Source organism: Somniosus microcephalus, chromosome 18 (genome assembly GCF_052327205.1).
Source record: "Somniosus microcephalus isolate GS21.2 chromosome 18, FLI_Smic_1.0, whole genome shotgun sequence".
Lineage (NCBI taxonomy): Eukaryota > Metazoa > Chordata > Chondrichthyes > Squaliformes > Somniosidae > Somniosus > Somniosus microcephalus.
Genome location: NC_141004.1, coordinates 29,525,408 through 30,678,840, shown reverse-complemented (window position 1 = coordinate 30,678,840; position 1,153,433 = coordinate 29,525,408). Strand labels below are relative to the sequence as shown.

Below are 1,153,433 nucleotides of genomic sequence, written 5' to 3'. Positions count from 1 at the left end.
GGCAGTGATGTGAGAGGGTTCATCGAACGAGAGTTCTACGTCGACGACGCACTGAAGTCATTCCCGACCGAAGCAGAGGCCATCAGTACCCTCGGACGAGCCCAGGAACTACTTGCACTATCCAACCTCAGGCTGCATAAGATAGCCTCTAACAGACCAGCAGTGATGGAGGCATTCCCCCCTGAAGATCGTGCTAAGGACGTCAAGGACCTAGACCTCTTCACTGATGACCTCCCCCTACAGCGTAGCCTAGGGGTGTCATGGAACATAGCAACAGACACGTTCACGTTCCAAGTCCTAGACGCCAAGGAGCCCTTCACACATAGAGGAGTGCTCTCTACAGTCAACAGCCTATACGACCCTCTCGGCTTCTTAGCCCGTCACCATACAAGGCAGGCTGCTCCTCAGGGAACTCTCCACACGCGCTGAAGAGTGAGATTCACCTCTCCGTGAAGAGATGGAAGCAGAGTGGGACAGATGGAGAGGCTCACTCCAAGACTTACAGGAGATCCGAATACCTCGCTGCTATTCGTCTTTCTCTCCCTTAAATGCCCAATTCAAAGAGCTTTGTGTCTTTGCAGATGCATCCGCTAAGGCCATTGCAAGTGTGGCTTATCTGAAGGTCACCACTCAAGAAGGACAAAGCAAAATCAGCTTCGTCTTTGATAGAGGCAAGTTGGTGCCCCAGCCAGACCTCACCATACCCAGGTTGGAACTGTGCGTAGCAGAACGCAACCTACCCCCTCACAGCAGTCTACGGAAGCTGCATCCTATCATCGACACCGACGGACCGTCTCCGAGGTGGTTCTTCTTTTGTCGCCAGAGGACTCCAGTGACAAGTAGAGTTCGGACTATGTGGAGTCGTTAACGACCCCAGACGGGGAGTGTTCTGGAACAATGAACATTTTATGTGTGCAGATAGCACCCTCTGGTGGTGGTTATTGTGTTAACAGTTTGTATGCTGGAAAGGTCATCTGATCTTTCTTCCTGTGTGAGGTCATTTGACCTTTGTTCCTTTCTTCCTGTGAGAGGTCATTTGACCATCCTACCTTTCTTCCTGTTGACCCCAGGAAGCAGTTTTGCCAGGAAGAACCTGACTTGAGTAATGGAGAATCTGCCATGAGAGGTTCCATTCACAATCCAATGTAATCTGATTTCATATGTTAGGCCAAGCGCAATATCTGTGAGTATCTTTGTTCCTTAGCATAATAACAACATTGTCAGAGTAATATTTTGATAATACTATGTTTATAAAAGGTTAATATTTGATAGTTATAGAAGTTAGTCCAAATGTTAGTTAGTTATGCAATTAGTCTATTCTACTGTTGTAACTATGTTTATCTATATATATAAAGCGGCTCTTCTGTCTGTCTGTCCCGGTGTCTGTCTGTCTGTCCGTTCTCTATATGTTTAAAAGGTACAGAGCGTACCGACGCGCGCGTCGCCTCAAAAGAAAGCTTGCGATTCCGGACCGGTCATAGGCGTATTTACGTTTCGGCCAGACAAAAATCCCACCCGCGGTATCCCAAAAACATTCAGCGTTCCGCTCATTAGCATCTCATTAGCGACCGTGTGACGTCGAGGTCGACCAATCGGACGGCGGGTTCCTTCCTACAGTTGAGTGTTGAGTGACTCGACGATTGACCAATCCTACGCTTCGGTGACCTGACCGGTCGACCAATCGGTGCGTGTGTGGGCGGGCCTTATCCTTCTGAACCGAGGTGAGTGGCCGCCATCTTGATTTTTCACAATTTTTTCCCCCACACTTTCTGTGTGTTAGGGAACTAAGGTAAATATTTTAATGATGTGTTAGGGAATTAAATAACAATTTAATAGGGGGGGGGAGAGCCTCGGGAAATCGCGGGGGCGGGGAGAGCCTCGGTAAATCGCGGGGGGGGGGGAGAGCCTCGGGAAATCGCGGGGGGGGAGAGCCTCGGGAAATCGCGGGGGGGAGAGCCTCGGGAAATCGCGGGGGGGCAGAGCCTCAGGAAATCGCGAGGGGGGGGGAGAGCCTCGGGAAATCGCGGGGGGGGGCGAGCCTCGGGAAATCGCGGGGGGCTCGCGCCGCCCGCACTGACCGCGCATGCGCCGCCCGCACTGACCGCGCATGCGCCGCCCGCCCGCCCACAGCGGCCGTCCATCAGCCGCGCGATACGCGGGGGACCTCAGCTCCGGTCCGTCCCGGCCCGGCCGCTATCGCAACGGCACCGGACCTCAGGCGCTAGGCAGGGGGAGGGGCCGGAGAGAGGGACAGAGGGGAGTGGGCGAGGGGAGGGGAGGGTAGGTGTGGGGGTGGGGGAGGGGAGGGAGGGAGACAGGGGAGGGGAGGGAGAAGAGGGGAGGGGAGAGAGGGATAGGACAGGGAGAGGACATGACAGGGAGAGGGGGGACACACAGGGGCAGGGAGACCAAGCGCCCCAAAATTGCCCTCGCAACACGGGGCTCCCCAGCTAGTATCTTATGTAATATTGAATGTATAGTACTCAGTTTATGTACAAAACATACTTTGTCTTTGTTTACAGTTTCACAAATTTGTTCAAGTAAAGCTTCAAAACAGCAACCGCCTTCAGAAGAATTATTTTTGAATAAGTGTTTAACTTGCTGGATAACTAGATAGGAGCACGTCTAGCGCGGCCAGTACAAGGAGGGAAGTGGGATGCAAGAAGGAGGATTAGGTTCGAGGATACCGTCATCTTCAATCATTTCAGCCCCATTGCTGGCCATAGCCTCCACAATGGCCGCTCCAAGATGGTGAGCACCATGTCCTCCATAGGGGTAAGGAGCTGCCTGTCCCCACCGCTTAGCTCCTGCTGCCTCTGGTTATGCACCACCTTGTCCTGCAAGAGAGAAGAAATTGTGTCAGTGAACGTGGTTCAATCTGTTTTGGTGATGTGGCTGCCATGTTGGAATAGCTGTCAGTGTGTGCAAGCTATGAGATGTGGGTGTGATTCTTGCAGCAATACTAAGTGTGTGAGGGTGCGGTGAACCTATGAATGTTAGGTATGAGTTCTGATTGATAGAGATTGTTGGTAAGTGAGCGATGGGGGTGTGGTGCATTTAACAGTTGCTGAGGCTAGTGATGCAGTTGGTGGGATATGACAGTTGAAGATACATTCACTGACCTTGACCACTCGTGTGAGGTCATTGAACTTTTTGTGGCACTGCATCCAGGTCCTCGGGGCTTGACTCCTGGCATTGACCACCATGGCTATCTGGTCCTGCTGCCTTCATGAAGTTTATCTGGAGGGCCTCATGGCACCCTATGGATAGAGGACATCCCTTCTCTTTCACCAAGGTCTCCAGGGCAAGTCATAAAATCTTGGAGCCCGCTCTCTCCGCTGTTGTGCCATAACTATGTCTTCTTCCAGGTCAGAATGTCTTCCACAACAACTCGCAGCACCTGCTCCAGCCACAATGCACCTCCCCTTTTAAGAGGTGCAGGCTGGCTTTAAGTAGTGCAGTGGTGTTAGCCCCTCAGAATTTTGCGCTCCTGCTGAGGCATGCAGCCACTCAACAGTGTGCTTAGCGCTGGCTGCATGCTGCAATCGTGTGAATTAGCCGGCAGCACGAAGTTGGCGTGCTTCCTTCATCCGAAGCAATGGGCGCGGGTTAATCCCGCGTCGCAATCCCCGCACCCATATTCGGGCCCTGTCCAATTTAGCCCCCACTATGTTTAAAATGGTTTGTTCAAGCTGAATAAATTTGGATTCATGTCATCTGGTGATGTTTTTTTAATGGCGATACAGTTGAATAATGAATCCAAAAGCATAAACTGGAACAATTAAGTCACAGTGGAAGTGAACATTGTGTGTGCAGACAGAAACTACACTTGAACAAAAATAAACAGAGAACAATTGATCCCTGGGAGTGACTACAATGCAGTAATCTAAATGATAGGTTAAGATGATGTCATAAACCACAAGAGTGATTTAGAACTATCATCTGGAATCCAAGGTGAGTTTACAACCTTGAAAATACTTCTTGGTATCTTATTATTTACAAGACATACTGTTTCAAGTTTAAGTGGGGATTTTATTCAGCTCTTGGTCACTTTTTATGCCAGCTGCAGCTGTCAGAATGAACAGCAAGAGTCAGTGATCTTTATGTCCTTGATGCATGATGAACACACAAGAGGATTAACTGCGACTTTATCATTGCTGGTTTATGAAGACATAATCTGAAATTGAGTACCAGGAAATGCAATGTGCAATATGTGTTATTTGTATAATATAATAATGTAGGAACGTGGGTTCCTAACTAAAAGATTGAGTTCTACTCAGGCGATCAAACAAAACGAACTTTAATGAAACAAACAGGTTTTAACAAGAAACTGCAGGATAACATCGAATGTAGTTCTGCTCTCTCTGGAGGCTCCACGAGAACTGCCCCTGCAGTCCTGTGGCTGACGTCATGACGTCATCACGTTTTCCCGCCAGTGGGGGATCACGTGATGAACAGCGTGACATCATCACGTTTTAGCCGCGCTGTTAAAGCAACCACACTCTGTACAGTTAAACAGCATAAATAAAGATACAGACTCAGACTGTAGCTAACATGTTGTTAAAGGAATTATGTACAAACGATCTGAGTCCTTTGGTGGCTCCGCCACATGCGCCCCCCCAGAATTGTCTTTAACAGCAAAAGTGAGACGTCAAGGAGGCCTGACAAGTCTGTTCGAGCGACTTCGGTAACCTTGCAGAGGAAGCTGATGGACGGTGGTCGAGCTGGCGGGCGGTTGTGGTTGAGCAGGCGCGGCGAGTGTGGTCGAGTTGGCGGGCGGTTGTGGTTGAGCAGGCGCGGCGAGTGTGGTCGAGTTGGCGGGCGGCTGTGGTTGATCTGGCACAGCGGCTGCGGGCGGTCGGCCACGTTTCGGCGGTTGAGCGATGACGACTGGGCGGTCCAGGTCCAGGTGAGCCGGCTTCAACCGGTCCACCGAAATGTGATCCGGCTTTCCTCCGATGTCGACCGAAAAGGATTTGTCTCCTGATTCGATGACGCGGAAAGGACCAGTGTAAGGGGACTTGAGCGGATCCCGGTTGTTGAGTCTGTGATTTCCCAAATGTAGTTATGCTGAATAACTGGACACAGACAACAGAATACTTAAACAGGTCTTTAGTAATTGAGGGTCAGGGCTCAACTGAAATACAAACTGCTCCACAGAGTTTATATACCGGTGTGGTCACCACCGGTACTACAATATACAGGAGCCATCAGAAAGTAGTTCATCACCTTAAGGTAGTCTCTTAAGGTGGTACAGGTTACATACACTACAATTCCTCCCCTTTTAGCTTAACAGTGTACACCCCAATTTAAACATAACATGGATAACATATATACAATTTTCATACAAAACTGTTCAAAGATTCAGTCTCTGAGGAGGCCTCCTGATCCGGGCCGGATAACGCCTTTCAGGGGTCTCTGGTTCTTGTTGCTGGGGTGACTCATCCATTTGATCTCTTATGGATTGAACATCATCATGTACGTTCGAGTCTGAGGTAGATGCTACAGGCTCAATAATTTCTTCAACTGGTGTCTCTGCCGTAGACATGGGGTCGACCCTTGTTCTCGATTCCACAAGTTGGTCAGCATGACGTCGTATTACGTTCTCACCAACGTCTACCGTGTACATCAAGGGTCCTTGTCGGGCATGAATTGTTCCGGATTGCCATTTATCATTCCTATAGTCCCTGGCCAACACTGGTTGTCCTATTTCGAAACTCCGAGTGCCCTTGTTATTTACGTGCTGGAATTGTTTGTTTTCGACTTCCCTACGCACATTGGGTTTTAACAAATCCAATCGGGGCCGCAACCTCCTGTTATAGAACATTATGGCAGGGCTTTGATTTGTCACTGCATGCGTGGCGTTTCGATATGCCATCAGGAAATTGTCCACCTTGTGTTGTAGTGGAATATGGTCTTCGCTCATGGCCTTTATCACCTTTTTGAACGATTGTACAAATCTCTCGGCCAACCCATTTGTAGCCGGATGATATGGGGCAGATGTATAGTGTTTCACCCCATTCTTCTTCATGAATTTCTGGAATTCTTCTGACACGAACTGTGGTCCGTTGTCTGAACATATTTGTTCCGGCAGCCCATTCCTTGCAAATATGGTTCTTAGAACTGCGATCGTCTTTTCAGAGGTAGTGGTCGACATCTTAATCACTTCTGGCCATTTAGAATGTGCGTCTACCGCTATCAAAAACATGGAATCCATGAATGGACCTGCAAAGTCGATATGCACACGTTGCCATGGGGTTGAAGGCCATTCCCACGGATGCAGCGGTGCAATTGGAGGTGCATTTTGAACTTTTTGGCACCCTGAGCAGCTTTTAGTCAGATCCTCTATTTGTTTGTCGACACCTGGCCACCACACATAAGCCCTAGCAAGGCCTTTCATCTTGACTCCCCCCAGATGACCTTCATGCAGTTCCTTCAGAACTCTCTCCCTTAATTTAGGAGGAATAATCACCCTTGTTCCATACATCAATGTTCCTTGACAGACGGACAGCTGCTCTCGTCTGGCTGAGAATGCCGGTAACAGTGGTTCGCCATGTGTTGGCCATCCCTTCACTGTCAAATCGTAGACCCGAGACAGTGTCGGGTCGTTTCTGGTCTCTCTCTCAATACTCGCATTGGTGACTGGTAAGCATTCGATGATGGTCAAGTGAAATATCTCGACAGGGTCAACTGCCGGTGCCTCTTCCACTGTAGGTAGTGGCAGGCGCAACAGCCCATCAGCATTACCATGTTGCTTTGTACCTTTGAATTCGATATCATATTGATGTGCCCCTAGGAAAAGGGACCATCTCTGAAGTCTCTGCGCCATCATAACCGAAACACCCTTCTTAGGGTTAAAGATGGAAACCAACGGCTGGTGATCTGTCAGCAGCGTAAACCTTTGGCCTTGCAGGTAATGGTTAAATTTCTTCACTCCCCACACAAGGCTGAGAGCCTCCCTATCTATCTGAGCATAGTTGCGCTCAGCGGAGGTCAATGATCTGGATGCGAACGCGACTGGCCTTTCCAAGCCATTTGGCAACTTATGTGAGAGCACTGCCCCGATACCATATGGAGAAGCATCACAAGCTAAACGAATAGGCAGCGTTGGGTTAAAGTGAGCCAACACTTCCTTAGAGGTGATCAGTGCCTTGCTTTTTTGAAAAGCCCGCTTACAGTCCTCGCTCCACTTCCATGGTACTCCCATTTGCAAAAGAGTGTTCAGCGGGTGTAACACCGTGGATAAATTTGGAAGAAACTTGTGGTAATAGTTAATTAACCCAAGGAACGACCTCAACTGGGATACATTTGCCGGAGCGGGAGCTTTCACAACAGCTTCGATCTTGTCAGGTGACTTATGAAGCCCCTCCTGGTCAATGACGTGACCGCAGTACGAGATTCGCTTCTGAAAGAACTCACATTTCTGGCGGTTAACTCTGAGTCCATATTCTTTCAATCTGGTGAGCACCTGCTCCAAATTCACGAGGTGTTCCTTATCATCATCTCCTGTAATCAGAATGTCGTCCAGGTAGCATTGTGTGCCTGGAATTCCCTGTAATACCTGCTCCATGGCCCTTTGCCAAATCGCTGGAGCCGATGCCACTCCAAAAACCAGTCTATTATACCGATATAAGCCCTTATGTGTGTTGATCGTGAGATACTGGCGTGACGCTTCATCAACTTCCATCTGTAAGTACGCCTGCGCCAGGTCTATCTTGGTGAAGTGTTTCCCGCCAGACAGCGAAGCGAAGATATCCTCAATCCGCGGAAGCGGATATTGCACCATGTGAAGAACCGGATTAACAGTGATCTTGAAATCGCCACAGATGCGAACCTTCCCAGGTTCCCCCAGCTTGTTGCTCAACGAATGCTTCATGACGGGAACAATGGGCGTGGCCCATTCGCTCCAGTCCACCTTTGACAGTACTCCTGAACATTCTAGCCCTTCCAGCTCTGCTTCCACCGCAGGTCATATCGCATAAGGTACCGGTCTGGCTTTGAAAAATTTTGGGTTTGCATGTTCTTCAACCTTGATGTTTGCCGTAATTCCTTTCAGTGTTCCCAGTCCCTGTTGGAACACCTCCTTAGCATCGTCCAATATTTTGGACAGTCGTTTAGGTTTGACATCATCCTCTTTACAGGAATCTACAGTTAGTGCTTGTAAGGAATGCCAGTCCATATTTATTCTCCGGATCCATTCCCGTCCCAGTAGTGGTGGACCTCCCTCAGGTAACACATACAAGTCCATTCCCTGACTTTCTTTACCATTGTAAACCACCTTTACCTTTATCTTTCCGATGGGGTATACTCTTTGCCCCGTGTATGTTTCCAATACAATCTCCGTATCCCTCAGGGGAATGTGTGAGAATAACCTTTTGTACTCTTGCTTATTCATGACCGTCAATGCCGATCCAGTGTCCAATTCCATCTTCACTTGGACTCCTGCTATCCGAAGCATGACCCAGATAGTTTGGTGGTCTGCTGTGTTACCCACATTATGTATTTTTAGACAACCCAGTTCCTTACTGCTGGAGTCTGAATCCGTCTTTTGTTCATCCGAACTGTTCTCTGTCACCTTGTGTACTTTCTTGTACTTCTCCTGCGGCGACTTTTTGTTGCTGGTCTTCTTTCCTGACCGGCATACTTTCGTTATGTGACCAAGTCTGCCACATTTCCTGCATTCTTTATCTTTGAACCAGCACTGGTTCTGATCATGCGTTGTCCTTCCGCAACGATAACACTTTACTGCACCCAATGCCATTTCATTGGTGCTGAATTCCGATGGCCTTTGCTGCATTTCCGCAGTGCCTCGTGCTGCTGCCTCGTGCGATGCTGCAATGCTGAAAGCTTTGTCCAGCGTAAGATCCTTTTCCTCTAGCAGTCGCTTCTGGGTTCCTTCCTTTAGTAGCCCACACACGAACTTATCTCTCAGTGCGTCTGCTAGTCCTGTACTGAACTGACAGTACTTTGATAACTTGCGCAGTTCGATTAAGAATTCAGCGTTGCTTTCCTCTTTAAGCTGAATTCTTTTGTAAAATTTAAATCGTTCCGCTATCAGCAGCGGCGTGGGGTTTAAATGCTCTTGCAGGATAGTAACAATCTCAGCGAAACTCTTTCCTACCGGTTTATCTGGTGTTACAAGGTGCCTTAATAACCCGTACGTCTTCGCACCCATCGAGTTTAATATGGTTAGTGCTTTCTTATCCGCCGGTACCTCATTCGCTGTACAGTAAACTTCAACGCGTTCCACATAAGTGGCCCAATCTTCTACATCGCTATCAAAAGCAGTGATGTTACCCGTTTTTGGCATCTTGTTGAGTTTCCTTTATTTTATTTATTTTTCCAAAATGGCGGCTTCCCGCGCTTGGCGGCTTTTCCCGCGCTTATCTTCTTCCCCCGCCGACTAAATTGGCGATTACCGCACTGTTGCCGTTCTCGCCTCCCAGCGGTCCTTATTTCCCCCGACGCTGCTGCTCTTGTTCCCCGCCGCTCCCGCGGCCCTCGTGGACATTAACGCTTTTCTGGCTGCTGCGCGTCTCTGCCCGATTGCAGTCTGGCCCTTTTCACCGGCTGCAGTCGTGTTCTCCACCCTTTTCTTCAGTTTCCCTCCCCTTCTCCCACTGACAACTCGGCCGACTTTCTCTCCGTGTCGCTAGATCTGGATTATCCGCCGCTGTCGTAGAAGGGATGATCACTGCCTGTTGCTGATGGTGGACTTCGTGGCCAGCAAATCCAAACCGGGTTCTCGATGCCTCCCGTGCGATGCGGTGCTCAGCAGGATGATGAGGGCGGATGCCCCTTTTCGACGCCCGTTCTGAGGACGAAGCTTCCTTGGATGCAAAACTGCCGCTAGGTACGATCAGACTCGTCGCCACTGTTGAGTCTGTGATTTCCCAAATGTAGTTATGCTGAATAACTGGACACAGACAACAGAATACTTAAACAGGTCTTTAGTAATTGAGGGTCAGGGCTCAACTGAAATACAAACTGCTCCACAGAGTTTATATACCGCTGTGGTCACCACCGGTACGACAATATACAGGAGCCATCAGAAAGTAGTTCATCACCTTAAGGTAGTCTCTTAAGGTGGTACAGGTTACATACACTACACTGGTGAGCGGCGTGGCGGATAAATACGTACTCGGTATTCTTCAGCTCTGCTGGCACGTGGGAGCTCTGTAAGCCGTGATTTGATGTAGGCACTGGAGCGAAGCATCTGTCACTTCCTGTTGGCTGACAAGTTGCTGGGAGGCGGACCATGGCTCTGTGGGAGAAGGGAGGAAATCCCCTGGTTCTCGGAGGCTGGCCATAAACGAGTTCGGCTGAGGATGATTGCAGGTCTTCTTTGGGCGCCGTACAAAGACCCAAAATGACCCATGGAAGTCTGTCCACCCATCCTGCACCTTGAAGACTGGCCCGAAGGGCGGCTTTAAGCGACCTGTGGAATCGCTCGCAAAGGCCGTTCGCCTGTGGATGATAGGCGGTGGTGCGATGAAGTTTGGTGCCGAGCCCCTGAGCTACAGCGTTCCAGAGCTCCGAGGAAAATTTTGGCCCACGGTCGGAAGAGATGTCCGCCGGTACCCTGAAACGGGCAACCCAACAGGAGATGAAAGCTCTAGCGACGTCTGCCGAAGTGGTGGAAACCAAAGGAATTGCCTCTGGCCACCTAGTGGTGCCGTCCACCATGGTGTGGAGATGTGTATAACCATGAGAAGGCGGAAGTGGCCCCACAAGGTCCACATGCACGTGGTCAAAACGACGCTCCGGAACAGCGAACGTAGCCACTGGAGCTTTAACATGACGCTGGACCTTGGCCTTCTGGCAGACCACGCAGGTGTTGGCCCAGTCACGGACATCGAGATGCAGACCCTTCCAGATGAACTTCGCCGACATTAACCGTTGTGAAGCCTTCATACCAGGGTGCGACAACCCGTGTATGGCATCAAACACCTTCCGGCGCCATGCGACTGGCACGATAGGTCGGGGAATGCCCATGGAGACGTCGCAAAGGAGCGTGGCGCCTACGGCCTGGAAACTGACGTTGGACGCTTGGAAACTAGAGGGGACGGTTCTGTATGATTGGATCTCTGGGTCCGAGGCCTGATCCGCAGCCATGAGGGCGTAGTCAATCCCCAGGTGAACCGCATGGACCGTCGCACGGGAGAGGCAATCCGCCACCAGGTTGTCCTTACCAGACACATGTTGAATGTCCGTGGTAAATTCAGAAATAAACGTCAGGTGACGTTGTTGATGAGCAGACCACGGTTCGGCGGTCTTGGCCATGGCGAACGTTAGAGGCTTGTGGTCGACAAAAGCCGTGAAGGGACGTCCTTCCAATAAGAACCAGAAATGGCAAATGGCTAGGAAAAGGGCCAGTAACTCCCGATCAAAGGTGCTGTATTTTTTTTCATTTTTCCGGAGTTGACGGCTGAAAAACGCCAGCGGTTGCCACGTGCCGTTCACCCACTGCTCCTGCACTGCGCCGATGGCGTAGTCTGACGCGTCTGTGGTAAGGGCGATGGTGGCACCTGGAAGTGGGTGTGCCAGCATGGTTGCGTTGGCCAAAGCGCCCTTGGTGTTGACGAATGCCTGGTCCATCTCGGCCGTCCAGCTGATTGGATCCTTACCAGACTTGCCCTTGAGGGCCCCGTACAAAGGCTGCATTAGCTGAGCCGCCTTAGGGACGAATCGGTGATAGAAGTTGACCATCCCCAGGAACTCTTGCAGGGCCTTGACGGTTGGCGGGCGCGGGAAAGAGGTAACAGCTTCCACCTTCGTCAGTAAGGGGACGGTGCCGTCTGATGTTATGCGGTGTCCCAAGAAATCGATCTACTGCAGGCCGAACTGGCACTTGGGTGGGTTGATGATTAAACCATGCTGGCTGAGGCGTGTAAAGAGGGTACGTAAATGGGAGATGTGCTCTTCCTTGCTAGTGCTGGCGATGAGAATGTCGTCAAGGTAGACGAAGATGAAGTTTTAGGTCTCAGAGCACGGAATCCATTAAGCGCTGGAAAGCCTGTGCCACGTTTTTCAAGCCAAACGGCAGACGTAGGAACTCAAAGAGGCCGAAAGGGGTGATGACTGCAGTTTTCGGGACATCTTGCGGGTGCACGGGAGCCTGGTGATACCCCCGGACGAGGTCGACTTTAGAAAAGATAGAATTTCCTGCCAAATGGGCCAAGAAATCCTGAATATGCGGGATCAGGTACCGATCAGGAGTAGTGGCGTCGGTAGTCGCCGCTGGCCGCCAGCCGCCGCCCGGTTTCAGAACAATGTGGAGAGGCGAAGACCAGGGACTATTCGACCGGCGAATAATCCCAAGCCACTCCATCGTGTCGAACTCCGCTTTCGCAGCCGCGAGCTTGCCGGGTTCGAGCCTTCTAGCCCGTGCATAAACCAGGGAGCCAGAAGTGGTGATATGATGTTCAACACCATGCTTCGTGGCTGAGGAGGAGAAAGTGGGCCTTGTCAGCTCCAGGAACTCTCCGAAGAGCCGAGTGAAGTCATCCGGAGAAGGGAAAGCGCAGGCGATAGAGCGCCACAGTGGTACCGTGGTGGCATGGAATCGAGTGGAAGGTGGCCGCGTTGATCAACCGGCGGTGCCGGACATCGCCGAGGAGGCCGTTGGCACACAAAAAATCTGCCCCTAGGATGGCCTGCGAGACTGTGGCCGTGACGAATTCCCAATGGAAGCGCTGACCGCCGAAACAGACTTGGACCCGCCGCTTTCAGAAAGTTCAAATTGCTGCGCCATTAGCCGCCACGAGGGAAAGACCGTGGTTCCCAGCTTGCATATCGAGATTCGACGCAGGTAGGATGCTACACTGCGACCCGGTGTCACAAAGGAAACGTCGACCCAATAGAGAATCAGTGATGTAAAGAAGTTTCCCCGTAGATCCGATGGCCATTGCAACCGCGGAGCACCCGTTAGACCCGGTCCTCCTTCGCCAGGAACGCTGTGGGAGCTTTGTTTTTTTGGGGGGCAAAAAACTGCAGGGAGAGCGGCAGCATCGTGCTTTCACGCCAAAACGGGCGTGGTAGGAGCACTAGCCCATTGCAGGAGGAGCTGGAGCCGCGTCTGTGGGGGAAGGGCGCCTCGTGGCCGCGCAGCACTGCTGGGTTACTGTGAAAATCTTATCTGCTTCGGCAGCAAGCTCGGCGCAGTCTGTAATCTTGGATCTGGCTAGGGCAGCCTGCACCTGCTCCGGCAGTTGGCAGAGGAATAGCTCCCGGAAGAGGAAGCATTCCGGTTCGGCACCCAAGAGCGTGAGCATTTGGCTCATGAGCTTGGACGGTTTGGAGTCCCCGAGGCCAGGCATCGTGAGGAGCCAGCAAGCGCGTTCTGACTTCGAGAGCCCGAAGACCTGTAGCAACCGCGCCATTAACGTATCATACTTGCTGTCAGTAGGAGGACTACCGAGGAGGCTGATGATCCGCGAGGCAGTTGCGCTATCAAGGGCGGAGACCACGTAGTAATAACGGGTCTGATCCACGACGATGTTCCTGATGGCGAACTGGGCTTCAGCCTGGATAAACCAGGCGTCTGGTTGTTGCTCCCAGAACTGTGGCAGTTTCAGAGTCATGGCGTTCGTGTCCATGCTGAAGGTCTTCCGCGAAAACTGTTCACGAAAGTCGGGGTCACCAATGTAGGAACGTGGGTTGCTAACTAAAAGATTGAGTTCTACTCAGGCGATCAAACAAAACGAACTTTAATGAAACAAACAGGCTTTAACAAGAAACTGCTGGAGGCTCCACGAGGACTGCCCCTGCAGTCCTGTGGCTGACGTCATGACGTCATCACGTTTTCCCACCAGTGGGGGATCATGTGATGAATGGCGTGATGTCATCACGTTTTAGCCGTGCTGTTAAAGCAACCACACTCTGTACAGTTAAACAGCATAAATAAAGATACAGACTCAGACTGTAGCTAACATGTTGTTAAAGGAATTATGTACAAACGATCTGAGTCCTTTGGTGGCTCCGCCACAATAATCTATATTATTTGAGACAGAAACCATCATTTAGGTGAACGGAATTATTTCTGTAATTGGTAGAAACATTTCTGCCAACTCAAATGGGTTCTCTAAATACAGTCAATGTTCGCTCTACTTCTTATTTTAGGTGAGCAGTCCCTTACAGCGGCCGCTCATGCGTGGTATCTGTTCCAGCGTTACAGCTGGTGAGCGGCCTGCGCGGGAACTCCCGATCACTGGGTGGCCGCGCAACTTAGGGGAATGTTGAATATAGTAGGCTTGAAATTTGAAACAAAGCTTAAGGAATTACAGAAATCCAAATAGCGATAGTATCGCCGCCCGCGAAATTCACCTGGTGGTTTGCGGCGGCAGTAACCCCTAGTGCCACGCTCTCCTGTGCCCAGAGATTGTCATGTCAGCCAGCTGCGCAGCACCCCGGTAGCTCCCCGGACCCAAAATTCAGTTCCACCCTCTGCAGCATCACCGGGCAATAACACCGACAGCTGCAGGAGGCATTGTTCAGCAGGCCGGGTGCTTTGGGGGCGTTAATTAAAGGTAAGGCCGCTGGTCTTCAGTAGAAATGTGTTTCCATCCTTTAGGGTGCATTTTGAAAGCTTTTAAATGGCGCGATTGATCAGCCCTGCACTCTGTTAGAATGCTTGGGGCTGATCGTTGAGGATCCTGGCTGCCGTTGGCAACAAGTGAGATCATTCAAATGCAGAGCCTGCGGCGATGGCCCTTCCCTTTAAGGGAGGGAAGGAGCCCTCGGATCCCGGCAGCGCTGCAGTGGTCATTGCGCAGTGCTGCACCTCTACCGCACTCCCTGCTTGGCTTAGCACTCCAGAACGGAAGTGGTAACACTTGATTTAGCGCTCCACTTCCTCCCTGGAGCACTAACACTGAATTTACCGAAAGCTGAGAATGATTAGTGCCTGGTGCTCATTTTCCCAGCTTTCAAAATTTAGCGCCCCGAATGGGGCGATACCGAATTTCTCCCCCTAAGTGGCAATCTGGCGATATTTGTTAAATTAAATTCATCTGGGTTGCATAGTGAGCGGCATGTAAAAAGATTAATATGCTGCACTAGAGTATAGTGACACATGGTATTGCCTCCATGATTTCTCACACATTGGGGGTGATTTTCATTCAGAAGTCGGGAGGAGGCGGGGCTACAACTTTCGGGGTTGTAGTCCCGCCTCCATCGAGATGCAGCCAATCCACGTGATTTTAACTTGATTGACCTTGTTGAGCCCGCCCAGCGGGCTCAGCAGGCCAATTAAGGGCCACCCGGCAACAGGTGATGTCACAGGCTGAAATTTCATCTGTCAAGACGTTTTGACAGATGAAATATCAGCGTTTCACGGCTGTTTGAAGCTGTCAAACACTGACAGTCCTCCTTCTAACCTGAGTCCTTCTACACAGACTCAGTTACAAATCTCACTGGCACAGAAAGCTGCAGGCTGTCACTTTTGACAGATCGCAGCCATTCTGCTTTCTGTGCCGGTTAGATGATGGACTCCCAAAACCTAGAGGAAGGAAGGCTTAAAAGGTAAGTACAGGTAATTTAAACTTCTTTACACACTTTAGACACACCAAACACACTTACCTTTGCACTCATGCACCCATCACTCACCTGAGCACTGACATCTCGACCCCTCCAAGTCCTTCAACCCGACAGCCCAACTCCTCTAACTTGGCGTGGTTTGGAGCCATTGGGAATCCCACAGTTCAAGCTTTAAAATAGGGATTAGGCTAAAAACTGCCTGTTAACTACCTGTTAACAGGCAGTTAATTGGCACCAATCCCTTCCCGCCTCAGGTAGGCGGGTCCCAGTGCAGGGCGGGTACCCGTTTCCTTTGAAACTTACATGGAGGCGGGTTGGGGGCGGGATGGTGTCAGGACCCCTGAATTCGGGACTTTAACCCCCCACACGCCTCCAAACCCGACTACACGGGTCAATGAAAATCGACCCCATTGAGTCCCCAATCTCAGCAGTGTTGTTGTAAGTAAATGCTGTAGCCACAATGCACCTCCCCTTTAAGAGGGGCAGGCCAGGGAGGGAGAATTTTAGCAATCAGTTTCAGAGTGGCAGAAGTGGAGGTCTTAGACCAGATCACTGTGTAGGCTGTAGATCATGGGTGCCATAGAAATACCAAAGAAGTGAAGAAAAACATCTTAATACAAAGAGAACCTAATCCTAAACAAAACTTTATAAAAACCTCAAAAATATATACAGGTTGATTTCATGATCCGGGACATGGACGGACAATTGTGGACTGCATGCCCACAATTTCCTGATGTGTAAGCAGTATGAGTGTCACTCCCCAGTGGAAGTGCTTGATGATTAAATCAGCCCCATAATAAATGATTTGTTAAAGGCAAATCATGTTTGACTAACTTGGTTGAATTCTTTGATGAAGTAATGGTGAGGGTTGATGAGGGCAGTGTGGCTGATGTTGTATATATGGACTTTCAAAAGGTGTTTGGTAAATTACCACATCATAGACTTGTTAGCAAAATTGAAGCCCATGGGATTAAAGGGGCAGTCTCTGCATGGATATGAAACTGGCTAAGGGACAGAAAGCAAAGAGTAGTGGTGTACGGTTGCTTTCCAGAATGGAGGGAAGTATACAGTGGATGTCCCCCATGGGTCGTTATTCGGACCACTGCTCTTTTTGATATATATTAATGACCTGGACTTGGGTATATAGGGCATAATTTCAAAGTTTGCAAATGACACAAAACTCAGAAATGTAGTTAACAGTGAGAAAGATAGTAACAGACTTCAGAAGGACATAGACACACTGGTGAAATGGGCAGACACATGGCAGATGAAATTTAACACTATAACAATGGATACTTTAACAATAAATCCATGAATCAGTGCTCAGTGAGGAGCTTGACTCTAATGACAGCATACTTTCTAGTTCCTAGCATCATCCCATTAGTGAAGAGCCAATCCCGATGCATTTTGGTAGGAAGAGTGAGGAGAGGCAATATGAATTAAATGGTACAATTTTAAAGGGGGTGCAGGAACAGAGAGACCTGGGGGTGTACGTACACAAATCTTTGAAGGTGACAGGACAAGTTGTGAAGGCTGTTAAAAAGACATACACGATCCTTGGCTTAATAAATAGAGGTCATAGAGTACAAAAACAAAGTTATGCTAAATCTTTATAAATCACAGGTTAGGCCCCACCTGGAGTATTGTGGCCAATTCTGGGCACCTTACTTTAGGAAGGGTGTCAAGGCCTTGGAGAGGGTGTCAAGAGATTTACTGGAATGGTACCAGAGATGTGGGATTTAGTTACGTGGAGAGACTGGAGATGCTGGGATTGTTCTCCTTAGAGCAGAGAAGGTTGAGGGGAGATTGGATAGAACTGTTCAAAATCATGAAGGGTTTTGATAGAGTAAATAAGGAGAAATTGTTTCCAGTGACAGAAGGGTCAGTAACCAGAGGTCACAGAATTATGATCATTGGCAAAAGAACAAGAGGCGACATGAGGAAAAAAAAATTATGCAGCGAGTTGTTATGATCTGGAATGCACTGCCTGATAAGACGGTGAAAGCAGATTCAATAGTAACTTTATAAAGGGAATTGGGTAAATACTTGAAGGGGCAAAATTTGCAGGGCTATGGGGAAAGAGCAGGGCAGCGGGACTAATTGGATAGCTCTTTCAAAGAACCAGCACAGGCACGATGGGCTGAATGGCCTCTTTCTGTGCTGTATCATTCTATGATTCTATAGGCTTTATGCATTAAAATTATTTGTTGCTGGTTTAATCAGTGATATTGAACTGCAGAAGCAGCTAGGTTTGCAAAGCCATGCAGCTATCATTAGTAATACACTTGTGAGCCTACAGCTGGATGAAATGAAAACAAAGGCTGAGGTAATATTTTAGCTTCTCTCGTGCCAACAGAGCTCAGTATTCAGTGGTTGCACTGTGTATTGAGATTGAGTGGTTAGGAAAGGGGCAGGTTTGGAGAGGAACAGGTTAATTTTCTTTCCACAGGGCTCAACATTTTTTTACTCAGCAACTGAAAGAATTGCTGTTGGGTGATGGCTTTGCGGAACACCTCCGTTCAGTCCGTAAGCGTGACCCCGAGCTTCCGGTCGCCTGTCGCTTTAATTCTCCACTCCACTCCACTCTGACCTCTCCATCCTCGGTCTCTTACACTGTTCCAACGAAGTTCAACGTAAGCTCGAGGAACAGCACCTCATCTTTCGATTAGGCACTTTACAGCCTTCTGGACTCAACATCAGGTTCAACAATTTCAGACCATAAACTCTGCCCCTATTTTTTCCACATGGCAGCTGTTGATGATTCTGCCATTCCCATTTACACATCTTCTAGACTAATCTTTTATTTCTTTACTTGTTTCATTACCATCCCCTTTCACCTTTGCACTGTGGCGTACTGATCACAGAAAGGACACAATCCGCTTTTCGGTCCGTAGACTATAAATCAGGCGTCATGCCTTTAAGAAGGATCACACCTTTAAGAAACTCGATCTGCAACATAGTTAAGCCCAGAGCGGGGGAGGAGCAGTCGAAGCTGTGGACTGATGAAAGGCAGTCGGACTTGGTGTAGGCTCTGACGCCATTTTGTGTTCAACATGCAGTCTCAACAATTAAACCTTTTCTGTTGAACCTCTCCGAGTTCAGTATTTTTTGCTAGGAGTACGTAGACTCCTACATTGGTGACCCCGACGCTCAGGACGACTCCTAAGCATAACCATGGCTGACACAAACGCAGTTTCTGTGAAGCTGCCGGAGTTCTGGGAGAACCTGGCCACCGCCTGGTTCCTTCAAGCCAAATCGCAATTCCGACTCCGCGGCATCACCGCCGACGCAACAATATATGACTACCTCCTCGCCTCCCTGGGCAGCTCCACAATCACGAAAGTCTGGACAACACTACAAAACCCTTCGGAGGAAGGCAAGTACGCACATCTCAAACCGCGCTCCTTAAAAAATTCACAGCCTCCCAATTTTTGCACAACTGCCACCTCCTCGACCTCCCGGGCCTCGGTGACTCCACGCCGTCAGACTTGCTCTCACACATGCTTGCTCTGACCGACGAGAAACCGCCCGGCTCCCTCTTCCACACGCTCTTTATCCGCCAACTACCTCCCAGCATCCGCCCGGCGATCGTGGCGTCCAGCCTCACGGACCTCGAGGCCCTGGCCGACGAAGCCGATAAGTTCCTGTCCGCCGGCTCCAACCATGCCGTCACCCCCGACCTGGCCTCCGCAGCGTCGGCGCGCGCTCCACCCTCTATCACGCGGCCACACAGCTCGGCCACGAGGCCCCCCAGGCCCCCACGTCCCCCAAGCCCTCCGACCCAGGGCTACTGCTACTTCCATACCCAGTTCGGCGCACGGGCACACCGCTGCAGCCATCCCTGCACGTTTCCAACCGCCCCCACACCGGCCTACACGATGGCCGTGGGGCAAGCAGGCGCGCTGCTGTACGTTACGGACAGCACCTCTGGACGCCGTTTCCTATGCGACACGGGCGCGCAGCGCAGCATCATCCCCGCGTCAGCCCTCGAGATCCAGCGAGGCGGCCGCGGCCCTGCGTTGGCTGCTGCCAACGGCACCGACATCCGGACATACGGCACCCGCACCGTCACCATCGACCTCGCAGGCCACCGCTACCACTGGGAGTTTATCACCGCCAAGGTGCTCTCCCCGCTCCTCGGTGCGGATTTCCTGTGCGCCCACGGCCTGTTGGTCGACATGCCTCGGTGCCGCCTCGTGGACATGAACACCATGTCACCTATCCCAGGCGCCATGGCTCCCCCCCAACCCGCCGAAATGGCGTGGCAGTGCCGCGCCCGCTCAACGGACGACTACTCAGCACTCCTGGCTGAGTTCCCAGCCCTCACCAACCCGGCCTTCTCCGCGAAAGTTGCTAAGCACAGGGTAGAACACTTCATCCCCACCACAGGCCCACCGGTGTATGCCCATGCCCACAGGCTGGACCCGGCCAAGCTGGAGATCGTGCGGGCCGAGTTCGCCACAATGGAACAGCTCGGCATCATCCGCCGCTCCAACAGCCCCTGGGCCTCCCCACTCCACATCGTCACCAAACCCGACGGGGGATGGCGCCCCTGCGGGGACTACCGGCGCCTAAACGATGCCGCCACGCCGGATCGGTACCCCATACCGCACATTCAAGACTTCTCGGCTAGACTGGCCGGCCGCTCAGTCTTCTCCAAAGTCGACCTGGTGCGCGGTTACCATCAGGTGCCAGTCCACCCCACGGACGTTCCCAAGACGGCCATAATCACCCCTTTTGGGCTATTCAAGTTCCTCCGAATGCCCTTCGGCCTCAAAAACGCGGCCCAGGCCTTCCAGCGGCTCATGGACCCAGTCCTCCGGGACCTGAAGTTCCTCTTTGTCTACCTGGATGACATCCTGGTAGCTAGTTCCTCCAAGCAGGAACACATCAAGCACCTCCGCACCCTGTTCCAGCGGCTCAGTGAGCACAGGCTCATCATCAGCCCAGCCAAGTGCCAATTCGGCCTCAGCAGGATCAAATTCCTCAGCCACCACATCACGCAGGACGGAGCCATTCCCCTGCCCGCCAAGGTGCAAGCCGTCCAGCAGTTCCCCCGGCCTACCACCATCAAAGGCCTCCAGGAGTTCTTGGGGATGATCAACTTTTACAACCGCTTCATTCCCGGAGCGGCCTCCCTCATGCGGCCCCTATACGAAGCCCTCCGGGGTAAGAAAGACAGAATGGCGATCGAGTGGTCGGCGGACATATTGACCGCTTTCGACTCGACCAAAAAGGCGCTCGCCGATGCCACCATGCTCGCTCACCCACAGCCCAACGCCAGGGTGGCCCTCACCACGGACGCCTCCGACCACACGGTCGGCGCCGTGTACGAACAGTGGGTCGACGGGGCCTGGCAGCCGCTGGCCTTTTTCAGCCGCCAACTGCGCCCCCCGGAGGCCAAATACAGCGCCTTTGACCGCGAGCTCCTCGCATTGTACCTGGCAGTCCGTCATTTTAGATTTCTGTTGGAGGGCCACCCCTTCACCGCGTTTGTCGACCACAAACCCCTGACATTCGCGATGGCGAAATCTGCGGACCCATGGTCAGCCAGGCAACAACGCCAGCTCGCCGTTGTGTCCGAATTCACCACGGACATCCGGCACGTCTCCGGTCGAGACAACGTGGTGGCCGACTGCCTATCCCGCCCCGCCCTCCACGGCGCCCACCTGGCAGTGGACTATGCTCAACTGGCAGCGGAGCAACGCACCAACCCCGATCTGCTCTGCGCGCCCACAACCCTCCCAGGGCTGCGACTGACCGACGTCGCCTGCGGCCCGTCCGCCGTCACAGTCAAATGCGACACCACCTTGGCGCAACCCCGCCCCGTAGTCCCGGCGTCCTGGCGAAAATGGGTGTTCGACACCGTCCACGGCCTCTCACACCCCGGCACCCGCGCGTCCATTAGACTGGTGGCCAACCGATTTGTCTGGCGCGGCCTGCGCAAAGATGTGCGCATCTGGTCCAGATCCTGCATAGCTTGCCAGTGTGCCAAAATCCAACAGCACGTCAAAGCCCCACTCGAGGAGTTCACCGTGCCAGAAAGAAGGTTTGACCACGTCCACATCGACCTCGTCGGCCCCCTGCCGCCATCACAAGGTCACATGCACCTGCTGACAATCGTGGACCGTACCACCCGCTGGCCCGAGGCCATTCCACTGATGTCCACCACCACCGCCGACATCGCGAGGGCGTTCATCGGTACCTGGGTCGCTCGGTTCGGCGTCCCCTCCGACATGACGTCGGATAGAGGCCCGCAGTTCACCTCTGATCTGTGGGCTGCCACCGCCTGAAACCTTGGGGTGGCCGTTCACCGCACCATGGCTTACCACCCCCAAGCCAACGGACTGTGCGAGCGATTCCACAGGTCCATGAAGGCGTCCCTCCGCGCCAGCCTCGAGGACGAGGCTTGGATCGACCGCCTCCTGTGGGTGCTACTTGGCCTACGCTCTGCGGTCAAGGAAGACCTGCAAGCCTGGGTGGCGGAACTCGTGTACGGCCAGCCGCTGCACACACCCGGAGAGTTCCTGCCCACCGTCACGACCCCCTGGTTGGCTGACCAGCAACGCCGCGCTTTCGCCAACCGAGCACAACAGTTCGCTCCGGTACCCACCGGCTGGCACGGCGAACCAGCAACCCGCGTACCACCTAGCTTGCACATGGCCAAATTTGTTTTCGTGTGCCATGACGCCCACCGAGGACCTCTACGGCCCCCATACGACGGACCCTACAAGGTACTCCAGACGGGGAACAAGTTCTTCCTCCTCGAAGTGGCCGGCAGAACTGACAAGGTGTCGGTCGATCGGCTCAAGCTGGCGCACCTAGAGCCCGACGAACCCGTTCAAGTGGGCCAACCCCCACCGCGGGGCAGACCGCCTGAGAGCCCGACGCGTCCGACCGCCCCGCTCCCGACACCAACCGCCAAGAGCCGTTCTGGCCATGCCATCAAGCCGCCACGCCGGTTTGTACACTCCCTACAAGCGGATTCTGGGGGAGCTGTGTGGCATACCGATCACAGAAAGGACACAATCTGCTTTTCGGTCCGTAGACTATAAATCAGGCGTCATGCGTTTAAGAAGGATCACACCTTTAAGAAACTCGATCTGCAACATAGTTAAGCCCAGAGCGGGGGAGGAGCAGTCGAAGCTGTGGACTGATGAAAGGCAGTCGGACTTGGTGTAGGCTCTGACGCCATTTTGTGTTCAACATGCAGTCTCAACAATTAAGCCTTTTCTGTTGAACCTCTCTGAGTTCAGTATTTTTTGCTAGGAGTACGTAGACTCCTACAGCACCATCATCCCTTTTGTCATTTAATCTCTCCTGCCTTCCATCCTTTCACAGACCTTCCCTTTTGTTCTTTCCTCCCCTCCCCCCTTTCCCTGCCCCTGCACTTGCTTAAAATCTGTTACATCTCCAACTTTTTCTAGTTCTGACGAAGGGTGATTGACCTGAAATGTTAACTCTGTTTCTCTCTCCACAGATGCGGTCTGACCTGTTTAGCATTTCCAGCATTTTCTGTTTTTATGAAAGGATTGCCTGTTGCCAATAGCACCAGCTGAGAGCTTGAATTATTCTATGCAAATAATGACAACTGAAAATTTGTTTACAAATTAATACTTCATAATATTTTAGATAACATATTTGCAGAGATAGCGTATTTAGTCATCAAGTAATTTATCCGTTTAAAGAATACGACCGTAAATGGGACACTTGCAGTTAAAAACAATCCTTAAATAATTAGGCTTTTTAAGTGCAGATTTAGTTAACAATCAGCCGGTAAGGGAGCATCTTGCACTGTGACCATCACACGATCGAATTTGATATTCCTGGAAATTGCGGTCGGAGGCTTGCCGCCCGTGTACGCCTCCAAGCCGAAAGAAAAGTATGAACTTACCTGGTGTCTCCGGAGCTTCGGGCTCTTGCGGTCCTGGGCCTGCAGGCGTAGAGGCCCATGTATCCCAGGGAAGCAGGCGGTTCACAAGCATCCCTGGGATCACGTGGGCAGGCCCAACCAATCAAAAAGGGGGATTGCTATGATGCTTATGGGGGTTCCAGTTACATACAGAATCCCCAAAAGCTTAATAGAAATCACCTAATAAATAAGAATTCACACAATTCACAAGAATTAAATAAAAATAAGTGATCACCTGTTCAAAATTAATGAAAATACCAAGTAATTAAACATTTAAAATAAAAATTTAGGGCTAGAAATTTGGTGCATTTGCGCCTCTCAGTAGCGCCCCCGGTGGGGCAAAGGACTTTTTACCCGGGCTCAGTGCCGCTGATGACTCCTGCTAAATTCAGCAGGAGTTTAGCAGCGGCGGTAACCAGTAGCGCCTGCTCCGCTGCGTAGGCGATGACGATATCATCACCGTGCACAGCGCCCCGTTATCGCCTGCAAAATTGGTCCTCGTCCCCTGAACCTGCGCCGGGCGATGACAGCGACCAATTCAGGAGGGCGGGAACGGAGCAGCAGGAGACTCGCGGGGCACTAATTAAAGGGGAGGTGGGGAAAAAATAATTGGTGACTTACTTGTCGCGGCCTGTTGCCTCTTTGAACATAAGGTCTGTGCCGCGATCTGCAAGCCCGGCACTTCTCTTGTGTGCCGGGCTGCTGGCATGGCACCCTGTTCCCCAGTGGTCGAGGTAGGGCCCCGCAGAGTTGTGGGCTTGAGCCCTCCCCTTTAATGAGGGGAACAGCCCTTCCATGCGGCAGCGCTACGTGGCCCAGTGCGTAACGCTGCAGAATGGACTGCCCCGATATTCGGGGTTAGCACTCTAAGAAGGATGTGGAATGCCTGAATTAGCGCTCCACCTCCCTCTTGGGGCGCTAAAACTGAATTTAGCGATCGCTGCCGCTATTTAGCGCCAGGCAATGTTAACATCCCAAAATGGTCGCTAACTAATTTTTCCCTCTTAATATTTTGAAAAATAAATTTAACAATTTTAAAATGGGACAAAATTTACCTAAACTAATTTTAAATGTAAGTGAATGTTTAAATCATTTTTAAAAATTATTTTAACATTTATTTTAACCCTTACGCTGGTAAAAGAATGTCTTACACCTGCTTTTACCAGGTGTGAGGGTTTTGTTTGTGTTCGCTGGGCAGTAGTTGGAGTGAATTTGTAGCGGATGCGGTGGATCTGTCCAAGCGAGACTTAACAGATTGGAAGTTCCGGGTTTTCACGCATGCACAATGCATGCAGAAACCCAGAACTTGTGGTGCCATTCTGAAGGCTTCCGACTAGTACATAGCCGTAAAAGGACAAAGGATCCATTTGTGCAGTTGAGCAACAAATGAGCTCAGGAACATTATCAAGCAAACAGAAAAAGCTTACACAACTGCAAGCAAAAGTGGAAATCCAACAGACTGGGGAAGTTATAAAAAGAAACAATGGGATGCAAAGAAAGTACAGGTAGACTACCCTTTATCCGGACTTCCGAAAACCGAAACCCTCTAAAAACCGAAGGTTTTTTCGTTCAGCGTAAGTCGTGCGTACGAACGAAAAAACCTTCGGTTTTTAGAGGGTTCCAGTTTTGGAAGTTCGGATAAAGGGTAAGTCGTGCGCACGACCCCCCGCCGACCCCGACAACCGCCGACCCTCCCGCGGACCCCGCCGGCCCCGACAACCGCCGACCCCGCCAGCCCCGACAACCGCCGACCCCCCCGCGGACCCCGCCAGCCCCGACAACCGCCGACCCCCCCGCGGACCCCGCCGGCCCCGACAACCGCCGACCCCCCCGCGGACCCCGCCGGCCCCGACAACCGCCGACCCCCCGTACCCCGCCGGCCCCGACCCCCGCCGACCCCGACTGACTTACGCTGAGCGTCAGCGTAAGTCGTGCGCACGACCCCCCCGCCGACCCCCCCCCCCGCGGACCCCCGCCGACCCACCTTCCGAAATCCGAAATTCTCCTTTATCCGAAACTCGGCTGGTCCCGAGGTTTTCGGATAAAGGATAGTCTACCTGTAGTAAGAGGCGCAAAAGGAGAACATGAGAAAAACTTTCAAGGGATATCAAAGCTACAGTTTTTATAAATGTAGTAAAAGAAAGAGAAGCCCATTAAAGACGGATGCAGGTGAAACTATAATGGCCCAGAAATTCAGGTCGGGGGCTTCCCGCGAGTGTAAGCCCCCGACCTGCACTTACCTTGCGCCGGCAGTTGAGCTCTGGGCTCCCGTGGAATTCCGCTCCGGGGCCTGCTCCAACTCCCGGCATGCTGTGCTTGCGTGTCCCAGGGGCGTAGTTAGTGCGATGCATCCCCTGGGATCACGTGAGCCATGGGCAGCCAATCAGAGGAGGGAAAAGCCCATTCATAAGATTGACAGGAAGACCTGTCTAAACTTATGAATATACGGGCCTCAAAATAACAGTAAATCTTCAAATAATTTTTTTTTTTAAATCACACTTTTTAAATAAACTATAAATTACATTAAATAACTATTTTAAACAATAATTTAAATTTTTGAAAAAAATAATTTTATAAAAAAACGATGCTAAAAATAAACTTACCTTGCTTTAAAGTATTTAAAAATAATAAACCTGTGGAAAAAATGTTTTAATTTTAATTAATTGACCACTTACCTTTTAAAATGCAGGCCTTACGCCTGGTTTTTACATTTCTAAAATTTAAAGACTTACCCTCACGGAAAAATCTGTTTAAAAAAAAAAAAACATAAGTTCAAAGCGCACACGCAGACTCCCGCGCGCACGCGTTCGACCTCTGAACCCTTCGTTCAGAGGAACGGAAGTGCCGGTTTCCCGCGCATGCGCAGTGCATGCAAGAAACCGGCACTTCCATTGGGTCCACGCATGAGTACCCCATGCGTACTCACGCGTTGGGACCCGAATTTCTGGGCCAATAGGTAATAAGAAAATGGTAGACTTGTTAAGTGAGTACATTGTATCTGTTTTCATATTGGAGGAAGGGGACAAAATACAATCGACACAAAGAAGCCTAAAAATACATCAAGGGGAGGAACTTTGTGTATTTAATGTAAGGTGAAAAAAAAGGTAATGGAGAAAATAATTACGATATTGTGGGAGACTACAGTCTCCCACGTAAAGAAATAGGCAACACAGCGAGCTACAAGAAATAGGTCTTTACTCCAACTCTCACAATACAGTACTGAATTCGTAAAGCCCACGAGCCTGTGATGACTCACGGATTGGTCACCTGCTGGAACCTGATTGGTTTTCCTTCTCTCAGCAGCAGGCAAGTCTGAACATGCCTTATTCCTCTCAGCTTGCAACTGTCTTGCGGGGGGAGGGGAATACAGCAGTTAAAAGGGGATTATACAGGTTTATCTACATACACACAGTGTTTCCCCAATGTGGCAACGCCACATACGCCCCCCCAGAATCCTCGTTAACTGTAAAAGTCAGTCTCTGCGGAGGTTTGACCAAACGGCTGTAGCGGCTGTAGTAGCCATCTGGCGTGTGAGGAGGGCTGTCTGGGAGGTCGGCCGGTTGGTTCGTCGGCTGGTCTGCCGGTGGGCTGGCTGGACGGGCTGCCGGCGAAGGTGGGGCGGCGGCCGGGAAGTAAGGTTCTGGCGTGTCTTGGTCCTCTTGTGGGGCCGCCGCCAATGCGGGAGGTCTGCCCCGCTGTGGGGGAAGAGCCGGACGAAACGGGAAGCTGAGGTCCAGGTGCGCCGGTTTGAGGCGGTCTACTGAAATAAGGTCCGGCTTCCCGCTGACGTCGATAAGAAAAGCTTTGTCCCCCGTCTCCAATACTGAGAAGGGGCCGGAGTATGGTGCCTGCAGCGGGCCTCTGTGCGCGTCCTGGCGCACGAAGACGAACTCCGCATGTCGTAGGTCCCGAGGCACGTAGGACGGCTGCGGGCCATGTTGCGAAGTGGGCACTGGACGGAATTGCTGGGCCGCGTCCTGGTGCAGGGAAAGCTGTCTGGCGGCCGACCACGGCTCCGTTGTCAGGGGGAGGAAGTCGCCTGGTACTCTGAGCGGTTGGCCGTGGACCATCTCGGCCGCGGAGGCGCGGAGGTCCTCTTTGGGCGCGGTGCGCAATCCCAGGAGGACCCAGGGTAGTTTGTCGATCCAGCTGGTGTCGGCCAGGCTGGCGCGGAGGGAGGCTTTCAAGTAACGATGAAAGCGCTCGCAGAGCCCGTTGGCCTGCGGGTGCTAGGCTGTTGTCCTGTGCAACTTGGTGCCGAGGCCGGCGGTGATGGCATTCCACAAGTGGGAGGTGAACTGGGGGCCTCTGTCCGAGGATATGTCGGTTGGCACGCCGAACCGGGCCACCCATGTCGAGACGAATGCTCGCGCGACGTCGGTCGTGGTGGTGGAGGCGAGGGGAACTGCCTCGGGCCATCTGGTGGAGCGGTCGACGATCGTGAGCAGGTGTGTGAAACCGTGCGACGGCGGCAAGGGGCCTACCAGATCAACGTGGACGTGGTCGAAACGCCTCTCGGGCACCGGGAAACACTCCAATGGCGCCTTGGTGTGCTGCTGGACCTTAGCGTGCTGACACGCCACGCATGTGTTGGTCCAGTCTCTCTCATCCTTGTGGAGTCCAGGCCAGACGAACTTGGCGGACATGAGTTTCTGAGACGCACGCATCCCTGGATGTGAGAGGCCGTGGATGATGTCGAAAACTCGCTTGCGCCAGGCGGATGGGATGACTGGCCTAGGCGAAGGGACTGAGACGTCGCACAGGAGGGTTGTGCCGGCTGCGTGGAAGTGGATGTCGGCCAGAGTGAGGCTGTTGGTTGACGTCCTGAGGGCCTGGATCTCCGCGTCGGCGGCCTGGTCTCTCGCCATGCTGGCGTAGTCAACGCCCAGGTGCACTGCGTGGAGCGAGGGTCTTGAGAGGCAGTCGGCCACCAAATTGTCCTTGCCGGCGACGTGGCGGATATCCGTGGTGAACTCCGAGATGAAGTTGAGTTGGCGCTGTTGGCGCGCGGACCAGGGTTCGGTTACTTTGGCCATGGCGAAAGTGAGCGGCTTGTGGTCCACGAATGCGGTGAACGGCCGGCCTTCCAGGAGGAAACGGAAGTGCCGGATTGCCAGGAACAGGGCCAGGAGCTCTCTGTCGAACGTGCTGTAGGCCTGCTCGTTCTTGCGCAGCTGTCGGCTGAAAAATGCCAGTGGCTGCCACGCGCCTTCGACCCACTGTTGCTGGACAGCGCCGACGGCGTAATCCAAGGCGTCCGTGGTGAGGGCGGTCTTGGCGCCCGGGATGGGGTGGGCCAGTAGTGTGGCATTGGCCAAGGCGCTTTTGGTCTGGTGGAAGGCTGTCGCCATCTCACTGGACCAGGTGAGTTGCTCTTTGCCCGTTTTGCCCCTGGTGGCTTCGTAGAGGGGGTGCATGAGTGAGGCGGCCTTGGGCACGAAACGGTGATAGAAATTGACCATCCCCAAAAATTCCTGCAGCGCCTTGACCGAGGTGGGCTGGGGAAAGTCCGCCACCGCCTGCACCTTGGAAAGTAGGGGAATGGCTCCCCTTGGCGAGATTCTGTGGCCGAGAAAATCAATTTGGGCTGCTCCGAACTGGCATTTGGCCGGGTTGACGATTAGCCCGTGTTGGCTGAGGCACTGGAAAAGAGAGCGCAAATGCGCGATGTGCTCGGCCTTGCTGGTGCTGGCCATGAGGATATCGTCCAGATAGACGAACAGGAAGCTCAGGTCCCGTAGGACGGAATCCATGAGCCGTTGGAAGGCCTGTGCGGCGTTCTTGAGCCCGAAGGGCATGCGCAGGAACTCGAACAGTCCGAAGGGGGTGATGACCGCCGTCTTCTGGACGTCTGCGTGGTGGACGGGGACCTGATGGTAGCCGCGAATCAGGTCGACCTTGGAAAAGATGGACTTTCCTGCTAGGTGTGCTGAGAAGTCTTGGATGTGCGGAATGGGGTATCTATCGGGCATGGTGGTGTCGTTGAGCCGCCTGTAGTCGCCGCAGGGGCGCCAGCCACCGCCCGGCTTGGGCACAATGTGGAGGGGGGACGACCAGGGGCTGTTCGAGCGGCGGATGATGCCCAGTTTCTCCATTGTGGCGAATTCTTCCTTGGCCACCGCCATCTTGGCTGGGTCCAGGCGTCTGGCTCGGGCGAACACTGGTGGTCCTGTAGTGGCGATGTGGTGCTCGACACCATGCTTGGCTGCCGCGGCTGAGAAGGTCGGTTGTGTGAGCCTCGGGAAATCTGCGAGTAGGCGGGCGTAGTCGTCATCCGCCGGGGCAGAGCAGGACCCGACGAGGGCCGGGCTGTTGCTCTGCTGGCAGGCCAGTGAAGCGAAAGTTGCTGCGTCGATCAGGCGCCTGTCACGGACGTCGACCAGGAGTCCGTGGGCGCAAAGAAAATCGGTGCCCAGCAAGGGATGTGCCACCGAGGCCGTCACGAAATCCCACGTAAATCGCTGGCCGTTGAAACAAACCTCGGCCCGTCGCTTTCCAAAAGTAGCGATGGCTGCGCCATTTGCCGCCACGAGGGGTGGGCCGCTGCAGCCTGCCTGGATGTCGAGCTGGGAGGCAGGAATTATGCTGCATTGGGCTCCGGTGTCGCAAAGGAATCTGCGCCCTGAAAGGGAGTCGGTTATGTACAGCAGTTTACCTGCGGTGCCGATGGCCATCGTGGCGGCGGGGGTGCGGTTGAGCGGGCCTAGACGGCGGCGCGGGGCTGGCGCGTTGGGCCGGGCGGCCATCTTGGTTTGATCGAAAGAGCAGGGTGCGCTGCAGCGTTGGGCCTTGTGGCCGAAACACGCGTGGTAGTAGCATAGTTCTGCGGCCTGGCGTGGCGGTGTGCGCTCGGTGGTGTCGGGGAGCCTCGCGGCTGCACAGCCGAGTTGGGCGACGGCGAAGACTTTGTCCGCGGCGGCTGCCAGTTGTACACAGTCCGTGATCGGGGACCCCGCGAGGGCAGTCTGTACCTGCTGAGGAAGCAGGCTGAGGAAAAGGGCCCGAAACAAGAAGCACTGTGGTTCAGAGCCCAGGAGCGCAAGCATCCGGCTCATCAACTGGGTCGGGGTAGAGTCGCCGAGGCCTGGTAGTGAAAGAAGCCTACGGGCCCTCTCCTCCCCGGACAGGCCGTAAGCCTGCAGCAAGCGGCCCTTAATGGTTGAGTACTTGCCGGTCTGTGGTGGGTTCCCCAGCAGGTCGAGAACTTCGGCGGCGGTGGAGCTTGCTAGTGCTGAGACTACGTGGAGGTACCTTTCTTCATCGTCTTGAACCCTGCGAAGGGTGAATTGGGCCTCCGTGTGCGCGAACCAAGCTGGTGCTTGGTGTTCCCAGAAGGTGGGGAGCTTCAAGGACGCGGCGCCGGCCGACATCGGGCTGCTGCTGGTTGCCGTCGGGTCGTTGCTGGCCTCTGTAGGGCTACGTGAGTCAGGGGCTTCGGCCGCCGACATTCGGGGTCACCAATGTGGGAGACTACAGTCTCCCGCGTAAAGAAATAGGCAACACAGCGAGCTACAAGAAATAGGTCTTTACTCCAACTCTCTCAATACAGTACTGAATTCGTAAAGCCCGCGAGCCTGTGATGACTCACGGATTGGTCACCTGCTGGAACCTGATTGGTTTTCCTTCTCTCAGCAGCAGGCAAGTCTGAACATGCCTTATTCCTCTCAGCTTGCAACTGTCTTGCGGGGGGAGGGGAATACAGCAGTTAAAAGGGGATTATACAGGTTTATCTATATATATATATACACACAGTGTTTCCCCAATGTGGCAATGCCACAATATTCAGGTTTCCAGGGCCTGATGGTTTGTACCCCAGGGTATTAAACGAAATTGGTGAGGAAATTGTAGATGCATTAGTCATAATTTTCAAAGCTCTCTAGATTCAGGAATTGCACCTCTGGGTTGGAAAATTGCAAATATCATTCAACAACAACAACAACAAGTTGTATTTATATAGCGCCTTCAACGTAGTAAAACATCCCAAGGTGCTTCACAGGAATATTATAAGACAACAAATTTGACACCGAGCAACATAAGGAGAAATTAGGGCAGGTGACTAAAAACTTGGTCAAAGAGGTAGGTTTTAAGGAGTGTCTTAAAGGAGGAAAGAGAGGTAGAGAGGTTTAGGCAGGGAATTCCAGAGCTTAGGGCCTAGGCAACAGAAGGCATGGCCATCAATGGCTGAGTGATTATAATCAGGAATGCCCAAGAGGGCAGAATTAGAGGAGCGCAGATATCTCAGGGGTTGTGGGGCTGAAGGAGATTACAGAGATAGGGAGGGGCGAGGCCATGGAGGGATTTGAAAACAAGGATGAGAATTTTGAAATCGAGGCGTTGTTTAACCGGGAGCCAATGTAGGTCAGCGAGCACAGGGGTGATGGGTGAACGGGGCTTGGTGCGAGTTAGGACACGGGCAGCCGAGTTTTGGATAAACTCAAGTTTACTTAAGGTAGAATGTGGGAGGCCAGCCAGGAGTGCGTTGTAATAGTCAAGTCTAGAGGTAACAAAGGCATGGGTGAGGGTTTCAGTAGATGAGCTGAGGCAGAGGCGGACACAGGTGATGTTACAGAGGTGGAAATAGGCAGTCTTAGTTATGCTGCGGATATGTGGTCAGAAGGCCATTTCAAGTTCAAATATGACACGAAGGTTGCGAACAGTGTGGTTCAGCCTCAGACAGATGTTAGGGAGAGGGATGGAGTCAGTGGCTAGGGAACAGAGTTTGTGGCAGGGACTGTAAACAATGGCTTCGGTCTTCCCAATATTTAATTGGAGAAAATATCTGCTCTTCCAGAACTGGATGTCGGACAAGCAGTCTGACAACTTAGAGACCGTGGAGGTGTCGAGAGAAGTGGTAGTAAGGTAGAGCTGGGTGTCGTCAGCGTACATGTATAAACTGATGCTGTATTTTCAGATGATGTCGCCAATGGGCAGCATGTAGTTGAGAAACCCTGGTTCAATAAGGAGTGTAGAAGAGCATGCCAGGAGCAGCACCAGGCGTACCTAAAAATGAGGTGCCAACCTGGGGAAGCTGCAACACAGGACTACATGCATGCTAAAAAGCGGAAGCAGCATGCCATAAACAGGGCTAAGCGATCCCACAATCAATGGATCAGATCAAAGCTCTGCAGTCCTGCCACATCCAATCGTGAATGGTGGTGGACCATTAAACAACTAACGGGAGGAGGAGGCTCCATGAATATCCCCATCCTCAATGATGGTGGAGCCCAGCACGTGAGTGCAAAAGACAAAGCTGAAGCGTTTGCAACCATCTTCAGCCAGAAGTGCCGAGTGGATGATTCATATTGGCTTCCTCCTGCGGTCCCCACCATCACAGAAGCCAGTCTTCAGCCAATTCGATTCACTCCACATGATATCAAGAAATGGCTGAGCGCACTGGATACAGCAAAGGCTATGGGCCCTGACAACACCCCAGCTATCGTGCTGAAGACGTGTACTCCAGAATTAGCCATGCCTCTAGCCAAGCTACAACACTGGTATCTATCCGACAATGTGGAAAACTGCCCAAGTGTGTCCTGTCCACAAAAAGCAGGACATATCCAATCCTGCCAATTACCACCCCATCAGTCTATTCTCAATCATCAGCAAAGGGATGGAAGGTGTTACCTACAGTGCTATCAAGCGGCACTTACTCACCAATAACCTGCTCACTGATGCTCAGTTTGGGTTCCGCCAAGACCACTTGGCTGCCGACCTCATTACAGCTTGGTCCAAACATGGACAAAGGAGCTGAATTCCAGAGGTGAGGTGAGAGTGACTGCCCTCGACATCAAGGCAGCATTTGACCGAGTGTGGCATCAAGGAGCCCTAGTAAAACTGAAGTCAATGGGAATCGGGGACAAAACTCTCCGCTGGCTGGACTCATACCTAGCACAAAGGAAGATGGTTGTGGTAATTGAAGGTCAATCATCACAGCCCCAGGATATCACTGCAGGAGTTCCTCAGGGCAGTGTCCTAGGCCCAACCATCTTCAGCTGCTTCATCAATGACCTTCTCTCCAACATAAGGTCAGAAATGGGGATGTTTGCTGATGACTGCACAGTGTTCAGTGCCATTCACAACTCCTCAGATAATGAAGCAGTCCATGTCCGCATGCAACAAGACCAGGACGACGTTCAGGCTTGGGCTGATAAGTGGCAGGTAACATTTGCGCCACAGAAGTGCCAGGCAATGACGATCTCCAACAAGTGAGAGTCTAAACACCACCCCTTGACATTCAATGGCACTACCATCACCGAATCCCCCACCATCAACATCCTGGGGGGTCACCATTGACCAGAAACTTAACTGGACCAGCCACATAAGTACTGTGGTAACAAGAGCTGGTCAGAGGCTAGGTATTCTGCGGCGAGTGTTTCACCTCCTGACTGCCCAAAGCCTTTCCACCATCTACAAGGCACAAGTAAGGAGAGTGATGGAATACTCTCCACTTGCCTGGATGAGTGCAGCTCCAACAACACTCAAGAAGCTCAACACCATCTAAGACAAAGCAGCTCGCTTGATTGGCACCCCCTCTACCACCTTATACATCGACTCCCTCCACCACCGGCGTACTGTGGCTGCAGTGAGTACCATCTACAAGATGCACTGCAGCAACTCGCCAAGGCTTCTTCGGCCACGACCTCTTTCACCTAGAAGGACAACGGCAGCAGACGCATGGGAACATTACCACCTCCTAGTTCCCCTCCAAGTCACACACCATCCTGACTTAGAAGTATATCACCGATCCTTCATCGCTAGGTCAAAATCCTGGAATTCCCTCCCTAACAGCACTGTGGGAGTACCTTCACCACACAGACTGCAGCAGTTCAAGAAGGCAGCTCACCACCACCTTCTCAAGGGCAATTAGGAATGGGCAATAAATGCTGGCCTTGCCAGCGATGTCCACATCCCATAAAAACGAATTTAAAAAAAAGAAGGGGGCCAAAGATAGATCCTTGGGGGACACCAGAGGTCATGATGCAGGAGTAGGAAGAGAAGCCGTTGCAGGTGATTCCCTGGCTATGATTAGATAGATAAGAATGGAACCAGGCGATTGCAGTCCCACCCAGCTGGATGATAGTGGAGAGGCGTTGGAGAAGGATGGAGTGGTCAACCGTGTCAAAGGCTGCAGACAAGTCAAGAAGGATGAGGAGGGATAGTTTACCTTTGTCACAGTCACAGAGGATGTCATTTGTGACTTTGATGAGAGCCATTTTGATACTGTGGCAGGGGCGGAAACTTGATTGGAGGGATTCAAACATGGAGTTGCGGGAAAGATGGCCACGGATTTGGGAGGTGACAACATGTTCAAGGACTTTGGAGAGGAATGGAAGGTTGGAAATGGGGCGGCAGTTTGCAAGGACAGAGGGGTCAAGGGTTGGTTTTTTGAGGAGAGGGATGATGACGGCAGATTTGAGGGAGAGGGGTACAGTACCTGAGGAGAGAGAACCGTTAACAATGTCAGCTAACATGAGAGCTAGAAAAGGAAGTTGGGCGGTCAGCAGTTTGGTGGGAATAGGGTCGAGGGAGCAGTAAGTGGTTCCCATGGACAAGATGAGCACAGAGAGGTCATGAGGGGAGATCGGAGAGAAACTGGAGAAAGATGTGAGTTCAGGGCTAGGGCAGGGAGGAACCTTAGAGGAAGTTTGGCCCGGTGGGCTAGGGGAAGGAAGGGAGGTGGCAGAGGCAGCTGAACGGATGGTCTCAATCTTAGAGACAAAGAAGTCCATGAGCTCCTCACACTTGTTGTCAGAGGTGAGAGTGGAGGAGACCGGGGAGAGGGGTTTAAGAAGACGGTTAGCAGTGGTGAATAGAAGCTGGGGTTTATCTTTGCATTCCAGAATGATTATGGAATAGTGAGCAATTTTGGCAGACGAGAGCAGGACCTGATAACGCTTTATGTGGTCTAGCCAGATCTGGCGGTGAATGGCTAAACCAGTTGCCTCCATATCCGTTCAAGTCTGCATCCCTTGGACTTAAGGGAGCGAAGATAAGGGCCGTACCAGGGGGAATGGGCAGCGTGAGAGAGAGTAATTGTTTTAATAGGGACTAGGGCATCAAAGATAGTGGTGAGTGATTATTTAAGAAGGGAGGGACAGAGAAACAAGCTAACTACAGACCTGACAGTTTAACATCAATTGTGAGGAAGTGACTCAGATACAGAGCACTTGGACAAGTGTCAGTTGATCAAAAAGAGTCAACACGGATTTGTGAAGTGTAGGTCATGTCTAACTAATCGAGTTGAATTTTTTAAGAGGTCACTATCATAGTGGATAGGGATTGTCTATGGATGTTGTCTATATGGATTTCCAGAAGACATTTAATAAGGTTACGCACAAGAGTTATTAGTAAAAAATTAGAGTGCATGGAATTGGAGGTATCCTAATGACATGAGCCGGTAATTGGTTGGGAGGCAGGAGACAGAGAGTCAGGATCAAGGGTTCATTCTCCAATTGGCAGGATGTGACAAGTGATTTTCCCCAGAGATCTGTACTCGGGCCTCAACCTATCACTATATTTATCAATGACTTAGTTGAAGGAATAGAAAGTCGTATATCCAAGTTTGCTGATGACAGTAAGTAATATAGATGGGAGCAGAAAGTTCCAAAGGGTCATTGATAAATTAAGTGAGTGGGCACAACTGTGGCAGATGGAATTCAACATTGAGAAATAAGAGGTCATCCACTTTGGACCTAAGAAAGAGAAATCGGAATATTTCCTTAATGATGAGAGACTAGGGGGGAAAAATTTGTGCGTGCCAACAGAACTGTCGGTGTCACCAGCAACTCGAGTTAATGGCCGCCAAAATGGCTGCAGCACTACCATTGAAAACTTGGCTCTGGAGGTTGGCCATGCGGAGCGCAACGCTAACTTACCGTACTTGTGGCGTTAATGGAGGACTCTGACCTGAAGTTTACGTCCACAGTCGGCGTTGCTGCTTCTTACAGCCTGTGGGAGCGAGGCTGTGGAGTTCGCAAGGCATTGTGGGCAATTAAATGGGCTATGAATTAAAAGGGCAATGCATTCAAAATTAATAAAAATTAAAATCAAGTGAAAAAATGCATTTTTCAGCCCTTATTGCCTTTCAAAAAAAAACATTAAAAATAATTCTCAAATGGCAGTTTTCAACTCTTAAAGCTGAATTGTTTTCCACACCTAAAAAAATGGTAAAAGTGCTTCAGCGCTAACAGCAAGTGAGAGGAGGGGCACCCAGGGTCTCTCACGCTGCACACCAGCTTTGTGCAGGGGATCAACACTGCAAGAGAGATCCTCTACCCTCAGCGGTCAGGAGGCCCTCCAGAAAGAATGATGTGGGACTGCATCACCGAGTTCATCACTGCCAGCATTGCCGTCCCCACCATCTGGCTCCAGTGCCCAAAGAAGCTTCAAGACCTCAGCCCACTGGCCAAGGTCAGTGAATGCATCTTCAAAAGCCATCTCCTACCAACTGCATCACTGGCCTCACACACTGCTCAATGCACAACTCCCCTCCTCTATCACTCACCTACCAACAATCTGTATCAATCAAAAGTCACACCTCCCATTCCTAGCCTCACCTCACCCCCTTGGAGGAGATAGTGCAGGCCATTCTTGGCAGGAGCATGGCTGAGCCTTTGGCCAGCGGTGGGGCTGAAAGGATACAAGATGCTGGCATCCTCATAGGCCATCCTCCTTCTCGCAAGCACCTCTTGCTTTCCTGCTCTCCTCACCACAACTGCACCCTTGTGCTTTCCTCATTTCACACACCCAAGAAATGCAGCCTGCCCAGCCAGTGGTTGACCAAGAAGAGGAGAGTGAAGAAGGAGAAACACTGTCACTTGATTTCACACTCCAAGCCATCAGTTCAATGTCGACCAGCAAGGCCATTTGCAGTGTTCCCCCACTGAAAGTCAGCAGCCTTCCACCAGCCATGCTGCAGCCACTGGGGTAGCACTGCATGACATCAGTAGCATAGACAAAGGCACACACAAGACAGTCACTAAGAGAATGCATAAGGGTGATGAGTTGATTTCTTGATGTCATATTGGATAGATAGATGTATAAAGTTGGATTGGAAGGTTTGATTTGTGGTGGTTTTTATTTCAACATTGTGGCCAAGAAGGCGCTGTGATGGTCAATAACAGAGGGAAGGTAAGGTGTGGGACAAATGTTTAAAGGGGAATTGGGGTTACGGCCACTGGTACCTCAGGCAGATGATTCCATCCCAGATATCCTGGCTAGAAAGGGGCTGTCTGGGTTGCATCCTTCCTTCTGCTTCCTCCTCTTCTGCTTCTTCCTCTTCTGTGTTTTCCTCTTCCCTCTGCGAGCGAATGCTGTAAATCTGAAATTACAGCATAAAATGCTGTTAATACTCAACTTGTCAGGCAGCATCTCGCCTCGAGATGTGAACTCTGTTTCCCTCTCCACAGATGTTGCCTGACCTGCTGAGCATTTGCAGCATTCTCAGAGGCCTTCCTTTACCACACGAGGCCTTGCAAGCATCCAGCAGCACTCCCTACACACTTAAAAAAAACTTTTAACATCTATTGCAGCAAGCCACTACTTCAATAAAATTTAAAAAAAACAGTCCAAAAGCTTAAATCCAAACTTACCTGAAAGATGTATGATCCTTTAAGACGTGCTGACATTGCCACGTGCTTAGGACCAGCACTGAATTCAGCGAAGTTTGGAGTGGTGGTGTAAAGTCAGCGTTGCACGGCGATTGACGTCACCACGCTGCCATTTTTTTTCCAGGGCGCTGCCAGTTACCAGCAGCACAAAGGGAGGGAGGAAAATGGCGGCGGCCGCAGGACCTGCTACCAGCTGGCAAAAGAGCCACTGCCGCCATTTTTTCGCCATTTTCATGGCATCACAGAGTGGCGGTAAGCAGATTAATTTCTAGCCCTAGGAGACGTGGAACAGCAAAGGGATTTAAGTGTCCATGTACACAAGTCACCAAAAGCTAGTGCACAGGTACAATAAGTAATCAAAAAGGCTAATGCAATGTTGGTCTTTATCTCAAGGGGATTAGGATTCAAAAGTGAGAAAATGATGCTTCAGTTGTGCAGATCCTTGGTTAGACCCCATCTGGATTATTGTGTTCAATTTTGGGCACCGAACCTGAGAAAAGATATATTGGCCTTGGAAGGGGTATAGCACAGATTCACCAGAATGATACCAGGGCTTAAATGGTTAAATTATGAGGACAGGTTGCATAAACTTGGCTTGCATTCCCTTGAGTTTTGAAGACTGAGGGATGATCTAATCAAGGTATTTAAAATAATTAAGTGATTTTGTAAGTTAGATACAGAGAAACTATTTCCTCTGGTGGTGGAATCCAGAACAACAGGGTGTAATAAAATTAGAGCACTTTTTCACAGAGGATAGAGGAAATCTGGAACTTGCTCCACAAAAGACTGTGGATGCTGGGTCAATTAAAATTTTCAAGACTGAGATGGATATATTTCTGTTAGGTAAGGGTATTGAGGAATATGGAGCAAAGGTGTGTAAATGGAGTTGAGGTACAGATCAGCCATGATCTAATTGAATAGCAGAACATTGCTGTTCCTATGTTTCACCATTATCAGTGTTCTCTGGTTCTCCCTTCCTTTACACTCTCCTTCTCTACTTCCTTCTCTGCCTCTTGTAAACCCATCTCTTTGACCAAGCCTACGGTCACCCCCTCAATGGCTTGGGGCAGGATTTTCATTCAGGAGTCGGGTTGGAGGCGGGACTACAACTTTCGGGGTTGTAGTCCCGCCTCCATCGAGATGCGGCCAATCCACATGATTTTAACGTGATTGACCTTGTTGAGCCCGCCCAGCGGGCTCAGCAGGCCAATTAAGGGCCACCCAGCAACAGGTGACATCACAGACTGAAATTTCATCTGTCAAGAGGTTTTGACAGATGAAATATTAGCATTTCACAGCTGTTTGAAGCTGTCAAACACTGACAGTCTTACTTCTAACATGAGACCTTCTCCACAGACTCAGTTAGAAATCTCTCCTGCACAGAAAGCTGCGGGCTGTCACTTTTGACAGTTCGCAGCCATTCTGTTTTCTGTGCTGGTGAGATGAGGGACTCCCGAGACCTAAAGGAAGGAAGGCTGAAAAGGTAAGAAAAGGTATGTAAAACTTATTTAATCACTTTAGACACACCAAACACACTTACCTTTGCACTCGTGCACACATCACTCACCTGAACACCGACATCTCAACCCCTCCAAGACCTTCAACCCGACGGCCAGACTCCTCTAACTTGGCGTGGTTTGGAGCCATCGGGAATTCCACACTTCAATCTTAAAAATAGGGATTAGGCTAAAAACTGCCTGTTAGCTACCTGCTAACAGGTAGCTAATTGGCACTAATCCCTTCCCGCTTCGGGTAGGCGGGTCCCAGTGTGGGGTGGGTACCCGCCTGCTTTGAAACTGACATGGAGGCGGGTTTGGGTGCAGGATGGGGTCGGGACCCCTGATTTCGGGATTTTAACCCCTCCCCCCCACGCCTCCAATCCTGACTCCACGGCCCAATGAAAATCCTGCCCCTGGTGTGCATTCATCCCTTTCTGTGTGAAGTGCTTTGGAACACTTTTTATAGTAAAAGCACTTTTTATATTCACACTGTTGTTTTAGAGTGCCTCCTGATGAGGATCGGAGAGCGGAACACCCATTTCATGGACCTACCTTCTCAAAAACTCACTATTCTTCAACCTAATATTTACACCCTGTCATTATCCACCTTCTCCTTAGACAATCCCTTTATCATATCTATATACTAGCAACACATTTGAAAATGAACATAGCTCATCCCCATGGGGTTTTAGAGTCCCTCTGGTCACTATGTATAGGGACAAAATAAGTGCATTTGTAAAGCGTTTTGCTGGTCTGTATTTCTAGCAGTATTGCTCTTTCAGAACGCATTTACAATTGCCCACATATGGCCAAAGTATCTTATTGCTGCTCAACAGTTCTCCTTCCATATCCAGCTCTTCAATAATAGATCATTTTATTATTAACACAGTCCAAGTTGCTCTTTGTTAGACATTTAATTTTTTGTTTCAAATGCCAAATGTCTGATGATGTCTGACCTATTCAAAGTCCTTCCTTCAGGTCCACATAAACACAAACCAAGCCAATGCCTTCATTAGTCTCAGGAAGTTACTCATATGCTGTTTTTCCCCCCAAATAATTGCTAGACAAGCCATCACACTCCTTTCAATACCAATTTGCTGCTATCTCTGTGCAGCATTCACCATCGTCTATCATCTTCTGCCATGTTTATAGATACATATGTTTGATTCCCCCCCCCCCACTGTAATCTCTGAATATCAGATACTTAAGTACATGCATTTTAAAAATGTCAGTTTCCTTGGTTAATAAGCCAGCCATTTTTCCTCCCTGCTAAGATAGCTAACTGAATTCAGTACTTGTATTAAGAAACTTATATATGCTAATATGACTGTAATGATTGGTAAAACTCACCACATAGTAATGAAAATAAATGTAACATGTTCCTAAATTAATCAAATGTGTTACAAGATAGTTGACAAAACCAGGTGCAGGCCGTATTTCATTAAATTAGAAATCTGTTGCAATTTCTAAGTTAATGAGAACGTTCAAAATCAATGCGAGACATTGGTGTTGCTATTTTTTATGAGCTGCATCAACACCACCACTGTACAACTAATACACATGCACGCACAACCTAGATATATTCCTGCACAGTATCTCCAATTACAGTAAACGTTGGTGGGGATTTGCACAGGAGACTCCTGTGATTAGAAAGCCATGCTCAAGCACACTTTTGTTTTACTTATTTAAAAAAAACTTTGTTCTAGGGGTTTGAATGCAACTCAGTCAGATGGGATGTAGTCTTTCTCTGCTATGACTGTTTACTTATAAAGGTGAATTAATTCAGGCAGTTTCAGTCGAGCCCTTAGTGACAGCATTCAACAGAACAGAATTGCCCTCAAAATAAGCACCTGGCACTGAATCAACAATCTTCTCCAAGAGGCTATAGCCCATATTTTTCAAACAGATATTTGGATAACCTGACTGCACTGCTGCAGTTTACACAGGTCTATGTGTAAAATGTGTGCAATGTTTAAGATTATATTTATTCAATATTTACTGAAATGGAGAAGATTTTATTTAAATTGTGCTTTTTGATTCCTGATTAGTGCTGTCCAGTTTATTCAAATAATAAGGGGGAGAAATTCGGTATCGCCCCATTTGGGGCGCAAACATCGGCCGGGCGCAAAGATTAGCGCCTGGCACTAATTATCGCCTCAGACTGCAAACTTGGCTTTTATCGCCCCTGGAGGTGATTGGAGTGCTAAATCAGGCGCTACACAACTCTCTTAAGGCGCTAAGGCCGAGGAGCGAGGCGCTACCTCAGAGGGCGGGCGCAGCGCAGGTGCTGTCAGTTAGCGATTGAACACAGACACACTGGCGCCGGTCAGTTCTTAAAGCGGTGGGTCGATCTTGCTCTGCAGCCACACCCTGCTCACTGGAGCCTTGAATCACGGCCTGGGCAGACCTGCTGCTAAATCTAGCAGCCAGACACTGTGGAAAGTGTAGTGTATGTGCCTTTAAGGGGAGAACTACTTTGTACAGCTCCTGTATACTGTAGTACCGGCAGTGACCACACCTGTATATAAACCCTGAGTAGGGATCTGTACTGTTAGTTTTAGAGTAACCCTCATCCAGTAAACACCTGTTGATTGTTCCTCTGCAGTCTCTGTCTATTTCTTGAAGGACACCATACATCAAGATTCACGGGTTTAACATTGGCGACGAGTCGATTCGAACCTACCTGCAACTCTGCAGAGGAAGGCCGATTCCAGAGGTACAGGCGTCGACCATCCGGCGGAGACTCCAGCGAGGCAGGCTGGCAACAGGTACGGCGCAGACCCTTCCCGCACAGCGGTGGCTAGAGCCGACCGACGGCACAGGAAAAGGCCGAGCAGCGTCGACGGGAGCAGAGAGAGTGGGTAAAGCGCACAGGGCGCAGCCGGGGTTCAGGACCGAGCGGCGTCAACGAGAGAGGTGCGCAGGAAAACGCGCAGAGCGCGGCCGGTGTACAAGGGCTGAGCAGCGTCCGCGGGGGAAGAAAGGAAAGCGCGGGAGACGCCATTTGAGCCACAGCGGAGAAGAAGGGAGAGCGCGGGAGACGCCATTTTGAGCCACAGCGGAGAAGAAGGGAGCGCACGGGAGACGCCATTTTTAGCCAGTCTAACCACACCCAGGGGTGCCGAAGAGTGGCAGTGTCACAGCGTTCGACAATGAAGTCGAAGATTGGGCAACATATGTAGAATGCATAGAAGTGCACTGCAAGGCGAATGAAGTGCCAGATGCCAGGAAAGCACTGGTATTGTTGAATTCCATGGGTGCAAAAACGTATGGCTTACTGCGAAACCTAGTAACCCCAGAGAAGCCAGTGGAAAAGGATTTTGAAAGCATAGTGGCAATCCTACAGGACCACTTAAACCCCACACCGCTGCTGATAGCAGAAAGATTTAAGTTTCACAAAAGGAACCAGCATAAAGACGAAAGTAATGCTGAGTATTTAATGGAACTGCGCAAGCTATCAAAACACTGCCAGTTTGGAACGGGACTAGCAGATACTTTAAGGGACAAGTTTGTGTGTGGGCTTCAAAGTGAAGGAACCCAGAAATGGCTTCTATCAGAAAAGGATCTTACGCTGGACAAGGCTTTCAGCATGGCGGTATCACACGAAGCAGCCGCACGGGGCGCTGCAGAGATACAACGGAGACCGCAAGAATATGGCACAAATGAAATGTCATATGGAGCAGTGAAGTGTTATCGCTGCGGCAGAACAACACACGACCATAAGGATTGTTGGTTCAACGACCAAGTGTGCAGACAGTGTGGAAAAGTAGGACACATAGCAAGAGTCTGCAGGTCAGGAAAGGAAACCAGCAGCAAGAAATCTCCACAGGAGAAGTACAAGAAGGTACATAAGGTGACGGAGAGTAGTTCAGACGAACAGAAAAGTGATACAGACTCCGGAAGCAAGGAGCTGGGTTGTCTGAAACTACATAATGTAATCAAAATGGAGGATCACCAAACTATCTAGGTCACGCTCAAGATAGACGGAGCCCAAGTGAAAATGGAATTGGACACAGGACCAGCCCTAACCATCATAAACCGAAGGGACTACAAGCGGTTATTCTCACATATACCCTTGAGAGATTCAGAGATTGTCTTGAAGACGTACACGGGGCAAAAAGTCTACCCCAAAGGAAAAATAAGGGTGAACGTTATATATAACGGCAAGGAAACACCAAAAATGGACCTATATGTATTGCCAGATGGAGGACCACCACTACTAGGACGTGAATGGATCCGGAAGATACAGCTAGATTGGCATTCCATACAAGCACTGACTGCAGATGCCAAAAAGGATGACGACGTCACACCTGGACGACTGTCAAAAATGCTAACTGACGCACAAGAAGTGTTCCAGGAGGGACTCGGAACACTAAAAGGCATAACAGCGATGATCAAAATAGAGGAAAATGCAAGCCCAAAGTTTTTTAAGGCCAGACTGGTGCCTTATGCGATCCGCCCAGCCGTCGAAGCAGAGCTGGAAGGTTTGGAACGTTCTGGAGTACTGTCCAAAGTGGGCTGGAGCAAGTGGGCTACACCCATCGTTCCTGTAATGAAGAGGTCGTTGAGTAATACGCCTGGGGAACCAAAGAAGGTTCGCATCTGTGGGGACTTTAAGGTGACAGTGAACCCAGTCCTTCACACGGTACAATATCCGCTTCCGCGGATTGAAGATATTTTCGCCTCGCTATCTGGAGGAAAACGCTTTACTAAGATTGACCTGGCCCAGGTGTACCTGCAAATGGAGGTAGAAGAAGCCTCGAAACAATACCTCACGATTAACACTCATAAAGGTCTCTACCAATACAACCGGCTGGTGTTCAGGGTAGCATCAGCTCCGGCTATTTGGCAAAGGGCAATGGATCAAGTCCTGCAAGGGATTCCGGGGACCCAGTGTTATTTGGATGACATCCTGGTCACGGGCGAAAATGACAGTGATCACCTCGCCAACCTGGAGCAGGTGCTCACTAGATTGAAAGAATATGGGCTCCGAGCTAATCGCCACAAATGCGAGTTTTTCCAGAAGCAGATCTCGTATTGTGGCCACGTTATTGATAAAGAGGGGTTACATAAGTCCCCTGAAAAGATTAAGGGAGTAGTCAAGGCTCCAGCACCGGAAAATGTGTCACAACTGAGGTCGTTCCTCGGGCTGGTGAACTACTAACATAAGTTCTTGCCGAATTTGTCTACAGTACTACACCCACTGAACACCCTACTACAAACGGGGGTACCATGGAAGTGGAATGATGAATGTAAGTGAGCTTTCCAGAAGTGCAAAGAATTGATCACATCAAAAGAGGTGTTGGCTCATTTCAACCCAGCACTACCAATTCGGTTGGCGTGTGATGCATCACCCTATGGTATTGGAGCGGTGCTGTCGCACAAATTCCTGGACGGCTCGGAGAGGCCAGTAGCCTTTGCGTCTCGGTCACTAACCTCAGCCGAGCGTAACTACGCCCAGATTGACAGGGAGGCCCTCAGCCTAGTGTGGGGAGTGAAAAAGTTCAACCACTATCTGCACGGGCAGAAATTCACATTGCTGACTGACCACCAACCACTTGTCTCCATCTTTAATCCAAAGAAGGGCGTTCCGGTGATGACTGCGCAACGGCTACAAAGATGGTCCCTTTTTCTAGGGGTGAACCAATATGAAATAGAGTATAAGGGCACGAAACAGCATGGAAACGCTGATGGGCTATCACGCCTGCCACTGCCTATGGCGGAGGAAGCACCAGCAGTGGACCCTGTCGAAATATTTTATTCGACTATAATTGAACGCTTGCCAGTAACTAACGCGGATATAGAGAAGGAGACCCGAAATGACCCGACACTGTCTCGGGTATATGACTTGACGGTGAAGGGATGGCCAACACATGGCAACTCACTGTTGCCAGCATTCTCATCCAGAAGAGAACAGCTGTCAGTATGCCAGGGGACCTTGATGTGTGGATCCTGAGTGGTAATTCCACCCAAGTTAAGGGAGAGAGTGCTCAATGAGCTTCACGAAGGCCATCTGGGAGGGGTGAAAATGAAAAGCCTTGCTAGGGCTTATGTGTGGTGGCCGGGGATCGATCAGCAAATCGAGGACCTGACCAAGAGCTGCTCAGGATGCCAGAAGGTCCAAAATGCATCACCACATGCCCCTCTACACCCATGGGAGTGGCCCTCCTCTCCATGGCAACGGGTGCATATTGATTTTGCTGGTCCATTCGTGGACTCAATGTTTTTAATAGCCGTGGATGCACACTCGAAATAGCCTGAGGTGATCAAAATGTCCTCCACCACCACGGAGAAAACGATTGCAGTCCTACGGACCATATTTGCCAGGAACGGCTTGCCAGAGCAGATTTGCTCTGATAACGGACCACAGTTTGTGTCCGAAGAGTTTCAGAAATTTATGAAAAGGAATGGGGTAAGGCATTACACATCCGCCCCATATCATCCAGCCACAAATGGATTGGCTGAGAGGTTCGTACAAACCTTTAAAAAGGCAGTAAGGGCCATGTGCGATGACGACATTCCACTGCAGCATAAGGTGGACAATTTCTTGTTAGCCTACATAAATGCGACACATGCAGTCACCAACCAGACCCCGGCCATGATGTTCTTTAACCGAAGGTTGAGATCTCGTCTGGATTTGCTCAGACCAAATGTACGAAGAGATGTTGAGAATAAGCAATTCCAGCACATCAATGAGAAGCCGACAAGGAGCTTCAATGTAGGGCAACCAGTCTTGGCCCGCGACTACCGAACAGAGAAATGGCAACCAGGAACGATATGCACACGGCAGGGGCCACTAATGTACACAGTGGATGTTGGGGAGAACATTGTGAGACGCCATGTCGACCAGATCCTAGAGTCACAGGAACGAGTCAACCCCATGTCTCGCATACCTGGTGATGAACCTGATATACAGGTAGCATCTACCCCAGAAACAGTAGCATCGGAAGCTGATGAACCAACCGACGACAGGGGGCCAGAATCGCCTCCGCACCAAGAGCAAGACACTCAGGAAAGGCACTATCCAGAAAGGATCAGGAAGCCGTCCCAAAGACTGAATTTATAAATGGACTATTTTCAGTTAATGTTGCATGTTAAAAGTGTTAATTGTTAAATGAATGTTATGGTACTGTTAATCTAAAAGGGGAGGAATTGTAGTGTATGTACCTTTAAGGGGAGAACTACTTTTTACAGCTCCTGTACACTGTAGTACCGGCAGTGACCACACCTGTATATAAACCCTGAGTAGGGATCTGTACTGTTAGTTTTAGAGTAACCCTCATCCAGTAAACACCTGTTGATTATTCCTCTGCAGTCTCTGTCTATTTCTTGAAGGACACCATACATCAAGATTCACGGATTTAACAGAAAGGGCCAGGGAGGGAGCATAGCGCTTCTGCGAGCGGGCTTTGGAGGCTCTGGTTCACGGGGTGGAGCGCAGAAGATCCATTCTGTACCCAGAGAGTGGCAGGAGGCCTTTGCCATGCGAGTACAGAAGAGTGTGGAGGGAGGTGGCTCAAAGCGTTTCCTCAAGCAGCACGGTGCCTAGGACCCATGTGCAATGTAGGAAAAAGTTCAACGACCTCACTCGGGTCGTCAGGGTGAGTGCCGCTTTTTTCCAAAACCTCTTCATCCCTCCATCTCAACCTCACTTTATGGCCAGAGGGTCTTGAAAGCCCCAATGCCCAACACTTATCCAACACCTATGGCCCTTTCATCAAACACACACACACATTCCACACTTTGCATACAGTAAGTGCTATTCAACTATGGGAGGCACATCAGGCAAGACCATGGCTGCATACAGTAAGGGCTATTCAACTATGGGAGGCATATCAGGCAAGACTTTGGCTGTACATTTACTCAGACGCTGTCCTTTTTCTTGCAGGCCAAGCTGTCTCATAATAGGAGACAGCAGCAATGGACTGGTGGAGGGCGGCCTCAGCTTCAACCCCTCAGCGATCTTGAGGAACGCGTCCACAGGATTGTGGCAAGCTGGGTGATTGGTGCCGTCGCCACTGGCGACGCTGACCCCGTTCTGGACAGCAATGGTAAGGTCATCACCTTTTTGTCCTCTCTCCTCCCACTTGTTCCTCACAACAGCAGCCTTTGACACTTTCAATCCAACTTACTAAATCGCTGCACTCATGTCTCCCTTACTGCCACCCTGTCCTCATGCTAAATCCACTCTTGTACCTCCCTGCTTTCAGTGAGAGTGAAGCTGAAGGCGAGGAGGAAGAGGAAGCCGGACCATCAGCGCCACCCTCAACCGAGGCAGCCCATGCCCATACTGGGGACACGCCTTCCCTGGAGGGGAGCAGGGGGGAATGGTCTGATGAGGGTGAAGCTCCAGGACCCAGCGGGCTGCAGCAATGCAATGGGGGTAGGGAAGCTCGGGGGTCTTCTCCGCAGAGGGAGAGTATGGCCTCGAGTCCTGCTGCACTGGAGGCAGATGAGGAGCGGGTCCTCACTGAAATGAGCGCCCAGGCGGAGCAAAGGCACACTGAGCTCATGGTTGCAGCGGCAAGGTTGCCCAAATCCATTGAATCACTGGCAAGGAGTGTTGAGCGCTTCGCTGTAGCACAGGCGGCTGCCACGCAAATGCTAAGTGCTGCAATGCAGTCAGTGGTTGGTCTCATGCAGACGCAGATTGAGGCCACGCGAGCACTGACTGCTGCCACCCTCGCTGGATCGGGCACATTTCCCCGGGGCTCTCACCACGCCGCAGCAGGCCAGCAATCTGTGCTCCATCAGATTGCTTCGGATGCTGAAGTGCTGCCCCGTGGGAGTGCCAGTGTGTCGGTCGAGCAGGGAGTTGCTGTCCTCTCTCAAGATGACAGCATTCGTGCTGCCACCACTGGCACTTCTCCACTGCAGTTGCCACCACCTGTAGGACAGACTGCTGCCGCCCATGCAGAGTTGGTGCAGTCAGCAGCTGGGCCCTCCAGGCCCAGAGCTGGTTCAGGCCGTCCCTCAAGGGCATCTGCAGTCTCAGTTTCTGATACTCAGCAGCCTTCCCCCAGCCTTGCTCCAGCCACTATGGTCCCATTACGGAGGAGCTGCAGGGTGGGAAGGGGGCAATTTCGCAAGGGAAGCAGATCACCCTCGAAGGGCAAAAAGTAGGAGGTGTGGCAAAATGTTTTTCATTGTTTTATTGAAGGCCAAGGTTCATGGTAAAATTTTTGTTACTGTTTTGGACATTGTCTCCAGGTTGTGAGAGCCAGTTATGTGAATGACTGCTTTTTTTTGTGCTTCTTTCTATTACTTTGTCATGCGGAAATGAGACACACAGAGTTTGTGAAATAAAGAAGTGTCTGTATTCAAAATGTACATTGTTGCCTTGACCGGCTTTGGGGTTGCGGGATGCTTTCATTCAGGTTGTTTGAATGGCAGAAGCCATTCCCTCAGAGGGGGCCTAGAAGCGACTTGTTATGAGCCTTTGACGGACGGCTCTTCCACTTTGTGCCTCCCTCCCGCCTTGGTGCTGCTGATGATCATCCTCCTCGTCTTCCTCCTCCTCCTCCTCCTCCTCTGGTGGTGGCTGGGTCCTGAGGATTGCCAGGTTATGCAGCATGCAGCACACAACAACGAAGTGAGTGACTCGCTCAGGCGAGCACTGCAGGGCTCCTCCAGAATGGTCCAGACAGCGGAACCGTTGCTTGAGCACGCCGATTGTGTGCTCAACGATGTTCCTGGTAGCTTGATGGCTCTCATTGTATCGCAGCTCAGCAGGGGTGCTGGGCGTACGGAGCGGGGTCATCAGCCAGGTGCACAGAGGATATCCCTTGTCCCCGAGAAGCCAACCTCCTGGGTGATGCGGTGCCTGGAAAAGGTCTGTCACAGAAGTCTGGTGCAGGATGAAGGCATCGTGGCTGCTGCCTGGAAAGTGGGCATTGACAGCGAGTATCAGCTGTCTGTGGTCATTGACCAACTGGACGTTTAAGGAATGGAAGCCCTTTCGGTTGCGGAAATCCTCTGCATTCTCTTGCGGCACCCGCAAAGCCACATGCGTGCAGTCAATAGCGCCCTGCACCACGGGGAAGCCTGCTATCCTAGCAAAGCCCGTTGCGCGTTCTTGCTGCTTGTCCAGAGTCATGGGGAAAGAGATGTACTCTCATCTCTTTTTAAAGAGGGCATTTGTTACCTGACGGATGCAGCAATGCACTGCGAACTGGGAGATATTGGCGATGTCCCCAGTAGCTGATTGAAATGAGCCAGTGGCATAAAAGTTGAGAGCCACTGTTATCTTCACTGCCACTGACAGAGACGTCCTGCTCCTCAGTTGAGGCTGCAGATCTGGCTGAAGCAGGTGGCAGAGCTCAGTGACCACCTCTTTGCTGAATCGCAGCCTTTGCAAACAGTGCTCCTCAGAGCATTGCACTTTCGAATGACGTCAAGATTTGCGTGTGCAGGAGATCTGGCAGTATTGTTTAGCACCGCCGCAAAATGCCCAGTCAATTTCGCGAGAGGCGCAGGTATCGCCGCGCCCGGGCGCTAGTTGGTTTGCGCCCCACTTAGCGCCCTCTTAAGGTGCTAACGGGTGGCGCTACCAACTGAATTTTTCCCCCTAAATGTTTTGAGTTGGGATATGTTAAAATGTGAATTTAAATAAATGTTATAGGTTGTAACGTGAAGCTATCATTCGCATAAACTACAATATGATAGAGCAATAATGGAGCATCATTCTAAAACATGGGCCCAGAAATTCCGTTCGTAGCCCTCCCGTGGGCGGAGGGCTATGATTTGGAAAAATCTCCGCCTGGACCGGAGTGCTCCCGGGAAGTGCAGAGTTCCGTTGCTGGGCCTCTTCAAACTGCCGGTGTGCAGGGCTCATGTATCCCAGGGGCGCAGGCAGCTCGCAGCATCCCTGGGATCACGTGGGCCATGGGGAGCCAATCAGAGCAGGGAATCTCCATTCATAGATTTGACAGGAAGAGCAATCACCCCTAAAACATAGTAAAACTTCAAATACATTTTTTTTTAAATCACATTTTTAAAATGACTATAAATTACATAAATTAACTTTTAAACAAAAATTTAAATTTTTGAAAAAATAATTAAAGTTTTTAACAGGGCTAAAAATAAACTTACCTTTCTTTAAAGTATTTTTAAATGATAAATCAGTGGAAAAATTTTTTTTTTTTACTTTCTTCAACTCTTAGCCTGGTAAAAGCAGGCCTTACTCCTACTTTTACAGGCGCAAGAATTGTAAGTGTTTTCTGCGGGCAGAGGGTCTCCAAAAAACGGAACTCTCCACCTGCAGAGGCCCTGCTCCAGGGTAGGTGGAGGATCTGCCAAGAGCTTTCTTGACAGATCGGAAATGCCGGTTTCCAGCGCATGCGCAGAGCATGCCTGAAACCAGCATTTCCGATGTCCCTACGGGTGAGTACACAGTGCGTACACACCCGTAGGGATCAGAGTTTCTGCCTCATGGTCTACCAGGATGCAGAGGGTGATAAATAAAACTCCACTCGGATTCCCTTTTTAAAATGTACCAATGTTAGTCCAGATTGGTTTGTGTCCAATCCTGCCTACTCTTTAGGGCCAAACACCACAATAAAACAGGACCAGGGCAAACCAGTGAAACAGAAAGACAAGGCAAAGTTGAAGTAGGCAGTGTGTCATGCAGTTTGCAGTTTCCACTGGTCAAGGAATACTTCAGTCAGCTGGCAGTCACACTGATGCAATGATGATAAGCAAAACCGGTATTGAGGTACACTTTCTTGGGCAAAGGGGAGTCCAATTAAAGGCTGGAATTGGGGTGCGTGGTGAAGATTAATAGTGGTATTTACCAGGTTATCCTCATTAAGAAAAATCCATCAATGCTGATTTTAACTTATTGCTTCCTCTTTTTATAAATAAAATATATCCCTTTAACTTCTGTTAATTGGATAATGCAGAAACATTGGTGAGTACAAGTTAATCAATCGGGTGCTAGTAGCTTTGGGCTGTCAGCAGATTAATCAGGATTTTGGGTTTGTGACATGCAATTCAGAGAAAAAGAGCGGCATTTTTATGACAGGTTAAACACAGTCCCAGATCAGCAAGGAAAGTCTGTTTCATAATGATATGAGGAGAGGTTGACAGAGGCGACAAAGGCACTGCATCATTAATCATAAGGTGAGGAAAGATTCTGGGTTGAAGGGTAATGAAAGGCTGGTGTCTGAATAGCAAGGTGTGCAGTTTTAAATGCCAGTGCCTTCAAGGAAAACAAAGGCAATTATTGAGAAATGTCAGGAAATTTGAATCTATGAATGTAATTCCAACAGCTTGAGTTGATAATAAGCATTGTCACCCCTTACAAGTATTATTTTTTTCAAATATCTGTTTATAAGAGCAATTAATCATGGAAAAGACAGCTTCCTTTGAACAGCACTTCACAGAATCTGAATATTTATTATCCAAGGTTCTAAAATATCAAAGGATATTTCTGTCCATTAGAGGACACCATAAGTCTTTGGAAGACAACTGTAGCATTATTCTGGGTAAAGTAAATCTTGTGGTGGGGGTGGGGTTCCTGTAATCAAGCGACGTTTCAATAAGAGCCCTTGCCTTGTACAAGTATTGTTGTTCTTACTAGGTAGATACAGTTATTCTAGTTGTTGGACATCTGATCAAAATATGTTTTTGATACAACTATAAACCTGCTATGTACCAATTTGCTTCCATTATGTATAATTACAAACCCAGGTATAAGTGCAGGAAGTAGTGTGTTGGGTTGGCTTTCAGCCAGTACCTGCATTAGTGATACCGTCACAGCACACGTACAAGTTCTAAACTAATGAGAGGTTCATGACCCTAAACAAAAAAATTCCCAGACTGTCTCTTATTTTTCTTGTATTCTTACTTCTCTGTTCTTAAAGAAAAAAGCCTGCACTGTTACAAGCAGTGGCGGCTGGTGACCTTTTTGACAGGCGAGGCATACGCTATGCATGCCGAACCAAGCCGGCTCGTTACCATGGAAACTGGCCCTTCGCACATTCACCTATATTTTGTGCCACACTCCAGGGCACAAGTCATTGCCTGCCATTTTTGTGTAGTCTTCATGATGAAATGGTAAAACAAAAATTAAACGACGACACCATGAGCTACCTACCATCAAAAGCCAAACGCATCAGCTGCTTTAAGTCCGAGACAGAAGCAGGTCTGTCAGCCACTCCAAAGTCCTTGAATGCATCCTCACCACCAAACTCCATGATAACCTCTCCAGAAATTCCCTTTTGGAGAATTTCCAGTCTGGTTTACAATCTGTACACAGCACTGAGACCATCCCAGCCCTAGTTACCAATAACTTCTGAGGTAGAAACATAGAAGATAGGAGCAGGAGTAGGCCATTCGGCCCCTCGAGCCCGCTCTGCCATTTAATGAGATCATGGCTGATCATCCAAATTCAGTAACTGGAGGTGACTCCAACCATTGTGCATTGTCTATCCTTATCCTTTTCAACCTCTCCAATGCCTTTGATACTGTCCACCATTTTGTTCTTCTCCACCATTTCGTTCCTCTCCAGCATTTCAACTCCTTTTGGCAATTCATAGGCCTGGTTCTGTTTTTATCTGTCCCAAAGTGGCCACTATATCTCCTCAAGCCATCCCCTCCCAAGCCTACATGGTCACTTGCAGTGTCACCCTTGCTCAATCCTTAATCTCTGTTTATTTATCAGTTGTATGCTATCCCTTATTAACAACATCTGTAAGCATGGAGTCAGCTTTCACACATATGCCAATGACAATCAACATGACACCAAGGTTGTTGCCATATTATCTGACTGCATGTCTGGCATTGTTTTGAATGAACTAAAAAAAAATCAGCTTAGTGGGAAGCAAATTCAAACCCCTATTCTTCAGTTCATGCTTTTACTTGTGTGACCCTGGCATCAGCAAAATCAGTCTCCTTGGCTACCTATGCAGCCTGAACTAGATCATTCTACTTGACCCTGAACTGGCCTTTTTATCCTAATCTGGTCAGTTGCCAAGACTGCATTTTTCCATCTCTGGAACAGTATCCATGTATATTCCAACCTCTCTTGCTCCACCACTGAAAATCCGATCCTTGTCTTCATCAGCTCCAAGGTGGATTTCTCAAATGTTGTCCTGATGAGCTTTCCTTCTCTCACCGCTCAGATATTTCAGTTACTCCAGAATTCTGAGACCCAAGTCCTCTCTCGCGCAATGTTAATCATTCTATTTAACCATCACCCCTTCCTTTCCAAGCTCCACTGGCTCTCTATCCCCCAGTGTGTCAAATTCAAGGTCCTCATTTTCAAATCCCTTCATTGTGTTGCTCCATCTTATCTGCAGCTGTATGTCTCAACCTTGTAGGATTCGCAAAATTTCCACATTTCGCCGAAGTTATTAATAAAAGGGACCCTGCATGGACATTTTAAAAAGGGTACCCAAAAGATGGTGTCCGCACCTCGTGGCCAAAAGTCTGCAAGTTTTTAAAGCTTGAACTCTACAGCACAGAACAAGCAGCTTGTGGGGAAATCGAAACCTAAAGTGCAGTTTCTGTGAAAAAGACTTTAGGGGAAAAATTGGATGAGTAGCGCCACCTGTTAGCGCCTAAAGAGGCAGTCAGTGGCTGTAGCGCCACTGGCTGCGCCTCCTGCGATATTCAGCAGGGGCGCTAATGGTGGCGTTAGCCATTTGCACTGCGCTGCCACCGATGACGTCATCGATGTGCGTCGCGCCCCATTTGCGATATTTGGTAGTGAACACCGCAGTTGCGCCGTTCGCTACCCGCGCCCGGTTCACGGGGCCTTGCTGTGCCGGCAGCGGCGCAAGTTAAGGTGGCGGTGCGGGGCGGCCGCCTTTTTCGGCAGCCGCCTGCCAGCACCTCCATCCCCGGCCTCCTGACCCCCCCCCCCCCCGCTGCGGCATTGCCGGCTGTTTCCTGAGAGCCCGGCACTTCTCCTTGGTGCCGGGCTCGTTTGCCGGCACTTGCGAGCGGGGATCGCGCTGTTGCAGGCCCCTCCCCCTTAACAATGGGAGGAAGGCCTGCAGTACCGCAGCGTGCCGTGCTGCAGCGTGTGGCGCTGCGGCACGTTGCGCTGCGATATTCAGTTTCAGCGCCCTAAGAGGGACGCGGAGCGCCTCGAGCCTCGCCCCGCCTCCCTCTAGGGGCAATGAAACTGAATATCTGACGATCGCTAAAGCCTCGAACGCTGCGCTAAATCCTGCGCTCAGGTGACTTTGGCGCCACTTTGGCGCCCCAACCCAATTTTTTAGGCCTTTGTGTTTTGGAAAAGCAGACAGCAAACATTAGAATGTGCATTAAGCCAGATCGTAGACAGATCAGAACCAGTTGGGCCTATACTTACGGCCATCAAGTGGTCTGCATAAATAATCGGAAACAGCTTAAGGAAGCCATCGAGGCCGGTGAGGCCGATTAGGATGCATTAATAACAATACAGCTTGGACATCAGGCCATTAGGTGCGATAAACAGCCATCTAAAAACGGTTAGTTTAGATTGCTGTAATTATTTAAAACAGCCCGCCAAAATTGGAACAATTAACCAACCTGATTTGGCGCGCAGATAAGGAATGGAAACAATGGGTATAACTGCAGGCCCCGGGTAGCAATCTGGGGCTCGCTCTGCTCTCTGCTCTCTGGTGCTGGGCCCTCGTTCTTGGTTCCTGGCTCATCATGCCCTGGCCTCGTGGCGGGTCTCTCCTCGCTCCCCGCGGTGAGATTTCAGCAGCTAAGTACACCATACCAACAGCCGGGGAGGAGAACGAGACCTGAGTCCCCCGTCATCTGGGACGCCCAGGCCGAAAAGGGGGCGAGACGAATTCGAGCGGGTAACAGGTAGACGAGACGAGTAGAGACGAAGAAGATGATAAACTCGATAAACTAAGGACAGAGCGGGGCAGCGGAAAAACGTATCGAATAAAAACCCAAGCGTCGAGTTATAAGCTGGCGCCTGGGAGGACGAGCATCTTGTTGAGCACTGTAACGCAAGTGCCTACGCTATGACGAATAAACTGTCGTTCGATGCGTGGGTAACAAAATCTAAACGACAAAGACTGTTAACTGTCCGATAAATATCACGTTACCGCCGACGACCGCCCGAGGGAGAAGAAGAGGAGTACCCATCGGGACGAGACGACGACGGTACCGGAGGAGAAGAATGTGCGTCGCAGTAGCAGCTCCCGCACCGCGCCCCTGAAGACCATGTGGCGACGGGATACCTAAGAGGACAGAGAACCAAACCTCAAAATGCGCATTTCGTTAACAGTTGGCTTTGCTTTGGATTGGTGAGCATGAATTCTGGCCCCTCATAGCTTAATCTAGTTAGGTGTAGGGGGTAGGATAAGGTTAAGGGGATTGTTAATATAGTTTGTTTTTCCCTCGATGTGCCGTGTGTTCCCCATTCCCTGTATAAGTATAGTTATTTTGTATTTGCCTGTATTTTATGCTAGTAATTTCTCATAAGACTGTGTCATTCTCTGTTTTAATAAAATCTTGGTTTTCTTACATCCAAGCCACCTGTCTACTCGAGTCTTTCTGTATCACCACCTGTACCTAAGTCCGGTGTCTAGAACCCAAGGGGCGTGGGAGCGATTCGAACCGCTCACCAAACAGTCAGGGGCATAACTGACTGGGCGCACGCGCCACACCCGCCACCCCCCTTACAGAAGCACCTCCCCCTCTCCCCCTCCAACTCTGAACTACCACTCATTCCCCCACAAATTTGTTAGCCAATATTCCCCTGTTCTTTAGAACTTTTCAGTGTCTTACTACCACTTCTCATCCAAACACCTGCGAAAATCCAGTTCTTTATTCCTTCCTACCTTCTGTTCAGTATTAACCTTTGCCCCTTGAAAAGCATTGTGATGTACCCTTCTATGTACGGGGCACTTTATATATTTAAGCAGTTGTTTTTTCATATCTCTTTAACAACAATGACTTTCCTTAATATTCATGTATATGTTGTACTGCTAATTTACAATAATATTATTGCTGTGCCTTTTGTGGCCGTTGTCAAGTCTTTCAAATTATTTCTCCAGTCTGATTGTTCAAGTGGTGCACACTAAGTTCGCATGCTCAGTTGCGCATCTCCATTCAGCTTGCAAGTTTACCTCATTGAGGAGGCCCTTTGCCAGCTAACAGTACTTTATATTTCCCCATGACGCAGTCCATTAGAGTTATTGGCGCAGTTACTGAAACAGTACAGACTGCAGTTGGATTCATGGATCTTTTCACTATTAGCAATTAAGTAACTTGCTAACTGCTTGCAAACTGTTAAAGGATCATTATTACAGGTTCAATGTGGTTGGATGATTTTTTTTGTCATCACGCGACACTGTACTGCATGAAATTGCCCATTTAAACATTGCCATTTTATTAATCGCTAATGACTAACTAGAAAACCCTTTCTTCAACAAAGAGGAAACTATTGCCCTATGTGTGCTTTTTGCCCACTCACTGAGACCTTGCAGAGCGCTGGCAATCTCATCATCACTGGATTATGGCAAGCTTTCTGTGTAAGCTACAGCCTCTGGCCAGCTTTTAACAATGTCAAACCTGGGATCTTGGAGGACTTGCGAGTTAATGTGATGTGTTCAGCAACCAGATTCATATCCATTTCAGTGTTAGTTTCAGATGATTTAAAAAAAAAACTGAACGAGATATGTCCTGGGATTTGATAGATGTTTCACCCCAGGTTGCCCCAAGCATGTAAATGACATATTTAATTGTGATTTTCATAGCATTTATGATGTTCGTGTTAGGGTTTGTATGCTCTGAATTGACAACTTATGCAACTAGCACTTTTATTAAATATTTTAGCATACTGCCTGAAGCACATTATGATTCTTCAGCTACAGTTCCGAAGTTGCATTGGGTGGCAAATACTCTGCCTGGATCTAAACCAAAAACCCTCTGTTGTCTAAGTCACCTAACGAACAGTCAGCAATTAACACAACTATAATGGGAAGTATGTTGTGACTTGATAACCTGGGCTCAAGACTGGACATTTTTTTATTAAGGCATCTTCAACAGACAGCAGGAACATAAGAGCAAAGGAACAAGAATATGCCATTCGGCCCATCGAGTCCACGCCACCATTTTGTTAGTCATGGTTAGCTCTTTGAGGGCGAAATTCGCTTCCTTTGCGCCCGTTGTTAGCGTCCCCTGGGAGCGGTAATGGGGCATAAAGGGGTTATCGCCCGGCGCCTCCGGAGAAATTCGGTGGGGCGCTGCTGAGGCACTAGCCGATAGCACCATGCCCCGCCGGTAGCACCCCGGGCCACTGCAACGCCGGCGATGACGTCATCACCGAGCGACGTGACCCCTTAGCACCCCGCCATGGCCCCTTACTGCCCCACAGCAGAAATTCAGCTGCGCCCAGCGAGGCTGCCGCGGGCGATGTCAGCGACAGTCTCGCGGGTCGCGAACCGGGCCCCACACCGCTGGCAGGGCGGTAATGAAAGGGGAGGTCCGGCTGCGCCCCGTGCCGCCATTTTATTCTTTTGGCTGGCCTCCAGGTCGGCCCCTCGTGGCATCCTTGGCTTGGTCCATGGCCGCCATTGCTCAGCCCAGCAAAGTGTCTCAGTGCTGGGCTGCGGCCACGGCATCACGCCGTCCTGGTGGGCTAGTGGAGGCCATCAAAATTGCCTGCACATCTCGCAGCGTCCTTCCCCTTTAGCGCCGGGCGCTAAATGTCAGGCGCTAATTCAGTTACCGCCCCCAAATGGGATGTAACCAAGTTTCGTCCCCTTTATCTTTTTAATTCCACTTTCCACTCTTTCTCTATATCCCTTAATACTCTTACTTTCCAAGTTGTGAATGAGCCTGAATTTCTTGTACCTTAATCTTAGCAAGACTGAAACCATCCTATTTTATGTCCACCAGAATCCTGCTCCTGACATAATCTCATTTCCTAGATGCCTGCTCAAATTCAATCTGATGGCATGCAGCCCTGGTGTACTATTCAACTCGAAGCTAAGCTTCAAACTCTAGATTCAGTCTATCATCAAGACTGCCTACTTCCACCTCAGAAATATCATGTCTTTACCCTTAGCTCAGCCTTGTTGCTGAAACTCTCATCCATGCCTTTGCCAATACTAGACTTGTCTTTTCCAGAACTCTGGCCATTGGCCTCTCTTGCGTAAACTCCAACTCATCCAGAAATTAGCTGCCCACATTCTATTCCAAACGTAAATCTTACTCACCTATCACCATCGAGCCTCCATTGGCTTCCAACCCTCAGTCCATCAATTTCAAAATCCTCATCAAACTGTCCATGGCCTCTCCCCTTCCTACTTTTACAAACTTATCGCGCCCTACATCAATGTTGCATCCTCCATTCTGGACTATTGCACATTCCTCTGTCTTTCTGCTCTACAATCAGTCTTCAGCCACCTTAGCCCACCCTAGGACTCCCTCCAGACACCCCTATATCATGTTACATTGATCCCCACTTCAAAAACCCTCTTCAAACCTACCTCTTTGTGTTTTTCTCCTACATCCCTTAGTCCCTCAACCCGTTCAGGTCTGACGTCCAACTGTGAATCATCTTGGGATGTTTGGCTGTGTTAAAAATGGTATATTAAAAATATTATTGTTGTAAACATCCATCTACATTTTAAACACTTCATTTGATTCTGCACCTATAGCCATCTGGAGCAGTGCATTCCACATTCTCACAACCCTGTATACAAAGACACTTCTCTTAGATTTGCTTTTCAACTGGCTTAGTTCTAATTTTAAGATTATATCACTTTATTCTGGATTTCCTGATTGAATTTCTGGCAAAAACAGTTAATGATGTGTCAATTCATGCATTTACAAAAAAAGTGCATAACTCTGTGGTTAGGAACGGGGATGAGAGGGGCAGGTGTCGGCAGTGACATTTGTACACTTTTCATTATGAAGAATTCCCTGAACTCTTTGCTCTTGGCATTGAAGTTAGGGTTGGAGGAGACAGGAGTAGGGTTTTGAGGAGCCGGTTCTGCATGGAGGAAAGGAACTTTCAATTGTCCTTTCCCTCTACATTGACTCTGGCATAGTAGCAGGATTAGGTTGCTATGAGAGGGAGACGTGCTACTGCGTAATCTGGTCTAGTCAGAATTGACAGGGAATGACCAGACCGGTCGTGTGCTAGGCACGCTCAAATTGGCGCACTCTGACTTAAGGAGAAAAAAGAGAGGGACTATACTGGGACAATCGAAATGGTGGGACATGGGTGATTTGATGAGAATGAGAGCATCAAAGATAGTGCTAAAACGGTGGTCAGAGAATAAAGAGGGAGTTGGGAGTTTGAGAGTAATCTAGTGAGCGGGCTGGGAGTAGAATAAGTATAGGTAAAGTTATAAGAAGTACAGGCATAGATGGTTAAATTATGTGTGAAGCATGATGGATCCTGAGATACCGAGACCATATAACTGACATGCCAAGTAGGCAAGTAGTCAAAGGTGACACTGTAGGATGGAAGGTTTGATGAATATTCTGCTGCTCCACTTAATTTATCTTTGTAGATGTAAACTGACAGGGGGTGTGTGGGCAAGGAAAAAGCAATGTTGTGCAGTATGCAGTCAGGAGTGTGATGGAATACTCTCCACTTGCCTGGATGAGTGCAGCTCCAACAACACTCAAGAAGCTCGACACCATTCAGGATAAAGCAGCCCGCTTGATTGGCACTCCATCCACCACCTTCAACATTCACTCCCTGCACCACCGGCGCACTGTGGCTGCAGTGTGTACCATCTACAAGATGCACTGCAGCAACTCACCAAAGCTCCTTCAACAGCACCTTCCAAACCCGCGACCTCTACCACTTAGAAGGACAAGGGCAGCAGACGCATGGGAGCATCACCACCTACAAGTTCCCCTCCAAGCCACACACCATCCTGACTTGGACCTGTAACGCCGTTCCTTCACTGTCGCTGGGCCAAAATCCTGGAACTCCCTTCCTAACAGCATTGAGGGTGTACCTACACCATATGGACTGCAGCGGTTCAAGAAGGCGGCTCACCACCATCTTCTCAAGGGCAATTAGGGATGGGCACTAAATGCAGGCCTAGCCAGCGACGCCCACATCCCATCAATGAATAAAAATAAATTTTAAAAAACAGTTTGATCCTTTAAACTCTGGCATGACTATACTACAGTTCTCTCTTTAATTGATTGAAACACCTACAGCACACTGTCAAAATGCTTTGTGATTATTATTCTGCTGGCACCATAGATTGCACTGATGCTCTGTTGGTGTCCTAAGCTGATGGCAGCTGTGGCTCAGTGGCAGCTCTCTCCCCTCGGAGTTAGAAAATTGTGGGTTCAAGCCCCACCCTAGAGACTTGTGCACATAATCTAGGCTGATATTTCAGTGTAGTACTGAGGGAGTGCTGCACTGTCGAAGGTGCCGTCTTTCAGGCAGGACATTAAATGTAAACTTGTTCTTTCTTTCATCAGTTGCATAGGCTAGACCTCATCTCCAAGGATCCATCCGAACACTTGTCTTTCTGTAGCAAAGAATGGCAGTACAGTATATAAAATGAATGAATTGTGGCAATTTACAGGAAAGCAAACATTAAGATTGTGGTGTATGTAACCTGTTCCACCTTAAGAGATGTACTACTTTCTCTTGGCTGCTGTATACTGTAATACCGGTGGTGACCACACCGGTATATAAGTGTTGTGTAGGGATTTGCTGGGCAGTTCAGCCCTGACCTCCGAATAGTAAAGACCTGTTAAAAGTTATTCTTGTGGTCTGTGTCCAGTGATTTATAATAAGCATAACTGGGACACACAGACTTAACAGTGGCGACGAGTCCGATCTTACCCTGCGGCAGTTTTACATCCAAGGCAGCTTCGTCCTCAGAACGGGCGTTGAGAAGAGGCATCCGCCCTCATCATCCTGCTGAGCACCATCGCACGGGAGGCATCGAGAACCCGGGTTAAAAAGAAAAATTCTGACCACGAAGCCCTCCATCAGCGACAGGCAGTGATCATCCCTTCTACCACGGTGGTGGGTAAGCCGATCAGCGACACGAGCAGAAAGTCGGCCGCGTTCACTGTGGAGTGGGGGAGGGAAAACGGAGGAAAAAGGGCGGAGAACTCGACCACGGCCGGTGAAAAGGGCCGGGCTGCAATCGAGGCCGAGAGGCGCAGCGACTGGGGCAGCTTAAGGCACGAGAGCCGCGGAGAACTCCAACGCAGCCGGTGTAAAGGACCGGCCTGCGCGGGGGAGTAAAAGCAGCGTCGGGGAATTGAGAACCGCTGGGGAGGCGAGAACGGCAGCAGCACGGCAATCGCCATTGCAGCCAGCGGGGGAAGAAGGCAAACGCGGGAATCCGCCATTGTAGTAGGCGGGGAAGAAGACAAGCGCGGGAAGCCGCCATTTTGAGAAAAAGAAAAATTTAAAAACTTGCAAGGATGCCTAAACATGGGAACATTAATACCTTTGATAGCGATATCGAAGATTGGACCACGTATGTAGAATGCATGGAAGTTTATTGTAAAGCAAATAAGGTACCAGATGATGAGAAAGCACTAACCTTATTAAGCTCAATGGGTGCGAAGACATACGGGCTATTGAAGCACCTTCTATCACCAGATAAACCAGCGGATCAGACTTTCGCGAATATTGTTACTGTCCTGAAAAATCATTTAAACCCCATGCCGCTGATGATAGCAGAATGATTTAAATTTTACAGAAGAACGCAGCTGAAAGACGAAAGCAACGCTGAATTTTTAATTGAACTGCGTAAGCTAGCAAAGTACTGTCAGTTTGGAACAGGACTAGCAGATGCGCTGAGAGATAAATTTGTGTGTGGATTGTTAAAAGAAGGAACACAAAAGCGACTGCTTGAGGAGAATGATCTTACGCTTGATAAAGCTGTCACTATTGCAGCATCGCACGAAGCCGCAGCGAGAGGCACTGCAGAAATGCAGCTACGGTCACCGGAACTCAGCACCAATCAAATGGTCTTGGGTACAGTAAAATGTTATCGTTGTGGAAAGACAACGCACGATCAGAACCAGTGCTGGTTCAAAAATCAGGAATGCAGAAAATGTGGCAGGCTTGGTCACATAGCTAAAGTATGCCGGTCAGGAAAGAAGACCAGCAACAAAAAGTCACCGCAGGAAAAGTACAGAAAGGTACACAAGGTGACAGAGAACAGTTCGAACGAACAGAAGTCAAATTCAGACTCCAGCAGTAATGAACTGGGTAGTCTAAGAGTACACAATGTTGGTAATGAAGCAGACCTCCAAACAATCTGGGTCACACTTCAGATAGCAGGAGTCCAAGTGAAGATGGAATTGGACACTGGATCGGCATTGACGGTCATGAATAAACAAGATTACAAAAGGTTATTCCCACATAGTCCCCTACGGGGTACGGAGGTTGTATTGAAAACATACACGGGGCAAAGAGTATACCCCATCGGAAAGATAGAGGTAAAGGTGGTCCACAAGGGCAAAGAAAGCCGAGGAATGGACTTATATGTGCTACCTGAGGGAGGTCCACCACTACTGGGATGGGAGTGGATTAGGAAAATAAATATGGACTGGCATTCCTTAAAAGCACTAACGGTAGATTCCGGTAAAAAAGATGTCAAACCTAAACGATTGTCCAGAATATTGGACGATGCTAAAGAGGTGTTCCAACAGGGACTGGGACCACTGAGAGGAATTACGGCAAACATCAAGGTTGAAGAACATGCAAACCCGAAATTTTTCAAAGCCAGACCGGTACCTTATGCGATACGACCTGCTGTGGAAGCTGAGCTGGAAGGGCTAGAATGTTCAGGAGTACTGTCTAAGGTAGACTGGAGTGAGTGGGCCACACCCATTGTCCCCGTCATGAAGTGTTCATCGAGCAACAAGCCGGAGGAACCGGGGAAGGTTCGCATCTGTGGAGATTTCAAGATCACTGTTAATCCAGTGCTTCACATGGTGCAGTATCCGCTTCTGCGGATTGAGGATATCTTCGCTTCGTTGTCTGGCGGGAAACACTTCACCAAGATAGACCTGGCGCAGGCGTACTTACAGATGGAAGTTGAGGAAGAGTCACGCCAGTATCTCACGATCAACACGCATAGAGGCTTGTACCGGTATAATAGACTGGTTTTTGGAGTGGCATCAGCTCCAGCAATTTGGCAGAGGGCCATGGAGCAGGTATTACAGGGAATTCCAGGCACACAATGTTACCTGGATGATATTCTGATTACAGGAGATGATGACAAGGAACACCTTGCAAATTTGGAACTGGTGCTCACCAGATTGAAAGAATATGGACTTCGAGTTAATCGCCAGAAATGTGAGTTCTTTCAGAAGTGGATCTCGTACTGTGGTCATGTCATTGACCAGGAGGGGCTTCATAAGTCTCCTGACAAGATCGAAGCTGTTGTGAAGGCTCCCGCTCCGGATAATGTATCCCTGTTGAGGTCATTCCTAGGGTTGATTAACTATTACCATAAGTTTCTGCCAAATTTATCCACGGTGCTGCACCCGCTGAACGCTCTTTTGCAGAAGGGAGTACCATGGAAGTGGAGCGAGGATTGTAAGAGGGCCTTTCGCAAAAGCAAGGCATTGATCACCTCAGAGGAAGTGTTGGCTCACTTCAACCCAACGCTGCCTATTCGTTTGGCTTGTGATGCTTCTCCATATGGTATTGGGGCAGTACTCTCACACAAGTTGCCAAATGGCCTGGAGAGGCCAGTTGCGTTCGCATCCAGATCATTGACCTCCGCTGAGCGCAACTATGCTCAGATAGATAGGGAGGCTCTCAGCCTTGTGTGGGGAGTAAAGAAGTTTAATCATTACCTGCAGGGCCAAAAGTTTACGCTTCTGACAGACCACCAGCCGTTGGTATCCATTTTTAACCCTAAGAAGGGTGTTTCGGTGATGACAGCACAGAGACTCCAGAGATGGTCCCTTTTCCTAGGGGCACATCAATATCAGATAGAATTCAAAGGTACAAAGCAGCATGGTAATGCTGATGGGCTGTCGTGCCTGCCACTACCTACAGAGGAGGAGGCACCGACGGTTGACCCTGTTGAATTATTTCACTCGACCATCATCGAATGTTTACCAGTCACCAATGCAAGTATTGAAAGAGAAACCAGGAACAACTCGACACTGTCCCGGGTCTACGAAGTGACAGTGAAGGGATGGCCAGCACATGGTGATCCACTGTTACCGGCATTCTCAGCAAGACGAGAACAGCTGTCCGTCTGTCAAGGAACATTGATGTATGGAACAAGGGTGATTATTCCTCCTAAGTTAAGAGAGAGAGTTCTAAAGGAACTGCATGAAGGTAATCTGGGGGGAGTCAAGATGAAAAGCCTTGCTAGGGCTTATGTGTGGTGGCCGGGTATCAACCAACAGATAGAGGATCTGACGAAAAGCTGCTCAGGGTGCCAAAAAGTGCAAAATGCACCTCCGATTGCACCGCTGCATCCATGGGAATGGCCTTCAACCCCATGGCAACGGGTACATATTGACTTTGCTGGTCCATTCATGGACTCCATGTTTTTAATTGCGGTGGACGCACATTCTAAATGCCAGAAGTGATTAAGATGACTACCACTACTCGGAAAAGACGATCGCGGTGCTAAGAACGATATTTGCAAGAAATGGATTGCCAGAACAAATATGTTCAGACAACGGACCACAGTTCGTGTCAGAAGAATTCCAGAAATTCATGAAGAAGAATGGGGTGAAGCATTATACCTCTGCCCCATATCATCCAGCTACAAACGGGTTGGCCGAGAGATTTGTACAAACGTTCAAAAAAGCAATAAAGGCCATGAGCGAAGATCAGATTCCACTACAACACAAGGTGGACAAATTCCTACTGGCATATCGAAACGCCACTCATGCAGTGACAAACCAAAGTCCTGCCATGATGTTCTATAACAGGAGGTTGCGGTCCAGGTTGGACTTGTTAAAACCAAATGTGCGGAGGGAAGTTGAAAACAAACAGTTCCAGCATATAAATAACAAGATCACTCGGAGTTTCGAAATAGGACAACCAGTGTTAGCCCGGGACTATAAAAATGAGAAATGGCAATCTGGAACAATTCGGGCCAGACAAGGACCCCTGATGTACACGGTAGATATTGGTGAAAATGTAATACGGCGTCATGCTGACCAACTGGTAGAATCGAGAACAAGGGTCGAACCCATGGTTACGGCAGAGACAACCGTGGAAGAAGTTAGTGAACCTGAAGCATCTACCTCAGAAGTGAATGTACCTGATGATGATGTCCAATCCATAAGAGACCAACTAGATGAGTCACCCCAGCAACGAGAATCAGAGACCACTGAAAGGCGTTATCCAACTCGAATCAGGAGGCCTCCTCAGAGACTGAATCTTTGAACTGTTTTGCATGAAGTTGTGTATATATATATATGTTATTATGTTATGTTAAATGGGGATATAACTGTTAAGCTAAAAAGGGAGGATTGTGGTGTATGTAACCTGTTCCACCTTAAGAGATGTACTACTTTCTCTTGGCTGCTGTATACTGTAATACCGGTGGTGACCACACCGGTATATAAGCGTTGTGTAGGGATTTGCTGGGCAGTTCAGCCCTGACCTCCGAATAGTAAAGACCTGTTAAAAGTTATTCTTGTGGTCTGTGTCCAGTGATTTATAATAAGCATAACTGGGACACACAGACTTAACAAAGATGTATGATTTGATGGTCTGAACCTGGCTGCAGATTCAATAAGTGGAACGCTTTCCTGTTTAAGTGATTGATTACATTGAAAAAAGGGGTCCGTTTGACCACGTGGGTGCTGTAGCAGTCGGCGCAGACTCCATGGATTTTTAGATAATGAACATATACCCTTATTAAAACCTGGACAGGCTGTTTTGGGGGGGGGGGAAGCTGTGGAAAAACACTCAAGCTGAAGGTGGGTGACGTAACCAGGTTGCATTCGTATGGTAACGGACTGTCCTTGGGAACAATGGCCGAAGGCCCACTCCCAAGTCACGAATAACGAGGCTGGTGACTCATTGTTTCTGAAGAAGATGAGCTTGATAAGTTAAATCGGCTGAGAGATCGAAACAAGATCTAAACCATTCAAACATAAGAACATAAGAAATAGGAGCAGGAGTAGGCCAATCGGCCCCTCGAGCCTGCTCCGCCATTCAATAAGATCATGGCTGATCTGATCCTAACCGCCAATCTACTATCACAGAACCATCTCCTGAATCTAACAGAATTAGACACACGAAATAGCAGCAGGATCAGGCTACACGGCCCCTGGGCCCGCTCCGCTACCCACAGAGCCATGACCGATCCGAACCTAGACTCATGTCCAAATTCCTGCCCGCTCCCCGTAACCCTTAATTCCCTTTACTTCTAGGAAACTGTCTATTTCTGTTTTAAATTTATGTAATGATGTAGCTTCTACAGCTTTTTGGGGCAGCATATTCCATGGACCTACCACCCTCTGAGTGAAGTAGTTCCTCCTCATCTCAGTTTTGAAAGAGCAGCCACTTATTCTAAGACTATGCCCCCTAGTTCTAGTTTCACCCATCATCTGGAACATTCTCCCCGCATCCACCCGATCCAACCCCTTCACAATCTTATATGTTTCAATAAGATCGCCTCTCATTCTTCTGAACTCCAATGAGTAGAGTCCCAATCTACTCAACCTCTCCTCATATGTCCATCCCCTCATCCCCGGGATTAACTGAGTGAACCTTCTTTGTACTGACTCGAGAGCAAGTATGTCTTTTCTTAAGTATGGACACCAAAACTGTATGCAGTATTCCAGGTGCGGTCTCACCAATACCTTGTACAACTGAAGCAATACCTCCCTATTTTTATATTCTATCCCCCTAGCAATGAAAGCCAACATTCCATTGGCCTTCTTAATCACTTGCTGCACCTGTATACTAACCTTTTGAGTTTCGTGCACCAGGACCCCCAGATCCCTTTGTACTTCAGTACTTTCCAGTTTCTTGCCATTAAGATAATAACTTGCTCTACGAAACCTGGGAGGAGGCCTGGAAACCATTTCCCTGAGGTCATGGGCTGGATTTTCATTGGGCCATGGAGTCGGGATTGGAGGCGTTTGGGGGTTTTAAATCTCGAAATCGGGGGTCCCGACCCCATCCCGCCCCCAACCCGTCTCCATGCCAGTTTCAAAGGAGGCGGGTACCCACCCCGCACTGGGACCCGCCTCCCCGAGGCGGGAAGGGGATTAGTGCCAGTTAACAGGCAGTTTTTAGCCTAATCCCTATTTTCATTGTAGAAATGTTGGATTCCCGATGCCTCCAAACCACGGCAAGTTAGCGAGGCGGGCCGTCGGGCTGAAGGGCTTGGAGGGGTCGAGATGTCCAATGTTCAGGTGAGTGGTGGGTGCATGAGTGCAGAGGTAAGTATGTTTGGTCTGTGTAAAGTGTTTAAAAAAGTTCTACTAACCTTTACTTACCTTTACAGCCTTCCTTCCTTCAGGTCTCGGGAGTCCCTCATCTCACCGGCACAGAAAGCAGAATGGCCGCCAGCTGTCAAAATCTGCAGCCTCTGCTTTCTGTTCCGAGGAGATCTCTAAATCATCCTGAGAGGAAGGAATTAACCTGGAGTACAGATTGTCAGTGTTTGACAGCTGCAAACACTGATATTTCATCTGTCAAAAGGTCTTGACAGATGAAATTTCAATCTGTGACATCACCTGTTGCTGGGTGGCCCTTAATTGGCCTGCTGGGCCCGCTGGGTGGGCTCAACAAGGTCAATCATGTCTAAATCACGTGGGTTGGCTACAACTTGATGGAGGCGGGACTACAACCCTGAAAGTTGTAGTCCCGCCTCCTACCTGCCTCCTCAATGAAAATCCAGCCCCATGTGTCCATTAAAACCACAGACAGTGGTCTGTGTATTGGGGGGGTATATCAGAGAACCATTTTGGATAGCTCTCTCTCTCTCTCCTGCCATCCCCACAATGGAATGTCAAGAGGAGCTGAGCCTTGCTCTTCCAACCGAGGCAGACTTCGACTCAGACCGGGACTCGTATGCCACAAGGCCGGTACGGAACCAGGTTGTCGAGACATACGGGAGGAAGCTGCAAGCAAGATCAAGGGCAATCTAGGTGAGCACTGCCAAGCCTACACACCCACAAGATCACTTAGCTGTGTGAGGGGGTGCCTGTATGTTCCTGCCAAACCAGAGGGGGTTTAGCGTTGGAAGGGTCCCATGATAGTTTAGTTCACGGGAGGGTGTTTTTAGGCCATGGTAAGTCAGCACGGCAGGGGCTTGTTGGACAAGTCAGAGTTGTACTGTTTTAAACGGTACTGTTGTGTTCACACCGCTCGTACTGTATGCGAGTGGAGTGGTTTTGTCAACCTTAATAAACACTGTACGGGTGAGCCCGAAAACGCTGTCCATGTTCCAATCTGTCCTCAGTAATCCCCATCATCCAGAACTTGTAGTAAGGGGGTTTGCGTGCTCGCTATGAGTGGGGCGAAACCACTTAGAATAATTGGCGATTGCGGCAGGGCCTATAGGAAATTGGCCACCACAAAAAACGGTTACAGAATCATCTAACAGAAATTGTGCTTTTGGGAATCCTGCTATATAGTAAAAATGCAGTGACTTGTCACACTGATAATGTACGTCCATAGGGAAGCACATGTACTAGCTAGCTTTAGCAAACAATGCATCTGTTGCTTGCTTGATGCATCAGTGCGTAGCTGATTAGCTAATGTTGAAATGTCCCCAGAGGCAGCAGACTGAGATGACCTTGTAGCAAATAAATTAGGGTCATTAGTAATTTTTAAAGGGAGCTGGCAGTGCCAGGCCTGTTGTGGAGGTGGGATCTAGGTCCAGAGCCAGCATGCGGCATAACTTATTTATCACTTCATGAACAAAGCATAACCTCAGCAAGGACAGGACCACTTTGGTTTACATATGCGGGTGTGACGGTATCCGTGGCTTAGGGCCAGAAGCTTCCGGGGCTGCCTGATGGGCATGTCTTCCCTGCATTTCTGATCCTCCTCCTCACCTTCCTCCAAGTAACACAAATAATGGGATATTCCTAATGCAAAGAACATTGCTTTCTCTGTGGAATTTGTGTGGGTAAAAAAAAAGAGAGCCCAGAGAACAAAGCTGGAAAATCAATGTAGCTGCAGGCTTCTTGATGAAACACAAAATAGTAATAGAAATGGTGGCTCGACTGCAAGTTACAGCAATTTAAAGTTCCAGTGAAGTATGCCTTCCAGTAAATCAACTCCCACATAAACAACAGCTCCATCGCAGCCACTAAGCAATCTACTTATAACCAGCCTTCTTCGCGATGAGCTGGTCAGAGATGCAAACATCAGGAAATCTGCTGTTTGAGCTCAAGTCAATACTTAAATCTCATTTAAATATGGTTGCCAGTACTTGAATATCGTTGCCATCACTTACAGGCAGAAAATTGCAAATCGCCCTTTTCGGGCAGGGGGTGTGGTGTACATCATCACTGCTGCATTTTCTGATCCCACTCTCCCTGAAATCAGGCATCAGTAAATTAGAAAATCTAGCTCTTTGTGTCATCGATTTGATATTTACTTGTGTTTGCCAACACCATCACGCAGGTCTGTTTCTCAGCTAAAATCAATGCGGCTAAGCATCCGGATGTCATTAACAACAGATCGTCACACATTAGTTGTTACTTGGTGACTGTTTTTCTGAAGCAAAGTTATTTTTACAAGGTAAGCTCAAAGCGGGAATCAAATTGAGTCTATCTCACTTTCCTTCCAGCGGGCTCCATTGCAGGCAGGCGAACCTCCACACCCAATTTGCATCTCTACCATTAGCCCAGGCGAAGACAAAAGTCAACCCCATTTTGATCTGAAATGCATGCAATTAAGGTAGCTTTGTTAAAAGAAATTCCTAAAAATATTAATGTTGGATGTTACCTCATGCTTCATGGTACAAATATAATTTAAATGCAACTTTATCACCGCACTGAGCACTGGGAACATTGTGCTTCTGTGTGTGGACACCTGTTGGCAACAATTGTGGATAAGGTTGCACCTGTTCCAAGCTCAGTATGACTCACACAAGCTTGCAGGTCAAGCAAGAAATAGAAAAGAACAAAGTTAAATAAAGCTTTACATATTGTGTGGAGATCATATGGGTTCCCTGCTCATGTTTTTAATAAATGTCAACACTGAAACGCAACCAAAGTAGAATTTGTTTGACTTATCCTTCCGGGGTTAAGCCATTCTCTGGGATCTAAATCCTATCGTGAAATAGAAACACAAACTTTCAGTAGCAGAGCATACACAAACAAGTACTGTGTACCAGAGTGAGTCAGTGCAATGATTTGAACAAAATCAAAAATACATTTACTTCAGATTTTATTGCTATCCATTTTTATTTCTAAGCAATTTGTGACATTTCTTGTGTGTAGGTGTCGCAGTAAGAAAAATATAGCCAAGACACAAGACATTTCCAACAAAAATGATCAGCATGTTATAATGAGTTTGCCAGCAGCACAGATGATGCCTGTGCCTCCAGGTACCTTTCGCCATTGGCATTCCCAAAGGGAGTCAGAAAATGTCAGTTGTTTCACGTATCAGACAGAAAAATCTGTCCCAGTCTGATGTAATTTTACCACACACAAAATGAGAGTTTGAAGAAACAAAGTTAGCACATGATTTTCCAATATGTGCTCCCTGTGTGAGGCTCCTCGTCGGCAGCACAAAGTCAGAAAATTACCTCTAAGGTATACAATTCTATGAGTGAAGACAGGGAGCATGTAATTATAGCGCTGAATTCTATTTTAATAAATTTATAAAAGTGCGGGGTGGTTTAGTATGCTCGTGTCTTTGGGTCTGATGCTGCATATAGGTTTTTTTTCATCAGTCATTTCAGTGCACATCAATAACATGCACCATTTAATAACGTGAAAAATGCAAGCATAATGAAAGCAAATGATACACAAGTTGGTATAAAGAGACACAGCCAGTTCTGGATAACATACTGTTGTTACTGAAGTTTAGAAAACAGCATTTTTTTTGAGGGAGTGCCAAACTAGCCCCACTCACCAAAATATTGAAAAGTATTGCAGAACCAATTTAATGCCAGCTCACATATAAAGCAGATTGATGGTGACATATGGAAGCAGTAGAATGGCCTAAAGCAGAGATACAAGAATAAATTGGCTTGCATTAAGCATAAATTGGCACAAACTGGAAGAGGCCAGCATTCATCCATCAAACTTCCTGCAAAGGAGAAACTAACAGTCCCTGTGCTTGCTTTAGAGAAAATAGAAATGTTGGTCTGTGTATTCCCTTCAGTCACAGCAGGGCAGCCTTCAACACCACCTAGGACTTCCACAGCTGCTTTCGACAGCATTGCATCGTTCACAGTAATGCCAGGGCTAACAGCACAGCCAAAAGCTAAAGTGAGCAGAAAAAAGGCTGCCATCCAACAACCACACAAGAGGTTTAAGGCAATATGACCATCTAAGATTTCATGCTAAAAGGTACACCGAAACCAATTTGCGATAGTTCAAGTGAGTCCAGTGACAGCTTTTCTCCAGGTGAAAATTAACCATGTACTTTGCACCAAGTTTGAGGACTTGCAAGGTCAGTTTCAAGAGCTAGGAAATAGATAACAGCCTTGCAATTCAATCACGCCTGAAACAGCTGCCGAGCGGGTGGAGAGCGCACTGCACGTGCCTGTTAGTGTGGTCCCAGGCATCATGCAATATTCGTGCTGCCTGCTGATTATTACAACTCAGGCATGCAGTCAGCACTACCAGCATTAATCATTGGTTGCACTCCTGTTTGGTGGGCCAAATATCAGGGGTTTTCTGACGCCACTTAAAGGCAGCCAGCACCTCTTAAAGTGGAGGTGCATTCTGGCTGCAAATAACGCAGAAGCACTTGGAAGAGGTGAAATGGCTGCAGCAAATATTTTCCGATGCTGCCTTGGAAGCCCTGGTGCAGACAGTAGACAGGAGCAGAGACATCATCTTCCTCTCAGGTGGCACAATGCCCTCCAGGCAATCAAGAGGTGAGAGAGGAAGTGAATGCCAGGAGCTTAGCTCCAAGGACATGGCTGCAACGTTAGATAAAGTTCAATGACCTCACCAGAGTGGTCAAGGGAAGAATACTGCTGTCTTACTCTCTGCTTATACCTCCAGCCTCAGTACTCACTATAATGATAATACTTGCCTCACCACTTCTCTTCACCCTCCTACAATTACTTCACCACACTTCACTATGCCGCCACCTCTTCAGACACACTCACCACAATTTCAACCCTCGCGTCTCCACAACTTATACCTGACACTGGATACCAGCTATTCCACCATGACAGGCATATTCTGTACACACCTCTTAAGACTTCCTTCTTTCTCGCAGGAGAAGGTTGCACACAACTCCAGACAGGAAACTGCCACTGTAGGAGGCCGAGCCCGCCTGCACACCCTCTTCCCCTTCAAAGAAAACAAGCTGGATAGCACAGGCAAGGACAGAATCATGGCCGTGGCGACTGGCAACACTGGAAGAGACAGGGCTTCTTCACGCCTTATCCTCTTTTTCATTTATTACTTCTATCACACCCTACACACTCTGAGGTTTTCACCAGCTGCTTCTCTCTCTCTGCTCTCCATTCACATTAAAGCTAACCCTTCTCCTTTTCTTTCATTTCAGGTGCTGAAAATGTGAAGAAAGAGGAAGCCAGCCTTTCTGAAGATGCAGCGACACTCAATCTCAACCGCACAAACACCTGCTCAGATACTGGCACCACAAGTACATTAGATGCTACGCTAGAGGAGGGGCCCTCATGTAGTGAATCACCGTGCACAAGTGTGCAAGAGCTAGAGCAGGAGGATAGGATGCCACTTGTGCCAGTTCACTAGAGGGCGAGCTTAGCTGCTGAGGACTCAAATGCTGATAGGCGTGTACCAGGTAATGCTAGGTGCACTGGGCAACCGGCCAGCAATGTCGCAGAGCATGGAGGAGTCCAACTCTAACTTTTGCCAAGGATTCACGCAGAGTAAGGAGACAACTCTGTCCCACATCGACCAAATGGCCATCGCCATGAACATGACAGTCTCACCCAGTCACTCACACTGCTGCCATGGAAGCCCAGATGGCTATTATGGCTGCCATCTTTGCTCTGGGGGCTAGTGTTGACAGGGATCTCCAAAGCGTCACATCAGTCCTGCACTCTGTTCTTGCGCAGAGCTGTAGGAGTGCTGAGCCGACGTCCTAGGAGAGTGGCCTTGGCTTCATTGGAGGGGACCTTGCTGTCCTCTCAGGATGACAGCATGCCTTCCCCACCATCCACCCACCAGTTCCCTTGTTAATGCCACACAATCAGCTGGCCTAGACTGCTCCGGCCCATGCCGAGGTACTGCAGTCTGCAGCCAGACACTCGAGGCCCACAGCCGCTCGAGGTTGACCACCACGGCCACCTGAAGTGTCCTCAGTGGAAGCTCAGCAGCCTTCCACCTGCCACACTGTAACCACTGTGGAAATAGTTTATGGTAGGACCACGAGGATAGGTAAACGAGCACACAAGACAGGCCCTAAGGGCATGCACAAGGGTGATTCATAATTATTTCTGTTAACTGTTAGATACAGATGGAATGGAGTTGTTTAACGGTGGTAGTGAGGATGGTGGTAGGGATTGCAGGACAGTTGGTGGATTGGGATTGGGAGTGATGGTTTAGTGCCACAAGTTGGTGGGCGACTTCAGCATGTGGCGGGTCAGGCACTGGGGAAAGGGCCCTGCAAGAAACGCAGGATGCTAATTTAAATAACGTATTCATTCTTTTAAATACTTCTGGTGCATGCTCCTGACACCAAAGCAGAAGCCTGATCCAATATAGTGGGCAGTTCACTTCTGACTGGAAATATGGGCGCACTTCCTGCTCGTCGTGTTAGAGGCTTAGGAGGCCGTTTAAGCAGCCAATAAACGGGCACGGCGCAAGTGAATTTCTAGGCCATAAGCACAATACTTCCGGAGTAGTAATCTTAGTGTGTGCAATTCTAAACAAAGGTTTTGAGTGTACCCAGTTTGTGGCCAACACAGATGGAGAGTAACAAAGTCAAGCACATTCATATCCTGATGCTGCTGTGGTAAAAATTGTGAATCTGGGTGCGGCAGTGAGTTTGCATTTGTGGTTCATTGCAAAAAACAGCAAGGAATATATCATCTTGAATCTCAGATCCTTACAAGATTTATTTTTAAGTGATTAGATCATAGGAAGGACAATTAGAGGGGTTTGGATGGAAAGACCCCAGTATTCCTTTCCCCGCCTCCTTGCCCGCGTGCTGGTTCAGGGAGGCCACCCGAAATGCATTCCACCTGTATAAGCCTGAGAGCATTCAAATGTGGTGGGCTGGGGCGTGAGCACGTTGAGTCACAAGCCCATCCCTGGTAGGGTCTTGTGCTGGGAAATAGGAGCTGAAATAAATCTGTCGCTGTGGGTCTGAGATACTTTCAGCTGCAGGTCCAGCCTTCAGCTTCGAGGCCTTCTGGCTTTACTGTTAGAAAACAACAGCCAGAAGAAATCTAGGCCCAAAGACCTGATAAGAGGCTGCAAAAGAAAATGCTGCCACAAAGCTTTGCAGCTTTCCTTGCTGCCTGACCCCCTCACCTTCTTGCTCTGAGGGGATCCCAGGTGCAAGGCCCACCAGCAGCTACTGGAAAGGGGTGCCCTTGAGACAAAATCATTGGATCATGAGACAAAAGTGGCAGGGATATCCTTTCCCACCTCATTACCATCATTTCCTTAACTCTGCGCCTGTTCTAGGCACAGGTCCAGGACAGACCATGTGAGGAAGCCCAGGAAATTCTGGAGCAACATAAAAGGGAAGTGATCCCAAGATAACAGGTCTACTCCCCCTTTTCCACTCCATGGAAATGAGTGATCCCTGACACTAGGGAGAGCAACAACAACAACAACTTGCATTTATATAGCACCTTTAATGTAGGCAAATGTCCCAAGGCACTTCACAGGAGCATTATCAGGCCAAAATTGACACATAAGGAGATATTAGGACAGGTGACCAAACACTTGGTCAAAGAGGTAGGTTTTAAGCAGCCTTAACAGAGGAGAGAGAGATGGAGAGGCGAAGAGGTTTGGGAAGGGTATTCCAGAGCTTTGGGCCTAGACGGCTGTAGGCATGGCCACCTATGGTGGGGTGAAGGGAGTGAGGGATGCACAAGAGGCCAGAACTGGAGGAACGCAGAGTCTTCGGAAAGTTGTAGGGCTGAAGGAGGTTATAGCAATACTGAGGGGCGAGGCGATGGATGGATTTGAACACAAGGTTAATTATAAACTCAAGGCACAGGGATGATGGGTACACAGGGCTTGGTGAGCGTTATGATACGGGCAGCAGAGTATTGGAGGAGCTCAAGTTTATGGAGGCTGGGAGATGGGAGGCCAGCCAAAAGAAGATTAGAATAGTTGAGTCTGGAGTTAACAAAAGCATGGATGAGGGTTGCAGCAGAAGAGGGGCTGAGGCAGGGGTGGAGATGGGCCGTATTACCGAGGTGGAAATAGGCGGTCTTTGTGAGGGAGAGGATAATGAGTCAGAAGCTCAGCTCCAGGTCAAATAGGAGTCAAGGTTGTGAACAGTCTGATCCAGCCGGAGATTGTGGCCACAGAGGAGGATGGAATGATTGGCTAAGGAACGGAGTTTGTGGCAATATCAGGGCTGATGTTTCTTTGATTGAAGTATGGTTAAAAGGAGACATTTTAAGGTCTCCTGTGGGCTAAGGAAGTTTTATTCAGTGAGTAACTGAACCACAAGGACAAAGAAAATCCTTGGTTTGATCTTTGGTCTGGGCTGAGTTATGTGATCTCAGCTGAGGTCATGGTTAGCTTGCTACAATTGACCTCAGTGTGCCTGGGGTACGGAGAAGAAAATTAGTAAGTTTTCCCACCTTTGAACAAATTCCAATAACTCCTGCTGAAAGGGAATGTTGACCAGCCTGTCGACACTCACTGTCGAGGCTCATAAATGAATAATGGCTTGGGCAGGTATTGGAGGCCAAGTGGTCTCTGTGGAATTGTAACTCCTCAATATCTTCAGGAGAGTGAATAAGTTTTTTGTAGAATAAAAATATATATTTTCTCAGGCAGTAATTGATTCTCCGTTTATTTAAAATGGATCATTTTCAGTTCAGCGAACTGTCCCAATTACTGTAATAGGATTCAGTTATACACAGTCAAAATATTGTTTTGCACAGTGCCACCAAATATATTAAAAAAATACTCTAGGACAGTTAATTCCCAGATAATACTTTGTCTATTAAGAGATCAATATAATTTACGCATAACTAGGGCTGAGTTGGACAAGAATGCCTTTTCACATGTTCTAAACCACAGTAATAATCTATTAAGCATGTGGAGGAGTTATTTCCAGTTAGGCTGTAGTTTATTTTCACTAGACCGATGCAATTTAAATTTTGAAAACTGTTTATTTGAAAACTGCTGTTTCCTGAATTTCCTGCCACCATGGCTCAGTGCTCACCACATGTCTTCTTTTCCAATCCTCCAATAAGACATCATTAACAAAAAGAAATGAAAATTATACTTCGTGCACTGAAGTGAGAAACTGTAAAATGCACCAGACTAGCATGTGAGTATATTGATTATAATCTCTTTTTGTTTGGATATGCAGGACTGAATTTTAGCACATGTGGCAATATCAGGGCTGATGTTTCTTTGATTGAAGTATGGTTAAAAGGAGACATTGTAAGGTCTCCTGTGGGCTAAGGAAGTTTTATTCAGTGAGTAACTGAACCAAAAGGACAAAGAAAATCCTTGGTTTGATCTTTGGTCTGGGCTGAGTTATGCGATCTCAGCTGAGGTCATGGTTAGCTTGCTACAATTGACCTCAGTGTGCCTGGGGTACGGAGAAGAAAATTAGTAAGTTTTCCCACCTTTGAACAAATTCCAATAACTCCTGCTGAAAGGGAATGTTGACCAGCCTGTCGACACTCACTGTCGAGGCTCATAAATGAATAATGGCTTGGGCAGGTATTGGAGGCCAAGTGATGCCTGTGGAATTGTAACTCCTCAATATCTTCAGGAGAGTGATTTAAGTTTTTGTAGAATAAAAATATATATTTTCTCAGGCAGTAATTGATTCTCCGTTTATTTAAAATGGATCATCTTCAGTTCAGCGAACTGTCCCAATTAATAGGATTCAGTTATATACAGTCAAAATATTGTTTTGCACAGTGCCACCAAATATATAAAGAAAATACTCTAGGACAGTTAAGTCCCAGATAATACTTTGTGTATTAAGAGATCAATATAATTTGCGCATAACTAGGGCTGAGTTGGACAAGAATGTCTTTTCACATGTTCTAAACCACAGTAATAATCTATTAAGCACGTGGAGGAGTTATTTCCAATTAGGCTGTAGTTTATTTTCACTAGACCGATGCAATTTAAATTTTGAAAACTGTTTTTTTGAAAACTGCTGTTTCCTGAATTTCCTGCCACCATGGCTCAGTGCTCACCACGTCTTCTTTTCCAATCCTCCAATAAGATATTGTTGGATCTGTGGTTCAGTGGATATGCTGTTATTAAATAATCACACGGATGCTGTACATTAACAATAAACAGGTCTTTACTGGAGGAGGGTAGTCTCAAGACTGGGGGTACAGAGGCATGCGCAAAGCTTATATACAGGCGTGGTCACTGCCGGTACTACAGTATACAGGAGCTGTAAAAGTAGTTCTGACTTAAAGGCACATACACTACAATTCCTCCCCATTTAGATTAGTAGTACCCCTAATATTCAAATAACAATTAACATTTCAACATGTACATTAAACAACAAAAGTCCATTTATAGATTCAGTCTTTGGGGCGGCTTCCTGACCCTTTCGGGATAGCGCCTTTCCGGAGGTTCTTGTTCTTGGTGCAGAGGCGATTCTGACCCCTTTTCATTGGGTAGTTCATCGGGTTCCACTGCAACTGGGTCTGAGGTAAATGCTACCGGTATGTCGAGTTCATCCCCAGGTACTCGAGACATGGGGTTGACGCGTTCCTGTGACGCTAAGATCTGATCGACGTGGCGTCTCACAATGTTCTCCCGGACATCCACTGTGTACATTAATGGCCCCTGCCTTGTACATATCGTTCCGGGTTGCCATTTCTCTGTTCGATAGTCACGGGCCAAGACTGGTTGCCCTACATTGAAGCTCCTTGTCGGCTTCTCATTGATGTGCTGGAATTGTTTGTCCTCAACATTTCTTCGCACATTTGGTCTGAGCAAGTCCAGATGAGATCTCAACCTTCGGTTAAAGAACATCATGGCCGGGGTCTGGTTGGTAACTGCATGTGTCGCGTTTCGGTAGGCTAATAAGAAATTTTCCATTTTATGCTGTAGTGGAATTTCCTCGTCACACATGGCCTTTATCGCCTTCTTAAAGGTTTGTACGAACCTCTCAGCCAATCCATTTGTGGCTGGATGATACGGGGCGTATGTGTAATGCCTTACCCCATTCCTTCTCATAAATTTTTGGAACTCGTCGGACACAAACTGTGGTCCATTATCAGAGCAAATCTGCTCTGGCAAACCATTTCTGGCAAGTATGGTCCGTAGGACTGCAATCGTTTTCTCTGTAGTGGTTGAAGACATTTTTATCACCTCAGGCCACTTTGAATGATCATCCACTGCTATTAAGAACATTGAGTCCATGAATGGACCAGCAAAATCAATATGCACCCATTGCCATGGAGAGGAGGGCCACTCCCATGGGTGTAAAGGGGCATGTGGTGGTGCATTTTGGACCTTCTGGCATCCTAAGCAGCTCTTAGTTAGGTCTTCGATTTGTTGATCAATTCCCGGCCACCACACATAAGCCCTAGCAAGGCTTTTCATTTTCACTCCCCCCAGATGACCTTCATGTAGCTCATTGAGCACTCTCTCCCTTAAATTGGGTGGAATCACCACTCTGGATCCACACATCACTGTCCCCTGGCATACTGACAGCTGTTCTCTTCTGGATGAGAATGCTGGCAACAGTGAGTCGTCATGGGTTGGCCATCCCCTCACCGTCAATTCATATACCCGAGACAGCGTCGGATCATTGCGGGTCTCCTTCTCTATATCCACGTTCGTTACTGGCAATCGTTCAATTATTGATGAATAAAATATCTCGATAGGGTCCACTGCTGGTGCTTCCTCCACAGTAGGCAGTGGCAGGCGCGATAGCCCATCAGCGTTACCATGCTGTTTCGTGCCTTGATATTCTATTTCATATTGATTCGCCCCTAGAAACAGGGACCATCTTTGTAACCGCTGTGCAGTCATCACTGGAACGCCCTTCTTAGGGTTAAAGATGGAGACAAGTGGTTGGTGGTCAGTCAGCAAGGTGAACTTCTGCCCATGCAGATAGTGGTTGAATTTTTTTACTCCCCATACTAGGCTGAGGGCCTCCCTGTCAATCTGGGCGTAGTTGCGCTCGGCTGAGGTTAGTGACCGAGACGCAAAGGCTACTGGCCTCTCCAACCCGTCAGGGAATTTGTGCGACAGCACCGCTCCAATACCATAGGGTGATGCATCACATGCCAAACGAATTGGTAGTGCTGGGTTGAAATGGGCCAACACCTCTTTTGATGTGATCAATTCTTTACACTTCTGGAAAGCTTGTCTACGTTCGTCATCCCACTTCCACGGTACCCCTGTTTGCAGTAGGGTGTTCAGTGGGTGTAATACCGTAGACAATTTTGGTAAGAACTTGTGGTAGTAGTTTACCAGCCCGAGGAACGACCTCAGTTGTGACACATTTTCCGGTGCTGGAGCCTTAACTACTGCCTCAATCTTGTTAGGGGACTTATGTAACCCCTCTTCATCGATGACGTGGCCACAATACGAGATCTGTTTCTGGAAAAACTCGCACTTGTGGCGATTAGCTCGTAGCCCATACTCCTTTAATCTGGTGAGCACCTTCTCCAAGTTGGCGAGGTGATCACCGTCATTTTCGCTCGTGACCAAGATGTCGTCCAAATAACACTGGGTCCCTGGAATCCCTTGCAGGACCTGATCCATCGCCCTTTGCCAGATAGCCGGAGCCGAGGCTACTCCAAACACCAGCCGGTTGTATTGATAGAGACCTTTATGAGTGTTGATCGTAAGGTATTGTTTCGAAGCTTCTTCTACCTCCATTTGCAAGTACGCCTGGGCTAGATCAATTTTGGTGAAGCGTTTACCTCCAGATAGCGAGGCGAAAATATCCTCAATTCGTGGAAGCGGATATTGTACCGTGTGAAGGACTGGGTTCACTGTCACCTTAAAATCCCCACAGATGCGGACCTTCTTTGGTTCCCCAGGCGTATTACTCAACGACCTCTTCATTACAGGAATGATGGGTGTAGCCCACTCACTCCAGTCCACTTTGGACAGTACTCCTGAACGTTCCAACCCTTCCAGCTCTGCTTCAACAGCTGGCCTTCAGAAACTTTGGGCTTGCATTTTCCTCTATTTTAATCATTGCTGTTATTCCTTTTAGTGTTCCTAGTCCCTCCTGGAACACTTCTTTTGCATCAGTTAGCATTTTTGACAGTCATCCAGGTGTGACGTCGTCATCCTTTTTGGCCTCAACCTTCAGTGCTTGTATGGAATGCCAATCTAATTGTATCTTCCGGATCCATTCACGTCCTAGCAGTGGTGGTCCTCCATCTGGCAATACATATATATCCATTTTAGGTATTTCCTGGCCTTTATATATCACTTTCACCCTTATTTTTCTTTTGGGGTAGACTTTTTGCCCCGTATACGACTTCAAGACAATCTCTGTAACTTTCAAGGGTATGTGTGAAAATAGCCGCTTGTAGTCTCTTTGATTTATGACTGTTAGCGCTGACCCTGTGTCCAATTCCATTTTCACTTGGACTCCATCTATCTTGAGTGTAACCCAGATAGTCTGGTGATCCTCCATTTCTGTTACCTTATGTAGTTTCAGACAACCCAGCTCCTTGATTCCGGAGTCTGTGTCACTTTTCTGTTCATCTGAACCACTGTCCATCACCTGGTGTACCTTTTTGTACTTCTCCTGTGGAGATTTCTTACTGTTGGTTTTCTTCCCAGACCTGCAGACTCTTGCTATGTGTCCTGCTTTCCCACACTGTCTGCACACTTGGTCCTTGAACCAACAATCTTTCTGGTCATGTGTTGTTCTGCCGCAGCGATAGCACTTCCCTGTTCCATAGGACATTTCATTGGTGCCACATTCTTGTGGTCTCCATTGTATCTCTGCAGCGCCCCTTGCGGCTGCTTCGTGTGATACTGCCATACTGAAAGCTTTGTCCAGCGTAAGGTCCTTTTCTGATAGAAGCCGTTTCTGGGTTCCTTCACTTTGTAGCCCACACACAAACTTGTCCCTTAACGTATCTGCTAGTCCCGCTCCAAACTGGCAGTGTTTCGATAGCTTGTGCAGTTCCGTTAGGTACTCAGCATTGCTTTCGTCTTTGTGTTGGTTCCTTTTATGGAACTTAAATCGTTCTGCTATCAGCAGCGGTGTGGGGTTTAAGTGGTCCTGTAGGATTTCTACTATGCTTTCAAAATTCTTGTTTACCGGCTTCTCTGGGGTTATTAGATTTCGCAGTAACCCATAAGTTTTTGCACCCATGGAATTTAACAGAACCAGTGCTTTATTAGCATCTGGCACTTCATTCGCCCTGCAGTACACCTCAATACGTTCCACATATGTCGCCCAATCTTCGACTTCATTGTCGAACATAGAGATACTGCCACTCTTCGGCATCCTTGGGTGTGAGTTAACTGTCAAAAATGGCGCCTCCGGCGCTTCCCCTTCTTCTCTGCTGGCACAAAATGGCGTCTCCTGCGCTTTCCTTCCTTCCCGCGCTCGCCCTTCTTCTCCGCTGCGGCTTCTAAAAATGGCGTCTCCCGCGCTCTTTCTTCTTCTCCGCGGCTCAATGGCGTCTCCCACACTCCCCTTTCTTCGTCCCGTGGACCCTGTTCAGCCCGTGAGCCCTGGCTGTGCTCTGCGCGTTCTTCTTTTTATATTTTTTGACGCCGCTCAGTCTAGAACCCGGCTGTTTCTCTACCCTCTCTCTCTCCGGTTTGTTTTCTTTTTCTCGACGCCACTCGGTGTTCAACCCCCGGCTGCACCCTGTGCTCTTCACCCTCTGTCTTACCCCGTCGACGCTGCTCGGCTTTCTCTCCGCCGTCGGTCGGCTCCAGCCGCCGCTGCTCGGGAAGGGTCTGCGCTGGACCTGTCGTTGGTCTCTTGCTGCTCGTCGTGGCTAGGGAACCAAGCCCGGCTCTCCACAGCCTCCCCTGCGAAGTTCAATCTCTGCCTGACTGCTTGGCCGTTGCTCATGGTTGATGCCCGTGTTCCTGGCCTCGACTATTTTTTTTTTTTGCAGGTAGATTCGAATCGACACTCGTCGCCACTGTTGGATCCGTGGTTCAGTGGCTATGCTGTTATTAAATAATCACACGGATGCTGTACATTAACAATAAACAGGTCTTTACTGGAGGAGGGTAGTCTCAAGACTGGGGGTACAGAGGCATGCGCAAAGCTTATATACAGGTGTGGTCACTGCCGGCACTACAGTATACAGGAGCTGTAAAAGTAGTTCTGACTTAAAGGCACATACACTACAGATATCATTAACAAAAAGAAATGAAAATTATACTTTGTGCACTGAAGTGAGAAACTGTAAAATGCACCAGGCTAACTTGTGAGTATATTGATTATAACCTCTTTTTGTTTGGATATGCAGGACTGAATTTTAGCCCGTATAATCTTTACCATTTTGTTAAGAGATTCTTCTGTGTAGTTTGTGCCACTTAACAACTCCTGTTCTCTGACAGGAATTCAACAACATCTTCTTTATGATCTGGCAAAGTTGGCTCCCCGGTGCCTCTATGTTTAAATCTGCTGCTTGGTGTGGTATTGAACTGAAGGGCCCCAAACTGCATCACTAGCCTTTGCTGAATTAGACTGAATTGCTGCATCTGATCCAAGCAATTCTGAGAGATGCCATAATAGGTGTCAGTACCCCTGGGGTTGGAATGAGAAAAATCAGCTTCTGTTTGCCACCAATTGACACTGCTGCAAAAATATATGCGAGTGGGCATTGGTGAGGATGGCTTCTGTTGAGCTGTGATGATAAATTTTTCATTAATGCTCAGTGTCCTGGACACACATGAACAACACCATTTGGGTGAGGTATGTAAGGGCTTCTGCTCCATATGAAATTAAACCTCACATTAAGTCGCCATCTTCAGGACAGGAAAGGTGAGGTAAAACAAATTGAGATACAAAACTGACCTGACAAACAAAAAACCTGCAAGATTAAGGGCAGCTTTGTTAAGTCTGTGTGTTCTAGTTGTATTTAAGATTAATTACTGACACAGACTACAAGAATAACATTTCAACAGGTCTTTACTAGTTGGAGGTCAGGGCTATACTAACAGCAATATCACTACACGGTACTTATATACCGGTGGTCACCACCGGTATTACGTATACAGCAGCCAGAGAAAGTAGTACATCTCTTAAGGTGGAACAGGCTTAAGTTCTCTTCAGGTGGAACAGGTTACATACACCACAATCCTCCCTTTTTAGCTTAACAGTCATATCCCCATTTAACATAACATAATAACATATATACATATATAACTTCAGGTATAAACAGTTCAAAGGTTCAGTCTCTCAGGAGGCCTTCTGATTCGGGTTGGATAACGCCTTTCAGTGGTCTCTGATTCTTGTTGCTGAGGTGACTCCTCCAGTTGGTTTCCTATGTATTGGACGTCATCATTAGGTACATTCCCTGCCGAGGTAGATGCTTCAGGTTCATTAACGTCTTCCACAGTTGTCTCTGTCGCAACCATGGGTTCGACCCTTGCTCTCAATTCTACCAGTTGATCCGCATGACGCCTTATCACATTGTTACCAATATCTACTGTGTACATCAGAGGTCCTTGTCTGGCCCGAATTGTTCCGGACTGCCATTTTTCGTTTCCATAGTCCCTTGCCAACACTGGTTGTCCTACGTCGAAACTTCGAGTGGTCTTGTTATTAATATGCCGGAACTGTTTGTTTTCCACTTCCCTCCGCACATTTGGTTTTAACAAGTCCAACCTGGACCGCAACCTCCTGTTATAAAACATCATGGCAGGATTTTGGTTAGTCACTGCATGAGCGGCGTTTCGATATGCCATTAGGAAATTGTCCACCTTGTGTTGTAACGGAATCTGATCATCGTTCATGGCCTTTATTGCCTTTTTGAATGTTTGGACAAATCTCTCGGCCAACCCGTTTGTCGCCGGATGATATGGGGCAGAGGTATAATGTTTCACCCCATTCTTCTTTAAGAATTTTTGGAATTCTTCCGACACGAACTGTGGTCCGTTGTCCGAACATATCTGTTCTGGCAATCCGTTCCTTGCAAATATTGTTCTTAACACCGCAATTGTCTTTTTTGAAGTAGTGGTATTCATCTTGATCACTTCTGGCCATTTGGAATGTGCGTCCACCGCAATTAGGAACATGGAGTCCATGAATGGACCAGCAAAGTCAATATGTACGCGTTGCCATGGGGCTGAAGGCCATTCCCATGGGTGTAGCGGTGCGATCGGAGGTGCATTTTGCACTTTTTGGCACCCAGCGCAGCTTTTCGTCAACTCCTCTATCTGTTGGTCAATACCCGGCCACCATACATAAGCCCTAGCAAGACTTTTCATCTTAACTCCCCCAAGATGACCTTCATGCAGTTCCTTTAGAACTCTTTCCCTTAACTTGGGAGGAATAATCACTCTTGTCCCGTACATCAAAGTACCATGGCAGACGGACAGCTGGTCTCGCCTTGCCGAGAATGTCGGTAACAGAGGATCACCATGTGTTGGCCATCCCTTCACTGTCACCTCGTAGACTCGGGACAGTGTCGGGTCATTCCTGGTTTCTCTTTCAATACTTGCATTGGTGACTGGTAAACACTCGATGAGGGTCGAATGAAATAACTCAACAGGGTCAACTTTCATCGTCTCTTCTTCTTCAGGTAGTGGCAGGCGCGACAGCCCATCAGCATTGCCATGCTGCTTTGTGCCTTTGAATTCTATTTGATATTGATGTGCCCCTAGGTAAAGGGACCATCTCTGGAGTCGCTGTGCTGTCATCACCGAAACACCCTTCTTAGGGTTAAAAATGGATACCAACGGCTGATGGTCTGTCAGAAGTGTGAATTTTTGGCCCTGCAGGTAATGATTAAACTTCTTCACTCCCCATACAAGGCTGAGAGCCTCCCTATCGATCTGCGCATAGTTGCGCTCAGCGGAGGTCAATGATCTGGATGCAAATGCGACTGGCCTTTCCGTGCCATTTGGCAACTTGTGTGAGAGTACTGCCCCAATACCATATGGAGAAGCATCACAAGCCAACCGAATAGGCAGTGTCGGGTTGAAGTGAGCCAACACTTCCTCTGAGGTGATCAATTCTTTGCTTTTGCGAAATGCCTTCTTACAGTTTTCGCTCCATTCCCATGGTACCCCCTTCTGTAAAAGAGCGTTCAGCGGGTGCAGTACCGTGGATAGATTCGGTAGAAACTTATGGTAATAGTTAATCAATCCTAGAAACGACCTCAACTGAGAGACATTATCCGGAGCGGGAGCCTTTACAACTGCCTCTATCTTGTCAGGAGACTTATGAAGCCCCTCCCGGTCAATGACATGACCACAGTACGAGATCCGCTTCTGAAAGAACTCACATTTCTGCCGATTAACTCGAAGTCCATACTCTTTCAGTCTGTTGAGCACCAGTTCCAAGTTTGCGAGGTGTTCTTCATCACCATCTCCTGTAATCAGAATATCGTCCAGGTAACATTGTGTGCCTGGAATTCCCTGTAATACCTGCTCCATGGCCCTCTGCCAAATTGCTGGAGCCGATGCCACTCCAAAAACCAGCCTATTATACCGGTACAAACCTCTATGCGTGTTGATCGTGAGGTACTGGCGTGACTCTTCTTCAACCTCCATCTGCAAGTACGCCTGCGCCAGGTCTATCTTGGTGAAGTGTTTCCCGCCAGACAACGAAGCAAAAATATCCTCAATCCGCGGAAGCGGATACTGCACCGTGTGAAGCACCGGATTAACGGTGATCTTGAAGTCTCCACAGATGCGAACCTTCCCTGGTTCTCCTGGCTTGTTGCTCGAAGGACGTTTCATAACGGGAACAATGGGCGTAGCCCACTCACTCCAATCTACCTTAGACAGTACACCTGAACGTTCTAGCGCTTCCAGTTTCGCTTCTACAGCAGGTCGTATTGCATAGGGTACCGGTCTGGCTTTGAAAAATTTTGGGTGTGCATGTTCATCAATCTTGATGTTTGCCGTAATTCCTCTCAGTGTTCCCAGTCCCTGCTGGAACACCTCTTTAACATCATCCAATATTCTGGACAATTGTTTAGGTTTGACATCTGTTTCCCCGGAATCTACCGTTAGTGCCTTTAAGGAGTGCCAGTCCATATTCATTTTCCTAATCCACTCCTGTCCCAGTAGTGGTGGACCTCCTTCAGGTAGCACATATAAGTCCATTGCTTGGCTTTCTTTGCCCTTGTGGACCACTTTTACCTCTATCTTTCTGATGGGGTACACTCTTTGCCCCGTGTATGTTTTCAATATAATCTCCGTGTCCTGTAGGGGAATATGTTGGAATAACCTTTTGTAATCTTTCTTATTCATGACCGTCAATGCCGATCCAGTGTCCAATTCCATCTTTACTTGGACTCCTGCTATCTGAAGAGTGACCCAAATTGTCTGGAGATCTGCATCCTTACCAACGTTGTGTACTCTTAAGCTACCCAGTTCATTACTGCTGGCGTCTGAATCTGACTTCTGTTCGTTCGAACTGTTCTTTGTCACCTTGTGTACCTTTATGTATTTTCCTTGCGGTGACTTTTTGTTGCTGGTCTTCTTTCCTGACCGGCATACTTTAGCTATGTGGCCAAGCCTGCCACACGTTCTGCATTCTTGGTTTTTAAACCAACACTGGTTCTGATCGTGCGTTGTCTTCCCACAACGATAACATTTTACAGTACTCAAAACCAATTGATTTGTACTGAGTTCCGGTGACTGTAGCTGCATTACTGCCGTGCCTCTCGCTGCGGCTTCGTGTGATGCTGCCATAGTGACCGCTTTCTCAAGCGTCAGCTCATTCTCCTCGAGCAGTCGCTTTTGTGTATCTTCTTTTAATAATCCACACACAAATTTATCTCTTAGCGCATCTGTTAGTCCCGTTCCAAACTGACAGTACTTTGCTAGCTTACGCAATTCCATTAAATATTCAGCATTGCTTTCATCTTTCAGCTGCTTTCTGCTGTAAAATTTAAATCGTTCCGCTAGCATCAGTGGCGTGGGGTTTAGATGATTTCTCAGGACAGTAACAATCTCCTCGAACGTCTTCTCCGCCGGTTCATCTGGTGATAAAAGGTGTTTCAATTGCCCGTATGCCTTCGCACCCATTAAGTTTAATAAAGTTAGTGCTTTCTCATCATCTGGGATTTTATTTGCTTTACAATAATTTTGTATGCGTTCTACATACGTGGCCCAATCTTCGATGTCGCTATCAAAGGTATTAATGTTCCCATGTTTGGGCATCATTGCAATTTTTTTTTTTTTTAGTGATTTCCCTTTTTCCAAGATGGCGGCTTCCCGCTCTTGTCTTCGTCCTCCGCCTACAAAATGGTGGTTTCCCGCGCTTGGCGGTCTTTCCCGCGCTCGCCTTCTTCACCCGTTGGCTGCAATGGCGTTTGGCGTGCCGCTGCTGCTCCCCTTTCCCAGCGGTTAGTAACTCCCCCGACGCTGTCTCCGCTTCACCGCAGCTCCCTCGGGCATTCACGCTTCCCCGATGTCGCGCCTCGCAGCCCTTCTTGCAGCCCAGTTATTAGCACCAGCAGCGTTCGCCTTCACCGCGGCTCTCGCGCCTTCAGTCGCCCCAGACGCTGCGCCTTTTTGGCCCGAATGCGGCCCGGCCCTTATCACCAGCCGCGATCGATGTCCCCGCGCTGCGCCTTTTGGCCCGAATGCGGCCCGGCCGCTGATGGAGGCTTCGAGTTCAGGATATCTTCTGCACTCCGGGTTCTCGATGCCTGCCGCACAACGTGTCTTCCAGCAGGGTGATGAGGGTGGATGCCTCTCTTCGACGCCCGTTCTGTGGACGAAGCCGCCGTGGATATAAACTGCCGCAGGGTAAGAATCGGACTCGTCGCCACTGTTAAGTCTGTGTGTTCTAGTTGTATTTAAGATTAATTACTGACACAGACTACAAGAATAACGTTTCAACAGGTCTTTACTAGTTGGAGGTCAGGGCTATACTAACAGCAATATCACTACACGGTACTTATATACCGGTGGTCACTGTAGTGTATGTAACGTTCCACCTTTAAGAGAACTATTTTAAGGGTTGCACTACTTTATCTTGGCTACTGTATACTGTAATACCGGTGGTGACCACACCGGTATATAAGTGCTGTGTAAGGATTTATTGGGCAGATTCGCCCTGACCTTCGAATAGTAAAGTCCTGTTAAAGTTACTCTTGTAGTCTGTGTATTAATTCACCATATAACCCACAGACTTTACAGTGGCGACGAGTTCGATCTTACCCTGCGGCAGCGATACATCCGAAGCAGTTAACGAGCGTTGAGAGGAGGCACCCGCCCTCGTCATTCTGCTGAGAGAAGACTCGAGTCTGCAGAGCAAGGAAGAAGGAAGAATTCAGACACGAAGCCTTCCATCAGCAACAGGCAGTGATCGTCCCTTCTGCCACGGTGGTGAGTGAGCCGATCAGCCACGAGAAGCAAGTCGGCCACGTTGACTGTGAGTAGGGGGAAAATTAAAAAAAAGAACGGAGGAAGGGCGGTGAACTCGACCACGGTCGGGGGGGAAAGGAGCCGGACAGAAGTCGGGCCCAGAGGCGCTGAGACTGGGGCAGCGTGGGGCACGGAAGCCGCGGTGCAAGCGGGAACGCAGCCGGTGTGAGAGACCGGGCTACCAGCGGGAACGCAGCCGGTGTGAGAGACCGGGCTACAAGCGGGCTGGGAGACGCAACAGCGTCGTGAGACAGCTCGACCGCGACCGGCGAAAGGCCGGGCAGCTACCGAGGCCGCGAGGCGCTGCGACCGGGATCGTAAGGCGCGGGAAGAAATAAAAATAAGAAACCGCGGAGAACTCAGCCGCAGCCGGGGGAGGAAAGGACCGGACTGCGAGAGGGCTGGGAGGCGTGATTGGAAGCCGCTGAGGGAGAGACAGAGCCCGAGCGAGCGGGAGAGACAGAGCCGAGCGAGGGAGACTGAGGAGATTCAGCCAGCGGCTGGAACTGTTCGCCGTCAACGGGTTGTCCCCAGCGCCGGTTGCCCTGCCGAGAAAAGGGAACAAAGAACGCACTGAAGCCGGCGCGCAGGCTGCGAACCCCGAAAGCCAGCGGTCGTCGCCCGAGGGAAAAGCTTACCCCTCCCGTCAGTAGGCGGAGAAGAAGACAGGAGCGGGAAACCGCCATTTTGAAAGTGGGCGGGGAAGAAGACAAGCGCGGGAAACCGCCATTTTTGGAAAAAAAAAGTTAAAGAAAAATTTCGTTGTTGTTTCTCAGGAAGATTGTGAAGATGCCTAAGCGTGGCAACATCAACGAATTCGATTCTGATGTGGAAGATTGGACCACGTATGTAGAACGCATCGAGATATATTGTAAGGTCAATAAGATAGCAAATTATGATAAAGCTCTAACCTTACTAAACTCAATGGGTGCGAAGACATACGGGTTATTGAAGCATCTTCTATCACCAGCTAAACCGGCGGATCAGTCTTTCGCTAATATTGTTGCTGTCCTGAAGGATCATGTGAACCCCACACCGCTGATGTTAGCGGAACGAGCTAAATTTTACGGGAGAACGCAACTAAAGGAGGAAAGCAACGCGGAGTACCTGGTTGAACTGCGTAGGCTAGCAAAATACTGTCAGTTTGGGGTAAATCTGACAGAGGCACTGAGAGACAAGTTCGTGTGCGGGATGTCGAAGGAAGGAACACAAAAGTGACTGCTCGAAGAGAACGATCTTACACTTGATAAGGCTGTCCTTATTGCAGCATCACACGAAGCCGCAGCGAGAGGCACGGCGGAAATGCAGCTGAAGACAGCGGTACTCAGTGTGGATCAAATGACTTCGTGTACAACAAAATGTTACCGTTGTGGGAAGACAACACACGACCAGAACCAATGCTGGTTTAAAAACCAGGAATGTAGAAAATGTGGCAAACTAGGTCACATAGCTAATGTATGCCGGTCAGGAAAGAAGACCAGCAACAATAAGTCACCGCAGAAGAAGTACAGAAAGGTACATAACGTGACTGTGAAGAGTCCAGATGAACTGAATTTGGATTCAGACCCCAACAGCAAGGAACTGGGTAGTCTGAGGATTCACAATGTGAGTAAAGAAGCTGACCGACAAACTATCTGGGTCACACTGCAGATTGCAAAAGTCCAAGTGAAGATGGAAGTGGACACTGGATCGGCGTTGACGGTCATGAATAAACAAGATTACAAAAAGTTATTCAAACATATTCCCCTACGGGATACGGAGATAGTATTGCAGACATACACGGGGCATAAAGTATACCCCATCGGAAAGATAATAGTCAAGGTGAGACACAAGGGCAAAGATCACCAAGGAATGGACTTATATGTACTATCCGAGGGAGGTCCACCACTTCTGGGACGGGAGTGGATCAGGAAAATAAAGATAGACTGGCACTCACTAAACGCAATGACGGTAGATTTCGGAAAGAAAGATGTCAAACCTGAACGGTTGTCCAGAATATTGGACGAGGCTAAAGAGGTATTCCAGCAGGGACTGGGAACACTGAGAGGAATTAAGGCAAAAATCAAGATTGCAGAACATGCAAGCCCAAAATTTTTCAAAGCCAGATCGGTACCTTACGCGATACGACCTGCTGTGGAGGCAGAACTGGAAGAGCTTGAACGTGCAGGGGTACTGTCGAAGGTGGACTGGAGTGAGTGGGCCACGCCCATTGTTCCCGTCATGAAGTCTTCATCAAGTAACAAGCCGGGGGACCGGGGAAGGTCCGCATCTGCGGAGACTTCAAGATCACAGTTAATCCGGTGCTTCACACGGTACAATACCCGCTTCCGCGGATTGAGGATATCTTTGCTTCATTGTCTGGCGGGAAACACTTCACCAAGATAGACCTGGCACAAGCATATTTACAGATGGAGGTCGAGGAAGAGTCACGCCAGTATCTCACAATCAACACGCACAGAGGCTTGTATCGATATAATAGACTGGTTTTTGGAGTAGCTTCGGCTCCAGCAATTTGGCAGAGGGCCATGGAGCAGGTCTTACAGGGTATTCCAAGCACTCAGTGTTACTTGGACGATATCCTGATTACGGGAGAAGACGAGGAGGAACACCTCACAAATTTGAAACTGGTGCTCACCAGGTTGAAGGAATATGGCCTTCGAGTTAATCGCCAGAAATGTGAGTTCTTCCAGAAACGGATCTCGTACTGCGGTCATGTCATTGACCAAGAGGGGCTGCACAAGTCACCTGACAAGATCGAAGCGGTCGTGAAGGCCCCCGCTCCGGAAAATGTATCACAGTTGAGGTCGTTTCTGGGGTTGATTAATTATTACCATAAGTTTCTGCCAAATCTATCCACGGTGCTGCATCCGCTGAATGCTCTGTTGCGGAAAGAAGTACCATGGAAGCGGAGCGAGGACTGTAAGAAGGCCTTTCGCAGAAGCAAGGCGTTGATTACCTCTGAGGAAGTGTTGGCTCACTTCAACCCAACGCTACCTCTTCGTCTAGCTTGTGATGCTTCCCCTTATGGTATTGGAGCTGTACTCTCACACAAGTTACCAAATGGCTCGGAAAGGCCAGTCGCATTTGCGTCCCGATCATTGACCTCCGCTGAGCGAAATTATGCTCAGATAGATAGGGAGGCTCTCAGCCTTGTGTGGGGAGTAAAGAAATTCAATCATTACCTGCAGGGCAAGAAGTTTACATTGCTGACAGACCACCAGCCGTTGGTGTCCATATTCAACCCTAATAAGGCCGTTTCCACTATGACAGCACAAAGGCTACAGAGGTGGTCCATTCTACTAGGGGCACACCAATATGACATCGAATACAAAAGGTCCAAACAGCATGGAAATGCTGATGGGTTATCGCGCCTACCGTTGCCAGTGGAAGAAGAGGCGACTACAGTGGACCCAGTGGAGATGTTCCACTCAACCATAATGGAATGTCTACCAGTAACAAATTCCATGATCGAAAAGGAAACAAGAAATTACCCGACTCTCTCACGAGTCTACGATTTAACGGTGGAGGGATGGCCAGTACATGGCGAACCAATGCTGCCAGCATTTTCGCACAGAAGAGAACAGCTGTCAGTGTGCCGAGGAACCTTGATGTGTGGATCTAGAGTGGTGATTCCACCCAAACTCCAGCAGAAAGTACTAAAGGAGCTTCACGAGGGGCATCTGGGTGGAGTGAAAATGAAGAACCTAGCCAGAGCGTTTGTGTGGTGGCCAGGTATTGATGGAGACATCGAAGAAATAACCAAGAGCTGTCTAGGATGCCAGAAGGTCCAAAACGCGCCACCACAAGCTCCTCTGCATCCATGGGAGTGGCCCTCATCTCCATGGCAAAGGGTACATATCGACTTTGCTGGTCCATTTATGGACTCAATGTTTTTAATCGCGGTGGATGCACACTCCAAGTGGCTGGAGGTAATAAAAATGTCCTCCACCACCACGGAAAAAACCATCACAGTATTAAGGACTATATTTGCCAGGAATGGGCTGCCGGAACAGATCTGTTCTGATAATGGACCGCAATTTGTGTCCGAAGAATTCAGGAAGTTCTTAAAAAGCAATGGGGTCAAGCACTATACGTCCGCCCCATACCATCCCGCCACCAATGGATTAGCTGAAAGGTTTGTCCAGACCTTCAAGAAGGCCATAAAGGCCATGGGTAATGAAGACATAAATCTACAACATAAGGTAGATAACTTCTTGTTGGCGTACAGGAATGCAACACATGCGGTCACAAACCAAACTCCCGCCATGATGTTTTTCAATAGAAGAATAAGATGCCGGCTGGATTTGATTAAGCCAAACGTCAGAAGGGACGTAGAGAACCGGCAATTTCAAGGCATGAATGAAAGGCCAACTAGATCCTTTCAGATAGGTCAACAAGTTTTGGCCCGGGACTACCGTACCGAGTAATGGCAGCCGGGAACTATTGGAAAAAGGCTAGGACCGTTGATGTATACCGTGGACATTGGTGAAAGCATAATAAGGCGCCATGTTGACCAGATCATAGAATCATCCACAAAGGCCCAACCTACTCCACAACTCTATACGTCTAATGTTGAAGCAGAGATACCCAGAGCATCTACCTCCGATCCGGTAATACTGGAATCCGATGAACCTGAAACGGTCCTTCAAGCCGAATCGACCTTGCCAGAAGAACCTACTACACCACCGAAAACGACTACACCACCGAGGCGTTATCCGGACAGAGTCCGGAAGCCTCCAGAGAGACTGAATCTGTGAATTGTTTCACATAAAGTTGTATATATGTTAAGATGTTATATTAATGGGAATATGTATATATTGTTAACCTAAAAAGGGAGGATTGTAGTGTATGTAACGTTCCACCTTTAAGAGAACTATTTTAAGGGTTGCACTACTTTATCTTGGCTACTGTATACTGTAATACCGGTGGTGACCACACCGGTATATAAGTGCTGTGTAAGGATTTATTGGGCAGATTCGCCCTGACCTTCGAATAGTAAAGTCCTGTTAAAGTTACTCTTGTAGTCTGTGTATTAATTCACCATATAACCCACAGACTTTACAGTCACCACCGGTATTACGTATACAGCAGCCAGAGAAAGTAGTACATCTCTTAAGGTGGAACAGGCTTAAGTTCTCTTAAGGTGGAACAGGTTACATACACCACAAGCTTCACATACATCCAAGAAGCTCCAGCTCTCTGATATTGTGACATTTATTCCACTAGCAAAATCTGACCATCAGCTCAGAGATTTTGGATCCTACATTGTCATGTTACACAGCACAATGTGTTCTGTAACCAATGATGCATGCTAGGTATATTATCATATTTGAGTGAGTCAAAGGTCAACAGCTACATTCATTTGTTCACCTTATGTAAGGATGACATTTAAAAAATAAATATATATGCATTTCCCTAGTACTGAAGTACTGGCATTGCCATATTTGTCTCAAAAATATATACAAGTATTGCAAATTATATCTTGTGTAGTAAGTTAATTAGTGTTGGACACTGAACACTAATTAAGAATTTACTTTCTTCACTCTAAGTTCACTATATTTCTCCATTTCATTTCTGCCTAGGTGGGAGGTTAACCAGTCTTTGGTAAATCATGTGAATAGTTCATGGGTGCTTCACTGCATTTGCTTTGGTAACAAATGTTAATTCTCAGTTCTGTGGCCTGTGTTGCTATGGTAACTGAATGATCCAGCATCGTTCTCTTCCGAACTGGACGAAGTACTTAGAATTTTTAGGTTTGAAATGTTGAAGGGATTCATTCAGTGAAAAAGGGCAGTAACTGAGCTGGAAGAAATTCTGTAATACTTTAAAACAGAAAGAATATGTTCTGTCCAGAGGCTATGTAGGCCAAAAGAACAGCAGCATAGGCATAGAAATTCCTCACAATGCCATGAAATTAGATGGTCTTTTGTCTTCCTTGGAGCTACAGAAATTATCCCGAAAGGAACTACTAAGTGTACTGATTGACTGAGCATGGAATTGGATGGACCAGACACGGAAAGAATATGCTTGGATTGCTTTGTGGGAAATCTCCCAAGAAGTAGGCTAGAGAAGATCTATCCCTCTGTGATATATAAGGGATTAGGAGACGGGGAAGTGCACGCCAAAAAATAAATCAGAAGCAACTTGTCTAAACTGAAGAGAAAAAACATGAATCTGGGAGGCTTCCCCCTGGGATTTAATCTATCTTCCTGACATTTTACAATGTACTGGAAATTGGAGAAGGTTTCAGTACTCTCGAGATAACGGCCCGGAATTTGCGGTGGGTAATAACCGCGAACGAACAGCATTCGCTGTTATTACCCCGATGAAATGGACCACAACTTCAGGATTTAGCGCATGCGCATCCTAATGCGGAAATCCTGAGGTTGCAATAAGTCATTCACTGCTCCGACACTGGCTGTGCTGTGGGACACCGCCTCACACCCAAAGCTGGCAATCTGTGTAACCTGTGAAATCAGGGAAACTGACGAAAACCTCAGCGCTTTTGCGGTAATATCGCGGCTAAATACCCCATTAAAAATGAGACCCTTTTGGATTAGGTGTAACTGGGGTTTTAACAGCATATTGACTGCTAAACAAACGTTATGGCCCTGAAAAACTCACTTTAATTTTGTGGAGTGTCAAATTTATCCATTTTAATAAAAATTAAAGGGGGAGAACTTGGGTGGAGCCGCAAACGAGGCGCCAAGCTCGCCTGGGCACCGGATTTAGCGCAGCGTTTGGAGCAGTAGCGACCGCCGGAAATTCAGCTTGAGTGCCCCAAGAGGGACATGGGGCGAGGCTCGAGGCGCTCCGCATCCCTCTTAGGGCGCTGAAACTGAATATCGCAGCGCAACGCACGCGTTGCGGCACGGCGCGCTGCGGTACTGCAGGCCTTCCTCCCATTCTTAAGGGGGAGGGGCCTGCACCAGCACGATCAGAGATCGCGAGTGCCGGCAAAAGAGCCCGGCACCGAGGAGAAGTGCCGGGCTCTCGGAAAACAGCCGGCAATGCCGCGCGGGGCGATCAGGAGGCCGGGGGCAGAGGTGCTGGCAGGCGGCTGCCGGATAAAACGGCCGCCCCGCACCTCCACCTTAATTTGCGCCACTGCCGCAACAGGAAGGCCCCGTGAACCGGGCGCCATTTACGAACGGTGCTACAGAGGCGGTCGCTGCCAAATATCGAGATCGGGGCGGTAGCGGGGCGCTGCGCACACCGATGACGTCATCGGAGATGGCGCAGCGCAACAGGTTAACGCTGCCATTAGCGCCCCAGCTAAATATCGCGGGAGGCGCGGCCAGGGCGCTAAAGCCACTGAGTGCCCTCTTTAGGCGCTAACTGGTGGCGCAGCCCACCGAATTTCTAGGCCAAAATGTTTAAGAAACTTTTTTTTAAAGTTTGTTCATCTTTATTTCAGGTTTACCTTTTCCCCGTGTGAGAGCCCCAATCTTTGCTTCGCTCTCTATAACTTATTTAAAAAGTTAGAATAAAAGGAGCTCACTCACTTCCTGGTTCTCAGTCTGTGAGAATTCTGCATTGTGTGATTGGCTGCTTAGGCAACTTGTTGATGTCACAGCAGCTCGCGTTAGGGATTCCCCGTTAACTTGCGCTGATTTCGACTGCACGTCGGAAAAGCCGAACTTCTCGTCACAGAGATCGCGAGACCTTTGAGGGAAGCTTGCTTCGGGGCCAGCGGCGAATGTCTTTGCTTCACCGCTGACCGCAAATTACGGGCAAATAGCTTTTACACAGAATCTGCTCATTTGAATATTGCCCCTGATGTATGTCTGTGTCACTTGTACTATGGGGGTGATTTTCTCAGCCCCGAGGAGGCGGGTATGGAGGCGGGATTGCCGGGAAAATAGCAGAATTTGGGGGCTGGTGCCCAACCCGCCCCAACCCGCCTCCATGCTATCTTCTCAGGAGGCAGGTAGCCATCCCATGCTGGGTCTCGTCTCCTTGGAGGCGGGAAGGGATTAAAGCCTATTAACTGCCTGTTAACAGGTAGTTAACAGACAGAAAATAGGATTATCCCCTTTTTGCCCTCACAAGTGCGGGCTTTCCAAAGGCTCCAAAACCCGCCAGGGTCACCGAGGTGAGTACTGGGTCTGCGGGGGTCGGGGGGTGTGAAGGTAAGTGATAATAATAATAATAATCATAATAATCAACTTTATTGTCATTGTTAGTGCACAAGTGCAGTACAACGAAATGTAGGCTTGCGGCTCCCGAGAGTGTACATTTTGATTAAGACATTTAACATTCAACATTCATTTGGCTTGTAATACATAAACATTCATTTGGCTTGTAATACATAAAGAGTGTAGAGGTGAGTATCTGAGGTAAGTCCTAAGTGCTTTTAAAAGTGTACTTACCTTTGTTTCTTCCTGCAGACTTCAGCCGCTGTGGAGCTGGAGTCCCTGACATCTTCATTATAGATTTCACAGACTGGCTGCAGCATCCTCCGATGCAACAGTCATCTGATTTCTGCAAAGTTGAAAGGTTTGATGAGTCCTGAACACAAGGGCCTAGAAATTGGGTATAGCCTCGCTTGAGGCGTTAGAACTGGCGGAGCACTAAGTTTATAGCCAGACAAAAGTTATCGCTGCCTGGCGAGATATTGGGTTGCATCGCCCCCAAAGGGGATTGAGGCGTTAATTCAGCCGTTGCACGGTGCTCTTAAGGCGCAAAAGTTCAGGCGCTACTCAATATCGACGCGGACGGGCGCAGCACAGGTGATCTCAATTACGGGAAACCACGAGACCTCCAGGCGCCGGCCGGCTCTTAAAGGGGTGGGTCAGTCAGCCTGAGCTTCAACACCCAACGCCCTGTAGGCCTCAGATTCGGCGCTCGCCCTTCTCTGGCGGTACAAACTTGTTCAGCATGGAGAAGGTTAGACAGAGAGCAGAGCGCTTCAGCACTGAGGCTCTGGACCACTTGGTGGCTGCAGTTGAACGCCGTCGAGAGGTCCTGTATCCGGATAATGGCAAGAGGCCGAATCAGAAGGCTTACCGACGATCTTGGAGGGAGGTTGCTGTGAGAGTCAACTCCAGCAGCATGGCGACCAGGACCCCTGTTCAGTGCAGGAAGAAATTCAACGACCTCACACGGATCGTTAGGGTGAGTGATGGTTTAGCAATCTTCTGATTCCCTCCATCTGCAGCTGACTTCGGGCACCCTGCTGCAATGATGCCCCAATGGCCATCTGTCAGCATGCACCCATGGCCCTTTCTGGGCACACACATGGACAGATGTCTCAAGGCCTCATGTAAGGGCTCTTGCACCATGGGGGCATGCGATGATCTCTCAAGGTATCATGTTACAGAACTTCCCCTTCTTTCCCCTGCAGTCCAAGCTGGTGATGATCCGGAAGGAGCAGCGTCGAACCAGTGGCGGACCTCCACAAGTGGTCACTCTGACGGATCTGGAGGAGAGAGTGCACCAGATACTTGGAGGACGTCTGTCTGGCCCTGTGACCACTGCATCTGCCGACCCCATTACCGACAGTGAGGGTAAGACTCTCACCTTTTTCACCTGTTGCCTTCCACTTGGTCCCCCCGCCAGCATGCATCCTCAGTGTGCAGCCATGTCAGAGCCTTGCCGCAATCTGGCATGCCTTTCAGCAAAGCTGTCCTTTTGCTAAAGCCACTCTTCCACCTCCCACTTTCAGATGAAGCAGCACCAACTCGGGCTCAACGCGCTGAAGCTGCCAGTGCCAGTGCCACCGGAGGCGAGGACCAGGAGGAATCCGGACCAGCCGTTGCAGAATCCGGGGAGCTGACACATCTACAGACTGGGGATAGTAGTCCCCTGGAGGGGAAGGGGGGGGCTCTGAGGATGAACCAGTTGCCGGACCAAGCGGCATGCAGCAACGCACGGGGGATAGGCAAGTTCGGCCACCGTCTCCCCGGAGGGCAAGACAGGTCGTGATGACTGCTGCACAGAGTGCAGATGAGGTGCGTCGCCTGGCTGAGATGAGCAAACAGGCCCGGGTCAGACACACGGAGCTGATGGCTGCAGTCGAGAAGATGCCTGAGTCAATAGATTCATTGGCTAAGAGTATGTTGGACTTCGGGGCAACAATGGAGAGGACTCTCCAGGGCTTTGGGGCAACAATGGACAGGACTCTGCAGGTGTTCGGGGCAACAATGGACAGGTCTATCCAGGGCTTTGGCGCAACAATGGACAGGACTATCCAGGGCTTCGGCCCAACAATGGAGAGGACTGCCCACGGCTTTGAGTCGGCTATGGAAAGGACTGTTCAGGGCTTCGGACAATCCCTGGAAAGGTCTGTGCAGGGCTTGTCCGAGGCAGTGGAGCGGTCGGCAACTGGCTTGTCCGAAGCAATGGGAAGAACTGTCCAGGCCTTCTCCGAAGCACTGGCACCTGCCACACAGGTCCTCACTGTTGCCACGCAGTCACTTGCTGGGCTCCTCCACAGCCAGATTGACGCAACGCGATCTCTTACTGTAGCCACCCTCTCTGCATCAGTTAGGCTCACCCCGGGCCCTTCCAGTCCCATACAAGGCCAGCAATCAGTGGAGCATGTGATTGTGGCGGATGAGCCGAGCCGCTCCCCTCAGATAACCAGTGTGTCGTCCGACCATGGTGCAGGTGTCCTCTCTCGGCAGGAGACCACTGCACATGCCAGCGCTGGGACGCCTGCATTGCAGCTGCCACCACCTGCAGGCCACACTGCTTCCAGCCATGGTCACATCAAGCATCCTGCGTCCGCACCCTCCAAGCCCAGAGGTCGGCCAGGCCGTCCCTCAGGGGCTTCTGCGCTTCCAGACAGTCAGCAGGCGTCCCCCAGCCTTGAGGCCGCCACTGGGGTCCAATTACGTAGGAGCAGCAGGGAGGGAAGGGGCCGGGCGCGAAAGAGAAGTCGTTCTCCCTCAAGGGGCCAGTTGTAGAGGGAGGTGCTGAGACGTTTGTTTGTCCAAATTCAAGGACACCCTCACCTGTTGTTATATTTGCAGAAGGTTTGTTCAGTTTTGCGGCTTTGCCGAACAGTTCACAGTTACTTTGAAAGTTATGGTTTCTGTTGACATTACGTTGTTTAGCTGTAATGAAAGACTTTTGTGCCAATAAACAGAAGTTTCAATGTGGCATGGTGCATGTGACTAGTTTCAGTGATGCTGGCATTCAGAGGCCCTCAAACATCCAAAGTGCGCATGAGTTAAGACTCTCATCATTCCGCCACAGGGGTCTCGACACGAGTCCAGATGAGCCTCTGACGTATGGCCCTTCCACTTTCAGCAGCCCTTCCATCTTCCTCCTCCTCCTCCTCCTCCTCCGCCTGCTCTTCCGCCTCCTCCTCCTCCTCCTCCTCATACTCCTCCTCCTCTGCCTGCTCTGCTGGTCGTTGAGGGACAGCTGGAATTGGCTGGGTGCGTCTAATCGGCAAGTTGTGGAGCATGCAGCAGATGACGACGATGTGTACCTGTTAAGTCTGTGTGTTCCAGTTGTATTAAGATTAATTACTGATACAGACTACAAGAATAAAGTTCAACAGGTCTTTACTAGTTGGAGGTCAGGACTATACTAAATACAATATCACTACACAGTACTTATATACCGGTGGTCACCACCGGTATTACGCATACAGCAGCCAGAGAAAGTAGTACATCTCTTAAGGTGAAACAGGCTTAAGTTCTCTTAAGGTGGAACAGGTTACATACACCACAATCCTCCCTTTTTAGCTTAACAGTCATATCCCCATTTAACATAACATAATAACATATATACATATATATAACTTCAGGTATAAACAGTTCAAAGGTTCAGTCTCTCAGGAGGCCTTCTGATTCGGTTTGGATAACGCCTTTCAGTGGTCTCTGATTCTTGTTGCTGAGGTGACTCTTCTTGTTGGTTTCCTATGTATTGGACGTCATCATCAGGTACAGTCCCTGCCGAGGTAGATGCTTCAGGTTCATTAACGTCTTCCACAGTTGTCTCTGTCGCAACCGTGGGTTCGACCCTTGCTCTTGATTCTACCAGTTGATCTGCATGACGCCTTATCACATTGTTACCAATATCTACTGTGTACATCAGAGATCCTTGTCTGGCCCGAATTGTTCCGGACTGCCATTTTTCGTTTCCATAGCCCCTTGCCAACACCGGTTGTCCTACGTCGAAACTTCGAGTGGACTTGTTATTAATATGCCGGAACTGTTTGTTTTCCACTTCCCTCCGCACATTTGGTTTTAACAAGTCCAACCTGGACCGCAACCTCCTGTTATAAAACATCATGGCAGGACTTTGGTTAGTCACTGCATGAGCGGCGTTTCGATATGCCATTAGGAAATTGTCCACCTTGTGTTGTAACGGAATCTGATCATCGTTCATGGCCTTTATTGCCTTTTTGAATGTTTGGACAAATCTCTTGGCCAACCCGTTTGTCGCCGGATGATATGGGGCAGAGGTATAATGTTTCACCCCATTCTTCTTTAAGAATTTTTGGAATTCTTCTGACACGAACTGTGGTCCGTTGTCCGAACATATCTGTTCTGGCAATCCGTTCCTTGCGAATATTGTTCTTAACACTGCAATTGTCTTTTCTGAAGTAGTGGTATTCATCTTGATCACTTCTGGCCATTTGGAATGTGCGTCCAACGCAATTAGGAACATGGGCCTAGAAATTCGGTTTTGGCGCAGCGAGGGCTTTAGCGCCGGAAGTTAGTGCCGGCGCTAAGTCCCCCTGTGCGCGCCAAAAATTCAGTAGCGCCGCGCCCAAATGGCTGCCGGCGCTACTGAGGGGTCTCAGCGCCTCAAAACTGGCGCCACGCGCCGCATTGCGGCGCTATTCCGGCACTGCGGCGCCTGCTGCGGTGCGGCAGGCTTGGGAAGTGCAGGCCTCCTCCTTCCGTTAAGGAGGAGCTGCCTGCACCCGGCCGCGGCCCGCGATAATCTTTTTAAAAATGAGCCCGGCACCTCGGACAAGTGCCGGGCTTGCTTCTGTTCCGGGGGGGTGGGGGGGAAGTCCGGGGAGGGAGCTGCGGCCAGGCGGCCGGCGGGAAAGCGGCCGGCTGCCGCGGGGCCTTTAATGCGCCGGCGCAAAGTTCTGTAAGGCACCTCTGCCAGAACGTTGCTTGCGGCTGCCACGGGCGAGGCGGCCGCAACTCAATTTCCGAGTTCGGGCGGGTTACCATGGCAACCGGGACGCTGCGCACACCGATGACGTCATCGGTGCCGGCGCAGCGCTACCGGCCTAACGCCGATTTAGGGCCCCTGTCAATTTCTAAACTGGCCATAACTTCGGAGCTAGGCCCTCTAGCGCCTCAAATGCGGCGCTAAGGCCAGTGAATTTCTAGGCCATGGAGTCCATGAATGGACCAGCAAAGTCAATATGTACGCGTTGCCATGGGGCTGAAGGCCATTCCCATGGGTGTAGCGGTGCGATCGGAGGTGCATTTTGCACTTTTTGGCACCCAGCGCAGCTTTTTGTCAATTCCTCTATCTGTTGGTCAATGCCCGGCCACCATACATAAGCCCTAGCAAGACTTTTCATCTTAACTCCCCCCAGATGACCTTCATGCAGTTCCTTTAGAACTCTTTCCCGTAACTTGGGAGGAATAATCACTCTTGTCCTGTACATCAAAGTACCATGGCAGACGGACAGCTGGTCTCGCCTTGCCGAGAATGCCGGTAACAGAGGATCACCATGTGTTGGCCATCCTTTCACTGTCACCTTGTAAACTCGGGACAGTGTCGGGTCGTTCCTGGTTTCTCTTTCAATACTTGCATTGGTGACTGGTAAACACTCGATGATGGTCGAATGAAATAACTCAACAGGGTCAACTTTCGTCGTCTCTTCTGCTTCAGGTAGTGGCAGGCGTGACAGCCCATCAGCATTGCCATGCTGCTTTGTACCTTTGAATTCTATTTGATATTGATGTGCCCCTAGGAAAAGGGACCATCTCTGGAGTCACTGTGCTGTCATCACCGAAACACCCTTCTTAGGGTTAAAAATGGATACCAACGGCTGATGGTCTGTCAGAAGTGTGAATTTTTGGCCCTGCAGGTAATGATTAAACTTCTTCACTCCCCATACAAGGCTGAGAGCCTCCCTATCGATCTGCGCATAGTTGCGCTCAGCCGAGGTCAATGGTCTGGATGCAAACGCGACTGGCCTTTCCGTGCCATTTGGCAACTTGTGTGAGAGTACTGCCCCAATACCATATGGAGAAGCATCACAAGCCAACCGAATAGGCAGTGTCGGGTTGAAGTGAGCCAACACTTCCTCTGAGGTGATCAATTCTTTGGTTTTGCGAAATGCCTTCTTACAGTTTTCGCTCCATTCCCATGGTACCCCCTTCTGTAAAAGAGCGTTCAGCGGGTGCAGTACCGTGGATAGATTCGGTAGAAACTTATGGTAATAGTTAATCAATCCCAGAAACGACCTCAACTGAGAGACATTATCCGGAGCGGGAGCCTTTACAACTGCCTCTATCTTGTCAGGAGACTTATGAAGCCCCTCCCGGTCAATGACATGACCACAGTACGAGATCCGCTTCTGAAAGAACTCACATTTCTGCCAATTAACTCTAAGTCCATACTCTTTCAGTCTGTTGAGCACCAGTTTCAAGTTTGCGAGTTGTTCTTCATCACCATTTCCTGTAATCAGAATATCGTCCAGGTAACATTGTGTGCCTGGAATTCCCTGTAATACCTGCTCCATGGCCCTCTGCCAAATTGCCGGAGCCGATGCCACTCCAAAAACCAGCCTATTATACCGGTACAAACCTCTATGCGTGTTGATCATGAGGTACTGGCGTGACTCTTCTTCAACCTCCATCTGCAAGTACGCCTGCGCCAGGTCTATCTTGGTGAAGTGTTTCCCGCCAGACAACGAAGCAAAAATATCCTCAATCCGTGGAAGCGGATACTGCACCGTGTGAAGCACCGGATTAACGGTGATCTTGAAATCTCCACAGATGCGAACCTTCCCTGGTTCTCCTGGCTTGTTGCTCGAAGGACGTTTCATAACGGGAGCAATGGGCATAGCCCACTCACTCCAATCTACCTTAGACAGTACACCTGAACGTTGTAGCGCTTCCAGTTCCGCTTCTACAGTAGGTCGTATTGCATAGGGTACCGGTCTGGCTTTGAAAAATTTTGGTTGTGCATGTTCATCAATCTTGATGTTTGCCATAATTCCTTTCAGTGTTCCCAGTCCTTGCTGGAACACCTCTTTAGCATCATCCAATATTTTGGACAATCGTTTAGGTTTGACATCTGTTTCCCCGGAATCTACCGTTAGTGCCTTTAAGGAGTGCCAGTCCATATTCATTTTCCTAATCCACTCCTGTCCCAGTAGTGGTGGACCTCCTTCAGGTAGCACATATAAGTCCATTGCTTGGCTTTCTTTGCCCTTGTGGACCACTTTTACCTCTATCTTTCTGATGGGGTACACTCTTTGCCCCGTGTATGTTTTCAATATAATCTCCGTGTCCTGTAGGGGAATATGTTGGAATAACCTTTTGTAATCTTTCTTATTCATGACCGTCAATGCCGATCCAGTGTCCAATTCCATCTTTAATTGGACTCCTGCTATCTGAAGAGTGACCCAAATTGTCTGGAGATCTGCATCCTTACCAACGTTGTGTACTCTTAAGCTACCCAGTTCATTACTGCTAGCGTCTGAATCTGACTTCTGTTCGTTCGAACTGGTCTTTGTCACCTTGTGCACCTTTATGTATTTTCCTTGCGGTGACTTTTTGTTGCTGGTCTTCTTTCCTGACCGGCATACTTTAGCTATGTGGCCAAGCCTGCCACACGTTCTGCATTCTTGGTTTTTAAACCAACATTAGTTCTGATCGTGTGTTGTCTTTCCACAACGATAACATTTTACAGTACTCAAACCCAATTTATTTGTACTGAGTTCCGGTGACCGTAGCTGCATTACTGCCATGCCTCTCGCTGCGGCTTCGTGTGCTGCTGCCATAGTGACCGCTTTCTCAAGCGTCAGCTCATTCTCCTCGAGCAGTCGCTTTTGTGTATCTTCTTTTAATAATCCACACACAAATTTATCTCTTAGCGCTTCTGTCAGTCCCGTTCCAAACTGACAGTACTTTGCTAGCTTACGCAATTCCATTAAATATTCGGCATTGCTTTCATCCTTCAGCTGCCTTCTGCTGTAAAATTTAAATCGTTCCGCTAGCATCAGTGGCGTGGGGTTTAGATGATTTTTCAGGACAGTAACAATCTCCTCGAACGTCTTAGCCGCCGGTTCACCTGGTGATAAAAGGTGTTTCAATTGCCCGTATGTCTTTGCACCCATTAAGTTCAATAAAGTTAGTGCTTTCTCTGCATCTGGGATTTTATTTGCTTTACAATAATTTTGTATGCGTTCTACATACATGGCCCAATCCTCGATGTCGCTATCAAAGGTATCAATGTTCCCATGTTTAGGCATCGTTGCAATTTATTTTATCCCAAGATGGCGGCTTCCCGCTCTTGTCTTCGTCCTCCGCCTACAAAATGGCGGTTTTCCCGTGCTTGGCGGTCTTCACCCACTGGCTGCAATGGCGTTTGGCGTGCTGCTACTGCTCCCCTTTCCCAGCGGTTAGCAACTCCCCCGACGCTGTCTCCGCTTCACCGCAGCTCCCTCGGGCATTCGCGCTTCCCCGATGTCGCGCCTCGCAGCCCTTCTTGCAGCCCGGTTATTAGCACCGGCTGCGTTCGCCTTCACCGCGGCTCTTGCACCTTCAGTCGCCCCAGACGCTACGCCTTTTTGGCCCGAAAGCGGCCCGGCCCTTATCACCAGCCGTGATCGATGTCCCCGCGCTGCGCCTTTCGGCCCGAATGCGGCCCAGCCCTTATCTCCGGTCGCGATCGATCTCACCGCCCTTATTCCTCCGTCTTCCCCCCCCATCTGTACAGCCAACGCGGCCGACTTTATGCTCGCGTCGCTGACCGGCTTACCCGCCACCGAGGTAGAAAGAAGATAGCTGACTGCCGCTGATGGAGGCTTCGAGTTCAGGATGTCTTCTGCACTCCGGGTTCTCGATGCCTGCCGCGCGACGTGTCTTCCAGCAGGGTGATGAGGGTGGATGCCTCTCTTCGACGCCCGTTCTGTGGACGAAGCCGCCGTGGATATAAACTGCCGCAGGGTAAGAATCGGACTCGTCGCCACTGTTAAGTCTGTGTGTTCCAGTTGTATTAAGATTAATTACTGACACAGACTACAAGAATAAAGTTCAACAGGTCTTTACTAGTTGGAGGTCAGGACTATACTAAATACAATATCACTACACAGTACTTATATACCGGTGGTCACCACCGGTATTACGTATACAGCAGCCAGAGAAAGTAGTACATCTCTTAAGGTGGAACAGGCTTAAGTTCTCTTAAGGTGGAACAGGTTACATACACCACAGTACCACTTGCTGCGACGAGTACTGCAGGGATCCCCCCGAATGTTCCAGACATTGGAAAGGCTTTTTGACAACACCAATAGTGTGCTGTTTACTGTGCCTGGTCGCCTGATGGCCGCTGCTGATCAGCTCTTCTGCTGGGGTGTCGGCCACACGGAGTGTTGTCATCAGCCATGGCCAGAGAGGATAGCCCTTGTCCCCAGTAAGCCAGCCTCATCTTTGAGGCAGCCCCTCAAAAAGGTTACAAACTGAGGTCAACCACAGGATAAAGGCATCGTGGCTGCACCCTGGGAAATGCGCGGTGACTGCCATGATGATTTGGCGGTGGTCACAGACCAGCTGCATGTTGAGGGAGTGCAACCCCTTGCGGTTGCGGAAGTCCTAAGGATGATGGCATGGCGCCCTCAAAGCCACGTCTGTGCCGTCACTCGCCCCCTGCACCATGGGGAAGTCCGCAATAGAAGCGACACCCTGCGCGCCCTCCGCCTGCTTGTGCAGGGTCCGAGGGAAGGTCATGATTTGACGCCTTCGCCTATAAAGGGCTTCTGTAACTTGCCGGATGCAACAGTGGACTGCAACCTGAGCGACAGTCGCAATGTCCCCAATGGCTGACTGAAAGGATCCGTTGGCATAATAATGGAGGCCATCAGTCAGTTTAGCCATCACGGACAGAGAGGTTCTGCAGCGTTCACGCGGCTGCAGATCCTGACCAAACAGGTGGCACAGATCAGTAACAATGTCCCTCCAGAATCAGAGCCTTCCCAAACACTGCTCCTCCGACATGTCAAGGCTTGTCACCTGCTGCCTAAAGACCCTTGCAGCTTCCCGTCTGTTTGGCCTACCTCCATTGCCCCTCCTCCTTCTGGCCAATCCCGGCCCTCTCTCCCGCCATCTCTCTGCCCCTTCACAGTGTTGGGCGATGAGGCCGTCGCCCTCCAAACAAACTCTCATTCCGATGCCAGTTGGTCAAAAGGCTTTTAGGTGTAGTGCTGCAAGTGGTTCGGACAGGGTTGAAGGACCCAAGTACTGTAAAGCTAAATTCCCATAACTCCGCTCCACATTAGCTCGCCAACTCTCTCTAGCAACGATCGCAATGAGCAGGCCAAGTGGCAGAAGATTCTGCACTAAAGCTGTCCCCTTTAAATAGCGCCCCCCTACTCCGAGAAGGGCCTGTTAGCCCTCCTTCGAACTGTCACTAATAGCGCTGGGCGCTAAGGCTCCAGGCGCCACCCAATATGCGCTCAGGTGATCCTAGAAGGCGTTGCACACTGAAATGACATCATCAACTGCTTGCGCTCGCGGGCGCGCGCAAACACTTAGCGCAGGCGCTAAATGTATAGTCAATATCTGAGTTGTCGCTATCTTCATAGCGTCCGCCCCAACATAGGGCTTCGCCCCAATTCTAGGTCTCTTTAGGCGCTCAGCGCCGGCGCTACCAACCGAATTTCTAGGCCAAGGACTCATCAAACTACACAGAATGTCTGTGTTTGACAGCTTTACAGAGTTGTCAAATGATGACATTTCTTCTTTCAAAAATTCTTGACAGATGACACGTCATACGTTGACGTGCTCTGCAACCAGCTTCCCCCTAATTGGCCTGCTGGGCCCGCTGGGCGGACTTAACAAGGTCAATCAGGGGAAAATCCCGCTGGTTGGCCAGAAGATGATGGAGGCGGGACTGAAACCCGACAAGTGGGTGTTCCGCCTCCAAAAGCTTCCCATTAAGAAAATCACCCCCTATGTGTCCAAGGGAATAAACTATCGAGGTTGTTGTGGTGTCGATACCTTTCTACCTAGACACAATTTAGGACTCAGAACTCAGAGATTCAAACATGAAGTGCTTTATTGGAAGGAAAGGAAGTTCTGGAAAGTTCTGAACAAAGAGAGCTAAACTTAACAGAGAACACCCAACCATTTATCTCCTGTGACAGCGCCACCACAGGTGGGAGGAGAACACACAATAGAACACACAATACACAACATTTCCTCCCCTCTTAAATGGAAGGTCCACATTATTCCTCAACAGGTAAATTACTTTCAATGCACTCAACAAACCTAGGGTAGAGGTAGACTGCCTCAAACCCTGACTTTACCCTGGGGTTTATTCTGCCCCAGTCTTGTGGGTAAGTCACTAAGCCTACAGCTCCAAGCGTCTTGGAGGCCGCCGCTCTCTGACAGGATACCGGCGGTCATCACTGGCTTCCACAGCAGTAGGCATTGACACAGGCCTGGATGGAGAAGGTGCCTGTGTCAGTCGAAAGTCAGGAGTTTGCACAGGTGGAACAGTCTCTTTGACTTCCTGTGTTGGAGAAGAGCACTGTGGCAAAGGATGCTGGTTTGCGGTATCATCCGGAAACAGTTCAGGCCAACCAGCCATTGGAGCCTCTGTGGCTGTCTCTGCTCCTAGCAACAGTTGATCTGTGTGTCTTCTCCAGACGACGTCCTCAGCAGTCTCAACCATGTAAGACACAGGGCCCGTCTGCGCGATCACCGTAGCAGGAACCCATTTCGGTCCAGTGTTGTAGTTTCGAGCTAGGACGTGCTCTCCAGGGTGAAACCGTCTCTCCTTGGCTCTTTTCTCTCTCTTTTCAACTTGAGCTTGTTGTTGACAATGGACAACCTGTTCTGCCCTTGGAGGTTTGAGTAAGTCAAAACTTGTCCGCAACTGCCTCTTCATCATGAGCGAAGCGGGGGAAGTTTTGGTTGTGGCATGCGGCTCGTTCCTGTAGGACAACAGGAAGCTGTTCAGACGTTGGTGGATTGAGCCCTGACCTTGCGATGCCTTCAAGGCGTGCTTCAAAGTTTGCACAAACCTTTCTGCCTGGCTGTTAGTAGAGGGATGATAGGGCGCAGACCTGATGTGCTGGATACCATTCACATGCAGGAAGGTTGCAAACTCCTGTGATACAAATTGTGGACCGTTGTCACTTACGAGTTGTTCCGGTGAGCCATAACGGCTGAACATCTCACCAAGTTTCTCAATTGTTTTCTCTGCCGTGGTAGACCTCATCACAGCGACCTCCAGCCACTTGCTACGAGCATCCACAACCACCATAAACATCTTCTCTTCGAAAGGACCGGCGAAGTCCACATGTACTCGCTGCCACACTTCTGCAGGCCAATCCCAGGGGTGTAGGGTTGCCAGCTGTGGAACATTCCAGACCCTTTGACATGGGGAACATGTTTTGGCTTTCTCCTCAATATTCCCATCGAGGCCTGGCCACCAGCAGTAGCTTCTTGCCATTTCCTTCATCCGAACCATCCCACTGTGGCCTGTATGAAGTTGTTGCAGTATAGGTTCCCTCAGAGGTGGCGGAATGATGACACGGCGTCCCCAAAGAAGACAACCTGCCTGGACGGAGAGCTCATTTCTTTTTGAAACGTAAGGTTTCAAACTAGGAGAATCTCCTATAGCTCTTCCTCGAATGACATCGTCCATTACCTCAGACAGGACTGGATCGTTGCGGGTGTACCTTCGCACCTGAACTGCAGTGACAGGTGCTCCCTCCACTTGTCTAAAGTAGAAGATGTCTATCTGACGAGGCTCTGGGGGAGTAACAGGCAAGGGTAGATTCGAGAGACCGTCTGCGTTGCCGTGCAAGTCTGATTTGCGATATTTGATGTCGTATGTGTGTCCTGACAACAGTAAAGCCCACCTTTGCATCCTGCTTGCAGCGAGAGACGGAATTCCGGTGTGGGGCCCGAAGATTGAAGTCAATGGACGGTGGTCCGTCAGGAGTGTGAACCTTCTCCCAAACAGGTACTGATGAAATTTTCGAATTCCAAAAACGATTCCCAAAGCCTCGCGCTCGATCTGCACATAGTTACTCTCGGCCTTGTTCAAGGTGCGTGATGCAAAGGTGATAGGTTTCTCTTCACCCGAAGGCATGATGTGGGATATGACTGCTCCCACACCATATGGTGATGCATCTCATGCTAGCTGCATGGGTAGCTTTGGGTTGAAGTGTGTCAGGACCTCCGATTTCAGCAATGCTTTCTTTGCTTGGGCGAAAGCTTCGTTGCACAGTTCAGTCCATTTCCATGTTTTGCCTTGACATAGCAACTGATGTAACGGCTTCAGCAATGTTGCTAAGTCTGGAATAAGCTTCCCATAGTAGTTAAGTGGCCCCAGAAATGAATGTAACTGGCTCACATTCTGGGGTGCTGGGGCCTCCACGATCGCCTTGACCTTTGACGGCGCCTTATGCAGGCCAGTAGCGTCAATCACATGCCCCAGGTACTCAACTGAAGACTGAAAGAATTCACATTTGTCTTTACGAACTCTGAGTCCGTGCTCTTTCAGTTGTTGTAGTGTCGCATCCAAGTTCAGAAGATGATCCTCCTCATTTGTCCCAGTGACAAGGATGTCGTCCAGGTAGCACTGGACTCCTGGCAGTCCACTCAAAATCTGATCCATTGCCCTTTGGAATAGAGCAGGGGCCGACGTAATTCCAAACGGAAGGCGGCAGTACCTGTATAGCCCCTTGTGTGTCACAATTGTCAGCAGCTCCTTTGATTTGTCATCGACATGCATTTGTAGATAAGCCTGGCATAAGTCTATTTTGCTGAACTTTTGCCCTCTGGCCAGGCCCGTAAAAAGATCATCAATGAGGGGAAGAGGGTGCTGCTCCGCAGACAGCACCGGGTTAATAGTCACTTTAAAATCCCCGCAGATTCAAACAGATCGACCCTTTTTCAGGACAGGAACAATGGGTGTGGCCCATTTGCTCACGCTCACAGGCTCCAGGACTTCATTCTCGACTAAGGCCTCCAAGTTAGCCTCAACTTTTGGCCTAATTGCATAGGGTACAGGTCGGGCTTTGTGAAACTTTGGCTTGCTGTCAGGTTTAATGTCCAGTCTCACGCTGATCTTTTTCATGCACCCAAGTTCCCCATTGAAGAGTTCTGCATGTTTGTTTAACACTGCAGTCAGACCTGACTCCCCTTTTGACATCATGCGGACTGCAGGCCAGTCCAGCGTGATTTTCTCTAGCCACGCACGTCCCAGTAGCAATGGGTAATTTCCCTTTACCACATATAGTGGCAGTTTTGCAGTCTGTCCATTCAATTTAACTGTCACCTCAATGACGCCTCTCATGGCCACAGGTTCGCCGGTATACGTCTTTAGCACAATGTTTGTTGGCTGAAGGGTAAGATGCTTTAGCACTTTGTTGTAGACAGCGTCTGAAACAAGGGACACAGCCGTGCCTGTGTCCACCTCCATCCGCACTGATTGTCCCTCCACCAGTGGTGACACCCAGTAGCCACTTAAATCACCTGCAACCGTCAGTATGTGCACCTCTTCCTCCTCAGAGGTGTCACTCCCCTCTGTTTTGCTTGTTCCATCATACTGCACTGAATGAACACTCTTTTTCCTCTTTTGTCCAAATACAGACATTTTGCTTCCATGCTTCCCAGCTCTGTCTGTTCTTTTTTTTACCTCTACAGGCGCGTTCAATGTGACCCTTTTTGCCACAATTTCGGCATTCCAGCTCCGTACACCAGCAGCCATTAGCGTGATGGCCTGTTTTCCCACAACGGTAACATGTGCCGTTCCACGCACCTTTAGGCTCAGACGACACCTTGTGAACTCTCCCTGTTGAACTCAACTGGTGAGCCTCCTTTTCCGTCATCTCCATGGAGACACTAACTTCAATGGCCTTTTCAAGAGTAAGGTTGTCCTTAGTAAGAAGGCGCTTCTGTGTGGCTGCATTTTGCAGACCACACACAAGTCTGTCTCTAATGGTGTCATTCAGCACCTCCTTGAACTGGCAGTGTTCCGACAACCTTTTTAAAGCAGCAATAAACATCGTCACTGATTCCCCCTCCTCTTGATTCCGTTTATGAAATCTAAATCTCTCAGCAATAACCAGAGGTTTTGGTGAAAAATGTGCTCCAAGAATTTCCACTAGTTGCTTATATGTTTTAGTTCCTGGCTTATCTGGTTGCATGAGGCTGCAAAGTAAATTGAATGTCTTCGGCCCGATTACACTCAAAAAGGTAGGCATGACCTTTTCATTTGCCACCGCATTCGCCAATACAAAATAGTCAAAACGTTCTGTATAAGCGCTCCATTGCTCCACATTTTCATCAAAATCACCGATGTTTCCTAATATAGTAGCCATCTCACGTTTCAAATTAAATTTTCTGTTTACTCACTGCACCCGTAACGTACGCAGATTCATCCGCTCCTTGTCGCCACTTGTTGTGGTGTCGGTACCTTTCTACCTAGACACAATTTAGGACTCAGAACTCAGAGATTCAAACATGAAGTGCTTTATTGGAAGGAAAGGAAGTTCTGGAAAGTTCCGAACAAAGAGAGCTAAACTTAACAGAGAACACCCAACCATTTATCTCCTGTGACAGCGCCACCACAGGTGGGAGGAGATCACACAATAGAACACACAATACATAACAGAGGTAAAGGCACTACATTGCCCCATTCACTGTAAAATTAGGAATATTATTTGGTAGCATCAGTGGAGTAGAAATTTGTAGCACCTCTGATTGGGAAGATCACAATATAATCTGTTGGCAAAACTGGAGGAGACGGACCACTTCTACAGTGAAGCACTGGTTCGACAGCTCAGTCACCTTTGATGGCTATATTGATATAAAGTTGCTTTACCTTTCCAATTGCTCATTTTTCTGAAATATAATCATAATATTGAATGATGTTCCAGATTCCTTTTTATAAGTAACATAGAAGTCAGCAAAGAAGACAAAATAGAGAGAGGCCAGTTTCACTCTTCACAATAGCAGATAGACTGCAAGGGCTAAATTGTGGACATTAAGGCTGTGAAATTGGATGATGCATGCCAGTCTGTCAGGCACAAAACAGGCGCCTAAGCATTAAATATGGCAGGCGGGGCACAAGTGTTCATTACGCGCCAGGCCTGCACCGCCTGTCAAATTAGTAAAGGCGGGAAAAGAGGCATCCAGTGCCCCCGCCTGAAACAAGCGTTAGGCCCTTTGCATATGCAAATAAGGGACTTAACAACTGTTTGAGACCTCCTTTGCAAAATTGGACTGCCCTGAACGCAGCTAGCACCAGGCAGCCTGCATTCAGGAACACATGGTCTACCGGCGATATGGCGTCCCAATCTTGAAATTCTCTGTGCCAATGAGGTGTCTGTAGCTCGCCGGTCTCATGTAAATGAGGCTCGAAGCCCAGTATGGGGTGTGCCTCGGGCCTACCCATTTGCCGCAGGGATCGTCCCCTGCGCCCAGTTGTTGCCAGCAGGCCAGCACGAACTTCAGTTAGCATCGTTAACATAGTAAAATGTCCCAAGGCGCTTCAACAAAATTTGACACTGAACCATATAAGGAGATATTAGGACAGGTGACCAAAAGCTTGCTCAAAGAGGTAGGTTTTAAGGAGTTTCTTAAAGGAAAAGAGAGAGGTAGAGAGGCGGAGAGGTTCTGGGACGGAATTCCCGAGCTTAGGCCCTTGGCAGCAGCAGGCACAGCCGTCAATGGTGGAGCAGTGAAAATTGGGGATGTGTAAGAGGCCAGAATGGAGGAGTGCAGAGATTTAGATGGTTCTAGGGCTGAAGGAGTTTGCAGAGATAGGGAGGGGCAAGGCCATGGAGGGATTTGAAAACAAGGATGAGAATTTTAAAATCGAGGCGTTGGTTAACTGGGAGCCAATGTAGGTCAGCGAGCACAGGGGTGATGGGTAAACTGGACTTGGTGTGAGTAAGGACATGTTTAGCTGAGTTTTGGATGAGCTCAAGTTTACGGAGGGTGCAAGGTGGGAGACCGGCCTGGAGAACATTGGAATAGTCGAGTCTGGAGGTAACAAAGGCATGGATGAAGGTTCCAGCAGCAAAGGAGCTGAGGCAGGGGTGGAGATGGGTGATGTTATAGAGCTGGAAGTAGGCAGCCTTGATAATGGAGAGGATATGGGTCGGAAGCCCAGCTCAGGATCAAATAGCACTCCATAGTTTATGTGTTATTTTCTTACAGTTTGGGCTGTTACCGGTATTTAAAAGTATATTTTTAGATGTTCAGGAAGCCTAATGTTACAATATTTTAAATATTGACCATACTCAACACACAGATCCTTCAGAGCCAAAAATGAAGGGGTTAATTGTGGCTGTGCCGATGCATACTTCCATGTCCATCAGAAAATACACCCCAAAGCATGCTTCCCTGATGAGACTTTATTTAAATATATTTCTGTTCCATTGTCATATGACCTAAAGCATATAAGACCTAAAAGTTCATCACTAGTTATAACTTGGTCAGCCCTGCACTATTGTATCTCTGCAGTATTGCGCACTAATAATGAAATGTAGCATGTAAAACAAATCTTCTTCTTTACTATGCAGCACAGTTGGAACAAATTGATTGAAATAATGTCAACACTAAGCAACCTCTGATTTCTATGTGCCCACCCTGCCCGAAGCACCATGTGAAAGATATCAATTTTCTGTCAAGGAAGGAACACTGAAAAAACCTGGGCCACCAAACAGCACCTGTCCTAGAAACAATTTAAAATTTCCTCTACTTCTTTTCCATTTACCCATCCTTTCTATCATTGTAGCTGGATGTGGTGGTTAATGCAGGCTGTACAATTTGTCATTAATAGCACTCTGTTATCCAGTAAGAAGAGGTGTGTTTCTAACAGGACAAGATTGGCAGTTCCAGTTATACTCTGTACCAAAGGACTGTCCACCCAGCCATGTCCTGTATATATAAATTAAACCACACCTGAGGCTGGTAGAGTTGCGTGTCACTGAGCCATCAGATTCAAATCTGTGAAGTCTGGATTATGAACAAAGTCTATGCTACTCTACCATGTAAACAGTTGAGTTATCTGCTCATACGTGTATGTTTTCATTTTGCAACACAGGTTAAATATTTTATGTGTATTTCCTTTCCTGTGTCATTTGAAACTTGTCACAGGGCCTCAATAAAACAAATCCTTAGGTCAGTTCAGGTCATTGTAGAAGATTATTATAAATGATAATAATCTTGTATAACTAGTCTTAAAATAAGGCTTAGCAATTCGATGACATGCACCAGTTTTTTCAAGCACAAACAGGCGCCTAAGCATCCAATATGGATCCAAAACTACAAATGCTACCAGAAACATTGCTGTATTAAGAATTTCCCCCCCCTCCCACAAATCAAATGTATCGGGGGAAGGGTTAAATTTTAAATGAATCAATTCTTTGCCGTCGCTGTTATGTTCAGGGATAAATCCAATTGATAAAATGTTATGATTTTTTTCAGTGAATCATTTCCCTAGAAACCAGGAATTCACTTGCTGAGGCCCAAACAAAAAGAGCTGTAGCCAGAATGCCAGGGGCGAGGATTAGAATGAGGGCAAGCCTCTTCAGACTTCAGTAACCACAAGTAAACAGCCTGCGGCTGACTGGAAAATCATGCAGCACCACTCTGTCCATTTGAAAGCAAACACCAGAATTATCAGCTCAATAAATTTCCAATTAGTTGGTCTTATTCCTACATGGCACATCTAAATAGTGCCATGAAATTAATTTTTAAAAATAAATTATATATTCTGAGTCACAGGCCATCCCGGTTTGGTAGAAATTATTTGTTTGAGAATATTATAGTAACGCAAATGCTTGAAATTAAGCTAGTCCCTTTGAATTGAAGAAAAGGTCATGCATATTCAAATGAGGCAATTTGAATATTCAGAAGCTGACAGTTTGAATGGCTATTCTTGACTAATTGATCTAATCTTCAAAGCTGCATTATTCCTTTTCCAACATTTCCCTTCTGCCAGTCAGTAAATGGGTGACTGGAATTCAATGCAAATACCTTTTACAAGACAAATGATTAAGGTTAAATAATTAGATCAATTCAAAGAGGGTAATGGGCTTGTGTTTTTTTTTAAATGGGGCTTAAAATAAACCCACAAAGTACCCAGGAGAACGCATTACAATTTTTAAAAAATGAAGTTGCCTATTAATTTTACACGAGTCAGTGCCATTTTGTTAGAATGGTTACAAGGATTCTCCCTACCTCTTTATGTCTGCACTTTTCAGCAGCTGGAGTAAGCAAGCAAGCTACGTGCAGGCTGATCCAAAGGCTTCTGGCAAATTCAGGAATCAGTATTAACATCGCCATCAGTACTGATGCTCATTGCAACGGAGTATGCTATTGTGCAAAAATGCTATTCCATTTGGTGGCACCATATAGTTACAGGCATTGCCACTTGCTCATTCAATTTCAAGTTTCCATATACCAGGACACTGACAATAGTCTTATGGTTATTTTAAAGCACTGGGAGGCAATAGAAGGACATAGCTGTAAGAAGTCTGGGTCTTTTCAAATTTGCATAATTTGGTAATTATTTGTACAATTCAAAACATACAAATGCTTTTTTGTACTTCTGTTTGTTCCCCCTCTCTAGAACAATGAGCATACGTATAGAATATATATACAGTAAACTCTTGTTTAAACGGCACTTAATCATCCGGAATTCTTTAATAACCAGCAAAATAGATAACCGGTAATCTTGCCGAATCCATCCAGCACTCGTTTTGCCGAGTCCGAGTCTCCCGCGGTGGCTGAGTTAGTCAGTGGCTTTTATTTTTGTTTGTGCTAAAAATTGCCTACCTCTCTGTTATCCCGAATTTTTCATCAACCGGCACCATCCTGGTTCCATAGGTGCCAGATAAGAAAGAGTTTACTGTATATACATATATAGTAGTGGCGTGCTCTTTCTGTGCCACAACCTCAAAGTTCTGATCAGTACAATTGAGTGGAAGCACTCAATTTGTTTTTTGAATAACCAAAGCTGTATTTACACCTGATTAAAATGCTCCATCCTCTTTATTACAAGCATGTTCATTTCCACAATAGCTGCAGAAAAGCAAGTTGGAGCAGTTTTATCTTTGCAAAGGCTTAAACAAAGTGTCAGGGCTGCACATTGTGGTGCAATTTATCTGTTGCACCATCGCTAAACAAAAATCAAATCACGCCCGGACACCACTCCACAGAATGACTGTTTGGAGTTAAAGCTGATGTCCCAAAACACAGCCCATTTTTCAAATCGGAAGCTCGGTATTATAACCTGGCAGGGGACAGGCAAACCTCGTCACACATGTCAATTTGCGAGACAGAACCACAATCCCAATGGAATCCTTCCCAAATTTGGATCAGCAAATTAATTCAGACTTTGGATTCAGATTCAGGCTAACATGCTGAATAGGATGTTTGAATAGGAAGGAAGAGCATCCAGTGGACTGTCAGGTGTTCTGATGTATACAGACAATAGGCTGCTGAATATTTAGGCCTATAAATCACTGGGAGACCACCACCAGATCATTAGGGAAAATAAGTACAGACTATGGAACCAGCATGAAAAATGGATATAAAGCACTAAACTGTAAATTAGAATAAAAGCTTTAAAAATATATACAGCTATCTTTAAAAAGGTACTCCCAATTCCAGACACTCATTGTGTTGATGAGTATATTTAAGGCAGAGATTGATAGATTTTTGGATGTTAAGGAAATCGAGGGATACGGGAATAATGCAGGAAAGTGGAGTTGAGGTTGAAGATCAGCCATGATCTTATTGAATGACAGAGCGGGCTTGAGGGGCTGAATGGCCTACTCCTGCTCCTATTTCTTATGTTCTTATGAGCAAAAACTTTGGGCTCAAGACAAAGTAATGCCATGCACCTTATAATAAAAAAAACCCCAGATCATCCAAAACGAAGCTACTCAGAATCATTCACTGAAGTCCAAATTGCCACAGCTTGTATCCCTTCAAATTAACACTTTAGATTTGATTCTCATCTCTATTAGCAACCCTTCTCCCCGTGAGATACAGCCGCTTCACAGAAAGCCCCTCAAATAAAGCAGTCTCTCACAGCGAGCTTCCTCGTTTACCACAACCTTCACAGAAAGCTCCATGCAATTTAAAAGCTATGGTGAAGAGTTACCTTTGTGACTGAACCAAACTAGTTAACTGAAACAAAAGACCATTGATACGGGGTGACATATTGACATTTTAGGTACTACCTGCAACGGGAGCTTTTAAGAGGCCACACTGAAGCAAAAATCCCTAATGACACGTGGAGGAAAACTTGATTTTAGCTACTGTGCTGTTGAATTATTTTGCTACGTCAATTTGGATTTCATTCCTGAATCTGTGCTCCTGTCTAATTTTCACCATATTGGCAGATTATTTTTTTTAAACCCATGTGTCAGTATGAATTTGCTATTTGGTAATTTGAAGCACGTGCGAAAGAATAACATTTGCTCGAGCTTCAGGCCAATTTTCGAAAAAAAAATCTGTGCATGACCTTACATATCTTCCATTATTTACAAGCTACTGTTTTCTCCTCAGCTCAGATTCAAATTATTTTAGCCCTGATTGTAACCTGCCCCCTCCCCCCAGCTGTGCCAGACAAGAATAGAGCATGCGAGGATGGGGGGGTGGGGGGGGAGGGGAGGAGGCATCAAAATCCTGGCAACGCGATACTCACCGCTTCTGTGCCGAATTTGCGCCTTTCACCATTTTGGCAGGCGTGTTTGAGGCAGCATGTCAAGCCCTCACCCCAGGCAGACGAGGGCCTAATTGAAATGGCGGGCTCTGATGATGTCATACAGACCCCCGACACCATTTCATCGGTTTTTTCAGCCTAGTGCCAGCCTCGCCAACAACAATGGGCGCCAAGAAGCAGCAGGCCCAGAGAAAAGCTCCAACAGGCGAGCAGGACTGCTCCACCAGGCCCTGCAAGCAAACCTAGGGATTCCCCTGCCCCAGGCTTCCCTTCCCCCTTTCGCCGACAATGCTTGCCCACCACCTTCCCTCCATCACTTACCTGACCTCTGGGGGAGGCCACTTGCCGCGCTAACCCCGGTTTCTGCACCGCTCACTCCCACCAGTCTCCGCGTCATTCCCGGCGCATTCTGGTGAGAATTAGGCCTGAAGTATGTTAATGAGGCCCGGGAGTTAAAATGGCTCATGGCAGGCTTGCCCTGTCGGCCCCACGCTCCCCTCCAGGTTAAAATTGGGACTATATCTCTGAAGCTGTTTGATGCTTGTTTCCTCTCTGTCTGTCTCTTAATCATTTGCAGCATACAGTAGTGTAGTGATTATGTTACTGGACTAGTAATCCAGAGAACGTGAGATCAAATCCCACCGTGGCACTTTGAGAATTTGAATTCCGTTGGAAAAAAAAAATCGGGAAATAAAAAGCAAGCATCAATAAAAGTGACCATGAAGCTCTAAAAACCCAGCTGGTGCACTAATGTCCTTCAGGGAAGGATACCTGCTGCCCTTACCTGGTCTGGCCTACATGTGACTCCAGTCCCACACCACACTCTGAAGTGGCTTAGCAAGTCATCCAGTTGTATCAAGCTGCCCACGGACTGTAGTGGTTCGAGAAGAAGGCCCATCATCATCTTCTCAGAGCAACTAGGGATGGGCAATTAATACCCACATCCCAAGAATGAATTTAGAAAAAAATTACAAATTCTACCTTATCTTGAGTGTTGCTCTTTATACTTAAATTCCAAAATCAGACAAAATTACAACTGACTGTTAATTTGCAACCTTTATGTTACTTTAAACATAGGAAGAAATATCTAATTTCATTACAATATAAATGGAAAGATTAAGAAGCAAATGCTAGAAGTCTGAAACAAACACAGAAAATGTTGGAAACACTCAGTGGGTTGGTCAGCATTGGTGGAGACAACAGATTCAGATTTAACCCTTCGTCACGTTATTCACACCACCTCCATTTCACTCCTGGTATTGAGTGCCTGTGAATATCTGCTGATCCTTTTAACAGATTCAACGGCAGATTAACACACAGGCCTACAGGGCCTGTGTTCACAGGCTCCTGCCGAATATGGAGCCCCCATCAGGGGCTCTGTGCAAATATGGGGCTCCTGGTAAAACTCACAACATTGCCAAAAAACTGCATTTAAACCTCTGGATTGAAGCATTGGCCGGAATTTTCTTTACCTGGGCGGGTCCGGTGCGGGCGGTGTCTGTGGCGGGTCGCTGCCCTGCTGCTGGCTCCATCCCACTGTTGAAAATTAGCTTACCTTAATGGGGCCTATTAAGCCCGCCCCGCGCATTACCCGGCCCAATGAGATGGAGTGGGTCTGGTGACATCATTAATGACGCATTTTCAGCCGGGATCTTTAAAGGGACCATGGCCACATAACATTTGAAGTTTAATCTAACATAGTGCTGACAGTGCACTACAGCATTGAGGTGCTACAAACACTGACAATGACTGCACTGCACCCAGGTTCTCCCATGACTCTCTCCATATGCTTATGGAGGGAGTCACAGCATACAGGGAGGTCCTCTTCCCTTCCAATGGGTAGAAGAGACCTCCTCATGAGAACAAAACAGCCTGGTTACAGATTGCAGAGGAGGTCACAAGCAGGGATGTGGCCAGGAGGACCTGGGTGCAGTGCCGCCAACATTTCAATAATCTCATTAGATCAGGAAACATTAGTACAAAGCCACACTCAACCTCATCCTGCTGTGCCTCACATCACATCCCCATCACTCTGCCTTCCCTTCCCTACTCCTGCACATCCTTACTCACACCAACATACCTTGCACCCATCCCTCTCTCTCTATCTACATTATCACTTCCCCATCTCACTAGTCACCCCTCACACTCACCCTCATCCTAGTGCAATCATACCAACTAACAACACACAAGGGTAGCCACTTGGGTGTTTTATCCAATGTTTATGTAAAGTTTCTGTTAATGTGCTGTCAAGCATAAAAATCTTTATTTTCAATACTTTCCGGTCTTGGACGGATTTGTGTTCACCTTTGGAAGTGGCTTAATGAGTTGCAGTGAATGGTGAGACATAACGGTACTCCCCGCAATGGTGACGAATGTGAAAGTAATGGCTTGGGCATTGTAGGGATGCTTTATGGTGTTGCTGTGGGGTGGTGGCAACCTGGCGCATCATGTGGCAGCCATATGGGTGTACAGCATAAAGTTTACTAAATTTGGCCATGATGAGACCATCCCTGGCCTCCCGGGCAGCAATGTGCTCAGGTGCTGATGCCCTCTGTCCTGTGCAGCATCAGTTGATTGCGTAGAAGGTTGGTGTTGTTGTTGGTGCTGCTGGTGTGCCTGGTGCTGCTGGTGTTGGGGCTCATCATGGTCCGATTCTGCAGACCAAGGTGATACAGTGTAAACGGCACCCATGCTGATGGAATAGATGGCAGGTGAAGTACAGATGACAGAAGCAATCTGTCAATGCTGAGAGAGTTCTTCCAATGAGGTGACACTGGATGGAACACTTTGCTGGAAAGACTTGCAGCCTGCAGAATCTGTGCTGGGAATGGACTGAGCAACAGCTTCTGCCTGAGGAAAGTGATCATCTGTCAGGTGGGAGCTTTTACTGTATATTTGATGAGGTCAAGTAATCAGCTGGAGCAATGGCCACGGAACTCCCGCCTCAAGTTGACAGGCGTGCTTCCCGAGCAGTGTGAATCCCGTGGCCATGCAGGGAAATTTAAAAAGTAAGTGAGAAAAGGCTTTTAAGTGCCTGTAAACTACCTGATAATCATTTCAATTGGGACCCCCGCCGCTGCCAGTCAGGTCGGGTCAGCTCCGCGATGACAGACGTGCCTGGGGGAAAGACGTGTGGGAGCGAGATGACAGCTAGTTCCTGACCCGCTGTCAAAAATAACAACTTTCCCACCCGACCCACCACCGATTGCGCCCGCTACCACCCCGGAAAATTCTGGCCAATCTTTAAAAATACTTGCTTATTATTAATGCAGCGTCTAAACATTCTACGGCCCTATTTCTTCAGGCACTTTACGAAACATTTGTGTTTTAATGGATCGGGGTTGGGGGGTGGGAATTTACAGGCTGTGAAGGGGCCTCAAATTCTCTTGGAGCCCAAGGCCCAAGAATTCTTAATCTAGCTCTGTACAGATTCCATGATTTATTGAAATCAGTTTACATTCAACTGAAGCAAATTGGGCGGACGAATATCCATAATTCCTGGCTCCATTCCTGCTTCGGAAGGTCAGTGAGAAACCACTGCACAAGTCTCCATTTCAAATATTAAAGACCTTAAATATGTGTGCGTTTCTTTTTCAATCTTACTTTTGGGAATTCTGAATGCAGCATGCACAAATCGTACCTCCATGTCGGCAATTAGCGTTTGCCTTTACCCAGCAACCGGTTTTGTAAATATCCACTTGTGTTGACTCTGTTCTATGTATCTAGGTCTGTCAATATCCACAGGTCTAATTCTAATCCAGCTGTTGAGGGTCTGTAAATATCCATAAGTTCGCCCTTCATTATAGCAATCTATATGCTGAAACACAACCAGAGGATATTTACAGAAACCGCTTTCATATTTACTGCAACAATGCAGGAATGGTATTGTAGGCCTTCAAGGGACAATTCCCCAGATACCTAAAAGTGCCAATCCTTTTCCTAATTAACATTTATAAGGGTACTGTTAGACTGAGAGAATGAATTAATATTTTATAAGTGTGTACTAAGCTCCAAGTTCTACACCTTCAGGGAAAACAACTTGCTAAGAACTGAATCGAGTTGAAATGCCGGTCTGATTCTGTTAATAGGGGTGAGTGATACTAAGAGCTTAGGTCATTTGTAGGAGATCCTCTGATAAATGATTTCTCACTTCCTGGCACTTGAGGCTCTCCTTCCATGTTTACTCGAGCCTAAGAGGACTGTAACAACAGGACAGAACTTTTAGTAGCCATGTTTTGTTCTACAGGCAACACGGAATGATTTACCTCCAACAAGAAGTTTTAAAAATCTTCTTGAAAAGCAAAGCGCAGAAGTGCAGTTTTTTTTGACCATTTACTCCCCAAAGCTTCAATTATAAGGTTGAGTTCCATCGTATGTGCTCAGATTCACCAATAACACTTATGAGCTTCATTGGTTGACAGCCTGACTGAAAACCGGGTCTGGCATTGAATACCCAAATTCTAGACTCATGGAGAACAATGGTGACATTAGTGAGTTCAAGTCCTTTGTCTGAATCCATTTTATTCATAAGTTGGATCATTAACGCTGGGGGCGGTGGGCAAAGGTAGCCTCAACTAAGCAGAGGTTGAAAGCATTCTATATTTTCATATCTTGCTTAAGTCAATGGATAGGCATCTAGTGCAATTATAACACCCACAGTCAGGTGAATAAATTATTATAAGTCATACCTTAAAGAAAGACTTGCATTTATATAGCGCCTTTCACGACCACCAGACGTCTCAATGCGCTTTACAGCCAATGAAATACTTTTGAAGTGTAGTCACTGTTGTAATGTGGGAAACACGGCAGTCAATTTACGCACAGCAAGCTCCCACTAATAGCAATGTGATAATGACCAGATAATCTGTTTTTGTTATGTTGATTGAGGGATATATATTGGCCAGGATACCGGAGATAACACCCCTGCTCTTCTTCGAAATAGTGCCATGTGATCTTTTACGTCCACCTGAGAGAGCAGACAAGGCCTCAGTTTAACGTCTCACCTGAAAGACAGCGCCTCCAACAGTGCAGCACTCCCTCAACACTACACTGGAGTGTCAGCCTTCTGACTCAGAGGTGAGTGTGCTACCCACTGAGCCACAGCTGACACATAGTGAAGTTAACTCATCGTACTTTTGAATACCATGACCTCTCAATAGTCTTTTGGAGCTATGAGCCTGCCCTCAGTGTAGAAATAGCCACAACTTGTGAAATTTTGCAGCAGCTGACACTGCTACAGAATTGTGGTTACCTCAGGGAGATTTGCTTTACATTTTTTATTCACTGTGCCAAGTAGCATGTACCCTACCCATGCTCCTTAGAGTGAATATAAACACTCGACTCAGGTATAAGAATTGTAGCAAGCAGCCATCTGGATGTTCACTCTGTGGCTTCAGGACTCGACTAGTAATGAGTAAATGGGAGTTGTGGCTATGACTATGGCTGACAGTAGATAAGAGGAGAAGGCTAAGAGAGTGAGACAGGCAAGAATGGGAGAACTATCTACTATTGTGCGGCTGTCATGGTAAAAGCATTTCAAACAGTACAGATTTTTCAGACGTCAACCATTTAAAACTAGTAGAAGATTGTGATTAAGTGACTGATTTCCCTGTTTTCTGTAATTTGTGTAGTTACCTTTTTGCTAAGAGAACAGTTATAAAGTGAATGCAGAGATCAGCTGTCAAAGCGTTAGAATCGATACCCTGTCAAGAATATTTATCAAGAGCACCAGGCAAATCCTTAACCCTCTCCCCTTAACTCCTTGTCAAGGAACTGTCTGGAGTTTACCACCAAGTCTACACACATCAAACTGCCTTACATCAACCAGTTCAGTTTATACTAGCATTTACACTACAACCTTCCACTTGGATTCACACAAGTTATTGAGTGACTGAGTTAATCCCCTCTTGCTAACTATCAAAAAAGTCAGAAAACAAAGGCCTGTAATTTCCGATCGGAGGCTTCCTGCGTGCGGATGCCTTCTATCGGAAAAAAATCTACACATCCATAGGGGTCGGAAAATACGGGCCAAAGTCGTGATTATTTACCTTAGAATCATAGGGACAGAATTCCCTTGATCCAACTTATGCCAAACTTATGCCAAAATTTATGTCAGTTTCTATGCCAATCTTGTTAACATCAACTTACAATTTCCTGAGTAGCTGATCAGCATACACCCGAATATAAAAAAGCAGCATAAAACAAGCGGAAATCAGCGTAAACAATCGCAGCCCAAGGAAAGCGCGAAACATATGCCATCTATTTTCTTTCAGTCCCTCTTTATCTTATTGATGTTATGAAAATTAAAGTTTGAAGCCATCAGACCATCATACACAGCATGTTTAAGAAAATTCAATTGTGGAAGCTTTTCGCTTTCTAATATAACAGATTCTGATTGAAAAGCATTCAGATCTAAAAAAAACACAGTGCCAGGTATCAGTCACGAGAAATTGGCAAAAATACTGAAAAAAAAATTGCTATCAAACACCAGAAACAGTGACTTTGGATCCGGCCGCACCTAAAACTTTGAGTGTAAAATTAAGCCCGTTTAGAACCAGTGTAAATGCGGAAAACTCGCAGACTCTGGTCTTTTGCATGGGAGAAGAGCTATGTTAATGAGCTGAGGGGATTCAGCGGGCATAACTCAGAAGTTGCATAAGTGATGAAGGAAATTTTCATGGAGTGATGCTTCAGTGTAAAACTGGTAATAACCAGCTACGCAAATATTTCCTCAGATAAAACAGGGCAACTGCGCTCGTATGTCACAGTTACACCAAAACTTTCCAGGAAATTCCGGGCCTATAGTTCGCAGCAATTAAACACCAAGTACTGGATTTTACCAGCCCTGAGGAGGCGGGACTGCTGGCAAAATCAAAAAGAATGGGAGCGGGTCCTGAACCCACTCCCAACCCGCATCCAAACAATCTTCCCGGGAGTCGGATCCCCGATTTGTGCAGGGACTCGACTCCTAGCAGCAGGAAGAGGATTATAGCCACTTAACTGCCTGTTAACAGGTAGTTAACAGGCAGTTAAGAGGCTTTTTCCCATTTTGAGACTTCTGCTGTGGGCTTCCCAATGTCGGGGAACCACGCTAGGGTAAGTGAGGCATGCTGTGGGTAGTTGTAATGTTTGTGCATAGATGACAGCTGCATAGGTGGTGTGAAGGATCCAATGGGACACTGGTGAGTATCAGAGGTAAGGAGATGTTAGAAAAGTAATTTTTAATGCGTTTAGATTTTTCTGTAGGTGACAAGCTTTGAAGTGTTTGTGTGGCCTCACCTCATTGGGAGAAGTGACATCGCTTCTGTAACCGCACCTGCAGCTGCCATCTGTTTTATCCTAAAGAGTCATTGGAGAGCCTTAGTGCAAGGGCTCACCTTTGGACAGTGATTGTCAGTGTTTGACAGCACCCCAATGCTGTCAAACACTGACAAATCATCTGTCAAAAATAAATGGTACATGTCCCTTTAAGAAAACCGTCATCAACTGACGTCATCTGACACCGGCTTTCCCTTAATTGGCCGGCAAGCCCACAGGGCGTGCTTAACAAGGCCAATCAGGGGAAAATAGCATCTGTGCATCAGATGTCGCTGGGGGCAGGACTAGAACCCAGAAAGCAGCAGTCCCGCCCCCAACTCGCCTTGGCAGGTAAAATCCAGCCCCAAGAATGCAAGCAATTAATAGATAGGGTTAACTGATGAAATAAACAACAGAGGTTACAAAGGCAGTTCAGTTGCATCACAGTAATTCAGGATTAACTGCTTGCTGGTTATATACTTACAGTCGAGATCAGTGTCTGAGATTGAAATAAACTGGTGAGGATAATTTAGGATATGACTCCATAGATAGCTGACAAGTTAACAGCATTGGATAGCCAGTCTATTGAACAGAGTAAAGTATGTTTGTAGTTAGCAATGTTTTCAGAACTTACATGACCTTATCCTTTTAAGCTGGCATGGCTGAACTAGTTGCTTTGCCTTCCTCAAGGCTGATGGTGTTAGCCATCTGAGTCATCAGAGTGATTAACCTCCATTGGTAGAGATGCCATCTATCCCTACTGGATCCTCTGCTCCTGGGCAAACTCACCTTCATTGCTAGTACCTGTATTTGGGTCAGACGGCTTAAATCTCACCTCCCTTGATCTCAGGGAAACCTGTATATCTAAGTGACACACATATATCTGCCTGCGTCTGGCAGATATGATTGTACAATCTTAACTTCTGTAACCTTTCTCTCTGTCTGTCAGAGATGCCTTTTCTTTTTGTTGAGCTACAGTTCAGGGATTTCTGTTTATAAATTTCAGGTTAAAAATTTTCACTGGAAGTCAATTGAATTTTATCGTGTACAAATAATTTTATTTTTGAGACAGAGTTCCAAAACTGCCAGAGATGAAGGTGGCAGGACACAAAATTCCAAAAGATTTAGTTTAACTGCAATGGCAGGGGCAGATCTGAAATTAAACACTGATAGGGAAATTTTTTGGGAGGTCAGCGGGGGCGTTTGGTGGTGGGTCGACTGGGAAAATGTTTTTTTTTGACAGCGGGTAGGGAAGCCGCTGTCAACCTGCCTCCACGCTAGCCTCCGAGATGTCGGATCTGTCATCGCTGAATAGACCCGACACCAAGCTGCGGGGGAGGCAATTTACATCATTAGATACATTGTTAAGAGCCAATGAACTAGTATTTTCTGCTTACCTTTAGATTTTTAGAGTTTGCAAATGGCTTCCGCGCTGCCCAGGGATCACGTCAGGTAAGGGGGTTGGGTGTTGTGTCAGCATGGGATGATTTCTAAACTTGACAGCTGCAACTGGTCTGTAAAAGCTTCCATTTCACAGGTCTTCACTTTCTAAGGTTAGAAGCTGTTGCTTACTGCATTTGGAAGACACATTGGCCTAGAAATTGGCCTGAGGCGCCCAAGCGGCGCAAAGTTCGCTTGTGCGCTGGAATTTGCGCCACGATCGCCGCATTAGCGATCGCCGCAAATTCAGTTGAAGTGCCCCTAGAGGGAGGTGCTCCGCGTCCCTCTTAGGGCGCTGAAAGTGAATTTCGCAGTGCTACGTGCCGCAGCGCCACACGCTGTGGCATGGCATGCTGTGGTATTGCAGGCCTTCCTCCCCCTATTAAGGGGGAGGGGCCTGCAACAGCGCGAGCCTCGATCGCGAGTGCCGGCAAAAGAGCCCGGCACCAAGGAGAAGTGCCGGGCTCTCGGGAAACAGCCGGCAATGCCGCGGGGGGGGGGGACCAGGAGGCCGGGGACGGAGGTGCTGGCAGGCGGCCGCCGAAAAAGCGGCCGCCCCGCACCTCCACCTTAACTTGCGCCTCTGCCGGCGCAGCAAGGCCCCGTGAACTGGGCGCGGGTAGCGAACGGCGCTACAGCGCCGTTCGCTACCAAATATCGCGATCGGGGCGCGAATGGGGCGCTGCACACACCGATGACGTCATCGGTGGCGGCGCAGCGCAAAAGGCTAATGCCACCATTAGCGCCCCTGCTGAATATCGCGGGAGGCGCAGCCAGTGGCGCTACAGCCACTGACTGCCTCTTTAGGCGCTAACAGGTGGCGCTACTCACCCAATTTTTTCCCCATTGAACTTTATGCAGCTTGCAAGTGTTGGAGCAAACTCTCCATCCAGTGTCACCTCATTGGAACAACCTCTCTCACCATTGACAGTTCTCTTCTGTCATCTCAACCTCACCTGCATTCTATTCTATCATCATCATTGCCCTTGAAAATATCTCACCTTGGTCCTCAGAATCCCACCACGATCAGCCCCAACACTAGCAGCACCAGGCACACCAGCAGCAGCAACAACAACACCAACCTTTTTCGCAATCAACCGATGCTGCACAGCACACAGGGCATCAGCACCTGACCACATTGCTGCCCGGGACGCTAGGGATGGCCTCACCGTGGCCAGATTTACTTTACTTCATGCTGTACACCCTGGCTGCCACATGATGCGCCAGGTTGGCAACACCCCACACCAACACCATAAAGCATCCCTACAATGCCCAAGCCATTCCTTTTACACTCATGACCATTGCGGGGGTTACCGTTATGTCTCACCATTCACTGCAACTCACTAAGCCACTTCCAAAGGTGCACACAAATCTGTCCAAGGTTGCAAAGTGTTGAAAATAAAGATTTCAATGTTTGACAGCACATTAACAGAAACTTTACATGAACATTGGCTAAAACACTCAAGTGTCTACCCTTGTGTGTTGTAAATTGGTATGATTGGACTAGGGTGAGTGTGAGGGGTAGCTAGTGAGATGGGGATGTGACAATGTAGATAGGGAGGGATGGGTGGAGGTGCAAGATATGTTGGTGTGAGTAATGATGTGCAGTAGTAGGGTAGGGAAGGCAGAGTGATGGGGATGTGATGAGTCGCACAGCAGGATGAGGTTGAGTGTGGCTTTGCAGTAATGTTTCGTGATCTACTGAGATCATTGAAAGGTTTGCACCACTGCAGCCTGGACCTCCTGACCACATCCCTGCTTGTGCCCTCCTGTGCAATGTGCAACCAGGCTGCATTGATCTCCGGGGGTGGTCTCTTCCGCCCATAGGAAGGGAAGAGGACCTTCCTGCGTGCTGTGACTCCCTCCATAAGCATATGGAGGGAGCCATGGGAGAGGTTGGGTGCAGCCATGCACCTCTGTGCAGTGCTTGTCAGTGTTTGCAACACCTCAATGCTGAAGAACACTAACAGCAGAACAGTCAAAAATAATTTGCGTACGGTCCCTTTAAGGAAACCGGCTGATGACGCATCATCAAGTGACGTCATCAGACCCGCTTCCTTCAATTGGCCAGGAAACACGCTGGGTGAGCTTAACCAGCCCAATCATCGTAAAATTATTTTCAGAGAGCGGGATGGAACCAGCAGCGGGGTTGCATCCCACCACCAACCTCAGCCACCCCTGCCCTGCCTCGGAAGGTGGAATCGCAGCCTGAGGAACTGCGAGGGAGAGAAGTGAAAGCTGTGGTCGAGAAAAGAAAAGAGGCTGAGGAAAAGAAGAGAATGGTTTTGGTGACAAAAAATGACATGTTCAGAGGCTCAAAGAAGACAGACAATGGAATGCAGCTCTAGCGCAGCCCTATTTGGGCACCAAGTCAGGCAGGAGTGTTCAACCTGCAACCCGTGGACCACATGCAACCACCAAGCTCTGGCAATCCTGAAGGCTCGATAACCAGAGGGCACAGATTTAAGGACCAGAGGCAACATGAGGACAAACTGTTTTATGCAACGAGTGGTTAGGATTTGGAATGCACTGCCTGATAGGGTGTTGGATACAGATTCAATAGTAGCCTTCAAAAGGGAAGTGGATAAATACTTGAAGGAGAAAATATTGTAGGGATATGGGGAAAGAGCGGGGGAGTGGGACTAACTGATTGCTCTTCAAAAGAGCCGGTGCAGACTCGATAGATCGAATGGCCTTCTTTTGTGCTATACTATTCTATGGGGGAAAAATTCAGTTGTTTGCACCTCCCATTAGCGCCTTAAGAGGGCGCCAATTGGGGTGCAAAACAACTAGAGGCCGGACGCGGCGATGTTTGTGCCGCTTGCGAAATTAACTAGACATTTTGCGGCGACGCTAAACACTTCCGCCACGATCTCCTGCACCAGCAGATTGTGACATCAGTCGAGTGCGCAATGCCACGTTAGCGCCCTGGACCGGATATTGAGTGGCGCCCCCTGCCTTACTGCCTACCACTAGCAACGACAGGTTGAGGGGAGCGTTATGCTGTCAGAAAGGAACTAGGGGAGCGCTATTTAAAGGCGACCGCTTCCTGCCTTTTTTTGTCAGTGACATTTTTGCACCACGCAGCCTGAGAGAGAGAGAGAGAGAGAGACTTCTGGAGAGATTCAACGCTGTGTGAAGGAGTTTTGAGTGCTGAGCAGTACTTTGCAGGTTTATTTTGATTTGCCCTTCCTTGCTTCGCCAGCACTCTGAGGTAGTGTCTCACTCCTCGGCGTTTGCGCCTTAAGACAGGTGGAAAGCACCTGATTTAGCGCTCCAATCACCTTTGGGGGCGATAAAAGCCAAGTTTGCTGTCGGTGGCGATAATTAGCGCCGGGCGCTAAACTTTGCGCACGGTCGATAACGGCGCCCCAAATGGGGCGATACCGAATATTTCCCCCTATGATTCTATAATCCAATCCTTTAACCCCTACCTATTCAGTCCTAATGGACTTATATAAGTTACTCACCGATTTGTCCTGTTGAAATTTTGTGGTCTTGGAGGTTTGGAAAGTGCTGTTTTTAAGTATTGCCTCAATGGTGTGAATGTCCTAAACCAGAACATAGAGATCTGTTAGTATCTGAAACTTGAGATATATGCAAATTAATGGGAACATTACTTTAAATGTTATATATGGGTCTGTGGTTCCATGGTGCACTTCTATACAGCCACAATGACAAAGGCTTGGACACTGCTGCAAGTAAGGAACCACCTCAAGAGTCAGCTGGCATCTATTTACATGGTTTCTGTCAGCAGCCAAGCATCTAATTATACTTTCACATGTTCATGTCTTTGAGTTACAAGAATTAAGCTTATGAATAGGGATCATTAGTATAAATACCCACATGAATACATTAATCATGACTTATCAGATAATCTTTTAATCATGTTTGTAGTCTGAGCACCTTATTTGCATTACAAGTTAGTTATCTATTCCAATATGATTTGAAAAAAGGTCTTTTGTAAGAAAATCCTTCTGCAAACTGCTTCTGATGAGTGGCTGTTATTCACTGTTGTACGCATCCACAGGTGGTGGGAAATGAGTGCAACCCTATGACCTTCCATTCTCACTTTGAGGCGCTCTGCAGATTTTCTCACAGTGGCTTAAACTAATAGGCAGGCAGATAATCAAGAGGTCGTACCACATAAAAGTGACATTGGCCTAGAATTTCCTGAAAACCTGCGCCACAGTAATGGCGCATCTAAAGCTTACGCTATTATTATAGCATAGAAGTTCCAGGAAATGATGGCGTGAGTGATTTATACTAGTTTCTTACACCGTGCCAAAATTTGCAGCACCCTGCTTGAACCATTGCCGAAACCCTAAAGAAATGGATGATTCAAAATAGTAGGAATCGCAAATTTACTGGATTTGCGGCACTTTAATCACTGCTTGCGGGAACGCTTTTGCCAAAAGGCGCTGGCTGTAATGACTGCAAAAGTTAGCTATGGGCACAGGATTTACACATTGGAAGGGTATTGAAAGCAAAATTTGTTTGTGAAATAACCTGGTGTTCATTTTCTGATTATGTAAGAACAACCTATTGTATTATAGACATTGATCCTCATTACAAAGGAATGTGTAAAGATGCCATCCCTACTCGCAGTGAGAAGTGAAATATCAGCAGAAAGGACATTAATAATAGCATATAGGATGGACAGCTGACTTTACTTTTTCTACATTTTACAGGCCAAGATCGAACAATCTCAACACTTAGGGGTCGATTTTATCTCAGGTGCGGGGAATTGGCGGGTTCCCCGAATTTAGTGATTCCCACACGATTCTAAATGGGTCTGTGAGATTGATGCAATTTTAACTCAATTGGCCAATTGATTTCCATGTGGGAAGCCTTGGCAATTGAGTATTTCCAGTCAGAAAGTCGCAGAATGTGACGTCATCATTGCTGCTGCTTTTAAGGTCCACAGCAAGCCTTGCTTCCTCTGCAGACTCCCAAACTTCACCATTAAGATGGCACAAGAGCCTGCAGGAGGGCCAGATCTGCCCCCAAATTTGATGAGGCTTCACTCCAGGCATTACTGGATGGTGCTAGGGCCCACAGGGAGGTCCTGTTCCCTTCTTCAGGGAGGAAGAGGCCTCCCAGTCAGACCAAGGCTGTGTGGCTACAGGTGGCAGGTCAAGTCAACTGCTTGGGGCTCACACGAAGAACATGGTTGCAGTGCAGGAAAAGATTCCATGACCTTCTTCGCACTGGAAAAGTAAGTACTGTATGAAGTTTCCATCACCATCAATCTGATCCCCATTGCCTTTCCTCACCAGCACTCAGCTTCAGCAATCTCTTCCTGCACATCCAACTAGACACTCACTTCCATGCACCCTTACCCATTCCCTCTCTCTCTATGTTCACATTCACTGAACTATTCCACCATGCAGCCCTCACACTCCCTCTCACTCTGATACTTTGAACACAACTGACTGCACACAGGGAGGGCCCGTGGTCTTGCAACCTCACTTCATCTTTGTCTCCTTCTAAGTATCTATGCTATGCAATCTCTGCACCCACTCCTTCATTCTCACTCAACCTCCACTTGTCTCCCTCATTGCAGGAAAAGAGAGCTCACAACAGGAGAGAGCGAGCCAGGACAGGAGGAGGGCCGCCCTCAGTAGCCCAGCTCATCCCCTGAGAGGAAGGCATCCTGGAGATTGCCAGGGCTGACCGAGATGTGGACATTGGGGAAGGACAGACAGGAGCATCCCTGCAAGCTGGTGACAGAATAGTTTTCCATCTCTCTCATTGGTATTGCATGAGTTGCTGATAATGATTCTGAAGCTACATCATATGGACTTATGATCATCTGCAAAATGCAATGTGCATGTAACCTTGGCATCACATCTCTAACTTTTTCCTTGACTCCCCCACAGGACCATCGAGAGCCCCCGTCCCCAGTGTGCAGGAGGAAGAGCCTGAGCAGCCAGACTCCTCAGAGGAATCTGCAACCTCTGAGGGCGCAGCGTCAGCAGAAATAAGCACACCCAGCACCAGCGCAGACACTCACACCTCGGTGGGACCTTCAGGACATAGAGTAGAATTGTCACCTGGTGTATCACAGCTCACAAGTGAGCATCAGCAGATTGTGGAGACAGGGAGAGCAGTGGAGAGTCCTCGTCGGAGGGCGCAAGACTCTGCCAGCTCGGCTCAGCTGCATGTCGACCCTCTGCCTCTGGGTCCATCCGTAAGATCAGAGGTGATGGAACTCCATGCACAGATGTAGGAGTCTCTGGCAGGTTTTGTCTCCAGGGTCGCTGCAAGTGTGGAGCAAATGGAGGAGTCCATAGCGAACATGAGCAGAGCCTTTGTGGAGTCATTGGCGCATGAACGCATCAACATGGAAAGGATGGCTACCTACGTGGAAATGATTGCTGCCTCAGTGGTAAGGCTGGCTACGGTAGAGGAGAGGAGGACTACGGCCATGGAGGAGGTTAGTCGCCAGGGTATGGAAAACATGGTGAGTGTTCAGAATAGAATGACATCTCTTGAGGAGCGATGGGCATCTATTGAACAGAGAAACCAGACCTTCATAGAAGTCCTTCTGAGTAGGACTGCCATTGTAGATACGGGTCCCCATGGCCCCCCTGATGTGCCGCAAGCTGCTCTCAAGCCACTTGCAGGCACTGAGGGGGACCTGACCCATGAGAGGGAGGTTGGTGGCAGACCTCAAGGAAGTGGGGGCTCCTCTCCAACCGCTCACACTTCCATGCCACTGCAGAGCCCTCAGTCAGAGCCCTGCCGGAGTCCACACGCAACGGAGATAGAGGTCTCAACCCCTGCACAGCTGCAGGAACAGAAGACTGCTGGCGAGCCCTCACAGGCTCACCACCCCAGAGGACGCCGGCCAAAGGTGTCGAGACAGGAGCAGCAGGAAAGTGAGCAAGGGGCCTCCACATCTGCTGAAGCCACAGGGGAAGCACTACGTAGGAGTACGCGTAAGAGGAAAATAAAGCACAAATAGTCACAAGGGTAGTCACTTGGGTGAAATGTTGTGTATTTTGTAAAAATGCCATCAGTTGTTTGTTTTTCATAAAAATTCTGATGGCAACTTCTGCAGTTGTGGTGTGTGTCATTTCGCGAATGGGGCTGGAGGTCCTCTAATGCCAAGAGGGAAAGGATAAAAAGGCCTCCTATGCTTCTGGTAGATGCCTCAGTTGAGGAAACGCTGAGTGAGGGTGGTGAGAGGGGTCTCGCAGGAGGTCACACTGGAGAAGTGTGTGAGGCTCCAACCTTCCACAGGTGTGGTTAGGCCTGGTAAAAGGTGCCCCAGACCTGAGACAACAAAGTCCTGCCACCTGCAAATGATGACTGATCAAGTATCCTCTTTAATGCTGGACCTGCAGCTGATAGTCAGCAAGCCAATAGTGTTCACGCCAGGTTTCACAGGCGTGATCCCCACCAGGCGTGTTTTACGTGGGAAAAGGGTTAAACAGGCAAGCGCCTGTTAAAATGGGATTATAAAGGCCAATTAGTGCTGTTTAAGGGCCCTAAAGACCAGTCCCGCCTGTTGAAGGCGGGACTGAATCGGGTCCATCAGACACACCTAGGTTAAAATGGCGTGGAGGTGGGAACCAGGCGGGGGGGGTCCCGGCCCCCAAGTTTTGCAATTTTAACCCCCCACACGCCTAAAAGCCTGCCTGTCGGCTACATTAAAATCGAGCCCTTAATGTTCATTGGTGATTGTTATTTTTGTGTTAGGTTACAGACATAAATCCAAGACATGTTTGATCTGGTATTAAATAGAAGAAATTCTTTACAATGGGAGCTTGCAAAAAACTTCAGGTGCATAAAACTTCGGATTAGGTTTATATTATTAATAAGATGATGACTCCTTAGTGAGTTTAAAAAATGCAAAGAGATATTAATTGAAATGAGTTGTAATTAATTAAGTCTATTCTAACTTGATTGCAATTGATCATTTTTATATTTGGTATATTGTTAAATACATACCATAAAACAAAAAAGTTATTAATTATGTCATTGTAATGAAATCTGTTTGTCTTGGTCCTGTATTCGTTTTGCACTCATGTATATTACCCTCCCCCACTGTGCATAGTTTCACTTCCTCTTTCCCGACTAACCTGGGAGGTTCCAGGTCTTGGCTCTTGGCTCCGCCCCTGACTTCTCTTACATAAAGATCCCAGGATCTGTATGACTCATTCCTGTGAACCAGTCAGCATGTTGAGATGTTAGCTCTGATCTTAGTGATTAAAAGCCAACTTGTTTAAGTCTATAACTTCTAGCTTTGTGGTTATTGAAGGCCCATCAATTTTAATCACTAAAGAATACTAGGATGGATCGACTCCTAAAACCAGGGTGTCTGGACTTGGATCCACATTCTGCTGAAGCATCAAATCAATTTGGACACTGGCTCAAATGCTTCGAACTCTTCGCAGGGGCCTCATCCGCTAGCGAGGTAGATAAACTGAGTCTACTGACTACTCGCGTAAGTCATCGGATTTATTCGTTCATCCGGGACGCCACCTCTTACACGGAGGCCATCACTATCCTGAAGGCCCAATACCAGAGGTCGGTAAACGAAGTGTACGCCAGACATCTGCTGGCTACACGCAGGCAGCGACCTGAGGAATCAATGGACGATTTCTTACAGGGCCTAAAAGACCTGGCCCGGGACTGTAACTGCAAGGCCGTGACGGCCAACACGTACTCTGACGAATTGGTCTGCGATTCCTTCATCACGGGCCTCAAATCGAATTATATCCGGCAGAGACTGCTGGAGAAGGAGGTCCTGGACTTCAAAAAGGCAGTGGCCACTGCGCGATCGCTGGACGTGGCCCAGAAAAACTCTGACTCTTATTCTTCCGGCCATGCGGCCCTCACCGCCTCGTGCGCGCCGAGGGGGCCGCCATCTTGGAATCAGCCATCTTCCCCATCCAGGTCTCAGACCAGCTCTACGCCGCCGGAGTCCCCACACAGAAGTTCACCCAGGAGCCCTACTACAGCGGCAATGTCTTGAGGCCCGAAATGCTACTTCTGCGGCCAGGCCAAGCACCCCAGACAACGATGCCCAGCGAAGGACGCTACATGCTTCAAATGTAAGAAAAAGAGACATTTTAGCAAAGTCTGCAGGGGGAATCCGATTTCCAACTCCGTCACCGCCTCGTGCGGGCCGCCATCTTGGGATCCGCCATCTTTTCCCGACTCAACGGCCGCCCAGGGCCCAACAGTGGCTTCGATCACGGTGGATCAATCCAGGCCACACCCGTTGACAAAATCCATGATGGACATACAGGTAAACGGGAATTTAACGAAATGTTTAATTGACTGTGGGAGTACCGAGAGTTTTATCCACCCTAGCCTGGTACGGCGGCACTCATTAACGGTAACCCCTACACGGAGCAGAATTGCTATGGCTGCTAAGCCCCACACTTCGGACATTTTGGGCTACTGTGTGGTAACACTGACTGTAAAAGGCACGGACTACAAGGATTTTAAACTCCTCATGATGCCAGAACTCTGTGTTAATGTAATCTTGGGCCTGGACTTCCAGTGCCACCACGAAAGTGTCACGCTAGCATATGGCGGGTCCCAGCCGCCACTCACAGTCTGTGGCCTATCAACCTTAAAAATCAGCCCGCCCTCTTTATTCGCTAATCTCGCTCCGAACTGTAGGCCCATAGCGACCAAAAGTAGACGGTACAGTCTGGAAGACAGACACTTTATCAAGGCGGAAGTGGACAGACTCCTGCGGGAAGGCATTATTGAATGCAGTACCAGCCCGTGGCGTGCCCAAGTAGTCATAGTTAAAAATAGCGAAAAGAAACAGATGGTAATTGACTACAGCCAGACTGTTAATATTTATACCCAGCTGGACGCCTACCCTTTACCCCGCATATCAGAAATGGTCAACCAGATTGCGCAATACCGAGTCTTCTCGACTATCGACCTCAAATCCGCGTATCACCAGCTCCCCATTAGAACGGAGGACCACCCATACACCGCCTTCGAGGCGAACGGGCGCCTCTATCATTTTCTCAGAGTGCCCTTCGGGGTAACAAATGGGGTCTCGGTCTTCCAACGTGAGATGGACCGCATGGTTGATGAGAATAAACTACAAGCTACCTACCCCTATCTGGACAATGTCACTATCTGCGGGCACAACCAGCAAGACCACGATCTAAATCTTGCGAGATTTTTAAAAACTGCCCTAAAGCTGAATCTAACCTACAATGAAGACAAATGTGTCTTCAACACAACCCGTCTCTGTATCCTCGGCTGTGTGGTGGAAGATGGGGTAATTGGACCGGACCCTGACCGATTACGCCCCCTAAAGGAACTGCCCCTGCCACACAATCCCAAAGCTTTAAAAAGGTGCCTGGGATTTTTTTCGTATTATGCCCAATGGGTGCCCAATTACTCTGATAAGGCCCGACCCCTCATTAAATCGACGTCCTTCCCACTATCAGCTGAATCTCGGGAGGCTTTCACCAGTATTAAACAGGACATTGAAAGGGCTGCAGTGTGTGCAGTGAACGAATGCATTCCCTTTCAAGTCGAAAGCGATGCGTCAGACTTTGCCTTAGCTGCGACCCTCAATCAGGCTGGGAGACCTGTGGCCTTCTTCTCCCGAACCCTTCAGGGACCTGAAATCAGGCACTCTTCTGTCGAGAAGGAGGCACAGGCTATAGTGGAGGCAGTGCGGCACTGGAGACACTACCTAGCCGGCAAACGTTTCACCCTGCTCACCGACCAGCGGTCGGTGGCTTTCATGTTTAATAACAAACAAAGGGGGAAAATCAAGAATGACAAAATACTCAGGTGGAGGATTGAACTATCCACGTTCGACTATGATATTATGTACAGGCCGGGAGCCCTTAATGAACCCCCAGACGCCCTATCATGGGGAATGTGTGCCAGCATTCATACGGACAAATTACAGGGTCTCCACAACGACCTCTGTCACCCAGGGGTCACCCGACTATACCATTTTATAAAGTCCCGCAATCTGCCCCACTCCATCGAGGAGGTCAGGTCAATGACCAGAGCCTGCCGCATCTGTGCGGAATGCAAGCCTCGTTTCTACAGGCCTGACCGTGCACACCTTATCAAAGCCACACGGCCATTCAAGCGCCTAAGTCTGGACTTCAAGGGACCCCTTCCCTCTGCCGACCGTAACGTATACTTCCTCAATATCATTGATGAATATTCCCGCTTCCCCTTCGCCATTCCCTGCCCAGACATGACCAGTGCCACGGTCATCAAGTGTCTCTGTAATCTATTCTGCATGTTTGGCATGCCGAACTACATACACAGCGATAGGGGGACGTCATTCATGAGTGACGAGCTGCGCCAGTTCTTGCTCTCGAAGGGGATAGCCACTAGCAGAACCACTAGCTACAACCCCCGGGGTAATGGGCAAGTGGAAAGGGAGAATGCTACTGTTTGGAAGGCTGTCACGTTAGCCTTAAAGTCAAAAGGCCTTCCGACCTCCCGCTGGCAGGAAGTCCTCCCAGACGTGCTCCACTCCATAAGGTCTCTGTTATGTACTGCCACTAACGCTACCCCTCATGAAAAGATGTTCGTTTTCCCCCGGAAATCCACCTCGGGCATATCTCTACCCGCGTGGCTGACGTCTCCGGGGACAGTACTATTGCGGAAGCACGTGAGAGGCCATAAAATGGACCCCCTTGTGGAAAAGGTACAGCTCCTCCATGCAAACCCTCAGTACGCCTATATCGAATACTCTGACGGGCGAGAGGACACTGTTTCCATAAAAGACCTCGCTCCCTCGGGGAGCGGAGAGAACGATGGGAGACTACCCGATGAAGACCTACACTACAAAGAGACAGGACGCCCAGAGGTATCAATACCCAACTTTAACCTGGAGGACACTGCAGACAACCTGGAAGACACTGCGGAGGCCCGGACAGCGGAGGAACCAGAATCCACTCCCCTAGAGGCACCCCAACCGGCTTTGCGCCGATCACTGAGAACTGCAAAACCTCCTGACAGACTCACTTATACCAACTTTTAAGAAACATCACCCCGATGGACTAAATCTATAGAAGGGGTGAATGTAATGAAATCTGTTTGTCTTGGTCCTGTATTCGTTTTGCACTCATGTATATTACCCTCCCCCACTGTGTATAGTTTCACTTCCTCTTTCCCGACTAACCTGGGAGGTTCCAGGTCTTAGCTCTTGGCTCCGCCCCTGACTTCTCTTACATAAAGATCCCAGGATCTGTATGACTCATTCCTGTGAACCAGTCGGCGTGTTGAGATGTTAGCTCTGATCTTAGTGATTAAAAGCCAACTTGTTTAAGTCTATAACTTCTAGCTTTGTGGTTATTGAAGGCCCATCAGTTATACACTGTAAATTGCCAGAATATCTGAGGAGGTGATTATTACAAATATATATGGTGATAAACATTGAGTAAAGGATGCTTCTGAGTGACAGTGCTACTTCAGAGTTCCTTGGATGGCCACTACCATCACTGTGGCGTATGATATTGGCCTGGAAATTGCGGTCGGAGGCTCGCCTCCGAACCGCAAGAAAAGAATGTACTTACCTGGTGTCTCCGGAGCTTCGGACTCTTGCGGTTCTGGGCCTCCAGATATACGCCTGCGTAAAGGCCCACGCAGCCCAGGGGCGCAGGCGGTTCACAGGCGTTCCTGAGATCACGTGGGCCGGGCCAACCAATGACAAAGGGGGATTCCTATGATGCTTATGGGGATTCCATTTACGTACAATTCACAAAACTGAAATAAAAATAAATGACCACATGTTCAAAATTAATTAAAATACCATTTAAGTAAACATTTAAAATAAAAATTGTCATTTTTTGAAAAATAAATTCAAACATTCTTAACTGGGTCAAAATTGACCAAAACTAATTTTAAATGTAAGTGAACATTCAAATCATTAAAAAAATTATTTTAACATTTATTTAAACCCTTATGCTGGCAAAATAAGGCCTTACGCTGGCTTTTACCAGGCATAAGGGTTTGGCGGGTATTCACTGGGCAGTAGTTGGGCAAATAGTCCAACCCTGCGCCAGCGAAAGTGAATTTACAGCGGATGCGTATGATCTGTCCAGATCACAAGTTCCGGGTTTTCGTGCATGCGCTGTGTGTAGACCATCAGAAGCCCCGTAAAATCCGGGTCATTGAGTTTCCCAGACAATTTTGGCTTTGGATCGGCGCTGGGGGAACAGGGAGAACAATGATCTGATTTCTGACAATTGTCACCAATAAAACGCCGTCACAGCGAATGCTCGGCCATTGTTTTACTGAGGCAATTCTTCACCGAGCTCACCGATTCTTTAAAGAGGTTGTGGTCTATACATGGCTTTGGAGAAACAGGAGTTGTCACTTTGTGAGTCTTCTTTGGAACGCCAGTACATTCTGTATGAACTCAACATGGAGAATCCCTATGGAGAAGATTTGAACTCTCTCCCCGCCCAGCAGAAACATGCAGGAGCCTCAGGAATCTATGCAAATTGGGGTTCCATGGTGTCTTCTTAGGCAGTCCCTCGGAACCGAGGATGACTTGCTTCCACATTAAAAATGAGTTCTCAGGTGACTGAGGAGTCCAATGCGGGACCTATAGTCGCTGTCACTGTTGGGGTTGTCTATGAGGGTCCTGACGTTCCAGGTCCCAAACTTCATTTTAAAGGGTGGAAGATGCCTGTGCGTGAATTCTTTCAACGTGGGGTAGCCGTTGCACACCAGCTACCTGGGTACATAAGACCCCAATGCCATTTTAACTGCCTACTGAGAGGATCATTCATCAGGCAGTATAGCAGAAAAAAGCTGAAAGGGTAAATGTTGAACTTATTTGTAGGACCAGGAGTGCTCCTCCGGGCTCCACAAGAATAATGTGAAAAGCTGTACTCCATGCTCCTCGCCTTCTGCAATTACAATCCCACTCCCTCCCCCCCCCCCCCACATTTATTTTCTTTCTGGTCAAACCAGCCTCCGAGCCACCTGATATTGTGCCGGCCTGGAGTCAGCGAGCAGTAATGGGGCGCCTGCTTGGCGACCCCAGCTTGCTCGCGACATGGGATTGAGGCCCGCCCTCGACATGGACTCCTACCGCCACTATCGGGAAGCTGGCTAATGCATTCCACCCCGTCGACTGCGCAACATTCAAAGTCTGCCCCTATGAATGCATATCAATAATCTGTTAATGCATTCCGCAGCACGTTTACTTATAAAGTTTCTACAAATCATTACTGTCAACAAGACTTTTTTTTAAGCATGCTCTTATAACAGAACAAATGAATAAGGTTAAAGAAAGACATTTGGACTTTTTAAAACACTCTTACAAATTACATTTTCGTGTATCCGTTCTTTGACTAAATGGGCTTCACTTTCTGTCCAAATTATTTGACTTTTATTTGCATCATCTTAGTTTTTTCTGATCACATTTAAAAAAAACTTGTCTCCATTCAGTAGATCATTTCCCCCTATTTTGTGGGGCTATTTCCCGCTCCAAGGCCTAGAAATTCGTCTAGGGTGAAGGCACAAAATGGGCATTATCGGATCGGCTGCCCATTATATGCAGCGCCTGATATTCAGTATCATTGACGGGCGTACAACGGTTGGCTGATCCGATACCGTCTTTTTTTGAGCCACCGTGCGTTAGTGTATTGGGCCACCCAAGCTCCCCTCACTGTCTTTATCTTTCAAATATTGGAATGTTTCTAACAAAATGTGTATTGCTAGCAGATTACATTGTATTTTCAGCAGTCCTGCTGCTAAGAGAAATAGTAGCAAAATAGCAGTAACAGAATATTTCATCTGTAAAACGATAAGCAGCTCATCTCAACTTGTTACAAACACATTTCCTGTTGGTTGACCACAGAGCTTAAATTGTGGTTTGACTGCCTATTTTTCCTAATTGACAGTAGCTATTTTTGGGCAAACAAAGTAAATTATGTCCCTGCTATAAGTAATGATTAGCATGTGTTATTAGTGAAATCCTTCTATGAATACCATGAGTTAACTTCCTTGATTAAATATATATGTTTTTAATTCTACTATTTGGTTTTGACACTTCCTTTAAAAAATACAGCTTCTGAATAGCTTTGTACATATATGTAAAGAACCCTATTAAATCTCATCAAAGAAATAGCATTTACTTTACGGGTGAAATTGGTGAACTGTGTGGTTCTATATGTGTGGAGGATCAAGCAGACATTGTGCAAAGAGTAACAATGGACGGTGGGAAATGTAGATCCCCTCTCCTTTAAACTTTTCACTGCATTTCAGCAATCAAGAAGTGTACAGGAGAACAGAGCTCCATCCTTTATAATAGGGATCATGATCTAAAGAAACTGGTTGGCTTTGTTGGGACATATGTGGCACATGGGACAGGAAAGAATATTAAGACAGACAGGCCAATAAATACCTGAAGGAAGAGACTAAAATTAAAATGTCATGTTATAGCTCCACAAAAATGAGCAATATTGGCTTAATCTGGAGCAATATTAAAGGGCATGTGGTCATGTTCCCATCTACTGGGTCACTTGTGTTTCCAGCCAGCATGATACAAAGCCCTAAGACAAAAAAAAAGGTTTGTTTTGTACTTTGGCACCATAATATTTCAAGATAGTGTTTAAAAGTATCTACACCAAATGAGGTGAGGAAATGTGTCTATATTTCCACAAGTTAAAAAGCAAACTTTCCTCATGTCTTGTGTTTAGCACACATTGCGTTTGTTATGTCAGACTTCCTGTGACACTTTGGTGTCACATGTGTATATATGCACATCTCTTGCAGCTAATTGGCACAAATTTCATATTCATATTTATCCCTCAATACAGGAAACTTTTTTTTATCCGGCACGGACGGGACCGACATGGTGCCGGTTCATCAAAAATTCCGGATAACCGAACGCTATAGTAAAAGATAGGGAGAGCTGACAGCTCCGTATAAAGCAACAAACCCTGTTACACTGTAGAACAATGGCCTCAAGTTTCAAGCGTCTCTGTAGTTTAGCAACAGCTGCAGCCACACCCTTGCACAGCACAGATGGAAGAAGGCAAAAAAATATGAAGTAAAACCTACTCCTGAATTTTGCCAGTTAACCGAGATTTCCGGTTATTTAGGTGCCGGTAAATCGAAAGTTTCCTGTATCACTAAAAACAGATAATCTGGTAATTTATTGCATTGCTCTTTGTGGGACCTTGCTGTGTGCAAATTGGTTGCATAGTAATATTTACACTTCAAAAGCAACTCATTGAAAGTGAAGCTGTCACCAGTCAAAACGTTATCAAAACCCCCAGGGGTCGGTATAAGGACCATTGCTCTGTTTGATATATATTAATAAACTGGATTTCAGTATAGGGGGCATATTTTCAAAGTTTGCAGGTAACACAAAACTTGGAAAAGTAGTAAATAGTGAAGAGGATAGTAGCAGCCTTCAGGAGGACATAGACAGACTGGTAAAATGGGCAGATACATGGCAGATGAAATTTAATGCAGAGTAGTGTGAAGTGATGCATTATGGAAAGAAAAATGAGGAGAGACAATAAAAACAAAATGGTACAATTTTAAAGGGAGTGCAGGAACAAAGAGACCTGAGGGTTCAAATACACTAATCTTGGAGGTGGCAGGACAAGTTGATAAGGCTGTTAAAAAGCTTGTGGGATCCTTGGCTTTATAAATAGAGGCATAGAGCACAAAAGCAGGATGTTATACTAAACCTTTATAAATCACTGGTTAGGCCTCAGCTGGAATATTGTGTCCAATTCTATGTGGAAACTCTCTTTTAACCGGCACCTAAATAACCAGAAACCTCTGTTAACCGGCAAAATTCAGGAGTATGTTCAGGTAAGTTTTACTTCATATTAGTGGCAGTTCCTGGATCTGTGGCTGTGTAACTGGGGTTTGTGCACTTGTTGCTAAGCAACAGGGACGCTTGGTCTGTGGCCAGAGTTCCTGCACATGTTGCTAAGCAACAGGGAAGCCTGGATTTGTTGCTGTGTATGGCGCTCTCGTACCTTTTAAACTATACCTCTCTGTAATCCGGACTTTTTGATAAACCAGCACCATGCCGGTCCCGTTGGTGCCAGATAATAAAGAGTTTCCTGTATCACTCTTTAGGAAGGATGTCAAAGACTTGGAGAGGGTGCAGAGGAGATTTACCAGAATGGTACCAGCGATGAGGGATTTCAATTATATGGAGATACTAGAGAAGCTGGGATTGTTCTCCTTAAAGCAGAGGAGGTTAAGGGGAGATTTAAAACAGATGTTCAAAATTCTGAGGGTTTTGATAGAGTAGATAGGGAGAAACTGTTTCCACTGGCAGGAGGGTCGGTAACCAAAGGACACAGATTTAAGATAATTGGCAAATAAATCAGAGAGCAGATGAGCAGAATTCTTTTTTCGATGTGAGTTGCCATGATCTGGAATGCACTGCCTGAAAGGGTGGTGGAAGCAGATTCAAAGGTAACTTTCAAAAGGGAATTGGGTATACACTTGAAGGGGAAAAATTTACAAGGCTAGGTGGAGAAAGCAGACGAGTGGAACTAATAGGATTGCTCTTCCAAAGAGATGGCACAGGCATGATGGGCTGAATGGCTTCCTTTTGCGCTATGTAGTTCTATGATTTCTATCTGTCTCTAGTTTGGGTTACCCAGGTAATGGATTAATGGTTTTGTGAATTTACAACCTATTACACCTTTTATTGTTTCAACATCCCTAGCTTTTGCCGTTCTTCAAATAGCTCACCTCGGTAATTTCCGTTACTTCTGAAAATGCTACTTGCCAGAATGATGACATGTTGAGTTTTACTTTCTTTCCTGTTTTATCTTTTTTATGTCTTATTCATAATCCAGTGATTTACAACACATTTTGATATCTCCCTTAAACAATAATCCCTGCCAAAAACTCTTTCAGAATGAATGGTGTTTTAATGTAATTTGTATTAAAATATGATGCCAATTGAAAAATACGCTGGTTCATTCTTGAACATAATTTAGCCCAGAAATTCCTAACATTGCTTCTTTAAGAGAAACTGGTTATGCTGTCTATTGTTACATTTGGTAAATTTAAATGATTAAATCCATTTTACATTCCAACTGCCTCACCATCAAATGTCAGCTGTGACCTTTTCAATTCACCTTTTTAACACTGATCTCCAACCAGTCACTTTCAAGCTCATTAACGTCAGAAATTTGCATTTTTCATTGCATTTATTTCCACCCCCAGGTTAATCGCCGCATATGTTAGTCTGACTAATTAATCATTCTCTCTGAAAAGTGTTGGCATGTCTGTCCTCAACACTGTCCAGTTTCCTGAAGCCAGTATGGCTTTGAGTTATCGACAAGGTATTACCAGGAGCCAAGGTCTGAGCCCTATTCCGTGTCCCTGCATTAATAGTGATGTTGGTCTTCACTTGAGAATCAGACTGGCATCACAGCCACTTGCATCTGGGGATTAGAAGCTGTCTGCACTAAGTCCTGTCTGTCTGAAGAATGCCTTTCAGCTACTTTTACTAAAACATTGTGCTGCAGTTGCTAGAGGTCAAGATTGTTGGATTGCTACCGGACTAGAATTTTTATAAAATTAGCAGTTTACTTCCCAAGAAGTACCATAGAAGGAAAATAGTATCATCAAATATATACCTTGAAACTTTTACGTTCTAATCAGAAGCATTTGTCAGAGCTGCTGCTCAACATTACAGTGACTTGGGTAACAAAACAGCTATTGGGTTGAGACTCTAAATACTGGCTGGAACAAGACACTAACATCTTCCGTAGTTATTTTCAATGAGCCGACAAATGAAAGCAAATGCGGTTAGATAATTCATGAGAAGAACTGAAATATCTCATGATATTTTAGCACTAAATTGATGACAGTGTTGAAAAAATATATATATTTATTATTTTTATTTTTAGCTGATAGAAATTCTGATGTTTAAACTAGATATGTGTTTATTGAGATTTACTTTTTTTTAAAAAGAGGGATGTCACCTTCATGAAAAATGATCATGTAAAACAAACTTTTTTGTTTGGTGAGAGAGAAGAACCAGACAAAGCCTGATATTTTCTTATCATGTGCGATTGATGTGATGATGCGGTTCATTACCGTTCCTGTTGTGTGCTTGCAAACAACAACAAGTCGTATTTGTATAGCATCTTTAACATAGAAAAATGTCCCAAAGCACAGAGTTGTGATCAAAACAATCGGCTCCAGAGTCAGAGAAGGAGCTATTAAGAGGGGTGAACAAAACCCTTGCCTAAAGGGTGGGTTTTAGGGAAGGACTTAAAAGAAGGAGATGGAGGTGGTTTATTAACTGCTTTGTTAACCTGTCCTGCCACCTTCAAAGATTTGTGCACAAACACCCCCAGGTCCCTCTCCTCTTGCGCCCCCTTTAAAATGGTACCATTTAGCTTGTATTGTCTCTCCTCATTTTCCTACCAAAATGCATCACCTCACATTTTTCTGCATTGAATTTCATCTGCCATTTTTACCGACCATTCCACCAGCCTGCCTATGTCCTCTTGAAGTCTATTACTATCTTCCTCACTGTTAACTACGCTTCCAAGTTTCGTGTCATCTGCAAATTTCAAAATTGTGCCCTATACCCCCAAGTCCAAGACATTAATGTATATCAAAAACAGCAGTGGTCCTAGTACTGAACCCTGGGGAACACCACTGTACACATCTCTCCAGTCTGAAAAAGAGCCATTCACCACAACTCTCTGTTTTCTATCCCTTAGCCAATTTTGTATCCGTGCTGCCAATGCCTCTTTTATCCCATGGGCTTCAATTTTGCTAACAAGCCTAACATGTGGTACTTTGTCAATCGATAGATCTTTGAATATTAAGGGAATCAAGGGATATGGGGATAGTGCGGGAAAGTGGAGATGGGGTAGATGATCGGCCATGATCTTATTGGATGGCGGGGCAGGCTCGAAGGGCCGGGTGGCCTACTCCTGCTCCTATTTCTTATGTTCTTATGACAGGCGGATGAGTTTAGGGAAAGTATTCCAGAATGTAGAGCCTAGGTGACAGCAGCCAATGGTGGGGCAAAGGGAGGAAGGATGCACAAGAGGCCAGAGTCAGAGGAATGGAGAGCCAGAGTAGCTCAGCTAATACAGAGGCGGTGAGTGAGTGGGACTTGCTGTGGGATAGGATATGGGCAGCAGAGATTTGGTGACAAAGGTATAGATGAGGGCTTTAGCAGTAGATGTGCTCAGGTAAGAGCAGAGGTGGGCAATGTTATGGAGGTAGAAGTTGGCAGTCTTTGTGATGGTGAGCATATGTGGTCAGCAGCTTAGTTTGAGGTCAATAAGGACACTGAGGTTGCTAACAGTCTGTTTCAGCCTGACACAGTGGCTGGGGAGGGGTTTGTCATTGCCGAGCATACATAGTTTGTGTAGAACCAACAACAAATGGCTTCAGTCTTCCCAATGTTTAGCTGGAGGAAATTATAGCTTATCCAAGCTGTCAGGTAAGAAGATGGATGTCAGATAAGAAGCCTGACAGCACAAAGGCAGTGGAAGAGTCAAGAAAGGTGGTGAAGAGGAAGAGCTGGGTGTCATCAACCTACACATGGAAGCTTATCCCATGACTGCAGATGATACCACAAAGAGCAGCATGTAGATGAGGAACAGGCAGCGGCCAAAGATAAATCCTTGGGGGGCTCCAGAGGTAATGATGTGAGGAAGAGAAGCCATTGCCAAGATGATTTTGCTACAATCAGATAGGGAACAGTGGAATCAAGCAAGGGCAATCCCATTTAGCTGTACAATAGAGGAGAGGCTTTGGAGGAAGATGATATGGTTTACCATGAAAAAGGCCATGACAGGTCAAGGAGAGATAATGCACCAAATGAGATTGTCATTTGTGATTCTGGTTAGGGCTATTTTGGTACCGCGGAAGGGATGGAAACCTGATTGGAGAGATCCAAATAAGGATTTACAAGAGAAATGGGCATGGATTTGGGAAGCAACAACACATTCAAAGACTTTGGAGAAAAGTGTGATTAGAGATAGGGTGGTAGTTTGCAATGACAGAGGGGTTGGTATGGTTTTTGTAGAGGAGGGAGGTGATGATGATGGTTTTGAAAGAGAGGGGGATAGTTCCTGAGGAGAAGGAACCATTTATAATGTGAGCTAGAAAATAAAACAGTATTTGTGAAATATGTTTTCATGAAGAGAGTGCCATTTTAAATGTTGTGATGATGGGCTCTAATCAACTGTTCAACAAAGTAATTATTATGACACTTACAGATGCCTCCATAATAATTGTCATGTTTGATGATCCTGAATTTATCCCATTGATACTAAGATAATAGCATCCTTCAATCTAGACTATTTGACTATTTATTTAAATGCAAATGATCAAGCAACTGACCAGATTGTGTTAAAGTATTAAAATATCTCATTAGGTTTTCTGTCCAGTGGAGTTACTCATATCGATTCAGCTTATTTCAATGGGCCAGGGCTGGAGAGGCATGATTGGTTAAATATTTGTCCTCTAGTGTTCTGTAATAGGTCTTGCATTAACTTTGACAGGTAGCCTATGGAAATGAACCTATGATCTTGTGAGTAGGAAGAAAGCCATACCATTACTAATGACACCAGGCTAATTCAGACAGTGTCATCTTACAAGAAATACTCCTAGTAAGTGAAACTATTTTGATATATTGGTTATGTAGATAGACATTTTATTTTTCCTTTTTTATATATGGAGGAATATAACAGAGCGCAGCAAGGTAGTTGTGACAAGGGTAGATGCCTCACAAAATTGAACCTGGTGATTGCTGAGGGCTGGAGAACATGGGCTGGATTTTGATTGAGGAGGCGTGTAGGAGGCTTAACTACAACTTTCGGGGTTGTAGTCCCGCCTCCATCGAATTGTGGCCAACCCACGCGATTTTCACTTGATTGACCTTGTTGAGCCCGCCCAGCAGGCTCAGCAGGTCAATTAAGGGCCACCCAGCAACAGGTGATGTCACAGATTGACATTTCATCTGTCAAAAGCTTTTGACAGATGAAATGTCAGCGTTTGACAGAACACAGAACACAGAAACCCCACAGTGCAGATAGAGGCCATTTCGGCCCATCGAGCCTGCACCGACACATATCCCACCCGATCCCCGTAACCCCTACACCAACACATATCCCACCCTATCCTGTAGCCCCATGTATTTAATCCCCCTAACACTAAGGGTCAATTTATCATAGCCAATCAACCTAACCTGCACATCTTTGGACTGTGGGAGGAAACCGGAGCAAACCCACACAAACACGGGGAGGATGTGCAAACTCCACACAGACAGTCACCCGAGGCCGGATTCGAACCCGGGTCCCTGACGCTGTGAGGCAACAGTGCTAACCACTATGCCACCGTGCTGCCCACAGCTGTTTGAAGCTGTCAAACAATGACAATCTGTACTCCCAAGTTAATTCCTTCCTCTCAGGATGATTTAGAGATCTCTCCAGAACAGAAAGCTGAATGCTGCAACTTTTGACAGCTCGTGGCCATTCTGCTTTCTGTGCCGATGAGATGAGGGACTCCCGAGACCTGAAGGAAGGAAGGCTGTAAAGGTAAGTAAATGTAAGTAAAACTTCTTTAAACACTTTACACACACCAAAGACACTTACCTCTGAACTCATGCACCCATCACTCACCTGAACACTGGACATCTCGACTCCTCCAAGCCCTTCAGCCCGACGGCCCACCTCGCTAACTTGGCGTGGTTTGGAGCCATCGGGAATCCCACACTTCAGCAATAAAAATAGGGATTAGGCTAAAAACTGCCTGTTAATTACCTGTTAACAGACAGTTAATTGGCACTAATCCCATACCCGCCTTGGGGAGGCGGGTCCCAGCACAGGTCGGGTATCCGCCTCCTTTGAAACTGGCATGGAGGCAGGTTGGGGGCGGGATGGGTTCATGACCCCCGATTTTGAGATTTTAACCCCCCGCATGCCTCCAATCCCACCTCCATGGCCCAATGAAAATCCTGCCCTATGTGTTGAGTTGCCATGGGTAAGTCCAAAGTTTTCCACTTGCCCAATACACCAACAACCCTGGTTCAGGAGATAATGGCTAATTCTGCATATCGAAGAGTTTCAAATAGTGGCACTGTCTTGGGGTATTTTATCCCCTTTGCATCCACCCAGGCTGCATGCCCTGGCCTGTGTTGAGAGGAGCTGATAGCAGATGTACTCACAAAACTGCTCTATGGTCAACCAGCAGGGGTACTGAAGTGCAACCCACAATAGAACTCATGCCAATTCCTACTGGCTTCATGCCTCATCGCCACTGGGTGCTGCACTTGACGACAACCCAGCCAAAACTGACAAGTCACCATCTGGGGTATCCAAGAGTGGTGAACTTTGGTTGCAATTTGAAGCCAAGACTCTGTAGCATTGTTGGGTCCTGATCCTTTGAGTCACACTAGTGTAGTTCTTATTGATTTTGTCAACTATATGTTGCATAGGTCCAAAGCTGTATTCCTTGTATGAAATCTGACTTTATATCAGTTAAAGATTAATGAGAACTTGTTCCATTTTACTGTGCTTGACTGTGTCCCAATGCAGTCCTAGTAAAGCCACTTGTAACTGTTTAAGGGTCAAAGGGATCAGATTTGGGTTCCCAATTTCGTGTAATTTTTAACTGTATTAAATAATAAGCTGATTTACATCAGAAAATAGTGGGTCAGGAAAAATTGAATTTCATCATATAAATCATTCTGAATGCCCAGTCTATATAATTTGTTCTTTTTCCCTGTGGTTACCTATACAGTGAGGTTCTCTTAACACCAGCGAGTGAAAAGTTAAACTTAAGATGGGATTTGCTCTTATAAGATCTTTTCTAGAAATAGGGAAACTGCAGCAGAGCTCATTGCTGCCATCAGTTCACTTAGTCACTGCACCCACTGCTGCCGATAGGCGCTAAAGACACCGGCCTAGAAATTCGGTGGGCTGCGCCACCAGTTAGCGCCTAAAGAGGGCACTCAGTGGCTTTAACGCCACTGGCCACGCCTCCCGCGATATTTAGCTGGGGTGCTAATGGCGGCGTTAGCCTGTTGTGCTGCGCTGCCACTGATGACGTCATCGGTGTGCGCAGCACCCCGCTACCGCCCCGATCGTGATGTTTGGCAGCGACCGCCTCTGTAGCGCCGTTCGCTAATTGCGCCCGGTTCACGGGGCCTACCTGTGGCGGCAGTGGCGCAAATTAAGGTGGAGGTGCGGGGCGGCCGTTTTTTCCGGCGGCCGCCTGCCAGTACCTCCGTCCCCGGCCTCCTGATCGCCCCCGCGGCATTGCCGGCTGTTTTCCGAGAGCCCAGCACTTCTCCTCAGTGCCGGGCTCTTTTGCAGGCACTCGCGATCTCTGATCGCGCTAGTGCAGGCCCCTCCCCCTTAAGAATGGGAGGAAGGCCTGCAGTACCGCAGCGCACCATGCCGCAGCGTGTGGCGCTGCGGCACGTTGCGCTGCGATATTCATTTTCAGCGCCCTAAGAGGGACGCGGAGCGCCGTGAGCCTTGCCCCGTGTCCCTCTTGGGGCGCTCGAGCTGAATTTCTGGCGCTCGCTACTGCTCCGATCGCAGCGCAAAATCCGGCGCCCAGGTGAGCTTGGCGCCCCGTTTGCGGCTCCACCCAATTTCTCCCCCACCGAGTGCTAGTTAGAGGATGTTATTTTAGTGCTTGATCACTGTGTTAATTTGGAGCTTGTTTCATGTTTATGAATAGTGCTAATTAGCAGATGTGTTGAGCAGAAAAGCACCAAAAAAAACACATTTTATGCAGTTGGATTAATTTCTTTTTTTTTACCACCAGCAATAAGGTCAGCGGTCATTTTTTTTTGGCAACTTCAATTGACACAAAGTAGTTTTGTTTACCATGAGCAATTTCCTGAACGAGAGTCAGACTGATTGGATTTCCAGTGCTTCATAAGCATCACCTGTCATCCAACCAATTTAGTGCAGCACAAAATCTGCTCATTTCAATAGATAATTTTGCTCTGCTGATGTTTTGTGCTTTTTTCTAATCAGGCACAATAGGTTAATAAATGCCACTTATGTATTTGGCATAATAACCAGCCAAAGAGCTCAGGGCGAGTATTTGGATCTGTGCAATAATTTGTTGATCAAACAGAAAAATAAACTTGCTAAAGCTGCTGAAGATTATAACTTTTAGGTCCCACATTCCCACCCACCTCAGTCATGGCAGTAAATGTTTTGGCACACCCTGCTGTTCTGAGTTTTCATTTAAATATGTTCATGAGCTGTTTCAGCTTTATTTTTTTCTGTGATCAATTTGAGTTTCGTAAAATTGGAGCCAAATCCTATTGTGATATCAGAAATGCATGTTGTCAAAGTAGGTGACTAATGCAGTCCCAGTTGAGTGTGGGGAAGCATTTAAAATGCATATCTTCCTCTGCACCAACACAATCATGTTCCATTATCAGTTGCTGATGAAAATGAAAGGTTAGCGAGAGCAGCTCCAGACCTGCGATTATCCATTCCCAGGCTACCTTGATGGCAGGTAATGGGGAAAGAGTGGTGTAAGGCAAAAGTAAAGTATAATGGTAATTTTGCACTTAAAAGTAACAGATTGAATTCTGTCCTGGGAGACATAAGCCAGCAGAAGGAAGGCACTCTCACTTGGCTGCTATCTCCGCATCATATACTCCCACTGGTGCTAAATTCAAAACGGATCTCAGCGAAAACTAGATTTCTTGAAGCTACAAGTATGTGATGCTGCTGCTTGGGAGAATGAAATGTTTACCACCCAGCATAAATCCACACCCTTTAAACGGAAGGTTTTGTGATTATTTTGAAGTTATGACAATCCTCTTCACAGGACTGTCTAATATTATTGGAAGAGTACAAGGGTTTGATCATAAATTATATTTGGGAAAAATGTTCTACTTAAAAGACACTTGATCTCATGACCTTAGCTCATGTAATTTACACTGCAGTGAATGGGAACCATTTTGTACATGGGCCATTTTTTGGGTCCAAGTCGAGATTATCAACAATCGAGTGGTGTCATTTTTTTTTTTCAAACTCAGTCTTTCTCAACAATACACTTTGCTTTAAACCATAACTGATTTTCATCCCTATGACCCACACTGGCTTCGCACAGCAGCCTTCTTTCAATAACATGCTATGTCACTGGATGGACAGGAAAAGACCTACTGATTCGTCCAGCCTGTCCCACACAGTTGGTCAATTTGTTGTTTCAGTTAATATTCAGCATCTTCTTTGCACAAAATAACCCAGCTTCTGCTTCTACTTCTGTGCCTTTGTCAGGGCCCAGCCCTCGACATTATGCCGAAGTGTCAACCAGAACCTACCCTTGATTACTGTCCTTTTCGTATTCCACCATGTGCCTCTCCTCCATCAGAGAGGTTTCTGTCATAAACAATTCTGGTTAGGGCAATGTATCTCTTCACCTTGTTCTTTCTTTCCCCTTGATTTGGTAAACAACTTCCCAGGTATACAGATCATCCACCACTTTCAGTTTTTCACTATCATTGTGCTCCACCTTCTGTGCCCTCACTTATTCCACTGGATTTGCCCTCGGTCTTTGAAAATTTGAGGCCCACTTCTTTCCGTCAGTACCCAACTTCTTAGTCACCCCGTTCTGTGTAGCTGTAAAAATATTTCGCATTTTTCACCGCCCTGAATGATGTAAAATAGCTTCTTGATATTGAACAGTTCCATACATTTTCCTCTTGTGTCTGAGTGTACTAGATAGTATAGTCCAAAAAGCTTACCAAAAGCCAAAAAATTAGTCTTTATGTTTATTTATTTTTATCTTCACAAATTTATTTTGCTTCTGATGATTTTAGTAGATTGCCAAATATACTTTACAAATGTGTGAAACAGAATTTGTTAGAAGTGAAATATATTGTGAGCAATGAGTTTACAAACACAAGCAGGGCTGCGAATCGAAGTTGCATTTCATTGGCTCTGCTCATACTTGTTGTATACTTTAATTTTCTCTCATTTATTGAGCTTGTGCGTGATACAGGAATATATTACAAACTCCATAAAGATCAATAGATATATTGGCCTGGATTTTGTGGTAAAAATAACGGTGAGTTTATCAGCGCTCACTGTTATTAAAGTATAAATCGGACAGCAACTTCCGGCGACCACACATCCGCAGTTAAACGCGGAAATCAGGAAATTGCTATCCGAGTTGCCCTGCTCCTCCAGAGGCTCTGTCATACCGATACCTCGCCGAGAGATTCGGCATTCAAATACACGGAACGGCGTGAATTTGCGGTACTTGCGTAATGGATACCCACTAAACACGCCAGAAAAAATTAGAGCTTGCCCTTCCAGTGTAAGTAAATTTTTAACAGCATGGTAAGTCTTAATTACCCCCAAACAACCTCTCTGGCACTGCAAATTAAATTTTACAAATGTGGAGTCTCATTCCTTCAGATTTTAATTATTGTCGTCTTTTTTTTGCCTTTTTTTTCTGTCTCTTTTATCTCTCTATTAATCCCATCTTTCTTTCCCTCTCTTTATTTCGCTTTCTGTACATGATTGAGCATTGAATTACCTATTCTAACTACACTTTCTGGATTAGACTCTGTGGGGGAAAAATTGGGTGGCGCCCATTTTGGGGCACTAATGTCGCTTGGGGCGTGACTACTGAATTTCACAGCTCTACGCGCAGCAGCGCCACGTCATTGCAGGCCTCCTCCTCTGCTTAAAGGGAAGAGGCCTGGCGCTGTGCACACGGGGGCCCTGCTGGACCACCGGGGAGCAGGGTGCTGTGAAAACAGCTCGGCACTCAAGAGGAGTGCTGGGCTGAGCGAGCGCGGCCGGCACCCCGCATAAAAAAGTGAAAGGGGACAGGTGCTGGCAGTCAGCCAAAATAAAAATGGCCGCCCAACACCTGCCCTTTAAGTAGCACCGCCGCTGCTGCAAAAACAACCCCTTGACCCTGTCTGAAATAATGTCCGGCAATAGGTCAGCGGCACAAGTGGGGCGCTGCGCATGGCGATGACATCATCGCTGGTGGCGCAGTGGCGTGGGGCGCTACCGGCTACCACCACCGCTAACCTCCCGCTGAATTTCGCGGGAGGCATTGGCGGCGCTGCGCCCAGGCGTTTGGGGATTTGCGCCCCGTTAGCACCCCCAGGGGCACTAACGAGAGGCACAAACCAACCCAATTTACCCCCCTGTGTGCCCCAGTAAGGATTCTTCAATCTGATTGGTTATGGAGATACATAGTTGCTTTCCCTGTTCGCACTGGTCCCAGATCCCCTGTAGAGGGCGCTGCGCCAAAATGGGCTTCTAATCACAGCAAGTTCCAGTGCAAAAGCCCAGAGAAAGTCTGTGGGCAAGTGTAAGTATAGTGAACGATTCATTTGCCGCTGATCACAAAATCCAGGCCACAATTACAGCCACAAAATACTGCAAGTGTAGTAAATCATTACAAAAAATTATTTTAATATTGCACTGATTTCATGAGCTGTTCTTTTGAACTTTTGTTCTGAACATGGAATATTATTATTCTTCTTTCCTCATGTATTATGAATTGACTATGCTCTGCCTTGAAAAATGTTGCATGTCATAATGAAGATCATTTAAATTTAGTAACTCAATATTATCTGGGATGCTGCCTAAACAGTCTACATTAAATTTTTAAATTGCTTTTTTAATCTTGGAATAACATTTTGCTGTACTAAAATTCTCAGGTACAGCTCAGATGTTTGTGGAGCTTCTAAAAACATTAACCACAGTCTCATTTATTCTCTCATTTTCTTGATGATTCTATGGCGCATTCCATCTACTTGCAGGCGTAGAATTCTTTGAATTTTTACAGCTGCAGCATTCATCACATCTGCCTTACAAATGCAATGCCATTTGTTCACATCGTTCATTATAAATACAAGATAACACTTGCAGACAAAGAGGGCAGTGCACAGATCTGAGAGCAATGGGCAGACCATGGCATAGAGCTTATCCAGCAGCAGATCCAAGGCCATTTCATTGGGTTTTGAGTTTTATGATGAAGATGAGTAGTAGATTTGAATCCCATTCCTACTCTAGAGCCAACGATTACATTTGTGAAAACAAAATACAGGAAACTCTCGTTTAAACAACACCTAAATATCCGGAATTCTCTATTAACCGGCAAAATTCTCACACCGAAAACAACACCTCAATAACCGGCAATGTTGCCGAGTCCGAGTCTCCCGCAGTGGCCGAGTTAGTCAGTGGGGGTAGTTCTCCAAACTGCCACTACTCGGCTTCTTGGCACTGTCGGAAGTAGGAACACCTCAAAACCCCTGTAACAGGAGTCTGACTCTCCCGCGTTGCTGGTAGTCTCCTCTGATCCGCCATTTTACTGGGGTACTATGTGCCTCCCACGCTGCTGGTAGTCATTGCATTGCATTACCCTCAACTGGCAGTACTGTACTTAATCAAGCATCTTCCACCATCCATTTAACACAACATTCTGAAGGTGAGTACCCAATTACTGTATACTGCACATTTCTTGATTTTTTAATTTTTCTTTTTTTAAAATAGCCTCGGTAGATAACCCTCTCCGTCATCCGGAATTTTTAATCAACCGGCAACACGCCGGTCCCGTCGGTGCCGGATACCAAAGAGTTTCCTGCACTGCGAATGCTGAAAATACTCAGCAGGTCAGGCAGCATCTGTGGAGAGAGAAACAGAGCTAACGTTTCAGGTCGATGATGACGGGTCATCGACCTGGCCAATATTTATCCCTCAACCAATATAACAAACACAGATTATCTGGTCATTATCACTTTGCTGTTTGTGGGAGCTTGCTGTGTGCAAATTGCCTGCCGCATTTCCCACATTACAACAGTGACTTCACTTCAAAAGTACTTCATAGGCTGTAAAGTGCTTTGAGACATCCGGTGGTCATGAAAGGCGCTATATAAATGCAAGTTTTTTTTTTGTATTTATATAGCGCTATTAACATAGTAAAACATCCCAAGGTGCTTGACAGGAGTAATATAAGACAAAAGAGAAGTTGACATCGAGCCACATAAGGAGAAATTAGGGCACATGACCAAAAGTTTGGTCAAAGAGGTAGATTTTAAGGAGCATCTTAAAGGAGGAAACAGAGGTAGAGAGACAAAGAGGTATGGGAGGGAATTCCAGAGCTTAGGGCCCAGGCAGCTGAAGTCACGGCCACCAAGGGTTGAACGATTATAATCAGCGATGCTCAGGAGGGCAGAATTAGAGGAGCGCAGATATCTCTGGTGGGGAGGGGGGTGGTGGTTGTGGGGCTGGAGGTCATTACAGAGATAGGGAGGGGCGAGGCGAGGTCATGGAGGGATTTGAAAACAAGGATGAGAATTTTAAAATTGAGATGTTTTGGTGTGTTAACTGGGAGCACAGGGGTGATGGGTGAATGGGACTTGGTGCGAGTTAGGACACAGGCAGCCGAGTTTTGGATCACCTCAAGTTTCTGTAGGGTAGAATGTGGGAGGCCAGCCAGGAGTGTGTTGGAATAGTTAAGTCTAGAGGTAACAAAGGCATGGATGAGGGTTTCAGCAGTGGATGAGCTGAGGCAAGGGCGGAGACGGGCAATGTTACGGAGCTGGAAGTAGGCAGTCTTAGTTATGCTGCGGATATGTGGTCAGAAGGCCATTTCAGGGTCAAATATGACACCAAGGTTGCGAACAGTGTGGTTCAGCCTCAGACAGATGCTAGGGAGAGGGATGGAGTCAGTGGCTAGGGAACGGAGTTTGTGCCATGAACCGAAGACAATAGCTTCAGTTTTCCCAATATTTATTTGGAGAAAGTTTCTGCTCATCTAGTACTGGATGTCAGACAATCAGTCTGACAATTTAGAGACTGTGGAGGGGTCGAGAGAAGTGGTAGTGAGGTAGAGCTGGGTGTCATCAGCGTACATGTGGAAACTGATGCTGTGTTTTCAGATGATGTTGCCAAGGGGCAGCATGTAAATGAGAAATAGGAGGGGGCCAAGGAGAGATCCTTGGGGGACACCAGAGGTAACGATGCAGGAGCAGGAAGAGAAGCTGTTGCAGGTGATTCTCTGGCTATGATTAGATAGATAAGAATGGAACCAGGCGAGTGCAGTCCCACCCAGTTGGATGACGGTGGAGAGGCGTTGGAGGAGGATGGAGTGGTCAACCCTGTCAAAGGCTGCAGACAAGTCAAGAAGGACAAGGAGGGATAGTTTACCTTCTATCACAAAGGATGTCATTTGTGACTTTGATGAGAGCCGTTTCGGTACTGTGGCAAGGGCGGAAACCTGATTGGAAGGATTCAAACATGGAGTTGCGGGAAAGATGGTCATGGATTTGGGAGGCAACAACACGTTCAAGGACTTTGGAGAGGAAAGGGAGGATGCAGGTGGGGTGGTAGTTTGCAAGGATGGAGTGGGGTCAAGAGTTTTTGTTGAGGAGAGGGGTGATGACGGCAGATTTGAAGGAGAGGGGGACAGCACCTGAGGAGAGAAAAACATTAACCATATGAGCTAACATGGGAGCCAGAAAAGCAAGTTGGGTGGTCAGCAGTTTAGTGAAAATAAGGTCGAGGGAGCAGGAAGTGGGTCTCATGGACAAGGTGAGTATGGAGAGGTCATGAGAGGAGATCGGAGAGAAACTGGAGAAAGCTTCAAGTACATGGCTAGGGCAGTAGGAAACTGTTGTGTATGTACCTTTAAGAGAAGAACTGATTCTATACTGCAGTACCGGCAGTGACCACCCCTGTATATAAAGCCATAGCAGACTTCTGTATTTCAGTCTTAAGTTACCCTCTGTTCCTCATTCACAGCATTGCTGGCTGTGCAGCTGCAAGCACAAGCAGAGGGAGCAGCCAGACTTGGAGAGTGGACTAAAGTGGTGGTCCCCTGACCAGGCAGAGGAGGAGAACGCTGGACCACCACCACCACCTCCACCTCCACCATCATCATAGCAACTGAGGTGCCTGGAGGGAGAGGACAGAGGAGGAGAAGGAAAAGGGAGGCCAGCAACAACACCAACCAGGGGAGAGGCCTTTCCCATTACTGCCTCCCCAAATTGGCCTCCACTTCAGGAGAAGGAGAGAGGAGAGAGAAACCACTATCAACCAACACCAACTGTTCAGAAGGAGGGAGGGATATCATCTTCAAAATATCTACAGGTGGGTGTTATTTGGGGCACTCTCCCAAAGACTTTGTATTTTAGGTGGGGGGAGAAAAGAAGGCCGGAACATCAAGGGGTGGCTGTGTGTGTGTGTGGCTCTTGCCAAAACTAGGCCACACGCACCACAAATAAGCATCCCTTCTATTGCCTGACCTGGGCCAGCTGGAGCTGCCTAGGTGAAGTGGTTAATTCCATTAATTACATCATTAAGACCTGGTGCAGGACTGAGCCTGGGCATCTCCAGCTTTCCCAGGTGAAGACATCTTCTCCCCCTGCCAGAAGACCACCACTATCAGAGACTTTAAATTTCCATCAGGAGAGTGCACCCCTGCCAACACCCACCCACCCGCCATCCTGAGTGGCGACCCTGCCTTTGCGGCCTCCCTCCTTCCCACCCCCCCTCTCTCTCTCTCTTTGTCTCTCTCTGCCTCTTTCTCTAAGGCACCTCAATTTACTTTATTAATGAATTGCCTATTGAACAGAGGGGAGAAGGCCCCTCTCCCAATCTCAGTCAATAAGGGGAGAGGTGTGCCTTCATTTTAGACAGCTCCCTCTGCTCAATAGTGGACCAAAAAAATACCTGAGGCCATTTCCATCTTCAGGCCTGTGACTTGGGGTGAGTGTAGCCCTTTATAATACCACCCCAGAATGGCGACTGCATCTTCGCCGGTGACGGGGCCAGCCAAGACGTATGCGGGAGTGGCAGCCACAGCCACAGCTGCTCCCGCTGCTTCTGCTGCCCCGTCACCATTCAGACTGATGACAAAAAAGCTTGGGGTGAAGAGCTACACTCACCCCACTATGACTATTGAGGCCTGCGTTAAAGCCATGGCTGGGGTTGTCGGCCCCTCAGCCATTGTAGCAGCCTCAAAAATGTATGGGAAGACTGTGTTCTTCCTGGGGTCGGAGCGGGCGGTGTCCCTGGCCGTCGCCAAGGGGCTCACCGTGGGCGGGACCTTCCTGCCGGTGGACCACCTCGAGGCCACCGCGCAGAGGGTGGTTATTTCGAACGTCCCGCCCTATGATCCTGGTGAGCTCCTCCTTCCCCATCTACGTCAACTTGGGGAGGTGAGGTCGGGGATCACACCCATCCCGCTCGGCTTCCGGGAGGCCAGCCTTCGCCACGTCTTCTCCTTCCGGCGCCAGCTGTTTATCCAGCTGGCGCGGGAGGAGGACACTGACAGGGCATTCGTCGTCCACCACGAGGGGACCGCCTATCGCGTCTTCTGGACGTCGGACGGTGTGCGGTGCCATGCCTGCAAGGAGGTGGGGCACATCCGGAAAAACTGCCCCGCCTCCAAGGCCGCCGGATCATCTCGTGCGGCCGAGGCTGGCGCCGCCGACGCTCCTCCCCCCGGATCTGCCCGCGCGTCGGGAACGTCTGATGCGCGGTCGACATCGGGGGCCGATGCCACCAAGGCCTCCGGCGGGGGGAAGGGAGCGTGTCCGGCCGGAACGAAGGCGCGGCGAAAAAATAAACACCTTAGGGCGGGTCCCCCCGTGGATGGCCAGCCCTTGCCCCTTGAGCCCGTTACACCCGCGCTCCTCACGGAGTTAATCGGGGCAGACGCGAGCGGGAGGGGCCTCGTGCCCGAGCCTGTGGCCGCAACCGCCGCTGCGGTAACGCCGATACCTGCGGCCGGGCTCGAGCCCGAGGATCCCGACAAACCTGCTCCGCCGGAGGGAGCTGAGGAGGAGGCCTCAGCAGGCACGGAGGTCTCCCTCGCTCCCTCCGTGCTAAAAAGAAGGCGCGACCCCCTGGAAGAGGAGGAGGACCGGGAGGAGGAGGGTCCCTCCGAGCAGGAGGAGTCGTCGCCCGCCCGTCCCCCCCGCTGTCACCATCACCAGCGATCAGCAGGGGTCGCCTGTCCCTCGGGAGGCTGAGGCAGATGTGTCTGTCCAGCACGTGCCTCCCGGGGACGGGGACGAGACCCTGCCCATCGGGGGGGGGGTCGCGGAACAACCCGCGGTGGAAATAGATATTCTATCGGTGCCGTTACCCCTCGCTGGGTCGGGCGACCTGCGGTCTGGGTCGGGCGAGCTCGAGGACAATGAGCTCGCCCAATGCGACCCGGACATCTCCCAGGGGCTGCTCGACCTGGTAAAGGTTTTAACTCAAAACACCCCATCCGCTGGGTTGGAGGTTGGTGGCGGGGAGGAGGATGGCCTCCTGGCTGCGTCTCTGGTGCCGGACGTACTGGAGGAGCTGGGATTTGTTCTCTCCCCAGTTTCTCCGGTCGTTCCGGCGTCTGGGGCAGAGGGGGGCTCTGAACCGCCGCCGTCTTCTGGCCCAGCACCCCTAGAGGAGCCCAGGGAGGAATCCTCTGCCGCCGATCCTGGGGGTGGGATCCGGGCGGAGGCGGGGCTGGCTGGTGCGGCCGAGCCGTTCGCTGCACACTGCGCGGCGGATGGGTCGGCCGCTGGTGACGACCCCCTGGAGGAGGATGGGGACTCGGTGATGGGCACGGAGGACGATTCGGACTCCAGCGCCGACGAGGCGATGGATGACCTCGTGCCCCTTGCCGAGTCTCCCCTCATTCCCGTAAGGGAACTCCGGGATTTTATGGCCACGTGCCAGGGTCGGCGCAATAAGGTCCGGCTGGCCCTCAACAGGTGGTCGGAGCTGGCGCTGCTCATCGTATCCGTCCGCGCCGCCGTTAAGATCATGGGCGCGGATGAGGGTGTGAACCTGCTCGAGCTGCGTCGGCTCAGAACATTTCTCACTGGGCTGCTGAGGAAGTGGCGGCTGATCAGCGGCTGCGCTTCCTCCCCCCGTTAGGTGTAAGTAGAGGTTGCACTATGCTTCTGACATGAAGATAACCATAGCCAGCCTCAACATCAACGGCAGCAGAGAGGTGCGCCGCAGATTCAATAACTTCTCGGTCCTTCGGGACGGGAAGTATGCGGTGTGCTTCCTGCAAGAAACCCACACCGTTCCGGGAGATGAAGCCACGTGGCTCCTGGAGTGGCAAGGAGGGGTCAGCATGAGTCACCTCTCCAACAATTCCAGCGGGGTGGCTATCTTGCTGGCCCTGCATTTTCAGCCGGAGATCTTGGGGGTCAAGGAGCACGTGCCGGGCTGCTTGCTCCAGGTCACTGTTCACCTGGGGGGCGTGCCACTCCATCTAGTGAATGTGTACGCCCCTCAGACCGGTGCGCAGCAAGTGCGCTTCTTCGAAGAAGTGTCCGCTCTTTTGGGCTCCGTTGACGTGGGCGAGTGCGTCATCCTCGGGGGGGATTTTAACTGCACCCTCGAGGCGAGGGACCGTTCGGGTCCCCCGCGAAGCCCGGCGGCGATGGAGAAGTTGAGGGACCTGGTCGAGTCCTTCGACTTGGTGGACGTCTGGCGAAATCTCCACCCCGATTCCAGCGCCTTCACTAGCGTGAGGTCTGGGGGAGGAAGGTCCAGAATCGACCGCCTCTACATTTCCCGGGCATACGTCTCCTGCGTTCCGGTGGCTTCCATGCGGCCGGTGCCGTGCACGGACCACCACATGGTGTGGGCGGAGCTCGCTCCGCTGCGCGCGCTGGGGGGGTCCGCGTACTGGCATTTTAACAACCTGCTGCTGGAGGACGCACGGTTCCGGGATTCGTTTCGTCGATTCTGGGCCGACTGGAGAAGGAGGCGGGGGGGCTTCCCCTCCTTGAGGCTATGGTGGGATGTGGGCAAGGCTCACATCCGTCTCTTCTGTCAGGAGTACGTGAAGGGGTCGACCAAGAGGCGGGAGGCCCGGGTCGGGCGGTTGGAGAAGGAGGTGCTCGACCTGGAGTCGCGTCTCGGTCAGGTCGTTGAGGACCCGGCCCTGCGGAAGGTGTACGAAGAGAAGAAGGGCGCGCTGAAGGACCTGCAGCTTGTCGGGTCCCGAGGCGCGTACATGAGGTCGCGGATCCAGCTCCTGCAGGACCTGGACCACGGCTCCCCCTTCTTCTACTCGCTGGAAAAAAGACGGAGGGTCCGTAAGCAGCTCTTGGGGCTGCTGGCCGACGACGGATCTCTGGTCTCGGATCCGGAGGGAATCAGCGCGGAGACCCGCGCCTACTACAGGGCTCTGTTCTCTCCGGATCCGTCCAGCGAGGATGCGCGCAGATTTTGTGGCAGGACCTGCCGAAGGTCAGCCCGGAGGGCGCCGAAAAATTGGACGCTCCGCTAAGCCTGGCGGAGCTGACCGGCGCCCTCCGCCAGCTCTCTAGGGGAAAGTCCCCGGGGCTGGACGGGCTGACCGTGGAGTTCCACAGGGCATTCTGGGACGTCTTGGGGGGCGACTACGTGTGGGTCCTGGGGGAAAGTTTGGCGACCGGGGAGATGCCCCTCTCTTGGCGCAGGGCGGTCATTGTCCTGCTGCCTAAGAAGGGCGATCTCCGCCTCCTTAAGAACTGGCGCCCGGTCTCCATCCTCAGCACGGATTATAAAATCTTTGCCAGGGCCATGTCTGCTCGCCTTGGCACCGTGCTGGCCCACATGATCCACCCCGACCAGTCCTACACGGTCCCGGGCCGGACCATCCACGATAACATCCATCTGGTCCGGGACCTGGTCCACCACTCCCAGAGGGCTGGTCTGTCAGTCGCCTTCCTTTCCCTGGATCAGGAGAAGGCGTTCGACAGGGTGGATCACGAGTATCTCTTCGGGACTCTGCGCGCATTTGGGTTCGGGATGCATTTCGTCGCCCGGATCCGACTTCTGTACGCCGCCGCGGAGTGTCTGATTAAAGTTAACGGGTCCTTGACGGCGCCCCTTCGCTTCGTGAGGGGGGTGCGTCAGGGATGCCCCATGTCCGGTCAGTTATACGCCGTTTGCGTAGAGCCATTCCTGCGCCTCTTGCGGAAGAGGTTGACAGGACTGGCTCTGCAAGGGCCGGGCGTGGAGGTGGTCCTCTCAGCTTGCGCCGATGACGTGCTCCTCACGGTCACGGATCCCGCTGACTTGCGGAGGATGCGAGAATGCCAGCAGATTTACTCGGACGCATCCTCCGCCAAGATCAACTGGGAGAAATGTTCCGGACTCCTGGTGGGCCAGTGGCGGGTAGACTCCCTGCCGGAGGAGTTCAGGCCTTTCGCCTGGAGCACCACGCACCTCTTCTATTTGGGAGTCTACCTTAGCCCTGCCGAGGACGCCTGGCCAGCGAACTGGCAAGAGCTGGATGCCAAATTCACCGCTCGCCTAGGACGCTGGACAGGACTGCTCCGAGTGTTGTCCTACAGGGGTCAAGCGCTGGTCATAAACCAGCTGGTGGCCGCCATGTTGTGGTACCGGTTGGTCACTTTGATCCCTCCCCCTGCGTTTGTCGCCAAGATGCAGAAGAAACTCATCGACTTCTTCTGGGACAAAAGGAAGCACTGGGTCTCTGCCGCGGCTCTGTGTCTCCCGCTTAGGGAGGGCAGTCAGGCGCTGGTGTGCCTTCGCACCCAGGCTGCGACTTTCCGTCTTCAGACGCTGCAGAGATACCTGTAGGTCGAGAATCCTCTGAGATGGTGTGCGCTGGCGACGTTTTTCTTCCGCCAGCTGCACGGCCTCAATTACGACATGCAGCTCCTGTTTGCGAAAGTGGGCGGCAGGCGTGCCGGCCTGCGGGAGCTGCCTGTCTTCTACCAGGAACTGCTATGGGTTTGGAACTACGCCGCTTCCAGGCGGAGCTCTCCCCCGTCAGGAGCGGTGGCTCTCCTTCGGGAGCTGCTGCTCAGGAATCCGCACCTCCACGAACATGGGCTCGGGCGGCTGGCGGAGGGCAGGGCTGTGCTTGGCAAGGTGACCAGATTCGGGGACCTGCTCGATGGCGGAGGAGCGGGCTGGATGGCGCCGGAGGAGCTGGCGCGGCACCTGTCCTGGGCCAACGTCCGGCTCACGGTCGAAGCCATTGAATCGGTGAAAGCGGCACTGGGCCCCAACTCCACTAGGTGTATCGAGGCGGCACAAGCACATGGGGCGATCCCGTCCGAGCTTACTCCCGTTCGGACGGAATTCCTCATCGGCGCCCAGCCCCGAAACTCCCCTCGGGAACCGGCGCCTCACAACTTGAGCCGTCTCAAGGAAATACCCTCCGTGCCTTTTCATTCCGCACGGAGGGGTTTCCTGTACGGGCTGCGCCTGCACACTCTCCACTTTGCCATCTTCGTCTACCATCTGGACATGCCTTGGCGTGGCGTCTTGTCGACTGGCGGTGGTGAAGGTCCCCAATGGAGGGCTCTCTACGCGGGAGTCCTCCCTTGTTCCATCGGGGACTTGGCCTGGAGGGTGTTGCACGGAGCGGTCCCGTGCAATAAGGTTTTAAGTAGGTTCACGGACTCCCAGGCCGCCTGCATTTTTTGCGGCCTGGAGGAGTCCGTGTTTCACGTTTATATGGAATGTGAGAGGTTGCAGCCCTTCTTTCACTACTTGAAGGGGCTGCTCCTCGATTTTTGGTTGCACTTCAGTCCCACGCTCTTGATCTACGGTCACCCGGTGCGGAGGGGAGCGGACAGGTTGGAGGACCTCCTTGTGGGCCTGCTCCTGGGCCTGGCTAAAAGAGCCATCAATTGGTCCAGGCAGCGGGCAGTCGAGGGGGTCGTCCAGCCGGATTGCCTGCCTCTCTTCTGCGGCCATGTTCGCGCCCGGGTGGCCCTGGAGATGGAGCACGCGGTGTCCGCCGGTGCGCTTGAGTATTTCCGCGACCGGTGGGCGCCACGGGGACTGGAGTGCATTATCAACCCGGAAAACCAAATTTTAATTTGATTTGTTAAGTTTTAGTTGAACTTTTGTTTACAGTCCAATTTGGGGTTTTTTTGGGTACAAACAAAAGAGTTAGCCTCTGTTCAGTACCTCATTCACAGCATTGCTGGCTGTGCAGCTGCAAGCAGAAGGAGAAGGAGCAGCCAGACTAGGAGAGTGGACTAAAGTGGTGGTCCCCTGACCAGGAAGAGGAGGAGAACGCTGGACCACCACCACCACCAACTCCACCATCATCATAACATCAACTGAGGTGCCTGGAGAGAGAGGACAGGGGAGGAGGAGGAGAAAGAAGGCCAGCAACAACACCAACCAGGGGAGAGGCCTTTCACATTACTGCCTCCCCAAATTGGCCTCCATTCCAGGAGAGAGGGGAGAGAAACAACCAACAACCACCAACTGTTTGGAAGGAGGGAAGAACAACATCATCTTTCAGGTGGGTGTTATTTGGTGCACTCTCCCAAAGACTTTGTATTTTAGGTGGGGGGAGAAAAGAAAAAAAAAGGGCTGGATCATCAAGGGGTGTGTGTGTGTGGCTCTTGTAAAACACTAGGCCACACACACCACTAATTAAGCACCCCTTCCTATTGCCTGACCTGGGATAGCTGGGATAGCCTAGGTGAACAGCCCAATTAATACATCGTTAAGACCTGGTGTGGGACTGAGCCTGGGGCATCTCCAGCTTTCCCAGGTGAAGACATCTTCTCCCCCTGCTAGAAGACCACCTTCAAAGACTTTAATTTTTCATCAGAGAGTGCCCCCCTGCCGACACCCACCCACCCACTATCCTGAGTGGTGACCCTGCCTTTGCGGCCTCCCTCCTTCCCGCCCCCCCTCTCTCTCTCTCTTTGTCTTTCTCTGCCTTTCTCTCTGAGGCACCTCATTTCATCTTTATTTATTAATTGCCTATTGAGCAGAGGGGAGAAGGCCCCTCTCCCAATTTCAATCAATAAGGAGGAGAGGTGTGCCTTCAATTTAAACAGCTCCCTCTGCTCAATTGAGGACCAAAAATACCTGAGGCCACAATTAACACCTTCAGGCCTGTGACTTGGGGTGAGTGTAGCCCTTTTTAGAAAACACCCCAGAATGGCGACTGCACCTTCGCCGGTGGCGGGGCCAGCCAGGACTTATGCGGAAGTGGCAGCCACAGCCACAGCTGCTCCCGCTGCTTCTGCTGCCCCGTCACCTTTCAGATTGATAATAAAAAAGCTTGGGGTGAAGAGCTACACTCACCCCACTATGACCATTGAGGCCTGCGTTAAAGCCATGGCTGGGGTTGTCGGCCCCTCAGCCATCGTTGGGGCCTCAAAAATGTATGGGAAGGCTGTGTTCTTCCTGGGGTCGGAGTGGGCGGTGTCCCTGGCCGTCGCCAAGGGGCTCACCGTGGGCGGGACCTTCCTGCCGGTGGATCCTCTCGAGGCCACTGCGCAGAGGATCATCATTTCCAACGTCCCGCCCTATGTTCCTGGTGAGCTCCTCCTTCCCCATTTACGCCAACTTGGGGAGGTGAGGTCGGGGATCACACCCATCCAGCTCGGCTTCCGGCAGGCCAGCCTTCGCCACGTCTTCTCCTTCCGGCGCCAGCTGTTTATCCAGCTGGCGCGGGAGGAGGACACCGACGGGGCGTTCGTCGTCCTCCACGAGGGGACCGCCTATCGCGTCTTCTGGACGTCGGACGGTGTGTGGTGCCACGCCTGCAAGGAGGTGGGGCACATTCGGAAAAACTGCCCTGCCTCCAAGGCCGCCAGATCATCTAGTACGGCCGAGGCTGGCGCCGCCGCCGCTTCTCCCCCCGGATCTGCCCGCGCGTCGGGAACCGCTGATGCGCGGTCGACGTCGGAGGCCGATGCCACCAAGGCCTCCGGTGGGGGGGAGGGATCGCGTCCGGCTGGAAAGAAGGCGCGGAATAAATCTAAACACCTTAGGGCGGGTCCCCCCGTGGATGGCCAGCCCTTGCCCCTTGCGCCCCTTACACCGCGCTCCTCGCGGAGTTAATCGGGGCAGACGCGAGTGGGAGGGGCCTCATGCCCGAGTCTGTGGCCGCAACCGCCGTAGCGGAAACGCCAATACCTGAGGCCGGGCTCGGGCCCGAGGAACCCGACAAACCTGCTCCGCCGGAGGGAGCGGACGAGGAGGCCCCTGCAGATATGGAAGTCTCCCTCACTCCCTCCGCGTTAAAAAGAAGGCGCGACCCCCTGGAAGAGGAGGAGGACCGGGAGGAGGAAGGTCCCTCCGAGCAGGGGGAGTCATCGTCTGCCCCGGGTACTGCGCCCCCCCCCCACTGTCATTACCACCGGCGATCAGCAGGGGTCGCCTGTCCCTCGGGAGGCTGAGGCAGATGGGTCTGACTGGCACGTGCCTCCCAGGGATAGGGACGAGACCCTGCCCGTGGGGGTGGACGCGGGACAACCCGCGGCGGTGATTGACATTTTATCGGTGCCGTTACCCCTCGCCGGGTCGGGCAGCCTGGGGTCTGGGTCGGGCGAGCTCGAGGATAATGAGCTCGCCCAATGCAACCCGGACATCTCCCAGGGGCTGCTCGTCCCAGTGGAGGTTTTAATTGAAAACACCCCATCCGCTGGGTCGGAGGCTGGTGGCGGGGAGGACGATGGCCCCCTGGCTGTGTCTCTGGTGCCGGACGTACTGGAGGAGCTGGGAATTGTTCTGTCCCCGGTTTCTCCGGCCGTTCTGGCGTCTGAGGCGGGGGGGGGGCTCCGAACCGCCACCGTCTTCTGGCCCAGCGCCCCTAGAGGAGCCCAGGGAGGAATCCTCTGCCGCCGATCCTGGGGGTGGGATTCGGGCGGAGGCGGGACCGGCAGGTGCGGCCGAGCCGTTCGCTGCGCACTGCATGACGGAGGGGTCGGCCGCTGGTGACGACCCCCTGGAGGAGGATGGGGACTCGGTGATGGGCACGGAGGACGATTTGAACTCCACCGTCCACGAGGCGCTGGATGACCTCGTGCCTCTCGCCGAGTCTCTCCTCATTCCCGTAAGGGAACTCGAGGACTTTATGGCCACGTGCCAGGGTCGGCAAAATAAGATCCGGCTGGCCCTCGACAGGTGGTCGGAGCTGGCGCTGCTCATTGTGTCCGTCCGCGCCGCCGTTAAAATCACGGGCGCGGACGAGAGCATGAACCCGCTCGAGCTGCGTCGGCTCAGAACGTTTCTCACTGGGCTGCTGAGGAAGTGGCGGCTGACCAGCGGCTGCGCTCCCTCCCCCTGTTAGGTGTAGGTAGAGGTTGAACTATGCTTCTGACATGAAGATAACCACAGCCAGCCTCAACATCAACAGCAGCAGGGAGGCGCGCCGCAGATTCAACAACTTCTCGGTCCTTCGGGATGGGAAGTATGCAGTGTGTTTCCTGCAAGAAACCCACACCGTTCCAGGAGACGAAGCCACATGGCTCCTGGAGTGGCAAGGAGCGGTCAGCATGAGTCACCTCTCCAACAATTCAAGCGGGGTGTCTATCTTGCTGGCCCCGCATTTTCAGTCGGAGATCTTGGGGGTCAAGGAGCACGTGCCGGGCCGCTTGCTCCAGGTCACTGTTCGCCTGGGGGGCGTGCCGCTCCATCTAGTGAACGTGTACGCCCCTCAGACAGCAAGTGCGCTTCTTCGAAGAAGTGTCCGCTCTTTTGGGCTCCGTCGACGCGGGCGAGTGCGTCATCCTCGGGGGGGATTTTAACTGCACCCTCGAGGCGAGGGACCGTTCGGGTCCCCCGCGAAGCCCGGCGGCGATGGAGAAGTTGAGGGACCTGGTCGGGTCCTTCGACTTGGTGGACGCCTGGCGAAACCTCCACCCCGACTCCAGCGCCTTCACTAGCGTGAGGTCTGGGGGAGGAAGGTCCAGAATTGACCGCCTCTACATTTCCCGGGCGTACGTCTCCTGCGTTCCGGCGGCTTCCATGCGGCCGGTGCCGTGCACGGACCACCACATGGTGTGGGCGGAGCTCGCTCCGCTGCGCGCGTGGGGGGGGCCGCGTACTGGCATTTTAACAACCTGCTGCTGGAGGACGCACGGTTCCGGGATTCGTTTCGTCGATTCTGGGCCGACTGGAGAAGGAAGCGGGGGGGCTTCCCCTCCTTGAGGCTATGGTGGGAAGTGGGCAAGGCTCACATCCATCTCTTCTGTCAGGAGTACGCGAAGGGGTCGACCAAGAGGCGGGTGGCCCGGGTCGGGCGGTTGGAGAAGGGGGTGCTCGACCTGGAGTCCCGTCTCGGTCAGGTCGTCGAGGACCCGGCCCTGCGGAAGGTGTACGAAGAGAAGAAGGGCGCGCTGAAGGACCTGCAGCTCGTCGGGTCCCGAGGCGCGTACGTGAGGTCGCGGATCCAGCTCCTGCGGGACCTGGACCGCGGCTCCCCCTTCTTCTACTCGCTGGAAAAAAGACGGGGGGTCCGTAAGCAGCTCTTGGGACTGCTGGCCGACGACAGACCTCTGGTCTCGGATCTGGAGGGAATCAGCGCGGAGACCCGCGCCTACTACGGGGCTCTGTTCTCTCCGGATCCGTCCAGCGAGGATGCGCGCAGGGTTTTGTGGGAGGACCTGCTGAAGGTCAGCCCGGAGGGCGCTGAAAAATTGGACGCTCCGCTAAGCATGGCGGAGCTGACCGGCGCCCTCCGCCAGCTCTCTAGGGGAAAGTCCCCGGGGCTGGACGGGCTGACCGTGGAGTTCCACAGGGCGTTCTGGGACGTCTTGGGGGGCGACTACGCGCGGGTCCTGGGGGAAGGTTGGGCGACCGGGGTGATGCCCCTCTCTTGGCGCAGGGCGGTCATTGTCCTGCTGCCTAAGAAGGGCGATCTGCACTTCCTTAAGAATGGGTGCCCGGTCTCCCTCCTCAGCACGGACTATAGAATCTTTGCCAGGGCCATGTCTGCTCGCCTTGGCACTGTGCTGGCCCACATGATCCACCCCGACCAGTCCTACACGGTCCCGGGCCGGACCATCCACGATAACATCCATCTGGTCCGGGACCTGGTCCACCACTCCCAGAGGGCTGGTCTGTCGGTCGCCTTCCTTTCCCTGGATCAGGAGAAGGCATTCGACAGGGTGGATCACGAGTATCTCTTCGGGACTCCGCGCGCATTCTGGTTCGGGACGCATTTTGTCGCCCGGATCTGACTTCTGTACGCCGCCGCGGAGTGTCTGATTAACGTAAACGGGTCCTTGATGGCACCCCTTCGCTTCAGGTGGGGGGTGCATCAGGGATGCCCCATGTCCGGTCAGTTATATGCCGTTTGCGTGGAGCCATTCCTACGCCTCTTGCGGAAGAGGTTGACGGGACTGGCTCTGCACGGGCCGGGCGTGGAGGTGGTCCTCTCGGCTTACGCCGATGACGTGCTCCTCACGGTCACGGATCCCGCTGACTTGCGGAGGATGCGGGAATGCCAGCAGATTTACTCGGACGCATCCTCCACCAAGGTCAACTGGGAGAAATGTTCCGGACTCCTGGTGGGTCAGTGGCGGGCGGACTCCCTGCCAGAGGAGTTCAGGCCTTTCGCCTGGAGCACCACGCACCTCCTCTATTTGGGAGTCTACCTTAGCCCTGCCGAGGATGCCTGGCCGGCGAACTGGCAAGAGCTGGAGGCCAAAGTCACCGCTCGCCTAGGACGCTGGACAGGACTGCTCCGAGTGTTGTCCTACAGGGGTCGAGCGCTGGTCATAAACCAGCTGGTGGCCGCCATGTTGTGGTACCGGTTGGTCACTTTGATCCCTCCCCCTGCGTTTGTCGCCAAGATGCAGAAGAAGCTCATTGACTTCTTCTGGGACAAAAGGAAGCACTGGGTCTCTGCCGCGGTTCTGTGTCTCCCGCTTAGGGAGGGCGGTCAGGCGCTGGTGTGCCTTCCCACCCAGGCTGCGACTTTCCGTCTTCAGACGCTGCAGAGATACCTGTACGTCGAGAATCCTCCGAGATGGTGTGCGCTGGCGACGTTTTTCTTCCGCCAGCTGCACGGCCTCAATTACGACACGCAGCTCCTGTTTGCGAAAGTGGGCGACAGGCGTGCCGGCCTGCGGGAGCTGCCTGTCTTCTACCAGGAACTACTATGGGTTTGGAACTACGTCGCTTCCAGGCGGAGCTCTCCCCCGTTAGGAGCGGCGGCTCTCCTTCGGGAGCCGCAGCTCAGGAATCCGCACCTCCACGAACGCGGGTTCAGGCGGCTGGCGGAGGGCAGGGCTGTGCCTGGCAAGATGACCAGAGTCGGGGACCTGCTCGATGGCGGAGGAGCGGGCTGGATGGTGCCGGAGGAGCTGGCGCGGCGCCTGTCCTGGACCAACGTCCGGCTCGCGGTCGAAGCCATCGAATCGGTGAAAGCGGCACTGGGCCCCGACTCCACTAGGTGTATCGCGGCGGCTCAAGCACGTGGGGCAATCCCGTCCGAGCTTACCCCCGTTCGGACGGAATTCTTCATCGGCGCCCGGTCCAGAAACTCCCCTCGGGAACCGGCGCCTCACAACTTGAGCTGTCTCGAGGAAATACCCTCCGTGCCTTTTCATTCCGCGCGGAGGGGTTTCCTGTACGGGCTGCGCCTGCACACTCTCCACTTTGCCATCTTCGTCTACCGTCCGGACACGCCTTGGCGTGGCGTCTTGCCGACTGGCGGTGGCGGAGGTCCCCAATGGAGGGCTCTCTACGCGGTAGTCCTCCCTTGTTCCATCGGGGACTTGGCCTGGAGGGTGTTGCATGGAGCGGTCCTGTGCAATAAGGTTTTAAGTAGGTTCACGGACTCCCAGGCCGCCTGCATTTTTTGCGGCCTGGAGGAGTCCGTGTTTCACGTTTATATGGAATGTGAGAGGTTGCAGCCCCTCTTTCACTACTTGAAGGGGCTGCTCCTCGATTTTTGGTTGCACTTCAGTCCCACGCTCTTGATCTACGGTCACCCGGTGCGGAGGGGAGCGGACAGGTTGGAGGACCTCCTTGTGGGCCTGCTCCTGGGCCTGGCTAAAAGAGCCATCAATTGGTCCAGGCAGCGGGCGGTCGAGGGGGTCGTCCAGCCGGATTGCCTGCCTCTCTTCCGCGGCCATGTTCGCGCCCGGGTGGCCTTGGAGTTGGAGCACGCGGTGTTCGCCGGCGCGCTTGAGTATTTCCGCGACCGGTGGGCGCCGTGGGGACTGGAGTGCATTATCAACCCGGAAAACCAAATTTTAATTTGATTTGTTAAGTTTTAGTTGAACTTTTGTTTATTTACAATCCAATTGGGTTTTTTTTTTTGGGTCCAAACAAAAAGAATACCCTCTGTTCAGTAAATACCTGTTATTATTGTTCTCCTGCAGTCCATGTATTATTTATACTCGGACACTACATTGGCGACGAACAGGTTCGAACTCACCTGCAGTACTGCATCACCTCACGGGGATCTTTCCCTGAGAAGAAGCTTTTGGAGGTCGAAGTCAGAACAACAGGCATCGACCGCGGGCAACCGCCCAAGGATCCATCGGAGTTCGGACAGTTGCAGGAGAGGCTGTGGAGAGCTGGGCTTGGCTCCCCAGTCAAGGTGTTCCAGCAAATCGTGCTGGTAGCAGGTAGTGCGCTGACCCTTCCGGACTGCGGCGGGCTCGAGCTCGATCGAGCGGCTCTGCAAAGGGGCCGTGCAGCGTCGTCGGGAGGAAAAGAGAGAGAGAGAGGGTGGAGCGCACAGGGCGCGGTCGGTGCTCAAGAACCGGGCAGCGTAGCGAAAATAAAACAAGGGGAAGGAAAAGTGAGACGCGCCGAAGCCGCGGGTCGCCGCCATTACCCTACAGAACGCTAGGAGCAGCGTGGCAGCAAGGGGAAGAAGGAAAAGCACGTGAGGCGCCATTTTATTCCATTGGGGAAGAAGGAAAAGCACGGGAGGCGCCATTTTAATCCATTGGTGAAGAAGGAAAAGTGCGGGAGGCGCCATTTTAAATCACCCAAGATGCCGAAAAGTGGCAGTATCACTGCTTTCGACAACGAGGTAGAAGACTGGACCACGTATGCGGAAAGAATTGAAGTGTACTGCAAGGCAAATGAGGTGGCCGATGGAAAGAAGGTGTCGCTATTATTAAATTTGATGGGTGCAAGAACGTACGGCCTATTGCAAAATTTAATTACCCCAGCTAAACCAATGGAGAAAAGTTTTGAAGAAATTGTTAATATCTTACAGGAACACCTAAACCCTACACTGCTGCTGATAGCAGAAAGATTCAAGTTCCATAAAAGAAACCAGCACAAAGATGAGAGCAATGCTGACTATCTTACGGAACTACGCAAGTTATCGAAGCACTGCCAGTTCGGAGCAGGACTGGCAGACACCTTGCGGGATAAGTTTGTCTGCGGGCTCCAGAGTGAAGGAACCCAGAAACGACTACTTTCGGAAAAGGACCTGAAGCTAGAACAGGCTTTCAGCGTGGCAGTATCCTATGAAGCAGCAGCACGGGGAGCTGCGGAAATACAACAGAAACCATAGGAATACAGCACTAACAAAATGGCGTATGGAGCAGAAAAGTGCTATCGCTGCGGCAGAACAACCCATGATCAGAAGGACTGCTGGGTTAAGGACAAAGTATGCAGGCAATGTGGGAAAATGGGACACATAGCAAGAGTCTGCAGGTCGGGAAAGAAAACCAACACTACAAGAACTACTAAGGAAAAGTACAAGAAAGTAAAGAAACTGACAGACAGTAGTTCGGAAGATCAGGAGAGTGATAAGGACTTCGGGAGCAGTAGACTAAGTTGTCTAAAGTTACACAACGTGATCGCAAAGGAGGATCACCGAAACATTTGGGTCACCCTCATGATAGCAGGGTCCCCAGTAAAGATGGAATTGGACACAGGATCAGCCCTAACTGTCATGAATCGATGAGACTATGAGCGGCTATTCTCACACATACCCTTGAAGGACACGTCCATTGTATTGAAGACATACACGGGGCAAAAAGTCTACCCCACAGGAAAAATAAGGGTGCCAGTTGAATACAACGGCAAGGAAACACAGAAACTGTATCTATATATACTACCAGATGGAGGACCACCATTATTGGGACGTGAATGGATCCAAAAAATACAATTGGATTGGCATTCCATTCAGGCGCTAACTATGACTGCTAAAAAGGATGATGACGTCACACCTGGACGACTGTCAAAAATTCTAACTGACGCGAAAGAGGTGTTCCAACAAGGACTTGGGACTCTAAAAGGAGTAACGGCAACGATAAAAATCGAAGATAACGCAAACCCAAAATTTTTTAAGGCCAGACCGGTACCTTATGCGATCCGCCCAGCCATCGAAGCAGAGCTGGAGAGTCTGGAGCGTTCGGGTGTGCTGTCCAAGGTGGACTGGAGCGAGTGGGCCACACCCATCGTTCCTGTAATGAAGAAATCATTGAGCAGCACGCCTGGGGAACCGAAGAAGGTTCGCATCTGTGGTGACTTCAAGGTAACTGTGAACCCAGTCCTGCACACAGTACAATATCAACTTCCACGGATAGAAGATATTTTCGCCTCACTATCTGGAGGGAAACGCTTTACAAAGATTGATCTGGCCCAAGCGTATCTACAAATGGAGGTGGAAAAAGCATCTAGGAAATACCTCACGATAAACACTCACAAAGGCCTTTACCAGTACAATCGACTGGTATTCGGGGTAGCATCAGCCCCGGCTATTTGGCAGAGGGCGATGGAACAAGTCCTGCAAGGGATCCCGGGGACCCAGTGTTATTTGGACGACATCCTGGTTACGGGCGAAAATGACAGTGAACACCTTGCCAACCTGGAGCAGGTGCTCACGAGATTACAGGAATACGGGCTACGAGCCAACCGCCCCAAATGCGAGTTCTTCAGGAGACAAATCTCGTATTGTGGCCATATGATTGATGAGGAAGGGTTGCATAAGTCGCCGGACAAGATTGAGGCTGTAGTCAAGGCTCCAGCACCGGAAAATGTGTCGCAACTGAGGTCGTTCCTCGGGTTGGTGAACTACTACTATAAGTTCTTGCCGAATTTATCTACAATTCTGCACCCACTGAACGCCCTACTGCAAACTGGAGTAACATGGAAATGGAGTGATGAGTGTAAGCGTGCCTTTCAGAAATGTAAATGCCTAATCACTTCAAAAGAAGTATTGGCCCACTACAATCCAACACTACCGATTCGGTTAGCATGTGATGCGTCTTCCTACGGCATCGGAGCGGTGCTGTCACACAAATTCCTTGACGGTTCAGAGAGGCCAATAGCCTTTGCGTCGCGCTCGTTAACCTCAGCCGAGCGTAACTACGCCCAGATTGACAGGGAGGCCCTCAGCCTGGTGTGGGGGGTGAAGAAGTTCAATCACTATCTGCACGGGCAGAAATTCACCCTACTGACTGATCATCAGCCCCTGGTCTCCATTTTTAACCCAAAGAAGGGCGTTCCGGTGATGACGGCGCAACGGCTGCAAAGATGGTCACTTTTTCTAGGGGCACATCAGTACGACATAGAGTACAAGGGTAGGAAACAGCATGGAAACGCTGATGGGCTGTTGCACCTACCGTTGCCTATGGTAGAGGAAGCACCTGCAGTGGACCCTGTTGAGATATTCCATGCGACCATAGTCGAATGTCTACCTGTTACAAACTCAAGTATAGAGAAGGAAACCCGAAATGACCCGACACTCTCTCTGGTCTATGATTTGACGGTGAAGGGATGGCCAGCACATGGCGACTCACTGTTGCCAGCATTCTCGCCAAGGAGAGAACAGCTGTCAGTGTGCCGGGGGACCTTGATGTGTGGATCCCGAGTGGTAATTCCACCCAAGTTGAGAGATAGAGTGCTCAATGAGCTTCATGAGGGTCATCTGGGAGGGGTAAAAATGAAGAGCCTAGCCAAGGCGTTTGTGTGGTGGCCGGGAATCGATAAAGAAATCGAGGATACCAAGAGATGCACAGGATGCCAGAAGGTCCAAAACGCTCCACCACAGGCCCCGCTACATCCATGGGAGTGGCCCTCATCTCCATGGCAATGGGTACACATTGATTTTGCTGGTCCATTTATGGACTCAATGTTCCTAATCGCTGTGGACGCCCATTCGAAATGGCCAGAGGTCATCAAAATGTCCTCCACCACCACGGAGAAAACTATTGCAGTCCTACGGACCACCTTCGCCAGGAATGGCTTGCCAGAACAGATTTGCTCCGACAATGGGCCACAGTTTGTGTCCGAGGATTTCCGGAGGTTTCTGAGGAATAATGGGGTGAAATATTACACATCTGCCCCATATCATCCAGCCACAAATGGATTGGCTGAGAGGTTTGTGCAGACCTTTAAAAAGGCCATAAAGGCAATGCATAATGACGACATACCACTACAACACAAGGTGGATAATTTCTTGTTCGCTTACCGGAATGCGACACATGCAGTCACCAACCAAGCTCCAGCCATAATGTTCTTCAACCGAAGGCTAAGATGTCGCCTGGATTTGCTCAAACCAAACATAAGACGAGATGTTGAGGATAAGCAATTCCAGCACATAAATGAGAAGCCAACCAGGAGCTTCAAGATAGGGCAACCAGTCTTGGCCCGCGACTACCGAACAGAAAAATGGCAGCCAGGAACGATATGCACACAGCAGGGACCACTAATGTACACAGTGGACGTTGGAGAGAGCATCGTGAGACGCCATGCTGACCAGATTCTAGAGTCACAGGAACAAGCTGATGCGCCATCAATTACTCAAAAGACTGAGGTTAAGCGAGTAACAACCAGGCTTTTATTAACTAAAGAATGAAGGTCTAGTCTCGAGTGGTCGACCCGTCCAGAATACTAAGGGACTGGGAGGTCGTCACTTATATACCTGGAATAGTGGGAGGAGTCAGCCGAGGCATGTCCAGACCTGTACCTAGTGGAATACACATACACATACAGACAGGTATAACAGTGGTTTACCACATTCACCCCTTGTTTAAAAATGAGTCCGGCGGGGTGAAGTATATTTAAAAGTTCATGTATTGGAGTCTCTCCGGAGGTCTTGTCTGCCGCTGTGATCGACGTGGCGACGGCAGGGGTGGTGGAGCTTCCGGCGTTGCGTCCCGTGTAGGCTGGGGCACTGGAGTGTAGTCCTCGTGGGTGACGGTCCAAGGCGAGCCGGCTGCTGGGGTTGGATATCGGGTCGTGGGGGACGGTGGTAATGGGTAGTGGGTTACAGCGGTCCCCGAGGGTGTCGTGGGGGGGGGTGGTAATGGGTAGTGGGTTACAGCGGTCCCCGAGGGTGCGAGGTCTCGTATGGAGACTGTGTCCTCCCGCCCGTCCGGGTACGCAATGTAAGCGTACTGGGGGTTGGCGTGGAGGAGGTCAACCCTCTCGACCAGGGGGTCCGTTTTATTGGTCCTCACGTGTCTTCTCAGTAGTACCGGCCCTGGGGACATCAGCCATGGCGGTAACGCTGTCCCCGATGTGGACTTCCTTGGGAAGACAAACATTTTCTCGTGAGGGGTGGCATTGGTGGCAGTGCAGAGCAGTGACCGAATCGAGTGGAGCGCATCGGGGAGCACCTCCTGCCAGCGGGAGGTCGGAAGGCCCCTAGCCTTTAAGGCTAGTAGGGCGGCCTTCCAAACTGTTGCATTCTCTCTTTCCACCTGTCCGTTCCCCTGGGGGTTGTAACTGGTGGTCCTGCTTGTGGCTATACCCCTAGCGAGCAGGTACTGGCGGAGTTTGTCGCTCATAAACGATGAGCCCCGGTCGCTATGGATATAGCTGGGGAAACCGAACAGGGTGAAGAGGCTGTTCAGACATTTAATGACCGTGGCACTGGTCATGTCCGGGCAGGGGATAGCGAACGGGAAACGGGAGTACTCGTCAATGATGTTGAGGAAGTACACATTGCGGTCGGAGGAGGGGAGAGGCCCTTTAAAATCGACGCTCAGGCGTTCGAAAGGGCGAGTGGCTTTTATCAGGTGGGCTCTGTCTGGTCTATAAAAGTGCGGTTTGCACTCAGCGCAGACTTGGCAGTTCTTGGTCATGGTCCTGACCTCCTCAATGGAGTAAGGCAAGTTGCGGGCCTTGATGAAGTGGAAGAACCTGGTGACCCCCGGGTGGCAGAGGTCATTGTGGAGGGCCCTCAGCCTATCGATCTGCGAGCTGGCGCAGGTGCCACGCGATAGGGTATCTGGGGGTTCATTGAGCTTCCCAGGCCGGTACAAGATCTCGTAATTGTAGGTGGAAAGTTCGATTCTCCACCTCAAGATCTTGTCATTTTTGATTTTGCCCCTCTGCTTGTTGTTGAACATAAAAGCAACTGAACGCTGGTCAGTGAGCAGGGTAAATCGTTTTCCGGCCAGGCAGTGCCTCCAATGACGCACAGCCTCCACAATAGCCTGGGCCTCCTTCTCGACCGCGGAGTGTCTGGTCTCCGGGCCCTGGAGGGTTCGTGAGAAGAATGCCACAGGTCTCCCCGCCTGATTAAGGGTGGCAGCCAGAGCGAAGTCGGACGCAGCGCTTTCCACCTGGAAAGGGATGGATTCGTCCACTGCGTGCATGGTGGCTTTGGCAATGTCTTCCTTGATACGGTGGAAGGCCAAGCGGGCCTCTGCCATCAGGGGAAAAGAGGTGGATTTGATCAGCGGACGGGCTTTGTCTGCATAGTAGGGGACCCACTGGGCGTAGTAGGAAAAAAAACCTAGGCACCTCTTCAGAGCTTTTAGGCAGTGGGGCAGTGGGAGTTCCATAAGGGGACGCATCCGGTCCGGGTCGGGACCGATGACCCCGTGTTCCACAACACAGCCAAGGATGGCGAGGCGGTCTGTGCGGAATATGCACTTCTCCTTGTTATATGTCAGGTTCAGGAGTTGGGCGGTGCGGAGGAATTTCTCGAGGTTTGCGTCATGGTCCTGCAAGTCATGGCCGCAGATGGTCACATTGTCTAGGTAAGGGAAAGTGGCCTGCAGCGCGTTTTGATCGACCATCTGGTCCATCTCCCTTTGGAAGACGGAGACCCCGTTGGTAACGCCAAAGGGAACCCTAAGGAAGTGATAGAGGCGGCCGTTTGCCTCAAAAGCAGTATACTGGCGGTCTTCGGGGCGGATGGGGAGCTGGTGGTATGCTGATTTCAGGTCAATGGTCGAAAAGACGCGGCACTGCGCGATCTGGTTGACCATGTCAGCTATGCGGGGGAGTGGGTAGGCGTCCAGCAGGGTGTAGCGGTTTATTGTTTGGCTGTAGTCGATGACCAGGCGTTGTTTCTCGCCGGTCTTAACGACCACAACCTGGGCTCGCCAGGGGCTGGAGTTGCCCTCAATAATCCCCTCCTTCAGGAGCCGCTCCACTTCGGTTTTGATGAAAACCCTGTCCCCGGCACTGTATCGCCTGCTCTTTGTGGCGATGGGCTTACAGTCGGGGGTGAGGTTAGCAAACAGTGGGGGGGGTGGGACTCTGAGTGTGGAGAGGTTGCATCTGGTGCATGGCGGGCAATTTGGAGGCTGCTGGCTGCGGACTGTGAGTGGGGGGAGGGGGCCACCGTACGCCATCGTAACGCTTTTGAGGTGGCACTGGAAATCCAACCCCAGTAGAACGGCAGCGCAAAGTTGGGGCAGGACCAGGAGTTTAAAATTATTGAACACAGTCCCGTCTACTACTAGTGTCACCACGCAGTAGCCGCCAATGTCCGCTGACTGGGACTCGGCGGCCATAGAAATCCGCTGGTGCGCAGGCAGGACTGGGAGAGAGCAACGCCGCACCGCGTCGGGGTGAATGAAGCTCTCTGTGCTCCCGGAGTCAAAAAGGCAGTTTATTGCATGGCCGTTTACCTTAACATCCATTTTGGACCGAGCTAGTTGGTGCGGTCTCGTTTGGTCCAGCGTAACAGAGGCCAGCGTAGGGGTCGGTGTGTCGCTGCGGGTATCAGATGGGGGGGGGGGTTGGTGGCCTGCTGCGTCCCGGCTGGTGTCCAAGATGGCGGCGTCCATGATTCCCATGTGGCTGGAGTCGTCCAAGATGGCTGCTGCTGCGGTGGTTCGCACATGGCTGGGGAGGCCCAAGATGGCGGCCCGCACGGCCCACACGCGGCGCTGCTGGCGTTCGGGGTGGCTTTGGCCTTGCAGACGCTAGCGTAGTGTCCCTTTTTCCCGCAGCCCGAGCAGGTCGCATTCTTTGCCGGGCAGCGCGCTCTGGGGTGTTTGGCCTGGCCACAGAAGTAGCATTTCTGGCCTTGGGATACTGCTGTCTGGCTTTGGGACACTGCTGCGGTGGTTGGGCCATTGTTGGGCTGTGGCTGGGGTGGCACGGTGCTATGGGGCTGTCCTACCGTGTCCCAGGTTGTCGTTCCCCGCGGCGTCCACGGTGCAGAGGAGTAGGCATCCATGCCCCGGTAGGCTGCGTCCAGTGTTAGTGCGATTTCGGAGGCTTTGTCGAGGGTGAGGTCACTCTGCTCCAGCAGTCGCTGTCGGGTGTAGTTGGACTTGTGGCCCGCTACGAAGGCATCCCGGATCAGTTCCTCCGTGTACTTAGTGGGCGTTACCGCCTTACACCCACAGGCCCGGCCAAGCATGGACAGTGCTTGGAGGTATTCCTCAGTCGATTCCCCAGGTTGTTGCTTGCGACTCCCCAGGAGGTGCCTGGCGTAAACTTCGTTCACAGGGCGCGTGTACTGGGTCTTGAGGAGCTGGAGGGCGGCTGTGTACGAGGTCGCGTCCCGGATGACTGAGTACACTCGGTGGTTCACCTTGGAGATCAGGACAGACAGTTTGTTCGCATCCGTTACGACCGCAGTGGAGGCAGTCAGGAATGCCTCGAAGCACATGAGCCAGTGAGCAAACTTGGTGGAAGCGTCCGCTTCCCGACTGTCCAGGTCCAGGCATGCTGGTGCGAGGATCTTCTCCATTATAAAAAATTTAGTTAATAAAATTGATGCGCCATCAATTACTCAAAAGACTGAGGTTAAGCGAGTAACAACCAAGCTTTTATTAACTAAAGAATGAAGGTCTAGTCTCGAGTGGTCGACCCGTCCAGAATACTAAGGGACTGGGAGGTAGTCACTTATATACCTGGAATAGTGGGAGGAGTCAGCCGAGGCATGTCCAGACCTGTACCTAGTGGAATACACATACACATACAGACAGGTATAACAGTGGTTTACCACACAAGCCAAACCCATACCACGAGCAGGTGCACCTGGTAATCAACCCGAGGTACAGATAGCGTCTACCTCAGAAGCAGTGGTATTGGAAGCTGACGAACCAACCAATGACAATGAGCCAGAATCGACTCCGCCGCAAGAACAGGATACTCGAGAAAAGCGCTATCCAGTCAGGATCAGGAAGCCTCCTCAAAGACTGAACTTATAAATGATTATTTCAGTTGATGTATATAGTACAGAGAAAATTGTAATTGTAATTAGTTATTATTTAGTTGTTAAATGAATGTTATGTACTGTTTATCTAAAAGGGGAGGAATTGTTGTGTATGTACCTTTAAGAGAGAACTGATTTTATACTGCAGTACCGGCAGTGACCACACCGGAATATAAAGCTATATCAGGCTTCTGTACTTCAGTCTTAAGTTTACCCTCTGTTCAGTAAATACCTGTTATTATTGTTCTCCTGCAGTCCGTGTATTATTGATACTCGGGCACTACAACTATGTTGCTATATTAGAGGAAAATTTTGCTCTATTATATCTGTAGGTTATTGATTTTCAGACTATATTGAAAATTGAACGTCGTATATTTTTTGTGCTCATTAAGCGGGGGTATATCAGTACTGGAGAATGGAACATTTTACCATTTTTGTAGCATTTTTAGCACCCCTATATCAAGCATTTCTGGTCCAAGTTAGACCAAGTTTCCATTTGATACAGAGTAAATCTCCCTCGACTCTGCCCCAACAAAATGGCTCAGTGCTAAACTAAGACGTGTATCCCCGGCTGCATCATTTATACTCGGACACTACAGAAACCTTAGAGGAAGTTTGGCCCAGTTGGCTAGGGGAAGGAAGGGAAGTGGCTGAGGCATCTGATCGGATGGTCTCCATCTTTGTGACAAAGAAGTCCATGAGCTCCTCACTCTTGTTGGAGGTGAGGGTAGTGGAGGCGGGGAGTAGGGTTTAAGAAGATGGTTAGTAGTAGAGAATAGAAGCCAGGGGTTATCTTTGCACTCTAGGATGATCTTGGAATAGTGGACAGTTTTAGCAGATGAGAGCAGGACCCGATAATGCTTTATGTGATCCAGCCAGATCTGACGGTGAATGGCTAAACCAGTTGTCCACCATATCCGTTCAAGACTGCGTCCATTGGACTTAAGGGAGCAAAGATGAGAGCCATACCGGGGGAATGGTCAGGGCAAGAGAGAGTAAGGGCTAGAAATTCAGTAGGCTTTGCGCCCAGTTTTCGCCCAAAGAGGGCTTTTGCGCCACTTGCTGAGCTTTCGCCGATATTCAGCGCTGCGGTAATGGCGGCGTTAGCCAGTAGCGCTGCGCTGCCACCAATGACGTCATCGGTGTGCGCAGTGCCCCGCTACCGCCCCGCTACCGGCCCGACCGCCATATTGAGTTGCCGCCGCCTCTCCCGCAGCGGCCGCAAACAGCGATCAGAAAACGGGGCCGTACTGTAGCGTTACTGGGGCGAGTTAAGGCGGATGTGCGGCCGGCCGCTTTTTCGGCGGCCGCCTGCCCGCACCTCTTTCCCCGGCCTCCTCCACCTCCCCCCCCCCCCGCAGCATTGCCGGCTGTTTTCCGGGAGCCTGACACTTCTCCGTGGTGCCGGGCTCATTTGCCGGCATTAGCGAGCGGCGATCTCGCTGTTGCAGGCACCTCCCCCTTAAGAGAGGGAGGAAGGCCTGCAGTACCGCAGCCTGCCGCTCCGCAGCGGGTGGCGCTGCGGCACCTAGCGCACCGATATTCAGTTTCAGCGCCCCAAGCGGGGGCGCCGAAACCCTTGAATAGCGGCTGGCTTCGACGTGGGGCGCTGAAACTGAATTTCCGGCGGGCGCAAGTGGCTCCGCGCGCAGCGGTAACTTCTGGGCGCAAGCGAGCTGGCGGGCCCAAACTGAATTTCTAGGCCTAATTGTTTTAGTAGGGACTAGGGCATCAAAGATCATGGTGAGGGTAGTGTTGAGCAGATCGGTAGCTGCAGAAATGTTGTGGTGAATGGAGGGCCAAAGACTGGACAGTTGGGATTTTGTAAGTACAGTTGTAAGAGAGTTGGGAGAGAGGTTTTCCAGGGGCGGACACAAAAGGAAGTAGGGATGGGGTCAGGGGGGAAGTAGGGTGTGGGTGGAGAGCGATACGAGGAAGTGGTCAGAGATGGCCTTATCTGCGATTGACACGATGGGAGTAGCGAGGCCACAAGAGATGGCAAGGTTGAGGGGGTGGCGGTGAGTATGGGTTGGGGAGTTTACATGGAGGGAGAGATTAAGGGAGGATAGGCGGCTAGTGAACTCAGAGGAGAGAGAGCATGATGAATTGAGATGGAGGTTGAAATGACCGAGGATGAGAATTCGCTCGGTGCAGCGGCTGAGGGAGGAAAGCATTGAAGATAGCTCGGTGATAAAAAATTTTATGGTACTTGGATGGGCAGTAGAGAATGAGAATTTTAAATGAGAGGTGAGAGGGGTGGAACAAGCTGAGATCCTCAAAGGAGGAAAAAGTGCCGGAGGAGTAGGGGGACAGATCAACGTGTGATTCAGCGATGAGAGCCATACCGCCAGCATGGCGGTCTGGGCGGGGCAAGTTCTATGCAATAAAATTATATCTAGCATAGCATGTGGTGGTTTTGTTCAGGACAATGCCATAGGAATTTGTAAATTATTTCTTTATGAACCTGCAGTAATGGTGTCACAATCATTAGTCCTTCAGAATAAACCTCATTGCTGATTGGTGAGATTGAACATACTGAGTACTTCACTGATGGCCACTGCTGTGAGGATAATGAACCAAAACTCAATTAAACCACCTCATCAAAGTTAGTTGTGGAACTACTAATAGTGTAGGAGTGTCTGTTAAATAAAATAATAAAATAAAAACACGTTTGAATGCTGTTTGATTTCCATTCTGCGCCTGCCATCTTGGAACCGACCCAGCAAAGAAAGCAGTGGCAGTGCATTCATTCTCTCCCGCTGCCTGACACCATATTGCCAGTGATGAATGATGCACCAAACACGGACTCAAAAGGAAACAGCTGTCCTGTACAATGCTCCCCCTAAGGTGCGCAGCCACACAGTAATCTCAAAGGTCCTGCACAGGCTGCTCACATTGTAAATACGACGCACGACAGAAATTTAAAGAGACCGCGCATTAAAAGCAACAGGCGGCGCAGATCAAAGCATATCTTACAGGGAACATTGGTCCTGTGCCTGACAACAACAACTTGTATTTATATAGCGCCTTTAACGTAGTAAAACGTCCCAAGGCACTGCACAGGAGTATTTTAAGACAAAAAATTTGACACCGATCCATATTAGGATAAATTAGGGCAGGTGACCAAAAGCTTGGGCAAAGAGGTAGGTTTGCTTAGGGCCTAGGCAACAGAAGGCACGGCCACCCACCAAAGGTAGAGCGATTATAATCAGGGATGCGCAAGAGGGCAGAATTAGAGGAGCGCAGACATCTCGGGGGGTCGTGGGGCTGAAGGAGATTACAGAGATAGGAAGGGGCGAGGCCATGGAGGGATTTGAAACCAAGGATGAGAATTTTGAAATCAAGGCGCTGATAGAGGATGGCCATTTAAGAACTCATGCAAACATGCGAAAAATGACGAACAGGAAAAGACCTTTGTATATTTATATAGCGCCTTTAACGTAGTAAAACGTCCCAAGGCACTGCACAGGAGTATTTTAAGACAAAAAATTTGACACCGATCCATATTAGGATAAATTAGGGCAGGTGACCAAAAGCTTGGGCAAAGAGGTAGGTTTGCATTGAGTGCTGTTGGAGTTTTGCTAAGTGGGAGAAAAATCATTTAAGTGTATTTTGTGAATTTTAGTGTGTTAAGAAGTCAATTATTTGAAGTAAGTTTAATTTTTAAGGGTTTTTTAAACTCTTGGGCAGTTTAAACAGGAAGTAGAATCCGGGTATAAAAGGGGAGGGGCTAGTGCAGTGCACGGAGTGCTTTGTGCATTGAGTGCTGTTGGAGTTTTGCTAAGTGGGAGAAAAATCATTTAAGTGTATTTTGTGAATTTTAGTGTGTTAAGAAGTCAATTATTTGAAGTAAGTTTAATTTTTAAGGGTTTTTTAAACTCTTGGGCAGTTTAAACAGGAAGTAGAATCCGGGTATAAAAGGGGAGGGGCTAGTGCAGTGCACGGAGTGCTTTGTGCATTGAGTGCTGTTGGAGTTTTGCTAAGTGGGAGAAAAATCATTTAAGTGTATTTTGTGAATTTTAGTGTGTTAAGAAGTCAATTATTTGAAGTAAGTTTAATTTTTAAGGGTTTTTTAAACTCTTGGGCAGTTTAAACAGGAAGTAGAATCCGGGTATAAAAGGGGAGGGGCTAGTGCAGTGCACGGAGTGCTTTGTGCATTGAGTGCTGTTGGAGTTTTGCTAAGTGGGAGAAAAATCATTTAAGTGTATTTTGTGAATTTTAGTGTGTTAAGAAGTCAATTATTTGAAGTAAGTTTAATTTTTAAGGGTTTTTTAAACTCTTGGGCAGTTTAAACAGGAAGTAGAATCCGGGTATAAAAGGGGAGGGGCTAGTGCAGTGCACGGAGTGCTTTGTGCATTGAGTGCTGTTGGAGTTTTGCTAAGTGGGAGAGTTCGGATAAGTGGGAGGCGAGGGTGTGTTTTTTGCTCTGTTTTATTCCCCACTCCCAGGCTTAGACAGCACTGCGGAGGCGGAGCAGCGAGACGAGTCAACCAAACAGGCTCCACAGACAGTATTCAAGGAGGAGGTTGGTGATCAGCTGGTTGGTTGGTTTTCTTCCTTCTCTTCTCTTTCATACCTTTAAGTTGGTAAGTCCTATTGAATAGTGGTGTGATATTATCATATATATCCGGGCAGGGTCTTCATAACTAATAATAAGAAATTAAATTAATTATATAGAATGGAGCAGGTGATGTGTTACTGTTGCGAGATGTGGGAGCCGGTGAACCCCATTGAGGCTAACGGTGATTACATCTGCGACAAGTGTTTGCTGCTAGAGGAACTCAAGTTCCATGTTATGGAGCTTGAGACCGAGCTTCGGACACTGCGACACATCAGGGAGGGGGAGAAGTTCCTGGACTCTATGTTTCAGGAGATGGTCACACCTATGAAGTTAATTACTGCAGATGTAGTCCGTGGTCAGGGACAGGACGGTGTGACTACGAGTGAGGAAGGTACAGGGATCCAGGATGTAGTGTTGAAGGAGACGCAGCCCTTGTTCTTGTCCAGCAGGATCGAGGTTCTTACTCCCTGTGAGGGCGGGAGCGGGGACTGCAGGGAGGATGAGCAACCTGGCCACAGCACCGTGGTACAGGGGGCCATTCAAGTGGAGGGAGTAAAAAGAAATGTTGTAGTGGTAGGGGATAGTATCATTAGGGGGATAGATAGGGTTCTCTGCAGTCAAGAGCAGGAGTCCCGAAGGCTGTGTTGCCTGCCTGGTGCCAGGGTTAAGGACATCTCTTCTGGGCTGGAAAGAAACTTGCAGTGGGAGGGGGAGGATCCAGTTGTCGTGGTCCATGTTGGTACAAACGACGTAGATAGGACAAGGAAGACGGTTCTGTTAAAGGAGTATGAGCAGCTAGGGGTCAAATTAAAAAACAGAACCTCAAGGGTAATAATCTCTGGGTTATTACCTGAGCCACGAGCGAATTTGGCTAGGATAAATAAAATTAAAGAGTTAAATGCGTGGCTCAAAGACTGGTGTGGGAGAAATGGGTTTTGCTTCTTGGGACACTGGCACCAGTACTGGGACAGGAGGGAGCTGTTCTGTTGGGACGGACTCCACTTGGCCAGTGCTGGGACTAGAGTCCTGGCGAATCATATAACTAGGGCTGTAGAGAGGGCTTTAAACTAATTAGTGGGGGGGAGGTTTCTAGAGAGCAAATAATAGAAATGACAACAGAGAAGGTCATAGACTTAGGTAGCAGTGGGGGAATTAAAAAACAGAATGCGTCAGGAAGGGACAGAAGGTATGGAGTAAAAAGTAAAGTACTAAAAAGGGAAAAAACAGGAACTAAGTGTTACAAAACATATTTGAAAGTTCTTTATCTGAATGCACGTAGCATTCGTAACAAAATGAATGAGTTAACGGCACAAATAATGACACATGGGTATGATCTTGTGGCCATTACAGAAACATGGCTGCAGGGTGACCATGACTGGGAATTAAACATACCAGGTTATTTAACAATCAGGAAGGACAGGCAGGAAGGGAGAGGAGGTGGGGTGGCTATGTTAATAAAGGAAGGAATCACTATAATACAGAGAAATGATATTGGGTCAAAGGAGCAGGATAGTGAAACAGTTTGGGTGGAGGTAAGGAATAATAAGGGGAAAAAAACACTAGTGGGTGTAGTCTATAGGCCTCCGAACAGTTGCAACTCTGTTGGACGGAGTATTAATCAGGAAATAGTTGAGGCTTGTAACAAGGGAACAGCTATAATTATGGGGGATTTTAATTATCATATTAACTGGACAAATCAAATTGGGCAGAGCAGCCTTGAGGAAGAGTTCATTGAGTGTATTCGGGATGGGTTTCTTGAGCAGTATGTAACTGAACCGACCAGGGGGCAAGCAACCTTAGATTTGGTCCTGTGTAATGAGACAGGATTAATTAAAAATGTCCTAGTAAAGGATCCCCTTGGAATGAGTGACCATAACATGGTTGAGTTCCATATTCAATTAGAGGGTGAGAAGGTTGGATCTCAAACAAGCGTGCTGAGCTTGAATAAAGGAGACTATGAAGGTATGAGAGCGGAATTAATTAGAGTGGACTGGGAAAATAGATTAAAGGGTAAGACGGTACATGACCAGTGGTGTACATTTAAGGAGTTATTTTACAACTTCCAAAAAATATATATTCCACTGAGGAAAAAAGGGTGTAAAAGAAAAGACAGCCATCCGTGGCTAAGTAAAGTAATTAAGGATAGTATCCGACTAAAAACAAGGGCATATAAGGTAGCCAAATCTAGTGGGAGGATGGAAGATTGGGAAGTCTTTAAAAGGCAGCAAAAAATAACAAAAAGATTGATTAAGAAAGGGAAGATAGATTATGAAAGTAAATTAGCAAAAAATATAAAAACAGACAGTAAAAGTTTCTATAGTTATATAAAAAGAAAAAGGGTGGCTAAAGTAAATGTTGGTCCCTTAGAGGATGAGACCGGGAAATTAATGGTGGGAAACATGGAGATGGCAAAAACACTGAACAATTATTTTGTATCAGTCTTTACAGTAGAGGACACTAAGAATATCCCAACACTGGACAAACAGGGGGCTCTAGGGGGGGAGGAACTAAATACAATTAAAATCACTAAGGAAGTGGTACTTGGTAAAATAATGGGACTCAAGGCGGATAAATCCCCTGGACCTGATGGCTTGCATCCCAGGGTCTTGAGGGAAGTAGCGGTAGGGATTGTGGATGCATTGGTAATAATTTTCCAAAACTCACTGGACTCAGCAAAGGTCCCGGCAGATTGGAAAACTGCTAATGTAACACCCTTATTTAAAAAGGGTAGTAGGCAGAAGGCTGGAAACTATAGACCTGTTAGCCTAACATCTGTGGTTGGTAAAATGTTAGAGTCCATTATTAAGGAGACAGTAACGGGACATTTGGATAAACATAATTTAATAGGGCAAACTCAGCATGGTTTCATGAAGGGGAAGTCATGTTTAACAAATTTGCTTGAGTTTTTTGAGGAAGTAACATACAGGGTGGATAAAGGGGAACCAGTGGACGTAGTGTATTTAGACTTCCAAAAGGCATTTGACAAGGTGCCACACAAAAGATTATTGCTCAAGATAAAAAATCACGGGATTGGGGGTAATATTCTGGCGTGGGTGGAGGATTGGCTCTCTAACAGAAAGCAGAGAGTTGGGATAAATGGTTCATTCTCAGATTGGCAACCAGTAACTAGTGGTGTTCCGCAGGGGTCAGTGCTGGGTCCCCAACTCTTTACAATCTATATTAACGATTTGGAGGAGGGGACCGAGTGTAACATATCAAAGTTTGCAGATGATACAAAGATGGGACGGAAAGTAGTGAGTGAGGAGGACATAAAAAACCTGCAAAGGGACATAGACAGGCTAAGTAAGTGGGCAGAGATTTGGCAGATGGAATACAATACTGGAAAGTGTGAGGTTATGCACTTTGGCAGGAAAAATCATAGAGCAAGTTATTATCTTAATGGCAAGAAACTGGAAAGTACTGTAGTACAAAGGGATCTGGGGGTCCTGGTGCACGAAACTCAAAAAGTTAGTATGCAGGTGCAGCAAGTGATTAAGAAGGCCAATGGAATGTTGGCTTTTATTGCTAGGGGGTTGGAATATAAAAACAGGGAGGTATTGCTGCAGTTGTACAAGGTATTGGTGAGGCCGCACCTGGAATACTGCATACAGTTTTGGTGTCCATACTTAAGAAAAGACATACTTGCTCTCGAGTCAGTACAAAGAAGGTTCACTCGGTTAATCCCGGGGATGAGGGGGTGGTCATATGAGGAGAGGTTGAGTAGATTGGGACTCTACTCATTGGAGTTCAGAAGAATGAGAGGCGATCTTATTGAAACATATAAGATTGTGAAGGGGCTTGATCGGGTGGATGCGGTGAGGATGTTCCCAATGATGGGTGAAACTAGAACTAGGGGGCATAATCTTAAAATAAGGGGCTGCTCATTCAAAACTGAGATGAGGAGAAACTTCTTCACTCAGAGGGTGGTAGGTTTGTGGAATTTGCTGCCCCAGAAAGCTGTGGAAGCTACATCATTAAATAAATTTAAAACAGAAATAGATAGTTTCCTAGAAGTAAAGGGAATTAAGGGTTACGGGGAGCGGGCAGGAAATTGGACATGAGTCTGGGTTCGGAATGGTCATGGCCCTGTGGGTAGTGGAGTGGGCCCAGGGGCCGTGTAGCCTTGTTCTGCTGCTACTGTGTTCTAATTCTGTTAGATTTCAGGAGATGGTTTTATTCCTGTTTCTGGCTGGGGTGGAGATCGCCTTTACAGAAGGTAAGTACTGTAGAAAATATAGGGACAGAGTGATCTCCTGGAAGAATTTCGATCGCCTAGATGGGTCGGAGAGGAATTTCCCAGATTTTTTTCTCCCAAATTGGCCATTGGGTCTTTATCTGGTTTTTCGCCTCTCCCGGGAGATCACATGGGTTCGGGTGGATGCAGAGTGATCGTAGATTTGAGGTTAGGATCAGATCAGCCATGATCTTATTGAATGGTGGAGCAGGCTCGAGGGGCCGATTGGCCTATTCCTGCTCCTATTTCTTATGTTCTTATGTTCTTATGTTCTTACTGGTTCATCCAGCCTGTCCCCCACACAATCGCCATTGCACCTGGGGCCATGTAATCTCCTGGGAGGGGCTAGAGACCCAGGCCAATTAGGATGAAAGAAATCTGGAAAATTCCCCTCCAACCCTCTTAGGTGATCAAAACTAGTCCAGGAGACCATGCTGGCCCTGATTAATGTTATACGGTACCTACTTCTAGTACGAGGTGGTCTCCGCTCATTACTATAAAACTTTTTGTAAGTGTACATTCTTCTTCGGGTACTGGATGTGGTGTATGACTGACCTGCAGGTAAAGATTACCTTTTGATATACCTATCAATTCATCCAATGAAAAGCAGCGAGTTAAGAAAGTAACTATAGGTTTTTATTGGCTAAATAACAGAGCCCACCCTCGTGGGTGATCGGATCCAACAAGGAGGAATACCAGCCAGTCGACCACCTTTATACCTGGGCAAGTAGGCGGAGCTATGGGCGGAGTCAGCAGTGGTCAGCCCAGGTATAACAGCGTGGCAAGAGGCGACCTCGTGTAGTGATACAACAGTGTAAACAGTGATAACCATAGTGTAACGATATAACAGTGATAACCATAGTGTAACGGTAGTGAACGATAAAAGTGGTTTACCACACCTTTCTTAAGTTCACTTTTAAGCAGAGCGTTCAAGCCCTGGATGAAGTACAGAGAAAAGCCTGATCTTCAGTGTCAGAGGATTGTTTTGGTGGAACACTGTAGAAACTGAGGCTGTTTAACCTTTTATAGAGGGGCAGAAGATATTGGCCTGGAATTTCCTCGTAATTTTCAGCACAATGATGGCGTAAGAGCCAATTTGTGTGAGTTTGTGTTTCTCTCTCTCTTTCCCTCCCTCCCCCAGTTTGTGTTTCTCTCCCTCCCCCAGTTTGTGTTTCTCTCCCTCCCTCCCCCAGTTTGTGATTCTCTCCCTCCCTCCCCCAGTGGCTCTCTCAAGATGCACGTTTTCCAGGTGCTTTCCGATGGGCCCGATGCCGTCATCCTCACAAACGGTAAGGAAGCGATGTTTCCTAATAGTGGAGAGGCCAGCAGGGCTCAGACAATGTGATTTGGTTGCAAGCCACGACAGCCTGTGGAGTTCTGCGCAAACTGCGCATACAAAGACCGTTTCTCCCGAGTCAGCAGCGGCAGTGCGCGGTAGACCAATCACTCATTCCGGTAGACTCCCGCCAAAAGCGGGAGAGTTGGGAACCTTAGGGCTGGATTTTGCCAATGGGGAGCTTTTGGAGGCGGGACTCCCACTTATCGGGTTTTCGTCCTGCCTCCATCAACTTGTGGCCAACCCACGCTATTTTCCCTTGATTGACCTTGTTAAGCCCGCCCAGCGGGTTTAGCAGGCCAATTAAGGGAAAGCCGATGACAGAGAACATCAGTGTATGACGTTTCATCTGTCAAAAATTTTTGACAGCTGAATTGTCATTGTTTGACAGCTCTGTGAAGCTGTCAAACACTGACATTCTCTGTTGTTTGATGAGTCCTTGTACTCAAGACTCATCAAGCCTCTTTCTTTAGCAGAAATTAGATTGCTGTTGCATCGGAGAATGCAGCAGTCATCTGTAATCGGTGAGATGCGGGAGTCTCCGGTTCCCCAACTGTTGAAGCCTGCAGGAAGAAACAAAAGTAAGTAAACATTTTCTATCACTTTGCACTCACCTCACATAATTACCTCTCCACACTTGCACCCATCACTTACCTCTACAGTGCACTTTTGGACCCCTCTGACCCCCGCAGACCCACTGCTCGCCTCACTGACCCTAGCGGGGTTTCCTGACGTCGGGAAGCCCGCATTTGCAGGGGTAAAATGGGGATAATCCTCTTAACTGCCTGTTAACCACCTGTTAACAGGCAGTTAAGTGGCTGCAATCCCCTTCCCGCCTCGGGAGGCGGCTCCCAGCGTGGGTCGGGTACCCGCCTACTGGGAAGATGGCACGGAGGCGGGTTGGGGGCAGGATGGGCACCCGCCCCCAGATTCTGCCATTTTCCCAGCAGTCCCACCTCCAAACCTGCCTTCCCAGGGCTGGCAAAATTCCCCCCTTAATAAATGGACGGAAATTAAAACTTAAATCAGATTGAGCAAATTCTGGTTCATTAAGTATAGATAAAGTGTGCCAAGAGCATTATTTCAAGGTAAGCTATAATGGTAGTATAAGGGAACAAAGGTTAAAATGGGTGAAAGGTCAGGGATAATTTGATCTACCTTCTTCTTTTGTATGGTAGTAGCAAAGCAAATCAGATGTCAATATCTAAGTCGGATATCCAGGCCAAAGCTTCCGGTGTGACAGCATGGCTATCTTGTAGGCTGCCTGTGAATTTCCTCTGAGGGCTGCGCTCAATGGTGTGCTCCAGGGTCTGATTAAGAGCTCCACAGTCGCATGATGGAGATGCTTTAATCTTTCATCTATGGAGAAGGTGGCAGCGTCTACCATGGCCGGTTATGAGGTGGTTGATGGTTGTCCACTGTTTGCGAGGAAGGTTTGATCCTTCAGGTTGTACTGTGGGGTCCTCTAAAAGGAATCCATTCTGTATATCGCAGTTCTTCCAAGCATTTCACCATCGGTCGTCAAGGCTGAGGGGAGATCGCTGAAGGGCTTCGACGACAGTCCAAAATGGCCTTCTAGATTTGAGATGGGTTGGTGGTAGGTTGTTCAAGTCGGCCTGGATCAGCATGTCTTTACTGGTGTTGCAGTTTGACCGATGAGGAACCTTTTCATACAAAGAGTGATTAGTATGCAGAATGGTCTTTTGGGTAGGGGCTGGAGGCAAAAAGCTTAAATACATTCATTATCCACACGGATAATGTGATTTAGGAAACCTTTCTTTCCCCCTGGATGGATGAATTAGGAAGGGCAAGACAGCCTGCCTCATCCTGTATTTATCATGTAATCGTTAAATCCAGATTATGGGTTGTTCTTGGTTGGTACCAGAGAAACAGTTATCTTTTTAAATAATGGTGCACAGGTTGTGGTTGCACTGAACTGATCAAATCATTTCCTGAAGAATACATAAGAAAAAATTGAAATAGTCACAGATCACAGATTACACAAGAGGGCATAGCCTCAATCTTAGAGGGAAGATAAAAAGACATTTAGATCTGACTAATTTACACAGAGGGTGGTAAATGTGGAATGGATAGCTGAGGGAAGCAGCCAGGGCTAATTGTCTCAGCAAATTCAAGAGAGACCTGGGTAAGTACCTGGTGAAACATTAGATGAGGTCTGAGCGGTATCTTGGGATGAGATTTCCAAGATACTGGGATTGTCAAGTGGACAATAATTTTTTTTTCTGGTTCGGTGTATTCCGACAACAGTGACAACACTTCAAAAAAAAAGATACAAAATATAAAGAATGGTTATCCCAGAAGGAGCTAGAATTCAAACAGCAGATAGATCAGAAGGAGTTGGAACTCCAAAACAGAGGAACTATCTTTTGTACCTTTACAGCAGTGACTGCACTTCAAAAGTATTTCATTGGTTCTAAAGCACTTTGAGACATCCTGAGGTCGTGAAAGGCACTATATAAATACAAGACTTATTCTTCTACATAATATTTTGTGTGTGTGTGTGTGTGTGTGTGTATCTGCTGTATAATCAATTTAATATATATTCCACAATCCTGATGTGGCTTATGTAAGTGACCACCAAAGTGTGAAGTCTATAATACTGCTGACATTTGTGATTATAAAGCTTTTTTAAACATTACCTGGGAACAGAAAAATAACATTCCCATGTGAATGTGCAGAATGAAACTAGCTGAAACCAAACCAAGCATCAGGTTAAACGATAAAATGTTAATTAAAGCAGAGCAGTCAGTGAGGTAAGTGAAAAGAACACAACGGAAGCTTTCTTGCTTCCTGCAAATATCAAATGGTAACCTACAGTAAAAGAGCAAAAAGTGTACAATACAAAATAGCTTCAAAACACAAATGCAAAGTGTGAACACATTATAAATGCTTTCCCCTGTAATGACTAGGTTACAGGACAGATTTTTAAATTGTGTACTAGCTGATCTGCCATGGCATTGCTCAAGAAGAATCCACCCCTGGAATGTGCATTTTTGATCCTTGCTGTCACCTTAATGCAACAGTCAAAAGCAGTTTGCCCATTATTGTAATACAGCAAATTTACTGAAGCAATACGTAGACTGACTGATTTTTAGTTCAAATACTGCATACCTTACAGATGCTGAGAGATACAAGGCTTCACAGGTATAAAGTTATACTATTTACTGAACATGTTGTTACAATTGCTTAAGATGCACTTGCTTAAGATGCAAGTAACTTTTTTTGATCCCTCCCAAATCATCTTGGAGTAGAAATTCATCTCAGGCAGTGGCCCAAGCCGTGCAGTATTGGATCAGCTGCCCGTTATACGGAGCACCTGATACTTCATTCCACTGATTCCAATGGAACTGAATAGCAGGCGCTGCGAATAACGGGTGGCCATTTTGCACCACTGCCTGAAACAAATTTCATCCCCCTTATTTCCAGCTACAGGAAACTTCACGATATCCGGCACCGATGGGACCGAGCTGCTGCCGATCTATCAAAACTTCCGGATAGACCAGCGCTAATGTTGAAGGATATGGAGGTTTTCATCTCCGTATCTGACAACAAACACTGTTGCTTAGCAACAGCTTGTAAACACTCGGCCCGTACCTTGGAAGCACCTCTGAAGCTGTTGCTAAGCTACAGAGACGCTTTCCAGAGCCTGACTGTTAAAAAAATGCTAGGAGAAGAAAGAAACCTAACCAAAACGGCTGCTGATTTCTGCTGTTAGATCGAGGTTTCCAGACATACAACCTCCGGATAAACCAAAGTTTCCTGTATTTGCATTCTCAAATATTTTATTGTTTTTGCTCCAAGCCCCCGCAGTGGATTAGCAGTATTTTTTTAGTTGCAAGGATTTTGTCGGCTCTACCCTCCTCTTTCCTTAAATCTTTCTTTTTTCTGAGTTTACATAATTTGAACAGATTCTTTTTTCTCGCCCATGATAGATTTGTAGCTTGTGCAGCACTCGCCCCCAAGGGACTTTTTCCCTCTGTCCGTTCTCCAGTGACCAGCACCTTTACAAGTGATCGTAATGAATGCTGTTCATTGGAGAACTGACTGAGGGAAACCTCTCCATATTAGGGCGATTTTGACCCCACTCACTCAGCAGACACCTGGCGGGTGGGCAGTTAAAATCGCCCTGGCTCTTACCTTCTCCGCAAGCCACCATGATCGCAACATCTGCAGTTTTAACATGCTGTCCTGAGCAGGCAGCAAGGACGCACGCCCGGAGCCAACAGGATCCCTCTTTACATGTGCATGTTGCAGCCCGATGACATAATTGAGACCCGACTGTAATTTTCACTCGGGCCTGAGCGGGGAATCCACCTGGAGTTAAAATCAGGGCTATATGTATCCAATGTTAACATCAAACTGCAATATAAACACCTTCCTGACTTTGGCACAAACATCAGCAAATCAAGTGCATCATCTCAAACAACATAAATTAATGCTGCTTTAAAAGCTTTTTTAAAAAAAAAATTCCAACAATTTTGCCCCATAATTAGAAAACTTCCTGCTTGGGCCCAAATACACTAAAATTGTTTTGAGAAGTAACTTTGTGCCAACCACCTTCACCTGTTTATTATTCAACCAAGAAGCAGAAATGTCAAAGGAAACCTTATACATTTAGTGCATATTATTGTTCCCTTCAAAGGCTCATAAAGGAAATAAAAGAATGCTTAACACAGCAGTATTATCCTATGTGGACATAGTGTTGAAATGGTTAATTGTAACGGCACTGTATTCAGGAAAAGAATGAGAAGCGGCTTCCTGAGAAATATGATATTGCTGCGACGCGTGAAGACGATGACAGCCCATCTGTTGTTGCTGAAGTTGCTTTTGAAGACGCAACTGCCAATGTGTCTGCGATATGTCACCTGGCAGCTGACAACCATCGCACCCAGGACAATAAAATTTATCACATTTTAAAATTTCAGACCTGCTAATTAGACGTTTCTAGTGAATTCACAGCTAGACTCTGTTAAACAGATTGGAAGAAATAAAAATTGGTGTAGGCAAATTTATATTGCAGCACAAGCACTCTTTTTTGTTAATGGTGTCTCCTGTCACACACATAAAAATGTCCACTCACTTCTCTTGAACTGTAGTCCAGCATTTAAGTGGATTACGCTCATTTCAATCAATACTAGAGACAACTTATTCTTATTGCAGTTTCTAGTCTTCAAATGTTAGCAAAGGTATCTTTATTGCAGCTGTGAAAGGTAACACAATTATAGAAAGCAATATCGCAATGACTGTGTATAAAGTGAAAGAACAAAGCACTTATTTCCCTTAATTTGGCAGGATATTAAAATCCAAAGTCTTTTCATTAAGGTATGCCTACTGCACAAATTGGGACTGCATGTGAGTTGCATTGTTGAGTGTTTCTAAAACTTAGCAGGAAAGGAAATGGAGAATTAAATATTCCACTGCAAAAATGAGATGCAATTGCAAGGGTGGGGGTCCCGGGACGGCAGCGGCGCACATTGTTTTGTGCCCTGGAGCTTCCGAGGCCCACAAAAATAATTTGACACTTGCCTCGGGGTGGGGATTGGGGGGGGTGGTGGTGGGGGTGGGTGGCGGGGCTAGTGTGTGGTGTGTGCGGGGGGGGGGGGCGACCTCTTCAGTTCCATCTACTGTGCTCCGACCAGTTCCGACCTAAAATGGCTAGCGGGATCCTATTTATGTCATGGGACTCGGATTTCCATATTAAAAGGGGCCTTTCACCTGAAACTGGCGGGTGCTTTGGACACCTGGCAGTAGGCCGCTTTCAAAACGGAACTGGCTGCATCGCCGGTGTTAAAGGGGTGATAAGGCTACCGACCCCATTTTGAGGACGCTAATACCAGGCAAAGGCAGTGAAAATCAACGCACAGTGCATAATTGAAAATCATGCCCAGTTAAAACAAGTAGCAGTAATGGGTTTAAGTGTGGAGCAATGTTCAATCAACTGTTGCTCTCATGTTGAAAAACAAACTCTCCTGATTTAGTAGATGTGCATCATTGGTGGAACTGTCATCTTTGAACATACAAAAAAAAAATCACTGTGAGTTCGTGGTAAAGGTAATGTTAACATAATTAGACTGTGCCAGTTGATCTTGGAAGATTAAAGTGGGACTGGCACATCTAGTGGTGTATCTACATACAGAAGTACAAAGTCCTTCACCAGATGATCCATGCGCTCAGGGCAAATGGAGGATTATAAACTTTTGCCTGGTAAGGGCAATGTTGAAAGTGTGTCAGTGTTTATGTATATTGTTGCTGAAACAAAAGTTGAATTACCACTGATACAGAATTGTCACCATTCAAAGAGAATAGTAGGTTTTTGTGTTGCCTACCACCAACCATCAGCTTACACGTGGAACAATGTTCTGCCATTTGCTTAATCAATAATCAGAAATTGTGTGTTGTTATGTTGAAACTTGTTGAGTTATGCAGAGCTGTAAATATTGGACAATTCGACAATTCCTAGGCATGAGATTGTCAGTGGCAAACATATACCTGAGGCACTGAGTTACATTAAGAATGCAAATGTGGATTAAAAAGGTATGATGCTTTAGTCATGTGATCAACATGGGTGACAAATCGCTTTTAATAACTGGTCAGAGCACAGTAGATGGAACTGAGGAGGTCGCCCCTCCCACACACCACACACCAGCCCCGCCACCTTCTCGGAGAAATTATGGACAAACAAAAAATGTGGCCTTGCCAGCATTGCACACATGCCGAGGACAAAATACAAAAACAAAGTATCGCTGAGGAGCACTTTACACTTTAGTCATCTGGAGCTGAGTGGGAAGAAGTAAGTGGAATTCCCATGGAACCATAACCCTAGCGATATTATTGCATTCAGGAGAGGAGGAGAGATAATTGGGATGGCGGGGACATGACTCTATGTGCAGCAAACCACAGAAACAATTCTGTTGCTGGAATGCTCCATTATTAGTTATGAAATGTATTATCCCCTCCAAGCTCTTCTCATACAGGGGTCTACAAATTGCGTTTGAGTGTGACAGGTGCAAAGAATAATTAATATTTGAGGTTTAATATACAAAAATATAAGTCTTTTTAAAGTGTCTACCACCAAAATAGACCATGGATATGGGTCGAACAGTAATTTCACCTATTAACAGTGTTATTTTTGTAAATGACCGCATTTTGTGGTAAGAATATAATTGCGGCATGCTGTTGAGGACTATATGGTTTAATTGGAAATATGAACATAGGAACAGGAGTAGGCCATTCAACCCCTCAGTAAGATCATGGCCAATCTGTATCTCAATTCCATTTGGCCACCTTTGCTCCATATCCCTTGATACCCTTACCTAACAAAAATCCATCGATCTCGCTCTTCCAAATTTTAATTGACCCAGCATCCACAGAGACAGAGTTCCAGATTTCCACCACTCTTTGTGGAAAAAGTGCTTCCTGATTTCACTCCTAAATGGCATAGCTCGAATTTTAAGATTTTGCCCACCAGAGGAAGTTGTTTCTCTGTAGCTACCGTATCAAAGTCCTTTATCATTTTAAAGACCTTGATTAGATCACTCCTCAATCTTCAAAACCCAAGTTTATGCAACCTGTCCTTATAATTGAACTTTAAGCCTCGGTATCATTCTGGTGAATCTGTGCTGCAGTCCCTCCAAGGCCAATGAATCTCTCCTGAGGTCTAATGTCCAAAACAGAATGCAATATTCCGACTGGGGTCTAACTAAGGCTCTGCACATATGAATTTATAATTTGTATTCCAACCCCCCTTGAGATAAAGACCAACATTGCATTAGCATTTTTTATTTACTTTTTGTACCTGTGCACTAGTTTTTAGTGATTTGTGCACATGGACGCCTAAATCCCTTTGCTCCTCCACAGTCCCAATTTCTTGCCGTTAAGAAAATATTCCGATTTCTCTTCCCAGGATCCAAAGTCAAAATTTGCAGACGACACCAAATTGGCAGGTATAGTTAACACTGAGGAAGAATAGAAACATAGAACATAGAAAAATAGGAGCAGGAGTAGGCCATTCAACATGATCCTCTATCTCAATACCATATTCCCGCTCTCTCCCCATACCCCTTGATGTGACAAAATACAATAAGACATTAATAAACTTGCATAATGGGCGTGTAATTGGCAAATGAATTTCAATATAGATAAGTGGGAGTATTTTGATAGGTAGAATGAGGCCACGTACTGCTTGGATAATAAGAGGCGAAATGGCATAGAGGAACAAAGGGACCTAGCTGTAAAGATACACAAATCACTAAAAGTAGCAACACAGGTTAATAGGGCCATTAAAAAAAGAAGCAAATAAAGCACTGGGGTTCATTTCTGGAGGGATCAAATTGAAAAGCAGAGAAGTTATGTTAAACTCCTATAGAACCTTGGTTAGACCACACTTAGGCCTAGAAATTGGGTTGGGGCGCCAAAGTGGCGCCAAAGTCGCCTGAACGCAGGATTTAGCGCAGCGTTCGAGGCTTTAGCGATCGTCAGATATTCAGTTTCATTGCCCCTAGAGGGAGACGGGGGCGAGGCTTGAGGCGCTCCGCGTCCCTCTTAGGGCGCTGAAACTGAATATCGCAGCACAATGTGCCGCAGCGCCACACGCTGCGGCACGGCACGCTGCGGTACTGCAGGCCATCCTCCCATTGTTAAGGGGGAGGGGCCTGCAACAGCGCGATCCCCGATCGCGAGTGCCGGCAAACGAGCCCGGCATCAAGGAGAAGTGCCGGGCTCTCGGGAAACAGCCAGCAATGCCGCGGGGGCGGGGTCAGGAGGCTGGGGATGGAGGTGCTGGCAGGCGGCCGCCGAAAAAGGTGGCCGCCCCACACCTCCACCTTAACTTGCGCCGCTGCCGGCACAGTAAGGCCCCGTGAACCGGGCGCGGGTAGCGAACGGCGCAACTGCGGCGTTCGCTACCAAATATCGTGAACGCGGCACTGCGCACACCGATGACATCATCGGTGGCGGCGCAACGCAAATGGCTAACGCCACCATTAGCGCCCCTGCTGAATATCGCGGGTGGCGCAGCCAGTGGCGCTACAGCCACTGACTGCCTCTTTAGGCGCTAACAGGTGGCGCTACTCACCCAATTTTTCCCCCTTAGAGTCTTGTGAACAGTTCTGGTCTCCATATTATAAAAAGGATATAGAGGCACTGGAGAAGGTGCAAAAAAGATTCACAAGGATGATACCAGAGCTGAGAGGATATACGTATCAGGAAATGCTGAACAGGCTGGGGCTCTTTTCTCTAGAAAAGAGAGAGGGGTGACCTGATGGAGGTATTTAAGATTATGAAAGGGTTTCAGGGGGTAGAAGTAGAGAAAATGTTTCCACTTGTGGGGAGTCCAAAACTAAAGGTCATAAATATAAGATAGTCATTAATAAATTCAATAGGGAATTCAGCAGAAACCTCTTTACCCAAAGAGTGGTAAGAACATGGAACACGCTACCACATGGAGTAGTTGAGGTGAATAGCATAGATGCATTTAAGGGGAAGCTAGATAAGCACATGAGGGAGAAATGAATAGAAGGATACACTGATAGGGTTAGATGAGGCGGGCTGGGAGGATACTCATGAGGAGCAGAATTGCCAGAATAGTTGGGCCGAATGGCCTGTCTCTGTGCTGTTAACTCTAACCTCACACTTCCCATATTGAGCTCCATCTGTCATAGCTTTGCCCACTCCACTTAATCTGTAGCTGTCCCTTTGTAACTTCGTGCTCCCATCTACACAACTTACTGTGCCTCATCTGCAAACTTGGATATACACTTCTTCATTCCTTCATCCAAGTCTTTAACAAACAGGTTTAGGTGAAGCCCCAATACAGATCCCCAGGGAACATCCTTTACAATAGAATAGTATAATTATTTGAGAAACATTTGGAGGAAGAATGGAATATAAAAGGAAGGAGAATTGCTGCCTCTATTGAGTGAAACAATCTGTGCCTGCAGTCTTGTCATCAGATATGTTACACTTGATAACACTCTGACCCTGTTGAGACTAAGTCCAAGGACTGGTGTTAAGTCCTTCCAACTGTAATTCAATGGGCACATTCTCTTCATTAATCCTATATGCAGTAATTTAGGATATCTTTGTTTGGAACTCATGTTACAAACATCTGACAGATTGGGCAAATTTCAAGTAGTCACGAAGAAACTTAGAATTGCCCGGTTCAGTTCACTGGGGCTTTTCATTGACTTTGACTCATACTCAACTGACCTCTGCCCTGAAAATTTTAGCTCACTTCAGTGGCTTCTTAACTGTTGCCAGATGGCTGCAAAATCTCAAAACCTATATTTCAATCACATTCATCTTCTTGTTTATCATAAACTTTCAGATAGTGGGCAACGTGAAAAAGGATCAGGCAAGAAATCACAACATGGCACATTCTACAGCCACTGTACTGAACACAAACCCTTCAGTTCAATTTTGGGCTAGTGTGATAAATTATATTCAATCCAGGCTCTTAGTACATATGCATATTTAATTTTAACAAAGTGAGTTTTAATTGGCCACCCTGGAAGCTGTGGTACATTACAAGGTCTTTCTCTAGTGATATCTCATAGGTTTCAGTCTGAGTTTAACTGCTCTTTCATCTTTTTCTAGCTCCCTGTGTTCATTATTTATTTATCAGGTGCTAGTTCCTGCAAGAAGCAAATCAGGCTGGACATACAAAGTATATTTGTTAAAAATATTCCATTAGTATCCATTGATATCATTTGCATTTAGAAAATTAAGTTGATTCCATGACACTTTTGCATTTAACTATCATCTGGAGGCCTAATCTGCTATGGGTACTCACTGCAATGACTTCAACATTAGTTTCCCTTGCAAAAGATTTCAGTATAATATTTATTACCCAGCCTTGCAAATCAGATTTGTTTGGAGGCTGTGTAAAACTCACTTGTATCTATTAAATTTTGCTGCTTCTGGCCTACACTTTTTCACTTGACTCACTGTGCAAGGGACGTGATCATTTTACTGTTGCATATCCACAAGACCCACTTGGGTAATCTTCAAATCTCTACACCAATCAGCCTTCAGCAGTGTGAGTAGTAAAGTGATACTTTTTCTGTCAATCTCATGAGGCTGAATGAACAAACTTAGCCATTCTTCCCACTGCTTTATCCTTATTGACTTACTATTTATCAACTACAACTCCTTCCCTCACCTGTTCCCTGTAGTTCTGCCTCAATACCCCAATAATGTTCACCATCTTGATACTATTATCTCGGTCCTATCTATTCCAGTCAGCTTCAGCTTTTTCTAACTTTCCCTCTGGAACACTTTCCATTAGTTTACGCAATCCATTTACCCTGAATGAAATGAATAATGCTTAGGGGAGAAAAAAGTTGGTTACTTTGCGGCCTCCTGGGTGCTAACGGGGCGCGAAGCAACTAGCGCCCGGCGTGGCGCCACTAATGCCGCCGGCAAAATTCAGTGGGAGGTTAGTGGCGGCGGTAGCCGATAGCGCTCCACGGCGCTGCGCCTCTGGTGATGATGTCATTGCCATGCACAGTGCCCCGGCTGCAAATTTGGCTCACGCCCCCTGAACTACCGCCGGACGATATGTCCGACAGGGTCAGGGTGGCGTTTCTGCCACCTGGGTGGCGATAATTAAAGGGCAGGTGCCAGGCGGCCATTTTTTTGGGGCCGCCTGCCAGTACCTGCCCCCTCTGGCCTCCTCCTGCAGGGTGCCGGCCACGATCGTGCAGCCCAGCATGCCTCTTGAGTGCCGGGCTCTTTTACCGGCATCCTGCTCCCCGGTGGTCCAGCAGGTGTGCGCTGTGCTAGGCCCCTCCCCATTAATCAGAGGAGGGAGGCCTGCAGTAGCGTGGCGCTGCTGCACGTAGCACCACGATAGTCAATGGGAGCGCCCCAAGAGGGAGGGGGAGCGCTTCCAGTAACGCCCCGCCTCCTGCTTGGGGCGCTACCATTGAATTTTGGGCACGGGGGTGCTAACTTTTTCGAGGCACTAAAAGTGGTGCCCTGGTGAAGTTATCGCCCCATATGGAGCGCGAGCCAATTTCCCCCCCTTAGTCTTTAGCAGAAAGTAACACTTGTAGGCCATTTCGTACCACTGTGAAGTTGTTTATTTCTTTGTTGTCCTATTATTGATGGTAAGGATATTAATCTGATCTGTTTGTCAATTCTCATCAATGAATTTTCTGCTAATTGGATTGTTTTCCATTGGTGAACTCCAGTTTACCTTTGAATCCATATCCGTCAACTTAGTTGACCCCTGGGAATTCCATAATCAACTAGAAAAATGCCTGATTTTCCATTTTCCCATTAGCAGCTCAACACATCTGAATCGTTATTGTTCATGCCTGTCTGTCTAACATTTTTAGGTGAGGAGGTCATGATTTTATGTTTACCAGGCCTATCTTTTTCACTCTTGCTGAACTCCCAGAATGTCAAATATAAGCTAATTATCTTCCTATTGTATTGGATTCCAGTTCTGGCTTCCCCTTTGATAAGTTGCAATGCATTTTCCCTTTTTACAATCTCTCATTTATAAATACTGTATTTGGTTATTTCTCTGTTTTCATTTAAATGATTAACATTAAAAAGAATCTTTCACATTTTTTTGTTATCTCCATCTTGAAATCCAGGACTATGTGGGGTTCAGTGCTGGAATGACCTCTCCATACAGCATTCTTCTTATCCTTGAGTGCTATTGCATTTTCTTTGCTTTTGGCATTGATCTATATATATCTACATTCGCACCTCAGAAGTGCCAAGCAATGATTATCTCCAACAAGCAAGAGTCTAACCACCACCACTTGACATTCAATGGCATTACCATCACCGAATCCCCCACCATCAACACCCTGGGCATCACCATTGACCAGAAACTTAACTGGACCAACCACATAAATACTGTGGCAAAAAGAGCAGGTCAGAGGCTAGGTATTCTGCGGTGAGTGTCTCACCTCCTGACTCCCCAAAGCCTTTCTACCATCTACAAGGCACAAGTAAGGAGTGTGATGGCATACTCTCCACTTGCCTGGATGAGTGCAGCTCCAACAACACTCAAGAAGCTCGACACCATCCAGGACAAAGCAGTCCGCTTGATTGGCACCCCATCCACCACATTAAACATTCATTCCCTCCACCACCGGTGTACCGTGGCTGCAGTGTTTACCATCTACAAGAAGCACTGCAGCAACTCGCCAAGGCTTCTTCTTAGGCAGCACCTCCCAAACCCACGACCTCTTCCACCTAGAAGGACAAGGGCAGCAGGTGCATGAGAACACCACCGCCTCCAAGTTTCCCTCTAAGTCACACACCATCCTGACTTGGAAAGATATCACCGATCCTTCATCCTCACTGGGTCAAAATCCTGGAAATCCGTCCCTAACAGCACTGTGGGAGTACCTTCACCACACAGACTGCAGCAGTTCAAGAAGGCGATTCACCACCACCTTCTCAAGGGCAATTAGGAATGGCCTTGCCAGCGACGCCCACATCCCATAAACAAATTTTTAAAAAATAACTATGCTTCTGCCCTTTATTTAGTGTAAATTAACAAGGTCTGGTTTCAATATCCTTGACATTCCAATTCCACATTTTTAATACATTTCTGGAACTATATCTTGTCTTCATTGTTGACTATCAAAGGTATTTATTCTACTTAGTCCAAAAAAGTGTTCTTGCTTGAGTATGACTGATAATTTCCTGTTAGATGGAGCACTGCATCCAACAATAAAACCATATTAGATACTTTTTTAAAACCATGGATCCTATGATTTTTAAGTAGAGTTTCTATAGGATTTGGGTAAACGTAGCAAGAAGATAGAGTGAGGAAAACTCGGATAATACAAAGTGTAGATGCTTTTTTATTTTGACAGCATACTTTCTTCATAAGAATGTCCCTAGTGTCCATGTGTCCAACTGCATGCTTTTTGCGCATATAATCTTCCCTTCTGTAGGATTAACTGTGACTGACAACCTTTCCCATACTACACTACACATTCATCTGTTCTGTGACGTGCATGAGCAGCTCAAAGCAACAGGATTAACTAGGGACATGCTCCTGTAACTGACTGTTGCATGCATACATGTGGGGTATGTGGAGTGTATTTGAAAGGCAGTTAAAACTGAAGTATTCATGTTGCTCCAACTAGCACACTATCAGCCATTAACTATCAACAGGAAGTACAAGATCATTCAGAAGTCATTTCCCCTCACATTTTGCATATACTTTTTCTTCACTGTGCAAAATTTTCCATTATGCCAGCAACCTAATTCTGTTTGAAAGAAAACAATGATCTACTCTTGCTTCAAGCTATGACTGTGAGCAAAGCAATTGACCGCAATCTTTCTTTTTTCTGTCGGGTGCTCTCTCTCTCTCTCTCTCTCTCTCTCACAACCTTCATTTTCTTTTTCTAGCTTGCAAATTTAATTCATCTTGTCTCTTTCTTGCTCACACTCTCTCGCTTAATTCTGTGAATGTTTGCCTTCCTGCAGCATTTTCAAATGGCAATAAACAATATTTTAGCATCAACATTTTCTAAAAACAGCCAAAATTTCAATTGTATTCTGCATATACGCTGTTCTCAAGACTACACGAGAGAAAAGAGAGGCATTGTGGCTAATAGGACAAGCTTTTTTTAATCAAGCTTTTCTCACATCTATTCATCAGTGAAACCTGGATCTCATGCAGCCTCTAGTGGTTCACCTGAACATCTATGCCACCAATTGCTTCTCGATCATATAAGGCATCAAAAGCTCCAAAATCATCCCCAAAGAGCAATTCAATCAGCTCATAGTAGAGGGCCATTTCTGAATTAATGCTGTAATGATGGCTCCAATGAATTAGACATGCTGTCTCCAAGGAGAGTCGAGATGTAGTCAGCTTTTCTGTGGTTTATAAGCCAATCTACAGGAAGGATTGCAGACGTTCTTTTGGCATGTTCAGCCCTGTGGTGTGCTTCATAGCCCTGAGTTATCCACTGATGTAATCCAAAACACTGCCCGAGATTAAGTAAATTGAGAACTCATAATTGACTACAGTTCCACAACCAGTCGCTCGATTATTTTTTTAATCTGGCATTGACGTAAAGATTAAGAATAAACTGAAATTACACTATGGGTAATAGCATCCAGACACTTGAACACATTCATCTGAAATTTTAGCAAAGGCATTAACCTGAAAGGCTTTAGCTCATTTACTTTTATTATGTTTTTAAAATTCAGACACATGTGCTAAGCATTTATGTTCTATTATTCCACAGCATAATTCCAAGGCTAAAGAAGAACAGCCATTAAAACATTTTACATTTTAAAACAGAAATGAATAGTGACAAAGTAAACATAAAAGGTTAAGCAGATACCATTTCACTTTTTTGAATGTATTCACCAGGCTCTTCCCCACATTTAAACAAAAAAAAACAAATCGAACTTTATCCCATTCTATAATGCATTGTTGAGCAATAAACATAACTGCAAAACGGCTGGATTTGAGTCAGCTTAATTACAATAGGGAACTCTATCACCATAGAAAATTTTAGAAAAATGCAGCAAAATGGTTGACAAAAGAAGTCCCACACATTGCATGCAGCACAAAATTGAAATGAAGTGGCACCTGCAAATGTGTAATAATGGTTAGCACAGTTGAGGCTGTAAACATTCAATTGCCAATTAAACCAATATGCTAACATCTGAAATATCTATGCCTTGGTACAAAATCCAGTTTCTGATCTGTTCTGTCTTGATTGATCAGCTGGCTTCATTTAGAATGAAAAATTGGGAGTGCTCTAACGAACCTGCATGCATCCAGTAGAATTTTGAGTTTATTTTTCTTCCCTGAGCTGTCAAGCCCAAGTAAATTAGTTTTTTCTCTTTGTCTTCAACACGTGATATCAATACGTCTGCCTTTAATTTCTGCCTAATATACTCATGCTGGCTGTAAATTGTGGAATGGGCTGTATGTGTCATCATTCTCACTTAACTAGACTGCTGGCTCTGAGAGCAGTGCAGAGGTATTTGATGCTGTTTCGAGTACTTTTTTAAATTATATAAATTGCTGAAAAGACTTGCGTCTTCGATGATCTACTGTTTATCCTGCATTTGCAAAACCCTCTGAACATTCAGTTAATAATTTTGTACAGATGATCCAAATCCTGAAGTATTCAGCGCATGTTTGAAACTTTAACTGTGTATGTAAATAATGTTTCCCTGTCATATATTTGGTTTTGACCAGGCAGAAATTTTATCAATTTATTGTCCACCCAGTGTGAAGCTGGACACTTCCCCGCCCCCCACAGTCAGTCACAAAATCAGACAATAATTGGCATGTGTATCCAGTCTATTTTATACACAATTGTTCACGGCAGTTAAAGCATGATTGGAGTTAAAGCTTAAAGTCAATGAAACCCGGTTTAAAGTCAATGAAATCCGATTTAACTGCAGCACCTGAAGTTGTGGAGTTTAAACCCAATGAACATAGTTTAACTGCATCATCTGTAACGGTAAGAAAAATATGTTTTTCTCTTGTCTAATGTTTAGAATACAATACATGTTTTTCCCTTACAAATCCTTAGTAGGGGGAAACATTAACCTGGTATGCATTACAGGGTGCTCCCAGTTTTAGAGCATAAACTGTCTAGTATTGACGTACTTGTGCAATTTTTTTGACAAACATCTAAGTATAATGAGAAACGATTTGCTATGCAAATGAGGCCGGACCCACAGGATATGAGAGGCATGTGTGACAGCTGGTTCTAGAAGTTCTTCAACGCCTCACGGTAGGTTTCACACAAGTGTACTCAGCATGTCAAGTAGGGAGACAACCTGCTGTGACACCTGTGTCCCGCAGTATTGCAAAACATTTTGCAGTATGCTCTGGTCTTATGCATGTGGTTAAATCAATACTTTACAGCTTCCACAAGCCTTTGACATATGGGGCTAATTACTTTCTCTCTCTCCTGCATGCTCGGGGATTAAGGTGGTGATAAAGGGACGGCACCTGTGCACTGTGTTTGAGTCCCTATAACCTGTAATGGCCCGATGAAGAATATTTCTATAAGAGAGATGGCCTCCTGTCACCTGACGATGTGGTCCTGTGTGTTTCTTCTTCTTGACCTTACTTAATGGTTCGCAGTGTGATTGCCTTCACCATCAAATATAACAGCTTGTTCCTGGCGATGCTACTCTTCTTCCTCAATCACATGGCCCCTTATTATCTCCACTCTGCAAGGCCAGGGGGAGGGGGGCTGGGGGAAGAGAATCTAACTGGGAGGGAAAGATTTTTACTCATTTCTACTGGTCACACATGGTGAGGATATCACAATAAGATTATGCACAAATGCTAACATTAAAAATTATTGTATAGAAAATAATTATAACAATTATCTACCATAAAACATATATAGCATAGCATAATATATAAAGAGATCATTTAATGGGACATGATTTTATAAACTAATACACACCAGAATCGCTGAAACCAGGTGAAGTACTTGGTCCCAGTTGTAAAACGTTAAATATTATTGGTATTTTCTTCTCCTTCAGCAAATCAATTCATTAGCAGTACATCCAACTTTACAACAACTTACATTTATATAGCGCCTTTAACGTAGTAAAACGTCCCAAGGTGCTTAACAAGAGCATTACCAATACAACATTTTGAAATGGAGCCACAGAGAAGGAGATATCACAGAGCTTGGTCAAAGAGGTAGATTTTAAGGAGCATTTTAAAGGAGGGGAGAGAGAGGTAGGGAGGCGGAGAGGTTAAAGGAGGGAATTCCAGAGCTTAGGGCCAAGACCGCTGAAGCACAGCCGCCAATGGTGGAGCGATTAAAATCAGGGATGAGCAAGATGCCAGAATCGGAAGAGCGCGGAAATCTAAAAGGCTTGTCGAGCTGGAGGAGGATACAGAGATGAACATTTTAGCTTTAGCAATCATTTATCATCCCACTTAACGGACCTTCACTGTATACCTTCCCATTTTTGTACCTAGAAATGGATGTTCTATCATTTCCTGAATTATTTTACCAAAACTTTTAGTGTAACTGAACTTTGTGATCTCACCTCGTCATTTCCATAGGGTCAAGTGGCTAATTTACATTAGTTGCTCTGGAAAATTTGATGATGGGGTGCTTTTAATATTTTATCAGTGAAACTTCAATATCACTGTGATTCAGCAGCAAATGCTGGGCAAATTTTATTTTGATCAAAAGCATCTAAAACATGGAAATTATGCCTGACACCCAGTAAGTTTCTTCATAAGGTTGTCTTTTTTGGTATAATCGGCATAAAGAAAAGACAATGCAAAATATTGTGGAACACCGCAATTGATCTGAATTGGAGCATGTGCAGTTTTTAAATTATTTTAAAAGTTGGATATCATGAGTGCGCTGTGCTATATTTCACATGTACCGATTTTTTTTTAAACATTGAAATAATTCCAATAATGCTTTGCTAATGCAATATTTAGGGTGATTAATTAAACATTTAATTTTCCTGTGGAAGAGTGATATTGGTGTTTTCCATGTGTGATATTTTGGGATTTATGACTTGCTTCACAGAACAGACTTGGAGGAGGGGAAGTTACATTTAAGGGTTGTGGTTTTAAAGAAAGTGTATTCACACAAGTTTTAAAAAGGCACTGAAATGAAAGGATTTTAAATGCTAATGAGTTAGAATTTGAAGTTGTTTTCCCATCGGCTGAAAACAATAAGTAATACATTAGCCAGTTTGGTATTGGTTGTTTATCAGTTACCAATTGTGTTAGGAGATCTGTGGTTCTGAGCACTCGGCGGGGGTGTCTGGCTTAGACACTCCGCTTAGGTTGTTAATATAGGGAAATAAAAACAGTGATGGACACTCATTGACAGTCAGTTTTCTAAAAAGAAAACTGAAGGGTAGAATTTTGGAGATTATTTTGTTGAAATCAAGCAAGACAACCCACTGATGTGGGGACGCATAGCATGTTAATTTATTTTGTATTATTTCACACAAACTAAGTGAGTCCATTCATAACTTTTGCTCTTTAGGCTCACTTGTTGTGAAATAACACAGCTTACCACTTCCTATCTGGCCTTGCCTTACCAAGTGCTTTTTCAGACCACCATATTGCAGAAGCACACATGGGGACCGGTGCAAACGACATGAATATCCAGCTCAAATCACAAGGGATGCTATTGTTACACCTCCTGGGTTATGCTATAGCATAGTTAGATATTGAGCAGTACAAGCACACCCTAAATGTGAGATGCTTAAACCGCTTACAGGAATGACTAACCATGGTATGTATACCTGAGAGAATATTTAAAGGATGTTCCCAAACTGAATAAGATAAAGTGATGTTCCGATAACTGTAATTTGTCTATTTTATTTTTACAGTGCATGTCTTAGTAATAGTGAGAAGATATTTTCCTACACTTGAATTATTTTTTTTGCTGGTGCCTACAGCAGCCACGGGGAGCTGTGAAAATATTAATGGCCAGGGAATAAATCATTTTGTGGCATCCCTACTCATCATACTGCTAACCACCTGCAACTTATGAAGCTTCATTTCCTAATTTATTTTGATGAGCAATGGAGCAGTCACATTGCAGAGGCAGCAACAGTTAATAGATGAAAACTTTATTGCCACTTTATGTAAAAATATGAAGTTGGAAATTATGTGTGGAAAAATTGTGATGAAGATCAAGGTGCTGGCAACAATGTGGGAGGAATTTTTTTCTGAAATGAAGTGCTTTTGCTTTGTTTTGTTTATACAATAGGTTGTGATCCAAATGAGATTTTCATCAGCATCTGCAAAAAAAAAGCCTACTGCTATGAAATTATCAGTGTGGCATTTTAGAGAAACAAATGGTCAGGTCAAGATTGTGCTGTGAATACCCCTGCCAGCTATTTCAGGCAGTGCTTTTTGTACATCATGGCCTAGAAATTCAGTCTGGACACTTTTGGGGCGCTAAAGTCGGGCGCTCGCTAAAGTTAGCGGCCGCCGGAAAGTGTAGGCCACATCGCCGAAATTCAGTAGAGTTGGCCCTAAGTTTGGCCGAGCGCTGAAACTGGCGTTGAAATGCTGTGTTCCGGCGCTAAGCCGGCGATGCGGCCTAATAACGCCGAAGCCGGGCGCAGCGCAGGTGCGGTCATGTTTTGATTGACAGCAGACACCCTGACGCCGGCCAGCTCTTAAAGGGGGAAGGGTCAACTTTGACTGCTGCCACGCCCTGCATACTGGAGCCCTGCAGCTAGGCCTCAGCACTACTGGTGTGCCAAAATAGCGCCTGGAGCAATGGAGAGGGCCCGTGAGCGAGCGCAGCGCTTCTCAGAGCATGCTCTGAGTGTGCTCATTCATGGTGTGGAGAAGAGAAGAGAGATCCTGTGCCCGGACAGTGGCAGGAAGGCTCCCAGGAGCCAGTACAGGAGAGCCTGGGGCAAAATCGCCCGCAGGGTGTCATCCACCTGTGATGTCCCCACGAGTGCGGACCAATGCCGCAAGAAGTTCAACGACCTCACTCGGATGGTGAAGGTGAGTACCCTTTCCAGTGTCCCCCTCATCCTTGCATGTGCACCTCACATTATGGGCAAAGGGACCTCAAAGGCCTAATGGGCAGCCCTCCTCCCGCAGCAATGGCACTTGCATGTTCATCAATAGCACTTTCTGCACTTAACACACTGGCCAAGCTATTCGACCATGGGAGGCAGTGCACCCAGCAACAGGGCACCACACTGGCCAAGCTATTCCACCATGGGAGGCAGTGCACCCAGCGACAGGGCACCACACTGGCCAAGCTATTCCACCATGGGAGGCAGTGCACACAGCGACAGGGCACCACACTGTACTTAGAGGCCGTCCTTTCTCTTGCAGGCCAAGCTGGCGAGCAATGTAAGGAGCCAGGCTGTCACTGGTGGAGGCCGTCCCGAGTACCAGGCGCTCACTGATCTGGAGGAGAGCGTGGCACGACTCATGCGTGGCCGGGTGACTGGCCCTGTCGCGATCGGCGAGGCGGACCCTGTACTGGTACCCACTGGTAAGGACATGACCGGTTGCACCTCTCTCGTTGCCCTCGCGCTTCAGATCTACATCCTTTCCCACTGACCGACAAATGCGCATAATGCACCACTCAGGCCTCCCTCGCTGATGGCCTGTCCTCACTCTAAAGCTACTCTTGTGCCTTCCTGCTTTCAGCTGGTGAGGAGGAGGTGGTCCCTGAAGCGCAGAGAGCCAGGCCCTTGGAGGAGGAGGACGTCGAGGACCAGGAGGAAGGCGGCACATCGGGGGAACCCTCCTCCGCGCCAGGGGATGGCAATGGAGGGGAGACGTCTGGCCTGCAGGAGAGCCAGGGGGAGGTGTTGGAGGGGAGGGCCGAAGCTGGTCCCAGTAGGGTGGACGCACGCGGGAAGGGTCCGGCAGCACGCCAGCCTTCTCCCCAGAGGGGGGAGGTGTTGGAGGGGAGGGCCGAAGCTGGTCCCAGTAGGGTGGATGCACGCGGGAAGGCTCCGGCAGCACGCCGGCCTTCTGCCCAGAGGGGGGAGGTGTTGGAGGGGAGGGCAGAACCTGGCCCAAGTGGGGTCGACGCACGCGGGAAGGGTCGGCCAGCTCGGCGGCCTTCTCCCCGGAGGGAGAGTCCGCCCTCCAGTCCGGACACAGTCCTCGCCCAGGAGGTGCGCGTCCTCGATGAGATGTCGGCGGCGTCTGAGCGGCGCCACCAAGAGTTCATGGGGGTGGTCGAACAGATGCCTCACGCCATTGAGTCCCTGGCTCAGAGTGTGGTGGCTTTCGGGGAATCACAGGCCAGGGGGTTCGAACAACTCACGGCAGCGCACGACAGGGGTGTCCAGCAACTGGCCGCAGCGCACGACAGGGGTGTGCAGCAACTCGCGGCAGCGCAGGACGCGGGTGTGCAGCAACTGGCGGCAGCGCAGAACGCGACTCGCGAGATGAGTGGTGCCGTTCACACACTGGCAGAGCTGATGCGGGCACATATCAGGGCAGTTCGGGCACTCACTTCTGCCACACTCACTGTGGCACGGAGGCATCGCCATGGCACCCGCCGCCCTGCTGCAGCACAGCGGTCTGGCCTCCCCCAGATTGCTGCGCTTGCTACACTGCCAGCCCGGCCGAGTGCCAGTGTCTCTGGCGAGCAGCGCACACCTGCCATCAGCCAGCTTGCCCCCAATGGTGCTGCCGACACTGCCACTCCCCCAGCCAAGGTGCGACGAGCTGCTGCTAAGACTGATGCTGCCCAGCCACAGCTGCAGCAGTCAGCAGCCGGCCCCTCCCGGGCCAGGCCTCGTCTAGGCCGACCCCCAAGGGCATCTGCCGACACGCTTTGTGGCCCTCATGAGCCTTCCCCCAGCCTCGCCACACCCGCAGGGCCCAGGTTGAGGCGGAGCAGCAGGTCGGCCAGGGGCCGGAGAAGCCTGTCTAAGGACTCGCCCTCTCGGCACACCCATTAGAGTGTGGTGAGAGCGGTTTCTTTTATATTGGGGGGCTTGTGTTGTGGGGGGCATTATTTTGTTAAGGCCGAGGATCAAGGCATTTTTTGTTTTCATGGGGGTGTCTCTGTTGTGGGGGGGGGCTTATTTTTGTAAGGCCGCTGTTGAAGGCCTTTTGGATGGGCAAGTTTTGTTAGTCCTCCCCAGGTTTTGGGAGTGACAGATGTTTTTGACTGTTTTTTGGGGGTCTTGTCTGTTTTTCTGTTTCATGTGGGAAGGGCCCTGAGTTTGTGAAATAAAGCTTTTGATTTATTCAGCATGTCCAGGTGTCATGTTTGAAGTGGTTGTTGCGTTAACCGGCTGAGGGCTTGCGGAGCGGCTGCCTCAGGTGCGTTCATTGCCACAGGCCATTCCCTGACAGGGGGCCTAGAAGTGTCGATCAATAAGCCCCCGGCGGACGGCCCTTGGCCCTTGTCGCTCCCTCCTGGGCTGGTCCTCCTCCTCCTCCTCCTCCTCCTCCTCCTGCTCGTCCTCCTGAGGTGGTGGTGCAATGCCAGGTGGCAGTGCCTGAGTCCTGCGGATAGCCAGGTTGTGCAGCATGCAGCACATGACGACGAACTGGGAGACTCTATCCGGCGAATACTGAAGAGATCCTCCGGAACGATCCAGGCAGCGGAACCGTTGCTTGAGGACGCCTATCGTTTGCTCGATGATGTTCCTTGTGGCTTGATGGCTTTCGTTGTATGCCTCCTCCGCTGGGGTCCTGGGCGCGCGGAGCGGGGTCATGAGCCATGTACACAAAGGGTAGCCCTTGTCCCCGATAAGCCATCCCCTTGGTGGAGACTGTGCCTCGAACATGTCAGCCACAGTAGTCTGGCGCAGGATAAATGCATCGTGGCTGCTTCCTGGGAAGCGGGCATTGACAGCTAGGATGCGCTGCCTGTGGTCACACACCAGCTGTACATTTAGGGAATGGTAGCCCTTCCGGTTGCGGTAATCCTCGGCATTGTGGATAGGTGCCCGCATAGCCACATGCGTGCAGTCAATGGCGCCCTGCACCATGGGGAAGCCCGCGATCCTGCCAAATCCGACTGCACGCTGCTCCTGCCTCTGTCGGGTCATGGGGAAGGAGATGAATTGGTGTCTCCTCGCGTAAAGTGCATCGGTGACCTGCCGGATGCAGCGATGCGCAGCGAACTGGGAGATGTTCGCTATGTCCGCAGCAGCGGCTTGGAAGGAGCCGCTTGCATAAAAGTTCAGAGCCACCGTGACCTTCACTTCCACTGAGAGAGACGTCCTGCACATCAGCTGTGGACGCAGATCTGTGTGAAGCAGCTGGCAGATCTCTGCAACCACCTCCCTTCTGAAGCGCAGCCTCTTCACACAATGCGCCGCAGTCATGGTGAGATAGGACACCTGCTGCCGGTATTGCCTGAGTGGGTAAGGCCTACGTTGCCGACGCCTGATGGCCCCCTGCGTCTAGGCATGGCTGGCCCTCTCTCACAGCGTCTGCGAGCCATTCGCACATAATGCTGCAACTGAGGGTTGGCCCCCCATACAGCCCCCATAATAAAGTTGAGAACAGATAAATCACAATGGCCTAGAAATTCAGTGGGTTGCGCCAGCCGCTAACGCCATAAAAGGGCTATATTTCCGGCGCTAGACACTTAGCGCCTGAACGCAGTCCGATCTGCGCCGACGCCCAAATTCAGTTGACATTTAGCGCCGGCGCAAAGTGTTTGCGCCCGCTCAGGTGCGCGCGCAGCTTATGACGTCATATCGTCGCGCAACGCTGTTTGTGCGCCCCAAACCGGAAATTCAGTGGCGCCCGCCCAATGTGGGCATGGCGCTGCTAAGAACTGTGAGGTGGAACGCAAAAGAGGCCCTGTGGGCCTCGGGGAGCGCAAATTAAAGGGCACTTACACTGACCTATAAAGCCCAGCCATTTTGCTGCAATGACTTTACTGCTTTGGATTTCTGGACAGAGACCAAGGGACAGAGGTTACAGATTTGGGACAACATAGGAGAAGTATTTTTGGCTTCTGGCCAGTGCTTTGACATTTGATTCATTGTGATTTATCTGTTCTCAACTTTATTATGGGGGCTGTATGGGGGGCCAACCCTCAGTTGCAGCATTATGTGCGAAGGGCTCGCAGACGCTGTGAGAGAGGGCCAGCCATGCCTAGACGCAGAGGGGCCATCAGGCGTCGGCAACGTAGGCCTTACCCACTCAGGCAATACCGGCAGCAGGTGTCCTATCTCACCATGACTGCGGCGCATTGTGTGAAGAGGCTGCGCTTCAGAAGGGAGGTGGTTGCAGAGATCTGCCAGCTGCTTCACACAGATCTGCGTCCACAGCTGATGTGCAGGACGTCTCTCTCGGTGGAAGTGAAGGTCACGGTGGCTCTGAACTTTTATGCAAGCGGCTCCTTCCAAGCCGCTGCTGCGGACATAGCGAACATCTCCCAGTTCGCCGCGCATCGCTGCATCCGGCAGGTCACCGATGCACTTTACGCGAGGAGACACCAATTCATCTCCTTCCCCATGACCCGACAGAGGCAGGAGCAGCGTGCAGTCGGATTTGGCAGGATCGCGGGCTTCCCCATGGTGCAGGGCGCCATTGACTGCACGCATGTGGCTATGCGGGCACCTATCCACAATGCCGAGGATTACCGCAACCGGAAGGGCCACCATTCCCTAAATGTACAGCTGGTGTGTGACCACAGGCAGCGCATCCTAGCTGTCAATGCCCGCTTCCCAGGAAGCAGCCACGATGCATTTATCCTGCGCCAGACTACTGTGGCTGACATGGTCGAGGCACAGCCTCCACCAAGGGGATGGCTTATCGGGGACAAGGGCTACCCTTTGTGTACATGGCTCATGACCCCGCTCCGCGCGCCCAGGACCCCAGCGGAGGAGGCATACAACGAAAGCCATCAAGCCACAAGGAACATCATCGAGCAAACGATAGGCGTCCTCAAGCAACGGTTCCGCTGCCTGGATCGTTCCGGAGGATCTCTTCAGTATTCGCCGGATAGAGTCTCCCAGTTCGTCGTCGTGTGCTGCATGCTGCACAACCTGGCTATCCGCAGGACTCAGGCACTGCCACCTGGCATTGCACCACCACCTCAGGAGGACGAGCAGGAGGAGGAGGAGGAGGAGGAGGAGGAGGACCAGCCCAGGAGGGAGCGACAAGGGCCAAGGGCCGTCCGCCGGGGGCTTATTGATCGACACTTCTAGGCCCCCTGTCAGGGAATGGCCTGTGGCAATGAACGCACCTGAGGCAGCCGCTCCGCAAGCCCTCAGCCGGTTAACGCAACAACCACTTCAAACATGACACCTGAACATGCTGAATAAATCAAAAGCTTTATTTCACAAACTCAGGGCCCTTCCCACATGAAACAGAAAAACAGACAAGACCCCCAAAAAACAGTCAAAAACATCTGTCACTCCCAAAACCTGGGGAGGACTAACAAAACTTGTCCATCCAAAAGGCCTTCAACAGCGGCCTTACAAAAATAAGCCCCCCCCCCACAACATAGACACCCCCATGAAAACAAAAAATGCCTTGATCCTCGGCCTTAACAAAATAATGCCCCCCACAACACAAGCCCCCCAATATAAAAGAAACCGCTCTCACCACACTCTAATGGGTGTGCCGAGAGGGCGAGTCCTTAGACAGGCTTCTCCGGCCCCTGGCCGACCTGCTGCTCCGCCTCAACCTGGGCCCTGCGGGTGTGGCGAGGCTGGGGGAAAGCTCATGAGGGCCACAAAGCGTGTCGGCAGATGCCCTTGGGGGTCGGCCTAGACGAGGCCTGGCCCGGGAGGGGCCGGCTGCTGACTGCTGCAGCTGTGGCTGGGCAGCATCAGTCTTAGCAGCAGCTCGTCGCACCTTGGCTAGGGGAGTGGCAGTGTCGGCAGCACCATTGGGGGCAAGTTGGCTGATGGCAGGTGCGCGGTGCTCGCCAGAGACACTGGCACTCGGCCGGGCTGGCAGTGTAGCAAGCGCAGCAACCTGGGGGAGGCCAGACCGCTGTGCTGCAGCAGGGCGGCGGGTGCCATGGCGATGCCTCCGTGCCACAGCGAGTGTGGCAGAAGTGAGTGCCCGAACTGCCCTGGTATGTGCCCGCATCAGCTCTGCCAGTGTGTGGACGGCACCACTCATCCCGCGAGTCGCGTCCTGCGTTGCCGCCAGTTGCTGCACACCCGCGTCCTGCGCTGCCGCGAGTTGCTGCACACCCCTGTCGTGCGCTGCGGCCAGTTGCTGGACACTCCTGTCGTGCACTGCCGTGAGTTGTTCGAACCCCCTGGCCTGTGATTCCCCGAAAGCCACCACACTCTGAGCCAGGGACTCAATGGCGTGAGGCATCTGTTCGACCACCCCCATGAACTCTTGGTGGCGCCGCTCAGACGCCGCCGACATCTCATCGAGGACGCGCACCTCCTGGGCGAGGACTGTGTCCGGACTGGAGGGCGGACTCTCCCTCCGGGGAGAAGGCCGCCGAGCTGGCCGACCCTTCCCGCGTGCGTCGACCCCACTTGGGCCAGGTTCTGCCCTCCCCTCCAACACCTCCCCCCTCTGGGCAGAAGGCCGGCGTGCTGCCGGAGCCTTCCCGCGTGCGTCCACCCTACTGGGACCAGCTTCGGCCCTCCCCTCCAACACCTCCCCCCTCTGGGGAGAAGGCTGGCGTGCTGCCGGACCCTTCCCGCGTGCGTCCACCCTACTGGGACCAGCTTCGGCCCTCCCCTCCAACACCTCCCCCTGGCTCTCCTGCAGGCCAGACGTCTCCCCTCCATTGCCATCCCCTGGCGCGGAGGAGGGTTCCCCCGATGTGCCGCCTTCCTCCTGGTCCTCGACGTCCTCCTCCTCCAAGGGCCTGGCTCTCTGCGCTTCAGGGACCACCTCCTCCTCACCAGCTGAAAGCAGGAAGGCACAAGAGTAGCTTTAGAGTGAGGACAGGCCGTCAGCGAGGGAGGCCTGAGTGGTGCATTATGCGCATTTGTCGGTCAGTGGGAAAGGATGTAGATCTGAAGCGCGAGGGCAACGAGAGAGGTGCAACCGGTCATGTCCTTACCAGTGGGTACCAGTACAGGGTCCGCCTCGCCGATCGCGACAGGGCCAGTCACCCGGCCACGCATGAGTCGTGCCACGCTCTCCTCCAGATCAGTGAGCGCCTGGTACTCGGGACGGCCTCCACCAGTGACAGCCTGGCTCCTTACATTGCTCGCCAGCTTGGCCTGCAAGAGAAAGGACGGCCTCTAAGTACAGTGTGGTGCCCTGTCGCTGTGTGCACTGCCTCCCATGGTGGAATAGCTTGGCCAGTGTGGTGCCCTGTCGCTGGGTGCACTGCCTCCCATGGTGGAATAGCTTGGCCAGTGTGGTGCCCTGTTGCTGGGTGCACTGCCTCCCATGGTCGAATAGCTTGGCCAGTGTGTTAAGTGCAGAAAGTGCTTTTGATGAACATGCAAGTGCCATTGCTGCGGGAGGAGGGCTGCCCATTAGGCCTTTGAGGTCCCTTTGCCCATAATGTGAGGTGCACATGCAAGGATGAGGGGGACACTGGAAAGGGTACTCACCTTCACCATCCGAGTGAGGTCGTTGAACTTCTTGCGGCATTGGTCCGCACTCCTGGGGACATCACAGGTGGATGACACCCTGCGGGCGATTTTGCCCCAGGCTCTCCTGTACTGGCGCCTGGGAGCCTTCCTGCCACTGTCCGGGCACAGGATCTCTCTTCTCTTCTCCACACCATGAATGAGCACACTCAGAGCATGCTCTGAGAAGCGCTGCACTCGCTCACGGGCCCTCTCCATTGCTCCAGGCGCTATTTTGGCACACCAGTAGTGCTGAGGCCTAGCTGCAGGGCTCCAGTATGCAGGGCGTGGCAGCAGTCAAAGTTGACCCTTCCCCCTTTAAGAGCTGGCCGGCGTCAGGGTGTCTGCTGTCAATCAAAACATGACCACACCTGCGCTGCGCCCGGCTTCGGCGTTATTAGGCCGCATCGCCGGCTTAGCGCCGGAACACAGCATTTCAACGCCAGTTTCAGCGCTCGGCCAAACTTAGGGCCAACTCTACTGAATTTCGGCGATGTGGCCTACACTTTCCGGCGGCCGCTAACTTTAGCGAGCGCCCGACTTTAGCGCCCCAAAAGTGTCCAGACTGAATTTCTAGGCCAATGAATCAAATGTCAAAGCACTGGCCAGCAGCCAAAAATACCTCTCCTATGTTGTCCCAAATCTGTAACCTCTGTCCCTTGGTCTCTGTCCAGAAATCCAAAGCAGTAAAGTCATTGCAGCAAAATGGCTGGGCTTTATAGGTCAGTGTAAGTGCCCTTTAATTTGCGCTCCCCGAGGCCCACAGGGCCTCTTTTGCGTTCCACCTCACAGTTCTTAGCAGCGCCACGCCCACATTGGGCGGGCGCCACTGAATTTCCGGTTTGGGGCGCACAAACAGCGTTGTGCGACGATATGACGTCATAAGCTGCGCGCGCACCTGAACGGGCGCAAACATTTTGCGCCGGCGCTAAATTTCAACTGAATTTGGGCATCGGCGCAGATCGGACTGCGTTCAGGCGCTAAGTTTCTAGCGCCGGAAATATAGCCCTTTTATGGCGTTAGCGGCTGGCGCAACCCACTGAATTTCTAGGCCCATGTGTTTTCTTTTAGCGGTGGAGAAGGCACAAGCAACATGTTTTATTAAAGGACCCACGTTCTCTTTGGAATATGTCCCAACTATGCTTTTTTTTAAGACTTTATACTTAGTGCTTTGCAGTGCAGAGGTGGAATGCAGCAGAGAGAAGGAATATGCTTGTCTGCATCTCATTTATTCGTGCTTTAGCATCACTATGTGGAAGCTGGATGATAAATAATCAATTCATATGTGCTGGTAACCTGCTACACTCACGTCCAACTTTAAATTTGCACCAGTGCAGAAAAGTCACTCCTTTTCCCTCCATCCCAACACACCTATGCCCATGGTAAAGAAAAAGGAAATACTTACATTTATATAGCGCCTTTTACAGTCACCGGATGTCCCAAAGCGCTTTACAGCCAATGAAGTACTTTTTGAGGTGTAGTCACTATTGTAATGTAGGAAAGGCAGGTGCCAATTTCTACACAGCAAGCTCCCACAAACAGCAATGTGATAAATGACCAGATAATCTGTTTTTAGTGCTGTTGATTGAGGGATAAATATTGGTCAGGACACCAGTGATAACTCCCCTACTCTTCTTCGAAATATATCCACCTGAGAGCAGACGGGGCTTCGCTTTAACATCTTATCCGAAAGACGGCACCTCTGACAGTGCAGCACTCCCTCAGTACTGCACTGGAGTGTCGGCCTAGATTTTTGTGCTCGAGTCTCTGGAGTGGGACTTGAACCCACAACCTTCTGACTCAGAGGAGAGAGTGTTACCAACTGAGTCTAATTTATGAAAACCTGAAGATCAAAGCATTATAATCTATACCAACATGAAGAGCAACAGATCCCTACCATTGAATACAATGACTATTTTACTTTATTATCTAAAGCTATTGAGATTACTGAGTTGGGGAGTGGGGTAGGTCTGCATTCCTCTGCACAAAAACAAACTCTTCAAAGTATCTAGAAAGCAACTTGCAACAACCTGCACAGTTCGTTTTGGACACAAGTTTCCCACTGAAGTTCATGGAGGAAAAATAGGTTTGAAAGCTACGTTGTACTTGCACCAGTGGTTTGATGAGATCCCCTTGACATGCTGCAGCCATATTTCATGCAGCAATAATTGTCATTCTTGCTGTGTCGGTGACCTTTATTTTATTTTATTTTTTTGCTGGAGCAAGATATTTACCTTTTCCCTTTGAAAGGTTTAAAGGTGGCTCTGTTTTTTAAATGGAGCTAAATCTCTGACCTCCATTGGAAAGTGGCGGTGACAGTGTGGCAAGGAGTTTGTGTTCAGTTGTCAGGTCAGTTTAGTGTTAGAAGATCAGCAAGGTCATAGATGCCAGTTACTGAGAAGCATTCTGGATGAATGCTTTTTTTTTTAACCAATAAAAGCCAACTGCCACATCTGGTACTTTGAAAAGACATCATGTCGGGTTTCGATATGTGTTTCAAAAAAGAAACCGTTATTTCCACTCAAGCAAATAAGTAAGTGAATATTCTTCCAATGCATGAATAGAAATTGAAAATCTAAAATGATTTTCTGTCTGTTCCCATCATATTCATTGCTTTAAAATAAATACTTCTGACTGTAAACCAAATACCTTACTGGCCATGAGCACGTTATACCATGTTGGCTGCCCAAATCACACACAGTAACATTCTACCTCATGTCCTACATTACTTCTGTGGTGTCCATGACTGTGTGTATATTATATATATATAAATAATGTGAGTTTCTCTAACTCACTGCACATTGGTGGTAAATTAATCATAGAGTGTAGCCTTTGTAAGACATTCTTATTTGATCTTGTGAGACCCCTATTTTTTTTTCTGAAATATAAATATATAGTAGAGCTTCTTCCTCCCACGGTACATCACTATTCCACATAGAAACTGCTTTGGACATTTATCCTAGCAGTAGCCAAGAATGTGCACCGACTTTTATTTCAAATGCTGTGCTAATGGCCAACCCATCAATTTGTTTGTTAGCAAAGAAATAGTTAGTTTTGTTTAGTTAAATATGAATTATTCAGAAGGGTTTAAACACTTGGGCCTGGAGTTTATGCTCGATTCCGCTTGGGTTTTTCTCAGCCCAATTCTCCCCCCATACTGGGGTAACCGCCACAAACAATCATGGAATTATAAGTGCAAATTGCGTTCAACGCAAATTGAGTTTCCACGTTCTTTTGGGCCAGTTTTAAAGACATTGGGCAGGATTTTCATTGGGCTGTGGAGGTGGGATTGGAGGCGTGTGGGGGGTTAAAATCTCGAAATCGGGGGGGGGGCACGAACCCATCCCGCCCCCAACCCGCCTCCATGCCAGTTTCAAAGGAGGCGGGTACCCGACCCGCACTTGGCAAATTTGCAAATTTGCGCCGGAATCGACGATTGCGCCCAAAGCGGAAACTTTACCCCTAGGGGTCAAAATCCTCCTTTATTGAAAAATAGGAAACTACCTGTTTTGTTTCATTAACAATTCAATCACAAAAGCGTATCCTCAGAAACGACACAATCAGAAGCCACACATTTCCCACAATTTTGGTTTATTGAGCAAGAAGTCACAGAAATGCAGGCGTTTTTCTGGGGGGTTTTTTTGATTCCACGCCTAGATTTTTTTTTCTAAACGCGACGGCGTGGAAATTCCTCTGTGAGCTATTTTAATTTAACTTTCTTATCTTTAAATGGATTCGCAAAATAGCTATCCAAAGAATTTCACCTGAAACGTTAACCAATTCATTGTTAACACCATTGTGGGAGCAACATCACCACAAGGATTGCAGCTATTCAAGGTCAACCATTTTTTCAGGGCAACTAGAGATGGACAATAAATGTGGCCTTTCCAGCATTGTCCACAAACCTAAAGGCGGGGGGGGGTGCGGAAAGCTGAAATGATATACTCACCAGTTGCAGAAATGTGAATGTTCACCTGTGTCCTATCACTTTGCCATGTAGCACGTTGGAGTTCCACAGCTGTGTCACTGTTGCCCCAGCAGGTTCGTAAATATTTTTATTGCAATAACTAATAAAAGTGTACGGCAAAATTGGATTAAGGATACATATACAGTAAAATGGCTTTCTGCTTGGTGAATATTTATTTTACTAGTAAGTACAGATAGTCTCTTGCTCGAGTTGAGCTGAATTTCAAACTGAAATAAAGTCATATCTATTGCTTTTGGTTATTTGATAGACCAATTGGGTAGGCCTTTTATGTATGAGTTCAATCCAGTGGAATAATGAACTAAAGCCATAAAGTCAGAGAAATCCCTTTATTTGTGTGTGGTGGGGACTGAAGATTTTGCTTCCCTTCCTTGGTTTTCCTGGCCTATGCATCACCTGCTGTTGAAAGGTCTAGTATGTGATCTGCACCTATTTGTCCATCTGAATTGTTTTGAACCGGCCTTGAAGTGTTTAAAAGCAACCTTGCGATGCCTCTCCCTATGGAGGAAGTGCTTTGTCCCAGCTTGGAATATCCTCACAGTGAGTTGGGAACTCAACATTTTGAAGATCACGGGCATGTTCTGCCACTATTTATTCAAGCTCATACCAGGGAAAGACCATTCAGTCCATCAAACCGAGTCCTTCCAAGAAGCATTTATCCCATTGTGGATTCTAATCGATCTATTCAGTCTTCTGAGGGAAGATTTTGCGTGAATCATCTGCTCCCAATAATTATCAGCCAGAATCCTATGACATTTCCATCCTCACTCCTCCAATATTTAATCCTGGCCTGCTGCTCTCCATAGACAACAACCCCAGCAGCCATATGCAGTCTTAACCTCAGTTATAATCTCCGACAGTGATATAAGTGACTCCATCATCACTGAACATCTATTACCTTCCTGAAGTATTAAAATTCTAAGTCAACTTGTTAATTTTTGGATTATAATTACACTAATTAGAAAAAAACATTGAATTCTGTAAGATGAGGCATAAGTGTCATTTAATCATGTAGAAAACAGCTATGTATTTTTATCTCTCCCTTATTTCTTAATTACTTGTGTATAATTATCTTGGTGCTAATTTGCAGTTCCAATAAGGCTACCTTTGCAGTGGGACAATAAGGAAGCTACAATTGCTATTCTCAATGTTTATGGAAAATGGTACATTGCTAGACACCTATCTCTTACTGCAACAGGTGTCCCTTCATGACATTTCAAATAATTGATAAACTCTACTCCAAATGTTGCATGGCCAGAGCAAAGGTCTTTCTAAATCTTGAAGGGGGTTTGGGTACCTATCCTTGTCTAGTGCTCAACACAATAAGGCCGTGGTACCAATAGAGACTATTTCTACTTTAATCTGCTATGCCATGATACAACTATAATACTATTTCCTATTCATGTTGGATATAAATGAAGATCACAACACTGCAAGTGTGGAGGAAGGGAGTAATTTGGACATTATTTGGTATATAAACAAATTTATACAATTCACTGGCCTATTGACCCATGCCTTAAAAAAAATAAGTCAATCTAGAAGAGTAATTTAAGCTATTTGCAGCAAACTGTTGAGCTTGCTAAGTCCATTTGTAAAAGTGCAACACTGGAACTGGAATTTTTTTTTAATTCATTCTTGGGATGTGGGTGTCACTGACATTTATTACCCATCCCTAGTTGCCCTGAGAAGGTCGCCTTCTTGAACTACTATAATCCGTACGGTGAAGGCACTCCCAAAATGCTGTTTGGTAGGGAGGTCCAGGATTTTGACCGAGCGACAATGAAGGAATGGCGATATTTGTCCATGTCAAGATGGTGTGTGACGTGAAGGGTAACTTGGAGGTGATGGTGTTCCATACATCTGCTGCCCTTTTCATTCTAGGTGGTAGAGGTCATGGATTTGGAAGGTACTGCTTAAGGAGCCTTGGTGACTTGCTATTGTGAATTCTGTAGATAATACACACTGCAGGCACAGTATGCCAGTGGTGGAGGGAGTGGATATTTAAGCTAGTGGATAGGTGCTGATCAAGTGGGCTGCTTTGTCTTTAATGGTGTCAAGCTTCATTAGTGGTGTTGCAACTGCATCCATCCAGGCAAGTGGAGAGTATGTCATCACATTTGTGCCTTGTAGGTGGTGGAGAGGCTTTGAGAGTCAGGAGGTGACCCACTTGCTGCAGAACACCTAGCCTCTGACCTGATCTAGCAGCCAAGGCATTTATGTGGCTGTTCCAGTTAAGTTTCTGGTCACAGTGACCCCCAAGATGTTGATGATCGGAGGACTGAGCGATGGTAGTCTGCATACTGTTAACCAATGTGTTAGAATTATCTTCAAAAATGCAGTGAAAATGCTGATTCCTAATACTGCAACTTCCATACCATCTGAATCTATGAAAGGCTTATGTTAAGCTTTAGTCCTAACCTGCCCTTCAATGTGCCTTGTTTATCTTTTTAAGAATTGATTAACTTAACCAGCGCCTTAATTTGTCCGGGTTATGCCACTACTCAGTGTTTTTCATTTTTAATTGTTGTTTAGACATTTTTGCTCCTTATTTATAGGTACTTAATGGGCGGGGATTTTGTGTAGGCGTAGACCGCATCTATGTCATAGGGCACATTTTCCAACGCAAAAAGTGCAAGAAAATGACCACTTAAGTGAATCGCGCCATAATTTACTGGGACTTTTGCCGAAACCCTCGCTCACACTGTGAAAAGGTCAATATCATAGCTCCATTCCCCCATTCAAGACAATGGCTGTCGGATAGTTCCTGTATTTACGCTAGTTTTCTTGCCACAACCACTTAGACTGAAACACGATGGCGCGGGTGGGTCCTTGGTCAACTGGCAGCTTGGGAGAACCATTATTCATAGATATATATTTCAAATACATGGTTAAAAGACTTGCAAGCTGGATAATGCCCAGGTTTCAGAAGTCTTGTCTTGTGGGCATATTGCTCTGTTTATAAAGTCCTTTATCTGCTGGGTTCTATTTAAATCCATGCTGTTATCATCTTTTTGTTTTTCCCTCTCCTTTTAAAGTATTCAGATAGTTATATCAATAATGTCACTCAGCATATTCCAGCAAACCTACAGTTTCATCAGGAGCTGCAAGATCAAACTATTAAGTTTGTACAGTGACATTTATATTTAAAAAGCTGTCAGTTGGCGTAAGTGGGAATTGAATGTCTGGCTTCTTTGTGTCTGAATTCACTTCTTCAGTACAGTGGAAAAACAACAAAGGGTTTTTGTTTTGCAATTCTGTGAAAAGTGCCACAAAAAGGGACAATTTTAACTTAATACATGAATTACTAGTGGATTATAGGTGGAATATTGTTCCTCAGGCTTTTGTCATATATTCTGAAATGACATTCTTTTTTATTATGAAGAATAGTTAAATAGTCTGGTTTCTTTATTCTCTAATTTCACTGTAATTCTGACATATTGAGACCGAGTTGGATTTGAACATGTGGTCACCCATTTTAAAAGCTGTGAACCCTGCTATAGTCTAATGTCAGGTTGCATCTGATTCAAGGAAAGCTGCTTAACCATTCTTGCATAAGGTAACTGAAATGGGCTTGAAGGCTAATGCCTGATGGCTGGAGCACATGCTGAAGGTGTGAAAATAACATCAGTACTTCTGTGTACCTGCTTTAGAACGCAAAGTAACTCCTCTGTCTCACTGTGTCAGCTGTGGCTCAGTGGGTAGCACACTCGCCTCTGAGTCATGAAGGTTGTGGGTTTAAATCCCACTCCAGGGACTTGAGCACATAAATCTAGGCTGACACACCAGTGTTGCACTGTTGGAGGTGCCGCCTTTCAGATGAGACATTAAACCGAGGCCCCTGTCTGCTCTCTCAAGTGGACGTAAAAGATCCTATGGCACTACAGGAAACTTTCGATTAACTGGCCCCTAAATAACCGGAAATGTCGGTTAGCCGGCAAAATTCAGGAGTAGGTTCAAGTAACTTTTATTACTTTTATTAGTCCATTTGTTGCTGTGCAAGCATGTGGCTGCAGCTGTTGCTAAGCTACAGAGACGCTTGCAACTTATGGATGTTGTTCTGAAGCTGTTGCTAAGCAACAGGGTTTGTTGCTTTATACGGAGCTCTGAGCTCCGTATCTTACTATAGCGTTCGGTTATCCGGAATTTTTGATGAACCGGCACCACGTTGGTCCCGTCCGTGCCGGATACCAGAAAGTTTCCTGTATTTGAAGAAGAGGAGGGGAGTTATCCCCGGTGTCCTGGCCAATATTTATCTCTCAATCAACAACACTAAAACAGATTATCTGGTCATTATCGCATTGCTGTTTGTGGAGCTTGCTGTGCACAAATTGGCTGCTGCGTTTCCCACATTACAACAATGACTGCACTCCAAAAGTACTTAATTGGCTGTAAAGCGCTTTGGGATGTCCGGTGATCATGAAAAGCACTATATAAATGCAAGTCTTTCTTTCTTTCTCTGATCCCTGCTACCATTTCTATGGAGCAAACACAAGCTGTCTGGGAGACCACAATTGTGTGCAAACTTCTTCACCAACTTTAATTGGAACATATATGCAAATCCATAATAAAATATTGAAATCCTCAGCAACCACTCTTGTTTAATAACTGGTGGATTAATCTTCAAGAGGTGGGAATGAACTATTATGTTAGACTGGAGGCCTTCAATAAACCATGGGCCTAATTCTAAAATGTTGTTTGTCCCCGACAGCTAGTACTCCCTCTTCCTTAGGTATTTGTATCCCATGTTGAAAAAGCATCAAAGCAATAGTGTGGGTCAGTTCCAACATAGCTTGTCTAATATACTACCTGCAGGGAAGGGAGAGGAAACAATAAGCTAAGTCCTGGTTCTACATTTGTGTTGTACCTTTTTATTGGGGAAAATGAATAAAACAATGGAAATCTAGATGTTTATATTGCAATAAGACTTGTCTTAAGGAGAGGACCTATATTCTAATGCCAATTATTATAGACTGGTTTCATTGCATGGATCATATAGCATAAGAACATAAGAACATAGAAATAGGAGCAGGAATAGGCCACTTGGCCCCTTGAGCCTTCTCTGCCATTCAATAAGATCATGGCTGATCTTGGGCTCAATGCCACTTCCCCGCCTGCTCCCCATAACCCTTCACTCCCTTATCTTGCAAAAATCTGTCTATCGCCAACTTAAATGTATTTAATGACCCAGCCTCCACAGCTCACTGGGGCAGAGAATTCCACAGATTTACGACCCTCTGAGAGAAGAAATTCCTCCTCATCACAATTCTAAAAGGGTGACCCTTTATTCTAAAACTATGCCCCCGAGTTCTAGATTTCCCCACGAGGGGAAACATCCTCTCTGCATCTACCTTGTCAAGACCCCTCAGTATCTTATATGTTTCAATAAGATCACCTCTCATTCTTCTAAATTCCAATGAGTGTAGGCCCAGCCTGCTCAACCTTTCCTCATAAGTCAACCCCCTCATCTCAGGAATTAACCTAGTGAATCATCTCTGAACTGCCTCCAATGCAAGTATATCCTTCCTTAAATAAGGAGACCAAAACTGTATGCAGTACTCAAGGTGTGGTCTCACCAATACCCTGTACAGTTGTAGCAGGACTTCCCTGCTTTTATACTCCAACCCCCTTGAAATAAAGGCCAACATTCCATTTACCTTTTTGATTACTTGCTGTACTTGCATGGTAACTTCTTGTGTTTCATGCACAAGGACCCCCAGGTCCCTCTGAACTGTAGCATTTTGTAATCTCTCGCTATTTAAATAATAATTTGCTTTTTTATTTTTCCTGCCAAAGTCTATAACCTCACACTTTCCCACATAATACTCCATCTACCAAATGTTTGCCCACGCATTTAGCCTGTCTATATCCCTTTGCAGGTTATTTGTGTCCTCTGCACAACTTGCTTTCCCACCCATCTTTGTATCATCTGTAAACTTGGCTACATTACACTCGGACCCTTCATCCAAGTCATTAATGTAGATTGTAAATATTTGAGGCCCCAGCACCGATCCCTGTGGCACCCCACTAGTTACCATTTGCCAACTGGAAAATTACCCATTTAACCCGACTCTCTGCTTTCTGTTAGTTAGCCAATTCTCTATCCATGCTAATATATTACTCCCAATTCCGTGAGCTCTTATCTTATGCAGTAAATTTTTATGTGGCACCTTATTGAATGCCTTCTGGAAATCCAAATCCACCAAATCCACTGGTTCACCTTTGTCCACTCTGCTCATTACCTCCTCAAAGAACTCCAGCAAATTTGTTAAACATGATTTTCTTTTCATAAAACCATGCTGACTCTGCTTGACTGCATTATGCTTTTCCAAATGCCCTGCTACTGCTTCCTTAATGAAGGACTCCAGCATTTTCCCAATGACAGATGTTAGGCTAACTGGTCTATAGTTTCCTGCTTTCTGTTTCCCTCCTTTCTTAAATTAAATGCGACATTTGCGGTTTTCCAATCCGTTGGGACCACTCCAGAGTCCAGGGAATTTTGGTTCATTGCAACCAATGCATCCACTATCTCTGCAGCCACTTCTTTTAAGACCCTGGGATGCAGGCCATCTGGTCCAGGGGACTTGTCATCTTTTAGTCCCATTATTTTACCATCACGGGGGTTAGCCTACAAGCTGGCACATCTGCTGGGGAGCAGCATTCACAGAGTGCGTCTCAGAAAAATTGCAGGCATGCAACTTGGGATTTTCCATCTACTATCGGTGGAAAATCATGGGCTCTGTGCCCACAATTTCCCCAGATGCACTCCCTGCGAGTGTGACTACTCAATAGGAGCATTCGATTGTGGAATATTCCTAATATCTCATCCATTTAAAGTAGTGATGAAGACTCGGACATTATTGAAATTCTCTTTCTTTAAAGATGAGCAACTCACCACCTAAACTGATTCTTTTAAAGAAATCTGTAGTGAAAAAAGGTTGCGTATGTATTAGTAAAAATAATTCCAATATTTCCAAGTAGGACAACTAGCCTACAGTAAAGTAGAATTAGAATAATTTTTACTTTTATAATGCTGAGATTTTGTCCCAGGAAAAAGTTTATTTTTCGGTGCAATTAATCATTTAAAACTTAAATTCATAAATGACAAATTTTGAATGTACAACTCTCCTGAAGATTAAAACTTGGAGCTGTGGAGGAGCAAAGGGACTTCGGTGTCCATGTACACAAATCTCTAAAAGCTAGTGCACAGGTATAAAAATAAATCAAAAGGGCTAATGGAATGCTGGCCTTCATCTCCAGGGGGTTGGAATTCAAAAGTGAGGAAGTGATGCTTCAGTTGTACAGAGCCTTAGTCAGACCCCATCTAGAGTACTGCGTTCAGTTTTAGGCACCAGATCTCAGGAACGATGTATTGGCCTTGGAGGGGATAGAATGCAGATTCACCAGAATCAAACCAGACATTAAAGGGTTAAATTATGAGGCCAGGTTGCATATACTTGGCTTGTATTCCATTGTCTTTAGAAGATTGAGGTGTAAAATTATAAAAGGATTTGATAGAGTCGGTGACGTAAGGAAACTACTAGGCACTTGGTCTAAGCGTTAAACAAAGCTTTAATCTGTGGCGACACGCCACCACTGGACATAATCCGCTCACGGCGGCACGGACAGTCTAAGCAGAAGCCCCCAGCCGGGGGCCCTTTCCTCCAGCAACTTGTTTCCCACAGGGACAGGCTGCCGGGAGCACTTCCTGTCTGGGAAGTATTTAAGTGGATGCGCGGGCTTTTCTAGTTCCTGTTTGCCATGTGGTTAGAATAAAAGCAGTTGTGTTTTCAATAGCTCTGGTCTCGACTCCCACGTTTGCCGCGGTATCTCAACACTGGTGACCCCGACGCTCAGGACGAATCCTAAGCTAGCATGGCGGATACAAACGCAGTCACGGTTAAATTACCAGACTTTTGGGAGAACCTCGCCGAAGCCTGGTTCGTTCAAGCTGAGTCCAGATTCCGGCTGAAAGGCATTACAGTCGACCCAACGAAGTACGACTACCTCGTCGCCTCGCTCACCTACGCTACAGTCCCCAAGGTTTGGGCAGCGCTGCAGGATCCACCAACGGATGGCAAGTACGAACATCTGAAGGCTGCGCTACTTAAAAAATTTCAAACGTCCTCTTACCAGCGCCACTGCCAACTCCTGGACCTCCCCGGCCTTGGTGACGCTTCACCATCAGACCTGCTCTCCCACATGCTGTCCCTCTCAGACGACAAAAATCCCGGCACCCTTTTTCGCACGCTTTTCATTCGGCAGCTCCCCGCCAGCATCCGCCCGCTCATTGTGGAGTCTGGCTCCACGGACCTGAATGATATAGCCGAAAAGGCCGACCGGCTGCTCTCTGCACAGACCGCTTGTGACGTCGCGCCCGACCTCACGGCAACGACCACGCGGTCTTCCCGGCCCGTTAGGCCCGACCGCCCTACCACTCCGGGTCACTGCTACTACCACACCCGTTTTGGCGCTAGGGCTCAACGCTGCACGCCGCCGTGTACCTTCAAAACCCCCCCCGCACCGGCCCCCGCGATGGCCGCGGGGCAGAAGGAGCCCCTACTGTACGTCACTGACGACAGAACCAACCGCCGATTCCTGTGCGACACAGGGGCCCAGCACAGCATCACCCCCGCCTCCGCCCTCGAGATCCAACGCGGCACACGGGGTATCACACTGGCGGCAGCCAATGGCTCTGCCATCCGCACATATGGCACCCGCATGGTCACGCTCGACCTCGCGGGCCACCGCTACCGCTGGGAGTTCCTCACAGCCAAGGTCCTCTGCCCACTCATCGGCGCCGACTTCCTACGCGCCCACGGCCTCCTCATCGACATTCCGAGGCACTGCCTCGTCGACATCAACACTATGGCCCCCATCCCCGGCGCCTTTACCCCGGCCCGTTCGGCCGGCCTGACGACCTACTGCCTCGCCAACGCCACGGACGACTACTCGGCACTCCTAGCTGAGTTTCCCGCCCTCACTAACCCGACCTTTTCGGCCAAAGCCGCAAAGCACGGTGTGGAACACTATATCCCCACCACCGGCCCCCCAGTTTCTGCCCACGCCAGCAGACTCAACCCGGCCAAGCTGGAAATCGCGCGGGCCGAGTTCGCCACCATGGAACAACTCGGCATCATCCGCCGCTCCAGCAGCCCTTGGGCCTCGCCCCTCCACATCGCCCCCAAGCCCGGCGGAGGCTGGCGCCCTTGCGGGGACTACCGCCGCCTCAACGACGCCACCACCCCCGATCGATGCCCGGTGCCACACATCCAGGACTTCTCGGCCCGACTGGCCGGATGAACCGTCTTTTCCAAAGTCGACCTGGTGCGCGGTTACCACCAAGTCCCCGTACACCCCGCGGACATCCCCAAAACGGCCGTCATCACCCCATTCGGCCTGTTCGAGTTCCTGAGGATGCCCTTCGGCCTCAAGAATGCAGCACAGGCTTTCCAGCGCCTTATGGACTCAGTCCTCCGGGACCTGAACTTCCTATTCGTCTATCTAGACGACATTCTCGTGGCCAGCTCCTCCAAACAGGAACACCTCGAATACCTTCGCATCCTGTTCGGGCGCCTAGCCCAACACGGGCTCATCCTCAGCCCGGCGAAGTGCCAATTCGGCCTCACCGAGATCGATTTTCTCGGTCACCACATCACCCCTGCTGGGGCTGTACCCCTGCCCAACAAGGTGCAGGCCGTCCAGCAATTTCCCCACCCCACAACCATCAAGGGCCTCCAAGAGTTCCTCGGGATGGTGAACTTCTACAACAGGTTCATCCCCAGAGCTGCAGCCCTCATGAAGCCCCTATACGACTCCCTCCGAGGAAAATCCGGCAAGATGGACGTAGCCTGGACCACTGACACGGCAGCCGCCTTCGACGCCACCAAAAACGCGCTCGCCGACGCCACTCTGCTCGCGCACCCGAAGGCCGATGCCCGGGTCGCGCTCACCACCGACGCCTCTGACCACGCGGTCGGGGCCGTGTTCGAGCAGTGGGTCAATGGCGCGTGGCAGCCACTTGCCTTCTACAGCCGCCAACTGCGCCCCCCGGAGGTCAAATACTCCATTTTCGACCGCGAGCTTCTCGCGCTCCACCTGTCGGTCCGCCATTTCAGGTTCCTCCTGGAAGGCCGCCACTTCACCGCGTATGTGGACCACAAGCCACTCACGTACGCGATGGCCAAGCACACCGAACCCTGGTCCGCTAGGCAGCAACGCCAGCTCGCGGCCGTGTCCGAGTTTACTACGGATATCCAGCACGTCTCCGGTAGAGACAACGTGGTCGCCAACTGCCTTTCCCGTCCCGCCGTCTGTGCGAATCACCTCGCGGTCGACTACGCACAACTAGCAGCGGCCCAGCTCACAGACCCAGACCTCCTCTCGGCGGCTACCAGCCTGCCAGGGCTACGCCTAGCCAAGGTCGCGCACGGGCCCGAAGCCACGGCAGTCACTTGCGACGCCTCACTCGGCCAACCCAGGCCGGTCGTCCCTGAGACCTGGCGCCGCCGCGTTTTCGACGCGCTCCACGGGCTCTCTCACCCGGGTTCCCGCGCATCCGTCAAACTCCTCTCCAAGCGCTTCGTCTGGCGCGGCCTCAGCAGAGATGTTCGGACTTGGGCCACCTCCTGCCTCGCCTGCCAACGGGCTAAGGTACAGCTGCACACCAAAGCACCCCTGGGAGACTTCGAGGTACCCAGCCGCCGCTTTGACCACGTACACGTCGACATCGTCGGCCCCCTGCCGCCATCGCAAGGCCAAACTTATCTCCTCACGATGGTCGACCGCTACACACGCTGGCCTGAGGCAGTGCCGCTGGCCTCCACCACCACAGCCGACATCGCCAGGGCGTTCGTTAACATCTGGGTTGCGAGGTTCGGCGTACCGGCCGACATAACCTCCGACAGAGGCGCCCAGTTCACCTCCGAACTCTGGACGGCCACAGCACGCAACCTCGGGGTGACGCTCCACCGCACCACAGCGTACCACCCGCAGGCCAACGGGCTTTGTGAACGCTTCCACAGGTCACTCAAGGCCTCACTCCGCGCCGGCCTGCAGGACAGTACCTGGACTGACCGCCTACCATGGGTGCTACTCGGCCTATGCACCGCAGTCAAGGAAGACCTCCAGTCCTCGGCAGCGGAGTTAGTCTACGGACAACCGCTGCGCGTCCCAGGCGAATTCCTCCCGGAGCCTAACAAGCCTTGGTCGGCCGAACAGCAGCGGCTCGACTCTTTCTCTTCCGCTCAGCAGTTCGCCCCACTTCCGGTCAACTGACACGGCGAACTCGCAACTCACGTCCCGCCAAATTTACAGCAGGCGCGCTTCGTCTTCGTGCGACACGACGCGCACCGCGGGCCCCTGCAACCCCCGTACGACGGACCGTACGAGGTACTACAAACCGGGGACAAGGTCTTCAAGCTGCGACTCGGCGACAGGTTCGACACAGTCTCCATCGACCGGCTGAAACCAGCACACACAGAACCAGGGGAACAGGTCCCCGTGGCCCAGCCTCCAACTAGAGGCCGTACCCCCGGCAAGCCAGCACAGCCGGCGGCGAACCGCCCGACCCAACCAACTAGACCGGCGACCACTCAGAGCCGCTGCGGCAGAACCATTAGACCACCGTCACGACTCGTCCACTCCTCCTAAGCGGATTCTGGGGGGTGCTCTGTGGCGACACGCCACCACTGGACATAATCCGCTCACGGCGGCACGGACAGTCTAAGCAGAAGCCCCCAGCCGGGGGCCCTTTCCTCCAGCAACTTGTTTCCCGCAGGGACAGGCTGCCGGGAGCACTTCCTGTCTGGGAAGTATTTAAGTGGATGCGCGGGCTTTTCTAGTTCCTGTTTGCCATGTGGTTAGAATAAAAGCAGTTGTGTTTTCAATAGCTCTGGTCTCGACTCCCACGTTTGCCGCGGTATCTCAACAAATCAACCGTTTTACAACATGGAGGTCTAGTTGTGTCCTTCACCAGTTCCTGTTAAGAATGTCCTGCACAAGCTGGGCCCGTGCCCGAGTATTTATACTCTCCCTGGACAGCGCCACCCGTAGGCTGCTCAGTATTATTTCATAAGTCTTTCTTTCATGAATGACTGATTCATGTCAGTAGGTACAGCGAAACTATATCCACTGGTAGGGGAATCAAGAACAAGGAGACTTAGGGGAAAAATTCGGTTGCTTTGCGCCTCCCATTAAAGGGCGCTAATGGGGCACAAAGCAACTAGCGCCCGGGCGCGACGATATTTGCGCCACTCACAAAATTGACCAGACATTTTGTGGCGGCGCTAAACACTACCGCCACGATCTCCTGCGCCCGCAGATTGTAACGTCAGTCGAGCATGTAATGCCCCGGTAGCACCCTGGACCGGATATTGAGTGGCACCCCCTGCCTTACCGCCTGCCGCTAGCAACAACAGGTTGAGGGGAACGTTTTGCAGTCGGGAAGGGACTGGGGGAATGCTATTTAAAGGCAACCGCTTCTTGCCTTTTGTTGTCTGTGACATTTTTGCACCACGCATTCGGAGAGAGAGAGAGAGAGACTGACTTCTGGAGAGATTCAATGCTGTGTGAAGGAGTTTTGGCTACTGAGCAACACTTCGCAGGTTCATTTTGATTTGACCTTCCTTGCATCGATTTAGAAGAGACTATGGAGGCTGCACTCTGAGCTCTTTCCCTTGGCCTCTCCATTGTTCTTTCCAGCAAATTTGATGTACAGGTCTCTCCAGGCCGAGATTCAAGGCTGCAATGAGCAGGGTGTGGATGGAGAGCAAGATCGACCCTCCCTTTAAGAACTGGCCGGCGCCAGTGTGTCTGTGTTCCATTGCTGACTGACAGCACATGAGCTTCACCAGCGCGCTGAGTTAACACTTTGCTCCTCAGCATTAGCGCTTTAAGAGAGGTGTGTCGTGCCTGATTTAGCGCTCCAATCACCTCCAGGGGCGATAGAAGCCAAGTTTGCAGTTGGAGGCGATAATTAGCACTAGGCGCTAAACTTTGCACCCAGCTGATAATTGCGCCCCAAACGGGGCGATACCGAATTTCTCCCCCATAACCTTATAATTAGAGCTAGGTTATTTAAGTGTGGAATTGGGGAGCATTTTTCCCAAATGAAGGTTTGCAGAAATCTGGAACTCTTTCCCCCAAAAGGCTGCGGGTGCTAGGTCAATTGAAATTTTTAAGACTGAAATTGATAGGATTTTTGTTAATCAAAGGTATTAGGGGATATGGGGCAAAGGCAGGTATATGAATTTAGGTCACAGAGCAACCAGGTTCTCATTGAATGCTGGAACAAGGGGCTAAATGTCCTACTCCTGCTTCTATGCTCCTATGATGTTGTTAGGTTAGGGTATCCAGGATAAGGAGCAGGTGGGTGTAGTGTACGTACCTTTAAGAGGAACTATGTTTTTGAAGCCCCTGTATACTGTAGTACCAGTAGTGACCACTCGGGTATATAAGCCTGTGTAGCGTCTTGTGTAGTTAGTTCACCTCCAGACTTTGTTCAGTAAACACTTGCTAAATCAACTCCTGCATTCCGTGTCTCCATTAACACACAGTGGCGACGAGTTAGAAACGAACTTACCTGCAATTCGGTGGCACCTCAAGGGGATCGATTCCTCAGACGAAGGTCGAAGCCAGAAGCAAGGGAAAAAAAAAAAAACTGTGGTTTCACCAGCTAAACGGGCTGGTGGCAGGTAGTGCACTGATCCTTCCTGGGCTGCAGCGGTGATGTGCCTTCAATAACCACAAAACTAGAAGTTATAAACTTAAACAAGTTGGGTTTTAATCACTAAGATCAGAGCTTACATCTCAACACCGACTGGCTCACAGGAATGAGTCATACAGATCCTGGGATCTTTAAGTAAGAGAAGTCAGGGGCGGAGCCAAGAGCCAAGACCTGGAACCTTCCAGGTTAGTCAGGAAAGAGGAAGTGAAACTATACACCGTGTGGGGGAGGGTAATATACATGAGTGCAAAACGAATACAGGCAAGACAAACAGATTTCATTACAGGTGGGCTAGAGCTCGATCGGGTGGCTCTGCAACGGGGCCAGGCAGCGAGTCGGGAAGCAGAAGTAAAGAAAGAGAGAGGGTGGAGCACTCAGGGCGCGGCCGGTGCTGCAAAGCAGGTCGGCGTTCGGACCGAGCAGAGGGAGGGGGAAGTCCCAGAGGGTCCGCTCCACGATGGGAACGGTTCTCCAAGTAACGGAGAAACTACTGAAGCGATATATATTTTTTTAAATTTAAAAATAGAAATACTGCGAAAAGCTGCAGGTCGCAACGGGAACCGCGGAGAACAGCGTTGGCAGCAGCGGCAGCGGCGGGAAAGCGCAGGAGGCGCCATCTTAACTCGGTGGGGAAGAAAGAAAAGCGCGGGAGGCGCCATTTTGATCCATCGGGGACGGAGGAAAAGCGCGGGAAGCGCCATTGTAGATTTTCAAGGTGCCGAAGACTGGCAATATTACTGCTTTCGATAGTGATATTGAAGATTGGACCACATATGTGGAAAGAGTGGAGGTATATTGCAAGGCGAATTAAGTAGCGGATGATAAAAAGGCATCGGTACTTCTAAATCTGATGGGCGCAAGGACATACGGGCTGTTACGAAACTTGATCACTCCAGCCAAACCGATGGACAAGAATTTTAAGGAGATTGTTGATATCTTACAGGAGCACTTAAACCCAACACCGCTGCTGATAGCGGAACGATTCAAATTCTTCAGGAGGAATCAGCACAAGAATGAAAGTAACGCTGATTACCTCACCGAGGCAGGACTGGCAGATTCTCTACGAGACAAATTCGTCTGCGGTCTCCTAAGCGAAGGAACACAGAAAAGACTACTTTCTGAGAAAGATTTGACACTGGACAAGGCTTTCAGTGTGGCTGTATCATACGAAGCAGCAGCAAGAGGAGCTGCAGAGATACAGCAAAAGCCACAGGACTTCGGCACCCATGAAATGACACGGGGTTTCGAGAGATGTTATCGCTGCGGAAGATCCACCCATGACCAGAAGGACTGCTGGTTCAAGGACAAAGCATGCAGGCAATGCGGAAAGATGGGACACATTGCACATGTATGCAGATCTGGAAAGAAATCCGCTGACAGTAAAAAGGTCAATAAGGAAAAGTACAGAAAGGTACAAATGATGACGGACAGTAGCTCCGAAGACCAGAAGGGCGATAGCGACTCCAAAAACAAGAGACTAAGCTGTCTCAAATTACATAATGTAATTGCCAAAGAAGATTACCAGACCATTTGGGTTACCCTCACAATAGTGGGGCCCCCAGTCAAAATGGAGCTAGATACAGGATCAGCTCTGACCGTCCTGAGTTGACGGGATTACGAGCGGCTATTTCCGCATATACCTTTGAAAGACACATCCATTATCTTGAAGACATATACGGGGCAGAAAGTATACCCCAGAGGGAAAATAAGGGTGCCTGTTGTATACAACGGCAAGGAAATACAGAAGTTGTATTTATACGTTCTGCAAGATGGTGGTCCACCGTTGTTGGGACGTGAATGGATCAGAAAGATACGTTTAGACTGGCACTCCATTCAGGCACTGACGGTAACCAATAAGAAAAAAAACGATGATGACGTCATTCCTGGACGATTGAAAGAAATCTTGGCTAACGCCAAAGAAGTGTTTCAACAGGAACTAGGAACCCTGAAAGGCACCACTGCCTCAATAAAAGTGGAAGATGCGGCAATTCCCAAGCTTTTTAAGGCAAGGCCGGTGCCATACGCAATTCGTCCAGCCGTCGAGGCAGAGCTGGAGAATTTGGAAAAAGCAGGCGTGTTATCCAAGGTAGATTGGAACGAGTGGGCAACACCCATCGTCCCGGTCATGAAGAAAACGTTGAATAATGATAAATTTGAAGAACAGAGAAAAGTTCGCATCTGTGGGGACTTCAAGGTGGCTGGAAACCTGGTTCTTCACACGGTACAGTATCCTCTTCCGAGGATAGAAGATATTTTCGCCTCACTATCCGGAGGGAAACGTTTCACCAAAATTGACTTGGCACAGGCATATCTACAGATGGAGGTTGAGGAGGCCTCTAAAAAGTATCTCACGATAAACACACACAAAGGCCTGTACCAGTACAATCGACTGGTTTTTGGAGTGGCATCAGCTCCGGCTATCTGGCAAAGAGCTATGGAGCAAGTCCTGCAAGGGATTCCGGGGACTCAATGCTACCTAGATGACATCCTTGTAACAGGAGAAAACGACAACGAGCACCTTGCCAACTTGGAGCAGGTGCTCACGAGGCTGAGAGAACGGGGCCTACGAGCAAATCGCCCCAAGAGCGAATTTTTCCAGAAACAAATATCATATTGTGGCCATGTCATTAACAAAGAAGGGTTGCATAAGTCACCTGAAAAAATTGAAGCAGTCGTAAAGGCCCCAGCGCCTGAAAATGTCTCAAAATTAAGGTCGTTCCTGGGATTAGTAAATTACTATCATAAATTTTTGCCAAACTTGTCGACAGTTCTGCACCCGCTTAACGCAGTGCTACAAACAGGAGTAGTTTGGAAATAGAGCGAAGACTGTAAATGTGCCTTCCATAAATGCAAAGGCTTGATCACGTCCAGGGAAGTGTTGGCTCATTACAACCCATCACTGCCAATCAGACTGGCGTGCGATGCATCCCCTTACAGCGTGGGAGTGGTATTATCGCATAGATTCCCTGATGGCTCAGAGCGGCCGACAGCTTTTGCGTCACACTCATTGAACTCAGCTGAGCGTAACTATGCCCAGATCGACAGGGAGGCACTCAGCCTGGTGTGGGGGGTGAAGAAATTCAACCACTACCTACACGGACAAAGATTTACCTTGTTGACTGACCATCAACCCCTCGTCTCCATAGTCAACCCCAGAAAGGGCGCTCCCATTATGACAGCGCAAAGGCTACAGAGGTGGTCCCTTTTCCTAGGGGCACACCAATATGACACAGAATACAAAGGAACAAAACAGCATGGGAATGCTGACGGGTTATCGCGCCTACCGTTGCCAACGGTGGAAGAGGCGCCTACAGTGGACCCAGTGGAGATGTTCCACTCGACCATAGTGGAATGTCTACCAGTGACAAATTCTACCATTGAAAAGGAAACGCGAAATGACCCGACTCTCTCACGAGTCTACGATTTAACGGTGAAGGGATGGCCAGCACATGGCGAACCACTGTTGCCAGCATTCTCGCAAAGAAGAGAACAGCTGTCAGTGTGCCGAGGAACCTTGATGTGTGGCCCAGAGTGGTGATTCCACCCAAACTCAAGGATAGAGTGCTAAAGGAGCTTCACGAGGGGCATCTGGGTGGAGTGAAAATGAAGAACTTAGCCAGAGCGTTTGTGTGGTGGCCAGGTATCGATGGAGACATCGAAGAAATGACCAAGAGCTGTCTAGGATGCCAGAAGGTCCAAAATGCCCCACCACAAGCCCCTCTACATCCATGGGAGTGGCCCTCATCTCCATGGCAAAGGGTACATATCGACTTTGCTGGTCCATTTATGGACTCAATGTTCTTAATCGCGGTGGATGCACACTCCAAGTGGCCGGAGGTAATAAAGATGTCCTCCACCACCACGGAAAAAACCATCACAGTATTAAGGACCATATTCGCCAGGAATGGGCTGCCTGAACAGATCTGTTCTGATAATGGACCGCAATTTGTATCCGAAGAATTCAGGAAGTTCTTAAAAAACAATGGGGTTAAGCACTACACGTCCGCCCCATACCATCCCGCCACCAATGGATTGGCTGAAAGGTTTGTCCAGACCTTCAAGAAGGCCATAAAGGCCATGGGTAATGAAGACATAAATCTACAACATAAGGTAGATAACTTCCTGTTTGCGTACAGGAATGCAACACATGTGGTTACAAACCAAACCTCTGCCATGATGTTTTTCAATAGAAGACTAAGATGCCGGCTGGATTTGGTCAAGCCAAACGTCAGAAGGGACGTAGAGAACCGGCAATTTCAAAGCATGAATGAAAGGCCAACTAGAACCTTCCAGATAGGTCAACCAGTTTTGGCCCGGGACTACCGTACCGAGAAATGGCAGCCTGGAACTATTTGCACACGACTAGGACCGCTGATGTATACCGTGGACATTGGAGAAAGCATAATAAGGCGCCATGCTGACCAGATCATAGAGTCATCCGAAAAAGGACAACCTACACCACAACTCTATACGCCTAGTGATGAAGCAGAGATACCCATAGTATTTACCTCCGATCCGGTGATACTGGAACCAGATGAACCCGACACTGGCATTGAAGCCGAATCGACCTTGCCAAAAGAACCTACTACACCACCGAGGCATTATCCGGACCGAGTCAGGAAGCCTCCAGAGAGACTGAATTGGTAATTGATTAACTTCAGCAAATGTGTATATTATTGTTCTTGTAAAAATGTTATTTAATGATTACTTAAAATGTTATGTACTATTTATCTAAAAGGGGAGGAATTGTAGTGTATGTACCTTTAAGAGGAACTATGTTTTTGAAGCCCCTGTATACTGTAGTACCAGTAGTGACCACTCGGGTATATAAGCCTGTGTAGCGTCTTGTGTAGTTAGTTCACCTCCAGACTTTGTTCAGTAAACACTTGTTAAATCAACTCCTGCATTCCGTGTCTCCATTAACACACAGATCTAACAGTGGGTAAGTGGAGTTGAGGGACAGATCAGCTATAACCCAATTGAAAGGAAAAACAGGCTAGAGGGGCTGAGTGGCCTTTTCCTGTTCCTATTCCTATGATGAATTTTCTATAAAAATTGGAAAAATATTGTATTTTCATTGGTGAACATATATTTTGATGAAAGCCAACACATTCCATGTATTGCTATTAAAAGTTAGTGAAGTGCACAAGCAATTTCCGAGTGTAATTCTACTAAAGCCTGGCTTTCTACATCATACCCCATCATTAATCAATGAGAAGACAAATGGGTTCCATTGATTCTTGCCTTTACAAAATTAACTTTAGCACATACCAACTAAAATTTCTAAATTTGCACTTCCAGATGGTTGGCACCAGGTTTCATCAGGAGATAGTGGATGGGTGACCTAAAGGGCTGAATTTTCTCTGTGGAGGTGGGATGGTGGCGGGATAGTTGGTTGCCGGGTTCTGGTCCCGCTCACGGCTGCAGCCGCTCTGTCAAAGGGTTTTTCCCTTGATTGGCCTTGTTAAGCCCTCCCTGCGGGCTTCCCGGCCAATTAACAGGAAACGGGTCTGATGACGTCATTTGATGACACGTCATCAGCCGGTTTCCTTAAAGGGACCATGGCCACATTGAGTTTGATAGTTGTGCTGTCAGTGTTCTGCAGCATTGAGGTGCTGCAAACACTGACAAGCACTGCACAGAGGTGGACGGTTGCACCCAGGCTCTCTAATGACTCCCTCCTTATGCTTATGGAGGGAGTCACAGCACGCAGGGAGGTTCTCTGCCCTAGGACACCAACGCAGCCTGGTTGCACATTGCACAGGAGGGCAAAAGCAGGGATGTTGTGAAGGGTCCCTGGCTGTCAGCTTATCAGATACAACAGAGCAGACTCAACTCTCACCAGGGTGAGCTGGCGTGTTCCCCAAGTAGCGGGTAACCCATGGGGAAGCACCTAAAATTGGAAGGAAGCCTCAAAATACCATTAAATTGGCTGTTAACAAGCCATTTAATGATCTCAATTGTCTCCCCCGCCGCTTGGTGTCGGGTCAGTTCTCCACTGACAGACCTGACACCTGGGAGACTCGCGTGGAGGCAGGTTGACAGCGGGTTTCCTACCCACTGTCAATCTTTGCTATTTTGACAGCGGACCCACCTCCGAACCTGCTCTCTGAGCGCCGGCAAAATCCAGCCCAATGAGAGGAGAATACCCTTTTAAACAAAAAAATACATTTTAAGTAGAAATCATATTTAATTAAAGTACAGTATTCTCTGCAGTGTTTTATGAACAAAAAATATGCTTGGATATCTTCTATTTGAAAGGAAAATGCATTCATTTTTTATGTACCGACCTCATCTGTCTACTTTCATAAGAGTTCGCTTCTAATTGTGCATTTCTCTGCTGTCACAATGCCATGCTGTGTGGCTCGTTGTCTAACGATGCTTCCTATCTCTTTCTCTGACACTCCCTGCTACTTTCGATCTCTATATTGTTTTGTGATTTACCTCCAGTTCTGATCGCACCCACTGTGTCACCCCTTTGTTCTGGGATTGTTGTTCAATGCTATTCCTTATTTGCTGATGGGCATTGACACCAACTCAGTTGGCAAGGCAGCAGGTGATGCACTGTGGGAAAGAACAATAGCTGCAGGGATGAAACATTTATTTTCAATGTGCAATCTTATTGATCTAGCACCAGTGGTAGGTAATACTTACTTTTCTTGACCTTATTAATGGTCCAGAAACCAATAACCGTGCCATCATCAACACTCTCGTGTAATCATTGTGTCTCATTAAAATATGCTCTGCCGTGCTCTTTCTATTCTGGCTCGAATAATTCCACCTTTTTTCTGTTTTTCTTCTTCTAAGTCTTCACACTCATTGGCCTAGAAATTCAATTGGGCGCGCCAGCCGTTAGCGCCTTAGTAGGAGTAGATCTCGAGCGTTAGGTGCTTAGCGCCCGGGCGCAGCGCGATCTGCACCTCGCCCCAACTTCAGTACACATTTAGCGCCGGCGCAAAGTCTTAGCGTGCGCCCTGCTGCGCGCGCAGATCATGACGTCACTTACTAGTGCAACGCCCTTTGTGCGCCCCGAACCGGAACTTCACTCGCGCCGGGCCATTGTGCGCCGGGCGGCCCTAACGACTGTGAAGTGGAACGGTACACAGCCGAGGCGGGCCGCGGGGAGCGCTAATTAAAGGGCACTTACCCTGCACTATAAAGGCCAGCCATTTTGCAGCATTCACTCTTGTGCAACGGTTTTTTGGAGAGAGACCAAGGAGGAGAGCTTACTGCTTTGGACCAACACTAGGACAGGTATTTTTGGCTCAGGCCAGAGCTTAGCAATTATCTTTGCCTTCATTGAAAGCTCAGTGTTTACCAGCATATAATGGGGGCTGCATTGGGTGCCAACGCTGACTTTCAGCCTTATGCCAGAAGGGCTTACAGACGCCGTGAGAGAATGGCAGCCCTGGCTAGACGCAGAGGGGGCAACAGGCGTCGCCAACTGAGGCCTTACCCACCCAGGGTATACCGCCAGCAGTCCTCCTATCTGACCATGTCTGCCGCGATGTGTGTAAGGAGGCTGCGATTCAGAAGGGAGGTGGTTGCAGACATCTGCCAACTGCTTCACAGAGATCTGCAGCCACAGCTGATGCGCAGGACGTCTCTGTCGGTGGCAGTGAAGGTGACGGTGGCTCTCAACTTCTATGCCACCGGCTCCTTCCAATCCGCTGCTGGGGACATCGCTAACATCTCCCAGTTCGCCGTGCATTGCTGCATCCGCCAGGTGACCGAAGCCCTTTTCACAAGGAGACATCAATTCAACTCCTTCCCCATGACCCTGGACAAGCAGCAGCAGCGTGCAGTGGGATTTGCAAGAATAGCGGGCTTCCCCATGGTGCAGGGCGCCATTGACTGCACGCATGTGGCTTTGCGGGCACCTCTGGAGCATGCCGAGGATTACCGCAACCGGAAGGGCTACCATTCCCTCAACGTACAGCTGGTGTGTGACCACAGGCAGCGCATCCTAGCTGTCAATGCCCGCTTTCCAGGCAGCAGCCACGATGCCTTTATCCTGCGACAGACAACTGTGGCTGACATGTTCCAGGCACAGCCTCACCCAAGAGGATGGCTTATCGGAGACAAAGGCTATCCTTTGTGTACCTGGCTCATGACCCCACTCCACGCGCCCACGACCCCTGCTGAAGAGGCATACAACGAGAGCCATCAAGTGACTAGGAACATCATAGAACAAACAATCGGCGTCCTCAAGCAACGGTTCCGCTGTCTCGATCGCTCCGGGGGAGCCCTCCAGTATTCGCAGGAGCGAGTCTCCCAATTCGTCGTCGTTTGCTGCATGCTGCACAACCTGGCTATCCGCAGGACTCAGGCACTGCCACCTCACGTTGGACCCCCACCTCAGGAGGAGGAGCAGGAGGAGCATGAGGAGGAGGAGGACGAGGAGTACCAGCCCAGGAGGGAGGCAGAAGGTCTAAGGGCCGCCCGTCGGCGGCTTATTGAACGTCACTTCTAGGCCCCCTGTCAGGGAATGGCTTGTGCCAATGAAAGAACATGATTGCAGCCGCTCCGCAAGCCCTCAGCCGGTTAAGGCAACAAACACTTCAAAGATCAAACATGGACAATGTTAATAAATAAAATGCTTTATTGTACAAACTCAGGGCCCTTCCCACATGAAAACCAAAAACAGACGAAACCCCCAAAAAACACTCAAACACATTACTCGCTCCCACAACCTGGAGAGGATTAACAAAACAGTGCAACTAAAATGGCCGTCATCCTCGGCCTTCGTAAAAAACAAACATCACATCCTCGGCCTTCAAAAAACAAACATCCAATTCTCAGCCTCAAAAAACAAACATCCAATTCTCGGCCTCAAAAAACAAACATCCAATTCTCGGCCTCAAAAAACAAACACAACTGGCCACACATTCAACTTTTTGTCCCGCTAGGGCGATGCCTTGGCCATCTTTGTGTGGCCCCTGCCCGCCCTGCTGCTCCTCCTCAAAGTAAGGCCATTGGCTGCTGCAAGGCTGGGGGCAGGCTCCAGAGGGGCACATGTCGTGACGGCAGATGCCCTTGGAGGTCGGCCTAGTCGAGGTCTGGCCGTCGAGCGGGCGGCTGTTGAATGCTGCAGCTGTGGCTGGCCAGCATCAGTCGCTGCAGCAGCTCCTGGCAGCTCCACTGGGGGAGTGGCAGTGGCGGCTGGAGGAATGGGGGCAAGCTGGCGGATGGCAGGCACTCGCTGGTCGCCTGAGATACTGGCACTCGCCCGGGCCAGCACTGCAGCATGCGGAGCAATCTGCCGAGGGACAGACCGCTGTGCTGCTGCAGCGCGCCGGGTGCCCTGACGATGCCTGGCTAACACAGCGAGTGTGGCAGCAGTGAGTGCCCGTGTTGACCTGTTCAGTGACCTCATCAGAGCACCCAGTGACTGCACGGCACCACTGATCAGCTGCCCACTCGCTGCCTGAGCTGCCCCGAATGCCGCCCGACTCGCTGCCTGCTCTGCCCCGAATTCCGCCAAACTGATGGCCTGTGAGGCCCTGACGTCGGTGACACTCCGAGAGAGGGACTCGATGGCCTCAGGCAACCGTGCCACTGCCCCCATGAGCTCCGTGTGCCGGCGCTCCGAGTCCGCGGACAAGTCCTCGAGGCGTTCCATCTCCTCGGCGAAGACCATCTCCGGACTGGAGGCCGGACTCTCCCTCTGGGGAGAAGGCCGCCAAGCTGGCTGACCCTTCCTGCGTTGCTGGACGCCGCTGGGCCCAGCAATTGGACTCCCCTCCGACCCTTCCCCCCTCTGGGGAGAAGGCCGCCGAGCTGGCACCCCCCTCCCACGTTTCTGCAGGCCGCAGGTCCCATGAGCTCCCCTCCCCTCCGACACTTCCGCCACGCTCCCCTCCAGGGAAGACGTGTCCCCTACATTGGCATGGGTTGCCACGGCTGAGGGTTCCCCTGATGGGCTGCCTTCCTCTTGCTCCTCCTCCTCCTCCTCTTCTGAGGGGCTGTCACTGGCAACTTCAGGGACCTCCTCCTCACCATCTGAAAGCAGGAAGGCACAAGAGTAGCTTTAGAGTGAGGAGAGGGCGTCAGCGAGGGATGCATGAGTGGTGGCATTCAGCGCATTGGTCGGACAGTGGCAAAGGATGTAGATCTGATGCGCAAGTGGGATGAGAGAGGTCCAAACGTTGATGTCCTTACCATTGGTGCCCAGAACAGGGTCGGCATCTCCACATGCAACGGGGCCAATCACCCGGCCACCCATGATGCGCTCCACGCGATGTTGCAGCTCGGTGAGCGGCTGGATCTGGGGTCGGCCTCCCCCGGTCACAGTCCGGCTCTTCCTATTATTTGCCAGCTTGGCCTGCAAGAGAAAGGACGGCCTCTAAGTACAGTGTGTAGCCCTGATCTTGTGTGCACTGCCTCCCATGGTGGAATAGCCTGGCCAGTGTGTCGCCCTGATCTTGTGTGCACTGCCTCCCATGGTGGAATAGCCTGGCCAGTGTGTCGCCCTGATCTTGTGTGCACTGCCTCCCATGGTGGAATAGCCTGGCCAGTGTGTCGCCCTGATCTTGTGTGCACTGCCTCCCATGGTGGAATAGCTTGGCCAGTGTGTTAAGTGCAGAATGTGCAATTGATGTTCATGCCTGTCCCATAGCTGCTGGATGAGGGCTGGCCATTAGGGCTTTCAGGTCCCTTTGCCCATAATGTGAGGTGCACATGCAAGGATGAGGAGGACATTGGAAAGGGTACTCACCCTGACAATCCGAGTGAGGTCATTAAACTTTTTGCGGCATTGGACACCGGTCCTGGGGACCTCGCTGTTGGCTGACACCTTGCTGGCGACATGCCTCCAGGCTCTCCGGTAGACGCGGACCGGCGCCTTCCTGCCATTGTCCGGGTACAAAATATGGCGCCTCTTCTCCACACCACCAACCAGCACACTCAGATCATGCTCTGAGAAGCGCTGGGCTCGTTCACGGGCCTTCTGCATGGCTTCAGGCGCTATTTGGGTCCAGCAGCAGTGTTCAGGCCTAGCTGCAGGGCTCCACTATCCAGGGCGTGGCAGCAGACCAAGTCGACCCTTCCCCCTTAAGAGCTGGCCGGCGCCAGGGTGTCTGCTGTCAATTACGAGATGGCCGCACCTGCGCTGCGCCCGGCCTCGGCGCTCTCGCTCAGCACCTCCGGCTTAGTGCCTAAAGAGAGGCGTCCAGCACCAGTTTTAGCGCTCGAGCAAACTCTTAGGGCGAAGCTAATGAATATCGGAGAAGTGGCCTCGATTTGGCGGCGGGCGCAAACTTTAGCGGCCGCCCGACTTTACCGCCCCAAAAGTGGCTACAATGAATTTCTAGGCCATTGGCTTTTAGTCCGCATGGTTCTAGTTCTACAAAGCAAGTACAGATATTCTCTGCTAAGCATACTAAGAACATTTTACTGTGCTCTTGAACGCAAGAAAAGGCATTCATAACTCTTAGCAGTTTTGCATTGATTATAGATGTGGGTGAGAACTACAACTGTTTGGTTTTACATATGACTGGACCACACAATCACTAGCCACAAAATATCAAGGCCTGAAGTTGTTCAGGCCAATTGACTTTTGAACCAGTGCAAAAGATCGCGAAACTCAAGCATAAGTGGTTATGGGCGTAACTCACTTGCGTTTTAAGTTCCCCGATATTTTGCACGATTTCAGAGGATTGTGCTGACATCTGGGCAGAAAACGTGTGGGAACTACAGGCCCCAATATTGTCCAGCTATGATTTTTTTTTGACCCAGCTTGCATCTATATAATTCGTAATATTTTAATTCTGCTTTTCTGTATTAAAACACGTTAAATGTTGGAAGACAAATCTGAAAACAATAGTACCTGCCACTATGGGAGTTTGATTTTTTAGTTAGTCATTGTGAAGCTTTAAAGCTCAATATCATCATGATCGGTTCTCTCTCTGTTTAATGCCAGTGTATTTATGCATGATGCTGTCTTGCTGTGTGACAGGAACAAACTCTGAAGCAAAGATCGATGCTTCAATCACCCCAAATTCCTAACAGCAATTTTTAAAGACATGTCCCTTAATTACACTAATGACAAATTAGTAATCGAAACAACAGCAGCTCACTGCAAGATTAAATCGATGTCAGAGACACTTTGTCAGGGGAAAAAACACCACTGAGTGAAGGTCAGAGTGTTTGACAGCCTCTGAAAATTAAAAAGAACACCATGGTGTCTTCCTGTTAATACAGTCAATTGCTGTTAACGGGAAAACACTTAGTTGTCACCTGGGGAAGGAGATGATGCAGGGTACTGGAATGCTACCATTTTTCCTCAGGAAGCAACAATTAAATCTATCTTGATAGAAGGGATCAAGATCTGCTCCTGAAATTAGGAGTAGCGTGTGAAATAAGCTCTGGCAGTATCAGAAGGTGTGTTGCTTTTGTGCCGTTTAGTACATATGTAGCATAACAATCAAAATGCTGCAAGAAGCATGTTAATGCACTGAATTTAACTTTTGCCCTTTTTAAAGTGATACCCTGTTTAGAGCTTAGAAAAACAGTTGACCTTGGTTCAGATTGCATTTTTTTGTTCTCTGTTTTTCTCCACTCTGTCATTATAGATGAATAGCAGGGTAAAGGCTCAAACAAGCATACGCACAAGTGGACAATGGGATCAATGAGTGACAAATGGAAGAAATGAGGAGCAGATGGACATTTGGAGAATGGGTTGAAGATACCATTGGGCAGCTAATGGAAGAAGAAGCAGGAGACTTCGTGTCCATGGCCATCACCATCATCATCTATGGCAGAGCCTAGTATGTGAGTGCAAGAGGCAAGGCCAAAGTGTTTACAAACTTCTTCAGCCAAAAGTGCCAAGTGGACAATCCCACTTGGTCTTCTCCCGAGATCCCCACCATAATAGATGCCAATGTTAAGCCAATTCGGTTCACATGTCATTTAATAAAGGGCTGAATGCATTGGACACAGCAAGAGCTATGGGTCCTAACAATATCCTGGCTGTAGTGTTGAAGACCTACGCGCCAGAACTAGCCAGCCGCCTGGCCAAGCTGTTGCGTCGATGGCATGTGTCATAACTGTGCTGAAACAATGTGGGAAAATTGCCCAGGTATGTCTTATCCACAAAAATCAGGATGAATCTAGCCACCCTATTGGCCTCCTTCCAATCAACTGCAAAGTGATGGAAGAAGTTATCAATAGTACCATTAAGTGACACCTACTCACCAATACCCTGTTCACTGATGCTCAGTTCAGTTTTCACCACAACTACTCGACTTCAGACCTCACAGACTTGATACAGGCATGGACATGAGCTGAATGAAAGAGGAGATAGCAGAATTTAGCCAAGTTTGGCATCAAGAAGCCTGAGCAAAACTAAGGTCAATGGGGGGTCAATGATAAACCATCCATTGGCTGGAATCATATATGACATACAGGAAGATGATTGTGGTTGTTGGAGGCTAATCATTGCAGCCCAGGACATTACTGCTGGAGTTCCACAGGGTAGTGTCCTTGGGCCAACCATCTTCAGCTGTTTCATCTATATCCTTTCTTCCATCATAAGGCTAGGAGTGGGGCTGTTTGCAGTCTACTCTACAGTGTTTAACTCTGTCCATTCACAACTCCTCTGATAATGCAGCAGCCCATGCCAAACTATAGCAGGCCTTGTATAAATCCAGACTTGGGACCAACATATGGGAGTAATATTGGCTTGCACTTACTAGGCACAAATGCCCATTTCCAATAAGAGCAGGTTCAACCACATCCCTTTGCCTTTCAAGGACACCGCTATCGCTGAATTCCCAACCATTAACATCCTGGGAAATGACCATGTGATGGAATACTCCCCACTAACCTGGGTGGGCATGGCAGAACAACAATCAAGAAGCTTCACACCAGGACAAAGAAGAGTGCTTGATCAATAGCTCCATATCCATTCCCTCCACTTGCAGTATGTGTTGCTATCTCCAGGATGCACTGCATTAACTTGCCAATTTTGCGAACACCTTCCAACCTGCAACCTCTATCAACAAGAAAGAAGAACAGCAATATCATAGGAACACCATTACCTCCAGGTTCCCCTCCAAGACACACACCATCCCGTCTTGGATATGTACTACCATTCATCCAATGTTACTTGGTCAAAATCCTGGAATTCCCTACCAAGTTTCCTCTGGACGGATAGGGTTAAAATCATCCTTTGTGTTTTTTTTCTTTCTATTGTCCACATTTTAACATAATAAATTGAGAAACATAGCCCTCCCCCATTTTTTTTGAAATACTGATTGGCTCTCAAAAGCCTTTCCAATTTATATTTAGTTTTTGGATAATTTACTACGGATAATGAATGGTCCTAAAGGTTTTCTAAAGGGTCTAAAAAGGCAAATGAGAATCTCAAGCATCAACTAGAGGCTCTTTCTCTGGCATTTACAGATCATGTTGTAAAATACGTATTCTAACTGATCTCTGAAGAGGTAATGTCTCAAGCATGTGAGCTAATCAATATCATCAAAGAACTCCAACTTCTTTGGACTAGAATCGCCTATCCTGAGGTTGAGAAATGCTCAGCACTTGCAGGTTGTGCTGTCCATGTTGTTGATGGCATGTGAGTAATAGTTGCATCATTACTAGAGAAAATGTTTCACAGATTTAATTTATGCCCTCGTCCAATTAATCTATTTTATTCACAGCAGTAGAAAAGCCAGCTGCAACTGACTTACAGGGAGGGATCCAAAAAATACCAGCATCATCTTTGTTATGATGGCAACATGCATAAGTAACGTTATGAGAATTCACCGGTACTGTTATGGCCTTGTGACTTTGAAGTCTTAATTATGTAATTTTGCTATATGTTTGTTAACGGAGAGGGGATTTTTTTCCCAAAAACTTTAAAGTGAGGGGGCATAATCCCTTTGATTATATTGCTTCTGTTTCTCTTGATTAAAGTCTTGCTGCATATTGGGTTTTCACCGAATGGGTCTGCAGAACATACGGCTGGTGCTTCTACTATAGCTGCTCCCCTGAATCTCATTCAGCTGAAAGTCATTGCGATAAAATGTATTTCTGTCTGTGTTAGATTATTGATTTGAATTCCTCGTTACTGGTAACTGTACTGACAGGGTTAAATCTGGTTGCTGTGGGTTGCTTTCTGCACGGTGCAGACTGCACACATTCACTCCAGCAGGCAGGGGTCGATTATAATGCATTTGGGCTTTGCTTTCTGTGAAACAAATGGTGGTTTTAATATGCTCGTGTCAATTAAATGCAGATTCTTTGGGTTGTAATCTGTCTTTTGTAGTATCTGTGGCTTTCCAATTATCAAACTGGGGGACAAACATCCTAATGCAATTGATAAAGAATGGCTGACCATCCAGATTAATTATGGAAAATGCAGTTTTTTGTTAATGGGCTTTGTTAGAGTACACCTTCGAAGGTTTTTGAATGATACTTCTGTGGATGAATTTGCCTCAGAAATCAGTCTACACACTTGGTCCAGCAGAGGGTCAATGCTAAGTCAGAGGCTTAATGGTAGCATTTAAGAAGTGAGCATCAGTTTTTAGGAATCTAATTATGTTGAAAGCTTGGGAAGCTTTTATTGTTTTTAATATATGTATCATGAAGGATAGCAAAGTCTGCAAACTCACTGTTTTACACTTAATACTGTTCTATGTTGAAGTAAATTGCTTATTGGTTTATAGTATGAGTCTGTCAGGTCGTGTATCTTCAATCTATCAATGAGGAAAATTGTGGCACCATGTGATGCACTCCAGTATGCCAGCGTACAGTGCCAGGGGTTCTCTGGTTCGACCCTTGGGCCCTGCGATTGTTCACCTCGATATTGGGCAGGTGGTGGCACACGCTGGGCCACAGGGACACGAGGTCTAAGTGATCTCTAACACTAAAAGCCAAATATAATATCGAGTGTGAAACCCAAAGTGTCACCTAGACCAGAAAAACTTCCACTTCTACTGCAGGATTCATCAGCTTCAGGTATTCTGGTCAGGATGTCGGAATCTAAACAAATTAAGCATCGTTAAACAAGTTCAACCAGCGTAAAATAATGGTATTAGTATCAATAGCAATCTACATGTTCTTCTTTCTAAAATTTAAACAAAACACTGCAACTTGAAAAAATATACTTTTATTCCCCTTAAAGCATCCATAATATGATTTTAATATCAAACTGATTTGTTTTGGTCTGGTCCATTCGGATTGCCTACATCCTGGGGAAAAATATATCTAAAACTGCAGATTTGAACCCTGCAGGCACCTATACAACATTCTGTGCCTATTCTGTTTGGATTCAGGTATGCTCATTGTTAACTTTCAATATCATTACCCCGGCCTTTAACCATGCTAGAAATAAGACCAACGATGGCTCGTGTAGTTCAAACTGCCAGCATGGTGCTCTCTGTGAAATATGAGTCCCTTTCCCAATTTCAAGATGTGCTAAAGAAAAACATTTATTGTCTGGAATCATTTCGTCCTTCCAATGATGAAGTGAAGGCGATTTGCTCCTACAGCAAATTATTAGTACAAGCAGACGCCACACTCATTCGGGAAGAAGAACATTCATCCGACGACTGCTGCAATTTCATCCGCAGCATGGTATTGCATCAGAGTTTGAATAACAACATCTGTGTTGCAAATAATTAATCAATTATTGGACCCTTGTATCTGCTAAACTAGAGTGCCATCAAAACTCAAAAGCTATCATTTTCCCACTCAAAATGTGTAATTTTGGTAGCAACGGGCTAGCTGGCAAAGAATCTGGCCTTCCCTCCAGCGGCTTATGAATGGTGACTAAACTGTGCTGCCTTGATCTTTCAACAGAATATTATAGTAGCTGGTTGTCCATTTCTGTCAGCACAAACATTTTTCCATTTTTCAATAGTCTGCAAAATAATGAATTATCACTGAATGAGTAAATCATGAGCACAATATTCCAATACCGATTTAGTGCATTTCTCCCTTTGTTCCAAAAAATAGGTGATAATTTGCCAGACAGCTCGGGCGTGTGCTTACTTTGGGGGGAATTTTAATCCCCAAGGACAGATGGGTTGGGTGAGAGGTACAACCCGGCCACTTTCAGTTTTGACAGAGGTGGGTCAGGGGGTAGGCGGCTGTAAGGGGACAAAAATGACTTCTTAGAATTAAAAGTTAGAAGTAACTATAACTTCTTAGAATTAAAATTAATGGGAAATAAGTTTGTCTCCTATCCTTGTTTAGGAATGTAGAACCCTGATAAGACAGGAACTGTAAAACTAATAAGCTGGTCTTTTATCCTTGCTTAAGATAAGGCAGGACATACAGATGGGGTGAGGTAAGCATTCCTGTCCAGAGCAGGAACAGATAAATTAGCCCGCGAATGCTGTAAAGATGGGTTTCTGTGAACCATTCAGCAACCTCCCGAAGGACACAGCCCTTCGCCTATTCTGTAGACCAATCAATGATCATAGAAGGGGGGTGCACGCCTCAAGTTAGGGTATAATTGCTGTACGTATTTGATGCTCGGTGGAAGAATCCTTTCTCTGGGATGAGACTGAGATTTTCCCCTTGCATATGCATGAATAAAGATCGTGAAACTTATCCAAGGTGTCCGTCTGGGGAATTCGTGGTTGCTATAGGGCAAGTGTCAACCTCTTATCTCAGGGGGTCCACTTGAGAGGAGGGAAGACTTCTCTTTTACCCCAACAGCGACCAATGTGCTCTCAGGAGGTGGGTCGGTCAGTAAAATATTTTAAGGAGGCTGCGTGCCTTCATTTTAACAGGATTTTAATTTTAACACACGGAGGCCGGGCTGGGGTTTCCCATCCGGAAATACTCCCCTGCAGCCACCGCCCCCCCACCACCACCCCACCCCTGCTCTCTTCACGGCACCGAATAAATATTGGGGACTTTGTATCTACAGCAAAAAAACTTACTGGCTGTTAGATCCGTGTATCTTGATGTTGTGTCCTTCAATAATTAGACAAGAGACTGCAGGGAACGATCAACAGGTGTTTACTGAATGAGGATTACTCTAGAACTAACTGTACAGATCACTACTCAGTGTTTATATACAGGTGTGGTCACTGCCGGTACTACAGTATACAGGAGCTGTAAAAAGTAGTTCTCCCCTTAAAGGTACATTATTACAATTCCTCCCCTTTTAGCTTAACAGTACCATAACACTCATTTAACAATTAAATATCAAACTAATTACAATTAACACTTTTAACATGCAACATTAACTGAAAATAGTCTATTTATAAATTCAGTCTTTGGGGAGGCTTCCTGATCCTTTCTGGATAGCGCCTTTCCCGAGTGTCTTGCTCTTGGTGCGGAGGCGATTCTGGCCCCCTGTCGTCGGTTGGTTCATCCGCTTCCGATGCTACTGTTTCTGGGGTAGAGGCTACCTGTACGTCGGGTTCATCACCAGGTACGTATGGGCGAGACATGGGGTTGACTCGTTCCTGTGACTCTAGGATCTGGTCAGCATGGCATCTCACAATGTTCTCCCCAACATCCACTGTGTACATTAGTGGCCCCTGCCGTGTGCATATCATTCCTGGTTGCCATTTCTCTGTTCGGTAGTCGCGGGCCAAGACTGGTTGCCCTACATTGAAGCTCCTTGTCGGCTTCTCATTGATGTGCTGGAATTGCTTATTCTCAACATCTCTTCGTACATTTGGTCTGAGCAAATCCAGACGAGATCTCAACCTTCGGTTAAAGAACATTATGGCCGGGGCCTGGTTGGTGACTGCATGTGTCACATTTCTGCAGGCTAACAGGAAATTGTCCACCTTATGCTGCAGTGGAATGTCGTCATCGCACATGGCCTTTACTGCTTTTTTAAAGGTTTGTACGAACCTCTCAGCCAATCCATTTGTGGCTGGATGATACGGGGCGGATGTGTAATGCCTTACCCCATTCCTTTTCATAAATCTTCGAAACTCTTCGGACACAAACTGTGGTCCGTTATCAGAGCAAATCTGCTCTGGCAAGCCGTTCCTGGCAAAAATGGTCCGTAGGACTGCAATAGTTTTCTCCATGGTGGTGGAGGACATTTTGATCACCTCAGGCCATTTCAAGTGCGCATCCATGGCTATTAAAAATATTGAGTCCATGAATGGACCAGCAAAATCAATATGCACCCGTTGCCATGGAGATGAGGGCCACTCCCATGGGTGTAGAGGGGCAAGTGGTGGTGCATTTTGGACCTTCTGGCATCCTGAGCAGCTCTTTGTCAGGTCCTCGATTTGCTGATCGATCCCCGGCCACCACACATAAGCCCTAGCAAGGCTTTTCATTTTCACCCCTCCCAGATGACCTTTGTGAAGCTCATTGAGCACTCTCTCCCTTAACTTGGGTGGAATTACCACTCGGGATCCACACATCAAGGTTCCCTGGCATACTGACAGCTGTTCTCTTCTGGATGAGAATGCTGGCAACAGTGGGTCTCCATGTGTTGGCCATCCCTTCACCGTCAAATCATATACCCGAGACAGTGTCGGGTCATTTCGGGTCTCCTTCTCTATACCAGCGTTAGTTACTGGCAAGCATTCAATTATAGTCGAATGAAATATTTCGACAGGATCCACTGCTGGTGCTTCCTCCGCAGTAGGCAGTGGCAGGCGTGATAGCCCATCAGCGCTTCCATGCTGTTTCGTGCACTTATACTCGATTTCATATTGGTGCGCCCCTAGAAAAAGGGACCATCTTTGTAGCCGTTGCGCAGTCATCACCGGAACGCCCTTCTTTGGATTAAAGATGGAGACAAGTGGTTGGTGGTCAGTCAGCAAGGTGAACTTCTGCCCGTGCAGATAGTGATTGAACTTTTTCACTCCCCACACTAGGCTGAGGGCCTGCCTGTCAATCTGGGCGTAGTTACGCTCGGCTGAGGTTAGTGACCAAGACGCAAAGGCTACTGGCCTCTCCGAGCCGTCCGGGAATTTGTGCGACAGCACCGCTCCAATGCCATGCATCACACGCCAACCGAATTGGTAGTGCTGGGTTGAAATGAGCCAACACCTCTTTTGATGTGATCAATGCTTTGCTCTTCTGGAAAGCTTGTTTACATTCGTCACTCGACTTCCATGGTACCCCCGTTTGCAGTAGGGTGTTCAGTGGGTGTAGTACGGTAGACAAATTCGGCAAGAACTTATGGTAGTAGTTCACCAGCCCGAGGAACGACCTCAGTTGTGACACATTTTCCGGTGCTGGAGCCTTGACTACTGCCTCAATCTTTTCAGAGGACTTATGTAACCCCTCTTTATCAATAACGTGGCCACAATACGAGATCTGCTTCTGGAAAATCTCGCATTTGTGGCGATTAGCTCGGAGCCCATATTCCTTCAATCTAGTGAGCACCTGCTCCAGGTTGGCGAGGTGATCACTGTCATTTTCGCCCGTGACCAGGATGTCGTCCAAATAACACTGGGTCCCTGGAATCCCTTGCAGGACTTGTTCCATTGCCCTTTGCCAAATAGCCGGAGCTGATGCTACCCCGAACACCAGCCGGTTGTATTGGTAGAGACCTTTATGAGTGTTGATCGTGAGGTACTGTTTCGAGGCTTCTTCTACCTCCATTTGCAGGTATGCCTGGGCCAGATCAATCTTAGTGAAGCATTTCCCTCCCGATAGTGAGGCGAAAATATCTTCAATCCACGTAAGCGGATATTGTACAGTGTGAATGACTGGGTTCACTGTCACCTTAAAGGCCCCACAGATGCGAACCTTCTTTGGTTCCCCAGGCGTATTACTCAACGACCTCTTCATTACAGGAACGATGGGTGTAGCCCACTCGCTCCAGTCCACTTTGGACGGTACTCCTGAACGTTCCAAACCTACCAGCTCTGCTTCGACGGCTGGGCGGATCGCATAAGGTACCGGTCTGGCCTTAAAAAACTTTGGCCTTGCATTTTCCTCTATTTTGATCATCGCTGTTATGCCTTTTAGTGTTCCGAGTCCCTGCTGGAACACTTCTTGTGCGTCAGTTAGCATTTTTGACAGTCGTCCAGGTGTGACGTCGTCATCCTTTTTGGCATCTACAGTCAGTGCTTGTATGGAATGCCAATCTAGCTGTAGCTTCCGGATCCATTCACATCCTAGTAGTGGTGGTCCTCCATCTGGCAATACATATAGGTCCATTTTTGGTGTTTCCTTGCCGTTATATATAACGTTCACCCTTATTTTTCCTTTGGGGTAGACTTTTTGCCCCGTGTACGTCTTCAAGACAATCTTTGTATCTCTCAAGGGTATATGTGAGAATAGCCGCTTGTAGTCCCTTCAGTTTATGACTGTTAGGGCTGATCCTGTGTCCAATTCCATTTTCACTTGGACTCCTGCTATCTTGAGCATGACCCAGATAGTTTGGTGATCCTCTGTTTTGATCACATTATGTAGTTTCAGACAACCCAGCTCCTTGCTTCCGGAGTCTGTATCACTTTTCTGTTCATCTGAACTACTCTCCGTCACCTTATGTACCTTCTTGTACTTCTCCTGTGGAGATTTCTTGCTGCTGGTTTTCTTTCCCGACCTGCAGACTCTTGCTATGTGTCCTACTTTTCCACACTGTCTGCACACTTTGTCCTTGAACCAGCAATCATTATGGTCGTGTGTTGTTCTGCCGCAGCGATAGCACTTCACTGTTCCATATGACATTTCATTTGTGCCATATTCTTGCGGTCTCCGTTGTATCTCTGCCGCGCCCCATGCTGCTGCTTCGTGTGATACTGCAATGCTGAAAGCCTTGTCCAGCGTAAGATCCTTTTCTGATAGAAGCCGTTTCTGGGTTCCTTCACTTTGAAGCCCACACACAAACTTGTCCCTTAAAGTATCTGCTAGTCCCGTTCCAAACTGGCAGTGTTTCGATAGCTTGCGCAGTTCCATTAAATACTCAGCATTACTTTCACCTTTATGCTGGTTCCTTTTGTGAAACTTAAATCTTTCTGCTATCAGCAGTGGTGTGGGGTTTAAGTGGTCCTGTAGGATTGACACTATGTTTTCAAAATCCTTTTCTATTGGCTTCTCTGGGGTTACTAGGTTTCGTAGTAAGCCATACGTTTTTGCACCCATTGAATTCAACAATACCAGCGCTTTCTTGTCATCTGGCACTTCATTCGCCTTGCAGTATACTTCTATGCGTTCGACATATGTCATCCAATCTTCGACTTCATTGTCGAACGCTGTGATACTGCAACTCTTCGGCATTTTTGGGTGTGGTTAGACTGGCTTAAAATGGCGTCTCCCGCGCTTTCCTTTCTTCCCCGCTGCGGCTTAAAATGGCGTCTCCCGCGCTTTCCTTTCTTCCCAACTGACGCTGCTCGGCCCTTGAACACCGGCTGCGCTCTGCGCGTTTTCCTGCGCGCCTCTCTCCCCCATTGACGCTGCTCAGCCCTTGAACACCGGCTGTGCCCTGTGCGCTCTACCCTCTCTCTCTCTCCCGTCGACGCTGCTCGGCCTTTTTCTGTGCCGTCGGTCGGCTCTAGCCGCCGCTGTCCGGGAAGGGTCTGCGCAGTACCTGTTGCCAGCCCATTTCGCTGGACCACCGTGACTGGAAAGCCAAGCCTGGCTCTCGACAGCCTCCCCTGTGATGCTCAAATCTCCGCTGGATGACTGGGGGGTTTCCCGTGGTCGACGCCCGTGCTTCTGGACTCGGCCTTCTTCCACTGTTCTCCAGGAGCGAATCCCTGGGAGGTGATGCAGAGTTGCAGGTAGGTTCGAATCTGCTCGTTGCCAATGTTAGATCCGTGTATCTTGATGTTGTGTCCTTCAATAATTAGACAAGTAACTGCAGGGAACGATCAACAGGTGTTTACTGAATGAGGGTTACTCTAGAACTAACTGTACAAATCACTACTCAGGGTTTATATACAGGTGTGGTCACTGCCGGTACTACAGTATACAGGAGCTGTAAAAAGTAGTTCTCCCCTTAAAGGTACATACATTACACTGGCCTTATTAGAAAGAGAAAAAGATAGCCTTAGCATATCTCTCAAACCTCTCACCGGAACAATTTGCTTTCATATAGTTTCTTTAATGTACAAAATGCCGAACAGTTCATTAGAGATATAAATTGACACCATTTAACAGTGGCTGGCCTGTTTCCCAGGCCTCAGGAGATGTTGGGAAAGGCAAGGTTGAAAAAATGGTTGTTTGAGGAGGTTTGTAAAGGAGGATGAAAGTAGAGAAGCATAGGATTTAGAGAGGCTGTTGCAGTGGGGCCGAGGTGACTGAAATTAATATTGGTTTCTGTTGGCTGTTTCTCCAAGGTACAGGGATGTATGTTTCAGTATGTTAAGTCAAAGCCATTAATATACGTTTCAGGCTTGGTTTCTGTCAAACAACAAGAACTTGCATGTGTATATAGCACCTTTTTTAACATCGAAGGTCCCAAGGTGATTCAGAGGCATAATCAGCAAAATGGACACCGATCCATTCGGAGAGATGACCAAAAGCTTGGTCAAAGAGGTGAGTTTTAACAAGGGTCTTAAAGAAGGAGATGGAGGTGGAGAAAAATAAAAGGGAGTTCAATATGCTAATGTCAACTGAATGAAGTCAATGATTTCAGCCTGTCAAATAGTGACCCCGATCTTGACAGGTGGGCTGGGTAGGCAGGGGGGCGGAGTTTCTGTCGGGAAATCCGGAAGTTCGGAGTTTTGACTCCACAGCGTGCACAATTTTGCTTTGACAGGTTCCCCGTCTGGAAGTCCGCCTAATTGTCCAATCCACGACCCCGGGGCGGATGGGACTGATTGGGGCGGGCGGGGGAGCTCGGGGAGCCAGGTTGAAGCACTTACCTCCTTCCCGAAGCTGTCCTCTCCTCCCTTCAGCTGCTAGTTTTCCCGAGGCCTGGGAAACAGGCCGGCCAGTGTTAAACTTGCAAAGCAGGTTAACTCAGAGGCTGGCAGCCTCATTAAAATATTGAATTGGCCAACTCGCCTCCTGCGAACGGGTTGCCTGCTTTCCCCTTGTCCCGTCTCCATTAAACCCGGACGAGGGCAGGTTGGGGGCAGGTTTGAGATTTTTAAAGTTTTAGCATCTCACCCAACCCCAACCCACCTGTTTTTGGGGGTTAAGATTCAACCCAGTCTCCTTGATAGTTGACTGAAAAAAGTGTTAATTGCCAACAGTTCATGCAAAGTGTATTGGGACAAACATGCTTTGAAATTTACATTCTGGGTGTTTCCCAGGTTTGCTTTGCTTTGGCAACTGTGCCAGCAGCTGGCCAGAGATTCTTTGACATCCCTTTTAACAGATAGTTTTGTGAAGACAGAGCTCCCAATTTCTTAGCTTAGACTTGGCAACGTGAGTTCTTTAAGTCGGTCAGAAGCCAGCAGAGAGACTGGCTATCGCCTAGCATTTAACCCTGAACCAAATGTGCAACTTGCATTCCAAAGGTCAATGCTATGTTGTAAAGAAGCATAGGGGAGGTTTATGTGTGTTGACATGTCAACGAAAATAGTGAAGATTGTAACTATACTGTTTGTACTATTCATTTACCAGTTTAATGTTAAATAAATTCATGTGACATTTTTGGTACTTAAGATCTGCATCGAGCATAATTCGTATGTAGAGTAAATCTCTACTGTGCCTCACCAATCTGGTTTAATTGCAACTTCAGCCCCACTGTACCTGCGGGACATGTTTCCCCCTCGCCCATTTCTATCACAACCACTTCTCTGAGCTTATCAATGTATTGCCAATTTTTGTTTTGGATCTGCATCCACTCGGAACTTGAAGCTGCCCAAGATACTTTAACATGGGATCCTTCCAGCCAGCAGAAAGAGGAGACACTTATCCCCAAAATCTCTGGATTAGATTTGAAGGCAGATCCCAGTGGTATGTTAACTGTGCCATCCAATTCTTCCATTAAAAAAAACAACTTGTTTTTACGTAGAATTTTTAATGTCTAAAAATGTCCAAGGGCTTCACAAATGGAAAAGCAGATTCATTGGCCTGGATTTTGCGGTAGGAATAGCAGTGAGGCTATCAAGCACTCGTCGTTATTAAGGAGTAAATCGGACAGCAACGTCTAGCATCTGCATGTGCGCAGTTAAGCGCGGATATCAGGAAGTTGCTATCTGAGTTGCCCTGCTCCTCCAGAAGCTTGACTATATCTGGCCAAGAGACTCTGCAAGAAAGGGCATGAAGTTTCAGTACTTGCCCACTGAACACACCAGAAAATGTTAGGGCTTGTCCATTCAAGTGTAAGTGACTTTTTAACATTGTGATAAGCCTTAATTACTGCCAATCAACCTCTCTGGCACTGAAAATTTATTTACAGAAGCGTGGAGTCTCATTCCTTCAGATTTGAATTACTGTTGGAGATTGTAAAAAAAAAAATTTTGTTTTTAGTTTTTCTTTGTCTCTTACCTCTCTCTTGTTCCCATCTTTCTCTCCCTCTCTTTATTATGCTTTTTGTATATAATTTGGCATTATAACCAATGTTCAATTACTTTTTTTTGGGTGGGCTGTGCGGCCCATTCAAAATAGTGTGCATGCACGGTTTATCCTATTTAAAAGCCGGTGAGCTGGCTGTGCGGGAGTTGCAGAGCACTGGCAGCCACGCAGCTTAAAGGGAACATTGATTATTACTAGTCTAACTTACACCTCCTGGTTTAGACTCTGCGTGCCTCAGTAAGGATCCTTCAATCTGATTGGTTGGTTAAGGGGATACACCGTTGTTTGTCCCGTTCACACAGGCCCCAGCCCTGTAGAGGGCGCTGCACTGTTTTTTGATTTCTAATAACTGCAAGTTCCACTGCAAAAGCCAACGGAAAGTCGATGGGTCAGTTTAAGTGTTACAAACGCGAGCGCGTTCGTTCGCCGCTGACCGCAAAATCCGGGCCTGTATAACAATGAGAGTTCAACACTCAGGATTCACAGCATTAGCAGGCTTGTTTATTTACTCATTAACATTAAATTCAACGTTTAAGTATTTTGGCAAAGTGCTGTATATTCCTTTATTTTAAAAAAGTTTCATTAACTAAAACGTGAACAACCTGAGATGAAACAAATGACAGTATCTGAGTTTAAGCACTGTATCATGAAGCACTATATCAAAATAATTCCAGTTCTAATTGCCCTTTTCAAATGACCTTTTTTGTTTCCTTGTGATTTATCCTTTTCTTCTCCTCCAAACCACCCCTGCCCCCACCTGACCTGCTCCCAGAATCCCACTGTGCTGCTTATTAGGAAACATTAAATATTATTGACAAAGCCTTTCAATTTCCTTCCCTGACATTTAGCGTCCAAGATAGTCTGATGGAATTAAGAACAGCTACCTCTGCTGAAACATGCCTGTTTGAAACGCTGTGGTACAATACAACGCAGCAGTGCAGCACATCACCTAACTAAAGCTTATACATTGTTCATTTATGGTGAAATCTCTTTTGAGGAGGATGGGAATATTAACGCATGCAGTCGTGTTAATATCTGCTCCGTGTCAAACAGAAAATGGTCATTGTAGCAATAAGGATACCATCTTACTCTCTTTCTTCCAACAGGGGGGTTTGTAACAGTTTATTACTTGTGAACCATAATACGAACTAAGCTAAATTATTTGGATGGATTTCATCTGATTTCACTAAACTGTTGTTTTCACTCGAGGGTTTTGGGTCCTATCTGAAATAAGTTTTAATCTAATATATTTTGTAGATTGGTTTTCTTTTTGACATCTACCAAATACATTGTAAGGTTAAGTACAGGAATGCATTCTGATTACCTGCTAACTTTTAACATGGCTTTAAATAGCTATTTTCAAATGTGGACATATAAATAGTGTGAGAGTCCCACAATTGGATTGAAGATTTTAACTGACACAAGGCAGACCACTTTTTGCATCAATATATTAATGAAATTAGGACCGAGGTGCAAAATGTTCACCACAAAACAATCCAGAAACTGAAAGGGTTTTAACACATGCCAATTCATATTTTGTGTCAGTGTGGGTTTAGTAACAAACTATTGCACCAAGGGGGACACCAAGGGCTGGATTTTGATACTGGAGGCGTGTAGGAGGCGGGACTACAACTTTTGGGGTTGTAGTCCCGCCTCATCGAGTTGTGGCCAACCCACTCGATTTTCAATTGATTGACCTTGTTAAGCCCACCCAGCAGGCTTAGCAGGCCAATTGAGGGCCACCCGGCAACAGATTGACATTTCATCTGTCAAGAGCTTTTGACAGATGAAATATCAGCGTTTGAGAGCTCTTTGAAGCTGTCAAACACTGACAATCAGTACTCCAAGTTAATTCCTTCCTCTCAGGCTGATTTAGAGATCTCTCCAGAACAGAAAGCTGAATGCTGCAACTTTTGACAGCTCGCAGCCATTCTGTTCTCTGTGCCGGTGAGATGAGGGACTCCCGAGACCTGAAGGAAGGAAGGCTGCAAAGGTAAGTAAAGGTAAGTAAAACTTTTTTAAACACTTTACACACACCAAACACACTTACCTCTGCACTCATGCACCCATCACTCACCTGAACACCGGACATCGCGAACCCTCCAAGCCCTTCAGCCCGACAGTCCGCCTCGCTAACTTGGCATGGTTTGGAGCCGTCAGGAATAGAAACATAGAAGATAGGAGCAGGAGTAGGCCATTCAGCCCTTCGAGCCTGCTCCGCCATTCAATGAGATCATGGTTGATCATCCAAATTCAGTACCCTGTCCCTGCCTTCTCCCCATATCCCTTGATCCCTTTAGCCTTAAGAAATATATCCAACTCTTTCTTGAATATATTTAATGAACTGGCCTCCACCGCCCTCTGTGGCAGAGAATTCCATAGGTTCACCACTCTCTGGGTGAAGAAATTCCTCCTCATTTCAGTCCTAAATGGCTTACCCTGCTTCTGGACTCCGCGGCCATCCGAAACATCCTTCCTGCATCTAGTCTGTCCAGACCTGACAGAATTTTATAGGTTTCGATGAGATCCCCTCTCAATCTTCTAAACTCCAGTGAGTATAAGCCCAATCGACACAATCTCTCCTCATACGTCATTCCTGCCATCCCAGGTATCAGCCTGGTGAATCTTCGCTGCACTCCCTCCATGGCAAGAACGTCCTTCCTCAGGTAAGGTGACCAAAACTGCACACAATACTCAAGGTGCGGTCTCACCAAGGCCCTGTACAACTGTAGCAAGACATCCTTGTTCCTGTACTCGAACCCTCTTGCTACGAAGGCCAACATACCATTTGCCTTCTTAACCGCCTGCTGCACCTGCATGCTTACCTTCAGCGACTGGTGCACAAGAACACCCAGGTCTCTTTGCACCTCCCCTTCTCCCAATCTATTGCCATTCAAATAATAATCTGCCTTCCTGTTTTTGCCACCAAAGTGGATAACCTCACATTTATCCACATTATAGTGCATTTGCCATGTTTCTGCCCAATCACCCAACCTGTCCAAATCGTACTGGAGTTTCACGACATCCTCCTCACAGCTTACCCTCCCACCCAGCTTTGTGTCGTCTGCAAATTTGGAGATATTACATCCAATTCCCTCGTCCAGATCATTAATATATATTGTGAACAGCTGGGGTCCTAGGACCAATCCTTGCGGTACCCCACTAGTCACTGCCTGCCACTCGGAAAACGACCCGTTTATTCCATTTCTTTGCTTTCTGTCTGCCAACCAGTTCTCTATCCAAGTCAATACCTTGCCCCCAATCCCATGTGCCTTAATTTTTCACGCTAATCTCTTATGTGGGACCTTATCGAAAGCCTTCTGAAAGTCCAAATACACCACATCCACTGGTTCTCCCTTATCCTCAAAAAATTCCAGTAGATTAGTCAAGCATGATTTACCTTTTGTAAATCCATGTTGACTTTGTCCGATCCTGTCACTGCTTTCCAAGTGCTCTGCTATGACATCTTTTATAATAGACTCTAGCATTTTCCCCACTACCGATGTCAGGCTTACCAGTCTATAATTCCCCGCTTTTTCTCTACCACCTTTTTTGAATAGTGGGGTAACATTAGCTACCCTCCAATCCATGGGTACCGTTCCAGAGTCCATCGAGTTCTGGAAGATGACCAGCAATGCATTTACTATCTCTAGGGCCACTTCCTTAAGTACCCTGGGATGTAGACCATCAGGCCCTGGGGATTTATCGGCCTTCAGTCCCATCAATTTTCCTAACACCATTTCCCTACAAATACTGATTTCTTTCAGTTCCTCCCTTTCATCAGACCCTATGTTCCCCGGCATTTCTGGGAGGTTATTTGTGTCCTCCTTTGTGAAGACAGAACCAAAGTATGTATTTAGTTGGTCGGCCATTTCCTTGTTTCCCATTATAAATTCCCCTGATTCTGACTGTAAGGGACCTATGCTTGACTTCACCAATCTTTTTCTCTTCACATATCTATAAAAGCTTTTACAGTCAGTTTTTATGTTCCCTGCTAGCTTACTCTCATTCTATTTTCCCTTTCTTAATTAATCCCTTTGTCCTCCTTTGTTGACTCCTAAACTGCTCCTAATCCTCAGGATTATTGCTTTTTCCAGCCAATTTATATGTCCTCTCCTTGGATCTTATGCTATCCCTAATTTCCCTTGTTAGCCACGGTTGAGTCACATTTTTTGTTTTATTTTTATTCCAAACTGGGATGAACAAATTCTGTAGCTCATCCTGTAAAGTCTGTGGTTTGTGCAGTTAATTACGACACAGACTTCAGGAGCAACATACAACAGGACTTTACTATTCGAAGGTCAGGGCGAATCTGCCCAATAAGTCATGCCACAGCACTTATATACCGGTGTGGTCACCGTCGGTATTACCGTATACAGAAGCCAAACAAGTAGTGCCACACCTAAAATAGTTCTCTTAAAGGTGAACGGTTACATACATAGGGCTAGATTTTCAGTTGCTTGCGCCAGCAGTTAGCGCCTTAAGAGAAGTGATTTTCGGGCGCTATGCGTGTAGCGCCCGGGCGCAGCGCAGTTTGCGCCCCGCCCCAAATTAAGTTGCCCGTTAGCGCCGGCGCAAAGTTTAGCGGCCGCCCGGATGCGTGCGCAGAAAATGACATCACATCCTCGTGCAACGCCCTTTGGCCGCCCCGAATCCAAACTTCAGTCGGACCGCCCCATTGTGCGGCTGGCATCCAGAGCGTTTGTAAAATGGAATGCAACACACCCTGGGGAGCGCAAATTAAAGGGCACTCCTCCTGCACTATAAACGGCAGTCTGCATGTGTTGTGTGGAAGGCTCCAGTGTGTTGTTGTGAACGGTGTATTTATGTTTCCGGCCACCACCACCACCTCCACCACCTCCACCACCTCCTCCTCCTCCTCTTCCTCTTCCTCTTCCTCTTCCTCTTCCTCCTCCTCCTCTTCCTCCTGTTTCCCCCCCCAGACTCTGCCTTTGACAAAAACACATGCACCCTTCCCCTTTAAGAGCTCACTGGCACCAGAGTGTCTGCCGTGCGCTGCGCCCGAGCTCGGGTGTTGCGCTCTGCACCGCCGGCTTAGCGCCTAAAGATAGTAGTGGAACGCCTCTTTTAGCGCTCCACCAACCTCTTAGGGCAAAGCCACTGAATTTCCGGCAACGGGGCGCTACTTTGGGGCGGGCGCTAACTTCGGGCGGGCGCTAAGGTTAGCGCCCCAAAACTGTCTATACTGAAAATCTAGCCCATAGTCTCTTAAAGGTAGACGGTTACATACACTACAATCCTCCCTTTTTAGCTTACAACATACGTATTTCCCATTAAACATACAGTATAACATATATACAACTTTATGCAAGACAGTTCACAGATTCAGTCTCTCTGGAGGTTTCCGGACTCTGTCCGGATAACGCCTCAGTGGTGTCGTCATTCCTGGCGGGGTAGTAGGTGCTTCTGACAAAGTCGATTCGGCTTGAAAGACAGTGTCAGGTTCCTCTGATTCCAGTATTACCAGATCGGAGGTAGGTATTCTGGGTATCTCGGTTTCAACAGTAACCAGGTAAGGTGGTGAAGTAGGTTGGCCAGTTGTGGCTGACCCTATGATCTGGTCAACATGGCGCCTTATTATACTGTCCCCAAGATCCACCGTATACATCAACGGCCCTAGCCTTTTTCCAATAGTTCCAGGCTGCCATTTCTCGGTACGGTAGTCCCGGGCCAAAACTTGTTGACCTATCTGAAAAGATCTAGTGGCCCTTTCATTCATGCCCTGGAATTGCCGGTTCTCTACGTCCCTTCTGACGTTTGGCTTGAGCAAATCCAGCCGGCATCTTAGTCGTCTATTAAAAAACATCATGGCGGGAGTTTGATTTGTGACCGCATGTGTTGCATTCCTGTACGCCAACAAGAAGCTATCCACCTTATGTTGTAGATTAATGTCTTCATTACCCATGGCCTTGATGGCCTTCTTGAAGGTCTGGACAAATCTTTCAGCCAATCCATTGGAGGCGGGATGGTATGGGGCTGACGTGTAGTGCTTAACCCCATTGCTCTTTAAGAATTTCTTGAATTCTTCGGACACAAATTGCGGTCCATTATCAGAACAGATCTGTTCCGGCAGGCCATTCCTAGCAAACATAGTCCTTAACACTGTGATGTTTTTTTCCGTGGTGGTGGTGGTCATCTTTATTACCTCCGGCCACTTGGAGTGTGCATCCACCGCTATTAGGAACATTGAGTCCATAAATGGACCAGCAAAGTCGATGTGTACCCTTTGCCAAGGAGATGAGGGCCACTCCCATGGATGCAGCGGAGCCTGTGGTGGCGCGTTCTGAACCTTCTGACATCCTTGGCAGTTCTTAGTGATTTCTTCGATGTCTACATCGATGCCTGGCCACCATACAAACGCTCTTGCTAGGTTCTTCATCTTCACTCCACCCAGATGTCCCTCGTGCAGCTCCTTTAACACCTTCTTTTGAAGTTTGGGTGGAATCACCACTCTAGATCCACACATCAGGGTTCCTCTACACACTGACAGCTGTTCTTTCCTCTGTGAAAATGCTTGCAGTGTTGGTTCGCCCTGTGCTGGCCATCCCTCCACCGTTAAATCATAGACTCGTGAAAGAGTCGGGTCATTTCTTGTTTCATTTTCGATCATCGAATTTGTTATTGGTAGACACTCCACTATGGATGAGTGGAACATCTCTACCGGGTCCAATGTAGTCGCTTCTTCTACTATCGGCAATGGCAAGCGCGATAACCCATCAGCATTTCCATGCTGTTTGGACCTTTTGTATTCGATGTCATATTGGTGTGCCCCAAGTAACACGGACCACCTTTGTAACCTTTGTGCTGTCATGGTGGAAACGGCCTTGTTTGGGTTGAATATGGACACCAACGGCTGGTGGTCTGTCAGTAATGTGAACTTCTTACCTTGCAGGTAATGATTGAATTTCTTCACGCCCCACACAAGGCTGAGGGCCTCCCTATCTATTTGAGCATAATTTCGCTCCGCGGAGGTCAATGATCGGGACGCGAATGCCACTGGCCTTTCCGAGCCATTTGGTAACTTGTGTGAAAGTACTGCTCCAATTCCATAAGGGGAAGCGTCACAAGCTAGACGAAGGGGTAACATTGGGTTGAAATGAGCCAACACTTCTTCAGAGGTAATCAACTCCTTGCTTCTGCGAAAAGCCTTTTTACATTCCTCACTCCACTTCCATGGTATTTCTTTCCGCAACAGAGCATTCAGCGGATGCAGCACCGTGGATAGATTTGGCAGAAACTTGTGATAATGATTAATCAACCCCAAGAATGATCTTAACTGTGATACGTTTTCTGGAGCGGGGGCCTTCACGACAGCTTCTATCTTGTCAGGTGACTTGTGCAGCCCCTCTCGGTCAATGACATGACCGCAGTACGAGATCCGTTTTTGGAAAAACTCACACTTCTTGCGATTAACTCGAAGGCCATATTCCTTCAACCTGGTGAGCACCAGTTTCAAATTTGTGAGGTGTTCTTCCTCGTCTTCTCCCGTAATTAGGATATCGTCTAAGTAGCACTGCGTGCTTGGAATTCCTTGTAATACCTGCTCCATGGCCCTCTGCCAAATTGCTGGAGCCGAAGCTACCCCAAAAACCAGTCTATTATAACGATACAATCCTCTGTGTGTGTTGATGGTGAGGTACTGGCGTGACTCTTCCTCGACTTCCATTTGTAAGTATGCCTGAGCCAGGTCTATCTTGGTGAAGTGTTTCCCTCCAGCCAACGAAGCAAAGATATCTTCAATCCGCGGAAGCGGGTATTGTACCGTGTGAAGCACCGGATTCACTGTGATCTTGAAGTCTCCGCAGATGCGGACCTTCCCCGGTCCCCCTGGCTTATTACTTGGTGAAGACTTCATGACGGGAACAATGGGCATGGCCCACTCACTCCAGTCCACTTTTGACAGTACTCCTGATCGTTCAAGTTCTTCCAGTTCCGCCTCCACAGCTGGTCGTATCGCATAAGGTACCGATCTGGCTTTGAAAAATTTTGGGCTTGCATGTTCTGCAATCTTAACCTTTGCTTTAATTCCTAGCAGTGTTCCCAGTCCTTGCTGGAATACCTCTTTAGCTTTGTCCAATATTCTGGACAACCGTTCAGGTTTGACATCTTCCTTTCCGGAATCCACCGTCATGGTGTTTAGTAAATGCCAGTCTATCTTTATTTTCCGGATCCACTCCCGTCCCAGAAGTGGTGGACCTCCCTTGGGCAGCACATACAGGTCCATCCTTTGGTAATCTTTATCCTTGTATCTCACCTTGACTTCTATCTTTCCGATGGGGAATACTTTGTGCCCCGTGTATGTCTGTAGTACTAGTTCCGTATCCCGTAGTGGAATATGCTTGAATAACTTTTTATAGTCATGCTTATTCATGACCGTCAGCGCCGATCCGGTGTCCACTTCCATTTTCACTTGGACTTTTGCAATCTGTAGTGTGATCCAGATAGTTTGTCGGTCAGCTTCATTACTCACATTGTGAATTCTCAAACTATCCAGTCCTTTGCAGTTGGAGTGTGAGTCCGACTTCTGTTCCTCCGGACTCTTCCTAGTCACCTCATGTACCTTTCTGTACCATTTTTGTGGTGACTCATTATTGTTGGTCTTCTTTCCTGACCGGCATACCTTAGCTATGTGACCAAGCTTGCCACATTTCCTACATTCTTGGTTTTTAAACCAGCATTGGTTCTGGTCGTGTGTTGTCTTTCCACAACGATAGCATTTCGTTGTACCCGAAGTAATTTGTTGTACCCTGAGTGCCGCTGCCTTTAGCTGCATTTCCGCAGTTCCTTTCACTGCGGCTTCGCTTGATGCTGCGATAAGGACAGCCTTATCAAGTGGAAGATCGTTCTCTTCAAGCAGTCGTTTTTGTGTTTCTTCCTTCCACATTCCGCACACAAATTTGTCTCTCAGTGCCTCTTCCAGGTTGTCCCTAAACTGACAGTCTTTCGCTAGCCTCCGCAGTTCAACCAAGTATTCCGCGTTGCTTTCGTCTTTCCGTTGCGTTCTCGCATAGAATTTGAATTGTTCAGCCAACATCAATGGTGTAGGGTTCAAGTGGTCCTTCAGGACAGCCACAATATCATCGAAAGTCTGATCCGCCGGTTTAGCTGGTGCTAATAGATGCTTCAAGAGCCCGTATGTCTTTGCGCCCATCGAGTTCAGCAAGGTTATAGCTTTGTCATCTTCTTCTATTTTATTGGCCTCACAATAGATCTCAATGCGTTCCACGTACGTGGCCCAGTCTTCTACCTCGGAATTAAAATCGTTGATGTTACCACGCTTAGGCATCTTCCTCTCTTTGGGAACAACACAAGTATTTCTTTAAATTATTTTTTTTTTTTTTCTAAGATGGCGGTTTTCCCGCGAAAATGGCGGTTTCCCGCTCTTATCTTCTCTCCCCGCCCACTTCAATGGCGGTTTCCCACTTCTGTCTTCTTCCCCGCCTAATGGCGGCTTCCCGCGTTTCTTCCCTGGCGGGAGGGGTACACTTTCCCCACGGGCGACGGCCGCTGGCTTTCAGGTTCACAGCCTGCGCGTCGGCTTCAAGGCTTTCCCTTTTTTTTTTTTATTTTATGGCAGGGCGACCGGCTCTGGGTACCCCGTTGACGGCGAACAGGTTCAGCCGCTGGGCTGGCTCTCGCACAGTTCCCCTTGCTCGGCTCTGTCTCTCTCCCGCTCGCTCGGCTCTACCGGCGCTGGGTACACCCCGTTGACGGAGGACAGTTCAGCCGCTGGACTGGCTCTCGCACAGTTCCCCTTGCTCGGCTCTGCCTCTCTCCCGCTCGCTCGGCTCTACCGGCGCTGGTTACACCCCGTTGACGGAGGACAGTTCAGCCGCTGGACTGGCTCTCGCGCAGTCTCTCTTGGTCGGCTCTGCCTCTCCCGCTCGCTCGGACCCCAATTGCGCTTCCCAGCCCTCTCGCAGTCCGGTGCTTCTCTCCCCGGCTGCGGCTGAGTTTCTCTCTTCCCGCGCCTATGCTCCCGGTCGCAGCGCTTCGTGGCTTCGGTCACCGCCCGGCTTTTCCCGCCGGTCGCGGTCTCTCACGATGCCGTTGGACCCGACTTTTTGTCCGGCTCCTTTTCCCCCTCGACCGTGGTCGAGTGCCCAGCCCTTATCCTCCGGCTATTCTTTTCACTTTCCCTTACTCACAGTCACCGTGGCAGAAGGGACAGTCAGTGCCTGTTGCTGATGGAAGTTTTTGTCGCTAAAGTCTTCCTCCTTTCTATTGCAGCAGCCTTGAGTTTTCTCCCAGCCGAATGACGAGGGCGGTTGCCTCTTTTCGACGCTCTTTCGTTGCTTGAAAATATTGTTGCCGCAGGGTACGATCGGACTCGTCGCCACTGTAAAGTCTGTGGTTTGTGCAGTTAATTACGACACAGACTTCAGGAGTAACATACAACAGGACTTTACTATTCGAAGGTCAGGGCGAATCTGCCCAATAAGTCATGCCACAGCACTTATATACCGGTGTGGTCACCGTCGGTATTACCGTATACAGAAGCCAAACAAGTAGTGCCACACCTAAAATAGTTCTCCTAAAGGTGAACGGTTACATACATAGTCTCTTAAAGGTAGACGGTTACATACACTACACATCCATTCGGTCTTTGAATGTTTGCCATTGCCTATCCACTGTCAACCCTTTGAGTGACATTCCCCAATCAATCCTACCCAACTCGCTCCTCAGACCATCGTAGTTTCCTTTATTTAAATTGAGGACCCTTGTCACTGAGTCAACTACTTCATTCTCCATCTTAATGAAGAATTCGATCATATTATGACCGCTCCGACCCAAGGGGCCTCGTACAACAAGATTGCTAATTAATCCTTTCTCGTTACATAATACCCAGTGTAGTGTATGTACTTTGAAGAAGGAACTATATTCTGCAGCCCCTGTATACTGCAGTACCAGTAGTGGCCACCCCTGTATATAAGCCTGTGTAGTAACTTTGTACAGTAGTTCCAGTTTTGTCTTCACTCAGTAAACACCTGTTATAACCAACTCCTGCAGTCCATGTCTCAATTACACATGGACGTAACACTGGCGACGAACAGATCCAAACTTACCTACAGTTCTGCACCACCTCATGGGGATCCATCCCTGAAGCGAAGTTGTTAGAGGTCGAGGCCAGAAGGAAGAAAAGAAAAAAAACCAAACAAACAAACAGAAGAAACGGGCATCGACCGTGGGCAACCACCTCTGATTCATCGAATTCGAAGATTTGCAGGAGAGGCTGTCGAGAGCGGGGCTTGGTTTTCCTGTCTATGGTGTTCCAGCTAATCGGGCTGGTGGCAGGTAGTACACTGATCCTTCCTGGGCTGCGGCGGGCTAGAGCTCGATCGGGTGGCTTTTCAACGGGGCCGAGCAGCGTTGTCGGGAAGAGGAGAGAGAGAGAGAGGGTGGAGCACACAGGGCGCGGCTGGTGCTACGAAGCTGGGCAGCGTACAGACCCGAGAAGAGGGAGGAAAGTGTCCCGTAGGGTTTGCTCTGACGACGGGAACAGTAATTGAAATAAAAGAAATTAGAAGCGCAGAAAGCCGCGAGGAGCTACAGTTTGCCACGGGGACCGCGGAGAGCGGCGTTAGCAGCAGCGCGGGGGGGAAGTGCGCGAAGACCATAGGGCATCGCCATCAAGGCATAAAAATGCCAGCAACAGCGCTAGCAGCAGCGGAGAAGACAGAAAGCGCGGGAGGCGCCATCTTAATCCAGCGGGGAAGAAGGCAAAGCGCGGGAGGTGCCATTTTGTTCAATCGGGGAAGAAGGCAAAGCACGGGAGGTGCCATCTTAGATCTCCAAGATGCCGAAGACTGGCAATATCACTGCCTTCGATAATGCAATAGAAGACTGGACCACGTATGTGGAAAGAGTCGAAGTATATTGCAAGGCAAATGAAGTAGCCGATGAGAAAAAGGCATCGGTACTACTAAACTTAATGGGCGCAAGAACGTACGGCCTATTGCGGAACCTGATCACTCCAACCAAACCGATGGCGAAGAGTTTTAACGAAATTGTTGATATCCTACAGGAACACCTAAATCCTACACCGCTGCTGATAGCAGAAAGATTTAAATTCCACAAGAGAAATCAGCATAAAGATGAGAGCAATGCTGATTACCTTACTGAACTACGCAAACTATCAAAGCACTGCCAGTTCGGAGCAGGACTGGCAGATACCCTACGGGACAAATTTGTCTGTGGGCTCCTGAGTGAAGGAACCCAGAAGAGGTTACTCTCAGAGAAAGAGCTGTCGCTAGATAAGGCTTTCAGCGTGGCAATATCGTACGAAGCAGCAGCAAGGGGAGCTACGGAAATACAGCAAAAGCCACAGGAATACGGCACCCATGAAATGACACGGGGATTTGAAAAATGTTATCGCTGTGGCAGAACAACCCATGACCAGAAGGACTGCTGGTCCAAGGACAAAATATGCAGGCAATGCGGAAAGATGGGACACATTGCACGAGTTTGCAGGTCAGGGAAGAAGACTAACGACAACAAAAAGGCTACTAAGGAACAGTACAGGAAAGTACAAAAGATGAAGGACAGTAGTTCCGAAGACCAGAAGAGCGATAGGGAATCCGGGAACAAGAGACTAAGCTGTCTCAAACTTCACAACGTAATCGCAAAAGAGGATCACTGAACCATTTGGGTCACCCTCATGATAGCAGGGTCCCAAGTCAAAATGGAATTGGACACAGGATCAGCCCTGACCGTCATGAATCGACGAGACTACGAGCGGCTATTCTCACACATACCCTTGAAAGACACATCCATTGTCTTGAAGACGTATACGGGACAGAAAGTATACCCCAGAGGGAAAATAAGGGTGCCTGTCGAATACAACGGCAAGGATATACAAAAATTGTATCTGTACATACTGCAAGATGGTGGACCACCGTTATTGGGATGTGAATGGATCAGAAAGATAAGTATAGATTGGCACTCCATTCAGGCACTGACGGTGGCTGGTAAAAAGGATGACGATGTCACACCTGGACGATTGTCAAAAATCTTAGCTAACGCTAAAGAGGTATTTCAACAAGAACTGGGAACTCTTAAAGGCGTAACCGCCTCAATAAAAATAGAAGAGAATGCAATTCCCAAGTTTTTCAAAGCAAGACCGGTACCGTATGCAATTCGCCCAGCCGTCGAGGCAGAGCTGGAGAACCTGGAGAATGTAGGCGTGTTATCTAAGGTAGACTGGAGCGAGTGGGCGACACCCATCGTTCCTGTCATGAAGAAAACGTTAAATAAGTCTGAGGAGCCAAGGAAGGTTCGCATCTGTGGGGACTTCAAGGTGACGGTGAACCCAGTCCTTCACACAGTACAGTATCCTCTCCCGAGGATAGAAGATATTTTCGCCTCACTATCTGGAGGGAAGCGTTTTCCAAAAATTGACCTAGCACAAGCATATTTGCAGATGGAGGTTGAAGAATCCTCTAGGAAGTATCTCACGATAAACACTCACAAAGGTCTTTACCAGTATAATCGACTGGTATTCGGAGTAGCATCAGCTCCGGCGATATGGCAAAGAGCGATGGAACAAGTCCTGCAAGGGATTCCGGGGACTCAGTGTTACTTGGACGACATCCTAGTGACAGGTGAAAATGACAGTGAACACCTTGCCAACCTAGAGCAGGTGTTCACTAGACTAAGAGAACATGGGCTACGAGCCAATCGCCCCAATTGCGAGTTTTTTAAGAAACAGATATCGTATTGTGGCCACGTGATTGATGAAGAGGGGTTACATAAGTCCCCTGACAAAATTGAAGCGGTAGTTAAGGCTCCAGTGCCTGAAAATGTGTCGCAACTTAGGTCATTCCTTGGATTGGTGAATTACTACCATAAGTTTTTGCCGAATTTGTCCACAATTCTGCACCCACTGAACGCCCTACTACAAACTGGAGTAGCATGGAAATGGAGCGATGAATGTAAGCGGGCCTTTCAGAAGAGTAAAGACCTAATCACTTCAAGAGAAGTATTGGCTCACTACAACCCATCACTACCGATAAGACTGGCGTGTGATGCGTCTCCCTACGGCATTGGAGCGGTACTGTCTCATAAATTCCTTGATGGTTCAGAGAGGCCGATAGCTTTTGCGTCACGTCCATTAACTTCAGCCGAGCGTAACTACGCCCAGATTGACAGAGAGGCCTTCAGCCTGGTGTGGGGGGTGAAGAAGTTCAATCACTACCTGCACGGTCAGAAATTTACTCTACTAACTGATCATCAACCTCTTGTCTCCATTTTCAACCCTCAGAAGGGCTTCCCGATAATGACAGCACAATGGCTACAGAGGTGGTCCCTTTTCCTAGGGGCACACCAATATGACATCGAGTACAAAGGAACTAAACAGCATGGGAATGCTGATGGATTGTCGCGCCTACCGTTGCCGACGGTGGAAGAAGCACCTGCAGTGGATCCTGTGGAGATATTCCACTCAACCATCGTCGAATGTCTACCTGTGACAAATGCAAACATAGAAAAGGAAACACGAAATGACCCGACACTCTCCAGGGTCTATGATTTAACGGTGAAGGGATGGCCAGCACATGGCGAACCACTGTTGCCAGCATTCTCGCCGAGAAGAGAACAGCTGTCAGTGTGCCGAGGAACCTTGATGTGTGGATCCAGAGTAGTAATTCCACCCAAATATAAGGATAGAGTGCTCAATGAGCTTCATGAGGGTCATCTGGGTGGGGTAAAAATGAAGAACTTAGCCAGAGCATTTGTGTGGTGGCCGGGAATCGATAGAGAAATCGAAGAGATGACCAAGAGCTGTACAGGATGCCAGAAGGTCCAAAATGCCCCACCACAAGCCCCTCTACATCCATGGGAGTGACCCTCATCTCCATGGCAAAGGGTACACATTGATTTTGCTGGTCCATTTATGGACTCGATGTTTTTAATTGCGGTGGATGCACATTCAAAGTGGCCAGAGGTAATAAAAGTGTCCTCAACCACCACAGAAAAAACTATCACAGTCTTACAAACCATATTCGCCAGAAATGGGCTGCCTGAACAGATTTGCTCCGACAATGGACCACAGTTTGTGTCTGAAGAGTTCCGGAGATTCTTAAAGAACAATGGTGTTAAGCATTACACAGCCGCCCCATATCATCCAGCCACCAATGGATTGGCTGAGAGGTTCGTTCAAACATTCAAGAAGGCTATCAAGGCAATGTGTAATGAAGACATACCCCTACAACACAAGGTGGATAACTTCTTGTTTGCCTACCGGAATGCGACACATGTGGTTACCAACCAAACTCCAGCCATGATGTTCTTCAATCGAAGACTACGATGCCGCTTGGATTTGGTTAAGCCAAACATCAGAAGAGATGTGGAGAACAGGCAGTTTCAGAATATGAATGAAAGGCCGACCAGGAGTTTTAAGATAGGTCAACCAATTTTGGCCCGGGACTACCGCACTGAGAAATGGCAACCAGGAACGATCTGCACACGGCAAGGACCTCTAATGTATACCGTGGACGTTGGAGAGAGCATTGTAAGACGCCATGCTGACCAGATTCTAGAGTCACTGGAAAACGTCAAATCCACACCATGATCCGATACACCTGGTGATGAAACCGAAGTACCAATTGCATCTACCTCAGAATCGGTGATATTGGAAGCAGACGAACCAAACAACGACGTTGATCCCGAATCAACTTTGCCAGAAGAACCTGATACCCCAAAGAGGCGTTATCCAGACAGAATCAGGAAGCCTCCTCAAAGACTGAATTTATAATTGCTTAACTTCAGCTAATGTGTATAGCAACTGTAATTGTAAATATGTTATTTAATTATTAATCGAATGTCATGTACTGTTTAGCTAAAAGGGGAGGAATTGTAGTGTATGTACTTTGAAGAAGGAACTATATTCTGCAGCCCCTGTATACTGGAGTACCAGTAGTGACCACCCCTGTATATAAGCCTGTGTAGTAACTTTGTATAGTAGTTCCAGTTTTGTCTCCACTCAGTAAACACCTGTTATAACCAACTCCTGCAGTCCGTGTCTCAATTACACACGGACGTGACACCCAGTCTAAGATGGCCTGATCTCTGGTTGGTTCCTCGACATATTGGTCCAGGAAAGCATCCTGTAAACACTCCAGGAATTCCTCCTCCACAGTATTGTTACTAATTTGGTTGGCCCAATCTATATGTAGATTAAAGTCACCCATGATGACTACTGTGCCCTTATTGCATGCTTCTTTAATTTCCCTTTTAATGCCATCCCCAACCTCCGCCTTACTGTTTGGAGGTCTATATGCCACTCCCACTAATGTTTTTTTCCCCTTAGTATTTCTCAATTCTACCCATACAGATTCCACATCATCAGAGCTAATATCCTTCATTACAATTGTATTAATCCCTTCTTTAACCAGTCATGCTACCCCACCTCCCTTTCCTTTTTGCCTATCTTTCCTGAATATCGAATACCCCTGGATGTTGAGTTCCCAGTCTTGGCCATCCTTGAGCCACGTTTCCGTAATCCCAACCAAATCATATTCGTTTACCTCTATTTGCGCAGCCAATTCACCCACCTTATTACAAATGCTCCTCGCATTAAGACACAAAGCCTTCAGGCTTGTTTTTTTAACGCTCTTAGACCTATTAGAATTATTATTTACTGTGGCCACGTTTGATTTAAACCGTTGATTTCTCTGACTGCCACTTTTGTTTTTCTCCTTCCTATCTTATGCTTTTATCCCTGTTTTCCTTTCTTCACTTCAGGAATAAAAATAGGGATTAGGTTAAAAACTGCCTGTTAACTACCTGTTAACAGGCAGTTAATTGGCACTAATCCCCTTCCCATCTCGGGGAGACGGGTCCCAGTGCAGGGTGGGTACCTGCCTCCTTTGAAACTGGCATGGAGGCAGGTTGGGGGCGGGATGGGTTCGTGCCCCCCCGATTTTGAGATTTTAACCCCCCACATGCCTCCAATTCCGCCGCCATGGCCCAATGAAAATCCTGCCCCAAGTATTCAGGGATTTTGCTGCCGACAATCTCCACACTATGTTTGCAAAATTCAAGGTTGAACTCTTTATTTCAAATCCTTTAACAAAATTTTGTAGTTCATATTCACAAATCTGTTTTTCTTATGTTAATTAGAGCCACTTATTTCTAAACATTCCCTACTGGAATGCTATTAGCCAGGTTCATTTGCAAAGGTCAAGTGGCTAATTTCTTGTTATTAAGGTTGGTAAATTTGAATAATTTTTGCTAATTTATCACCATGATTAACATCCAGCTAGTCCAAAAATAAGATTTATTTTTAGCTAAATGCGCAGGGTTTACTACTCAATTTAACCAAAAATGTTTTCAAACGGCCATTAAGCTGAAAACAAGCCATTGTTTATCATAACGGCCTTTCACTGATGGCTCCAAAGTATGTTAATGATTCAGACTTGAATCTGAATGAAGAGAGCATGGGGTAGATTTTGCCGAACCTGTCGGGAAGAAGGCGGGACTTCCCCTTTCGGGTTTTTGACCTGCCTACTTCGACATCCGGCCAATCCGCGCGATTTTCCCTTGATTGACCTTGTTGAGCCCGGCAAGCGGGCTCAGCAGGCCAATTAAGGGCCACCCGGCAACAGGTGATGTCACAGACTGAAATTTCATCTGTCAAGAGTCCTTGACAGGTGAAATATCAGCGTTTGACAGCTGTTTGAAGCTGTGAAACACTGACAGTCTGAGTTCTGACATGAGTCATTCTGCACAGACTCAGTTAGAACTCACACCGGCACTCAAAGCTGAAGGCTGTCACTTTTTGACAGATTGCAACTGTTCAGCTTTAAGTTCCGGCTGAGTGATGCGCTCCCGACGGCTACAGGAAGAAAGGCTGTTCAGGTAAGTAAAAGTTCTTTACACACTTTAGACACACCAAACACAGTTACCTTTACACTCACCTGAGCGCCGACATCGTGACCCCTCCTACTCCTTCAACCCGACGGCCCGCCTGCTCTACCTGGCGTGGTTTGGAGCCGTCGGGAAACCCACACGAAACCCCTCAAAATAGGGATTAGGCTAAAAACTGCCTGTTAACAGGCAGTTAATTGGCACTAATCCCTTCCCGCCTGGTTTCGGCGGGTCCCAGTGCGGGGCGGGTACCCGCCGCCCCTGAAACTTACGTGGGGCGGGGTTTTGGGCGGGATGGTGTCGGGACCCCCAAATTCAGGATTTCCCCCCCCCCCCAACACGCCTGAAACCCCACTTGACGGCTCCCTGAAAATCTAGCCCCATCTGTCTCTAAAAAAACCACATGAAGTCTATACCGAAGGCAATCACTGCAGATGGAGTTCACTGTCTTAATTTGAATAGATACTACAGTTCTGAAAATGTATTCAGTACAGTCTTAATTGGTCAGATATGTACAACCTGAATATTGAAATAATAAATGCAGTCACCATTCAAACCCACATGACTGTAACACAGCTACATCTGTTTCCAGAACAAGGGAAGCCACTTAAACCAGGTCTCAAAATAAGCTGTCAGGTCCTGGTAGTTGACATCAGAAATTTTTAAAGCAACTCTTTTGGGCAAATGCTCTAATTGTGAATATCAACACCACCATAAAAATGGTGCTTTGAATCCATACCAAGGCCGCGAATTTGCGACACTCAGAGGGCAGGTTTAGAGGCGGGTCTGCTGTCAAAATAGCAACGTTTGACAGCGGGTAGGAAATCCACTGTTAACCCACCTCCACATGAGTCTCCTGGGTGTCGGGCCTGTCAGTGGAGAACTGACCCGACACCAAGCGGCGGGGGAGACAATTGAGCTCATTAAATGGCTTGTTAAGAAGCAATTTAATACTATTTTGAGGCTACCTTCCTATTTTACGTTCTCCCCCATGGGTTACCCACTGCCCAGGGAACATGCCAGTTCACCTTGGCGTGAGTTGAGTCTGCTCTGATATTTCTGATAAGCTGACAGCTGCAGAAGTGGTGTAAAGGATGTCCAGTGTCACCACATTTGAACAACCTTTCTCACATTGACAGATTGCTTCTGTCATCTCACCTGCAGCTGACATCTATTGTAGCTACATCAGTGCCCTTGAAAAAATCAGACCTTGGTCCTCTGAATCCTTCCACGATCAGCCCCACCAACAACATCACCAACCTTCTCCGCCATCACCTGATGCTGCACAGGACACAGGGCAACAGCCTGTGACAACGTTGCTGCCCGAGAGGCCAGCGATGGCATCACCATGGCCAGATTTACTTTACTTGACGCTGTTAACCCTGACTGCCACATGATGCGCCAGGTTGACACCATCCCACACCAGCACCGTGAAGCATCCCTTTAATGTCCAAGCCATTCCGTGCACACTCATCACCATAGCGGGGTGGGGTGGGGGGGCGGGGGAGTTATGTCTCAACATTCACTGGAACTCAGTAAGACACTTCTCAAGGTGCGCTCAGATCTGTCCAATAAGGGGCAGTGTTGGAAAAATAGATTTTACTGTATGACAACACATTAACAGAAACTTCACATGGACATTGGCTAAACCTCTCAAGTGCCTACCCTTGTGTGTTGTTAGTTGGTATGCTTGCAGTAGGATGAGGGTGAGTGTGAGAGCTGGCTAGTGAGATGCGGAAGTGATAAAATAGATAAGAGAGGGTTGGACGGAGGTGCAAGGTAAGTTGGTGTGAGTAAGGATGTGCAGGAGAAGGGTAGGGAAGGCAGAGTGATGGGGATGTGTTCAGTGGCACAGCAGGGTGAGTTTGAGTGTGGCTTTGCAGTAACATTTCGTGATCCACTGAGATCATTGAAAGGTTGGTGCCACTGCAGCCAGGGACCCCTGATGACATCTCTGCTTTTGCCCTCCTGTACAATGTGCAACTAGGCTGCGATGGTGTCCTGGTGAGGTGTCTTTCACCCATTGGAAGGGAAGAGAACCTCCCTGCGTGCTGTGACTCCCTCCATAAGCATATGGAGGGAGTCATTTGAGAGCCTGGGTGCAAATGACGTCATCAGACTCGCTTCCTGTTAATTGGCCGGGAAGCCCGCAGGGCGGGGCTTAACAATGCCAATAAAGGGAAAATCCCTTTGACAGAGCGACTGCAGCCAGGATCGTGACTGGAACACAGCAACCAGCTCTCCCGCCACCATTCCGACATCGATGATAAAATCACGGCCCAAGTCTTTTGAAGAATCTGGAACCAACTCCAGGCATAATTCCTGTGATGTTTTTCGTTCTCTAGTGGATCCCCCATGGCATGCTCACAGTGAGTCAGGGGCTTTACCCCTACGTTGCTGAAGGGATGTTGGGATGCACATAACCACTAAAAGTATTTGGGAAGAAGTTTGAGAGTTGGGCTCAGAGACTGGTTCCTGGAAGATAACTAAGTAGCGGTGATAATTTTCCCTTTTAGGTGCAGACTATGAGTTTTTTAATGAACTCGGGATAGCTGCGTGTTCTGAGAAGCAAATGTTAGACAAGACCAAGATCAAGAAATAAAAGAAAGGGCTGTTTGAAATACAGGAACTGCTTGAGACGTAAAAAGAAGAAAATAAAGCAAAGTTGACAAGAATCAAATAGACATAGAGATATGTTCAAGGAGTAAATATTTCTTCCGTCATTTAAAACAGCGATGTCTCTGTACATGAAATAGAAGTTGTTGTAGAATGGGACTTGCTACCTTAGTATTACTCCGAGATGCACTAATAGTCTTGTGCATTTAGCATGTGAAGTCATCATCTTTCTGCTGACTGGTCTTGCTGAGTAGATTAAGGAGTACTAACCTAAGACAATAGCTTGACCTCTGAACCTTACATTGGAATGGTCGAACTTTGTAATGCCCTTTTACTTTTATTTCATGAAGAACTTCGTGCCGTGTCCCCTTTTGTGTTTATAAGTTTCTTTTTGTTCATTTTTTTAATGAATTTTAATTGATTGTTGGAAATTAACCTCTGTCCACCTGTTTGTGATGTTTTTCTTACCCACTGCATGTGAACAAATTTGTTGCACTTGCATACCACAGTTACATAAATAAATTGGTGCAGAAGCAGGTGGATTAGGTGTGAAGCATGGATCAGAACCATGTCTAATCCTTATGTCAAGGTGAATAGTGTAGCAGATGAGGGCAAAGCGGCAATGTGCTTAATTGCTGACCAAATTTAAAGAGAATGGGAGTGGTGCAAGGGCCCAAGTCTCCAGAAGCTGGGCCTGCACACTGGGAGGATTACCAAAGCAGGTTGTCCCAAAATGCTTCAAATCCAATTCATTACTTTTGAAATGTTGGTCGACCCTTCTGAAATTATACACATCAGAGAAGCAGGAGATGGCTGCAGAAACTCACACATATGGCCCAGGGCATATGGGGGGATAAAAACCCAATTTTTTGCCCACCAACAAAAGGGTACGAAATACCGCCAACACACACTGGATATTGAAATGGATTGGATTGAATAGTTTTAAGCGATCAAGGGCGATGACTGACCAGGAATTTCCTGGCATAACTACAGTGGAAGAGCGGATTTGCACTGCTTCCGAGCTACATTAGCTGAAACCACACTCAGCTCATTCACATTGCTCCGCCCCATTAAAAAGACCAGAGAATGCAAGTTCCTACATTTATGCCAGTTCTGAACATGTGTAAATTTGCACCCACAATTTTCGTTTCAGCAGGACCCAAAGTCAATATTTTTGTTGTTTTATAACTAATTTGTTTTTATTATGTTTCCTTACTGAGATCTGCATTGTATTCTCTATATTTTTTATGCGATCAGAATATGTTGCTTTAAAAAGAGAGCAGCTTCCGCAGTTGCATTTTCTTAAACGTGCTGTGCGAAATGTGCAAAACGTATGTTATGAAAATTAAAGATTGAAGGCATCAAACCAATAAAACGAGGGAGATGGTGTATGTTCTGTGCTTTCCTCGGGCCTGATTGTTTATGGTGATTTCTACTTTTACGTGGATTTTTACATTGAGACGTACGCTGATGAGAGTCTCAGGAAATTCTGGCATAAGTTACAATCGACAAGATCGGTGTAGAATCCATCGTAAATTTCAACATAACCTGGATCAAGCAGATTCCGACCCAATGTGTCCTGCAAAGATTTCCAAGGAAAGACTTGCATTTAATTAGCATCTTATTTGAAACATCTGAATGCTTTCTACAAATTAGTTTTTGAAGTAATGTACTTTTAAAGTAGATACCCAAATGCAGCAGTTAATACACAGCAAGATCCACAAACAGCAGTCAAATGGATGCCCAGAGAGTCTATTTTTGGTGGTTCTGGTTGAAGGACAAAAGGTGGCCAGGACACCTTTTTTTTAGAGTGTCCTGGGATCTTTTTAGTGTCCATCTGAACAGGCAGCTGAGGGTTCAGTTTAGCATCCCATCTGAAGGATAGTACATCTAGCCAAGCAGCACTGAAGTGTCATCCTAGATTATGAGCTCAAGTCTTGGAGTTGAGCTTAAACCCACAACCCTCTGACTCCAAGGCAGCAATGCTACCAACTGATAGAGGTTTAATGATGTGAAAAGAATACATGATGACCAATTCACTGAAGTCGAGGGGTTCTGTGGGCAGGACAGGTGAGAATTCTAGGAATGTTTCACCAACGAGAGTAACTTATGTGATGGTAGCATCAAAGTAGAGAGTTAAACATAGCTTCAACAAAAATTGAATAACAATCACGAGCACCAAAAACAAGTGGATAAAGAGAAAAATGTACACCTATTTTCACAGAAATAATCCATAGAGGTAACATAGACTAAAGATGCTTGGATTCAATTGTGCCCCTCTTCCATAGCCAACAATGAAATACATAGTGACGTGCTGTGGTTCCCAACAGACTACCATCTGTTGAAGTATTGTTGGATGAACTCCCTACATATATTTCTGGCTCCCACAGACACAGCCTCCACAAGAGCAGGGATAGGCAATGCCACCACATGCTGTTTGAAAGCCACCTTTTTCTCCTCAGGAAGGTCGACCAGACATCCTCTGTGCATGCCAATATTGTGATTGCCAAGAAAAGTTGGCAGATCCTATGAGCAATGTATTGCAAAAAGCCTCTGGCCCAGACATCCGAACTGCATTTTTAGCAGTACAAATATCCATTTAGCGACACTATATGGACCAGAGTATCTGATCCTTGATAGGATTTCTGAGATTTAGCAGAGGGTCATCACCAATTTAAAAGGCTATAACCATCGACAGCCACCAACTGGATATTCAGAGTTCTCCTTTGAATAAAGATGTAATCAGGCTGAGTGATGCATAGTCCTAGCATGATCCTATATAATCACCACAATTAATATTGCTAGCCTCACAACCTATCCATTCCACAATTAAAACCTTGTTCAATAGTTATGGCAGCGGGTAGTTTCATAAGTGTACCCTCTTCAGAAGTTGGAACAACTGGATGACCTATAAAGTCCTCATTTTATTCTTGTTGCTCAGGTATCCTATATATATACACAGATACAGCAATCTACTGCTCTGGTGACTGTGATTTGAAATTGTTGAAAATGTTATGCCGGTGGTCACCTGCTGAAACGTGGAAAGGCGCAGTAGCGTAGAGTGATGACTGAATTGTTCTCTTTAACAACTGACCGACCATTAAACAATCATCCCCCACCACCCCACCCACCCCCTGCCCCAAAATGAAATCTGGTAATGCCTGACAAAGGTCGACAAGAGCGGCTGCTTGCTCACAGGCCGAGAATATTACAACATTGCCAAGCCAGATGAAGATTAAGATCACAGAAATTTACAGCACAGAAGGAGGCCATTTGGCCCATCATGTCTGTGCCGGCCAATAAAGAGCTGTCCAGCCTAATCCCACTTTCCCGCTCTTGGTCTGTAGCCTTGTAGGTTGTAGCAATTCAAGTGCATATCCAAGTACTTTTTAAATGTGATGAGCATTTCTTTGTCTACAACCCTTTCAGGCAGTGAGTTCCAGACCCCCACCACCCTCTGGATGAAAAATTTCTCATCAACTCCCCTCTAATCCTTCTACCAATTACTTTAAATCTATACCCCCTGCTAAGGGAAATAGGCCCTTCCTAGCCATTCTATCTAGGCCCCTCATAATTTTATACACCTCAGTCAAGTCTCCCCTCAGCCTCCTCTGTCCAAAGAAAACAACCCTAGCCTATCCAATCTTTTCTCATAGCTAAAATTCTCCAGTCCTGGCAACATCCTCGTAAATCTCCTCTGTACCCTCTCTAATGCGGTCACATCCTTCCTGTAATGTGGTGACCAGAACTGTATGCAGTACTCTAGCTGTGGCCTAACTAGTGTTTTGTACACTTCAACCATAACCTCCCTGCTCTTATATTCTATGCCTTGGCTAATAAAGGAAAGTATCCCATCTGTCTTCTTAACCACCTTACCTACCTGTCCTGCTATCTTCAGGGATCTGTGGACATGCACTCCAAGGTCCCTCTGTTTCTCTACACTTCTCAGTATCCTACCATTTATTGTGGATTCCCTTGCCTTATTAGCTCTCCCCAAATGCATTACCTCACACTTTTTCCCTTCATGACAGTAAATATGTGGAATATTTTTCCATCAAAATCATCTTGATTCAACATTTAAAAAAATGATAACAATTTAATTAAGAATGGGTATGCAGTTTGATATGATATTTTTATTTGTTCCTGAGATATGGGCGTAGCTGGCAAGGCCAGCATTTATTGCCCATCCCTATTTGCCCTTGAGAAGGTGGTGAGCTGCCTTCTTAAGCTGCTACAGTCCGTGTGCTGGAGGTACTCCCACAGTGCTGAGTTCCAGGACTCTGACCCAGCAACAATGAAGGATCGGCGATATATTTCCAAGTCAGGATGGTGTATGACTTGGAGGGGAACTTGCAGGTGGTGGTGTTCCCATGCACCTGCTGCCCTTGTCCTTCTAGGTGGTACAGGTCATGGGTTTTGGAGCTACTGCTGAAGAAGCCTTGGCGAGTTGCTGCAGTGCATCTTGTAGATGGTACACACTGTAGCCACAGTGCGCCAGTGTGGAGGGAGTGATTGTTTAAGGTAATGGATAGGGTGCCAATCAAGCGGGCTGCTTTGTCCTGGATGGTGTCAAGCTTCTTCAGTGTTGTTGGAGCTGCACTCATCCAGGCAAGTGGAGAGTATTCCATCATACTCATGACTTGTGCCTTGTAGATGGTGGAAAGGATTTGGGGAGTCGGGAGGTGATACACTCACTGCAGAATACCCAGCTTCTGACCTGCTTTTGTAGCCACTGTATTTATGTGGTTGGTCCAGTTAAGTTTCTGGTCAATGGTGATCCCCAGGATGTTGATGTTGGAGATTCAGTGATGGTAATGCCATTGAATGTCAAGGGATGGTGGTTAGACACTCTCTTGTTGGAGATAGTCATTCCCTGGCACTTGTGTGGCGCCAATGATACTGGCCACTCATCAGCCCAAGCCTGAATGTTGCCCAGGTCTTGCTACATGCAGGCATGGACTGCTTCATTATCTGAGGAGATGCGAGTAGAACTGAACATTGTGCAATCATCAGTGAACATCCGCACTTCGGACCTTATGATGAAGGGAAGGTCATTGATTAAGCAGCTGAAGATGGTTGGGCCTAGGACACTACCCCAAGGAACTCCTGCAGTGATGTCCTAGGGCTGAGGTGATTGACCACCAACAACCACAATCATCTTCCTTTGTGCTAGGTATGACTCCAGCAGAGGAGAGTTCTGCCCTGATTCCCATTGACTTCAATTTTACTAGGGCTCCTAGATGCCACACATGGCCCGATGCTGCCTTGATGTCAAGGGCAGTCACTCTCACCTCACCTCTGGAATTCAGCTCTTTTGTCCATGTTTGGACCAAGGCTCTAATGAGACCTGGAGCCGAGTGGTCTTGGTGGAACCCAAACTGGGCATCGGTGAATAGGTTATTGGTGAGTAAGTGCCGCTTGATAGCACTGTCAACGATACCTTCCATCACTTTGCTGATGATTGAGAGTAGACTGATGGGGTAGTAATTGGCTGGATTGGATTTGTCCTTTTTGTGGACAGGACATACCTGGGCAGTTTTCCACATTGTCGGGTAGATGCCAGTGTTGTAGTTGTATTGGAACAGCTTGGCTAGAGGCGCGGTGAGTTCTGGAGCACAAGTCTTCAGCACGATAGGCGGGATGCTGTCGGAGCCCACAGTCTTTGCTGTATCCAGTGCGCTCAGCCATTTCATGGTATCACGCGGAGTGCATCAAATTGGCTGAAGACTGATTTCTGTGATGGTGGGGACCGCAGGAGGAGGCCAATATGGATCACCCACTCAGCACTTCTGGCTGAAGATGGTTGCAAATGCTTCAGCTTTGTCTTTTGCACTCACGTGCTGGGCTCCACCATCATTGAGGATGGGGATATTCATGGAGCCTCCTCCTCCCGTTAGTTGTTTAATGGTCCACCACCGTTCACGACTGGATGTGGCAGGACTGCAGAGCTTTGATCTGATCCATTGGTTGTGGGATCGCGTAGCTCTGTCTATAGCATGCTGCTTCTGCTGTTTAGCATGCATGTAGTCCTGTGTTGCAGCTTCTCCAGGTTGGCACTGCATTTTTAGGTACGCCTGGTGCTGCTCCTGGCATGCTCTTCTACACTCGTTATTGAGCCAGGGTTGGTCCCCTGGCTTGTGGTAATGGTAGAGTGAGTGATATGCTGGGCCATGAGTTTACAGACTGTGGTGAAATACAATTCTGCTGCTGCTGGTGGCCCACAGCGCCTCATGGATGCCCAGTTTTGTGCTGCTAGATCTGTTCTGAATCTATCCCATTTAGCATGATGGTAGTGCCACACAACACGATGGAGGGTGTCCTCAATGTGAAGACAGGACTTCGTCTCCACAAGGACTGTGCGGTGGTTACTGCTACCAATACTTTCAAGGACAGAGGCACCTGCAACAGGTAGATTGGTAAGGATGAGGTCAAGTAGTTCTTTCCCTCCTATTAGTTCTCTCACCACCTGCCACAAGCCCAGTCTGGCAGCTATATCCCTCAGGACTTGTTCAGCTCGGTCAATAGTAGTGCTACCGAGCCACTCTTGATGGACATCGAAGCCCCCCATCCAGAGTATATTCTGTGCCCTTGCTCCCCTCAGTGTTTCTTCCAAGTGGTGTTCAACATGTAGGTGGTAATCAGCATAGATAAATAATTGTATGTATGAATGTATACATAAATGGTTAATCTATGGAAGGCTATTGCTCCAGTGCTATTGCTACCAAGGGAATGCCACATGTGGAATGCAATTGGTTGGTATTCTATAATATGTAATGTAGTGTTTGATTGGTATCCTGGAGTTCTTGCTTCACTAAATTTGTGATCATGGAAAAGTTCCTGTTTTATTGTCTTGGAAGTTTTAATCTTCGGTTATGAGTCTACCTCAGAAATGTTTTTAAATGGTGAGGAAAGTCAATTATGGTGCAAACTATACAAGCTATTTTCAATGATTTTTTAAAAAATTGTAATTGTTTACAGTGGTGCTTTAAGTTTGGTAATCTGTGAATGCCAGGAGTTGAAACAGGATCTGTCTATTCTATGCAGTGAATGAGGTATCTCCTTCTGTCCTCTTGCTTCCTTCAAGTTCAGTCCATTCTGTACTTTACTATCCTTGCTTACGTGTATGCTTGTGCTGCTAGTACTTCACCAAACCTTAAACACAGGATTGAGCAGATTTGAATTACCCACAGAAATGCCTTCACTCCATACCAAAATTGCTAAAGCTCTTTTTCTTTGATGCTCCACCTTTTTAATGAGATTCTGGACACAACCGTGGAACGTAAGAATGTGCTTTACATGTGGACAAGCCCCAGTCAAGGAAAATGTGTACATCGGATCCACTCCATGGGGGCAACTTACTCAGTGTGCTGGGTGTAAACAAATCTTAAATGCTTTTATAAAGACGGTTTTGCTATACCTCGCGCAAAGGGAAACCCTTCCCAATAAAAGTTCATTTGCACAGTGTATTTTTAAAAAGTTGTGTGGTGGAAAAAAAATTGACCTGTCACTCTGCTGACTGTATTCTTCTGAGTTGAATTTTAAGAGTTGAATTTTAAGAAACATCTGTGGTCCCAACTTTGAGATTTATGCTGAGAGATACCAGGAACAGAAAGAGAAAATTAAATTCCAGAATTTAATGAATAAAAGCAACGGACCCCTGTCCCCAGAGGCTGGGAATCTGGTTGGCTTTTTGCTTAGTTTTTGAATTCTTTCTGGCAGTCAAATATTCTAGTGTCATGGTCGCTTTAATGCTGATCTCTGTATGCGTCTGTCCTCCCAGGCAACTGAGAAGAAAGCCACGGCATTGTAGAAGCATTCCAAATTCAAATGAAAATGTTAATAATTAGTTTATACCACTCAGATCTACTTCACACTATTAAATAAAATGGTCTTTAGTAGCGCGATGCTTAGAATTGCTCTTCCCACCAGACTTCGTGCCAGCAACTATAGGGAGAATTAAATCTTAAATTATTAGGGTCATGTTATCACCATTCGAGTAAAAAATCAACTATGTTTCAAGGTTCATTAAAGATTTATATTGTTTTTAACTACTTTTGCTAACATGCTCGTGTAAATCTGATTAGAAACTATTCTCTGGTGGATTTTTTTTTGTTGCACTCATCAAGGTAAGGAATATCCATGTTGGAAAATGGAGCAGGACTTTGAGCACCCAGCGTCAGCACCAAACATTCTCCCGTCAAGTGTGGATTAGATGCAGGCTGCTGTCCTTTATGATGCGCCAAAATGCACTTTAACTCCAACACCAAGAGGAACCCTACACCGTCATTGTGCATTTTCTTTTCACTTCCCATATCAGTCATCGTTGTGACCTCTCCTGAGTGAGCTTCCTAATTTGTATTTAAATGTGGTTAGTCTTATGCTGTGCCTATGAGGAACCGGGTTGGAACTGCCCAAATTCATCTCTTGTTAGGACACAGCCAGCAGAGAAAAGAGACAGTCATCCAACAGTCTGGATTGGGTTCAAGCCCCGGGCCTGGATGTGATGGGCCATCTGCTCCCTCACTGCATGTTGCACTGCTCCACCTTCCCCTTTTCATGAAGGCAAGATGTTTATTTTTCTGAGTTATAGGGAAATTCTTTTTCAGAATAACCTATTTCCTAAATGCAGAGTAGGTTTAAGTTGAGTGCAATTGATAAATATATCCCTTTGTGTATAACCAAATAGTCTCCCAGCTTTGTGTGTGTTTAGAGTTAGTCGGGAAAGGTTCATGATGCCTATGCTATATACAAACAAAAGAATGTGGTATCATTGGAAATTGTTCTCAATTATCGCGATATATAAAGGCATGTTTCATTTTTCTTAATTTTATGATGTGGGTACATTTTTCCAAGATCTAGGCAAACTATCAAAACATTAAATTGGCAAACATTTGGACCAGATAAGGGCACAGGAAAACATTCATCAGTGGCTGACTGTACATGCCTGTACCTATTAGTTATATTACTAGAACTGAGAAGCTGCTTTGGCTGCCTGCAGCCAGTCACGTTTGTGTAGAGAGGCAGAAACAGCAGGCTTCATTTGTAACCTATGGGGAAGAGCTATTGATAATCTGGGCTGACTCATTACTCTGTTCAGAAAACCTGGATTTTGCACATGGGACTAATAAAATAATTCATGCACTGATGTTTAAGAATGTTAGCATAATGTCATTTAAAACCATTTAAATAGCTTGTACTGGCAGCTCAATATCTTAAAGCATTTTGTTTAATGAAAGAAGTGTGCAACACGAGCAATGGAAAGTTTGCAACTTCTCGTGTCTTTCACACTTGCACTTCCATATCCATAGTGCTTAAGCTTGAACCTAAATGTTTCTAATGTCACACTGAACTGTAGCATGTTTTACCACAGTACCAAGTTAAAATGAAGGGACATATTAATGTATTGACAGTGGGTTCCTAGGCATGTGTTGGTTAGGGTGAGCACGCGGACGGTTTAATGTGATAATGACCTACATAGTTCACGCAAGAACATATTTAACGAGATAACAAAAAATTCCTGTCTTTCTCGCTGCATGTCACCATTTATCTTCCCCCCCCCACCCCACCCCTTCTAGCAACACTGCTAGCCTGTCCCTATTGATCCTCTGCATGGTTTCCCCTCTTTTTATGCTGAAAAAGGCAAAATACATCAGACACAGATAATTTTGGACAGCTTGTCAGAGCTATAGACTAGTACCTCCCCCCTAATATGCCCAAAACATCGGAATATCTGAGTATACCAACTGTATGTGCCAGGAGTAATCGGCCTAATTGTATCTCTGGTTTGCCTCTGTTCAGAGGTTTCTCAATGGCTCCTTTAGCTAGCGCTGCAGTGAGTATCCTTATCCCCTAGGAGTGAGTGGCGCAGTCTGTCTTGCTTCTTCAAATAATGATGGGGCAGTGGATTGCCACAAAATGAAAGCACAATGTCTGTTGCCAGGATATCGAGCATTACCTGCATTAATCTGTTCCTGTGGTCTGACACCATCTTTACATTAATGGAATGAAAGCTTTTTGCCATTAATATGTGCCATTGTGTTGTTTACAAGGGAACTGAGAGTCATGTGCATACCACATTTGAAAAGCCTGCTTCCTGGTAAAGGTGCTGTGCTCCCTCGAGCTGAGGCTTCTTTTCCACGGAGAAAGTGCTGGTGTTTCCCCTGGAAAACAAGGTCTCCGCAAACTGATAATTGTGACAAATGTCTTGGAAGGATCCTTCCATAAAATGTTAATGTTGTGTTCGCCAACATAGCCATGAATAGGACTGTCTCTGTGGTAGGTTTTATCAGGAAGTGACGCTCGAGAAGATGGCGTAAGTCTGTAACTGTCTTTCTCACAAAGTGAAGACCGAGAAAGTGGAGACTCTGACGTTCCCACGTAGGTGTGCCTCAGTCTGAAGACTAGTCTCCAGGGATGAGGCCAGAAGGGATCCAGGTGCCTGAGGTGCAATTGCATCTGCCATTATTCGCTCTGCCTGAACTCCTCTTCCTCTCCCAAATCCATCACTGCCATTGGAATTCCTAATAGAATTCCTAGGTTGTATATGATGGTTTGTGCTAATGAAGCAGCTGTTGTCGTCAACAATGCTGTGGGAAAGATGTGTGTAAAAGGATTGTTGCAATGCAAGAATGCAGCAGCAAACCTGGTACACCAAAGTTGTACTTGTACTTCCTGCAATTTACTATACTGTATTCACTGCTCACGATGTGGTCTCCACTACATTGGGGTGACCAAACGCAGATTGGGTGACCGCTTTGCGGAACACCTCCGTTCAGTCCGTAAGGGGGACCTCGAGCTCCTGGTTGTAGTGTCCGAGGATCAATAATACTCAGACTGCAGGAGAACAATTAAACAGGTATTACTTGAACAGAGGGTACTCTTTTATTTGGACCCAAAAAAAAACCAATTCGACTGTAAATAAACAAAAGTTCAACTAAAGCTTAACAAATCAAATTAAAATTTGGTTTTCCGTGTTGATGATGCACTCCAGTCCCCGCGGCGCCCACCGGTCGCGAAAATACTCAAGCGCACCGGCGGACACCGCGTGCTCCATCTCCAGGGCCACCCGGGCGCGAACATGGCCGCGGAAGAGATGCAGGCAATCCGGCTGGACGACCCCCTCGACCGCCCGCTGCCTGGACCAATTGATGGCTCTTTTAGCCAGGCCCAGGAGCAGGCCCACAAGGAGGTCCCCCAACCTGTCCGCTCCCCTCCGCACCGGGTGACCGTAGATCAAGAGCGTGGGACTGAAGTGCAACCAAAAATCGAGGAGCAGCCCCTTCAAGTAGTGAAAGAGGGGCTGCAACCTCTCACAATCCATATAAACGTGAAACACGGACTCCTCCAGGCCGCAAAAAATGCAGGCGGCCTGGGAGTCCGTGAACCTACTTAAAACCTTATTGCACGGGACCGCTCCGTGCAACACCCTCCAGGCCAAGTCCCCGATGGAACAAGGGAGGACTCCCGCATAGAGAGCCCTCCATTGGGGACCTCCGCTACCGCCGGTCGGCAAAACGCCACGCCAAGGCGTGTCCGGACGGTAGACGAAGATGGCAAAGTGGAGAGTGTGCAGGAGCAGCCCGTACAGGAAACCCCTCCGCGCGGAATGAAAAGGCACGGAGGGTATTTCCTCGAGACGGCTCAAGTTGTGAGGCGCCGGTTCCCGAGGGGAGTTTCGGGGCCGGGCGCCGATGAGGAATTCCGTCCGAACGGGGGTAAGCTCGGACGGGATCGCCCCACGTGCTTGAGCCGCCTCGATACACCTAGTGGAGTCGGGGCCCAGTGCCGCTTTTACCGATTCGATGGTTTCGACCGCGAGCTGGACGTTGGCCCAGGACAGGCGCCGCGCCAGCTCCTCCGGCGCCATCCAGCCCGCTCCTCCGCCATCGAGCAGGTCCCCGACTCTGGTCACCTTGCCAGCCACAGCCCTACCCTCCACCAGCCGCCCGAACCCGTGTTCGTGGAGGTGCGGATTCCTGAGCAGCGGCTCCCGAAGGAGAGCCGCCGCTCCTGACGGGGGAGAGCTCCGCCTGGAAGCGACGTAGTTCCAAACCCATAGTAGTTCCTGGTAGAAGACAGGCAGCTCCCGCAGGCCGGCACGCCTGCTGCCCACTTTCACAAACAGGAGCTGCGTGTCGTAATTGAGGCCATGCAGCTGGCGGAAGAAAAACGTCGCCAGCGCACACCATCTCGGAGGATTCTCGACGTACAGGTATCTCTGCAGCGTCTGAAGACGGAAAGTCGCAGCCTGGGTGCGAAGGCACACCAGCGCCTGACCGCCCTCCCTAAGCGGGAGACACAGAACCGCGGCAGAGACCCAGTGCTTCCTTTTGTCCCAGAAGAAGTCGATGAGCTTCTTCTGAATCTTGGCGACAAACGCAGGGGGAGGGATCAAAGTGACCAACCGGTACCACAACATGGCAGCCACCAGCTGGTTTATGACCAGCGCTCGACCCCTGTAGGACAACACTCGGAGCAGTCCTGTCCAGCGTCCTAGGCGAGCGGTGACTTTGGCCTCCAGCTCTTGCCAGTTCGCCGGCCAAGCGTCCTCGGCAGGGCTAAGGTAGACTCCCAAATAGAGGAGGTGCGTGGTGCTCCAGGCGAAAGGCCTGAACTCCTCCGGCAGGGAGTCCACCCGCCACTGACCCACCAGGAGTCCGGAACATTTCTCCCAGTTGATCTTGGCGGAGGATGCGTCCGAGTAAATCTGCTGGCATTCCCGCATCCTCCGCAAGTCAGCGGGATCCGTGACCGTGAGGAGCACGTCATCGGCGTAAGCCGAGAGGACCACCTCCACGCCCGGCCCTTGCAGAGCCAGTCCCGTCAACCTCTTCCGCAAGAGGCGCAGGAAAGGCTCCACGCAAATGGCATATAACTGACCGGACATGGGGCATCCCTGACGCACCCCCCTCCCGAAGCGAAGGGGCGCCGTCAAGGACCCGTTAACTTTAATCAGACACTCCGCGGCGGCGTACAGAAGTCGGATCCGGGCGACGAAATGCGTCCCGAACCCGAATGCGCGCAGAGTCCCGAAGAGATACTCGTGATCCACCCTGTCGAACGCCTTCTCCTGATCCAGGGAAAGGAAGGCGACCGACAGACCAGCCCTCTGGGAGTGGTGGACCAGGTCCCGGACCAGATGGATGTTATCGTGGATGGTCCGGCCCGGGACCGTGTAGGACTGGTCGGGGTGGATCATGCGGGCCAGCACGGTGCCAAGGCGAGCAGACATGGCCCTGGCAAAGATTTTATAGTCCGTGCTGAGGAGGGAGACCGGGCGCCAGTTCTTAAGGAGGTGGAGATTGCCCTTCTTAGGCAGCAGGACAATGACCGCCCTGCGCCAAGAGAGGGGCATCTCCCCGGTCGCCAAACTTTCCCCCAGGACCCGCGCGTAGTCGCCCCCCAAGACGTCCCAGAACGCCCTGTGGAACTCCACGGTCAGCCCGTCCAGCCCCGGGGACTTTCCCCTAGAGAGCTGGCGGAGGGCGCCGGTCAGCTCCGCCAGACTTAGCGGAGCGTCCAATTTTTCGGCGCCCTCCGGGCCAACCTTCGTCAGGTCCTCCCACAAAACTCTGCGCGCATCCTCGCTGGACGGATCCGGAGAGAACAGAGCCCCGTAATAGGCGCGGGTCTCCGCGCTGATTCCCTCCGGATCCGAGACCAGAGATCCGTCGTCGGCCAGCAGCCCCAAGAGCTGCTTACGGACCCCCCGTCTTTTTTCCAGCGAGTAGAAGAAGGGGGAGCCGCGGTCCAGGTCCCGCAGGAGCTGGATCCGCGACCTCACGTACGCGCCTCGGGACCCGACGAGCTGCAGGTCCTTCAGCGCGCCCTTCTTCTCTTCGTACACCTTCCGCAGGGCCGGGTCCTCGACGACCTGACTGAGACGGGACTCCAGGTCGAGCACCTCCTTCTCCAACCGCCCGACCCGGGCCTCCCGCCTCTTGGTCGACCCCTTCGCGTACTCCTGACAGAAGAGACGGATGTGAGCCTTGCCCACATCCCACCATAGCCTCAAGGAGGGGAAGACCCCTGCTTCCTTCTCCAGTCGGCCCAGAATCGATGAAATGAATCCCGGAACCGTGCGTCCTCCAGCAGCAGGTTGTTAAAATGCCAGTACACGGACCCCCCCCGCACGCACAGCGGAGCGAGCTCCGCCCACACCAGGTGGTGGTCCGTGCACGGCACCGGCCGCATGGAAGCTGCCAGAACGCAGGAGACGTACGCCCGGGAAATGTAGAGGCGGTCGATTCTGGACCTTCCTCCCCCAGACCTCACGCTAGTGAAGGCGCTGGAGTCGGGGTGGAGATTTCGCCAGACGTCCACCAAGTCGAAGGACCCAACCAGGTCCCTCAACTTCTCCATCGCCGCCGGGCTTCGCGGGGGACCCGAACGGTCCCTCGCCTCGAGGGTGCAGTTAAAATCCCCCCCCGAGGATGACGCACTCGCCCACGTCGATGGAGCCCAAGAGAGCGGACACTTCTTCGAAGAAGCGCACTTGCTGCGCACTGGTCTGAGGGGCGTACACGTTCACTAGATGGAGCGGCACGCCCCCCAGGCGAACAGTGACCTGGAGCAAGCGGCCCGGCACGTGCTCCTTGACCCCCAAGATCTCCGGCTGAAAATGCGGGGCCAGCAAGATAGCCACCCTGCTGGAATTGTTGGAGAGGTGACTCATGCGGACCCCTCCTTGCCAATCCAGGAGCCACGTGGCTTCGTCTCCCGGAACGGTGTGGGTTTCTTGCAGGAAGCACACCGCATACTTCCCGTCCCGAAGGACCGAGAAGTTATTGAATCTGCGGCGCGCCTCCCTGCTGCCGTTGATGTTGAGGCTGGCTATGGTTATCTTCATGTCAGAAGCATAGTGCAACCTCTACCTACACCTAACGGGGCGAGGAAGCGCAGCCGCTGGTCCGCCGCCACTTCCTCAGCAGCCCAGTGAGAAACGTTGTGAGCCGACGCAGCTCGAGCGGGTTCACACCCTCGTCCGCGCCCAAGATCTTAACGGCGGCGCGGACGGAATCGATGAGCAGCGCCAGCTCCGACCACCTGTCGAGGGCCAGCCGGACCTTATTGCGCTGACCCAGGCACGTGGCCATAAAATCCCGGAGTTCCCTTACGGAAATGAGGGGAGACTCAGCAAGGGGCACGAGGTCATCCATCGCCACGTCGGCGCTGGAGTCCGAATCGTCCTCCGTGCCCATCACCGAGTCCCCATCCTCCTCCAGGGGGTCGTCACCAGCGGCCGACCCGTCCGCCGCGCAGTGCGAAGCGAACGACTCGGCCGCGCCAGCCAGCCCCGCCTCCGCCCGGATCCCACCCCCAGGATCGGCGGCAGAGGATTTCTCCCTGGGCTCCTCTAGGGGTGCCGGGCCAGAAGACGGCGGCGGTTCAGAGCTCCCCTCCGCCTCAGACGCCGGAACGACCGGAGAAACCGGGGAGAGAACAATTTCCAGCTCCTCCAGTACGTCCGGCACCAGAGACGCAGCCAGGGGGCCATCCTCCTCCCCGCCACCAACCTCCGACCCAGCGGACGGGGGGTTTTGAATTAAAAGCTCTACCAGGACGAGCATCCCCTGGGAGACGTCTGGGTCGCATTGGGCGAGCTCATTATCCTCGAGCTCGCCCGACCCAGCCCCCAGGCTGCCCGACCCGGCGAGGGGTAACGACACCGATAAAAGGTCAACTTCAATTACTGCCGCGGGTTGTTCCGCAACCCCCCCCACGGGCAGGGTCTCATCCCCATCCCCGGGAGGCACGTGCTGGACAGACACATCTGCCTCAGCCTCCCGAGGGACAGGCGACCCCTGCCGATCGCTGGTGATGACGACAGCGCTGGGGGGGCGGGGGGGCGCAGTACCCGCGGCGGGCGACGACTCCCCCTGCTCGGAGGGACCTTCCTCCTCCCGGTCCTCCTCCTCATCCAGGGGGTCGCGCCTTCTTTTTAGCACGGAGGGAGCGAGGGAGACCTCCATGTCTGCAAAGGCCTCCTCCTCGACTCCCTCCGGCGGAGCAGGTTGGTCGGGTTCCTCGGGCCCGAGCCCGGCCGCAGATATTGGCATTACCGCTGCGGCGGTTGCGGCCACAGGCTCGGGCACGGGGCCCCTCCCGCTCACATCTGCCCTGATCAACTCCGCGAGGAGCGCGGGTGTAAGGGGCTCAAGGGGCAAGGGCTCACCATCCACGGGGGGACCTGCCCTAAGGTGCTTCTTTTTTCCCCGCGCCTTCTTTCCGGCCGGACACGCTCCCTCCCCCCCGCCGGAGGCCTTGGTGGCATCGGCCCCCGACGTCAACCGCGCATCAGACGTACTTGACGCGCGGGCAGATCCGGGGGGAAGGGCGGCGGCGGCGGCGCCAGCCTCGGCCGCACGAGATGATCCGGCGGCCTTGGAGGCAGGGCAGTTCCTCCTGATGTGTCCCACCTCCCTGCAGGCATGGCACCTCACACCGTCCGACGTCCAAAAGGCGTGGTAGGCGGTCCCCTCGTGGAGGACGACGAACGCCCCTTCAGTGTCCTCCTCCCGCGCCAGCTGGATAAACAGCTGGCGCCGGAAGGAGAAGACGTGGCGAAGGCTGGCCTCCCGGAAGCCGAGCGGGATGGGCGTGATCCCCGACCTCACCTCCCCAAGTTGTCGCAAATGGGGAAGGAGGAGCTCACCAGGAACATAGGGCGGGACGTTGGAAATAATGATCCTCTGCGCGGTGGCCTCGAGGGGATCCACCGGCAGGAAGGTCCCGCCCACGGTGAGCCCCTTGGCGACAGCCAGGGACACCGCCCGCTCCGACCCCAGGAAGAACACAGCCTTCCCATACATTTTCAAGGCCGCGACGATGGCTGAGGGGCCGACAACCCCAGCCATGGCCTTGACGCAGGCCTCGATGGTCATAGTGGGGTGAGTGTAGCTCTTCACCCCAAGCTTTTTTGTTATTAATCGAAAAGGTGACGGGGCAGCAGGAACAGCGGGAGCAGCTATGGCTGTGGCTACCACTCTCGCATAGGTCCCGGCTGGCCCCGCCACCGGCGAAGATGCAGTCGCCATTCTGGGGTGCTTTTTTTAAGGGCTACACTCACCCCAAGTCACAGGCCTGAAGGTGTTAATGGCCTCGGTGTATATATATATTTTTTTGTCCTCTATTGAGCAGAGGGAGCGGATTAAAATGAGGACACACCTCTCTCCTTATTGATTTAAATTGGGAGAGGAGCCCTCGCCCCTCTGCTCAATTGGCAATTAATAAAATAGATGAAACTAAGGTGCCTTAGAAAGACAGGCAGAGAGAGACAAAGAGAGAGAGAGAGGTGGGGGGGTGGGAAGGAGGGAGGCCGCAAAGGGCAGTGTTGCCACTCAGGATGGTGGGTGGGTGTAGGCAGGGTTGCACTCTCCGATGGAAAAAGTCTTTGGTGATGGTGGTCTTCTGGCAGGGGGAGAAGACGTCTTCACCTGGAAAAGCTGGAGAAGCCCAGGCTTAGTCCTGCAACAGGTCTTAACGATGTAATTAAATTAAATTAAGGACTTCACCTTGGGCAGCTCCAAGCTCTCCCAGGGCAGGCAATAGAAGGGATGCTAATTAGTGGTGTGTGTGGCCTAGCTTTTAACAAGAGCACACACACACACACACACTACTACCCCTTGATGATCCGGCCTTGCTTCTTCTTTTCTCCCCCCACCTAAAATACAAAGTCTTGGGAGAGTGCCCCAAATAACACCCACCTGTAGATGTTCCGGATGAAGTTTTCTTCCCTCCTTTCAAGCAGTTGGTTTCTCTCCCCTCTCTCCCTCTCCTGAAGTGGAGGCCAAATTGGGGAGGCAGTGATAGAAAGGCCTCTCCCCTGGTTGATGTTGATGTAGGCCTCCTTTCTCCTTCTCCTCCTCTGTCCTCTCTCTCCAGGCACCTCAGTTGATGTAATGATGGTGGAGTTGGTGGTGGTGGTCCAACGTTCTCCTCCTCTTCCTGGTCAGGGGACCACCACTTTAATCCACTCTCCAAAGTCTGGCTGCTCCCTCTGCTCGTGCTTGCAGCTGAACAGAGGGTAACTTAAGACTGAAATACAGAAGGCTGCTATGGCTTTATATACAGGGGTGGTCACTGCCGGTACTGCAGTATAGAATCAGTTCTTCTCTTAAAGGCGCATACACAACAATTCCTCCCCTTTTAGATAAACAGTACATAACATTCATTTAACAACTAAATAATAACTAATTACAATTACAATTTTCTCTGTACTATATACATCAACTGAAATAATCATTTATAAGTTCAGTCTTTGAGGAGGCTTCCTGATCCTGACTGGATACGAGTATCCTGTTCTTGCGGCGGAGTTGATTCTGGCTCATTGTCATTGGTTGGTTCGTCAGCTTCCAATACCACTGCTTCTGAGGTAGACGCAATCTGTACTTCGGGTTGATTACCAGGTGCACCTGCTCGTGGTATGGGTTTGGCTTGTTCCTGTGACTCTAGAATCTGGTCAGCATGGCATCTCACGATGCTCTCTCCAACGTCCACTGTGTACATTAGTGGTCCCTGCTGTGTGCATATCGTTCCTGGCTGACAATTTTCTGTTCGGTAGTCGCGGGCCAAGACTGGTTGCCCTATCTTGAAGCTCCTGGTTGGCTTCTCATTTATGTGCTGGAATTGCTTATCCTCAACATCTCGTCTTATGTTTGGTTTGAGCAAATCCAGGCGACATCTTAGCCTTCGGTTGAAGAACATTATGGCTGGAGCTTGGTTGGTGACTGCATGTGTTGCATTCCGGTAAGCAAACAAGAAATTATCCACCTTGTGTTGTAGTGGTATGTCATCATTATGCATTGCCTTTATGGCCTTTTTAAAGGTCTGAACAAACCTCTCAGCCAATCCATTTGTGGCTGGATGATATGGGGCAGATGTGTAATGCTTCACCCCATTATTCCTCAGAAACCTCCGGAAATCCTCTGACACAAACTGTGGCCCATTGTCGGAGCAAATCTGTTCTGGCAAGCCATTCCTGGCGAAGATGGTCCGTAGGACTGCAATAGTTTTCTCCGTGGTGATGGAGGACATTTTGATGACGTCTGGCCATTTCGAATGGGCGTCCACAGCGATTAGGAACATTGGCCTAGAAATTCAGTAAGGCGCTGCAAGCTTTGCGCCCAGTTGCCGCCTAAAGAGGGCTTCTGCGCCAGTATAGGAGGTTGCGCTGATATTGAGATCGGTGGCGGTAGCCGGTAGCGCTGCGCCGGCACCGATGACGTCATCGGTGTGCGCAGTGCCCCGTTTCCACCCCGATGCCGGCCCGACACCCATATTCAGTTGCCGCCGCCTCCTCCGTGGCGGCCGCTACTAACATCCGGAGACCAGGGCCTTACTGCAGCCTTACTGGGGCGCATAAAGGTGGAGGTGCGGCCGGCCGCTTTTTCGGCGGCCGCCTGCCCGCACCTCCTTCCCCGGCCTCCTCCACCCCCCCCCCCCGCGGCATTGCCGGCTGCTTTCCGCGAGCCCGGCACTTCTCCGTGGTGCCGGGCTCATTTGCCGGCACAATCCAGCGGTGATCTCCCCGTTGCAGGCATCTCCACCTTAAGAGAAGGAGGAGGCCTGCAGTACCGCAGCCTGCCGCACCGCATCGGGTGGCGCAGCGGCACTTAGAGCGCTGATATTCAGTTTCAGCGCCCCAAGCGGGGGCGGGCACACCCTGGAATGGCGCCCGGTTCCGACTTGGGGCGCGAAAAGTGAATATTTGACGGTCGCACATGGCTCCGCGCCCAGCGCTAACTTTTGGCCGTTAGCCAGCTGGCGGGGCCATAGTGAATTTCTAGGCCATTGAGTCCATAAATGGACCAGCAAAATCAATGTGTACCCGTTGCCATGGAGATGTGGGCCACTCCCATGGATGTAGCGTTGCCTATGGTGGAGCGTTTTGGACCTTCTGGCATCCTGTGCGTCTCTTGGTCATATCCTTGATTTCTTTATCGATTCCCGGCCACCACACAAATGCCCTGGCTAGGCTCTTCATTTTTACCCCTCCCAGATGACCCTCATGAAGCTCATTGAGCACTCTATCTCTCAACTTGGGTGGAATTACCACTTGGGATCCACACACCAAGGTCCCCCGGCACACTGACAGTGAGGAACAAAAAACAAAGGGCCAAACTAATTCATAAAAAATGTGAGCATAAAAAAAGCCTGAGGGTTTTATACCTTAATGCGAGAAGCATCAGGAACAAGGTAGATGAATTAGCTGTGGAAATAGAGGTTAATAATTATGATCTAATTGGGATTACGGAAACATGGTTGCAGGGTGAGCAGGGCTGGGAGCTTAACATACAGGGGTATTCAGTATTTAGGAAGGATCGACAAAAAAGAAAGGGAGGAGGGGTAGCATTGCTAGTAAAAGAGGGGATAAATGCAATTGAAAAGAAGGATATTAACTCAGTTAATACAGAATCTATATGGGTGGAGCTAAGAAATAGCGAGGGGCGAAAAACATTAATAGGAGTGGTATATAGGCCTCCAAATAGTAAAATAGAGGTTAGGGAGGGCATCACGAGGGAAATTAGAGAAGCGTGCAATAAGAGCACAGCTGTCATCATAGGTGACTTTAACTTACATATAGATTGGACTAGCCTAATCAGTAAAAATAATGAGGAGGAGGAATTCCTTGAGTGTTTAAGGGATGGTTATCTGGATCAATATGTCGAGGAACCAACTCGGGAACAGGCTATATTGGACTGGGTACTGTGCAATGAGAAGGGACTAATCAGTAATCTTGTTGTACGGGGACCCTTGGGTCAGAGCGATCATAACATGATCGATTTCTCACTCGAAATGGAGAGCGAAGAAATTGACTCAGAGACTAAGGTCCTGAATTTAAACAAGGGGAATTATGATGCCATGAGACGGGAACTGAGTAGGTCTGATTGGACAACGTTCCTGGGAGGACTGGAGGTAGATAAACAATGGCAAACATTTAAAGATAGAATGACAAAATTGCAAAAATTGTTTATACCAATCTGGCATAAAAGGAAATCTAAAAAGGTGACTCAACCGTGGATAACAGGGGAAATTAGAGACAGCATAAAATCCAAAGATAGGGCGTATAAAATAGCCAAAAAAAGCGCCAGAGCGGAAGATTGGGAACAGTTTAAGATAGAGCAAAGGAGGGCAAAGGGCATGATCAAGAGGGGCAAAATAGCTTACGAAAACAAGCTGGCGGAAAATATAAAAACTAACTCCAAAAGCTTTTATAAATATATCAAAAGGAAAAGACTGGTGAAAACCAAAGTTGGTCCATTGCAGTCAGATACGGGGGAATATATAATGGGAAATAAGGAAATGGCAGATCAACTAAATGCATACTTTGGGTCAGTCTTTACGAAGGAAGACACAAAAAACCTCCCTGGGATATCGGGAAAAATAGGGACATTGGCAAAGGAGGAACTGACGCAAATCAATATCTCTAAGGATATGGTGTTAAGGAAGCTAAAGGGATTGAAGGTGGACAAATCCCCAGGGCCTGATAACATGCATCCTAGGGTACTGAAGGAGGTGGCCCTAGAGATAGCGGATGCACTAAGGATGATTTTTCAGAATTCATTAGACTCGGGAACAGTGCCGATGGATTGGAGGGTAGCTAACGTTACCCCACTATTCAAAAAGGGGGGTAGGGAAAAAGCAGGTAATTACAGACCTGTAAGCCTTACATCAGTTGTGGGCAAAATGCTGGAGTCCATCATTAAGGATGAAATAGCGGAGCACTTAGCAAATGGGGACAGGATAGGACAGAGTCAACATGGATTTACAAAGGGTAAATCGTGCTTGACTAATCTATTGGAATTTTTTGAGGGAGTAACTGGTAGAATAGATGGGGGAGAGCCAGTAGATGTGGTGTACCTGGACTTCCAAAAGGCCTTCGATAAGGTCCCACATAAAAGATTAGCATGGAAAATTGAGGCTCATGGGATAAAGGGGAAAGTTTTGGCGTGGATAGGGAACTGGCTGTCAGATAGAAAACAGAGAGTTGGAATAAACGGCTCATTTTCTGAATGGCAGGCAGTAACAAGTGGGGTACCACAGGGATCTGTCCTGGGCCCCCAGCTGTTCACAATTTACATTAATGACCTGGATCAGGGAGTCGGATGCAGCATTTCCAAATTTGCAGACGACACTAAACTAGGAGGGGGGGTGGGCTCAGAGGAAGAGACCAGGAAGCTCCAGAGCGATTTGGACAGACTGGGCGATTGGGCGGATAAATGGCAGATGCACTATAATGTGGACAAGTGCGAAGTTATCCACCTTGGGTGCAGGAACGGGAGGGCAAATTATTATTTAAATGGCAATAGATTGGGAGAGGGGGAAGTACAGAGAGACCTGGGTGTTCTTGTACACCAGTCACTGAAGGCGAGCATGCAGGTGCAACAGGCGGTCAAGAAGGCAAACGGTATGCTGGCCTTCATAGCAAAAGGGTTAGAATACAGGAACAGGGATACCTTGCTGCAGCTGTACAGGGCACTGGTGAGACCACACCTCGAGTACTGTGTACAGTTTTGGTCGCCTCATCTGAGGAAGGATGTTCTTGCCATGGAGGGGGTGCAGCGGCGATTCACCAGGCTGATACCAGGAATGGCGGGAATGACCTATGAGGAGAGACTATGTAGTTTAGGGATGTACACACTGGAGTTTAGAAGATTGAGAGGGGACCTCATAGAAGTGTATAAAATTCTGACAGGTCTAGACAGACTGGATGCAGAAGGAATGTTTCCCTTGGCGGGTGAGAACAGAACTAGAGGACATAATTTAAGGATAAGGGCTAAACCATTTAGGACAGAGATGAGGGGGAATTTCTTCACTCAGAGAGTGGTGAACCTGTGGAACTCATTGCCACAGAGGGCAGTGTACGCCAGCTCATTAAATATATTTAAGAGGGAATTAGATATATTTCTACGGGCAAAAGGGGTTAAGGGTTACGGAGAGAAGGCGGGGACGGGATACTGAATTAAAGGATCAGCCATGATCTCATCGAATGGCGGAGCAGGCACGAAGGGCCGAATGGCCTACTCCTGCTCCTATCTTCTATGTATCTATGTATCTATGTTCTCTCCTTGGCGAGAATACTGGCAACAGTGAGTCGCCATGTGCTGGCCATCTCTTCACCGTCAAATCATAGACCCGAGAGAGTGTCGGGTCATTTCGGGTTCCTTCTCTATACTTGAGTTTGTAACAAGTAGACATTCGACTATGGTCACATGGAATATCTCAACAGGGTCCACTGCAGGTGCTTCCACTACCGTAGGCAACGGTAGGCGCGACAGCCCATCAGCGTTTCCATGCTGTTTCATACCCTTGTACTCTATGTCGTACTGATGTGCCCCTAGAAAAAGTGACCATCTTTGCAGCCGTTGCGCCGTCCCAAGTCCTTGTTGGAACAAATCTTTCGCGTCAGTTAGAATTTTTGACAGTCGTCCAGTTGTGACGTCATCATCCGTTTTATCAGTCACAGTTAGCTCCTGAATGGAATGCCAATCCAATTGTATTTTTCAGATCCATTCACGTCCCAATAATGGTGGTCCTCCATCTGATAGTATATATATAGATACAGTTTCTGTGTTTCCTTGCCGTTGTATTCAACTGGCACCCTTATTTTTCCTCTGGGGTAGACTTTTTGCCCCGTGTACGTCTTCAATACAATGGACGTGTCCTTCAAGGGTATGTGTGAGAATAGCCGCTCATAGTCTTGTCGATTCATGACAGTTAGGGCTGATCCTGTGTCCAATTCCATCTTTACTGGGGACCCTGCTATCTTGAGGGTGACCCAAATGGTTCGGTGATCCTCCTTTGCGATCAGATTGTGCAACTTTAGACAACTTAGTCTCCTGCTCCCGGAGTCCTTATCACTCTCCTGATCTTCCGAACTACTGTCTGTCAATTTCTTTACTTTCTTGTACTTTTCCTTAGTAGTTCTTGTAGTGTTGGTTTTCTTTCCCGACCTGCAGACTCTTGCTATGTGTCCCATTTTCCCACATTGCCTGCATACTTTGTCCTTAACCCAGCAGTCCTTCTGATCATGGGTTGTTCTGCCGCAGCAAAAGCACTTTTCTGCTCCATACGCCATTTCGTTAGCGCTGTATTCCTGTGGTTTCTGTTGTATTTCCGCAGCTCCCCGTGCTGCTGCTTCGTAGGATACTGCCACGCTGAAAGCCTGTTCTAGCGTCAGGTCCTTTTCCGAAAGTAGTCGTTTCTGGGTTCCTTCACTCTGGAGCCCGCAGACAAACTTATCCCGCAAGGTGTCTGCCAGTCCTGCTCCGAACTGGCAGTGCTTCGATAACTTGCGTAGTTCCGTAAGATAGTCAGCATTGCTCTCATCTTTGTGCTGGTTTCTTTTATGGAACTTGAATCTTTCTGCTATCAGCAGCAGTGCAGGGTTAAGGTGTTCCTGTAAGATATTAACAATCTCTTCAAAACTTTTCTCCATTGGTTTAGCTGGGGTAATTAAATTCCGCAATAGGCCGTACATTCTCGCGCCCATCAAATTTAATAATACCGACGCCTTCTTTCCATCGGCCACCTCATTTGCCTTGCAGTACACTTCAATTCTTTCCACATACGTGGTCCAGTCTTCTACCTCGTTGTCGAAAGCAGTGATACTGCCACTCTTCGGCATCTTGAGTGATTTAAAATGGCGCCTCCCGCGCTTTTTCTTCTTCCCCAATGGAATAAAATGGCGCCTCCCGCGCTTTTCCTTCTTCCCCAATGTAATAAAATGGTGCCTCCCGCGCTTTTCTTTCTTCCCCTTGCTGCCACGCTGCTCCTAGCATTCTACAGGGTAATGGCGGCGACCCGCCACTTCGGCGCGTATCACTTTTCCTTCCCCGCGTTCTATCCTATCCACGCTGCCCTGTTCTTGAGCACCGACCGTGCCCTGTGCGCTCCACCCTCTCTCTCTCTCTTCCTCCCGACAACGCTGCACGGCCCCTTTGCAGAGCCGCTCGATCGAGCCCGAGCCCGCCGCAGTCCGGAAGGGTCAGCGCACTACCTGCTACCAGCACAACTTGCTGGAACACCTCGACTGGAGAGCCAGGCCCAGCTCTCCACAGCCTCCCCTGCAACTCTCCGATGGATCCCTGGGCGGTTGCCCGCGGTCGACGCCCGCCGTTCTGACTTCGACCTCCAAGAAGCTTCTCTTCAGGGAAAAGATCCCCGTGAGGTGATGCAGTACTGCAGGTGATTTCAAACCTGCCCGTCGCCAGTGTAGTGTCCGAGGATCAATAATACTCAGACTGCAGGAGAACAATAAAGCAGGTATTTACTTGAACAGAGAGTAACTTAAGACTGAAATACAGAAGCCTGCTATGGCTTTATATACAGGGGTGGTCACTGCCGGTACTGCAGTATAGAATCAGTTCTTCTCTTAAAGGCACATACACAACACTGGTGGCCTGTCACTTTAAATGACTGCCCCATTCCCACTCAGACCTCACCGTCCTAGGCTTCTTGCATTGTTCCATGAAAGCTCAGCGTAAGTTCAAGGAACAGCACCTCATCTTTTGATTAGGCACTCTACAACCCTCTGGACTCAACATGGAGTTCAACAATTTCAGATCATAACTTCAGCCCCTATCATATATATATATATATATTCTCTTTTTTTTTTAATCCACACTTTCGCCTGGGCTTTTTTCTTCCCTCCCACGTGGCAGCTGTCCTTCATTCTGCCAGGGCCATTCACACTTCATCTAGAGCCATCCTTTGTTCCTTGAATATCTCTTAATGTCTCTTAATCTCTCCTGCTTTCTATCCTATCACTGACCTTCCCTTTTGTTCTTTCATCCCCTCCCCCTTTTCCCAGCCCCGACTTGTTTTAAAATCTATCCCTGTAACATTTGCCTATTGAATTATCATTGGCCCGCAGGCATCTGTAAGGAATACCTATTATATTCACATGTGATCACATGCTGAGTTGCCATTGGCCTGCAGGCATCTGTAAGGACTACTATTGTTTTGAAGGCCCAGGCTAGGGGTCCTAATGCCAGGCTTTTCCCCACTGTGCTGCTTTGAGTAAGATCAGACCTAATGCTTAATAAAAGAGTTAGGCCTAGAAATTCACTTTGGGCCCGCCAGCAGGCGTGCGCCCAAAAGTTAGCGCTGAGCGCGGAGCCAGTTGCGCCCGTCAGATATTCAGTTTTTGCGCCCCAGGTCGGAACCGGGCGCTATTCCAGGGTGTGCCCGCCCCCGCTTGGGGCGCTGAAACTGAATTTCAGCGCTCTAGGCGCCGCTGCGCCACCCGCTGCGGAGCGGCAGGCTGCGGTACTGCAGGCCTCCTCCTTCTCTTAAGGGGGAGGTGCCTGCAACGGGGAGATCGCCGCTGGATAGTGCCGGCAAATGAGCCCGGCACCACGGAGAAGTGCCGGGTTCGCGGAAAGCAGCCGGCAATGCCGCGGGGGGGGGGGGGGGAGGAGGCCGGGGAAGGAGGTGCGGGCAGGCGGCCGCCGAAAAAGCGGCCAGCCACACCTCCACCTTAAAGCGCCCCACTAAGGCTACAGGACGGCCCCGTTTTCTGATCGCTGTTTGCGGCCGCTGCGGAAGAGGCGGCCGCAACTAAATATGGCAGTCGGGCCGGTAGCGGGGCGGTAGCGGGGCACTGCACACACCGATGACGTCATCGGTGGCAACGCAGCACTACTGGCTAACGCTGCCATTACCGCAGCGCTGAATATCGGCGAAAGCTCAGCAAGTGGCGCAAAAGCCCTCTTTGGGCGAAAACTGGGCGCTAAGCCTACTGAATTTCTAGGCCTTAAACTGTAATACTCCATTGTCCTGCAAGTTATTATTTTTGTACAAAGTGTGCAAAACAAGACAATCCCTTTTCCTGCTTTTTTTCCAGTTCTGACAAAGGGTCTTCGACCTGAAACGTTAACTCTGTTTCTCTCTCTACGGATGCTGCCCTGGCCTGCTGCGTTTTTCCAGCGTTTTCTGTTGTTACACCAAAGTTAATGTGGATAGGGCAGAGCAGAAAACAAAATGGAGTTTTAAAAGTTATAGTAAACTGTAAATCACACCTTTTTAAGGAACAAAATCCCAGAGCAGGAAGTCCCAGCAGTGCTCCATTTAAATGGGCAAGCAGTGCTGGAAGAGTGACCAGGTGTAAAAGATCGTCACTTTTTGTGTGGGACCAATTTGCAGATTACTTTGTGTAATGGAGGCTCATGTATGCTCTGAAGGCCTTTAAGATTTTTAAACTGTGGAATTCAGTGCCTTGAATCAGGTGTTCATGCCCACTAAACCCATTCAGTGAGGTGCGCTCCCAGAAGGCACTGACACTGGGCCTATAATATATCTTTTTTAAATGTTTCTAACATGCCCACAAGAGGTTTTCAGTTTTGCACAACCTGGATTGACTGACAGAGGGGTGAGGAATGTACTTCTCTCATACCTGAATGTCGCTGTAGCTTGTGGGGTGAGGTGGCTTGCGCCAGCACTCCTCACCCTGAGGGGAAACACCGAGCTACTGTGAGATATCACACCCAGCAAAACCAACACAAGCATCACAATTAATCTTAGCTGTGGTTGGAGAAGTGAAATATTTTATAACAAAGTTCATAAAAGCCCTGGGGTCTAATTGATTAGTTCTGCATTCTACACAGATTAAAAAGGTAAAATAGATCCTGCAGGCATCCTCCACCTATATGAAGAGGTGACTTTACATAAGCTATTTATTTTGAACTATGTTTTAGCCATCAGCCTTATAAAGTAGCTGACTATATATAGAACAAGAAAGGAACAGCTGATCCTAAACAAAACAAACTTCTATGTTTCTATACAGTTTCTTAACTTGGTTTTCACCCCCTCCACTCTTTTACCCTCCCCTCATTTTCTCTGCCTTGTTTTCTTTTTCCATCGACTTTTGGCACAGTAAGGCACAAATACTCATGGGTGAACAAATGGCGGAATTAACAAGTAGGCCGAGAGAGAAGCGGGTGGTTGGGAAATGGCGCAGGGTAACCGGGTCATGGGTAGTGCAGCACTGCAAGAGGTGTGGACACTTGGAACAGGATTCAGGTTGGTGTGACCACGGTAGGGCCACTTGTGTGAAGCATGGAACTACCAGTAAACAGGCAAATGAATTGGTGTAATTTCGGGCAAATAAAAATGATATACTTACACTATGGGAGTGAAATTGGTTCTCGGGCGGTAGCACAAAATGGGTGATAGCCTATCGGCAGCCTGTTTTACACCCTGCATGATTTTCCAATGGAGAAGATAATCAGGAGAGGTGTAAAATGGAATCCCAAATTACTATAGCCAAATTTGCGCTCCCGCACAAGAACCAATTTCACCCCTGATAACCGTGAACATATGCTGTGCACTATTAGTATGCAAACCTTTAAAGAATTTGCACAAACCCTCTTGTTGACTAAAGTAACTGATGCAATAACCTGCAAAATAAACCTCTGCTTGAAATAATGGATAAAGGAATTTCATGCAATCACATTAAACATTTGCACAGAACCCTCTGAAAACATAAATCATTCAAAATACATGTTCAAATGCACAATAGAGCCAAGAGAAAATAATTAGATGCCAGGCATCCCCATTTTTGGAGATCAGTTAAACAAAATGGTTGATGACTCATCTGATCACAACTTATCCAATTAATTTTTCAGGTTTCACATTTGGTATTCCCAACAAAATTAATTTGCTAGACACAAAATTAGTCAGTGACACATATTAATTAAAGTATTTTTTTTACACTTTGACACTTAACACTTTAAACTTTAATTCCCCAAGTTTGTTCAGATGACTATTTATATAGTTGCAAATCAGTAACACAAGTCAAGTATTAGTAGAGAGCAAATTTAATCAGGTTTATAAAACACAAGTTCCCATCACTTTACTTCCTACTCCTCATCCTAAGAATATAAGAAATAGGAGCAGCAATAGGCCACTTGGCCCCTCAAGCCTGCTCCGCCATTCAATAAGATCATGGCTGATCTTGGGCTCAAAGCCACTTCCCAGCCCACTCCCCATAACCCTTCACTCCCTTATCTTGCAAAAAGTTTGTCTATCTCCACTTTAAACGTATTTAATGACCCGGCCTCCACAGCTCTCTGGGGCAGAGAATTCCACAAATTTACGACCCTCTGAGAGAAGAAGTTCCTCCTCATCTCAGTTCTAAAAGGGTGACCCTTTATACTGAGACTGTGCCCCCGAGTTCTAGATTTCCCCATGAGGGGAAACATCCTCTCTGCATCTACCCTGTCGAGCCCCCTCAGTATCTTATGGCCTCGATTTTAATTGACCCGTGGAGTTGGGATTGGAGGCATGCCCCGAATTCGGGGGTCCCGACACCATCCCGCCCAAAAGCCGCCTCCATGTAAGTTTCAAAGGAGGCGGGTACCCGCCCCGCACTGGGACCCGCCTACCCGAGGCGGGAAGGGATTAGTGACAATTAACTGCTTGTTAACAGGTAGTTAACAGGCAGTTTTTACCCTAATCCCTATTTTAAAGCTTGAAGTGTGGGATTCCCGATGGCTCCAAACCATGCCAGGTTAGAGGAGTCGGGCCGTTGGGTTGAAAGACTTGGAGGGGTCGAGATGGCGGTGTTAAGGTGAGTGATGGGTGCATGAATGCAAAGGTAAGTGTGTTTGGTGTGCCTTCCTTCCTCTAGGTTTTGGGAGTCCATCATCTAACCGGCACAGAAAGCAGAACGGCTGCGAACTGTCAAAAGTGACAGCCTGCAGCTTTCTGTGCCGGAGAGATTTCTAACTGAGTCTGTGTAGAAGGACTCAGGTTAGAAGTAAGACTGTCAGTGTTTGACAGCTTCAAACAGCTGTGAAACACTGATATTTCATCTGTCAAAGCTGTATTGATTTCTTTGTGTGTTCAATGACGAGACATTTATGAAAGAGAATGCCTTTTAATCTAAAGTTTGTTCAACTCTGGTTAACAGCCTTACAGGAGACACCATGCTAGAAATCCATCTAAAACGAAAGTAAAACTGGACTGCTTGTCTCTGTCACAAGCCCTCTGCTGGTCAGGCACAAGTAATCAATCAGGCAACTATGCTGGTAAGGCATCATAATCAAACAGGCAAATACCATCACTATTTGCTGATATCATTACAAAAGCGTCTTGACAGATGAAATTTCAGTCTGTGATGTCACCTGTTGCCGGGTGGCCCTTAATTGGCCTGCTGAGCCCGCTGGGCGGGCTCAACAAGGTCAATCAAGTTAAAATCGCATGGATTGGCCGCATCTCGATGGAGGCAGGACTACAACCCCGAAAGTTACAGTCCCGCCTCCTTCCCGACTTCTGAGTGAAAATCACCCCCTATATGTTTCAATAAGATCACCTCTCATTCTTTTAAATTCCAATGAGTATAGGCCCAGCCTGCTCAACCTTTCCTCATAAGTCAAACCCCTCATCTCTGGAATTAACCTAGTGAATCATCTCTGAACTGCCTCCAATGCAAGTATATCCTTCCTTAAATAAGGAGACCAAAACTGTACACAGTACTCAAGGTGTGGTCTCACTAATACCTTGTACAGTTGTAGCAGGACTTCCCTGTTTTTATACTCCAACCCCCTTGAAATAAAGGCAAACATTCAATTTGCCTTTTGATTACTTGCTGTAGCTGCATGCTAACTTTTTGTGTTTCATGCACAAGGACCCCCAGGTCCCTCTGAACTGTAGCATTTTGTACTCGCTCTCCATTTAAATAATAGTTTGCTTTTTTATTTTTCCTGCCAAAGTGGATAACCTCGCACTTTCCCACATTATACTCCATCTGCCAAATGTTTGCCCACTCACCTAGCCTCTCTATATCCCTTTGCAGATTCTTTGAGTCCTCTGCACAACTTGCTTTCCCACCCATCTTTTTATCACCCGCAAACTTGGCTACATTACACTCGATCCTTTCATCCAAGTCATTAATGTAGATTGTAAATAGTTGAGGTCCCAGCACCGATCCTTGTGGCACCCCACTAGTTACCATTTGCCAACCAGAAAATGACCCATTTATCCCGACTCTCTGCTTTCTGTTAGTTAGCCAATTCTCTATCCATGCTAATATATTACCCCCAACTCCGTGAGCTCTTATCTTATGCAGTAACCTTTTATGTGGCACCTTATGGAATGCCTTCTGGAAATCTAAATACACCACATCCACTGGCTCACCCTTGTCCACCCTGCTTGTTACATCCTCAAAGAACTCCAGCAAATTTGTTAAACATGATTTCCCTTTCCTAAAACCATGCTGAGTCTGTTTGACTGCAGTATGTTTTTCTAAATGCCCTGCTACTGCTTCCTTAATGAAGGGCTCCAGCACTTTCCCAATGACAGATGTTAGGCTAACTGGTCTATAGTTTCCTGCTTTCTGTCTCCCTCCTTTCTTAAAAAGGGGTGTTACATTAGCGGTTTTCCAATCTGCTGGGACCTCTCCAGAGTCCAGGGAATTTTGGTATATTGCAACCAATGCATCCACTATCTCTGCAGCCACTTCTTTTAAGACCCTGGGATGCAGGCCATCTGGTCCAGGAGACTTGTCGTCTTTTAGTCCCATTATTTTACCGAGTACTATTTCCTTAGTGATAGTGATTGTCTTTAGTTCCCCACTCCCTGTGGCCCCTTGATTATCCATTATTGGGATGTTGTTAGTGTCTTCTATAGTGAAGACAGATGCAAAATATTTGTTCAGAGTCTCTGCCATTTCCCCGTTCCCCATTATTAATTCCCCAATCTCATCCTCTAAGGGACCAGCATTTACTTTAGCTACCCTCTTCCTTTTTATATACCTGTAGAAGCTCTTACTATCTGTTTTAATGTTTCTTGCCAGCTTGCTCTCATAATTCATCTTCTCTCTCTTTATTATTTTTTTAGTCATCCTTTGCTGGTTTTTAAAAATGTCCCAATCCTCTGGTCTCCCACCAATCTTGACAACATTGTATGCCTTCATTTTCCATTTGATACCATCCTTTACTTCCTTAGTTAGCCACAGATGGTGCTCCCTTCTCTTAAAATCTTTCTTTCTCACTGGAATATATTTTTGTTGAGAGTTATGAAATATCTCCTTAAATGTCCGCCACTGCATTTCAACTTTCTTACCCTTTAATTTGTTTTTCCAGTCCACTTTAGCCAGTTCTGCCCTCATGCCATTATAATTGCCTTTGTTTAAGATCAGGACACTGGTTTGCGATACAACTTTCACACCCTCCAACTGAATTTGAAATTCAACCATGCTATGATCACTCTTTCCTAGAGGATCCTTTACTATGAGATCATTTATTAATTCTGTCTCATTACATAGTACCAGATCCAAGATAGCCTGCTCCCTGGTTGGTTCCATTACATACTGTTCTAGGAAAACATCCCGGATACACTTTATGAACTCTTCCTCCAGGCTACCATGGCCAATTTGATTTGTCCAATCAATATGGAGATTAAAATCACCCATGATTATTACCGTACCTTTTTTACAGGCCTCCATTATTTGTTGATTTATACTCTGTCCAACAGCATTGCTACTGTTCGGGGGCCTGTAGACTACGCCCACCAGAGACTTTTTCCCCTAATTATTTTTTATCTCCACCCAAACCGATTCTACATCTTGATCTTCTGAGCCAATATCACTTCTCACCGCTGTACTGATCCCATCTTTTACCAACAAAGCCACCCCACCTCCCTTTCCTTCCTTTCTATCCTTCCGAATTATCATATACCCTGGAATATTCAGATCCCAGCCCTGGTCGCCTTGCAACCACATCTCTGTAATGGCGATCAGATCATACCCATTTGTATCTGTTTGTGCCGTCAACTCATTTATCTTGTTACGAATGCTGCGTGCATTCAGATATAGAGTTTTTAACTTTGTCTTTTTACTATTTTTCCTTGTTTTGGCCTTTTTTTCTGTTACATTCTTATTTTTAAACATTCTGTCCCTTCCTGTCACACTCTGGTTATTATTTCCCCCATCTCTAGCCTGCTCTATTGCTTTCTCATTTCTCATTTACATTTTATTTTCCCGCTCACCTGGACCCTCCCCCCCACTATTTAGTTTAAAGCCCTCTCTACAGCCCTAGCTATTTGATTTGCCAGGACTCTAGCCCCAGCATGGTTCAAGTGAAGCCCGTCCAAACGGAACAGCTCCCTCTTATCCCAGTACTGGTGCCAGTACCCCACAAATCGAAACCCATTTCTCCCACACCAGTCTTTGAGCCACTTGTTCATTTCTCTGATCTTATTTACCCTATGCAAATTTGCTCGTGGCTCAGGTAATAATCCAGAGATTATTACCTTTGTGGCTCTGCTTTTAAATTTAGCCTCTAGCTGCTCATACTCTCTCAGCAGAACCTCTTTCTTTGTCCTACCTATGTCATTGGTACCTACGTGGACCATGACAACTGGATCTTCCCCCTCCTACTCCAAGTTTCTCTCCAGCCCAGAGGAGATGTCCTTAACCCTAGGCAGGCAACACAGCCTTCGGGACTCACGTTCTCGGCTGCAGAGAACAGTATCTATCCCTCTCACTATACTGTCCCCAAACACTACAACATTTCTTTTTGCTCCCCCCACTTGAATGGCTCCCTGTACCACGGTGCTGTGGTCAGTTTGCTCATCCTCCCTGCAGTCCCTGGCCTCATCCACACAGGGAGCAAGAATCTCGTACCTGTTAGACAAGGCCAAGGGCTGAGGCTCCTCCACCACTACCTTCTGGATCCCAATACCTGCCTCGCTTGTAGTCACACCCTCCTGTCCCTGACCATGGGCCAAATTGGAAGTAATTATTCTAGTTGGTGTGACTGCCTCTTGGAACATAGGCCTAGAAATTCAGTTGCGTGCGCCAGCCGTTAGCGCCTTAGGAGGAGTAGATCTCGAGCGCTAGGCACTTAGCGGCCGGGCGCAGGGCAATCTGCGCCTACGCCCAACTTCAGTAGACATTTAGCGCCGGCGCAAAGTGTTTGCGCGCACTCAGCTGCGCGCGCAGATTATGACGTCATTTCCTCGTGCAACGCCCTTTGTGCGCCCCAACAGGCGTCGGCAACGTAGGCCTTACCCACTCAGGGAATACCGCCAGCAGGTGTCCTATCTCACCATGACTGCCGCGCAGTGTGTTAGGAGGCTGCGCTTCAGAAGGGAGGTGGTTGCAGAGATCTGCCAGCTGCTTCACAGAGATCTGCGTCCACAGCTAAGGTGCAGGACGTCTCTGTCGGTGGAAGTGAAGGTCACGGTGGCTCTGAACTTCTATGCAAGCGGCTGCTTCCAAGCCGCTGCTGGGGACATTGCTAACATATCCCAGTTCGCCGTGCATTGCTGCATCCGCCAGGTGACCAATGCCCTTTTCAGAAGGAGACACCAATTCATCTCCTTCCCCATGACCCTGGACAGGCAGCAGCAGCGTGCAGTCGGATTTGCAAGGATCGCGGACTTCCCCATGGTGCAGGGCGCCATTGACTGCACGCATGTGGCTTTGCGGGCACCTATCGACAATGCCAAGGATTACCGCAACCGGAAGGGCTACCATTCCCTCAATGTACAGCTGGTGTGTGACCACAGGCAGCGCATCCTAGCTGTCAATGCCCGCTTTCCAGGCAGCAGCCACGATGCATTTATCCTGCGACAGACTACTGTGGCTGACATGTTCCAGGCACAGCCTCCCCCAAGAGGATGGCTTATCGGGGACAAAGGCTATCCTTTGTGTACCTGGCTCATGACCCCGCTCCGCGCGGCCAGGACCCCTGCTGAGGAGGCATACAACGAAAGCCATCAAGCCACTAGGAACATCATAGAACAAACGATTGGCGTCCTCAAGCAACGGTTCCGCTGCCTGGATCGTTCCGGCGGATCTCTGCAGTATTCGCCGGAGAGAGTCTCCTAGGTCGTGGTCGTTTGCTGCATGCTGCACAACCTGGCTATCCGCAGGACTCAGGCACTGCCACCTCACGCTGGAGCACCACCTCAGGAGGAGGAGCATGAGGAGGAGGAGGAGGAGGAGGAGGAGGAGGAGTACCAGCCCAGGAGGGAGGCACAAGGTCCAAGGGCCGCCCGTCGGCGGCTTATTGAACGTCACTTCTAGGCCCCCTGTCAGGGAATGGCTTGTGGCAATGAAGGGACCTGAATGCAGCCGCTCCGCAAGCCCTCAGCCGGTTAAGGCAACAACCACTTCAAACATCAAACATGGACAAGCTGAATAAATAAAATGCTTTATTGAACAAACTCAGGGCCCTTCCCACATGAAACCCAAAAACAGACAACACCCCCAAAAAACAGTCACACACGACTCACTCCCACAACCTGGGGAGGAATAACAAAACATTTCCACAAAAATGGCCTTCATCCTCGGCCTTACAAAAACAACCATCCCCATAAACAAAACAACCATCCCCATATAAAAACAACCATCCCCAAATAAAAACACATTTGCCCACACCCTCTACTTTGTGGCCGGCGAGGGCGATTCCTTGTCCAGCCTTTTGCGGCCCCTGGCCGCCCTGCTGCTCCTCCTCAAAGTGTGCCCAGTGGCTGCTGCAAGGCTGGGGGAAGGCTCCTGAGGGGCACATGGCGTGACGGCAGATGCCCTTGGGGGTCGGCCTAGACGAGCTCTGGCCCTCGAGGGGCCGGCTGGTGACTGCTGCAGCTGTGGCTGGGCAGCAGCAGTCTCTCCAGCAGCTCGTTGCAGCTCCACTGGGGGAGTGGCAGTGGCGGCTGCAGGAATGGGGGCAAGCTGGCTGATGGCAGGCGCTCGCTGCTCGCCTGAGACACTGGCACTCGCCCGGGCCAGCACTGCAGCATGCGCAGCAATCTGCTGAAGGACAGACCGCTGTGCTGCTGCAGCGCGGCGGGTGCCCTGGCGATGCCTGGCTGACACAGCAAGTGTGGCAGCAGTGAGTGCCCGTACTGCCCTGGTCTGTGCCCGCATCAGACCAGCCAGTGACTGCATGGCACCACTGATCACCTGGCCACTCGCTGCGTGAGCTGCCCCGAATTCCGCCCAACTCGCTGCCTGTGCTGCCCTGAATTCAGCCCGACTCGCGGCCTGTGCTGCCCCGAATTCGGCCCGACTCACGGCATGTGCTGCTTCGAATTGCTCGAAACTCCTGGCCTGTGAGGCACTGAAATCGGCCACACTATGAGCCAGGGACTCGATGGCCTCAGGCAACCGTGCCACAACCCCCATGAACTCGGCGTGCTGGCGATCCGAGTCCACGGACATTTGATCGAGGAGACGCACCTCCTTGGCGAGGACCGTCTCCGGACTGGAGGCCGGACTCTCCCTCTGGGGAGAAGGCCGCCGAGCTGCCCGACCCTTCCCGCGTTGCTGGATGCCACTGGGCCCAGCAACTACACTCCCCTGCGGCCCTTCCCCCCTCTGGGAAGAAGGCCGCCGAGCTGCCCGACCCTTCCCGCGTTGCTGCACACCACTGGGCACAGGAGCTACACTCCCCTCCGACACTTCCCCCTGGCTCTCCTCCAGGGAAGACGTGTCCCCTCCATTGGCATCCCCTGGCGCGGCTGAGGGTTCCCCTGATGGGCCGCCTTCCTCTTCCTCTTCCTCCTCCTCCTCCTCCTCTTCCGAGGGGCTGTCACTGGCAGCTTCAGGGACCTCCTCCTCACCATCTGAAAGCAGGAAGGCACAAGAGTAGCTTTAGAGTGAGGAGAGGGAGTCAGCGAGGGAGGCATGAGTGGTGGCATTCAGCGCATTGGTCGGACAGTGGCAAAGGATGTTGATCTGAAGCGCAAGTGGGACGAGAGAGGTCCAAAAGGTGATGTCCTTACCATTGGTGCCCAGAACAGGGTCGGCATCTCCAGATGCAACGGGGCCAATCACCCGGGCACCCATGAGGCTACCCACGTGCTCTTCCAGGTCAGTGAGCTGCTGGATCTGGGGACGGCCTCCCCCGGTCACAGTCCGGCTCTTCTGATTGTGTGCCAGCTTGGCCTGCAAGAGAAAGGACGGCCTCTAAGTACAGTGTGGTGCCCTGATCTTGTGTGCACTGCCTCCCATGGTCGAATAGCTTGGCCAGTGTGGTGCCCTGATCTTGTGTGCACTGCCTCCCATGGTCGAATAGCTTGGCCAGCGTGGTGCCCTGATCTTGTGTGCACTGCCTCCCATGGTCGAATAGCTTGGCCAGTGTGGTGCCCTGATCTTGTGTGCACTGCCTCCCATGGTCGAATAGCTTGGCCAGTGTGTAAAGTGCAGAATGTGCAATTGATGTTCATGCCAGTCCCATAGCTGCTGGATGAGGGCTGGCCATTAGGGCTTTTAGGTCCCTTTGCCCATAATGTGAGGTGCACATGCAAGGATGAGGAGGACACTGGAAAGGGGACTCACCCTGACAATCCTTGTGAGGTCATTGAACTTTTTCCGGCATTGGACAGCGTTCCTGGGGACCTCGCTGTTGGATGTGACCCTGTGGGCGACCTCCCTCCAGGCTTTCCTGTAGACGCTGGTGGCAGGCTTCTTGCCACTGTCCGGGAACAAGAGTTTGCGTCTCCTCTCCAAAGCCCTAACCAGCACCCTCAAATCATGGCCAGTGAAGCGCTGCGCTCGTTCACGGGCCTTCTGCATCTTTCCCAGCGCTATTTCGGTTCAGCAGCAGTGTTTAGGCCTAGCTGGAGGGCTGCAGTGTCCAGGGCGTGGCAGCAGACGAACTCGACCCTTCCCCCTTTAAGAGCTGGCCGGCGCCAGGGTGTCTGCTGTCAATCAAGAAATGACCGCACCTGCGCTGCGCCCGGCCTCGGCGGTTTAGCTCAGCACCGCCGGCTTTGCGCCTAAAGATAGTTGTGTAACGCCAGTTTTAGCGCTCGAGCAAACTCTTAGGGCAAAGCTACTGAATATCGGCGAAGTGGCCTCGACTTTGCGCCGGGCGCAAACTTTAGCGGCCGCCCGACTTCTCCACCCCAAAAGTGGCTATACTGAATTTCTAGGCCATAGTGTCCAGGTAACGCTCCCCCTCCCGAATGTGTTGCAGTGTCTGAAGCTTGGACTCCAGCTCATCAACTCTGAGTCGAAGTTCCTCGAGCAGCCAACATTTGCTGCAGATGTGGTCGCCGTGGACCTCAATGGTGTCCACCAGCTCCCACATGCAACAACAACAACACATTGCCTGGTCTCCCATCTCAATTAATTGATTCGTTTTAAAATTTGGAACACATATCTTTTAATCTACACCAAGGCACTTAAATTTAGATGCTAAAGTTTGGGAAAAAAGTGTGAAATAGAGAAATACTCACCAACCAATCACTTACCTGCTTTCTGGTGACGTCACACTTCAATTACTTTTGACTTCTTTACACTCCCCGGTTCTTTGTATCTCGCTCTGCTCCCGCTGCTATTGAACTCTCCCGGGTTTTGGCGCTCTCGCTCTTCTCCCGCTGCTTTTGAACTCTCCTGGGTTTTGGTACTCTCACTCTGCTCCCGCTGCTTTTGAACTCTCTCGGGTTTTGGTACTCTCACTCTGCTCCCGCTGCTTTTGAACTCTCTCGGGTTTTGGCGCTCTCGCTCTGCTCCCGCTGCTTTTGAACTCTCCCGGGTTTTGGCGCTCTCGCTCTGCTCCCGCTGCTTTTGAACTCTCTCGGGTTTTGGCGCTCTCGCTCTGCTCCCGCTGCTTTTGAACTCTCCCGGGTTTTGGCGCTCTCGCTCTGCTCCCGCTGCTTTTGAACTCTCCCGGGTTTTATCCTGAAGGCATTGAACCAGATCAGGCCTCTGCTACATCATTCTAGTGGCTGTTACTCATGTTGGTGTTAGCAGGGTATTCAACCATGGGGTGAGATCGCTTACCATCACCTAACACCACGTGTTCTCACCCAATGTCCCTGCATGCACACTTCAGCAGAGGTTACTATTTCTTTCTCTTCAGTAAAACCGGCGTTATGCTCAATTGTAACACATCTATCACTCGTTCGGCTAAAACAGCTAACTCAGCACAGTTTGAGGATAGTACCTACAATCTTCCTGATCTCTGGTTCAGGTACTCACTGGATAAACTTGCTGAGCCCCCAGGAGAGAGAGAGAGAGAGCTCCTAAGATTTGTACACAATGGCCCGGAATTTGCGGTCAGTGGCGAAGCAAAGGCCCCGATCTCGCGATCTCTGTATCGAAGTTTGGGTTTTCCGACGCGTAATTTAAATCAACGGAAGTTAATGGGGATTCCCAGCGAAGAGCTGCTAAGTAGCCAATCAAAACGCAGAATTCTCACAGACAGTGAACCAGGAAGCAGTTAAGCTCCTAAAATTCTAAGGGGGGAAAATTCGGTTGCTTTGCGCCTCTCGTTAATGGATCGCAAAGCAACTAGCGCCTGGGCACGGCGATGTTTGCACCACTCGCAAAATTGCCCAAACATTTTGCGGCGGCGCTAAACACTACCACCACGATCTCCTACGCCCGCAGATCGTGACGTCAGTCGAGCGTGCAACGCCCCGGTAGCGCCCCGGGCTGGATATTGAGTGGCGCTCCCTGCCTTTCCGCCTGCTGCTAGCAACGACAGGTTGAGGGGAGCGTTTTATAGTCGGGAAGGGACTGGGGGAGCACTATTTAAAGGCAACCGCTTCCTACCTTTTTTTGTCGGCGACATTTTTGCACCACGCATTCTGAGAGAGCGAGAGAGACTTCTGGAGAGATTCAATGCTGTGTGCAGTTTTGGGTACTGAGCAGCACTTTGCAGGTTCATTTTGATTTGACCTTCCTTGCATCGATTTAGAAGAGACTATGGGGGCTGCACTCTGAGCTCTTTCCCTGGGCCTCTTCATTGTTCTTTCCAGCAGAATTGATGTACAGGTCTCTCCAGGCCGAGATTCAAGGCTGCAATGAGCAGGGTGTGGATGGAGCGCAAGATCGACCGTCCCCTTTAAGAACTGGCCGGCGCCAGTCTGTCTGTGTTCCATTGCTGACTGACATCACATGAGCTTTGCCAGCGCTCCGAGGTAGCACCTTAAGACAGGTGTGAAGCGCCTGATTTAGTGCTCCAATCACCTCCAGGGGCGATAGAAGCCAAGTTTGCAGTCGGAGGCGATAATTAGCACCAGGCGCTAAACTTTGCGCCCGGACGATAATTGCGCCCCAAACGGGGCAATACCGAATTTCTCCCCCTAACTTTTTAAAATGTTAGAGAGAGCAAAACAAAGGTTGGGGCTCTCACATGGGTGCAAGGCAAACCTGAATAAAGATGAACAAAGTTTTTTTTAAATTTAATTTTCTTTTGAAGTTTCTTAAAGATTTTAGTTTTTATTAAAACAGATAACTGCACAAAATTAAAATGAGTTTTTCAGGGCCATAACCTTTGTTTAGCAGTCAATACGCTGTTAAAACTCCAGTTACACCTCAGCCCTTTGGGTCTAACTTTTAATGGGGTATTTAACAGCGTAATTACCGCAGAAGAGCTGAAGTTTCTGTCAGTTTCCCTGATTTGACAGATTACACAGATTCTGCAAATTCCGGGCCATTATTTGAACTTTGAAATTGCCCACCACCTTTAACTCTCCTACATTTAATTTTCAAATGTATAGTTTTATATTTTTATTTTGGTTTTGTAAATTCTTGATGACTTACCTGCATTCAGACTTGCTTTACATGATCAAGCAGTTACATCAGAATGTGTACGTCACAAGCCTTAGTGATATGAGCAATTGCAGAATTATACATGAGGTACCCCCTCTACTAGAAGGCCATTTTCCACTGAAGATATATTTTAAACCCTTTTTATAGTACTATTTTAATACTAGTGGTTTCCTTGCCAAAATAACTTTTGTCCTGTTTTTGTTTGAAAAAAATCCAAATGTAATGTGTAGGATTGCAATGGGTTTTGGAACTGGTCCCAATCAGTCAGCTACAAGATTGCGTTCTGCATCTTATCTAATACTTTCAACATCCGAAAGGAGGTACAAGTTCACATTTACATTGACTGAGTAAGTCGACAGGTGACATTTTTTGAAGAAATATCACTGAGTGCAGAAATATACTCGAGTTATTAATATTAAAGTGACTGCAGGGCGTAAGGGTCATCATGTGAATGCACCAGGTATAGCCTAACCACACGGGCCTGTCATTATTTCTATAGTCCTGACAGACTAATAGCTACTTCTGGCAGAAAATCTATACCATATTTACAGTCTGTACACTGGCTATAGTAGTGCAGTGAAGCGTCAGTATCAGCAGTAGATGCTAACCTGCAGTAGAGAAAATTTGATTTCCTAAAGTATGCGACAGTCATACAATGGAGTCAGCATATTGTGATACCACTTTGTGTCAAACTGCACAACTTATATACCATTCTTGACATTTCTGCCTCGTACAGTAGCATAGTGGTTATGTTACTGGACTAGTAATCCAGAGGCCTGGACTAATGACCCAGAGGCATCAGTTCAACACCCCACCACGGCAGCTGGGGAATTTAAATTCAGTTAATAAATAAATCTGGAATTTAAAAAAGCTAATAATGGTGACCATGAAACTAGCGGATTGTTGTAAAAACCCATTTGGTTCACTAATGTCCTTTAGGGAAGGAAATCTGTCGTCCTTACCTGGTCTGGCCTATATGTCACTCCAGACCCATAGCGATGTGGTTGACTCTTAACTGCCCTCTGAAATGGCCTAGCAAGTTGTATAAGGTGGCTCACCACTTCCTTCTCTGGGGCAATTAGGAATGGGCAATAAATGCCGGTGACGCCCACATCCCGTGGATGAATACATTTTTAAAAAAATGTAATTTAGTTGTCCTAATCCATAAATGTTATGCACCTTTTTTATCAGAGAGCAACCACTTAAGAAGGAGAATTGAAAGCAAAGCACTAGGGAGAAGATATTCTTCCACAAAAGGTGAATATTGAATCTCAGCCCATTTTACACACTGCCCGATTTGTTTTCCATTGACCTCAAAGCCCGCATTGAGCTACTGCCCAAGGCCAATTTCACTGCTAGCACTAGGGCAAAAATTCATTATGGCCCTTTTTTAAGTGCATGACTGCCGCCTGAACCGGGAGGTCCAAGGCTCGACAGAAGTTGGGCTCAGACTACATTGTAATAACCAGGGTAAAGCTGTCCGCATTTATCGGGCGGCAAGATCAAACATGGGCCGCTTGCCTCACTGGCAGCAGCCCTCAGTTAAGTCCTGGAAGGCAGGGGTGGAGAACAGGAGGGGGTGCGATCGCGGGCCAGCAGCGACCCACAGTAGTGATGTGGAGCTGGGAGGAGCACTCCTAACCCCCTCCCTGGCTCCACATAAAGGTAAGTGTCATGAATCGCAACTTCTACAAGAAGTAACTCAGGAAGTACTACTGGATGGCCAGCTGAGGGCGCCATCTGAGGAGTATAAATACTCGGGCGTGGGCCCAACTTGGCCAGAGACAATCTGGAAACAGGAAGCTAGTGGCTACTAACTAGACCTCAATGTTTTGTTGCAAGTCGATTAAGGCCTTGTTTTATGTTCAACCAAGTGCGTAGTGAGTCTTTATTACATCAGTAAGTTTATTTTAAAAGAACACTTTTTTTTCCCCGCCGCCTCCTGTGGTCCCTTTTAAGGTCACTGGTTAAGCTGCTGCGCGACTGTAATGCTGCTCAGCGCATGCGCCGACAAATCATAACGAATTTCACAAACGGGTTTTGAAACGAGTGTAGGACCTTCGTTACAATATAGAAATGAGGCCTGTGTGTGTTTCAGGCAGTTGCAAGGGCCGCCTAAAGAAAGGCCCTGACTAATTTAGCAGTGGCCCGAACGCACGCGCAGATCTGGCGCGGCCATATCGCTGCTAAATTCATCATCATTGCACCCGTTTTACGAACCGGGAGCCTTCATGTTGAATTTCTTCCCCCCCCATCGATAAGAAAGTTGCTAGATTCTGGGGGTGAAATCGGTCTTCAGCAGTAATGCAAAATGGGTGAAAGTGAATCGGCAGCCCGATTGACTTCAATGGAAAAGAAAACCGGGCATGGTGTAAAATTGGTGGCCGATTCGCCATTGCCCGTTTTGCGCTACTGTCGAAGACCAAGTCATCCTTGACATTCCTCAAAAGCCATGTCCCATGGAAAAGATAATGCAGGAGGAGCTAAAGCCAAACCACAAGTCGATAGACATGGCTTCCAAGGATGCAGCAAAGTGTTTAAACTACTGAAACTTATCCAAGTCCAAAAACAAAATAAAAGCTCAATGTTGGCGAAACCAGTTAAAATTGATCCTGTCGAATCTTCGCCTGCGACGACACAATTGGTCACAAAGGGCAGTAAAACATAAACATCTTCAGTCATTTAAACCCTGCAAAACTACATAAGGAAAACAACCTTTCATTATCAATAGACATTTTGGTTAGCAACAGTGTTCAGAAATGCAATCGAGTAAATGGAGTCAGTGGTGATCGAGGAAAGTGGAAACAGATATAATGGTAATGTAATTCAGTGACACTAGTGAGACAATGATCGCACAAAGCTTAAACTGTAGTACTGCAATAGAAGAGTGCTTCAGTGGTAGAGATAATCAAGTGTCTTGGAAATGAAAGGTACCATCTCAACGGACCGTCAATGAAATGTACAATACAGTGCATAATATTACAATAGAAATCTTTCCACTACTCCATATGTTGGTATCTCCTTGGCAACATATTACTTATGTATATGAGTATAACATAAGGTTCAAAACTATAAACTTCCCTCGAGCACAATGGCAGCCCACAAAGTACAACCTTTGGTAACAGCTCTTTTCCAACCGAGTGGACAACTCCAGACAAAAAGCCATAAATCGTGCAGCAGTTCATTTCCCCACCATGTGTGTTGGGAACAAATTTGCTGCACTGATAAAATACAAATTGCACTCTATTGAGACTTGCGAGCAGTTTATTGTTCCCAATGCAATAAAGACTAGTGAGGTGGCACCTGCAAGATTCGATTTTCTGTGAGAAAACAAACGGTTTAATTTTGTAACGTTAACCCTCCAAGGACACTATTTCTCTTACCATTTCATAAACCAGAACTTGATTAGAATGTTTTACTCTTTCCAGAGAACCCGATTAAAGCAACAGAATCGTTTGCAGTAGAGTCACTTGTCAATACTCCTTTACATATGTGCTGCAAAAATATTAAATTCTGAAATATTTTCAGACAAGTTAAATTATAGATATCTTTTGCTAGAAAGAAAATAGCTGCACCATAATGTTGCAGCAATGATTGGCAAGACAAATCCAGGAAAAATAATTTATATGAAGATATTTAACCAAGGAAATCTATCGGGATGCCACATCTCATTTATGTTCATGTTCGAGGAGAGTTTCTCAGGGGAACGGTGGCAGAGGTGTTTTACAATAAGTGATGCAGAATCTTCCAGCAGAAGACTAGCGATTATTTTCATTTGCCTTAGAATACACACAAGATACTGAATTATTCAGTATAAATCCCTAAAATAAAATTTCTAAATGCCTCCAGTATGAGCCAGGTGACCTTGTGTCACTTCAGTTTGGATGTCAATTTACAGTTAGAGCCAACTCGATCAGATACTATGGGCTCGATTTTAATGGAGGAGGCGGGATGGAGTCGAGTTGCCTGGTGGGCGGGTTTCGGACCTGCTACCAGTTTCAGCCGCTCCCGTTGTCCCATTTTGACTTAATTGGACCAGTTAGTCCCGTCGTGCGCGCTGCCTCCTGCAATGAGTTTGAAAGGATTTGCAAATTTCATGTCTCCCCCGAAGATTTACTTTTGGTTTATTAAAGAAACCCTGGTTGGACTGAGTTTAAAATCCAGGGCTCAACAAGATGGCTGCAGTCAGCCTCATGGCAAAAGCCTGTAAGTTTCAGTTTGGACTGACAGCTTGTATTCTGATGACTGTGAGAAGGAACTTTCCAGAACTCGAATGCAGACAGACCTTCTGCATTTATGCATTAGAAGCAAACCCAGTTGCATTCGGGCCTCTGATTAAAAACCATCAAGGTTGTTTGCACAAACAATCAACAGCAGTCAGGGCCTATTGAATATGTAGTGGGACAAGCTCAGCAGCATTCAGGCCTTCATTTAGAGAACATCAACACTGTTTACAAACGATCAACGGGGCATTCAGACTGGAATGGCCCCATCACGAAACCAGTTGGACAAAGGGGAACACTGATGAGATCAGTAAAACCGATTACCGGCCATCCAGGTCGATGGGCCCAGATCGGTACCTTTTGTATAAGTTTCAATACTTCCAGATTAGACAAAAGAAATGAGCTGATCTGGCGGGAGATGAGGGCTACTGGGAAGGGTATAACTAGTCCCTCGGAAAGCCGATTCTCCCTCTCTCTCTCTCCTGCCTCGCCTCCGGTGCCCTGCCTTACCATCAACCCAGCAAAAAGGACCGTCGATGAAGAGCCCGTCCAGGGAAGTAGAATACCCGCAGTTATGTTTAAATTACTGGGGTATCTCTGCTTTGGGGCGGTGAAAACCTAAGACATCGGCAGGCAACAGGGCACGGAGCAAGCGTTTCAACATCCTAGACTGGTGAGCATCAATTTTCTGGCCCATCACAAGATAACCTAGATAGGTGTAAAGGGTGGGAGTTAAGGGGAATTGCTAAAGTGTCATTTTAGTCATTTTCCCTCGATGTGTCCGTTTCTCCTCCCCCATTAAATGTAATTGTGCTGCATCCATAGTGATTTTCTCTGTATAGTGATTGTTCTCTATTTTAATAAACATTGGTTTTCTTTGCACCGAACCACTGGTCTCACAGATCACAGATAGATCACAGATACCCCACAGTGCAGATAGAGGCCATTTCGGCCCATCGAGCCTGCACCGACACATATCCCACCCGATCCCCGTAACCCCTACACCAACACATATCCCACCCTATCTCCGTAACCCCATGTATTTAGTCCCCCTAACACTAAGGGTCAATTTATCATAGCCAATCAACCTAACCCGCACATTTTTGGACTGTGGGAGGAAACCGGAGCACCCGGAGAAAACCCACGCAAACACAGGGAGAATGTGCAAACTCCACACAGACAGTCACCCGAGGCCGGATTCGAACCCGGGTCCCTGGCGCTGTGAGGCAACAGTGCTAACCACTATGCCACTCGTTTGTCTATATCGCTACTTGTAAATAAGTCTGGTGCTCAGAACCAAAAAGGGGAAGCGATTCAAACTGCACGGGGCTGGAGCAGCTCAGACACACGACTGACTGACCAGACACAAACCCCAAACCAAAAATCCCCTACAAGTTGCAGCGGGTCTGTGGGTCTGCACTGATGAGGTCTCTGCTGCACTTGTTTTTAAGGGCTCCATGGAGCCTCAGTCTCTTATTTCTCATTGCTGCTGCTGCTGGAAAGGGCCAGGATCACCATGAGTACTGCCACAGGCAAGAAGGCTGCTCCTAGATTCAATGACGACTCCCTGCAAGCTCTTGTGGAGGGAGGAAGAGGGCGCAGCGACATTCTGTTCCCTGCCGATAGCCACAGGAAGTCTCCTCAACAGACGAAGGCAGCCTGGCTGGAGATTGCTGCGGAGGTCAGTGCAAGATCGCAGCGTGGACGCACCTGGCTCCAGTGCCGCAAACGCTTCAATGATCTTGTCTGAACATCAAAAGTGAGTATCACATCACACTGACCTTCACTCTGCTTCCCTTCTCTTCTCATCACCAGCACTCTGTTTTGTCAGCCTGCTCCTCCACATCCCACCTTACCCTTATTTCCCTTGCACCCTTACCTATCCATCGCTCTCTCTGTACTGAATCACTTCACCATCTGCTATGCAGCCCTCACACGCGCTCTCACTGTTATGCAATGACAACAACTAACAACGCACAGGGAGGCTCCTTCCTCTTGCCACCTCACTCCATCCTGGCCTCCCTCTAAGATTCTACCTTATGGATTCTTCACAGTCACTCTATCACTCTCGCTGAAACTCCACTTGTGTCCCTCCTTGCAGGAAAAGATAGCCCACAATAAGAGGGAGCGAGCCAAGACAGGAGGAGGCACACCATCACTCGCCACGTTAACTCATGCTGAGGAGGCTGCTTGCGACATCATGGGAGGTGGCGAGGAGTTGGAAGTGGGGGACGGAGAGACGGGCGCACTAGAGGAAGCTGGTGACAGAATGCATTTTCATCCCTCGCTTTTACAATTCCTGATTGATTGCAATGGCATATGTTGCTCATAGAGATTGACTTCTGATCATCTGCACAATAGGATGTGTCTGCTACCTCCAAATCTGATGTCTAATGCATGCCTTTACTCTCCCACAGGACCATCGAGAGCCCCCCTCCCCAGTGTCCAGGAGGAAGAGCCAGACGAATCTTCAGAGGAACCTGGAGCCTCTGAGGGAGCAGCGCCACCAGGACTCAGCGCACCCAGCACCAGCGCAGCAACGCACACCACGGCGGGTCCTTCATGACATAGAGTAGTGTTGTCACCTGGTGTATCACAGCTCACAAGTGAGCATCAGCAGATGCTGGAGACAGCGACAGCAGTGGAGAGTCCTCGTCGGATGTCGCAAGACTCTCCTAGCTCTGCTCAGCTGCATGTAGACACTGTGCCTCTGGGGCCATCCAGAAAGAGAGTGGTGCTGGAACTCCAGGAACAAGTGCAGGAGTCTCTGACAGGGTTTGCATCCATGGTAACTGCGAGTATGCAGGGAATGGAGGAGTCCATCTCTAACATGAACATGCCTTTGTGGAGGCAATAGCGCATGAACGTGCTGCCATGGAGAGGGTGGCAACCTCCTTGGAAGACATAAGTCACCACACTCAACGGAGCATGGTGACTCTTCTAAATAGATGTTCCGCTATGGAGGATAGATGGGCATCCATTGAGGAGAGACACCAGAGGTACATGGACGTCCCTGTTATGAGGACTGTCAGTACTGAGACGGGTCCTCATGGCCCCACTGATGTGCAGCAGGTTGTTCTCCAGCCACTTGCTAGCAGTGAAGTGCGGGTGACCCATGAGAGGGATGTTGGTGGCAGACAACAAGCAAGTGTGGGCTCCTCTCCAAGCGCTCACACGACCATGCCACTGCAGAGCCCTCGGTCAGAGCCCCAGGTTCCTCACCCAACTGAGATGGCCGTCTCAGCCCCTGCACAGTCGCAGGAAGAGCAGACTGTGGAGGAGGCCTCACAGGCTCCCAAACCCAGAGGATGCCAGCCAAAGGCATCTAAGCAGGTGCAGCACTAAAGCAAGCAAGGTGCCTCTACATCTGCTGAAGCCGCAGGGGAAGCACCACATAGGAGCACATGTAAGAAGAAGTTAAAGCACAAATAGTCTCAAGGGTAGTCATTTGGGTCTTTTATAGTGTTCTAAAATATCGAGCGTCATCCTTTTGTGATGGCAAAGAGTTGAGGTTCTGGCCTATGTGTTCTGGGAAATGGAAGTTCAAGAGTGAGGGCTCAGGGCTAATTCCATTTATAATGATGCTGGTGAGAGTGAGTGGAAATCACCGTTTATTGGACAGGTGATTTTGAGAATGTCAGCCTTATATTAATTTCCATCTGCCAGTCACCTGTGTTTAAAGCATAAGTTTACGCAAATCTGGCATGGATGAGTGCTTCCCTTGCCAGACAGCCAGCAATGTGGTCACATGCAGCTGCATTGGCCACATCCGGCCCCACAATGCATGGCTCCTCGTCCTCCTCCTCAATCTCCTCCTCATCCTCCTCCTTGTCCTCTTCCTTGTCCTCTTCCTCTTCTTCCGAGGAGTGTGTGTACTGAGCCACTTGTTTGTCCGGCAGCACTAAGCCGTGCTGCAGTGCGATGTTGTGCAGGGCACAGCAGACCACGATGATTCTGGACACCCTGGCTGGTGCATACTACAGGGCTCCACCAGATCTGTCCAGGCATCGGAAGTGCATTTTGAGCAAGCCGATGGTTTGCTCGATGATGCTTCTGGTGGATAAGCGACTCAGATTGTAGCGCTCCTCAGCCTCATTTGTTGGCCTCCTCATCGGTGTCATAAGTCACTTTTTCAGGTTTAGCCCTTGTTGCCAAGTAGCCATCCGGAAAGTTAGGTTGGCGGGTGGAAGAGCTGAGGCACAGTAGACTGGCGCAGGATGAAGGAATCATGGCAACTGCCAAAGTACTTAGCGCAAACATGCATGATGATCTTCTTGTGGTTACACACCAGCTGGACGTTCAGGGAGTGGAATCCCTTGTGATTGACAAATACAGCTGGGATGGGATAGGGGGCCCTAATGGCTACATGTGTGCAGTCTATGATGCTCTGCACCATTGGCAAGCCTGCAATGTTGGCAAAACCAACCACACGCGCGGTCACACTTGGGCCATCCGTGGAGAATTTGATGTAATTGTGGGCCTTTGCAAAGAGGGCATCGGTGACCTGTGTGATGCAGGTGTGTGCGGCCGAGTGGGAGATACCGGTGATGTCTGCAGCTGATCCCTGGAAGGAACCCGAAGCAAAGAAGTTGAGTGCGGTGGTGACTTTGACAGCCACTGGTAAGGAGTGTCCACCCGCTCCTCTGGGCTCCAGGTGTTGGTGCAGCATTGCGCAGATGTCAGCGGCTACGTCTCTCGAAAGTCTCAGCCTCCTTTGGCACTGCTGCTCAGTCATGCTGAGGAAGCTGATCCTCTGCCTGTAAACCCTGTGTTGGGGGTATCTCCTGCGGCAAGGCACAGCCCTGCGCTGAGGCCCTCTGCCCTGTGCATCATCCGGTGGGTGAGGAGGAGGATGGCGCTCCTGGTGCTGGCGCTGTTGTTGTGGCTGGTCGTGGTGCTGCCATGGCTGCTCGTCCTCCGAATCTGATGACCAGGATGAGAGGATATAAATGGCTCCCATACCGTTGCTATAGATTTCAGTTGAGACAAGAAGCTTGCAAGCGCACAGTCAAAGTGGCCTGAGATTATTCCAATCAGGTCACACTGCAGATGGCTGTCTGCTTGAACAGTCACAAGGTCAGTAGAGTTGCAAAATCTTATCCCAAGCCTCCAACAACAAAGTTGTGGCATTTGAATGTCAGCCATGTTGCAGGAGTGCTTTTAAGCAGCTGCAGCAACTGACAACAAATCATGTCCTCAAGAAACCCGACTCATTGACACTGGTGTGTTTCTCGGAAGACAGGAAACAGGAGCCAAACGCACCAAAATCGGAAGCGCAGATTAAAATAGGATTAGCAAGGCACCTAACAGGCTGTTAACTGCCTGACCTGCCGTTTGGCGTCGGATCAGTTTGGGAGCGGCTGACCCGACACTTACAAAATTAGCGCGGGGGCAGGTTGGAGGCGGGTTCACAGCCAACCGGCATTTAGATTTTCGCTGCCAACCCGCCTCCAAACCCGCCCTCTGAGGTCCATTAAAATCGAGCCCTATGAATCCTATCGGCTCTCTCTTGGCCTCTCCATTAGATTCTTGTTTACTCCTCAGCTACATTCCCTGCATTACAATTCCAACAAAATAATAAAACCTACCCCAATAAATCTTGAGATAGAAGTACAGTGTAGGTGTGTGCATGTGTGCGTATGTATGTTATATACATTTTCTGTGTGTGCATGGGGGAAAAGTTTGGTTGCTTTGCGCCTCCCATTAGCACCCTAAGAGGGCGCTAATGGGGCGAAAAGCAGCTAACGCCCGGGCACGGCATTGTTTGCGACATTTTGCGGCGGCGCTAAACACTACTGCCACAATCTCCTGCGCCCGCACATTGTGACGTCAGTCGAGTGTGCAACGCCCCGGTAGCGCCCCGGACCAGATATTGAGTGGCGCCCCCTGCCTTACCGCCTGCCGCTAGCAACGACAGGTTGAGGGGAGCATTTTGCAGTCGGAAAGGGACTGGGGGAACGCTATTTAAAGGCAACCGCTTCCTGCCTTTTTTTGTCGGCGACATTTTTGCACCACGCACTCTGACAGAAAGAGAGCGAGACTTCTGGAGAGATTCAACGCTGTGTGGAGAAGTTTTGGGTACTGAGCAACGCTTTGCAGGTTCATTTTGATTTGACCTTCCTTGCATCGATTTAGAAGAGACTGGGGGCTGCACCCTGAGTTCTTTCCCTGGGCCTCTCCATTGTTCTTTGCAGCAGATTTGATGTACAGGTCTCTCCAGGCTGAGATTCAAGGCTGCAATGAGCAGGGTGTGGATGGAGAGCAAGATCGACCCTCCCTTTAAAAACTGGCTGGTGCCAGTGTGTCTGTTCCATTGCTGATTGACATCACATGAGCTTTCCCAGCGCTCTGAGGTAGCGCCTCGCTCCTCAGCATTAGCGCCTTAAGAGAGGCGTGTAGCGCCTGATTTAGTGCTCCAATCACCTCCAGAGGTGATAGAAGTCAAGTTTGCAGTTGGAGGCGATAATTAGCGACAGGCACTAAACTTTGCGCCCAGCCAATAATTGCGCCCCAAACTGAGCAATACAGAATTTCTCCCCCTTTGTGTTTCAAAGCAGTAATTAATCTTTGGCGTATAGTTGATGGGGCTGATTTTGGAAATGGGTCGGTAAGAGACCAAAATTAACGTGACACTATTCCCATCGCCATCAAGCCTGTCATGCTCTTGGAGCGATCTGGGAGATTTCTTCATTGTCACATTTTCGTCGTCGCTGGGTCAAAATCCTGTAACTCCCTACCTAACAGCTCTGCAGGAGTACCATCACCACATGGACATCAGTGGTTCAAGAAGGCAGCTCGTCACTACCTTCTCAAGGTCAACTAGGTATGGACAATAAATACCAGCCTTCTTGAGGCCCATAGCCCAAGAATTTATTTTTTAAAATGGACATCCAGGGCTCTGGTGGGAAGAGGTGGGAGCCTGTAGACAAATCGGGATCCTAGATGTACGTAGGACCCTGATGCAATATTGAACTGTGAACATGCGGCGCTCACATTGTGCAAACCCCACTTACTGCAACTGCACATAAAGGAACCGCTGAAGGCTGCTCCCTAACTAAGGGTAAATGACTGTTTTGCGGCCCCAGGCAGAGCATGAACCTTCTCACCTGTTGCCAGACCTTCTGCATTCCCCCACAATCGCCTGGACCTCCCTCTTTAATTGCAGTTGCCAGCTCAGCTTTGCAAAGGAGCCACCAGATTTACCCCCCTCCTCCGTCCCCCACCCCCCACATTATCAAGCTCGATACCATCCAGGACAAAGCAGCCCGCTTGATTGGCCCCCCCATCTACCACCTTAAACATTCACTCCCTCCACCACTGGCGTACTGTGGCTGCAGTGTGTACCAGCTACAAGATGCATTGCAGCAACTCACCAAGGCTTCTTCAGCAGCACCTCCCAAACCCGCTGTTGCATCTGTACCTTTATACCCAGACACAATTAGTGCTCAGAACCCAGAGATTCAAACATGAGGCTTCTTTATTCAAAAGGAAGGTTCTGGAGAGTACAGAACAAAGAGAACAAAAACCCAACCAAGAGAGCAAACCCAACCATTTATCTGCTGTGACAGCGCCACCGCAGGTGGGAGGTGAACACATAATACATAACATATTCCTCCTCTCTTAAATGAAATGTCCACACCACATTATTCCTCAACAGGTAAGTTACTTTCAATGCACTCAACTAACCAAGGGTAGAGGTAGACTGCCTCAAACCCTGACTTTACCCTGGGGTTTATTCTGCCCCAGTCTTGTGGGTAAGTCACTAAAACTACAGATCCAAGCGTCTTGGAGGCCGCCGCTCTCTGACAGGATACCGGCGGTCATCGCTGGCTTCCACAGCAGTAGGCATTGACACAGGCGTAGATAGAGAAGGTGCCTGTGTCAGTCGAAAGTCAGGAGTTTGCACAGGTGGAACACTCTCTTTGACTTCCTGTGTTGGAGAAGAGCACTGTGGCAAAGAATGCTGGTTTGCGGTATCATCCGGAAACAGTTCAGGCCAACCAGCCATTGGAGCCTCTGTGGCTGTCTCTGCTCCTAGCAACAGTTGATCAGTGTGTCTTCTCCAGACGACGTCCTCAGCAGTCTCAACCGTGTAAGACACAGGGCCCGTCTGCATGATCACCGTAGCAGGAACCCATTTCAGTCCAGTGCTGTAGTTTCGAGCTAGGACGTGCTCTCCAGGATGAAACCGTCTCTTCTTGGCTCTTTTCTCTCTCCTTTCAACTTGAGCTTGTTGTTGACATTGGACAACCTGCTCTGCCCTTGGAGGTTTGAGTAAGTCAAAACTTGTCCGCAACTGCCTCTTCATCGTGAGCGAAGCGGGGGAAGTTTTGGTTGTGGCATGCGGCTCGTTCCTGTAGGACAACAGGAAGCTGTTCAGACATTGGTGGATTGTGCCCTGACCTTGTGATGCCTTCAAGGCGTGCTTCAAAGTTTGCACGAACCTTTCTGCCAGGCCATTAGTAGAGGGATGATAGGGCACAGACCTGATGTGTTGGACACCATTCACTTGCAGGAAGGTTGCAAACTCCTGTGATACAAATTGTGGACCGTTGTCACTTATGAGTTGTTCCGGTGAGCCATAATGGCTGAACACCTCAGCAAGTTTCTCAATTGTCTTCTTTGCCGTGGTAGACCTCATCACAGCGACCTCCGGCCACTTGCTACGAGCGTCCACAGCCACCATAAACATCTTCTCTTCGAAAGGACCGGCGAAGTCCACATGTACTCGCTGCCACACTTCTTCAGGCCAATCCCAGGGGTGTAGGGTTGCCAGCTGTGGAACATTCCAGACCCTTTGACACAGGGAACATGTTTTGGCTTTCTCCTCAATATTTCCATCAAGACCTGGCCACCAGAAGTAGCTTCTTGCCATTTCCTTTATCCGAACCATCCCACTGTGGCCTGTATGAAGTTGTTGCAGTACAGGTTCCCTCAGAGGTGGCGGAATGATGACACGGCATCCCCAGAGAAGACAACCTGCCTGGACAGAGAGCTCATTTCTTTTTGAAACGTAAGGTTTCAAACTAGGAGAATCTCCTATAGCTCTCCCTCGAATGACATCGTCCATTACCTCAGACAGGACTGGATCGTTGCGGGTGTACCTTCGCACCTGAACTGCAGTGACAGGTGCTCCCTCCACTTGTCTAAAGTAGAAAATGTCTATCTGACGAGGCTCTGGGGGAGTAACAGGCAAGGGCAGCCTCGAGAGACCGTCTGCATTGCCGTGCAAGTCTGATTTGCGATATTTGATGTCGTATGTGTGTCCTGACAACAGTAAAGCCCACCTTTGCATCCTGCTTGCAGCAAGAGACGGAATTCTGGTGTGGGGCCCGAAGATTGAAGTTAATGGACGGTGGTCCGTCAGGAGTGTGAACCTTCTCCCAAACAGGTACTGATGAAATTTTCGAATTCCAAAAACGATTCCCAAGGCCTCGTGCTCAATCTGTGCATAGTTACTCTCAGCCTTGTTCAAGGTGCGTGATGCGAAGGCGATAGGTTTCTCTTCACCAGAAGGCATGATGTGGGATATGACTGCTCCCACACCATATGGTGATGCATCGCATGCTAGCTGCACGGGTAGCTTTGGGTCGAAGTGTGCCAGGACCTCCGACTTCAGCAATGCTTTCTTTGCTTGGGCGAAAGCTTTGTTGCACAGTTCAGTCTATTTCCATGTTTAGCCTTGACATAGCAACTGATGTAGCGGCTTCAGCAATGTTGCTAAGTCTGGAATAAACTTTCCATAGTAGTTAAGTAGCCCCAGGAATGAATGTAACTGGCTCACATTCTGGGGTGCTGGGGCCTCCACGATTGCCTTGACCTTTGACGGTGCCTTATGCAGGCCAGTAGCGTCAATCACATGCCCCAGGTACTCAACTGAAGACTGAAAGAATTCACATTTGTCCTTACGAACTCTGAGTCCGTACTCTTTCAGTCACTGTAGTGTCGCATCCAAGTTCAGAAGATGATCCTCCTCATTTGTCCCAGTGACAAGGATGTCATCCAGGTAGCACTGGACTCCTGGCAGTCCACTCAAAATCTGATCCATTGCCCTTTGAAATAGAGCAGGGGCCGACGTAATTCCAAACAGAAGGTGGCAGTACCTGTATAGCCCCTTGTGTGTCACAATTGTCAGCAACTCCTTTGATTTGTCATCGACATGAATTTGTAGATAAGCCTGGCATAAGTCTATTTTGCTGAACTTTTGCCCTCCGGCCAGGCCCGTAAAAAGATCACCAATGAGGGGAAGAGGGTACTGTTCCGCAGACAGCACTGGGTTAATAGTCACTTTAAAATCCTCGCAGATTCGAATAGATCCATCCTTTTTCAGGACAGGAACAATGGGTGTGGCCCATTTGCTCACGCTCACAGGCTCCAGGACTCCATTCTCGACTAAGGCCTCCAAGTTAGCCTCAACTTTTGGCCTAATTGCATAGGGTACAGGTCGGGCTTTGTGAAACTTCGGCTTGCTGTCAGGTTTAATGTCCAGTCTCACACTGATCTTTTTCATGCTCCCAAGTTCACCATTGAAGAGTTCTGCATGTTTGTTTAAAACTGCAGTCAGACCTGACTCCCCTTTTGACATCATGCAGACTACAGGCCAGTCCAGCCGATTTTCTGTAGCCACGCACGTCCCAGTAGAGATGGGTAATTTCCCTTTACCACATATAGTGGCAAATTTGCAGTCTGTCTGTTCAATTTAACTGTCGCCTCAATGGCGCCTCTCATGGCCACAGGTTCGCCGGTATACGTCTTTAGCACAATGTTTGTTGGCTGAAGGGTAAGATGCTTTAGCATTTTGTTGTAGACAGTGTCAGAAACAAGGGACACAGCCGCGCCTGTGTCCACCTCCATCCGCACTGATTGTCCCTCCACCAGTGGTGACACCCAGTAGCCATTTGGACCACCTGCAACCGTCAGTATGTGCACCTCTTCCTCCTCAGAGATGTCACTCCCCTCTGTTTTGCTTGTTCCATCATACTGCACTGAATGAACACTCTTTTTCTTCTCTTGTCCAAATACAATCATTTTGTTTTCATGCTTCCCAGCTCTGTCTGTTCTTTTTTTTACCTCTACAGGCACGTTCAATGTGACCCTTTTTGCCACAATTTCGGCATTCCAGCTCCATACACCAGCAGCCATTAGCGTGATGGCCCGTTTTCCCACGACGGTAACATGTGCCATTCCGCGCACCTTTAGGCTCAGACGACACCTTGTGAACTCTCCCTGTTGAACTAAACTGGTGAGCTTCCTTTTCCGCCATCTCCATGGAGACACTAACTTCAATGGCCTTTTCAAGAGTAAGGTTGTCCTCAGTAAGAAGGCGCTTCTGTGTGGCTGCACTTTGCAGACCACACACAAGTCTGTCTCTAATGGTGTCATTTAGCATCTCCTTGAACTCGCAGTGTTCTGACAACCTTTTTAAAGCAGCAACAAACATAGTCACTGTTTCCCCCTCCTCTTGATTCCGTTTGTGAAATCTAAGTCTCTCAGCAATAACCAGAGGTTTCGGTGAAAAATGTGCTCCAAGAATTTCCACTAGTTGTTTATATGTTTTAGTTCCTGGCTTAACTGGCTGTACAAGGCTGTGCAGTAAATTGAATGTCTTTGCTCCCAGTATACTCAAAAAGGTAGGCATGACCTTATCGTTTGCCACCGCATTCGCCAAAACAAAATAGTCAAAATGTTCCGTATAAGCGCTCCATTGCTCCACATTTTCATCAAAATCATCGATGTTTCCGAATATAGTAGCCATCTCACGTTTCAAATTTTAATTTTTGTTTACTCACTGCACCCGTCTCTGTTCCGAGTGTTTTGTAGTTGAAAACAAGAAAGTTCCCACAACGCAGATTCATCCGATCCTCGTCGCCACTTTGTTGTGTCTGTACCTTTATACCTAGACACAATTAATGCTCAGAACCCAGAGATTCAAACATGAGGCTTCTTTATTCAAAAGGAAGGTTCTGGAGAGTACAGAACAAAGAGAACAAAAACCCAACCAAGAGAACAAACCCAACCATTTATCTGCTGTGACAGCGCCACCACAGGTGGGAGGAGAACACATAATACATAACACCCGCGACCTCTTCCACATAGCAGGACAAGGGCAGCAGACGCTTGGGAACGCCACCACCTCCAAGTTCCCCTCCAAGTCACACACCATCCTGACTTAGAAGCATATTGCCGTTCCTTCATCATCGCTGGGTCAAAATCCTGGAACTCCCTTCCTAACAGCGCTGTGGGAGTACCTTCACCAGATGGACTGCAGCGGTTCAAGAAGGCAGCTCACCACCACCAAGGGCAACTAGGGATGGGCAATAAATGCTTGCCTTTCCAGCGACGCCCATAATCCCATTAAAAAAAGCCTCTTATCAGCGCTTGTTTCACGCTGGCAGCTCACCGTTTTTTATTTTAATAAACTGAAAATGGCTCAGACCATCAGTCTGTGGAACTTCACTGGGTGGACACTAGGCTTGCTCTGCCCATCACAATTGAAAGGGGTGACATGAGATTCAGCCCCCAAAAAAACCTCAATCTCACTAGCTTTACTAAGTTTCACTCCTAAGTATGCGTCACGTTACGTTTATCAGTGGCAGTGCCGCAAATAGGGCACTGAATATCGGCTCTAGTTTACCCAGTAATGAAATGGGTTGGTTAGTCTCAAACCCGTTTCCAGACCATAAAACAACAATCCCTGTTAATCAACACACATCTCAATCCAGTAGGTCACAGTGATACAACATGTATGTAGAGTTGAGCCAAATCTAAGCCAGAAATTGGAGCATGTTCAAATTTGCTCAGTTTCTTTCTAATGGAACAAAATTGTGTTCACCTTGGTTAGAGATGTGACATTTCAATTATAATTTTGTTTCAAGTCAATCACTTTGTTAATTAAACTGATTTCCCACCCAAAGCTAGTGAAAATTTATAATAAATTCGTGGGTCTCCACTGTTGCTCAGTGACCATCTGAGGTTTGGAGCACAGTTGTGATGTTTTGGTGGTAGGATGAAGCTGTGTTCAACATGCTCAGTGCTCAGGTACTCCTGGGGAAGAAGTGGTCTAAATAGGCACATCTGTGGGAGGTATCTATAAGTGGGCAGCTATCAAACCCTCACCTCCTGCCCTTGAAGAAAGGCCAATTGATCACGTTCTGGGGAAAAAAACAGCAGAAAATGAATAGCTTTGTTCCTGTTCTTTAATACAATTAACAGGCTGAAATGTGATGGATGTGTGCTTAATGCAATACTTTTATATTCATATATAGACAGTATGTTGCATAATTTTGTTTTGAATTTTCCCGGTGACATTGTTTAATGGCGTTTTGCTATCAACTTCTTCCTGTACTTTGAAACTTTTTTGAGCTCTGTTAATAGTTGTAGAGCCCAGAACTCCAGTGACGGATCAGAAATATTTTACTGACTTTCACTGTTGTTTTTATATTTATAATTTCACCTTGGCCCAACTGGCACTCTTGAGGAAAATGACCGAGCCCGCAATCTATAAAGTCCACGGCCAAACAGTTTTGCTGTTGCCCTATTGCAATCAGAGAGCTGATTGCAGAAAGTTCCACCTTTTGAACTGTAATAACTGAGGCTGTATTGTGGAGAATGTCGAAGGAGCATTGCTTCTGAATTTCAACTATGAAAGGATTTTACCACAGTAAAAATAGTTGATTTTATTATTGTATAAATAAAAGATAGTATAAAATAAAAAATAATAAAACATTTACATATTATAACACTTTAAACTGTGTTAGTATTGCGTAGTGTTTTGCAATGCAGAACTTGAGAAACGGAGTGAACTTATATTCGCTAGCAGGACAATTTGGCAATCGAGCTAATATTAACATTCCCAGCAACACTCGCTGCTGCACTATTAATCTGGAACAGCCTTCCCCTTTTTCTCCCAAGATTGATTGCAGCAAGAATGAAATAGTCTGAGTTTGGGTTTCTAGTAAAGAATCCCCAGTACCTCGGCAAGTGTACAATATTTGGAGAAGGCACTTATCAATGTGGATTGGGATGCATTTAGGCAAATGAACAATAATAACCAAGAAGCCCTTGGTTAGCTTTTGGTCTTGTAACTCAGACTTTAACTAGAACATTTTCCAATTAAAAGAAATAATAAACTTTTTTTTTTTCGAAAGCAGCTATTCATATTGTCCCACTTGAAATAAACCATATTCCACAATTCATTACAATGAGGACTGATTGCGCAAAGTGGGTAATACATATTTTAAATGTTTTCCAGCCACGCCAAAATGCGCTCCAACAGTGATTTACTCTGGATTGGCACTGCTGAACACTGGGGAATGAATACACAGCTGTCGTGCTCTTAATTTTTCATCATTCTTTTTGGATGAGAGGATACATCTCAAGAACGTGACATTAAAAGTAGTTGCGCACAATACTCGAGAGAAGTGGACCTCGGTAGCCAACATCACCGGCATTCATAGCATCTGTGGGCATATCTATCATTGTTATAAAATCTCCGACCAGGTGGAAGAGGTTCAAAAAGAACCCAATATGGCAGGACACCTACATCCCAGTGTGAATACCTGAGTGTGCAGTAAAAAAAATGCTCTGATCCCCACTGGGAGAGCAGTCACTTTTAAATTTCCTTGGAGAAACATGGGAGGTATTTTTTTTGCTTAAAGTTAGAACATTAAATTCGATTTTTAAGCTTTTCCAAATTGTCTCTCCCCCTCTGACTCTTTAAGGCACTGACGCTTGCTGGGGTATGATTTGCCCAGGCATCAGCAGTCCTCCTACTTTGCTTTGAGCTCAGTTACTGTCAGGAGACAATTCGATATAGTGTCGCAGCTGAGCCTGAGCCTCACCCAATGTCCATACATACACACTTTCCACAGTAGGAGTCACGAATAGTAATCAGTGGTGGGAACCCTGGCTAATTTTCTCCCACTCGCTACCTAGCCACCACTTTGGAATGAAGTCGCTGGTACCACCTGACCTGCTGCTCTGACTGGATTAGCCAACGCAACAAAGGTCAAAGATCACATTTGATGGTCTTCATGCTTTCGTATTAGGCAGTGCCTTTGCCCATTTGACCACTGAGGGAACTTTGCTATAACCTTAATTTAAGCCTCTGCTCCCCTACATAGTGTTGAAATGCTTAAGGTTACCTTGATCAACACATCTAGGTCAGCCAAGACCTCTCAAATATAGTGCTGTGGATGAGGAATTGGCCATAGGTGTTATCTGTAGGTCCCAGAAGATTATCTTTACCCAATCCATCTCCATCATTTATGACAAGAAGAGGATGCCAATGGTTGTAATTGTGGATGGCATCCAGTCTCAGTTTAATTACACAAATGATTATTTCATATTTTAACATGATTGTGGTTCCAGAAATGGTTATTTTCTCCCTTGGGAAAACTAAGGAGCACTGCAGGCTGCTGTCCTACCAGAACTGTCTTTATGTCCCTCACACATCCACTCTAGATAACTCATTGATCTAAGACCTGGCCTTCCTTTGAGTCCTTTCTGATATGATATGTCTTTTATTACCAAATAGCCAAACATCATCTCCAGCTTTGTAAGCAGTCATCTTAACCTCTCAGAGCTTGTGCTTTCTGTTTTCGCCGTTTCTCTATGCTTTCCGCCGATCTTCCACTGAGGTTACAGCAGAAAACCAGAAGAACCCCTGTGGAAATTCCAGGTGTCGGTTTTTAAACAATTGCATCTTTCTGAGAAGCGAGAGTGTGAAGAGCTATCTGTTAGTCTTCTATCCCTTAACTGATTTAATCGTCTGATTAAACAGCTCGTTTTTACGGACTGCCATATCCCAGCATTTTTCTGTAAACAATAAGGCACACACAAAAAAACTTCCACCTCGCATATCTTCTCTGTTTGTCATGCAATTTTTCCACAAATGTATTTGAAGACATCAGAGAAGAACTGGAGCTCGAACTTCGCTGCTTTGCATAGCAATCAGCGAAAGCTGTTGGGGGTCCAGACCCAGATAATGTGTGTACTCCATTGGGCCGGCTGCTTCCAGCTGTGCAGTAACCAATTGAAATTGATCATAGTACAGAGCAGGCATAAACTCCCATGAAGCAATGATAACATTATACAGGGAGACTTCACATTTCCCTGCGTCTGGGGAATCTGCGTTCTCTAGATGCAGGGAAGAGGATAAATGGGCAGAGTCCTGTCAGGTCAGGCATCCGTGCTTTTTGCTCTATTCCACGATTTTCTGGGGCTTCACCTCCTAGTGGAACTGGGCCTACGGCTGCAGTAGGCGCAGACCCAACCCACCTGTTTAAATGAGGTGAGAGCGATTACTCCCAGTCTTCGCCCTTAGTTTCCTCAGGCTGTGATTGTTAGATGCCCAAGTATGCAGGTGCCTGAGAATATATACATAAGAGCATAAGAACATAAGACGTAGGAGCAGGAGTAGGTCATTTGGCCCCTCGAGCCTGCTCCGCCATTCAATAAGATCATGGCTGATCTGATCTTGGCCTCAACACCACTTCCCTGCCCACTCCCCATAACCCTTGACTCCTTTACCTTTCACAAATCTGTCTATCTCCAACTTAAATATATTCAATGACCCAGCTTCCACAGCGCTCTGAGGAAGAGAATTCCAAAGATTCATGACCCTCTGAGAGAAGAAATTCCTCCTCATTTCCATTTTAAATATCTGCTGCAAGGGCCTGACTTTGGGCCCCCATAGATCGGAGGGCCTGCGGCAGTCCTGGGGGCAGGCTATTAGTAAATGTATTTTTAAATCCCCAGTTAGAGAAGAACCTCTCTTCTTGCACCCATTCTACTTCTATAAAATGGGCATTATTTAGATGCGGCTCGAGGTCCAATTTTGGGCAAGCCTTGAGCCCCCCCACCCTGGTTCAGACGCACATTGCGGCTGCATCGCTGCCTTCGCACCTGAAACTGGCCACAAACAGATTTCTACCTCAATGTTCCCACAATAGGACTTAACCAAGGTTTAGAGTGAGAAGTATTTTATATGTAACCCGTGCAATACCTAAACTAGGCATGCTTGGTGCTGCGATTGGTACACAAAATATTGAATTGCCCAGCATTGATGCCTCTTCTCTTCTTCTTAGGCAGTCCCTCGGAACCGAGGAGGACTTGCTTCCACATTAAAAATGAGTTCTCAGGTGACTGATGAGTCCAATGCGAGACCTACAGCCTCTGTCACAGGTGGGGCAGATGGTGGTTGAAGGGGCAGGCGGGTGGGGTGCTTGGGTTGACGTGCGCTGCTTGCACTTGGCTTCCGCTTGCTCCCGACGAAGCGACTCGAGGTGTTCGGCGCCTTCCCGAATGCTTCTCCTCCAGTTTGTGTGGTCTTGGGCCAGGGATTCCCAGGTGTCAGTGGGGATGTTGCACTTTTTCAAGGAGGTTTTGAGGGTGCCCTTGAAGTGTTTCCTCTGCCCACCTTGCTGAACACAAACATTTAGGGGAAAAATTAAGCTGAATGTACAATCATTAACCTTCCTCATGTACCCGATAATACATAAAGCCAGGTAAAATGGGTCTATGGGTGAGCTTGTTTTAAGGGTTAATGCAGCATCCAAGATAAAATTGTAAAAATCAATGAAATAGAATTGTTTTATTATGATGTCTTTAGCTGATTAGAACTATGCTGATAGAGTTAGATGAGGAAGGACGGGAGGAGGCTCGTGTGGAGCATAAACGCCGGCATGGACTGGATGGGCCGAATGGCCTGTTTCTGTACCATATATCCTATGTAATCCTATGTAAAAGCCAAAATCTCTTTAGCATTTTCTCTTCAAATTCCCAATTCAAAAAGTTACAAAGCACAACAGAAAAGCATTATCTTTTCATTAAACTCTGGTTTCATTTAGGACTCTTTCAATAAACCTCTTAAGTAATGGCAGTTTAAATTCCCTATGGGTTTCCCCCCCTTTTATTCAGAGTCCCACAGTCTCTTTTATTCTTCATAATAAAGATCAGTGAATCAGATTTCTATCAATGTGGTTTGTGTGTATGTGTGTGCACAGCAGAAGGTGGCAAGAATACATACCCTATGGTGTCCATTGTGAGATATCTATTGGAGCTGCAGCAGGGATTATTACAGTGTCTTTGTGATTGAGAAATTCACTGACAGATTGGAAAGGGACAATAGTGACGGAACAGTATTAGAAGGATTCATGACTCGGAAATGGTAGATCTTTTTCAGGCACTAAGCGGGGGGACTGGGAGTGCTAGAACTTGACTGTTAGCAAAGATTGAAAAAATTGAAGTGAGAAAATTATGGGAGATAATTGTGGAACAAAATACAGAGGGGGAATTAGTAGGAGAAAATGGAAAACAATAAATCAATTATTAAAGAAGTGAAAGAGAAAAAATTAGAGATAGAGACAAAATTGAATTGGAAAAAAGAAAAATAAAGCAGAACAATGCGAGCAAAAGGTGAAATAGGAAAAAAAATTAAAATAAAATAAATTGAAACCAGGACTAGCACAGGAAATGTAGATGGTGAGGGAAGTTTAAAATGTAAAAGAACAGAAGGAAAAAAAACAAAGTGCATAAAAAGAATCAAGGGACAAGACAGAAAGAAAACCATTAAAACAAATGGAATACATATGATGATACTAATCAGAAAGAAGCTAAATTCAGATTATCTAAATTTAACGGAAGTAGGCTTTAGAGTATAATTAACAAGTACCTAATAACATTCATGTGGGGTACAAATCATCAAATTATATTCTGTTTAATCTCATATCGGCATAATTTACTCAGATACTTCGCTTCCAATTTGATCTCAGCAAATCCTCAAAAAATCTGAATTTTACTAATATGTCTGAATTTCCGTCTCCAATTCATTGACATTGTATAAATAAATTATTTTGCAATTATCAGTTCAGGAAGTAATGGAACAGGATTACAACTGATTAATGTTGAAGTTGCATACCAGCATGATAATTACATTATTGCAATATGTAAGGAATTAGCACCGTGGAAAATTATTAAAATAAACGAAAAGTTATTTGGGCTGGATCTATCCATAATTGCATAGCTTTAATCCTACCTAAAGTCCTTTTATGTTAATCGTGAGGCATCAGGGGAGTAACTCGAATGCAGAGGCACACAATTTACAAGCTACTTGACGTAAGAAAACTACTAGGCACTTGGTCTAAGCGTTAAACAAAGCTTTAATCAACTGTTTTACAACATGGAAGTCTAGTTGTGTCCTTCACTAGTTCCTGTTAAAGAATGTTCCGAGCAAGCTGGGCCCATGCCCGAGTATTTATACTCTCCCTGGACAGCGCCACCAGCAGGCCGCCCAGTATTATTTCATAAGTCATTTCCACATGAATGACAAGATTCATGTCACTACTCCTCCCCCTTTTTCTTTGACTTAGTGAATTGAATGGAGGCTCGTGCTTTGCATGGCCTCAGACAGCAGCTAATGGAACCCAAAAGAGCTTAGGCCCGGAACACCAGTGGAAGGATTGAGTTCACCTTTTTATATTGATATAATGTGTCATCAGCAGTGGGCCTATTGCATCTCTGGAGCCAATGACCCATTTAAGTAAATGCTCCATAAAGGGATTTTCAAAAGCGGGTACTAAACGCTCACACAAAAGCATAGGAAATATCAAAGTGCTCGCCACATTTACAACAGCACAAACTGAAATGAAACTTAACATTAGATTTCTCTGTTATATTTTATTACTGATAGCAGCAGCAGCAATGAAATTATCTCATTGTGACGACTCCCCGAAGGAAACATTAGTGGATATACCATTGGTGCAATGTGTTGACACTGAGGCAGAGCTGAGAGGATTTAATGGAAGATGGTGAGAATAAAACCAGAGATCAAGTCGAATGGAGAGGGAAAGATTGAGGCAAGAAAATACAACATGGAGACGTAAAGAGAAAGAGGAGCAAATAGTCTTAAAAATTTGAAGGCATATTATAGAGGACAACAGAGATAGTTGACATGGAGATGACTGAGTATCCGGAGGCAATGAAAGGATCGAAAAGGAAATGATAGAAAACAAAAGAATAGAGTAATTTTACATAGAATTAACAGCACAGAAACAGGCCATTCAGCCCAACTGGTCCGTGCCGGTGTTTATGCTGCACAGGAGCCTCCTTCCACCCGACCTCATCTAACTCTATCAGCATATCCTTCTATTCCTTTCTCCCTCATGTACTTATCTAGATTCCCTTTCAAGACCTCTATGCTATGCACCTCAAGTACTCCATGTGGTAGCAAGTTCCACATTCTAACCACTCTCAGGGTAAAGAAGTTTTTCCTGAATTCTTTATTGGATGTATTAGTGGCTATCTTATATTTATGACCTCCAATTTTGGACTCCCCCACCACCCCCACAAGTGGAAACATCTTCTCTACGTCTACCCTATGAAACCCCTTCATAAATTTAAAGATATACCAGCTCACCCTTCCGCCTTCTCTTTTCTAGAGAAAAAAGCCCCAGCTTCCTGGTCGTTATAACTTCAGTATCATCCTTGTATCCTTTTGAACAGTTATCCGCCTCAACCCAGATAACATTAGTTTGCCAATAGTGATTCTAATGCTAACAGCAACACTAACTTAACTCCTTTAAGTTTAGTTTGGATAAGTTGTTTGTTAAGAGAGAATTATAAAGGCCTAGAAATTCAGTCGCGTTTGCGCCCACTTATTGGCTATAGAGTGGTTTGCGCCGGAAGTTTTTTAGCGCCCGAAATTCAGTTGGTCCCTAACATCGGCGTTAGCCGGTAGCGCTGCGCCGGCACCGATGACGTCATCGGTGTGCACAGCGCCCCGGTTCCAATGCTATTCCGTCCCGATGGCCAAATTCAGTTGCGGCCGCCTCGCCCGTAGCGGCCGCAAACAGCGTTTGAAAAACGGTGCCTTGCAGCTCCGAGAGGCCGGCGCATAAAGGTGGAGGGGCGGCCGGCCGCTTTCCCGGCGGCCGCCTGGCCACACCTCCCTCCCCGGACTCCTGCACCACCCCCCCGCGGCATTGGTGTCTGACTCCCGCGAGCCCGGCACTTCTCCGTGGTGCCGGGCTCATTTGCCGGGGGAATCCAGCGGCGATCTCACGGCTGCAGGCAGCTCCTCCTTAAGAGAAGGAGGAGGCCTGCAGTACCCCAGCCTGCCGCACCGCATCGGGTGCCGCAGCGGCAGCTGGACGCCTGAAACTGACTTTCATCGCCCCAAACGAGGCGGCCAAACCCTGCAATAGCGCCCGCCTCCGTCTTGGGGCGGCGCAACTGAATTTCAGGCGGGCGCTACGGGAATCCGGGCGAGCGCAAAATTTCGGCCACTAAAGACCTGGCGCGGCGATACCGAATTTTTAGCCCAAAGACTACAAAAATATTTATAGGGATATGATAAAATACTCCATGGAATAATATGGTTTCAGTCCTATTGACGGCATTGAAATGTAGACTGTTAAATGCAACAAGTAAGTGTTTAATAATTTAGGTTCTAGTGTTAAACAGATATCTGACATTTTTAGTTTGAGTATTTCTGAGGGTCAAGGAGAAATTTCAGACTTGAATTTTCTTTGTAACATTGGGCGGAATGTTAACTTTAAAAAAACGGGTGGGTTGGGAACGTGGAGGCAGTTAAAATGTTAAAAATGTGAATCCTGACCCGAACCCGCCTCCAACCCGCCCACTTCTGGTTTTAATGGGGGTGGGCAGCCAACCCCCTGCCAGAAGGTGAGCCTCTATTTAAATATTATGATGAGGTTGGAAGCCTCTCCTTTAACCTCCATTTTGTGGAGCTGGTCGGATTTTTCACACCTTGTGCAACCCGCCAGCTAATGCAAGGCGTGAACTGCATCCAGGACGTAAGTGCCTTTACGCCTACCTCCTGGATTCAGGGTCACTGCCTAACCCACCCGCGATCGGAAACCTCCCATGACATCTCCAACCCCCCCACCCAGGCTGCCGATTCCGCCCGTCTGAGGCCACCAATCTCCCCCACCCCCGCAGGCCTCCCCCTGCTTCTCTGTGCTTCTCCCAGTACTGATCTTCTGCAGATCCACACCCTTGCTCCTCTGGCCGGTCCGTGATCCTCACAGAGCCCACCCCCCATCGTGCTGTCTGGCCAGCCCTGGCCCCAAACTTCCTCGCACCCCACCCGAACCTTCGCCGCCCGCCACCTGACTTTCCTCGTACCCCCCCCCTCCCCAATCCTTAGCACCCATCCCACCCCACCACCCCCCGTGCTGGTCCTGGCCCACCCCGTGCACCTCCGGCTGACCCGCAACCCCCCCCCACCCCCTCGATCCCTCCCTCCCTTCTCTGTGCGGCCTAGTGCCGCAGGCCTACCCGCCCGCAGCCAACCAGCCTCTCAATCTGGCTGGCTGCGGGTGGGAAACAGAGGCTTAGCATGAAAAACCCATTCTCCCAGGTTTCCCAACCACCTCTATTGAGGGCAGATGCAGTCGGCTGCATGCTGAGGCTGATGGATATGGCAGATTTCAGAGTTTCAGCCTTAGCTCTAATGTTATGTATGCATTTTCTCTACCAAGGATAAGTATTGGCTCTAAATTCTACTCCTGATCCCAAATCAATGCTTTAAGTGCTGGCCCATAATTTTATATCGAGTACTGACCCCAGATTTAAGAACCATGGACGTTTACAGCACAGAAGGAGGCCATTCATTCTGCTGTGTCTGTATTGGCTCTTTGCCAAGACAAACCAAAGCTAATCCCACTGCCCTGCTCTCTCTCCATAGCCTGAAATCATCTTCTACTTCAAATGTTTATCTGCTCTTTCCTTAAAAGGGAACAACTCTCTGCATTAAAAAAAATTCTCCTAAACTGTCCACTCACTCTCTTAGTGACAATTCTAAATTGATAATCCCTTGCTACAGACTCCCCAACCAGAGGAAGTTTTTTGTTCAAATATGTTTTCTGGACACGGGCAATGCTGGCAAAGCTCCATTTTTTTTGCCCATTACTTGTTGCCCTAAGAAGGGGGTGGTGGACTATTTTGTTCAACTTCTGCAGTCTTGGTGGTGATTGCTATCCCATAATTATCCCCTATCAGAACCCTTCATAGTTTCAAAAACCTCAATTAAATCGCCTCTTAGCTTTCCCTCTTCCGGAGTATCTCGGTTTCTCCCCATAACAATCGTTTCTCATTCATGGTATCACCCTGATGAATGTACCTTGTAGGAGGAACTACAACTAAGAGGTGCCTAGCAGGTCAGGCTGCATAGTAGGTGCTCTGTGCCCACCCACCGGGTGCACCTAGGCAGAGGTGAGCTTACCTCATTTTGGTAGATGTATGCAGATGATCCAACTCTCAAATGAGGGAAACAGTGGCAGATGAGGTCCAGCATGAATAAGTCGACTGCTGTGATAGCAGGTTCAATGGCGAAATATGTATGAAGGCCTGATTAACCATTACACACGTGAAAGACTGATTAACCGTTATTCTGAAAGCACCCCAACCATAGGGTATTTTGCTTTCAGTTATACGGGTGGCATTCTACTTGTATCTTCACCAGTGAATAACTTTAGGAAGCAATAATTCAATACGTTAATTATTTGAATTCATCCTTACTATTGATCTCATTTGCACCCTAGGTATTACTTTGTGATCATTTTTTATCCTAGACCATGCAAATTTGATCAGGTTGTGGTTGCTGTCACCGAGAGGTGTCATTACTTCCATTCCTAGTACCTATTATACCACCTAGTTCATTTGCCATTACCAAGTCAAAATGGTCAGTTTCAGAGCACAGAAACTGTTGGTTACTGCATTTGTAAGACATATAGAGACTTCTTTAGCTTGCAAGTGTTTAGAGCCAACTATATGTCCAGTGCCACCTCATTGGAACAACCTCTCTCTCCATTGACAGATTGCTTCTGTCATCTCACCTGCAGCTGCCATCTATTGCAGCAACATCGGTGCCCTTGAAACTATCTCACCTTGGTCTTCTGAATCCTTCCACGATCAGCCCCAACACCAACATCAATCACCAGGCACACCAACAACATCACTAAACTTCTCCGCCATCACCTGTTGCTGCACAGGACACAGGGCATCAGCCTCGGACAACATTGCTGCCCAGGAGGCCAGCGATGGCATCACCAGGAGGCCCATCTCCCGGGGATGCGGAGGACCTGTCAAGAAGATTCTTGACAGATTGCAAGTGCCGGGTTTCGGCGCATGCGCTTCACATGCCTAAACCCAGAACTTGCGCGGCCCCTATGGGTGATTACACACCTCGTACACACCCATAGGGGTTGCAAAATAAGGCCCAATGTAATTTCTACAAATAGTACAGACTTCAGGGGAAAAACTGGGTTGATTTGCGCCTCTTGTTAGCTCCCCTGGGGGGGGCGTTAACGGGGTGCAAATCCCCAAGCACCCGGGCGCGGCACCGCTCATGCCTCCTGCGAAATTCAGCGGGAGAGTAATGGCAGTGGTAGCCGGTAGCACCCTGCGGCACTCGCGCCGCTGGAAATGACGTTATCGCCGTGCGCAGCGCCCCGCTCGCGCCCCGCTCGCGCCCCGGTCGCAAACTTGCGTTACACCCCCTGACCTATCGCCGGATATTATGTCCGACAGGGTCGGGGGGGGGGTTTTCAGCGACGGCACTACTTAAAGAGCAGGTGTCAGGCGGCCATTTTGTTTGGGCTGACTGCCAGCACCTGCCCCCTTCCCCTTTTTTCTTCAGGGTGCTGGCCGCGATCGCTCAGCCCGGCACTCCTCTTGAGTGCCAGGCTGTTTTCACAGCACCCCGCTCCCGGTGGTCCAGCAGGGCCCCGGTGCGCACAGCGCTAAGCCCCTTCCCTTTAATCAGTGGAGGGAGGCCTGCAATGACGCGGCAATACATACTGATGCGCGTGGCGGTGTCACATGTAGCGCCGCGATATTCAGTTGTAGCACCCCAAGAAGGATTTGAAGCGCTTCCAGTAGTGCTCCACCTCCTGCTTGGCGTGCTACAACTGAATTTCAGGCGGAGGGGTGCTAATTTTTTGGGGGGCGCTACCCTGGCGATGTGTCACCGAAATTTGCTCCCTTGGTTTATGAGTGGACCATGGATCTAGAAGCTGAAAATCGTGGCAAAATTCCCAATTGAACACGAAAAATGCTGCAAATCATCATCTGAAAGAAAAGGGATGTTCTGATGAAGACTCTCGCCTACAACATTAGCCTTTCTTTTGCCAACATTTATTTTTGGACTCGAGGGGAATCAAGGATATGGGGAACGGGTGGGATAGTGGAGCTGAGGTCGAAGATCAGCCATGATCTTATTGAATGGTGGAGCAGGCTCGAGGGGCCGTATGACCTACTCCTGCTCCTAATTCTTACGTTCAAATTTCTAGTATTAAATTTCTTTTCCAGTGTTATGGCTGTATTTTATAGTAACAGAATTTTAAAAAAAATTAGAACATTCGAAGGAAGTTTTATCAGTAAATAATTTCCAAAGTTTAAATTGGTTGCACACCTCATTTCCATATTTTATAGAAGGCACAGGATAGTTTAGTGAAATGAATAAAAAAAGCCAGAGGGGAAAAGGCGTTTTCTGGAATGTTCCATATTCACATCCTTTGTCATTAGTTTCAGATTTTATCTTGCGTTAATGTTTTATTTTTTTTTAAACTTCAGTAAATAATCAGAATGCTTTTGTGTGAAATCAGTTATTTAATCAGCAATTCTTAATTCTAATGTTATTTTCATTTTCATAAAAATTTGTCAGCAGTTTTATCATAAGGATGATGTATTGCTTGTAATTTTATTCCTACTTTTCTCTACAATCTTGCAGATGCAAATTAAAACCAACGTATTATAATGGCGATTAAGTGACATTCCTATTTTTCCACATAAACAAAATAAATCATAATGGTAAATTACTGTGCATTTCACACCTGTCAGAGTGTGGGCCAAATCTTGTCAACTAAAATGATATATAACCGCCTCCTCTTCCTATAAAACTAGCAGACCTCCTGCAGCATTGCTCCTGCTGAAGCAGAGGTTATGCTGTCGCAGAAGGAAGGGCATTCCCTGAGGGGAGAAGGGATGCACATCTCCCGACAGAATTTGGAAATAAGTTTGGAAGATAAATAGATGGCTGGAATTTCCACAAGGGCTCTTCGACTAATCTGGTAGAACTTTTGCGTGGGTTGCCCCCGCTCTCCCACCACAACTTTGGCGGAAACCTTGGGGACACCGCCTAAACGGCCTTTTCTCCAGGGCTTCTACTGATCCTCTGCCAACATTATGGCAGGAACCCACACGAAAGTTCTACCTGATTTAGTATTTTCCTCATACACTGCAAGTAGATAAATAAATTGGTTTCACTCATGTACCACACTTGCATAAACTAACAAATCTCTATTTAATAAGGGGAGCAGCTTTTTTACCATTATTACCCATCTGTTTAGGTTGAACTCTGAGAAATATATGAAGCTTTTTTTTTAAATTATATTAATTGGCATCTTTACCAATATCTCTGCAACAGTACTTAGTGTTAACAAAATGTTCTGCTTAAGCATATGTTTAAACTCATTATAGTACAATTATTCAAAACCTTTCAAATTTAAATAATGATACAATCCTTCCAGAACTTGAATTATGGCTTATTTTTTGAGTTCCGAGATAATAATAAATATAAATAAGAGATAAATATTTATAAATGAACTACAAATACAGCTGGTGTAAGCATTTAAATTGTATGAAAAATATAACGATCTGGTCCTAGTCATTTCTACCCAAGTCCTTCCCCTTACTATATATAATGAATCTACTTTGGAAGTTGACCGCATCCCATATGCAAGTATCTGATCCAGAGAGTGTTTAGGCCTTGAATTAGATTTCTCTGACAGTCAACTCACTGCCAAGCTTTCTACTTACCTGCTCCTGCCCCAGCCTGCTGCAGCAACCTTCAGCCAAACTTGGCCTTTTAAAAGCTGCTTACCACCGCACCCCCCAACCCCCACCCCAGAGCTTTACTCCTATGTTGCACTTCTGAAATGCCAGAGGGTATGAAGAAGAGCTGACTCCACAATTTATGGTGGGGGTTCAGTGCTAAGGGGGACTGGCAGGCGGAAGTCCTACCTCTGGGTGTAACACTGACATTAGTGGCTGAGTGGGTTTTACATAAGAACATAAGACATAAGAACATAAGACGTAGGAGCAGTAGGTCATTTGGCCCCTCGAGCCTGCTCCGCCATTCAATAAGATCATGGTTGATCTGATTTTCGCCTCAACTCCACTTCCCTGCCTGCTCCCATAACCCTTGACTCCCTTATCGTTGAAAAATCTGTCTATCTCCACCTTAAATATATTCAATGGCCCAGCTCGATGCCCACCTCTTGTATCATTCTCAGACTCTCTCCCACTCTATAAATGTTCTTCTTTATTCTTTACATATCTGATAGTTTTGCTATGACTTTCCATATTTAACAATATGGGATTTTTTTCTGGTACCACTTGCACATTTGGTGATATGCTGGACATTTTTTTTCTCTCATGCAATTTACCACGGTAATAATAATAATAATCTATTGTTGATTAACTAGATCTTTTTGTTTCATGGCATAAAGTGACATCTCTGCTTCACTCTCGTTACTTATAGTGCTGCCGCTATTGCGTAGGTGTTCTAGCTGTGTTTTGCTGGCTTCCACTGCTCTGCAAATGTCAACTGCTTTCTAGATTCTGTTCTTTTACTGAGGCCGTCTATGAGACGTCCATACTCCCAACTGGCCATTTTTTAAAATCAATTACAGATCGATCAGTGCTTTCACCTTGAGTTAGAAACCTGGGCTGGAATTTTCCTTACCTTGGCAGGGCCGGTGTCCATGGCGGGTCCCGACCCCGCTGCTGGCTCCATCCCGCTGTGCAAAATGAACTTACTTTAATGGGGCCTATTAAGCCTGCCCAGCGCGTTACCCGGTCCAGTTAGATGGAGCGGGTCTGGTGACGTCACTCATGATGCGTTTTAAGCCAGGATCCTTAAAGGGACCCTGGCCACATTAAAATTTTAAGTTCAATCTAAAATAGTGGGTGTTGAATCTTTACTGTACAATAATATAATAAAAGTTATATATGAGTGACAAAGAAATATTTAAATAAAATTATCATTAAGTAATATGACTCCATCTACAAATACGATCAATGACATCATTATAAAAGTACATTAATTGGGAAGTTATTGGTGCTTTATTCACAAATCTATAGACTTTTGTATCAGTAACTGGTACAAATAAAAGATGTGTGTATAGGTTATACATAAAATTAAGCTGATTTTTAATGTAATTTTAAATGGGTGGATTTAAAATCTTATGCAAGTTCAGCGGAAGAGCTGCGGAATCCCTGACAAACAGTGTAAGTGGGGCTTACAATGTGTTTCTGGGATTTCTGCAGCTCTTCTGTTAAAGTTAACAATAGACAAGTGATAGAACCTCTGCAGAAATTCACCCTAAAAATTTAAATTAGTCATATTGAGGGACTGAAAGCAAATTGAACCAGTGGAATGAGTGATGAGAATGAAATTGTTACGGTTGATGACTTGATTTAATGTGTAACTGGACAATCACAGTATACTGTGATAAAAACCTGACCAGTAACAACACAAAAATTTATTTAAATGGTATACGTCAATTTTTATAGTGCAGATCAATTCACTGCAATTACTGTTCAGTTGGAAGGCAACAACCGAGAATGGCCAGTGAAAAATTAACATTTACCAGTAGTTTTTCAAGTAGAACAGAATCTCCATCAATCTGTCAGCTGATGTAATCAACATTTTTTTTGGTTTGTTTTCCATACTGTCAAGTCATCAGCTGGAGCAATGGCCGCGGAACTCACGCCTCAGGTTGACAGACATGGTTCCCGAGCTCTGTGAATCCAGTGGCCATGCAGGGAAATTTACAAAGTAGGGGGAAAAAGGCTCTTATGTGCCTGTAAAGTACCTCATAATGATTTCAATTGGGTCCCCCGCTGCTGCAGGTCGGGTCGGCTCCACGCTGACTGATGTGCCTGTGGGAATGGCACATGGGAGTGAGTTGATAGCGGGTTCCCAACCCACTGTCAAAAGAAACAACTTTCCTACCCGACCCGCCACCAATCTCGCCCGCTACCACGACGGAAAATTCAGCCCCTGCTGTTAAAACACATTTTTTTCATTTGTAATATTCTTCTGAGGTGTGAAATATTCATTAAACTTGGCCATTAATACCTTCCATTTCTATTTCTCCTCTCCATCACCATGAGGAAATGTGTTATATGTCTCTTTATCTTCCTCAGATATCACATGTAGTAAAGTACTGTTCTCCACTGTTTTGTCGCTGAACCTTTTACTATTGCATACAACTTAAAATATTGTTTCCATTTCTTTCCACGCTTCCACAACATTTCCTTCTTGTCTCCTATTATCTGGGAGCTTTGAACCTTCTGTTCTTATCCTAGTTCTGACGGGACATAAAGTATGTAGCTTGTTGAAAGAACTCTCAGGAGACTGCAGCATGTCTCGAACATTATTTAAAACATCTGCTTCCTTCTCTGAGCACATGCATCTGGAATTTCTTCAGCCGTAATCGACTGAAGATCGGAAGAACCCCAGGAGAAATGGCATATATGGCTAAAAATGTCCCCTTACACTGTTGCCCCAAGGTTTTTATTGCTCTTCCGCTGAAGTTAGGGTGGGAACTTTGGAGAACCCCCATGGAAATTCTCCCTCATGGTGTTTATGTATCAATCCCATCTCTATATAACTTTTTACATATCATAACAAGAATGAGTTTTGAAAATGCATTCTGTATGTCTAAGGAAGGGGACTTTATTATATTTAGGCTTTGCTTGATGAGTATCTAGTTGTCTTAGCAAATATTTTCAAACAATGTAAAATTGTTTAATGAGAGTGGCATCCTTCAGATTCATTCACTGAGACAGAAGCAGCCATAATGCCCTATGCTAAATAATAGCTCTGTCTGTGTGAGTGATAGAGCATCAGCAACACGTGTTGGATTTCTAACTTGCCAAATAAATTGTTCCTTGAAGATACATAAGGGGAGGATCAATGAATTATGAAAAATAAATGATCAAATGACGTAAAGCCACATAACTCATGACTGCCAGATATGCCATCCAATATCCTGAAAGCTTTATTTTTTCATAGATCAGTGGTTCCTTATTGTGTGTGTTCTATTTATACTCCATGTGATTCTGCTGCACAACAAGATACCTTGCAATAGTGGATTATAGTTCATTATTCAACTGAAACAGTCCATTGGTCTGACATTATTTTGTTACTTGACAAGCTTGAACAAATCAGTATTCCCAGAGGAAATACAGGAAACTGGAAGCCTAGGGATAGATATTTATTTACAGATAAAATAGAATGCTCAATTAGAACTTTGGAAGTTTTCATATCATCTAGATGGTGAATATGTGGCATATTATTTTCACGTAGTGGTCATAGAACAAAAGCTCGTTAGGTCTTTGCACGTAGTATTATCCTTACTACTTCAGTGTTTGCAGCGCTGTCAATTTCACAATCCAAGAAACGCCACCGTCGTGCTAATATTTACACCGTTCCTGGTGGCAATGGGCAGCTGATGGAGGGCATGTTTAGCATTTGACTCTACAAGCTTTGTGCAAAGGACGTGAGCAAATAATTATCAAGCAAGACTGTTGCACAGTTTGTATTGCTTTCTTTTCTGATCCAAATTCATTCAGTATTTGTCTTTTTATTTATTCCCTGTGCTTCATTCCTGGTACTTCCTTCCAAGGCTATTATGAAGGGAAGACATCTGATTTTTTTTTTAGTCATAGAATCATACAATGGTTACAGCACAGAAGGAGGCCATTTGGCCCGTCGAGCCCGTGCCGGCTCGCTGCAAGAGCACTTCAGCTAGTCCCACTCCCCCGCCCTTTCTTCTATAAAGTTTTATGTTTATTTACAAATGTAGATTATTATTGCATTCTGTTTGGCTTCTTATATGTATGATGTGATTTTTGAAAATGGGTCATAAGCAAGTCATAAATCACCATCTATAAGTCATCACCAAGAAAAGCAACAGATATAATATTAATTAACCCATGTGCACTGAAACTTCCGCAATGAATGTTAGGTGATGGGCTAGAAGAAACAGCACCACTAGAAATATTCACTCTTTCTAGATTTGTTGTAATTCACTGAGCAACTATCTCTTGACAGAAACCTTGGTCTTGGTTGCTATGGAAGATGTGCTGTTGAGGATATTAATGTAGATAAACATTAGATTCTGTAAATTGGAGGGTTCTCATTCAGTAAAGATGGAAAAGGAAAAAGATTTTGGTGCGAATAATGACTTTTCGAATACCGGTTGCGGTTTTGACGAACACACCTACAAAAAGTCTTCATGCAGTAGGAGAAAAGCAGTACAGGTGAGTCTGAGGCTTGGCTGGCCGAGGAGAAAAAAAATACCAGATGACAAACTACTCCAAAGTATTTTGAGCAATTTGACTTGGTTGCTTTTTCCTTGCTAAGAAATTTGCATATGAGCAAATCACAATTCATAAATTCACCTCGTCTGGAAGAAATTTGCTTTGAGATAAGTAAATTTGCATATCAGCCAATCAGCGGCGAGTGTGAAAGAGATTTGCTTTGAATTTATCTGCTGTGTGCTTCGAATTAAGCGTTGCATCTGAATCGTGACAAATGTGGCTCAGGAAATGTAACACCTGAAGTGTGATGGATGGGAAGTATGTGCAGTCATACAGTTGTTAAAAAAATAGATAGTATATTCCTATAAAAGAGACACATGCACACGTTACCAGTACTTGTGCCTGCAATTCACCATCTTTGCTATAACCATGTCTCGGTAAATAATCTACTGCTCTCAAACAGATGTTCACTCCTGCCGATGCTCACACTGCGCTTCTACCAGTTTGTGTCGGTTCAGATGCTGGTACACTCATTTAGTGTCTTGTTTCCGCGTAGAGATACGAATTGGTTGTGTGCTTGTGAAGTGTAAAGCTCAGTTCTCTGAAGCTTCTTTTCTAATCACTTCTATGAGTAATCTCGCTAAGAGTATTTCTAGCAGGGAACCGACCTGCCTGCAGAATTGAGGATTTACCGGCAGTCTTCAGCCCTTCGCTGTCTGTTCAGGTTAAGATAGTAATGGCTGTGCTGAAAAGACAATGTCACGCATTTTTGTGTTTCAGCAGCACTCTGTGTCAATCAGATGAATGAGAGTTGAAATATCTGATGAGAAAATGATTTCATCATTTAACGTCTCCTTACTTCTGTCCTGACCGAGAAAGAAGTTGAGTGAATCTTATACGCGTCTGCTTAGCAGTAAGGCTTGTTATGACTGTGCTGTCAGCAGTCCATAGTTTCGAGAACACTATCGGAACATGGTGGCAGCACATTGGTGCCACCATCACTGTGCCAACTTATTCAACTGGGAAGCAGATTAACCCATTTCTAAAAATTCATAAATTCATTTCAGACATGCCGGAATATCCTTTGAATTTTAAGAGGGTGGAATATCACATCTTTACCCTGCTTAAAGAACCCATTCTTTCATTTTGTGTAACATGAGTTATGTGATGCTACTCCTTGCACTGTGACTGATAGAAACAGCGAGGGGAACTTTAACCTCCCCTTGATGGGCGGGAGAGTTGTTACGGGGGAGGTTTAAATTGGTAACCCCTCAATCTCTTCCCTCACCGCGACCTCCTTGCCCCCGCCGCGACTTCCTTGCCCTTGCTGCGGTCTCCCTTTCCTCCCGCCCCCGACCCCGCGGTCTCCCAGCTCCCCGCCACCCACCCCGGCAATCTTTCCCCTTGCTGCCGCACTCCAAGCCCCCGCCTCTCCCTACAACCCCCGATCTTCTCAATATTTACACTGGGGTCAGTCCCCGGCTGCTGCCTTCTACCGCAGGCTCTCCCGCCTGCGAGTCGGTCAGGCAGTCAATCTGGCCGGCGGCCGGGAGGGAAATGGAATTACAAAATGATAATGAGGTTCTGCCGTTAAATTCAGCAACTCTTCTCTGTCCCCAGGATTTCCAGGATTCCCAGCCACAAACACGTTCCCAGGCTGCTTCCCTGTAAATATCAGGGCCAAAGTGTATTAGTGTCACAAACTTCACATCGCTGTGATTGATGGCCATGGTTTGGGAGACTGTTTGTAAACAAAGCAAAAAATTGATTTCTTTTACAAAAATCCAAATGTCTCCCAATGAATTGAATCAGCAATGCGGTTTTTGTTAAGACAACTCTAATTATAAAGTGAAAGTCATAAATACCTGTTCTTCATAATGGAGCACTGTGGATTGAGACCAAGATTGCTTTATTTCTCATTTCAAATGAATGGACCTGTAAGCTCTAATGTGCTGGCATTGCAGATCCAAATGAAATTCTGACTGCCACTAATGATTCCATTAACTATTTTCTTATTCTGCCTTCCTAACTCTCGTTACCCCATACTAATGCTCTCCTGTTAGCTCCTAGCTATATTCATTCACTTTCAGATTTCAGGGCTAGAAGAACAGACTTTTCCATAATTTCAGTGGCTCTGTGCTTAGTCAGTAAGAAGCACGCTTATTCAGGGTCTGGATACGACCTATCAATGTTTTCTCTCTCACTCCAAGCTGAGGTGCTTCTCCATGGAAGGTCCCGACTGGTAAGCAGACGGTAAACTGAAGGAGCTCTGTGAAGTGAACGCCCTCGCCCCTGCACAATTGAGGTATACCAAACATCAAAAGTGTGTATGAAGAGAAAAATGTGTGGCAACAGCATTTAAAAAGTTGAGCATATAACTAAAACTATTATATTAAACCATCTGTTAAAAAAAAACATTAAAATTGGACACAAAGCAGTCAGATACAAATGTACACAAAATACATAGAATATATGGTGATGTAAGAAAACTACTAGGCACTTGGTCTAAGCGTTAAACAAAGCTTTAATCAACTGTTTTACAACATGGAGGTCTAGTTGTGTCCTTCACTAGTTCCTGTTAAGAATGTCCTGCGCAAGCTGGGCCCATGCCCGAGTATTTATACTCTCCCTGGACAGCGCCACCCGCAGGCTGCTCAGTAATATTTCATAAGTTTTTCTTTCATGAATGACTGATTCATGTCACATGGGTTTAAATAAGAGCAGCATGCAGACTGAAAAGCAGAAAATTCGAGGTGACCATGGGAACAGACGATAAAATAACTCTCTCAAAATCCTCTGATATATTATGGGGGCTCATTTTGCAGACCTGTGGCAGCAGGGCCTGCTGCTCTTTGAGCTGCTCACCTGTAGCACTGACGCTAAAATGAGGTTGGTTCATTACCTTAACCTTGCAGGGCTCCTGGCACACATTATACGATGTGCTGGGAGCAACACAAGGTCAATGGACGAGATATTCAATGCCAGCAGCTCTTAAAGGGCTGCAGTCACCCTTACAGTTGTCTTGCTTCTGAAGAGGGAGAAATGGCTCTACCAATTGAAGTAAGTTAAACTGCAGCATTTGATAATGCAGCTTTGGCAATTTTGCTGTAACAGTCCCTCCATCGATGAAGCTGCTATTTGGAGTAGAGGGACATCCTCCAGTCAAGAGCATCATCAGAGCAATCTGAATAGAATTTGCAGAAGGGGTAAATGCTGTGTCATATGCGCATCAACTATGTGAACAGTTAAGGAAGAGGTTTGTTGGTTTCTGAAAGGTTGCAAAGGTTAGTGTGCTCCCACTATGCCTATTTTTACACTCTTGCCTTGCAATGCATGCCAGCACCACCTCACTGTAAACACCACAGAGAAACAGACACAGCATTCTGGCACTCCAGCAACTGCTCACCTGCTTTCCAAATGTGGAGATGCCGGTGTTGGACTGGGGTGGACAAATGTAAGAAGTCACACAACACCAGGTTATAGTCCAACAGCTTTATTTGAAATCACAAGCTTTCGGAGCGCTGCTCCTTCGTCAGGTGAAGTGAAGAGTTGCATATAGGCACAGCATATATAGTCAGAGAACACTGCCAGATGATTACAGGTAATCTTTCTAACTGCCCTTTATCACACCTCAGCAAAGAGATAATCACAGCAATCAAAGGTGTGAATGGTGTCCAAACAGGTCAGTCAGGAAAACATTACATCAAAGAACAATGAGGTGGGGTCACAAGGGGTCAAATGTTGCAGATGCTGGGGTCTGTATGAAAAACAAAAAACAAACAAAAAACTATTTTTTTGCTGGAAATCACAGCAGGTCCGGCCGCATCTGTGTAGAGAGAACAAGCCAACGACGACTCGAGTCTGGATGACTCTACGTCAGGTGGGGTTACATGTAGCATGACATGAACCCAAGATCCCGGTTGAGGCCGTCCTCATGAGTGCGGAACTTGGCTATCAGTTTCTGCTCGACGATTTTGCGTTGTCGTGTGTCTCGAAGGCCGCCTTGGAGAATGCTTACCCGAAGATCAGAGGCTGATCACCACCACCTTCTTAAGGGCAATTAAGGATGGGCAATAAATGTTGGCCTTGCCAGCAACACCCACATCTCATGAATGAATGGCTTTTTTTTAAAGCTGCATCTGTATGGAGTTGTATGACCACATAATTGATTTGTAGCCTACCTTACAAACCATGGACATGCCAAGGCTCACTACTGCCAACATCTCCCTACCTCCACCTTGGCTGAGATGCTAAGCTCAGCCATAGTTCCCTGGTATTCTAGAGGGGCTGAGCTCCAACCTACAGCAGTTGGTCTTGTAATGATCTAGACGAGGGAACTAGATGTAATATCTCCAAGTTTGCAGACGACACAAAGCTGGGTGGGCATGTGTGCTGTGAAGTGGATGCAGAGAAACTCCAGTATGATTTGGACAGGTTGGGTGATTGGGCAGATGCATGGCAGATGCAATATAATGTGGATAAATGCGAGGTTATCCACTTTGGTGGCAAAAACAGGAAGGCAGGTTATTATCTGAACGGCAATAGATTGGGAAAAGGGGAAGTGCAACGAGACCTGGATGTCGTTGTGCACCAGTCGCTGAAGATAAGCATGCAGGTGCAGCAGGCGGTTATGAAGGCAAATGGTATGTTGGCCTTCATAGCGAGAGGATTCAAGTACAGGAGCAAGGATGTCTTGCTGCAGTTGTACAGGGCCTTGGTGAGACCACACCTTGAGTATTATGTGCAGTTTTGGTCACCTTATCTGAGGATGGATGTTCTTGCCATGGAGGGAGTGCAGTGATGATTCACCAGACTGATACCTGGGATGGCAGGAATGATGTATGAAGAGAGATTGGGTCGATTGGGCTTGTATTCACTAGAATTTAGAAGAATGAGAGGGGATCTCATTGAAACTTATAAAATTCTATCAGGACTAGACAGACTAGATGCAGGAAGGATGTTCCCGATGGCGGGGGAGTCCAGAACCAGTGGTCACAGTCTAAGGATAAGGGGTAAGCCATTTAGGACTGAGATGAGGAGGAATTTCTTCACCCAGAGAGTGGTGAACCTGTGGAATTCTTTACCACAGAAGGCAATTGAGGCCAATTCATTAAATATATTCAAGAAGGAGTTAGATATATTTTTTAAGGCTAAAGGGATCAAGGGATATGGGGAGAAAGCAGGGACAGGGTACTGAATTTGGCTTAAATAACAACAGAAAATGCTGGAAAAACTCAGCAGGTCAGGCAACATCCGTGGAGAGAAATTTGAGTTGACGTTTCGGGTTGGACCCTTCTTCAAAACTGGAAAGAAAAGAAACTAGATCGGAGGCAGGGCTGCGATCGGACAAAAGAATAAAAGAAACAAAAGAAGTAAAAGAGATTAGAAGCTAGACGAGATGGTAATAGGCTGGGATTAGGTGTAAATTTGGCTGATCAGCCATGATCTCATTAAATGGCGGAACAGGCTTGAGGGGCCGAATGGCCTACTCCTGCACCTATCTTCTATGTTTCTATGTTTCTATGTCTGGATTCAACATACTAGAAGGCTATATTGAATAACATGGGGATTCAACAATTCAATGCTGCCCAGCAGCCGACTCTTTGGATATGCTGAGAACTTGCCCAGCAGCAGGAGAACAGCAAGAGCTGGCATGGATGATGGAGATGTCACCCAGGACAGTGCCATATCAGTCTCACCCATCTGCCCTGCTCAAATTATTGCAGATGCGTCAGTGTGCATATATGGTTTCAAAGTGTGGCTCTAGGAGACTAGATCTCTCCCACCATCACTCATGAAACATTTCTTCATGTAGATCTTCTTGGATATGGCCAGGGACAATTGCCTTGACCTGTATATATGCGTGGTGGGATAAAGCTGGCAATTGTTAAGCACCTAAAGTAGAGATGTACCTTTTGCACGCATCCTTGGATTCTTGTTCCTCCTGCAGAACTAGCCAATAGAATGGTATGTTTAGTGGGATATACATCGGAAATTGACACACTAGACGATTAACATACCATTGGCAAACAGATGGGTGCAGCTTTAAAAAGGCAATATCGTTCTGTATTATTTAATTCTAATATCTACCAAGTAGACTTTAAGAAAAAGGCCTCAAATGCCCATACGGCTATCAGCCATTGTCCTCTTCATATGTGTGCTCAGTGACGGCAGTGTAATTCAGACACTCTGACCATATTATGGAGCCATCATTTAACTTAACTAATTTTGGGGTCTTAATGACTCTAACATCATGCCAGGTGTATAAATCCTGTGTACTGTACCACATTCACTTCCCTGATGCATGTTGGTGTAATATGTGAAACGGGCTCAGAACAAGCCAAAAGCATGAAGACCTGATAGTCTGGCTCACTTGTGCTCAAAGTGCACCTGCACTATTGGTGCTGACCCCCACAGAATTGGCCCCCATGACAGTAAAAATGGTCTAGCACTTTCACCTTTTGGGTGCAAAGCCCAAATTGCTTCGCACTGAAACTAAGCTTGGTGTGTATATCGGGTGTCAAAACCCCATGCAAAAAAGAAAGAATGACTGCATTTATATAGCACCTTTCATGACCACCAGACGTCCAAAAGCATTATACAGCCAATGAAGTACTTTTGAAGTGTAGTTACTGTTGTAATGTAGGAAATGTGGCAGCCAATTTGCACACAGCACAAGCTGCCACATACAGCAGCGTGATAATGACCAGATAATCTGTTTTTAGTGATGTTGATTGAGGGATAAATATTGGCCAGGACACCAGGGATAATCCCCCTGCTCTTCTTCAAAATAGTGTCATGGGATTTGTTACATCCACCTGAGAGCCTCACTGAATATTGCGTTGAGCCCTGATGTTGGATACAAGCTACATTTACTTTAAGTGAAACATTGCCACAAATTAGCTTTCCACTAATGCTACAGTTATAGTGTGAAAACACTCTGAGAAGCAATACAAAATAACCTCTTTATAACACTTCATGTTAACACACAAGAAAGCTACGTGCATGCTATGTATTGTACATATTTTATGGAAATGGAGATAAAATATTTATATAAATCCTCCCATTGTTTAAAAGAATTACAGTTAGCTGCAACATCATTTTATCTGATTTTATGTTTATCTTTTCAACCATTTTCACGTAAATAGCAAGTCATTTTTGAGCTCCAATATGTTGTACCGTGGACTGCTAGGCTACAGGCTTGAGTTTCTCATTCGCATTTATGGTGAGCTCCCAGTTCAGCTGCCCTGTTAGCTGAGGTCAGAAACAAAACTGTAAGACGAGTGTCAAGCGCGTACGGCTAGTAAATGCTGACAAACACCCAGAAGCTGGGTTATCTGCCAGCCCTCTTGGTTTAGGAATGAGTATGACATAGGGAAGGCCTAAAGAAAGGAAAGGATAAACTACTGAAAGAAAACTCACTTTAAAAAAAGAAGAATTCTCATGGCTTCATTGAGGGAATTGGCAAAGAAGTGTTATCTAGCTAGCCATGTGAAGAAAATGAATTAACATCAGTAAATACAGTCATTAGCACAGAATGCTTCAGTAATCATTGTCAATTCAACTGTGTATGCTAATTCAACTCGCTTGACATCTTTCAAGCCATTTCCCTCAATTATATAATCAGCATTCCCTGTTTAAGCAAAAATATTCAAAATATGTTAAATTTGATCATTAGGCTTTGTATCTGATTTTATTTTTATAAAGTGTTGGTGATGAGCGAGTCTCCCGAAGATCCTGATATAGGGCCTTACCACATCTCTCAGAAGCAAAGAATTATCTTTAAGTACAGTTAATGTTATGTCACCAGAAATGAAAACCCAATTGTGCACAGCAAGATTCAAAATCAGCAAAGAAACAATTGACCAGTTAATCCGTATTTGGTTGGTGTTGGTTGAGGGAACAATGTTGGCCAGGTTACCAGGAGAACTCCCTGCTCTTCTTCGAATAATGCTACAGGATCATCAACATCCCACTTAACAACCAGCACAAGCTGATGGGACTTGTGTTTAACATCTCATCAATGGGATGGCACCACTGATAATGCTGCACTCCCTCAGTACTGCACGGAGTATCAACCTATACCATGTGCTCTTGTGCTGGACTGGGACCAGAACAATTATCATTGTAAATATGATAAAGGAGAATTAGAAGAGACAATAAGGAAAATAGTCAGACCAGTCAGTAAATGACACATGAGAAGTAAATATGTCTGTTTCGAAATGAAATACATCAAAGGTTTTTCTAGCTGCACTCCTGTTTTTATTCCTGTTAACTGAATTTTTTTTGCCATTAACTCTGCTTTTTTTTTTACCAAGGTTACACAATTTGTCCTGTTTACACCTAAATTACACAGACAGCTTCTGCAGAACATGTTGCATCATGTTGCTCCATCAGCCTGCCAACCAGCAGCAAGTTGAAGGCAATAACGGTATGAAACAGTTTACATTTCAATTAAAAGTATGCAATAAATTGAGCAACAGAAAATTTGTAATACTATTTCACTGTGAATTGCTGATAACTAAATGCTCCTGGGAAGTGAATTAAATATTGTGTCAAGCATATTATTCACTTAACACAAATTAACCGCAAGTTAAAACACAATCTGATACAGATTTCCCAAATGTAATGCCCCTGGGCTAAGGAGTGGAAGAAATATCGTCCCGAGTTCCCATCGCTAATTTGTATCCATGCTGGTACTGTGTGGAGATTGGGTGAGAACCATAATTGGATTTAACTGTGATTTCCGAAACAAATGGACAGCCTCCCAGCACTCGACACTTAAGGTCACAGCTGGGTGAGGTACTGGAGGACAACTGGTGCCTGTGGAACAATATCCCAGGCAGAGTCAACACCTTCAGAAGAGGGCAGGAAATGGATGGAGAGAGCACAACGTCCTTTCCATGTCAGTGTCAGCTGTGGCTCAGTGGGTAGCGCACTCACCTCTGAGTCAGAAGGTTGTGGGTTCATAGTCCCACTCCAGGGACTTGAGCACGTAAAGCTAGGCTGACACTCCAGTGGAGTGCTGAGGGAGTGCTGCACTGTCAGAGGTGCCGTCTTTCGGATGAGATGTTAAACCGAGGCCCCGTCTGCTCTCTCAGGTGAACGTAAAAGATCCCATGGCACTATTTCGAAGAAGAGAGCAGGGAATTATCCCAGGTGTCCTGGCCAAAACTTATCCCTCAACCAACATAACAAAAACAGACGATCTGGTCATTATCAAATTGCTGTTTTTGGGACCTTGCTGTGTGCAAATTGGTTGCCGCGTTTCCCACATTATAACAGTGACTACACTTCAAAAGTACTTCATCGGCTGTAAAGCATTTTGAGACGTCTGGTGGTCGTGAAAGGTGCTGTATAAATGCTAGTCTTTCTTTTTTCCACAGCTGTTGATTATCAGCTTGGACATCAGCCTGGTAAGCTGTCATTTTATTGAGCTAGCAATCTGCTGCAAGTATTGCAGAACCTTACTAACACTAGCCTTCATTAAAGATGTAAAAGTATGGTTATTTGGGTCTTTGGATTTCAATTCAATGGCAACCCTGTACTTATTGATCAAGCGGTAGATAAAGATCAGGTGTGATGTTATTGGCACTACCACTTTCATCAAAAAAAAATTATTTGAAGGTTATTCATGCCATCGCTCACTACAGAAAACTGAAATGAGACATTGATTTCTAAATGTCAACCAGATTAAGCAACTGCAGACTAATCAATAGAATAATGTTTATTTAATTTTTTGTTCAAATGTTTCTTTCTTTATACACAGCAGATAATGAATTTTACAAAATTATTAAAATATAATTTCATTTATACCCTTTAGATTTTAGCTTATTTTGCAAATCTTTTATTTAAAGCCCCTTTTCAACAAAGGTTATGTTAAATCTCTCTGGGCCAGACCTTGGTGGAGCAGGGCATCTCACGGTGTGAGCCGTTAGTTAGACTTTTCTCTGCACCCTTCAGCTCAGATATTTTGCACCGTAACTTGCTGGAAGTGCGAGCTGATAACGGCGCGCCGAGGCCCCCCGGACATCTGAGACCTCAGTGAACAGCGGGACCAGCAGTTTGTCTCCTTAACCAATGAGATTGAAGGATTGAGAAAGAAACAGAGGAACGACGGAGAAGGAGGGTGAATTAGAGTCAAGTCAGGTACAGAAGGAGAAATAAAGTGAGTGAAAGATTGGATTAAGAGAGAGGGGGGAAAAAAGACAGAAAGGAAAAATTTAAGGACATATCTGAGGGCCACTGCCTGGGGACACAGCTCGCAGACTTGATGAGGATCGAGGCCCACTATTAGGTGCACCTCAGGCCTATCCAATCAGGTACAAGGATCGTTCTCCGGCCCCCACCACCCCACCCTCAGCCCCTCCACTCCCCTGTTTTTTGGGCGCAAACAAAGTTTTACCCCTTGGTGAGTCTCAGTCTGAAATCAAAGACAGAGTCAACTTAAAAGAGCATGTCTATGCAGACTTGCCCAGAAAACCTGTGTTTGAAGTACAAAATAATTGTTACTTTACATATATATATACTTTAGATCGTTTTGTGACACTTGAATTCACCAGCTGCATACGTGGGGAGTTTCCATGGTCTTCGTTCCTCGCCCCCAGCACCTTGAAAAATCACAGTGCTTCCTGCATTAGGCAGTGGAAATATTGCTCGGGCTAGACCAGACTGATACCTGGGATGGCAGGAATGATGTGTGAAGAGAGATTGGGTCGATTAGGCTTATATTCGCTAGAGTTTAGAAGAATGAGAGGGGATCTCATTGAAACTTATAAAATTTTAACAGGACTAGATAGACTAGATGCAGGAAGGATGTTCCCGATGGCGGGGGAGTCCAGAACCAGGGGTCACAGTCTAAAGATAAGGGGTAAGCCATTTAGGACTGAGATGAGGAGGAATTTCTTCACCCAGAGAGTGGTGAACCTGTGGAATTCTCTACCACAGAAGGCAGTTGAGGCCAATTCATTAAATATATTCAAGAAGGAGTTAGATATATTTCTTAAGGCTAAAGGGATCAAGGGATATGGGGAGAAAGCAGGGACAGGGTACTGAATTTGGATGATCAGCCATGATCGCATTGAATGGCGGAATAGGCTCGAGGGGCCGAATGGCCTACTCCTGCCCCTGTCGTCTATGTTTCTATGTTTCTAGCATGCTGTGCACCGGTGATTTGTGGCGCAGCCTGTAACAATCCCTGTCAGGAACACGAGCCAAACTAAAAGGTCAGATGAGAAAAGGGGAAATTAGAAGCATTATAAATGAAACGGTGATAGGAAAAATAATCAATATAAGAAAGTGAAGGCTACTCATCATTATTTATCAAATCTAGTTCTAAATTCAGGTATTCTGGGAAATTAAAGTAACACTGGCGTAGCAGGGAGTATAGGAGAGCGCTCGTCTCAGGTTAGCATTAACTACATTGCCAGTTAAGGTATAGGGAGATGTTCTTCACTTGACATGAGAAGGCTTGTTAATGATACCATCTAGTACAACATAGAAAAACTATTACACTTTTCAACACAGCCATCCTTCCTGTGCTAAACGTAAGAAAATGGAAGAGACTGCGTAGTTTTTATAATGAGCCCAGTTGAGTAGCAATGAAAGGAGACACGGCAACTTCAACATTGACTGTTTTTTTTTGCAAGGAACTACTGCTGTGAAAGAGCCTTGCAACAAGCAGAGAGTTCTGATGTAATTACTGAGCTGACACAAAGAAAATCGGCCAGCAGAGGAGTTCACCTTAATAGATGAAAACTGCCCTGATGGCTTCAACCTTGGAACATCCCAGAAGATTGAAGTTGAAATAATATCATCAGTGGAAATTACGCCCAAATGAAAAATACACTTACCGGTTTTAGAAATACATTACAGAGTGAGTCACGGTTCAGTCAGCTAGGATTGTTTGGATTGTAAAAGAATACAGGCTGGAATTTGTGAACACAACTCAGAATCCTCAGACTGATCAATAAACCATTTAGATTTAATGTCTTGGTCAATGTGCTGGAACAATAATCCGACTTGGTGTTGTGACTTGTATTTTGTCTATGTTACTTCTACTTAGAAGATATTTTTTAAATATGCTGCAAAGATTTTTCATCAAATTATGTGGCTGGAATATAAATTGAAATAGCAGCACTAATGAGAAAAACAGCAACATTCAGATTTACTTTATTAAACAGTAAACCTGCTTTCAATATTTCCCTCGTTTTTCTTCTCAGGGTTGAAATCACGCTGTGGTATATTAGTCACAAGTTTTCATTCGAAATTCCTCTGCCAACTAATTCAACAAAAGTGTGAACCCATTAAAGAAAGAACTTGCATTTATATAGCGCCTTTCACAACCACCGGAAGCACTTTACAAGCAATGAAATCTTTTTTGAAGTGTAGTCACTATTGTAATGTAGGAAACACAGCAGCCAAATTGCACACAGCAAGGTCCCACAAACAGCAATGTGATAAATACCAGACACAAACCCGGCACTAAGCTCATGGTCTACTGAGCAGCAGTGATACCCGCCCTGCTGTATGCCTCAGAGACATGGACCATGTACAGCACGCACCTTAAAGCACTGGAGAGGTATCACCAATGCTGCCTCCACAAGATCCTGCAAATCAGTGTTCTCGGTCAGGCCAACATCCCCAGCATTGAAGCTTTGACCACGCTCGATCAGCTCCGACGGACGGGTCACATTGTCCGCATGCCCGATACGAGAGTCCCGAAACAAGCGCTCTACTCGGAGCTCCGGCACGGCAAGAGAGCCCCAGGTGGGCAGAGGAAACGCTTCAAGGACACCCTCAAAACCTCCTTGAAAAAGTGTAACATCCCTACCGACAACTGGGAATCCCTGGCCCAAGACCGCACAAAGTGGAGGAGAAGCATCCGGGAAGGCGCCAAACACCTCGAGACTCTTCGCCGGGAGCAAGCGGAAGCCAAGCGCAGGCAGTGCAAGGAGCGCACGTCAACCCAAGCGCCCCACCCACCCGCCCCTTCAACCACCGTCTGCCCCACCTGTGACAGAGACTGTAGGCCTCGCATTGGACTCATCAGTCACCTGAGAACTCATTTTTAGTGTGGAAGCAAGTCATCCTCGGTTCCGAGGGACTGCCTAAGTGAAGAGAGAGATAATGACCAGATAATCTGTTTTAGTGATGTGTGTTGAGGGATAAATATTGGTCAGGACTCTGGGGATAACTCCCCTGCTCTTCTTCGGATAATGCCATGGGATCTTTTTGTCCACAGGAATGGTATGATGGAGATGTGGTGAGCAATGGGGTCTGGGATTTCATTCCTTCAAATTGCAGTCTGATGAGCCGGTCACGGACAGCCAGTCCAGAAGGCCGATTGTCTCACTGCCTCCTCCTTCCCTCCTGTTCCTCCTCCTCCTCATCCTCCTTCTCCTTGACCTCCTCATCCTCATCCTCCTTCTCCTTGACCTCCTCCTCCTCATCCTCCTTCTCCTTGACCTCTTCCTCCTCATCCTTCTTCTCATCCTCATCCTCCTCTGCCTCGTCCTCCTCCTGAGGTGGTCCTGCAATCCCTGCTGGCAAGGGCTGCGCCCTCATGATGGCCAAGTTGTGGAGCATGCAGCAGACCACCACGAAATGGGACACCCACTCTGGCGAGTACTGGAGGGCTCCTCCTGAGCCGTCAAGGCAGCAGAACCGTTGCTGTAGAGAGCCTCAGTGACCTCCCGAGTGCAGTGATGGGCGACGAACTGTGAGATGTTAGCTATGCCTTCTGCTGCAAACTGGAAGGATCCGCTGGCAAAGAAATTGAGGGCCAAGGTGACCTTGACTGCCACTGGAAGAGCCGTGGTCACCCTGGTCTGAGGCTGGAGGTTTGGTTGCAGGAGGTGGCAGAGTTCTGTGACCACCTCCTTGGTGAAGCGAAGCCTCGCAATACACTGCTCCTCGCTTAATTGAAGGTAGGAGAAGTGATGTCTGAAGACCCCAGGTGGGTAAGGCCTTCTGTTGAGAGCCCTGATGGCCCTCCTCCTCCCTCTGCACACATGTTCCCATCTTTCTCACTGCCTTTGTTCCCTCCGCCGTAGATCCTGGAGGGCGCGGTCAACTGCCAGTACAGCCCCCATGATTTTTAGCAAGAGTTGTACTTTGAAGCCTTTCAAAAATAATGAGGATGTTTTGTACTTGCCAGAACACTCCCTGATACCAAAGAATCTTGAAATGACTAAGGAAAACTCTTGCAGTGGCAGGAAGTAGCACACAGCCACTCAAACTGCAAAACCCTGACAGGTGCGAGTGATTGGTGATGATCCCTTTACATAGCATCACTGGAGCCGGCTTCCTGCTGCTGCACACCACCTGAAGCTGTCATTGCTTTCTCCAGCCGGTAAATTTGGGAGATCGGGCATCCAGTGAGCATTGCACACTCACTGACGTCACGATCTCCATCATGGCGAGCTCCCTGGTGATCGAGGTAACCGGCAGCACTACCAGCAACACCAATATCGCGTGTGGTGCAGGAACCAGTATCAGCCATCGTTACAGCTGTCAATGGCATTTTAGCGCCATCTCCTGGTTCTCCCCCACAATTTAAAAAATTATTTCTTGAACATTTCAGGAAAAAAGATACAAAGTTGAAAATAGCTCAAACTATAAAAGACAAAGGTAATAATGTAACATTTAATAGGCCAGATCCACAGAACACAAGTAGAAAATTACTGAGCCTCAACAAAGATTGAACAATGGAAAGAATCATTCCCACAAAGTAGTGGCTATGTGGAATAGAATCATAGAATGGTACAACAAAGAAAGAGACCATTTGGCCCTTTGTGCCTGCGCCGGCTCTTTGGTAAAGCTATCCAATTAATCCCAATTAATCCCACTCCACTGCTCATTCCCCATAGTCCTGTAAAAAAAAAATTCCCCTTCAAGTATGTATCCAATTCTCTTTTGAATGTTACTATTGAATCTTCTTCCACCACCCTTTCAAGCAGTGCTTTCCAGATCACAGCAACTCGCTGTGTAAAATAATATTCCCAAATAGATTCCCGACAAAAACAATTGATGTGTTTATTTAACTTTGATTTATTTGCATAACAACAATTGCTGCACTTCAGTAGTGATTTATTGGGAGAAGCACTCTGAGTACTCATAAGGCACAATACAAATGCGAGGTTTTTAAAAGTTTTTATATATATATATATGCATATCGATATATATAAAAGAGCTCTTCTGTCTGTCCCGATGTCTGTCTGTCCGTCTGTTCTCTATACGTTTGAAAGTTATAGAGCGTACCGACGCGCGCGTCGCCTCAAAAGAAAGCTTGCGATTCCGGACCGGTCATAGGCATATTTACGTTTCGGCCGGACAAAAATCCCGCCCGCGGTATCCGAAAAACGTTCAGCGTTCTGCTCATTAGCATCTCATTAGCGACCGTGTGACGTCGAGGTCGACCAATCGGACGGGCGCGTGCCATCCTACAGTTGAGTGTCGAGTGACTCGACGATTGACCAATCCTACGCTTCGGTGACCTGACCGGTCGACCAATCGGTGCGTGTGTGGGTGGGCCTTATCCTTCTGAACCGAGGTGAGTGGCCGCCATCTTGATTTTTCACAATTTTTTCCCCCACACTTTCTGTGTGTTAGGGAACTAAGGTAAATATTTAAATGATGTGTTAGGGAATTAAATAACAATTTAATAGGGGGTGGAGAGCCTCGGGAAATCGCGGGGGGGGAGAGCCTCGGGAAATCGCGGGGGGTGGGAGAGCCTCGGGAAATCGCGGGGGGGGAGAGCCTCGGGAAATCGCAGGGGGGGAGAGCCTCGGGAAATCGCGGGGGGGAGAGCCTCGGGAAATCGCGGGGGGGGGAGAGCCTCAGGAAATCGCGGGGGGGGGAGAGCCTCGGGAAATCGCGGGGGTGGGGGGGAGAGCTGATGAGTTTAAAAAAGAGAAGAGGCCGCCAGTTACGCGGCCGCCTTGACGACGGCACGCATTCGCACGGCCCCCGTTACCCCGGCAATGGGGCACGCCGGCGGTCTTGAAACCACGCATGCGCACGGCCCGCCACCCCGTCACGACAGTTGCGCAGCCGCCTTGACGCCGGCACGCATGCGCACGGCCCCCGTGACGCCAGCACAGCCTCAGGAGATCGCGGGGGGGGCGAGCCTCGGGAAATCGCGGGGGAGGAGAGCCTCGGGAAATCGCGGGGGGGGGGGAGAGCCTTGGGAAATCGCGGGGGGGGAGAGCCTCGGGAAATCGCGGGGGGGGGAGAGCCTCGGGAAATCGCGGGGGGGGGAGAGCCTCGGGAAATCGCGGGGGGGACGCAACCGCACCGGACCTCAGGCGCTAGGCAGGGGGAGGGGCCGGAGAGAGGGACAGAGGGGAGTGGGGGAGCGGGGGAGTGGGGGAGGGGAGGGGAGGGGGTGGGCGAGGGGAGGGGGTGGGGAGGGTAGGTGTGGGGGTGGGGGAGGGGAGGGAGGGAGGGAGGGAGGGAGACAGAGGAGGGGAGGGAAGGAGAGGAGGGGAGGGGAGGGAGAGGAGGGGAGGGAGAGAGGGGAGGGGAGGGAGGGATAGGACAGGGAGAGGACATGACAGGGAGAGGGGGGACACACAGGGTCAGGGAGACCAAGCGCCCCAAAATTGCCCTCGCAACGCGGGGCTCCCCAGCTAGTATAGATATAGATAAATACATTGTATTAGAATATAGACAGACAAATGCCCATCTGTCCTGATTTGGGATTAAGGGTTATAAGGATAAGTATAGTTGGAGATGAGCAAATGCTGTGTGGAACATATTGGTTCTTCAGCTGCTGAATCCAGGAAAACATCATCTGTGGAAAGCAACTGTCCACGATTGAATAAGAATAGATAGATATTGTGTTATTTCATTGGATTATGTTGGAATAGAATCTATGACTTCAGGAGCAGATTTCATGGCTAAAGTTGCTTTTTCTTATTCCATGATTTTTACATTGCTAGTTTCCTTTATATTAAAAAAAAACTCAATGTATCGCACACCTCCAGTTGTCCATTTCTTATAAACTACGCTGCTAAAACTTTTGTTTTTCATCCTGAAAACTCAAATTCACAATCCATTCTCAGCTGACACTTGGGCTGTCCTGGGGGTGGGATTGCGATTAAGACGGGTTTTTTGGGTTGGATGGGAGGAGGAAAACTGTCTGGAGAATGACTGTTTCTTGAACTCAATTGCATCTGCTGACAATCTGACCAGAGATCAGCAGTGATAGCATCAATAGAGATGCCTACAGGCTGGACTAGCCCATACTTTTAATTAAGGAAGAAATAATAAATGTAAGAGACAATCAAAAGGAGCAGGAAGTTGAACATAGTGCTAACAAGTTTATCTATATACATCTCTATATCTATATCTATGGCCTTGACTTCTTAGATTCTTTAGTGGTAATACTGAGAAAATATGCCTTCGAACTCAACATTGATTAAAGTGCAAACTCCTGAATGTGTGTAGATATTTGTATTTTTTAATGACTAGTACATCCCCCATTACTCATAGATAGTCTGGCGTTTACTGCAATCTCACTGTGGCCCAAACAAAAGGGGGTTGATTTTAACTCCAAGCATATCTCAGGTGGAGGGGGGCAAGTGCGGAGCACACTTACTGGCCTAAGTTCGAAGCACGGGATATTTTAACTCCTGGGCCTCATCTGCATTCCACCAGTGAGCTGCCCGACTCGAGCTAGCCAGAACCTGGCAGTCAGCCGGCGGGATGGAGTGAATGTTCGGGGAGCAAGGATCTGCCAGCCAGCACCAAGGAAAGGCTCACTGTAAGCGGGTAAATTGCTAGGAGGGGGGTTCAGGGGACTCTCACTGAAGGGAAGGGAAGAAACTTGCTTAAATAAAAGTAGTTCTGTCCTTCCCTTCCAAAAATCTCTTATTTGCAATTAGTTACTTAGACCGCGATTTTGCTGGTGCTCAGAGGGTGGGTTTGGAGGCGGGTCAGGTGTGAAAATCCAAATGATTGATGGCAGGTTGTGAACCCGCCTCCATCCCGCTTCCACACAACCTTGCAAAGTGTCGGGTCTGCGAGTCCCAATCAGACCCGACACCAAACGACGGGAGAGACACTTAAGGCAGTTAACAGCTTGTTCACTGCCTACATAATCCTCCTGCCCCTACAAAGCAAAGTTTTACACTTACCTTGGAGGCCCTCTTCTGTCTGAAGACCAGCTGCCGACTTGCTTCAACCTGGAAAGAAAGCCGTGGCAACTTCCCCGCTCAGGCCCGAGTTAAAATGCAATCGTGTATCTTTTTTGATACAACCCCAATTTACATAAACTCTGCTTTAGGCGGGCACTTCATCCGCTTGCAGAACCCTGAAGGTAAAAATGGGAAATGACACGAAAGGCTCAGGTTTCGAGTGGGTAAATAACCACCTTCCCCTTTTGTAACTGCCCAGCCAGACAATTTCCACCGGGCGGGAAGGGTTCAAACGACCCCAAGATGTTCACCTTTCACTGTAACCCAGCAAATTTACTGAAGCAATCTATTAGTTGGCTAATATAAGGAAAATATATTATACAGTTTTCTGATACTGCAATTTCATGGCCTCACAGATATAATATTAGCAATATTATTTACAAACCAACTTACAAAACTTGCTTAAATAAAAGTAGTTTTGACCTTCCCTTCCAAAAATCTCTTATTTGCAATGAGTTATTAGGCCGCAATTTTGCTGGTGCTCAGAGGGTGAGTTTGGAGGTGGGTCAGGTGTGAAAATCTAAATGATTGACGGCAGGTTGTGAACCCGCCGCCATCCCGTCTCAACACAACCTTGCAAAGTGTCGGGTCGGCGAGTTCCGATCAGACCCGACACCAAATGGCGGGAGAGACATTTAAGGCAGTTAACAGCTTGTTCACTGCCTACATAATCCCATTTTACCAGGCTCTTCCCATTTTACTACATTTTCAGTGTGTTCCATGTCGTGCGACAAAAAAGCCAGCTGATTGTGCCGAGTTCAGCAACTACCTGAATTCTTGACAGCTGCTCCTGCAGCATAAAAGCAGACCTGTAACATGGCTGACTTTCAGATGCCAGAACTTTGTGTTTTGAGGTTTTGGAACACATTTTGCAGGTCTATTGAGCGTGTGAATGTTTAAGCTGAGATCCATATGCACTGTGACCTCCTTGGAAAACCCTCTCCCCACATTGACTGAGCGCTTATAACATCTGTCCCTCAACTAAGATATATACCAGCAGAATGGGAACCATTTATGCAGGAAACTTTCGATTTACTGGCACCTAAATAACCGGAAATCTCGGTTAACCGGCAAAATTCAGGAGTAGGTTCAGGTAACTTTTATTACTTTTTTTACTCCATTTGTTGCTGTGCAAGAGTGTGGCTGCAGCTGTTGCTAAGCTACAGAGACGCTTGCAACTTGTGCCCATTGTTCTGAAGCAGGGTTTGTTGCTTTATACGGAGCTCTCAGCTCTGTATCTTTTACTATAGCGTTCGGTTATCCGGAATTTTTGATGAACCGGCACCACGTCGGTCCCGTCCGTGCCAGATAAAAAAAAGTTTCCTGTACCCTCTCATCCTGGTCCTCAGAATCGGAGGAAGAGCAGCCACAGCAGCAGCAGAACCAGGCACAACAGCAGCAGCAACAGCAGGAGCGCCAACCTCCTCCTCACCCACCTGATGCTGCACAGGGCAGAGGGCACCAGCGCAGGGCTGCACCTCGCCACAGGAGATACCCTCAACACAGGCTTTACAGGCCAAGGATGAGCTTTCTCAACATGAGTGAGCAGCAGTGCCAAAGGAGGCTGAGAGTTCCGCGAGAGGTAGTCGCCACATGGCCACAGTAAATAATAATTCTAATAGGTCTAAGAGCATTAAAAAAACAAGCCTGAAGGCTTTGTGTCTTAATGTGAGGAGCATTCGTAATAAAGTGGATGAATTAGCTGCGCAAATAGAGGTAAACGAATATGATTTGATTGGGATTACGGAAACATGACTCCAGGGTGGCCAAGGCTGGGAACTCAACATCCAGGGGTATTCAATATTCAGGAAAGATAGGCAAAAAGGAAAGGGAGGTGGGGTAGCATTGCTGGTTAAAGAAGGGATTAACACAATTGTAAGGAAGGATATTAGCTCTGATGATGTGGAATCTGTATGGGTAGAACTGAGGAATACCAAGGGGCAGAAAACGTTAGTGGGAGTGGCATATAGATCTCAAAACAGTAATGCAGAGGTCGGGGATGGCATTAAAAGGGAAATTAGAGAAGCTTGCAACAAGAGCACAGCATTCATCATGGGTGACTTTAATCTACACATAGATTGGGCTAACCAAATTAGTAACAAGACTGTGGACGAAGAATTCCTGGAGTGTTTAAGGGATGGTTTCCTGGACCAATATGTCGAGGAACCAACCAGAGATCAGGCCATCTTAGACTGGGTATTATGTAACGAGAAAGGATTAATTAGCAATCTTGTTGTACGAGGCCCCTTGGGTCGGAGCGATCATAATATGATCGAATTCTTCATTACGATGGAGAATGAAGTAGTCGACTCAGAGAGTAGGGTCCTAAATTTAAATAAAGGAAACTACGATGGTCTGAGGCGCGAGTTGGGTAGGATTGATTGGGGAATGTCATACAAAGAGTTGATGGTGGATAGGCAATGGCAAACATTTAAAGATCGCATGGATGAACTACAGAATTTTTTCATCCCTGTTTGGCATAAAAATAAAACAAAAAAGGTGACTCAACCATGGCTAACAAGGGAAATTAGGGTTAGCATAAGATCCAAGGAGAGGACATATAATTTGGCCAGAAAAAGCAGTAAACCTGAGGATTGGGAGCAGTTTAGGATTCAACAAAGGAGGACAAAGGGATTAATTAAGAAGGGGAAAATAGAATATGAGAGTAAGCTTGCAAGGAACATAAAAACTGACTGTAAAAGCTTTTATAGATATGTGAAGAGAAAAAGATTGGTGAAGTCAAGCGTAGGTCCCTTGAAGTCAGAATCAGGGGAATTTATAATGGGGAACAAAGAAATGGCAGGCCAATTAAATATATATTTTGGTTCTGTCTTCACAAAGGAGGACACAAATAACCTCCCAGAGATGTCAGGGAACATAGGGTCTGATGAAAGGGAGGAACTGAAAGGAATCAGTATTTATAAAGAAATGGTGTAAGGGAAATTGATGGGATTGAAGGCCGATAAATCCCCAGGGCCTGATAATCTACATCCTAGGGTACTTAAGGAAGTGGCCCTAGAAATAGTAGGTGCATTGCTGATCATCTTCCAACATTCGATGGAATCTGGAACAGTACCCATGGATTGGAGGGTAGCTAATGTTACCCCACTATTCAAAAAAGGTGGTAGAAAGAAAACGGGGAATTACAGACCGGTAAGCCTGACATCGGTAGTGGGGAAAATGCTAGAGTCCATTATAAAAGATGTAATAGCAGAGCACTTTGAAAACAGTGACAGGATCGGACAAAGTCAACATGGATTTACAAAAGGTAAATCGTGCTTGACTAATCTACTGGAATTTTTTGAGGATGTAACTGGTAAAATAGATAAGGGAGAACCAGTGGATGTGGTGTATTTGGACTTTCAGAAGGCTTTCGATAAGGTCCCGCATAAGAGATTAGCGTGTAAAGTTAAGGCACATGGGATTGGGGGCAAGGTACTGACTTGGATAGAGAACTGGTTGGCAGACAGAAAGCAAAGAGTTGGAATAAACGGGTCTTTTTCCAAGTGGCAGGCAGTGACTAGTCGGGTACCGCAAGGATCGGTCCTTGGACCCCAGCTATTCACAATATATATTAATGATCTAGACAAGGGAACTAGATGTAATATCTCCAAATTTGCAGACGACACAAAGCTGGGTGGGCCTGTGTGCCGAGAAACTCCAGGATGATTTGGACAGGTTGGGTGATTGGGCAAAAGCATAGCAGATGCAATATAACGTGGATAAATGTGAGGTTACCCACTTTGGTAGCAAAAACAGGAAGGCAGATTATTATCTGAATGGCAATAGATTGGGAGAAGGGGAAGTGCAACGAGACCTGGGTGTCCTTGTGCACCAGTCGCTGAAGGTAAGCATGCAGGTGCAGCAGGCGGTTAAGAAGGCAAATGGTATGTTGGCCTTCGTAGCGAGAGGGTTTGAGTACAGGAACAAGGATGCCTTGCTGCAGTTATACAGGGCCTTGGAGAGACCACATCTTGAGTACTGTGTGCAGTTTTGGTCGCCTTATCTGAGGAAGGATGTTCTTGCCATGGAAAGAGTTCAACGAAGATTCACCAGGCTGATACCTGGGATGGCAGGAGTGACGTATGAGGAGAGATAGGGTCGATTGGGCATGTACTCACTGGAGTTTAGATGAATGAGAGGGGATCTCATTGAAACTTATAAAATTCTGACAGGACTAAACAGACTAGATGCAGGAAGGATGTTCCCAATCGGCGGGGAGTCCAGAACCAGAGGTCACAGTCTAAGGATAAGGGGTAGGCCATTTAGGACAGAAATGAGGATGAATTTCTTCACCCAGAGAGTGGTGAACCTGTGGAATTCTCTACCACAGAAGGCAGTAGAGGCCAATTCATTAAATATATTCAAGAAGGAGTTGGATATATTTCTTAAGGCTAAAGGGATCAAGCGGTATGGGGAGAAAGCAGGGACCGGGTACTGAATTTGGATGATCAGCCATGATCGCATTGAATGGCGGAGCAGGCTCGAGGGGCTGAATGGCCTACTCCTGCTCCTATCTTCTATGTTTCTATGCTGACATCTGTACAATGCTGCTCCAACATCTGGAGCCCAGAGGAGCGTGTGGACACTCCTTACCAGTGGCTGTCAAAGTCACCACCGCACTCAACTTCTTTGCTTCAGGGTCCTTCCAGGGATCAGCTGCAGACATCAGCGGCTTCTCCCAGTCAGCCGCACACAGTTGCATCACGCAGGTTACCAATGCCCTCTTTGCAAAGGCACGCAATTACATCCACTTCTCCACTGATGAAGCAAGTGTAACCACTCGCACGATTGGCTTTGCAAATATGGCAGGCTTCCCAAGGGTGCAGGGCGTCGTTGACTACTCATGTGTGGCCATTAGCGCACCCCATCACAACCCAGCTGTATTTGTCAACTGCAAGGACTTCCACTCCCTTAACGTCCAGCTGGTGTGAAACCACAGGAAGAACATTATGCATGTTTGCGCCAAGTTCCCTGGCAGTTGCCCTAACTCATTCATCCTGCGGCAGTCTACTGTGCCTCAGCTGTTCAATCCGCCAACCCAACTTTCCGGATGGCTACTTGGAGACAAGGGCTATCCCCTGAAGACATGGCTAATGACACTGATGAGGAGGCCATCAAACGAAGCTGAGGAGTGCTACAATGTGAGCCACATTTCCACCAGAAGCATCATAGAGCAAACCATCGGCTTGCTGAAAATGCGATTCAGATGCCTCGACAGATCTGGTGGAGCCCTAGAGTACTCACCAGCCAGGGTCTCCAGAATCATCGTGGTCTGCTGTGCACTGCACAACATCACACAGCAGTGTGGCTTACCGCTGCCTGAGGAACAAGTGACTCAGCGCACAGCCTCCTGCTCCTCAGAGGAGGAGGAGGATGCAGATGAGGAAGACCTTGCGGAGGCACATGTGCCAGTTCCACCAGCACATTGCTGGCTGTGAGGCAAGGGATGCACTAATCCATGCCAGATTCACGTAAGTTTATGCAGCCAACCCATGTGGCTGGCACATGGAAATGAGTGTCTGGCTGACCTTCTTAACACACCATACTGCATCTGTACAGTAAAATGTGGCTTCCCATCACTCTCAGCACCATCATTACAGATGAAAGGCACCCTGACCCCTCAATGTGACACTTCCATTTCTGAGCACACATAGGCCAACTCTTTGAAGCTTTGCCATCGCATCTCTTTATTACACTTGAAATAACGATGACAATTTTCACTTTGTTTTATATCAAAACACCCAAGTGACTACCCTTGTGACTAGTTGTGTATTAACTTTCTCTTACGCATGCTTCTATATGGTGCTTCCCCTGTGGCTTCAGCAGATGTTGAGGCACCTTGCTCACTTCCATGCTGCTCCTGCTTCGACACCTTTGGTGGGCGTCCTCTGGGTTTGGGAGCCTGGGAGGGCTCAGCAACAGTCTGCTCCTCCTGCGGCTGTGCAGGGGCTGAGACGGCCATCTAAGCTGGGTGAGGAATTGGGGGCTCTGAGCAAGGGCTCCGCAGTGGCATGGGAGTGTGAGTGCTTGGAGGGGAGCTCACACTTCCTTGTTGTTGACCACCAACATCCCTCTCATGGGTCACCCGCACTTCATTGCTAGCAAGTAGCTGGAGAGCACTTTGCTGCACATCAGTGGGGCCATAAGGACCCGTCTCTATACTCTCAGTCCTCATAATGGGGATGTCCATGTACCTCTGGTTCCTCTCCTCAATAGATGCCCATCTATCCTCCATAGCAGACCATCTATTTAGAAGAGTCACCATGTTCATTTGCATCTGGCGATTTATGTCCTCCATGAGGTTGTCATCCTTTCCATGGCTGCACCTACATTCGCCATTGAGTGCACCACGGCATTGCTCATGTTTGAGATGGACTCCTCCATTCTCTGCACACTCACAGTTACCATGGTCGCAAACCCTGTCAGAGAATCTTGCACTTGTTCCTGAAGTTCCAGCACCCCTCTCTTTCTGGATGGCCCCAGAGGCACAGGGTCCACAGACAGTTGGGCAAGCTAGGAACGTCCAGCGCCCTCCAACGAGGACTCTCCTCTGCTGTCCCTGTCTCCACCATCTGCTGATGCTCACTTGTGAGCTGTGATATGCCAGGTGACAACACCAATCTTTCTCGCGAATGATCCACCGAGGTGTGCATCTCTGCGCTGGTGCTGGCTGCGCTCAAATCTGCTGATGCTGCACCCTCAGAGGTTACAACTTCCTCTGAGGAGTCTTCTGGCTCTTCCTCTTGGACAGTGGGGAGAGGGGCTCTCGATGCTCCGGCGGCGGAGTAAAGGCATCAGTTAGACATGTGATATTAACGTAGCAGACACATCCCATTGTGCAGATGATTAGAACTCAATCTGTTTGAACATCAGATGTCATATCACTCACTCATGAAATCTAAATGAGAGGGTTGCAAATCTATTCTGTCACCAGCTTGCTCTACTGCGCCCGTCTCTCCGTCCCCCACTTCCAGATCCTCAGCACCTCCGACAATGTCGATTGCAGCCTCCTCAGCAGTGGTCAAATGCGCCAACAAAGGTGGCCCTCCTCCTGTCCTGCCCCTCTCCCTCTTATTGTGGGTTCTCTTTTCCTGCAATGAGGGAGACAAGCGGAGTTTGAGCGAGAATGTTGGAGTGAGTGTAGAGAATCCATAGCATAGATGCTTAGGGGGAGACAAAGATGGAGTGAGATGCCAATACCAAGGGCCCTCCCTGTGCGTTGTTAGTTGTTGCCATTGCATAACAGTGATACCAAGTGTGAGGGGTGCATAGTAGAATGGTGGAGTCATTCTGCACGTAGAGAGAGAGGGATGGTTAAGGGTGCAAGGCATGTAAGGGTAGGTTGGGATGTGCAGGAGTAGGTTGATAATGAAGAGTGCTGGTGATGAGAGGAGATGGGGAGCAGATTGAAGGTCAGTGTGATGTCATACTCACTTTTGATGAGCGTAGCAGGTCATTGACACTTTTGCAGCACTGAACCCAGGTGCGTGCACACAAAGACCTGGTGCTCGCCTCCTCAGCAATTTGCAGGAAGGCTGCCTTGGTTTGCTGAGGAGGCTTCCTCCGTCCATTTGAGGGGAACAGTACCCGTTGGCGCCCTCTTACTCCCGCCACAAGAACATGGAGGGAGTCATCATCGAATCTTGGAGAGGCCTTTGATCTTGACCCACTCATCTCTCTATCTGCCACACTGAAAAGCATCAGAACATGAAGGAAAAATCACAAGGCTGCATGGGCCCCTTAAAGGCAGCTGAATGGAAGACGTCAGCAGAGGCGAGCAACAGACCCAAACCCACTGATTGGGCCGGGCAACACGCACGATGGGTTTAATAAGCCCAGTTAAGGCAAAATACTTAATGCTGAGTGGATTAAACCGACAAGCCAACCCGACTCCAACCGGCCTCCACTTGGAAAATCACGGCCTTAGATTAGAATATATATTTTACTCTAGCTATCATGGTGAATTTGCAGTATTTGTTTAAGGTACTTTTTTGTACATTGCCGGCTTTTTTTTTATTCGTTTATGGGATGTGAACATTTATTGCCGGTCCCTAATTGCACTTGAGAAGGTGGTGGTGAGCCGCTTTCTTGAACCGCTGCAGTTCGTGTGGTGAATCAAGCGGGCTGCTGTGTCCTGGATGGTGTCGAGCTTTTTGAGTGTTGTTGGAGCTGCACTCATCCAGGCAAGTGGAGAGTATTCCATCACTCTCCTTACTTGTGCCTTGTAGATGGCAGAAAGGCTTTGGGGAGTCAGGAGGTGAGACACTCGCTGCAGAATACCTAGCCTCTGACCTGCTCTTGTTGCCACAGTATTTATGTGACTGGTCCAGTTAAGTTTCTGGTAAATGGTGACCCCCAGGATGTTGATAGAAACATAGAAACATAGAAGATAGGAGCAGGAGTAGGCCATTCAGCCCCTTGAGCCTGTTCTGCCATTTAATGAGATCATGGCTGATCATCCAAATTCAGTACCCTGTCCCTGCTTTCTCCCCATATCCCTTGATCCCTTTAGCCTTAAAAAAATATATCTAACTCCTTCTTGAATACATTTAATGAATTGGCCTCAACTGCCTTCTGTGGTGGAGAATTCCACAGGTTCACCACTCTCTGGGTGAAGAAATTCCTCCTCATCTCAGTCCTAAATGGCTTACCCTTATCCTTAGACTGTGACACCTGGTTCTGGACTCCCCCGCCATCAGGAACATCCTGCCTGCATCTAGTCTGTCTAGTCCTGTTAGAATTTTATACGTTTCAATGAGATCCCGTCTCATTCTTCTAAACTCTAGCAAATATAAGCCTAATCGACCCAATCTCTCCTCATACATCATTCCTGCCATCCCAGCTATCAGTCTGGTGAATCTTCGCTGCACTCTCTCCATGGCAAGAACATCCTTCCTCAGATAAGGTGACCAAAACTGCACACAGTACTCAAGGTGTGGTCTCACCAAGGCCCTGTACAACTGCAGCAAGACATCCTTGCTCCTGTGCTCGAATCCTCTCTCTATGAAGGCCAACATACCATTTGCCTTCATAACCGCCTGCTGCACCCGCATGCTTACCTTCAGTGACTGGTGCACAAGGACACCCAGGTCTCGTTGCACTTCCCCTTTTCCCAATCTATTGCCATTCAGATAATAATCTGCCTTCCTGTTTTTGCCACCAAAGTGGATAACCTCGCATTTATCCACATTATACTGCATCTGCCATGCATCTGCCCAATCACCCAACCTGTCCAAATCGTACTGGAGTTTCTCTGCATCCTCCTCACAGCACACACGCCCATCCAACTTTATGTCGTCTGCAAACTTGGAGATATTACATCTAGTTCCCTCGTCTAGATCATTAATATATATTGTGAATAGCTGGGGTCCTAGCACCAATCCCTGCGGTACCCCACTAGTCACTGCCTGCCACTCGGAAAAAGACACGTTTATTCCATCTTTTTTCTTCCTGTCTGCCAACCAGTTCTCTATCCAAGTCAGTACCTTACCCCCAATCCCATTTGCTTTAACTTTGCACGCTAATCTCTTATGCGGGGCCTTATCGAAAGCCTTCTGAAAGTCCAAATACACCACATCCACTGGTTCTCCCTTATCTATTCTACTAGTTACATCCTCAAAAAATTCCAGTAGATTAGTCAAGCATGATTTACCTTTTGTAAATCCATGTTGACTTTGTCCGATCCTGTCACTGTTTTCCAAGTGCTCTGCTATTACATCTTTTATAATGGACTCTAGCATTTTCCCCACTACCGATGTCAGGCTTACCGGTCTGTAATTCCCCATTTTCTCTCTACCACCCTTTTTAAATAGTGGGGTTACATTAGCTACCCGCCAATCCATGGGTACTGTTCCAGAGTATATAGAATTTTGGAAGATGACCAGTAATGCATCGACTATTTCTAGGGCCACTAGGCCCTGGGGATTTATCGGCCTTCAATCCCATCAATTTCCCTAACACCATTTCTCTACAAATACTGATTTCATTCAATTCCTCCCTCTCATTAGACCCTATGTTCCCTGACATCTCTGGGAGGTTATTTGTGTCCTCCTTTGGGAAGACAGAGCCAAAGTATGTATTTAATTGGTCTGCCATTTCTTTGTTCCCCATTATAAATTCCCCTGATTCTGACTGCAAGGGACCTACGCTTGACTTCAACAATCTTTTTCTCTTCACATATCTATAGAAGCTTTTACAGTCAGTTTTTATGTTCCCTTCAAGCTTACTCTCATAACCTATTTTCCCCCTCTTAACTAATCCCTTTGTCCTCCTTTGCTGAATCCTAAACTGCTTCCAATCCTCAGGTTTGCTGCTTTTTCTGGCCAAATTATATGTCCCATTATGCTAACCCTAATTTCCCTTGTTAGCCACGGTTGAGTCACCTTTTTTGTTTTATTTTTATGCCAAACAGGGATGAACAAATTCTGTAGTTCATCCATGCGATCTTTAAATGTTTGCCATTGCCTATCCACAGTCAACCCTTTAAGTAACATGCCCCAATCCATCCTAGGCAGCTCGTGGCTCATACCATCGTAGTTTCCTTTATTTAACATCAGGACCCCAGTCTCTGAGTCAACTACTTCACTCTCCATCTTAATGAAGAATTCTATCATATGATCGCTCCTCCCCAAGGGGCTTCACACAACAAGATTGTTAATTAATCCTTTCTCTTTACATAATACCCAGTCTAAGATGACCTGATCTCTAGTTGGTTCCTCGACATATTGGTCCAGGAAACCATCCCATATACACTCTAGGAATTCCTCCTCCACAGTATTGTTACTAATTTGGTTAGCCCAATCTATATGTAGATTAAAGTCACCCATGTGCCCTTATTTTACGCGTCTCTAATTTCCCATTTAATGACATCCCCAACCTCAGCATTACTGTTTGGGGGTCTGTATACAACTCCCACTAAAATTTTCTGCCCCCTGGTATTTCTCAGCTCTGCCCATACAGATTCCACATCATCAGAGCTAATATCCTTCCTTACTATTATGTTAATCTCCTCTTTAACCAGCAATGCTACCTCACCTCCTTTTCCTTTTTTCCTGTCCTTCCTGAATATTGTATACCCCTGGATGTTGAATTCCCAGCCTTGATCACCCTGGAGCCATGTCTCCATAATCCCAATTATATCATATCCGTTTACATCTATTTGCGCAGCTAATTCATCCACCTTATTACGAATGCTCCTCGCATTAAGACACAAAGCCTTCAGGTTTGATTTTCTAACACTCTAAGTCCATTTAGAATTATTATTTACTGTAGCCCTGTTTGATTTACACCCTTGATTTCTCTGCCTTCCACTTTTGCTTTTCTCCTTCCTGTCTTTTGTTTCTATCCTTGCTTCCCTTTCCTCTGTCTCCCTGCACAGATTCCCAACCCCCTGCCATGTTAGTTTAAACCCTCCCCAACAGCACTAGCAAACACTCCCCCTAGGACATCAGTCCCGGTCCTGCCCAGGTGCAAACCGTCCAGTTTGTACTGGTCCCACCTCCCCCAGAACCAGTTCCAATGATAGTGGACGATTCGGCGATGGTAATGCCATTGAATGTCAAGGGGAGGTGGCTAGACTCTCACTTATTGGAGATAGTCATTGCCTGGCACTTCTGTGGTCTGAATATTACCTGCCACTTATCAGCCCAAGCCTGAATGTCGTTCAGGTCTTGTTGCATGCGGGCATGGACTGCTTCATTATCTGAGGAGTTGTGAATGGCGTTGAACACTGTGCAGTCATCAGCGAACATCCCCATTTCTGACCTTATGTTGGATGGAAGGTCATTGATGAAGCAGCTGAAGATGGTTGGGCCTAGGACACTGCCCTGAAGAACTTCTGCAGCGATGTCCTGGGGCTGTGATATGTGCTGGCTCTCTGAGCACCTTCTGGAGGGAGCTGGACCAGTTCTTGGCTGGGGAATCAGATCACATCTTATGGATCACAGAGACACTGCAGCAAATAAAATTATTCTATTCAAGTTAGTATTAGTTGGAAAAAGTAATGATTTTTTTGTAACCTCACGGACACAGTGTAATTCAGTTATATATATTATTTCTATTGATACAGTGTGGAAAGAGTTTCTGAAATTTTCAGATCCATCATTGACATACCAGTGGCAGTCTGTAAATTTCTAATGAGTGTGTGCAACACCAATTTATCACTGTGATCAGTGTTTAAATCACTCGGCTTCCTCCAGCTCTGTAATTGGTGAAAACAAATGTCTGGGTCCGTGAATTGTGAAATGAATCCTGGTTGATGACTGATGCACAAGTGAGGGGATTGCAAATTCAGAGCTAATATTTGTCAGGTTAGTGGCTGAACGTACTTGGCTGCAAGTCGGAGAAATCAATGAGTGAATAACTAGAACTCACTGAATCAGAAATCATTATCCAGAGTTCTACTGTGGCTGTAGCACATCTCAGCATCAAAGTCTCTTTTTATTCTCATTAGGGTGACTGTTGACAGCACTGGAGATTGGAATACATTTTCTTTGGTATATCTATGATTGCTAACAAGTATGGCTACTAATAATGATGTAATAATCATTTAGTCTTTGCTTTGATTTCCTATGGTTCTCCCACTCAGGAATGAACCAAATAAAATGACAAACATTTTCATACCTCACTAAGCTGTCTTGAGATCAACTTATCCCCCTTTTCACAAACTTAGCACTGTATCAAATTGTTTCTCTGTAACTGCTGGTACAAGTGCAGCGCGCAACAATCACCAGGCAGGAGTGTTCCCTCCCAGTCGGGGAACACTTCAGCAGTCAAGGACATTCAGCCTCCGATCTTCGGGTAAGCATTCTCCAAGGTGGCCTTCGAGACACACGACAACGCAAAATTGTCGAGCAGAAACTGATAGCCAAGTTCCGCACCCATGAGGACAGCCTCAACCGAGATCTTGGGTTCATGTCACGCTACATGTAACCCCACCTGACGCAGGGTCATCCAGACTTGAGTCGACATTGGCTTGTTCTCTCTACACAGATGCCTGCTGTGATTTCCAGCAAAAAATAAATAAATGTTTTTTGTCTGTTTTTTTGTTTTTCATACAGACCCCAGCATCTGCAATATTTGACCCCTTGTGACCCCACCTCATTGTTCTTTGATGTAATGTTTTCCTGACTGACCTGTTTGGATACCATTCACACCTTTGATTGCTGTGATTATCTCTCTGCCGAGGTGTGATAAATGGCAGTTGGCAAGATTACCTGTAAACATCTGACATTATTCTCTGACTATATAAGTTGTGTCTTTATGCATTTCTCCACTTCACCTGACGAAGGAGCAGCGCTCCGAAAGCTTGTGATTTCAAATAAAGCTGTTGGACTATAACCTGGTGTTGTGTGACTTCTTACATTTGTCCACCCCAGTCCAACTCCAGCATCTCCACACCATGGCTACTATCGACACCACAAACTGCCGGCTCAAAGTGGAGAGGATCTCCAAGAAGATCGCGCATATCGACACAGACATCAAGTTTCTACAGAGATGCAAGAAAGCAGACAAGATCCCAAAAGGACTACAGATCACGAACCCACTCAAGTCGACCTACAACACAGACTACGCTGAGAGACTCTGCCGTCGTACCTCTCGCACACTCCTCAACCATCTCATACACCAGCTCTACAGCAGACGCCGCAACCTCGAAACCGAGATGGAGTCCATGTTCTCAGCTGTGCTCAGGACACAGCAGACCAGCTACGAGACACCGCCAAACAAACAAGGCAACGGAACTACGCTACCTACATGCACACCAAGAACAGGAAGCTTGAGAAACTCGGCATCACCAGCAGCAGCAACCAAGCCTCCCCCGGTACCACGGTTGAAACCACAGGGAAATCCATCGTTAACCTGTCCGACCACACCCTTCAACCAGACGAAATTGAATTTCTCAGCCGAGGGCTCAATTTCTGCCCCACCACCAAAATGGACCCCATCGGTCTCGCGGCAGACACAGAGGAATTCATCAGGAGAATGAGGTTCCGGGAATTCTTCCACAAATCCCAAGATGTCAGCAGCGAACCCAATGAGACAATCAATGATCCCGAACAGCAGACAGAGGGATCCACAGTGCAGCAACCGAAGAAGAAAGAGTCAAATTGGACCCCTCCGGAGGGTCGCTGCCCTAAGCTTGACATGTATGCTCAAGCTGTCAGGAGATGCATCAACGCCAGATTCATCAGCCGCACTCACAAGACAGTCCAGAATGTCACCTGAGCACAACGCAATGCCATCCACGCTCTCAAGACCAACCGCAACATCGTCATCAAACCAGCAGACAAAGGAGGCGCCATCGTCATACAGAACAGAACGGACTATTGCAAAGAAGTATACCGACAACTGGACATCCAGGAACACTACAGTTACCCGCAGATCCGACCAAAGAACACACCCGCCAACTCAACAGACTGATCAAGACCTTCGATCCAGACCTTCAAAGCATCCTACATGCTCTCATCCCATGTACTCCCCGCATGGGAGACTTCTACTGCCTCCCAAAGATACACAAAGCCAACACACCCGGATGTCCTATCGCATCAGGCAACGGAACCCTGTGTGAGAACCTCCCTGGATATGTCGAGGGCATCCTGAAACCCATCGTACAGGGACCCAGCTTCTGTCGCGACACTACAGACTTCTTACAGAAACTCAGCACCCACGGACCAGTTGAACCAGGAACACTCCTCGCCACGATGGACGTCTCGGCACTCTACACCAGTATCCCCCACGATGACGGCATCGCTGCGACAGCCTCAGTACTCAACACCAACAACAGCCAATCTTCAGACGCCATCCTACAACTCATCCGCTTCATCCTTGACCACAATGTCTTCACCTTCGACAACCAGTTCTTTACCCAAACACACGGAACAGCCATGGGGACCAAATTCGCACCCCAATACGCAAACATCTTCATGCACAAGTTTGAGCAAGACTTCTTCGCTGCACAGGATCTCCAACCAACGCTATACACCAGATACATCGACGACATTTTCTTCCTATGGACCCACGGCGAAGAATCACTGAAAAGACTACACGATAACATCAACGAGTTCCATCCCACCATCAAACTCACCATGGACTACTCCTCAGAATCGGTTTCATTCTTGGACACACGAATCTCCATCAAAGACGGACACCTCAGCACTTCACTCTACCGCAAGCCCACGGACAACCTCACGATGCTTCACTTCTCCAGCTTCCACCCTAACCACGTTAAAGAAGCCATCCCCTATGGACAAGCCCTGCGAATACACAGGATCTGCTCAGACGAGGAGGAACGCGATGGACACCTACAGACACTGAAAGACGCCCTTGTAAGAACGGGATATGACGCTCGACTCGTCGATCGACAGTTCCGACGGGCCACAGCGAAAAATCACACCGACCTCCTCAGAAGACAAACACGGGACACAACCAACAGAGTACCCTTCATCGTCCAGTACTTCCCCGGAGCGGAGAAACTATGCCATGTTCTTCGCAGCCTTCAACATGTCATCGATGATGACGAACACCTCGCTAAGGCCATCCCCACGCCTCCACTACTCACTTTCAAACAGCCGCCTAACCTCAAACAGACCATCGTTCGCAGCAAATTACCCAGCTTTCAGGAGAACAGCGACCACGACACCACACAACCCTGCCACAGCAACCTCTGCAAGACATGCCAGATCATCAACACAGATACCATCATCACACGTGAGGACACCACCCACCAGGTACATGGTACATACTCATGTGACTCGGCCAACGTTGTCTACCTCATACATTGCAGGAAAGGATGCCCCGGAGCATGGTACATCGGCGAGACCATGCAGACACTGCGACAACGGATGAACGGACACCGCGCAACAATCACCAGGCAGGAGTGTTCCCTCCCAGTCGGGGAACACTTCAGCAGTCAAGGACATTCAGCCTCCGATCTTCAGGTAAGCATTCTCCAAGGCAGCCTTCGAGACACACGACAACGCAAAATCGTCGAGCAGAAACTGATAGCCAAGTTCCGCACCCATGAGGACGGCCTCAACCGAGATCTTGGGTTCATGTCACGCTACATGTAACCCCACCTGACGCAGCGTCATCCAGACTCGAGTCAACATTGGCTTGTTCTCTCTACACAGATGCGGCCGGACCTGCTGTGATTTCCAGCAAAAAAAAGCCAAAAATTGTTTTTTGTCTGTTTTTTTGTTTTTCATACAGACCCCAGCATCTGCAATATTTGACCCCTTGTGACCCCACCTCATTGTTCTTTGATGTAATGTTTTCCTGACTGACCTGTTTGGACACCATTCACACCTTTGATTGCTGTGATTATCTCTCTGCCGAGGTGTGATAAATGGCAGTTGGCAAGATTACCTGTAAACATCTGACATTATTCTCTGACTATATAAGTTGTGTCTTTATGCATTTCTCCACTTCACCTGACGAAGGAGCAGCGCTCCGAAAGCTTGTGATTTCAAATAAAGCTGTTGGACTATAATCTGGTGTTGTGTGACTTCTTACAAGCGTGAAGAAGGGCATTAATGCTTTGCTGCAGTTTGCTCCTGTTTTTCAGTGCCACGAGGGTACTGTATGTTGTTTTCTTTTGTAACATCTGGGCACTTACAACTCCTAGCCATCAGACTCTGTAAAGCTTCTGTGTAAGAAGGGTGTAATCATTTCCTTCCAATCCCATACTGATACTGAGAGTTCCTCTCAATTTTAAGTAGTAGACACACATTTTGTTTGGGGGTGTAATCTGCGGATTTAAAAACTAAAATCTTTTTTTTTAAATCCTATTTGTACAGATAATGTACAACCAAACGGTCCTCATCTTATTAGTCTTTCCATGTCAATCACGAAAGCTGCCTTCAAGATCAGTTCTCCCTTCAGTGTCAAACATTTCTTTTCCCCTCACCGACCATTAATTCCCCATAAAGGCCAAATTTGTCCAAGACTCTAATACTGCTCCAGCATCTGGGGAATGATTTCTAACACCCCTCTCGCGCGCTTAAAGAAGATATAGAATTATGTTTGTAATTATATCAGCAAATAGTGATGGTATTTGCCTGTTTGATTATGATGCCTTACCAGCATAGTTGCCTGATTGATTATGCCTGACCAGCAGAGGTCAGGTGACAGAGACAAGCAGTTTAGTTTTAGTTTCGTTCTAGATGCATCACTAGCATGATGTCTCCTGTAAATGCTGTATAAAGAGTTGAACAAGCTTTAGATTAAAAGACATTGGCCTAGAAATTCAGTCGGTTGCGCCAGCCGTTAGCGCCTTAGGAGGAATAGATGTCAGGTGCTAGGCGGGTAGCGCCCGGGCGCAGCGAGAACTGCGCCTCGCCCCAACTTCACTAGAGATTTAGCGGCGGCGCAAAGGCTTTGCGCACGCTCAGCTGCGCGCGCAGATCATGACGTCATTTCCTCGTGCAATGCCCTTTGTACGCCCCCAACCGGAACTTCAGTGGCAACGCCCCATTGTGCGCCTGGCGGCCCTAGCGACTGTTAAGTGGAATGGTGCTCAGCCGATGCGGGGCGCGGGGGGCGCAAATTAAAGGGCACTCCTCCTGCAATATAAAAGGCTGCCATTTCGCAGCACTCCCTCTTGCGAAACGGATCTTTGGAGAGAGACCAAGGTAGATAGCTTTCTGCTTTGGCCCAACACTCAGACAGGTACTTCTGGCTTCAGGCCACAGATTTCCACTAGTCTTTGCCTTCATTGACATCTCATTGTTTGCCAGCATATTATGGGGGCTGCAATGGGTGTCAACGCAGGCTTTCTCAATTACATCCAAAGGGCTCACAGACGCCGTGAGAGAGTGGCAGCCCTGGCTAGACGGAGAGGGGGCAACAGGCGTCGGCAAAGGAGGCCTTACACACCCAGGGTATACCGCCAGCAGTTCTCCTATCTCAACATGTCTGAGGAGCAGTGTGTTCGGAGGCTGCGATTCAGAAGGGACGTGGTCACAGAGATCTGCCAGCTGCTTGGCGGTGATCTGCAGCCACAGCTGAGGAGCAGGACGTCTCTGTCGGTGGCAGTGAAGGTGACGGTGGCTCTCAACTTCTATGTCACTGGCTCCTTCCAATCGCTACTGGGGACATTGCCAACATCTCCCAGTTCGCCGTGCATTGCTGCATCCGCCAGGTGACCAATGCCCTTTTCAAAAGGAGACGTCAGTTCATCTCCTTCTCCATGGCCCTTGCCAAGCAGCAACAGCGTGCAATGGGCTTTGCAGCATTCACGGGCTTCCCCATGGTGCAGGGCGCCATTGACTGCACGCATGTGGCTTTGCGGGCACCTCTGGAGAATGCCGAGGATTACCGCAACCGGAAGGGCTACCATTCGCTGAACGTCCAGCTGGTGTGTGACCACAGGCAGCTCATCCTAGCTGTCAATGCCCGCTTTCCAGGCAGCAGCCACGATGCCTTCATCCTGTGACAGACTTCTGTGGCAGACATGTTCCAGGCCCAGCCTCACCCACGAGGATGGCTTATCGGGGACAAAGGCTATCCTTTGTGTACCTGGCTGATGACCCCGCTCCGTGCGCCCAGCACCCCTGCTGAAGAGGGATACAACGAGAGCCATCAAGCGACCAGGAACATCATCGAACAAACAATCGGCGTCCTGAAGCAACGGTTCCGCTGTCTGGATCGTTCCGGTGGAGCCCTACAGTATTCGCCGGAGCGAGTCTCCCATTTTGTGGTCGTTTGCTGCATGCTGCACAACCCGGCTATCCGCAGGACTCAGCCACTGCCACCACAGATTGGAGGACCACCTGAGGAGGAGGAGGAGGAGGAGGACCAGCACAGGAGGGAGGCAGAAACTGCAAGGGCCGCCCGTCGCCGGCTAATTGAACGTCGGTTCTAGGACCCCTCTCAGGGACTGGCTTGTGCCAATGTCAGCAGATGAATGTAGCCGCTCCACAAGCCCTCAGCCGAGCAGGGCAACCAGGACTTAACCAAAAAACCATGCACACTGCAATTTAACAACAATAATTTATTGAAAACCTCTGCCCTTCCCACATTACATGCTCATGTGGAGAAGCCCCCTCCAAAAACACACAACTACCAGTCTCGGCCTTACAAAAAGAAAGAAAGACACCAGTCTCGGCCTTACAAAAAGAAATGAAGACACCAGTCTCGGCCTTACAAAAAGAAATAAAGACACCAGTCTCGGCCTTACACAAAAACAACTGCACCAGTGTCGGCCTTACAACAAGCACCAGGCATTTGTGCATACCTCTACTTTTTGCCCTGTGAGTGCGATGCCTTGCGCATCCTTGCCTGGCCCCTGCCCGCCCTGCTGCTCCACCTCAATGGGAGCCCAGTGGCTGCAGCAAGGCTGGGGGAAGGCTGCTGAGGGGCAGATGGCGAGACGGCAGATGCCCTTGGGGGTCGGCCTGCACCAGCTCTGGCCTTGGAGTGTCCGTCTGCTGACTGCTCCAACTCTGGCTGGGCGGCAGCAGTCTGTCCAGCAGCTCGTGGCAGCTGCAATGGTGGAGTGGCAGTGTCGGCTGCAGGAATGGTGGCAACCTGGCAGATCGCAGGTGCTCGCTGGTCGCCTGACACATTGGCACTCGCACGGGCCAGCACTGCAGCATCCGCAGCAAACAGCTGAAGGATAGACTGCTGGGCTGCTGCTGCGCGGCGAGTGCCCTGGCGATGCCTGGCTGATCCAGTGAGGGTGGCAGCAGTTAGTGCCCGTGTGGCCCTGGTCTGTGTCCGCATGACACCAGCCAGTGAATGGATGGCACGACTGAGCACTTAGCTAGAAGCCGACTGTGCTGCCGTGAAGTCCTGCAGACTGCTGGCCTGTGCTGCACTGAATTGTTCCAGACTCCTGGCCTGTGCTACCCCGAATTCCTGCACACTGCTTGCCAGTGACTCTATGGAGTCAGGCATCCTTGCCACTGCAGCCATGAGCTCAGTGTGCCTGCGCTCAGCCTGGACGGCCATTTCCTCTAGGAGGCGCACCTCCTCTGCGCTGACCATCATAGGACTGGAGGCCGCACTCACCCTCTGGGGAGAAGTCCGCCGAGCTTCCCCACCCCTCCCGCGTTGCTGCAGGCCGCTGGGCCCCGGAGCTTCACTCTCCTCCGACCCTTCCCCCCGGCTCCCCTCCAGGGAAGACGTGTCCCCTACATCGCCATGGGCTGGTGCGGCTGAGGGTGGCACTGATGGGCCGGCTTCCTCTTCCTCCTCCTCGTCTTCCAAAGGGCTGACAGTGGCAGCTTGAGGGCCCGCCTCCTCACCTGGCGATTCACCATCTGAAAGCAGGAAGGCACAAGAGTAGCTTTAGAGTGAGGACAGGACGGCAGCGAGGGAGGCATTCACCGCATTGGTCGGACAGTGGCAAAGGATGCTGATCTGATGCGCAAGTGGAACGAGAGAGGTCCAAAAGGTGATGCCCTTACCATTGGTGCCCAGAACAGGGTCGGCATCTCCACTGGCGACGGGGCCAATCAGCCGGCCTCCCATAATGCGCTCCACACGCTGGTCGAGGTCGGAGAGCTCTTTGAGGTCAGGACGGCCTCCGCCGGTGTCAGTTCGGTTGCGCCGGCGCAACCTTGGCCTGCAAGAGAAAGGACGGCCTCTAAGTACAGTGTGTAGCCCTGATCTTGTCTGCACTGCCTCCCATGGTCGAATAGCTTGGACAGTGTGTAGCCCTGATCTTGTCTGCACTGCCTCCCATGGTCGAATAGCTTGGACAGTGTGTAGCCCTGATCTTGTCTGCAATGCCTCCCATGGTCGAATAGCTTGGACAGTGTGTAGCCCTGATCTTGTCTGCAATGCCTCCCATGGTCGAATAGCTTGGACAGTGTGTAAAGTGCTGAATGTGCAATTGATTTTCATGCCAGTCCCATAGCTGCTGGATGAGGGCTGGCCATTAGGGCTTTCAGGTCCCTTTGCCCATAATGTGAGGTGCACATGCAAGGATGAGGAGGACACTGGAAAGGGTACTCACCCTGACAACCCGAGTGAGGTCGTTGAACTTCTTCCGGCATTGCACAGGAGTCCTGGCAACCACGCTGTTGGAAGACACCCTGTTGGACACCTCCCTCCAGGCTTTCTGGTAGGCGCTGGGCAGCGGCCTCTTGCCAGCTTCTGGGAACAAAACATGGTGCCTACGCTCCACTCCGCCAACCAGCACCCTCAGTTCTCCGTCGCTGAAGCGCTGCGCTCTCTCCCTGTCCTTCTCCATAGTCCTGGGCGTTGTACAGGTGAAGCTGAAGTGGTCAGGCCTAGGTTGAGGGCTGCAGTGTGCAGGGCGTGGCAGGCAAACAAATCCACCCTCCCCCTTTAAGAGATGACCGGCGCCAGAGTGTCTGCCGTCAATCAAGAACTCGCCGCACCTGCGCTGCGCCCGGCCTCGGGGGTATCGCTCAGCACCGCCGGCTTAGCGCCTAAAGATAGTCGTGCATCGCCTGTTTTAGCGCAGCAGCAACCTCTTGGGGCGATGCGACTGAATATCGGCGAAGGGGACGCGACTTTGCGCTGGGCGCAAACTTTAGCGGCCGCCCGACTTTACCGCCCCAAAAGTGGCTATACTGAATTTCTAGGCCATTCTCTTTCATAAATGTCTCGTCATTGAACCCACAAAGAAATCAATACATGGTGTCAGAAGTGATTGAAAGAGATGAAGAGAAAAAATCTGAAGTTAAATCAGCTCTCCACAAATTAGCAAGCCAAAAGAGAACATCGTTGCTTACCATTGGAGAATAGCTAACGAAGTGAAAAAATGGAAGGTTTACACCCACCGGCGAAGCTTCAGTTGACAGGTAATGTGGCTGAAAATTGGAGAAGGTTCAAACAACGTTTGGAGTTGTATTTATCAGCAATCGGAGCTGACGAGAAAAGTGATAAAATGAAAGCGTCAGTGTTCTTGCATGTCGTGGGTGATGAAGCGCTGGAGGTGTATAATAACTTCACATTCGCTGCTGATGGAGACAAAATGAAGCTAGATAAAATAATGGAACAGTTTGAGGCCTACTGCATACCTAAACGTAACATGATGTTTGAGAGGCACAGATTTTTCACATGTGTACAGAAAACGGGAGAGACTATTGATCACTATGTGACTGAACTGAGAAACCGAAGCAAAACATGTGAATTTGAGGTCTGACAGACTCGCTGATAAAAGACAGACTGGTGTGTGGTATTCCAGATAATGGTCTAAGGGAAAGACTGCTAAGAGAGCAAGATCTAGACCTGGGAAAAGCCATAGCACTGTGTAGGGCTACAGAGACTGTGAAGTCGCAGGCAAAGGAGCTGTTCAGTGACAATAGCTGCAACGTGGATGCAGTGAGAAAGAACAGATACAAACCTTTTAACAAAAAGAGCGCCAATGTGAAAAAAGAGGCGTGGCCAGTGAACGAAAATGAAAGGGACAATTGAAAGACATGTAGTCGATGCGGTACACAGCATCCACCAAAAAAGTGTCCAGCATATGGTAAAACATGCAATAGTTGCAACAAGAACAACCATTATGCCCATTGCTGTAAGAACCAAGCGCAACAAAGCAAGGTCCATACAGTAGATGAAAGCGAGATAGAGGAGTTCTATGTAGATGTTGTGTCTGAAAACAAAAAAGAAGAAAGAGACTGGATGTTGACACTAAAAGTGAATGACATACACATTCCATTTAAATTGGATACTAGAGCACAAGTTAATGTGATATCAAAGACTGATTTTAAGAAAATTAGACCCAGACCAAAGATACATGGAATAAAAGTGAAAGTGACAGGATACTCAGGTACTGATATACCAGTGAAAGGAAGATGCATTGTCAAAGTGACACACAAGGACAGAGAGCACACGCTAGCATTAATCGTGGTGCCAAAGGATGTGCAAGCCATACTAGGTTCAAAAGCCTGTGAGAGACTGAACCTGGTAAAGAGAGTCCTCGTTGTGGAAAGCGAAGGAGAGACAGTCTATGATGAACTCAAGAAAGAGTACAATGACCTATTTAAGGGTCTAGGCTGCATTCCAGGAGAACACACGATCAGAGTAGATAAAAGTATGACACCGGTTATACATCCATGCAGAAAAGTTCCGTTTGCTCTTCAAAAGCAACTGAAGGCAGAGTTGGACAGGATGGAAAGCCTGAACGTGATTCAGAAGATAGATGAGCCAACTGAGTGGGTGAGTTCCCTCGTCGTTGTGGACAAAAAGAATGGAAAGCTCAGAATTTGCCTGGATCCAAGAGATCTAAACAGAGCAATAAAGAGAGAGCACTTCAAGCTTCCTACACATGAGGAAATCATGGCACAGTTTGCAAATGCAAAGTATTTCAGCAAGTTAGATGCATCATCAGGATTTTGGCAGATGAAATTGGACGAAGCAAGTTCAAGACTGTGCACATTCAACAGTCCATTTGGCAGATACAGACTCCTAAGGTTACCATTTGGCATTGCCTCAGCTCCTGAAGTGTATCACAAAACTATCCATATGATCTATGAGCATCTGGAGGGAGTTGATACATCAATGGATGACATCATAGTATGGGGAACCACGAGAACTGAGCATGACGAGAGACTGAAAAAAGTGCTGGAAGCAACAAGGAAAACAAACCTGAAGCTGAATAGAGAGAAATGCCAGCTCGGGGTGACAGAACTGACATTCGTGGGAGATATCCTTAGCAGTGAGGGCATCAGACCAGATCCCAGAAAGGTGTCCGCCATTGAGAATATGCCAAAGCCACAATGCAAAAAGGACGTGCAGAGGTTTAATGGAATGATCAACTACATGGGTAAATTCATATCCAACCTCTCAGAAAAGATGGCGCCACTGAGAAGACTAACTGAAAAGAACATAGAATGGGAATGGAATCATGAGCATGAGAAGTCATGGAGCAATCTAAAGAAACTGCTCACAGAGGAACCAGTTCTGAGGTTTTATGACCCAGCGAGACCCATCAAGATATCATCAGATGCATCACAGAGTGGGCTCGGTGCCGTTCTTCTGCAAAAATATGACTACTGGCAACCTATTGCATATGCATCGCGCTCAATGACAGACGCGGAGACGCGATATGCTCAAATAGAAAAGGAGCTGCTCAGCATCACATACACCTGTGAAAGATTTCACCAGTTTGTGGCAGGACAAGCAATCAGTGTAGAGACTGACCATAAGCCCTTGATTGCATTGTTCCAAAAGCCACTAAATAGCTGTCCACTTAGAATACAAAGAATGATGATCAGGCTGCAACGCTATACACTGAATGTTGCGTACACACCGGGTAAGCTGATGTATACAGCAGACACGTTGTCCAGAGCTGTTGACCCAAGTGAGCCCGCAAACACCACAATGGATGAAAAAGTGAACGCCTACATGGACGTGATCACAAGTGCACTGCCCATAGCAGATGCAAAAATGGAGCTCATAAAGACTGAGACAAACAAAGATGAAACAATGAGACGACTGAGGAAAAGCATCTTGGATGGATGGCCCAACATGAAGCAAGGCTGCTCACCTGACATAGCAGAGTACTGGAACTGCAGGGCGGAACTATCACTGGTCGAAGACATCATCTACAAAGGAAGTAAAATAGTTATCCCAAAGAGTCTGAGAAAAGAGATGCTAAAAAGGATCCATGGAGGACACCTGGGAATCGAAAAGTGTAAGAAAAGAGCATGAGAGGTGATGTACTGGCCACGAATCAACCAAGATGTGACAAATGAAGTGTCAAACTGCACAATATGCCTGAAATATCGAGCAAGCAATCCGGTAGAACCACTAAAGCCACACCCAGCGCCAGACAGACCTTACCAGAAGGTAGGCGCTGACCTATTCGTGTGTCAAGGGAAGGATTATCTTGTAGTCACAGACTATTACTCCCTGTATCCAGAGGTTTGTAGACTGTGCACCACCACTGCAGATGCTGTGATAACATGTATGAAAGCCATATTCTCCAGACATGGCGTGGCAAGCGAGGTCTTCACAGACAACGGACCCCAGTTTTACAATGCAAGTTTCCGACACTTTGCCAAAGAGTGGGACTTTGTCCACACAACGTCAAGTCCTCACTATCCACAGTCCAATGGATTAGTGGAAAAATCGGTCCAGACAGTGAAAAGACTGATGTCCAAGGCAAAAGACAGTGGAACTGACTTCTACCAGAGCATGCTTGTATACCGCACAACGCCGCTCGAGTGTGGTAAGTCACCAGCCCAACTCCTGATGGGACGTCAGCTAAGGTCAAACCTACCCATCCCGGAGAACGTCCTGAAAACAAAAGAGGGGGAGAAAGTGAGGAAGTTCAAAGAACAACAGAAAGAAAAGCAAAAGTACTACTATGACAGAGGAACACAAAACCTACCTGAACTCCACACTGGTGACCAAGTAAGGTTCAAAGACAAAACAAACATATGGACTCAGAAGGGAACCGTCCTGCGTGAAGTTCAACCAAGATCATACACCATTCAGACAGATGAGGGTGCTGTTCTGAGAAGAAATCGTCGAGATCTTCTCATGGGACCAGCCACAGCAAGTCAAAAGACTGATACTGTTGAACAACCTGATCACACAGCTGAGAAACCATCATCGGAGGCAACAACTCAGATTCAAGGACAATCAATCAGAAAATCCTCAAGACACGTGAAGCCTCCTGAGAGATTCATTGAGCAAATTTAAGGACTATTGTTATAGAAGGAAGTAATGTTATCTTATTCTTTCTTCAAGTTCTAGTGTATTTACATATTTCATGTGAACACACAAAGCAAGGTTAAAAAACCTTGATCATGATAACGATAATGTAAGTTCATTAAGTGTTACAGTTAAAATGCAGATTAATACAAAGAAAACATGTTGTTAGATAAAAGTAAAATACTTTTGTTTTAAGAAAGGGAGATGTAATGATATCAGCAAATAGTGATGGTATTTGCCTGTTTGATTATGATGCCTTACCAACATAGTTGCCTGATTGATTATGCCTGACCAGCAGAGGTCAGGTGACAGAGACAAGCAGTTTAGTTTTAGTTTCGTTCTAGATGCATCACTAGCATGATGTCTCCTGTAAATGCTGTATAAAGAGTTGAACAAGCTTTAGATTAAAAGACATTCTCTTTCATAAATGTCTCGTCATTGAACCCACAAAGAAATCAATACAATGTTCCCCTCCCTTGCCTGCCTTTCTTTATCAGCTTTTTCTTTCTCTTTGTTTATTTTATCAATATCACTATGATCAATGCTTCTCAGAGCTTTCCTCTCTTATTCCTTCTAAGTTCTCCACATGCGGTTCCTTCTCCCTACGTCACACCACCTCTTACTCTAAGAAGCTCAAAACTATGGAACTGTTGTCACTCGATCTTTCCTGCCTCTTATAATGATCAGGCTATTAAAACGTAATAAAAACAGAAAATGCTGGAAATACTCTTCAGGTCAGGCAGCATTTGTGGAGAGAGAAACAGAATTAACGTTTCAGGTTGATGACCCTTCGTCAGACCTGGAAAAAGCTGGAGATGGAACAGGTTTTTAAGCAAGTGCAGGGGCAGGGAAAGGGGGGAGGGGAGGAAAGAACAAAAGGGAAGGTCTGTGATAGGGTGGAAGGCAGGAGAGATCAAGAGACAAAAGGGATGATGGTGCAAGACAAAAGGAGATGGTAATGGGACAAGTTAAGAAACAAAAGATGGCTCTAGATGAAGTGTAAATGGCTGAAAGATCAACAGAAGCCATGTGAAAGAGAGAAAAAAAAAGTTTAAAAATATATAAGGACAGAGGCTATGGTCTGAAATTGTTGAACTCGATGTTGAGTCCAGAAGGCTGTAAAGTGCCTAATCGAAAGATGAAGTGCTGTTCCTCGAGCTTATGTTGAGCTTCATTGGAACAGTGTAAGAGGCCAAGGGTGGAGCGGTCAGAGTGGGAATGGAGCGGAGAATTAAAGTGACAGGCGACCGGAAGCTCGGGGTCACCCTTACGGACTGAATGGATGTTCCACAAAGTGGTCTCCCCAGTGTAGAGGGGACCGCATCGTGAGCAGCGAATACAGTATACTAAATTGCAAGAAGTACAAGTAAATCGCTGTTTCACCTGGAAGGGGTGTTTGGGGCCCTGGACAGTGGGAAGGGAGGAGGTAAAAGGGCAGGTGTTGCATCTCCTGCGCTTGCACGGGAAGGTGCCAGGCTTGTAAAATGAAAGCTTGTCCTGTTGTATGGACATGACCCTTCACTTCTGCTTCTCAATTTAAAAAATAGCTGTAGTACTATCTAAAGAGAAGAGAAAAGTGCATACTTTAGATTTAAATTTAAACTATAACACTGATTAAATGCTTTAATTCATTTCTCATTTAGATTTGAATATATGAGGAATTTGAAGCTAACTGTCATATTTAACATGCTCTACCCAGTTAGACGTTATTGAAGTTTAAGACTTTTCCCCTTATGTGTCAACAGTAACTTCATGAGCTAATTAAAAGCAATCGCAATATAGATGATTTGTGGAAGTAATTCCAGTTAATTAGATTTTAGGGAATCTTGTATTAATCCAGAACAAACATATCTATTAAAGGGTCATTCGCTCCAATCTAGTGGGTACGTTTGGAAATGGTAAAAGTATTGCTCAAAGAATTGTTTCCCTCTGCTAAGTTTGAGAACTCCAGTAAACATTTTGAAGATGACCTCTCGTGTTTCAGTCTGCCTTCCTACCTTACAGTACAAATGGTTCAATAAGGCTGCTCCTTCTTGCTTATGTATTAGATTGCATTGCTTATCATCAGCATCACAGCACAATACAAGGTCATTCTCTAATGCAGATTGCAGACTTCCTGCTGTTCGAACTAATTTTGATAAATCAGTTTTCAACATTTCTGGTACTAAATTACACCATTCAGTTACAATTACCATAACATTATCTCAAAGTATGCATGTGTTTTAAGAAATGTTTCATTTATTTATATTAAAAAATCCTGTGGAATCATGGATGAATCAAATTTTTATGTTATTTATTAAGTGTGTTCCTATGTTCTGCCATTTATGGTCATCTATTTTAATTGCTGTATTTTTGTGATCTTCCCATCATTGAGGTCATTTAATTTAGATTCATAGCTAAATGCACAACTCAATATAATCTATTAATAATAAACATGAACATGTGACTGTAAAACTGATATTCATAATGCCACTAAACTGCCCATCCACTAAATCAGATTTATGTTGCAGTGCTTCATGAGTAAATGGACTAACCTCCATAAATGTTATTTAAACAATTAATATATGCCTGCTTCGTTAGTGTCAATCTCCCATTGACTATATCAATTTACGTAATATTGTTTCTGTGGAATTACTAATAGGACATGTCCTGTTTGATCATGAGTGCAGCTCAATTAACTGATAAAGGAATCCCAGAATGTACAAAGCAATAAATAACACTTCCAACATTGAATAAATATATAGGTTGTAGGATGAAATCTTTATTAGTCTGTTGTAACTATATGTAAAGTACCAAATCAGTGCAATGAGCGAGTTGAAACAGGGATTAAAATTTCTAAGGGCACTGTGTGCTATCTTTACAGAGGATAATAACTAAGTTTAAAATATATTTTTGTAATGAAGAATTATCATTGTTCTTAACAAAAAAGAGCTTGTTTTCATTGTGAAACTCATTTTTCTCAAATTAGTTCTTTTTAAAAAATTTGTTTATGGGATCAGGGCGTCGCTGGCAATGCCAGCATTTATTGCCCATCCCTAGTTGCCCTTGAGAAGGTGGTAGTCAGCCGCCTTCTTGAACCGCTGCAGTCCGTGCGGTGATGGTACTCCCACAGTGCTGTTAGGTAGGGAGTTCCAGGATTTTGACCCAACGATGATGAAGGATTGGCGATATACTTCTAAGTCAGGAAGGTGTGTGACTTGGAGGGGAACTTGGAGCTGGTGGTGCTCCCATATGCCCGCTGCCCTTGTCCTTCTAGGTGGAATATGTCACGGGTTTGTCGAAGAAGCCTTGGCGAGTTGCTGCAGTGCATCTTGTAGATGGTACACACTGCAGCCAAGGTACGCCAGTGGTGGAGGGGGTGAATGTTTAAGGTGGTAGATGGGGTGCCAATCAAGCGGGCTGCTTTGTCCTGGATGGTGTCAAGCTTCTTGTGTGTTGTTGGAGCTGCACTCATCCAGGCATGTGGAGTGTATTCCATCACATTCCTTACTTGTGCCTTGTAGATGGTGAAAAGGCTTTGGGGAGTCAGGAGATGAGACACTCGCCGCAGAATACCTAGCCTCTGACCTGCTCTTGTTGCCATAGTATTTATGTGGCTGGTCCAGTTAAGTTTCTGGTTAATGGTGACCCCCAGGATGTTGATAGTGGGGAATTCGGCAATGGTAATTCCATTGAATGTCAAGGGGAGGTGGTTAGACTCTCACTTGTTGGAGATAGTCATTGCCTGGCACTTCTGTGGCACAAATGTTACCTGCCACTTATCAGCCCAAGCCTGAACGTTGTCCAGGTCTTGTTGCATGTGGGCATGGACTGCTTCATTAACACCTTTAAAGTATTTCAAAACATTTTGAATCCTGTCCCAGTTTTATTCCTAAATATTTAAGCTTGATTAAGTTTAATCCATATTGGTGAGTTATTGGTAGGGGTGAGCATGACAGTTGAACCCAAGCTATATTTTGAAATGGAATTCTGATTCAGAGCTATGGCCGGGACTTTCCCGTTTCCCACCCGGGGGACCCGGTAGAATGCGAGAAACCTGGAAGTCCGGGTTTCCCAGCACGCTGTGGAGTTTTCACAGCGTGTGTGTGACATAAAGGATGGGTTCCCCACCCAGAAGCCAGCCTGATTGACGAGCTGCCTTCCGGTCGGGTGGGGATCACTGGCTGACCAGGACACCGCAGCAATGGGTAAGTGCTGGGTCCAAGGGGATGGGGGGGGAGGGGTCCAAGCACCGGGGACTGATCCCTAACCCCGGGGGGGGTGTCCAATATCCAACCCCGGTGAGGGGCAGGCTGCTGGTGGGTGAGCTTGGGGGGGCTGGGAGGAAGCACACCTGCTCCTCCCGGCTGACAAGGTTTGCTCCCTGAGGCTGTTCTCGCCTCGCTGCAGCTACCGGGAATCCCGAACCCCTGGATCCCTGGCCGCCTGCAGTTAATCCTGCACTGCAGGTTAAAGCCAAGGCTTCAGGCCTCATTATCATATTTGAAATGCCAACCCGCAGTGATCATGAGAGGCACATTCTCAAAACAGCTCACAAGGCTGTCACTAATGTACCTCCTTCTTTCTTAAAGTAGATGTTCGCACACAACATGTGGCAGCAGGCAGCGACCGGAGAAGCCATAGGCCTCCTGCATACCCTATCCCCACATGAGGACGACGTGCTGGAAATAATGGGCTTGGCAAGTGGCAGTGCTGAAGGAGGCATCATGCAGTGTCTTCACACCTTACCCTCCTTTACCTGTTGACTTTTATTTCACCCTAAATAATCTGCATGACAAACTGTAGCTGCTTTCAGCAGCCACTCATCTCTCTCTTTTCACGCTAAAAGCTAACCCTCGTCCCTTCTCTCTCATTTCAGGTGCTGAAAATGTCAAGGCCCTTGTGCCAGCACAGAAAGAGGAAAGCAGCCTTCCTAACAATGCAACGTCTCTTGATCTGACCATAGCAAGCACCTGCTCAGATACTGGCACCATGTGTACTTTACAGGGTAGGTTAGAGGAGGGGTCGTCATGTGGTGAAACACTGGGCACAAGTGTGTAGGAGCTAGGGCAGGGGGATAGGATGTCAGCTCACTGGAGGGTGATATTACATACTAGGTCTGCTGCAGAGGACTCAGATGCTGACTTTGAGGGCCCAGGCCACTGAAGAAGGCTGATGGGCATACACTGGGAATTGTTAGGTGCACTGGGCAGCTTGCCAGTAAGCTTGCACATGATGGTAGATAGCATGGAGAAGTCCAGCTCCAACTTGTGTTCTGGCTTCACGCAGAGTATGGAGACCATTCTGTCAAATTTGGAGAGTGGTGGGCGGTGCACTTCCGCCCGCCATAATGGACCCTTAGGCGCCCGTTTTTATGCCTTTAAAACTGTCATGGCGCGACCGAATTTCTCGGCCCTGGTTTCTAAGTCACAACACCTGTCTTCAATAAGTTGAATCTGCAGATGCTTGAGCAACTAGTACATGTGGTCTGAAGCCCACATTGATGCAAGCTGGAAAAGATCTGAATTGGTCAAATTTTGTAAAAGATTTTGGACCAATTCTATTGGAAAACTATATCACAGCTCCATAGGGAAGGACCGGTGGCTGGGAGTCCAGAACCAGGGGTCACAGTCTAAGGATAAGGGGTAAGCCATTTAGGACAGAGATGAGGAGGAATTTCTTCACCCAGAGAGTGGTGAACCTGTGGAATTCTCTACCACAGAAGGCAGTGGAGGCCAATTCATTAAATATATTCAAGAAGGAGTTGGATATATTTCTTAAGGCTAAAGGGATCAAGGGATATGGGAAGATGGCAGGGACAGGGTACTGAATTTGGATGATCAGCCATGATCCCATTGAATGGCGGAGCAGGCTCGAGGGGCCGAATGGCCTACTCCTGCTCCTATCTTCTATGCCTATGTTTCTATGGACCTTAATTACTTTTTTCAGTTCAGTTTTTCTAAAATGCATTTGATTGATACATACTACCTTGTATAGTTGGCATAAATGCTACAATATTCTGCAGCTGCTCTGGCCTGTAGCCTTAACATTTGTCAAGCACGATTGGCTTTTATTGCCTTATACAACCTCGTAATAGAACTTGCCATTAAACTAAAGTACATGATTCCTCTTTCCGGTATTTTATATGTCTGTATTAAAATCTGTTGAAAAGGATTTTTGTAATAACCTCATCAATGCCATTTTCTTTTGAAGTTAAATTTAAATTCACTACAGTAATGTTTCCTGGTGGTCTTGCTTCTGCATCAGCCTGAGAACATATTTGGGTGAGTTTGGTTTTTGCACAAATGATTTAAAGTTGACGTGTGGTTTGTTGGAAATGGATCACCTCTGTAATGGCCAAAAGGCTCTAATCCTCAAAATGCTTCTCAATCCAGTCACTAATTTCCACAGCAAAAAATGCCTTTAAGATTTTTGTTTGATGTGTAATATTGTTAAGATTCTGATATTTCCAGCAGGCACGGGGCGGGGGGAAAGCATGCTTCATCCTCTGGGTAAAAATATTAAATGCGAAATTTCTGATCGGCAAAGCCCAGCAGAAGCTAATATAAAATCCAGCACATAAGTCACACCTTCATATAGGTTTCTGTTTTTCATGAAGAAAATATTTTTTATAATTATTGCAGAATTGAACTGGATTTCTAAGCTTCTCCAGGTTTGTGTTCAAAACAAAACAGTGATATGTTCAGGGAGTCATCCCATTCCCTTTGGACTACCAACCACAACAAGTACCACATCAGGAAGGGTTGGAAGTTCAGTAAAATCAGTTCAGTCTAAACCAGGAAGTATAAATCAGTAAGTATAAATTAGATTTAAGTCATGTACAGAAAGTGAAATAAAGATTAGGAAAGACAGATGGGATTAAGAGAGAGAGATAAAAGAGACCGACAGAAAAAGTTCAAAAAAACTATTTACATTTTTTTTTAAATCTCCAACACCAATTAGCTTCTGAAGGAATGAGACTCCACACTTGTAAACTTAAATTTTCAGGGCCAGAGAGGTTGTTTAGCAGTAATTATTACTTATCATGTTGTTAAAAATTCACTTACTCCTGGCTGCACCAGCTCTAACTTTATCTGGCATATTTAGTGGGGAACTAGTGGGCAAGTACCCCAAGTTCATGCCGTTGCATTGATTTCAGTGCCGAGTCTATTGGCGAGGACTGTTACAGCGCACCCTGTAGAGGAGCAGGGTTTCTCTGACAGCAGCCTCCAGATTTCCACGTTTAACTGTGCATGATAATGAAGTAGTCTATGCCTGCATGCAGCAACACCGGGACAACATTCAGGCTTGGGCTGATAAGTGGCAGGTAACATTCGCACCACACAAGTGCCAGGCAATGATTATCTCCAAAAAGCAAGCGTCTAACCACCTCCCCTTGACATTCAATGGCATTACCATCACCGAATCCCCCACCATCAATATCCTGGGGGGGTCACCATTGACCAGAAACTTAACTGGACCAGCCACATGAATACTGTGGCAACAAGAGCAGGTCAGAGGCTAGGTATTCTGTGGCAAGTGTCTCACCTCCTGACTCCCCAAAGCCTTTCCACCATCTACAAGGCACAAGTCAGGAGTGTGATGGAATACGCTCCACTTACCTGGATGAGTGTAGCTCCAACAACACTCAAGAAGCTTGACAACATCCAAGACAAAGCAGCCCGCTTGATTGGCACTCCATCCACCACCCTTAAACATTCACTCCCTGAACCACCGGCGTACCGTGGCTGCAGTGTGTACCATCTACAAGAAGCACTGCAGCAACTCGCCAAGGCTTCTTTGGCAGCACCTCCCAAACCCGTGACCTCTACCACAAGAAGGACAAGGGCAGCAGGTGCAAGGGAACACCATCCCTTCCAATTCCCCTCCAAGTCACACACCATCCTGACTTAAAAGTATATCGCCGTTCCTTCGTCGTCGCTGAGTCAAAATCCTGGAACTCCCTACCTAACAGCACTGTGGGAGTACCTTCACCAGATGGGCTGCAGCGGTTCAAGAAGGCGGCTCACCACTGCCTTCTCAAGGGCAACTAGGGATGAGCAATAAATGCTGGCCTTGCCAGCGACGCCCACATCCCACGAACGAATTTTTAAAAATAGCGAATGCCAGAAGTTGCTGTCCGAGTTATTACGTTATAACGGTGCGTGCTATTAGCTTCACCTATGCAAAATCTGGGCCAATACCACATAATATTCAGAGGAATGTGACCATGTAGGAGGACTGAAATCAAAGGCTAGGAATAAAAGGAAGTCCTTAGATCAGTTTGTGGATTAAATGTATCTGTACATAATTAGTTCTACACCTGATAGAGACCAGCAATTAGTGCAAAAAAATCAATGGTGGGCAGGATAAAATAATTTAGTTTCAAGTTAATTTTTCATTTTTACATCTTTAATAATGAGGGCATTATATTCAAAAATAATATAAATTCTAAAAAGAAATGCACTCAATTGTACATTGAATGCCATATAAGCGACACACTTCTCAAACTTCCTCTTCTATCCATATCTTCAAGACAATGACAGCCAACTTCCAATTATCTTCCGAGTATTCCTTCATGGCATTTAAGCATAGTTGTAAAACCAGGTTAGTTGGCACTTCATTGTTGAGGATAAATATGCTGTCAGCTTCTGTTAGCTGTCTGCTTAGTGAGGCATAATGACATGACTGAATGGTGTTGCAGGCACAGATCTTTCTAAAAAGAGTGAATATTCCAGCTAAATAGGGCAGGAATTTGCTGAAAACATTCCCAGGTGCCTTTGTCAATGAGGAATGAAGATACCTTGGACAAGTTCTGGGCACCATCTTCAACCAAATTCATAAGTGAGAGAAATGGAAAACCTACTCATGTCCCTCCAGCATTTTACGAGATGATGGGACACATAAAAGAAGGGCAGGGTCTAAATATATTCCTATGCAATATATGTGTATTGATGGATTCAGTGAACAACAAATTTTCTCTCGTTAAATTTGAAGTGTAGCCTTCAGGCTTGCTCCCCACATCAAAGTATGCAAAGCTGAGCTGTCCCGCAGTAAAATTTCAAATTTGAAAACAATAAATTTGCCCTTCTCAAAAACCAAAAGTTTGACAACTTTTATAATCTTAACTTTTATTGCTCCAAGAAAGGAGTTGATACAATTTATAGAGTTCAAAAACACCAGGGAGGTGATGAGATAGACTTTTAAAAAATGCAATAATCATGTTGTGCACTTGTTTTATTGTATTAATTCTGCCAATTAAAGAGTTATCTGTTTCAGAAGGTAACATCAGTTTACAATGTGTAGAAAATTGCATTATCTAGATTTGTAAATCTTATGAAACATGACACAAACTATGAATGCATAATGCTTTAAACATGTAGAAGAGGCAATCAGCATGCTTTCATATTTAGCAACATTAATTTTACACCCAGATAGATCACTATGGGGTGACTTAAAGTGTTGGGCTTTACTGGAAATAGCATGTTGAAAGAACCATAAGACTGATCCTTAGGGCTGGATTTTGTCAATGGGGGCGCATTGGGGGCGCATTGGGGGCGGGACTGCTGGTTGTCAGGTTTTAGTCCTGCCCCCAACGACGTCCAGCCAACCCACACTATTTTCTCCTGATTGACCTTGTTAAACCCGCCCTGCGGGCTTAGCAGGCCAATTAAGGGAAAGCCGGTGACAGAGAACGCCAGCGTATGACATTTCATCTGTCAAAAATCTTTGACAGATGAATTGTCATCGTTTGACAGCTTTGAGAAGCTGTCAAACACTGACAATCTCTGTCCTAATGTAAGTCCTTGTACTGAAGACTCACCAAACCTCTCTCCACAGCAGAAATCAGATGGCTGCTGCATTGGAGAATGCAGCAACCATTCTGTCATCTCTGCCGTGGAGATGAGGAGCCTCCGGATCCCCAACGGTTGAAGCCTGCAGGAAGAAACAAAGGTAAGGAAACTTTTTCTATCACTTTTCACTCACCTCTCATACTTACCTCTCCACACTTGCACCCATCACTCACCTACACAGCGCACTTTTTGACCCCTCTCACCCCCGCAGACCCACTGCTCACCTCGCTGACCCTGGCGGGGTTTCCCGACGTCGGGAAGCCCGCGCCTCTGTTGTAAAAATGGGGATAATCCTCTTAACTGCCTCTTAACAGGCAGTTAATTGGCTGTAATCCCCTTCCCGCCTCGAGGAGACGGGTCCCTGCACGAGTCAAGGATCCGCCTCCCAGGAAGATGGCACGGAGGCGGGTTGGGAGCAGGTTCGGTACCTACTCCCAGTTTCTACCATTTTCCCAGCAGCCCCACCTCCATATCCGCCTCCCCAGGGCTGGCAAATTCTCGCCTTAGTGCCCGTACACTGAGTTATGAAGAAAGATTAAGAAAACTTGGCCGGGGGGGAGGCGGTGAAATATGACTTGGCAGTAGCGCAAAACAGGTAGTACTGCTTCGGCCGCCCATTATACGCCCCACCCGATATTCAGTTCTACTGACTTCAATGGTCCTGAATATCAGTATAACAGGCAGCCGATGCGATACTGCTCGATTTGCGCTACCGCCAAGTCAAATTTCAGCCCTATAGACTCCGCAGCCCAGAAAGATGGCAAATGAGATAGAATCTTATATAAGATATTGGCCTAGAAATTCGGTTGGTTGCGCCAGCGATTAGCGCCTAAAGAGCCCAAGAATTGGGGCATTACCCAATGTTCGGGCGGGTGCAATGAAGATAGCGACACCTCCCATATTGCGTATCCATTTAGCGCCAGCGCTAACTCTTAGCGCGCGCCCGCGTGTGCAGGCAGTTAATGATGTCATTTCAGTGTGCAACGCCTTTTTGGCGCCCCTGACCGGATATTCGGTGGTGCCCGGAACCTTTCCGCCTGGCGCTATTAGTGACAGTCGGATGGAACGTTCCCAGGCCCTTCTCGGAGTCAGGGGGCGCTATTTAAAGGGGACAGCTCTAGTATAAAAGCTGCAGCCACTTGGCCTGTTCATTCTGTTCGTTGCTGGAGAGAGTTGGTGAACTACTGTTGCACACTATTTTTCGGATTTAGCCTTCGAAGACTTGGGACCTGCAGGCCTGTCCGGAGCAGTTGGAGTGCTAGACATTACTGCATGTTGCCCGTCTGGCATAGCAATGGGAGCTGCTTTGGAGGGGAACATCCTCATGGCCGGACACTTGGAAGGGGCACAGAGATGGCGGGAGAGAGGGCCGGGATTGGCCAGAAGGAGGAGGGGCAATGGAGGTCGGCCAATCCGACGATACGCTGCGAGGGTTTTCAGGCAGCAGGTGTCATACCTTACCATGTCCGAGGAGCAGTGTCTGTGAAGGCTCAGATTCGGTAAGGAGGTTGTGGCTGAGCTGTGCCACCTGCTTGCTGAGGATCTGCAGCCGCGTCTACGGTGCAGGACCTCTCTGTCGGTTGCCGTCAAAGTGACTGTTGCCCTGAACTTTTACGCAAGCGGATCCTTTCAGTCAGCCACTGGGGACATTGCGAATATAACACAATTTGCAGTGCATTGTTGCATCCGGCAAGTGACAGCTGCCCTCTATAGAAGGAGGCGTCAATTAATCACCTTCCTTGTGACCCTGGAGAAGCAGGCAGAGCGCGCGCAGGGCTTCGCTGCTATTGCGGACTTCCCCATGGTGCAGGGGGCCATAGATTGCACACACGTGGCTTTGCGGGCGCCATTGCAGAATCCAGAGGAGTTCCGCAACCGAAAGGGGTTCCACTCCCTCAATGTCCAGCTGGTCTGTGACCACCGCCAGATGATCATGGCAGTCAACGCACAATTCCCTGGGAGCAGCCACGATGCGTTCATCCTGCGGCAGACCTCAGTTTCTGACCTTTTTGAGGGCCCGGCTCACCCACGAGGCTGGCTTCTGGGCGACAAGGGCTATCCTCTCTGCCCATGGCTCATGACCCCACTCCGTTTCCCCGCCACCCCGGCAGAAGAGCTTTACAACAGCAGCCATCAGGCGACCAGTAACATTGTCGAGCACACTATTGGTGTGCTCAAACAGCGTTTCCGCTGTCTGGACCATTCGGGGGGAGCCCTGCAGTACTCACCGGAGCAAGTGGGTCGCATCGTCGTCGTCTGCTGCATGCTCCACAACTTGGCCATTCGACGAACACAGCCAATGCCAGCCGACACTCAAGGTCCAGCAGAGCAGGCAGACGAGGAGGAGGAGGAGGAGGAGGAGGAAGAGCAGGCGGATGAGGAGGAGGAGGAGGAGCATGCGGATGAGGAGGAGGAGGAGGAGGAGGAGGAGGAGGAGGAAGATGGGAGGGCTCCTGAAAGTGGAAGGGCCGTCTGTCAGAGGCTCATAAGGACTCGGTTCTAGGCCCCTCTGACGGAATGATGGCTGTCATTCGTCCTGCGCACTTCGGATCGTTCAAAGCCTATGAAGGCCACCATGAGTGTAAATAGTTACGAGTACCATTGTAAATAAAAAAAATTCTTTATTGTCAAAAAAGTGCTTCCTTCCAGCATAACAACGTCATGTCAACAGAAACCATAACTAACAAAATAACAGTCAACTCTCTGGCAAAGCTGCAAAACTAAACAAACCATCGCAAACAATCACAACAGGTGAGGGCGTCCTTGAATTTGGAGGAAGAAACGTCTCAGCAACTCCCTCTACTGCTGGCCCCTTGATGGAGACCGACTTCTCTTTCGCGGTCGGCCCCTTCCCTCCCTGCTGCTCCTACATAATTGAACCCCAGTGGCGGGGGCAAGGCTGGGGGACGCCTGCTGACAGTCTGGAATCACAGAAGCCCCTGAGGGACGGCCTGGACGAACTCTGGGCTTGGAGGGTGCGGAGGCTGGCTGCTTGATCTGGGCATGGCTGGAAGCAGTGTGCACTGCAGGTGGTGGCAGCTGCACTGCAGACGTTCCAGCGGTGGCATGAGCAATGATCACCTGCCCAGAGAGGACACCTGCACCATGGTCGGACGACACACTGGCTCTCTGAAGGTGTAGTGTATGTACCCGTCTACCTTTAAGAGAACTATTTTAGGTGTGGCACTACTTTGTTTGGCTTCTGTATACTGTAATACCGACGGTGACCACACCAGTATATAAGTGTTGTGTCAGGATTTATTGGGCAGATTCGCCCTGACCTTCGAATAGTAAAGTCCTGTTTTAAGTTACTCTGGTAGTCTGTGTATTAATTAACTAAACAACCCACAGACTTTACAGTGGTGACGAGTCCGATCGTACCCTGCGGCAACAATACATCTGAAGCAGTTAACGAGCGTCAAGAAGAGGCAACCGCCCTCGTCGTTCTGCTGGGAGAAAACTCGAGGCTGCAGAACTAGAAAGGAGGAAGAATTTAGAGACAAAGACTTCCATCAGCAACAGGCACTGACTGTCCCTTCTGCCACGGTGAGGAGTGAGCCGATCAGCACGAGAAGCAAGGCGGCCACGGTGACTGTGAGTAAGGGAAAGTAAAAAGAATAACCGGAGGATAAGGGCGGTGCACTCGACCACGGTCGAGGGGGAAAGGAGCCGGACAGAAGTCGGGTCCAGAGGCGCTGAGACTGGGGCAGCGTGGAGCAAGGAAGCCGCGGTACAGACAGGCTGGGGGTCGCAACGGCGTCGTGAGACAGCTAGACCGCGACCGGCGAAAAAGGCCGGGCAGCGACCGAAGCCACGAAGCGCTGCGACCGGGAACGTAGGCGCGGGAAGAGATAAACTCAGCCGCAGCCGGGGAGGGAAGCACCGGACTGCGAGAGGGCTGGGAGGCGCGATTGGGAGCCGAGCGAGCGGGGGAGGCAGAGCCGACCAAGGGAGACTGAGCGAGAGCCAGTCCAGCGGCTGAAACTGTTCTCCGTCAACGGGGTGTACCCAGCGCCGGTAAAGCAGAGCGAGCGGGAGAGAGACAGAGCCCGAGCAAGGGAGACTGAGCGAGAGCCAGTCCAGCAGCTGAAACTGTTCTCCGTCAACGGGGTGTACCCAGCGCCGGTAGAGCCGAGCGAGCGGGAGAGAGACAGAGCCCGAGCAAGGGGAACTGAGCGAGAGCCAGCCCAGCGGCTGAAACTGTTCGCCGTCAACGGGGTGTACCCAGCGCCGGTTGCCCTGCCGAGAAAAGGGAAAGCACTGAAGCCGACGCGCAGGCTGTGAACCTGAAAGCCAGCGGCCGTCGCCCGTGGGGAAAGTGTACCCCTCCCGCCAGGGAAGAAACGCGGGAAGCCGCCATTAGGCGGGGAAGAAGACAGAAGCGGGAAACCGCCATTGAAGTGGGCGGGGAGAGAAGATAAGCGCGGGAAACCGCCATTTTCGCGGGAACCGCCATCTTGAAAAAAAAAAAAAATTTTAAAGAAATAATTCGTGGTGTTTATCAGGAAGAGAGGAAGATGCCTAAGCGTGGTAACATCAATGATTTTAATTCCGAGGTAGAAGACTGGGCCACGTATGTGGAACGCATTGAGATCTATTGTGAGGCCAATAAAATAGAAGAGGATGACAAAGCTATAACCTTGCTAAACTCGATGGGCACGAAGACATACGGGCTCTTGAAGCATCTACTATCACCAGCTAAACCGGCAGATCAGACTTTCGATGATATTGTGGCTGTTCTGAAGGATCACTTGAACCCCACACCGTTGATGTTGGCGGAACGATTCAAATTCTATGCGAGAACGCAACGGAAAGACAAAAGCAACGCAGAATACTTGGTCGAACTTCATAGACTAGCGAAATACTGCCAGTTTGGAGGGAATCTGACAGAGGCATTGCGAGACAAGTTCATGTGCGGATTGGCAAAGGAAGGAACGCAAAAGCGACGACTCGAAGAGAACGACCTTACACTTGACAGGGCTGTCCTTATTGCAGCATCGCACGAAGCCGCAGCGAAGGGCACTGCGGAAATGCAGCTAAAGACAGCAGCACTCAGTGTGGATCAAATTACCTCGACAACAACAAAATGTTATCGTTGTGGGAAGACAACACACGACCAGAACCAATGCTGGTTTAAGAACCAGGAATGTAGGAAATGTGGCAAACTGGGGCACGTAGCTAAGGTATGCCGGTCAGGGAAGAAGACCAACAACCAAAGGACCAACAATCAAAGGAAGCCATCACAGGAAAAGTACAACAAGGTACACAAGGTGGCTGAGAAGAGTTCAGACGAACAGAATTCGGACTCAGACCCAAACGGCCAGGAGCTGGGTAGTCTGAGAATTCACAATGTGAGTAAGGAAGCTGACCTACAAACTATCTGGGTCATGCTAAAAATAGCTGGAGTCCAAGTGAAAATGGAGTTGGACACTGGATCAGCTCTATCAGTCATAAATCGAAGGGATTACCACCAGCTATTCTCACATATACCCTTAAGAGATACCAAGTTCGTATTGCAGACATACACGGGGCATAAAGTATACCCCATGGGGAAGATAAGAGTCAAGGTGAGAGATAGGGGTAAAGAACACCCAAGAATGAACTTATACGTACTACATGAGGGAGGACCACCACTTCTAGGACGGGAGTGGATCAAGAAAATAGACATGGAATGGCACTATCTAAAAGCCATAACGAGTGAGGACTCGGTGCAGACAATCAGCTCAGATTCTGAATCGGATGACGATAAGACCAACCCAAATGTGAAAGACAAGGCTAAAATGGACTTGCCGACTAAGGTTGGAAAAACGAAGGCATGCAGAAAGGCTTATGCTCCAGAGGAGAACAAAGTTTCAGAACAGATCTCCACCGAACAACGACAACATAGTTTGACAGAGAATTCTGAGTCTGTTCAGTTTAAGGACATATCCATGACGGAAGAACACCGAGCTCGGACTCAACTTTATTTCAAATTACGACAACAATTAGAACAATTGAGTTACCGTCTCGTACAAGAGATGAAAACAATGAAAAAGTTCTATGACACCGAATGGGAGAATCTGGAAAGACAACAGAAGCAGCTAGCTCAAGCAGAGAGCGACCATAGAGCCATCGTGACCAATCACCGATCACATCTCCCTTATGATGTTCAGGAGTTAGAATATTTGCAGAAAGAAGCAAATGAAGAGGAATCTTCAGGAAGCCAGGATTTTATTCCAGTTCTTCTCTACGACTCCTTACAAGCAGAGTTTGAGAAGTTGAAGGAACAGTATGAACAGGCCCAGGCTACAATCCTGGAGGGGGTTAACTCGGCAACCTCCGAAAAGCTAGTTTCAGTGGAAGCTTATGAGCAACTAAAGGTTGAACATGAGCAAGAAGTCCAAAGGCTGCAGGAAATTCTTGATGAGCTAAAGGCCAAGACAGACTCATCGGTAGAAGTTCCATCCATAGATGAGAAATTAGAGGTGAAAGACATGGCAGAACATGAAAGTCAAGATGTCCAAGAACTCATAAAAATATTGAAGGAAACCCAAGACAAATATGAGGCGGCAATGACCGAGGTTCAACAACTTGAAGAACAGATTCAACTGGGAATTCTTTCAGTGAAAGAAAAGGCAACTGTAAGAAACACAGAGACTGTAAGAATGGCCCCTGAACATGAGCTAGAGAGCATCAAGGCGCAACTTCTCCGAGCGCTTAAAGCCAAAGTACAAGAGGAAAAAAAGGTGAAAGCATTGGAGGAAAAGGTGGATGAAATGGAGAAGACTCTGATCCACAGGGTCCCCGTGGAAGAGTTAACGGTCAGCCAACTCCTTCATATGCTGAGAGACAAGACTCTGCAATGGGAACCATTTGAACACGAGCTTCAATCTTCAAAGGGAAGGGGTTCGGAGCTCTCAAAAGTTTGGGGAATAGTTGAGGTTGCAACACAGATTTTACAGGGCTGCCGAAAGTATGCTGAATCACATCAATGTGAACTACAGAATGTTGAAACAGCTGCTCCAGTAGAAGGATTGAATAGCCCGATCAATCAATCCCCGATGGAAGGGGAAGTATTGGAATCACAAATGAGGTCATTAGTGAAGGATTGGCAGGAAACCCAGGAAGAGCGGGATGAATATGAACGCATGAAGAAGTCTCTTCAGGAAAGATGTCTAGGGAGGGAACAACAGTTGGCTAACGTCCAGTTGGGTAAGGAAGAAGTAGCAGGCCCTCTCGCTAGACTAGCTCAGAACGACACCGAATATTACCATGACCTGTTGAGTGACACGGAATATTACGATGACTTCGTCTGCCCAGCTTGTGATGAAAACTCCCAAAGTGCAGAAATCAGGATGAAGCACTTAAAGTCTAAGGAACATAGGGAGATGGTGGCGCTACAGCTGGCAGCGGATAAGGGAGCCCCGAGAGTCTCCAAGAAGCAGAAAAGAAAAAGACGAAGCAGAAGACGATAACCATCTAAATCATTATCACTTCTATCAGATCATGCACGTGGGCCCTACGAAGGGGGCCAAATCAGTTGGAAAGTAGGAAAAATTACCAAGGCAGTCCAGCTGTTTGTAAAAGTCAGCACTGCTGGTTCAGCAGGACGGAAGTTCAAGCTGTTAAGCCAAGGGAAAGACTATTGGATGAGTCACGCTAGAAATGTGAACCGGCTACACCACAGAGATGTTGTTCGGACCGAGTCAAGACCAGAGACTGAATCTGTGAACTGTTCCCGCAGAGACTGAATCTGTGAACTGTTTCCCGCAGAGACTATATCTGTGAATTGTTTTACATGAAGTTGATTATATGTTATGTTTAATGGGGAATAAGTATGTTGTAAGCTAAAAAGGGAGGATTGTAGTGTATGTACCCGTCTACCTTTAAGAGAACTATTGTATGTAACCGTTCACCTTTAAGAGAACTATTTTAGGTGTGGCACTACTTTGTTTGGCTTCTGTATACTGTAATACTGACGGTGACCACACCAGTATATAAGTGTTGTGTCAGGATTTATTGGGCAGATTCGCCCTGACCTTCGAATAGTAAAGTCCTGTTTTAAGTTACTCTGGTAGTCTGTGTATTAATTAACTAAACAACCCACAGACTTTACAGAAGGGACCGGTTCGGCTCAGCCGCCACAATCGACTGCTCCACTGATTCCTGGCCTCGTGTGGTACTGGAAGAGCCCGGGGTGATCCTAACTGATGCAGATATGGTGGCAGCAGTGAGAGTTCGCGTTGCCTCAATCTGGGTGTGGACGAGGCCAGCAAGTGACTGCGTGGCAGCAGTGAGGACCTGTGTGGCAGGTGCCAGTGCTTCGGAGAAGCCCTGGACAGTTCTTTCCATTGCTTCGGACAAGGCCGGAGCAGTCCGTTCCACTGCCTCGGACAAGCCCTGGACAGACCTTTCCAGGGATTGTCCGAAGCTCTGAACAGTCCTTTCCATAGCGGCCTCAAAGCCCTGGACAGTCCTCTCCATTGCTGCCCCGAAGCCCTGGACAGTCCTCTCCATTGCTGCCCCAAAGTCCAGCACACTCTTTGCCAGTGTTTCTATCGACTGAGGCATCCTCCCCACTGCAGCCATAAGCTCAGTGTGCCTGAGCCGGGCCTGGGTGCTCATTTCAGCCAGACTCCGCACCTCCTCTGCATTCTGTGCAGCAGTCATCGTTCCCTGCCTTGCCCTCCGGGGAGCCGGTGACCGAACTTGCCTACCCCCCTCGCGTTGCTGCAGGCCGCTTGTTCCGGCAACTGGCTCCTCATCAGAGCACCCCCCCCCTCCCCTCCAGGGAACTACTCTCCCCATTCTGCAGATGTGAAGGCTCCCCTGCGGCTGGAACGGATGGTCCGGCTTCCTCCGGATCCTCGCCTCCAGAGGCACTGGCACTGGCAGCTTCAGGGCCCGGATCCCGAGCTGGTGATGCAGCATCTGAAAGCAGGGAGGTGGAAGAGTGGCTTTAGCAAAAGGACAGGTTGGCAGCAAGGCATGCCAGATTGTGGCAAGGCTATGACATGGCTCCACAGTGAGAAAGCATGCTGGCGGGGGGGACCAAGTGGAAGGAGACAGCTGTAAAAGGTGAGAACCTTACCATCGCTGTCGACAATGGGGTCAGCAGCTGCAGTGGTAACAGGACCACTCAGACGTCCTCCAAGAATCTGGTGCACTCTCTCCTTGAGATCCGTGAGAGTGACCACTTGTGGAGGTCCTCCACCGGTTCGAAGCTGGTCTTTGCGATTCTTCGCCAGCTTGGACTGCAGGGGAAAGAAGGGGAAGTTATGTTACATGATGCCCTGAGTCATCATCTCATGCCCCCCATGGTGGTTGAGCCCTTACATGATGCCCTGAGTGATCATCTCATGCCCCCCATGGTGGTTGAGCCCTTACATGATGCCCTGAGTGATCATCTCATGCCCCCCATGGTGGAAGAGCCCTTACATGATGCCCTGAGTCAAATGTGCATGTGTGTGCCCAGAAAGGGCCATGGGTGCTTGCTGACACATGGCCATTGGGGCATCACGCACCCTGTAGCCATAAAGTCAGGTGCAGATGGAGGGATTCAGAAGTTTGAATAAACACCACTCACCCTCACGATCCGAGTGAGGTCATTGAATTTCTTCCTGCACTGTACAGGGCTCCTGGTCACCATGCTGCTGGAGTTGACCCTCTGAGAAACATCCCTCCAAGCTCGGCGGTATTCCTTTTGATTCGGCCTCCTGCCATTGTCTGGGTAGAGAACATCTCGCCGGCACTCCACTGCAGCCACCAATTGCTCCAGAGCCTCATTGCTGAAGCGCTCTGCTCTCTGTCTCACCTTCTCCATCTGGTCCAAGGTTATTGCGCCAGAGAAGGGCCTGCGCCGATTCTGAGGCCTACAAGGCGCTGAGTGTGGAAGCTGAGGCTGACTGACCCACCCCTTTAAGAGCCGGCCGGCGCCTGGAAGTCTCATGGTTTTCGGTAATTGAGAGCACCTGCGCTGCGCCCGTCCGCGCCGATATTGGGTTGCGCCGGAAGTTTTGTGCCTTAGGAGTCCTGTGCAACGTCTGAAGTCGCGCCTCAATCACCTTTGGGGGCGATGCAACCCAATATCGTGCCAGGCGGCGATAAGTTGCGTCTGGCTATAAACTTTGCGCAGCGCCAGTTCTAACGCCTCAAGCGGGGCTATACCCAATTTCTAGGCCATTAAGTTTAATAGAAAAGGTTAATCCTCAGCACTGTACCAACTTTATGATTGCAGGGCAAAGAAACATACGTACAAACTGGAAAAAGGCAAGCTCAGGACTGATGGCAGGAAGCGGTTCAGAGTGATCAATACCTGTAATGTTCACCTGGGTAGGAAAGTGGAGGTAAAAAGCTCTCAAGTCATATAAGAGACAGTTAAATATAGTGTTTGGGGCCTGTAGGTTTCTATGGAAGAATGAATTGGATGGGCCACCTAGCTTTCATCTGTCATTATCTTTGTGAACAAAATGATTAAAATTGTTTAAATTGGTGCTCTGCTATCACTTCCATAGCCTCACTCTCCTGTATCTGGCAGACAAATGATGTTAAAACTCTCAGATTTGGACAAGCTGGTGTCCAGGAGGAGCTTGGTCTAAGTGCCGACCACCACTCTAACAGCAGCCAATGCAAGCTTCATGGGCTTTAAGCACTTCATTCCCTGCTGAAGTGATAACATTACACTATGATGTTAGCACTTGCATGTCTGCCTTGCGCTGACATCATTATGTCAAAATTTGAAGTTACAGTGTGCATACGGAGTGGCCAAATTATCATGGCCATTCTGTGGTTGTGCATCCTTCTGAACACACATTGCTGCCGGCTCACAAGCAGACCTGCAGCATGACCTGCAGTGTAGCGTGGCGCTCTGAGGTTATTCCCCCATGACCTGACTTGCAGTATAACAAGTCTATTACAGACACATGTGTGCAGTGCCATTTCCTTTGAGCAGCCTGTCAAACGCCTGCTGTTCATGACATTTCATGAATTAGTCAGTGCAGAGCTGTGATCCAATTTGACACCCTGGTAAGCAATAAATGAGCCTCTTGACCCCCTATAAAAATGTAAAATCACCAATTAAGATGGAGAGCGAAGATTTCATCTATGCATACCGTGTAGTAAAATCATAAACTTGTTCCTTATAAATGCATTTTATAAAGTGTTAGCAGTGGCTCAATTGGTAGCTCTCTTGCCTCTACGTCAGAAGGTTATAATCCAGAGCCTTGAGCTGACACTCCAGTGCAGTATTTAGGGAGTGCTTCACTGTCGGAGGATTAGACATTAAACAGAGACCCTGTCTGCCTTCTCAGGTGGACGTAAAAGATCCCATGGCAATATTTGAAAAATAGCAGGAGAGTTCTCCTGGTGTCCTGGCTAATACTTACCCCTCAAGCAACATCACTGAAATGGATTATCTGGTCATTATCACATTGGGATCTTACTGTGTGCAAATTGGCTGCCGCATTTCCTACACTGCACTTCAAAAAGTATTTCATTGGCTGTAATGCACTTTGGGACATCCTGAGGTCCGCTGACAGGTGCTATATAACTGTAAGTCTTTCTTCTTTCTTTATGATGGCAAAGAACCTCATTGATATTGAGGTATTAATTATTATGGGAGAGGTACTAACCAGTAATATCCATCTCAAGCATTCACCCCACCCCAATTTACACAGCAAAATAAGAGCTCAGAGAACATCAGCAACTGAATCAATCTCATGTACACCCCTTACAAAATCTGGCATGATGTGATCAAACCAATGAAGCAGAAACTACCATCACCTGCAAGGCAGAGAAGACCATAGATGAAAACTAACGTAAGAAAACTACTAGGCACTTGGTCTGAGTATTAAACAAGGCTTTAATCAACTGTTTTTCAACATGGAGATCTAGTTGTGTCCTTCACTAGTTCCTGTTAAAGAATGTCCTGCACAAGCTGGGCCCGAGTATTTATACTCTCCCTGGACAGCGCCACCAGCAGGCCACCCAGTATTATTACATAAGTCATTTTCACATGAATGACAAGATTCATGTCAAAAACTACAAAGTGTGTACATGCATTTCTCATGCAAAGCAAACAACAAATTGATTTTAGATAGTTACCTTTTTCTTTGATCTCTCTGTTGCATGTGCTTCTTTCTTGGCATAGGTCAACAGATAATGGCAATAGTTGTTGTTATAATCCAGAGCCTTGAGCTGACACTCCAGTGCAGTATTTAGGGAGTGCTTCACTGTCGGAGGATTAGACATTAAACAGAGACCCTGTCTGCCTTCTCAGGTGGACGTAAAAGATCCCATGGCAATATTTGAAAAATAGCAGGAGAGTTCTCCTGGTGTCCTGGCTAATACTTACCCCTCAAGCAACATCACTGAAATGGATTATCTGGTCATTATCACATTGGGATCTTACTGTGTGCAAATTGGCTGCCGCATTTCCTACACTGCACTTCAAAAAGTATTTCATTGGCTGTAATGCACTTTGGGACATCCTGAGGTCCGCTGACAGGTGCTATATAAAAATTATTATCTGCAGCATTGATATCAAGAAGGGGCTTCACTTTGCAATTCCTACATTACAACAGTGTCTACACTTCAAAAAAGTACTTTGTTGGCTGTAAAGCGCTTTGGGATGTCCTGAGGTCATGAAAGGTGCTATATAAATGCAAGACTTTCTTTTATATCCAGTGATCATTATGTATAAGTCTGTGTAATGTTTCCTGTGGATGCGAGCATGGTATGACAGGTTTATATGTGTGTCTGATAGTGGACAGGTGTATGAAGCTTCTTCCCTAGTGACTGCCCTAACTGAAGTGGATGCCAATCAGATCGCTCCTTACCTCTCATTCCAATGCTTCTTTATTTTCTGCTAGTGCAGATAATTGGAGACTTCATGCTCATAGCACATCTGCAATCCTCATTCCGTTTAAAGTGAAGCCCCTTCTTGATGTCAATGTTACAAATAGTAATCTTTCTACACACTTTGTGCATTTATCTCAGATTTATCAGCAACCTTTTAATTTTACCATTAATTGCCCAGGTTTTGCGGTAGGAATAACAGTGAGGCTATCAGCGCTCACCGTTACTGAGAAGCAAATTGGACAGCAACTTCCAGAGTCCGCACATGACAGTTAAATGAGGAAATCAGAAAGTTGCTGTCCGAGTTTCCCTGCTCCTTCACAAGATTCGCTTTAACAGTATCTCACCGAGAGTCTCAGCATTCAAACACATGCAACAGCATGAAGTTCCAGTACTTACCCACTAAACATGCTAGATACAGTTAGGGCTTGTCCATTCAAGTGGAAATATATTTTTAAGGGCATAATAACTCTTAATTACTGCCAAACAACCTCTCTGGCACTGAAAATGTACTTTAAAATATGTAGAGTCTCATTCCTTCAGATTTTAATTATTGTTGGAAATTTTTTTAAATTAAAATATTAAAATAAACATTTTTTTTACTTTTTCTTTCTGTCTCTCTTAATCCCATCTTTCTTTCCCTCTCTTGATTTTGCTTTCAGTACATGAGTTAACATTGAATTAAATATTCTAACTTACACTTCCTGGTTTAGACTCTGCGTGCCTCAGTCAGGATTCTTCAATCTGATTGGTTAAGGAGCCACAACATTGCTTGCCCTGTTCACACAGATCTCAGATCTGCTGTAGAGGGAGGCGCACTGATTCAGACTTCTAATTCCCACAAGTCACAGTGCGAAAGCCCACAGAATGCCGTTCATTCGCCACTGAACACAAAATCCGGGTCATTCTTGTCTTATTCTTACTTCCCCTGAGAAGAGGAAGAATGTGAAATGAATTTGGAGTTTTAACAAGTCTCCTAATACTTACTCCCATGGTTTTTCTCATTAAAGGTACCGTACAGAGTTTTGTATCATTAATATCCCCTGTATCCTCATGTGCTTTATTCGAACAGTAGCAATGCTTCCTGCTGGTTCCCCTGACACACGTTTGGCTCACATCTATTTACTGAGGCACTACAGGGTAATGTAGCTGTTTAGTCTATTACTGAGCTAACACACAGAGGCTACAGGCCTAATTCTTCATGTCAGTGTATCCTTGCTACATTTAAATATACAATCTATGTTATCTTTACTCAGCAAGCATTTATACTGTCTAGTCAGCATAGAGTAAAAAATGCCCAGTGTCCACAGTACATATAAGCACTTTAATGCACTACAGCTATTGTGCAACATATCTAGAATTATATATGTAGTTATCTAGACAGATCAGAAAGGCCTGTTTGTGTTAGCCACCTTTGAACTGAGTTAAGAGTGAAATATATTCAATTATTGTTGTGCATGTAGCCATACAATGACCTGAATTTTCAGAACATGTGGGGGCTATTGCTACCGCAGTGCAGTTATGTTGATCGGATCTCCCTTTCAGTGTCAGCTGAAGTTTTTAACGAGGCAGAAATTCCGGTCCCTACGGGTGAGTACTGTGGTAAACCACGTTCACTATTGTATCACTGTTAGTAGTTAGCACTGTTCACCACTGTTCGTTATAACTGTATCACTGACCACTATTGTATCACGGTACGAGGTCGCCTCTTGCCACACTGCTATACCTGGGATGACCACTGCCGACTCCGCCTTGGCTCCACCCACCAGGCCAGGTATAAAGGTGAGCGACTGGCTGGTATTCCTCCTGCTTGGATCGGATCACCCACGAGAGTGGGCTCTGTTATTTAGTCAATAAAAACCTTTAGTCACCTTCGTAACTCTTCGCCTTTTATTGGAGGAATTGATAGGTATATCAATTTTATTGACTAAATTTAATGATGTCCGACAACGAGTCACAACCGGCGGAGGAGCCACCAGCGCAGCTCCCAGGAGCACAGCCACACCAGCCAGCTTGGCTGCGAGCCCTCAGACCGCCGTACCTGGACCTGAACCCACGAGCAGCAAACTCAGCCGCAGACTTTAAACACTGGCTGGTCTGCTTCGAATCATACCTGAGAGAATCCAGCGTCCCTCAGGCATCCAAACTAAGTGTCCTGCAGGCACAACTGAGCCCGAGAGTATACACTCTCATCGAGGACATGACTACCTACGAGACCGCCATCAACCTGCTGAAACAGAAGTACCGGACCCCGGTAAACTACATGTACGCTAGGCACCTCCTAAGATCACGGCCGCAACAGCCAGGAGAATCAGTAGCCGAATTCTCACAGGCGCTATATGCACTCGCCAGGAACTGTGAGTTTAAATCGGTGTCGGCAGCCGAAAATACTGAAGATAATATCCGCGACGCATTCCTGAAAGGCCTACGGTCCGAGTACTCACGGCAAAGACTGCTGGAAGCTAAAGACCTCAGCATGGAAAAAGCTGAAGCCCTCGCTATCTCCCTGGAAGTGGCCCACCAAGATCAGGAAGCATTCACCAGGTACTGCTCGCGACCCTGGGACTCGGGCCCGACCCCTACCACAGCACCCTTCCCAGCGCCGCCCCCGGGACCTACCTCTGCGTCGGCGTCCCGGACCCGACCGGCCCCGCCACCCCCGGCACCGGCCCCGACATCGGGCATCCGCGATCGGGCCGCCGGCTGTTTTTTTTGTGGCCAGGAGAAGCACCCGAGGTCGCGCTGCCCAGCCAAGAACTCCATATGTAAAACCTGCCTGAAGAAAGGCCACTTCTCCAAGGCCTGCAGGAGCGGATCCTCAGAGGCCAGCAGTGCCGCATGCGAACTATGGGGGCGGCCATCTTCGTTTAGGGCAACTGAGGCCAGCATCCCCACACATGAGTCATGGGGGCGGCCATCTTTGTTTAGGGCAACTGAGGCCAGCATCCCCACACATGAGTCATGGGGGCGGCCATCTTTGATTAAGGCAACCGACCCCAATAGTGCCTCATGGGGCCCTACCTCGTGGGAGACGCCATTTTACTCACCACGCCCGACCGCCTCGCCCGCAGATGACAACGACTCGCTCAGCTACACACTAGCTTCCGTCACCCTGGACCAAGCCCGCCCGCACCATCTGTCCAAGTCAATGATGGACATCAAAGTGAACGGCCACGCCACGACCTGCCTGTTCGACAGCGGAAGCACGGAGAGCTTCATCCACCCAGACACGGTGAGCCACTACTCCCTCTCTGTCCTACCAACGCGCAGCCGAATCTCGATGGCATCGAGGTCCCACGCCACGGACATCAGCGGCTACTGTGTCGTGACCCTGTCGGTTAAGGGCACGGAGTATAAAAACTTTAAACTCCTCGTCCTCCCCCATCTCTGCGCTGCCGTCCTACTAGGGCTGGACTTCCAATCCCACCTCCAAAGCGTAACCCTAGCATACGGTGGACCCCTCCCCCCACTCACAGTCAACAACCAGCAAACGTTAAACCGCCCACCGCGTAACACCTGCAGCCTCTCCACCCTCAAGGTCCCGCCACCCTCTCTGTTTGCTAACCTTACCCCTGACTGCAAACCCGTCGCTACCAAAAGCAGGCGGTATAGCGCCGGGGACAGAGCCTTCATTAGCTCTGAGGTGCGGCGCCTCCTGAAAGAGGGCATTATCGAGGGGAGCAGCAGCCCCTGGCGTGCCCAGGTCGTAGTCGTAAAGACCGGCGATAAAAACCGCCTGGTCATCGACTACAGCCAGACCATAAACAGATATACCCAGCTGGACGCATACCCACTCCCCCGCATATCTGACATGGTCAATCAGATTGCACAGTATAAAGTATTCTCGACCATCGACCTGAAGTCGGCCTACCACCAACTCCCTATCCACCCTGAGGACCGCCAGTATACCGCCTTCGAGGCGAATGGGCGCCTATACCACTTCCTTAGGGTCCCCTTCGGTGTCACTAATGGGGTCTCGGTCTTCCAAAGGGAGATGGACCAGATGGTTGACCAGAACGAACTGCAGGCTACATTCCCCTACCTAGATAACGTCACTATCTGCGGCCGCGACCGGCAGGAACATGACGCGAATCTGGAGAAATTCCTCCGTACGGCCCAACGGCTGAACCTCACCTACAATAAGGAGAAATGCGTGTTTAACACCACGCGCCTTGCCATCCTCGGCTGCGTAGTGGAGAACGGAATCATCGGCCCCGACCCAGAAAGAATGCGCCCCCTCATGGAGCTACCCCTCCCCCACTGCCCTAAAGCACTTAGGAGAACCCTGGGGCTTTTCGCCTACTATGCCCAATGGGTACCCAATTACGCGGACAAAGCCAGACCCCTCCTGAAAGCCACTTCCTTCCCCCTCACGGAGGAGGCGTGCGCGGCCTTCTCCCTCATTAAGGGAGACATAGCCAAGGCCACGATGCACGCAGTGGACGAGTCCATCCCCTTTCAGGTGGAGAGCGACGCATCCGACTTCACCTTAGCCGCCACCCTAAACCAGGAGGGGAGGCCAGTGGCCTTCTTCTCAAGGACCCTACAGGGCCCCGAGATCCGACATTCGTCGGTCGAGAAAGAGGCCCAGGCGATCGTGGAGGCAGTACGGCGCTGGAGGCACTACCTGGCAGGCAAACGATTTACCCTCCTCACCGACCAGCGTTCGGTGGCTTTCATGTTTAATAACAAGCTGAAGGGCAAAATCAAGAATGACAAGATTTTGAGATGGAGAATCGAGCTCTCCACCTACGATTATGAGATCTTGTACCGGCCAGGCAAGCTGAACGAATCCCCTGATGCCCTTTCACGAATGACATGCGCCAGCGCGCATATCGATAGGCTTCAGACCCTCCACGACCAGCTCTGCCACCCCGGAGTCACCAGACTCTACCATTTCATTAAGGCCCGCAACCTGACCTACTCCATCGAGGAGGTCAGGACCATGACCAGGAACTGCCAGACCTGTGCGGAGTGCAAACCGCACTTCTATAGGCCGGACCGAGCAAGCCTGATCAAGGCCACCCGCCCCTTCGAGCGCCTGAGCATCGACTTTAAGGGGCCCCTCCCGTCCTCTGACCGTAATGTGTACTTCCTCAACATCGTTGATGAGTACTCCCGTTTCCCCTTTGCCTTCCCCTGCCCCGACATGACCAGTAGCACGGTCATTAAGTGCCTGAATGCCCTCTTCGCCTTGTTCGGGTTCCCGAACTATATACACAGCGACCGGGGCTCCTCCTTCATGAGCGAGGAACTCCGGCAATTCCTCCTAGAGAGAGGTATTGCAGCAAGCAGGACCACCAGCTACAACCCCAGAGGTAACGGTCAGGTGGAAAGAGAGAACGCGACGGTATGGAAGGCCGTCCTCTTAGCCTTAAAGTCTAAGGGCCTCCCAACCTCCCGCTGGCAAGAAGTCCTCCCGACAGCGCTGCACTCCATCCGGTCATTACTTTGCACGGCCACTAACACCACCCCCCATGAACGAATGTTCGTTTTCCCCAGGAAGTCGACTACGGGAACCACTCTACCAACCTGGCTGACCGCCCCGGGGCCGGTCTGGCTGCGGAAACACGTGAGGACCCATAAAACGGACCCCCTGGTCGAGAGGGTGAACCTCCTGCACGCCAACCCCCAGTACGCCTACGTGGCGTACCCAGACGGGCGGGAGGACACTGTCTCCCTACGAGACCTCGCACCCTCAGCCGATCCGGAAACACCGCCACCACCCCCCCCAACCTCAGTCCAGGTAGACGGCATGCCGGAACCCCACGAGCCCTCGCCGACCACGCAAACACCAGCATCAACACCGGATAAGGCACCAGCACCGGATAAGGCAACACCACCGCTGCGGCGATCGGAGAGGCTTACGAAGCCTCCGGACAGACTGACCTACCAGAATTGGTAGTACACTTCACCCCGCCGGACTTAATTCTAAACAAGGGGTGAATGTGGTAAACCACGTTCACTATTGTATCACTGTTAGTAGTTAGCACTGTTCACCACTGTTCGTTATAACTGTATCACTGACCACTATTGTATCACGGTACGAGGTCGCCTCTTGCCACACTGCTATACCTGGGATGACCACTGCCGACTCCGCCTTGGCTCCACCCACCAGGCCAGGTATAAAGGTGAGCGACTGGCTGGTATTCCTCCTGCTTGGATCGGATCACCCACGAGAGTGGGCTCTGTTATTTAGTCAATAAAAACCTTTAGTCACCTTCGTAACTCTTCGCCTTTTATTGGAGGAATTGATAGGTATATCAAGTACGCGCTGTGTACTCACCCGTAGGGCCAACGGAATTGCCGGTTTCAGGCATGCACTGCGCATGCGCTAGAAACCGGCATTTCCGATCTGTCAAGAAAGCTCTTGACAGATCCACCGCCTGCCCTGGAGCAGGGCCTCTGCGGGTGGGGAGTTCCGTTTTTGGAGACCCTCCGCCCGCAGAAAACACTTACAATTCTTGTGCCTGGTAAAAGCAGGCGCAAGGTCTGCTTTTACCAGGATAAGAGATGAAAAAAGTAAAAAAAAATTCCACTGATTTATCATTTTAAAATACTTTAAAGAAAGGTAAGTTTATTTTTAGCCCCGTTAAAAACTTTAATTTTCTTTAAATAAAATTTTTGTTAAAATACTTAATTTATGTAATTTAAAGTCATTTTAAAAATGTGCTTTTTTAAAAATTTATTTAAAGTTTTACTATGTTTTTTGGGGTGATCTCTATTCATATATTTGACAGATCTTCCTGTCAAATATATGAATGGAGATTCCCTTCTCTGATTGGCTCCCCATGGCCCACGTGATCCCAGGGACGCTGCGAACCGCCTGCGCCTCTGGGCTACGTGTGCCCTGCGCACCGGCAGTTTGGAGAGGCCCAGCAACGGAACTCTGCGCCTCCTGGGAGCCCTCCGGTCCAGGCGCAGATTTTTCCAGATCGCAGCTCTCCGCCCGCGGGAGGCCTGTGAACGGAATTTCTGGGCCAATGTCTTAAATTACATGGTTATGCTTCTGGGTTTTTGTGGTAATCAGGTTGGAACTGGCACTGGAGGGGAGGTGAACTATCGACCATAAGAAGATAATTACCTGAACATCTGCAAAACTTTTTCTTGTTCCAGGAAAAGCTTGAAAAAAAAATAGAAGGTTTGTGTAGAGCTTGTCAGCTGTGGCTCAGTGGGTAGCACACTCGCCTTCTGAGTTAGGAAGGTTGTGGGTTCAGGTCCCACTCCAGGGAATTGAGCACATAAAGCTAGGCTGACACTCCAGGGCAGTGTTGAGAGAGTGCTGCACTGTTGGAGCTGCTGTCTTTCAGATGAGATGTTAAACCGAGGCCCCGTCTGCTCTCTCAGGTGGACGTAAAAGATCCCATGGCACTATTTTGAAGAAGAGCAGGGGAGTTATCCCCGGTGTCCTGGGACAATATTTATCCTCAACCAACATAACACAAACAGATTATCTGGTCATTATCACATTGCTGTTTGTGGGAGCTTGCTGTGCTCAAATTGGCTGCCGCGTTTCCCACATTACAACAGTGACTACTGTACTGGTCTCACTAGACGTGCTCCTATCTAGTTATCCAGCAAGTCAAACACTTATTCAAATAATTCCTCGAGAAGCCGGTTTGCTGTTTTGAAGCTTCACTTGAACAAATTTGTGAAACTGTAAACAAAGACAAAGTATGTTTTGTACATAGAACTGAGTACTATACATTAGATATTACATAAGATATACATATTTATAACAATAGAATAGACTAATTGTATAACTAACTAACATTTGAACTAGACTTCTGTAAATACCAACTACTAACCTTTTATAAACAAAGTATTGTCAAATACTACACTGACAAAGTTGCTATCATGTTAACAAACAAAGATACTCACAGATATTGCGCCTGGCCTAACATATGAGATGAGATTACACAGGATTGAGATTATCACATGGAATTCTCCATAACTCTGCCAGGTTCTTTCTGGGAAACTACTTCTGGGGTTAAACAGGAAGAAAGGTCAACTGACCTCTGCTGTATACTAACACTGCTAACACAATAACCACCACCAGAGCGTGCTATCTGCATGTGATAAGTCCAGAACAACTACACTCCAAAAGCTTTACAGCACTTTGAGACGTCCAGTGGGTGTGAAAGGCGCTATATAAATGTAAGTCTTTCTTGTGCCAAAATTGTGGATAAAAATATATTTTTTGAAATAAACATTTTGGGCTTTGCCTTGTGTTAACGCCAGTTTGCACCAGGTGACAAAAAGGGGATGCACACAGAGTGCGGTGCATTGAGTGTAAGCAGAGTTTGGTAAGTGGGAGAAAAAGTCATTTAAGTGTATTTACTGAATTTTAGTGAGTGAAAAAGTTAATTATTTGAAGTAAGTTAAATTTTTTAGAGTAAATTAAGCTGTTGGGAAGTTTTAACCAGAAGTAGAATCCGGGTATAAAAAGGGGCGGGCTTAGTGCGGTGCATTGAATGTAAGCAGAGTTTGGTAAGTGGGAGACAAAGTCATTTAAATGTATTTACTGAATTTTAGTGAGTGAGAAAGTTAATTATTTGAAGTAAGTTTAATTTTTTATAGTAAATTAAGCTGTTGGGGAGTTTAAACCGGAAGTAGAATCCGGGTATAAAAAGGGGCGGGCTTAGTGCGGCTGCACTGAGTGCGGTGCATTGAGTGTAAGCAGAGTTTGGTAAGTGGGAGAGTTCGGGCAAGTGGGAGGTGAGGGGGTGTTTTTGCTCTGTTTTGCTTCCCACTCTCAGGCTAATCCAGCATTGCGGAAGCGGAGCAGTGAGACAATTCAACTGGATAGGCCCCACAGACAGCATTCAAGAGGGAGGTTGGTAATCAGCTGGTTGGTAGGTCCTTTTCCTTCTCTTCTATACCTTTAAGTTGGTAAGTCCTATTAAATAGTGGTGTAATATTATCATCTATTTCGGGGCAGAGGGCCCTCATAACTAATAATAAGAAATTTAATTAATTACATAGATATGGGTGAACAGGTGATGTGTTACTGTTGCGAAATGTGGGAGCTGGTGGACCCCATTGAGGCTCACGGTGATTACATTTGCGATAAGTGTTTGCTGCTAGAGGAACTCAGGCTCCGTGTTAAAGAGCTTGAGACCGAGCTTCAGACGCTGCGACACATCAGGGAGGGGGAGAAGTTCCTGGACTCTATCTTTCAGGAGGTAGTCACACCTATGAAATTAATTAATGCAGATGTAGTCCGTGGTCAGGGACAGGACAGTGTGACTACGAGTGAGGCAGGTACAGGGATCCAGGAGGTAGTGTTGACGGAGATGCAGCCCTTGCTCTTGTCAAGCAGGTTCGAGGTTCTTACTCCCTGTGAGGGCGAGAGTGGGGACTGCAGGGAGGATGAGCAACCTGGCCACAGCACCATGGAACAGGGGGCCATTCAAGTGGAGGGAGTAAAAAGAAATGTTGTAGTGGTAGGGGATAGTATCATTAGGGGGATAGATAGGGTTCTCTGCAGTCAAGAGCGGGAGTCCCGAAGGCTGTGTTGCCTGCCCGGTGCCAGGGTTAAGGTCATCTCTTCTGGGCTGGAAAGAAACTTGGAGTGGGAGGGGGAGGATCCAGTTGTCGTGGTCCATGTTGGTACAAATGACGTAGATAGGACAAGGAAGAAGGTTCTGTTAAAGGAGTATGAGCAGCTAGGGGTCAAATTAAAAAACAGAACCTCAAGGGTAATAATCTCTGGATTATTACCTGAGCCATGAGCGAATTTGGCTAGGATAAATAAAATTAAAGAGTTAAATGTGTGGCTCAAAGACTGGTGTGGGAAAAATGGGTTTTGCTTCTTGGGACACTGGCAGCAGTACTGGGACAGGAGGGAACTGTTCCGTTGGGATGGACTTCACTTGTCCAGTGCTGGGACTAGAGTCCTGGTGAATCATATAACTAGGGCTGTCGAGAGGGCTTTAAACTAATTAGTCGGGGGGAGGTTTCTAGAGAGCAAATAATAAAAATGACAATGGAGAAGGTCATAGACTTAGGTAGCAGTGGGGGAATTAAAAAACAGAACATGTCAGGAAGAGACAGAAGGTATGGAGTAAAAGGTAAAGTAGTAAAAGGGGAAAAAACAGGAACAAAGTGTCACAAAACATATTTGAAAGTTCTTTATCTGAATGCATGTAGCATTCATAACAAAATGGATGAGTTAACGGCACAAATAACTACATATGGGTATGATCTTGTGGCCATTACAGAAACATGGCTGCAGGGTGACCATGACTGGGAATTAAACATACCAGGTTATTTAACAATCAGGAAGGACAGGCAGGAAGGAAGGGGGGGTGGGGTGGCTATGTTAATAAAGGAAGGAATCACTATAATACAGAGAAATGATATTGGGTCAAAGGAGCAGGATAGTGAAACAGTTTGGTTGGAGATAAGGAATAATAAGGGGAAAAAAACACTAGTGGGCGTAGTCTATAGGCCTCCGAACAGTTGCAACTCTGTTGGATGGAGTATTAATCAGGAAATAGTTGAGGCTTGTAATAAGGGAACAGCTATAATTATGGGGGATTTTAACTATCATATTAACTGGACAAATCAAATTGGGCAGGGCAGCCTTGAGGGTGAGTTCATTGAGTGTATTAGGGATGGGTTTCTTGAACAGTATGTAACTAAACTGACCAGGGGGCAAGCAACCTTAGATTTGGTCCTGTGTAATGAGACAGGATTAATTAAAAATGTCCTAGTAAAGGATCCCCTTGGAATGAGTGACCATAACATGGTTGAATTCCATATTCAATTAGAGGGTGAGAAGATTGGATCTCAAACAAGCGTGCTGAGCTTGAATAAAGGAGACTATGAAGGTATGAGAGCGGAATTGATTAGAGTGGACTGGGAAAATAGATTAAAGGGTAAGACAGTACATGATCAGTGGTGTACATTTAAGGAGTTATTTTACAACTTCCAAAAAATATATATTCCACTGAGGAAAAAAGGGTGTAAAAGAAAAGATAGCCATCCGTGGCTAAGTAAAGTAATTGAGGATAGTATCTGACTAAAAACAAGGGCATATAAGGTAGCCAAATCTAGTGGGAGGATAGAAGATTGGGAAGTCTTTAAAAGACAGCAAAAAATAACTAAAAGATTGATTAAGAAAGGGAAGATAGATTATGAAAGTAAATTAGCAAAAAATATAAAAACAGATAGCAAAAGTTTCTATAGTTATATAAAAAGAAAAAGGGTGGCTAAAGTAAATGTTGGTCCCTTAGAGGATGAGACTGGGAAATTAATGGTGGGAAACATGGAGATGGCAAAAACGCTGAACAAATATTTTGTATCAGTCTTTACGGTAGAGGATACTAAGAATATCCCAACATTGGACAAACAGGGGGCTCTAGGGGGGGAGGAGCTAAATATGATTAAAATCACTAAGGAAGTGGTACTTGGTAAAATAATGGGACTCAAGGCGGATAAATCCCCTGGACCTGATGGCTTACATCCTAGGGTCTTGAGGGAAGTGGCGGTAGAGATTGTGGATGCATTGGTAATAATTTTCCAAAACTCCCTGGACTCAGCAAAGGTCCCGGCAGATTGGAAAACTGCTAATGTAACACCCTTATTTAAAAAGGGTAGTAGGCGGAAGGCTGGAAACTATAGACCTGTTAGCCTAACATCTGTGGTTGGTAAAATTTTAGAGTTCATTAATAAGGAGACAGTAACGGGACATTTGGATAAACATAATTTTATAGGACAAACTCAGCATGGTTTCATGAAGGGGAAGTCATGTTTGACAAATTTGCTTGAGTCCTTTGAGGAAGTAACATGCACGGTGGATAAAGGGGAACCAGTGGACGTAGTGTATTTAGACTTCCAAAAGGCATTTGACAAGGTGCCACACAAAAGATTATTGCTCAAGATTAAAAAATCACGGGATTGGGGGTAATATTCTGGCGTGGGTGGAGGATTGGCTCTCTAACAGAAAGCAGAGAGTTGGGATAAATGGTTCATTCTCAGACTGGCAATCAGTAACTAGTGGTGTTCCGTAGGGGTCAACGCTGGGTCCCCAACTCTTTACAATCTATATTAACGATTTGGAGGAGGGGACCGAGTGTAACATATCAAAGTTTGCAGATGATACAAAGATGGGAGGGAAAGTAGTGAGTGAGGAGGACATAAAAAACCTGCAAAGGGACATAGACAGGCTAAGTAAGTGGGCAGAGATTTGGCAGATGGAATACAATACTGGAAAGTGTGAGGTTATGCACTTTGGCAGGAAAAATCATAGAGCAAGTTATTATCTTAATGGCAAGAAACTGGAAAGTACTGTAGTACAAAGGGATCTGGGGGTCCTGGTGCACGAAACTCAAAAAGTTAGTATGCAGGTGCAGCAAGTGATCAAGAAGGCCAATGGAATGTTGGCTTTTATTGCTAGGGGGATAGAATATAAAAACAGGGAGGTATTGCTGCAGTTGTACAAGGTATTGGTGAGACCGCACCTGGAATACTGCATACAGTTTTGGTGTCCATATTTAAGAAAAGACATACTTGCGCTCAAGTCAGTACAAAGAAGGTTCACTCGGTTAATTCCGGGGATGAGGGGGTGGACATATGATGAGAGGTTGAGTAGATTGGGACTCTACTCATTGGAGTTCAGAAGAATGAGAGGCGACCTTATTGAAACATATAAGATTGTGAAGGGGCTTGATCGGGTGGATGCGTTGAGGATGTTCCCAATGATGGGTGAAACTAGAACTAGGGGGCATAATCTTAGAATAAGGGGCTGCTCCTTCAAAACTGAGATGAGGAGAAACTTCTTCACTCAGAGGGTGGTAGGTTTGTGGAATTTGCTGCCCCAGAAAGCTGTGGAAGCTACATCATTAAATAAATTTAAAACAGAAATAGATAGCTTCCTAGAAGTAAAGGGAATTAAGGGTTACGGGGAGCAGGCAGGAAATTGGACATGAGTCTAGGTTCGGAATGGTCGTGGCCCTGTGGGTAGTGGAGCGGGCCCAGGGGCCGTGTAGCCTGGTTCTGCTCCTACTTCTTGTGTTCTAATTCTGTTAGATTTCAGGAGATGGTTTTATTGCTGTTCCTGGCTGGGGTGGAGATCGCCTTTACAGAAGGTAAGTACTGCAGAAAATATAGGGACAGAGTAATCTCCTGGACGAGCTTCGATCGCCTAGATGGGTCGGAGAGGAATTTCCCAGATTTTTTCTCCCAAATTGGCCATTGGGTTTTTTAATCTGGTTTTTCGCCTCTCCCGGGAGATCACATGGGTTCGGGTGGGATGGAGAGTGATAGTAGATTTGAGGTTAGGATCAGATCAGCCATGATCTTATTGAATGGTGGAGCAGGCGCGAGGGGCCGATTGGCCTACTCCTGCTCTTATTTCTTATGTCTTATGTTCTTATGTTCACCACTCTGACCACCCTACCTCATCACATAGTGCAAATGCTAGCATTTTGTTAATTGAGAAACTAAAATGAAGGGCCTAGGCCATAAGTGCAGGACAGCAACAAAGTTGAAAAGAGTAAAGGAGAAAATTAGGGAACTCAGCAAGCAGTGACAAAAGATCATGTTAATAAAATAGTGAAAAACAAAAAGGAAGGAAAGGAACGGATTTGTGTTTATAGAGCGCCTTCCACAATCTCAGAATGTCCCAAAGCGCTTTACAGCCAATTAAGTACTTTTCAAGTGTAGTCAGTGTTGTAATTGTAGGGAAACAGCAGCCAATTATGCGCACAGCAAGGTGCCACAAACAGCAATGAGACACGTGATCAGATAATCTGTTTTACGGATGTTGGTTGAGGAGTAAGTATTGTCCAGGACATCAGGAGAACTCCCCTGCTCGTCTTTGAATAGTGCCATGGGATCTTTTATGTCCACCTGAGTGGGCAGACGTAAATGATCAGTTTAACATCTTATCTGACAGTGCAGCCCTCCCTGAAGTGTCAGGCTGGTTTAAGTGCTCTAGTCACTGTAATAAAGCTTGAACCCATGATCTTCTGATGCAGAGGTAAGTGTGCTACCATTGAGCCAAGGCTGACACCAAGGATGGTTGTGATGAAAGAAAGGTTTCAACCAGAGGTGAGAAAGATATTACTTATTAAATGACTAACTGTTTCTTGTATCCTGCCATAAGTGTGAGGAAGATGCTAGAAGAGCCTTTTTCAGATACAGAAGCTATATTGGATTGCTACTTTGAAAGTGTAAGTGTTGTCCATGCGAGTGGTAGAGTGTACTTGCTCTGCTCTTGCGCCGAGAATGGAAATTACAGGAGTGTTGATGCGCAAAGCATTTTTGCAGTTGTAATGATCTGAAATCTGGCACAGTTTATGAAAGTTCCCTACTCGAAGAAGTAATAAACTCTAAGCCCCCAAGTAGTTATTCCGATTTTCCTCCTTTCTGGAAATGGAGGGCTGGATTTTGCCAATGGGGAGCTTTTGGAGGTGGGATTCCCACTTGTTGGGTTTCAGTCCCGCCACCATCAACTTCTGGCCAACCCACGCTATTTTCCTTTGATTGACCTTGTTAAGCCCGCCCAGCAGACTCAGCAGGCCAATTAAGGGAAAGCCGGTTACAGAGAACGTCAACGTATGATGTTTCATCTGTCAAAAATTTTTGACAGATGAATTGTCATCATTTGTCAGCTCTGTGAAGCTGTCAAACACTGACATTCTCTGTAGTTTGATGAGTTCTTGAATTCAAGACCCCATCAAACCTCTTTCTTTTGTAGAAATTAGATGGTTGTTGCATTGGAGAATGCAACGGCCATCTGTCATCTCTACCGCGGAGATGTGAGACTCTGCATACACACCGACTGAAGCCTGCAGGAAGAAACAAAGGGAAGTAAACTTTTTCTAACACTTTGCACTTACCTCAGATACTCACCTCTCCACACTTGCACCCATCACTTACCTCCACAGCACACTTTTGGACCCCTCCGACTCCCGCAGACCCACTACTCAGCTTGGTGACCCTGGCGGGTTTCGGAGCCTTCGGGAAGCCCGCACTTGAGGGCAAAATGGGGATAATTCTCTTATCTGCCTGTTAACTACCTGTTAAAGGCAGTTAAGTGGCCGTAACCCCTTCCCGCCTCCAAGGAGACGGGACCCGGCGCGGGTCGGCTTCCCGCCTCCTGGCAAGATGGCACGGGGGCGGGTTGGGCACCTGCCCACAAATTCTGCCATTTTACCGGCAGTCCCGCCTCCAAACCTGCCTCCAAACCCGCCTCCCCGGGGCAGGCAAAATCCAGCCCAGGGTGTTTCACAATTTACACACAAAACATCCTTAAGTGTTGGGCAATTACCCTAAAAGACACCATGATGTTTACAACTGAGAAAGGAAACAATGACAACAGGAAAAGGCGACAAAGCAATACCCCCTTTAGATTAAAGCTCTCCATAGGCACAAAGGGCACAAACATTGGGTCAAGTTATATGGATTCACCCAGTGCAAGAGGCACAAATTTAAATCCAGGTTTCATGATATGAATTCTAGCTTGGAGTTGGTGCTTTCTACCATGGGAAGACTCCTGTCATTGTTAATTCTTTGCACTCTGGAGGTTTTGACATCAAAAAACACAGATAAGCCAACTAGATAATTAATCAGGTAGAATTAATAGCAAAGTGTGCACCCTAAGCTGGACCCAGTGAGGTTGCATGGAAAAAGTAGATAAGCCAGAAAGGCTGAAGCTGCTCTTAGTCTCTGTATAAGCCCCCTCCACACCCGTCCCCCAACCCCTGTCTCTCCCTCAGATTTCGAAAAAAAAATGCATTACACAACTGACATCAGATTAGACTCTTCCCCACCTCCCACATGATTTCATCCAGTTCACCTATCGTGGCGATCAACTTGTACATGTCACTCTTCGCTAGCCTCCCAAACTCCACCTTACCCGAATTCCAGCTCAGCCAGATGTCCACTGCATGCATTCCATTCCACACCATGTCCAGGTCACCCATTCTACCTGTCCTTGCTGACCTACACTTACTACCTATTCGCCACCGAATTGATTTCCAAGTCTCTATTGATAAATCCCTCCAGGGCCTTGTTGCACCCTACCACTCCAGTCTCCTCCAGCCCTATATCTGAACTCTTGACCTGTATGCCTCACACTCCTTCTGTTCCACCATTGACGGCAGAGCCATACGGCATCATGTCCCTGCATTCTGGAATTCACTTTCTTAGTCACTCCATCTCTTCAACCATTCCTTTGGTCGCCTACCGTAACTGTTCTCCCAAACTCCTGCTCAGTGTCTGATTCCACCCTGGAATATTTTGCCACATTAAAGATCAATTTTGCTGCATTAAAATGATGAATACTAGTTGATCTGGGATGTTGAACATGCGGAGTAAAGACATAAGTGTAGTTTTGAGGTGAAGTAGGGTTAGAGGACAAGGGATAATTGAACCAGAACGTGTAGAAATTCAGTCCCCATGTTATCGTCATACATTGTCTTTATTTTAATATTTCCGTTTAGATTTCTGTGTCCACATTTACAATAGAAATTTGTCACACTGTAATCATAGGCTCCTGCCAGAGGAGGCACTGCAGCACCACCACTGGTCGGAGCGTGTAGTTCCAACATGACAAGTTTATAAAGGTAGTTTTCATTATAAATGCAGACATAGAAATTTATAATGGAGAAAGTTGACAGGAAGTGTATGCAAATATAATTTTGTATGTATGTGTATAGAAGACCAGGCAGACCAAAAAATAGTTAGTGTAGAACTATGGATGCCGAAGTAAAAAGAGAGAGAGCTACACATGGGATCAGTTGGAAGTGATTACCCAAAACAGAATCAATGGCGAAAAACAGCAGATCTGTACTCCATAAAATGTAATAAGGTTTAATGATTACGATGTGATATATATATATTATATATATATGTGTATACGCGATATATATACATATATATACAGGAAACTCTTTGGTATCCAGCACCGACGGGACCGGGATGGTGACGGTTGATTAAAAATTCCGGATGACGGAGAGGGTTATCTACCGAGGCTATTTTTAACAAACAAAAATAAAAAAATCAAGAAATGTGCAGTATAGAGTAATTAGGTACTCACCTACAGAATGTTGTGTTAAATGGATGGTGGAAGATGTTTGATTAAGTACAGTACTGCCAGTTGAGGGTAATCCATAACTCTTTAATTACTTAACAGTAAAACAAAACTTACAGTAAATGACTGTATACAGTACTGTAGTTGACTGTACACTTATTCCAAGTCCTTTTGCTTGGTCCAACTTTTGGGAATTCCATAATGCAAGATGGGGGAGATGATTCACGATAAAGATGGAGAGACCCACAGAAAAATGGCGGATTGGAAGAGACTACCGGCAGCGCGGGAGTCACACAGAAAAATGGCGGATCGGAAGAGACTACCGGTAGCGCGAGAGACACACAGAAAAATGGCGGACCGGAAGAGACTATCAGCAGCGCGGGAGAGTCAGACTCCTGTTATTGAGGTGTTCGGACTTCCGACAGCGCCAAGAAGCCGAGTAGTGGCAGTTTGGAGAACTACCCCCACTGACTAACTCGGCCACCGCGGGAGACTCGGACTCAGCAACATTTCCAGTTATTGAGGTGTTGTTTTCGGAGTGAGAATTTTGCCGGTTAATAGAGAATTCCGGATATTTAGGTGCCGTTTAAACGAGAGTTTCCTGTATTTATAGTTGTTGTATAATGAGCAGATTTCATAAAAGGTAAGCCATGATGAACAAAGACTGTTTGTGACACAAAAGGTTTCAACAAGCCCTAACAGGAAACTAAGATTATCCTATTTATCAAGGAAGTAATTATCTGAAGCAAGGATTCTCTATTTTAATCTATCATGTCCATCTGCAGAAAATATTGTTGCGGCACTGTCACCTAGGGCTCAATAGAAAGGGCCACAAATATAATTACTCACACTTTTCTTTGGAAATACTTGACTTTGATAGCCTCTCTGGATGCTGAGAAAGCAGTTGATGTGAGTGAACTGAATGGAGAGCAGATAAAACTCGCAAACTCCAACTGTAGGGAACATGTTAATGAACCAAGCCTTTGGTAAGCCTATCTCACATTTCAGTTTCTAACACAGTATATCATCTCTTATCTTAGTGAATACAAAAAGATAATCAAAACTGAAAGGTTATATAACATCTGTTTCAGGTCAGTGTATCAAGCTAATCCTACTGGTAATATAAATACTCACATCTCATTGCTTCAAGAAGCAGTGACAGAGTTCCTAAGCTGTTTATGTTTTTGGCTTTACCATCATAAAATAAATTCCCAGCCACATTCAGCCCTCAGCCAAGGCAAATTGGGTTTAACAATCCACACCGACAGATGAAGACAGAATTGTGCCTCAAATTCCTCAGGGCTTTATGTGCTAATTGTTTGGGGTATTTTTCTCATCAAAAGTATTGTGCTGCACTCAGGAGGGAGGTACTGGAACCTGAAGCTATACAGCCCTCTTCATTCTCATACTAATTTGAGCACTTTTTTGACTCTGTTATGGGTCAGAGTTTTTGATAAAATGCAACAGCCTGATGGCAAGTCGGCAGACAGCAAGGGCAGTGAAACAAACATGACTCTGAGGCCTAAAGGAACCAATCTTCGCATTGCATCGTTTAATGCCAAGGTTAGCATTTTCCAGTTTAATTCAGAGAATACTATTAATACACAATTCTTTGTGGCTTTCTGCCCTGTGACTGCATTTGATGATAATTAAAAAAAAAACCTTAACAGTTGGAGGCAAGGGTCACCAGTGAAGCACAGTGCTAGCTCTCTCTCTATGCCTCAGTGAGCATACATCTGCAGCATATAATTCTCAATGTCAGAAAACTTTGATTCACGTACTTATTTCCATATTTCAGTGCAGTGGTCAATATATATATATTTTACTTAATTCACTTGAGTACCCCGTTAGTGGATACAGAAAAATCTAGATAAATGCAGACCAGCCTCAAGTATAATAATGATCCAACCATTCCGTTGCAACGTAATCATCCAATTGATTCCAGTTTTGTGTAAAAACCGGATCTTAGAGCCCAAAATCTCTTGGAAAACTAGTTACCAATGTCAAAATTTAGCTGTTTTGTTTTCAACAAAGTGTGTTATAATTAAATAGGGGTTGTCTTGATGTCCCACTTATAAAAGTTCATGTCCAACTGTACACACTTCATTGTATAATTTTATATTTACTATTTCAAGCATTAGACATGAAATGGCATTGCCATTTATCTGCGAGTTGATAAGTGTCTATATTTTGCCGTGAATGTCCTGTTTTACCGCATAGCTTGTAATTACATTAACTGTCAGAACCATCAATTAATATTACAAACAGGTTCTCAGGATGGATGCCTGGAGAAATATTTTCATCAAAGTTGTTACTGTTACGTCCGTGTAATAATAAGAAAAGGACTGCAGAGAACGGTACAACAGGTGTTTACTCAACATGGTTCAAACTGCAACGGAAACAACAGATTACTACTCAGCGTTATATACAGGTGTGGTCACTGCCGGTACTACAGTATACATGAGCTGTAGAAAGTAGTTCCCCCCTTAAAAGGTACATACATTACAATTCCTCCCCTTTTAGATTAACAGTACCATAACACTCATTTAACAATTAAATATCAAACTAATTACAATTAACATTTTTAACATGCAACATTAGCTGAAAATAGTCTATTTATAAATTCAGTCTTTGGGGAGGCTTCCTGATCCTTTCTGGATAGCACCTTTCCCGAGTGTCTTGCTCTTGGTGCGGAGGCGATTCTGGCACCCTGTCATCAGTTGGTTCATCAGCTTCCGATGCTACTGTTTCGGGGGTAGATGCTACCTGTACGTCGGGTTCATCACCAGGTACGTATGGGCGAGGCATGGGGTTGACTCGTTCCTGTGACTCTAGGATCTGGTCAGCATGGCGTCTCACGATGCTCTCCCCAACGTCCACTGTGTACATTAGTGGCCCCTGCCGTGTGCATATCGTTCCTGGTTGCCATTTCTCTGTTCGGTAGTCACGGGCCAAGACTGGTTGCCCTACATTGAAGCTCCTTGTCGGCTTTTCATTCATGTGCTGAAATTGCTTACTCTCAACATCTCTTCGTACATTTGGTCTGAGCAAATCCAGATGAGATCTCAACCTTCGGTTAAAGAACATCATGGCCGGGGCCTGGTTGGTGACTGCATGTGTCGCATTTCTGTAGGCTAACAGGAAATTGTCCACCTTATGCTGCAGTGGAATGTCGTCATCGCACATGGCCTTTACTGCTTTTTTAAAGGTTTGTACGAACCTCTCAGCCAATCCATTTGTGGCTGGATGATACGGGGCGGATGTGTAATGCCTTACCCCATTCCTTTTCATAAATCTTCGAAACTCTTCGGACACAAACTGTGGTCCGTTATCAGAGCAAATCTGCTCTGGCAAGCCGTTCCTGGCAAAAATGGTCCGTAGGACTGCAATAGTTTTCTCCGTGGTGGTGGAGGACATTTTGATCACCTCAGGCCATTTCGAGTGCCATCCACGGCTATTAAAAACATTGAGTCCATGAATGGACCAGCAAAATCAATATGCACCCGTTGCCATGGAGATGAGGGTCACTCCCATGGGTGTAGAGGGGCATGTGGTGGTGCATTTTGGACCTTCTGGCATCCTGAGCAGCTCTTTGTCAGGTCCTCGATTTGCTGATCGATCCCCGGCCACCACACATAAGCCCTAGCAAGGCTTTTCATTTTCACCCCTCCCAGATGACCTTCGTGAAGCTCATTGAGCACTCTCTCCCTTAACTTGGGTGGAATTACCACTCGGGATCCACACATCAAGGTCCCCTGGCATACTGACAGCTGTTCTCTCCTGGATAAGAATGCTGGCAACAGTGAGTCGCCATGTGCTGGCCATCCCTTCACCATCAAATCATATACCCGAGACAGTGTCGGGTCATTTCGGGTCTCCTTCTCTATACCAGCGTTAGTTACTGGCAAGCATTCAATTATAGTCGAATGAAATATTTCGACAGGATCCACTGCTGGTGCTTCCTCCGCAGTAGGCAGTGGCAGGCGTGATAGCCCATCAGCGTTTCCATGCAGTTTCGTGCCCTTATACTCGATTTCATATTGGTGCGCCCCTAGAAAAAGGGACCATCTTTGTAGCCGTTCTTTGGATTAAAGATGGAGACAAGTGGTTGGTGGTCAGTCAGCAAGGTGAACTTCTGCCCGTGCAGATAGTGATTGAACTTTTTCACTCCCCACACTAGGCTGAGGGCCTCCCTGTCAATCTGGGCGTAGTTACGCTCGGCTGAGGTTGGTGACCGAGACGCAAAGGCTACTGGCCTCTCTGAGCCGTCCGGGAATTTGTGCGACAGCACCGCTCCAATGCCATAGGGTGATGCATCACACACCAACCGAATTGGTAGTGCTGGGTTGAAATGAGCCAACACCTCTTTTGATGTGATCAATGTTTTGCTCGTCTGGAAAGCTCATTTACATTCGTCACTCCACTTCCATGGTAGTACGGTAGACAAATTCGGCAAGAACTTATGGTAGTAGTTCACCAGCCCGAGGAACGACCTCAGTTGTGACACATTTTCCGGTGCTGGAGCCTTGACTACTGCCTCAATCTTTTCAGGGGACTTATGTAATCCCTCTTTATCAATAACGTGGCCACAATACGAGATCTGCTTCTGGAAAAACTCGCATTTGTGGCGAATAGCTCGGAGCCCATATTCCTTCAATCTAGTGAGCACCTGCTCCAGGTTGGCGAGGTGATCACTGTCATTTTTGCCCGTGACCAGGATGTCGTCCAAATAACACTGGGTCCCTGGAATCCCTTGCAGGACTTGTTCCATTGCCCTTTGCCAAATAGCCAGAGCTGATGCTACCCTGAACACCAGCCGGTTGTATTGGTAGAGACCTTTATGAGTGTTCATCGTGAGGTACTGTTTTGAGGCTTCTTCTACCTCCATTTGCAGGTACGCCTGGGCCAGATCAATCTTAGTGAAGCGTTTCCCTCCAGATAGCGAGGCGAAAATATCTTCAATCCGCGGAAGCGGATATTGTACAGTGTGAAGGATTGGGTTCACTGTCACCTTAAAGTCCCCACAGATGTGAACCTTCTTTGGTTCCCCAGGCGTATTACTCAACGACCTCTTCATTACAGGAACGATGGGTGTAGCCCACTCGCTCCAGTCCACTTTGGACAGTACTCCTGAACGTTCCAAACCTTCCAGCTCTGCTTCGACGGCTGGGCGGATCGCATAAGGTACCTGTCTGGCCTTAAAAAACTTTGGACTTACATTTCCCTCTATTTTGATCGTCGCTGTTATGCCTTTTAGTGTTCTGAGTCCCTGCTGGAACACTTCTTGTGCATCAGTTAGCATTTTTGACAGTCGTCCAGGTGTGACGTCGTCATCCTTTTTGGCATCTACAGTCAGTGCTTGTATGGAATGCCAATCTAGCTGTATCTTCCGGATCCATTCACGTCCTAGTAGTGGTGGTCCTCCATCTGGCAATACATATAGGTCCATTTTTGGTGTTTCCTTGCCGTTATATATAACGTTCACCCTTATTTTTCCTTTGGGGTAGACTTTTTGCCCCGTGTACATCTTCAAGACAATCTTTGTATCTCTCAAGGGTATATGTGAGAATAGCCGCTTGTAGCCCCTTCAGTTTATGACTGTTAGGGCTGATCCTGTGTCCAATTCCATTTTCACTTGGACTCCTGCTATCTTGAGCATGACCCAGATAGTTTAGTGATCCTCCGTTTTGATCACATTATGTAGTTTCAGACAACCCAGCTCCTTGCTTCCGGAGTCTGCATCACTCTTCTGTTCATCTGAACTACTCTCCGTCACCTTATGTACCTTCTTGTACTTCTCCTGTGGAGATTTCTTGCTGCTGGTTTTCTTTCCCGACCTGCAGACTCTTGCTATGTGTCCTACTTTTCCACACTGTCTGCACACCTTGTCCTTGAACCAGCAATCATTATGCTCGTGTGTTGTTCTGCCGCAGCGATAGCACTTCACTGTTCCGTATGACATTTCATTTGTGCCATATTCTTGCGGTCTCCGTTGTATCTCTGCAGCACCCCGTGCTGCTGCTTCGCGTGATACTGCAATGCTGAAAGCCTTGTCCAGCGTAAGATCCTTTTCTGATAGACGCCGTTTCTGGGTTCCTTCACTTTGAAGCCCACACACAAACTTGTCCCTTAAAGTATCTGCTAGTCCCGTTCCAAACTGGCAGTGTTTCAATAGCTTGCACAGTTCCGTTAAATACTCAGTATTACTTTCATCTTTATGCTGGTTCCTTTTGTGAAACTTAAATCTTTCTGCTATCAGCAGCGGTGTGGGGTTTAAGTGGTCCTGTAGGATTGACACTATGTTTTCAAAATCCTTTTCTACTGGCTTCTCTGGGGTTGCTAGGTTTCGTAGTAAGCCATACGTTTTTGCACCCATTGAATTCAACAATACCAGCGCTTTCTTGTCATCTGGCACTTCATTCGCCTTGCAGTATACTTCTATGCGTTCGACATATGTCGCCCAATCTTCGACTTCATTGTCGAACGCTGTGATACTGCCACTCTTCGGCACTTTTAGGTGTGGTTAGACTGGCTTAAAATGGCATCTCCCGCGCTTTCCTTTCTTCCCCGCCGCAGCTTAAAATGGCGTCACCCGCGCTGCTGCCAACGCCGCCCTCGGTGGTCCTCGTGGCAAATGGCGACGCCCTGTGGGTTTCGTGCACTGCTCCTGCGCTGCTGCCAACGCTGCTCTCTGCGGTCCTCATGGCAATGGCAGCGCCTCGCATTTTCCTGCGCACCTCTCTCCCCCGTTTACGCTGCTCGGCCCTTGACCACCGGCTGCGCTCTGCTCTCTCTCGCCTCTCTCCCCCATTGACGCCACTCGGTCCTGAACTCCGGCTGCGCCCTGTGCGCTCTGCCCTCTCTCTCTCCCCCGTCAACGCTGCGCGGCCTTTTTCTGTGCCGCTCGGTCGGGCTCTAGCCCGTCGCTGTCCGGGAAGTGTCTGCGCAGTACCTGTTGCCAGCCCGTTTTGCTGGACCACCGTGACTGGAAAGCCAAGCCTGGCTCTCGACAGCCTCCCCTGCGATGCTCAAATCTCCGCTGGATGACTGGGCGGTTGCCCGTGGTCAACGCCCGTGCTTCTGGACTCGACCTTCTTCCACTGTTCTCCAGGAGCGAATCCCTGGGAGGTGATGCAGAGTTGCAGGTAGGTTCGAACTTGCTCGTCGCCACTGTTATGTCCGTGTAATAATAAGAAAAGGACTGCAGAGAACGGTACAACAGGTGTCTACTCACCATGGTTCAAACTGCAACTGAAACAACAGATTACTACTCAGCGTTATATACAGGTGTGGTCACTGCCGGTACTGCAGTATACATGAGCTGTAGAAAGAAGTTCCCCCCTTATAGGTACATACATTACAGTTACCATTGATAACTACCCCTGCTTACAATTATTTAACCAATTAATAATCCAGTTTACAGCTTGGATCCTACAGCTTTCATGTTTTATTTTATTACTGAGATATCTTCATTGCTCTCCTCCCTTGGCCTGTGTACCGAATGACTTCTCATCCTTGGTGATTTCAACCTCCATCTCAATTCATCATGCTCTCTCTCCTCTGAGTTCACTAGCCTCCTAACCTCCCTTAATCTCTTCCTCCATGTAAACTCCCCAACTCATATTCACGACCACCCCCTTGACCTTGCCATCTCTCGTGGCCTCGCTACTCCCATCATGTCAATCGCAGATAAGGCCATCTCTGACCACTTCTTCGTATCGCGGTTCACCCATATCTCCCTTCCATGCCCCCGCCCACCCAACCCTACTTCCTTCTCTGTCCGCCCCTAGAAAAAACCCTCTCCCAACTGCACTTCTGAAATCCCATCTGTCCAGCCTTTGGCCCTCCATGCACCATAACATTTCTGCAGCTACTGATCTGCTTAACCACACCCTCACCACCACCTTTGATGCCCTAGTCACTACTAAAACAATTACTCTCTCCCACCCTGGCCATTCCCCCTGGTACGGCTCTCATCTTTGCTCCCTTAAGTCCAAGGGATGCAGACTTGAACGGATATGGCGGACAACTGGTTTAGCCATTCACCGCCAGGTCTGGCTGGACCACTGTGGGGATTATTCCTTGATTAGTAAAAGTATTGTGATTCGTTGTTTGTTAACTGCCTTGGGATATGTGTTGTAATCTCATTGGTAGTTGATGATCACATGATGTGTTGTGGCTACCTTAAATTCAGTCCTTTTCTAGCTTAGTTGGGACTGGATGTGGAAAGATATGCTGCTGATTTTAAAGTTAATAAAGCCTAGCTTTGGAAGGCAAATCTATTCTTTATTTCAATTTATTAACTTTTTGTTAGAATGGAGCGATATCTTCAACCAGAACGATTCAAGGCTGACCCCAATTCTGCTGGAGTGGATGATAAATGGAAACATTGGTATTGTACATTTAAAAACTTTTTGGGCGTGTTGGATCAAGAGGCTCTAAATAAGCTGAATATGCTGATCAACTACATTGACCCGGATGTATATAAATATATTTTGCACTGTAAAACTTATGAAGAGGCTATTTCTACATTGGAAAAGATTTTTGTTAAACCAAAGAATGAGGTATTTGCACGTCATCTTCTATCTGCCCGTAGGCAGCAGGTGGGAGAATCTTTGGATACTTATTTACAAGCACTTCGGTGCCTTAGTGTTGACTGTAATTATAAGGCTGTGACGGCTGAAGAACATAAGGACGAATCGGTACGGGATGCTTTTATTAATGGATTACTGTCTAGATCAATTCGTCAGCGGTTGTTAGAAAATAAGACTCTGGATCTTAAAAGTGCTTTTGAGCAAGCTTCTACATTGGATGTGGCTCAGAGAAGTTCGGATTCTTATGCTCTTTTTAATCGGCCTGCGACTATGGTTTCGGCAGTTTCGGATGAAAAGGAATTATGTGGACTTAATGGGAGTGGTTTACTAGATTTTGAAACAGTTTCTACTTCGGTGGCCGTTGCCTCTAGGATTCAGAAGTGTTACTTTTGTGGGAATATCCGGCACCCTCGTCTGAAGTGTCCTGCTCGGGAGGCTGTGTGTAGTAAATGCGGCAAGAGAGGTCATTATGCACGTGTGTGCAAATCATCAGGTTCAATTACCTTCCCTTCTCCTGGTGTGGGAGGGTCTTCCTCCACTACCTCTTCTGTGACTATTCAGCCTTTAGATAGGGCGTTTATTGCATCAATTTCTGCTGCATTTGCTCATGGCCTAAACAAAGCTATAGTTACGGCTCAAGTTAATGGGTTGGAAGTGAAGGCCCTTATAGATACGGGCAGTACTGAGAGTTTTATAAGTCTTCAGTTTGCGAAGGAGAAGCATTTGAAAATTTTGCCTGTTACGTATCAGGTGTGTATGGCTCAGACGACCCTTACTTCACAAATAGCTGGTTGTTGCTTTGTGAAAATGGTTCTTCTAGGTAATACGTATACTGATATACGCCTATCTGTTTTGCCTAATCTCTGTGCGGATATTTTGATTGGACATGATGTGCTTCAGTTACACGAGTCTCTTAGTCTTTCATTTGGAGGGACTAAGCCACCTTTATCTATTTGTGGATTAACCTCTTTATCTATTCCTCCATTATCACTTTTTTCCAATTTGATGTCGGATTGTAAGCCAATTGCTACCAAGTCAAGAAGATATAGTAGTCAGGATAGAGAATTTATTAATTCTGAAGTTCAACGTCTCTTATTGGAAGGAATCATTGAACCTAGTTGTTCGCCTTGGCGAGCACAGGTAGTTGTCGCGACTAATGAGAGACACAAGAAACGAATGGTGATAGACTATTCCCAAACTATTAATAGGTATACTCAATTAGACGCGTACCCTTTGCCTAAGATTGATGAGCTTATCAATAAAGTATCTCAGTATAAAGTTTTTAGCACTATTGATTTAAAGAGTGCTTATCATCAGATTCCTATTGTTAAGAAGGATCAACCATATACGGCCTTTGAGGCTGGTGGAAAGCTGTATCAGTTTTGCCGAATACCATTTGGTGTTACTAATGGTGTTGCTTGTTTTCAACGGGCAATGGATGCTTTTATAAGTGATAACTCCCTCTCTGACACCTTTTCATACTTGGATGACATCACAGTGTGTGGCAAATCAAGGGTGGAGCATGATTCTAATTTAAAAAGATTCCTTCAAGCTGCGGAAAAAGTTGGTTTAACTTTTAACAAAGAGAAATGTATCTTTTCGACTACTGAGGTAAATCTATTGGGGTATATTATTTCGGGAAATAAGATTAAACCAGATCCAGAACGTCTGCGACCATTGATCGATTTACCTTGTCCTACTAATTCTAAGGCTTTGCAACGAGTTGTTGGACTGTTTTCTTATTATTCTAATTGGATTGCAAATTTTTCACAGAAGATCCGGCCTCTTATTCGGGTTACGACATATCCTCTATCATGGGAGGCCAGGACATGTTTTGAGAATTTTAAAAAGGATATTTTAGGAGCAGTTGTGCATTCCATTGATGAGCAGGTTCCCTTTGTGATTGAGACGGATGCTTCGGATTTTGCAATTGGGGCTACTTTGAACCAAAATGGAAGACCTGTGGCCTTTTTCTCACGTACTTTGAATAATAGTGAGAAAAGGCATTCCTCAATAGAAAAAGAGGCATACGCAATAGCAGAAGCATTGCGTAAATGGAGACATTATTTATCGGGGCGACATTTCACGTTGGTAACTGATCAAAAATCTGTGTCCTTTATGTTTGATGTTAAATATTTTGGAAAGATTAAAAATTATAAAATAATGAGATGGAGGATTGAGTTGGCATGTTACCATTTTGACATAGTTTATCGTCCGGGGAAGGATAATGTTGCTGCTGATGCACTGTCGAGGGCTTATTGTTCTGTGATTCACGGAGATACGCTTATTAATCTTCACAATGCTTTATGTCATCCTGGGGTTACGAGGATGATACACTTTGTACGCAGTAAGAACTTGCCTTTTTCAGTTGAAGACATCAAGTGGATGACTTCATCATGTTCTATCTGTGCTCGGTGTAAACCGAATTTCTTTAAGCCTCAACGAGCTCATCTTATAAAGGCTACTTCTCCTTTTGAACGTTTGAGTGTTGATTTTAAGGGACCTCTTCCTTCAACTACTCAAAACCGATATATATTTACTGTTGTGGACGAGTTTTCAAGGTTCCCTTTTGCTTTTCCTTGTGCAGATGTATCAGCTGCTACAGTTATTAAATGTTTGACTCAACTTTTTGTCATCTTTGGGATGCCTGCGTATATCCATTCAGATCAGGGAAGTTCTTTTATGTCTTCCCAGTTGAAGGAATACCTTCAGAGTCGGGGAATTTCTACTAGTAGAACTACCCCGTATAATCCCCAGGGTAATGGACAGTGTGAACGATACAATGGGGTGATCTGGAAGGCAGTTATGTTGGCGTTGACATCCCGGAACCTTAAGAATACACAGTGGGAAATGGTGCTGCCTGATGCCCTGCATTCCATTAGATCATTGCTTTCAACGGCTACTAATGTGACCCCCCATGAAAGGCTCTTTAACTATCCGCGGAGATCTACTACGGGATATTCGGTACCTTCATGGCTTACTATGCAGGGACCTGTGTTGCTTCGACGTCATGTTAGATTGTCAAAATATGACCCCTTGGTGGAGGAGGTGGAGCTGTTGGAGGCAAATTCCCAATATGCTCATATTCGATTCCAAGATGGGAAAGAAAGTACTGTTTCAATTAAAGACTTGGCTCCTTGTGGGGGCCAGCCCTCTTCTGAGAATATTAATAATGGTCATGATTTGGATAATGTGGATGCTGTTACAGATACTACGAATATTTCCAATCCGATTGCAGATAATCATACTTCTATTAGTCAGCCTTTGATAGATGTTTATGACCGTCCTAGTTCATCTTCTGATGGGATTTCTAATCCGGAAACCGTTGAGAATCGGGATATGGATAGCCTTCCTGTTGAAGATACTTCTGTGCCTTCTGGCGTGGGAGGGCAAGGAATTTCACCAAGGTTAAGAAGGTCGACACGAACAAGATATCCGGTCGACCGATTGAAAATGGACTTTTAAATTGATAGTAATGTTTTAAAAATTGTTGAAATATTATAGTATATTGTTTTAGTTGAGAGATACTTAATACTTATGCGTAATGTTATTATTTGTTGTTGTTCATTTAGTATTGTGTTATGTAAATAGTTTTATTCTCGTGCATAGTTTAGTTGTAAATAATTAATTGTAAGTTGTAAAAGTTATTAGGTTGGAGTATATTTTAAAAGGAGGGGTGAATGTGGTGATTATTCCTTGATTAGTAAAAGTATTGTGATTCGTTGTTTGTTAACTGCCTTGGGATATGTGTTGTAATCTCATTGGTAGTTGATGATCACATGATGTGTTGTGGCTACCTTAAATTCAGTCCTTTTCTAGCTTAGTTGGGACTGGATGTGGAAAGATATGCTGCTGATTTTAAAGTTAATAAAGCCTAGCTTTGGAAGGCAAATCTATTCTTTATTTCAACCACATAAAGCATTATCGGGTCCTGCTCTCATCTGCCAAAATTGCTCACTATTCCACAATCATTCTGGAATGCAAAGATAAACCCTGGCTCCTTTTCTTACTTCTAACCGTCTTCTTAAACCCCTTTCCCCTGTCTCCTCCACCCTCACCTCCGATAACGAGTGTGAGGAGCTCATGGACTTCTTTGTCTCTAAGACTGAGAACATCCATTCAGCTACCTCTGCCACCTCCCTTCATTCCCCTAGCCCACCGGGCCAAACTTCCTCTAAGGTTTACCCTGCCCTAGCCCTGAACTCGCATCTTTCTCCAGTTTCTCTCCGATCTCCTACGCTCATGACCTCTCCACACTCATCTTGTCCATGGAACCCTCGACCCTATTCCCACCAAACTGCTGACCACCCAACTTCCTTTTCTGGCTCCCATGTTAGCTGACATTGTTAATGATTCTCTCTCCTCAGGTAATGTCCCCCTCTCCCTCAAATCTTCCATCATCACCCCTCTCCTCAAAAAAACAACCCTTGACCCCTCCGCCCCATCTCCAACCTCCCTTTCTTCTCCAAAGTCTTTGAACGTATTGTCACCTCCCAAATCCGTGCCCATCTTTCTCGCAATTCATTGTTTGAATCACTCCAATCAGGTTTCTGCCCTTGCCACAGTAGGAAACGGCTCTCATCAAAGTCACAAATGACATCCTTTGTGACTGTGACAAAGGTAAACTATCCCTCCTCGTCCTTCTTGACTTGTCTGCAGCCTTTGACACGGTTGACCATCCTTCTCCAACGCCTCTCCACCGTTGTCCAGCTGGGTGGGACTGCACTTGCCTGGTTCCATTCTTATCTATCTAATCGAAGCTAGAGAATCACCTGCAACGGCTTCTCTTCCCACTCCCACATCATTAACTCTGGTGTCCCCCAAGGATCTATCGTTGGCCCCCTCCTATTTCTCATCTACATGTTACCCCTTGGTGACATCATTCAAAAACACAGCAACAGTTTCCACATGCACGCTGTGTCTTGTTTTGCACACTTTGTACAAAAATAATAAATTGCAGGACAACAGAGTATTACAGTTTAAACTCTTTTAACGAAGCATCAGGTCTGTGATCTGACTCACAACAGTACAGCACCGTGTGGACCAGATGGAGTTAGGACCCCAGGTCCTCCAAAACAATAGCAGTCCTTACAGATGCCTGCAGGCCAATGACAACTCAGCATGTGATCACATGTGAATATAATAGGTATTCCTTACAGATGCCTGCGGGCCAATGACAATTCAACATGCAAATGTTACATCCCTTTTCTTTTAAAAGAAAAATGTTATGCATTACTTTTGAACCTTTCTTCTACATAATGTTCTCAGTAGCATCAACATATAAGTAAACTCAACATTTAACTAGCAGTGAAAACATCTCAACGTTTCAATAACGATGTACAGTTTTTTTTTTAGGGCAGCGATCTGCCTACACCCTTTGACAGTTCACAAGTCAAGGATAACTCTAGGCTTGACCTCTCGTCCCGACCTTGTGTGGTATGGAACTGAGCATGCTCCTGAATCGGTCAACAAATCAGGTTCAGGTTTAGGTTCAGGTAAGTATGATGTGTTTTGTGTATTGCTCTGTTCATCACACTCTGTTGCACTGATCCTCTCATCGGAATGACGGTGTTGTTCCTTGGTGTTCAGGAGGTGCCTGCGATTGCGGCGGTACACCTGTCCTTCTGGGGTGCGGGCGTGATACGATTGCTCAGTGTCAGCTGGCTGGATGACGACTGCTGGCTTCCAGTAGTCATGCTCCTGGATTCTGACGGATTCTCCATTCTGCAGCGGCGGCAGTAGTCTAGCTGACCTGTCATAGTATCTCTTTTGGTGTTGCTGTCTCTGTACACGTTTTGCATGCACTTGCTTGCAGCTGACGACCTCTGGCTGCAGCTGCTGGTTGGTGCTTGGAAGGATTAAGCGAAGTCTGCGGCTCATCAACAGCTGTGCTGGTGACTTGAAGTTGTCAACCGAAGTGTTGCGGTACTCAAGGAGACTGATGTAGGGGTCTCTTTTGTCCGCTTTGGCTTTGTCCATGAGTGTTTTTGCAATCTGGACAGTTTTTTCAGCAAGGCCATTACTTTGAGGGTAATGTGGGCTTGATGTGACGTGTGAAATCCCATGCGTTGGCAAACGACTCGAACTCTTTTGAATTGTATTGGGGGCCATTGTCTGAGACTAAAGTCTCTACCATGTCATGCCTGGCAAAGGCTGCCTTTAGCTTGTGGATCACAGCTGCAGATGTGGTGCTGTGAAGCTTGTCCAATTCAAAAAATCTGCTGTAGTAATCAACAGTCACTATGTAGTCCTCGTTGTTCCATGTGAACAGATCCGGCGCCGCGACCTGCCAGGGCCTGTCTGGGATACGGTGAGGCTCTTTGACATTTGATGGGCGGTGTTCTAGACAAATGGAACATTTTCCGACAATGTCCTCAATGTGTTTGCACATTCCGGGCCAAAACATAATGTCACGTGCTCTTTGTTTGCATTTTTCCATGCCCATATGTCCAGCATGAATTTTTGTCAACACTTCTTCTCTGAGACTGGTAGGAATGATGATTTTCTCCCCTTTGAAGACGATTCCGTTGATTTGTGACAGTTCATCTCTGTGGTTCCAGAATTCAGATATGCTCTGAGGGCATTTCCTCAGGCCATCCTTCATGTATGACTTTGCTCAGCAGTGTGAGTTGTGCATCTTTCTCTGTTCCTGCTCGGATCTCCTTCAGTTTTGAGTCACTCACAGGTAAGCTGTTGTACACCATGTGCACCTGCACATCCATGCCTTCACTGAGGCTGCTGTCCTGGTAGCTAAGAGACTTTCTGGAGAGCGTGTCTGCGACAGGAATGTCTTTGCCTGGACGGTGAATGATTGTGAAGTCATACTTCTGTAGCTGAAGGATCATTCTCTGTAGCCTTGGTGGGGCTGCGGCTAGTGGATTTCTCAAGATTGACTCGAGGGGCTTGTGGTCGGATTCCACAATGACTTGTCGGCCATAGACGTATTGGTGGAAACGCTCACATCCAAACAGAATTGCATATAGCTCGTTCTCGATTTGAGCATAGTTGATTTCACTGTCTGTGAGAGATCTGGAAGCGTAGCCGATGGGCTTTCCTTTTTGCAGTAATACTGCACCTAGTCCGTACTTTGATGCATCCACTTGTAGTCTGAGCTCTTTGTTGGGGTCGAAGTAGGCAAGAACTGGTCCTGGTTCTCTGGTGATTAGGTCTTTCATTTTCTGAAATGCTGTGTCATGTTGTTTGTCCCACAGGAACTCATTGGATTGTTTGAGCAACTGACGCATGGGTGCGTTGATTTCGGAGAGGCTCGGGGCAAACTTGGCTAAGTAGTTAACCATGCCTAGTACTGTCTCTAGCTCTGCGCGGTTCTTCGGCGGCTCCATTTTCTTGATGGCAGAGATTTTCTCTGTATCCGGCTTAATGCCATCAGTTGAGAGGTGATGCCTGAAATAATTGATCTCGGTGGATCCGATTATGCTTTTCTCGGGGTTGAGCCGGATACCTTTCTCCCATGATCTTTGTAGCATCGCACGGAGGTTCCTGTCATGTTCCTCTCTATTCCTGCCATAGATGAGGATATCGTCTACAATTGCGACTACTCCATCGAGGCCTTCATAGGTTTCGTCGATCTTCCGCTGGAATTCATCCTGAGCTGAGAGAAGACCAAATGGTAAACGCAGAAATCGGTAGCGTCCAAATGCTGTGTTGAACGTTGTTAGCTTACATGACTCTTCCGTGAGCTTGATAGTCCAGTATCCTGATCGTGCGTCCATTACACTGAAGTAACGTGCTCCCACTAGCTTGGGTGTGATGTCATCTAGCGTTGGTAGAGGGTAGTGAGGGAATTTGATAGCCTTGTTCAAATCTCTGGGGTCGAGACAGACTCTGAGCTTGCCTGTACGTGGTTTCTCAACCACTACTAACGCGTTGACCCACTCTGTCGGTTCTGTTTCCCGGACGATGATTTCTGTATTCTCCATGCTCTGCAGCTCCTCCTTCAGGTGACTATGTAGAGCAAGGGGTATCCTTCTCGGTGGGCAAACCACAGGGGTTGCTGCTGCGTCAAGGTGAATAGTGCATTCACCTGGGAATAGTCCGATTCCTTTGAAAACATCAGCAAACTCCTCCATGACTGTCTGCTTATCAACTGGTGCTGTCCATGATAGCACTAGCTTGACAAGGTCCATGTCTAAACATGCCTTTAGACCTAGCACTGGAGGTGCTTGAGTGTCAATAATGTAAAAATCCAACATCATGTCGCTTTCTTTGTACTTGCATTTCATCACGCATGTGCCTTTTACAATGAGCTGCTCACCCCCATAGCCAGTCAGTCTGCGTGAGGTAGGCTGTAGCTCACACTCATCCTTCAAGCTGTGATACTCACTCAGAGGAATTACATTAACAGTGTCTGGTTTAAACTTAAGCTCTTTGCCCTGTCTGCCTCTCTACCTCTCTTTTCTCCTTTAAGACACTCCTTAAAACCTACCTCTTTGACCAAGCTTTTGATCACCTGCCCTAATTTCTCCTTATGTGGCTTGGTGTCAAATTTTTTGTCTTTTAATACTCCTGTGCAGCACCTTCGGATGTTTTACTACGTTAAAGGCGCTATATAAATATAAGTTGTTGTTAGGCATAAGTCTCCTGTAAGGAACCTTATCAAATATGTTCTTAAATTTAGCGTACTGAACATTTGTCTATTTACCTTAATTCGCCAACTCAGTTTCATAATGAAAGAATTCTAAAAGATTTTTATGGTGTAATTTGACTTTTATAAACTCTACGGCCTAGAAATTGGGTTCTGGTCTTGCCAGGGCTGTAGCGCCAGAAAGTTTGCGCCAGCGGTAATGCGGCAGCGCCCGACGAAAATTCGGGTGCGCCAGGCCCAGACGGCGGCGGGCGCTAAAACCCTCCTTTAGCGCCTCAAAACGGGCGTGAACTTGGGTTTCCCGGCGCTAATCCCCCGCTGCGGCACCCGATGCGGTGCGGCAGGCGGGGGAACTGCAGGCCTCCTCCTCCTGTTAAGGAGGAGCTGCCTGCAGCCGACAACTGTCCGGCGGATTGACCCGACATCTGAGCCCGGCACCTCGGGGAAGTGCCGGGCTCGCATGAGACACTGATCAGGGCCGCGGGGGGGGAATGCAGGAGTCCGGGAAGGGAGGTGCGGGCAGGCGGCCGCCGGGAACGCGGCCGGCCGCCGCTCCACCTTTATGCGCCAGCGCACACTGGGGGAAGACTCTGTTGCCAGAGTCTTAGTTGCGCCTGCCACGGGCGAGGCGGGCGCAACTGAATTTTGGCTTGGGGCCGGGTTACCACGGCAACCGGGACGCTGCGCACACCGATGACGTCATCGGTGCCGGCGCAGCGCTACCGGTCTACCGCCGCGGAAGGGCCCCAGGCAATTTAGGAACCGGCGCCAATTGCAGCGCTAGGCCCTCTAGCGCCGCAAAATCGGTGCTAAGGGCACTGAATTTCTAGGCCTACCTGTCATAAAACAGAAGCTGACAAAAGAATAGAGACCCTTGATTTACTGGTAGAGAATGTGAAACATTTCTGCATTACTTTTGAAACTAAGCCCTAAAATCAATAAACTAAAGATGTGCAGGAAAGGAAGAAATTGCAGATGTATTTTAATGCCGCCTCCAGAATGAGGAGAGATGTGGCCAGCGTGTAGGTGAAGATATATGGTCGCGACATGTTATACCAAAGAAATATTGACTGCCATCCTGTTCATTCAAAGCCTCAGGCATGCCTTACACCAACGGAGCAGCCTATCTTCATGAACGAGAGGTTGTAAAAGGCTGAAAACATAGAGAGTGATTTAAGGGCACATTTTAAAAGCAAGTCTGAATCCAAGAAATTCATGATGTTACATTATTCTTTGGCGATTCGCTGTAACCTTTTGAGATTTCTGTGTTTTGATAAAATTTGCAACAAAGCAAAAATTGTACATCTCGGCATTATTAAGTTGCCAACAATCTGCAGTAATTGACTATATTCGCTTGTATTTATGCTGCACTGCATGCAAGTATAAATGAAACAATGATCTTATAATATAATCCAAAGAGATAGATAATCCAAAGAGATAGATAATCCAAAGGGGTAGATAATCCAAAAGGATAGATAATCCAAAGGGGTAGATAATCCAAAGGGGTAGATAATCCAAAGGGGTAGATAATCCAAAGGGATAGATAATCCAAATGGTTAGATAACATGTGAAGACCACACATTTCACTGCTATTTTCATCAAACAAGCCTAAAGAATTAAAAACATTTTTATTTTGTATAAAATCCTGTCTTTCACTGCTTTATTTATATTACCCAAACATTGACACTTCTAAAGGTAAATTCACCTATAAATTCACAACCTGACTTAATAAGTAAGCTGGTCACATGTTTCAATAGCTGCTTGAAAAATGCCAGATACAATTTTTCAAAATATGCTAATGCCATGGTGAACTTTCAAATACAACATTGGCTTTATATGGGAGCCAAAAAACACGGTTTTCATTCCAGTTACTATTAAATTGTCTAATGGTTTTCACATTTGTGAAATTGCTACTTTAACTGATGCAATGCTTTGCAAGGTTGCAAATAGTACTTTAGCAAAATACTGCAGATGCTGGAAATCCGAAATAACAACAGGAAACGCTGGAAAAACTCTGTTTCTCTCTCCACCGATGCTGCCTGGCCTGCTGAGTTTTTCCAGAGTTTCCTGTTGTTATTGCAAATAGTACTTGACGTAAGAAAACTACTAGGCACTTGATCTAAGCGTTAAACAAAGCTTTAATCAACTGTTTTACAACATAGAGGTCTAGTTGTGTCCTTCACTAGTTCCTGTTAAGAATGTCCTGCGCAAGCTGGGCCCGTGCCCGCGTATTTATACTCCCCCCAGACAACGCCACCTGTAGGCCGCTCAGTATTATTTCATAAGTCTTTCTTTCATGAATGACTGATTCGTGTCAGTACTTGGTTACTTTTCTGCTGTTTCAAGTGGGGACTTTTAACCTGGAGGAGCGAGTAGGTTTGGGTTCTGGTGGGTGGTTAAAACTGGCAAAAATGCAAGCGCGTGGGGATGCCAGCTCCAACCCGCGGACTTCAATTCGAGCACATTCGGCTGCTCATGCAGGAGAGGTGAGTTGCCTATTAACATATGGTAATCGCTCAATTGGAGCGATATTTCAACACAGTTTTAAATTTAACGTCACATCCATGGGTTTCCCGGGCTTCCTGCCATTGAAAGCAACGCGAGAACACAACGGCAATTGAGGAGGCTGATTAAAATTCATGGAAATACTGCAATAAATACTCAGTACTCACAGCTGCTTTCTTACCTACTAGTGGGAAAGGGTTTGTTCACAGTACTTTTGCTGAGAGTTTACTTGCTACACTTTGGAGGGGTATTCTGAATCACATCAGGATGGGTGGCGCCTTGGCTGCCTTAGATTGGACCTCGGATGAGGAGCACCAGCACCAGCACCAGCAGCAGCAGCAGCCTGCTGTGGAGAGACCTGCAGCTGAACAGTAGAAGGGGGAGCAGCAGAGAGGGGTGCGGCTCGCAGGAGACACTATCCGCAACACATTGGGGGAAAAATTCAGTTGTTTGTGCCTCCTGTTAGTGCCTTAAGAGGGCACTAATGGGGCGCAAAGCAACTAATGCCCGGGCGCGGTGATGTTTGCGCCGCTCGCGAAATTAACTAGGCATTTTGCGGCGGCGCTAAACACTGCCGCCACGATCTCTTGCGCCGGCAGATCGTGATGTCAGTCGAGTGCGCAACGCCCCGTTAGTGCCCCGGACCGGATATTGAGTGGCGCCCCCACCTTACCGCCTGCCGCTAGCAACGACAGGTTGAGGGGAGCGTTTTGCAGTCAGAAAGGGACTGGGGGAGCGCTATTTAAAGGCGACTGCTTCCTGCCTTTTTTTGTTGGTGACATTTGTGCACCACGCATTCTGAGAGAGAGAGAGAGAGAGACTTCTGGAGAGATTCAACGCTGTATGAAGGAGTTTTGGGTACTGAGCAACACTTTGCAGGTTTATTTTGATATGCACTTCCTTGCTTCGCCAACGCTCTGAGGTAGCGCCTCGCTCCTCGGACTTTGCGCCTTAAGACAGGTGTGAAGCGCCTGATTTAGCGCTCCAATCACCTCCAGGGGCGATAAAAGCCAAGTTTGCCGTCGGAGGCGATAATTAATGCCAGGCGCTAAACTTTGCGCACGGCCGATAATGGCGCCCCAAACGGGGCGATACTGAATTTTACCTCCATTGTGTACAGGCAGAGTCTGAGTTTCCTTGATTTTCTTCAGGAGGCTGAATTTGTCGCATCAGGTGGTGGCAGACATCTGCATCCTCCTAGAAGAAGACTTGCTTCCTGCTGGGCCTGGTGGCCTTGCGTTACCTGTGGCTGTCAAAGTGACATAGAAACATGGAAACATAGAAGATAGGAGCAGGAGTAGGCCAGTCGGCCCTTCGAGCCTGCTCCGCCATTCAACGAGATCATGGCTGATCATCCAACCCTAGCACCCGGTCCCTACACCGACAGCCATCCCACCCAAGCCCTATCCCCGTAACCCCGTAACCCCATGTATTTAATCCCCCCTAACACTAAGGGTCAATTTTTTTTTTATCATGGCCAATCAACCTAACCCGCACATCTTTGGACTGTGGGAGGAAACCGGAGCACCCGAAGGAAACCCACGCAAACACGGGGAGAATGTGCAAACTCCACACAGACAGTCACCCGAGACCGGATTTGAACCCGGGTCCCTGGCGTTGTGAGGCAACAGTGCTAACCACTATGCCACCGTGCTGACCACTGCCCTCAACTTTTTGACCTCCGGATACTTCCAGGGTTCTGCCGGAGACATACCCAGGATCTCCCAGTCAGCGGCCCACAAATGCATAAGACAGGTGACTCATGGGTTATTTGCCAGTGCAGGCAATTATGTGAACTTCGCCTGCGATGGCGCCAGTCAGAATATGCGGGTGCTCGGGTTTGCATCTCTCGCTGGCTTTCCACATGTGCAGGGCGTCATCGACTGCACACACGTGACAATCTGCTCACCACTAGATCAACCAGGAGTATTTGTGAACCGCAAAAGCTTCCACTCCATCAATGTGCAACTGGTGTGCAATCACAAAAAGATATTTCTGCAGGTGTGCGCCAGATTCCCGGGGAGCTGCCATGATGCTTTTGTCCTGCGGAAGTCCAAGGTCCCTGACATCTTTGGACCTGCAAGCACACTTAAGGGGTGGCTGATAGGAGACAAGGGATAGCCACTTCAAACCTGACTGATGACACCCGTCAGAAACCCGACCAATAAAGCCCAACAGCGCTACAATGAATGCCATATGACCACCAGAGGCAGTCAGATGCATCAGACATAGGGATTGCATGTCTCGCAGGCAGGTTACCACACAGCTTGTGAGTTTCTGAGGCTGGGGAGAATTGGCAGCAATGATGGCATGCCTATTAAGGAGCACACGGTTTCTGCAAGCAAGCCATAAAGATGATATGCAAGGGCTCTAGCCTCAGGGAGGGAGATGTGTCATGTTTCAGTATGTTTTGACCACTTTGCCCCCAGAAAGGATTTGGAAAAAAAAAGTTTTTTTAATGTTAGGTTTTTAAAGCTTAATGTATCCCATAAGTATTTTTTAAAAAGGCACCTAGACAAAAGGTATTCAATACACTAATAGAAGTTGTTTTTTCCCAAAGAATGTAAACAATAAGCAATTTGTCTCAGTAATCAATTAGCACTTCACACCCATTGTGTTGGACCATCCTTGGTCCCTTTCTGGCTGTAAACAATGAGAGATAAATCACAGAGACACATGGCCCCCGATTTTAACTCCAGGCGGATTCCCCGCTCAGGCCTGAGTTAAAATTACAGTCGGATCTCAATGATGTCATCGGGCCGCAACATGCATATGCAAAGAAGGACCCCGTTGGCTCCGGGCGCGTGTCCTTGCTGCCTGCTCAGGAGAGCAGGTTAAAATTGCAGATGCTGCGATCATGGCGGCTTTCAGACAGGGCGATTTTAACTGCCCACCCGCCAGGTTTCCGCTGCATGAGTAGGGTTAAAATCACCCAGTCAGTCAGTTTTTTTGAAACAGAATGCTGTGAGGTAGTCAGGCAGAATGGGCTGCAAGAAGTTTGGAATGCAACTATAATATTAACGCCATGATAATGGGAATCATCTGCAGGATCATGAGTTTGTTCTATCATAGATTTCTATGGAACCGTGAGTTGGGTGCCCAAATGGCTTCCATCATCTATATTTAATCTTATCATTCATTTGATGTGAATCAACCTTCAACCACAATGCAGCAAGTTGAAAGTGAGCAATGATACAAAAGTATTACAGCATCAGTCTTTTAGTACGATAGAAAATTGCTACGGTCTGTATGTGATGATGATCCCCAGTTAAGAAAAAGAAAATTATGTCTTGCAAAAGGTTACGTGGCTTCAAAGGAAAGGTATTATAGCAAAGATTTCAGCAGATTTGTTGCCCAAGACTGCGTAGCATTGATTCTAACTGATGCATGAATGTCATGGATCCCCCTGAAACAAGGACCACTATAGTCCAACCCAGCATGGTTAGCTTATTGCTTTGCTCATTCCAAAACTAAAGAGAAATTGTACCTTTAACCAGGTGAAAGATTTGTGTTTAAGATTAAATTCCATCTGAAGGTTTTCATTATTTCATTAGCATGAAGATAACACTCTTTCCTTTAGCTTCTAATCTTAACACTTAAAGTGATGTGATTTTAAAAAATTTAAATGATGAAAAAAGACAATTCATTTTATTGGCATTACATCAAATAATGTGTATATTAAAAAAAACTTCTGCTTATGTACACTTTCTACCTACAAACTCGTACTTCAGGTTGTCACATTTTTGTGTGAACTTTTCCCCATTATAGATTTCTCTATCCGCATTTATAATGGAAACAGTCTATGTGAATTTGTTACACTGTAATTACCGCCTCCTGCCAGTGGTGACATTGTCGTACCTCAGTTCTACGTCTCCCAGCTCCAACTACTCCCACTTCGCTGCTTGCCAAATTGCTATTTAACTATAAAGAATTTAAAATCAAAGTATTATATAAAAATAAAGACAGGATGTATAACTTTAAATGGAAACTAAACTATGTCTTACATGCCCTGGTCAAATTATCCCTGTTTTCCAATCCCATTTCACCTGAAAACCACATTTCTTCTTTACCCCCACGCACAATGCCATGGGAGATCAACCCGTGTATCATTAAATGTGCCCAACACAGGCATGATGGGCCAAATAGTCTCCTTCTGTGCTGTATTCTATGATTTAACTTCTTCACCTTTTTCAATTATTATCTGAACCTTCATCTGGATTATTAAACTTGCCCTCATGAAAGCTGAAGACATGCCTTCGTTTTCAGGAGTCCAAATATGAATATTTGTCTGTGACTCCTCTTTCAATTGTTGTGACTTTCAGGGCTAGATTTTCAGTATAGACAGTTTTGGGGCGCTAACCTTAGCGCCCGCCCGAAGTTAGCGCCCGCCCCAAAGTAGCGCCCCGTTGCCGGAAATTCAGTGGCTTCGCCCTAAGAGGTTGGTGGAGCGCTAAAAGAGGCGTTCCACTACTATCTTTAGGCGCTAAACCGGCGGTGCAGAGCGCAATACACGAGCTCGGGCGCAGCGCACGGCAGACACTCTGGTGCCAGTGAGCTCTTAAAGGGGAAGGGTGCATGTGTTTTTTTCAAAGGCAGTGTCTGGGGGGGAAAAGAGGAGGAGGAGGAGGAGGAGGAGGAGGAGGAGGAGGAGGAGGAGGTGGTGGTGGTGGTGGTCGGAAACATAAATACACCGTTCACAACAACACACTGGATCCTTCCACACAACACATGCAGACTGCCTTTTATAGTGCAGGAGGAGTGCCCTTTAATTTGCGCTCCCCAGGGTGTGTTGCGTTCCATTTTACAAACGCTCTGGACGCCAGCCGCACAATGGGGCGGTCCGACTGAAGTTTGGATTCGGGGCGGCCAAAGGGCGTTGCACGAGGATGTGACGTCATTTTCTGCGCGCGCATCCGGGCGGCCGCTAAACTTTGCGCCGGCGCTAACGGGCAACTTAATTTGGGGCGGGGCGCAAACTGCGCTGCGCCCGGGCGCGACACACATAGCGCCCGAAAATCACTTCTCTTAAGGCGCTAACTGCTGGCGCAAGCAACTGAAAATCTAGCCCTCAGTGTTTTATGTGAAGTTGGCTGAAATGTAACAGAAAGTGCCACAAACATTGGAACTTAGCAACATTGACATAAAATGCCAACTGTGTAAATTATTAAGTGACACTTTTCGATTCATGGATTTACAGAAGAATGATTGAGTTCCTTAGGCATTACTATGCTATTAATCCTTGGCCTAGAAATTGGGTTTTGGCTTAGCCAGGGCTTTAGCGCCGGAAATTAGTGCCGGTGCTAAGTCCCCTGCGCGCGCCAAAAATTCAGTGGCGCCGCGCCCAAACGGCTGCCGGCGCTACTGAAGGGTCTTAGCGCCTGGAAAAGGGCACTAACTGCCGTTTCGCGCCGCAATTCCGGCGCTGCGGCACCCGATGCGGTGCGGCAGGCTGGGGAAGTGCAGGCCTCCTCCTTCTGTTAAGGAGGAGCTGCCTGCACCCGGCCGCGGCCCGCGCAAATCTGCTTAAAAATGAGCCCGGCACCTCGGACAAGTGCCGGGCTTGCATCTGTTCCGGGGGGGGGGGGGAGAAGTCCGGGGAGGGAGCTGCGGGCAGGCGGCCGGCGGGAAAGCGGCCGGCCGCCGCGGGGCCTTTAATGCGCCGGCGCTAACTGCAGTAAGGCACCTCTGACAAAACGCTGGTTGCGGCTGCCACGGGCGAGGCGGCCGCAACTCAATTTCGGAGTTCGGGCGGGTTACCACGGCAACCAGGATGCAGCGCACACCGATGACGTCATCGGTGCCGGCGCAGCGCTACCGGAGCAACGCCGATTTAGGGCCCCAGGGAATTTCACTACTGGCCATAACTCCAGCGCAAGGCCCTTTAGCGCCTCAAATGAGGCGCTAAGGCTACTGAATTTTCAGCCGCTTGTTTGGTGTTCTGGTGGAAAAGTACTGTGTAGAGCTAAAAGTCTTTGGCCTAGAAATTCAGTATAGCCACTTTTGGGGCGGTAAAGTCGGGCGGCCGCTAAAGTTTGCGCCCGGCGCAAAGTCGCGCCCCCTTCGCCGATATTCAGTCGCATCGCCCCAAGAGGTTGCTGCTGCGCAAAAACAGGCGATGCACGGCTATCTTTAGGCGCTAAGCCGGCGGTGCTGAGCGATAGCCCCGAGGCCGGGCGCAGCGCAGGTGCGGCGAGTTCTTGATTGACGGCAGACACTCTGGCACCGGTCATCTCTTAAAGGGGGAGGGTGTATTTGTTTGCCTGCCACGCCCTGCACACTGAAGCCCTCAACCTAGGCCTGACCACTTCAGCTTCACCTGTACAACGCCCAGGACTATGGAGAAGGCCAGGGAGAGAGCGCAGCGCTTCAGTGACGGTGTCCTGAGGCTGCTGGTTGGCGGAGTGGAGCGCAGGCACCATGTTTTGTACCCAGAAGGTGGCAAGAGGCCGCTGCCCAGTGCCTACCGGAAAGCCTGGAGGGAGGTGTCCAACAGGGTGTCTTCCAACAGCATGGTTGCCAGGACTCCTGTACAATGCCGGAAGAAGTTCAACGACCTCACTCGGATTGTCAGGGTGAGTACCCTTTCCAGTGTCCTCCTCATCCTTGTATGTGCACCTCACATTATGGGCAAAGGGACCTGAAAGCCCTAATGGCCAGCCCTCATCCAGCAGCTATGGGCCTGGCATGAAAATCAATTGCATATTCAGCACTTTACACACTGTCCAAGCTATTCGACCATGGGAGGCATTGCAGACAAAATCAGGGCTACACACTGTCCAAGCTATTCGACCATGGGAGGCATTGCAGACAAGATCAGGGCTACACACTGTCCAAGCTATTCGACCATGGGAGGCATTGCAGACAAGATCAGGGCTACACACTGTCCAAGCTATTCGACCATGGGAGGCAGTGCAGACAAGATCAGGGCTACACACTGTACTTAGAGGCCGTCCTTTCTCTTGCAGGCCAAGGTTGCGCACAACCGGCGCAACCAAACTGAGACCGGGGGAGGCCGTCCTGACCTCAAAGAGCTCTCCGACCTCGACCAGCGTGTGGAGCGCATTATGGGAGGCCGGCTGATTGGCCCCATCGCCACTGGAGATGCCGACCCTGTTCTGGGCACCAATGGACCTTTTGGACCTCTCTCGTTCCACTTGCGCATCAGATCAGCATCCTTTGCCACTGTCCGACCAATGCGGTGAATGGCACCACTCATGCCTTCCTCGCTGCCGCCCTGTCCTCACTCTAAAGCTACTCTTGTGCCTTCCTGCTTTCAGATGGTGAATCACCAGGTGAGGAGGTGGGCCCTCAAGCTGCCACTGTCAGCCCTTCGGAAGACGAGGAGGAGGAAGAGGAAGCCGGCCCATCAGTGCCACCCTCAGCGGTGCCAGCCCATGGCGATGTAGGGGACACGTCTTCCCTGGAGGGGAGCCGGGGGGAAGGGTCGGAGGAGAGTGAAGCTCCGGGGCCCAGCGGCCTGCAGCAACGCGGGAGGGGTGGGGAAGCTCGGCGGACTTCTCCCCAGAGGGTGAGTGCGGCCTCCAGTCCTGCGACGGTCTGCGCAGAGGAGGTGCGCCTCCTAGAGGAAATGGCCGTCCAGGCTGAGCGCAGGCACACTGAGCTCATGGCTGCAGTGGGAAGGATGCCTGACTCCATAGAGTCACTGGCAAGGAGTGTGCAGGAATTCGGGGCAGCACAGGCCAGGAGTCTGCAACAATTCAGTGCAGCACAGGCCAGGAGTCTGGAACAGTTCAATGCAGCACAGGCCAGGAGTCTGCAGGACATCAATGCAGCACAGGCCAGCAGTCTGCAGGACTTCGCGGCAGCACAGGCCAGGAGTCTGCAGGACTTCGCGGCAGCACAGTCGGCTTCTAGCCAAGTGCTCAGTCGTGCCGTCCATTCACTGGCTGGTGTGATGCGGACACAGACCAGGGCCACACGGGCACTAACTGCTGCCACCCTCGCTGGATCAGCCAGGCATCGCCAGGGCACTCGCCGCGCAGCAGCAGCCCAGCAGTCTGTCCTTCAGCTGTTTGCTGCGCATGCTGCAGTGCTGGCCCGTGCGAGTGCCAATGTGTCAGGCGACCAGCGAGCACCTGCGATCTGCCAGGTTGCCACCATTCCTGCAGCCGACACTGCCACTCCGCCACTGCAGCTGCCAGGAGCTGCTGGACACACTGCTGCCGCCCAGCCAGAGTTGGAGCAGTTAGCAGCCGGCCACTCCAAGGCCAGAGCTGGTGCAGGCCGACCCCCAAGGGCATCTGCCGTCTCGCCATCTGCCCCTCAGCAGCCTTCCCCCAGCCTTGCTGCAGCCACTGGGCTCCCATTGAGGAGGAGCAGCAGGGCGGGCAGGGGCCAGCCAAGGATGCGCAAGGCATCGCCCTCGCAGGGCAAAAAGTAGAGGTATGCACAAATGCCTGGTGCTTGTTGGAAGGCCGACACTGGTGCAGTTGTTTTTGTGTAAGGCCGACACTGGTGCAGTTGTTTTTGTGTAAGGCCCAGACTGGTGTCTATCTTTATTTGTGTAAGGCCGAGGCTGGTGTCTATCTTTATTTGTGTAAGGTCGAGACTGGTGTCTATCTTTATTTGTGTAAGGCCGAGACTGGTGTCTATCTTTATTTGTGTAAGGCCGAGACTGGTGTCTATCTTTATTTGTGTAAGGCCGAGACTGGTGTCTATCTTTATTTGTGTAAGGCCGAGACTTGTGTCTATCTTTATTTGTGTAAGGCCGAGACTGGTGTCTATCTTTATTTGTGTAAGGCCGAGACTGGTGTCTATCTTTATTTGTGTAAGGCCGAGACTGGTGTCTATCTTTATTTGTGCAAGGCCGAGACTGGTGTCTATCTTTATTTGTGTAAGGCCGAGACTGGTGTCTATCTTTATTTGTGCAAGGCCGAGACTGGTGTCTATCTTTATTTGTGTAAGGCCGAGACTGGTGTCTATCTTTATTTGTGTAAGGCCGAGACTGGTGTCTATCTTTATTTGTGTAAGGCCGAGACTGGTGTCTATCTTTATTTGTGTAAGGCCGAGACTGGTGTCTATCTTTATTTGTGTAAGGCCGAGACTGCTGTCTATCTTTATTTGTGTAAGGCCGAGACTGGTGTCTATCTTTATTTGTGTAAGGCCGAGACTGGTGTCTATCTTTATTTGTGTAAGGCCGAGACTGGTGTCTATCTTTATTTGTGTAAGGCCAAGACTGGTGTCTATCTTTATTTGTGTAAGGCCGAGACTGGTGTCTATCTTTATTTGTGTAAGGCCAAGACTGGTGTCTATCTTTATTTGTGTAAGGCCGAGACTGGTGTCTTTCTTTCTTTTTGTAAGGCCGAGACTGGTAGTTTTGTGTTTTTGGAGGGGGCTTCTCCACATGAGCATGTAATGTGGGAAGGGCAGAGGTTTTCAATAAATTTTTGTTGTTAAATTGCAGTGTGCATGGTTTTTTGGTTAAGTCCTGGTTGGCCTGCTCGGCTGAGGGCTTGTGCAGCGGCTACATTCATCTGCTGATATTGGCACAAGCCAGTCCCTGAGAGGGGGCCTAGAACCGACGTTCAATAAGCCGGCGACGGGCGGCCCTTGCACTTTGTGCCTCCCTCCTGTGCTGGTCCTCCTCCTCCTCCTCCTGAGGTGGTCCTCCAATCTGTGGTGGCAGTGGTTGAGTCCTGCGGATAGCCAGGTTGAGCAGCATGCAGCAAACGACCACGAAATGGGAGACTCGCTCCGGTGAATACTGCAGGGCTCCACCGGAACGATCGAGACAGCGGAACCGTTGCTTCAGGACGCCGATTGTTTGTTCGATGATGTTCCTGGTCGCTTGATGGCTCTCGTTGTATCGCTCTTCAGCAGGGGTGCTGGGCGCACGGAGCGGGGTCATCAGCCAGGTACACAAAGGATAGCCTTTGTCCCCGATAAGCCATCCTCGTGGGCGAGGCTGTGCCTGGAACATGTCTGCCACAGAAGTCTGTCGCAGGATGAAGGCATCGTGGCTACTGCCTGGAAATCGGGCATTGACAGCTAGGATGAGCTGCCTGTGGTCACACACCAGCTGTACGTTCAGCGAATGGTAGCCCTTCCAGTTGCGGTAATCCTCGGCATTCTCCAGAGGTGCCCGCAAAGCCACATGCGTGCAGTCAATGGCGCCCTGCACCATGGGGAAGCCCGCGAATGCTGCAAAGCCCATTGCACGCTGTTGCTGCTTGTCAAGGGCCATGGAGAAGGAGATGAACAGACGTCTCCTTTTGAAAAGGGCATTGGTCACCTGGCGGATGCAGCAATGCACGGCGAACTGGGAGATGTTGGCAATGTCCCCAGTAGCGGATTGGAAGGAGCCGGTGGCATAAAAGTTGAGAGCCACCGTCACCTTCACTGCCACCGACAGAGACGTCCTGCTCCTCAGCTGTGGCTGCAGATCAATGGCAAGCAGCAGGCAGATCTCTGTGACCACCTCCCTTCTGAATCGCAGCCTCCAAACACACTGCTCCTCAGACATGTTGAGATAGGAGAACTGCTGGCGGTATACCCTGGGTGGGTAAGGCCTCCTTTGCCGACGCCTGTTGCCCCCTCTCCGTCTAACCAGGGCTGCCACTCTCTCACGGCGTCTGTGAGCCCTTTGGATGTAATTGAGAAAGCCAGCGTTGACACCCATTGCAGCCCCCATAATATGCTGGCAAACAGTGAGATGTCAATGAAGGCAAAAACTTTTTGAAAGCTGTGGCCTGAAGCCAGAAGTACCTGTCCGAGTGTTGGGCCAAAGCAGAAAGCTATCCAAAGATCCGTTTTGCAAGAAGGTGTGCTGCAAAATGGCAGCCTTTTATATTGCAGGATGAGTGCCCTTTAATTTGCGTCCCCTGCGCCCCGCATCGGCTGAGCACTGTTCCACTTAACAGTCGCTAGGGGCGCCAGGCGCACAATGGGGCGGCGCGACTGAAGTTCCGGTTGGGGGCGCACAAAGGGCGATGCACGAGGAAATGACGTCATGATCTGCGCGCGCAGCTGAGCGCGCGCAAAGACTTTGCGCCGGCGCTAAATCTCTAGTGAAGTTGGGGCGAGGCGCAGTTCGTGCTGCACCCGGGCGCTACCCACGTAGCGCCCGACATCTACTCCTCCTAAGGCGCTAACGGCTGGCGCAGCCAATTGAATTTCTAGGCCTTTGGTTCTAGGTCAAAATGACATAAAAAATGTAACTTTAAATATACACAAGAGAATTGCAAATTGTATGGGAATACCCTTCCTGCCCCTGCCCCACAGATCTTTTTTACTGTCACCCAAAGTTTCGAAAATAATGTTCAAAAGCAATATAGTGGCACAAACATTTGACTAAAATCAAGCCAAGCATGCTGCCATGTACCCAACTTATTGTCTGGCTCTTGAGCCCCAACACAGCTTCCTGTTTGAAAGGAAAGTAGAGGTCTGATGACTAAAGATCTTTCCCAGTTGCTGGGAAGTCCTAACAGGGCACATGCATAAAAGTATCTTCTGTAGTTTATACTAGAAGGATAAAGTTGGAATACCAATCACTTATCTCCATATCAACGTCGCTAACCTGTATTGTGAAACAGTTGGGCTTCGCTTTTTCAAAGATAGCCTTGGAAGTAACGGCACTTTTCTTTCAGCAATATGAATTCTGCTTCCTTTAATATAAACAAATCCTGCCTCATGATGGACCTTTTCAGCACAGCTGCTTATACCTTCATATATTTCCACACTTCCATCGACATGTTTGATGCCAAAGGGGGATTTTTAGAGGAGAAGGACCTTAATCGTTTAATTAAATGTTTGATTTTCAACTTACTAAGCTAGTAACTCCTTGATATTTATGAGGCTGTTTCAAAAAGCTATTTGTTATTTGTCTCAAACAAACATTTTGCTTAAAATAACTACTTTGCTAACTCATCTGCCCAGATACTTACATCCTCCTGTGTGAAGGATAATATGAAGGTGGGGAGATTAAAATTGGTCATTGAGACATGAAGAAGACATCCAATCACTCGAGGTAATGCAGAGTCATAAGACGGGATGCCTAACATCAGAGGAAAGAATGTGAGCTTTGCAGCCTTGAAAGGAGGTAACCTGCCACTTGTCAAGCCTGGATGTTGTCCATGTCCTGCTGTAGATTGGCATGGGGTGCTCCATTATCAGAGGAGTTGTAAATGAAACTGAATACTGCGCCAGCATGCTGCCCTACACAAGTAACAGTAGGTACTGCCTCTAAAAGCACTGAGTTCACAGGGACCGCAACAAATGAGATCCCTGACAGTGATGCATCCAATGTATCTGTAGCCAGTGTAGCTCATTATTGGCTATAAAGTTAGCCACCTGCCTCACTTAGGGGAACACCTAACAATAGGACCAACAATAACCAACATGCAGAAGTTCATAGCACTAAGAGTATAATACAGCAATAAGACACATTAAACGTACACACTGTAACACAAAATACAATGAATTCACTTGCACTATATCTTGAACCCTGTCATCATTGTTATAATTGTGCAGAAAATAAAACATCAGTTATCTAAAAGCCAAACAAAGTTAGCTGAGTCTTGAGATGGTCCCTTCAAATAACTTTTCTAGATGCCTTGAAGGGCTCTGTGGAAAAAATAAAGGACACTTTGGCTGCTGCGGGTTGTACATGGACGATAGCTGACTTGTCCCATTATTTGATGAAGGTAGATGAGCATTAATCCTAGCCGGCAGTCATCCAAATGTCTCCCATATTTCCAGATCTAAATCCCATAGGTGGAAGCTGCAGATTTATGTCTTTAGGGAGCTCCCAGCAGTATTGTTGTTTCTTTACAGCCTCCATTCTGAACCTGAACCTTCTCATGCACTGCTCTCCTTCCATGGCCAAGGAGTTGATTCTGTTGTGGCAAATCCACTACCCAGAGATAGTACTCACTGTATGCCTCATACGCCCTTTGAACTTGTGAACCACCCTGTTCTTCTTTTCCTCCTGTTGCACTGAAATGTACCTACAGGAAACTTTTTTTTATCCGGCACGGACGGGACCGACGTGGTGCTGGTTCATCAAAAATTCCGGATAACCAAAAGCTATAGTAAAAGATACGGAGAGCTGACAGCTCCGTATAAGGCAACAAACCCTGTTGCTTAGCAACAAGTTCAGAACAATGGCCACAAGTTCCAAGCGTCTCTGTAGCTTAGCAACAGCTGCAGCCACACCCTTGCACAGCAACAGATGGAGGAACGCAAGTACAATATGAAGTAAAACCTACTCCTGCATTTTGCCGGTTAACCGAGATTTCCGGTTATTTAGGTGCCGGTAAATTGAAAGTTTCCTGTACCAATCTGCATATTCTTTGACAAGAACTGCTGGGTGCTATTCATTTCTATCAGTCCTAGCCGATCATTCCAAATTTGATTAACTCAATATTTCTAGTCTCCAAGAAAACATTGTGATGTGGAATAAATCTCGGGGAAAAAACTTTATTGTAGAAATAAGGCTACAGAGATAATGCATGAGTGTACCGGCAAGAGATCCATGCCAGATGGAACCTCTCCCTTTTGCTGCCAAGTGGTGTGGATCTTTCGGTTGTAAAATTTTATTTTTTTCCCTCTGATTCTAGATGGGCTTTCAGTAGTTTATATTGATGCTGGCTTCCACAGCTGGACTGTGTAATGTTAGATATCTTCATTGATTATTCTGAGCAAAGTGCAAAGTAACTGGAACTGTTCAGAGTAAAAGCTTTGGATGCAAATCATTGATTAAGGAATAAACAACTGCTGTTGACCCTGTCCAAGGTGCTTGCTGAAAAAACTGCTATTAACCCTGGTTTAATAGATGCTCCACTATAAAGGCAGAATATTGATGGAGTCCCAGAGTTTGGCATTAGGATTTCATAGCTTAATAAAATACACGGAACCATTTAATAAATATGATCTGAGGTGAATGAGATTTAAAACTAATTGAACCATTGTAAAATGTGATATAAGCACCTATGGGGAGAAGCCTTGAGTTTCAGAACTGCTTGAGTAATAGAAACTGGACAAAGCACAATGTAGGATATCCATCACATTTCATAAGGTTTAAATGGATACATAAATGAAATAATCATCAGTGAGGCACTGGTAATTTAAATATAGCTCTGTTTTCTCTCATCATATTGTTCCAACATACTCGTTAACCTTTCAGAAAGCATACCTCTTCCATTTTCAGGCTCAAATGTTAGGGTAAATTCACTGATCTTCTTCTCCCAGTAGGGAACCATGCTTGAAGGGACTGCTGGTTGGAGAAAGGACAACAACACAGCAGTACCAATTCTCCAACCTGCACTCGCTTTCAGCGCGACTCCTTATTGGGAGCGTAGGATCATTATCCAATCAGTTGTAGGAATGCAAGTTACGTATATATGAGCAAACTACTGTGAGAACCTAGAATCATGGAATAGTACAGCACAGAAGGAGGTCATTCGGCCCATCGAATCTGTGCCGGCTCTTTCGAAGAGCAATCCAGCTAATTCCACTCCCCTGCTCTTTCCCCATATCCCGGCAATATTTTCTCCTTCAAGTATTTATCCAATTCCCTTTTGAAGGCTACTATTGAATCTGTATCCATCACTCTATCAGGCAGCACATTCCAAATCCTAACCACTCATTGCATTAAAAAAAATGCCCTCATGTCGCCTTTGATTCTTTTGCCAAACACCTTAAATCTGTGGTCTCTGATTACCGACCCTTCAGCCATTGGAAACAGCTTCTCTTTATTTACTCTATCTAAACCCTTCATGATTTTAAACACCTCTATCAAATCTCCTCTTAGCCTTCTCTGCTCTAAGGAGAACAAATCTAGCTTTTCCAGTCTATCCACATAACTGTGACCATTCTAGTACAGTACATTTCTTCTGTATCTTCTTCAAAGCCTTCACGTCCTTCCTAAACTGTGGTGGCCAGAATTGAACACAATACTCCAGCTGGGGCCGAACTAATGTTTTATAAAGGTTTGGCAAAACTTCCTGTCTTTTGTACTCTGTGCCCCTATTTATAAAGCCCAGGATCCCATACGCTTTATTAACTGATTTGTTAACCTGTCCTGCCACCTTCAAAGATTTGTGCACAAATACCCCCTTTAAAATTGTACCATTTAGCATATATTGTCTCTCCTCATTCTTCCTATCAAAATGTATCACCTCACTTTTCTGCATTGAATGTCATCTGCCATATGTCTGCCCTTTCCACCAGCCTGCCTATGCCCTCTTGAAGTCTATCACTATCTTCCTCACTGTTTACTATACTTCCAAGTGTCATCTGCAAATTTCAAAATTGTGCCCTGTACTTCATTAATGTATATCAAAAATAGTAGTGGTCCTAGTACTGAACCTTGGGGAACTCCACTGTACACCTCCCTCCAGTCCGAAAAACAGCCATTCATCACAACTCACTGTTTTCTATCCCTTAGCCAATTTTGTAATCATGCTGATTCTTCCCCTTTTATCCCATGGGCTTCAATTTTTCTAACAAGCCTAATATATGGTACTTTACCAAACGCCTTTTGAAAGTCCATATACACAACATCAACTACACTGCCCTCATCCAACCTCTCCGTTACCTCATCAAAAAATTCAAACAAGTTAGTCAAACACGATTTGCCCGTAACAACTCAGTTCTGGCTCTCATTCATTAGTCCATGCTTGTTCAAGTGGCTGTTAATTTTCTCCCAAATTATTTTTTCTAATGACTTCCCCACCACCAACGTTAAACAAACTGGCCAGTAATTGCCTGGACCCTTTACATTCTGTTGGACTCCATAACATATTAAATAGGTGTTGATTTTTGACTTGTTGCAATACTGACCACTAATTCTTAAATAGAAGATGAAGAAATAAGGTGAGTAACAATCACTTGTTATTTTAGTTCGGTGTTCACAGAATTCACAGAAACCCCACAGTGCAGATAGAGGCCACTTCGGCCCATCGAGCCTGCACTGACACATATCCCACCCGATCCCCGTAATCCCTGCACCGACACATATCCCACCCTATCCCCGTAACCCCACGTATTTAATCCCCCTAGCACTAAGTGTCAATTTTATCATAGCCAATCAACCTAACCTGCACATCTTTGGACTGTAGGAGGAAACCGGAGCACCCGGAGAAAACCCACGCAAACACGGGGAGAATGTGCAAACTCCACACAGTCACCCGAGGCCGGATTCGAACCCGGGTCCCTGGCGCTGTGAGGCAACAGTGCTAACCACTATGCCACCGTGCTGCTTTAATAAACTTCAAGTAATAAGTAAAATTACCAGTCAGTTGGACCTGAAAGCAGTAAGGAATTGCCTTTAGTTTCTTAGAATGTAGCAGCAAGACCAAATGTGCTGGAATCTCAACTGGAAAATTCAAACTTCAATTTCGGTCATGACCGATACATGATGGGATACGGAGTGGAGCTACAGTAGAGGGTGATGCACAGCCAAATATAGAGGAAAAAACAAGTCAGCCTGGAAGGCAGAGCAAATATGTAACAGCTCAAGGGAGTATGGCAAGGCTGGATGGCATTTATTTTAATGCAAGGAGTCTTGCGAGTAAGGCAGGTGAATTGAAGGTGTTGATGAACACATGGGAGTATGATACTGTTGCTATCAGAGACATGGTTGAGGGAGGGGCAGGACTGGCAGCTCAATATTCCGGGGTATAGAATCTTCAGGCGAGACAGAGGGGGGGGGGTAAAAGAGAAGGGGGAGTCGCAATATTAATCAAGGAGTCAATTACTGCTGTAAGGAGGGATGATATCTTAGCAGATTCCTCTAATGAGGCCATATGGGTAGAACTTAAAAACAAAAAGGGGGCAAGCACTTTGCTGGGAGTATACTATAGGCCCCCAAACAGTTAGGGGGGATAGGGGAACAGATATGTAGGCAAATCTCAGAGAAGTGTAGAAATAATAGGGTAATAATAGTAAGGGATTTCAACTTCCCCAATATTAACTGGAATAGTCAGAATGTGAAAGGCTTAGAGGGTGCAGAGTTCTTAAAGTGCATCCAGGAGAGCTTTTTGAGCCAGCGTGTAGAAAGTCCTACAAGAGAGGGGGTGGTACTGGACCTAATTCTAGGGAATGTAGACGGGTAAGTGGTAGAAGTGTCAGTAGGAGAGCATTTTGGTGACAGTGACCATAATTCGGTGAGATTTAAGGTAGTCATGGAAAAGGACAAAGATGGACCGGAAATAAAGGTTCTAAATTGGGGGAAGGCCGATTTTAATATGATAAGGCAGGATCTGGCCAAGGTGGACTGGGATCAGCTACTTGTAGGAAAATCCACATCAGAGCAGTGGAAGTCTTTCAGAAACAAAATACAGAGAGTACAATGCCAACATGTTCCTGTAAAGGTCAAGGGTGGGAACAACAAGCCCAGGGAACCCTGGATGTTAAGGGATATACAAGAATGGATTAGGAAAAATGGGAGGCTTTTGGCAGATACAAAGGACTAAAAACAGTGGAAGCCCTAGAGGAGTATAAAAAGTGCAGGGGGATACTTAAAAAAGAAATTAGGAGAGCGAAGAGGGGGCATGAAAAAACACTGGTGGGCAAAATAAAGGAAAATCCCAAGGTGTTTTATAAGTATATTAAGGGCAAGAGGATAACCAGGGAAAGAGTAGGACCCATTAGGGACCAAAGTGGCAATCTGTGTGTAAAGCCGGAAGATGTAGGTGAGGTTTTAAATGAATATTTTGCATCTGTGTTCACTATGGAGAAGGATGATGTAGGCATAGAAATCAGGCAGGGGGATTGTGATATACTTGAACAAATTAGTATTGAGAGGGAGGAGGTACTAGCGGTTTTAGCGGGCTTAAAAGTGGATAAATGCCCAGGCCCAGACGAGATGTATCCCAGGCTGCTGTGTGAGGCAAGGAAGGAGATTGCAGGGGCTCTGACACAAATTTTCAGAACCTCTCTGGCCACACGGGAGGTGCCAGAGGACTGGAGGACAGCCAATGTAGTACCATTATTCAAGAAGGGTAGTAGGGATAAACCACGGAATTACAGGCCAGTGAGCCTAACATCAGTGGTAGGGAAATTATTGGAAAAACTTCTGAGGGACAGAATTAGTCTCCACTTGGAGAGGCAAGGATTAATCAAGGATAGTCAGCATGGCTTTGTCAGGGGGAGATCATGTCTAACCAATTTGATTGAATTTTTCGAGGGGGTGACTTTGTGTGTGGATGAGGGTAGTGCAGTTGATGTAATCTACATGGACTTCAGTAAGGCTTTTGACAAAGTCCCGCATAGGAGACTGGTCAGGAAGGTAAGAGCCCATGGGATCCAGGACAAATTGGCACATTGGATCCAAAAATTGGCTTAGTGGCAGGAGGCAGAGGGTAATGGTCGAAGGTTGTTTTTGTGACTGGAAGGCTGTGTCCAGTGGTGTACCGCAGGGATCGGTGCTGGGTCCTTTGCTGTTTGTAGTGTACATTAATGATTTAGATATGAATGTAGGATGTACGATCAGTAAGTTCGCAGATGACACGAAAATTGGTGGAGTGGTAAATAGCGAGGAGGGAAGCCTCAGGCTACAGGACAATATAGACGGGATGGTTAGACGGGCTGAACAGTGGCAAATGGAATTTAACCCTGAAAAGTGTGAGGTGATGCATTTTGGGAGGACTAACAAGGCAAGGGAATACACAATGAATGACAGAGGATCAGAGAGACCTTGGTGTGCATGTACAGGAAACTCTCTTTTTACCAGCATCTAAATAACCGGAAATCTCTCTTAACCGGCAAAATTCAGGAGTAGGTTCAGGTAAGTTTTACTTCATATTAGTGGCCGTGTAACCGGGGTTCCTGGATCTGTGGCCGTGTAACCGGGGTTCCTGCACCTGTTGCCATGCAACAGGGACGCCTGGATCTGTGGCCGTGTAACCGGGGTTCCTGCACCTGTTGCCATGCAACAGGGACGCCTGGATCTATGGCCGTGTAACCGGGGTTCCTGGATCTGTGGCCATGTAACCGGGATTCCTGCACCTGTTGCCATGCAACTGGGATGCCTGGATCTGTGGCCGTGTAACCGGGGTTCCTGCACCTGTTGCCATGCAACAGGGATGCCTGGATCTATGGCCGTGTACGGGGCTCTCGTACCTTAGTAAGTATACCTCTCTGTAATCCGGACTTTTTGATCAACCGGCAGCACGCCAGTCCCATCGGTGCTGGATAAAAAAGGGTTTCCTGTACATAGATCCCTGAAGGCAGCAGGACAGGTAGATAAGGTGGTTAAAAAGGCATATGAGATACTTGCCTTCATTAACCGAGGCATAGAATATAAGAACAGGGAGGTTATGATGGAGCTGTATAAAACGCTAGTTAGGCCACAGCTGGAATACTGTGTGCAGTTCTGGTCGCCACACTATAGGAAGGATGTGATTGCATTGGAGAGGGTGCAGAGGAGATTCACCAGGATGTTACTTGGGCTGGAGCGCTTCAGCTATGAAGAGAGACTGGACAGGCTGGAGTTGTTTTCCTTAGAGCAGAGAAGGCTGAGGAGGTGTACAAAATTATGAGGGGCATAGATTGGGTAGATAGAAAGGAATGTTTCCCCTTAGTAGAGGGGTCAATAACCAGAGTGCATAGTTTCAAGGTAAGGGGCAGGAGGTTTAGAGGGGATTTGAGGAAAAACATTTTCACCCAGAGGGTGGTTGGAATCTGGAACTCACTGCCTGAAAGGATGGTAGAGGCAGGAACCCTCACAACATTCAAGAAGCATTTAGATAAGCACTTGAAACGCCATAGCATACAAGGCTATGGACCAAGTGCTGGCAAATGTGATTAGAATAGACAGGGCTTGATGGCTGGTGCCTTCACGATGGGCCGAAGGGCCTCTTTCTGTGCTGTATAATTCTATGACTCTATGGGCTCGATTTTCCAAGCCCCGAGGAGGTGGGTTTGGAGGCGGGAGTGGTGGGAAAATTGCAGAATCGGGAGGCAGGAACCCATCCCGCCCCCAACCCTCCATGCCAATGTCCCAGGAGGCGGCTGCCTGACCTGTGCTGGGAGCCGCCTCCCCGAGGCGGGAATGGGATTAGTGCCAATTAACTGCCTGTTAACTGATAGTTAACAGGCAGTTTTTTGCCTAATCCCTATTTTTAGCCCTGAAGTGTGGACTGTCCGACGGCTCCAAACCACGCCAAGTTAGCGAGGCGGACCATCGGTCTGCAGGGGTTGGAGGGGTCGAGATGTCCGTTGTGCAGGTGAGTGATGGGTGCATGTGTGCAGAGGTAAGTGTGTGAGGTAAGTGTTAAGTGTTTTAATAAGTTTTACTTACCTTTACTTTCTCCTGCAGGCTTCCTCCCTTCAGTTCTCGGGAGTCCCTGAGCTCACCGGCACAGAAAGCAGAATGGCCGCTGAACTGTCAAAAGCTGCAGCCTCTGCTTTCTGGTCTGGAGAGCTCTCTAACTGAGTCTGAGTAGAAGGACTCAAGTTAGAAGACAGATTGTCAGCGTTTGACAGCTTCACAGAGCTGTCAAATGCTGATTTTTCATCTGTCAAAAGCTCTTGACAGATGAAATGTCAATCGCTGACGTCACCAGTAACCAGGTGTCCCTTAATTGGTCTGCTGAGACCACTGTGCGGGCTTAACAAGGTCAATCAAGGGAAAATAGCGTGGGTTGGCCACAAGTCGATGGAGGCGGGGCTACAACCCAAAAAGTGGGAGTCCCGCCTCCAAAAGCTCCCCATTGACAAAATCGAGCTCTATGACCAGTTTTGACACTCATTCAGGTTTCTCTGAAGGGGCAGGTTTTTCAACCATAGCCAGGTGCTTGGGTAGGGAAGAAAATTTGACTAGGGAGTGATCCCTCTCTGCTCAAGCGCACTGTCTGGTGAGTCAGTTACAAAGCGGACAAATTGGGGTCCGGGGGGATTGAAATGACTGCATTTTCAGCAAAGAAAAAAAAAATCCTGCAAGATAACTTTGACTGAAGTTCAAGTAGAGTTTTAATATGTCTCGACATCATGAAAACATTTGACATTCTGATATTTGAATTTAATAGAAAGAAATAATTAACAGGAAAGCAGCAAAGCAATAAATAATGAAAGGGGCGGTCAGAGTTGGTCTGCTATCTCCAGCGGGAAGATCTCGGATTGCCATTCAGACACCTCATTTCAAGCTATCCTTAGGAAGTAAGATTTAGTGCTTGTAATCCAGGCAGCTAGATAGAACACTTCAGCATGGAATAGTAATTCATCTCAGGATGACAGAGCAACAGTAGACTAACTAGGGTATTATCTCACATCGTGAAAGCACGATACTTGGTGGTGAATAATGTGATGGCATTGTAGTGTGTATATGCAAATCCCTGTGCTGGACCATTCTGCCATCCTGACTGAAAAATAAAGTAGGTTGAACAAGTGCCCGAAATTATGAATGTAATGGGGAGGGAAACTTTCTAACCTGTACAGTATATCATAAGTGAGGTAAAGCTTTAAGGAAATGAGTGGGTTGTTGCAAATGTAGCACCACAGGTGAGAAGTGGATAAGAAAAGTGAGGAGGAGTGTTGAGAATGAATCACTTTGGAGTGTGAGGAAGACAAGTCACACTCAAATTGACTGCTCATATTTTAAGAGATGAAAATCTAACCAAAGTGACAATCATTTAGGATCAATTTCATATTGCTGGAGGCTCTGTGACCACATAGAATGAGATCTCGGGAGCCAAATTGGGCCATATAGCACCTGTTCTTTAGGCACGACCTGGCCAAATAAGACCCGAAATTGGGTGTGAGATGCACGCGCACACTGAAGTGTGCAAGACACCATCTTGGTAAAGGCGCGCACCTAGTGGAGTAGGCAGAGCAGCGCGATGGCAACGCGAATGAGTGTGCAACGCTGATTTGAAACCACCGCTGCCATTTTCAAACTCCACACACCAGGCAACGCCCTGTCATAACCTCACACAGCTGAACACGACGTTAAACGGCACGATGGACACCCGCCCCCCCACCCCCACCAGCATTATTTAAAGGGATCATGAAGAACTTACAGGTTAGTTGCTGGATTATCCCTTCTGGCTGCTGGTGCAATTGTACACATTTTTGGAGCCTTCTTATACTTAGCTGAAGTTTGAATACTCTGCAGGGAATGGTCTGTCTAGTCTTGCAGTACTTTTTTGGTTATATATAAAATAATGTGCTGAAAGAAGTTGCTTCCAGACAAGGGTGGCCTGGTATGGCTTTCTGTGGGAATTGAGCATGACTGGGAGAATGAAGAGAGGCTACGCAGAGCAGGACAAGCTGCGAGAAGAGGGAGGAGGAGGGGGAGAAGGGCTCTCAGCAGGAGGCCATATCTGCCGAGGCTCTTCAGGAAGTAATTATTTTACCTCAACTTTGGTGAGGACCAAAGCATAAGATGTCTTCGCTTCAGAAAAGAGATTGAGAGCGAAACCTGTCAACCGCTGCAGCAACAACTGCAACCTCAAAGCAGGGAAAGGACAGCATTGCCTGTGGCTGTCAAGGTGACCATGACTCTTAATTACTATGTGTGTGGCTCCAGTCAGGCTGCTGTTGGAGATATAAGCAACGTCTCACAGTTTGCAGTGCACTGCTGTACAACGGAGGTCATTGAAGCTCTCTATACAAAGTGTAGTGTATGTACTTTGCAGAAGGAACTATATTCTGCAGCCCCTGTATACTGCAGTACCAGTAGTGACTACCCCTGTATATAAGCCTGTGTAGTAACTTTGCATAGTAGTTCCAGTTTTGTCTCCACTCAGTAAACACCTGTTGTAACCAACTCCTGCAGTCCGTGTCTCAATTACACACGGACATAATACTGGCGACGAGCAGATCCGAACTTACCTACAGTTCTGCACCACCTCATGGGGATCCATCCCTCAAGCGAAGTTGTTAGAGGTCGAGGCCAGAAGGAAGAAAGAAAAAAAAACAAACAGAAGAAACAGGCGTCGACCGTGGGCAACCGCCTCTGATTCATCGGAGTTGAAGATTTTCAGGAGAGGCTGTCGAGAGCGGGGCTTGGTTATCCTGTCTATGGTGTTCCAGCTAATCGGGCTGGTGGCAGGTAGTACACTGATCCTTCCTGGGCTGCGGCGGGCTAGAGCTCGATCGGGTGGCTTTTCAATGGGGCCGAGCAGCGTTGTCGGGAAGAGGAGAGAGAAAGAGAGGGTGGCGCACACAGGGCGCGGCCGGTGCTACAAAGCCGGGCAGCATACAGACCCGAGAAGAGGGAGGAAAGTGTCCCGTAGGGTTTGCTCTGACGATGGGAAAATAAAAGAAATTAGAAGCGCAGAAAGCCGCGAGGAGCTGCAGTTTGCCACGGGGACCGCGGAGAGCGGCGTTAGCAGCAGCGCGGGGGGGAAGTGCGCGAAGACCATAGGGCGTCGCCATCAAGGCATAAAAATGCCAGCAACAGCGCTAGCAGCAGCAGAGAAGACAGAAAGCACGGGAGGCGCCATCTTAATCCAGCAGGGAAGAAGGCAAAGCGCTGGAGGCGCCATTATGTTCAATCGGGGAAGAAGGCAAAGCGCGGGAGGCGCCATCTTAGATTTCCAAGATGCCGAAGACTGGCAATATCACTGCCTTTGATAATGCAATAGAAGACTGGAACACATATGTGGAAAGAGTCGAAGTATATTGCAAGGCAAATGAAGTAGCCGATGAGAAAAAGGCATCGGTACTACTAAACTTAATGGGCGCAAGAACATACGGCCTATTGCGGAACCTGATCACTCCAGCCAAACTGATGGCGAAGAGTTTTAACGAAATTGTTGATATCCTACAGGAACACCTAAATTCTACACCGCTGCTGATAGCAGAAAGATTTAAATTCCACAAGAGAAATCAGCATAAAGATGAGAGCAATGCTGATTACCTTACGGAACTATGCAAGCTATCAAAGCACTGCCAGTTCGGAGCAGGACTGGCAGATACCCTACGGGACAAATTTGTCTGTGGACTCCTGAGTGAAGGAACCCAGAAGAAGTTACTCTCAGAGAAAGAGCTGACGCTAGATAAGGCTTTCAGCGTGGCAGTATCGTACGAAGCAGCAGCAAGGGGAGCTGCAGAAATACAGCAAAAGCCACAGGAATACGGCACCCATGAAATGACACGGGGATTTGAAAAATGTTATTGCTGTGGCAGAACAACCCATGACCAGAAGGACTGCTGGTCCAAGGACAAAATATGCAGGCAACGCGGGAAGATGGGACACATTGCACGAGTTTGCAGGTCTGGGAAGAAGACTAACGACAACAAAAAGGCTACTAAGGAACAGTACAGGAAAGTACAAAAGATGACGGACAGTAGTTCCGAAGACCAGAAGAGCGATAGTGAATCCGGGAACAAGAGACTAAGCTGTCTCAAACTTCACAACGTAATTGCAAAAGAGGATCACCGAACGATTTGGGTCACCCTCACGATAGCAGGGTCCCAAGTCAAAATGGAATTGACGAGACTACGAGTGGCTATTCTCACACATACCATTGAAAGAGACATCCATTGTCTTGAAGATGTATACGGGGCAGAAAGTATACCCCAGAGGGAAAATAAGGGTGCCTGTCGAATACAACGGCAAGGAAATACAGAAATTGTATCTGTACATACTGCAAGATGGTGGACCACCGTTATTGGGACGTGAATGGATCAGAAAGATAAGTTTAGACTGGCACTCCATTCAGGCACTGACTGTGGCTGGTAAAAAGGATGACGACGGCACACCTGGACGATTGTCAAAAATCTTAGCTAACGCTACAGAGGTATTTCAACAAGAACTGGGAACTCTTAAAGGCGTAACCGCCTCGATAAAAATAGAAGAGAATGCAATTCCCAAGTTTTTCAAAGCAAGACCGGTACCGTATGCAATTTGCCCAGCCGTCGAGGCAGAGCTGGAGAATCTGGAGAATGCAGGCGTTTTATCTAAGGTAGACTGGAGCGAGTGGGCGACACCCATCATTCCTGTCATGAAAAAAACGTTAAACAATAAGTCAGAGGAGCCAAGGAAGGTTCGCATCTGTGGGGACTTCAAGGTGACGGTGAACCCAGTCCTTCACACAGTACAGTATCCCCTTCCGAGGATAGAAAATATTTTCGCCTCACTATCTGGAGGGAAGCGTTTTACAAAAATTGACCTAGCACAAGCATATTTGCAGATGGAGGTTGAAGAATCCTCTAGGAAGTATCTCACGATAAACGCTCACAAAGGTCTTTACCAGTATAATCGACTGGTATTCGGAGTAGCATCAGCTCCGGCGATATGGCAAAGAGCGATGGAACAAGTCCTGCAAGGGATTCCGGGGACTCAGTGTTACTTGGACGACATCCTAGTGACAGGTGAAAATGACAGTGAACACCTTGCCAACCTAGAGCAGGTGCTCACTAGACTAAGAGAACATGGGCTACGAGCCAATCGCCCCAAGTGCGAGTTTTTTAAGAAACAGATATCGTATTGTGGCCACGTGATTGATGAAGAGGGGTTACATAAGTCCCCTGATAAAATTGAAGCGGTAGTTAAGGCTCCAGCGCCTGAAAATGTGCCGCAACTGAGGTCATTCCTCGGATTGGTGAATTACTACCATAAGTTTTTGCCGAATTTGTCCACAATTCTGCACCCACTGAACGCCCTACTACAAAGTGGAGTAGCATGGAAATGGAGCGAAGAATGTAAGCGGGCCTTTCAGAAGAGTAAAGACCTAATCACTTCAAGAGAAGTATTGGCTCACTACAACCCATCACTACCGATAAGACTGGCGTGTGATGCGTCTCCCTATGGCATTGGAGCGGTACTGTCACATAAATCCCTTGATGGTTCAGAGAGGCCGATAGCTTTTGCGTCACGCTCGTTAACTTCAGCCGAGCGTAACTACGCCCAGATTGACAGAGAGGCCCTCAGCCTGGTGTGGGGGGTGAAGAAGTTCAATCACTACCTGCACGGTCAGAAATTTACTCTACTAACGGATCATCAACCTCTTGTCTCCATTTTCAACCCTCAGAAGGGCGTCCCGATAATGACAGCACAACGGCTACAGAGGTGGTCCCTTTTCCTAGGGGCACACCAGTATGACATCGAGTACAAAGGAACTAAACAGCATGGGAATGCTGATGGATTGTCGCGCCTACCGTTGCCGACGGTGGAAGAAGAACCTGGAGTGGATCCTGTGGAGATATTCCACTCGACCATAGTCGAATGTCTACCTGTGACGAATGCAAACATAGAAAAGGAAACACGAAATGACCCGACACTCTCCAGGGTCTATGATTTAACGGTGAAGGGATGGCCAGCACATGGCGAACCACTGTTGCCAGCATTCTCGCCGAGAAGAGAACAGCTGTCAGTGTGCAGAGGAACCTTGATGTGTGGATCCAGAGTAGTAATTCCACCCAAATTGAAGGATAGAGTGCTCAATGAGCTTCATTAGGGTCATCTGGGAGGGGTAAAAATGAAGAACTTAGCCAGAGCGTTTGTGTGGTGGCCGGGAATCGATAGAGAAATCGAAGAGATGACCAAGAGCTGTACAGGATGCCAGAAGGTCCAAAACGCCCCACCACAAGCCCCTCTACATCCATGGGAGTGGCCCTCATCTCCATGGCAAAGGGTACACATTGATTTTGCTGGTCCATTTATGGACTCGATGTTTTTAATTGCGGTGGATGCACATTCAAAGTGGCCAGAGGTAATAAAAATGTCCTCAACCACCACAGAAAAAACTATCACAGTCTTACGAACCATATTCGCCAGAAATGGGCTGCCTGAACAGATTTGCTCCGACAATGGACCAAAGTTTGTGTCTGAAGAGTTCCGGAGGTTCTTAAAGAACAATGGTGTTAAGCATTACACATCCGCCCCATATCATCCAGCCACCAATGGATTGGCTGAGAGGTTCGTTCAAACATTCAAGAAGGCTATCAAGGCAATGTGTAATGAAGACATACCCCTACAACACAAGGTGGATAACTTCTTGTTTGCCTACCGGAATGCGACACATGCGGTTACCAACCAAACTCCAGCCATGATGTTCTTCAATCGAAGACTACGATGCCGCTTGGATTTGGTTAAGCCAAACATCAGAAGAGATGTGGAGAACAGGCAGTTTCAGAATATGAATGAAAGGCCGACCAGGAGTTTTAAGATAGGTCAACCAGTTTTGGCCCGGGACTACCGCACAGAGAAATGGCAGCCAGGAACGATCTGCACACGGCAAGGACCTCTAATGTATACCGTGGACGTTGGAGAGAGCATTGTAAGACGCCATGCTGACCAGATTCTAGAGTCACTGGAAAACGTCAAATCCACACCACGATCCGATACACCTGGTGATGAAACCGAAGTACCAATTGCATCTACCTCAGAATCGGTGATATTGGAAGCGGACGAACCAAACAACGACGTTGATCCCGAATCAACTTTGCCAGAAGAACCTGATACCCCAAAGAGGTGTTATCCAGACAGAATCAGGAAGCCTCCTCAAAGACTGAACTTATAATTGCTTAACTTCAACTAATGTATATAGCAACTGTAATTGTAAATATGTTATTTGATTATTAATTGAATGTTATGTACTGTTTAGCTAAAAGGGGAGGAATTGTAGTGTATGTACTTTGCAGAAGGAACTATATTCTGCAGCCCCTGTATACTACAGTACCAGTAGTGACCACCCCTGTATATAAGCCTGTGCAGTAACTTTGCATAGTAGTTCCAGTTTTGTCTCCACTCAGTAAACACCTGTTATAACCAACTCCTGCAGTCCGTGTCTTAATTACACACGGACATAATACAAAGAGAAACCTAGTCATCTCATTCCCTCTTGCCAGAGACACGCAGGAGGAGCGAGCACGAGGGTTTGCATGGAACACAAGATTCCCCATGGTGCAGGGTGCCATTGACTGCACGCGCATTGCCTTGTGTGCTCCTCATCTGAACTCGGCCACTTTCATGACCCAAAAAGGATTCCACTCCCTCAGTAGGCAGCTGGTGTGTGACCACAGGCAGTGCATCATACAGGTGAATGCCCGTTGTCCTGGCAGCAGTCATGATTCTTTCATTCTGTGGCAGTCCTCTGTTCCACTTGTGTTTGAACCACCATGGCAAGTCAAAGGCTGGCTACTGGGCAACGAGGGTTATCCCTTCATGACAGGGCTCATGACTGTGGTCTGGAACACATGCACATGTGCACAGCAGACCTACAATGAGAGCCATGCTGCCACAAGGAACATGATAGAGTGCACAATCAGCGTCCTCAAGCAACCACTCTGGAGGAGCCCTGCAGTACTCAGCTAAGCGAGTATCAAGATTTGTGGTGGTGGTATGGTGCATGCTGCACAACCTCGCCATTATGAGGGAACAACCCTTGCCACCACTGAGGAGCACGAGGAAGAGGAGGAGGAGGAAGTGGAAGGGAGGCTACAATGCAGACAGCCCCTTTCTGCCCAGACTCTACGTGGTCAGATTTTTCATGAGCGGTAACCTGAACCACACCTCCCCATTCACCAACAGTCCCACACTCCTTCCCTTTCCTTTATCACTGACCATCGCATCATCCTCTTTTAAACAACACAAAGATAAAGACCACCAGAAAATGTACATCCAAATCCAATTTTAGAAAATGACTTATTAAATAATGCATATAAAATTAAACTAATCACCTTTGTACATTCCCTGAGTGCCTATCTTCCGTGTGCCTTTGCCTATCCTAGTGCCCCTACGCAGTGCTCCCCCAGTGGCTGCAGCATGGGTGGGGGAAGGCTGTTGACCTTCAATTGAGGAGACTGTAGATGGCCTTGGAGGATGACCTCGAGCAGCTTTGGTCTACAAAGCCTGGCTGCGGACTGCACCATCTCGGCCTGGGCTCCAGTAGTTTGGGCTGGCTGGCTGACAGTTGCAGGGGTGGGAGCAGGAATTCTGACATCCTGAGAGAGGACAGCAGGTTCATGTTACTTGGAGCCACTGCCACTCTCCTGGGGCGGTGCTTCAGAAATCCTACTGATCTGTTGGAGAACAGATTGGTGGACTGCTGTGACGTCCTGGAAGCCCCTTTGAATAGTGGTATCCAGAGTCACGATGGCAGCAGTCTGAGCTTGCAAGGCAGCATTCTGAGATTCCACTGAGGCACTCAGACCTTTGATGGAAGCTGTTTGTGCTGCAATGGAAGCTGTGATATCGGCCATCAGATGCTGCATCATGCTGGGTTTCACAGGTGTGCTGATGGAGGTGACCACCCATTCCATGTTAGAAAGGATGGGCTCCAGGTTCTGTGCAAAGCCCTATGCCAAGTTGGTGCTGAGCTCCTCCATGCCCCTTGACATTGTGCGCAGGCTTTCTGGCAGGCTTTCCAGTGCACCAAGCATTTGGTTGTGTCCACCCATCAGCCTTCTTCTGTAGCCTGGGCCATTAAAGTCCTCAGCTGACTCCTCTGCAGCAGAATTAGTGTGCGACCTTGTCTTCTGGCAAAACTGGCACCTGAGTTATCCTTTCCCCCTGCCCTTGCTCCTACGCACTAGTGCCCGGTGTCTCACCATGTGCAGATTCCTCCTCTATCCTAGCATCTAAAATATGTGCAGTGTCAGTCTCTGATCTGGTGGCTCCAAGTGTAAGATTGAGCGACGGTATCTCTTCATCTTCACTTTCTTCTTCCTCTTTCTCCTCTGACTGGGAAGTTTTCCGTTCTTGGGTATCTGAAATGGGAAGAGGAGAAAGTAAGAAGTGCATGCTCACACCAGCTACAGCTTGTGAGTCAGAAGAGTGTATGGGATGAGGGAGAAATGGGAAGGGAGAAGGAGGATTAGGTATGCAGATATCCTCATCATCGATCTCTCCAGCGCCGCCAATGGCCACAGCCTCAGCGATGCCCCTTCCCATGATGGCCAGCACTGTCTCCTCCATGGGGGTTAAAACATGCAGGCGCGCTGGTCCTCCTCCAGTTCTTTTCTGCTGCCTCCTGTTAGGCACCACCATCTCCTGCAAGAAAGAGTCAATGAGTGTCCTGCAATATGCTGGGTGATGTGGATATCATGGTTGAATAGCTGCCAGTGTGCACGAGCTGTGAGTTGTGGGTGCGAGGCTTGCAGCAGTGCTAAGTGTGTGAGGGTGAGGTAAGCCATATGAATTGAAGGGTTGAGTGCTGACTGATAGAGTTTGTTGGTAGGTGGGTGATGGGCGTGTAGTGAATTGAGCAGTGGGTGAGGCTAGTGGTGCAGTTGGTAGGATATGCCATTTGAAGATTGAACTCTTCATTACAACAGTGACTACACATCAAAAGCACATTGGGATGTCCTGAGGTTGTGAAAGAGGCTATAAAAATGCACTTTCTTTCTTGCTAGCTGTTTAAAGTGCCCATCTGCACTGAACAGCAGTACACATTGGCAATTGGCTATAATGATCAGTTATGGAGACCTTTTGGACTGCCAGCCAAATTGGTCACTATAACTGGATTACAATTTAATACACCTTTGTGAGTAGTTAAAGGTAGAAGGTTCAGGTCCACCTCTTGAGCCAATGGTTGGAACCAAGGTACTCCAATATCTCCCAATTGGGTTGTCACTGGCTTACCACAGCAATCATGCTACATTGTCAAAGAAACTGAAAGTAACCATAAATTATATAACATTAAATATATTTTACAGGCATGGGTGACTGAGTTTTATGTTTTTTGTAAATGAAATTGAGAACATGAAGAACTGCAAAAGAAAATGTCCTAAAGATTTAGGTTGGATAGAGCATCATTATTTAAAATATGATTATTCCAAGCAGCTAAAACTATCATTTTATTTTTGCTACATTAATTTTACAGTATACAGCAGTTTCAAATTGTTTCACGTATATAATGAGAAAGGAACTCCTATGTATATGGAATTTGCTTAATTTGCAGTCAGTAACTCAGAATTAGGCTGAGTCTCTGTTGCAGTTTGGGCTTTTTTCTATTGGTTTTGTCTTGTGTTGACAGCTCAGTGATGGTTTCTACCAGCAGATGAAGTATCCTGTGAGCCCAAACCTGCACCCTTCGATGTACCATGTATGGGTTAATGTTTTAACAATTAATCCCTAATTGTAGTATATTGCTCATGAGATCAGACTAACGTGCACAAGCTGAACTGTTAGGTAACATTTCTTTACAGGTTAAATAATAGAAGCAGTAAGACACAGCAAGAATAGGTACAATAATTTAAAACAATAAAAATAGAACCAATCCACAAGGAGTAAACAGACTTTATTTCTTAAAATCTGATAAGCAATATGAATTGTGGATGAAATAGCCAACTGCGTCTCTTATTAGATCGCTGAGATGCACTGTTGTATGTGGAAGAAACAACATTCTGGTTTATCCATTGCATTCAGGTCTCTAGCCTGACAAAAGCTGAGCTGTGTTTTCTATATTGGGTTGTCTTTCCTGATGTAGCAATTTTATTGGGGTAAACAAACAGACATCTGACATCTTGTCAGGTAATGTGTTAATGTTTAGATATTGCCACTTCCTCCATACATTTCCCTTAATAGCTCAGCATTCAAAGATTTCACTGTCCGTCAATCCACATATGATAACATTTTTTTTCATTGTCACAGGTGAGATTTATTCTCTCTTTTAATGTCACAATAGTCATACCATCTTATAAGTTAGCTATAAACATTTGCAAATCAATTTGGTCAAAGTTTTATTTACAGGACAACAAAACAGCAAAAATGGATCACATTTAAAACATTTTGCTCTCCCCCCTCTTTTCCAGTCACCAAGCAATTTTAGACTTAATTGACTTCTGAACAAGCTCATTAGATGACAGAGAAAACCCATTTAGGAGAAACATTTCCCATTGAATGTCTAGGTCTGATACTTACAGCCAGCTACTTGTATTGACGTCATCAGAGCCCGATCTTCATATTTAAGGAGGAGCCCACTGGCTGGTGGATAGTCAGATCGGACCAGGAAAGGAGTGGGTAAGTCCCCCGCTCCATTTTAACTGCCTACCTGCCAAGTGGGGAGAGTTAAAATCGGGGCCGATGTCCATTGTGTATACTTACTTCCTTTTATGGAATTTTCGACAGTTGTACTTTTTTTGGCTGTTGTGTTTATCTATTATCCAATGCAAGGCTGTTTTTGAGCACAGAGCAGGAATAAAATGGAGTGTACTTAAACAGAGTGTGTTATTTGGGAATTTGGAAAGAGTGGAAACTTCTGGTAAGTATTGGTTAAGTAGTAGATGTAGAAAGTGAAATTTAATTTCACATTTTGATTTTAACCTAGAACTTTAAAAACTGTAGTTAACAGAAGCTGCCTGTCAGTGGCAGTTAACTGTCAGTCAGCTGTAAGTGTTTGTCTTGAACAGGTGCTAATCACCAGGAGCAGGAGAGCTGAGTCATCACTTGCAAATTGGGTGAGGCTCCTAGAGTATAAGAGTAAACACGTCTGCCGAGGACAGGGCGGCATTAAACCGGAGTGTACTTAAACAGTGTGTTTTATTTGGGAATTTGGAAAGAGTGGGAATTCGGAGAAGAGGGGAAGGATTTGTTGCTTTTTGCCTACACTACTTGTAGTGCTTTGTGTTACATGTAGATATTTTGGGCTCGATTTTGTTACTGGGGCGGGCTGGGGCTGTGTAATCCACTTTTCATGTTAACCACCCAATTCTAAATCGATGTGGGAGAATTATGCGATTTTAACTTAAGTGGGCAATTGAGTTCCACCGTGTGGGAACCCATGGCCCAATTCGTTTTTTCAGTCTGAAATTCGCCTCCGATGATGTCATCATTGCTGCTGCATTTAAGGTCTGCAACAAGCCTTGCTTCTTCTGCAGACTGCCAACCTTTTGGCCTTTCATGTTAGAGGGACCTGGAGGCAGAATGACCAGCGAGAGATCTAGGTCTGCTCCCAGGTTTGATGACGTCGCCCTGCAAGCTTTAGTGGAGGGAGCAAGAGCCAATAAAGAGGTGCTCTCCCCCTCTTCAGGGAGGAAGAAGCTTCCCCAGCAGACCAAGGCTGTGTGGATCCAGCTGGCCCAAGAGGTCAACTCTTTGTCAATAACCCGCAGACCTGGCTTCATTGCAGGACGAGGTTTCATGACCTTCTGCGCACTGGAAAAGTGAGTATAACTTTCCCATCGCCCTCAATCTGATCCCCATTGCCTTTCCTCACCAGCACTCGGCTTTAACAATCTGTTCCTCCACATCCCACTTGACACTGACATCCATGCACCCTTACCCATTCCCTCTCTCTCTATGGTCACATTCACCTAACTATTCGAATATGCAGCCCTCACACTCCCTATCACTGTGATGCTATGAAAATAACTTACAACACACAGGGAGGGCTCTTGGTCTTGCCATCTCACTCCATCTTTGTCTCCTTCTAAGCATCTATGCTATGGATTCTCTACACTCACTCCTTCATTCTCACTCAAACTCCACTTGTCTCCCTCATTGCAGGAAAAGAAAGCTCACAATAAGAGGGAAAGAGCGAGGACAGGAGGAGGGCCACCCTCAGTAGCCCAGCTCACCCCCTGGGAGGAGGTGGTCCTGGAGATTGTGGGAGTGGAGGATGATGCGCAAGTGGGGGACAGACAGATGGGTGCATCACAGCAAGCTGGTGACAGAATAGTTTTCCATCTCTCTCATTGACATTGCATGAGTCGCTGATAATGATTCTGAAGCTCTATCAGATGGACTTATGATCATCTGCAATATGCAATGTGCATGTAACCTTGGCATCACATCTCTGACTCTTTCCTTTACTCCCCCACAGGACCATCGACAGCACCCGTCCCCACTAGCCAGGAGGAAGCTGCAACCTCTGAGGGCGCAGCGTCAGCAGAATTCAGCGCACCCAGCACCAGCGCAGACACTCACACCTCGGTGGGACCTTCGCGAGGTAGAGTAGTGTTGTCACCTGGTGTATCACAGCTCACAAGTGAGCATCAGCAGATGGTAGAGACAGGGACAGCAGTGGAGAGTCCTTGTTGGAGGACGCAGGACTCTGCCAGCTCAGTTCAGCTGCATGTCGACCCTCTGCCTCTGGGTCCATCCACAAGATCAGCAGTGCTGGAACTCCAGGAACAGATGCAGGAGTCTCTGGCAGGTTTTGTCTCCAGGGTCGCTGCGAGTGTGGAGCGAATGGAGGAGTCCATTGCGAACATGAGCAGAGTATTTGTGGAGTCATTGGCGCATGAACGCATCACCATGGAAAGGATGGCAACCTTCATGGAGGTGATAAGTCGTCAGAGTGCAGAAAACATGGTGAGTGTTCTGAATAGACTGACATCATCTTCTGATTAGGCACTTTACAGCTTTCCGGACTCAATATTGAGTTCAACAATTTCAGATCATAAAATCGGTCCCTATTATATTTTTTATCCACACTTTTGGTTTGTGCCTTTTCCTTTTTTCTCTCTCCCACATGGCAGCTGTCTTTCATTCTGCCAGCGCATTTCACACTTCATCTAGAGCCATCCTTTGTCTCTTTATCTGTTCTATTACTATCTCGTCTCACCTTGACTATCTCTTAATGTCTCTTCAGCTCACAGAACTTCCCTTTAGTTCTTTCATCCCCTCCCCCATTTCCCAGCCCCCACACCTGCTTTTCAATCTTTCATTTCCTGCTTTTTTTCTCAGTTCTGAAGAAGGGTTTCAACCTGAAACGTTAACTCTGTTTCTCTCTCCACGGATGTTGCCTCGCCTGCTGAGTTTTTCCAGCGTTTTCTGTTGTTATCTCTGGAGGAGCGTTGGTCATATATTGAACAGAGAAACCAGACCTTCATGGAAGTCCTTCTGAGTAGGACTGCCAGTGCAGATACGGGTCCCCATGGCCCCCCTGATGTGCAGCAAGGTGCTCTCAAGCCACTTTCAAGCACTGAGGGGGACCTGACCCATCTGAGGGATGTTGGTGGCAAACATCAAGGAAGTGGGGGCTCCTCCCCAAGCGGTCACACTTCCATGCCACTGCAGAGCCCTCGGTCAGAGCCCCACCAGAGTTCACACCCAACTGAGATCGGCGTCTCAACCCCTGCACAGCCGCAGGAGCAGCAGACTGTTGGCGAGCCCTCACAGGTTTGCAACCCCAGAGGACGCCCACCAAAGGTGTCGAGAGAGGAGCAGCAAGAAAGTGAGCAAGGGGCCTCCACATCTGCTGAAGCCACAGGGGAAGCACCACGTAGGAGCACGCGTAAGAGAAAGATACTGCACAAATAGTCACAAGGGTAGTCACTTGGGTGAAATTTGATGTTTAATATTAAAAAGTCATCAGATGGTTACTGTAAATAAAAAATCTGATGGCTACTGCTGCAGTTGTGGCGTGTGTCATTTCGTTAATGGAACTTCCACATTGAGGGCTTAGGATTACTTGGTATATGCCTCAGTTGAGGAAACGCTCAGTGAAGGTGGCAAGAGGGGTTTCCCAGGAGGTCACACTGGAGATGGGTGTCAGGCTCCAAACTTCCACAGCTGTGGTTATGCCTTCTAAAAGTTCCCCCAGACCTGAGACTACAAAGTCCTGCCACCTGCAAATGATGGCTTATCAAATATCCTATTTAATGGTGGAGCTGCAGCTAATAGTCAGCAATCCAATTGTGCTCCCGCCAGGTTTCAACGTCGTGTTTCAGAGCAGGTGCACTTCACGTCGGAAAAGGGTTAAAATCAGCAGGGCCTTTCAAAATGGGATAATAGAGGCAATTTAGTGCTTGTTAAGGGCCTATCCCACTGTTTGGAGGCGGGACAGAGACAGGAGCAGCAAACACGATTTCTTAAATTGCTTGGAGGCGGGGTTGGGCCCGCCCGCCACTTTTTGCAATTTTAACACCCCACACGCCTCCAATCCCGCTTCCATGGCCTTGTGAAATTCAAGCTCTTTATTTCAGTACCCATAATTTAATCTAGATCAAGTAAATAGTCAAGAAGCTACACTGTTAACTAAGTTACTTAATCACAAATTTAATTAAATAAAACAAGGTCATATAGGGATGGGAATGCAGGTGGTGTGCCGCACCTGCAGCATGTGGGAGTTTGTGGAGAGCATTGTGATCCCGGACAACCATGTTTGCAGTAAGTGCTTGCATCTTGAGGAGCTTCAGCTCAGAGTTTTTGAGTTGGACTCTGAGGTGCAGATGTTGCGAGGCATCAGGGATACGATATATTTGCAATTACGGAGACATGGCTGCAGGGTGACCAAGGATGGGAGCTGAACATCCAAGGATATTCGATATTTAGGAAGGACAGGCAAAAAGGAAAATGAGGTGGGGTGGTGTTGTTAGTAAAGGATGAAATCACAGCAATAGTGAGGAAGGATATTGGCTCAGATAATCAAGATGTAGAATCAGTCTGGGTGGAGCTAAGAAGCACCAAGTGGCAGAATAAATTGGGAGTTGTCTATAGGCCTCCAAACAGTATGGTAATGTAGGGGACGGCATCAAACAGGAAATTAGAGATACATGTAACAAGGGTACTACAGTAATCATGGGTGACTTTAATCTACTTATAGACTGGCCAAACCAAATTAGCAATAATACTGTGGAGGATGAATTCCTGGAGTGTGTACGAGATGGTTTTTTAGACCAGTACGTTGAGGAGCCAACTAGGGAACAGGCTATCCTAGATTGGGTATTGTGCAATGAGAGGGGGTTAATTAATAATCTTGTTGTGCGGGGTCCTTTAGCGAAGAGTGACCATAACATGATAGAATTCTTCATTAAGATGGAAAGTGAAGAAGTCCAATCCGAAACTAGGGTCCTAAATCTAAGCAAAGGAAACTATGAAGGTATGAGTAGGGAGTTGGTTATGATAGATTGGGGAGCTTCATTAAAAGGCATAACGGTGGATAGGCAATGGCTAACATTTAAGGAACAAATTCATGAATTGCAACAGTTATACATTCCTTTCTGGCACAAAAGGAAAAGCGGCCCAACCATGGCTAACAAAAGAAATTAAGGACAGTATTAGATCCAAAGAGGAGTCATACAAAGTTGCCAGAAAAAGTAGCAAGCCTGAGTACTGGGAGCAGTTTAGAATTCAGCAAAAAGGACCAAGAGATTGATTTAAGAGGGGAAAAATAGTGCATGAGAGTAAACTTGCAAAGAACATAAAAGCGGACTGTAAAACCTTCTACAAGTATGGAAAAAGAAAAAGATTAGTGAAGACAAATGTAGGTCCCTTACAGTCAGAAACGAGAGAATTTATAATGGGGAACAAGGAAATGGCAGAGCAATTAAACAAATACTTTGGTTCTGTCTTCATGATAGAGGACACAAATAACTTCCCAGAAATGCTAGGGAATCAAGGGTCTAGTGAGAAGGAGGAATTAAAGGAAATTAGTAATGGTAAAAAAATAGTGCTGGAGAAATTAATGTGACTGAAAGCCGATAAATCCCCAGGGCCTGATAATCTGCATCCCAGAGTACTAAAAGAGGTAGTCATGGAAATAGTGGATGCATTGGTTGTCATCTTCCAAAATTCTATAGATTATGGAACAGTTCCTGCAGATTGGTGGGTGGCAAATGTAACCCCACTATTTAAAAAAGGAGGGCGAGAGAAAACAGGAAACTACATCATAACTACATTAGCCTAACATCAGTAGTAGGGAAAATGCTAGAGTCTATTATAAAGGATGTGATAACAGGACACTTAGAAAATATCAATGGGATTAGACAGAGTCAACTTGGATTTATGAAAGGGGAATCGTGTATGACAAACCTACTGGAGTTTTTTGAGGATGTAACTGGTAGAATAGATAAGGGAGAACCAGTGGATGTGATGTATTTGGATTTTCAGAAGGCCTTTGATAAAGTCCCACATAAGAGGTTAGTGTGCAAAATTAAAGCACATGGGATTGGGGGTAATATACTGGCATGGATTGAAAATTGGTTAACCGACAGGAAACAGAGAGTGGGAATAAATGGGTCTTTTTCAGGTGGCAGGCAGTGACTAGTGGGGTACCGCTGGGATCAGTGCTTGGACCCCAGCTATTCACAATGTATATCGATGATTTGGATGAGGGAACCAAATGTAATATTTCCAAGTATGCTGACACAAAACTAGGTGGGATTGTGAGTTGTGAGGAGAATGCAAAGAGGCTTCAAGGCGATTTAGACATGTTGGGCTGGATTTTCATTCAGGGGCGGGTTGGTGTCGTGAAACCTGCATTTCGTGTTATCCACATGAATATAAATCGATGTGGGAGATTGATGCTATTTTAACTTAATTGTCCAATTGAGTTCCAGCGTGTGGGAACCCTTGGCAAATGAGTTTTTCTAGTCAGAAAGTCGCATCTTATGACTTCATCATTGCTGCTGCATTTAAGGTCTGCAACAGGCCATGCTTCTTCTGCAGGCTGCCAACATTTTGGCATTTACTGTTAGAGGAACCTGGAGTCACAATGGCCAGCAACAGACCTAGGTCTGCTCCCAGGTTCGACGACGTTGCCCTGCAGGCTCTGGTTGAGGGAGCTAGATCTCATAAGGAGTTACTCTTCCCTTCATCAGGGAGGAAGAAGCCTCTCCAGCAGACCAAGGCTGTGTGGCTGCAAGTGGCAGAGGAGGTCAACTCCTTAATGGTTACCTGCAGAACCTGGATACAGTGCAGGAAGAGATTTCATGACTTTGTGCGGACTGGAAAAGTGAGTATGCATTTCCCATCACCCTCAATCTGATCCCCATTGCCTTTCCTCACCAGCACTCAGCTTTAGCAATCTCTTCCTCCACATCCCACTTGACACTGACATCCGTGCACCCTTACCCATTCCCTTTCTCTCTATGCTCACAATCACCTAACTATTCGACTATGCGGCCCTCACACTCCCTATCACTGTGATGCTATGAAAACAACTGACAGCACACAGGGAGGGCCCTTGGTCTTGCCAACTCACTCCATCTTTGTCTCCTTCTAAGCGTCTATGCTGTGGAATCTCTACACTCACTCCTTCACTCTCACTCAACCTCCACTTGTCTCCCTCATTGCAGGAAAAGAGAGCTCACAATAAAAGAGAATGAGCGAAGACAGGAGGAGGGCCACCATCAGTAGCCCAGCTCACCCACTGGGAGGAGGCGGTCCTGGAAATCGACGGAGTGGAGGATGATGCACAAGTGGGGGACGGACAGACGGGTGCATCACAGCAAGTTGGTGACAGAATAGTTTTACATCTCTCTCATTGACATTGCATGAGTCGCTGATAATGACTCTGAAGCTCTAACAGATGGACTTCTGATCATCTGCAATATGCAATGTGCATGTAACCTTGACCTCACATCTCTAACTCTTTCCTTTACTCCCCCACAGGACCATCGAGAGCCCCCGCTCCACTGTCCAGGTGGAAGAGCCTGAGCTTCCAGGCTCCTCAGAGGAAGCTGCAACCTCTGAGGGCGCAGCGTCAGAAGAATTCAGTGCACCTAGCACCAGCGCAGACACTCTCACCTCGGTGGGACCTTCGGGACATAGAGTTGTGTTGTCACCTGGTGTATCACAGCTCACAAGTGAGCATCAGCAGATTGTGGAGACAGGGACAGCAGTGGAGAGTCCTAGTCGGAGGGCGCAGGACTCTGCCAGCTCGGCTCAGCTGCATGTCGACCCTCTGCCTCTGGGTCCATCCACAAGATCAGCGGTGCTGGAACTCCAGGAACAGATGCAGGAGTCTCTGGCAGGTTTTGTCTCCCGGATCGCTGCGAGTGTGGAGTGAATGGAGGAGTCCATAGCGAACATGAGCAGAGCCTTTGTGGAGTCATTGGCGCATGAACGCATCACCATGGAAAGGATGGCAACCTCCATGGAGGTGATAAGTCGCCAGACTGCAGAAAACATGGTGAGTGCTCAGAATAGAATGACATCTCTGGGGGAGCGATGGGCATCTATTGAGTAGAGAAACCAGACTTTCATGGAAGTCCTGAGTAGGACTGCCATTGCTTATACGGGCCCCCATGGCCCCCCTGATGTGCAACAAGGTGCTCTCAAGCCACTTGCAAGCGCTGAGGGGGACTTGACCCATGAGAGGGAAGTTGGTGGCAGACATCAAGGAAGTGGGGGCTCCTCTCCAAGTGCTCACACTTCCATGCCACCGCAGAGCCCTCGGTCAGAGCCCCACCAGAGTCCACACCCAGCTGAGATCGGCGTCTCAACCCCTGCACAGCCACAGGAGCAGCAGACTGTTGACGAGCCCTCACAAGTTCACAACCCCAGAGGACGCCCGCCAAAGGTGTCGAGACAAGAGCAGCAGGAAAGTGAGCAAGGGGCCTCTACATCTGCTGAAGCCACAGGGGAAGCACCACGTAGGAGCATGCGTAAGGGAAAGATACTGCCCAAATAGTCACAGGGGTAGTCACTTGGGTGAAATTTGATGTTTTATGTGAAAAAGCCATCAGATCAATAATGTTAATAAAAAATCTGATGGCAACTGCTGTAGTTGTGGCATGTGTCATTTCACGAATGGAACTTTCACGTTGAGGGCTTAGGATTACTTGTAATTGTCATTATGGTGGTCAAATTGCTAGGAGTCAGCTGGTTCTTGGCCATTGTCGATGCTCAGGTAATAAGATTCGAGGCAAAAGTCCTTGAGTGGCTAGGCTAAGCAAATCTGGCAAAGATGAGTGCGTTCCTTGCATCCCAGGCAACTATATTCTCGCGTACTGCTGCCGCTGGTTGATGGGCCTCTGCAAGATGTTCGTTTCGCTCTCCTCCTCCTCATCTGAGGAGGATAAGTGAGGAGCCACTTGGTCCTCAGGAATCTGCAAGCCACGACGCTGTGCCATGTTGTGAAGTGCACAGCAAACCGCGACATTTCTGGAGACCCTGGCTGCTGAGTATTGCAGGGCTCCACATGATCTATCCAGGCATCTGAAGCGCATCTTCAGCAAACCGATGGTTTGCTCGATAATGGATCTGGTGGACATATGGCTGGAGTTGTAGCGCTCCTCAGCTTCGTTGGCTGGCCTCCTCAACGCGTCATTAGCCACATCCTCACAGGATAGCCCTTGTCTCCAAGTAGCCATCCGTTAAGTTGGTCTGGCGGACTGAAGAGCGGAGGCACACTAGACTGGTGCAGTATGAAGGAGTCATGGCAACTGCCAGGGTACTTGGCACAAATATGCAAAATTTCCTTCTTGTGGTCACACACCAGCTGAACGTTAAGGGAGTGGAAGCCCTTGCGGTTGACAAAAATACCTGGATTGCGTTGGGGTGCCTTAAGGGTCACATGTGTGCAGTCAACGACGCCCTGCACCCTTGGAAAGCCTGCCAGATTAGCTAATCCAACCGCACGCGCCGTGACACTTACTTAATCCTTGGTGAAATGGATGTGATTGTGCACGATGGCAAAGAGGGCATCGGTTACCTGCATGATGCAAGTGTGTGCGGCCGCCTGGGAGATGCCGCTGATGTCTGCTGCTGATCCCTGGAATGAGCCTGAGGCAAAAAATTTGAGTGCAGTGGTGACTTTGATGGCCACTGGTAAGGGGTGTCCACCTGGTCCTCTGGGCTGCAGGTCTTGTTGCAGCATTGCGCAGATGTCACTCACTACCCCTCGCGAAAGTCGGAGCCGCCTTTGGCACTGCTGCTCAGACATGTTGATGTAGCTGACCCTGTGTCTGTCGACCCTGTCTGGGGGGTATCTCCTGCTCCGACAGGCTTCCATGCGCTGGCCCCTTCTGGCCTGTGCAGCTTCAGGTGGGTGAGCAGCAGCTTGGCGCTCCTGCTGGTGCTGCTGCTGTTGGTACTGCTGTTGTTGGTGCTGCTGTTGTTGGTGCTGTTGGTGCTGCTGCTGTTGGTGCTGCTGTTGTTCCTGGTTCTGCTGGTGCCACGGCTGGTCTTCTTCCTCATCTAATGCCCAGAAGGGAAGGAAATAAATGGCTCCCATGCTTCTGGTATATGCCTCAGTTGAGGAAGCGCTCAGTGAAGGTGGCGAGAGGGGTTTCCCAGGAGGTCACACTGGAGATTGGTGTCAGGCTCCAAACTTCCACAGCGGTGGTTATGCCTTCTAAAAGTTCCCCCAGACCTGAGACAACTAAGTCCTGCCACCTGCAAATGATGGCTGATCAAATCTCCTCTTTAATATTTGAGCTGCAGCTGATAGTCAGCAATCCAATTGTGCTCCCGCCAGGTTTCACCGTTGTGTTTCAGAACAGGCGTGTTTCACGTGGGAAAAGGGTTAAACTCACAAAGGCCTTTCAAAATGGCATTATAGAGCCAATTTAGTGCTTGTTAAGGGCCTTAACAGCCTATCCTGCCTCTTGGAGACGGGACCACTAGACACGAATTATTTAAAATTGCTTGGGCCCGCCCACCAGTTTATGCAATTTTAACCCCCCACATGCCTCAAATCCCGCCTCCACGGCCCAATGAAAATCCTGCCCGTTGAGTGAGTGGGCAAATACATGGCAGATGTAAAAAACGTGGATAAATGTGAAGTTATCCACTTCGGTAGAAAAAACAGAAAGGCAGAGTATTATTTAAATGGTGATAGATTGGGAAATGTTGATGTACAAAGGGACCTGGGTGTCCTTGTACACCAGTCACTGAAAGCAAACATACAGGTGCAGCAAGCAGTTAGGAAGGCAAATGGTATGTTGGCCTTCATTGCAAGGGGATTTGAGTACAGGAGCAAGGATGTCTTACTACAGTTATACAGGGCCTTGCTGAGACCACACCTGGAGTACTGTGTGCAGTTTTGGTCTCCTTACCTAAGAAAGGATATACTTGCCATTGAGGGAGTGCAGCGAAGGTTCACCAGACTGATTCCTGGGATGGCAGGACTGTCGTATGAGGAGAGATTGGGTCGACTAGGCCTGTATTCACTAGAGTTTAGAAGAATGAGAGGGGATCTCATTGAAACGTATAAAATTCTGACAGGGCTAGACAGACTGGATGCAGGGAGGATGTTTCCTCTGGCTGGAGGGTCGAGAACGAGGGGTCACAGTCTCAGGATACGGGGTAGGACATTTAGGACTGAGATGAGGAGAAATTTCTTCACTCAGAGGGTGGTGAACCTGTGGAATTCTCTACCACAGAAGGCTGTGGAGGCCAAGTCACTGAATATATTTAAGAAGGAAATAGATAGATTTCTAGACACAAAAGGCATCAAGGGGTATGGGGAGAGAGCGGGAATATGATATTGAGATACAGGATCAGCCATGATCATATTGAATGGAGGAGCAGGCTCGAAGGGCTGAATGGCCTACTCCTGCTCCTATTTTTCTATGTTTCTATGATACTGTTCTCTGCTGCCGCGACCAAGAGCTCCAAAGGTTGTGTTGCCTGCCCAGTGCCAGGGTTAAAGATATCTCCTCACGGCTGGAGGAGAACTTGGAGTGGGAGGAGGAGGATCCAGTTGTTGTGGTCCAGGTAGGAACCAACGACATAGGTAGAACTAGTAATGAGGCTCTGCTGAGGGAGTTTGAGGAGCTAGGATCCAAATTAAAAAGCAGAAGCTCAAAGGTAACAATCTCTGCGTTCTTACCTGAGCCGCGCGCAAATTGGCATGGGGACAAACAGATTAGAGGTTTAAATGATGGGATAAAGACAGTAGAGAGAAAGGATCTTGGCTCCAAAAATCAAGAAGTAGAATCAGTTTAGATGGAGCTAAGAAAAAGCAAGGGGCAGAGTACATTGGTGGGAGTTGTTTATAGGCCCCCCAGACAATAGTTGTAATGTAAGGCAGAGTAAAATCAGGAAAATAGAAGTGCATGTAGCAAGGATAATACAGTAATCATGGGGGACTTTAACCTACATTTTGACTGGGCAAACCAAATTTGATGTAATAGTGCAGAGGACGAATTCATGGAATGTATGCGAGATAGTTTTCTAGATCAGTATGTTGAGGAACCAACTAGGGAACAGGTTATTTTAGATCTAGTATTGCGCAACGAGAAAGGGTTAATTAATAGCCTTGCTGTAAAGGGGCTTTAGGGAAAAGTGACCATAGTATAATAGAACTTTATATTGAATGTAAAAGTGATTTAGTTCAATCTGAAACTAGGGTCTTAAATCTAAACAAAGCAAATTACATAGGTATGAGGGGCAAGTTGGCTAAGGTAGATTGGAAAACTACATTAAAAGGTATGATGGTAGAAAAGCAATGGTTAGCATTTAAAGAATTAATGCATAATTTACAACAAATATACATTCCTTTTAAGGCACAAAAACTCCACAGGAAAAGTGGTCCAACCGTGGCTAACAAGAGAAGTTAAAGACAGTATTAGCTCTCAGGAAGAGGCTTATAATGTTGCCAAAAAGAGCAGTAAGCCTAAGGATTGGGAGGATTTTAGAATTCAGCAAAGAAGGACCAAGAAATTGATAAAGAAAAGGAAAATAGAATATGAGAGTAAACTAGTGAGAGACATAAAAACAGATTGTAAAAGCTTCTATAGGTATGTAAAAAGGAAAAGATTAGCGAAAGTACATGTGGGTCCCTTGCAGGCTGAGGCAGGAGAAATTATAATGGGGAATAAGGAAGTGGCAGAGAAATTAAACAAATACAGTACTTTGGGCTGGATTTTGCTGGTGCTCAGGGGGCAGGTTTGGAGGCGGATCAGGTGGGAAACTTTCAAAAAATGACGGCAGGTGCTGATCCCGCCATCAACCCGCCTCCACGTAACTTTCCCAAAGGTGGGTTTGCGGACTCCATTTCGGTCCCGCCTCCAAGTGGCAGGATAGGCCCTTAAGGCACTTAACAACCACTTAACGACCTCTATAATCCGATTTTGAGAAGCCTTTCAAATTTTGCCACATTTTCAGCGTGCTGCACGGCTCTCCTGAAACACGCCAGCTAATCCTGTTGGGTTCACAAGTGGCTGGCTTCCTAACAGCTGCAGCTTCACCATAAAAATGGAGCTTTCAACAAGGATCAGTTGCAGGTGGCAGAACTTTGTTTTTTCAGATCTTGGAGAACCATCAGGTGGCTGAGGATGAGCTTCCGCAATGTGAGTGAGCAGTAGTCTACTGATTTTGGAAGTGGTAAAGCTGAGATCCATCTGACTGTGACCTCCTGGGAAAAGCCTCTCCCCACATTGACTGAGCGCTTCCTCAACTGAGGTATCTACCAGCAGCATGGAAACCATTTATTTCCTTTTATCTTGGGCCTCAGATTTGGATAAAGACCAGCAGCAGCAGAACCAGGAACAACTGCAGCAACAGCAGCAGCAACAACAGGAGCACTAACCTGCTGCTCACCCACCTGATGGTGCACAGGGCAGAAGGCACCAGCGTAGGGAAACACGTCGTCACAGATGATGCCCCCCAAACAGGGTTTAAAGGCTGAGGATGAGCTTCCTCAACATGAATGAACAGCAGTGCCAAAGGAGGCTGAGACTTTCGCGAGAGATAGTCGGTGACATCTGTGCAATGCTGCATCAACACCTGGAGCCCAGAGGAGCGGGTAGACACCCCTTACCAGTGGCTGTCAAAGTCACCACCGCACTCAACTTTTTTGCTTCAGGCTCCTTCCAGGGATCATCAGCAGACATCAGCGGCATCTCCCAATCATCCGCACACACTTGCATCATGCAGGTTACTGATGCCCTTTTTGCAAAGGTGCACAATTACATCCACTTCTCGACGGATCAAGCAAGTATAACCGCGCGTGCGGTTGGTTTTGCAAATATGGCAGGCTTACCAAGAGTGCAGGGCGTCATAGACTGCACACATGTGGCCCTTACGACACCCCATCACAACCCAGCTCTTTTTGTCAACTGCAAGAGCTTCCACTACCTCAACGTGCAGCTGGTGTGTAACCACAAGAAGGACATTTTGCATGTTTGCACCAAGTTCCCTAGCAGTTGCCATGACTCGTTCATCCTGCGGCAGTCTAGTGTGCTTCCGCTCTTCAATCTGCCAAACCAACTTTGCGGATGGCTACTTGGAGACAAGGGCTATCCCCTGAAGACGTGGCTAATGACACTGTTCAGGAGGCCATCGAACGAAGCTGAGGAGCGCTACAACTCCAGCCACATTTCGACTAGATCCATCATCGAGCAAACCATCAGCTTGCTGAAGATGCGATTCAGATGCCTTGACGGATCAGGCGGAGCTCTACAGTATTCAGCAGCCAGAGCCTCCAGAATCATCGTGGTCTGCTGTGCACTGCACAACATCACACAGCATCGTGACTTGCAGCTGCCTGAGGAACAAGTGGCTCAGCGTATAGCCTCCTCAGATGAGGAGGAGGAGGAGCAGGAGGAGGAGAACGAAGACCTTGCGGAGGCGTATCAACCAGCTGTAGCAGCACACGAGCACATTGCTGCCCGGGATGCAAGGGATGCACTCATCTTGGCCAGATTTGCTTAGGTTGCCCAACCAAACACATTTGGCTTGCACCTTCTTACCACACAATAGACAATGGACAAGAACCTGTGGCTTCCTATCACTCTGACAACCATCATGACAAATCTAAGTTGCCCTAATCCCTCAAAGTGGAACTTCCATTTCCAAAATGACAGAGGCCAGAACTTCAACAGTTTGCCATCACTTCAGTTTATTACATTCACTAAAGGATGGCATTTAAGAATTAAACACAACAGAACACCCAAGTGACTACCCTTTTGACTAATTGTGCTTTATCTTCCTCTTATGCATGCTTCTACGTGGTGCTTCCCATGTGGCTTCAGCAGATGTGGAGGCACCTTGCTCACTTTCATGCAGCTCCTGCTTCGACACCTTTGGCAGTCATCCTCTGGGGTTGCGAGCAACTGTCTGCTCCTCCTGCAGCTGTGCAGGGGCTGAGATGTCCATCTCAGTCGGGTAAGGACTCTGGAGGGGCTCTGACCGAGGGCTACGCTGTGGCATGGAAGTGTGAGCGCTTGGAGAGGAGAGGAGCCCACACTTCCTTGTTGCCTGCCACCAACATCCCTCTCATGGGTCAGCCCCACTTCAGTGCTAGCAAGTGGCTGGACAGCACCTTGCTGCACATCAGAGGGGCCATGAGGACCCATATCTGCACTGGCAGTCCTCCTCCTTCTGATCGTTATCCAGTAACAATTGCTGAAAAGTGTGTGTATAGGCACTTGGTGAGCACAAGATTGGTTTTGATCAAGTTGTCCCAGAGCTGAATTGCATACTGACACTTAAGGGGTAACTTTAACCCCCAAATACAGTTGGGCTTCGGTGGGCTGGAAAGTTACAATGAAAAAAATTTCAAACCCGCCCACTTCCAGTTTTAACAGAGGTGTGGCAAGGGGTGGGCGACCAACCCGTTATCAGAAGGCGGGTCCCTTATTTAAATATTTTAATGAGGCTGTGTGCCTAATTTTATCTCTCTTCCAGCTTTAACACTGGCCGGCAGAAGGGAGGTGAGGACTGATGGATGGAACAGGGAAGTGCCTTTTCAGCACTGCTTGTAGGTCAGGAGGAGCAGGAGTGCTTTTCCCCGGCCCAACAAGCTACTGTCTTAACCTCCCCAGTGATTGGAGACCCCCCCCCCAAAGTAATCCAATGCACTCCTGATGGCCTCCCCAGCCTGCGATCTTCTTCCTGCTCACCCCCCCCCATCCCCACTACCAATGATGTCTACGATCTTCTCCATGGCCCCCCAGGAATCTCCACCATGGGCCCCCCACCCCCGATCTTCTCCACAGCCCCGCCACCCACTGCGACCCTCTCCACAGCCCCCCCCACCCCCTGCGACCCTCTCAACGGCCCCCCCCACCCCCTGCGACCCTCTCAACGTCCCCACCGCCACCCCCTGCGATCTTCTCCAGGGCCCCTCCCCAGCAATCTTCTCTAACTATAAAAATAATTGTCTGTATATTACCACTGCACCATTTTTGTAGAATGCCAATGAATTTTTTGTACAGAATACCTCAGCATTATTTTTGCATTTCCTGCATTCTCCCCACCACCTCCACCACCCCACCCTCACCCCAGCCCCCTCCCCGCGATCTCTCCCTGCCTCTTCTTCACTCCCCAGCTGCGGCCTGGTGCCGCAGGACTACCTGCCCAACATCCAGCCAGTCTCTCAATCGTTAAATTCGGCAGGACCCGAGGGAAGCCCTTACTTCCGGGTTCCCCGACCGCTAAACTGCCCACTCCCACCCCACTGCTGCTCTGTAAATATCAGAGCCTTACAGTCCAGGCAGTGAAAATGGGCAGTCGGGTGAGACAGAGCGTATTAGCCCGATCCGATGGGCCCATTTCCCAGCAAGGATTCACTTTCTTCCAGAGATAAAGGGAGAAGCTTGGATGCTATTGGTGCAGAAATGTTAGAGATAATAGGCCCATGGGGTGCCTCTATGAAGTTGACTGTTTTATTGTAGTTACCGTGCCCTGTCAGAAAATCCTAGAAACAGCAAACAATGCAATAATGAATCTGTTTACTTGCCTGTACCCCAGAGGCTGTGTTTGATAGGCATAAGTAGCTGTTTTGTTTCCTTGTGAGAGATTAATACTGAATAAAATTCAAGGATCCAAAGAGTTACAGAATCAATTTGTTCATAAAATCGATGATGGATGAATCATCACCCAAAACAGAATTTTATTGTCATTGCCATTGTAATTGTGCAATTATTGTGCAAATCACTTGTGCTTCATTTGGGATTAGAAGAGAGCCAGCTGCTTCATAAAGAAAACTTGGAAGCACCGGTTAATTCAGCCCGTGGAATATTCTGCTGAGAATGGTGTGATCCATCATTTTTTCGTGAAGTGACAGATTTTTCTCATTTTGGACTCTTTTTGCTGTAAATTGGAGTTGACTATTGAACGTTTCTGTTTATATCCAGGGGAATTTTCTAATTACTGCTGTGACTAAATGTGACAGTAGCATCTTTACTCACTATAAAATGCCTCGGGCAGCCTCTGTCCCCACCTCGCAGCCCCCTGCGTGAACTGGCGTAGCTGCAGAAAGCAAAATTACAGCAGGAGTCAGTGTGGGCTGAATTGTTAGCAGCAGCAGGGGGTGATAAATGAAATGCAAGCTGGCCATTTCATAGCAACTGAAAATTGCTTTAGTATTGCAACCTATTCTGAGTTCCTGGGGAGAAAATTAATCTAACAGTGTCAAAAGGAGGAGGCAGAAGCAACAGAGGAATGAGAATTGAAGAGGAAGAAAATTGTGATTCCCTTACTGGCATGGAGAGGTTTTGTTCATATGTCCTGGTACTTTAAAGGAACAAAGTAGTTGGGATTTTTTTGCCACACAGAATGAAGGAGAGCACCTTTCAAAGAAGAGGGAATATAGAGATTTATGTTTTTAAAATAAAGATATTTTTGTCATATAAATAACATTTGAAGAACTAAGATGGTTATGGGTTTGTGAGTATACAACCATTTTATAGTTCTGTAAAGAATTTGTGACAGTTTCAAAGGTCTTAATTTCCTTATACTATCTCAAAATTCTACAAGCGTTTGAGGCTATGGGTGACATTGTCACCTGTCAAATATTGGCTGCGTGCGGAGGCCTCCTATCGGAAAAAAATGTACGAACTTACCCAAGGGCTCCCGAGGTGCGTACACTTCCATTCCTGGGCCTCTCCACAGTCGAAATGCGCAGGGCCCACATATCCCAGAGACACATGCAGTTCGCAAGCGTCCCTGGGATCACGTGGGCCAGGCCAGCCAATAGCAGCAGGGAATCTCCCTTCACACTTTTGACCGTTAGACCCGTCAAATATATGAATGGAGATCACCCCAAAAACACAGTAAAATACTTTTTTAAACATTTTTTAAATCATATTTTTTAAATGAGAGAAAATTACAATAAATTTAATATTTTAAACAAAAATTTAATTTTTTGAAAAAAATAATTAAAGTTTTTTACGGGGCTAAAAAATACTTTTTTTAAGTATTTTAAAAATATAAATGAGTTTTTAAACTTTTTTTCAACTCTTATGCTGGTAAAAGCAGGCCTTACGCCTGCTTTTACCAGGCGTAAGATTTCTAAGGGTTTTCTGCATTCTTGACAGATCGGAAATACCGGTTTTCAGCACATGAACTTCGCATGCCTGAAACCGGCATTTCCGATGTCCCTACGGGTGTGTCCACAGCGCGGACGCTCCCGTAGGCATTGGAATATACAGGCCGTGTCTGTTCATGACTTCTCTGACTTGTGTTCTACTGTTTTGAGTTTCTGAATCCAAGTAATTGATGTAAACTAGTGGTCCCAACAACGAGCCCTGGTACTGTCCACTCAGTTCTTCCTCCCTACCCTGACTTTACCCCTCTAACCAATACTCGTTGTGTTCTACAGTTCAGCCAATTTCTGATCCATACCCAAGTTTTGCCCTGAATCCCCACAGCTTTGATTTTTATTAGTAATCGTTCTTGTGGAACTTTATCAAATGCCTTTTGGAAGTCTAAGTCCAACATTTGGGATTTGAAACTTAGTTCTGTGTGAAACAGGATGCCAATGATTAGCATTGTCTAGTTCAGGCTGAATAGGTAGCCAGGAAGAGGGATGGAGTTAACGGCAAGAAAATTGAATTTATGGCAAGGGCTGAGAATGATGACTTCAGTCTTCCCAATGTTAATTTTTTTTTAAAGTGGAATAAACTTGAGTATTTCACTGTTTCCCTTTGTGTATTATGTTTGTAATAATGATATGGAATAAAAAATCCATTCAACCTCTTAAATTCATTCCTTCCAACAAGACTTGCTCTGGAATGGACTTAATGTCCTGAGGAAAGTGAGTGAAACTTTTAAGAAGTAAAGAATGATGACATTTCTCCATGACCCACAAAGGCAATCGTGCATAGGCTCCAAGACGGCAATCTATTATAATCTGCATCATTCCATTTTGACTGGTTGCCTTCCACGGATGACATTGCAGTATTGTTTCATTAGGTATTTGTCTGTGGATACATTAGACATGCCCATCAATTCCATTTGTAACCAAATACTTGTCTCATTACATTTTAAAGGGTTTTGATTGACGCAACATTAACGTATTTATCAGTTTCTACATAGCACCTACTCTGTAGATGAAAATGTCCCGCTTGAGGCTTGTGAGATTTCTAGGTTTATGTTACCCATACCTTTCAGCAGTTTAACAACCTGGATCATGTTCTTCGTAGCTTGTAGTTTTAAATCTCAGAATAATATTTGCACAACTGCCGCAAGGTTTGTTTAATACTTAATGTTAGCTATTTTTTCATATAATTTTAGCTAATATTATTACAAGCAAGAAAGATGTTTTGATACGCCCCATTGATTCAGCTCTTCAGACATGACTGGCCACTATCTTGACATTCCCCTTACCACAGCTTATTGCATTCATGGAGACATTTTAGTCCCAAAAATATACTCTTTTCATAAATGAATCATGGAATTCATACAAAGGAACAATGATTTACATTACATTGTGAAATTCCACTTTATTATTTCTATAAAGCAGGCTGTCAGAGTGGTATTATCGCTGTAAAGTGTCTGTATTCAGTCGATTTATGGCAATAATCAGAAAGTGAGAAGGAGCAACAATCACATTGTTAAATCCCCCTCTCCCTCCAATGTTATACATTATTCCCTAATCATTAAAGTGGGATGAGTGGCTTGTTCCGATGTTTCTGTGAATGTTGGTCTTGAGCCAGCTGCTGACAACAGTACACAAGTAACCTAGGTGCACTTTTCCTTTCGATTTATTTTTGTCTCTCCACTGTAGGAATTATCCAGCCTCCACTCTGGGCCTCGCCTTAATCTTCCTCACCCAAATTCAAGACAGCACTATATGGGGAATAGACATGAGCTCACTTCCTATTATTCTGTGACACAATTCATTTGTTTTGCCAGATATATAATCATTAATAATGCATATTCTGCTGTGCATTGGGGTGAATGATAAGTGCTCCAGTACTACTATCAACCATCACCAACTGTGAATCTTTCAAAGAAAAATTATACCAATTATTTTTCAGATATTTGACTAATGTGTCAGTTTGGCTCGGTGGATATCGTCTTGCCTCTGAGTTTCAAGGTTGTGAGTTCATAATCAAGACTGATATTTCAGTACATACTTAGAGAGTGCTGCATTGTCAGAGGTGTTGTCTTTTGGATGAGCTGTTAAACGTAAACTGCATTTTCCTGTTTAGTTGGATTTAAAAGATACATTGGCACCTGTTTGAAGAAGTATGTCCTGGATAACATCCATCCCCCAACCAACACCAGAAATACTGATATTTGTACAATAGCATTACCCAGAAATTTAACAATAGCGTCCCCTTGTGATGCCCACAGGATATTCTAATCCTTCAGACATGTGCTTCTCCCACCTCTCCAAAGGCAGATTGGGCAGACTTAGTTAGAGGAGGATAATATGAATCATTAAGCTGCTTTATTTCACAGTAAGGTGAATGTAGACAACAGCAGTTACGATCACACTCACTTAATTCCAGTTATACATCTTGGCCTAGAAATTCAGTTGGTTGCGCCAGCCGTTAGCGTCTTAGGAGGAGTAGATTTCGGGCGCTAGGCGGCTAGCGCCCGGGCGAAGCGCGAATTGCGCCTCGCCCCAACTTCACTAGAGATTTAGCGGCGGCGCAAAGTCTTTGCGCACGCTCAGCTGCGCACGCAGATCATGACGTCATTTCCTCGTGCAACGCGCTTTGTGCGCTCCCAACCGGAACTTCAGTCGCGCCGCCCCATTGTGCGCCTGGCGCCCCTAGCGACTGTTAAGTGGAACGGTGCTCAGCCGATGCGGGGCGCGGGGGGTGCAAATTAAAGGGCACTCATCCTGCAATATAAAAGGCTGCCATTTTTCAGCACACCTTCTTGCGAAACGGATCTTTGGAGAGAGACCAAGGTAGATAGCTTTCTGCTTTGGCCCAACACTCGGACAGGTACTTCTGGCTTCAGGCCACAGCTTTCAAAAAGTTTTTGCCTTCATTGACATCTCATTGTTTGCCAGCATATTATGGGGGCTGCAATGGGTGTAAACGCTGGCTTTCTCAATTACATCCAAAGGGCTCAGAGACGCCATGAGAGACTGGCAGCCCTGGCTAGACGGAGAGGGGGCAACAGGCGTCGGCAAAGGAGGCCTTACCCACCCAGGGTATACCGCCAGCAGTTCTCCTATCTCAACATGTCTGAGGAGCAGTGTGTTCGGAGGCTGCGATTCAGAAGGGACGTGGTCACAGAGATCTGCCAGCTGCTTGCCGGTGATCTGCAGCCACAGCTGAGGAGCAGGACGTCTCTGTCGGTGGCAGTGAAGGTGACGGTGGCTCTCAACTTTTATGACACCGGCTCCTTCCAATCCGCTACTGGCGACATTGCCAACATCTCCCAGTTCGCCGTGCATTGCTGCATCCGCCAGGTGACCAATGCCCTTTTCAAAAGGAGATGTCAGTTCATCTCCTTCTCCATGGCCCTTGACAAGCAGCAACAGCGTGCAATGGGCTTTGCAGCATTCGCGGGCTTCCCCATGGTGCAGGGCGCCATTGACTGTACGAATGTGGCTTTGCGGGCACCTCTGGAGAATGCCGAGGATTACCGCAACCGGAAGGGCTACCATTCGCTGAACGTCCAGCTGGTGTGTGACCACAGGCAGCTCATCCTAGCTGTCAATGCCCGCTTTCCAGGCAGCAGCCATGATGCCTTCATCCTCCGACAGACTTCTGTGGCAGACATGTTCCAGGCCCAGCCTCACCCACGAGGATGGCTTATCGGGGACAAAGGCTATCCTTTGTGTACCTGGCTGATGACCCCGCTCCGTGCGCCCAGCACCCCTGCTGAAGAGCGATACAACGAGAGCCATCAAGCGATGAGGAACATCATCGAACAAACAATCGGCGTCCTGAAGCAACGGTTCCACTGTCTCGATCGTTCCGGAGGAGCACTGCAGTATTCGCCGGAGCGAGTCTCCCATTTCATCGTCGTTTGCTGCATGCTGCACAACCTGGCTATCCGCAGGACTCAGCCACTGCCACCACACATTGGAGGACCACCTGAGGAGGAGGAGCAGGAGGAGGAGGAGGAGGACCAGCACAGGAGGGAGGCACAAAGTGCAAGGGCCGCCCGTCGCCGGCTTATTGAACGTCGGTTCTAGGCCCCCTCTCAGGGACTGGCTTGTGCCAATATCAGCAGATGAATGTAGCCGCTGCACAAGCCCTCAGCCGAGCAGGCCAACTAGGACTTAACCAAAAAACCATGCACACTGCAATTTAACAACAAAAATTTATTGAAAACCTCTGCCCTTCCCACATTACATGCTCATGTGGAGAAGCCCCCTCCAAAAACACAAAACTTCCAGTCTCGGCCTTACAAAAAGAAAGAAAGACACCAGTCTCGGCCTTACACAAATAAAGATAGACACCAGTCTCGGCCTTACACAAATAAAGATAGACACCAGTCTCGGCCTTACACAAATAAAGATAGACACCAGTCTCGGCCTTACACAAATAAAGATAGACACCAGTCTCGGCCTTACACAAATAAAGATAGACACCAGTCTCGGCCTTACACAAATAAAGATAGACACCAGTCTCGGCCTTACACAAATAAAGATGGACACCAGTCTCGGCCTTACACAAATAATGATAGACACCAGTCTCGGTCTTACACAAATAAAGATAGACACCAGTCTCGGCCTTACACAAAAACAACTGCACAAGTGTCGGCCTTCCAACAAGCACCAGGCATTTGTGCATACCTCTACTTTTTGCCCTGCGAGGGCGATGCCTTGCGCATCCTTGGCTGGCCCCTGCCCGCCCTGCTGCTCCTCCTCAATGGGAGCCCAGTGGCTGCAGCAAGGCTGGGGGAAGGCTGCTGAGGGGCAGATGGCGAGACGGCAGATGCCCTTGGGGGTCGGCCTGCACCAGCTCTGGCCTTGGAGGGGCTGGCTGCTGACTGCTCCAACTCTGGCTGGGCAGCAGCAGTGTGTCCAGCAGCTCGTGGCAGCTGCAATGGCGGAGTGGCAGTGTCGGCTGCAGGAATGGTGGCAACCTGGCAGATCGCAGGTGCTCGCTGGTCGCCTGAGACATTGGCACTCACACGGGCCAGCACTGCAGCATGCGCAGCAACCAGCTGAAGGACAGATTGCGGGGCTGCTGCTGCGCGGCGAGTGCCCTGGTGATGCCTGGCTGATCCAGCGAGGGTGGCAGCAGTTAGTACCCGTGTGGCCCTGGTCTGTGTCCGCAATACACCAGCCAGTGAATGGACGGCACGGCTGAGCACTTGGCTAGAAGCCGACTGTGCTGCCGTGAAGTCCTGCAGACTCGTGGCCTGTGCTGCCGCGATGTCCTGCAGACTGCTGGCCTGTGCTGCATTGATGTCCTACACACTCCTGGCCTGTGCTGCATTGAATTGTTCCAGACTCCTGGCCTGTGCTGCACTGAATTGTTGCAGACTCCTGGCCTGTGCTGCCCCGAATTCCTGCACACTCCTTGCCAGTGACTCTATGGAGTCAGGCATCCTTGCCACTGCAGCCATGAGCTCAGTGTGCCTGCGCTCAGCCTGGACGGCCATTTCCTCTAGGAGGCGCACCTCCTCTGCGCTCACCGTCGCAGGACTGGAGGCCGCACTCACCCTCTGGGGAGAAGTCTGCCAAGCTTCCCCACCCCTCCCGCGTTGCTGCAGGCCGCTGGGCCCCGGAGCTTCACTCTCCTCCGACCCTTCCCCCCGGCTCCCTTCCAGGGAAGACGTGTCCCCTACATCGGCATGGGCTGGTGCGGCTGAGGGTGGCACTGATGGGCCAGCTTCCTCTTCCTCCTCCTCGTCTTCCGAAGGGCTGACAGTGGCAGCTTGAGGGCCCGCCTCCTCACCTGGCGATTCACCATCTGAAATCAGGAAGGCACAAGAGTAGCTTTAGAGTGAGGACAGGGCGGCAGCGAGGGAGGCATGAGTGGTGCCATTCACCGCATTGGTCGGACAGTGGCAAAGGATGCTGATCTGATGCGCAAGTGGAACGAGAGAGGTCCAAAAGGCCATGCCCTCACCATTGGTGCCCAGAACAGGGTCGGCACCTCCAGTGGCGACGGGGCCAATCAGCCGGCCTCCCATAATGCGCTCCACACGCTGGTCGAGGTCGGAGAGCTCTTTGATGTCAGGATGGCCTCCCCCGGTCTCAGTTTGGTTGCGCCGGTTGTGCGCAACCTTGGCCTGCAAGAGAAAGGACGGCCTCTAAGTACAGTGTGTAGCCCTGATCTTGTCTGCACTGCCTCCCATGGTCGAATAGCTTGTACAGTGTGTAGCCCTGATCTTGTCTGCACTGCCTCCCATGGTCGAATAGCTTGTACAGTGTGTAGCCCTGATCTTGTCTGCACTGCCTCCCATGATCGAATAGCTTGGACAGTGTGTAGCCCTGATCTTGTCTGCACTGCCTCCCATGGTCGAATAGCTTGTACAGTGTGTAGCCCTGATCTTGTCTGCACTGCCTCCCATGGTCGAATAGCTTGTACAGTGTGTAGCCCTGATCTTGTCTGCACTGCCTCCCATGGTCGAATAGCTTGGACAGTGTGTAGCCCTGATCTTGTCTGCACTGCCTCCCATGGTCGAATAGCTTGGACAGTGTGTAAAGTGCTGAATGTGCAAGTGATTTTCATGCCAGTCCCATAGCTGCTGGATGAGGGCTGGCCATTAGGGCTTTCAGGTCCCTTTGCTCATAATGTGAGGTGCACATGCAAGGATGAGGAGGACACTGGAAAGGGTACTCACCCTGACAACCCGAGTGAGGTCGTTGAACTTCTTCCGGCATTGCACAGGAGTCCTGGCAACCACGCTGTTGGAAGACACCCTGTTGGACACCTCCCTCCAGGCTTTCCGGTAGGCGCTGGGCAGCGGCCTCTTGCCACCTTCTGGGTACAAAACATGGCGCCTGCGCTCCACTCCACCAACCAGCACCCTCAGGTCACCGTCGCTGAAGCGCTGCGCTCTCTCCCTGGCCTTCTCCATAGTCCTGGGCGTTGTACAGGTGAAGCTGAAGTGGTCAGGCCTAGGTTGAGGGCTTCAGTGTGCAGGGCGTGGCAGGCAAACAAATACACCCTCCCCCTTTAAGAGATGACCGGCGCCAGAGTGTCTGCCGTCAATCAAGAACTCTCCGCACCTGCGCTGCGCCCGGCCTCGGGGGTATCGCTCAGCACTGCCGGCTTAGCGCCTAAAGATAGTCGTGCATCGCCTGTTTTAGCGCAGCAGCAACCTCTTGGGGCGATGCGACTGAATATCGGCGAAGGGGGCGCGACTTTGCGCCGGGCGCAAACTTTAGCGGCCGCCCGACTTTACCGCCCCAAAAGTGGCTATACTGAATTTCTAGGCCCTTATCTTTCTATAATAACACAAAATTAATTTTTTAAAATAACATCCCATGCTTCCCCACAAAAGTGGGTTGCCTTACTTTTTTAAATTTGTTTATGGGATGTGGGCGTCACTGGCAATGCCAGCATTTATTGCCCATTCCTAATTGCCTTCTTGAACCGCTGCAGTCCGTGCTATGCTGTTGGGTAGGGAGTTCCAGGATTTTGGCCCAGTGACAATGAAGGATCAGCGATATACTTCTAAGTCAGGATGGTATGTGACTTGGAGGGGAACTTGGAGGTGGTGGTGTTCCCATGCACCTGCTGCCCTTGTCCTTCTAGGTGGAAGAGGTCGCGGGTTTGGGAGGTGCTGCCGAAGAAGCCTTGGTGAGTTGCTGCAGTGCATCTTGTAGACGGTGCACACTGCAGCCACGGTATGCCGGTGATGGAGGGAGTGGATGTTTAAGGCAGTGGATGGGGTGCCAATCAAGTGGGCTGCTTTGTCCTGGATGGTGTCGAGCTTCTTGAGTGTTGTTGGAGTTGCACTCATCCAGGCAATTGGAGAGTATTCAATCACACTCCTTACTTGTGCCTTGTAGATGGTGGAAAGGCTTTGGGGAGAGTCAGGAGGTGAGACACTCACCGCAGAATACCTAGCCTATGACCTGCTCTTGTTACCACAGTATTGATGTGGCTGGGCCAGTTAAGTTTCTGGTCAATGGTGACCCCAGGATGTTGATGGTGGGGGATTCGGCGATGGTAATACCGCTGAATGTCAAGGGGCGGTGGTTAGACTCTCGCTTGTTGGAGATAGTCATTGCCTGGCACTTCTGTGGCGTGAATGTTACCTGCCACTTATCAGCCCAAGCCTGAACGTTGTCCCAGTCTTGTTGCATGCGGGCATGGACTGCTTCATTATCTGAGGAGTTGTGAATGGCGCTGAACACTGTGCAGTCATCAGCGAACATCCCCATTTCTGACCTTATGTTGGAGGGAAGGCCACTGATGAAGCAGCTGAAGATGGTTGGGCCAAGGACACTGCCCTGAGGAACTCCTGCAGCGACGTCCTGGGGCTATGAAGATTGACCTTCAACCACCACAATCATCTTCCTCTGTGCTAGGTATGACTCCAGCCAGTGGAGAGTTCCCCCCCCCCCCGATTCCCATTGACTTCAGTTTTATTAGGGCTTCTTCATGCCACACTCGGTCAAATGCTGCCTTGATGTCTAGGGCAGTCACTCTCACCTCACCTCTGGAATTCAGCTCCTTTGTCCATGTTTTGACCAAGGCTGCAATGAGGTCAGGAGCCGAGTGGTCTTGGCGGACCCAAACTTGGCATCAGTGAGCAGGTTATTGGTGAGTAAGTGTCGCTTGATAGCACTGTCGATGACACCTTCCATCAGTTTGCTGATGATTGAGAGTAGACTGATGGAGTGGTAATTGGCCGGGTTGGATTTGTCCTGCTTTTTGTGGACAGGACACACCTGGGCAGTTTTCCACATTGTCGGATAGATGCCAGTGTTGTAGCTGTACTGGAACAGCTTGGCTAGAGGCGCGGCTAGTTTGTGGAGCACAGGTCTTCAGCACGATAGCCGGGATGTTGTCGGGGCACATAGCCTTTGCTGCATCCAGTGCGCTCAGCCGTTTCTTGATATCATGTGGAGTGAATCGAATTGGCTGAAGACTGGCTTCTGTGATGGTGGGGACCTCGGGAGTAGGCCGACATGGATCATCCACTCGGCTCTTCTGGCTGAAGATGGTTGCAAACGCTTCAGTCTTGTCTTTTGCACTCACGTGCTGGGCTCCACCATCATTGAGGATGGGGATATTCATGGAGCCTCCTCCTCCCGTTAGTTGTTTAATGGTCCACCACCATTCACAACTGGATGTGGCAGGACTGCAGAGCTTTGATCTGATCTGTTGATTGTGGGATCGCTTAGCCCTGTCTATAGCATGCTGCTTCAATTTTTTAGCATGCATGTAGTCCTGTGTTGCAGCTTCCCCAGGTTGGCACCTCATTTATAGGTATGCCTGGTGCTGCTCCCGGCATGCTCTTCTACACTCCTTATTGAGCCAGGGTTGGTCCCCTGGCTTGATGTTAATGGTAGAGTGAGGGATATGCCGGGCCATGAGGTTACAGATTGTGGTGGAATACAATTCTGCTGCTGCTGATGGCCCACAGTGCCTCATGGATGCCCACTTTTGAGCTGCTAGATCTGCCCTGAATCTAGCCCATTTAGCACGGTGGTAGTGCCACACAACACGATGGAGGCTGTCCTCAGTGTGAAGACGGGACTTCGTCTCCACAATGACTGTGCGGTGGTCACTGCTACCAATACTGTCAGGAACAAATGCATCTGCGACAGGTAGTTTGGTGAGGATGAGGTTTTTCCCGCGTGTTGGTTCTCTCACCACCTGTCACAGACTGGCAGCTATGTTGGCCAGTAGTGGTGCTACCGACCAACTCTTGGTGATGGACATTGAAGTCCCCCACCCAGAGTACGTTCTGTGCATCTTCCAAGTGGTGTTCAACATGGAGGAGTACTGATTCATCAGCTGAGGGAGGGCGGTAGGTGGTAATCAGCAGGAGGTTTGGAGGTCCGGAGTCAATGTTGAGAACTCCTTGTGCCGCTACCCCTAGTGGGTCTGTCCTGCCGGTGGAACAGAACATACCCAGGGATGGTGATGGAGTTTGGATATTGGCTGAAAGGTATGATTCCGTGAGTATGACTATGTCGGGCTGTTGCTTCACTAGTCTGTGGGACAGCTCTCCCAATTTTGGCACAGGTCCCCAGATGTTGGTGAGGATGTGGCGCGAATGTTACCTTTCATATTATACTCTGGCACGTAGTATCTCCCATAACACTTTTGTCATTTCTTATGCTCCTAATCTCTCCAATCCCTTATTTCACTGAACATTGACTGTGGTCCGCCTCGCCCTCTGCTTTTGCATTGATTCACTAACTTGACCGCTCCTCCCAGGCTTAGTCCTGCCAATCCTCATTGCATTTCCTGAACCCCATTCCACATGTGCTGCCCTTCCCTCCCCTCCCCATCATGTATCCTCTACTCTTTCCTACATATTTTCTAACCCCTCACCATAACATATTGCCTCACCTGTAGTTTTATTTGCTCGCTCATTTTTTTTTTTTAATTTAAAAACCAGCAAAGGATCACTAAAAAAATAATATGGAGAGAGAAGATGAATTATGAGAGTAAACTGGCAAGAAACATTAAAACAGATAGTAAATAAAAAGGAAGAGGGTAGCTAAGATAAACGTTGGTCCCTTAGAGGATGAGACTGGGGAATTAATAATGGGGAATGGGGAAATGGCAGAGCCTCTGAACAAATATTTTGTATTTGTCTTCACGGTAGAAGACACTAACAACATCCCAATAATGGATAATCAAGGGGCCTCGGGGCAGGGAGAACTAAAGACAATCACCATCACTGAGGAAATAGTACTTGGTAAAATAATGGGACTAAAAGACGACAAGTCCCAGGGTCTTAAAAGAAGTGGCTGCAGAGATAGTGGATGCATTGGTTGCAATATACCAAAATTCCCTGGACTCTGGAGAGGTCCCAGCAGATTAGAAAACTGCAAATGTAACGCCCCTATTTAAGAAAGGAGGGAGACAGAAAGCAGGAAACTATAGACCAGTTAGCCTAACATATGTCATTGGGAAAATGCTGGAGTCCTTCATTAAGGAAGCAGTAGCAGGGCATTTGGAAAATCTTAATGCAGTCAAGCAGAGTCAGCATAGTTTTATGAAAGGGAAATCATGTTTAACAAACTTGCTGGAGTTCTTTGAGGAGGTAACAAGCAGGGTGGACAAAGGTGAACTAGTGGATGTGGTGTATTTAGATTTCCAGAAGGCATTCGATAAGGTGCCACATAAAAGGTTACAGCATAAGATAAGAGTTCATGGAGTTGGGGGTAATATATTAGCATGGATAGAGAATTGGCTAACTAACAGAAAGCAGAGAGTCGGGATAAATGGGTCATTTTCTGGTTGGCAAACGGTAACTAGTGGGGTGCCACAAGGATCGGTGCTGGGGCTTCAACCATTTACAATCTACATTAATGACTTGGATGAAGGGACAGAGTGTAATGTAGCCAAGTTTGTGGATGATACAAAGATGGGTGGGAAAGCAAGTTGTGCAGAGGACTCAAAGAACCTGCAAAGGGATATGGACAGGTTAAGTGAGTGGGCAAACATTTGGCAAATGGAGTATAATGTGGGAAAGTGTGAGGTTATAGACTTTGGCAGGAAAAATAAAAAAGCAAATTATTATTTAAATGGAGAGAGATTACAAAATGCTACAGTTCAGAGGGACCTGGGGGTCCTTGTTGAAACAAAAAAAGTTAGCATGCAAGTACAGCAATTAATCAAAAAGGCAAATGGAATGTTGGCCTTTATTTCAAAGGGGTTGGAGTATAAAAGCAGGGAAGTCCTGCTACAACTGTACAGGGTATTGGTGAGACCACACCTTGAGTACTGCGTACAGTTTTGGTCTCCTTATTTAAGGAAGGATATACTTGCATTGGAGGCAGTTCAGAGACGATTCATTAGGTTAATTCCAGAGATGAGGGGGTTGACTTATGAAGAAAGGTTGAGCAGGCTGGGCCTATACTCATTGGAATTTAGAAGAATGAGAGGTGATCTTATTGAAACATAAGATACTGAGGGGGCACGACAAGGTAAATGCAGAGAGGATGTTTCCCCTCATGGGGAAATCTAGAATGCGGGGGCACAGTTTCAGAATAAAGGGTCGCCCTTTTAGAACTGAGATGAGGAGGAATTTCTTCTTTCAGAGGATCGTAAATCTGTGGAATTCTCTGCCCCAGAGAGCCGTGGAGGCTGGGTCATTAAATACATTTAAGGTGGAGATAGGCAGATTTTTGCAAGATAAGGGAGTGAAGGGTTATGGGGAGCGGGCAAGGAAGTGGATTTGAGCCCAAGATCAGCCATGATCTTATTGAATGGCGGAGCAGGCTCAAGGGGTCAAGTGGCCTATTCCTGCTCCTATTTCTTATGTTCTTATGTTCTACCCTCAGCTCCTAGTCTGTCACTAAGCTCCTATCTCCTGGAAGCCATGCTGTGAAGCTGCTAGCTGGAAGGAGCAGGGAAGGATGGGACAAATATTTTTGTTGACAGTGGGAATAAAAGCTGCAATAAGTGGCCTAGCCAGACTGGGAGGCAATGCCTGAGCCAAACAGAAAAAAGTTTTAAAAAATTGGAACAGGGCTGAATGGGGCTAGAAGCAATATCTGTGACAGACACAAAAAACTTTGGAGAAGAGCCAGAGGCAAGCAGGAAACCATAGGTGTGTAACTATTAGAATTACATTAAATTAAACTATATCATTAAATGCATATTAAAAATGAATTAAATCTGTAGCTGGAGTTCTGGTTAAGAAAGAAAAGACTTGGATTTATATAGCACCTTTCACAACCACCTGATGTCTCAAAGCACTTTACAGCCAATGAGGTACTTTTGGAGTGTAGTCACTGTTGTAATGTGGGAAATGCAGCAGCCAATTTGCACACAGCAAACTCCCACAAACAGCAATATGATAATGACCAGATAATCTGTTTTTGTTATGTTGATTGAGGGATAAATATTGGCCAGGGCACCAGGGATAACTCCCCTGCTTTTCTTCAAAATAGTGCCATGGGATTTTTTACATCCACCTTAAAGTAGACGGGGCCTCGGTTTAACGTCTCATCCGAAAGACAGCACCTCTGACAATGCAGCACTCCTTCAGCACTGCACCAGAGTGTCAGACTAGCTTTATGTGCTCAAGTCCCTGGAGTGGGACTTGAACCCACAACCTTCTGACTCAAAGGTGAGTGTGCCACCCACTGAGCCACAGCTGACACTCAGATAGAGAGGACAGAGTTCTTGGTAACTATGCTGGAGGATGGGGAACGCTTACACCTGGTGGTACAGCTCCATATGGTGGTATGACAGGGAGCTGTGACAGGTCATTGATCAGATTAACTATTACAGCGTCCTGGCATGACAAAGAATCATGACAGCTATGTCTGGAATTTTAATATTGCAAATCCCATAGTAACTATTTAGGTAGAAATGAATCACATAACCCATGTAATAATTTTAATCTATTTTAGATTCAGACCATAATAACAGAAAATATTAGTAAACAAAAAGTATGAGCTAATCAAGGACAGTCAACACTGATTTGTAAAGGGGATATCATGCTATCTATTTGGTGAAGTTTATGGACAAATGGAATACAGCGGACATAATGCCCAAAAATGTTTGATAAAGTGCCAGATAAGAGACTTTTTGTGAAGAGTATTGCCCATAGTATTAAAGATGAAACTAGTGGCATGACCCAAGGATTTGTGTTGAAACTTGTAATTCTCCATGTAAATAAATTTGAACATGGACTTAGAAAGAATAACATCAACATTTGCTGACCAAATTAGGAGCCACGGCAAACTGAGAAAGAATGCGGGAGACTGAAAGAGCACATAGTTGTAACAACAGAAAATGCTGGAAACACTCAGCAGGTCAGGCAGCATGGAGGAGAGAGAGAAACAGAGTTAACGTTTCGAGTCGGGGACCCTTCGTCAGACCTGCTGAGTGTTTCCAGCATTTTCTGTTGTTATTTCAGATTTCCAGCATCCGCAGTATTTTGCTATTTTGCGAATGAACAGATGTTCGGCAGATGTGGTTCAGCATTGGTTACTATGGAGTATTTTTGGGGTAAAATAACAGAAAATTAAAAGATATTCTATCCTCTAAAATTCTCAATGCAATGGAGTGTTAAAGAGCTCTGGAAGCGCAGAGGCATTGAATAGTAAAGCAAGGGAGTGATGATGAATCTTCACTAGGCATTAGTTAAGCCACATTTGGAATACTATATATAGCTTTAAGTGCCTTATTGTAGGATGATGTCAGGGATTAAAGGATGTGGTTAATAATGAGAGTCTTGAAAAACTAAGACTATACTTACTGGAACAAAGAAGGGTAAAGAGGGATTAACAGAAATGTTAAAAGACTTTGAGAAGGTATTTATGGTGGGTGAATCAGTAACAAAGGGGCATAAATTTAGGATTAGCACCAGAATCATAAAGGGGGAAGTTAGAAGAATTGTTTTCACCTAAAGGGTCATTAGAATTTGGGTTGCATCATCACAAGTTATTGAAGCTCAATCAATCACAGCATTTAAGAGGCAATTAGATAAACACTTGAAGAAGGAAATACTAAAGGGATAGAACAGGGTAATGGGATTAGAATCAATAACTCCAATGCGGAACCAGCAATCACACAGGCAGAATTTACCAAAAGGCTTCCTTCTGAGTTCAAATTTCCATGTATCCATGAATGGCTTAGAGACAAATCTGCAGGGTTCAATTTTAGTGCCCAACTGCACAGATTGTGCTGTAAAAGGAATCGGCATTGAATCTTTAGAATTAATTGGCAATGTTTTAATTCATTCTCTGAATGTGGGCATTGCTGGCATTTCTATTGCCCATCCCTAGTTGCGCTGAGCGGGTGGTGGTAGGTGATGTGCCTCAATAAATCCGAGACTCGATGTTAGCGAAACAAAACAAGGCTTTTATTGACTTAGAAGGTAACACACAGAGGAGAGGTATCTTCCATCCAGAGGTCTGCCGTACTGGATGTGATGCAGGCTGGGCCAGCTTACATAGGGGCCAGGTATGGGCGGAGCCCTACACACAGTACAATACAATGGTGAGGAAACGGAACTGAGGTAAGGGAAATGAAACTGAAACCAACCACAGTCACAGGCAGAGAATACCAATGAGTGATGAATGGAATATTTCATCACAGTAGGTCTTCTTCTTGAACCGCTGCAGGCCATATGGTGAAGGTAGAGATTGCCAGGATTTTGATCCAGCAACGGTGATGTATGTATGGTGCATGACCTGGAGGGGAATTTGGAAGTGATGGTATTCCCATGGCTGAATGTGCATTTGTCACATCTTGATTCAATACCTAGGTTGCAGCTAGTGGACCATCTGATTTTATTCATTGTAGTGGTTTGATACAATTGAGTGGTTTACTCAACCACTTCAGATGACAGTTAAGAGTCAACCACATTAGTGTGGGACTGGAGTCACATATAGGCCAGACCAGGTAAGGATGATAGTTTTCCTTCCCTTAACAACATTAGTGAACCAGATGGGTTTTTGCAACAATCCAACAAGCTTCATGGTCACTTTTATTATAACCACTTTTTAATTTCCATATTTATCAAATTCTCAAACTGTCATGAGTGAGATTTGAAGTCATGTCATCTAGGATTATTAGTCTAGGCTGCTGGATTACCAGTCCAGTAACATAACCACGACACCACAGTATCCCTAGAAGTTTTAACATTTCCTTGTATGTGGTTTATCTACAATCATGATTATTTAAGTTAAGTGTGGAGAATAACTCTGTTAGGAAGAGCATTGTCTTCTATGTATTTAATTTGAAATCATGAAATGTAATAAATTATTTCTTAGAGTCAGTGGTTTTAGTCCTAATGATCAGTTTGTGCGATGCACTCAGTTTCAGTTTCAGTTCCTCCAAACCTATACTCACAAACTTTGAACCCTTACTCGTATCATGGATGCCTTTGATAAACCTGCCTGACTTATATATTTATTATTATTGATTTTGTTTTACCCATGCATACATGTCCTACAGATTCAAATAAAATGAATACAAATCATGTCTATGTGCGTCTCAGCCAAAGACCTGAGTATACCTGGGTAAACCCTGGATTTAATAATGAGCCTTCTGCCACACAGTGGGAAATCATGTCACTTTATTTGCTGTAAATTGCTTGCCTTAGAGAAAATGGATCATGCATGTCTCCATAACCATTACGATGTAATGTTTTGCTGTAATAAGATAGGCAAATGGCCACTTTCTTGAAATGACTGGACTTGGCAAAATAAATGTTCTTGCTCCAGCCAACCATAACACTTTTAACAATTGTTGAATTTGGTTTAGATCTGATGACAAATTTCTCACCTCTATCTCTCTTTTCCTTCCTTCTCTCTCTCTCTTTGCTTTCCTTCCCTCTCTCAGCAATGTCCTTGTTGCACATTCGCTTTGAGCTTGACAATAGCGTTCCTCTAGTTCTTTTTATTTTTTGGGGGCAGATAAGGACACTTGGCCAAGCATAAAATGAGTGTCCCCCAAAACCCTAACGTTGCCACTGCGTTTATGATTTTCCTTGACATTGTGTGCCCACAACTGTGTTATATAATGCAAATTTGGGCAGCTGGCATGTATCTAACTGCCAAATATAACCCTATTTGTCTTCCTGCGCTGATGACGAGCTGTTTATTTCTATCACCTGTCTTTAGTGTTTTAAACGGGCACTGATTTCAGGAGAAAGTCAAGCTTCTTTATTGCTTGGAGGGGAGAAAGTGTTGTGGGTTATTTCTATTATAATGATACATTTTAATGAGATTTATTTATGGCATCCTAACGTGCTTGTAGAGAAATGAAAACAGATTTGTCAGTGACTATATTCTATTCTTTCAAATTGCTCCCCAGTTTTCTCCCATTCTTTCCTGAAGGTGATGACTCATTCATAGGCACCAGCAGTCCTCCTGTACTTAGTCCAAGTGGCAATTCTTCATGTCTAGACAGCCAGCGTTAGCAGGTTATTCGACTGTGGGGGCATTACAGCCAAGCCTGCTCTGTCTGCCCCGAACATTCGCACATGCGCACTGATCATTTAATGAGATGCACAAAATGGCATTCAAGCCTTACCCTCATCCAGGGATACTGAGGCTAATCGTAGTCCCTCCACCATTGCCCTGCCAGAGCTCAGCTAAGCTCATGAAGCAGATGCCCCTTTAAAAAAATTGCAACAAAATTTATGATCCCTAATAAAAAATATTATACTACATTTGTTTGAAGTGTAAAGGATATATTTTCATGAAAATCAGAAAATGTTCCAAGTTATCAAATAAAATCTCGACCAGCACATTTTTTGAGTCCTTTCACAATAATATAATAAAACAAATGTTCTTAAAGCTGAGATGAAACAAGAAATCGTGGAGATGGGAAGAAAACATGACTAAATTCCAATGCATGTCTGAGGTTTGCTTGGCAATTTTTGCAGGTTGACTATATAGCCAGCAAATTGAGGAAAAGTGACTTCCTGGCACAGAGGTCTGTCGAGTAGAATTATAATCACTTTATTGTATAGCGATCACAGCAATGAGAGAGTTAAGAAGACTGGGTATTTGAGCTGTTTTGGAAGGTGGCGTCCCTGCGGAACAATTACCAGACGAAGATTTACTGTTGATCTGTTTTCTCAAAGACAGTTGAAGAGGGGTTTGGGATGACAGGGATGTCGTGCCATAAGGAAACTGTTGAAAGTTGCTCTGGAGGCAATGGCAAAACTGGATATTTTACAGGTGTGCTTTACTTCTGATTGCAACAGCACTTCATGGTGCATTTGTGCCTTGTACTATCTGTTGATGCAAGACTAACTATACTGTACCACACTGAGTAACCATCCAAGTCTGCAAAGACCCACCCGAGAGACACTGCGACACATGGAAAAATATAACCACCGTATCAGCAACAGATGGCCAGGCCATGTCCCTTTTTTTACGTTCTCTTTCTTTATAGTTTTCTTATTTGGCTAGTTAATGTTGTGTGTGAAGTTTTCCACCTTGTGCTGTGCATCAATAAAACGGTCACAAATTTTATATGCTTGCCAATTGCTGACCATTTGTTGGGAGAACATTTTGCTTCGAGAAAAGCACTTTGGCTTAAATTTCCTATTTGAAACCTTTTAACTGTGGCACAATGTAACTAAGAAAAAGAACTCCCCCCCCCCCCCCGCCCCCCCCCCCGATACTGGAATATGTAGTGAACCCTGCCATTACTCAGAAAGTGGTGAGAATGTGGAACTCGCGACATAGGTGCATTTAAGGGGAAGCTAGATAAGTGCATGAGAGAGAAAGGAATAGAAAGAGATGCAGATGGGGTTAGATGAAGTAGGGTGGGAGGAGGCTCGTGTGCAGTATAAACACCGGCATAGACCAGTTGGGCCGAATGGCCTGTTTCTGTGCTGTAAAATTCTATGTAATTAACCAATTTATTGAAGAAATCATACCAGGAAAGGTAAGAAATTGCGAAGTGTTTGAGAAGATTAGAAGCAACTTGGAAGAGAAAAGAAAATTTAGCGATGGTGAAAAAGGCAAAATGTAACAAAAAGATTCATTTTTGCCTTGCAATACTTCAATCTGAATTTATTCCAGAATAGGGAGCTCTTGTCAAAATAAATATTTTGCTTTATTTAATAATTCTTGTAATAGTTTGCTGTATTTAAACGGAAGCATTAGATGGCGACTTGCCTTCACCTGCCCCAATGGTAGATTGGAGCAATGCACCTGAAGTACGCTGCTCTTGCCCAGGCCCAAGAGTGTTGCTATTTCCTGTCCTATGCCATTAATATGGCCCAGGCACAGCCCCAGTGCTAGCCTTCCCCCTGGCAAGGCCTAGCCTTGGCAGAGGGGAAGGAAATTTGAATGCAGGTGGCGGCCTCATAGGCTGCATGTTAGGCCTCTGAGATCAGGGCTTTCTGGCTGCTCATTTCCATAACCTCAGATGCCTCTAGATAATCCGGGAGAGGGAGTTTAATTTCTTATTTTAAATACATACCATTTGTTTACTGCACCCAGGAACCCTGCAGCCCCTCTATCCAATGGCCATTCCTCTAGACAAATGAAGGAGGAGACCGAGACATGCCACTCTGCCTTATTTGCAGTGGTGCGGTGGACTTGGGCCTACTGCAGGCACAGGCCCAACTCCACCTCTTCTAGGAAAGCCCAGAAATCCTGGAGCAATATAAAGGGGACAGAGGCACTGATACAAGGGGAAGTAGGTGTTCCCTGAGAGCAAGGGTCAAGAAGACTAGTCCTTAGATCTTTAATTTGTGAAATTATACAATGGATTGTTGGAGCATGGAATGCTTTGCCACAGGGCACAGTTGAAGCAGAGAACATTGCATCTTTTAAAGGAAAATTGGCTAAATATTTGCAACAGAGTAGGATACAGTGCAACGGGGAGAAAGTGGGGTATGTTTTAGATTGCTCTAGCGAAGCGCTGGCACAGGCATGATGGCTCGATTGTACTCCTTCTGTACTGTAAACCTCTATGGTCCTGTGGAAGATAGTGAAGGAAAGGTCCCACAGTGTTGTTAGGGAGGGATTTCCAGGATTTTGACCCAGCGACGATGAAGGAACGGCGATATATATCCAAGTCAGGATGGTGTGTGACTTGGTGCTCTCCAGTACCTGCTGCCCTTGTTGTTCTAGGTTGTGGCGGTCGTGGGTTAGCGAGGTGCTGTTGAAGAAAGGGGATATCAATGGATGAACATTTAACATGTACATATCAGCCTCCAAAATAAACACGCGGTTGGAGGCAGAGGTAAGTAAACAATATGAATGGTGACAGGTGAGCAGCTGAAATGCTACCTGCTTCTACACAGATGGTGAAATAGTTTCTCTAGCCCTGGCCTGTGCAGACTTTCCCCAGAGAGTGGAGGAGGTACGGGGCACCAACCGAACAGTCACAAAAGCTCCACTTCAGCACTTGCTTTAAAATTAATCTGGCTTGTGTAGAAATCACCCTGAAATATGAACAAGGCAATTTTGGCCCGAGCAAGCTGTAGTTAGCAAGGAAACCCACTCAGTAAGTGGTTCTCCAATATAAGCGGGCCACGAGATGCTTCCCGCGGGTCAAAGAGCAACTTGAAGAGTGTATCAGCTTGGGCCACTCTTGTAATCCTCCTAAGTTACCAGTTGCAGAACACATTTGGCAAAGGCCTGAAAAGCAGGTTGCCTGCCTAACCTCGCAATTTGAGAAAGAGGTGACGGGGGCTAATAAAAATGCAAGGGAAATAACTCCGTAATTACAGAAGAACGGGAATACTTTCTGACATACTTTCTTGATATAAAACGGCTTCAGATGTCACATTCTGGGGGCTGAGATTTCTCCTGAATCAAAAAATGAACGATGCTTGTTTTTTTTCCCTGCAATTAACGACCCGTTAATGAACTTGGGGGAATGCACAGCTTTTAAACATCTGGAACATCTGGATTCTGAGAATGGGATTTCATTTGTGGCTTCTTAATTGTGGAGGAAAACACGCTTTCTCCTAATCTTTACGAAAAGGGATTTCACTCCCTGTATTGTGTGGGGCTTGATGCTTAAATATGTAAACCTGAATATCCTGAAACATGAGCTGGCTGAAACCACCCACCCCCGTATAAAGTACATATTTAGGAGTAGTTTGGCAAAATTCTGAGCTGAGCCAAAGGTGAAATGTTTGCGGTCTGCAGGACTTGGCAAATCTCCTCAACGTTGCATAGTTTGATGACTCCATCCAGCTCTTTATGGGATTTTAAACAGTTATATCCCTTTTCCCTTTCAAAGCCTCTATTGAGAAAAATTCTATTAACAGTCATTTAAATTTTATTGCAATGCTCTATTAATCAAGGCACGCTCACAAGCCTGAGAGTTTTGCTGAATTTTCATTTAGTCAAATAATATAACATACGACGCGGCCTTTCAAAAAATATTTAGTAATCAGTTTTTCGATACTTTTGTAAACTGCTGCCATGTTGCAGAATATTTAGGAAGTGTTAACCACATTGTTATGAAGTAGATTTAGAGCCACGGTATGCTGAATATGTTAATAAAGGGGCCAACACCTGCTTTAGGACCTAAACCAGAAATTGGTTTACCCTGAACCGGGCAAGCGTGAGACTACAGGCGCTGGAGGCCGCCACCAATGTGGAGTCGGGAGGAGCAGGAGCGCACTTCCCAGCTCCACGTTAAAACTGCGGGCTACCACTGGCCACTGCTCGTCTCCCTCTCCCGATTGGCAAGCTGCCCTCCCAGCCAACCGAATTTGCTCTCCCCTCCCCCATGTTCCCCCCCCCCCACCCCCCTCCCACCCACTCCCCCCACCCAACCGCTGAGCTGCCTCTAGGGCTGCGTCATGTGTTTGCTGCTTGATGGTACTACCCTAATTAAGACCAATTTGCCGTGGTCCTGCCCATGGCCTCATTAGACGTGTGCACCATGCGCTTTGCCAATTCGGGGGCGATCCAATTTTCAGACCAGAGTCATTAACCGAGAAAGAGCCATCCCAATTCATGTTACATCATATGGCGCACAGATAGAGCTCACTGGATAGCTAATTACTTTTCAAATCTTACAATTCCAAGAGACAGATTTTCTCCAGTCTCCATATTACAAAAAGGATACAAAGGCACTGGAGAAGTTGCAAAAAAGATTCACAAGTATGATACCAGAACTGAGAGATTATAACTATTAGAAAGGACTGAACAGGCTTGGGCTCCTTTCTCTAGTAAAGAGAAGTCTTTTAAGATTATGAAAGGGTTTGATAAGGTAGACATAGAGAAGAAGTTTCCACTCATGGGGGAGTCCAAAACTAGGGGTCATAAATATAAGACAGTCACTAATAAATCCAATAGGGAATTCAGGAAAAACTTCTTTACCCAGAGAGTGGTTGGGCCGAATGTCCTGTTTCTGTGCTGTAAATTCTATGTACAGGAAACTTTCTGGTATCCGGCATGGACGGGACCAACGTGGTGCCGGTTCATCAACAATTCCGGATAATCGAACGCTATAGTAAAAGATACGGAGCTGACAGCTCTGTGTAAAGCAACAAACCCTGTTGCTTGCTTCAGAACAATCGGCACAAGTTGCAAGCATCTCTGTAGCTTAGCAATAGCCGAAGCTACACCCTTGCACAGCAACAAATGGAGTAAAAAAAGTAATAAAACTTACCTGAACCTACTCCTGAATTTTGCCGGTTAACTGACATTTCCGGTTATTTAGGGGCCGGTTAATCGAAAGTTTCCTGTAACTCTAGGTCCGTGAAGCTCAGGATATGCCAAAACAAATATTTTATTTTCTAGTATGTATTATAGGGTCAATGTATGAAGTTATGCACACTATGTTTACATCATCGGCACTAAGTCTTAAACACTTGAATTTCTGCAGTCACATTTTGTAACAGAACTTTAAAAAAGTATTTTTGCACTGTTTCCTAGTTGAGAGGCAAAGATGGGTGGCTGTGTGGTCTTTGCTGTTGCTTATCGGGAAGCAGCTGCTGGAAGGTGCATATAAGTGAATGTGCCCGTTTTCCCTCCCTGTATCCTGCCAGAAAGCACATCATCTCCATTTGTCATTTGTTCCTGACCGTGCTACAAAATTGGGAACTCTCCATCCAAGGACTCTCATTGCAAGCTCATGGCTATTGTGTTACATTAAAGAATTGCTTGCAGCCCAATGAATGAGTCTTGGATGATTCATTTAGAAAATAAGTGTACAGATTCCTGACTCAACAAGGATGTGGGCTTTCCATCAAGTATGAGAGAGCAGAAAAGAATGTCTTGACCATGGACCTAAAACAATAAGACAATGTAGATATGTTGAAAGTCCTTCTACTGTTCCTGTCTTCTTATGTCCGACTACTCTGTATCACAGCTGACAAATAGGCCAACAAATTCCATCATCGTTCATCCCTGCAACCAACATTTAATGCAGTTGAATGGTTTTGTTGGAAATATTTAACATGTTTTCTTTCTTTTATACCCATTGGGCTGATAAGTGGCAGGTAACATTCACGTCACAGAAGTGCCAGGCAATGACTATCTCCAACAAGCGCGAGTCTAACCACCTCCCCTTGACATTCAACGGCATTACCATCGCCTAATCCCCCACCATCAACATCCTGGGGGGTCACCATTGACCAGAAACTTAACTGGACCAGCCACATAAATACTGTGACAACAAGAGCAGGTAAGAGGCTAGGGCCTAGAAATTCAGTTGCGTTCGCCAGCCGTTAACGCCATAAGAGGGGTATATTTCCAGCGCTAGGCACTTAGCGCCCGGGCGCAGGCCGATCTGCGCCTACGCCCAAATTCAGTAGACATTTAGCGCCGGCGCAAAGTGTTTGCGCCCGCTCAGCTGCGCGCGCAGCTTATGACGTCATTTCGTCATGCAACGCTGTTTGTGCGCCCCAAACCGGAAATTCAGTGGCGCCCGCCCAATGTGGGCGTGGCGCTGTTAAGAACTGTGAAGTGGAACACAACAGAGGCCCTGTGGGCCTCGGGGAGCGCTAATTAAAGGGCACTTACACTGACCTATAAAGCCCAGCCATTTTGCTGCAATGACTTTACTGCTTTGGATTTCTGGACAGAGACCAAGGAACAGAGCTTACTGATTTGGGACAACATAGGAGAGGTATTTTTGGCTTCTGGCCAGAGCTTTGACATTTGAATCATTGTGATTTCACTGTTTGCAAGTTTATTATGGGGGCTGTATGGGGTTCCAACCCTCAGTTGCAGCATTATGTGCGAAGGGCTCGCAGACGCTGTGTGAGAGGGCCAGCCATGCCTAGACGCAGAGGGGCCATCAGGCGTCGGCAACGTAGGCCTTACCCACTCAGGCAATACCGGCAGCAGGTGTCCTATCTCACCATGACTGCGGCGCATTGTGTTAAGAGGCTGCGCTTCAGAAGGGAGGTGGTTGCAGAGATCTGCCAGCTGCTTCACAGAGATCTGCGTCCACAGCTGATGTGCAGGACGTCTCTCTCGGTGGAAGTGAAGGTCACGGTGGCTCTGAACTTTTATGCAAGCGGCTCCTTCCAAGCCGCTGCTGGGGACATAGCGAACATCTCCCAGTTCGCCGCGCATCGCTGCATCCGGCAGGTCACCAATGCACTTTTCGCGAGGAGACACCAATTCATCTCCTTCCCCATGACCCTAGAGAGGCAGGAGCAGCGTGCAGTCGGATTTGGCAGGATCGCGGACTTCCCCATGGTGCAGGGCGCCATTGACTGCACGCATGTGGCTATGCGGGCACCTATCGACAATGCCGAGGATTACCGCAACCGGAAGGGCTACCATTCCCTCAATGTACAGCTGGTGTGTGACCACAGGCAGCGCATCCTAGCTGTCAATGCCCGCTTTCCAGGAAGCAGCCACGATGCATTTATCCTGCGCCAGACTACTGTGGCTGACATGTTCGAGGCACAGCCTCCACCAAGGGGATGGCTTATTGGGGACAAAGGCTACCCTTTGTGTACATGGCTCATGACCCCACTCCGCGCGCCCAGGACCCCAGCGGAGGAGGCATACAACGAAAGCCATCAAGCCACAAGGAACATCATAGAGCAAACGATTGGCGTCCTCAAGCAACGGTTCCGCTGCCTGGATCGTTCCGGCGGATCTCTACAGTATTCGCCGGATAGAGTCTCCCAGTTTGTCATCGTGTGCTGCATGCTGCACAACCTGGCTATCCACAGGACTCAGGCACTGCCACCTGACGTTGCACCACCACCTCAGGAGGACGAGCAGGAGGACCATGAGGAGGAGGAGGAGGAGGAGGAGGAGTACCAGCCCAGGAGGGAGCCACAAGGTCCAAGGGCCGTCTGCCGGCGGCTTATTGAACGACACTTCTAGGCCCCCTGTCAGGGAATGGCCTGTGGCAATGAACGCACCTGAATGCAGCCGCTCCGCAAGCCCTCAGCCGCTTAACGCAACAACCACTTGAAACATGACACCTGGACATGCTGAATAAATAAAAAGCTTTATTTTACAAACTCAGGGCCCTTCCCACATGAAACAGAAAAACAGACGAGACCCCCAAAAAACAGTCAAAAACATCTGTCACTCCCACAACCTGGGGAGGAATAACAAAACTTGCCCATCCAATTGGCCTTCATCATCGGCCTTACAAAAATAAGCCCCCCCCTCCACAACACAAACACCCCCATAAAAACAAAAAATGCCGTCATCTTCGGCCTTACCAAAATAAGCCCCCCCCAGAACACAAACACCCCCATATAAAAAAAACCGCTATCACCACACTCTACTGGGTGTGCCGAGAGGGCGAGTCCTTATGCAGGCTTCTCCGGCCCCTGCCCGACCTGCTGCTCCGCCTCAACCTGGGCCCTGTGGGTGTGGCAAGGCTGGGGGAAGGCTCATGAGGGCCACAATGCATGACGGCAGATGCCCTTGGGGGTCGGCCTAGACGAGGCCCGGCCCGGGAGGGGCCGGCTGCTGACTGCTGCAGCTGTGGCTGGCCAGCATCAGTCTCAGCAGCAGCTCGTCGCACCTTGGCTGGGGGAGTGGCAGTGTCGGCTGCACCAATGGGGGCAAGCTGGCTGATGCCAGGCGCGCGCTGTTCGCCAGAGACACTGGCACTCGGCCGGGCTGGCATTGCAGCAAGCGCAGCAATCTGGTGGAGGCCAGACCGCTGTGCTGCAGCAGGGCGGCGGGTGCCCTGGCGATGCCTCCGCGCCACAGCGAGTGTGGCAGAAGTGAGTGCCCGAACTGCCCTGGTATGTGCCCGCATCAGATCTGCCAGTGTCTGGACGGCACCACTCATGGACTCGCGACTCGCGTCCTGCGCTGCCGCGAGTTGCTGGACACCCCTGTCCTGCGCTGCCACGAGTTGCTGGACACCCCTGTCGTGTGCTGCCGCGAGTTGCTCGACCCCCCTGGCGTGTGATTCCCCGAAAGCGACCACACTGTGAGCCAGGGACTCAATGGCCTGAGGCAACTGTCCCACAACCCCCATGAACTCCTTGTGGCGCCGCTCCGACGCCGCGGACATCTCATCAAGGAGGTGCACCTCCTGGGCGAGGACCGTCTCCGGACTGGAGGGCGGACTCTCCCTCTGGGGAGAAGGCCGCCGAGCTGCCCGACCCTTCCTGCGTGCCTCGACCCCACTGGGCCCAGGAACTGCCCTCCCCTGCAACACTTCCCCCCTCTGGGGAGAAGGCCGCCGTGCTGCCCGACCCTTCCCGCGTGCCTCGACCCCACTGGGCCCAGGAGCTACACCCCCATGCAACACTTCCCCCTGCCTCTCCTCCAGGCCAGACGACTCCCCTCCATTGCCATCCCCTGGCGCGGATGAGGGTTCCCCCGATGTGCAGCCTTCCTCCTGGTCCTCGTCGTCCTCCTCCTCCAAGGGCCTGGCACTCTGAGCTTCAGGGACCACCTCCTCCTCACCAGCTGAAAGCAGGAAGGCACAAGAGTAGCTTTAGAGTGAGGACAGGGCGTCAGCGAGGGAGGCATGAGTGGTGGCATTATGCGCATTGGTCGGACAGTGGGAAAGGATGTAGATCTGAAGCGCAAGGGCAACAAGAGAGGTCCAACCGGTCATGTCCTTACCAGTGGGTCCCAGTACAGGGTCCGCATCTCCAATGGCAACAGGGCCAGTCACCCGGCCACGCATGAGTCGAGCCACGCTCTCCTCCAGCTCACTGAGCGCCTGGTACTGGGGACGGCCTCCCCCGGTGGCAGACTGGCTCGTCAAATTCCGCGCCAGCTTGGCCTGCAAGAGAAAGTACGGCCTCTAAGTACAGTGTGGTGCCCTGTTGCTGTGTGCACTGCCTCCCATGGTCGAATAGCTTGGCCAGTGTGGTGCCCTGTTGCTGTGTGCACTGCCTCCCATGGTCGAATAGCTTGGCCAGTGTGGTGCCCTGTTGCTGTGTGCACTGCCTCCCATGGTCGAATAGTTTGGCCAGTGTGGTGCCCTGTTGCTGTGTGCACTGCCTCCCATGGTCGAATAGCTTGGCCAGTGTGGTGCCCTGTTGCTGTGTGCACTGCCTCCCATGGTCGAATAGCTTGGCCAGTGTGTTAAGTGCAGAAAGTGCTATTGATGATCATGCCAGTGCCATAGCTGCGGGAGGAGGGCTGGCCATTAGGCCTTTGAGGTCCCTTTGCCCATAATGTGAGGTGTACATGCAAGGATGAGGAGGACACTGGAAAGGGTACTCACCCTGACCAACCGAGTGAGGTCGTTGTACTTCTTGCGGCATTGGTCCGCACTCCTGGGGACATCGCTGGTGGATGACACCCTGTGGGCGATTTTCTTCCAGGCTCTCCTGTACTGCCTCCTGGGAGCCTTCTTGCCACTGTCCGGGCACAAGATCTCTCTTTTCTTTTCCACACCATTAACCAGCACCCTCAAAGCATGCTGGGAGAAGCGCTGCGCTCGTTCACGGGCCTTCTCCATGGCTTCAGGCGCTATTTGGGTCCACCAGCAGTGTTGAGGCCTAGCTGCAGGGCTCCACTATGCAGGGCATGGCAGCAGTCAAAGTCGAGCCTTCCCCCTTTAAGAGCTGGCCGGCGTCAGGGTGTCTGCTGTCAATCAAAACATGACCGCACCTGCGCTGCGCCCGGCCTCGGCGTTATCAGTCCGCATCGCCGGCTTAGCGCCTGAAGATAGAAGTGCAACGCCAGTTTCAGCGCTCGCCCAAACTCTTGGCCAACTCTACTGAATTTCGGCGAAGTGGCCTACACTTTCCGGCGGGCGCTAACTTTAGCGACCGCCCGACTTTACCGCCCCAAAAGTGGCCAGACTGAATTTCTAGGCCTAGGTATTCTGTGGCGAGTGTCTCACCTCCTGACTCCCCAAAGCCTTTCCACCATCTACAAGGCACAAGTAAGGAGTGTGTTGGAATACTCTCCAATTGCCTGGATGAGTGCAGCTGCAACAACACTCAAGAAGCCCGACACCATCCAGGACAAAGCAGCCCGCTTGATTGGCACCCCATCCACCACCTTAAACATTCATTCCCTCCACCACTGGCGTACCGTGGCTGCAGTGTGTACCATCTACAAGATGCACTGCAGCAACTCGCCAAGGCTTCTTCAGCAGCACCTCCCAAACCTGCAACCTCTTCCACCGAGCAGGACAAGGGCAGCAGGCGCATGGGAACGCCACCACCTCCAAGTTCCCCTCCAAGTCACACACCATCCTGACTTAGAAGCATATCGCCAATCCTTCATCATCGCTGGGTCAAAATCCTGGAACTCCCTCCCTAACAGCACTGTGGAAGTACCTTGGACAGGTTGGGTGATTGGGCAGAAACATGGCAAATGCAGTATAATGTGGATAAATGTGAGGTTATCCACTTTGGTGGCAAAAACAGGAAGGCAGATTATTATTTGAATGGCAATAGATTGAGAGAAGGGGAAGTGCAAAGAGACCTGGGTGTTCTTGTGCACCAGTCGCTGAAGGTAAGCATGCAGGTGCAGCAGACGGTTAAGAAGGCAAATGGTATGTTGGCCTTCGTAGCAAGAGGGTTCGAGTACAGGAACAAGGATGTCTTGCTGCAGTTGTACAGGGCCTTGGTGAGACCGCACCTTGAGTATTGTGTGCAGTTTTGGTCGCCTTACCTGAGGAAGGACGTTCTTGCCATGGAAGGAGTGCAGCGAAGATTCACCAGGCTGATACCTGGGATGGCAGGAATGACGTATGAGGAGAGATTGTGTCGATTGGGCTTATACTCACTGGAGTTTAGAAGATTGAGAGGGGATACCATTGAAACCTATAAAATTCTGTCAGGCCTGGACAGACTAGATGCAGGAAGGATGTTTCTGATGGCCGGGGAGTCCAGAACCAGGGGTCATAGTCTAAGGATAAGGGGTAAGCCATTTAGGACTGAAATGAGGAGGAATTTCTTCACCCAGAGAGTGGTGAACCTGTGGAATTCTCTGCCACAGAGGGCGGTGGAGGCCAGTTCATTAAATATATTCAAGAAGGAGTTGGATATATTTCTTGAGGCTAAAGGGATCAAGGGATATGGGGAGAAGGCAGGGACAGGGTACTGAATTTGGATGATCAGCCATGATCTCATTGAATGGCGGAGCAGGCTCGAAGGGCCGAATGGCCTACTCCTGCTCCTATCTTCTATGTTTCTATGTTTCACCACACGGACTGCAGCGGTTCAAGAAAGCGGCTCACCACCACCTTCTCAAGGGCAACTAGGGATGGGCAATAAATGCCGGCCTTGCCAGCGATGCCCAGATCCCACAAGTGAATAAAAAAATTATCCATTACTGTACTAGGTTCTTGCAAGAGATCTCCAGGGAAGGTTGTTTATGTTTTGGATACTTTGAGGTGTAATTGGTTCCAGTCAACTGACATTCTAGGAGACCTTGAAAGTACAATGAAGCCTTTCTAAACACCATTTTAGTTCATCTCCCAGAAAACAAACAACAATTGGATTTTACTGCAGCTCGGTCTTTCCTAGTTGACATTGAAGCTGAGGCACCTTACAACAAAATCAGTTTGAACTAACTAAGGCACTTCATGCAGTGAATACCACAGCAATTTTGTGTGGATTTAGATTACCTTGCCTATTCACAGGGAGGCATGTACCTTACTGTCTGACTGGTTAAACTGAGGGACAACAAAAGACAGACTAGCTTATTGATAAATGACAGGAAAAAAAACATTAATTGACTGAAAAAAATACAAAAGAACCCACTCGGAGTCAGATTATATACTGTGCTCATGCTGTGATCTGTTTGTCACTGCTTCCCATTTGTAAATCTTGTTTGATGAAAAGCTTGCAATTTTTGAACAATGCGGTTATTAACATGTAATAACCTGAATGAATGAATGGTTTGGAAAAACAACCTCCCTTTGAAGAATGATTTTTATATTCCTTTCTTTTCAGCTGCACATCTAGGAACAAATGCAAGAACATTAAGTGTACAGTTTGAAACCAAACAAGAATTAACCATAAACAAGTCACATTTTCAAAATTAATGGGGATCTGGTGAATAAAAATAGGTAAAAGAAGCTTGGGTGCTTACTGACAGAAATAAATAACAGCGGTGTAAGAACAAGATAAATTATACTTGAATGCAGTTTGTTTGCACTCGGTGTACTGTAGGTGGCGCTGTGCTCTGTGCCGACAGTCCCAGGAAGCACAAATTCACACTTCAGCCACAATTATTAATACAACTCATATTGTACCAGTGGAGGGATACAGTGATGTATACATTATTAACAGATAGCAGCAATGGGTACAGATTTATTGTTGCATGTTGGTTATTATTAATTTTTGAACAGTTATGAAAGTGGTGTTTCCAGGCCTATTGCTGTTTATTGAAGTAAACATTAAGCCAATAAATTACTGTTTCAAATATAAAGCAGAAACACGATCTGCTTTGGTTGAATAAACTTTATTCACAGTCACAGTTTGGAAATGAGTTTTCAAGATTACAGCTAAAGTAAAGGCTTTTTTATATTTATGTTTAATAGAAAATTGCAACATTTACAGGATACCCGTTTGTACAATCCTAGAATAGTACAGCACAGAAGGGGGACATTCGGCCCATCGAGTCTGCGCCGTCTCTTTCGAAGAGCAATCCAGTTAGTCCCACTCTCCCGCTTTTTCCCCATATCCCTGCAATTTTTTCTCCTTCAAGTATTTATCCAATTCCCTTTTGAAGGCTTCTATTGAATCTGTTTCCACCACCCTATCAAGCAGTGCGTTCCAAATCCTAATCACTCGCTGCGTAAAAAAGTTTTCCCTCATGTCGCCTCTGGTTCTCTTGCCAATCACTTTAAATCTGTGCCTTCCGATTATCGACCCTTCAGCCATTAGAAACAGTCTCTCTTTATTTACTCTATCTAAACCCTTCATGATTTTAAACACCTCTATCAAATCTCCTCTTAGCCTTCTCTGCTCTAAGGTGAACAACCCCAGCTTCTCCAGTCTCTCCACGTAACTGTAATCCCTCATCCCTGGAACCATTCTAGTAAATCTCTTCTGCACCCTCTCCAAAGCCTTCACGTCCTTCCTAAAGTGTGGTGGCCAGAATTGAACACAAGACTCCAGCTGGGGCCGAACTAGTGTATTATGTAGGTTTAGCACAACTTCCTGTCTTTTGTAATCTGTGCCTCTATTTATAAAGCCCAGGATCCCATATGCTTTATTAACTGCTTTGTTAACCTGTCCTGCCACCTTCAAAGATTTGTGCACAAACACCCCAGGTCTCTCTCTTCTTGTACCCACGCCCCCCCCCCCCCCCGCTGCCCTCTGAAATTGTACTATTTAATGTGTTTTGCCTCTCCTCATTCTTCCTGCCAAAATGTATCACTTCACACTTTTCTGCATTGAACTTCATCTGCCTCGTGTCCGCCCATTCCACCATGCTGTCTATGTCCTCTTGAAGTCTGTTACTATCTTCCTTACTGTTTACTACATTTCCAAGGTTATGAGACTGTTTAGATTTTAAGCAGGTTTAGTTACCATTTGCAAAACTTTACAAATGATGTCTTGAATTAAGACATCCAATCCTGAGGGACAAATTAGCAACAAAAAGAGAATTAGACAACAACAACTTGCATTTATATAGCATCTTTAATGTAGTAGAACGTCCCACGGTGCTTCACAGGAGCGATTATCAAACAGAATTTGACACCGAGCCACATAAGGAGATATTGGGGCAGGTGACCAAAAGCTTGTTCACAGAGGTAGGTTTTAAGGAACATCTTAATGGAGGAGAGAGAGGTAGAGAAGTGAAGAGATTTAGGGAGGGAATTCCAGAGCTTAGGGCCTAAGCCGCTGAAGGCATGGCCGCCAATGGTGGAGCGATGAAAACCAGGGATGTGCAAGAGACCAGAATTAGAGGAGCGCAGAATTCTCGGCGGGTTGTGGGGCTGGAGGAGGTTACAGAGATCGGGAAATTGGTCATTTAGACTTGAGGTAATGCACCTAGCAAACACTTAATTCTCTGTATTTTTACTGACTTTTAAAAAAATAATTTAAATGTTTGGTGTGCTACTGTTAGTGTGAAGCCATGTCCTCTGGGTGCTTCACTGCATCAAGCAGACAGCCAGTATTTGAACAGCGCTGGTAAATAAGAATTAAGGCAGTCAATATAGAAGTTCAATTGACTGCTTTGTGGGGAAGTATTGCTTCACCACTTGGAATCTCTATGGACTACCAGGGTAAGATTGACAGCTCAGCAGAAATCATCGTCGTGAACCCAGAAATGTACTGCACCCTATAGGATGACATGCCACTGGAAGTCCACTTGATGTATTTTCAATTTTTTTAATTATAGCTGTTCCCATATGATATGAGTGAGACCCAACTTATTGTAACAATTACTTTCTTTTTTGTTTTAACTTTAATTCCTTTTTGGCGTGGGGGTGGATTTTTATGTTCATAAAGATGAGGGGAGATGCTGAGGAAATACACTACTGTTCTGCTTTTGCCAGCCAGTGTCAGCATTTGTTACTTTCCATAGTATGGTAGATGCAGAGCGAGACTCTCTTTTTACTTCGCTCCAACAATGTGGGTGAAAGCAGTTCCAGGTAGCTCTTTCTCTAATTTTTCTCTTGTTTCACATTTGCAAGTGCCTGGCCGTAGCTTGACACCTTCCCATGGCAACGTGGCTGAGAGTGGTAACTCATTGTAAGGTGAATTGTAGGTTATATGCTGTTACTTTTTGGTCAAGTTTTTGCTGCTCCTTTGGGTCTCCTCTGCAAAATCTTTACTGTTCAATACAATTGTGCCTTTTGAAAGCCTCGGTATTATTTATTTTGGTGTTTGGAATTGTGTGAATATTTTCCTCTGTTTGGTATTTTTAGTGAAAAGGCAGATTATAAATTCTTATCAATTTTTTCAATAAAAATAGCAAACTGGGGAGAATATATCTCTAGGTACCAATTTGTTCATCCCTAGTCACAGGGATTTTTTTTTTAACATGATTGGGTTGACTCCATAGCATTCGCCTTGGGTCCATGGTAATGAATACTCTCTAACATGAAAGGTGTAGTGCACATTTTTTGCTGACAGGAAACTGGTCAGGAAGTTACACCTTTCTGAATTGAAATTTTAAAAATTTAAACCTTTTTTTGTGCATAGTAAACCTTAAAAGCAGAATAAAATCCCAAGGTGGTAGACAAACTGACCTTCTGTCATTAACACTGAGGATCAGTGTCATGCTACTAGTTTGCATGCATCCCCAAATGGACAACTGCGTGGAGGCTAGTTCATTTGAATGTTCATTATGTGTTCAGATGACAGTAAATGATTATTTCTTGGCCATTACTGTCATAACCACTTCCAAGTCTGTATAAAATGACAGTAAATCCATAAAAACATTAAGAGACGACATGAGTCAATAAAAATTTGTGTTCAGGTAAAATTCGGGAGAAATACACAGGTGGAGATTTTCCTGCATGTGTGTCTAAGAGCACTGGATCACAGCAAACGTCAGAAAATCAGGCAGGTTGGAGTGCATGTCTGAAAAGGAACCAGTCCGATTTTCCTTATTTTAAATGAATGTAAGGGAAATTGGGCAGAATCCTGTACAGGCTGTGCTCTGACCCGCCTGATCTATCCATATTGGTTGTGGCCAGGGGACACAATGTGCCCGGGTGGAGACTCAGGATAATCTCCCCTTCATACTCTTACATCTAACACATGTCCACAACACTCCAGATATTGCAATTCCTTAGAGATGCAAAACACAGGAATTCAAATATTTTCAGTCTCCAGCGAAAGACCTCAAACAACAAAAACAAGCTTGTAATTGATTTCAGGAATCACACTTTTTAATTAAAAAAAAATACATTATGCAAAGAAGAAAGCCAGCCTGACCTCTGATTGACCTGAGGATCCGCTAAGAGCTACCCATCTCTAATATACCTCAAGGAGGCAGAGCAATTACATGTTGTGGCCTTAAAGTGACATACTAATTACACACAGCTGCACATTAGCAGCAAAATAATACATTCTGCATCGTATGGGATAATGCTCTTGTCCTTATAAAATAGCAGATCCTGCAACTTACCGTGTGCAGTGTTATGAGAGCTCTGTTAGGGAAATGCAAAGGAGTTGAAAAAAGACTTCATCACATAAAAGTATTTGTAAAAGATCTAGGGGGAAACATTCAGTTAGGGCGCTAACGAGGTGCAAAGCAACTAGCGCCCTGGCGCGGTGCCGCCAACGCCTCCCACGAAATTCAGAAGAAGGTTAGCGGTGCCGGTAACCGTTATCACCCCGCGGTGCTGCGCCGCCGGCGATGACGTCATCGGATTGCGCAGCGCCCTGCTCGCGCCATGGCCGCGATCTTCGGTAGCGTCTCCTGACTTACCACCGGATGCTATGTCCGACGGGGTCAGGGAGGCCTACCTGCGGCCGGGGCGGCGCTAATTAAAGGCGAGGTGCCGGGCAGTCATTTTTGTTGCTGGCCGCCTGCCAGCACATAGAAACATAGAAGATAGGAGCAGGAGTAGGCCATTCGGCCCCTCGAGCCTGCTCCGCCATTTAATGAGATCATGGCTGATCATCCAAATTCAGTACCCTGTCCCTGCTTTCTCCCTATATCCCTTGATCCCTTTAGCCTTAAGAAATATATCGAACTCCTTGAATATATTTAATGAATTGGCCTCAACTGCCTTCTGTGGTAGAGAATTCCACAGGTTCACCACTCTCTGGGTGAAGAAATTCCTCCTCATCTCTGTCCTAAATGGCTTACCCCTTATCCTTAGACTGTGACCCCTGGTTCTGGACTCCCCGACCATCGGGAACATCCTTCCTGCATCTAGTCTGTCTAGTCCTGTTAGAATTTTATAAGTTTCAATGAGATCCCCTCTCATTCTTCTAAACTCTAGCGAATATAAGCCTAATCGACCCAATCTCTCCTCATACATCATTCCTGCCATCCCAGGTATCAGTCTGGTGAATCTTCGCTGCACTCCCTCCATGGCAAGAACATCCTTCCTCAGATAAGGCGGCCAAAACTGCACACAATACTCAAGGTGTGGTCTCACCAAGGCCCTGTACAACTGCAGCAAGACATCCTTGCTCCTGTACTCCAATCCTCTCACTATGAAGGCCAACATACCATATGCCTTCTTAACCACCTGCCCCCATTGCCGTCCACAGTCTCATCGTCAGTCCCCACCGCCCCCCCCCCGACCCCCGCGGAGTGCCGGCTGCGCTCCGTGAGCCCAGCACTTCTCTTGAGTGCCGGGCTCTTTTGCCGGCACTCCGATCCCTGGTGGCCCAGCTGGGCCCCGGGTCGCGCTGCGCAAGGCCCCTCCCCTTTAAGAAGGGGAGGAAGGCCTGCAGTACCATGGCACGTAATGCCGCGATATTCCCTCGCAGCACCCCAAGAGGGAGTCAGGGCGTTTCCAGTAGCACCCCGCTTCCCTCTTGGGGCGCTACCGATGAATTTCGGCTGCGGGGGCGCTAATGTTTTTGGGACGATAAAAGTAGCGCTCTGGCGAAGTTAGCGGCCCAAAGGGGGTGCGACTCAATTTTTTCCCCCCTAGATTTTTAAAGCCTACTAGTCAGGCTGTGCTGTCCTATACCATTACTGCTTGGCACACCAAATTTTGAAATCATTCCTAAGTTGCTGATTGAATGTCTTGACATTATGAAGGCACAGGGACAGAATGGGAATTTTGAGAATGGAGGTGTGTGGTGGTGGTGGTGGGTGAGGGGTGTTGGGGGAGATGGCGGTGATGCATTTTAAAAGGGTTAACAAGTTAATGTAATGATACTCCTTTGATTCTGGGTGAAGATATGAGCCTTGGTTCCTTGCCCCCTCCAGTTCTGCCTAACATTATTGGATACAGGCTGGATTGTTCCGGTGGTTGTCAAATGCCTTAAATTATCACCAGAATTAAAAATATGCACCGTTATTAAACTCAACAACAACTTACATTTATATAGCGTCTTTAACTTAGTAAAATGTCCCCAGGCGTGTCACAGGAGCGTTATCAAACAAAATTTGACACCGAGCCACTCAGTGGATGAATGCGCTGTTTAGTATTCTGCTCTGCCATTGAGAACAGGAAGGTCCAAAGTTCAATCATTGCTCTGTGGTGAGTTAACTATTCCTTGCTAGGTGGTACTGTGGGCTCTGCAACTGGTTCCAGGCAAGAGATTGAAGAACTCGATAGACTCTGGAACAGTACCCATGGATTGGCGGGTAGCTAATGTTACCCCACTATTCAAAAAAGGTGGTAGAGAAAAAGCGGGGAATTATAGGCCGGTAAGCCTGACATCGGTAGTGGGGAAAATGCTAGAATCTATTATAAAAGATGTAATAGCAGAGCACTTGGTAAGCAGTGACAGGATCGGACAAAGTCAACATGGATTTACAAAAGGTAAATCATGCTTGACTAATCTACTGGAATTTTTTGAGGATGTAACTGGTAAAATAGATAAGGGAGAACCAGTGGATGTGGTGTATTTGGACTTTCAGAAGGCTTTCGATAAGGTCCCACATAAGAGATTAGCGTGCAAAATTAAGGCACATGGGATTGGGGGCAAGGTATTGACTTGGATAGAGAACTGGTTGGCGGACAGAAAGCAAAGAGTTGGAATAAACGGGTCGTTTTCCGAGTGGCAGGCAGTGACTAGTGGGGTACCGCAAGGATCGGTCCTAGGACCCCAGCTGTTCACAATATATATTAATGATCTGGACGAGGGAATTGGATGTAATATGTCCAAATTTGCAGACGACACAAAGCTGGGTGGGAAGGTAAGCTGTGAGGAGGATGTCGTGAAACTCCAGTACGATTTGGACAGATTGGGTGATTGGGCAGAAACATGGCAAATGCACTATAATGTGGATAAATGTGAGGTTATCCACTTTGGTGGCAAAAACAGGAAGGCAGATTATTATTTGAATGGCAATAGATTGGGAGAAGGGGAAGTGCAAAGAGACCTGGGTGTTCTTGTGCACCAGTCGCTGAAGGTAAGCATGCAGGTGCAGCAGGCGGTTAAGAAGGCAAATGGTATGTTGGCCTTCGTAGCAAGAGGGTTCGAGTACAGGAACAAGGATGTCTTGCTACAGTTGTACAGGGCCTTGGTGAGACCGCACCTTGAGTATTGTGTGCAGTTTTGGTCGCCTTACCTGAGGAAGGATGTTTTTGCCATGGAAGGAGTGCAGCGAAGATTCACCAGGCTGATACCTGGGATGGCAGGAATGACGTATGAGGAGAGATTGTGTCGATTGGGCTTATACTCGCTGGAGTTTAGAAGATTGAGAGGGGATCTCATGGAAACCTATAAAATTCTGTCAGGCCTGGACAGACTAGATGCAGGAAGGATGTTTATGATGGCCGGGGAGTCCAGAACCAGGGGTCATAGTCTAAGGATAAGGGGTAAGCCATTTAGGACTGAAATGAGGAGGAATTTCTTCACCCAGAGACTGGTGAACCTGTGGAATTCTCTGCCACAGAGGGCGGTGGAGGCCAGTTCATTAAATATATTCAAGAAAGAGTTGGATATATTTCTTAAGGCTAAAGGGATCAAGGGATATGGGGAGAAGGCAGGGACAGGGTACTGAATTTGGATGATCAGCCATGATCTCATTGAATGGCGGAGCAGGCTCGAAGGGCTGAATGGCCTACTCCTGCTCCTATCTTCTATGTTTCTATGTTTCTATGAAATGGCCAGGGTTACTGCTCCTGGTGGTTATATAGGGACCCTTGCTAGAAGTATGTGTATATTGATATTGGGTGACACTGGATTGGGCTCAGCTCTAATGCCTCACACAGTGCAATAGCCTACCAAAACTAACTAAGCTCACACATTAAGAATAGCTACTCAGGTGAGATACCACGGGAAATTTGGTACCATACCCCAACATTAGTCCGAATGAAATTGTAGTAAATGGAGAAAATGTGTGTTTTGGAGACTATTAAATCCTGATTTAAGCATATTTCTGTTACTCAGCCCCAATTTTGTTTCATTTTTAGCTTGTGTGTCTGTATATGTATATAAATCAGATGCGTTACATGATAGTCCAGCTATATCCATTCAGATTTATTGCGTATACCTGCTTTGTACTGTACAAAGTTAGAAATAGTGATGTGCAAAATAATGAAAAGTTGACAACTGACTTGATATCAACCCCAATGTATCTATCATTTTTATAATATATGTTTGTGGATGGTTCTACTTCATTTTTTTAATCTAGTACCAGCAAGTTTTTTTTAATCTGTTCATAAGGCAAGACTGGTATTTATTGCCCATCAGAAGGTGAGCCACCTTCTTGAACCGCAGAGGGCAGTTAAGAGTCAACCACATTGTTGTGGATCTCCATTACTGATACTAGCTTTTTAATTCCAGATTTATTTAATTAACTGAATTTAAATTCCCCAACTGCTGTGGTGGGATTTGAACTCATACCTTACAAGATCAATTAGTCCAGGCCTCTGTATTACTACTCCAGTAGCATAACCACTATGCTCCCGTATCCTGTGTTTCAGGGTATGCATCAACAGTACATACTGAAATAAAGAATGAACCTTATTGCACCCTTTCTGTTCTCAGGATATCCTACAATGCTTGATAACCAATTAACTTTTTTCGAAGTGTAGTCATTATTGTTACGTAGGTAAATGTTACACCCAATGTGTGTGAGGGCTCTCTACGCGGGAGTCCTCCCTTTATCTATTGGGGACTTGGCCTCGAGGGTATTGCACAGGGCAGTCCCGTGCAATAAAGTTTTAAGCATGTTCACGGACTCCCAGGCCGCCTGCCTTTTCTGGGGCCTGGAGGAGTCCGTGTTCCAAGCCTATGTAGAATGTGAGAGGTTGCAGCCCCTCTTCCATTATTTGAAGGGGCTGCTCCTCGATTTTTGGCTGCACTTCAGTCCGACGCTCCTGATCTTTGGTCACCCGGTGCGGAGGGGAGAGGGCAGGTTGGGGGGACCTCCTCGTGGGACTGCTCCTGGGCCTGGCCAAAGTGGCCATTAACTGGTCCAGGCAGCAGGCGGTCGAGGGGGTCGTTCGGCCCGACTGCCTGCCTCTCTTCCGCAGCCACGTTCGCGCCCGGGTGGCGCTGGAGATGGAGCACGCGGTGTCCGCCGGCACGCTCGAGGCCTTCCACGACTGGTGGGCACCACAAGGACTGGAGTGCATCATCACCACCGGCAATGGAATTCTGATCTAATTTATTAAGGTTCCTTTAATGTTTTAAGTTACAGTTAAGTTGTTTACTGCACCACCAAAAGAGTACACCCAATGTGTGTAGATTGGGCTCATCAGCTGCAAATGAGCTGAATGACCCGTTAATCTGTTTTTGGCAGTATTGGTTAAGGTGGAGGGTTGGCCCTGTTACGAGATCGACCAAATCTTCTCTGAATTTCTTTAATTGATTCTCGGGATGGGGGTTGTACTTATCGTGCACCCCTTTTAAGGCGTGCCCTGTTTTTGAGCTGCTGCAATGGAATCTTTGCCATCAAGCTGAACAGGCAGACAGGGCCTGTAGAAGGGTTTCGACCCGAAATGTTGACTCTATTCCCCTCTCCACGGATGTTGCCTGGCCTGCTGAGTTTTTCCAGCATTTTCTGTTGTTATTATGTAGGCAGACAGGGCCACGGTTTAAGGGTGCACCTGAAAGATGGCAAACTTTGCACCTCCGATGGGCACTGACAGTCCCATTGAATGCCACCAGAGTTTTCCAGGGAAATAATAAGCCAACTTCATTGAGATTGCAAAAACCATTTCCTTTCAGGAAACTCAAACGTTGAAAGAGTTAATGGATTGACAGGTTTTCCTGCTCTGGAGACAAAAGGAGTTTTGGGTGGCGGTGATTGGACGGTATGCTAATCAGCACGCACTATGCTAATACACGTCGTAGGCTAATGAGGCGCGATATGCTAATGATTGCGTGGTATGCTAACGAGTGCGTGGTATGCTGATGAGCCAATGCCTTGGCTGTGGCTGTGCCCGCGCTGGGACTCGGGGAGAGAGAGCGGAGCAGAGGGAAGGACGGACTCTTGCGCAGAGCAACATTAACAAGACAGCGGAGTGAGTCCAGGATTGCAGGGAGGAAGCCGGCAGCACCGGGTACGTACTCACTGAGGACTGGAGCAAAGCAGAAGCGGAGTATTTTGGATTGCCAGCACACAAAAAAAAGAGCAATACAAAAAAAACCACAGGCAGTGAGTGAAATGTTTTCAATTATTAATGCGAAGAGAGAGAGCAGAATGGAGTAGAAATGAGAAAAGGTGGTGGGGGGACGAAGTGTTTTCGGGAGTGAGTGGGACAGTGTTGTTCCCGGAGTGTAGCAATGGGCAATAGTGTTGGAGGAGAAAGAGGGGACGGAGTGGGATGCCCAGAGAGAGAGAGAGAGACATTTGGGCAGATGCTGGGCAAAGAAGTTGCTCCACTGACTCAGTTACTGGGAGAAAGGTTAGGAGGGGTACTGGGAGCTCTGTCTGTAGACAGAGCTGAGCTGCAGAGAGTGAGACAGATGGTCTTGAGAGAGAGCGAAACACGCAGGTTCACCCCCCCAAAAAAATGACAAAACTGTTAACTCGTTCGCGCTGGAGGCTTGGAGCAGCAGCAGCGCTGCAAAATGCGAGTGAATGAGAGAGGGCTTTTTTTGTGACCGGTTAGGAATTGAGTTCTTGGTTGATTTGCTCTATCCGGAGTATAATACACTACAAGCAGAGGATGGAGAGCCAGGCACTGAGAGGGAAAGTGACTGATGGCAGATTAGAGCAAAACAGCTGGGAGGCTCCAACTATAATGAAATTGTAGTAAATCTTGTCAATTTGATTCCTAATAGTTTTTCAACAAGGGCGAATTAAGCATTTCAAAATGTAGCTTGAGTTGGTGATGACCAGTTACTTTTTTAAAGCTGTTTTATTTGTCTTTTTTATCACATGTGGGTTATTTCAGTTTGACATGTTTTGACTATGGTTGGGTATGATATCTTTTGGCTTCTAAAAGAAATTGTTTCAGAAAAATGCAATTCTTGTGCAACTCTGAATGCACCCTCGGTTAATCCTGAGATAATTGGAGTATGGGCGTATAGGGATAGGTAAGGTGGGGGAAGTGTTTGAGACACATTTGTAAAACACATAAGAGGGGTGCATAAAAATAGACAGTAATAAGGGAAAACTGCAGTGTGTGAGAAACCATTCTGTCAGTAACAAGGTTTGGATAAAAAGAGAGAGGTGATGCTCGTTGACATGGATTGACAAGAATAGGGAAAAATCCTGTATGAATAAAAACCTAATGTGGGGAGTCTGTATATACCGAAGTTCTTGTACAGTGCATTTACTTATACCCTGACAGTGTGTAGCAGATAGTGTTGTACAGTTCTCTGCACATCGACGGGGATGTTGGATCAATGCATAGCAGTAACAGATGTCTGTTTCTGTTACTTTGGTCTACTGATGGATTTAGCCAAAAGGGATCTGTTTAATTACATTGTATATGCTGCAGCTATGGAGTAAATTCAAAGGGAAAAACACAGACTGTGCTGGGATAGGAGAATGCCCCAAAGCAGTATTTCTTCTTGCAAATGACCTGAATTACTATCTATCCAAAAGCAATTTTAAAACCTATTCCTGGCGATATCTTTCCAGACTTTTTATTTTGGCTTGTGCTTTTTTTTTTCTTTAACTGACATTCACCCTTGGGCATCTCTTTGGGGGTCAGATTGATCTGCCAAGAGAGACATTGTTAGTAGGGGAAGTGGAGGACAATTGTACTGCTCAAATGTGCCTCCTGGTGGCTCAGGAAGCATCACTGACCATCTCCACAGAGGTGTTTCTATGCGGGACCTCGCATGCAGAGGGGATAACGGGGACGCAGGAAGGAAAGAAAGCAAGAAAAATAATGTACTTTTCAAAAGAAAAAGAAAAGGCTATTTCCAAAACCTTTTGTCTGAACCGAATTTTACATTTTAACAGGACTACTGGTAAATGTATAATATCACTCGTGTCGGCTGCCAGTAATGCCTTTTTTTGAGGCAATGGGACTTAGATTTTGTGCACGTGACAGACAAATGTTCAAACAAATCCAGAAGTGTAGTCATTTGTTACGAGGCTTGTTTCTGGCTTCCAGGAGTCTCTGCACTTTGAAGGAACCAGAAAACTGAGTTTGCAAAGCAGCACAGAGGTACTAATTGTTAAAATACGATTAACATTGAAGGGGGGGGGGCGAGGAATAAACTTCCCCTCCCAAAGGGTTACTTAAAGAATGCCTGTCGGCTTTGCTGTGGTCTTGATCCATTTATTGTTATGGTTTCTTGTATCCAAAAAGAGGGAGAAAAAAAAACAATGTTGCTAGCCTTAATTGTGGTTGGAATGATGCCTTCCGCAGCTGGACTTTATATTTTTAATGGGGCTGGAAGAGCAGTGGTCCAGTTTGTGTATTTCTCTGCAGCCCCGGAAACCTCTTCATATTAGTTGGAAGGAGGTTTGCTTCTATGTAGTGTCACTGATTTTGCGTTTTTTTCCCCCCCCCCCCCCCCCCCGCCAAAATAAAACTGTTTCAAGGTGATTTGTGCTGCAGCACTGAGCTTGATCTAAGGACCCAGTAGATAAACTGCTCCAAGGAGAGTAGGTGAATTTGAATGTCCTAACGGATGAGAATTACACTTGTCGATGTATGGTTGCCATCCATGATTGCAGTAGTTTTTTTTTGTATTTTGCTGTGTGTTTGACCACCCCGACAGTGGATGCTGATTTGAAGTTTGCGATGAACAAATAACTGCTCAAATTGTTGAATTAGCTCGATAACATATTGGCAAACTAAATATTTGTAGAAAAATTATACTCCGTTGTTACGGCGCTTCATATGGAAAATTGTAAAGGCAGCAAACCTCCACCACCCCCCCCCCCCCCATAAACAGCAGCAGCTGCAGACTGCTCCCCCCAATCCAATTATCACCCCTTCTCTTCTGAAGGAGCTTCACGCTACAGTATAATTTCATGGGTGCCACCCCCCTTCTGTACATTATCCAGGTGGACATTCAGAAGCAGACGGTGAGTGCCAGCAATTTGTTTGACTGGGACAGTCGCAGCCAATCCCGATTGTGTTTGCACTCAAAATTCAAGATGTACAAACGTTGCAGCGGGGATCATAGAACAGTGACCATCAACGGAAGCCCTGGATGATTTATTTTCCCCATTCCTATCCTAGGGTGTTGGAGGCCAATTGTGACCTTACTGTTGCCCAGTAAGAGATTACAGACCAGGGTCCAAACCCTGGATCATCATCATCATCATATAATGGGATATATATATATATTAGCACACAAGGCAGAGAACTTAACCAGTTAAGCCATTGGGGGAGCTCTCAGACCGAATCTTTAACCACACCAGAGCAAATACAAGAGATAGAAACTCGTAACGACAGTTGTGTTTAAACAACATTGTGAATGAGGAAACTTTCTCTGATTCTTTTATTTAATGCAACTCGTGTTCAGATTCCACTACCTTGCTGGCAGTTATGCTAGAAAAGAATGCATATTTTATAAGCTGAAAGAAAATTCAGCATCCAACATTGTAATTCATACCACATAATCGTGTTGAGAAGGAATGCTGTTTAAACAGAGCAAGCTCATCGTGAGCTGTGAGATCTGAGTTTGGATCCTGCCTTGATCGAAGGCACAGATTGCAAGATCTATATTTTTGTTGACATTTGTACCTGAGCTTCCATGATGGTGATTTTTGCAATCATGTGTGGATCACTGGGTAATGCACTGACTGGGAGGTGGAAAGGGGAAAAAGTGGCACAGGTTTCACTTGGATTGAACCTTGCACTGACCTCATTGGTGGAGGATGTTGAGAGTCTTTGTCTGCCAGCTTCTCAAATGCGAGCCAGGTTTTGCAGCCCAAGAGTCTACAATGGAAACAAATCAAAGCACAATAATAACGGGGGGGGGGGGGGGGGGAATTAAAAGTATCAAGTGCTCAACTAAACCAATAATATAGCCAGAATAAAGTAAGTTCTGAATGACCGTATTGGAGGTTTCTAAAATCGGCCTTTGCATTTGTTAAGTCAGGAAGCCCTGTGGGAGTTGTAGGTGACAATGGCCTCTCTTATATCCATCTTCTCTAGTTCTCATGCTGTTCAAGAATGTGAAAATCTTGCCAGCATAAGCATTTTCAGTCTCGTGGTGCCATTGGAGACCTGTGATTTTTAAAAAGGAGGAGGAAACCGTATTCCACTTCAATGCTTTTAAAGTTGGGGACGAAACTATTATGACTGAGTTTGCAAATCTCAAGAAAGTATGGTTTTGAAAAAAGATTCCTGAAAAAGTAACTGTTTTGGTCTCCCTTGTTAAATATTCTTACCCAAGCTTAAAACCCCAGGGTGAACTGCCTATGGGAAAGGTGGATTTGTTGGTAGTAAAATTGCCTATATATTCCAAATTTAAAAAAAAAAAAAACTTTTTAGTAAAAATATGCAATGATCTTGGGGTAAAACAGGTTTGTTAAATGTTGAAATATGACTGTATGCGTTTAGATGACTACCCAAAATTAGTGCTTTTATCTTTCCTATTAGATTGCATTTTTAGAAGATTCAACCTTGCCTCAGTGCCGGCATTCTCGCCTCTGAGTTAGTTACGGGTTACAGCCTCGCTCCAGGGCTCGAGCGCATAACCTGGGCTGACAGTTCAGTGGAATACTGAGGTGCCATCTTTTAGATGAGATGTTAAGCTGAGGTCTGCTTGCTTAGGTGTATATAAAAGATCCCATGGCACTGTTTGAAGAAGAGTATGGTCGTTCTCGTGGTGTCCTAGCCAATATTTAACCAATGCCAAAAATGGGTTAACTGCTCATTTGTTTCATTGCTGTTTGTATGATCTTGCTGTATGCAACTTGGCTGCTGTACAGTATTTGCCTACAAAACAATAGTGACTACAGTTCAAAAGAAATGAATTGTCCTAAAGTGCTTTGGGACATCCTGAGGATGTGAAAAATGTTATGTAAATGTAAGTTTGTTCTTGTGGGTAAAGAAGCATGAGTTTAAGAATATATCCCCTCTTTCTGAGGCTTCCCATTCCTTTAAATGCCTCCCTCCCCACCCACCCACAGGTACATTTCCTGTGCTGGCCCCTGCAGAGTATTTGCATGCCTTTGGCTGAATAAACAGTCGAGATTTCAGACTGTGCTGAGGTGGTTGTTATGGGTTTAATACATAAATTTACACCTGAAGTCATTTGATCCAAATATTTGTGAATGGGACATAAGCATCACTTCCTCAGGGCACCTTGCACCTGTAACAGTTGAAAATCATAATGAATTATGATGTATGTTAATTATGTTTTTAGCACTCCAGGCCATTTTAAATTGGCAGGAGAACAAACTGAGTGCAAGTATATTCTACCCCGATGGGCTTTGTATGCGTTATGGTAGTTTTAGAATCTTTAAATAAGATAGACACAATTTTTTTTTAAATTGGGAGATGAGCCTGGTTATTGAAGGAGTTTAGTATGTCCTTTCTGACCACCAGTATAGAGGTGGTGTCACCATGCTGGAGAGTTTTCAGGCAGGCTGAGATCCTGAAATACTCTGCTTCCAAACCCTGTTACACCAATCAGTGTATCTCTGGCAGCATGACAGTGAAGCTTTTTATCAACATTTTGTATTTAAAAACAGTAAAATAATTTACATTGACAAACCGTCTGTAATACCATTATGCTAATCTCATTGATCAGTTGGAGAACACCTTTTATATGCAGCTGATAAAAGGCCTTGTCATGGGCAGTTACACTGCATCTTTTTGTCAGAGTAGCCAAGCTACATTGCAGTGACGATGAGGATTTGGTGTTAGGCGCGAGATAACCTTGCCATAATCTCATCTCGCACCAGGTTAAAATTATATTTAAGAAGCATGGCAGATGCAGTATAATGTGGATAAATGCGAGGTTATCCACTTTGGTGGCAAAAACAGGAAGGCAGATTATTATCTGAACGGCAATAGATTGGGAGAAGGGGAAGTGCAACGAGACCTGGGTGTCCTTGTGCACCAGTCACTGAAAGTAAGCATGCAGGTGCAGCAGGTGGTTAAGAAGGCAAATGGTATGTTGGCCTTCGTAGCAAGAGGGTACAAGAACAAGGATATCTTGCTGCAGTTGTACAGGGCCTTGGTGAGACCACACCTTGAGTATTGTGTGCAGTTTTGGTCGCCTTATCTGAGGAAGGATGTTTTTGCCATGGAGGGAGTGCAGCGAAGATTCACCAGACCGATACCTGGGTTAGCAGGAATGATGTATGAGGAGAGATTGGGTCGATTGGGCTTGTACTCATTGGAGTTTAGAAGAATGAGAGGGGATCTCATTGAAACTTATAAAATTCTAACAGGACTGGACAGACTGGATGCAGGAAGGATGTTCCCGATGGCCGGGGAGTCCAGAACCAGGGGTCACAGTCTAAAGATAAGGGGTAAGCCATTTAGGACTGAGATGAGGAGGAATTTCTTCACCCAGAGAGTGGTGAACCTGTGGAATTCTCTACCACAGAAGGCAGTGGCGGCCAATTCATTAAATATTTTCAAGGAGTTGGCTATATTTCTTAAGGTTAAAGGGATCAAAGGATATGGGGAGAAGGCAGGGACAGGGTACTGAATTTGGATGATTAGCCATGATCTCATTGAATGGCGGAGCAGGCTCGAGGGGCCGAATGGCCTACTCCTGCTCCTATCTTCTATGTATACTAAAAATTGTACAAAGCCACATTTTTTAGACTGTAAGATTAAAGCCTAAAGAGAGAATCCAAGCAGTCAGTGGCTGTAATCTTGTAATGGTAGAAAAGAATGGACAGGGTAGTTGAGTCTTTTTCTAATGTTAGATATTTCATATCATAGTAAGCAGTGCTCTAATCTGCCCTCAATAGAGATGGTAGTGCAAATTGGTAGTATAATTCTGTGCTGCTTGTCCAGACTGTTCTAAAAGTAGGTACTGGTACCTGCTGTACAAGTGGAACACTGGACATCTCCCTGGTGGTAAATCAACATTAATCTAAAATGAAGTACTGCACCTGGATAAAATACTATGAAGGTTTTGGTGTTACAGTTGTCTCAATCTCTGAAGAAAAGTGTGTTGCTTTTACCTGGCTATGCTGATTTCTTACAATGATTCTTGTGAATTAAGCAAAGTCTGTATTGGTTTTTCCAATCGCCTTAACACTTGGAGACATCAGATTCGAGGAGACATCAGATTCGAGCAAACCTGCAGATTAGTGGCGTTTTTTTGGGGAAGTTATTTTTGTTTAATGGTATTTCCCCAACAGCTGCTTTTACTCTGTTTTTAATTAATGAAACCTTTGTATCTGTGCCCGAGAGGCAGCCTGTAGTAGTGTAGAGCCCTTCACTGGAACTTAACCATCTGGGCACCGAGTTCCTTTTTCAGCTTTCTGCATGAAAGATACTCTGAATTACTTAGCGGGGCCTGAAAGGACCTGCCACTACTGTACAATAACCCTGCCACGTCAATGTGCCTCTAGGCCACTAACAGCTGCAATATCTCATGCACAGAGATGGAATCAGGTGAAGTGTTAAACTGAATCTCTGGCTTTTCTGCTTTCCGGAATGGTTGATTTAAAACCTGAAAATTGCCATTGTATATATTTTATGGTCTTGTAATAATACAAATCAAATGTAACCTAAAAAATGCCTACAACAAGCTTTTAAGATTGTACTATCATAATTCATTTTACTGCAGTAATAAACAGATTATCAGTGATATTTATAAACACAGAACTAGCATCAACAATGAAAGACATTGGTACAAATCATTTGCTAGCACTGTTGTAAATCAACATTTAAGCTAAATTAATTGAGAATTGCCTTCTGGGAATGTTAAGTGGTCACTATATTGTAAATCTAAGAATTGTTTATTGCTGCATTACTTGGCTTTTTACATATTTTTTGGCTTTGCTCAATTTTTGACGATTGCTTGTTCACCTGGGGCATTAGGGCCAGTTGTCTCGGCAAAAAAATCAGGTAACTCCACACAGTCCAAGGAATGGCCCAGTCGTTGTCTTGGTCTGTATGACTCACCTTGCTCACCAGATAAACTAGCTGAGCCATTGGGAAGCCGAAGCCTAGGTTATTGGAAATTCTGACCAAATGTATTTACAGGTGGGCTCAGAGAAAATTTGCTTTTGCAACAGTATAACCCTTTTCCAAACAAACCATGCTTTGCAGTACACAGCCACAATCAGTGATGCCTTGATTAGCAATCATGTCACTAAAAGAAGTTTGTAAAAAGTAAAGGCAAACATCCATGTGGCCCTAATCAATGTTCCTATTACTGGTAGTTTTCTACAACTCTACTGTTCAATTCCCAGTAATGAAATCATTACCCTTCACTGCTGCTATCTTACTTTGTTCTGTATGAACAGAATTTTACATGTACTGCACGACAGCGTATTAATGAGTTCCACATGTGAAACAGATGGAATTCAATAAATCTTGATAGCAAGAAATGGGAAACTCATTGTGCAATGTTTGAAGTTCTTAACTATGTACTTTATGTCATCAAAATTTATGTTGCTTTCTTTGGATGGCTTCATAAGTTAAACGGAATACAAGAAATATGGATGAGGCTAAATGAATGGTTCATTTGAAAGGCGGAAAGCGATGGTATCTTGTCAATATGCATATTTAGGATTTTGAATTCTTGCATTCTGGGTTATAATAAATTATTCATTAAAAATTATATTAAAAGTATACTGCTGGGCCAGTGTTTCACTTTAGCATTCTTAATGAACAGAAATTAAGTTCAAGTATAACTTCACCGTGGTTAGATCTTGGTGTTGTATGATCTCCCATTATCATTATTCCAATTACCTTCCTTATTAATTATCCACCAGGAATTTCTTGGGACAAAGTCTTGAATGAAAGATTGCCTCACTGCAAATGCCACCCTCCTCCTGTCTAACCTGAATCAACCTTTCAAACAAAGAAATATTAAATTCACCTTGTTTTTGTATTATGCTTGTCTTCATCCCCATGCCCTAGGGTAATCTGTACTATTTGTGTAAGACCAGAATTGTGGACTTGATTACCTGTCAATTTTCATTATCAATCAGGGTAAACCCCTCTATCATAAGTAATGGAGGTTCTGTTGCTGTGTTCTTTTGAGGAAACACAGTGGGCTACTACATTGAAGCATGACTGGTCTTCTGCAAAAGTACTGAAAACATTTCAGCCTGCTGGTTCTATCTTCCTTCTCCTAAAGAAGTAAAATGGTGCTCAAGAATTTAAAAACATTCAAAAAAAATCTAAAATAGGTACAAAGGAATTGTATTTTTTTGACTCTCTCCATTTCTTCCTTCCTATTCTGAAGGCGCATTGACTCCTTGCTGGGTTATGGTTTCTTGGATGCCCTCTGGGACCTCCCCAGGTGTCCATTATTCATGTTTACGCTCAGACAGTGATTGAGCATGACTGGGCTGTAGAAGTGGAGGGGAGGGCATCACAGCCGAAAACCAATCTTCTCCTTACCCAACGATAGTGACCAGGAGCACAATCTCAGGCCTATGTTCCCTTCCCCTACCCAATTGGTGTATTCCTGCTGCTGCCTCTGCTGAGATCCGCTAACTTGGCACAGTCCGACGGATTGAACCTTCGAGCTTCCTTTCCTATATAGGTCAATTAACCATTGGATAGACGCCGAGGCATTGGGGCTGGGCCCTTGTAATTTTAGATTTTGTTTTTAAAGGGTTCTAATGTCAAGACCTTAATTTTAAAAAGTTAACAGTTTGGAGTCTGGCTATTATCCTGTATAATGTTCCTGTAGCCTTGCCTTGAGTATTTTCCTTAGCCCCCCCTTAGACTCTAAGCACTCCAGGAGATTGTTGAATGATCTATTTTTGAATATTTTTCTTGTCAGTCATATTTTTAGGGTAATTGTATTGAATAATATCTGAAAAATGAAGTGGTAACTTTGGATCAAATGGTTTGAATTGACTTGGTCTGCTTCAGTTTCTAAAAATTCATATACAGTACTTTGCTGTACCCCAGATTAATTTGGGTCAGGAAATGTAACCTGTGCATTGCCTGCTTTCTTGGAATTTTCTCTGGAATGAACTTGGTGCTATTAAAATAAATACCCTGTAACTGGTTTTGGTAAGATAAATTTTATAAAAAGGGTGAGCATGCACAGTGACAGACTGTTCCAGTTTTCTATTACATAATGCTGGGTACCATTTCAGAGACCAAAGTTGCCCAGTTGCTGACACTGACTTTACATGACTCGTATATAGTACAGTATATGTAAATTTGATTGTGTATTCGTGGCAGTAGAGTATTGCAGTACATTGGTACTCCAATGTGCAAATTAAACAGTTAGTAAGATGCAGGTTTATATTTGTGATTCCTTAAATGGGGCTAGACTTGCTACTCACTCATAGTTGATGGGTGGAAAATCTAGCTGGTAGGAGCAGGATTTCCTCAATTTTTTTATATAACCAAATCCTAAATGTATTCTCCTACCGGGGGGGTGGGGGGCATTTATTGTTTTGCACAATTAGTGAATAGAGGAAATCTTCTCCCATGGTAAACCCGTATCTCAAGTCTGGGGAATTGTTGATCAGAGACCATCATAAACCTACTGTAAAATCAATGTGAGGTGAATCATTGTATGATGGAAAAGGTGGGGGTACCAGGTATGATTGTTGATCAGAGGACAAGTAGCTCTATGTAGGAAAATCATTGAGAAAGGAATCCCAAGTTGCTTTTCTCCATCTTTTAGCAGCTAGAACCAGGTATTCCAATTGCCTTAGACCAGGGAATGATGTGTGGCATGAGGAGGGAGAAAATAAAATTAATTTAAAAATTAGCCTTGGATGGAAAAAAAGTTATTAATGGGAATGATAACATAAAAGTGATTGTGATTATTCAACACTACTTGGTTTATTTGATTCCATGAGAAACAGTAACAGAATTGGTAACCGTATTTACCAAATGCCTAATGTGGTTTCCAAGCGAAGCAGTCTATCATAAGCCTAACTGTAAAATCAATGTGGGTTGAATCATTGTATGAAGGAAAAGGTGGGGGTACCAGGTATGATTGTTATTGGGCACTGGAGGAAGACCATCTGCCCAGGAGGGGCAAAGGGTGCACTCTGCCAATGAGTAGGGTTGGAGTGATTTTTCTATTTGACACCCCAGACTGCGTGTGTATGCATTGAATGGAAATGTTTTCCGAAAGGTGTCCTTATTGTGGGCAGGTGGTCTTAACATATGTAGCTCTCGAGCAGTTGGCTCCAGGACATCCTGAAAGTCTGCTGTTTGTCACAGCTCATGTTTAGCGTGCGATTCTTGCTGGGCTTGACCACAGGAAAGCAAAATAATGACCTTTTACCAAGAAGAGCATCAGTCATTTGAGATGTGCAGTATGATCAAGCCTCTTGGCTAAAGCTAGGTTATTTCCAACCCCCCACCACCCTGGGCATCTTTTAAATGAGCCAAAGGTAGATAAAAGGTCAATACTGCCATGACCTTTGTGTATAGGCAGAGCTAGGTTCCAATTTAAGGAGGGGGAACCAAAAGGCAGTGGTATCCAGGTTTTAGCACTGAGCTTGTAGCACTTGAGTGGGTATGTGATCATTGAAAGACATTTGTAGATGGAACATGGGACATATTCTTAAGGGAAAGAGAGGGTTGCATTGTTCCCCTGCTTGATATCTTTTCTGTATGACATATGGGTGTAAGTAATGTAACGCGTATCAATTTGTATTGATAATTAAGGCATCAGTTTCCTAGAATTTGTCATGTTTGCAAATAAACAACATTTTGTGAATACCATCTCTATCCTTTTCAACTCTTAATTTAAATTAGGCTACTTTGAATTATCTAATTCAATTTTTGAAGCTCTAAATTCCAACTTTGCTGTGTTCTAAACATTACCTTTTTAAATTATACAATGACTTGAATTAGGCAGTGTGAAAAAGATTTTGAAATATCAGGAATAAACTTTATTGAGAAATGAATGGTAAAAACAATATTCTGCTAAAATGTGCAAGCGAGTAAGATTTCAACAAATCTTGTCTTTGTTTTGCATCTAGAGTAAACTTTCTTTCTGGCTCTCAGTGCATTCAAATCGTTGTTTAATATATTAACAGTAAACTAGCAATTTATTTTTCTCTTTCCAAATGATTCATTTGATATATTTGGCAAAAAGGTATGCTGCCAGTGCACATTTATTTAATGTGTTTGCTGATACTTTTGATTAGATGATGTATTGACAATTGTATCTGGCATCTTTTTAAAAAAATTAAAAAAAAATTAAAAAAATCTCTCCTGCATTTAATGGGTGTTTTTGTGTGTGTTCAATACTCATAGTTTGGTAGTGTCTGGACAGGAAATGTTGGATTTTGTACAGCCTAAGATAACTTTGACACAATGGACAAAAAGCAACTTCAGGGAAAGCTGATGTATAACTGGTCTGACAAGACATGTCAATGAAAGGTGGAATTCAGTGTTCGCTTTATTCGAGTATTGTGTGTATATCAAAAGGCAATGAATGTACAGTTAATTGAACTGCTTTCTGTGGTTTATAAATGCTAGATATCATTATTTGGGAGGAACTGTGAGGGTGCCTGGGTTTAGTCGGATCCATGAGACATACGGGTCTGTTTGCTTTGGGAGAGCAGCTGATTGTTTAAAATACAGCCTGTGCTGAGTGAAGGTATCCGGTCTATTAGAACATAAACAATGGCTAAACACTCTGCACAGACTAGGACATTATATTTTTTTTAAATTCTTTATCAGGAAAAACCACTGTACAGGCAGTTTATTTATCTGCTTCAGAGGATGTGATCACAATGAAGTACTTGACTTCTGTTAAGCAAATAATTTTATTAACTTGTATCAAGAATATTCACCTGCAAGGCATCAATTTAAAAAAAAAAACTGATGCTTCAGAACTCCGTCTGTTAGTGTTGGCTCAGGGAAGGCAAAAGGCTATTGTGTTTTCACAGTCACCCAATGTTTCCCTTTGGCCTTTTACCCTGATTCTGTTCTGTTTGCAAATAAAACTTTGAATATCAATTTCTCCTCCCTCCTCCTCTGTTTTCTATCTCCAGGACCCTTTGGGCTGGATTTTGATACTGGAGGCGTGTAGGAGGCGGGACTGCATCTTTTGGGGTTGTAGTCCCGCCTCCATCGAGTTGTGGCCAACCCAGTCGATTTTCACTTGATTGACCTTGTGCCCGCTCAGCAGGCCAATTAAGGGCCACCAGGTGGTGTCACAGATTGACATTTCATCTGTCAAGAGCATTTGACAGATGAAATATCAGCGTTTGACAGTTCTTTGAAGCTGTCAAACACTGACAATCTGTACTCCAAGTTAATTCCTTCTTCTCAGGCTGATTTAGAGACCTCCTCCAGAACAGAAAGCTGAACGCTGCAACTTTTGACAGCTCGCGGCCATTCTGCTTTCTGTGCCGGTGAGATGAGGGACTCCTGAGACCTGAAGGAAGGAAGGCAGTAAAGGTAATTAAACTTCTTTAAACACTTTACACACACCAAACACTTACCTGTGCACTCATGCACCCATCACTCACCTGAACACCGGATATCTCGAACCCTTCAGCCCGACTGTCTGCCTCGCTAACTTGCCATGGTTTGGAGCCGTCGGGAATCCCACACTTCAGGAATAAAAATAGGGATTAGGCTAAAAACTGCCTGTTAACTACCTGTTAACAGGCAGTTAATTGGCACTAATCACCATCCCACCTCGGGGAGGCGGCTCCTTTGAAACTGGCATGGGGGCGGGATGGGTTCCTGCCCCCTGATTTCGTGATTTTAACCCCCCCCCCAACGCCTCCAATCCCGCCTCCACGGCCCAATGAAAATCCTATCCCTTGTCTCTCCTGTAGTGACTGGTAGCTGGTCAGGCAGGTGAGCAACCCGCAAGTTCAGTGATTCACATGACTCGGCAACGCCAATTGAATTCCAATAATTCGCTGTACTTTCAAGCTTCTGCGCTATCTGATTTTCTTTAAAGGGTGATTCATCTTGGACTGCATGGTAGTGAAGATTCCTGGACTATTCCTGATGTTTTCTTTGAACAGTCTTTCCTCACACTGTACTTGCAAGTGCAGGATAAGGCTTGGGAGTGATAAATTATAGGCCTAATCTCAGAAAATAGGATTGAGGATCATGATTTCTTTGGGTGAGAAAGTTGTTGTGCAGAGCCTGCACTTCCAGTAAAAGGGAATTCACTGTTTCTTTGGATCGTCCCTGAAATGCCTGTCAGGAAGGAGTCAGTAAAATTAAGTAACGGAACTAATTCCAGCAATGGAAGCAAGAAAGAAATAGTCACTGTGTACGTGCTGAAACTCAAACTATTGCAGCAGAGTATAGTGATAACATTACTGAAAACTTTCTAATATGATAGCAAAATACTGTGGATGCTGGAAAGCCGAAATAACAACAGGAAACGTTGGAAAAACTCAGCAGGCCAGGGCTGCCTCCGTAGAGAGAGAAACAGAGTTAACGGGGTTGATTTTCATTGACCCGTGGAGTCGGGATTGGAGGCGTGCGGGGGGGGGTTAAAGTCCTGAATTCGGGGGGTCCCGACACCATCCCACCCCCAACCCGCCTCCATGTAAGTTTCAAAGGAGGCGGGTACCCGCCCTGCACTGGGACCCGCCGACCCGAGGTGGGAAGGGATTAGTGCCAATTAACTGCCTGTTAACAGGTAGTTAACAGGCAGTTTTTAGCCTAATCCCTATTTTAAAGCTTGAAGTGTGGGATTCCCGACGGCGCCAAACCACGCCAAGTTAGAGGAGTTGGGTCGGCTGGTTGAAGGACTTAGAGGGGTCGAGATGTTGGTGTTCAGGTGAGTGATGGGTGCATGAGTGCAAAGGTAAGTGTGTTTGGTGTGTCTAAAGTGTGTAAAGAAGTTTAAATTACCTGTACTTACCTTTTCAGCCTTCCTTCCTCTAGGTTTCGGGAGTCCATCATCTAACCGGCACAGAAAGCAGAACAGCTGCGAATTGTCAAAAGTGACAGCCTGCTGCTTTCTGTACCAGTGAGATTTCTAACCGAGTCTGTGTAGAAGGACTCGGGTTAGAAGTAAGACTGTCAGTGTTTGACAGCTTCAAACAGCTGTGAAACACTGATATTTCATCTGTCAAAACGTCTTGACAGATGAAATTTCAGTCTGTGACGTCACCTGTTGCTGCGTGGCCCTTAATTGGCCTGCTGAGCCCGCTGGGCGGCTCAACAAGGTCAGTCAAGTTAAAATCGTGTGGATTGGCTGCATCTCTGGAGGCGGGACTACAACCCCGAAAGTTGTAGTCCCGCCTCCTTCCTGACTTCTGAGTGAAAATCACCCACAAAGTTTCAGGTCGAAGACCCTTTGTCAGAACTGATGAAGGGTCTTTGACCTGAAACATTAACTCCGTTTCTCTCCACGGATGCTGCCCTGGCCTGCTGAGTTTTTCCAGCGTTTTCTTTTGTTATTTTGAAAACTTTCTAACGTGGGGGCTAAACCAAATGGTACATTATAACTGGGGGAGGATTGTAAAAGTTAGTGCTGCCACAAGTTGCACTGATGTCTCTGATCAGGCTGACGGCTGAGTATTGTCGAGTCCCAGAGAGGGCTGTTCTAGATGGGGTGACTTTGCATTCTAAGATTGTTCATTCAGTCCTCTTTTTTGTCTCTCTACAAGTTCAATATACACCAGTTCCCAACTCCTAATGTGATTTTCACCAGTTGCTATTCTGCTGCTGTGTTTTTAAAAAAAAAAATCTGTTTGATGTGGTGACCTCGCCAATCCAAACATATTTGTTTTAACTCCATTGGTGCTATTATCGTGATAGCATTTCAACAGCTGTTGTGGCTCCCATCACTACTAATGCCCAGCTATCCTGCATAGAATTAAGGTAACCCTTGAAATGGCTTCAAAACAACTGAAAGTCTGCAAAATAAATGCCAGTTTTATTTCCTAACAGTTACTTTAAAGTGTTTTTAAGCTAATTAAGTAATATAAGTTGTTTTACATATGAGACAGCAGTGCAGAGAGGGAAGCTGAGCAGTGACTCATCGAAAGCTCACTAAAAGTGATTAATATCTGCTGTAGAAGTTGTCAAAGATGTTATCCAAATGTTTTAAGAAGGTTTCCCACTGTAAAATGACTTTGGGCAGGCTCCAGTCCTCAATGGACACCAGCCCGCAAAAGAGAATAGCCTATAGATTTATCATGGTCTCGCATTCATTCAGTAATCTTGTTCAAAGCGAGCCTATGAATGAAAATGTCACATACCTGTGGAAATAATGCTTTTTTGAGGTTGGGGTGCAGCTTTTGTCTAATGGAAGAAGGCACTGTGCCCTGAACTGTTCTGCATTGCTGTATCGTGGTGTGATTGATCATGTTGCCGAGGTAAAAGTATATCTGTCTTTCACCAGCGCGCACTCTCTCTGAGGAATGCAATTTACAGAACTGAAAAATAGTTTTTGTGCTGAACATTTCTGCATAATGTGCTACCATTATCTATTACACCATGTAGTGTGAAAATACTCATTATAAATAGTGATCACTCATGGCATTTGGTAACACAGCAGTGCTATAAAACAGATTTTCACAATAAATTACTGGAATGCATGCTCCTATGCTGCATAGTTCAAAGGAAATTCCACAATCAAAAGATTAATTTGCTAGTCACTGTGTGCTTGAGGGATTAACTGTATTGCACAGTGCAATGCTCTCTAAGGAAATAACCATACACTACAATGTGATCAAGATTACTTAAGAGATGTATTACTTTATTATAAAGATCTATGTAACTCAGCTTTGACCTAATCAATTACATTAGTAGAAATTGTGCTTATTCCATTTTTTAAATCCAAAAATGATTTACCTTTTGTGTACTGCAATACAATGGAAGTACATGTGCACTCTTAAATTACTTATGGTGTCCCTTCTGAGCTCTTTGCAGTCAAAGGTCATTTAATTTCATGCTCGGTGTCAAAGCCTTTAATTCTATAGACTACGCTTCCCCAGACTTGCTCTTTGCAAAAGTGTCACCACAATTTTACTGATTTCACAGCCCCAGCAAATCTGTCACGGGCATGCTGAGGAACCAGCCTGGAATCCTTAGATGTGCATTGCATTGATGACGGTTGGTCTGATCCTTTTAACTCTTCTCGATTGATTGTTGGGTCTAACAGCTCAGCTTGTCTCTTTTGCCCAGTAGCTTTGAAAGCGTTCCTCCCCCAGTTGCCTTGTGTTGGCCTGGGGCAACTGGACAGTCTTTGCACTGAACTCTGTTCGAGGTCAGCCCCCAATACAGTAGAAATAATTGAAGTGACTAGTTGACTTGCTGTCTGGTCGCATGGTTGATTATTTGATCCATAAGAAAGGAAATCCGGCAAATTGAAATTAATTCTGCATGGTTTGCCGTTCAGTTGAGATTTGTGGTGCAAAGTCTTTGTGTTTGGTTGCCAATGGAGCTGCACAATTTTTAGTGTCATTATGCTTCATCTAACGCATCTGGGTTCTGTGTAGCTTGTGAATTATAGTACTTGCAAGTGGTCCACTGCAATTGTTCCACCACATTTTTATATATATATATATATATAGGCGCATTGTAACTCAGGCAGGAGAACTTGCTGTTTTGCAATAAAGCTCTCATCCTGTCACACTGGGTAACATTTTATTTTCTACTCCTTTTAGTCTGCTAACAAAATCTTGATTTTTATGTATTTCCCCCTCCCCCTTTTCCTTGTTCCCTTTTCTTTTCTCTTGAAGGCATTTACTCATTGGAATAAAGTTCCACATGTGTCGGGAGAACTCCATCTGTTGCTAAGTGGGCCATTCTCCACGTGTAAGCCTAAGTCGCACTTTTAAACCTTGGTAGGCATCGTACTCAAATTCATTCCGGCCCTTGCCAAGATTCTAGATGTGTACAGAGGTGACAGCACTGCAATCGGGACCAGGAGCCTTGGATGATTTTCCCTTCCCAGGTTCGGAGTAACCAAGGGCAACTGTAGATTGGCTAACCCCACACAAATTAGGATTGAAATGGGTCTGTCTTGGTCCATATGGTTCAGTACTACATGATCTATTTGTCTATGGGTTATACCAAAAATAGTGCGGGATGCCCATGTATACTCTTGATCTCCTTTAGGTGGAGACCGTAAGGACAGACTATATTGGTTAATTACGAGAAAGAAATATATGCAGAAGCAAGTTAAACCAGCAGGCAAAATAGCAATACTGTATCTAACTTAATTGGATACATTAAACTTTTTTCTGAGACTAAATTTGAAAAATAACTGTGGTTTTTGTCGTCCTTTTCCAGAGTCATTTTACGCGAGTGGATGTTTTGCCGCTCAGACTTCTGTCTCACTACAGTCACCTGGAAATGCTGTTGATCTAAACTTGAGATGAACAGCACTCTCGAGGCCTTTGTGCTAAAAGAAGGCTTTTATGTCACCAATGTTAGCTTTGCGATCTCCACTGCTTTCCTGACCGGAAGCTCCCTGATGAGTAGCCATTACAGATAATGCCTGTGTCTCTTTTTTGCAATGGTAAATTGCATACATTGAGGTATTAAGCAAGCCAGTTTTATCCTGATCAGATCTGTCCCTAGGTAATTAATATAAACAGAGGTGGACTATCCTTCCAAGCTAACACCTAAACTCCAGGCAGGGCCTCTGTGCTTGCTTTGCGCGTGCTAAAAAATCTCTTCAGAAAGCAGTCAACAGACACTAGTTTAATTTTGTCATTTAATCTGTAATGCTCCCAAACGGAGGAGTATTTTCATTGTCTATAGGCTGTCAAGCTAGTAATGCCAGAATAAAATTGAGAAACAGCAGCCATGGTTTCCATTGTTTTTTAAAAAAAACACATCCCAAATACGGTCTCATTATAATTTAAATGAAAGGATATCACATAGAAAGTTTTATAATGAGACGGGACAGATCCCTGTTTCCACCACAGCCACGCAGAGACCCATGGCATAAGTTAGAAATGATGAGGAAAATATTCGTTAAATCAGAACATCCAAACATCAGTGTCGAGGCTGTAATAGGCTCCAGAGAAAAATGAAGACGGTATGTTATGCAGCATTAAAGCAAAAAGCTGAACGTGTGTTCAGACTGCATTGCAAGCTTGAGGATAAAATAATGTCTATAAAATGCTCAAGCCTTGGTCTCGCTGTTTGATGTCAACGATATTCCTTGTTTGTGTTGCCCCCTGCTCGCATTCAGTCTATTGTGTTTTTATATAATATATTCTAACTATAATGACTGAGTAAACCACTGTTTATACAAAAAGGCTTCTTGTATTCTCCTGTGGGTCATGTGGTGGTCTACTTTATCAGCATCACTATTAGCTATTAAATTGTTTCATGAGCATCATCGCTGCTTCCAGCTGTCATTTCTTTAATGGAATTACAATATTGCACTACGCGTTGCTGGTTTTAATTTTGCAATTCAAAGCGGTAAATCTTATTATAAACAGCCATTCATCGTAATGATCGTAACCCAATCTCTGGGCTCTTCTACCACTTGTAAATTATTTGAGCTGCACGCTCACAGTTTGAGGTCATTAGAACCCCAAGATTGAATAATCGCTTTAGCCTGCACCCACAGCATCCATCATTTTTATGTATAATTGACATGACCACTCAGATATTTTTGGTATGAGCTCCGCAGTACCTTGATCTAGGGAGTCTGTTTCCTGTTCTGTGGTGTTGAAAAATGTTCTCGCTGGCGCATTCCATACTTCAGACAGAAATGTGTGCGCAGTAGGTTACCAATCTGTGGACTGGAGAGAAATTGCATGTAGTCATATATTCTGGTTCATTATTTCTTTCCTTTTTCTCCCCGTCAGCCAGTGGCTCAGGTGGTAGCAGCTTCGCCTCTGAGTCAGAAGGTTGTGGGTGCAAGTCCCACTCCAGAGATTTGACCACAAAATCTAGGCTGACGCTCCAGGGCAGTACTGAGGGAGTGCTGCACTGTCGCTGGTGTCGTCTTTCGGATGAGACGTTAAACAAGATCCTGTGGCATTATTTCGAAGAAGAGCAGGGGAGTTATCCTCTGTGCCCTGGCCAAAATTTATCCCTCAATTAACATCACTAAAACAGATGATCTGGTCATTATCACATTGCTGTTTGTGGGAGCTTGCTGTGTTTAAATTGACTGCTGTGTTTCCTACTTCAAAGTGCTTCATTGGCTGTAAAATGCTTTGGGACATCTGGCGGTCGTGAAAGGCACTATATAAATGCAAGTCTTTTTCTCTTCTGCCTCACAGTTTTTGTGTTCCTGAAGACTCCATAATGCTATGCATCTTTCTTGAAGCAGGAGGGTGGGGCAGGTGGGCTGCAGACTAATTTACACACTGCATTTGTCCTCGGCAGTTGTATATCAATTACCGTGAAGTGCCTGCTGATGGCTAATTATACATTTGAATGGCACTCTGGTAAAATCAAAAGGAAGTGCTTCGACTTTATCAAAGTTACTTGTACAGTAGAAAACTGAAGTAACTTTTTAGACTTCCTGGGGTTGATTTTAAGTCCCTACCCGCCTAGTGGGTATGTGGGAGGAGCAATGCCCCAAGAATCACAAAGATACACTTACCGCCCCGTTCCCGCAGTTGCCATTTTCTCGGGCCTCGGCGAGAAGGGCCTGGGAGCCCGCCTGTTTCAGGCAGAGCCTAATCCTAATGTGCTAACCAGGGTTCTTTGACAACCCCAGCACATTTTCGAGGTACTATTGTAATGAGTGTGCCATGCAAATTCCACCCAGTGGCACCAGGTAGTGGGCAGCCTAACCAGTGGTCCTTAAAGGAGCTGCTGCAGGATACTCCAAAACCAGGTAAGTTTCTGTTTTTTGTTTTTAAAAAGAAGGCCCCTTCTGGCCCCTCACAAATCTTGAGACACGCCACACACACGCCTCCCCTCTACCTGGAAGATAAAACCTCCGGCTCAACTTGGTGAAAAGCCATTGGATTCCTGCCCACCCCAATCAGTGAGCTGCCCGTGAGCTCTGGCTCCGCACTCTCAGCTCACTGTGCTCAGGTGCAAATGAAGCTCGGGCATCACGCCAAGAACATCGGGTGGCTAGCACGATTGTACCAAGGGATGTCTGCTTGGCATTAAAACCGACCCCTCTGTGTAACAATCAGCCAGTAGAGAGATTCTCCTGTATAATTGGAAATGGCTCTTTTATTTCCATAATAAGGTGGCCTTGCGTTGTGTGGCTTCCTCGCACAATCCTTCTGAGTGTCCATTAAAATGCAGCAAAATGTGCTGTCCCAGTTAGCACCGTAGGGTGTTGGTACTTGATGACCAGCTATGTGAGAAGGTATCTGACATGTATGGGGAATTTTGTATTTATTTTGTATGACTTTAGATAGATGTGGTAAATGCAATTTGCATCAGCCAGCTGTGTATCATTATTTTGTGGCAGTGGTGACCAATACACTTAACTGGTTGCACAATCAGACCATGGCGATGGGAGATGTTTATCCTGGGTGGATTTTTTTGTTTTTGTTTTCCACACCACAGTTTAGAAGATAAATACTTTGGCAACAAGAGCAGGTCAGAGGCTAGGTATTCTGCGGCTGGAGTCTCACTTCCTGACTCCCTAAAGCCTTTCCACCATCTACAAGGCACAAGTAAGGAGTGTGATGGAATACTCTCCACTTGCCTGGATGAGTGCAGCTCCAACAACACTCAAGAAGCTCGACACCATTCAGGATAAAGCAGCCCGCTTGATTGGCACTCCATCCACCACCTTCAACATTCACTCCCTCCACCACCGGCGCACTGTGGCTGCAGTGTGTACCATCTACAAGATGCACTGCAGCAACTCGCCAAAGCTCCTTCAACAGCACCTTCCAAACCTGCGACCTCTACCACTTAGAAGGACAAGGGCAGCAGATGCATGGGAACATCACCACCTACAAGTTCCCCTCCAAGTCACACACCATCCTGACTTGGAAGTATATCGTCGATCCTTCATCGTCGCTGGGTCAAAATCCTGGAACTCCCTCCCTAACAGCACTGTGGGAGTACCTTCACCACACAGACTGCAGCGGTTCAAGAAGGCGGCTCACCACCACCTTCTCGAGGGCAATTTGGGATGGGCAATAAATGCTGGCCTTGCCAGCGACCCCCCCCCCCCCCCCCCCATATCCCATAAACGAGTATAAAAATTTTTTTTTTTAATGTTTAAATTGCTTCTTGGCTAGGGCTGGTAGTTTGAAATGTTAATGTACTGTATATAGGTTAATGGACCATGGAGTGGACAAATTCAATAGTTGAACCATTAATGTGAAAAAATTGTAAAAACCCACCTCAATGTGTAATACCTCACTTTAAAAGCACGGCTTAACCAGAAAGGAGTCCCATGCTAATAAAGCACAACGTGTGTGCGCGCGCAGCAGGTATAAGGACACATACGTTTTAACGTTTTGCTTGGCCTGCTTTTCTGTTACACTTGCACAATTCTTTATTGGCGAGACCAATTTCCCCCAACATTTATGTCCATTTTTAGCAGTGTGTAGAATTTTCTTATTTTACCATCCTGTTGCATTTTTTTTGCTATGGGGTCCATTTTTATTCAGAGGTCGAGAAGGATGCGGGACTACAATCCACGCGATTTTCACTTGATTGACCTTGTTGAGCCCGCCCAGCAGGCCAATTAAGGGCCACCCGGCAACAGGTGACGTCACAGACTGAAATTTCATCTGTCAAGATGTGTTGGCAGATGAAATATCAGTGTTTCACAGCTGTTTGAAGCTGTCAAACACTGACAGTCTTACTTCTAACCTGAGTCCTTCTACGCAGACTCAGTTAGAAATCTCGCCACCACTGAAAGCTGAAGGCTGTCACTTTTGACAGATCACAGCCATTCTGCTTTCTGTGCCGGCTGAATGATGGACTCCCGATACCTAAAGGAAGGAAGGCTGTAAAGGTAAGTACAGGTAATTTAAACTTCTTTACACACTTTAGACACACCAAACACACTTCCCTTTGCACTCATGCACCCATCACTCACCTGAACACTGACATCTCGACCCCTCCAAGTCCTTCAACCCGACGACTCTAACCTGGTGTGGTTTGGAGCCGTCGGGAAACCTTCAAAATAGGGATTAGGCTAAAAACTGCCTGTTAACTACCTGTTAACAGGCAGTTAATTGGCACTAATCCCTTCCCGCCTCGGGTCGGCGGGTCCCAGTGCGGGGCGGGTACCCGCCTCCTTTGAAACTTACATGGAGGTGGGTTTTGGGCGGGATGGTGTCGGGACCCCCGAATTCGGGATTTTAACCCCCCGCACGCCTAAAAGCCCGCCTCCCAGCACACTGAAAATCGACCGCATGAATCTATTGGAACTTGCTGGGGAAAATACAACAGAATTCTAAAGGATTTGCTGCAAAGTGGTAGGATTCCTGCTGTATCCTATGGGATTTTGGAATATGATATCTTGCCAGGACCCTTTGCTAAGGCTTTTAAACTTATGAATAGATATACAATAATGTGTCCTCTCTTTTGAAGACTGTAGCATACATGAGGGATTACAGAGCTTATGCTGTGTGTGTCTGGTTACTGACGTTTTCAATGAATCACAGTGATGTACTGGAGATCTGAAATCGCAATGCACTGCAGAATGCACTTACTCAGTGTTTGAGAGTGCATTCTTGAGACTTTTAATCTCAACTGAATTGCAAATGTTTGATATCTGAAATCTGAGTGTCAAAATATTGCAAGTTCTGTGGATGTGGCAACAAAATTATAATTTTGAGGGGCCTAGATAGAGTGGCTAGGAAGGACCTACTTCCCTTAGCAGAGAGGTCAATAACCAGGGGGCATAGATTTAAAGTAATTGGGAGAAAGATTAGTGGGGATAGAGAACTTTTTCCACCCAGAGGGTGGTAGGGAGCCTGGAACTCACTGCCTGAAAGGGTGGTAGAGACAGAAACCCTCATCTCATTTTAAAAAGTACTTGGATATGCACTTGAAGTGCTGTAACCTACGAGGCCATGGCCCAAGAGCTGGAAAGCGGGATTAGGCTGGATAGTTCTGTTTTGGCCGGCACGGACACCATGGGCCAAATGGCCTCCTGAGCTGTAAATATCTCTGATTCTATAAATTTTGATTTGAAAATACTGAGAACCGGATTTTATTTCAAGGAAAGTTTTGCGTAGCTACAGTATTGCACCAGCAGTTCTGTCCCTGAGTGGTTAAAAAAGGATGTCTTCAGTATTGTGAGTTTTGTAATTAACATTTCGTGCCGAGCAGTAAATGTAGCGGTGATAACACTTGGTAAGTCAGTGGTTGGGGTGTATAGTGGGGAAGGAAAGAAGCGCAACAAAACTGTTGAGCAACCTTTTCAGTAATATCACACTGAAGTGATTGACAGTATTGTTTGCAGTCCTGTAAATTTGAATCTTGGTATTAAGGGGAGTTGTCTCTTACAACTGGATCTGTTATGGCAGTTTAGCTCCGTTGAACTTTACCCTGCTCAAATGTCATTAACATGTTACACAGTGACATTTGAGCAGGGTAAATTATTTCTGTGTAACATGTTAGAAATAATTTACCCTGCTCAAATGTCACTAACATGTTACACAGAAATTTTTTTCAAACCGCTGCTTTTTAACAGGACTGCTGAATTAAAAAGGCAAAATCTTATTGGTTTTGTGAGTTACTCCTGAAAATATAAGTGTGTGTGTGTGAAATGGATTTTTTTTTTTTTTAAAGTTACTTTTTAAAAAAAAAAGAAATAACTTTAGCTACTGATCTGTTGTAATTTACCAATCTTGCTTTGTCTTTCTTCTCCAAATTTTCCCATTAACTCTCCTCTCTTGAAGGCAGTGATTCATGCTACATAGTAGGTACTCATCTAAGTGACCATTATTCTTACTTTGTGAGCCTGGATAATGAAATCATGGCTAATCTGTGACCTAACTCCATATCCCTGCCTTTTCCCCCATATCCCTTAATACCTTTGGTTAACAAAAATCTATCAGTCTCTGATTTAAAATTAACAATTGACCTAGCATCAATTGCCATTTGCGGAAGAGAGTTCCAAACTTCCACCACCCTTTCCGTGTAGAAGTGTTTCCTAACTTCACTCCTGAAAGGCCTGGCTCTAACTTTTAGGCTATGTCTCCTCGTCCTAGATCCCCAGCCAGCGGAAATAGCTTCTCTCTATCTACCCTATCCGTTCCTCTTGATATCTTTTAAACTTCGATCAATTCACCCTTTAGTCATTTAAATTCCAGGGAATACAACCTTACTTTTTGTCACTGTCTGATGTCTACTGATTAGTAATTGGGACTGGGAACTCTCTCTTTTTTGATCCTTTAAGATAGGGAACAGTAACATCAAATGTAGCACCTCCATTGTCACCTATGAACCTCTTGATCTGCCTGGTTCAGTGACATACTATATTTACTCACAGATCAGCAGATGAGCTCCAAAATTGCTGAACTTGTATGTTGAAAAGCCTAAGTTGGGCCCAAATTAAAATAAACACTCCTTTAAAATTAATTTAAGTCCATTTCTACAATAGGAGACTGGATTGTCTTCATTGTCCTGTGATCATTTGTCACATAGTTCAGAATTCTAGGTATGTAGTATTTTCAGTTCAGTCATGGTGCGAGTGCAGGCTGCAAAAGTATTAGCCACATTTCATTATTTTGTTCATATAAACTACATAAGTAAAATCACCCTTTTAATCATTTGATTTTTAGTAAAATTAGAGTAAATATATATAACAAACTGATGAATAATGACAGTCCCTTGTTAATCTTATTATGCAATTAGTGAGCACACTTAGTATTCACTTCCTTCAAAAATCTATATTTTATAATTTAGAAATTGACAACAATGTGATGGAGTTTTGAGTATGTAAATGGAAGACATTAACCTTGTAAATCAATTTTTTTATTAAGATTTTATCTAGGAAATAAGTTGGGCCAGTTTTAATTAAATTATTATATGCACAATGACAAAGATAAATTATAGAGGTTTGATTTCATATTCATGCAAAATTTGAAATGAGTTCTGAAATGATTGCATGAAGACAGGTCAATTTGTAAAGCATTTTGCTAAGGAAATATCAATATTTTTAACGTTGTCCTAATTTGATCTGATTATCTATAAACGTAGTTGTATTAATTTCTCATTTGATAACTGGTTCAGTTGCTGCAAATAAATACATTTTAGGTTTAATAATTAACTAGGCTGATATTTTACCTCTTAAATGATAGATGTTTTGCAGCTCTTCAATTGCTTAGTGGGTGAATGCACTGCATGGTACGGTTGTAAGTCGTTAAGACCAGAAAGCCTCCAGTTCGACTCCCAGGCTGTGCAGAGCTAGCTGATCTCGGTTTTTGCTGCAATTGGTCCCAGCAGCCCCTAGCGAGGGAGGGCAAACATCAGTCCGGATTTTCCGCTCCTGATTGCTACAGGGTGGGCTTTGGGTGTAATGAGAATCGGCCCACACTGCAGTGCCTTTGCCCTCCCCTGCTGCATGTATCAGAATAGCTCACTGATGCTCAACAACAACGTGCATTTATATAGCGCCTTCAACGTAGCGTTCCAAGGCGCTTTGCAGGATTGCAATCGGACAAAAAATTGACACCGAGCTGAAGAAGGAGACGTTGGAGCAGATGACCAAATGGTTGGTCAAAGAGGTCGGTATCGAGTAGCATCTTCAAGGAGGAGAGAGAGAGACAAAGAGGTCTGAGGAGGGAATTCCAGAGCTTCGGGTCCAGACGGTGGAAGGCACAGGTGCCACTGGCGGAGTGAAAGAAGTGGGAGAATGGCCAAGAGGCTAGAGTTCTCAGAGGGTTGTAGGACTGGAGGAGGTTAGAGATCGGGAGGGGCAAAACCATGGAGGGAGTTGCACACGAGGTTGAGAATTGTAACATCGAGGCATTGGTGGATCGGGAGCCAATGCCACGCATGAAAAATGAGCCCAGGACGAAGTATTGTGGGCTGCTGACTGCCAAGAAACCGTATGCTCAGCAAGAATCAATGCCTCCAGGAAAGGAGGGGGGAGAATTGGAGGGAGGTGGGTGGTGTGGTTGCAACTTCGAGTTGGGCCATCTGATTCTGTGCTGTAAATTCTATGTAATTCAGTAGTTGCTGGTTTCTTGAAGGTAGGTGTTCAGTACGTGCTCTCTCTGGGATGGGAAAACTAGGTTCTAGAATCTGCATTACTCTGGGGGAATTAATCAAGGGAGCAGCATGATCGGGGATTTAAGCTTTAATATGTTGTGGAGAAAATGGTCAGCTAATTTTGTATGAAGTACCAGTGTGCTTTGAGCACAAATCTATGCCAATCTTTTTTGAATTTAGTTAATCTGCTATTTAAAATTAGTTACATTTTACCTTTTTGAACTGGCTAGTAGAAGCATGAAGGTTAAGGCAGTGCTGATTACATGTCTGAAAATGTTAACGCAGGAAGTTAATTTCAAATATTTATTGCAACATCAAACTCTCTGGTTTGTGCCTAAAGTAGAGTGATATATATTGAGTTTGATATTGTCATCGTGAACCAGTGCTAAGGAAGCCTGTTGCCATCATGACAATACAACCCACATCTGAATTCATGTACTGTAGTAACCAATATTCTTCTAACAGAGATTTTACCCCCTGGATCTGATTTCCAATCCGAAAACTCTATCTAGGAAGGAAAAATAATATTTGTCCAGTCAAAGATTTAGGATTTGGTGTTAAAATATCAATGACTTTTGATTGAAGCAAGACTCTCTATTCGTAGAGTATGCCACGACTTCTTATTTGAAAGTCCTACCCTTCCTGCACAGTATTAGACTAGGTATGAAGTGGCCGCCTTAAGCTGCGGCATGTGAGTTGTAATCCACCAATACATACACTGGCATTAGTGCCCTGTGAAACTAGTGCTGCACCAACTGGTAGAAAATGTTCAATCATGAAAACTTCAGGCAACAATGCAAACTCTGGAAATGCAATGGAGTTCAAGGCCCAGACCCGAGAGAAGAGGGGAAGCTGTGTGTGTGTGTGTGGGGGAACTCCTTACAGGCATTTTGAAAATACAGTAGGGCGATTTTAACTATCTGGTACCTGGCCCACTGCAGCTTGTGGGCCAGCCGCCTGGGGCAGGGCCTCGGAAACGCGCTGCCGGCAAGCTGTACACCCCGGACCGGCATCCCACTGCAGCTCGCTGGATCCGGGTTGCCACAATATTGCATGGCTGGAGGCAAATCTGACGACGTCACGTGATCCGTGACTTGTAGTTTGAACATCCTGGTCTAACTTTTGGGGTGAAGTTGGATTGTTAAATTGTGCACATTTTCATTAAAAAAAAAAATGTGCATCTTCTGAAACCCGGCATTTTGTTTTGATGAGTTACATAGAATTTACAGCATAGAAACCGGTCACTCGGCCCAATTAGCCTACGCTAGTTTGAGAAGATTATTGTCTTGTTTCTGGTATCGTGCCTTAAATATAGTTGAACTTAATTAATCAAACAGCCAGCAAAATAGGTGGTTTGTACGGTTTGTTTTCTTTCGATGATATTCTGTGGAAGACTGATACTTCTGCGGTGACTCAAATGAATTTCTTGGGTAGACGGTTGGAATATGTATTGGCTGACAAATGGAGTCTCTGACATGTCATTTTTAGGTAGCTGTGTTTTCATTGCCTTGCACAGTAATATGTTGACTGTGCAGAATGAGTTACAGCTCTGTGCACTGAACCATTTCAATAGTCAAAGAGTATTTTGATTGCAAAATGATTGGCACAATTTGAATGCTATACGTGTATGCATATGCATGTTTTTGGAGTTATTTTAAACAATGTTCTGGAAAGAATAAGTATTATCCTTTTTGTCCGTTTTGTCTTTCGCTGGTGTGGCTTTAAGAGGAAGGAACTTTACTAGGAAATATTTTAATTGATCTTTTTCATTGTAATGCATCCTTGCTTTTAACTGCTCTCAAACCTCATGGTTAAGTACAGAGGTGTTGTGACATGCCTATTGCATCTATTCAAGATACATGTTGCATTGAAATTAAAGCAGGTAGAAAATCGAGTTATCTGTGCTGTGCCTGTTTGAAAATGGCAGGTGCTATTCATTGAGGGGAAGTCTGTTTTTAATCAGCGTTGGTAGCAGGGTGATGATTTTATAAGGTGCTGTCAATCTAGAAGGATTTACTGCTTCAGTAAGTGGGAAAGATCCAACTTCAATCTACCTTCTTAATTGTCCCTCATCATCAGCATGGTTCCTTTCCAAAATGTTAACGGGGTTTTCTAGAGCAGGTTTTGATTTTATGGCACATCAGTCACTGGACAATTTTGTAACTGATCTCGCGTTGTTCTTCACCTCCCTTCCCCTGTTGGATATCTCCAGTGTTCTTTATATCTCTGGCGTTCCTAAATACATACTTTGGTTCTGTCTTCACAAAGGAGGACACAAATAACCTCCCAGAGATGCCGGGGAACATAGGGTCTAATGAGAGGGAGGAACTGAAAGAGATCATTATTTGTAGGGAAATGGTGTTAGGAAAATTGATGGGACTGAAGGCCGATAAATCCCCAGGGCCTGATGGTCTACATCCCAGGGTACTTAAGGAAGTGGCCCTAGAGATAGTAGATGCATTGCTGGTCATCTTCCAGAACTCGATAGACTCTGGAACAGTACCCATGGATTGGAGGGTAGCTAATGTTACCCCACTATTCAAAAAAGGTGGCAGAGAAAAAGCGGGTAGTGGGGAAAATGCTAGAGTCTATTATAAAAGATGTAATAGCAGGGCACTTGGAAAGCAGTGACAGGATCGGACAAAGTCAACATGGATTTACAAAAGGTAAATCATGCTTGACTAATCTACTGGAATTTTTTGAGGATGTAACTGGTAAAATAGATAAGGGAGAACCAGTGGATGTGGTGTATTTGGACTTTCAGAAGGCTTTCGATAAGGTCCCACATAAGAGATTAGCGTGCAAAATTAAGGCACGTGGGATTGGGGGCAAGGTATTGACTTGGATAGAGAACTGGTTGGCGGACAGAAAGCAAAGAGTTGGAATAAACGGGTCGTTTTCCGAGTGGCAGGCAGTGACTAGTGGGGTACCGCAAGGATCGGTCCTAGGACCCCAGCTGTTCACAATATATATTAATGATCTGGACGAGGGAATTGGATGTAATATCTCCAAATTTGCAGATGACACAAAGCTGGGTGGGAGGGTAAGCTGTGAGGAGGATGTCGTGAAACTCCAGTACGACTTGGACAGGTTGGGTGATTGGGCAGAAACATGGCAAATGCACTATAATGTGGATAAATGTGAGGTTATCCACTTTGGTGGCAAAAACAGGAAGGCAGATTATTATTTGAATGGCAATAGATTGGGAGAAGGGGAAGTTCAAAGAGGCCTGGGTGTTATTGTGCACCAGTCGCTGAAGGTAAGCATGCAGGTGCAGCAGGCGGTTAAGAAGGCAAATGGTATGTTGGCCTTCGTAGCAAGAGGGTTCGAGTACAGGAACAATGATGTCTTGCTACAGTTGTACAGGGCCTTGCTGAGACCGCACCTTGAGTATTGTGTGCAGTTTTGGTCACCTTACCTGAGGAAGGACATTCATGCCATGGAGGGAGTGCAGCGAAGATTCACCAGGCTGATACCTGGGATGGCAGGAATGACGTACGAGGAGAGATTGTGTCGATTGGGCTTATACTCACTGGAGTTTAGAAGATTGAGAGGGGATCTCATCGAAACCTATAAAATTCTGTCAGGTCTGGACAGACTAGATGCAGAAAGGATGTTTCTGATGGCTGGGGAGTCCAGAACCAGGGGTCATAGTCTAAGGATAAGGGGTAAGCCATTTAGGACTGAAATGAGGAGGAATTTCTTCACCCAGAGAGTGGTGAACCTGTGGAATTCTCTGCCACAGAGGGTGGTGGAGACCAGTTCATTAAATATATTCAAGAAAGAGTTGGATATATTTCTTAAGGCTAAAGGGGTATGGGGAGAAGGCAGGGACAGGGTACTGAATTTGGATGATCAGCCATGATCTCATTGAATGGCGGAGCAGGCTCGAATGGCCTACTCCTGCTCCTATCTTCTATGTTTCTATGTTTCACCATCCCTGCTCCCACCCCAAAGCTTGATCCCATTACTTTAAGCTTTCTGATCCAACTGCTGAGGTTGTGTTAGTCAAGTCATTGGCAGTCATTAAGGAGGGCCTTTATACAACCCGAGCATTTTTCTTAGAAGATAGGAGCAGGAGTAGGCCATTCGGCCCTTCGAGCATATTTTACCTCAAGACATTTTGAAAGTGCCTGTTGAGGCACTCCAGCAAGAAATATCTTTCTGGTTGGAAGGGGTAAAAGCACTGGTGGCTTGTAAAAGGGTAGTGCAATCCATCGTTGTATAACGGTACATCATTGTGAAATACTTGTGGAGAACACTACGCTAAAAGCCATCAGTGAGTTGGACCATACATCTAAACATTATAGGCTTGACCACTAAGTGATTTCCATGACTTTCCCTATCAATCCTGTGGGGAACGACTGGAATTTTTGCTGCAGTTCATGTGTTTTTTTTTAATATACAGTATATAGATGTAATTTTATAAAGCTGTGGTAATAGATTTGGTGTAATAACTAGACAACTGTATTGTCCTCATTAACATTTATTTTAACCCTCCGTGATAAAATGCACCTCCGGTTTTCTTAACCGAACAAGTACAAAGGTGACGGACAAATACACAGTTTAATGCCCAAGTGAACTTGTAAATAAGCCATGCAAATACTTGGAGAGGCTTTTTTATGCAATGATACTTTACATATTCTGGCTTACATTACTGGATTTGGTGCTTTATTTGAACCTACAGGGCAATTATGCACTGGTGGTTTATTCTATAAAGTAAAGGGTCCTGTTATTGATCTTGTTTATACTATATGTTGACCAAGTTAACAATTTAAAAAATAAAAAAAAAATTCCCCCTCATTGTTCTTCTTTACTCCCCATCTCTTCTCGAAGTAGTGATTTATGCAGACATCAAGTTCCACAGGTGGCAGCAGTGTCCATTACTTCATTGGCCAGTGCTCACGTGAACCCAAATAATGAGTCTTAGGCTATTGAGAACATCACAGCTCCGCTCAAGTCTGATCATCTTCAATAAGCACAGATACAGTTCCTCTAGCTAATGAGCAGGAATTCTAGATATTCCTGCCCCCTTGCCCCAAAGTCATTGTACTGCAATAGGGATAGAGTTAGTCTGTTCTGAAGATGGCCTGGCTGTTTTCTACATTTAGAATGTCAAAATTTTCATTTCTAAAATGTCCGTTTTTAAAAACATTTAATCGTGTCTACAATTTCAAATCTTAAAGAAAAAAGACTTGCATTTAATAGCACCTTTCAGGACATAAGAACATAAGAAATAGGAGCAGGAGTAGGCCAATCGGCCCCTCGAGCCTGCTCCGCCATTCAATAAGATCATGGCTGATCTGATCCTAACCGCCAATCCACTATCACAGAACCATCTCCTGAATCTAACAGAATTAGACACACGAAATAGGAGCAGGATCAGGCTACACGGCCCCTGGGCCCGCTCCGCTACCCACAGGGCCATGACCGATCCGAACCTAGACTCGTGTCCAAATTCCTGCCCGCTCCCCGTAACCCTTAATTCCCTTTACTTCTAGGAAACTGTCTATTTCTGTTTTAAATTTATGTAATGATGTAGCTTCTACAGCTTTTTGGGGCAGCATATTCCATGGACCTACCACCCTCTGAGTGAAGTAGTTCCTCCTCATCTCAGTTTTGAAAGAGCAGCCCCTTATTCTAAGACTATGCCCCCTAGTTCTAGTTTCACCCATCATCGGGAACATCTTCCCCGCATCCACCCGATCCAACCCCTTCACAATCTTATATGTTTCAATAAGATCGCCTCTCATTCTTCTGAACTCCAATGAGTAGAGTCCCAATCTACTCAACCTCTCCTCATATGTCCATCCCCTCATCCCCGGGATTAACCGAGTGAACCTTCTTTGTACTGACTCGAGAGCAAGTATGTCCTTTCTTAAGTATGGACACCAAAACTGTATGCAGTATTCCAGGTGCGGTCTCACCAATACCTTGTACAACTGAAGCAATACCTCCCTATTTTTATATTCTATCCCCCTAGCAATGAAAGCCAACATTCCATTGGCCTTCTTAATCACTTGCTGCACCTGCATACTAACCTTTTGAGTTTCGTGCACCAGGACCCCCAGATCCCTTTGTACTGCAGTACTTTCCAGTTTCTTGCCATTAAGATAATAACTTGCTCTACGATTTTTCCTGCCAAAGTGCATAACCTCACACTTTCCAGTATTGTATTCCATCTGCCAAATCTCTGCCCACTTACTTAGCCTGTCTGTGTCCCCTTGCAGGTTTTTTATGTCCTCCTCACTCACTACTTTCCCTCCCATCTTAGTATCATCTGCAAACTTTGATATGTTACACTCGGTCCCCTCCTCCAAATCGTTAATATAGATTGTAAAGAGTTGGGGACCCAGCACTGACCCCTGCGGAACACCACTAGTTACTGATTGCCAGTCTGAGAATGAACCATTTATCCCAACTCTCTGCCTTCTGTTAGATAGCCAATCCTCTATCCATGCCAGAATATTACCCCCAATCCCGTGATTTTTTATCTTAAGCAATAATCTTTTGTGTGGCACCTTGTCAAATGCCTTTTGGAAGTCTAAATACACTACGTCCACTTTATCCACCATATACGTTACTTCCTCAAAGAACGTCCCAAAGCGCTGTACAGCCAATTAAGAACTTTTGTTATGTAGGAAACGCAGCAGCCAATTTGCACACAGCAAGGTCCCGCAAACAGCAATGTTGTAATGACCAAACAATCTGTTTTAGTGATGTTGATTGAGGGGTAAATATTGGCCAGGACACTGGGGGTAACTCCCCCGCTCTTCAAAATAGTGCCGTGTGATCTTTTACGTCCACCTGAGAGAGCAGACAGGGCCTCAGCTTAACGTCTCATCTGAAAGACCGCACCTGCAACAATGCAGCACTCCCTCAGCACTGCACTGGAGTGACAGCCTAGATTTATGTGCTGAAGTCCCTGGAGTGGGACTTGAACCCACAACATTCTGACTCGGAGGAGAGAGTGCTACCAACTGAGCCACAGCTGAGACACGCATCTTGAAAGATTACTTAGTGTGACTGATTGATAGAAAACAGGCAAGGGAAAACTGTTTAATATCATTGTGTATGAGTTGTGTGAATCTTTTGGGGGGGAATTTTTTTTCAAAAGCACTGGTTTTAGAAATTCACTACAAATAAATCATTGGCATTCAGTTTACGTGTAGTTTAAAGTAACATAATATCTGATTAACCTACTTTTGAGAACATGGGTATTTTAAAATCTCTGAGGTCTTCTCTACATGTGATAAAATGGTGATCAAGCAGCTGTCAAGACTGTTTCTTCCTTTTAACTGGCGTATCATCTGAAGAAGAGACCTCTGAGGTTTCGGAAGCTTGTAAGGTTTTCGTTACAGAAATGGTCACATTGAAGGGTTCAGGTTTTCAAAAGTCAAACACTTCCAAGGTGTTTTTATTCTGTCTGCCCATCACAGATCAGTGCTCCTCATTATGTGGCCTGCAGACCACATGCCATTCACAACTGCTTTTTAGAACCGTCGTCCCAAGTATTTCCTGACTGTTGGAAATGTTTCTCGAAGACTTGTCCAAGGTTCTAAGTAAAGTTCATGATGCCAAAAATGATGATGAATTTGCTGTCTCTCAAAGCCCTAGTTAGACCATGTCAAATGTGACTCAGTGGGTAGCACACTCGCCTCTGAGTCAGATGGTTGTGGGTTCAAGTCCCACTCCAGGGACTTGAGTACATAAATCTGCGCTCTCAGGTGGACGGAAAAGATCTCGTGGCACTATTTTGAAGAAGAGCCGGGGAGTTGTCCTGGCCAATATTTATTCCTCAATCAACATCACTAAAAAAAACAGATTATCTGGTCATTATCGCATTGCTGATTGTGGGAGCTTGCTGTGTGCAAATTGGCTGCTGCGTATCCCACATTACAACAGTGACTATACTTCAAAAGTACTTAATTGGCTGTATAGCGCTTTGAGATGGCGGGTGGTCGTGAAAGGCACTATATAAATGCAAGTCTTCCTTTAAGGTATGACCACATGGTTTAGTATGAGTATGCTCAGTTCGCTCAGGCCTAATAAAGCAACCACATGGACTAGCAACTCATTGTGTCTCTGTCCTTCATTTGTTCTACCCACGTATGTTGCAGACTATACCTGGAGTACTCTGTTCAGTTTTGGGCACCACACCTTAAGAAGGATATATTGGCTTTGGAGAGAGAGTGCAGCGTAGATTTACCAGAATGATACCTGGACTCCAAGGGTTAAATTGAGAGATTACACAAACTAGGGTTATAGTCCCTGGAATTTAGAAGATTAAGGCGTGATTTGATCAAAGTTTTCAAGCTATTAAGGGGCACTGATGGGGTAGATACAGAGAAACTATTTTTGCTGGTTGGGGAGTCTAGAACTCGGAGATAGTCTAAAAATTAAAGCCCGACCTTTCGGGAGTGAACTTAGAAAACACTTCTACCACACTTTGCGTGGTAGAAGTTTGGAACTCTCTTCTGCCAACGCCAGTTGATGCTAGGTCAGTTGTTAATTTTAAGTTTGAGATTGATTGATTTTTGCTAACAGAACATTTTAAGGGATATGGGGCAAGGTCACATCAGCCATGTTCTCATTGAACAGGCTAACTGTTCCTATTATCGGGGCCATTTTAATGAATGGCCACAAGTACACCAATATACTTACATAAATTTGAAGCCTGTTGATCAGTCAAAGTATAATTGGTTCATATTGGATTATCGCTATCAAGCAAAAGTCATTAGCACTGATCTGAATACATTGATAATCAATTGATAACGGAGAACATTTCCTTTGTAAGGGAATCTCCCCATTAACTTCTGACCTTAATCCAGATTGATAAATCTCTCCCGAATGCTTTGTGGACAGAAAATCCTGTTAAATTGGTATAAAAAGCTTTCTGTCTGTAGTTACTCTTATTGTCAAAACGAACCCTGATACAGCAAGCCACTTTTGGTCCTTAAGGTGAAGCCTGGCCCGATCACTCAAACCTATTTTGCCGCATTAATGAGGTGCTGCTGCCTCTTGAGATTTTGAGAACTGCTTAAGGAGTTGGTCTGTGCTGTTTTTCCTGCCAAGAATATAAATATCGCCATCATCAGCCTGAATGGCTCAGCTTGCCTGTATTGAGCAATAATATAGCTTTTCATTTGCTGTATTGTATGGACCCTTCCATGCCATTCCCTCCCTAAACCTCTCTGCCGCTCCACACCTCTCTCCGCCTTTAAGACCCGCTCCTTAAAACCTACTTCTTTGACCAAACATTTGGTCATCTGTTCTAATATCTCTCTCGTGGCTCGGTGTCCAATTTTGTCAGCTAACGCTCCAGTGAAGTGCCTTGGAACGTTATTACTACGTTAAAAGCGCTATATAAACGTAAGTAGTTGTTGTTGTGAATCAGACTTAAATAGTTCTTTTTCACTTCTAGATTAGTGGAATCTTCCCCACACTAAACAAGGCAGATTCCACAGTGCGGCAAATGACAAACAACTGTTTTAGTCATTGGAACCGTCTGTCATCATTGCTGCAATATAAATACACCATTGGCATAGCAGAACAGAGATTGTTGATGTATTCTATAGACCACCAAATATTGGGAACGATATGGAGGAGCAAATTTGCGGAAAAATTAGAGAGGTGCAAGAACCATAGAGTAGTAATAGTGGGGTACTTCAACTATCCTAACATAGACTGGGATCGTAACAGTGTTAAGGGCAGGGAAGGGGAAGAATTTCTGAAATGTGTTCAGGAGAACTTTCTTGATCAGTATGTTTCTGGCCCAATGAGGGAGGAGGCATCACTGGATCTGGTTCTGGGGAATGAGGTAGGTCAAGTGGAGCAAGTGTCAGTAGGTGAACATTTAGGGAACAGTGAACATAATTATCATTAAGGTTTAGATTAGCTATGGAAAAGGACAGGGAGCAATCTAGAGTAGAAGTGTTTAACTGGGGGGAAGACCAGTTTCAGTGGAATGAGAACACATCTGGCCAAGGTAAACTGGAATCAAAGATTGGCAAGCAGAGCTGTAATGGAACAATGGGCTGCCTTTTAAAAGAGGAAATAGTTCAGATATATTCGAGGTACATGCCCACTAGGGGGAAAGGCAGGGCAACTAAAGTCAGGGCTCCCTGGATGATGAAAGAGATCGAGAATATGATGAAGCAGAAAAAGAGTGCGTATGACAAATGTCAGGTTGCAATTACACCTGAGAATCAGGCTAAGTATAGAAAGTTCAGAGAAGTGAAAAAGAAAATAAGAGGGGCAAAGAGAAGGTATGAGAATAGAATGGCAGCCAACATGGAAAGGTAATCTAAAAGTCTTCTATAGGCATATAAATAGTAAAAGGGTAGTAGGAGGAGGGGTGGGGCCAATTTAGGGACCAAAAAGGAGATCTATGCATGGAGGCAGAGGGTATGGCTGAGGTACTAAACAAGTACTTTGCATCTGTCTTCACCAAGGAAGAGGATACTGCCATAGACATAGTAAAGGAGGAGGTAGTGGTGATACTTGATGGGATAAAAATTGATGAAGAGGAGGTATTAGAAAGGCTGGCTGTACTTAAAGTAGATAAATCACCAGGAGCGGATGGGATGCTGAGGGAATTGAGGGAGGAACTTGTGGAGGTACTGGCCATAATAATTCCAATCCTCTTTGGATACGGGGGTGGTGCTAGAGGACTGGAGAATTGCAAATGTTACACCATTGTTTAAAAAAGGGTGTAAAGATAAACCCAGCAACTACAGGCCAGTCAGTTTGACCTTGGTAGTGGGGAAGCTTTTAGAAACAGTAATCAGGGACAAAATTAAGTCACTTGGACAAGTGTGGATTAATTAAGGAAAGCCAGCATGGATTTGTTAAAGGCAAATCATGTTTAACTAACTTGATTGAGTTCTTTGAGGTAACACAGAAGTTTGGTGAGGGTAATGCAGTTGACATAGTGTACATGGATTTCCAAAAGGCGTTCGACAAAGTGCCACATAATAGGCTTGCCAGCAAAGTTGAAGCCCATAGAATAAAAGGGACAGTGGCAGCATGGATACGGAATTGGCTAAGTGACAGGAAACAGAGAGTAGTGGTGAACAGTTGTTTTTATGACTGGAGGGAGGTATACAGTGGTGTTCCCCAGGGGTCGGTTCTAGGACCACTGCTTTTCTTGATATATATTGATGACTTGGACGTGGGTGTACAGGGCGCAATTTCAAAATTTGCAGGTGACACAAAACTTGGAAGTATAGTGAACAATGAGGAGGAGAGTGATAGACTTCAGGAAGACAGACAGGCTGGTGAAATAGGCGGACATGTGGCAGATGAAATTTAACGCTGGAAAGTGTGAAGTGATACATTTTGGTAGAAAGAATGAGGAGAGGACATATAAACTAAATGGTACAATCCTGAAGGGGGTGCACGAATGGAGAGACCTGGAGGGTACGTGCACAAATCATTGAAGGTGGCAGTTTGAGAAAGCAGTTGAAAAGGCTTACGGAATCCTGGGCTTCATAAATAGAAGTATAGAGTACAAAAGTGTGGAAATTATGATGAACCTGTATAAACATTGGTTCAGCCTCAACTGGACTACTGTGTCCAATTCTGGGCACCGCACTTTAGGAAAGATGTGAAGGCCTTGGAGAGGGTGCAGAAAAGATTTACGTGAATGATTCCAGGAATGAGACACTTCAGTTACATTGATAGAGGCTGGAGAAGCTGGGGTTGTTCTCCTTGGAGCAGAGAAGATTGAGATGAGATTTGATAGAGGTGTTCAAAATCATGAGGGGTCTAGACGGAGTAGATAGAGAGAAACTGTTCCTATTGACAGAAGGGTCAAGAACCAGAGGACACAGATTTAAGGTGATTGGCAAAAGAAGCAAAGGCGACGTAAGAAAAAACTTTTTTACGCAGCGAGTGGTTAAGATCTGGAATGAACTGCCTGAAAGGGTGGTGGAGGCAGATTCAATCACTGCTTTCAAAAGGGAGTTGGAGAAGTATCTGAAGGAAAGAAATTTGCAGGGCTACGGGGAAAGGGCGGGGGAGTGGGACGAGCTGAAGTGCTCTTGCAGAGAGCCGGCACGGGCTCGATTCGATGTGTGTACATTGTATTTAATGTGGTAGCTTATTTACTTGGTGCTTTTTTTTTCTTTAATCCAACACCATATTGAAAGCAACTCCCCATCAGTACCTTATTTGGGGAAAGAATTTGATTAATGTTTAACTTTTTTTTTAAATCTTAAATTCTGATAACCTCATTGGAAAAACTGGCTGCCCTGAGTCTGACTGTATGAGAGAGCTGAATTAACAACAGTAACAAGCTGTGGTGCCTCAGTTCAAGCTGTGAATGTTAATTAGAGTCATAGAAAGTTACAGCAGGGAAGGAGGCCATTTCGGCCCATCGTGTCTGCGCCGGCCAACAAAGAGCTATCCAGCCTAATCCCACTTCCCAGCTCTTGGTCCGTAGCCCTGCAGGTTAGAGCATCCCAAGTGCACATCCAAGTACTTTTTAAATGTGGTTAGGGTTCCTGCCTCTACCACCCTTTCTGGCAGTGAGTTCCAGACCCCCACAACCCTCTGGGTGAAGAAATTTCCCCTCAAATCCCCTCTAAACCTTCCACCAATTACTTTAAATCTGTGCCCCCTGGTTTTTGACCCCTCTGCTAAGGGAAATAGGTCCTTTCTATCCACTTTATCTAGGCCCCTCATAATTTTATACACCTCAATAAGGTCTCCCCTCAGCCTCCTCTGTTCCAAGGAAAACAAACCCAGCCTATCCAGTCTTTCCTCATAGCTAAGATTCTCTACTCCCGGCAACATCCTTGTAAATCTCCTCTGTACCCTCTCTAGTGCAATCACATCTTTCCTGTAATGTGGTGACCAGAACTGCACGCAGTACTCTAGCTGATGCCTAACTAGTGTTTTATACAGTTGAAGCATAACCCCCCCTGCTCTTGCCTTTATTAGCCATGGAATAGAATACAAGTATTATGTCCGTGTATAATTGAGACACGGACTGCAGGAGTTGGTTATAACAGGTCTTTACTGAGTGGAGACAACCTGGAACTACTATGCAAAAGTTACTACACAGGCTTATATACAGGGGTGGTCATTACTGGTACTGCAGTATACAGGAGCTGCAGAATATAGTTCCTTCTGCAAAGTACATACACTACAATTCCTCCCCTTTTAGCTAAACAGTACATAATATTCGATTAATAATTAAATAACATATTTACAATTACAGTTGCTAGATACATTAGTTGAAGTTAAGCAATTATAAGTTCAGTCTTTGAGGAGGCTTCCTGATTCTGTCTGGATAACGCCACTTTGGGGTATCGGGTTCTTCTGGCAAAGTTGATTCGGGATCAACGTTGTTGTTTGGTTCGTCTGCTTCCAATGTCACCGATTCTGAGGTAGATGCAATTGGTACTTCGGTTTCATCGCCAGGTGTATCGGATCGTGGTGTGGAATTGACGTTTTCTAGTGACTCTAGAATCTGGTCAGCATGGCGTCTTACAATGCTCTCTCCAACGTCCACGGTATACATTAGAGGTCCTTGCCGTGTACAGATCATTCCTGGCTGCCATTTCTCTGTGCGGTAGTCCCGGGCCAAAACTGGTTGACCTATCTTAAAACTCCTGGTCGGCCTTTCATTCATATTCTGAAACTGCCTGTTCTCCACATCTCTTCTGATGTTTGGCTTAACCAAATCCAAGCGGCACCGTAGTCTTCGATTGAAGAACATCATGGCTGGAGTTTGGTTGGTAACCGCATGTGTCGCATTCCGGTAGGCAAACAAGAAGTTATCCACCTTGTGTTGTAGGGGTATGTCTTCATTACACATTGCCTTGATAGCCTTCTTGAATGTTTGAACGAACACCTCAGCCAATCCATTGGTGGCTGGATGATATGGGGCGGATGTGTAATGCTTAACACCATTGTTCTTTAAGAACCTCCGGAACTCTTCAGACACAAACTTTGGTCCATTGTCGGAGCAAATCTGTTCAGGCAGCCCATTTCTGGCGACTATGGTTCGTAAGACTGACAGTTTTTTCTGTGGTGGTTGAGGACATTTTTATTACCTCTGGCCACTTTGTGCATCCGCCGCATTTAAAAACATCGAGTCCATAAATGGACCAGCAAAATCAACGTGCACCCTTTGCCATGGAGATGAGGGCCACTCCCATGGATGTAGAGGGGCTTGTGGTGGGGCGTTTTGGACCTTCTGGCATCCTGCACAGCTCTTGGTCATCTCTTCGATTTCTCTATCGATTCCCGGCCACCACACAAATGCTCTGGCTAAGTTCTTCATTTTTACCCCTCCCAGATGACCCTCATGAAGCTCATTGAGCACTCTATCCTTCAATTTGGGTGGAATTACTACTCTGGATCCACACATCAAGGTTCCTCTGCACACTGACAGCTGTTCTCTTCTCGGCGAGAATGCTGGCAGCAGTGGTTCGCCATGTGCTGGCCATCCCTTCACCGTTAAATCATAGACCCAGGAGAGTGTCTGGTCATTTCGTGTTTCCTTTTCTATGTTTGCATTCGTCACAGGGAGACATTCGACTGTGGTCGAGTGGAATATCTCCACTGGATCCACTGCAGGTGCTTCTTCCACCGTCGGCAACGGTAGGCGCGACAATCCATCAGCATTCCCATGCTGTTTAGTTCCTTTGCACTCGATGTCATATTGGTGTGCCCCTTGGAAAAGGGACCACCTCTGCAGCTGTTGTGCTTTCATTATCGGTACGCCCTTCTGAGGGTTGAAAATGGAGACAAGAGGTTGATGTAGAGTAAATTTCTGACCGTGCAGGTAGTGATTGAACTTCTTCACCTCCCACACCAGGCTGAGGGCTTCTCTGTCAATCTGGGCATAGTTACGCTCGGCTGAAGTTAACGAGTGTGACGCAAAAGCTATCGGCCTCTCTGAACCATCAAGGAATTTATGTGACCGTACCGCTCCAATGCCGTAGGGAGACGCATCACACGCCAGTCTTATCGGTAGTGATGGGTTGTAGTGAGCCAATACTTCTCTTGAAGTGATTAGGTCCTTACTCTTCTGAAAGGCCCGCTTACATTCATCGCTCCATTTCCATGCTACTCCAGTTTGTAGTAGGGCGTTCAGTGGGTGCAGAATTGTGGACAAATTTGGCAAAAACTTATGGTAGTAATTCACCAATCCGAGGAATGACCTCAGTTGCGACACATTTTCAGGCGCTGGAGCCTTAACTACCGCTTCAATTTTGTCAGGGGACTTATGTAACCCCTCTTCATCAATCACGTGGCCACAATACGATATCTGTTTCTTAAAAAACTCGCACTTGGGGCGATTGGCTCGTAGCCCATGTTCACGTAGTCTAGTGAGCACCTGCTCTAGGTTGGCAAGGTGTTCACTGTCATCTTCACCTGTCACTAGGATGTCGTCCAAGTAACACGGAGTCCCCGGAATCCCTTGCAGGACTTGTTCCATCGCTCTTTGCCATATCGCCGGAGCTGATGCTACTCCGAATACCAGTCGATTATACTGGTAAAGATCTTTGTGAGTGTTTATCGTGAGATACTTCCTAGAGGATTCTTCAACCTCCACCTGCAAATATGCTTGTGCTAGGTCAATTTTTGTAAAACGCTTCCCTCCAGATAGTGAGGCGAAAATATCTTCTATCCTCGGAAGAGGATATTGTACTGTGTGAAGGACTGGGTTCACCGTCACCTTGAAGTCCCCACAGATGCGAACCTTCCTTGGCTCCTCCGACTTATTGTTTAATGTTTTCTTCATGACGGGAACGATGGGTGTCGCCCACTCGCTCCAGTCTACCTTAGATAACATGCCTGCATTCTCCAGATTCTCCAGCTCTGCCTCGACGGCTGGGCAAATTGCATACGGTACCGGTCTTGCTTTGAAAAACTTGGGAATTGCATTCTCTTCTATTTTTATCGAGGTGGTTACTCCTTTTAAGCGTGCCCAGTTCTTGTTGAAATACCTCTTTGGCGTTAGCTAAGATTGTTGACAATCGTCCAGGAGTGACGTCATCCTTTTAACAGCCACCGTCAGTGCCTGAATGGAGTGCCAGTCTAAACTTATCTTTCTGATCCATTCACGTCCCAATAACGGTGGTCCACCATCTTGCAGTATGTACAGATACAATTTCTGTATTTCCTTGCCGTTGTATTCGAGAGGCACCCTTATTTTTCCTCTAGGGTTTACTTTTTGCCCCGTATACGTCTTCAAGACAATGGATGTCTCTTTCAAGGGTATGTGTGAGAATAGCCGCTCGTAGTCTCGTCGATTCATGACGGTCAGAGCTGATCCTGTATCCAATTCCATTTTGACTTCGGACCCTGCTATCGTGAGGGTGACACAAATGGTTCGGTGATCCTCTTTTGCGATTACATTGTGAAGTTTGAGACAGCTTAGTCTCTTGTTCCCGGATTCACTATCGTTCATCTGGTCTTCAGAACTACTGTCCGTCATCTTTTGTACTTTCCTGTACTGTTCCTTAGTAGCCTTTTTGTTGTCGTTAGTCTTCTTCCCAGACCTGCAAACTCGTGCAATGTGTCCCATCTTCCCGCATTGCCTGCATATTTTGTCCTTGGACCAGCAGTCCTTCTGGTCATGGGTTGTTCTGCCGCAGCGATAACATTTTGCAAATCCCCGTGTCATTTCGTGGGTGCCGTATTCCTGTGGCTTTTGCTGTATTTCCGCAGCTCCCCTTGCTGTTGCTTCGTACGATACTGCCACGCGGAAAGCCTTATCTAGCGTCAGCTCTTTCTCTGACAGTAACCTCTTCTGGGTTCCTTCACTCGAGTCCACAGACAAATTTGTCCCGTAGGGTGTCTGCCAGTCCTGCTCCGAACTGGCAGTGCTTTGATAGCTTGCGTAGTTCCGTAAGGTAATCAGCATTGCTCTCATCTGTATGCTGATTTCTGCTGTGGAATTTAAATCTTTCTGCTATCGGCAGCGGTGTAGGATTTAGGTGTTCCTGTAGGATATCAACAATTTCGTTAAAACTCTTCGCCTTCGGTTTGGCTGGAGTAATCAGGTTCCGCAATAGGCCGTACGTTCTTGCGCCCATTAAGTTTAGTAGTACCGATGCCTTTTTCTCATCGGCTACTTCGTTTGCCTCGCAATATACCTCGACTCTTTCCACATACGTGGTCCATTCTTCTATTGCATTATCGAAGGCAGTGATATTGCCAGTCTTCGGATCTTGGAAATCTAAGATGGCGCCTCCCGCGCTTTGCCTTCTTCCCCGCTGGATTAAGATGGCGCCTCCCGCGCTTTCTGTCTTCTCCGCTGTTGCTGGCGTTTTATGCCTTGATGGCGACGCCCTATGGTCTTCGCGCACTTCCCCCCCCCCCCCCCCGCGCTGCTGCTAACGCCGCTCTCCGCGGTTCCCGTGGCAAACTGCAGCTCCTCGTGGCTTTCTGCGCTTCTAATTTTTATTATTTCCTCGTCGTCGGAGCAACCCTGCGGGACACTTGCCTCCCTCTTCTCTGGTCTGTACGCTGCCCGGCTTCGTAGCACCGGCTGCGCCCTGTGTGCTCCACCCTCCCTCTCTCCGCTTCCCGACAACGCTGCTCGGCCCCGTTGAAAAGCCACCCGATCGAGCTCTAGACCGCCGCAGCCCAGGAAGGATCAGTGTACTACCTGCCACCAGCCCGATTAGCTGACACACCATCGACAGGATACTCAAGCCCCGCTCTCGACAGCCTCTCCTGCAAATCTTCAACTCCGATGAATCAGAGGCGGATGCCCACGGTCGACGCCCGTTTCTGCTGTTCGTTTATTTATTTATTTTTTTCTTCCTTCTGGCCTCGACCTCTGATAACTTCGCTTCAGGGATGGATCCCCATGAGGTGGTGCAGACTGTCGGTAAGTTCAGATCTGCTCGTCGCCAGTATTATGTCCGTGTATAATTGAGACACGGACTGCAGGAGTTGGTTATAACAGGTCTTTACTGAGTGGAGACATCCTGGAACTACTATGCAAAAGTTACTACACAGGCTTATATACAGGGGTGGTCACTACTGGTACTGCAGTATACAGGGGCTGCAGAATATAGTTCCTTCTGCAAAGTACATACACTACAGCAAGCATTCCCTATGCCTTCTTAACCACCTTATCTACCTGGCCTGCTACCTTCAGGGATCTGTGGACATGCACTCCAAGGTCCCTTTGTTCCTCTACACTACTGTGTCCTACCATTTAATGTGTATTCCCTTTTATTGTTGGCCCTCCGCAAATGCATTACCTCACACTTCTCCGGATTGAATTCCATTTGCCACTGTTCTGCCCACCTGACCAATTTATTGATATCTTCCTGCAGTCTACAGCTTCCTTCTTCAGTATCAACCACACAGACGATTTTAGTATCATCTGCAAACTTCTTAATCATACCCCCTATATTCAAGTCTAGATCATTGATATATACCACAAAAAGCAAGGAACCTAGTACTGAGCCCTGCAGAACCCTACTGGAAACAACCTTCCAGTTACAGAAACAACAATCAACCATTACCCTCTGCTTCCTGCCTCCGAGACAGTTTTGAATCCAACTTGACACTTTGCCCTGGATCCCATGGGCTTTTAGCTTCGTGCCATGTGGAACCTTATCAAAAGCCTTGCTAAAGTCCATATACACTACATTAAACGCTCTACCCTCATCTACCCTCCTTGTTACCTCCTCAAAAAAATTCAATCAAATTTGTCAGACACGACCTTCCCTTAACAAATCCATGCTGACTATCCTTGATTATTCCGTGTCTTTCTAAATGAAGATTTATCCTGTCCTTCAGAATTCTTTCCAATAAGTTTCCCACCACCGAGGTTAGGCTGACTGGCCTGTAATTACTCGGCCTGTCCTTTTCTCCCTTTTTAAACCAGGGTACGACATTAACAGTCCTCCGGCATCACTCCTGAAGCCAGAAAGGATTGGAAAATGATGGTTCGGGCCTCTGCTATTTCCTCTTTTGCTTTGCTTAACAGCCTGGGGTACATTCCATCCGGACCTGGGGATTTATCCACTTTTAAAGCTGCTAAACCCCTTAATACTTCCCCTCTCACTGTTTGTTTATTTCATCTAATATTTCACACTCCTCCCTGATAGCAATGTCTGCTTCGTCCCTCTCCTTTGTGAAAACAGACACACGGGGGTAGATTTTCATAAAGCTGTCGGGAAGGAGGCGGGACTACAACTTTCAGGTTTTAGTCCCGCCTACATCGACGTTCGGCCAATCCACGCAATTTTCCCTTGATTCACCTTGTTAAGCCCACCCAGCGGGCTCAGCAGGCCAATTAAGGGCCACCCGGCAATAGGTGATGTCACAGACTGAAATTTCATCTGTCAAGAGGTCTTGACAGATGAAATATCAGTGTTTCACAGCTGTTTGAAGCTGTCAAACACTGACAGTCTGACTTCTAACCTGAGTCCTTCTACACAGACTCAGTTAGAACTCACACCGGCAATGAAGGCTGTCACTTTTGACAGATCGCAGCCATTTTGCTTTCAGTTCCGGCTGAGTGAGGGACTCCCGAAACCTAGAGGAAGAACGGCTGTAAAGGTAAATACAGGTAATTTAAACTTCTTTACACACTAGGCACACCAAACACACTTACCTTTGCACTCATGCACCCATCACTCACCTGAACACCGACATCGCGACCCCTCCAAGTCCTTCAACCCAATGGCCCGCCTGCTCTAACCTGGCGTGGTTTGGAGCCGTCGGGAATCCCACGCGACACCCCTCAAAATAGGGATTAGGCTAAAAACTGCCTGTTAACAGGCAGTTAATTGGCACTAATCCCTTCCCGCCTCGGGGGGTCCCAGTGTGGGGCGGGTACCCGCCTCCCCTGAAACGTACGTGGAGGCGGGTTTTGGGCGGGATGGTGTCGGGACCCCCGAAATCGGGATTCCCCCCGCACCCCCCCCCCCCCCCAATGCCTGAAACCCCGCCTGACGGCTCCAGGAAAATCGACCCCACTGTGGCGGAACCACCAGAGGATTACGGACAATTGTATATAATTCATTGTACAGCTGGGGGCTGCACCTTTAATGTATCTGTTAACTGTACTAGGGCTTCTTTCCTGTACTCCGCGTGATGACGTCATGCCGTCCGTCACGTGATCTCTCAACAGCGGAAAGAACATCATGACGTCAGAGCTCGGAACCTGCTAGCAGTAGAGCTCGGAACCTGCTAGCAGTTTCCAGAGAGGCTTTCAAGCAGACCAGACCTATTTGCATTGTATCCTACAGTTTCCTGTACAGCTTAGTTTGTTCATTAAATTTTATTGTTTTTGATTTTCTGAGTCGATCTCAATCGTTCGGCTAGGAACCCTAGTTCCTACATTGGTGACCCCGATTTCTTCGAACAATTTTCGTTGAAGTTACATCATGGACACGAACGCCATCACCCTCAAACTGCCGCAATTTTGGGAGCAACAACCGGCCGCGTGGTTTTTCCAGGCGGAAGCCCAATTTGCAATCCGGGGAGTAGCAGCGGATTCGACCCGTTATTATTATTATTACGTGGTCTCCGCCCTCGACAGCGCCATGGCCTCGCGGGTCGTCAGCCTCCTCGAGAGTCCACCGAACGATGGCAAGTACAAAGCTTTAAAAACACGTTTACTGCAGATTTTCGGTCTGTCCAAGTCGGAGCGCGCTCGCAGGCTGATCTCCATGACCAGCCTCGGGGACTCAAAACCCTCAGAGCTCATGAGCCAAATGCTCACGCTTTTGGGCTCGGAATCGCAATGTCTTCTGTTCCGCGAGCTGTTTCTCTGTCAACTACCAGAGCCAGTACAGACGGCCTTGGCCAATTCCGCGATCACGGATTGTGCTGAACTCGCCGCGGATGCGGATAAAATATTCACCGTCTCACAACAATCTTGTGCAGCCACAAGGCGCCCATCCCCCACAAGAGCGAATCCGACGACGACTCCTGCAGGCTGGTGTGCATACCACGCTCGTTTCGGCACGAAGGCCAGAAATTGCCGTCCACCCTGCAGTTTCTCACCAAAAAAAAAAACCTACCTCAAACCAGCAATTTCTGAGAAGATCAATAAGGCCTAAGGGACACGCCGGAGTTGCGATGGCCGTCGGGTCTGCAGGGAAACTCCTATACATTACAGACTCCCTGTCAGGGCAACGTTTTCTCTGTGATACTGGCTCCCAGTGCAGTATCCTGCCAGCGTCGAAGCTAGATCTTCAATCCGGCGGTCAAGGTCCCCCCCCCCTCGAGGCAGCCAATGGTGTGGCCATTCGCACGTTCGGAAAGTGTAGGGTCCAGTTGAGTTTTGGCGGCCAACGTTTTGTTTGGGAGTTCATCACGGCGAAAGTCTCTCAGGCCATCCTGGGGGCAGATTTCTTCTGCGCAAACGGGTTTCGCGTCGACGTCCGACACTGCCGGCTAATCAGTGCCTCCACTTTTCACTCTGTCCCCTGCCACCGAAGCACCACGATGTCTTGGTCAGTTGCCTGTGCAGTCCCATCTCCAAATGAGTTCTCTCGTCTTCTCAGTGAGTTCCCTGAGCTCACCAGGCCCGCATTTTCTTCTTCAGTCGCGAGGCACGGTGTGGCGCACCACATTACCACGACAGGATCCCGCGTTTATGCGAGAGCTCAAAGGCTGGAACCCGGTAAACTTGCGGCCGCCAAGGCGGAGTTCCATACAATGGAACGCCTGGGTATTATTCGACGTTCGAATCGTCCTTGGTCCTCGCCATTACACATTGTTCCTAAGCTGGGCGGCGGATGGCGACCATGTGGCGACTACAGACGCCTGAATGAGGCTACCACACCGGATCGGTACCCAATTCCTCACATTCAGGATTTTTCGGCCCATCTGGCAGGGAATTCTGTAAAGTCCGCGCCTCAATAATACACTGACTTCGGGAGAATAGTTTAACAGGTACTTTACTGAACAAGAGGCAGCTTGAAACTGAAACTACAGAAGCCTGCTAGGGCCTTTTTATACAGGGGTGGTCACTGCCGGTACTGCAGCTTAAGACCAGTTATTCCCTTAAAGGTACATACACAACAATTCCTCCCCTTTTAGATAACCAGTACATAACATTCATTTAACAACTAAATAATAACTAATTACAATTACAATTTTCTCAGTAATATATACATCAACTGAAATAGTCATTTATAAGTTCAGTCTTTGAGGAGGCTTCCTGATCCTGACTGGATAGCGCCTTTCTCGAGTATCCTGTTCTGGCGGTATAGTCAATTTTGGCTCATTGTCATTGGTTGGTTCGTCAGCTTCCAATACCCCTGCTTCTGAGGTAGACGCAATCTGTACTTCGGGCTCATTACCAGGTGCACATGCTTGTTCCTGTGACTCTAGAATCTGGTCAGCATGGCGTCTCACGATGCTCTCTCCAACGTCCACTGTGTACATTAGTGGTCCCTGCTGTGTGCATATCGTGCCTGGCTGCCACTTTTCTGTTCGGTAGTCGTGGGCCAAGACTGGTTGCCCGATCTTGAAGCTCCTAGTTGGCTTCTCATTTATGTGCTGGAATTGCTTATCCTCAACATCTCGTCTTATGTTTGGTTTGAGCAAATCCAAGCGACATCTTAGTCTTCGGTTGAAAAACAGTACGGCTGGAGTTTGGTTGGTTACTGCATGTGTCGCATTCCGGTAAGCAAACAGGAAGTTATCCACCTTGTGTTGCTGTGGTATGTCGTCATTATACATTGCCTTTTTAAAGGTCTGAACAAACCTCTCAGCCAATCCATTTGTGGCTGGATGATATGGGGCAGATGTGTAATGTTTCACCCCATTATTCTTCAGGAACCTCCGGAAATCCTCAGACACAAACTGTGGGCCATTGTCGGAACAGATCTGTTCCGGCAACCCATTCCTGGCGAAGATGGTCCTTAGGACTGCAATAGTTTTCTCCGTGGTGGTGAAGGACATTTTAATGACGTCTGGCCATTTCGAATGGGCGTCCACAGCGATTAGAAACATTGAGTCCATGAATGGACCAGCGAAATCAATGTGTACCCGTTGCCATGGAGATGAGGGCCACTCCCATGGATGTAGCGGGGCCTGTGGTGGAGTGTTTTGGACCTTCTGGCATCCTGTGCATCTCTTGGTCATATCCTCGATTTCTTTATCGATTCCCGGCCACCACACAAACGCCCTGGCTAGGCTCTTAATTTTTACCCCTCCCAGATGACCCTCGTGAAGCTCATTGAGTGCTCTATCTCTCAACTTGGGTGGAATTACCACTCGGGATCCACACATCAAGGTTCCCCGGCACACTGACAGCTGTTCCCTCCTTGGCGAGAATGCTGGCAACAGTGAGTCGCCATATGCTGGCCATCCCTTCACTGTCAAATCATAGACCCGAGAGTGTGTCGGGTCATTTCGGGTTTCCTTCTCAATACTTGCGTTTGTAACAGGCAAACATTCGACTATGGTCGCATGGAATATCTCCACAGGGTCCACTGCAGGTGCTTCTTCCGCCGTAGGCAACGGTAGGCGCGACAACCCATCAGCATTTCCATGTTGTTTCGTACCTTTGTACTCTGTCATACTGATGTGCCCCTAGAAAAAGTGACCATCTTTGCAGCCGTTGCGCCGTCATCACCGGAACGCCCTTCTTTGGGTTAAAAATTGAGACCAGGGGTGGTTGATCAGTCAGTAGGGTGAATTTCTGCCCGTGCAGCTAGTGATTGAACTTCTTCACCCCCCACACCAGGCTGAGGGCCTCCCTGTCAATCTGGGCGTAGTTACGCTCGGCTGAGGTTAGCGAGCGCGACGCAAAGGCTATTGGCCTCTCTGAAACGTCACGGAATTTGTGTGACAGCACCGCTCCAATGCCGTAAGGTGACTCATCACATGCCAACCGAATCTGTAGTGTTGGATTGTAGTGGGCCAATACTTCTCTTGAAGTGATTTGGCATTTACATTCCTGAAAGGCACGCTTACACTCATCACTCCATTTCCATGTTACACCAGTTTGAAGGAGGGCGTTCAGTGGGTGCAGAATTGTAGATAAATTCGGCAAGAACTTATGGTAGTAGTTCACCAACCCGAGGAACGACCTCAGTTGCGACACATTTTCTGGTGCTGGAGCCTTGACTACAGCCTCAATCTTGTCCGGCGACTTATGCAACCCTTCCTTATCAATCATGTGGCCACAATACGAGATTTGTCTCCTGAAGAACTCGCATTTGGGACGGTTGGCTTGTAGCCCATATTCCTGCAATCTCGTGAGCACCTGTTCCAGGTTGGCAAGGTGTTCATTGTCATTTTCGCCCGTAACCAGGATGTCGTCCAAATAACACTGGGTCCCCGGGATCCCTTGCAGGACTTGTTCCATTGCCCTCTGCCACATAGCTGGGGCCGATGCTACCCCAAATACCAGTCGATTGTACTGGTAAAGGCCTTTGTGAGTGTTTATCGTGAGGTGTTTCCTAGATGCTTCTTCCACCTCCATTTGTAGATACGCTTGAGCCAGGTCAATCTTTGTAAAACGTTTCCCTCCAGATAGTGAGGCGAAAATATCTTCTATCCGCGGAAGCGGATACTGTACTGTGTGCAGGACTGGATTCACAGTCACCTTGAAGTCCCCACAGATGTGAACCTTCCTTGGCTCCCCAGGCGTGCTGCTCAATGCTTTCTTCATTACAGGAACGATGGGTGTGGCCCACTTGCTCCAGTCCACCTTGGACAGCACCCCCGAACGCTCCAGACTCTCCAGTTCAGCTTCCACAGCTGGGCGTATCGCGTATGGCACCGTTCTGGCCTTGAAAAATTTTGGGGTTGCGTTATCCTCAATCTTTATGGTTGCCTTTACTCCTTTTAGAGTCCCAAGTCCTTGCTGGAACACCTCTTCCGCGTCAGAGAGAATTTGTGACAGACGTCCAGGTGCGATGTCATCATCTTTTTTGTCAGTCACAGTTAGTGCCAGAATGGATGCCAATCCAGTTGTAGTCTTCGGATCCATTCACGTCCCAATAATGGTGGTCCTCCATCTCGTAGTATATACATGTATAGTTTCTGTGTTTACTTTCGGTTATATTCAAGTGGCACCCTTATTTTTCCTCTGGAGTAGACCTTTTGCCCCGTGTATGTCTTCAATACAATGGACGTGTCCTTTAAGGGTATGTGTGAGAATAGCCGCTCATAGTCTCGTCGATTCATGACAGTTAGGGCTGATCCTGTATCCAATTCCATCTTCACTGGGGACCCTGCTATCATGAAGGTGACCCAAATGGTTCGGTGATCTTCTTTTGCGATCACGTTGTGTAACTTTAAACAACTTAGTCGCCTGCTCCCGGAGTCCTTATCACTCTCCTGATCTTCTGAACTACTATCTGTCAGTTTCTTTACTTTCCTGTACTGTTCCTTAGTAGTTCTTGTCGTGTTGGTCTTCTTTCCCGACCTGCAGACTCTTGCTATATGTCCCATTTTCCCGCATTGCCTGTATATTTTGTCTTTAAACCAGCAGTCCTTCTGCTCATGGGTTGTTCTGCCGCAGCGATAGCACTTTTCGGCTCCATACGCCATTTCGTTAGCGCTGTATTCTCGTGGTTTCTGTTGTATTTCCGCAGCTCTCCCCCGTGCTGCTGCTTCGTAGGATACTGCCACGCTGAAAGCCTGTTCTAGCATCAGGTCCTTTTTTGAAAGTAGTCGTTTCTGGGTTCCTTCACTCTGGAGCCTGCAGACAAACTTATCCTGTAAGGTGTCTGCCAGTCCTGCTCCGAACTGGCAGTGCTTCGATAACTTGCGTAGTTCCGTAAGATAGTCAGCATTGCTCTCACCTTTGTGCTGGTTTCTTTTATGGAACTTGAATCTTTCTGCTATCAGCAGTGGTGTAGGGCTTAGGTGTTCCTGTAAGATATGAACAATCTCCTCAAAACTTTTCTCCATTGGTTTAGCTGGGGTAATTAAATTCCGCAATAGGCCGTACGTACTCGCACCCATCAGATTTAATAATACCGACGCCCTCTTTCCATCAGCTACCTCATTTGCCTTGCAGTACACTTTAATTCTTTCCACATACGTGGTCCAGTCTTCTACCTCGTTGTCGAAAGCAGTGATACTGCCACTTTTCGGCATCTTGGGCGATTTTAAATGGCGCCTCCCGCGCTTTTGCTTCTTCCCCAACGGGATAAAATGGCGCCTCCCGCGCTTTTGCTTCTTCCCCTTACTGCCACGCTGCTCCTAGCGTTCTATGGGTAATGGCGGCGACCCGCAGCTTCGGCGCGCCTCGCTTTCCATCCCCCCCCCCCCCCCGTTTAGTTTCTCTCCGCTGTCCTGTTCTCGAGCACCGACCGCGCCCTGTGCGCTCCACCCTCTCGTTTTCTTTTCCCGGCGACGCTGCGCGGCCCGATTTGTAGAGCTGCTCGATCGAGCTTGAGCCCGCCGCAGTCCGGAAGGGTCAGCGCGCTACCTGCTACCAGCGCGATTCGCTGGAACCACAGTCTCTCCCGCAATTCTCCAAACACCGATGGATTCTTTGGGCGGTTGCCCTTGGTCGACGCCCATTGCTCAGAGTACGACCTTCCAGGATCTTCCTTTCAGGTGAGATCCCCGTGAGATGATGCCACACTGCAGGTGAGTTCGAACTTACTCGTCGCCACTGTAAAGTCCGCACCTCAATAATACACGGACTTCGGGAGAACAGTTTAACAGGTACTTTAATGAACAAGAGGCAGCTTAAAACTGAAACTACAGAAGCCTGCTAGGGCCTTTTATACAGGGGTGGTCACTGCCGGTACTGCAGCCTAAGACCAGTTATTCCCTTAAAGGTACATACACAACAAATTCCATCTTTTCCAAAGTAGATCTCGTCCGAGGCTATCATCAAGTGCCCGTGCATCCTCAGGACGTCCCCAAAACTGCCGTCATCACACCTTTCGGGCTCTTTGAGTTCCTTTGTATGCCGTTTGGGCTGAAGAATGCAGCACAAGCCTTCCAAGTCTCATGGATTCCGTGTTGCGCGATCTGCCGTTCATCTTCGTCTACCTAGACGACATCCTTATTGCCAGTAACGGCACGAAAGAACACATTACGCACTTGCGTACCCTTTTTTCTCGTCTCAGCCAACATGGACTTATTATCAACCCAGCCAAGTGCCAGTTTGGGTTGCACAGTATTGATTTTCTGGGACACAGAATCACCTCAGAAGGCGCCGTCCCGCTGGCCACGAAGGTGGAAGCAGTCACCTCGTTCCCTCTTCCTCAGACCGTCGGGGCCCTCCAGGAATTTCTGGGAATGGTCAATTTTTATCATCGGTTCGTCCCCAAGGCGGCATTGTTGATGCAACCTTTGTACGAGGCCCTCCGAGGTAAATCGGGCAAAGACCCGATTGATTGGACACCCCAGATGGACCAGGCTTTCCTCGACACTTGAGAACGCTTTGGCTGCTGCGACCATGTTGGCACATTCCCTTCCGGGCGCAACCATTGCCCTTACCACTGACGCATCTGATTATGCCATCGGGGCAGTACAGGAGCAGTAGGTCGACGGCACATGGCAACCACTGGCTTTCTTCAGCCACCAATTGCGGAAGAACGAACGCAAGTATAGTACTTTTGATAGGGAGTTGTTGGCATTGTTTCTGGCTGTAGTGTATGTACCCGTTCACCTTTAAGAGAACTATTTTAGGTGTGGCACTACTTTGTTTGGCTTCTGTATACGGTAATACCGACGGTGACCACACCAGTATATAAGTGTTGTGCCAGGAGTTATTGGGCAGATTCGCCCTGACCTTCGAATAGTAAAGTCCTGTTTTAAGTTGCTCTTGGAGTCTGTGCATTAATTAACTAAACAACCCACAGACTTTACACTGGCCATCCGCCATTTTCGCTTCCTACTGGAAGGACGCCCATTCATGGCTTTTGTAGACCACAAGCCACTTACTTTTACGATGGCCAAGACAGCGGAACCATGGTCGGCACGGCAACAACATCATCTTACGTACATATCTGAATTTACAACTGACATACAACATGTCTCGGGCAAAGACAACCTGGTGGCGGATTGTCTCTCCCGCGCCCAGCTCCACGCAGTACACCTGGGAGTCGACTATTTTGGTTTGGCCAAAGAACAGAAGGCAGACCCTGAAGTGCAGGCATACCGGACCACACCTTCCAGCTTACAAGTGGCTGATGTCAGTTTCCAGGCCGCAGGGACCACACTACTGTGTGACATCTCGATGGGCGTCCCACGTCCAACCGTTCCAGTTGAATGGCGCAGGAGAATTTTCGACACTATCCACGGGTTGTCACACCCTGGCATGAGAGCGTCACAATGACTCATGGCAAAGAAATTTGTCTGGAAGGGCATGCATCTCGACATCCGTGACTGGACCAATACCTGCGTGAGTTGCCAGAAGTCCAAGATACAACGCCATGTTAAGGCCCCAGTCGCCACTTTTCCAGTTCCGGAGCGTCGATTCGACCATGTGCACGTGGACCTGGTTGGTCCTCTCCCTTCCTCTCGTGGGTACACTCACCTCCTCACCGTGGTAGACCGCACCACCAGGTGGCCAGATGCAATTCCTTTGGTTGCCACCACAGCGACAGACGTCTCCAGAGCCTTTATCTCATCGTGGGTAGCTCGTTTCGGGGTACCGGCTGACATCTCCTCTGACCGGGGGCCTCAATTTACCTCTGAGCTTTGGAACGCCGTAGCTCAAGGGTTGGGCACCAAGCTTCATCGTACCACCGCCTACCATCCACAGGCGAACGGTCTGTGTGAAAGATTCCACAGGTCCCTTAAAGCCGCACTGCATGCTAGTCTCTGTGGGCCTAGTTGGGTGGACAGGCTCCCTTGGGTGCTGCTAGGTCTTCGCACTGCGCCTAAGGACGACCTGCATTCTTCTTCAGCAGAGCTGGTTTACGGCCAACCAGTCAGAGTGCCTGGCGATTTTCTTCCTCCTCACATGAAACCCTGGTCCCCAGCTCAGCAGCTCGTCAGCCACCAGGAAGCGGCTAGGAATTTCATCCCAGTGCCTACGTCGCATCATGACCTGCAGTGCTCCCATGTCCCGGTGGATCTTAAGAGCGCAGAATACGTGTTCATTTGGCAGGATGCTCGCAAAAACCCGCTCAAACCGCCTTACACAGGTCCGTTCCGCGTCATCTTGTCAGGTGACCAGTCCTTCACAGTCGACGTCGGCGGTAAGCCTGACCATATCTCCATCGACCGGTTGAAACCGGCGCATCTGGATCTGAGCGAACCAGTCGTCACCGCTCAGCCACCTCGTCGTGGTTGTCCACCGTCGACTGCTGGTCCAGTACAGCCACAGCGAGTCGCCAGTGCCCACCTCACCGGGTCGACCACAGCCGGCCTCCTCTTCTCCTCCGCCTGCGGCGTCATCCCAACCACAGCCAGCGGCCAGTTCGTCTTCTAGCGCTCCGTTCCAGCTGCCGGGGTATCTCAGTCAGTCGGACAGACTTGTCAGACCCCCTTCTCGCCTTATCTTCTCTGTGAAAAGCAATTCTGGGGGGGCGCATGTGGCGGAACCACCAGAGGATTACGGACAATTGTATATAATTCCTTTTACAGCAATGTAGTACAGCTGGGGGCTGCACCTTTAATGTATCTGTTAACTGTACTGGGGCTTCTTTCCTGTGCTCTGCGTGATGACGTCATGCCGTCTGTCACGTGATCTCAACGGCGGGAAGAACGTGATGACATCATGACGTCAGAGCTCGGAACCTGCTAGCAGTTGAGCTCGGAACCTGCTAGCAGTTTCCAGAGAGGCTTTCAAGCAGACCAGACCTATTTGCATTGTATCCTACAGTTTCCTGTACAGCTTCGTTTGTTCATTAAATTTTATTGTTTTTGATTTTCTGAGTCGATCTCAATCCTTTGGCTAGGAACTCCAGTTCCTACACCACAGTATTTATTAGGAACCCTACCGATGTCTCCTGCCTCCACACACAGATTACCCTTTAATCTCTAATAGGCCCTACCCTTTCTTTAGTTATCCTCTTACTCTTAATATATTTATAAAACATCTTTGGGTTTTCCTTGATTTTACTTGTCAAGAATTTTTCATGCTCTCTCTTTGCTTTCCTAATATCCTTTTTAATTGCCACCCCTGCACTTTCTGTACTCCTCTAAAGATTCTGGAGTATTTAGCCCTCGGTATCTGTCATACGCCTCCCTTTTTTTCTTTATCCTACCCTGTATGTAGACATCTAGGGGGCTCTAGATTTGTTAGTCCCACCTTTTGTCTTTAAGGGCACATATTTGGTCTGAACCCTCCGGATCTCCTCCTTGAATGCCTCCCACTGCTCTGACACTGATTTACCTTCAAGTAGCTGTTTCCAGTCCACTGGCTAAATCCCCTCTGAGCTTAGCAAAATTTGCTTTTCCCCAATATAGAATTTTTACTCCTGGTCTATCCTTGTCCTTTTCCATAACTACCTTTTAAATCTAACTGAATAATGGTCACTAGCACCAAAATGCTCCTCCACTGATGTGCCTTCTACCTGCCCAGCTTCATTCCCTAAAACTAAGTCCAGAACCGCCCCCTCCCTTGTTGGGCTTGCTACATACTAGCTAAAAATTTCTCCTGGATGCATTTTAGGAATTCCGCACCCTCTATATCCTTCACACTAATTTTATCTGTTAATATTGGGTTAGTTGAAATCCCCTACTATTACTGCCCTATAGTTTTTGCACTTCTCAGAAATGTGCCTACATATTTGCTCTTCTATCTCCCTCTCACTGTTTGTTTGGGGGTCTGTAATACACTCAGCAGTATGATCGCCCTTTTTTGTTTTTCAATTCGACCCATATGGCCTCATTTGATGATCCCTCCAACATTTCATGCCTCCTCACAGCTGTAATAGTTTCTTTAATCAATACCGCGACCCCCCCCCTCCCTTTTTACCTCCCTCTCTATCCCATCTGAAAATCCTGTAACCAGGAATGTTGAGCTGCCATACCTGCCTCTCTTTCAGCCACGTCTCTGTAATAATAGCTATACTATCATAGTCCCAAGTATCTACCTGTGCCCTTGGCTCATCTGCCTTGTTCACTATACTCCTTGCATTGAAGTATATACCATTTAGTACAGGCAAACCTCCTTGTTGACTACTATCTAGCCCTTGATTCCTCTGTCCTTCCAATTTACTTTCTGTGTTTTTGTTTTCCATTTCCAGTTTTCTTCCCTCCCTACTGACTCTATCCTTAGGTTCCCATCCACCTGCCAAGCTAGTTTAAACCCTCCCCAACAGCACTAGCAAACGCCCCCGCGAGGATATTGGTACCGTCCCTGTTGAGGTGCAACCTGTCTGGCTTGTAGAGGTCCCACCTCCCTCAGAAACTGTTCCAATTCCTCAGGAATCTAAAGGCCTCCCACCTACACCATCTCTCCAGCCATGCATTCATCTGCTCTATCTTCCTATTTCTGTACTCACTAACACGTGGCACTGGTAGTAATCCAGAGATTACTACCTTTTTGAGGTCCTGCTTTTTAACACTTTTTTTTTCTAGCTCCCTAAACTCAGCCTGCAGGGCCTCATCCCTCGTTGGTACCGATATGGACCACGACCTCTGGTTGTTCACCCTCCCCCCTCAGAATGCCCTGCAGCCGTTCAGTGACATCCTTGACCCTGGAACCAGGGAGGCAAAATACCATCCTGGAGTCACGTCTGCGGCCGCAGAAATGCCTGCCTGCTCCCCTAACTATTGAATCCCCTATCACTATTGCTCTCCCTTTCCTCTTTCCTGCCCCCTCTGTGCAGCTGAGCCTTCTATGGTGCTGTGGACTTGGCTTGGCTGCACTCCACAGAGGAACCTTTGACCTCACCAGTACTCAGCACCGAATACTGGTTGGTGAGCAAGATGGGCTCAGGGGACTCCTGCACTACCTGCCTGGTGGTCCTCTTCTGACTGGCGGTCGGTCACCCATTCCCTCTCTGCCTGCACTCTTAAGCTGCGGGGTGACCACCTCCCAAAATGTTGTGTATGTACCTTTTAAGAGAATAACTGGTCTCAGACTGCAATACCGGCAGTGACCACCCCTGTATAAAAGGCGCTAGAGAGCCTCTGTTGGTTAGATTCGTTTATGCCTTTCACCAGTAAAGTTCTGTTTGTTTCTCTCCTGCTAGTCCGTGTCTCAATCATTCACGGACTTAACACTGGCGACGAGTTAGAAACGAACTTACCTGCAACTCAGCAGCAGCTCCGACGACGTGTTGAAGGTCGGAGCCAGAAGAAAGAAAAAAAAATTAAAAAAATAGGCCATTGAAACTTGAGAAACGGGCGTCGACCGTCAATCATCGATTTCAAAACTTGCAGGAGAGACTGTCCAGAGCCAGGCTGGGTTCCTCGGTCCGTGGTTTCCCAGCTAATGGGGCTGGTGGCAGGTAGTGCTCTGATCCTTCCTGGGCTGCAACGGGGCCGGGCAGCGAGTCGGGAAGCAAGGAGAGAGCGAGAGGGTGGAGCATACAGGGCGTGGCCGGTGTTTCGAAGCTGGGCAGCGTTCGGTCCTCCGAAGAGGGAGGGAAGTGTCCCAGAGGGTCCGCTCCACGACAGGAAGATAAAAGAAAATGAATTAATATTTAACGCGCAGGAAACCGTGGAAAGCAGCGCTAACAACAGCGGGGAAGAAGGAAAAGCGCGGGAGGCGCTATTTTGTTAAATCGGAGAAGAAAGCAAAGCGCAGGAAGCGCCATTTTAGATTTGCAAGATGCCGAAGACTGGCTGTATCACTGCTTTTGATAATACATTGGAGGACTGGACCACATATGTAGAAAGAGTAGAAGTATATTTCGAGGCAAACGATATAGCGGAGGGAAAAAAGACATCGGTATTGTTAAACTTAATGGGCGCTAGAACGTACGGCCTATTGCGGGACCTGATTACTCCAGCCAAACCGAAGGCGAAGAGTTTTAACGAAATTGTTGCTGTTCTACAGGAGCACTTAAACCGTCATAGAGTTTTACAGCACAGAAAGAGGCCCTTCGGCCCATCGTGTCTGCGCCGCCCATCCATCCCTGTCCAGTCTAATCCCATTTTCCAGCATTTGGTCCATAGCCTTGTATGCAATGGCATTTCAAGTGCTCATCCAAATGCTTCTTGAATGTTGAGGGTTCCTGCCTCTACCACCCTTTTAGGCAGTGAGTTCCACATTCCAACCACCCTCTGGGTGAAAAAGTTCCTCCTCAAATCCCCTCTAAATCTCCTGCCCCTTGCCCTGAATCTATGCCCCCTTGTTATTGACCCCCCTACTAAGGGGAAAAGTTCCTCTTTGTCTACCCTATCTATGCCCCTCATCATTTTGTACACCTCAATCAGGTCCCCCCTCAGCCTTCTTTGCTCCAAGGAAAACAACCCCAGCCTGTTTAGTCTTTCTTCATAGCTGAGGCGCTCCATCCCAGGTAACATCCTGGTGAATCTTCTCTGCACCCACTCCAAGGCAATCACATCCTTCCTATAGTGAGGCGACCAGAACTGCACACAGTACTCCAGCTGTGGCCTCACCAGCGTTTTGTACAGCTCCATCATAACCTCCCTGCTCTTATATTCTATGCCTCGGCTAATGAAGGCAAGTATCCCATATGCCTTTTTAACCACCTTATCTACCTGTTCCGCTGCCTTCAGGGATCTATGTACATGTACACCAAGGTCCCTCTGACCCTCTGTACTTCCTAGGGTCCTACCACTCATTGTGTATTCCCTTGCCTTATTTGTCCGTCCAAAATGCATCACCTCGCACTTTTCAGGGTTAAATTCTATTTGCCACTTTTCCGCCCATCTGACCAACCCGTTTATATCGTCCTGTAGCCTGAGGCTTTCCTCCTCGCAATTTACCACCCCACCAATTTTCGTGTCATCTGCGAACTTACTGATCATACCTTTCACATTCTCATCCAAATCATTTATGTAGATCACAAACAACAAGGGGACCCAGCACCGATCCCTGAGGTACCCCACTGGACACAGGCTTCCAGTCACAAAAGCAACCTTCGACCATCACCCTCTGCCTCCTGCCACTCAGCCAGTTTAGGATCCAACGCGCCAAGGCACCCTGGATCCCATGGGCTCTTACCTTCTTGACCAGTCTCCTATGCGGGACTTTGTCAAAAGCTTTACTGAAGTCCATGTAAACCACATCCACAGCATTTCCCTCATCCACCCCCCTAGTCACCCCTCGAAAAATTCAATCAGATTTGTCAGACATGATTTACCCTTGACAAAGCCATGCTGACTATCCCCGATTAATCCTTGCCTCTCCAAGTGTAGACTAATTTTGTCCCTCAGAATTTTTTCCAATAATTTCCCTACCACAGATGTTAGGCTCACTGGCCTGTAATTCCCTGGTTTATCCCTGCTACCCTTCTTGAATAATGGTACTACGTTAGCTGTTCTCCAGTCCTCTGGTACATCCCCTGTGGCCAGAGAGGTTCTGAAAATTTGTGTCAGAGCCCCTGCAATCTCCTCCTTTGCCTCCCACAGCAGCCTGGGATACATCTCGTCCGGGCCTGGGGATTTATCCACTTTTTGGCCTGCTAAAACCGCTAGCACCTCCTCCCTCTCGATGCTAATATGTTCAAGTATGTCACAGCCCCCTTGCCCGATTTCTATGTCTGCATCGTCTTTCTCCATAGTGAACACAGATGCAAAAAATTCATTTAAAACCCCGCCTACATCATCTGGCTCTACACACAGATTGCCACTTTGGTCCCTAATGGGCCCTACCCTTTCCCTGGTTATCCTCTTGCCCTTAATATACTTATAAAACATCTTAGGATTTTCCTTTATTTTGCTCGCCAGTGTTATTTCATGGCCCCTCCTCGCCCTCCTAATTTCTTTTTTAAGTATGCCCCTGCACTTTTTATACTCCTCTAGGGCTTCTTCCGTCTTTAGTCTTTTGTAACTGCCAAAAGCTCCCCTTTTATTTCTAATGCATTTTTGTATATCCCTTGTCATCCAAGGTTCCCTTTGCTTGTTGGTCCCACCCTTAACCTTTACAGGAACATGTTGGCGTTGTACTCTCTCTATTTCCCTTCTGAAAGTCTCCCACTGTTTTGATGTGGATTTTCCTATAAGTAGCTGCTCCCAGTCCACTTTGGCCAGATCCTGCCTTATCATATTAAAATCGGCCTTCCCCCAATTTAGTACTCTTATTTCCGGGCCGTCTTTGTCTTTTTCCATGACCACCTTAAATCTCACTGAATTATGGTCACTGTCGCCAAAATGCTCTCCTACTGATACTTCCACCACTTGCCCGGCTACATTCCCCAGAATTAGGTCCAGTACCGCCCCCTCTCTTGTAGGACTTTCTACATGTTGGCTCAAAAAGCTCTCCTGGATGCACTTTAAGAATTCTGCACCCTCTAAGCCTTTCACACTCTGACTATCCCAATTTATATTGGGGAAGTTGAAATCCCCCACTATTATTACCCTATTATTTTCACACTTCTCTGAGATTTGCCTAGATATCTGTTCCTCTATCTCCCCCTGACTCTTTGGGGGCCTATAGTACACTCCCAGCAAAGTGCTTGCCCCCTTTTTGTTTTTAAGTTCTACCCATATGGCCTCATTAGAGGAACCCACTAATATATCGTCCCTCCTTACAGCAGTAATTGACTCCTTAATTAATATTGCAACACCCCCTCCCCTTTTACACCCCCCTCTGTCTCGCCTGAAGATTCTATACCCTGGAATATTGAGCTGCCAGTCCTGACCCTCCCTCAACCATGTCTCCGTGATAGCAACAATATCGTACTCCCATGTGTTCAACAACAACTTCAGTTCATCCACCTTATTTGTAAGACTCCTTGCATTAAAATATATGCCTTCCAGCCCTGCCATATTCCCTTTTGCCTTCACATATTTGCTCTGCCTTCCCAGCTGACTTGTTTTTTCCTCTGTATTTGGCTATAAATCACCCCCTACTATAGCTCCACTCTGTACCCCATCCCCCTGCCAAGTTAGTTTAAACCCCCCCCAGCAGTGCTAGCAAACCTCCCCGCAAGGATATTGGTTCCCCTCTGGTTCAGGTGTAAACCGTCCGACTTGTACAAGTCCCACCTTTCCCAGAAGCAGACCCAGTGATCCAGGAAACTAAAGCCCTCCCCCCTGCACCATCCCTTTAGCCACGCATTCATCTGTTCTATCTTCCTATTCCTATACCCACTAGCACGTGGCACTGGGAGTAATCCAGAGATTACAACCTTTGAGGTCCTGCTCTTTAATCCTTCACCTAGCTCCCTAAATTCTTGCTGCAGGACCTCATCCCTCTTTTTACCTATGTCGTTGGTACCAATGTGGACCACGACCTCTGGCTGTTCACCCTCCCCCTCCAGAATGCCCTGCAGCCGCTCAGTGATATCCTTGACCCTGGCACCAGGGAGGCAACAAACCATCCTGGATTCATGTCTACGGCCACAGAAACGCCTATCTGTTCCCCTTACTATAGAATCCCCTACCACTATTGCTCTCCCACTCTTTTTCCCCCCTTCCTGGGCAGCAGGAGCACCCCCAGTGCCAGGAAGTTGGCTGCTGCTGCCTTCCCCTGGTGAGTCATCCCCCTCAACAGTATCCAAAGCGGTATACTTGTTTGAGAGGGGAATGGTCACAGGGGTCTCCTGCACTCCCTGCCTGCTTCTATTGCCCCGCCAGGTGGTCACCCATTTCCTATCTTCCTGCGCAGCCCTTCCCTGCGGTGTGACCAACTCACTAAACGTGCTATCCACGACCCTCTCGGCATCGTGAATGCTCCACAACCCATCCACCCGCATCTCCAGCGCCTCAATGCGGTCTGCTAGTAGCTGCAGATGGATGCATTTCCTGCACACGTGGTCACCAGGGGCAGTGTCCCTGAATTCCCACATGGAGCAAGAGGAGCACATCATGGGGCTGGGCTCTCCTGGCATGACTTACCCTTTAATTTAAATGCACCGCTGTTGATAGAAAGATTTAAATTCCACAGGAGAACTCAGCACAAAGATGAGAGCAATGCTGAGTATCTTACGGAACTACGCAAGCTATCAAAGCACTGCCAGTTTGGAGCAGGACTGGCAGATACCCTACGGGACAAATTTGTCTGTGGACTCCTGAGTGAAGGAACACAGAAGAAGTTACTCTCAGAAAAAGAGCTGACGCTAGATAAGGCTTTCAGCGTGGCAATATCGTATGAAGCAGCAGCCAGGGGAGCTGCAGAAATTCAACAAAAACCACAGGAATATGGCACCCACGAAATGACACGGGGATTTGCAAAATGTTATCGCTGCGGCAGAACTAACCATGACCAGAAGGACTGCTGGTCCAAAGACAAAATATGCAGACAATGTGGAAAGATTGGACACATTGCACGAGTTTGTAGGTCTGGGAAGAAGACCAGCGACAACAAAAAGGCTACTAAGGAACCGTACAAGAAAGTACAAAAGATGACGGACAGTAGTTCCGAAGACCAGATGAGCGATACTGAATCCGGAAACAGAAGACTAAGCTGTCTCAAACTTCACAATGTAATCGCAAAAGAGGATCACCGAACCATTTGGGTCACTCTCACGATAGCAGGGTCCCAAGTTAAAATGGAATTGGATACAGGATCAGCGCTAACCGTCATGAATCATAGAAACATAGAAACTAGTAGCAGGAGTAGGCCATTCGGCCCTTCGAGCCTGCTCCGCCATTCAACGAGATCATGGCTGATCATCCAAACCCTAGCACCCGGTCCCTAAACCGACTGCCATCCCACCCAAGCCCGATCCCCGTAACCCCACATATTTAATCCCCCCCTAACACTAAGGGCCAATTTTTTTTATCATGGCCAATCAACCTAACCCGCACATCTTTGGACTGTGGGAGGAAACCGGAGCACCCGGAGAAAACCCATGCAAACACGGGGAGAATGTGCAAACTCCACACAGTCACCCGAGGCCGGATTTGAACCCGGGTCCCTGGCGCTGTGAGGCAACAGTGCTAACCGCTATGCCACCATGCTGCCCATCGACGAGACTACGAGCGGCTATTTTCACACATACCCTTGAGAGAGACATCCATCGTCTTGACGACGTATACGGGGCAAAAAGTATACCCCAGAGGAAAAATAAGGGTGCCTGTCTAATACAATGGCAAGAAAATACAGAAATTGTATCTCTACATACTGCCAAATGGTGGACCACCATTATTGGGACGGGAATGGATCAGGAAGATAAACTTAGATTGGCATTCCATTCATGCAATGACGGTGGACGGTAAAAAAGATGAAGACGTCACTCCTGGACGATTGTCAACAATCCTGGCTAACGCCAAAGAGGTATTTCAACAAGAACTGGGCACGCTTAAAGGCGTAACCGCCTCGATAAAAATAGAAGAGAATGCAGTTCCCAAGTTTTTCAAAGCGAGACCGGCACCATATGCAATTCGCCCAGCCGTCGAGGCAGAGCTGGAGAATCTGGAGAAGGCGGGCGTGTTGTTTAAGGTCGACTGGAGCGAGTGGGCGACACCCATCGTTCCTGTCATGAAGAAAACGTTAAGCAATAAGTCCAGAGAGCCAAGGAAGATTCGCATCTGTGGGGATTTCAAGGTGATGGTGAACCCTGTCCTTCACACAGTACAATATCCTCTTCCAAGGATAGAAGACATCTTCGCCTCACTGTCTGGAGGGAAGCGTTGTACAAAAATTGACCTAGCACAAGCATATTTGCAGATGGAGGTTGAAGAGTCCTCTAGAAAGTATCTCACGATAAACACTCACAAAGGTCTTTACCAGTATCATCGATTGGTATTCGGAGTAGCATCGGCTCTGGCGATATGGCAAAGAGCGATGGAACAAGTCCTGCAAGGGATTCCGGGGACCCAGTGTTACTTGGACGACATCCTTGTAACAGGTGAAGATGACAGTGAACACCTTAACAACCTAGAACAGGTGCTCACTAGACTACGGGAACATGGGCTGCGAGCCAACCGCCCCAAGTGCGAATTTTTTAAGAAACAGATATCGTACTGTGGCCACGTGATTGATGAAGAGGGGTTACATAAGTCCCCTGACAAAATTGAAGCGGTTGTTAAGGCCCCAGCGCCTGAAAATGTGTCGCAACTGAGGTCATTCCTCGGGTTGGTGAATTACTATCATAAGTTTTTGCCGAATTTGTCGACAATTCTGCATCCACTGGGGTAGCATGGAAATGGAGCGATGATTGTAAATGTGCTTTTCAGACGAGTAAGGACTTAATCACTTCGAAGGAAGTATTGGCTCACTACAACCCAGCACTGCCAATCAGGCTGGCGTGTGATGCGTCTCCCTACGGCATTGGGGCGGTACTGTCACATAAATTCCTTGATGGTTTGGAGAGGCCGATAGCTTTTGCGTCACGCTCGTTAACTTCTGCCGAGCGTAACTACGCCCAGATTGACAGAGAGGCCCTCAGCCTAGTGTGGGGGGTGAAGAAGTTCAATCACTATCTGCACGGTCAAAAATTTACTCTACTAACCGATCATCAACCTCTTGTCTCCATTTTCAACCCTCAGAAGGGCGTACCGATAATGACAGCACAACGGCTGCAGAGATGGTCCCTTTTCCTAGGGGCACACCAATATGACATCGAGTACAGGGGAACTAAACAGCATGGAAATGCTGATGGATTGTCACGTCTACCGTTGCCGACAGTGGAAGAAGAAGACCTTGCAGTGGATCCAATGGAGTTATTCCACTCGACCATAGTCGAATGTCTCCCTGTGACGAATGCAAACATAGAAAAGGAAACACGGAATGACCCGACACTATCACGGGTCTATGATTTAATGGTGAAGGGATGACCAGCACATGGCGAACCACTGCTGCCAGCATTTTCATCAAGAAGAGAACAGCTGTCAGTGTGCAGAGGAACCTTGATGTGTGGATCCAGAGTAGTAATTCCACCTATGTTGACGGATAGAGTGCTCAATGAGCTTCATGAGGGTCATCTGGGTGGGGTAAAAATGAAAAGCTTAGCCAGAGCGTTTGTGCGGTGGCCGGGAATCGATAGAGAAATCGAAGAGATGACCAAGAGCTGTGCAGGATGCCAGAAGGTCCAAAACGCCCCACCACAAGCTCCTCTGCATCCATGGGAGTGGCCCTCATCTCCATGGCAAAGGGTGCACATTGATTTTGCTGGTCCCTTCATGGACTCGATGTTTTTAATTGCGGTGGATGCACATTCAAAGTGGCCAGAGGTAATAAAAATGTCCTCAACCACCACGGAAAAAACTATCGCAGTTTTACGAACCATATTCGCCAGGAATGGGCTGCCTGAACAGATTTGCTCTGACAATGGACCACAGTTTGTGTCTGAAGAGTTCCGGAGGTTCTTAAAGAACAATGGTGTTAAGCATTACACATCTGCCCCATATCATCCAGCCACTAATGGATTGGCCGAGCGGTTTGTCCAAACATTCAAGAAGGCTATCAAGGCAATGTGTAATGAAGATATACCCCTACAACACAAGGTGGACAACTTCTTGTTTGCCTACCGGAATGCGACACATGCGGTTACCAACCAAACTCCAGCCATGATGTTCTTCAATCGAAGACTACGATGCCGCTTGGATTTGGTTAAGCCAAACGTCCGAAGAGATGTGGAGAACAGGCAGTTTCAGAATATGAATGAAAGGCCGACCAGGAGTTTTAAGATAGGTCAACCAGTTTTGGCCCGGGACTACCGCACTGAGAAATGGCAGCCAGGAACGATTTGTACACGACAAGGACCTCTCATGTATACTGTGGACGTTGGGGAGAGCATTGTAAGACGCCATGTTGACCAGATTCTAGAGTCACTGGACAACGTCAACTCCACACCACGATCTGATACACCTGGTAATGAAATCGATGTTCCAATTGCAGCTACCGCAGAACCGGTAATATTGGAAGCAGATGAACCAAACAACGACATTGATTCCGACTCAACATTGCCAGAAGAACCTGATACCCCAAAGAGGCGTTATCCAGACAGAATCAGGAAGCCTCCTCGAAGACTGAACTTATAATTGCTTAAACTTAACCAATGTATCTAGCAACAGTAATTGTGATTGTAATTCGTTATCATTAGCGTTAAATGAATGTTATGTACTGTTTATCTAAAAGGGGAGGAATTGTTGTGTATGTACCTTTAAGAGAATAACTGGTCTCAGACTGCAATACCGGCAGTGACCACCCCTGTATAAAAGGCGCTAGAGAGCCTCTGTTGGATAAAGTTGTTTATGCCTTTCACCAGTGAAGTTCTGTTTGTTTCTCTCCTGCTAGTCCGTTCAATCATTCACGGACTTAACACAAAACATGCTATCTACGTAGCTCTCAGCTTCGCAGATGCACAGCAGTGACTGCAGCCGCCGTTCCAGCTCATTTACCCTATGGGGTTCAGTAAGTTCTTAAAGCTAGTTCTCTGATGTTGTCAGGACTTTCCACTGAACAAAAATATTTTAAAAATTGAACAGAAGGACCTGTTTCTTTTGCCATTGATTTTTTAAAAATGCTTCTGTAAAGCTCTTAATTTAAATTGCAAAGAATGAAATACGGTGTGTTCTTGTACCTCCACTATTATTTTAACACTTGACTGCATCAACATCCTTGAATGCTGCCTGCTGGGATCAGGCTGTGAGTAGTGAGCTGCAGAGAATGAGGTGGAAGAGTAGTTACTGCTCCAGGATAGAGACGACTTCTGTCTGGTGCTGGTGATTGAGACCCAGCACCCATCTCTGAGCATGATTTCTGGTGTATTTGCTGGCCAATTGATGAAGGATACTGCGCCGTGCCAGACCATTCTGGGACCTAAAATTTGACCTTCAGTCAGATGATGTGATTGTTTTTTTGACTTCCCACAATGATGGTTGTTTTCTCCCAGGGAGGGAGTGGAATGGCCTGCCTCGCGTTGCACAAAGTGAACCTTCTGTTGCCTGTGTGGTTAATATTTAGCAATGATAGGACAAAGCATTTGAGAGATCACAGGACATTTTTGGGAATTGGAGTAATGGGTAATCACTCTTCACTTTCTCAGTCTTGGCAGGTAGACATTCAGGTTACTTCCCCACTGAGGTGGTAGTAATGACATAGAATTACATTGAATTTACAACACAGAAACTGGCCATTCGGCCCAACAGGTCTATGCTGGTGTTTATGCTCCACAAAAGCCTCCTCCCACCCATTTTCATCTAATCCCATCAGCATATCCTTCTGTTGCTTCTGTTCTGAAGAAGGGTTTCGACCTGAAACGTTGACTCTTTCTCTCTACGGATGTTGCCTGGCCTGCTGAGTTTTTCCAACGTTTTCTGTTGTTATTCCTTCTATTGCTTTCTCTCTCATAAACTTATCTAGCTTCCCCTTAAATGCATCTATGCTATTCACCTCAACTACTCCTTGTGGTGGTGAGTTCTGCATTCTAACCGCTCTCTGGGTAAAAGAAAAACATACGATTATTAGATGGCCAAGTAGGCTTCGGCGAGATGAGAAAGCAACTGAAGCCATGCTGTAGCTTGTCAGCTTTATGAAAGGGATTATAACCACACCCCTGCATCTTGTACTTCTCCATTCTGAGTACAATTTGGCCAATTAAAAGGCAGCTTTTGAGACTGATGGTGCGAAAATACAACTTGACCAGTCAAAACTATGGGCTAGATTTTCATGGAGCCGTCAGGCGGGGTTTCAGGCATGTGGTGGGGGGGGGGAGGGAAATCTCAAATTTGGGGGTCCCGACACCATCCCGCCCAAAACCCAACAGGTAGTTAACAGGCAGTTTTTACCCTAATCCCTTTGTGTGGTTTTCCCCGACGGGTTAGAACAGGCGGGCCATCGGGTTGAAGGAGTTGGAGGGGTCACGATGTTGGCGCTCAGGTGAGTGATGGGTGCATGAGTGCAAAGGTAAGTGTGTTTGGTGTGTCTAAAGTGTGTAAAGAACTTTTACTTACCTGTACTTATCTTCACAGCCTTTCTTCCTATAGCCGTCAGGAGCGCATCACTCAGCCGGTACTTAAAGCTGAACGGCTGCAATCTGTGAAAAGTGACAGCCTTCAGCTTTGAGTGCTGCTGAGAGTTCTAACTGAGTCAGTGCAGAATGACTCATGTCAGAACTCAGACTGTCAGTGTTTGACCGCTTCAAACAGCTGTGAAACACTGATATTTCATCTGTCAAGAACTCTTGACAGATGAAATTGCAGTCTGTGATGTCACCTGTTGCCGGGTGGCCCTTAATTGGCCTGCTGAGCCTGCTGGGCGGGCTCAACAAGGTCAATCAAGGGAAAATTGCGCGGATTGGCCGGACGTCAAAGTAGGCGGGTCAAAAACCCGAAAGGAAGTCCTGCCGCCTTCCCGACAGGTTCGGGAAAATCTACCCTTATGACTTCAAATGTGGGTGGCAGCATTAAGAAACTGGCAATAACTTAATGCATTCCTGTACTTTTTTAAAACTATAAATACGGTTTTCCTGGGCTTAACTAGAGACCTATCATAAGTCTCTGCATTTGGTCTGCAGGGTTCTGAATGTGCCCTGTTGGCACTTGGTTTTTGTCTGGCTGCATTGCCGAGATTTATGAGCTTGATTGCGCAATTGTGCCTAATGTATTAAAATATGTATATCTTTTTTAAAGTATGTCTAATGCCTACTTCTTGTCCTTCACATTTTGGGCTTCACACTTGGATGCAAAGTGAAGAAAGACCTTCTGTTTACACAGTGCCTTTCACACCCTCAGGACATCCCAAAAACGGGTCATAGCTAATTAATTTTAAAGTATAGTCACTTGTTTTCTAGGCATCCATCACACACTTCAGCTGTTGTACATAAATTTCTGTGTCACAGTTGCATCTAATTGCCTAAGTTTGAAACTTGTCGCACCTTCAAAGTTCTTCCATCTGATTGGCTCAATGCAAATGTATCGCATGATGGGACTCGATGCAGATTTTTTAGAAAAGAGAGGGGAATCATTTTGAAAATATTTCCATTCAATTTTTTTCACTCATCCGTTAAGGTTTCAAACATAATGAACATGTAATATTTAAAAAAAAAAGAGAAAATGCTGAAAATACTCAGCAGGTCAGGCAGCATCTGTGGAGAGAGAAAAATGGAGTTAACGTTCCAGGTCGACAACCTTTCATCAGAGCATTCTTCTGACATTTGTCAATGCTTCGCTCTCGTCTGACAAAATCTATCTGGCTGTTTTACAAAATTATTTGAAGAAAAACTAGAGGCACAAATTTTAAAAAGCTTTTACCACATAAATGTTTTTTTAAACTAGGTCCTGTGTCTGTAAAAGAGACAGAGAAAAAAATGATAGGCAACTGTTGGCTTTAGTTGGTGTTTGAATTATAAATACTCTACAAACTTCGGAAAGTATTTTAAACTGAGAGACACACATAGACTCCATCATCCCCTACATGGCATAAACACACCTATTGTCCTAAAGCAATGTGTCCTCCAACTCGCCTTGAACAATGCCATTGGAGATCTGTCAGTGAAATGAAAAAGAAAATCTGAAGATCAGTACAATTATGTCTGCACTACAAAGTTAAAAAGGCATGAAATGGGAGGGGCAGACAGAAGGAAAAGAAAAGTTTTTAAAAATAAGTTATGTAGAGCGCACATCCTGTCATACGTGCCACATAGCGCATCAGAAACTGCCTTTGCTTACATGCGCACATGCTCTCCCTCAAACGCACTTGCACATGCAAACGTGCAATTTCTACCTTGCCCACACCAGACCAATGTTGTCACAGTACGCTGCACCACCACGACATCTTTGGGAAGACTGTGCCACCTCACTGTTGAACCGCCCCAGCTACATCCTGTGTATCTTCTACTGTCTGCCAGTAACACTAGGGGAGAGCTACTAGTAATATTATTAAAAGGCACACATTATTATGTGTGCACTTCTGGTTATTCAGACTTGGGGGGGTGGGGGGGGGAAAGCTGCATCAATCAAAACGCTCAACAAAAAAAAAGAATGTTTTTATTTTAGCTGCTGTTATTTTCTTCTTCCAGCTGACGACATATGTAATAATGTTGGAAATAAGGTTTGTAGCATAGTCATAAATACATATTTCACAATATTATGATTAAACTAGCTTACGGTATAAAATCATCCTTTGTAGCTTTGAGTGCCTTCCGTAATGTTTTTACTTGAAGCTTTCAGCCTCTCTGAATTGGTTTTCCTTGCCTTCTGCTCGAGTCCTTCAGCTTTGTTCACCAAGGTAGGAGGCACTGCAGTGCTCGCTGTCATCCGAACTCATCTACAACTTGGGGACTGCTCAGTGTTGTGCTAACATTGCTGATTCCATTTCTGCCTCTTCATCCCGCCCCCCCCACCCCCCCCCCCGGGGTTGCTGCACAAAGCGATATTGATGTTTCTTAAACGCTTTCAAAAGCATATAACTTAATACATTTTAAAAAGCACTTTTGAAATTTAAAGCTGGCTGCTTGTGACCATAGAAAACCAGCTTTTGTGACTGAGGGGCGCGGTTTGCCCAAAAGGTGTTCTCAATATTATCATGGGAAATATTGTTGCTATCGCCTTGACCTGCCTGGACCCTAAGCTGCCACTAGCTGATGCAACCCTGATCCTGAGCCACTATAAACCCCGGGAATCTCTCCCATCCATCAGAACCTTGCAAAACTCACTAGCCATAGTTGAAGCTCCAAGAGCAAGGATAACCACAGCTCCTCCTCTTCATGTATGGCCCAAACCATTACCTCCAACGCCATGTGTGAATACTCATGGATTTCCTCATCTCCAAGATTGAATCCATCTGTGCAGTTCCTCTGCTGCCTCTCTTCCACCGCACCCCACCCCCTTGTAACCACCAATCGGACTTAAAAAAATAACCTACCCCTGATCCATTAAACCCACCTGCTGCTCCCTTGATCTCTCCCCACCCAACCCATAACCACTCAATTATCTTTCCTAGTTCCTATGCTTGCTGACACAGATAATGGCTCTCTTTGCTCAGGGACCATCTGTCTCCTTTTCAAAACCGCCATCACCCCCTTCTCAAAAGCAAACCCATATTTGATCCATCTGCTCTTTTCTATTCACCTGCTGCCCCTCTCAAAGGTCCTGTAAATGTGTCACATTTTCTCTCAAAACCATTTGCTTCTGCCCTGCTCTCAACTGTATGTGCCTTAGCTAAAGTCGCAAATGACATCCTCTGCAATTACCATAATGATGTGTTGTCCCTCCTTGTCCTCCTTATTTCTCTGCAGCGTTCAACATGGCCAATCCTCCCCACTGAACCAAACCTTTACTCTCTAGCTCCATCAGACTGCTCCCTTGTGGTTCTGCTTCCTGTGCCAAAAGAGCCACAGTATCGCCAGGAATAGTTTGCCCCTCCGCTGCCATCTTTCAAGTTCCACAAGGCTTTCGCACTCTCATCTTTGTGTGCCTTTCAGTGGCCTATGGGTGCTGATGACACCCTGTTCTTCTGCTTCACCATTTGAACTTGTGACCACCTCTGTGTTGTCAGACTACCAATTGACATTAAACGTGGACGAGCGCAAATCTCCTCCAACAGAAAGTTGAGTAGACTGAAGCTGTCATTTTTATGTGCCCTGCCATGACCTCTGCTCCCTTGTCATTGATTTGATTTATTCTTTCCAGCCACTTACTCAGGCTGAATCACTTCATGTCCATCCTCAAGACTGCTTACTTCCACCTGTGCAACATTATCTGCCTCTGTTCTTAACTCACCCACATTATCACCCAAACCCTTATCCACTCTTACATCACCTGTATTCAGAGTTTTATAACCTCCTCCTTGTTGGCTTCTCAGACTCCGCTGCCTGTATCCTGTCCAGCTTGCTATCACCCCTAACCATGCCGATCTACAATGGCTTCCTGATTTTCAATACATTGAGTTTAAATTCTTTGACCTCTTTAAATCCCTTCCCAGAATCACCCAACCTTACCTTTGCCGTCTCCTTCAACCTTTCACCCCCATCCTTCAATCCTTCAACTTTGCCTCTGTGTGTATTCCTTCTTCCTTTGCTCCACCATTGATGGCAGAGCTTTCAGGGCCTCAGCCTCACTCTCTAGAAGTGCCTCCCTGAGCCTCACCATCTTCTCTTTCTACATTAGTCTACTTAATACCCACCATTTCAATCAAGCTTTCAGTTCTTTCTCTTGACTATTCCACCACAGCTTGGCAGCTCTTCCTTTTTATTTCTCCCTCTTTGAACCACCTTGGGTTACTTTTCTATGTTAAAGGCACTATCTAAATGCAAATTGTTGCTGCTTTAGGCTTAAAAGCAAAAGCCGTGCCTATTCTATACTAACTGATCTCTACAGCTGCAGTTGGCCACTACAGTATTTGGATGACGTTGACAGAGGGGCAAACTGGGGATTGGAAAGTACTTTGGCAGGACCAAATCAGAGTGGGCCTTTATATTTTGTAGTGTATTTTAAGTGGTTACACCGGCTGCATTTCTTTTATTTAGGTTTATACCCGAAACGCAAAACAACAGTTTTCAGAAACGCCAGAGATAATGTGAATAAAAGTCTTTAATTTAAATAGACCTCTTTCTTTAGGATGAAATTGTTTGGTTACAGTAGCTGGTCATTTTGTTACAACCACCACATAACTAGTCATTTGGTTGTGCCATATAACAAGAATCTATAACAACAACAACAACTTGCATTTATATAGCACCTTTTATTGTAGTAGAACGTCCCACGGTGCTTCACAGGAGCGATTAGCAAACAGAATTTGACACTGAGCCACATAAGGCGATATTGGGACTGGTGACCAAAAGCTTGGTCAAAGAGGTAGGATTTAAGGAGCGCCTTAAAGAAGTAGAGAGGCGGAGAGGTTTAGGGAGGGAATTCCAGAGCTTGGGGCCGAGGCAGCTGAAGGCATGGCCGCACAGAGGAAAGGTCTTGATTTTTTGCCAGAGACAATCTAGCAACCCAGACAGAATTGGGATGGTAATTGCATATTTCGACACCAGTACAGTTGACCTGTTTGGAATATATCCGGCTAAGGACTCTGGCTGTGCAGCTTCTTGGCACAACACTAATAACCAGGTCAAATTGGTGCACGAGAAGAAAATAAAACTTGTCCTGACTACAGCATTTAACTGGATGACTGTCCTAACCAGATTGTTAAATATTTGTGTGAGTTGAGATTGTTTTCTTTCCATCATGCCTTTCACATTGTGAAATTATTTTACCTTTTATCTTTAGGATGCCAATCGTTGATTTGCATACCATTATGGTAGCAAAATAGGAATCCTTCACGTGACCTTCTAAAACCTGGAGTTTAAAAGTGCTGTTTACTGTAAGTATTTCATCCAATCAAAAGTGTACAAACCTACTGTCAAACCTTATTTGAAGAACAGAAAATGCTGGAGATACTCATTAGGTCAGGCAGCAACTGTGAAGAGAGAAACAGAGTTAACGTTTCAGGGCGATGACCACGTTCTGACGATAGGTCATCGACCTGAAACGTTAACTCTGTTTCTCTCTTCACAGATGCTGCCTGACCTGCTGAGTATCTCCAGCATTTTCTGTTTTTATTTCAGATTTCCAGCATCTGCAGTATTTTCTTTTTGTCTTATTTGAACAAGGTTCACTACAGTCAAATAAAGAAATAACCCATATCTAGTTGAGTTTATAAAAAAAAAAAAAAAGTGCTGTAGTTAGAATATCAATCGGAGATCTTTGTACTCTGATCATTTAATCATTCTTTCAGGAGTTATATTTAAGCAGTTCTTTGCCAAACAACTTAAACTGTAACATCTCTAATTACAGTTTAGGAAATGGCTGTATTTTGCGTAAATGTTCAAGGCGAGCCAGTTTAACTCCCATGTACTGACAACATGTCATCTTTATGGTGCATTTTTGCTGTGGGCAAGATAATTTGCTGATTGATTGGTGCCGTAAACTTGCTCTATAAAGGTGACGTTGAGAGTTTGACCTGGTCCTATCTGTGTGACGACCTGGTCAATCTTTCAACTCCTGAGCCTTGATTGATGGGAAAACCAGGGTTTGAAGTTTGTTTCCAGTCAATCAGAACCCGATTTTGAATGATGTGGGTCCCACCTCCTGAAGGATTTTGGTATCCTTTGGGAGGCTCAGGAGTGGAGGTAAGTGTTATATTCAAACAGTGAAGATAGGCTACAATATATTAGAAATACAAGAAAAGTGGATTTATAATAGAAGAGAGACAATGACAAAAAAAGCAAACCGTGGAAAAAAAAATGTTTTTATTATTGACCTTTTTTAAATATTTATTTTGGTATAGGGTTAATAATACAGTATCTAACCTCTTCCTGACATCTAATGCTCAGCTTGGTTGATTAAGCATCAAAGCGCAGGAGCTGTGAAAATTTGAAACTAAATCTTGAAATTCCTTGGAATTAGTCTGAGGTTTAAGCATATTTTATACTTGGATCAGGAATTTTACATGTGAGTGAATGGAAAGTGGTTTGTTACATTGTATCTGATCCAAGTATACAACTCCAATGTATATTTGCCAGATGTCAGTTTGTATTACAAACCTCTCGAGAAGCTTGCTTCTCTGGTCTTATATAGAATACTAGCTGGGGGGAGCCCGGCTTTGCCAGGGCTGTTTTGGGCCGGGCGGTTTAAATCGAGTGCCAGGCTTTGGGCCCTGTCTGTGTCCCTCTGTGAATCTGCTGCCGGGCAACATTTCTACCTTTTTAATGCCTTGAAAGATGAAAGTGAAAGTACTTATAAAATGTTTTTGGTAAATCTTGTTATTTTTAAAAGAGATACTAACTTTTTCAAAGTTGGATGATCAAAGTAGTTTGAGCTGGAAGCTGAAGTAATGGCAGTGAAACAATGGCTGCCAGATCCCTGAGATGAAAACGATTAGTCCCGCCCACACACACACACACCGATTGGCCAACCATCAGGGGACCGTACTGTAGGATTGGTCAATCGTGACGGCACAGGATTGGTCGAACCTTGACGTCAGTCAATCAATGCTAAGTAGCAGATAATGAGTTTAATTTTGAAGGTTTTTTGCTTAAGGCGCGAACAATTTTCGTCCGACCGAAAAGTAAATACGCTTACGAGCGTCCCGGAAGCGTAAGCTTTCTTTGGAGGTAACGCGCGCGTAGATAAGCTGTATAATTTTCGAGCGCATAGCCGGACAGACGCACACCCGAGGACAGACAGACAGAAGGACAGACAGATAGACAGACAGAACAATCCGTTTAGATACAGCACAGAAAAAGGCCATTCGGCCCAACTAGTCTGTGCTGGTGGTGTTAATGCTCCACACGTGCGGAGGATACAAATTAGGAAGGACCTAGTTCCCTTAGCAGAGAGGTCAATAACCAAGGGCATAGATATAAAGTAATTGGTAGAAGGATTAGTGGGGAGTTGAGAACTTTTTTCACCCAGAGGGTGGTAGGGGGGTCTGGAACTCCCTGCCTGAGAAAGTGGCAGAGGCAGAAATGCTCATCGCATTTAAAAAGTACTTGGATATGCACTTGAAGTGCCGTAACCTACAGGGCAATGGACCAAGAGCTGGAAAGTGGGATTAGGCTGGATAACTTTGGCTGGCGCGGACACGATGGGTTGAATGGCCTCCTTCTGTGCTGTAAACGTCTGATTCTATGATGTACAGTATTCCTGTCTTTTTCCATTTCTATATTAGCACTGATAGGTTTACCAGTATAATGTGCCATTATACTGGCATTGGAGGGGTAAGGGTCACAGAAGCTGTATATTCCAGCTGGTCCCCTTATAGAAGTTCAATATACCTGAACTGCAGCCAACTGGTGGTAAAGGGGCGACTGAGTCTGTGCAGACCACGCACTGAGGTCACAGGTGCATCGTTAGTCAGGCAAAAAAGATATACACCTCCCCACTGCAGTGGGACTAAACCAGGTGTAAAATCCCATGTCACATGTAGGCCAGACCAGGTAAGGACAGCGGGTTCCCTTGCTTGAAGGACATTAGAGAACATTTGGGTTTTTAGTACAATCAGAGAGCTTAAATGGTCATTTTCTATCTTGATTCCATTTCACAAATGACCAGATTTATTGAACTCAAGTTCACAAATCTCCACGGTGGGATTTGAACTAATTTTCTGGGAGCTTACCTGAAGAGGCACGTTGGGGGCGGGACTGCTGTTTTTCATGTTCTAGTCCCGCCCCCAGTGATGTCTGACACACAGACGCTATTTTGCGTAAATTGGCCTCGTTAAGCCTGCCCTGCGGGCTTGCCGACCAATTAAGAGAAAGCCGGTGTCAGATGACGTCAGTTGCTATGTCATCTGCCGGTTTTCTTAAAGGAGCCACCATCATATCTTTATGACAGATGATTTTTTTCAGTGACAACATTGAGGTGCTGCAAGCACTGACAATCACTGTACAAAGGTGAGCTCTTGCAACCAGGCTCTCCAGTGACTCTCCTTTAGGCTAAAACAGATGGTAGCTACAGGTGAGGTTACAGAAGCGATCTGTCACTGGTGCAAGAGGTTCTCCCAATGAGTTGGGACTACAGAAACACTTCAAAGCTTGTCACGTACAGAAAATTCTAAACACATTAAAAATGACTCTCCCAACATTTTCTTACCTCTGGAACACACCAGTGCCCCATTGAATCCTTCACACCACTTCTGCAGCTGTCACCTATACACAAACATTACAGTAGACCCGCAGCATGCCACACTTACCCTGGTGGGGTTTCCCGATGTCGGGAAGCCCGCAGTAGAAGTGTCAAAATTGGAAAAAGCCTATTAACTACCTGTTAACAGGCAGTTAAGTGACTATAATCCTCTTCCCGTCGCTAAGTCGGGTCCTTGTGTAAATTGGGGACCCGACTCCCGGGAAGATTGATTGGAAGTGGGTTCGGGACCTGCTGCCAATCTTTTTGATTTTGCCAGCAGTCCCACCTCCAAACTCGGCCCCTGAGCACCGGCAAAATCGTCCCCAGGGTCTCTGGGTTCCCAGTCCAGCCTATGACCACTGCACCCATTTGAAGTCCACAGTGTGACTTGAGCTCAGTCTTGTCTGAAGTCTTGAAATGTTGGCAAAGAAGTTCAAACCTGGTTAAAATGAGCCCCCAATTAAACAAACTCTTAAGGACTAGCGAAATAGTTCATAAGAGTTGAATATATTTAGAAGTGCGAGTTTGCAACTTTTTATTCTGTGCAATGTGGCCTTTCATCCAGTAGAATAATTTACTCTGACTACCCAAAGAATAACATCACACAGGCACCTCTTTGAACTTGCTCTGTGGCTGTCATCTTAAAATTCTAAGCGAGAGTTGAGGTGAAACGCTTCGGTTTGTTAGAGCTCTGTTATGTAGCTGGTTGCAGAGCTTCTGAAAATACTGAGGTTTTTTTTTCAGGTGAAAGATTTTAGGCTGCTGGAAGTCTCTCCCATGATTATATATTACACTGAAACCTAAAATCCTCTCCATATTACTTCAGTTTTAACCAGGAGGATGTTTTGAAGTGCCACTTTTTTCCTCTTGCTGCCCAGCTACTATTAAAGGAGATTTCCAGCTGCTCCAGTAATCAGCGAGTCTTGCAGCCTGCGCGCACTCTGCTTGACGGCACTGTTTAACATCAGAGTCTGAATCCAAGTGCCAGTGAATATGGCTGAGCACATACGGAGCCAGTAAGACCAGCTGGCTACTGTAATAGATTGAAGAAGCTTTCGCTGGTAGGTAGCTGGAGAGTGGCAGCACTTCAGAGCACCTTTCTAATTAAAATTAATGTGGCGGTGACAGAATTGAGACTGATCCACATCTGCAAGAAAAATTTCCTGTGCCACCGCATGTAATTTTTGCCCTATGTATATCAGATTTGTCTCCCTCATTGGAAGAAACTTCAAAATTAATATCTGGCTCTTGTGCAATCTTGATTCAAAAAAATAATAATTTACCATTTGGAAGAGTTTCTATTTCCACATCAGAGCAACCTCGAGAGTATTATGCAGTGTTCGAATTCCCATAGACCTGAACATTGTGCTGTGGGATAATAACATGGCAATGTTTTAACAGCAGAAGAGATTAGGGGCAGGCATCAGCCACAACTGAGGCAAAAAATCACCTTTTATTAGATTGACTAAAAGGGCATTGGAGAAAGTGGGTGGTAGTGATAGCGAGGTCTTTTTCAGGTATGTCAGGCATAAGAGGACCATTAAGGACTGTAAGGGCTATTCTGCAGGCCAAGATGTGTCTGAGGTTTTAAATGGCTACTTTGCATCAGTCTTCACTGCTGAGGATGATGCTGAGTTATCAATATGGCGGCATAGATTTGATGCTAAAATTGAACATTAGAACATAACCTAAGAAATAGGAGCAGGAATAGGCCACTTGAGCCTGCTCCGCCATTCAATAAGATCATGGCTGATCTTGGGCTCAAAGCTACTTCCCTGCCCGCCCCCCATAACCTTTCACTCCCTTATCTCGCAAAAATCTGTCTATCTCCATGTTAAAAGAAATGCAGGTCATGTTATGGAAACTACTGACTTGTATACTTAAGTAGCTCGGGTCTAGGATTATTCCCATCAATTGGCCAGAGGCCTACATTAAGTCTATATGTAAAAAGGGCAATGTCAGATCCAGGAAACTATTGGCCTATTAGTTTAACTTTAGTTATAGGTAAATTGCTAGAAGGAATTATTGGAGATGTGTTACATGTTCATCTTCAAAGAGAAAGGACGATTCGCGAATCACAGCATGGTTTCTGGAAAGGTATCTCTCCAACTTAATTGAGTCCAGCAGGGTCTATCTTGGCCATTGCTCTTCGCCGTCTTTATTAATGACCTGGATGAAAGATTCGGGGAAAGATTTGCAAGTTTGTAGATGAGACAAAGATATGTGTGGCAGTTGGATGAAAATAAATAGTTTGCAGGCAAATTTAGACATAAGAGGAATGGTTCTGTGTCTGGCAGATGTCTTTCAATATAGGCAAGTGCAACATGATGCTTTTGGTCAGGGCAATTCCCAGCATAACTAATTGTGGTGTTGTTTGCTTTTCAGAGCCATGTAAACATCTAAGTTTTGGTACAGACTGGAATTAAGTACTTCCTGCAATGAAGCCGAGAAAAGGTTGTCCCAAAATGTCGAACTGCATGGTTCCTCTCGCCCTCCTCATCATTTTCCTTATACATTCCTCATGGAGCAGCAAGGAATACGTCAATTTTCCCATCAAAAATCGGGACTGGACGTTCAACCACTTGGCCGTTCATAGTGTAACGGGGAATGTTTACGTTGGAGCGGTCAATCGGATTTACAAACTATCAAGCAACTTAACACTATTATTGTCGCACAAAACCGGTCCAGAAGAGGACAACAAATCCTGCTATCCTCCGCTGATTGTTCAACCTTGTAATGAACCCCTAACACTGACTAACAATGTAAACAAGTTGCTGCTTATTGATTACTCTGAGAATAGGTTGCTGGCCTGTGGGAGTCTCTTTCAGGGAGTCTGCAAGCTCCTGCGTCTGGATGACCTCTTTATATTGGTAGAACCTTCACACAAGAAGGAACATTACTTGTCTAGTGTTAATGAAACCGGGACAATGTATGGCGTAATTGTCTCATCTGAGGGGTCGGACAGCAAACTCTTTATCGGCACTGCGGTGGATGGCAAACAAGACTATTTTCCAACTATTTCGAGTCGAAAATTGCCGCAAGATCCTGAGTCTTCTGCCATGTTTGATTATGTGTTGCACAGTGATTTTGTTGCTTCATTGATTAAAATCCCTTCAGACACCCTGGCGATGGTGTCTCACTTTGACATATTTTACATATATGGTTTTAGCAATGGAAATTTTGTATATTTCTTAACCGTGCAGCCGGAAACTGAAGGCGTTACTGGATCAACAAATGATCAATTCTATACCTCCAGAATTGTGCGATTGTGCAAGGAAGATCCCAAATTTCATTCCTATGTTTCGCTCCCTGTAGGCTGTGTAAAGAATGGAATTGAATATCGTCTTTTGCAGGCGGCATACTTGTCTAAACCAGGAAGTGTTTTGGCAAAATCTTTAAACGTTTCTACCGACGATGATGTTTTGTTCACCATATTCTCCAAAGGTCAGAAGCAGTATAAGCACCCACCGGACGAGTCGGCACTCTGTGTGTTTGTTGTGAAATATATTAACCAGCAGATAAAGGACAGACTGCAGTCATGTTACCGTGGTGAAGGGAATCTGGAACTGAACTGGTTACTAGGAAAGGATGTCCGCTGTACCCATGCAGTAAGTCTCCACCCCGACCATTGAAAGATTTCAGTTACTGATTCAAACCTTGTTTAAAAGCAACTGATACCCATCTGCCAATACTTATTCTTCAACCAACCCCACAAAAAACGATTATCTGGTCATCATCACATTGCTGTTTGTAGAACCTTGCTGTGTGCAAGTTGACTGCCACGTTTCCTATATTACAGCACTTCAAAAAGTACTTAGTTGGCAGTAAAGCACTTTGGGAGGTCGTGAAAGGCACATTAGAAATACAAGACTTTCTTTATTTTTGGATTAGCAAAGCAAATAGGCATTTATTTTATTAATGACCAGTTTTTTTTTATTTCCAGATTTTTTTTAAACTGAATTCAAATTGCCATGGTGAGATTTGAACTTTTGTCCTCTGGATGACTAGTCCAGTGACATAACCACTTCACCGCCATACCCCTAAATTAATTTAGTGAATCTGATGCTCTTTTGGAATATTTAAATGACCTAAATTCAGCAAGTGTGTTTGTGCTCATTGATCTGAATCCTGAAGCAGCTTGGGGTTTAGTAGTTTACTGTCTGCAGAAAGTTGTATGGGTTTCATCCCTGAATTTTGTTCACCTAGCTAGCCACACTGTCCCTCCCCAACTGTGCGTACACTCCCGGTTGAAGAAACCTACAGTTTAAAAAAAATTCACAATGTTAATCACTGCGTGTGTCATGCGTGCGTGTATGTGCACAAAAATTAAGTACTTATGCGCATTTATTCTTTTGATTTTGTTCTGGACAAAATATCTTTGAAAACACGATAATGGAGAAATATAAACTGGTTGAGTCTTAATCATATAAATTGCCACTGTGTGGACCTTTGCTGGAATTTGATCTAAACCAAAGATCGCTGTTCATATTGCAGAGCCCAAGATATACTTCTACACCAGCAGGCAACTCTTAAAACAAATGATGGTCTAAGGAGCCTGCTATCTCCAAATACAAATATGCAAACAACAAAAAAATTAGATCTGGTAATGTTCCTGATCAAGAAAATGGGCATACTGCAGCCAGTGATCTTAGCCCTCTGTTAATCTGGAGCCACTTGCTAGGCTGGGTATGAAAGTGGTCTATGGTGATCTGGCACTCTATTGTTCCTTCCTAGTTGTCATTGCTGAGATTGAGTACTTGTTGTGCTTCAGATGTGAAGTTACGTCCTATCACTCCGTGAGACAGCACATTGCAGCATCAGTGTACTGCATCATTTCATTGACCTCTCAAAGGATATCTTTCTCTAAATTTTTCACAGAAAATCAATTGAGAACAATCTACAATTTATTGCATTTACATGGGTGTCTCATGAATGAATTATTGCAACCTGAGACCTTGTTTTCTTTCTTACAGCCAGTCCCAATTGACGATGACTTTTGCGGATTAGATATAAACCAACCCCTTGGGGGCTCTGTGCTTGTGGAAGGCATTACAATTTTCACAGAGGAGAGGGACCGAATGACATCTGTGGCGTCCTATGTCTACAATGATCACTCTGTGGTTTTCGTAGGAACCAAGAGTGGGAGACTTAAAAAGGTAAAATAGAATCTTGGGTTTCAGATGCTGTGGGTCTGTGTGTGTGGCTACTCCTGGGTAAAGGATAGTCAAGAGTGCCCAAATTTAGCAGACCAACATTTTTTTTAAAATTTGAATATCTGAAGCAGCCAAAAATTAATCATGCCGGAACTTCTCTTGTTTCATAATGAGCAGGAAATGATTTGATATTCTTAGGCAGGTTTCTATTTAATTAAAGACAGTTCAACCAGGAATGAATGAACAGTGGTTGTTTCAGGAGTGTGTACTTCAATGACCTTGCTTCAGCAGTTGGATAAAGCCGAGAAGGAGTGGGACTGTATAAAAATAAGATTTATTTTTTAGCGATGAGCCCCCACCCGAAATGCAAACTCATCTATTCTCTCTGCAAACGCTACCTGACCCTGCTGTGTTCCCAGATCTTTCTGTTTGTTTCAGTATCCAAACAGCTTGTTTAGCACTTTCTGAATTTGAATTCCTAGACTGGGATCGACAAAAGTTTACACACTTTCAAAAGTCTGGTGACATCACTGTTGATCTATTTTGACAGTGAATTGATAACTTCTCTGCAGATTTCATTTATTTGATTTTTTTTCTCTCTTGATTTTTCATACAAGTATTAATTGTGAAATGTTCACATTTACAGTATCTCCACAAGGGTCCCCATATAAATAGCATCATTGGTTACAGCATGGAAGCCCATCCAGCTCGTGCTGACTCTCGGCTAGTCCCACTCCCCTGCCCCCTCCCTGCAAAATATTTTCTTTCAGATACTTATCCTACTCCCTTTTGAAATATAAGATTGAGTCTGCCTCCACCACCCTTTCAGGCAGTGCATTTCAGATCTTAACCACTTGCTGAGTCAAAAAGTTTTTTCTTACGTCGCCTTTGGTTCTTCTGCCAATCACCTTAAATCGGTGTCCTCTGGTTCTCGACCCTTCTGCCAATGGGAACAGTTTCTCTCTATCTACTCTGTTCAGACCCCTCAGGATTTTTGAACACCTCTATCAAATTTCCTCTCGACCCTCTCTACTCCAAGGAAAACAACCGCCACACTTTTGTACAAATATGCCCCTCGGAAGGGAATCACCTTAAGTCACTTCTGTAGAGGACATGTGTTAATATCAATGAGCAAAAAAACTTTAAAATATGATAATTAATACATACTATTAGTAGTGCTTGAGCATAGAGCTACCTTCAACTTTCTCGTTTTTATTTTTGATTGGTTTAAGTGTGTGCAAGATGTTCAGTGTCTCTTTTTTTCTGTGAATGTTTTTGGATTGCAATGAAGTGACGGGATCTTAGTGTGCAATCATTTGATTCTTGTACCTGTGGTTGTGTTTTATGCAAGAGTCTTAGATTGAGAAAAATCCAAGCATAAAATCTGCATTCCTGCAACAGTAACTTCCCATTCTGTGCTAGCTTATAAATAAGAGGAACAAAGTAGTTTTGGAAATTATTTAGAAGCTGCTGGAACTGGCATGAAGATGACCATTTTTACTTTGAATTGCTGATTACTTCCATCTTCATCCCATCTTGTGTTCACCTCCCTCCCTCTTCTCTTTCTCTCTCCTTCCTGGTTATACATCTCTGCCAGTCTACAGTAGCTGGTTATTTGGCATAAAGTCAAAGGCTTGAAAAGATGATTTCCATCACCGCTGTAAGATCTGCAATTTAAATGAAGTTTGTTAAATGTATAAAATAATGAGGAGGTTTGTGTGGCCAGGGTTGTCTGAATGCTTTGTCACACAGTGGTTGAGGCAGAGGCCATTGCACCTTTTATTTGCACTATTGGTTGAATATTTGAAGCTGAGGAAGATACAGGGCAATGAGGAGAGCATAGGGTAGTGCGTTCAGTTTTGCATTACTCTAGCAAAGAGCCTATGCAGGCATGATGAGTTGAACTGTCTCCTTCTGTGCTCAACTTCCATGATTCTATGGTTCTTCATTCAGCTAGTTAGTATGAGTCTTGGTTAATGTACAGTAAATGATCTCTGGATAAGATGCATCATGAAATCTTTCATAGTATGGCTAAGGGCCAAAGATTTGTCTACTAAAAAAAAATGTTTTAGTAACTTACTGATCTTTTTCTTTGTGGTAGAACTTTATCCTTTTTTAGATAACTGGTCCAACAATCAACTTTCAAGTGGTTTTACATAATGCAATATGTCATTACCATGTGACCTTAATTTAATGCTCGTTTATTGTGATGCTGTACTACAATAAGTTTTTTTTTTAATGTATTCTTGTGATGTGGGCAATGCTGGCAAGACCGCATTTATTGCCCATCCCTAGATGCCAAGTGCATCGACTCTTGCCTCAGGCATTCAGCTCCTGTGTTCACGTTTTCCCACACACACAAACATAGAAAACATAGAACAAAGAAAAATAGGAGCAGGAGTAGGCCATTCGGCCCTTCGAGCCTGCTCCGCCATTCAATATGATCATGGCTGATCCTCTATCCCAATACCATATTCCTGCTCTTTCCCCATACCCCTTGATGCCTTTTGTGTCTAGAAATCTATCTATCTCCTTCTTAAATATATTCAGTGAGCTAGGACACCGGGGATAACTCCCCTGCTCCTCTTCAAAACAGTGCCGTCGATCCTTTACATCCACCTGAGAGCGCAGACGGGGCCTTGGTTTAGCGTTTCACCCAAAAGACGGCACCTCCAACAGTGCACTCCCTCAGCACTGCACTGGAGGGTCAGCTTAGATTTTGTGCTCAAGTCTCTAGTGTGGGGCTTGAGCCCACAACCCTCTGACTCGGAGGCGAGGGTGCTACCCACTGAGCCATGGCTGACACTCGCCTTAAATCTGTGTCCCCTGGTTACCGAGCCTTCTGCCACTGGAAACAGTTTCACCATATTTACTCTATCAAAACCATGCATAATGTTAAACACCTCTATCAGATCTCCCTTTAACTTTCTCTGCTCTAAGGAGAACAATCCCAGCTTCTCCAGTCTTTCCACATAACTCAAGTCACTCATCCCGGTACCATTCTAGTAAATCTCTTCTGCACCCTCTCCAAGGCCTTCACATCCTTCCTAAAGTGTGGTGTCCAGAATTGAACACAATACTCCAGCTGAGGCCTAACCTGTGTTTTATAAACATTTAACATAACTTCCTTTCTTTTATACTCTTTTCCTCTATTTATAAAGCCAAGGATCCCACATGCTTTTTTTAACAGCCTTCTCAACTTGAACTTGCTCTCAAAAGGCTGCGGATGCTGGTTCAGTTGTTTTTCCAAGACTGAGATCAATAGTTAGTTATATATCTTTTAACTATATAGTTGTGCAGGACCTTCAGTGTATGTTTCTGCATGGACCTGGAGGTAATCTACCAGCATATGGTCTGTTAATCTGTTTTCTGCCACTATCCAATATAATGCACATGAATTCTTCAAAAATTCAGTAATACAATTACATTTTTTAAAGGGCTAAGGGCATCAATATTCTATATGTTTGGGACGATCTTGATGGCATCAAAATAGCCACACACATTCTTCCAGCAATGGTTTTTTTATGCAGTGAGAGCTGTCTGGTGCTGGGGAGAGCATTATAAGAACCCAGGCTGCAGTTTTGTTATTACAAAACTGGGTCCTATATGACATGAATACAAAAGCAAGATACTGTACTGCGGATGCTCAATCTGAAATAAAAACAGAAAATGCTGGAAATATGTAGCAGGTCAGGCAGCATCTGTGGAGAGCGAGAGAGAAACAGAGTTAACGTTTCAGGTCGATGACCTTTTGTCAGAACTGGGACAAGCTAGAGATGTAACAAGTTTTAAGCAAGTACAGAGGAAGGAAAAGGGGGGAAGAGAGGAAAGAACAAAAGGGAAAGGTCTGTGTTCGGGTGGATAGTGGAAAAGATTAAATGACAAAAGAGATGATGGCGCACGGTGAAAGGAGACAGTAATGGGACAAGTAAAGAAACAAAAGATGTGTCTAGAGGAGGTGTAAATGGGAATATCCGAATCACAAGCAACAGCTGCCGTCTGAAAAAATGGGGGCAGAGGTTATGGTCTGAAATTGTTGAACTCGATGTTGAGTCCAGAAGGCTGTAAAGTGCCTAATCGAAAGAGGAGGTGCTGTTCCTCGAGCTTGCCTTGAGCTTAATTCTCCAGTCCACACCCACTCTGACTTCTCTATCCTCAGCCTCCTACACTGTTCCAATTGATGTTCACTCATCTGGCCTGTCTTTACCATATAATAAATGGCTTCAGTCAAGATAGGTTTTGTTGCAGACAAGGATTTATGTAAATTTATTTTGAATACCCAGTTTTAGACCTTTTTTATCAGCTAGCCAGGTTTAAAAGGTGAATTCCTGATGCAAGCTATTTAAGTTCTTATTTGGAAAGTTCAGCTTGTTGAGAATTTCCTGTTTACTGACTTGTTAATATGTGGAGCTGAGAGAAAAACAGTCTTTTGGCAGAGGAGCATTTTGAATAGAAAGACATGAACATTGTTAGAAAAGTTTCAGTCTTTTAATGCCCTCTGGCAGTCTGGAACTGATTTGGACTATATTATTGTCTACTACAAAAGGACAGTGATCTCACCAGCCATTTGGATGTGTATATAATTGGTAGAACAGTCAAATATGTTTGCCTCTAGCAGGGTTTTCTAATATTGAAATAATGCAAGCCAATCCCAGACAGCACAGAACATTAAACCCTTCACTGGCATCTTGCATTTAGAGGCAAATTCATCATATTATATTCTATTACATTATACCTACAGTTGCCAACTGAACTCTCACTAACACTCATTTGAGTGCACATCTGTGCCCCACCCCACTGTACGTATTATACATGTAATGCTATCTTGAGAAAAGCTCACATGTTCTAGCCTGAATCTAAACCTTGAAAATAGGTGAGTGAAGTATTTACTGCATTGTATAATGTATCATATCCAGAGATTCTTTGGCTGATTGACATTTTATTCAGAAATGACTGAAAATGCTGAATGTTCTCCGTTTCTACGACTTCAATATCACTTGAAGGAAAATTATTTCGAGACTAATAATCTTGAGGGTTTTGTTAAGAAAATCCATGGAACTCCTTGTTTGGCTCAATATGAAAATCATTCAAGTCCATCACATGGAGACTCATCGCCTCCAATACTTTGTTTCCCGAACTTGACTTTTCACCTTTTTTAGTTTTTGTAGTTCTGTTTCTTAAAGTCAGCCACATCTTGATTTTCTGACATCTCCTCCTCATTTTAGCACCACTTCACTGTTGATGTTTTGTAGCCAAGAAGTAGACCGGCTACAGTGGTTAATTGAAGTGTGGTGGGTACTGAAAGGTTCTTGTACTATAACAGTCACTACATTGAAGCCTGATAATTCAGGTCTCTGAAATGTCAGAAATATGTTGGGCATCAAATAGACAGTGCTCTGTTCTTTTATGACACTATTTCAAACTGAATTGGACATTTATCTTTTACCTCTGAAAGTTGTCAGTTATTATTTCCATGTCAGAAGCACTTTATCTTTCTTTTCCTTTATAGTTAATGGAAGCACAGTTTCTGTTTCTCTTCCCATAAAAAACCCACTTAATCCCCTATAAGAGCATAAAAACATAATAGGAGCAGGAGTTGGCCCTTTGGCCCCTCGAGCCTGCTCTGCCATTCAATAAGATCATGGTTGATCTTCTACCTCAACTCCACTTTCCTGCACTATCCCCATATTCCTTGATTCTCTTAATATCCAAAAATCTATCGATCTCTGTCTTGAATATACTCAACGACTGAGCCTCCACAGCCCACTGGGGTAGAGAATTCCAGAGATTCACCACCCTCTGAGTGAAGAAATTTCTCCTCATCTCAGTCCTAAATGGCTGACCCCTTATTCTGAGATTGTGACCCCTGGTTCTAGACTCCCCAGCCAGGGGAAACATCCTCCCTGCATCTACCCTGTCAAGCCCTGTAAGAATTTTGTATGTTTCAATGAGATCACCTCTCATTCTTCTAAACTCTTGTGAATATAGGCCTAGTCTATTCAATCTCTCCTCCTAGGACAACCCCCCCCATCCCAGGAATCAGTCTGGTGAACCTTTGTTGCACTCCCTCTATGGCAAGTATATCCTTCCTTAGGTAAGGAGACCAAAACTGTACACAATACTCCAGGTGTGGTCTCACCAGGGCCCTATATAATTGCAGTAAACATAAGAATATAAGAAATAGGAGCAGGAATAGGCCAATTGGCCCCTCGAGTCTGCTACATCATTCAATAAGATCATGGCTGATCTTGAGCTCAAAGCCACTGCTCCCCATAAAATCTGTCTATCTCCATCTTAAATGTATTCAATGACCCAGCCTCCACGCCTCTCTGGGCAAAGAATTCCACAGATTTACGACCCTCAGAAGAAAATCCTCCTCATCTCTGTTCTAAAAGGGCCACCCTTTATTCTGAGACTATGCCCCTGAGTTCTAGATTTCCCCACAAGGGGAAAAATCCTCTCTGCATCTACCTTGTCGAGCCCCCTTATTATCTTATGTTCCAATAAGTTCACCTCTCATTCTTCTAAATTCCAGTGAGTATAGGTCCAACCTGCTCAACCTTTCTTCATAAGTCAACCCCCTCATCTCAGGAATCAACTGTGTGAATCATCTCTGAACTGCCTCCAATGCAAGTATATCCTTCCTTAAATAAGGAGAACAAAACTTGATGCAGTACTCAAGGTGTGGTCTCACCAATACCCTGTAAAGTTGTAGCAGGACTTCCCTGCTTTTATATTCCAACCCCCTTGCAATAAAGGCCAACATTCCATTTGCCTTTTTGATTACTTGCTGTACCTGCATGCTAACTTTTTGTGTTTCATGCACAAGGACCCCCAGGTCCCTCCTGAACTGTAGCATTTTGTAATCTCCATTTAAATAATAATTTGCTTTTTTATTTTTCCTGACGAAGTGGATAACCTCGCACTTTCCCACATTATACTCCACCTGCCAAATGTTTGCCCACTCACTTAGATTGTCTATATCCCTTTGCAGATTCTTTGTGTCCTCTTCGCAACTTGCTTTCCCAGCTTTCTTTGTATCATCCGCAAACTTGTCTACATTACACTCGGTCCCTTCATCCAAGCCATTAATGTAGATTGTAAATAGTTGAGATCCCAGCACCGATCCCTGTGGCACCCTACAAGTTACCGTTTGCCAACCAGAAAATGACCCATTTATCCTGACTCTCTGCTTTCTGTTAGTTAGCCAATTCTCTATCCATGCTAATATATTACCCCCAACTCCGTGAGCTCTTATCTTATGCAATAACCTTTTATGTGGCACCTTAACGAATGCCTTCTGGAAATCTAAATACACCACATCCACTGGCTCACCCTTATCCACCCTGCTCGTTACATCCTCAAAGAACTCCAGCAAATTTGTTAACATAGAAACATAGAAGATAGGAGCAGGAGTAGGCCATTCGGCCCTTCGAGCCTGCTCCACCATTCAATGAGATCATGGCTGATCATCCAAATTCAGTACCCTGTCCCTGCCTTCTCCCCATATCCCTTGATCCCTTTAGCCTCAAGAAATATATCCAACTCTTTCTTGAATATATTTAATGGACTGGCCTCCACCGCCCTCTGTGGCAGAGAATTCCACAGGTTCACCACTCTCTGGGTGAAGAAATTCCATACTTACTCTGCTTGACTGCATTAAGATTTTCCAAATGCCATGCTATTGCTTTCTTAATGAAAGACTCCAGCATTTTCCCAATGATACATCTTAGGCTAGCTGGTCTATCGTTTCCTGCTTTGTCTCCCTCCTTTCTTAAATAGGGGTGTTAACATTTGCGGTTTTCCAATCTGCTGGGACCTCTCCAGAGTCCAGGGAATTTTGGTTTATTGTAACCAATGCATCCACTATCTCTGCAGTTACTTCTTTTAAGACCCTGGGATGCAGGCCATCCGGTCCAGGGGACTTGTCGTCTTTTAGTCCCATTATTTTACCAAGCACTTTTTCCTTAGTGATTGTCTTTAGTTCTCCCCTCCCTGTGACCCCTTTATTATCCATTATTGGGATGTTGTTAGTGTCTTGTACTGTGAAGATAGATATAAAATATTTGTTCAGAGTCTCTGCCATTTCCCTGTTCCCCATTATTAATTCCCCATTCTCATCCTCTAAGGGACCAACGTTTACTTTAGCTACCCTCTTCCTTTTTATATACCTGTAGAAGCTCTTACTTTCTGTTTTAATATTTCTTGCCAGTTTACACTCATAATTCATCTTCACTTTTTTTAGTCATCCTTTACAGGTTTTTAAAAATTTCCCAATCCTCTGGTCTCCCACCAATCTTGGCAACATTGTATGTCTTCGTTTTCAATTTGATACCATCCTTTACTTCCTTAGTTAGCCACGGATGGTGCTCCTTTCTCTTAAAATCTTTCTTTCTCACTGGAATATATTTTTGTTGAGAGTTATAAAATACCTCCTTAAATGTCCGCCACTGCATTTCAACTGTCTTGCCTTTTAATTTATTTTTCCAGTCCACTTTAACCAGTTCTACCCTCATGCCATTGTAATTCCCTTTGTTTAAAATCAGGACACTCGTTTGAGATACAACTTTCTCACCCTCTTTACTCTTATACTCAAATCCTCTTGTAATAAAGACCAACATGCCATTTGCTTTCTTAATTACTTGCTGTACCTGCATGTTAACTTTCAGTGATTTGTGTACAAGGACACCAGGTCCCTCTGAACACCAACATTTCCCAATCTGTCACCATTTAAAAAAATACTCTGCTTTTCTATTTTTCCTACCAAAGTGGTTAACTTCACATTTCTCCACATTATATTCCCATTTGCCATGTTCTTGCCCACTCACTTAGCCTGTCTATATCTCCTTGAAGCCTCTTTGCATCCTCCTCACAACTTACATTCCCACCCAGCTTTGTATCATCAGCAAACTTGGATTTATTACATTTGGTCCCCTCATCCAAATCATTGATATAGATTGTGAATAGCTGAGGCCCAAGCACTGATCCTTGCGCTACCCCACTAGTTACAGCCTGCCAACCCGAAAATGACCTTTGTGTTTTCTGTCCATTAACCAATCCTCAATCCATGCTCGTATATTACCCCCAATCTCATGAGCACTAATTTTGTTTAATAACCTCTTATGTGGCACCTTATTGAATGCCTTCTGAAAATATAGAGGTGTGTGGATGCATAATTTAAAGCTACATCCTTTTACAAAATGCCAAAACAATTTTCCAAATAAAGATTAGTAAAACATGCATGCTGGTTTTTAATTGAACTATACGTGCTAGGTTTTGTGCATATTAAAACAGTAAATTCTAAGTTAACTAGGTTTTCACTGAGTTTATCCTAGGCAGTTGTCACTATACTAGCTAAAATGTGCTCGGGTATCTGAAGTCCTATTAGTCTTCTGCTCTGTTTGTTTATGGTCAGCATTTCTTTGATTTTTTTTTTGTGACTGCACTTTTTTCCCTTTCTGTGTCAAAACTTCCAATGGTTTCCTTCCTTTCTTGTAATCGCTCCATATTTCGGTGCTGATCAGGCTACAGTTTGGGCCTTGAGGCGTTGAGTATCTCACATGCTGGTTCTTAATGCATCTTTTTTCTAAACATAAATGAGCTTCTTATCCATCATTTTGTCATTGCGTTCCAACTTCAACAAATAATTCCAGATGGATGCTCGACATTGAAACATTTTTATATAGGCAAAAGTGATGCACTCCACATATGCAACTGCTTCTTCTTGATGACAAATGACTTGCAAAACATTGCACAGGGATTACTGGTCAATTGCCTAAAAAGTATTCTATGCGGTTCTTTAATTATACCATGTACTAACATTTTAGAAGTCTATATATTGCATCCTCATTGTATTTTAAAATGACTTAAGTGTGTTTCATTCCCTGGGTACGTAAGAAAAATGTACGTTTTAAAAAAAAAAAAAAAACCTGGATGAGGTGAGTTTCCTATGTTGGAATAATAAGTAAACAAGGTTTTTAAAGTAGTCTCTGCCCGCTCTTTCCATTGGGCAGTCTGTAGGATTGACTGTTTGGAGTCGTTCCTCCTTTAATAGATGTCTGGTGATTTAAGAATCGAGCAGTCCCATTGGCCCATTCTAAAATTGTTCAAGATCTTTGAAATTGGTTTGTATTTTGGAATCTTGGGCCCGGAATTTGCTTTCCGGGTGACAGCGAACTGGCCGCAACTTCAGGATTTAGCGCAAGTGCGTGCGGAAATCCTGAAGTTGCGGTCTGCCATTCACTGCTCCGACACAGGCTGTGCTGTGCACCACCCTCCCTGCCCCGGGCACAGAGCCGGCAATCAGAGAAATCTCTCAAATCATGGAGACTAACACAAACCTCGGCTCTTCCGTGGTAATTACGCTGTTCAATTCCCCATTAAAAGTTAGACCCAAAGGAATTAAGTGTAACTGCATATTGAGTGCTAAACAAAGATTATGGGCCTGACAAACGAATTTTAATTGAGTGCACTCTGAAATTTATCCATTTTAATAAAAAATTAAACTTTTTAAACTTTTTTTAAATTAACTTTTTTTTAAAGTTTGCCCCTCTTTTTTTTATTTCAGGTTTGCCTTTTCCCCATGTGAGCCCCAATCTTTGTTTGGCACTCTCTCTAACTGTTTTAATAAGTTAGAATTTTAAGAGCTTATTCACTTCCTTGTTCGCTATCTGAGATTGGCTGCTTAGACAGCTTGTTGACATCACCACAGCTCGCACAAGGGGATCCCCACTAAACTCCGTTGAGTTGAATTGAACATTGGAAAACCCAAAGTTCTTAAATAAGGGATCGTGAGAACTTTGTGCGAAGCTTACTTCGGGGTCAGAGGCGAACGCCTTCACTAGGCCGCTGACTGAAAATTACGGGCCATGGTATGTGGTATGCTGGCCTTCATAGCGAGAGGATTCGAGTACAGGAGCAAGGATGTCTTGCTGCAGTTGTACAGGGCCTTGGTGAGACCACACCTTGTATTGTGTGCAGTTTTGGTCGCCTTATCTGAGGAAGGATGTTCTTGCCATGGAGAGAGTGCAGCGAAGATTCACCAGACTGATACCTAGGATGGCAGGAATGACGTATGAGGAGAGATTGGGTCGATTGGGCTTATATTCGCTGGAGTTTAGAAGAATGAGAGGGGATCTCATTGAAACTTATAAAATTGTAACAGGAATAGTCAGACAGGAAGGATGTTCCCGATGGCGGGGAGTCCAGAACCAGGGGTCACAGTCTAAGGATAAGGGGTAAGCCATTTAGGACAGAGATGAGGAGGAATTTCTTCACCGAGAGTGGTGAACCTGTGGAATTCTCTACCACAGAAGGCAGTTGAGGGCAATTCATTAAATATATTCAAGAAGGAGTTAGATATATAGTTCTTAAGGCTAAAGGGATCAAGGGACATGGGGAGAAAGCAGGGACAGGGTACCGAATTTGGATGATCAGCCATGATCTCATTAAATGGCGGAGCAGGCTCGAGGGGCCGAATAGCCTACTCCTGCTCCTATCTTCTATGTTTTTATGATGCTAAAAGGGTCTACTTTTTTTCTCTGACCTTGTTTGTAAGGGCGAAACTTCAGTTTACTTTGGAGGAGTGGCAGGTGAAAGGGTTAAAACAATAGCTGGCCTTTGTTAGTTTACATTATCTCAGCGACCCTTAAGAAGTGTCCCCAATGGAATCTAGAAAGCCTGTCCTTTTAACAAACCACAACTTCCTCAAATGGGTTCACACGCTTTTCAAAGCCTTAGAATACATGGACGGAGCAATCCCCTGAGAAACGGCAAACTGGCCAAGTATTTGGGCCACATTCCTTCATGCCACTGTCATCTGTTTATTAGGCTTAGAAAGTCTGCTGCACGAAAGCCACAACACAGTGCATAAGGTAAGCTATTTGGCAGCAAGGAGCATCAGTTAGAAGCACAGTGTGCACTAACACATGGGCTCACTCCAAGGAGCCATTCTTGGTCCAAGTTTTTTTATTATTCGGGTCAGAACAACTGGGCTGGACAAATGAATGTACCCATTCAATAGAATTGAGAGGTTATTTTCATTGTTGCTATGGCAGTGTGCAGACTGTGATATACTTAAGAATGTTAGTACTTCCTAAATCTGGACTGCAAAAGCCTCTAGCAACATAAGGAATACATACATACTTATAAAGGATAGAAATGGATTTCTGCCTCCATGTGAAATAACTTCCATTCTAATAGCCTTACTGATGAGTTAGAAGATACCAGGCAATGAAATATGCTGTTGGCAGTGACTCCAATTGCCTATTTTCCCTGTAGTGCAAAATTCCTCTTCTATATTGATTTAAACTTTGATGTTGAGCAGTGCTAGTTGAATATTTGAAGATTAGCCATGCAAATTACTCAAGCTGCCTTTCAGGATAAGAGTGATACGAATGGCTCCACACATTTGGAGGGAGAGAAGTTTCTCCCCCACTATTACCTTTTTATTTACTTTTTAATTTGGTGGGCTGAATGGCCTTTTCCCATGCTTAATATTCTTAAACTGGATATTACATATAAATTCAAATACTGCTGTGACCTTCAAAATAATTGAATGTTTGAATTGAATTGACTGGGTCCAGGCCGAGTTCACGCTAGTTTTGAAATATCTGAAAGTTGTGTTCACCAAAGCTCTTACTTTGGTCTTTTAATGCTCTCCCTCGTGTCCAAAGAAGCAAGCAAGATTTAACTGAAAGCCTGATGTGAATTGAGTGGAAGGCGTTTTGGGCTTGGCAATCATCTGGCCCTGTAATTTGGCTCCATTCCCAGAGTAACTGTGAAGATATAATGTTTGCTTTCTTTTTTTTTTAATGTGTCCCTGTGGATTTGTGAGCTGGACTTTGAGGAGATGGTTCAGCAACAAAGCGTTCACTGCCCTGACATGACCGGTGCATAACGAGCTGCACAACATAGGCAGCACAATTTTTATTATCTTGTCAAATCTTTTGTGTTTCAGGACCATGTTCTTTGTCTCTTGTAATGCAGCACAGGCATCTTCCAAAGGTGAAGAAAAGAATCGTTTTCAAATTCCTTCACGTTTTTGACATTTCCCGGAACAAATACTGCACAGCCTGCTCTCCTATTGAACTGACTTTTAGGTTTCCAAGTTCATGTAAACCTGACTCATTTCCCATTGGATATTACTTAAGGGTTCAGGCAGTTTGCAGTCAGTTAGATTTGCACTTTGCAGAAATTAATTATTTGCGGTGGCGGTGGGGGAGTCCAAAGCTGTTTCTGTGCCCATAATGTGGTGCTACGATAAAGGGGACATAGCATAAGAATAAAATCTTTCTTTCATGATGCACTTTGCAAAGCTTTTATAAAATAGGCCTTGGGATGTTATTACTGAAAATGCAATTATTGAAGACGCTAATGATTAACTATTTTCATCCCGGAACATTGACTAGACAGAACAGTGATGCAGTAGAACAAACTGGTGGCCAATTGCATTGCCCTTCAATGAACAGCAGGGAAGTGCCAAATTTAGAAATACCAATTGACAAACCGCGTCATTGTAATGGTCAGCACTATTCTGTGGTACACCTTTGATCCAGTTATTCACATCTTGTTCATCAAAAACCTGCTGAGATCATTGCAAGGAAACAACATCGGCGCAGAGGTCTATATTTAGTATTTCACTTATTACTTCAACAACAGTATTACACTTCTCTGCCAGTACAAATGAGCTTGGCCCAATTCGTATCACTCTGATTTAACTGTGTGCTTAGTGCAATAATGTCTTAATAGCATTTTGAATTGGGCCTGGCTTTGGATACTTTGGTACATGCCATCCTTATTTTAAGTTAGGACCGCAAGGATAGGAGTAGGCCACTTGGTCGATTTGATCCCGCTCTGCCGTTTGTTTAGCTCCATTTAGTTTTTTCATGCTCTTTCTCTATATCCATTGACGCCTTTAAAAGAAAGACCTTGCACTTGGATAGTGCCGTTCATGATTTCGGCACATCCCAAAGTACTTTTGAAGTATTGTCACTGTTGCAATGTAGCAGCCAATTTGCGCACAGCAAGATCCCACAAAGAGTAATGCAATAAATGATCATGTAATGTGTTTTCTTGATGTTGGTTGAGGGATAGATGTTGGCCAGGACATGGTGGAAAAACCCCCCTTCTCCTCTTCGAATAGTGCCAAGGGATCCTTTACATCCACCCAAGAGTACAGACAGGGCCACGTCTCATCCAAAAGACAGCACCTCCAACTCCGTACTCCCTCCGCACTGGACTGGAACATCCGTCTAGTTTAGAAGCTCAAGTCTCGAGTGTGGCTCGAACCCGCAATCTTCTGACTCGGGTGTGAGTGTGACCACTTGGCTACATCTTTCCTAGTAAGGCAGTTGCTGATGCAGCAAAGTGCTTTGACGTACAAACAAGAGTTTTGATAAATGTCACTTGCAGGCGTTTTTTTTTGTGTGTGAATTACCTTGCCGTTGCTTTGCAGCCTGTTTTAATACATTTTTAGGCTTTGACTAAATATAATGTATACAGTTGCTGTCTTGAGATATTTGAAAAGACATTTCTTGGATCATGCTGTGAGAATTTGCACTGTGGATTTCTGTAACACTTGGTGGAACATACAGATGATTGATGCTTTCATTCGCTGTGTTCAGAGGTCCAGGATCAAATGGTGATGTGAACAAATCAGGTGAAATATCCTTGCCTACGATGAGGACCAGGATGTTGCAAGGTTATTTATCTCACTGTAATTGTTTCTTCTTTTCCCCCACCACCCTGTACTTTATATTTTGTAAAGCTGCTGCGCATTGCCTCTTGCCGACTGTCCCTTTATAATGCACATTGTGTTGTGAGACAGTTGTTACAGCACATCTCTCATTATGATGCACATTTTGATTGAGACCAATTTCTTTCTCATGAAGTCAATATGATTAGAGTGCAGTTAATTTCACGGAGATATTGCAAACGTAGCTTCATCACCTCTGAATTTGATGAGGTTATTTACATACATTTGCAGCCAGCAGCACTGTCAGCAATCATTATTATTTCTTACAAGTTTTCCCGAGGTATGGAGGCCAGCCTACGGCCAAAGGTATATTTAATGTTTCAGTTATACAGCGCCAAGTGTGACGTATAAACTACAATAAAAGTGAACAGCCTTGATCGTCTTTCCCACTTGCGTCTCGGTGTTTGGGTGGGAGGGGAGGGAAAGCACGTCTTTGAATATACTTACTTAAAAGACATACGCAAGTTCTGCTCGTTGGCCTTTGAAGCTGATGCAGTGTTTGATTATAAAAGAGCTTGCAGGATAGTCATGTAAAAACCATGTTGGTCTTCAGAGCCTATGTGGAGGGGCCATGGATTCAGAGTGTTTTGGCAAATAAATGAGTTGCAACTCTGAGCAGTGTGGCTAGCCATAAATGTTTTCAAAGGATAGATCTGCTTTTGGAGACTGAACATTCAAAGAATGAAAAGCGTACCAACAGAGATTAATCTAACATTCATTGATTGGAGACCAAAATTGCATTGATATAATCTCCGTGAATACTCATTTGAATGGTTGAATGATACAGTTTCTCTGCTTAAGGCTGCTCTGCATTGCAAAGATAACCGGAGTGGACTGTTGCAGGCCGATTTTAACCCCTCACTGTCCGGTGGGATTTGTGCGGGCGAGGTGGTGATTAAGATGGCTGGGGGCGGGGATAGAATGTCCGTGCCAAATACCTGTCCCCCACCATTGTTCCTTGCTTGAATTCAGGCACGGGAAGGTGCCTGCCCTAGAGGAATGGGAGCCTAATTTAAATGGCAAAATCAGGTCCCGACTACGTCATTTTAACCGTGGACCTGACTAAGAGCCGTCAGTCTCGAACAAGGTTCTTTGTAGACCAGAACTGCCAGGATGAGGAAAAAATAAGTCGGAAGATCCAAAGGTATCTGGAGGAGGCGGACCTGTGTGGGAGCGGCAGCGGGACCTGAGAGAAGAAGGAGCAGCCATAAGAGCGCGGCAGAGGAGGCCCGTCACCGGAGTGCTGCAAGTTGGGAAAGAGTAAACAATTTCAGATCATAACCTCTGCCCCAATCACACATTTTATCCGCACTTTTTGTTTTTTCTTCCCTCCCTTCGGCTGTCCTTCATTCTACCAGCGCAATTCATGCCCCATCTAGAGCCATCCTTTATTCCTCAACCTGTCCCATTTCCACCTGCCCTTGCCTTGAATGTCTCTTAATCTCTCTTGCTTTCTATCCTATCACTGACCTTCCCTTTTGTTCTTTCATCCCCTCCCCCTTTTCCCAGCCCCCAAACTTGCTTTCCATTCCCTGCTTTTTTCCAGTTCTGACGAAAGGTCATCGACCTGAAATGTTAACTCTCTCTCTCCACCGATGCTGCCTGGCCTGCTGAGTTTTTCCAGCGTTTCCTGTTGTTATTTCAGATTTCCAGCATCCGCAGTATTTTGCTATCGAGATGCATCCCAGGCTGCTGTGTGAGGCAAGGGAGGAGACTGCAGGGGCTCTGACACAAATTTTCAGAACCTCTCTGGCCACAGGGGAGGTGCCAGAGGACTGGAGGATAGCTAACGACGTACCATTATTTAAGAAGGGTAGTAGGGATAAACCAGGGAATTACAGGCCAGTGAGCCTAACATCAGTGGTTGGGAAATTATTGGAAAAAATTCTGAGGGACAGAATTAGTCTCCACTTGGAGAGGCAGGGATTAATCAAGGATAGTCAGCATAGCTTTGTCAGTGGGAGATCATGTCTAACCAGTTTGATTGAATTTTTCGCGGGGGTGACCAGGTGTGTGTTTGAGGGTAGTGCAGTTGATGTAGTCTATGTGGACTTCAGTAAGGCTTTTGACAAAGTCCTGCATGGGAGACTGGTCAAGAAGGTAAGAGCCCATGGGATCCAGGGCAATTTGGCGCATTGGATCCAAAATTGGCTTAGTGGCAGGAGGCAGAGGGTGATGGTCAAAGGTTGTTTTTGTGACTGGAAGCCTGTGTCCAGTGGTGTATTGCAGGGATCAGTGCTGGGTCCTTTGCTGTTTGTAGTGCACATTAATGATTTAGATAATGAATGTAGGAGGCATGATCAGTAAGTTCGCAGATGACACGAAAATTGGTGGCGTGGTAAATAGCGAGGAGGGAAGCCTCAGGCTACAGGACGATATAGACGGGTTGGTCAGATGGGCCGAACAGTGGCAAATGGAATTTAACCCTGAAAAGTGTGAGGTGATGCATTTTGGGAGGACTAACGAGGCAAAGGAATATACAATTAATGATAGGACCCTAGGAAGGACAGAGGATCAGAGGGACCTTGGTGTGCATGTACATAGATCCTTGAAGGTAGTAGGACAGGTGGTTAAAAAGGCATATAGAATGCTTGCCTTCATTAGCCGAGGCACAGAATATAAGAGCAGGGAGGTTATGATGGAGCTGTACAAAACGCTAGTTAGGCCACAGCTGGAATACTGTGTGCAGTTCTGGTTGCCACATTATAGGAAGGATGTGATTGCATTGGAGAGTGTGCAGAGGAGATTCACCAGGATGTTACCTGGGCTGGAGCGCTTCAGCTATGAAGAGAGACTGGACAGGCTGGGGTTGTTTTCCTTAGAGCAGAGAAAGCTGAGGGGGGACCTGATTGAGGTGTACAAAATTATGACGGGAATAGATAGGGTAGATAGAAAGGAGCTTTTCCCCTTTTTAGTAGAGGGGTCAATAACCAGGGGGCATAGTTTCATGGTAAAGGCAGGAGGTTTAGAGGGGATTTGAGGAAAAACTTTTTCACCCAGAGGGTGGTTGGAATCTGGAACTCACTGCCTGAAAGGATGGTAGAGGCAGGAACCCTCAACATTCAAGAAGCATTTAGATGAGCACTTGAAATGCCATAGCATACAAGGCTATGGACCAAGTGCTGGAAAATGGGATTAGAATAGACGGGGCTTGATGGCCGGCGCGGACACGATGGGCCGAAGGGCCTCTTTCTGTGCTGTATAACTCTTGACTCTATGACTGTAACTGAAACTGAGTATCAGAGTTAAAATTATGTGCACTGATCGTACTTCCCTGGTGGAAATGGGCTCTAAGATGATGAGCTAGCCTTTTGTTGGACTGCTCTGTTTAATAGTACATACAGCACCAGCTTTTAAAACCTTTTTTAGGTTATCTTCAATGATTAGCAAGTTACCATCTGACACTTGTAAATGATTCTCCGTTTGATTGATAACTGTTTCATCACTTGAGAGAGAAAGCCTTGAGGCTTTGAAAGCCCGGATTGTAAAATATTCCAGTAACAGAAGGTCAGTGTATCCCCATTTTTCAACTGGTTATGACAAAAATCCTTGCACATTGGACTGGCTGGGAAGCCGGTAGCAGGGTTCCTTGTTCCAGCTGTTGTGTGCATTCCTTTATAAAACTTGATGCAGATGTGATGTTTTGTTGATTGGATCTAAAGCAAACATTCTGTCCAGACACCCGGTCTAGTATAGGTTGCAGTGTTCTTCATTTTGGAGAAGGTATTTTATCAGGTCTCAACAGTTTTAAGGGTCCGATGAAAGCAGTAATCCTGTTACCATAACCGAGTGGTAAAGGTGGCCAGATTTTCCAAACATTTGAACTGAATTGAAGCCTGTCTTTGAGCAAAATAAACACCGTTTGTTCATTTTTTCACTTAATTTGTGCTGTGTAAATAAACCACTTTCCTTTTCCCGTTGAAAAGTATTTCCAGCCATGGCTAAAATGCTACAAATGGGCAGGTGGCACACAAACATGGCCATTACATTACCACAGTCGTATGTGTATCGTAACTGACTTCAAATAAACAGCTGTTGCCGTAAGCGCTATTCTGATGAAAAAGTGGAGATGTATGATTGTTATTTCCCACATCAAAAGGCCTTTGTTTGAATCCATGTCTTTTTAGATTTCTGCTTTAACCAGTGCTGTGCAACTTGTACTCCATTTGGCTGGAAGTGACGGCACATTTGTAGGCCTGCAATTTCCTGCGTATTTGCAGCCAGAAACGCACGCGCATTCGGGACGCAAAGCAAATACGCAGCCTGAAAGTTTGGAATTTTGGGTGTAAGTGAGCTGCAATGCGCCCAAATCGCCCCGATCTTTTACGATTGTCTAGCGATCCCGCTGCCCGAAGGCATCCTGCGCCCATAATAATGGCCCCGCCCCCAAGTTACAGAGCCTTGCACGTGAGTTTCCTGTAATTGCACTCGCTCCGAGGCTCTCTCCAAAATGAGGATCATGGTTTCAGGCGCAGAGGGAAAGGAGTCATTTTTCTGGTGTTTCATTGCAGTTTTTTGAGCTTTTTGTTTTTAGTTTCTCCTCACTGAGCCCTGCACTGTGTTTTCTGTTTCTTTAAATGCGTTTTTATGGTATAAGTATAAGTCATATTAAGAATTGAAAAGCTTCCCCGATTGCAGGTGCCTAAACACGCTGCCCCTAATGTGCATGAATGATGGTTAAATGAGTTGAAATTTTAATTTTCATGCTGAAAGAAGGAATTTATGGTGTGAGTTTCAGTGCTTTCCTCTGGAGGGCCCCACTTGTTTGTGCTGATTTTTCTCTCATTTATGCCCATTTCTACGTTCGGGTGTGTTCTGATGAGATTGGCAAGAAATTAGAGTTGCTTCTTTAAATATGCAGCTCGGGTCTGAGGACCTTATTGGTCCTTAACTCCGACCTGAGCGGAGAAGCAGCTGCGACTTTCCCGCTAGGCGAGCTCGAGTCAGAAGAGGATCGGAAGCGGAAGAGGCCGTTCAAGGTCCGGTTTTAACTCTCCTTTTTGTAGGGCCAATAAGAGCAGGTGTGCTGCCTCCGGACCCCGCAAGGATAGTTTAGGCCTCCTCTGCCCTGGACTTGCATTTTAGTAGAAAATTTGGGGGCTTCAGGAAAGTGGATCCTGGCCCACCCATTCTATGCAGCTTTGTTGCATCCGACTAGAAGGGGAAGGTGAGGAGGGTATTTGTTTCGAAGCTAGAAAACACTTGGAGCTTGGGAGTATTTAGCTTTGTAGAAATGTTAATGATCGCAATGGAATGCAACCCCATAGCGTGATGTCTGAGTGAACTGTTTATGGCCAAGTTTCTCTTTTTTAAAACAACTATGGACCATAATTGTATACTGCCAAGTTTTTAAGTGGCATTAAATCTGGTTTCCTCTGCTGAACACTGTTGTGGCTTTCCATAACACATTTGGGGGAGGGGGGGGGGGGGAATTGAGTATCGCCCATTTTGGGGCGCTAATTATCGCCTCCGACTGCAAAATCCACCTCTATCGCCCCTGGAGGTGATATGAGCGCTAAATCAAGTGCTACACACCTCTTAAGGCGCTAACGTCCGGGAGTGAGGCGCTGCCTCGGAACGTTACTGAAGCTCCAGCAATGTCCGTTACCATGGAAGCCAGACAGACTGACGCCGTCCAGTTCTTAAAGGGGAGGGGCCATCTTGCTGGCCAGCCACACCCTGCTCATTGCAGCCTTGAATCTCGGCCATTGGGAGACCTCTAAAGCAATTGTGTTGGAAGCACTAATGGATAGGCCCAAGGAAAGAGCTCAGTGCTTAGGAACCTCGGAAGTGGGCCTGAGGACCAAAACTCCTTACGACAGCGTTAAATCTCTCCAGACGTCTCTGTCCCTCTCAACCTGTGTGTACCAAAAGTTTTGCTGACAAGAAAATGCAGGAAGTGCCCGCCTTTAAAGAGCGCTCCCCCAGCCTCTTCCCGACTTGAAAATGTTCCCCTCTACCTGTCATTCCTAACGGCAGGCGCTAAGGCAGTGGGCGGGACTCAATATCCGGTTCGGGGCGCTACCGGGGCGTTGCACACTAAAATCGCCGTGCTAAGTCGCTAGCGCCCCCTGGAGGCGCTAACCAACCGAATTTTTACCCCTTGGTTTCTTTCACTGGATTAAGGCTGTCTTGGCATGCTCCAAAAACACAGGAATCCTGCAGGAATTAATTGTGGGGGCTGGAGGTTGTGGGAGCTCCTCTGGGTGTAAAATGGTCAGCAGCATTGCGTTGTGCCGTTTCATTTCTTTTCCTGAAATACTAAAGTAAGCTCTTCTGATGAAACTTACTTGGTTTCCCTGTGATTAGCTTCCACCAATTTTTCGACCGTCACTCTCCCTTTCACCCCTCTTTCTGTCGCTCATAAGTACTGTATGTTCTGTCATGAAACCTTATTTGTGCACTGTGCACCTATAATGCACATTGTTGACCTTGCTTGTTAGCTGGATATTGCTATCTGCTAAGTGGGTGAATAAGTGGTGTGTTTCCTCAGCCTTGTGTTGCTCAATGACAGAAGATGTGCTTAGCTGGACCTCCTAATGTCTTGCATACAGTAAAGGCCCAGCTCTGAGCAGCCGGAAGTCAGAAAGGCTGCTGTTCCGTCAGCTACGGTAATGTTACTTTTGTAAAGATTTTAAACTTTAATTTTAATTGTTAGACATGCTCAATTGCTATTTAATGTCAAGGGCATTCAGCCTCCGATCTTCGGGTAAGCATTCTCCAAGGCGGCCTTCGAGACACACGACAACGCAAAATCGTCGAGCAGAAACTGATAGCCAAGTTCTGCACCCATGAGGACGGCCTCAACCGAGATCTTGGGTTCATGTCACGCTACATGTAACCCCACCTGACGCAGGGTAATCCAGACTCGAGTCGACATTGGCTTGTTCTCTCTACACAGATGCGGCCGGACCTGTTGTGATTTCCAGCCAAAAAAAATGTTTTTTGTCTGTTTCTTTGTTTTTCATACAGACCCCAGCATCTGCAATATTTGACCCCTTGTGACCCCACCTCATTGTTCCTTGATGTAATGTTTCCCTGACTGACCTGTTTGGACACCATTCACACCTTTGACTGCTGTGATCATCTCTCTGCCGAGGTGTGATAAATGGCAGTTGGAAAGGTTACCTGTAAACATCTGACATGATTCTCTGACTATATAAGCTGTGTCTTTATGCATTTCTCCACTTCACCTGAAGAAGGAGCAGCGCTCCGAAAGCTTGTGATTTCAAATAAAGCTGTTGGACTATAACCTGGTGTTGTGACTTCTTACATTTGTCCACCCCAGTCCAACTCCGGCATCTCCACACCATGACTATTTAATGAAAACAACTTGCGTTTATTTAGTGCCTTTAACTTAGAAAAGACATCCCAAGGTGCTTCAGAGGCATAAGGAACAAATGAATGCTGAGCCAAAAAAAGATATATTAGGAAAGATAATCAAAAAGCTTGGTCAAAGAGGTGGGTTTTAAGGAAGGCTTTAAAGGAGGAGAGGTGGGGAAGTTTATAGAAGGAATTCTGAAGGAGGGTGCATAAGAAGCCGGGATCATAGAGTGAGAGGAACAGGAATTTGGTGAGGGGGGGGAAGAGGCTTGTAGCTTTGGAGAAGGTCACAGAAATAATTTTAAATTGGAAGCATTGGTAGACCAGGAGCCAATGTAGATCAGCTAAGAGCAATGGTGATGAGCATTTAGGATTTGGTACAGGCAACAGAATCTTATGAGCTCAAGTTTACAGAAAGAAGAAGCTGACTGGGAAAGCATTAGAGTGGTCAAGTCTGAGGGTGACAAAGGCAAGCATGAGGGTTTCAGCAGTGGATGGGCTAATGTAGAGATGGAAGCGGGCAATACTAGAAGTAAAAATTTTCATGATAGCATGGATATGGGGTCAAGATCTCTGCCTTAGGATGCTCGCAACCTCAGCATCCTGATTCAGCCAGAGACGGATGCTGGGTGGGATTTGGAGTTTGTGGTGGGTGCTGAAAATAATGGCTTCAGTCTTCCCAATGTTTAGCTGGAGGAAATTGTGTGGCTAAACCAAGACTGGATGGCTGCTGAGCAGTGGGAGCACAGAGGCATTGGAGAGGTTGAAAGAGATGGTGACTAGGTAGAGCTGGGTGTCAGCAATGTACATGTGGAAGCTGACCCCATGTGTATGGATGATATCGCTAAAAAGCAACATGTAGAGGAGGAAGAGATGTCCAAGGATTGATCCTTGGGAGACTTGCAAGTTAACATTGCAGGGGTAGGAAGAGAAGCCATTAGCAGAGATGTTCTGACTACAGTAAGGTGGATATTACTACAATAAGGTCACTTTTCAAACCATTTGTACTGCTTTACTTAAGTTATTTGAAACTTTAGACACAGTTATATATGAGACAGATAGACGAAGGCAACTTAACAATGGTGAATAAAAGCTAGAGGATTTCCACCAGGAATGAATAGATTTTTTTTTTTAAACTTCCTTCCACCTTTTTGTGTATTTTAAGTATCGCTGCCAATTTCCAAAGCTCAGATATTCTCCTAATTCTCTAGATAGCTTTTCATCCAGTTGATGGAAACAAAGATCAGTTGAAAAGAAAACCGTAGCAATGAAATACTTTCCTGATTGAATTTAACAACAAAGCAGTTGAAAGTAAGGAGGAAGCCAGAAGATATTGTGAGGCTTGCAAGGAAGTGCGCAAATAGAAACTGAAAATGCTGGAAATACTCAGCAGGTCAAGCAGCATCTGTGGAGAGCGAAACCGAGTTAACGTTTCAGGTCGATGACCTTTCACAGTTGCTGCCTGGCCTGCTGAGTATTTCCAGCATTTTCTGTTTTTATTTCCAATTTCTAGCATCCGCGGTGTTTTGCTTTTGTAAAGCAGTACGCAAACTGTCCGAGAAAGATCTGGAGTGGGAAAATAGTGGTGAACTCTGCCAGGAATTATACTGTGGGGGGGGCAGAAAATGTGGTTCTGGCGAACGTAAACCTTGAGGGCTCCCTCGGTCTACGATGCTCATGTTCAATGGCCAGGTTAATCTGCCATGGCACATTAGCATATAACCTTCAACTGAGGACATACTCTGTTTATTTTCTTCTCCCACTCCTAATTTCACTTGGTGAATATTGTACTTTCTAAGATAACTGACAGTGCTAGGAAATAGAGCATTTTCACACTATTTTGCGCCCAGTGTTGGCATCAAGCACCCTTGTGTCAAGGTATAGCAAGACTCTGGTGCAGCGTAAATCTCTCTGCACCAACAGCGTGTTCTAATTGTAAACCCAGACATTCACCCCCTAGGTCACCAGTGTGCCATTTCCACTTTACAACTGTTACGTTATTAGAGTCTGTCTGAATGCGATTGCCAAATTACAGATGGATTGGGTTTGTGCCCATTAGGAGCTGGATTGACACTGCTCAAATTCAGCTTCGTGGAACACTGGTAGAAAGAGGAGGCTTCCATCCCATCAGTCTGAGTTCACACCCAGCTTCCAGTGGTGGGAAAAAGTGTTCAAGGAATTTTGCTACTGCAGCCTGAAAAATACATGCTGATGATCAATCTAGGCATCTCTCCCTTGAAAGGGAAAGAAAACAGTTCACAAGATCACAGGATAATTAAGGATGAGAGGGGCCATTTGACCCAGTCCTGACCCCCTTTTTCCCGTTCCATCCACCCATCCCCAATTTCCACATCCCACTGTTTCTCAAAAGATTCCAAGGTTGTTGCCTCTGCTATTTTTCATGGAAGTCTATTCCATAGATTAATCACTCTTTTTATCTGATTAAGCATTTTTTTCTATGTTAAAGAGATTATATCCGTGCAAGTTAGTGTATTTCCTGTCATTAGTCCCAAGTTTAACTTGAACTCGCTTGAATCTGTATCCCCTTGTCCTATTCTCACGGTTTATTTTACTGTAATATTCTGAATTTATCTTTTCCATTCCCCCGTCTTTAAGACCTTAGTACATGTTGTTGTAATTTCACATTTTGACTTCTCATTTGGAGCCTTTGAACATTGTAGATTGGCACTGTTCCACCCACTCTTGTTACAGTTAAGCTCTACATTTTGTGTTATTGGCTATTTCTTTAGTGGTTTAAAGCCTTAATTGCTGTGAGTGATGACTGAGGCCATATTTTGCTGTCTTTCAGAAAAATAGATTAATAAGCCTATTTTTGTAGAATTTAATGACCACCAATTAAAATGTCAGGTGGGTGCAATTTTCCCACAGGCAATTTTGCAAAATCTAATTTTGTCAGCTGGACTGCACTTTTTTGGGAAAACTGAGCCCCGTGGGTAAATAATAATAATGCTCCTGTTTTATCTTGAGTAACTAAATAGTGGCTGAAACGGTCGGTTTATTCAGCTGTACAGAATGCAGTATCCGAGTATAATGTCCTCACCCAAATATAGAAGGTTCTGAGTTTTTTTTTTCCCTACAAGGCTCAGTCTTCCGAAATACAAGTGTAGGTTCCCAACCTGAGAAAATTGTTTTACTTAAGTTTGAGTTATTATTATATTAGTGCATTATTGCCCCTGCACCCTTTCATCAGCCAAATGCAAACCACAGCCTTTCCAAATGAGCCCTTTTTGCTGACTTGTCTTAATGTTGGGTTAACATTCTTATTTTTTAATGTGGTTCTTTCATCGAGATAAAGGTTAACTTTTTAACAGAAAAAGAGAAATAGTGCCTATTTTTGGCTTGAATAAATATTAATCTAATATACAATATTTCAGAATTTATTATTATTTAGATGTGAAATAAACCAGAGCTGTATTCCTCTTCAGATCTTTGGGAATAAAGTAATTATTAAAATGAAAGCAGCAAACTTGTGTTGGGAAAAGGATAGTACTTTTGTAATCCTGCATGTGCGTGTTCGATAAGCTGAAAAATGATGGTTGGAACTTCTACAGATGCATAATTAATCTTTTATTTATTTTTAGAATCTATTTCGTGTAGATCAAATTTCTGACAAAATGCAGCATACCTGAAGAGATTGTAGTTTTTAAGGCCTTTCTCTGAGCATAGGAACCACCACTGACTAATCTCTTCCACTGTTTGCCTGAAGACCTACATCTTGTGCAATGACCTATACATGAACAACTCTGATTTACTGTGTCTTAAGTCCACACTGTTCATAAAAACAAAGTATCCCCTAATTATTTTGAAGTAACATGTAGCTGCTCTATATGTTACTTATTATTTATTACTAATGATAAAAGGCAACAGTCCCCAAATTTGGCAGCGCTGTATTAATATTTTCAAATCTTGTGCTTTGTTAACAATACCAATAACAGCTCTATCCTCATTTGAGAACATACTTTTCACTATTTTCAATCCCTTTCTCCTGTTGTGCTTGAGTTTCTTATGATTGGGGTTTAACAAGGTTGTAACCGTCCTTTAATTTCTTCTTGTTTTTCTTAACACATTTTGGGATAGAAATGAGTTTTGGCGTAGTGGTACAAATGAATGAAAAGTTATTGCTTTTTGCTGGTCCTGCGTTAAGTCTACTTTTTCATTAAAATAAAAAAAAGTCTCCCTGAAGTTGTTGGATATTAATTGGTATCAAAGGAATATTTTCATATCATTAAGCATAAGAAATGTGTCCATTTGTGTTGGATGGTGGTCAGCTCAGTACTGTTTTAGAGCATAATGATATGATTCTAGAATACCGAAAAAAAAAAAAAAGAAAAAAAAAAAAAAAACCTGCTCACCTTGAACGAATGCAGCTTCTACCTCTCGACCCAAATTAAGGGATTTACATTTGTAGACCCAAAAGAAACTGGAACCATGAAGAACCCTCGGGTCTGAAATCCTGAACATACAGGAACTCTGGTATTCTAACTGAATTTATAATAAATTTAGAAATATCCGTTTTTAAGTAAAGAAAAATTCTCTCTGCATGTGAGATTGAGTAAGTGTGTGTGTGTGTTAAAGTTGTTCCAGGCTGTAATTCATTGTACCCACCATTTACTAGTTACGTTCATTGAGATCATGATCCACAATGGTGATTACAGGTACATCCATAGTTGAGGCTTCGGATGGGGCGGGAGGCATGTTTTTAATGATTGGGTGCAGAATATTCTTCACATCATCAACTGCTTGAACATCGCACTGAACTCCTTCTCAATTGTCCAGTTTTTTTGACCCTTTCCTCTAAGGTTTTCATTATTCTGTAGCGGGCAGTGTTTTGAAGGCAGTCTTTAAGGTTATGTGCTGGTCTTTTCTGAGTCTATTGAATCCTGGTTTATTTATGTGGCATTATTCTGTATTTAATGAATGCTTGCAGGTATTAACACACTTCCTGTCTTTTATTTAATGGGTCTTTAGGGGCTCCCCAGGGCAGATTCAATGGAGATTGACTCTCAGCCATGTTTCCTGTTTGTAAAGTGAACAAGACCAACACGATTTTCTTTGCTCTTCATTTAAATGCAAAATGTAGACAATCCTGCTATCATCCCTCTCATCAAGTATCTTGCATCATGTACTTTTAACCCCTTGCCATAGTTGGTTTAGTTTTGGGCATCCCATAACACATTTCTTTCGTCTGCAGGCAGTTTATTAAAATTCAGTACTTTGTTAGCTCTGCCCTACAAAGTCAGTGTTTGTCATGTATGAATACCTTTAAGATGCAATTCAAATTTAAAGATTGCATTTGCACAACTTGCCCCGAATTCTAAACCGGTTTCTTCCTTGTTTGCATCTCTAGTTCATTTACTTTCTTCTGAGAAGAGATGTATCCAAAACACCGGCCTGCAATGTGCCTTCTTACCTTCTACTGAATCCTTTCTGTCCCGTGATTAATAAAATGTTGGATTTTTTTAGTAACGGGTGCCAAGGATCTGACCTGCTGGAAAATTATATGCCTGTAAAACTAGGAAATTTACACTAGTATTTCTGCAATGCATTCTAAAATGATGCAGGATCAAGTATTTTAAGGTACTTCCTGCAGTTGTGAACATAGATATTCTGATTGGTTAGTGTTAGATCCGTGGTTCAGCGGATAAATAATTACACGGATGCTGTACATAAACAAATAACAGGTCTTTACTGGAGGAGGGTAATCTCTAGACTGGGATACACAGCCATGCGCACAGCTTATATACCGGTGTGGTCACTGCCGTTACTACAGTATACAGGAGCTGTAAAAAGTAGTTCTGACTTAAAGCACATACACTGCAATTCCTCCCTTTTTAGATTAATAATACCCCCTTAATATTCAAATAACAATTACATTTTTACATGTACATTCAACAACAAAAGTCCATTTATAGATTCAGCCTTTGGGGCGGCTTCCTGACCCTTTCGGGATAGCGCCTTTCCGGAGGTTCTTGTTCTTGGTGCAGAGGCGATTCTGACCCCCTTTCATCGGGTAGTTCATCGGGTTCCACTGCTACTGGGTCTGAAGTAGATACTACCGGTATGTCGGGTTCATCCCCAGGTACTCGCGACATGGGGTTGACGTATTCCTGTGATGCTAAGATCTGATCGACGTGGCGTCTCACAATGTTCTCCCCAACATCCACTGTGTACATTAATGGCCCCTGCCTTGTACATATTGTTCCGGGTTGCCAGTTCTCTGTTCGATAGTCCCGGGCCAAGACTGGTTGCCCTACATTGAAGCTCCTTGTTGGCTTCTCGTTGATGTGCTGGAATTCTTTGTCCTCAACATTTCTTCGCACATTTGGTCTGAGCAAGTCCAGACGAGCTCTCAACCTTCGGTTAAAGAACATCATGGTCGGGGTCTGGTTGGTAACTGCATGTGTCGCATTTCGGTAGGCTAATAAGAAATTGTCCATCTTATGCTGTAGTGGAATTTCCTCGTCTCACATGGCCTTTATCGCCTTCTTAAAGGTTTGTACGAACCTCTCAGCCAATCCATTGGTGGCTGGATGATACGGGGCGGATGGGTAATGCCTTACCCCATTCCTTTTCATGAATTTTTGGAACTCGGCGGACACAAACTGTGGTCCATTATCAGAGCAAATCTGCTCTGGCAACCCGTTTCTGGCAAATATGGTCCGTAGGACTGCAATCGTTTTCTCTGTAGTGGTTGAAGATATCTTTATCATCTCAGGCCACTTTGAATGAGCATCCACTGCGATTAAGAACATTGAGTCCATGAATGGACCAGCGAAATCAATGTGCACCCATTGCCATGGAGAGGAGGGCCACTCCCATGGGTGTAGAGGGGCATGTGGTGGTGCATTTTGGACCTTCTGGCATCCTAAGCAGCTCTTAGTTAGGTCTTCGATTTGTTGATCGATTCCCGGCCACCACACATAAGCCCTAGCTAGGCTTTTCATTTTCACTCCCCCCAGATGACCTTCATGTAGCTCATTTAGCACTCTCTCCCTTAACTTGGGTGGAATCACCACTCTGGATCCACACATCACTGTCCCCTGGCATACTGACAGCTGTTCTCTTCTGGATGAGAATGCTGGCAACAGTGAGTCGCCATGTGTTGGCTATCCCCTCACCGTCGATTCATATACCCGTGACAGCGTTGGATCATTGCGGGTCTCCCCTATATCCGCGTTCGTTACTGGCAATCGTTCAATTATCGACGAATAAAATATCTCGATAGGGTCCACTGCTGGTGCTTCCTCCACAGTAAGCAGTGGCAGGCACGATAGCCCATCAGCGTTCCCATGCTGTCTCATGCCTTTATATTATATTTCATATTGATTCACCCCTAGAAACAGGGACCATCTTTGTAACCGCTGTGCAGTCATTACTGGCACGCCCTTCTTAGGATTAAAGATGGAGACAAGTGGTTGGTGGTCAGTCAGCAATGTGAACTTCTGCCCATGCAGATAGTGGTTGAATTTTTTTACTCCCCATACTAGGCTGAGGGCCTCCCTGTCAATCTGGGTGTAGTTGCGCTCGGCTGAGGTTAGTGACCGAGACGCAAAGGCTACTGGCCTCTCCAACCCGTCTGGGAATTTGTGCGACAGCACCGCTCCAATGCCATAGGGTGATGCATCACATGCCAAACGAATTGGTAGTGCTGGGTTGAAATGGGCCAACACCTCTTTTGATGTGATCAATTCTTTACACTTCTGGAAAGCTCGTCTACGTTCGTCATCCCACTTCCATGGTACCCCTGTTTGCAGTAGGGTGTTCAGCGGGTGTAATACCGTAGACAAATTTGGTAAGAACTTGTTGTAATAGTTTACCAGCCCAAGGAACGACCTCAGTTGTGACACATTTTCCGGTGCTGGAGCCTTGACTACTGCCTCTGTCTTGTCAGGGGACTTATGTAACCCCTCTTCATCGATGACGTGGCCGCAATACGAGATCTGTTTCTGGAAAAACTCGCACTTGTGGCGATTAGCTCGTAGCCCATATTCCTTTAATCTGGCGAGCACCTTCTCCAAGTTAGCGAGGTGATCACCGTCATTTTCGCCCGTGACCTAGATGTCGTCCAAATAACACTGGGTCCCTGGAATCCCTTGCAGGACCTGATCCATCGCCCTTTGCTAGATAGCCGGAGCCGAGGCTACTCCAAACACCAGTCGGTTGTATTGATAGAGACCTTTATGGGTGTTGATCGTAAGGTAATGTTTCGAAGCTTCTTCTACCTCCATTTGCAAGTACGCCTGGGCTAGATCAATTTTGGTGAAGCGTTTACCACCAGATAGCGAGGCGAAAATATCCTCAATTCGTGGAAGCGGATATTGCACCGTGTGAAGGACTGGGTTCACTTGTCACCTTAAAATCCCCACAGATGCGGACCTTCTTTGGTTCCCCAGGCGTATTACTCAACGACCTCTTCATTACAGGAACGATGGGTGTAGCCCACTCGCTCCAGTCCACTTTGGACAGTACTCCTGAACGTTCCAACCCTTCCAGCTCTGCTTCAACCGCTGGTCTGATCGCATAAGGCACTGGTCTGGCCTTCAGAAACTTTGGGCTTGCATTATTCTCTATTTTAATTGTTGCTGTTATTCCTTTTAGTGTTCCTCGTCTCTCCTGGAACACTTCTTTTGCGTCAGTCAGCATTTTTGACAGTGGTCCAGGTGTGACGTCGTCATCCTTTTTGGCCTCCACCTTCAGTGCCTGTATGGAATGCCAATCTAAATGTATCTTCTGGATCCATTCACGTCCTAGCAGTGGTGGTCCTCCATTTGGCAATACATATATATCCATTTTAGGTATTTCCTGACCTTTATATGTCACTTTCACCCTTATTTTTCCTTTGGGGTAGACTTTTTGCCCCGTATACGTCTTCAAGACAATCTCTCTAGCTTTCAAGGGTATGTGTGAAAATAGCCGCTTGTAGTCTCTTTGATTTATGACTGTTAGAGCTGACCCTGTGTCCAATTCCATTTCCACTTGGACTCCGTCTATCTTGAGTGTAACCCAGATAGTCTGGTGATCCTCCATGTCAGTTACATTATGTAGTTTCAGACAACCCAGCTCCTTGCTTCCGGAGTCCGTGTCACTTTTCTGTTCGTCTGAACCACTGTCCGTCACCTGGTGTACCTTTTTGTACTTCTCCTGTGGAGATTTCTTACTGTTGGTGTTCTTCCCAGACCTGCAGACTCTTGCTATGTGTCCTGCTTTCCCACACTGTCTGCACACTTGGTCCTTGAACCAACAATCTTTCTGGTCATGTGTTGTTCTGCCGCAGCGATAGCACTTCCCTGTTCCATAGGTCATTTCATTGGTGCCATATTCTTGCGGTCTCCGTTGTATCTCTGCAGCGCCCCTTGCGGCTGCTTCGTGTGATACTGCCATACTGAAAGCTTTGTCCAGCGTAAGGTCCTTTTCTGATAGAAGCCGTTTCTGGGTTCCTTCACTTTGTAGCCCACACACAAACTTGTCCCTTAACGTGTCTGCTAGTCCCGCTCCAAACTGGCAGTATCTCGATAGCTTGCGCAGTTCCGTTAGGTACTCAGCATTGCTTTCGTCTTTGTGTTGGTTCCTTTTATGGAACTTAAATCGTTCTGCTATCAGCAGCGGTGTGGGGTTTAAGTGGTCCTGTAGGATTTCTACTATGCTTTCAAAATTCTTGTTTACCGGCTTCTCTGGGGTTATTAAATTTCACAGTAACCCATAAGTTTTTGCACCCATGGAATTTAACAGAACCAGTGCTTTATTAGCATCTGGCTCTTCATTCGCCCTGCAGTACACCTCAATACGTTCCACATATGTCGCCCAATCTTCAACTTCATTGTCGAACGTAGAGATACTGCCACTCTTCGGCATCCTTGGTTGTGCATTAACTATCACCAATGGCGCCTCCCGCGCTTCCCCTTCTTCTCCGCTGGCACAAAATGGCGTCTCCCGCGCTTTCCTTCCTTCCCGCGCTCGCCCGTCTTCTCCGCTGCGGCTTCGCAACATGGCGTCTCCCGCGCTCTTCCTTCTTCTCAATGGCGCCTCCCGCGCTCTCCGTGCTTCTCCGCGGCTCAATGGCTTCTCCCCTTGCTTCGCCCCACGGACCCTGATCAGCCCGTGATCCCTGGCTGTGCTCTGCGCGTTCTTCTCTTGATATTTGTCGATACCGCTCAGTCTAGAACCCGGCTGTTTCTTACCCTCTCTCTCCGGTTTGCAGTATTTTTCCTCGACGCCGCTCGGTGATCAACCCCTGGCTGCGCCCTGCTCTCTTCACCCTCTTTCTTACCCCATCGACGCTGCCCGCCTCTCTCTCTGCCGTCGGTCGGCTCCAGCCACCGCTGCTCGGGAAGGGTCTGCTCTGGACCTGTCGTCGGTCTCTTACTGCTCATTGTGGCTGGGGAACCAAGCTCAGCTCTCCACAGCCTCCCCAGTGAAGGTGGATCTCTGCCTGACTGCTGGGCGGTTGCTCGCGGTCGATGCCCGTGTTCCTGGACTCGACTTTTTTTTTATGTTGCAGGTAGATTCACATCAACACTCGTCGCCACTGTTAGATCCGTGGTTCAGTGGATAAATAATTACACGGATGCTGTACATAAACAAATAACAGGTCCTTACTGGAGAAGGGTAATCTCTAGACTGGGGTACAGAGGCATGCGCACAGCTTATATACCGGTGTGGTTACTGCTGGTACTACAGTATACAGGAGCTGTAAAAAGTAGTTCTGACTTAAAGCACATACACTACAGTTAGTGGCCTTTACTGTCATCCTGTGAAAGGACTTGAACAGTAATTTGGTCAATTGTTGCAACAATAACAAAATATTCAACATATGTGGTCCTCAAATGGTGCACCTTTCTAGTTAATTGTGTGTTTAGTGCAAGGTCATATAATTGTTTTGCTGGTGACCAAAGGCTGAGGGATCCAAAGTTCCCACTACAGTTTCACTGCAGCTTATATTGTAGAATCTCTTAAGCACAACATGCCGTTGAAGGTTTATATCTATCAGAACTTGCTTAACCCTTTTGAGGTTTGAGAAAATAAGCTGGATGCATGGATTAAGATTCAGTCCCACAATTTCTGCACTCCTGATTTAGTGTCTTGCACAGTGAAGAATTATTATATTTATAGACACCTCAGAATAATTTCATGTTTGTCATCCATAATCTTAAAAATAAAAATATTTGACCCTGAAATGAGCTTCCAACCACACATCCTTGGCATAACAAAGACCGCCTACTTCCACCTCCGTAACATTGCCTGTCTCTGCCCTTGCCTCAGCTCATCCACTGCTGAAACCCTCATCCATGCCTTTGTTGCCTCTAGACTTGACTATTCCAACGCACTCCTGGCTGGCCTCCCACATTCTACCCTAAGTAAACTTGGTCATCCAAAACTCGGTTGCCCGTGTCCTAACTCGCACCAAGTCCCATTCACCCATCTCACCTGTGCTCGCTGACCTACATTGGCACTCGGTTAAGCAGCGCCTCGATTTCAAAATTCTCATTCTTGTTTCCAAATCCCTCCATGGCCTCGCCCCTTCCTATCTCTGTCATCTCTTCCAGCCCCCCCCCCCCCCCCCCCGAGATATCTGCGCTCCTCTAATTCTGTCCTCTTGAGCATCCCTGATTATAATCACTCAACCATTGGTGGCCATGCCTTCTGTTGCCTAGGCCCTAAGCTCTGGAATTCCCTGCCTAAACCTGTCTGCCACGCTATACCTCTTTCCTCCTTTAAGACGCTCCTTAAAACCTACCTCTTTGACCAAGCTTTTGGTCACCTGCCCTAATTTATCCTTATGTGGATTGGTGTCAAAAAAAAATTTGTCTTAAAATACTCCTGTGCAGCGCCTATGTTAAAGGTGCTATACAAATACAAGTTGTTGTTGTTTAAAAAAAGAAGTTGCTTTTATTTTGCCAAGTACAATCAATAAAAATTATAAAATTATAACTTTTTTGGTATCGGCACTCGGTGACTTGGTAAGGCGTGCGAGAAGCTCATGGACTACTTTGTTCAAAGATTGATTCTATCTGATCAGCTGCCTCTGCCGCTTCCCTCCCTTACCCTAGCCCACCGAGCCAAACTTCCTCTAAGGTACCCCCTGACCAAGCCCTGAACTCGCATCTTTCTATAGTTTCTCTCCTATCTCCCCACAAGCCCTCACCAAGCTCATCTTGTCAATGGAGACCCACCACTTGCTCCCTCGACCCAATTCCACAAACTGCTGGTTGTCCAACTTCCCTTCCTGGCTCCCATGTTAACTGATATTGGTAACGGTTTTCCTCGGGTACTGTCCCCTTTCCTTCAAATCTGCCGTCGTCTCAATTCTCCACAAAAAAAACAACCCTTCACCCCTCCATACCTGCAAACTACTGCCCCATAAGAACATAAGAAATAGGAGCAGGAATAGGCCACTTGACCCTTCGGGCCGGCTCCGCCATTCAATAAGATCTTGGCTGATCTTGGACTCAAAGCCACTTCCCTGCCCGCTCCCCATAACCCTTCACTCCCTTATCTTGTAAAAATCTGTCTATCTCCACCTTAAATGTATTTAATGACCCAGCCTCCACAGCTCTCTGGGGCAGAGAATTCCACAGATTTACAACCCTCTGAGAAGAAATTCCTCCTCATCTCAGTTCTAAAAGAGCGACCCTTTATTCTGAAACTCTGTCCCGAGTTCTAGATTTCCCCACGAGGGGAAACATCCTCTCTGCATCTACCTTGTCGAGTCCCCTCAGTATCTTATATATTTCAATAAGATCACCTCTCATTCTTCTAAATTCCAATGTGTTTAGGCCCAGCCTGCCCCATCTCCAACCTCCCTATCCTCTCAAAACTTTGAACGTGCTGTGGCCTCCCAAATCCGTGCCCATCTTTCGCAGAACTTCATGTTTGAATCCCTCCAATCAGGTTTCCGTCCCTGCCACAGTACTGAAACCGCTCTTATCAAAGTCACAAATAACCTCCTTTGTGACTGACAGGTAAACTACCCCTTCTCGTCCTTCTCGACCTATCTGCAGCCTTTGACGCGGTTGACCACTCCATCCTCCTCCAATGCCTCTCCACCATTGTCCAGCTGGGTGGGACTGAACTCGCCTGGTTCCATTCTTATCTATCCTGTTGTAGCTGGAGAATCACCTGCAATGGCTTCTCTTTCCGCTCCTGCAACATTACCTCTGGTGTCCCCCCAAGGATCTATTCTTGGCCCTCTCCTATTTCTCATCCGAAAACATAGTGTAAGTTTCCACATGTACGCTGACGACACCCAGCTCTACCTCACCACCTCTCTCGACCCCTCCACTGTCTCTAAATTGTCACATTGCTTGTCCGATGTCCAATACTGATATTTTCTCCAATTAAACATTGGGAAGACTGAAGTTATTGACTTCGGTCCCCACCACAAACTCTGTTCCCTAGCAACTGACTCCATCCCTCTGCCTGGCAACTGTCTGAGGCTGGACCAGACTGTTTACAACCTTGGTGTCATATTTGACTTTGAAGAATTTCCGACCACATATCCATGTCATTACTAAGACCATCTATTTCCACCTGCGTCGCATCACCTGACTCCACTACTGCCTCCGCTATCTGCTACTGAAACCCGCATCTGTGCATATGTTACCTCTAGACTTGACTATTCCAATGCACTCCTGGCCAGCCTCCCACTTTCCACTCTCCAAAAACTTGAGGTCACCCAAAACTTTGCCCGTGTCCTAACTCGCACCAAGTCCCGTTCACCTATCACCCTTGTGCTCGCTAACCTACATTGGCTCCCAGTTAAGAGAGTCTTGATTTTAAAATTGTCATCCTTATTTTCAAATCCCTCCATGGCTCCGCCCCTTCCTATCGCTGTAATCTCCTACAGCCCTATAACCCTCCGAGATATCTGCGTTCCTCCAATTCTGGCACCTTGAGCACCCCCGATTTTAATTGCACCATCATTGGTGCCCATGCCTTTAGCTGCCAAGGCTCTTAAGTTTGGGAATTCTTGCCCTAAACCCCTCCGCCCCTCTACCTCTCTTTCCTCCTTTTAAGACGCTTCTTCAAACCTACCTCTTTGACCAAGCTTTTGGTCATCCGCCCTAACATTTTCTTATGTGGCTCGGTGTCAAATTTTGTTTTGATAACCCTCCTGTGAAGCACCTCGAGACGTTTTACTATGTTAAAGGCGCTATATAAATACAAGTTGTTGTTGTCGGATTAATTTCCTTTTGATTGATTACTTTAATTTGTGGTGATAATGAATTGCTGCACCCGTCACATGAAATTCTAAACATACCAATATGAAGTGAATAGCACCCTAAAGCAGATCATCTGAAATGTTGTCTGGAATGTCCCAGTAGGCAGTCCCTTGGCCTGTACTTGCAGGTTTGAGGCCTGATGTCATTTTTCTGTTTCATGAAATGCCTTATGCTGATGGAACATTCCATTCACACTTGGTGGCTCAGGAGAAAAATGCCTTGTTGCCTGTCCTTGCATGAGCTTTGCTTCCCATTGGTTTAGCGAGGTGATGGTATGGACATTTTCCCTGGCCATACTACATACCTGGTGTGATGACAGTCTCTTTATGCTGAATTTGGAAGTGATCCAGCCAGTGATCCGCCATTATCACTTCAATTCAAAATAGGGAAGCTTGTCGTCTTGTTGGCGTGTGCACAGTGGAGAACCTGTGATAGCATAGCTACTGAAAAAGTAAGTGTGGCACACATTAGATTTCTTTTTCCTGATCCCAAGCTGGAGCAGAACTGACAAAAGCTCATGGGCCACTGGGATGTATTACGGTGATTGAAAAATGTAATCTGAAATTCAGACAGTAAACATAGTGTGTTTTTGGTTCTCGGATAATGACTACACAGCCTGGCAGAATGCCGGAAAGGGTGTCAGACAGCTCATTGTTTTCATTTCTCAGGCATTGGTATGGAACTCTGAATCAGCAGAAAGATTTTCCATGAATTTATTTGTTTACTTCTATTATTTATGAAAGATTTTCATGCTGGTTTTTGATGGCCCTGTTTGCGCTATTCGCTTAGTATTAATGTGCAGTAACTATTGGGGGAAAATAAGACCAAGGCACTTGCAGAGTTCTCTCAATTCACTCAAAGTATGTTTAGTACATGTCTTTAGACTGAGTAAATTCATGCTGCTTTTCCTGTAGTATAAATCTGGTGTAACTTCAGAACTCAAAAGTTGTAATCTCTGGATTACTCCCGGTGCCACATGCTAGTGAGTATAGGAATAGGAGGATAGAGCAGATGAATGCGTGGCTAAAGAGTTGGTGCAGGAGGGAGGGTTTTAGTTTCCTGGTTCACTGGGTCTGTTTCTGGGTAAGGTGGGACCTGTAAAAGTCGGACGGGTTGCACCTGAACCGGAACGGGACCAACATCCTTGCGGGGAGGTTTGCTAGTGCTGTTTGGGGGGTGGGGGGGGGGGGTTTAAACTAACTTGGCAGGGGGATGGGATAGGGAGTGGAGCTATAGTAGAGGGTGATGCACAGCCAAATATAGTGGCAATCTGTGTGTAGTGCTGGAAGATGTAGGTGAGGTTTTAAATGAATATTTTGCATCTGTGTTCATTATGGAGAAGGATGATGTAGACATAGAAATCAGGCAGGGGGATTGTGATATACTTGAACAAATTAGCATTGAGAGGGAGGTGGAACTAGCGGTTTTAGCGGGCTTAAAAGTGGATAAATGCCCAGGCCCAGACGAGATGTATCCCAGGCTGCTGTGTGAAGCAAGGGAGGAGATTGCAGGGGCACTGACACAAATTTTCAGAACCTCTCTGGCCACAGGGGAGGTGCCAGAGGATTGGAGGACAGCTAACATAGTACCATTATTCAAGAAGGGTAGTAGGGATAAACCAGGGAATTACAGGCCAGTGAGCCGAACATCAGTGGTAGGGAAATTATTGAAAAAATTCTGAGGGACAGAATTAGTCTCCACTTGGAGAGGCAGGGATTAATCAAGGATAGACAGCATGGCTTTGTAAGGGGGAGATCATGTCCAACCAATTTGATTGAATTTTTTGACAGGGTGACTAGGTGTGTGGATGAGGGTAGTGCAGTTGATGTAGTCTACATGGACTTCAGTAAGGCTTTTGACAAAGTCTCACATGGGAGACTGGTCAAGAAGGTAAGAGCCCATGGGATCCAGGGCAAATTGGCACATTGGATCCAAAATTGGCTTAGTGGCAGGAGGCAGAGGGTGATGGTCGAAGGTGGTTTTTGTTACTGGAAGCCTGTGTCCAGTGGTGTACTGCAGGGATCGGTGCTGGGTCCCTTGCTGTTTGCAGTGTACATTAATGATTTAGATATGAATGTAGGATGTATGATCAGTAAGTTTGCAGATGACATGAAAATTAGTAGAGTGGTAAATAGCGAGGGGGGAAGCCTCGGGCTACAGGATGATAGACGGGTTGGTCAGATGGGCCGAACAGTGGCAAATGGAATTTAACCCTGAAAAGTGTGAGGTGATGCATTTTGGGAGGACTAGCAAGGCAAGGGAATACACAATGAATGGTAGGACCTTAGGAAGGACAGAGGATCAGAGGGACCTTGGTGTGCATGTACATAGATCCCTGAAGGCAGCAGGACAGTTAGATAAGGTAGTTAAAAAGGCATATGGGATACTTATATTCTGTGCCTCGGCTAATGAAGGCAAGAGCAGGGAGGTTATGATGGAGCTGTACAAAACGCTAGTTAGGCCACAGCTGGAATACTGTGTGCAGTTCTGGTCGCCGCACTGTAGGAAGGATGTGATTGCATTGGAGAGGGTGCAGAGGAGATTCACCAGGATGTTACCTGGACTGGAGCGCTTCAGCTATGAAGAGAGACTGGGCAGGCTGGGGTTGTTTTCCTTAGAGCAGAGAAGGTTGAGGGGGGATCTGATTGAGGTGTACAAAAGTATGAGGGGCATAGATAAGGTAGATAGAAAGGAACTTTTCCCCTTAGTAGAGGGATCAATAGCCAGGGGGCATAGTTTCAAGGTAAAAGGCAGGAGGTTTAGAGGGGATTTGAGGAAAAACTTTTTCACCCAGAGGGTGGTTGGAATCTGGAACTCACTGCCTGAAAGGGTGGTAGAAGCAGGAGCCCTCACATCATTCAAGAAGCATTTAGATGAACGCTTGAAACGCCATAGCATACAAGGCGATGGACCAAGTGCTGCAAAATGAGATTAGAATAGACGGGGCTTGATGGCTGGCGCAGACACAATGGGCCGAAGGGCCTCTTTCTGTGCTGTATAACTCTGATTCTATGACTCTAACTTGGATTGGACTTTGTGGCAAATCCTCCTGCTACGACTGGTGTGACTGGCTTGAATGAAAACCTGACTATATCCAGATAATCTCAGTCCCTTTTCCCTACACATGGAAGTCGAGACAAGCGAGAAAGACACCTCAACCTGTCACAGAAGTCTGGGCTTTGACTTATTTCCGTGTTCATGGGGGTTGCAATGAGTGTTCTGCTGGAATAGCCACCGTACCATTTTCCGTTACAATGAGTCTTGTGGCATAAATAGAGTTTTAGGAGCAGTGGGAGAAATTCTGTTTGCGAGCATGAACTTGAATAGAAGTAAGCCTTCTTGACAGGAAGACAAAATGGTGGGGAAAAATAAGATGCCTGAAGTCCAAACCGCATACCGTGATGGGGATTTGGAATGACGAGGAACTTCAGGAAGTACAGAGACTAATAATGTCTCGGGAGTGTGGGAGGCAGGAAATTACACCGCTAATGTAATCAATCACATTAATTCCAGGTGAGTACAATTAGCGTCATCCTGATGCTGCTGAGGGACGTATGCAGTGAACTCCGGAAAGCACTGCTGAGACTCACCGCACAGCTGTGTGATTTTAATTGAGCCCATATTAAAAAGTGCACACAAGGCAAAACTAGGCGGAGATGTTGTTGTCTGTGGAATCTGAAATAAATAATTTCTTGGGAGATCACACAAATTGCTGTTGATCTCTAAGAGGTTTTTTTAATGGTTTGTGATAATACTTATTACAACAGGTAAGCACCTGTTCCCTCCGGAGAGAGATTACTGTTTTCATCTTCTGCTGAGCTTCTGAAAATGGAAATCTTTTACTCTGCATTTATATTTTGAGCAGTAATTAAGAATGCTTCCATCTTGAATCGTTTTATTAAAACTTTTTCAGTCAGTGATCGATGCAATGTTCTCTCTAGGTTTATGGAGTGCAACTGTCCAAGTGCAGCATAAGCAAAATTGCACTCCAGTCAAAATGCAAAATTCTTGCGGGATGTACTTAATTTATCACCTCCAATAGCTCCCGCTGACAGTCAAAGACCTGTAACCAACAGTACTTTTCCCTAGTGTTCAAAATGCTGTCTCCTCACACAACTGAAATTAATGTGAAATGCCATTCATTCCATATTACACTATATTCAAAATTCTTGTGGCAAAATTTGAGATTCACTTGGCAGTGAGAATGATCTATGAGCAAATTACTGCAAAATCCAAATAATGTCAAAATATCCAGGGCTAATGTGGAAATGGTAGTGAAAATTCACAAGGCGAAAGGGGGTTAAATATATTCCTGGTTATTCTAGACATCTGCTCTGAAGGGTGAATGACCAAAATATTGCGGATGCTGGAAATCCGTAATAAAAACAGAAAATGTTAACACTCAGCAGGTATGGAGAGAGGAAGTTGGGTTAACACTTCAGGTTGACCTTTAACCCTACACTCCTCTCTCTGCTGATGCTACCTAACCCGCTGAGTGTTTCCACAGCATTTTCTGCTGTCATTTTGATCTGGCTGAAACTATACTTTAAAATTCTGAAGTGTCAGTGGTTCTCTTATTAAAATCATAAGCTCACAATCCTGAATTATGCCAACATTTGAAAAGTTAAAATGGCTCTTTAATCACTTTTTGGCATTACAAAAACTCCAAAACCAAACTGGTTTCATAGTTTTGCTCTCCTGAAGGGCCTCCATAAACTTCAGCTCATCTAAAAATCTGCTGCTTATATCCTATTGCAGAACAAGTCCTGCTCACCCATCACCCTTGCCCTCAGTGGCCTACATTGGCTTTTGGTGCCCCAGTGCTTCAGATTTATGATTATCATACTGTTTAAATCCCATCATGGCCTTGCCCCACCCTATCTCTGTAACTTTCTCTAGCTCTACAGACGCCCTTGCCAACGCCCCCCAGGCCACCTTCCCCAAACCCCCCACTTGAACTTTCTGTTGCTCCAACTCTGGTCTCTTGTGCCTTTCTCCTCATCCCACCATTGGTGGCCATGCCCTCAGTCACCGAGACCCATGCTGTGGTATTCCATTCCTAAACCCCTACACCTCCCCTTCTTTCTATATGATCTTCCTCAAACACTACCTCTTTCACTAAGCTTTTGATCACCCCAAATAATATCTCCTCCTTTGGTCTAACTTCCATTTTTTTTTTTTTGTGGTTACATCTGTGAAGCGCCTTGGTATATTTTTTCCACATCGAAGCTGTTCTATAAATGCAAGTCATTTAAAAAAGAAATCATTAATTTTCTTCCCTCCTATAGCAATGTTAACTCTTTGCTGGGCTACGGCTTCACAAGCACTGGTGACAGTCTTGCGAGAACCTGAAGAGGTTAAGAGGAGATCTGTTTAAGGTTGTTGAAAAATATAAGGAGTTTTGATGAGGTAAGTAGGGAAAACCTATTTCGACTGGTTGTGAGTTGATAACTACACAAAAAACAAAAGGAGAGTTTAAGAGAATTTTTTTTGCTGCAGAGGGTTGTTCAGATATGCAGCGTCCTATTAGAAAAATTAATCTCTACCTGTATGCACAGATTTTATGCCCCTTATCCAACGTCCTATTAGTAGAAATTGTGAAATAAAGAAACACATTCTTCACTGGCTGGGTTATCTGTGTAGTGTTAATAGCATTCACATTATTGATGCATTCAACATAACAACAACTTGTATTTATATAGGGCCTTTAACGTCCCAAGGCGCTTCACAGTAGTGTAGTAAGACAAAAAAATTGACACCGAGCCACATAAGAAATTAAGGCAGATTGGTCGAAGAGGTAGGTTTTAAGGAGCATCTTAAAGGAGGAAAGTGAGGTAGAGAGGTGGAGAGGTTTAGGGAGGGAGTTCCAGAGCTTGGGGCCTAGGCAGCTGAAGGCACGGCCACCGATGGTTGAGCGATTATAATCCGGGATGCTCAAGCGATTATATTCCGGGATGCTCAAGAGGGGTGAATTAGAGGAGCGCAGATATATTGGTGTTGGGGGTGTTGTGGGGCTGAAGGAGATTACAGAGATAGGGAGGGGCGAGGCCACGGAGGGATTTGAAAACAAGGATGAGAATTTTGAAATCGAGGCATTGCTTAACCGGGAGCCAATGTAGGTCAGCGAGCACGGGGGGTGATGGGTGAACAGGACTTGGTGCGAGTTAGGACACGGGCAGCCGAATGTTGGATGACCTCAAGTTTACCTAGGGTAGAATGTGGGAGGCCGGCCAGGAGTGAGCTTCAGTATCTCAATTCCGATTTAATTTGGGGCTGATGCAGTTTAACAGCATAGATTCAGGAAGGGGAGCACTGCAGAAATTTTTTTTAGTTTATTTTAATTGCCCTATTGCCTTTGCTGAAAATTGTACCCTGGAGTGGGAAAAACTTTTAAAGCTGTCCCTGGTGTGCTGTGCCATGCTGGTGATAATAGCAGTCCTTGGTTCTCACGCACACCCACTGTGCGTATAACATACAGATCACAGCATTGCATTGTGCGGTGAGTGATGGAGGGCTCATCTGTTGTTGCAATTACGGTTGATATCCCTGATTTTGTTTGTGTGATGTCCGAGGGCAAAGGTGAAATGATTTCAGTCAGCGCAACAAGGAAAGGTGTTACCACTCTTCGATTTACTCAACCACCATAACAAAAACAAGCTGCAGGGGAGGGGGCGGCTGTAATTTGTGATAGAACCATAGAAGATAGGAGCAGGCCATTCGGCCCTTCGAGCCTGCTCTGCCATTCAATGAGGTCATGGCTGATCATCCAAATTCAGTACCCTGTCCCTGCCTTCTCCCCATATCCCTTGATCCCTTTAGCCTTAAGAAATATATCCAACTCTTTCTTGAATATATTTAGTGAACTGGCCTCCACCACCCTCTGTGGCAGAGAATTCCACAGGTTCACCACTCGCTGGGTGAAGAAATTCCTCCTCATTTCAGTCCTAAATGGCTTACCCCTTATCCTTAGACTATGACCCCTGGTTCTGGACTCCCCGGCCATCAGATACATCCTTTCTGCACCTAGTCTGTCCAGACCTGACAGGATTTTATAGGTTTCGATGAGATCCCCTCTCAATCTTCTAAACTCCAGTGAGTATAAGCCCAATCGACACAATCTCTCCTCATACGTCATTCCTGCCATCCCAGGTATCAGCCTGGTGAATCTTCGCTGCACTCCCTCCATGGCAAGAACGTCCTTCCTCAGGTAAGGTGACCAAAACTGCACACAATACTCAACGTGCGGTCTCACCAAGGCCCTGTACAACTGCAGCAAGACGTCCTTGTTCTTGTACTCGAACCCTCTTGCTACGAAGGCCAACATACCATTTGCCGCCTTAACCGCCTGCTGCACCTGCATGCTTACCTTCAGCGACTGGTGCACAAGAACACCCAGGTCCCTCTGCACTTCCCCTTCTCCCAATCTATTGCCATTCAAATAATAATCTGCCTTCCTGTTTTTGCCACCAAAGTGGATAACCTCACATTTATCCACATTATAGTGCATTTGCCATGTTTCTGCCCAATCACCCAACCTGTCCAAATCGTACTGGAGGTTCTTGACATCCTCCTCACAGCATACCCTCCCACCCAGCTTTGTGTTGTCTGCAAATTTGGAGATATTCCATCCAATTCCCTCGTCCAGATCATTAATATATATTGTGAACAGCTGGGGTCCTAGGACCGATCCTTGCGGTACCCCACTAGTCTACCACTCAGAAAACGACCCGTTTATTCCAACTCTTTGCTTTCTGTCCGCCAACCAGTTCTCTATCCAAGTCAATACCTTGCCCCCAATCCCATGTGCCTTAATTTTGCACGCTAACCTCTTATGCGGGACCTTATCGAAAGCCTTCTGAAAGTCCAAATACACCACATCCACTGGTTCTCCCTTATCTATTTTACCAGTTACATCCTCAAAAAATTCCAGTAGATTAGTCAAGCATGATTTACCTTTTGTAAATCCATGTTGACTTTGTCCGATCCTGTCACTGCTTTCCAAGTGCTCTGCTATTACATCTTTTATAATGGACTCTAGCATTATCCCCACTACCGATGTCAGGCTTACCGGTCTATAATTCCCTGCTTTTTCTCTGCCACCTTTTTTGAATAGTGGGGTAACATTAGCTACCCTCCAATCCATGGGTACTGTTCCAGAGTCTATCGAGTTCTGAAAGATGACCAGCAATGCATCTACTATTTCTTGGGCCACTTCCTTAAGTACCCTGGGGTGTAGATTATCAGGCCCTGGGGATTTATCGGCGTTCAGTCCCATCAATTTTCCTAACACCATTTCCCTACAAATACTGATTTCTTTCAGTTCCACCCTTTCATCAGACCCTATGTTCCGCGGTATTTCTGGGAGGTTTTTTGTGTCCTCCTTTGTGAAGACTGAACCAAAATATGTATTTAGTTGGTCTACCATTTCTTTGCTCCCCATTATAAATTCCCCTGATTCTGACTGCAAGGGACCTACGCTTGACTTCACCAATCTTTTTCTCTTTACATATCTATAAAAGCTTTTACAGTCAGTTTTTATGTTCCCATGCAACCATGCACTGTACAGATATCCTTACCTTGTAGAACCTAATTACATTCCAGGTCCATGTCTCTGTCAAGCCCGTGGTCAAGGATTGGGCCTTAGGACTGTTTGTCAGACACAGATTTTAACATTCATCATTGCGACACAGATTTTAACATTCATCATTGCATCACAGATGTGCTGGACGTGCCAGCTAGCAGCGGCTCAGTGGGTAGCACTCTCGCCTCTGAGTCAGAAGGTTGCAGGTTCAAGTCCCACTCCAGAAATATGAGCCCAAAAATCTAGGCTGACACTCCAGTGCAGTGCTGAGGGAGTGCTGCGCTGTCGGAGGTGCCGTCTTTCAGATGAGACATTAAACTGAGGCCCCGTCTGCTCAGGTGGACGTAAAAGATCCTATGGCACTATTTTGAACAAGAGCAGGGGAGTTATCCCCGGTATTACGAGCCAATATTTATCCCTTAATCAACATCACTAAAAAACAGATTATTTGGTCATTATCACATTGCTGTTAGTGGGAGCTTGCTGTGCGCAAATTGGCTGCCGCGTTTCCTACATTGCAACGGTGACTACACTTCAAAAAGTACTTAATTGGCTGTGAAGTGCTTTGGGACGTCCGGTGGTCATGAAAGGCGCTATATAAATGCAAGTCTTTTTTGTGTAACTTGCCATAGTAACTTCCCAAAGAGTGTAATCCCATTTTGAAAACTGCAAAGTTGCTAGCCATTACGCCAAGATAATTTCAAGTTGGTGTCACATGATGGGCTATATATAAACCTGTTTAAACATCTTTTCACCTTGGACTAAAAAATATTTCCAATTTTTTCTGCAAAACCCAATACTCAGTCTTGAAAAGTGCTGATTGTGTTCAGAACGTTATGAGTGCTGTTAAACTGCAGAGGCTTGTGCTGCAAACGTTTCACAATCAAGTGCAGTACATTGCACTTCTGTCTCTATCTAAAAATATTTTATTTGAGAACATTTCGGGCTGTGAATCCGTTCCTTTCACACCTATGAACCCCATATGGATGTGGTTAGTGTCAGTCATTAACACCATATCGAGACCGTTGTCACTTTTGCAGGGTGGGGGGGGGGGTGCGTGTGCGTGTCTGACACTTTGCAATGGGACAATTACTTGGGTGTTAACTGCATTTTTCCGATGTAGCTAAAGCTGCAGAAGTCCAAAGGGATCGGAGAATTGAAAATAATGTTTTGCTTTGATTTGAGCACACATGCTGCATGCATATTGCATATACTGTAGTTGGAAGTATGTATAGAAGCATAGAAGATAGGAGCAGGAGTAGGCCATTCAGCCCCTCGAGCCTGCTCCGCCATTCAATGCGATCATGGCTGATCGTCCAAATTCAGTACCCTGTCCCTGCTTTCTCCCCATATCCCTTGATCCCCTTAGCCTTAAGAAATATATCTAACTCCTTCTTGAATATGTTTAATGAATTGGCCTCAACTGCCTTCTGTGGTAGAGAATTCCACAGGTTCACCACGCCATCGGGAACAGCCTTCCTGCATCTAGTCTCTCTAGTCCTGTTAGAATTTTATAAGTTTCAATGTATGTGGATGCCAGGTGAGGGCAGGATAGGACTGAGCCTTGATGACCCTTGCTGGGGTTGAATAACCCATTAATCCATGGTGAATCACTACCTGGAGCAGGCGGAGTGAGGAGGGAGAATTTTTCTTTTATTCGTTCATGGGATGTGGGCGTCACTGGCAAGGCCAGCATTTATTGCCCATCCCTAATTGCCCTCGAGAAGGTGCAAAAGCAAATTCAGTGAAAAGGAATAATGACGTTTTCTCTCTTTAGCATTTTGTTGAATGAATGTGGAAGCTCTCGAGTTTTATTTTCCTTTTCTTGGGGTTAGTTCAGGTGACAGTGGGGGATGTGAGAGTGAGGATTGATCTGAGAGCTTGACACACTGTTGGAAAGGTAGAGATGTAGGCCAAGATATTTGTACTTGCAACACTTAACTTGTTTATACCATTTAATTTTTAGTTTAAATAAGCAGACATGTGTGCTCCAGTGCTTTTTTAAATTTCAAACTCCATCCAATTTCATGGGTGAATGCTACTAAAATAGTACCTTTTTTAATGTATGTGCTAAACTTGAGTTCAGTGTAACCAGAATTATTGTAAAATTAACAAACACTGCTATGTTCAAAGCTTCATTGTGTGGTCCAGAGCTTTTAGCAAATGAATGGAATAACTGACATGTATTTAAATGGGAGGTGAAGTACATCTAAAATAGCAGGTTTCTTTAGCATCTGTGCAAAAAACATAATTTGCGCTAGTAGCTTGTGCAGTTTGCTTTTGTGGCAATACACCAAATGGCTTCAATTAAATCTGTAAACTTGTCTGAACAGGTGCCACGTAAATGTGTGTTTAAGAAGTGGCTTTCCAGGTTAAATGCACTCTGATGCAAAAATGATTGTAACTTGGAGGTGTTGATGTATGTTTGTGATGTGCATCTGTACTCTTCCAGCAATGAGAAACCTGGGGTGAAAAGTTGGGGAAGTAGGACAAATATGAGCAAAGCATAAACAAATTGAACTTGTCCATTTAACTTGCAACAATAAACTTGTTTAAAAATCTTTGTCCCTTTCGAAAGTGCTAAATGCAATACAATGTTAAGCTCAAAAATAACAACCTCCGCTTGGAAGGTAAACCCCCTTCCATTCCATGTCTCTTTTTAAAAAAAAATATATATATATTTTTCACATTGGAAAAGGCTGGCAGCAGGAGCTAGCTTCATGTTGAGAAAATGGATTAAATTAAACCCATTTTAGTTCCAGATACACCATTGTCTGCAAACATTTTGGAACAAGTGTGAGGGCCACACTGTGTTGTACTGTATGTAACTGGAGATGTGTTCTCATAGAATCGATTAAATAATTCACTATTTGACACAGCTTCAGCTGTCATGCTGAAATTTATGATAATGAAAGTGGATTACATTGACATTGATACTGTATAGAGCGGTCTGTGGCAGGAGGCAGAGCCCAATGAATAGAGCATTTTTCAGCAAAACGCCTTGCCTTAACCAGGCTACCCTCTTAAACATTCTTCTAGTTTTTGTTGCCATGTTCCAGTGCTTGAAACTTAAGATTGAAAGGATATCTATATCGTGTTCACAAAATGTGATCATTTTAAACTGTTGCAGCAGTCACTTTGAACCAGTGCCGAAGTTTTCAAGGTCATGACATGATGGTTGACTGAACAGCTGATCGGTCAGCTGTGATGATCGACCCATATGTGCTGTTGAAATACAACACAAGTCAACAAGTTCCTCAAAGCAGGAAACAGGAAGAAAAGCGTAATGCGGAAAACTGTCTTAGATGACTATTCTAAAATTTCAATTCAATTCACCTCCATGTCCTATCCAGTTCACTTAACATGAATAATCTGGAAAATGTGGGAAAACCATGCAGAGAGGTTTTACAGATTAAAATTTCATCACTTGCATGCAGTATTCACCCATCGGGTATTCACTTGAGTGGTTGCAGGGTATCAGGTCAGATTGAGTTTGTTCATTTTAATTCCTTTATTTGCACTTGAAACTGAGCTGGTTCAAAATGAGCAGTATAATTTTTTTTTTAAGTCTGAACATTATGATGTGATTTTTAAAAAAATTATAGATCCTGTGGTACTGACTGTTGGTGTTGCCTTTTGTTTATGCTGCCACCGTGTATTCACCCATTACAACTGAAGTTGCACCAATGATAACTGTTTCTTCTTTGTACTTTACTTGAATTACTGTGTGATCTATTCTTTCAGTGCAAAGCAGTTTCTGGTGGAAAGTCATGCTAATTTTATCTTTGCCATAGTAGACTAGTCAAGGTGTTTCATTTCATCCGATTGCTGATGGTGTACGCACTGAATGGAGATCAAATTGAACAGGTTTGCATCGAGCTCCAAATGATTGTACGTTGGTGTCCATTTTTACTTCAGTTAATTTTGTTGTGCATGTACCTTTAAGAGAGAACTGATTTTATACTGTAGTACCGGCAGTGACCACACCTGTATATAAAGCCATAGCAGGCTTCTGTACTTTCAGTTTTAAGCTTACCCTCTTCAGTAAATACCTGTTGTTATTGTTCTCCTGCAGTCCATGTATTATTGATACGCGGACACTACACTGGCGTTGAGCAGGTTCGAACTCACCTGCAGTACTGCATCACCTCACGGGGATCTTTCCCTGAAAAGAAGCTTTTTGGAGGTCGAAGTCAGAGCAATGGGCGTCGCCCGCGGGCAACCGCCCAGGGATCCATCGGAGTTCGGAGGATTGCAGGGGAGGCTGTGGAGAGCTGGGCTTGGCTCCCCAGTCAAGGTGTTCCAGCAAATCGTGTTGGTAGCAGGTAGTGCGCTGACCCTTCCGGACTGCGGCGGGCTCGAGCTTGATCGAGCGGCTCTGCAAAGGGGCCGTGCAGCGTCGTCGGGAGGAAAAGAGAGAGAGGGTGGAGCGCACAGGACGCAGTCGGTGCTCAAGAACCAGGCAGTGTAGAGAAAATAAAACGAGGGGAAGGAAAAGTGAGACGCGGGTCGCCGCCATTACCCTGTAGAACGCTAGGAGCAGCGTGGCAGCAAGGGGAAGAAGGAAAAGTGCGGGAGGCGCCATTTTATTCCATTGGGGAAGAAGGAAAAGCGCGGGAGGCGCCATTTTAATCCATTAGGGAAGAAGAAAAAAGCGCGGGAGGCGCTATTTTAAACCACCCAAGATGCCGAAGAGTGGCAGTATCACTGCTTTCGACAACGAGGTAGAAGACTGGACCACGTATGTGGAAAGAATTGAAGTGTACTGCAAGTCAAATGAGATGGCCGATGGAAAGAAGGCGTCGGTATTATTAAATTTGATGGGCGCAAGAACGTACGGCCTATTGCGGAATTTAATTACCCCAGCTAAACCAATGGAGAAAAGTTTTGAAGAGATTGTTAATATCTTACAGGAACACCTAAACCCTACACCGCTGCTGATAGCAGAAAGATTCAAGTTCCATAAAAGAAACCAGCACAAAGAAACCAGCACAAAGATGAGAGCAATGCTGACTATCTTACGGAACTACGCAAGTTATCGAAGCACTGCCAGTTCGGAGTAGGACTGGCAGACACCTTAAGGGATAAGTTTGTCTGCGGGCTCCAGAGTGAAGGAACCCAGAAACGACTACTTTCGGAAAAGGACCTGACGCTAGAACAGGCTTTCAGCGTGGCAGTATCCTACGAAGCAGCAGCACGGGGAGCTGCGGAAATACAACAGAAACCACAAGAATACAGCGCTAACGAAATGGCGTATGGAGCAGAAAAGTGCTATCGCTGCGGCAGAACAACCCATGATCAGAAGGACTGCTGGTTAAGGACAAAGTATGCAGGCAATGTGGGAAAATGGGACATATAGCAAGAGTCTGCAGGTCGGGAAAGAAAACCAACGCTAAAAGAACTACTAAGGAAAAGTACAAGAAAGTAAAAAAAAAAAAATGACAGACAGTAGTTCAGAAGATCAGGAGAGTGATAATGACTCCGGGAGCAGGCGACTAAGTTGTCTAAAGTTACACAACGTGATCGCAAAGGAGGATCACCGAACCATTTGGGTCACCCTCATGATAGCAGGGTCCCAGGTAAAGATGAAATTGGACACAGGATCAGCCCTAACTGTCATGAATCGGCGAGACTATGAGCGGCTATTCTCACACATACCCTTGAAGGACACGTCCATTGTATTGAAGACATACACGGGGCAAAAAGTCTACCCCAGAGGAAAAATAAGGGTGCCAGTTAAATACAATGGCAAGGAAACACAGAAACTGTATCTATATATACTACAAGATGGAGGACCACCATTATTGGGACGTGAATGGATCCGAAAAATACAATTGGATTGGCATTCCATTCAGGCGCTAACTGTGACTGACAAAAAGGATGACGACGTCACACCTGGACGACTGTCAAAAATTCTAACTGACGCGAAAGAGGTGTTCCAGCAAGGACTTGGGACTCTAAAAGGAGTAATGGCAACGATAAAAATCGAAGATAACGCAAACCCCAAAATTTTTAAGGCCAGACCGGTACCGTACGCAATCCGCCCAGCCATCGAAGCAGAGCTGGAGAGTTTGGAGTGTGCGGGTATGCTGTCCAAGGTGGACTGGAGTGAGTGGGCCACACCCATCGTTCCTGTAATGAAGAAATCATTGAGCAGCATGCCTGGGGAGCCGAAGAAGGTTCGCATCTGTGGGGACTTCAAGGTAACTGTGAACCCAGTCCTGCACACAGTACAATATCCACTTCCACGGATAGAAGAGATTTTCGCCTCACTATCTGGAGGGAAACGCTTTACGAAGATTGATCTGGCCCAAGCGTATCTACAAATGGAGGTGGAAGAAGCATCTAGGAAATACCTCACGATAAACACTCACAAAGGTCTTTACCAGTACAACCGACTGGTATTTGGGGTAGCATCAGCCCCGGCTATTTGGCAGAGGGTGATGGAACAAGTCCTGCAAGGGATCCCGGGGACCCAGTGTTATTTGGACGACATCCTGGTTCCGGGCGAAAATGACAGTGAACACCTTGCCAACCTGGAGCAGGTGCTCACTAGATTACAAGAATATGGGCTACGAGCCAACCGCCCCAAATGCGAGTTCTTCAAGAGACAAATCTCGTTTTGTGGCCACATGATTGATGAGGAAGGGTTGCATAAGTCGCCAGACAAGATTGAGGCAGTAGTCAAGGCTCCAGCACCGGAAAATGTGTTGCAACTGAGGTCGTTCCTCGGGTTGGTGAACTACTACCATAAGTTCTTGCCGAATTTATCTACAATTCTGCAGCCACTTAACGCCCTGCTGCAAACTGGAGTAACATGGAAATGGAGTGATGAGTATAAGCGTGCCTTTCAGAAATGTAAATGCCTAATCACTTCAAAAGAAGTATTGGCCCACTACAATCCAACACTACCGATTCGGTTGGCATGTGATGCGTCTCCCTACGGCATTGGAGCGGTGCTGTCACACAAATTCCGTGACGGTTCAGAGAGGCCAATAGCCTTTGCGTCGCGCTCGTTAACCTCAGCCGAGCGTAACTACGCCCAGATTGACGGAGGCCCTCAGCCTGGTGCGGGGGGTGAAGAAGTTCAATCGCTATCTGCACGGGCAGAAATTCACCCTACTGACTGATCATCAGCCTCTGGTCTCCATTTTTAACCCAAAGAAGGGCGTTCCGGTGATGACGGCGCAACGGCTGCAAAGATGGTCACTTTTTCTAGGGGCACATCAGTACGACATAGAGTACAAGGGTACGAAACAGCATGGAAACGCTGATGGGCTGTCGCACCTACCGTTGCCTACGGTAGAGGAAGCACCTGCAGGGGACCCTGTTGAGATATTCCATGCAACCATAGTCGAATGTCTACCTGTTACAAACTCAAGTATAGAGAAGGAAACCCGAAATGACCCGACACACACTCGGGTCTACGATTTGACGGTGAAGGGATGGCCAGCACATGGTGACTCACTGTTGCCAGCATTCTCGCCAAGGAGGGAACAGCTGTCAGTGTGCCGGGGGACCTTGATGTGTGGATCCCGAGTGGTAATTCCACCCAAGTTGAGAGAGTGCGTGCTCAATGAGCTTCATGAGGGTCATCTGGGAGGGGTAAAAATGAAGAGCCTAGCCAGGGCGTTTGTGTGGTGGCCGGGAATCAATAAAGAAATCGAGGATATGACCAAGAGATGCACAGGATGCCAGAAGGTTCAAAACGCTCCACCACAGGCCCCGCTACACCCATGGGAGTGGCCCTCATCTCCATGGCAATGGGTACACATTGATTTTGCTGGTCCATTTATGGACTCAATGTTTTTAATCGCCATGGATGCCCATTCGAAATGGCCAGAGGTCATCAAAATGTCCTCCACCACCACGGAGAAAACTTGCAGTCCTACGGACCATCTTCGCCAGGAATGGCTTGCCAGAACAGATTTGCTCCGACAATGGACCACAGTTTGTGTCCGAGGATTTCCGGAGGTTTCTGAAGAATAATTGGGTGAAACATTACACATCTGCCCCGTATCATCCAGCCACAAATGGATTGGCTGAGAGGTTTGTTCAGACCTTTAAAAAGGCAATAATGACGACATACCACTACAACACAAGGTGGATAATTTCTTGTTTGCTTACCGGAATGCGACACATGCAGTCACCAACCAAGCTCCAGCCATAATGTTCTTCAACCGAAGGCGAAGATGTTGCCTGGATTTGCTCAAACCAAACATAAGACGCGATGTTGAGGATAAGCAATTCCAGCACATAAATGAGAAGCCAACCAGGAGCTTCAAGATAGGGCAACCAGTCTTGGCCCGCGACTACCGAACAGAAAAATGGCAGCCAGGAACGATATGCACACAGCAGGGACCGCTAATGTACACAGTGGACGTTGGAGAGAGCATCGTGAGACGCCATGCTGACCAGATTCTAGAGTCACAGGAACAAGCCAAACCCATACCACGAGCATGTGCACCTGGCAATGAACCTGAAGTACAGATTGCGTCTACCTCCGAATCCGTGGTATTGGAAGGTGACGAACCAACCAATGACAATGAGCCAGAATCGACTCTGCAGCAAGAACAGGATACTCGAGAAAGGCGCTATCCAGTCAGGATCAGGAAGCCTCCTCAAAGACTGAACTTATAAATGATTATTTCAGTTGATGTATATAGTACAGAGAAAATTGTAATTGTAATTAGTTATTATTTAATTGTTAAATGAATGTTATGTACTGTTTATCTAAAAGGGGAGGAATTGTTGTGTATGTACCTTTTTTTAAGAGAGAACTGATTTTATACTGTAGTACCGACAGTGACTACACCTGTATATAAAGCCATAGCAGGCTTCTGTACTTTCAGTTTTAAGCTTACCTTCTGTTCAGTAAATACCTGTTATTATTGTTCTCCTGCAGTCTGTGTATTATTGATACGCGGACACTACAAATTTCAGCACCTTTGATTCCTTCCCTGAATAATTTGGTGCAAATAGACCACCATCTGCAGCTGTAGTATGAATGGGCCTTTAGTTACATTACATGTTGAATTGAATTCAGAGAGTCTCCCAGTTTAGGTCAGTGATGTGTGAAATGAACTCTTGGGCTGATTTGAATACTCGCTCCAAATAAGCTTTTGTTTACTTGAATAACATTTGCTTATGCCAAACATAATCTGGCCTTTTATGTCTGTTTATGTTGCATTGTTGTAATAACCAAGTGGGTGTCACTGGAGTCTGCTCGATTACATGACCTATATGCTGGAAATCTAGTGATGCAGAAGATACAATATGGCCGACACTCTGGAGTTTAACTTTCTGCACAATGTCATGACTGAAATATCCTTTTTGGGCTCATTCAGACGGTCAATCAACCTTAATTTAAATAAGCTGCCTGTTGGTAAATTGAAATATTAATTTGAAACATTAATTCCTCCTTGTCTGCATGCTTTAGGATGGGTCTGTCAGCTTGCTTAGAGAATAATGACTGCTGTGTTGCTGCTCTCAGGAGTTTTGTGCTCTTTATACCATAATCCAGAAAAGCCCTCTTAGCAGAACAATCCTCAGTTCTTTTTCAACTGGTGATGGTGTCTTTGCCACTTTTCCTAGTAGACAGCTGAAAACTCTATTCTCTCTGCAGATTATGCTGTTTCTAGGTTGTGAAGCTTTGCCTTTAACATCTTGGTCATTCACAGAGGATTTGGTGTAAATATTCCATCTCTTCAACTGAGCACCTTATTGTGGGTTTGCTCAGAATGGCAGAGATCCAGTACGTGTTTAAAAAGTTTGCAAGTTCTGGCAGAGGACAGTTCTCCTACAGAAAACACAGAGCTTTGCTCAGGGCATCTGTTCTCAAAGTCAGGGTGTAAGAAGGCAGTCATTTCAAATAGGAAAGGGCATTATCAAGTATGTAGAACATTGTAGTGTGCTGTATGTAACGGGAGATTGTTTGATGGGGTGAATCCATATTTCATGACGTGGCAATTCTATGATGGGACCGTTCTCTAACTGCTGCCCCAAAAAGACTGGAATTTGTAGATATAAAGGAGACTGTTGTCTTCATTTGTTCCTTTTTGTTAAAAGGGCAACTTCCAACACCGGGATCTGATATTAGGACTGTAATTGTCTTATCCAGCATGTAAATTCTCCATGACAAAACTACAAACCAGTCCTAAGTTATTCCTGTTGGATGTTTAAAATGTTAAATTGAAGTAAACGGTGTTGTTAACGAAACTACTTCTCATGATGGCAATTTAAATTCAGTTAATTAATAAATCTGGAATAAAAAGCTAGTATCCGTAATGTTGGCTATAAAACTACTGGATTGTTGTAAAAACCCAACTGGTTCACTAATGTCCTTTTAGGGAAGGAAATCTGCCGTCCTTACCCGGTCTGGCCGATGTGACTCCTGACCCACAGCAATGTGGTTGACTCTTAACTGCCCTCTGAAATGACCTAGCAAGACCCTCAGTTGTACCAAACTGCTACAAAGAAATAACAACATGGACTGCAGCGGTTCAAGAAGGCAGCTCACTACTACCAGGGCAATTAGGGATGGGCAATAAATGCTGACCTTGCCAGCAACACCAACATCCCAACCAGAAAGAAAAAAAAAACACCAACATCCCAGGAACGAATATAAAAAAAAATAAAAAAATAAAAATTGGTGTACAGGAAATGACCAATACAGTATAATTCTTGCCAACTTTGTTCTAACTTTCAGAGTGTTATAGATGCTGGGGTTCGTACTTTATTAAAAAAAAAACCACTGGGATCTGTTCTGCTCAGGAATCTGATCTCTGAGCACTGTATTTCATTTACAATAATCCCCCCCTATATAAGAGCATGGAGATGCAACCTCAATTCCAAGGATGTCGAACAGATTAAGTTCTAAACAGTCAGTTACTGATTCCTCTCTAGCCCTAACCCAGATGAGCAGTTCTCTGAGAGGAATCTTCAACTCTGTTGCTATAATGTGGAAAGTATAAAAATCTTTCTTTTTGAACAATTCCATGAACCATATAAAATGTTTTTTTTTAAATATATACTGTGTACTTGAATTTCAAAGAATTTTTTTTAGCACTTCTGGCTTTTTTGAAGATTTGGATTTTTGAACCTTTAGCTATTTCTTGCATGCTGGGTTCACTGCCCCAGAAAGAGGATTAAGTCCGGCACAATTCCTCTTGGAAACTTCCACAGATGGTTTGGCGCATCAAAGAAACTGCCTTTTCAGTGAAGTGAAGGTATTGAATGGGTCTTTGGAGTCCAGAAAGTCTGCCTTAAAGGCATTTAAGGTCAAGCAGAATAGATTCATTTTCAGGCCTCCTGGCAATTACTTTACGGCCATAAATTGCACTAGCCCCAAGAGTCTTGCTTTATTTGCTATGATTGTTTGATCAGAACCTCAAACCTAGCTCCATTAGAGTTAATCCTTAGTCTTCTATTCTCATGTAGATGACAAATCCATAATAGAACACTGCTTGGTGTCCGGATTCATAAAAGGGAGTTGGAAGATCAAGGTTTTTGTCTGTCCTACAACAGCACCATAGCATCTTACTCTTGTTTTCTATAATCTTACATATGCTCTTTTTGTGTGCCTAAAACACCTTGTGACCTCAAATTTCTTCTGTTTTTAATGAAATATATTTATTAAGAGTTTTGAGGTAATAAGGATCAAACATCCATGTCAGTCTTTATAATTGTCCTCTGGATGAGATCAACAGATCCTTTGCAATAATTTGAATATTGTATTATAGAAAAGAAACTCGCTGTTATGATAATGCCAACATAAGCGTTAGTGGGTTAAGAAGTTACAATGTGTAGGCAGTAGAAGGTTTGAATTTTCTCTCTGACATATTTTTGAGGTCCTATGCAGAGGAAAACATTCTGTAGCCATCAGCCTTCTGCTTTTTAAACCAGATTTTGAAAAGGAAGTTTACAGAGAAATATTCGGGGTCAAATGTATCGCCGGGTGGTTTTTACCTACTCACGCTGGGGTGGTGGGGGGGGGGGGGCAAATTTATGTAAATTGGCACGTTTGCAATTTAATAGCCTACTAGATAAATGCCTCTGGGCTTCAGTCCAGGTGCCAGCCTCCTGTCGAGATGCAGGCTCTCCTATTTTCTAATACTAGGAGAAGTGGGTTGTGATGCATTGAGGAAAAGGTCTCGGCAACCATGAAAAGCTGTGAAATGCGGCCAATAGTAATATTGGGTGGAATACTGTGAAGTGTGCCCATGTAAAGGCTCCTACACGGGCATGCCAATAAGATAAACGGGAAGAGTGTGAAATGTTGGAACTCGGTAAGCTTGCTTTCATATTAATGGGTTTGATCGCGGCTGCATAGTCTTTTGGCTTTCACTGTTCCAGGAAGAGCCACTAAAAGGTGGAATCATTTCAACACCAGCAGTGCACTGTCCTGATTGCTCTCCTAACGATACAAAATAATCAAATTAAATTGTCCTTGCCTGCTAACATCGATCTAATCGAGAAGCCTGCCTAGTAATAAGGATTGCAGTGCACAATTGGGGGTAATTTTGACTTTGTGCGATAGTGTAAAACAGGTGACCGCGAATCGGCAGCCCGTTTTACAGCTCTCCCCATTTTAATATCCATTGACTTCACTGGAAATAAAAATTGACATATGTTAAATGAGCTGCTGATTCGCTATCGCCTAGTTTAAAGTCAAAATTACCCCCATTGATTCTTAGTCTGGTAGGTTTTTTGGTGTAACCAAGTATTTAAAAAAAATTAAATTGATGTATCTATTTTTCCCCATTTCCTCTTGCATTATCGCCCACCTTTTTGAAGAGGGACAGCGAACCTGCCCCCGGACGGTGCTGAACACCATTTCTCTCCTCCTCCGCCCCCCCCCCCCCCCCCCCCCCGTCTTTTTTCCTTCCTCTCCTGGAGAGGCTGACTCTTGTTACACTGTTCCAAGCCCTCTGCTGCTGTACCCAAGTAATCATTCTTCATGTGCAAGCCCAAAAAAATGAGTGTCAGTCGGCTATTTTCCACGGAAGGTATTGTGTTCTCATCAGTTTTCTAAATGTGCAACCAGAACAATTCTTTATTTATTTTTCTCTCTCTCTCAGCTCCCTATGAATAGTTGCAGCAACCCAGCTGCTGCCCTGGCTGAGTGAGGTCTGATGCCGGAGTTATGTTGCTCATTTGTTGTCTTTTCACTGCACCTGTGCAGAATGCACTGTGACCTCACCAATTTTGGAGAAATTAGGACGTTTGGCACAGCAGTGAGCCCACCTGGAGGAGGCCGCCTTACACCACAAGGACGGGCGTCAACTGGTGCCTAGGCTGTTTTCTAAACATTGCTTTAAAAGTTTATTTAAAAAGCCTCGGCAGTATTTAGTGCTGCCATTTTTGTGCTGCTATTTGACTCATTGATTTTAATCATTAGAAATTTCATAGAGGTTGGTAGTAAACGGTGAGATGTCCTCTAATAATCAGCAACCTCCCTTACTCCCTTGTTTCATTCCATATCTGTAGTACTGATTCTGAGGATTGGCTAATGGGTTGTGTTAGCTGGATGAACATGAAAATTGTTTCACCCTGACTAAATGCACTGTCGGTTCAATTATTTTAGATCCTGCTTTATTCCAAACGCACTCTGGCTGATGCCACCCTGAAAGCAATCTGTTGTCGCCTGTGGCTGACCGTGACAGGCTGATTTCACCGTGACAACATCCAAGGTGGATTATGGGTCACCGGATTCCGGGTCCGTGATCCCAGGTCTTGATCCCATCTTCAGTTTTTATAACTGTACCATCCTATCTGTAATCTTGCAGCCTGCCTTCCCTTTCATCATTCCTGCCTCTGCTATTCCCAGTACTGTAGATGGTGTTTGCTTTTGGTCTTCCCACTTACCTAGGATTTGGTCCTGACTCTAGTGTTTTATATCAACTTAAAAGAAAGGAAAGCCGTTTAATGTTGCGGTGTGTTAAAGTTTTTAAAGCTTTGCACCTGTAGAGTGGGGGAATGCCATTCAAACCTTGATGTCTCGCATACTAATTTATGTAGTACCATTCATATCCTTGGGAGATTCCACGGCACTTCAAAGCCAATTAATTACTTTTGAAGTGTAGTCATTCTTGTAATATAGGTAAAAACGGAAGCAAGGCCCCACAAATAGCAATGAGATAAATGACTATTAATTTCTTTTTGGTGGTGGTTGAAGAATGTTGGCCAAGATCCTGAGAGAACACCCTGCTATTTTTTTGAATAGTGCCTCCTTTTATGTTCACCTGAACAGGGAGATGGAACCTCGATTTAGTATGTAATCTGGAAGATTCCGGGCAGGATTTTCATTGGGCCGTGCAGTTGGGATTGGAGGCGTGTGGGGGATTAAAATCCCGAAATCAGGGGTCCCGACCCCATCCCGCACCCAACCCGTCTCCATGCCAGTTTCAAAGGAAGCGGGTACCCACCCCGCACTGGGACCCGCCTACCTGAGGCGGGAAGGGATTAGTGCCGATTAACTGCCTGTTAACAGGTAGTTAACATAGAAACATAGAAGATAGGAGCAGGAGTAGGCCATTCGGCCCCTCGAGCCTGCTCCGCCATTCAATGCGATCATGGCTGATCATCCAAATTCAGTACCCGGTCCCTGCTTTCTCCCCATACCCCTTGATCCCTTTAGCCTTAAGAAATATATCCAACTCCTTCTTGAATATATTTAATGAATTGGCATCTACTGTCTTCTGTGGTAGAGAATTCCACAGGTTCACCACTCTCTGGGTGAAGAAATTCCTCCTCCATTTCTGTCCTAAATGGCCTACCCCTTATCCTTAGACTGTGAGCCCTGGTTCTGGAACCCCGACCATCGAGAACATCCTTCCTGCATCTAGTCTGCCCAGTCCTGTTAGAATTTTATAAGTTTCAGTGAGATCCCCTCTCATTCTTCTAAACTCCAGCGAGTACAAGCCCAATCGACCCAATCTCTCCTCATACGTCATTCCTGCCATCCCAGATATCAGCCTGGTGAATCTTCGTTGAACTCCTTCCATGGCAAGAACATCCTTCCTCAGATAAGGTGACCAAGACTGCACACAATACTCAAGATGTGGTCTCACCAAGGCCCTGTACAAGGAGGAAGGGAATATTCAAGTGAGAGGCCCAGGCCATTGTTACAATTTTCAGACTTCTAGACATTCTCTCATGTTCAGTGTGATTGGCCACCCCCCCCCCCCCCAAGTAGATTGTGTATCCCTTACGATCCAGAGTGTACCTTTATTGTTTAGTTAAATAGTAGTATGAGCTAAGGACCGTAACGGAGAACCGTTGCTATTGAAATATGGCAAATGCCGCCCCTTAAGTTCATCTTTCGCTACAGAGCAGACTCTAAAGCATACTATTGAAGCATCACAGCTATAAACCAGCCAGTGGTTTATTTGCATAAAATACATGAATGAACAGTGTGCCATTTTTACAGTGAGCGGTCATTTTACTACGCTGCTCAGCCGTGGAAAACAATAGCGCCGTGATTTACTAAGTCTTTGAACATTTGCTTGTCTCTCCTAGCTAAGCTACTGAATCTACCTGGCCAAGACTTTTACAGCATAATAAACTGCTTCTAACTGATGCTGTGAGGCACAGCTCGGACCATGTCAGAGAGAGAGCCAGCCCCTTCATTCTGAGAGATTTCGGGTTCGGCCCATGTAGATTGCAATGCCCCCCGCCCCCCCTGTTAACATGCGCGTGAAAAGCCCTCCAATGTCTGCGGCATCTGGTTGTGCAAATGAAATGAAACAATGTCTGGACTCTTGGGTGTTGCAGGGGACCTATTTCTCCCGAGTGCTCGAGATTGTGCAAACTGGTTTCTCTCCCTCTTCGTTGTTTACTAATTAGTATTCCATTTGGAATCGGGCAGTGGCCTAATTTTAGGAAAAGATGGGGTATGCGGTCCTGGGAGTTGCCCCCTTTTTATAAACTTTGCAGAAATATTATAAATTCAGAAATCCAGTTCAGGCAATACAGGTAAAACTTAATCATTGCATTTTGTATGGAAGTGCCTTCTAGCACCTCAGCTCAAAGAAGCATTAGAAAGCCAGGCAACAGTAGTTTGCCAGCCAATTGGTCACGTATACTATGTGGCATGTGAGTAGGCCTCTTTAGTACCACAGGGATTCATGCTTGCAAAGCAAAACCGCAATCTGAATCATTCTTCCCCTAACCAGATGGGAATACAAGTAGTATAAATTGGGAGTATTGGGGTATATGTGGCCCAGAGGGGTGCTTTGTTTATAAATTAACTGAATAATCACTAGATAGGTGATTATTAGCTTCATTATTCAATTAATTAACACCATCGCTGCAACGTTTTCATACTTTTTAGGAGGTGTTTATTTTTTGATTGTGTGACATCTATATCTTGTATCTATATATCTGTTTAAAATTACATGGGAAGAGTTTGGTAAAAGACTGATCAGAGCTGAGAGTTTTGCAAGTGCACCCAAAACGAGAGGGGGTAAAAGTCGCATCCTTGTTTTAAAAAAGCAGGAAAAAAGATATACAAGATAGCTACCAATAAATCCAATAAGGAACTCAGGAGAAACTTCATTCCGAGAGAGTGGTTAGAATGCGGAACGCGCTACCACATGGCGTAGTTGAGGTGAATAGCATAGAGGCCTTTTAAGGGGAAGGTAGATAAGCACATGAGGGAGAAAGTAAACCCAATCAAAGGAAAAGTAAAATGTTGGGCCGAATGGTCTGTTACTGTGCTGTCGAATTCCATGCAAGCCTATGTGGGAGAGCAGCATCCATGCCCGGCTTTCCATGTTTACAATTCTAAAATCTGTTCCCTGACGGTAGATCCTTGCAAATGTTAAATGTAAAACCACCTTGAATCATCCATGCATCTGTAATCCTGGAGATCGATGAGTGACAAAGCACTCCCACAAAACGACAGAAGACATTTTATTCAGGTGAAGTGCCCAAATAGAGCCCATCAAGCTTTTCCTCTCGATGAACTGCACAACCAGATGTGAAGTGGGTCTGTGGCACTAAACTGCAGCAGTACAGCCCATTTCACTGCACCAAGTGATTTATTGCGGCATCATCTAACCAGTTCCATTAAAAATTAGTCAATTAAAATGGCAACATTTTCATTAGGATTAGTTTATTTAATTCTGATAAATGGTACCTTGCCAATTAGATATGTACTGTAACTCAGGTGAATGCCTTCATGTTGGTGTGTTATCAGTCAATAAGCCAGTCATGAGATGGACCTCATCTACTCTTTTGTGTCTGATATCATTGTGTGGGCTATTTCTCAGTGAACCATTAATTTTGCCTGTGCATCATTAATTTCTTTTTGCATTTAAAATTAACCTGATAATTGTCCTGATTTGTACTGGCCTGTAACTAGAAATGGTGGCTCTTCTAGATAATTGTAACATTATAAATGTCTGTGCACATACCGTCTTCTCGGTGTCTCTCTGCGTGGAATGAACCAGAATGTTGTATTACTTCAAAGGCTGCAGCTGGGAAGTTTATTTCCCAATGAAGGGAGTCTAGTTTTAAGATTTCACTGCTGCAGCTGTCAAAAATGCCAGCCTCAACCCATAGTTTATAAACAGGATTTGCTTTCCCTCCAAGCCAAGTTCTTCACTTGACAGGGCCTTTAATTTTCTCTGCATTCCTTGTTTAGTTATATTATTAAACTTAAAAGCAAATACTTAATATTTCTACCGTATACTTAAATAGGGAGTCTCATGTTTTAAAAAAAATCAATCGATCATAAAAGCTGAATTATGCTCATCTTTGAAGAAGCAGTGGTTTCATTTTGCCCCCAGCTTATGAAGATAAAACCAAGTCTGTTTTCTTGCCGAATAACCTATTGTCTTTTGAATCCATTTCATATTTTTTTAAATAGTTGATTATGGTAGTGAAAGGAGAAAGAAAATTAAATACTTTTATATAGGGCCTTTTTAGAATGTTGAAGCAGCTTCAAACCACATCACGCAATGAGTTACTGCTGTAGCTGCAGGTTGGTCCTCCTCAGAACATCAGAATGTGTAGCTGGAAACTTTACTGATCACTTCAGATGATTATCAGGGATGCACAATGGTAACTTTGACCCATACCCCACCAATCTGAAAAACATCTATTTATCTACTCTCTGCTATCTGTTTCCTAACCATAAGTCTTTCTCTGGCTTTTTTGCATTTCTTTTAATACCCTGAGCCTTAATTTCCACGTCTCTTATATGGTACCTTATCAAAAATCAATTTCTCTGATGAGATGTTTAAATACTCTCTCTTAAACATTAAGTACTAATCAGCTTATCAGGAGAATTGGTTTTGAGGAGTTAGTAAGACTGCCTGCCTGATGAGGGAGTTGAATTCACCTCCACACACTGAAGCTGAACCACCTCAGGTTAATGAATGTACTTTTACTGGTGTTAATTTAGCTCCTGCAGCCTCGATAATTCATCAAGCCCCAGTACCCTGATCATTTGGCAGCATGTGCTGTTTTAACTATTTTTTCTTTACAAAATTTATCAAAATAAATAGCAGTGAAGCACATTAAAAAGGAGGATAATTCTTTTGCAACCATTTTCCATTGTTAAAAGTGATCCTGATTGAGGGCTTCCTGTTTATAGGTTGCAAGGAGTAGTTCATCTTTATATAGATATTGTATTTGTCAACTTCAGATCCATTTATTTAAATCAAGCTGGTGCAATCAGTGTTTTCTTGTATTATACTGTTTGCTCAAAACAAAATTTAACATGCTTAACCTAGCCACTTGATTAATTCTGATTGTGGAGAGGCTCTTGCCATATTATGGGATTGGTTTGTTATGGAAAAGTTTCTACCTTTGATCTACAGTGGTTGCATTAGTTTAATTGCATTCCCATAATTTTCATACACACTTTATCCAGATGCCAATCGTTCTTCATCATACAGTAATGGGAAGATAGCAAGCATTCTGAACTATAGGTTAAGCTTATTAATTGCGATACCTATGATAAAAGAAAAATCCTCCCATTTGTCAAATTATCTCTGTGAAATATGCCAGGATTGACTTGCCTGCTGTGTGAATCAATTATTGTCTGACACAAATATTTGGTGTAAAGGGACTTTCTCATTAACCATACCCCGTTCTTCTTCGTTTATTCAACCTCCACATACAAATAAATGGGCAGGCATCCAAACGTGAGGGAGGGAGGAATGGCTTGGATGCTGCCATTTTAGAGTTTGCTGCCCTGCAGGATGTATATTCGTCTATGGTCTTCCCTTACCATTCCTTCTCCCATCATTAGCACTGGTTCGTTACATTGTCAGTATCCCAGGAAAACTTTAGAATCACTGATAATACATAAACTCATTTCTGCTGCAAACATTTAACATTTTGTTTATTGAGCTTAGAACTTTATAAAAGTGCAGGGATTAATTTCCATTCCAAACACATTTCCCTTTTTTAATTCAATGATTCTGGAACTCTGGCTGATGCTGGCATCTAGTTCCTAAATTGGCACATCTTTCCCATTTACTGGCACTCGTGAGGTGTGTCTGTATTGTCGAGCCAGGATTTCGAGAAGTGTACAACTTTTACTGAGCTCGGCTGTAGACTTGCTGTGACCATTGACTCTGCAGGGGCGGGGGGCAGGGTATTCTCTAAATCTATATAGCTTTGGTATTCACAGAATCACAGAAACCCCACAGTGCAGATAGAGGCCATTTCGGCCCATCGAGCCTGCACCAACACATATCCCACCCGATCCCCGTAACCCCTACACCAACACATATCCCACCCTATCCCCGTAACCCCACGTATTTAATCCCCCTAACACTAAGGGTCAATTTATCATAGCCAATCAACCTAACTCGCACATCTTTGGACTGTGCAAAGAAATCTCAAATTCTAACTTTGCAAAGAGATACAGCTCAGAGTCGGAGAACTGGGTACAATTGAGTGTTTCACATCTAAGTTTCTTGCTTACAATGGTGAGAATGCTGCAGTAGCTTCCAGGTGACCCTTAATCAGCAAGGAGATCAACTCCAATCAACAAATATAGTAGATAAGTAAGAATAATCTCAACTGCTTTTCACAGACGATGTTGCATCCTTGAGGTACATTGCTGTCTGAAAAAATTGAATGATTTTGAACAGCAAACCTACTTTGGATTTAACTCTAGTTTACACGGCGCTTGTTGCACCTACAACAACAACAACTTGTATTTATATATAATTGTTTCTTTATTTACTTCCTCGTTACCCTATTTTTGATTATTTCAGGTTGCAGAACGAGAGCCTCTTATATGTGGATAAAGCAGTCAAAGACCAAAGTGAAATTCATGTCCATAACATTGCATTGGAGTTTCATTTGTCTTGGTAAATTACAGTGCTGAAATTTTATGTGGCCCATACGTCTCGTTTTTAAAAAGCAATGTAATTTCCTTGATGCTCAAAATGTTGGTGTTGTGTGTGGGTAGAATTGAGAACACTCACCAATTTGGTTGGTCGTTTCGTTTGGGACAAGACTTTAAAAAAACTGGTAATTGAACAAAAACTGGTAATTGATCAACATCTTACTGTACAGGCCGTAGAAAGTATTCCTTGACAAATCTGTCAAAAGAAAAAAATAGCATTCATTTTATTATGCTAATATCATAGGCTAACATACAGTACTATTTTCCTGACCCCATTTGTAAGACTACATAGAGTAATTTGCCTGCGTTTACTAATCATTGTTTTCGATCATCAGATCAAGTTAATAATGAGCACTTTGTTGTGCACCAAATCTTTCTCTACATTAAGATGTAGAGATCCTCACTGTTTTTCTACAGTATTTCACAACGCTCTTGTATGGGTGCTGGTTGAAGGAACTAATTTAGAAAACTGTTAAGACTACCTACAGTGGGTACAGCCTTTTTCATTCTTTGAATGTAGTTCAACCTGCAGATACTAAGCTTTTTTCACGCACAATGGTTTTCTTTCGGACCAAACACTAATTAGAACTTGTGTGTATAATATATATATACAGTATAATATACATTTTCCCTTTTTTTGAATCCACACTTTCGTCTGGGCTTTTTCCTTCCCTCCCACATGGCAGCTGTCCTTTATTCTGCCAGGGCCATTCACACTTCATCTAGAGCCATCCTTTGTTCCTTGACTATCTCTCAATGTCTCTTAATCTCTCCTGCTTTCTATCCTATCTCGGACATTCCCTTTTGTTCTTTCATCCCCTCCCCCTTTTCCCAGCCCCCACTTGCTTTAAAATCTATCCCTCTTCCTGCTTGTTTTCCAGTTCTGACGAAGGGTCTTCGACCTGAAACGTGAACTCCGTTTCTCTCTCCACAGATGCTGCCCTGGCCTGCTGAGTTTTTCCAGCATTTTCTGTTGTTACAAGTTAGAACTTCCTATTTTTGTGCATTTATCTTTTTTATTTCACTTGCTCTCCCTATTCATGCTTCCTGAGGCCAGGCTTATGTATGCAGCAGTAGGGCACCGGTATAGCGACAATTGGTCATCCCCACGTGTGTGTGTGCAGGTTATACTTGGTTCAGAGAATTAATGGCCTGGATTTTGCGGTCAGCATCGAAGGAATGGCGCTCGCCATTCACTACGCTGACAGCAGAGTCTTTGTGGGCATTTGAACGGAGACTTAGGCCTGGATTTTCATTCAGCAGTTGGGAAGGAGGCGGGACTACAACTTTCGGGTTTTAGTCCCACCTCCATCGACGTCCAGCCAATCCACGGGATTTTCCCTTGATTGACCTTGTTGAGCCCGCCCAGTGGGCTCAGCAGGGCAATTAAGGGCCACCCGGCAATAGGTGACAGCACAGGCTGAAAATTCATCTGTCGAGGTGTTGACAGATGAAATATCAGTGTTTCACAGCTGTTTGAAGCTGTCAAACACTGACAGTCTGATTTCTAACCTGAGTCCTTCTACGCAGACTCAGTTAGAACTCTCGCCGGCACTGAAAGCTGAAGGCTGTCACTTTTGACAGATCACAGCCATTCTGCTTTCAGTGCCGGCTGAGTGATGGACTCCCGACGCCTAGAGGAAGAAAGGCTGTTAAGGTAAGTACAGGTAATTTAAACTTCTTTACACACTTTAGACACACCAAACACACTTACATTTGCACTCATGCACCCATCACTCACCTGAACACCGACATCGCGACCCCTCCAAGTCCTTCAACCCGACGGCCCGCCTGCTCTAACCTGGCGTGGTTTGGAGCCGTCGGGAATCCCACACGACACCCCTCAAAATAGGGATTAGGCTAAAAACTGCCTGTTAACAGGCAGTTAATTGGCACTAATCCCTTCCCGCCTCGGGTCGGCGGGTCCCAGTGCAGGGCGGGTACCCGCCTCCTTTGAAACTTGCGTGGAGGCGGGTTTTGGGCGGGATGGTGTCGGGACCCCCGAATTTGGGATTTTAGCCCCCCGCACGCCTAAAAGCCCGCCTCACGGCACACTGAAAATCTAAGCCTTACTGTCATCAAGTGACTGATCTGGCGCGGTGCCCTCTACAGGAGGTCTGTGGCGTGTGTGAGCAGGACAAGGAACAGTGAGTCTCTTCACCCAAGCCTCACTGAGACGGGCAGTCTCTAAACCAGAATGTATAAATTAGATTTAAATCATGTACAGAAAGCGAAATAAAGATTGGGAAAGAAAGATAGGATTCCGAGAGAGAGAGAGATAAACGAGACAGACAGAAAAATTATTTTAATTTTTTTTTTTTAAGATCTCCCACACTAATTAAATTCTGAAGGAATGAGACCCCACACTTATAAAATTAAATCAACAGGGCCAGAGAGATTATTTGGCAATAATTATGACTTGACTTATGCCATTAGAAATTCACTTACACCTGTGCACCAGCCCTAACTTTTTCTGTCATGTTCAGTGGGCAACTGGTATTTCAATGTCGAGTCTATCGGCGAGCAGCTGTTCTAGCACAGCCTGTGGAGGAGCAGGGTAACTCTGACCGCAATTTCCGCGTTTAACTGCGCATGTGCGGACTCTGGAAGTTGCTGTCCAACTTGCTCCATAATAACATAATAGCTTCACTGTTATTCTCAATGCAAAATCTGGGCCAATAAGATTATTCCTACTGGTAGGTAAGTAATCTAACTTCTCCTCCATCAACTCAATGGCCCGGATTTTGCAGGGCTGATGTCGGCGTACGCCATCATAAATCCTCAGAGCGGCCCCCCAGGTTTCCGCATGCGCACAACCTGGAACTTGCATTCTGTCAAGTTCCGCATTGACCGATCCTTCGTATCAGCTGCAAAAACACTTTCACTGGCGCAGAGTTGGGCTGTTTGCCCAACGAATGCCCACAAAACCCTTACGCCTGGTAAAAGCAGGCATAAGGCCATCTTTTACCAGCGCAAGGGTTAAAATAAATGTTAAATTTTTTTTTTAATGATTAAAACATACGCATACATTTAAAATTAGTTTAAGTAATTTTAAAATGTTTAAATTTTTCAACAAATTTAATTTATATTTTAAATGCTTAATTAAAGGGTCTTTAAATTAATTTTGAACTTGAATTTTTTTATTTAAGTGGTGTGAGTTCTTAATTATTTTGGGATTTCTGCTATGCTTATGGGGATTCCATACTTAAATGGAACCTCCATAAGCATCATAGGAAATCCCCCCTTTTGATTGGTTGACCGGGCCCGCGTGATCCCAGGGATGCTTGCGAACCACCTGCGCCCCTGGGATACGTGGGTCTTTACGCAGGCGTATGCCTGGAGGCCCAGGACCGCAAGAGTCCGAAGACACCAGGTACGTTCGGATTTTTTTCTCGGTTCGGAGGGGTATTCTTCTGGTACGCCTCTGACTGCAAATTCAGAGCCTATGTGTTTGTTATCTTGTAAATATCAACTATGGCTAGCCAGAGATTGAATTTTTTTAAGGGGTGTCATAGGACCTTACCCTGTCTGGCTCTTTTTCAAAACAGAAAGTAATGTTAGTTTCATAAAATGTGCACTGTTTTGAGATAATTTCTAAATGATCTTTCTTGGGTTTTATAATGAGACTTCTCTGCAGATGTAACAAAAATGAAGGACTTAGCTGAAAATTATATTTGGTTGTAGGTTTTTTTTCCCCCTACCTCCTTACTCTTTTTAGGATCTGGCACAGAGGGAAATGACTGTTTCTGGATTTTGAACAGCATTGTCACATGCTTCGAGGAGTACTGTTGGAAGGGAGTGCAGAAGGTGGCAGATGGCGTATAATGTGGGGAAGTGTGAAATTATCCACTTTGGTAGGAAGAATGGAAAAGCAGAATATTTTTTACAAGGTGAGGGATTAGTAAATATTGGTATGCAAAGGGAGTTGGGTGTCCTTGTACACAAATCACAAATTTAGCATACAGGTGCAGTAAGCAATTAGGAAGGCAAATGGTATGTTAACCTTTATAGCAAGGGGGTTGGAGTATAAGTGTAAGGAAGTCTTGCTGCAATTATATATGGCTTAGGCGAGACCACACCTGGAGTACTGTGTACAGTTTTAATCTCCTTACCTAAGGAAGGATATACTTGCCAAAGAGGGATTGCAGTGAAGGTTCACTCGATTGATTCCTGGGCTGAGAGGGTTGTCCTATGAGGCGAGATGGAGTAGAATCAGCCTATATTCTCTGGAGTTTAGAGGGGTAATCTCATTGAAACATACAAAATTCTTAGAGGGTTTGAGAGAGTAGATGTAGAGAGGCTGTTTCCCCTGGCTGCAGAGTCTAGAACTAGGGGTCATAACCACAGGGTTGGCCATTTAGGACTGAGGAGAAATTTCTTCACTCAAAGGATTGTGAATCTTTGGAATTCTCTACCCCAGAGGGCTATAAATGCGCAATGAGCATATTCAAGATTAAAATCGCTGGATTTTGGACGCTAAGGGAATCAAGGGATTTGGGAATAGGGTGGGTGTTATGTTTGTACCGCTATACACAACTACATAAAATAATAAAGCAGCAGAGACTGAGAGTAACTTCAAGTGATCTTTACTGGTTAACTGGAACTTCGGCACTGACTATACAAATCGATACGCGTCTATTATATACGCTCGCAACTAAGGATGTACATCCGCAAAACAAAGTAGTCTCTTCAATGTTGTATACACTACACTTCCTCCCCCTTTAGTTTAATAGTATATTAATGCAAAATTTCTATAATTAACATACAGAGCCTGTCTTTACAGTAACCTTTTTGTTTTCTTAAAAGTAACAAAATTCAAATTCCAACATAACATTTTATTTTGTCAACAGCCCTTTTACAAGTCAAGTCTCTGGGGAGGCCTCCTCTGCCTCTCTGGGTAACGTCTCTCCAGACTCTCTCGCTTTGGGGAATGAGACTGTACAGGTACAGCTGCATCAGGTGAGCTATCAGCACAGGTAGAGCTCTCGGCTGTGGATGAGGCTGATGCTGATGAATCAGGAGTGTCTGTCTCCATGTCAGGTGAGCCTGGGCGAGGTGTAGGGGTGTTTTTCACCTGAACATCCAGAATTTGGTCCACATGATGGCTCAAAACGTTCTCTCCCACATCCACTGTATACATCAGTGGTCCCTCTCTTGTGGATATTGTCCCTGGTTGCCACTTTTCCGTCCGGAAATCACGAGCAAAAACTGTCCCACACTGAAGCTTCTTGTTGGCTTAGCAGTCAAATGTTTGAACTGTTTGTTCTCTACATCACGACGTGCATTCGGTTTAAGAAGGTCCATGGGAGATCTCAGGTTCCTGTTCAGAAACATCATCGCTGGAGTCTGATTAGTGGCTGCGTGTACTGCGTTCCGATAAGCAAAGAGGAAATTGTCTATCTTGTGTTGCAATGGTAGGTTCTCGCTGTACATTGCTTTGATGGCCTTCTTGAAAGTCTGTACGAATCTTTCTGCCAAGCCATTTGTAGCTGGATGGTATGGGGCAGATGTGTAGTGCTTGATTCCATTTTTCCTCATGAAGCCTTGGAATTCGTCAGACAAATTGTCGTCCATTGTCTGTGCAGATTTGTTCCGGTAGGCCATTTCTAGCGAACATGGTCCTTGGAACTGAAATGGTCTTTTCAGATGTGGTTAATTTCATTTTAATGACCTCGGGCCATTTGGAATGTGCATCGACTGCAATCAAGAACATGGAGTCCGTGAACGGTCCAGCAAAGTCGATGTGCACACGTTGCCATGGTGATGAGGGCCATTCCCATGGATGGAGAGGGGCTTGTGGTGGTGCGTTCTGGACCTTTTGACATCCTGAGCAGTTCTTTGTCAGGTCCTCGATCTGTTTGTCAATTCCCGGCCACCACACGTAACCACGGGCAAGGCTTTTCATCTTTACCATACCTAAGTGGCCTTCATGCAGTTCATCTAGCACTCAGTTACGAAGCTTGGGAGGAATCACAACTCGTGAGCCGCCCATCAGTGTTCCCCGACACACTGATAACTGCTCCCTCCTAGCTGAGAATGCTGGAAAAAATGAGTCACCATGCATTGGCCATCCCTTCAGTGATGTCAAACTTTTGACAATGTAGGGTCATTGCGTGTTTCTCTTTCAATGAGGGAGTTTGTCACTGGTAGCTGCTCAACTATTGTGTGAAAAACCTCTGCTGAGTCAACTGTTGTAGTTTCCTCTGAGGTCGGCAGTGGTAAACGTGACAAACCATCGGCGTTGCCATGTTGCTTGGTCCCCTTGTATTCAATGTAATACAGGTGAGCCCCTAGGAAGAGTGACCATCGCTGTAGCCGTTGTGCCGTCATCACTGGAATGCCCTTCCTTGGGTTGAAGATTGAAACGAGAGGCTGGTGGTCAGTTAACAGTGTAAACTGTTGACCATACAAGTAGTGGTTGAATTTCTTGACTCCCCACACAAGGCTGAGGGCTTCTCGGTCAATCTGTGCATAATTGCGTTCAGCTGTAGTCTGTGATCTTGAGGCAAAGGCTATTGGTCTTTCTGAGCAGTCTGGGAACTTATGTGACAACACTGCACCAATGCCATGGGGTGAAGCATCACATGCCAGTCGAATAGGTAAGGATGGGTCAAAGTGAGCTAGCACCTCTTCTGAAGTAATGAGTCTTTTACTCTCTTGAAAAGCTTGTTCACAGCTGTCACTCCACTTCCATTGTGACCCTGTCTGTAGCAGTGCATTTAGTGGATGTAACACTGTGGATAGGTTGGGCAAGAACTTGTGATAGTAGTTCACCAGTCCAAGATATGATCTCAACTGAGATACATTTTCAGGTGTTGATGCATTAATCACAGCTTCAATCTTGTCTGGAGACTTGTGTAAACCGTCCTTTTCAATCACATGTCCACAGTATGAGATTTCCTTTGAAAAACTCACACTTGTCTCAGTTCGCGCGGAGCTCATACTCCCGTAACCTGATGAGCACCTGTTCGAGGTTGGAAAGGTGGTCGTTGTCATTCTTGCCAGTAATGATGATGTCATCAAGATAACACTGAGTACCTGGAATCCCCTGCAGGACTTGGTCCATTACCCTTTGCCAGATTGCAGGAGCTGATGCTATTCCGAATACCAGCCGATTGTACTGGTAAAGGCCTTTGTGCGTATTTATTGTCAGGTACTTCTTTGCATCATCAATTTCCATTTGGAGATATGCCTGGGCCAAGTCAATCTTTGTGAAGCATTCCCCTCTTGACAGGGAAGCAAAGATGTCCTCAATGCGAGGCAATGGATACTGTACTGTGTGAAGGACTGGGTTAACAGTCACCTTCAAGTCTCCACAGATGCGCACTTTTCTTGGCTTTCCTGGTTTTGTGCTGGAGGTTTTCTTCATCACTGGAACTATAGGTGTGGCCCATTCACTCCAATCCACCTTGGACAGGACCCCTAACTGCTCCAAGTTCTCCAGCTCTGCTTCTACTGAAGGGCGAATTGCATAAGGCACTGGTCTGGCCTTGTGGAACTTTGGATTTGCGTTCTCCTCAACCTTAATTTTTGCTTTCATGCCCTTAAGTGTTCCTATTCCCTTCTTGAACACTTCCTGAGAGTCAGAGAGTATTTGTGACAGTCTCTCAGGAGTGGCGTTGCTGTCCTCCTTTGCTGACACAAACCGTGCTTGGATGGTGTGCCAATCCAACTGTATTTTCCTGAGCCATTCGCGTCCCAGTAATGGTGGTCCTCCATTTTCCATTACATAGAGGTTCAATTGCGGTATTTTTTTTTCTTTGTATGTCACTGTCACTCTTATTTTACCTTTGGGCCACACTCTTTGTCCTGTGTATGTCTTTAACAGTACTTTCGTTGGCCTTAGCGGTATGTGTGAAAACAGTCGTTTGTAGTCATGTACAGAGATCACTGTTAAAGCTGAGCCTGTGTCCAACTCCATTTTCAGCTATCTCATGCCACTTCTGGAGTAACCCATATTATTCTGTGATCCCCTGTCTCTTTCACACTGTGTAGTTTTAGACAAGCCAGATCCTCTTCCTCTGAGTCTGTCACTTTTTTTCTTAATCTGAACTGTCTCCAGGCACGTGATGTACCTTCTTGTATCTATCTTTGAAAGGTTTCTTGTTTTCAGTCACTTGATGTACCTTTTTGTTACTCTGTATTGTATCAGTTTTCGGCTTCTTATTTGCTTTGCAGACTCTTTCAATGTGCCCTCGTCTGCCACATTGTCTGCAGTCTTTATCTTTAAACCAACAGTCATTGTGGTCGTGTGACATTTTGCCACAGCGATAGCACTTCTTTTCTTGTTTCAGTGACATTTTATAAGTTGAATATTCCAGGGATTTTTGTTGAATTCTTAAATGGTCTTGGAGTGTGTCCACTATTTGTTTAAATGTTTTGTTTGCTGGCTTTTCAGGGGTTAATAAACTATGTAGCAGCCCATAAGTCTTTGCGCCCATAACACACAGCAAAACAGTGGCTTTCTTTTCTACCTCCACTCCGTTAGCCTCACCGTACCACTCCACTCTTTCAATGTAAGTTGCCCAGTCTTCAATGCTGCTATCAAATGCTGCAATCGTGCCAATCATCGCCATTTTTCTTTCTTTACTAGTTAGCTAGCGTCATGCAAGTCCTGTGCACTTTTCACTTGACTTACATATCCCCTGCCTAGCTTAGCAAGCGTGCTCCGTTTTCTCTACCTTCTCGCTCCTTTCTTCCAAGTTTCGATGTCCTCTGGATGCGATGCCAGAATAGGAAGGCGTAGGTTCATAATTCTCATCACCAATTTGTTGTGTTTGTACCGCTATACACAACTACATAAAATAATAAAGCAGCAGAGACTGAGAGTAACTTCAAGTGATCTTTACTGGTTAACTGGAACTTCGGCACTGACTATACAAATCGATACGCGTCTGTTCTATACGCTCGCAACTAAGGATGTACATCCGCAAAACAAAGTAGTCCCTTCAATGTTGTATACATTACAGTGGGAAAGTGGCGTTGATGTAGAAGTTCAGCCATATGATCTTATTGAATGGAGGAGCAGGCTGAAGGTGCCGTATGGCCTACTCCTGCTCCTATTTCTTATGTAATAGATTCAGAGACTTCTGTTCCTCCCTACAGTGGCACCGACTAACTGTATATACAGGTTGACGTTGACTTAAACTGTATTCTCTAAGGATTTCTAATTACATGTCTGCCTGTATTGATGCTTGATTTGCACTTTTTCATGCCAAGGCTGTACCTGTTGGTACAGTCATTAAATTGCCTTATAAAAAGAGGTTGTGTGAACCCTTTTTGAGGATCATTGTGAGATTCTTGTAAGTTCATAAATGTTCTAGGATCATCATTTATTTTCTATTTTTACCAAAACAGCTCTTCAGTCAATAAAAGCTATTCATGCATTCTGTGCACTCATCTCATTGTAATCTGTAAACTGCCATTGTAAAATGTTTTAGGGAATGCAGTTTGGAAAATGTGATGGACTCTGTAATGTATATACCTTTTAAGGGGGGAACTACTTTTTACAGCTCATGTATACTGTATTACCGGCAGTGACCACACCTGTATATAGCACTGAGTAGTAATCTGTACAGTTCAGTTCCAGAGTGAGCCACATTGAGTAAACACCTGTTGTACCGTTCTCCTGCAGTCTTGTGTCTTACTACTGACGGACACAACATTGGCGACGAGGCAAATTCGATCCGACCTGCAACTCTGCATCACCTCCCAGGGATTCGTTCCTGGAGACCAGTAGATTGGAGGTCAAGGCCAGAGACATGGGCGTCGACCACGGGCAACCGCCCAGTCATCCAGCAGAGACTTGAGAATTGCGGGGGAGGCTGTCGAGAGCCAGGCTTGGCTTTCCAGTCGCGGTGGTCCAGCGAAACGGGCTGGCAACAGGTAGTGCGCAGACCATTCCCGGACAGCGGCGGGCTAGAGCCCGACCGAGCGGCACAGCTAAGGGCCGAGCAGCGTCGACGGGAGAGAGAGCGAGAGAGAGAGAGGATAGAGTGCACAGGGCGCAGCCGGTGTTCAGGGGCCGAGCAGCGTCGAGGAGAGGGAGAGAGATGTGCAGGAACCCGCGAGGCGCCGCCATTGCCACGAGGACCGCCGAGAGCGGCGTTGGCAGCAGCGGGGGAGGAAGAAAAGCGCGGGAGACGCCATTTTAAACCACACCCAAAATGCCAAAGAGTGGCAGTATCACTGCATTTGACAATGAAGTCGAAGATTGGACTACATATGTCAAACGAATAGAGGTATACTGCAAGGCAAATGAGGTGTCAGATGACAAGAAAGCGTCGGTATTGTTAAATTTAATGGGTGCAAAGACGTATGGCTTATTATGAAATCTAGTAACCCCAGCGAAGCCAGTGGAAAAGAGTTTTGGCGACATAGTGACGATACTGCAGGAACATTTAAACACCACACCGCTGCTGATAGCAGAAAGATTCAAGTTTCACAAACGGAACCAGCATAAGCATGAAAGCAATGCTGAATATTTAACAGAACTGCGCAAACTATCGAAACACTGCCAGTTTGGAACGGGACTGGCAGATACCTTAAGGGACAAGTTTGTGTGTGGGCTTCAAAGTGAATGAACCCAGAAACGGCTTTTATCTGAAAAGGACCTTACGCTGGACAAGGCTTTCAGCATTGCGGTATCATATGAAGCAGCAGCACGGGGCGCTGCAGAGATACAACAGAGACCGCAAGAATATGGCACAAACAAAATGTCATACAGAATAGAGAAGTGCTATCGCTGCGGCAGAACAACACACGACCACAATGATTGCTGGTTCAAAGACAAAGTGTGCAGACAGTGTGGAAAAGTAGGACATATAGCACGAGTCTGCAGGTCGGGAAAGAAAACCAGCAATAAGAAATCTCCAAAAGAAAAGTACAAGAAGGTACATAAGGTGACAGAGAATAGTTCAGACGAACAAAAGAGTGATACCGACTCCGAAAGCAGGGAGCTGAGTCGTCTGAAACTACATAATGTGATCAAAACGGAGGATCACCGAACCATTTGGGTCACTCTCAAGATAGCAGGAGTCCAGGTAAAAATGGAATTGGACACAGGATCAGCCCTAACAGTCATAAACCGACGAGACTAGGAGCGGCTATTCTCGCACATACCCTTGAGAGACACAAAAATTATTTTGAAGATGTACATGGGGCAAAAAGTCTACCCCAAAGGAAAAATAAGGGTGACCGTTCTATATAACGGCAAGGAAACACCAAAACTAGACCTGTATGTATTGCAAGATGGAGGATCACCATTACTGAGACGTGAATGGATCCGGAAAATACAGCTGGATTGGTATTCCATACAAGCACTGACTGTGGCTGCCAAAAAGGATGACGACGTCACACCTGGGCGACTGTCAAAGATCCTAACCGACGCGCAAGAAGTGTTCCAGCAAGGACTCGGAACACTAAAAGGCATGACAGCAACAATTAAAATCGAAGAAAACACAAGCCCAAAATTTTTTAAGGCCAGACCAGTACCTTATGCGATCCGCCCAGCCGTCGAAGCAGAGCTGGAGAGTTTGGAACATTCAGGAGTACTGTCCAAGGTAGACTGGAGCAAGTGGGCTACACCCATCGTTCCTGTGATGAAAAAGTCATTGAGCAGCATGCCTGGGGAACCAAGGAAGGTTCGCATCCATGGGGACTTTAAGGTAACGGTGAACCCAGTCCTTCACACCGTGCAATATCCACTTCCGCGGATTGAAGATATTTTCGCCTCGCTATCTGGAGGGAAACGCTTCACTAAGATTGATCTGGCCCAGGCGTATCTGCAAATGGAGGTAGAAGAAGCATCAAAAAAATACCTCACAATCAACACCCATAAAGGTCTCTACCAATACAACCGGCTGGTATTCGGGGTAGCATCAGCTCCAGCTATTTGGCAAAGGGCAATGGAACAAGCCCTGCAAGGGATCCCAGGGACCCAGTGTTATTTGGACGACATCCTGGTCACGGGCGAAAATGACAGTGATCACCTTGCCAACCTGGAGCAGGTGCTCACTAGATGGAAGGAATATGGGCTCTGAGCTAACCGCCCCAAATGCGAGTTTTTAAAAAACAGATCTCGTATTGTGGCCACGTTATCGATAAAGAGGGGTTACATAAGTCCCCAGAAAAGATTGAGGCAGTAGTCAAGGCTCCAGCACCGTAAAACATGTCACAACTGAGGTCGTTCCTCGGGCTGGTAAACTACTACCATAAGTTCTTGCCAAATTTGTCTACAATACTACACCCACTGAACACCCTACTGCAAACTGGAGTGCCATGGAAGTGGAGTGACGAATGTAAACGAGCTTTCCAGAAGAGCAAAACACTAATCACATCGAAAGAGGTATTGGCCCATTTCAACCCAGCACTACCAATTCGGTTGGCGTGTGATGCGTCACCCTACGGCATTGGAGCGGTGCTGTCGCACAAATTCTCGGACGGCTCAGAGGCCAATAACCTTTGCGTCACGATCACTAACCTCAGCTGAGCGTAACTACGCCCAGATTGACAGGGAGGCCCTCAGCCTAGTGTGGGGAGTGAAAAAGTTCAATCACTATCTGCACGGGCAGAAATTCACCTTGCTGACTGACCACCAGCCTCTTGTCTCCATTTTTAATCCGAAGAAGGGCGTTCCGGTGATGACTGCGCAATGACTACAAAGATGGTCACTCTTTCTAGGGGCGCACCACTATGAGATTGAATATAAGGGCACGAAACAGCATGGAAATGCTGATGGGCTATCACGCCTGCCACTGCCTACTGCGGAGGCAGCACCAGCAGTGGATCCTGTCGAAATATTTCATTCGACTATAGTTGAATACCTACCGGTAACTAACGCTCGTATGGAAAAGGAGACCCGAAATGACCTGACACTGTCTCTGGTATATGATTTGACGGTGAAGGGATGGCCAGCACATGGCGACTCACTGTTGCCAGCATTCTCGACAAGGAGAGAACAGCTGTCAGTGTGTCGGGGGACCTTGATGTGTGGATCCCGAGTGGTAATTCCACCCAAGTTAAGGGATAGAGTGCTCAATGAGCTTCATGAGGGTCATCTGGGAGGGGTAAAAATGAAAAGCCTTGCCAGGGCTTATGTGTGGTGGCCGGGAATCAATAAACAAATCGAGGACCTGACCAAGAGCTGCTCCGAATGCCAGAAAGTCCAAAATGCACCACCACATGCCCCTCTACACCCATGGGAGTGGCCCTCATCTCCATGGCAACGGGTGCATATTGATTTTGCTGGTCCATTCATGGACTCAATGTTTTTAATAGCCGTGGATGCGCACTCGAAATGGCCTGAGGTCATCAAAATGTCCTCCACCACCACGGAGAAAACTATTGCAGTCCTACGGACCATTTTTGCCAGGAACGGCTTGCCAGAACAGATTTGCTCTGATAACGGACCACAGTTTGTGTCCGAAGAGTTCCGGAGGTTTATGAAGAAGAATGGGGTAAGGCATTACATATCCGCCCCGTATCATCCAGCCACAAATGGATTGGCTGAGAGGTTCGTACAAACCTTTAAGAAGGCAATAAAGGCTATGTACAATGACAACATTCCGCTGCAGCACAAGGTGGACAATTTCCTGTTCGCCTACCGGAATGCGACACATGCAGTCACCAACCAGGCCCTGGCCATGATCTTCTTTAACCCAAGGTTAAGATCTCGCCTGGATTTGCTCAGACCAAACGTACGAAGAGATGTTGAGAGTAAGCAATTCCAGCACATCAATGAGAAGCCAACAAGGAGCTTCAGTGTAGGGCAACCAGTCTTGGCCCGCGACTACCGAACAGAAAAATGGCAGCCAGGAACGATATGCACATGGCAGGGCCCACTAATGTACACCGTGGACGTTGGGGAGAACATCGTGAGACGCCATGCTGACCAGATCCTAGAGTCACAGGAACAAGTCAACCCCATGCCTCGCTCATACGTACTTGGTGAGGAACCCGACGTACAGGTCGCATCTACCCCAGAAACAGTAGCATCGGAAGCTGATGACCCAACCGACGACAGGGGCCAGAATCACCTCCGCAACAAGAGCGAGACGCTCGGGAAAGGCGCTATCCAGAAAGGATCAGGAAGCCTCCCCAAAGACTGAATATATAAATAGACTATTTTCAGCTAATGTTGTATGTTAAAAGTGTTAATTGTAATTAGTTTGATATTTAATTGTTAAATGAGTGTTATGGTACTGTTAATCTAAAAGGGGAGGAATTGTAATGTATGTACCATTTAAGGGGGGAACTACTTTTTACAGCTCATGTATACTGTAGTACCGGCAGTGACCACACCTGTATATAGCACTGAGTAGTAATCTGTACAGTTCAGTTCCAGAGTGAGCCGCGTTGAGTAAACACCTGTTGTACCGTTCTCCTGCAGTCTTGTGTCTTACTACTGACGGACACAGCAGACTCCTATTGTATCCAATAGCCTGAGAAAGGTAGAAAGGGCAAATTGAGTCTAGATGTAAGACAATAGTGTAAGAAAGTTTGTTTCTTATACTAGCTTCATTTAGATCTCTTGCTCTGTGGGCCAGGTAAGAACCAAGGTGGAACTTTTTATGCAAGTGTGTTTGGATTTGCTAATTCTCCTTGTTTAAAGCTTGCGATATGAAATATTCCATTCCTATGCAATGATATACCTCAGAGTTAACAACAGCAAAACCACTCAATTATTTACAGAAAAAGAAATGTTTTTGCTTTCTGAACATAAGCTGTGTTGCTTTTTATGCTTTTGTTCAAGTATTGGATGAACATTAATTCAGTTTTATAGTTCAGTTACAAATTATACCCGCCAAACTAGAAAACCAGCACAAGCTGACTCCTGAATATAGATCTTCCTATACATGAAGATGAGGGGTTGCATTGAAAGTGCATTAAGACACTGGCTTGTCATAACTTTTAAACTGTAAATGCCCCAAACATTTGATCATGTTCATCGCAGGGTAAAAAGCCTAAAGTACACAGAAGTTCAGTTTGCATCAATGGCGGATTTAGAAATGACTAAAGGAGTGCGAGTGCCGATGGCTTGAGATTCATTTTCTGGAGGGGGGAGAATTCCGGGGGCGGTAGGCTTCATACCGAGAGCATGTCGATCTTTGAAACCTTGTGGCATGTTTTCCAGCATTTGGGAGCCATTCGTGATTTTTGCTGCTCAAAAATACTTGTTTCCTGAAAAATTGCTGATGTTTTAAATGTAAAAATAGAAGTTGTTGCAAGGACTTCAGTACAACTTTGCAGGACCCAGTTCCTTTCATTTGGAACTTACTCCCAGATATAGCAGCATAATAATTTGTTAACCGAAACCTTTTATAACATACCTACAATAATCCCAATCGGCAGTGCATTCCAAATCAACTGGCTCACTGTTTTATCTGTCCCTGTCCCAGACCCCATGGCAGCCCTTAGGCAGGCTGCAGATTACTGAGATTGAAGATACTGTGATTTAACGATTTAAACGCTTTTTAAAGTAGTTTCAGGAGAGATGTGGGTAAGACAAACACAACCTTATTAAAATAAACAACAGATTTATTTCTCTTTTAGATAGATGGAGCTCAATCTATATTGCATTTTGATTTCCTTTCATATTTAAAACCTTAATATACATGAGGCTACAAACAACAGTGAAGAAATTGGTATGGCATTTCTCAGTTCACGATTTTCATCGTCATTAACCCATTGAAAATGATCGGTTCTGATATAGCCTTCAATTCTGCCTCCAACTAATCTGAATGGTTGACAACCTCTGATCCCAGTGAAAAAAGCTGATTTTTCTTGAGCGCTGACCAGAAAAAAAAACTTGCATTTATATAGCGCCTTTCACGACCACGGGACACCCAAAGTGCTTTACAGCCAATGAAGTACTTTTTTCAAATGTAATCACTGTTGTAATGTAGGAAACGCGGCAGCCAATTTGTGCACAGCAATGTGATAATGACCAGATAATCTGTTTTGGTAGAACACCCACTTTTCTCCGCTCCTAATATTTAAATATTGTGAACGTCCTCTGTGGTTTAATTCTCTCAAAAGAAAGCGTGTTTTATTTAATGTCTGTTTTCCCTTTAAGTGTAGAAGTGCTAATAGGGGCAGTTTTCTAAACTTGAAAGTAAAGAATTATTGTTGGGGTAGAATGGAGGGAGGTTTTTTTTCTGGAAGTACTTGATATGGGTATAGGGTGCACAAAAAATTGGCAAATATTCCATTCCTATGCAATGATATACCTCACTCAGTTAGCAACAGCAAAACCACTCAATTATTTACAGAAAAAGAAATGTGTTTGCTTTCTGAACATAAGCTGTGTTGCATAGTGTTGCTTTTTATGCTTTTATTCAAGTATTGGATGAGTATTAATTCAGTTTTATAGTAACAAAATTTCACTGGTATAGCAATGCTAATTGTAGAGTCCTGTGATTGTGTTTCAGCAGTGCTGGAACAAGGATTTGACAGCCATTTATTATTTCTATAATGGAACACACTATCCTTTATTGAAATGATTAATCAATATCTAAGCTGCGGTTATTTCAGCTTGACGCCAGTATTTGCTGTGCAAGCTACTGTCCAGTAAAGTTGACTAGAAAATGGTGCTAGCAAGTCAACTGCGGCTAACAAAATCTCAATTTTCATTTTTTTCTCTCTCTTGATATCTATCTCTATTATCTATCTCTCTCTTTCTCTCTTGCTATCCCACTCACAGGGGCTGTCTTCTAAATTTTATTTTACTGTTGTGTCTGGTCTTGCAACCAAAAGGTGATTGATATGCGATCAGACCAATTGATTTTGTATAAATCAGACTTGTAGCTATTACAGTATGACAGCATTAGATGCAGTAACTGCGCTCATTCATAATTGTAATCCAGTTTACATGTGTTGAGGGTGCTCAACACAACAGCAGTAAATAAATTACACTTAATTTAAAAATACATTTATTTTATCACATTTGACCACCCTAACGTGGCTATATGTCACAAGTATCATAAATCAAATGTACAAAACATACTACAGTATGTGGATTAATGAACATTCCTCCAGTTCTTAATTTTTAGCTGGGGTTGTATTTCTCTCCTGCTTTAATGGATGTCGGAGAAAACATTCTTGAAGCAGAAAGATTGTAACTGGGAATCCTAATGTTCAATAAATTGCTAGAGTTTCCAATGCAGTGATACAGAGAATACAGTACATACCTCATTCTGTTCCTATGTATGAAACAAAATAAAAGTTAACCTTTCCAAAATGACAGCGGAATAACTTCAGCAAGGCATCCCAGGTGAGTGCCTTTTTCATTCATGTTGCTGTTTCTCCCAACCTCCTGCAAGGCCCTCCTGTACCATTTCCTAACTGAAAGGGCAGCTTGTTAGTTCACCCAATTCTTCTGCCAATGCTGCCCTATCTAGCACTGGGAGGTATGTTGGAGTTGATTAGATTCGTTATTTTGATGTTGGGTTTGATCCGATAAACAAGATCGTGACGCCATTTTTAATTTCCAAAGCAAATAATAGCAACAAAATAATTCAAGAGTCCCCTCTGGTTCTTCACAATGCTACTGTCTGGCTAATAATCTAAGAGTATTAAGGTATTGGAAGAGAACAAACCAGCCTGACCCTCTTTAATAGAAAACTCTATCTTACCCATCGAGTTCAATAATTTCAAACCATAACCTCTGCCCCTATTTTTTCACATGGCAGCTGTTGATGATTCTGCCTTTCCCATTTACACATCATCTAGACTCATCTTTTGTATCTTAACTCGTCTCATTACCATCTCCTTTTGCCTTGCACCATTTTCCCTTTTTTCTTTTAATCTCTCCTGCCTTCCATCCTATCACAGACCTTCCCTTTTGTTCTGTCCTCCCCTGCCCCTGCACTTGCTTAAAATCTGTTATATCTCTAACTTTTTCCAGTTAACGGAGGCGGGTCGAGGGGCGGCAACCCGTTCCCAGGAGCGGCACAGTCACTGAAATCTCTTAAGGAGGCTGCACGCCTCCATTTTTGCAGCGTTTTTATTTTAAACTCTTGGAGGCCGGGAGTCCCTTAACAATTAATCCTGGCACATTAGTGGAATAAATACTCACTTTAAGATTGTGAATTTTCTTGTAGTAGGTTTAAATTTTAGAAATTTCAGCAAAGCTTATTTAAGCACTAGGCTGTCCAGTTCAAAAACAAGCTCGATGCAAACCTGGTAAGTCGGTAGACACCAGCTTTGTGGCCTTTGCATTGTAACTGGTGTCTAGGAGTTGCACATGAGTGGGCTGGGGTGACTCTCCTGTTTTCATTTCTCCCCATGGGAAGCTCCTGTTTGTCTGTATCTCCTCATAGTGAAGAAAAGGGGACAAATTGATCACAATGGCCCAATATTTCTGTGGGGGGGGGGGGGGCGGGGGCGGGGAAGCAGTTCCAGATGGGAAACTCGACAGTATAGGTTTCCTGGATGTCCTGCAGAAATTAAAAGAATGCCTTTTAACTCTCTTCACCAGATTACTTGCCTGACAACCGGTCGGATTGACAGGTTTACCTGTCCGTCGGGCGGGAAAGCCTGAGGCTCAAGGCCATAGCCAGGGAGCAGAGAGGTGGTAGGGAGAGTTCGTGGGTTGGGGGCGTGGGGCTCGTGGTCGGGGTGAGCTTTTGGTGAGAGGAGAAATGTGGAGGTTGGTGGGGGGGCGCGTGTCGGAGGCCGCGGGGAAATTGGGGGGTGGGGGGGGCTCGGAAATCGTGGAGGTGGGGGGGTGGTGGGGGTAGGCCGATCACGAGGTAGGAAGTAAGATAGCTTGTTGGGCCTGGAGGAAACACTCCTATACCACAAGCAGTGCAATAAAGGCACTTACCATATGGATCCGGCCCTTCTCGCCTTTTTATCTGCTGGGTTTCCCAGGGCTGGGAAACCTGGCCAAAATGAGTTTAAAAAAATAAATAAATAAATAAAATTTAAATCTACTTAAAATGGAGGCACGCAGTCTCCTACCGACCAAGCCGTCCCCTGAGAGCTGATTGGTCGCCGGCCTCCGTTAAAACTGGAAGTGGGCAGGTTGGGGTTGGGTTTAAGATTTTAAAATGTTTTATTTCTCGCCTGCATTCAACCCACCCATTCTTGGGGGTTAAGCTTGCCCCCACTGTGTTACAGCACCAATGAACTCTGATACACCATCAACTTTTTATATATGAACAGTGACTGGTTCTACAGTTCCTGTTCTAGATGCAGAGCTTTGTAGCGTAGCTGCTTGAAGCAGGCAATTTCATTGTGACATGAAGTACACTAAATGCATCAATAAAACAGTGAAATGGGCTTTTAACTATCATCAGTATTACTAATAGTAGTTAAAAGCCTATTATAGTGCCTTAGTAATTGAGAGATTTTCCTGTTTCAGAAAAGGGCCATCTATAATTGGGTTTTTGCCTACAAGAGTACAAAGGGGACTCATTTTTCTTTTCCAAAAAAGCATACTGCACAAAAATAGTGAAAATTGATCAATTTTGTATAAAGAAGAGCTTCAGCTCTTAATACTCTGAGAAATGATGCCAATTGTCCATGGCCAAGAAATAATTTTAGATTAAACGGCACTTTTACCAAACCCACAAAAAAAGGCTTTGCAGCTGCCTTCTCTTAATTAATGATGCACCGAATTCTCGGAGTAAAGCTGTGAATAAGGGGTATTTACATAGAGAAAATGTTTTATGTGGTTTCTCTATTCTGCAACGAGACGCAAGCATTTGTGGTATGTCAAGGAGCTCTAGTTTTGTCTGAAACTAAAGTCGATGGAAAACAAGTAGATGTGAGTAACGTGGTTGGTGGCACTGGTAAGTGGTTAGAATGCATTGTGTAGGTGAGGCACTTCACAAGAAAAGCAATTCTTCCTGGCCCCTGTGGTGTGTTTTTTTTAAACCTTTAACTTGTGTTTCTTTTGTTGAATTTTATCTGGCTTCCCAATAAAACCCCAATCTACGGACTATTTTGAAGGCTAAATGTTGAAGGTAGTGCAATGGGTGGGTGGGTGTTGAAAGTCAGGGCGGAGTGTGAAAAAGTGATTCATCAGTCGACAACTTCACAAATGGCAGGACAATGCTGTGTCTGCAATCAACAAGTTATCCTTTAAGAACATAACATAAGAAATAGGAGCAGGAGTAGGCCATTCAGCCCCTCGAGTCTGCTCTGCCATTCAATAAGATCATGGCTGATCTGATCTTGGCCTCAACTCCACTTTCCTGCCTGTCCCCCCATAACCCTTGACTCCCCTGTAGCTCAAATATCTGTCTACCTCACTGACACAGCCTGCACAGCTCTCTGGGGTAGAGAATTCCAAAGATTCATGACCCTCAGAAGAAATTCCTTCTCATCTCTGTCTTAAATGGGTGACCCCTTATCCTGAAACTATGCCCCCTAGTTCTAGATTCCCCCACGAGGGGGAAACAACCTCTCAGCATCTACCCTGTCAAGCCCCCTCAGAATCTTATGTTTCAATAAGATCACCTCTCATTCTTTTAAACTCCAATGAGTACAGGCCCAACCTGCTCAGCCTTTCCTCATAAGAAAACCCTTTCATCTCAGGAATCAACCTAGTGAACCTTCGCTGAACACCCACCAATGCAAGTATATCCCTCCTTAAATAAGGTGACCCAAAATGTACGTGGTACTCCAGGTGTGGCCTCACCAATGCCCTTAAATCAATGACGGGGGAGTGTTTTTAGACACAGGATCACAGATTTGGCCACTTTAGGGTTAGGATCCCAGATTGTTTATTCCTTTTGAGCAACAAAATAGTTAATGGGGTCTACTATGTTTTGCACTGCTTGGAGTATTATTTGTTCCTCCCGCTTTACCTCCATTACTCTTTTGTCTTACTGCTGAAATTTACTAAGCAACTTTCATCCACTATACATTGTGTATAACAACAAAAAGTTAGTAAAAGTAAATTGTTAAATCTGTGAGTTGTTCAAGTAATTAATACTGAGACTTAATCAGTAACAATAAAACAGGTCTTTACTGGTTGGAGGTAGGGACTATACATAGGTCTTTACTTCATGCCCACAGGCGGGAACTGAGGGGAGATCAGTACCCACAGTACTATTTATACCCCTATGGCCAGGAGTGGTACTGCGTATCACTACGCCCAACAAGTAGTGCAGTCCTGTCCATAGGTTCAAAGTAGCACACATATTACATACACAACATTCCTCCCTTCCTAGCTTTACAGTCATCTCCCCATTTAACATAACGTAATAACATATATACATATATAACTTCAGGTTTACATAACAGAATAACATAGATACATAGATAACTTCATGTCAAAACAGATCACAGATTCAGTCTCTGCGGAAAACAGTTCACAGATTCAATCTCTGTGGTGGAGTCGGTTCACGTTGCTGGAGTGACTCATTCAATAGTCCGTCCATGGATTTAACAGTTTGAACTTCCGAACTGAATTGGCTCCGTTCGGAGGGACCACGTGTGTGATCTGGTAGAGGTAATAATGGTTCAGATGGGTCATCTTCTGTTTCGACTTTTCCTTTTCTGCTTCTTGGAGACTCTCTGGGCTCCACTGTCAGCTGCCAGCTGCATGCGCAGTTCCTCCTTCTCTCCCTCCTTTTTCCGTAGTAGAGCCACCTTCTCCCGATGTTCCGTAGACTTTCGGTGCTCCTCCATGATTTCTGTATGGTGGGAGTCGAAGTTACAAGTTGGGCAGGACAGGACATAGTAATATTCGGTGTCGTCCTGATCTAGGCCAGCGAGAGGGTCTTCTATTTCCTCCATACCCAGCTGGGCGTTAGCCAGCTTTTGTTCCAAGTCCAGACATCTTTCCTGAAGAGACTTCTTCATGCGTACCTCTTCATCCAGCTTTTTCTGGGCTTTCAGCAAGTCGTTTACTAATGACCTCATTTGAGATTTTACTACTTCAACTTCTTTTGGAGATTGATTGATCGGACTATTCAATCCCTCTACCGTAGCAGCTGTTTCAGCGGTCTGTTGTTCTACGTTGACGTGAGTCAGCGTACTTTTGGCATCCAAGGGCTGCTCTGTTGCAGTCATCTCAGTCTGTGTTGCCACCTCAGCTCTTCCAATAACCTTTGAGAGCTCCGAACCCCTTTCGTTTGAATATTGAAGTTCGTGTTCAAGTTTTTCCCATTTCAGAGTCCTGTCCTTCAGCATATGCAGGAGTTGGCTGACCGTTAACTCCTCTGACATCAGACGTTTTGTGTGCTCCTGCTCCATTTTCTCCATCAGCTGCTTCTGTTGTCTTTCCAGATTCTCCAACTCTATATCAAAGAACTCTTTCGTTGCATTCAACTCTTGCTCAAAACGGCGAAGCATTTGTTCTAATTGCTGTTGTAGTTTGAAATGGAGTTGAGTTCGAGCCCGGTGTCCCTCAGAAATGGGCACATCAGTAGACTTGCCAGACTCAGAATCCACAGTTAAACTATGTTGTTGTTGCTCAGTGGAATTCTGTGCTGAAACTTTGTCTTTTGCACCTGAGTTGGGCTTACCATCATCCGTTCCAGAGTCTGGGCCGACTATCTTCACCGAGTTCTCACTCGTTATTGTTTGTAGGAAATGCCAGTCCATATTCATTTTCCTAATCCACTCCCGTCCTAGTAGTGGAGAACCTCCTTCAGATATCACATATAAGTCCATTATTTGACTGTCTTCGCCCTTGTGGGCCACTGCAACCTCTATTTTCCCGATGGGGTACACTCTTTGCCCCGTGTATGTTTTCAATATAATCCCCGTATCCTGTAGGGGAATATGTTGGAATAACTTTCCGTAATCTTTCTTATTTATGACCGTCAATGCCGATCCAGTGTCCAATTCCAGTTTTACTTGGACTCCTTCTATCTGAAGAGTGACCCAAATTGTCTGGAGGTCTGCACCCTTACCAGCGTTGAGTACTCTTAAGCTAGCCAGTTCATTACAGCTTAAGCTAGCCAGTTCATTACTGCTAGCGTCTGAATCGGACTCCTGTTCGGTCACCTTGTGTACCTTTGCGTATTTTCCTTGCGGTGACTTGTTGCTGGTCTTCTTCCCTGACCTGCATACTCTAGCTATATGTCCAAGCCTACCACAAGTTCTACATTCTTGGTTTTTAAACCAACACTGGTTCTGATCATGCGTTGTCTTTCCACAACGATAACATTTGCCAGAACTCACACCCAATTTGTGTGCACTGAGCTCCGGTGACCGTAGCTGCATTACTGCCGTGCCTCTCGCTGCGGCTTCGTGTGCTGCTGCCATAGTGACCGCCTTCTCAAGCGTCAGCTCATTCTCCTCGAGCAGTCGCTTTTGTGTATCCTGTTTAAATAAACCACACACAAATTTGTCTCGAAGTGCCTCTGTCAGTCCCGTTCCAAACTGGCAATATTTCGCTAATTTACGCAATTCCAGCAAATAATCAGCATTGCTTTCATGCTGTAGCTGCCTTCTGTCGTAAAATTTAAATCGTTCCGCTAGCATCAGCGGCGTGGGGTTTAGATGATCTTTCAGGACAGTAACAATCTCATCGAACGTCTTATCCGCCGGTTCATCTGGTGATAACAGGTGTTTCAATTGCCCGTATGTCTTCGCACCCATTAAATTTAATAATGTTAGAGCTTTATCTTGGTCACGAATTTTATTGGCCTTACAATAATTTTTTACTCTTTCAACATATATGGCCCAACCTTCGAGGTCACTATCAAAGGTGCTAATATTCCCGTGTTTAGGCATTGTAGATTTGCAATTTCTCAGATTTTTTTTTTTTTTTACTGCTATCCAAGATGGCGGCTTCCCGCTCTTGCCGTCGTCCTCCGCCCACAAAATGGCGGTTTTCCCGCGCTTGGCGGTCTTCACCCGTCCCCCAACGCCGTCTCCCTTCAGCCCCCGAGTGCGGCCCTTATCTTCGCCGCGATCGCCTGAGTGCGGCCCTTATCAGCGGATGCGATCGCTGGATCGCGAAGCGGCTCTCGGCTCTTATCAGGAGATGCGATCGCTCTGTTGAAACGCCTCCCGCTCGAAGCGGCTCTCGCGCCCTATTCCTCCAGCTCCCCCAGCCCCGTTCGTGCGGTCGACTGCCTGTCGCGTCGCTGCCCGGCTCAGACAACGGCTTACCCACCACCAAGCTGGAGAAGAAGCTGACGGTCGCCGATGGAGGCTCCGAGGTCAGGATGTCTTCCAGTGGGGTGGAGAGGGTGGAAACCTCTCTGCAACGTCCTGGCTGTGGACGAAGCTGCCGTGGAGTGACTGCCGCAGGGTCCGAATCAGACTCGTCGCCAGTGTTAAATCTGTGAGTTGTTCAAGTAATTAATACTGAGACTTAATCAGTAACAATAAAACAGGTCTTTACTGGTTGGAGGTAGGGACTATACATAGGTCTTTACTTCATGCCCACAGGCGGGAACTGAGGGGAGATCAGTACCCACAGTACTATTTATACCCCTATGGCCAGGAGTGGTACTGCGTATCACTACGCCCAACAAGTAGTGCAGTCCTGTCCATAGGTTCAAAGTAGCACACATATTACATACACAACATAAATGACTGATCTTTATTAGAGATCATGAGGGTAATCTGTGTGTGGAGGCGAGAGATGTCGGTAGGGTTCTTAATGAGTACTTTGCGTCTGTTTTCACAAAGGAGAGGTGCGAAGCAGACATTGCTATCGGGGGGAGGAGTGTGAAATATTAAATGAAATAAACATGGTGAGAGAGGAAGTATTAAGGGGTTTAGCAGCTTTAAAAGTGGATAAATCCTCAGGCCCGGATGAAATGTATCACAGGCTGTTAAGCGAAGCAAAAGAGAACACAGCAGAGGCCCTGACCATCAGGGGGGTTATGCTTCAACTGTATAAAACACTAGTTAGGCCTCAGCTAGAGTATTGCATACAGTTCTGGTCACCACATTACAGGAAAGATGTGATTGCACTAGAGAGGGTACAGAGGAGATTTACAAGGATGTTGCCGGGAGTAGAGAATCTTAGCTATGAGGAAAAACTGGATAGGCTGGGTCTGTTTTCCTTGGAACAGAGAAGGCTGAGGGGAGACCTTATTGAGGTGTATAAAATTATGAGGGGCATAGATAAAGTGGATAGAAAGGACCTATTTTCCTTAGCAGAGGGGTCAAAAACCAGGGGCACAGATTTAAAGTAATTGGTGGAAGGTTTAGAGTGGATTTGAGGGGAAATTTCTTCACCACCCAGAGGGTTGTGGGGGTCTGGAACTCACTGCCTGAAAGGGTGGTAGAGGCAGGAACCCTAACCACATTTAAAAAGTACTTGGATGTGCACTTGGGATGCTCTAACCTGCAGGGCTATGGACCAAGAGGTGGGATTAGGCTGGATAGCTCTTTGTTGGCCGGCGCGGACACAATGGGCCGAAATGGCCTCTTTCCGTGCTGTAACTTTCTATAATTCTATGATCTCACAAATTGCAACAGGAAGAAAAAGAAGGCCCAATATAGTTTAGTTCTTTAGCAAATGATTTCAACTTCAGCATTTCCAGTGCATGTGTGGCTGTTGTGTAGGTTCCCACAGTGATGTGTGTTGTTTTTATAGTCTGACCGTCCAGTTGAAGCCCTGGAATGTTGTGTCATGCCCTTCAGCCCAATAGTTTTGACCTTGTGTAAACACAGGAATGAACACACACAAAGTGATAGATTCGATGTCACTGAGTGGGGTCAGGGTGAGGTGGGAAACTAAGGATTACTGTTTCAGGTCAGCGATTGTGTGATGAACCCTGAGAATGTCTCCAAATTAACTCGCACCTTCATGCTTGTTTGCCACCAAAATATTGTTCCTATTTGTGCAGACGGACGTTCCCTCCCTTCCCCCTCAAATGAGTTTCTGGAAGATCTTTTTGCCTGCAGTTTGTTGTTTTTAGAAGACCATTTACATAGTGTCTTAAAATTCAGACTTGGGTTCAGTTTTCAGTCACTTCATTATAATAGTGATCGTACAAGCTGAATTGAAATCCATACTGAATTTAAACAGAGCTGCCTGATTGCCTTAAAGAAAGCTCAATTGTGCCATCCTCATCTAAAACAATCCCATGATTTTGGTTTGTCTTGCACCAGTAAAAGAAGCTATGGCTACCATCAGCCCCAGTGTCTCAAGTCTGCGTCAAACATTCTCACTCCTGGCCCTACCAGTTTTTGGATCAATTATCGGTATCTGGATTCAACCATTTCTTTTTACCACAAAAGTGACCCAATCAAATAAAGTATATTTAGAATAATTTAATATAAACTGCCGTGCACCAATATGTTCACATTTTATTTGACTAGGTCTATAGTACCAAATATAGAAGAACGGAGGTGCCAGCAATGGTCCAGAGTAACTTTGATTACAGTAGGAAAGAAACCGTACGAGGCATTCGGTGGCGGTGACCATGCTTGGCTGCCACATTGCTCAGTGACATCTTGAGCTTTTGGAAGCCAGTAAAGTGGATTTAGTTAGATTATATGCAATTGCATCTGTTATTTATAGTGGAAATCAGAAGCAGAAGCATTAATTGATTTAGCCCCTTTTTGCCTACTATAAATGAGATGCGAGAGTTGGCCAAATCAGCTTTCGAATTCAGTGTTCAAATAAAACCGGAGTCCTTCCCCACAAGTTCCTCTGTCTTTTGACTCTTAATCTATTTCTGCTTATTGTGGCACATTCCCCTGAATATATCAGAAAACGTAATAGGAAAAATCTCTTTACTTTCACTACATCTCTCACATGAGTTCATACATCAAAATCATGTAACTGAATGTGTTAACAATCAAGACTAAGTTCAAAAATGTCAATTTTCTTTTTGTACAGACAGTATTGTGTGTTTTGATGCTGGAACAGAAGGCCAGTCACTGTCACTTTTTTAAAAATACAATTCAAAAAAAGCAGAAGGAAAGGCCATTTAATGTGATTTGTGTTCCCTGTCACCATTCCTCACATGTGCAAACAATGAAATGTACACCAACCTGGGGCAAGTATGCACTATGCTTGTTTAAATCTGCTTAATGTATTCTTAATATACTGTGCACTGGGCGGGGAATAGCAGATGTGCACATGTGAAACATTACCCCTGACTTTGTCCACAGAATTAAGTTGCACAGCACAAAGAGAAAATCAAGCCTCGATGTCAGTGGGGGAGCAGTTGGTGCTGAATCCCTGTTAACAAAGAGGGAATCCTTATAGAATCCTAATAAGGCAATGTGAGAGTGGTGGAAATGCAGGATTTGACATTTTTCTGTAGATTCCTATGCCCTTTTCTTCAAAACATAAAAAAATCCTATTAATAGAAGTTTTGAATCTGATGTTCATATGGTAACTCATTAAAGTGTCACAATTCCATATTTTAAGGGTTATTCCACATGGGTTAAAAATTGGGTAGAAGAATTTTAAGGCATATTACATCATAATTCTCATCAAAAATGTCATGTACAACATTTAAATCTACAATCACCTGTTTTGCTAAAGGACCTTTTAATTAGGAAGGTTCACTGGATAACTTTTAAATAATAAATGTATGTCTGTGCAGTGCAATCCTAAGCAATGAATCTCTTGGCTTAAATGATTGTACTTGTGTTTGGGGCAAAGGTCACACAGAGTTTGCAGTCTGATCCCAGAATTTTAACTAAATGCAAACTCTTCTGGTCTGCCTCATTTAAAATGCTGTCCCTCAGGCAGTGTATTAGAACAAAACCTTCTCATTTTGACCTTTAATTGTAATAGTTCTTAGGATTTTTTTTAATTTAAGAAGTTGTTACCATAAGATCGATACTACAGCATTATTAGACTAAATATTTTTGCTTTTATATTGATTTATTGGTCTTGGCGGTGATTAGAATTAAATATACTGTCAAGTTGTTTGCAATGATTTTATGAGTATGAATAATAACTAAAAGTAAGAAAGAACTTGCATCTTTCACAACCCGAGGACGTCCCAAAGTGCTTTATTACAGCCAATAAAGTACTTTTGACATGTAGTCACTGTTGTAATGTTGGAAATGGTTTGGTTGAGTGGTATTACTTGGAATAAACAAGTTCTGTCATAGTTTTTTTAAATGAATGTTTGTGGCGTTTTAAAGCTGTGCATTAGATCTTTTCCATTTACTAAACACTCTATCGTAATGATCCATTATTCTTGAAACCTAACTGAAACTGAACCTGCAAAGGGAAACCCTGTAAATGCAGATTAGTGTTACTGAACTGTTTTAACCCCCTTTGTAGTTCTTGTTGTTTCTGAAGTACTTCATTTCATGTTATTATTTCTGCAGTAAGACTTTATAAAGTTATGTATTTAAAATTCGCCTGTCGCTCGGTCCTTGATGAAACTCACGCTGAACTATGATGAAGCCGGATCCTTGATGCACTGCACAGTATTTTATACATTTGTATCGGGCACGACTCCACTCAGCTGGGTAACTCGGCAGCATTAGCAGACAGGAATGTAGCTGAATTAGCAAGTCTACTTTGCACATGCAACATCTATTGAGGGGAATAGTTTGCATTTTACATGTCTTTAGAACAGCCTACTTGCTGATTAAATGAGGGACTGACACTAAAGGTTCTAATGGGCCATTCAGCAGAGTGCTGTTATAATACAGGAGTCGCACTGTGAAAATCCCCCTGCTGTTCTTGTCTTTGGAGCACTTTGCAGAGGACTTTATGAAGGAATGCTACATTCTTAAAATCATCTGTCACTCCGATACAGGGCAATATGTCAGAGCTACAATTAGAGTGGCTTCAGGACCTGGAATGGGGTCAGCATGCGTGAGCGAGCCAACTGAAAGGCAGACAAGAGGCAGGAGGAGATTAGAAAAGGCCCGCTCTTTTGAGTGGATGATGCTTTTTGTCTCTGGGTATCAGCTGTAGCTTAGCAGCTCGTTCCTTTGTTGGAATATACGATCACAAGCCTGGTTTTATATTTGTACTCTGAGCATCTCCAGTCCAGCTCACCCCAGGTACCACTCAGGCAAGGGTCTGTGCTGTGCTCTTGCACTGAGGTCGCAGTGGGGCAGCGCAGATAACAAGAGCACCATTCTCTATGCTATGCACAAATGCAGTAAAGCTCAGCTAGCTGCCGTTTCTAAGCAACATCGGGGCTTTTGGGCTAGCTACTGTGAAGTTGCACTGGAGAAAGGTTCTCGGTGGGGTTTTTTTCCCAGTGTGGAACAATGCTTGAACCCATAGTTTGGGGGTGCATTTGTGCAGGATAAAGTTTTTAGCCCGAATTTAAATAGAATCTTAAACTTTATAGTGTTTCAGATTTACTCTAGATAAAGCCACTAGTGAAAATGGGGGACCATGTCATACCATTTTTAATCCCATGAGTGAAGTAGACTGCATCAAGTATGAGATAGGCACTCTTTCACAACACAGTTAATTTATGATATGGTTACTGGTGTGTTTCATTATAATCCTCACGTATGTGATAACAATTGTATTTTGGATGTGGGCATCGCTGGCAAGGCTGGCATTTATTGCCCATCCCTGGTTTTGAGGGAGAAAAAGTGGGATCAATTCATGTTTATCCTATCTAATGGGACAGTTGGAGAAATTAAACCTTAAGGAAATATCTTTTACGCTATAAACTTAACCTGTGTTGGGATTTGTTGTCATTGAAGAGAAAGTAGAGCAGACTTTGTCTCCTTCTGGGTAAGGTTCTTCAATGGGTTTGTCTAATATCCTTTGCTGCTTGTTGTGGGTGCATTCATAGAACAACATTGTCTAAAACACTAACTGGTCTGAGTCTGAGCGCGCGGACCTGCGGGAGGAGCGGAGTCGGAGACCGGGGATAAAGGCAGCGCGGAGCAGAGGGCTGGGACTGTGAGGGAGACGGTCGGCAAGCGACACAACGAAGGAGTGACGTCAGAATTCAAAGGTGTCGCTGGCACAAGGGAGCCGAGAGGTGAGTATTTGTGGTAAGTTTTTTTTGTTCTGTTTTGAGTATATTTTTGCTAAGTAGTTCATAGCCTATCTAATAGAGGGAAGTGCTTATTGGTGGGTAGCTGTTGAGTGTTTCTTAAGTTTTAAGTTTATGTCTGCTAAATTACCTCTAGTCTGGTAAATAGAGACATGGCAAGGCAGCTCAGTCCCGTGATTTGCCCACCCTGTGCCCTGTGGGGAAATAGTGGACACTTCTTGCGGCCTGGACGACCACGTGTGCAGGAAGTGTCGCCAACTGCAGCAACTCGAGCTCTGAGTTTCGGAGCTTGAGCGGCAGCTGGAGTCACTACATTGCACCTGCGAGGCTGAGAAATACTTGGAAAGCATGTTTCTAGAAGTGGTCACCCTGCAGCCTCAGAATGTGCAGGCAGAGAGGGAATGGGTGACCACCAGGCAGGTAGGGCAGGAATCCCCAGAGTGCATCTCGCTCACTAACCGGTTCACAGTTCTGGAAACTGGTGAGGGTGATGGCTCCTCTGGGGAGAGCAGCCAGAGCCAAGGCACCACGGGTGGCTCAGCTGCACAGAGGGTGAGGAAGAAGAGTGGAAGAGCAATAGTGATAGGGGATTCATTGGTTAGGGGAACAAACAGGCATTTCTGTGGACGCAGAGGTGACTCCTGGATGGATTGGGGGGGTGGGGGGATAGAGTGGAAGAGCAATAGTGATAGGGGATTCATTAGTTATGGGAACAGATGGGCGTTTCTGTGGACGCAAGCCAAGATGGTATGTTGCCTCCCTGGTGCCAGGGTTAAGGATGTCACTGAGCGGCTGCAGGACACTGAGGGGGGGGGGGGGGAAGTGTGAACAGCCAGAGGTCGTTGTCCATATCGGTCCCAACGATATAGGCAGAAAGAGGGATGAGGTCCTGCAGGCAGACTATAGGGAGCTAGGAAAGAGATTAAAAAGCAGGACCTCCAAAGGTAGTAATCTCCGGATTACTCCCGGTGTCACGTGCTAGTGAGTACAGAAATAGGAGGATAGAACAGATGAATGCGTGGCTAGAGAGATGGTGCAGGAGGGCGGGCTTTAGATTCCTGAGGCATTCGGACCGTTCCTGGGAAAGTGGGACCTGTACAAGACGGACGGGTTACACTTTAACAGAGCCGGAACCAATATTCTTGCGGGGAGGTTTGCTGGTACTGTTGGGGAGGGTTTAACCTAGCTTGGCAGGGGGATGGGCACCAGCATATAGGAGTAGAAAAGAGGAATAAGGTGCATAAAAGAGTGTGTTTGATAGTACTAGAGAAGAAAGTAGTATTAGAGGCAGAAGTAGTACCATATTAGATAGGAGCAGACTAAAAGACTACAAAACATTCAAAAATGGGTTTAGAATGCATGTACGTAAACGCACAAAGTGTGGTGAATAAGGTTGGTGAGCTGCAAGCACAATTAGCCACGTGTCAATATAATGCTGTGGAAATGTGGCTTAAAAACGGTGAGGACTGGGCACTTAATATTCAAGGGTACAAGGTGTTCTGAAAAGATAGGGAAGGAAAATAGGGTGGTGGGGTGGCAGTGCTGATTAAGGAAAACATTGTAGTGTTGGAAAGGGAGGATGTTCTTGAGGGGACAAGGACAGAATCCATTTGGTTGGAGTTGACGAGCAAAAAGGGTATGATCACGCTATTGGGGTTATTCTATAGGCCTCCAAATAGTGAGAGGGAGGTAGAGGAGCAAATCTGCAGGGAAATCGCAGAGATATGCAAGAGCTATAGAGTGGTGATATTGGGGGACTTTAATTACCCAAATATCGATTTGGGATAATGCTAGGGTAAAGGGAAAGGAGGGGGAGGAATTTCTGAAATGTGTTCAGGAGAATTTCCTTGACCAGTATGTTCTTGGCCCAACTAGGATGGAAGCATTGCTGGATCTGGTGCTGGGGAATGAGGTGGGCCAGGTCGACCAAGTGTCTGTGGGAGAACACTTGGGTACGAGTGATCATTGTATCATAAGGTTTAGATTAGCAATGGAGAGGAGCAAGGAACAATCTAGAGTGGAACTTGCAAACTGGAATAGGGCTAACTTCAATGGGATGCAAAAAGATCTAGCCAGGGTAAAATGGAACCAAAAACTGACAGGAAAATCTGTAATGGTACAATGGGTGATCTTTAAGGAGGAGATGTTCCAAGTACAGGCTAGGTACATTCCAACAAGAGGGGAGGGTAAGGGAACCAAAGCAAGGGCTCTTTGGATGAGGAGGGAGATAGAGAAGATGATGAAACAAAAAAAGAGGGTGTATGATGAATGTCAGGTGAATTCTTCAAGGGAGAACCAGACCAAATACAAAAAGTTGAGAGGGGAAGTGAAGATGAAAATAAGATTGGCAAAGAGAGAATATGAGAGTAGAATGGCGGTTAACATAAAAGGGAACCCAAAAATCTTCTACCGGCATGTAAACAGTAAGCAGGTAGTAAGAGGCGGGGTGGGGTCTATTAGCGACAAAGGTGATGATATATGCTTAGAGGCGCAGGGCAAGGCTAGAATACTCAATGAGTACTTTGTATCGGTGTTTACTAAGGAGGTGGATGCTGACAAAATATCGGTAGAAGTGGAAAAGGTAGAAGCAATGGAAGGGGTGAAAATTGATAGGCAGGATGTACTAGAAAGGATGGGTATGCTTAGAGTGGATAAGTCGCCTGGTCCAGATAGCTTGTATCCCAGGTGGCTAAGGGAATTGGGGGAGGAGATAGCGGAAGGACTTGCCATAATTTTCCAATCTTCCCTAGATGGGGGGAGGTGCCTGAGGATTAGAAAGTGGCAAATGTGACACCATTGTTCAAGAAAGGGTGCAAGGACAATCAGAGTAACTATAGGCCGGTCAGTGTAACATCAGTGGTGGGTAAAGTTTTAGAAACAGTAATCAAGGAAAAAATTAATGGGCACTTGGAGAGGTTTAAGCTAATTAAGGAGAGCCAACACGGATTTGTAAAAGGCAGATCGTGTTTGACTAATCTAATTGAATTTTTTGATAATGAAACGGGGATGATTGATGTTGTCTACATGGAGTTTAGGAAGGTGTTTGACAAAGTGCCACATAGAAGGCTGGTTAAGAAAATTGAAGCTCATGGAATAGGTGGGTCAGTGGCAGCGTGGATAAGGAATTGACTTAAGGATAGAAAACAGCGAGTTGTGGTAAATATCTGTTTTTCAGATTGGAGGATAATAGATAGTGGTGTTCCCCAAGGGTCAGTGCTGGGGCCACTGCTTTTTTTGATGATTATAAATGACCTGGATATTGAAATACAGTAGAATTTCTAAATTTGCCGATGACATCAAACATGGGGGTGTGGCAAACAGTGAGGATGATACCAATCGACTGCAACAGGACATAGAAAGGCTAGCAGATTGGGCAGACAAGTGACAGATGGAATTTAATACAAAGAAGTGTGAGGTGATGCACAGTTTTACAGCGGGACCTGGGAGTTGATATGCATAGGTCCCTGAAGGTGGCAGGACATAGAGAGAGTGGTTAGCAAAGCATATGGGATCTTGAGCTTCATAAATAGAGGTATTGAGTACAAAAGTAGAGAAGTTATGCTGAACCTTTATAAAGCACTTGTTAGGCCACAACTGGAGTATTGCGTCCAGTTCTGGTCACCACACTTTAGGAAGGATGTGAAGGCCCTTGAGAGGGTGCAGAGGAGATTTACCAGAATGGTTCCGGGGATGGGGGATCTTGGCTACAAGGACAGGTTGGAGAAGCTGGATTGTTTTCATTAGAGCAAAGGAGGTTGAGAGGTGATTTGATAGAGGTGTACAAGATTATTACTGGTTTGGATAGGCTAGACAGAGAAAGGCTGTTCCCACTAGTTGATGGTTGAAATAAAGAATAGATTTGCCTTTCTAATCTAGGCTTTATTAACTTAAAAATCCTGTAGCACATCTTCAACACCCAGTCCCAACTAAAGGCTGGAAAGAACTGAATTTAAGATGGCCACCACAAATCACATGACATCAACTACCAATGAGATTACAGCATATATCCCAAGGCAGGAAACAAACAACCAATCACAATACTTCTTACTAAACATAAAGAATAATCACCACATTCACCCCTCCTTTTAAAATATACTCCAACCTAAATAACCTTTACAATTTATAATTAATTATTTACAACAAACTATGCACAGACAAAATAAAACTATTCAACATGACACAATACTAAGTGAGCAACAACAAATAGTAACATTGCACATAAGTATTAAGTATCTCTCAACTAAAACAATATAATATAATATTTCAACAATTTTAAAACATTACTATCAATTTAAAAGTCCATTTTCAATCGGTCGACCGGATATCTTGTTCGTGTCGACCTTCTTAACCTTGGTGAAATTCCTTGCCCTCCCACACCAGGAGACACAGAAGTATCTTCTGCAGGAAGGCTATCCATATCCCGATTTTCAACGGTTTCCAGATTAGAAATCCCATCAGGAGGTAAACTGGGACGGTCATGAACATCCATCGAGGGCTGACTAATAGAAGTATAATTATCTGCAGTCGGATTGGAAATATTCGTAGTATCTGTAACAGCATCCACATTATCTGAATCATGACTATTGTTAATATCCTCAGAAGAGGGCTGGCCACCACAAGGAGCCAAGTCTTTAATTGAAACGGTACTTTCTTTCCCATCTTGGAATCGAATATGAGCATATTGGGAATTTGCCTCCAACAGCTCCACCTCCTCCACTAAAGGATCATATTTTGACAATCTAACATGGCGTCGAAGCAGCACAGGTCCCTGCATAGTAAGCCATGAAGGTACCGAATATCCCGTAGTAGATCTCCGCGGATAGTTAAAGAGCCTTTCATGGGGGGTCACATTAGTAGCCGTTGAAAGCAATGATCTAATGGAATGCAGGGCATCGGGCAGTACCATTTCCCACTGTGTATTCTTAAGGTTCCGGGATGTCAAAGCCAACATAACTGCCTTCCAGATCACCCCATTGTATCGTTCGCACTGTCCATTACCCTGGGGATTATACGGGGTAGTTCTGCTAGTAGAAATTCCCCGACTCTGAAGGTATTCCTTCAACTGGGAAGACATAAAAGAACTTCCCTGATCCGAATGGATATACGCAGGCATCCCAAAGATGACAAAAAGTTGAGTCAGACATTTGATAACTGTAGCAGCTGATACATCTGCGCAAGGAAATGCAAAAGGGAACCTTGAAAACTCATCCACAACTGTAAATATATATCGGTTTTGAGTAGTTGAAGGAAGAGGCCCCTTGAAATCGACGCTCAAACGTTCAAAAGGAGAAGTAGCCTTTATAAGATGAGCTCGTTGAGGCTTAAAGAAATTCGGTTTACACTAAGCACAGATAGAACATGATGAAGTCATCCGCTTGACGTCTTCAACTGAAAAGGGCAAATTCTTACTGCGTACGAAGTGTATCATCCTTGTAACCCCAGGATGGCATAAGTCATTGTGAAGATTAATAAGCGTATCTCCGTGAATCACAGAACAATAAGCCTTCGACAGCGCATCAGCAGCAACGTTATCCTTCCCCAGACGATAGACTATATCAAAATGGTAACATGCCAACTCAATCCTCCACCTCATTATTTTATCATAATCTTTCCAAAATGTTTGACATCAAACATAAAGGACACAGACTTTTGATCAGTTACCAACGTAAAATGTCGCCCCGATAAATAATGTCTCCATTTACGCAGTGCTTCTACTATTGCATACGCCTCTTTCTCTATTGAAGAATGCCTTTTTTCACTATTGTTCAAGGTACGTGAGAAAAAGGCCACAGGTCTTCCATTTTGGTTCAGAGTAGCCCCAATTGCAAAATCAGAAGCGTCCGTCTCAATCACAAAAGGAACCTGCTCATCAATAGAATGCACAACTGCTCCAAGGATATCCTTTTTAAAATTATCAAAACACGTCCTGGCCTCCCATGATAGAGGATATGTCGTAACCCGAAAAAGAGGCCGGATCTTCTGTGAAAAATTTGCAATCCAATTAGAATAGTAAGAAAACAGTCCAACAACTCGTTGCAAAGCCTTAGAATTAGTAGGACAAGGTAAATCAATCAATGGTCGCAGACGTTCTGGGTCTGGTTTAATCTTGTTTCCCGAGATAATGTACCCCAGTAGATTTACCTCAGTGGTCGAAAAGGTACACTTCTCTTTATTGAAAGTTAAACCAACTTTTTCCGCAGCTTGAAGGAATCTTTCTAAATTAGAATCATGTTCCACCCTTGATTTGCCACACACCGTGATGTCATCTAAGTATGAAAAGGTGTCAGAGAGAGAGTTATCACTTCTAAAAGCATCCATTGCCTGTTGAAAACGAGCAACACCATTAGTAACACCAAATGGTATTCAGCAAAACTGATACAGCTTTCCACCAGCCTCAAAGGCCATATATGGTTGATCCTTCTTAACAATAGGAATCTGATGATAAGCACTCTTTAGGTCAATAGTGCTAAAAACCTTATACTGAGATACTTTATTGATGAGCTCACCAATCTTAGGCAAAGGGTACGCATCTAGTTGCGTATACCTATTAATAGTTTGGGAATAGTCTATCACCATTCGTTTCTTATGTCTCTCGTTAGTCGTGACAACTACCTGTGCCCGCCAAGGCGAACAACTAGGTTCAATGATTCCTTCCAATAAGAGACGTTGAACTTCAGAATTAATAAATTCTCTATCCTGACTGCTATACCTTCTTGACTTGGTAGCAATTGGCTTACAATCCGGCATCAAATTGGAAAAAAGTGATAATGGAGAAATGGATAAAGAGGTTAATCCACAAATAGATAAAGGTGGCTTAGTCCCTCCAAATGAAAGACTGAGAGACTCGTGTAACTGAAGCACATCATGACCAATCAAAATATCCGCACAGAGATTAGGCAAAACAGATAGGCGTATATCAGTATACGTATTACCTAGAAGAATCAATTTCACAAGACAACAACCAGCTACTTGTGAAGTGAGAGTCGTCTGAGCCATACACACCTGATGGGAAACAGGCAAAATTTTCAAATGCTTCTCCTTTGCAAACTGAAGACTTATAAAACTCTCGGTACTGCCCGTATCTATAAGGGCCTTCACTTCCAACCCATTAACTTGGGCCATAACTATAGCTTTGTTTAGGCCATGAGCAAATGCAGCAGAAATTGATGCAATAAACGCCCTATCTAAAGGCTGAATAGTCACAGAGGAGGTAATTGAACCTGATGATTTACACACACGTGCGTAATGACCTCTCTTGCCGCATTTACTACACAGCCTCCCGAGCAGGACACTTCAGACAAGGGTGCCGGACGTTCCCACAAAAATAACACTTCTGAATCCTAGAGGCAACAGCCGCTGAAGTAGAAACTGTTTCAGAATCTAGTAAACCACTCCTATTAAGTCCACATAATTCCTTTTCATCCGGAACTGCCGAAACCACAGTCACAGGCCGATTAAAAAGAGCCTAAGAATCCGAACTTCTCTGAGCCACATCCAATGTAGAAGCTTGCTCAAAAGCACTCTTAAGATCCAAAGTCTTATTTTCTAACAACCGCTGACAAATTGATCTAGACAGTAATCCATTAATAAAAGCATCCCGTACCGATTCTTCCTTATATTCTTCAGCCGTCACGGCCTTATAATTACAGTTAACATTAAGGCACCGAAGTGCTTGTAAATAAGTATCCAAAGATTCTCCCACCTGCTGCCTACGGGCAGATAGAAGGTGACGTGCAAATACCTCATTCTTTGGTTTAACAAAAATCTTTTCCAATGTAGAAATAGCCACTTCGTAAGTTTTACAGTCCAAAATATACTTATACACATCCGGAGCAATGTAGTTGATCAGCATATTCAGCTTATTTAGAGACTCTTGATCCAACACGCCCAAAAAGTTTTTAAATGTACAATACCAATGTTTCCATTTATCATCCACTCCTGCAGAATTAGGGTCAGCATTGAATCGTTCTGGTTGAAGATATCGCTCCATTCTGACATAAAGTTAATAAATTGAAATAAAGAATAGATTTGCCTTTCTAATCTAGGCTTTATTAACTTAAAAATCCGGTAGCACATCTTCAACACCCAGTCCCAACTAAAGGCTGGAAAGAACTGAATTTAAGATGGCCACCACAAATCACATGACATCAACTACCAATGAGATTACAGCATATATCCCAAGGCCGGAAACAAACAACCAATCACAATACTTCTTACTAAACATAGAGAATAATCACCACAATGGTACAAGGACTAGGGGACACAGATTTAAGGTTTTGGGCAAGAGATACAGGGGGATGTGAGAAAAAACATTTTTACGCAGCGAGTGGTGAGGACCTGGTTGCCGATGAAAGCAGAGACACTTAATGTTTTCAAGGGGAGACTGGATCGGCACTTGAGGGAAATAAACTTGCAGGGGAATGGGACTGACTGGATTGCTGTACAGAGAGCCAGCATGGACTTGATGGGCCGGATGGCGGCCTTCTGGGCCATTATGACTCTATGGACGTCTAACTAGTAGGTGAGACAAAGGAATGATTCATACAACTGCCTTAGAAAGTGCATTTCTGACTTAGAGTTGTACTGTTAAAACAGATTAAAGAGAGCTTAAATCAGCATCTCACTTGTGCTAAATTTAAGCTCATAGTGTTTCATTCTGACATGGAGGGGCAAGAGTGTACAAGTTTTCATTAACAGCATTGATCAGCTCCATCTTGATTGCAACAAAAATTCATTCCCTGTCTCAAAAAAAAAATGCAATTAACAATCTGTAAAATTCAATCTCTGAATGCTTATTGTTTCTCTGCCAAGTGACATGGGTAACTTACTGCAGTAAAATGAGAAGAGGGGTTGTATTTATAAACTGGATGAATGGCCATGTACAGCTCCAATATAATTAATCTCGGCCATCCATTATTTTGTATAACCTTCAATTTAGGGATGAGTGAAATGGTTCAAGTTCAATTATAGTTGAACTGGAGAACACATCTTATAATTTATTTCACTGAAGTAACTCACACCTGCTGCTAACTGGAACTCACTATCAAGCCATCTAACCCTAAACACACTGGGGGAGAAATTCGGTTGTTAGCGCCACCGATTAACGCCTAAAGAGGCCGAGAAGTGGGGCACTAGCCAATTTCCGGGCGGGCGCAAGGCACCCTCGCCCCATATTGAGCATGCATTTAGCGCTGGCCCGCTCATGGGCGCAGGCTGATTATGACGTCATTTGAGTGTGCAACGCCTTTTGGGCGCCCTGGACCGGAAATTCAGTGGCGCGCCCCCCCCCCCCCCTCCGTAGCGCCTGGCGCTAATAGTGACAGCTTACCTGGACCTTACCAAGTCGCTCTCGGGCTGGATGAGCGTTATTTAAAGGGGACTGGTGTGGTTTAAAAGCGGCAGTCATTTTTGGAGCACAACTTCCTCGAGAGCTACAAAGAGTTGCTGAGCTGCACACTGAGAGCCATTTGACCACTGAGCCAGCGCAGGCAGACGATCTTCAGCCTTCTGACCATCACCTTGCTGTTGGTGAGCCTTGACAACGGGGAACCTTCCTGTGGGCACTTATTATGGGGGCTGCATTGGAGGGGAACGTCCTGCTGCTGAATCATCTGGAAAGGACACAGACGCTGGGAGAGGGGGGCGGGCATGGCCAGATGGAGGAGGGCCAACAGACGTCGCCACAGCTGACCTTACGCTGGCAGGGTTTTCCGACAGCAGTTTTCCTACATGAACATGCAGAAGGCTGCGATTTAGAAAGGAGGTGGTGACTGAGCTGTGCCAGCTGCTTCAGCCAGATCTGCAGCCTCAGATAAGGTGCAGGACATCTCTGTCGGTGGCTGAGAAGATGCCTGCTGGCCTGAACTTCTACACGAGCGGCTCTTCTCAGGCTGCGCGTCAGAGGCTGATCAGAAGTAGCTTCTAGGCCCCTCTCTCGGAATGCTTGCTGCCATTCCATGAACAGGAATGGAACCGATCTGATACCCCCAAGCCTGTGAAGGGCGAGATGCATGTAAATAGCAGGCATGGCCATTGTAAATGAAGAAAGTGTTTCATTACGCAAAATGTGGTTCCTTCAAACGTGAGAAAGCTATGGCAACAGAAAGCAAAACTAATACACTGACACATAACTGGCTCTCACACCCGGGAGACTGTCCAAAACATAAATCACATTCCGACCATCTTCCTTGGCCTTGATTCCACTGCGTCAACCAAAGCATCCAATGCCCCATCAGTGAGGCGTTCCGCCCTCTGCCTCACCCTTTCCATGTCTTGCTAGGCTGGTGCGCCACAAGTAGGCTCCCACCGCTTTGAAGGCCTACAAGGCAGTGAGTGTGTCTGGTGATGCCAATTGACCTGCCCCTTTAAGAGCTGGCCGGCGCCAGTGTGTCTCCGGCAAAGTGATTATTGACAGCACCCTCGCTGCGCCCCGCCGCCGCGAAATTGGGTTGTGCCGCCGGGTTTGCGCCTTAAGATTAGCGTGCAGCGCCTGATTTAGCGCCGCAATCACCGTTAGGGGCGTTGCAACCCAATATCGCGCTAGGTGGCGCTAAACTTTGCGCATCGCCAGGACTAGCGCCCCAAACGCGGCTATACCGAATTTCTAGGCCATTATCTTTTGCAAATTAACATACCTAATACCGATTCCTATATTTAAATAAAGAAGAAAATTTGGACTGACGAATGGACACGTGCAGCACGAATCACTTACTAGGTCAGGTAAAGCCTAATTGTGCGATGCAGAATTAGCTCCCTTACCGTGTCCAAGCAGTGTGCCTTGGTCTCAGAAGGGTGCCCTCTACTGAATTAGGTTGCATCTTCCTTTAATTCTTTTCTTCCTTATCTTAACCACAATTGCCATTTTCACAGGCTTCAGTAGGGCTTCTTGGTGAGTGCACTACCGTCTCAAAGGAATAACATAGAATATGGGAGAGCAAAGGTGAATTCAATGTGTATCTGTGTTGGTACTAGTCCGTTGCTGGGTTAACAAGTGCATATAAAAGCATACACCAAAAAGAAGGAAAAAAACCTGCATTTATATAGCACCTTTCACAACATAGGAATGTCTTCGAGTGCTTCACAACCAATTAAGTACTTTTGAAATGTAGTCACTTTTTTGTCATGTAGGGAAATGCACCAGCCCATTTGCACACAGCAAGCTCCCACAACAGCAATAAAATTAATGACGGGATCATCTGTTTAATGATGTTGGTTGAGGAATAAATGTTGGCCAGAACACTGGGGAGAATTCTCTGCTCCCTACTCCTGCTCCTATCTTCTATGTTTCTTTGAATAGTGCCACGGGATCTTTTACCTACACCTGAGAGAGCAGACGCTTAATGTTGGATCTAAATGATGGCACCCCCAACAGTGCAGCACTCCCTCAGCACTCATAGAATCATAGAAAGTTACAGCACGGAAGGAGGCCATTTCGGCCCATTGTGTCCACGCCGGCCAACAAAAAGCTATCCAGCCTAATCCCACTTCCCAGCTCTTGGTCCGCAGTCCTGCAGGTTACAACATCCCAAGTGCACATCCAAGTACTTTTTAAATGTGGTTAGGGTTCCTGCCTCTACCACCCTTTCAGGCAGTGAGTTCCAGACCCCCACAACCCTCTGGGTGAAGAAATTTCCCCGCAAATCCCCTCTAAACCTTCCACCAATTACTTTAAATCTGTGCCCCCTGGTTTTTGACCCCTCTGCTAAGGGAAATAGGTCCTTTCTATCCACTTTATCTATGCCCCTCATAATTTTATACACCTCAATAAGGTCTCCCCTCAGCCTCCTCTTCCAAGGAAAACAGACCCAGCCTATCCAGTCTTTCCTCATAGCTAAGATTCTCTACTCCCGGCAACATCCTTGTAAATCTCCTCTGTACCCTCTCTAGTGCAATCACATCTTTCCTGTAATGTGGTGACCAGAACTGCACGCAATACTCTAGCTGAGGCCTAACGTGTTTTATACAGTTGAAGCATAACCCCCCTGCTCTTGCATTCTATGCCACGGCTGATAAAGTACTGCATTGAAGTGTATGTATTCCAGTCTCTGGAGTGGGGCTTTTGAGTAATGTTCCCTTTAAGTGGCCTTGCAACTCTCAGGACCTCCCACGCAGCCGGCTCACTGGCTTTTCAATGTGAAAAACCGCACATTTGTGGTATTTTGAATGGGCTAACCCTAACCCTTAAAGGGGCTGTGCACCCAAAAACAAAATAAGAGGAACATTGCTTTTGAGCCCATGATCTTCTGACTGAGGTGAGAGCTACCACCGAGACATAGCTGATAAGAGGCCTCACACTTGTCTGAGGGGGATTGAGAGAATAAATGCTGAGGTTGTTTGCCCTGGCTGGAGAGTCCAGAACTAGGGGGCATAGCCTCAGGATAAGGGGCCGGCCTTTTAAGACTGAGATGAGGAGGAATTTCTTCACTTTGAGGGTTGTGAATCTTTGGAATTCTCTGCTCCAAAGTGCTGTGGATGCCGAGTCATTGAGTATATTCAAGGCTGAGAGAGAGAGATCTTTGGACTTCAGAGAAATCCAGGGCTATGGGGATAGGGCAGGAAAGTGGAGTTGAGGTCTAAGACCAGCCATGCTCTTATTGAATGGCGGAGCAGGCTCGAGGGGCTGTATGGCCTACTCCTGATCCTAATTCTTCTGTTCTTATGTAATTCATACTTTGACCATATGCTACTTCAAATGAATTTTCTGTTCCACTTGATCGTATTTGTGCAAATGCAGGATGACGTATTGGTGCACCCACGTTACTTGATGTCATAGGTTTAATAGTATCGCTGGAATCCAATAGTGATGCAAAGTTTTTTTTAAGTTGACAGGTATAGTATTTTTAAAAGATACAAGGGTAGAGGTGGCACAATGTGACAGTGCTAATCCTTGGAGTGGTAGAAGAAGGCAAGTTCATACTCGCAATTCCATATGTAAAACTCCTGATCTCAGTCATACTATCCAAGGGAAGAATGGCAAGCAGGTGAGCAAGTGAGTACAGACTGCTTGCTGCTGCAGGAGGTTGTGTGGCAAAGGGAAAGGATTAAATAAAATGTTTTTTTTCTCTTTATTCTAAAAAAAAAAATGTGTGCATACGTATAAAATTACTTTGACCAATCAGGTGCTCCATTACCAAACCATGGACAATACTTTCAACCAGCAGAAAGGTGCCTGGAATGTACACTCTTGCATTGGAGACAATTCAGTTTCCATGATGATCCTTTGTATTTAGCACTTAACAATATAAAATCAAAAATTGAGCTTTGTACAAAAGCATTAAAGATGTTGGTGACTGCATTACTGCCGGTTTATCGAGAAAGGATATGCTCAAGATAGATAATAGAATCATAGGCTGATACTGCTGGACTGCAGCATCTACTTAGCAGTCCACTTCATGAGAATTTTATTTGCACTAGTTGATCTCTCCAGATGTTGCACACGGGGCGGCCACAAAGTTTACATTAGTAGTTTCCATGATAAATGTTGACAGAAATTTATAATGGCAAAATTTGCCTAGTGCACGCAGATGTAAGATTTTTAATATAGACTTAGCTTGCGTTGCATGTCCGTGAAATCGCCACCAACTTACTTGCACTCGTGAGCAAAACCTTTAACCCGAATCCTATGTTCAGGTCTCGAGAGTTACAGGTTTTTCACAGTTGTGATAGCAGTAGCTTCTATTTCACAGCTATGTGACACCCTAATGGAAGCCCGTGTGATACATAGAAACATAGACGATAGGAGCAGGAGTAGGCCATTTGGCCACTCGAGCCTGCTCCGCCATTCAATGAGATCATGGCTGATCATCCAAATTCAGTACCCCGTTCCTGCCTTCTCCCCATACCCCTTGATCCCTTTAGCCTTAAGAAATATATCCAACTCCGTCTTGAATATATTTAATGAACTGGCCTCCACCGCCCTCTGTGGCAGAGAATTCCACAGGTTCACCACTCTCTGGGTGAAGAAATTCCTCCTCATCTCAGTCCTAAATGGCCTACCCCTAATCCTTAGACTATGACCCCTAGTTCTGGACTCCCCGGCCATCGGGAACATCCTTCCTGCATCTAGTCTGTCCAGGCCTGACAGAATTTTATAGGTTTCGATGAGATCCCCTCTCAATCTTCTAAACTCCAGTGAGTAAAAGCCCAATCGACCCAATCTCTCCTCGTACGTCATTCCTGCCATCCCAGGTATTAGCCTGGTGAATCTTCGCTGCACTCCTTCCATGGCAAGAACATCCTTCCTCAGATAAAGCGACCAAAACTGCACACAATACTCAAGGTGCGGTCTCACCAAGGCCCTGTACAACTGCAACAAGACATCCTGATGTGAATACAGAATTGTCCAGACTTTATGTATATTTTTATATATCCTAAGATAAATCGACCGTTCTACATAATTCACATCATTTTTGATAGTGCTGTCATTGTAGTGTTTTTAGTGATTGCAGTTATTTAAAAACTAAGAGCAGCAGGACATTGAGGTAGGTAGAGTGTGACTGTTAATCAGAGGATATTGTTAACCCAAGGAGTGTGACCTGTTGAATGAATAAATTGCCCTATTTACAAGCGTAATCTCTTGTTTAGGTACTCAGCCCATCAAGTAACAAGTTCTTCACATGAGTCCGAGATTAGTAGATCTTTACATACTTGTGCCACATGATTTCGTTTAGTTATAAAACACAAAATTAATAAAAATGTAGTAAGACTGAACTCGAGGGCTGTGTTTAAATATTTTCCAGTGGCTGCAGATTAATTCTTCCGAAGCTGCGTTAGTAACTGCATCACTGGTTATTCCTTTATCCAAGTCATTAACATTTAGAGAGTTGTATATCCAAGCTTGCAGATGACACTAAGGGGCATAGACAGACGAAGTGAGTGGGCAAAACCGTGAAAGATAAAGTTTAATGTGGGGAAGTGTGAGGTCATCCACTTTGAGTGAGGATTGTAAGAGAAGATGGAATTGATATGGAGATCAGACATACAAATATTTGAGATATCATAGGTTATTTTTTAATGTTTTATTTAATATTATAAAATTAGGCTTATTTTTGTTTGTGAGCTTTGGCATGGGAAATCAACTTGTATTTAAAATTGTTTGAAAAATCTGCTTGTTCTTACTAAGAATCACTTGTAGGTTTATTCCCTTTTTTGCCACCACAGAGTCAATTAATGCAGAGTGTATCGCAAATTAGATAGAATTTACAGCACAGAAACCGACCATTTGGCCGAGTTGGTCTATGCTGGTGTTTTTATGCTCCACAAGAGACTCCTTCCACCCTACTTCATCGAACCCTATCAACATATCCTTCTATTCCTTTCTCCCTCATGTACTTAGCTAGCGTCTCCTGAACTGGCCAATCCCAAGAGCTGGGAGCAGGCCAGTGCTCAAATCTTTTGGCTTCCTGTTTCACTTAGAAAGGACACACGCAGTCTGTGGTAATCTGGAATGGAAATCGGACGTAGAGGGCGAGAACTCCGAAATAACAACAGAAAACGCTGGAAAAACTCAGCTGGCCAGGGCAGCATCCGTGGAGAGAGAAACCGCGTTAACGTTTCAGGTCGATGACCTTTGTCAGAACTGGAAAAAAGCAGGAAATGGGGAGCAGGTTTAGGGGCTGGGAAAAGGGGGAGGGGATGAAAGAACAAAAGGGAAGGTCAGTGATAGGATCGAAAGCAGGAGAGATTAAGAGACATTGAGAGACATTAAGAGATATTCAAGGCGAGAGGAGGTGGTAATGGGACAGGTTAAGAAACAAGGGATGGTTCTAGATGGGGTGTGAATTGCGCTGGCAGAATGAAGGACAGCTGCCATGTGGGAGGGAAGAAGAAAAAGGCCAAACAAAAATACTGGATAAAAAAAAGAAAATATATATATATATGATGGGGGCCGAGGTTATGATCTGAAATTGTTGAACTCTGTGTTGAGTCCAGAGGGCTGTACAGTGCCTAATCGAAAGAGAAGGTGCTGTTCCTCGAGCTGATGCTGAGCTTCTGTGGAACAATGCAAGAGGCCGAGGACGGTGAGGTCTGAGTGGGAATGGAGCGGAGAATTAAAGTGACAGGCCACCGGGAGCTCGGGGTCCCCCTTATGTACTGAATGGAGGTGTTCCGCAAAGCGGTCACCCAATCTGCGTTTGGTCTCCCCAATGTAGAGGAGACCACATCGTGAGCAGCGAATACAGTATACTAAATTGCAAGAAGTACAAGTAAATCGCTGTTTCACCTGGAAGGGGTGATTGGGGCCCTCGACAGTGGGAAGCGGGGAGGTATAAGGACATGTGTTACATCTCCTGCGTTTGCACGGGAAGGTGCCGGGCAAAGGGGAAGGGGTGCTGGGGGTGGTAGAGGAATGGACTAGGGTGTCACAGAGGGAATGGTCCCTACGGAATGCTGAAAGGGGAGGTGAGGGGTGTAAAGTCTGTGGGTTGTACTGTTAATAACGACACAGACTTCAGGAGTAACAAACAAACAGGTCTTTACTATTCGAAGGTCAGGGCGAATCTGCCCCAGCAATCCTGCCACAACACTTATATACTGGTGTGGTCACTGTCGGTATTACAGTATACAGAAGCCAAACAAGTAGTGCCACACCTAAAGTAGTTCTCTTAAAGGTGAACGGTTACATACAATAGTTTCCTTAAAGGTAGACGGGTACATACACTACAATCCTCCCTTTTTAGCTTATTACTTAGAGTCCCATTAACATACATATCTTCAACTTCATATAAAACACTTTACAGATATAATCTCGGTGGGAAACAGTTCACAAAGTCAGTCTCTGCGGGAACAGTTCACAGATTCAGTCTCCGATCTTGACTTGGTCCGAACAACATCTCTTTGGTGTAGCCGGTTCACATGGATAGTGTGACTCCTCCATAGCCTTTTCCTTGACGTAACAGCTTGAACTTTCATCCTGTTGAACCGGCAGTGCCGACTTTTATAACCAACTGGCTGTCTTGATAATTTCCCACTTTTCAACTAATTTAGCTCCTTTCGTAGGTCCCCTCCTGAGCTGGTAGAAGTGATAATATTTTAGATAGTTGTTGTCTTCTGCCTCTTCTTTTTCTTTTCTGCCTTTTTGAGACTCTCGGGGCTCCTTTCTCGGCTGCCAGCTGTAGCGCCACCAACTCTCTATGTTTCTTAGATCTTAAGTGTTTCATCCTGATTTCAGCACTTTGGGAGTTTTCCTCACAAACTGGGCAGACCAGATCCTCGTAATATTCAGTGTCACTCAACAGGTCATGGTAATATTCGGGGTCGTCCTGAGTTAGGCCAGCGAGAGGGCCTTCTACTTCCTCCTTACCCATCTGGACGTTAGCCGACTGTGGTTCCTTCCCTAGACATCTTTCTTGAAAAGACTTCCTCATACATTCATATTCATCACGCTCTTCCTGGGTTGTCTGCCATTCCTTCACTACTGTCCTCATTTGTGAGTTCAATACCTTCCCTTCCATCGGGGATTGCGTTATCCGGCTATTTACTCCTTCTACTGGAGTAGCTGTTTCCCCATTCTTCTGTTCAATTTGACGTAATTCAGCGTCCTTTTGGCATCCTTGTAAAAGCTGTGTTGCCACCTCAGCTATCTCCATCCCTTTTGGAAGCTCCAAATTCCTTCCCTTTGAAGCCTGAAGCTCGTGTTCCCCTTGTGGAGTCTTGTCACTCCGCCTGTGAAGGAGTTGGCTGGTCGTTAACTCTTCCCCGGGGACACTGTGGATCAGCTTCTTCTCTATTTCATCCACCTTTCCCTCTGGTGCTTGGGTTTTAAGTGCTCGAAGAAGTTCCGCCTTGATGCTCTCTAGCTCCAGTTCAGGGGCCATTCTTCCAGTCTCTGTTTCTCTTCCAGTTGCCTTTCCTTCCACTGCCCGGATTCCCAGTTGACTATGTTCTTCAAGTTGTTGAACCCTGGTCATTTCCGCCTCATATTTGTCTTGGGTTTCCTTCAGTACTTTTATGAGTTCTTGAACCTCTTGGATTCCATGTTCTGCCATGTCTTCCACCTCCAATTTTTCATCGATGGATGGAATTTCTACCGATGAGTCTGTCTTGGCCTGGAGCTCCTCAAACATTTCCTGCATCCTTTGGACTTCTTGCTCATGTTCAACCTTTAGTTGCTCATATGCTTTCACTAAAACTAGCTTTTCGGAGGTTGCCGAGTTAACCCCCTCCAGAATTGTAGCCTGGGCCTGTTCATACTGTTCTTTCAACTTCTTACACTCTGCTTGTAAGGAGTCGTAGAGAGGAACTGGGATAAAATCCTGGCTGCCTGAAGATTCCTCTTCATTTGTTTCGTTCTGCAAATATTCTAACTCTTGAACAGCATCAGGGAGATGTGATCGATACTTAGCCATGATGGCCCTATGGTCGCTCTCAGCTTGAGCTAGCTGCCTCTGTTGTCTTTCCAGGTTCTCCCATTCGGTGTCCCAGAATTGTTCCATTGTTTTCATCTCTTGTACGAGACGGTAACTCAACTGTTCTAATTGTTGTTGTATTTTGCGATACGCTTGAGTCCGGGCTCTCTGTTCTTCCGTCGTGGATAAGTCCTTAACTTGGACAGGCTCAGAATTCTCTGTCAACCTGGAGTTCTGCTCTGAAGCTTTATCCTTCTCGGTAGCATAAGCCTTTATGCCTGTCTTCGTTTTCTCCACCATAGTCGGCAAGTCCATTTCAGCCTTGTCTTCCATATTTGAGTTAGTCTTATCGTCATCCGTTCCAGAATCTGAGCTGATTGCTCGTACCGAGTCCTCACTCGTGATGGCTTTTAGATAGTGCCATTCCATGTCTATTTTCTTAATCCACTCCTGTCCTAGAAGTGGTGGTCCTCCCTCAGGTAATACGTACAAGTTGATTCTTGGGTGTTCTTTACCTCTCTCTCACCTTGACTCTTATCTTCCCCATGGGGTATACTTTATGCCCCGTGTATGTCTGTAATACGAACTTGGTATTCCTTAAGGGTATGTGAGAGAATAGCCGGTGGTAGTCCCTTCGATTGATGACTGATAGAGCTGATCCAGTGTCCAACTCCATTCTTACTTGGACTCCAGCTATTCTTAGCATGACCCAGATAGTTTGTAGATCAGCTTCCCTCCCCACATTGTGAATTCTCAGACTACCCAGCTCCTGGTTGTTTGGGTCTGAGTCTGAATTCTGTTCGTCTGAACTCTTCTCAGCCACCTTGTGTACCTTGCTGTACTTTTCTTGTGGTGGCTTCCTTTGGTTGTTGGTCTTCTTCCCTGACCGGCATACCTTTGCGATGTGACCCAGTTTGCCACATTTCCTACATTCTTGGTTCTTAAACCAGCATTGATTCTGGTCGTGCGTTGTCTTCCCACAACGATAGCATTTTGTTGTATTCGAGGTAATTTGGTCCACCCCGAGTGCCGCCGTCTTCAGCTGCATTTCTGCCGTTCCTTTCGCTGCGGCTTCGTGCGATGCAGCTATAAGAACAGCCCTGCCTAGTGTGAGGTCGTTCTCTTCCAGTAGTCGCTTTTGCGTCCCTTCTTTGGACAATCCACATACGAACTTGTCTCGTAGTGCCTCTGTCAGATTCCCTCCGAACTGGCAGTATTTCGCCAGCCTACGCAGTTCGACCAAGTATTCCGCGTTACTTTCGTCTTTCCTCTGCGTTCTTGCATAGAATTTGAAACGTTCAGCCAGCATCAACGGTGTGGGGTTCAAGTGGTCCTTCAGCACAGCCACAATCTCTTCGAAAGTCTGATCCGCCGGTTTATCTGGTGCTATTAGATGCTTCAAGAGCCCGTATGTTTTTGCCCCCATCGAGTTTAGCAATGTTATCGCCTTGTCGTCTTCCTCTATTTCGTTGGCTTCACAATAAATCTCTATGCGTTCCACGTACGTGGCCCAGTCTTCTATCTCAGAATTAAAATCGTTAATATTCCCTCGCTTAGGCATCTTTCTTTCCTTGGGAGCAGCACAAGTATTTCTTTAAGTATTCTTATTTATTTGTTTATTTCTAAGATGGCGGTTTTTCCCGCGAAAATGGCGGTTTCCCGCTCTTTCCTTCTCTCTCCGCCCACTTCAATGGCAGTTAAGATGGCGGTTTTCCCGTGAAAATGGCGGTTTCCCGCTCTTTCCTTCTCTCCCCGCCCACTTCAATGGCGGTTTCCCGCTTCTGTCGTCTTCTCCGCCTAATGGCGGCTTCCCGCGTTTCTTCCCTGGTGGAAGGGGTACGCTTTCCCCACAGTGGACAGGTTCAGCCGCTGGCGGGCTTCCGCACAGCTCCCCTTACTCGGCTCTGTCTTTCTCTCCCGCTCGCACGGCTCTACCGGCGCTGGGTACACCCCGTTCACGGATAACAGTTCAGCCGCTGGACTGGCTCTCACGCAGTCCCTCTCCCCTTGCTCGGCTCCGTCTCTCTCCCACACGTTCGGCACTACCGGCGCTGGGTACCCCGTTGGTGGAGAACAGTTCAGCCGCTGGACTGGCTCTCGCGCAGTCTCCTTTGGTCGGCTCTGCCTCTCCCACACGCTCGGCTCCCGTTCGCCTCCCAGCCCTCACGCAGTCCGGTGCTTCCCTCCCCGGCTGCGGCTGAGTTTCTCTCTTCCCGCGCCTGCTCCCGGTCTCAGCGCTTCGTGGCTTCGGTCGCTGCCCGGCTTTTCCCGCCGATCGCGGTCCGGCTATCTCACGACGCCGTTGGACCCGCCTTCCTGACCAGCTCTGCTCCCCCTCGACCGTGGTCGAGTGCACAGCCCTTATCCTCCGGATTTCGTTACACTTTCCCCTACTCACAGTCTCCGCGGCCGCCTTGTTTCCTGCTGATCGGCTCACTCCGCACCGTGGTAGAAGGGTAGTCAGTGCCTGTTGCTGATGGAAGCTTTTGTTGCTAAAGTCTTCCTCCTTTCTATTGCTGCAGCCTCGTGTTTTCTCCCAGCATGACGACGAGGGCAGTTGCCTCTCTTCGACGCTCTTTAGTTGCTTTGGTAGTCTTGCCGCAGGGTACGATCGGACTCGTCGCCACTGTAAAGTCTGTGGGTTGTACTGTTAATAACGACACAGACTTCAGGAGTAACAAACAAACAGGTCTTTACTATTCGAAGGTCAGGGCGAATCTGCCCCAGCAATCCTGCCACAACACTTATATACTGGTGTGGTCACTGTCGGTATTACAGTATACAGAAGCCAAACAAGTAGTGCCACACCTAAAGTAGTTCTCTTAAAGGTGAACGGTTACATACAATAGTTTCCTTAAAGGTAGACGGGTACATACACTACAAGGGGAAGATGCGTTTGGTGGTGGGATCATGCTAGAGGTGGCGGAAATGGCGGAGGATGATCTGTTGAATGTGGAGCCTGGTGGGGTGAAAGGTGAGGACAAGGGGAACTCTATCGTGGTTCCGGGAGGGAGGGGCAGGGGTGAGGGCAGAAGTGCAGGAGATAGAACGGACACGGTCAAGGGCCGTGTCAACCACAGTAGAGGGGAATCCTTGGTTGAGGAAAAAGGAAGACATGTCGGAAGCACTGGTATCACCCCACCGGCCTCCACATTGAACGGATCATCCTCTGCCATTTCCGCCACCTCCAGCGTGATCCCACCACCAAACGCATCTTCCCCTCGCCTCCCCTTTCAGCATTCCATAGGGACTGCTCCCTCCGCGACACCCTCGTCCACTCCTCTACCACCCCCAGCACCTCCTTCCCCTTCACTGGCACCTTCCCATGCAAGCGCAGGAGATGCAACACATGCCCTTGTACCTTCCCACTGTCCAGGGCCCCAAACACCCCTTCCAGGTGAAACAGTGATTTACTTTTACTACTTTAGTATACTGTATTCGCTGCTCACAATGTGGTGGTCTCTACATTGGGGAGACCAAACGCAGATTGGGTGACCGCGTTGCGGAACACCTCTGTTCAGTCCGTAAGGGGGACCCCGAGCTCCCGGTGGCCTGTCACTTTAATTCACCACTCCATTCCCACTCCGACCTCACCGTCCTCGGCCTCTTGCACTGTTCCACGGAAGCTTAGCGTAAGCTCGAGGAACAGCACCTCATCTTTCGATTAGGCAGTCTACAGTCCTCTGGACTCAACATAGAGTTCAACAATTTCAGATCATAACCTTGGCCCCTATCACATATATATATATATTTTCTTTTTTTTTATCCACTATTTTTGTTTGGCATTTTTCTCCCCTCCCACATGGCAGCTGTCCTCCATTCTGCCAGCGCAATTCCCACCTCATCTAGAGCCATCCTTTGTTCCTTAACCTGTCCCATTACCACCTCCTCTTGCCTTGAATATCTCTTAATGTCTCTTAATCTCTCCTGCTTTCTATCCTATCACTGACCTTCCCTTTTGTTTTTTCATCCCCTGCCCCTTTTCCCAGCCCCTAAACCTGCTTTCCATTTCCTGCTTTTTTTCCAGTTGTGACGAAAGGTCATCGACCTGAAACGTTAACTCTGTTTCTCTCTCCACGGATGCTGCCCTGGCCTGCTGAGCTTTTCCAGCGTTTTCTGTTGTTATTTCAGATTTCCAGCATCCGCAGTATTTTGCTATCGTATTAGCGTCGGGCGAGAACTCCTTTTGAGTTTTAGCACTGATGAGTTTGAAAGATTTGCTAACCAGTAAAGTGAGATTAGCCTGCCAACATGGCTAACGTGCCACGCTTTATTTTCAATGTTATGAGGACCATTATGAATTAGGTTGGATTCCCATATAATTCATTTTCTTAGTTTGCGGTTGATGCCATTTTACTAGAGCGCTCATGGGCCCAGAAAATAGGAGAAGACGACCCGCTCTAGAGACTTGAGCACAAACTCTAGGCTGCCACTCCAGTGCAGTACTAAAGGTGTGCTGCACTGTCGGAGGTGCTGTCTTTCGGATGAGACATTAAACCGAGGCCCCGTCTGCGCTCTCAAGACGTAAACGACCCCATGGCACTATTTCAAAGAAGAGCAGAGGAGTTCCACTCGGTGTCCTGGCCAATATTTATCCCTCAATCAACATCACCGAAACAGATTATCTGGGCATTATCACATTACTGTTTGTGGGAGCTTGCTGTGCGCAAATTAATTAATTAATTAATTCATTCATTCAAATGATGAAAGACAATCCCATTAAGCTGGGTAACGTAATCAGCTGTGAATTAGTGGAGGGTATGGACGTTTCCTGACAGGCTCGCTCAGGTCGAACTGTGGTGCTCAGCAGTCATTTTATTGAAACTTGCACGCCATATATTGTAGGTTTGTGATAAAGTTTAAAGCAACTGATGTGGGGCCATCAGATTAGCTTGGGCTGCTCTTGCTTCTTTGATGTGCACATGAAGAGCAGGGTTACAGAAAGTGTGCTGCCTGTGCAAAGGCTGCTGAGTGATGCTCTCCAGCTGTGTGCGTGATGGTGAGCTTGGAATGGCATGTGAAATGTGCCAGGTTTCCAATGATGTCTGACGTTGCAGATGTTTAATATATTCTGATTGGATCATTGCCAGAATTTGAAGCCTTCGATTGTTCTTATGTTTTGCTTTAGTCAGCTCTGTGAACTACTTAATTGCTTCATAAAATGTTCAAGTTTCCAATGACAGAGACAGGTAGTTACTGTATATAGTGCAGATAGAGGAGGGCGACACTCTTCCTCTGTGTATTTCAGTGGCCTGGAGTTGTCACAGAAATATCAAGCAGCAAACAGTGAATCCGCATTCCCCCATATGTTGTGTAATGGACTTGTCAGAGAGTTCAGGGTCTTTAATGATTAGTCAGACATTGTCGGATGTATTAAACTATTAGATGTGTTGTATTTAAATACATACATCTGTAAAGCTTGAATACACTGCAGTATTCAGGTTGTTTATGTTGCAGGTAGTGGTTTGAAACCAATATTTATCCCTCAATCATCATAACAAAAACAGATGATCTGGTCATTATCACATTGCTGTTTTTGGGACCTTGCTGTGTGCAAATTGGCTGCTGCATTTCCCACATTACAACAGTGACTCCACTTCAAAAGTACTTCATTGGCTGTAAAGCGCTTTGAAATGTTCGGTGGTGGTGAAAGGCGCTATATAAATGTAAGTCTTTTTCTTTTTAACTGATACTTGTTTAAAGAGATGCAGAGCCAGCCGACCCAAGTCATGTTGCCAGCTCCTGTTGAAGCTTGCACAGCATTATCCTCACTTGCATCCTAATTAATGCTTCAGGTCGGAGTATTTTGTGGGCCCAGGAGGAGCACAAAAATAAAAACGGAACATTTCTGTTTTTTAAGCAGCCTCCAGTGAGCCCTTTTAAGAACCACCGCATGGGCTGTCCAGAGCCTGGTGCAACTAGGCAGAGCAAGCCTGGTGCAAGCTCGACCAATTTGTACCCGAATTTCATATTCAGAGTCCTGTAACTAGTGTAGGAGCCTGATTTATGTTAGATCCGTGATTCTGAGGATATGCTGTTATTCAATAATCACACGGATGCTGTAAATTAACAATAAACAGGTCTTTACTGGAGGAGGGTAGTCTCAAGACTGGGGGTACAGAGGCATGCGCAAAGCTTATATACAGGTGTGGTCACTGCCGGTACTACAGTATATAGGAGCTGTAAAAGTAGTTCTGACTTAAAGGCACATACACTACAATTCCTCCCCTTTTAGATTAGTAGTACCCCTAATATTCAAATAACAATTAAAACTTTAACATGTACATTAAACAACAATAGTCCATTTATAGATTCAGTCTTTGGGGCGACTTCCTGACCCTTTCGGGATAGCGCCTTTCCGGAGGTTCTTGTTCTTGGTGCAGAGGCGATTCTGACCCCTTTTCATTGGGCAGTTCATCGGGTTCCACTGCTACTGGTTCCGAGGTAGATGCTACCGGTATGTCGGGTTCATCCCCAGGTACTCGAGACCTGGGGTTGACGCGTTCCTGTGACGCTAAGATCTGATCGACGTGGCGTCTCACCATGTTCTCCCCGACATCCACTGTGTACATTAATGGCCCCTGCCTTGTGCATATCGTTCCGGGTTGCCATTTCTCTGTTCGATAGTCACGGGCCAAGACTGGTTGCCCTACATTGAAGCTCCTTGTCGGCTTCTCATTGTGCTGGAATTGTTTGTCCTCAACATTTCTTCGCACATTTGGTCTGAGCAAGTCCAGAGGAGATCTCAACCTTCGGTTAAAGATGTGTGGGTCAGGTTGATTGGCTATGATAAATTGACCCTTAGTGTTAGGGGGATTAAATACGTGGGGTTACGGGGATAGGGTGGGATATGTGTTGGTGTAGGGGTTACGGGGATCGGGTGGGATATGTGTCGGTGCAGGCTCGATGGGCCGAAATGGCCTCTGCACTGTGGGGTTTCTGTGAACATCATGGCCGGGGTCTGGTTGGTAACTGCATGTGTCGCGTTTCGGTAGGCTAATAAGAAATTGTCCATCTTATGCTGTAGTGGAATTTCCTCGTCTCACATGGCCTTTATCGCCTTCTTAAAGGTTTGTACGAACCTCTCAGCCAATCCATTTCTGGCTGGATGATACAGGGCGGATGTGTAATGCCTTACCCCATTCCTTCTCATAAATCTTTGAAACTCGTCGGACATAAACTGGTCCATTATCAGAGCAAATCTGCTCTGGCAAACCGTTTCTGGCAAATATGGTCCGTAGGACTGCAATCGTTTTCTCTGTAGTGGTTGAAGACATTTTTATCACCTCAGGCTACTTTGAATGAGCATCCACTGCTATTAAGAACATTGAGTCCATGAATGGACCAGCGAAATCAATATGCACCCGTTGCCATGGAGAGGAGGGTCACTCCCATAGGTGTAGAGGGGCATGTGGTGGTGCATTTTGGACCTTCTGGCATCCTAAGCAGCTCTTAGTTAGGTCTTCGATTTGTTGATCGATTCCCGGCCACCCCACAAGCCCTAGCAAGGCTTTTCATTTTCACTCCCCCCCAGATGACCTTCATGTAGCTCATTTAGCACTCTCTCCCTTAACTTGGGTGGCATCACCACCCTGGATCCACACATCACTGTCCCCTGGCATACTGACAGCTGTTCTCTTCTGGATGAGAATGCTGGCAACAGTGAGTCGCCATGTGCTGGCCATCCCCTCACCGTCAAATCATATACCCGAGACAGCGTCGGATTATTGCGGGTCTCCTTCTCTATACCCGCGTTTGTTACTGGCAACCATTCAATTATTGACGAATAAAATATCTCGATAGGGTCCACTGCTGGTGCTTCCTCCACAGTAGGCAGTGGCAGGCGCGATAGCCCATCAGCGTTCCCATGCTGTTTCGTGCCTTTATATTATATTTCATATTGATTCGCCCCTAGAAACAGGGACCATCTTTGTAACCGCTGTGCAGTCATTACTGGAACGCCCTTCTTAGGATTAAAGATGGAGACAAGTGGTTGGTGGTCAGTCAGCAAGGTGAACTTCTGCCCATGCAGATAGTGGCTGCATTTTTTTACTCCCCATACTAGGCTGAGGGCCTCCCTGTCAATCTGGGCGTAGTTGCGCTCAGCTGAGGTTAGTGACCGAGACGCAAAGGCTACTGGCCTCTCCAACCCGTCTGGGAATTTGTGCGACAGCACCGCTCCAATGCCGTAGGGTGATGCATCACATGCCAAACGAATTGGTAGTGCTGGGTTGAAATGGGCCAACACCTCTTTTGATGTGATCAATTCTTTACACTTCTGGAAAGCTCGTCTACGTTCGTCATCCCACTTCCATGGTACCCCTGTTTGCAGTAGGGTGTTCAGTGGGTGTAATACCGTGGACAAATTTGGTAAGAACTTGTGGTAGTAGTTTACCTGCCCGAGGAACGACCTCAGTTGTGACACATTTTCCGGTGCTGGAGTCTTGACTACTGCCTCAATCTTGTCAGGGGACTTATGTAACCCCTCTTCATCGATGACGTGACCACAATACGAGATCTGTTTCTGGAAAAACTCGCACTTGTGGCGATTAGCTCGTAGCCCATACTCCTTTAATCTGGTGAGCACCTTCTCCAAGTTGGCGAGGTGAGCACTGTCATTTTCATCCGTGACCAAGATGTCGTCCAAATAACACTGGGTCCCTGGAATCCCTTGCAGGACCTGATCCATCGCCCTTTGCCAGATAGCCGGAGCCGAGGCTACTCTGAACACCAGCCGGTTGTATTGATAGAGACCTTTTATGAGTGTTAATCGTAAGGTATTGTTTCGAAGCTTCTTCTACCTCCATTTGCAAGTATGCCTGGGCTAGATCAATTTTGGTGAAGAGTTTACCTCCAGATAGCGAGGCAAAAATATCCTCAATTCGTGGAAGCGGATATTGTACCGTGTGAAGGACTGGGTTCACTGTCACCTTAAAATCCCCACAGATGCGGACCTTCCTTGGTTCCCCAGGCGTATTACTCAACGACCTCTTCATTACAGGAACGATGGGTGTAGCCCACTCGCTCCAGTCCACTTTGGACAGTACTCCTGAACGTTCCAACCCTTCCAGCTCTGCTTCAACAGCTGGTCTGATCGCATAAGGCACTGGTCTGGCCTTAAGAAACTTTGGGCTTGCATTTTCCTCTATTTTAATTGTTGCTGTTATTCCTTTTCGTGTTCCTAGTCCCTCCTGGAACACTTCTTTTGCGTCAGTTAGCATTTTTGACAGTCGTCCAGGTGTGACGTCGTCATCCTTTTTGGCCTCAACCTTCAGTGCCTGTATGGAATGCCAATCTAATTGTATCTTCCGGATCCATTCACGTCCTAGCAGTGGTGGTCCTCCATCTGGCAATACATATATATCCATTTTAGGTATTTCCTGGCCTTTATATATCACTTTCACCCTTATTTTTCCTTTGGGGTAGACTTTTTGCCCCGTATACGTCTTCAAGACAATCTCTGTAGCTTTCAAGGGTATATGTGAAAATAGCCGCTTGTAGCCCCTTTGATTTATGACTGTTAGGACTGATCCTGTGTCCAATTCCATTTTCACTTGGACTCCGTCTATCTTGAGTGTAACCCAGATAGTCTGGTGATCCTCCATTTTGGTTACCTTATGTAGTTTCAGACAACCCAGCTCCTTGCTTCTGGAGTCTGTGTCACTTTTCTGTTCGTCTGAACCACTGTCCGTCACCTGGTGTACCTTTTTGTACTTCTCCTGTGGAGATTTCTTACTGTTGGTTTTCTTCCCAGACCTGCAGACTCTTGCTATGTGTCCTGCTTTCCCACACTGTCTGCACACTTGGCCCTTGAACCAACAATCTTTCTGGTCATGTGTTGTTCTGCCGCAGCGATAGCACTTCCCTGTTCCATAGGACATTTCATTGGTGCCATATTCTTGCGGCCTCCGTTGTATCTCTGCAGCGCCCCTTGCGGCTGCTTCGTGTGATACTGCCATACTGAAAGCTTTGTCCAGCGTAAGATCCTTTTCTGATAGAAGCTGTTTCTGGGTTCCTTCACTTTGCAGCCCACACACAAACTTGTCCCTTAACGTATCTGCTAGTCCCGCTCCAAACTGGCAGTGTTTCGATAGCTTGCGCAGTTCCGTTAGGTACTCAGCATTGCTTTCATCTTTGTGTTGGTTCCTTTTATGGAACTTAAATCGTTCTGCTATCAGCAGCGGTGTGGGGTTTAAGTGGTCCTGTAGGATTTCTACTATGCTTTCGAAATTCTTGTTCACCGGCTTCTCTGGGGTTATTAGATTTTGCAGTAACCCATAAGTTTTTGCACCCATGGAATTTAACAAAACCAGTGCTTTATTAGCATCTGGCTCTTCATTTGCCCTGCAGTACACCTCAATACGTTCCACATATGTCGCCCAATCTTCGACTTCATTGTCGAACGTAGAGATACTGCCACTCTTCGGCATCCCTGGGTGTGAGTTAAATGTCAAAAATGGCGTCTCCCGCACTTCCCCTTCTTCTCCGCTGGCACAAAATGGCGTCTCCCGCGCTCTTCCTTCTTCTCCGCGGCTCAATGGCGTCTCCCGCGCTCTCCCTTCTTCTCCCCACGGACCCTGTTCAGCCCGTGAGCCCTGGCTGTGCTCTGCGCGTTCTTTTTTTATTTTTTTGACGCCGCTCGGTCTTGAACCCGGCTGTTTCTTTACCCTCTCTCTCTCCGGTTTGTTTTCTTTTTCTTGACGCCGCTCGGCGTTCAACCCCCGGCTGCGCCCTGCGCACGTCACCCTCTGTCTTACCCCGTCGATGCTGCTCGGCTTTCTCTCCGCCGTCGGTCGGCTCCAGCCGCCGCTGCTCGGGAAGGGTCTGCGCTGGACCTGTCGTCAGTCTCTTGCTGATCGTCGTGGCTGGGGAACCAAGCCCGGCTCTCCACAGCCTCCCCTGCGATGTTCACACTCTGCCTGACGACTGGGCGGTTGCTCGTGGTCGACGCCCGTGTTCCTGGCCTCGACACTTTTTTTCGTTGCAGGTAGATTCGAATCGACACTCGTCGCCACTGTTAGATCCGTGATTCTGAAGATATGCTGTTATTCAATAATCACACAGATGCTGTAAATTAACAATAAACAGGTCTTTACTGGAGGAGGGTAGTCTCAAGACTGGGGGTACAGAGGCATGCGCAAAGCTTATACAGGTGTGGTCACTGCCGGTACTACAGTATACAGGAGCTGTAAAAGTAGTTCTGACTTAAAGGCACATACACTACAATTTGCATATTTAAGGAGCCTAACTCCTGTTTCAGGCAGGCGCCCTGGACAACTAAAAGTGACCTGTGCCCGGTGTTTAGCACACTCCCAGTCCAGCTGGCCCATTTTATGGGTGCAGAGCTGGCATTCGTAAGTTGAATTATTCCCGCTCCTCCGCTTCCGTTCTCTTCATGCTTTTGGTGATCGTAAATTTATGTACTCTACATTACCGAATGACTGAACATTGGAAATTTTTTCCCCATTTACCTCATCGGAAATCTTGATAATTTTGTACACCTCTATCAAAGAGCTGGGCACTGACCAGTTGTCCTTTACTGTGCAAGGTTGGCAGCTGTACAGTCATGTACTTATAAATGACATAACAGCTACACTATTTAATTTACCTGAACTGTAGTTAACCAGCTCCAGTACTGTGATCCATTCTGATGAATCCGTGTTAATGGTCCATTGGTTGATGAAGAACCTAAATACTGCAGTTAATATGGAAAATTACTGCTATTGTATGTTTTACATGAACTTTTTAATTTCAATATGCTATGGTGCTCAGTGGAAAGATTTTGAACATCAATTTAAGTTATTAGAGACTGGTTAATGGCTTTAGATCTGAGGCATTTAAAGTACATACCCCTGCCAGTTTGGATTAGACTACTGATTATTTAACAGAATTGATTGTAGAGCGGGTATGTTTTTTTCTTATCTGTGTTTTCATTAAGAAGCTTTTTTTCAACTGACAGAAATCCCACCATGAAATCCTATTTGCAGCACATTGAAAGTGTGGCAGACTTTTTCACTTTATATGCCCTGCCATAGAAGATGTCATTAATTTCGGTTCCAAGTGGCTTAAACTGAATTCAATTTTGCTGCCATTCAGCATGTATCTCTGCCGTAAACCAGAACATATACTTACACTGCGCCAAATTATGGTCTATCTTCGTGTCTGTCCGCACTCCTGGCAAAAGCAGCCTTAGAAACATTAAAAAAATAGGAGCAGGAGTAGGCCATTTGGCCCTTTTGAGCCTGTTCCGCCATTCAATATGATCATGGCTGATCCTCCATCTCAATACCATATTCCTGCTCTCTCCCCATATCCCTTGATGCCTTTTGTGTCTAGAAATCTATCTATCTCCTTCTTAAATATATTCAGTGACTTGGCCTCCACAGCCTTCTGTGGTAGAGAATTCCAAAGGTTCAGCACCCTCTGAGTGAAGAAATTTCTCCTCATCTCAGTCCTAAATGTCCTACCCTGTATCCTGAGACTGTGACCCCTCATTCTAGACCCCCCAGCCAGGGGAAACGTCCACTCTGTCCAGCCCTGTCAGAATTTTATACGTTTCAATGAGATCCCCTCTCATTCATCTAAACTCTAGTGGATACAGGCCTAGTCGACCCAATCTCTCCTCATATGACAATCGGGCCATCCCAGGAATCGGTCTGGTGAACCTTCGCTGCACTCCCTCTATGGCAAGTATATCCTTTCTTGGGTAAGGAGACCAAAACCGCACGCAGCCTTGTGCCTCACACTTCACTCAAAGGCCATTCTGTTGAATTTAGCCTTTGTAGGCGAGAACATTTTTAGTTTGAATTAACCCCAAGTGAATTTGCAGTATTTAATTATTTTTTTTGGAATAGTGTTTCCAGCTGCAGTTTAAACCTGGTTTTCCAGCCTTGTAGCGAGTGAAGAAAACGTGCCTTGGTGTTCCTGTAGTTTGCTCTGTGTGATGCACTTGGGACAAGATGCTGAGCTGTGACTGTCTTGGTACTGACTCGAAGGCTGCTGGAGGACATGGTGCAGAATGTTGACTCGGAAATAGCAGGAGTGTCAGAATAAATTAGATGCCAAGAATACTGGCTGAGCCTAATTAGAGTATAATAGAAGCATTCTCTGAAGAACAATACTTAATTAATTACATCCAAATTTGCATAATGATGCATATTAACAGCCTCTCCAGTGAATAGTGATTTGATGAGGAGTAAGCAGTTAATCTTTGGGGAAAAGAAGTCAAAAAGAATTAAACTGGCCGGTTTAAGGTGTTTGTACTTTACCAAGGTGTGGAGATGCCGGAGTTGGACTGGGGTGGACAAATGTAAGAAGTCACACAACACCAGGTTATAGTCCAACAGCTTTATTTGAAATCTCAAGCTTTCGGAGCGCTGCTCCTTCACCTGACGAAGGAGCAGCGCTCCGAAAGCTTGTGATTTCAAATAAAGCTGTTGGACTATAACCTGGTGTTGTGTGACTTCTTATACTTTACTAAGAACAGCCATATTGAATTTCGCCAATTTATTCTACATTGATAATATTTCTGCAATATGCCTACTTAATATTCTGCAAGTCTTTGTATAACTCATGCCAGATATAAAAATGGGATTCAAGGTTCTTCCCAGCAGTGTATGAGATGCCCCACTAGTTACTGCACAAGTACTTATTACTATTTACAAAGGTAAAAGCAACGATGGCTGCTTTTTTAGGGTCCTTCCCCCTTCTCAAGTCCTGGGTTCAAGTGATTCCTGTGCGCAGCCGGAAATGAGTAAGCGGGATGGGTGGACTCTCTCATTCTTGCATTACGTGCTTGTATGAAATGTGAAGGAGTGGAAGAACACGGTTCACCTTGGCTTATGCTTGATTTCTGCAAATGTAACATCAGTCTGATATTTTTCCCCTGGCTGGGGGGCCATCTAGAACGAGGGGTCACAGTCTCAGGATACCGGGTAGGACATTTAGGACTGAGATGAGGAGAAATTTCTTCACTCAGAGGGTGGTGAACCTGTGGAATTCTCTATCACAGAAGGCTGTGGAGGCCAAGTCACTGAATATATTTAAGAAGGAGATAGATTTCTAGACACAAAAGGCATCAAGGGGTATGAGGAGAGCGGGAATATGGCATTGAGATAGAGGATCAGCCATGATCATATTGAATGGCGGAGCAGGTTCGAAGGGCCGAATGGCCTACTCCTGCTCCTATTTTTCTATGTTTTTATCCATGAGGTTTTTTTAAACATTAAATTTTGCCCCTTATTTTAATGCACGTCGGGGAAGATTTCTGTCTGAGAATTTGATCGCCCTCTATGCTAAATTTTCTTTGGGACAGAGAGTAACACTCAAAATATTTCAATCCACTCCAGTATGAATATGTGTATTTATTTTCAAGTGTTTAATTTATTTTAAAAAAGTGATGTCATAGCAGCGCTAGTCTAAACTATTCATGGTGACATCAGAGGAGGACATAATTAGACTTAGTTGCCATGTCTTCCACCCCTCCTGCTACCACTCATTGTCTAAGTTCACGTTTGAAGGAAGATTAGCTACTTGGGTAAGGTATCGGAGATCTGTTGGTGCCCATACAACTACATGAGTCACTGCCTTCAACGAGGAGAGGTGATGGAAAAAAGTGCAACAAGGTTTTCTTTAGTTTGTCGCATGTAAATAGTGCAGATATATATTTTTTAAACTCTACGGGGGAGAAATTGGGTGAGTAGCGCCACCTGTTAGCGCCTAAAGAGGCAGTCAGTGGCTGTAGCGCCACTGGCTGCGCCTTCCGTGATATTCAGTAGGGGCGCTAATGGTAGCGTTAGGCATTTGCGCTGCGCCGCCACCGATGACGTCATTGGTGTGCGCAGCCACCCATTCGTGCCCCGTTCGCGATATTTGGTAGCGATCGCCGCATTTGCGCCGCTCGCTACCCGCGCCCGGTTCACGGGGCCTTACTCCTTACTGTGCCGGCAGCGGCGCAAGTTAAGGTGGAGGTGCGGGGCGGCCGCCTTTTCGGCGGCCGCCTGCCAGCACCTCCGTCCCCAACCTCCTAACCACCCCCACCCCCCCCCGTGGCATTGCTGGCAGTTTCCCGAGAGCCCGGCACTTCTCCTTGGTGCCGGGCTCATTTGCCGGCACTCGCGATCGGGGCTCGCGCTGTTGCAGGCACCTCCCCCTTAACAGTGGGAGGAAGGCCTGCAGTACCGCAGCGTGCCGTGCCGCAGCGTGTGGCGCTGCGGCACGTTGCGCTGCGATATTCAGTTTCAGCGCCCTAAGAGGGACGCGGAGCGCCTCGAGCCTCACCCCGTGTCCCTCGAGGAGCAATGAAACTGAATATCTGACGATCGCTAAACCCTCGAACGCTGCGCTAAATCCTGCGCTCAGGCGACTTTTGCGCCACTTTGGCGCCCCAACCCAATTTCTAGGCCTACCTGTTTAAAGCTGTGTTGTGGCATTTTTTAGCCAATTTTATGTTGATCTGTCAAAAGTACCCAGTTAAATTTTTTAATGTAGATAATATGATTACCATGGGTTTTAGATATTTCAATAAATCTGTCTCTGGAGCTTTTTTAAAATTCGTATATGGAATGTGGGCGTCGCTGGCAAGGCCAGCATTTATTGCCCATCCCGAATTGCCCTCGAGGGTGGTAATGAGCCGCCGCCTTGAACCGCTGCAGTCCGTGTGGTGAAGGTACTCCTGCCGTTAGGGAGGGAGTTCCAGAATTTTGACCCTATATTGTCCAATTACTCTAATGTGGATTTTCCCAGCTCCAGATTAGATATTGCTGAATTTCACTTGGCTGAATGGACCTTTTTTTTTTGAAGTAGTCTTTTCAATCTTATTTTGGATTGAAAAATAATAACACCAGAAACTTGGAAGATCGATGTTTCTGAACATGCCAGCTATTAACCTCTTCAGACATCTATAGAGTGCAGAAGCTGCATTGTGGCTCTCCTGGAATTAAACTGAATCCCAGCTAATGCAAAGTTAATTGATTGTCCATTTCTGCAGTAAACATTTTCTCACTCACCATCCGCTTCCCCCACCCCACCCCACAACACTCCGAAATCACAACTTCACTGTATATTTGTTTATTTAACGCATGAAGCTGTTCTTTATTTAAATTCCTTTTCCAGTTCTGTAAACCTTAGAATGTCGAGCACAAACATAACTTCTTGTCTATTGCTTAAAGCAGCTCAGAATTGTTTTAAAGCTCAATGTTAGAATAATCTCCATGAAGAAGTACTTATGTCTCCTCTGTCAGCCTATGCAGCATACGTCTTTTTAAAAAAGAAAAATCGGTAAGAATACAACTTGGATATTCTTGAATCACTCACCAGATAATTATTGTAGGACGAGCTCAAGGATGTAATCCTTAGGTTACAGATATTGGAATCAACAACAACTTGTATTTATATAGCGCCTTTAACGTAGTAAAACGTCCCAAGGCGCTGCACGGGAGTATTTTAACACACAAAATTTGACACCGAGCCACATAAGGATAAATTAGGGCAGGTGACCAAAAGCTTGGTCAAAGAGGTAGGTTTTAAGGAGCGTCTTAAAGGAGGAAAGAGGGATAGCGAGGTGGGGAGGTTTAGGCCGGGAATTCCAGAGCTTAGGACCTAGGCAACAGAAGGCACGGCCACCAAAGGTCAATTATAATCAGGGATGCTCAAGAGGACAGAATTAGAGGAGCGCAGATGTCTCTGGGAGGGTGGCTGATGGAGATTACAGAGATAAGAAGGGGCGAGGCCATGGAGGGATTTGAAAACAAGGATGAGAATTTTGAAATCGAGGCACTGCTTAACCAGGAGCCAGTGTAGGTCAGCGAGCACGGGTGATGGGCGAACGGGACTTGGTTTGAGTTAGGACACGAGCAGCCGAGTTTTGGTTGACCTCAAGTTTACGTAGGGTGGAATGTGGGAGGCCAGCCAAGAGTGTGTTGGAATAGTCAAGTCTAGAGGTAACAAGGCATGGATGAGGGCTTCAGCAGCGGATGAGCTGAGGCAAGGGCGAAGACGGGCGATGTTATGGATGTGGAAGTAGGTGGTCTTTATCCATAATCACTTATTATCCATAAGTAGCCACCAAATCCCCATAGTACAGCAAAGCATTCTGAAATTCTCACCTCCTTTCTCATCAATTACAAGTAGAAACTTCTGGTGGGCCCGAGCTAATTTCCAGCTGATCGATTGCAAGTAGAGTTATCGCCATGGAATCGCATGACATCATCTAAAGCTGCACATTATATTTACATGCACCTCTGGACTCAAATTAAGCCTGAAAAGTGGGGAGGATGGCACAAGTGAGGGGAGGAGATGCACAATTTTATAATTATGCCTCCCATAAAAGTCTGCATCTGTTTGCTTACAGTCAAGCAGGATCTGGGCTGTACCCAAATCTAATAAATTCTACTTCGGTATGTCTGTCTTGATGTTTCTATGCTGTTCAATCAATTGGCAAGTAAAGAAAGACTTGATACAGCACCTTTCACGACCTCGGGCTCTCTCAAAGTGCTTTACAACAGATAACGTACTTTTGAAGTGTAGTTACTGTTGTAATGTGGGAAAAAGGGTAGTTGTTTTAGAAATTTCTGGTATGAACTAGTTTGTTTAAATTGCTAAATTTTTGACATAACACCAGGAGAAATCCAGGAAAGAGAGTTAGTGTTGAACCAAGAGAGATAGAAACACACAAGCTTGCAACACAAGGAGGCCATTTGACCCATTCAGTCTTTGCCAAGTTTTTGCGGGAGCAATCCAAAACTAATTCTTCCCACCCTGCTCTCGCCATTTTAAATTGTCCCCTCATCACTGACTTCCCAACTAGAGGAAATAGTCTTTCTCTCTTTATTCTATCAATGCCCTTCATAATTTTAAAAACTTCGTTAAAAATCTCCTCTTAGCCTTTTCTGCTTCAGTGAAAATAACCCCATTACAGTATTTCAAGTCTCTCCTCATATTGTTTCGCATCTCTGCTATAATCCTGGTGAAGCTACACTTGATGCTCCCTATGACCATGTCCTTTCTACAATGTGGCACCCATAACTGCACAAAGTTCTCCAACTGTGGCCTTGCCTTTTTTACTCCTACTCCATGCTCTAATTTATAAAACCCCAAATTCCTTTGGCTTTTTTTAATGACTTTCTCTACCTGTACTTGTACTTTCAAGGAATTATGTTATTTGAACTTCTTGATGTATTCTTCCATGTTTATTATCCATCCCAGGTGAGGTCTGTGAAAGATATTTATTGTCCATTGTAAGAGAGACCCGTGAAAGCTAGTTATTAATCCCAGGAGAGACCCATGAAAGGCAGTTACTGCAAAAAATCTCCCATCATCGAGAGTTATTATCCATCCCTGGAGAGATCCATGAAAAATAACTTGCATTTATATTGCACCTTTAATGTGGAAAATATCCCAAGGCACTTCATAGAAGCTTTAGGTGCCAAGCCAAAGAAGGAGATCTTAGGAGGGGGGTCATAGAGGTGAATTTTAAGGAGGGTATTAAAGTAAAAAGGCTGGGGGGTGGGGATGGAGAGTCGGAGTGGGACCAAGGTGGCTAAATGTATGGTTACTAATGGTGGCATGAAGAAAATAGAGGATGGAGTGTTTGGGGAAGTGGGTTGTAGCACTGGTGGAGGTCACAGAGATTGGGAAGGGTAAGGCCATGAAGGGATTTAAACACCAGTATAAGAATTTCAAATTTGAAATGTTGAGAGCCTGGAGGTAATGCAAGTCAGCAAGGACAAAAATGATGGGCAAGTGCAACTCGGTGCAGGCTAGGTTATGGGCAGCGGAGTCGTGGGTGAGCTGAAGCTTACCGAGGATGGAAGATGGGATTTAGGCCAAGCCAGGACAGGATTGGAGTAACAAATGGAGATGACAAAGGCAGGGATGAGGGTTTCAGCACCAGATGGGCTGCCCCGGGGTGGAAGCAGGTGATGTTTTGCCGATGGAAGTAAGTGGCTTTTGTGATGTTGAGGACATGGGGTTGGAAGCAGTTACTTAGCCATTCCAGGAGAGAATCTATGAAAGGTATTTACTATCACTCCCAGGAGAGATCCATAGAAGACAATTTCTCTCCATCCCAAGGGAGCTCCAAGAAAGATTTTACTAACCTTCAAACTGAAAATTGCACATTTATTGTTATAAATAAACATTTTGTTCTTGTCATTTATGACTGGTACTACTACGTATGCTTAAATATATATTGCCATCAGGAATTTAGATTTCTAAAATGGGTCTAAAATGGAATTGTATTGATGTTTGATGACATTGCTTTATCTATTTCTGTGTTTAAATACAAGGTGTTCCTGATTAAATTGCTTATAATGTGTATCATTAATTCTCGAGCCGTCAACAGACCAATTTTCCATAGCAGAATGTGCAATTTAATATTTGCATTCCATTTTTGTAAAACTGACATTTAAGTAACAAAACAAATTCTGGAATATAATTGCAAAGCAACTAATGTGTGTTTGCTGCAACATATAATCTTAATCTTAACAATCTAGGCCTCATTCAGCATGACAGCAGTCTAGAATCCATATTGAACCAAGATATGAATATTTTCTAATAACTTAATGGTACAAATGCACACTGGAGCTGAGGATGGTGACCTGCTGCCAGTGCGTATCGGAAAATCGATGGACAGAAAATGGCAGGCAGTGTGCCCCACCACCAGCACATACTTGGCAAAGCAGGTTGTAGCGCTAGAGGAGGTTAGAGTGTCAGGGAAGGGTTTGGTCATGAAGGAATTTAAACACAAGGGTAAGAATTTTTAGCCAGGAGCTAATGTAAGTCAGCAAGGGTAAGGATGATGGGCAAACTCAACTTGGAGCAGGCTGGGTATGGCCAACAGAGTTGAGGATGAGCTGAAGCTTGGAAGTTGGAAGATGGGATGTAGGCCAGGCCAGGACAGGCCAGGCCAGGATTGGAGTAACCAAGTCTGGATGTGACTAAGACATGGATGTCCGAATCTGATTCATTGGTCAACAGAATTTTCCATGTTGGTGGTGTAGCATTCTGATTAGTTGAACCTTTGTGTTCAAACTCGATTTGAAGTCAGTCTAGCGCGATTGAGGATGCCTGCATAAGACGCTCTGAAATGCAACAGCAGGGCAACGCCTTTAGAGTGTCCACAGCAATGCAGAGCTACCTGTGATTAATACCTCAACGAGCTGCTGAAGCTGTGATTGAATAACAAAAATCGATTTAGCGAGAGAAATGAGGATAGCAGACCAAGTAGTCAACCTGCAGTCTTTTACTTCAGATTAACCTGTTTACAGTACAGGAAGTGTACATACATACACACATTTTCGCACAGTTTTTTAGTAAGTGTATTCTCCTCCACTGCTTCACTTATTAAATTATTTTTAAAGTGCAGTGACTTTTTATCTAGGGAAACATTATTACAATGTATTGTTCTTTCAAATTCTCTTCGTGTTCTTCTGAAATTCTGTTCCTGCAATATTATGGATTAAGAGGTGGGTTGTAAATTGGGGCCATTCATTTATATTACTGCAATGACGTTTCACTGTTATTCCACACACAATGCCTGTTTAAATGTCAGTATAAAAGCACAGAAAACAGAGGGGGCAGTTTTGTCCCTACCCACCCAGTGGAAACCTCAAGTTACTTTGCCCTCTTGGAGCTGCCGGGGTCCCACCGTGCACTGTTTTAATTTATTCTCCTGAGTAGGTGGCAAGGACTCCCGCCCAACGCTGCCGAAGTCCTTCTTTACAATAGCAAAATACTGCGGCTGCTGGAAATCCGAAATAACAACAGAAAACGCTGGATAAACTCAGCAGGCCAGGCGGCATCCATGGAGAGGCCTGTGCCAGCTGCCTGTGGATTGATTGTGGAGAAGAATATCCATTTTATCGTAGTTCAGCCAATTAGATTTCATATAGACAAAACTCAAATGTAAGTTGTCTGATGAGTTTGTAAGTGGTAGTTTACACAACAAGGATGGTGGTACAGGAAACTTTTTTTTATCCGGCACCAACGGGACAGACGTGGTGCCGGTTCATCAAAGATTCCGGATAACCGAAAGCTACAGTAAAAGATACGAGAGCTCCGTATAAAGCAACAAACCCTGTTGCTTAGCAACAGGTTCAGAACAATGGCCACACGTTCCAAGCATCTCTGTAGCTTAGCAACAGCTACACCCTTGCACAGCAACAGATCGAGGAAGGCAGAAGTAAAACTTACCTGAACCTACTCCTGAATTTTGCCGGTTAACCGAGATTTCCGGTTATTTAGGTGCCGGTAAATCGAAAGTTTCCTGTAGTTAAAAGCTCATTGATCTGAAACATTAACTCTGTTTCTCTCTCCACGGATGCTGCCTGGCCTGCTGAGTTTTTCCAGCGTTTTCTGTTGTTATTTCGGACGTCCTTTATATATGCATGTTGGGTCTTGCTGACACCAAGGCAGCCGGGACGGAAGAGAACCGGCCCCAAAAGAGGCCGATAAGGGTAAGCACTTTTCTTTGTGGGGCCAGGAGGAGTGCTCCTCTGGGCATCACCAGGAAAGCTTAGGCCTCCCCTGCCCCGGATTCCCCCCTTCCACCTTCCTGAACACGCGAGCCCTGCCAGTGCAGGCGGGAAGTCAGCTGGTGGCATTTGAATGCAGTCTGAGAGGTAAATTTCTGATCTTTTTGCTTCCAACTAACCTCACCGCCCACCCGCGCAGAGTTAAAATCGGGGCCAGCAACACCGGTACGTTTACAGACATCTTTGTGACACACAGGACTGTTATTGTATTTTGACCCTGAACAGTTGTGATATACAGGAAACTCTTTGGTATCCGGCACCGACGGGACCAAGATGGTGCCGGTTGATTAAAAATTCCGGATGACTGAGAGGGTTATCTACCGAGGCTATTTTTAACGAACATAATTCCATAATGCAAGATGGGGGAGATAATTCACGATAAAGATGGAGAGACACACAGAAAAATGGCGGATCGGAAGAGACTACCGGCAGCGCGGGAGAGTCAGACTCCTGTTATTGAGGTGTTCAGACTTCCGACAGTGCCAAGAAGCCGAGTAGTGGCAGTTTGGAGAACTACCCCCACTGACTAACTCGGCCACTGCGGGAGACTCAGACTCTGCAACATTGCCGGTTATTGAGGTGTTGTTTTCGGAGTGTGAATTTTGCCGATTAATAGAGAATTCCGGATATTTAGGTGCTGTTTAAATGAGAGTTTCCTGTATCTGATTCGTTGCTGCCATGGAACAGGCCTGCGCCAGCTGCCTATGGATTGATTGTGGTGAAGAATATCCGTTTTATCGTAGTTCAGCAAATTAGATTTCATAGACAAAACTCAAATGTAAGTTGTCTGATGAGTTTGTAAGTGGTAGTTACACACAAAGGTGGTGGTAGTGCTTTTAATGAGTTAATTAAAAGCTCGTGGATCTGCTGCACATAAGTGCAACCTTAATCATTGCTAAGACTGATGATGGCCCTAAAGGTTCCCGCTGTGCACTGACATACTGCAAGTTGTCTAGCCCTGAAGCAAGTACCTTCCCGTTACCAAGCAGACAGTGGGATTTTGAGTTGTGGAGTACTTTGCTTGCTGCTGTGTGCAAGCTATGGAAGGGAAGGAAAGAATGGGTAGGCAGTTTGAATTACAAATGTACTCTTGGACTGTCGGCCTTGGCTCAGTCGTAGCAACCGCGCCTCATGAGTCAAAAGGTCATGGTTCAAGTCCCACTCCTGAGACTTGAACATAAAATCTAGGCTGGCACTACAGTGCAGCACTGAGGCAATGCTGCTCTATTGGAGGTGCAGTCTGTCAGATAAGATATTAAACCAAGGACCTGTCTGCCTTTTCGGGTAGGCATAAAAGATCCCATGGCTCTATTCAGAGAACAGCAGGGGAGTTCTCCCAGTGTCATGGCAATATTTATCTCTGAACAAACAGCTAAGACAGATCAGGACATTTATCTCATTTCTGTTTGCACACCCTTGCTGTGCACAAACTGACTGCTGCACTTTTGAAGTACTTCATTGGCGGTAAAACGTCCTGAGGTTGTGAAAGGCACTATGTAAATGCAAGTTAGTTATTTGCTTTCTTCCTGCCATCCATCCTTCTTGCAAAACTATTGGCAGTTAGAATACATAGACTATCATCTGGAATACGAGCTCTTTCAATTTGTGGCACTGTAGTTTGTTTTAATGAACCTCCCATGGATATTGATCAAGTAGGAAATGGTTTAACAAACATTGCTGTGTACGGGGCTTTGGACTTTACTATTGCAGAATACTGAATCTCCTGAAAGAGTGAATTATTCATTTGAATTCTAGCAGTAGGAGCATCAGTTGTAAAAACAAAACATGAGGTTTTTTTCTCTGTAGCCTATTGGTAAATTTGGAATTAAGGCAAGGAAACAGTGAGCTCAATGTTATCTGTCACTGCCTATGAAATAATGTGGATTATGGCAGATTATAGCAGTTATGGCTATTTTTCTGATAATTGCTAAGATGAGATCGATGGTTGGCAAAAGAACTGCGAATTAAAAACTAGCATTATTGGCGAGATTAACCTTGGGATTTCTTTTGCCTGCTTCTGATCATTGAACACTTACCAAATGGTTCAACAAGCCAAGCATATTGTTATTAAAACATTGCCTTGATTTAGTAGCTATCACTGTACCCTAAACCGAGTTAGCTCACTGCAACTACAGCAACACTGGTTATCACAGCACTGTGAAACATTGCTTGTTTAGAACATTCATTTTGAATTTCCTCTGTGAGGACACTCATTTTTAGATTAAAATCTGGTTTGTTTTGTAAACCAAGCAGTGGTACCATCACAATCTGTCTGGGCCAAAATGATCCATTAAATTAGTAGTTCGCCATGGCTCAGTTGGTAGTACCCCTGCCTCTAAGTCAGAAGGTTATGGGTTCAAGTCCCACTCCAGTACTGAGGGAGTGCTGCACTGTTCAGATGAGGCACTAAACCGAGGCCCAGTCTGCCCCCTCAAGTGGGCGTAAAAGATCCCATGGCACTATTTCAAAAAAGAGCAGGGGAGTTATCCCTCAATCAACATGACTCAAACAGATTATCTGGTCATTATCATATGTTTGTGGAACCTTGCTGTGAGCAAATTGGCTGCTGCATTTCCTACATTACAACAGTGACTACGCTTCAAAAATACTTCTGTGAAGCACTTTGGGACGTCTGGGGTCGTGAAAGGCACTATATAAATGCAAGACTTTTTTCTTTGGCGGGATAATGTGAGCAGTTGACAAGTTCACGGTTCTGCGGACGACTGAAATGCTCTTCAGGAAGTAGTGATAAAGTTGGCGTGTGTTTCTTCAGTTTTCAGAACTTAACCATGCCACATGTTAAGTAAAGTGATGTTACCGGACTAGTAATCCAGAGGCCTGGACTAATGATCCGGAGACATGAGTTCAAATCCCACCATGGCAGCTGGGGAATTTAAATTCAGTTAATTAAATAAATCTGGAATAAAAAGCTAGCATCAGTAATGGTGACCATGAAACTATCGGATTGTCATAAAAACTCATCTGGTTCGCTAATGTCCTTTAGGGAAGGAAATCTGCCGTCCTTACCTGGTCTGGCCTATATATGATTCCAGACTCTCAGCAATGTGGTTGACTCTTAACTGCCCTCCGAAATGGCCTAGCAAGCCACTCAGTTGTAACAAACCGCTTCGAAAAGCAATAAGAATAAAACCAGGCGGACCACCTGGCATCGACCTAGGTACTGGCTTCAGACATGGAAAACTGCACACCCAGCCCAGTCAAACCTGCAAAGTCCTCCTCACTAACATCTGGGGATTGGTGCCAAAATTGGGAGAGCTGTCCCACAGACTAGATAGCAATAGCCTGACACAGTCATACTCACAGAATCATACCTTTCAGCCAATGTCCCAAACTCCTCCATCACCATCCCTGGGTATGTCCTGTCCCACCGGCAGGACAGACCCACCAGGGGTGGCAGCACAGGGGTATACAGTCGGGAGGGAATGGCCCTGGGAGTCCTCAACATTGACTCTGGACCCCATGACGTCTCATGGCTTCAGGTCAAAGATGGGCGAGGAAACTTCCTGCTGATTACCACCTACCGCCCTCCCTCAGCTGATGAATTAGTACTCCTCCATGTTGAATACCACTTGGAAGAAGCACTGAGGGTAGCAAAGGCACAGAATGTACTCTGGGTGGGGGACTTCAATGTCCATCACCAAGAGTGGCTCGGTAGCACCACTACTGACCAAGCTGTCTGAGTCCAGAAGGACATAGCTGCAAGACTGGGCCTGTGGCAGGTGGTGAGAGAACCAATACGAGAGAAAAACCTACTTGACCTCGTGGTCACCAACCTAACTGTCGCAGATGCGTCTGTCCATGACAGCATTGGTAGCAGTGACCACCATACAATCCTTGTTGAGACAAAGCCCTGTCAAGCTGTTCCAGTACAGCTCCAACACTGGCATCTACCCAACAATGTGGAAAACTGCCCAGGTATGTCCTGTCCACAAAATGCAGGACAAATCCAATCTGGCCAATTACCGCCCCATCAGTCTACTCTCAATCATCAGCAAAGTGATGGAAGGAGTCATCGACAGTGCTATCAAGTGACACTTACTCACCAACAACCTTCTCACCGATGCTCAGTTTGGGCTCTGCCAGGACATCTTGGCTCCAGACCTCGTTACAGCTTTGGTCCAAACATGGACAAAAGAGCTGAATTTCAGAGGTGAGGTGAGAGTGACTGCCCTTGACATCAAGGCAGCATTTGACAGAGTGTGGCAAAGGAGTCCTAGTAAAATTGAAGTCGATGGGAATCAGGGGGGAAAATTCTCCACTGGCTGCAGTCATACCTAGCACAAAGGAAGATGGCTGTGGTTGTTGGCGGTCAATCATCACAGCCCCAGGACATCGCTGCAGGAGTTCCTCAGGGCAGTGTCCTAGTCCCAACCATCTTCAGCTACTTCATCAATGACCTTCCCTCCATCATAAGGTCAGAAGTGGGGATGTTCGCTGATGATTGCACAGTGTTCAGTTCCATTTGCAACTCCTCAGATAATGAAGCAGTCCATGCCCGCATGCAGCAAGACCTGGACGACATTCAGGCTTGGGCTGATAAGTGGCAAGTAACATTCGTGCCACAAGTGCCAGGCAATGACTATCTCCAACAAGAAGAGTCTAACTACTGCCTCTTGACATTCAACGGCATGACCTTTGCCAAATCCCCCACCATCAATATACTGGGGGTCACCAGTGACCAGAAAGTTAACTGGACCAGCCACCTAAATACTGTGGCAACACGAGCAGGTCGGAGGCTGGGTATTCTGTGGCGAGTGTCTCGCCTCCTGACTCCCCAAAGCCTTTCCACCATCTACAAGGCACAAGTCAGGAGTATGATGGAATACTCTCCACTTGCCTGGATGAGTGCAGCTCCAACAACACTCAAGAAGCTTGACATCATTCAGGACAAAGCAGCCCACTTGATTGGCACCCCATCCACCATCCTAAACATTAAAAACTCCCTCCACCACCGGCACACCATGGCTGCAGTGTGTACCATCTACAAGATGCACTGCAGCAACTCACCAAGGCTTCTTCGACAGGACCTCCCAAACCTGCGACTTCTACCACCTAGAAGGACAAGGGCAGCAGGCGCATGGGAACACCGTCACCTGCAAGTTCCCCTCCAAGTCACACACCATCCTGACTTGGAAATATATTGCTGTTCCTTCATCATCGCTGGGTCAAAATCCTGGCACTCCCTACCTAACAGCACTGTGGGAGAACCTTCACCACATGGACTGCAGCGGTTCTTCTTAAGGATGGGCAATAAATGCTGGCTTTGCCAGCGACACCCACATCCCATGAACGAATAGAAATAGAGTGGTTCTAAAACCGAAGATAACCACTTTTGTTCACTTTAATCCAGATTCTTATGTAATTTACCATTAAAGCTTAGGTGGAAGAATCACAGGACCTGCTTCGGTACTAATGGATACTGATTTTGACTCAATTACTTTTTTGCTTAGCTGGGCAAGGTGAGGGTGTTGTGGTGTATGTGCCTTTAAGAGCAATTGTGGTGTATGTGCCTTTAAGAGCCCCAGGTGTGCGTAATGCCGGTAATTGCCACTTGGGCTATATAAGCCTGTGTATTGTGGATATCCTTTAGAAACCCCCCCAGACTTGCTTAGTAAATACCTATGAACCAACTCCTGTCTTCAGTGTCTTTATCTACACACGGACACTACAGTGGCGACGAAGTGGAAACGGACTTACCTGCAATTCGGCAGCACCTCAAGGACATCGATTCCTCCAGCGTCCAGAAGACTCAAGGAAGTAATAGAAACTGTGGTTTCACCAGCTGGCCAAGCTGGTGGCAGGTACTGCGCTAATCCTTCCTGGACGTCAGGCTGGGGCTCCAGCGGCGGGCTCTACAGCTGAGACAGGCAGCGAAATCGGAGGCAAGCAATAACGGACTGGGAGGGTGCACTCGGGAGACGGCCGGCGCGGCAAGCAGGTCAGCGTTTAGACCTCCGTCGGGAACGAGTCTCCAACAGTGAATAAACGGAAACCACAGTAAAACAGCGTTGTTATCGGTAGCAGCGGCAGGAAGCGCCATATCGTTGCTACAGAGAGAGAAAAAAAAGCGCGGGAAGCGCCATATCTTTTTTGAAATGCCCAAGTCTGGCAATATTGATGCTTTTGATAACGAAACAGAGCCTAACTTTGGCAATATTGATGTTTTTGATAACAAGATAGAGGATTGGACCACATATGTAGAAAGAGTGGAGGTGTTTTGCACCGCAAATGGAATAGAAGATGAAAAAAAAGCTTCAGTGCTTCTGGATCTAATGGGCGCAGAAACATACAAGCTGTTACGCAACTTAATCACTCCAGCCGAACCGATGGACAAGAATTTTGAGGAGATTGTTGATACCCTACACTGCCAATTCGAGGCAGGACTGGCAGATTCTTTGCAAGACAAATTCATCTGCGATCCCCTAAGTGTAGAAACACAAAAAAAGGTATCTTCTGGAAAAGGTTTAACACTGGACAAGGCTTTCAGTGCAATAGGAGCGGCAAAGATACAGCAAAGGCCACAGGACTTCGGCACCCGTGAAATGACACGGGGTTTCGAGAGATGTTATCGCTGCGGCAGATCCAACCATGACCAGAGGGATTGCTGGTTCAAAGAAAAAGCATGCAGGCGATGCGGAAAGATGGGACACATTCCACGTGTATGCCGATCTGAAAATAAAAAATCCACTAACGGGAAAAGAATCAATAAGGAAAAGCACAAAGGTACAAATGATGACTGACAGTAGCTCCAAAGACCAGAAGAGCGATAGCGACTCCGGGAACAAGAGACTAAGCTCTCTCAAATTACATAATGTAATTGCCAAAGAAGATTACCAGACCATTTGGGTTACCCTCATAATAGCAGGGTCCCCAGTTAAAATGGAGCTAGATACAGGATCAGCTCTGACCGTAATAAATCGACGAGATTACGAGAGGCTATTTTCGCATATACCTCTAAAAGACACATCCATTATCTTAAAAACATATACGGGGCAGAAAGTATACCCCAAAGGAAAAATAAAGGTGCCTGTGGTATACAACGGCAAAGAAATACAAAAGTTGTATTTATACATTCTACAAGATGGTGGTCCACCGTTGTTGGGACGTGAATGGATAAGGAAGATACGTTTAGACTGGCACTCCATTCAGGCACTGACGGTGACCAGTAAGGAAAAAAACAATGATGACATCATACCTGAACGATTAAAAGACATCTTGGCCAACGCCAAAGAAGTGTTTCAAGAGAAACTAGGAACCTTGAAAGGCATCACCACCTCAATAAAAGTGGAAGATGCAGCAATTCCAAAATTTTTTAAGGCAAGACCGGTGCCATACGCAATACGTCCGGCAGTCGAGGCAGAGCTGGCGAATTTGGAAAAGGCAGGCGTATTATCCAAAATAGATTGGAGCGAATGGGCAACACCCATCGTTCCAGTCATGAAAAAAGCATTGAAAAATAACTCTGAGGAACAGAGAAAAATTCGCATCTGTGGGGACTTTAAGGTGACTGTAAACCCGGTCCTTCACACGGTACAGTATCCTCTTCCGAGGATAGAAGATATTTTCGCCTCATTATCCGGAGGAAAACGTTTCACAAAAATTGACTTGGCACAGGCATATCTACAGATGGAGGTTGAGGAGACCGCTAAAAAGTATCTCACAATAAACACACACAAAGGCCTGTACCAGTACAATCGACTGGTTTTTGGAGTAGCATCAGCTCCAGCTATCTGGCAAAGAGCTATGGAGCAAGTCCTGCAAGGGATTCCGGGGACTCAGTGTTACCTAGATGACATCCTTATAATAGGAGAAAATGACAACGAGCACCTTGCCAATTTGGAGCAGGTGCTCACTAGGCTGAAAGAACGGGGCCTACGAGCAAATCGCCCCAAGTGCGAATTTTTCCAAAATCAGATATCATATTGTGGCCACATAATTAATAAGGAAGGGTTGCATAAGTCACCTGAAAAAATTGAAGCAGTTATAAAAGCCCCAGCACCTGAAAATGTTTCACAATTGAGGTCATTCCTGGGATTAATAAATTACTATCATAAATTTTTACCGAACTTATCAACTATTCTACACCCTCTTAATGATCTTCTACAGACAGGAGTGATTTGGAAATGGAACGAAGACTGTAAACGTGCCTTCCATAAATGTAAAGACTTAATCACATCCGAGAAAGTTTTGGCTCATTAAAACCATCACTACCAATCAGACTGGCGTGCGATGCATCCCGTTACGGCATAGGAGCGGTATTGTCCCATAGATTCCCTGATGGCTCGGAACGGCCGATAGCTTTTGCGTCACGCTCATTGAACTCAGCTGAGCGTAACTATTCCCAGATAGACAGGGAAGCACTCAGCCTGGTATGGGGAGTGAAGAAATTCAACCATTACCTACACGGACAAAAATTTACCTTGCTGACTGACCATCAACCCCTCATCTCCATATTCAACCCTAAGAAAGGTGTCCCCATTATGACGGCACAAAGACTACAGAGGTGGTCCCTTTTTCTAGGGGCACACCAATACAACATTGAATACAAAGGGTCAAAACAGCATGGGAATGCTGACGGTTTATCGCGCCTGCCGTTGCCAACGATAGAAGAGGCACCTACAGTAGACCCAGTAGAGATATTCCACTCTACCATAGTGGAATGTCTACCGGTGACAAATTCTGCCATTGAAAGGGAGACCAGAAATGACCCTACTCTCTCACGGGTCTACGATTTAACAATGAAGGGATGGCCAGCACATGGCGAACCACTGTTGCCAGCATTCTCGCAAAGAAGAGAACAGCTGTCAGTGTGCCGAGGAACCTTGATGTGTGGATCCAGAGTGGTGATTCCACCCAAACTCCAGGATAAAGTGCTAAAGGAGCTTCACGAGGGGCATCTGGGTGGAGTGAAAATGAAGAACCTAGCTAGGGCGTTTGTATGGTGGCCAGGTATCGATGGAGACATCGAAGACATGACCAAGAGCTGCCTAGGATGCCAGAAGGTCCAAAATGCTCCACCACAGGCCCCTCTACATCCATGGGAGTGGCCCTCATCTCCCTGGCAAAGGGTGCACATCGACTTTGCTGGTCCATTTATGGACTCAATGTTCTTAATCGCAGTTGATGCACACTCCAAGTGGCCGGAGGTAATAAAGATGTCCTCCACCACCACGGAAAAAACCATCACAGTATTAAGGACCATATTTGCCAGGAATGGGCTGCCGGAACAGATATGTTCTGATAATGGACCGCAATTTGTGTCCGAAGAATTCAGAAAGTTCTTAAAGAACAATGGGGTAAAGCACTACACGTCCGCCCCATACCATCCCGCCACCAATGGATTGGCTGAAAGGTTTGTCCAGACCTTTAAGGCCATGGGTAATGAAGACATAACTTCAGCACAAGGTGGATAACTTCTTATTTGCATATAGGAATGCCACACATATGGTTACAAACCAAACTCCCGCCATGATGTTCTACAATAGAAACCTAAGATGCCGGCTGGATTTGGTCAAGCCCAACATCCGAAGGGACGTGGAGAACCGGCAGTTTCAGGGCATGAATGAAAGGCCAACTAGGGCCTTCCAGATAGGCCAACCGGTTTTGGCCCGGGACTACCGTACCGAGAAATGGCAGCCTGGAACTATCTGCACACGACTAGGACCACTGATGTATACCGTGGACATCGGAGAAAGCATAATAAGGCGCCATGCGGATCAAGTCATCCGGAAAGGGACAACCTACACCACCACGCTATACATCTAACGATGAAGTAGAGATACCCATATCTACCTCCGATCCGGTGATACTGGAACCCGATGAACCCGACACTGGCCTTCAAGCCGAATCAGCCTTGCCAGAAGAACCTACTACACCACCAGAAACTACTACACCCCCGAGGCGTTATCCGGACCGAGTCAGGAAGCCTCCTGAGAGACTAACTTAATTAATTAATACAGCAATGTATATTATTTTGCATATAACATGTAATTAATAATTACTTAAAATATGATGTACTAGTTAGCTAGAAGGGGAGGAATTGTGGTGTATGTGCCTTTAAGAGCCCCAGGTGTGCGTAATGCCGGTAATTGCCACTTGGGCTATATAAGCCTGTGTATTGTGTATATCCTTTAGAACCCCCCCCCCAGACTTGCTTAGTAAATACCTATGAACCAACTCCTGTCTTCAGTGTCTTTATCTACACACGGACACTATAGGTGTAATACGGTGAATTTCTAAGACTTGGGAGCAGTTATTATAAATAAATGGTCAGAAGGATGCTGAAAAGTAAGTGTTGTGACTATTGCAGCTCTCGTGCTATTAATCTGACACCAAATTCACGCTGGTTTCACAGTATATTCACCAACAAATTTGTAGTAAAACAAATTCCTCTTCAATTACTATCCCAATTTCCACTTCTAATCAAAGACGGGAGACCAAGTGCACTTTCATATTGTGTTGGCTCCAGTATAGCAGCTGGAGCCAACATCACAAGAATGAAGTCTGGTGAATCTCATTACTGGCACCAGTCTAACCCCAACCCTGCCCTAGGATTGTAAACTGACACCACTAATAAAGTGGATGCATGTACATCTGGGGAAAGTTTAGTCTGAAGCGCAGGAAGTATAATACGCCAGTATGAATTGGCATTGTTTTAATGAGCCTTCAAACGCTTGGCACTGTCTGTTTTGTTCTTGAAATAATAGTCCTGCCAAACTCCTGGACTGCTGCAAAGCTTTAGCACTTTCACTACAGCCTGCCGATTGCCAGAACAACCACCCAGGTTTATGTAATCTACTTAGACTCTGATTGCAGTGTGGAGATGGCCTCTGTGAAAAGCAAATGGTTTTATAAATGTAAGTTGTCGGAGAGAGAGTTTTTTGCAACTGAATTTTCAACCGAGATAAACAGGCGAGAGACAAAAAAATCCACTCAACAAATCATCTTTTTCTTTTCTAACCATCAACAAAGAAACCACCATCACAGGTGTTGCTGTTCATTATCTGTCTGGAGCAGCCCTTCAGTTAGTCGCATTAGAGGACAGAGCCACTTCCCCTTCAACTCCTGTTGGTGCAGATTGCATGCTGGGAAATTCTACAAATGGCACATGTGTAGCATACAGAAAAATGGTTCAAAGTGCTCTCCAACTGCTGCGAGGTAAAAATATTCAATTGAAGCCCATGGTTTTGAGGAACGTCTAGACCTTGAAACAAAAACTTCAATGAACGTGTTAAAATACACAATTTAATGGCCAAGTTTCACCTGTTATGAAATTGATTTTATTTTAATTGTATATAAAACCTTTTTGAACATTAGAAATCTTATTTGCTGAGGGGAAAAAAATGGCAAACAATTTGGCATAGATGAGATGAATAGTATAGATGCATTTAAATGAAAGCTAGATAAGTACATGAGGGAGAAAGGAATAGAAGGTAATGCTGACCGGGTTTGATGAAGATGGAAGCGCATGTGGAGCATAAACGCCAGCATAGACCATTTGGAACGACTGGCCTGCTTCTGTGCTGTAATTTGTGTACTTTTTTTTTTTCAAATTGCATTTTGATTAATTTGATTGCTTCATCGGTAAACTGGAGAAGGAACCGTATCCGCCTTTTGATAGGGATTCCCATTATAAATGTTGACATTAGTGCTTTCAGTTTAAATGTTGGCATTAAAAAGCATGAGTCAAAATTGTGACACAGGAACTAAAATTTGTGGATAGTTTGTGCCATACAGAAGATTCCTATTCTAAAATACCAAATCCTCTGACTTACTATGAGCAATGCCACTGGAGGTCTGGTAGAAATAGGTAAATATAAATAGGTATCCTTTGCAGATCTTCAAAGCATACATGCATGAACATTCTGTCAAACCACTTCAATATTGAATTTGATCAAATCATTAGAAAATGTATTTTACAGACCCTTGAAACATTCCTGATTCTCAATATAGTACTATCTTGGAAAAAGTAATTTATTTCCCTTTGGAAAGAAAATGAGACACAATTCTGAAGCATGGAGTGAGATTGAACAAAAGGTTCTGATTTGGCAGGCTGTTTATCAAGCATTTATGGACTGCTTCGGATACTTGTCTTTTGTCTTTGTGTTCCTGGGAATACCCCTGCATTTTAACTTAAATTGTTATATTTTCATTAGATATATTTTCCCTTTCCCAGTCACATGAATACCTGGCATGGATGTGAAGGACTGAAATGCATTTTAATTTAATTGTATAAAAGTCTCAATTTTATTCTCTCTTAATACAGATTTAACCTTATAATGAAATGCATAAGCTACCTATTTGCATAAATCATGAGCTGTCAAATTGATTTGCTGTGCTTATTTGCATAGATCAACTGTTCTATTCTTACTAGCAGCAATCATTAACTAGTGATCTGACAAAAAAAAGTTGAAAACATTTCTTTGTGAAATAACCGTGCAATAATAAAGGGAATTTAGACCACCAATCTTTTGTTGTTTCTGTACTTAGTCGTTTAACAAAAGAAAATTGTAAATATTATAATGAAGAGCTGGTTATAGCAGACTGATTGAAACCTTTTCCTCTCCCTCTCTTCCTTTGACCCCCCCACCACCTATTTCAATAGAGATTATTTAATTGCTCAGTCTTCTTGGTGCTACTCCAAGGAATGTAGATCGGGGATGAGGGTTGTTGTATGAGGAGAGATTGAGTAGTATGGGTCTATATTCTCTGGAGTTTAGAAGCATTAGAGATGCTCTCATTAAAACATTCTTGTAGGGCTTGACGGTAGAAGCTGAGAGGTCGTTTCCTCGGCTGGACAGTTGAGAACTTGGGGTCTTAGTCTCAGGATAATGTGTCGGCCATTTAGGACTGCAATGAGGAGAAATTTCTTCACTCAGAGAGGGTTGTGAATCTTTGGAATTCTTTACCCCACAGGGCTGTGGATGCTCAGTAGTTGCGTATGTTCAAGAATGAGATCGATAGATTTTTTGGACACTAAGGAAATCTAGGGATATGGAGATAGGGCGGGAAAGTGTAGTTGAGGTCGAAGATCAGCCATGATCTTATTGAATGGCCTACTCCTCCTATTTCTTATGTTCTTAAACATACAAGACTTCCCTTGGAGTCTGCCAAGATACTGAAGAAAATCAAATTTAATCTTAACTTTTTTGTGAGCTTTTTCTAGGTTATTCCTTTAATTATGTAATTAGGAAGCAATATTTTGCCATTAAAATGATGGGGGAAGTAATGGCAAATAGTGCTACATCCTAACATGAATACCATGTTTATTGTTTTATTAAATTTAACAAAATAAGTAGAGGAATACAGAAAATTCATAGTACACAATAAGAAGTTAGGCAATGGGTGTTGAGGATTAAGTTTAATCAGGGTGCTATACAATGAACTGCAGCCAGTAGGGAAGCTGGGAAGAAACAAAGATGAAGAAATGCAATATCGTGTTTGCCTTTTTTCGTCTCCTTGCTTCTTAAGTTGCAAAAACTCGAAAGCAGATTTTCACTGGCAAATTGTTGGATGCCATTTTCCATCAGCATTGTGAAAGTCTGTACCAAAGGTCAACAGCAATGTCTCGTGATCTTTCAAAGTTGAAGCTTAGTTTCATCTTTTAAATAGAAGGGATCATTTCATTTTTATGTACACTGGTAGTCTTGTAGGGGCCTTCGTGGGTGTCAAAGGTGCTCATCACCCCCCCCCACCCCGAGCTGGTTTATAGCAATGGGGAAAACCTAGTTGGAACCCTTGTTCTAAGGCACTTGAGTGACTTTATGCAGGGGAAATGTGAATACTGAAATCTATAAAGAGTTTAAAAAGAATGTAATAGAATTACCTGCTGCCGAGTGGATTTTTAATGAATAATTGACAGTTACTTTTTATTAATATGGAGCTCTTGTGTGCCAGTGGCTTTATTGAATGGCTGTGAAATACAGTCCCCTGGCTCCAGATTCCAGCAACTACACTAAGTCAATTCCACTGTCACATGATGCACTCCAATTATATTCACATTTAGGGAGAGAAAAAAGTGAGAGATGAAATCGTAAAACAATAGGAGAGCCAAGTTCATAATCTGCAATAGAAGCACCAATTGTTACAAAAATAACAGACAAAGGCGACCCGGTAGTTCCACCGTGAAAAGGGCATTTAACCGTAACTGGCCTTGTAGGATGAATTTAACCAGTTCTCTGGGTTATATATACCTGCCATGATTGGAGCCCCATGATTTAGAGGTTTGTTCTGTTTCTCATGAGATCTCTTGGTGTGGCATGTCTGTATTTTGAATGTTTTCTGTAAATGTCTGCAGTAAAGCCCTGCTTGGCATTTGTCTGGAAGGTTACTGATTTGTAGGATCTTTTAGAACATTACATTAGTTCTGCTGCCTTATGCAGTGAGACGAGATGACAGCATGAATACGAGTAAGATATTACATGGGAGCGGCGAGGTTAAGCGAATGGGAAATGCCTCTCATAACCAACCCAACCCAACCTAACACCCGGCAATCATATGTTAGGCGACTAGGCTGCTCTGTTTGCTGTTGGATAGAAATTATAGACATACCAACCTGGATAACTAGCAAACACTGACCAAAAGCTACCAGAATCCTCAAAAGGTTGACCACTCAAGAATGGACCTGACACAGGAGAACAAATAGTTAGGTGGGCTTTGTAACTTAAGTAGTTGTTATACACAAACATTCTTTCACTTGTATTTTGGGAAAAAGTAAGCGTACGAAAGCATGAAAGGAAAATCCAAATATTGAAGGCACAAATTTGGTGGTGCATTTCTAAAGAGGAGTAGTCCGGGGTAATGCTTAACGAGAAAAAAAAAAATTTAAAAATTAATTCGTAAATTAAAAATTAATTCGTACATTAAAAATGCATTCCAGTTTATTTTCAGCACTCTTGTACTTGAACAATTAATAGATTTTTCACTTTTAAAAAAGGAAAGACAAAGTGGCATTTGGTTTTCAATAGACCTTCACTTGTACTCACATCAGGACCGTGAGGAGAGAGCAACCTTGACCAGTATATTAGCAGCCAAGCTCAGGTAGAAGCAGTACATAGGGGAGAGAGGCTGGTTTGTGCTGGTGTTTGTCAAATACTGTTAAAATGCTGACCTCAAACTATGACTGTCGGTGCCGATAGTTGGTATTTTATTAACTGTGGATAAGTGCAATTCCGGGAAGTCCAGAGAATTGTGAAAAACTAACGCCTCCCCATCCACCAGGATCTCAACAAGGTCCCTCACCACCACATGAAGTCGCGCAAGCCCTTTTGGACCCACGTGCTTAACATTTGGCAATGTGACTTGAACCCTGATGTTTGGCAAGGTGAATGGAGTTCACAAGAAGTCACAAACAAACACACCGTGAAAGACCCGATGCAGAAAACCACTGGCTTCGAAGCTGATGGCAACCCTAAACCGCATCCGCACAAACATGGCAGATGCGGACACTTGATGCACACATGGGGAATTAAAACGTTGCTGGCAAGGCCAGCATTTATCGCCCATCCCTAGTTACCCTTGAGAAGGTGGTGGTGAGCTGCCAACTTGAACTGCTGCAGCCTGTGTGGTGAAGGTCCTCCCACAGGGCTGTTAAGGAGGGAGCTCCAGGATTTTGACCCAGCGACACTGAAGGATCGGCGATATACTTCAAAGTCAGGAGGGTATGTAACTTGGAGGTGGTGGTGTTCCCATGCACCTGCTGCCCTTATCCTTCTAGATGGAAGAGGTCACAGGTTTGGGAGGTGCTGCTGAAGAAGCCTTGGCGAGTTGCTGCAGTGCATCTTGTAGATGGTACACACTGCAGCCACGGTACGCCGGTGGTGAATGTTTAAGGTGGTGGAAGGGTTGCCAATCAAGCGGGCTGCTTTGTCCTGGATGGTGTCAAGCTTCTTGAGTGTTGTTGGCGCTGCACTCACCCAGGCAAGTGGAGAGTATTCCATCACACTCCTGACTTGTGCCTTGTAGATGGTGGAAAGACTTTGGGGAGTCAGGAGGTGAGACACTTGCTGCAGAATACCCAGCCTCTGACCTGGTCCAGTTAAGTTTCTGGTCAATGGTAACGACCAGGATGTTGATGGTGGGGGATTTGGGGTAATGCTGTTGAATGTCAAGGGGCAGTGGTTAGACTCTCGCTTGTTGGAGATAGTCATTGCCTGGCACTTGTGTGGCGTGAATGTTACTTGCCACTTATCAGCCCAAGCCTGAATGTCGTCCAAGTCTTGCTGCATGCTCAGCCGTTTCTTGATATCACGTGGAGTGCATCAAATTGGCTGAAGACTGGCTTCTGTGGTGGTGGAGACCTCAGGATATGGATCATCCACTTGGCACTTCTGGCTGAAGATGGTTGCAAACGCTTCAGCCTTGTCTTTTGCACTCACGTGCTGGGCTCCACCATCATTGAGGATGGGGATATTCGTGGAGCCTCCTCCTCCCGTTAGTTGTTTAATGGCCCACCACCATTCACAACTGGATGTGGCAGGACTGCAGATCTTTGACCTGATTTGTTGATTGTGGGATCGCTTAGCCTTGTCTAGAGCATGTTGTTTCTGCTCTTTAGCATGCATGTAGTCCTGTGTTGCAGCTTCCCCAGGTTGGCACCTCATTTTTTGGTACACCTGGTGCTGCTCCTGGCATGCTCTTCAATACTCCTTATTGAACCATGTAAAATTATAGTTCTTGCTCTATATCTACATCAGCCATACAAAGTAGTAATAGTGCAACCCTGGACACCAAGCCAATTTAACTTTGATTAATAAAAACAGGAAATACTGGAAATACTCAGCAGGTCAGGCAGCATCTGTGGAGAGAGAAACAAAGTTAACATTTCAGGTTGATGACCATTTATCAATTAACTTGGGTTCGTTTGGTTGAACTCATTCCTGATCTGTTAGGAGATGGAATATTTCTGCCATTTTCAAAGCAAGTTTTGGAACCAAATAGGTTTTCACTTAAGTTTGATGGTTCTTTGGATCTGGGTTAATTTTTTTTAGACATAAATCTCATGAGCCTTGTTGTGTATGTACCTTTTAAGAGAATAACTGGTCTCAGACTGCAGTACCGGCAGTCACCACCCCTGTATAAAAGGCGCTAGAGAGCCTCTTGTTTAGTTTCGCTATGGACTTCCACCAGTAAAGATCTGTTTGTTTTCACTCCTGCTGGTCCGTGTCTCAATCATTCACAGACTTAACACTGGCGACGAGTACGAAACGAACTTACCTGCAACTCAGCAGCAGCTCCGACGACGTTGTTGTAGGTCGGAGCCAGAAGAAAAAGAGAAAAAAAAAGAGGCCATTGAAACTCGAGAAACGGGCGTCGACCGTCAATCATCGGTTTAAATACTTGCAGGAGAGACTGTCCAGAGCCAGGCTGGGTTCCTCGGTCTGTGGTTTCCCAGCTAATCGGGCTGGTGGCAGGTAGTGCTCTGATCCTTCCTGGGCTGCGGCGGGCTGAAGCTCGATCGGGTGGCTTTTCAACGGGGCCGGGCAGCGAGTCGGGAAGGAAAGAGAGGGTGGAGCACACAGGGCGCGGCCGGTGCTTCGAAGCCGGGCAGCGTTCGGACCTAAGAAGAGGGAGGGAAGTGTCCCAGAGGGTCCGCTCCACGATGGGAAAATAATAAAAGAAAAAGAATCAATATTTAACGCACAGGAAACCGTGGAAAGCAGCGCTAACAACAGCGGGGAAGAAGACAAAGCGCGGGAGGCGCCATTTTAGATTTGCAAGATGCCGAAGACTGGCTGTATCACTGCTTTTGATAATACATTAGAGGACTGGACCACGTATGTGGAAAGAGTCGAGGTATATTCCGAGGCAAACGAAATAGCGGAGGGGAAAAAGGCATCGATATTGCTAAACTTAATGGGCACTAGAACGTACGGCCTATTGCGGGATCTGATTACTCCAGCTAAACCGAAGGCGAAGAGTTTTAACGAAATTGTTGCTGTCCTATAGGAACACTTAAACCCTGCACCGCTGTTGATAGCAGAAAGATTTAAATTCCACAGGAGAACTCATCACAAAGATGAGAGCAATGCTGAGTATCTTACGGAACTACGCAAGCTATCAAAGCACTGCCAGTTCGGAGCAAGACTGGCAGATACCCTACGGGACAAATTTGTCTGTGGACTCCTGAGTGAAGGAACACAGAAGAAGTTACTCCAGAAAAAGAGCTGACGCTAGATAAGGCTTTCAGCGTGGCAGTATCATATGAAGCAGCAGCCAGGGGAGCTGCAGAAATTCAACAAAAACCACAGGAATACGGCACCCACTAAATGACACGGGGATTTGCAAAATGTTATCGCTGCGGCTGAACTAACCATGACCAGAAGGAATGCTGGTCCAAAGACAAAATATGCAGACAATGCGGGAAGATTGGACACCTTGCACGAGTTTGCAGGTCTGGGAAGAAGACCAGCGACAACAAAAAGGCTACTAAGGAACCGTACAAGAAAGTACAAAAGATGACGGACAGTAGTTCCGAAGACCAGATGAGCGATACTGAATCCGGAAACAGAAGACTAAGCTGTCTCAAACTTCACAATGTAATCGCAAAAGAGGATCACCGAACCATTTGGGCCACTCTCACGATAGCAGGGTCCCAAGTTAAAATGGAATTGGATACAGGATCAGCGCTAACCGTCATGAATCAACGAGACTACGAGCGGCTATTTTCACACATACCCTTGAGAGAGACATCCATCATCTTGACGACGTATACGGGGCAAAAAGTATACCCCAGAGGAAAAATAAGGGTGCCTGTCGAATACAATGGCAAGAAAATACGGAAATTGTATCTCTACATACTGCCAAATGGTGGACCGCCGTTATTAGGACGGGAATGGATCAGGAAGATAAACTTAGATTGGCATTCCATTCATGCAATGACAGTGGACGGTAAAAAAGATGAAGACGTCACTCCTGGACGATTGTCAACAATCTTAGCTAACGCCAAAGAGGTATTTCAACAAGAACTGGGCACGCTTAAAGGCGTAACCGCCTCGATAAAAATAGAAGAGAATGCAGTTCCCAAGTTTTTCAAAGCGAGACCAGTACCATATGCAATTCGCCCAGCCGTCGAGGCAGAGCTGGAGAATCTGGAGAAGGCGGGCGTGTTGTCTAAGGTCGACTGCAGCGAGTGGGCGACACCCATCGTTCCTGTCATGAAGAAAACGTTAAGCAATAAGTCCGGAGAGCCAAGGAAGATTCGCATCTGTGGGGATTTCAAGGTGACGGTGAACCCTGTCCTTCACACAGTACAATATCCTCTTCCAAGGATAGAAGACATCTTCGCCTCACTGTCTGGAGGGAAGCGTTTTACAATAATTGACCTAGCACAAGCATATTTACAGATGGAGGTTGAAGAGTCTTCTAGGAAGTATCTCACGATAAACACTCACACAGGTCTTTACCAGTATCATCGATTGGCATTCGGAGTAGCATCGGCTCCGGCGATATGGCAAAGAGCGATGGAACAAGTCCTGCAAGGGATTCCGGGGACCCAGTGTTACTTGGACGACATCCTTGTAACAGGTGAAGATGACAGTGAACACCTTAACAACCTAGAACAGGTGCTCACTAGACTACGGGAACATGGGCTGCGAGCCAACCGCCCCAAGTGCGAATTTTTTAAGAAACAGATATCGTATTGTGGCCACGTGATTGATGAAGAGGGGTTACATAAGTCCCCTGACAAAATTGAAGCGGTTGTTAAGGCCCCAGCGCCTGAAAATGTGTCGCAACTGAGGTCATTCCTCGGGTTGGTGAATTACTATCATAAGTTTTTGCCGAATTTGTCGACAATTCTGCACCCACTGAACGCCCTGCTACGAACGGGGGTAGCATGGAAATGGAACGATGATTGTAAGCGTTGGCTCACTACAACCCAGCACTGCCAATCAGGCTGGCGTGTGATGCGTCTCCCTACGGCATTGGGGTGGTACTGTCACATAAATTCCTTGATGGTCTAGAGAGGCCGATAGCTTTTGCGTCGCGCTCGTTAACTTCTGCCGAGCGTAACTACGCCCAGATTGACAGAGAGGCCCTCAGCCTAGTGTGGGGGGTGAAGAAGTTCAATCACTATCTGCACAGTCAAAAATTTACTCTACTAACCGATCATCAACCTCTTGTCTCCATTTTCAACCCTCAGAAGGGCGTACCGATAATGACAGCACAACGGCTGCAGAGATGGTCCCTTTTCCTAGGGGCACACCAATATGACATCGAGTACAGGGGAACTAAACAGCATGGAAATGCTGATGGATTGTCACGTCTACCGTTGTCGACGGTGGAAGAAGACGACCTTGCAGTGGATCCAAAGGAGTTATTCCACTCGACCATAGTCGAATGTCTCCCTGTGACGAATGCAAACACAGAAAAGGAAACACGGAATGACCCGACACTATCACGGGTCTATGATTTAACGGTGAGGGGATGGCCAGCACATGGCGAACCACTGCTGCCAGCATTCTCGCCGAGAAGAGAACAGCTGTCAGTGTGCAGAGGAACCTTGATGTGTGGATCCACAGTAGTAATTCCACCTAAGTTGACGGATAGAGTGCTCAATGCGCTTCATGAGGGTCATCTGGGTGGGGTAAAAACGAAGAGCTTAGCCAGAGCGTTTGTGTGGTGGCCGGGAATCGATAGAGAAATCGAAGAGATGACCAAGAGCTGTGCAGGATGCCAGAAGGTCCAAAACGCCCCACCACAAGCTCCTCTGCATCCATGGGAGTGGCCCTCATCTCCATGGCAAAGGGTGCACATTGATTTTGCTGGTCCCTTCATGGACTCGATGTTTTTAATTGCAGTGGATGCACATTCAAAGTGGCCAGAGGTAATAAAAATGTCCTCAACCACCACGGAAAAAACTATCGCAGTTTTACGAACCATATTCGCCAGGAATGGGCTGCCTGAACAGATTTGCTCTGACAATGGACCACAGTTTGTGTCTGAAGAGTTCCGGAGGTTCTTAAAGAACAATGGTGTTAAGCATTACACATCCGCCCCATATCATCCAGCCACTAATGGATTGGCCGAGAGGTTCGTTCAAACATTCAAGAAGGCTATCAAGACAATGTGTAATGAAGATATACCCCTACAACACAAGGTGGACAACTTCTTGTTTGCCTACCAGAATGCGACACATGCGGTTACCAACCAAACTCCAGCCATGATGTTCTTCAATTGAAGACTACGATGCCGCTTGGATTTGGTTAAGCCAAACGTCCGAAGAGATGTGGAGAACAGGCAGTTTCAGAATATGAATGAAAGGCCGACCAGGAGTTTTAAGATAGGTCAACCAGTTTTGGCCCGGGACTACCGCACTGAGAAATGGCAGCCAGGAACGATTTGTACACGACAAGGACCTCTCATGTATACCGTGGACGTTGGGGAGAGCATTGTAAGACGCCATGCTGACCAGATTCTAGAGTCACTGGAAAACGTCAACTCCACACAACGATCTGATACACCTGGTAATGAAATTGACGTTCCAATTGCAGCTACCGCAGAACCGGTAATATTGGAAGCAGATGAACCAAACAACGACATTGATTCCGACACATTGCCAGAAGAACCTGATACCCCAAAGAGGCGTTATCCAGACAGAATCAGGAAGCCTCCTCAAAGACTGAACTTATAATTGCTCAAACTTAACCCATGTATCTAGCAACAGTAATTGTGATTGTAATTCATTATCATTTAGTTGTTAAATGAATGTTATGTACTGTTTATCTAAAAGGGGAGGAATTGTTGTGTATGTACCTGAGAATAACTGGTCTCAGACTGCAGTACCGGCAGTCACCACCCCTGTATAAAAGGCGCTAGAGAGCCTCTGTTTAGTTTCGCTGTGGACTTCCACCAGTAAAGATCTGTTTGTTTTCACTCCTGCTGGTCTGTGTCTCAATCATTCACGGACTTAACAAGCCTGGTTCCTGCTGGTGCCATCCCTCGGAAGAGCGAAATCTTTTGGAATTGGTTTTATCCTACAAAAGTAGACCTGTTGAAAACTTGCGTGGTAAAATATGGTCCAGGCTTTTCTGTCATCTTGTTCAGCTGAGGAAGGTCTGAAAAAGGCCCTAAATACTATAAGAGCAGGAAAAAATGACATTTAAACTGCATCTGTAAATTCAGACTTGGTGCAAGTTTCAAGTTAAAAATTGTGCATATTTGAGGGGAACAAATACCTATATTCAGTTTGCCTGATCAGAAGCAGTGGTTCCACTGCTGTTGTGGGCTAAGCTGGATGGGCTTCATTACCTGATTACTCCTAAGTAATTCTAAATTTGATGTCCAGTTTATATTAATGTCTGGACTGAATCAAGAATGAAAGGCACATCTTACAGATTGTACTGCAGCTTTGGAATGGATTTATTTTGCTTTTTGAACCATTCCCTTTTTAAATTTGCTAATGTGAGGCTGGAGTTTTGAGCAAGTTCCATATTTCAAATTTGTAGCCAGTTTGATTGATGGCTGCATTATAAATTTGATGGCCCATAATTTGCTGTCAAAATAATGGTGATCCTAATGACCCTCCTGTAATTTATGTGCCAATGCTACAGCAACTCCAGGCAAGGGGCAGATACGAGTTTAAACACCAAAATCCAAAAGCTGCTGTCTGAGATGCGCCGCTCTGCCATTAGCTTTGCCAAAATGGCATCTCACTGTGCGCCTCACCAGTGAAATGCATTGAAGGGCGTGAAGTTACTGTACCCGCGTGGTAAACACAAACTAAACTCACCACAGAAGGTTGAAGTCTTGACCATTTCTGTCCAAGTACCCTTTTAACAACTTAAGTGTTAATTACTGCCAAACAACCTCTCTGGCACTGAAAATTAACCATTACAAGTGTGAAGTTGTTCCTTCAGGTATTAATTAGAATCATAGAATAGTACAGCACGGAAGGCGGCCATTTGGCCCATCGAGTTTCCAATTGTTGGAGATTTTAAAAAGTAAAACTTTTTTAACTTTTCCTTTCTGTCTCTTTTCTCTCTTAATCCAATCTTTCTTTAACTATCTTTGTTTCTCTTTCTGTGCCTGATTTAACATTGAATTCAGCCACTCTAATTTACATTTCTTTCTCTGTCCTTGCACTGTTAATTTCTCAATCCTTCCATCTGATTGGTTAAGGAGATGCACAGTTGCTTGCCCTATTCACTCGGGTCCCAGATGCCCTGTTTCCCTCGCTGCGACACTTATCAGCTCGCACTTTCAGCAACTTGCCACACAAAAAAATTGTAAAAACCTAAACGTGCAAGGACAAGTCTAACTAACGGCAGACGCCATTGGATGCCCTGCCACAGTATTGGCCAATATTTTAGCACAACCGCTCCATAATTTTTCAACAAGGTCCACTTCTGTAGGTTGAAACCAAGTGAAAATTGTTGGGCTAGCGGGACTGATGCACCAATATGGAGAGGGGGTGGAACTGAGGGTACAGTACTGTAGAGAAACCCCCCTCCCTTTTTGGGGAAAAAGCAATTTCGTTTGACCTCAACTTTATTCGGAGCAATGTGTCTGGTGTTAAATTTGTTGGCAGAGAGGATTCAGAATTGATTGTGAGCAAAGAGGTGGTAAGCCACCTATTATATACAGACTATACAGATACGTAAATGTTAGTTTTGCTCACTTCACTGCTTAGTGGATACAATTAAAGTTGATGCGCATTCAGTTACCCACAACCTCTGATCACCAGGACATGTTAATAACCTATGCAAATTCCAGCCAGTATGTTGGCTCGCCAGAGATATAAAGAACATATTAAATATACTTTGTGCAGCAGACAATACTTATGATGTCAAATAGTAAAAATCAGAGTTGTATTGTAAAGTAATTTTAATGCTATTCTTGACAAATAATTATAAGATTCGAGGGTGTTCTCTCAACCAAACTCACCCTATCACCTGTTCATCTAAACTGATGGGAGTGATAAATGAGCATGTTAGGCGCATAACTGTACTGAGTGATGCCTGCAAAATGGGATCAGACTTCGAAATGCTGAGAGTTCATAGCTTACAGTTCTTTCAGCTGAGCCCTATTGAAAATGGCAAGATGGTAGCTGTACTACTTCACATTTTAGGACTTCAAAATAAGAACTGGGCAATTGTTAAAAGTGGAATTGCAACACTTAAGAGGCCACCTCAATACAGCTTGGGCTTGACACCGAGAGGAGTGTAACTCCATTGTGGTATCCAGCCAGATTTAAAAGATGGTTGGACCACCTGGGCATTTTATTAAATTCAGCATCACCTTTTTTTATGCCAGTGTGTGGATGCTCCCGCCCATGTTCTCAAAACATTGCAAACAAATTACCACACACGGGTGTGGAGCTCTGTGCATCCAAGTAAGCATTCGTTTTCAGAGTTCTTTCTGGGGCAGCCTACAGTATAACTTGCGATTTGCTGCCTGCAAGCTGTACTCTGCAGCTACTGGTCTCAGACCAGAAGTGCTATATAACCTTTCTACCCCCATCTTTTTCTTTTTTTTAACACAACAGCATCTGTTTTGAGTCTCTGTAATTAGAACTACCCTGGTGATTTTTTTTTTCCCTTTTCAATACAAATTTGATTGTAACAATCTATCCACTGATTGTTCCATTTCTAATTCTATCCCAGAACAAAGAGAGCACTGATTAGTTAAATCGTAGGTTATGAAATTGACAAATGGATGTTGCAGCTTTAATTTTGTGACTCCCATTCTGAAACAGACCAAAGACAAAGGGTCTATTGAAAACCATTTTTCTTCGGTGCTCATTAAACCTTTTTGGCTCTGAATTTCCTTTTGTAGCTTTCAAATTATGCAGATGTTCTATTATGGAACATCTGCAATCACTTTTCAATAGGTTTAAGTGTTGAATATGTAAAAATGCGCAGTACCACTGAAAAGACCTGCCACAAGGCTGGATCAACAAAAGATTATAGCCTTGCTCCAGTTTGGTTTGGGTGAAGAAACGCTGTCGTAACACAGCACTCCGAGTACTTAACGTGCATCATTTTAATTAAATGTAAAATCTTTCAAGTCAGAGACTTGCAGCAAGATAACACGTACATTTTAAAATAACTCTCCCAGCTTCAGGGATAATTTTTAAATTTATCTTTCAACCATTATACGTGTCTGAGCCTGTGCCGTAGTTCTACAATAGGAGTTCAGATCTTGAAATATTTCTAATTTAATTTGGCATTTAACCTTTGCCCCTGCTAGATATGAGCATTACATCATTCTGGGCAGCAGCACTCGCTGTTCTACTGCACTCTGCACCAAGCTGTCAGTCTGTGTTAGAATCACTTCATCCCAGTACGAAGTACAATACCCATTTAACTAGAATACAAGACACCAAAGCGAAATATGTATACTCTCGATTTTGCCTTGGCACTTGCTCCGTGCATGACTCTTTATTCTCTAAAAGTAAGCCTGGGTAATTATTATAAAGTCCGTAGTTGGGGTGCTTTCGATATAAAGTGCTCCACTCTCCTCGCCTCTGTCCCCAATATCTGTGTAATAATAAGTGGGGAAAGAGAGACTCCCTTTTTCCCCTCACCCCCCCCCTGCCTTGATAGGAAGATATCTTTGCTTTGATACAGCTCAGTCTCATGGTGAACCTTTGTGGAAACCTCATCTTCATTGATGTTAGTTGTAAGAAGCAGCTTCATAGGGAATTTCATACATTAGCATTTAGGTAGCGCCTTTGCATAAGTCAGAACCAGCTACATTGTCGCAGTATTCATTTTTTCATATTTTTCCACAAAGGATTGGCGGGGGGCAGGGGGGGGTGGAAAGAAAGTTACATTTTTGTGGTTGTGTCTTAGTGTCTTTACACAAGTTTTAAAAAGGTAGTTAATGTGCTAGGCATGGAAGTTGTTTCCCAAAAAACAAAACTCTAAGCAATTTGTTAGCGCCTCTCTCGATAATCGTTAAACATTTCCCACCCATTGTGATGTGAGGTACTCGGTTTCTGGCAGGCCTTATCTGTCATAGGCCCGCTCCTCGGGTTGTGAGCACACACCGATGAAAAATGGAGATAGAGGGCTTATGCCGATAGTTAAGTTTTTAAACAAAAGTCTGCATGGGCAAGCATTTGTCAGACTCGGTAGATTAGGCTACAGGAGGGTAGTTAGAAGTTGCTCTGTTTTTCAAGCTGGACGACCCGCTGATGTGGGAAAGTGTTGCATATTTGTTATTTTGCCTGATTACACAAAGTAAAGTTGTATTGATTGAACCAAGTGAATCTGTTCATAAATGTTGAGCTTAACAAATCGTATCTGACCTCATTTCACAAAGTATTTTCTCAGTCCACCTTCAAACGTGGGGTGCCTGTTTTTAAAAAAAAACTATAATTCTGGTTCAGATAAGGATGGGCCACTGTTATGTGTTGGGTTCCACTATCGTATCGTTAAATATTGGACAATATGGTCACAACTCTCAATGGAAGACACTCTGACCACTTACATGAGTGACCAGCACTGCTTCACCTGAGAAAATATCTAAACTTGTAACACCAACTGTTCCCAATTAGCTTGCTTTTCAGTTTTCTATCCAGAACCAGTCTGGTGCTGCTCTGGAATTCCCAGTGGGACCAGTCCCTTATGCACTTGCGCTTAATGCCATCTGATGATGTGGAGCAGCCCTTTTTGCTACCGTTGCACAGTTGGCTGGGAGTACAACTGAAAATATTCCCTCCATACACTACCAATTCTTCCAGCCGTCCATATTTGACCACCACGGTCTTCATTCCAGTAAGTGTTGCCTTGTGCAGGCATGTGAAATCGCCAATCTGGTTTCAAATATATGCTTTGAATTCAGTTGTTTTTTTTCCCGTTCCATCAATATTTCAATCAGGTTTTTTTTTATTCGTTCATGGGATGTGGGCGTCGCTGGCAAGCCCAGCATTTATTGCCCATCCCTAGTTGCCCTTGAGAAGGTGGTGGTGAGCCGCCTTCTTGAACTGCTGCAGTCCGTGTGGTGAAGGTACTCCCACAGTGCTGTTAGGGAGGGAGTTCCAGGATTTTGACCCAGCGACGATGAAGGATCGCCGATATACTTCCAAGTCAGGTTGGTGTGTGACTTGGAGGGGAATTTGGAGGTGGTGGTGTTTCCATGCGCCTGCTGCCCTTGTCCTTCTAGGTGAAAGAGGTCTCGGGTTTGGGAGGTGCTGCCGAAGAAGCCTTGGCGAGTTGCAGCAGTGCATCTTGTAGATGGTACACACTGCAGCCACGGTACGCCGGTGGTGGAGGGAGTGAATGTTTAAGGTGGTGGATGGGGTGCCAGTCAAGCAGGCTGCTTTGTCCTGGATTGTGTCAAGCTTCTTGAGTGTTGTTGCAGCTGCTCTCATCCAGGCAAGTGGAGAGTATCCCATCACACTCCTTATTTGTGCCTTGTAGATGGTAGAAAGGGTTTGGGGAGTCAGGAGGTGAGACACTCGCTGCAGAATACCCAGCCTCTGACCTGCTCTTGTTGCCACAGTATTTTTGTGGCTGATCCTGTTAAGTTTCTGGTCAATGGTGACCCCCAGGATGTTGTGGTGGAGGATTCCGCGATGGTAATGCCGAATCAGCGAAGGTATTGTGGGCAAGAAGAGTTTTAATAACCCATGTTCCTTGTCTTTGCACAAGTGCTAAGAATAGTGCGGTGGACAGGCAATGGCAAACATTCAAAGACCAAATGGATGAGCTACAGAATTTGTTCATCCCAGTTTGGCATAAAAATAAAACAAAAAAAGGTGACTCAACCGTGGCTAACAAGGGAAATTAGGGATAGCATAAGATCCAAGGAGAGGACATATAAATTGGCCAGAAAAAGCAATAATCCTGAGGATTGGGAACAGTTTAGGATTCAACAAAGGAGGACAAAGGGATTAATTAAGAAAGGGAAAATAGAATATGAGAGTAAGCTTGCAGGGAACATAAAAACTGACTGTAAAAGCTTTTATAGATATGTGAAGAGAAAAAGATTGGTGAAGTCAAGCGTAGGTCCTTTGCAGTCAGAATCAGGGGAATTTATAATGGGGAACAAAGAAATGGCAGACCAACTAAATACATATTTTGGTTCTGTCTTCACAAAGGAGGACACAAATAACCTCCCAGAGATGCTGGGGAACATAGGGTCTGATGAAAGGGTGGAACTGAAAGAAATCAGTATTTGTAGGGAAATGGTGTTAGGAAAATTGATGGGACTGAAGGCCGATAAATCCCCAGGGCCTGATAATCTACATCCCAGGGTACTTAAGGAAGTGGCCCTAGAAATAGTAGATGCATTGCTGGTCATCTTTCAGAACTCGATAGACTCTGGAACAGTACCCATTGATTGGAGGGTAGCTAATGTAACCCCACTATTCAAAAAAGGTGATAGAGAAAAAGCAGGGAATTATAGACTGGTAAGCCTGACATCGGTAGTGGGGAAAATGCTAGAGTCCATTATAAAAGATGTAATAGCAGAGCACTTGGAAAGCAGTGATAGGATCGGACAAAGTCAATATGGATTTACAAAAGGTTAATCATGCTTGACTAATCTACTGGAATTTTTTGAGGATGTAACTGGTAAAATAGATAAGGGAGAACCAGTGGATGTGGTGTATTTGGACTTTCAGAAGGCTTTCGATAAGGTCCCGCATAAGAGATTAGCGTGCAAAATTAAGGTACATGGGATTGGGGGCAAGGTATTGACTTGGATAGAGAACTGGTTGGCGGACAGAAAGCAAAGAGTTGGAATAAACTGGTTGTTTTCCGAGTGGCAGGCAGTGACTAGTGGGGTACCGCAAGGATCGGTCCTAGGACCCCAGCTGTTCACAATATATATGTGGTAAACCACGTTCACTATCGTTAGCACTGTTCACCACTGTTCGTTATAACTGTATCACTGACCACTATTGTATCACGGTACGAGGTCGCCTCTTGCCACACTGCTATACCTGGGATGACCACTGCCGACTCCGCCTTGGCTCCACCCACCAGGCCAGGTATAAAGGTGAGCGACTGGCTGGTATTCCTCCTGCTTGGATCGGATCACCCACGAGAGTGGGCTGTTATTTAGTCAATAAAAACCTTTAGTCACCTTCGTAACTCTTCGCCTTTTATTGGAGGAATTGATAGGTATATCAATTTTATTGACTAAATTTAATGATGTCCGACAACGAGTCACAACCGGCGGAGGAGCCACCAGCGCAGCTCCCAGGAGCACAGCCACACCAGCCAGCTTGGCTGCGAGCCCTCAGACCGCCGTACCTGGACCTGAACCCACGAGCAGCAAACTCAGCCGCAGACTTTAAACACTGGCTGGTCTGCTTCGAATCATACCTGAGAGAATCCAGCGTCCCTCAGGCATCCAAACTAAGTGTCCTGCAGGCACAACTGAGCCCGAGAGTATACACTCTCATCGAGGACATGACTACCTACGAGACCGCCATCAACCTGCTGAAACAGAAGTACCGGACCCCGGTAAACTACATGTACGCTAGGCACCTCCTAAGATCACGGCCGCAACAGCCAGGAGAATCAGTAGCCGAATTCTCACAGGCGCTATATGCACTCGCCAGGAACTGTGACTTTAAATCGGTGTCGGCAGCCGAAAATACTGAAGATAATATCCGCGACGCATTCCTGAAAGGCCTACGGTCCGAGTACTCACGGCAAAGACTGCTGGAAGCTAAAGACCTCAGCATGGAAAAAGCTGAAGCCCTCGCTATCTCCCTGGAAGTGGCCCACCAAGATCAGGAAGCATTCACCAGGTACTGCTCGCGACCCTGGGACTCGGGCCCGACCCCTACCACAGCACCCTTCCCAGCGCCGCCCCCGGGACCTACCTCTGCGTCGGCGTCCCGGACCCGACCGGCCCCGCCACCCCCGGCACCGGCCCCGACATCGGGCATCCGCGATCGGGCCGCCGGCTGTTTTTTTTGTGGCCAGGAGAAGCACCCGAGGTCGCGCTGCCCAGCCAAGAACTCCATATGTAGAACCTGCCTGAAGAAAGGCCACTTCTCCAAGGCCTGCAGGAGCGGATCCTCAGAGGCCAGCAGTGCCGCATGCGAACTATGGGGGCGGCCATCTTCGTTTAGGGCAACTGAGGCCAGCATCCCCACACATGAGTCATGGGGGCGGCCATCTTTGTTTAGGGCAACTGAGGCCAGCATCCCCACACATGAGTCATGGGGGCGGCCATCTTTGATTAAGGCAACCGACCCCAATAGTGCCTCATGGGGCCCTACCTCGTGGGAGACGCCATTTTACTCACCACGCCCGACCGCCTCGCCCGCAGATGACAACGACTCGCTCAGCTACACACTAGCTTCCGTCACCCTGGACCAAGCCCGCCCGCACCATCTGTCCAAGTCAATGATGGACATCAAAGTGAACGGCCACGCCACGACCTGCCTGTTCGACAGCGGAAGCACGGAGAGCTTCATCCACCCAGACACGGTGAGCCACTACTCCCTCTCTGTCCTACCAACGCGCAGCCGAATCTCGATGGCATCGAGGTCCCACGCCACGGACATCAGCGGCTACTGTGTCGTGACCCTGTCGGTTAAGGGCACGGAGTATAAAAACTTTAAACTCCTCGTCCTCCCCCATCTCTGCGCTGCCGTCCTACTAGGGCTGGACTTCCAATCCCACCTCCAAAGCGTAACCCTAGCATACGGTGGACCCCTCCCCCCACTCACAGTCAACAACCAGCAAACGTTAAACCGCCCACCGCGTAACACCTGCAGCCTCTCCACCCTCAAGGTCCCGCCACCCTCTCTGTTTGCTAACCTTACCCCTGACTGCAAACCCGTCGCTACCAAAAGCAGGCGGTATAGCGCCGGGGACAGAGCCTTCATTAGCTCTGAGGTGCGGCGCCTCCTGAAAGAGGGCATTATCGAGGGGAGCAGCAGCCCCTGGCGTGCCCAGGTCGTAGTCGTAAAGACCGGCGATAAAAACCGCCTGGTCATCGACTACAGCCAGACCATAAACAGATATACCCAGCTGGACGCATACCCCCTCCCCCGCATATCTGACATGGTCAATCAGATTGCACAGTATAAAGTATTCTCGACCATCGACCTGAAGTCGGCCTACCACCAACTCCCTATCCACCCTGAGGACCGCCAGTATACCGCCTTCGAGGCGAATGGGCGCCTATACCACTTCCTTAGGGTCCCCTTCGGTGTCACTAATGGGGTCTCGGTCTTCCAAAGGGAGATGGACCAGATGGTTGACCAGAACGAACTGCAGGCTACATTCCCCTACCTAGATAACGTCACTATCTGCGGCCGCGACCAGCAGGAACATGACGCGAATCTGGAGAAATTCCTCCGTACGGCCCAACGGCTGAACCTCACCTACAATAAGGAGAAATGCGTGTTTAACACCACGCGCCTTGCCATCCTCGGCTGCGTAGTGGAGAACGGAATCATCGGCCCCGACCCAGAAAGAATGCGCCCCCTCATGGAGCTACCCCTCCCCCACTGCCCTAAAGCACTTAGGAGAACCCTGGGGCTTTTCGCCTACTATGCCCAATGGGTACCCAATTACGCGGACAAAGCCAGACCCCTCCTGAAAGCCACTTCCTTCCCCCTCACGGAGGAGGCGTGCGCGGCCTTCTCCCTCATTAAGGGAGACATAGCCAAGGCCACGATGCACGCAGTGGACGAGTCCATCCCCTTTCAGGTGGAGAGCGACGCCTCCGACTTCGCCTTAGCCGCCACCCTAAACCAGGAGGGGAGGCCAGTGGCCTTCTTCTCAAGGACCCTACAGGGCCCCGAGATCCGACATTCGTCGGTCGAGAAAGAGGCCCAGGCGATCGTGGAGGCAGTACGGCGCTGGAGGCACTACCTGGCAGGCAAACGATTTACCCTCCTCACCGACCAGCGTTCGGTGGCTTTCATGTTTAATAACAAGCTGAAGGGCAAAATCAAGAATGACAAGATTTTGAGATGGAGAATCGAGCTCTCCACCTACGATTATGAGATCTTGTACCGGCCAGGCAAGCTGAACGAATCCCCTGATGCCCTTTCACGAATGACATGCGCCAGCGCGCATATCGATAGGCTTCAGACCCTCCACGACCAGCTCTGCCACCCCGGAGTCACCAGACTCTACCATTTCATTAAGGCCCGCAACCTGACCTACTCCATCGAGGAGGTCAGGACCATGACCAGGAACTGCCAGACCTGTGCGGAGTGCAAACCGCACTTCTATAGGCCGGACCGAGCAAGCCTGATCAAGGCCACCCGCCCCTTCGAGCGCCTGAGCATCGACTTTAAGGGGCCCCTCCCGTCCTCTGACCGTAATGTGTACTTCCTCAACATCGTTGATGAGTACTCCCGTTTCCCCTTTGCCTTCCCCTGCCCCGACATGACCAGTAGCACGGTCATTAAGTGCCTGAATGCCCTCTTCGCCTTGTTCGGGTTCCCGAACTATATACACAGCGACCGGGGCTCCTCCTTCATGAGCGAGGAACTCCGGCAATTCCTCCTAGAGAGAGGTATTGCAGCAAGCAGGACCACCAGCTACAACCCCAGAGGTAACGGTCAGGTGGAAAGAGAGAACGCGACGGTATGGAAGGCCGTCCTCTTAGCCTTAAAGTCTAAGGGCCTCCCAACCTCCCGCTGGCAAGAAGTCCTCCCGACAGCGCTGCACTCCATCCGGTCATTACTTTGCACGGCCACTAACACCACCCCCCATGAACGAATGTTCGTTTTCCCCAGGAAGTCGACTACGGGAACCACTCTACCAACCTGGCTGACCGCCCCGGGGCCGGTCTGGCTGCGGAAACACGTGAGGACCCATAAAACGGACCCCCTGGTCGAGAGGGTGAACCTCCTGCACGCCAACCCCCAGTACGCCTACGTGGCGTACCCAGACGGGCGGGAGGACACTGTCTCCCTACGAGACCTCGCACCCTCAGCCGATCCGGAAACACCGCCACCACCCCCCCCAACCTCAGTCCAGGTAGACGGCATGCCGGAACCCCACGAGCCCTCGCCGACCACGCAAACACCAGCATCAACACCGGATAAGGCACCAGCACCGGATAAGGCAACACCACCGCTGCGGCGATCGGAGAGGCTTACGAAGCCTCCGGACAGACTGACCTACCAGAATTGGTAGTACACTTCACCCCGCCGGACTTAATTCTAAACAAGGGGTGAATGTGGTAAACCACGTTCACTATCGTTAGCACTGTTCACCACTGTTCGTTATAACTGTATCACTGACCACTATTGTATCACGGTACGAGGTCGCCTCTTGCCACACTGCTATACCTGGGATGACCACTGCCGACTCCGCCTTGGCTCCACCCACCAGGCCAGGTATAAAGGTGAGCGACTGGCTGGTATTCCTCCTGCTTGGATCGGATCACCCACGAGAGTGGGCTGTTATTTAGTCAATAAAAACCTTTAGTCACCTTCGTAACTCTTCGCCTTTTATTGGAGGAATTGATAGGTATATCAATATATTAATGATCTGGACGAGGGAATTGGATGTAATATCTCCAAATTTGCAGACGACACAAAGCTGGGTGGGAGGGTATGCTGTGAGGAGGATGTCGTGAAACTCCAGTATGATTTGGACAGGTTGGGTGATTGGGCAGAAACATGGCAAATGCACTATAATGTGGATAAATGTGAGGTTATCCACTTTGGTGGCAAAAACAGGAAGGCAGATTATTATTTGAATGGCAATAGATTGGGAGAAGGGGAAGTGCAAAGAGACCTGGGTGTTCTTGTGCACCAGTCGCTGAAGGTAAGCATGCAGGTGCAGCAGGCGGTTAAGAAGGCAAATGGTATGTTGGCCTTTGTAGCAAGAGGGTTCGAGTACAGGAACAAGGATGTCTTGCTACAGTTGTACAGGGCCTTGGTGAGACTACACCTTGAGTATTGCGTGCAGTTTTGGTAGCCTTACCTGAGGAAGGATGTTCTTGCCATGGAAGGAGTGCAGCGAAGATTCACCAGGCTGATACCTGGGATGGCAGGAATGACGTATGAGGAGAGATTGTGTCGATTGGGCTTATACTCACTGGAGTTTAGAAGATTGAGAGGGGATCTCATCGAAACTTATAAAATTCTCTCAGGCCTGGACAGACTAGATGCAGGAAGGATGTATCTGATGGCTGGGGAGTCCAGAACCAGGGGTCATAGTCTAAGGATAAGGGGCAAGCCATTTAGGACTGAAATGAGGAGGAATTTCTTCACCCTGAGAGTGGTGAACCTGTGGAATTCTCTGCCACAGAGGGCGGTGGAGGCCAGTTCTTTAAATATATTCAAGACGGAGTTGGATATATTTCTTAAGGCTAAAGGGATCAAGGGATATGGGGAAGAAGGCCGGGACAGAGTACTGAATTTGGATGATCAGCCATGATCTCATTGAATGGCGGAGCAGGCTCGAAGGGCCGACTGGCCTACTCCTGCTCCTATCTTCTATGTTTCTATGAAATAAAGAACTTGCAATAATATAGCACCTTTCAGAACATCCCAAAGTGCTTTATAGCCAATGAAGTACTTTTGAAATGTAGACACTCTTGTAATGTAGGGAATGCTACAAATTTTTCCTAAACCTCTATTTACATTGCTGGGCTGCACTGAGCTGTACATTATGGAACTTGTTAATGATTGCCCACAATATTGCTGTGTGGAATAATTGGAAGCCTGTCATCGATTCTACCAAATTGTAATTGTGCACCTTGGTTCTAATGGTTGTGTCTGTAGTTGACAGCACTGCCCGATAGTGTATTGTCTTTTCTGGCACTGTTTGGCCTGGGGACTGAGATGATAACCTTGTTAGTGTTAGAAATGTGAAATAAATCTGGTATAGAATGAAACCTACAAGTAGAGTTTGACTTGTAACGTCTCCTGGGGTGAACATCACCGTGTAATGGAAGTTGCCTCATTTTAAATGTTTTGCGAACTCCTTTTTGTCCACTGCACTCACTGCCGCCTCTGTTGTTTGATTTAAATAGCTTAATTACTGGATAATTCACACTTTTTTGTGCATTAATTAACTTTGAATAATCAAACCAGCACAAAGGTTCACCTGAAGAGGTATAGGATTTGTGCTAGTTTTGCTCTGCATACTGTTGACATCCCACTAACCTTTTACTGTTGCCTGGCAACATAAAAGCTGGTAAGGTAATGGTGATGCTTTGTGACAGGACATAAATGTACGTCACAGCACAAAATTTGTCCTCTGGCTTTTCTGTGCTTCCTCGCTGTTCTGCTGCTACTATTCTATTAAGAAGGCTACAATGATGCTAACCTCAAGAACCTGGAGTAAATGAATAACAGAATTACTACAGATACCAATATAAAGAAGACTTTGAAGAATGATCAATAATAATTGTCAGATGCAATAAATTTGATAGATTCGATTGCGCCAAAGTTAACAACTGATTCAGGTCAAGGAATGCAGCAGAATTGAGGAGAGTGGATTCCGATTGAGGTGTGATTTTTTTCATCTCGATTGACTAAAGCCCCGTTTTTAACCTAACCACCGGGAATGGGGCGAGTGAGGGTCGGATGCCCGTTGTTCACCCCACTCGATTTTACTATTTGTTGACCTCAATGGAGAGTAAAATTGGACAGAGTGTAAAACAGGGACTGACCCAAATCCACCGAGCCAGTTAGGTAAAAATCAGAGGTTAAGGGTGATTTGGGTTTGCTGAATTACTTCATCAAAGTTCAAAATGATCACCGTTCTTCTACTTTCAAACTACTTACGCAGTCAGTAGTTTCAAACAGCCTATCCCACCTATTTTGTTACTGCAAGAACATTTCTTCATTCCAAGAAAAAAGTTTTTTTTTTAATGTTGCCAGCACCGACACGGTGGCCTCTTTCTGCGCTGTATGATTCTTTGATGTGTCAGCTTGGCTCATTGGTAGCACTTTCACCTTTTTGTGTTAGAAGATTGTGAATTAAAGCCCCAGACTTGAGACTTGAGCACATAATCTAGGCTGGCACTTCACAGAGTGCGGCACTGTCGAGTTGGCATCTTTCAGATGTGAGGTTAAACTGAGGCTTTGTCTGTCTATTCAGGTAGGCATAAAAGGTCCCATAGCACTACTCGAAGAAGAACAGGGTTGTTCTCCCAGTATGGTGGTCAACCAACCCCACTAAAAACTGGCCTTTTACCTCACTGCTGTTTGTGGGATCTTGCTGTGCATAAAATTGGCTGCTGCATTTGCCTGCATAACAACAGTAAAAAAAAAAAAAAAAACTATTCATTGGCTGTGAAGCACTTTGGGGCATCCTGCGAATATGAAAGGTACGATATAAATGCAAATTTTCTTTCTTTTTAATGTTCACATCACATTTTAGATACCAAACACTATTTTAAGAAATTGTTCTAAGAATATCCAGCGATACCTGTGTTGCTCAGTAAAGGTAGTACGGTATGGATGTCTGCATTTCGTTACCAGTACTCCTGTGGTATAAAGCCTCTAACTGGTTGCTGTGCCGTGTGTACCTGTAACTGGTTGCTGTGCAGTCTGTACCTGTAACTGGTTGCTGTGCAGTGTGCACCTGTAACTGGTTGCTGTGTAGTCTGTACCTGTAACTGGTTGCTGTGCAGTCTGTACCTATTATTATGTCCGTGTATAATTGAGACACGGACTGCAGGAGTTGGTTATAACAGGTCTTTACTGAATGGAGACAACCTGGAACTACTATGCAAATGCTACTACACAGGCTTATATACAGGGGTGGTCACTACTGGTACTGCAGTATACAGGGGCTGCAGAATATAGTTCCTTCTGCAAGGTACATACACTACAATTCCTTCCCTTTTAGCTAAACAGTACATAACATTCGATTAACAATGAAATAACATATTTACAATTACAGTTGCTAGATACATTAGTTGAAGTTAAGCAATTATAAGTTCAGTCTTTGAGGAGGCTTCCTGATTCTGTCTGGATAACGCCGCTTTGGGGTATCAGGTTCTTCTGGCAAAGTTGAGTCGGGATCAATGTCGTTGTTTGGTTGGTCTGCTTCCAATATCACCGATTCTGAGGTAGATGCAATTGGTACTTCGGTTTCATCGCCAGGTGTATCAGATCGTGGTGTGGAGTTGACGTTTCCCAGTGACTCTAGAATCTGGTCAGCATGGCGTCTTACAATGCTCTCTCCAACGTCCACGGTATACATGAGAGGCCCTTGCCGTGTACAGATCATTCCTGGCTCCCATTTCGCTGTGTGGTAGTCCCGGGCCAAAACTGGTTGACCTATCTTAAAACTCCTGGTCGGCCTTTCATTCATATTCTGAAACTGCCTGTTCTCCACATCTCTTCTGATGTTTGGCTTAACCAAATCCAAGTGGCATCGTAGTCTTCGATTGAAGAACATCATGGCTGGAGTTTGGTTGGTAACCGCATGTGTCGCATTCTGGTAGGCAAACAAGAAGTTGTCCACCTTGTGTTGTAGGGGTATATCTTCATTACACATTGTCTTGATAGCCTTCTTGAATGTTTGAACGAACCTCTCGGCCAATCCATTAGTGGCTGGATGATATGGGGCGGATGTGTAATGCTTAACACCATTGTTCTTTAAGAACCTCCGGAACTCTTCAGACACAAACTGTGGTCCATTGTCGGAGCAAATCTGTTCAGGCAGCCCATTCCTGGCGAATATGGTTCGTAAGACTGTGATAGTTTTTTCTGTGGTGGTTGAGGACATTTTTATTACCTCTGGCCACTTTGTGCATCCACCGCAATTAAAAACATCGAGTCCATAAATGGACCAGCAAAATCAATGTGCACCCTTTGCCATGGAGAGGAGGGCCACTCCCATGGATGTAGAGGGGCTTGTGGTGGGGCGTTTTGGACCTTCTGGCATCCTGTACAGCTCTTGGTCATCTCTTCGATTTCTCTATCGATTCCCGGCCACCACACAAACGCTCTGGCTAAGTTCTTCATTTTTACCCCTCCCAGATGACCCTCATGAAGCTCATTGAGCACTCTATCCGTCAACTTAGGTGGAATTACTACTCTGGATCCACACATCAAGGTTCCTCTGCACACTGACAGCTGTTCTCTTCTCGGCGAGAATGCTGGCAGCAGTGGTTCGCCATGTGCTGGCCATCCCTTCACCGTTAAATCATAGACCCAGGAGAGTGTCGGGTCATTTCGTGTTTCCTTTTCTATGTTTGCATTCGTCACAGGGAGACATTCGACTATGGTCAAGTGGAATATCTCCACTGGATCCACTGCAAGTTCTTCTTCCACCGTCGGCAACGGTAGGCGCGACAATCCATCAGCATCCCCATGCTGCTTAGTTCCTTTATACTCGATGTCATATTGGTGTGCCCCTAGGAAAAGGGACCACCTCTGCAGCCGTTGTGCTGTCATTATCGGTACGCCCTTCTGAGGGTTGAAAATGGAGACAGGAGGTTGATGATCAGTAAGTAGAGTAAATTTCTGACCGTGCAGGTAGTGTCTGAACTTCTTCACCCCCCACACCAGGCTGAGGGCCTCTCTGTCAATCTGGGCGTAGTTACGCTCGGCTGAAGTTAACGAGCATCACGCAAAAGCTATCGGCCTCTCTGAACCATCAAGGAATTTATGTGACAGTACCGCCCCAATGCCATAGGGAGACGCATCACACACCAGTCTTATCGGTAGTGATGGGTTGTAGTGAGCCAATACTTCTCTTGAAGTGATTAGGTCCTTACTCTTCTGAAAGGCCTGCTTACATTCATCGCTCCATTTCTATGCTACTCCCATTTGTAGTAGGGCATTCAGTGGGTGCAGAATTGTGGACAAATTCGGCAAAAACTTATGGTAGTAATTCACCAATCCGAGGAATGACCTCAGTTGCGACACATTTTCAGGCGCTGGAGCCTTAACTACCGCTTCAATTTTGTCAGGGGACTTATGTAACCCCTCTTCAATCACGTGGCCACAATACGATATCTGTTTCTTAAAAAACTCGCACTTGGGGCGATTGGCCCGTAGCCCGTGTTTACGTAGTCTAGTGAGCACCTGCTCTAGGTTGGCAAGGTGTTCACTGTCATCTTCACCTGTCACTAGGATGTCGTCCAAGTAACACGGAGTCCCCGGAATCCCTTGCAGGACTTGTTCCATCGCTCTTTGCCATATCGCCAGAGCTGATGCTATTCCGAATACCAGTCGATTATACTGGTAAAGATCTTTGTGAGTGTTTATCGTGAAATACTTCCTAGAGGATTCTTCAACCTCCATCTGCAAATATGCTTGTGCTACATCAATTTTTGTAAAACGCTCCCTCCAGATAGTGAGGCGAAGATATCTTCTATCCTTGGAAGAGGATATTGTACTGTGTGAAGGACTGGGTTCACCGTCACCTTGAAGTCCCCACAGATGCGAACCTTCCTTGGCTCCTCAGACTTATTGTTTAACGTTTTCTTCATGACAGGGATGATGGGTGTCGCCCACTCGCTCCAGTCTACCTTAGATAACACGCCTGCATTCTCCAGGTTCTCCAGCTCTGCCTCGACAGCTGGGCGAATTGCATATGGTACCGGTCTTGCTTTGAAAAACTTGGGAATTGCATTCTCTTCTATTTTTATCGAGGCGGTTACGCCTTTAAGCGTGCCCAGTTCTTGTTGAAATACCTCTTTGGCGTTAGCTAAGATTGTTGACAATCGTCCAGGAGTGACGTCGTCATCCTTTTTACCAGCCACCATCCGTGCCTGAATGGAGTGCCAGTCTAAACTTATCTTTCTGATCCATTCATGTCCCAATAACGGTGGTCCACCATCTTGCAGTATGTACAGATACAATTTCTGTATTTCCTTGCCGTTGTATTCGACAGGCACCCTTATTTTCCCTCTGGGGTATACTTTTTGCCCCGCATACGTCTTCAAGACTATGGATGTCTCTCTCAAGGGTATGTGTGAGAATAGCCGCTCGTAGTCTCGTCGATTCATGACGGTTAGAGCTGATCCTGTATCCAATTCCATTTTGACTTGGGACCCTGCTATCGTGAGGGTGACCCAAATGGTTCGGTGATCCTCTTTTGCGATTACGTTGTGAAGTTTGAGACAGCTTAGTCTCTTGTTCCCGGATTCAGTATCGCTCATCTGGTCTTCGGAACTACTGTCCGTCATCTTTTGTACTTTCCTGTACTGTTCCTTAGTAGCCTTTTTGTTGTCGTTGGTCTTCTTCCCAGACCTGCAAACTCGTGCAATGTGTCCCATCTTTCCACATTGCCTGCATGTTTTGTCCTTGGACCAGCAGTCCTTCTGGTCATGGGTTGTTCTGCCGCAGTGATAACATTTTGCAAATCCCGTGTCATTTCGTGGGTGCCGTATTCCTGTGGCTTTTGCTGTATTTCCGCAGCTCCCCTTGCTGCTGCTTCGTACTATACTGCCACGCTGAAAGCCTTATCTAGCATCAGCTCTTTCTCTGACAGTAACCTCTTCTGGGTTCCTTCACTCAGGAGTCCACAGACAAATTTGTCCCGTAAGGTATCTGCCAGTCCTGCTCCGAACTGGCAGTGCTTTGATAGCTTGCGTAGTTCCGTAAGGTAATCAGCATTGCTCTCATCTTTTTATGCTGATTTCTCCTGTGGAATTTAAATCTTTCTGCTATCCGCAGCAGTGTAGGATTTAGGTATTCCTGTAGGATAGCAACAATTTCGTTAAAACTCTTCGCCTTCGGTTTGGCTGGAGTAATCAGGTCCCGTAATAGGCCGTACGTTCTTGCACCCATTAAGTTTAGCAGTACCGTTGCCTTTTTCTCATCGGCTACTTCGTTTGCCTCGCAATATACCTCAACTCTTTCCACATACGTGGTCCAGTCTTCTATTGCATTATCGAAGGCAGTGATATTGCCAGTCTTCGGCATCTTGGAAATCTAAGATGGCGCCTCCAGCGCTTTGCCTTCTTCCCCACTTCCCCACTGGATTAAGATGGCGCCTCCCGCGCTTTCTGTCTTCTCCGCTGTTGCTGGCGTTTTATGCCTTGATGGCGACGCCCTATGGTCTTCGCGCACTTCCCCCCGCGCTGCTGCTAACGCCGCTCTCCACGGCTTTCTGCGTGTTTAATTTTTTATTATTTCCCCATCGTCGGAACAACCCTGCGGGACACTTGCCTCCCTCTTCTCGGGTCTGTACGCTGCCCGGCTTCGTAGCACCGGCCGCGCCCTGTGTGCTCCACCCTCTCCTCTTCCCGACAACGCTGCTCGGCCCCGTTGCAAAGCCACCTGCTCGAGCTCTAGACCGCCGCAAACCAGGAAGGATCAGTGTACTACCTGCCACCAGCCCGAATAGCTGAAGCACCATCGACAAGAGAACCAAGCCCCGCTCTGGACAGACTCTCCTGCAAATCTTCAACTCCGCTGACTCAGAGGCGGATGCCCACGGTCGACGCCTGTTTCTTCTGTTTCTTTCTTCCTTCTGGCCTCGACCTCTGATAACTTCGCTTCAGGGATGGATCCCCATGAGGTGGTGCAGACTGTAGGTAAGTTCGTATCTGCTCGTCGTCAGTATTATGTCCGTGTATAATTGAGACACGGACTGCAGGAGTTGGTTATAACAGGTCTTTACTGAATGGAGACAACCTGGAACTACTATGCAAATGTTACTACACAGGCTTATATACAGGGGTGGTCACTACTGGTACTGCAGTATACAGGGGCTGCAGAATATAGTTCCTTCTGCAAAGTACATACACTACAGTACCTGTAACTGGTTGCTGTGCAGTCTGTACCTGTAACTGGTTGCTGTGCAGTGTGCACCTGTAACTGGTTGCTGTGCAGTGTGCACCTGTAACTGGTTGCTGTGCAGTGTGCACCTGTAACTGGTTGCTGTGCAGTCTGTACCTGTAACTGGTTGCTGTGCAGTGTGTACCTGTAACTGGTTGCTGTGCAGTGTGCACCTGTAACTGGTTATGTGCTAGCACTGTAACTGGCACTTGTGACTGATGGAAATGTCCTGCGGCTTCCTTTCGAGAACGTGTGGGTGTTTTGGATAATTTTCTGCGTTCTAAGTAAAAATGAATGAGTACTTTTAGCCCTGAGGTGATGTACTTTCATAGAGGGATCAACTTTTTATGATCTAAATTCAATTGTTAGTGTTCAGCAATATTTCCCAAGGGGTGTGTTTTCTGACTCTGCACTTTTCTCTAATTATAATTGATCTGCAAATTACAGAAAAAGATCTTTTAGTTTCTTGTGCAGAAAACCCTGCTGGTTTAGAAGTTACAATGGAATGGGGTTGCACATATTTCAGCAGATGTTTTATGCTGTAGTTGACGTTAGTGGCTCGATTCCAGCAGTCTCGAGTTCAGCAACAGCGCAGTAATGTGGTGACTGCTGGGCCCCTCGCTATTGCTGCCAGGGGTGCAGGCATCCATCACTTCAGGTTGCTTCTTCTGAAAGTGTTCTTTAGCATAATGGTACCATTATCCATCCTCTGTCTGTGCTGAGTTAGCTGATCTTCACAGCAGGGGCACTATATTTTGCCACAGCACCTCTGGCAAGGAAGAGGAAAAATCAGCCGGGCCTCCCAGCTTTGATTACTGCGCAGCAACAGTGTGGTGGCATTCATTACTGAATAATAGGCATTTGTACGAGGTATCGGAAGGAGGAGTTAGGTGTCCACGAAATGGTGCCGAAGCAAGACGTGAACATCCCCCTTCCGAGGGAGAGGAAATTGACGAGGAAGAAAAATAACGCCATTAAATTGGTTCATCGTGGTACAGAACATTCAAATCGCATCGGAGCATGAAATAGGAGGAAGAGACATTAGCAACTTTTCTTGAACCCATGAGCCTCTTTATGCAGCAGCAGTTGGGGAAAGTGTGTGCAGTATTTTAACATAGAAACATAGAAGATAGGAGCAGGAGTAGGCCATTTGGCCCCTCGAGCCTGCTCCGCCATTCAATGCGATCAGCGGAGTTTGAAATTAATGGGCTTGTAGCACAATGAGGTAGCTATTTACAGTAATAGCCCACCTTACATGGTTTCAAAACTGACACGCAATGCTGGTCATTTGGCAAACATTTTTATTTTGCCAGAATGAAAAGCAGTTGTTTCTTATGATGTTAGACCTTTTCATTTAAACAGTCTCGCGTTCCTGTATGTAGGAACTATCTGTAATCACTGTTGGAGATTATTTCTTTGGTACCCACTCAAAAGTTTGATCTTCCGATGCATTAGGTTGTCAGCAAGTAGATACTAACGGCATATCTGGGTCAAGGAGCAACTTCAAATAGTGCACTTTTTGGCATAATGCATAAACCTGAGAACCGGTCAGGAAGCTTTACCTTTGTACTGTCCCAATAGGGTACAGTTCTGTCCTAATGACTCACTCCACCTTTTGCTTGTAGAGGGCTAAGGTACACGTGTAAATCCTAATTAATTGAGCTTAAACCCTTTCAGCCCAGCAGATTTTACAATATTGACCAAGTTCTTCTTCTTGTAAACATGGCCTGTTAATGTCGCAAATGTTAAGTGGGCTATTACTGTAAATAGCTACCTCATTGTACTACAAGCTCATTAATTTCAAGGTGGTTATGGTACAGAGTGTATTGGTAATTGTGAGCCTGTAGAATGCCATTACAGTAACTTAGATTTGCTTAAAACGTTTTCACTCCTTTCACTAAATTAAAAACCAGCTTGTTGGATGCAGTCTCTGTAATCTCTTTTTTGATTACGATATGATTACCTTTATGTTAACGTAGTTTGGTGGGGAGGAGGAAGATGATCAATGTTGATGATGATTATTATACTTTATGGAGTTATTTGTTTTAGGAGACCTACCCAATTGATCGAAAATACGCAGGAATGACGTATGAAGAGAGATTGGGTCGATTAGGCTTATATTCGCTAGAGTTTAGAAGAATGAGAGGGGATCTCATTGAAACTTATAAAATTCTAACAGGACTAGACAGACTAGGTGCAGGAAGGCTGTTCCTGATGGCGGGGGAGTCCAGAACCAGGGGTCACAGTCTAAGGATAAAGGGTAAGCCATTTAGGACTGAGATGAAGAGGAATTTCTTCACCCAGAGAGTGGTGAACCTGTAGAATTCTCTACCACAGAAGGCAGTTGAGGCCAATTCATTAAATATATTCAAGAAGGAGTTAGATATATTTCTTAAGGCTAAGGGGATCAAGGGATATGGGGAGAAGGCAGGGACAAGGTACTGAGTTTGGATGATCAGCCATGATCTCATTGAATGGCGGAGCAGGCTCGAGGGGCCGAATGGCCTACTCCTGCTCCTAGCTTCTATGTTTCTCTATATAATACAGAAACCACTCAGGTTGGATTTCCCCCCCCCCCCCCCCCCCCCAATCCAGTGCGGACTTCGGTCAGTCAGCTGGCTGAATGTTCTGGCTGACCGTCTGATAATCACGGCAGGAGGCCCGGTCCAGTTTGCCGGCTGGGTCTCAAACATTCCATTGGCGGGCGGAAAACGAGTGTCCTGAGGCAGACCAGCAGTTCTGGGCTGCCACAATATCAGCCGGTCTCCAGTCCAGAAGAAGGTAGATCTGTCCGTGGGGTGGGTGCGGGCACCAAGACTGTTCTAGTGACCCTCAACCAATGTCCACCTACTGACTTCCTGCAAGAGCTGCAGCCGCTGTGGTGGTTTTTTGTGGAGCCCAGTGGGCCACTGCTGTTTTTATCCCGGTCCCACAAAAATACATTGACACTTGCCAGTAGGGCCCCTCTTCAGCTGGATTCCACAGCATTGCTCCAAATGGTAATCGGGGTCCTATGTAAGTCACAGCACCTCGATTTGCATATTAAAAGGGACTGGATAATATTTGCATATTATCCAGCTACCCAGCGGTAGATTTGTGGGAAGATTGCTGCAGCTACCGCGATGGTGGGGTGGGGGGAAGCGGCAATGTTCCCTGTATCTGCGCTTTGTTCTGCGCGGCCTGTTTCTTTTAGTGCGCGGTCCCTTTAAATTTACAATGGAGAAGCTGGTGAGCGGCCTGCACGGGACCTTTCCTTTTACCGTGCAGCTCAGAGGGAACATTGAGGGGGTAAGTCATTGCCCTCCAGTTTCAGAGCACTGCAGCCTCATTTCTGTCGGGTGGGAGGGCACAAGAAATTCCCCCTTTGTTTCCTAAACCAGGTCTAAAGGAAATGCTGTGCCGTACCTTTACGTGTGCACTGGTTTTTCCTACCCTGCAATGATTGTGACAATGTACAGTACCACTTCTTTGGTATTCCCAAGATATATTTATAAGGATGAATATAGAAAAATTACACTGCGGAATATGTCTGTTAATAGCACTATGCGGACTCACTGGAATATAGAATGTCTGTCATATCAATCGACTTTGTGCCAAAATGCCACCACGGGCCTGGGAGGATTAATTAGATTAAAGCCAGACGTTTAATAGATGTGCTTCAAAGATTGTTACCATGGCGATAAGCTTCTAATAGCTGATTTAATGACGAGAGGTGGGAGTAGACGAGAAAAAGGCCCGTTTCCTCTGGAGACTGGAGTTCAGGTGGGATCAGTTGTCACGGAAGGCTGTTCTGTGTCACAGGTGAAATAAGCTGGTAACAGAGTCTCTGCGGATTTGATATTGCCGCAAAAAATTGCTGCTCGTCTGGAGGGAACTCTGAGGACAAACCAGTGTCATTTTTTGTGAAGCCTGCTGTGTGTTGAAGTGGCTTTTGGGGGGCGGGGGGGAAAAGTAATCTAATAGAGTGAAGGACTTCTGTTTTCCACAGTTAAAATTTACACTCTTTTTTCCTTCATTTCATTTCAATGAGTTCTAAAGCCTCTTGTGTTCCAAATATTTTTTTTCCATAGACAAATTTGTCAAAGTGATGTAATTGGAATGAATCAGTAAAAACAAACTTGCATTTGTATGGTTTCTAACTGTTAAATTATTTATCTTTTGCCTTCACTTCCCTACTCAGAAGTTTATTCATCACTCAGTGAGGATCTTAACTTTCTGATATCAGTCCTAAATTTGCCTCTTATCAGCCTCAACCTATCCTAATGTGTTTTAATTTGACAGTGTTTCAAATTTAATGTTTCTATCCAAGCCACTATTGTAAGTACCTCCATGAGATTTCCTCTTGGGTTCTTAAGTCCATTTCTTTAAAAGATTAAGGACCCATGTTTTTCCAGTCTTCCCTGATAACTCCGGCATTTGATGGTAGTGTTCAACTTCATGGTCCTTCTCTGAGAGCTTTAGGTTGATGTGCTGTGACTTTTACTAAGGTTCTGCATTGTTTTTGTTTTGTTGATCACTGGTCTGCAGTGACTGGACACGTTAAGCATCAAGTCTACTAATACTCCTGTATCATCACCAAGTTTGGATGAAATCAGCATTCAATTATCTGCAGCTCACTTTTTCTGACTCTATATACTTAAACCATGATACCACCTCCAATCTACCTGTCCCCTCCACCACTTCTCGCAGATGGGGAGAGTGAGAATGGTTGCACACATAAGAACATAAGACGTAGGAGCAGGAGTAGATCATTTGGCCCCTCGAGCCTGCTCCGCCATTCAATAAGATCATGGCTGATCTGATCTTGGCCTCAACTCCATTTCCCTGCCTGCTCCCCATAACCCTTGACTCACTTACCTTTCAAAAATCTGTCTACCTCCACCTTAAATATATTCAATGACTCAGCCTCCACAGCTCTCTGGGGAAAAGAATTCCAAAGATTCACGACTCTGAGAGAAGAAATTCCTCCTCATTTCCGATTTAAATGGGTGCCCCCTTATTCTGAAATTATGCCATGCCCCCTAGTTCTAGATTCCCCCATGAGGGGAAACATCCTCTCTGCTTCTACCTTGTCAAGCCCCTCAGCATCTTATGTTTCAATAAGATCCCCTCTCATTCTTCTAAACTCCAATGAGTATAGGCCCAACTTGCTCAACCTTTCTTCATAAGACAACCCCTTCATCTCCGGAATCAACCTAGTGAACTTTCTTTGCACTGCCTCCAATGCAAGTACAGGTATATCCTTCCTTAAATAAGGAGACCAAAACTGTACGCAGTACTCCAGATGTGGTCTCACCAACGCCCTGTACAGTTGTAGCAAGACTTCCCTACTTTTATACTCTGACTGGTTCTAAGGTTTACATTGTGTCGGCTCCAGCTGCTACACTGAAGCTAACATAACAAAATCTTCAGACTTGGCGCAATCTGTACCCCTTGTTATGCTGGATCTCTGCTGAAACTGCTGTGCTTTTTCTATCAAACTGCGAGTATAATGGTAATAATAATTAGCTGTTAGCTAGTTGGACCAACCTTAAATTGTCACATAGAAAAATTAATTGAAGTGCACTCTATCTGGATAAAATTATTAAAAGCCCATGCGGGGTCCCGTTGGTACACCACCTTTGTGTGTGACCATGGGGGCGTGTTAGCAAACTGTGTTTACATTTCACTGAAGACAATACATTAACGTTTCCAGGATTGAAAAGTCTTTTTGGTTTGTCAAAAAAAGAAACATGACACTTATTTTGAGAGTAATTTATATTTTTTGTAAAAAAAGCATCTGGGGGGAAAAAAATGTGGATCTTTGTTGTGTTGAAGAAATTAATTGGAGGCAGGTTCTAGGCTCTTGTGACCCAAATGTTTGAAAACAAACATACTGCATTTATTAACCGTTTTGTGAGGCTTTGACTAATGCACGATCATATGACTGAAAATGGGGATTTGTAATTTGACTTCAGGGCATCATTGCTGGCTTCAGCTAATGGACAAATCAAATTGAAGAAAAGTGATAGACAGATGGACTCAATTTATTTTTTAATATAGATTGATAATGGTGGTTATGACACAAATCCAATCGTATTATTGAAGGCAAACTCATGCTGGCTAATGAAGGTAGAAGGATGAATTCATCCTATTCACAGTATATGTAGTGTATGTAACCGTCTACCTTTAAGAGACTATTGTATGTAACCGTTCACCTTTAAGAGAACTATTTTAGGTGTGGCACTACTTGTTTGGCTTCTGTATACGGTAATACCGACGGTGACCACACCGGTATATAAGTGCTGTGGCATGATTTATAGGGCAGATTCGCCCTGACCTTCGAATAGTAAAGTCCTGTTGTATGTTACTCCTGAAGTCTGTGTCGTAATTAACTGCACAACCCACAGACTTTACAGTGGCGACGAGTCCGATCGTACCCTGCGGCAACAATAATTTCAAAGCAACGAAAGAGCGTCGAAAAGAGGCAACCGCCCTCGTCATTCGGCTGGGAGAAAACTCAAGGCTGCAGCAATAGAAAGGAGGAAGACTTTAGCGACAAAAACTTCCATCAGCAACAGGCACTGACTGTCCCTTCTGCCACGGTGACTGTGAGTAAGGGAAAGTGAAAAGAATAGCCGGAGGATAAGGGCTGGGCACTCGACCACGGTCGAGGGGGAAAAGGAGCTGGACAAAAAGTCGGGTCCAACGGCGTCGTGAGAGACCGCGACCGGCGGGAAAAGCCGGGCGGTGACCGAAGCCACGAAGCGCTGCGACCGGGAGCGTAGGCGCGGGAAGAGAGAAACTCAGCCGCAGCCGGGGAGAGAAGCACTGGACTGCGAGAGGGCTGGGAGGCGCGATTGGGGTCCGAGCGAGCGGGAGAGGCAGAGCCGACCAAGAGAGACTGCGCGAGAGCCAGTCCAGCGGCTGAACTGTCCTCCGTCAACGGGGTGTAACCAGTGCCGGTAGAGCCGAGCAAGCGAGAGAGAGACAGAGCCGAGCAAGGGGAACTGTGCGAGAGCCAGCCCAGCGGCTGAACCTGTTCGCTGTCAACGGGGTACCCAGAGCCGGTCGCCCTGCCATAAAATAAAAAAAAAAAAGGGAAAGCCTTGAAGCCGACACGCAGGCTGTGAACCTGAAAGCCAGCGGCCGTCGCCCGTGGGGAAAGTGTACCCCTCCCGCCAGGGAAGAAACGCGGGAAGCCGCCATTAGGCGGGGAAGAAGACAGAAGCGGGAAACCGCCATTGAAGTGGGCGGGGAGAGAAGATAAGAGCGGGAAACCGCCATTTTTGCAGGAAAACCGCCATCTTAGGAAAAAAAAAGAAATAATAATTTAAAGAAATACTTGTGTTGTTCCCAAAGAGAGGAAGATGCCTAAGCGTGGTAACATCAACGATTTTAATTCCGAAGTAGAAGACTGGGCCACGTACGTGGAACGCATTGAGATCTATTGTGAGGCCAATAAAATAGAAGATGACAAAGCTATAACCTTGCTGAACTCGATGGGCGCAAAGACATACGGGCTCTTGAAGCATCTACTAGCACCAGCTAAACCGGCGGATCAGACTTTCGATGATATTGTGGCTGTCCTGAAGGACCACTTGAACCCTACACCGTTGATGTTGGCTGAACGATTCAAATTCTATGCGAGAACGCAACGGAAAGACGAAAGCAACGCGGAATACTTGGTTGAACTGCGGAGGCTAGCGAAAGACTGTCAGTTTAGGGACAACCTGGAAGAGGCACTGAGAGACAAATTCGTGTGTGGAATGTTGAAGGAAGAAACACAAAAACGACTGCTTGAAGAGAACGATCTTCCACTTGATAAGGCTGTCCTTATAGCAGCATCGCACGAAGCCGCAGCGAAAGGAACTGCGGAAATGCAGCTAAAGGCAGCGGCACTCGGTGTGGACCAAATTACCTCGAGTATAACAAAATGCTATCGCTGTGGGAAGACAACACACGATCAGAACCAATGCTGGTTTAAGAACCAGGAATGTAGGAAATGTGGCAAACTGGGTCACATCGCTAAGGTATGCCGGTCAGGGAAGAAGACCAACAACCAAAGGAAGCCATCATAGGAAAAGTACAACAAGGTACACAAGGTGGCTGAGAAGAGTTCAGACGAACAGAATTCAGACTCAGACCCAAACGGCCAGGAGCTGGGCAGTCTGAGAATTCATAATGTGAGTAAGGAAGCTGACCTACAAACTATCTGGGTCATGCTAAAAATAGCTGGAATCCAAGTGAAAATGGAGTTGGACACTGGATCAGCTGTATCAGTCATAAATCGAAGGGATTACCACCGGCTCTTCTCACATATACCCTTAAGAGACACCAAGTTCGTATTGCAGACATACACGGGGCATAAAGTATACCCCATGGGAAAGATAAGAGTCAAGGTGAGAGATAGGGGTAAAGAACACCCAAGAATGAACTTGTACGTACTACCTGAGGGAGGACCACCACTTCTAGGACGGGAGTGGATCAAGAAAATAGACATGGAATGGCACTACCTACAAGCAATGACGAGTGAGGACTCGGTGCAGACAAGCAGCTCAGACTCTGAGCCGGAAGACGATAAGTCCAGCCCAAGTATGAAAAACAAGGTTAACATGAACTCACTGACTAAGGTTGGAGAAACGATGGCGTGTATAAAGACAGAGAATTTTGAGTCTGTTCAAGTTACAGACATATGCATTACGGAGGAACACCGGGCTCGAACTCAACGTTATCTCAAAGTACGACAACAATTAGAACAATTGAGTTACCGTCTCGTACAAGAGATGAAAACAATGAAAAAGTTCTATGACACCGAATGGGAGAGTCTGGAAAGACAACAGAACCTGCTGGCTCAAGCAGAGAGCGACCATAGAGCCATCGTGACCAATTACCGATCACATCTCCCTTATGATGTTCAGGAGTTAGAATATTTGCATGATCTAGAGATACAGCATAAAGGCAACCCACGCTACACTGAGGATTTTGTTCTGCAATTGGAGACGGAGCTAGTGCAGGCAAGGTTAAGAGAAGCTGAATCGCAGTGTGCACTTAGAGATGCAGAAAAAAATCTTGGGCATAAAAAAGAGAAACGCTTCTTTACCTGATGAGAATAATGTGGCCATGTTGCAAGAGGAGCTTATAGGGGCGAAACTGAAAGAAGCTAAGCAAAGGATGTTGGAACTTGAAACACAGAACCAAATCAGCAGTAACCAGCTAGGTCGAACAGAGAAGGAGTGCAATGGTCTACAGGAGAAGGTGCAATATCTCTCAGCCCAGAATAAGGGACTACTCACTCAGTTAAATGAAAGTAAAGGGAAAATGGCTGAGATAGACTGCAAGAATAAAGAAGATTTGATGGCAGTGAGACTTCGAGAGGCAGATAGCATAGCAGCCTTGGCTGAACTCCAACAGAAAATTGCGAAAGAAGCAAATGAAGAGGAATCTTCAGGAAGCCAGGATTTTATTCCAGTTCTTCTCTACGACTCCTTACAAGCAGAGTGTGAGAAGTTGAAAGAACAGTATGAACAGGCCCAGGCTACAATTCTGGAGGGGGTTAACTCGGCAACCTCCGAAAAGCTAGTTTCAGTAGAAGCATATGAGCAACTAAAGGTTGAACATGAGCAAGAAGTCCAAAGGCTGCAGGAAATTCTTGATGAGCTCAAGGCCAAGACAGACTCATCGGTAGAAGTTCCATCCATAGATGAGAAATTAGAGGTGAAAGACATGGCAGAACATGAAAGGCAAGATGTCCAAGAACTCAGAAATTTATTGAAGGAAACCCAAGACAAATATGAGGTGGCAATGAGCGAGGTTCAACAACTTGAAGAACAGAGTCAACTGGGAATCCTTTCAGTGGAAGAAAAGGAAACTGTAAGAAACACAGAGACTGTAAGACATGAGCTAGAGAGCATCATGGCACAAGAGCTAGATAGCATCATGGCACAACTTCTCCGAGCGCTGAAAGCCAAAGTCCAAGAGGAAAAGAAGGTGAAAGCATTGGAGGAAAAGGTGGATGAAATGGAGAAGACTCTGATTCACAGTGTTCCCGTGGAAGAGTTAACGGTCAGCCAACTCCTTCATATGTTGAGGGACAAGACTCTACAATGGGAACAATCTGAACACGAGCTTCAATCTTCAGAGGGAAGGAGTTCGGAGCTCTCAAAAGTTACGGATATAGCTGAGGGTGCAACACGGATTTTACTGGGATGCCAAAAGTACGCTGAATCACGTCAATGGGAACAACAGAATGTTGAAAGATGCTCCAGTAGAAGGATTGAATAGCCCGATCAATCAATCTCCGATGGAAGGGGCAGTATTGAAGTCATTAGTGAAGGATTTGCAGGAAACCCAGGAAGAGTGGGAGGAATATGAACGCATAAAGAAGTCTCTTCAGGAAAGATGTCTAGGGAGGGAACAACAGTCGGCTAACGTCCAGTTGGGTAAGGAAGAAGTGGCAGGCCCTCTCGCTGGACTAGCTCAGGATGACACCGAATATTACCATGACCTGTTGAGTGACACGGAATATTACGAGGACTTGGTCTGCCCAGCTTGTGATGAAAACTCCCAAAGTGCAGAAATCAGGATGAAGCACTTAAAGTCTAAGGAACATAGGGAGATGGTGGCGCTGCAGCTGGCAGCTGATAAGGGAGCCCCGAGAGTCTCCAAGAAGCAAAAAAGGAAAAGACGAAGCTGAAGATGATAACCATCTAAATCATTATCACTTCTAATGGGAAAGTAGGGAAAAATTACTAAGGCAGTCCAGCTGTTTGTAAAAGTCAGCACTGCTGGTTCAGCAGGACGGAAGTTCAAGCTGTTACGTCAAGGGAAAGACTATTGGATGAGTCACGCTAGCAATGTGAACCGGCTACACCACAGAGATGTTGTTCGGACCGAGTCAAGACCAGAGACTGAATCTGTGAACTGTTCCCACAGAGACTGAACCTGTGAACTGTTTTCCGCAGAGACTATATCTGTAAATTGTTTTACATGAAGTTGAATATATGTTATGTTTAATGGGGAATACGTATGTTGTAAGCTAAAAAGGGAGGATTGTAGTGTATGTAACCGTCTACCTTTAAGAGACTATTGTATGTAACCGTTCACCTTTAAGAGAACTATTTTAGGTGTGGCACTACTTGTTTGGCTTCTGTATACGGTAATACCGACGGTGACCACACCGGTATATAAGTGCTGTGGCATGATTTATAGGGCAGATTCGCCCTGACCTTCGAATAGTAAAGTCCTGTTGTATGTTACTCCTGAAGTCTGTGTCGTAATTAACTGCACAACCCACAGACTTTACAGTATAGTGTTTAAATGTGCACTGAACTATTCAGACATTTACCAACATCAGAGGTCAGACCAACAGCTGCTTGTCCTCTGCAGTTTTTCGTAATGGAATTTTCCTCTTTTCTTTGAGTCAACTTTAACCACCTTTATCGTTTCCATGGACAGACCAGCTTTGTGTTTTCTGCATCTTTCTTGTTGAATTATTGATTGGTTTGTTTCTATACTCTTAAGTGGTTGGTGTACTTGCCTGCGGTGATGTCGGGGCCCAAACTGTGGGACCCAACTTTTCCATTCGAGCCAGTAGGCCCCTCAAAAGCAGCTGATTGACATTGTGGTGCAAAGACATTATTGCCAGGAAAATGTTTGATTAGGATTCATGGCTGCTGATCATCATTATACAGTATTGGGATTTCTCATTTAATAATAAGTGTAAGATGCAGTTATCAGAGTAATTTTTCATGTTGGCTAACTTGACCCCTAGATTTCAGGTAGTTAGTGGTCTGTAACAACTCATAAGATTCAAATGTCCTTTTTTTAGGACTACTTCAAAATGTATTCCAACTTGTGTCAAAGTGTTAAATGCAGGAAAGCGGATTATTTTTGGAGTTGATGCAGTCATCTCCACTTCAACATGTTCCCCCTCTCCTGCAGAGCAATAAATGTATCCTGAAGCCAATATTTACTCTTAGCACTATTAATTGGTTCATTTAGATAAGACTTGCTACGTTAAACATGTAAATATTCCATTTATTTTTAAACTGCCACTAAGAATGATAAACTCCGTCGTTTTGAGGGACGGCAACGGCAAATGTCAGTCCTGACTGGCACTTAACCAGTTAAAGCCAACACAGGACGCTGGTAACTTTCCTCTCGTCTATCTAGCAATACCCTACCTGTTGGAGAAATTGGTTTGTAGAGCTGGAAAAAAATTACAGCCGCAGTGATGAGTCTCCCTCTCCAGGCCCCATCAATGAGCCAAGCTGGCCGGTCAGTTATCAACAGTGTCCTGGAATACTGCCGACCCACTTGGCTCAGGTATTCAATTACTTATTTGCCATATAGGTTCGGCCTGGTCCCAATCTCCCATTTCGTATGATCTTAGACCAGCTCAATCCTAAAGAAACTCTACTTGTCACCCTCTTTCTCCTAACCCCCACCCCCGTCACCCTCTTTCTCCCAACCCCCACCCCTCCTTCCCCCAAAGGAGGATTGTTATTGGTTGGTTTCTAGACATTGAGAAGTGAAAATTTGAGCCTTGCCTAGGAAGACAGTATATAGCAGGACTGGATTCAAACTTGGGTCTTATTTGTGAGAGTCTAATGTTTGATGTTGCTCACAGGCTGACACTTACAATTTCATTGTTTAAGAAGTTTTCATAGAAAACGATACCTTTTTGCCTGAATAGGGAAAATTATTCCTATCTGGGTCCACAGTTTTCTCCTCCTATTTTACTGGATAAGTTTACAGCTTATGAATTAAAAATGCACACTAGTGTTCATTTATAATGCTCATTTAACATAACTGTTTTTAAGCTCCTAAATCGAGATTAACAGCTGTGTTTGTGTTTCTGCACATGATGGGAGGGGGTAGCAGACAGTGTGTGAGTACTTGACCTCAAGTCAGTAATGTTGAACTTTGATGAGACAATTGTAGCCAGCACAAAATTCTAATAATTGAGAGTAACTTGGTTTCAAGTCTAGGTCAGCAAAGCCTGGGGGTGAAGAAGGTCCCAGAAGGCCGAAGACTAACTGAAGTGGTATCATAACTGCAGAATTGAACAGAGGCATGTGGCTGGCGATTACAGTTTGCAGAATCTCCCAGCTGCACGGTGGTTTGTACTGAACAATAGGCAATCGATTGCCGTACATGTAAAGGAGAGTTGGAAGAGGACCCACATGATTCTTTGCAAGGGGCTCCATTAAACCAAACTCAATCCTGTTTAGCGTGGCAGCGTTTTAGTGCTTTACAAGCAAAGATCAGTCACCCAAAGAGTATATTTATGTGCTTTCTAACAGAGCCCTTTAGTACTCTGGTTTGTGCTGTAGCTGGATTTCAATGAATAGTTTTAAATCCTGTATTCTGCTAAATTGTACAGGAACCGAGAAACCTGTAGTGTATGTACACAAATCTTTGAAGGTGGCAGGACAAGTTGAGAAGGTTGTTAAAAAGGCATACAGATCCTTGGCTTAATAAATAGATAGAGTACACAAGCAAGGAAGTTACGCTAAGCCTTTATGAAGCACTGGTTAGGCTCCAGCTAGTGTATTGTGGCCATTTCTGGACATACTTTAGGAAGGATGTCAAGGCCTTGGAGAGGACGCAGAGGAGATTTACTAGAATGGTCCCAGGAATGCGGGACATCAGTTATGTGGGGAGACTGGAGAGCCTGAGGTTGTTCTCCTTAGAGCAGAGAAGGTTAAGGGGGAGATTTGATAGAGTTGTTCAAAATCATGAAGGGTTTTGATAGAACAAATAAGGAGAAACTGTTTCCAGTGGCAGAAGAGTCGGTAACCAGAGGACACAGATTTAAGATAATTGACAAAAGAACCAGAGGCAATATGAGGGAAAAAAATTTACACAGTGAGTTATGATGAATTTGAACGCACTGGTTAAAAGGGTGGTCGAAGCAGATTCAGTGGTGACTTTAAAAAGGGATTTGGAGAAATACTTGAAGGGAAAACTTTTACAAGGATATGGGGAAAGAGCAGGGGAGTAGGACTAATTGGATAGCTCTTTCAAAGAGTCAGCACAGGCATGATGGGCCGAATGGTCTCCTTCTGTGCTGTATTATTCCATGATTCTGTAACAAAAATATCTTTCTGCAACACATCAGACTACATTTTGGAGTCATTCAGGAAAAAAAAGAGGAAACTTCCATTTCCATATAGCCTTTTATGTCCTCAGCATGTCCCAAAGTGTGTCTCCTCCAGTTCTGGACCCTTCCGCCAATGGGAACAGTGTTTCTCTCTCTACTTTGTCCAGACCCCTCATGACTTTGAACACCTCTATCAAATCTCCCCTCAACTTTCTCCTGCTCCAAGGAGAACAACCTCAGCTTCTCTGGTCTATCCACGTAACTGCAGTCCCTCATCCCTGGAACCATTCTTGTAAATCTTTTCTGCGCCCTCTCTAAGGCCTTCACATCCTTCCTAAAGTGACGTACCCAGAATTGGACACAATACTCCAGCTGAGGCTGGACCAGTGTGTTTTAAAGGTTTATCATAACTTCCTGGGAAGAGAAGAAACAAATAAAATTTCACGTCACATTTTATTCTTCAATCAATATTGCATTGAGAAAGACAATTGCAATTTTTTCTATGCAGCAAGTACCTGTACGTGAAAGGTTTCTTAGGGTTGACGTAGGATCTTAATTCGCTTTTAAGAGTATATTCTTAAGCTGCTTATTACACAGTAGAATTGCAAGGCTGATGCATATTCCTAGAATATGAGAGGATATATTCACAAAAGAAAGGTAAAATTCTGCAACTAATTTGATTAAAAATAGGAGAATAATTATTTAGTGCCACGATTATTCACGGATTCCAGGGGATTATTAATCAGTTCAACTAAAGTTCACACACAAGTCTAAGAAATGATTACTTGAGGAGGTGCAATGAGTGATTTAAATTTTGTAATTAGTGTGCAAGAAAACTGTAATTAAAGTTAGTATAACTTAGTATTTTGCAACAAGAAAATCATTCTATCAATGGTGACAATTTGATGGTTGGTAAATATTCTACTTGAAACCTGTTCTAAACCTTCATTGTCTGCACATATATTGCAATACTATATCATGTCAGTACCATCCACTGGCAACGCACTTTTCTTATTGTGAAAGTGGCCGGAGGGAAATTCATTTATGAATGTAGAAATATCTAACCACAACTAACTCCCCATGGTCACTCACAGATAAGTGACATGGCAGGAAGGCCACCTTGCCCCTTGATTGATCTTGTGATCAATTCCCCGGTAGAGTACACGCGGAGGTCTGCTGTTGCTATTGATCATACCTCTTTGAAGAAATCTTGTACAGCAATCCAGTCAGTTTGATTCTTTTGATTTTGTGAATGCCATATAGGTACTCAATATGTAATGAATGCAGCCTGTCATGTGAAAATATGTTAAGTCACATCAGGGTACCTTTGACACATTGCCAATCAAAAAGCTGTACACAATTTATTCAGGTAATTGAATTAATTCTACAGCAACAAGGGCTATATGCATAGGGCATAATTGTTACCAGCATGTCCTTATAGTGCATTTGTGTGTTTGTCATATTTTGTACAAATACACTGGTTAGTGCTTACCTGGTTAGAATTCAATGCTGCATATGGTCCACAATACAATCTTTTTGTGCAGTCAGCAAATTTCAGTTCTTTTTTGCTATTTATAAGCATAAAGCTAATATATTTTGGTATGCAGTAGGTTTACAATGTTGGAAAAATTGAGGAATAAACATTTACATCTGCAATCATCATTTTGTGTTACAGAAATTGCTGTCTTTATGACAATTATTCTGTAAATGTAACAAGTGAGTGATTATACATTAAACAGTTTGGTCAACACTGCACTCACCTTATCTGTTGTATGAATTGCCTGGAATGAATGCCTTTTTAGCTGTAAATTCTTATTTAATGGATACATCAAATTATGTTCTAATTACACATTTGCCAAAGATACATACATAATGGGTGATATGGTTAGCCCTTGTACAGATTCTCCAGTATGCCTGTACTGTGTTTGTTATTTTTATGCTGCATACAACCTGTGCTTTTGCTACACTAAGATTGTTCACTGCTTGTATTCTGAGTCCTGTTTAACGTGGATTGTGAGAGGAATAAAGTTCTGCTCATCCTGAAATAAAACTTAATTGCAAATATTTGTGAAATTAGTTGAAATTTCTTGTGGAACTGCAGATTTTAATGAACTAAATAATTCCCCCAATCGATAGTGCCCACATTTTTAGTACGGCTTGTAATTATTTTTATTTCATTTATTATTTGGGGTAATCAAAGTGAAGGATGTTGAGTGCCACTGAGTGTCGGCATTAGGTCGGTTATGGTGAGCAGGCCAGATATGCTTTTATGAAGGGGTTCGATAGGGTGAGCTTGAAGAAACTGTGTCCCATTTGTGTGAAAATCCAGGACAAGGGGGCACAAAAAAAAGGTAGCCACTAACCAATCAACTGAAGAGTTTAGGAGGAATGTCTTTACACAGAGAGTGGTGAGAATGTGAACTCTCTGCCACATGGGGGTGTTGAAGGTAGTATTGACACATTTAAGGTGGAGGCGTAATGCATACATGAGGGAGAATGGAAGAGAGCGATATGGGGGCAGGGTGGGAAGAGGTTCGTACAGAGTATAAACAAAGTCATAGACTAGTTGGGCTGAATGGCCTGTTTCCATGCTGTAGATTCTATGTTCTTTTGGTACTTTGCCCAGTATGTCTTAATCCAAATTTCAAAAGAGCATCTCACTCTGTTTCTCTTCCTCTTTCTCCCCCCCCACTCTCTCTTTCCCCCCCCTCCTCTTTCTTTTTCTCTCTCTCTCTCTCTCTCTCTCTCTCTCCTTTTTCTCTCTCTCTCCCCTCTCATTATCCCCTTTCCTTCTCTCCCCTCGATCCTCCCTCGCCCTCCTCTCTCTCCCCTCCCCTCTCACTCTTTCCCCCCTCATCCCTCTTCCCCCCTCCCTCTTTCCCCCCTCCTCCCTCTTCCCCCCCTCCTCCCTCTTCCCCCCTCCTCCCTCTCTTCCCCCCTCCTCCCTCTCTTTCCCCCCTCCTCCCTCTTTTTACCCCTCCTCCCTCTTTTTACCCCTCCTCCCTCTTTTTACCCCTCCTCCCTCTTTTTACCCCTCCTCCCTCTTTTTACCCCTCCTCCCTCTTTTTCCCCCTCCTCCCTCTTTTTCCCCTCCTCCCTCTTTTTCCCCCTCCTCCCTCTTTTTCCCCCTCCTCCCTCTTTTTCCCCCCTCCTCCCTCTTTTTCCCCCCTCCTCCCTCTTTTTCCCCCCTCCTCCCTCTTTTCCCCCCTCCTCCCTCTTTTCCCCCCTCCCTCTTTCCCCCCCTCCTCCCTCTTTTCCCCCCTCCTCCCTCTTTCCCCCCTCCTCCCTCTTTCCCCCCCTCCTCCCTCTCTTTCCCCCCTCCTCCCTCTCTTTCCCCCCTCCTCCCTCTTTTTACCCCTCCTCCCTCTTTTTCCCCCTCCTCCCTCTTTTTCCCCCTCCTCCCTCTTTTTCCCCCTCCTCCCTCTTTTTCCCCCTCCTCCCTCTTTTTCCCCCTCCTCCCTCTTTTTCCCCCTCCTCCCTCTTTTTCCCCCTCCTCCCTCTTTTTCCCCCTCCTCCCTCTTTTTCCCCCCTCCTCCCTCTTTTTCCCCCCTCCTCCCTCTTTTCCCCCCTCCTCCCTCTTTTCCCCCCTCCTCCCTCTTTTCCCCCCTCCCTCTTTCCCCCCTCCCTCTTTTCCCCCCTCCTCCCTCTTTTCCCCCCTCCTCCCTCTTTTCCCCCCTCCTCCCTCTCTTTCCCCCCTCCTCCCTCTCTTTCCCCCCTCCTCCCTCTTTTTACCCCTCCTCCCTCTTTTTACCCCTCCTCCCTCTTTTTACCCCTCCTCCCTCTTTTTACCCCTCCTCCCTCTTTTTACCCCTCCTCCCTCTTTTTCCCCCTCCTCCCTCTTTTTCCCCCTCCTCCCTCTTTTTCCCCCTCCTCCCTCTTTTTCCCCCTCCTCCCTCTTTTTCCCCCCTCCTCCCTCTTTTCCCCCCCTCCTCCCTCTTTTTCCCCCCTCCTCCCTCTTTTCCCCCCTCCTCCCTCTTTTCCCCCCTCCCTCTTTCCCCCCCTCCTCCCTCTTTTCCCCCCTCCTCCCTCTTTCCCCCCTCCTCCCTCTTTCCCCCCCTCCTCCCTCTCTTTCCCCCCTCCTCCCTCTCTTTCCCCCCTCCTCCCTCTTTTTACCCCTCCTCCCTCTTTTTCCCCCTCCTCCCTCTTTTTCCCCCTCCTCCCTCTTTTTCCCCCTCCTCCCTCTTTTTCCCCCTCCTCCCTCTTTTTCCCCCTCCTCCCTCTTTTTCCCCCTCCTCCCTCTTTTTCCCCCTCCTCCCTCTTTTTCCCCCCTCCTCCCTCTTTTTCCCCCCTCCTCCCTCTTTTCCCCCCTCCTCCCTCTTTTCCCCCCTCCTCCCTCTTTCCCCCCTCCCTCTTTTCCCCCCTCCCTCTTTTCCCCCCTCCTCCCTCTTTTCCCCCCTCCTCCCTCTTTTCCCCCCTCCTCCCTCTTTCCCCCCCTCCTCCCTCTTTTTCCCCCTCTCCCTCTTTCCCCCCCTCCTCCCTCTTTTTCCCCCTCCTCCCTCTTTTTCCCCCTCCTCCCTCTTTTTCCCCCTCCTCCCTCTTTTTCCCCCTCCTCCCTCTTTTTCCCCCTCCTTCCTCTTTTTCCCCCTCCTCCCTCTTTTTCCCCCTCCTCCCTCTTTTTCCCCCTCCTCCCTCTTTTTCCCCCTCCTCCCTCTTTTTCCCCCTCCTCCCTCTTTTTCCCCCTCCTCCCTCTTTTCCCCCCCTCCTCCCTCTTTTCCCCCCCTCCACCCTCTTTTTCCCCCCTCCTCCCTCTTTTTCCCCCCTCCTCCCTCTTTCCCCCCCCCCCCCCCCACCCCCACTCTCTCTTCTCGCACTCTCTTTTCTCGCGCTAGGCTCATAAAAATAGAATGACAACTTGGGCTGGTTACTGCTAGTACCTGTTAATGATTTCTGAGGATGAGTCACTAACCTCAGGAGGGGAGAAGTAAAAGAAGGAATTTGAAAATAAACAAAACATTTGCAGAGAATAAAAGTCCTTAACTTTGGCTATAAAGTTGAAGGTATAAATAGATGTGTGAATTTGAAAACTCTTTTACAATTGTCGAATCAGATTTTTATTGCTAAGAGCAGACTCTATAACCTGTTAAATGTCCTGGCTCTGTTGATTCATGCACGTCATGATGACATTTTCTTGTTTCTTTTCTAACAGATTCGTGTAGATGGTCCACCTGGTGGTGGTGGTGGTCACTATGAGACTGTCCATGTCATGGTGGATGGAAGCATGATTCTCAGGGACATGGGCTTCTCTACAGATCAGCAGTACCTGTACGTCATGTCAGAGCGACAAGTAAGTGACTGATGTGCTGGTATCCCCTTACTGTAGAGATTATCTGGGAGCAATTGCACTGTGAATTTTTTTTTGCACTTGCAGAACAGCAGTAGAGACCGCCAGCTATTGATTGTACATCTAGTAACTGAGCTGGCATTAGAGACATTTGCGAAGGAGTTATTGCGAATGGTCTAATAAAATACTGCAGAACAGGGCTGAACAAACCTGAAAATTAGATTAGATCCGTCTTTCCAAAGCAGAATACGATTGGCACGGGATGTGGGTTAGCAGGTAGTGACAAAGCTAAGCAAAGATAGACGAATGGCTGCTCAAAAGCAGCTACACTTTGAGTATGTAGGGTGAGATTATAGTGAGAAGGGAAGAAAGAAGATGAGATGTGCAGAAACCCTGTGGGATGTGTCCTCCAGCCTTGCCAGTTGTCACGCCCTCTGCCCACAATGTTGAGCACTGCCTCCTCCAATGGGGGACAGGACATGGATGGATGCTCGCTGTCCTCTTCTCCACGCCTGCTCCCAGGTACTGTGCGCCAGCTTTACCTGTAAGAAGGAAGGGTGTGTGTTGGTGGTAGCTGAGTGAGATGTTTCAAGGATGTGCATGTCGGGGTACAATAGTTGTGTGAAAGATTGCAAAGGCTTGGGGAGGTGAGGGCAGTAATTGTGAGGACAGTAGCAGGTGCAGAGTGTGCCAGTAGCAGCAGACGGAGATTCAGTGAAGTGAGTTGCTGTAATTGGAGGGGTGTGATGGAACACAGGGGTGGAAAGGCTTGTGAGAACTGGTGCTACAGGTGGCGTAGGGCTCAGCTGAGGGCATGAGAGTTAGGAGTCTTACCTTAACAGCCCTGCTCAGGTCATCAAACTTAGTTTGCAGCCTGGTCCTTGGTGCAGTGCTGTAGGAATTGACCTGTCTGGTTACCTCTTGCTACTGGTGCCAGGCTACTTGTCTGGAGACCCTAAGCAGCCCTGTGGGGAACAGTGCTTCCCTCCTACTGACCCCCTACACTAGGACCTGTAATGCATGAATTTGGGGGCCCTTGCAGCACCAGCTGTTCCTAATGTTGACAACAAAATTACCTGCAGCCAAAGAGTACCTCCCTTTTAAGAGGTGCAGGCTGTCTTTAAATGGTGTCAGTGACTCCTAATATGCATTCCCCCCCACCCACCACACACCGGCCCCTCTATTAAGCGAGTTGCCAAGAATTGCATGAGTAGCACTGGCAGCTCAATTATTCTCATTAAATGAGGCACCAACTTTGCAGACTTCTCTCGCCCACAAGATTGGATGACATTTCGACTAACTGCGGGCCTAAACAAATTTTTCCCCCATCAGGGTCTCGCTGGACTCATTACAACTACAGAGTGCACTTATTGTAGCGCAGTCCTTTCATGGTTATGAGCAGTCACTAATGTTTCTCGGAAGGTGACGATCTTGTCGAGAGTTCCTCCCTCAAGTCTTCACAGCAGTCTGTTCTGAACTGGATTATATTTGGATGGAAATGCGTTGGCTATCTCTGTCTATTGGCTGATTGTGTTATAGTGTAAAGCTCTTGACAGAAATGAGAAGGGAGTGCTAGGGTGTAAAACTAATGCCTCATGTATCTATTGGGGAAAACTTTAGTATAAGACTAAGAGAAATTGTACGTATTTATTCAAGGGTAAATGTCAGCTAATTAGTTTATGTTCCTCCAGTTATTGTAATAATCCTCTGGCATTGTGTCCCAACTTTTCAGAATAACTGACTCGATAGAGTGACACAGAGCATGGGAATTTGCATGTAGTGTGTCAGCTCTACAGTCACTGGTGTCAGTGAAATGGACTGATCTGCTTACATCCTGTAAACCAGGCTCTCCTTGCCTTGCATCACTCCAACATGTTTCCTGCTCTAACCGTTCCATGTAAATACAGTCCCGGGGTTACAACAAAGGACTTGAAACAGTCTGACGCTGATTTGGCACTTTCTCCATATTCCACTTTTAACCAACTACACTCATACTTTATCTTGTACTGTTTTTGCACTACGTTATTGTTATGTATTGTGTGTTCTCCTCCCACCTGTGGTGGCGCTGTCACAGGAGATAAATGGTTGGGTGTTCTCTGTTAAGTTTAGCTCTCTTTGTTTGGAACTTTCCAGAACTTCCTTTCCTTCCAATAAAGCACTTCATCTTTGAATCTCTGAGTTCTGAGTCCTAAATTGTGTCTAGGTAGAAAGGTACCGACACAACAGTTATCTCTGCATTTGTTCCACATTGCACACCACTGCATGCTGAGAGTGTGCAGTGTAAACAGGGTATTCCCACTGGAATCCGTGCGCTCATAATGAGACTTCAGAGTGTGAATTCCACCCCAGTTTGAATTGAGCTTTCAAACTCTACTAGATCACTTGGTTAGTCACCTGTTGTGGCCTTGTGGTCATACTATCGAAGAAGTGCTGTGAAATGATGAGCAGCAATGAAAGCTGGAAAAACTCCTGGAAATGGTTTAGAGGGATAGGATTATACAATGTTACAGCACAGAAACAGGCCATTCAGCCCATCAAGTCTGCACTAGTGTGTGTTTCCAACACCGCCTTCAGTGTGCCAGTGCAGCCTTCGGTCGCCTGAGGAAGAGTGTGTTTGAAGACCAGGACCTCGAACCCGGCACCAAGCTCATGGTCCAGAGAGCAGCAGTGATACCCGCCCTCCTGTATGCCTCTGAGACATGGACCTTGTACAGCAGGCACCTCAAAGCACTGGAGAGGTACCACCAACGCTGCCTCCGCAAGATCCTGCAAATCCATTGGCAGGATAGGTGCACCAACGTAGTGTTCTCGCTCAGGCCAACATCTCCAGCTTCGACCACGCTCGATCAGCTCCGATGGACGGGTCACTTTGTCCGCATGCCCGATACGAGACTCCCAAAACAGGCGCTCTACTTGGAGCTCCGACACGGCAAGAGAGCCCCAGGTGGGCAGAGGAAATGCTTCAAGGACACCCTCAAAGCTTCCTTGAAAAAGTGCAACATCCCCACCGACACTTGGGAATCCCTGGCCCAAGACCGCACAAAGTGGAGGAGAAGCATCCGGGAAGGTGCTGAACATCTCGAGTCTCTTTGCCGGGAGCAAGCGGAAGCCAAGCGCAAGGAGCGCACGTCAACCCAAGCACCCCACCCACCCACCCCTTCAACCACCATCTGCCCCACCTGTGACGGAGACTGTCGGTCCCGCATTGGACTCCTCAGTCACCTGAGAACTAATTTTTAATGTGGAAGCAAGTCATCCTCAGTTCCGAGGGACTGCCTAAGAGCGTGTGTTTCTCCTTTGCTCACTAAATCTGGAACAAATTTTGCTTTTTGTTAATGCCAACAGAAAAATATGCAAAGAAAAAATAAACGGGAGAAGATGCATAATGACGAGAAAAAATATTTATGTTGCTGTTCGGTAGAGAAATGTTCTGTCTAAAGCCTAATTATTTAGTTCTGTTTATAATCAAAAATGTTCAGTTGATAAATTCTTTAAAAACAAAAACCCTCAGTATACATATAATCTGCAATATTTCCAAACTCCTACATTGCACTCTTCATAAATGACTTGCATTTTGTTTAATATGTGAATGCAATTGATATTATGATAGGAGGCAGGGAGCTGAGCGAAGTATGAGGTACAACAGAGTTTCCTTCAACTCTAATCTGCTGTTTCTACATAAATCACAATTAACATTCTGGTTTCAATCCTTCTGAAAGTGAAGCCTGATTAAGCAGTCGTGTTAAAGTACAATACATGTTGATGTGTCAAAACTTCCTTATCACTCGCCGTCGTCCCTCCTTCCTAATACTTACAGGTGTTTCAAATTCAAGCTTGGCATTACCTAGTTGCCACTTTGCAATTTATCTTTTTTCCTACCCATCCCATTTCAATCTTGGTGGTGCTGTGCATTATGTGCTTTAGCCCTTCACCTAGTTTTCTCTCTTAAATTTTTTAGAGCCCATTAATAGTACAGGATTTTGAATTATATGACATTCCAGTAAAATATCCTTCCTCCTTAAGCACCTAATCTAGGTTTGCCAGACACTATAGAGATAAGAAGAAAAACTCCAAACCTTGGAATGAAAAGAGAAGAAAGGCTGAAAATACGCTCCAGTCCATCAGCATCTGAATAGCTGAAAGTGAGGCCCATGTTTGGACTGTCCTGCTGTGTTTCCAGCATTACCTGTTATTATGCCACCTCTTTTTCATTTAAGAAAAACTAATTGTGGTGTTTTATCGTCCTTGTTATTTAAAATAAGAAAAGGAATGCTTTACCTCGTGACCAGGCCATAAAAGCTATTTCCACAAGCTTTCTATTCCATTTCCAATCAAATTGAACAAAGCTGTTAATAATTTTAAAGAGAGCAGTAATTGCTAGTAATATCTGCTGTAAATGCTTCTTGATGTGCCATTGTGAAATCTGTCACCGTGAAGAGACGTGGTTGATATAAAATTGATGATAGCATTGATGTGTTCTAAACCAGTTATGGTTTTTGCAAGGGTGCTTGGGTCTGTTGAGAAGTTGCATGTTGTGCAGGTTTGAATTTTCAGAGAGCAACCTTTCACCGTGTTGGGTGGGCCATCTCTTAATGTCATAGTCATAACGGCACAGAAGGAGGCCATTCGGTCCATCAGGTCCGTGCCAGCTCTCTGTAGAGCAATCCAGTCAGTCCCATTACCCGGCTCTATACCCGTCGCCCTTCATGTTAATTTCCCTCAAGTGCCTATCCACTCTCCCCTTGAAAACATTGAGTGTCTCCGCTTCCGTCGGCAGCGAGTTCCAGGTCCTCACCATTCGCTGCGTAAAAATGTTTTTCTCACATCCCTGTATCTCTCTTTCACAAAACCTTAAATCTGTGTCCCCTAGCCCTTGTACCATCAACTAGTGAGGACAGCCTTTCCCCGTCTAGCCTATCCAAACCCGTCATCATAGTGCACACCTCTATCAAATCACCCCTCAATCTCCTTTGCTCTAATGAAAACAAATCCAGCTTCTCCAACCTGTCCTTGTAGCTAAGATCCCCCATCCCTGGAACCATTCTGGTAAATCTCCTCTGCATTAATACAGTGGCCTTCACATCCTTCCTAAGTTGTGGTGACCAGAACTGGACGCAATACTCCAGTTGTGGCCTAACAAGTGCTTTATAAAGGTTCAGCATAACTTCTCTACTTTTGTACTCAATACCTCTATTTATGAAGCCCAAGATCCCATATGCTTTGCTAACCACTCTCTCAATATGTCCTGCCACCTTCAGGGACCTATGCACATTAACTCCCAGATCCCCCTCTCCCTGCACACTCTTTAAAACTGTGCCATTAAGTGCATATTGCCCCTCCCTGTTCCTTCTACCAAAATGCATCACCTCACACTTCTCTGTATTAAATTCCATCTGCCACTTGTCTGCCCATTCTGCTAGCCTTTCTATGTCCTGTTGCAATCGATTGGTATCATCCTTACTGTTAGCCACACCCCCAAGTTTGGTGTCACTGGAAAATTTAGAAATTCTACTCTCTATTCCAATATCCAGGATATATATATATCACAAAAAAAGCAGTGGCCCCAGCACTAACTCTTGGGGAACACCACTGTCTACCATCCTCCAGTCTGAAAAACAGCCATTTACCACAACTCGCTGTTTTCTGTCCTTAAGCCAAATCCTTATCCAAGCTGCCACTGACCCACCTATACCATGAGCCTCAATTGTGTTAACCGGCCTTCTATGTGGTACTTTGTCAAACGCCTTCCTAAAATCCATGTAGACAACATCCATTGCATTCCCTTCATCAATCCTCCCTGTTACTTCTTCATTTGCTTCTTTCTGATGTACAGAAATGCTGTAGAATGAGATACTTCCTGAATTGTCTGTCTTCCTGATTTACAAGTATAGCCACATGTGCATACACACACGCATGTGGCTACACTTGTAATTCAGGAAATTTACAAGATATTTACTGGGGCGGCGGAGTATCATACAAGAAACCCGGAAGTCTGGGTTCCCCCGCATGCTCTGGAGATTTAACTGCACAACGTGCGACTCTTGGCCCTGACAGGTTCCCCGTCTGGAGGTCGGCCTGATTGACAGGCTTGGCTTCCAGTTGGGCAGGGCGCAGGATCGGGTCGGTCCGACCCCTAACCCTGGGGTTGGTCCAATCCCCGACCCCGGGGGGGGGGGGGGGGCGTGGAGTCTGTTCCCAAAGGAAGGTCCGATCCCTGGGAGGGTGGGGGTGGGGGGTTTGATGGTGGGGGGAGCTTGGGCCGGGAGGAAGCACTCCTGCTCCTCCCGGCCCATAAGGAGTGCTCCCTGAGGCTGTCCCGGCCTCGCTGCAGCTACCGGGCCGGCCACAGTAAAACCTGCAAAACAGGTTAAATCTGAGGCTTCCAACCTTTTTAACATAATTAAAATGCCAGCCTGCCTCCTGGGAGCGGGTTGGCTGCCCACCCCTTGTCCCGCCTCAGTAAAACCCAGAAGTCGGCGGGTTCGAACCGGCTTCCTGACGCACTTGGAATTTTTGCCAATTTAAACCCCCTCCACCCGCTCACCCATTTCAAAATTCGCCCCATGTGTTAATATTTGAACCAAATATTGCTCCAAACGTTCACCTTCACAAGACAAATAAGGGGAGAAAGTATAATATGTTTAAATATATAAAAGATACATGCTAATCAAACTTTGTTATTAAAAACACGTGGGAAATGGCATTAGGGGTTTAATTCAACAAGGTTGCAGGTTCTCTTTGTACTTTAATGGAACATGAGCATTTGGAGAAAAGGGAAGTAAAAATTATTTGGTTATAACAAAGATCTGTTGCTAATGGATAAATATACATGTATAGTGCTAAGTTATGCAAAACATCATTATGCAAGTGATACTCGTACCTGTGTTACAGAATCAGTGACTCAGTTTCAAATGTGTGTTATTCAAGTGGGACCCTCTGCAATAAAATGTTGCTTTTCATTTTCTCCCAGTTCTTGCACTCTTCTGCGGAAGGTGCTGACTCTTGCTGGAATGCAGCTCCCTCTTGTACTTTGCCAAGTGCCCATTTTCATGCATCACTCTGGACAATGAGGGCTGGATTTCTCCAAAAGCTCATGTTCTATTAAAGTACAAAGAGAGCCTGCAACCTTGTTGAAATAAACCCCTAATGCCGTTTCCCACGTGTTTTTAATAACAAAGTTTGATTAGCAAGATTCTTTTATATATTTAAATATATTATACTTTCTCCCCTTATTTTTCTTGTGAAGTGAATTGGAACCGTATGACCCGAGTAGCGATGTCCCCCAGATTGAATTTACCGTGCTGATTTGAGTAAATCCCTTGCATCAAATGGTCTGCAAACTAGCTTCAGGCTCTTTCAAGTATGAGTGTATGTCTGACAGTCTCCAGCAGAATTATTGCTGCACCCCACTTGAACCATTCACTTCTCTCCAATTGTCATTAATACCATGTCAAACTGGTCACTTTCCTATAATTGCACCCAAATCCCTGCATTTTCTCAGGATGTGACGCTGTTTACTGCAGGACATTCCTGTGAGCAAAAATAATTTATGGAACTAATGCCTCACAACCTACCAAAAAGTTCAAGTGAAAGCTATCAGTTTTTTTATTTTCTATTACAGTATTTATCTTTTGTTGCAGTGGAACCTCTATTATGCACTGCAGCAAAACCTAGCAAACAGCCAGTAGAGTCCCCAAATTAATGTACATTGCTATTTGCTCTGCTTCTGAAAACACCTTCCGCCTTCGTCCTCTCCAGATGCATTTACCTTGCTGGTTTTTTTCTGGCAAGCTGAGCTTGCTCTGCACAGCTGATGAATCACCTGATCTGCTGGCTCACAGCTCTCCACATGTGTGTCTCCAACCACCGACAGCTATAGAGAGGAATACTAAAGACTCGTCTCCAGCAGTTCTCCACAGCACTGGCCTCTGCAGAGCTGTCGTTGGCTATGCAGGTGCATTTTCTTTTTGGCCAGCTCGCTCAAGTAGGTGGCAGATTTTGAGGCCGAGGTCACCGGTGGACCTGGAGGAAGCAGCGAGCTGGCCAGTCAGCTGTTGCTGTGCCCGTTGATCTCCTCATCAGCAAAAGAACTGTACCTTGAAATGAGAAGAATTTTGCCAGCCGGTGTTCTTTTGTTGACACTGAAAATTCCCATGATTAATGGACGGAGAGATAATTAGTGTTCCACCGCGTATATTTCTCACTCGCTTTCCTTTCACTGACACAGCAACAGCTGACTGGCCAGCTCTCAGCTTCCTTCATGTCCTCCTATGAGCCTCCAAACCTGCCATGTACTTGAGGGAGCTGGCCAAAATTGCTCCTTCATAGCCAACCGCAGGTTAGTGCTGTGGGGAATGGCTGGCGGTGAATCTTGAGCACTCCATTCTGTAGCTGTTGCTCGGTGGTCAGCTAGCTGCATTTATGCCAGATATTTAACATTTAATTGTTTCTGCTTCCCTTGTTTGAGCTCCCTGATGCAGGGCAAGAGATGTTGCAGCTAGTTCTCCAAGTCTTCCTTAAGGCAGCACAACCAACATAGGTTTTGAAAAAGGGTTAGACCCGAAACGTTGACTCGATTTTTCTCTCCACGGATGTTGCCTGGCCTGCTGAGTTTTTCCAGCATTGTCTGTTGTTATTTTGGATTTCCAGCATCTGCAGTATTTTGCTATCCAACCAACATAGGGACTTGCTGCATAAGGAATTACTGGGGCAAGTCAGTGTCCTACCCACTCTGCATCTGACTGCATTAGAGCACCAAAACACTAGGGCAGCATCCTGCCAGTCGATCTATTTTATGATACACAAACACTCTTCAGATCTGTAGCTGCTCATTTACATTTCTGTTTTGGTATTGGATGTTGGTGTCTCAATTCTGTAATCAATCTGTTGAAGTACTTTATCAAGGCTTTCTGACACTCCCTTTGGAGAGTCGCACTTACAATTAGTTAAATTCCTTTGATAACATCAATGCACAGCAAGTGTGCTGTTAGCTGAGTGAAGACTGCTTTGGTGTCAAAGTAATGGAGATATCTGTGGCTCATTTGTCTGCCTTTCAATCTGAAGCAGGATCTATAGAGGCAGGAAATCTTCAGGGGAAAATATAAGGAAAAAATTAATTGAAAAAACATTCAATATTTTAATTGAAACTCAAGTTCTCAAATATCAGTCCTGTGTAATTTAACCTTTTTTTGATGAGAAGAAAAATCTAAATGTAATCTTCACCTACCGGCTGCCTGGCACTGAATCCAGTTCTACAACTCAATTTAAAAAAATTATATTACGATGAGAGATAATGTAGCGCATGCTTAATCAATGAGTTCTCTGAGCACTGTTTAAAAGCTCAATCCAATATACACTGGAAGTGACGTGGAGTTTTCAATTTGCTCTTCAACAAACTCTCTCCGAAGCTCCAACTTTACTAAAAAAAAAATGACTTTTGCAAACGTGTGACATGTCGCCCATTGTGAAAACCTCATGTAAAGCAGTGCAAGTTTGACGACGATGTTTCTGAATTCCTGCTATTATTCCAAGGGACTTCAGTCTGACCCTCTTCTGAAATATATTTGAAGCTTTTTTTTAATGCATATTTCAAAGCTGTTGATTTTCCTGGAACAAGACTCCATAGGGCTGGGTGTGCATGAGCAGGCATGTCATGACAGTGTGTGCCAGCTGCCTGCTAGCAAAATGACATGTCACTTTTTGCAGACTGCCTGGTCTCTTCCAGTAGTGGTGGAATTAAATAGGGATTTCAGGCTCCTCGGCAGCTGTGTGAGATTATGATGGTAGCCCTTTTAACAGAAGAAACAGGCATGGTAAAACAAATCAGTAATGCTGTGCTAATGGATAGTTATACTCTTTTGCTTCAAAAAGGAAGTGTATTCTGCTGAATCATTACACAATCCTAAATTTAGTAAAATGGGGTACCTGAACCCTTATTGGTGTTTCTCCGCCATTCTCAGTTAACGATGGTTAGTCTGGGAATGGGAATTTTGCGCAGAACTTCCACTGATGCAACAACTTCTGTTCAGTGATATCACAAATGGAGACCGTTGTCCACAGTCCACCATTTCCATTTATTATTCGAAAACCGAATGTTATATCAAACTACAGCACATGTCTGCTCCCTACTTCCTCTAAGGGAATGGACATCTCATTTTGCAATACTTAAGAATATGTAGCAATGCAGTAGAATACCTTTCCCCTTTAAGTACCCAAGTTAAGTGTCAGGTACTGTATTGATCAGCAAAATTAAACTTCCATTTATCAAAAATGTTATTTAAAAAAAAAAAAATCTACTTTGTATTAATGCTAAATTAAATGTTTCTACGAACAGCAAGTCAATAAATCCAACCCACTAATCAGAACAATGAATTTGTTTTCTTTAATTATTCAAAGCCAGGAATATCTGCTGCAAGTTTTGTTGGAGCTCTTGATAAAATCACAAACTATTTGCAACACAGAACTAGGACAGATCAATTGCAGTAAATTTGCTGATAAAACAATTGAAATACAAAAACAATTGTTACTCCTCTACTTTATCCCATTACTTAGTCATAAACATGACCATGTAGAAATGCCACTTACTGGCTGCCTTTTGTTAAATTATAAAAACACAGTGCAGGAAACTCTTTATTATCCGGCACCAACGGGACTGGCGTGGTGCCGGTTTATCAAAGTCCGGATTACAGAGAGATATAGTTAAAAGGTACAAGAGCTCCATACACAGCAACAAATCCAGGCTTCCCTGTTGCTTAGCAACATGTGCAGGAACTCCGGCCACAGACCAAGCATCCCTGTTGCTTAGCAACAAGTGCACGAACCCCAGTTACACAGCCACAGATCCAGGAACTGCCACTAATATGAAGTAAAACTTACCTGAACCTACTGCTGAATTTTGCCGGTTAACAGAGATTTCTGGTTAATTCAGGTGCCGGTTAAAAGAGTGTTTCCTGGTATTAGTTAAAATGGCTAGAAAGCCTCTTCAAATACAACTTTTTTTTTAAATGGACAAAACTAAAGTAGAAAATTTCAGCAGTTTCTTTGTTTTCAATTTAATTTGACTTCAATTTGATTTGGTTACTTCTATTATTGATTGCATTCTATGTCTAGGTAAGTCTATTGATTGCATTCTATGTCTGGCTGCACGAACCTTGTTGCAGAAAAAAAATAAAAATTGCAATTTTGAAAAAAAACTTCTTCAAATTAGTGCCTTTATATTTGAAAGTATTCAGGCTGGAGCCTGCGGAGATGACATTACGAATTGCGAATGAAGGTTTGGTGATTTAACTGTCAGCTAGGCTCAGTAATGATCTCTCATTTCTGAGAGCGAAGGGCATGGGTTCAGGTTCCACTCTCTGCAGACACTACATTGCAATTGTCGACGATGCTATCTTTTGGTTGAGATGTTAAACTGAGGCCCTGTCTGCTTGTTCAGGTAGATTAAAAGATCCCATGGTACTATTTGAAGAAGACCAAGGTAGATCTCCTGGTGCAAAAAAGAAAATACTGCAGATGCTGGAAATCTGAAATAAAAGCAGAAAATGCTGGAAATACTCAGCAGATCAGGCAGCATCTGTGAAGAGAGAAACAGAGTTAACGTTTCAGGTCGATGACCTGACGAGGGGTCATCGACCTGAAACGTTAACTCTGTTTCTCTCTTCACAGATGCTGCCTGACCTGCTGAGTATCTCCAGCATTTTCTGTTTTTATTTCAGATCTCCTGGTGTCCTGGACAACAATTACCCCTCAATCAACACTGCCAAAATCAGACTAGCTGGCATTTTTATTATTGCTGTTCATGAGACCTTACAATGTGCAAATTGACTGTTGCGTTGGTCTACATGACAGTGACTACACCTCAAAATAATGAATTAGATGTGAGGCACTTTGGGATGCCCTGAGGACATGAAAAGTGTTCTGTAAATGGAATTTTATTCTTTTGTTCTTTCCTCTTCGTTGTCTCTGCCGTGCAATGTGCAGCACCATTGAAATGCATTCCAGCCTGTATTGTATTCTAGGTAAAATATATATCAATGGCGTTTGCAGGAAGTGTTTTTATGCACTTTTCAGCAGGCTTTTTGTTTGTTTTTTTCCCCTCCAGTGGTAGGTACCTCGACGAACAGTAACAAATCATGTTGCATAATCAAATCCGAAGGTTGTGCCGAAATGCTGTTTTACTATATTAGCTGAGCTGGGGTTTAATTGCACTGCGTGTTATGGGGATGAGCATACTGTTTGTATTATAATAATTCAATTATCAACTGCTATGCCTTTCCATTAAATACATTCAACTTTGGAAACCGGAGCTGATCTTGACCCAGGTACTAGCAGAAGTTGTTACTGTACAATGAACCAGATTTGTTTTCGCAGAAGCTGAAGATTCCGGCATAGGATGTTGCATTTAACTGAGTTGACTTGACTCTGCTTTTCTGAAAATGGAAGGAATTATTCTTTTGCACAAAAACGTTTCCAAACCACAGGAATGAACTAAAGCACAGGCAAGCATTAATGGGAAGTTGAACAGAATATTTATAAGCACGCAGTGTTCTTTCAGATAGTCAAATGCAATTAAAACCTTAAAATCAGTAAAAACCAAATTAGAACAGGACATAACATTGGAAACAGTAGTGGCTGAATTCCAGAGGCCATCTTAAAACTAAAATCGCCTGATAAAGCATGAAATTATTATAGCCCAGTTCTTTAGATAGAAGTGTGATGTTGAGACCACTTCCTCTAAAGCTAATACAATATTTTGTAACTCAAGAGCAATCTGCAAGTTTGTTGTAGTATAATACACAGTCCACTGGTACATGAATTGTAATTCTGTGGTGAAGTCTTGGGAATCTTTCAGCAGTACTATCCGGCATCATTCATTCCTGTCCTCTGATCCCTGAAAATTATTTAGTTATATTATAACTAGTTTTGTTTTGCCTTCTGCAAAGAAAGAACGAACTTGCATGTATATAACACCTTTCACGACTTCAGGACGTCCCAAACACTTACAGCCAATGAAGTACTTTGAAGTGTAGTCACTGTTGTAATGTAGGAAATGTGTCAGCCAATTTGCACTCAGCAAGGTTCCACAAACAGCAATGTGATGATTGACCATTATGCAACATGGTTGAGGCCATTTGGTGAAGCAGGTTGATCTGGAATTCTAAATGGTGCAAAATCTCAATTTTTTTTTACAACTTGTTTGCCCTGACACAGTTACTTGTCTGTCCAAAATGTGACGACATGTAGTGAGCACAGCTGTGTATATTTTACATTAGCGAAACACTAGACTATTTTAATTATGCTCATTCCAATGCAATAAATCTAATTCATCCCAGTAGCTATAGCTCTTCCCCCATTGCCCTACGAATTTTCCCTTTTTAAGTATATATCCAATTCCCTTTTGAAAGTTACTATTAAATCTCTTTCCACTGCATTCCAGCTCATAGCAACTCGCTGTGTAAAAATATTTCTTCTCATCTCCCCTCTGGTTGTTTTGCCAATTACCTTAAATCTGTGTCCTTTGGTTACCGACCCCCCTGTCAGTGGAAACCGTTTCTCCTGATTGACTCTATCAAAACCCTACAGAGTTTTGAACACCTCTGTTAAATCTTCCCTTAACATTTTCTATTTAGAATAGAAAATACCAGCTTCTCCAGTCTCTCCACATAATCGAAGCCCCTCATCCCTGGTACCATTCCAGCAAATCTCCTTTGCACCCTCTCTAAGGCCTTGACATCTTTCCTAAAGTGCGGTGCCCAGAATTGGACATAATACTCCAGCTGAGACCTAACCAGTGATTTATAAAGCTTCTGTAAAGTATGATCAGTGAACATGATCTGGAATTTGTGGAATTGAAACAAAACTCTTAATGCCAAGGAAATTAAGTGATTTTTTACACTATCACAACCTGATTCTAGTTGGACTGTTGTGTACTTCAGTCTTTAGTTTTTTATAACATCCAAAATTAGCCCATTACTTCAGTTGATAGAATCCAGCTCCTATTACCTGTAATTGGGTCAGTTGGTGCTTTTAGTCTACTGGCAAAAGCTGCATCAGACCCAAAGTGCAAAATGCAACTTGCTACTAACAATGTATGCATACGCTTTTTATATCAAATTTATTGTTTTTTAAATGGCGCTTGACCAGCGTAAAAAATTATTTGGAAGTTAGCCCCCTCGGTGATTAAGATGGTGGCGGTGATGAATGAATTCCAACATGAAAAATTCTCCATGGAATAGCTTTGTAAAAGAAAACGGTGTGCAATTGCACATGTTACAAAGATTAGCAATTTATAGGAATGTGTTTCAAAGCTATAAGTGCACGTTCTGGTTCAGATGATGCCTCAATCTCTCAATTCACGATGGTATCTCCGCCCTTGAGATGTTATTACACTGCTACACACTTGTACAGGTAGACTATCCCTTATCCGAAAACCTTGGGACCAGCTGTGTTTCGGAATTCGGAATTTTTCGGATTTCAGAACGGTATTACGGGGCAGTACCCCGTAAGTAAACACATTAATATTTCTGCAGCGAACCTTATGAATAGTCACACTGAGTGGGATAAATAAAGACTATAAATAGTATTACAGTTTATTTGTACAGTAATAATTTGGTAAATTAAATAGTGGGAGAAATGTAGACCATAAATACTCTAGTACAGTTTATTTGTAAGGAAAACATTCAGTAACACTTCAAACATATACAGGTACAAACTAAGCTAAATACCTGTACATATACATGCAGTAAGGTACATTACATCTGGCTTGAGGATCTTGGAGAAGAGGGTACATCAGTGTTGCCATCGTCATCATCAGGTTGGAGTCGGACATCTGAAGATGGAACAGGATTCTCAAGTGATGAAGCAACACTACAACAGACGGCCTTTTTAAAGATTTCTTCCAGTGTCATCTGTCTCATTAACATTGGTTTCTGTCTAAGCAGTCTCTCTTTAATTGAGTAAACTTGCATAATCTCTTGCTCACTGATAAATGCACGTTGTTCAAGGCCAGCAATTAACTGATCACACATTGTCACCATATCGTCTATGGGGATTTTTTCACCTGTGTTCACAATGTCGTCATCATCATCACTACTATCCTCATGCTTGTCTTTATTTAACACCATTTCAGCAATTTCCCCATCACTCAACGAATGCACAACAGGTGCATCATTGTCAATGTTCACCTCTTCGATGTCAGCTTCCTCTAACTTATTTACACTTTCGGATGATAAACCTTTGGCGTAAGTAAGGAGGTTTGATATCATCTTCTCCTGACTGGCAGGAAATCCTTCAAAATCTTCATCTGCAGGTCCATCTTCATCAAACATCGTTGTAGGCCAAAGTCTGTGCCAAGCATTTGTTAATGTTGGTTTATCAACATCGTTCCAAGCATTAGCAACTGTGTAAATGGCATCCTTAACATTGAACTCTTTCAGGAAGCTTTGGATTCCTATGCCTCTGTTGACTGCATCAAGCATACAGTTCAAAAAAACGTCTTTATACTTGCTCTTCATGGAGCGTAAAATTCCTTGGTCACAAGGCTGTATTAAAGATGTCACATTAGGGGGAAAGTTAATGTCGAAAACATTATTTTTCACAAGAAGTTCAGGAGGGGGATGTGCGGAGCAGTTGTCCAGGAACAATAAAATTTTGCAGTTTTCTTCCAGTCCAACTTGCCTGCAATGAGCTCGTATCGCTGGTACGAAGTGGTTATTGAACCAGTGAGAAAATATTCCTCTGGTTACCCATGCTTTCTTGCTTGCATAATAATGCACAGGTAAATTGCATACACCTTTCAAACATCTCGGATGTTGGCTTTTTCCAATCGCTACCAACTTTAACTTGTGTGTGCCTGCAGCATTGGCACACCCAAGAACAGTCAACCTGTCCTTGGCGTCCTTAAAACCTGCTGGTGCACTCTCATCAGCCGTTGTTAATGTTTTTCTAGGAACGTAGCGCCAGAACAGAGCTGTTTCATCAGCATTGTAAATTTGTTCAGGACCGAGGTTTTCATCAGATATTATTTTGGCAAATTCGTCTATGTAATTTTCAGCTGCTTCATGATCAGCAGAAGCTTTTTCACCACAGATTTTCAGATATTTTATACCATGACGCTTCTTAAATTTATGCAGCCAACCTTCTGAATATTCACACTCAACTTCAATGTTCAGTTCTTCATGGTATAATCTAGCTTGTTTCATGACCATCAAACCAGTCAGTGGCACACGTTCACCTCTTTGTTGTCGAATCCACTCAATCAGCACACGGTCAAGATCTTCATTTTTTGCCCTATGCAATGTTTTCCTACTTTTCATTAGTTTATGGTCATCACTGTCAGTGTAAAACTTCAACAACTTGTCTTTCTGTTTCTTTAAGTCATATACGGTGGTACTTCCCACACCATATTCTTCAGTAAGACGCCGCACAGACACACCATGATCAAGCTTCTGCAATAACTCCACTTTCTGCGATATCGATAATGAGAGATGCTTCCTTCTCTGCTTTTCACTGTTACCCATAGGGGTATCTGCAGCTCTTTTTAACATTTTCACAAATCACAAAAAAACAACAAATATCAGAGAGCAGCAGGCGCACGTGTGACAGCGCTGAGACACAACTGATGCCTCACACCTGCGTGGGTCAAGCATCGGCCGCGTCGGGTCATGTTTTGCGCCACTCGGGTCATGTCGTGCGCACGACTTACGCTCCACGAAAAATCTTTCGGTTTTCAGAGGTTTTCGGTTTTCGGAAGTGCGGATAGGGGATTGTCTACCTGCACCATACTCTTTATAAAGAAAGAAAGACTTACATTTATATAGCCCCTTTCACGACCACTGGACAATGAAGTACTTTTGAAGTGTAGTCAATGTTGTAATGTGGCAGCCAATTTGCGCACAGCAAGCTCCCACAAACAACAATGTAATATTGATCAGATAATCTGTTTTTATGTTGATTTGAGGGATAAATATTGGCCAGGACACCGGAGATAACTCCCCTGCTCCTCTTTGAAATAGTGCCATGGGACCATTTACGTCCACCTGAGAGAGCAGACGGGGCCTCGGTTTAGCGTCTCACCCGAAAGACTGCACTCCCTCAGTACTGCACTGGAGCGTCAACCTAGCTTTATGTGCTCAAGTCCCTGGAGTAGGACTTGAACCCACAACCTTCTGACTCAGAGGCGAGTGTGCTACCCACTGAGCCACAGTTGACACTGTATGTATACACCAAGTTGAAATTCAAATGTAAGCAATGTGTTAAGTGAATTTTACTGTGAAATCTGAATTCACACAGGCTAAAATTTTTAGTACTGCACTGTTGGGATTTTACAATGGCTCCATTCGGTGCCTCTTTGTGAAAGTGGTTAGCATATCTAATGTCCTGACCTACATCTAGTTTTTCCCCCTCACCATCTAGGGTTGCCAACCCTTCAGGATTGGCCTGGAGTCTATAGGCATTGAAGCTTAATCTCCAGGACATTGCTGCGAGCTACCCTGGAGATGAATCATAGGGGTATTAAAAAAGTGTATTTTTTTTACATTTTCTTTGAACATTTCAGTTTATTAATTGTAAAAATATTTGTCTGTTTGAGTGACTGTTACGAATCATCCAACCAGGTAATGAGTTTTTTTGCTTTCCAATTGGCGTGGGAAGGTGGTGCATCGCGAGGATTGACGTATTGGGCAACCAATAGCGGGAGCATGGGGCGGGGCAACTGGATGCGGGAGATCGTGTGTCAAGACCTCCAGGAACACATTCTACCAGAGTTGACAACCCTACCACCACCATAAACATCACCATTTGTCTTGATCAGTCCTTTCAAGGGTCGTCTTGTCTCACTCATCAATTCTGATGAAGGGGTCCCAGTAGAAATATTAAAATATCTTTCAGATGCCGACTGGTCTGTGCGTTTTCCAGTTTTTTCTCTCTTTGGTTTTCCAAATTTTTCTTTTACGCAGTAGTCGACAGGTTGGCATAGCAGCAGTCTTATTCTTCTTTTGAGTCGAGGCGCTATCACTTGTTAAAAGAACAGTTGTCCCTTTTGCATCCATTGCCAATATGACTTCCTCATCAGCCAAAACTAATCCTCAGAATTCTGAGCAGCTTGTGGCTGCCACCTGCCCCCACCCCCCATTAAAGGGTAACTGTTCATGTTCTCAAAGCCAATATTAGAAAGAAGTCATGAGGCTTACCATGGCTGCAAAGCACATTTGCTTATAACATTTCCGACTACTAATTACGTTGGCTGGCTTTCCCTAAAAAATCCCTCTGACAGCAGTTCATCTTGTCCCTGATAATAAAAGCAATTTGTAGTTTGTTGCATTTCTGTAACTTCTGCTATAGTCGGCGGTATTTGTATAGAGAATCAATTTTGTAGAATTACTTGAAAATAGAATTTGTCTATATTCTGCAACAAAAAAAAATCAGCATGAGCACTGAAGCAGTATTTCCGTATTGAAAGACGATCATTATAGTTTGTAAGTGTGTTATATTAGCATGAAATGGAATGCAGAATTCTCCATGTGGTAAATACCCAGTTTCACCTTGGTTGTAGGAATGCGTTGAATGGAGGTGAAGTGTATCCCAGTAGAAGTCTGAGGCTGAATCAACTCTGCTCTTAGTTTTGTATTTGTCTGTGAATGCATCGCGTGACAGAAGGATGAGGGGGATTTATTTTCATAAATTAGTTGTAAAGACACTAATGCTCTGAGCTTCAACACTGGAGCTGCCAATTGAGCCAATCAACTGAAGCACTTTGCTAGTTTTGAATGTTACAAAAGGCTAAGAGCACCCGTACCGAACAGTCCAGCTCGGATCAGTGGATTTAAGTGAATGTTTATACTGTAAGTTTTGTTCTCTTAAAATGCAATGTAAAAATCGATCCATTGTAAATCCAGTTAAATTACCCCCTGGTTTTCCGGTCATAAAAACTTGTTTCAAGATGCAGAATTTGAAGAATATTAAGGGTTACAGGAGGAATCAGTTTTGGACCAGCTATTTAAAAAAAAAAAAAAAAAAAATTAAACTATTTCATCAGGAACTGCCATACTTACCAACTTGAAAAGAAATCTATTTGAATAAAATCCACTTCAAACACCATTAATCTGTTTGTACTGCAATATTTAATAGTGTCTTTCTATGAATGAAATGCATGAAAACTCAAATAATTAGATATCAATTGTACTTTCCAGCAATTATTAAAAACAAAGGTTCGAAGGAACTGAGTACTGATTCTACAGAATCTCAGTTCACTAGTTAAAGAAACCTCAACCAGTTGCAAATTTAATTAAAAAGCACTAATGATTTTCTCTGTTTCAAAATGCTACACATGTAAAAAAAAATTAATGTATTGCCATGATATAATGGGTAACATATTCCCAAGGCTCCTAGACTTCAAAGGAATTCCAATGTGCACTGAAAAGTACAGTCATTTCTTTGCAGCTAAATGAACAGTACTTAAAATGCTCAACCTGGGACTACTCTTGATAGCTCAGCAGTGAATAGCTGAGCCATACGGACTGGGAAGGTCCTGCATTCAATCTGCAGTCTGTGCTGTGTTAGCCAGGGTGGCTGTTCCTGACCCACTGTTCAATTGTCCCTATGGAAGTACTGTACATGTGTGGAGATGTCTGGTAAGCATAGAGCTGTATTTGGCTTCAGTGCACCCATGATTAAATAGCCAGTTAGCTGGCACTTATGAACTGTAGCTCAGTAACGAGTCAACATTTTCAGTAGAGAAAACATTGTTGGACGGGGAGGCGGTAAAGTTTTACTTAAAGGGTAATTGTGGTGATTGTTTCTCAAATGTGTTTCCTACTTCTCTTGGGAATCGGGACCATTTCTTTCCTCACAAGGACTGTGGGTAAATAATGGAAAACTCTGTCGTCTTATGATTTCAGTTTGTTACTTATGTAATTAGAGGATGAGAGCAGGTTTTACACAGTAACACTGGGTGTGCCGGGGTGTCACTTAGTCACAATCCTTGACAATAAAAAGGGTCTTAGCAATAGAGTGCTGTAAGACATAAGAGCATAAGAATTAGGAGCAGCAGTAGGTTTTACAACCTGCCCTGCCATTCAATAAGATTATGGCTGATCTTCAACCTCAACTCAACTTCCCTGCTAGATCCCCATATCCCTTGATTCCCCTAGAGTCCAAAAATCTATCTAGCTCAGACTTCAATATACTCAACGAACAAGAGGAATGTGAATTTCTCATTTCAAAAAAAATCACAGTAACTTGAGAGGCAAGTGGATAATTGACTGAAGGGAATTATTAAATTCACTTTTAAGGTTGCATTCACTCACTAACTGCAATGTTACTGCAAAATAGTATTTGCTGTGCTATAATACTGAACATAAGAACATAAGACATAGGAGCAGGAGCAGGCCACTTGGCCCCTCAAGCCTGCTCCGCCATTCAATAAGATCATGGCTGATCTGATCTTGGCCTCAACTCCACTTCCCTGCCTGCTCCCCATAACCCTTGACTCCCTTACCGTTCAAAAATCTGTCTATCTCCACCTTAAATATATTCAATGACCCAGCCTCCACAGCGCTCTCGGGAAGAGAATTCCAAAGATTCACGACCCTCTGAGAGAAGAAATTCCTCCTCCCTCCTTTCCGATTTAAATGGGTGCCCCCTTATTCTGAAACTCTGCCCCCTAGTTCTAGATTCCCCCGCGAGGGGAAACATCCTCTCTGCAGCTGCCCTGTCAAGCCCCTTCAGAATCTTATGTTTCAGTAAGATCCCCTCTCATTCTTCTAAATTCCAATGAGTATAGGCCCAGCCTGCTCAACCTTTCTCCGGAATCAACCTAGTGAATCGTCTCTGAACTGCCTCCAATGCAAGTATATCCTTCCTTAAATAAGGAGAGCAAAACTGTATGCAGTACTCCAGGTGTGGTCTCGCCAACGCCCTGTACAGTTGTAACAGAACTTCCCTACCTTTATACCCAACTCCCTTTGCAATGCAGGCCAACATTCCATTTGTCTTCCTAATTACTTGCTGTACCTGCATGCTAACTTTTTCTGATTCATGTACAAGGACCCCCAGATCCTTCTGTACCTCAGCATTTTGTAAAATCTCTCCATTTAAATAATTTGCTTTTTTATTTTTCCTACCAAAGTGGATAACCTCGCATTTTCCCACATTAAACTCCATCTGCCAGATTTTTGCCCACTCACTGAGCCTGTCTATATCCCTTTGGAGATTCTTTGCGTCCTCCACACAATTTGCTTTCCCGCCTATCTTTGTATAGTTGATGTACCAAGAGATTGAGGCAGGCAATCTCCAAGTAGATCATACTGCAGCTGCCAAAATGATACCCCTGGACTGCAGATCCAAGATCGCCATGTTTGTGGTCTTTGGCAGTTCAGGTACAAGCAGTAGACTGAGGATACAGCTGGAACTTTGCCACTAAGGAAGGTAGAAATGGAAGTTTAAGCAATTTTTTTTTTTAACAATTGATTGTCCATAATGGAAATAAATTTGGAAATCTTTTTAATGGTTTGTATATTTAACTATCATGTGTGCATGCATTTGAGATCATCACACACACAGCCTCACACAATAACTTAAACCCAGGAATTAAGAATAAGGTTTGGAGGAGCCAGTATTAATTGGCTTTCCAAAATCAAGACAAGCTCAGGACCAATTTACTCTGGTATCTGCAAAGGGATATAGACAGGTTCAGTGAGTGGGCAAAAATCTGCAATATAAATGCAGCGCAAGTCAATTGGACTGTATTGAGTTGACTGGAATGAATACAAAGGTTATCAATGGTTACATTTCAGAATATTGATGATATAAATAAAATATTCATAGTTATTTGCTGGAATTGTCTATTATAGCTTCTTTGCAATAAGGCCTCTACTTGTATCTCTCTGCAGACAGTATCCATGATAAATATTATTGTGGAAACAAACTGCTGAAACTTTGTTTGCCTGAAAGCTTCTATATCTCACTCGAAGTCTTCCTTGGCACAGTGGAAACGCCAGTCCTAGGAGTATTGCAGTAGAGTGAATGCACATCATGTCAGTGACTGCAGGCTGGGGAACGGCTAATGATAACCCACAGCTGTGCTGCATCTAAAACAGTACAGTTATGAAAGGTGGTTTGCCCCACAGACACACATCTGAGTCCTGGCTGCTACTATTCATGATGGATTGCAGGTCTTTTCTGTGCTTATGGCCATTGAAACCTCTCTTCCACTGTTTGGTGAAGGGGAGAGAAGAGAAGGAGAAAGGACGCCATGGCCTATCATTAGGATTAACTCTTACATAGTTGCTTTTGGCTCCTTTTTGCAGTTATAGATTATGGAACAGTTCCGGCAGATTGGAGGGTGGCAAATGTAAACCCACTATTTAAAAAAGGAGGGAGAGAAAAAACCGGGAACTACAGACCGGTTAGCCTAACATCAGTAGTAGGGAAAATGCTAGAGTCTATTATAAAGGATGTGATAACAGGACACTTAGAAAATATCAATGGGATTAGACAAAGTCAACATGGATTTATGAAAGGGAAATCGTGTTTGACAAACCTACTGGAGTTTTTTGAGGATGTAACTGGTAGAATAGATAAGGGAGAACCAGTGGATGTGGTGTATTTGGATTTTCGGAAGGCCTTTGATAAAGTCCCACATAAGAGGTTAGTGTGCAAAATTAAAGCACATGGGATTGGGGGTAATATACTGGCATGGATTGAAAATTGGTTAACAGACAAGAAACAGAGAATAGGAATAAATGGGTCTTTTTCGGGGTGGCAGGCGGTGACTAGTGGGGTACTGCAGGGATTAGTGCTTGGACCCCAGCTATTCACTATATATCAATGATTTGGATGAGGGAACCAAATGTAATATTTCCAGGTTTGTGGACGACATAAAAATAGGTGGGATTGTAAGGAGGATGCAAAGAGGCTTCGAGGCAATTTAGACATGTTGCATGAGTGGGCAAATACATGGCAGATGCAGTATAACGTGGATAAATGTGAAGTTATCCACTTCGGTAGGAAAAATGGAAAGGTAGAGTATTATTTAAATGGTGATAGATTGGGAAATGCTGATGTACAAAGGGACCTGGGTGTCCTTGTACACAATTCACTGAAAGCAAACATGCAGGTGCAGCAAGCAGTTAGGAAGGCAAATGGTATGTTGGCCTTCATTGCAAGAGGATTTGAGCACAGGAGCAAGGATGTCTTACTACAGTTGTACAGGGCCTTGGTGAGACCACACCTGGAGTACTGTGTGCAGTTTTGGTCTCTTTACCTAAGAAAGGATATCATTACCATAGAGGGAGTGCAGCGAAGGTTCACCAGACTGATTCCTGGGATGGCAGGACTGTCTTATGAGGAGAGATTGGTTCTACTAGGCCTGTATTCACTAGAGTTTAGAAGAATGAGCGGGGATCTCATTGAAACGTATAAAATTATGACCGGGCTAGATAGACTGGATGCAGGGAGGATGTTGCCCCTGGCTGGGGATGTCTAGAACGAGGAGTCACAGCCTCAGGATACGGGGTAGGACATTTAGGACTGAGATGAGGAGAAATTTCTTCACTCAGAGGGTGGTGAACCTGTGGAATTCTCTACCACAGAAGGCTGTGGAGGCCAAGTCACTGAATATATTTAAGAAGGAAATAGATAGCTTTCTAGACACAAAAGGCATCAAGGGGTATGGGGAGAGAACGGGAATATGGTATTGAGATACAGGATCAGCCATGATCATATTGAAGGGCCGATTAGAAACATAGAAGATAGGAGCAGGAGTAGGCCATTCGGCCCCTCGAGCCTGCTCCGCCATTCAATGAGAGCATAGCTGATCATCCAAACTCAGTACCCTGTCCCTGCCTTCTCCCCATATCCCTTGATCCCTTTAGCCTTAAGAAATATATCTAACTCCTTCTTGAATATATTTAATAAATTGGCCTCAACTGCCTTCTGTGGTAGAGAATTCCACAGGTTCACCACTCTCTGGGTGAAGAAATTCCTCCTCATCTCTGTCCTAAATGGCTTACCCCTTATCCTTAGACTATGACCCCTGGTTCTGGACTCCCCGGCCGTCGGGAACATCCTTCCTGCATCTAGTCTGTCTAGTCCTGTTAGAATTTTATAAGTTTCAATGAGCTCCCCTCTCATTCTTCTAAACTTCAGTGAGTATAAGCCCAATCAACCCAATCTCTCCTCATACGTCATTCCTACCATCCCAGGTATCAGTCTGGTGAATCTTCGCTGCACTCCCTCCATGGCAAGAACATCCTTCCTCAGATAAGGCGACCAAAACTGCACACAATACTCAAGGTGTAGTCTCACCAAGGCCCTGTACAACTGCAGCAAGACATCCTTGTTCCTGTACTCGAACCGTCTCGCTACAAAGGCCAACATATCATTTGCCTTCTTAACCGCCTGCTGCACCTGCATGCTTACCTTCAGCGACTGGTGCGCAAGGACACCCAGGTCTCTTTGCACTTCCCCTTCTCCCAATCTAGAATAGCCTACTCCTACTTTTCTGTGTTTCTATTTCAGGTTGTTCTGGGTGCAGCAATTTACATGAATCCTGGAAATGGTGTTTAATTTATAAGTGGCTTTCTGTACTCCGATCCAGGATAACTCTACAAAGCTAGTGCTGTTGTGCATTGCACATGGTCCATCTTATGGAAATTGTACTCTTAATCGGACTGCTACATCTGTCTGGTGTGTCCTTCACGCCTCAATTTTGGTGCTGAAACCTGGTGTCAAGAAGCTGGTATAAGTTTTTCAAATTGTGAATGAAACCGGTACAATATGGTAGTATTTGATTAATCCGGATGCAGTATTAGAAGCTGGTTCATTTTCCTGATTTTTGCACCCTATAATGCAGAGATGTGAATAATTTAATTGTGCTGCAGCACTCATGTATATCTGGAAACTTTAAGAAGCTTTATTGAAGCTTTGTAATCCTCTAAGTGGATTCAGCAACAGGAATCTGAACCTGCCATAGATTAGCAACAGCAAGCTGAGATGATGGATAAATGAATACTGATTCCCTACACACTAATGTAGCGTATCCTATTCTCAAATATTAGCTGTTCTGCCTTGATGAATGTAGGAGTTACTCTGTTTACATCATACGGTGCATTAGTCATTTGTGTGCCACACAACACCAGGTGTGAGTATGTGGCCCATTTTTATCCTGTTTGTCCTGTACATTATATCAAAAGAGAGCCCAACATCAATTCGCAATATAACACCTTGTTCCTTCGTTTTTTGGCTGTGTAGTGTCCACAATTGCCTGTGTTAGCAGTTTGAAAGGGGAACTTTTAAAATACAGTAGATACAATTTATTGGTTTAATGAGCAAGTAAGTCATCTTTGCAAATGACCACTGGACCTTGATGGAACCCAACATCTTTCGAATGCAGTTTAAATTTGAAAATTGTGCCACGCACATTTAGAACCATTTGCTAGTGCTTCAAGTATGGGATCATGCTGATTTTATGTTGCCACAGACGATTCAGGCTAACTGAAGCACTCCTTTCTCTCCTGCAAGCCAGCGTGGGGTTGCTGTAATTACACATTGTAGGCGTGACATTTGCTCCATATCAACCCTCCACCATGAAAGGTGTGAGCCAAAACTTCTGTGAAATGTATTGAGCAGATTAAAGCGATGCCGTCCTCATTGGTGTGTGCTGTTGAAAAGAGAGGGTTGGCAGCCCCTTGGTGGTGGGAAGCTGGTGTTAATGAGCAGTGTTTCTTCACAGCTCGGCACCGTGCACTGTTGTGAGCATTTGTCACCGTTGGCTCTGAGCAAGGGGTGGAGTTTCTCTTTTTAAAATTTCACGGTGGTGATGTCGCCAGACTTTGTTGCGACCTTGGTTACTGTTATGCAAATTTTTCAAGCACACCGCACTGGAACTTTTCAGCAGTTAACTTATTTGAGATGCAAACCAGTCATGGAAAACCATTAGTGTACAGAAATTGTAATCTCCACTCTGCACGAATTTGTCCTGTTATTTTTGCAGGATGAGCAGAGTATTGCTTCATCAATTTCTAATAATGATTACGAATCATATTTAATAGCGAAATATCCCAATATTTGACAATCACTGATTGCAGGAGCACTTATGCAAAATAAGCTCACGCTGTCCCAATTTCAGTTATTTTGGACTTTTATGGTTCGCCCATTTAAGACGGAGATGAGGAGGAATTTCTTCTGAGGGTCGTGAATCTTTGGAATTCTCTACCCCAAAGAGCTGTGTAGGCCGAGTCAGTGAATATAGTCAAGGCTGAGCTAGACAGATATTTGAGCTACCGGGGAGTCAAGGGGTATGAGGATTGGGCGGGAAAGTGGAGTTAAGGCCAAGATTGGATCAGCCATGATCTTATTGAATGGTGGAGCAGGCTCGAGGGGCCGATTGGCCGACTCCTGCTCCTGTTTCTTATGTTTTACACCCTTTCCAAGATTTCTATTAAATGCTCTTCAGTACATTGTTAGCTTTTTGTCCCTCTCATCTGTGTGGTGGATGTTTTATCTAGAAAAACGTGTAGGTGGGAAAATATTCCAAGATACTGCTCTTCTCGGTTCTGGCAGCCCATTCCAAAGCACTGACCAGCTCACGGAGAGGTGGGTGGGTGGCTGGTAGAATGTCCAAGGCATTAATATGACCCAAGTAATCAGTGCCAGTGAGTGCAGTCCGAGACACTGAGCAAATTACAGGCGTTCGAGAAAGTGGCAATAGTCCACGGCATGGGCTGGAGCAGTTATGCACTCACCCAATTGAGGGAGGGGTTTGATTTCTTCGGCATGAGTGAAACTTATTTTTATTTTTTCTCATTTGGGTTTCTGTCATCGAAGCCCTGAATTTCCGATCGGAGGCTTCCTGCGGGCGGATGCCTCGATCAGAAAAAAATCTATGAACCTACCTGCTGGTTCTGTAGATCCCGAGGCTTGCGATCCTGGGTTCTCCTCTTCGAAATGCGCAGAGACCCACGTATCCCGGGGCGCATGTGGTTCACGTGGGCCAGGCGAACCAATGAAAGAAGGAAATCCCCCTTCATGCTTTTGACAGTTCCGTACACATAGATCCGTCAAAAGTATGAATGGGGATGACTGCAAAAATGCACCAACGCACTGAAATAAATAAAGAAAAACCATTAGATATATAAAGTTAATTAAAATGCCATTTAATTAAATATTTTAAACAAAAATGTAATTTTTTGAAAAATAAATTTTTAAATGTTTTAAAGGGGTTAAAAATAACCTTCCTTTATTGCACAGGTTTTTTAAAGTTTAAATGAAAAAATATTTATTTTTGTTGTTTTAAACTCATGCTGGTAAAAGCAGGCCATACGCCTGTTTTTACCAGGCGTAAGATTTCTATGGCCTTTCAGCGGGCGGAAGTAGCACAACTCGCCACCCGCAGAGGCCCATCTCCCGATGATGCGTGCGATCTGTCGAGAAGATTCTTGACAGATCACACGTGCCGGGTTTTAGCGCATGCGCTTTGCATGCCTAAACCCGGCACTTGCGCGGCCCCTACGGGCTCGTACGCACCCATCGGGGTCGCAAAATTCGTCCCCTAGTCCTACTGTATTGTAGCATTGAGGTTTTATTGTTCCTATCGTGGATTTGTGCTGTTCGCTGCAGACTGTGTACTCCCACCACTATTTTCTGCTGGTTTGAAGCTTGTTGCTGTGTATTTTGCTCTTGGGTTCATATATTTCTCCTCTTGCCATTCAAGTTGAGATGAAGCTGACCCCTGGTTCACATTCACACAACATATTTGAAAGTCTTTAGCACTGGGAGCTCTTATCATGCAACTGATGGAGGGAATTATTTTTCCCATCACGTTACAAAGATTTCTATATCATGTGCATATTGTCACATACCTTGTGTGTATTGTCATGGATATCTTCTATATATTGGAGACTATCTAAATTTAGATTATTAATGTCGCCAGTCATGAGGATGCAGTTCATGTTTAATAACCCTTGTAGTTGAATTGTACCCTTTGATAGACACTGTGATCAAATCTCTCTCATTAATCCCTCAGTAAGGATACCATCATCTGTCAACTGTGTGGAGTGTTGTGGCTGTGGTTGCCCATCAAGACAAGTGTTGCAATGAAAGAAATGCATATGGGGGAGGGTAGAAAGAGACCCTGCTCTTGCCAACTGAACTGTACTGTACACTGCGTACGTATTTAATAAAAAAATATGTGCGAGTGATTAGTAGGTAATAATCTAATTTCTGGGTTCAGATTATGGTCATAAACTGCTCAAGCAGTTCTTTACTTCCCACCTTGCCATTAGGGATTACTGACTTCTCAGCTGTCCATTATTCTTTGCTTATTATACACTGCACTTTTTAATTGAAAAAAGAAGTCAGTGAAACCTGCTGTTACAGAGGTGTTGCTGGGAGACGGAGTCTTGTGAAGGGAATGTTAATAGTTGTTTAAAAAGATGCTGCACTGATGTTCACTTTGAATTTGTATCGAGCAATTCATGAGTGGATGCAACCAAGCTGTTTGTTTTACAGTAATTTACTGAATAATTGTGTAGTTTGTGTGCATTATGACCTGGTAACCACCAGTGGGTTCTGTTGTTGCTACGATGTTCTTCACTGTTGTCATCAAAGGCACAATGAATTATTGAGACTTCAAGTACTTGAAGGACACTTTCTATTTTCTGTTAATTAGTATGATCGTGCGCATTGATTGCAGCGTTTGGCAAGCCTTGTACCAACTCTGAATTAGATGTTCGTTGTACTCCACATTTGCAGTGCTATATATTGAGCATTCATAGTTAACAGAAAGATGGCTTTTTTGTGCAATACAAAAGCTGCATGTATGGAGACGGCATGATAGCAGTGTGCTTTAACCTCTACAAACCGTATCACAGAGTAGTAGAATGTCAACTCAGCGAGTTCCCATGTTGTCACAAGCTGGTGGCAAGTGTGGACTAAGTGGCTCTGGCAGGGATGAAAGAGAAATCTGAGCGAGTGTTACCCTGGAACACTTGTACACTTCCTAGTTGTCAGTGATAAAGTGGTTTTGATAGAAGTGCAGAAGCTCCATCTCAACCAGAAAGACTAAAAGAAGGGCAATGGAAGAAAGGCCATAATTGTGAAAGGTTAATCTATTCGCTGCCTTTTATTCGCTGCCTTTTATTTACTTAATTGACTGCTTTCTCAGTCCAAACTAGAAGCACCAATGTGCTGAGCATTTCTAAAAAAATTGCTTAGGACTGAAATGGATCAATTTCAAAGATGAACCCTTCCTTTCCATACCCTATATGAATCTAGACTAAGTGTTTTGGAATAGGTTGTTTGAAGCTCTGTATATTCATTTCTCAGTAGGCAGAGCAGGAAAACAGGATACTCAAACTCCCTGATGTTGACACTATTCCATGAAATATCATTTAATTACTACAGGGTTGTCCATGTTTTGCTCCAATGTGTCAGCCTTGGCACAGTAGTAGCAATCTTGCCTCTGAGTTAAAAGGTCATAGGATCAAGCCACACTCCAGAGACTTGAACACATAATCCAGGCTAGCATTTCAGCACCGTACTGAGAGAGTGCTGCACTATGGTGAGTGCTGTCTCTCGGATGAAACGTTAAACGAAGGCCTTGTTTGCTCTCTCAGGTAGACGGAGAAGATCCCATGGCACAATTTGAAGAAGAGCAGGGGAGTTCTCCCTGGTGTCCTGGCCGGTATTTATCCCTCAACCAACATCACTAAAACAGATTTTCTGGTCATTTATCTCATTGCTGTTTGTGGGAGCTTGCTGTTTGCAAAGTTGGCTGCTGTATTTCCCTACATTAGAATAATGACTACACTTCAAAAATAGTGAAGTTTTTGGGGATATCCTGAGGCCTTGAAAGACGCTATATAAATGCGCAATCTCTTTCTCTTAAAATACAATAGCTGAAGATTCAGTACAAATGCAGGCCAAAATTCAAGCTCATCTGACCCTGGGCACACATCACAAGAAGTAAGCTTTGCTTTGTTCAGGGAAAAACAAGTTCCAATTATTTTTGTTTTCAATTTCAACTTGCTATCGCTTCAACCTTGCACTAGCTGACGGAATAATTTTGGCAAGTCAGATCTAGCTCGGATTTTAAGGGAGACATTTGGTCGCTTATTGCGCATAAAGTTTGGAAGAGTGCAACTGTTTACAGAAGAGGAAAATTAAAGGTAAAAAAATCATATTATTTATCTCTTATTAATGTTTTTCTGTCCATCTTCAAATGTTACTGCACAATACACCACTGCTTGATCTAAGGAGCAGGGAGGCAACCTGCTCCCAGTCATTGCTGTCATTTTTTAGGAGCTTGGGCTGAATTAGCCACAGGAGGGTCAGGGCAGGACTTCCCCCCCCCCCCCCCCCCCCCCAACACCAGCATTATTAAAGCTGAACCCATTGCTTTCCCATCAACAGTGTTCATATTCAACCCTGACCAGTCTTCATCATAATATGTACATTTTCTATCATGTAACCTTCTCTGTGCTACATTTGTGTTGATTAATGTTAACAATTCAACCTCTGCTAATTTAGAGAATGACATGATTTTTTTTTTTACTCATGATCTTCACTGAAATTAAAACAAAACAAATGTGGTTTATATCATCTTTATGCAGAAAAACGATTCCAGTTTTCCAGGGGGGGTGAATCCAGTTTTTACAAACTAATAGTCTCTTCAATTTTCAAACCGTGTACAAATATTGATTTTTCACATCGTGGGGTGGGGGGGGGGAAAGAGAGAGAGCGAGAAAATGAGGCTCTGCACGCAGCTGCTAGACTGACTGTTATGTACTTAACATTACAATTTGATGTACGGGCGCAGTGGAAAGCGAAGAGGAGTTTGTGTGGGCTACAAACGAGAGGCGCTGGTTCCCTATTAAGTTCTGTTGAGTGATAGTTGTTGACGCATTGAATAAACACAGGCACACAATGAACAACAGAGGACAGAAGAATAAATGCTTTGTTGTTGCTGCAGGTTTTAAGCATAAAAATCTGTTTACATACCCAGATCACAGCTTTGAAAATAATTTTTAAGCCACGATAGTCCCAGGTACATGTGCTGATTCTTCAGTCGTGTTTGCAGCAGTATTTTTCACTTGCGAGTATGGATAATACAATAAGTTTGTCAATAGTCTATAATAAAATAAAATTTTACAAATGTGCTTCATACCTTGACGGGTTCAGTACAGACTCTTCCTGATGAAAAGAAAATCAAATTATCCAGTCAATAAGACAGCAAAAATGACTTTGAAATAAGAGCTGGCTGTCCTTGTGTTGTGCATTTTTTTTTTTTTTAGTTTTTATTTTCTCCTCATGTTATGCGCCTGAGGGGACAGACTGAGATGTGGCCTCCATTTATGCAACTCTGCAACTGGTCATACGGATTCGCACAAACCCTCTGTGTTTTCCTCCTTTGCCGCGGGGAAGCAACTGACCTTCTACTTGGCAACTCTGTGTCCTGGCCTGTCTGAAATCGGAAACTCACCGTGGCTTCCCAGTCCCTCCGTGCACTATTTTTCACCCATGAGTTAACGTATTTGTGGCCAATTTTTGTGTGCAATATGTTAACAAAATCATTCACATGGTTTATTTTGCACGGGTGAGTGAATTTGTTAAAAATATAAAACATTAGAGACAAACATGTTGACCAGTGAGCTCAAAATAGGAAGCAGTGGAATTTCAACCTCCATGTGGGAATTACAAGTGCAAATGCATGCTCTATACACCTCTGTGCTGCTATTGTATTGCGCATCATTTAATCTGTTTTCCTGGGAATTGCCAAGTTTATCTGTCCATGTTAAGAAAAAAATTTGTGTTGAGTTACTGTAATGTAAAACAAGTGGTTAGTTGCAGCCAGACCAGTGACCGGGAACTACATTGGATTCTGGCTCTAGGCCAAGAATGGAAGGGGAAAGAAAATCAGCTTTTTGGCTTTCCAGTAATTTGTGTTTGAAAATGCATGTGTGTGGACAGTGTCGGGCTCTGTTATGATGCCCCCATGGTTGATTCGTCTGCCAACACTCATTCTAAGGTCACGTGAAGAGTAGCCACTTGGGAGAAGTATTGGAATACAGCCAGCCCTTGTGGGCCTGTACTTCAGTATGAGTCGATTCTTTCAGCAGGGAAAATTGGAGATTTTTTTTGGGGGGGGGGGGGGGGGGGGAAGCATAATGGATAAAATATAGTGGCGTTGAATAAAGCACTTATGTTTTATTCATCGATAAGTTAATATTTTGAAGATTTAAGACATCACTTCCCACAAATTAAAGTGGATTTAGCTTCCGAAAGGCAACAGATCTTGTGTAAATTTGGAAAAGACTTCAACTTGGCAGAGATGTTTGTTGCTAGTGTTTTCTGTGTGTTACTAATAGTCTCAGCTGGCTTTAGGAAGAAATGAATTGACAATTGAATTTGGGACCTTGGCTGGATCAGATGTTGGGATGTAAATCATTGTGTGTGTCTCTCTTTTTTTTCTCTCTCTCTCTCCCTGTCTCCCTCGCGCGCTCTCTCTTGCTTTCTCTCTCTCTGTCATGGCTTTGCAAGTACTAAGTGAAATGTGTTTGGATGGTTTCAATCTAGTTACCAGTGTAGGTAGCTCTGTCGCACAAAGCGTATCACATCTGTCATGTGTACATGCTCTGATAATGGGTGATTCTTGTTATTGCATCTTTTAGAATGTCATTCCGCTTCATCAACGTGTCAGTTTTGGCTTTTAAGGTGAAGAAGTAGTTCATGGTGACAGGCCCAGTAGTGCATCCTTTAAGGTGGCTGTTTCACAGCAGTATATTATGGGATTGAATCATGGGGCTGTTTGTAATTTGCATCTATCAGCTGTACGCTACTGAGTTTCGCCCTTCAATAAGTCACTATTTTGAGGGCTTTAGCACCACTGAAATTTTCTGTGCCCCAGGAAGGAATTACTACTTTTGTTAAAAGGAAATTGTGTTTTACCACCTTATTTATTAACCGGATGCTAGTGGTGTAGTTTAGAATAGAGTTCCACGCAAATCATTTCAGGTTACAGGTTTAAGAGCAATATTTAATTTATCTGCTATAATCTCTACCTCTGCTGCCAGTAAATAAATAGTAGATAGTAAATTAAGCCAGTGGTTAGGGGAAACCGTGAAGCTCCAAGTGTCAATGCTTGTTTTTGCTGGTGCCAAATGTCGGCTCCTACCACCTTTAAGTGACTTCAGTCAGTGCTTTCAAGCAGAATGTTTAACACAAGAAATGGCTAAAACCAGGGAGTCCTGGGTGAAAAGATGCAATTCTCAACAACAGCACTTCTGATTGGTTCAATTTTGCTATTATTTACCCCCATAGTGAGAACTATTCTTGGGTATTGCAATCCAGTTTACTTTAAATATACATTTTTGTGCAAGTCTATTGTCATTTTTTTTTTGGTCAGTTCTATTTTATTTTAATAAAAGTGATAATTGTCTGGAACTAAAATTTGGGGTAGATTTTCCCACGTCCCCTTTGTCTTTTTAGACACGGTGTCGGTCTTTCAACACCTAACAATTTTGGGAGCATTGTGGATCTAACTTTTGCTATCTGGGGAGAAACTTACTAAAATTTAATTTTAGTTCATGGGGGGGAAAAAGAGCTCATTTTTCGTTCCCATATTCCAAGTCTCTCCATCGTTTTCTGGCCATTGTGGAAGATTATAAAGTGCACACGGGCCTCTGTCGCTACCACCGTGCAGCTGCATATCGAGAGCTGCGCACGGGGATTTACATTTCAATTTCCCCCTCCCCACCTGGGCTCCCTGTGCGAGAGCTGCTGCTCTCCAAGCACTCATTCCCCTGCTGCATAGGTTAGATGAGGAACTCACCGTTTGGGCAATTGTGAGGACACACCTGATTTCTACCACTCCGTCTTGCAGCCTGTTGGTGCACCATTGCAGGACAAGTTTTATTGCACTGGTGAGTATGCGGAGCACACAGTCTTAAAGGCATATGGGGGGAAAAATTCAGTTGTTTGTGCCTCCCGTTAGCGCCTTAGGGCACTAATGAGGCGCAAAGCAATTAGCGCCCTGGCGCGACGCTGTTTGCGCCACTCGCGAAATTAACTAGACATTTTGCGGCAGCGCTAAACACTACCGCCATGATCTCCTGCGCCGGCAGATTGTGAAGTCAGTCGAGTGCGCAACACCCCGTTAGTGCCCCGGACCGGATATTGAGTGGCGCTCCCTGCCTTACCGCCTGCCGCTAGCAACGACAGGTTGAGGGGCGCGTTATGCTGTCAGAAAGGGACTAGGGGAGCGCTATTTAAAGGCGACCGCTTCCTGCCTTTTTTTAAGTGACATTTTTGCACCACGCATTCAGAGAGAGAGAGAGAGAGAGACTTCTGGAGAGATTCAATGCTGTGTGAAGGAGTTTTGTACTGAGCAGCACTTTGCAGGTTTATTTTGATTTGCCCTTCCTTGCTTCGCCAGCGCTCTGAGGTAGCGCCTCGTTCCTCGGCCTTTGCGCCTTAAGACAGGTGTGAAGCGTCTGATTTAGCGCTCCAATCACTTCCAGGGGCGATAAAAGCCAAGTTTGCTGTCGGAGGCGATAATTAGCGCCAAGCGCTAAACTTTGCGCACGGCCGATAATGGCGCCCCAAACGGGGCGATACTGAATTTTTACCCCATGTAGCTTAATCACCTAACTTCTTAGCTGAAGGAGACTGAATGAATGGATATGATAGAAAGTGGGTATAGAAGGAAATTAGTGTTTTTCCCCATTTTCCCAAAACATGAGTGAAACAGAGTTGTATACCAATATTAAAAATCATCCCCACCACATTCAGCACTCCAGTCATAACAAAATGATGGGATTCCAGTGGGAGTGCAAATTCATCAGCCATGTTATCAGTGGGAGCCACAAAACCTCACCCTGCTAGTCAACAAAACACTTTTTTCTATAACAGATGTTTTCATGTGACCAAATTCTATTGCCCTCCGGTGGCATGCAAAAGGAGTTCGCAGTTTACCCAAATGAAAGCAACCAAGTGACTTCAGGTATACAGCAGTCCTTCCACACTGATGTTTCTCTGCTAACTGACTATTTTGTGTATCTGTCTGAAGCAGCGTTGGGGTATTCATGTTAACAAAAGCCAGTGTGGTGAGTGTCTATAAAAGGCTGATTGGTGTATAGTCCAAATGTCTATGTTTAGTGGCCTGATTGCTCCACGGTAATCATGTGACTCTTCATACATTGAGTCATGTGATTAACGGAGACACATCTCCCCGCCCCACCCGGCGCACTCCCGGCCCAGTTCTCATTCTGCAGTCCCAGGTAGGGTTGCCAACCCTCCAGGAATTAAAGACTAACCTCTAGGACACTGCTGTGAGCAGCCCAAGGGAAAAATCATAGGGGTTTTTAAAAAAAAGTGTTTTTTAATTTTCTTTGAACACTTGTTTATTAGTTGTAAAAAATATCAGTTGACTAAGAGTCTATTTACTCTCCGATTGGAGTGGGAAGGAGCTGCACCATGAGGATGGACATGTCGAGCGGCCAATGGAGGGAGTGTGGTGGCGGAGCGCTTGGAGGCAGGAGGTCATGTGCTGGATCCTCCAGGAATATATCCAACCAGAGTTGGCAACCCTAGTTCCAGGCCTCCGCTTCTTTGGATTATCCCAGCCCAGCCTCTCTGCTCCCTCCCAGCCCAGGCCTGACTGCTCTCTTGATCAAGTTCACCAAGCCTGGTTGGTGCCGATTTCGACAATTTTGAAGTGCCCCAGTAACTCGCGCCATCCTGGTCCCGCTCCAGAGAACGTGCACTGATGCTGCGGCACAATCTCAGCCCACTGTCATTCATTTTTGTGCCCCCAGCTGCTCAACCAAACCTGGCTTCATTATTTCGCACCGGCTGGAGGGCAAAGGGGGGGCGGCTGCGAGGTTTGTTAGTGTGGAAACCGAACGGTTCAGTAGTGGGGAGGATACAGAGTAAATCGGTTAAATGCAGCTAAATAACATTGTGTGGAGAATCTATCTGAAGTTTATTTCACGTTCTTCCTAGCAGCCCAGGAAGATGCTTCAGTGATTGTTCACAGAATCTGCTGCTACTGTTTTCACAGGTCCAGACAGTTCAGGGTCCATTTGGATCAACATTGGTGAAAGTGGCTGACTCTTTCAGATGCTGTACATTTAAGATTTTAAAATTGTGTTTAAGTTTGCAAGATTATCAAATTGCTTTTTTTTGCTTCACCATTTACAATGCTGTGAGTCAACTAATCCCCCATTAAAGATTTTTTTTCCTGTCCTTCCCTCCCACATCCCTGGCCTATCTTTTTTTCCCACACCCCAGCCTATTGGCACCCTCCCAGGTCCTACACTTCTACTTCTAGGTGAGACCTGCCCCTCCCAGCCTCTTCTCACTGCCAACTCTTGGCAACATCACAGTAGATCATCTTTTGTATGTTAGAAAAGCATTTTTAAGGTAAAGGTGTTTTGTTTGAAAGTCGCTTGGATGCATGGAAGTACGTGCAACGCCTCGATTTTAAAATTCTCATTCTTGTTTCCAAATCCCTCCATGGTCTCGCCCTTCCCTATCTCTGAAACCTCCTCCAACCCTACCGTCTGAGATCACTCCGTTGCTCCAGTTCTGACCTCTTGCGCATCCCTGATTTTCATCGCTCCACCTTTTGGCGGCTGTGCCTTCAGCCCTAAGCTCAGGAATTCCCTCCCTAAACCCCTCCAATCTCTCTAATAAAAACAAAAAATGTTGGAAATACTCAGCAGGTCAGGCAGCATCTGTGGAGAGATAAACAGGGTTAATGTTTCAGGTCAATGACCCTTTCGTCAGAACTGGAAAACGTTAGAGATGAAACAGATTTTAAGCAAGGGCAGGGAAAGGGGGGAGGGGAGGAAAGAACAAAAGGAAAGGGTCATTGGAACAGTGTAAAAGGCAGAGGTCAGAGTGGGAGTGGAGTGGGGAATTAGTGACAGGTGACCGGAAGCTCGGGGTCATGCTAACAGACTGAACGGAGGTGTTCCGCAAAGCGGTCACCCAATCTGCATTTGATCTCCCCAATGTAGAGGAGACCGTGTGGCGTACCGATCACAGAACGGACACAATCCGCTTTCCGGTCCGTAGACTATAAATCAGGCGTCATGCTTTTAAGAAGGATCACACCTTTAAGAAACTCGATCTGCAACATAGTTAAGCCCAGAGCGGGGGAGGAGCAGTCTAAGCTGTGCACTGATGAAAGAGAGTTGTACTTTGTGTAGTCTCTGACTCCATTTTGTGTTCAGCATGCAGCCTCAACAATTAAACCTTTTCTGTTGAACCTCTCCGAGTTCAGTATTTTTTGCTAGGAGTACGTAGACTCCTACAACCACATCGTGAGCAGCAAACACAGTACACTAATTTGTAAGAAGTACAAGTAAATCGCTGTTTCACCTGGAAGGAGTGTTTGGGGCCCTGGACAGTGTGGATGGAGGAGGTAAAAGGGCAGATGTTGCATCTCCCGTGTGTTGGAAGGGGAGGGAGTGTTGGGGGTGATTGAGGAGTGAACCAGGGTGTCACGGAGACAGTGATCCCTTCGGAATGCTGTAAGGGGAGGGGAGGGGAAGATCTGTTTGGTGGTGGGATCATGCTGGAGGTGGCAGAAATGACAGAGGATGATCCTTTGAATGTGGAGGCTGGTGGGGTGAAAGGTGAGGACCAAAGGAACCCTATGTGGTTCTGGGAGGGAGGGAAAGGGGTGAGAGCCGAAGTGCGGGAAATGGAACGGACATGGTCGAGGGCCATGTCAACCACGGTAGAGGGGAATCCTCGGTTGAGAAAAAAGGAAGACATATCTGGAGCACTAGTATGGAAGGTAGCATCATCAGAACAGATGCAACGGATGCGGAGAAACTGGTAGACTGGAATAGAGTCCTTACAAGAAGCAGGGTGGGAGGAAGTATAGTCCAGGTAGCTGTGGGAGTTAGTGGGCTTATAGTGGATGTTTGTCAATAGCCTATCTCCAGAAATGGAAATAGAGAAGTCGAGGAAGGGAAGATTCGGAGATGGACCATGTGAAGTTGATGGAAGGGTGGAAATTGGAAGCAAAGTGAATGAAATTTTCTAGTTCAGGGCGAGAGCAGGAAACGGCACCAATACAGTCATCAATGTACCGGAAAAAGAGGTGAGGGAGGGAACCTGAGTAGGACTGGAACAAAGAATGTTCCACATATCCCATGAAAAGGCAGGCATAGCTAGAACCCATGTGGGTACCCATAGCAACATCTTTAATTTGGAGGTGGTGAGTGGAATCAAAGGAGAAGTTGTTCAATGTGAGAACAAGTTCACCAGGTGGAGGAAAGGTGGTGGTGGAAGGAGACTGGTTGGGTCTCTGTTCCATCTCTCTACCCCACTCCTCCTTTAAGATGCTCCTGAAAACCTACACCTCCTGTCCTAATATCTGCTTATATGGCTTGGTGTCAAATTTTGATTGATAACGCGCTGTGAAAGCCTTTGACCTGAGACAAGGGAGAAAGGGAAGTTGAGCAAAAGTCAAAAACCGCTGGAACGGATTTTGGGAGGTGAGAAAAATGAAGACAACAAAAAGAAATTAAGGCAGGTGGGATAGGAAGGTACAGAAAGTGGAGACGTACACAAAAAGAAAAGAAAGAGGGGCCAAATGGAAGAAAGTAATCTTGGGGTTTAGCCTTGGTGCTGCTACACATGTTTTTGTATCTGTTCACTTCTCATTGATTTGAATGATTTCAGCGGTCATAACCCAAGTGCGGGCTGACTGTGGTTGTTAATGGATGAATGTATGAAAGTCATGTCAGGTTCAGAAATAAACCACAGATACTGAGCCTCGACAGATGGTACAAATCAAATCTGTTTTTTCAGTAAGTGTGCATTACTGAAGTCCTCTGACTGCTGCAGCAACCTTTTTCGGTTGGTACAGAGCTACATCAGGGTTGAAGTTAGAAGTCTAATTATAGTGTTTCTTCAACTGTTAAGTCTGTTAGACATTTATGGTTTTCAAGATTACCTTGGTTAATAACTGTCCCAGAAATATAAGTAGTGCAATTATACCTTTTATAGGTAATAGTTGCACAATATAACAACGCATTCTAATATCAGATGACTCTTGGCAATTCTAAAGCAAAACTGATCTGATGGTGCAAGGGTTAAAGGTGCTTAATCCTTGTAGACTCAGAACTGATCACACGGTAAATAAATTACAGCGCAGGAATTTTGCATTTCCCAATTTTTAAAAGTGTTCATCTGTGAAATTTTTAATGTAACATTAATATAGATCCATTTCAGGTGCTTTAGACGCACTAATGATTGTGGAGACCAGTGAAGCAAGTCAGTTTGCAGTCAGCTAAATCAATAGGGACATGTTTGCACACAGTCTACAAAGATTAATATTGGTCAAAATCTGAAAAGAAAAAGAGGGAAATTGTGCTAATTTCAAGTTTTAGAACTGTAGTATGTTCCGTATTTTGCAGTAGGAGCAGAAGAATAGTCCTGATCATATAGCCCTAGGTTCCGATCGCAGGATGCATGTCGGTAGCCTTTGTCATCGCCAGGATTCATAGTCGGCTGTTGGTTGAAGCACCTTCTGATGTCATCATCCTCCTATGCCTGGGGAAAATGACGCCATTGTTTTAGGAACAGCATAGCTTATGGCCTCGCAACTGAGCGGCAATGCTAATCTTGTACTGAAATAACACAACATTATAGGTACAGTTCACTCCCTTAGGTGTTAATGTGAATGCAGCTTAGATTTTGTTTAATATAAGGTGATCTGAATAGCCATTTGACACACTGGTGTGATCAATTATTTTTACATTTAATACTGTACCCAGCATTAATTGCATTGTGAGCATCTGGCTTTTTAAAAACTGTGGTGCCTCTATATTGGCTTCTTCATTAGGCCCTGTCATTATAGGGTATTATTTCCTATTGCAGGGTCTCACTGGCCAAATTCTCAGTCCTTTGTAGCAAAAATACTTCCCCCAGATGATTTCTGTCCTTAATACCTTTTTTTATATTTGGATCAGAAGCTATTACATCGACTGCTCCAGAATCAAATTTACATGAAAAATATGTCCTGGTGATTCTGTAATATTGGTTTCATTGGATCTTAATTTTTTTTAATTTAGACTGTCAAATTATCAAACATCTTTTATGGTGCTATTGTTAGGACAGCTTTATTAGATACAGTTAACTATTTTACTCTGAATTTGGATGGTTGCTTTAGTTCAGCCCGGAGGGTTCAAGCTTGTTATACTCCGGCCAATATCTAAGCTTCCCAGCTTACGTATCAATAGTCAAATAAAATTTGGCTCCTTTCCAAATGGGCTTCCTTGATTCAGGTTTCAACTTGTTAAATTGAGAGAAATTCCACTCTGGTTTACTTCAAATTTTTGACCTGCCTTAATGTAAGCCTGTAGTGCAATATTTGGCATGACCTCATAGTTCTGAATCCAAATTATGCTCAGCTTGCTCAAGATGGTAACCAAGAGCAGTCCAGTAACTACAGAGCGAAGTGATTTAGATTTTACTCCAGGTGACCTATGTTTGTGTTCTAGCCACCTCTGCATTCCAGCTACTGACCTCACCACTCCCTACATGAGGGAGCGCGTTTGCTTGTCGCAGCTGACTTGCTGAATCTGGAAGAGAAAGGACATTTCTTGCAGTGGGTGTCTACCCATAGCACTCCAATTTGATTTTTGGCTAGTCAATAAAGACACCTCATTGCCAGTGCCTATGTAGATGTTTGAGCTGTACTGTCTTGCTACCAACTGAGAATGAGAGCATATAATGGGTGGGGGTGGGGTGTGGAAGAGGTGGGAGAATTACAAACACAAAAAAATGAAAGTGCTGTCTAAGTAAATTTAAATCCTTTGTCAGGTATTTATTGTGATGTTTTCAATGTTGCTATCTTAACAGCTAATTCTTGATTCCAACTTTAAAGGCACAGAATTAAAAGAGAGATCCTTAACATTGAACAGTAATTATTTAAATCTACTTAATCTTCAATTCAGTATGAGCTGCTGGCACTAAAAGGCAGATCCTAATGCCTCTTAAGTTTGTCATTCTCAGGAGAGTCCTTGCTCAGTTGGTGTTGATTTTTATTGACACAGTAACAAATAAGTACAAATGTTGATGTCAATGGCCGGTTGAATACTGACTCCTAGAGTTATTGATGGGGAAAAAAAACTGTAAATAAGGCCACATTAGGATCAAATAGGTTACTTCCCTCGTGATGGAGTTTGAACCCAGAGATTAAAGGTTGATAACCACAGTAATTAATGGACAGAGGTCATTACATAAAAAACAGGCCATTATTGATCAGGTCACATTAAGAAAAACACATCTCTCTCTCTCTTTCTCTCTCTCTCTCGCTATAATATGTATTGCACATCAAGTGTCACGCTCAACTTTCTTTATCATACTTCAAAATAAGTGTAAAGAAACAAGAGCAGTCATTTCACATGGGAGCCAAAATGTCTATAGCCTCCGAGTATCTGTATAAATATTAAATATATATATATTTTTAAGTCGGGTTTGTGACCTAAAACCTTAATAGTAAATAGATTTTATGGCCTTTAAAGAGAGGCAGGTTTACCTTGGTAGCAGAATAATACATTTTCCATTTCACGGTATAGTATGCTCGTTCTAAAACAGTACATCATCCAACTCACCATGAGTAATGGCATGGCAGTCCTATTAATAATGTATTAGAATCAGTAAGGTCGATTTTGCCCAGCGGAATCCAGGGGGCAGTTAAAATGAAGCTGGGGACTTATCTACTCCATTCCCACCCCGATCCAGCAGACTGCAATTTCAAATTGCTGACGACAACAATACCCACAATGCTCCCACGCTTCAGCAATCTCTTCCATTTCTTCCCTACCACTTCTATGCCCCAAGACCGCAGCCCCTTCCACCCCACTATCAGACTCCTTGTGCTATCATACCCGGAACTCCCCTCTAAGTCCTCCCATATCTCTCGACCCTCCATCTCAATGCCCTCAGTCCTCTACTCTTCTCAGGGCCACCCTCCCAACAGTAGCACATCTCAGCACCTCCTGCTCACCACTTGTGGACCTTGAGACACCAGTCCTGGAGTTGCTAGACCACAGACCCACCCCCCCCTCCCCCCTTCCCCGTGCTCCCATATCTCTCAGCCCTGCACCAGATGCTCATGGTTTTGTTTAATTCATTCTTAGGATGTGGGCATTGCTGGCAAGGCTGGGATTTATTGCCAACAGGCACATAGTCAACTAAATTTCAAGTCCAAAAATACTGTTAGCAGTACCATATAATCAAAATGCATTTTCAGCTCTTCTGGTCATGATGACATCGTGACGGTAATTTTTATTTTCACCACCTGGGCAGTAATCTGCTGGTGAATAGCCCGCCTGTTGTAAGAAACTGCCCAATCTTCTTCCAGTTGATCTCACGGCGATCCACTCTGCCAAATTACAAAGCAGTGAAGGTGAAAATTACTCCCATTCTGTGTTACGCTGCATCCGATATCGTGTCCTCCAATTTACAATGCTACACACCATCCATAGAAATCTGAGGAGGAAGGCGCAGAAATTGCACCTCATCGTCTTAAAGGTTAGACATAACTATGTTAGTCACAGCTGCATTGAGCAGCAGAATAACATTGTGTGTTACTTGGTATAATGCTCCTATTCTGCTTAAACAGTGAATGCTCCAACCTACCATAAACAGTACTATGGGAGATCTGCTGATCTTTACTAGTTCAGTGCATTTCTAGACGGGCTGTGAAGCCTTGAGCTAAATACAGTGTTCAAGCATTTGATTTGCTCCAATATTAGCCACTACTGTATCAGCTCCGATGGACGGGTCACATTGTCTGCATGCCCGATACGAGACTCCCAAAACAAGCACTCTACTCGGAGCTCCGGCATGGCAAGAGAGCCCCAGGTGGGCAGAGGAAATGCTTCAAGGACACCCTCAAAGCCTCCTTGAAAAAGTGTAACATCCCCACTGGCACCTGGGAATCCCTGGCCCAAGAACGCACAAAGTGGAGGAGAAGCAGCCGGGAAGGCGCCGAACACCTCGAGTGTCTTCGCCGGGAGCAAGCGGAAGCCAAGCACAAGCAGCACAAGCAGCGCACGTCAACCCAAGCACCCCACCCACCCACCCCTTCAACCACCGTCTGCCCCACCTGTGACAGAGACTGTAGGTCCCGCATTGGACTCATCAGTCACCTGCGAACTCATTTTTAATGTGGAAGCAAGTCATCCTCGGTTCCGAGGGACTGCCTAAGAAGAAGAAGACTGTATCTGATTACAGAAGTGTTCAATGCACGGCGGGCTGCAGTCACATTTCTGTCCCACACCACAAAGAGTTCCAGTTCTCTATACTTGGACTGTCATGGGCTTGTCCTTGCAAGAATCCACGAACATTGGTCTCCACATAAAAATTGTTTAGTAACAAGTGCCCCAATTTTGGCTGCTTTACTGAAATTTAAATAAAATGGGATCTTCGCCTGGGGGAAGCTCTGTAGAGCACAAACAAAAGTCTGGTTCCTGTCTTCAGCAGGAGGACTGGGCTGGGGTTGCAGTAAGGGGGTCAATGAAGGGACCCTGGTGGGAGTGGGGTGTCCGGGGGCAGTTTATGGCAGGATGGTGGGTTGTGGGTGACTAGAGCAAATGTAGCACATTGACGCCATAGGGAATCCCATCCCACATTTAGAAAAGCCAGACTCCTGCCCTAAGTGGAAGCTAGCTGTAAACTCTGTTTTTTCTTTGTTTAACAGAATGTCCTAAAATTTACCAACACACACAATGCATTCTCGTTGCCCCATTATAATCTCCTCCTCTTTATCAAACATGCATGCAATCATGTAATTCAGTCCTGAAAATGCCATTAACACTCCCACAATACACTGAATAAATCAAATTGCGTTTTAATGCAATCATCATGAATCATTGACCAAGTTAATATATTGTACATTGGGAAATTAAACAGTGTAGCCTCTAATTTACTGAGAGCAATGCCGTGGGAGTTCCATCAGAATAAAAAGTGCACAAAAATCTTGCACCCAGTACATGTATGTGATGCCTCAAGGTATCACCCATTAAATTGTCGCATTTTATCATACGCGGAAAATGAGTCATGCACATCACCTCTGAACAAACTTTCCGGGGGTGGGGAGGGGAGAGAAGAATTTAGAAAGAGGAAAAAAATGCAGTCACTCCCCGCTGGTCTCGTCTGCCCTTGATAACGTGGCCCAGGGAAAGAGCAAGTTATTTACAGGCAGCTGCCAATCTAGAAAAACTTACTTCCGCAACAGCAACTAGCCTCTAATTGATGTTAAGGTGTGCTTAATTTGACCACTTTTCCATTGGGAGCAGCTGAACAGTGCCCATAAAGAATAGCAGCACTCAAGCAGTTAACCATCACAACTGTGTTCAAGTGTTTGAGGTCAGTGTTAAGAACCATTGACTCACCTTGGAGCTGCCCTTCCAGTGTGCTAAAGTCAGATGTTCATCATGTAGCTGATCCAGAAACTGAGAGACTTGGGATGGCAACTGCTGAATGGCAATATCTGGAGGCTAAGTATGAGAACATACTCATGTATGCATTCTCGGTACTGACCATCATTGGGTGTCAAACCATCAATTAGCTGCTGAAGTTCCACACTACCAACTGGTGCAGCTGTTGTTCAGTGGGCCACGGTGTTTGTCCATGCTGTGGTCAAAAGGATGATGCATTTTATAACTGCGCCATGTTGCTCACTATTTTGCTTGTGAGGAGTTCCTGGTACCTGCTATCTGCCTGGCAAGACCCAAATTTCAGCCAGTCAGTTGTCTCATGACTAACTAGTTGTTATCCTTCTCCGGGATTGGGGAGCGGTTAAACAGTTTCTCTTTGGAGACAATTTGGCTCTGAGATTAAACATCTGGTGATTGAACCGAATCAACCTGTGGGGCAGATTTGTTAATCCAATACCTGAGCTGGAGGCTGGGTTTCTTTCAGATAACCCTGCAGAGCAAATGCAGCGAAATTTTACACAGAAATTACAACACAGAAAACAGGCCCTTTGGCACAACCAGTCTATGTAGGGTGGCCTGGCAGGATAAGCCCTGGGAAGTTTGCCAGTGCTCTGTGCTAGTGAGTTGCATAATCCGTAGCTGATTAAACTTCAGCAGCTCTGCTGTGCACTCTTGAGGTTCCTAAGCCTTGGTTGTTGCCAACCTGCACCCAAGCGCTCTGCATTGAGGTAAGTAGTGTGAGTCTGTACGAAGAGATTGGACTCTGTAGTAGGTAAACAGATACTCCAACTGTGTGGATTTGTCAGTAGCTTGTTTCGGGTATGGTGTTGAGCACTGCAATGGTTTTCTGTTGTCGAATATCTAGCTGCCCAAAAAAAAGACCTGCTTCAGGCTACCTGTGAACAATCCGACAGGCGATCAGCTAATGTGCTTACTTCGCGTGACTTTTTAAAGGAAAACAGGAAAGCTTAAGAAGATTGAATTTACCATTTGGTGAACACCCGTGCATATGGTACTTTATTATTGTAAAACCTTTTGTTGATGAGGTAGAAAAGAGCTGTGTAAAGGGGATTAAACATATGGCAAACTACTTAAAGAAAAAGTACTTTTTAATTTCTGAATGAATTCATGTTTGAGTAGACACTGAAATGGATAGAATCTTTATCTACGGTTTTAGCGTTCCAGCACTGGACAGCGAGGAATAGGAAAGGAAATGTCAAAGTTGGCAGTTTAAAAAAAATTATGCCAACAAATTACAGAAGTAAATGTTCTCAGTCCAACCTTGCCAATAAGTGTTGGCAGTCAAGACCAGTTGCCAATTCAGAAGGTCAGGAAAGGACACTGAATATAGATCGCGAGTAGGGATTGTTCTGTTACCAGAGCTTAATGATAAAGCTGTCATTTTGAAATGTATTTTCGCTATGTTTGCAGTGCCAATGAGAAATTAAACCAGCTCTGTGACAAATGTGCTTTGATTTAGTCTTTAACATGGGAATTGCCATTGTGCAGCAATGTTGTGTATGTAATCTGAAGAATGAGTGTTAAATTCTAGATTGGTTAGTGTTGTGTATCCAAGCCCACTTGGGATTGGCAAATAATACTGGAAATTATTTCATTACTGACCTTCAATAGCCATCATAGAGTGAAAACCTTCATTTTATTTCTTGGCTGCATTAGTATAAAGATCCCAAAGGAGATTGAACTATGTTTTGAAACAGGATGATACGTAACTGAACTACCCAGTCCCAACATAGGTGATTTTTAATATGCAAATGGAAGATTTTGTTGTAAAACTGGAGAAATTAAGCTAACAGCCTGAGTAACACCCTTCTGCTTGTATCCTATCCTGCACCAGGACTCACTCATCTATCAACCCTGTTCTTGCTGACCTTCATTTGGTTTGCAGTCCCCCAATACCTCGAACTTAAAATTCTCATCCTTGTGTTTAAATCCCTCATAGCCTCGCCCCCTTCCTATCTCCGCAACCTCCTTCAGCCCTAAACTCACCAAATCCCCCCCCCCCCCCCCCCACCACCACCAACGAACGCTCTGTTCCCCTGACTCTGGCCTCTTGTGCACCCTGCAACTTTGCCCCACTATTGGCGGAGTGGGGCAGAGTGTGAAAGGCTTAGAGGGTGCAGAATTCTTAAAGTGCATCCAGGAGAGCTTTTTGAGCCAACATGTAGAAAGTCCTACAAGAGAGGGGGCGGTACTGGACCTAATTCTGGGGAATGTAGCCGGGCAAGTGGTGGAAGTGTCAGTAGGAGAGCATTTTGGCGACAGTGACCACAATTCGGTGAGATTTAAGGTGGTCATGGAAAAAGACAAAGACGGCCCGGAAATAAGGGTTCTAAATTGGGGGAAGGCCGATTTTAATATGATAAGGCAGGATCTGGCCAAATTGGACTGGGAGCAGCTACTTATAGGAAAATCCGCATCAAAACAGTGGGAGACTTTCAGAAGGGAAATAGAGAGAGTACAACGCCAACATGTTCCTGTAAAGGTCAAGGGTGGGACCAACAAGCAAAGGGAACCTTGGATGACAAGGGATATACAAAAATGCATTAGAAATAAAAGGGGGGCTTTTGGCAGTTACAAAAGACTAAAGACGGAAGAAGCCCTAGAGGAGTATAAAAAATGCAGGGGCATACTTAAAAAAGAAATTAGGAGGGCGAGGAGGGGCCATGAAATAACACTGGCGAGCAAAATAAAGGAAAATCCTAAGATGTTTTATAAGTATATTAAGGGCAAGAGGATAACTAGGGAAAGGGTAGGGCCCATTAGGGACCAAAGTGGCAATCTGTGTGTAGAGCCAGATGATGTAGGCGGGGTTTTAAATGAATTTTTTGCATCTGTGTTCACTATGGAGAAAGACGATGCAGACATAGAAATCGGGCAAGGGGGCTGTGACATACTTGAACATATTAGCATCGAGAGGGAGGAGGTGCTAGCGGTTTTAGCAGGCCAAAAAGTGGATAAATCCCCAGGCCCAGACGAGATGTATCCCAGGCTGCTGTGGGAGGCAAAGGAGGAGATTGCAGGGGCTCTGACACAAATTTTCAGAACCTCTCTGGCCACAGGGGATGTACCAGAGGACTGGAGAACAGCTAACGTAGTACCATTATTCAAGAAGGGTAGCAGGGATAAACCAGGGAATTACAGGCCAGTGAGCCTAACATCTGTGGTAGGGAAATTATTGGAAAAAATTCTGAGGGACAAAATTAGTCTCCACTTGGAGAGGCAAGGATTAATCGGGGATAGTCAGCATGGCTTTGTCAAGGGTAAATCATGTCTGACAAATCTGATTGAATTTTTCGAGGGGGTGTCTAGGGGGGTGGATGAGGGAAATGCTGTGGATGTGGTTTACATGGACTTCAGTAAAGCTTTTGACAAAGTCCCGCATAGGAGACTGGTCAAGAAGGTAAGAGCCCATGGGATCCAGGGTGCCTTGGCGCGTTGGATCATAAACTGGCTGAGTGGCAGGAGGCAGAGGGTGATGGTCGAAGGTTGCTTTTGTGACTGGAAGCCTGTGTCCAGTGGGGTACCTCAGGGATCGGTGCTGGGTCCCTTGTTGTTTGTGATCTACATAAATGATTTGGATGAGAATGTAAAAGGTATGATCAGTAAGTTCGCAGATGACACGAAAATTGGTGGGGTGGTAAATTGTGAGGAGGAAAGCCTCAGGCTACAGGACGATATAAACGGGTTGGTCAGATGGGCGGAAAAGTGGCAAATGGAATTTAACCCTGAAAAGTGCGAGGTGATGCATTTTGGACGGACAAATAAGGCAAGGGAATACACAATGAGTGGTAGGACCCTAGGAAGTACAGAGGGTCAGAGGGACCTTGGTGTACATGTACATAGATCCCTGAAGGCAGCGGAACAGGTAGATAAGGTGGTTAAAAAGGCATATGGGATACTTGCCTTCATTAGCCGAGGCATAGAATATAAGAGCAGGGAGGTGATGATGGAGCTGTACAAAACGCTGGTGAGGCCACAGCTGGAGTACTGTGTGCAGTTCTGGTCGCCTCACTATAGGAAGGATGTGATTGCTTTGGAGAGGGTGCAGAGAAGATTCACCAGGATGTTACCTGGGATGGAGCGCCTCAGCTATGAAGAGAGGCTGGACAGGCTGGGGTTGTTTTCCTTGGAGCAAAGAAGGCTGAGGGGGGACCTGATTGAGGTGTACAAAATGATGAGGGGCATAGATAGGGTAGACAAAGAGGAACTTTTCCCCTTAGTAGGGGGGTCAATAACAAGGGGGCATAGATTCAGGGTAAGGGGCAGGAGATTTAGAGGGGATTTGAGGAGGAACTTTTTCACCCAGAGGGTGGTTGGAATGTGGAACTCAATGCCTGAAAGGGTGGTAGAGGCAGGAACCCTCACAACATTCAAGAAGCATTTGGATGAGCACTTGAAATGCCATTGCATACAAGGCTATGGACCAAATGCTGGAAAATGGGATTAGACTGGACAGGGATGGATGGGCGGCGCAGACACGATGGGCCGAAGGGCCTCTTTCTGTGCTGTAAAACTCTATGACTCTATGACTCTATTCCTGCAGCCACCTAGGCTCCAGGCTTTGGAATTTCCTCCCTAAACGCCTCTGCCTCTCTTTTAAGCCCCTCCTTCAAACCCACCCCTCCTAATCCTGGAACTCCCTTCCTAACAGCATTGTGGGTGTACCTACACCATATGGACTGCAGCGGTTCAAGAAAGCGGTTCACCACCACCTTCTCAAGGGCAATTAGGGATGGGCACTAAATGCAGGCCTAGCCAGTGACACCCACATCCCATCAATGAATAAAAAAAAATATCTTTTTTTGGCTTGGTGTCTTTTTTTTTTGATTACACCCCTGCGAAGCGCCCCGAGACATGTTTCTACATCAAAGGCTCTGTATAAACGCAGTTACTTGTTGTTGTCATGGCACTCCTGATGTTTGCAGTTTTGAAACAGCAGGCACTAAATACTGGCATTGTACTATCATACCATGTCATGCTAAGTGAAGCTTTGTAACATTGTCCCATTTTTCAAGTAAAGATTTTTTTTCAAATGGGCTGTTAACATAATTTTGTATTGTTTTATCAGGTCACTAAAGAGTTGATCTGTTGCAAGAGGTTGCTTCCAAAGGTAAACAGACAGAAGAGTTGTATATTCCAGAATTAAGTATGTTTGCTAAACTTAATTTTATGGACATACTGCATGAAAAAACTTGTCAGGCATAAAAAATGCATGAATCTGATAAATAGAAAAGCTGACTAGAGGCTTGAACAAGTGGTTGTTGGAACAAACTTGCATGGAGTATGAGCATATCAGAGACATCAGAATGAAATGCAAGAAATTGTATTCCATGTAGGTTACACATTCAAAGCTCTTGAAGCCTTTGCAAGAGCAATGCTGGAAGTGACACCTGTTGCAGACAACACCTAAGATCATGCTCTACGAATGGAGTTTTGTTGCAGGATTGTTCTTAAAATTTGAAGATTAACTGAACCAATTGAGACTTAAGAAACAAAATCTTTAGTGGTGGGATGTTCTTTTGTAGGTTGTAATTCACTGCAGCTCATGAAAACGTACTGTCAAGACATTCTAGTTTTCGAGTCGGAGATAGTGAGCAAAATGCATGAAAATGGTGGCAATTAACTGTATTTTGAGGCCCAACTTTCAAAAAAAATAAGCATTACATTACAACGTTCTTAATTCCGAATCACTTAATTTAAATGATCTGATTTTTAGCACTAACTTCCCACTTTGTTGTGTTTGTTTTATGTTGCTTATTTTGAATTGCTAGATAATTCTATTTTTTTAAGCACAAAAAACAATTTTGAATCATCAGGAGTAGAATGTCTATAATGGTTTGCGGCCTGTGAGCTGTGTGGTGGGAGAGGTGATCCATTTGTTCTATTTTGGATATGAAATTCTGAGTTATCAAAATAAGCTTTGATAAAAGCCTGGCTCGCTGAGTTAAAATGTCAACAGGCCCTGGAAGCTTCTATCAGCAGGCTGTTCATGGCTAAGGTTTGTCAACACGCAACACTAAGCCAGAAAAGGAAACCGATTTTAAGCCCACAAATCTTGAATTTCCCACGTAACAACATGTAACTTTTTTAAAAAAATTATATTTTGCAAATCAAAGAAATCACCATTTTCAGTTTCACGTAAATTCCATTGTAACAAAATTCCAGGTCTGTCTCTGTTTTTGCTGCTCCTGATTTTCCGCTCTAATTACAAAATGTCCTTGCAAGTCTTTTTATTTCTGCGCTGTTGGATCTCCAGTGGAATTGCACATGGGAAGTCCAGACCAAGTGTGATCTTCAGGTGAAGCACGGTAAAAGGGAAGGGGGATCATTGGAACAGAGTACCCAGATACGATTCAGCCACAATTTTAAAGTCCTATATTTAAACCTGACTCTCTCTTATATAATACATTTATAGTTTAATATCAAAATATATGGCAACTTAGGAAGAACTGCATCATAAGAGCTTGTCTACAGAACAGGCTGAGGAGTTGGGAGATGCAAAACTGAGGTGCTGCAATACTACCACTGGCAAGAGGGTGTGATTACAGTATGACGAGGTTACAGAGGCAGTTTCCATTCTAACTAACATAGGAATTTATAATGTAAAAAGTAGACAGGAAATGCACACAGTTGTAAGATTTTTAATGTGTGTATATCTATCTATCTCTCTCGCTCTATCTATATTAAACATAAAGGGGGGAAAATTCAGTATCGCCCCATTTGGGGCGCCATTATCGGCCGTGCGCAAAGTTTAGCGCCTGGCGCTAATTATCGCCTCCGACAGCAAACTTGGCTTTCATGGCCCCTGGAGGTGATTGGAGCGCTAAATCAGGCGCTTCACACCTGTCTTAAGGCGCAAAGGCCGAGGAGCGAGGCGCTACCTCAGAGCGCTGGCGAAGCAGGGAAGGGCAAATCAAAATAAACCTGCAAAGTGCTGCTCAGTACTCAAAACTCCTTCACACAGCGTTGAATCTCTCCAGAAGTGTGTGTGTCTCTCAGAATGCGTGGTGCAAAAATGTCACCGACAAAAAAAGGCAGGAAGCGGTCGCCTTTAAATAGCGCTCCCCTAGTCCCTTTCTGACAGCATAACGCTCCCCTCAACCTGTCGTTGCTAGCGGCAGGCGGTAAGGCAGGGGGCGCCACTCAATATCCGGTCCGGGGCGCTAACGGGGCGTTGCACACTCGACTGACATCACAATCTGCCGGCGCAGGAGATCGTGGCGGTAGTGTTTAGCGCCACTGCAAAATGTCTAGTTAATTTCGCGAGCGGCGCAAACCGCCGCGCCCGGGTGCTAGTTGCTTTGCACCCCATTAGCGCCCTCTTAAGGTGCTAACGGGAGGTGCAAACAACTGAATTTTTCCCCCAAAGTGTTGCTGTTCTCCACCATTGCTCACAAAAAATGGTATATTTGTGCTGTTGGCCTGCAGGAGAATGGTACTCTCACCGTCGATAGCACCCGACCATTTAAAGAGGCCTCACTGGCTTCTAAGACTTGATGTTTCCTGGGTTCCAAGAGCAGTTGTCAGGCAGTGAAAAGTGCAGGCATCCAATTGGCTCCACAATCACAGCTCGCTGCTAAAGTGAAGAGTCGGTTTCTGTTTGAGCACTGCTATCCTAGGATGAACCGTCTTGAGTTTCCCTTTTATTCTTTTCCCTGCACTATATACAGCGACCTATTCTTTGCATTCTGCACTTCATTATATGTAACATTGGACAACACACGTTTCAGGACATTGTTAATAAATAATGTAATGCAAAGTATGTTGCCTGTCAAGAAACGAAAAGAGTCCTTTATTCCTCAAAGAATGGGGGGAAAAAACACATTTTCACTAATTCTATATCCATTGAATAAATGCAAATAGTCTACTGGTCTTAAAATAGGCTGGTACTTTTGCTGTACCCCTTTATTTATTAGCATTGCTTAATACGACTACCCGCTGCGTCTTATTTCTTTGTAAATTTCGAATAATTCATTTGTTTTTAATTTGAGATTTATTTTTACACTGTCATGGGGGAATAGGCGCTAGAGCCCATTAATTCCTCATTATACCACTCCTTTCATTACTGTGTGTTCTGCTCAGACTCCTGGGATCTTTAATCTGTCAGCAAGAGGGTTTACGAGACTCGGCACAGAGACAAAAGGAACTGAATTGGATGCATAAATGCCAGAGCAGTGAATCAACCATTCCAGAACCAAGTCTCCCCTCTCTGCAGCATGAGCTTGTTCTTCCCAGCCACAACTTAGTCTTCAAAAACTACTTTGTTACACCTAGTGATAGTATTTCTGCACTAACTTCTGCGACAGCATGGTGTGCAAAGGATCACTTCTCATTTCAGTAAGTATGTGTGTATTCAATTGAACAGAGCTGGTGGCCTCTGAAATTGCAGTTAAATCATTTGGGATTTGGGATTACTTCGTTATGTCTTTTTCAGAACTGCGCCTTCAACCGTTTTTTTTATGTCACCTGCTGTCTTAAACAAAAAAAGATTTAGAGCAATCTCTTTTAGTGTTTTAATTTAACTTGATGGAATAAAATGTGAAGAAAAATGCCCCCCCCCCCCCCCCCCCCATAGTTGAATAGCTTCTCAACACTCGTTGCTAAGTTCATTCGTGCTCATGGAAGTGTATTCCAGAATGAGTTGGAACCAGAGGAAGGGGACATACATGCAAAGAGTGGGAGGGGCGGGGGAGATGAGGGGGTGTCTTCCCTCCCACAATGTTTTTGACATGGGTTGCATTCTCCTTCATTACCCTCTTCCCCACTCCAAATTCCAACAGTGCACCCCATGCCCTGCCCCCCTCCCAGTGCTTTATAGTTTGCCGTACCTCTGGAAGTAAAGAATATTGGGGGGTGGGGAAATAGGAAGTTCGAATGTTGTAGAATTTGTGGTCACCCGTTGCAGAAGCAGATATTTTATATTCTTCGCCTAGCTATAAAGGAAACGCATCTGACACTCTTGCACCAAAACGTTGCTGTTGGTTCCCAATCCCAGGGGAAATGCCTGCTGTTTTCAACATGAACAATCATTCGTAATTGTACATAAATCAGAACAATAATGTGGTTTTGTTTTGCGCTCGCCCAGCATTTAACAGAGCAAGCGGGGAGCAACTACTTTAATTTTGTGCACAAATCGCAACTTGGACTTTTAAAGTGGGGTTGTCAATAAATTGATTACCAGGGTTAAATTTAAACAACTTTGGAAAAAGGGATAACATTTCAAATTTAACCAATCAGGTTTAGAGTTGCGTACTTGATTTTGAAGTACTGTAGTATTCGGTACGAGGTTCTTTTGAATTTATAACATGAAGAAATAGACATGCATACGAAGCAACAGAACATTTCTTGTTTCAGGTTATCTGATTAAATACTTTATTTTAAAAAAAACACTAAACTGTAACAATATAATTTGTTTTGAGGCACAAATGTTACAATACTCTTCAAAGGGTTAAGATTGAACCTGAACAGCTGTCACTGAAAACCTTGACAGTTCATGCAAAATGAATTAGTGGGAAGGGGGCCAAGGCTGGATTGGACACAAACTCTATTGCAGCTCGATAGAAATCTCTCTGGGTCCAGTGGGAGTCTGGACATTGAAGGAGTCAGCATTGGAGTGGAATTCCTGTTGGAAGTGCCTCTTATTAAAATGAGAGTGGTAATTCAAGCCCTCTGTGTGCAGAGTAAGGTCATGGCACGGTCACCATTAACCATTTATGGCCCTCGATTGGGGACTCGACCAGGAAATTCAAATCGAACCCCTTTTAATAAAAATAAATCTAAAACGTGCTAACAGCACAAATTCTTTGTGAGGTTGCGGAATCTGATTTTGACTGTCATGACTGTTAATTAAAAAAGGTAATTAACAGGCTTGCTTCACAGTTCTCAGGTTGTGGATCTGAGTTTCTGAATTGCTTGACATTGAGGATCTGCCAGACACACTTGTAATTTTGTCAGTTCTCCGACATATTTCTGGGCACGACAGATACCTAGCAGCAGCAGCGCACCATGTTTCTGGGGAGGGAAAGAAAGGGAACTGACGTGGTGCATTTTACCCTGCACTAAACAGACATTGTGCTCTCTATTCATCGAGTGGCATTTTAAAGTTGCAAAGATGCTTGCAGTTAATTTATTAGTCCTAAGAGGACAGCCTTTTAGATTTTCCACATGCACCTGTGCACACAGGGCATATGCACATCGAAGAGTTTATAAATACACCACATTGCCCTCCTTATGGACCATCTGGACAACAGCAGCTTTGCTAACTCGTATTCAAAAAACGCATCTGACATCCATCAATCAGAAGCATAAAGGTTCCCGTCCTCCTCCAGTGTTAGAGGAAAGGTGGTTGGGAATATCTCTGTACGTTTGAGATAACCCTCTGTGACAAATTTCAGGTCTTCTCTAGACACTCTTTTACATTCATTGGGATTAGTCACTGCTATAAAGCAAGCCTCATGTCTCCAGCATTTCGTGGTTAATTCAGTATCAACTCAAATTGTACAATAGGATAACCGAGGATGTTACAGTGTACCCCCTTCGTCATGCAAACGGTACCATGCCTTTAGCATGTGCCCTCAGGTGCACTTCTTTGATCCTCCAGTAGGCGGAACTGATAAGCACTCTTGCAAGTCGAGGTCAGTGCAAAATCAAGACACTGTTTTTCTTTCCAGAACACATTACTGAACAGGATAACATTTCCAGACTTTATACTACTTCTGTGATGCTTTCCGTGACAGACCGAACAACACACTATGCTAACAAGAATGGTGGACAAAATACTTGTTTTTTTGAGTTTTTCAGCCCTTAACTGTAAAAACCGATCAGTCGTGACTTAATTCTAGCCCGAGGCAAGATCCAGAGATCTCAACCTTTTGTTGCAGTTGACTGACCATGTGATTTAATTTTTTTTTGTTGCTTTCTGAGCACAGGATGTTGGGCTTGGTTCCTTATCCCTCCAACTGTCCGGGATTGGTCGGTAGCACTGCCAATTAAGCCTACTACCTCCCCCTACCCCTTTGAAAGAGCAGTTTCTCACCAGACTATGCTGGCAGCTGACCCCTGCTGAAATTAATCGGGTCATCCCAACATTAGTTGTGGATGCTTGCCGGGGACTTTGAGACAAGATAACAATCCCCCTCCCAACCCCAATGTTCCAGATTTAAGGAATGTAGCTTCAAGAGTTTTGGTTTATCTGGCTTGACTGCGCAATTTGTTTGTTCCAGCCTTGGCTGGAATCGAGACTTTAACCCTTTGTAGACTCACTTCAATTTAAATGCAATCATTCCAATATAAGTAATTCCTAATTGGCAAATGATCAAAAAAAATCCCAAAACGCAATACCCTCCTTGGAGCCGGCAGGAATGGCAGGTGGACTAACATTTGGATTGCTATTGTTGATGTGTATGTGACTGCGGAACCACTTTATTGTAAATAAATTGTAAATTTTCAAATTTATACTTTAATATTGTAAGAAGAAAATAAATGTTGCACTCTTGTTTTGAAGATAAATGTTGTACAGCATCAGTTTGGCTACAAATTTATGGAGAGTTGAGACCTTTCTGTTTTTCATTTCTATATCGCCATATAGCTGTTTAGCGACTGACTAACAATATTTGTGGAGCATAATGTAAATCCTTATGAACAAATATTCACTGCATCAAAAGTGACTTTAGAGTAGCTTAAGGTGTAGTGAACTTGTGGGGTTTTTTCATGCCTGATTCATTTTGGATACACTGATCCAGATTAGTAATATGTTCCTTAATTACCCCAGAACACACTCTTTTCGTTTATGCTCGCGGGTTTGGGAGGTGCTGCCGAAGAAGCCTTGGCGAGTTGCTGCAGATGGTACACACTGTAACCACGGTGCGCTGGTGGTGGAGGGAGTGAATGTTTAAGGGGGTGGATGGGGTGCCAATCAAGCGGGCTGCTTTGTCCTGGATGGTGTCGAGCTTTTTGATTCTTGTTGGCGCTGCACTCACCCAGGCAAGTGGAGAGTATTCCATCACACTCCTTACTTGTGCCTTGTAGATGGAAAGGCTTTGGGGAGTTGGGAGGTGAGGCACTCGCTGCAGAATACCTAGCCTCTGACCTGCTCTTGTTGCCACAGTATTTATGTGGCTGGTCCAGTTAAGTTTCTGGTCAGTGGTGACCCCAGGATGTTGATGGTGGGGGATTCGGTGATGGTAATGCCGTTGAATGTCAAGGGGCAGTGGTTAGACTCTCGCTTGTTGGAGATGGTCATTGCCTGGCACTTGTGTGGCATGAATGTTACCTGCCACTTATCAGCCCAAACCTGAACGTCGTCCAGGTCTTGTTGCATGCGGGCATGGACTGCTTCATTATCTGAGGAGTTGTGAATGGCACTGAACACTGTGCAATCATCAGCGAACATCTCCATTTCTGACCTTATGTTGGAGGGAAGGTCATTGATGAAGCATAGACCCTGCTCTAAAAACAGGTTTATATTAAATGGCCTGGATAGAAAATCAGCTGACAAGGTTCTGTGGGGTTGGGCAACATCTGCTCAGACACATGTGCTTGTTAAACAAAATTTGCTTATGGCAAATATAATTGGTGCTTATCACAAAGGTCACCGTGTTTGGCTGCCTACATGCAAAGGAAAGACCCAATTGTTGTTGTTTAAGATAGTTAAATTTGCTAATCCAATAGTCAGTTGATTGCAGCGGTGCTGAAGCAACATGCTCATGAAACAGCACCTCTGGCCTAGACTGTTCCATAAATCTATAGGGAGTCAGCTTTGCCCTCAGTACATGTTTTCTTTAATGAACTATCCATTAACATCAAAGCTTAAAATTTCTGATAGGATCAAAATGTTTTAAAATTGGGTTATCTGATCAGTTTCACTATATAATGTTCAAACCCTGTGGTTCTAATTTTCCCATCACATTTATGTACAGTGCCACCAATTACATCGCAATGGTTTATGCAACACCGATGCAATTTTTTTTTTTAATATTCGTTCATGGGTTGTAGGCATCGCTGGCAAGGCCAGCATTTATTGCCCATCCCTAGTTGCCCTTGAGAAGGTGGTGGTGAGCTGCCTTCTTGAACTGCTGCAGGCCGTGTGGTGAAGGTACTCCCACAGTGCTGTTAGGTAGGGAGTTCCAGGATTTTGACCCAGCGACGATGAAGGATCGATGATATACTTCCAAGTCAGGATGGTGTGTGACTTGGAGGGGAACTTGGAGGTGGTGGTGTTCCCATGCGTCTACAACCCTTGTCTTTCTAGGTGGTAGAGGTCACAGGTTTGGGAGGTGCTGCCGAAGAAGGCTTGGCAAGTTGCTGCAGTGCATCTTGTAGATGGTACACACTGCAGCCAGGGTACGCCGGTGGTGGAGGGAATGAATGTTTAAGATGGTGGATGGGGTGCCAATCAAGTGGGCTGCTTTGTCCTGGATGGTTGAGCTTCTTGGGTCTTGTTGGAACTGCACTCATCCAGGCAAGTGGAGAGTATTCCATCACACTCCTTACTTGTGCCTTGTAGATGGTGGAAAGGCTTTGGGGAGTCAGGAGGTGAGACACTCACCACAGGATACCTAGCCTCTGACCTGCTCTTGTTGCCGCGGTATTTATGTGGCTGGTCCAGTTAAGTTTCTGGTCAATGGTGACCCCCAGGATGTTGATGGTGGGGGATTCGGTGATGGTAATGCTGTTGAATGTCAAAGGGCGGTGGTTAGACTCTCGCTTGTTGGAGATAGTCATTGCCTGGCACTTGAGTGGCATGAATGTTACCTGCCACTTATCAGCCAAGCCTGAATGTCATCCAGGTCTTGCTGCATGCGGGCATGGACTGCTTCATTATCTGAGGAGTTGTGAATGGCACTGAATATTATGCAATCATCAGCGTACATCCCCATTTCTGAACTTATGATGGAGGGAAGGTCATTGATGAAGTAGTTGAAGATGGTTGGGCCTAGGACACTGCCCTGAGGAACTCCTGCAGTGATGTCCTGGGGCTGTGATGGTTGACCTTCAATCACCACAACCATCTTCCGTTGTGCTAGGTATGACTCCAGCCAGTGGAGAGTTTTTCCCCTGATTCTCGTTAACTTAGGGCTCCTTGATGTCGCACTCGGTCAAGTGCTGCCTTGATGTCAAGGGCAATCACTCTCACCTCGCCTCTGGAATTCAGCTCTTTTGTCCATGTTTGGACCAAGGCTGTAATGTGGTCTGGAGCAGAGTGGTGTGGCGGAACCCAAACTGGGCATCAGTGAGCATGTTATTAGTGAGTAAGTGCCGCTTGATAGCACTGTTGATGACACCTTCCGTCACTTTGCTGATGATTGAGAGTAGACTGGTAGGGCGGTAATTGGCCAGATTAGATTTGTCCTGCTTTTTGTGGACAGGACATACCTGGGCAGTTTTCCACATTGCCGGATAGATGCCAGTGTTGTAGCTGTACTGGAACAGCTTGGCTAGAGACGCGGCTAGTTCTGGAGCACAGGTCTTCAGCACAACAGCCGGGATGTTGTCGAGGCCCACAGTCTTTTGCTGTATCCAGTGCGCTTAGCCATTTCTTGATATCACGTGGAGTGAATAGAATTGGCTGAAGACTGGCTTCTGTGGTCGTGGGGACCTCAAGAGGAGGCCGAGATAATCATCCACTCAGCACTTCTGGCTGAAGATCGTTGCAAATGTTTCATCTTTGTCTTTTGCACTCACATGCTGGGTTCCACCATCATTGAGGATGGGGATATTCATGGAGCCTCCTCCTCCCGTTTACGACTGGATGTGGCAGGACTGCAGAGCTTTGATCTGATCCATTGATTGTAGGATTGCTTAGCTCTGTCTATAGCATGCTGCTTCTGCTTTTTTAGCATGCATGTAGTCCTGTGTTGCAGCTTCCCCAGGTTGGTACCGCATTTTTAGGTACGCCTGGTGCTGCTCCTGCCATGCTCTTCTTATTGAACCAGGGTTGGTCCCCTGGCTTGTTGGTAACGGGTAGGGTAAGGAATATGCCGGGCCATGAGGTTACAGATTGTGATGGAATACAATTCTGCTACTGCTGATGGCCCACAGCACCTCACGGATGCCCACTTTTGATCTGCTAGATCTGTTCTGAACCTATCCCATTTAGCATGGCAGTAGTGCCTCACAACACGATGGAGGGTGTCCTCCGTGTGAAGACGGGACTTCGTCTCCACAATGAGTGTGCGGTGGTCACTGCTACCAATACTGTCATGGACAGATGTATCTGCGACAGGTAGATTGGGGAGGACAAGATCAAGTAGATTTTTCCCTCGTGTTGTTCCTCTCACCACCTGTCGCAGGCCGAGACTGGCAGTTATGTCGTTCTGGACTCTGCCAGCTCAGTCAATCGTGGTACAGGTAGACTACCTTTTATCCGAACTTCCGAAAACCGAAACCCTCTAAAAACCGAAGGTTTTTTCGTTCAGCGTAAGTCGTGCGCACGGCATGACCAGAGTGGCGCATGACTTACGCTGAGCAGAGGGTCAGCGTAAGTCGTGCGCACGACCCCGACCCCCGCCGACGACCCCCCGCGGACCCCCCCACCGACCCCGACCCCCACCCCCGCCGACGACCCCCCGCGGACCCCCCCACCGACCCCGACCCCCCCCCCCCCGCGGACCCCCGCCGAGGCCGACCCCGACGACCCCCCCCCCGCCGACCCACCCCTGACAAATTTCCCAGTCTTATAAAATACCTTCTGAAATTTTCTGAAAACCGAAACACAGCTGGTCCCGAGGTTTTCGGATAAAGGATAGTCTACCTGCACTACCGAGCCACTCTTGGTGATGGACATTGAAGTCCCCCACCCAGAGTACATTCTGTGCCTTTGCTACTCTCTGTGCTTCTTCCAAGTGGCATTCAACATGGGGGAGTACTGATTCATCAGCTGAGGGATCGCAGTAGGTGGTAATCAGCAGGAAGTTTCCTTGCCCATGCTTGACCTGAAGCCATGAGACTTTGTGGGGTCTGGAGTCAATATTGAGGACTCCCAGGGCCACTCCTTCCTGACTGAATACCACTGTGCCGCCACCCCTGGTGGGTCTGTCCTGCCGATGGGAAAGGACTTGCCCAGGGACGGTGATGGAGGAGTTTTGAACATTGGCTGAAAGGTTTGATTCTGTGAGTATGACTATGTCAGGGTGTTGCTTAACTAGTCTGTGGGAACAGCTTCCCAATTTTGGCACAAGTCCCCAAATGTTGGTGAGGAGGACTTTGCGGGGTCGACTGGGCTGGGTGTGCTGTGGTCATGTCCGTAGCCAAGGTCGATGCCGGGTGGTCCATCCGGTTTCATTCTTATTATTGTGTTTCGTAGCGGTTTGTTACAACTGAGTGGCTTGCTAGGCCATTTCCGAGGGCAGTTAAGAGCCAATCACATTGCTGTGGGTCTGGAGTCACATATCGGCCAGACCAGGTCAGGATGGCAGATTTCTTTCACTAAAGGACACTGGTGAACCAGATAGGTTTTTACGACAATCTGATAGTTTCATGGCCACTATTACTGATACTAGCTTTTTGATTGAACTTAATGATACATTGCTGTCAGCTGACAGTGAAAATTCTTTTGAATTCAATCAATTTATCTCCGAAGAGATCGCCAGCGTAACTATGTTTCAGTGTGCAGCTGTAACAAAATGTGTATTGTATTAGGTTTCAGATTCTGCCTTTTGTCTGTTTGTGCCATGCTCCTTTCAAAGCTCTTAATTGGCTCTTTGTGCTCACAGTAAAGCTCTTTATGTGGCACCAAGTTTGGGCTGCTGTGAAGATGTCTTTGAAGTTTGTTTCTGTTCACTTGTTTGGTTGATTTGTTAAAACTGACGAGCATCTCTGTGTATTTTTTAAAATTTATAAATTACTATATAAATACCTGTACATGAATTGCACAAATGGCGATATGGTCGAGAAGCAAAAGCCTGTTTAAGCCTCAGTTCTATAATACTTCAGACATATTTTGAATAAACTTTGTAGCCAGTTATAGTCCAAAAAGCAAAATAGCAGCTTACCACATAACTTAATGCAGTTTTTCTTTCATGTGTGAACGAGATAAAATCTTCTTATAACTGGTACTTAGAAATGAAATGACCATCAGGGAGGGAGGGGGGGTGCGGGTGATGATGTGGGGTTTGGAAGCATTACATAACCAATGAAAAGGCGCTCTTAGCCATCACAGACGATAAACTTTGGTTTAAGCTCTGCTAATTGCTTACAAGGCTTCCACTTGCTCTCAGCAGTAGAAATGTAGCCCTTATTCATTCTGCACTTGTTAAGTTCTGGACCAGCCCATGCTGAGCACACGTGCAAATGCCATCAGGACGTTGCAGATAGATGGTGCTCCTACTCCCACTCTGTATAAATCCCCAGAACTGTGCCATTGCCAAAACTATGCCACCGCAGAGCCTGTGAACAGGAGTAGGCCATTCAGACCCTCGAGCCTGCTGCGCCATTCAATTAGATCATGGCTGATCTGAATCTTAATTTCATTTATCCGCCTTCGTTCCATATCCCTTAATACCCTTATCTAACAAAAATCTGTCCATCTCAGTTTTGAAATTTTCAATTGACCTAGCCTCAATAGTTTTCTGAGTGAGGGTTCCAGATTTCCACTGCCCTTTGTATGAATATGTGCCTCCTGACATCACCCCTGAACGGCCTAGCTCTAATTTTAAGATTATGCCCTTTGTTCGGGACTCCCTCAGCAGAGGAAATAGTTTCTCTCTATCTACTGTATCATATCCTTTAATTGTCTTAAACACCTCACCCCCTTAATCTTCTATACTTGAGGAAAAGCAAGCCTAGCCTGTGCAACAAACTGTGGGATTAGTGGTTTTTGGAAGATGTAGATAATCCAATTCTACATCCTTCATACACCTTGGGAACATGCCAAAGTAGTTCACGTGTAGGATGGAGAAGCTTCTTCAAAGGAGCCATAACAACATGAGGCATTTGTTTTATTTCTAGATAGAAATGGTTTACTAAATGTGTAACGATTGCTTCATATGGTAGCCTTGTATTTACTGTCAATTGGCACCTGATTAAAAGATGCCAGGAAACAAGTGGAACAATGGAATAATCCTTAATACGTACTATAGACTTCCTCCCTGCAAGATGGTATTGTGCGTTTGGCTGTCTGCTGTTTAATGACTGGTTTGCCTTGGGTCTTCGGAGCGTAGGGAACAAGTAGCTGTTGTAACTGTTTAAATTGTTCTCTAAGACACAATATTGTAGGACGCTGATCATTCACATACAGGAAACAGCATGCCAGTTCAGATGTGTGGCAGTAGATAAAATGATGGGCCAAAGTTTATGTCTGTTATATTGTAATAATGCGGTAAATGTACAACATTGCTGCTTGTTTTTTCTAGTGTCACTTGGACCAGTCCAATCCCCACATATCTACAGAAACACATAAGACAAACGTCGGGGAAAGTCCAGTGTACGCGTTTTGACAGCGGGTTCCCAACCCGCTGTCAGTTATTTTAAATTTAACAGCTGACCCGCCACCCATCCTGCCCACTGAGTGCTGGCAAAATCCCGGCCATTGATTCTGACTTTAATCCAGCCAAGTTTTGGGTGGGTCGGTGGTGAGGTGAGTTGGAATCTCGTCCCCCTGCTCCAGAAATCAGGCCCAGTATATTTTAACTCCCGCGCCTCATGGTAGGTGACTGGATTGGATTCCTGGAGCGTCTTGTGGGGATCTCTCATTCAGAACGGTGCAGGGAGGCCTAAACTTTCTTAGTGGGGCTTAAACAGCTCTGTGCCTCCTGGCCCCTCAAAGGAAAGTGTAGTACTTTGGGGCAGGTCCTGACTGGCCTTCACCTGGTGGGAAAGCCATGGTGACATCCTTGCTTAAGCCAGAGTTAAAATTGCAGTCAGGGCCTGATGACATCATTGGACCCTGATTTGCATAATTGAAAAACCCTGCTGGCTTTGGGGTGGCTTAGTCGCCTTTCCAGAAGCCTGAATGAAAATTGTAGTTTGCAGGAACTAGGCGGCTTTCCAGTGGGTAAGTAACCCGAGCGGGGAGGGGTTTTTAGTGTGTCTCACAGGATGGAAGGGGGGAGTCCAGTCCTTGTGGGGCCCGAAGGAGCAAATCTGCTCCTCTTGGCTCCACAGAGGCAAGTTTCTGACTTACCTTTTGGGCCTGTTCGTCCTTCCTGACAACTATCAACCTGCATTGACCTGGCTGGAAATTTGTTCAGGCCCACTTAAGGTGCAGTTGAGTCCTTTTAATAGGACCCCGGTTTGTTCAAGCTCAGGTGGGCGCCTCAGCTGGTTGCAGAACCCTGCAGGTTAAGATTGCATGTGGCAGGAAGGGGTCACGTTCTGAGTGGGTGATTAACCTGCTCAGTGTGAGTAGGGTTAATAATATGCAGTTAAATTTTTTTAGGCATTTGCATTGTAATAATTATGTTCATTTCAGCATCCTGGCCTGCCACCTAAATACTTACAAAACTAGCCAGTCTAAGGAAACCATTTATGCCTTAGATCAGTTAATACTACAGAGGTGGTATGATACTTATTCAATTAGCTCTTGTTTAGATATCCCACATTATTACAACAGAAATGCAGCTTTCTTGTACTTGAGCTTTCAAATTCACTCGCACTTTATCATTCTAATGTTTTCCTTACGCTCAATAAAATTAGTATTTTTCTGTTCTTTGTCGGCTAGCTCCTGATTAAATCTTTCCCCTCATGCATACCATCAGCTGCCTAAAGAAGCTGAGCCAGAATGTTCAGTTCCATTATGCCCCGTAAACAGGTGTAATCAAGGCATAACTGAGCATTAAAAGCTCCTGCTATAAAGAAATGGCAGATTTACTGCAATATTAAACTAGAACATAGATGACATCATGTAGGCATCCCTGTTATAGCCTGGCTATTAGGCCAGGTCTGGAGTCATTCTTTAATGCGCCAACCCACAAAGGGCATCCGGGATTCCGCGATAGCAGTTGAATGTGGAAGTGAGTATTTAATGGGTTAAAGGAAAACAAACCACTGGTTTGGAGGGATGCTTTGGAACTGCTTTTGTCCATTTCTATTATAACATTTCTTTTGCCACTTAATTATTGAACAAGCTTTGGGGGCTTGACATTCTGACACTGCCATATCTTGCTAAATTTCTCAATGTGAACCATGGGCTTCCCTATGCCAATCCCACTATTTTATTTTTGGGAAGAAGAGGAGGAGCAAAGGAGAGATGCACTATTAGCGAACACAGGCAGAAGCACTTACCTAGATTCATCCACAGAGTTCTGTGTGGGTAGGCTGTGATTCATGATGGAGGCAGTGACCGAGCAGTGCCACATGCTGTAACTGGATCCATAGCCAAACTCTGCTGTCGGTGGCTGTGAAGGTCACTACTTCCGTGACCTTTTATGCCTCAGGATTATTGCAGTCACGCTGCACGGCTATCCGTTGAGGTGGGTACCTTGAGTGCTACTTTGCCAGCTACGAATCCGAGCATGTGTTGCTCCATCACTTTCCAGACTTTGTATTGAGGGCACTTCCCTTTAAGTAACCGCACGTGTTTAAATTTCACCTACATCATGATTTTCTGACCCCACTTCTCCTGCCCCCCGCCCAATTAGGCTTGCTCTTGCACAATGCCAAATCTGGACTGGGAGCTGTGAATAATTATGGAAATGAGTTGACCTAGGAAAGTTGCATGCAGTTAGCACACTGTTTTTGAACAGATTTGCTGTGGAATTTAGCCATTCTGGACTGAACTTCTCCAGGGCCTGAAAACCTTCATCCTCCTAATGGTACCCAGTCTTGTATGGTGCTGATGTCTGTTGTCCCTCCACTCTGCCTCTACACACAGAAATGAATTTCTCTCAATGATCGGTGGAACTATTATCTTGCATTATAAAAGCAGACGAGTTGAATTTCATGATACCCAAAAGCGTTAGAAATGTATTCGCTGTTTGACCTCGGAGACCTAGATACTTCTAATGGAGCTCGCTGTTTTTATGGGCTGCCCTTCAGGTTACTGCTGTGGTGAAAGTTCGACAGTTGCCATGGAAACCACCAGTCTAAAAAGTGTTTAAAATTGAGGTTTTATTGTAGTAACCATGCATTTAATTGCTATTCTGTTAAAATTACTGAAATATTTTTGTCCCATCAGACTGTGGGCGTATATGTAAAGTTCTGTTTTACAAACAAATTCCAGTTGTGCTTAAAAAAAAAAAAAAAAACCCACATGAAAAAGGCTATTTTGCCCTGGGCAGAATTTTTGTAAGACTTGTATGATCTTAGTGATGATTATAACTAATATAATTTCCCTGGTCACGAATTTCAGATGAAGCCATAGCCTGCAGTGATGCACATTAACATCTCCAAAGCTTGGCTTATTTATTTTGTAATACAAAATGCATGAGGTATAATACAATGCAGCTCATTTTGTAGATATTATAACCTTTCACCTGGGGCTTATACAGTGCTGATGCAGTACACTCTCACTTGATGAGAGATTTCTCATCATTTCCACTTGCATGTATATATATAAGACTGCTAATTTTCATTTAACTAGGAAAACATTCTGACTTGTAATAGTCATTTTAAATGTTCAAATCTGCTTGTCCGTAGTTCTGGTGGAGGTACAGTAACAGATTGATAGTTAAATCGGCTCAGAGAGTGCAACCATGTGATGGATTGTGCTGACAATTGCGAGCAATTACATTGTAAAGTCCTTGTCATTTTTAAAAAAGAAATGATTTTTTTTCTTTGAGGCAGTAAGTACACGATGCTGCTTAGTACTTTCTCATTTATTGCTGCCGTTCCTCATTGCTTCAGCTGGGAGTTGGCGTGAATGAGTTTATCTCCTTTGTGAGGGTCGTTCTGCTCATTCCTCAGCAGCCAGACAGTTGCTTTATTATTTCAACCTTCGCTCTCTTCAGATTACTGTCATCTTGATGTACTCCGCCCAGAAGTTACATTAAAATAAAAGAATTCAATCCTTTGCTAATGAAAACATCAGCCACTGGAATTAAATTAATTATTTAGAGGCATTTACAGGCAACCATGTATGATTGATTAAACAGAAAAACAATGCAAAACTATTTCCCACTGTAGTTCAGTGTATGGCTTCTAAAGTGCCAGCTTGCTGGTTGTGTTTTATTTGGTAATTTTATATTCCACCTATTACTGTGATACACAATACTCTACATGCCTAATCCCCAGAGCACCGAATTGCCTTTACAACTGTTGAGTTCCACACACTTTCCCCCCCCCCCCCCCAATAATGACTGAAATGTTTCTATCTATCTCTTTACTCAAACGCTGAATATTCTCTTCTGAATGATAGAAAATTCTTTTCAATACATTCATCTTTGAAAGTGCTCCCACTGTCTGGAGTGGGTCAGTATCTCTGTTGAACTGCGGCATTGAAGATTTTTGTGTGTTTCCAGAAATGGAAAATGCAAAAGTCTGTAAGCTATTGCAACCAAACTAGGCTGGTGAGCTGCACCAATACACCATGCAGCATTTTGTATGGAATAATGATGGACAACATATGTCATGCTGATATTTATACTTACCTTTTACTCTGGTATGACAGGGCATCAGCTGTTCTTATGGGCTACCATTCATCTACACCTTTATTGTGTCTTTGATTTATAATAATGTATAAAATATTTCCATTGGGCAACGTATTCGGTTTTGATGTAACGGATGTGTGTCTAGATAGGCCTGTGAAGTGGGTGCGAAGTGTTTTGTATCCTGCAAAATCCTACTTTCAATCACCGTTTCTTTACGCACTCAGTTCCAGAAATGTCTCCTTGGCTGATATGTTTGTATGGAGAGCGGTGCACTATCAGTACACATTCTTGAAAGTATTTCAATAGTCATTCAGACCTGTCTTTTGATGGATTTGAATGAATTTCGGGATGAGCAAAAACGTTCTGAATTCAAAGAATTGTTTTTTGTTTCTTGTTATTTTTTTGCAAGTCATTTTATTCTTTACAAAGAAGGGCGGTGTCCTCCTTTATAAAGAAATGAAAAGACTTATGAATATGCCCTAAGTGGCTGCAGTGCGAAAGTATCAGACGCACAATGAGTGGACCCAAGTTTGAACCCCAATATCAATTAACTGTCAACTCAAGTGTCTCCTGGAGGGAAAATTTCATCAGTCTTGGTCGAATCCTCTGTACAGCAGAGTAATAGTATTCCAGGGAAATGGGGCTTTAACAATTTCTGTACCACTTGACGAAGCTGCAAAGCTACTGAATGGGTGATAATGCAGCACAGTACTTCAATCCCATAACTAGAAGACATGGGCTAGTTAGAATTAGGAGACCACTAATATATGCGCCTAGATTTCTACCAGAGGACAAGTTGCTGGTACATTCATCTCCACACTGAGAGAAGGCACAGGACTGACTCGAGGGGGGGCGGGGTGGGGAGAATATGGAAATGTGGTACTTGTACAGTTATTATCTTGTTACAATAGGATTGCAAAAATAAATGATCTTACTGAGTTGGCAGCTCTTAAAAGGCCATGCCATCTCACTTTGAGCTGAAAACCAGAGGGGAGGAAATACCGTGTACTGTTGGAGCTCAGCGGCAAACCAACAATGGCATTGACTGGGAAAGAGGTCGCAGGAGATACGGAAGAGAAGGAATTACCATTGTGTAGGAGGCGCATTTTTCAGGGGTTAATAAGGAAGGCAAAATTGGGGAAAAAAATGAATAAATGCCTTTCAGGATGTTTGTTTTGCAGCCTACCACTTCTTAAATATCATGTCATGCGCTTATCATGTCATGCGCTATCATGTCCTCTGACATTATTATAACCTCTTGCGTGCTGGTGGTATAAAATAAACATACTTCTCATAGCCAGATGACACATTACTGAACCAGATTGTGTGCATAGTTCCCATTTATTAAGAGTCATGGCAGCAGCCCAGTTATCAAGAGCATCCTTTGTTCCAAAAGCTCAGTGTAATGATATGAGTGGGTGCAGAAACAGATGCAGCCGCCAAGTGTCCAGCAGTGGTGGCCACTTGTTTACTTTTCCACACCAGCAGGGCGGTGGTTCTTCAGCATGTGTCCGCCTCCTCTTCAACTGTGCAGTGTGAAAGTGCCCATTGTGGACGGGGGACACTGGTGCTATTGAGTCTGACCAGCCTCAGCTGTTGATCTGTCTAGGGTTTCAATGGCTTTGCTAAGAGAGTGGTCTGCAGTTGTTCTTTATTCGAGACAGGTGGAAGCCTCACTCTCCACAGTTTTAGCTGGCCGTGAAAAATTCTCTTGACGAATTAATTATTTTGTCTGCCTCCCTCAGAAAATTACTGAAATGTGGAAATGTAGCTTAATATGAATATTACAACATATTCCTGCATACAGTGAGCAAATATATAAAAACTGTTTCTCAAATATTCTGAATATTCTCTATTGGCACATATATAGGCCACATCCCAAACTTTAGCCCTTCCGCCCCCCCCCCCTTTTGTCGGTTAGGCTGCACCCACCAAATTAAATGTTTTTTCATTAAAAAAAAAGTGCCCCCTATGTCAGTTAATATTATAATTAGATTCCATTTTATGTACATTTTATATTCAGCTCATCATTTTGTGTCAATACCTGATGGTTAACCTTTGCAATTTACAGATTTTACACTGACAGTTTGGGTATGTTTTGTGTCAGATAACCTCAAACTAAAAGATTTTGTGTAAATATCTGATGCTCAGCGTTAGAAAGTAGTGGAAAAAGGTCAAGAGCCACTAAATGTTTTAATGTACACTATTACTATTTTCTAAATAAGCTAGCCTCCTTGTTTTGATATGTTAATGTTGCCGCTTAACCGCTTTAAAATGCAGCCCTCCTCTTAGCTTGAATTATTTTGCTGCCTACCCCCTTGCCCTGGTTTAGGGAGCATCTTCACAGGCCAGATCCGTGTTCAGCTTTAGGCGCCAGCACTGTTTTTAAAAAAAAAAAAAAAAAATAAATAATAATAATAATCCTTACACAATATTTTGCTTAAGGATTCTGCTCTGGAGCTCTCAGATAATCTTAATTTAGAACACTGAAAATCTGCTGTCTGTAGAAGGAAAACTCTAATGGGAAATAATGAGAGCTCTGTTCATGCATTTTAAAATTGCCAAGCGTATGTGCATATGAAATATGAATGGCTGCACATCTAGATGCTGAATATTCTCCAGCTGCCAGCTTTATTACTTCTCGATCTCCGATCAGCTTTGTTTAGAATGGACCATTTTGTATCCGGACCACCAAATAAGCAACAAAAAAAACAACCTCCGAAATCACAGATAATCCTATTTATTGCAATAAAATCCTTTTTTTATCTAATAATAATTTGTGCAAACAGAAACGGCCAGGCTTTTAAGTTGCAAACTTTTTCTGAAGCTTCTTGTGAAATTGTGCAGATGCCCCAGTTAATGTCCCAGGTTGCTCTGAAATGACCCTAACACTGTCACTGGTGAGTGTCACTAATGATCACCAGTGACAGAATCCAGCTCGACTTTGTGGTCAATCGCCATCTGTTAATTAAAGCAAATGAAACATGCGTCCTCTTCATGTTTGGGATGTGACTCCAGACGCCAGTCCATTAGATTGAAAGTGCCTTGTGCAATATTTAAAATAAATGGGTTATTGCCTTTAAGATAAAGGAGATGATCAGAAGGTGTTAAGGGTAGATGCGGAGAGGATGTTTCCCCTGGCTGGAGTGTCTAGAACCAGGGGTCATCATCTCAGGATAAGGGGTCGGCCATTTAGGACTGAGATGAGGAGAAATTTCTTCACTCAAAGGGTTGTGAATCTCTGGAATTCTCTACCCCAGAGGGCTGTGGATGCTCAATCGATGAGTATCTTCAAGACTGGGATTGATAGATTTTTGAGCACTAAGGGAATCAAGGGACATCGTGATAGGGCGGGAAAGTGGAGTTGAGGCAGTTGATAAGCCATGATCTTGTTGAATGGCAGAGCAGGCTCCAAGGGCCATATGGCCTATTCCTACTGCTATTTCCTAGTGTTGTTTTATTCTAACATTTTGATTACTAACATCTCGCAACACAGTTTCAACCCATTACGTTTCATGCCTCATTCTGATTTTTCTTTTTCTTTTTCAGCTCTCAAGAGTGCCTGTGGAATCATGTGAACAATACGAAACATGCAGCGAGTGTCTAAGTTCTGGAGACCCTCACTGTGGCTGGTGTGTGCTTCACAACATGTAAGTATTTTCCAGCAAGGGTCATGAGATAGCAATCATTGATTGATTTTTTTTTTCTCTCCAGACCACCATTGCTGAGACCAATTGTAATACTACCCTTTCTACTGCCATCCCAGCTGACAGCAGCTAACTCAAAACAGACCAAGAATCCCACCTGTAGCGTGTCTGGTCTGTATGATTCAGTGCCATGGGAGCATGGCTCACTTTTAATAGGAATCAAATGCACACATCCTGATTGAAGAAACTTGAACAGCACAGTGTAGCAGCTCTGTGCTACACCACATGCGAAGGTGCCTTCTCTGTTCGATGCTATTTTTATCCAGTTCTTCAACAATTAACTGGATCTGATTCTTTGTAAACTTTTGTAAAACTTATTTTCTGGCTAGGAACAGGTTGTCCGTTAAGGCAGCTTCAAATGGCGTGAGGAGAGAAAGCATTGACCTGTAGACGGTCACAGTTAGTTAACCCTTCATGTGCTGAGCTTAATGTGTCAGGCTTCACATCTCTGTGGTCCTGCGTTTTGATTCCAACAGTGGATGACCCTGAAACTAGCCACGTGTGTGGCGCCTTTAGTCTGTTTTCTTGCTAAGTTACAAGTGTTTTCAGACGTGCTGTAGAAGTGCAGTTTCTGTCATTGACAGGAAACAACAACAACTTGCATTTACATCGTGCCCTTAACGTAGGAAAACATCCTAAGGTGCTTCACAGGAGTGTAATCGGACAAAAACTGACATCCAGCCAAAAAAGGAGATACTAGGATGAGTGACTAAAAGCTTGGTTAAAGAGGTAGGTTTTAAGGAGGGTCTTGAAGGAAGAGTGCGAGGTGAAGAGGCAGAGCCGTATAGGGAGGGAATTCTGAAGCTTGAGGCCTATACGGCTGAAGGCCATATAGTTGGGGTGAAGGGACTGTGGGATTCGAAAGAGGCCAGAGTTAGAGGAACACGGAGTTCTTGGAGGGTTATTGGACTGGAAGAGGTTACAGAGCTGGAGAGAGAGGTGAAGCTATGGAGTGATTTGAACACAAGGATTAGAATTTTAAAGTCAAGGCGTTGGTGGACCTGTAGGTCAGGGAGCACAGGGTCACTTTGTCTATTTTTCCAAATAAAGAATTACACTTAGATGATGATGGGGTTGGAAGGAAATGCAAAAGTGATGATGGTCCGACCATCATGGTGTGGGGCTGGCTTGATGGATTAGCTGGTCTTTTCCTGCCCGTCAATTCTGTCTGTTTGTAAATATTGGAGAGTGAGTAACCATGTATGCTCCTTCTGATGTGGTCAGAATTGGGAAGAAAAGGCAGAAAAATAAAATCTCAAATTTAAAAACAAAAAAAACTGTTTTGCGACTAGTTTATATATCTTACCAAAATCTTTCTCAAAAATAAAACCCCTTAAGTGTTGAACATGTCAGATTATTGCAAGATAGACTGGAGACCTAAATTTATGCAGACATTTATAGCTGGACAGGATTGAGTAGCAGTGAATAGTTCTGCCCTGAGGGTCAATCCATAATAACCTGATAAATTCTGCAACACTGCAAGTAAATAGCAATGGTGAAGTGATGAATAAGGCATGCATCCAAGTTGGAAAATGAGAATATAATGGAAATCAAGCATATTACATTTTTGAAGTTAATCGAGTCGGCACCCTTAAAAGATTTTTGGGATTATATATTTAATTTTTTTTAAGCATTTTCTTTTAAATGCATTATTGCAAATGTATTTATTGGCTTTTTCATGAAGGAAGGGCTTTGTGCTTTATGGAAATCAAGCCTCCTTTCCCCCTTCTTGATGAGCTGTGAAACCATAATGCAAAATATTACATACAGCAATAAAACCTGGAGTACAAATGATTGAACAGATGCAATTGTTTTCTGGATTTCTGGTCGACCCTAGAAATATGGATTTTTTTTTTGAAGGTAGTATAAAGATGCTGCTGTGTCATTCAAAAGATTAATAATCAAATGATTGTTGAATAGTATTTCGGTCACTGAATACTGTACTATGCTGCCAATATATTAAATACACAATAGCACCTCAGAATTAAGATTCTTTACAATAGATTTGAGAGTATTTGTCATTCAGATTTTATTTCCTGAGGATTGTTACCACCTATATTTCCCAAAGTATATATCAAGGCCAGTATGGAAATGAAAATAGTTGGTCATAAAAGCATATTTCACTACTCGAGAGAGAGAGATATATTTGTGCAGTTATAGTTTCTGCTAGTGGATGTGAGAGCGAGCTTTTTGTGGTATGAGGAAAAACAAACTGGTGACATCTAGTGGCAGGATATTTATATAACATTAAACTGACTACATTTCTGCTGGTGGTGCTGACAACAGATACATATTTAAGTCACCTTATTTAATTAATGGCCTACACTAATGCAGCCATCTAATGGCCTACACTAATGCAGCCATCTAATGGCCTACACTAATGCAGCCATCTAATGGCCTACTCTAATGCAGCATCTAATGGCCTACACTAATGCAGCCATCTAATGGCCTACACTAATGCAGCCATCTAATGGCCTACACTAATGCAGCCATCTAATGGCCTACATTAATGCAGCCATCTAAAATCCAGTACAAACTACTTGGTTGACTCATGTAGATACTCATCTTGATTTCTGGTACTTTTTGGGTTTTGAACAAATATTAAATCCACTGTTTTAAAAAGAAAACTTTGCTTCATACCTCAAATTTTGCCCTTCCATGTACCTTCCTGGCCTCAAAGGGAAAACCTAGCGAGAGAGACTGCGCAAACCTAGAGAGAAATTGCGAGCAAGAGAGACATGAGCAAAGCCAGAGAGGAAGAAACGGAAGACCTTGGGATGCTTGGTTCCGCTGCTGCAGAGATGGGAATGAAGGGAAGCCTTTAAAAGCCTTCTTGGATTGGACGGTGTGCTTCGCCATGATCGGGGGAGCTAAGGATTTGATAGAGGGTGGGATTTGTCCAACAGTGATAGATGGGAGAGCTATGACCAACATTTGATTTACGTTGGTCTCCAAACAGTGGCTTCAAGGAGCTGCTGGCAAAACTCGCAGAAGGTGCCAGAGTTGCAATAATACCAATCACTATCCATTTCTTTTGCTTTCCTTTTTTTTCCTGGTAATGCTAATTGGCACGATGAGACCAGTGGAAGTTGACCTTTAACCCCCCCCCCCCCCACCACCACGGTAGATAAAATCGGCTTGCAGTGTAGTTTGCCTGGATTTCAGTTCTCTGTTACTAAATAGCTTTAAAATCAAATTGGAAGCTATTCAATACCTCAAGAGCGACCTGAACACCCACAAAAAAAAAATCCCTTTGATGCAAAGCCTGCTTTTCTGGCGATTGACAATTTAAATTTGTTACACTTTTCAGTAGAGCAAAACCATAGGCAGGTGTGTGAGCTGTGTTTGAATGGGTAATCTTGTTTTTCTTGGCTGATCAGCTGTTGCAGTAAAAGCTTGCACTGCAGCAGGGAATTTGCCACCCCAGGATAACTTGCCAAGCTCTCGATGCTGTCGTTTTGCTCTGGGCATGGATTCTGTGCCATTCGCCACACCTTGAATTCCTGCTTTCGGGACAGTTTTTTTGCCCGATCAGGAATTCCCCTCTGCAGAGGACAGCAGGCAGTCCAATTCTGGAGCGAAGGAACGGAATTGCGCAGCAGATGGATCTGGAACGAGCAGCAAGGAACGCATCAGAATGGGAGAGTGCTGGGGAGGGGGGGAAGAAGTGTCTCTGTGAAGAGTGGAGGAAATGGCTCTATGAAGGGGGTGGGCTGGAGGGGGGGAGCAACTGTTCAGGTAACTTTGGGCGAGTGATGATCAGATTAGTCAGTTGAATGTTTTCCAACTGGCACCACTGCCACATTATCCATCTGGTGGAAAATCCTGCTTATATTTCTTGATCACAGAAGGAGGCATTGCCTGAAGGAGAGCTGATTTAAAAGGAAAAGAAAACCGAACACACAGCAGGCGGATTGGAGTGTCAGTCTGCTGTGGGACTTGGAAGATATGGCAACCTAGTTGTTAGCCATAAATGTCTTAACCAGGCAAAGCAAACAGTAGTGCTTCACTTCAACAGATTCTGTCTAAACCTTCTTCCAGGGTTCGCAATCAGAATGTGTAGCTGTTTTTAATTTTGTTCATAATGGGTTTTAAATGCCCAAACTGTAAACTTAGATAGGGAAGCTCGGTTCAAAAGGTGAAGCTTTCGTTATTAATTTCTTGAGCTGAAAATAAAATTGCGCACTCAATTTAGTAAGCAGGAATACATCAGAAGTCGTTTTCTAAAGAATCCTAGTTATGTGACTAACATGATGCATTTGTCAGTTAATATAATACAATTCATGAATACTGTGGTATTATAATGTCGTCTTGCGACAATATAATTGCTTACCTCTGCAAAAGAAATATTCCCTCAGTACAAAGCATTCCGCTCTGCAGGGTCATTACAGCGTGAAGGATTACTGCAGCAGAGTAGCGTTCTGACAGGTTGGGAAATTTGACATACGGCTTTATTACTGGGGGTCCGTTGGTCCTTTCAGTACTGAATGGTTTGGAGTTGTCAATCAGTGAGGAGGAACTGTAGGAGTGAGACCTGATGTAGAATATTCTCAGTTAAAAATGCTTGCTAAAGTCACTCTCATTTGAAAAATGACTGATTGATTGAAATGTGGAAATCACCCTTGTCATCGTATTACCACTTTGCGCCAATGCAAAGTAGTTTCAGATGCAAGTGGACAACAAAACAGGAGATAACTCTGGAATCAGGGCCTGACTTCTAAACGTACCAAATCCGGGAGGTACAAGACTATTTGTAGTAGATCAACTCGCACCATTTGGACTTCACTCCCAGTTCAGTATAACGCCAGCCTAGTCCAAACTCACATTAAGAAGTAGCCTTGTATTCCATTGGAACTTCATGGGCACTTTCTACATGTGAAATGAAAACCGAAAATGTTGAAAATGCACAACCAGTTTGTCAGCATCTGTAAAGGAAACAGATAATTAGTGTTTCAGAACTGTTTCAATAAAGGGTTAACTCCACAATGTTAACCTGACATTTCTCTTTACAGATGCTGATGGAGCTGCTGTGTACTTCCAGTATTTACTGTGTGAATCAAGGATTGGGGAGATTGGGTGGCATAATGGATTTGAATTGTCCTTTCATCCTTGAAACTGGGTTTGCCGGCAACCAAGGATGACTGAACTAAAGTCGCTCTCCTCTCTCTCTCTCGCTCAATCTAGCTACTAAACGCGCATAATCAAAAGAGAAAATGCTGGAAATACTCAACAGGTCAGACAGCAGCTGTGGAGAGAGAAAGAGTTAATGTTTTTTTAGCAGAAAGGTCATCGATCTGAAACATTGGCCTGAATTTTACAGGGCCTATGACCGCGTACGCTCAGCTGCCTATTTGCGAAAACCCGGAACTTGCGATCTGTCAAGTTTTAGATTGACAGATCATCCACGTGTGCTGGAAATGGACTTTCGCTGGCGCAGGGTTGGGCTGTTTGCCCAGCGAATGCCCATGAAACTCTTACGCCTGGTATAAGTCGGCGTCGGGCCTTTCGCCAGGGTAAGGGTTTAAAAAAAAAAAAAAAAAAAAAAAAATTTTTCAAAAAATTAAATTTTTGTTTGAAATGTTTGATTAAATTGTGTTTTAATTCTTTTTAAATGTGAGATTTATTTTTATTTAGGTTGTGTGAAAGTGTTTTTTGTGTCATTTCTATTAAGCTTATGGGGATTCCGTACCTAAATGGAACCCCCCATAAGTATAATGGGAATCCCACCTTTGTGATTGGTCGGGCCGGCCCATGTGATCCCAGGATGCTTGCGAACCGTCTGCGTCCCTGGGATACATGGGCCTTTACGCAGGCCTACCCCTGGAGGCCCAGGACCGCATAAGTCCGAAGATACGGAGGCACCAGGTAGGTGCGTACTTTTCTTGCGGATCGGAGGCATTCACCCACGGGAAGCCTCCGACCGCAATTCCAGGTCCATTAACTCTGTTTCTCTCTCCACCGATGCTGCCTGACTCTGCTGAGTATTTTCCTCATTTTCTGTTTTTATTTCAGATTTCCAGCATCCGCAGCATTTTGCTTTGGCATTAACTTGCATGCCTAGTGTTCTCGGCCCATCTCTTAGAGGGTACAGAGCCACTGCAAAAAAAAAAAAAATTGCCGATAGTTCTGCACTAATTGAGTTAATTACGTAAAGTGGTGTCTGGTGTAACAAATGTAAAAATTCACACTGGCCCATTAAGCGATACTGTCCCAAGGATGAGGATTAAAGCTGTTTTTTGAACAACGGATCTGACCAAACTATGCCTAACCTGGGAATACTTCATTGTGATGCCTGGTGCCAAAAAGTAAAACACTTCTGGTTCCCAAAAGCTGACGTTTTCTTACTTTGACAACACAAAACTTTAGCTTTTTATTTTTGACTTCCATGATGCAGGAGGAGCTCCTTCGACCCTCCAAGAAAGATTCAGGAAGGTACAAAGGACATTTTTAGCACCTCTATTGCTGGCCTTAGCTCAGTTAATTTAGAACAGGCCAAAGATCAAGCTTTTAGTACGTGAGAAATATACAGGAAACTCTCGTTTAAACGGCACCTAAATATCCGGAATTCTCTATTAACCGGCAAAATTCTCATTCCGAAAACAACACCTCAATAACCGGCAATGTTGCCAAGTACATGTCTGAGTCTCCCGCGGTAGCCGAGTTAGTCAGTGGGGGTAGTTCTCCAAACTGCCACTACTCTGCTTCTTGGCACGGTTGGAAGTCGGAACACCTCAAAACCCCTGCAACAGGAGTCTGACTCCCCCGCGCTGCTGGTGGTCTCTGCTGATCTGCCATTTTACAGGGGTACTGTGTGTCTCCCACGCTGCTGGTAGTCAATGCATTGCATTACCCTCAACTGGCAGTACTGTACTTAATCAAGCATCTTCCACCATCCATTTAACACAACATTCTGTAGCTGAGTACCCAATTACTGTATACTGCACATTTCTTGATTTTTTTTATTTTTCTTTGTTAAAAATAGCCTCGGTAGATAACCCTCTCCGTCATCCAGAATTTTTGATCAACCGGCAACACGCCGGTCCCGGATACCAAAGAGTTTCCTGTACTTCTCTTTCCAGCCAACCATTTTTCAGGGTTTGCCGGTGCTGAAGCTTGAAGTGAGCAGCTTCACATTATTAGCAACATCAACAGCAACAACTTGTGTTTACACAGCACCTTTAATGTAATAAAATGTCCCAAAGCGCTTCACAGGAGTATTATAAAACACAAAATTTGATACCGAGGCCCATAAGGAGAAATTAGGGCAAGATGACCAAAAGCTTGGTCAAAGAGGTAGGTTTTAAGGAAAGTCTTAAAGGAGGAAAGAGAGGTAGAGAGGTTTAGGCAGGGAATTCCAGAGCTTAGGGCCTAGGCAACAGAAGGCACGGCCACCAATGGTTGAGCAATTAAAATCAGGGATGCTCAAGAGGGCAGAATTAGAGGAACGCAGATATCTCGGGGGAGGGGGGGTTGTGGGGCTGGAGGAGATTACAGAGATGGGGAGTGGCGAGGCCATGGAGGGATTTGAAAACAAGAATGAGAATTTTAAAATCGAGGCGTTGCTTAACCGGGAGCCAATGTAGGTTAGCGAGCGCAGGGGCGATGGGCGAATGGGACTTGGTGCTAGTTAGGACGTGGGCAGCCGCGTTTTGGATGACCTCAAGTTTACGTAGGGTAGAACATGGGAGGCTAGCCAGGAGTATGTTGGAACAGTCAAGTCTAGAAGTAACAAAGGTATCGAGTCAATAAATGTGTACAAGAGCTGATTTTAATAACTAGTAATGCAGCAGTACTTTACCAGTGAAAATTACAGTTGCTACTTGGTTATAAACATTATTGGGGTCTATTCTATTGGTGGGTCTGTACGTAAACATGGGTAAAAACTATTGGGTCACCTGAGAAATTTCATGGGGGGCCAAGAAGCTGAACAATCGAGGAGCTGGTACTAACAAACAAAATTGCTTACTTATAATGCTCAATTCGCACGTGTGCCAGCCCATCAGACAAAGAAAATTTACCCGTCTGTGTAAAAGATTTAGGGGGGAAAATTGGGTCGCACCCCTGTTGGGCACCAACTTCGCTGGGGCACTACTTTTAGCGCCCCAAAAAAGTTAGCATTGCCGCGCCCAAAATTGATTGTAGCACCCTAAGCAGGAGGCGGGGCACTACTGGAAGCGCTCCCCCTCCCTCTTGGGGGGGGCTCCAGCCCAATATTGCAACACCACGTGCCACAGCGCCACGAGCGTCAGCACATCGCGCCACCATACTGCAGGCCTTCCTACCCTTATTAAAGGGGAGGGGCCTAGCACAGCGCGAACCGAGGTCCTGCTGGGCCACCAGGGAGCGGGGTGCCGGCAAAAGAGCCCGACACTCGAGAGGAGTGCCGGGCTGACTGATCGCGGCCGGTACCCCGAGGGGACAGGTGCTGGCAAGTGGCCAGCAAAAAAAAAATGGTGGCCCAGCACCTTCCCTTTTAAATATCGCCTCACGTACGCCCCCCTGACCCTGTCAGACATAGTGTCCGACAGAACGTCAGGGGGCCCGACCCAAGTTTGCGGCTGGGGCGCTGCGCACGGCAATGGCGTCATCACCGGAGTTGCGAGGCGCTACTGGCTACTGCCGTCGCTAAACACCGTTTAGAGACGTTAGTGGCACCGCGACCGGGTGCTTGTTGCTTTGCACCCCTTTAAAGTATGGAAGTCGACCTGCTGCCATTTTGAGACACTAGTAAGTTCACCAATACTGTTCGCGAACAGAGCGCAGGTCAGTGATAGGGCTACTACACTAGCGCTAATTCTCTGGCCCACACTCACTTCAAGCACAACTCCACACGATGAATTTACCCAATAGTGTAATACCTATTTAGTTCAGCCGTTCTGATTTTTACGATGAGTTAGTCCATTGCAACATGCAGCATTTTATTGTGAAGCGTGTGTGTAATCACATGCAGCAGTTTGCTTTTCTTCCAGTTCAGCGCTCCATTCTGAACTATGAGTATGAAATAATGATGAATAATGCACCGTGTTATTTGATTGGACATAAGGCTATGCATATCATCTCAATCAATACTGCTTAATTACAGATCCTCTTCTGAGTTCATTATTGTTGTAATGCTGTGGAAAGTTCACCATTGATTTCTTGCTATGAAATAGGTAGTGCTTGTATAATGAGGCTGATTCTGTGCACTGGAAAGTTGTCAGTACACCAGGGACAAAATTAGATTTTGTGAAACCTTTTTGAATTCTGTTATAGAAGGGTCAATTTTGCCTTTTCAGTAGTTCTGCTCATTACTGGATTCATTTCATAAATTAGAGACGCAGATTCTCTTTTACAGTGTTCAGCTTGTCAGGTTTGTGTCTCTTTTATAAATTTCATATCAACCAACCACTGGCCTCTCTGCACCCCGAGGGCAAAGATATAATGGGGACTGTCATAGACTAGATTATTTCTGTACGATAAGGTTTAAATAACTTGTATCTGAATATTATCAAGTGGAAACCACCAAAGGAATTCAAAATGGGGTCATTCTACAGTTCAACTTGCAAAAACGTGCAAGAACCTATTGTACGCTGATCATGTGAGTGTAGATAGTGTGTGTGTCTGGGGCAGGTGCAGCCAGGAAGGAAAGCCTTTGTCGTCGTTGTTTTGTGCTTTTGCCTCCCTTTCTGCATCAGCACTGAAAAGCTAGATTTGGAGGGGAAAGATGGTCTGAATCTGGGCTTCAAGGGTCAGTTGTTTTCCTGCTATTCCCTAGAGTTTAGAAGAATGAGAGGTGATCTCATTAAAACATATAACATTCTTGGGCTTGACAAGGTAGATGCTGGGAGGATGTTTCCCCCTGGCTGGAGAGTCTAGAACTTGGGGTCACAGTCTCAGAATAAGGGGTCGGCCATTTAGGACTGAGATGAGGAGACATTTCTTCACTCGGAGGGTTGTGAATCTTTGGAATTCTCTAGCCCAGAGGGTAGTTGAGTACATTCACGACAGAGATCGATAGATTTTTGGATACTCAGGAAATCAAGGGATATGAGGATAGTGGGGGAAGGTGGAGTTGAGGTAGAAGATCAGCCATGATCTTATTGAATGGCGGAGCAGGCTCGAAGGGCTGAATGGCCTACTCCTGCTCCTATTTCTTATGTTCTTATGCTGATGTAAAGGAGTAAATGTAATGGCCTCTAATTACATATAATGCATTAATTAATGCTGTTATCAAACTAAATGGCCTTCAAACTACATTACATATTAGTCTACAAAGGGTTTGCACATTTGTAACATTCCTTTTTTTTTGGTTTTGTCCCATTTAAAGTAAATGGTTAACTGAAATGGATTAGCACCTCTGTAGTGGAAAATAAATGTTGTACAGAAGTGCAAAGTGTTTGTTAATATTGCATGTTAAATTTCAAAGGTGATATCTGTAAATGGATTTTTTGGAAGAAAATTGCCTATGCAAGCTTAGAATGTCTGTCTCCTCTAAAAGAACACAGAAAGCTTTAGGAATAGGGGGGAAAAAACACATTTGGTCCAACCAGCCTAGGCCCCTTTTAATTGAGTTGAATCCTTCCTTCTCACCATAACTCAATTCAGAATTACATCTGGTTGTGTCTTGAATTCATTTATACTATTTGCTTCAGTGGCCTTCCCTAGTAATGGACCATGGCTTTCTTCCCATCCCTTAAGTTATCCTGGAAATCCACCATGTATTTTTGTTTCCTCTTTGTCTCTTTTTTCCCCTTCCAGGTTTATTAGGGAAACTGAAGTCTAGCCTTAGCACAGTGTGACATTCACAGAGGTGTTACATAGAAACATAGAAGATAGGAGCAGGAGTAGGCCATTCGGCCCCTCGAGCCTGCTCCGCCATTCAATGAGATCATGGCTGATCATCCAAATTCAGTACCCTGTCCCTGCCTTCTCTCCATATCCCTTGATCCCTTTAGCCTTAAGAAATATATCCAACTCCTTCTTGAATATATTTAATGAATTGGCCTCTACTGCCTTCTTTGGCAGAGAATTCCACAGGTTCACCACTCTCTGGGTGAAGAAATTCCTCCTCATCTCTGTCCTAAATGGCTTACCCCTTATCCTTAGACTGTGACCCCTGGTTTAAAGCTATTTTGATCATTGTAAGATTACAGAGTGAAAAATCAGTCACTGATGGGTATAGGGAAAATACTGGAATCGGAGAAATGCTCTCCATGCGTTGTTTTAATTTGCCTTTATAATCATCTTCGGAAGCTTCTGGGCAAAATTGTGTGACAGTAACATTTGGACACATTAACAAATTTGTATGCTATGATTGCACAGCACAATTTCTCCCCATTAGTGAATTATTTTTAGCAGATGCTATAGAGACCCTGTGATTATTTAGAAGTTGTACATTTTTCAGTCAGAATGATGGGCTCTACCAGTGATGGCACTGGTCTCATTTTGTGTGTGTATGTGTTGGCAGCTTCATCCTGTAAATAGATCACTGAATTACAAAATCATGTTTGAACAGATGGCTATAATTACAAGAATTCCTGAAGCAAACAGTATTGCTTTAATGATTGTAGTTTTGTGTCTTGAGCTACATTTGTTCCCTGTGTGATTTATTCACAAAAATGCTATGAACTGTAGATGTGATATTCCGATGATTGCAGAAGTAAGAGAGGCCAGTGCAGAATGAGCAACCAGAATGTGTACCAATCTAGGGCTAATTTGTTTATTATTGCATTATTGCTATTTTCTTCCAGTGTTTTTCTTCTCGCTCTGTTGTCGGCTCAGGTTAAAGATCAGCTAAATATCGCACGTTGTACTTCCCTATTCCCTCGGTCGAGGTCAGAGGGGACAGATAAATATTCATGAGGGTTGAACAGGTAAAGAGCACACACTGGAACTGACTAAGTACTTTCAATGGGAATACCAAATCAGCTTTCAGAATTAAAAATCAATTCATCACTACTCAAGAGAGGTCCTCTCTGTATAAATCTGAGAAGGGTCAAGTATCTAGAGGTTAGTAAATATTAAAAAATACAGAAATTTCCAGTTCTCCAGCCAGGTTAGTTGAATACTCAATAAAGCTTGGTTTTTATTAGAATTGTAAATTCGGAGTCTTGATTTGTCACAGCTAATTCAGATTAGAAGGCATTGTATAAATAATGTGGAGGAAAAATGACCCATTTCCCCATTTATATGCAAGATGTAAACTGCCTGGTTGGATTGGGTCAGTGGGGTGAAGTCACTGCTTCCTGATGGCGGGACATCATTTAACACATTTGTTAAAATTCTATTTATTCTGCTAGTTATAATTGTGGTGAATTTACAGTACAAGTCAAGAAACTGTGAGGGGACGAGTATCATCACTGGGTAGCTGTCTGCTCTAGAGTAAAAAGGCTCACTACGTGCATTGTCCAGTACTGTAAGCCAAACCAAAATAGTTAACATGAATCTACATATTTCAACAGTTAATTCAAAGTCAGCACATGCGTCAGGCAGGTAGTTTAATTTAAATTAATACCTCCTGGCTCGTGAACTGGCATGCTGCAAACCCAGGGGCTCTGCAATCAGTGTGGACCATAATGGCCCAAGCTGAACGTGGTCTCACGTGTGTCAAAGTATAAGTGAGACTCTAGAGCCCTGGACTACTGACGTCGCTCTGTGAATGGGGAAAGGTTTGAATTACTTTTTGAGTTGGTAAGATCTGAACTGAATGAATTGACTAAACTGAGTACAGTGTTGTATTATTACCTGGGGGTAGCTTCTACTGAGATCTCTTGATCGGGCAAGTGGTATTTCTGAACCATTCTTGATCTCCAGATTAACTTTTTATTCTTTTCTCTTTTTTGTTTTAAGGTGCTCGAGGAGAGACAAGTGTGAGCGAGCCGAAGAGCCCTATAGATTTGCTGCCAGTATCGAACAGTGTGTGAAACTCAGCATCCAGCCAAACAGTATATCTGTGTCTGAGCACAGTGTACCGGTCAGTGTTTGGCACTCGGCCAGTGCTCTTACGATTCTTGGTTTAGCGCATCCACCCAGTGGAAGACGGGGAAAGAGTGTTGCTGTTATATTGCAGAGTTAAACACTTCTGCTGATGTGTGGAAGGAGCCCTCCCATCGGCTTTCAAAAGTTAAATGATTACAAAGAATTATAATTAACTTAAGCTCTGCTATTGTTTGGCTCTAATTCTGCTTTATCATTTCATTGTGTTATAATTCCTCTATTTGTCCCCAATTTGTGCATTCAAAAAACCATTACACGCAAGAAACTGATCGCAATTCCATTTAGCTGATTTTTTTTAAAGATACTGATGGTGAGACTTCTTCACTAAGTTTGTTACTAATGTAAAGTAATATATAAATTAAGGATAATCTGAAATTCCTTTTATAATTTCCAAAAGTAATATAAAATCAGCTCAAACTCAGTGGAAAATTGGCTGCTTGATACTTAAAAGATTCTTGTGGATGGTTGATGCAGGGTCGCATTATTTGCAAAGAAATTCTCATATTTTGCGCTCGCATTTCTTTGAGAGTTCAAAGATTGCCAGTTCACATGCTGGCTTTCGAGACCGGGATAGAACAAATGCTTATTTTTAATCTCCTTGCAAGCCACTAATGGAGTGAAATTGTGCTGTGCAATCTCAGTTAGGAATGGATTAAAGCATTAATATGAGATTACTTTGGCATTTTAATGAAGGCTTACTTTAAATAGGTTCATTAAAATAATGCACAGAGGAATTTCATGCAAATGTGTCAACAGGTTTGTTGCTAATATCGCACTACAGAACTTCACCCCATTAATTATCAGCAGAGAGACCAATCTCTCCGAACAGTTGAAAAATTGTTTGTGCTTTATCGCTATACATAGTTTTGTGTGTGTCAACGTCCACAACACTACTTGGCATTAATGAGCTAAATTTGCTCTGAAGCCCAAAAGAGAATATTGGAAATGAAAATGGTCTCCCTAGTAATGTAGCAGGAGCTTCCGCATTGGGCACATTGGCTGGAGCAGCAGAGCCTGCACTTAAAGCCTATTTAATATTAAACCTGCGAGTGCTTAATGCTGCTGTCAGTGGAACTACCGCCAAAAATAGATTTTTCTCCTCCCCCGTACTGTCATCTCATTTTGAGGAGCACAAATATGGAGATTCCTGAATTCTGCACGCCTTTCGGATGAGACATTAAACTGAGACCCCGTCTGCTCTCTCCACGGCACTATTTCGAAGAAGAGCAGGGGACTTCTCCCTGGTGTCCTGGCCAATATTTACCCCTCAACCAACATTAGAAAAACAGATTATCTGGACATTATCTCATTGCTGTTTGTGGGAGCTTGCTGTGTGCAAATGGGCAGCCGCATTTCCCACCTTACAACAGTGACTCCACTTCAAAAGTAATTCATTGGCTGTAAAGCGCCTTGAGATGTCCGGTGGTCGTGGAATGCTCTATATAAATGCAAGTCTTTCTTTATATGTTTTCTACAGCTTACTCTGAAAGTGAGTGATGTCCCGGACCTTGCTGCTGGCGTTGTCTGTGCTTTCGGAGGATTGACTGAGGTGGATGGTCAGGCGATGGGTGATGAGATAATGTGTGTTTCACCAGCTGCTAAAGATGTCCCTCCTATTCTTGCAGGTCAAGGTAACAAAAATCAACCAGAGCTTCACTTTCCTCCAGTACATTAAGTCCACTCTTTCTGTAGCTAGGGATACAATTTTCCATATTTGCTGGTTATTTTTGCTACTTTTAATGTGTTGCTACTAAAGACTCAGATGAGAGCATTGCCAACTGATCCAAGCTGATACTAAGGGCTGGATTTTCATTGAAGAGGCGGGTAGGAGGCGGGACTAAACTTTTGGGGTTGTAGTCCCGCCTCCATAGAGTTCTAGCCAACCCACGCAATTTAGACTTGATTGACCTTGTTGAGCCTGCCCAGCGGGCTCAGCAGGCCAATTAAGGGCCACCCGGCAACAGGTGATGTCACAGATTGAAATTTCATCTGTCAAGACATTTTGACAGATGAAATATCAGCGTTTCACAGCTGTTTGAAGCTGTCAAACACTGACAATCTGTACTCCAGGTTAATTCCTTCCTCTCAGGATGATTTAGAGATCTCCCTGGAACAGAAAGCAGAGGCTGCAGATTTTGACAGCTGGCGGCCATTCTGCTTTCTGTGCTGGTGAGATGAGGGACTCCCGAGATCTGAAGGAAGGAAGGCTGTAAAGGTAAGTAAAGGTTAGTAGAACTTCTTCGAACACTTGACACAGACCAAACACACTTACCTCTGCACTCATGCACCCATCACTCACCTGAACACTGGACATCTCGACCCCGACGGCCCGCCTCGCTAACTTGGCGTGGTTTGGAGCCGTTGGGAATCCCACATTTCAACAATGAAAATAGGGATTAGGCTAAAAACTGCCTGTTAATTACCTGTTAACAGGCAGTTAATTGGCACTAATCCCCTTCCCGCCTCGGGGAGGCGGCTCCCAGTGCGGGGCGGGTAACCGCCTCCTTTGCAACTGGCTTGGGGGCGGGATGGGGTCGGGACCCCCGATTTCGGGATTTTAAACACCCACACGCCTCCAATCCCGACTCCATGGCCCAATGAAAACCCAGCCCTAAGCGTTTAGAACCATTATTCACCCAATCAGAAGACAATTTTGAAGAGGTGATTGGACTGGAGAACCCTGGAAGCTGTGGCAAGAAAGTAAACCAAGGCCCAAAATTTGCAGTTGGAGCCTTCCCATGGGTGGATGCCTCCGACCTGCAAAAAATCTACGAATTTACCTGGTGGTCCGGGAGGTACGGAGACTCGTGGTCCTGGGCCTCTCCGGGTACCTGCGGGTAGAGGCCCACGTATCCCGGGGTGCAGGCGGTTCACAAGCACCCCCGGGATTCCATACTTATGGAACTCCCAAAAGTATGAATGGGGATCACTTTAAAAAAAAAAAAAAAAATACACGTGTATATGTGAAATAAGTAAAAATACATTACATATTTAAAATTAATTAAAATGCCATTTCATTAAATATTTTAAACAAATTTAATTTTTTGAATTTTTTTTTAATGTTTTAACGGGGCTAAAAATAAACTTTATTGGACAGGGTTTTTAATGTATAAATAAGGATAATATTTTATTTCTATTTTTCCCAGGGATTCTTGACAGATCCCAAGTTCCGGGTTTTAGCGTATGCGCTTCGCATGCCTAAACCCGTAACTTGCGTGGCCCCTACGGGCGCGGGCGCATGCGCACCTCGTACGCACCCATAGGGGGTCGCAAATTACGACCCATGTATTTAAACTTAAAATAAAGAAAAACAAAGGGGAGGCTGGGAGAGATAAAATGGCTAAATGGAACAGAAATGTATTAATTTAACATTTTGGAAGTGTGTATGGGTATGAAGTCAATATTACCACTGTAAGCCCACTCCAGATTTGAGAACCTTTATTACTATAACATTGGAGCTTCTTTTAAAGTCTGGTAGCCTGGAATTCCCTAAAGCTGCTAGTAGGCCAAGTTTACTTAAACATTCCATTGCTAGTGGGCTTGTGTTTTTTAATTTAGTGGGGACTTTTACCTTTCTCCACAAAAATTTAGCGAAGAGGAGAGATGGCAGCAGTATGATTCCTGGTCTGTTGGATCATTATAGCGCCTTATCACGTGATTACGTTTGAAGTGTAATCGTCGTTATGTGGGGAACGCAGCAACAAACGTTCACACAGCAAAGTCTCAAACAGCAAATGGATAAGTAACCTAATAAAATAAAAACAGAAAATGCTTTAAATACTCAGCAGGTCAGGCAGCATCTGTGGAGAGAGAAACCGAGTTAACGTTTCAGGTCGATCACCCTTCGTCAGAACAGTAACCATATAATCTGTTTTTTGGGTTGGTTGGTTGTCCAGGACAACTCCTTTCCTTTGGGTGATCGCAAAATACTGCGGATGCTGGAAATCCGAAATAATAACAGAAAACGTCAGAAAAACTCAGCAGGCCAGGCAACATCCGTGGAGAGAGAAACAGAGTTAACATTTCAGGTCGAAGACCCTTCGTCAGAACTGAGAAAAAAGCAGGAAATGAAACATTAAAAAGCAAGTTTGGGGGAGGGGATGAAAGAACAAAAGGGAAGGTCTGTAAGAGGTGAAGAGACATTAAGAGATATTCAAGGCGAGACGAGATGGTAATAGGACAGGTTAAGAAACAAAGGATGGCTCTCGATGAAGTGTGAAATGCGCTGGCAGAATGAAAGACAGCTGCCATGTGGGAGAGAAAAAAAAATCCTTTCCTTTGGATATTACTATGGGATCTTTGTCCAACTGAGCAGGCATCTGCTTAATGTCTCATCTGAAAGGCAGCACCTCTGACAATGCCACACTCCTGGAGTATTACACTGTGGTAACAGGCTAGACTATGTGCTTAAGTCTATAGTGGAGCTCCAGCCAACAACCTTCTAACTCCAGTGAGAGCGTTGCCAACATAGCCAGAGCAATGTTGAAACAGTTGAAAAATTTAACGGTTCAAAATTGTTTGGTGAGAAAGTGCTACTGAGGCTACGCTGATTGTACAAACTGCAGCTTCTTCTGTTCAACAAATATCAACCAATCAGGAATAGCAGCCTACTGCTAACAGGATTTAAATAATGCCCAAAAGCAAAATATACTTTCCTCATCGCGGTGAACCATCCTGTTTTGCACAAACTTTCAACCAAAACTACGTAACCCCACAAGTATTCAATTGTAAAGCAAACAAAATAATAAAATCCTGAAAATTCAAATTCCCTGTAGCTTGGGGAAACCATGAAAAATGATTCCTGACCTCAGCACTGGGTAAACAAATAACCACTGTTCCCACCAGTTAATATTACGGCAGTTCCCAGCACTTTTGTTTTCTTGGTCCCTCCACAACTGAGTATGTTTTGACGTCTCTTTCAATCTCATTTTCCAAGTGTCCATCTCTTTTTTTTAGTTCTTGTGTCTTTCTCATTCTCTCACGGTGCCTTGTGTTTCTCATTCTCTCTTTCTTCACTTTCATATCTCTCGGTCTTACCTGTTCTTGTGTCTCTCTATCTCTTCTGTTTCCATCTCTCTCCCGATCGTGCTTCTCTTTTTGATCACTGTCTCTGCATCAGCCGCCATAGTGTAAATGATCAGTGCCTCACATGTTTGTTTCTCAGGGCACGGAATACATTTCCAAGCCCTCTATCTTTAACCATTACCAAAAAGGGAGAAGCAGCTGAGGATTTAATGTAATCTTGTTGAAACAAATTCAAGTCAAATTACTGTAGCTTTTAATTTCTCAGACCGCACCCATGATTTGCCAACCCCAAGGCTATTGTTTTATTGAGTGCTACTGAAATTGTACTGTTGTACACTTGGTACCTTCCCAAACCAGTGTGGTCGGGTAATTAGGAAGGAAAAGAGCCTATCTGGCAACATCTAAAATATTTGCAACCAATTAGACACAGTTTTTGATCATCATTGTATTACATCCCCATTTATTGATTCCAAGTATGCTGTAATTCGATGTTCTTTCATGGGTTAACAATCGGGGTTTCACGTTATGGTCATGGCTCTTTTCCTTTGAAAGGATAAGTCTTCGAGAACGCAGAGCATACAAAGGGGAATACACACTTGTTCCGCAAGTGAAGAAAATCTGATGACTTATGAGTAACTATCATTATGAAGGATTTTTTTCACAAGTAGAATAAGTTAATTGTTCTCCCTTGAGTATTTTGTATCTAGTACATATAGGAATAATCAAATATTAAAATAAATGTTTACTTTTTAAAAAAAAGAATTATGTTTCTTCCTTGGGGAGCCATTAATACAAAGGACAAAAGGACAGCTTAATGCTTCCCATGATGTATTGTCACATGATCTAACCCTGTCTGCTGCTCCATCTCTTCCCCAACAATCTGGAAGTCGTGGAGATGCAGCAGCTGAAAATAATTAGTGATTTTGGAACAGGAGCTCATATTCAAGTTTATTTCTTGGGGGGGAAAAAAAAATCAAGTCAACGTTTGATTTACTGGGGAGTCAATTTTAACCAAGAGCCAGTTTTGAGGTCAGAGGGCAAAGAGTGGTGGGACCAATGGGAAAAGCAGTCGTTTGGCTTAAGTTTCAGACCCGGGGTATTTTAACCCCTGGGCATTATTTAAATATCATCGGTCCACTTTAGAGCAGGTGCCAGCAGGCACAGTGCGGGTGGTCCTTGGCCACTCACCGGCTTCTAAGTAAGTGGTGCCGAGGGGATTTTGGGAGCATCTCGAGAAGGATGGGGGAGTTTGGGGCATGGGAGGTCGTGACCTTTTGGGAGCTGGATTTATTTTTTTATGCCAGTGTATGACTCCAAACTATCACCAGCTCCCAACAAACTCCCTCTTGGAGCATCAAGTTACATAAAAGTCAGAGCCTTGTGTAGTTCAAAAAGCATTCATTTGCACAGCAAAAGAGGACCGTTATCGTTTTTTCTTGAAAGTCTGCATTTAGACTACACTAAAGAGCCGTTACATAGAATGACATAGAATATGCAGCACAGAAGCAGGCTATTCGGCCCAACCAGTCCATGCTGGTATTTATGCTCCACTCGAGCCTCCTCCCGTCCTTCCTCAACTAACTCTATCAACATATCCTTCTATTCCCTTCTTCCTCATATGCTTATCTAGCTTCCCCTTAAACGCATCTATATTATTGGCCTCAGCTAACTCCGTGGCAGCGAGTTCCACATTCTCACCACTCTCTGGGTAAAGAAGTTTCTTCTGAATTCCCTATTTGATTTCTTGGTGACTATCTTATATTGATGGCCTCCAGTTTTGCTCTGGAAACACACTCTCTGTGTCTGCTGTATCAAAACCTTTCATAATTCTACGAGGTCACCCCTCAGTCTTCTCTCTTCAAGATAAGAGACCCAGCCTGTTCATCATTTCCTGAAAGGGATAAATGTTTATGTTTAAGTAAGCTAGATTGTCAGACTTATGTGGGAACATGAAGTAAACAGAGTGATGAAGTGAGACATTGTTTAGAGAAAAATCTATTTAACCAATTAGTAAAAATATTTGAATAATTAACGTGTGCGTGACTGGTATAGTCTTCCCTGGTTGGAGCGTGCGTGAGAAACATATACCAGAATGTTGTGACTTAAGCCATAATTATTCAACTGTCTGCAAAACATTGTAGTTTAGTCTACATGTCTGCCGTGGCTCAGCTGGTGACACTCTTGCCTCTGAGTCAGAAGGTTGTGGGTTGTGCAGCCAACTTCCTGGCACCATGGGTGGTTCTGCTGCACAGGACGGGAGGAAAAAGAGTGCGAGAGCTACTGTGATGGGGGATTCTATTGTAAGAGGAATAGATAGGCGTTTCTGCGGCCGCAAACGAGACTCCAGGATGGTATGTTGCCTCCCTGGTGCAAGGGTCAAGGATGTCTCGGGGCGGCTGCAGGGCATTCTGGAGGGGGAAGGTGAACAGCCAGTTGTCGTGGTGCATATAGGTACCAGCGATATAGGTAAAAAAACGGGATGAGGTACTAAAAGCTGAATATAGGGAGTTAGGAGGTAAATTAAAAAAATAGGACCTCAAAGGTAGTAATCTCAGGATTGCTACCTATGCCACGTGCTAGTCAGAGTAGAAATAGAAGGATATTTCAGATGAATACGTGGCTAGAGGAATGGTGCAAGGGGGAGGGATTCAAATTCCTGGGACATTGGAACCGGTTCTGGGGGAGGTGGGACCAGTACAAACTGGACAGTTTGCACCTGGGCGGGACCGGGACTGATGTTCTAGCGGGAGTGTTTGCTAGTGCTGTTGGGGAGGGTTTAAACTAAAATGGCACCTGTGCAGAGAGACAGAGGAAAGGGAAGCAAGGATAGAAACAAAGGACAGGAAGGAGAAAAGCAAAAGTGGAAGGCTGAAAAATCAAGGGTGTAAATCAAACAGGGCTACAGTAAATAATAATTCTAAAAGGACTAAGAGTGTTTAAAAAAAACAGCCTGAAGGCTTTGTGTCTTAATGCGAGGAGCATTCATAATAAGGTGGATGAATTAGCTGCGCAAATAGATGTAAACGAATATGATGTAATTGGAATTACGGAGACATGGCTTCAGGGTGATCAAGGCTGGGAATTCAACATCCAGGGGTATTCAATATTCAGGAAGGACAGGCAAAAAGGAAAAGGAGGTGGGGTAGCATTGCTGGTTAAAGAGGAGATTAACACAATAGTAAGGAAGGATATTAGCTCTGATGATGTAGAATCTGTTATGGGTAGAGCCGAGAAATACCAAGGGCAGAAAACATTAGTGGGAGTTGTATACAGACCCCCAAACAGTAATGTTGAGGTTGGGGATGGCATTAAATGGGAAATTAGAGACGCATGCAATAAGGGCACAGCAGTTATCATGGGTGACTTTAATCTACATATAGATTGGGCTAACCAAATTAGTAACAATACTGCAGAGGAGGAATTCCTAGAGTGTATACGGGATGGTTTCCTGGACCAATATGTCAAGGAACCAACTAGAGATCAGGCCATCTTAGATTGCGAATTATGTAATGAGAAAGGATTAATTAGCAACGTTGTTGTGCGAGGCACCTTGGGGAAGAGCGATCATAATATGATAGAATTCTTCATTAAGATGGAGAGTGAAGTAGTTGACTCAGAGACTAGGGTCCTGAATTTAAATAAAGGAAACTACGATGGTATGAGGTGCGAGTTGGCTAGGATGGATTGGGGAATGTTACTTAAAGGGTTGACGGTGGATAGGCAATGGCAAACATTTAAAGCTCGCACGGATGAACTACAGAATTTGTTCATCCCTGTTTGGCATAAAAATAAAACACAAAAGGTGACTCAACCGTGGCTAACCAGGGAAATTAGGGATAGCATAAGATCCAAGGAGAGGACATATAAATTGGCCAGAAAAAGCAGCAAACCTGAGGATTGGGAGCAGTTTAGGATTCAGCAAAGGAGGACAAAGGGATTAATTAAGAGGGGCAAATAGAATGAGAGTAAACTTGCAGGGAACATTAAAAACTGACTGTAAAAGCTTCTATAGATATGTGAAGAGAAAAAGATTGGTGAAGTCAAGCATAGGTCCCTTGCAGTCAGAATCAGGGAAATTTATAATGGGGAACAAAGAAATGGCAGCCCAATTAAATACATACTTTGGTTCTGTCTTCACAAAGGAGGACACAAATAACCTTCCAGAGATGTCGGGGAACATAGAGTCTAATGAGAGGGAGGAATTGAATGAAATAAGTATTTGTAGGGAAATGGTGTTAGGGAAATTCACAGGATTGAAGGCCGATAAATCCCCAGGGCCTGATAATCTACATCCTAGGGTACTTAAGGAAGTGGCCCTAGAAATGGTAGATGCATTGCTGGTCATCTTCTAAAACTCTATAGACTCTGGAACAGTTCCCATGGATTGGAGTGTAGCTAATGTAACCCCACTATTTAAAAAAAAAAAAAAAAAGTGGTAGAGAGAAAACGGGAAAAATGCTAGAGTCCATTATAAAAGATGTAATAGCAGAGCACTTGGAAAACAGTGACAGGATCGGACAAAGTCAACATGGGTTGACAAAAGGTAAATCATGCTTGACTAATCTACTGGAATTTTTTGAGGATGTAACTGGTAGAATAGATAAGGGAGAACCAGTGGATGTGGTGTATTTGGACTTTCAGAAGGCTTTCGATAAGGTCCCGCATAAGAGATTGGCGTGCAAAGTTAAAGCACATGGGATTGGGGGTAAGGTACTGACTTGGATAGAGAACTGGTTGGCAGACAGGAAGCAAAGAGTTGGAATAAACGGGTCTTTTTCCAAGTGGCAGGCAGTGACTAGTGGCGTTCCGCAGGGATCGGTGCTAGGACCCCAGCTATTCACTATATATTACTGATCTAGACGAGGGAACTAGATGTAATATCTCCAAGTTTGCAGACGACACAAAGCTGTGTGGGCGTGTGTGCTGTGAGGAGGATGCCGAGAAACTCCAGTATGATTTGGACAGATTGGGTAATTGGGCAGATGCATGGCAGATGCAGTATAATGTGGATAAATGCAAGGTTATTCACTTTGGTGGCAAAAACAGAAGACAGATTATTATCTGAACGGCAATAGATTGGGAAAAGGGGAAGTGCAACGAGACCTGGGTGTCCTTGTGCACCAGTCGCTGAAGGTAAGCATGCAAGTGCAGCAGGCATTTAAGAAGGCAAATGGTATGTTGGCCTTCGTAGCGAGAGGGTTTGAGTACAGGAGCAAGGATGTCTTGCTGCAGTTGTACAGGGCCTTGGTGAGACCACACCTCGAGTATTGTGTGCAGTTTTGGTCGCCTTATCTGAGGAAGGCTGTTCTTGCCATGGAGGGAGTGCAACGAAGATTCACCAAACTGATATCTGGGATGGCAGGAATGACCTATGAAGCAAGATTGGGTCGATTAGGCTTATATTCACTAGAGTTTAGAAGAATGAGAGGGGATCTCATTGAAACTAATAAAATTCTAACAGGACCAGACAGACTAGATGCAGGAAGGATGTTCCCGATGGTGGGGGTATCCAGAACCAGGGGTCACAGTCTAAGAATAAGGGGTAAGCCATTTAGGACTGATGAGATATTTCTTCACCCAGAAAGTGGTGAACCTGTGGAATTCTCTACCACAGAAGGCAGTTGAGGCCAACTTATTAAATATATTCAAGAAGGAGTTAGATATATTTCTTAAGGCTAAAGGGATCAATGGATATGGGGAGAAAGCAGGGACAGGGTACTGAATTTGGATGATCAGCCACGATCTCATTAAATGGCAGAACAGGCTCGAGGGGCCGAATGGCCTATTCCTGCTCCTATCTTCTATGTTTCTATGTTCAAGCCCCACTCTAGAGACTTGAATGCAAAATCCAGGCTGACACTCCAGTGTAGTACTGAGGGAGTGCTGCACTGTCGGAGGTGCCATCTTTCAGATGAGACATTAAACTGAGTCCCTGTCTGCTCTTTCCAGTGGACGTAAAAGATACCATGGCACTATTTCAAAGAAGAGCAGGGGAGTTATCCCTGGTGTCCTGGCCAATATTTATCCCTCAACCAACATCACTTTAAAAAAAAAAAAAAAAAAAAAACAGGTTATCTGGACATTAACCCATTACTGCTTGTGGGAGCTTGCTGTGCGCAAACTGGCTCCCACATTTCCAATATTACAACAGTGACTTCACTTTGAAAATACTTCATTGCCCTGAGGTCGTGAAAGGCGCTATATAAATGCAAGTGTTTTTCTTTCTATCTATAGTATGCTGTCTACCAGGTCCCCTTCCCAACATGTGCTTCCTATGGATGCTGATGACTTTCTATCAGCAGGAACCAGCTGATATCCAATTTATGTGTTTTTAGGATAAACATAATAAACTGAATAACTGAAACCTGCAAAATGTTATGTTTTCTTGAACAAATGTTGAATAAATGTTGTGCTCCTCTTAGATTGGATTGGGGTGAGCCTCCAACTGAAATCCAAAGAAACCGGAAAGATGTTTGCAAGCACTGAATTTAAGTTCTTCAACTGCAGTGTTCATCAGCTGTAAGATCAATTTCTATCACTTCCTTTTTTAAAAATATGATTTGTAAATGTATAAATACGTCGGCCTAGAAATTGGGGAGGGGCGCCAAAGTGGCGCAAAAGTTGCCTGAACGCAGGATTTAGCACAGCGATCGGAGTAATTCCGATCGCCAGAAATTCAGTTTCAGTGCCGCTCGAGGGACATGGGGCGAGGCTCAAGGCACTCTGCGTCCCTCTTAGGGCGCTGAAACTGATTATCGCAGCGCAACGTGCCGCTGCGGCACAGCATGCTGCAGTACTGCAGGCCTTCCTCCCACTGTTAAGGGGGAGGTGCCTGCAACAGCGTGATCCCCGATCGCGAGTGCCGGCAAATGAGCCCGGCACCAAGGAGAAGGGCTCTCGGGGAAACAGCCGGCAATGCCGCGGGGGGGGGGGGGGGCGGGCGGTGTTAGGAGGCCGGGGACGGAGGTGCTGGCAGGCGGCCGCCGAAAAAGCGGCCGCCCCGCACCTCCACCTTAACTTGCGCCGCTGCTGGCACAGTAAGGCCCCGTGAACCGGGCGTGGGTAGCGAGCGGCGCAACTGCGGCGTTCGCTACCAAATATCGTGAACGGGGCACGAATGGGGCGCTGCGCACACCGATGACGTCATCGGTGGCGGCGCAGCGCAAAAGCCTAACGCCACCATTAGCGCCCCTACTGAATATCGCGGGAGACGCCGCCAGTGGCGCTACAGCCACTGACTGCCTCTTTAGGCGCTAACAGGTGGCGCTACTCACCCAATTTCTCCCCCATTATGTTTTAAACTGTGACTCATGTCGGCTCAGTCTATGCAGATCACGCAAACTAATTATTCAAAAAAGTCTCCTTTATCTGCCCAGCCCACAAGGTGGTCTTGTTACGCTCTTCAGTGATCTGTAAACAGCGTTTAATCAATAGTTCTCAACATTATCCTCGTGTTTTTTAGATAGTTGGGATATTGATAAAATAGCAATGAACAAAAGTGATTCCATTTGTAAACAGCAATTTGCAAATACATTTTGAGCCCGAAATGCCCCATCCAAACCTGCTGCTTGTTCATTACAAAGAAGAGCAAGCCAGAGGAGTGAGCCTGTTGCGAATTTATAGCAAGTCCTGGACATTCGCTAAACTAGTAACAATCTCTGATGTGGCATATATTGCAAACTTAACTCCCTTTCAAAAAGCAATGATTCACATGCAACACTCAGTAAAGACCTCCCGCAAAGAGAGTGGGCAGCGCTCAACCGAATCCGCACAGGGCGCGGTCGATGCGGCCACAAGAGGAAGAGGAGGGGGCGACCCAAAGTGGGACTGCGGCCATGTGTCCCAGACCACGGAGCACATCACATCAACCTGCTCACTGAGATCTGTTGCGGGAGGCACCTCATTTCTCCACTCAGCATCTCGGGAGGCCATCGAATGGATCGCCAAACTAGACATCCCATTATAAGCTTTTCCCGTCATACGAAACAATGAGTAAACATACTTCCTGTTATTGCCGCTGAAGATGGGCTTTATTGAGTGCATCCTGCGTGCCGATTGCCTGGTGTTAAAAGCTTCACTTTTAGTCTGCTGCAATTGCTGTCCCAATCAGAAACAAGAAATTAAGGAACATATTAAAAATGTTGCACTGTTTCCACCCCCCTGCCCCCCACCCCCCCCCAACTATGTGTTCTCCATTACTATTACAGGCTACTATTATGATCAGTACCAAGGATAAGATGATAGCAGGAAGGGCATTGTAGCAGCAGCCCTGCAGTTAATCCATGGGCATGCCTGCCAGATCATTGCAGGAGCACTGTAGAGCCGTACTGCGGCCTTATTGGCGAGACTGTCCAGTTAGTGCCAATAAATGTTGCATTAGGAGCAGTTTTGCACTGTGGAGCCATGCCCACCAGGAGCTGGGTTGAAGCTGCCCAAACTCATTTTCGTAGGACCTTTATAGCCAGCAGATGGAGGAGACTTGCATCTCATTAGTCTAGGCTGGATTTGGACCCAGATCCCAGAGGTGAAAAACTGGCATCTAACTGTCTGCATCAGCAAATTCCCCTTCTGGCATCATTCTATCCACTAGATTGGCTTATAATTGCTTTCTCCACCTTCCAAAACACATCCAATATTGTTCATTCCAACAGCTACTTGTATGACACAACTAGATACTGGTGCTCACACTGCTGTATTCCAAACTTTCATTATTTTCTCTCATTTATATGTCAAAAATGTATTGATATGTGTACCTAAATTCTCAGTGACAGCATTCATACGGTGATTTACTAATAAGTCAATATGTAAAATCTATTTGGTGTAAGCTTAGGCTGCTAGTTAAATAGTTTCATCCATGGCAAACAGGGAATTAACAGCTCCCTCTATAGGTGATGGTTTCAGACAAGGGCATTATGTAAAATCAACTCAGATCTTCACGTCAGTGAGTCTGCTGAAGTGTTGATATCAGTGCATTATTTTGTGGAATTAGAAAATTATCTTTTATATATCTCTGAACTTTAAAGACATTTCTAGCAGAATTCTCAGACTTCCATGAAGTATATGGTGGAAATGCACATAAGGTCTTATATTGCATATTGCCTTTTATCCTTATATAAAATGCCCCTTTATGTTCCTAGGTTTATCATTTTAAATTTTGTTGGACTGTTAATTTGATCTCTGAGTGAAAACCCAATTGTCCCTTAAAAACCAGCGCACAAATTACAGCGGGGGGGGAAATGCCAGGCAGTGTGGCAAAAGGTCACTCACCCAGTCCACGAGTTACACCCCAGAATTACAATTCCGGGTTTGCTAGTAAATGTTTCCTACTTTCTTGAATAATTTTGAGTAAACCACCAGCTGAAACCCCGGGTTGTGTGTGATCATCATCTGGTAATGTTGAGCACCCCTAACGTGGGTGGGTTCTGTCAGCATGCAGGAGCTTTAGGAGACTGCATAGGATTACATAGGATATACGGCACAGAAACAGGCCATTCGGCCCAACCAGTCCATGCCGGCGTTTATGCTCCACTCGAGCCTCCTCCCGTCTTTCCTCATCTAACTCTATCAGCAGAACCCTCTGTTCCCTTCTCCCTCATGTGCTTTTCTAGCTTCCCCTTAAATGTGTCTGTACTATTCACATCAACCGCTCCCTGTGGTAGCGAGTTCCACATTCTCTCCACTCCTCTGGGTAAAGAAGTTTCTTCTGAATTCCTTATTTGATTTCTTTCTTGTACTTTGAAAAATCACACATTCCAAAGTTGAAATTTGGCTCGGTATCAAAAAAACTGTTTCATTGTAGTTCTTAGTTATCTTATTCCAAGGCTCATCACCATTGAAGCCCTGCATCAGTCTCCCAAGTCATTCTTGGAAGAATCCTTGCTTCCAAGTGGCTGACACTTTTGATTGGAGTGATTGCTGTCTGGAAGGTTCATGAAAGACTGATTGCATTTTGCACCTCTGCATTGAGCGGTTTTATTTTTTGATTTCTCGCACCACATTGTTCCTGACAGTGCATATCGAAGTGTGTGCAAGGAACACTCGAGTTGTCATTTAATATGGCTTTTTCCAATTAAACAGACATTGTGCAGTACCCCATTGGACAGATATTCCATGCTATATAGTTTGTATTTTATTTAAGTGCATGCTACAGTGCAGAATAGGCTTTCATGTGCCTTTTTCCAACCTTGCCAAAAATGAGATGAGTGTTCAGGTGAGTGCTCTGCTCGAATCCGGTGGCATCTACCTGCATTGAAATTCAGAGATGTAAAGCTGTCGTGATAATCGTCCCAGTGCCAAGCTGGTTTAATATGCGATGATATCTGTAACTAAGATTGCATTTAACTTCATCTCTGTTCTTTCATGGTTTCCAAAGAAATAGCCACATATTGAGAACAACAAAGTCCACAATATGAATATCTGGAAGCATCTGGGGAAATTGTGTCCAGCATTATCTATATCAGTCATATGTATAATGTCTGTGCCTTAGGGTAACGTTTTTCTCTGTGTGCTATGTGTAATGAAATAGTAAACCAGTTCTTCATAAATGGATTTACAATTTTGTTCATAGTGCAGAGAGGAAATTGGCCTAGTTCTAGTTTACAGTAAATTTGACTGTGTGGCATTTTAGGCACCATGAGGGTTTTTTTCTTTCTAATCTGTATCTCCTGCTGCTCTACATTGTTTTTTTTTTGTCTTTTTGTCTCAGGTGTCTGTCCTGTGTGACTAGTGCATTCCGCTGTCATTGGTGTAAATATCGAAACCTTTGCACTCATGATCCAAGCATTTGCTCTTTCCAGGAGGGACGGGTCAACGCCTCTGAGGTAATGAGCTCACCTTAGAAACACCTTTACTGTCTACTGCTGTATTAGTCTTTTTAGAGACTGTTAAATATGTTATATAGCCTATTGAGAAATATTTTTAAAGAATGTACAATGAAAATTGTAGCACTGTCAATGTGATGACTGCACAGTAATTAAAGTCTGAGGAAGGATGTTCTTGCCATGGAGGGAGTGCAGCGAAGATTCACCAGACTGATACCTGGGATGGCAGGAATGACGTATGAGGAGAGATTGGGTCTATTAGGCTTATACTCGCTGGAGTTTAGAAGAATGAGAGGGGATCTCATTGAAACTTATAAAATTCTAACAGGACTAGACAGACTAGATGCAGGAAGGATGTTCCAGATGGCGGGGGAGTCCAGAACCAGGGGTCACAGTCTATAAGGGGTAAGCCATTTAGGACAGAGATGAGGTGGAATTTCTTCACCCAGAGAGTGGTGAACCTGTGGAATTCTCTACCACAGAAGGCAGTTGAGGCCAATTCATTAAATATATTCAAGAAGGAGTTAGATAAATTTCTTAAGGCTAAAGGGATCAAGGGATATGGGGAGAAGGCAGGGACAGGGTACTGAGTTTGGATGATCAGCCATGATCTCATTGAATGACGGAGCAGGCTCGAGGAGCCGAATGGCCTACTCCTGCTCCTATCTTCTATGTTTCTAGGGGTTTGGGAGCTTCTGTCCTAGTATTTTATGTTGGGAACCCCGAATCACGTTGACTACACATTAAACTAAATGTATTTCTGTGTGTTGCGTGAACTCAGTGAATGTATACAAATATATTCAAGTCAGTTGGTGGCAGTCTGCTAAGTGATAGTCCCAGAATCAGTAGGACTTTGTCTAGTACTGGACCAGTCCAGAAGATGGAAACTCCCAATTTTAAAGATAGCAGATCTGCTGATGATCCTTTATGTTGCCTCTTGGCGTGATTTGATGTGAGCTGTTCATCCTCTGCATTGGAAAATTGTCTTGGCCAAGGCATCGGAATAGTGGTTAGACACAGCCCCCGCAGGAAGAGAGTAATAGTCGGAGTGCAAGTCAGCTGCCATGAACTTAGTGGCAGTATGATAGAGAGCAGCAATGATGGAGGCTTTAGAGAAGGTCACCAGCCTGCCCCTTCAATCGGCTATTGGCAAATGTTGTGGGAACATCTAAAGAGGGCAGAGGGTTTTAAAAATAATTGAAGAAAGCAATCCAGTGACAGCATCAACATTTGGTTATGATATCAGTCATTGTCATTTTTTTCTCTGTTGCTCGCCCTGTACACTATGGTTTCCATGATAATTTGGGGCTTTGGGAATTGTTCTGCTCAGGAGAATCTTCTGTGTTTGCAGATTGGCTCATTAAGCCCTTGATCATCTCAGGCTTTTTAGAAAGTGGGAAAAGCATTAATGAGCGCGTGGGAGTTGTAAATATGGGCAAAGAAATATTGGACACAAAGTAAGAGTGGTGGCATGTATGCCAATGTTAACAATACCTAACTATTACAGGTTTAGTTGGCTTTGTCAGAAATATTTGAATTATGTTAATTAATGGAAATTTATGCTAAAATTGGATTCTGTTTTGTCGAAAATAATGTGATTGCCACCAGCCTTCCTTCACTGTTCATGAGCATTTGCTTTTCAGAAAATTCCATATGGAATACTGAATCATCATCTCCAACAAATATTTATTTTTTAAACTTGAGTTGCCTATATCAATACAAATTTGTTTGTTATTTCTTTCAATGTAAAAAAAAAAAATCCTGTGAATTGTAAGCATTTTAAGTCCTTTTTGGAAGGATTGTTTAGAATCACAGTACTCGCAGTTTGGCCCCGGGGGGCCATTGGTGGCCTGTCTCCCCTTCACCTGTGACCCTGAGCAGATTATCTGCTCTCTGGATCTCCTTTCATAACCTTCCGCAGCTGTACGACGTTAACTAAATAGACGACATTGTTTCCTCCTTTCTCCGTCTACAGCAAAAGCAGGCAAGGAAATGCTATTAGGCAGTAGTGTTATTAGGCATAGACATATATATGTGTGTTTGTTTATATATTTATTAATTATTTGTTATATTTATGTGTTTATATATATATATATATTTATTTATGTTTGTTTATTTATTTATATATTTGTTTGTTTATAGATATATTTATGTTTGTATATATATATTTGTTTATTATTTATATAATTTTATATTTTTTATATATATATTTATTTATTTTTTATATAATTTATTATGTGTGTGTGTGTGTGTTATTGTAAACTTATGAAGATAATTCCCCTGGCAGTGTAATGTAGCTGTGGCAGATTCCTATTGCATTAAGTGTTCCTTGTACTTGCGATCATTTCAGTTGGCCAAGCCAATGCGAACAAGGACCATTATGGTACAAAAACATACAGACCAAACTCTCAGATAATTACATAGGAAGATATGGAAATTCAAAATGTCATGTTTTGTGATGTGGTAATAGCCATGGACAGTCCTACATCAAGCTCTAGTTTACTAGAAAATATAAACAGAGTTTGGTTCAGCCTCAATTTTGTGGCTAGGCTGCTACAATCATTAAGAGACACACAAAGTAGCATCTGTGGTAGGGAGAGACGAGAAGAAATTAGTGGTGGGGAACATGGAGATGGCAAAAACGCTGAACAAATATTTTGTATCAGTCTTTACAGTAGAGGACACTAAAAATATCCCAACACTGGACAAACAGGGGGCTATGGGGGGAGGAGCTAAACACGATTAAAATCACTAAGGAGGTGGTACTCGGTAAGATAATGGGACTAAAGGCGGATAAATCCCCTGGACCTGATGGCTTACATCCTAGGGTCTTGAGAGAAGTGGCGGTGGGGATTGCGGATGCATTGGTGGTAATTTTCCAGAACTCCCTGGATTCAGGAAAGGTCCCAGCAGATTGGAAAACTGCTAATGTAACGCCCTTATTTAAAAAGGGAAGTAGACAAAAGGCTGGAAACTATAGACCGGTTAGCCTAACATCTGTGGTTGGTAAAATGTTGGAGCCCATTATTAAGGAAGCAGTAACAGGACATTTGGATCAGCATAATTTAATCAGACAGATTCAGCATGGTTTTATGAAGGGGAAGTCATGTTTGACAAATTTGCTCGAATTCTTTGAGGACGTAACAAACAGGGTGGATAAAGGGGAACCAGTGGATGTGGTGTATTTGGACTTCCAAAAGGCATTTGACAAGGTGCCACGCAAAAAATTACTGCACAAGATAAAAAAATCACGGGATTGGGGGTAATATACTGGCATGGGTGAAAGATTGGCTATCTAACAGAAAATGGAGTTGGGATAAATAGTTCATTCTCAGGCTGGCAATCAGTGACTAGTGGTGTTCCGCAGGGGTCAGTGCTGGGACCCCAACTCTTTACAATCTATATTAACAATTTGGAGGAAGGGACCGAGTGCGACATATCCAAGTTTGCCGACGATACAAAGATGGGAGGGAAAGCAGTGAGTGAGGAGGACATTAAAAAACCTGCAAAAGGACATAGACAGGCTAAGTGAGTGGGCAGAAATTTGGCAGATGGAATATAATGTTGGAAAGCATGAGGTTATGCACTTTGGCAGAAAAAATCAAAGAGCAAGTTATTATCTAAATGGAGAGAAACTGCAAAGTGCTACAGTACAAAGGGATCTGGGGGTCCTGGTGCATGAAACACAGAAGGTTAGTATGCAGGTACAGCAGGTGATCAGGAAGGCCAATGGAATCTTGGCTTTTATTGCAAGGGGGATGGAGTATAAAAGCAGGGAAGTCTTGCTTCAGTTATACAGGGTACTGGTGAGGCCACACCTGGAATACTGTGTACAGTTTTGGTTTCCATATTTAAGAAAAGATATACTTGCTGTCGAGGCAGTTCAGAGAAGGTTCACTCAATTGATTCCGGAGATGAGGGGGTTGACTTTTGAGGAAAGGTTGAGTAGGTTGGGCTTCTACTCATTGGAATTCAGAAGAATGAGAGGCGATCTTATCGAAACATATAAGATTGTGAGGGGGCTTGATCGGGTGGATGCGGTGAGGATGTTTCCACTGATGGGTGAGTCTAGAACTAGGGGGCATAATCTTAGAATAAGGGGCTGCCCTTTCAAAACTGAGATGAGGAGAAACTTCTTCACTCAGAGGGTAGTAAATCTATGGAATTTGCTGCCTCAGAGAGCTGTGGAAGCTGCAACATTAAATAAATTTAAAACAGAGATAGACAGTTTCCTAGCTGATAAGGGAATTAGGGGTTACGGGGAGAGGGCAGGAAAGTGGACGTGAGTCTAGGTTCGGATCAGCCATGATCCTATTGAATGGCGGAGCAGGCCCGAGGGGCCGTATGGCCTACTCCTGCTCCTACTTCTTATGTTCTTATGTTAAGACATCTTAACAAGTGGCCACACAAGCCTCTAATCAAATGGCAATTATGAACATAGGCCCTGATAACTACAGGGAGGCAAGAAGGGAGCGGGGGGAGGCCGAAAGTGGACAAAGAGCCCTGCAAGGCTGGGGACGCCGAGGTCCTGCCGAATTTAACAACAGGACCACCTTATCATTCTTCCGTTTCCCGTCCGGCAGTTGACCCGACTGGCCAGCTGCAGGCGGGAAAACCAGCAGCAGCAGGCCGCAGCCAGAGACCCTAGTAGACTGCAGATTGGGGGGTGGGGGGGTTAGCCATGATCACGGGAGGGAGGGAGAGAGGCCGTTGCGGGTTTGGGGGGGGGTGCGCGGGGAAAGTCGCCGATTGCGGAAGAGGCTAGAGAGAGAAAACGTGATCAGCAGAAGGGCGGCCGAAAGCTTCCTTGAGACCTCCTCCCGCCCGTCGTGGGGATGTTAATATCAAGGCCATAGTGTTTGTCTTTAGGTTAATTTGCCTTTTCCAGTACTCCGTTTCATGGTGGGCTAAATTCCACAACAACTGCATCTCGCAACTGCTTGTTTCAGCCCTTTTAGAAAGTTAGGATTTTGTCAAAACCGGAAGCTGCTGGCTTTGAGTTGCAGCACTTGGTAACCGAGTGCTGAAAGTCTTCTCTCCATTCAGAGGATTCATCGTATTTTGCTGGGAAACTGTTAATCTCGCTGGAATTAGTTACTGGACTCAGAAGATTAATGTTATTTTATCAACAGCTAATATATTAAAAATGTGGTTATATTAAAAGACATGGGATTAAACTTTATTATTGGCGCACTGTATGATGCACAAACATAACTGCATATTTTAATTGCTTACCTTTGTCCTCCCCCCTATAAACTGGATTGCCATGCTGCACTGTTATGGCTAGAGCAGCGGTGGAAGTTTATCATTACCCTTGCTCGCCAGACAGCAGTGCTGATATTCTAATCAGTTTTGTGAGCACACCGGCCTCGCCCCAATACAGTCAACGACGGCACTTCAGAAGCAGGCCAGCTACAGGAATAAAGGTAGCGAGATGACCTTTATGATACTGCAGTTATTTCAAATAAACTTTACATGCATTTGGGCAAAGGAGGAGTGACCACATTTACTCGCACCATCTTGTCCTATCACTCCAGCTGAAGCTATGATAGCTTGACTGCTCTAAAATCGAAGTCAGGATTTGAATACTCGTATAGTGGCTCTGATACCCGTTTGCATTGCTGAATACAGTGAAACCTGTAGAAATAGACACGTATAAACAGACACTTATTGAGACCCCCCAAATAACTTGCATGGTAAAATATACAAGAGATGCTCTGACACCACGGACACTAGTAAATTACAAACACCGGGCAGTCTTCAATGCGCCAAGAGATTTTACACCGTAAAACACGGGACAAAGCCTGTTGCAAAGCTGCTGTACCTGGAACTTTCAGTGCGTCAGAATCAATGGCGCTTCCCCTTGCAGCTTGCTTCCTTTCTGCCACCACATTCTCTTGGGCTCGTCACTTGTGTGTGGTCAGTGTATGCCGGCCAGTGCGAGGCGGCAGCGGGTCTTGTGGAATGGGACTCATTACCCAGCGTCCAGAACGGCAGAGAAACCTCTCTATCTCTGGGCTCGAATGCTTGCACGGCTCGGTCCCAAGGCTTTGCTCCTGCGGATGCTGGGATTTTTTGAAAAAAAACTCCCCGTTTGCCAAAAGCTGTTTATTTCACAAAACCCGCTGCCGCCTCGCAGTGACCTCGCCAGCCTCCCGAATCAAAGAAAGCGCGTGAGAAAAACGAGGGGGCCCGTTCATTCCTCCTGCGTCCATACACTATTTCAGCGGCTGTTGCCAGCTCCTCTCCCCCTGACCCTGCCATCGTCTTCTTTCCCTCACCTCTGATGGTGGATCCGCTTCTTTGAGGAGCTTTGGCTTTGGGGAGTGAAGATGGATAGCTGTGCTGGACGTCTCTGTCTCTCTGCTGCTCTATAGAGTGATAGACGGGCCTGAGAGTCCCAGTGTAGGGTGTTTTTGCATGCCCCGTGTTTCTGTGACTTTCCCTTGAGTCGACCCGTGTATTTAAAAACTCCCCAGTTTGGGTTGTTTCCCTTGGACGGCAGGCGCTTTTGCCAATAGTCCCTGCCTAGCCCGTCGATTAGCGGGTAACCCCAGAGAGAGAGAGACCAAGGCCAGATAGGTCTTCTCCTATGCCCGATGCGCAGCGTCCCCAGTGGGATTACTGTGTAACCCGGCCGTGACCGGATGCCACCCGGTTGGTCTTGCGAATTATACCGTGAACCACAAGCCCCACAACCCTCAAGTTCGGACCCAAGGAGTTACTATGGATAGATTATAATTGACTCAGACGAAACAAAACGGTTCAGGTTGGTCAAAGATCGATTTCTTTTATTACACTCACAAAACGACAACCACTACTCCTCTAGCTTATGGCATAATGAGTAGGTGACTGTGGACACTGGCTTATAACCTTAGACTAAAATACCCACCCTGTCGGTTATGCCGAACCAACCCCCTTCCCAGAATCTAAGCCTAGATAATGGAAAAACCCTTCTAACTAAACCCCTCTCCCGGTTTGGTCAGAACCCACACTTGGAAGCCTACACACACACACACACACACACACATTAGCCTGCGTCTTGGATGCTTGCAGTTCCTCAGCAGCCAAACACGCGGGCGGTCCTGAGGATTTCTGGAGGTGTATGCTGGATATAATTACCAGCCCTTGTCGTTGATTCACGCGGTCCTGGGTCCGTTCGACTCCAGAGGCAAAACCGTGCCTAACAGAGGCATGCGATGAGGCCTAGAGAGTAACGTTCAGGCAGTACGGCGAGGCACTCACTTCAGGCGTTCCTGGAGAGTTGATGGACATGTAGCTACACGGAGAACCCCGTTCCACATGGTAGAGAAAAAGTAAGCGCAAATCCCCAAAGTTCAGCATATTTATACCCCGTATAATACACTAAACTGGCTGGGCAATTCCTGGTTACCATGGTCGCAGAGACGCTAGTTGGCCTTCCTGGTGATGTCTCTGTCCTGGATTGGTCATCTTGATGAAAACAATGGTAGGCCATTACTGTAGATGAGCAGTTCTCAAAGTGCTAACTGTTAAGTTCTTGACTGCTCCTTCATTTGAAAGAGTCCAGAGGTGTTACTTTTGGCCTGCAAACCACTTTGTCCATACAGACATCCCAGCTCCATGGACAGAAGGTGTTTTCCCACAAATCGCTCAAGTTCGAATATGAAAAGGCCCCTGCCTTTCATGACGTCCGTGTTGAGACTGGTCCCATGGCAACCCAAAAGACAGACAGTTCCTGCTATCTTCACAGAAACCAAAAGTCAGTCCTTTTTTTAAAAAAAAAGTGGAGAAGTCCAAACTCCATGGCCCAGAAATTGGTGTCGGGGGTTTCCCGCGGGTGCAAGCCCCCGACCTACACTTAATAGCGCGCCGACAGTTGAAGCCTGGCCCTGCGTGGATTTCCTGTCAGTGGCCCAGTTCAGCTCCCGGCGCGCTGTGCTTGCGTGACCCAGCGGCGTAGTTAGTTCGATGAGCCGGCTGGGATCACGTGAGCACTGGGCAACCAATTGGAGGTTGCAAAAGTTCATTCATGAGTTTGATAGTAAGAACGGTCAAACTCATGAAAACTCCGGGCGCCCAAAACAGTACCTAAACTTCAAATAAAAGCTTAAAAAATCCCACTAATTAAATGAACTATTAATAACTAAAAAAAACTAATTTAAACAATTATTCAAATTTTTGAAAAAAATAATTTTTTTTAAAATCGGGTCTAAAAATACACTTACCTTACTGTAAAGTCTTTAAAAATAATAAACCTGTGGAAAAAATGTTCTAACTTTAATTAATAGACCACTTACCTTTTAAAACTAAGTACTTACGTCTGCTTTTTTCTCGCGTAAAAACTGGAGGCCTTATCGCACGGGCAACCCTGTATATAAAAAAAAAAGGGAATTTCAGCGCGCACGCGCAGACTCCTGCGCACACGCGTTCCACCTCTGAACCCCTTGGTTGAGAGGAAAGGAAATGCCGGTTTTCCGCGCATGCGCTGCGCATGCTGAAAACCGGCACTTCCATCGGGCCCATGCGTGAGTACACGGTGCTTACTCACGCGTTGGGACCTGAATTACTGGGCCATTGTGACCTGTTGTGGTTTCTCTCCCAAACGTTCTCGATCCTTTCTAAGACTTGCCTTTTTGGAAGCTTCAATATACCAGCACAACCTGTCATCACATTTCCCCCTTTCTTCTGTCTTGTGACTGCCAAAATTCTGGTAAGTAGAATTGAGAAACGCTGTTCATGACTGAAGTTACACTCGCCCCAAGTGAGAGTGGTTTGAAATGAAACGGGAATTTAGACTGAAAGCTGTGAAGTGAACAGAGCTGAATGCTAGTGTGTGGGAGGGGGATTCTCAGCATAGTTGCAGCTGATTAGGCCCTGATCATAATCTCAGCTGGTTCTACAAGATCGTTGGAAACATTTTTTACATTTAATGACCATTTTGAAAATAAGGGGAATGGATGCCAGCCCCTAAGGTGTTTGAAATTTACAAGATTCACTATCTATCTATCTATATATATTTTTTTTTTTAAAGTGTAGCAGCATTAGAATTGCCTGTTGTACTGAGATTTGCCCCAATACCAGCAGCAAGAAAAAGAAATGTTAGAGACTGTTTGGCACTCGGGCATATTTTAGTGGCAATGTCATTGAAATGTAATGTGTAATATTTAACAGATGTGTGCAGAACTGTTTCTATGCCCCTTTTTAAAATACATTTTTACTAGGTTGTACAAGACTCTGTTGGGCTTTAATCTTCGTATAATTAAACAATTCATCTCGCTGCTATCTGTAGATTTATCAACCCTCACTCTTGCATGAAATATGCTCTTATTTCAATTTCACTTGCTGAATTTGAGTGAGTGCTTCCCACCATCCGCTTATCTTAAATTTGGACAGATGAAGTGCTGTCGGGGGCTGGGCATTTCAATCACAGATTATAGAGCATGTTAATCACCGAGGGGGGGGTAGAGACTGCATGGGAGTTGCTTGTTACCACTGATAGCCTCATGTTCACACTTTGAAAGGATTATTTAGTTGACCTGCGTTATGAAGATTTAGAGGTGCTATATCTCATTATTTAACTTTTTAAGATCTGCTAGTTGATCTGAAACACAAAATATATTCAGATTTTGATTGAAAAGTTATGACACCTTTTCAATGGCTTAAATTCTTTGTACAAACAGAAAATATGAATGTATACTGTTTTTTAGATTTTTGAGACTGCAGTCAAATAATACTTTCGTGGAATTATGTCCATTTTTGTAATTCTATTTAGAAGTTTCCATCATCTAGAATATAGATTAATGCTCTTTTTTTGGATTCTTTGACAGAAAATGGGCACTGAAAAATATCAGTGCTTGGGAAGGGTTTACACAGAATGCTGGTCCTATTATTCAGCAACACTTTGCCCTGTTAGTTCTTTCTAGCAATATTATTTTGCAATAATTTCTTGCGATTTGCTCTACTAACGAGATGAAGTGTAATGGCAAAATGTTATTCAACAATAAGCGTCTATATTCTCCATGACTTCAGATTTGTGCACTAGGAAGGAAAGAGCTTGCACTTATATTGCACTTTATTGTGTCCGTGGGACATCCAAAATGCTCATCACCAATGGATTTGTGTTAAAGTGCAGTCACTGTTATATAGACCATCATGGCAGCTAATGTGCAAACAACAAAAAGAATGAATGATCAGATAGACTGCTTTTTGGTTGATTTAAGAAGGTTGGCCAGGACATGTGAAGAACTTTGAATAGTGCTATTAAATCTTCTGGTATCCATCTGAGCTAACAGATGAAGCTTTGTTTGTCTCATCTGAAAGATGACACATCCAATAATACGTTACTTCTTTAGTACTGTTCTGAAGTGTTAGCCTAGATGGCGTGTTCATGTCCATGGTGGGCTTGAACCCATAGGAGGAGAAACTCGGCATGTTAGCGAGTGGGGGGGGTGCTAAAGGGTTTGCGGCGGGGCACAGCGAATCCAACGCCGCACGCTAAATTCACCCAGGATTTACTGCTGGCGCTAACAGTTAGCGCCTAGGCCTTTAGCGCCTGGCAGATCGTGACGTCAATGAGTTTGGAACGCCCCGTTAACGGCCCAGATGCAAAATTGACTGTCGCCCCCTGCCTTAGCGCCTGGCCTGAACAGCGGCAGGAAGAGGAGGCGCGATGCATTCAGATGGCCGCTGTAGGAGCAGTATTAAAGGGATCAACATCCGCTTTCATTTTAGTGGCCAATCAATGCTGTCTTCTCAGTTTCACATAGCGAAACAGCCATTTTCAGTGAGTTAAATGTTTCTTACTTTCAGGAGTGTTCTACCTGCTAAAAATTTGTCACTTTCATTCTGCTAAGATTTCAAAGTCTGCACTTGGTTACATTAATGGGGGCCATACTGGCACTCAACCTCGCCCTCCAGCATCAATGTCGGAGGCAGTGACAAAGATTGGAAAATGTCCTAAGTTAGGTGATTAGCGCTTGATTTAGCACTTCAGTTCTTTCTTGGCGCGCTAATGATCAATTTAGCGGGAGGTCAGAAGGATTGGCGCCTGGCGCTAATTCTCCAACTTTTAAAAATTTAGCGCCCCAACTGGGGCGATACCGAATTTCTAGCCCTATATAATCTCTTGATTCAGATGTAAGACTGCTGCAAGCTGAGCCAAGTTGACATAAGTGATAGACATTTGTCCGTATAAGTTTGTCACAGGACCCGATCACCATGAATATCTTGTCATAAGTATCAAATACTTATCCGGCTGTCTTTATGATTTCTCTTCCATTCCTTTCCTATTTAGGATTGTCCGCAGCTGGTGCCCTCAGATGAGATTCTTATCCCGGTTGGAGAGGTGAAACCAATCACGCTAAAAGCAAAGAACCTGCCACAGCCGCAGTCTGGACAACGGGGATACGAGTGCATCCTTAACGTGCAAGGAGTGACCCAGCGAGTGCCAGCCCTCCGATTCAACAGCTCTAGTGTTCAGTGCCAAAACAGTTCGGTAAGTAGATAATTTGTCTCTGTCTTCTTGATGTATTCAATTCGTAATCATGTAGAAGTTGGGTATAGGTCAGATGTTAGTCTAAACACTGTTACGCCACACCATGTTAAACATTGATCATTCTGAAAGGGATGGTTGTTACATTGCGATCTATAGGAGATGAACTGAATTGGAATCTTTTAAAATCTGAAATGACTTTGTAAATTACATTTACCATAAGACACCACAAAGTTTGAATAAATGCTAGCTTCCAGTTGTCTGACATGTAAAAAGCAACAAAGAATCTGCTGTGTTGGTTAAATACTAATAGCTTAGATTGAGAAGTGTAATCAAGTACAGGAACCATTTATTAATCATAATCCATTAGAGAAGCACAGGCTATTGTACCAGATTTTTAGTAAAAACTGGTAAGATAAAGCCACCTACGTCATCATTTTATTGGGTAGATGATACCATCTGTAACTACTTCCACCACATGGATGAAGCATTGTTTCATCTTGGATTACAGGACCATCCATTAATTTTTCAGAAAACCTTCGACTTTTAATTATTTTTTTAAATTATCATTTAATTTCAATTTATGCATCATATATGACCGGTGACAAAATAGACTGCTGACTAAATACAAAAAGCAAAATACTGCGGATGCTGGAGATCTGAAATAAAAACAGCAAATGCTGGAAGCACTCAGCAGGTCAGGCAGCATCCGCGGAGAGAGAAACCGAGTTAACGTTTCAGGTCGATGACCTTTCAATCTGATCTGCTGACTAACTAGTTGGTTTTACAGTGATAGTTGAATGCTATAAAAGAATAACTCGTTTGTTAACGGTATATTACTGTTTAAATTAGGATTTCTGTGATCTCTAAAAACTAAAAACAGACAATTGGCAAATAATTGCATCGCCAGCTATTTAAGCTTTTATTCAGTAATTGCATCCACACTTACTTTTAACAACAACATTAAGACTCATCACACAGTCTGCTACTCTAATGCATTATTTTGCTGGATTTCAAAACTGTGGAACTTTTTACCTCCCCAAGTCTGTCTTTCATTGCCCAAGCTGGGCGCCACCTAATTGCTGCTTCTCGATTTATTCCATTTTCAGTTTGACTATAAAGTCACAGATGATTGGGGAATGTTTTATATCTGGATCAGGAATATCCATGCAATGGGAAATGGTTTGTCAATTGTAATTCGATGCCTCGATAAGATTGGGTTAATTCAGAGCTGAATGCTGACAGTCAGAGTCCTGTGATTGACGGTGGCTGGCAATCAATCAAAACAGAAATGCATGATTGACAGTCTGTTCAACCATGCTTTAACATTTCAGTCACTAAGAGTATTTTAAATATCAGAGACAGTTAAGCTTTATACTTCCTTGTGAGATTAGACACACTTTTTCTCCCAGGTTTTGTTCTTGCCAGACATTTGCTTTTCAGCAGTGAGATTAGTAGATGTGATTGCTGTTTCCACTGTCTGTGCTTGTCTGATCACAGATGCTGTACTTATGATTGCTCAGCCAATAACAGCTTGCATTTATATATTATCTTTATGGGAAACGTACCAAGACAATTTTTTTTTGGGGGGGGGAATATAACATAATGGCCCAGAAATTCGGGTCGGAGGTTTCCCGCGGGTGCAAGCCTCCGACCTGCACTTACCTAGCGTGCCGGCCGTTGAGCTGTGGGCCCGCGTGGGATTCTGATCCTGGGCCTCCTCCAACTGCTGGCGCACAGTGCTTGCGTATCCCAGGGGCGCAGTTAGTTCGAAGCGTCACCTGGGATCACGTGGGCCATGGAGAGCCAATGGTAGCAGGGAAATGCCCATTCATAAAATTGACAGGAAGAGCTGTCAAATCTATGAATACAATTCAGCCCCAAAACATAACTAAAACTTCAAATACATTTTTTTTTTAAATCACATTTTTAAAATAACAATAAATTACATAAAATAACTTTTAAACAATTTACATTTTTGAAAAAATGAATTACAGTTTCTAACGGGGCTAAAAATAAACTTACCTTTCTTTAAAGTATTTAAAAATAATAAACCTGTGGAAAAAATGTCTAAATTTTACTTAATTCACCACTTACCTTGTTAAAAGCAGGCCTTGCGACTGCTTTTTAAAAGCTTAGCTCCTGGAGACTTACCCTCCCGGAGAAAGCTGCAAAAAAACCAGAAGTTCCAGGCAAACGCGCTGCCTCTCTGGCGCACGTGTTCGACCTGTGAACCCCTTCCTTTAAGGGAACGGAAGTTCCGGTTTCCCACGCATGCACAGTACATGCACGAAACCGGCACTTTCGTTGGGCCTACGCGTGAGTACCCAGTGCGTACTCACCCGTGGGGACCCGAAGTTCTGGCCCATTTAATATGTAAAGAAACAGATAGCAAGCCATGGTAGGAGAATTGAACGAGGTGACTGAATCTCTGGGGAGAGAGGTCGAAAAGCAGAGAAAATTAGAGAGAAGCAGCGCTCCAACCCAGGGCTGAGGCGGTGAAGCTCTGCTACCAATGGTGGATGAAGGGAGAGGAGGATTCCCACGAGGCGGAAAGGTAGGGCCAGAGCTCTCTGGATGACGAAAGGGATAGAGTAAGATGAAGCTGAAAAGGAGTGCATATGACAGATGTCCGGTTCAGAATACAAGTGAGAATCAGGCTGAATATAGAAAGTTCAGAGGGAACTGAAAAAGAAAATAAGAGGGGCAAAGAGAGAGTATGAGAATAGATTAGCAGCTAACATAAAAGGGAATTCAAAAGTCTTCTATGGGCATATTAAATAATAAACGGGTAGTAAGAGGAGGGGTGAGGTTGATTAGGGACCAAAAGGAGACCTACGCATGGAGGCAGAGGGCATGGCTGAGGTATTAATGAGCACTTGGCATCTGTCTTTACCAAGGAAGAAGATGCTGTCAAAGTCATAGTGAAAGAGGAGGTAGTGAGATACTGGATGAGATAAAAATTGATGATAGAGGAGGTACTAGAAAGACTGTCGGTACTTAAAGTTGATAAGTCACCTGGACCGAGTGGGATGCATCCTAGAATGCTGAAGAAAGTTAAGGAAGAAATTGAGGAGGTACTGGCCATAATCTTTCAATCCTCCTTACATACGGGAGTGGTGCCAGAGAACTGGAGAATTGCAAATGTTACACCCTTGTTCAAAAAAGGGTGCAAGGATAAACCCAGGAACTACAGGCCAATCAGTTTAACCTCGGTAGTGGGGAAGCTTTTAGAAACAATAATCAGGGACAAAGTTAACAGTCACTTGGATAAGATTTACAAGAATGATTCCAGGGATGAGGGACTTCAGTTACGTGGATAGACTGGAGAAGCTGGGGTTGTTCTCCTTGGAGCAGAGAAGATTGAGAGGAGATTTGATAAAGGTGTTCAAAATCATGAGGGGTCTGGACAGAGTAGATAGAGAGAAACTCTTCCCATTGGCGGAAGAATCGAGAACCAGAGGACACAGATTTAAGGTGATTGGCAAAAGAACCAAAGACGACATGAGGAAAAACTTTTTTACACAGCGAGTGGTTAGGATCTGGAATCTGAAAAGGTGGCGGAGGCAGACTCCATCGTGGCTTTCTAAAGGGAATTGGATAAGTACCTGAAGGAAAAACATTTGCCGGGCTACGGGGAAAGGGCGGGGGAAGTGAGACTAGCTGAAGTGCTCTTGCAGAGAGCCGGCACGGGCTTGACGGGCCGAATGGCCGCCTTCTGTGCAGTAACCGTTCTATGATTCTAGGATGCACAGAAAAGCAGACTCGGGACTACAGGATATGGGGGAGGGGGTGTTACAAGGCCACAGTAGAATGCAGATAGGATGAGTTAAGGCCATTGAGGATTTAAGGACGAGGACTTTAAATTCAATACACTGAAGAGACAAGAAGACAATATATGTCGGCAAGGGCAGGGGTGAGGAGAACTTACTATGGGGTAGGATATGGGAAACTGAGTTTTGGACAACTTAAGAGTTCAACATGGTGGATCATAGGCCAACAAGTAAGACCATAGAGAATTTGAGTCTAGAGGCTTCGGTAAGATTTTCAACGGCAAGGGGCTGAGGTAGGGGCAAAGACAGGCAATATTGCAGAAATTAACATGAGTGATTTTGATGGAAAGGTTGTGAGGTTTGAAGGTTAGTTCCTAGGATGGTCATGTTTTACATGGTTTGGTCCAGATTGTGTGAATGGCCAGTGAGAGGCGACAGAATGTGTGGCAAGGGACCAGAGTTTACAAGATTGGCCGAAATCCATTGTTTTTCTCTCCCCAATTTTCAAGTCATGGATGTGTCAAATTTCCTCCACTCACGTCTGCCAGGCAGTCTGACAGCACAGAGATGGTTGAGGGACACGAGGGGCCAGGTGGCTGCTATCATCGTACATTGATTGTAAACTTAAAAAAAAAAAAATTATCATAAACTATTCTGTACACCAGGAAACACATGCACATTGTAGTGAAGGTACCTCAAAATTAGCCTGCAGTGTGCAGTTACTAGGAGTGTACAGAATAGAAATTTGTGTGTGTGTTTTTTTAAGATAGCTGATTGTAAGTGGCAATCCATATGAGCTTCAGAGTCTGTTAAGTGGTCTTTGACCTGCATGTACTACAAGTAGCTGGTGGCCTGGACTGACAAAGCAGTATTCTTTGAAAAGACCAGAGCTGGAAGGTCTAAAGCTTTACTCTTGTACAAAGCAGACGTTCAAAGAACAGAAGACTACTTCATCAGGTATTACAATGGCAGAGAGGTGTGTAATTATATTCGGGCACTGACATGGCTGCTTCTGAAATAGAATCCTTATCTTGGATTTAACTAGATGTGCCCTATCTCTCTGTGTCGTTCAAAGGGTGGCAGGGGCACTGAAGGCAATAATAAGAGAAAGCAAAGTCTGTTATCAGCAACTGTCAGCTTCAGGACTTCGCAGCTGAACTGAATTCAGTATGAGTCACACATACTCAATACAAACTGAGTAAGGACTGGTTTAGGATCATTCTTCTGAGGCTGCCACCCTGACTTAAACATGGTCCATAAGTTAGTACCTGAAACATGACTACATTATTGGAGGACTTTCTCGCAAGTAAACAACAGTGCCCGCGTGCATTTTTATTTTGTTATATTGGATGTGGCTTTCTTTTAAAGATGAAGTCAGCAGGTTTTCCGCAATAATTCAGTGAGTGTCTGAGCCACACAGATCAGAAGGATTCCAGATTTGATCTCTGTGCTGGGTCAGCTAATCTCAGGTAGAGAGTCAGTAAAGGTCCGACTATTGACATTAATGCTCAGGAGATAGGGAGGGGGAAACATGGTCATGGTTCCTATTCTTGGTTGGTATTTAGTGACACAGGCACAACTTATGGTATTCTATATGTAATACGTGTTTTTTATATATATATAATAAAAAATCAAGTCGATATCTTCATAATAGTAACTATGTTGTTAATATCTACATACTGTGAAGCAGTTCATTCTAGATTTCTGCAGAATGCCTGAAATAGACTATATAATTCAAGGCAGTAGTAACTGATGTTTAAAACAAAAAGCCTTCCGAATGAATGAAGCAAAGATCTGAAGCGATGACAGCAAATTTCAATGTGAAAAGTGACAGAGGAACAGATAGCCCCTGAAACTCAAACATTCAACCTTTTGCTATTATTGACCCTCAAGCTCTTGAACTGCCAAGCTTGTTTTCTGTCATTGTAAATAGCTAAAGGATGTTTCTTCTCCATATTCTCCTTCATAACCCCAAAGATGCTGCTCACATCACCAAGCTTCTTTCTTCAGCTGCAAGGGACCACAATCTGGGCTACAGACTCTATCACCATGACTGTCAATAAAGCTGATCTCTGGTTATCAAATGAGGAGCATTTTGATGGGGCAGGACTATTGCTTATTGGTAGGGTAGGGTTCAACTGCTTTGCTGCAAGGTGGATTCGAGGGTAGAACTGTTAAAAAGTCACCTCCAGAGGGCAGGCTAGTTTAAATCTCAATCACTATTACAGAAAAGCTTGAGAGCACTGTGTTACCAGATGGACTATCAGAACATAAGAATTAGGAGCAGGAGTAGGCCATACGGCCCCTCGAGCCTGCTCTGCCAAGATCATGGCTGATCTTTGACCTCAACTCCACTTTCCCGCCCGATCTCCATATCCCTTGATTCCCCCAGAGTCCAAAAATCTATCAATCTCAGCCTTGAATATACTCAACGATTCGGCATCCACAGCCCTTTGGGATTTAATACTTTAAATGTAAGGACTGAGTGGGAGTTCAGTTACTATGAAGAGGTTCTCTTTCTAACATCTTAGTAATTGAGACGTGAAAAAGTAAGTCTGCTCCTCGCAGAAGAAAGAATTTTGGTAGAGTAAAACAATATACAGCACTAGAAACAAGGACACTTCATTGTGATGTCACAGTCTACTCTGAGTCTTGGTTTAAAATGCTATTTAGAATGTTAGAAACATTATATTTGACTTTGACCTGTTGCCAATCAAGTATCTAACTTACGGGCGCGTGTGTTTTTCTCAACTCTTATTTCAGTACCACTATGAAGCCCTGGATATCAGTGACCTGCCCATCGAATTCTCAGTGGTGTGGAATGGTAACTTCATCATTGACAACCCAGCAGACATCAAAGGTATCAGTCCAACCAGCATCAGCGCAGACCCTTTCTAACTTTCTGGGATCAATGATCTGCTTCATCCTGTATTTCTTGCACCCTATGAGCCATGGCTGCATCCATGGAGGTTGACTCATTCTTGGAGGGTGTGTATAAAGACATAGGGCCTGAATTTGCGGGTGGATGTCTCTGAACCGCAATAAAAGGACGCACCTACCTGATGGACTCGCGCTCTTGGGTCTCTATGTGTAGGCCTGTGTAGAGGCCCACGGATGCCAGGGGCGCATGCTGTTCACAAGCGCCTCTGGGATCACGTGGGCCAGCCCAACTAATCCAAAAGGGTTCCATTTACGTACGGAATCCCCATAAGCTTAATAGGAATCACCCAAAAAACACATGTACACAACCTTGAAGTAAAAAAAAAAAATACATGTTTAAAATTAATTAAAATATAATTTCATTAAACATTTAAAACAAAAATGTAATTTTTTGAAAAATAAACTCATTTTTTTAAATGACCAAAAATAACGCACACTTATTTTACAGGCTTTTGAATGTTAGTGATTTTTAAAATATTGTTTTAATATTTATTTTCACCCTTACGCTGGTAAAAGAAGGCCTTACGTCTGCTTTTACCAGGCGTAAGAGTTTCATGGGCATTCGCTGGGCAAACTCTCCGCCAGCGAATGCCCATTTCCTGGGGATACGGAGGATCTGTCAAGAAAATTCTTGACAGATCGCAAATTCCGGGTTTCCACACATGCGCAGCCCATGCGTAAACCCGGAACCTGCGAGGCACTTACGGCCGCGTACGTGGTCATAGGCCACGGAAAATCTGGGCCAATGCGTATAAATGCATAGTGTTTTTTATCTTCTGTTGCTCACTGTATTGTGGACTGATGCACATTTATTCTGCTATTGCATTTTTTTCCCATAAAATTCTTTCTTAAACATCACAGTTCAAGGGCTTTTGTCCCCCCACCGATTTCAAAAAAGTGTTCATACTATAGACTACAAAGATCCCAAAAACCCTAGATTTCATGAAAGTAGCTCTCACCTAATTGTGACCATCACTCCTAATTACATTCTTCTTGCTTCCTTTAAATTAAATCTCCTTCCCATGCATTGTAATCTATTCTGTGACCAAGGAAGCAGATGGATGACTTGTCCTAAAGCTTCTGACATTGCACCTCAACACTGGGCACTAGAAGGCATGGAGTGCAGCAGCTTGTCTTGCTGCCAGATTTATATCTCAAAGTTTTGTTTCTCTATTCCAGTAAAATTCCTTTGTTGTTTTTGAGCAGTGTCTCCCGCAGCTAATAAGAAACGACGAACTCTGATGCCAGCGTTATGCTGCAATTTTGGCCGCGGTGCCATAATGAGGCTTATGTTATGGTGACACCAAGCGTTGAAGTATAATGGTACAGGCTTCATCTTGAAGTTGTTGATGTAGGAAAGTCTACCTCCACCATGAGTGTTCTGTTGATCATACTTTGCACTGGCCAAGTTACAACTACAATTAGTAGAACAATCCTCTCTTGTTTGCTTAAACATTGGTCGATACCTTTATTTTTTTTTATTAGTTTATGGGATGTGGTTGTTGCTGCAAGGCCAGCATTTATTGCCCATCCCTAATTGTCCTTGAGAAGTCGGTGGTGAGCCGCCGCCTTGAACCGCTGCAGTCCGTGTGGTGAAGGTACTCCCACGGTACTGTCTTATTATTGTGTTTCGTAACAGTTTGTTACAACTGAGTGGCTTGCTAGGCCATTTCAGAGGGCAGTTAAGAGTCAACCACATTGCTGTGGGTCTGGAGTCACACATCGGCCAGGCCAGGTAAGGACAGCAGATTTCCTTCCCTAAAGGACATTAGTGATCCAGATGGGTTTTTACGACAATCTGATAGTTTCGAGGTAACCATTACTGATTCTAGCTTTTTATTCCAGATTTATTTAATTGACCACTTTCCACTGATTGAAAAGAGCTGACTGATTCAGGATGATGGTAAACTGGTGCAGTATTTGAGCACATAATAATAGTTCAGAATGCAAGTATTAATAGAAAATTAGAAGGCAGTCTTGGTTAATTTTTTTTTAAATGACGAGCCCTAAAAAAAGTACTCCCTTCTGTTTGCTGTCTCCGCACTTTGTTAATGTAGTGAAGTGTGGGTATTAGAATAGCAGTTGAAAAGAAAAGTCTGCGCCAAGTTTTCTGTGTTTACCAGCAGTAGGTTTTGTAAGTTAAGCAGATTTTGAATAAAAGCCTTGGTTGGATAGAGAAGGTTTGAGATCTGCACTGGCAACATCACTACAGATGTTTTGCATTTCAAGGAGTTATTAAACAGACCTCACACCACTCCCCTAACAGAATCCTGCTGTTTCCCCATGACTTTCTATAACGCACATCTCGCTGTAACGTGCCATTAAACTGGCCTCCCTCTGTATTCAGATAAGTTTCTACTGTCTGAAAGGACTGGTTAAGCTTACTACTAAAGAGCAGAGAATCCCTATAAAAAAGGTGCATTTTGCTTCACAATTGTGAAATCTATTCTAAAACCTCCGATGAAATCAATTGATCTTACTGTTTTTATTGTACTAATGCAATTGGTTGGAAGACTTTTTAAAATATATATGCCTAACTTCAAAGGGCATGATAATTCCTGCTCTTTCAAACAGAATTATGTAATGTTGTACCCAAGATGATTTATAAGCAAATCCTGCTAATTCTTGGAAGGCTATCAGTGTGTGCAGTGATGTTGCAAACATGTTCTTTCTGAATGCCCTGACACTGACCAGAGTAATTCTTCCCCTAATATTCCTCCTAATGACAACTTTGGTAATCAGTTTTACTACATGGCAGTATCAGTAAATAAATACTGCCAGCAGGCATTCAGTCACCTATTGCTGTTGCTTGGGAAAGGGGGCGATACCACCGGGACTCAAAGATCGGGTTTGGTAGTTCAAATGTCATATTGATGAACAACATGATTTTCTGCTTTTGTAGAAGAGATTGTTCATGATGAGGTTTGATCAGTAGACATTGAAGATGAAAACCTGGATGTCCTGTGTATCAAACGGACGTTTATAGGCTGGTTCTTGTGGATGTATAGCCCCAGCTACATTTTCTGGTGGATTATGAGAGGACAGAAAAGTCAGCCATATTGCTTTGGCGACCATGAGCCATCTTCCATCCTTATTGTTCCCTCTAATATTGGCCTCATCTGTGCTCCCTGAAGTCAAAGGGGTGCAAATTTGATCATACGCGGCACACAACTTGCTTCGACATGTACCCAGATCTGTTTTGACCACATCAAGCTCCACCAGGCCTCACTCTCTTCTGCCAAAACTGCCCACTACTCCTGGAGAGCAAACATACCCCTTGCCTCTTTTTCTCTACCTCCTTTAACCACTTTCCCGTCCTCTCCAATCTCGCCTCTAATGAGAAGTGTGAGGAGCTCATAGCTAGATCCTCCATTTAGCTGTCACTGCTGCTTCCCATCCTTCCCTTGCTGCCCCTTTGATAACATCTTCCACAGACATGGGCTACTTTCTCCATGTATACTGATGACACCCGGCTCTACCGCTCCGCCATCTTTCTTGACCCCTTCACGACTTCTGTGACATCCAGACTTGGATAAACCTTAACTTTCTCCAGCTAAACATCATGTTTGGACCCCCACCGCAAACTCAGTATCCTCGCTACTGACTCAATCCCCATCCCTGGCCACAGCTGATCCAGATTGTTCACAACCTCGGCGTTTTGTTTCACCCCGAGATGAGCTTTCAGTCTCATATCCTCTCTATCAAAAGAGTGCCTGATTCCACCTCTCTAACATCACCTGCCTCAGCCCAACACCCATTGAAATCTTCGTCCACATCTTTATTACCTCCAGACTCAATGTTGCCAGTGCTCTCCTGGCTGACCGCATATCCTCCCCCTTGCATAAACTTTAGCTCATCCAAAATTGTGCTGCCTTCATTCTATCCCACACCAATTCCCACGCATCCATCACCCCTGTCCTTGCTGGCCAACATTGCCCCTGATGTGTTTAAATCCCTCAATAGCCTCACCCCTCCCTATCTCTAACCTCCTTCAGCCCTACAATCCCCCGCCCCTGCCCCACAAACTCTCCATTGTTCTCACGGCTCCTTGTGTGATGCCCTCCCTGCCCCCCAAGATTCGTGGCCATGCCTCCTGTGGCCTAGTTCCCACTCTCTGGAATTGCCTTCCCAAACCCTTCTCCCCCCTCTCTCTCCTCCTTAAAACCTGCCTCTTCATGGTTCTGGTCACATGCTTCGTTCTTTTTTTGGCTCGATTTCTTTTTTTTCCTTTATGCCTTTGTGATGCACCTTGATGTTTTTATATGTTAAAGCCAATATATAAATGCAAGTCGTTGCTACCAAAGGCTGTAGCCCGTCACTGGATGCTGCCTTGAATTTTATGAAGTCACAGATTTCCGTTGCAGTATTTGTTTATTGAGATATAAAAGTAAATGTAATTATTTTACAGATTAAATAAAAGCTTTTTTTAATTAATGAGAATGAAAAAATGTTAGGGTTAAAGTGGGTCTTAAAAGTTATTAATGCTTAAATAGCTTCAGAATTATAGTAGCAGATGGTATGTGTAAGGAAGAGTAATGATCATAGCAGTTTTCTTGTAATGCTGCTTCAGTGTCATAACATCTTTCTCAGCATGAAGACAGCCCCCCACCAGAACAGTGTCACTGCACCAGCATTTCTTGAATGCTGATTTTTTCATGTCTCCTATCTATATCCTACATTGAAATAAAGAGCGTTTTTGTCCGAATACCTACCCTGATTTTTTTTTTTAACCACATCCTACATTCAGGGCAGATTAACACACTGGCCTATCGGTCCCTTGCCCAGGGGCCCAACCAAATATGGGGCTTACCATAATGCAGAAAAACTGCATACAACCTCTAGAGCAGTTTAATTTAAATGTAGTACACTGTGATATGATTTGATTTATCATTAATGCGTGTGACCATTCTATGGGCCTATTTCTTTGTGTATTTTGCTTCATGTTAGTGTTTCGATGGGTTGTGTGGAGGGGCCTTGAATGTTCTTGTACTCATTCTTAATCCAGCTCTGCCTACATTGGAGTCATAGGTGGTGGTTGCCATGCTGCATACTATCTTGGTATACACTTCCGCCAGTTCTGATTAGAATTAGTTTTCCTCCAGTGGTGTGTTACAGTTTTGGGAGGCAAGTGCAAAAACATAATATTGAACCTTTTCATCCTGTTCACTTTAACCTGATTTGAAATCTTTATTTTCTAATCAGCACGTTCTAATTTGTGGTTTGGATGTTAAAAGTCGAAGTTAATAAGATATGCACCTTTAAAACTGTATTTCTTTTTCTTTCCTGTGATTCCAGTTCACCTGTACAAGTGTGATGCACGGAGAGAGAGCTGTGGCCTTTGTCTGAAAGCAAACCAGAAGTTCGAGTGTGGCTGGTGTAGTGGCGAAGGGAGATGTACCCTGAGGCAGCATTGTCCCATTGTTTCTTCTCAATGGCTGGACCTGTCCAGCAAAAACGTGAAGTGCACCAATCCGCTGATTACAGAAGTAAGAAAAATATCAATGAGTAGATTATTTTCTCCTGCCCTGTGACACCTAATGAACAGTAGTTTTATAACTTCCACACGAGCAGGCAATGAATGACGTACACAAAGAACAATGGTTTCCCCTCGGTGTCCATTCTTGACACATTTTGACGTGAAGCCTGTATTACAGTACTCAATTTTCTTTCCTTCTGTTTTTCCTCCATTTAGCTTCATAAAGCTATCATGATTCAGTTAAGACCAGGGTAAATGCAGTATCAGAAAATATGGCACACTCCATTCAAGAAACCCAACTGCAGCACTGGGCAGTTAGTTTGTTGACTGCTGCTAGCTCAGTTATAACCTGACAGTGCAGAGGTTCAACCAAAACATTGTCTACCAGTATTAACCACATATTGGTTTACATGCACACTAACCTTGTCTGATAAGCCAATTGTGAACTCTTGCGTTCATTGGTCCCATATATTCTGCTCTAGTGCACAAACTCTAATTAAACTCTGTTCAAAGTGGAAAATCTAATTAGTCCAAATTGATTGGCTCATTATATAAATGTAGCATTAGGAACCTTACACAAGGTGACGGAGTTATCACACACAGGCCAGCCATTTTAATCGCCCCATCACAAAAACACGATTACATTGTTTTTTTAGCATATCTATAGTTTGCTTATTTGACAACCCAAAATGTTAATGTCAACAAAATAATTTCTATTGTGGCTTCAGCATGCCAGCACAATTGTGTGCTGTGTTAGCTTTACAAAGTGTGCTTGTTCTTCAGAGGTGTGTGGGCTGGCTTATAGTTGTAAGTTGGTTGAGTTTATTAGTCCCTAATGCTATCTCCATGGGGTAGAAAGCTCTGAATTGAGTATAAGCTAAGCCTCAGACAAGATAATGAGCCAAAGTCCTTTCTGTTGGTCTTTGCAACATTAAAATCTCAATGTTTTATTGCAATAATAATCCAGGGCTGTTCAATTTAGGAGATCTCTAATCTTTCCCAGCTTTGTTGTACAGTAAATAGATTCACCATCTTGTTGAAATAACATGACTGCTTGTGTTGGTGTGTTACATAATCAGTACCCTTAATATTAAAATCAGTTTGAAGCATCCTTCAACACACACACACACAAACATTACCATTTTCTTTGAACAGCAAAAAAGCTCTGACAATCACAGTTTTTTAAAGTGCTTGTCATCAGAACTGTAGCAGTTATTAAATATGTATAAACATGATTCTGCATGTATCTTTGTTATCCTTCTCGCTGCCAGCTGCCTTCATGTTTACTTGCTGTTTTTATAATAGAATACATTGCATCAGTTATTTGAACAATAAATTACGAGCAGGCCTCAATCACCACCAGATAGTGAGCTACTGTTTTGTTGGTGCCAATAAGCAGGCAGGAATTTTACTGGTCTTGGTGTTTCCATCAAAACCAAACCAAGATGGTGGTCCATCATTGAAGTAATGTTGTATTGCTCCAGTCCAACAGCTTGAGCAGATACAGTGTCCCAGAGTCTAGTGCATCTCATGAGGTGCAATGGACTACCTCTACATTTGCCTATCATTTATAAATGCCACACACACTCTGCATTCTAGTGAAACTTGGAGCAGTACTGCATAGGGACAGGCATGTACAAAGTGTATGATGCAGTATGTACAGACTTGCCTACAACAATTGCTGCTCCAAATCTTGAAGAAAGGTTGACTACTTCATATAACCAAACCAGTGCAACAAAGGTCTCACACACACTAAGAGAGACTCACACACACTGATACCCCTTGCATGTGCTGGTCAGGTTAGGAAATGAGTGCATCATTTGCCACTTTTTAAAACATCTCATTTATCACACTCAATCATTAGAAAGTTATGGTACAGTTAAATATTGGGAAAACCGAAGCCATTGTTTTCGGTCCGTTCCTTAGCCACTGACTCCATCCCTCTCCCTAACAACATCTGTCTGAGGCTGAACCACACTGCTCACCAGCTTGGTGTCATATTTGACCCTGAAATGACCACACATCCACAGCATAACAAAGACTGCCTACTTCCACCTCTGTAACATTGCCCGTCCCCACCCTTGCCTCAGCTCATCCACTGCTGAAACGCCTTTATTACGTCTACACTAGACTATTCCAACACACTCCTGGCTGGCCTCCCACATTCCACGCTACGTAAACTTGAGGCCATCCAAAACTCGACTGCCCGTGTCCTAACTCGCACCAAGTCCCGTTCACCCATCACCCCTGTGCTCGCTGACCTACATTGGCTCCCGGTTAAGCAGCGCCTCGATTTCAAAATTCTCATCCTTGTTTTCAAATCCCTCCATGGCCTCGCCCCTCCCTATCTCTCTAATCTCCTCCAGCCCCACAACCCCACAACACCCCCCCCCCCCAAGATATCTGCACTCCTCTAATTCTGCCCTCTTGAGGATTATAATCGCTCAACCTTTGGTGGCCGTGCCTTCTGTTGCCTAGGCCCTAAGCTCTGGAATTCCCTGCCTAAACCTGTCCGCCTCGCTACCTCTCTTCCTTTAAGACGCTCCTTAAAGCCTACCTCTTTGACCAAGCTTTTGGTCACCTGCCCTAATTTCTCCTTATGTACTCGGTGTCAAATGTTTTGTCTTAAAACACTCCTGTGCAGCGCCTTGGGACGTTTTACTACGTTAAAGGCGCTATATAAATACTTGTTGTTGTACAGTAAGATTGTCTTCTGTGCCGGTATTTTGAGTGTGCATGTTCATAATTCAGCAAGTTTCCTCCCCCCTCCAGAGTGGGTAAGTGGCCAGGCTTCCTCCACATTTACACTGATGTGCTACTACTACTATTCCACAAATGCTGCATAGCAAGGGTAAAAGGTGCTAGACATGTATGTCACAAAGAATGAGCCACTGCTTATTACATTTTTCAGCCAATACAAATATCAGATTTAGATACTGAATAATGGCAGTCTTCTCGGGGGGCCTAGATAGAATGGATAGGAAGGACCTATTTCCCTTAGCAGAAGGATCAATAACCAGGGGGCATAGATTTAAAGTAATTGGTCGGAGGTTTAGAGGGGGTTTGAGGAGAAATATTTTCACCCAGAGGGTGGTGGGGGTCTGGAACTCACTGCCTGAAAGGGTGGTAGAGGCAGAGGCCCTCATCACATTTAAAAAGTACTTGAATATTCACCTACAAGGCTATGGACCAAGTGCTGGAAAGTGGGATTAGGGTGACTCTCTCACACTCTCACACTCACTCTCACACTCACTCACTCACTCACTCACTCACTCACTCACTCACTCACTCACACTCTCTCTCGCGCAGTCCCTCGGAAACGAGGCTGTCTTGCTTCCATATTAAAAATGAGTCCTCAAGTGACTGATGAGTCCAATGTGGGACCGACAGTCTCTGTCACAGGTGGGGCAGACGGTGGTTGAAGGGGTGGGTGGGGTGCTTGGGTTGACGTGCGCTCCTTCCGCTGTTTGCGCTTGGCTTCCGCTTGCTCCCGGCGAAGAGACGAGCGATGGCTCTTTGTCGGCTGGTGCGGACAAGATGGGCCGAATGGCTGTAAATTTCCATGATTCTGTACGACAAGGTTCAAATCAACAGATAAAGTGAAGGTATGATGTCATGACGTAACCATGTGAGGCAGCTCTCCAAATAATTAGTCAATTAATTTTCTGTCATGTACAATTTCTTCTTTCCATAAGCTTTGAATTTATTTTTAATGACACCTTGTCATGTTGTTGAAAATAACTTTCTTCTTAGATACACAAGATAGGTATAGTACACCATGTGTCATCAGTCTACTGACTGGAGCTTCTCGCTTCCCAGATGCCACACAACTGTTGAAGTTATTCTTAGGAAAAAATGCAATTAAGAATATTTCCTGAGTTTGAAGTAGGTATAGAATGCTGTCCCACACCAGTTAATGTATCACTTACTATCATTATTTCACTCATTGAAAAGACTTGCACCTGCAATCGGCAATTGTGGGTCGCCTGCACTTGGAAACAAACCCAGAATGGAAAACACATCCAAATGTTGGGCGCACAGAGCAGGTTAGTCAGCATCTGAGAGTGAAAATGGTGTTAAACTTTCAAGTTGAATCATTAGTCAGGAATCAGGCTTGTGGTTTTTCTTATTTATCTCCGGTAAGTGGGGAGAACGCTAGATAATGCAGAGCTACAAGAGTTTTGGATCATCTTGCAGTGTAAAAAGGCGATTGAAATCCTTGACCTGCTTTTTTATAGTTAGCAGTTGAAACTTCAGTTTTGTCACCGATGTTTGTGGGGTTTGAGTAATTTTCACAAGCAGTTGTCAATGTAACACCACTATTTAAAAAAGGTTGTAGAGAAAAAACGGGGAATTATAGACCGGTAAGCCTGACATCGGTAGTGGGGAAAATGCTAGAGTCCATTATAAAAGATATAATAGCAGAGCACTTGGAAAACAGTGACAGGATCGGACAAAGTTAACATGGATTTACAAAAGGTAAATCGTGCTTGACTAATCTAGTGGAATTTTTTGAGGATGTAACTGGTAGAATAGATAAGGGAGAACCAGTGGATGTGGTGTGTTTGGACTTTCAGAAGGCTTTCGATAAGGTCCCGCATAAGAGACTAGCGTGCAAAGTTAAAGCACATGGGATTGGGGGTAAGGTACTGACTTGGATAGAAAACTGGTTGGCAGACAGGAAACAAAGAGTTGGAATAAAGGGGTATTTTTCCGAGTGGAAGGCAGTGACTAGTGGGGTACCGCAGGGATCGGTGCTAGGACCCCAGCTATTCACAATATATATTAATGATCTAGACGAGGGAACTAGATGTAATATCTCCAAGTTTGCAGACGACACAAAGCTGTGTGGGCGTGTGTGCTGTGAGGAGGATGCAGAGAAACTCCAGTACGATTTGGACAGGTTGGGTGATTGGGCAGATGCATGGCAGATGCAATATAACGTGGATAAATGTGAGGTTATCCACTTTGGTGGGAAAAACAGGAAGGCAGATTATTATCTGAATGACAATAGATTGGGAAAAGGGGAAGTGCAACAAGACCTGGGTGTCCTTGTGCACCAGTCGCTGAAGGTAAGCATGCAGGTGCAGCAGGCGGTTAAGAAGGCAAATGGTATGCTGGTCTTCATAGCGAGATGATTCGAGTACAGGAGCAAGGATGTCTTGCTGCAGTTGTACAGGGCCTTGGTGAGACCACACCTTGAGTATTGTGTGCAGTTTTGGTCACCTTATCTGAGGAAGGATGTTCTTGCCATGGAGGGAGTGCAGCGAAGATTCACCAGACTGATCCCTGGGATGGCAGGAATGACGTATGAAGAGAGATTGGGTCGATTAGGCTTATATTTGCTAGAGTTTAGAAGAATGAGAGGAGATCTCACTGAAACTTATAAAATTCTAACAGGACTAGACAGACTAGATGCAGGAAGGCTGTTCCCGATGGCGGGGGGTCCAGAACTAAGTCAGTCTAAGGATAAGGGGTAAGCCATTTAGGACTGAGATGAGGAGGAATTTCTTCACCCAGAGAGTGGTGAACCTGTGGAATTCTCTACCACAGAAGGCAGTTGAGGCCAATTCATTAACTATATTCAAGAAGGAGTTAGATATATTTCTTAAGGCTAAGGGGATCAAGGGATATGGGGAGAAAGCAGGGACAGGGTACTGAATTTGGATGATCAGCCATGATCGCATTGAATGGCGGAGCAGGCTCGAGGGGCCGAATGGCCTACTCCTGCTCCTATCTTCTATGTTTCTATGTCAACCTCCACGAACTTCTTTTTACCAGGAAATTCTTTTCAGTAAATTTTGAGGAGCAATCCTATCTACAGTTAATACAGGTTACAAATCAAGTGTGGCAACTGAGCCTGGCATTTTTGGATGCTGCAAATTCAGCCAGGCAAAAATGTAGCCACGTTTTTGGACTCTCTCTGCCACTTATTTTGAGTGCAGTTGTAACTAGATGAGTTTTGATGGTCTTCATGGAAAAGCTACTGAAGGTGAGGAGAGAGATAAAAACCCCAGTGATTCATAATGGCCCAGAAATTAGGTTCGAGGGCTTGCCGCGCGTGCAAGCCCCCGATGTGCACTTACCCGGCGCGCTGACATTTCAATCCTGGCCCGCATTGCATTTCCTGTCACTGGCCCGCTTCAGGTCCTGCCGCGCTGTGCGTGCGTGACCCAGCGGCGTACTTAGTGCGATGAGCCGGCTGGGATCACGTGAGCACTGGGCAACCAATGGGAGGTTGCAAAAGTTCATTCATGAGTTTGATAGTAAGAACTGTCAAACTCATGAAAACTCCTGGCCCCAAAACACTACTTAAACTTGAAAGAAAATTTAAAAAAACATCGCACTACTTAAATGAACTATAAATAACTGTAAAAAACTATTTTAAACTAATTTTAAATTTTGAAAAAAATTATTATATAAAAAATCGGGGCTAAAAATACACTTACCTTACTGTAAAGTCTTCAAAAATAATGAACCTGTGGGAAAAAAAATTCTAATTTTACTTAATAGACCACTTACCTGTTAAAAGTAAGTACTTACGGCTGCTTTTTACACGTGTAAAAACCGGAGTCTTTTCCCCACGGGCAACTCTTCAACAAAAAAAAAAGGAAGTTCAGCGCGCACGCGCTACCTGAAACCTCGCATGCGTTCCGCCTCTTAACCCCTTGGGTCAGAGGAGAGGACATGCCGGTTTTCCCTGCATGCTGAAAACCAGCAATTCCTCCGGGCCCACGCGTGAGTACCCCGTCCGTACTCACGCGTTGGGACAGGAATTACTGGCCCATTGTTTCAGTAAGTGTATAAACTGTGCTGCTTCCTGGGATAACGAGAACCCTTTACCCTTCCTCACCTTGGCACTCATTGGAAAAAATCAGGTTGTTTGCATCTTGCCGTCTTTTCACGCACCGGTGCTTGCGATTGACATTCTTGTCTCTAAGTACAGTTTGCACACACGCATCAGAGTGTAACATAACTCATGGGAATTGACGTTTACGAGTTAGCAGCTCCATACTTTGTGGGATATTAGTTTAGAAAGCTGTACTATGAGTATAGGGTTGCGCTCTCCTGTAGAATAAGGCAAGATAGCTCACCAGTAAACTGTGGAAGTGTTCTTTCACTCCTGCAAAAGGCAACCGTAACTCAATTTCACCTGCGACCCTCCTGAGTTATGGGTCTTTTACACTTGTGAAAGGACACCAATAAGTCACTGCTATGGAGAGGTGTCCTCAACAAATCAATTTATCACTTATATTTGATTAATTGAGGGAGCCTCTGTCGAGCTATAACTGTCTATCTCTGTCAGCGTTTTTCTCATTTTTTAGTGCAAATCCCAAATAATTATAGTACCTAATACTCATATATACAGTTTGTGAAAGATGGCCAAGCTAGAAACATTTAGGACACGTTAATCTTCATCAATAAAAGGCACACTAAACCATGGATTGTCATATACATTTACAATACATTTTTTTTTTAATGAAAAACTTTATGGGGCAAAATTTGGGTCACGCCCCCTTTGGGGCACTGACTTCGCAAAAGTAACACCCCGAAAAAGTTGCGCCGCCCATTGAATATCATGGCATTACGTACAGCATTAAAGGGGAGGGGCCTAGCGCAGCGTGCACCGGGGCCCTGCTGGACCACCAGGGTGCTGGCAAAAGAGCCCAGCACTCGAGAGGAGCGCCAGGCTGACCGATCGCGGCCGACACCCCGCTGGAGGAGGTGAAACGCCACCCTGACCCTGTCGGACATAGCATCCGGTGGCAGGTCGGGGCGTGAGCCAAGTTTGCGGCTGGGGTGATGCGCACGGCGATGACATCATCGCCAGAGGTGCTACCGCCGCCGCTAACCTCCCGCTGAATTTCGCGGGAGGTGTTAGCGGCACCGCGCCCGGGCACTAGGTGTTTGCGCCCCAGGTTGGTGCTAACTGGAGGCGCAAAGTAACCGAATTTTTCCCCCATAGCGTTTGAGTGCTCATCTGTTTATGTTGCTGTGGGATTTAGTGTTGAATAATGATAGAAGATTGATCCAGACTATTTCCAGTTATTAAGTATAAAAATTAGTTCCTTTAAATTGTTCCAGAAAATGCTGCATTCAGCAAATAACAGGAACAAATGATCATGTTTTAATAGGAGATTTACTGAGACTTTCAGCACCAATTTAGAAGAAATGTGTTGGCTGTTTGATCACTGGAAGAATAATTGGAAAGCAAATTAGAAGATTTATATTCACTGCACTGAACATTCAGTGACGCGATTTATTTGTTGCTCACAAAATGAAACTCAACCCCCTAAAACCCATTGTAGTGGTTGTTGAACAGCCCGAGTTACCCTGCTATTGACACTTACATAAGTTATGAACCAACGGATCTCTAGGAAGACACAAACCAATCCATTTTTACTGCTGGCTCTTTTTTGCGTAAATCAAACTTGGCAATCGTCTGAGTGAGAGAAAATGGATAGATGTTATTGGACAAAATAAAAATTGCATTTAATCGTATCTTTGTGGCGGGCAGAAAACAGTTAAGTTTCAATTTTTAGAGAGTATCAAAGCATCTTGGCTCTGAGCAGCCTGTGCTACAAGGCAGATATCTCTGACCCTTTGGGCGATTCTTTTTTAATGACAGAGGGCCAGGTACTGTGTTTTTGTTTCCACCTCCTGTGCAGCTTTATAACACATCATTCTATAGTATGAGGTACTATTGGAATTACAATGGACCAGAGAAAGATATTGGATACGAAATTAAGAATGACACGAAATGAAAGGACAGTAATACATTGCAGAGGATCAGGATATGATACAAAGTGAAAGAGAATTGCCCAGTGTAGAAGACAAGGCTGAAGTGTTTGCAACCATCTTCAGCCAAAGGTGCTAAGTGGATGATCCATCTCGGCCTCCTCCTGAGGTCCCCACCATCACAGAAGCCAGTCTTCAGCCAATTCGATTCACTCCGCGTGATATCAAGAAATGGCTGAGCGCACTGGATACAGCAAAGGCTGTGGGCCCTGACAATATCCCGCCTGTCATGCTGAAGACCTGTGCTTCAGAACTAGCCGCACCTCTAGCCAAAGCTGTTCCAGTACAGCTACAACACTGGCATCTACCTGACAATGTGAAAAACTGCCCAGGTATGTCTTGTCCACAAAAAGCAGGACAAATCCAATCCAGCCAATTACTGCCCCATCATTCTACTCTCAATCATTATCAAACAGCACTTACTCACCAATAACCTGCTCACTGATGCCCAGTTTGGGTTCTGCCAAGACCACTCGGCTCCAGACCTCATTACAGCCTTGGTCCAAACATGGGCAAAGGAGCTGAATTCCAGAGGTGAGGTGAGAGTGACTGCCCTCGACATCAAGGTAGCATTTGACCGAGTGTGGCATCAAGGAGCCCTAGTAAATCTGAAGTCGATGGGAATCGGAGAAAACTCTCCACTGGCTGGAGTCATACCTAGCACAAAGGAAAATGGTTGTGGTTGTTCGAGACCAATCATCTCAGCCCCAGGACATCGTTGCAGGAGTTCCTCATGGCAGTGTCCTCGGCCCAACCATCTTCAGCTGCTTCATCAATGACCTTCCCTCCATCATAAGGTCAGAAGTGGGGATGTTTGCTAATGATTGCACAGTGTTCAGTTCCATTCGCAACTCCTCAGATAATGAAGCAGTCCATGCCCGCATGTAGCAAGACCTGGACGACATTCAGGCTTGGGCTGATAAGTAGCAAGTAACATTCGCATCACACAAGTGCCAGGCAATGACTAACTCCAACAAGAGCTCATCTAACCACTGCCCCTTGACATTCAATGACATGACCACCACCAAATCCCCCAACATCAACATCCTGGGGTCGCCATTGACCAGAAACTTAACTGGACCAGCCATATAAATACTGTGGCTACAAGAGCAGATCAGAGGCTGGGAATTCTGCAGCGAGTGTCTCACCTCCTGACTCATCAAAGCCTTTCCGCCATCTACAAGACACAAGTCAGGAGTGTGATGGAATACTCTCCACTTGCCTGGATGAGTGCAGCTCCAACAACACTCAAGAAGCTTGACACCATCCAGGACAAAGCAGCCTGCTTGATTGGCACCCCATCCACCACCTTAAATACTCATTCCCTCCACTGCCGGTGTACTGTTGCTGCAGTGTGTACCATCTACAAGATGCACTGCAGCAACTCGCCAAGGCTGCTTCAGCAGCACCTCCCAATCCCACGACCTCTTCCACCTAGAAGGACGAGGGCAACAAGCGCATTGGAACACCACCACCTCCAAGTTCCCCTCCAAGTCACACCATCCTGACTTAGAAATATGTCGCCATTCCTTCATCGTCGCTGGGTCAAAATCCTGGCACTCCCTCCCTAACAGCACTTTTGAAGCACCTCCACCATGTTGACTGCAGCGGTTCAAGAAGGCGGCTCAGCAGTACCTTCTCGAGGGCAATTAGGGATGGGCAATAAATGCTGACCTTGCCAGTGATGCCCACATCCCAGGAACAAATTTTTAAAAAAGGGTTGGAATGCCGTCTATTTTTTTTGCACTAAGCAAGATGTTTAACAGGAGCTGTGAGCCATCTTTGAACCTTCATTTTTATTCTGCTCCAGCACTCCTAAATGATAGAACAGTGCTCAGGAGGTCCTCTTTTTCCTTCATTCTGATCAAATCTAATTTTGATGCTATGCTGCCCTTACAGCTGACAATTCAGTTACACTTTATCATCTCATTATTATAATGAAGGAGCTGGCATAACGTTGGAGTTAGAATGGTGGGGACATAGTGTGAAGTACTGCACTATGAATCGGCATCATCTTTCAGCAATTGACTGCACTGACTTGGAATATCTGGACATCCACTGCGGGAGGGAAGAAAACCCTAATTTATAAGACTGGAAACATAAAGGCCTTGAAATTGGGTTGAGGCGCCAAGTTCGCCTGGGCGCTGATTTTTGCGCTGCGTTGGGAGTAATACCGATCGCCAGAAATTCAGTTTCAGAAACCCTCGAGGGACACGGGGCGAGGCTCGAGGCACTCCGCGTCCCTTAGGGCGCTGAAACTGAATATCGCAGCGCAATGTGCCGCAGCGCCACACGCTACGGTACTGCAGGCCTTCCTCCCATTGTTAAGGGGGAGGGGCCTGCAACAGCGCGATCCCCGATCGAGAGTGCCGGCAAAAGAGCCCGGCGCCGAGGAGAAGTGCCGGGCTCTCGGGGAAACAGCCGGCAATGCCGCGGGGGGGGGGGGGGAGTGGTCAGGAGGCCGGGGACGGAGGTGCTGGCAGGCGGCCGCCGAAAAAGGCGGCCACCCTGCACCTCCACCTTAACTTGCGCCGCTGCCGGCACAGCAAGGCCCCGTGAACCGGGCGCGGGTAGTGAACGGCGCTAAAGCGGCGTTCGCTACCAAATATCGCGAATGGGGCGCTGCGCACACCGATGACGTCATCGGTGGCGGCGCAGCGCAACAGGCTAACACCACCATTAACGCCCCTGCTGAATATCGTGAGAGGCGCAGCCAGTGGCACTACAGCCACTGCCTGCCTCTTTAGGCGCTAACAGGTGGCGCTACTCACCCAATTTCTCCCCCAAAGAATTAATAAACACTCGGTGACTCCATTACAGTTCACAACATGCTTTGTGTTAGTGTTCCTTGGAAACGAGAAGAGAGCTAGGGTAATTAAAATTAGAGAGTTAAATGCGTGGCTCAAAGACTGGTGTGGGAGAAATGGGTTTTGCTTCTTGGGACACTGGCACCAGTACTGGGACGGGAGAGAGCTGTTCCGTTGGGACGGACTTCACTTGGCCAGTGCTGGGACTAGAATCCTGGCAAATCGAATAACTAGGGCTGTAGAGAGGGCTTTAAACTAATTAGTGGGGGGGGAGGTATTAAGAGAGCAAAAAATAAAAATGACAGCGGAGAAGGCAATAGAGCAAGGTAGCAGGGGAATTAAAAACCAGAGCGTGTCAGGAAGGGACAGAATGTATAAAGATAAAGGTAAAGTAGTAAAAGGGGTAAAAGCAGGAATAAATTGTCACAACACATATTTGAAAGTTCTTTATCTGAACGCACACAGCATTCGTAACAAAATAGACGAGTTGACGGTACAAATAACTACACATGGGTATGACCTGGTGGCCATCACAGAAACATGGCTACAAGGTGACCATGACTGGGAACTAAACATACAGGGATATTTGACAATTAGGAAGGACAGACAGGAAGGAAAGGGAGGTGGGGTTGCTCTGTTAGTCAAGGATGGAATCACTGCAATAGTCAGAAATGATATTGGGTCAAAGGATCAGGATAGTGAAACAGTTTGGGTGGAGATAAGGAATAATAAGGGGAAAAAGTCACTAGTGGGTGTAGTCTATAGGCCTCCTAACAGTTGCAACTCTGTTGGTCGGAGTATAAATCAGGAAATAGTTGGGGCTTGTAATAAGGGGACAGCTATAATCATGGGGGATTTTAACTTTCATATTGACTGGACAAATCAAATTGGGCATGGCAGCCTTGAGGAAGAGTTCATAGAATGCATTAGGGACGGGTTCCTTGAGCAGTATGTAACTGAACCTACCAGGGGGCAGGCAATCTTAGATCTGGTCCTGTGTAATGAGACAGGATTAATAAAAAATGTCCTAGTAAAGGATCCCCTTGGAATGAGTGACCATAACATGGTTGAATTCCAAATTCAGTTGGAGGGTGAGAGAGTTGGATCTCAAACCAGCGTACTGAGCTTAAATAAAGGAGACTTTGAAGGTATGAGAGTAGAATTGACTAAAGTGGACTGGGAAAACAGATTAAAGTGTAGGACGGTACAAGAGCAATGGTCTACATTCGAGGAGATATTTCACAACTTTCAAAATAAATATATTCCACTGAGGAAAAAGGGGAGTAAAAGAAAAAGAGAGCCATCCGTGGCTTAGCAAAGTAATAAAGGATAGTATCCAACTGAAAACAAGGGCATATAAAGTAGCCAAATCTAGTGGGAGGATAGAAGATTGGGAAGCATTTAAAAGCCAGCAAAGAATAACTAAAAGATTAATTAAGAAAGGGAAGATAGATTATGAAAGTGAACTAGCAAAAAATATAAAAACGGATAGCAAAAGTTTCTACAGTTATATAAAAAGAAAAAGGGTGGCTAAAGTGAATGTTGGTCCCTTAGAGGATAAAACCGGGAAATTAATGGTGGGGAACATGGAGATGGCAAAAACGCTGAACCAATATTTTGTATCAGTCTTTACAGTAGAGGACACTAAGAATATCCCAACACTGGACAAACAGGGGGCTATGGGGGGGAGGAGCTAAACACAATTAAAATCACTAAGGAGGTGGTACTCAGTAAAATAATGGGACTTAAGGCGGATAAATCCCCCGGACCTGATGGCTCACATCCTAGGGTCTTGAGAGAAGTATCGGTAGGGATTGTGGATGCATTGCTGATTATTTTCCAAAACTCCCTGGACTCAGCAAAGGTCCCGGCAGTTTGGAAAACTGCTAATGTAACACCCTTATTTAAGAAGGGAAGTAGACAAAAGGCTGGAAATTATAGACCAGTTAGCCTAACATCTGTGGTTGGTAAAATGTTGGAGTCCATTATTAAGAAACAGTAACAGGGCATTTGGATAAACATAATTTAATCGGACAGAGTCAGCATGGTTTTGTGAAGGGTAAGTCATGTTTGACAAATTTGCTCGAATTTTTTGAGGACGTAACATACAGGGTGGATAAGGGGGAACCAGTGGATGTGGTGTATTTGGACTTCCAAAAGGCATTTGACAAGGTGCCACACAAAAGATTACTGATCAGGATAAAAAATCACAGGATTGGGTGGAAGATTGGCTATCTAACAAAAAACAGAGTTGGGATAAATAGTTCATTCTCAAGTTGGCAATCAGTGACTAGTGGTGTTCCGCAGGGGTCAGTGCTGGGACCCCAACTCTTTACAATCTATATAAACGATTTGGAGGAAGGGACTGAGTGCAACATATCCAAGTTTGCCGACGATACAAAGATGGGAGGGAAAGCAGTGAGCGAGGAGGACATAAAAAACCTGCAAAAGGACATAGACTGACTAAGTGAGTGGGCAGAGACTTGGCAGATGGAATATAATACTGGAAAGTGTGAGGCTATGCACTTTGGCAGAAAAAATCAAAGAGCAAGTTATTATCTAAATGGAGAAAAACTGCAAAGTGCTACAGTACAAAGGGATCTGGGGGTCCTGGTGCATGAAACACAAAGTTAGTATGCAGGTGCAGCAGGTGATCAGGAAGGCCAATAGAATCTTGGCTTTTATTGCAAGGGGGATGGAGTATAAAAACAGGGAAGTCTTGCTGCAGTTATACAAGGTATTGGTGAGGCCACACCTGGAATACTGCGTGCAGTTTTGGTTTCCATATTTAAGAAAAGATATACTTGCTCTCGAGGCAGTTCAGAGAAGGTTCACTCGGTTGATTCCGGAGATGAGGGGGTTGACTTATGAGGAAAGGTTGAGTAGGTTGGGCCTCTACTCATTGGAGTTCAGAAAAATGAGAGGCGATCTTATCGAAACATGTAAGATTGTGAGGGGGATTGATCGGGTGGATGCGGTGAGGATGTTTCCACTGATGGGTGAGACTAGAACTAGGGGGCATAATCTTAGAATAAGGGGCTGCCCTTTCAAAACTGAGATGAGGAGAAACTTCTTCACTCAGAGGGTAGTAAATCTATGGAATTTGCCACCCGAGAGAGCTGTGGAAACTGCAACATTAAATAAATTTAAAATGGAGATACACCGTTTCCTAGCAGATAAGGGAATTAGGGGTTACGGGGAGAGGGCAAGGAAGTGGACGTGAGTCTAGGTTCAGATCAGCCATGATCCTATTGAATGGCGGAGCAGGCCCGAGGGGCCGTATGGCCTACTCCTGCTCCTACTACTTATGTTCTTATGAGCCTTTCAACATCACTTACACAAAGTTCTGGAATATATTGCTAACTAACCAAAAATGAAGGGAAGGTGTATTTATTTTTGGATTTACAACAACAACTTGTATTTATATAGCGCCTTTAACATAGTATAACGTCCCAAGCCGCTTCACAGGAGTATTATAAGACAAAATAATTTGACACTGAGCCACATAAGGAGAAATTAGGGCAGATGACCAAAAGCTTGGTCAAAGAGGTAGGTTTTCAGTAGTGTCTTAAAGGAGGAAGAGAGGTTTAGGGAGGAAATCCCAGAACTTAGGGACGAGGCAGCTGAAGGCACGGCCACCGATGGTTGAGCAATTAAAATCAGGGATGCTCAAGAGGGCAGAATTAGAGGAGCGCAGATATCTTGTGGGGAGTTGAGGAAGGGTTGTGGGGCTGAAGGAGATTACAGAGATAGGGAGAGGCGAGGCCGTGGAGGGATTTGAAAATGAGGATGAGAATTTTAAAATCGAGGTGTTGATTAACTGGGAGCAAACGTAGGTCAACGAGCACAGGGGTGATGGGTGAACGGGACTTGATCATTTACTGCCATAAAATGATTTGGGAGAGCCAAGGTTGGAGCCAGTAAAAGGATATTTCAGATGTGAATGACGAAAGGTCTGGTTCATTTGCGAGTGACGTGTGAAATCAGACTGGGAGGTATAAGAAAGAGAGGTGTGAAACGCGCCAAGCCTCGCACTGCTCCTCTCTAATGCTGATCGAGCGGAGGTTGGAGAAAACAAAACCAAAATGAGCCTGATTGTCTGTGTGGTCCGATTGTGGTGATGGTTTCCATTTTATTTATTTTCTTGAGCTTTATTTATTTTAAGCAATTCAACAACTTATCATAACTGTGATGGAATGTCACAGTGACATCAAAGCCTGGAGCTTCTAAACACAACAGTTTTTTCAAAAAAATTAATTGCTTAAGGAAAGCCCCATCAGTTTAAAAAAAAAACACGGTGTGCCTGGTCTTGTCAAATTGAGCCCAGGTTGGAAGATTGAGACTTGGTCTCGCGCACCATCCTTCAGTTATCTAACCCATCCTCCAGTTGGCAGCAGGCTGCACGCACATATCCATTTTTGCTTATTGTAAGAATTTTTTTTAGTAGTTTTCTGTTTTTACTCTAAACTCTCAGACATTCAATCTCGGGTTGACAAGTAGTAATGTTATTCCAACAGTGCGAATGTGGATATTGCCAATCTTATCTTCTCTTAGTGACAAACTGCAGAAAGGCGAATTGATGTACTGACACATAAAAGTAACGTTTCTGTCACTTCCATGCTGCATCTGACTTTTAACTGAGTTGTGAATTTGCCTGCACTTTGCACAGCACAAACTCTCTCTTTTTTTCATTACCTAACGTCTACAAGAATGATTTTAATAAAATGATAATATTGAGAGGGATTAGGAATAAAGAACTCAGCATAAAAGATGTTCCGGTAGAGTTCCACGCAGACACACTTGTCAGTGATGATCTCCAATAAAGAAAGCCCCAGTCACTCAGAAAATAAGAGCCTTTATATTAAAAAGAGCACAATAGACATCTGCAGCTCAAAGAAAGAGCTCGCTCCTGTGTTCTGATGAAAGGTAAAACTTACTGAACCTTACAGCCCTCATGGTCACAGCTTCATGTCTAGCCCTGTGTTAGAAAGAATGGGGGAAACATTCGGTGGTGCCCCCTTGAGGGCGCTAACTTTGCCACTTTGGTGAGTATTTCTCTTTTTTAAACTTTAACTCTGTGGTTTATAGTTGCTAAGGTCTTTTCTGGTGTAGCGGGGACTGTTGGTAAACCATACAAGCGCCCTAGAGTTTATCTTTAACTGGTGATAGTGAATTAATTTAAATTAATTAAAGGGTAAGTCATGCCAGGAGAGCCCAGCCCCGTGTTATGCTCCTCTTGCTCTATGTGGGAATTCAGGGACACTGCCGGTGTCCCTGATGACCATGTGTGCCAGAAATGCATCCAGTTGCGGCTACTAGCGGACCGTATTGCGGCGCTGGAGCTGTGGATGGATGGGCTTTGGAGCATTCACGATGCCGAGAGGGTCGTGGATAACACGTTTGATGAGGTGGTCACACCGCAGGTAAGGGCTGCACAGGCAGAAGGGAAATGGGTGACCATCAGGCAGAGCAGTAGAGGCAGGCAGGTAGTGCAGGGGACCCCTGTGGCCATCCCCCTCTCAAACAGGTATACCGATTTGGATACTGTTGAGGGGGATGACTTACCAGAGGAAGGCAGCAGCAGCCAACTTCCTGGCACCAGGGGTGCTTCTGCTGCTCAGGAAGGGAGGAAAAAGAGTGGGAAAGCAATAGTAGTAGGGGATTCTATCGTAAGGGGAACAGATAGGCGTTTCTGTGGCCGTAGACGTGACTCCAGGATGTTTTGTTGCCTCCCTGGTGCCAGGGTCAAGGATGTCACTGAACGGCTGCAGGGCATTCTGAAGGGGGAGGGTGAACAGTCAGAGGTCGTGGTTCACATTGGGACCAATGACATGGGTAGGAAGTGGGATGAGATCCTGCAGCAAGAATTTAGGGAGCTAGGTAGCAGATTAACGAGCAGGACCTCAAAGGTTGTAATCTCTGGATTACTCCCGGTGCCACATGCTAGTGAGTATAGGAATAGGAGGATAGAGCAAATGAATGCGTGGCTAAAGAGTTGGTGCAGGAGGGAGGGCTTTAGTTTCCTGGATCACTGGGCCTGCTTCTGGGGAAGGTGGGACTTGTACAAGTCGGACGGGTTGCACCTGAACCAGAGCAGGACAAATATCCTTGTGGGGAGGTTTGCTAGCACTGTTCGGGGGGGTTTAAACTAAAATGGCAGGGGGTTGGGAACCTGAGCAGGGAGACAGAGGAAAGGGAAACAGGGATAAAAGCAAAAGATAGGAAGGAGAAAAACAAAAGTGGCAGTCAGAGAAATCAACGGTTTAAATCAAATGTGGCCACAGTAAATAATAATTCTAATAGGTCTAAGAGTGTTAAAAAAACAAGCCTGAAGGCTTTGTGTCTTAATGCGAAGAGCATTTGTAATAAGGTGGACGAATTGGCTGCGCAAATAGAGGTAAACGAATATGATTTGGTTGGGATTACGGAAACGTGGCTCAAGGATGGCCAAGACTGGGAACTCAACATCCAGGGGTATTCGATATTCAGGAAAGGGAGGTGGGGTAGCATTACTGGTTAAAGAAGGGATTAATACAATTGTAATGAAGGATATTAGCTCTGATGATGTGGAATCTGTATGGGTAGAATTGAGAAATACTAAGGGGAAAAAAACATTAGTGGGAGTGGTATATAGACCTCCCAACAGTAAGGCGGAGGTTGGGGATGGCATGAAAAGGGAAATTAAAGAAGTGTGCAATAAGGGCACAGTAGTCATCATGGGTGACTTTAATCTACATATAGATTGGGCTAACCAAATTAGTAACAATACTGTGGAGGAGGAATTCCTGGAGTGTTTACGGGATGGTTTCCAGGACCAATATGTCGAGGAACCAACCAGAGATCAGGCCATCTTAGACTGGGTATTATGTAACGAGAAAGGATTAATTAGCAATCTTGTTGTACGAGGCCCCTTGGGTCGGAGCAATCATAATATGATAGAATTCTTCATTAAGATGGAGAATGAAGTAGTTGACTCAGAGACTAGGTCCTCAATTTAAATAAAGGAAACTACAATGGTCTGAGGAGCGAGTTGGCTAGGATTGATTGGGGAATGGCACTCAAAGGGTTGACGGTGGATAGGCAATGGCAAACATTCAAAGACCGAATGGATGAGCTACAGAATTTGTTCATCCCAGTTTGGCATAAAAATAAAACAAAAAAGGTGACACAACCGTGGCTAACCAGGGAAATTAGGGATAGCATAAGATCCAAGGAGAGGACATATAAATTGGCCAGAAAAAGCAATAATCCTGAGGATTGGGAGCAGTTTAGGATTCAACAAAGGAGGACAAAGGGATTAATTAAGAAAGGGAAAATAGAATATGAGAGTAAGCTAGCAGGGAACATAAAAACTGACTGTAAAAGCTTTTATAGATATGTGAAGAGAAAAAGATTGGTGAAGTCAAGCGTAGGTCCCTTACAGTCAGAATCAGGGGAATTTATAATGGGAAACAAAGAAATGGAAGACCAACTAAATACATACTTTGGTTCTGTCTTCACAAAGGAGGACACAAATAACCTCCCAGAGATGCTGGGGAACATAGGATCTGATGAAAGGGTGGAACTGAAAGAAATCAGTATTTGTAGGGAAATGGTGTTAGGAAAATTGATGGGACTGAAGGCCGATAAATCCCCAGGGCCTGATAATCTACATCCCAGGGTACTTAAGGAAGTGGCCCTAGAAATAGTAGATGCATTGCTGGTCATCTTTCAGAACTCGATAGACTCTGGGACAGTACCCATTGATTGGAGGGTAGCTAATGTAACCCCACTATTCAAAAAAAGGTGATAGAGAAAAAGCGGGGAATTATAGACCGGTAAGCCTGACGTCGGTAGTGGGGAAAATGCTAGAGTCCATTATAAAAGATGTAATAGCAGAGCACTTGGAAAGCAGTGATAGGATCGGACAAAGTCAATATGGATTTACAAAAGGTAAATCATGCTTGACTAATCTACTGGAATTTTTTGAGGATGTAACTGGTAAAATAGATAAGGGAGAACCAGTGGATGTGGTGTATTTGGACTTTCAGAAGGCTTTCGATAAGGTCCCGCATAAGAGATTAGCGTGCAAAATTAAGGCACATGGGATTGGGGGCAAGGTATTGACTTGGATAGAGAACTGGTTGGCGGACAGAAAGCAAAGAGTTGGAATAAACTGGTTGTTTTCCGAGTGGCAGGCAGTGACTAGTGGGGTACCGCAAGGATCGGTCCTAGGACCCCAGCTGTTCACAATATATATTAATGATCTGGACGAGGGAATTGGATGTAATATCTCCAAATTTGCAGACGACACAAAGCTGGGTGGGAGGGTATGCTGTGAGGAGGATGTCGTGAAACTCCAGTACGATTTGGACAGGTTGGGTGATTGGGCAGAAACATGGCAAATGCACTATAATGTGGATAAATGTGAGGTTATCCACTTTGGTGGCAAAACAGGAAGGCAGATTATTATTTGAATGGCAATAGATTGGGAGAAGGGGAAGTGCAAAGAGACCTGGGTGTTCTTGTGCACCAGTCGCTGAAGGTAAGCATGCAGGTGCAGCAGGCGGTTAAGAAGGCAAATGGTATGTTGGCCTTCGTAGCAAGAGGGTTCGAGTACAGGAACAAGGATGTCTTGCTACAGTTGTACAGGGCCTTGGTGTAATGAAATGTGTTTGGCTTGCCTGTATTCGTTTTGCACTCATGTATATTACCCTCCCCCACACGGTGTATAGTTTCACTTCCTCTTTCCTGACTAACCTGGAATGTTCCAGGTCTTGGCTCTTGGCTCCGCCCCTGACTTCTCTTACATAAAGATCCCAGGATCTGTATGACTCATTCCTGCGAGCCAGTCAGTGTGTTGAGATGTTAGCTCTGATCTTAGTGATTAAAAGCCAACTTGTTAAAGTCTATAACTTCTAGTTTTGTGGTTATTGAAGGCACATCACTTGGTGAGACCGCACCTTGAGTATTGTGTGCTGTTTTGGTCGCCTTACCTGAGGAAGGACGTGCTTGCCATGGAAGGAGTGCAGCGAAGATTCACCAGGCTGATACCTGGGATGGCAGGAATGACTTATGAAGAGAGATTGTGTCGATTGGGCTTATACTCACTGGAGTTTAGAAGATTGAGAGGGGATCTCATCGAAACCTATAAAATTCTGTCGGGCCTGGACAGATTAGATGCAGGAAGGATGTTTATGATGGCCGGGGAGTCCAGAACCAGGGGTCATAGTCTAAGGATAAGGGGTAAGCCATTTAGGACTGAAATGAGGAGGAATTTCTTCACCCAGAGAGTGGTGAACCTGTGGAATTCTCTGTCACAGAGGGCGGTGGAGGCCAGTTCATTAAATATATTCAAAAAGGAGTTGGATATATTTCTTAAGGCTAAAGGGGTCAAGGGATATGGGTAGAAGGCAGGGACAGGGTACTGAATTTGGATGATCAGCCATGATCTCATTGAATGGCGGAGCAGGCTCGAAGGGCCGAATGGCCTACTCCTGCTCCTATCTTCTATGTTTCTATGCCACGCCCTGCGCCATAAATTCAGTGGTAGCAGGAGGCGGGGTGCTACTGGAAGCGCTTCCCCCTCCTTCCTGTGGCGCTACTACTGAATATCGTGACGCTACGTGCAACAGCGCCACGCGCGCTGGCACATAGCGTCGCGGTATTGCAGGCCTCCCTGCCCTGATTAAAGGGGAGGGGCCTAGCGCTGCGCGCACCGGGGCCCTGCTGGACCACCACCACTGAGCAATCGCGGCCGGCACCCGAATGAAAGCGGGGAAGGGGGCAGCTGCTGGCAGGCGGCTAGAAAAAAAATGGCTGCCCGACACCTGCCCCTTTAAATAACGCCGCCGCGGCTGTACAAATGCCACCCTGACCCTGTCTGACACAGCATCCGGCGATAGGTATGGGGACGCAGCCGAAGTTTGCGGCTGGGGCGCTGCACACGGTGATGATGTCATCGCCGGGGTCACAACGCCGCGGAACACTACCAGCTACCGCCGGCACTAACCTCCCGCTGAATTTTGTGGGAGGCATTAGTGGTGCCGCGACCCCCCGGAGGGCGCTAACGGGAGGTGCAAAGCAACCCAATTTTTCCCCCAATATATCTACATGAGCAATTTTCTTTAAATCAGGCTTGTCCCAATACTATGGTTTGTAGTAGATATTCATTGAAGAACTGGAACGCAGAATTCATTCTACCAGTCAGGAATCGCTGATAATTTACGCTTTTATTTTCTTAAGTTATCAAAGTCCCTTCTTAACAAGTGCGAATTCTATAGTTTCCCACTGAATTTCTTTCCTGTAGCTCAGGCTGGATTTTGCTGTCAGCAGGTGTTAAAAGGAAGTTGGCTGTGGTTGTTGGAGGTCATTCATCTCAATCACAATCACATGACATCACTGCAGGAGTTCCTCAGGGCAGTGTCCTAGGCCCAACCATCTTCAGCTGTTGTTTCATCAATGACCTTCCCTCCATCATAAGGTCAGAAGTGGGGATGTTCGCTGATGATTGCACACTGTCCAGCACCATTCGAGACTCGTCAGATACTGACGCAGTCCGTGTCCATATGCAGCAAGACCTGGACAACATTCAGACTTGGACTGACAAGTGGCAAGTAACATTCGCACCACACAAGTGCCAGGCAATGACCATCTCCAACAAGCGAGACTCTAACCATCTCCCCTTGACATTCAATGGCATTACCATCGCTGAATCCCCCACTATCAACATCCTGGGGGTTACCATTGATCAGAAACTGAACTGGACCAGCCATATAAATACTGTGGCTACAAGAGCAGGCCAGAGGCTGGGAATTCTGCGGCGAGTGTCTCACCTCCTGACTCCCCAAAGCCTTTCCACCATCTACAAGGCACAAGTCAGGAGTGTGATGGAATACTCTCCGCTTGCCTGGATGAGTGCAGCTCCAACAACACTCAAGAAGCTCGACACCATTCAGGATAAAGCAGCCCGCTTGATTGGCGCTCCATCCACCTTCAACATTCACTCCCTCCACCACCGGCGCACTGTGGCTGCAGTGTGTACCATCTACAAGATGCACTGCAGCAACTCGCCAAAGCTCCTTCAACAGCACCTTCCAAACCCGCGACCTCTACCACTTAGAAGGACAAGGGCAGCAGATGCATGGGAACATCACCACCTACAAGTTCCCCTCCAAGCCACACACCATCCTGACTTGGACCTGTATCGCCGTTCCTTCACTGTCGCTGGGCCAAAATCCTGGAACTCCCTTCCTAACAGCATTGTGGGTGTACCTACACCATATGGACTGCAGCGGTTCAAGAAGGCGGCTCACCACCATCTTCTCAAGGGCAATTAGGGATGGGCACTAAATGCAGGCCTAGCCAGCGACGCCCACATCCCATCAATGAATTTAAAAAAATCAAAAAATCTGCATACTTGGTGCATTCGTATTACTGGCAGACGAATGTATTCACTGGCAGTGCTCCGATCGTGACTAAGCCAGTAACTCGAGCACTGCCGATAGTAAACAAAGTTGAGAATTCTGGCTGCTCAGGTGAGGAGGTACTGCATTATGACAAGTGAAATCTCTTTATTGCAACTGGCCTTTGAATTCTGCAACACACAGCAAGAGGCCTACCTTGCTGGGAAGAGGCTCTTTTTCAGTGGGGATAAAAGGCTAGTCTAGTCCAGTCCTGACTCACTTTTCAGAACTGGGATAATAGATTCCCCGCCTCTAATTTCCCTTTTCCAACCTTCAGTAGCTATAAAATAGGAAGGGGACAATTGTTTTAACTTTGCCAGCTGAGCGGTATATTTGTTGCTCTGGATAAAATCTAGAACTACACATGAATTCTTTTTTTAAATTGAATCTCCATTCCTTTTATTGAGCAAGAATGAAGAATGTTGAGTTCAGTAAGTGTGTTGTGTGGCTTCAGTTGCTTCCCGCCCCCCCAGGGTTTTCCTTCCCTTATGATCAGTTCCTAGACCCTTCCATGAAAAATCCTAGTAGAAACCATTTATAAACAACGAGCAAAACGTTTGCAAGAAAAAAAATCCACGCAGGACAAGTACATCACATGGTTGTGCTGGAGGCATATAGGGAAAATAATAACCGCCCTTCACTTTTGCGCATCAGGACATTGGCAAAAGTGGGTAAGTTGCAATTGATATTTTACTCTCAATACTTAAGGTTTCCCCTCTTTTGAAAACATGGGGGTCGATTTTCATTGACCCATGGAGTCGGGATTGGAGGCGTGCGGGGGGTTAAAGTCCCAAATTCGGGGGTCCCGCCTCCATGTAAGTTTCAAAGGAGGCGGGTACCCGCCCCGCACTGGGACCCACCTACCCAAGGCGGGAAGGGATTAGTGCCAATTAACTGCCTGTTAACAGGTAGTTAACAGGCAGTTTTTAGCCTAATCCCTATTTTAAAGCTTGACGTGTGGGATTCCCAACGGCTCCAAACCACGCCAAGTTAGAGGAGTCGGGCCGTCGGGTTGAAGGACTTGGAGGGGTCGCGATGTTGGCGTTCAAGTGAGTGATGTGTGCATAAGTGCAAAGATAAGTGTGTTTGGTGTGTCTAAAGTGTGTAAAGAAGTTTAAATTGCCTGGACTTATCTTTACAGCCTTCCTTTAGGTTTTGGGAGTCCATCATCGAACTGGCACAGAAAGCAGAATGGCTGCGAACTGTCAAAAGTGACAGCCTGCAGCTTTCTGTGCCAGTGAGATTTCTAACTGAGTCTGTGTAGAAGGACTCAGGTTAGAAGTAAGACTGTCAGTGTTTGACAGCTTCAAACAGCTGTGAAACACTGATATTTCATCTGTCAAAACATCTTGACAGATGAAATTTCAGTCTGTGATGTCACCTGTTGCCGGGTGGCCCTTAATTGGCCTGCTGAGCCCACTGGGCGGGCTCAACAAGGTCAATCAAGTTAAAATCGCGTGGATTGGCCGCATCTCGATGGCGGCGGGACTACAACCCGGAAAGTTGTAGTCCCGCCTCCTTCCTGACTCCTGAATGAAAATCACCCCCATGGGGTCAGCAGCGTGGCATTGGGTTTAGAGAACTGATGCTAATTGCCGTGGAGTTGCACAGTTGCAAATCTGAGCTGTGGTAAGCTGGGGAATGCTGAATGGAAGCCATGGGGGGTGGAGAAAAATTGGACGGTGTAGCCATATTTACACAATAGCTCGCACCTCAGAGCAGCTGGTCAGAGAGAGCGTTTGTGGAGGCTCCCCATCTCCTTTGTTGGCCAAGGTGTCCATTCAAGTGGACAGACAAACCGTGATAAAATTACAAATGTGGGGGAGGGGGGAAAGCACTATGGATATGAGGCTTCACAAAATGTATTTTGACACTATCGGTTTACATGGCTTAAGAATATTTTCTCAATAACAAATAACTATAGGTGCCGTCTAGCCATTAAGGTTTTGTTGTTTCTTCAGCAATAACAAACAAGGTGAGAATTTGCTGCCAGCTGAGAGAGGCAGTGTGTGGTATGATGGGCTGCTGACGGTCCTGCTGAGTTCAACAGCAATTTACTCGCAGCTCAAAGAACTCTGCCTCAATTCAGCGTTGGCATTGCGAAACCATTAGCGATGTCATCTGAGGGGTATATTTTAAAAACCACAAATGAACCTGTGGAGATTTTTCTGGCTTATTTGACGGAGCGTTGTAGCTCATTAAAGTAATCTGTCAGAATGATATACTGCCTTGAGTTACTGAGCGCCAGATACATGGCGGGCCCGACTCAAACTTCAGCTCATCCTTCATCTTCCTAAAATTGCCACTCACTTGGGAAAAAAAAACCTCTGAATAAGGAGGAACAGTTTAAAAAATATATAGTATTAAAACTGTGGATGTTGAATTGATGGGGTTTCAAGAGCTTGGTCCCCTTGCTAAAAGTTTAAGCTGCATTGAGGTTATGTTTTTCCTTTTTCCCCTCCCTCAGAAAATAAATGAAGACAGCGGCCCGGAATTTGCAGTCGGGACAACGGCGAACTGGCAGCGTTCGCCGTCATTCCGCCTTTTGAAACTGACCACAACTTCGGGATTTGGCACGTGCAGAAATCCCGAAGTTGCGATCAGTCATTGACGGCCCCAAAGCTGGCTGCGCTGTACCCACCCCAACCCCCCACAGAGCCGGCAATCAGCCAAATCATTGAAGCTGTCGAAAACTTCGGCTCCCCTGCAGTCAGTACGCTGTTAAATTCCCCACTGAAGGTTAGACCCAAAGGGATTGGACGAAACTGGGGTTTTGACAGCGTTATTACTGAAACAAATGTTGAGGGCCTAGAAAACTGATTTTAATTTTGTGCAGTGTGAAATCTGTCCATTTAAAAAAAAATTAAATTAAAATTTAAGAAACTTTAAAAAAAAAAGTTTCTTTTTTTTTAAAAGTTTGTCCATCTTTATTTCGGGTTTGCCTTTTCCCCATGTGAGAGCCCCCAATCTTGCTTTTGCTCTCTCTAACTATTTTAATGAGCTAGAATTTTAAGGGCTTACTCACGTCCTTGTTCGCTGCCTGTGAGAATTCTGCATTTTGATTGGCTGCTTAGACAGCCTGTTGACGCCACAGCAGCTCGCGCAAGGGGATCCCCATTAACTTCTGTCGAATTGAAGGTCGGAGAACCCAAAGTTCTCGACACCGGGATCGCGAGATCCTTGTGCGAAGTGTACTTCGGGGCCAACGTCTTCGCTTCGCTGCTGACCGCAAATTCCGGGCCAGTAATTATCTGAACTATTAAGTTAGAATGAACCTGGCTCTTTCTCCGTGGTGTATAGTAGATTGTGTTACGACAAAGTACTTGTTTTACAGTTTGCAGCTGCGATGTGCCTACGCACAGATTTCCTCATCTTGGCCATGCTGTTACTAAGTGGTACTGATCTGAGGCTAACTATGTTCCCTTAGGGAGGATCCTACACTGCATTTCCCCAGGCCTAACTTAGCTTGGAATTACTAATCTGTTTTTACCTTATCTAGACCATGTAATATTTCATATACCTTCTACATAGTGTCATCATTATGAAAATTGCACACTTCTCCTGTCCTCAGCAAAAAAAATTGCTTCTTATCACAACCTTGTCAGAGTCCCCATGGGGGGAAAAAGGTTTAGAAAAAATGTGATATCTTTCCAGGGTACAGGCTTTCTTAGTATGTGGAAAAGATTTTGTTTCTGACGTGGGTTCTTGATATCCATGGAACAATCTGCCTGTGTGTGTGTATATAAATATATATATATATCATTTTAAATATTGAAGGAGCTGATCATAGTGACTATTTTGTTTCTGGTGATATTACTCTGAAGAGTTAGGTTTTCTAAGCAACATTTTTAAACTGTCATTGTACTGAATGATAGCCAAAGCAGAGATGTTAATAGGAAAAGGTATTTTTTTATACTGAAATAGTAAATTAATCTGTTAAATGTGAGCCCACTGCCCCCTCTCCGTTGCTTATTTTAGTAAAAATAACAGCAAATTTACAAAATCTGATATTGTAAGCTTGTCTCGTGCAAGTCCCATTCTTTGGGCGAGCACACAATCTCCACGTTTGATAATGGACTGGACTCCTTTATGTATAGAGCACGTTTAGATCAGATGTCTTCTTCTTAGGCAGTCCCTCGGAAGCGAGGATGACTTGCTTCCACATTAAAAATGAGTTCGCAGGTGACCGATGAGTCCAATGCGGGACCTACAGTCTCTGTCACAGGTGGGGCAGATGGCGGTTGAAGGGGCAGGTGAGTGGAGGGCTTGGGTTGATGTGCGCTCCTTGCGCTGCCTGCACTTGGCTTCCGCTTGCTCCCGGCGAAGAGACTCGATGTTCGGCGCCTTCCCGGATCGAATCGGATGTACCGTATCAACACAGCACTCTGGTAGCTGTAATGTGAAACTCTGAGCATTCAAACAGCACTTAATTCTTCTCGGGCTCCACAATATTGACCAGTTATTAATTCCATAGAATATCTCTACATTCGAAGTCAGAACATCAGGGACAAAAGTTTGATAGATTTTGGCACCTAGGAGAGCTTTTAAAATTTCATATTGCAGGTAGCCTTTGATTCTGGAATACTGGATATTTGACTGGGAGTTTCACTGTCTAGAAATGACTGATATTTCAGAATTGCTCCAGAGAGTATGGTCTGGATATTGCTCGACGGTTTTGGGGGCATCGCCAGCCACAACTATGAAGTGCTGCGCTGAAACTGATGAGCAAGAGGAAGACGCAAAATCGGTCCTCTTCATCAGGAGATGACCGGCGTGCTGGGGACACCAGTCACGCCCCAAGGAACAGTGCCCTGCTCACCTAAGAAAGACGAAAATCAGTCAGCGGGGGCACCGGACCTACCATTCGACCGAGAGTGGGGCTGGCATCGGCCTGCTGTTTTAATGTGGAGTCAGGAGAAGCACTCCTTCTGGCTCATATTCAGATAAATAAATTGTTTATACTGCCTGTTTTGGTGAGGTGGAGGCAGACTCGATCGTGGCTTTCAAAAGGGAATTGGATAAGAGCCTGAAGGAAAAAAATCTGCAGGGCTATGGGGAAAGGGCAGGGGAGTGGGACTAGCTGAAGTGCTCTTGCAGAGAGCTGTAATGTGAAACTCTGAGCATTCAAACAGCACTTAATTCTTCTCGGGCTCGACAGGCCGAATGGCCTCCTTCTGTGCTGTAACCATTCTATGATTATGGTGGCAGCCTTATTAGGCTGTAAAGTGCCTAATATAAAGATGAGGTTTCTCTGTCCTCTGCCTCTTACACTGTTGCAATGAAGCTCAATGTAAGCTCGAGGAATAGCACCTCATTATATTAGGCACTTTACAGCCTTCTGGACTCAACACCAGGTTCAACAATTTCAGACCATAACCTCGGCCCCTATTTTTTCACATGGCAGCTGTTGATGATTCTGCCATTCCCATTTACACCTTTTTACTCATCTTTTGTTTCTTTACTTGTCCCATTACTATCTCCTGTTGCCTTGCACCATCTTCCCTTTTGTCTTTTAATCTCTCCTGCCCTCCACCCTATCACAGACCTTCGCTTTTGTTCTTTCCTCCCCTTCCCCCACTCCCTGCCCCTACACTTGCTTAAAATCTGGTACATCTCTAACTTTTTCCAGTTTTGACGAAAGGTCATCGACCTGAAACGCTAACTCTGTTTCTCTCTCTACAGATGCTGCTTGACCTGCTGAGTATTTCCAGCATTTTCTGTTTTTATTTCAGATTTGAAGAGCATAACTAGAGGCCATCAATATGAGATAGTCACCAAGAAATCCGTTAGGGAATTCAGAAGAAACTTCTTTACCCAAAGAGTGGTGAGAATGTGGAACTCGCTACCACAGGGAGTAGTTGAAGTGAATAGTATGGATGCATTTAAGGGGAGGCTAGACAAGCATATGAGGGAGAAGGGGATAGAGGATTATGCTGATAGATTTAGATGAGGAAAGACTGGAGGAGGCTCGTGTGAAGCATAAACGCCGGCATTGACTGGTTGGCCGAATGGCCTGTTTCTGTGCTGTATATCCTATGTATCCGCTGTATTTTGCTTTTATATCACTTGCTTAATAACTGGACTCTACATGAAGGAAGCTTGGCTGAAAGCTTGTATAATCTACATCTTTGAGATTGGTCTAAAAAGATATTTTAATGCTGCAGTTCACTCATTTATTTTAAACTGGTTAACAGCTGCCTTAAAATAATGGCGAATGGAAAATCTCGATTGTTGCATGTTGGAGTAGTTTTCTGAAAGGCCATGGATTTGGAAGAAATGGTTTACTGGAAGTTAATATAATTCAAGATTCAAGGAGAAGTCAGGCATGATCCTAATTAAGAGCGAACTTGAGTAAATTTCAACACCTTACTTACAAATGCAATCATGTCCCTGGTGTTGTGACCCCTGGGCTGCAGAGTGCCAGTGAATTCCAGCTTGTAGCTGTGCACTTGGAAAGTGCCATTTGTTCCATTCCCCAGAGCACGTTTTTCATAAATTCACTGTTTTCTAATCCCAGATCTTTTGGCCTTTCTCCTTTCAGTGCACAGTTAAATACGCTGCACTTTTTTCATAAGATACTGGCTGACTTCGCAGAGAACAGCGTACCAATAAAAGTTTCCAAATAATTTTTAAAAATTTGAGCCACATTGATGAGAAACCAGAGAATGCACATAATAACGTGGAATTTTGACACTAGACAATTGAGCTAATATCTTAAGTGACAACAATGTACCTGGAAGAATAATAAGTCAAAAGTGAGCAAATCAGAAGAGTAAAGAAAGTCATATTGTGCTAAAACACCTGAAATTAGGTCAAGTAGAATGCAGAAAATGAATACAGCATCAAGGAACTACCCAAAAGAGGGAACACTGTTAAATCAAAGTTTAATTTGACAAATAAAATTTACTTGGATTGAAATTGCGCTGTGCAATATTATGAAATTCCTCTGTTATTTTGATGAACAGGTTAAGTCATTCAGAATAACTTAATTTCTCACAGGAATTTCATACAAATGCGCTAACACTAATATTACACAGTGCAATTTCATTTGAAGTATGATTTTGTATTTGTTCTCTGAATATGGATAACACTTGCAAGGCCACTGCTGAGACTTGGTTGCCCTGGCAAGGTGGTGGTGATGGGCCTTCTCGAACTGTTGCCGTCCTTGTGCTGATGGTGCTCCAATAATGATGCTGGGTAAAGAATTCCAGGATATAGACCCAGCAACAATGATGGAACGGCAGTTTACATCCCTGTCAGGATGATGTGTGATTGGAAGGGAATTTGGAGGTGCTGGTGTTTCCGCGACATTGCTGCTCTTGTCCTTTTCGGAAGATGGAGGTTGCAGGAGAGGGAGAGGCTGTCAAATTTACTTTGGTGTGTTGCGGCAGTGCGTTCTGCAGATCGTACATACTGCAGCCACAACGCGTTGGTGATGGAGGGGAGAATATCGAGTCCAGTGGCTGGGGCACTGATCAAGCAAACCGCCCTGTCTGGCTCAGCTGTTCACTGGATCAATTAGATTTTGTAATTTTCAATAGAAATTTACCATTGGAGGTTTTTCTTTTGCCAGCCAGAAATTTACAGGAAGAATTTGCAACAGGAAGTTTCTGTTCCCTGGATGTGTTAGTAATCAAAATATCTCTGTGTACAATTACAGCGTTGCACAAAAGAAGTCGACATGACTGCAGGGTTGTCTCAAAACAAATATTGCAAACTAGGTGGCCTGTACAATCTGAGGCAAACAACAGAATATATGCCCATTTTGAAAAGTTTCTCAGCCTTCCCACGATCTTAATTTAACTTGTATATCTCTTTAATGCCTTCCCCCCCTTATTCACAATGCTTAATTACAGCATCTGAGTTAATTGAGGCTTCCATTAATAATAGTTTCTTTTGTTTTGATATTGGAAGAAAGCTTTTTCTCCCCCTCCATGCCTTCACCACAACAAAAGCAGCTTCTTTTATTTTAGCTTTCCAATTACTGAAATGCTCTACGTAATCCTGAGGGCTAACTGTCGGCATTTTTAATTCACAGGTCTCGGGTATCTCGGTTGTGATTTTTTGTGTGTGTGTGTGTGTGTGTGTGTGTTATTGTTGCTTGGCAACTGTTAGTTCTACAATGCGGATAAGCAGAATGCTGGCTTTGCGGCAAATTAAAGCACAATAGGTTATCTATGCGCTATTACAGCACTGTCAGGACTGTTTGATTCTTCAGTAAAGCTTTCCTGGTCTGTAAATGCATCCTCAGCAAATACCTGTCGGCATTTTCCTTTCCCTGCATTTCTGTGCGCCTATCTTAGTGTCTTTTAAAAAAAAATTGCATTGAACACTAACACAATCAGCTATCCCATTCAAATGCCTGAAACGTTGTCAGAATAAGTAAATAACACTTGTATCGATTGCCCTGAATTTATTTATTTGCCTTTTTCAGGTGACTCCAGTGTCTGGCCCACAGGAAGGGGGGACACAGGTAACCATCCGTGGAGTGAATCTGGGCCTGGATTTCCTGGACATTGCTAATAGCGTACGTGTGGCAGGAGTGCAGTGTATCCCGTTGTTAGATGGGTATATAATTGCTGAACAGTAAGTGCCATCTACAATTTGGGGGGAAAAAAAATTGTTTTATGTACAAGCGTTCTTCCTGTCTGACTGAACTTTTTTTTCGTGGCATCACCTTCCCCGGTTAATTATCCAGTGGTTCAGCCTAGCAGCTGTTTGCGTTGACCATTCGAGGAATTTAGAAAGCAGTCTCAGAAACCACAGTTGAGAGTTTTACCCTTGGTATCAGCCAGCGCGTAAGATTAAATAATTAATTATAAATATTTGCATTTTAAGTTTTGCTTTGACAACATTCTGCAAATACCATCCCACACATTGTGGTTATTGCAGTCAGCACACATGTTCCTGTGGTATGTTTTGGAATGGTGTAGCACTTGAAATTGTCACTAGACAACCACTGGGTCTGGACATTGAGTCCAGCACTGCCCTGACTTCAGAACGGAGCTGAGTATGGACTGAAATTTGTTTTATTCTTAACCGTCTACTGCTGCCCTAGTGGCCATTCCTCTTCTAGTTTAAAAATTTTTTTTAATCTGGTGTTAGCATAGACACGGGAGTTTCAGTTGTTATTGGGTCACAAGCGAGGATTCGAGTGGGAGCATATGTCCGAGTCATTTTTCTGTGCCTCTGTTCAACTGAACTGTTCTGAAACATAGGTGGGGCATTTTCACCAGTGGGATGGAGCAACTCCAATGTCCAGGACTGTTTCAGTGTGGCATGGGTGTCGAGTCCAAGCTGGTACCTGGCTGGTTATCTACCAGTTTACTGTGGTATTGGTATGTTATAAGGTGGATAACTGTAGATATTTTCAAGAATATAACTGTCTGTTTACTCTGCTGACTTTTAAACACTGAATGTGGATTCCCTTGCCACATTTCAACTTTGCAAATTATGTTTTGATCACCTAGAGATTGGAATTTTCCAAATTTTTTCCCCCTAAATTGGCCTTGGCTTTTTTGTTTAAATCTGTTTTTTTCACCTCTCCCAAGAGATTACATGGCACCTAGTGCTGGGGAGTAGGGAGTGTCTTATTCATGAGGCATCACAACTGTATGGGACTGACTGGATAGATCAGTTTGTCTTTTCCTGTCTGACATTTTTGTATTACCTCTACAGAATGATTTACTCTAACTATTTGCACAATATTATAAAGCAGAATTCAAAAAATAATCGGACCCAAAAACTTCCTGATTCACAATATTCTTTCAGAAGTTGTTTGCACTCAACATTTATATTGGCAGCAATTTGCAATGCCTACCTAGCCGTAAATAATCATGTTATAAATTACTTTCATTGCCAAGACGTAGAGAGCTTTCGCAAGTATTTCTTTCTTCAAATCACTGCGCTGCATACTTAACCAGTGCTGATTTTTAAATGTTTGAGGGAGGTTTTTGTTTTCGTTAAACGTTGCCGGGCCTCTTAATTCTACGGCATGAGTGAAGGGAAAGCACCACGGAAAAGTCGGTGCTTCCCGCAGGAGGAGAGAGAATCCTGAAGGGCGAATTGCTCGAATCCACTCTCCATCACTTTGTGGCCAGTGCCAAATTGTTGCTGGCAGACGCCCAGGAATACGCCACTTCCCCAGTCTTTCAGCTGGTACAGAGGGAAACTGAAAGGGGAGAGCAAATTCCTAAATCGGGACAAAATTACATGGTTTATGTATCTTTCCAAGAAAAAGTTAAAAAGAAAGACCTGCATTTATATAGCGCCTTTCACGCCCACCGGGCATCCCAAAGCGCTTTACATCCAATGAAGTACTTTTGACGTGTCATCGCTGGTGTAATGTGGGAAACGCGGTAGCCAATTTGCGCACAGCAAGCTCCCACAAACAACAATGACCAGGTAATCTGTTTTTGTTATGTTGGTTGAGGGATAAATATTGGCCAGGAAACCGGGGATAACTCCCCGGCTCCTCTTTGAAATAGTGCCATGGGATCTTTTACGTCCACCTGAGAGAGCCTCGGTTTAACGTCTCATCCTAAAGACAGCACCTCCAACAATGTAGCACTCCCTCAGCACTGCACTGGAGTGTCAGCCTAGCTTTATGTGCTCAAGTCCCTGGAGTGGGACTTGAACCCACAACCTCGTGACTCAGAGGCGAGTGTGCTACCCACTGAGCCACAGCTGACACTGTAATTACAAAGTAAATCTGACAGTGTCAGTATTATGCACTCTGGGGTGGATTTTCACCATCACCACCTGGGCAGTAATTCAGCGGAGTGGGTCACCCACCATTTATAGAAGCCACTCAATTTTCATTCCATAACGAATTACGGGACCGATAACCGCCCAGGTGATGAAGATGAAAATCTACCCTTTTGTGTTTGTTCTGTGTTTAAGCTGCAAGGTTGAATTCTGAGCTTATCAGAAGGCATTCACAACTTTCTGATTTCTCCATACGATGAGCTGATTTGGAATTGGGTCCGTGCATTCTTATTGACTATTGTCATTAGCCCTGGGAAATTGTGGGTCTGTGCCTGTAGATTTCTGGAATTTCATTTAGTGAGACGTTTGCATTTCTTCCCCAAATCTATGAACCACCCTGCAGTACCTGAGGCTTAGCTGCGGCATTACTAAACCTGCTCACGCCAAATCAATGGCAATTGCATTGTACAGTGCAGTAAATAAGTCCCCAGCCACATCTGAGAATTTTAAATCAAGCACTGAAATAAGGTTCTACAGTTCAAAGACTATCATTGTGTGTTTTGTTCTTTTTGCATATCGATTCTGTAATGCTCAGATTTAGAGAAATCAACTCTGCAAATTTCTTTCACTGTATTCCACAACAAAGATTCAGCGTTTGATCTTATGGGCTGTAGTTCTCATTATTCCCATATGCAATTGTTATGCAACTAAACAGCAACAACTTGCATTTATATAGTGCCTTTAATGTAGTTAAATGTCCCATGGCGCCGAGCCACATAAGGAGATATTAGGGCAGCTGACCAAAAGCTTGGTCAAAGAGGTAGGTTTTAAGGAGCGTCTTAAAGGAGAGAGGGGTAGAGAGGCCGAGAGGTTTAGGGAGAGAATTCCAGAGATTAGATCCTCGGCAGCTGAAGGCACAACTGCCAATGGTGGAGTGATTAAAATCAGGGATGTGCAAGAGGCCAGAATTAGAGAAGCGCAGAATTCTCGGGGAGATTGTGGGGCCGGAGAAGGTTACAGAGATAGGAAGGGGAAAAGCCATGGAGGGATTTGAAAACAAGGATGAGAGTTTTAAAATGGAGGAGTTGCTCAACTGGGAGCCAATGTAGGTCAGCGAGCACAGGGGTGATGGGTGAACGGGACTTGGTATAGTTAGGACACGGGCAGCAGAGTTTTGGATGAGCTTAAGTTCATGGAGGGCGGAAAACAGGAGTCTGACCAGGAGTGCGTTGGAATAGGCTAGTCTAGAGGAAAAAGGCATGGATGAGGGTTTCAGCAGCAGATGAGCTAAGGCGGAATCCGGCGATTCTCCAGAGGTGGAAGTAGACCACAATGGCGCGGATATGTGGCCGGAAGCTCATCTCTGGGTCAAATACAGCACCAAGGTTGCGAAAGGTCTGGTTCAGCCTGAGACAGTGGCCAGGGAGAGGGATGGATGGAGTTGGTGGCTAGGGAACAGAGTTTGTGGTGGGGACTGAAGACAATGGCTTCGGTCTTCCCAATACTTAGTTGGAGGAAATTTCTGCTCATCCAATACTGGATATCGGACAAGCAGTCTGACAACTTAGAGACAGTGACGAGGGTCAAGAGAGAGATAGAGGTGAGATAGAGCTGGGTGTCGTCAGCGTACATATGGAATCTGACATGTTTTTGGATGATGTCGCCGAGGGGCCGCACGTAGATGAGAAATAGGAGGGAGCCAAGGATGGATCCTTGGGGGACTTTAGAGATAACGGTGGGGGAGCGGGAAGAGAAGCCATTACAGGTGATTCTCTGGGTACGACTGGATAGATAATAATGGAACCAGGCAGTCCCTCCCAGCTGGACGACGGAAGAGAGGCATTGGAGAAGGATGGTGTGGGTCAACAGTGTCGAAGGCTGCAGTCAGGTCAAGAAGGACAAGGAGGGATAGTTTACCATGGTGACAGTCACATAGGATGCCATTTATGACTTTGATAAGAGCCGTTTTGGTACTGTGGCAGGGGCGGGAACCTGATTGGAGGTTACAACTTCAGTTACTGCCACTATTTTGTTCCAGTATCCTGATTTATTGTAAATTATAACGGTGTAAGTTATAATCATGAGTGGTCAATAGGCTAGCCATTGAAAGACTACTTAAAGCCTTTCACATATGGGTTACATTTCCAGTAATAATGTTCAGTTGATTATATTCCAGAATGTCCTAGTTCATATATCGTGACATTTAGCGAAACTGCTGCATTCTATCATACTTGCATCTTTTCCATCCTGATCTCCCACCATACCCTTTGACTTGATCTGTGCTATGAACAGCCAGGTTCTCCAATAATGCTCTGACTTCGGAATTCAGTTTAACCTCATACTTCATATTAAAATCAAATCCAGATCAGGGCACCAGTTGAGGGACCATTATGTCATTTGGGTAAGATGAGAGGATGTTGGTTCATGCCAGGTTTTTTCCAAAACTATTCTAAACTGGAAAATGAACATCTGCTGTGAATTTAAGGAAAAAAAAATGAAAAAGATTTTACTGAGTTTCGATCTTTCAGCGTGACGTAATTGACATTGTGTGGGGTCCACTGTTTTTCTGATTGTCTAGTTCCTTGACATCACGAAAGAAAATAATGTATTGAGAAAGCTCTGTATTGTTATGATTGCAATCAGCTTTATCCCACTGGTGCTGGTATGTAGGATAGGCAGGATGGTATAAATTTTTACTTCATAACTTTGGTAAATCTTCCAGTTACTACTTTGAATCATCTCGGTCGATCAGGAATAAATTAGTTGGAGTATTGATTCTAACACTTAATGTGTAATATTCCATGTATTTTATCAGTTGTGTTCAGTATTCTAACTAATAATGAGCAAAACTGAACCATTTTAATGCCATGTTAATGTTTGTCAACTATTGCCAAGTAACTCTAACTAAGGTATTCAAAACCAACACTTCAAAGAAAAGTTATATAATGAGTGTGGGACACAGGACAGTGATCTCAATGCCACTGGTAGCCGAGGGACTAGCTAACAGGAGGAGCATTTAATATGGGATTAGTTGTTAACTTAATTTAGGAAATTGCATTGTTTTAAATTAATTTATTTTATGAATCCAATCTTCGATTCAGGTCAGTAATTTATATAATTATATAAGATCTGTACAAGAAAGTTTGATTCCCAATAGAAAGAAAGAAAGACTTGCATTTATATAGCACCTTTCACGACCTGGATGTCCCGAAGTGCTTTACAGCCAATTAAGTACTTTTGAAGTGTAGTCACTGTTGTAATGTAGGAAACGCGGCAGCCAATTTGTGCACAGCAAGCTCCCACAAACAGCAATGTGATAATGACCAGATAATCCGTTAAGATAAACATATAAGCTGAGTTCATTCCCTAATGATTGATTGAGGTTATCCACTGAATGGTTGAGATACACAGACCAGGAATGGCCCAAGATCATCCTGAGTGAGTTAGCGGATCTTAGCCAGGGCAGTAACAGAAATGCCACAATTGTAGCTGAGGACAAGATTAGATTTGGCCTTGACCGAATAGACTACCGATACCCATTAACAATGCTTGCATTTGATAAAGACCATTTAGCCAATCTACCAGTGTCCAGGAAGCTGTAATCCACTCGAAATCAAAGCCATCGGAAGGGGAGAAAATGTTCAATTTAAAAACAAGAGTTTAAATCTTGCCTGGCACTTGTGCCCTGGCTTTCCCCTGTGGACTGTTGTACTCTCCTGTTGGATAGGATGGTGCAGATATAAAAGATTAACTTGTAGAGAGAGAGAAACAAAAATATAGCTTTGCACTCCATTTCTTGTTCAGTTACTACAAATGCTGTCTGGGCTTCCGAGTGTTAAATATGTCAATATTAATAAAATATCTAACACACCAAAAAGTGCCTAAAATAAAAAAGAAATGACCACTTATGGGTTTTTTAAAAACAAGGAACCTGATTTTGTAACGGTAACCCCAGCAAAGAAAGATAATTTCTGTATGAGGGAAGTGATTTATTATCATGTTTAGAGTAGTTTCCTGTTGCGAACATGTCCTTTGAGACTGAAATGAATCTCAATAAACTTAAACCAAATGAACATTTGTATTCATGAAAAGCAGCGATTAACTCTTTGAATTCTGAGATAAGATTTCACGATCAATATAAACACTTGAAATTACTGTTGGCAGACAAACACTTAAAAGTGCTTGTGTGATATTTCCCTGCTCATTATTTTAACCTCCAGGTTGATTCCTCTGTTAAAGCAGTGGGAAAAAGATCATGTTAAGCTTTTGCCCAGTGTAATTTCTAGCTTTATCATTAATTTTTCAATTGATTCCAGGAATATTGGAGAACATTTGCTCTCTGCATTATGCATGGTGAAATTGGAAGCCTGGTGTTTAGAAACATAAAAGCTAGGAGCAGGAGTAGGCCGTTTGGCCTCTCGAGCCTGTTCCGCCATTTAATGAGATCATGGCTGATCATCCAAATTCAGTACCCTGTCCCTGCTTTCTCCCCATATCCCTTGATCCCTTTAGCCTTAAAAAATATATCTAACTCCTTCTTGAATATATTTAATAAGTTGGCCTCAAGTGCCTTCTGTGGTAGAGAATTCCACAGGTTCATCACTCTCTGTGTGAAGAAATTCCCCCTCATCTCAGTCCTAAATGGCTTACCCCTTATCCTTAGACTGTGACCCCTGGTTCTGGACTCCCCGCCATCGGGAACAGGTCTTTGATTATCATCCTCGAATCATAGAAATTTACGGCACAGAAGGAGGCCATTCGACCCATCATGTCTGTGCCGGCTGAAAGAGCTATCCAGCCTAATCCCACTTTCCAGCTCTTGGTCTGTGGCCTTGCAGGTTACAGCACTTCAGGTGCATATCCAAGTACTTTTTAAATGTGATGAGGGTTTCTGCCTCTACCACCCTTTCAGGCAGTGAGTTCCAGACCCCCGCCATGCTCTGGGTGAAAAAAATTCTCCTTAACTCCCCGCTAATCCTTCTACCAATTACTTTAAATCTATGCCCCTGGTTATTGCACACTCTGCTAGGGGAAAATAGGTCCTTCCTATCCACTCTACCTAGGCCCCTCATAATATAATACACCTCAATCAAGTCTCCCCTCAGCCTCCTCTGTTCCAAAGAAAACAGCCCCAATCTTTCCTCATAGCTAAATTTGTTGAACAGTGCACAGAGAAAATCTTTCTACTGTCATAAGTTAAATGCTCTGTACATCTCTCGTATTTCATCCAAAATCTATTTTTAAAAAATTGTTGGCAGATATTGTGACAGGAACTATATATCCATTAAAGCAGCATCATCTACAGATTCGTCCTCCGTACCTTTGTGAGAATTTTCTCCCGATATTTCATACCCTGAAGTACATTATCCTCTGTTAAGATTTATTATTCCATTGTTTGAAATTAAAGCTGTCAGGAAGCAGCCAGACTGAACACTCAATTGGTGCATTTACACATTGACCTTTAGAAATGTGCTGGTCCCTTGCCAGACCTTTGTCTGAAACATTCTAGCTGTGTAATAAATGAGATGAGCCATATTGTTCTGCCAACACTTTGTGCAGTATATACAGCCTGATATCTCCTGCAGAAATTCTGCTGGATAAGTAAAATAAATTTAACATTCATTGTCACTAATACATGCTCACTATTATTTACTACCACTACTTTAAATATCACAGTTAGTAATTTTTTGGTGGACAGGTAGAACCATGGCTGGAGACAAACTGTGCCCAGGTTTGGCAGTATTGCAGCACCTTAGGAGAGGGCGTTATTCAGTAGAGTCTGTTTCATCCATCTACCCAGCAAGTGCCTGTCCATGGATAATGCTGTCCCCCTCCAGAGTGTCATTTCTTCCCAGCTGTTAACACCAGTACCAATCAAACATGGTCCCAACATTTAATGTGTTGATTAAGATAGCAATTAATATAGGTTTGAATCTAATAGCCATTACGGAGATGTGGTTGCAAAGTGACCAAGGTTGGGAACTAAATATTCCAGGATATTTAACTTTTAAAAGAGCTAGGCAAAATGGAAAAGGAGGAGGGGTAGCCCTGATAATAAAGGATGGGATAAAGACAGTAGAGAGAAAGGACTTTAGCTCCGAAAATCAAGAGTAGAATCAGTTTGGGTGGAGCTAAGAAATAGCAAGGGGCAGAAAATTTTGGTGGGAGTTGTTTATAGGCCCCCAAACAGTAGTTGTAATGTAGGACAAAGTATAAATCAAGAAATTAGAGGCGCATGTAACCAGGGTAATACAGTAATCATGGGGGACTTTTATCTACATATAGACTGGGCAAACCAAATTTGTTGTAATAGTGTGGCGGACGAATTCATGGAATCTATACAAGATAGTTTTCTAGATCAGTATGTTGAGGAACCAACTAGGGAACAGGCTATTTTAGATCTAGTATTGTGCAATGAGAAAGGGTTAATTAATAACCTTGTAGTAAAGGGGTCCTTAGGGAAGAGTGACCATAATATGATAGAATTTTATATTAAGTTTGAAAATGATTTAGTTAAATCCAAAACTAGGGTCTTAAACCTAAACAGAGCAAACAACGTCGGTATGAGGGGCAAGTTGGCTAAGGTAGATTGGGAAACTGCATTAAAAGGTATAATGGTAGACAAGCAATGGTTAGCATTTAAAGAATGAATACATAATTTACAACACTTTAAGGCACAAAAACCCCACAGGAAAAGTGGTCCAACCGTGGCTAATCAGAGAAGTTAAAGATAGTATTAGATCAAAGAAAGAGGCTCTTAATGTTGCCAAAAAGAGCAGTAAGCCTGAGCATTGGGGGGATTTTAGAATTCAGCAAAGGAGGACCAAGAAATTGATAAAGGGAAAATAGAATATGAGAGTAAACTAGCGAGAGACATAAAAACAGACTGTAAAAGTTTCTAAAGGTATGTAAAAAGGAAAAGATTAGCGAAAGTAAATGTGGGTCCCTTACAGGCTGAGACAGGAGAAATTATCATGGGGAATAAGGAAACGGCAGAAAAAGTAAACAAATAATTTGTGTCTGTCTTCACGGAAGAAGATTCAAAAAACCTCCCGGAAATAGTGGAGAACCAAGGGTCCAACAAGAATGAGAAACTGAAAGAAATTAGTATTAGTAAAATAAAAAAGTACTGGAGAAATTAATGGAACTGAAAGCCGATAAATCCCCTGGACCTGATGGCCTACATCCTAGGGTTTTGAAAGAGGTGGTTATAGAGATAGTGGATGCATTGGTTGTCATCTTCCAAAATTCCATTGATTCTAAAATGGTTCCCGCGGATTGGAAGGTAGCAAATGTAACCCCACTATTTAAGAGAGGATGGAGAGAGAAAATGGGGAACTATAGACCAGTTAGCCTGACATCAGTACAGGAAACTTTGTGTTATCCGGAGGCTAAATGTCCGGCAAGCTCGAGCCACCGGCAAAAATCAGGAGCCGTTTTGTTAGGTTTTTTTTCTTCTCGTGGCTTTTTTTTCAACAGTCAGGCTCTGCAAAGTCTCTGTAGCTTAGCAACAGCTTCAGAGAGACGCTTCCAAGGTACGGGCTGACTGTTTAGAAGCTGTTGCTAAGCAACAGTGTTTGTTGTCAGATACGGAGATGAAAAGCTCCGTATGCTTCAACATTAACGCTGGTGTGTCCGGCAGTTTTGAGGGAACGGCAACAGCTCGGTGCCGGATAGCACAAAGTTTCCTGTAGTAGGGAAAATACTAGAATCTGTTGTTAAGGATGTGGTAACAGGGCACTTAGAAAATAATAATAGAATTGGGCAGAGTCGGCACGGATTTATGAAAGGGAAATCATATTTGATGAAGCTGTTGGAGTTTTTTGAGGTTGTAACTAGCAGAATAGTTAAGGGGGAACCAGTGGATGTGGTGTATTTGGATTTTCAGAAGGCATTCGATAAGGTGCCATACAAGAGGTTATTAAACAAAATTAGGACTCATGGGATTGGGGGTAATATACGAGCATGGATTGAGGATTGGTTAATGGATAGAAAACAGAGAGTAGGAATAAACGGGTAATTTTCGGGTTGGCAGGCTATAACTAGTGGGGTACCGCAAGGATCAGTGCTTGGGCCTCAGCTATTCACAATCTACATCAATGATTTGGATGAGGGGACCAAAGGTAATGGCCCAGAAATTCGGGTCGGGGGCTTCCCGCGGGGGCAAGCCCCCGACCTGCACTTACCTAGCGCGCAGCTGTTGAGCTGTGGGTCCGCGTGGGATTCTGATCCTTGGCCGCCTCCAACTGCCGGCGCGCAGTGCTTGCGTATCCCAGGGGCGCAGTTAGTTCGATGCATCCTCTGGGATCACGTGGGCCATGGAGAGCCAATGGTAGCAGGGAATGCTTCATTCATAAGTTTGACAGGAAGAGCTGTCAAACCTATAAATACTATAAGCCCCAAAACATCACTAAAACCTCAAATAATTTTTTTTTTTTAAATCACATTTTTAAAATAAACTATAAATTACATGAAATAACTATTTTAAACAATAATTTAAATTTTTGGAAAAATTAATTACATTTTCTAATGGGGCTAAAAATAAACTTACCTTTATTTAAAAATAATAAACCTGTGGGAAAAATGTTTTAATTTTAATTAATTCACCACTTATCTTGTTAAAAGCAGGCCTTGCACCTGCTTTTTACATGTGTAGCCGCTGGAGACTTACCCTCCCGGAGAAAGCTGGAAAAAAAACGTAAGTTCAATGCGCACGCGCTGCCTCTCTGGCGCACGCGTTCGACCTCTGAACCCCTTCTTTCAGGGGAACGAACATGCCGGTTTCCCGTGCATGCATGAAACCGGCACTTTTGTTGGGCCTACGCGTGAGTACGCCGTGTGTACTCACGCGTTGGGACCCGAATTTCTGGGCCAATATATCCAAGTTTGCTGATGATACAAAGCTGGGTGGGAATGTAAGTTGTGAGGAGGATGCAAAGAGGCTTCAAGGGGATATAGACAGGCTAAGTGAATGGGCAAGAACATGGCAAATGGAATATAATGTGGAGAAATGTGAAGTTATCCACTTTGGTAGGAAAAATAGAAAAGCAGAGTATTTTTTAAATGGTGAGAGATTGGGAAATGTTTGTTTCAGAGGGACCTGGGTGTCCTTGTACATGAATCACTGAAAGTTAACATGCAGGTACAGCAAGCAATTAAGAAAGCAAATGGTATGTTGGCCTTTTTCCAAGAGGATTTGCGTATAAGAGTAAAGATGTCATACTGCAATTAAAAAGGGCCCTGGTGAGACCACACCTGCAGTATTGTGTACAGTTTTGCTCTCCTTACCCAAGGAAGGATATACTTGCCATAGAAGGAGGGCAACAAAGGTTCACCAGACTGGTTCCTGGGATGGGGGCATTGCCCTCTGAGGAGAGATTGAGTAGATTCAGACTATATTCTCTAGAGTTTAGAAAAATGAGAGGTGATCTCATTGAAATATACAAAATTCTTACAGGGCTTGACAGGGTAGATGCAGGGAGGATGTTTCCCCTGGCTGGGGAGTCTAGAACCAGGGGTCACAGTCTCAGAATAAGGGGTTGGCCATTTCGGACTGAGATGAGGAGAAATATCTTCACTGAGGGTGGTAAATTTGTGGAATTCTCTACCCCAGAGGGCTGTGGAAGCTCAGTTGTTGAGTATATTCAAGACAGAGATCGATAGATTTTTGGATATTAAGGGAATCAAGGGATATGGGGATGGTGCAGGAAAGTGGAGTTGAGGCAGATGATCAGCTATGATCTTATTGAATGGCGGAGCAGACTCGAGGGGCCGAATGGCCTACTCCTATTTATTATAACGTTAGCAAAGCATAGAACATACAAGAAATGACAAAAAGAGATGATTTATTTAGGGGTAGTTATTATTAATGAAGTATTAAACTCAGCCCAAAGTGGTAGAGTTCAATATTGAACCTGGAATAAAACCAGGGCTCATGAACATCTAGTGGGCAATTTTGAAACATCTGCTCAGATATGTCAAGCAAGAAAATCACCACAGAATCCATAGCCCAACATTGACTTGTGAATGGCTGGAAAATCCTGTCCCATATTTTTGAACTTGTTTCTGCTAAATTTCACTTCTGATCATCAATGTTTTTGAGCAGATGGCCTGAATGCTCATCTTACCTACCCAAAGAGAGTGAGCTTCATTGTGTCTCTTTATTTTTCCCAATACAAAGGACCCTCTCTACGAACAACTTGCATCATAATGGATTTAAACTTGGAGAAATGTCGAATGGGATGTTGCCAAATGACCGCTTTCTATTTTTAATGCTGATTTTATAGTAAAGTAAGCGAAGTGCTCGCTTGGAGAGATTAAATCCCCTTCAGTTTGCAAAGATTAGGTTTGTGATGGGGCAAACTTTTTGCTTTTGGTGCTTGGTAGTAGCAGGAATGGCACAAATGGCTTGTGGAAAGCCACATCAGTGTTGCTTCATTTCCATGTTAATGAGGTACGTGCTTAAGGCAATTTCCAATTCAGTGCATCACCCCTGAAAAGGCAGTTTTTGTGGGATTTTACAAGATAGGTGCAATGCAGCAGTGACAGCAACACATCATCGCTAAAGTCGATTCATGCAAATATTATGTCATTCTCTCATCAGAATCTAGCTCTTCACTAAAGTGAGAAAATTAAGACCTGTCTGTACATCCATTAATTCTATTTCATTAACTTAAAAACTCTATTGGATTTTTGCCAAATGATGTGCTATTAAAGCATATTATTCTTTCCTTTTATTCCTCTTTGCCCATGGTTTAATGCTAATCATTCTGGAGGTACTGTGCGGCCTTAAAACAGGCAGTAACATTTTAAAGAAAACATTCAATAGAATTAAAAACAAGCTTTGAGCATGGTTCTATATACAGTGAAATTTGTGTGTTTTTTGTTTCCATTAATTGCTTTTAGAGTGATTTTTTTGAGAGATTGTTTTTTTTACTGTTGCTCAGTTCACTCGTCTAGTCTGCTATTGCTTTGTTGTATGAAATGATGGAATATTACAAAATGAGAAACAAATTGATGCTTAATTGTAATAAATGGCTTTGTACCACACCCCCTTTCTTCCGGAGTTAAATCTTAGTATTATATTTTCATGTTTTCTTTTTACCCCGTGTAATTGAAATTCGCCATGTGCTGCTTGCTGTAGGGGACAATTTGTTAGTCGTGCAGGAGTGTGACAGCAGCTTAATCTGTCCCGCTCTCTGCCAAGGAGCCTTCATTTATTTCAGTAGAAAATGTCAACGTAAAATTAGAAAGCAGCCATTTAACGGCAGATGCACATATAAGCGCTGGAAGGTGACATATGTTCTAATTCTGTGTTCTTACTTTCATGCTTTCTTTGGCAGAATTGTGTGTGAAATGGGGGAGGCGAGACCTCACAAAGAATCGGGGCCCGTGCAGCTCTGTGTTGGGGAGTGTAAGCCTGAATTTATGACCGAGTCGTCACAGCAGTACACCTTTGTGGTGAGTTAATCTGAGCATAAGACTGGCTCAGTGACCAGCTGAGAAATGCCATTCTTCCACAAAAACCCATCACAGGAGTGTTAAAATGAGAAATTAGGTTTCATTTCGTTTGGACAATGTACTGCATATTTTAGAATTTACTTTTATTTTATAATCACCATATGATGTGGCATCACCTAATCAGTGCTTTCTGATTTACCTCACCTTTTCTTTTTTTACAGTGTGGGCTTTCATTCTTTGCATAGGTTTCTTGGGTGTCTGTTAAATTTCCGTTTCAGCGACTCCGTTCCCATTATAGTCACTATCCACTCTAACTACAAGTACTGACAAACCGCTTAAGACTCGATTACAACTTTTATTGATGTTCCAGACTCTGGCATCAGCATTTAATGTACCCAAAATGTTCGTAGATATTCTGGACAGCCAGAAATTATTGCTTAATTGTATTAGTCCTGTGTCCTGATCAGATTCTCAACCAACATTGTTTTTTTTGTTTTTTTGTGAAAATAGCGAACCAATGAAACTTTCAATATTTTTCTATTTGTGTTCACTGTTCACAGGCAGGATTTTTTTTCAAATCCAAGAGTATGATATATTTATGATTTGCAGTTTAATTTCATATTGTTTCTCTCTTGCTACTTTTATGTTTTTTGTAGTTATGGGGGCGATTTTCTGACATCTGAGGAGGCGGGTTTGGAGGCAGGAAAGGCGGGAAAATCAGATTCAAAGAGGTCGGGTTTGGAACCCGCCTCCGCGGGATTTTGCCGGTGCCAGTTTTGGAGGTCGGGAAACGCTCCTGCCTCCAGCTGGCCATTACGCTATTAAAGATCCTTAAATGCTCGTTAAGGGCCTCTCTCTAAGCCTATTTTGAGAGGCCCTCGTGATTTTTCCAACTTTTCGTGTGATCCACGCACCTCCCAAACCACGCCAGGTAAACCTGGCAGGTTGACTCATGTGTGGCCTCCTCACTGCTGCAGGTCTAACAAGACATTGTTTATTGCAGCAAGGATTTCTTGCAGGTGCCAGACCTTGGCTTTAAAAGGTCTCTGAGCACTTTTAGAAGGCCTTCCCAAGTCGGAGTTGCTGCAGCTTGACTCCATCAACTGTGGGACCTCCTTGGAAGACCCTCTCCCCGCTTGCAATGAGCGTTTCCCCAAAGGAGGCATCTACAAGCAGCATGGGAACCATTCATTTTCTTTCTGCATAGACTTCAGATGAGGAGGAGGAGGAGGAGGTCAGAGCGCTGGTGTATCAACCAGCGGCAGCACGCGAGCACATGACTGCCCGGGATGCAAGGGATGAACTTATCATGGCCAGAATTGCTTAGGTTGCCCAAGTTGGCACATGTCCTTTGCTCCATCCTAGGACATCATTGACAATGGACATGACTCTCTGGCCTCCTTTCACTCAAGCCACCAACCTGACAACGCAAGCGTGGCGGTACCGGCCCACAATGTGGAGCTGCCTAAGGCGAAAGAACAGATGGCATAACGCCAACATTTTGGCTTCAAATCATTTTAATGCTTTCCAACAGGGATGGCATTTCATCAATACACAAACAGTCTCCCAATCTGCACAGAGATCTGGAGGTTAGATCCCTTGCCAGCTGTACCCACACAGCCTTGGTTTCTTTGGCAGGCCTCTTCCTCTGAGATGAGTGGAAGAACACCTCCATGCTAGCTCTCACCCCCTCCCACAACATTTGCAGCGCCTCATCCGAGAGCCTCGGGTAGGCCCTTGCCTTGGAATTGGACATAGTGGTTTCTCAAAAGATGTTGGAGGTGGTGCAGGAGACGCAGAAATGCTGTGGAATGAGCCAAGGGAGCAAGAAGCCATAAAGTCAGACTGGAAAAGTGCTGTCAACAGAGGCGAGTTTCAGTCCCAAAACACTAATTGAGCAAGGGCATCCCACACCTCTGAAATCAAGTGGCCAATCATGGGAAAATCGCAAATTTTTGAAACCTATCATTGGAGGCGGGTTTCAAACCCACCCAAACTGAAACCTGCCTCCATCTCGCCTCCAGTGGGAAAATCGCCCCCATAGTTTCCCTTTCCTGCGCTGTCTTTACTGTTGTCTCTGTCTTCTGTGTTTCTGTGTTGTACTCTCTCCTGTTTAACTCCATGTGTTGTTCTCTCTGTCGATGCTTCCATGTCTGTTTCTCTCTCTTATTTCTTGGGTCTGTTCTTCTGCTGTTTCTTTACACTGCATTTACTTCCCTTCTCTAATGACTTACTTTTCTTCGTCTCAAGCCCCCACCGCCTCCAACTTCAAGCTAAGTGCACCCGTGGTTTATTAAAATGGCTCCTAAGATCCTCTGACAAACTTGACAATTTTCATTTGCCATGAGCACTGGAGATTTTGTAGGTCAAGTGAGCTAGGAAGCTTTTGTCCCAATAATGGTTCTGCACAAGAAATTTCTTGGAAATCCTTATAGAGCTTAGAGAGAACCGGAATTTGTATATTCGGGGCGCCTGCAACACAAAAGATTGATACAGTTTAGTTTGAAAGCTGAAAGTTTCGCTGAATTTCTTCGCGGTACTGCTGGTTCATTGCTGGCAGGTGAAATGGTGTATGGTATGCATAAACACACTGCACGGGTATGCACATACATCAATGTCTTCATGTGCCAAAACATTGATTTCCCTGAGGATCATTGAAGGCATTCTTTTCAGAATGTTACCTTCAGGAATTTCTGTGAAAGCTGAAATCCATCATTTTTGTGCAGTACGAAATAGTTAAATAGCCAAATTGTCCAACCTAATTTATTTTTATTAAATAAGAACATCATTGCCATCTTTTTGCTGGAAGGGATAAATTTGTTTGTACTTGCAAAATGTAAATTTTTTAAAAGTGTAAGAACAGGCTGAACTGTTTTTTCCCCCAACTTCTTTTACCTTGGCTTTCCAAACATTTTCACAACTTTTATATTTCCTCTAAAGTGATTGAGCTTCCCTAACCAGCAAAGAACATTCTGATTCATTGATTAGCGTTACAATGAGTGGGTGATTCAATTCTGGTGAAGCAAACTTGAATGACACTGTTTGAAATAAAATTATTCCGATTGCCTTTGGTAATGCACACCAGATCTGGAACCAGGTTGAGAGAGTGAGAATAAACAGTAGATTCTTTTTAAATCACCTTTTCTCCAATGTACATCGGAAGCTATTTATTTTTGTTAGGTATTCATTTGATAAGGGAAAAAATCGGATCTTAAGCTCACTTATTTGAAGAATGTGCTCCACTGCTCAGGGAATGTATGGTAATTTGTTTATTGCCCTGTATTATTCCAAATGATAATGCTGCTTCAAGCGCCTTTCAGGTGGCCTCTGCAATATAGCATTGCAAAACCAACTGTATAATGCAGAACCAAGTCTATTAAAGCTGATACTGCTGGCGATAAATGTTAAGTGAATGAAAAAGAGGGCAAGTCATTGAAGGTATTCTTTTCAAACCTTCAAAGGTGACGGCCTTCAGAGATATGTAGATTCCACCGAAGGCCCTCGGGAAGGGAGAAAAAGCAAAGTTAATAAATGTAAGCCAAGGAACTTTGGTTATGTTATAAGAGTGATTCATCTTGCAGAGAAACTCCTAGTATCAGTTGGGACAAGCTAGAGAAGTAATTTTATTTCTAATCTGTCTTTGTCTCTCTTTCTCTTTAAATGTATGTCTTTGTTTCCTCTTTGACAGAAGCCTTCTCTGAGGGACCTGAGCCCGAGTCGAGGTCCTGAGTCTGGTGGAACAATGGTAACGATTACTGGGAAATATCTTGGTGCCGGCAGCAATGTCAATGTGATGTTTGGTAATCAAACCTGTGAGTTTTACAGGTAAGGAAAAAAAGAAAGTGTGGTTCATAGAATTACTTTCATTCCAGAAATGTGAACATTTCTCAGCATTGAGTTGGAACTGCTCTGGTGAGCAAATGGAAGATGTTTATTTTCATCTATTGAGTGAGCTGAGTTTTAATCATAAATTCATACTACCTGTAATATATTCAACATCACTGACAGCAACCTGCTTGAATACCACCTCTGGGAACGTCAGAAGCCCCAACTGTATGGGAACTAATTAATTGCTGGAAATGATTATGAGGTCATATTTTCATTGACGGGTTCAGATATAATAAAATGTGGGAGAAAGCCCCAAAAATTTAACTATCTAATGAGATGCGAGCATTACCTTGATATCACCCACATTTAATCATTATTTTTTTAATTTATGTATATTGTAGACATGGTGGGGCAAATTTGGCCTGTTTTGTGCTGAAAATAACTGTCATGGTTGATATTAGCCAAAGTGAACAGATCCTATAGTTCAGGTATATTAACCCAGAGATTAAGAATTGTGATATAATTAGTGCAAGTATATCATGTTATAATTTATAATCAACTATTGGGAAATAATAAAATTGGTACAGAGAATAGGCAACAATTTTCAAATGCTAGTCATTAATGCAAAGGGTCTAAACTTGCCCAGAACTCTGTTATTTCAACCATTCAACTTATCATCTGGTTACTATTGGATCAGTGATTTTGAATAATTTGCATCAATTTAAGGCCCTATGAACTGGGGTTGCCAGCTGCAATCCTACCAGATTTATTCTAACCAAACTGACCATGTAAACCCTTGCAGTTAGCAAAGAGAAAGGAAACATTAACCTTTCAAGTCTGGATTGGATTCAATCCAATGCCTGGTAAAATGACACTGTGCTAACAGATGGGAGCAGGAAGTCACAAAGGGACATAGATTAAGTGAGTGGGCTAAACTATGGCAAATGGAGTTCAATGTGGGGAAGTGTGAGGTCATCCAATTTGGCTTCAAGACAAATGAGAGTATTTTCTAAATGGTGAGAAACTAGGATCTGTGGCGGAGCAAAGATATTTGGGTGTCCATGTACACAAATCACTAAAAGCTAGTGGCCAGGTAAAAAAGCAATCAACAAGGCTAATGGGATGTTGGCCGTTATCTCAAAGGGTCTGGAATACAAATGGGAGGAAGTTATGCTTCAATTGTGCACAGTTTTGGTCTCCTTATCTAAGGAAGGATATACTTGCCTTGGAGGCGGTGCAATGAAGGTTCACTAGATTGATTCCTGGGATGAGAGGGCTGTCCTATGATGAGAGATTGTGTAGGATGGGCCTATACTCTCTGGAGTTTAGAAGAATGAGAGGTGATCTCATTGAAACATACAAGATTCTGAAGGTGATTGACAGGGTAGATGCTGAGAGGTTGTTTCCCCTGGCTGGAGTGTCTAGAACTAGGGGGTATAGTCTCAGTGTAAGGGGTAGGTCATTTAAGACCGAGATGAGGAGGGATTTCTTCACTCAAAAAGGGTTGTGAATTTTTGGAATTTTCTGCCCCAGAGGGCTGTGGATGCTGAGTCGTTGATATTCAAGCTTGAGATAGATAGATTTTTGGATATTAAGGGAATCAAGGGATATGGGGATAGTGCAGGAAAGTGGAGTTGATGTTGAAGACCAGCCATGATCTTATTGAATGGTGGAGCAGGCTCGAGGGACCGTATGTATCAAAGGATATGGAGCAAAGATGGGTAAATGCAGTTGAGGTACAGATCAGCCATGATCTAATTAAATGGCGAACAGGCTTGAGGGCTGAATGGCCTACTCCTGTTCCTATGTGCAATCAAGCAACAATACCCGGATTAACAACAGAAAATGCTGGAAAAACTCAGCAAGTCAGGCAACATCCGTGGAGAGAAATTTGAGTTGACGTTTCGGGTTTGACCCTTCTTCAAAACTCTCCACGGATGTTGCCTGACTTGCTGAGTTTTTCCAGCATTTTCTGTTGTTATTTCGGATTTCCAACATCTGCAGTATTTTGCTAACAATACCCGGATGCCTTGCTGTCCAGTTATAACCCAGAATATATACTTAAAGGTAACGGAGCAAAAGATATTCTGAAATTTTAATCACTCTCTTTCCTGATAAAACAATGCCCCCTTTGTGCAGCTGATCACTCAAAGTAAGGATATCTGTATCTATGCCCAATGTGTGGAAATTAGATCTACCAGCAAAGCAGTTAATGTTTTCCAATTTTACTTACTACAAACTATTCTTCTTTTTGGGCTCCAATGAGTCAAATTTAGCCTTGACTTTATATTTAAGTCATTGGTCAATACTGTATTTGATTGACAGCTGCTGTATTCCTCTCTGATTTTAGTTCTTCAACATTTAAAATAAAAACCCTTTCCCAGGTGTAAATCTGTCTCAGTGAAACATTCTAAGTAGTCTGTTGACATTCTCTGCATCGTGGGTAAAAGGAAGCCAATTGATAAATACTGTACTGCAATTTTAACCTGTCTATTTTTTGGGCTGGTGGAAGGATCATTTTTTAATTAGTAAATCCTGTCCTTATAGTTGTTTTGCAAAAATAAAGTCTCACAAAATATTTTAGGCTCATAGATAATAGGATTGATGTTTATTTTTTAATCTTGGTTGCTACACTTTTTTGCTTAATCCTTGCACCATTAAACTGGTGCTATATAGGTTTGAACAAAGTGCCTCAAGACAGTTTAAATCTGCGTTTAGATTTGCATCATAGTTATGCACCTTTGAACAATTGATAGAACAGCGCAATTCATCTGCCTTTTCATGTGGTAGAACGTACAAAGCAAATGCACTGGAATAAAGATTTGAACAGAATTATCAAAAATATTTCGTCAATTTAACTTCATGTCAATCAGAATTTAGCACTGCACTATAAGCTTTAAGTGAGGTTAAGTTTACTTTAATTTCTACATTTAAATAAGGGCTGGCAGTGGATTTCAACGCTGCCCATTTATTTCTGGATCCTAGGTTCAGATCCAGCACAGACAGAGGTACAAAAGTCTCTCTGCTGTTTGCTTGCTTGTTAAATATCCTAAACAAAACGAGTTAAGGTGATTTCAACCCAGTCTCCTGTCACTATAATTTGATACAAATTGAGCAACTGTGTTCCAAGTTGACCATTTGATGCCTGATATATCTTCCTGTGAGCTTGAGATGAATGATTCCACCTTGAAGAAAGTCCAGCGGGAGTCCTGAAATGCGTCTGACTCCTGGCTTCAAAGAACAAAAATATTATATTCCCGAGCACCTCATCCCTCGCCTAGCTCAGTTTAAAAACGAAGCTTTTGTCTTTTTGAATAAGTACCATATTTTCTCCATTTTGCATGGGAGGACTTTGTCGTCTTATAAACTTCTTCATATAAACTTCTCACAGCTGGCAGGACTGCTGTTCCTTTGTTCCGAGTTCAAAAAGATCCACACCGGCTATAGGGAATTGGTCTTGATGTCCTATGCCCTAAAGAGCAGGTGGAAGGCATTCCACTTGGCAGACTTGGTGAAGCTGGCCTATGGCATTGTCAGAGGGCTGCCATTTTATTTTGGCTGCATGCTACCACTCAACTAAGAAGAACAGGCAGGAAACGCGCTCTCAGTGGCCAACAATGCCTGTGCTGCTCTGTGGTGAAGCTTTCCGAGAGGCAGTGTCTGAACTTATGGCAATAAGCACAAGATTTTGAAGAAATTACTGGCGCTGCTAGGAAATAAAATCCATGCTGTTTTTAGACACATTGTTAATTGCGTTACATCATAAATTGCTTTCAGAGAGTGGAATCAAGGGGTTCGCGGCCCTTTTAGAGCTGCGTTTGCATTTCAGCAATGAAAACCAGACTGAGATGGATACTTGGGAGTGAAGTGGAAGTGTTTGACAAGGCTGTAGCCAAATTAGGTTATTCAGGTGATATCAAAAATCATTAGTGTAGAGCTTGTGCATATTATAACATCATTTAAACCCTGTGCTTCGGTTACAGCCTTTAACTCATTTCCCTGGTAACTGTTATACTGTGTTCATTCTTAAGGTTGCTGCCTTTGGAAGAGTACCAGTGTTTTAGTGCAGTGCTCAATGATGGTTAAAGAAGAGTATTAAATTATTTTGTGACATTGTTAATACAAATTTACAGTAAAGTCATTTTTAGTGGGTTGCAGGAATTCTACACTTAGGATCTACTGGAACGAAATTTCAATTTTTCCATTTACTTACTAAACACAGTAAAATCTGAAATTAGTCTAAAATTTCTCACTACTTGTACTTCAAGCAATAGAAAATTGCAAAAAGCCATTTTGCGGGTGGTAAATGTTGAGAAATTTGCATAGTTTGAAATGACTGCATCAAGGATGTTCAGCACTTGATGGGTTTAATACCCAGTAATTAACGAGGCAGCTTGAATGTGGCAAAAGAGAAAGCCAGAGAAATGTAATTTCTTTGCAAAAATGCAGCTTAGCTTGACCAATGCTGATTCAGAACAAGAAATGCCATGTGTACTATATGAAACTATTGACCATCGTAACATGTTAAGGAAGGAATTCAGTCTGTGCTTGGGCACAGAACAGTATGCTAGTCAATAAGCTCTTAATATAGAACCGATCTGTATTCCATTAGAAATAACGCAGTTTGATTTCTGGCTGAGTGCCACAGGCTGGAAGAGTTTAATGAGATCCACACTAATTACAGCTTTCTATTTTCAATCTCTTCTGATGAACAGAGTTGAACAGAATAGAATTACATGAAAATAGTCCTGACAGGCTAATAATAATCTGAATAGCTAATTACAGACGGATTCGGAGTAGCTTGGACGGGTGGCAGTAGCACACAATACAGCCTTTATTATATCACCCATCCGACTGTAATGCTGCATGGGTTGCCCGGGGCTTGCAGGATGCCATCGCTCTTCTACTGGGGTATGTTCCGTGCATTCCAAATTTTGCAAATGCTCTTTCTCTAATATGAACTACAGTGGAAAACCACTGCACAAATGTAATAGCCTTTGAACATAATGGCACTGCACTGTGATGCTGCATTACATTAATGGCTCCCTTTGCCGTGCTTATGACTCTGGGCTGCTTTTGTTGAATGTAATAATTGCAGTTCTCATCAATCAGTGTGCACTGCTGATCCCATTCGCTGGCACTTGCAGCATGTAAGCAAATGTCCATTTTATAAGCTGCGGGAAATGATTGTTTTTTTTTATGTACGTTAAAAAAGAGAGAGAGAGAGAGAGACAATATTTCATCCTGGGTTCTTAGTACCTGGAGCCTGAAAATTTCAAGCGATTTATTGACCTGAAATTGACCTCGGCAACTTACAAGCTGCCACAATTATCTGAATTCCCACAGGGAGGACTTGAACAGTATCATTAAAGAGACAGACCAAGGTAGCAATGAAATATCAACCTTGCTGCAGACTCTTAAACCCCATGAGCAATGCCAGGGGAGGTCCACGTATATTGCATAAAATAACATAACGAAGTGAGAATAAAAGACTGGACACTATCTCAGAGTTTGGGCCAACATATGGGCAGGGCCATTTACTTGCAAGATGAGCATATAAATGCAATCAACTGATTAAGTCAGCCATAATAGTATTTCCCAATTTATATTAGTGTCACTGAATGCATTTGAGATTTACTTCTTTGTGAAAAGTACCATTTTGCTGCAACAGACATAGTCCAGATCACCATGCCAGTCATGGAGCTACACTAAACTCATTCTAGCATTTGAAGTTGCTAAGAATGATCAAATCATGCAGACAGGTTTAGTCTTGGGTATTCCAGAAGAGGTGCAACCATACTGTATAAGCTTTTTTTAAAAGTTAAGTTGCATTGACATGTCACTGTAATAGCTGCAAATGTGTAATAGGTGCAGATTTGGGTTGAAGGGGTATCGTGGTCATTCCTAATCTAGTTGAGGCAAAGAGCTTTTTCCAAATATAAACATGCTACTGCTGTAGGAACGGTGGGAACTGTAACTATTGTGATGTCAGCAATAGCAGGTGTTGAACTGACCAAAGTCCTACAAATCATTGGGAATAGAAAATGAACTTTGAGATGGTAAGAGAGAAAGTAAGCCCACAGGGAGGGACTTGGCCACAAGGTAAAATAGCACTCGTCCAGTTTGTTGAACTCAACACACACCTTTATGTATTTTCTAATGAATTTTCTGTACATATTTTAACATTATAATTTGAGTTCAAAAGTCTTCTATCAACCTATACGATGTTTGTGTAATCTTTGTTTCTAATTAAATTTAATTGGCTTTGTGCATTTGCTAAATAGGCCGAATGCTGTAATGGATTAAGTTTGGAGCGCACTGCTTGGGAAGCAGGGTGGGGGGAATGAGCCGTATTATAATAATGTTGAAATAACCAGCAATATATATCTTTAAAATCTTTTGGGTCACGGAGGCCGCCGTCTTGCAGTGCCCACTGCGACCGGGGAGATAAGATTGTTTTACCATTTATTTGAATTTTCCACTTTTCTCTTTTTTTATTCGCTTATGGGACCTGGGCGTCACTGGCAAGGCCAGCATTTATTGCCCATCCCTAGTTGCCCTTGAGAAGGTGGTGGCGAGCCGCCGCCTTGAACCGCTGCAGTCCTTGTGGTATTTTCTCATTTTTCCCCTCCCATAACCACAAAGGAAGTAAACACTTTAAGCTTGCTTCACGTACAAAGCTATTTCTTGCTCAACACCCAGATATAATTCTAGCACTCGTTGAAGTGAGGCAGTAAGTATTAATTCAGAAATGCAAAAACCATGGATCACACTGATGAATACACTTTTTTTTTCCTCAATGTGCTAATGCAAAGCATACAGCTCAGAGTCCTAAAATAACTGCAAAAAACACCCCTTCCTGCTCTCAAAAGTATAGGACTATTACAGTGATGGCATCTATTAGAATATGCAGGTTGTCGATATTAAGTGAAAATCTGTGTCTAATAATCTCTGTGGTTACTTGGCACAGTTGCACCGGCAGACTTGAGGAGCTGATCCTTTACCCCCTCATATTGAAAGAAGCATGTCCACATTTCTTGCTGAACTGCAACATCGGCTAATGCCAGGGATACTGCATTGCATTTTTTTTTTTAATTAACTTTTTTTTCCCCCCTCTTTTTAAAGGAGGTCTGTATCTGAAATCGTTTGCGTTTCTGCTCCATCTCTTCACGGTCCTGGCAGTGTTCGTGTTTCATTGAGTGTCGATCGAGCTCAGTTGGAGGATAGTCTGCAGTTTGAATTTATTGATGATCCCACTGTCCTACGGATTGAACCAGAATGGAGTATTGTCAGGTACCAGACCTTATGACAGCCAAACTTCATATTACATTGGTGCTCAAAATCATTTATACACTAAAGATTGTACAACAACAAAATTACTTCAGGTGAAGTTACACTACAACCGTAGCGCCAATAGAAAATATTTTCTCTTTGCACCAACACGATTGTTAGTGTAAATGTAGCCTGATTCTGGAGTCAGAGTTTTAATTCCAGAGTTAAGCAGAATGAGACTCCCGGGGGAGGGAATCTCCCTCCATTTTCACCTCTGACTCAGGTCGAGCATTAACACCCGATTTAAACTACACCAGTTTAGTGCTGAAGTGAAGCTAAAACCACCTCACACCAAAGTCAAACTTGAAATGTAAATGTATCCTTAAACAGAGTGAGATATTTCATTTAAGCTGCTATACTACATGTAACAGTCTACTTTTCTTAGATATTTCATGTCCTAACCTTATAATATGACAAAACTCATAACTAAGATGGTAGACTGCTCTTCTATTGATTATTAATGGCGTAAGATTTATGCAGTAACTGTTCCGATTTGTTAGACTAATCTATCTATGGAGATCCCTCTCTCTTATGAATGTGTTTTATGTATAATATCATGCTGGTGATTACTGTTTTACGTACTTTAACAAAGTACAGTCACACTATTTTTGTTTTTCAATTTGCCAAACAAAAATGTGACTAATCAGTAGAAAGTGGCAGCAGCAGGACGTCTCTCTGATCTGATTTTCACTTCCACAGAAGTGCTTTCCTCTGGGAAATGCTTGAGAATCACTCTGTACAACTATGAAAATTACTATGCAGTAATTCACCTTTTCACACATCCTCCCACTGCAGGTTTATCAAGATTTTGATTACATTGCAAATTTAAAGGCCTGATCCTTCATGGGGTGACAAACACTTCATATAACTGGCTCATTAAGCAGTGGGAAGCATATGAATCCCAAATATTGTAGTGGAGATGCTTATGACTGGGATATACCTGTGGATGGCACACACCAGATATAATAGGCAATGTGTACATTTCACGGCATATCTGTGTAAGAATCTTTTGAGACCCTAAAAAAAAGACTTGTAAACTTTCAAGAAATCTATGGTGTATTTACACTAATTAAGAGGTGACCAAGGGACAGTAAGAAAAACTTCATTGATGTCTTTGCGAATGCAGAATATCATTATGCAAACATTTTATTGCAGTAGAAACAGCTGTTTAAATTCTCCGCTCCATGTGAAGGATTCTTCCTCATTTGGTCAACCTTCATATGTAAATAAATGGGTTAATCATTCAAATACCTGGAAAAAAAAGCATCTGGTCATAAAAACATCACCAAAGACAAAGAAGAAATCACTAAAAGTGCAAATCAAGTACAAAAATCACTAAAAGTAACGACGCAAGTTAATAAGGCCATAAAAAAAGCAAACCAAGCACTTAGGGTTTATTTCTAGAGGGATAGAATTGAAAAGTAGAGAAGTTATGCTAAACTTGTATCAAACCCTGGTTGGACCACACTTACCGAGTACTGCGTACAGTTCTGGCTGCCATATTATAAAAAGGATATAGAGGCACTGGAGAGGGTGCAAAAAAAGATTTACAAGGATGATACCAGAAATGCGAGGTTATACCTATCAGGAAAGGATTAATAAGCTGGGTCTCTTTTTCTCTTGGAAAGCGAAGGCTGAGGGGAGACCTAATAGAGGTCTTTAAAATTATGAAGGGTTTTGATAGAGAGCAAAACTAGGGGCCATCAATATAAGATAGTCACCAAGAAATCAAACTGGGAATTCAGCAGAAACTTCATTACTCAGAGAGTGGTGAGAATGTGGAACTCACTACCACAGGGAGTGGTTGAAGCGAATAGTTGTGGTGATTATTCTTGTTTTATAAGAAGCATTGTAATTGGTTGCCTGTTTTCCTGCCTTGAGATATATGCTGTAAACTTATTGGTTAGTTGATTCCATGTGACCTGTGGTGGCCATCTTAAATTCAGTTTTCTACAGCTTGGTTGAGACTGGGTGCTCAACATGTACTTGCTGGTTTTTTAAGGTTAATAAAGCCTAGCTTTTGAAAGGCAATCTACTCTTTATTTCAATAGTATAGATGCATTTAAGGGGAGGCTAGATGAGCATATGAGGGAGAAGGGAATAGAGGGTTATGTTGATAGTTAGATGAGGAAAGACAGGAAGAGGCTCGAGTGGAGCACAAACACCTGTTTCTGTGCTGTGTATCCTATGTAAAGAAAATAAAACAAGCTGCAGCCAGTGCCACTGCAGTCCATTTGGCACCGGCGAATATAATCGGCCCTAATCAATAATATCCCGGAGGTGGAATTTGTAGACCCATTACTCTTTACCAATGCATGAATCATACCGTTAACTGATGGTGATGCCTACAAATACTAGAAGAAGTCATCTATTATGGACCCACCTCTTTGAAACTTCTTCAGAGAGCTTCGACATCATCTCAAACCTTGAGACATTTTGCCTCTTGTATAGCAAGATTAAGCACCCTCATGGGACAGGGCAGCATCTGTAAACCCCATCATCACTGCTGATGTTAATCGACATCCCCTCAAGCCCTGCAATACTAGCACAGCTAGAAACTGGAGGTGTTTGCGTTCATGATGAGTCAATCAAAGCAGATGACTAATAAAATTGTCATGTGATTGAGGGAAACCACATTTTCAGAAAGAGAAAAGCTCTTACAAAAGGTCGAATAAGAGAAAACTCATTGACTGTAATAATTATACTGTCCATAAACTGCAACCTTCCTCAAGTAAGGACTCTATAATCAGCCTTTTGGATTCATCAACTTCCCCTAATTTTTACAGATTAGCTTTCCCAGCACCAAGGGAAAAAAACAGCTGGCCAGCTTACCTCAGTTACTTATGAGCCCTGACAAACTGTACAGAGTTCTTCTATCAACAGATGAAGCCCTTTTTACATCAGGTTTTGATTTTTTTTCTCTCACACGCTACTTACTGGCAAAGTCTGGCTAATCACCCATACAAAAAATGAACCCTCCAGAAATACGGGGGAAAATTTGGTTGGTTATCGCCTCCTGTTAGCGTCTTCGGGGGCATTAACTACTTACTGCCCGTGCGCGACCATTTTAGCGCCACCCGCGAAATTCAACTGGCAGTTTGCGGTGGTGCTAAACACTACCGCCACGATCTCCTGCGCCACCTCCTGCAGCCAGAGCGCCAGCCTCCGCTCAGGACCGGGATGTCTCTGTCGGTGGCGGTGAAGATCACAGTCGCTCTCAATTTCTACGTCAGCGGCTCCTTCCAGGCTTCAGCAGGGGATATTGCGAACATCTCCCAGTTCACTGTCCATTGCTGCACCCGAGAGGTCACAGATGCTCTCTACAGAAGGAGAAGGGAGTACATTTCATTCCCCATGACCTGAGACAAACAGCATGAACACACGTGGCTTCGCAAGGATAGCGGGCTTCCCCATGGTTCAGGGCGCCATTGACTGCACGCACGTGGCATTGCGGGCACCTTCTCAAAAGGCAGAGGTTTTCCGCAACCGCAAAGGCTACCACTCTCTGAAAATGCAGTTGGTGTGCGACCACAGACAGCGCATCCTCGCCGTCAATGCCCGCTATCCTGGCAACAGCCATGATTCATTCATCCTGCGCCAGACTGGTGTCCCAGATCTGTTCCGACCCCCACATCAACCTCGTGGCTGGCTCCTCGGGGACAAGGGTTATCCACTCTGCACCTGGCTGATGACACTGCTCCGTAACCCCAACACTCCTGCTGAGCTCGCCTACAATGAGAGCCATAGTGACACCAGGAACCTCATTGAACAGATGATCGGCGTGCTGAAGCATCGGTTCCGGTGTCTTGACCACTCTGGAGGAGCCCTGCAGTACTCCCCTGATCGAGTATCGGTTTTCATTGTTCTGTGCTACATGCTGCACATCCTCGCCATTCTGAGGACCCAGCCATTGCCGTCAGGGATGGGTGGACCACCTCAGGAGGAGGAAGTGGGAGAGGAGGAGGATGAAGAGGAGGAGGAGCTGCAGCAACATGGGAGGGAGGCGCTCAATGTTGCTTCTGCACGGGCCATTCGTGAATACCTCGTTACACAGCGCTTCCGATGAATGAGAGAGCAGAAGGCATTTGGTGACTGCGTGGCCCCAGTATCTGATGTTTCACTCTCTGGAGACGCAGGCAGTGAGGCTCCAGCTTGGTGTTCCTGATCCTCTCCCACGTCGTTGCCACTGGGAGGCTGAGGGATAGGCTGTTCAGATGGTGGCTCACTATCTGAAAGCAGGAAGGCACAAGAGTGTGTTTAACGTGAAGGGAGGGGGGCAGGAAGGGAGCAAGGAATGGAGACAGTATAGTTAGATGGAAAGTGGGAAGGGCTCGTGTTGTGAGAGGGAAATGGTATGAGCGAGGAGAAAGAGCTGATGAATATAACGTTGCTGTCCCCAAGGGGGTCGACCTTTCCGACTGTCGCAGTGCCCATGACATGGCTCGCGATGATTCTGTGCACTCGCTCCTCCAGCTGTGTGAGGGGGTGCAGCTCTGCCTGACCTCCTCCCTCCTGTTATGAGCAAGCTTGGCCTACAAGAAAAAGGACAGCGTGTGAGTGAGTATGCAGCCATGTGTTTGGCAGATGTGCCTACCATAGTTGAATAGCTGTTAATGTCTGCAAGGTATGAGATGTGGCTGTGACTTTTAGTAGATAGGCATAATTGTTGGGTGAGTGTTGGGGATTTACATCGTCTGTGCACAGTAAGGTTGAGATGGTGGGATGTAGAGGTAATTCAAGCATCTACTCACCCTGACCACCTGAGAGGTTGTTGAACTTCTTGCGGCACTGGGTGTGAGTCCTTTGGGCCAGGCTTCTGGTTGAGACATAATGGGCCACCTCCCTCCACATCCTTGTGAACTCGCGGGGCAATGGCCTCCTGCCAGTGTCTGGGAACAACACTGCTCGTCGGCGTTCCACAGCCAAAACCAGAGCGTCCAATGCCTGGTCGCTGAACCAGCGAGCTCTCTCCCTGGGCCTCTGAGCAGCCATGAGATTCCTGGTTAAAGAATTGCACCTCCTTGCAGGCCCAGGTCACAAGCAGCAATGATCAGGGTGAGACTGTGCAGCATGATGGACCCTCCCCTTTAAGAACTGGAAGGCGCCAGTCTGTCTGAGTACAAGGTAATTGATATCGCCTGCGCTTGAGTAGCTCTCTCAGGTAGCCCTCCGTTCCCCGACATTAGCGCCCTAAGAGAAGTGCGTAGCGCTTGATTTAGCGCTTCAATCACTTCCAGGGGCACTGGAGACGAATTTCACGGTTGCCAGCGCTAATTTGCGCCGGGCGTTAAAGTTTGCGGCCAGCCGATATTAGCGCCCCAAAATGGTCGATACTGACTTTTTCCCCCCCCACAATCCCGAAGATTTGGTACATGGGAGAAGATGATATTTACCCAATTGAGGATTGCAACTCGCCAAGCTCCCTGGGCTAATTTTGCCCCAACATAAATGCTGGAGCTTGTGCAAAAGTTGGTAAAGTTTCTGATGCCATTAAGGACAATGTCATCAACACTCATACAAACTGCAAAGCTCCTGCAACAATCTGCAATTGAGGCCCTTAATTTAAGGTTGTGTTCTACAGTTCTAGGAATTTGACTTTGGACCTCCCTATGGACCTGCATGCAAGGCTTTTAGCAATAGAGTAATATTTCCTGTTGTGTTAGGTAAAGGTAATACTGGAAAGTTTCAACAGAAAATGGCAGAGCACAAAACCATTCTCTGCAAAGCAATGGTTGTCTCGGTGGCTCGTCCTACTCAGTGTGCAGTCAGGCACTCACCTTGTTAAAGTAGAGGAGATTTCATGCTTGGGGTTAAGAGAGCCAAGCAGAGAAGACAGGATGAAAGCTCTCAGTTGCTGCCTTTGTACTACCAGTAGTGATTCAAGCTTACTACTATCCTCGATACTGAAAGACTTGTCAGTAAAGAATGACATCTGATATATTGTAAATGAGAATTATATTATCTTATTGGATTAAAAACAGAAAATGGTGGAAATACTCAGAAGGTCAGGCAGCATCTGTGGAGAGAGAAACAGAGTTAACGTTTCAGGTCAATGACCTTTCGTCAGAACTGATGAATCAGTCTGACGAAAGGTCATCGACCCGAAACATTGGCCCGTATTTTCCGACCCCCACGGGTGTGTACGAGCTGTGTACACACCCGTTGGGGCCTCGCAAGTGCCAGTTTCAGGCAAGCGAAGCGCATGCACTGAAAACCGGCATTTCCGATCTGTCAGATCCTCTTGAATCCTCTTGACAGATCCTCCGCCAGCCCTGGAGAAGGGCCTCTGCGGGTGGAGAGTTCCGCTTTCTGCACAACCTCCGCCCGCTGAAAACCTTAAAAAATCTTACGCCTGGTAAAAGCAGGCGTAAGGCCTGCTTTTACCAGCATAAGAGTTTAAAAAAGTAAAAAAAAACTATTTCACTCATTTATAATTTTAAAATACTTTTAATAAAGGTAAGTTTATTTTTAGCCCTGTAAAAAAAACTTCAAATTTTTTCAAAAAATTACATTTTTGTTTAAAATATTTAATTAACGTAATTTTAAATATGTGATTTAAAGAAAAATGTATTTAATGTTTTAGTGTGTTTTTTGTGATCCCATTCATACTTTTGACAGGTCTACGCGGAGAGACCTGTCAAAAGTGTGAAGGGGGATTCCCTTCTTCCATTGGTTCCCCATGGCCCACGTGATCCCAGGGACACTTGTGAACTGCCTGCGCCTCCGGGATACCTCGGCCTCTGCGCGCGCGCACCAGGAGCGCAAGTGTCGGGACCTATGAAGCCAGCAGGTAAGTTTGTAGATTTTTTCCAGATCGGAGGCATCCGCATGCAGGAAGCCTCCGATCGGAAAATTTGACCCATTAACTCTGTTTCTCTCTCCACAGATGCTGCCTGACCTGCTGAGTATTTCCAGCATTTTCTGTGTTTATTTCAAATTTCCAGCATCACGTACTGTTTTACTTTTTTAGCTTATTGGATGCCTGAATTGACATCAGGATTCAGGATAGTAGTTTTGTCAAGATGGTTCTACCAACGGACTTCTGCTCCTGGCAGTGTGGAGATTTTGCAATTACTACTTTGTTGCCTCCCAACAGAATAGAAGTGTTGATCCATTGTGAACCAAACATGAACTCCTTTACCCTGAAGGAAAAAGATGGTGATGTTACCACCGATCATTCAGATGGGGCATCCTGGAGAGGATGAGTAGCTGTGAACTTTCACAACAAGGTTTGAGAATATTGCAGGGAGTGCTCGAAAGTGAAAGCAACTCAAATTCGCTATATTCTCAATTCCAGTATCTTATGGTGGAAACATGTCAGCTGGGATAAGCCAAAGGTACATGCTTTGTCTGGCCCCCATCAAGAGAGAAATATAGAAAACTGACAATGGGAATAATGGCCCAGAACTTCGGGTCTCCACGGGTGAGTACGCACGGGGTACTCACCCGTAGGCCCAATGGAAGTGCCGGTATCTTGCATGTACTGTGCATGCGCGAGAAACCGGCACTTCCGTTTCCCTGAAAGAAGGGGTTCAGAGTTCGAACGCGTGCGCAGGAGAGGCTGCGCGTGCGCATTGAACTTACGTTTTTTTTGCAGGCTTTCCCGGGAGGGTAAGTCTCCAGAAGTTAGACATGTAAAAAGCAGTCGCAAGGCCTGCTTTTTACAAGGTAAGTGGTGAATTAATTAAATTTTTAACATTTTTTCCACAGGTTTATTATTTTTAAATACTTTAAAGCAAGGTAAGTTTATTTTTAGCCCCGTTAGAAAATAAAATTCTTTTTTTCAAAAAAAAAAATTTTAAATAGTTATTTCATGTAATTTATAGTTTATTTAAAAAATGTGATGTTTTTTAAAATTTATTTGAAGATTTAGTGATTTTTGGGGCTTATAGTATTTATAAGTTTGACAGCCCTTCCTGTCAAACTTATGAATGAAGCATCCCCTGCTCCGATTGGCTCTCCATGGCCCACGTGATCCCACGGGACGCATCGAACTAACTGCGCCCCTGGGATATGCAAGCACTGCGCGCGGGCAGTTGGAGGAGGCCCAGGATCGGAATCCCACGCGGGCCCACAGCACAACGGCCGGCGCGCAAGATAAGTGCAGTTCGGGGGCTTACACCCGTGGGAAGCCCCCGACCCGAATTTCTGGGCCAATGTGACTATCCTAAATTAAGGCTGTAAGGTGGCCACTAACCTGGGTCATAGTGGCAAGGTGCTAAAGTTGATTGTACTTCCTGGCCTGCCACACCGTTTTTGTCAGCGTTCTTTACATGCTAGGATTTATCGAGGCATATAATAGCATTATGCTATACAGTTGAATTGCCATCAAGACGATTATTTTGAAAATGTTACACTTGAATGCTGCTATTTTGGATTTCCGTTTAGACTTGCATAGAGGTACTAGCTTGCATCTTGACTACATCTAAATTTAAACCCTTTATTAAGCATCTGTTGCTGTTGTTTTCACAGTTTCTGCCAGTGATATTTCATACCACTGAAAAAGAAAATATTACACATGGAAATATCACTACCGCATGCTGCAATTGCTCAGTACTCCATATCTATCTGAAGAAAATAATTGCTCTGTGAGTAACATCACAAGGAGGAAGCATTGCAAATAGCAGAACAGATGCTGAAGTATAAAAGCAGCAGTGCTCCATTACCGGTGTAACATTCCACTTTACAGTCAAAACCCGATGCGGTGTAAATTGCAAACACCTCTCTCAAACTATAGGCACTTATTTAGCAATACCACATTAAAAGTGTGTTTTTTTTTAAAAAAAACTGCTGCGATTATGACTTTAGAGCTTATACAATGCACAGCGCAAAAAAAAGGCATTCCACAAATATTCCCAGGGACGTTTGATTTGCAGAATGTTTTGATAGAAGTTGCTGAGATCTGGGGTTTTTTTTTGGAAGAACAAGCTTTTTAAAAAATCTGCAGCTGTTTCTCCATTACCATCCATAAACTTCATTGATATGTTTTTAGATTCTCGGTGCCCATCATGTGAGAAATTCGGCTCTTTGCATCTAATTAACATTCTGGCAGAACAGGTGGTTCTTAATAAATAATGAACAGCCTGCCAAGAAAGGTTTCTGCTGCAATCAGCGTGCAATATTTGGAAAAGGATTTCAGTAGACTGCGTTTTTGCAATATTTGTACCTCGGACTATTTAATAATTTATCATATAATCATATCTAGGCAGAAAACTCTGTTCTACCAATAACAGATTCATTTCACATTGAATACTTCATTACAAAGCAAATCCATTTTAGGGAATGAAATTATCCATGTAAATCTTGTCAACGTTTTTATACTGGCATGAAACAAAGAAACAAAGAAGAAAGAACTTGCATTTATTTAGCACCTTTCACATCCACAGCATGCCCCAAAGCGCTTCACAGCCAATGAAGGGCTTATTAGGCAGTGTAATCACTGTTGTAATATAGGCAAATACTGAACCAAACCTCACTACAGGAGCCATGATTACATTGTGTGCTGGCAGTACAAATTATCCTTCCAACACACCTCTGAAGTGTCAATCCCATCATCTCTATTGACCAGAACCATGAACTCATGTCCTGATGTATCTAAATGTTACAACACAAATGTTTCTTCTGGGTCATTCTAATCTGGCCTAAGTATGTGTGAACTGAACATACATAGAAACCTAGAACATAGAAAAATAGGAGCAGGAGTACGCCAGTCAGAGTAGAAATACAAGGATATTTCAGATGAATGCGTGGCTAGAAGAATGGTGCAAGGGGGAGGGATTCAAATTCCTGGGACATTGGAACCGGTTCTGGGGGAGGTGGGACCAGTACAAACTGGACGGTTTTCACCTGGGCAGGACCGGGACCGATGTCCTAGGGGGAGTGTTTGCTAGTGCTGTTGGGGAGGGTTTAAACTAAAATGGCAGGGGGGTTGGGAATGTGTGCGGGGAGACAGAGGAAAGGGAAGCAAGGATAGAAGCAAAAGACAGGAGGGAGAAAAGCAAAAGTGGAAGTCAGAGAAATCAAGGGTGTAAATCAAACATGGCCACAGTAAACAATAATTCTAAAAGGTCTGAGTGTTTGTGTGTTAATGCAAGGAGCATTCGTAATAAGGTGGATGAATTAGCTGTGCCAATAGATGTAAATGGATATGATATAATTGGGATTATGGAGACATGGCTCCAGGGTGACCAAGGCTGGGAATTCAACATCCAGGGGTATTCAATATTCAGGAAGGACAGGCAAAAAGGAAAAGGTGGTGGGGTAGCATTGCTGGTTAAAGAGGAGATTAACACAATAGTAAGGAAGGATATTGGCTCTGATGATGTGGAATCTGTATGGGTAGAGCTGAGAAATACCAAGGGACAGAAAATGTTAGTGGGAGTTGTATACAGACCCCCAAACAGTAATGCTGAGGTTGGGGATGGCATTAAATGGGAAATTAGAGATGCATGCAATAAGGGCACAGCAGTTATCATGGGTGACTTTAATCTACGTTTAGATTGGTCTAACCAAATTAGTAACAATACTGTGGAAGAGGAATTCCTAGAGTGTATACGGGATGGTTTCCTGGACCAATATGTCGAGGAACCAACTAGAGATCAGGCCATCTTAGACTGGGTATTATGTAATGAGAAAGGATTAATTAGCAATGTTGTTGTGCGAGGCCCCTTGGGGAGGAACGATCATAACATGATAGAATTCTTCATTAAGATGGAGAGTGAAGTACTTGATTCAGAGACTTGGGTACTGAATTTAAATAAAGGAAACTACAATGGTATGAGGCGCGAGTTGGCTAGGATGGATTGGGGAATGTTACTTAAAGGGTTGACGGTGGTTAGGCAATGGCAAACATTTAAGTTTGGCATAAAAATAAAACAAAAAAGGTGACTCAACATTGGCTAACGAGGGAAATTAGGGATAGCATAAGATCCAAGGAGAGGACATATAAATTGGCCAGAAAAAGCAGCAAACCTGAGGATTGGGAGCAGTTTAGGATTCAGCAAAGGAGGACAAAGGAATTAATTAAGAGGGGGAAAATAGAGTATGAGAGTAAGCTTGCAGGGAACATAAAAACTGACTGTAAAAGCTTCTATAGATACGTGAAGAGAAAAAGATTGGTAAAGTCAAGCGTAGGTCCCTTGCAGTCAGAATCAGGGGAATTTATAATGGGGAACAAATACATGGCAGACCACTTAAATACATACTTTGGTTTTGTCTTCACAAAGGAGGACACAAATAAACTCCGAGATGTTGGGGAACATAGGGTCTAATGAGAGGGAGGAACTGAATGAAATCAGTATTTGTAGGGAAAAGGTGTAAGGGAAATTGACGAGATTGAAGGCCGATAAATCCCCAGGGCCTGATAATCTACATCCTAGGGTACTTAAGGAAGTGGCCCTAGAAATAGTAGATGCATTGCTGGTCATCTTCCAAAACTCTATGGACTCTGGAATAGTTGCCATGGATTGGAGGGTAGCTATTTAAAAAAGGTGGTAGAGAAAAGACAGGGAATTATAGACCGGTAAGCCTGACACATAAGTGGGGAAGATGCTAGAGTCCATTATAAAAGATGTAATAGCAGAGCACTTGGAAAACAGTGACAGGATCGGAAAAAGTCAACATGGATTTACAAAAGGTAAATCGTGCTTGACTAATCTACTGGAATTTTTTGAGGATGTAACTTGTAGAATAGATAAGTGAGAACCAGTGGATGTGGTGTATTTGGACTTTCAGAAGGCTTTTGATAAGGTCCCGCGTAAGAGACTAGCGTGCAAAGTTAAAGCACATGGGATTGGGGGGTAAGGTACTGACTTGGATAGAAAACTGGTTGGCAGACAGGAAGCAAAGAGTTGGAATAAACGGGTCTTTTTCCGAGTGGCAGGCAGTGACTAGTGGGGTACCGCAGGGATCGGTGCTAGGACCCCAGCTATTCACAATATATATTAATGATCTAGACGGGGGAACTAGATGTAATATCTCCAAGTTTGCAGACGACACAAAGCTGGGTGGGCGTGTGTGCTGTGTGGAGGATGCAGAGAAACTCATGTACGATTTGGACAGGTTGCACGATTGGGCAGATGCATGGCAGATGCAGTATAATGTGGATAAATGGGAGGTTATCCACTTTGGTTGCAAAAACAGGAAGGCAGATTATTATCTGAACGGCAATAGATTGGGAAAAGGGGAAGTGCAACGAGACCTGGGTGTCCTTGTGCACCAGTCGCTGAAGGTAAGCATACAGGTGCAGCAGGCGGTTAAGCAGGCAAATGGTATGCTGGCCTTCATAACGAGATTATTCGAGTACAGGAGCAAGGATGTCTTGCTGCAGTTGTACAGGGCCTTGGTGAGACCACACCTTGTATTGTGTGCAGTTTTGGTCGCCTTATCTGAGGAAGGATGTTCTTGCCATGGAGGGAGTGCAGCGAAGATTCACCAGACTGATACCTGGGATGGCAGGAATGATGTATGAAGAGAGATTGGGTTGATTAGGCTTATATATGCTAGAGTTTAGAAGAATGAGAGGGGATCTCATTGAAACTTATAAAATTCTAACAGGACTAGATGCAGGAAGACTGTTCCTGATGGCGGGGAGTCCAGAACCAGGGGTCACAGTCTAAGGATAAGGGGTAAGCCATTTAGGGCTGAGATGAGGAGGAATTTCTTCACCCAGAGAGTGGTGAACCTGTAGAATTCTCTACCACAGAAGACAGCTGAGGCCAATTCATTAAATATATTCAAGAAGGAGTTGGATATATTTCTTAAGGCTAAGGGGATCAAGGAATATGGGGAGAAAGCAGGGACAGGGTACTGAATTTGGATGATCAGCCATGATCACATTGAATGGCGGAGCAGGCTCGAGGGGCTGAATGGCCCACTCCTGCTCCTATCTTCTATGTTTCTATTCAGCCCTTCGAGCCTACTCCGCCATTCAATATGATCATGGCTGATCCTCTATCTCAATATTCCTGCTCTCTCCCCATACCCCTTGATGCTTTTTGTGTCTAGAAATCTATCTATCTCCTCCTTAAACATATTCAGTGACTTGGCCTCCACAGCCTTCTGTGCTGGAGAATTCCACAGGTTCACCACCCTCTGAGTGAAGAAATTTCTCCTCATTTCAGTCCTAATTGTCCTACCCCGTATCGTGAGACTGTGACCCCTCATTCTAGACCCCCCAGCCAGGGGAAACATCCTCCCTGCATCCAGTCTGTCTAGCCCTGTCAGAATACCCCATTGTTATGTTTGTAATGCCTATCATACTGGATGTATTCATCCTATAATAGAAACATAGAAGATAGGAGTAGGCCATTCGGCCCCTCGAGCCTGCTCTGCCATTCAATGCGATCATGGCTGATCATCCAAACTCAGTACCCTGTCCCTGCTTTCTCCCCATATCCCTTGATCCCCTTAGCCTTAAGAAATATATCTAACTCCTTCTTGAATATATTTAATGAATTGGCTTCAACTGTCTTCTGTGGTAGAGAATTCCACAGGTTCACCACTCTGTGGGTGAAGAAATTGCTCCTCATCTCAGTCCTAAATGGCTTACCCCTTATCCTTAGATTGTGACCCCTGGTTCTGGACTCCCCCGCCATCGGGAACAGGCTTCCTGCATCTATAAACCTAAAGTAAATTGTGTGTTCGTTATTTGAGGGGTGCTAAGATATATGCGGAGATATAAATAAAGCTGGAAGGTACCCAGACATTTCAGCCTGTTTCTCCCACCGCCCCCTTCCCCCCCCCCCACCCCCACACCACCACCACCTCCCTTTACTAATTTCAGTACTGTAAGTAGGCTGTGGACCTCCAATGTACATTACATAGGTAGAGGATCGGGCACATTTCTGTGATTGTACAAGGAGTTTATACTATAAAACCTACTCGAAAGTAGATTGTCCTTCCAGCTTCACTTGTACGAAACAGCTTGGGTTGAATATAGTCACCAAGTACAATGTCAGCATATGAAACAGAGCTTCACAGAACCCTGATACCTGTGATATACTCGGAACTAAACTTTCATGTTTCAGAATTTTTGATTTTTTTTGTCATCTTGTGAAGGATTTGGAAGTGTGTTTAACTGTTGTATTTTAAGCCAGTGATTTTGTACACATTTAAAAAGCCACATACTGAAGCCATTTAGATGAAGGGTATATTGTTAATGGCCAAGCATTGAAGATGTATTTTAAAGCCAGATGTGCCAGTTTTTGGAATATTGTGGCTAACCAATTTCAAACTGAGACAATGAGGGTCATTTGTCTCATGTCAGGCCCATTAAGCCAGAATGGCCTCGATTCATTTTGACAACAGCAGCAGATGTTTCCTTTAAACCTGCACCTCGAGGATGGCAGGAGACCCGGCCAGTTGTATTGACAGGCCTGTTGGTGAATCACTGAATGGGGAAGTAGTCAGAGGGACCGTCCTTCCACTGGCGGAGAACACAGAGGGAAGAAAAAGCCAGAAGGCACATGGGCAGTCAGCCAGCTAGATGTGGAGAGGAAGCTTGGTCTAGTGGGAGAAAGCCACACGTCTCAAGCTCAGACCTAAGCAGACACGGAAGGCTGACGAGGATAAGTTAAGTGAGCTTGCTAAATGGAACAGTCGTATTTGCATTACTTTGTTTTCAAGGAGGCCTCTATAGTTAGGTGAATCAAGGTGAAATTTGATTACAATACAGGTACACTATCCCTTATCCGAAAGCCTTGGGACCAGCTGAGTTTCGGATTTCAGAATTTTTCGGATTTCTGAAGGTATTATTAGAAGACTGGGAAATTTGTATTTTAATATAAATTTTAGAAGTTCAGGCTACCTCTTGCGACTGTTCTGTGTCTCATTCCCCTTCCTGCTTCTCTGGAAAGCCGGATATCGGCTGACTCCTACTAAGCTGGCCCGCAAATCAGGTTGGGGGTCGGGTGGGGGGGAGAAAAGAATATCGGAAGGGCCGCGGTTCAGGTCAGGGGGAGAAAAGAATATCGGACGGGCTGCGGGGTGGGGGGGGGGGGGGTGGAGAGAAAAGAATATCGGACGGGCCGCGGTTCTGGTCGGGGGTTGGGTCGGGTCGGGGGGGCGGGTGGAGAAAAGAATATCGGACGGGCTGCGGTTCGGGTCGGGGGGGGTGGGGGGCAGAGAAAAGAATATCGGACGGGCCGCGGTTCTGGTCGGGGGTCGGGTCAGGTCGGGGGGGGCGGGGGGAGAAAAGAATATTGGACGGGTCGGGGGTCGGGTCGGGGGGAGAAAAGAATATCGGACGGGCCGCTGCAGCTATCGGATGGGCCGCTGTATTGTTGGGTTCACTCTCCCGGTACCTCCTTCACACTGCCCGGCTCGGCCTGCAATCTCCTACCCAGAAGAGAACTCTGTGACCCTCTGCCCTGCTCAGCATAAGTCATGCGCCACTCTGGTCATGTCGTGCGCACGACTTACGCTGAACGAAAAAACTTGGATTTTTAGAGGTTTTCGGTTTTCGGAAGTTCGGATAAAGGATAGTCTACCTGTAGCAAAATACTGCAGATGCTGGAAATCTGAAATAACAACAGTAAACGCTGGAAAAACTCAGCAGGCCAGGGCAGCATCCGTGGAGAGAAAAATAGAGTTTCTCTGTTTCTCTCTCCACGGATGCTGCCTGGCCTGCTGAGTTTTTCCAACATTTACTGTTGTTGTTTGAAATTTGATTACATTTGGTTCACTTGCTTCTATATATAAAAATAAAACAGCTTAACGATTCATATCTGCCCTTGGCCTGCTAAGCTGTTTCAACCACCGTCAGAAAGATTGACGAAACGTACGTGCGAGCATGTGCAAAAGACACCATCAGCTCACAAGAGGGTCCTACTGTTATAACTCTGGGCTACGCTATCATATAATTAGATATCGGGCAGTGCGAGCCAATGTTCCCCCTAATTTCTTTTTGGGTGCGCGGCCCCTTTAACAGGCTGTGTGGCCCATTCAAAGTTTCGCGCCTGCGCCAAATTTCAGGTTGGAAAAAGCCGGTCCTGGGCAGCGCGGGTCCGCCAGACGGCTGCGTGGCAGCGCAGCTTAGAGGGAATGTTGGTAAGGGCACAGTCTTGAACGTAAGACACTCGGACCACTTACAGGGGAGACCAAAATCACTAGCTGAGAGAATCTCGAAGGCAGACTTCAAATTTTTAACAAACAGAATAAATTGTTAATGAAATCACTAGTGTTTGCAACTTGGATTCTCCCAAGGAACAAAACACATGGGGCTAAAAATTCGGTGGCGCCGCGTTTGGGGCGCCAGGCTCGTCTGGTCGCCGGAAGTCCCGCCCCAGAAGGAGCCAGGAGCGCCAGCCCGATATTCAGTTTGAGCGCCCCAAGAGGGACGCGGGGCGCTGCTCGAGGCGCCCCGCGTCCCTCTTGGGGCGCTGAAACTGAATATCGCAGCGCAACGTGCCGCAGCGCCACACGCTGCGGCATGGCGCGCTGCAGTACTGCAGGCCTTCCTCCCATTCTTAAAGGGGAGGGGCCTGCACCAGTGCGATCACCGATCGCGAGTGCCGGCAAAAGAGCCCGGCACCGAGGAGAAGTGCCGGGCACTCAGGACACAGCCGGCACTGCCCGGGGTGGTGGGGGGGCGGGGATCAGGAGGCCGGGGAGGGCGGCACGAGGAGGTGCTGGCAGGCGGCCACCAAAAAAAATGGCCGCCCCGCACCTCCCCTTTAATTAGCGCCACTACCGCCACAGGCAGGCCCCCCTGAACCGGTCGCAATTTGCGACCGGCGCTACGGGGGGGCACGGCCCAATATTGCGTTCAGGGCGGTAGCGGGGCGCTGCGCACACCGATGATGTCATCGGTGGCGGTGCAGCGCTACAGGCTAATGCCACCATTAGCGCCCCGCTAAATTTCGCGGGAGGCGTGGCCAGTGGCGCTAAAGCCACTGAGTGCCCTCTTTAGGCGCTAACTGGTGGCGCAGCCCACCGAATTTCTAGGCCATAATATTTAAGATGTTACAGTCTTTTAGTTGGAGCAGCTACCTTCCTATTGAAGTTTTAGCCAGCTGAAGATGAAGAGTCAGAATAGCTTTGTTATTTTCATTACAATAGAGTCCCATGCAAGTGACAGAATGATGGCCTTTGATGTTATTTTCATCCTGTCTTTGTAAACAGACAAATAAACAAACCTTTTTTTTATGAAGGTAATGCCTCTTCAAAGACAACAGATAAACAATCTTGTTCTATTTTGACACCATTTGATATGAGGCTTTGAAAACTGTAAATTATTTATTGAAAATGGGATTATTTATTGACAATCAAACAGTATACACAAATACAAAACTCTCTTGTCCTTTGTTTTACCTCAGTGGCAATACTTCGCTAACTGTGTTTGGAACAAACTTGGATGTAATCCAAGAGCCCAGGATCCGTGTGAAACACAACAGCCGAGAATCTCTCAATGTAAGTCATGGACTGATGTCAAACCTTTGTTCTTGAATACTGAGTTATTTTAGTGTACTGAGTACAGATTTGTGTTGCATGGTACAGCAATAACATTATAAAATTGTTGTATTGATTCTCTCCCACATGAGCGAGAATTTACTGGAGTATATTGAGGAAAATTTTCTATTAAATTCTTAATGGCGAACTGCTGACAGTTTAGGAAAATATTTTTTCAAAAAGAAAGACTTGCATTTATATAGCGCCTTTCATGACCACCGGACTGACCAAAGCACTTTACAGCCAACAAAGTACTTTTTGAAGTGTAGTCACTGTTGTAATGTAGGAAATGCGGCAGCCAATTTGCACACAGCAAGCTCCCAGAAACAGCAATGTGATAATGACCAGACAATCTGTTTTAGTGATGTTGTTTGAGGGATAAATATTGGCCGGGACACCGGGAATAACTCCCCTGCTCTTCTTCAAAATAGTGCCATAGTTACGTCCACCTGATGGGGTCTCGGTTTAACGTCTCATCCGAAAGACGGCACCTCCAACTGTGCAGCACTCCCTCAGCACTGCACTCGAGTGTCAGCCTAGATTTTTGTGCTCCAGTCTCTGGAGTGGGACCTGAACCCACAGCCTTCTGACTCAGAGGCGAGGGTGCTGCCTGCTGAGCCACAGCTGACACTCGACTTCAACTTCAAGGACAGAAAAATAATGGCCTAGGTTTTGCAATTGGAAGGCACCTCCTATAAGTCATGGATATAGATCGTAAACAGCTGAGGCCCAAGCACTGATCCTTGCGGTACCCCACTAGTTTCAGTCTGCCAACCCAAAAATGACTCGTTTACTTCTACTCTCGGTTTTGTTTTCTTTCCTCAATCCTCAATCCATGCTAATATATTACCCCCAATTCCATGAGCTCTAATTTTGTGTAATAATCTCTTGGGTGACACCTTATCTATTCCAAAGCACTCCTGCTGGCCTCCCACATTCTACCCTATGTGAACTTGAGGTCATCCAAAATTCGGCTGCCCATGTCCTAACTCTCACCAAGTCCCGTTCACCCATCACCCTTGTGCTCGCTGAACTACATTGGTTCCTGGTTAAGCAACGCCTCAATTTGAAAATTCTCATCCTTCTTTTCAAATCCATCCATGGTCTCGCCCCTCCCTATCTCTATAATCTCCTCTAGCCCCACAATCCCCCCCGAGATATCTGCACTTCTCTAATTCTGCCCTCTTGAGCATCCCTAATTATAATTGCTCAACCATCGGTGGCCATGCCTTCAGCTGCCTAGGCCCTAAGCTCTGGAATTCCCTGCCTAAACCTCTCCGCCTCTCTACCTCTCTTTCCGACTTTAAGACACTCCTTAAAACCTACCTCTTTGACAAAGCTTTTGGTCATCTGCCCTAATTTCTTACATGGCTTGGTGTCAATCTTTTGTTTTGTAACACTCCTGTGAAGCGCCTTGGGACGTTTTACCATGTTAAAGACGCTATATAAATACAAGTTGTTATTATTATCGAATGCTTTTTGAAAATCCAAGTACACTACATCTGCTGGTTCCCCCTTATCTACCCTGCTAGTTACAACCTCAAAAAACTCTAACAGATCTGTCAAACACGATTTCCCTTTCATAAATCCATGTTGACTCTGCCCAATCCTATTATGATTTTCCAAGTACCCTGTTACCACATCCCTAATAATAGATTCTAGCATTTTCCCTACTACTGACGTCAGGCTAACTGGCCTATAGTTCCTTGTTTTCTCGCTCCCTCCTTTCTTGAATTGCGGGGTTATGTTTGCTACTTTCCAAACCTTTAGCGTAGTAAAACGCCCCAAGACAGGAGCGTTATAAACAAAATTTGACACTGAGCCACATAAGGTGATATTAGGACAGATGACCAAAAGCTTGGTCAAAGAGAGAGGTTTTAAGGAGCGTCTTAAAGGAGAAGAGAGAGGTAGAGAGGCGGAGAGAATCCCAGAATTTTAGGCTTGAGCAGCTGAAAGCACGGCCGCCAATGGTGGAGCGATTAAAATAGGGTATGTGGAAGAGCGCAGAGAGAGATGGAGGTTTGTTGGGCTGGAGGAGTTTACAGCCAATGAAGTACTATTTGAAGTGTAGTCACTGTTGTAATGTGGGAAACACGGCAGCCAATTTGCGCACAGCAAACTCTCACAAACAGCAACGTGATAATGACCAAATAATCTCTTTTTTTGTTATGTTGATTGAGGGATAAGTATTGGCCAGAACACCGGGGATAACTCCCCTGCTCCTCTTCGAAATAGTGCCATGGGATCTTTTACGTCCACCTGAGCGAGCAGACGGGGCCTCGGTTTAGCATCTCATCTGAAAGATGGCACCTCCGACAGTGCAGCACTCCCTCAGCACTGCACTGGAGTGTCAGTCTAGCTTTACATGCTCAAGTCCCTGGAGTGGGATTTGAACCCACAACCTTCTGACTCAGAGGCGAGTGTGCTACCCACTGAGCTGACATGGAGGATATAATGCATTTGGGAAAGGGTGTGAGAATCTGAAATAGACAATTGTGAAGAAGGTACAGTATTCTACAAAAGTAAGAGATCTTATAACCATTCTATAGCATCACGGTTTTTTTTCAAACAACCAGCAAGCATTTATATTTATATTAACAATATAATTTTGCCTAATCCAATAGGTTTAACATAAGGTGTAACGGATTTATAGAGTCATCTTTTATTGTTTACTCTCATGAATAATACAAATGTAGAGAAGGATTACAAAACAGTATTTTAAGTATTCTATTCCATAATAATCTTTAAATCCAGTTTTTTTTAAAATGAGCTGCTATTTCAGGATGATGCAGTGCAGAAGTGTGGTAATGCAGAAAAGCTAATGCATTTTGTGCAAAATCCTCAGCTTTTAAAGTCATACAGAGAGGGTTAATGGAATTTCTGAAACTCCTTAATGGTGTTTAATGGAAGATTAACTTTAGACAAAAGAGCCTTTGTCAGCACAAAGTGAAATGAAACGAGGAGGATGAGAGAAAGAGAAATCTATATAGATTTAATTTTGTATTTTATCTGTGGTCATTCTTTAATTAAGTAAATTAGCTATTTCCTCACTGTGAAAAACTCGTGGGAGTCTACTTGACTCGGGTGAATTGACCGTATGGAATTTCAATTCAATATCTGGAGTGTTCAGTTTTGCTTCAGCTCACAGAATCTCATTTGTGGAGTGTATTCATGCTGGGAAATTTAGTTCAAATTAACTTTCCCTGGAGGAAAAGTGAAATGAAAAAATAAAGCTTACTGTACATCAAACTATGCTTTAGTACATCCTTGTAGGCTGTAAGAATATCGATTTTTTTTTTTTTTTTTAAAGAAAGGTATCACTGCAGTGTTTTGAAGACCAGAGGGAATGTGCGTTGATACAGATTCTGTCCTCCTTATGTCCATGTAATTTACCGCACAGTTTTGTTCCTATGGCCTAATAATAAAACACAATCAATACGAGAAACACTATTTTCAGACCTTGTAACTCCCTATAACACACACAAAGGTGCACAGTACATTTCTTTAACAACAGTGTATTGGTCATCATTGGAAACCAACTCTGTTTCTTTGGGTCGTGCCTGCTCTGTAAACGTGCCTCATTCCTAGCCGTGACCATTGGTAACCTTGCAGTGGAAAAAAGCCTGCAGGAGATGTCAGTGGTGCTGCGGAGTGGATCCCCAAGATACACGACTCTACAATTTGTAGGTAGTGTGTCTTTAATCACACTTCATAATTATTGCTGTACAGTTTGCCAGTTTCAATTTTTACTTACAATATAGTGAGGTTTTTAATATTACATTCTGTATGACTAAAGGCTGTGCAAGAGTATGGCTCTTTTTATACCATTGATGACTTTCAAGATCTAGCAATTTGCAAATAGTCCTTTAGTTAAAATAATTCCAGAGGCAAGACATTTTTCTCAGCATTTCTGCACATTTCTTGTGACATTCAGAACCACACATTTGTGAAAAGTTGAGGTTATAGAACAGAAAATTCCATATTTTGAAAGAGTGCAACATTTTTTCTTTCTGCTTGCAGGTGTGTCAAGTTGTGAATTCGACGACCATGACATGCCGTGCCCCAGCCCTTACGCACGAGTACAGACCTGGAATGGACACTGTGGAACGGCCAGATGAGTTTGGTTTTGTCTTTGACAACGTGCAGGCGCTGCTTATCTACAATAACACAAATTTCATCTTCTACCCCAACCCGACCTTTGAACCTCTGAGTACAACAGGCATGCTGGAACAGAAGCCCGGCTCCCCCATTATACTGAAAGTATGTGCTAAGATCCGTAAGTTGGAGCGCAGTACTACACCCTTAACCCCTCCACTGACCCTTTCAGATAATGCTTTTCACTGGTGCTTCAGAGCTCAAACAACAGCCTGCCGTGATAATACCAGGCTTTCTTTTTTCATTCTGCGGATGTGGGTGTCGCTGGCTAGGTCAGCGTATATTGCCCATCCCCAGTTGCCCTGAGAAGGTGGTGGGCCGCCTTGAACTGTTGCTAGCGGTTTCATACAACTGAATGGCTTGCTAGGCCACTTCAGAGCGCAGTTAAGAGTCAACTACGATTGTATGGGACTCGAGTCACATATAGGCCAGACTGGGTTAAGGACAGCAGGTTTCCTTCCCTAAAGGACATTAGTGAGCCAGTTGGGATAACTAATGACAATCTGACAGCTTCATGGTCGCTTTTACTGATGGCAGCTTTTTATTTCCAATTTGGTTTTTTTTTAAACTGAATTCAAATTCTCAAACAGCCATGGTGGGCTTTGAATTCAAATGTTCTGGATTGAGTCCAGGCTTCTGAATTGCTAGTGTACCCGATAATAGATACAAAACCACAAATCTTTCAGACCAGTTTATCTAAAAGATGAAAAACTCATTTTTTAATGATGTTGACTGTTCCCTTGTATATGTGGACTTTTTTTTTCCCCTTCACAGACACAGATGCATTGTTTTTGTAAATTGCACAGTATTTATAAAACTAGCTTGGGGCAAACGGACATTGCGAGTGGGTGGATCTCAGGTTATTTTAGAGACCTAAAGGCAGGAGAAAATTTGGGGACAAAATGACCATAACCTTTGAAAATAGATAAAGAACATTAAAGAAGTCCAAGTTAAAGATGTTGAACTGGAAATGTTCTCATTTGAATGCAATGAAAGAGGACCTAATACAAAAGCAAGATACTGCGGATGCTGGAAATCTGAAATAAAAACAGAAAATGCTGGAAATACTCAGCAGGTCAGGGAGCATCTGCGGAGAGAGAAACAGAGTTGACGTTTCAGGTCGATGACCCTTCGTCAGAACTGAAAGAGGACCTAACCCTGATTAATTGGGTGTAAAGAATGGGAGAGTGGATAAATAGTGAAGAATTGCTTCTACTTCTTGGCAAATAGATAAAAAAAAGAGGGCAAAATTCAAGATTATCACAAAGAATGCAAGGGGGAGTCTGAAGAATTTTTTTGACACAAGTTATTAGAACATGCAGTGCTTTACCACTAGCAGCTAGTTGAGGCAGAGAACATAACATTATTGAAAGGGGATTTGGATTAATATGTGTAAAAGGAATAAGACAGGGAAATGGGATTAAAGTGGACGGTTCCAGTTGAAACACCAGCACTGGCACGGGGTGAAGGACTGAATGGACTCCTTCTGTCCTGTAATTTCTGCACTGCAGGCTATTTTTTAAAACATTTAAGATTTAATTCTCATGATTCATCAGCCTGGAGAATAATGACTCAGACCCTGTCACAGAAAGGAAAAGAACACTAATTGTAAAATTATGATTTTAAAAAGCTAAGCATTTGTTTATTAAAAACACTAGTAGTCGTGCCAACCTCTACACCCCCAACAGTGATATTTTCCAACTGTAATTGATGTTTTGGAGGCTGTAGTATTGACTTTATTTTTACAGTTGGTGCCGAGATAAATTAAGTGAGATAAATGGTTATCATGCAGCATTGTGATAACATCATGACTAGATTTGCCACCACCTCCACAATTCCTCCTGTAAACCTGTGTTCAGGTACATCAAAACATTACTGCACCCATGGTCTGTTGAACAGATTCGAAGAGTTTTTTTTTCCTGTGGCCAGAGGCAAATTTGCCAACATCTAATGCTCTTTTTTTTAAGGAGATTCTGAGCCAATTGATCCAAATAAATCTGTAACACGCTCATAAAAGTAATAATATTTAGAGGGAAAACAACCGTAATTTAATATTTCATTCGCATGGAAGAGATTTTCAACATGGTAACGCAACCACCTTTGAACGCGAGAAGAATGAGAGAAACATAATTAGGTGTATTAAATTGCTCTCCGTGCTTTAATTATTCTTATTAAAATGAATTTTAAAAAGTAACTTTATTATATAAACAAATCCCCAAACTGTGGAATAAAATACCCTTTTTAATCCATTCTATCCTATTCTGCAAAAGGCTTCAGCACCTTGGTTGAGGGATAAATGTTTGCCAGGACGCCGGGAGAACGCCCCTGCTCTTTTTTGAATAGTGCCATGGGATCTTTTATGTCCGCCTGAGAGAGCAGACGGTTTAACCTCTCAACCAAAAGACGGAACCTCCGACAGTGCAGCACTCCCTCAGTACTACACTGAAGAGTCAGCCTAGATTCTGACTCTGACTCCGAGGCGAGATGCTACCAACTGAGCCAAGGCTGACCCCCAAGTGCACAGAGCCTTTCATCGTTTTATCATTTTGGCAAGATAGTGACGTCATGTCTTTTAAGTGATGCATTATGCTGGAAGTTGCTTTTTGGACATTGACTGGTTATTATAGAAAATTATCTATGCCTGGATATAATTGAGAGAAACAATTTTGCACCTTATTTATGGGATGTATAGAAAATAAATATGAAAAGTGCCAAGGGAGACATTCATTTTAATTGTTAGCTTTTCACTGACCTAAATATGCCATATTAACTCATTTATAAACTGCATTTTTTAATCAGCTTGGGTTACGGTTGTGGCCCCTCTTCAGAGTGGGCAATATGTGCGGCAGCCTGGTATTTTAGAACTCAGGGTTCAGATGCCATTGTAAAGTACAAGCAATTTATGAGTGGTTTATAACCACCTCACACCTCAGATGAAACTACAGTCTTCTAAGCAGTGATTTGTTGTCATATTACATAATACAGGAGGAAACAAAATCATCTAACACAGACGGATAAATTCAGTGATCCCGCAGTCCTAACATGCAGCTTCACTCAGAAGGAGTGCAGGTCGAAAAATGACCGCTGCAGTGTTGTGGTCCTTTCTCCATGCCCCCAATCCCTTCAAGCGAGGTTCCCTGCTGGGAGCGTGGGGTCACTGAATTTATTCTATCATCTTTAGGTAGATTTTAAGAACATATGAAAGAATGTTCATATTGTAGAACAAGAAAAGGTAATTTCTTACTGATCCTCGACTTTCCAACATACTGTGTGCTCCTTTTTTACTCTTTTGATCAGCATTGGGAACATCCTGCTTCACTCAAGTCCCATGATTAATGGAACTTTTTCTAATGCTCGTTAATCGTGCAAGAAATTTACACGTAACTAGTAGATGTTTGAATTTTCTGCATGAATATTGAGCGTTTTTAAAAAAAAAAAAAAAAAAAAACCTCTTTGAATTGCAGTTGGCTTAAATGAATCGCGAATATTACCAACACGGCCCAATTTAATTAATCTCCTGAGGGAGGTGAGCAACGACAGGTCACACTTTCAAGAAGACAAAGCTCTCTGAAATTTCCCCTTAAATCAGCAAAGTAATCTAATGGAGCTCAAGATGATCAATCTATCATTATAATCTGCACTATTTAACCTTGACCAGTTGCATTTAGCAATTTCCATGATACTGACAAAGGTTTGGTTCTAATTCTCCTTGGTTTTTTCCCAATGTATGAGGTACAATTATTGAACAATGGAGCAACATTAAAGGTCTGGAAACCGCTACCAATTGGAAAAATTGATAACTTTGCCAACCAAACTCAATAGCAGACCACAAAGTGCCCCCTCCCATCTCTCCCCCACCCCACCAGTTTCCCTGAGGCTGACTTGGGTGTCTGGTGAAAATCACATTCAGCCACACCATATGCAGAGAGAGGTTTATGCTGTGCCTTTCATTTTTTTTGTCATTTTACTGATGCTTCCTGATATTACTTAAAATTGTGCCTGTTTTGTGTCATCTTAACTTACAAAATGAGATCAGCTACCTTGGCACAGACCCAGACTCAAACCTGGGGCCTTCCTGGTTTCTAAGTCTCGCACTGCGCCATTTATCGAGTGTACCTACTTAGCCAACTGGAGTGCCCCAGAGACATTTTATTTAAATAGTTGCATAGATTTAAGGCTTTGAAGAGCTTAAAATGGAAGCGATTGTTGTTTTTAAGGTATCTTTATGTTCTCAACTGACGAGGTGCATAGCAGTGTCGCAACTATGGTGTAACTTTTTGTAATTTTCAGTGGATCTCACCACATGATATTTGAAGTACCTGCTGAAAAATGAAATGCCATTTCTTCAACGTTACGGAATGATTTTTTTAATTGAAAAGTAGTGGTCATAAAATGTTTGACTTCTAATCGTTTTTGTAAAGTTCCCTCTTTTATGATATTTTGCATAACTTTATTCAATAATCTTGTAGCTGTTGGATAAAGTGAGAGGTAGTACTCATCTGTGTAAAAGATCGAAAGGATAATCCCACACTCCCAGCAGGGAGCTATGCTCGTAGAAAGGGCAGCAGCAGTTTAACCTTGATTCTCAGACCAGTGCTCACAGGGAACATGGGATTGCCTAGGTCAAATAGGGCTGTCTTGGATAAAACAGCAATCTCGCTTTTAAAATCTTATTTCTGGCCTTTTGATAGATGCATATTAAAATATCCCTTTTCTTTAATTTTTGTGGCATTTAACTGAATTGTCGCATTTAACTGAATTGTATCATCAGAATGAGTTTTATAGTTGATCATTGACTTAGTTATGATTGAGCCAAACGGATGGCAGCAATTAACTGGAATCTGACCATGGGCTATGGGGCAGAAAATTGAGTGAAGTGTAAAGTTGATTAAAATGTAATAAAGAGTTAAGTCACTGCCTGAAAGGGTGGTAGAGGCAGGAACCCTCACAACATTCAAGAAGCATTTGGATGAGCACTTGAAATGCCATTGCATACAAGGCTATGGACCAAATGCTGGAAAATGGGATTAGACAGGACAGGGATGGATGGGCGGCGCGGACACGATGGGCCGAAGGGCCTCTTTCTGTGCTGTAAAACTCTATGACTCTATTAAAGTAATTACTTGGATATTGTCCCGTAAGCTGACAAATTATAATTTTTTTTAAATTAGTTTAAAAAAGTTAAAATGCTTAGTTACAAAAAGAGTTGATTTATCTTTATATAAGAAATGCTTTGCCATATCTAGTTATATTTTATGACTTGGAGCAGTAATTCTCATTCAGTACTGAGGAGGTTAATTGCATTTGATCAGTATAGTTTAAAAAAAAAAGTTAAGAAAATTATATTTTGAATAAAATCAGACTTATTTAGAAGTCTGCTAAAATAATTAAAATGTGCTAACCATAAAATTCTTAGTGACTGGGTATGATGATATACCTTCAGCACCCTGAAGGTTATTTATATTGTCAGTAATCTGCAAATGCTTCTGATAAAATGCTTGTTCTGTATTCTGATTTAAATTAGACTTGATTGTAAGTCATTTTTTTGTTATAAAAGAGAATATCAAGGTTGTGTTTGTCTGCTGACAGGGTCGGAACCTGTTGCCTCCTGCTGCTGGTGGTGCAAAGTTGAATTATACTGTATTGATTGGAGACACACCGTGTGCTGTCACTGTTTCCGAGACACAGTTACTCTGCGAGCCTCCAAATTTAAGCGGACAGCTTAGAGTCCTGGTGAGTAATTTGAGGTCATCCACATCGTGCTTCTTGACATCCAGTCTAATCTGTGCCCTACCCAAATCTGTACTGAAAATCATAACAAAACTCCCCTTACATCAACAAGAAAGCGAAAATTTGAATCGGTTTCAAGCTTTCCCTTCACCATCAAACAAAAAAAATCAATCTGTAAGGCCAAGCCTAAAAAAGGTTGCATTCTGGGAACAAAGCAGCCAAGCTGCCTAAATTTGGTGAACTTGGATTGCATACTTGGTGGTGTGCTTATTCCCAACTATAATCCCACTTCATGAGGTTTTTTAAAAAGTGAATTACTTGGAGGGGTTTGGATTCAACAGCGAGTAGCCTGGACATTGTAGGCTTAATTACCAGAGCACTCACTCACGTGGCACTAGGGCCACAGCTTGGATAACCCTGACTTATTACATGTCCAAATATAGCAATACCTTCTGGGTGAAAATACGTCAATCCATCCAGCCTGCCCGTCCAACTATCCCCTTCTTTCCTGTGAGATCTTTCTGCATTGTTTATAAAGTTTAATAACTAGAAATCATTTCAGGTGCCAGGAATTTGTATATTCTCTTTTTGAAATCCTTAAAAGTTTCCTGCTTGACCAGCTACATTGGTAATTCCACATTTTACGCATCCTTTTGCTAAAGAATTTCTGTCTGGATTACCTATTTATTTTAGTTTTCCTAGCTCAAATCTGTGCCCAGCTTTGCTCCATTCATAGCAGAAAAACTTAACAATTTCCAACTTCATAATCAAATTCCCTGACCAGTTAAAAATATAAATCAGAAACAATTGGCATCTAACACATCTTAAAAGATGTGATAGCAATTCCTATCATTTGAAGAGGAGATGCAAAGTTTTGAAATATTGGAATCCTAATTTTCTCCTAAAATGGAATTAACGCAGTGCCAAACACAAAAACTTTGTGCTAGCTCTGGCAAATAAAGTTGCATATTCTCCCTCTCCTAGCAGCCATTTGTAATGCAGATAAGTTAGCTTTTTACTGGAACCCAAGGGGAAAATTGGATATTCAACACGCTGCACAACATAACCAGCCAAATCTTCCTTCCTCATCCAGCCCCAGCAAAATAAAATCAATGTTATGCCTGGAACAAATTTCCACAATTTCTTTTTATTTGTTTATGAAATACTTTTCTTTGAGTCTTGATAGCAATAACATGATTTCGGCCCAATTTTTTTTATACCAAGGCTCAACCCACAGTTTCTTTTGACTTTTTGAGGGAAAAATTTGGGAGGGAGAAAATCAAGGGTGCCAGTGTGTAATGGAAGCGGACCTTGTCCTCCACAGCTCCCCAATGAATTCTCTGGCCACAATTCTGATACAAACCTTCAAATCTCTGTCAGCACTGTGGCTGAAAACACCTTGGGGTCGATTTTCCTGAAGCTGTTGGGAAGAAGGCGGGACTACAACTTTCGGGTTTTAGACCCGCCTACTTCAACGTCCGGCCAATCCGCGCGATTGTCCCTTGATTGACCTTGTTGAGCCCGCCCAGCAGGCCAATTAAGGGCCACCCGGCAACAGGTGACGTCACAGACTGAAATTTCATCTGTCAAGAGTTCTTGACCGATGAAATATCAGTGTTTCACAGCTGTTTGAAGCTGTGAAACACTGACAGTCTGAGTTCTAACATGAGTCCTTCTGCACAGACTCAGTTAGAACTCTCAGCAGCACTCAAAGCTGAAGGCTGTCACTTTTCACAGATCGCAGCCGTTCAGCTTTAAGTGCCGGCTGAGTGATGGGCTCCCGACGGCTACAGGAAAAAAGGCTGTGAAGGTAAGTACAGGTAAGTAAAAGTTCTTTACACACTTTAGACACACCAAACACACTTACCTTTGCACTCATGCACCCATCACTCACCTGAGCACCGACATCGCGACCCCTCCAACTCCTTCAACCCGACGGTCCGCCTGCTCTAACCTGGCGTGGTTTGGAGCCGTCGGGAATCCCACACGAAACCCCTCAAAATAGGGATTAGGCTAAAAACTGCCTGTTAACTACCTGTTAACAGGCAGATAATTGGCACTAATCCCTTCCCGCCTGGTTTCGGTGGGTCCCAGTGCGGGGCGGGTACCCGCTGCCCCTGAAACTTGCATGGGGCGGGGTTTTGGACAGGATGGTGTCGGGACCCCCAAATTCGGGATTTCCCCCCCCCCCCCCCCCCACACGCCTGAAACCCTGCCTGATGGCTCCAGGAAAATCGACCCCCTTGTGTACACAATAAGAATGTGAGAAAAGGTCAATTGGCCCGTGGAAGCTTATCCATCTCGTGCACAAACTTTCCAATAAAGGGATCCAGTTGTGTTTTGAATAACCCGATTGTATTTGTCTCTGCTTCTGTACACATTTTAATCATTGAGGCTTTAGCAAGTACCTTAGATGGCTAGATTTGAACACACTGCTATCACCTTTTGTGACCTAGCTTTGAGCAGCAAAGTCCCCATTCTCTGGTTGTGAGGGTCTCGAGCCATTCCCTAATTGGCATGGGACCTCAGTAAAAAAAAAAAACTAAAATTAGAGGTTGGAGGAATGGTGGAAAACAAATTACACTCTTGCTTTTCTGAGGCTAATATTAGGGTACATTGTTGGAACCAGAGTAGAGGGAGTTGTACCCTTCCCCGACCCATACTTTCTTTGTGTGGGAACTGTTTGATGCTGGCATTGAATATCAAAGTGGGAAAGTGTTCCTTACCCCATCACAGAAATCACTCCCCCGAAGGAGCATAAAAAATCTTCAACTGAGTGCATTTCTGTATTAGAGGTTCATTAGTGAATTGACCGTCCGTTTTACACTCTACCGATTTTCTTTTCCATTGACTTCTACCCCCGCTCTGTGTGTTGATTTTTGTTTTGTACTACAGGTCCAGGTGGGTGGATTGCAGTTCTCACCTGGTATGGTCCATGTCATATCTGACAGTCTGCTCACCCTCCCAGCCATCATCAGCATTGCAGCAGGCGGTGGTCTTCTGCTTGTCATAGTAATCATTGTTCTGATTGCCTACAAACGGAAATCAAGGGAAAATGATCTGACCCTGAAACGACTGCAGATGCAAATGGATAACCTCGAATCACGTGTTGCTTTGGAATGCAAAGAAGGTAAGAACAAGGCTAGAAACTTCTTTAAAAAAAAAGGAATATTTTATTAAATTGGTTTGGCCTGGTATCTAGAGAGGATGGAGTGCAGGATTCTCTTTCAGAGAACTAGATGTTGAATCCCTACTTGAATTGACACTCTCAATTGGCTGCCATTTATTGGACAGGGTCAAAGGGGTTGGAGGGTAAAGTATATTTGGGTTGCCAATTCTAAGGATAAATTTCCTCCCCACTCCTAGCTGGAAGCTGCAATCTAGGGGCATGTCAGAGGTAGGACTACAATAATTTAGCACCGATTCTCCAATCCATGCTCCCTTCCAGCACAGGACCAGTGAATTTAGTCTGTGGTACCACAAGCGCAAAATAACGTGAAAGATTTTTCTACTAAAAGTTGTTTTTTGTGTAGACGTTCAGAGGACCAGATATTAGGCACTGCTGTTACATGATGTTGCATAGTACAGTATGTTTATTCTTGGAAAAAAAATTAAAAAATTCAAAGTGAGGGGTTGCATTCCTAATGGGGGCAGAGTTCAATAGACGCAACGCTCCATAATTTTCCAAGTAGTTTCACTCTTGGAAAAAGATACATTTTCAGAAGTTAGAGAGGATGGCTAAAGTTGCACACATCTGGTACCAACTACTAAGAGGCTGGTAGTTTATTTTTGATTGCTGTTTGGGGGCAAGAGTTTAATGTGTACCAGCTGTTTAATTCAGTTTTTAAAAGACATGAGTAAGCAAAGTAGTTTTGCTCTGGTACTGTGATTGACACATTATTAGTCTAATATCCTAGCACTAGAAAGTAATTTGCTCCAAAGGGACAGTACTTACTGAAAATTGGATATGGTAAAAGATTAAGAATTTCCATTGTAACAACAGAAAATGCTGGAAAAACTCAGCAGGCCAGGCAACATCCGTGGAGAGAAAATGGAGTCAACGTTTCGGGTGAAAACCCTTCATCAAGAATTTCCATTGTTACCATACAAATGGGCACTAATGCCCTTGTATTGAGATAATTAGCAAATTTGGTGCACTGCTAATTGCATCACATTTTCACATATTGAATAGAGGCAGTTACTTCATAAAATGATCCCCCATTGTATTTTTAGGTTGGGACTTTAATGTTCTTGCTAATCAATCACAATACTTTAGCCTCAGTTGCCCTCAAAAACATCGGTATTTTATGTGTTGCATACACTGACAAGTGCAATTTCTTTTTAATTCATTCTCGGGATATGGGTGTCACTGACGTGGCCAGCATTTATTGGCCATCCCTGGTTATCCTGAGAAGGTTGTGGTGGGCTGCCGCCTTGTACCACTGCAGTTTGTGGGTGTTCTTTATAGCGATTTGATGCTGCCATTGAATGCCAATGTGGGAAAGTTATCTGGACCCCAGCACTGAGATCACTCACCCTAAGGAGCGTACATACACAAGACATGTAATTGCACTGACCTTTCTTGTCTCCTTAAGAACTGGTATTTTTCCTCCAAGTCTAGGAGAGCTGTTCTAACTCATAAAAGGAATTATCATTCTACCCCAGTGAAATAGAAACTGGAAGCAAGACAGTTCTATAAAATGGAGTTGGAAATAAAAGCTTTGCCATACAAAAGAATTAGACCAAAACACCAACAGGAATCAGTGCACCAATGAAAGCGTAGATAAAGCAATATAGTAATCCGCACAAAATTCTAGCTCTCCAACTAGGAAGGTGCCTGCTTTACTAAAGTCAAGCAGTACTATCCACTAGAGAGTTATAAGAAAGAAATGCGTTAAATCTGGTGTTAGATCTACTTAAAAAATGTTTGTAGCTGTAATGAGGCTTGCCCTGGTCACCAGAGGAATATCCAAAGCACTGACTTTTTTTTTCACACAGCGAAATGCATCATATTGGGCACGCGATCACTGCTAGGAAGGCTCCTTACTGCCAGTGGAGCCTCATTAAGTTGGAACTATAATGTTGAGATGCTATCACTTAAAATTCCAGGGTATAGTTGTTGATTGTCATATTGGCCCCAAATATATACAAGTCCTGTAATATTACAAGGTCATCTTATTTATATCCATTTGTTAAATTTTGTTACTGTATTTCTGAGGAGCATCGTTGGTTCCTAGCACAAAGACTGTGAGCTTGAGCTCTAGGCTGCCCATCATTCAGATTCATACACCTCAACAGAGTGCATTCCATTAGTTCTCACACCACCTGTTAGAATACCACCTAGAAGCTATAGAGAGGACTGGTGGGCATCTTGTCGTGTGAACCATCTAGAAAAAAATTAAAGATAAATTATGATTGCAGTTTAATCAGTGCAGTACAAAGCCTAAATGTATATTCTCTTAAGTGAGATACCGAATCTGCTTTAATGAAATTCTTCTAAACTAGAAATTATCCATAACTGTTCCTGACTTTCGACAGCTATCCCTATTGGAAGAAAACTAAACAAAAGTACAAATAATGTGACTTCCCCCTCTGTTTTGTTTGATAGCGTTTGCAGAACTTCAGACCGATATTAATGAGTTAACCAGTGATTTGGACCGAGCTGGAATTCCATATCTTGACTACAGGACATATGCAATGCGTGTTTTGTTTCCTGGAATTGAAGATCATCCAGTACTACGGGAGCTGGAGGTATGGCCAAGTATCAAATATATTCGGGCTGATGATAACTCGGCCCGCCCAGCAGAAACAGGACGGTAGTGGAGTTAAATATCCCAGAGGACCATGTACTGCCCCGCTCAATGGCCATGTTTACTGAGGTCTTTCTCTGGGCAGTCCAGGTGCCTATCTGAATCAGGCAGGAGACTCATTAATCTATGCAAATCAGGATCCTTTGATGTACATAGGATCCCGATACAACTTGGAGCGACTACTGGACGGAGTTGATTATTTTTTGTGGAGCGGGATGAGCAGGCTACTCACCACGTGAGTGCCCACCCCACCCATGGCGCGCGCTACCTGCCTGCCTGCTGGATCAGCCTTTAGGCTGCCTGACATTGCTCCGGCCAGCGTGTAGCAGCGGGATGCCCAATCAGGGTGAGCAGTTCATCGGCATCATGGTAATGAGGCCCAGCCCTCGAAGTGGACTGGAACTCCCGCTGTCCGTCTATTCCATGCCTGGAGATAAGATCTGCCCCATTGTTTCTAAAATTAAAACAAAATAAATTTGTAAAGATAAAGATTTGTGTGAAAACTGAAACTGCTGTAATCTACACAAGGCGTTGCTAATGTTTCTAAAAAGGATGGTTGGTGATTGGGTTTAACAGTGAAGTTTCATTGACTGAACTAGGCACGAATCGTCCTACTGTATCTCACCCTTGACCATTATGTCCCAGGTTCCAGGAAATGGGCAGCAGAATGTGGAGAAAGCACTGAAACTCTTTGGACAGCTCATTAACAACAAGGTTTTCTTGCTGACTTTCATTCGAACGCTGGAATTACAGCGGAGCTTTTCAATGAGGGACCGCGGAAATGTAGCATCCTTGATCATGACTGCACTGCAAGGCAAGCTAGAATATGCCACGGATGTTCTAAAGCAGCTCCTCTCTGATCTTATTGAGAAAAACCTCGAGAGCAAGAACCATCCCAAACTGTTGCTTCGCAGGTGAGAGAAAAGGGAGCGAATTCCCATGGTTAAGATTGTTAAATAAATGATAGTATTATGCCTGTTAACAGAGTAGTGGAGAAACTCATTTCACTGTGTGGCTCTAAGTTTACATTTAAAAGCTGCATGACACAAGTGTGCCTGCCATGCTCAAAATGAGTTCTTGCAACTATTAATTGGACAGCCAGTGTCTCGGCTTGTGGGTAAGAAGCACTTTGACACATTGCAAATGCCTGGTAACACACATTGCTCTTGGTTAACCTTTAAACGGAAGTGCTTTTAAGTATGTGAGACACGTATAGCTTGTCCATCTGACTACCTGGAAAAATAGATTAGAGCGGAAAAAATCGGCAAAATAAAGTTCAAAGCAAATGTGAATATCGCAGTAGCTTCATGGCGATAACCATATTCTCATATAATCCATATTTACTTTTTAAAAGAAAATATCCAGAGTATAAGTTGGATTACTAGAGCATATGTTTGCTTTCCAACTAGCAAGGGCTACTTGTCATTCCAATCCTATCTACTTCAGTGAATTGCATCAATCCTTGGCTTTGCCACCAAGCAACAAGGCATTCTGCCTTGAAAGGGAAAAGGTTGACGTGCTTTGTTTCAGTGTAGCTCCAGCAGATTATGGGATTGATTCTAAGGATGTAAAAGATTTTTTTTTTAAATAGAGAAATAATTGATCTAAAAGAAAATTAAATTGCAATTTCAATATATTCTTAAAATTTGTCAACAAATATCAGAATATTGACTAATTCCTAAATTTCTCAATTTGGAGCTAGCATGAAGCCAGAAAACCTAACGACCATATCTGCCACAAACAAAATCTGTTATTTAGTTCAAGAACTGGTTTCCGTGATTTGGCAAGCGATTAAAGCACTGTGTACCATTGTACTGCATAATCCACATTTGTCATTAAAACAAGAAAGCCAGGCAACAATAAGTTACTACACAACTTCATCGCAAAAGGGCAACATGTCTATTGGCACCAAAGTCTGTCAAAGAGAGATGTCATTAAATCTGGAGACGACAGCGAATTTGCTAATTCTCTGACATGCGACACTAATACTTAGGTAGAGGCAAGGGAAAATGTCAGTTTGATTCATGATATCTGCTACTTAATCTTGGTAGTTATCAAACTTTTATGTGCCTTATGTGGATAAATAAATAATAATTTCCTGCATCCACAATACATTATGCAAACCCATTGACTCCTGCAATAAATAATGTCCTGTCATGTACTCTTTGCTTATGCTTCAACTGTGTATTTTCTGTGCTATATACCAAAAAGGATTTTGCTGGTCAATTAAAGCGAAAGTGTCTGTAACTCGTACGGTCCACTTTTGTGGATCACGTTGAAATGAATGAAGATTTGTTGTGTGAGTATGGGACCAGCAAACGTTGCAATCACCCTTTCCTCATTTGGGCAACACTACCATATTTGGTGCATTGCACAGCTTGCTACACTTCTGATTGTAAGGAATAATATTCAGCAGGTCAAGCTGAGGATTGTGTACATACTGTACTAGCATTTGTGAAGCAACTGAACATTACATTGCTTTCTGATTTAAAAAATTTGCAACATATATATAAATGAGATGAAGGGATGGGTAAACCTGAAGTTTAATCATGTCAAACATCTAACAGTGTCCAGTAATGTAGCCTGAATATGATATAAACTATGTTGCAGCTAGTGCTTCATCTGCAGAAGTATATTTATTCTTCTCATCAGCATAAGCCCTAAAGGAGATGTGCTTTGCTTATTATTTCGAAGGAATATGGTACACCAGCAAAACCAAATCAAGAAAGATCGTTTTTGATTCTCGAAGAGTCTAAAGCCTAGAAATTCAGTTGGCTGCGCCAGCCGTTAGCGCCTTAGGAGGAGCAGATCTCGAGCGCTAGGCGCTTAGCGCCCGGGCGCAGCGCGATCTGCGCCTTGCCCCAACTTCAGTAGACATTTAGCGCCGGCGCAAAGTCTTTGCGCGCGCGCTCATCTGCGCGCGCAGATCATGACGTCATTTCGTCGTGCAACGCCCTTTGTGCGCCCGGAACCGGAACTTCACTCGCGCCGCCCCATTGTGCGCCGGGTGGCCCTAACGACTGTTGAGTGGAACGGTACACAGCCGAGGCGGGCCGTGGGGAGCGCAAATTAAAGGGCACTTACCCTGCACTATAAAGGGCAGCCACTTTGCAGCATTCACTCTTGTGCAACGGATTTTTGGAGAGATACCAAGGAAGAGAGCTTACTGCTTTGGCCCAACACTAGGACAGGTATTTTTGGCTTCAGGCCAGAGCTTTGCAATTATCTTTGCCTTCATTGAGATCTCAGTGTTTGCCAGCATATTATGGGGGCTGCATTGGGTGCCAACGCTGAGTTTCAGCATTATGTCGGAAGGGCTTACAGACGCCGTGAGAGAGTGGCAGCCCTGGCTAGACGCAGAGGGGGCAACAGGCGTCGCCAAGTGAGGCCTTACCCACCCAGGGTATACCGCCAGCAGTTCTCCTATCTCAACATGTCTGCCGCGCAGTGTGTTAGGAGGCTGCGATTCAGAAGGGAGGTGGTTGCAGACATCTGCCAGCTGCTTCACAGAGATCTGCGTCCACAGCTGATGCGCAGGACGTCTCTGTCGGTGGCAGTGAAGGTGACGGTGGCTCTCAACTTCTATGCCACCGGCTCCTTCCAATCCGCTGCTGGGGACATCGCTAACATCTCCCAGTTCGCCGTGCATTGCTGCATCCGCCAGGTGACCGAAGCCCTTTTCAGAAGGAGACGTCAATTCATCTCCTTCCCCATGACCCTGGACAAGCAGCAGCAGCGTGCAGTGGGATTTGCAAGAATAGCGGGCTTCCCCATGGTGCAGGGCGCCATTGACTGCACGCATGTGGCTTTGCGGGCACCTCTGGAGCATGCCGAGGATTACCGCAACCGGAAGGGCTACCATTCCCTCAACGTACAGCTGGTGTGTGACCACAGGCAGCGCATCCTAGCTGTCAATGCCCGCTTTCCAGGCAGCAGCCACGATGCCTTTATCCTGCGACAGACAACTGTGGCTGACATCTTCCAGGCACAGCCTCACCCAAGAGGATGGCTTATCGGGGACAAAGGCTATCCTTTGTGTACCTGGCTCATGACCCCGCTCCGCGCGCCCCGGACCCCTGCTGAAGAGGCATACAACGAGAGCCATCAAGCGACCAGGAACCTCATCGAACAAAGAATCGGCGTCCTGAAGCAATGGTTCCGCTGTCTGGATCGCTCCGGGGGAGCCCTCCAGTATTCGCAGGAGCGAGTCTCCCAATTCGTCGTCGTTTGCTGCATGCTGCACAACCTGGCTATCCGCAGGACTCGGGCACTGCCACCTCACGTTGGACCACCACCTCGAGGAGGAGGAGGAGGAGTACCAGTCCAGGAGGGAGGCACAAGGTCCAAGGGCCGCCCGTCGGCGGCTTATTGAACGTCACTTCTAGGCCCCCTGTCAGGGAATGGCTTGTGCCAATGAAAGAACATGATTGCAGCCGCTCCGCAAGCCCTCAGCCGGTTAAGGCAACAAACACTTCAAAGATCAAACATGGACAATGTGAATAAATAAAATGGTTTATTGTACAAACTCCGGGCCCTTCCCACATGAAAACCAAAAACACACGAAACCCCCAAAAAACACACACACACACACATGACTCACTCCCACAACCTGGGGAGGATTAACAAAAGATGTAAACAAAAATGGCCTTCATCCTCGGCCTTCACAAAACACCCATTCCAAAAAACAAAACATTTGGACACACCCTCTACTTTGTGGCCCGCGAGGACAATGCCTTCTGCAAACTTTGGCGGCCCCTGCACGCCCTGCTGCTCCTCAAAGTGAGGCCAGTGGCTGCTGCAAGGCTGGGGGAAGGCTCCTGAGGGGCACATGTCGTGACGGCAGATGCCCTTGGGGGTCGGCCTAGACGAGGTCTGGCCCTCGAGGGGCCGGCTGGTGAATGCTGCAGCTGTGGCTGGGCAGCATCAGTCGCTGCAGCAGCTCGTGGCAGCTCCACTGGGTGAGTGGCAGTGGCGGCTGGAGGAATGGGGGCAAGCTGGCGGATGGCAGGCGCTCGCTGGTCGCCTGAGACACTGGCACTCGCCCGGCCCAGCACTGCAGCATGCGCAGCAATCTGCCGAGGGACAGACTGCTGTGCTGCTGCAGCGCGGCGGGTGCCCTGGCGATGCCTGGCTGACACAGCGAGTGTGGTAGTGAGTGCCCGTGTTGCCCTGTTCTGTGACCGCATCAGAGCAGCCAGTGACTGCACGGCACCACTGATCACCTGGCCAGTCGCTGCCTGAGCTGCCCCGAATTCCGCCCGACTCGCTGCCTGATCTGCCCCGAATTCTGCCAAACTGGTGGCCTGTGAGGCCCCGAATTCGGTCACACTCCAAGACAGGGACTCGATGGCCTCAGGCATCGTGCCACTACCCCCATGAGCTCCGTGTGCCGACGCTCCGAGTCCGCGGACATGTCCTCGAGGCGGCGCATCTCCTCGGCGTTGACCGTCTCCGGACTGGAGGCTGGACTCTCCCTCTGGGGAGAAGGCCGCCGAGCTGGCCGACCCTTCCTGCGTTGCTGGACGCCGCTGGGCCCAGCAATTGGACTCCCCTCCGACCCTTCCCCCCACCCCCCCCCCCCCTCTGGGGAGAAGGCCGCTGAGCTTCCACCCCCCTCCCGCGTTTCTGCAGGCCGCTGGTCCCAGGAGCTACACTCCCCTCCGACACTTCCCCCACGCCCCCCTCCAGGGAAGACTTGTCCCCTACATTGGCATGGCTTGCCGCGGCTGAGGGTTCCCCTGATGGGCCGCCTTCCTCTTGCTCCTCCTCCTCCTCCTCTTCTGAGGGGCTGTCACTGGCAACTTCAGGGACCTCCTCCTCACCATCTGAAAGCAGGAAGGCACAAGAGTAGCTTTAGAGTGAGGAGAGGGCGTCAGCGAGGGATGCATGAGTGGTGGCATTCAGCGCATTGGTCGGACAGTGGCAAAGGATGTAGATCTGATGCGCAAGTGGGACGAGAGAGGTCCAAAAGGTGATGTCCTTACCATTGGTGCCCAGAACAGGGTCGGCATCTCCAGATGCAACGGGGCCAATCACCCGGGCACCCATGATGCGCTCCACGCGCTGTTGCAGCTCGGTGAGCTGCTGGATCTGGGGTCCGCCTCCCCCGGTCTCAGTCCGGCTCCTCTTATTATTGGCCAGCTTGGCCTGCAAGAGAGAGGACGGCCTCTAAGTACAGTGTGTAGCCCTGATCTTGTGTGCACTGCCTCCCATGGTGGAATAGCCTGGCCAGTGTGTAGCCCTGATCTTGTGTGCACTGCCTCCCATGGTGGAATAGCCTGGCCAGTGTGTAGGCCTGATCTTGTGTGCACTGCCTCCCATGGTGGAATAGCCTGGCCAGTGTGTTAAGTGCACAATGTGCAATTGATGTTCATGACTGTCCCATAGCTGCTGCATGAGGGCTGGCCATTAGGGCTTTCAGGTCCCTTTGCCCATAATGTGAGGTGCACATGCAAGGATGAGGAGGACACTGGAAAGGGTACTCACCCTGACAATCCTGGCGAGGTCATTTAGCTTTTTGCGGCATTGTACAGCGCTCCTGGGGACCTCGCTGTTGGATGTCACCCTGGTGGCGACATGCCTCCAGGCTTTCCGGTAGACGCGGCCGCCGGCTTCTTCCCATTGTCCGGAAACAAAATATGGCGTCTCTTCTCCACAGCGCCAACCAGCACCCTCAGATCATGCTCTGAGAAGCGCTGCACTCGTTCACGGGCCTTCTCCATCCTTTCAGGCGCTATTTGGGTCCAGCAGCAGTGTTCAGGCCTAGCTGGAGGGCTGCAGTGTCCAGGGCGTGGCAGCAGACCAACTCGACCCTTCCCCCTTAAGAGATGGCCGGCGCCAGGGTGTCTGCTGTCAATCAAGAAATGGCCGCACCTGCGCTGCGCCCGGCCTCGGCGGTATCGCTCAGCACCGCCGGCTTAGCGCCTAAAGAGAGCCGTGCATCGCCAGTTTTAGCGCTCGAGCAAACTCAGAGGGCGAAGCTAATGAATATCGGCGAAGTGGCCTCGGATTTGCGCCGGGCGCAAACTTTAGCGGCCGCCCGACTTTACCGCCCCAAAAGTGGCTATAATGAATTTTTAGGCCTAAGCATCTTCACAGGCACATGGGCCGGAATTTTGCCTTACCTTGGTGGGTCTGTTGCGGCCGGTGTCCGTGGCGGGTCCTGACCTCGCTGCTGGCTCCATCCTGCTGTACAGAATGAAATTAGCTTAATGGGGCCTATTAAGCCCGCCCAGCACATTACCCGGCCCAATTAGATGGAGCGGGTCTGGTGACGTCACTTATGACGCGGTTTAAGCCAGGATCCTTAAAGGGACCCTGGCCACATTAAATTTTAAGTTTAATCTAACATAGTGGGTGTTGAATCTTTACTGTACAATAATATGATAAAAGTTACATATGAGTGACAAAGAAATATTTAAATAAAATTATCATTATGTAATATGACTCCATCGACAAATACGTTCAATGGCATAATTAAAAAAGTACATTAATTGGGAAGTTATTGGTGATTTAGTCACCAATCTGCAGACTTTTGTATCAGTAACTGGTACAAATAAAAGATGTGTGTGTATAGGTGATACATAAAATTAAGCAGATTTTAAATGTAATTGAAAAGAGGTGGATTTACAATCTTATGTAAGTTCAGCAGAAGAGCTGCGGAATCCCTGTCAAACCGTGCTTACAATGGGCCCGATTTTGTGGCTTGTGTGGGAAATGGTCGGATTCACCCGAATGTGGGGTTCTGACACACAAAAAAAATGTCAGCCAGCTCCACGCAATTTTCCCTCAAGTGGCCATTTAATTCCCAGTATGTGGGCAGCCTTGCTAATTGCCCATTTCTAGTCAGAAAGCCCCACAGTATGATGTCATCATTCGTGGTGCTTTCAAGGTCCATAGCAAGCACTGCATCCTCTGAAGGCTTCCAAACGAACCACACAGGATGGCAGAGGAGCCTGCAGCAGCTGTGGCCAGTGCCAGACCCTGAGCTGCCTTCAAATTCGACGAGGTTTCACTGCAGGCATTATTGGATGGGGTTAGGGCCCACAGGGAGGTCCTCTTCCCTAGGTCAGGGAGGAAGAGGCCTCCCACTGAGACCAATGCTGCATGGATGCAGGTGTCAGTAGATGCCAACTCGCTGGGAGTCACCAGAAGAACCTTGGCATTACATCTCTAACTCCTTCCTTTACTCCCCCACAGTACCATCCAGAGCCCCCGTCCTCACTGTGGAGGAGGAAGAGGCTGTGCAGCCAGACTCCTCAGAGGAAGCTCCAACATCTGAGGGCGCAGCATCAGCAGAAGTAAGCGCACCCAGCACCAGCGCAGACACTCATACCTCGGGGGGACCTTCGGGACATAGAGTAGTGTTGTCACCTGGTGTTTCACAGCTCACAAGTGAGCCTCAGCAGATTCTGGAGACAGGGACAGCAGTGGAGAGTCTTCGTCGGAGGGCGCAGGCCTCTGCCAGCTCAGCTCAGCTGCGCTGCATTTCGACCCTCTGCCTCTGGGTCAATTCGCAAGAGAAGAGGGGATGGATCTCCATGCACAGATGCAGGAGTCTCTGGCAGGTTTTGTCTCTAGGGTCGCTGCGAGTGTGGAGCGTTCATGCGCCAATAACTCCTCCATTCGCATCAACATGGAAAGGTTGGCAACCTCCATGGAGGAGATAACTCGCCAGGGTACGGAAAACATGGTGAGTGCTCATAAGAGAATGACATCTCTTGAGGAGCGTTGGCCATCTATTGAACAGAGAAACCAAATCTTCATGGAAGTCCTTCTGAGTGGGACTGCCAGTGCAGAAACGGGTCCCCATGGCCCCCTAAAGTGCAGCAAGGTGCTCTCAAGCCACTTCCAAGCACTGGCCCCTTCTGGCCTGTGCAGCTTCAGGTGAGTGAGTGAGCAGCAGCCTGGTGCTCCTGGTTCTGCTGCTGCCGCCTCTGCTGCTGGAGATCCTCTAATGGCAAGAAGGGAAGGAAAAAAAGGCATCCCATGCTTCTCGTAGATGCCTCCGCTGAGGAAGCGCTGAGTGAGGGTGGCAAGAGGAGCTTTCCAGGAGATCGCATTGGAGAAGTGTGCGAGGCTCCAACCTTCCACAGCTGTGCCTAAGCCTTGAAGAAGTAGCCCCAAGCCTGCAGCAACAAGGTCCTTCAACATACAAGTGCTGTCCCTTTAAATCGCAGCTTCTCTGAATGACCTGCAGCTGACAACAAGCAAGCCGGCAAGCTTCACGCCAGGTTTCATCAGCGGGGTTCCCTGCAGGCGTGTTTGATGTGGGGAAAGCCCCAAAATCGCAACGGCCCCTGAAAACCGACTTAAACAAGGTGGTAATTGCTCATTAGCGTTCCGACGGCCAGTCCCGCCAGCGGCGGGCGGGACTGAAGCGGGTCACGGAGAAACGACGGTCCGAAAGTCGGACGGGGTGGGGAATCAGGCGGGGGGGATCGCGACCCGCTTTTGGGGTGATTTTCGGCCCCCGGCCGCCTGAAAAGCCGCCCAACAGCTGGCAGAAAATCGGGGCCAATGTGTTTCTTGGATTTCTGCAGCTCTTCCGTTGAAGTTAACAATGGACAAGTGAGAGAACCTCTGCAGAAATTCACCCTGAAGTCTCAGACTGAAAAATTAAATTAGTCATATTCAGGGACTGAAAGCAAATTGAACCAGTGGAATGAGTGATGAGAATGAAATTGTTACGATTGATGACCTGATTTAATGTGTAACTGGACAATCACAGTATACTGTGAGAAAACCCTGACCAGAAACAACACCAAAATTTATTTAAATGTATATGTCATCTTTTATAGTGCAGATCAATTCACTGCAATTACTGTTCAGTTGGAAGGCAACAACCGAGAATGGCCAGTGAAAAATTAACATTTACCAGTAGCTTTTCAAGTAGAACAGAATCTCCAACAATCTGTTAGCTGATGTAATCAACATGTTTTTTTTGTGGTTTGTTTTTCATGTTGTCGAGTCATCAGCTGGGGCAATGGCCGCGGAACTCATGCCTCAGGTTGACAGATGTGGTTCCCGAGCTGTGAGAATCCCGTGGCCATGCAGGGAAATTTAAAAAGATGCGGGGGAAAGGCTGTTAAGTGCCTGGTAAAGTACCTCATAATGATTTCAATTGGGTCCCCGCTGCTGCAGGTTGGGTCGGCTCCACGCTGACCGATGCGCCTGTGGGAAGGGCACGTGGGAGCGAGTTGACAGCGGGTTCCTGACCCACTGTCAAAAGAAACAACTTTCCCGCCACTGATCGCGCCATCTACCACCATGGAAAATTCAGCCCATGGAGGCTAACAAGTGGCTGTTGGAAAAACTTATAATGCACATTAATCACCTCCACTCTTTTTATTTATCTATTTGGAGTAAAGGAAAAAAAGTTAAAGTAGCACATTTCAGATTAATATGAGAAATACTGTAAATGAAGACATTTTCTGTAGTTCTTTACTATTCACTAATTTTACTATATAATAGCTGGCACCAGACATTTTCAGGAAATCATCTTGCCAGAAGTTGTATGAAAGAAATCATCGATTGATTGAGAGAGCTGCAATGGAAATTCAGTTTCTGACGGGCTGACTAAAAATGAGTCTGATGCGATCAGATTCTCCTCATAAATATTTTTTCCTGGAATTGAACAGCATTGAACTAGAGTCTCCTTTAGGCTTTGAATCAGGAAATGTATTCAAGCAATAGACTTAGACCAGGAGTTCTGTATAATGAGTGAATATTGGGTATACTGGTATCCTTTGGCTCAGGATAGCATTTGACAATGTTGCATTGCAAGTTGCATAAAATGACTACTGAGAGTTAAAGCTGTGTAGTGAGATGGGAGAGGAGTGGTTGGCAGGTTACGGACACAAGCTGTGACAGGGTGACAACTAACCAGTAATGCAAAGGCTTTTGGAAGCAAGTTTTACCTCTGAGCATGGTTTCCATTGTTGGCCGGGATCCTGGGAGAACTCCCCTGCTCTTCTTCGAATAGTGCCATGGGATCTTTGGCCAAGATCAGATCCGCCATGATCTTATTGAATGGCGGAGCAGGCTCGAGGGGCCGAATGACCTACTCCTGCTCCTACGTCTTATGTTTTATGTTCACCTGAGAGGGCAGCTGGGGCCTTTGTTTAATGTCTCATTGTCAAAACTTGCAATTTATTCATGATTTGTGGATTTTTTTTTCAACGCCAATTCCCTGCACTGACGAGCATAGTTCCGCAGCCAGGAGTGGAGGGTCTGGACCAAGAAATTACTTTGATTGCTGTCAGTGGGGCTGGATAGGTCTTAATGTCAGCTCTCACCCAGGATTGAGCACTCCATCCATTGGTTCAGTAACAGTGCTTAAAAAAAACTCCCTCCCCCAAAAGGATAATTTAATGAGCTACACTGCTAGAGTTAATTCACAGCTGATGTACATCAAATACATTTTATTATCTATAGCGATCAACTCAATTCCAGATTGATCCAAAGAAGAATAAGTTGCCATCAGTTCCACATACGATAGAGACTCTCTAAGCCCCATTTGCTCTACAGATTGACGTATAACTCACTGATTTAAAGTGAAAACAGTTTGAATCCTGTCAGATATTTTTCTGTGTTTACCAAGGGAACAGCAGTGATCCAGACAAATAAAGCAGGAATTAGTATGCCGCCTGAGAACACTTGTAGGCAGCAATTTAGGATATTACCACCAGTATTTAATATACCAACAGTATTTGTTGCTGGGTTGCTACAACATTAAATTCCAACTTGTCTGTTTACACAGGCTGGAGGGAATACTGCAGATTCTTTTTATAAGATGAAGAATAAAATACTTTCCAATAATAGCAAATCAGCCAATTTCCTTGGATATTCCTTTCCCAAATTCCTCTCCTCTTCCAGCACCTTGCCCAAGTGTCCTCTCTCCGTGTTTGAGCCTAGGCAGTAAGTTGATAGATCCTTGCAGCCACACCAGATTCTCATCAATGCATCTGCATATTTTCCACTGCACAGCAATTGGAGAAGAGCGGCTAGGATTCTCTCTTCCCTCCCAAACCCAGTTATGCCGATCCAATTCCTGCATGGCTACTATAGCTGGGATTGAACCTGGACCCTTCCTAGCCAATGACATGCCAGGCAATGCATTTACCGCTGAGCTGTTGCGAGAGCCTAGATTTAAAAAAATAAAAATACTCTATCTCAAATAAAAAATGTTTTTCAGCTCACCGAACTAGATGCAATAATTGCCATCATTTGTTTTATCTTGCCAAAGTAATCATGCTCAAATTGGCCATGCAACAGCAGGGCAACAGTTTGAGATCACGTTTCTGCCTATTCCAATTAGCACAGCCCCTAGCAGTAATCCCATATTTTACTGCGTGTCATCAAGTCAAGCCTAATTTCTCATTGAGCAGCTTGGAGTATTCCCTTTAATTGGGGCCAACTGTGGAGCAGTTTCAGTCATCGAAGATAGTAAAGCGATCAGTTTTAATTTGGAATCAGTGCGGTTTCAGTTGGTCTGTCGCATGCACCTGTATGTTTTGATTTGAGCCCCACTTGTTCTTGCAGACGCCGATCAGCGGGGAGACTTTCTGTTGCAGTGGACTAACGTTTGTCTGCACAGATTGCCGTGATTCAGCTGAGCTTGTGTCACTTAACTTGTCTGCGCCCTTTGGTGGGGGCGGAGGTACACTGTGAGCCTGAACCACAATCTAATTTCTGAAGCACAACAGGGCAGTGCACATGGCCTCTGCTTTGTGGGAACACACACATGCCAGATGCTGATGGAAGACAGATGCTGAATCCACTTTTTTTCCTGTTGTCTGTTTACTTGGGTGGATTTATTTTTATTCAATGTGGGATATTCCAGAGCTGAGACAAATTTAAGAATGGTTTTCTTCAAATATAAAGTAGATGCACATTATGTTTTTTCATACTTTGTTCCCTGTATTGCTTGAAGTTAAGGTTTTCAAAATGTAATAAGTTTAGAACAGATGGGAAACGGGTTGGGTTTTTTTTAAACTGTATGACTCAAGTCATGTCTTAGAAAAATATGTTTGTGATTGAAAGTTCTTTTTGTCATTCCTCTCATTGTGGTGAGTCTAATTTTAGGGAAGCTATTGTGTTGTTTACCACAAGGCAAATATAGAATAGGAAACAATGATTAAAGTGTTACAGAGCTACAGTGAGATCAAAGAGCACAAGTGATGTCATGAACCACAAAAGTGAAGCTTTAGTTTCTATATATTGTCAGAATTCTGCTACTTAGTGCCCAATACATTTCAGTTGTGCTGACTATTCCAACGCACTCCTGGCTGGCCTCCCACATTCCACCCTACGTAAACTTGAGGTCATCCAAAACTCGGCTGCCCGTGTCCTAACTCGTACCAAGTCCCATTCGCCCATCACCCCTGTGCTCGCTGACCGATATTGGCTCCCAGTTAAGCAGCGCCTCGATTTCAAAATTCTCATCCTTGTTTTCAGATCCCTCCATGGCCTCGCCCCTCCCTATATCTGTAATCTCCTCCAGCCCCACAACCCCCCTGAGATATCTGCGCTCCTCTAATTCTGCCCTCTTGAGCATCCCTGATTATAATCACTCAACCTTTGGTGGTCGTGCCTTCTGTTGCCTAGGCCCTAAGCTCTGGAATTCCCTGCCTAAACCTGTCCACCTCGCTACCTCTCTTTCCTCCTTTAAGACGCTTCTTAAAACCTACCTCTTTGACCAAGCTTTTGGTCACCTGCCCTAATTTATCCTTATGTGGATCGGTGTCAAATTTTATGTCTTAAAATACTCCTGTGCAGCGCCTTGGGACGTTTTACTACATTAAAGGCGCTATATAAATACAAGTTGTTGTTGTTGTTTGATACACATTCAAATTTGTCTTCAGTTTTATATTTAAGGAGCCTTAACTTATTGGCTGCTGCCAAAGTGCCTGATAATTTAGAAGTGGATTTTAAGTTTTGGTAAAAATTGGTTGTTATTCATCTGAAAATAATGGAAACTTTGTGGTTTCCCTGCTGTTTTATTTTTCCTTTTTATAGAGGGATATTTTGCCCAGGAAAGGAAATCCATTTGTCACAATCCTGGTGACTTCCAAAGCAGGAACAGCAACAGTTTTGTTGCCATTCAGGCTGTTGAAATTGCCAAGTTTGTGATGAAAGTTAGACGTGACATTTTCCCATTTATAAAATAGCCCTTTTCCATTCATTTGAACAGTCCTATATGAGGACTTTAAGGGCTCAATCAGATTGCAAGGATTAATGTGTTACCCTATATATCGGCTAGAGTTTGTTACAAGGGTGTAATAACATACTAAGATCAGTTCATATAATAGCAGAGGGGGAAAAAGCAAAGCTCAAGTGCTTTATCAATACGAGAACCCCAAGATGTGCAGCATTTTGCAAACCAGAGACCAGAAAAGCAGCCTTCCCTGAAGCTGCCGACCATTTTTGTTTGTGAAGCAACAGTTAGGAAGTGCACGAGAGCAAAGTGTGTTGATCGTCTCTGATTTTCTTTTGACTTTTTTTCTGGATACATTAGTTCATACTGGCATACAATTTCATAGGAGTTATTTTAACCTTCCTCCCTCAAGCTAGTGCTGGGGGTGGTTGTGACATGTTTCCAATATGTTCCTGCAATCCCCCAACCGTTTTAAATTACCTGAAATCAGGCATGGGAAGGCCGCCTGCCCATGAGGAGCTGGGGCTTAATTTAAAATGACGAAATCGCGTCCCAATGGCATCATCTGGACAGGGATGCCATTTTAACTAAAGGCTGCACAGTCTGAGACCCGCCAGCAAAAGCCAGCGGCAGGCAGCGTCCTGACCACAGATATTTCCATCCCATTTCAGTTACCTTTCCAGGGACCGTTTCCGTCGGTCCCTGACGGTGACCTGATCTGTTAAATTCCACTCCCGCCCACCGGTGTTGACGTCGTCCCAAGTTAGAGTCAGTGCCAAGGCATTCGAGTGAGGCCCGGGAGTTAAAATCTCCCAGGCTTCACACTCCAGGAAGAGTTGGACGGTTACCGTCTGCCTCTGCCCCTGCATGCCCCCCCTCTTTTCCCCCCCCCCCCCCCCATCCCGAGTTAAAATGGGGATTCTCAGGTGTCAACTACCCTGACCCGAGTGGACATTTTACAAATGTGACCCTGTCCTCGTATATCAATGTACAGGCACTTTCCAGCAGGAGTCGCCAGATAGCGATCAATAGTGGGAATGTGTTGGCTGTCAAATGAGCAATGGGGGTAGTGTCCCAGCCACTAATTTCACTTCCCCTTCCCCACCCACCCCCCACCACTGATGGACCAGCTGAAACATACTGCCTGAAAATGTACTGGTTTTCATGTACTGTACATGCACAAAATTCTTCACTTTGAGAATAAGCGTCAGAATGAAGAACTGCATATAGCATTGCAGATCAAGTCTAATGTAACTACACGTGAAATCCTCCCTCGAAGTAGTGTTAAGCTGCAGGCTATCCTTGGGCACAGATGTGGTCTAATAAAGAGCTACTGCATTAGGCACAGCTGATAACCACCAGCAATGTTGGGAATTGTTAACAGGAGAGAGAGCAAGTATCAGATTCACCTTTGGAACCCACAGATGCAGTTTTGCTCAGCGATTACAACAGCACAGCAGAAGTTTTTCTTCAGACTGTACGCTAAACAGGCACATCTATAAATTCCTCCCATTTTGTTCTAGATAAAATAAATATTATCTAGACTACCTTTCCAGAAGCATGTTGGCCTCTTTGCAACTAAAATATATTCCGTTCTCATTTATTTGAAATTAAGCTTTAAAGATTATTTGTGTTTTATTTAAAAGAAGGTTTCCTGTTAGTTAGGATTTGGGTTTCTGGGATCTTAAATATAGTCAGAAGAAAGTATCAATTGTTCCCTGTTGGGATGTTAAGGAGGAAATCATATCCAGAGATTAAATCGAGAACATCTGAAAATCGCATTCCAAATAACTGAGGAAGATGGCCTCTTGCAGACGCAGTGACATTTGTGTGTGAATTGGCTTTTTAAATATTTTGAAGCATCTGGAAAAGATTGCCTGTGGCCTGAGGGAGACATTTTTTTTTTTTCAAATGCCAAAAATGAGGGGTAGACAAAAATAACAATGAACAGTTTAGTTCTACTAATAAGTTTTGACTCCAGTTAAATAAAAACAGAAGGATGCAAAGGAAACTGCTGTAGATACTGTAATGTTAGCATAAATCTACTTTAGGTTTACATCTCCTTGTTCTTTCAACATAACATAAGCCTCCATACTATAAAAATATAACAGCCAATATATTCACAGTAAAGATGGTATCCTATCAGAAAGACTTGCATGTGTTATTTCAAATTCAACATTATACTGCCCATTGTTTGTTCATTTTTCTTATTAAGCTCTCTATTATTTTAGCAGCCCAGTATTTCAAATAGCTGGATATTTCGTGCCTAACCAGGAGCTGGCGCACTTAAGTCCCGGTCTGCCTTCAATAACTTGTAAAAGAGAATTAGATATATACTTAGAACCATAGAATGGTTACAGCAAGGAAGGAGGCCATTCTGCCCATCGAGCCTGTGCCGGCTCTCTGCAAGAGCGCTTCAGCTTGTCCCACTCCCCTGCCCTTTCTCCTTAGCCCTGTGAATTTTTTTCCTTCAGGTACTTATCCAACTCCCTTTTGAAAGCCGTGATTGAGTCTGCCTCCACCACCCTTTCAGGCATTGCATTCCAGATCCGAACCACTCGCTGCGTGAAAAAGCTTAAAAAGGAAACATTTGCAGGGCTATGAGGAAAGAGTGAGGGATTGGGACTGATTAAATAGCTCTTTCAAAGAGCTGGCACAGACAGGATGGGCCAAATGGCCTCCTTTTGTGCTCAAGATTCTATGATTGTATGAATAAGTTTAAGCAATTCTATCGCAGGGAAGGAAAAACGGCCTATCACCTGACTTCTCTTTCTCAACTTGCGCCTCTTGTTTGCTGATCACACTAAGGTATTAGAAGAGCGAAGCCTGTGCTGGTCAGGCCAGCCCGCCCACCCGCCTACCTACCCAACTGGAGAAGTGCTGTGACTTGAAGGATTCTGTGTATTTTGTGTTATATTTCTTCCACGGTTTGCAGTCTTTTTTTCCCTCTGCTCTTTCAATCCTTTCTCCCATCCTTGTCAGCCTACTGCTCCCTGGCAGCCAGTTGACCTACCCCCAGACCTCTAAGAGTGCTACTCCTCCATGTGTGCATTTCAAACTTCCCCAAATGAAATCACACCATTCTCTCCCAACCTGAATACCCAATGGGAAGGCATCTAAGCCAGGAAGCACAGGTGTGATCCTGTGCTTGGCCAGCACTTAACATCCTCATTTGGATTCTCCTGATTACCAACCAGCATGAGAAACAAATGCAATTAGTTTTCTTACCTCTCTATGTATCTTACAAGAAGGTAAAACATTTTTTATTCCCATCTTAATTAGCTCAGCAAAGTATTTTTTGCCCTCCTGGCCCTTCCTTCACCCCCCCCCCCCCCCCCAACCCCCCAAACATACGCACACTAATCTTTTTAATGAGAGAGATCCTTTTTTTCAAATCTCTCCATGGCCTCACCCCATCCTATCCCGGTAATCTCCTTCAGCCACCCCCCCCGAATATTTGCACTCCTCTAATTCTGCCCTCTTGAGCATCCCTGATTATAATCGCTCACCCATTGATGACCGTGACACCTGCTGCCCAGGCCCTAAGCTCTGGAATTCGCTGCCTAAACCTCTCCGCCTCGCTACCTCTCTTTCCTTAAGACGCTTCTTAAAACCTACCTCTTTGACCAAGCTTTTGGTCACCTGCCCTAATTCCTCCTTATGTGGCTCGGTGTCAAATTTTTTTGTCTTATAATACTCCTGTGCAGCGCCTTGGGACATTTTACTGCGTTAAAGGCGCTATATAAATACAAGTTGTTGAGATGCTCTGGAGCATGCTAAGAGTAGCAAATACTGAACTTGTTATATTGACCTAAGCAATAATAGATATGTGTTTATAATATTCGGAAATTTGGGATAGCCTGAACAAATTGAAAGACAGGACAGATAGCTGAAGTTCTTAAGTTGCTTGGTCCATTTCTGTGTAGCATAGTAGATAAGTATGTTTTTTTTAAAAGATTAGGTAAAGTAACTAGGTAAAGATTGAAGACAATGCTTCCTTACTTAAACAGGAGAAATTAAAGTGAAATCTTCACTAGCTTAGCATTGTACCACCAGCAATATGATAAAGATTTCTAGTTTCTGTCATGTCATTGGGTTGTATTTTACAAGTAATTCTGGCATTCTGGGCAAGAAATCGCAGCTACTCAGAACAGAAATTATGAAATACAGCTTCCGGCACTATGTTCAATCATGGAGTGACCTTGATTGTGTTTGTGAAAATAAAATCTACAGTCATGACCAGATCCTCCTCTTCCTATTGGCATGTGATACCTGCAAGAAAAAAAACAAAGAACTTGCATTTCTATCGTACCAAATCACACCCTCAGGATGTTCCAAATGCTTCGCTATTCTTCGGTACGCAAACGCAACAGTCAATTGGCGCACAGCAAGATCCCCCAAACGCATTGAGATAGATAGCCAGTTAAGCTGTTTTTAGTAATGTTCATTAAGGGACGGACGGTGGCTAGGACATCTGCAAAATCATCTGCTTCGTGTGGTGCTTCTTGTACCTGAGCAGGCAAAAAGGGACTCGGTTGACATCTTGTATGTAAGACTGCACTTCTGACAATGCAGCACTCCTTCTGTACTATGCTAAAGTGTCAGCCTAGGGCATGCACACAAGTTCTAGGTTGCAGCTTGAAACCCACATTCTTCTGATGCACAAGCGATTTACTAGCATGAGCTAAACTGGCACTTTCCAGAAAAGAGAATATTAGAACATCAAATCTGATACGAGTTTCTTACAAGTATAACATTTTAAGACCCATCCACAGAGTTTTTTTTTTGGCAAAGAAAGTGGTATCTGTGTCTCTAATTAATTAAAGGGCCACAAACTCCACAGTGACCAAATGAAAGTTTGAAAATTTCTCCTCCTCCTTTCAGTGTTAAACATGGAAAAAGCCAATCTTGACTGTTAAAAGCTTAAAAAAATATATTAACTAGACATCCTCAACAGAGTATGATTAAGTCTTTTAAGTACATTTGACTTAACTGCTAATATTCCTTAGAGAGGAGTTGGTTAAAATGATTTGCAACCGGTTTAACTCTCTTTAATTGGAGAATAACCATAAAATAATGTATTTGAGGAGACAACTTGGAGGGACTGTAATTTTCTCCCAATCAGCATTTTGCTTTCCCTGATTATAAGTGGCTGTTTCAGCTCCCAGTTAAATTTAAAACATTATAGTGTAATTTTCTACACCTGCATCTGCAGACTACGTTGCCATAAGGTCAAGTGATGAAGTGACAGCCTTATATTGCTCATATTCTGTCTTTTCCTGTGGATGTGTCATTTGCATATTTGAAATTCTAAAAAGGGAAGAAGTAGCACCTTCTACACAGAAATAGAATGATGTTTTCATAGATTAACATCTTAATGGAGTTTCAGTCTGCAGAATTCCTAGCAGATGTTAATAACCAGAGGTGACAATTTTAACACTGCATCATTATCTGTGCTCCTCCACACATTTTGTATATATTCAGGTCAAGGGGCACCATTACCAGCCCCTACCACTTGCGATACTATTTCATCACTTCTCGCATCTATTACATGCCACCATAGACCCTGTGGGGTTTTTTTGTGTAATATTTTCAACAAAGGTATATAAATGAGAATGGGATTAAACTATAACAGAAGACTGGCAAAACATGTCCAAAGCAGTTTTTAGATTTAATCCTCTGAACACTGAGGGGGAGAAATTCGGTGGAGCCGCAAACGGGGCGCCAAGCTCGCCTGGGCGCCGGAATTAGCGCAGCGATCGGAGCAGTTGCGACCGCCGGAAATTCAGCTTGAACGCCCCAAGAGGGACACGGGGCGAGGCTCGAAGCACTTCGCGTCCCTCTTAGGGCGCTGAAACTGAATATCGCAGCGCAACGTGCCGCAGCGCCACACGCTGCGGCACGGCGCGCTGCGGTACTGCAGGCCTTCCTCCCATTCTTAAGGAGGAGGGGCCTGCACCAGCGCGATCGGAGATCGCGAGTGCCGGCAAAAGAGCCCGGCACCGAGGGGAAGTGCCGGGATCTCGGAAAACAGCCGGCACTGCCGCGGGGGGAGATCAGGAGGCCGGGGACGGAGGTGCTGGCAGGCGGCCGCCAAAAAAAAACGGCCGCCCCGCACCTCCACCTTAATTTGCGCCACAGGTAGGCCCCGTGAACCGGGCGCGATTTGCGAACGGCGCTACAGAGGCGGGCGCTACCGAATATTGAGATCGGGGCGGTAGCGGAGCGCTGCGCGCACCGATGACGTCATCGGTGGCGGCGCAGCGCAACAGGCTAACGCCGCCATTAGCGCCCCAGCTAAATATCGCGGGAGGCGTGGCCAGTGGCGCTAAAGCCACTGAGTGCCCTCTCTTTAGGTGCTAACTGGTGGCGCAGCCCACCGAATTTCTAGGCCTGAATGTCTTCTGTCTGGGCTTTGAGCTGTCTCACATCTGTGACAATAAAATTGAATAATCTACAGAACCGTTGAGCATTTTTTAATTCACTCTATTCTATAAAGACAGTTTTCTTTGGGTGGGAGCTGGTACTGAAACTTTCTTTGAGTGCTTGAAAAGCTAAAAGTATAATGCAACCATTGTCATTGTTATTTGCGATACCATTTAATACATGGAATTATTTCAATTAATAATTCTCTTATTGTTACCTCACTTGCTGCCACAACATTCCCGCCACTTCCACCTACATAGAATCATGTGGTTTCAAGACTCATGATCACCACCCTTGATAATGCATCTACTAGCTCCTCTAGGAAGGAAATAAAAGCATTTGTCCAAACCAAGTTCAGCAGCTAACAACCATGGGATTTCAGCTCCCCGCTTTCTTATTGGGAGTTGTGTATTGAACTGGGGCTGGGTATATGCATTGTTTGTTTTTATTTTACGACATTAAAATGTGAAGCAGATCGCACCACTGGTGTGCGTTCCATTGTGTTGCATTGACCTAAATACATTAAGACGTTTGTCGCAAAACTGTAGGTAGAAAAAAGTGATGACGTCCCATATTGGGCCCCACAATGGATAGTGAGTAGCTGAGCAATGCAGACCATGGAGGTCCCAGGTTCAATCCCCAATCTTAATTCAGCTGATCTCAGATGGCAGTAGGGGAAGGATAGTTGGCCTAAGCATGTCTTTGTTAGGGAGGGGAAAATGAGCCAAGTTTTCCATTCCTGGTCACATTTCAGGGACCTTTGCTAGAAGTGTAGGCAGGTGGACATTAGGTTAGAGAAGATGAGGCTCTGCTGTAATGACCCCTGTGTCTGGATAGACTTTCTAGGTTCACACGTGAAGAATGACTACTTGAATGAAGCACTGGAGTGTAACTGGTACCCTTTAAGAAGTTGATGGCTTCCAGGAGAGGGAGGGAGGAGAAAATTAACAGAAAAAGAAAGTGGAGAAACCAAATTCCATTGAAACCACTTAAAAAAAAAAAAAAAAAAAGTATATATCCCCCTTGGACAGTTAATTGTATTTTCTCCATTCCCCTCGTTCTTCAATAGTGCCAACATGGAAGCGTTGAATTCTTCTTTGCTTCCAGCACACTAGGCCTTTTAGCAGAATACTGCTGTGGGAATGGATATCACTATGCAATGTTACTACAGCCTTTGTCTCTGATCTTGACAGGAGTATCTGGTGCTAAATTGGTTCCCTCCCCCTTCCCACCCAACTGTTGATATCATGATGGTTTGCAAGCTACTCAACTTCGATCAGGTTAAAATTAGATGGAGTATAATGTGTACCCTCACTACCCCAGCCATGTACCTCACTCCTACTCTATTGCCACGATTACTAATTTACTGTATTCTCACATTTTGATTTCAGTCGTAGTTTGGACATTTCTGTCCAATAGAACTAGATCAAAGAAGACATTTCCAATATATTGAACTATCCCGTTTCAAATGTGTTGCCCTTTGAAGTTGTGCACAGCACGGAATATAACACACAAATTGCTGCCGATTCTGGTTTTCAGTGATTGTAGTAGTTTCCTGTTTTTCAGTGATTATATTTCTCTGAATTCTGTTGTTTACTTTTTGGAGGTTTCTGTTTATTTTTAGTGATTTTCTTTTGGTCAGACCACATTCATTTTTTGTTTTTATTAAAAAAAAGATATAACTGATGTTAAAAATTGCATTTTATTATTTTTTTTGAAGCTGAACAATGAGCGAGGCATTTCCTGATGCAGACGGGATAGTAAGAAACAGACTAATGGACCTCTGGAGATTTCTGATGAGGATAATCATCAGTTTTTTTTCATTTTTTTCCCTGTAATTTTTGGTGTTATATCAGTGCTGTCAAATAATCACAATTCTTAAATGTTGCATTCAGTGAGGGTTTATTAGAATTTATCAATTTAACCCGAGAACCAGTAACTGCAATCATGTTGTAAATTCTCTGACGGTCCCCCTTGTGTCTCTATTCTCAGGACTGAATCAGTGGCTGAGAAAATGTTGACAAATTGGTTTGCATTCCTCCTGCATAAATTCCTGAAGGTGAGTTCTGATGATCTCCATAGAAACTTGCCGATGTTTAAACACTGCGTTTGTGTCATAGCAATATTTTAACAATAATTGTAAGAAAATCTAACAAAAAAAAATGCACTTCCTGTGGGAATGCTTTAAAATTATTGCTCTTATTGGGAACCACTAATGAATTTGAACCTGTACAGAATGGAATCTCTTTAGTTCCAAGATTTTTTAGTGTAGTAAGTTTGCAGTTAATTCTTTGCAAAAAAATTATATTTACTTTACAGTATTAATCAATGCATCAATTCACAAGTTATCTCAAATAATATATAGAAACAATACTTACACCACGCAACAGGTGAGGTTCATGTTAGTACTGTAGTGACTTATCACCTTTTAGCTTTTTGCACAAGTCATATTCCTCCTTTTATGTCTATTATCGAGCTTTTCTCCAGCTTATTCATCAATTTTCCCTTTCTCTGTGGGCTGTTGCCTCCATTCGGCACCTTTTGACATTGATTCCATCTCAACTGAAAGGAAACACACACAATGCAGCACAAGATGGCAGATGTCAAGTGGTTCCTTACCACGCAGTGAGATCCTCTTCTATCATATTCTGATAGTGCTGGTGACTTACTTTGTCAGATGAGAACGGACCAGTTTGTCACGCCCAAGTCTGTGACATTTCAGTGCCAGGCAGCAATCTATGGCAAAGTTGTGTCTCTACTTCGCCATCAAGTTCCATTAAATCCTTTACGTGTCCCTGAGACAAAGAAGCCTATTGCCATTTCTGCTGTTTGGAATCACCTTGTATATTGGTAGTAGACGATTTACAGAGCCTAACTCCTTGTAGTGCTAGATGAATCCAAAGTAAATTGTTCTGTTCAATTTTTCAGGAGTGTGCAGGAGAGCCTCTCTTCATGTTGTACTGCGCCATTAAACAACAGATGGAGAAGGGACCAATTGACGCAATCACAGGCGAAGCACGTTACTCCCTGAGTGAGGATAAATTGATCCGACAGCAAACTGAATACAAGACCCTAGTGAGTTCAGCTGTCGAGCTCCAGTTGAGCACCAAAACTGTATGTGTGTACTAGGAAACTGATGTTTGAAACAAAAGGTTCAGTTACACTAGACTAAAGATATTTTGCTGAATCATTTTTAATGGAAATCATGGCCTGGATTTTGCAGTCCGTGTCGAACGAGCAGCGCTAACCGTTCATTGCACTTACACTTGCCCAGACTTTCTCTGGGCTTTTGCACTGGAACTTGCTGCGATTAGAAATCCATTTTGGTGCGCCGTCCTCTACAGGGGATCTGGGACCAGTGTGAACAGGGAAAGCAACTGTGCATCACCTTAACCAATCAGATTGGAGAATCCTGATTGAGGCACGCAGAGTCTAAACCAGGAAGTGTAAGTTAGAATATTTAATTCAATGCCAAATCATGTACAGAAAGCAAAGTAGAGAGGGAAAGAAAGATGGGATTAAGAGAGCGAGATAAGAGACAGAAAGAAAAAGTACAAAAGATATTAAATTTTTTGAAGTCTTGGACTATATTTAAAATCTGAAGGAATGAGACTACATACTTGTAACTGTTCATTTTCCGTGCCAGAGAGGTTGTTTGGGAATAATTAAGACTTATCACTCTGTTAAATATTTACTTACACTAGAATGGAGAAGCTCTAACTTTTTCTGCCGAGTTTAGTGGGTATCTACCACATAAGTACCCCAACTTCGCCCTTCCATGCGTTTCAATGCTGAGTCTCTCAGCGAGATACCGGTATAGTGAAGCTTCTGGAGGAGCAGGGCAACTCGGACAGCAACTTCCTGATTTTCGCGTTTAACTGCGCACATGCAGTTGTTGTTCGATTTACACTTTTAATAACGGTGAGTGCTGATAGCCTCACTGTTATTTTTACTGCAAATCCCAGGGCCATTACTTGCAATTCCCTCCTCCATATCATGTTTACCCTTTCCAATCTAGCTGGGTTGCCTGTGGCCCCCCCTTGTGAGTGCACAGTCTTTTGCACAGATGTTCGCAGTAACACGCCTGTCCTTAGAGCCGTACATGTATTAATTCTTTTGGGTTACTAAACTGATTTTTATGGTAAAACATAATTTTGTGTTTTTATATACAGATTCTGAACTGCGTGAATCCAGAGAATGAGAACAGTCCCGAGATTCCAGTGAAGGTGCTGAACTGTGATACAATCACCCAGGTTAAAGAGAAAATCCTGGACTCCAGCTACAAAAATGTACCATATTCCCAGCGGCCACGAGCAGTTGATATGGACCTGGGTATGCAATTCATAGAATCTTATCATTTTAAGTTCTGAAGGAGGCCATTTCACCCATCATACCTATGCCACTGCTAGATCCAAGCTATTTCCTGCTCTTTTTATATTTTATAATATTTTCATTGTTTATCTAGCTCAAAATCACTTTTAATAGCCACTTATGGTAAGGTATTCCATATTCTAATAACGTTTTGCTTGAAAAAGTTATTCCAACCTCCTTTTCTGCTTCTAGTACATATCCTAAATCTATGCCCTTGTTACCAATTCACAAAACAGTACAAATCATTTTCACTATTTACTCTCTCAATGTCAAAATACATAATTTCTCTCTTATTTATAATATGTCAGAAATCCTGTTTTTAAAGATCTTTGATTCTGCACCCTTCAATCTCGCTGTACTGTCATTCTATTGAGAATGTTATTGTTTAGGGTATATTTCCATGCTCTCTGCTTTTTCTAAAAAGTTACCACTTCGTATTTATTTTTGTTGAACAGTAGTTGTCACATATCTGACCACTCTCCGAATCTGATCTGCCATCCTGTATTGCTTCCTCATAGTTTTCCACACCCTTTAATTTGCTATCAGCAAATTTTGAAATTCTCTCCATAATACATGGGTTCTGAGCACAGATCCCTGGGGTTCACCACTGGCAACACGTTGCCAATTGAAGAAATATTCATTGATTTTCTATCCTTCAGCCTTCTCCTTATTCACACCACCACTTTACTATGGCTCAGTGACAATACTATGAGCTTTATTCTTCGCGAGTCTCTTTATGCAGTACTTTATCAGATGCTTTTTGAGAGTCCAAATATATCACATCCACTGCGTCCCCTTTGTCTATCTGCTCAGTAATTTCTTTGAAGACTTTGATTAAATTAGACAAGCGTGACATGCCCTTTATAAATCCATTTGGCAGTCCCAGATTAGCCCATACCTTTCTAAATTTTACTTATGTTCGCCGTTATTATGCATTTAAGCAGAAGCTAGAGAAACACATGAGGGAGAAAGGAATCGAAGGATATGTTGATGGGGTTAGACGAAGTAGGATGGGAGGAGGCTCATGTGGAACATAAACACCTGTGGGCTGAATGGCCTGTTTTTGTGCTGTACATTCTATGTAATTATAGCCTCTAGTGGCTTTCCTACTGATATATAGTTACCTGGCTTATCTTTTACCCCCGTGGTATGATGCCTGTTTCCAAAGAATTTTTTTTTAAATTCATTCACGGGATGTGGGCGTCACTGGCAAGGCCAGCATTTATTGCCCATCCCTAGTTGCCCTTGAGAAGGTGGTGGTGAGCCGCCTTCTTGAACCGCTGCAGTCCAAGTGGTGAAGGCAGTCCCACAGTGCTGTTAGGGAGGGAGTTCCAGGATTTTGACCCAGTGACGATGAAGGAACAGCAATATACTTCCAAGTCAGGATTATGGGGAACTTGGAGGTGGTGGTGTTCCCATGCGCCTGCTGCCCTTGTCCTTCTAGGTGGTAGAGGTCGCGGTTTGGGAGGTAGTGCCAAAGAAGCCTTGGCAAGTTGCTGCAGTGCTTCTTGTAGATGGTACACACTGCAGCAACAGTACGCAGGTGGTGGAGGGAGTGAATGTTCAAGGTGGTGGATGGGGTGCCAATCAAGTGGGCTGCTTTGTCTTGGATGGTGTCGAGCTTCTTGAGTGTTGTTGAAGCTGCACTCATCCAGGCAAGTGGAGAGTATTCCATCACACTCCTGACTTGTGCCTTGTAGATGGTGGAAAGGCTTTGGGGAGTCAGGAGGTGAGACACTCCCTGTAGAATACCCAGCCTCTGACCTGCTCTTGTTGCCACAGTATTTATGTGGCTGGTCCAGTTAAGTTTCTGGTCAATGGTGACACCCAGCATATTGATGGTGGGGGATTCGGTGATGGTAATCCCATTGAATGTCAAGGGGCAGTAATGAGATGCTCGCTTGTTGGAGATAGTCATTGCCTGGCACTTCTGTGGCGCGAATGTTGCCTGCCACTTATCAGCCCAAGCCTGAATGTTGTCCAGGTCTTGCTGCATGTGGGCATGGACTGCTTCATTATCTGAGGAGTTGCGAATGGCACTGAGCACTGTGCAGTCATCAGCGAACATCCCCACTTCTGATCTTATGATGGAGGGAAGGTAATTGATGAAGTAGCTGAAGATGGTTGGGCCTAGGACACTGCCCTGAGGAACTCCTGCAGTGATGTCCTGGGGCTGTGATGATTGACCTCCAGCCACCACAACCATCTTCCTTTGTGCTAGGTATGACTCCAGCCAGTGGAGAGTTCTCCCCCCCGATTCCCATTGACTTCAGTTTTACTAGGGCTCCTTGATGCCACACTCGGTCAATTAGGGTTACTATCTCTTCTATTTTCTAAACAACCATCCAGGCCTTGAGTTATTAGTTTTAAGTCCTATTAACCCTTTCAATAGCATTTATTTTATTTATAAATGTATCTCTCATTTATTCCTCCACATCCTCCTCTGGCACTCCTGCAGTCCTTCCTTCACTCTTTTTTAGTATATAGATAAAATATTTATTCAGCACATCTGTTTATTCTCTACCATCAGAGTGGCATCTATTTTGATTGCCACTCTTTTTTCATATTCTTCCTCAGTCCCCCAATCTCCTTCTTTGCTTTTCTTCTCCATTTTGCCATTGCTCCTATTTTAGTTCTGTGCCTCCCCCTTAGAGTGTTTCTTTTGTTGGCCCCAATCGCCTTAGCCCGCCAATTTCCTTTCTGATCCAAGCAACACTGGGCTAATAACTCCTGACCAGAATGTTTTGAGTCTGATCTTCTCCAGTGTCTACTTGGCCCAGTGGTAGTACTCTCGCCAAAAGGTTCTGGGTTCAAGCCCGACTCCAGGACTTGAGCACATGATTCACGCTGACACTTCAGTTTTGAGGGAGTGCTGCACGGTTGGAGGCGCTGTCAAATTAATTGCATTTATATAGAGCCTCTCGCAACCTCAGAACATCCCAAGTGCTTTACAGCGAAGTACTTTTGAAGTGTGGTCACTGTTGTAATGTAATCTGGAATAGTATCCTTTTTAAATTTTGCTGTTTTCCAGTCCAAAGTCTTTATTATTGACTTAATTTCTTTCATTCTTTATTCTCATCATATTATGTTCACTGGCCCTTAAATGTTCTTCTACCTTCAGATTGCTTACTTGTCCTAGTTCATTACTGAGTACATAAATCAGAATTTCGTTTTGATTTTTTTTGTAACCATTTTTTGAATTGCATTTTATTTAAATCAGAATTTAGGAAAAAAAATTCACTGTGGTGTTTTTGTGGTAGAGCTGGTGGTGGCAAGGTTCTAATCTGTAGTGTATGTCTGCAGAGTGGCGTCAGGGGCGAATGGCTCGAGTTGTTCTACAAGATGAAGACATCACCACAAAGATTGAAAATGACTGGAAGCGCTTGAACACATTGGTGCACTATCAGGTAATGCAGACACCGCAACCATGCCACTGAGCAACGAGAGGAAATTCGAGCAGAAAGTTCTGCACTCGATCTCTCCTCATCCTTAAGCGAGTTTTCAAGCAAACTTAATAGATTCTGCAGAATCGACTGATTCAGCTGATAGCTTTTCAACTTTTATGGTCTTGCCTCCAAAATTAACCATTAAAGTTCTTCATTTATAGCAGCTATAGGTGAGGCGAATGCTGAAATGTTGAAACTTGCGTAAGAGAGTGACTGCAGCAATACCTCCTGGAGACAACGTTAGGCTTGGCTCTGATCTGCCCACATCTTACCTGAATATGGAGCCATAGAAACATAGAAGATAGGAGCAGGAGTAGGCCATTCAGCCCCTCGAGCCTGCTCCGCCATTCAATGCGATCATGGCTGATCATCCAAATTCAGTACCCGGTCCCTGCTTTCTCCCCATACCCCCCGATCCCCATAGAATTTTTTTTTTTTTTTGTGAAGATCTTCCTCCAGATCCTAATGATCAATCATAAGTAGAGGAAGAAAAATCAAATGTATTAATGAATTATAGCTGTTTCCCCACCCACCCTGCTCTTGGTCCCACCCCCCCCCCCCCCCCCCACTTGCTCGAGCCAGGAGGAGCAGGAGTGCTCCAGACCCTACATTCAAAGAACGCAGGCAGCTGCCGGTCAACACTGCCCCAACCATCGCCACAACCGCAATCCCCACCCCCAATCGCTCCCGCTACCTCACCCCACCCAACATTACCTCCCCCGCCCCCCCCAGCTATCTTTTCCTTTCCGTCAGCAACAGCTACCTCCTGCTCCTCCCCCGCCACCGTTTCTTTCCCAACCCAATAGCCCCACCTGTCCCGATCACCGCCCCCCTTCATCACTTACCCGAGAGTCACTGCTGGCTTCGCAGAGGCCCGATTTTCAATGCCGCTTCGCCTGCGAGCTGCCTGTTACTGTCCGCAGCTCATCAACTCAGTGGAAATGAGATCCGAGCCCAATATCAGGTGCTCCCCGGGCCCCACCATTCAAACACAGGGATTGTTCCCTGCACTCCCCGCCATAGGCCATAACCTCTCTTATGCATGTACTAGATGTATGCCAAGTTGATTACTATCGGTCAATGCAGAACTGCAATATTATTAACAGTGCAGCATGGGAATCTTTCCTGTTCTCTCTCCTCCTCCCCCTTGACCAGTTTTTCAATAGGCGAGTACTGCTGGAACCAATTGTGTGGCACCTTTCTAACTGAAATCAATCAACTATCACAGAGCAGAGATCTGACCTCATACAGTTCAATACCAGACTGTACAGTAAGCTTACCCACTGAGACAGTAGTAGAGCAATTTCTTTGTTTTAAGAACTGTATTTTAGCAAGTCATTATGAAACCTTGAAAAATTGTGTTCAACTTTAAGCCTGAGGAACGCGGGTTATTCACCAAAGAATCTAGTGTGTCAATCTTATACAGTTGACAACTGTCATTGTTAAGCACGTACTGTCTGTAAAGCAATTTTGTGTAATGCAATGAAGAGTGAAAAACCATTATCCCATGTTCATCATTTCACACACAGGCTTTGTGGTGCATCTAGATGTAATAGTTGTTGCATCCCCACCGTAACATTGTAACTATACGCAAGATAGAGAGTAATAGCCACGTGGTGCAATGCAAAAGAGAATTGGTACCGAAAAGGTTAACGTCAAACAAGGAGCTGATGAGTTGTCAGTCATTATATGTTTTGAATGGTGGCAGATAATGAAGAGGAGATTTGAAGCAAATTCAAATTAGCGAAAAGCTGACGGGGACTGACAGAAAATTAAACCCTTTGCCTTTGACAGCAGCATCCCCAAATCATGTCAGTGAATAGAATGGGATTAGCATTTTCTATTTCCTCTGAGAGCAGGATTAATAAAGAAATAATAGATGTGCTGGCTTCTTTGTACACATTATTCATTATAATAGTCAATCAGAATATTTCACATGGAACATTTTACATTTATTGTGTCAAAGCTAATAGTTTATTATACTAAAAAATAAAATTGGTGAGGAAAATATTTTTTTTCAATCTAGTGACAGAGATAAATATAAAATTATATGGCTGCATGGCAGAAAAGTATATATTTAAAGTATAAAAATAAATTGCATATTAAAGGTGCTTCCAAGTCATTGAGGTGTCTACGACTAGTTTGAGACGCTCATTTTCTTCAGCTGGAAGTTTAGTTATGTCGAAGAGATACAATTGCCTTTTGTTGGATTGTGGCCTCAATAATTAAAAGGGCACAGGAATTCTTTTTACCCTCATTTTGTAAAATCCAGTTTGTGCTTTCTTGATTCCTTGAAGACTGGGAAAGTTTTAGCTTCTAAAATAATGCATGTCTGTATCAGCTTATTTCTGGAAAACTGTTGCAAAGTGCATTAAATATTCATAAAATAAAATATGAAGACAGAACAAGCACAGGAATTCCCTAATATAAAAACAGAAAATGCTGGAAATACTCAGCGGGTCAGGCAGCATCTGTGGAGAGAGAAACAGAGTTAACGTTTCAGGTCAGTGACCCTTCGTCAGAACTGGAAAAAGTTGGAGATGGTACAGGTTTTTAAGCAAGTGTAGGGGCAGGGAAAGGGGGAGGGGAGGAAAGAACACCTCCGTTCAGTCCATAAGGGTGACCCCGAGCTTCCAGCCGCCTGTCACTTTAATTCTCCGCTCCACTCCCACTCTAACCTCTCCATCCTTGGCCTCTTACACTGTTCCAATGAAGCTCAACATAAGCTCGAGGAACAGCACCTCATGTTTCGATTAGGCACATTACAGCCTTCTGGACTCAACATCAAGTTCAACAATTTCAGACCATAACCTCTGCCCCCATCTTTTTTTCTCTCTCACGTGGCAGCTGTCGATCATTCTGCCATTTACACTTCATCTAGAGTCATGTTAACGTCCCATTTCCATCTCCTTTTGTCTTGCACCATCATCCCTTTTGTCATTTAATCTCTCCTGCCTTCCATCCTATCACAGACCTTCCATTTTGTTCTTTCCTCCCCTCCCACTTTTCCTGTCCCTACACTTGCTTAAAAACCTGTCCCATCTCCAATTTTTTCCAGTTCTAATGAAGGGTCATTGACCTGAAACGTTAACTCTGTTTCTCTCTCTCCACAGATGCTGACTGACCTGCTGAGTATTTCCAGCATTTTCTGTTTTTATTTCAGATTTCCAGTATCTGCAGTATTTTGCTTTTGCACAGGAATTCCCTGTCTGAAGTACACTGTGTTCAACAATACCTTTTGAAGTAAACCCACAAATTCTTGGTTAAATGCTTCACCTCTTTTTTTGATTGTGACTGCACCTTTTCTCCAGGTATTTTCCTCCTCTTGCTCCTATCTACCATTCTTGGCCAAGAAGTGGGTGGCCTTGCATCCACGAGTGGTGCTATGAGTCCAGCCACTAAATGTTCACACCAAACAGGCCCAAAGATAATTCTCACTCTAATATTCCCTCCCTCCCTGTGGGGAAGTGGTTGGTTCCTACTCATATATCCTTCCATAATGGCACAGAGAAGCACAGTGTGAACCCAAGTATTCTGTGTGCCACCCACCCCCCCTCCTCCACTCGAGGCTGATGCTTCCCTTACCCTTTTATAATTTTTCCCTAATTTTCTCCCTTTCTTTCCTGAAAGTGGTTGACTCGTACTGCGATGTGGTTCAACAGGTATCCCCACGCAAGGTGGCCAGAGCCTTGACGGCAAGTGTTGGCAGAGTGCTTAAACTGTGCATGGCATCACAGCCAAGTCCAATCTTGTCTTCATTTAACATCCACAAGTATACTTTCCCATAAGGATCAATGGAAACTCTGGCTGTTTTTTTTTCTCTCGCTATCCCAGCGATCCTAAGCCCAATTGAGGTGTCCCGAGTGTTGCCTCAGCCCCAGCTGAGTTCAGTTAGTCCATCACAAGGCTAGTTCATTTTGGTTTTTTAGTCTAATTTTTTGGTCGGTTTCTTTTCTCCCATCCTCTGTTAAATATTTACCATATATCAGCAACTATGAAGCGGAGACACTCAATGTTTTCAAGGAGAGACTGAATAGGCACTTGAGGGAAATAAACATGCAGGGCTCCGGGGGAATGGGACTGACTGGATTGCTCTACAGAGAGCCGGCACGGACTCGACGGACCGAATGGCCTCCTTCTGTGCCGTATGACTCTATTGAGTGTGCATTGCAAAAAGCACGATTTGTCCATAAAATTACCGATTTAATTACATGTTTCCACAAACGTTTCAAATAAGTAAATATAATGTATACTTCTACAAAAAAAAATAAAGGGCTACACACCGTTCTTGTGGTACTGCTGACTTGCATTAATACCACAGTCCGCAAATCAACTCGATTTAATATGTCTCAAATCAATCTTTAGATTTCGGTCAACAACTCTTGTTACTGCTGTTTCGCTGCCAGCTGCTACTTTGCTGGGTTTTTTAAAAATGATTAAACAAGTGAAAAGAAAGGCTTGCACATTTCTAATAACGCTTGTGCTACTCTGACAATTTAAACTTTAGCTTTCTGCCTCTATGAATGGGAAGAGGGTAGCACCTCATGTGGTGGTTCGTCCTTTTCAAGTTTCAGTGAAATTGTGTTGCTGTATAAAGTGAGACCTGATTGAACACTATCAATATCTGCCTACATTTTTTTTTGGCCAGAAGTCTGCAGAAGATTTCTGATTGGTGCAACGCAGGCTCGTGCCTGAGTTTTCTGATTGGATTAGTGTTTTACTGTGAAAAATAATAACCTGGCTCCTCCCAAGGGAGAGAAGCCAGGCAGCTGCCAATCTAGAAAAAAACTTCTAATAGCAATAGTAATTAGCCTCTAATTGATCGCAAGATCCATTTATTTAGGTCACCTCCCCACAGGGAGTACCTGAATGATGACCTTAAAGGGATGGAGAAGGTCAATAGCTAGACATCAAGACTGTGTTGCAGACCCCAAATGATAGGCGATCAATCAGTACTTGTAATTTTTTGTCAGCTCCCTTTCTGTCACTATTACAGTTTCCAACTGAGCTCAGCATAGACACCATCCAAACATCAAAAAACAAAAAAGCGAGATATAGCTTGCCTCTGTAATGCCTGCTGACATGTTCCCTACCCTGTGTCCACCAGCATGGCTTGCTGCTTCCACATTAGCCTCACACTAGCACTGACATAATAAAACTGACTACGCACTTGGTTTGAGTATAAAGCAAGGCTTTAATGAACTTGTTTCAGAACATGGAGGTCTAGCTGTACTTTACTAGTTCCTTGTCTTACAAAATGTCCCTGGAAAGCTGGGGCCAACGCCCGAGTATTTATACTCCTTGGATGGCGCCACCAGATGGCCGTCCAGCGTTATTTCACAAGTAGTTTCTTGATGAATACTGAAATTTATAACGAGCACCTTCCACTTTCTCTACAGCACATTAGCTAGGGCTCTTCTCTGATGGTCCTTGACTGTTGCCTGCCTCGATTCTGCCCTCCCTCAATCCCATTTGTTACCAGGCCTCCCCTCATCAGCCTGCAATCAACACTGAGGGAGATGAACCAGTGATTATTAATTGGCTCGTGCTAACTTGTGGATTAATATGAGTTATGATAATCTTCTGCAATGGCTTTTCATCGCGCACTGTTACCTCTGGAGTCACCCAAGGATCTGTCCTTGGTCCCCGCCTATTTCTCATTTGCAAGCTGCCCCTCAGCAACATTAACCAAAGGCACAACGCTGGGTTCCACATGTGTACATCCAGCTCTACCTCACCACCACATCCCTCGTCTCCTCCATTGCCTCTGTGATCAGACTGCTTGTCTGACAGCCACTCCTGGATGAGCCGAAATTTCTTCCAAATAGACATTGAAAAGACTGAAGCCATTGTCTTCCGCTCCCGCCACTAACTTTATTCCCTAGTCACCGATTCCATCCCTCTCCCTAGCCACTGGCCCAGGCTGATGCAGACTATTCGTAAATCCATGTCCTATTTGACCCTGCGCAGAGCTTCCAACCCCACATCATTTCCATCACAAAGACCGCCTATTTCCATTTTCGTAATATCGCCAGTCTCCGCCCCTGCCTCAGCCCATCTGCTGCTGAAACCATCATCCATGCTTTTGTTACCTCCGGATTTGACACTTCCAACGCTCTCATGGTCAACCTCCCATCTCGGACTCCTGTTTTCCACCCTCCATAAACTTGAGCTCATCCAAAACTCTGCTGCCCGTGTCCTAACTCGCACCAGGTTCTGTTCACCCAGCACCTCTGTACTTACTGACCTACATTGGCTCCTGGTCCACCAACACCTCAACTTTTAAAACTTTCATCCTCATGTTCAAATCCCTCCATGGCCCCGCTCCATGGCCCCGCTCCATGGCCCCGCTCCATGGCCCCGCTCCATGGCCTCGCTCCTCCCTATCTCTGTAACTTCCTCCAGCCCGAAAACCCTTTGAGAACTCTGCGCTCCTCCAACTCTGACCTCTTGTGCATCCCCCAACTCATTTTGCCCCACCATTGTCGGCATGCCTTCACTTATCTAGACCATAAACTCTGGAATTCCCTCTCTGCCTCTTCACCTTTCTCTCCTCCTTTTAGACGCTCCCTGAAACCTACCTCTTTGACCAATCTTTTCGTCACCTCTCCTAATATCTCCTCCTTTGGCACAGTTTTGATTTTCTTTCTGATTATGCTCCAGTAAAGCGGTTTGGAACGTTTTGCTACGTTCAACTAGTAATCCAGAGAATGAGAGTTCAATTTCCACCATGGCAGTTTGAGAATTTCAATTCAGTTTGGAAAAAAATCTGGAAATAAAAAGCCAGTATCAGTAAAAATGACTAAAAGATCAGTAAAAATGAAACTGGTGCATTTTTGTAAGACGCAATTGGTTCACTAATGTCCTTTAGGGAAGGAAACTTGCTGTCCTTACCTGGTCTGGCCTATATGTGACTCCAGACCTACACCAGTGTGGTGGTTGAGTCTTAACCCCTCTCTGAAGTGGCTGAGCAAATAATTTGATTACATCAAAACTGCTATAGAAGAAAGCCCACCATCACCTTCTATAGGCAACCAGGAATGGGCAATATATACTGGTCTTGCCAGCGATACCTACATCCCAATAATGAATTAAAGATTGAACTCAAGATTTGTTAAGCCCTTGTAATGCGTAGAATTGTCCTTTTTAATTTTTATTTACTGCCGATATGTAACATACGGTTCAAAGTTTTACTGGGACAAATTAAACACTGACTGGACCTTTTGAGGATTCCAGTACTATATGTATATTAAAAGTCACAATCATTACTAGATTGTGTTTCAGCCACTTCTGATTTATGTCAGTGGGAAATGCATATAAATGCAAGTGTGACAAAATATTGATGAATGAGGTCTTTTACTTCAGCTACCCTAAATACATATTTTTGATATTTATGAAATTGGTTCAGATTTTAATTCACTGAATATTGTCTAGTATTTTTCACTTTTCAGTGATTTTAACACAGCAGGAAAGCATGTTCCTTTAATGAGCTGATGGATACTTCAATGAGGTTTCCTTTCATTTCAGACAGCTTACTGCCAGTCACCTCCAATCCCCACACATTCTTCATCCTAATAATTACAAAGCTCAGTAAACTTGAAATCACATTTATTTTTAAAGGGGCATCATCATGATGAAAAACTGTTTTGCACTTTTTTTTACAAGAACAGTATATAGCAGCATTAAACATAATGAAACGTAGCATTTGCATACAGCTGCGTGATGCTGTTCTGACAAATTATACAGAGCTCGTTCTGGTTTCTTTGCCTCCCCAAACAAAACTGGTTGTCCGACTGTACTTTCATGAAGGCAGTACCTGTACCCCGACATATTTGTTTAAAGATCTATGTCAGTTTACTCTTGGCCTGTAATCTTCACAAGTGGGACTTAAAGATATTCAGGCATCCAGCAGTCTGTCATCTTCCTGTGCATTGTTCTGTTACTTGATTTTGTTCTAATTTTCCCAATCATTTTTTACATTGGGCACTCCTAGATTGGGCAGAGCATGGGTCACATCCATGGTAAACCTCCATGTATACTCAACAATGTGCCTTAAATGCCTGGACCGACCTGGAAGTGCCTCCCACCTGCTCCTTCCTCTGTCGTGGCAGTGTGATATTTACCATTTTCTATACCAGCCAGTGTATAGTTATGGCCAATTTGTGCTGCAGACTCGTTCCCACCAGAATCTGGTTTTGAGGTTATCCAAACTCCTAGCTTACAGTTGGTAGACACTTGGACATTCTTACCCATCAATTTGGATGTATTCACACCCCGAATCCTAGAATTGAAAGGACGGTATTGTAATCTACTCTCCCAGCTAGACCCCTGGCTCAGTAATATTTGCTCTCGTATCCAAATGGAAACCGTCCGTGAAAGCAAAGCAAAAACATCCGTGGTGTGTTTGTATGTAAATGTGAGGTGAACATGACGTTTATAAATAGGTGGTTCTTGTATTTGTTTGCAGACTGTTGGAGTACATTTTATGATTTTGAGTGTCACTTGAATGCTTTTTAGCATATTCAATTGGATTGATTGGTGCACAGCTGCTTGTCTCTGGTGGCTCATGTATATATGCTTAGAGTAAGGAAAATAATTTCAAATGCACTTTTATAGAGGTGGTATAAAATTACTACTGCACATCATGACAGTTAATTATGGATTGAAAACTCCACCAGTCCAATATCTGGGACCTACATTTAGGTGGGGAAGGAGAATATGGGCTGGATTTTCATTGAGGAGGCGGGTAGGAGGCGGGACTACAACTTTTGGGGTTGTAGTCCCGCCTCCATCGAGTTCTAGCCAACCCACACGATTTTGACTTGATTGACTTTGTTGAGCCCGCCCAGCGGGCTCGGCAGGCCAATTAAGGGCCACCCGGCAACAGGTGACGTCACAGATTGAAATTTCATCTGTCAAGACCTTTTGACAGATGAAAGATCAGCATTTGACAGCTGTTTGAAGCTGTTAAACACTGACAATCTGTACTCCAGGTTAATTCCTTCCTCTCGGGATGATTTAGAGATCTCCCCGGGACAGAAAGCCGAATGCTGCAATTTTTGACAGATCGCGGTCATTCTGCTTTCTGTGCCGGTGAGATGAAGGACTCCCGAGACCTGAAGGAAGGAGGGCTGTAAAGGTAAGTACATGTAAGTAAAACTTCTTAATATTTTACACACACCAAAGACACTTACCTTTGCACTCATGCACCCATCACTCACCTGAACACCGGACATCTCGACCCCTCCAAGCCCTTCATCCCGACGGCCCGCCTCGCTAACTTGGCGTGGTTTGGAGCCGTCGGGAATCACACATTTCACCAATGAAAATAGGGATTATGCTAAAAAAACTGCCTGTTAACTACCTGTTAACAGGTAGTTAATTGGCACTAATCCCCTTCCCGCCTCGGGGAGGCGGGTCCCAGTGCGGGTCGGGTACCCGCCTCCTTTGAACTGGCATGGGGGCGGGATGGGTTCGTGCCCCCCCCCCCCCCGATTTCGGGATTTTTAACCCCCTCACACGCCTCCAATCCCGCCTCCATGGCCCAATGAAAATCCTGCCCTATGTGTTTGACTTTCGTGAACTTAAATTTTGTGAACACTGAAAAAATTCTGTTTGATCTTCAGTTATTAAATACAGTATTTAATCCCCCTGCAGGTGTCTGATCGTTCAGTTGTTGCTCTCGTTCCGAAACAGACCTCTTCTTACAATGTTCCAACCACAACCAGTATGTGCCGGACATCCATTAGCCGCTATGGTAAGTTGAGATCCTAGCAAACTTGTAAGCTTCTTCTAACGGAATTGTGTTCACCAAGAGATTTTGGTTTATTATGGAGGTGCCAGAGTGACCTATACTTGGTGCTAGTTACTGAATTCAAGGAGCACGCTCAATAGCACCAGTGACAGAACATTACAGAGCCTATTGTTTACTGTGCCGGCGCAATGCTTTTATTGGTTTCACTTGGGATTGTGTCTCTGTGGATGATGCACCAGTCACACATGGAGAGGGATCTTGTAGGGTTGTAACTTGCAAACATATTTCTGAGCAATCAAGGTAACTACCCACTCATGAGATTTGCTAAACGATTTGAAGAAAATAACCATGAGCCTTCAATGGGACTTCTTGGGCATTTATTTTAATTCGTTCCTGGGATGTGGGCGTCGCTGGCCAGGCCAGTGTTTATTGCCCATCCCTAATTGCCCTTGAGAAGGTGGGGGTGAGCCGCCGCCTTGAACTGCTGCAGTCCGTGTGGTGAAGGTACTCCCACAGTGCTGTTAGGGAGGGAGTTCCAGGATTTTGACCCAGCGACGATGAAGGAATGATATACTTCCATCAGGATGGCATGTGACTTGGAGGGGAACTTGGAGGTGGTGATGTTCCCATGCGCCTGCTGCCCTTGTCCTTCTAGATGGTAGAGGTCGCGGGTTTGGGAGGTGCTGCCGAAGAAGCCTTGGCGAGTTGCTGTCAGTGCATCTTGTAGATGGTGCACACTGCAGCCACGGTACGCCAGGGCTAAAACAAAGTTTAAGTTCCAAACAAGGAAAAAGAATGATCAGTGTTCCAAGCTACAGAATCATGTACAGTACACAAAGCACGGATATACCTATGTAATGGTTACCTCCACAACGAACAAAAAGACTTTAACCATTCCATATCTTTACAACACTAGAAGAAATAATTGGAAGATAACTTGTGACTTCTATGCTCAGATAAGAGAACTATTTAGCTACTTGTATTGTGCAGTAAGTAAGCTCAAGATGAGCTAGAGTGGGATAATATGTTCCCTTAGATTTGGTTGGTTTCTAATTTCACAGTGTGTTATGACATGGGGGGATGTAATCTTTCTCTCATTTTTAAAGTTTATTGCTATGTCTTTGCAATTTTACAATGGTTAGTTTTATTTGAATTGAATGATTTTGTCATTTCTTTCATTGTAGACTCCACTTTACGGTACACTGGAAGTCCTGACAGTCTGCGTTCTCGAGCACCAATGATTACCCCAGATTTAGAGAGTGGTGTTAAAGTGTGGCATCTGGTAAAGAACCATGATCATGGAGACCAGAAGGAGGGTGACCGCGGCAGCAAGATGGTATCTGAAATCTACCTGACAAGACTGCTAGCGACAAAGGTACGAGAGATGGATGGACTAACGACAGTGTGTGTCAGAGAACTTGGAGGAGGGCGGGGAGGGGGAGAGGTTCAAACTTATGCATGTTCATGTTGTCCCAGTAGGACTTGGGTTAAGTGTCATTTGTGTTCAACATGGATGCTCTTTAACGTGCTAATCTTACAGAGTAAGAAACAGAATTGATTTGGTTTAGATTTAAAATGGTCAGCATTATTCTGACTACATCTTTAGATATTTACTATTCAGTTAGATTTTAGTTTCTGCACTGCCTGGTTACGCTATGATGGGACCTACAAGTTTATCAATATCCAGGCACTTGAGATCTACTGCAGGCACCCGTGCCAAGTTTAAAATGGAAGAGTATAGGTTCAGTTCAGCTTTTAGGTCCCTTATCCTTTATATACACTAATATACAATCAACACCATTTTCTCAGCTCTTATTCTAAAAAAAAATATCAATTATGGGGGCACTCCTGTAATGCTATTGGCAGCCATGTCTTCAGCCCTGAGATATCTACGCTCATCTAATTCTGCCCTCTTGAGCATCCCTGATTATAATCGCTCAACCATCGGTGGCCATGCCTTCTGTTGCCTAGGCCCTAAGCTCAGGAATTCCCTCCCTAAAATTCTCTGCCTCTCTACCTCTCTTTCCTCCTTTTAAGATGCTCCTTAAAACCTACCTCTTTGACCAAGCCCCTGTCCTAATATCTCTGTATGTGGCTCAATGTCGAATGTTGTTTGATAATCACTCCTGTGAAGCGCCTTGGGATGTTTTACAACGTTAAAGGTGCTATATAAATGATGTTATATGTTAATATATCAGATTGTTCTAAAGTGAAAGACCTTGACAATTAAATACACACTTCTTCACCCCTTTTTTCTTCACAGGGCACACTGCAGAAGTTTGTGGATGACCTGTTTGAGACACTGTTCAGCACAGTACACCGTGGTAGTGCCTTACCACTTGCCATTAAGTACATGTTTGATTTCCTGGACGAACAGGCTGACAGACATGTTATCCATGACACAGATGTTAGGCACACATGGAAGAGTAACTGGTAAGTGACGCATTTTGACTGCTCAATCTAATCATGGAAACACTCAAGGGACTGGTAATGCAGTCCCTGCACAGCAGCAGCGCTCTTCAGGTTGAATGAGCTGAGTTCACCCTATTAAATCATTTTTCCAGTGGCCCCCAGCACATTTTGCAAGATGCACTGGAGAGAGAGGTGGTGGGATGGGACCCAGGATTTTAGTGTCCGGAGCTAGTGAAAGGTTGTTAGCTGTCCATGAATCCATTTTTTTTCTGGTGGAGAGGACAATGATGGCGGTGGTGCACTTTGACCTTTGGAGGTCGACCTGCTTTTGAGATGTCAAGTTGGGTGAACCTCGGGGAATGCTAAGCACCGCCCCTGCAACTGTTTTTATTATTGAGCAAACCTTCAGCACCAACTGGGAGCCCGCGCTCAGTGACTGAAATGCTGCTCCAGCACTCCAGGTGCGTTATGGGGAGGTACCATAATTTAAATATTGTTATGGCCCTAGAGCCAAGCACAGTTTGTACACTGGTTCCCTTTATGCTGTGTTGGGCTATACTGCACCTATAATAGGCCTCAAGCCTCCATAGTAAATGTTGCCCACAATTATATTAACGCCCCCTATATCCCTTTCAAATATTTAGGGGAGGAAATTGGCTCGCACACCCTTTGGGGCGATAATTTCGCCAGGGCGCTACTTTTAGCGCCCCAAAAAATTAAGCGACCCCCGTGCCCAAAATTCAATGGTAGTGCCCCAAGCAGGAGGTCGGGCGCTACTGGAAGCGCCCCCCCTCCCTCTTGGGGCGCTCCCATTGAATATTGCAGCGCTATCTGCAGCAGTGCCATGCGCGTCAACATGTAGCGCCGCCGTATTGCAGGTCTCCCAACTCTGAATAAAGGGGCGGGGCCTAGCGCAGCACGCACCGAGGCCCTGCTGGACCAGCAGGGAGCAGGGTGCCGGCAAACGCGGCCGGCACCCCGCAGGAGGTGGCGAGAGGGGGCAGGTGCTGGCAGGCAGCCCATAAAGAATGGCCGCCTGGCACCTGCCCTTTAATTATCGCCGCTCCGACCGCAAAAGCGCCACCCTGACCCTGTCGGACATATCATCCGGCGGTAGGTCAGGGGGCGCAAGCCAAGTTTGTGGCCAGGGCGCGAGCGGGGCGTTGCACACAGCGATGACGTCGTCGCCGGAGGCACAGCACCACAGGACGCTACCGGCTGCTGCCACCGCTGACCTCCTACTGAATTTCACGGGACGCGTTAGCGGCACCGCGCCCGGGCGCTAGTTGCTTTGCGCCCCCCAGGAGGCGCAAAGCAACTGAATTTTTCCCCCTTAAAGTTTGCACAATTTTGTCTTCCCTCCATATTTTTATTCAACAGGGGGGGAGATTAAGTCATTAATTTCTTCTTTCACAAAACATGCAGCTGTGGTTTAGTAGTAACATGAGAATTTGCGACTGATTGAAATGTGTCATATATGAATTGTAGAACTTTAGCGGGGGTGGAAGATCTGTGGTAGCCGTGGAGAAACAGCATTCTTAAGCCATTCCTCCGGGGCTTCTGCAGATCTTCTGCCCAAGTTGTGGTGGACAATCTGGAGAACCCCCGCAGAAATTAGCAGTGTCTATATTTTACTTGCATGCTTCCCGTTCCCATGCATTCTGCAGCCAGGAAGGAAAAGTCACTGGATTCTGTGTCAAACTTTAAAGCCATTCAGTGATTTAGCTTGCAGGGGAGAAAATGTAAGTCGATTGAACCAGAAATGGTTTGTTTCCCAAGAAAACGAACAGTAAAATGGAGAACTGACTTCTAGCAGTCCAACTGAAAATGGGGCAAAACTCAGCCAACTTGAATAAGGGGGTTCAGGAGATTAGGAGTCCTAGAGCTCAAACTTTAAACTTTGTCTTTAGCAGAGGAGTTCTAGTTAGCGTGTCCCACCCAATTCTCCTGCAAAAGCCAATAATTTTGTGTTTCCTTCATTCAAAAGTATTGATGAGCTTTACTTTTCCACATCTTCCACCCTCCATAAAGTTGAGCTCATCAAAACTCTGCTGCCTGTGTCCTAACTCGCACCAAGTCCCGTTCACCCATCACCCCTGTGCTCTCCGACCTACACTGGCTCACTGTCCAGTAACGCTTCAAATTTAAAATTGTTGTCCTTGTGTTCCAATCCCTCCATGGCCATGCCCCTCCCTATCTCTGTAACCTCCTCCAGCCCTAAAAGCCTCCAAGAACTCGACGTTCATCCAATTCTTGTGCATCCCTGCTTTCTTTCACCCTTCCATTGGCAGCCGTGCCTTCAGCTGTTTAGCACTAAGCTCTGGTTTTTCCCTCCCTAAACCTCCCCACCTCTCTCTCCTCCTTTAAGACACTCCTTAAAACCAACCTCTCTAGCCAAGCTTTTAGTCATCTGTCCTAATATCGCCGCCTTTGGCTCAGTGTCAATTTTTTGTCTGATTATACTCCTGCAAAGCGCCTTAGGACATTTTACTACGTTTAAAGCGCTATATAAATGCAAGTTGTTATTTTAACTCAATGGAAAATAGTAAAAATATTATTATAGCTCATATACCCCCACACACACACACAAATACACATTCACACACATTTATGTATTTATGTAAAAGCAAAATACTGCGGATGCTGGAAATCTGAAATAAAAACAGAAAATGCTGGAAATACTCAGCAGGTCAGTCAGCATCTGTGGAGAGAGAAACAGAGTTAACGTTTCGGGTCGATGACCATCAGAACTGGAAAAAGCTGGAGATGTAACAGATTTTAAGCAAGTGTAGGGGCAGGGAAAAGGGGGGAGGGAGGAAAGAACAAAAGGGAATGTCTGTGATAGGATGGAAGGCAGGAGAGATTAAGAGATGGTGCAAGGCAAAAGGAGATGGTAATGGGACAAGTTGAGAAACAACATTTATTATGTATTTATGTGTGTGTATATGTATGTATGTATGTGTAGCTATAACTTATAGCTCCAGTGGGGTGGGACAGATTAAGGCAGAACACAAACAGTAGAATCACTCCCTCCTCCTACTTCCCTCCCTAATCTCAGTTTCTGTGCTGTTGCACCTCAGTTCTCACTTATAGATGGGAAGATTTGCAGAAATGGAACAGCTTAGGTTTAAACTTCATTCATCATGGCATTCACAGGGTCCCATTATTTTTAACTTTGCGTGGAACATTGGTGTCCACTATTTCCCTGTCATTCAAGCTGAAGATGTTTTAGTGGCAGACAAGGAGGCAGAAGCATATGTAAATCAAAAGCTTAACGGTCACAACCGTATCCAAAACAGATCTTTGGTGCTTTTCTAAACTACATTTTCTAATGAATTCAGCTTTACAGACGAGTGTATTTTCAGATGTAATTTTGTAATCATGTTGGAGTAAAATGTGGAGATTAACAATTCTATTGTAAATCTTTCTTAATGTAGGTCACTTACTTGGGAATTCTGAACCTGTTGCATATTCTCAGTGCAACCCTTAGCAACCACACAATCTTTAGTTTGTTCTAAACCATATCACTCACTTCACACAGATGGTGTTTATGAGCCATGTCCTGGTTTTATGCTTTGATGTGTTAAACTGTTTCATGTTGATCCTGATTCTCTTTGTGCTTTAAGTAGAATTGTTTTTAAACTTGAAAGACCCATACATAAAACCCTAATAGTTTTTTTAAATGTGCAAGATTTTGAAATTCACCCATCAGCTACAAGCTAACCAAAGCACAATCAGAATTGCAAACCCTTTTATTCATCCATTACCACTACAAGATTTACTTCTGAACAAAAATGTCAGAAAGGTTTAAAGAATAATAATACACCACAACAACTTGCATTTATATAGCACCTTTAATGTGGTAAAACGTTTAATGAAGGTGGAAGAGTGGAGGCTGTCTAGGGGAACTTTGGAATATTTGAGGCTGGAGGTAACAAAAGCATGGATAAAGTTTTCAGCAGCAGATGGGCTGAGGCACGGACGGAGACGGGCCAAATTATGAAGGTGGAAATGGGCAGTCTTTGTAATGGAGAGGAAAGGGGGTCAGAAGTTCAGCTCACGGTATTATGGGATGCCAAGGTTGCGAACAGTCTGGTTCAGCCTGAGACAGTGAGGGGGATGGAATCAGTGGCTAGGGAGCAAAGTTTATGGTGGGGACCAAAGACAATGGCTTTGGTTTTCCCAATGTTCAACTGGAGGAAGTTTTGTCTCATCGAGGACAGGATGTAGGACAAGCAGTCTCACAACACAGGCAGTGGAAGCGTTGAGAGGTGGTGGTGAGGTAGAGCTGGGTGTCGTCCGTGTACATGTGGAACCTGATATCCTGTTTTTGGATAATATCGGCGAGGGGCAGCATATAGATGAGAACTAGGAAGAGACTAAGGATAGATCCTTGGGGAATCCAAAGGTAACAGTGCGGTAGTGGGAAGAGAAGCCATTGCAGGAGATTCTCTGGCTGCGACTGAATAGTTACTAGTGGAACTGAGCGAGGGCAGACCCACTCAGCTGGACAGTGGCGGAGAGGCGTTGGAGGAGAATGCTGTGGTCAACCTTGCCAATGGCTGCAGACAGATTGAGAGGGGATAGTGTACCACGGTCACAGGCACATAAGATGTCATTTCTGACTTTAATTAGGGCTGTTTCAGTGCTGTGGCAGGGGTGGAAACCTGATTGGAGAGGCTCAAGCATGGAGTTTTGGGAAAGCTGACACAGATTTGGGAGGCAATGACACATTCAAGGACTTGGAGAGGAAAGAGAGCTGGAGATGGGGCAGTAGTTTGCAGGGACAGAGTGGTGGGTTTTTTGAGGAAGGGATGATGATGATGGCAGATTTTAATGGGAGGGAGACAGTACCTGCGCAGAGGACACCGTTTACAATATCGGCTATCATGAGGGCCAAGATATGTTGAGTGGTCAACAGTTTAGTGAGAATAGGGTTGAGAGCAGCAGGAGGTGGGTCTCATGGACAAGATGAGCTCTGATATAATAGAGAAACTAGAGAAAGAGGCTAGTTCAGGGCTAGGGCAGGTGTGGACCTGGGGGAAAATTTGGCTTGGTGGGTAAGTGGAATTGGGGGATGCGGGAGAGGCTGCTGAACAGATGGTCTCAATCTTAATGATAAAGATGTCCATGAGCTCCTTATACTTGTTACTGGAGCTGAGGGTGGAGGGGGCAGAGGAGAGGGTTTTAAAAAGACGGTTGGTAGTGGAAAAAATATTAACGGCCCAGAAATTCGGGTCGGGGGCTTCCCGCGGGTGCAAGCCCCCAACCTGCACTTACCTTGCGCGCCGGCCGTTGAGCTGTGGACCCATGTGGGATTCCGATCCTGGGCCTCCTCCAACTGCCGGCGCGCAGTGCTTGTGTATCCCAGGGGCGCAATTAGTTCGAAGCGTCCCCTGGGATCACGTGGGCCATGGAGAGCCAACGGTAGCAGGGAATGCTTCATTCATAAGTTTGACAGGAAGAGCTGTCAAACCTATAAATACTATAAGCCCCAAAACATCACTAAAACTTCAAATAATTTTTTTTTAAAACATCACATTTTTAAAATAACTATAAATTACATGAAATAACTATTTTAAACAATAATTTAAATTTTTGAAAAAAATAATTACATTTTCTAACGGGGCTAAAAATAAACCTACCTTTCTTTAAAGTATTTAAAAATAATAAACCTGTGGAAAAAATGTTTTAATTTTAATTAATTCACCACTTACCTTGTTAAAAGCAGGCCTTGCGCCTGCTTTTTAAAAGTGTAACTGCTGGAGACTTACCCTCCTGGAGAAACCTGGAAAAATAACGTAAGTTCGATGCGCACGTGCTGCCTCTCCGGCGCACGCGTTCCACCTGTCAACCCCTTCTTTCAAGGGAATGGAAGTTCTGGTTTCCCGCGCATGCGCAGTGCATGCACGAAACCGGCACTTTCGTTGGGCCTACGCGTGAGTACCCAGTGCGTACTCACGCATGGGGACCCGAATTTCTGGGCCAATATCATTGGAATGAAAAGAAAAAAAACCTGAACGCCTGCTTAGTTTCTGTAAGTGGTTGTTGCTGTTGTACAGAGAGATACATTTTACTTTCTTTGGTGAACTTGACAGCTCGGTAGAGTGGAGGAGTGATTTACACCTGTTTTAAATGCTAATGAGTATTGAGTGTCTTTCTTCTGAAGATAAGAGTGTAATCTTAAGAATTATGACAACAACAGGGACATCAAGGTGAGCAGAAATGTTCTTCCCCGTGAGCTGTCTTCAAAAAGTAGCACTTTTATCTAAAGACAGGTGTGCCTAGAGATTGTGGCGCTACTTGAAATAAAAGAATAATATACTGGAGCTCATTCTGCTTATTTTATTAAATAGCCAGCTAACCTTATAGTCGCTGGGGGTTTGAGTCCAGGTGCTGCCCAGCATATTGCTTCAGTAGAGGCTCCTGTGATGTGATTCATCCAACTGAATCATGGAAGGAGGTTGTGTGAAGGCAAGAGCTCGGCTGGGAAATATTCTGTTTAAAAATATAGGGAAATCTGTTTTGAGGGGGGAAAAAGTGAACCATGTGGAATTTTTGCCTGGTTTCCCCTGCGATGAGCCAAATACTTCTGACTCTTGACAAGCAAAAGGTTTTATGGTTCTTGAAACATTTTGTGCAGTTTTTTGACACAACTAATGACAAGAAATCTTTGGGGACTGCAATCAAACTCTGATAAGATCACATTTGTTAATATCATAAATTGCTTTAAAAGATACATTTTCAGTCCCAATTGATTGCCATCCTATTTGTGCAGTGAGGGGATAAGAACTGATAAGATCACTTACTGCTTTAATTAAAGTCCCGTCTTTTCCCAACAGTCTGATCTTATCAGACTTTCACTGCATTAAGACGTGTAGTGATCTTCAATTGACTGTACCTCAATCAGGCCTAGAGGTCTCCATGGAATACCAGCAGCAAAGAATCGCGCATTACCTCTGTCTGTGGAATTCTTTCCTCTTACCGTTCGCCTGGGACTCTGTCCTTTATACGGAGAAGTTCATGTGCAGGGTTCCATCACTTGCTAAATCACTGCTGTTGGAGCATCCTGGAGTTGGGCAGTGGGGAAGTCCTTGACTTGCTTTGACACCTGCTACAATTTCTACAATTTTCCCTACATTCTTAGCCGCCATCGGGAAAATACTCAACTTAATGAGGCGTTTGTCCTTGTTACAACAGCAACTTGCATTTATATAGCGCCTTGCGGGGCAGCAACTTTAATGTAGAAAGCCTCCCCAAGCATTTTATGGGCAGTGAAGAGAAGAGAAAATAAGTGAAACAGATAAAGGAAGAGATGCCACGTTGTGAGAGTTAGGAGAGCTGGTCAAAGGCCCAGTCAAAAAGATGGGTTTTGAGAAAGTTTGTAAAGGCAGAAAGAATAGTGGAAAGGCAGCAAGGTTTAGGGAGAGAGTTCCAGAGAGTAGGACTGAAAATGGGGGAGAGGTGTGCACAAAATAGTGGAGTCTGAAGACAGAATGGTGTAGGAAGGGGGTATAAGGCTGGAGAAGGTTGCAGAGATAAGGTGAGGTGAAGACTTTGAAAACCAGATTTAAGATTCAATGTGTTGGGGAACAGGGAGCCAGTGTAGGCCAGCAGGTTGGGGGTGATGGGTGAGCAGGACTTAGTGCAGAGCAGGTTCTGGGCGGCTGACTTTTGGATAGGTTAGAGTTAAGAGTGGTGTCTGATGGATGACCATCAAAAAAGAGGTGATAAAAACATAGATATACTTGTCTCTGCTTGCATTCATTTGTTATGCTACATAATATATCTGCTTTTTCCCCCCAAATACACTAAGCAATGATGATTAGTTTTTTTTAGAAGAAAGGGCATGAAGGATGTAAATATTTAGCAGTGCTATCTAGGATTTTTTCTCTTGGAAGAATGTTTATTCCAATTTGTTTTGTTAATTTGATGTGACAACAGAAAATCTTAGAACAAATATAAATGATAGACACCCTCGATGACAGCGCAAGTTTATCCAGTGACTCCCAGATTCGATTCCCAATCTGTGCCGAGTTACCTGATCTCGGTTCAGGCAGTGTTAAGGGTACTACAGTTGGCCTTGGCATTCCTGTGTGAGTGAGGGAAAAATCAGCCAGGATTGCCACTCCTGATCACAGTCCAGCAGCACCTTTATGGAAGTGCTTGTGTGTGTTTGTCAGATGAGAATGCGATTCAGCACACGTCTGTCCTGCGCGAGTTCCACACCGTGCCTTGATTCAATACAGGAAACTTTGGTTTGTCCGGAGGTTAACTGTCCGGAATGCTCGATCCACCGGCAAAATTCAGGAGTCGGTTCAGTAAGTTTTTTTTCTTTTTGTTGCTTTTTTTTCCACCAGTCAGGCTCTGCAAGGTCTAGCTAAAGCTGTTGCTTAGCTACAGAGACGCTTGCAAGCTATGGCCGACTGTTTAGAAGCTGTTGCTAAGCAACAGGGTTTGTTGCTAGATACGGAGAGCTCCGTATGTTTTAACATTAGCGCTGGTTTGTCCGGCAGTTTTGATGGGACGGCAACAGCTCGGTCCCGTCGGTGCCGGATATCACAAAGTTTCCTGTAGTTTGCCAACTCTCACTGTCGGGATTTGCATGTGAGCAATGGCTAATTGCATGAGATATCCGTACTTAAACCATACTGCAGCAAGGAGTCCATGCTGTTTTGGGGGTGGGGTTGAAGAAAATTGCTGCATAAAAATAGCGGGATGGGTGGGGGGGTAACAAATTTCCCAGTCTGCAGCTCAGTTTCCCAGATTTTCTGTGGCTCCAGAGCAAACTCCAATTTGAATTTGAGGTTTCAAATGGTTCATTTTGAGGAAATGGACACCCCACTTCAGTGACATCACTAGAGTGGTCGAGCAGAGAGGGTGCTCTGTGCTGGTTTAAAAAAAAATGAACATTTTGCTTAAAAAAAAAAGTCAATCAGAATTAATATTTATTAATTTAAAAAAGGGGAGTACTTTTATAAAAAAAAAAAAAAAAGTGCCCCATGAATTTTCTTCCCCTGTAATCTCAAGTACCTTTAACCTTAAAAGCAATGCTTTTTTTTTATATAAATACAGTGCTTGTGGTTACTAATTACATTGAATTGTTACAAGTTATCGCAATATTTTTAAAAAAAAGTTCTTGTGATGGTAATGGGGTTATGGATATTACTTTATCTCTTACTATAACACCCCACTCCTGACAATATCATCTGCTTTATTCTCAAATCTGTGATTATGATTGGCTGGCTTGACAATCCATAACACATTAAAACAAATACAGCGGTTAGTCCTAATATTGATCTTGTTCTCACTTGATAAATGTGGAAGAAACTGATAATAATTAAAGCTATGTTTTCTTCTATTTTTCTAATGATTTCCTTTCTAGTTTCTGCAATATTGCGGTTTAGCAGGGTAGACCTGATTGTTAAACACTTTGGCCCCGATATTAACTCGGGGGGGGTGGGAGGAGTCCGATATCGCGTGGGAAACCCGGAAGTAAGTTCAGCGCATCTGTCAGTGGCATTTTAACACAGCCACCTCATTATCATTTTGCTCCCGGGTTTGACGCAATTGAGCAGCAGCGGGCGTGATGAGGACCCACATGACACGATCGCAACTCCAGTCTTTAAAGGGCCAATCCAAAGATGGAATTTGGAGCAGTTTGGAGTTGGAAGCAAGAGAAGACAAGGTGTAACAATGGATTCGGGACGCCCAAAGACCGTGCCCCGCTTCGGTGACGCCGAAACGCCACTGATCTCCAGCGCTTCCTCCTCTGCAGTTGTTAGCTGGGAAATGTGTGGCGGACCACCTCTGGTTCTCTCCCTCTTCCTAGTGTTCTGCGCTCTCTTCTGCAATGGCGGAAAGGACAGACGTATGAGTGACTGTAATGCCATGTGTTCACCTGATGGCTGCAGTGCTCTCAGGGAGAGGCAGGACATTGCATTAGGATGAGGGTGAGTGGCAGTGCTGAATGGATTGATGGGGATGTGAGAAAGTACATCGAAAGAATGGGTGTGTTTGCTTGTTAGGTGGGTGTAAGGCATGATGTGATGGAGTAGGCTTCACAAGGCAAAGTGAGGGGGTGAGTGATGCACACAGCGGGATGTAGATGAAGAGTGGCCATTGCATGTGGTTCTGAGATCGGTCCACTGGTGCAACCTAACTGAACCTTGCATTAATAAGGCCATAGAACGCTGGAAACACTCAGCAGGCCAGGCAACATCCGTGGAGAGAGAAACAGAGTTAACGTTTCAGGTCAAAACCCTTCTTCTGAACTGAGAAAAAAGCAGGAAATGAAACAGATTAAAAGGCCAGTTTGGGGGCTGGGAAATGGGGGAGGGGATGAAAGAACAAAAGGGAAGGTCTGAGAGGTGAAGAGACAGAGATATTCAAGACAAGACGAGATGGTAATAGGACAGGTAAAGAGACAAAAGATGGCTCTAGAAGTGTGACATGCGCTGGCAGAATGAGAGACAGCTGCCATGTGGGAGAGAAAAAAAGGGAAAGGCACAAACCAAAGGTGTGGATAAAAAATATATAAAAATATAATAGGGGCCGAGGTTATGATCTGAAATTGTTGAACTCTATATTGAGTCCGGAAGGCTGTAAAGTGCCTAATCGGAAGATGAGGTGCTGTTCCTCGAGCTTACACTGAGCTTCCGTGGAACAATGCAAGAGGCCGTGGACGGTGAGGTCTGAGTGGGAATGGGGCGGTGAATTGAAATGACAGGCGACTGGAAACTCGGGGTCACCCTTACAGACTGAACGGAGGTGTTCCGCAAAGCAGTCACCCAATCTGCGTTTGGTCTCCCCAATGTAGAGGAGACCACATCGTGAGCAGCGAATACAATATATTAGATTGCAAGAAGGGGTGTTTGGGGCCCTGGACAGTGGGAAGTGGGGAGGTATAAGGGCATGTGTTGCATGTTCTGCGCTTGCACGGGAAGGTGCTGGGCGAAGGGGAAGGGGTGCTGGGGGTGATAGAGGAGTGGACTAGGGTGTCTCAGAGGGAGCGGTCCCTACGGAATGCTGAAAGGGGAGGGGAAGATGCGTTTGGTGGTGGGATCACGTTGGAGGTGGCAGAAATGGCGGAGGATGATCCGTTGAATGTGGAGGCTGGTGGGGTGAAAGGTGAGGACAAGGGGAACCCTATCGTGGTTCCGGGAGGGAGGGGCAGGGGTGAGGGCAGAAGTGCGGGAAATAGAACGGACACGGTCGAGGGTCGTGTCAACCACAGTAGAGGGGAAATCCTCTGTTGAGGAAAAAGGAAGACATGTCGGAAGCACTGGTGTGGAAGGTGGCATCGTCGGAGCAGATGCGGCAGAGACGGAGAAACTGGGAGAATGGAATAGAATCCTTACAGGAGGCGGGGTGGGAGGAAGTGTAGTCCAGGTAGCTGTGGGAGTCGGTGGGCTTGTAGTGAATGTTGGTCAATAACCTATCCCCAGAGATGGAGACGGAGAAGTTGAGGAAGGGAAGAGTCGGAGATGGACCATGTGAAGGTGAGGGAAGGGTGGAAATTGGATGCAAAGTGAATGAAATTGTCTAGTTCAGGGCAAGAGCAGGAAACGGCACCAATACAGTCATCAATGTACCAGAAAAAGAGGTGAGGGAGGCGACCCGAGTAGGACTGGAACAAAGAGTGTTCCACATATCCCACGAAAAGGCAGGCATAGCTAGGACCCATGCGGGTACCCTTTTAATTTGGAGGAAATGAGTGGAGTCAAAGGAGAAGTTGTTCAATGTGAGAACAAGTTCAGCCAGGCGGAGGAGGGTGGTGGTGGATGGGGACTGGTCGGGCCTCTGTTCAAGGAACAAGTGGAGTGCCCTCAGGCCATCCTGGTGGGGTTGGAGGTGTGGAGGGATTGGATGTCCAGTGAAAAGGAGACAGTTGGGGCCAGGAAACTGGAAACTGTTAAAGTGGCGGAGGGCGTCAGAAAAGTCAATATCAAGTTCAATAATTTCAGATCATAACCTCGGCCCCTGTTATATTTTTATATATTTTTTATCCACACCTTTGGTTTGTGCCTTTTCCTTTTTTTCTCTCCCACATGGCAGCTGTCTCTCATTCTGCCAGCGCATTTCACACTTCATCTAGAGCCATCTTTTGTCTCTTTACCTGTCCTATTACCATCTCGTCTTGTCTTGAATATCTCTTAATGGCCTAGAAATTGGGTTGGGGCGCCAAAGTGGCGCAAAAGTCGCCTAAGCGCAGGATTTAGCACAGCGATCGGAGTGATACCGATCGCCAGAAATTCAGTTTGTGCCCCTCGAGGGAGACGGGGCGAGGCTCGAGGCGCTCCGCGTCCCTCTTAAGGCGCTGAAACTGATTATCGCAGCGCAACGTGCCGCAGCGCCACATGCTGCGGCACGGCATGCTGCGGTACTGCAGGCCTTCCTCCCACTGTTAAGGGGGAGGTGCCTGCAACAGCGCGATCCCCGATCGCGAGTGCCGGCAAATGAGCCCGGCACCAAGGAGAAGTGCCGGGCTCTCGGGAAACAGCCGGCAATGCCGCGGGGGGGGGGGGGGTGCGGTTTAGGAGGCCGGGGACAGAGGTGCTGGCAGGCGGCCGCCGAAAAAGCGGCCGCCCCGCACCTCCGCCTTAACTTGCGCCGCTGCCGGCACAGTAAGGCCCCGTGAACCGGGCGCGGGTAGCGAGCGGCGCAACTGCGGCGTTCGCTACCAAATATCGCGAATGGGGCGCTGCGCACACCGATGACGTCATCGGTGGCGGCGCAGCGCAAATGCCTAACGCCACCATTAGTGCCCCTACTGAATATCACCGGAGACGCAGCCAGTGGCGCTACAGCCACTGACTGCCTCTTTAGGCACTAACAGGTGGCGCTACTCACCCAATTTCTCCCCCAATGTCTCTTCACCTCTCAGACCTTCCCTTTTGTTCTTTCATCCCTGCCCCCATTTCCCAGCCCCCAAACTGGCCTTTTAATCTGTTTAATTTCCTGCTTTTTTTCTCAGTTCTGAAGAAGGATATCGACCTGAAACGTCAACTCTGTTTCTCTCTCCACGGATGTTGCCTGGCCTGCTGAGTTTTTCCAGCATTTTCTGTTGTTAATAAGGCCATCCCTGGCATCCCAGGCAGCAATGTGAGCAGCTGGTGCTGCATTACCCAAATCACCTTCCTCCTCCTCTGAATCATCCACATATGATCTGCGCTCTGCGCCTTGTCCTTCCTGGAGGTCCAAACCTTGCTGCAGCGCAATGTTGTGCAGAGCAGAGCACACCATGACCATACTGAAGACCTTGGCTAGTGCATACTGAAGGGTGCCTCCAGATCTGTCTAGGCCCCTGAAGTGCATCTTCAGCACGCCAATGGCTTGTGTGCTCACACATCTGGTGGTCTTATGGCATTCATTGTAGTGCTGTTGGGCTTCATTGGTCAGGTCTCTGATAGGTGTCATCAGCCAAGTTTAAAGTGGGTACCCTTGTCTCCTAGCAACTACCCCTTAAGTGTGCTTGCAGGTCCAAAGACATTGGGGAGTTTGGACTGCCGCAGGATGAAAGCATCATGGCAGCTCCCAGGAAATCTTGAGCACACCTGCATAAAGATCCTTTTATGGTTGCACACCAGCTGCACATTGATGGAGTGGAAGCCCTTGCGTTGATAAATACTCCTGGTTGATCTGGGGGCGCGTGGATTGTCAGGTGTGTGCAGTCGATGACACCCTGCAGCTATGGGAAGCCAGCCAGAGATGCTAACCCGAGTGCCCGCTCATTCTGACCGGAGTTAGCTGTTTACGGAGGTCACTGACCATCATCAAAGACCCTACCCACCCCAGCCACAGTTTGTTCGCCCCCCTGCCATCTGGGAGACGCTACAGATGCATTCGCACCCGAACGACCAGATTTAGGAACAGCTTCTTTCCCAGGGCTGTCATCCTACTGAACTCCACAAATAAACTCTAAAGCCTGCACATCTGCCAATGCACTTTATTATGTTTATGTTTATGTTTATGTATTACAAGCCAAATGAATGTTGAATGTTAAATGTCTTAATCAAAATGTACACTCTCGGGAGCTGCAAGCCTACATTTCGTTGTACTGCACTTGTGCACTAACAATGACAAAGTTGATTATTATTATTATTATTATAATTGGCGGCCCTGGCAAACAACCCATCAGTCACCTGACTCATGCAGTTGTGGGCCACCGAATGGGAAATCCTGCAAATGTTTCCAGCAGAGCCCTGGAAGGAGCAGGAGACAGAAAAATTGAGGGCGGTGGTCACTTTACCAGCCACTGGTAATGGCCACCAGGTCCAGCATGGAGCAGGTCATCTTCTAGGATGCTGCAGATGTCTGCTACCACCTGATAACCTGCTTGAATTTGCGCTTAAAATTTCGCGATCTTTTGTGCTGGTTTCGTCAATTTTGGGCAAATTACACTGAAAAAATCAGCGCAACCAAGCAAGAACTCCTGGCCGTTGTGTTCTCGCCCTGCTTTCAATGGTGAGTTTCAGGAAGCCCGGGGAACCTGCGGATAAATGTTAGAGGAAGTGCAACGGAGGTTCACCAGACTGATTCCAGGGATGGGGGGATTGTCCTATGAGGAGAGATTGAATAGACTTGGCCTATATTCTCTAGATTGAATAGACTTGGCCTATATTCTCTAGAGTTTAGAAGAATGAGATGTGATCTCATTGAAACATACAAAATTTTTACAGGGCTTGACAGGGTAGATGCAGGGAGGATGTTTCCCCTGGCTGGAGAGTCTAGAACCAGGGGTCACAGTCTCAGAATAAGGGGTCAGCCATTTAGGACTGAGATGAGGAGAAATTTCTTCACTCAGAGGGTGGTGAATCTTTGGAATTCTCTACCCCAGAGAGTTGTGGAGGCTCAGTCGTTGAGTAAATTCAAGACACAGATCAATAGATTTTTGGATATTAAGGGAATCAAGGGATATGGGGATAGTGCAGGAAAGTGGAGTTGCGGTAGATGATCAGCCATGATCTCATTGAATGGCGGAGAAGGCTCGAAGGGCCAAATGGCCTACTCCTGCTCCTATTTCTTATGTTCTTACATTCTTAAACTTAAAACTGTGTTGCAATATCGCTCCAATTGAGTGATTACCCTCTGTTAATAGGCAACCTGCTTCTCCCAAGGAGGTTGTGCGCAGCCAGCCTAACACGCTCGAGTTAAACGTGGAAGTCAGTGGGTCGGAGGCGGTTTCCCAAAGCTCTCATTTTTGTCCCATTTAACCCACCACCTGCATCCAATCCCATGCGTTCCTCCAGGTTAAACTTCCCCCCCACTGCCTCTGATAGCCAACTGTGATGAGCTAAAAGATTTTTTTTTAAACAGGGAAGTGCTGACTAGTAGAGATGAAAGTGCATTTGTCTAATAGCTGTAAGGGCATCATTCAAATGGGTCTGAGGTTGAGTTGACTTTCCAAACCATGCAAGAGATAGCTGTCACAGTTTATGAAGCTCTCCACCCCTCATTTCTTTGATGACCTTGTACCTACCTCACAAGCGTGTACATGTACACAAAGTAAACCAGCGGCAAAGTGCTGAATCCACCGGTAGTGTAGGCAGGGAACTAAAACCTGTTAAAACTGCCTGAAAATGTAATGTTCGCTCCTATCACTAATGCCACCGATTTTGTGTTTTTTTTTTAAGGCTTTAATAATTAGAAATGGTCCAGACTTGCAATTTGATTTGCCTTGTATTTTTTATTGTCTCCCATACTGAGGTCCCTGTATTATCATACCTGTTTAAAAAAAAAAAAAGTCTTGACTGTAATATCCTGTTCACATTTTTTAATTAATCAGCTAATCTTAAGTGGGGACTGGTTTTTCCTTTTGTAGTTATTATAGGGATTTGAAATTTTGCTGCAAAGTCATTTATGGAAATGAGTCTGGATGTATGTGCCCTGAGGAAGCAGATGAAGTTTCCTGTAGGTTGATGACACCAAGCTTCATCTTTCTGTCTCCTCTCAAGGCTGTTGCTCACTCGCCGACTGTCCATCTGACATTAAGTCTTGGATAAATTAAAATTTCCACCAGCTTAATGTAGGAAAAAATGAAGCCATTCTTTTTGGTTTCCATCAGCTGTCAGTTTAACGTCGGTGGTGGGGAAGCTTTTAGAAACAATATTCCGGGAGAAAATTAACAACCACTTGGACAAGCATGGACTAATAGGAAAGCCAGCACAAATTTGTTAAGGGCAATTCATGTTTAACTAACTTGATTGAGTTTTTTGATGAGGTAACAGAGAGGGTGGATGAGGGCAGTGTAGTTGATGTTGTGTATACGAACTTTCAAAAGGAATTTGATAAAGTACCATATATTAGGCTTGTTTGCAAAATTGAAGCTAAAGGGTAGAAAACAGAGAGTTGTGGTGAAGGGCTGTTTTACGAACTAGAGGGAGGTTTAAGAACATAACATAAGAAATAGGAGCAGGAGTAGGCCAATCGGCCCCTCGAGCCTGCTCCGCCATTCAATAAGATCATGGCTGATCTGATCCTAACCGCCAATCTCTATCACAGAACTATCTCCTGAAACAAACAGAATTAGACACATGAAATAGGAGCAGGATCAGGCTACACGGCCCCTGGGCCCGCTCCGCTACCCACAGGGCCATGACCGATCCGAACCTAGACTCATGTCCAAATTCCTGCCCGCTCCCCGTAACCCTTAATTCCCTTTACTTCTAGGAAACTGTCTATTTCTGTTTTAAATTTATGTAATGATGTAGCTTCGACAGCTTTTTGGGGCAGCATATTCCATGGACCTACCACCCTCTGAGTGAAGTAGTTCCTCCTCATCTCAGTTTTGAAAGAGCAGCCCCTTATTCTAAGACTATGCCCCCTAGTTCTAGTTTCACCCATCATCGGGAACATCTTCCCCGCATCCACCCGATCCAACCCCTTCACAATCTTATATGTTTCAATAAGATCGCCTCTCATTCTTCTGAACTCCAATGAGTAGAGTCCCAATCTACTCAACCTCTCCTCATATGTCCATCCCCTCATCCCCGGGATTAACCGAGTGAACCTTCTTTGTACTGACTCGAGAGCAAGTATGTCCTTTCTTAAGTATGGACACCAAAACTGTACGCAGTATTCCAGGTGCGGTCTCACCAATACCTTGTACAACTGAAGCAATACCTCCCTATTTTTATATTCTATCCCCCTAGCAATGAAAGCCAACATTCCATTGGCCTTCTTAATCACTTGCTGCACCTGCATACTAACCTTTTGAGTTTCGTGCACCAGGACTCCCAGATCCCTTTGTACTTCAGTACTTTCCAGTTTCTTGCCATTAAGATAATAACTTGCTCTACGATTTTTCTGCCAAAGTGCATAACCTCACACTTTCCAGTATTGTATTCCATCTGCCAAATCTCTGCCCACTTACTTAGCCTGTCTATGTCCCCTTGCAGGTTTTTTATGTCCTCCTCACTCACTACTTTCCCTCCCATCTTAGTATCATCTGCAAACTTTGATATGTTACAATCGGTCCCCTCCTCCAAATCGTTAATATAGATTGTAAAGAGTTGGGGACCCAGCACCGACCCCTGCGAAACACCACTAGTTACTGATTGCCAGTCTGAGAATGAACCATTTATCCCAACTCTCTGCCTTCTGTTAGATAGCCAATCCTCTATCCATGCCAGAATATTACCCCCAATCCCGTGATTTTTTATCTTAAGCAATAATCTTTTGTGTGGCACCTTGTCAAATGCCTTTTGGAAGTCTAAATACACTACGTCCACTGGTTCCCCTTTATCCACCCTATATGTTACTTCCTCAAAGAACTCCAGCAAATTTGTCAAACATGACTTCCCCTTCATAAAACCATGCTGACTTTGTCCTATTAAATTATGATTATCCAAATGTCCTGTTACTGTCTCCTTAATAATGGACTCCAAAATTTTACCTACCACAGATGTTAGGCTAACCGGTCTATAGTTTCCAGCCTTCTGTCTACTACCCTTTTTAAATAAGGGTGTTACATTAGCAGTTTTCCAGTCTGCCGGGACCTTTGCTGAGTCCAGGGAGTTTTGGAAAATTATTACCAATGCATCCACAATCCCTACCGCCACTTCCCTCAAGACCCTAGGATGTAAGCCATCAGGTCCAGGTGATTTATTTGCCTTGAGTCCCATTATTTTACCGAGTACCACTTCCTTAGTGATTTTGATCGTGTTTATCTCCTCCCCCCCCCTATAGCCCCCTGTTTGTCCAGTGTTGGGATATCCTTAGTGTCTTCTACTGTAAAGACTGATACAAAATATTCATTCAGTGTTTTTGCCATCTCCATATTTCCCACCATTAATTTCCCGGTCTCATCCTCTAAGGGACCAACATTTACTTTAGCCACCCTTTTTCTTTTTATATAACTATAAAAACTCTTACTATCTGTTTTTATATTTTTTGCTAATTTACTTTCATAATCTATCTTCCCTTTCTTAATCTTTTTGTTATTTTTTGCTGTCTTTTAAAGTTTTCCCAATCCTCTATCTTCCCACTAGATTTGGCTACCTTATATGCCCTTGTTTTTAGTCGAATACTATCCTTAATTTCTTTACTTAGCCACGGATGGCTGTCTTTTACACCCTTTTCTTTTCAGTGGAATATATATTTTTTGGAAGTTGTAAAATAACTCCTTAAATGTACACCACTGATCATGTATCGTCTTAACCCTTTAATCTACTTTCCCAATCCACTCTATTCAATTCCGCTCTCATACCTTCATAGTCTCCTTTATTCAAGCTCAGCACGCTTGTTTGAGATCCAACCTTCTCACCCTCTTTACAGTGGAGTTCCCCAAGGTTCAGTACTAGGACCACTGCTATTTTTATGATATACATGAATGACTTGGACTTGGAGGTACAGGGTACAATTTTGAAATTTGTAGATGACACGAAACTTGGAAGTGTAGTGAACAGTTAGGAAGACAGTAATAGACCTCAAGAGGACGTAGACAGGCTGGTGGAATGGGCGGACACATAGCAGTTGAAATTCAATGCAGAAAAGTGTGAAGTGATGCATTTTGGTAGGCAGACTGAGGAGAGACAAAACACACTAAATAGTACAATTTTAAAGGGGGCGCAAGGAGACAGAAAACTGTGGGTGCTTGTGCACAAATCTTTGAAGGTAGCAGGACAGGTTAATAGAGCATATGGGATCCTGGGCTTCATAAATAGAGGCATAGAGCAGGATTTTCATTGGGCCGTGGAGGCGGGATTGGAGGCGTGTGGAGGGTTAAAATTGCGAAATCGGGGCGCAAGAACCCATCCCGCCCCCAACCCACCTCCATGCCAGTTTCAAAGGAGGCAGATACCCGACCTGTGCTGGGAGCCGCCTCCCCGAGGCGGGAAGGGGGTTAGTGCCAATTAACTGCCTGTTAACAGGTAATTAACAGGCAGTTTTTAGCCTAATCCCTATTTTTATTCCTGAAGTGTGGGATTCCCGACAGCTCCAAACCACACCAAGTTAGCGAGGCGGACCGTCGGGCTGAAGGGCTTGGGGGGTTCAAGATGTTCGGTGTTCAGGTGAGTGATGGGTGCATGGGTTCAGAGGTAAGTGTGTTTGGTGTGTGTAAAGTGTTTAAAGAAGTTTAATTACCTTTACTTACCTTTACAGCCTTCCTTCCTTCAGGTCTTGGGAGTCCCTCATCTCACCGGCACAGAAAGCAGAATGGCCGCGAGCTGTCAAAATCTGCAGCATTCAGCTTTCTGTTCTGGAGAGGTCTCTAAATCAGCCTGAGAGGAAGGAATTAACTTGGAGTACAGATTGTCAGTGTTTGACAGCTTCAAACAGCTGTCAAACGCTGATATTTCATCTGTCTAAAGCTCTTGACAGATGAAATGTCAATCTGTGACGTCACCTGTTGCCAGGTGGCCCTTAATTGGCCCGCTGAGCCCGCTGGGCGGGCTCAACAAGGTCAATCAAGTCAAAATCGAGTGGGTTGGCCACAACTCGATGGAGGCGGGACTACAACCCCGAAAGTTGTAGTCCCGCCCCCTACACGCTGCCAGCATCAAAATCCAGCCCTATATTGAGTACAAAAGATAGAAAGTTGTGCTAAATCTGTATAAAGCACTAGATCGGCCCCAATTGTGTCCAATTCTGGGCACCACACTTTAGGAAGGACGTGAAGGCTTTGGAGCGGGTACAGAAGAGATTTACTAGAATGGTTCCAGGGATGAGGGATTACAGTTACGTGGATAGACTGGAGAAGCTGGGGTTGTTCTCCTTAGAGCAGCATCTTTGCTGCGTTGCTTAATTCTCCCCTTACCTTTCCCCCACGGACATTCCAATGCCATCCTCCATGGTTGTGCGTTTCACAAGCTGCAGCTTCTTCGTTAATACTGCTCCCCAAGTCCTGGCACGCAAAGTACTTCCATTATCGGTCCTCGCTGGTGCCCACAGCCTTGTGATCAATTTTGTGATCCTTATGCTCGTCCACTATACTGCCATTCTTCTATCGTTTGTCTAACCTGTGTCCCGTGCCGCCATTTGCAGCTACTCTTCCAGCCGCCATGCCCCTGCTCTCTCTCTAGCTGCATCCCAAACTCCCTCCATCATTACATTCTAGTTATTCTCTCCATGCCCCCACCCCACAAAGCTTGGTGTCAGATTCATTCAGAATCAGTATATAGATGCAAGTTGATGTTTATGTTTAGATCCCTTTTTGCTAAAGGCATTCCTGACATAAAGGCAGTTAATACGATTATGTCGCAGAAATGAAATGTGGAATTTAATGAGCAAACAATTAAGCCAATTTAAATTTGAAGTCTATGGTTGGTAAAATACACTCACCCCCCCGGGGCCCCCCCCCCCCCGAAGAGCATGTTCTGGCAGAGAGTAAGGCTGATGGGGAGAACTGGAGCCCACCCTCGCTGAAATCACATTCTGGCACCAGCAGAGGTAGGTTATCTCCTCAGAACCCTCCCCCCCCCCCCCCCCACCCCATCAGATAGTTTCTCTGCCTTTGCTCTCTGCTCCTCTTCTGCTCCCCACCCCCCCCCCCCAACTCCCCTCCCCTTCCCATTCCTCTCCTGCCTCCCCTACCCTACTCGGGCGCCTGAGTCCAATTATACGCTCAGCTTGGCCTAAGTACTGTATATGGCTTTAACTCCCCATGTGCAACATTCCAAGAGATCAACTAGCATTATTAAGTAATGCCTGGTGCTCATATGATGAGAGTTCAGCTACTCTATTTGGATGCTGTCAAATGATACATTGCAAAGTAACAAGGTCATGTGACCCAGTTTCTGTGTCGTGATTACATTCAAATCCAAGTGTTTTTTTTTTTTACAGTTTACCATTACGATTTTGGGTCAACGTGATTAAGAACCCGCAGTTTGTGTTTGACATTCACAAGAGCAGTATTACAGACGCGTGTCTGTCCGTGGTGGCACAGACATTCATGGACTCTTGTTCAACCTCTGAGCACCGACTGGGCAAGGACTCGCCATCTAATAAATTGTTATATGCCAAGGATATCCCCAACTATAAGAGCTGGGTTGAGAGGTGAGTGTATACTGGCATCAACCCTGGGTCAGTATTTATTGGACTTCATTCATGAATAGAGAACATGACACGCGATATATCTGATAACACAGGGGACTGAGTGCTGCTTAATGGAAAATGTTAGTTAGCCAGTACCATTAACAGATTGAAACTGACATATGTTTGTTCACTACAGCAGGAAATGGAGCTCTACCATTAAACCCTGTTGTTGCAAGCTTTTTAATCGGGCAAAATGGTTCTGACTGATCCCTATTGAAGTTCCATTATATTCATTAGAGCAGCTTCGGAACTCCGTCTGATGAACCACTAATTCAGTTTTTTAAAACAAAGTGCTTTGACGGTCCCTGGTAGTTTGTAGTAACCAGGTTTAACTGTTTAAATTAAGCTGACTCCAGGTCAGTATGTACTGTAAAACTGTAATTTTATACATCACGTTGTAGTATAGCATCCTGAGGTCCAGCTTTTTCATACAGTGCATTTGCACTCCAATGTGCAGCCAATTAATGTATTGGGAATTGTAAAGTGTTCATTGGGAATATCCCATTCAGCAATAGTGTGAATATTCAAACTTTTTTTATTTTACCTGATTCACTGCATTGTGTTCCAGCAACAGCACTTAAAGTATGCCGATCCAAGCATAAAATGGGATCTGCTTATTTGCATTTTCATCACTCGGCATGCTGCATATTGTTTGTCATTCATCTCTGAGTATTAATAACTTTCTAGAAAAGATCATATCTGGCCAAAGTTTATTTTTAGTTCACTGCAGTCCACATGAATGAATAAGCAGACTGAGGGAGAAATACGGCAGAATGGCCATTTCTGTAGAAGTGCTAGCACTCGTGTAACATTTGTTGGGCCAGTTGTTGTGTTTTTTTTAAACAAAAAAACAGACTTGCATTTATATAGCACCTTTCACGACCTCAGGACGTCCCAAAGCGCTTTACAGCCACTGAAGTACTCTTTGAAGTGTAGTCACTGTTGTAATGTAGGAAACGCGGCAGCCAATTTGCACACAGCAAGCTCCCACAAACAGCAATGTGATAATGACCAGATAATCTGTTTTTGTTATGTTGATTGAGGGATAAATATTGGCCCGGACACCGGGGAGAACTCCCCTATTCTTCTTCGAAATAATGCCATGAGATCTTTTACGTCCACCTGAGAGAGCAGACGGGGCCTCAGTTTAGCATCTCATCCGAAACGCGGCACGTCCGACAGTGCAGCACTCCCTCAGCACTGCCCTGAAGTGTCAGCCGAGATTTTTGTGCTCAAGTCTCTGGAGTGGGACTTGAACCCACAACCTTCTGACTCAGAGGCAAGGGTGCTACCAACTGAGCCATGACTGACCAATCAGGATTCCAATACAGTTGTTTCAACAATGTAAATCACATTTCTTTGTTTCTGAATGGAGATGCGATACATGGGAATGCTGCAAGCTACTTGCTTACTGCGTGGGATACCTCCCGTAGGTGGGCTTTTTGCTTTGGGAAAGGACGGCTGCCTCATTCATCTTGGTTTGCCACAGTTGCGTCTCACCGGTTCATCACACACATTAACATGAGCTCCGAAAGCTGAGGGTCGTCTGTGATCAATTAATCCACATTTCAAAATGAAGGAGGACGGGAAAGATTCAAAAATGGGATTAATTAATGAATGAAAGTAGCCCTGGTATTCCCCATTCAAATAACTAGGAGGCTGAGCTCTGAAAGCTGCTGACCGTGTGCTTTCACCACTACAGCGCAGGGCATTCCAGATGTCTCGGGGCGGTTTTCATCATTGTGATTAATCACAGTTGTATTCTGTGGCTGCACAATATTATTTTTGCCCCATTTGCATGCAAATGTGCCCACTGGCAGTGTCTTCCTGACTTCTCCTTCCCTATTCGTCAGTGCACCTGCCATAAAATATAATTCTAACGGGGTTTATGTCGATGGCCTGCTTGTCCACAATTGATTTTTGACCCTGAGCTGTCGACAGACCTTGGTATTATCTGTGTGTAATGACATTTGTTTATAATAAGACTTTTCCAGGGCAGCAATAGATATTGACTTTAAGTAGGAGCCCAGCATGTCATGGTCTGTGCTTCTAACACTTTTTTTTTTGAAAGTGCATCCTACAAGTGGGAAGAGCTCAATGCTTTCATTCGCATGGCTGCATTTGGCTGCAAACTCCATTATCGGCATGTGGTTAGTAGATAATGACTGATCTGTCCCAGCACCAAAATAAAGTTGAATTTTCCATACAATTTTTTTGTGGCTCATTTACCCGCTGCACTTCCATACTGGGGATATACATTGGGAGGCAAATTATTAACCCTGGGTGTTGTTGCCTATATTATTGTAAACAAACTGCTCGTTGAGGTGTCACAAGCATATATTTTGTTTTGAAGGTATTACGCTGATATTGCCAAAATGTCTGCAATTAGCGACCAAGACATGAACGCTTACCTGGCGGAGCAGTCCCGCTTGCACGCGAATGAGTTTAACATGCTGAGTGCATTGAACGAAATCTACTCTTACGTTACCAAATACAGTGAAGAGGTTAGTGCACAGCATACTTTTAGAGCAATAAGAAAATACTGCAGATGCTGGAAATCTGAAATAAAAACAGAAAATGCTGGAGACACTCAGCAGGTCAGGGCAGCGTCTGTGAAGAGAGAAACAGAGTTAACGTTTCAGGTCGATGACCTTTCGTCAGAGCAGGAAAAAAGCAGGAAATGGAACAGATTTTAAAGCAAGTTTAGGGGCTGGGAAATGGGGGAGGGGATGAAGGAACAAAAGGGAAGGTGTGATAGGATAGAAGGCAGGAGAATTAAAGAGACATTAAGAGATATTCAAGGCAAAAGGAGATGGTAATGAAACAGGTTAAGAAACAAAGGATGGCTCTAGATGAAGTGTAAACTGCGCTGGCAGAATGGAAGACAGCTGCTTGTGGGAGAGAAGAGCAAAAAGCACAAACAAAAAGTGTGGATAAAAAATATATATGTGATTGGGGCCGAGGTTATGATCTGAAATTGTTAAACTCTATGTTGAGTCCAGAGGGCTGTAAAGTGCCTAATCGAAAGATGAGGTGCTGTTCCTCGAACTTACACTGAGCTTCCGTGGAACAATGCAAAAGGCCAAGGACGGTGAAGTCTGAGTGGGAGTGGTGCGAAGAATTAAAGTGACAGGCGACCGGAAGCTCGGGGTCACCCTTACGGACTGAACGGAGGTGTTCCACAAAGCGGTCACCCAATCTGCGTTTGGTCTCCCCAATGTAGAGGAGACCACATCGTGAGCAGTGGATACAGTATACTAAATTGCAAGAAGTACAAGTAAATGTACTTGCAGTATACTTTTAGAACACTCTGGCCAGAGTACTTGGAAGGCCCTGGCTTGCGGGTGTGTGTCCTGGTGCAAGTTTAATGGAGCACCAATTGTCAATGTACATTGGTGCCATTAATGGCATCATTGATCCTGTCTTTTTTTCCAATCGCGTTTTGAATATTTTTTTTTGCAAACCCTGAAATTATGCGCACTTCTCACTCAAAGATCTTCAATTTTTAAAATACGTTTGAAGTGAATATTTAACTGTATGGAACCAGATTCTTCAATTCATAGTCGTTCCTGATTAACAATTGAAAATCTGATTCCACTTTTTATAGAACTGTTACTACAGTCGATCTTTTCTCAACTTAAAAGGCTGCATTATAATATTTCAGCTCATTTTCTATTTGGTTTTTCAGTTGCCGAAATTGTCACATCATCTCATCGTTACTTACAGTCATGCAACACCTTAGCACCAGGTTGGACTGTCTCTGACATAACCGCCCTGAGTGCTGTACTGTAAGAACCAAATTGAACTTTGGGAGTCATTATTTATCTGACTGTTCATGATTAGAGAATACGATATAAAATATATTTGATAACACAGGGGTAATGCTTGTATTGGTTGTGGTGTTCTGTTTTGCTCATTTAAATGCAACAATCTCTTCAACTGGAAGGGACATTCGCGTGCCTGGCCTGTGAATCATTTCTGGAGAAGATTTCATGGGGGCTTCATTTGGGCTCTTCAAATTTGCACTGGTGAAGAAACCAACAAAGACAAAATCATTATCTCTCTGCACAAGTAAATGAGGATCCTTGTGGTACTTCATTAGCAGTGTTAATGAACATCATTTAATATGCGATCCACTGGCACAAACAGTAATTTCACCACATAAACAGGTAGTAATATAGAAAAATCTCATTATTACAAATGACCACATATCTCCGCATTTTATGCTCATTACCTGGAGTGTTAGTTTTACATTAGCTATTCTTTAGTAGCACATTAAGCATTTGAGTATCATTTGCACCAGAATAACGCAAAATTATGTTTTACTTCATCTGGAGACTGCTGCACATAAAGACTAGCAATACGTGCTTTGTAAACTGATGGTTAACATTCATTAGGAATATTCAGAACATCATTGTTTCAGTGAATATGATTCTGGGCAGATTTTATGCCTGCTCCATGTGCCTCTGGACCTCCATTTACAGAAAGTGAAAGTGGGAGGAATGTCTATCTTAGACACATGTAGTATATAGTTTCCAATGTTCACTGTAGGGGGCAAAATGTGAGTGTGTTGCTAATAATATCCTGGAAATTGAAATTGTAGCCAGCTAAAGTCACAACTGAACCAAAAGTAGGGACATATTTTGAAGATCAAACCAACTGCCTGGAAATAATTTATCAGCTAGAGAGTTGTCTTTTTCTCTTTAAAATAGTTTAGTTTCAAGCTCAAAAATACCACCAGATAGCTATGGGTGAGGGGGACCATTCAGATTATCTTAGCTCATCCATCCAGAAAAACAAATGAATATTCCCATCACGTTTTCTAGCTGCCTTTTGAATGAGTCCAAGATTTTTGCCTCCACTCCTGGAAGACCACACCAAGTGTTGACTTATCTGATCTGATAATGATCACTTCCCACACCAGAGATTCTGAAATGTCGTCGTCGTCTTTCCTTAAATGAAGTTTTTCAGAAGTGTGTTTGACCCATTTCTCGCGCTTCTGTGCTCGCCCCTCACCCTTCTCAATGACAGGATTCCCCTTGTCCTCTCTCTTCCATGTTTACTTGATCAAATTCTACTATTTCTGCAATGTACAACATGTTCCCACCACCAAGCATGTCTTCCCTTCACTTGGTGCTTTCCATGCTGCCATAGAGAAATACCATCTGTTCATCCACCTCTTTCTACATCATTGTCCAGGACCCCAAATGCTCCTTTCATGTGAGACATCAATTTGAGGACCTAACTTTAGGAAGGATATGAAGGCCATGGAGAGGATACAGATGAAATTCACTAAGATAAAAACAGGGAAGTGGGGCTTTTATTTTTGAGAGACTAGAGAAACTGGGACTCTTTTCACTAGAACAGAGAAAGTTAAGAGGATATCTGTTGGAGGTATTTCCAAGGTCAGTAAGTCGATAGCTTGAGGGCATAAACTTATCACCAAAAGAACAAAGATTTTTTTTCACCCAGAGGATGTTGAGGCATGAAATGCCGTACCAGAAACATGGGTGGAAGCAAAATCCATGATAGTTTAAAGGGGAAATGATAAGCATTTGAAATATTTCAGAGTATGGAGAAACGGCAGGGGAATAGGACTAAGTGAATAGCTCATTTCAGAGTTCAATGAGCCAAATCGTCTCCTCCTGTGCTTTAAAATTCTATCATTTTGGGTGTAGACTTTGTCGGAGCACAGATTCTGGCAGGGGGTCTGCACCTGGGGCTTTGTTTGATACTTTCTCATTTCAGGATAATGTATATATCCAGTAGTACTTGTTTTTAATTTGGGATTTCCAACATTTGCTTCTTTTATGAGGAATAAAGGATGAAGGGATATGGAACAGGTTGTGTAAATGTGATTAAGTGCATTTGCTTGTATTGAGGGTAAATGCCAACATGGACTGGTTGGGTCGAATGGCCTGTTTCTGTGTTGTAATTTCTATAAATTTGAAAAAATGTTGCAATGAATCAAGGAATATTGAATAACAGAATTTTGATTCTCTGCCATAATGGAAGGATGCCTTTCCCATTGAAGGACAATGGAAAATAATTGAGCTCCCAAATTTTCTCTGAACTTTCATTGCTTTGCTTTTCCCCCCACTCACCTGATTCATCTTTCCAGAAGCATTTGCCTCGAGCAACAACACAAGACCACCAGCGAATCTGAATCACAGTTCTCCTCATGCACCTGTGCACAATGCCAGCTGCCTGAAACCACTACAGATCCAAGGGAACAGGCTCAAAATTGTCCTCGGGTTCAACCATAGCCGCCCGTCTATGGAAAGAAATGCTAAAAGCAGATTGCACTTGCATCACATTAGCAGTCTCCACTATGCTAATTTGAGCTGAACTGTCAATTTTTAAGCGTACTGCTGAGATAGTATCTTTTGTATAAATGCTGTTTTGATTATATTGCAGTCTCTCTTTTCCCTTCCCTTTATTAGATAACCGCTGCCTTGGAGCAAGATGAGCAAGCACGGAGACAACGCCTGGCATATAAAGTAGAGCAGCTGATTGCCGCCATGTCGCTAGAGAGTTGAGAGCTATGTTTTCAGGAACTAGTGGCTCAACAATGAACTCAGTGGAGAAAGAGAAGCCATAAGATGGGGAGAGCAAAGCATGATCATGTGGTTAAATGCCATGGCCAAAGTTGCACAATAACAAGTGGCTGGCATGGCCGTTTATGTTTGAAAGGGGGTTGGATACCTCTTCATTTTGTTTTTCTCGAAGTATGGCTGTGTTCAGAATACTACCTTTAGTTGACTTGCAACTAGGGCTGCGATAACCTTGAGTACCATGGTTTATTGTTTACAGAGGGCATCCTTTGGGAGCTACAGCTATATTTGTGGTGAGCTTACTGATCATTTGACCAGGACTTGATGCTAATGAACAATACAGGCAGTTTATGTGGCTGCAAGCAAGAAAGGACATGTAAAATCGGCACAGTGCTATAGAATTCTACCCCGCCCCCTGTGAGGAATAACTTTCAGCTGCAGCAGCATCATGCACAATTGGATGACCAAAGCCTCTTCCACCAAAATGGAACTGGTTTGAGGCAGCTGTTGTTTCCAGTGCAACGTAGAAGCGAAGAGCAGCAGACTCCACAAATGGAAGTGTGTACCCTTTGGGCTCCAGAATCTTGCCTTTCTTAAACCAGTGTCATCCCTGTATCATAACGTATTAAGGACTTTATTGAACTTTACAGTACAGATACAAACCATAAATGCACATATGGGGAAAAAAAACAATCACCGCATTGGGTTTGTCAATTTTTTACATTTTATTTTACGCCTTTTTCTGCATTTGTTTTAAAATATCAAAGTTTCATTAGTGCTGCTATTTAGCCAAACTATTCCATATTGTAACATTAGTAAGGGCAATGTGAGTTTCATACACAAAGGACTTTCTCCTTTATTCGAACTTCCTGAATGTAATACTGTGGCTCAGTAGGAGACTCTCAGAAATTGTACTGGAAAATCTGTCAGCATCGCACGTTATTCAATAATCCTGTAAATCACAATCATGTCATTTAGTGATTACTACCACAGTGCATAATTTCACCTTTACACGGTATTACATGTTTAATGGGTTTTCTACCAAACTGAGGTGTGAAATAAAGGAAAGGAAATTGAAGACATTTCCCACCTTAGCTGGAGATTCACTTTTTTTCTTTCATCAAATACAAATCACAGGGAAGGAGTTAACAGAGCAAAGTCATTGATCAGACTCCAGCTCGGGCAATATCCCCCATCGGTCAGTTACAGAGATCTGTGTCAGTAAAATGTGAAATCAGGTGGCGGTACTGAATAAAGAAGTGAAAATGAAACCGCTAACAATCCAAGTGAGCAGCTTGGTAGCATTGCGGTGAGAGCATTGCAATACTAGGGTTTGCTGAGTCCTAGCTTACAGCTGGATCATTTCAAGCCTGTTTGAAAGCTATAACGATACTATTTGCTGAGTATCAGTGTTGTCGTGTTGGCTTCCACGTATGCACGCTGGTGGATTTGTGGCATTAGTGATGACATTTGGAAGCTGTCGCTACTCGAAATAATAATGGTTCTGGACTGTTGAGGCTTTCACTCTCCTCAAATGACAGGTGAGACAATTCATGCTTTCAAAGGAAATATAAATGAACCCTTTAGTTATAATTTGTCTGGTGTCTCACTTCCTCCCCATATTGGTCACTTACTGCTTCTATCTCACTATTTCTTTGGAAACATGGACAGACATGTCTTGGGCTTTTCCAGTACCACCTATTAGTCAGCCTAACGGGAGATGCCAGTTAGGAAGCAAAATAGCGGACGTACTGGTTTATTGCTTAGATGTGAGAGGCTTTGCTTCCCACTTAAGTGTGGGTGAGAAAAATGGAAACTTACCAGCCAAATGTTCTGGCACAGGCTGATTATTATTCAGAGGGAAGGCCTAGACTTTCAAAACATGGTGTGAAGCAAGCATCATGAGTGCTTTGCTACCAAAGATTTTCTTTTAAATACTTTTAAGTATGAATCTGCAAAATGGATACTGTCTCTTGGCATCAAATATCTACAGCAGTTTCTGTAAACAGCCTTCCAAACCAGTTTTCTTTTTCCATTTTGCATTGAAGAAACCAAAGGTTTTAAAAGTGCATGTCCTAGTGCCACAAAGTGTGTAAGTGTTGTAAATATTGATTATACCTCTCTGTGGGATGGAAAAACCCAGAACTGCTTTTTATTGCTGTTGTGCTTGGTTCTCTAGTAATTCAATTCTTATACAAAGAAGTGGATAGTGTTATTTGCACATTTGTGAGAAGATGTCTATAGTGTTTTGACATGGTTCAATCTGATGTTTCTAAAGTGTGGATCAGTGACTAAGAACTGTTTTTAAAACAGTAACAAAAAAAACAAAAAAATTGAGTGTCAATACCTTGAGAAGCAGAGGAGAGGACAGATGGCACTTGGTACCGTATAACGTGTAACAATTCCATTTGGAAAGTTGTACTCTTCATTTGTTCCTCTCCATGCCGTTAGTCATAACCCCACATACTGCTGCACTTTGGGGGAGGAGATGTCATAAGTTAGGCTGAGGAGTCATATAAAATTAAAAGGACACACAGATGTTACTCCTCCAGTGTCATTCAACACTGCAGGGTGTGGTTCATGTTATGAGGAGATGATCTTCATTCAAAGAATATAGGCTACTACAGCTTCACTGTATAGTCTGCCTTTCAGTGGCAGAATCGGGGAGGGGTTATGACCCCCATCATCCCCCCCACCCCCCCGCAATCACTTTTGAGGTCGACCAATTTTGTATATCAGAACTTGGCCAGAACTGACTGCACATAATTTGTTCACTTAACTTTTAAATTCCCCATTGCGATCGCGATGCCATTTTGAGTCTGATGCGAACAGCAATGCGGCATTGGAGGGCGTCGTGATGACTGTGCTCTGCTGCACCAAGTCGGCTAAATCTGGACTTCGACCCCTTTCCCAACCCCAATCCTCCTTAGCTCCGCCGCTGCTATCTTTTTTATTCTATAACATGATAAAAACAAAAGTTAGAAGGAAGCTTGCTGATGGAGATTCAAATGAACATCACAAGTCACATGTTGGCGGGCAGAATAAATCCTGATGTATCAGATGCACGATACTACCTACCAGTAGGAGGGAATGATGGTTAAAAACCATTTTAAAAAAAAGTGACAAGAAGGAAACGAGTAAGAAACCAACTTGCCCCTCCTGTAAGTATTAATAGGAAATCCTTTTGCTCTTCTGTTATAGTATATGAATGTGTTCCTAGTTGAATGCAGTAGTATAATCATGGTCCCATAGCTGCAGAACTGGTGACTGTTCACACTATATTGTCTCTGTCCTTTCATTCAAAAAATATTTTTCTCCCATCACCTCTTCAGTGCTAAAAGTGCTGCCCAATGCTGGCCCGCAGTTCCTTGGGTGTGCTGGTAATCCTCTGATTTCTCGCTAACATGGCCATTCTTCATGTGGAATGGCAGAGAGTGATTTTGGATAGTCTGTTGACTGTGGGACCATCGCGCCCAAGCCCAATCCTACTTGTAACCAATGTCCAACCCTTAAGCACTTTCCAGCAATGATCACTAGATACTGACCAAGAGTGGGAGCCCTGGAACTGATGCCAGTTATAGTAACCCACCGTCACCCTGGTGGCGATTAGCTGATTCAGCAAAGACCAGGGACCGAAACGTGGACTTTGCTGATCTGTATGGTTCAATAGCGCACCAGGCAGTGCAGTTACCAAATAAGACATTGAAGAAACCTCTGCTGAAATCGGTAACAAAATAAAACCTAGATTGGAATCCGATAGCATGCAGTAGGTTGGTTGGGTTAAACAGGTGTATAGAATCAGACGTGCATATAACCGGGACAGCTATATCATTGCTTAGTTAGAAATTTGGAGCTTGATAACAATCTGTGAATGTCAAGACCTTGTCACAAATTGGACCGTATCACATTAGCATGTTCAGTATGTGCATTCAACTGTACATTGGTTTCTGGTTAAATTCTGAAATGTTTAATCACAGCCCTCATTTAAGCAGTAATGGAGAAGCAGGGATACAGTAGCTTGCAATTAAGGACAATCCATCAAGCTGCTTCTCAGTTACCGCCTACTGAGCCACCATACATCCATTATCACCATTCAATCACACCTTAACCACATTTATTCTAGAATCTTTCATCACAAATTGGTATTTGCATTTCTTTAAATATCTAGTAGGACTTCTAAGACAATATTTGAAATTCTTTAGGATGTTCAGTGAAGAATATTTGCCCAGGTACGCAGATTACTGGCTTGTTGATTTGGAGTATAAGAAATTGACATTGAGAATTGGAAAAGAACATTTGCAATGTTGACAAATACAATGCAAGTAAATATGGGGTATCTAGGCTATCTGACAGATATCTGAATAACCAGAACAAGGAAAATACTGAATAGTCGAGTGTTTCTAAAAGGTATCATAAACAGAAACCTAAAAAAAATTCTTGCAGGACAATTCCAACCATAAAGATACAGTAAGATGCTAAATTTGGAAATATTTTGACTCAGCTTATTTCATAAGATTAATGAGGTAAAAAGACAGTATAGTGATGTCACCTTGGAGTGGTGAAATACAGGTTTATGCACAATACATGGGTGCAGCGCATACCAATTTCTACCCTTGTGTCTCTCTATTAGGACAGCTAAGGCAGAGGCAGTATTCTTTTAGACAAGCTTAATTACCCCAATGCAGAGACAAAAGACCAACTAGGTGCTGTACATAGCTGGCATCCATAGATTTTCACTGATTTCATCAATGGTTTATCCCTTCAGTGTTTTGTAGCATCTGTGTCTTCAGTGTATCCCTCACCTTTAATCTCTGGCCTCCATTTCTGACCCTCTGCCTATCTCACAATGAAACACTGGAGTTCTATATTGCAAAAAGGAGAGAGTTCCTGGTCTGTCAGTTTAAAAAAAAAAAAACAATTGTGAGAGATGTGAGAAAAATACAGTAAACTATTTAAAAATTGTTCCTGTTTGTTATATTGTGTACCTATTGTAAATATGAATCACTCCTATTTTGCAAGCCGGAATCACTTTGTACTGTTGTTGTACATAAATAAAGGTAACTTGATAAAACATTACTGGATTTATTATTTCTCTCTTTGGTTTTCTGAAAAAAAACCTTACATTTATATAGTACCTTACAGCCAATGGAGTACTTTCTGAAGTGTAATGTAGGAAACACGGCAGCCAATTTGCACACAGCAAGCTCCCACAATCAGGAATGTGATAATGACCAGATAATCTGTTTTAGTGATGTTGGTTGAGAGATAAATATTGGCCAGGACACCAGGGAGAACTTCCCCAGCTCTTCTTTGAAATAGTGACCATGGGATCTTTTGCGTCCACCTGAGGGAGCAGACAGGGCCTTGATTTAATGTCTCATCCGCAGGACATCACCTCCGACAGTGCAGCACTCCCTCAGCACTGCACTGGAGTGTCAGCCGAGATTTTTGTGCTCAAGTCTCTGGAGTGGGACTTGAACCCACAACCTTCTGACTCAGAGGCAAGGGTGCTACCCACTTTTTTTAATATACTTTATTTAACATTAAGAACATTTACAACATCATGATCATTTCATTGTATGATACAAATCAATTCCGCTGCTCTGCACAGCCATTCCGCCACCACATTTTAACATCAAAACCTGAAGTTTAATTTGTCTCCTGTAACATATATTAATCGATTGTACTTTAAAAATTGGTTGTAAAATACTGTCCTTAAATTCCTTTCTGAATAAAACATCCACAGAGCCTTATAATGATCTTTTTTAGCTTATATTTAAAATACACTTTTAGATTGATTCTCCTCCCCTTAAAAAACAGAGCATTCCTTCTTTGCACAATCACGAATCTAGCCAAACTGAACATTAAATTAATTGCCGCTCCGCTAGACTCGGGCAGATTCTCCTGCAATCCCCATCTCAAAATTGAGTCCCACGGGATTCCCATTCTCGCTCTTCGGTCCCCTCCCAACAAAAAAGCTTCACACAACTGTCGAACATAGTGCTTAAAGTCATTTAACTGCGGACATAACACCAGTAAATGGGACAGAGTCTCATCCCGTGTCCCACACATTGGGCGAGTTGTCGCCTCCACTCGTCCAATCTTGCACAAGACTGTCATGGTAAAAATCCGGTTATGAGCCAATTTGAAATCCAGTTCAATCCATTCTGGGCATTTAAAATTTGCCCACACTCCCTTCCAAATCCTATTGAAGTCCAGCTGTGGGTATATACTCTGCCAAAACTCCTGACCAGCAGGTATCTTGAATCTCCATTCTCTGAATACCTCATAGAAATCTCGAGTATTACAGTTATCAAATTGGACCAACTCGCCTCCTTTCTCCAGTACAAAGCTTGGAAAAGCAGGACACATTTTGCTTCCTTTGGAGATTTCCACATTTATTTCTTCCATCCAATCCTGTGGCATTGCCCTCACAATCTTCTCATACATGATTCCTAATGCTTTTCCCTCTACCTCCTGATCCTCCTCCCACACCATGTCCCTCACTATCGCTTCCGGCAACCAACCTGGAATCACCTCGTATAATACATCTTTCACAGATATAATCCCAGCTTTTATAAAAGCTTGATTAAATAAAACCTCTCCTTCGATGTTGACCCACCTGTTCAAAAATAAGGGCTGTTCTAAAAATTCCTCAGCCCCCTTGGGCATAAACTGCACACTTTTTAAAAATTGGGCCCAAGTCTCTACAACCCCCTTATAAAACCTATGGAGAAGTTTTATCGATTTCAAAAACATATTGTATTCCATATACAATATCCCCTGCCCTCCTATCCCACTTAGTTTTAAAAAATGCTCAAAACAACTCTTCCAAAAACTTGTATTTGACTTCTGAAGAAATCTCTTCACCCATTTGATTCTAAAGGATTTCTTCTTCAAATCAATATCTGGGAAATTGAGTCCTCCCTGATTTCTCCGTCCAATGATGGTATTGTAAGCCACCAAGGCTGGTTTCCCTTCCCAAAAAAACCTCACACAAGCCTCTCGGATGGACTTTTCCGCCCACTCAGGAATATCCTCCACCGTCAATAAGTACCATAGCTTAGATAGCAGGAGAGCAGACACCACTGTCACTCTTCCTTGCACTTTCAACCACATTCTTTCCCATCTTCCCAAAACCTTTTTAATTTTCAGAACCTTCGGTTCCCAATTTAATTGATCCACTTCATCCCTGTCTTTCTTGCACCCCATATGCACCCCCAGAACTTCCAAAACCTCCACCACCTTAAAGGGACATTCCCCCAACCATTCCCCCCTACCCCTCCCTGCAACCAGGCATTGGGACTTACTATAATTCACTCTGGCTCCTGAAGCTCTACAATATTCCTCCACTACATCCATAGCTTTCCTCACTAACTCCCCATTTCTCAATGTTAAGGTAGTGTCATCTGCATATTGGTGTATCACCGACACCAGCCCAGAACTGGGGACCACAATCCCAACTACACCTTGTTTCTTTCTCATCATGTAACCTAATGGTTCTGCTACCAATGTGTACAACAATGTGGACAGGGGATAACCCTGTCTCACTGATCACTGTATCGGAAAATACTTGGATAAAAAAACCATTACATTTAACACAGCGAAATATGTTTGAATAAAAAATCCTTATCCACTGAATGAAATTTTCCTTGAAACCAAATGCTTCCAAAACCTTCAATAAAAACTCATGAGAGACCCTATCAAAGGCTTTCTCTTGATCTATCTTTAATACATAAGCCTCCCTCCCACTCTCTTCCATGAGCTCTATCGCATCTCGGATTGAGACCACAGAGCCTGCGATGTCCAGGCCTATGACTCCATAGGACTGAGAGGGCAAAACTATCTGCGGTAACACCTCCTTCAAACGATTTGCCATAACCCTTGCCAAGATCTTATAATCCACATTTAATAATGTGATGGGCCTCCAATTCTTCAGATCCTGTCTATCCCCTTTATTTTTATAATAAGCTAAGCTTATGATACCTCTCCTCATAGATGGGGCCAGGCTTCCCTCAATTTTAATTTCCTTAAAAACTTCTAAGAGCAATGGACTTAAAATCTCGAAAAATTCTTTATAAAATTCTGCACTTAGTCCATCGGACCCTGGGCTTTCCCCCCCCTTCATTCCACTTATTGCTACTTTTATTTCCACTAATCCTACTACTTTGTCACACATGCTTCTCTCATCCTCCTTTAAACCCTCTTCAATAAAAGTAGCAACCTACTCCATCGCCAAATTGGAAATGTCTTTTTTATATAACTCTTGATAAAAGCTGCTTGCCGCCTCTAAAATCTCCCCACTTTCATGAATGATCTCCTCCCCAACCTTCAACTCTTCAATTAACGATAATCTCTGTCGCAGCTTCTCTTGCTCTAGAAAATATCTAGTGCATCTTTCGCCCTCCAATGCATCTCTAGCCTTTGCACGGAGAATGGCCCCCTTGCATTTTTCAGCTTGCAATAATTCCCACTCTTCCTTTAGCACCCGAAACTTAGTCTCAGCTCCCTTATCCCCTCCGTCAACTGCATTACAGACATCCATAAACCTTTCGTTTATATTCTCTTCTCGACGCCGGTTAGCTGCCGCCCTCTTTTTCCCATAACCTACCAAAAAAACTTTTACCTCATATTTGAAATTGTCCCACCAACTCTTCTTTCTTTCAAGAACAAAGGTTCCTTCCGAGCATTCTTTATTATATTTATAATCCCTTCTTTATAGCAATTTCTTTCAGGTATTGATTGTTTAAAATCCACACCCCTGAACCGATCTTAACTCTGCTGTTCCTAATTCTAAGAACCAAAGCCGAGTGATCACTAAAAAATACTTTTTTATAATAAATCTCCATCACCTCAGAACTTAACCCTTCCCGCATTAACACAAAATCTATTCGGCTCTGTTTTAAAACATCACCCACCCAACCTGCTCTGGAGCACTCCCTTTTTATGGGGTTCCGGTCCCTCCATAAGTCTCTCAAATTTAAATTTGCCATCATTTTTACAATCATCCCTCTGGAGTTATCATCCTTAAAGGCCATCTGGGCTGAAATGTCCATCCGAGATAAAAATACATTAAAATCCCCCACTATACAAGGATTTTCCACCTCTGCCGCTTCAGTGAATAACCCCCGAAAAAACTCGCGACGCTTGCAATGGTCGTTCGGTGCTTAGATATTGAAGAGATCGCAATTAAATCCTTCCATTTTTACCCTTAGCTGTAAAAATCTCCCCTCAGTGTCCTTGTCCACCAAGGCAACATTCTCTTTTATGGACGGACTCACCAAAACAGCCACCCCTCTACGGTTATTGTTTGCACAACTTGCAAACACCTCTCCCTTCCAAACCTTCTGAACTCTTTCTAGGATATCCTCATTCCAAAAGGTTTCTTGCAGACACAGCAAGTCCGAACCTTTAAAACCCTGCAACAACTGCTACAATTTCTTCTCACCCCTTGGTCCGTTCACATTAATCGAGACCAATGTAATCATGGCTCCAAAGAAGGGACGTATGCCTGATAATCTCCCCATCATTTAATCTCTGGCTCTTCCCTCCTCCCATGCTCCTTCTCAACTTTTCGGGCAGCTGTTGCTTTTTCCTGCAGCCTCCGACTCTTTTTCAGCTGTTTAAACTTTCCCTGCTGCTTCAGCCTCTTCCTTGCATTAAGTTTGGGCCCAGGAGCTGCCCTTCCATCCTCCTTCTGCCCCTCACTGACCTTTCCCTTTCCACATGATGCCACCCCACCCCCTGACTTCCATGTCTCTGTCCCCCTCTAATTCCTCACTCTCAAGCTCTTCTGCAACCCTCTGTGCCTGCTCCCCGTCAGATACATCATCTCCCATAGAGAGTCTTCCTGCTATCGCAGTTTCTCCCACTGTGCCGCTCCCTTCGACCACATCTCCACCTCTGACCCTTGCATCCTGTTCCCTCTCTACATGGGACAATGGCGCACCTAAATTGTTCCCTTCTGACGTCTCTATCTCGCCGATCCCACCCTGCTGTCCCTTTAAGGCCCCTGCCTCTTGCACCCTCTCCCCGTCCTGCCCCCTCCCGCTCACCAAGATATCCGACTCCCCGGAGCACCCACATCCACCACACACCTCGCTCCTGCCTCCTCTCCCCCCGCAGACACCAGACTCCCCAGGGGGAGCCGAACCGCACTAAGGCTCGAGTCTGCACTCGATCCTCGCTGCCCGCTGTTGTCTTTGTTCCCCTCCACAGCACTTGGCATGTTTTCCGCCATCTCCATCCCATTCTCCGCTCCACCATCCTCTGCCTCTTCCTGTGCTCCTTTCTCCTTCATTTTACCGGCTGTGTCCTCCGACTGCACCGCTCCTCCAGCCGTTCCACTCTCATCTCCTGCTCCTTCTCCCATCTCCTCATCGCTCATATCGCTCCCTTCTGCCACACACTCACAGCGGGTGGGGCCTTTGTGACGCACCCCACAGCTCTCCGCGTGTTGTGTCCCGACTCACCGCAATTGTAACAATACAGGTCTGGACAGTTTCTTACGAGATGGTCATGTCCAAGACAATAATAGCACACCTTTACTTGGTTATCATGCAGCACACGAAAGTACTGCACTCCTTCCAGTGTCTCGAACTTCATACTGTACGGCAATGACCTCATCCCCTCTGGGAACCGTACCTTTACATACCGGGTTCCATCTGCTACCCGTGTTCCCGGATAGTACCTCCTTTTTATTGCAGAACAGATTTTAATGTCCCACGACTCCAATTTTTTCCTTAGCACTTCGTCCTCGATGTAAACTGGCAAGTTTAAAAATGAAACCATCACCTCCTCTGAATATAGCAGAGTCACCTCTAAGAATTTCTCACCAACTTTCAGACTGAGTAACAGACTTTCCACCTCCTCACGGCCACTGACCGTCACCTCGAATCCCACATTCGGTTTTGGTCAGCAGGCAAAGCAGCTTCCCTCGCCACAGTCCTCATGAACCACCTGGATAATATCCTAAGCTCGAATCTTCTTATCCTCACACTACACCACCACCGGGTTTTCTTTACCAAACCTCCTGGGTCCCGGCCCAAATCTTTGGGCCTTTTTTTTCCTTTCCCACCACAGTTTCTTCCCTAATTAAATTCCTCTTGGGAACACTGTCCTCTGCGGGGCCCGGCACTCCGGACCCCTCAGCCACCATCTGGCTGTTTTTGTGGGCCAAATAGGCCCTAAAACCTGAAAACAAAACCCACCACCAACTTTTTACAAAACTCCCTCCAACTCCCAGCTGCAATCAGGCAACCAGTAACACCTGGCTCACTCCTAGCCCCTCCCACCTAGAGAGTGCTGCCCACTGAGCCACAGCTGACACTACAAGGTGACTGACACATTCTGGGCTATAGTTGCACGCGCTCCAGCTAACACAAGAGCTGCGTGTGCGCTTCCACATTGGCAACGATTAAAGACCACTGAATAAAACACAATCCCACTTTATTCCAGCTCAAAGATTGATGAAATTACATTTTTTAATATTGCAGGTCCAATGCCTGCAAAATATAAGCTTTTAAAATTGTACCAGTTTTACAAAAATGAAGCACTACTAGGAGCGATCCCCCTCCCTCTTGGGCCGCTCCCATTGAATATCGCGGCACTATGTGCAACAGCATCACGTGCGTAGTACCGCGGTATTACTGGCCTCCCCTGATTAAAGGGCAGGGGCCTAGCACAGCGCACATCCTGCTGGACCACTCCCCGAGTGCAGGGCTGACCGATCGCGGCCGGCACCCCACAGGAGGAGGCCAGAGGGGGCAGGTGCTGGCAGGCGACCCAAAAAAAAAAGGCCGCCCGGCGCCTGACCTTTAATTTTTGCGGCCGCAAACATGGCACCCTGACCCTGTCAGACATGACGTCCGGCGGTAGGTCAGAGGGCGCGAGCGCACGGCGATGACGTCATCGCTGGAGGCACAATGTCGCGGGGCGCTACCAGCTACCGCCATCGCTAACCTCCCACTGAATTTCGCAGGAGGTGTTAGCGGCACCGCGTCCGGGCGCTAGGTGCTTTGCGCCCCGTTAGTGACTCCTCGAGGCTAATGGGAGGCGCAAAGCAACCCAATTTTTCCACCAATGATATTTAGAATTATGAAACAGTCTGCCCCACTAAAGGTTCACTGTTTCATTTTAACTGTTCCTAGATTCATTTCAGAATCTGACATCCAGGAAGACTATCGGCAGTCATAATGGCTTGACTTGCACTATCAAGACATGTTCCCAACATGGGCACAACAGGAATAGTTACTGACGTAAGTAACACTGCATCAACACAATAAATTGACAGACTTCAGAAATTGTAAATTGGATCTTTTTGGTACTGTGATATTTCTCAAATATGAGCTTTGGTAATTACTAACTGTTGAGATGATGATCATGGTACCATCCAGCTTCAATAAATGGTGCCCTCTAAAACCGAAAGTATCATTTCTCACTGTATCTAACAATATTTCAGACTTTACCATCACTCAAAACCGATTCCTTGTACCTATACTTTGCACTCAGCTCCACATGATTGATCAATATGTTTTTGAGAAATGCAGTGGAGTATCTTTTTATTGCCATATAAATTGTACTGGCCAACTTTATTATTGAGCAATAGAGATGAGAAGGGTCAACTGACTCAAACTATTCACGTGTCCTTTCTGGTATCTGAATCCAAACCAGGTTCAGATCACATTAGTTTCTCTTTTGCTGCTTTATTAAGCTCAAAAACAGAGGCTATATTTACTTGATCTGGCTTCAGAAAATTTCAGATTAGTTCTGTCCAGATACATCTGCAGGCAGTTGGAGCATGTTCCTCCATCGCAATATTAAGTGTGTAAAAACAAGTAAAGCTTTGAAACAGAACCACAATGGAATGAAGAGATAGGCAGGTGAACAAAAGCAAGTGAAATAAAGTCAGACAGGTGGGCTATAGAAACCTGCTGCAGACAGTTGTGAAGCATTGAATCGGGGTGTTAAGACGTTGGCCTGTTCGACATATGTGCCCCCACTCTTGAGCCCCTGTAATCTGGCCATCACAGATCAAGCATCTTTGTCCGAGGTGCATTTATATTTCTTCTTCCTTGGTTTCTCCTGTTTGAACTAGTCAATAAATGCTAAATTGGAACATCAAGGTCAGTAATTTGAGGAGCATGGATTGAAACTTTATATGGCTCCAAGGTTCCATGGTTTGCATCTATGTGGCTCTCAATGACAATTTAGGACAACCCTGGATTAAAGGATTAAATCAGTAGTCTGGAAATTGTTATGCCAATATGTACAGCTAGTTATTGATTAATTTAATCACAGAGCAATTCAGGCTTTGAGAAGGATGAGATGTGTTTCCATGCTCAGTTGAGGTTAGATATACAAAAGCAAAATACTGCAGATGCTGGAAATCTGAAATAAAAACAGAAAATGCTGGTCAGGCAGCACAGCATCTGTGGAGAGAGAAACAGAATTAATGTTTCAGGTCGATGATCCTTCGTCAGAACTGGAAAAAGTTGGGGATGGAATGGGTTATTAAGCAAGTGACCTTTGACCTCACAAAGGCCTTCAATACTGTCAACTGTGAGGGATTATGGAGTGTCCTCCTCAAATTCGGCTGCCCTCAAAAGTTTGTCACCATCCTCCGCTTGCTTTACGACGACATGCAAGCCGTGATCCTGACCAACGGTTCCACCACAGACCCAATTCACGTACGGACCAGGGTCAAGCAAGGCTGTGTCATCGTACCAATGCTCTTCTCGATCTTCCATGCTGCAATGCTCCATCTCACCCTCAGTAAGCTCCCCGCTGGAGTGGAGCTAATTTACAGAACAAACGGGAAACTGTTCAAACTCTGTCACCTCCAGTCCAGATCCAAGGTCATCCCATCCTCTGTCGTCGAATTACAGTATGCAGATGATGCTTACATCTGCGCACACTTGGAAGTCAAACTCCAAACCATCGTTAACACCTTCACCGAAGCATACGAGAGCATAGGCCTTACACTAAACATCCGTAAGACAAAGGTCCTCTACCAACTTGCCCCCGCCACACAGTACTGCCCCCCGATTATCAAAATCCACGACAAGGCCTTGGACAACGTGGACCACTTTCCATACCTCGGGAGCCTACTGTCAACAAGGGCAGACATTGATGACGAAGTCCAACACCGCCTTCAGTGTGCCAGTGCAGCCTTCGGTCACCCGAGGAAGAGAGTGTTTGAAGACCAGGACTTCAAACCCGGCACCAAGCTCATGGTCTACAGAGCAGTACTAATACCCGCCCTCCTGTATACCTCAGAGACATGGACCATGTACAGCAGGCACCTCAAAGCACTGGAGAGGTACCACTAATGCTGCCTCCACAAGATCCTGCAAATCCATTGGCAGGATAGGCGCACCAACGTCAGTGTTCTCGCTCAGGCCAACATCCCCAGCATCGAAGCTTTGACCACGCTCGATCAGCTCCGATGGATGGGTCACATCATCCGCATGCCCGATACGAGACTCCCAAAACAAGCGCTCTACTCGGAGCTCCGACACGGCAAGAGAGCCCCAGGTGGGCAGAGGAAACGCTTCAAAGACACCCTCAAAGCCTCCTTAAAAAAGTGCAACATCCCCACCGACACCTGGGAATCCCTGGCCCAAGACCTCACAAAGTAGAGGAGAAGCATCCGGGAAGGCGCTGAATACCTTGGCCTAGAAATTGGGTATAGCCCTGCTTGAGGCGTTAGAACTGGCGCTGCGCAAAGTTTATAGCCAGACGAAACTTATCGCTGCCTGGCGAGATATTGGGTTGCATCGCCCCCAAAGGGGATTGAGGCGCGAACTCAGGCGTTGCACGGGGCTCCTAAGGCGCAAAAGTTCAGGCGCTACCCAATATCGGCGCGGACAGGCGCAGCGCAGGTGATCACAATTACCGGAAACCACGAGACTTCCAGGCGCCGGCCGGCTCTTAAAGGGGTGGGTCAGTCAGCCTGAGCTGCTACACGCAACGCCCTGTAGGCCTCAGAATCGGCGCTCGCCCTTCTCTGGCGCAATAAACTTGGTGAGGATGGAGAAGGTGAGACAGAGAGCAGAGCGCTTCAGCACTGAGGCTCTGGACCAGTTGGTGTCTGCAGTTGAGCGCCGTCGAGATGTTCTGTATCCTGACAATGGCAAGAGGCCGAGTCAAAAGGCTTACCGGCGATCTTGGAGGGAGGTTTCTCAGAGGGTCAATTCCAACAGCATGGCGACCAGGACCCCTGTTCAGTGCAGGAAGAAATTCAACGACCTCACTCGGGTCGTTAGGGTGAGTGCTGGTTATGCAAACTTCTGATTCCCTCCATCTGCACCTAACTTCGAGGACCCTGTTGCCATGATGCCCCAATGGCCATCTGTCAGCAACACCCATGGCCCTTTCTGGGCACACACATTGACATTTCACTCAAGGCCACATGTAAGGGCCCTTGCACCATGGGGGGCATGAGATGATCTCTCAAGGCCACATGTAAGGGCCCTTCCACCATGGGGGGCATGAGATGATCTCTCAAGGCCACATGTAAGGGCCCTTGCACCATGGGGGGCATGAGATGATCTCTCAAGGCATCATGTTACAGAACTTCCCCTTCTTTCCCCTGCAGTCCAAGCTGTCGACGATGCGAAAGGAGCAGCGTCGAACCGGTGGCGGACCTCCACAAGTGGTCACTCTCACGGATCTCGAGGAGAGAGTGCACCAGATTCTTGGAGGACGTCTGTCTGGTCCTGTCACCACTGCAGCTGCCGACCCCATTCTCGACAGCGAGGGTAAGGCTCTCACCTTTTGCAGCTGTCTCCTTCCACTTGGTCCCCCCGCCAGCATGCTTACTCAGTGTGCCGCAATCTGCCATGCCTTTCCGCCAACCTGTCCTTTTGCTAAAGCCACTCTTCCACCTCCCTGCTTTCAGATGATGCATCACTAACTGGGGCTCCACGCCTTGAAGCTGCCAGTGCCAGTGCCTCCGGAGGCGAGGATCAGGAGGAAGCCGGACCATCCGTTCCAATCTCAGGGGAGCATACACATGTACAGACTGGGGATAGTAGTTCCCTGGAGGGGAGGGGGGGCGCTCTGAGGATCAGGCAGTTGCCGGAACAAGCGGCATGCAGCAACGCAACTGGGGTAGGCAAGTTCGGCCACTGTCTCCCCGGAGGGCAAGGCAGGTAGTGATGACTGCTGCACAGAGTGCAGAGGAGGTGCGTCGCCTGGCTGAAATGAGCACCCAGGCCCGGGTCAGGCACACTGAGCTGATGGCTGCAGTGGGGAGGATGCCTCAGTCAATAGATACATTGGCAAAGAGTGTGTTGGACTTCGGGGCAACAATGGAGAGGACTCTCCAGGGCTTCGGGGCAACAATGGACAGGACTCTCCAGGGCTTCGGGGCAACAATGGATAGGACTCTCCAGGGCTTCGGGGCAACAATGGAGAGGTCTGTCGAGGGCTTTGGCCCAACAATGGAGAGGACTGTCCAGGGCTTCGAGGCTGCTATGGAAAGGACTGTTCAGGGCTTCGGACAATCCCTGGAAAGGTCTGTCCAGGGCTTGTCCGAGGCAGTGGAGCGGTCGGCACCGGCCTTGTCCGAAGCAATGGAAAGAACTGTCCAGGGCTTCTCCAAAGCACTGGCACCTGGCTCACAGGTCCTCACTGCTGCCACACAGTCACTTGCCGGCCTCGTCCACACCCAGATTGAGGCAGCGCGAACTCTCACTGCAGCCACCCTATCTGCATCAGCTAGGATCACCCCGGGCCCTTCCAGTCCCATACAAGGCCAGGAATCAGTGGAGCATGCGATTGTGGCGGATGAGCCGAGCCGGTCCCCTCAGAGAGCCAGTGTGTCATCCGACAATGGTGCAGGTGTCCTCTCTCGGCAGGTGACCATTCCACATGCCAGCACTGGCACGTCTGCAGTGCAGTTGCCACCACCTGCAGGGCACACTGCTTCCAGCCATGCTCAGATCAAGCATCCTGCGTCCGCACCCTCCAAGCCCAGAGGTCAGCCAGGCCGTCCCTCAGGGGCTTCTGCACTTCCAGACAGTCAGCAGGCGTCCCCCAGCCTTGACCCCGCCACTGGGGTTCAATTACGTAGGAGCAGCAGGGAGGGAAGGGGCCGAACGTGAAAGAGAAGTCGTTCTCCATCAAGGGGCCAGCAGTAGAGGGAGGTGCTGAGACGTTTCTTTGGCCTAAATCAAGGAGACCCTCACCTGTTGGAATTGTTGGAAATAGTTTGTTTAGTTTTGCGGCTTTGCCGAAGAGTTAACTGTTATTTTGTTAGTTATGGTTTCTGTTGACATGACGTTGTTTTGCTGTAATGAAAGACTTTTGTGACAATAAAGAGAAGTTTAAATGTGCTATGGTGTACGTGACTAATTACAGTGATGCTGGCCTTCAGAGGCTTTCAAACATCCAAAGTGCGCAGCAGTTAAGACACTCATCATTCCGCCAGAGGGGCCTCGATACGAGTCCTCATGAGCCTGTGACGGATGGCCCTTCCACTTTCAGGAGCCCTTCCATCTTCCTCCTCCTCCTCCTCCTCCTCCTCGTCCGCATGCTGCTCCTCCTCCTCCTCCTCCGCCTGCTTCTCCAGGGTCAGAGGGAAGGTGATGAATTGACACCTTCGCCTATAAAGGGCAGCTGTAACTTGCCGGATGCAGCAGTGGACTGCAACCTGAGAGATATTCGTGATGTCCCCAATGGCTCACTGAAAGGATCCGTTGCCATAAACATTGAGGCCAACAGTCAGTTTAGCGGCCACCGACAGAGAGGTCATGCACCGTAGACGCGGCTGCAGATCCTCAGCAAGCAGGTGGCACAGCTCAGGAACAACGTCCATCCCGAATCGGAGCCTTCGCACACACTGCTCCTCCGACATGTCAAGGTATGACACCTGCTGCCAAAAGACCCTCGCAGCATACCCTCGGATTGGCCGACCTCCATTGCCCCTCCTCCTTCTGGCCAATCCCGGCCCTCTCTCCCGCCGTCTCTCTGCCCCTTCATAGTGTTCGGCCATGAGGCCGTCGCCCTCCAAAGCATCTCCCATTCCGATGCCAGTTGGTCAAAAGGCTGTTAGGTCTAGTGCTCCAACTGCTCCGGACAGGTTTGAGGGTCCCAAGTACTCTAATGCCAAATTCCAAAAACTCTGCTCCACAGTAGCTCACCAACTCTCTGCACCAACGATCGCAATGAACAGGCCAAGTGGCTGAAGCTTCTGTACTAGAGCTGTCCCCTTTAAATAGCGCCCCCCGACTCCGAGAAGGGCCTGCTAATGCTCCTTCGAACTGTCACTAATAGCGCTAGGCGTAAAGGCTCCGGGCGCCACCCAATATCCGCTCAGGCGCCCCTAAAAGGCGTTGCACAATGAAATGACGTCATGATCTGCTTGCGCTCGCGCGCAAACACTTAGCGCAGGCGTTAAATGTACAGTCAATATGGGAGTTGTCGCTATCTTCATTGTGCCCGCCCCAACATTAGGTAACGCCCCAATTCTCGGTCTCTTTAGGCGCTAACCGCTGGCGCAAACATCCGAATTTCTAGGCCCTTGAGTCTCTTCGCCGGGAGCAAGTGGAAGCCAAGCGCAAGGAGCGCTCGTCAACCCAAGCACCCCACCCACCCACCCCTTCAATCACCATCTGCCCCACCTGCATTGGACTCATCAGTCACCTGAGAACTCATTTTTAATGTGGAAGCAAGTCATCCTTGGTTCCGAGGGACTGCCTAAGAAGAAGAAGAGGGGCAGGGAATGAGGGGAGGGGAGGAAAGAACTAAAGGGAAGGCCTGTGATAGGGTGGAAGGCAGGAGAGATGAAGAGACAAAAGGGATGATGGTGCAAGGCCAAAGGAGATGGTAATGGGACAAGTTAAGAAACAAAAGATGACTCTAGATGAAGTGTAAATGGCAATGGCAGAATGATCAACAACTGCCATGTAAAAGAGAAAAATAAATAAAAATAAAGGTTAGATATAACTAGTGGAAGTGTTTTTGACCAATAAAAATGTACAACATAAAATAAGGAATGACTTGTATAAAAACAAATGGGAAGTGTTTTCATACTTTTAAATAATATAATCAGATTAGGATATAAAATAACGAGTTATTCAATCTTTTAGAGAAATGATGGAAAATATATTTTTCTAAAATCTAAAAAATGTCATGGGGCCAGGTTTACATTAGCGGGGCACCTAACGGTGTCTTGTTGGTTAGACTTGCCCTTGCACGTTTGGTTTTTAATATTTTTGCGTGGCAAGTTGCTGAAAGTGCGAGCTGATAACGGCGCAGCGAGGGAAACCGGGCGTCTGGGACCGGAGTGAACAGGACAAGCAACTGTGGATCTCCTTAACCAATCAGGCTGAAGCATTGTGAAATTAATCGCAAGGATTGAAAAGGAAGTGTAAATTAGAGGGGGTGAATTCAATGTCAAATCAGGTACAGAAAGACAAATAAAGTGGGAAAGAAAGATTGGATTAAGAGAGAGAAAAAGAGACAAAGGAAAAGTATCACAAAATTTAATTTAAAATGACATTTTTAAAATCTCCAACAATTAAAACCTGATGGAATGACACTCCACACTTGTAACAGTTAATTTTCAGTGCCAGAGAGGTTAATTGGCAGTAATTAACACTTATCACATTGTTAAAAGGCTACTTGCCATTTGAAATGATGATGACGAGATTTAACTTTCTGTGACAAGTTTAGTTTGTATCGATTGCGCAAAAACAGCAACTTCACGCCATTCAATGCATATCAATGGTGAGGCAGACAGCGAGATGTCAGCTTCGTGAAGCTAACAGCGGAGCGGCAAAACTCAGACAGCAACTTTTGGATATTCGTGTTTAACCGCGCATTTGCCCCTTGCCTGAAATTGCTGTGCCATTTGCGCATAAAGAACGGCCAGCACCATTAGCCTCATTGTTATTTTGACAGCAAAATCTGGTCCTGGGACTTCTTAGAATGGGTGACATGCCAGAACAAAGACTGCAGTCAGCAGCAGATATTGGTGGGCTGCTTTGTAGTGCCCCTGCCTCTGCCAACGTATTTACTTTAGAAACTGTTAGAAGTGACGGGTTCAAAGAGGATGCAGTTTAATCGCCTTTCAACTACTGTCATCAGTGTGTCAGGCAACGAAAGCCCCTTTCTCCATCCTACCAGAAATGATCTGTAATTTCTTCAGACAAAAGTGATCTCCCACTCTTTTATTCTATGCTACATCCCTTCATATTAGATCACAGAATTTGTCATTTAGGTCTAGATTTTCCTCTGTGGTGGTGTTCTGCTGGAAGTATGTGAGTGTGGTACTTCCACCTGCTGTTGTGACCCCCATCTTATTTTCCACACGAGTTCATTTTAATTATTAAGGGTTGACTACCAGCACTATCAACGCTCTCTATTGGAGCTCACCTCTAGAGAGATGGGAGGCCAGCACTGCTGCAGTGTTTATGGTGTAGGCTGCCAATGTAACATCAGCGAGTAAGGACTTCAAAGGCTACCTGCAAGAGAGTCCCCATGTTTTCAGACTTTTCTATAGAAGTTTTACTGGATCAAATGAGGGAAAAGCGGAACAGTTATTTGGGACCAAGGGGAAAGGAGGCTAATCAAAAGAATGGTTCTGGCACAATGGGAGGAGATGGCTTTGGTGGTCCTTGGCACCTCCATCAATGGAACTTCCGCATGGCAACTCAGCTGGAGAAAATACAGAGACCTCATCAGGGCAGCCAAGGTCAGAGGGCGCAGTCAAATCTTGTAATAATGCACTTTAATCAGTATGTTTCACATCACCTTCTCGTCAACTTAACATCAGTGTGCAGGCGGTACCACAATACCCTTCTCACCCCTTCCACCCCCTGCAAGTATTTCTTCATTTAGAACCTAACCTGAAGGCAAGCAGTGAAAGCCTCGGATGCTGTGTAGTTGCTTGTTTCCAACACCTGTTAACACCCTATTAAGAAATTCTATTCTTTATGATGCCAAGTAGATGGCCTTCACACTATGCACTTTCTTCTTAAAGGAGAAAATGGCCCACATGCCAGAGAACAGTGCAGATGATGGCACTACCAGTCTCCAGCCTCTCAACCCATGTAAGGGTGAAAACCCTCAAACTCGTGGGCAGGCATACAGGAGAAGCAGTGTGATACAGGGAAGTAGGAAGGGAGGTGCTAACTACAGGTTAGTCCTAACATTCAGCCTTCCATGTCTCTTCAGTTCCTGCCGATCACATATTATCTGTCATCTCAATACATTGTGAATGCTTAAGGTTGTGCCTTGTATTGAACATACTATGGCCATTGTGTTGCTTATCTGTCTATGTTTACCTCTCTTTTTGTGCTCTTCTAGGCATACCACAGCAACAAGCAGATGAAGAGCAAGAGGCATCTGGTTCCAATGTTTGAAGGCTGCCTCCTCGATACCAAACCAGAGACTCCCACTGATGGTGGAGTAGTTAATGAGTATGAGGAGAGTGCACAGGGTGATGAACAGAGCATGAATGACTAGAGGGACCAATGGTTAGAAGATGAGGAGGTGCTTGTTGACTGGAGGGTCGGGTGATCCGGATCTTGGATGTCTGCACTTAAAAGAAGAACGCCTGTAGAACATGAAATATACATATCCCAGAATGTGCTGCAGCTGATGGCATAGATGGAACAGTCCACCACCCACAACAGCAATGTATGTTTAACTATGCCATGAACTTTAGAGGGCACGGCAAATCCAGAATAACCTTCAGCACGCTTCCCCTCCATTCTGCTTCCCCCCTCCACCACCACCCTCAACAAAGGAATTAATGGACATCACACTTCTGAAATAGAAGCTGTGACTGCTGCCATAGAATGGAGAGGGTTATCTCTTCTGGCCTTCCACTGAGTAGCATTGAAATACAGACAGGTATCGCTCAGGACTTCACCAAGCTGGTTGGTACTATCGGGCTGAATTACTGCTATGCATTACTGTGGCTAACTGGAGCCAAGGTCCAGCACTATTAACTTGGCAGGTTCGTACTCATATGATAATGCTGCCTCTCAATCGTACCACGTATGCCCCTTATTTCATCAGATCTGAAGTAGAATAATCGTATGAATTAGCAGTCCTAGATTGATAACAACATAAAATTCAAGCACAATATTGGGTACAGGCAATCTAAATCAATCACTGTCCTTTCCGCATTACCCTCCAGAATGGCCGTTCCCTCGCGAATACAGCCTTGCCATCCATGACCTTATTGTGGATGATTGCACTGACATCCTGGCTTTGACTGAAGTTTGGCTCACAGTTGTTGATACCTTGCCCTTTACTGATGCCTCCCCGACTGGCTATACTTCCCACCACCTGGCAGCAGTGGTTGGTGTGGCCCTTATCACAAATTCACATCTTGGTCTCTCTCCCTGCTCCTCTGGTACCTTCTCTTCTTTTGAGCATCGTTTATGTAAATGAAAATCAAATGAGTCGAGAGCCCACACTTGACTGCACTGATTAGCCCATACCATTCTGAGTGTTACCTAATTTCATCCCATGTTACAGACTCTGGAGGGATGACATTATGAATATGCAGTCAAGGCAGAAGCCTCATCTGCTGTGAGTGCATATCAGGAAATCGGAGGTGTACTTCGCATGATTTTTCATCCATTAAAATTAATTGAGAAGCACTGGGAGCATGACCGCGATTTCTCAGTACACATTCCTGGAAAGCAAGCCCCCCCCTCGCCACCCCACCCCCATCCCCACCAGTTGTGCACATTCATAAAAGCAGCCCTTAAACGTTTACCCACAACCCAGGTAAAACTGACTGGCCTTCAATTTTCTGGTTTATCTCTTTCTCCTTTCTTGAACAGGGATGCAATCATTACTTCCCTCTAATCTTTTCACACAATCCCCATTTCCAAAGGGTTTTGGAAAATTATACATAATGCCTCCTCAGCTCAGATCGGAGCTGTCACAAGTGATGCAGTTCAGACCTTCACAACGTGGCTGCACACTGTCACATTGACTGCCTGCAGGTGACACCTTTCCTATGTGGATAAATAGAGCAGAAATGCATCGCTCATGGATGCTGTACTTGCTGCTTTCAAGGTGCTGAGGGACAAAATCTAGGACACTACAACAGCAGTCTTTAGTGAGCTTGGGGACAGGTTGCAAACAGCTAGGACCCAAGGATTCAGAGACACCGGGCTGGATGTTGCCAGCCCTGGGGAGGCGGGTTTGGAGGCGGGACTGCCGGGAAAATGGCTGGATCTGGGGGCGGGTACCCAGCCCGCTCCCAACCTGCCTCCGTGCCATCTTCCCAGGAGGCGGGTAGCCGACCCGCGCCGGGTCCCGTCTCCTGGAGGCGGGAAGGGGATTACAGCCACTTAACTGCCTGTTAACAGGCAGATAAGAGGATTATCCCCATTTTTCCACCAGAGGCGCAGGCTTCCCGACATCTGGAAACCCCACTAGGGTCACCGAGACAAGCAGTGTGTCTGCGGGGGTCGGAGGGGTGCAAAAGTGCGCTGTGGAGATAAGTGATGGGTGCAAGTGTGGAGAGGTGAGTATGTGAGGTGAGTGGAAAGTGATAGAAAATGTTTACTTACCTTTGTTTCTTCCTGCAGGCTTCAACAGTTGGGGATGTGGAGAGACTCGCATCTCACCAGCAGAGATGACAGATAGCTGCTGCATTCTCCGATGCAACAACCATCTAATTTCTGCTCACAAAAGAGGTTTGATGAGTCTTGAATACAAGAACTCATCAAACAACAGAGAATGTCAGTGTTTGACAGCTTCACAGAGCTGTCAAATTTTGACAGCTGAAACATTATATGCTGACATTCTCTGTAACCGGCTTCCCCTTAATTGGCCTGCTAAGCGTGCTGGGCGGGCTTAACAAGGTCAATCAAGGGAAAATAGCGTGGGTTGGCCAGAAGTCGATGGAGGCAGGACTAAAACCCGACAAGCAGCAGTTCCGCCTCCAACGCACCCCCATTGGCAAAATCGCCCCCACCGTGCTAGTGCGCTGTACCATGTTTTCACAGAACATCGGTCAACACGGGGCTGTGGCCTCAATCAGTGCCATTAGTAGCAGAACAGAAATGGCCATCTGCCTCATGTCGATGCTAGGCCCAATCCAGCCTCTGTGATACAAGGTGCTCCTGAAACCAGCAGCACAGAGCATTCAGCTCCAGAAGCAGATAGAGGTCATGTCACACCCGAATCCCAAAGTCATTTGTACAGAACACCTCACACAGGCTCCTTCTATTAGATGGGCATTCAGAAGTAATTCTTGGCAGAGAAAATAAGGTATGCCGTCATGGCACAAAAATGATCATAGAGGTGCAACATATTACACACACTAGAGACACTCACTGTTCATACAATGGACACTAATTACTTCACTGAATGCTTACAGTGTCTGTTTTATTTTCTGATTATATGTTCAGTGACAACCTCCATAAAGGGAAATAGCCACCTACACTGGGAGATGCCCAGCTAGTCAAGACAAGTTAATTGCTGAATTCCAATGATTGTAATGCTGGCCTGGCAGAAGGGCTCCCTGCTGCTCTGCACTGAGAAAGTCATCAATGAGGACCTGGCACATTAGTTCCCCTGCAGCAGTGACTGTTCAGCTATTGACTGATCATGCATATCCTGCACTTCATCTGTCTCGTGGTGCTGCTCCTCATAAAAAATCCAGTGTGATGCCTGTACCTAGGGGCATTGCATGAGCAGACCACAGTTAATTTTCCAACTCTTTCTAGAGTGCACTGCAAGGCATCCCCAGATCAATATAAGCATCAGAACTACTGGTCGGACACCCCAAACGTTTCCTTGGTGACCCTCCTTGTCCTCATATATGCCTCATTGTGGCTGGTTCAGAGTGGATTCTGGAGATTGGTGGAGCGTGACTATAAATAGCCAGTGTTAGAACAGCTACTCATACCGCCCTAGGAGCCAACCTTCCAACACTTGCTCTCCTTTCAAAAGTCTTAGGAGGCATAATTATCTCAGAATAAGTGAGTTTTAGTGAATTTGCATTCAGGTGCATGATTTTCATATGATTTACACCATTTGAACATTCACAGAAAAGTACAGCACTCCTTTCTATTCATGTATTTCACAACATCTCCACAGATGCACAGAGAATGTAGGTCCTGTCAGTTGCACCTTGTACCTTGGGAAAACCATGATTGAACAAAAAGAAAACCTACCATTGCCTTTCCTGGCTGCCTCTGTGCAGGGAATTGCATATAAGTGTTTGCTTGTGAAAAAAAAAAGTCTGTCACATCCCCCAGATTGTTCGAGCCAAAAGATATCTCCTGAAACTGGAATGACTCTGTCAGATAGCAGTTCAGCACTGACAGTACTTTAATTCTCAGGGGGGACAGCAATCCTAATAGTTGAGTGTATCTGCAGCTCCTGTTCTTAGAGGTTACATGAGTCACTAATGGCCCCCTTTCTTGGCCTGAACCTTCTCGTGCACAGCTCCTCTGAGAGTCCCAGATAGCTGTCTACAATTATACACCCCGTAGCAATGGAAGGATGTGTTCTGTGTGCCCTCCCCTCAGTACCTCTGCATTTCTGGGCTGAAAACGCCTCTTCCTCCTCCAGCTATTAATTGGTGTTGGTGTTAGTTATGCCCTTCATACTGATGTGGCCAAGCCGTGCAATCACTGAAACTGGCTTGCTGTTGGGTATCTGTGCCGCTTCTACCAGCAGTCTACACAGATCTCATATTGGGAGAGAACACAGAATAAATGTCACCAGAGTAAGATCATGCAGATCTCCCATAACGGTGTCAGCTGTGGCTCAAGTGGGTAGCAATCTCGCCTCCGAGTCAGAAGGTTGTGGGTGCAGGTTCCACTCCAGAGACTTGAGCACATAAACCAGGCTGACACTGCAGTGCAGTGCTGAGGGAGTACTGCACTGTCGGAGGTGCCGTCTTTCAGATGAGATGTTAAACCGAGGCCCCGTCAGCCCTCTCAGGTGGACGTAAAAGATCCCATTACACTATTACACCCCTATCCCATTGGAATTGAAGAAGAGCAGGGAAGTTCTGACCATTATTTTTCCCTCAACTAATGTCACTAAAACAGATTATCTGGTCATTTATCTCATTGCTGTTTGTGGGAGCTTTCTGTGTGCAAATTGGCTGCCGCGTTTCCTACATTACAACAGAGACTCCACTTCAAAAAGTACTTCATTGGCTGTAAAGCGCTTTGAGACGTCCTGAGGTCGTGAAAGGCGCTATATAAATGCAAGTCATTCTTTTCATTTTAACTGATACTTGTTTAAAGAGTTCTTTCTTTCATAATTGGGATTTAACAAGAAGAGTTCTTGGGCTGAAAGAAATCCTTACTTTCCACGAGCATGGAATTTGATAACAGATAAACTTTATAACATCACAATACAGTAAAGCTGTAAACTTTTTAAGCTAATCAACAGTAAGTGATTTAAAGATATTGGGCCTAAAATTCCAGGGGTTGTGCAATGTGTAATATATGGCCCGTATTTTCCGATCGGAGGCTTCCTGCGTGCGCAGGCCCTCCGATCTGGAAAAAAATCTATGAACTTTCCTGAGGGCTCCCGAGGTGCGGACACTTCCGCTCCTGGGCCTGTCCACAGTCGAAACGCGCAGGGTCCACATTTCCCAGAGGCGCAGGCAGTTCGCAAGCGTCCCTGGGATCAACGTGGGCCCTGGGATCATGTGGGCCATGGGGAGCCAATAGGAGAAGGGAATCTCCCTTCAGACACTTGACAGATTGACCTGTCAAATATATGAATGGAGATCACCCCAAAAACACATCAAAACATTAAATACATTTTTTAAAAACGCATTTTTAAAATGAGTTGAAATTACAATAAATTAATTATTTTAAACAACAATTTAATTTTGAAAAATATAATTAAAGTTTTAAACGGAGCTAAAAATAAACTTTTTTTAAAAAGTATTTTAAAATTATAAATGAGTGAAAAAATATATATTTTTAAAAACTTTTTTTCAACTCTTATGCTGGTAAAAGCAGGCCTAACCAGGCGTAAGATTTCTAAGGGTTTTCTGCGGGCGAGGTTCTCCAGAAAGCGGAACTCTCCGCCCGCAGAGGCCCTTCTCTAGAGCAAGCGTCTGATCTACAGATCGGAAATACCAGTTTTCAGCGCATGCGCTGTGCATGCCTGAAACCAGCATTGCCGATGTCTCTACAGGTGGGTACACAGCGCGTACACACCCGTAGGCATCGGAATATACGGCCCAAGGTGTAATAAGGTCAGACATCTGATCGGCAGGCTCTCCCAACACTGAACCCCAACCCAAATCCGGGCTATTTGCATTAAGGAGGCAGGTGCCCACGCCACGCACGTCCAGTGCTCCCTGGGTGCCCGCGCTGCGGGAGACCAGAAATCTCCATCAGGGTAAAGGCCGCTCCAGCTGAAGATCGGAGATTGTCTCAAAGCAAAGCATCCATTTTGCAGTAGCTGCTTCCTTAACAGTATTTCTATTAGGAAACTGACATTGTGGGCCTCACTTCCACCAGGTAAACAAATCCTAGTGACACTATTATGCCTGTATCATTCAGGGCAAAGGAGGCAGAACTTTAGAGGTTTCTAGCAGACAAACCCATCTTTTTCTAATGTCAGCCTGGCGGGTGGACCCTGCGGTATGGACACAAGAAGCAGTCACCCCCTATCCCATTGGAATTGCTCATCAGGCAAAGAAAAAACAAGTGGAGACCTGCATAACTGGATCCCACCCCAAAGTCCAGCTGCCCGCTCAGTGTATCCCCATGTAGCCACCTCCCAGGACAAGCAATTTCAGGCCCAATATATTTAAATACGTTAAATATCAATGAATAGTACTGGTAAGTACATTGGCTGTACATTGATATATTGTTCGTCAGAAGAGAAATATTGGACGACAGTACAACAACAACTTATACAGATCCTTTAACATCGTAAAACGTCCCAAGGTGCTTCACAGGAGCTATTATCAAACAAAATTTCACACCGAGCCATATAAGGTGATATTAGGACAGATGGCCAAAAGCTTGGTCAAAGAGGTAGGTTTTAAGGAGCGTCTTAAAGGAGGAAAGAGAGGTAGAGAGGTGGAGAGGTTTAGAGGGGGGAACTCCAGAGCTTAGGGCCTGGGCAGCTGAAGGCACGGCCACCAATGGTAGAGCGATCAAAATTGGGGATGCACAAGAGGCCAGAATTTAAGAGTGCAGAGATCTCGGAGAGTTGTCGGGCTAGAGGAGGTTATAGATATAGGGAGCGGTGAGGCCATGGAGGGATTTGAAAACAAGGATGAGAATTTTAAAACCGAGGTGTTGCCAGTTCGGAAGCCAATGTAGGCCAGCGGGCACAGGGGTGATGGGTGAATGGGACTTATTGCGATTTAGGACATGGGAAGCCGAGTTTTGGATGCGTTCAAGTTTACAAAGGGTGCAATGTGGGAAGCTGGCCAGGAGAGCCTTGGAATAGTCAAGTCTGGAGGAAACAGAGACGTGGATGAGGGTTTCAGCAGCAGATGAGCTGAGGCAGGTGCGGGAACGGGCGTGTTGTGGAGTGTGCGGTCATGGTAATGGGGAGGATATAGAGTCGGAAGCTCAGCTCAGGGTGAAATAGGTCGCCATGGTTGCCAACAGTCTGGTTCAGCCTCAGACAGTGGGCACATTAATACAGATTGAAATCTCTCAAAGAGTGTGCGGTCTCACTTTTATCAACATGAAGTGATAAATTTTGTCCATGCAGGGGAGTTAGCCCCGGTGTCCTGGCCAATATTTATCCTTCAATCAATATAACCAAAACAGATTATTTGGTCATTATCACGTTGCTGTTTGTTGGAGTTTGCTGTGCGCAAATTGACTGCCACGTTTCCTACATTACAACAGTGACTACTTCAAAAAGTACTTCATTGGCTGTAAAGTGCTTTGGTGGTCATGAAAGGCGCTATATAAATGTAAGTTTTACTTTTTTAAATTCTTCCTCTTACTTTAACAATAGAACAGCAAAATATTAAACATTGACATACGTGTCATCCTTTATGTGAACAGTCTGTATCGGAACATTTGACAAACATTTAAAAAAATGAGACATTACTATGTAACAACAAAACTTCCATGTGTATAAGTAAGAAAGGAAAAGATGGACCAATTCTGAAGCATAGATTTTTCAAATACCTTTGTGTATGGTGATATTTTGTACATAAGCCTGAATGACAGCCAGATAGCACAAGGGTTCATGAAGTAAGTGAGCGACAGATAATTTTTTATATCTCCGCCAGTTCCACAAATGTCCGATGCTAGATGGTTGAGAGCTGTCATTTTTGCTCTTTGACGTCACCCTAAGCTTTCAGTTATGACACTGCCTGTAGCCATCTGTTATTGCATATATCTGTCTCACTATTAATGAGCTCAGACAATGTGTTTCTTTGGATAACAGGTAGTCCTGATAACAACCGCCAAACCAATTCACTGGGGACTTGCCGAGTATGGTTTCCCAATGACAAATCCAAGTATCTTCAAATAATTAAGTAGGATCCAATTAATTGCTATCTTTAGGTAAATACTGTTTAATTATTTATTTTATTTTGTGTTTCTGGACATCTTTGTCTATTAGGCAGTTCTGGAGTGAGGATTGTACAATATGCAGAGATGCTCATATTGTAAGATATGTAATCAGATTAAGCATTGTTATGATGTGTCCAAGAAACTGCAATTTTACTCTACCTTGATAGCATTATTAAATTTAATTATAGTGAATATATTCATGATATATGAATTTGCTTTAAAGTATTTCTGTAGGTTATTTTGAGATAGATAAAATGCATACAAGGAACAGCAGCAGAATGTCTTGTTTTTTGCTATACCAGGACTGCATTAATAGTTCTGTACATCTGTAAACACATATTTCAAAAATGCAATTTTCTTCAATCTGTTCTAAGACATTTGATCTGGTTCAGTACCTTCCTCTTATTCTGTGCCTGTGTCTTGTCATTTCAGTGCCCACACGTTTGATATCTCACATGTGTGGAAATAAAATTACAATTTACACGCCTGAAATTATGCTTAATGGTCAGCATCCAGTACAATTTCCAGAATTTATGGATAGGGCCACTGCAGGTTCTACTGGGAGCCATGTTCCTGTGGCTGAAACAGTGTGGGCTCATCTGTAACAATGCAATCCAGACATTTCTTTCACTCGTGCGGGAGAATGCCATAATTTGCTGATCTCTACAGTGTTGTGAGTTATGAGTCTTTCACACTTATGAAAAGACTGCTGTAATTCACCTTCGTATGTGAGGTATCTTCAATCTACATTACATACTCAGTTAAAGAATGTCCCCTTATAGGAAGAAACCCCCCTATGATTTCAAGATAATGGAGCGTGTGCTGCTGATTGGGATTCCATTCTCTGAAATGATTTCTAATCTTAAAGTGCAGCTCTGAAGAAATTATAATTATTATGCTCTTTAAACATGAATGGCAGTTTTCCTTTGAGTCCTGGAAGCAAGATCCAATAGGGAATTCAGGAGAAACTTCGTTACCCAGAGAGTGGTTAGAATGTGGAGCACGTTACCACGGGGAGTAGTTGAGGCAAATAGCAGAGATGCATTTAAGGGGAAGCTAGATAAGCACATGAGGGAGAAGGGAATAGAAGGATATGTTGAAGGGGTTAGATGAAGACAGGTGTGAGAGGCAATGTTCCCTCTAAGCTGCGTGCATGCGTGCGTGCATGGCCGTGGCCGCACAGTAATCTGCAAGGTATCGAGCAGGCCGCTCACAAGCTTTTCCATTTGAAATACCGAGCAGAAATTTAAAGGGACCGCGCATTGACATAAACAGGCCGCACACAACAAAGACAATTTAGAGGGAACATTTGTGGGAGGAGGCTGGTGTGGAGCGTAAACTCCGGCGTGGGCCTGTTGGGCCGAATGGCCTGTTTCTGTGCTATAAACACTATGTAAGATCAAAAAAAAAAGTGAGATGGATAAAACATGTAAAGGAGTGAGCCATTCATTGGACAAGGTTGTGTTTAGTTTTCCAGATTTTTGTTTTTGGTTCCTATCAACATAGAAAGGGGTCCCCCCACTGGCTCAGTGAATGAGTGCACCGCTCTACGTAATACTGAATCATAAAGGGAGATCCTGGGTTCAGTCTTTAGTCTGTGCGATTTAACTGATCCCATGCTGAGCAGTCAGCAATTACTGTCAAACCTCACTTGGATGATGTACCAAAAGCCTGCTGGCACCGATAGAACTGTACCCTAGCTACGTTACTGCTTTCAAGGAGGAAAGAGAAGGGGAGAAAACTGGGGTAGGAAGTGATGTGCCTCAATGAATCCGAGACTCAACGTTAACGGAGCAAAGCAAGGCTTTTATTAACTAAGAAGGTAATACACAGTGGAGAAGTGTCTCCCATCCAAAGATCTGCTGCACTGTCTGTGAGACAGTGCAGCCTGCTTAAGTAGTGGCCAGGTATGGGCGGAGCCCTACACACAATACAGTACCGGAGGGGAAATGAAACTGAAACTAAACTAAACACAGAGAATACAGTGCCTGAGAACACAGAGAATACAGTGCCTGATGAACGGCATATTTCATCACAGGAAGTATGGGATGTATTGAGCAGACAGTGTTTCCCTACTGCGTGCCTACAATATGCTCAGCCTCTCAGCTTCGGCTTCTTGAAAAAAGTTTCAGTTTGACACTGACGATCTGACCACAGTGAAGTTTAATTTGAATCCCATTTGTGTTTACTATGAGAGCTATTTATATACAAAATACATTTTTGTCAAAGTATTTGCCGTCCTGCTGTTCTCTTCAGTCACAGGCGAGCGCACTAAGAGAAATTAGTATTGATTTCACGTAAGGAGGAAAATAGCAATGCAGTCTTAAACAAAGGTTAATTATGCCCTGGAGGCATTTTGTTAAAAGCTAAATATAATTTCATTGTACATCAATAAGAGTGTTAGTTTGGCCTTATAGGTATCTTACAGTTGGAAATGCAGCATTGGATTATAAACGTTGTCATGCTGGGCTTGTAATAGACATGGAATAAACATTTATACTTAATAATATCTTTTCTGACTTCATGCACACTTAATTAAGCCTTTTAAGAATGAAAGCAACATTTTATAGCAATATGCAAAAATATCGTCAGACTGAAGTAAAGTCAGAATCCTTGTTGATTTACAGCTTTGTTCTACTCCTTTTAAAACAAAGCTGTGATTTTATCCTACTTAATTTATTCAGCAGTTAGTGGCAATTTCTGTGTGCTCAAATTGGTTCAGAAGCCAGGAAGAGCCACATGACTGATCCTCAGCATCAAGCGACTGAGTGATAAGAAAATCCCCAGTGAGAACAGTCCATTTTCCCATCAAGCCCACTCCAACCAGAGCCCATGAATGAGCATTCCAGAATGGACTTCCCTCCCACCCGTTTACCTACTTTAAAGAAGTTCCTCCCCTTTATGAGGGAAGACTTGAGATATTTAGACTTTACAGCCTTGAAAGGAGGTGACTGAGAGCTGATTCTCTTATAGAGTAAAAACTAAGCTGTGACAATGGGACAAGGGAGCTGAGGTTCATGGATGGATTAATGCACAGGCCTACAGGACCCCAACTGAGTATGGGGCCTGGTAAAATCACCACCATAACAGAGAAAAACAGTATACAATTGCTGGATCAGTTTCATTTAAACCCATTATATTGCGATATAATTTGCTTTATTATTAAAGCAGTCTGTAAACATTCCAGGGGCCTCTTTCTTCATGCATTTACTACATGTTTGTGTTTCAATGGATTTGGGGAGGGGGGGGTGTGGAGGGGGCCCTAAGTGTTCTTGGTGTCCAGGTCCCCAAAAATTCTTAATCTGGCTCTGAACAGGTCCAAACTACTAAAAGGAAAATGAGGTATGGGCTCTCTAAATGCCCTACCGCCTGCAGGACTGCCCGAGGCCTTGTCCCCCTCCCTCAGCTCGGCAGCCTTTCCCAGGTCATGGATTGTATCATCCTTTGTTTTTCATTCTTTATCTCCTTAATTACTCACCCATACACTCCGTCACACATAGAGATGCACTGCAGCATAACACATAAGAATGCCTTGGCATGTAAACTCATTTTCAAGTGGTATTTTACATCTAACATTGTAAAATGTGTTGTTCTTGTGCTCCTGTAGGTAAGAGAAGGAGGTGGCAGAGCCAATGAGCAGCTTCAACCAAGCTCCTCACATGATTGTGCATTGTTTACAGACCCTGGGGGTTCATTAGTGAGTTGCAGGAGGGGGCACAGAGCCTGTGTGAGGAGGAGAAGTAGAGATGGAATTGGAGAATGCACAAGTTGGCCACAAGGTCAGCTTGAGAGCTCCAGCAGCTACTGAGCCCAGGGATTCGGACCGTTGGAGGGAGCTGCCTACAAATGCAATTAAGGTAGCTCAGCTTCAGCAGTTCACGTAGTCATTTGAGAGTATGCCAAGCAGTTTGTACATTATGGGGGTGTTCATGGAGTCGTATACAACCTGCATCTGTGTAATGCTGCATCAGTGCCGACATGAGCTACTGACTATCATGAAGAGCATGGCCACTCCAGGGACCTCTGCATGTATAGTCCCTTGGCTCAGGCCCTCATCTCCAGCCATAACTTCTTAAACAAATGCTATGACTTGCGTCTCAAGAGACCTTGAGCTCCAATCTACAGCAGTCTTCTTCCCTGCAATCACCACACCGAGGATCCAGGAAAAGCAGGACTTCAAAAAACTTCATAGCTGCACAAATCCCTGCCCACTTCCTCCTCCCACTGGGAAAACAATTAGAAGGAGCCAACAGTTAAGATGTGGAAGACACGTAGCAGATACTTTTACTAAAGAGAAGCACAATGAACAAATCTACACCACTCTCTGTAAAAGCTAATACAAATTGGGATGAGTGCTACTGTAATGTGTCCATTTTCTTGGCATGAGGCAGATTAAAGTAGTTCTGCTTTTCACAGTTCTGCTATACGGCTGAAGCTTATGAAGGCACTGCTTGATTTGACGAAGATATGTACTGATGACTGTTGTGCCTGCTGAGTGATTGGGTCTTTGTACAGGCCAGACTTCTGTCTCATGCTCAGGATTGTCTTCTGTCACTGGTTGCTGCTGCCTAACTTCTCCTGCCTGCACCATGCCAAGGCTACTTTGCAGGGCAAAGTTTTGTAAGATGCAGCAGGCAATAACAAAATAAATGAATTTAGCCTATAGTTCACTGCTTTCGCTGAGAGTATGTTCCAGATATCCAATACTTATACACGCCCTTGGCTGGAGAAGGAAGTGCATGTGTTGAAAACTAGGATATTTTAGCCTCAGTGTGAACGCATTAAGAGTATACAATCGGACAGAACAAACTCAAATCATGTTCTTCAGCTGTACTTGTGTTAGCTTGAATCACTGCTCAGCTCCTGGTCCTGACACTGTTTTGGGAGGTTCTGGGTTTAAGCCCCACTCCAGGGCCTTGAACACATAAAGCTAGGCTGACACTCCAGTGCAGTGCTGAGGGAGAGCTGCGCTGTCGGAGGTGTTAGATCTGTGGTTCAGTGGATAAATAATTACACGGATGCTGTACATAAACAAATAACAGGTCTTTACTGGAGAAAGGTAATCTCTAGACTGGGGTACAGAGGCATGCGTACAGCTTATATACCGGTGTGGTCACTGCCGGTACTACAGTATACAGGAGCTGTAAAAAGTAGTTCTGACTTAAAGCACATACACTACAATTCCTCCCTTTTTAGATTAATAATACCCCCTTAATATTCAAATAACAATTACATTTTTACATGTACATTCAATAACAAAAGTCCATTTATAGATTCAGTCTTTGGGGCGGCTTCCTGACCCTTTCGGGATAGCGCCTTTCCGGAGGTTCTTGTTCTTGGTGCAGAGGCGATTCTGACCCCCTTTCATCGGGTAGTTCATCGGGCTCCACTGCTACTGGGTCTGAAGTAGATACTACCGGTATGTCGGGTTCATCCCCAGGTACTCGAGACATGGGGTTGACGCATTCCTGTGATGCTAAGATCTGATCGACGTGGCGTCTCACAATGTTCTCCCCGACATCCACTGTGTACATTAATGGCCCCTGCCTTGTACATATCATTCCGGGTTGCCACTTCTCTGTTCGATAGTCCCAGGCCAAGACTGGTTGCCCTACATTGACGCTCCTTGTCGGCTTCTCGTTGATGTGCTGGAATTGTTTGTCCTCAACATTTCTTCGCACATTTGGTCTGAGCAAGTCCAGACGAGATCTCAACCTTCGGTTAAAGAACATCATGGCCGGGGTCTGGTTGGTAACTGCATGTGTCACGTTTCGGTAGGCTAATAAGAAATTGTCCATCTTATGCTGTAGTGGAATTTCCTCATCGCACATGGCCTTTATCGCCTTCTTAAAGGTTTGTACGAACCTCTCAGCCAATCCATTGGTGGCTGGATGATACGGGGCAGATGTGTAATGCCTTACCCCATTCCTTTTCATGAATTTTTGGAACTCGTCGGACACAAACTGTGGTCCATTATCAGATCAGATCTGCTCTGGCAACCCGTTTCTGGCAAATATGGTCCGTAGGACTGCAATCGTTTTCTCTGTAGTGGTTGAAGACATCTTTATCACCTCAGGCCACTTTGAATGAGCATCCACTGCTATTAAGAACATTGAGTCCATGAATGGACCAGCGAAATCAATGTGCACCCATTGCCATGGAGAGGAGGGCCACTCCCATGGGTGTAGAGGGGCATGTGGTGGTGCATTTTGGACCTTCTGGCATCCTAAGCAGCTCTTAGTTAGGTCTTCGATTTATTGATCGATTCCCGGCCACCACACATAAGCCCTAGCTAGGCTTTTCATTTTCACTCCCCCCCAGATGACCTTCATGTAGCTCATTTAGCACTCTCTCCCTTAACTTGGGTGGAATCACCACTCTGGATCCACACATCACTGTCCCCTGGCATACTGACAGCTGTTCTCTTCTGGATGAGAATGCTGGCAACAGTGAGTTGCCATGTGTTGGCCATCCCCTCACCGTCAATTCATATACCCGTGACAGCGTCGGATCATTGCAGGTCTCCTTCTCTATATCCGCGTTTGTTACTGGCAATTGTTCAATTATTGACGAATAAAATATCTCGATAGGGTCCACTGCTGGTGCTTCCTCCACAGTAGGCAGTGGCAGGCGCGATAGCCCATCAGCGTTCCCATGCTGTCTCGTGCCTTTATATTCTATTTCATATTGATTCACCCCTAGAAACAGGGACCATCTTTGTAACCGCTGTGCAGTCATTACTGGCACGCCCTTCTTAGGATTAAAGATGGAGACAAGTGGTTGGCAGTCAGTCAGCAAGGTGAACGTCTGTCCATGCAGATAGTGGTTGAATTTTTTTACTCCCCATACTGGGCTGAGGGCCTCCCTGTCAATCTGGGTGTAGTTGCGCTCGGCTGAGGTTAGTGACCGAGACGCAAAGGCTACTGGCCTCTCCAACCCGTCTGGGAATTTGTGCGACATCACCGCTCCAATGCCGTAGGGTGATGCATCACATGCCAAACGAATTGGTAGTGCTGGGTTGAAATGGGCCAACACCTCTTTTGATGTGATCAATTCTTTACACTTCTGGAAAGCTCATCTACGTTCGTCATCCCACTTCAGTGGTACCCCTGTTTGCAGTAGGGTGTTCAGCGGGTGTAATACCGTAGACAAATTTGGTAAGAACTTGTGGTAATAGTTTACCAGCCCGAGGAACGACCTCAGTTGTGACACATTTTCCGGTGCAGGAGCCTTGACTACTGCCTCTATCTTGTCAGGGGACTTAACCCCTCTTCATCGATGACATGGCCGCAATACGAGATCTGTTTCTGGAAAAACTCGCACTTGTGGCGATTAGCTCGTAGCCCACATTCCTTTAATCTGGCGAGCACCTTCTCCAAGTTAGCGAGGTGATCACCGTCATTTTCGCCTGTGACCAAGATGTCGTCCAAATAACACTGGGTCCCTGGAATCCCTTGCAGGACCTGATCCATCGCCCTTTACCAGATAGCCGGAGCCGAGGCTACTCCAAACACCAGCCGGTTGTATTGATAGAGACCTTTATGGGTGTTGATCGTAAGGTAATGTTTCGAAGCTTCTTCTACCTCCATTTGCAAGTACGCCTGGGCTAGATCAATTTTGGTGAAGCGTTTACCACCAGATAGCGAGGCGAAAATATCCTCAATTCGTGGAAGCGGATATTGCACCTTGTGAAGGACTGGGTTCACTGTCACCTTAAAATCCCCACAGATGCGGATCTTCTTTGGTTCCCCAGGCGTATTACTCAACGACCTCTTCATTACAGGAATGATGGGTGTAGCCTACTCGCTCCAGTCCACTTTGGACAGTACTCCTGAACGTTCCAACCCTTCCCACTCTGCTTCAACCGCTGGTCTGATCGCATAAGGCACTGGTCTGACCTTCAGAAACTTTGGGCTTGCATTATCCTCTATTTTAATTGTTGCTGTTATTCCTTTTAGTGTTCCTAGTCCCTCCTGGAACACTTCTTTTGCGTCAGTTAGCATTTTTGACAGCCGTCCAGGTGTGACGTCGTCATCCCTTTTGGCCTCCACCTTCAGTGCCTGTATGGAATGCCAATCTAAATGTATCTTCCGGATCCAATCACGTCCTAGCAGTGGTGGTCCTCCATTTGGCAATACATATATATCCATTTTAGGTATTTCCTGACCTTTATATGTCACTTTCACCCTTATTTTTCCTTTGCGGTAGACTTTTTGCCCCGTATACGTCTTCAAGACAATCTCTGTAGCTTTCAAGGGTATGTGTGAAAATAGCCGCTTGTAGTCTCTTTGATTTATGACTGTTAGAGCTGACCCTGTGTCCAATTCCATTTCCACTTGGACTCCGTCTATCTTGAGTGTAACCCAGATAGTCTGGTGATCCTCCATTTCGGTTACATTATGTAGTTTCAGACAACCCAGCTCCTTGCTTCCGGAGTCTGTGTCACTTTTCTGTTCGTCTGAACCACTGTCCATCACCTGGTGTACCTTTTTGTACTTCTCCTGTGGAGATTTCTTACTGTTGGTTTTCTTCCCAGACCTGCAGACTCTTGCTATGTGTCCTGCTTTCCCACACTGTCTGCACACTTGGTCCTTGAACCAACAATCTTTCTGGTCATGTGTTGTTCTGCCGCAGCGATAGCACTTCCCTGTTCCATAGGTCATTTCGTTGGTGCCATATTCTTGCGGTCTCCGTTGTATCTCTGCAGCGCCCCTTGCGGCTGCTTCGTGTGATACTGCCATACTGAAAGCTTTGTCCAGCGTAAGGTCCTTTTCTGATAGAAGCCGTTTCTGGGTTCCTTCACTTTGTAACCCACACACAAACTTGTCCCTTAACGTGTCTGCTAGTCCCGCTCCAAACTGACAGTATCTCGATAGCTTGCGCAGTTCCGTTAGGTACTCAGCATTGCTTTCGTCTTTGTGTTGGTTCCTTTTATGGAACTTAAATTGTTCTGCTATCAGCAGCAGTGTGGGGTTTAAGTGGTCCTGTAGGATTTCTACTATGCTTTCAAA

The 1,153,433-nt window shown here is 45.8% G+C and overlaps 1 protein-coding gene and 1 long non-coding RNA gene across 3 annotated transcripts; both read left to right on the top strand.

Annotated features, from left to right (window-relative positions):
- Nucleotides 1-284,297: 284,297 nt before the first annotated feature.
- On the top strand, nucleotides 284,298-372,978 carry LOC147105186 (uncharacterized). Its single transcript, XR_015081761.1, has 4 exons — nucleotides 284,298-284,445; nucleotides 369,106-369,218; nucleotides 370,174-370,203; nucleotides 372,436-372,978. It is a non-coding gene; the product is annotated as an uncharacterized LOC147105186 (long non-coding RNA).
- A 180,637-nt stretch (nucleotides 372,979-553,615) lies between these two features.
- Nucleotides 553,616-1,119,983, top strand: plxna2 (plexin A2). Of its 2 annotated transcripts, none has more exons than XM_086011309.1 (33): nucleotides 553,616-553,773; nucleotides 628,939-629,032; nucleotides 634,723-635,945; nucleotides 637,311-637,493; nucleotides 833,402-833,539; nucleotides 904,095-904,195; nucleotides 917,081-917,204; nucleotides 918,705-918,858; nucleotides 928,675-928,771; nucleotides 932,958-933,072; nucleotides 944,348-944,548; nucleotides 951,082-951,178; nucleotides 956,554-956,744; nucleotides 988,219-988,370; nucleotides 1,001,834-1,001,951; nucleotides 1,005,640-1,005,776; nucleotides 1,012,905-1,013,072; nucleotides 1,030,427-1,030,520; nucleotides 1,034,580-1,034,819; nucleotides 1,040,304-1,040,447; nucleotides 1,043,340-1,043,574; nucleotides 1,046,053-1,046,195; nucleotides 1,046,900-1,047,168; nucleotides 1,068,831-1,068,897; nucleotides 1,069,767-1,069,913; nucleotides 1,071,011-1,071,170; nucleotides 1,074,513-1,074,616; nucleotides 1,084,313-1,084,412; nucleotides 1,085,594-1,085,784; nucleotides 1,086,673-1,086,842; nucleotides 1,108,107-1,108,319; nucleotides 1,110,712-1,110,862; nucleotides 1,114,802-1,119,983. In XM_086011309.1, exons 3-33 carry the CDS (start codon nucleotides 634,776-634,778, stop codon nucleotides 1,114,895-1,114,897), a joined length of 5,670 nt encoding a protein of 1,889 aa, XP_085867435.1. In that variant the 5' UTR covers nucleotides 553,616-553,773; nucleotides 628,939-629,032; nucleotides 634,723-634,775; the 3' UTR covers nucleotides 1,114,898-1,119,983. The 2 variants fall into 2 exon arrangements, with proteins under 2 accessions (XP_085867435.1, XP_085867437.1); XM_086011311.1 differs by having other exon boundaries at nucleotides 553,616-553,868.
- The last annotated feature ends 33,450 nt before the right edge of the window (nucleotides 1,119,984-1,153,433 follow it).

Bases quoted from the DNA above. Each gene is read 5' to 3' on its own strand.
- plxna2 (XM_086011309.1), top strand. From the start codon at position 634,776: ATGAAGCCGAGAAAAGGTTGTCCCAAAATGTCGAACTGCATGGTTCCT. The intron at 917,205-918,704 runs GTCAGTGTTTGG...TGTTTTCTACAG, and splicing joins TGTCTGAGCACAGTGTACCG to CTTACTCTGAAAGTGAGTGA. The intron at 1,005,777-1,012,904 runs GTAAGGAAAAAA...CTCTTTTTAAAG, and splicing joins CAAACCTGTGAGTTTTACAG to GAGGTCTGTATCTGAAATCG.